Source organism: Corvus moneduloides, chromosome 1 (assembly GCF_009650955.1).
Source record: "Corvus moneduloides isolate bCorMon1 chromosome 1, bCorMon1.pri, whole genome shotgun sequence".
In the NCBI taxonomy this organism is placed as follows: Eukaryota; Metazoa; Chordata; class Aves; order Passeriformes; family Corvidae; genus Corvus; species Corvus moneduloides.
In genome coordinates, this window is record NC_045476.1 from 83471657 (window position 1) to 84571875 (window position 1100219).

Genomic DNA, 1100219 nt, shown 5'->3' on the forward strand with positions numbered 1-1100219 from the left:
TGTGAAACAGGGAGAACACTTCATTATCCACCTCATAGATATCCATTACTTAGAACTATACAGTGCAGAACATTATTGTGCTATTTTCTATGGAGACAATAAAAGTCAAATACTCTGCTTTCAAATTACTTCTAAAAGACACAATATCTAAATATTTTTTCTGAGTATCTGAGAACTGCTTCTTCAGCAATATGATGTACACTCTTTCATAAACATGCAAAGAAATTCCCATATTATGAGAACGTGAATTATTCAAAAACTTTCTTATTCCATTTGATTGCAAAAAGTAACATCTTGAAAACACCTGAAATTAAGAAGCTTATTTAAACAGGAAGAGGATACTTTAACAATTATGTAATATTGTCTAGAAAACGACAGGATGTGGATTTTTTTTTAACAAAAGTAGTGCTGGAAAATTCCAGGTCAGCTTTCTATACCCTCAGGAATAAACGGAATAAAACCAGATAGTTCTTCTTCAAGTAAAATCAGCTAAATTATCTCATTAAAATTAATCAATTATTGAGCGTACATTCTTCTAAGTAAGCATTTTAGTGGGAGTGAGTCACTAGCTTCTGCTTATATTAGCAACTCTGGGTGAGCTCCAAGTAAGAATGTATCTTCTTGGCATTTACTAGTTGCACAGAAGCAAAAACCTCATACCACTTTTTATATAGCAGATTTGCATTATTTATTTTTTTCCCTTAGGAAAACAGCACACATGTCTTTACAGTGAAGAGAAAATTTAAGGTCACAATTTAACACACTTTTTATATCAGGAAAGCTGGTATCACCACAAAAAAAAGCTAATCCATATCTTACCATAGTTGCAGCCCTTTTTCTGGAGTCTTTAACTATAGTTCAATGGTCAAACAGTGAATTTATGCTGATCGAGATAAATACAATATTCATGCATAATCCTTCTGTGTGTGCATAGGTTTATAAATGTATATCTATTTAAAAGTCGATTTTAGAACTAATCATCCCACATCTTTGTTTATTGGCCAGGCAGCATAAAGTCCTATACAGTACAGAAGCAGAAATGAGCATTAAGAACCTCAGAGGAGGGCAGTGAAAGTGTCAACTTAAATAATTTTAGTTTGTAGATCAAACTATGGGAAACATAGTTGTAAAAGACTATTACAGAATTTATCAGATGGCAACATCTACTCTGACAGTCTAATGTCTAACTGATGACATTAACATATACAAATTTAAAACAATTACCTCAAATGTTGCAAATAAATAATAATCTTACTTTTATTGTTTTTAATTATTATTTATTGTTTTAATTATTATTGTTTTTAATTTAGTTCAAACTGATATTAAGCAAAGTAGTCCATTTAGTGAATGGATTAAATTGGTTGGTCCTAGGCAGAAGTATCTATAAGATTTTCAGACTGGTAGATTTGACCTCACTTATACGTTTCTCACGGAAGAAAGAAAAAAAAAAGGCTTTCCTACTTTTTTCAACTGTGAATGATTTGGCAACTTATTTTAATTTATTGAATAAACAGAAATCAGGAAAATATTTTCAGCATATACAGCAGAGACTACAGCTTCTCAACATTACCTTGACACAGTGAATGTGCTTAGGTAGTGACATTCAGCGAGGGGCTAGCCTTCAAAATTTCAGAAGCATATATTGAAAAATAAGAGACAATTTTGATCCATTTTCATTGGAAGTACAGTTGGTTAATGACTTTTTTCTAGCCTCTTATAATTTATCACAGAAACATGAGCAGAAACGCAGTTATTTTGTGGTCTGAGTGTGAATATCAAGTCAAAGCAGTGTGGCTGTTTGCATACCATCTGAGTAGTTAAAATTAATGTGGTTTGCATTTTAGACCATTTTAGACTCCACATGTCATTTTTAGCTCTGTTTATGTCAGGTTTGTTCCTCATAAATTTAATAATAACTGTGTTTGCTTTCATCAGTTTTGCATTCAGTCCACTGTCCCCAGACTTGATTTCAGAATACAAGAATTAAGGTAAGTGCTTAAGTGTTAAAGACAGCCAGACTTAGAGTTTTGTGAATGTGGATGGACATAATCTTCAAAATTAGGTCAAAAAATAAAAACACCAGGAGAATCATCATTTACAATTGCTTGAATTCTGACTTCTGCAGGGCTGAAGTTCCTGCAGATTTTTGGGAACTTTGAAGGTTTGAGAACCTGGTTGAGAGAAGGGACCATTGCATGTTACCAAGTGTACTGATACCCTGGTTTATAACATTGCAATGGGAATAAAAAAAACCAAGGTGACAAGGGGGGGGAATGTTTGAGAGAGACAATTACTATGTAATTCAAGTGGGGGTTTTTGCATTATGCTTACTTACTTGATAATCTTGTTTGTCCTTGATATATTAGAGAAAACTAATGACAATGTCAGCTTTTCCCTGTGCTGCACCATTACTGAGCACTTCCACAAGAAGAAACTCCAGGGATGTGACAGCTTTGCCTGACGTGTTTTCCTGCAGGTCCATGGAGAGAGCTGGCTTTGGAAACCATTTCAGAGATGGTTAAAAGCCATTTTGACTCTCTCCAGGAAGTAAATGAGTAAAAGCTTGTGACTCCTGGGAAGAAAGCTTGAAGTACTAACAGAAATGTCTCAGTAACAAAGGTCAGTCATGACAGGCAGAATATATTCATTAGCAGACATTTTCAAAGAGAAGTTAAAAAAAATCCCAAGTGAGTCAATGAGGCATATCAGTCATATCACCAGTCAGCTTCAAAGATGGAGACTCACATGGTGTTCCAGTGAAGCAGATGTGAAAAGTAGTGGGTGTAATAAATTAACACTAAACACTCAACAGCAAGACCTGATACTGTGTAGAACATGTAGGAAACACATGAAAACATACAGATGCCATTCACTGAGCAGAGGGTTGTACCAGATGTTTCATCATTTATTGACACCCTCTGCAACAGGGCAAAAGATTTCAACCCAATTCCTATCATCTTCTGCACCCTGAGCTTACTTCATAAAGCATTTGAGATTTACCCTCCTGAAGGTGGTTGGACTGGGAGGACCTGGGAGGACTTTGCCAGTGTTGGAATCAGAGGCCGTGCTGAGGGACTTATCCTATGCCTTTTTTCCAGCTCCAGGTGCCCTGGTGCCGTTGGCAGCAGCATCAGAAACAGCACAAAGGGTCCGGCCAGAGTGGACCATCTGTGGAGCAGCCAGGGCTGTCCTTTACCGGACACAGACAGTTCCAGTTGGCTCCACCTGGTGACACCCAAGGGAGTAGAACCCCCCTTTGCACAGGACCCAGGGTTAGCACAGCAAACAGAAGCAAAGATAAACCTTTCATACTGAAGGAAACAGTTTTGAATCTCAGGGACAGTTCACACTGAACTGGAAAAATAGATTTTCCTTATCAGGAAAAGTACTTCTGAACTAGATTTTAGAGTGTTTATTGACTTTCTCTTATGTTGAAATAAAGGATCGTATTTTAACAGCAGAATATGGACAAAGAGACAGTGAACCCCTGTCATAGGTTAGCAAGCATAGTCCCGGAGATGATGTCCTTGCAAAGGGGTGCTTACTGTTTCCTCTGGGACCTGATAGAACCTATCAGCTGGCCAGTTTGAATATGGACAATTCTTTAAGCCACTTAAAGTTGTGACCGCCTCTGTGATCCACACTTAAGAATAGACAAACTCCCCCCACATCTCTCTCTCTCGTTTCCGGTGCTGGGACAGGTGGCTGCGAGCCCCCCAGCCCAGCCCAGTCCCTGCTCGGGCCAGGCCGGGTCGGGCCATGGCTCCAGGACGACACCCCCCCCCCCCCCCCCCCCAGCAGGGCTGTGGGCAGCCAGAGTGGCGCGGGCCGCGCCCCCCCCCCCCCCCACTGTAGCCAAAATTTCAGCAAAGCGGCACCTCTGCCTGGCAGAGGTCAGGTGACCGACATCAATAAGCCACACAGCTGCAAGTCCGAGGTGAGATTAACCCTTTTAGTGCTGTGAAGAGCTGAAAACCTGAGGGAAGAGAGAGAGGAGATGCTTAAAGCTGAAAGTCTGTTGTGAAGCTATGATATATCAGAGTATCCCGTTGTAATTTCATGAAGATATGGGGGGTGGAGTGTTCAACTCGTAAGCAAAAGCACCAGCGCTGAGATAGGCAGATGCTGACACAGCTGTAATTTCATGAGAAGTTTGGACAGGGAGAGATGGAAGCGATGAGGACTTTTGCTCCAAAGGGAAAGGAGAAACCTCAGTTCCTAGAGATGCTCCCAGAGATAGTCCTAGAGATGAAGATGAGGAAGACCCTGTGCTGCCCGGGAAGGAGAAGGGCCTCTGTTTTTTGTTTCTGAATGGCTCAACTTTAAAATTGTATCCCAAAAAACTTCAAGAGTGGACCCTTGAACGCAGTTACGGGAAAACCAATTGCTATCTGTGTGTGACCTTGAAAAGCTGGAAGTCGAGGGAAGGGACTCACATTCAGGGAGAGAGACCTCTTCCTAGATGGACTGAACAATATTTGGAAGTGGGCGGCTGTCTCGTTGTGATAATGTTTTCATAGCACGAGCAAGAAGAGACTTCTCTTCCTGAATGGACTGAACAAGGTTATTATGGAAGTGGTAAACAGACTGAACATCTTAAGGGTTGTCTTTTTACATTGTCAGTGGGAGAAGGGAGGAAGGTGGGGGGAGGAGGAGAGTTCTGAAGGTGGTATAATTTTTTTTTTTCTTCTTTTAGGTCTGTTAATAAACTTCTTTATATTCTTTCAAGTTTGGTGCCTGCTTTGCATTTCTCCTAATTCTTATCTCACAGAAATTAAACAGTAATGAGTATTTTGGACCAAACCACTACAACCCCCTGATTCAAGCAACTGTGAAACACTGTCCTTGCATGGTGCAGGTTGATGCACCAGCTTGTACCTCGGAGGCTCTGATCTTTGAGCAGCCCTGCAGTGCTGAGGGCTGGGAGGACACCAGCCTTACTCTCAGCTGTGAGAGTATCACACTTTCACTGAATGATTCAGACAAAATTAATGGAATAGAAGAAATAAAATAAACTTTCAATATTAGCATGAGTAATTTTAAAGGTTTTCGAAAAAAGAACAACTGTATGACTTTACAGATTGTGCTTCGTTTTCCAAAAACTTTGACTTCCGAATATAATATGAATGAGAGATTGTAAAAAATAAAACATAATCAAGCAATTGTTTTTCTGCTCTAGAAATTGCAAGGACTAGTCCAGAAAACTGGGTTTAAACTCTGTTATTTAAAATTAGAATATAATTTCAATTGTTAAACAGAAAACCTTATTGTACAAAATCAGGAAAACAAAAAAGCAAGGTAATCACCTGTTATCTTAAAAATAATAGAACAACAGAAACCAAGAATAATGTAATCTTAGTCAAAGAGAACAGCAAGACAAATGTTAAAATAAGTTAGAAACTGGAATACATCTACAATACAACCATTTCCTATATGAAATAGTCATTAAAAACAAATTAAGAATTTAATTCATTATTAATCTGTCTTTATAATGAGTAACTGCTTTCTATTGGACAAAGCTGATACTTATTTATAGTAGTCATCTCATTTAAAAGAGCCACTAGAAGGAGATTTCAAAAAAAAGTTTTTGAACAAGTTTACATACCATTGCTCAGGCTCAGTAATGTAATGCTGCTGATTCGTACATTATTCCATTTCTGGTCATCATGGAAATAAGGACATCACAGTCTGGCACTATATCAAGAAAAAACAACTTTACCATGCACAGATTGATTGTATGTGGCCCCTTCTGTAACCTAATCCAGAAGCCAGTTTCCTCCTGGAATAACTGGGTTTGTTTTTTGGGGTTTTTGTTTGTTTGTTTGTTTGTTTGTTTGTTTTGCTGTTTGGTTTGGGTTTAGTTTGGTTTTTGGTTTTGTTATTTTTTTAAATATATAAATACATATCGCTCTCCCTTCTTTCGTACTGACAGATACTTACTTTAGGCCTGACCCTGAAAATATGCAATGCAGTATTTTCAAGACATCAGCCTTTTAATTTTCATTATACTCTAGGACCTTATTTCTGTCTAATAAGCATTTTTGATAGCTATACTTGTTTTTCGCCATAAAGCTTGGCATATTTTTAGACTGCAAATGTTTTTAAATGTAGGTAAATTGCTATTTACCCTCTCCTATTGCTTTACCTTGAAATAGTTTTATTGCCCTGGAATTGCTGCACCGTAATACTTTCTTAAGAACCAGGTCTTGGTGCTACATTTCTCCTTTTGTGTTGGAGGAGGCTGAGGGAAAGGACAAACAAAGAAAGCATCACTCATGTCTTAAATTTCTCCTATTTCCTCTGCCTCATCTTTCTTTATTAGTGAGAAGCTTCATGGATTGAATTCTGAAAATACTATTTTTAAAGGTCTCCTGATCATTTACACTCACCAAACTGTAGTCAAACCATTAATGCATGGATTAGAATCTTTTCTTTCCTGTGCAAAGCTGCGTTAATTTTACAAATATTACAGGCACTTGCAGGACAAAGCTCCAGTTTTTCACTTTTACTATTTATTGTGTCTTGCCTTTTGTTTAAGGTTTATCCCTCCATATGCCTTATTCTTCCTTACTATCAGGAATACCAGATATAGATGAGAACACAGTAGCAAAAATATTTTGCTTGGCAAGGTTAATATCTACAACCTGTGATTGAAAACAAATAATTTAATTAGAATATCCATTGCCTTTGCATTGAAATGGAAAAATTGATAAGCAACACTGTGGAAAGAGACTGTAAAAATATTCATTTCTTCCTTTCTAGCTGTGGCTTTTTATATCTGTTCCATGGAAGGCCACAAAGATAACACCAGGGTTGAGAACAGAACGTAGTTTGAATAAAACTGAGGGGATGTAAGAGGTGGCTCACAATTCAGATGTCTTGAAATGTTTGTTGAAAAGATGACATTACAACCCTTATTTTAAAACTTTTAATCTTCGCCAGTGTTCACAACAAAAGTTAGGTCATGGAGCTACATGGACAGTAAATGATGGGTGTTGCAATGGGGATGGTTGCAACATGTGTATCAGACAACGAAGCCCGTGGAAAGAAATATATATGGACAGGTTCTTCGTAGATATTTTCAGAGAGATGTTTATTTCTCCAGCCGCATGGCTGAGGATGCCGAGGAGCTGTGGCAATCACGGGACACGAGGGTCCTTGCCCTTGCAGGGGAACACAGAACAACCAATTGGGAACGAGGCTGACCAGGAGCTAGGGAAACCCCGTGCTTCCCCCCTGGGACCCTCTCCCAGGACCACATGGCAGGGGGGAGGGACCCCAACATCTCACCCGTTTATTTTTAACAAAAGAGATTTAAAACTTAACATTGAAAACAACTGGATAAACGTGAGATAACAAGGACAGTTTCAAAATAAAACAAGCCACCCTCCTGAGTCTTTAAATGTCCAAACAAATTTTTTCTCTGGAACATCTTAAGGCTGACAGAAGGGAGACAGGACTCTCTGAGCATGCTTTGTGGGGAAACTGAGGCAGGAGAGGGTTTCTTCCATTTGTACCTGTTGGAATGCTGAACAAAAATAGTTAATTTCTTCCCTCCCCCTTTTCATCCCCCCCTCAGCATCGGAGAGGAATTGTAGGGAAAGGGAATTGTATAGGGAAGCCATGGGGTGAAAAACGGATTAGGAATAAACTGGGGATGGGGTAAATTTAGGAAAGGGTTCATATGGGGTATAGGGTAAAAGGGGAAAGTAGGTTGTGGGTAGGGAAGCTGCTGGGATGGATATTGTTTATAATTTTGTGCATAACGGCTGCCTTTGACTGGAATACCTCCAGGCCCAGTAACATTTGCTGCTTGTAAACCCTTCTTTCCTTGTACTATATCAAATTGTACAACTTCCCCATCTCCTACGCTTTGCAGGTAATTTTTAGGGTTATTCTTTTTAATGGCAGTTCTATGGATGAATAATTCTTCCCCTGTATCATCTCGTGTTATAAATCCATAGTTGTTTTTGACATTGTACCATTTCACACTTCCTGTGATTACAAAGGATGCACGGAGAGGTTCTATCACTAGTGCATGTTTTGTTTGATCCTTTATCTCACTCAAGATCTCATACCAAAAACACTAGAGACTAATTCCAGAAGGATCAATATCAAAAAGTAAGTCTCGAGAAATATAAAAGAAATTTTTGAAAAGCCAGTTAAAAAAATGTTCTAGATCTCCTGGGACAAGTTTCCGGTTTTGTTGTGCCAGGATTTCTTTAACTTCTAGATAACATTTCTTTCTGCGGCTCAGAGAGCCACATTTCCCACAATTGTTCCATAGTCCAGAGAGAATATCCAAACCAAGGCGAGAAGAGAGAGATCTAGAGTGGTTTTTACTCACAAATTTTCGGGGATCTTCAGAATTTCAGTTATTTCATAGGCGCTGTCTCCAAGGAATCATTCTACTCGCATTCTCTGACCAAATGTTGCAATGGGGATGGTTGCAACATGTGTATCAGACAACGAGGCCCGTGGAAAAGAATATATGGACGGATTCTTGGTAGATATTTTCAGAGATGTTTATTTTCCCAGCCACGTGGCTTTGAATGCCAAGGAAACTGTGTTGATCATGAGACCTGAGGGTCCTTGCCCACGCAGGGAAACACAAAACAACCAATGGGGAACGAGCTTGACCAGGGGATAGGGAAACCCCGTGTCTCCCCCGCAGGGCCCCTCTCCCAGGACCCCATGGCAGGGGAGAGAAACCCCAACAGATGGGTAAGCATCAGGACTGGGCAGATTTTTATTGTGTGGTCAAAATTATTTAGGATTCTGGCTTCCACACAAAGGAGGGAAACAATGTGGCAATGTGTAGGAATCAAACCAGCTGCCACCAGAAGTGGTGCTTTGTGATAAACACGCCAGACTGACATCTCCCCAAGTGCAGTGGCACATCCCCTCTCACAGCCCTTGTCCTCAGGGCTGCTGTACGACCTCAGTAACTGTGAGTAGGCCCTGACCTTCGTGTAAGGGGCTGGGAGGTGAGTGGTCCTTGGCCATACCAGGAACTCCTTCATGGCTTAGGTGAGAGTGCGCTGACCAGACACCAGTGATACCTGTTGCCATATCAAGAACTGGAAAAAGTAACCACCTGACAGCCTTGGAACATTCTCACTTGAACTGTAACCCAAGTGGAATGGTACCGTTTATTCTGTCCTTTTGAATAATTCCAGTAACTAACTCAGATTACAGCCAGGATGGAATTTCAAAAGCAAGGGTGGGTGTGGGGGTGTGTGTGTGTATGTGTTACTCTGAATCTTTGAGTCAAAGTGATGGTGTCCCTTACCTTTGTACCCTAGCTACAAAGACAGTGGGACCCTTGTTTTAAAGGCTTTCAATATGTGTTACTGTTGTTCTACTAAAGCAACACGGCCAATTTGGCTGGCAAATAATGAACAAACAACTGGAAAAAACCCAAACTGAGGTTAAGTATCTGATAGTTTCAACTCATTGGTGTTTAGTCCTTCATATCAAGCTGGAACAAAGCTTGTTGGATTGTTTAGTTGTATTTTCATTGTTGCTTTGCCTTTTTTGATTTGAATTACTATTCTTGATTTTTATGCTCTGTATATTTCTGTTTCAGCTCCTAACTCAGATGACTGTCATGAGAGCATAAAATGTATAAACTTCCCTTGAAATGAAGGATTGTTACCACCTATGTGGTATGTTTTGTGATCATTTTTGTTTAGTCATTTTATTGTTTTCAGCCTCACTGAATGTCTGCCCTTTGCACATTAAGGAGTGGAACTAGTATGACACCATTCTGTGTAAGTAGAATCTCCTAAGACACAGGACCTCACTTTCTACAGAGTGATAAGCACAAATATGTGCTTTGCCAACAGTTTAAAGAAAAAAGACCACAATATTTTAGAATATATTCTTTATCAGAGAATTATTGCAATGTATCAAGTAATACAATTATAAATGCTATTTCTCTACTACTCTGAACATACTTCATTAACAAAAATAAAATAGCTTCATCTTTTAAAAGAATTTGGTGTTTGAAGATTTGATTTGGAATATGTTGTTTGAGTTTATAAGCCTGCCTGTCCTCTGAGATGTAGCTTGTGGACAGAAGGACATTCATTTGTTATCACAGAAGTAAAGATGAAATGAATGTGAGGGACCAAAGGTCACAAAATATTGCTAAGTGGCAGTTAGGGTCTGAAGGTTATTAGTAGAGGGTTTTTGAAGCTGCCACCAGTATCCACCTCCTCCTGCAAAGACACTTCAAAGGACAATGGTTCTTTTCCCTGAGGTCTGCCTTGTATTCACAAGTACTGAAGGAAGAGCTGAAAAACACTGCAATGGACTTTTTAAGCTAATCATATGAAGTTGTCAAGTAGTTCATATTTCCTAACATTGTAATCTGATAGCAAAATCAAGATCAGTAAATAAGAAAAGCAGAAACAAAAAAAATCCTCAGTCCTAAAATTTTTGAAGATAGGATAACTGGAGCATAACTAACTTTCTGGTCAAACAAGCGTAATTCTTTCCTCTTCACATGGTATTTTATAGGCTATATTGTTATTAAAGCTTGTCGCATTGAAGATAAGGTATTTAATGGCTTGTCAAAATCTGAGGCTTTTTAAATATATATATTGAAATCAAAGGAATTTGGGGACTTTTAATCTAAACACTTAACAAATGCAGATTTATTGAAAATTCTCAGTTATTTTCATCTGTATTTGTCCAGCATGCACAGAGACCTAATTTTTTTTTTTTTTTACTAGCTTGTGATACCATACATAGCATGTCACACAAGGAGAGGGGGGAACTTTGGCCACATGGCAGAGGCAGTGTTGTAGCTCAACCCTGCAGTAGGAAAATATAGATCCTTTCTAGGTTTCTCTGAGCATGCAGCCCAGGATACAGACTTTTCTACTGCTCTGTGATCCCAACCATGTAGCAGGTCACAGAATCATAGAATCATTAAGCTTGGAAAAGACCTCCAAGACCATGGAGTCCAACCTTTGACTCACCACTACCATGTCTATTAGACCATAGCAATGATTGCCACATCCAGTCATTTATTGAACCCCTAAATGGATGATGATTCCACCACTTCCCTGGGCAGCGTGTTCCAGTGCCTGACCACCCCTTCAGTGAGGAAGTTCTTCCTGATGTCCAAACTAAACCTCTTATGGTGCAACTTGAGGCTGTTTCCTCTTGTCCTATCACTAGTTTCCTGGGAGAAGAGGCTGATCCCCACCTGACTGCAACCTCCTCTCAGGCAGTTTTAGAGACCAATAAGGTCATCCTCTGAGCCTCCTCTTCTCCAGACCAAACAATTCCAGTTCTCTCATCCACTCCTCATCAGACTTACACTCTGGACCCTTCACTACCTTCATTGTCCTTCTCTGGACATGTTCCAGCACCTCAATGCCTTTCTTGTAGTGACGGGCCCAGAACTGAACACAGGACTCAAGGTGTGGCCTCACCAATGCTGAGTACAGGGGAACAATCACTGCCCTGGTCCTGCTGGCCACACTCTTGCTGATACAGGCCAGGATGCCTTTGGCCTTCTTGGCCATGTGGGCACAACTGGCTCATGTTCAGCTGCTGTTAACCAACATCCCCAGGTCCTTTTCCTCTGGGCAGATTTCCAGTCATTCTTCCCCCAGCCTGAAACAATATTAAAGACTTTACTGAAGCCCAGGTAGACAACATCCACAGTCTTTCCCTCACCCATTAGGTGGGCCACCTGCTCATAAAAAGAGATCAGGTTGGTTAAGCAGGATCTGCCTTTCCTAAATCTGTGATGGCTGAGCCTGATGCCCTCATTGTCCTGCATATGCTATGTGATCACACTTAAAATAATCTATTCCGTAACCAGATCTGCAGGACACATTATTCAACTCTATTTGGCATAGGTGATAACAGTTACCATAGTTCATAATCCTCCTTTTCTGGGCAGAGGCCTTGTGTCTTGGGAAGGAAAATCCCAAGCAGAGCATGCAAGAGTGACCTGGTCTGAGTCCTTCTGGCTCTGCCAACTTCGTGCATCTCACCCAGAGAAGTCCTGTTGTCTGTACCTCTGGCTTTGTAAAACGAGAATGAGAGCAGCTTTCTCTGCACTTTGCCTTAAGATGCGTGAATAAAAGCTTAAATCATCACTATTAGCCCACAAGTAACTAAACCTGTGATTCGCATGAGTGCACTTTTCAAGACAGTAGTTTTCTTGCCTTGTCATAGGTTAGCAAGCATAGTCCCGGAAGGGATGTCCTTGCTAAGGGGTGCTTACAGCTTCCTCTGGGACCTGATAGAGCTGGTATCAGCTGGCCAGTTTGAATACGGACAATTCTTTAAGCCACTTAAAGTTGTGACCGCCTCTGTGATCCACACTTAAGAATAGACAAACCCTCCACAGCTCTCTCTCTCTCGTTTCCGGTGCTGGGACAGGTGGCTGCGGGCCCATGGTGCGGGCCTGAATACTTCACACTTAATTTTAAGAATCTAAAATGTCCAAAATGCTGTCTTTGAGTCAGAAGAGAGATGCAGGAACCTCTGAAACCAATTTCAGTTTGCTTAAGACACACATGAAGAGGCTTACCCTGCTCCTCTTGGTCAGCTGAAGTAAGGCACAAAACCTGGGCACATTCTGCATTCCTTTTTTGAATATATAATGCCAAAAAACATATATTTGTCTATAGACACAATGACTGCATTAGATGGCTACAGGAAGCATTTACTAATACACTTGTAATATGATTCTAAACTGCTCTAACACTATAACAGTTTCATTTACATGCAAGGATCTTTTTTCTAAAATATGAGCATGAGTTGTACAGGAAGTTATGCAAAATAGAATAAATTATGCAAATAGCATTCTTTGAAGTTGTGAATTAAGTGCTATGCTCTGGAGTACACAGCACATACACTGAATGATTGACGACAGGAAAATACTTTATATTTAGATTGTATTCCAACAATGTCCATTTCTGTTGCTCCTTTCTGGCCATCAGAAAATGGCTTGCTGATCTTCAGTACCTCATTACCTCTGTTCTGTTTTGAAAATCCAGTCACATGGGATCAACCAAAAAATCTCATAATTAGGACTTGCCATTAGTTTGACAGCTGGAGCACATGATGTGAGCATAGCCATGTTGCTCTGACATTTGGAAATATAAAAACTCAAAACCACCAGAGAAACCACATTAAAGAAACTGCACTGCCCTAAACTGCACACATTAGAGGACTTTGTAGCTCCCAGCATAAGCTGGTTGGTAATTTTTACTTTTCTGTGATGAAGCAGTTGTACAGTCAGGCATTTTGGTAAAAGGTAGAAGTTTCAAGTAAGATCCCCGTGTTATTTCAGGTTCACCTCTTTCAGATGGTAGGCTACCACTTAAACTAAAGTCACAATTAATATGCACAATCTCATCCTGTGCAAAAAAAAAAAAAAAAAGAAGGAAAAGAAGTAATATTTCATTTTCTTACTATAGTATATTGGTAAATTCATATTATTGGAATATTCAAAATGGAGCAGCCTAATTGCTTTTTTTCATTCCTTGAGGCTACAAATACTCTAACACATGTTCTTACAAAAAATCAAACCAGAATTTTGACTCATTAGGCTGATTTTACTTTACTATGTGTTGGAGAATGGTTAGAGGATCAGGGACATGGATTATTGATAAAGGGTACAAATCAATAACAGAACTGTACAAGCAAAAGCCTGCATGAGAAAAAGCCTTCATGAGAAAATGCCTGTGTGAGAAACAGGCCTGAGAACCAAAAGGGAGTTTTAAGGAGGTACAGTCCTGTGCTGATGAAATGTACTGACCATGAGAAGGGAGGAAGATCTTTGATCTCTCAAGTCAAAACATAAATAATAGAAGCTTGCCAAATGTAGTCTTTTATCTAACCCAATTATGTAGAAGTAAGGATGCGCTTTCATAAGCTTAAACCAATCAAGAACTGATAAACATGTACTTTCACACTATATAAGTGCCTCTGTATTTCCAATAAACGAAGCTTGCTTTATCAATCACATTGATTGTCTGCATGTCTTCCCCCGCCAAAAGTCAGCAACTATGTATTGCTTGTTAAGAGAAAACAGAACTTCACCTTTATACAAAACTAAGAATTTCTGATTGTATTTCATAGAGAAACCAGCACCAGTCAGCATACGTAAGTGCTGAAAGAAGGAGAAAGCTTACAACAATGGGTGAGGTAATGCTTGCTCCACACTGCCAAAATTCTTGATTTGGAAGATCCCTCACCAAGTAAAATAAACATAGGAAGCTAAGTTTCTTTCAGAATTACAGGGTTATTCCTCTGATAACTTATTTAATGTGCCATGCACTAAGTATCTGATCAGATGTGACATATCCTCTCTAAAAGACCTATCTACACATTTAAATTCCAGAGAAAAGTATATTTCACTTTCTGCCTGAAAGGAATATTTTTAAAATCACACCTAGGGTCAAAGGCTTGCAAGCAGTCACGGAATGCTATGTCAAGGTCTGGGCTTTCAATTTCCTCAGGTATTTAAGAGTGACACATCAGCAAAAATTTAACTGGAAATAAAATACTCATCAGGCAGATGGGCACTGGCTTTCACTGAGCCAAATGCTATATGGCCACTTTAACACAGACAACTTTTCTCTCTTACTGAGAAAAAGGTAGTGAGAAGAATTTCTGCACTGAAATAAAGCAGTGACCTGGCCATTAAAGAGTAGGAGGTCACTGCAGTGAAAAAGAATGGTGGGAGTAAAAACCCACTGAAAACCCTGTGGTTCTTTCCACCAGCTCCATCCCCACCATCTGTTCACCCACCATCCTGTATTGTGTCCTCTCCTCTCCCTCCCATCCCCGTGAGATTTTTCTTGGAAAACCTGAGATCTCATACTTTCACTCTGCAGTTGTTTATTTAAGAGATGTAAATATACTAAAGAGTATTCCTTAAAGTCAGAACCACCAGCACACCTCAAGCATATAATTACCTCAGCATGATTTATTTTTTTTCTTGTGCTCTTAACCAAAACATGGGTAAAAAGTTATACCCATGAACTCCATTTTTCATGTGGTTTGTAAAGAGTGGATGTGAAATTATACCCTTCTGTATATACACAGGAATGTAGAGAGTGTTCCCCCTGAAATGGAAGCTATATGTTTCCAAATGGAAGGAGAGGTGGAGAGAAAGGAAAAGCATTTGGAGTCTGAAAAACTGTTCTTATTCCTTCCCAGTAATTGTCTCAACCTGAAGAGGATTACAGAGCATAATGTGAAGTGAGCTCCCCTCCAAGCCTCCACTCAGTTGTGTGAAGAAAACCTGATGACTAATGACTACGAAAGAACCATTCTTACAAACACTGTGAAGCATCTATTATATTTCAGTGTGGGATATGCCCAGCCACTGCCCTGGAGGGATGTCTGCTGAGACAAGAGATTTCACAACCTCCCAGCAGGACTCCCTGGAAAGGACTTTTGAGTCATGGTGAGGAAAAGTAGACCCACAATCCTTTGGGATACCCTATGCAGATCATTCTGTAACCCATTGGTCTATCCCAGACCCTCTGTAACCCATTGGTCCCCTTGCTGATCCCCTGTATCCCTATAAAAGAATACCAGTTCGCCTCTGTAGGGAGAGAGAGCTCGTCCCTGGCCTTCCCTTCGCCGGAGGGAACCCACAATAAAGCTACCATGGCTGCGGAACCAGCCATACGGGTCCTCTCGTCTCTCTCTCTGGTCTGGTTTGGCCTAGAGGCAGCCCTGCAGAGCTGAGCTGAAATCACGAGCTGATAATCACTAAAGAGCTGACAGCTTCTGCAAGGGCTCCTCTGCCAGCAGCTGAGAGGAAGACACCGAACCTCGGGCAGGCGATTCCTTCCGGGACCATCTCCCCGGACCGGTCACGTCTTCATGGGTCACAGCCTCGGACCCCACCACCAGCTGTAATATTTCAACTCAATGCTTATATGACAAAATAAATTTTTAAAACTAATTGAAACATTAATTAATAAACAAAATTAATTTATTTTTAGTTATTCTATTTCATGTTCTTATTAAACGTATGTACAGGTTTCTATGCATACAAAAGCATGTTCGGTATTTTGAATTTGGTGAGGTGTTACCTGTAATTTTTGGAGTGAAATGGGGAAAGTGGAAACTTCTAAAAATGGATTCTAAGATGCTCTAGAAGTGTTCAGTTCCCAACAGGATTGTTCCAGTATGAGGAAGAGTCTTCTGGTAAGCGGTAATAGCCAGGAAAGAATTCTGCACAAGGAAAGCACAATAGAGCAAAGGAAACACTTTCGTATTGGTGCTGCACCAGAAGCTCTGAAGGGTCTGATAATGATCTGTCTGCAGCTGCATCACTGTTCTATTGTAAGCCTGCTTTCAGGGACAGTTACAGTTCATGCCACTTATCACTCTCCCTGACTTCTCTAGGCACTCTTAAAAATTTGCTATTATAGACAAGTGCTGAGCTCCCTGAAGCAGCCTGTGGTGACAGACTAGTTTTACTGATTTGTGAAAGGTAAAGTCAGAAGTAATATTTATTCTGTATTTGCATACATGTTCACACTTTGGGTATGCATTCACTGCATGAGAAAAGCAGAGTAATGTTAGGACCAACTTCCAGACAGTGACAACAACACAGGGTGGATGGACTCTGCATTTCTAAAAGCTGAATTTGTGGAATTCAGACAGGGTACAAACCAAGGAGACTACAACATGGCTGCTGAGGTCTCATCAGTTGGGCTCGCCATACATAATTTTTTCTGAGCTCTTGCCATCTGTGTTTACTCCATCAGTCCTTTTCTGTTGCTATAGGTGAGGCAAATAGGGAACTAATATTCATTTGCTCACTACACTAAGAATGGCAGACACGACACAAATAACTAGAAACAGCTCATTTGTCTTCTTTCTCAGTGGATGCCACAGTTACTCTTCATGTCACATTGTACCCACCAAAAACCCAAAAGCTTCCATTGTTTGGAGTCCAAAGGGTTGTCCCACATTGAGGTAAATCAGAAGAAATGAAATATTGGTGTAGAAGGTGATGCTAAGCTGGTCTCTATATGTCCATAAATACACTATCCGAGTCACCATCCAAATAGCATTCAGCATTTTCAACTTGCTGAAACAAAAAAACAGACACCTGACAAACATGTTTTATTCAGTGTATGTGATATCATTTTGAGAGGTGTATCCTTCTCAAAAAAATTATTTTTCTCCTGTCATATATGAACACACCTTCTACAGACATGGGTTCTTGCTCTGCCCAATTGGTCCCCCAGAGCAGATAGTTAATAGTGAAGGCTATATGGAAACTTATTCTGAGCTGACGTCCGTGTGTAGCAGATGATATTTCCTCTATTTTGCATGCTACAGCTGGATTTATATCTATTGGTATTGGTTTTCTAAGACCAGACTTCTTAATATTGCTACTTTAGTTCTCTAGTAGGCACTGCAATATTTAAAAGAACCTTTTACTGTACAGCAGAGGAAATGTTCACACTTGATTCCAGTTAGTATTGCAATGGCACAAAATGCCAGCAAGATGAGCTACTTAAGGACAGACAGGATATTTACTTTATCTGATACTGGTCTTTATAGTAGCCCAACAGAGGGCTAGCAAAATCATCTTAATCTATGCCATTCTGCTTAATATTTGCCATTTCATAGATTTGTGCAAAGAATTAATAATAAAGTTGAAATATTGCCTGGGCTCTGTGGCGTTATGACCAATTAATAGAAAAGCCATAGGAATAGCAATTAAAAGGCTGACAGTTATTTTTTGTAATAGCGTTGACTTCAACCTAGGCAGGAAAAAGATCAGATAAAAAAGACCAGTTATATTTTGGAGAATTTGATCTCTGTGAAACTATAATTCATTCTGAAATCTTGAGTAAAATCTATCTGTAAATGTGATTCTTTCCACTACAGTCTTTTGAGCTATGGGCACAAAGGTAAATAAATTTAAGTATCAATGAAACACTGTGTTTATAAAAACACTGTTTTCTCAAAGGAGAAAATGTGACAGGGTAACAGAGAAGGTCTCATGAACTTGTCTTGCAAACTGCTGGAAAGTACAACAGTTGATCTGCTATGAATATGTCCTATGCTTTGAAAGGCAGAAACTGACCCCCAAAAAAGACAAGGAGAATACATAATAATCAGAATGATAAAGACCACTGAAAGGATGTCTGACCAAAATATTTAAGAGCTAACATGTTGATTGCAACAGAGCTGCCACCAAAATGAACAGGAGCATTTAAGCAACGTGTTGTCTTGAAACTCATTCCTCAGCAGTTTCGGCTGTTTCACTGTTGTGTGAGCTAAGCGTTAGCACATTTGATTTTCCTGCCACAACTAAGGGGCACAGTGATGGGTCATGGCAACATCATAAAATCTGACACTGCGCAGCACCTCAGTAAAATCCCTCTTGTGAGATGGGGCCAGAGGCCCAGATATCTTATGACATTGTACAGCTTTTTTTCTCCACAGAACTGGGGAGTGGGAGATCAGATAACCTGAAAATTTTTGAGATAGTTGTGGGAACACTACCTTTTGGCAAAATGTGCAAAAGAAACAGTCTACAGCAGAGATAAGTAATGTTTTCAAAGATGACTGGATTCTCTTTTTCATCATGAACTATCCAGATATAGGTTTAGAGGTTTATATTTTCTCACAAGTTCTGGCATGTGTAGCTTTGCTGATTTATAACATTGTCACTCTTGGTGTCTGCCCTTCCTCTCCGTTGGAAATTTATCACAGCAGTGTTGGGGGACTCAGACTGTGTTGGCTTTTCAGCTGCTGCATCTTGCAGTAAATACATTCACCTGATCCATGCTCTTTGTCAGTTTTCGCAAGTGCTGTGCACAGTGAACTATAACAGAAGTAAATGTGTTGCCTTAAAACTCATTCCTCAGCAGTTTCGGCTGTTTCACTATTGCGTGAGCTAAGCGTTAGCACATTTGATTTTCCTGCCACAACTAAGGGGCACACTGGTGGGTCATGGCAACATCATAAAGTCTAACACCGCACAGCACCTCAGTAAATCCCTCTTGTGAGATGGGGCCAGAGGTCCAGGTATCTCATGACAAACTCTGTGTGTTCACACCTGTATTTCAAACTGTCCTTCATTTTTAAACCCTTTGTTTTCTTCCACCAGTTCTTGGCATTTCAAATCTAACCACAAGAAATTGTTCGTGGTCTCAATTGCTCTGGCTAAAAGAAAGATACTTTATTATTTCTACTTGTTACTCCTGTTGAAATCTATTAATTTATCCATGTTTATTTCTGCTACAGCAGTTGATCACTACAAAGATTTTAGAATCTGATCTTTTATTGATTGTTGCTGACAAGCTAAAACTGAATTCAGCATGATCTGCTGATATTTGTGTTCACTAAAAATGTTTACATCTTTAAAGTATTTTTAAGTGAATTGAATCAATTAGTAAAATTCATCACATATAACCTCATATAAAGTGCCTTAAAAAGGAAAAATATTCCCTTTTCTAGCAACAATGCAGTTACATTTAACAGCCTAATCTATGACTGTTCTAGCTGCTGCATTTATTATAAACATTTATTTTCTCAGCTTTTCAATTTTCTTCTTTTTTAGTTCTAAACCTCAAAATTTTTAATTACAGGTCCCTCATTATATTTAATCGATTATATTTTCCATGAATGGTTTTCTTTTTTTAACCTACATTTTAAAAAAAAGGTATTAACTGTTTCAATTAATTTTCTGAGCTTAACTAATGAAACCCTCCTTAACCTGAAGTCTTCTTCCGTTTCCTTTTCTTTCCCATTGTATATAGAAAATCTATTCCTGTTCCCCTCAATCCTTTCAGTTAGCATATCATTGTAGTGGTGATATTATTCTCTTTCTTTTCCCCTGAGTATCAGGTTTTCTGTATTTTCTGGCTTGGATGGTCTTGCCCTCTACAAAACTTGTGGCAAAATAATTGAAATGGCTCACATATTTCCCTTTTTTTTCCTGTGTTAACATATAATCCAGGAATTACACACTTTTGAAACCTTCTCAAGATACAAATCCTGTCTTGTCACCTAAACACTGGCATATTTATGAACTAAAAAGATATGAAACCCATTTCTGTTGTATTAAAACATTGTAATTTACTTTACAGGAATCCTAGACAAATCCAAGGTAACATTTTTCTCAACTCTACCAAGACGTTCTTTAAAATATGGAAGGTGGAAGAGGTAAAGAGTAGTATAAATATATGGCATTCCTAGTTATAGACTACTTTCCTAACTTGCTGATATTTAAACTGCTTTTTGAACCAACAGGCAAATCTGCAATTAGATTACTCATTCTTGCTTTGATGAGCAAGAAATTCTGGCCTGCTGTCACAATAAAATAACAAAGCACACTGCTGGATGAAAAGTTGAACTATAAGAGAAAATTGAAAATTAGAGCTGACAACAATACATTAAACAATGAAACGACAGGTGGCTGATCACATATAAAAGACAATTAATTAAATCACGCATAGTACTTAAGTTTTGTTATCCATTTTCAATACGGTTTGATGGCTTTCTTAGATCAAGCTTTAAGTAGTTTTTTATTACCCTAAATTTCTCTTCCAGGGAAAGCGGCAAGACTGACAACATTTTAGCCTGCGAGTAATTTTCATGGGTAACTTATAAGAATGGTTTTATTTGACATTATTTCCTTCAATAATCTAAATAACAGCAGACCACAATGACTTGCTAGTGTAGCAGTATCTTACATTGCAAGGTAAGACAAAAGGCAAGATAAATTAAGTAGCTGAATCTCATAATGAAGAAAATCAATTTCTACTGCCTGAAAAATCAAAGCAAATCAAAGTCAATAGAATGATCCAAAATTTATGCCAGAATAAAGCAGAACCTTGTTTTCTTCTTCTCAAATACCATTTGAAGCATAGGGCATTTCAAGGAGCTTAATAACTAACTGGATTTAATGGGACTTGACTGCAGTTCATATCTTCAGCTTCTCTCACTGGTTATCAATCCCTAGGAAATTATCTGTGCTTCAGTCATGACTGTTTGTGTAATGAACTTCTTTGAACAGTTTGAGCAGATTTTAAACACAAGAGATGATGTCTTAATGAAAAGTATTTGAGTCTATAAAACATTTTTCTTCCCTTGGTATATTAGGTTTGCATGGCCAGGTTTTGGTAGCAGGGATCTACAGAGGTGGTTTCTGTGAGAGGCTGCTGGAAGCCAATTCCAGGTGGCTCTAAGATGGATGGGCCACTGCCCAGGGCTGGGCCAATCAGAAATGATGATAAGTCCTCTGTGATAACATATTTAAGAAGAAGGGAAAAAAAAAACCATATTGAATAGGTTTAATTGTGGCCAGAGAAGACCAGAGTGAGAATATGTAAGAGGAACAACTTTGCAGACACCAAAGTAAGTGAAGAAAGAGGGGGAGGAGGTGCTCCAGGAGTCAGAGCTGAGATTCCCCCTCAGCCCACGGTGGAGCCCATGGAGGAGCACGGGGATGTAGAGAGGCCCATGCCAGAGCAGGTGGATGCTTGGGAGGAGGCTCTAAATACATTTTGTGCTGGAGCAGGTTTCCTGGTAGGAATTGTGACCTGTGCCAGAACAGCCTGTCCTTGAAGGACTGCACTCTGTGGAAGAGTGAGCCAGGTTGGAGCAGTTCGTGGAGAGCTGTTGCCTGTGGGATGAACTGACATTGGAGAGGTTCATGGAGAATTGTTTCCTGTAGGAGGGACTCCACTCTGGAGCAGGGGAAGGGCTCCTCTCCCTGAGCAGCAGGAGAAACAACCGGCAATGAAGTGACCATAACTCCCATTCCCCATCTCCCTGCACTACTAGGGGGAGGAGATAGAGCTGGGAAGGAGGGAGGGGTGAGGGAAAGGTGTTTCTAAGGTTTTACTTTGCTTCTGCTTATCTTGCTCTGATGTTATTAGCAATAAATTCAATGAATATCTTTAATTTTAGTCTGTTTTGCCCAAGACAGTATTTGATGACTGATCTCTCCTGCTCTTATCTCAGCTAATGAGCCCTTTGTTATATTTTCTCTTCCCTGTTCAGTGGTGCAGGGGAGCAATAGAGTGCCTTTGGTGGGTGCCTGGCATCCAGACAGGGTCAACCCACTACAACTGAGAAGAGCTTGAAGTTCCAGTTGCCAAAGGTGGCACCAAAACTACTACAGAAACACATCCACACTCCAAGCAGGCTGGTACTTGTCTTTACTGGCTGTGTTTCCCCTCTGCTCATATTTCCTCATATTGTTATATCCCTCTGCTGCAATTAAAACTGGAACAATAGTAGAGATCAATTCACAGAGGGATCTTATGGGGCCAACAATAGACACAAAACTGTTATACTTGTAACAGGTATGCTGAAGACCCTAAATTAAATTAAAAAAAAAAAAAAAAAAAAAAAAAAACAAACAATGCATGTTTCCCAGTTTCCTTCGACAGGACATGTTTCCTCATTTGTACACCCCAAATATCAACTAACTGAAACCAAGAAGAGTTAGCTACAAGACATTTACTGATGTTAGCTTTTCCTCAGTTTTCCTATCAGTGCTTCCAGTTGTTAAACGGAATAGTTTAGAGTGAGCCCTTCTCTCTTGTGCCCATATATTTTCCAGGTCTGGCACAGTCCAAAATGCAAAGAATTGCATTGCTAGTCTTGCAGTGAACTGCTAGTTGTTGTGGGGCTTCTAACATTTACACATGACTACATGGTCATAAACTTGCAGCCATGTAACAGTACCTGATATGAGTGTTTCACTATGTCACTGATCTCTGCAGATTCATAGCAAGATGACTTAGTCCTGCATTAAGTCTTCAGCTGTGTTTCCACTGAATGAACACCCTTCCCATTTTCCTTACCTTGGCTTTATTGTCAAACTGTGGTAGCTTGTCACTGTGGACAAGGTGACCTTTTATTGAGAGTACACTTGGGAAAGTTTTGTCTCCTCATGATTACAGTGGTTTATCATCCTTAAAATCAAGACTTCAGAGTCCCTTTCTCCTGCCCCTGGCAATGACATAAGGTGGTATCAAATAACTTCCTAGGTCCACCCAAAACCATGCTCTCTCAGCTACTGCAAAAAAAAAAAAAAAACTCTGTCCCAGCTAAAACCAGGATAATTCTATACATAATAAATAACATTTTTATATATAATACCTCCAGTAATCCCTGAATGACAAATAACTACACAAAAATTCAGTTTGTTATTAAACATCACCCACATAACCTGACCTTATTTCCTGCAGTAGGATTTTTACCATGTGTTTCTTGATTCTCCTTTCTTCACAGTTCAGGAATAATAAAAAAAGGTTTTGTTCACCAGGTAAACTAAATAATTGGGAATAGGCTTTAAATGACAACTATGCTGATAAGTTAGCAGGGATAGATAAGATCAGCATTATTGAGTCTGATGTATAAAAATAGTAGGATGGTGTCCCACCAGGTTCAGACAGAAATTCCTTGGAGGAAAGTGAAAAAAACTTGTTTATTTAACAAGCAGGGTGCACGCAGGCACCAAAAAAAGAATGAATAATGTTAGATAATAAAACCTTTCACTGTGGAGAAAAACCTGGGTATATTCAGAGTCCTTTCTGTGGATGTGGCTCTGCTGTCTCTGGAGTTGGGGTGTGGTGTGGGCCCCTCTGGGCTGCGGTGTGGGGCCTCCAGGTAATGTTCTGATGTTCTGGTGTTGTTGAACAGTTCCAGAAGATGAGGAAAAAGCCACAGTCCCAGGGGAAAAACTTTCTTGCCTCAGCTAGCAGGCTAGCTAAAAGCAAAGAAGTTTAACTCTGTCTCTCTCTTGAGAAAAAGGAGCCAAAAACTGGGGAAAAGCAGGAAAGTTCTTTACATGGCTCTGCCACAGTGAGAACACAGGGGAGTTTATGTGTCCTTGAGCACAAACTGCTCTGAAGAATTCACCTGGCTTCTCTCCCCCCTCTCCTGAACTCAGTTTAAGGCATAAAAGGTACAGGTTTAATGTCTGACATAGAGCAGGCAATAGAGGATACAGCATCATAAAGTCACCCCAAGACAGATGGGATGCAAGAAACAAGGGAACACTTTAGCTTTAGATTTTTTTCATAAAAGAACAGTCTAGGGTGAGAAAAGTACATGAGCCATGTAGGAAAATCACCAGGGTTGTTGTTGTTTGGTTTTTTTTGCAAGAGAGATAGTAAGTATTTTCTGGCAGCATTGGTTTCATGATCCAGTTATGTATGTCTTCAGGCAACATAACAATGAAATTACTATTAGCAGGGTAATGTAGGAGTTGTTTACATTTATCCAGAAACAACATTGATTGTTTTCACTCTGCATCTACCATGTAAGTATCACTTGAAGGAGCAGGAAAGAATAGGCAATGGAGAACATCAGTATTAAAATCCACTTTAAAATAACCTTATCTTAATTAAGAAAAGAATAGAAACATAAGAAATAAATTTTATCTGGTCAGAGAGAAACATCTAACTGAAAAGAGGCCTAAGTTGATCAGAATTTGGAGGCTGATCCATGGGGCGCAGTGTGCACTATTGGATTGATTTATATTGTGTCAAGTGCCTTTTGGTCCTAATCAGAAAGAGCTGTCCTCATATCCATGTTCCCATGACCTGGGATTTTTTAGCCCCTTACTTCTAACCTTAGATCTGACTGGAGTTCAGTACTTTGCAAGAGAAAAGGTTTCACTGCCTTTGAAAACACCACGCGAACCAATATTTAAGCTACTGGACTAGAACTTTCGAGACAAGAAACCTCTGCTGTGCTGTGCAAACTTAATTCAGAGCATCTGTTTTCTTGGGTTTTCTATATGAACTGCAAACTTTTGGGGCAAGGAGTGTTTCACAACATTTATGTATTTATCCATTGGTTGTTCTAAGGGGCCTCTGAGCTTAATGTGGATGTGTCTATGTAAGGAAATTAATAAAAGGAATGCCATTAGACGTGCATTATCCCAAATTATAGTTGTGCAACTTAAAGCAGAGCTTTAGTGATTGTGCTTTGGTTTAGGTGTAAGAAGTTTGCATAAATTGACTAAAGGTAATGGAATTCATAAGCATTTAGGTTCTTCTTCAGAATTGTCTCTGTTTTGCCCCAAAATCTACAAAAACCTGTCAAGTTAATACTTATGTAGCAGTGGATTGCATTTTTTTAACATATCTACTTTTTAAATAGGCACTCATTTGTGAGGGCCCTAAGGTTTTATGAAACATATTCATGTATAATGCATGTACAGGCCCCAGTCACCCTGTCCATTGCACTGTAGCTTGACAAATCACAACCCAGTTGCAGCAAGACAGTAACTTGATGTGCTTTATCACCCTGAGAGATGTGAGCCTCTCTGTAGGTCCTGATGTATTCCAACCACCAGAAATACTCTAGCCAACTGTTTGATATGGTATGAGCAAGAACACAATCAACAATGAAAGCTGACAATTTGCAGTCTTTTTTCAATGAATAAATGTTGAATTTTAAAGTTACCCGATCTGCCACTTCTCTACATCTAACTTTTGCTATTGAGAATGCCTTGCAGCTGAGGAAATAGCACATTCTGCAACAGAGCTAATATGCAAAAACTGAATGCAGAATTATGCAGGAGAACTGGAATAAGTGAGGTATTTCAGAGCTGAAAGCATTAACTTCATTCATGCTTCAAGCCTGAACTAGATCTTCTCTTCTGCAATGTGAACATCTTGTGAATATGTACTGTGAATAACCTGAGAAAATCTGTTACAGAAAGAAAGATTACACTACACAACTTATAATGAAACCCCAATTAATTTATTGAGACTTGTTTTGTTTCCCTCCAACCTTCTTTGTAATATGTAAACACTTCTTTATATAGTAACACTTTGCTGTCACCTCATTTTGTGTCTGACAGGCACTTCAATTTACTTTTCCTAGCCCTAAACAACCCTAAATTATCAAGACAACTCATCACCACCAGTTTTTTGTTAACTGTTGTTGATCAAGAGCAAGCTATTTATACGGAACAGAGTAAAGATAACAAGGGGGTCTCTTTGCAGTCAGAAGGCAGTGGGTTATTCAACTTGTTCTGAATTTTCAAAGGTAAATAAGTGAAAGTTCAATCTAATAGGATAAAAGTTTAAAGAACTTTTTTCCTTCCAAGGAATGAAAATGGAGCTCATAGGATAATTTCAATCTATTCATAATACCAAATGTTTTATTTTATTTGAGTCTCTATGACCATTGAGGTGTAAAGAATTTCATACCATTGTTGGTTGAAAAAAAATAGGTCAAACCTAGTTAAATACCCTGAAACTAAAATTTTATTTTCACTTCTATGGGAGAAGGGCCTGAACAAAGGATCTGAAGTTCTGCCTCATCCATGTGTGTCTAGCCATACTTTGGCTGCTTTGCAGATGCACTTACAATCACTGTTCTCTTCTGTGAACTGGGACGTGGCATTCCCTGTGCCTGACACATACATTGCCTTTGATTCATGTTCCACTCGCTTTACCTAATGATACTTAGAGCGGATGGGAACTTACCAGCTGAATTGTGGAGAAATTAGCTGACAGGAAACTTGACCTACTGTCACTATAGGAAACTGCTGAGGGCAGAAAGAGCTTGACTAGAACAGAATACATTATCTTTTGACAGCTCTTCACACTTCAGTCTCAAAAAAATTACTATTATTAAAGATGGAAAATTAAGGTAGGTTTTTGGTCTTGATCATGAATTTTGAAAAAAAAATGGACTGAAATATCAAAGCAATGTTTATTGTGGGGTAGCTACATGTCCCTTATGAATGAATCACACTTATGTCCATAAATACTTCAGACACCTGCCATAATCCAGAGATATAACAAGTCTTCCTCTCTGATTTTCAGCTGGTAATGTCCCTCACCTCATTTTCTCTCAACAGTCTGCATGCCTGCAGTATATTGTGTATCTTGGAACTGCAGGTGTCAGATGGTGGTGATGGAAGGTATTCCATTTGGAGGGACTCACCAACAAAAAAAAAAAAAAGGGTGTGGCATTCAGAGGGCCTCAACACAGGTCTGTGGCCGGCTATGTAATAAGGGGCAGATACAGGTCATACTTTTTTGTCTGTAGCTGAAATGGGATGTGTGAGAATGTGCGTGGAGTCTATGCTGTACCTATTTGAATAACATCTATGAAGTGTGAAAAAAGAAATCAAGACAATGCATTTAACTGTGAGTTTCACTTGAATTTGCAAGAGTTTAAGTTTCTGCCTGAAAGGTGCATTGAACTCATACCAAAGGAAAAAGTCTACCCCTGAGGTAAATCGGGTCTTGAAACAGAATTAACATCTCAGATATGAATCTTAATAATGCATGTCATATCTACTATAAGAATGCTCTGAAATTCTCCCAAACAAAGCAGAATTGAGTAAACAAAAAGGCAAAATTAAATCCTAATACCAGTGAACCACATGGCTTGATTATATGTACCTTGCTAGGAAGGTAGGAATCCATTGTGACTACAGAGGAATTTTTATGTCTTTCGAGGCAACTGCCTAGAAGGACAAAGGCTTACAAAGGCAGTGCAGAGAAAGACCACATCCAACGAGAATAGAACCACCTTCCTGCATTTGATTTACCTATGACTGAAACTGTTGACTCCTGTTCGTGTGGCAAAGCTTCTCTTAACTGTGTTGTGATCAGTAGTGTTTTGAATTGAGTTCATGGCAAGTGTGACAATACATTCCATGCACAGGATTCAGCACAAGCCTTCATTCTGTTATTTTAACATTCTTTATATAAATTATCCAGTGTTAGCTAAAATAGGTATTTATTTAGTACCAGTTGCCTATCTATAAACAGAATCTGTTAGAGACAAGGAGGTAACTCAGTGTGTGAATCAATACATGCAGATGACCAAGGGCACCCCAAAAATACCACAGCTGCAATGCAAAGAGTAAATTTATTTCATTACCTCACTGGCAGGACAATACCAAAACAACACCGGGCTGCAGATAGACACAAAACGAGGATGCAGGCCCCATCAGGCTTAGTACAAACTTTTATTTTTGACAGAAAGAAAGCCCAGGATTCTGGATGCTTTAGCTTAAACTAAACTATTAGATTAGATGACATATGGCCATACTCTGTGTTCATTTATGACACATGCAAATTAACAGGCAGTAACACATTTTCCCAGCTTTAAATAAGTATTACATATTCCCATTGCTACTAGAATAATATAGCTGAAGCACAGCCTGAAATGAGGAAGTATAGGTGAAAGCCTTCCTTGATACCTACTGATTTCAATGAGCATTTGGAAAACGTTCAAAGGAAGCTAAGTGTAATTGTGGCCTAGTAATGAATCTGCTTATGAATTACATAGAAATCTATCAAAGAACTAGACTATATAACTGTTTTCAAATTGGTGCAGCCTATAACAACTTTCCAAGTTTAAATTCATATAACATTTAAAGTAAGTTTCTCTACATCTATAAATAGGGCTGTCCCATAGCATAAAAGTAATTTGCATATGTGAGAATGTTTTTTTTCAATAGTACTGATGAATGAGAAAAAGAATGTTAGAATTAACCTGTAATATTACACTATGTCCAAATTCCATTTGATTGTTTTGGTATAGAAGTGTTCTTTTTCTGTGATGACTTGAGACATAAATTTTTACTTTTTTTTTTTTTGCATTATTATATTAAGCCAAAATATAGTAACATAATGTAAGGAAAATATAAGCTAAGTCTCAGAAGATCTTTCATGACAAGAATGTCAGAGATCTTTGAAATATTCTGTGCTTAAAAATGGCAGAAATCCATTCAAAATTTTTATGAGACAAATGTCTGGGAAATACTTTAACATTAAAACAAAAAAGTCATGAATTGTCAAAGCAACAAATTCAAATGTGACATAGTTAGTGTTCTTCTCTCCAAATATCTACAATTCTGTGCAAGGGGTCACTGTACAACTAAGAATACCCTTGTTATTTTTTCATAATTTCCCAGTCTGGTCAGTAAACAAACTTAGTGTGTAATCTATGAGTCAAAGGCTTGGGAATTTACCATAATGTTCAGATTTGCATTGTCCTCTCTACTGCATTATGCCTCTCTTGATATAAATATATACATTTCCCCATTTCAGTCATCTTACTGACCACTTATAAAGATTTTGATATATGCTGCTATCAGGAAAATACAGACTTTTCCATCCCTGAAAAAATTTCAAGTTTGGTATGGATTTGAAATTATGGGTAAGCTGATGCTTCAAAACATGAGGTGAGAAGGAATATGAGGAGGACTTAGAAAATTTTCCATAGTAGGAAAGAGTCCAACCTGACAGATGGGGAGACCAGCCTAAATTTTCAACTATAAATTTCATTATCACTTTCTTACATGCACAAAATTCTGTGTTACTACATATAATAAATTTATTCATTGCTCTTATAAATCTATCCACACTTCTTCATTCAAGCTTACTATCTTCTCTGATAACACATTCAAAGACTGAGAACACACTCTCTGAAGAAATAATTCATTTAACTTCAACTATGGTTACTCACTTTTTCCCTGATGGTCCATAATTCTTATTTTTATCTTTTTAAATACCTTCATAGATTACTTTTAGAAAATTCAGATCTAAGGAACTATTAAAAAGTCTTCCAGATAGAGATGCTTTCTCTGACAAAATGCTTAATATTGACATTGGTTCTATTGCTGTTCAACCCTTAAGATATTTCAATACCAATAATTGTATATGTTTTTGTTTTGTTTAGATAAGATAAATCAAAGAGTTAACACAATTTCAAATTGAGAGATATAAATGAAGTGTATATATTGGCAAGCTAAAGTGAATTATTAGAAGTCTGACATTATAGGCCTTCCACTCCCTTAAAAAAAAAAATCCAGAAAATTAATTACTTTAAATCTTTTACTTTGTGTGTAATCGTGGCAGTAGAATGCACTCAGAGACACAATTAAAAAAGGATCATAACTGGATATCCAACATATAGCCCAAGATATGGACCCCCTCTAATTAATTGTTTCTGTTGTTAGCAGATCTTTTATGTTTAAAACTCGCGTACAAGTGGAGATGCTTTCCTTTCTCTGAGTTTTCAAATATTTAACTACTTGCATATCAGAATTTTTCAACATATTTCTAAAGTGTCCTTACTTCAGCTTATGTGGGTAAGGTACTTTTGTTTTTTGTTTTAGACGCAATTATACTTTATGCCAATGAAAAAACTGTCTTCTTTGTCAGAAATCTTCAAATATTTTTTCATACAGAGTTATCCACCACTTTCTTCCAGTGGGAAAAGCTGCAGTGCTCGCTAGTGCAGCATGTTCACTGTTCTTGCAATGATCTGTACTCTCATGCACACATCCATTAAGATTTTCTGAAATCTCTTACTGATATCTAGGTGAGAGACTGCCATTCTTTATCAAGACTGTTGCAGTAAGATCCAGAACATACCCATCATACTTCAAGCCACAAAGAGATATTCTGGGTGCTTACACAGGTGAGAAGTGTATCCTCAAAGCTGAACCTCGCTAGTGCCAGCTGCTCGTTTGGCAACATGAATCTTCTCTGTGAATGCTAAGTTCTGATACTGGCCTACCTCTCTATGGAAATAACTGCCAGTGTACAAATAAGAAAGGTAGATAGGATAACGAAGAGGCTTGGACAAGATTAGATTATAAAAATGGAGAACCAGCCCCCCTAAAGGAAAAGAAGAAATTACTGTGATTTAGACTTCAATTAAATATTTCAAAATAAAACTCACTAGACAAAGGAAATGCAGAAAACACTTGGAACAAAGATGTAATATCACAGACTTCAAATAGAGTAGAAAATTAAGGCAAAATTATATTCCGCTTGGATTAAGGGAAATACAATGTAATCATACACATATGGAAATAAAGTCTAATACTTTTTTAGAATTGGTTTTAGCAAAAAATAAATTGAGGTAAGCAGTTTACCTATTTTTATTTTGCACAGTATAGACCATTCCTGCCTAAACACCCATTCATGTTAATCCACTGTCTAAATTTATAGAAAATAAAAGGCACATGGATGAAATGTTGGTAATGAATATTATATTATATTATATTATTGTATATTATATTATATATTTTTTTGAATACTGCTATTCTGTAGGAATAGTCCAGTAAAAGTGTGGATACCAAACACAAAGATATCTCAGAGATACTCTTCCTAAAGGGCTCTTCTTACTGCACTGCAAATATGTTGTAGTATTATGAGTATCACACCAGTATAGACATTGTTCAAGTTCCAAAGAAAACAGCACACTTCAGAGAGCTCAAATTACTAAATTGCACAGAAAGAATGAAAGCTTTAAGCAATGAGCCTAATCTGAAATGTCTGCAACATCATTATAGTGCCAGGAATTTCAGTGAAGCCCTGCTACACCTGTTGTTTCTCTGCCAACTGTAGGTTTCTTGGCTAACAGAAGGATAAGGGAGCAGACAAAAACAGTTGCAAACAATGGGATGGCATTCAGAAGACCTCATTTTAATTCCAAGTGCTCTTACCAGTTTCCTATCTTATTTAGACAAAGTACATAATCCTTCTGAGATCCTGTACTGTGCTCATAATGGTGTTTTCCTGAATTCTTTGTAACAGAAAATATCCTTGGCTATGTTTATATATCTGCAGTGCTATGTTCATGCTATTGTCTAGAGTAGTACATTCACAGCATGACTGCTATGAAATTAAAGCTTAGTGACAGAAGAAGAAATTACAGTTTAGCAATTAGGACAAGCAGGAAAAGTAGAGTAAATTAAGATGGCAAAACAGCGACAGAATATGAGAAACGGATTGTTGCTAATGAGAATGATATCCATGGATAAAACTTCATTGTGTACTAAGGTCTTAATTACAGGAATTCTCTGAACACACACGAAAACAGACTTGCACTGAGGGTGTCCTGTATGACCAACAGGTCTCTTCCAAATTTACAAGATGCATTACAGCATTAATTACATTCCACTCATAAAAGAGGAAGGTATCTCATACTATTCAGTTAGGAAGGCAACCACAATTATTAAATACCTTTTGCAGTCTTTGCATTTATTTATGATGAATCAAGAAAAAGAGGTTTTTTTACTGAAGTTTTTTCCAAAGCCACCTGAGAGATTCAGATGCCCCAGTCCCTGTTAAAATTAAATCTACTAGGCAGCTTTGAAAGTCACAACTTAGCAACAAAAACAAAGAGCTGTCATTGTACAAAGACACTTGCAAGTATGAACCATATGTTGTCTCTGCAGGACACCCTAAAATTAATCAGGCATCTTGGTTTTTATTATAGTATATCAAAGAAACAAAAGTTTAGACTTTGTATTGTTTCTGAAAAGGAGGATTCATTAAATTCAGATGATCTCTATCTAGAGACCATTACAATCATTGGGGTTATTCAAGCTAAAACTGCTTTCATATAGCAGCTTTTTTTTGCTCCAGAGCTCACTCTCTCTCTCTCTAATCCATTAAGTACAGAATACTAAGGTTCAGAGGGCTTAAAGACATCTTTGCAGAATGCTAGTACAGAACAAAATGTATGTTCATATATAGATGTAATATTATTCTGTATATTTATTCAAAATGAGTGTAGTCAGGGAAAAATATTTTTTCCAAAATCAATTACAAAATCTAGTTTGGAATGCTCATTTTCATTCAAACAACATGAGATGAATTGAAACATTGTTTTTTCTTTTGTGATTGAAGGGGGCAAGAAAAAATCTTCCCTTACCCTCCAGCAAAATTCTGGTCTTGAGAGGCAGAATATCCTAAATGCATACAAAGGTAATAAAAACAGGATATACAACTGTTCTTTTGATTTTAGGGACCAGTCTTTATACGCAGGTAGATATTGCAAAGGTAAGATCAAGTAAATACTTTTTTACAATTATTAATATGAAAAGTTACAAAATCTTCTATGTATGTCAAAGACTCCAGTTTTCTTGATCCCTTATTGCAATAATTGCCAGTTCTATGCTTCTCCAGCCAACTTTCTTGGTTTCCCTACATTTTATTTAAGTTTCACAATTAATGATATGCACACACAAGTAGATAAGATTAGGAAGATGATTTGCCTCTGGGCAGGTTATTCCGTAATTGTTTATTATGTGTTCTCATTCCCTGAAGCAGCTGGTATTGACTGCTGACAGAAATAGCACATTGGATTAGCAGATCAGTGGTTTGACCTGCAATGGCAATGCCAATTGTCCTTTGCTGCCAGGAGCACAAAATTTAATCAAAATGGATATAAATTAGCTCAGACATTTGAAAATTGAGGCACATTATGCAAACTGCATACAGAAAAAAATTTCTCTCATGTAAGTTTGGCAAATGTCAGCTTCAGAGTAAAGATAGGAACAATTAAAAATCTACATTTTCTGAGTCATCTCTCACAGGGAAAACTCGTCCTACTGCCCATCCAGATCCACCACGAACTTTATAAATTCTTGCCCCTATGCTGCCCTCTTTCATTCCTCCCACAAGAAAATGAGTTCTGGTGACCTGGAGAAATCATAGGAGCTATGTTTTTGCAGGAGGATGAGTGAGATGGAAACAACATGGAAATGTTTGTGACAAATAGTTCTTCTGAAGATGATGAGCATATTTCTTCTCATCTAGAAAGGTCCATTAACACTGAAACATGATATTTAGAAGAACAGCCAGGGTATAACAGAAATTCTACTCATCACTACTGCAATAAAACTCTTAGAGTATGTCAGGATGACTGCAAAGCCAAGTGACTTTGGCAGATTTAAATCCATCCACACATTGGCCTAAGCTTTTATGAAAAATATATTTTATTTAAGTTTATGAGATGTAAATGGAGCATGGTGTCATTCCAACACTTAACACATTTTTAAAATTAGTTTGCACACTATTAATACAGACATGTTACAGTTAAAACAAAATCCTAAAAGGTACACCAACTGTAAGAGAAGTTAAAAAGCCTTGCACATTTTATCCAAACTAAGAATGCTGGGTTTATTCTCTTAATTATGTTCAGTTCTATAAAGGAATCCAACAGAGCACTCAGACTTCCTTAAGAGCAAATGGACTGAGAACATAAGAAGTCTCAAAGTCATGCAGTACTTCATAAATAAATTTAAGAATACACTTTTTTAATAGGTATTTCATCAGGACATTGGTAAGGCAATGGTCATAATTTAACTAAATTTATGATTAACAGTGGAAGTACTACTTAACTGCTGAAATTGCTGCAGGTCTCCCCACTGCTCCCCCTTTAGTTTCTGTTTTAGTTAACTTTCATGAAGTTCACCTGACACACTGTGTCCTCAGGTTCAGCTCAGTTATATGTTTTTCCTGTGTGCTTGATTCCTTTTCTTTCCAACGGTATCATTTCAGCTGCTGAATTTTATATTAATAGGTTCCTGTCTTTATAAAGTTTTACCATGGAGACAAAAGAAGAAACGTAGGTGTTGTATTTGCTGGATATCTTTGTCTCATTTTCTAGAATTAAATGTTTCATTCTGTTGACCTTAGAGCTTAATCACATTCTCATGATTTTCAAGGCAATTGTTTCTGTGATATGCAGGAGGTGAAGAAGGACATCCTTGTCTTTATATCACTACACCCTTCTTAAAATGTTTCCTTCAGAAAATGAATTTCATACTTAATAATACCAGTAGAGTTTAGGAGAATTTAGTTGAAGTGGGGGGAAAACAAAATTTGTTTTAAAATTAATCATCTGTATTTTGCTCCTGAGAAAATAGATAATATTGTTTTATGATGTGTGAACACGTGCAAAGCAGATGTCTAATTTCTAGTTTCCTCCAATAACTCCAGAGGTGATAGGGGCCTAAAACCAGGTGTGCTTGAATGGTATCTGAAGATAAGAATAGGAGATAAAATTGCCAATTGCTAGTCTGGAACCGGTTTTGGTTTGCACACGCTGTTTACTGTGTTTGAGTGACTTTTCACTTACAAATTGAGGAAACACTACATTTGTAATAGTGTACGGAAGTGTAAGCCAACAACATCTGAATCTGCCTAGAGAGAAATATCATGCTGTGTTAAAGCAATGTTTTCCAGCTCTGGAGTGATGGAGCTTGATTTAGACTGGAGAGAAACAAACAACTAACAACAAAAGATGTCTCATCACAAAAAGCATAAAGGGAGAGCAAGAGAAGTTGTTGAAGGATGTCCTGTGCTTTAGAAGGTGGTGTTTTGTTTTCAGTGCCACATGCGGTTTTCCAACTGTTGGAAAATAAATCTTCTGCCGGAGATGGCAGAAAGGGGTGGCAAAGTGCAGATAGCAGAGCAATTCAAGGCTTCTGGAAGCAGCCCATGTGGGAAAAGGCTGTAAGAGGTACTTTGCAGGACAGCTGATGAGAGGGAAAGATTCTCTTAAGTTTGTCAAGGGAAGACAGATGGTAGATGAGAGGAGTGTTGGAGAGCAAGAAGCAACTGATAGAAGCAGGTCAAACCAACCTGAGTGCAGTTTAAACCAGACATACTGATTAAGCCCTGGAAATCTTGGGTTAATTTTCCTATCTTATTATACAGTCTGAGCTAATGCCTTAATGGCAACCTGCTTGACTTTAAATTCAGCTCTTGTTATTGTCCATCTAGAATCTGCGGAAGGATTAGATGCCTGAGTTCTGCTAATAAGAAGTGCAAATAAGAGACATAAAAATATTATAGCTATGGCTACTTTAAAAACCTAGAGCTCCTGGTGAAGTCCTGTTCTGGCAGGGAAGAACAGACCAGAAGTTCTCTTTTGCGATTTCATCAGCACCATATGCAGACAGAGGAGCTATTTTTTTAATGCACAGTGCAGACCCATCCTGCAATACCTAAGCTGAAACCATGCTACTTTTTGAATGTGAAGCTGTTTGAATCTGCGTCTGTGTGGCATTGAGAAGTGCTACCAATTAGCTAGGATGCAGCATCGCATTGAGGCAACTATGCATTTTCCCAGATAAAATTTGAAATAACAGTTTGGACTGTTCTGGGAAAGTGCACCTGGTATTCTATGCTATCTTAGGTAATTTTAACGGTACATTTTGCTGAAAATAATGTTTTCTTGCATTTTATCTTGTGCTGAAATTATCAGGCATTGTGGAATAGCAAGAGTAGAGCCTGACAGCTGTTTCTGGGGCCACAGGGTTTGTACCATCTCTATTACAAGCAGTTTTTCTCTGCAGACCCAGTTAGGTCCTGCAGTCCCAGCATTTGTTTTCAGCCACGTGCATGACCTGTCCTTCTTGAGTACATCTTCTGCTTTAGCTTGATCTGAAAGGAATTCAGTTCAGCTGAGTCAGGGCTTCTCCATGACATGAAATGTTAGTAGGGACAACCAAGAAATTTGCTTCTAAATCAGACTTACAGTAAGACTGAAACTGATTACAAAGGTCCATTTTTACATATTAGAGCACTTCTGGGTTACTCCTCTGTGTTAGGCTTGTGTTTGCAAGTATCTTTCTAGTACCATGAGCAATACTACCTGCTTGGAAAATAAAATAAGTTTATGCTGTCAAGAAGGCTTGCCTGAAAAAAAGACACCTTTTTACAGCTCTGAATTTTAGCACAAAAAAATGTGGTAGCAATCTGTTCCATTAATAAATACTGGCTCACAAATTCAGCATTTAGGTTTCAGTGACAATGATGCTACTACAATTTGTGCAATATGACTGTAGTATGCCTGACCTTGACTTCATTTTGAAAGCAAGCAAAACAAGCCTGACTAGTCTATTAGAGGATTTCCTACAACGTCCAGTGAAATGGATGAGAACCTCTGTGGTGGGTTGACCCTGGTTGGATGCCAGGTACTCACCAAAACCACTCTATCACTCCACCACTGAACAGCTTTTGCTCTTTTAATTCTCTCCCTTGTCCTTCAGTGGGGAGAGTGAATAGGCAACTAGATGGGTACTTAGCTGTTGACTGGGATCAAAGCTCCACAGGGGCAGGAGGGGAGAAAACTATTATTTTCCTGGAAAATTTAGGCTTCCTAAGTGTTTCTCAGTAAAATGAATTCTTTCATACAGTCTTTGTACTTAGATTAACACTATAGAGGAACAGATACAGAGGCTGCAAGAAGTCTATAGTCTCACACTGGAACCAGGCCTGAAGGAAAATTACACAAAGAGCCACAGAAACTAGTGACTACTTACTAGTCAGAAAGTAAAAGGATTTTTAAATACAATGTCAGAAGCAATAGCAGAGGTATCACACCCTTTGAGGTATTTACTTAAAGAGGCATTTAATTCAAACAGAAAGAAAATAAAATACATAAAAGAGGCACCTGTTCCTGAGCACACTAACACCCAGTGTATGAAGGAGCCCTCTGGGAGCAATCCTGCCTGCACTCAGGAGTGCAGAAAACTCCAGAAAAAGGCTTCAAGTAAAGGAGCAATAACGCTGTCCCTGGGTCGTTTCCATGAGCTCTGAAATGTCCTCAGTTGTCATGGGTTAGCAAGCATAGTCCCAAAAGTGATGTTCTTGCAAAGGGGTGCTTACAGCTTCCTCTGTGACCTAACAGAACCTATCAGATGGCCAGTTTGTATGTGGACAATTCTTTAAGCCACTTAAAGTTGCGACCGCTTCTGTGATCCACACTTAAGAATAGGAAACTCCGAGGCAGAGTCTCTCTGTCTTGCTTCCGGTGCTGGGACAGGTGGCTGTGGGCCCCGTGGGGGGGCCAGGCCACGGCCATCCTGGAGCTGATGGGCCCTGTTCCACTCGCGGGACCCCCCCCCCCCCCCCCCCACCCGGCCCTGCTGCCCTGCTGCCCTGCTGTGGGCAGCCGGAGCAGCCCGGCTCCCCCTCTCCAGTGCAGCCAAGATTCAGCTAAAGCAGCACCACTGTCCAGCAGAGATCATGTGACCAACAGCGATAAGCTTCATTCCGGCTGCAAGGCTGAGGTGAGATTAACCCTTTTAGTTAGTTTAGCTGAAAACCTGAGGGAAGAGAAAGAGGAAATGCTTAAAGCTGAAATTCTGTTGTAAGGCTATGATGTATCAGAGTACCTGTTGTAATTTCATGAAGGCATGGGGGGTGGAGCGTTCAACTCGTGCTTGTGAGCAAAAGCACCTGCGTTGAGATAGGCAGATGCTGAAGCAGCTGTAGTTTCATGAGAAATTTGAACAGGGAGAGATGGAAGCGATGAGGACTTTTGCTCCAAATGGAAAAACAGAAAACCTCAGTTCCTAGAGATGCTCCCAGAGACAGTCCTAGAGATGAAGATGAGGAAGACCCTTTGCTCCAAGGGAAGGAGAAGGACCTCTGTTCTTAGAGATGAAATGCTCCCAGAGATGGGTGAAGAGAACTTTTATTTCTGAACGGCTCAACCTTAAAATTTTACCCCAGTAATTTCAAGAGTGGACCCTTGAAAGTAGTTGTGGGAAAAGCTGAAAGTTGGGGAAGAGACTCACATGCAAGCAGAGAACCAACCCAGGCGGCTGTCTCGCTGTGATAATGTTTTCATAGCATGGACAAGAGAGACTCCTCTTCCTAAATGGACTGAACAAGGTTATTATGGAAGTGAGTAAACAGACTGAACATCTTGAAGGTTGTCTTTTTACATTGTCACTGGGAGAAGGGAGAAGGGTGGGGGGAGGAGAAATGTTCTGAAGGTGTGGTATGATTTTTTTTCTTCTTTTAGGTCTGTTAATAAAATTCTTTCTATTCTTTCAAGTTTGGTGCCTGTTTTGCGTTTTTCCTAATTCTTATCTCACAAAAGGTAAACAGTAATGAGTATTTTGGACCAAACCACTACACTGTTTCCGCCCGGTTACAAACCAAACCCACTACATCAGTCAGAGGAGATTCAGCGTTATTTCTGTGACGTCTTTCTGGACCAGCTCAGCAGAAAGGCGCTGGCTGGGCGCGCGTGCTGGTTCCTCCACAGAGGAGGCACTTCAGGGATGCGATGGTCTGGGCTCGCCTTACTCCGGAGGCAAAGGAAAAGAGAGGGACTTCTGGTCTGGCTTCTAACAGGTTTATTGTCAGAACTTTAGCAACCAGAACACAGCAGTGATCATAATAGCACCGGGTGGCTTTCACCCTGAGTTTTATAGGGGGTTTGAAAACCACGGGGAAAGGGGAAAACAACCAATGAGTTACAAGCTAGAGGGACGATACAATTCAACAAGAACCAATGGGGGAAACCAGGAGGCAGGAGATACAACAAAGAACTAATGAACAACTGAGTAAGAGAGAACTCTCCCGAACAGGGGGAGGCGGTTTGGATCCAGGCGCAGTCCAGGGGGACGTGGCTTAGGTCTCTGTGTCACCCATCAGCCCTCCCTCATTGTCACTGTCTTGGGTGCGGAAACCCACCCAATGGAGACCCCTGAATTGATTGACATTCTCCTACCCCAGCCCAGCAGTGGGCTGGGTCACAGCAACAGAGCAACGCTGCTTCTGACTAAGCATCATGACAGACAAAAGAGTCTGAGAGGTACTACTGCTTTGAATTAAAATACCCAGAATCACTACACAAAATACAGCTATGCATACAAAATATGAAGGAAAGCATTATTTCTCAGTATTTTGCCGTTACATAAAGGCCCCAACAGACAAGAATGAAAGCCAAGAACAAAATCATATTGGATACCTACTTTTTAAATGCTGGGAAATTGAGTCAAAGGACAAAATATTTTGAAAATATGGTTTGACTCTGGAGCTCCTCAAGTTACTCGGGAGTGTATTTTAGAGCAAACTCATTGCTACAGATAGAAATTGATTCTTCCCCTGACTCTCTTTGTAGTCTTAGCTGCAGGATCACTTGAGAATGAAAATCCATAATACGTCGATGGGCTTAGAAGCTGCACATAATAATGCCAACTGAAGTTGTCTTAGAGGTGAGGTAATACATGTAACTATAAAAAACTCTTTGATATTTGGGGTTAGAGAATATTTTACAAAGTTGTCTCTTCCTTCTAATTTTCCCCGTCTTGGAAGAATGCTTCCCTCCATCCCCACAATCCCACACCTTAGGTGAGCAACAAGCTGTAAACAGTGTGAATTAAGTGCTCAGAAACTGGGAGAATTTTCCTTTTTGGACTCATATATGCAACATATGAGGACAGCAAATCTCTTTAGCTTGCATAATACTAACTTAGACCGTCAGAAAAGATATTTCAGTATGAGTATATCTGTCTTCTAAATCAAATTTCTGGACTGGGACCACAGTATACTAAATAGAACTTTGTACTGGTCTCAAGGCTGTTTCTACAAATTTCTGTAACAAAACCTCTTTTAAGGGCATTAATTTTGATAGGTCTAGTTCTATAGACATAAAGGCCCCTGCCACATTAATATTTTTATTAGAAGTACCTTAATGCATTCTCCTGTCTCCATACCCTGGTTAGTAACATTTTGTCTTTTAAAATTCAGTACAATAATTAGACTTAGTTTTGTTAGTTCATCCATTTAATTTAATTTAAACTGAAATCAACTTAATCCAGATTGATCCAAGGTTATTATTAACATAATTTTCTCTAAGCTTTGCCTAGCTCAGTATTACCTGTCATTTTCAGTAGTATTTATCTTTCTAACAAAATTAAAGAGTTTTATCCCATAGCAGCCAGAGTAAAGGTTGCAAAATCCATTTCAATATTAAGTTTTCATAGATACTTCTGATTAACAGTGTGGCAACTCATATTATGACCAACTTCATTGATATGAAGCATGAATCAACCTGGAATTCTTAGGCACTTCTGCACATTCTTCTTATGAGAAGACCCTGATTACCAAATTTATTAATACAAGGTCTGTCCCAAACTGAAAAAGCAATTGACCCTAACAGGCACTCTAAGTATTACTCATTCTCCATCCTGAATTTTGAGGGATGAATTGGAAAAAAAAAAAAAAAAATTGTTCAGCCTGGAGCTTTCTTATTGATGTCAGTATTGCATGGCATACAGTTTAATGCCAAAATCATACTTTCCATAATATAAACGGGAGGTGGGAAATAAAAGTAAGAACTCATGTAATGAATCTGTCCTAGTTTTAGGACCATGTTTGACTCAATGAGTCCAGATAAAAAGTCGTAGAGTAATAATGATGAATTTTATTGCAACAAGTCTTGTTTCCCCCTTCCATTTATGAAATGGGGACAAAAAAAGAGAAAACAAAATACTTGATTATGCCCTAGATTGTTCAGTTTCAGCTTCTTGTTATTGAAAATAAATAAATAAATATTTTCCTGTGGAAGTGAAAACCTTGAAAGACTTCCTAAAGACCAAGGGACTAACTGATTTTTGCACAAAAAAAAACCCAAAAAATAATACCACAAGTTTCCACATGGCTACTTTGATGAAGGATTTTGAATTCACTGATAAAATTGGCACATTTCACCCAAGTTTTAAGAGACTCACCAATATTATTTTCTTTGAACAACAATATTCTACAATGAGCATCTGAAATCATTTGTCAATGTCTCCATAACTCTAAAGGAGTCCCACAGAAGTAGTTTCCATGTGAACAGGTATGCTGGTTTGGAAAAATTTGGAGGAAAATATCCTCTGATAGAAGGCAGGTTACAACCATCCCTCCCCCACCAGGTTCAGGAAAATAAAAAGGAAATTTTTCTCGGAGGAAAGTGAAAGAGATAAAAACTATTTATTTAACAAACACACAGGAAAAGGATAATAATGCTAAATAATAAAACTTCTCGCTGTGGAGAGAAACCTGGGGAAATTTCAGAGTCCTTCTGTAGGTGTGGTCTCTCTCCTCTTCCTTGGTGCTGCGTCATGGGCCCACCTCTAGGGGCTCCACCTCAGTAGAAAATTCTCCCGGTGTGTTCTGATGTTGAAACAGTCCAGAAGAGAAGAAGGGGAAAAAAGCAAAGTCCCAGGAAAACGAAGTTCAACTCTCTGTCTGTCTCCGGAGACAAAGAGCCAAAAAACTGGCTGAAAAAGCAAGCAGAGTGCTTCCTCTGCTCTTGCTGCCACAGGACACAGAGGAGTGTGTGTATATCTGTGTCCTTGAAACAATTGCTTTGAAAAGTTTGCTCGGTTTTTTTCCTCTTCCTCCTCTCAGGCTCAGTTTAAAGGCACAGAAAGGCACAAAATTAATTTCTGGGCATAGAGCAGCGATAGGGGATACACATCATAAAGCCACCCCGAGACAACAGGACAGTGACGCCTACTCACAGTCTATGAAATCCAGTCTCAATTTTTCCAGTTATTAAGATTATTAACAACCTGCAATATCTTATTATGCAGCAACAGATGTTGCAATCAAATAATTTACCTATCTAGAAAACACAATCATTAATCCTTTATAAATATGATAAATGTAACCATGTTACATAGAGTGGCTATTCAATTGTTTCTGAAGAAAAACATGATATGCAATGAGGATATGGTGCAATATAAGGAAAAATAACCTCTGTAGAACAGTTTTGGTTGACACTGTGGAAAATTGTTCAGGGTTTGAAATGAATTGGTTCAAGACCAGCAGCACAAACATCATTAAAATAGATAAAGGTATCTGTCCCTTCTCACATAGCTAAATCTGAAATATTTTTCTCCAGAAAAAGAACATATTTTTCTCGTAAATTCACAAGACTTGACCCTTTGTGCACAGATCTGGAGGACACAGCTCATGCTGAAGTCAGTGCAAATCTATGCAGCTAAAGCAAAGTACCAAAGTCAGTTAAATTTTGCTGTGGTAGACAATAAGAACAAAATCTGCTCTCTAAGCGAAGTTCCCATGTACGAGTGCATTTTTCAGCAAGTGTTATGCATCATAGGGATCCATATGGCTTCCAACATTCTAACAGACATCTGCATTTTTACAAAAATGGAAGCATCATGTAAGAATAATTCACAAAGTCTGTTTTCGTTAGACAGTTTTGGTTTATGCAACCATTTTTATCCCTATTTAGAACAATTCTTGTGAGATGTAGGTCTTGTGAGATTATGCTACACTGTAACCAGTTAAAAAAAAAAAACAACAAAACAAACAACCTATTTAGGAAACCTGCAAATGGGGGATTTTTTTCAATGAAGAAATACCAGGGCATCTTTTCAAGATCAAAGTTACACAAGTATTTCTGGGCAGACTCTGCTTATAATAGATCAAAAATCACCAACAGTAACACAGTTTGATCTAGAATCATATGGAGAATACTTCTGACAATATCACACCCTTTCCCAGTAGTGGCCACTGAGAAAATTCTGCTAGTCTTGAGTAAATCCATGGTGTTACAATCCAGTTTAGACCCAGGAAAGCAAAGCAAGCTAAGTCTCTGAGCATAAACCGGAAAGAATTTAGAAGGTTCAAAATATTGGCAGAAATGAGATTAAAACCAAACGAGGTTAGGTGTTGTTGCCAAAAAATGGATGTATTTTATTTAATAGTAAAAGAGGCAAAGACAAGGGAAGAGAAAAGAAAGAGAGAAAGAAAAAGAAGTGAGTGTGGGGGGAACAGAGAGGGGTGACAGGGGTTAAGTGGAAGCAGATCACCCATCCGAGGGTCCCAACGACGTCTCATTGCTCCCCTCCATCCGGCCTGCTGGTGGTGAGGGTCCCCCGTCGCCGCTGTGGCCACGCCGCTACATGCTGCCACACCACACGCCGCCACACGCCAAAGAGTGCAGACTTCCATGGATTAATAGACACTTCGGGCCAGGTGGGAACGTCCACGTGCCCCTCTTGCAGGGGCTAGCTGGACACACTGTCCCTTGCAACACTGAGTGTGTGTTGCATCATCTCTGGTGCTCTGGTGCAGGGTCTGGGGACCCCTTGGCGGGGGGCGCCTGTGATGGGCCATGTCACCCCCTTCTGCTGTGGATAAGCTTCCCCCTCCCGGTGAGGACCCCTCAGCTGGGCTCCTCTGCACAGTGGAGGATGGGCAGTCACGGCACCTCTGACCACAGGCTTTTCCAAGATACCCAAAGCCTCTCCTCCCTCCACCCCTTGGTGCGAGGGTCTGTTGGAGCCTGGCAGCTGATAGCCCTGGGGCTGTGGTCCTCATCCTGGAGGTGTTAAGCCTGTGCTCAGTGAATGTCCCCAGCCCTGAGTTGTTACTTTATCTTATCTTCATCAGCGAGCAGTGTCAGGCCTCAGTCAGGGCCCCATCCAGGGTGCGGTAGTCTTCTCTGCAGCTTTTGTAATACAGTTTTAAAAGTCCTTTAAGAAAATGTTTAAGTCATAAAATATAATATTTCAGTCTCTGACACATGGTTCTACTGGTGCTTTAAATTCCATTTGTTTCATGAGTTGCTAGATATAATAAGGAAATAGGTGGTATAGTTATGTAAAAGAAAAGGGGTATATATATATTTACGTATATACACACACATAAGGACAGACAGTCATGTCTATGTAAATGTACATAAACACCTGCTTTTGAAGGTATCAACAAATCTTCACTGACACAGGACATTTACTAATCAACGTAGTTTAATTGACCACGAGGAGCAGAAACCAAATGTATGTTAATTATTACTATATTAGAATATATTAATTGACAGAAACACAGCAAAACAGAAATTAATTCAAAATATAAAATAGGAAACTGATTTCATGTGAACCTGAATTTACTGCCTCCTCAAACACTTGTAATATTTCCAGATGACTGCTGCAGAAGAATAAAAGAAAAAAGTTTTCCTTCTTTTCAGTACATCCATGCTATAGAGGACTTCAGGTCTTTATTTACAACCGTGATTCAGAATGTGATTTTTAAACTGATGTTTCAAACTTCATTGCTTTTTTCTTTTTAATTTTCTCACAAAATATGTTGTGACCTGGAAGGAAGCCATAGAAAGTTGTACTTAGGAGCCAATGAACTGACAAGAGAGGACAAATTATGTTTATGGATTCCCACAGGGCTATGAATAAAATGGTTCATCACCCACACAGATTTCTTCTACTTAGAGATTTAAAGTACATCATTCTCAAAGGGCATACAGATACAATCACCAAATCCCATGGGAATAAATGCAAATCATAATCCCGATGTATGGCTGTCAAGGACCATTGGAGACTGCATTTCAATCATCTTGGCAGTTATATTACATTGAATCAATATAGAACATGGCATTATTACTCAGGCAGGTGTATTACCATTCAGTAAAACAACAAAATGGCATGGAAAGATACTAGAAGATAGCAATAGCTCTGCATGTTGCAGACTGCTAAATTTCCAATTATCTGAAAATTAGAAAAGGCACCTTTTTGTTCCTTTTAGTGAATTATTACAAGAAGAACTGCAACATTAGCTCCCAATATTCTTAACCACATTAAAAAAAAATACATGATATAGATAAGTTTTCTTTCTGTAATACTAACCTAAGACATATAATCTTATTCACAGTAATGTTAATTGAAATTCATGAGCAACATAAAACAACTTATAAATATGACCTTATTTTTAGGAGATATTTAACCACCCTGGGGAAAATAACAAACAACCCTATATAAACCTGTCATGTAAGTACTCTTGCCTTGCATTGGTGACAAGACTTTGGCAAGAATTTGTTACTAAATACTCTGAAAAAGACTGGGATTCTTTCAACACATCTGGGATTGTGAATCTTATTTAAAAATACACACAAAAACCCACTTCACACAAGTTATATTAGATCCTCTATTGATTGAATTATTTTAGTATGATTACAGATTTCTCCTTATTTTTCATCCATACTGTGCCCCCTGAATGAATTACCAATTTTGGTCCTTTAGTTGTACTGCAATTGATACCAGTGAAATAGGGTAGTGTCTTTATAGGCGAAGCCCCTGACTGTAATCATGGAATGTGCATGTGTGTCTACAATAAATGGGGTTTTCTCCTGTATTTCATTTTAGCTACCTGAAGCATTCTAGAAGACCTTTGTATTCATCTAGAGTTTCAGACTCTACTCAATGTGCTATAAATATGATGCAGTGTGATTCCCATGTACTGTTTTACCACAGCTAGTCGAGTCACAGGTCACAACTAGTCAACCTTAGAAGTGGCAAATAACTGTTAGATTATTCTACTCTACATAGCAAGATGTCATTTCTTGTTTAGATTTTTTTTCTTGAATTCCCACAGGAGGCTTTTCTTACTAAGACTTTTTTCCTGACTATGCTACGTTAGGTAAACAGGTATTCAAAAACTCACAGAAATATTTCTTCTTGCAGGATTATGCTAATAGTATGCTCCCCTTCAGAGATACACATCACACACTGCAGAATGTTCTTACAAACTTAAGATGCTTCAGTGATAGTCTTTGGTGCAGTTATGTTCCTAAAATTAGATATGGTTTTCAGAGTTTTGATAACTTGATTTCCAGATCTTTAGGCAAAAAGAACATAAGTGTTTAAAGTCTTTAACTTCAAATGACTTCATAAAGGCCACGTGCACACATGTGGTAGAACTAGAAATTACTAGAAAAGCTGCAGGTCTTAGCAGTACTCGATTCAAATGAAGTCGATTTTAGCATATATTCAAGCTCAGATTTATTAGATTAATAAAATTTTTACCATTGCATCTTTGAACTGTCTTAATAATCCAGCTCTTGCTTCTTCTACCCTTGATATTCAGCACTTCTAGAAATGGATACTGAAGTTTTTCAAGTAGGCTGCATAAGACTGTCATAACAGAAGATCCTAAGATGAGCCAGAAAGAAAGGACCCACAGAGTACTAAATTGTCCATAACATTTTGAAGCAGGGAAGATAAAAACAAAAGGAGTAAAGATAATACAGTAATTTGATTTCTTCAAATATAGTCAACAATATGGGCATGAGCAGCTTAAAAGCTCTTCCACAAAGCTTACATGAGGTAACAAACACTAGCTTCTATTTCCTAGGTAGCTATTTTGTATATTGACTGCATGTTATTTTGGTGATATGGTGACTATTAAACTGATGAGGTAATTTAAATTTAGGGCAGTTTTGGCAGTGCTTCATCATGTTGCTAGTAGAACCTCCTTGTGCACACAAGAAATTCTGTGGTTATGAGGAACTGCAAACAGGCAGTTCTCTCCTGGCTCTGCTCTAATCTCCCTCTCATTTTCAAATCTTAGAATGCAGTAGAGTAGTGATCATCAAGTCAACCTTTTCCTGAGATTCTTTAGTATCAGTAAAATGCAGAAGTTTGTTTTTGTTGACTAAGATTCAACTGCTAAAACTTTGGACTGGGCGCAATACATGAAAAATAGCTTTGTTAAAGATATATTTTTAAGTTTATAATTTTTCTTATGTTTTCACTTTATTTTTGGGAATTATTCTCACATCTGTGAGTAATATGATGTTTCGAATGGAAAAATATAGTCCTTACATGGCTGAAACTGCAAGAAGAGCAGGAATTAGTACTATTTTTTTAGATGGATAAATATGTATGTACTAATGATGAGAATATGTACTGTAAGAAGGACACTGTGATACCTGATTGACCCTGATATCTAATAGGTCAATACGTAATTAAATAAGTGCATTAAATGATTATATTATGTCCAATTAACAAATTCCATTGCATAAGTTTCTTCCATGTTGCCTTCAGCTATAGGTATATATACATCTGAATCTGGACTACGTCTGAAAATGGTTTTCAGAGCAAATCCTAATTGTCTCACAAAACCTTGCCATTGAATCTTGTTAAATAGCTGCCATATTTACCACTGAACTTTATTAATTCGGTAATTTTAAAACTAAAGTATATTATTGTTTTCCTCTCAAAAATGAGGTGCATCATTTCATTCATGGCACTAAGTAATAATAGCTGCAATCGTATTATTGAACTCTCATTTCTCTTAGCTGGAAAATGTCATAAATCTACTTGAAAACAAGGTCACTTTAGCACTTCTTCCTCAGTTATCAGAAAGGAATGGCATTATGTATTGTAAAAAACAATAAAGTATTCAATGATAAAATAAAAATTACTTTTTTTTTCTTGGTAGAAGATGAACACAAGGAAAAAACAAGACAGGTTAAGTTTAGGTGTAGAAAAGAGTATATCTCAGTAAAAATGCTTTTCAGCTGTATTTCATATCCTAATATGCCTTACTTGAATATTTATAGCATAGATTAATCTTCATCTAGGAGTCAGCTACTTGCATTTCTCTTGTATTTTGATTTTTCATGCATTCATTTATTTGTGCTCATGTCTGGAAGTACTCTGTGACACTTTTTGTCAGTGTTAAGTGGTTTGCCTTATCTATACAGAGCACAATGAACCTCATTGAAGAGGGCTCTAGAGTTAAGTTTTGTCCTTGACAGCACAGGTAGAATTCTCATCAGTGGATTCCTTAACTGTACACAGCACAAAAGTGATTGAAAGACCATATCTTTTTCAAGAAATACATGTAATCCTGTTGTCACAAATCTCTGTGCTTCCTTATAGTATATTTCCACCTTACATCTTGTCACCACAACTTGTCAGTTCATGGTTAGAATTAGACTGGGGGGTATTTTGGTAAACAAAGTATATTGAAGAAAACATGTTTATTGCATCCCTTTGACTAAAAAATTAATATCAATCACATTTTTGTTTTAAAAAACCAAACATTTTTCTTTTTCTATTAATTCTTAAATAAAAATAGCACTTAGTCTATACATATTGTAGATACATTTATAATATTTATTGGACTATGTTTTAAAAGGTTTTTTTTCCTGAAAAATTAGTTTACAGAATCAGCTCTTCAAAAAAAACTACCATTTTAGTGAAATGGTTGAAATAATGATTTAAGACAAAGGTTTTTTTTATCATAACCCACCACAAAATTATTGTACACTGAAAAATAAAAGTGGAAAAAGTCAGGGTTTCTGAAGCTTTCATTTCATTTCAACTAATGTCTCTGATCTGGATTTTACAGATAATAAGTAATCTACAGAAAATTTATGTAAGTGGTGTGTAAATTTACAAAATATTGAAAACTGATTTGAAAATAAAGTTGCCATCAAGCCTTATAAGAAAAAAAAATATTTAAAGAATTCAGTGGTTTCAGGAGACCTGTAGATGGCATAAAAACACTGATAAGAATTAAAGACGCTGCCCTAGAAGCTTGGAAGAAGTTATTTACATCTGGTTCTTGGAGATATAAGTGAAGATAAGAATGACAGCAAGTCATTCAGAGTATTTCTGCCTTTCTGACACCATTAGAAGATAATGGCACAGAGAGGTAGCTCTGTGCATATGGCAGTGAGAGGGTATGTTCAATAAGCAATAAATTCTGTGAAAAATTCTGGGCATATTAAAAGAAATATAATCCCATGCATAAAAATTTAAGTTTTTCTTACCTGCTTTGATAATAATTTGAACATAAAGCATAACAACAGAAGCAGAGCTCCTTTCCTATGAATGCAGTGAAAAAGCCACAAACCCTGGCTTATCTGATATCTGTCTGGTCCTACATGCTCTGAAAGCCACTAGGCATTTGCATTTCTAACACCACAGTTGTAGTGCACTTTGAAGTCATCTCCAGCCCCTACTATATTGCCAAATTGACTGCTGAGTCCATGAAAAGGAGTCAGAAAGCACCGAATTCCAGGCCATTCACATGCCAGAGTTTCTTACTGTAAGGCTGCTAAGTCTGAAACATTGGTAACCTTATTCCGAGGCAATATTCAGTAATGGATTAGTCAACATACAACATTAAAAATTAGAGTTTCTGACCTAATTTTCACTGGGCAATCAGGCAGAAAGCAGTCATGGAAGCTAAATGCTATCTGGTTCTGTGAAACATTTCAGTCTTGTCAAATAAGCTTTTTTTTTTTTTCTGAAATATAGTTTTACCACAAATTTCCCAATCTTCCAGAACCCTCAGCTTTTTTATGTATAAGTGGTTAAATTAATTTCAAAATTACATCAAATGCATCATGCATTCATCAATACAATATAACAAATTCCCCCTCTGACAAAATACCATATTGACTTTTCTCAATCCGGTTTTTTTCTCTTCCATTTCATATTTGGCAACAGCAGGAAGGTGAAAACAAGCTGAGTAAGACTGACAATACTACAGAATGTTTCAGGCTTTTCGAGGTGTACAAATGGTGATCAGGGTGATGAGAATCTATATAAAATGGATTGAGCATCTCAGTTCATTGACAGTAACTCTACCATCACAAATGAATCTTTAGAAGTCTCCAATAAGAGTATGATTCATAAGATTGACACAGGCTGTAAGTCTTTATCAGTGACTATTCTATCTGCTTTCTTTTACATCTGTGATTCATAAAAGCCTAGAAGATTTGAGATGAAAGAGGTTAGCTCAACAATTCAGTAAATTTCTTCTGCTCCAGTGCAGTATTAGCTCTATCTTCAAAGTACTTGTGAAATATTTGTCTAGCATGTCTATAATAATGTCTAAAAGAAAGATTCCTAGTCCCTTAGCCAATCTGTAACAGTGCTAGTCTGTCTTTGCCATTAAAAAGCTATTATTAATGTCAGGTCTAAATCTCTTCTGTTGCAGTTTAAGCCCATCAGGACTTTTCTCAGAGGATGTGAGGAAGAGTTTATTCTCTTCTTTTTTAAGTTGCTTTTCGTGGTTGGAATATCTTATTGAGGTGTATTGGGTTTGCACAGCCAGGTTTTGATAGTGGGGTGGCTACAAAGGTGGCTTTTGTGAGAAGCTGCAGGAAGTTTCCTCCATGTCTAGCAGAGCCAATGCCAACCACCTCCAAGAGAGATGTGGCCCCGGTAAAGGCTGGGCCAATCAGAAATTGTGGTAACACCTCTGTGATAACATATTTAAGAGGAAAGAAAAACAAAATATGGTTGCCCAGTTGTAATTGCCGCCAGAGAAGAGTGAGGTGAGAATATGTGAGAGGGACAATACTGCAGCCACCAAGGTCAGTGCAGAAGGAGAGGCAGAAGGTGCTCCAGGCACTGGAGCTGGGATTCCCCTGCAGCCCCTGGTGCAGACCGTGGCAAGGCAGCTGTGCTCCTGCAGCCCATGGAGGACCACAGGGATGCTGAGATCCACGTGCAGTCCATGGAGGAGACCAACATTGGAGCAGGTGGATGCCTGAGAGGAGGCTGTGACCCTATGGGAGGCCTCTGCTGGAGCAGACCCATGAAGACAGGAGCTCACTCTTGAGCAGGTTTTTCTGGTAAGACTTGTAACTATGTGGGGGCTCATGCTGGAGCCGCCTGTCCTTGAATAACTGCAGCCGGTGGAAGAGTGATCCCCATTGCAGCAGTTTGTGGAGAAACGTTGACTGTAGGATGGACTCATGTTGGAGCAGGGAAAGGATTCTTCTCCCAGCGCAGCAGCAGAAACAACGGACCATAACTCCCATTCCCTGTCTCCCTTTGCTGCTGGGTGGGAGGAAGTAGATCTGGGAAGGAGGAAGGGATGGGTGTAAGGTGTTTTGAAGTTTTTATTTTACTTGTCATTATCCTGCTCTGATTTTGGTAATAATAAATTCAAGCAATATCTCTAATTCAAGTCTGTTTTGCCCTTGGTGGTATTTGGTGATTGATCTCTCTCTGCCCATATCTCAGCTCATCAACCCATTATATTTTCTCTCCCTTGTCCAGCTGTGGAGGGGAGTAATAGGTGTTGGGGAAGATGAAACAGGAAAGCCTTATAAATATGATTGCCTGACAAAAGATTTTGGGAATATGAAAACTACAGGCGACATCGAAATGAAAGCCACTTTTGAAATACCAAGTCTTAGTTACTGAACAACTGGAAAACAATGGTATGGCCGACTGAAGGTAATCCCCTCTTGATTGAACAATACCCTCTGCTTGCAGGCAGGTCCAAGGGTCAGAGCAGACCCTGCTAGCTCAGCAGAAGGGGTCCAAAGAGTAGTTTTTAGAAGTTAAGATGTAACACTCTATGGTAATATAAGAACTCTTATAGGCTGTATGTAAATGCTATAGGATTTGTATCTTGTATTAGATTGGTTAGTGACAATTAGAATATTCAGTACAGAAGATGATTTATTGTATTGTAACCAGGACTTCACATACTACTTCTTCACTCTCATTCCTCTCGCTCTCTCTCTCTCTCTTTACTTACCCGCTTACTCTCTTGCTCTCCTGGGCCTGCTCCGAGCTGAGTCTGGCAGCTCTAAGCAGTGCCCCTATACCCACGCCCTTTGCAATAAACCGCATGTTCCAAGATCTGACTTCAGAGATCTCTCGTCTCCGTCAGTCCTCTCCGTCCGACCCCCCGAGCTCCCGCAATAGGATTTGGTGGGTGCCTGGAATCCAGAGAGGGTCAACCCACTACACCTGGTCCAGCCCTTCATCTCCTTTCCTTTACCTTAACCACACAGCTATCACAAACTTCTAATTATTGTAGGATGTTAGCCTACAATACTACAGCTACAAAACTATATAGAACTAATTTTTGAGGTCGTATCTAGGTAGACAGCTGCAAACATCTGTGCATCTGCTCTGCTTATACTCAGAGGTGGCTGGAAGCTGTTCAACCACACTGCTATAGCTCATGATCTGGAGCTCTGACTCAGCACAGCATGCTGCGTTTATTGCACCACTCTGGGTTACAAACAGCTTGCATCAGCTTGTCTTGGAGCAGGAATAACAGAGCTGCACAGCCATCTGCACCTGTGCATAAAGATATATAGCGATGTTTTGGGGCAGTATGAACATCTTTATGAGCTGCAGTCAGTAGAATGAACCTCAGGCTTCCCTGGGGCCTCAAGATGCTGTTTTAATGCAAATAGCCAAGTATGCACGAGATATTATAATACAAAAAGCCATAACCATACTCCTAGGTAGCCTATGCACAAGTAAACACTTTTAGATAGGTTTTGCTTACACCTTATATATGATACAGCTGTGTGTACAGTGATGTACCCGTACTGAAGGTAGGAGGGAGACAGCTGAGTCAGACACAGCACTATTTACATTCAAGGTATGCATTTTCAGATAGTGTCATAGGAATGACTCATTAATGTAAATTCATATGGAATTAGGACACTGTTATGATGAAAGGAAAAAATACCTTGAAAAGAAAACTAACTTTGATACCCTTATCCTTTATATTTCTATGTTAGTGAGCATCAGTGCAGAGTAAAATAAAAGACACAAACTTTTACTTTTAAAAAAAGCTTTTGATACATTATTATCCAGTTATTGTCTCAGCCCAAACTAAGGTGTGAACGAGACCATATGCTGAAGTCAATAGTACAGTGTTGCTGCCTGTTCCGAGCTTCCCTTCTGCCTCCCCAGGACACTTGCCTCTGCCATGTGCTCTGAACCCCTTTGTTTCAAGCGTGGGCAAAACCAAATATAACTCAAACTCTTTAGCAGTGTCTGATTGGCCGATCACCCCGGGTCTGCCCCCAGTCCCCCCCTTTCCACTTCTCCGAAAAGAAGAAAGGACCAAGGGGGGGCCCGCCCCGCCCTCTTTGGCTTTGCAATCCTCCTGCGAACATCTTGTTGTCTGTTTCTATTTGAAAGCTTCTAATTGCAGGAATTAGGCAAGCTGAAGACTGTATTTCTCCCTCTTTGCTTCTGCTGGTGGTATCAGCTTTGCAGCTGCGATTTGCCACTTTTAGAGCTACTGAAATGCTGGATTGCCCGTGCTACCTCTCTAGGCTGCCCAAGGCTTTCTAAGGCATTGAACTACAAGGCTAGCCGGTAAAAAGCTGTAAGTATATCTCTGCCTCTGGCGCCCAATATGGGTACAGATTTTATTTAACAGTAAATGTGAGAGAAAAAGAGATAGAAGGAAATAGTCACTTGCTGTGGTGTCTTGTCTTATGGTAAGTTCCATCTGTGGCCTTAACAGTGTTTGAGGCAACTGTGATCTTTAAGTCTCTTGCACACTTTAAATGTCCTCTTTATTCCACAATTCATGTGTAAAAATAATTCATGATTAATAACCTTCAGTGTTCAAGGAACTGATATGGCACATTGTATGAAGGTAAGATTTCTGCTTAATTCAGAGTTATACAGTAGCTAGAAATCCAAAAACATTTGGAACAACAGTGCAGCTTACATAAGTATGATAGTGTGGTGGGATGACCCTGACTGGATGCCATGTGCCCCCCCCCGGAGTAATTCTATTTAACTGTAAAGGGGAGAGAAAATACAGAAAAAGGTTCATGAATTGGGATAAAGGACAAGGAGAGATTGCTCATCAATTACCATCAGAGAAGAAAGAGACTTGACTTGGGGAAATTATTTTAGTTTACTGCAAATCAAAATTAGAGGAGGATAAGGAGAAGTAAAAAAATCTTAAAATACCTTACCCCCTCCCTCCTTCCTAGCTCTACCTCCTCCCACCCAGTGGTGCAGGGAGACAGGGGGGAAATGGAGTTATAGTCCTTTCATCACACAGTGTTCCTGCCGCTGCTCAGGGAGAGGAGTCCATGTCCTGCTCCAGTGTGGGGTCCCTCCCACAGGAGACAGTTCTCCACCAACTTCTCCAGCATAAATCCTTCCCACAGTTCTTCATAAACTGCTCCAGCATGGGTCCCTCACCACAGGGTGCAGTCCTTCAGACACAGTCTTCTCCATTGGCTGTAGGTGGATCTCTGCATCCCCATAGTCCTCTATGAGAGGGCACAGCTGCTTCCCCATGGTCTGCAGCAGGGGATGCTGAGGAATCTCAGCTCTAGCACCTGGGGCACTTCCTGCCCCTCCTTCTCCACTGGCCTTGGTGTGTGCAGAAGTTGTTTCTCTTGCATATACTCACCCTGCTCTTCTCTGAGCACAATTAGATCTGTGCAATGACTTTTTATTTCCTTCGTAACTATGTTATCACAAAGGAGCTACTACCTTCTCTAATTGGTGCAGCCTTGGCCAGTGGTGGGTCCATCCTGGAGCCACCTGGCATTGGCTCTGTCAGACGTGAGGAAGTTTCTGGTAGCTTCTCACAGAAACTACCCCTGTAGCCACCACTACCAAACCTGGCCACATAAATCCAATAAAGATACAGACAAAAATCTTTTCAAAATTTGGCAATATTCATGGGTCCCATGACCTCTTCTGTAGAGAGACATGTTCTCTCTGTCTCTAAATGTGATGCTGTTTCTAAATGTGATGCTGTTTCACCAGGAGAAACATCTTCAGAAAGCATGCTTTAATTTTCCTGTTTCTCATTCTTTTGACACCAGATGGCACTGCAATATACAACCATTGTAATCACCCCAATTAATTATGATTTAAATGGAAGAAAATCTTCATTAATCAGCTTGGTTACTAGAGCTATGTGATTTAGAGGCTTATTTACCCTCTTGTTCAATTTCAGTCTTCCAAGCAAGCAGCTGTCATAGTACCAGGGACTACCTTAGTCTTTTTCTTATCAATGTTCAAAGTACAGGTCAGCACTACCACCAGTTTTGTTCACCCCTTTCAGTTTCACTAGCCTTTAACTAAAAACACTTGCTCACTGATCAAGAAGGGGAAAAATGTCAGATTTGGGAATTACGGATCTAGTCTACTTGCTGTGGAACCACAATCCACAGCCATAATGAGCAAGTACCTTGAAGTTATAAGTAACCCTCGCTCACCACCTTCCAGCTCATGTGCTGTTCTGCTCATAGATTTAAAGCACTGTAAAAGGGTCTGAGCTGATCATCAAGGGAAAGAAACAACACAGGCCTCTAAATCTGGGCAAATATAATACTATTTTATTTACCACTCTCTGTTTATTTTACATCCCTAGTAGTTGCTCAAAGAAATGGAGTTTTCTTCAGCATATCTGGTAGGTTCTTCCCTGATTCCCTTCCACCCACTCTTCATGAAACAGTAGCCAAGTATTATGTAAGAACCATTATTGTGCAGGAGAAAAGGAGCACAAGAAGAATTTCTGAATCCTAACAGCAACATTTAAATTACTTCTCTTAATGGCTCCAGTGAATTATATAAGGAGCCACTGTCGTTTAGACCAGTGTCTGGGTGACTGTCCCTATACATAATGCATGAGATCAAAATTTCTTCGAAAAATCAGTGTAATAATCCTGGGAGATCAGAATCATATCGGTATGTTTAACATGAATTCTGCTGAAATACAACATAGAGGAATCACAAAATTGTAGAATCATTTAAGTTGGAAAAGACAATTAAGATCATTGAGTCCGAGCATTGACCCAGCACTGCCAAGTCCACCACTAAGCCACCTCCATAATTGTTGTGTATATATGTCTCTTAAACACTTCCAGAGATGGTGGATCCACCACTTATATGGGTAACCTGTTCCAATGGTTGAAATGGGACTTTCAAAGCCAAGCTATGAATGGCTTTAAGGACATCAACAGTGTTTTCAATCAGAAATAATGATTTTAGCTGCAAAAAAAGCCTTTATGAAGAGTCAGAAAATCTATGTTGCAAAGAAGAACTGAAATGATGTTAAACAGCTGCCAATTTTGTGTGAGGTAGGCTGAAAATTGCTAACTTCTGATGGTGCCATAAGAAAGACTTAAGGGCTTCTACTGCCTAAATAAAGCTTTGCAAAGGTCAAAGATAGCTTACCTTCTTGAGTTGGCCAAGCTTTGAATATGTTTCTAAGAATAAGTACTCTGGGGTGTAAAAAACCTGTGGAGGAGCTATTCAAAATACCATCTATTTTTGAGTTATAAACTGTTGATGTTTGGGTCTAAAGCCTAAATTTAAATTCTAAAATAATATTTCTAAAATAATAATTAATTTCTTAATAGTTGCAGACTATGACAGGAGAGAAATACAAAGTTTCTTTATAAAACAGATGTCCATAGACAAGATTTATGACCTGTCTTTTTGGGGTAGGTTTTTTCACTTTTGTTTTTGGGTTTTTTTTTCCTTTTTACAGTTTGCTCCAATGGAGCTTACAGATTTTCACCAAAACAAGTTTCTTACATACCAGATGCTTGTAAATCCAAAGCAGGTGTGCATGTGTGTTGACATGATTTATGCCTCTGTGAAATATGTGGGCAGCAGAGGGGAAAGAAATATGCAACAGGAAAAAACCAAAATCACCTCCCACTGGCCCCATGCAGAAACACGTCCTCCTCTTCTCTATGTCTTTCCAGTTATGAAAAGAAATTTAAATAAGGTTTCTTTCTCTAAGACACACGAGAAATATTGTTGTGCTTCCACTGATTTTTTGTACCCATTTCTTACACTGAACTTTTCCTCCTCATGAAAATTTACTGTTCTACATCACTTTGTAAATATGTGTACATAGCTGGTAAGAAAGAAAAAGTTATTAATCTTTACTCAGGAGGGGTCTTGTCTGAAATCCAGTCCCTCACATTTCTGCATAAAGAGGCATAAAACAATTTTAATTTTAACCTGTTTTTAACACTTCAGATTTCAAAAAACAGAGCATGAATGTTTGAATGGTAGAGGAACTGGAGTTTTGTATAGTTCCTATAGTAGTGCCTGAATACCTTTATAATAGTAGTTTATGAAAATAAAGCTTCACTAAAGTTCATAAAACATTACTACCAGTATTTTTCTGAATTAAGGAAGATTTAAAAAAAAAGGCAACCCCCCTCCAAAAAAAACCCCAAAACCACAAAAAAACACCTAAATTCCTAAATACTTGTAGCAGTTTATGTAACCATGTTATATTTTCTGTATTTTACATGTAAGAAAATCTTTAGTATGATTTTTAAAATACTTTCCTTCCCATCCTATTTATGTGCATCTATTAGATCATATATTTTAACTGTGCAAGAAAAGCTGGTATGTGTGAGATCAAATTTCATTTTAGGTAGGTTGAAATTATATAATGGAAACTGGCACACACTAATCTCCTGTTAGAGTGGCTGTCCATTACTTGGTGGTATGCCAATGTTAGGTGTGCTAGTCCCATCAGAACCCACAGCCTTCCCTCACAGTAGACACAGCATAACAAAAAACCACTGCTTTTGTATGCCTTGCACTGGTGCTTTCTACCCATAGGCTACACTTGACCTTGGCCTTGTTGAACCCTGTAACATTCCTGCTGGCCCGTTCCTACAGTCTGTCTAGGTCCCTCTAGCTGGCAGCATGGTCCTTGAGAGTACTACCTGGTCATTCCCCCACAGTTTGGAGTCATCTGCAAACTAAAAGAGATTGTTCTTCATCATCTCCTTTAGTCTACTGAAAAATAATGCTACATTGTTTTTAATAATTTAAAAATTATTAAATTTTTTTATAATTAAAATTTAATAATTGAAATTATTAAAAGGACCAGTTCCAGGACAGACTTATGTGGGTATTCTGCTTGACACCAAGCTCCATTTAGAATATTCCTTACCACGTATACCCCTCCACACCTGATCATCCACCTTTTTTTGTACCTGTTCACAGCTTTCTAAGTGGGATACAGGAATACAGTGACAGATAATGTCAAAAACTTTGCTGAAGTCCAAATAAAAACTGGCCACAATTTTCTCTGACCGACATATTTCATCATTTGATCACAGAAGGGAATCAGGCTGATCAGGCACAATTTATCCTTCAGTAAATTCAGGTTTTCTGTTCCCAATCATCTCCTGTCTGTGACCAAAAACGAGGTCCATGAAGACTTGCTTCAGCATCAGAGCTGGACAACCACGGGTTGACTGTTTTGTCTTTTCAAAGATGGATGTGGCATTTACCTTTCTCCAGTTGTTGGTGCCCTCTCCTGAACTCCACAACAACCTTTCAAAGACAATAGAAAGCAGCTTTGAAAGGATGTTGACCATGTTTTTTAACACCTTGGGTGGAGCCTGATGAGTCCCAAGGATTTGTGTGGCCCAAATCATTCAGCAGTGGGCCTGTATGTTCATTGTTCAACCTCCCTTCCATGTAAGTATGCAATATGTACGGTATGCAAAATGAGCTTTTGGCATGTGGGGGGTGCAGGGGAGGGTTTTTTTGAGGGGGAAAGTAAAGCTGGGTTGGTTGTTTGCTTACTGTTTGATATATTTTTTCCTTTTTTTATTAAGCTGTCTCTTTTGAGGACTTACATCCTCTTGCACTAATAAAGTCTACTTGCTTCTTGCATTTGCTATGCAAAGGAAATGGAGAAAGAACAAGAGGACATAAAATTAGAACAAAAAAAAACAGGAAAAGGAAAAGGTAAAAGACAAAAATCTGCAGACACATAGCAAAAGGAGAAAGAAGCAGGAGAAGGGTGAACACATGTCAAGCTGTTTGCAAGAGCATAGTGGGAGAAGATCATAGACCTGCAGTCATCCACCAGTCTTTGATAATAGGAGAGACTAGAAAAAAATGGAGAAGTTGAAAAATGACTGATGGTAAGGCACAATCACTTCAGTCATCCTGAGTCTAATAATTCTGTCCTGCCGTGATGTTTGAAAATGGCTGACAACAACAGCAGTGCCTGTCAATCTGTTCGCCGGCTCAGAGGTTTGAGCCTTTTTTCTTTTCTCAAAATGTAGAGATAAAGAGCCACAAAAGATACATACAATAAAATGAGCAACCACCAGGCTTGGGTACCGTCAAGTGATAAAGAGACAAATTTGCAGAAGCATTAAGAAAAAAATGCAGGAAAAAGAAACGTAGACTAAAAATAATAAAGATGAACACTCCTCTTACCACATGCAGGTATCTCAACTTCAGGATTAACAGCCGGTCTAACCAGAGCTTTTCAGCATTTAACAGACACCTGGACACATGTATATATAGATGTATAAAATTACCTTGCATTCCCCCAATTCCAGATTCTTAAGGTGAAAAGGTGCTTCCCATTGGCTCTGTCACCAAAACAGCAACTTGTAGAAGCTGATGGAGAGTTGGTGCTGTTCTGGGAGATGATTACTATATACCCTTTCTCATATTCATTCCTCTTATCACACAGAAGATGGGCTATGTCTGTCTGATCTTTAAAGGAATATGTGGCTGTATGGTAGAACAATCCTGGAAATGAGTGATCAGCTTGGAAAAAAGGAATATGGGTATTCTGATTAACTGGAAATATGAATCTATGTCCACATTAGCCAGAATGTACTGACAGTGTAAAGCTCAAAATGGATGTATTATCTAGGACAATATGGTTCATTATGTGCCATGAAAAAGAAGGGGAAACTACCCAAATCTTTGATGTATTGACTCTTGCATGCAACTTTCCAAATAGAGTAAAATGAATAATTAATGCATGAGAAAAGAAAGGAGATAAGACTGTTTAAAATAAAAACCCAAATCTAAATAGTAATATCTAAATGGTACATCAAGCTTCTTATTCTGGATGAAAGTGTGGATGTAATCTTAGTAAGTAAATCCTTAATTTTAGAACAGACATTTTAATCAGGATCACTTGCTTTTAGCTCTTAATAACTTACCTTCTATTACTTTCTCCATATAATCCTCCCGTTGTATGCTTACTCAAGAGGAACCCTTTCTCTTTGTGTTTATTATGACCTGCTTTAATAGAAAAGTTGGTTCAAACATAAAACTCCAATACTTCTAGTTGATGCAAATATTAACATTACACTGAGAATATAAAATCCAGTAAAAGTGCAACAAATTAACAAGGTGATTTATTTTAAACCTTTTTGTTATATTTTATAGTAATATGTATGAAATGAAACACATAGTCTTTTAAATATGAGCTTAAAAATTTGTGCAGACTTCTTATCCAGTACTGTTTAGTAAAAGGTTTTTTTCATGAAAGAGGAGTGTCAAATGTTAAGAATTAATGAAATCTTTAACAACTTTGCTTGCTATCAAAATGGTTGTTCTTGCAGCATTACATTGTATTAGTCCAAACTTGGTTTAAAGCAAGCAGTTAGAGTTTTTCCTTGGAATTTCATCCAAAGCAAAAGAAGATAAAAGCTTTAAGAGCTAAGAGTATTGTGTTCCAGTTTGGGCAAATTTAGAAATATATCCTCTGAGAGAAGGCACAACCACCCCTCCCCCACCAGGTTCGGGAAAAAATAAATTTTCCTCGAAGGAAAGTGAAGAAGATAAAACTATTTATTTAACAAACACATGGGAAGGAAAATAATGTTAGATGGTAAAATCTTTCGCGGTAGAGGAAAAAAACCTGGGAAAGTGTTCGAGTCCTCCCTTTGGTCTCCTCGGAGCTGGGGCTTGGGCCGGGGCCAGGCCCTCTGTGCCCGGTGGAAAGTCCTCCCGATGTGCTCTGATGTTACAGCAATCAAGCAGTCCAGTAGAAAAGGGGAAAAATCCGGAATTCCAGAGAAGGAAATCCAAAGTCCAACTCTCAGTCTCTCTCCAGAGAACAAGAAGAAGAAAAAACTGGCCAAAAACTGACTGGAAAAAAAACAAGCCGGGTGCTTCCTCCCTCTCCTGCCCCAGCTAGGGAAAAAAAAAAAACCTGCTATCTTTTTGTAACCTTGAACGAGCTGCAAACTGCTTTGAGAAAGTTTTGCTCAGTTTTTTCCTTCCCCCTTTCAGGCTCAGTTTAGAGGCATAGAAAGGCACAAAAATTAATTTCTGGGCATAGGCAGCGATATGGGATACACATCATAAGGTCACCCCAAGACATATTGATAGTCTAAGAACATTTCTACTTTGATTGTCATTTTCCATCCTAGCTGTCATTTTATTTAATCCCACTGTCCTTCCCAAGATGTGACTTTGTAATTTCTTTTATAATTGGTCCAAGAGATTGTCCTAAAGTGATGTAAAATAGGAAAAGAATCATTAATATCTAGTGAACTACAATGGTTCACGCTCATTGAAGAGTGTCTAACGGCACTCATTTTGTGAGAAGTCCAGATACAGAAGTAATTATTCAACTATATTTCAAATTTATTCAGCTAAAAGCATCAGGCTGTTACATTTTTCCACTTATACGCTTGAGGATTTCTAATGAAACCAATGCTATTACTCTGCTCATCTCAGTGGTGACTGATACCTTACATGGTACAGAAAACTGTATGTACATCTGGCTGCAAGCTATTGTTTCTTAGGCTACCTCCTGTAAAAGGGACTGAAATTGGATCATGTAGTCTCTCTCTCATAAAAAACCATCTATTGTTCTGAATTCCACAGGAAGGCTGCTGGGGTGCATCTACAACAGAACATATTATTTTCAAGGAGTCAAAAGATATTCATTCTCATAGTGAATTCTGTTTATAACCAAGTGTTTGCAAGTAAACTAACCTGATCAGAAACTCTAAATCATTAAAAACAACTGCCAGCCAAAGCTGGTAGGTTTCAATTTCCCTGCTTACTTCACAATATCTTTCTTACATTTAAGTTCAGGAACATTGCACTTAGAAAATTTTGATATTCAAATAAAACTAATCTTTAACTCTGAAACTAAAACCACATCAAACTAGAAGATGAAATAAGATCAAGTATTTTTAAATTATCAAAAGTAAACAATTTCATTATCCCCTAAAGTACTGTTCATTTGTTGGATGTTGGATAAATTTTGTTTCTATTCAGATAAGATTTGGGGAAAAATTTGAAAAAAAGTCCCAGGAATATCAAAAATGCTGATAGGACAGAAAATTTATTACCTGTGTCATCGAATCACACAAATACTGCTCTTAATTCACTAAATAAATAGTAGAAAATAAATTGGCAGATCAAATATTTTTCTTATGTAAAATGACAGACAAACTGTATTTCTGAAAGTGTAGTGCCATATTTGGAACCTACTTATTAGATATCCCTTTTAAACCCACTATTCTAGATGGATTATTCTATGATTTTAATAAAATCTCTACAATCTTCTGCTTTAAAAATATATTTACCATTATCATCACACTTGGCACAAATTATGTGTTCTTTGATGAGAGGTAAAACCACAGGGACTGAGACTGATGAAGTGCCGTGTTATGGACTCTAGGTATTTTTTTTTCATGAATGTATTATACAATAATGAAGTTTGCAATCACATAGCTGCATACTACAATAGTGCCATTTACAGTAATAGTCTACAGACTTTGCAAGAGATTTGTAAGGTCTCAGGACTAAGGTTTGTCAATTTGCTCTGCTTGAATTATTCTTGACCTGTCTGCAACTTGATTTTACTTGTTTGAGCTGTGGCAGCAGTTTCTCTTGTTGACTAAATATATATATCTATAAACATAGCTATTTTGTTTTGCTTTTGTTTATCTTTGTGTGGCATGATGACACATATAAAGACAGCAGGAACCAGAATTTCTCTCTGTGGAAGAAAATATTTGCATCCTTAACAATGAAGTGTAGAGAAATACTTGGCATAATAGCAGCTTTCCACTCAGAAGCTGCAGTACAGGATGTGGTACACAGGTATACAGGAATGGGAAGAGAACAGATGAGGCATGGGCTTGCAACAGAGACACCGTGGCTATAGACAACTTGCCAGTGGTCAGTTAAAAACATGCAGAGCCAGAATAGGGCAAAGCTGGTTGTTTGGACATCAGGACAAAGAAGTAGGATCAAACATACATAAAAGCCATAGGTCAAATACAGTAAATTTGGATTTAACATGTACCTGTGGAGCAATGAAGTGTAAAAGCAGGTTAGCAAATGTGAAAATAATCTCAAGTGGATGTCTAGGGTGGAGGAAGATACAACAGGCCTCAACATCATATTTCGCCCCATGGAAGTCTCCAGATACTGAAGACTTAGGTTAACTTCTCCAACTGTGTGGACTCAGACCCAGTGTTGCCATGACATTATGAAATAGAGATTTCTATCATCAGAGTAAGTCTCACAGGTAGACTGTCCAAAACTCTAAAATAAATCTCCCCTCAAGTATTAAAAATGCCACAAAGCTGTGGTGATCACTACAAAGCTCTGTCACCTTCCAAGCCCATTTTACCTGCCACCTTCAAACCAGAGAAACATGTTTTACCCCAGTGGAAGTAGACAATCCAAAGCCCATCAAAGGAAAGAGCTGTTTTTATTAATAATTCTTTCTTTGAGAAGTAGATGAGAGGTGAAATAAACAACATATTAGTGATATCAGACACAAAAGACTGTAAAGGATATCCCAAGATCCTGCAGTCACAGGACTGCTGAAGATGCAATAAAGCCATGTCTGAAATAAGTCACTAATGTTGGTGGTGAGACAAGCTAAACCAAGATTAGTTCTTAAAAGCTCCAAATTTATGTTGAAATTGCATTAGGCTTTGGAATTTATGCCAGAGAAATGTAACCCCATTATTTGGTCCTTGTTTTAGAAAGTTAAATTTAGGATTGCAGGTGACAGACACTTTTTGAGGTAGTACAGAAAGATGGACAATTCTTTATGAGTTTAGCCCAGATTTAGATATGGCATGAACTTAATTTGTTTCATTTTGTTATAATTCCTGATTTTAAATACCTCTCAGACAAGATTATTCATGTCTTTAACAGGCAACTAAGTCGTCCATGGGGCAGGATCCAGAGTTTGTAATTAGTCTGGACTTCAGAAACCAAGGGCATATAGATGAAAGATTTTAATTCAGCAAAAATCCAAGAAGTGGCTTAACAGAAAGAAGTTTGGTATTTATAGGGGAAAAACAATGGATAGTAATTACGGAAGACTAGGCATTATTTAATCCAAACAATTATTATTCTTTTTTTTGTTGTTGTGTATTTTCTAGATTTGAGTAACACTGGCTACAAAACAAAGAAAGATGATCTGCCTGTCAGACTGTCTTTTCTCATAATAACTCCAAATCTGGGGAAAATAATCCCCCCAGTTTCCTGGCTTTTTCTTCATTTTCATGGACATTATAAACTGCTTTTTTGATTTGTTGTCATAACCGAGTTAAGCAAATGGTTTTTGATCCTCTTAAAATCGATGCCACAGTAGTACTATTAGTAATAGGCATTAACGTAGGCATATTTTCTGTGAACTTTTAATGGAGAAAAAAGTCCTCCAATCAGTCAAAATATAGTTAAAATTGTAGTGGACACCTTTGTTCATTTCTGAATAGCAATTGGCTCTCTGTGCACTGCAGGTGCCATCTCAGCTCGGAGGTGCCTCTCACATGCTGTCAGGAACATGCTCATGAGCCAAACAAAGTTAGTTGCCAACTTGGCACTCAGAAGACAAGTGTGACTGTCTGTTCTCTGTGTTTCTCACAGTGACAGTTGTGCACTGTTGTAGTCACAGGGGTCTGGCATGAGAGGAAAACAACATTTTGGCTGCTAGAGGCCAAAATGCTTTGTGCAAACTAACACTGACACCAGTTGTCAAAAGAAAATATTTTTTCCCTCAATCCAAGTAGAAGCTAACCACATATACAAATTCATTTTTTTATCAGTCAGTGTTGTACTAAGCCATGAAACCCAGGTCCTTATACCATTCAAATACTGTAATTTTCTTTCTGAGTTTTGCCAGGCATTTCTTGAATCAGTATTAAGAGCTGATATAAACTAATAATAATAATAATAATAACAATAGCACAGAAATAATAAATAATAAGGAGATGAATGAAAAGGATAATGTTATGCACATCTAATTGGCACCTCAATAAGGTAGTGATGACTCTGTTAGTGAGACATACACCAGTTATGGGGTAATGCTGAACACCAATACAGATTAATTTTGTAGTGTGCTTGCAAGGTTGTGCTCCCTTTGTATCCACCCTGTGTTATCTAACTAAGTGATGTTTTGTTATTGGTTTCAATAGGATTAAAATGGGCTCAAACCCAGGAATTTTTGCACATTCTCATGGTAGGAAAAGCTTGTGGGTTTTTTTTCTGTTTTGAGGACCAAAGAATGAGACCATTAAAAAATCCTCAGATTTGAAGTCCAGCCTAGTAACCAGGTACTCTAGGAACACTCATTTTTAATATTCACAGCTATGATTCCACATAATATCTGACTCTGAAGATACCCACTGATTGTGCATTTAAATGTCAACATTATTTCATACTTCAGCTCCAAGGACTCAATCTCCTCAACTCAATCCCAGCTCCAGATTTCCTGTGTAGTGTGCTAGATGTCAGAATTTAGGCTGTCACAGATTTGTAGGTACAAAAATGCTGTTAGTGAGGATCTTCTTGTTATTTTTCTAAGTCCGTGAGAGACTTTTCTCTCTCACAGAAGAGGTAGCAGGGAATGTAAACAACCAAACCACCTGCAACCTTGGAAAGTCTTGTTTATGGTATAGTAGAAAATATTTTGATAATGGATGTTTTAGGATTTTGGCCAATCACCCCCAAGGGGTGGCTGGTCCTTTGTCCAATTAGACTATGAAGAAAAAAGTCTATAAAAGAGTTTGTAAAATAATTAAATAAATCAATCTTGCTGCACAATTCCTGCCTGCTGGATCTTATCCTCCTCCCTATGGCTGCGGGACACGGTGATATACCGTAGGAACCAGGCCTGCGGTAATACAGATTAATAATTCTCCACACAATAGCTTTGTGCTATGCCAAAAAGGAGTTCAAGGTGCATCACAACAAAAGCTGTGATACCTGTGATGAGAAGAGACTTGAAGCTACTTGGCTTTATAGAGAGAAATTAATGATTTGATGGATTGAGAGGGTTAGAGACATAAGTGATCTTGACTGCCTAGTCTTGTGATGGGGCACTCCCCGGGCAGCTGAGTTGTGGTCTTTGCTCCAATAAATTTTCAGTTATTTTATATTAAACAACCCTTGGCCCTTTGTGTTAACCCTATATCAAATAGTTAGTCAAGCAAGATGTGAACGCTTACTCATGAGTGCTGTCATCACTAGGCTTCAAAGACATGATCCTTTTCACAGCTTTTATCTAGGCCAATGACAAATAATTTAAAATATGCTGTATCTGGACAATGGGGGACCAGCAGCTTCTGAAGAGTCAAAGTTTTCATCTCCTTTTATATAATCTTTCTGCTGGCAAACAGGATGCTTACTAATGACAAAAGCTTCCTTATATTTGGGAAGCATGCAGTGCTCATGTATGAAAAGGCTTCATCAGCACAATGGTGCTGAACAGTTGCTCTACAGTATTCTGGCAGTCTACAGCTCTGTGCATATTAGACACTCAAGTAACTGCCTAGTACAGTCTGCCATAATGAATTTACTTACCCCCATAGTTTGTCATTACTAAGAATTAGCTTAGGCAAGATGAAAGGATTAAAGAAAATGTGTTTGCAAAACAGTTACGATAATGCAATAACAGTTATAAACATATGATTAAGATTTACATTTAAAATTTAAGCCATTTAGACTAAGTTTGTGAGGCTATACAACTAGCTCTAGAAGTCATACCAGTGTGAATAGTCCTAAATATTTCCTATTCTCATAGTGAAAGAAGACTGCTTCTAAGAGCGTCTTTGATAAGCCCCTACCTTATCCTCCAAAACAATGATATAGCATAACTCATTTGTCCTTCACAAGAGATAGGGAAAAGCAGCCCTGTGATTGGGCAGTGATGCGACACATGGAAGTGCAGGGAATTCTGTCATTTATTTTCTCTTCTCCTCTCCTCTCCTCTCCTCTCCTCTCCTCTCCTCTCCTCTCCTCTCCTCTCCTCTCCTCTCCTCAACTCTTAAGATTTAATTTTGTTATCTTAATCAGACTCATCCCAGTGCCTGGCCTGAGGCTGTTTTCCTCTGAATGCAAGCCTCATAGAACATGGTAGTATAACTTTGCAAATTAGATGTCATGAGAAATATTGATTTACAAGCTTCTTTCAATATTTTTGCATGTTTAGCTTCTGGGAAGCTTCACATGAAGACTTTAAAAACCCTCATGTGACAAATGTTGACTGCTTTGCTAGATATGGGAAAATCTCTCTGGGCCAGAAGGTATTTTCAACAGAAAGAAGAAAATATATTCTCACCTTTCTTTGAGGGAATAATTATCTGTATGAATAACAGTGAAATAGATTCATTCTATGCTTACCCAGGGGAGGGTATTAAGTAGTTACACATTCTTCATAGTCAAATGCCAAAACATTCAAACTATTTGATAGAAACAATCCAAGTCAGAGCTAACAAGTGAATATATACTTCCTTTAGAAAACAAAACAACAAGCAAACTTCAAGTGTGAGTTCCAGGACAAGATGTAGGCTCTGATTCCCCAGAAGACAGCAGCCTTCCCTTAGGCTACAAGAAAGCACTACATGGCAGGAAATAATAAGATTTAAGACATATTAGCTTCAACAAGATTTATCATTGCCTGTGACTACAAATCAGAGCTCTTGCACTCATGTATCCCACACCAAGATATTACACAGGGTATGCACTACCTCACTCACAACTGTGGTAAAAGAATTCTACAACTTAGAAGATGCTGCAAAAATTTGTAACTTCTTTTGTAATTTTATCCCCACATAGTTGGTGCCATGAGACTGCAAAACCAGGGACTGTGAGCTGTTCTTCAGATTTTTGAGATGGAACTTCCAGCAGCCCTTTCTTCTTTGATTAATTAAAGAAAACAATGAAAGAGAAAGAAAGAGAGAAAGAAAAAGAAAGAAAGAAAGAGCAAATATTAAAGAAACTCAGTTCAACCAGCAGAGGAACAAATTTACTCTGTCCCAAGACACCACACAATTTCTTTCATGATTACTTCATCTCTCAATGCCATCAAGAGTTCATTTTCATGCCAAAGTAAGAAAAACTCAACCCACTCAAGAGTGACTGCACAGAAGGACAGAGATCTGTTATATCCAAAATCTGATAATTTTTTACGCATTCAAGTCTCCAGATTTACAGTGATTTGGACAAAATGGTGACTGATTCTGACAGCAGCTCATTCATCCAAATTGTACTCAGTGATATGAGTCAGTGATTCTCAACCCTGCTAAGCTGGAGAGCTCTAATCAGTAAATTGCCAAAATCTGGAGCTGATTTCAGAGGAAAATCAACATTCTACAAGAAAGGATGTAGCTGAAAGTGTTATAATATCTGAGGTATGGCTACAGTAAACCTTTTATTGTTAATATTGGTTCTGTAGGACTAAAAATATTGTTATACTGCAATAGATTCTAAAGTTTTGGAATTATTTCAATTTTTTTACCATGAAAAAATATAAAAATTAGGTGGTTAAATCTTTTGGCATTTTAGTTTGGAAAGTTAATAATTGGATTCTACTCCCATGAGTCATCTGAAATCTCTCATATGATTTTATATACAAGGAGAGATTAATGTGATTCTCAGAGCTGAGGTTTTAAATGCAAAATACAAGAAAATGTGTAGAAAACAAAACCTGCCCCTTTATCCATAGCTTGTTCTTTCTGTTTCAGCATTATGTGTGGGTAGGGACAAAACCAGTCTTGCCAGTTGTAGGCAGTGGAATGGTGTGCCAAAACTTGAGGAAACGAGCGCTAATGGGATTCCTCATTCTGCTCCATCAGGTGCCAGCTACCACAAACCTCACCTGAAATGTTTCTATACTGATGCACACGTAAGGAGCAAACAAAAGGAACTTGAAATTTAGGCTCTGTCCCAGAGATTTGAGATCATTAGCATAAGCAAAACCTGGTCCTGTGGCTGAAGTGCCCTCTTGGATGGCTACAGGCTCTTCAGGAGGGGTAAACAGGACAGAAGAGGTGGGGAGGTGACATTGTGTATAACAGAAGGGCTGGACTGTACAGAGCTCACAATGCATAATGGCACAATTGAGAGCCTCTGGTTAGGGATTAAGGGACAAGCAAATAGTGTGGATGTCACTGTGAGCCTCTACTGTAGACCGCTTAGCCAGGATAGTGATACTGAAGATTTATTCTTTGAGGAACTAAGAGACTCCTCTAAATGAGCTGCCCTTGTCCTTAAAGGAGACTTCAACTTGCCAGAAATTAACTGGGAGCATCACAAAACTGACCCAAACAGTTCCAGAAGATTCCTAAAACATCTGGATGATAGCTTCATGGTACAGGTACTGAGGGAGCCAACTAGGAAAGAGGCACTCCTTGATTTGTCACTTGTTAACAGAGGGTCTCATGAGGGAAGTGGTTGTTGGTGGCTCTCTTGGCCACAGTGACCACAGAGCAATTGAGTTTAAAATCTCTGCTGTTACTGTTTGTTTTCTTATCGCATTTCTGTTTCCAGTAATATTGTTCTTATCCCAGCCTGTGATGTTTTCCCTTTGTGCCTCCAAGTCTGCTCTCCATCCTGCCACAGGGGAACGGATGCAGAAAGGGGGAATGAGCAGCACATGGCTTTAGTTGGAGCACTAAACTTGGGAATACCATTCCTAAACCACAACAATTATTTAAAGGAATTGTCAACAATAAATATAAACCCTTTTTTGTAGACACTGTACTATATGAATTCTTAAAAAATACAGCCATTCTTACAAACCCTCATAAATATCAGATATAAGAGATAATTAAAGCAAAACTCTCTGCATTTAAAAAAGATAATATTAAGAGAAGCCAGAGAAATGTCACAGCAATAAAACCAGATGTTTGGAATTTGAGCAAAAAAATTCTTGAAGAATTCTTACATCAGCACTTAACTAGCTATCTTCTAGTTTAAGAAATCAGATTTAGTCATATAGTTTTGTATTCCAGTTTTGAATAACACCAGAAGACATAGTAAATCTATCAGCATTGTATTCAAGGACACTCTTTTAACATAGTTCTCTAGCAGGCAATCGCTGTCTAGATCTACTGACCTAAATGTAATTTAATTATAATTCTGCTGCATTATCACAATTTAAAAGAGGAAAAGGAAAAGAAGGGAGGGGCAAATCATCAGGAACATGAATCGATAAGAAGAATTGCTGAGCAGAACCCCTCCTCTCTCCCAAATGTATGCAAATATGTATCAAGTCAATGTACTTAGTAATGCTGGAAAGAAGAAAGAATATGATGATAATGACATGGCCTGCAGCTTTTTGTTAATGAGAACATCTATCATAGAGTGAGTTATTGATATGTTTAAACAGCAGACATAGTATGGTAAGGAATAGCTGCATAGCACCTGCGACTCTTTGCGGTGAACTGTGATGATGTCAAATGCAGAAAAAACTGTCAGCCTGACCACAGGATGTTTTTTTCAAGTGCATCAATACTATTATCATGAATATCTATGAGCTAATTTTACAGAAGGAGTGCAAATAACCTTTTCTGACAAGGACTTTTCAGCATAGAACTACATTCAGGCTAAACTTTTATTGTTTTTTTCCTAATTTAGCCAAGTGTTAATGCATTGTTTAAAAAGAGAACCAAAGCACACTTAAAATTAAACACGTACCCAGGTTATTATCACAAAAGACTGCCTTGGACACAGCTCTTCTTCAGCAACCCCAGTGCTTTCTAAAGCATAGATCATTTTGCATGTATCCACAGAAACCAAGCTACTTAGGAGCTGCCCAGCTTATGAAAGGAACTTGCACAGCCAGATGGTGCTTATGTCTGGGATTTCAAAATTTATGGAAAATGTTGATGAAAGTGCCACAGCTGCTGTATGCTCACACAAACTGAGCCATGACTGGGAACTGTCATGTTGTACATCATAATATTCCTGGAAAGCAGTGCAGTTTTACAAGTTCTTTGTAGTGAAGGTTTTTAGGTGCCAAAGGTAGGGAACTTATAAGAAGAAGGGAAAAAAAAAAAATGCATCATCTTCAACACAAAATTTGGCAGAGAGTGTTTCTGGAAAGTCAGAAAGCGTCTGGAGACAGAGCAAGGCATGCAACAAATCAGCTGACAACATCACATAACATTCTGTCCCCAGATTCAAAGGTCAGATATTGAAGTGCTACCTAACTGATTGTGTATGTGAATGGAGGGCATAACATTCAAATTGATTAGAAGTGGTTTCAGCAAGAGCATTAAATAATTATAAGCCTATGTGAAGACACAGAGATAGAAACAGAAAAACTAGAAGCCATTTCACCAATATTTTGAGAAGCCATGACCTCTTCTTGGTCAGGCAGAATATTATGGCTTTCTAGTGAAAAATAGTCAAATCTGTTTTGCTTAGTGCATCTCACACACAACATGGTCCTCAGTAAGATAAACTGAAATAGTATGTATTAACGTTCATTAAATTTAGGGTGACAAACCACATTAATATTTATGTCAACAAATAACATTATTTGACAGCTGACCCAACTGCCACCTTAGTAACTACAGTAGAGTCTCACAGAATGAACTAAGAGTTTCATCTGTATAAGAATGCTCCAAGATGCCATGCTTTAGAGGTTCATTTCTTCATAATGGACAGCAGGAAAAGGGAAGAGGAAGTCTTTATTTTAAATATTTCCATGATGGACCTTTATAGCACATTACCATAATAGGCTAGCTACTCAAGTCAGATCAAGAATTCCTGGAAGTATATTGATTGAAGACTGCCAAAGTTAATGATCAATTATTTGCACAAATAAGAGGAGTTTTTCAAGTTATGTAATCTGTATTTAGTGTCTTTCTTATATATAAACATGGTAAAAACCAGCACATATTTTTTTCTTAGAATCTTGTTACTGCACTGACTTTGCACTCACTGTGGAAGGCCACCACTAATAATGTAAATTCCCTTGGCATAGGGGCTCCCTTTTCTTCCAGCACTGGCACAGCTGTTTAAAGTACACTGAAGCTGAATGACTTAATGAACTCTTAGCATCTCAGTTTTATATCTGGAAGCAGCAAAATTTGAAAACTCTTCTCAAACTGATAACTACAGTCTACAGTGGGCTGTAGAACCAACAAACGAGGCCCATGTGGTGCACAGTACACTCAGCAAAACACAGAAATTTTGCTGGACAATCTTTGAAAACACATGAGGGGCAAACCAGCCCCTGGCAGTAAGGAAGGGAATGACAAAACCTCACTTTGAAGTTGAAAATTTCCATGTTTAACATTACAAAAAAAAAATAAAAACATGAAACATATTCAAGTTTAAAATACTTAAAGAGAAAAACTCCAGTTGAGATTTATTTTGATAACCTTCTGGTAGTGTCTTCAAAACAACAGACAACACTTTAGAAAGCTAACCATCCTATTAGGCCCCAAACTTCAGGCCAGTCCACAAAAAAATAATTCAAATGAAAGCTATGCAAAAGTAGGATTTTCACTTTGACCCCTTAACTATGACTTTGTCTTGCACAGTAACTCAGATAAAATGTAAAGGATTTAACAATTTGCTCAGTAGCTGATTTCTGTTCTTTAAAAGCTTCTGCCCACAAAATGTAAAAATTAACTTTTAAAAAAAGCAGGAAAAAAAAAAGATCTTGCCAGCTATAGCTGACAGAACAACAGACAAAAAGGAAATAAATACGAAATATTAGTCAACTCAAATAGAGTGATTTTTTTAGCTTTCCTTTTTTTTTCCATTTAAAAATATTCAAATTTTTCTGTTTTTTTTTTCTAACCCAGTATGATTTTAGCATGTTTCAAACTTAAAACTGTTTCATGTGACAGCCAGCTCCAGAATCTGCACTGTTAGTTTACACAGGAATGCTATGTATTCATGTTTTACCCAGGTAATGTAGATCAATTTTCTCTATAATCCAACTGTACACAAAAAGGGCAAATGGGAGGGAATAAGAAATTTTTTCAGATACCTTCTTCCTAAAGGAATAGTATCTCATATGCCAACATAATGACATTTTATCTATTTTCTTCCAAAATTAGAACAATCCTGAAGCCCAGGAAAGTCCTACTTTTCTGAATTTAGCATTTACTTAGGTTTGTAAGCCTCAGGACTTTTAAACCCTTATACCCTTAAGCTGTTCCCCTAACGTTCTTCATCTCCTAACTTTCAAACAAATCTTACATTCTGCAGACTTTCATATTTTAATACTTTTACCTTTATTGGTAGCTGAAAACTGTTTCTCTTTTTTCCTCCGCACTTGTAGCTATGGTACAACCTCTTTTCCCCCTCAACGTTCAAACAAAACTTCTCTCTTTACACCGTATTTCTTTCTCAACTCCTGTGCATCAGCATTAAATGGAGGATGGAATTGTATTGAACACTTTGCAACCATCTCTGGGTGTCTAGGGGAGGGAAAATTTGATCCTGAAATCTTTCCTGAGGTACTAGCAAATAAAACTGCAGATTAGGAGACAAAAAATTTTGTCATAGATTTTAAAGCATGGGAATCCATACAGCATGAGTGACTTCTAAACATATAATCACATCAGGTCCTTAGCACAGCAGAATCCTCCACCCAGTGTATAAGCAGATGATTTGCTCCCACACCTATTTTAAGAGGACCCTTGCATGAACAGGAAATTTCCTCTAAAAGAATATACTGTAAACACCATTCTTCATCTGCATGTACTATGTAATGGATATTGGAGGCAACTGAGTATTTATTTTCACCACCTTATATTTTAATCTTATTAATTTTCTAACCTTAGAAATGTCTCTCTAGCTTGAACCAGACTTCCCTTGTTTAGGCAAGAGAGCAGAATTTGTTTATCCTGTGCCTATGATGTAAATATGCAGACTACAAATAATTCTTCATGGAGTTATACTATTACCATTTATATGTACACACTTCAATTTTAGGGATATCAGCTAAATGTGAAATTCAAAGCCTACTGCTCTCTTGGTCCTCCTGTTTTTTCTTCTGCATGAAATTTAAATGTCATTTCTCGCAATGCTTTATTTTTTCCAGGACTTCACAGATATTAGCTGAAAGCTCATATAGACTTAACAAAGCATTCATATTACTGTTTGATTGAAAGAACTTCTCTAGTTCTTCCTGTTGTCCATGTTTTTCCAGTGCACATGAACACAGTAAAATATTTGTTAAGAGTTTGTGTCACATTAGCTGAAATATCGATGTAATTCAAAGGACAGACACTTACACTAACTCAGCAGATGATGTACTATTGAATTTCCAGTCTTGAGTTTGTAGTAAAACAAACAAGCATGAAGACCATACAAAATACCTATCGAAGGGATACAGAGAAAAAAGGATGTGGTTGATTGTTATTTCTTAAACAGAGAAAGAAAATAAAACTCACAAGAAGGTCTAGTCTTTAGTTACTGTCAAGACTATAGAGACAGAAAGTGGGATGAAGATAGTTTGAATATTATGTCTAGTTGTATTCAAGTTTTGCTATAGATTACACTGTATTGAAATGGTATATAGACATATAATCTATATATGAATATATAGATGCATGCCATCTGTGGATCTGCTGATTAAATCTTCCATCTAAAAACCAAAACAAATTTAATGTTATTAAATGCACTGCACCTGTATTAAGAGGGCACTTCAAATTACATACTTTTAAAATTAGTAATTGGCCTTCTCCACTTGAGAATGCTATTTCAATTTAGTTCAAGTAATTTTAAACATCAGTTAGGTTAGTTTCACTGTATAACATATTCCAGTTCAAACTGTCTTCTCTAGGGCCAGAAACAGAAAAATACTCTGACAACTTTCCTAATAGTCTTTATCAACGTAGGCAAGTTTCTGCACAAAGTTTGTTGTTTCTAGACTAAAATATACTGTTGAAAACTACTTCACTATCCTATGTGGAGGTATTGCTTAAACTAGGTCTAGAATAGGGTTAGCTGCTTTTTCTGGGTGCCATGTCATACATCATGTAGTGACATTTACAAAACTGTGTGGAAGGTAATATTTTAAGGAATTTTTATCCATATAGGTCAGGATTATTTTATAACGAGCAAAATAGCAATTTTTAAACCCAGCTTAAGGATACTTCCAATATGCTTCAGCCACTGAAATGAGCTGACTTAAATTGACATTTAGAGACTTTAAATTATATAAACAAAACTCAGGTGTGCAGCAAACTCTGTAATTGAGACTTCTAGTTTTTATAAGCTAATTTACATATTAAAGAACATGCATCATTTGTATGCAAATATAAAAATCAATGTTACAGATGTCAAAGTTAAATCTAAAGGACTTTAACACCTATTGTTGTTTTCTGTCATCCTACAAATTTCTGCTTTTTTTCTACTATATTTCCTACTTTTCATTTTATGCTACTCTTGTATTCCATGTAAGCATCCTTGCCACTTTACATATTTTTACTGCAGTTGTCCACAGTGACAAGATGAATAAGTCAGATTCTTGTTTGGGGGAAGTGAGAGTGAAAGAGTAATTTTTTTTTTTTTTCTGGGATATTTGTATGTATAGTGAGAGGTGGAATTGGGGATATTGGAGCAAGAATTTAAACCATACAAGGGATGCCAAATCCTCTTCTGAAAAATATAAGCTTCCCGCTAACCCTGAAAAACTTTGTTCAATATAAGCCTCTGAAATATGCGGTATGATGTTCTCAGCAGGATATCACACATTAGCTACAAAGTTCTCAATATCACAAAAAGTGGCAACAGCACAGAGTATGCTCTGTCCCTTTGCAGCTCCTATCTGCAATTGCGCAGCATGGGGAGCATCCCCGCTGAATAAAATGAGTGTTTCTCCAGCATAGCATGATAGCTTTGAAATTTCAGGTATAATTTACCAGGAAGGGTACTCCAAATTCTTTAAACCCAGGCCCATAACCAAGAACTAAGATAGTGTCATAGTTTAGCACAGTTTGGGTTTTTAGTTAAAGAGGGCTCCATCAGCCACGGAAGAGATGCTCTTGCAAAGAGATGCTTACAGCTTCCTCTAGACTCAGTAGAACCAATCAACTGGCTAGTTTGAATATTGGCAACTGTTTTAAGCCACTTAAGAAGTTTGACATGCCTCTGTGATCCACATTTAAGAACAAACAAACCCCGGGAAAGCTCTCTTGCTTCCAGCTTTTGGACAGGTAACTGGGGGCCCGTGCGGCCCAGCAGGGCCAGGCCAGGCCCTGCTCAGTGCGACCCAGCCGGGTTGGCCACAGCACGGCTTGGCTGAGATCTCAGCCGCTTCTGCTCGCTGGACACCCGGCGCAGCCCCCTCAGTGCGGACCGGGCTGGCCGGGAGACAGCCACCCTGGAGCCTTGCGGCCCTGTTCCATCCGCGGCCCTGCTCCGTGCAGGCGGCCCCACGGCTCGGCCAGCTCCTCCCCGTGCAGCCATGGAAATAAAATGCTACACCAAAATGAACTCTGGCCGCCAACTGGCAGAAATTAGGTGACCAACAGCAAAAGGCGAATTCCGGCTGCAAGGCCTGGGTGAGATTAACTCTCTTAGTGCTGTAAAATTCTCCAGAACAGATGAAGCCTGCAGACATCAATCCTCTTCCGAGTCAAGAGGAAGAGGAAAGGTGAAGGCATGTGAAGAAAACACCGTAAAGACACCAAAGTCAGTGAAGCAGGAAGAGCTGAAACCCTGAGGGAGGAGAAAGAGGAGATGCTTCAAACCTGGAAGCTGAAATTCTGTTGTAAAGCTATGGTGATGGACTGTGATACGTCAGAGTACCCATTGTAATTTCATGAAAGCATGGGGGGTGGAGCGTTCAAACTGCAATTGTGAGCAAAAAGTATCTGTGCTGAAATAAGCAAATGTTGAAGTAGCTGTGATTTGATGAGAAGCTAGAACAGAGAGAGGTGAAAGTGATGAAGACCCTTGGTGCCAGGGAAGAAGAAGACCTCTATTCCTAGAGAGGAAGATGCTCCCAGAGATAGGTGAAGAGAACCTTTGTTTCTGAACAGCTCAACCTTAAAATGGTACCCCATTAGCTCAAGATTGGACGCTCGAAAGCAGTTGTGGGGAAAGCTGTAAGTCGAGGGAAGGGACTTTCACATGTAAGCAGAGAACCAACCCAGGCGGCTGTCTCGCTGTGACATCGAAGCCATGAGAGAACTGTTTCTTGTGGAGATGTCTCCATAGCAGGAGCAAGAGAGACTTCTCTCCCTAAGTGAACTGAAAAAAGAGATTATTATAGAGGTGGTAAACTGACTGAAAATCTCAAGGGTTGTCTTTTTACGTTGTCAGTGGGAGAAGGGAGAAAGGTGGGGGAAAGAGAAGTGTTCTGAAGGTTTAGTCTGACTTTTTTTTCTTTCTTTTAGGTCTGTTAATAAACTTCTTTATATTCTTTTAAGTTTTGTGCCTGCTTTGCGTTCTTCTAATTCTTATCTCACAGAAGGAAAATAAGTAAGTAATGGATATTTTGAACCAAACCACTACACTTACTTGGTGTTTCTGCCCGGTTTACAAACTGAACCCGCTACAGATAGGTAGCCTAAATGAGATAAGTGACATCAAGACTGATAAAGAGAGAAACATGAAAAAAATAAGGAGCCTTGGGAACTCCTTTATGTGAGAAAGTAGTTAGCAGTTAGGATAAAAATGAACATTGGGTAGACAAGAAGGCAAAGGTTAATGGGCAGAAGACTTGTCCACAAAAGAGTATGTGCTCATCAAGAGGTTGAGTCTAGAAAGTCACCTCTTGAAATGTTAGCATACTTGTCCAGTCATTGAAAATCTGTGAAATCTATCGGAGAAATAAATTATAATTTATATTTTTTTTTACTTATATATGTGTATGATCCTGCTCAGACATTTAGTTTTTGACCCACTACAGTGGATGACAAAAGAATTTAGTCCAGAATTACAGATTTTATATTTCGGTTACAGAAAATGACCTTTAAAATCCATCCACTAAACAAACTAATGGCAAATATTGCTAAATGGTTACAAGTACCTGACAAATGCTTTCAGTGCACTGCTCCAGAATAACTGCTCTGTGCCAGCACAGACAACAGACCCTTTCTCCTGATTTTTGCCTACTGGATTTAAAACTTACCAGATCCTGAGGGTTTTGGTACTTAAGAGGTCCTTCAATAACTTTTGAAATGACCGATATGTGGTACCATGACTGAGAGCTAGCTTCTCTCCAGAGGTAAACTCGGAAGGGTGAAATGAAAAGCAGAAAAATCAGAGAAATTTCACAACAGCAACCTGTAATATTCCAGAATGAAAGTACTTAAAATAAATTGTCAGTCCTAGCTGACACTTGGACAGTGTTACACCATATGATTGAGAAAACACCTGAGTACCAGATTACCCACAGTTAAAATGGGAACAATTAAGGGGACAGCAAGATTAAAAAAATCATGATCAGGACAAACAATCAAAGGCAAGTCAAATGGGTCAAATGCAAGTTGAGGTCAGTCTTAAAACTTATGTTGTGACCAAAAAATTGCATACCTGATTACATAAGTATATATATCTTGATCTATATATTTATATATGTCCCTATTCCACCTAGACCTGATCCATGGGATGACAAAATCCTTGGTTTCTGCATTAGGATACAGGATTAGCAGAAATCTTTTAACAGATGTAGAGGCTCTAAACAAATGGATAAATTATAGATAGTGTCATAAAAATTTTTCATCCTTGGAAAATATATACCTAAATAAGTGGATGAATACTGAGATGCCACTCTGAAATACTGAAAGCTTACCCAGGAAAGAGTTTTAAACTGCTTAAACATGTTATACGACAATCTGTATTTGAATCATCACATAATAACTTTTGCCATAGACAAATTTCCTTGGTACTTTGAGTGTCCAACACAGCAATTTTAATACTTTAACACAGTTTTCTGTGGGTGGTACTACTATCCATATGGAAGCTTTAAAAGACTCCTGAAAAATAATTTTTATTAGAAAAAAATGCTTTTTAAAATTTTCCTATTTACAGAAGGCAAAAAATAAATTTTGATGAAATATCTATTCAGAATGATTGTTAATAATCTTAAGGCATATAGCTGGTATTCCCTTGCACTTTATGCATTCTAAAAGGTGGAATTTTCAGTCTATTTGAATTCCATACTCAAAGATACGGCTTATTAAATATTGTTCCCCATGCCAGTGGCATTTTGTGGACTTTGAAGCTGCTTTTTGAAAGACACTCCTTTCCAATTAAATAGAAGATCAAGGACAAAAAAGGATAGGTGTAGATCACTGTGCTAGAAAATGAAATGCAAATCTGCTGCTAATATCAACTGTAAAGTGAGTGGAAAATCTGGCAGCAGATGCAGCTCTTCATAAGTACTGTGGTTATCTTTAAATTTGCTAAGAAAGCATACAAATCCATGAAATGCTACAGCTGAAACCTATCATTCTAAAATTTTGAAAATGAAAAGTAGTTTGAATTAAACTACTTGGGGTGAAATTCTCTTATTAAAAATCACTAGTAAAAACTTATAAGTAACTATGTAAATATAAAACTAAAGTAGTAAAACATCAAAGTAACAAATATTAGAGTGTACTCAAAAAATTTTATCCCTGACATACTCTCGTCCTTTTTAGCTGCAAAACCTCTCATCTGCTCAGTTCCCTTTTCAGTGCACACAATTTTAATCTGCAGTTGTGTATCCCTGAAATTATTACTTATGTTTGGGAAAGCATGACTAATTCATCCTTCCTTTTATTGTAGAAAGACAGAAGAAACTGAGGTCTGGAGGAGAGATTTATCCCTTTACCTTCCTACTGGACATGCAATAATCTACTTCTCGCTCCTGCTTATACAGCCATCTTTTTCAAATGTTTTCTCCTGTATGTCTTTCCATCAAGGAGGGAATAACTTTGCAAGTAAAACACCAAAAACCCTCACATCACCAAAACCAACCCACAGAATTCATAATTAAAGAACAAACCTGATGTCTTCTCTGGTAATATCTTTGCATGTTGCTTATGCCTTGATATTTTGTGACACTTTGACAAAATTGCATATTAGACTGACATAGACCATGTGGGATAATGGTTTGCTTGGCATCTGTAATAAAGGTATATGGGGAGGAAGGAAATCAGATCTACAGCTTCAATTAATTTTTGTTTGCTCATTCAACTGAAGGAAAAGCTGATATCATCATTTCTGGCTCCCCAAAGTAAAAGTTAGGCTGTGTACAACTTGAAAGAAAGCAGGAGCTCCCCTTAATTTCTTATGTGGCCTACAAAGGAAATGATATTATCCGTCTTAATCAATGTCTAGAAGTGCTTTACCTCATAACTGCTTATAGTTTTTGTAAATATGACTAATGATTTTTAATTTGCTGGTGGTGGTATGGCTCTTCTTCAAAATTTTTAGAGATAAGTCTCCCTAACAGCCTCTTAAAGTTCTCTGAAGTTTGTCATCATTTGCAGCTATTTTAATCTAGACTTTTATAAATTTTTACTTCCATGGAATATTGTAATAGTCTTGCATGATACTAGGATTTTTAAACACTATAAATCCAGATTCTAATAAAGGAATAATTTTATTTTAAATAGCTGATTTTTGTAATCAGGGTAAAAAAAAAAAGTGTTCAGAGGAAAAACGGATTGTGATGTTATATTATGTGCGTTGAAAAAGAAGCCGAGTCAAATGCACACACGTTCTTTGGTCCAGAAGGCTTTCTTTTGCATAAAAGACACACTGCAAAAATAGCTACATCCCCTAGCTGTTGGATTTTGAAATCATGTGGCAGGAGTGTGACTGTTTTCTTAACTCCTGCTTCGATTTTAGCTAACATGCAGCTTGTGCTAAGGGCTGAGGTATGTTGGGAGCAGCTCCACTAGGCCAGTGTGAGGGCAACACGTAGTCAGGACTGTGTCCAGGAAGGGTGAAAGGTCATTATGCGGTCAATATCACCTGTGCTTGCTGTCTCCAGCAGCTACAATCCTGTGCCTTGGTTTTCTGACAGTTTCTCCAGAATCTGCTAACTAAAAGAAAAGGTGTAGACAAAACTTCCAAGCTGGAAGGCATAAATATATCAGCTTACCCAAAAGAGTTGTTGAAGCAGATCCGACAGCAGCTTGAACTCTGAAGGTTTTGTGCTTCCCGGTGTGTTACAGGGAACACCCACACCATGATGGGGGGAGGAAACATGAGTAGTAGCCTTACCATCAGCTAGGTAGCTATTTTGTTCATAGGTACACAAGCTGCAGGCTAGAGAATGTCTGTATTAAAAACATTGTGAATTAAGTGATGAATCAGTGAATTCACATATTAAACAACTCTTTACAAAGGGGGTTGAGCCCTTAGATGTTGAACTTGTTTTCTTTGTAAATGACCTCACAAAATAAATTTTAATTCACAGAGGATATTTTCCTAGGAAGCTGAGAGATCCAAATGGACCATGACACCATTGACCATTACTTATGAGCAGCTGCAACATGACTGGAGTTGATTATCTCAAAAAAAAAGAACCAAACAACAATTCAACTGAAAATGTAAAGTGCAAGACTTTGCTTACAACACATTTTCAAGGGTGTTGCGGTTTGATTGGAAACCATCTTCCTCCAGTATAAAATGTCTAAGCATTAAAATCAATTATGGTCAGATGGAAGATATTTACACTCAACAGATGAGCAAACCCAATATAAAAAGAAAGAGAAACTTTCAATTGAAATATAGCCTGAGAGTCTGTTATTAAACAATGTGGCATGCAATGCAGGAATAAGAAGTAACATGATGGGGAATAAGCCATATAGGTTAAGTTCAACACTGAGAGTATTTAACATGCAAATAAAACATCCTAAGTGTTTTCATTTTGCATACCACGTAGAATTTGCTTATTGAGGATAGATATTCAAGTATTCTGAAATAAAACATAGTGCTTTTAATAATATACTGATGCATTTATGACCAATTCATTAGTCCCTTAACAGGAATATTTCTTCTTATTAAAACATCTCAAAAGATGTATTTATTGCACGTTAATCTAAGAACATATGCATGCCCTCTTTTGTGTAATTACATTAATATGCTGCTTAATTTGTTTTCCTTGTTGATTATTAAAGAATGATGATTCATAGGAAGAAATGGATTATACAGAGAGATAGAAATCCAGCGCAATTTGAGACCTATTTCCTAATCATTATTTTTAAATGTAGTAGACTTCTGTCCCTTTTTGTAATAAGACAAACAATTCAACTGAACTGTGTCAATTCAGTGAATTTTGGCAGAGTTTCAAGTATTGGTTTACTTAAGAAAAAGTAATTTATATTGCCTTAGACTCTTACTGACTTCTTGTTAAAAACTTCCACATTAATTTTAGCATTTAGGTTTATAGGACAGTAATTACCAGGTGTGCACTTTTCCCTTTGGCATAATATTGACCTAATATTGAATGTTAATGAAGTGTTCTATGAAATTAAAAAAAAAGAAAAAGAAAAAGAAAAAGAAAAAAATTATTTAAAGTAGAATTGCACAGTATTTATGTTTCTACATGTTCTATTTGACCAAGGGGGATTTTTCTTTTTTCCAATAAGAAGCTGTTATTGCTTTCCAGTAGTGTTGACTGGCATCAACGCACATTAACAGAATATGAGCTCCTTCACCTCCGCCTGCCCACCCTATTAAGTGCCACTGACAATTTCCCAGGTGACAATGTTTCCATATATCTGGCGCCTGCAAGCCACCACACTGCCCTTTGGCTGTCACACACTTCACTGCCCTGGCAGAAGACTCCACCAGCCTCTCCAGCCTCTATATCCTGGCTCTTCCCTTTACTGCTGTGCGTTGAAAACACACTGCTACAACTATCTCTTACAGTTCTCCTCCCAGCTATCTCAGTGTCTGACAGTAAAACAAGCACAGGGTGGTAAACTGAGCACAAAGGATAAGTGGACCAGAGCAGACAGTTGGCAGAGGAATTAGAGATTAGAAGAGTAAGGGTAAGAGACAAAGAAAACCAAAGAGGACAAAGGAGAAAAAAAGTCAGAAATGTATTTTAATGTGGAATAAAGGAAGTGAATTTGTGTCCAGGTAATTCCTCCCAGGTAAATCCACAAAACCATATGTAATGCATCTCCTTGTTATTCCAGGTTTTTGGGCCGGTGCATAGATTTTTTTAATGCTGACTTTTGGATTCACAATAGCTTCCTACACTTATAAAATAAAATTAGTCTAGGAGAGACTTTGAAAGCTGACTAGAAAACTATTTGACTCTCTTCAAAAAGCTCACCAAATTTACTGCGGAAAATGTTGATTTAGAGATACTACCTTTATTTTCAGTGCTGTGGAATATCTGTGCATCGTTGAAATGGGAAAATTTTTAGTGAAGGCTGGATGCTATGGTAAGCAATTGCCTCAGGTAATGATGAATCAACATAGAAACTAGCTAAATTTTTTATGATATTTTACATTTCCAGAGCTATTTCTTAAACTGACTGAGGAAGTTCTTAATCCTACAAGGACAGTACAAAAACAGGATGAGAGCTCATTCTCAAACCAGATGAGTCTTCTCAAACCAGCTGTTTTCTTGTACTTGCACATGTAAAGAGTCTATACTCTTTTTGCCTGTTTTGCGGGAACTGTTTGGGTTGAGCTATTTCCCACAAGGAAATAAGACTGTTTTTTATTACTAAGACTAATAGCAGTTTGGCCTCCTATCATGGTATTGAAATTAAAGCTCCATCCTGGAAACAGACATACTTTTTGCTTGGGTTGAAAACTTGCATAGCAGACAGAGTTGATTTCTATGCATTGAGCTGAAAAAGAGATACCATAAAGCATTTATTTATAGACTTAATAATTTGATCTTATAACCAATATAGTGTATCAAGCATGCAGAAGGCCTTTGCACAACACATTTCCGATAATGAGTTTTGTGCAATTTGCAGCAATTTAAAAAGTATATGTATAGAAGTCAGAAATAGGTATGGCTACATTAATTTCTACCACAGAAACTTTTAGCCAAAAGTAGTTAAGCAGTGCAAGTACACTACTAAATCTTGAAAATTCATCTCTCGATAGCCTCTGAGTTCTTCATTTTCTCACAGCTCAGAAAAAAACCCAACTAAACAAACCCATAAACCTCGCCACTGAAGACAAGAGCAACTCAGAAATGGCAGAATTTAGGAGCAAACTATTTCTTTCATCCAGCCATTGGATGCCAGCAGAGGTCACTGAGCACAAAATGTCCTGTTGCTGTTCAGGATGCTCAATTTTTATGTAATGTTTCAATTCCCAGATTGATTGTTCTGTTCATATGCATGGTAGGAGTACTAGTATTACTGGAGAGTTAACCACGCAGATCGAACAACAGTTGAAAGGAGATGCTGCACTGGGATGGATATATCATTTGGGATATATTCAGTGATAATGATGCTTAATTGAATTAATTATATCTACAGTATGGTGAGCATGAGTACTTCCCTTTTGTTTTTTCTCCCAACACTTACTATAAAGCATAACCAGTAAGTATATGCCTGTCCAGAAGGAATAAACTTTAGCAGTTTTGTGTTTATCTAACACTAAAGCTTAGAAAGTTCAGTTTTTCTCCCCATTACAATTAATCCTGTCAAATATAACACTGGCCAATTTTGGAAGTTTGGAAGTATCTCTTGGATACTGTAACATTACAAGTTAAATAAACTTTATAAAGAATAATTAATAGCTGAAAGAGCAAGAATTGAAGGAAGGCAGTAGATAAATGTTTAGATTAAATTCAAGCAATGATGTGAAATCACTGAGGCTGTTGCATAAAGGAAAGTTCATGGTGATCTCAAAAATTCATATAATCTTTGTAATGAGTAATAACACAACTTCAAAACTCCATGAGATCTGAGTCTTTGTTGCCACTTCAACAGTTGGAATAACTGACCAATGTGAAGGATAGCTCTTGAAACATAGAAGGTACACACTTAAACTCAGTACAAAAAGAAAAAAGCTGGAAATAGACAGCTACTTCTTGCTTATTTATTATAACTGAACTCTCTCTAGGGCTGTGAGTAGACATGTTAGCAGTTAATCACCTGTTAGGCACTTTATAAACATTAAATATTTTTCTGCGTAACACCCAAGGGTTTCAGCTATCTTAATTTATTTTAGGAGTCATATTCTGAGAACTTCCTAGAGGATTACATTATTTAAACACCCATGTTTACACTATGAGTGAAATTGAATTTGCAGGAAAATCAACAGTAATATTCTGGGCACACAGTAGTCTAGAAATTATTGGATATTGAATGGATAACGGAAAAATGGTAAAGCCGTAAAACAAATGTTGGGTGAAGGCTACTGCAGAGATGAAGAGATGGCAATGTACATATGTTTGACTGAAGGTTGATGTAACTTCTGCTTTACAGTTTTACACTACATATATTCAGAATCTGGAATAAACTCTTTCCTATGGGCTTCCTGCATGACATAAATTATTGCATACATGTTATCAGCTAGGCTGACAGTGCAAAAGTATTGAAGAAGAGTTCATTGCTCGAGTCTGCATTTGCGAGGGGAAAAAAAAAGGGAAGAAAGTAAAGGAAATTCATACTTTTTTGAATGCCTTTATGACCAATAAGTAGGATTAAAAACCAACAAAAAAATCCCTCAACAAACAGCAAAATGTTGAATGTAGACTCAGCACCTTCCTGGTTCTCCTCACACCCCCTCAAAAAGAAAGTTGTGCAATTTTGCTAACAGTTAATGTGTATCATTTTTTCCCCAGAGTGGTTACATTAGTTAAGATAAATAAAGAATCTTCAACTAAATCATAAATAGCCAAGCTTTTTCCATCATGTTAAGATTAATTTCATTAAATGGTCGGTACAGAGTGCCAAATGAAGTTTTGATGATTGAACTGTTTTACTTTGTAATAGCAATCATATCAAAGTTTTTTTTAAGTTATTTTCTACTGTACTACAACCCTCCAATAACCTAATTTTGTCCAAGAGACAGAGGAAATTGAGCAAGAAACCTTCTTAGTACTCAGGTTTCTTTAAGCTGAGACAAAGACTGCAGTGCCACAGTCCATCCTGACAGCTTTGTATAACTTGGCTTACTCTTCATTGAACTCAAAATTCTTCAGAAAGGAGAAATAGAAGAGTGCCATTTCTAAACCATTCTAAACTAGGGGGTAGGCAGTGCAAGAAAGAAGGCAAATATTTGTCTGCATGAGTACAGACATGGTATAAAGCCAATAATTGGCTTGTGTAATTCAATGTGGACAAATACAAAGACATACAATTTTTATAGGCACCAAACTTCTTTGCGCTCGAGGAGCATCTGTTCAGCGCTTTTGGCCATATGATATATTTTTATATAGTCCTGAGAGGAGCTGAATCCTATGATTCTAGGATTATCCAACAAAAAATAGGAAATTCCCTCATTAGCCACTCCCAGACCAAAAAATCCCAAAACAACACTCTATCTGAAATAATGAAAAATAATGGGGACACAGAGTCTGATGTTTCGAAGTTGAGGAAAAGGGTAGTTGACAATTTTTTTTTTTTTAATATACAGAAATCAGCTCATTCATCTTATGGCAGGAAACAGCATTTCAGAAATATCAGATATGAAAGGGTAATATGAAATTGAATCAGATGCACAGTTAGAAATGTTAGTATTTAGGAGAGTACGATTTTTTTTTGCTTCATCTCTTGTATTGCTATACAGTTAAGGACTTTCCCTACCGTTCAATCACATATTAAGCATATGGAAAGAGGAGTTTTATCTCAGCTTTTAAGATGATAAAAGGCAAATATTCATCTGATCTCTGCCACAAGAGAGCCCCACAGTCAAACATCCCTTTACCATAAGGGTCCTATCTTCCTCTGTAGTCATTTTACCTCCTTGAACAGAAAAATTCTGCTGGAAGTCTCTTGTCTAAGCATTGAATACAACTGAGAAGGTGAATTGTGAATTTGTGAAGAAAGCCTCTGGGAATTAAAATCTCATCTCTCACTTCTGAAACAAGTTTTAGTAAAGCTCAGAAAAAGTGTTTATTGTTCACTTACAGTTTTTTTTAATAGAATTTGCAAATATGCCAGAAAGATTCTAGTAAACTTTCCAGACACTTTAAAAATCTTTCAAAGGCAAAGAAAGAAAAAACCCAAACAAGCAGAAAACATCAGTATCTTCCATCAGAAACAAAACTACCCGACACAGTATTAAGAAATTGTCTAGATAACCCTTTGCTCTCCACCAGGGGCAGTAGTTTGGAATCAGCAGCTAATTTTTCTTCCCTGTATCTTGCCAATTCTGCAACTTTCTGTGCTTCTTGATAACAGACCTTTGCTCTCTATATTTTCATTTTTCTTACTGAACAGTGCTCCCAGTTTTATCTTATAAAATAGACACTATCTTTCTCTACTCACGCTAACGGATGCCATGATGATGTTTTGCCTTTTCTTTTATATACGTTTTAAACATACCTTTTATACACACCTTTTATGTATCCTCAGTGCTCTTAGCATGCATCCTTGTAATTCCTTAAGTCTGCTGAGTTAGCATAGTCCTAAAATTTTGTTAAGCCGGGGGACCAAACATCCTGGAGACCTTGCAGTTGGAGGCCAGAAAGCCCTAAGCTATCCTGAGAAACCAAGGTCCTCTCTAGAACACATCCTGTAAACTCAGATAGGCCCATACAGGGGGAAATTCCTCGGGATAGGGGGATATATCATTCTATTAATTCAAGCCTCTCATTGGGGAATCTTTGGTAGATATGCTAATTTGCAAGGTCTATAAAATGGTATATGCGATCTATTGTGAGTATGCATTTTGGTGCATTCCACCTTGGCGAAGTGGTGCACCATAAGTATCCTTATTAAATACAGAGGTAAAAAGCTCTTTTCCCTTAAGCGTGTCTGGCTCTAAATTTTTAAGACCAGGAAAAGACATCATAACAACTGTTCTTTTTACTCATTTATATATTGCCTTTTTTTCTTAAATAAGACTAAACAGAGTTACAGGGAACATTTCAGCGTTTTGTTTTGTTTTGTTTTTTTCAAAGGAAGAGATGTGATAATCTTTTGTAGAACTAATATATAATTATAGGCATCTTCTATGCTCCTCAGTCTAAATACATGGACCCTTAACACACTTATTAACATTTTGCAACTTTAATAAAAAGCTATCAGTTTATTTACAACCTGTCATTCAGCCAGGTCAGCAGTGTAAGTGAATCATGATTAAATACTTAACATTAAGTTTTACTAATATTATTATTCAAATTCTCTGGCTAAGTTTGTGAAGAAAGATGAGGAATACATCTCTGAACAACTTGATGCACCTCTCCACAAACTCAAGCAGTCATTACCTCTGGGTTTCCCTAAATTCTAAAGCAGAGTAACACAAGTAAACTTTATTGCTTAAAAGAGGGTGCCCCACATAAACACTGAAATTTCAAAGCTTCCTCCTTAAAAAAAAAAAAAAAAAAAAAGACAGCTTTTAACCTTTTCTGAAGATAATATCCAAGATAATGAGTGCAAAAAAGACTTCTTCAGAGGAAATCTGCTATACTTCTTGCCGGTTGTCACTGCAGACATCCTCCTGAAGTGTATGAGGCAAGATCCGCATATTAACAAAGCTAATGGTAACTTCAAGAATTATAGAGGGAAGGCATAGGTTACTATGACTTCCTACCAAGGATTTCAGCCCTTGATGAGGACTAATAGATGACATGAGTGGAGTAGTAGTTATACTTAATAAAACTATTAAGCTTCGTAATGGAAAATTCTACAGTTTATGCACTTCAGTCTGCATTGTGAGGCCTTGACCAAAAGATTCAAAATCAGGTATAGCCTTTGCTTTATAAGCTCTCTTAGAAATAACACACATATCTAAGCTTGCACTGTTTGTATGGTGGCTGAAGTGGCAACATAAAAAGCAGTTGCTTTCTTACAGTACCACAGCAATCATGAAAAAAACCATGTTTCTCTAAGAAATTGTATCTGTTTTGACTTATTGTGTCCTGAAAAGATGGAAAATAATAGCCGGAAGCCAGAACTAGGACTGAACACACACAGGGGCAACAAAACCATTCTTTCCAGCCATCCATTTTAATAAAGGCATTGGAACACATTTGATTTTAGTCTCATTATGGAATAAATACACAATTCTGGAACCTCAAAGCACCGTGAAATGAATCTGTCACATTCTCAAGGTCTCTCTAGTATATGGCGGTTTTGAAAATCTGGTCATTACGTTCTTTCTTAAAGAGACAGCTTGTTAAAATTGAAAACTGTAACACGTGATAACCAGTAACACCCTTGAGAGACTTTTGCATGTATTTGCATAACTTTGCTCCCTTTAAGAGCAATAATGCAGACATGAAGCAGACCCCTTATTATTTACACACTTTAAAACAATGAGTATACATTTGTTTCTGACTTTTGTTCAATTAGCCTAATCTCCTACAAAACCCTTAGTAATAATCAGTATTTACTGTCATGACACGTTCCATGAGTGGAACTAATCATCTGCAGGCTGTCTCTGCTGCTGAGCTGAACAAACAAGCTGTTCAAGACTTCTTCCTGCAAATATTTCTGCTTCATAAATCATGAGAAACTAATGCAACATTTTCCCTTTTTTTTTTTTTTTAGCAGAGACTTAAGTGAGGTCCACAAACTCATTTCTGAATGTCACAAAAGAAAAAAAAAGAAAAAAAGAAAAAGAAAGACATGGATCCAATGCAGACACTAATAAACAAGCACAACAGTCCAACTGCAGTTTTAATCTATAGAATTAATAGTATGTGTTCTGCTGCCCACACCTGTGACAGATGGTCAGCAGAGAAGAAAGATATCCCTATCAGAACTGCCGAGTTCTTAAATCCAAATGCACAAACCACAGATGGCACTGGCAGAACAGTTCAGAGAATTAGAGATCCAGAAATAGACTTTTCCTTTTCTGTGTTGCACTCCTAAAATGTGTGGGCACTATTTGCAAATTACCTAAAAGCAAACACATCATTGGGTTAAAGCAACTTGTCAGCCTTCATTAATATAAATATTGGATAGTAGGTCAGGGGCATGCTAATCCAATAGATTGATCAATTCTTTTTACATTTCAGTGCTCAGAATTTCCATTGACCATGGGGAATGATTGCAGCTCACAGACCCTGAACATATTTGTGGAACTCACAAATAATCAAGTTACTGGTTTGCACTGCAGGCAAATGATCAGTCTTTGAAATCTATTAATTGTTTGAAAATGTCACTATGTGTGAGTTGATACAGGTTCCCTGATCAAATTCTGAAGCTATGAATACTACAAAAATGTTTGGAGAACTTCAACGGATTTTTTTATTTCACCTTTGTGTGTGAGTCTGAGCCTCTAAATCCCTACACAGACCTGCCAAATCAAGCCCAGGATCTACATCTGTAGAGGTAAGTAAAAAAGGCACTTATTACCTGTGAGAAAAGACATTATAGTGACAGGATTGAAGTACAATGAATTTTTAGTATCTAATTAGAAAATTACTACATTAAAACAACCAACACACTCCTAGCTCCATATATGCAGTGTATTCCCTCTGACCCACCATAAGAGTTTAAGAGGGTAAGTTATTGCAAAGAGAAATCTAAATAAAAGGTGTTGTTGGCAGGACTGCCTCATCAAAAGTGCTGGGGCTAGAAAATCAAACACAGATGGTTCCTATAAATTTCAGGAGAGCAGCCAGAGATTTAAGCCTGTGTCAGTATGGAGATGGGTATTTAATCATGTCTTTGAGTGCAGAAGAAGTGTTTCTCCTAAGTGATTAAAAATAGATTTAACAAGTGTGATTTTCTTGCTTCCATCAGATACAAAAGAAAGAAGATGGGGAGAAACATCATGAAAGAGTAGAAAACACCAACTGAAAAAAATAAAGAACAAAAAATTAGTCTAGCTTTTAGGCCCCAAGTGGGGCAGTGTAAGACTGTTGCTTCTATGGGATTGCTGATCTATTGAGAGCAAGGAGTAGAAGGAGGGCAGAAGGGAGGGAGAGAAGGAAAAGTTCTCCCTCAGCTCAAGGAGGATCTCCAGTCCTTTGAACAGTGTGTGAGGTGGCTGTAAATGCAGCTCAGAGCAGGAAACTAATTTGTGTGCTTTCCTGAAAGTGAGTGAAGGAATGAAGACAGAGAGAGGGAGCCCATGGGTTTAAAATTGCTTGGGGATGTGTGTCTGTTCTCTTTCCTCCATCAGTTGCAAAGAAAGCCTCCAGAGATTAAGCCAAGGTCAGTTGCTGCTGATTTTGTTTCCCAGCTTCACTGTACCAGTCCAAGTCTAGCTCATATGAATTAATTTTTCTGCGCATCCAAATCTTCCACTGTGGACAGCAGTTTACTGTGCCAGTGGCACATAATCAATATAGAAAGGCAAGGCTGCAGACAGAAATAAGTTATTGGGGAAAGCAAGGACCAATTGCTTGTGATGCTTTGGACAATAGAAAAAAACGGAAAAAAATAGAAACACACAAGTAAAGGAATAAATTTTGAGCTAATAGATATTGTTTCCTTTAAGACAAGAACAAAGCTGCAAAATGCTAATGTCTTTCTGAGTGATCTTCATCGCATAAAAGTATGAAGATTAAATGCACTCTATTACATGGCAGCCTGTGACTGTAACCAACAAACACTTGATAATTAAAACATTAAAAAGCCATCATCTACTTAGGACAATCTCAGCTGAAATGGACACCATTGAAATGACAACACTGTTCACAAAACAAATCAATGCACTTGAAGCTTTGCAGCTGGGCTAATGCAAGTAGAAAGGAGGCTGGATTAAAAAAAAAGACATTAACTGCTGCTTTTTTTCACAAATCCTAGATACGCACTGTTCCATAGCATCCACAGATAGGATGCTAAGAAACCTTCACAGCATCATCTTGACAGACAATTATTCCCCTATTAGGCGGCAAATTTACTTTAGACAATAACAGCAAATCATTTTTGTATTCTGAGGGATCTAATAAATGAGAGGAGAGGGGGAAAAGGAACGGGAATTTTCGGAGACCTAACAAATATATCTCAAACAAAAATTCGGAAAACAAAAATAATAGAAGATAGCTGAGTGCCCACTTACTTCAAAAATCCAGATTAACCCCAGCAAGAAACAGCCAATTAAGAGACTGTGGGTTTGTTTTCTAGATGATGATGAATCTAGAGTGCTTCTTCCTGTTTAACAGTTGGATTTCAATGCTGAAATTCCCCCCAGACTCTTTACTGTATCCAACTGATAGAGAGTCATGGTTTAAAAATAAGTCTCTCTTTAATATTATATTCATCATTATATTAAAGACTTGTTCATCCTTAGTTCATGTTGTTTAGTTATGCTTGCAAATTTAGCTGTGTCAATTGCAAATGCAATCCCTTAACAGAGGGGGGAAATGGACTTGGGAAAGTCACTGTTTGTTAAAAACAGAGTATTGGATGGAAGAATTTAATGAAAAGTTCTACTTTTTAAACAGATTTTTTCAAGCAGTAATTCCTGAACAATTTTGTACAGGCTCTCTCTGACAAGTAGTAGCTAAGTAGTTTACTTTAGTTCCGTTTTTTTTTCAAAACTTGTCTGGCATCTAGAAATCACAAGATTTTGACAATGAAATTTGGTTTTAATCTGCTCATTGATTCAAAACACATCAACCATCAAAAAATGATGGGTTTATTCCAATAAACAATCAAAAATGAAATTGTGAAATATATATGCCTCTCCACATGAAACTTTCTAATAAAATATACACAACCAAGAAGGAAACAACCTCAGGTTTTAAAGTAAGCTTCAGGCAAACTCTGCCTCAGAAAAGAGCTAAGCATTTGAACACAAATTATTATTAACACATGAAAACACATTTGAAGGGTGTTTTTGAAACTTTTTCCAAAATGTGTTTTCTTCATATAAAATATTCCATTAAGCAGTTTTGTGTTCATACACTCATATAGTTATTTTCTGCTGGTTTTATATACTATTACTTTTTTACATTGTATTCCCATCTTTAATAACAAAAGCAATCCTCTTTATGGATTATAAATTATGTCACCTATGTATCTCTTTATCATTAATCCTGTATGAATAACAGTTTGCCCTGCACAACACCTTAAACAAACTAGTATGAAGTTATGAGAGATAAATACTAATCCATTAACAATTGGCTGCATTCTTTAAATGGCTCAGCCCAGATTCCTGAGAAATGTTCAAGGATATTACCAATATTGTCTCCAGTTGTCAAACCCTTCCAACTGATAGTACCACCCTTGAGGCAGGAATATCTGAACTGATTGTTAATTGGTCCCTGAACCCCCAGCTTTCAGCCAAATTAACATAGCCTAAATTGAATATTAATATGACAAAGCTGATTTTAGTTAAAAACAGAGCATAATAATTGCAGTAGCTCAAGAACTGATACACAAGGCTCAGCACCAGTCACCTGTTCAGAGAGTTAAATTGTCCAAAGGGAATGATAATGGCTGATGCAGGCTCTGGAAGTACAAGGCCACTGGCCAGGCTCATGTAATTTACTGTGACACTACTGGTATTTATGATGTTATTGTCATTTACTTCCCACTATTGGTACCAGCAGCAAAGCACTGTGGTAGGCACCACTGCTCTAACTCAGATGGCATCTCTAGCATTTTCATAATGACCATTTTTTGCCCCTTCTATTACAGTCCAGTTCCCATGACACTGTACGCCTGCAAGGATATAAGCATTTATTTATAAATTTAGTTGCTAAAAATTTGAAGGGTTTGATTCAAAACAGTGATTTACCAAAATATGAATATCGATCTAATATCGATATCCAACTGAGACAGACAAAAACTCTCTAACAGTTTAGAGTTAGAAAGTGCATGTTTTATTTGGCGCCAGGCTCTGCGTGGGATCGCTCCCTAAGACGCAGGGCCCTGATACAAGCAAACACAAAGCTTTTTATTTCCAAATATTATGAATATCCAAAATACAAATGCATATTCATAACATTAACACCTCCCATTCTCTGTTTCATATGGAAATGAGCTTACATGTCATTAAGCATGCGTAGTGTGTGTTCTGAATTGAGTCGGTGGTCTTGAATTGGGTCAGTGGTCCAAAAAAAGATGAAGTAACTCATCTTCCTCATCTTAACCTTTTCGCCTCTCTGAACTTTAACAATCCTAATTACTTTAGTGACCTGTAAGTTTCTTCTTGCGTGATTTTTGAACGGGTTCCCACCAAGGGAGGAAGCTGGGGATTGTCCTTACATTGTTCCCTACACCAACTTTATCAATGTTTCTGTTCCTCGTTCTAAGCACAGCGAAGCAAACATACAAATGACAGATCATCAGTTATTCAGTAATCAATTACTAACATCTTAAAAACCATTTCAGGTCCAGCTCTCTTAACTATTTTAATTAGCTCTAGCTGGGCCCAAATTCCTTCCTATTCTAACTAATTTCAACACAGCTAGCCTATAACTAAAATCTTGCGGTTTCTTTTAAATCTATGTTTCACCAGTACCCTCTTAAGACTGAAAATTCCCCAGTATGTAATTTTGAACATGAAAATCATGTTCAAATGAATATGTTAACAGAAAGGTTTGTATTTTCCTAAAAATAAAGAGGTTTAATAAGCAACATAAGTGCAATTTTAAATAACAGATCTTTATCAGTGATTCATAGATAGCATACGTATTTCAAAACAAAGTCAAGATAGGAATAATTCTGTGGTTTTCTATCAGTTTATTTCATATCTGGTAAAATTAATTTCATTTGCTGGACCAGCTTTAAAAAAGTAAAAATAAAAGCCTGGAAAATGTGGTCAAATAATTACAACAATCCTGTGATTCTCAGATTATTCAGAATTCATATCTCTTTTCCCAAGAGAGCAAACTAAACAAAAATATGGTCAAATAGAGAGTCTTATAACATTTTTTGAAAGATCACAACACTTTAGTTTCTTAAACTAGTCTACTGGAAAAGCAGGAACAATGTAATGGGAGGGACATGGACAAAATATGCACTTGACCTGTTAAAAAAATCATAGCCTTTCAAAATACTGTAATGCACCTAATGCATACAAAAGACAAATGCTTCAACTGATTAAAAGAACTAGATAGCCCTCCTCAAGATATTATTTAATTATAGCATTGTTTTATTTTATTTTATTTTCAAGATATATATATGCCTGTTCTTTCTACTTCTTGTACTAGCTTTTTGGAGCAGGAATAGAATATTTTGATTTGTTCAACGCATAGGATTAGGAGGTCAATATGTGACAGAATTTCTAGCTAATACTAGTTAATCTTATCTAATTTGAGATCTAACCACTTGCTGGCATCTCCAAATGTCAGTCATCATTTATGCAAAAATCCCTGGGAATACAATACCATAAATATTGCTTGCGTTAGTAAAGTTGAAGTTTCTGCTTTATTTAATAAGAAAATGGAAAGTTCACAGCTTAAGAAAGACAACCTTTTCTCATCAACAATGGTGTGATGTAAGGCTAGAATAATGAGTGACTTAGCTGTCCGACAATCATCTTAATGCCATACAAAAAATTGGAAGAAAAAAATACTTACAGGATGTTGATAGGCTTTTTATAAAGTAAAAGCGTTTTATGATATTAATTCTCTTATCTTGGCATCCTACTTCCAAGGAAAGCTAATGTATGAATATGAATAAACAACAATTATATCAAAATTATATCAAGAATTCTAGAACATTCTAGCATATTTTGATTTTGTAGTTTTACTGTCTATCCTATCTAACAGAGGTAAATGAAGCCTTGAACTTAACCCCTTCATTTCCTATGCTGCTGAAGGCTGAGTTTGCCTTGGATTTCCTTGTGTAACATATCAAATGAAGGATTTTGTCATTTGAGCCCAACAAAGATGACTTTATTAACTTGCTCACTTTGGACAGGTGGTCCATAATAAATTCTTATCACAATGTTGCCCTTGTTGCTTTGTTCTCTACTTCTGACCCCCAGCTCCTCAACAAGTTTGTCACCTGTCTGGAGAGCTGAAGAGCTCCATATATCTGAGCTGCTCCTTAGTGCACTGGCAACCCCATCTCCTTTTCCCTACTCCTTGTCTTTCCTAAGGGGCCTGTATCCAGACATCAATCCATCACAGCCCTCCAGACACACAAGCTGTCCTCCTCTCAGTTATTGCAAGCACTTCTTAGTTTTTCAATCACACACATCACACTTGGTGTGCATTTGTGCACAGGAACTTCAGAGGTGGCCTTTGACACTTTTTTCATCTTTTCCAAAAGTCCTTTTACTCCAATCACATTGTCCCATGTGCTTATTACCCCTGATTTCCACATTTTCATTTACCTGCAAACTGTCATCATCATTCTCAGTGTATCTGGTTTAACATTCCCTTCAACAAAACAAGCAAGACTGAGGCCAAAGATGCTTTTAGGTCATTACAGTCAAGTGGGTCCCATCTCTTGCTAGAAGTTCTCATTCTTCAAAGAGAAGCCTGTGGTTATAAAAGCCAAGACACTACCCAGGACGCCAGGCGGTTGCTAACTCACACCGTGTATCCACTCCTACCTGAGTCCTGTTCCTTCAGTAGCAGAGCTGAGATAAACACCACTTGGCCTTCCATGTCCTTATCTTTATCTCCAGACTACTGTAGCCTCACCTGATTTCTTCCCAGGTGTCCCTCAGAAGTGATGCACATGGACAGAGTGAAAGGGAGTCTCAGAATTGGAAAACCCTTGGCAGTCTCACCGGAACACTCCTTCCTGCCCCAGTCCAGGATGTTTGCAAGCAGCAAACCTCATGACAAGCAAAGTGTGCTCTAGGACCCCTGGTAAGATGTAAGGTGCTCCCACTCTGCAAAAGGGGACCTCCAGCCATCACTACCCTGCACTTCCTCTTTGTGCTAGTGGTCTGTGCATGCCCAGTTCACTCTGAGGCCTCTCTGAATGGAACTTGTTCCCTTACACAGGATATTACTATTAATCCTGTGAGTTCAGATCTGAGGGTAGATAAGGAGTCTTTCTTTTAGAAGCCAGAGGTCACAAGCTTCATGCCTCTCCCATCTAGCTAGTCTTTATCTAGTGAGTCTTTATCCATCACTCATTCAAGAATGGTCTTTATCTGTCCCTCCTTCCCTGCATCATAGGGCTCACATCTTCCCTCTGCAGGGTTCCTTGTGAAGCCCCTGTCAAGATCATATTTATTCCACCCGATAGTACACAGCCCACTCCATTCCCCCTGCAGCTCCTTTCCCTCCAGGGCCCTGATCAATCTCTGCTGCTGGTGCTCCTGGAGAGGCATCCCATTACTCCTTTCTGCCCAAGAAAGCCTAGTTGACTTCTGCATTCCCTGCAAGAGTTCTGTCTAGGCCAAGATGCTAGTTATCCACTTCTATTTTTTGACTGTACAGAGGCTGTAAACCTTCTCTTGTACTTCTTTTGCCAAGCTAAAATACATATGGTATTTCAAATTTTCAGCAATAGGGGTTTTTTTGGTTTTTTTTCGTTTGTTTGTTTGTTTTTGTGTAATTCACTTTACACCTTAAAAAGCTTGGTTTCTCTCATGATAAACATTTGTCAGTACATCCTTTTTCTCTGTAGATACACAGACATCTGCTCTCCCTAGCATATGAGCAATCTTGTTTCAGTGGAAACTGTGGAATGGTCTCCCAGAACTGACAGGTCCCAGGATAGTGTTCAATAAGGTGTAATGTGTAGTTTGTCAAAGGTAGAGAAAGAAATGAGCACATTATTTCTCAGAATGCATATTTTAAGAAAGCAGGAATCTCCTAGTTGATGATAAAGGAAAACTAACATATAGTATTGTTGAGATATGTAGCAAAATGTCTCTCAAATTACAGATAAACTCTCCTCATCCATGCAACTCCAAAAGAGCCAATGTAAAGAAATACCAAAAAAGCTATTCATAGTTTTCTGTTATTTTGTTCTTTTTAGTTTTGTGGCTGTGAAACCAGTTAAAGATTCATATCTGAATTGTTTACAGTGAAGATCAGTAGTAAGAGGTGATTTCTAAGTTTTGCTGACTTGTTTCATAGTTGTCATGGTTTAGGTACTCCCCAAATTAGTTCCCCCACCCAGACCCTCCAAGCCATGCTGCCATTCAATCGCTACCTCTTGCCATCTTCAGCCCCTCCACCCCACCCCACCCCACCCCAGTGGCCTGAGAGTTGAATTGGTGTCAAAAAAAAAAAAAAAAAAAAAAAAAAGGCAAAGTTCATGGGCTGAGATAAGAAGATAAGATAAGAAAAGGAACAATAATGGCAGTGATACTAAAACTATATGAAAGGGAGGGTGATTCACGTGCAAAACACTCACGAGCCCAGCCCAAATGGAAGCAAACCCTTCTCCCCAGAAGAGAGTTCCTCCACCTCCCAAACTGCTCTTCTTAGCCATGCCCCCTCCTGACTACTGCAAAAATTAACCCTGTCCTGCCTGTAGCCAGGACAACAATAATATGCCTAAATCCCATTTTTAAAAGCAGATTATTTTGAAATTTTTTAAAGAGGAATCTCTACCTGGTATTTCAAACACTCAGTTCTCCAGTTTAAGGCGAAATAAATGTCCTGGCCATGATAACTTGAAAGGACAAAATTTTTAAAACCGTCTAGTTTTTCATTGTAGTTTAAGGACATACATGTAGACTCTATTTCTCCTACATTTAGCTTAAAGTCATCCTTCCACTAGAAAGCTTTCTGACAAAAGCACTAATTACATAGCCTTCCCTGCCTACAAGCTTATTATTTCTGGGAAATCTTAAACCACTTGTGTATCATAGTCCTCCCCAAGCACAAATTTTCCACAAACTGAGTAATGGCATGTCTATTATGATACAGTCACTCACATGTGTTTGAAAAGAGATTGCAAAAATTCAGATAAAATTCATCAGAGTTTCCTTCCTAAGAGAAAAAGGAATTAATCATCATTCACAAAACTTTAACAACAATTCTTAATGAAAATCATTAATCCAAGCTTATAATTTGTGGAAGTGATATAAATGAAAAAAGTTTAACAACATGAGGAATAAAGACTGCAACAGTGGAAAATTATAAAAAATGCTTTCAAAATAAACTAGTTTCTTAAAAAATAGGTAGCTTTTTTTCCCCCTTCTTTTAAAAAAGTTTCTATTTAAAACAGAAAGAGGTAGAAAGAACCAAGTCTACTAACACTTTCTGGTTAAAAATTTCCAAGATAGAAGAGCCATACCAACAATAAATTCTGTGGAAAGCAGGTTGGAGAAGACTGTTACGCCTCAGTAGCCATTCTCTTTACATCAGTTGGCTATACTGCTGCGAGGAGATTCTTGTGAAATCCTGTCCTGCACCAGTTAGTTACATAAAACCAGAGACTACTGGGAATTGTGCGATACTGCTCAGTCCTTGGCTTCCAGGCATCCTCAGCATGAGATTCTCAAAAGCACACTGCAACTGTCTGGATATATTGGTTTCACTGGAAAATAAAGATACTAATTTCATCTAGCAGTGAACAGCCCAGATTTCTTCCTACATGGAAATGACCTGGAATCATTCAGGAATTGGCATTTCTATCCTATCTCAGGGCACTCCAACTCTCGATAGATCTCTCAGCCTATATGAATTAAAAAAAAAAAAAAAATCTTCTGGCTACTTAGTAATCGCATTTGTTGGGTATTTACAGTGCATAAAGCTTGGTGATGCTGAAGAATTTTCATTTGAGAGAAATTTTCTGTAGAAAAGCTGTGTAGAAAATGTAGAACAAAATAAACACAATTACTCTATCAAAAAAGTAAGTGGACAACATTCCTAGCAGCTGGAGCTGGAAAAGTTTTTTTTTCTTTCCTTTTCTGCCAATAAGGAGAATATTCACTACTGATCATGTAACTTCAGGTGTTGTTTTGATCCATAAGAATATATTCTTGTGAAAGCTCTTGAATATGATTCTTTATCATTATGAACGAAATCATAATTTTTAAGATTTCATGGAAGAGATGTTGCTTGTAAAAAAATTTTAAGGAAGTAATACTAATAAATCAAAAACTAACAAATTAGAATCATGCAAGAATTGAGTTTCATTCGCAACCATATTTCATCTATGTAGCTCATTTGACTTCAGTAAAGCATGCAATTTCTGATCTAGAAAGCTGAATGGATGGAGAAAATGAGGCCTTCTAAGCTCTCCCTCTTTTTTTTTTTTTTTTCACATTTAGAGAGCTTTATAGACACTTCATTGTCTTTGAAAATACTCAGTCCCTCAAAAAAAAATTATTTTATGCATAAGCTTCCTCCATTAGGCATCTACCTTTAATGTCTTCCAGTTTTCAAAATCAGAAACAACTTTATGCTGACCTAACATTTCTTACTGGGTTATATAAAGCTTTCAACTGATAAAGAGAAATGCAACTGGTAATTAAGTAAATTAAAAACACCTGATGCTTCATAATTTGCCGTCATTGGTGCTAAAAAATTACGTATGGGAGAAAATGTTTTGACTTTTTATGCAATCACACAATAATTGGAGAGATTAATAGCACTATGTATATTTCGCAAGCGTTGAGCCATTTCTGAAAACACTTGTAGCGTGAAGTACAATATAGCCTAAAGACTGAAGTGTTCTTAGAAGACAACTATTTTAGCTTCTAAACAATCCAATATGATTTTGGGCAAGCAGCAGTGTCTGAAAAGGAGCATATATTACATTTGGTTTTGTGCTTTAAGATACATATATTTTTGTATTTCTGTCACTTTTATTCTACATCAGTAGGAAGCATGCCAAATTTGGATAAAATATCTGCTCTTTTGGTGTAAATGATGGATATAATATGATTACTTCTCTCAAAGCTTGAATCATGAAAGGACCTTTGCCTTATATAGCTTCACATAAGTGAGTCAAGGTGCATATTATATGTGTGATCAAAAAGCAGAAAGTCTGACATTTGAAGGTCAGAACAGAGAGGGCAATAGCAAAAAGGAAATTATTATGCATCCTTTTACCATAGAAAAAGGGAAGTAATAAAGGTTATGTGAGAACAAAACTTTTCCCCAGATTCATGATAAACTGCTATAATTACACAAGAGTCAAACCACCTCAAAACCCCAAGACAGTTCCGATTAACCATTACATATATTGCCTTATATTAAAAATTAATCTCCTGCAATCTCAAGATGTGTATTTATATATATTAATGGGGAATGTGAAAATCTGCATGGACACGCTTCTGTGTTTAGATTGTACTTTGAGACTTTTTTTAAGCCTCAGTACAATAAAGCATGTAGAATTTGCTGTTGTCCATGGCAAAAACAGCGTAAGCAAACAATCTGATAACAGGAATTTTTAGAGGAATCTCAGAAAATGGCCTCAGAAAATATATAGATTCACTCCGGGAATACTCTGTGGCAATTACTTACCAGTGCAACGAACTGGATAAGCCATAAGTCAAGAGCAGGCACTGCAATTAATCTACTCTCTTTTCCTGATTTTGTGATGAAAAATGGCAGACTGGAATGAGACTGCACTAAGGACCCAACTAGAGAATAGCTGCTGATGTGAGAACCATGGAAAAAAGGATTCTGAATTTGCCCTTGCAGAGGCAAGGCTTTTGGAAAAAAAAGCTGAGCAGCTCTGTGACCAAATATCCCTTTGTTGCCATACTGAAGAACACGAACCATATTGTCCAGGTTTGCATACCTGCACGAGTCTGTACTGATAGTTCTCTGTGTCAGAAGCTACACAGATGGAGTAAAAACCAAGGTCATTCCAATGCACAAAATCCGACAGGTAACTGTAGGTAGTGAGCTATATCCCAAAATTTCAAGCAGAATAATATCATGCAGAAACAGGTTACTGTCATTTCAAGACACAAAGTAGTCTGTGTGCTGCAAACATAGCTGTTCAAAATATTTACGATGAAAAGCTGATAAAAAATAGTTTTTATAAATTAATTTTGCTATTGATTAAAAACATTGGGGAAAAATCCCAAATTTAATTCTTAAAGGAAGGGAGGGCTTTGTCAGAACATTTAGTACCCTTTTTCTCACCCAAGAGCTTTCTAAAGCCTGATGTCCACAACTTTGTTATGATGATATTAAACCAGATAAAGCAGTAGACATCATAGGGACCTCATCCCACCATCCTCCTCTGAACACTACTTAATCAAAGCTGTGAATTGTGATATGGAAGCTATTTTTCTTAAAATAAAGGTTTGAATCTCCACTGATAATTTTTGCTTCTTCTCTCTTTTACTACGCACAGCAACATAGAAAAGAAATACTAATGCTTATATGTTAAGGAACTACAGAGACTTGCCTAAACAAATAATTGATCATGAACTCCCTAACAATGAAGGAGGTTTCTTTCCACTTTATCTGTTTTTTATGGTCCTTGTATGAGGATGTATATAATCCATCTTTGGTAAGTAAAGAAGACATCACTTTCCTCAAGCATTCAAAAAGCCTCCTACATAATTTATGATGGTAATATATTCAGTAAGGTCTTTCTTTGTTGATGAATATGACAGTTAATGAAAACAAGCTTTTAGAGACTTTTTTACAGTGTGCTATGTTTCTTAGTGAAAGTCAACCAAGCTTAATAACATATCTTTTCAAAAGGAGATTTAAGTTGAAGTTCTGTTGACTGAGAATATTTTTTTTCAATTATTTAACGACAGCTAACACCATATATGTGCCTCTTGCATGATGTGTCAGCATAATATTACCACCAGGAGAAACAGCAGACAACAATGAAGACCTTGTATGTGTTTCATAGCTTTAAAATGCTTCTAACCAGATTTAAAGTTTAAAAGTATTACTATGGCCTGTAGATATGCTACAAAAACTTATCTTGGAGTCATGAGTTTTCCTATCAATACAATGTTAAATACAAATCCCAATTAGGAATATAAATATGACATTAATTTGATCAATTAAATGGAAACATTCCACTAGTAGACATACTAAGACAAACAGAAAGCTTCCTGAAGAAAAAAACCTTGCAGATTTAAAGCAGATATTAAAGTGGTGGAAATCTAGACGTTGAAATATATGCTGCGAATGTTACTGCCAATAGCATTCAAGGAAATCTCTGTTTTTAGACCATCTGACACATCATGCCCATGAATCATCATGTTGGCTTTTCTCCTATTGCTTTATTTTTACTTCCCCATTTCACTCCTCCTCCTGACATTAGGAGCTAAACACAGAATGTATAATGTAAAGCTTTGGATTTTTACTAGTCTTAGACAGGGTTAGGTAGGCAACTTGAGCCTATTAGTAGGCTTCTCTGACCAGTGTTTTTTTGTTGTGTCTGTATTTGCAGAGAAGGTGATGCCAAAGTTGATGGCCAGAGAGAGACATCCTGATTCCCTCTTGGTTTCAAATCAAAGTGTAAAACTGTAATTTCTGGTGGGACAGTTTTTGTTCCTGTTCATACAAAAGTGCATTATTGCCCACAAATACCGCATTATCATTTTAGTCTTAAGATAACGTGGAAGATTTTCACCGGCTATTACATCTGATTCATAACTAAGTTCCGCTTAAGTCCTTTTACCTTGGCCAGTTCCACTCAGGATGCAACTTTTGGATGAAATTCTGCAAACCTACCTGTACAACAGCAATACTAAAAAATCTGAGTACAAATGAAGCTGTCAAACAGCAACCTAAATGCAGGCATTGAGTGCTATAAATAACTTGCTGTGGGAAGTGCAGAGGTGAAAGCAAAATGTTACAGTGATTCATAGTGGTGACTCAAAACATAGTATAAAACCCATAGTAATTTCTGAGGTACAGAACATACTTCTTAAAATGTTCAACTCCCATTGATATTCACATACAACTGAAAACTCAACTTTCCCGGCGTTTTTGATAGACCTGACCACACTGTCTTCAAATCAAGGCCAAAAATTTTATTATTTTCCTCATAAGTCTCAAGGGAAAGGGCAATATGCTCCAAGTTTGATTATAGAATTTTCTGATGGTGTAGAATTCTCTTAAATAAAGGCTGTAAAAGTTTTATTTCATCATTCTTCAAATACATCCAGAGGGGATGTAGAGGATTAATGAAGTTTAGATATCTATGTTTGTGAGAGCAGATGTTGCTTCTCATACTTGGGAAATCATAAGTTTTTATGCCAGATAATAGGATCTTTCCTTTGAAGAGGGTGTCCTAAAACTTCAGTCCATGAAAAGTCCTGGTAAATAGTACTCCAAAGAGACTGGACACTATATCTGTGTGTTATGCACACTGACTGATGGATTTGTTCCGTTATAAAGATTTCCAGGAACAAATGGGAGAACACACGCAACTTAACATTCTAGAGCATTCCCAAAGACATTTTTAATCCAGTGTGATATAAACTTCATGGTTCTTCACCAGGAGCTACACAGTTTGCTTTGAGACAGACAAAGGCTGAAAATATCCTAGTGCAAGTCTACAGTTTGCTTTAGCAGTAGCAAGCACCAGGCTAGATGTTAATCAAAGGCATCTGTCACTGCCAACTTCCTGAGACAACTATACTGAAACAGCTGTCTGAATAGAGAATGTTGTTGCCAGTTTCCCAGACTAATCCTAGCTTATATTTCTGTATTATCTCACATTCTCACCATTATTTTCCCATCAGCATACAGTAAGAAATAAGTAAAGGTGAAAGACTTCAGCCCTTGGGAGACGGGACTAAAACATTTGCTTTCCTATCTATGAATCAGTATGAAAATGTTGCTTATCTCCCTTATCTTTTGCAATTATAATTCAAGTTATTGGAGAGGAAATGAGACAGACACATGCAAAGGGGAAAACTTAGGACAATTGAAGATTACTTAGCAGCGCTGCAGAAGGCTAACTCTCTTCACTGTAAGCAAGCTAGAATAGAAGGAGATAAATCTTGCAGCCAGTCTTCACACTATTTACATATTGAGTTGGGGATTTACACTGAACATGGAGTCCTGAATTTTGACAAAAATTATTTTTAGAAGGTTTAATGATCATCCTTAAAAGAACAGTAAAATGTGAAGTGAGGTATATTCAGACATTTATGGAAATCAGATGGCATTTCAGGGCCAGGCATATGTCAAGGTGATTTGTAATCTTAGGACCTCATGAAAGTTGAATTTCTGTTGAATATAAAAATGTTTTTCTGGGTTTTATTTGTTTTAGCGGCAACTTGAATATCACATCGAACTCATTACATAGATCAACTTTCTGCACTGCTTATCAATTCAAGAGACTATATTTGAAACACCCTCAAATACGGTGTTTGCTTCAAAACAGAATGCTATAAAATAACAGAGATCTATTTCACCCACATGCTGCAGTGCTTGTCATCCTACCACATAGTCTTTTAGCTTTCATGACTGAACTATTCAGTTTTTAGGGCAATGATTTGGAGAATGGCATTTTTAACACTTTGACAAAAATTACTTCTCCCTCATATTTTTTTGCTGAGTTTCAAGAATAACTGTTAAATATTCTATGAATTTTGTTCATTTCTCACTGAATTGCAACATAATTATCAAATAAATGGGAACAGTCACAACTCTTTGTGGCTCTTAGGTGTGTCTTAGGTGATCTCATAAGTGAAATGATGTGTTGCCTCTCTACCTTGTTTTGTTTGTTAACCAGAGAACTCCTAATTTAAATATCATCGACTGGTTCTAACAACATGCAGTGAACAAAGCTGTAGCATTTTTCTTCACCCATGAAGAAAACATATATATTTTTCCCTTCCTTCTAGTTTTATTTCTCACTCTTACCAAAGATGTGTGATAGCAAACATGTAAACAGATCTATATTTTCATTTATTTGCAGTAAAAGTCTCTTTGGTTACTCCACATTTAATTACGCAGAACTCGCTGATTAAAAGAAACCCTACTGTCTCTACTTCTGTCACTTTGATATATTACTCCAATTTCTACAGAAGATTTCTTCTGGCTCACACTTTTGGTTAGTGTTTTCATAAATACCTTCCTCAGGCAATTCATTCTGTTAGGAATGTGTATGACATTGGAAAATCTTTTTTTCCCTTCAGACTAGAGTTGCTATGATTTATGGACCTGATCCTGTCCTGTAAAGTAGATTAAAAAGTCCCTTTGGAACTAGATTCACCATAATGTTATTCCAGATTTTCTGAAGAAGTGACTCTATTACATGGAAACTGCTTGTGAAAAAGCTGCTATGGTCCTATAGCTACAAAGGTGAAGTAAACAAAGGTCAATCCTTTTCACAGTATTATTCCTACTTCCTAGGGCCCTTTTCTTTTGTTTTTGATGAATGTTCTTAATTTTTATTTTCATCTTGAGGAAATGGAATTGTGTAGAATGTGGATATATACTTTAGAAAGGACTAAACCAGTAATTGGCTAATATAATGGAAGTCTTGCATACAATATTGTAGTTAATAATCAATGTTTATTTTAAGAGAAAATCCACAGAGATGTTTGATCCCATTTTGAGATTAAAAAAAAGGAGGAATGAAAAGTTAGATTTAAACTATTTTTTTCCCCATATCTTCAGATGTCTATCTCCTTGCTTCCTTTGTTTACTTTTTCCAACTCTCATGGAATCACAGAATCACAAAACAAAGCAGATTAGAAGAGATTTGAAGAGATCCTCACATTCAGTCTTTTATGCAGAATAGTCAACACTCAATAGAGCAGGTTGCTTAGTTGGGCTGTAAAAACCTCCAAGGAGAGATATTCTACAGTCTCTCTCTGAGCTACACATGCAATGCTTAGTTATGCACAAGGTGGACAAATTTCTTTCCCCTTATGTCAATTCAGAACCTCATAGACAGTTTCAATTAATGACAACTGATGATGCTTCATTCTTTTGGGGGAGTGTTTCTGCTACTACCTCTATATGTGGGCAACTCTATAATTTTGTTTTGGTTTGTGTTTGTTTGGTTGGTTTAATGTGCTGTGTCCCAACGCTGCATGTTGATTTAGAGTCCAGGATTTAAACCAGAATTATAATAGGTGCAAGATATAAACCCAGTCTTCAAAACAGCAGAAAAATATACAATAAATAAGGTGATGAATGGTCCCAGGGGGCCCAGTGAATCCTCAGAACTACATTCAGAGTCATCTCCAGGATTTTCAGGACTACAGAAAAGTTGAATTCTTTCAGGTGAGGAATGATAAATTCCTGAGGAGGGATGTCACTTTATCATCCTTCATGGTACTCAATCCCATGTAACAAAAGCTGCGTGATTTGTATTGCAACCATAACAGAAAAATTCAGTTGCCCCATAGCTATCCTGTAGTTATAACTTGGCTGAGTGTCAGGGCTGTGCCTGAGTGCACACACAGTGCATTTAGTCATGAGTTCCCTGGGTGGTCCGGGAACTCCACAGCTCCTCTTTCTGCACAGATGAAACAAAGGACTGGCTTGAGAGACAGGTTTAAATGAATTCCTGTCCACCTTCATGTGGAAACTTTGGACTGTTATAGACTTGGAGATTCTCCCAGGTAGCTCATGCTGTGCCTAAACAAATTGGTAAACATTAACTGCATGCTTCAATTATTAATTAGCATTCTGAATGGAGAATCTGGTTATCCCAAAGACTCCCCAAGGTGGTCGCTGCTCCAAAACAGATTAGACTGTAAACAAATAGGACACCCTCAACAGTCAGTTGAGACTGTTCCTGAAAATGCAGAGTATTCAGATAGGTCTATCCTCTTTGCTTTCTAAACTCCTTCTCAGAGAGGAGCCCAGGTGTGGCTGGATCCAACCTTAGCCCTTGCTCTGTCAAAGGTTTATGTCTAAAAGATTATACAGGTGTAATTGAACCTTTATACAACTTACGCTTCAGGATTAAGGATGTCAAACTTGGTATATTTATATAAGTATAAATATAAGTATAAATATAAGTATAAATATAAATATTTATTATGACTGATTAAACAAAGACATCTTAATCAGAATTATCTATTACACAGTATAGGACATATAACTGCTAATATAGTATACTACATTCTTTCTAAACCATGTTGAAGCAATTATATTAAAGCAATATTTTAAAGCTAGCAAAACCAATTATTAAATAAAGATTGGTGTTACTCACCCATACCAACCACTGTGGGCAAATCTCTTTTGGTCAGCCACCTTGAGGGGTGTCCCTATTCAAGCAAGAATCTTCATACACACCCCAAGAAGGGGTGGGGTAGAAGACCCTGCTGTTAAAAAGTGGGACTTTATACTATATATTTTGTAGTATAAAGTGAATGACTGTCAGTCACATGTCTCCAGGCCATCTGTGTCAGCTCAGCAGGTTTAGATAAGTTAATAGCAATTATCACTTGTTTTTTTCCTTTTTCTGGGTATTTTACCAGTTCTACCAGATCTTCACCTCACTTTCAGGGTGTTTAACTTTGAAATTGATGAGACAAACTGGTTTTAGCATTCTTCAACACCAAAAGCTGCATGATGCCCCCTTTTCCATTCATCACTGGTAGATTTGCAAATAGGGAGGGCATTGTTTGAGCTGGCTTACCCCACTCTAGTCAGAGCATCCTGCTACAGGTACCCAAGATGAAAGTGGGCCTAGAACAAAGACAAGATGTTTATACTAATAAAATCATTTAGAGAGACATTTTACTGCTACTAGACTACTATCTACTGCCCTAGTCAACAGCTTGTTATGTCTATGGCTATGCCTGGAGCCTGATATCTTAGCACAAGGACAAAATCTGAAGGGAAAATTTGATTTTTTTTTCTTACATTTCCCCTCTGTTCAGCTCACTATTTCAGGGTATTCTCAAAAATCACATTGGTCTGGAGGGCTACGGCAGCTCTTTATCTACAACGGAAACATTCATTGCAGTCTGATCTTGTTCATTGAAATTACTGCTTCACCACAAAGATTCAGAACAGCTGTGACATACAAAACATAAATAATTGCATTGTCAGTGACATATCATCATCTAACATAACAGATGACATCCCATTTGGGGGGGGGGGGATATTTACATATTCAAATATCTTCCAAGGGGATTGAAAGGTGAAAGACATAATACTGGAAGAAATCATCATTCTATACAGTTGATTGGAAGATAGTCTTTTTAAAGCTTCTGAACTGGAACTTTAAAAAACAGAGATGGTATATAGAGTATGTTCTGACAAGCCAAAAGGAATCAGTATTGAGTAAATCTGTAATATATTTGATAAGACTATTAAAATGTGCAGATAAAAATTTTTAGAAACATAATAAAGAAAAATTAGGTTATATTGGCATGTTGTATTCCATTATTAAGATCTACTAAAAATACTTAAAGGAATAATGTTACTAGCAAAATAATGTACCTGAGGAAAAGCTTTACATATCAGTTAAAAACCTTTCTGATGAATGATGCACACTACAGAAATCTGGTCAAGAACAAAGTTGGGATATTAAAGGGAAGTTCACTTGTTATAGGCAGGAATATATCTCATAAACCAATTTTTCAATACTGCATAATGAAACAAAGCATCTACACATTTTGCGAAGACTGAGCTGGGGAGAGGCTTTTTTTCTCTCTTTTTGAATGTTATGGAGGAAAAATCTATTTCATCTGCCTTTTTCATTCCTCCCCCTCTCTTCACTCCCCTCCCCCCCAAACCATAACTATTGAAATTTGGAGAAAATGCGCCCCTTTCATCTCTGGCACATTTTTTGTTTGCATGGAATCAACTAAAATAAAACAGGTTCAGAATGAAACCAGCAACAAAATTTTAAGTTATGGTGGTAAGTAAAGAAACTCCAGTGGCAAAGTTTTGGTTATTTGACTTAATACAAATTTTCTAAGATAGGAAAGAAAAATCATGTGTGTCAATCTGAACTAAGAACGCAATGATGGACATGCAAAATTTGTGTTCTAAGAGAAAGCATTCAGCTATATCAAGAGAATCAAGAGAATACAGAATGATGACATTTCCTAATTTTCAGTACTTGACTACAGTCTGTATTTATATATACTACTAAAAGAGGTGAGGTTTTTTTTAATACCCTTTTACAATTTCTTAAGTTGTTAAAGACAAAATATTATTATTCTCCTAGTCATAGACATCATCTAGACAGCCTTGTGATTCATCAACATGATTGAACTGGTACATTTTTTCTTATGGACCTGATGATGGAATCTGATAGCCTTAGCTGGTTGTTACCCTCCCTGTGAACCAGCAAGAGAGGAAATGACAGCATGAGTTTCTTGACAAGGAAATAAAGCAGATCAAGTTCTGATTATTATTTGGCCTTAGTAAGGTAACCATGAAGCCAGAAAATCAATCTGATGCTATCTAGAATCAGTCTATTGATTAGGACTGTAAAAGCACCATAACCCAGTAACAGCATCATGTTCACAGCATCACTGGAGTTGTGTGACAATAATTACATAGAGGAAAGAGCACCACAGAATTTAACTTTTCTTCTTGATAGGTATTATTGCCCAAAACACATATTTTAACAACTGGCATTTTTTTTGTTAACTTTAAAATATTAACATAAGTCATACAATTTTCTTTCCAGTGACACAGAAAGAAATACCTTGCTGAACATAATCAAAATTACTTTGCAGAACAAGAGCTTCAATTAAGTTCAAATTAAATGGCTCTTCTGGTGTAAGACGTCAAGATTGATCAGACTCTGCTACCCAAGTGCTTATATATGCAGCAGGCTCTTTTCTTGAACTAAGAAAATAAATTTTCATAAACATCACAAATCAGTTCCCTAAAAACCTCATGCTGATTACCATTAGACCATCTAATATATGCAGTTTTAGTTTCTGCTACCCAAGTGCTTATATATGCAGCAGGCTCTTTTCTTGAACTAAGAAAATAAATTTTCATAAACATCACAATTAAATCAGTTCCCTAAAAACCTCATGCTGATTACCATTAGACCATCTAATATATGCAGTTTTAGTTAACCCAAGCATATCAGGACCATTCCAGTGGTGGTGCAAAGCCTACTCCAGCAGTCGTTGATTTACAGTCATTCTCCTCAAGCTTGAATTTCCTTTCTGTTCCATCCAAACAGCTGGTATCTAAGTCCATCTGTTTCTTGCTCTGGCTCCACATGACAGCCTTCTGTTCAACCCTATGTAAATGACTTCATTTCATGTGTACTGTTCTTATTTTTGTCATAAAACAAGAAAAAAATAATAGCGCAAACAAACCATAAAACCTTACCATTTTCTTGCAAACAAAGTTTTCAACCACATTTTCAGTTCTTTCTACCCAAAATCACAATTGCTTTTGTTTTGGAATGTGGTTCAGTTTAGCTTCTATCCCAGGCAAACCTAGAACTTTTTACAGAAGCCAGCACCATATTTTTTTTCTGGCCTTTACTGACACCAACTATTATTCTTTTAGTCTTCTAGAGACTAAAACAGAGAACAAGTAGCAGCTAATTAGTCACATCCCTCAAAGCTCACTCTATCTTTCCCATGCAGTTCATGGCAAAACAATGACTAAATTATGTGAGCAAATTTTTATTTTGATGGTGGACCCCTGTGACACCAAGATGATTAATACTTCACTGTAACAGCATAAAAACTGAGGAAATTTGGTCTGTCAGTGTGTGACATAGCTCTAAATGTCCTATTCACACTATCACAAAATTCTTGACTCAAGACCAGATGCTTAGCAATAAGGTAATGAAATATCATTTATCGCAAATACTAACAAGATAATGGTATTACAGTTTATTGTGTAACAGAGCATTAACGTTTGAAATATCCTAAATCAAACTGGTTCTCTGAGGAGTCACATTTTCACATGGAAGACAAATGGTTAAGTATATTCAACATGGACGAATAAGGAAATATGTTAGAGATTAACCAGAATTATGCTAGGAGGGCCAAAACCCTGACAGCATAGCTTGAAATCATATTCTCTTGCACTTACCCTTCTCTGGTATTGTCCAGCCTATCAGCATCCTGCTGTACTGTTGTCTATGGGAATTGGTGTGGAGAGGGAAGGAAAAGAATGGATATTCATGTTACTTACTTTTTGGTGCTCTCTCAGTTGTTATTTAAAAAACACCCCATGAAACCCTGCTTTCTCAAAGAAGAGGAACAAAGATGATATGGTTTCCAATGTTACTTTTCCAAACAGGCCTGTGACTTTATGAATCTCATCTTTTAACAGCCCTCTTGGCACAAATTGCTTTCTCTTTTCTCTTCTCTCTTTTTTTTTTTTTTCCCCTTCATAGATACATGTAGGGAAACAGGGCAACAAATTAAAATTGTTCTTTTATCCATCCTCAGAAATCATTTTCTCTCACACCCCATAAGACACTTTTATTCCAGCTTATTTGACTCCATTTGCAGTTTCACTACTCCTCTCATTTAACCTAAATGTAAGATGTGTGGCATACCTATCACCATTAACAAGATCTCTGATAACTTACAGGCTAAAAAGAGGTCCTCTGTTCAGCCAGCTGGATGTTGTGAGTCCAGGTCAGAGTTCCTCCTACAGGAGTAGGAGTACTAGTTCCAGCGGTGAATTCTTTTGAGAATCTAAAACAAGTATTGAAACTACCAAGTCTCTTCAGCTATGCCTAAACTACAGGACTAGGAAAGTCTCTCAATGCCCACATTTAGCTGTGAGATCCAGTAGCATCATGGTTCAAAACACATACACATAGTAACACATACCTTGCATTACAACCTGATTTCCATCTGAAGAAAAAGATCCATCCAAAAAGCATATCATTAAATAACGTTGCTTTTCTGTTATAAACCTCATTTAGTAACACACTTAACAAGAAACAGAGCATAGCATAGTTTATCCTGCACCCTTTGTGTTTAGAAGTTAATTTCCACTACACCTGCTATTTTTTTCTTCTAACAGCACGCCACTTGCAGTTCACTGCCACTATCATAACAAAATTAGTTGTACTAGATTTTCTTTACATGGATATAAGTGGCTGCTTTTAGTATAAAGTTATGAAAATGTACTGGGGTATCTTTCAATTTACATGCTACATGTAATTGAGCATAGCATTAATTAAAAAAAAAAAAGGAAAAGAGAAGAAAGACTACAACAGCAATTTGAAAATTTGAGTATCTTATCTATAACTTAACAAAGTAACCATGGCTATAAAAATGAAGCCAGATACTCCTGAAAATTTATCAAATTACCATCTGTACTTTCAATAAAAAACCACTGGATATGAATTAAAAATCTTTTCTATGTAGTTTATACTATTGCTTGGTGAGATGTACATGTGCTTGCATGAGTGACATCTTGCAAACTGTCTGTGGATTTACATTAAGAGAAAAATGAATAAAGTTATAGATATTTTTCAGGATATTCCTAAGGCCAATATTTATTTCATGCATTCTGACATGGGAAAAATACACAGAGAACAGTACTACATACCATTGTATACTGTATACAGTAGTATAAACATACCATAAATTTAATATGAGAAAATCTGTGTACTAAATACTCCTCACAACATCCTACATCTTCACCTCTGCAAGGACACAAGAGAGCAGTAAAACCTACCTTTCAGTGGAAAAAGCCATCTTAGAGGATTGAAGAAATATATTTCCTCTCACCTGAATAATTCTAAACAGAATTAGATGTAAGGGGTTTAAATGTTTACAGGAGAACCTTCTTAGGCTGTCAGAAATGATGTTTTCCTTTCAGTAATCACACTCCAATTGGGGTATTTCAGCAGAGAAGCCCCAAATTTTCCTTCTGAAAGCTATTCTATGTTACACAGAAGAGAAAGAGGCACCAGAAGGCAGAGGAGAGAAAGGGGTTTACAATCACAGCTGTAAGCCATGGTGGCTCCTGAGGCCAGAAATGGATGTGTTTCACTCGGAGTCAATAATGAGCCAAAGCAGCTGCCTTCCAAAGGGAAAGGGCGGTAGCTCTGTGAAAGGCAAGGTCTTCCCTCTCCTACAATAATATGAACTCAGGAACATGCAGGAGCCCAAAATCTATACTTTTTTTCTGAATTTGTTCATAGTGGGACCCCCACAGCATATGTCTGTCATACCCCATCTTACATTCAAACCTCTGTCATATTTTAAGGCATGCCTATTCACCAGCATTTAACTTCCAGACAAAGACTTATTGAATTAAATTTTTAATCAGAATAAAAATCCATAAACCACAAGTTTTAGTCTATTGTTATTCAGACTGTGTGTTTTAAGCATGCCTTTAGGTGTTACCTTGTAGAGATGCTTTACCTAATGGGAACCTTGATCTAAAACTCTGCTGAAAATATTCCAGAAAATATTCTGAATGCATATTTTACTCTATTATTCACATGCATTTTTGTTTTCAAATGAGACAAAATGTTAGTGCGACAGTTTACTCCCCAGTATCCATCACATTTCTCAGATTGTGGGCTATTCCCATATTTTCATTTTCCTTCACAACAAATTCTGACATGTTCTGACGTGTTCCACAGGGAGCACCTTTATGGCTGCTGTAGGGGTAGCTGTCTGTTACAAAGCTATCCCCTACAAACAACTGGCAGCTGGCAGAATGAATAGTGCAGATGATACTGCTTAGCTCTGTAAAAGAAGGATGCTCAGAACCATTTTCTACCTTCCCCAAGGCTTCTAAAGATAACAATATGCAGGTTAACTGTCATAATTATAGCCATCCTTTTCATTAATAATGGTCCAAAAACTCAGGCTGCTCTCCTCACTCTTCTTATCACAATTTGTCCGTATAAATTTTTTGCTTCTAACAATAATGTTCTTGTGAACTCCTGACCCTCCCCATGAGGATACCAAGGTAAAGAGACTTCTATACACACAACCATCTTCACACAGACCGCCAGCGTTGTCGCCATTCATCCACCTTGCTCTAAACACAGATTCAGCTCATTTCCTTAGAATCCTGTAGTAAGATGGTCACAAAACCATCCCTTCTCCCCCTCACTTGTCTCAACATTGCTGAATCACAGGACATGTGCAACATACTTCAGCAATCCGACAGGAGAGAAGGCAAGAGACAGCACTCTCAAGAGAGTGTGAGGGAGCTCCATAACTATAAAAAGGTACACATTTGTACATTTCATTGGAAGATGAGGCTGAGACAGATATGCTACTGAACACAGGGCAATTGGCAACTTTGGTTTTTCTTTTCTAGTGCCCTCAGCACACAGCCCAAAACGCATCTATTCATCACCTCTGATATATGTAATATTACCATATATTGGTAAAGATTAAAAATTGTCTGCAAGTGCTGAACTGGAAAATGATTTTGTTTTTTTTTCTGAACATGACTGACTTTCTCAATACAAGATTCTTCAACTGAAGCAGTAAGTGCCCCAATGAAATGAGCTTGGTTGCAGTTCATGGATGTTGGTAAGTACATTCAGAGTGGAACTGTAATTTTAAATTTGACATTTCTCTAATACAATAACAAAAAATAACTATAGATAAATAGTTTGATAACACTCTAATTGTATAGTGCACCACCATCACTTGCTTTGTGAGGTCATGAAGTAATTAAGCATTTCTGAGACAACCAGCAGACTCGAAACAATCTCTGAATTACTTCTTGCCTGTCAGGACACTAATTGTCTTCCTTCAAGATTTGCTCAAAATCTAAGAAGTCAGAAATGAACTCAAGGAACTAGTCTCATTTTTCTAAGGATGAAATTACTTCTGATTCATTGCCTATTTTATAACCAATAAATGGAAATTCAGAGCATGAATAAAGGGAGAACCAGGGCCACAAAACTAAATTATTTAACTAGCAGAGAAGTTAATGAATACCTAATAAAAACCTGAGTGAGCCACTTGAAGTCACAGACAAGAAGGCAATAATGATATTTTTATCCTATATTATAGGTAGGATCAAAACAGATGACACAAACAGACTTGCTATCCTGCTTTTCTTGTTCTATACAGACATGATGGTGTGTTTTTCAGCACATATGCATCAAATTTAAATCCCACAATTTTCATACAAGAAAGAATTCCATAAATTTATTTTTTATTTTTAAAAATAAAGAATTCTCAGCTTTTATTTCATATTATTCATATTTTCAACACTCATATGCCTTTGATCCCATAAAGTTGTCCCTAAAGCAGTGTTGTTTCACCCACTGTCCAAGAGGAAGTCAATGCAGTGATTTTAGACTTTTGTTTTTATTACCATTTTTCAGAATAGGATGCCAGGCATCTAACAAAGCTGGCACCCCTATTAGGAAAGGAAAGCACAGTTTTTTACACAAAAAAGGTAACTAAGAATGATACTGAAACAGGTGATTTGTTACTCATGTTTCTACAGCAAAATTCTTAATGTGCATGTAGTAGTCTTGTTGCAATTCATTATACTATCATTTACATATAAAAATTTCCCCTTAATGTGTTTTTTAGTCATCTTAGGTAACTTGAGGTTGTATTTTCATCCTATCAACTACCACCAAGTTATTAATTAACCTTATACTCTATTACAGTTTCTGCTTGAATCTGTTTGAACAAGTGGTTGTCAAAGAAAAAATTTAAAGTATTCTCTTCTGGAGACTCTTACTTGCATTCTGTTTCTGGGGACTCCTCATTGCTCCATTGCTCCAGCACCACTTTATGATGGTTTCAAAGCTGTTTTAGAGTTACTGAGAGTTTGGGTTTTTTTCTTCGTCTGATGTCAGTAATGTTGAGAATTCCAATAAATAAATAATTTTATTTAAACTCATCCTAACAGAAAAATTAATCAAATCGTGCCATATAGTATCAAGAATTGAAGATACTGAATAAATTCTAGTAGACCCCATTTGTTTTTAATACACTTAGGGTCCAGGAATACCCTCTCATTCTGGCTTTGTTAGAGTTTAGTTTCTCACATTTCTGCACATAAAAGACCAAGTTTTTCTTTGAATTACTAGGTAGCATTTTAAAGAAGCCTAACAAAGAGATCAGCCTCAGACACAGCTCCACAACAGCACTTAGCAGATACTTAGTTTCAAGCAAATTTTTGTTATTCTGCAGTAAATGGGATTCAATACATTCTTAAATTAGCAGTTATTTAAATTCTTGTCAGTGGAAGAACTAGTGTCAAAAACAATGTAACAGGTATAATGAAAAATGCACAGTAAAGAAAAACTGACAGCAAACTATGGATCATGTGGCATTGTTAACTGAAGGTATTATATGGTCCTCTCTTTCAGAAGGCACCATTGTCTCTCTCATATGCATACTTTAAATGAAACAAGGGGTAATAAAAGCTAGAGAAAGATGAAAGAGAAAGCCTTAGAACTCAAAAAGAACACAAACTGTCAAATAAGATACTCTGAAGCATCCTGTAAGTAGGTTCCCAAGATGCCTTGAAAGACACTATATTAAAATTAAAACAATTTTTATATCCTAGCCATGAAGGTCAATCCTTTCAGTAATATAATTTAGGGATGGAATATCTCTACGTAATAGACCAGCAGTTGCTCCCAGGTGTACTAACTTCTGGCACAACATAAAGATCTGATATATGTTCAGTACTGTCAGGAAATCAGTTCTGGGTTGCAAGAGGAAAGAGGACATGTAGACAAGACTGGTGTGCTCCTCACCTATCTTCTGTCAGATTTTGCAAGTTCACCTGTAGTGCTGCAGCATTGCTTTCAAGATCGCACTCAATCCTGTACATGAAGGCTCAGTTGATTCCTCTTTCGCCCTACTGTGCTCAGTCTCCTGTAATCCAGTGTCCAGGTATGATTCTGATATTCCTGTAACCAAAGAACCTTTGGAGTTCTCATTCAATTCCTCAGGGAAAACTAAATATGGAACAAATTTAAACAACATAGATCAAGCATACCAGCAACACTGAAGAACAATGAGACAATGTCTTTAAAGTTCAAGTTTTTTGATAGAAGTAAAACTTGAGAAATTAAAGATAAGGTAAATTTCACAAATTAATGTAGGAGTTCTGTGATAAAGTTGCTGAAGATAAAGATCTTCAAGAACAAAAAACTAACAAGTTTCTATTCTTAAAAATAGAATTATAAAAATATTTTCCTGATTACCCACCTGTGTTACAATTAATAAAATAGTAACATTACACAGAAAAATACTAGAATGACAGAGAACAACTACTTCTGTACTTAATTTCATTTTCAGTATTTTGCACAGAGATTCTGCACACAGATAGAGAGGCTACCCCAGTCTTAGGGAGCCTCAATGTCTGAAATGAAGTAATTTCTCTTTGCATTCCTTCACAAATAACATGCACAAAGGTACAAGAGTTTTCCTCAGCAGGCTCAATCATGACTCTCTTAGAGATTCACAACCTATTTTTATAAACTGTCAGAAAATTATTCATTTCCCACCCATGTACAGTTTTCTTTATTTCCCACCCGCCTACCCTATGCCTTCACTTTTATATTGTCTTCTAGCTTCTTTTGTTGATCTCCCTTTTATTTTAGATTACTTTTTATAACTCTTCAAAGGTTTCCCTCCCATTGTCCCATGCTCATACCTTGCTCTGCTGAAAAATCTGCACCAGCAGGACTTTTTTTGGAAAAGTGACAAGAGATGCTGCTGATTCAGTGCAGCAAAGACGTGTGATACAATGAGAGCAGTGGGTGGTTTTACAGCTTGTGTCAAAATATGGGCTGGCCTTAGTTTTCTTGTAAGTTTGTTTAAATAACTGGGTCTGGTTCTTTATATCAGGAGAAGCCAAGCTCAGAAAAAAGTGTTTGCTGGTTCAGGAGAATTTTTACCTATCTACTGTTCTGCATTTTTCTTATAGATTTCTTGCAAAATATCCTCTCTCACGAAGTTGAGGATATCTACGTGCTATGAGGACTGTCTTCTCCAAACCAAATATTTTTGAAGGGCTTCTTAGCATGCATAGATTTGTTACTGTTTTACAGACCAGTCCAATAACAAATGAATTCCAGTATTGCTGAATAGGGAATGTCCACTTTGAAAGAAAAAAAACCCAAAACAACAATGCCATAAATGAAAAAAATCATAATGGATTGGGGCATTTGGAATGACACTGCAGCAGAAACTGCATGTGGACACTCCACTATTCCTTCCCAGAGTAGGTTCACACACAACAGCTATTTTTGGGCAATGTGTTCTATCACTCCTAATCTACTCTCTTAGACCTCAGTAGGCCATCTTCCTTTTTGTCTGGAATAGTTCTGGGGAAGAACAGAGAAGGAAAATAGAACGATCTTTCTCTTACCTATCCAGCCCTTGTAACTAAATGTTGAGAAACTGGAAAGGAATAGAGGAAATAAAGCCATCACATTTCGGGGCTCAGAATTCAACATTACTAATTATTTAAACAGAATGAGTACCTATGGAGAATATTAATCTGAATTGAAGAATTCTTTAAGTGTTTTGAACAGTCCAATAAGAGACACACCTGTTGGGAGAAAATCCTCTAGGTTCTGAATAAATGCAAAATATTTTTAGGCATAAAATCTTCAGTTAATATAAATGCCAAGTTCTGAACTAATCTCTTCTTCAACTATGTTAAACCTCAGAAGAACCACAAAAAATATACCATGGAGTTACAATTCACCACAGACGAGTCACTGGGCATGACTGTGATTTTTCCCCTTCCTAATTCACAGCAAATGCAATGTTCCCAGCAGAAAAAATCGTGATGAAAGAACTACCCTAGGGAATCCTGTTTCCCAGTGGGTAAGTGAGGGCATTTGGACTGTCCTCAAGATTTAGGTGATATAAATTCTGTAAAATACCTTACTGATATGAGCAATATTTCTTTTCACCTTGATTTGCATCAGGTAGGAAGCAGTTTAAGTGATTGTTATTTAAGGTCACATTTTTAATAAAAGTTTCCAAACATAATTTTATTAGTCTGACTAGGAAAGTTCTCCTATGTAAACAAAACTCACTCAGTACTTTTCTATTACCTTCTTGGCCAGCAGCACTTTGAAAACAAAGCAGAAATGAACAGAAGTCACATGTGAGCTTCATTCTTTTATAATCTATGATTATATTTCATGGTTGAAGTGCAAAAGCTCATATGAGACTTCCTGTCTGACCCTATTTCAATTTTTAAAAAATATTGGGTTTATACTTTTTTTTTTTTTTTCCATATAGAGGATGAATTGTCTGTCCTGTGTATAATGACTGTAGTTTCCAGAATTTTCCAATGCCTGCTATCTAACACTGGTGCTATAATAATCCTGCTTTAATCTTGACCACACTGTAAGAAGCTGAAAACCAGAGGCTGAAATCTGGCCCTAAGGAAATACATCTTTTATTATGAGCAGGATCAGCATCAGATCCGCTTTGCCAGTCCGTTTTTAACTTGGTCAGAAATATGACAAAAGAAAACAAAACCAGCTTGTTTTAGTCTCTCTCTTAATTCATAGTATTTATAATATCTTTCCTCCTTACCAGAGCCATTATCATGTGAAATTCACAGTATGTAAATATCAATATAAATGTATTGTCATGGTTTTAAATAACCTCATTAGTTTGGCAGCTTAGTTACAAATAACAGTTCTAATCCTCATAGGATCAATCTAACTGTTTACTTCACAGGAGGTTAAGGACCATAACTCATCAAAACATCTTCTTTTTCACAATAATAAGAAGTATGAAACAACGATTTAAATATTTTTAATTCAGAATATATTTTACCCCCTCCCTTGCAGTATGTTTGTTGCGTGTATAAGTGGGTGGGCTTTTTTCTTGCTATTAAATTATTTAGTTTAGAAAATCCTATATCTACTTTTTGTTCTATATAAAAGCTAACGAGTGGGGATTTTAAACAAGCAGGATGTTTTTAATGATTGATTATTTAAGTCTGCAGGTGAAAGAGCTACAGTTGAAAATACCAGTACAGAGAAGAAAAAGTCATTATCTCAGATTTATTTTGAGACTTAGATATCTAAATCAGAGAGCAAAAAAAAAGAAGATCCAAGTTATTGAAGCAAGGATTGAGAAGTGGAAGAGTTTGAAGAAGAAAAGGAGAAGGAAAGAAGAACTGGCTAAAAATAAAAGAGGGTAGAAAAAAAATATTCCAAAACATTCATCTTTGTTACTTCTTTGTAGCATAGCAAGATAAGGCATAAAAGGTAAGTGAGAAAACAAAGTGAAATGCATTGGCTGAAGAAAGAGAATCTGGTTTTATTACGCAAGCTTTAATTTATCACATTAAACTGTATTTCAGTGGGACTCTCACTTTGTGCCTTCAAAGTGTCTTGTCCTGCCAGAACACTTGCCACTCAAAATATAGGCCAATCTAGTGTTCATTTAACTTCTCATGTAGTTACTGTACTCTGTTGCTAATGCTGCCAAAAAGGGTTTAATGTTTACTGTAACTGTTTAAAATAAGGTTTCTATTTATTTTCTCTCATAGCATTCATGGAAAGGTCTCACACTCATGTCAGAGATGTTTCATATACCTATTCTCATTAAAGTGCTTTTGAGAATCTGCCATTTCAAGGAATAAGTCCTTGGTCCTTGCACGGAAACACTATACCCTAAAGTTACAGTATACCAATGTACTTTCATCACCAATCGGTTCCTGTTAAAACCTGAATCTTACTAGATATCATACTGTAATTTGAATTTTTTTAAATAAATATCTTTTTTTTTTTTTTTTACGTTCCTCTGAATAATTTTAATAAATAACTTAATTGCCAAAGTAAATAATGCAGCTTTAACACAAGAACTGCTGTACATTATAATTTAGGTAACGGGAAAACAGTTCAATAGGGAAAAAGTTCCCTGCTTTATTTTACCACTTTGTGACAACACAACTCCCCAGTTTCCCAAATGTCTGCAGTACAACATTGATGATCTCCCTAGTCTTTCAAAGTAGCAATAAACCAGCAACTCTGAATGAAGCTCTGGGGATTCTGAGTATTTAATTCATTTCCCTCTTTTCAAATACATCTTGTTCTGACAGTGTGTGACACAAAGTGTGAGAACATCTATCTCCCTCCTGAATTGTAACAAATAGTTAAGAAATCAACATTTTCTTCTGTTATTTCTGCCTCTGTCAGGCAATGAGAACACCAAAAAGAGAGTCAATTAAGCACGCCAAAACAGCAAGTATAAACATTTGGGAACATGTCCCTTTGATTACTTTCTTTCACTTTCCCACACTGATGTTCTTTCCTGACATTTTTGCTGTGCTATGTGTTACTTACAGAACAATTATTTGCAAATGTATCTTCCATCAGATTCCTGTTATAGCTTTTATTCTTACATACCCTTAAAAATTGTCTTAATTTCTTAATTTCATTTTTTCTAATTTTCTCTTACAAAACACCTTAGCTGAACTTTCTGATTGCACAGATTTAGGAAAAATCAAGATGAAATTTAATAAAATCTTGTTGCATAATCTTGTATATTTATTCCTCTTTTCACTAGAGGCTGGAATTTAAATATAACACTTTCTGTTCCAGTATTCAGTGATGCCAGGAAAAACAGAAGACTGACAAAAACCTAAAAAACCTGTTACTAATCTTAACAACAATCAAAGAATTTGATTGCAAAAAATCCTAACTTTAGTAATGCTGCCAAAATGAATATGGTATGAATATACTTAGTAATGGACTCTATTATACACTTTGTATTCCAGTAATATTCTTTCTTAGAATGTATCACTTGTCTAGGATCATGCCTTAAAAACTAGTGGTTTGCTAATGTGTTGCTTAGTTTAGAAAAAATTACATTTTCAGGGACAGATATCCTGAAATGCTATCTTCTTCCCCTTTTTACTGTAATAAACATGTGCAGTACTAATTTCTTCAGTAGACAGAAGTTTAAATTAATGTAGCATGGCATATTGTCACCTTGGCAATCTCCAAAATATGGAGGTGGGTTTGAGAAGAAGTAAACAAAATGAATGTTTTCATTGGAACAATGGAATATCCACAAGAGAAGCCTTCAGGGATCCCCAAGGTTTTATCTTGCATTACATTGACAGGTATATATTTAAAAATGTATTTCTCCACAAAATGTGTTGCATTGCCTAGCCAGGTTATGTTTGTACACTTATTTGTGTTGTTTCCAAAGAAAACTAAATATACCCCGACTTTTGAAATGAGAAAGAGAGGTGACTTCAGCCCTGTAATTTTCTGATAGTTTTTGTTGCAAACTTTTCAATGCAAGGGGTTTTTCTCATCCAGTGTGCCTTGTACTTCAGCTCACTTTTTATGGAATTTCATGGCATGTGATGGCTTGGGGTTATTTACTGAAGCTGTGACTTCATACAGTGGAAAGAAAGTAGTTTTGTTACCATATCCATAAGAATCCATGGAATGGCATAATATAGAGGATTCTTTTATGAAAATATTCTATATATATAAGAATATAGTCCTTATGAAAGATCTGTTCTGTTAAAAGATATGTTTTACAACAGTATTGTATAGCACAGGGAGAAAAACCCAAAAAATCAAACAGGCTGTTGGAAGGATCTCTACATTAAATCATTCTAGCCAGGATCAGGACTAAACCAGCCTCTTTGTACTGGGGTTAAAGTATCTTCATTTGCTTCAGATTTATCTACTCTTCCTGAGTGAGACTGGGAAAATTATTTTTGCAGCTTTGCTTCTCAGGTGTCTATCTAGACTCAGATAATAATTGTGATAGATAGTGCAAAGATGAAAAAAGTATTTTGGTGCATAATTTGAGCAAGAAGATAAAAAAATAAAAGATAAAAGAAAGCAATATATTTATTATAGTCTAGACAAAGAGATATCCAGTATCTTAGGGTGTTTTACAGTAGAAAAAGAAAGAGAAATATGTGGGGGGGATCCTGGGGACTGTCACTCCATTAAAAAAAAAAAAAGAAAGAAAGAAAAACTTATAAGAATCTAAATTATCAGTCTACAGTAAATTTCAAAAGATGAGTCAGGAAAGAAAAAAATATTTCATGAAATTGACCTAATTTTCCAAGAGAAGCAGTAAAATAAGTGGTTCTACTCCGAAGTCCTAGAACAGTACTGAAAAACATCACTCAATGACTAACACTGATATGATTAATGCTCTGAGCTAGATGACGGATGCAAACAGCTTTCTGCAAATGTTTTGATAAACTCTGAAACTAATTTACAGTTTAGTTATGTTTGCTTTTCTTTGTTCTTTTTTTATTAGCATTCCAGAAAAGGCACTTCAATTTTCAAAATGTGATAGGAAGACACAAGTGCTATGAAAAAATATCAATAATAGCTCCTTCATCATACCCCAGTAGAATTGACAAGTTTTTCTCCCCATGGAGAGTCATTCTCCTCACATTGTTCAAAGGAAATAATTAATCATTACATAAGATGAAGAAAACAAATTAATGTAGAGACTTATGCTAGGAAAGTGCAGACAGTCTAAAAAGCTCTACAGAATAGAAAAAAAGATAATTTAAGAGAATGTCACACTGATCTTATTGCTGTCAGCCACCAGCCAATGGCACATATAAAAGAGCAGAGAATATTTTCCACCTAGTAAGAATCACAAAATAACCAAACTACAAGAGAAAAACAGATTTAAAAACCTGAAATGTTCACTATCCACCCTTTCTCTAAAAGTCCAGGGTTTGAGGAGGTGCTAGACTTTGATACTCTACTTTCACCTGGATCAGAGCCACTGTGCACCAAAGAAACTGGGTCCTCCTACGCATTCCTTCTCTTGGATTTATACCACAGGATTGTCTGCACTAGCAAGACAGCAGCTTGATAAGTCCAGGACATCTGTAGTGGGCCTTTGATTCCTGGATATAAAAAAAATATTGTGTTATTAATGAGGAGTGTGACTATTCCTTTCTTATTAGAAATGCTAAGGTCTAAAAATGAAAAAAGATGCATATACTTGGAGTGTAAGTTGTAACAAAGAGTTATTCCCCATCTCTGTACTTCCAGGTGAATTTTAATTTATGCAACACAAAATAATATATATTTTTTTTAATCAAACTATCAGGATTAGGTTATCTGGCATCGAGACAGGTATAAATAATCTGTAACTAGTTCAGAGAATTCTCATGTGATTTACACAGACCAGAACTTGTAACAGATTAGAATTTGGCTCCCAGAGAAAAATCATCTCAGTCAAGACTGTTAATGAGATAGGACAGTGCATGAGTCAAAAGGCAAGATTCAGGAACTCATGGCAGAGTTTTTATGACATCTAAATTTTGAGGAAGGTTGCAGGGAGGTATTTGGCATGATAAATCAAATCACTTGTGGATTTATTGGTACAGAGATCTAGATTACCTCACAAGTAGAAGACATCTTAGTTTAATCATGTTGATACCTGCACACATACACACATACAAACGCATGTGCACCCAAACACAGACAGAAGATAAAAGCAAGTTTGCAAAGTTAAGATAAAATGTTAAGAACTTTAAATTTAAGAAGTTAAATCAGAAATTTAATCAGAAAACATATATATATATTTATGGACAGTTTTGGAGACTAAAGCAATTATTCAAAAGATTAAGCTACTTATCATTCTTAGTAATCAAGAGTCGTTCATAGCCTTCAGGGTAAGTGGAGAGCAGTCTCAGATGGTAAAAAAATTTCTTGTACTTCTTATTTAAAATCAGAGTTTCTTAAAGCTGTCAGATGATGAATATAAGCAGGATGTCAGAGTAAGTGATTTTGCGTTTGGGGGTTTCTTGTGTTTATTTATTTATTTATTTATTTAATGGCCACCTTTTCCAAAATATTGCTGACCCGTGTCTCCTACTGTTGCACATCCTTATCATTCCCTTTCTACTCCCACCAAAATGGTAGGTTTTGCATTCCTGAGCTCTGAAGAGGAACCAAAGTTTTCACTCAGGGAAAAATTTTGTGAAAATGGGAACTTTTTGTGGAAAGTTTGTAATTTAGTTTGAATACTAAGGTTAATTCTAAAGGTATGTTTTTTCATAGTCTTAAGAAAAATTCCTGCCAGTTGTCCTGATGTTGACATTTCCTACAGCTAAGTTTAGGTGGTGACTTTGATAATTTTGTAGGATTTTTTTGTAGGTGTTCTGTACATAGATTGTAGCTAGCTCTATTTGTCTGTATTTTTTCTTTATTATCTGTTGTCATATGAAAACCTAGAAAGTTTGTATACTAAATATTTTAGAAAAATTAGCCTTGTAAATTTTTTTCAGGAAGAACAGTGAAATGTCACATAAATTCTTACTTATTATGCAGAAAGATCAAATTTCCACATGACTAGAAGACATTGATATTACATAAGAGTTTATAAGCTTTGCTAGCACCAGGTAAGATATGAGTTCTTTCTCCTAAAAAGTGGATGTTTGAGAAGATATTAACCATTACAAATGTTAGGGTTTTTGATCTGTGGTAGGCAGAAGAAAATCTGGAACCCATTAAAGGAGGTTTTAAAGCAGAAAAAATTCCCATTCGGAAATGTCAAAACAATTTTACGTAAACTTTCCAACATTTCATTTGAAAGTTATATTTTCTCCCATGTCATTTTTTTATTCATTTGCTAACAGGTTTTTCATACTTACTATGGCAACTAGAAAAAAATTATGAAGTTGATTGAAAATCAGCATTGTTTTTTGGGTTTTTTTTTTACTTTGTCAGAAATAAATCTAAAAATAATTTAGTTCCATTTGAACTAATTACCACCTGGTTTTACAATTCAACCACCAACTTGAAAGAGAACTGTTATTCTTCCAGCTTTACTTTGAACCCCAGGAACAAGATAATAAACTAAATATTTTTTAGAAGGTTCAGCATTAAAAACAGCAAAAGTGTGTTGTGAGTTACATTTTAAAACATGTAAGTATTGAAGAGGTATGGCTGAATAAAAAGGGTTAATAAAAGAGTAATGATGTTGCAGCTCCAACCTTACTTCAAATGCTCTCATTATAGATAATGATGGGGGTTTTGCACCAGTAAAGACTGAATCAAAACTATAGGAAAGAGACTAGAGGAAGTCCTTTTAATGTATTTAAGAAGGGTACTCCAGTAGCTACCATTAGAAATACTCACATTTTGATGGTTTCTTTCTTTGATTGCCATGCACATTTTACATGTTGAGATACAGAACTATTGTAATATCTACATTTTAAGCATCCTTAGAAGACACAACTATGAAATATTGAACTACTTACAAGACAAAATGGGTTGCAAAATCAAGACTCATTAGCAGGCACGTGACTTTTATATCAAAATGTTACACCAAATCAGACTTCATGTTTAGAATATCTGGTATACTATCATCAAGTTGGGAAGCATGGGCAGATAACAGTGACTGTCAACAGTTCCAGAAGAAGAAAAATTTTTCCTTTGAAAACTTAAGTCAATAGCAAATTATCATTTTCTTGCAAAAAGTCTAGAGCTGTTATTTGTTGCTATCTTAATCATAAGTAATTTTGTAATTACTAATAAAAGTCAAATTGTGTACTGTGTTCCAGCATCATATCAGCAACATTTCTAATTTAAAATTCATAATAAAGGGTTGAGAAGACAGAAATGAGAGGAAAGAAATGAGTGCTTTCTGGTCCAACTGTATGATACCAATAATAAAAATAATGTCTGTTATTATTACTGTTATTCATCAGGATATACGTTTGCTTTTATTTGAGAAGATTTGGCTTCACCCAATGATAAAACATGGCTTTATCCAGAGGAAAAAATGATCCTGATTAATAGTGGAAAAAGACAACCTTTTTACATGAATTTTTTAGAAATGAGCTGTTACATAAAAACCCAGTAAGAAGGGTAGCATAATTGGAAAGTCAAGCCTCCTTCAGATTCTTGACATTGATCTTTGAATATCCGTAGGAAGTCTTTATTAAGAATTTATTTCACAGTGAGATTTACATATACAGTGTTCAGTGTAAAGTCACAGTCTGATAAACAATATAGCTACATATTCAGATTAAGTACAAGTTATATACAATTCTATACACATGAGCAGCTCTCCCACAAATTTCCCAGACTACAGCTAATCTTTTACGTATTGCCAGCTCTTGGTGTTTCTTAATATTACCCTTCTCTCTTCTGTGAAGTTCTTCACATATGTTACAATGTTTTGTAAAAATACAACAGATTAACTCTACATTAGCTCAAAGTAGCAAGCAGGAAAAAAATGGATCTTGTAATCACTGAAACTGCACAAGCAAAATTTCATGGATCTCTCTGGAAGCATATTGGTCCATATTTATGACTTCTGGTTTATTATTGAGGCTCAGGAAAGAATTTGCATCTTGAATTATATGTGTAATCTTGACGGAAGGTAAAAGTATCAATAAGAGAGAAGTAACTATACAAAGGAAAGGGGAAGAAAACTTCTGGCGTGGCCAGAACCAGGGAGTGGTGGTGCTACATTGAGTTGGTGGCTGATCACTAGTGGTGTTCCTCAGGGCTCAGGGTTTGGGCCAGTCCTGTTTAATATCTCCTATTGATGATCTGGATGAAGGGATTGAGTGCACCCTCAGTCAGTTTGCAGACAACAGCTGGGTGGGAGTGCTGATCTGCTGGAGGGTAGGAAGGTTCTGTAGAGGGATCTGGACAGGCTACATTCATGGGCTGAAAACAATGGTATAAGGCTCAACAAAGCTAAATGCTTCATCCTGCACTTGGATCAGAACAACCCCAGGCAGTGCTACAGACTGGGGGAAAAGTGGCTGGAAAAGGACCTGGGGGTGCTGGTCGACAGTGACAAAACATGAGCCAGCGTGTGTGCAGGTGGCCAAGAAGGCCAGTGGCATCCTGGCCTGTATCAGCAACTGTGTGGCCAGCAGGACTAGAGAAATGATCCTTCCTCTGTACTCAGCACTGGTGAGACCAGACCTTGAGTTTGGTGTCCAGTTCTGGGCCCCCCAGTTCAGGGAGGACAGTGAGGCACTGGAGTGTGTCCACAGAAGGGTAATGGAGCTGGTGAAGGGCCTGGAGCTCAAGTCTGATGCAGAGCAGCTGAGGGAGCTGGAGTTGTTTAGCCTGGAGAAAAGGAGGCTCACAAGTGACCTTAGCACTTTCTACAATCACCTGCAAGGAGGTTGTAGCCAGATGGGGTTCAGCCTCTTCTCCCAGGTAACCAGTGACAGAATGAGAGGGCTTAGAGTCAAGCTGCACTAGAAGAGGTTCAAGTTGGACATCAGGAAGGATTTCTTTACTGAATGTGTGGCTAAGCATTGGAATGGGTTGCCCAAGGTAGTGGTGGAGTCGCCATCCTTGGAAGTGTTACAGAAAAAACTGGATGTGTTAATTGGTGCTATGGTTTAGTTGTCATGGTGATGTTGGGTCAATGGTTGAATTCGATGATCTTGGAGGTCTTTTCCAACCTCAATGACAAAAGAAAAAGGTTCATGTGTGGTGAAATATGTCAAACTACCTGCCCAAAAAAAACCAAAAAAAGTCAGCAAGATATAATTTGATAAATTGTTGAGCATCACATCTGCAGTAATGGAGAGGACAACTATTATGAAACATGATATCAATTAAAAATGAGAAGATAGACAAGAAAATACCTAGATTTTATAGTGTTTTAAATCAATTTATACAGCTTCATTTTACTTGTCTTTTAAAAATTGCAACCCTTTCCTGCTTTTTGAATTTGTAAGTTCAATCTTGTCTGAATTTATTTTCAATACTTACTATAACTAATTCACTAATGGTAACATCTTCATTCTTGTATGCAACTTTATAAGAGACAGAGGCTTCTACAGAAAGGATCACAGTGAAACAATTGCTTTTCTGCCAGTACCAAAAAAGAGGGTGAGCAAATAGGTATGCATACAGTAATAAATCCTGGCAGATGGTAAATCTACTTGCTCTGTGATACTATCTTCACTCTCAATAAAGCCAGCCCTCTAATAAATATTGTGAAATGAACCTGATTTCTGCTGCATATTACAGTCAAAAGAAAAAACTCTCAGGTTTCTTTTCACCAAGAGAGTTAAAAATATTCTATGTGTAGAAGTGCATGTAGTCATAGCTCTTAAATTTTATTTTAGAAAGAAAAAAAAATTTTGGAAGCAAAAGTTAAACCCAGATTTAATGGACACTATAATTAGTGTAGAGAATTTAAGAGGAATATAAATACTAGACATGAATTTCCATATGGAGGAGGGCTTGTTAAACACAAGTTTATTCTATATGTGATCTTCTCTGTTTACTTATAGAAACCAAGGCTAGAATTTGGTTTTCCCACCCCTACACAAAATATTCAAAACTACAAATTAATCCTAAACCTCAAAGAATGTATTCTATTTCAGAAACATACACCAAATGTGTCATTTAAATAGTAAGGAAGGTTCTATGAAATCAGGTTTTGCATACCAGATGCTTTGTGGGTTTTCTGGTTGAATTCTTTCAATTGAGGACTCTGAAAGTTAATTACCTTGCTTTTTTTTGTTCTTCCCCAAATTACTAAGTACCTACAATGTGAAAAAGTGTAATGGCAAAGGAAAGTGTTTACCTATATAATTTAAAAATAAAGGTTAAAAAAAAATTGGCATGCTCTTATGGGCATTCCCAAGCATTCTCAAGTGTTTTCTTAAGCACATTAAAGTTTTTTGAACAGCAGCTCTTGAGGCAGAAAGTATCCCATGCAATCCTCTATTTTTTTTTTTACCTTCATTATGAAGTCTGTCGGAGTTACATTGAAGAAGGAAGAAAGAAATAGCAGTATTTCTTTAAATATAAACATAAAGAAGCAGTGTGCTTACACCATTCAGTTTATTTCTGTCCTGCTTCCTACCTGATGCAGGAAAAACAGCGCTTCAAACATGAAAGTTAGCTTGCTATTGTACGTTAAAATACATTTACATTTGTTTGCTCCATTGAGTGGTAGCTGTGATAGTTCTTTGAATATTGATTTCAGATTTCATTTCTCCTGAACATAACAGTAGGGTTAAATCTTTTTATTTTTAAAGTTGAGGTTGATGATTAATTTTTTAAAGATATAAAAATTGAAAATGTTAGGAAATGTTTGAATGATTTCTAAATATGTTTTTAACAGATGTCATATTAACAATGTCTCTGGCATAATCCTGGGGAAAATCCTTTCAATTAGCAAAGATTTTGAAAACAGTTGATTGCATCTCTGAAGCTCACTTTTGAAATTTCATTACTGCTAATAAGAAGAGCTTTTGATATTTTGAAAATGTTCAACTTTGCTAAAGAGCTTATGAAGTGGTCTGCAATGACATGACTTCAGAATGCAAATACTCTACATATAAAAAGGGCCAGAGATTTCAGCTGATCTAAAATTTTAAAGTCCATTGTCACTAGTAAGTGTTTTGTTTTGTTTTGATTTTTAATTACATGATTTATTCTCCAAAAACTGCATTTAAAGAAAAGTCTGAACATTAATGACCTGATGGCCATTGATACTTCCACTAACAGACTTGCATGAGTTCACTGAAGTTCCAGAAAGATTTCTCGCACATGCAACTGAATGCAGAATCAAGTTGGTAAGTTTTTTTATTACACTACATTTAAATGCAAATTACTCTATTTCATCTTGAATAAAATCACTTTTAAATGGACTGCAGTACTTTAGACCTACTGTCTATAATATTAACTATACTGGGAAAGGATGCATTTGATATTCATTAAATTGTGTTACACGATCATTTGAATGGACATTTTAAGTATTCACTGCATAAAATCAAAGGTAATGAAACAGTGTTTAGATGCCAAAGATATGTAATGTCATTCTTCAGACTATCTCTGTATCCAGTGAGAAGTAAAATTCTATTTTTAATGGTATTAGCCATTAAAATGCATCCTTTCCTCTGTGGAAGAGTGAAAGCTTTACTACTTTGCCAAGCAGAGCTAGATTCCACCTATCCCACATATGTCCATACAGTCTGCTGCAGTGGACTAAAATATGTCTTTCCTTGGGTCTCAGCTAGTCATGAGATTTCTGTGGTCAAAAAATCAGAGGGGAAAGCTCATGTCTGTCAATCGAGGTTACAGGTTTAATGGACTATTTTTAAAAGTTGTCTTTGTGGTCATCTTAATGTCTGAGTAGGATAATCATAATAATACCTATCTTAAACCAAAAGATCAGTTTTCTTGTGATTAATAAAAAATAGCACCATATAAAGAAAATGGCAAATAGAAGTATTATCCTATTCATTTAAAGGAAAAACACAACAACAAGAGAAAAACTTATGGATATACGTCTGAGAAAGAATAACATTGGTAATTTACCTGGCAGAAGTAGAAACACTAAAATTAAATGGACTATGTCCAAGAGTTATTAGGGTTTTTAAACTAGCAATATCAACTATCTCCAGGAAAACAGGGCCCCATAGCATGCAACTGCTACTTGGGAAGACAAACACCACCATTCCAAACATTCCCATCTAGTTTCTTCTTCCCCCCACTTTATGTACTGAGCTTGATGTCACATGGTCTGGAATATCCCTTTGGTCAGTTTGGGTCACCTGTCCTGGCTGTGTCTCCTCCCAACCCACTACACACTCCCAACTTCCTCACCATTGTTGTGGTAGTACAGGAAGCAGAAAAGGCCTTGGCTCTGTGTAAGGCCTGCCCAGCAATGACAAAAACATCTCTGAATTATCAACCCTGTGTTCAGCACAAATCCAAAACACAGCCCCACACCAGCCACTGTGAAGAAAATTAACTCTGCCCCAGCAAAAGCAGCACTCCATGGGAAGCAGTGAATTAATTCCTTGTTTTGCTTTGCTTGTGTGTGGAGCTATTGCTTTCCCCATTAAACTGTCTTTATCTCAACCCACAAGTTTTCTACCTTCTACCCTCCGATTCTTTCCCCCATCTCAGCAGAAGGGAGTTGAGTGAGAAGCTGCATGGGGCTCAGCTGCCAGCAGAGATTAAACCACAACTGTAGTGAACTTAAATCATTCTATTTTCACTCTCATCTGGAACTAAGAGAAATTTTGAAATCTGTTGTGAAAAAGAGTCTGTACTATGCAGATTGCTTGTTGGCACATGGTCAATGGGACACAGTGTAATTTTCACTCTTCCAGATTCAAATATTTGGTTATTTCTCTTTCAAATATTTCCCACCAGCTCCTGTGAATGGCACTTTCTCTAACCTCTATCAGAGATTATGCAAATGTATTTTTTCATGTGCATAAGAGGGAAATAACAGCAAGAAAATATGAAAAATTACAACTTAAATTGTAGTAACTTTAATAACATGTTTGCATTTTAAGTTTTTCCTTGATCGGTGATGTTCTCCAGAAACACACCTCAGCTCAGCCACATAGTTCCTGTTATCAAAGTAAAGAAATAGCTTCAGTCAAACCTCTGACAGGCAGCTACAGTTTCAGAAAGTAGCAACAGCCAGTTTTCCTTCAAAGGCTAAGTAAACCCAGATATTTAAAGGTTGTAGCCTCTGGGATTACAAAACCTACAATTGTCTCTGACCAAGGCAGTATGAGAGTTCACCCGCACAAAAGGCCTGTTGGGATAAATGGTATCTTTTCCTCCAAGTAGCAGATAAAGATTGGGCATCATGCTCAGCAGTCCTGGTTGAGTAGAGCATTAACTTTCACTACCTATGATGACGCCTTTGTTTTCCTCAGGCATCTAGGGCTCTGATGCACATCTCCTTCTTTATGAATGCTAACTAACAGTGAACTTTTTTCACTCAAAACCAGACCCCTATTTCACTCAGGACCTCTATGGTCACTCCTTTGAAGGGTCTCTTAGTGTCTGCTGAATGCTAGTTTGGGAAGATTGCCATATTATTTTCCTGTGTTGGCTTGTGAGGGCTACTTTAGTTAAATCCTTTTATGCAACACTAAAATTCCACTTATAGGTTGCGTTACTGCTGTCCACCACCTCCCACTCTCCTCCCCTAGCATTCCTCCATAAGCAGGAATAACTTCAACACAAACTCAATCAATTCAGGTTTGTCTGTCCATTCTCATTACAATTTGATCTGACGAATTATGTATGCATACATCTGAGCTGTCTGATGAGGTTCTCCAACAAGGCATTGAACTCTTTAGACATGATTCACCTCATAATAAAGTAGACGGATAAAATAGGTCAGATGAATCTGGCACTAAAACGTTTATTTTTCTGCAGAGACAAAAGTACTTTTGGGTAACAACTGGGAACCTAATGTTAGCAAACAGGAATTCTAGCTTTCTGTTTAGGTTTTTCTTTTTATTATGAGCTGTGTCCCATTAACGCCTACGATGTGTGAAACATACCCACATCACCCCAAAAGATTACAGTGTAGCATGTCTTGTAATTAAATCAGTTATGCTGCTATGCGTAAAGACATACATGAAACTACTGTGCTCCTCTAAGTCCCTGGGCCTAAATGCCAGAAAGAATAGAACATCTAAAGTCAAAACTACTTAAGTGGGTATTGTACAATCCTCCCACATAGGGCACCATTCAGCAGAGTTTTTTTCCTTTTCTTCCCGAAAAAAGTGTTATTGTAAGTTGTTAAAAAAAGCCCAACACAACCCAAAACAAACAAAACAAACCACAACCAACAACCAACAACAACAACAAAGCTCCCACAGGTAGTACAGATCAATTAATTATTAAATCATGGCAATATTTTTTCTATGACCTTGCAAGTCTTGTTAGAAGTTTCTGACTTAAGAAAAATAAACAGAAGCCTGCACAGTACATGGGGAATGCACACTTCTTATTTTTTTAATTTTTATTTTTGTTTTCTTTTAATTTTTGAAAGTTATAAACTGTGATCATTCATTTAGGAGATCCCTGGTTACTGAATATTTTATTATGGCATCTTTGGATTTTTAAAAATCCTATGAATCATGTATGGAGGACTGTAAGAAATCACTCTGGAAGTGAAGTGTAAAATTAAAGTGGAGTTCTATCCATATGCAGTGTCAGCAGAAAGTCTCCACCCTTGTAACTAGTGGAAAAATGTTACCAGAATAGAAGTTACACCACTTTTTAATTAAATAACTTCTTTTCCTAATTTTGTTATATTCCATGTGGATAGCACACTGTAGTTGTGTCCAGGATGTGTTTCTACAGTGCCTAGTAATGATGTTTATGTTGCTTTGTAACCATTGTTAATGAGTTGTGGGGGTTTTGGTGGTTGGTTTGTTTGTTTGTTTTGCAGAATTCATCTGAGTATTATATGTAACCGGCATACATACAATTAGAATTTTGAAAGAAAAGCTGCCATATGACTAAGCTGTGATCACTGCAAATAAAAAAAAATTAGCCTGCTTGCTTAGCTTGTTCCATTTATATCTGCAGAATAAAAGTCGTCACATGCATTATTACTGTGCTTAAGAGCAAAGAAAAGAAGCTCTGCACTATACTGTTGTTAAATTCCATCTAGGTGTTACAGTCAGGAGGTAGAATGTAACAGTCCTTATTAAAGCACTTTTTGAATTTTGTACAAAAAGATAATGCCTGTCTTCAGGATTGCATGCATCTCAGATATACTTTAAATCAGCACTAATATGTGTTTATTGTGTTTTACACAACAGTTTTGTTAGAATTTCCCTCTACAAATGATGTCCTAGGATTCCTGACGATCCAAGTACAGATTTCTTTTTAATTTATATCCCCTCATTCTGTTATTGCAATGCATTTCTCTCCACTTTTTTAATATGCATATTAAAATGCATATTTTCAATGCATTTCTCTCCACTTTTCTAATCCAGAATGGCTCTAGTGGCTCCTAGTATTCATTTGTTTAATTCTTTCTCTTCTCTAAATCTTTTGAACTCTTTTCTCTGTATTTGTAATTAGGAAATATTTGGATGTTTGTGACTTAATTAAAAAAAATAGAAAAAAATAGAGAAAGACAACAATTATCATATCTACTAGGCAGAGACAAATGATTTTAGATTTAAGAAGATATTGAGGAAAGAGATGACAAAGAACAGTGCCTTGTCTTGTTTCTGCTCCAGTCAACCTTTGGATCTGTTCAAGCTGCTCATACTCCATGGAGGTGGGAGAGGTCCAAGAAGGGTAGACATGAGGATGGAAAGGATGGCAGGATAAACTGAAAGCTCAACTACTTGTGTGATTTCTAACACAAACAGGTGTCCACACGTTGTACCAGAAGACTTTTATTATCCTAAGTACATGGAAAGTGAACCATCCTTTAAAATCCTGACACATAGTCTCAAAAACTTGTGACTGAAAGGCATCAAAACTAAATCTGCAGGGGGTTTAAAGTTTCCAAACAGCAAACATTTAGCACTGAAAGAGACAAACTAGATATATTTCATGTTCACTCAATGTGAAATAGGTTTCTAACATCTTTAAGTTAAAATCAGGAAATCTGAATAAAATTCAGGTAGTGAGGAAAAGGGGAAAAAAAGACTTGAAGAATATGTAAGATGTATGAATCACAACTTCAGAAAGAGAGATTATATTGAAACATAGATTTAGAAGAAACATAAAGATTTTAGTTATAGGCTAGCTGTGTTGGAATGGGTGGAATAGGAAAGAATTTGGGCCCAGTGAGAGTTAAAATAGTTAGGAGAGCTGGACCTGAAATAGGGTTTTAGATGTTAGTAAGTGATTACCAAATAACTGATGATCTGTCATTTGCATGTTTGCTTAGCTGTGCTTAGAATGAGAAGTAGAAACATTGATAAATTGGTCTAAGGAACAAGGACAATCACCAGCTTCCTCCCTTGGTGGGAGCCCATCCAAAAGTCATGCAAGAAGAAACTTAGAGGTCACCAAAGTAATTAGGATTGTTAAAGTTCAGAGAGGCGAAAAGGTTAAGATGAGGAAGATGAGTTACTTCATCTTTTTTGGAACCACTGGCCCAATTCAAGACCACCGACTCAATTCAGAACACACACTACGCATGCTTAATGACATGTAAGCTCATTTCCATATGAAACAGAGAATGGGAGGTGTTAATGTTATGAATATGCATTTGTATTTTGGATATTCATAATATTTGGAAATAAAAGGTATTGTGTTTTCTTGTATCGGGGCCCTGCATCTTAGGGAGCGATCCCACGCAGAGCCTGGCGCCAAATAAAACATGCACTTTCTAACTCTAAACTGTTAGAGAGTTTTGTCCGTCTCAGTTGGATATCGATATTAGATCGATATTCATATTTTGGTAAATCAATATGAAAAGGAGAAATATGTATAAATTAATAAAAATTATATTCAAATACGAATGGCATCTGTCAAAATGAAGGTCAAACTCCTAAGAACAAGATTTTGTCTGTCTTTTTTTTCTTTCCTGCAATGTCTTTTGATTATATAAACAAATATAAGACCTAGAGTTGAATTGTTTTGTGAGACTGATACATTAGAGACAAGAGATCTCTACATATGATGCTAAAATCAATATTTTTTTTCTGAACAACAGTATTTAACACTAGAGCAAAGGCAGAGTAACTGCAGAAACCTGGGTATGTGAATTTTCATATCCAAATTGGAATCAAAACTGAAAGTGCTTAGCCTGGGAAAATTAAGGGAAGATAATGAATATAATTCTAAAAAAGACAATCTCCAGAGCCCCGGAAAAATTGGCACATTAAATGACAAACATCTCCAGCAAACATTTTAAGCAAATCTGTTCAATAGGGAGTGATATTCTAGTAGCAGACACAGAAAAATATCATCATAAGTGTAAAGGAGATTCAGGCAACTAAAAGCCTCAAAACATGACAGGTTTCACTAAAAATTAAGCATGATTAAATAATACATTGTTAAGATTAAAAATAAAAAATGCAAATAGACTTACTATAAAACATCTGGCACCAATCTGATGGCTTTGTATTATTTCATATTGATAGAATAGATTTTATAGGCAGAAATAAAATTAATCATGGGGGTTTTTTGTGGTCTTCAGCAAATCTTTGGCATACTAATAAAGAAAACATTATTGGCTAAACCAGAAATAAATTAGATTACTTCACAAATGAGGCAATGACTACAAAATAATGACCACCTTAGTATTAGAAAAGACATCTGAATAATTGTCTTTCAGTCTTCCCGTATTTTCTAGACATCTTTTTACTTTAGAAGGCTTAGAAGGCTTCTAAAGATAATTTTCATTGGAAAGTCATTCACTGTTAGCTTGGAGGAAATCTTTTCTCTGCATGGAAACACTCATACAAGACAAAATTTACTGTATCACTGCTTCAAATCCTCCTGGGGTAATGATTTCAGGAAATGTTGGTTGTTTTCTGTTTGTTTCAAAAATATACATGCAGAAGATAAATGTAACAAAGGAAAAAAGCCAAAGGGAACCATCCTTTGTGCATTTCCTATTTAAAAAATTATGTCACTTCTTTGTTCTTGGCATTATTATTGCCTACAGTGAAGAAATTGCTAGGAAGAAAACCTGCAGTGTTTTACAATTTCTTTTTAGCTTGTTTTCTCTTGCAAAGCTGCTTGCTAAGAAATACCTCTAAAATAAGACAAACCTATAAAAGAGAATATTTGGCCACCTTTTTGATCAGCTTGTCCATATAATAGAACTGTTCCAATAACTTGCAAATTCTGAGATATAATTCCAGGTTCTGATTAGAACCAGAAGTAAAAACTAGATGGAAACAAGGAAACAGAGCTCACAGAACATTTATTTTGAAGTCAGTGCTCAAAGGATGAAAGAATATACTCCAGCAGAAACTTCAGATGAGCTGTCCCATGTAATATTATTTGACAGCAAGTTTGGGTTTTGTTTGTTTGTTTTTTTCCTGGGGAAATAAAAATATACTTTCTCTTTCTTTTTTTAAAAAAGGACCAGGTGAATATAAGCAATAAAGTTTTAATTAAGAGAGATTACAGTCTACTACCTGTGAAAAACTTTAAGAACTTCAAAACAAATCCTATACTTTTTATAGGTATGATATGTCAAGGTTTTTTAAGAGCAGTGTAGTTAATGGTGGTATCTTAGGGAATATGTACAGTTAATAGCTTATGAAGGAACATTTCAAAATAACCAAATATTTCACTACATCAAGATTTTGCATAGTATTTATTATAGATAAGAATACACCACTCAGATAGGGATGCACCTTATGTAACAGGATATATATTATACACATAATCTCAATATTAAAATGCCACTCCATAAAATAAATGAATATTGGAGTAATGATTTTCATCCTCTACTTTTTTTCTTTTGTTTAATAAACAGGAACAAACTTGAATATAAAGAAGCTTAGCTTCAAAATTATTTATTAATTAAACTTTAAATTTTATTTCTAGTACAATAAAGCAAAGCTGTCTAAAGCAAAGTTTAATTGGAGAAATGTTCTGCGTTGATCATTTTAAAGGGGAAAATCACTAGAGTATTGTATTTCTAAACGAAATTACGCTGGTATAACAATGTTAGCCCATACATATACTACAGATGTAGCAATAGTCAGATGCAGTAATAAGAGAGTGCAGCTCTACTCAAGTCAATAATGCAGATTTATACATCAGTAATGTCATGTTCACATGCACTGATGCCAGCTTCATCCCTGTATATTTACCACAGCTATAATGAACTATAAATATTGTACTGTTATAGCTATGGTGTACCAAAAAGCCTTTGCATATCAGTTGACAGTGGTAATACACAAAATTAGCTATTTCAGAAGCACAAACTTCTCTTCTTACTGGGTTTATAAATGATATAAATTATAAATTATATATAATTTATAGAAGTTATATAAAATAAACCAAAGGCTAAATAGCTAATACTTCCGTAAATCAGATTTTCTTTGACACCTTGAGTGAGCCCTTTTACAGGGTCTCTAATTACATGACCACTGTGACAGATGCACCCAGCCCTCACTGACAAGCGGTCCTGACTGAAATCAACCCTGCTGTGCAGACCGTGAGATCTGTGCCAGTCTGCCTCTTGTCAGGAACTAAGGAATTTAAGTTGTGTCTTATCAGCAGCCAACAATATGAACTCAAGCTGGGACTACACAGAGCTAAAATTGCTACAGCTCTACCCCTGCACACACCCCGAAGTGGGGAGGTTGACTACCAGTCAATCACTTTTATGCTACAAAATCTGTAGGCTTTCTGAGTCTATCAGGCTCTCCTGCTTGGCAGCAGGCTGCATGCTGGTGAACTGCCCCTTGACGAGGGACTTCTCTCAAGGTTGCCCTTGAGACTGAGAGACCCCTTACCTGTCATCTGATATCTGTAATGGAGTAAGTGACATTTTGCATTAGGCCCAAAGGTAGATTGTGTGCTACTGACATTTACATCGAGCCAGAGATAAACTTAATTTTTAGAAGTGTAGGAAGTAGTAATTTGGCAGCTGTCCAAATCGTTGTCTAAGTCATGATCTAGTTACTGCCTAAATTATAATTGAAATAATTGTCAGATCATTGTTAAATCGTTTGACTAAAAATCAATTATTGCATAATCATCATTTGATTGCCATTTGACTTTCATTCAGCAATTCAGTAATTAACCTCTGATCATAGTTTGGTCATTCGTAAAACCCTTCTAGGAGACCCCACAACTATGACTTCTCTTAATTATTCAACTGTGAACATAGAATTTTATGCCCAGAATCCTTGCCACAAGGTGGAACAGGAGGCAGAGTGGCCTGGGAAAAGCTGAAGGAATTATAAAGAACAAGACTTTTGTCTGCATGACCCATGCTGAATTTCTTAATGAAGTCAGAATGGTGTAGCTAATAAGAATTAGAGAGAGAGACAGCAGAATGGACATTATTCTACTGCTTCTTGCCTGCTTCTTTGTGGCAATACCACTAAAAAAGTGGCACTATGCCTCTGCTATCAATAAGCTGATGGACATGAAATTATGTATTATCTGTGCAAAACTTCTGACAGAAATATTTATCCTAATACAGTTTATCTCTTCTAATAAATGCCCCAGTGTTGATGGCTGAGGCAGGAAAAAGGCAACTTATTATAATCAATGACCTTTATTGGTAGAGATAATGAAATCAGCTTTATTACTAACAATAAATCTAGTACTTTAAAACAAAATGAACAAACAGTTGCATTTGAAAGACATGCATTTTTACAGCTATAAATACTTGCTCTGTGGTATCTTAAAATTCCAGGTTAATAAGTCTCAGTAATAACATTGGTTATGCCAGCTAACACAGTGGTATGGTGTACGGTTCCTGTACCATACACTTCCATCTGTAAATGATAAAAATACAGAGGATTCAAATTAGTTGTTCAGCACATGCTTAATCCTCTGATTACCTGTTTAGAAAGTCCACGTCTCCTTCTGTTGGGTAACTGAGACAACTCATTGCAACTATACAAAACACTATATCCCCATCTGTAATTGTGTCCTTCTTAGGCCTCAGGGTGTCTGTGTATTCAGATACATTTGTAAAGCTAAACTCCTGAATTTTTCTACAGTTGAATCATTGAACCCTTTTGTGTATTCACTAGGAGACAACAGCTTTGTTGTCCTACATTCAAACCTTTTTGCATGTACCCACTCTTCTCTCAAGGGAATGTGTACATGCACACCCTTGGATGGAAGTGCTGTCTGGCAGGCAGACTATCTTTAGTGTTATAAACGGTGAGTCATCCCTCTAGAGCTAGATCCCAGGTATCCCTCCTCCCATGCACTGAATACCTGATGTCAAATAGAGCAGAGTGAGCCCTTAGTTCCTCTTGTCCTGCCTTGAGGCTGCAAGAAACTCTATATCTTAATTCAAAAGAATGAGGAAGAGGGTAGGAGGCATCATGTGCTGCTTTTCCTTTCCTATGTCTGTCTGTATGGTGCAGACATAATCCTGAACTTAATCCTGACCCCCACCTTATGGCCAAAGTGAGGGTCTCCAGCTGAATTAAGTCAAGACTGCAGGACCAAGGGCTCAAATGAGTGTCACTTGATGCCATCCTGGGTCACAATTACAGTTTCTTGGATCTTAACTCGAATGACAGAGATGGAGAGGCAGCAAGAAGAGCAACAAGAGTACACTCAGGCAGGTTTAAACCTTTTTCCAGGCTGACCATTTTGTTGCCAAGGTTAACTGCAACTGTCAAGTGACATCCTTGACTGACAGATACAGAATGTAGTTCACAGACCTGAACGTAAAGGTCACAGAAAAGTACTTCCAAATTTGTGTCAAAGCTGACCAAGTAGTTTCAGCTGAAATTATGAATCAAAAATACTTTTAAATTTTACTTTTACTAATTCTGACATATTTTGTGATGTAGTATGTACCATAAAACAGAATAAATGAAAATTGAAGAATATTTTCCAGTTTCCCATGGGTGAATGTTAGTAATGCTGTGACGTGAAATACATCAGGATAACATACCACAAGGAAAGGTCTAAACCAGGAGTTTTCACAAGGTAAATGCAACAACAACTAAACTAGGAGGAGAAATGGAGGAATTATTTTCAGGGTTGAATTTGTATCTCCAAATGAGACCAGATTTTGATACACCATGTGAATGAATCAGCATCATGCTGTTGCATGTTAAGCCCTGTGGATTTGGATTTATCTCCTGTGATTTCACCACAAAGGACAGACTACTTACATATTGCATAAGCTGGAGAGAATGTCTCCTCAGAATGGTTGTTTAGGCACATTGAGACAGAAAACTCAAGTTTATTTTTTTATGGATATTAAGTGTCTCACCTGTCAGATATTTGACCATTAGAACTGTATTTTGAGGTCAAATTCTTATTTGTAATCAAATTTCCTACTAAGATGTCAACAGCCTTATGAGACTTCAGATTCTAACTAAATGGTAACCCATACCTACGCTCAAGCAGTTTTCTTCTGAGAAAAGGAAATCCAGTAACATCACTAGACAGTGGCAGAAAAGAAGAGCAAACTCCTATAGTAGATAAAGGCAAGGTAATGGTTTTGAATTTCCTTTCTAGAGAAACTAATTTCTTCCTCCTGAATCCATATGAGCTCAAGGGAGAATTAATACTCAAAGGATGAAAATTAGAAGTGTACACCCTTCTCTTTTTACTGTTTGGAACTGCCACAACTGCACTTAAAATTCTACAAGGCCTACAGGTGCTATTTTTCTTCTATGGGCAATCTGTGTGCAAATTACTAAAAAACGTATCAATTACTCTCTAACTGTTTTATAAAATAGTAACTGATTCAGTGCTCTGAGAATTCACATCAGCAGCTGGTGAATTTGGAGAGGACTCAAATGCAGGTAGAGAGATTTTTCAAGTGCCTCAGAAATCAACAGAATCCTGTTGATTTGTGGTACTATTCCTATAACCTACAAGAACACTCTAGTCTTATATATTACATTATGAAAATAACAAGGTCATTGTCAGTTTAACATATTGTTAGCAGAAGCATTTTTCACATTAAGTCAACCCTAATTTGAATAACTAAATTCTGTACAATTTCACTGAAAATTGTTTATTTATACTGTTTAGAATCATAACTGTGTTAGGAAGACCTTTCTTCAAGCTCCAAAATTCAATTAATCTTTTAATAACTAGGATTTTAATCTATTTTTTCAACAAGAAGAGACCAATAAACACAAATCTCACAATTGTTTGTGTTTGAAAAAGTTACTGAACAGTAAATAAATAATAATAATGAGGTATAGAGAAGTTCAGTCTGCTGGACACATTTCTTCAAGGCACTTGGAAAGATTTTTCCACAAAAGGTATAAACTCTGCCTCTACTACCCTTCAAGGGAGCAGGACAATGAAGCAAAGTCTGTACTGCTCTTCATAAGATGAGATGTGTAAATACTGCTTATGTTCGTAACAAGGTAAAACCTTTTCTGAAACTCACTCCCCTCACTCACTCAGCTCTTCTTCAAATTATATCACATGAAGTTTTTCTCTGAACAGCTGATGGGGTTTGTCTTTTATTTTAGCCTTTTTTTTTTATTTCCACTGGAAACTTTGTCAAAGGTGTTCACTTTTATGCACTTCTGAAGGAGATACCTTGATCTTTGAGAAAAGTAAAGTTTCACTTTTATATCACCAGGAACTTGCATTGTAGAAAGTAAGCTTAGTACTTTTAATGATTAATATACTGAAAGTCAGAAAACATTAAAAAAGCATAAAACAAAGAGAAGGTCCTTACTGTATTAAGTTCTGCCTTCGTGAGCTTGAAGTAAAACCTAGAAAGATATACCAAAGAAATGAAGTGTTGTACTCCTTTTACAGACACAAATTGGGGGCTGACTTTGCAAACGAAATGCCAAATCCTGGCTCCTTAATCAATCCTTTAATCCAGAACAAGAACAGTGGAAAGCAGAAAGGCCCAATTCATGGACACTGAGATCTAAGAAATATCTGCTATATTTTGATTACTCATAAGAGGCAATTTCTGATGACTAAAAACCTGTTGTGCTGTTTTGTGTTTTTTGTTCATCAACTGAATAGAGCAGTGCTTTAAAATGAGGAAAGTTGGAGGTATTACAGTGGTAATACATTAAAGAAACACCATTGTAAAATGAATAACCTGAGCTCTCTTCCAATGTGTTTTTTCTTCTGACCTTAATAATAAAGTCATATAATTTTAAAAGGCTTGTTTTTTGTGTAAACACATCAAAAGCAACAAAACTGTTCATAAAAAAATAAACTACATTTATTTTGCAATACAGAACATTTAATACATGGACTAGAAAGATCCTTGTTTCCTTACGTTACCTCCCATGTTTAGAAGAAATATTTTTGTGTGTTTGTATCAAAAGACCTTTCACTGAAGCCAGTCAACAAGCAGTTTTTATTCTTTTCCACCTTCATAGCTGGTAATAAAGGAAAACACATACAGGCATTCCTTAGGAAAAAATCCTGAGTGAACAAACAGAAGTAAAATACTAGATAAGAGACAGACCTGAAAAAGTTTAATCAAAAATATGTCTGGCAGATAACTTTATTTACCAATTTTTGTTTACCAAACTTCTTTCCTGACATAGATGATAAGCATATAGAACTCAAAAACATTTCTTATGTTGCATTAGATTTTTATAAGAGTCTTCATTATAAATCAGAATTTAAATAAGCTTAAAATTATAGCCAATAAATACTAGGTGAATGACGGTAATCTGCAAACTTTTAATATAGTGAAAAATATATGTCTTAAATACTTGTATTACAAAGTTCAAGAAAGTAAATCCTAAGGTAATTTTAGTAATAAATCAGGTTTGAAATATTACCTGCTACACCTATGTCAGTCAGTGCTTGCTGGTGATAAACATCAGAACGAATATCTTTAGAGACACACAATGGAGGTTTTTGACATCTTGTTAACTCAGAGTGCTGGTATGCTAAATAAAATATCCATATTTAAGCATCTAGAGTCATATTTCTTCAGAATTTCACCAAAAAAAAAAAAACCCTTTTCTTTCCAACTCATCTGCAGAGGAGCAGCAGTTTCTCCTTGTGGGGAGCAGGGCATGGGGACAGGTCATGGAGCCTCTGTCCTGAGGACTTCCCAGCACAGCCAGGCAATATCCTGCCGATGGTGCCCACCCTGACTTGGAGGACAACTCCACTTTGTGCAGGCCACAGGAGCAGGCAACCTCCAGAGAGCTCTCCCAAACCAAGCTTCTCCACTTGTCTACAACTCTAAATGTAGCAATGCCAGGACTAGGAACTGACAAATCTCACTGAAATTTTTTAGTGGCTTGTGCCTACCAGTCTTCACATAAGAAATGCATCCAGAAGTGCATGGATTGTTCATTTAGAAACGTCAAAGGTACTGTTTCTTCAGCTTTTTCTTCAAACACAGGGGAACACATCTGCACTCATCCTTAAAATCCAAGAGGCAAACTGCTGGTGAGCCCATCAGCACAATAGATATGGACTTGGAATTTAGCATGAAGATTGCTTGTGAACTATAAGTAGGAATAAAGACATAAATACCTTTTAAGTTTTAGAACATCAATATTCTTTGGAAGAGAGCTGTCCCTCAGCTTAATTCTAATACAGACACTGAAGAGGAAAGTCTTTATTCTCTTGTTACCTTTTTATCATCCTACTGAAAATCAAATTGTCAAGCTGAGACTACATGGGCATCTTTTCAGAGGATATGGAAAATATTTAGAGCAACAGGTTTAAATATGCCTTATCTCAAAAACTTTCCAAAGGTACTTAAAACACTAGGGTAGCTGTAGCCCTAGAGCAGCACCTCTAGGTGCCCAACAGTCCTGATTCCAGACATTAGAATCTACTCCAAAACGTACATTAATACTTTTCATAGGGTATTTGTTTTCCTACTTCATTAGAACAAAACAAGGTTACATCAACTGTAGGTCTTATTCTTTATAATTTCATGTAACATATTTTCTGAACTAAAAATGGACTCTGGGGAGAAGGCTTCTGCTATTGCTACGAAGTAAATTGACTCTGAGAGTCCTTTAGCTGCTGGCTAGTTATTTTAATCTGGAAATCTATCTTAGTTAATGAAAAAAAAAAAAAAAACCAAAGAGCTCTGTTCTCTCAGATCAGATCCATGAACTCTCCATTTGACTCAATTTTTAGCTATTGAAACAGGTTAGCTCCCTACCTGAGATGTGAGCTTCATGAAAGGGGGGACAATCAATTACTTCACATGCAGAGGCTAAAAACCTTCATCACTTCCAGTAGAATTCCTTATCTAACCAGAAACAGGTATAAACAAGTCAACTAATTGATGTAACCCTATTAGTCAGGTTCAGGAGTGAATTGTCCTTTATTCCTATAAGGATACAGAAACCTCTGCTCACATCCAGAGAAATGTTTCATCATTCAGTTCAGACTTTGAGCAATAAAATAGGGTATTATACAATGGATCAGAGAAAGATTAGGGGATTTTTAGGTGTGTAGGAATTAACATAAAAGCACAGAAGTCATAAAGAAAAGACATTAGTAAATCTAAGACCCTTGCAGGGGCCTCAGATATCATTGTGACAAGAAACTATCACTGGCTGTTTCAAAAACTATATCAAAAGTTAGAGAGACTAAATTGAATTGAACACAAAGATGAAGCAATATCATAATAGAGGTTGTTGTAAACTCCAGGATTGCAGTTTGAAACTCAGAAAGAAAATTCAGTGCAAGACAAATTTGCTAAATAAAATAAGAGAAAATTACTGGCCATCATTCTTTTCTAAAATCCTTAATTTAACTTGGATGTGTGTAGGAAGAGCTTGCTTTTATCATCACTTTTTGATGCCATCCATTTGGAATCCCTCCAGGTCTTAATTTTGGGTATAGCCTGCCTTAACCAGTTAAGATCCAAAGAAAAGCATTAGCCTGAGCTCACAAGGCAGCAAAAGTAATGCTTTAAATAACTCATTAGTGGTAGGTTTCTATATTTCCAAATGTGGTATGCTGAAAATACAATATATAATTCTATTTCTAGTGATAGGCAAAGGTTCATATCTGCTGTTGTCCCTTCTGAGGATACAGCTTCAGACACAAGTAACAACTCTAATGCACTTCATCATCTTCCCTGACCTAAAACTTCAAGACTTAATACTAACTAAAAGTAACTGAGAAGGTTTTCCCTACAAAATTTGTCATAGGGTAAAGGAAAAATAGAGAGGTCAATAAAAAGGAAAGCTTTCTTACAGTTTTCAAGTTCTAATGCTTAAATTACCATATTTTTAAAAGGTTTAAAATCACTGGTTGTTTTTTGCGATGGTATCAGGGCAAAGGATAAATGGTAGATAATTCTGAAGCCTACAGCTCTAGGCCAATATGTACATCAATACTGCAAAAGAGAAATTACTAGTAATAGAAACATAAGGTGAGTCTCTTTACAGGAAAAAAATTACCAGGAGCAGCTCCAAAGCTCTGAGATTACACTGTATTAATCTCTGGCTGTGACTTGGGAACACAGTTCAAGAAAGCAAAGAAATACAGATCTCTCAGTAGCATATATGAGGAATTTCATTTAAAATTTTAAAACACAAAGTCCAGGTTGTTGGTCACGTAAATACAGGAAGCTTCATACATGATATGTATAAGATTGATGATTCAAAGACTACTTTTTACACTACAGAGGAGTGTGGGTTGTCCACAGCACAACACAGGGTAGTCAGAGGTGGGAAGATGAATATAGAGATTTTATACTGATTTATCTATTTAACACCAATAAAATCTCAGGCGTTGAAAAAATACATTGCAGTCTTAGACTCATAACCATTTAACCATATTTTAAAGTACCTTTTCAGCATATATATGTATAAACTGTATTGTCATATAGCAGAACAAGGATTAACCTGCACATATTGGTGGAACATAACTGCTAAGAGCAACTAAGATTAACATTTTGAAGTTATTAACAAATCAATATAATTTTTGGTTGTCATTTAGTATTGGTTGGGCTCTTCCTGACCAGCTGTGACCAGGTATTTTGCCTTGGGAGTCGTATTATAATACACATAATATTATATTAATTAGAGTATTATGGTATTATAATATTATATAGCTTTCCCCTTCTTTCCCTCAAACTTTTCTCCCTTAGATCCAAAGAGTAATCAAACTTCAGCAAAAAAAACCCCAACTTTTGTAAAATCTTATGCTGACAGAGAATCTAGTATTAGAAAACCTTTAACAAGTCTTTTTGAAGTCAAGGGTGCTTAAGAAACAGTAGAACTATTTCTTACTATGAAGCTAAAAAATTTTAAGAAATTTTCTTTCACATATACACACACAGAGAAACATACACAGATACAGATGGTCCCCACTACTGCAGACTGCTGGAAAAGGAAGAGATCACATGTTTGAATACACACAGTTTTTTGGTATGTTTATCTTCTCATACAGCAAGGTCAGTAATAGCAAAATCAAAGTTGATCTAATAATTACCATTATTACTTTTGTTCAACTATCCCTATACTTGACATTCAGTAACTAAATTCCTTCAGAAGGTTGTGTAAATGTTTACAACTTTAATTACTTCAAGCTGCCAAATTACGGCTAGCAAAACATAAATTTAAGCATATTTACTTGAATCTCTACTATTTCACAGCAAAATCCTCAAGTTTTATCAACAAAATTATATTTCTTAGTGTCTTTGTTTTTGAGACAAAACTTCAGGAGGAAACACTCTGGAACGAGTGTTCCTCCCCTTTTCCTCCGTCAATGAGACAAATGGGTCACAAGGAGTGAAAGTGGGAAAAAGAAACCAAACTGTTTATTAACACACAAACAAAACAGGGTAGAACAGGATAAAAAAAAAACAAAAAAACCAAACCTCAAAATACAACAAATTCCCGGAGAGGGAGCAGACACCTGGGCTCGGACCAGCCGGGGCCACCCCCACAGGCTCCCCGGACCGGCAAGGAGGGAAGGGAGGCAGTGAGGCAAGGGGAAGGAAAGGGGAAAAAGAACAAGAAAAAACCAAACAGAACCTTTTCCCAGCTAGCTGGAACACAAAAGAAACCAAAGATCAGCACAGAGCTCCCGGAGCACTCCCTCCTGAGCCCCGCCGAGCCCCTGAGCCGCAGCCCTTAAACTGCCCCGCACTCGGTCCCATGGCCCCCGGGTCCATCTAAAAGGCATTGAGCGGATGGTTAAGGAATAAAGCAGCTTCATAACATCACCCCAGGACACTCAGACCTTATTTAATTAGAAAACTAACCAATCTGGGACATGTATAATATGTCATTTCTGTTAATAAATCACTACTCTTGCAAGGTTACAGGTAATGTAAATAATAAAACAAAGTCATTTTATAGTAAAATAAATTTTACTCTGCCAACAAGAATAAAATCTACCTGCAATTTGATACATGAATGAATATACTGTACTTGAAATCAAGACCAGACTTTGATTTAACCGCATATATTGAGGCTTAATATTCTGTTTAAATTATGTTAACCTGTGGTCACTTCAAGTTCTCAAAACAAAATGAACTCATAGGTAAAGCTGTCAATCAAACTCCAACACCAAAAAAAAAATCAATAAGAACACAGTAGCTAGCTCACCTGTTAAAAGAAACTGTCTTTTCTTTCTAAAAGTCTTTCTAAAAGAAAGTTTGTCTGACTACCTCACAGTAATATCTAAAATGAGCAGAACTGAAAAAAAAAACCCCAAAATAAGCACTGGAATGAACTCTGATATATTACCAGATACCTTTATTAGCATTTGCTACAGATATAACTTGTAAGCTCCTGTGAGTCCCTGAAAAAATTAATCTAAATCAACTCTTTTAAATCTACATGTATTATCACTTCCCCATGGCCAATAAAGACCCCATAAGTTTTCCAACAAAAAAAATTAAGTATGGAAAGGAATGTTACTGACTGTCTGACAAAAACTAATGACTTTGCCTTTAGCTCAGCAGTTGTCACCATTTCTGTATCAGCTGTGTGAGTTCTTCAGGTGTAATCAATCTAGAAGTATTCAGATACATATATATATATATTTATGAAGGCATTGACATTTATACTAAGATCTATTCTATTTGCCCCCTTCATTTACAATTATAATTAATTCGTCCATAACTGGCACCTAAACTTTATACCTTGAGTAATCTTCAAAGGCAAATGACTGCTCACTCAAGCTTTAGAAGTGAGTTTTCCTTCTCAGTTTGTTTCTTTGATGAGATGGGACTTTACTCAAATCTCAGCACAAAAGCCAGGTTAGCAAAACCAATTACTAGTACCTTTTCACCAATAAAAAGCAACCCTTGTATGTGTATTCTTATATGTGTGTAGCTTTTTTCTTTCCACCTACAGTCATGTACAAAGAATACATGCACACAGATCTGAGGACTCAAAGGAAGAATAAAGAGCAGTGTTTAATACTCAAGATCACTGGCCCATTACCTGAAAAACTTATGCTTTGTTTGTAGAGTCCTGTGAATAATCAAAGCCTTTTTTTTCCATGAAAAAGAATTAGATTTTTTTTTTGTGACGTGATATAACATTCTTTTGTGCGATTTGTTTGCCCAATCCTTGTCTTCACGATTTTCTCAAAATCTATGCAGCTTCAGAGACTGGTGTATTCAGGAAACACTAAAGTAATTAGTATATAACATATGTCATATGAAGCATATAAGTTGCTTTAAACTTAATTATGACTAGTTCTTTTACAGAGTTATAGTTAAATAGTTTGTGATCAGGTAAACATGTACGTCACTAGCTTAATCCTATATATCTCACTTAGAGATAAATATAAGACCTTGAAAAATGAACAGAAATCTATGCTCTCTCCCTTGTTCTAATAAAGTGAAATGTTTAGGAAGAATGTGGATAAGACAGTAAGCTCCTTCAGACTTTTTTTTCAACAACTTCTCTGACTTTCAGGACCTTTTCTGACCTGTTTGATTCTGTTTATCCTCATCACATAGTTGACATATTGATATGTTAACACCTGTCTTCAGGCTGTATTAACCGGTCTTTAGATTTCAAAAGAAATACACTCAGATATTTTCTATGCTACCCTTAAAACAGAAATGTGGTCTTCTCAACATTTTGACTGGGAGATTTTGTTAAGTAAGTTTTGTGAATTATTTAACTCGCATCCAGTATACTATGGCTCATGAACTTACCATGGAACATGGACTTTGCAGCAGATTTAATCAGAGACATGGTGTTTGAACAGAGAGGGTGAATTAACCATAAACAAAGAGAAGGAGACTGCTTCACATTTTTGAAAGTTCACAGGTAAATTCAGATCTGGGTTAATACAGCTCTTGTTGCTGTTTTCACTTTCTTCCTTGATTTTTCCTATATCTAATAGGCACTTTCCATCTCTTGCTGATAATTTTTATTTATGTAAATTTCATTTACCTTTTAGACACATTCATGCTTCATCCTGTGGTAACTGGAAATGTTAACAAATACACAGTTCTTTCGATCTTCTTTTCAGTACTGTTATTTTCTGTGTGCATTATGTCACAACTGTGACTGCAGTGCCAGCAAAACCAGCTCTGTTACTAAGCTGCAACTCATGCTTGAAATGCTGGGTTATCAGACATCATCTCTCTGTTGGTCAATGCCATAGTAAGACTTTCTAAGTTCTCACTTTCCTCCTAAAATTCTTTTTGTTGCCCTGCTTTCTGCCCTGCTCACCCAACTGCCTTCAGCAACGCAAGCTAGTAGGACTTGGGTGTGGACTTGTGGGCAGTCTTCACAGGGACCACATGAGGTTTCAGGCATACCCTGCTTTTGCCTCAACCTTCTACTTCTCAGAACAAGCAATCCTGACTCTTATTAGGTTGTGTTTGAAATCACACTGAATAAACCTCTTTGGATTTTTTTTTCTTTCTATTTTTTTTCTCTAAGCATAAGTGTTGGAGAGGATGAAAGTTTGGTAAGAAAGTTTCACCGATATGTAGGCTTGGCAGAAAGATCTCTGAATGTAGAAACTGAGGATGAGATAGAAATGAAAGCAAGTTTTGATATACAGTAAAATATGTTTTGCTGAAACACTGAGCACTGAATAACTGAGAAGGCAAAGGTTGGAGATGAGTTGGAAGGAGATTTTTATGATTAGGACAAAGGTATGTGACTACAAACAAAGACATGTTTTTCACCAAGTAAATAAGTCTCAAGAAGAGCATAAGTAAATAGAAAACATGTTTTTACCAAAAAGAGAGACATCACAGGCAAACAAGAAATGTTGATGTGGCAAGAAGAAGAGAGGTCTGAGAATTTTCCACTGTAAGCTTAAACTGTAACTTACTTACTCTTGTGATTGGATAATAATGACTATAATATGGTAAAGGTAGTAGCTATGACAGGCTATAGGCAAATGTAAAGGTATTGTGTATGGTGCTTATTGGTTGTTATGTACTAAGATATTCAGCAAAGAAAAGTATAAAATGCTTTGTAACTTGAACAGAAAGTGGCTTCAGGTATGCCTACAGCTGGAGCTGGCAGCTGTAGGGCTGGCTCTGGATACCCACTCCCTGAAATGCTGTAACTTCGCCTATGCAATAAACAGCTTTCAAGAGAGCTGCCTGAAATCCAGACATCCTTCGTGAACCTTTCTCCTATACATAAGCTGACAGCTAAAAAGACCCATTTGTAAGTATAATCCTAGCAGGAGTTCCCTTTTATTATTCCCTTCAGCTACACTCAAGCATGTAATAATTTCTCCTCCATAAAGTACCTGTACATACTTTGGTCCTGTATTCACCCGTTACTAATGACTGTAAAATCTTATTTTGTTTATGACAGAATATGGTCTTTGTTTTTTATGTTTCTGTATTATGCAAATAAATACATATAATCTCTCTACCTTGTAGACTGAATACAAATTATTTCCCTGTCCTTGAATTCAATAAATGTTTTAAAGAGCTTTTATGAGGACATATCACATAGATATTCATGGCGAAGAAAAAGTATTTAAAATCTAGTGTCTTAAGAAAGTAGACATATGTCCTTTTCTTAAAATATTTCCTGTCTCAAAGTTGCTTATTTTAAATGTCTGATGGAATAGACTATCTGAGCTTGGAAGGAACAAAGCTGTTTCTTCCTCTATGTTTTATTTATAAACGCATTTTCCTTTTTTCTTGTTGACTTCTTTATAAGCAGCATTGTGTCCTCACTAGAAATACTCAAATGGATCAAGAGCACGAGAACATTTACGTTTCTAATTGCACATTTTCCTGCACAGTAATTCAGATAATAAACCCTCCTCCAAGGAGAGTTGCTGCAACTGGACTAGCTGTTTAATTCTTAATGACCATTTTTAAATTAAGCATGCAGCATCCCAAAATGGTAGCAGTCTTCAAACCAGTTAAACTGTCTTTGCCTTAGGAATAAATTTCCAATTTATTGGAAAATAAAGGTACTGGCAAGTTGAGACTAGTGGTCATATCCTTTATTCTGATCGTTCTTCAAGAGCTCACTGCAGCCCCAATGCTCTATTCCCCTTATGTTTCACCCTGGTGTTAACACTGAGCTATACCTAAATCATTGCCACTGACAATTCATCCAAGTAATTTCAATTTGCTGCTAATCAAATAACCATTAGTGTGAAGGGACATGCACTTTCATGATGGATGCAGTGATTTAAACACGGGAAGCAAGGAACAGGGAGAACATAAGTACCCATAAGTATTGCAGCTACAAGGTCACTTACAAGCAGACAGATTCAGTGTTTGGGTGACAGTAGCAAAGAGCAGAAACTTAGCCAAAATAATACAAATAATGGGGTTTAGAGAGTACTGTGATTCTCTCCCTTTAGCCTTGTCAGGAAGAAGCAAGGGCAGGTTGCCCTGTAGAAGGAAAGATAGGAGTTGAACATCACAAGGCAGGCACAGGCAGCAGCCTCCCTGAAAAGGAGTCAGGAAACCAAGTCAGTAAGTCAGGGTCTGGATCATGCCCAGTGATGGCAACCAGGATCAGACAAGAGTCCAGAAAACCCATCAAGTCCACAGCCAGGAGAAAGACCCGAGGTCAAACCAGAAAGCCAAGTCGACAGGTTGGGATGAAGATCGGGACAAGGAAGGAATGAGATGGGGTACAAATGGAGCATCATTGTGTCCACAGACTAGCTCAGATGGGGATCAAGTACAGGACCCTCAGATCTTAGCGACTGCCCCAAGCACAGGTGGAGGCAGTTGCAGCTAGGGGCTCTTCTGACTGCTCCTTCACAACATGCCTTTTCAGTGAGATGGCCTCCAAAAGTCAGTTAAACTACAGGGGAGAAGGAGACCATACCCCCAAAACACTTCAAGATTCACAGAACTGCATGAAATATAAGGTCATAGAGCAAGAATACTAATTTCCAGTTCTCTTTTCAGGTTTTGTAGGCAGCAGGTACCTTAATTTAAAAAAAAAAGACCAAACAGACTTTTTTAAAAGTGGAGCTTTGCTGTAGTAAAGTTGACAAGTTTTGTTAGCACTGCACTCCATGTAAATACAAGGTGCAATAGATAAGTATCTGCATATCTACCTGTTTTGAATAAGGCAGCAGCATTGGTCTGTTGCTGTAAAGCTGTAAGATTTAAATTTGTATAAAAAAAATAGTGACAATACATCAATAAACATTCTTCTCCATATAAACTGATCTTAGTAACTGAGATTAGGCAGTTATTTATCATATCACCAGAAGATTTAAACTCAGTATTTAAAGAAATATCTGCATTTGAGTAAATAACAGAACTCATACTGAATATATATTAAAAAAAAAAAAAGTTAAACTTTTCAAACCAGATACTTTAATAGGAGTGTTCTAACCAAAAGTACTGGAATAGCTAAAAGGAAGATCTGCTCCGAAGTTATAAACAAAGTATTCAGAATTTCAGTAGTAACTTTTTTCTCTGTATGAAGCAAAGCCTTGTTACAAATTTTCAAGGTGTGACCATGATGGAATTTTTTGCATACAGAGGAAATAGGTGTTTTTTTGGAACACACCACTTCAAGTTACATCTCAAAATTCAACATAAAGAAACCCACAACCCTACCCAGTTTCGCCAAAGCCAAGTCAGAGATGTGTTGAAGTATTGTTTTACAATTCTCCTGGGCTGTGAACTCTTCATCAAAATATACAGACTAAAAGTACATGATGGTTCTTGTCTAATTCCCTGACTATTAATGTTCAAATGTGCAGATGAGCTGAATTTCGTCTTTCACTAGGTTTTAGGTAACAGCACAATTTGGATTTAATCAGTTTAGATATAATCAGCATGTTGTAGAAATTTAAATTTATAATATATATATGGTCTTCATTGTGACACCTTTTATTCGGTAACTACATATTTGAAGTGATTTGTCCTTCCAAACATGGTGGTGTAAATATTTTCAATTTTTTCATGCATTATTGGGAAGAAAAGTCTATATCAGAGGAAGAATGATAACAGTAACTTCTGACCTTGCACAAAGATCCATGAGAGGGATACCTATGGAAATGTAGATTCAATAGCATTATTTTTAGTGACACTGTAAACCATCTGCATTCTTTGAAATTTTTTACACAAAAGAGGAGAAAACATATCTCAACTAGGAGTGGCAATAAATTAAACAAAACCAAAAATAACCCCAGAGCAATGCAGGACTTGTTGTTTTCCCATTGCAGCACACTGAAATTTTATTACTTTAGTAGAAAGTGGATTTTCCTTTTATAGCAAGTTTCTATTATGTGTCTTCTTAGAATTATGTCCATTTACATCACAACCTTTGTTTTTTAATCTAACACTCCTTCACTGAGAGCTCAAACAATCTAAAAGTTCTTTATTCTTAGTCATATCTTAGTCCTACTTTGGTAGCAGTGCTCAACCATTTGTGGTAGATATACTGCAGAATCTTTTTTAAGCCCATCTGTTCAAATCTCCCTCTTTATGAGAAGTCACTGTTTTAATAAAATCATTTTTGGGATGAAGAAAAACTGAAACTGAATGAAAGCAGTTTTTTTTTTTAAATACGTATTACTTTTTTTTTCCTCATGATACTGCAATCTTCTGTTAACAATTATAAAGAATAATTATTTTAAAACCAAACTGAGCTATGTACAAATGATACATATAAGCTAGTTGTCTTCAGCAACAGAGTGGATAGGGAAGTATATTATAGGATTTATTTATCTTTTTTGTTTGTTTTTTACTTCTAACATATGTCATGTAGTCATGTAAATAATAAAGTCATAAATACAGTTATCAAAATGACATAATATTATTGAACTAAGAATCACACATTCTCCATCAACACAGTTGGAAATTTCTGACCTTCTAAAATTAGATACATGAGAAAATGCTCCCACTGTTCTGTTCATAAAAGATATTGTAGCTGTAAAACCAAACTTTGTTTTCTTATTCAGCCCTTTCAAGTCAACAAGCAAAGAAAAATACAGTGGGTTTTACACAAGTAAGTTGCAGCAAGGATTAGAAGGTTTTTTATGATTCAAGCTATGCACCTCATCTCTATTTTATGCATCAGCAATGACTCAATTCTGGAAAATAAGGTGCATACTTTATCTTATTAATATATATAAAGTTCACAGTAGGATTAAATTATTCATTAAAGTTCTAAATTCATAGAGTAAGCTAAATCCTAGTAACCAAGAAAACTATTGAATACAAAACATCTAATGAAAGGAGTATAAAGGGCAAATATCAAACACAGAAAGGTACACAAAACACCTAACAAAAGGATCAGTCTGTGGACAGCAAGCAGCATAAGGATAATTTTGGAAGTGCAGCATTGTTTGCCAAACTATAAAAATGAATTTCAAGAAAAATTGCCCTAAAAATATCAACCTTGAATGCGTAGTGCCCACTCTCAGAAAATCAAAAAATAGGGCTGAAAGTAGGAGAAAAGTAGTAGTTTAGAAATCATCCTCAGTCTTCACATCTGAAACTTGGGGAATAATATGAAGCAGTGCTCTTGAGCAAACAATGGAACCTGATGCTAAGAAATTAAGAGGAGCCAGTGTTAATATGAAAATATTATCAACAAATATGGAGGTCATTTAAATACAATCTTGTCAGCAACAGCAAAGGCACAAAAATATAAGACATAAATCTGCACATTTAATAAGTAGCTTTGAATATAAAATTTCCTTTTAAATTGATGTTTTTGGAAGTATGTGATGTATGTGTGGTACTGTGGCAAATACCACCAGTGGATCATGGTATAACAAAATTAAAACAATTTCTGAGATGATCAAAATTACCCAGCAGATTGGAAGAAAAGTCATTTGTGAAGCCAGAAATACAACAAGATACTGGCTGGTACAAGCAGAATGTCTCTGCAGTCTTCTGTCCCTTGAACAAATATAGACAGCAATAAAAGAGGGGATGGAGAGAAGCTGTTGTCAGAAGCACACAGGAAATGTGAGATCTGTGAACACAGCTCTTTAGCAAAACTCAAAGCAGCAGGCTCCCCGACAAGACAAATCCCAAGAACTAAAATAGGCCTGCTTTCCCAGAGAGGAAAGAATTATTTCCACGTCTGAGAGAAAAAAATATATTTCAAGAAATATCTTGGATGCAATCTAAAATTGTAGAAAACCAGAAATGTGAATGAGCAGTGTAAGACAAACAAGAATAAATACATAAGTCCTTAAAATTTAGGACTGCTGTACTGCCTGTTTTTACCAAGGTGTCCACTCACACGCTTCAGTTTCCAGATGTGTTTTTCACGCTCTGGTCAAATAAATAGATGGTTTGTTTATGAAAAGAGTATAAATAATAGCAATAGTAGTATTTAGCATTACAGTCCGTAACAGTTGGAGAGAAAGGCTGTGAAAATAAGAACTAGAATATTACCTACCCATAGGAACAGCTTCTCAGATTTATCACTTTATGAGATTTAAACCTCATCCATTACTAATACTGAAATTGTTGATTCAAAATTCAGAAGAAAAAACCAGATTTTTCTCCCTTGCTAACCTTCTTTAAGCCAGTGTTTACAGAAATGCTAGAGGCAAACATATTCTTGGCATTCTTAGCTTTTAAGGTGGGCTGCAGCTCCAAGCAACTGCTGTGTGATCTACTTTCTGCTTAGATCAGACCGCAGCCTGAAGTTCACTAACTGCATTGATAATTAAACATTAGCATTTTCATCATGTGCCATGAAATCAATTGATTTGTTATCTCTGTGGATCTATCTGATAGTGAAACTAAACCCCTTTTAAGTGTTTGAGTGATCTCAGTGTGGGATTAGTTAAACAGCAAGTTGAAGCTGCAAAGGCATGCTCTGAGAGAGCAGTAGCAGCAGCGAGTGCATCACGAGGCAGAAGCACACTTACTTGGGGCTGTGGAAGAGTCAAGGTCATGACAAAAAGAGAGAAATCCATGCAATAAGAGATTAGTTCCCGGGGCTATTCCTTTCTTCACAGATTGCAAAAATTCTTTATAGGTGTAGCTCTGGGGATTTATATACAGAAGACTTTTCATTTTCTTTCTCTTTTTTTTGCTTCTGCCAGAATCTTTGTGAGCTCCACATTCAAATGAAAACTTTAGCAGTACAAAGTAGATTAATACAGGATTACAAGAAGAAGATTATATTTCTGGGTCCTCTCATCTCTTTTTTTAAAATGTATATCCCAATATTACATTGCACATGTTCAAAATTGCTCCTTTATGCAGAGCGGTATGTTAAAATAGCTGTCAAAAGAAAGTAATTTTTTAAAAGTAGCTGAGATTTGTGAAGAATTCTAAGAAGATTTACTTACCCTATAAGAAATGTTAACAGGGCTATTCATTAAAACTCTAGAATAATTTAGGGTTTAAATGTGTCCTTACATCATGCACACTTTCTATTTGGCTTTTAGATCCAGTATTACCTGACATTGTATTTCTTTCTTTTCCTTCTTCAAATACTTCATGCCCTGTGACATTTTTGTGTAATAGAAATTCCAGCACAAAATATCACGGACTCTGCCTGCTCCTTTTATCTTAAGAACATTATTTCTCTAAGCTTTTCCAAGTCACAAACATTTGGCAATCTGAAAGGTCTGATTCTGCTCCTACTGAAGTTCATTGAAGAACTTCAAATAACAGTCAAACAAGCTTTCCAGCTCTCTGGAAACCTTTAATCCAAAATATTTTAAAAAGGAAAAGCTCCTGTGCTCTTAAAAAGGTAAAATAATAGTGACTTTCATAGACTTAAGACTCACAAAAATGTTACAAATGGGGAAATAATTTTGCTGCTTCTGCACATTTTCATTCATTTAAACATAACAAACTACGAATTCTGGTTTTTACCTAAGACATGCAATAAGCCTCACAACAGCACCACGGAAATGGCTATTGTTACAGTCTGGTCAGATCAGCTTCTCTCTACAAAGAAGTAAGCTGAGCCTCCTGTCCTTACTCCCCTGTGCTCTACTGCCTGTCTGAACACTGGTATCCAAAAGTCATTCTTTCTTCTTATTGTCTTCTTATCTTGCCTGATGAATTGCTAAATTCAAAAATCAAACATACTGTATCTCACTTGATCCTCCAGAGAGAGTTAAATCCAAGAACTCAAAAAGACTGATAAGTATCAAATTCTAACAGAAGATTTATTAGCATAAAATAATCTTTTCTACTATTCTAAGCACAAAAACAAGAAATTTGGTAAACCCTGTCATGAGTTAGACCTAATTTCTCTTTCTCACCTCTGGGCAGAAGAGCTATCAATGTAGATATCTTCTGTGGTAACATAATCAGTCATTTTTGATGGAATCATAGGATCACAAAATGTTTTATGTTGGATGGGACCTTAAAGATCATCTGTTTTGAGACCTTGTCACATGACACGGACACCTTCCACTAGACCAGGTTGTTCAGAGCCCCATCCAACCTGGCCTTGAACAGTTCCAGGAATGGGGCATCCACAGCTTCTCTGCGCAGTCTGTTCCAGTGTCTTACCACCCTTAGAGTAAGGAATTTCTTCCTAATATCTAAGCTAAACCTATTCTCTTTCAGTCTAAAACTATTCCCCTTTGTCCTGTCATTACACGCTCTTGTAAAGTCTCTCTCTATCTTTCTTGTAGGCTCTCTTCAGTACTGGAAGGCCACAACTAGGTCACCTCAAAGCTTTCTCTTCTTTGCAAAGGAAAGAATGAATAATCAGTCACAGAAAAAAAGGTTTTATGGAAAGTTCCTGACATTCATTTTGATAATCCATACCATGAAAGAGATGTGTAAAACTGAAGGTCAACAGTAAAAAAATTGTAGAGAAATACATTCACTCATGTAGCCACTCCATGCCATACATGTCTGTATCATGCAAGTATTAGGATAAAAAACATTTCTTTTTGTGATAGAGAAATTAAGAGAAAACACCAAAAAAAAGTATTTTTCTTCTCTGAAATCAGCCCTTTCAAAGTTCCTTCCAGCTCTTACCATTATTCTGCCAGTTCTCACTCAGACCTTCTTAAAGCTGAGCCCATCAGTCAGGGATCCTGCCAAAGATGCTGAGTGAGAGGGGAGGAGTTCCCTTCTTACACAAATTGCTCCACATACAGAAATAGAGAAAAAAATTCTTCAATGACTACCCACCATTAGGGAGTAATCTTAGGGATTATGAAAACCCCTTTCATGTGCTGTACATAACCTGTGTTACTCTAACTCCAGTTTGTTGCACCACTTCAGAGGAGGAGAGGAGGAACTGTGACTCATCCACCTCACCTCTTCAGAGATCAGAAATAAATGTAGCATAAATAAGCAAGGCCATTTAGACTGCACTCCATTTTTCTGAAATGAAATGTATTTTAAAAGCATCTTACCAGAAATAATATGGAAACAGTATATTAACAAGTAAGCAGCATTAAGCAGTCAATAATTCAATTAATCAGCCGCTGTAAAAAGTCAAATATACCAATAATTTATGCACCTGCTGAAATGTGCAAGGTCAGCATAAGAGTATGAATCACCTACCTTTAGAAAGATTTGGACCCTATCTGTTACATTTCACATTAGCTCCTGGCACAATTTAAGCATAAATGATACAATATACAAGAGCCCCAGGCAGGATTCAAAATGTAAGACAGCAGAGCCACTGCATGCAGGTATCTCACTTTATTGCCAGATTCCTCTTCTTCCCCAGCAGCAAGAAAATTGCTTCTCTCTTGCTGTGTCCTTAGGTGGTTAAACGGTTAGTTGTTTATTTATATTCACTGGCCCAAATGACTCTTTAAAAAGGTGTGTATCTGTTTCCCCTGGGATCTGAAATCTAGGCAGTTGACTGGAAGAGCACTGCAACTCTTCCTATTGGGTTAACTCCTTCTACCAGCACTTATGTTTTTTGATGTTTCTAAGCAGATAGAACCCATCTTTTATAAATGGCATGAGCATAAGCATTTTCTGACTTCCCTGTCACCTCTGTTTGTACAGAGATTAGACCTGTGCTTGCTTTATTTCAGGCTCTGCAAATTCAAGCAGAAGCAGATGCTTCACTTCACCTATCTAATCTTGACTCACAATTTTCTCTTCACAAAACATTCTCTTGAGACAGAGAATGTTTCACTCCAGAAGCTTGGGATACTTCTGTCTATCTAAAATTTTTTGTAGGTAATAAAGAACAGTATGTGGACTGAAAAATACTTATAGACAATGAAATTTCCACACAGCACTCATTTTAGTGTGGATTATTCTAACTGGATAGACAGAAAATCCTTATGGTTGACAGATGTTAGGAAAGAGATTGTTGGGTTTTGAAGTTAAAATTTCCAGGTTTTTCACCAAAACTGCTTTACGAATCTGACTTACAGCTCAAACACGAGAAAAATAAAAGTTTGGGTTTTAGCAGCTCTATTTATCCTGCAAACATCAGGCTGGGATATAGGTCAAATCATTTTACTCTGTTCTGTTTTACCGCTGTTGCTCAGTTCTGAGACAAGGGAGATTCTTCAAGGAGCAAGAGCAATCCTACCTTTTAACTTTCAATCCATGCTATCCAGACAGAGATTTAATAATGGATAACAGTAACTGATCATTTTAATGATGGCAGCTGAGTTGCTAGAGCTGAACTAAAAGCAAAAACTAATTTCAAAGACACTGGATATAGGAAACAAATACTTGCACTCAAAATTTTATCTTTTACACTAGATTCAAAAAAAACCCCAGTAAAATAAATTAAAACCAAATTAGTGAAAATACACATTCTATTAATGATGACACCAGAAAGACTTGTATGTGAATCATACTTAATTCACCTGAGCTTATTTCATAGTCCACACCTGGATATTTAAACCAGGGAAATGGAAAGGTTTATCTCCTTTTACTAAAATCCTGACCAAAGACTTCTAGACAGGTATTTCAGGCTTAAAAAACAAACAAACAAACAAACCAAAACAACCAAAACTCCCTACCAAAATCCTAAAAGAAAAAAATGCAAAACCTATCTGCCTCCACAGAGCTGAGAGATTTTACTGCATCAGCAGCATTCTGCTTCAGGGAGCACTGGACTCAATAAACCGAGTATATAGTTTAATGTGTTTATTTTCAGGGTAATGATCAGTCCCATTCCTTGTCCTCTATTTCTTGTTATTGTATAGCATTAGAAATGCATGTGCTTTTTGCAAAAACAAGATTGTAGTTTGTCTAATATACTTAAAATATATTCCAGATATTGTATCTTTCATTAAAAAAAAAAAAAATTAAGCATTTTTACTCTGAAAATGTACTTTTTAATATTTTAATATGTCAGGGTCAGTCCTTAATACATAGACAATATTTTATTCCACCTGTACTGAAACCAGTGGAACTACAAGTAAACAAGAAAATGAGCAGGGCTGGCCAAATTTGGACCTTATACAACTGAAAACAGACAACGGCCTCTGCATTCAGTTTGGTCAGCCTTAAAATTTAGTGTAATCTATCTGGATTCTTCTAGCCTGTATCTGTTTTCTTTCCTTTTCCAGTGTCTTTTCACTCGATTTTCATTCCTGTCTTCTGTTTATGAGTGTTTTAAGGACAGCACTGTAATTAAAACAATATTTTAAAAACCTGACTGTGCTTAAGATTTCAGAATATCTTTTTTTTCCTCCCATAAGGATAATTTTTCCTTCCATCTCCCCCAGAAACTCCATTTCTTTTTCTTTATTTTGTAGTGCTTACCTCTTCTAGTAGTAACTTTTCCCCATTCTTATTTTCGCCCTCACAATATATCCTCAAATTATTCAGACATTGCTCTTTTCCTTACTTTTTCCTATGCTACAAAACATAATGTCACTGCAATTCCTGTGCACACATTCCTTGCCAAATAATTACCATTCCCAGAGGAATTTGTCAATCCCAACAGACCAAATTGACTAGAACACCAGACATGTTAAGAAAACAGATTTACCAGGACTGGTCTAAAATAAAGGGGTATTGTTTGTGTCCTCCACCTTCAGAATTGAAACTGGAATCAAAAAGTGTATGCAGAAAAAAAAAATAGTTTTGTATGGTAAATTTAGCGATTTCAGAGCAAGATAATTACCTTGTAGTTTTGCTGAGGGACCACTTCACTGAAATCTTTTCAGGTAATCTGCCCACAGTCATGTATTTTCAAAAAGAAGGCATAATTTTGGCTCTCAGCTGGTCTCACTTCTTTGTGGGAACCAGCTGCTTATCTGCTCAAGCAGCCATGATTGTGATACCTCCTTATTCTCGTACCTCATCTAATATGGACTAGACCAGTGGTTTTGTTCAGTGATTTGGGGGAGTAGTCAATTTGTCATGGAACTACCTCTTTCTTAAAACTTGCCCCTGCTCTAGAGTTTGCCTCTGCATGTTTAAACTATTTGACTCTAAATATGAATGATTTACCCAAATATGGATATGGATCTAGTATCGATATCCAACTGAGATGGACAAAAACTCTCTAACAGTTTAAAGTTAGAAGATGCATGTTTATTGGCACCAGACAGCTGCGTGGAATAGCTTCCTAATACGCAGTGTCAAAGTATGGACGGTTGTGGAGTCTATTTATCCACAAAAGTTAAGAATATCCAAAATACAAATACATGTTTATAACAATGACCCCTCATATTCTCCACTTCATACGGAAATTAGCTTTAATGTCATTAAACATGCGTAGTATAGTTTCTAAATTGGGTCAGTGGTCATTATTAATTGAGGAGTGGTCTTAGAGATAAAGGAATAATGGTCTTCCTCACTTGAACTTTCCGCCTTTCTGGGTTTTGACAATACAAATGGCCTCTTGGAGAACATCCAGTTTCTTCCTTATGACTTTTGAATAATATCCAGATGGGAAAAATTAACAATTGTTTTAAATTTCTTTAGATCTATCTATCAATGTTTTCTGGTTCTCATTATAAACACAGCTTAAGCAAATATAGGAAGACAGCTAATTAATTATCTGCAACTTAAAAGCTTATTTCTAACTTAACTCTTATTAACTCTTAATTAGTCTCAGATGGACCTACTTCCTCCAACTAATTCTAGCAAAACTTATCTTTAACTAAAATCTTAGAATCCTAATGTTTCCTTCAAAATCTGTTTCATGAGAACGACTTTCATGTTCACAGTTATGCACAGAAGAGCTTTCAGCTGAGGCTCTAAGCGGTACTGAGAAATTTATAGGAGACATGATGGATTATTTCCATATTTTCACTCTACTTAGAAGCTGAATCCTATCAAGAGAAGCATGGACTTCCAAAGGTCCCCAAGCAAACAATAGTTAGAAATCATTCAAAGCTTCAGCAACAAATAACAAAAGACTTGTACTACGTTGCTTGAGCAAGAGCTCCTTCTAGACCGTCACAGTCTTCTATTTGCCTATGTTGCATGGCAGATATTGGAAAATTGCATAGAATGTCTGATGCATGTACTGAAGCCGTTATTTAGATACAGATTCTCAGCACAGACATGCAAAACAAATCAAGAGATATTTCTAACTTGATGTTATGTTTCTAGGCTCCATGGCAGTGGAGCTATGAAGGCCCAGGTGCTGGTTAGGAACTTGTGGTGTGAGTAAAAGCTCCAGTGGCTCCTCTAGGACATTACACACTCTTCAGGTTGGTGCTATGTACAAACTATTCTGCTGAAAGCTCACATTCTCACTCAAACAAATTCCAATAATCCAAAAGAAGGGTTTTATTCTGTGTTCATGTCTATGTTGTCTGGCTGGGACTCAAAGTATAATTAGATCTATTATTCATTCACAGTAGCAGTTACTAGATCTTTCATGCTGCTGAAGTACTTAAAGAACAAGTTTAGGAGGGAATAGTGATATAAAGAATAATGAAAAATGTACTTCTCATGGAGATATCCCAAAACACTCATGAGGAGTTTGGATTTTTTAATGATATGTCCTACTCGGCAGAAGAATAAGTTAACGATTATTTCTTAAAGCTGACTTGCTGTTTCTCTTCTCTCATGCTGGTGATGCAGATAACTGGGCAAGTAAACAATTGCAGCAGACATATTTTTTAGTCTCTGTTTTCAGATATTGCTTCACCCAGACAGTTTTATATGTATTGGAATTTAGACATAGCATCGAAAATTGAATGGATATATAAGTCCTCAGCATGAACAATTTCATGCTTATTTTCCAGGATGCGCATATGCTCTTCTCTGGGTGAAAAAATAACTTGAAAAAAATATCCTTCTATTATTTGATTTCTTTTCCTATCCAATACAAATATTGAAAGCATTTTGAAGGCAACTATTTTAAGGTTCCCATAAGAAAGGACAATGAAAATGAACTGTCTGAAAGCATTTTTTCATTTCAATATAGATGCAATAGCACCTGTGAAAATTCAGTGTACTGACTTATTAATGCAATGTATTGGTTAAGAAAATACAAACCAAGTATTTATTCAAAGACAGAATTATTTGCTATAAGGAACAAGATTAATTGCATCAATAATCTTAGGATGATATATTAATATTTTTCCTCATTTAATCTGTGACACCTCAGGATCCCATCTTGATACCTTACTTGACCTTGCAATGTACTTGTGTTTTAGAAACTGCTGGTAGGATGGAAAGGGAAAGTGGGAAAGCAAAGACATAACTGACCTCTGCTCTGAAAACAAATTACATGTCCTAAGGAGTGATTGTCCATGGCACAAGTTCTTGCTTAGGGTGAATGGAAATAAAAAGAGAAAAATTTAACAAAGTTTTTTCTCTGATTTTAAAATATTGTATAAGATAAAAAAACCCCAAACCTCTCATGGTCTGAGCACATACTTGCTGTTTCAAAGACATATTGTCAATGATGTAGTTTTGATTTGGACTGCAGAAAAGATCCGGTCTCTCAATAGGCTACTGAGGCACAGTTGTTCCTCATTTCACTAAAAAAAACTCTTTTCATTTCTATCCACATTAAGCAGGACCACTTGCTGTGGATCATGACATATTGTGAATGGAAAATGATTCCTTTTGTAGTCTCCTGGTTTGTTTTATGTATCGGTGTAAAATAATGATGGAGCTGTTTTCTTCATATGTGTTCCTTGCCACTTTATGAAATATATCCCATGACACCATGAGGGATGAAGTAATTGTTCTTTCATGCACAAGTGTTAGAATGTTCTAGCATGCAAAGGGTGAAGGAGGAAAGAAACTCAAGTCTTCTTTCCTCTGTTTTTTTTCTTTGTTGTCTCTTCCATTGCTAGTTACAGGCATATTTCAGCTCAAAGAGATTTGAAGTTAAAATTCACTTCTTGGCATCCTGAAGTCTGAGTTCCTATCCAATATACCATAGTTTCTATTTAACATTCTTCTTGACTGAACCCAAATATTACCTGTGACAATTCTGTATCCCAGTCTCAGTTCTTTTTGTACTGGTACTGGCTATAGTAACAACAGAAATTCAAGGAAAGGACAGACAAGATGAAACCACATATAGCCCTAAATTATAAAGTAACTGAACAGTGAAATTGCCAGAATACTTAGAGCAACCTAGTCTACTAGAGCAAAAGGAAATTTCTGAGACTAAGCAGCCTTAGACACAGGAGGTCTAAAATCACCTCCTCTGAAGCCTATAAAATTTAACATTTAATAGTTCATTCAGGTTACACCACAGTATACATAAAAGAAAATAGAAACAAACTGAACTTTTTGGATTCCCACAAGTCTCCTGTAAGACAATATAGTTACACAGCAAAAGAATTCAAAACATTTTCTCAAATCTAAAATTCTGACAGAATCACAAAATCCCACGATAAGTAGGGTTGGAAGGGACCACTGGAGGTCATCTAGTCCAACCTTTCTGCTCAAGCCATCTCCCTTGTAGCACATTGTATCACATCATTTGAGATTGTGTCCAGACAGCTTTTGTACATCTCCAGGAACCAGACTCCAAAACCTCTTGGGGCAGCCTGTTCCAGTGTTCTGTCACCCTCACATTAAAGAAGTTCTTCCTCAATTCAGGAGGAACTCCTTGTTTATCAGTTTCTGCCCACTGCCTCTCATCTTACTGCTCAGCAGCACTGAGAAGAGGCCAGTTCCATCCTCTTCATGCCATCCTTTCCAATACTTACATGCATTGGTAAGATCCCCTCTCAGTATTCCCCAGGCTAAACAGTCCAGCTTCCTTAGCCTTTCCTCATAAGAGAGGGGTTCCAGTCCCTTAATCCTCTTTGTAGCACTCTACTGGACTTGCTCCAGGAGCTCCATGTCTCTCTTGTACTGAGGAGCCCAGAACCAGACACAGCACTCCAGATGCGGCCTTACCAGGCCTGAGTAAATGTGTAGGACCACCTCTCTCAATCTGTTGGGAATGATGTTCTTAATGCACCTCAGGATCCCATTGACCCTCATGGCCACAAGGACACATTGCTTTTTAATGGACAGCTTGTTGTCTCCTAGGGCTCTCAGGTCCTTCTCCACAGAATTACTTTCCAGCAGGTCAGCCCCCAGCCTGTCATGGTCCATGGGGTTACTCTTCCTCAGGGGCAGGACCCTGGGTTTGCCCTCTTCGAATTTTAGAAGTTTCTTCTCTGCCCATCTCTCTACCCTCTAGAGGTCCTTCTGAACGTCTGTCTGTGCAGCCCTCTGGGTTATCAGCCACTCCTCCCAGCTTTGTGTCATCAGTGAAAACAATGACAGTCCTTGCTGAGGAGGCCTCTGCCCCTTCATCCAAGTCATTGATTAATAAGTTAAACAGTATTGGGTCAGTATTGAACCTTGGGGGACATCACTACTGACAGGTCTCCAATCAGACTCTGTGGCACTGATCACAACTCTCTGAGGCATGGCCATTCTGACATTTCTTAATCAACTTCACTGCCCACTTATCCAGCCCACACTTCCTGAGTTTATATATGAGGATATTGTGAGAGATAGCACTGGAAGGCTGGCTGAAGTTGAGGTAGGCAACATTCACAGCTGTCCCCTCATCTATCCAGCCAGTTGTCCTGTCACAGGAGGCAATAAGGTTGGTTAAGCACGATGTCATTTTGGTGCATACATGTTGACTACTGATGATCCTGTCTTCCATGTGCTTAAAGATGGCCTCCAGAATTAGCTGCTCCATCACCCTTCCAGGGACTGAGGAGAGGCTGACTGGTTGGTAGTTCCCCAAGTCCTCTTTCTTGCCCTTTTTGTACATTGGGATGACATGCGCTTTGTTTCAGTCCTCAGGCACCCCTCCTGATCACCATGACCTTTCAAAGATGATTGAGAGTGGCGTAGCAATGATACCCACTATTTCTCTCAATCCCTTTTTGTCATGAGGAGAAATAATATAAATTGGTATAAACACACATGACAGAATACTGTGAGAAAATATGAAATGTATTTATTGAATCAAGAGAGTAATAGAGAAGCACAGCCTGAACTATGTCTTTCTCAGTGAAAGCAAAGCTTCAACACATCAGACCAACACGCACTTTTTGTCACTCTCTAGTGGCACAACACTTTGGCAGTCCTGATTTTAGACATACGAGTTACCACTACCATGAAAGGATGGAATGATGCTAAAATCACTTATTCTAAATACACAATTCTAAATGTTCTGAATTGCAGATTATTTTAATTTACTGAATTTCAGACAAGAAAGCCAATAATTTATATCCCAGTTCAAAGCAGGAGACTGACTCATTTTAGAGAAAGAAATATATAAATACCATTTCAAAAATAAATTCCATTTGGGTTAAGTATTTTTATGTATATATTAAACAACTTACCTAGATATTTAGACACCAACATTTACGGAAACATGGTTCTTTTCACACAGTTTGCTGACCTGCAGGGAACATACCCACTCCACAAAACACAATTAAAGTAATGTTATTGTCCACTCTGGTCTAAATTCAGGCTAGCCTGAGCACAAAGCTGTATCTTGTGCTTAGGAATTTGAACAGGATGAAGTTTCTCAGATACCTCTTGGGCACATTATTATTCTGAAGCATAATTTATATTCCACTCAGTGGCACCCCATTTCTCCACAAGTAATGCCTTCCCCACAGACAGCGCTAATGTTCACTGCTTCACATCCCCACATCCACGTGTCTAAAAGTACGTGGTAAGGAAAGTCTTCCTCAACACAGATTTTCCTTTCTTATATTTGACACATATTCCAGATAGATTGTATAAATCCAGGATGCACAGAAGAAAAATATACTCACTTTTGAAATACTGGCAGAATCTGGGTCTTTAATGTTGAGACAGGGTAACTCGATACAGAGAGTGCTGACCAAAAATGTTCCAATTCAATGGTTCTGCTGGAAGTGATAAATGAGCCACCAAAAACAAAGCACAGCAGGTGACCAAATATCTCAGGTAGGACTTACTTTATTCATTTAGGAGTCTTTCTATTTAAATCAGTGAACTATCATGAACTTTTGAAAGAATAGCTTGTAGTTTGCTAAATTCAGTAACCAGTCTTTGTTACTTCAGTTGTGTTGACATGCAATCACGGGAGAAAATGTCTGGTAATTTTTCATTGGAACTTAATGACTCCAAATGAGTGGGTTTTAATAAAGTAGGGAAAAGGAGAAGTCAGTATTTCCATAAACACTAAGTGAAATAGAACCTACTAAGTTCTCATTAAAATATGAAATTAGATAACAGTTTGATTTTTTTTAAACATAGGATTACTTATCAGGTTGAGTCAAGTGTCAGAATGTATTAAAAAGACCATTTAAAACAGAAAAAAACAGTGTTGGAACTTGCTCCTTAGTTAATACATTGTACTTAATGCCTAATTTCAATCACTCCTTGGACACAGCTTGTCCTTCCCTGTAGAATCAGTCCTTCTTGTTTATCATATAGTCTTCTCAAAGACACGGTAGCCTATCACTGTATGAACTGTATGTTCAATCTTCCACTACACACTTGTGCACAAGTGGATATTTACAAACTAATTTGAATTGCACGCTACCTCAAAGTACAAGATCAAATCCTCTTTGATGAATGAACTGCAACGCAGAACCTGGTACTTTGACCCCAGTGAGGGTCCCCTGCTGGCAGCAATTTCACAGGACAACTCAGGTGATGAGTCTTGCTTGAATTGAAATACAGAGGTCACAGACTTAGTCCTTGTCATCTTCTAGGAGGCCATTCAATGTAATAACTAAGTTAAATCTATGACTGTCTGTCTTAGCAAGTAGGAGAAATTTGTTTGATCTCAACCTGTAACTCTATCCTCGTTTCTTCCAAAGGAAATAGATACTAGCAACAAACCACCTTAATACCACACTGTAAAGCATCTAACTTGCAGAACAGAACATCTGCTTTGGAAACTATTGTGCATTAGAATATATCCAGAAAACTTTTATTTTCAGGGAAATAACCTGAAAATCCACTTTGTATCAAGTTTTGGGATAGGATGATATCCTAGGGTTATTCAGTCAACAGCTTAAGGATGAAAGTAGAGTCTCCATTCAAACAGTAGTAAATGAAGAGAATTGAAGAATAATACTGATTTTTTACATCAGAATTTGTGATTCACTGCACTCAGCTGCTAAAAAAGATGGAACATGTGTTAAAATGCAGGTATGCAAATATTCTTCATAGTAAACATGGCTCTCATGCACATGGAAGTCACCAGATATACTTAGTGTGTGCAGAAGCAGAGTCTTAGCCACTAACGAAAATCTTGAGACATAAACTAAATTTGAAACTTGATAATTTACAGATTTAGCTTGGCTTCTGTGGCAGGCAAGCAGGCGAAGATGGCTTATATCAGTTCACAGAGAGGTCAGCAGTATAGATTTTGGCATAGGTTGCAAAGTAGACTATACAAATATTTTATTGCCCATTGTCCAGTAAAAAATCTTGGAAAAAAACCTGAGTGAACAGCTTACTTACAAAGATAATCATTCCCTTTTTACATAGTTAACTTGCGGAATAATAATTTCAATACAATTCAGATAATATTTGTAAAATAAATTTTGATCAAATAAAATAGAGATATGAAGAAATCTTCAGTCCATATAACAACATGTTTGGCTAGATAAGAGAGATAGCAGGAGGATATAACTTTATTAGTACATTAAATGTGATCTGAACACACAAAACCATTAAGAGTTCAATAAACAATAGAGGTTTTTTTTTGTTTTGATGCAATTTTTTGAGATACAAAATAGCTCATTTGAAATTACCCAGTATATTAGAAACAAAAGGTAGCAATAAAAGCTATGCAAACCTGAATGATTTATAAAAAAATTACTAAGGTGAAATTTATTTCTGTTATATTTTCTTTAAAGTAAGTAAAATGAGCTGTTTAAGCTCATGAATTTACTAAATCAGATCACACAGATCCTTTGGAAATTTTCCCTTGATTTAGGAAAAGTTCACAGTAAGGATTAGTTTCACAATGCGGACAATTAACTGCAGTCCGTTAGATAACAAGATTAAGATCAAATCTGTTTTTCTAGTAATAATCTATTGATTTTAACCACTGAAGACCAATATAAAAGGCTTTTCACCAACTCACATTCTGCTGATAATAGAAGACTATGTGAAGACCGTGTGAAACTGCAACCAGATAACTCACTTGAAGCTGCAAATCTACCACAGTTAAAATTTCTAGCTAAATGACAGGTAGCATTTAGTTCTCACAGAAATGCTAGTTGTTGTACAAAATAAGTAACACACTGCACAAAGCAAATTTTTTTTTTTTTTTTTTTTGGAAGATGCAGAGATTTCCATAGAGACACTATTGATGTGATTCTGCACCGCAAGTACCTAGGAAGGTCAAGTCCTTATACTTCAAGGAAGTTAATACAAAACACATTGATTCAAATTAACAACTAGGAGAACAAGGCTGCTTTACTTTTCTTCCTAGCAGAAAAATCATTTTAATACAGCCCCCTGTGAAAAGACAGAATGCAGAGAGGGGGTGTATTAGTTGCACATCATAAGGACGGATTTTACACTGTACCTACTGACACATCGATAAAGCTACAGCTGTAACAACTTATTCAAAAATCAATTCCTTGTTACAGGCTTTTTACAATTGTGCTAGAAGTGACTTGAAGAGACCTGCTATTCTCACTGCAGGTGCAAAAAGTACTGGCAACTATTCATGTACTCTAGAAATGATAACCAATAAATCACTTATTACAGTAGCAATAATATTCTCTGATGTACCGAAACATAATAGTACTAATAAGATAGAAGAACCACAATCACTATAAATAGGAAAATAGGTTATAGTATTCAAATCATAGTTTTCAAATCATAGGAAAATCAGCCCTTATTTTAAAACCAAGTAAGAAACTCAAGAAAGGAGCATGGCAGGTGTTACATAGTAACAACATGCTTTAGAAATTTCAAAAGCTTATTAAAAACATGTATATTATTTTATGAAAACCTTAAGCTTGTTATATTTGTATTTTAAGAGAGAACTTCAACAATGATAAAGTAATATGAAAGACCTAACTGGTAAGACAATCCTGGTAAGACAATAACCAGTGAGACCTAATCAGAGTTAGAAGTGGAAATTTAAATCCTGAACCTTTTGTCATTTTTCATATTTACACAACTATTTTTCTACTTCCAAGGAATTCCAGTATTTAGACATAGTTAGAAAATATGTGGTTGGGTGGCCTCCTCTATTTTTTTCTTCCCTCTCCCCTCCTTCTTTTTAATCAAATAATAAAATCGCAGAACAGTTGGGGTTGGGACATTTAAAGGTCATCTAGTCCAATTCCCCTGCAGTGAACAGGGACATCTTCAATTAAATGAGGTTGCTCTGAGCCCCATCCAACCTGGAGTTGAATGTTTCCAGGGATGGAGATTCTACCACTTCTCCGGACAACCTGTTCTACTGTTTCATCACTCTCATTGCAAAAAAATTCACTCTTATATTTAATCAACTCAGGTAAATCTACCCTCCTTCCGTTTAAAACCATTACTCCTTGTCCTGGGTGAGGAACACTTTGACAACAGTAATAAGAAGGAAGACTGGAAGTAAAACAGACATCATGAAATTATGAATATATTGACTTGATGCGAATAATGTAAACTGCAGGAACTACTACTTGAAAACCTCACAAAAGAGATTAACGCACTGCGTGCGGAGCGTGAAGGGTAGCTGCGTTTCCCTGAAACGTCCCTGGCTATGGGATCATTCCAGTGGGTGCAGTACTGCACTCCAGCAAGCTGACTCCTTTCACCCGCGCGGCTCTCGGGCGCAGACTCTCACGCACACACACTCAAGCCGGATTGCTCAGCGTTACCAGAGGCAAAGAGTCAGGAGGGCTCTCCCACTTGGGTATTCCATGGATGAGGTTTATTGCATCCTGTGGCGAAGGAAGACCAGACACTAAAGGGAGCGGACCATGCAGGGTCCAGTGTTTTTGTACGGGAGCGGGGAGAGCATCAGAGACCAATGGTCTGAGGGCACAGGGGCAGTGCAAAGGCGGGACTGGGGAATGGGAGTCAATGGGGAGGGCCTGGGGCGTGCAGGGTAACAAGCCATTCAGACAGACCAAGTCCGCACAGCAGCACAAAGCGTGACGGGAGAGGCTTTTCCTTTCTCACCAAGAGGTCAGGGGGTGTTCTCAAACCTCGAAACTGGTCTACCAGCAGGCCCCTGCTATTTCGGGGCTCCTTGGCCCCTCAGCCATAGCTGCTGGCTCAGTGACTACAAGAAGAGATCAATGAAGAGCCAAAATTACAGCTGAAGTCTCTGCTGCTTCTCAGGTGAAATGCTGGGAATACACTGGGAGAGAGATGCCAAATACAGTCTGAATGCCAAATGAATTCAAAAGAAACCATCTTTTTGTGGAGTTGCAGCTAGGGGCAGGGGAAGAATTTGAAAGACTGGTAAAATTTCAAACCTGCGCAGCAGAAGAGAAATCCCTTGAAAAAGAATGTGGCAATTGAAAAAGAAACATTAAGGAAAAGGATAAACCTTCTGTTATTACAAGCATAACTCTGTAAGAAATTTCAGCCAGCAAATGAATTCTACCTCCAGGTGAAAATACAGATGAGGCCAAAGGGAAACAACTCAAACGGCTGTTTGCCAATGCATTGGGTTAGGCATTCTTAAAAAACTTCTTTGAAAGATATGTGTGAAAGATACGAAACCATTCATTATAGTCATAGTAAGAATGCAAAACAAGACTGTTTGTAACTGGGGTGAAAGAATTAACTGTTTAGAAAGGATGAAATTAAAATTAAAGGTGATGGTACGGTACTGTGTACTTACAAAAATGACTGATTAAATAAAGATAATATTCCCCATAGATTAAAAAACCCCGCTTTTTTTGGATGACTTCTCAGATATATGCTAGTACTTCTGCATCAGGGCTGGAAAATGGTTAATTTGGTTTTGTAAGTTTATGTGAGATATATAAAGTAGTGTTACTTTTATGATTCCTACTAATGTCTTAGCATTTATCTTCCAACCCGTATCAATTCACAACAGTAATTCTCGGGCATTCTTTGATATAAATAAGTAGTAAATTCCTAAATCAATTCACCTGTGCTGCCCTGGTAAACACTCAAGGTTCTGTAAAAAGAAACATCCACCTTTTGGTTGAGAGATCTCAAGATAATTTGTTTTGTTTCAAATTGGCGCCAAAGAAAGAAACAGATAAAAACCTAAGGAACCGGGTTTTTTAGTAGGGCAGAGAGAAAAATTAGGAGGATGATAAAGAAAGTCAACAGAGGAACACAAAGATTTGAATGTGGAGGTAGAAGTACTGAATTTAAATAGAAATGTAGTATCTGGAGTCCTCACAAAGAAAAGAGAAAATCAGAAGGCATACAGTCTGCTTGGATAAGTAAGCAGAAAAGCCAGAACTTTAAAAGTGAAAATATCTATAAACATATGGATAAAGGATCAATGAGTTACACAAATCAAAGTCACTGATACAAATATCCGTAAGCACATTTGAACTTCACTTTTCTAAGGGATTTAAAATAAGATAAAATTAGTTGTCTAGAGGCAGGGTAATGGCAATGACTGCATCAGATGTAGAATCAAATTTACTTTGTTAAAACTGAAGGGAACTAAAATCCATAAACTGGGATATTTATAGATTTCTGGTAGCAAATTTTTAATTAATCAGTCACGTAGATGTTGTAACCTGGGACTAACAAATAGAAAGCCTACTACTCTTACTGTCAGAAGTAAGAAGAGAGAAAGAAGGGAAGAAAAGGAAAGAAAAATGCCTCAACAACTACAGTCCTGCTTGATTCCTGTTCAGGAACAACTCAGAAAGAAAATTACAAAGAAAAGGCAATTGTACATGGAGGGAAGTGAACTAAAATCAACTCTTTTTTTCAAGCATGGAAACGTGCCTTTGTTGTTTTATCGCTCTTCTCAGACAATTGAAATGCATCCATGCTAATTTATCTAAATTTAAGCAGAATTTCTGATAGAAATGCCTCATGGGAAAATATTTTTTAATTCAGAAGAGATCAGGTTTCATAGAACTGATTTACAGCAAGAAATTTTATATAAACAGAAAAATAGCAACAACAAAAACCTTCAAACCAACCAAAAAAACCCAACAACAGAAAAAAAGACGTATGTTGAAAGGCAGGTTTTCACACAAGAGCTGCCAAAGATGTTCTTTAATAACAGACCTTGATACTGATCCCATTTATTATTTTCAGTGGTGACAGTAATATGAGGAATTCTAGCAAGACAAATTTCAGAGGCAGTTTCAGAGGCAGTATCACTACTGAAGACTGCATTACTCCTTCAGGAGTAATTAGATTTCTCTGCAGATAAAACCAAACAAACATACAAACAAAAAAAAACCCACACGCACAAAAAACCCCAAACCTCCAACAGAAAATTTCATGCACTAAGAGAATAATAATAAAAATGTGTGTCCTAAGATGAGAGAGGCAGTATTGCTTGATTCTACTATTGCAGGTGATTATTATGACTTGACTGAAAAAGACCCAAATTAATTTCTAACATGCAAGAACAGAGAGGCATTCAGCAATGGGGAACTAGGTGTGCTTATCTGCAAAGCGCTGAAAATACTTTGTGGATAATCCTTTCCAGACATCTGATAGATATTTAAAAATACAAGGTTTATTTGAAGCAGGTTGGTGTGGAGAAGAGTTTCTAGGCTTATTTGAGGAAAGAAATGTGATGTAAAAACAGTCTCATTTTTCATGTTAGGAATACAAAAGCTGTAATGACATATAGTTACTGAGTAGCATATGAGATCTATTTATGTTACTTAGGACTACTAAGCTTTTTTGTGTTCAGTAAGCGCCAGCTTCCCCTGCTCACTAGAGCTGTAATTATTCTATGCTTCAAAGAGTTGTACTGTGAATCTTCTTGGGTGATAATGTAACATACTATGATTAGTGTGGTTAGATGGGGTACTAGGAATTTTTTAACCATCAGAGGTTCAAAGTTCTTGAAAAGCTCTTAATCTCAGAGGTAAGTCATTTTGAGATTGGATTTTACAAGTTCATGAACAGTAAAGAAGAGTAACGGGAGAATATGAGGCTAAATAAGCAATCTTCTGGCATGAAATTTTAAGAAAATGAATTGTTGGTATATTTAAAGTGGCAGTGGATTGCTGTGCATTGCGGGTTTGTACTTAGTAGGCTTTAAGCCTCTATGGTTTCCAAGTAATACTGAGAAATTCTTGAAGTGACAGACAAACACATAGAAAAGGAGCAGCTGTGCAGATATAAAAGTTGGGAAGGACTCCAAGCCCTTATCTCCCCTTTCAGATTAGCAGTAGCATTGCAAAGTGGTAAGTGCACATGTATGTGGTTGTTCAGTTCACATGAGAGCTGACGCGTCTGAATGGTTCTTAGTGTAGATGCAGGACACAGCTGCTGAGGTACACACAGCAGAGAAAAATATCTCAGTAGAACTACAGATGCATGCATGCCTGGAAGACATGGGAGAAATTGCAAATCAATTCTATATCAATGTAATATTATCAGTCATGTGATACAAGGCAAAAAATGCATATCAAACTCAGGATGGCTGACTGTTTCTTTCCAAAAATATTATTTGCAGTTAAAAAAGCAGAATGTCTATTTACCAATATCTTCAGTATTTCCTCTTGTGCATTTCCTTCTATCATCTATGTAAAATAAACTTATATATGTAATACAGTTCATAACAGTATCAGAGAAAGAACATTCTGAGTTCTTCAATTACTGTCATTACATGGCTCAGAATCTGTTATACATTAGCACAGTACTGTCCATGCTCTAATTTTAGGGTGACTTTTCATGGTTTTCCTGGAAACTCAGGCTCTGGAGTCGTGAGGTAATAACCATAAAATATAAGGAAGAAGGATAAAACTCCCTTAACTTTTGCTTGTGAACCTAAGCATCTACAAGTTACCACTTGCGCCGGTTGCTCACCTGATTTTGAACAATACAAGCACACAAAATATAACGACCTAGTCTAGATAACAACACTAAAAAAAAAATTAGCTAAATAAAAAAAAACCCATTCAGTTTATCGTTAATGCAGTTCTAAACTCACTCAATAGTTTAGGTTGAAAAAAAAGGAAATTAAAAAGAAATTGTTCTAATCAGCTTAAAAATAACAGTGAAACATGCAGTCAACCTTAATTCTGCCCAGCTGTTAGACTACATTCACTACTGAATGGCAGTACAAGCAAAAGTTTTTATATGGAAAAAGTGAAATACACAGCAAAATTTCAGGAATGCACAGACTTCAGGACACATACAAATCATGGGTTCACAGCTCAAATTTTAAGCCTCAAATGATAAAAACCTATAGGTTTCTCCATAGTAAGGTGTGACCTATATGCCCATTAGTGGCTGAATGTACACTGGACTTCAAATTTCACTGGCATTATAGGAGGTATTTTTACACAGGATTCAGGAATAAATTTTTATGCAGAATAGCTCTGTTTCTCTTAGGCTACACTTAGCAAAAGCAGAAGGTGCAAAGTCTCAAAATAACTTTAATGGTATAATTATTTTAAAATATTTGGTTCATCAAGACATCTACTGCTTCTCTGAAGAACTACAGCAGTGAATATCGTAATGCCCAAGTGTTTTGTCAGTGAGTAGTCTAGATAGTTTTAAACCTTTCCTTCTCCTTTTACACTAACTGTAAAAACAGCTATAAAAAAACTCTGAACATTGAACACCTCCCAAAATAAGATATTGATACTGCTAACACAAAAGCAGAATAAAAAGTAAGCTTAGGATAATCTCCAAGGTATGTTTTTAGGAAAAAGGTTAATGCATATTGTTATCATGGAATCACAAAATTTGTGAGGTTGGAAGGGAACTCTGGAGGTCACCTGGTGCAACCCCTCGTATTCAAGGAGGAACACCTAGATCTGTCTGACCAGGATCATAGCCAGGTAGATTTTCAATGCCTCCAAGGAGAGGCACCCAATTACCTCTCGGAGAAACCTGCGCAGTGCTCACTGACCATCAGTATAAAAGTGTTTCCTGATGCTCAGAGGAAACCTCCAGTGTTGAAGTCTGTGCCCATTTCATCTGGTCCTGCTACTGGGCATCTCAGAAAATAACCCTGCTCTTTGTGCCCTCCCTTCAAGTATTTGTATACATTAATAAGATCCCCCCTGAGCCTTTTCTTCTCCAGGCTGTACAGTCCCAGCTCTGAGTCTTTTCTCATGGGAGAGATGCTGCAGTCCCTTCATCATCTTTGCAGCCTTTTGCTGGATTGTCTCCATTATGTTCACGCCCTTGCTGTTCTGAATAGCCCAGAACTGGACACAGCCCTCCAGATGTGGTCTTTCCAGTGCTGAGTAGAAGGAAAGGATCTCCTCCCTCAACCTGACGGCAATACTTTGTCTAACGCAGAGCAGGTTTCCATTGACCCTTTGTGGCAAGGGCATATTGCCAGCTCATGTTCAATTGGGGTGATTAACAGGATCCCCAGGTCCTTCTCTCTGACAAGGTGCTTTACAGATGGGTTGTCCCCAACATATACTGATGTGTAGGGTTGTTCTTCCTCTGGTACAGGACCTGCTCAACTTAACCCTGTTGAACTTCATGTGGTTCCTTCCACCCCATTCCTCCAGTTTGTCCGGGTCTGGGTGGGTGTCATCACAACCTGTGGCCTGTTAGCCGGTTCTCCCAGTTTTGTGTCATCAGCAAATTGGCTGATGATACACTCTGCCCCATCATCCAGATCAGTAACAAAGATGTAAGAGGACAGGACACAATTTTGACTTCTGGGCTGCACCACTATTTACTGATCTCCAAGCAGATTTTGTGCCACACAGAAGTTTATCAAGTTGTTCAAGCAGGAGATCTCCTTGGTGAAGCCATGCTGACTACTCCTGATGATTTTCTTGTCATTCAGGTGCTAGGACTAGCTACTCCATCATCTTCCCTCAGGACTGAGGTGAGGCTGACTGGCCTGTAGCTCCCTCAGTTCTCATTTCTGCCCTTCTTGAATATGGGCGTGACATTTGCTTTCCTCCTGTTCAGGCACTTCTCCCATTCATTATCAAATATGAGTGGCAGTGGCTGAGCAATGACATCTCCCAGACACTTTAGCACTTTTGAATGCATCCCTTCATCTTCTTCATCTGCACAGGCTTCCTAGCATTTTTACCTGATTTACTGCTTGTTGGGATGGACCTTTCTTGAACATGTAGGTGAATCTTGAATATTAATAAGCTTTCTCAGGCGCTTCTTCCCTCCAGGGTTTTGTCTCACAGGTCTCTCCAGTCTGATCTTTGAAGAAGCCAAAGAGTGCTCTCCTGAAGTCCAGGAGTGTAAGCTTGTTTTTCATTTTGCTCCCTCTCCTAAGTTCCTGAACTTCACCATTTCACGTGCACTGCTGGCAAGGCTACATTTAACCGTCACATTTCCAATGAGATCCTCCTTGTTGGTGAGGCAGAAGTCCAGCAGAGCACCTGTCTTTGCTGGTTCCCTCTATCAGTTGGAACTGGAAGTTTTCATCAATTCACTGCAGGAAACTCCTGGATTCCTTATGTTTTATTGTGCTGCCCCTCCAGGAGATATCAGGATACTTAAAGTCCACCATGAGAACCAAAACCTGTAAATATGAGGCTGCTGTTCTCTGTCTCTAGAGGCCTCATGCACTTGTTCTTCCTGGTCAGGTGGCATGTAGCAGACACCCTCTATGATGTCTCCTCTGCCAGCCCTCTCTTTAATCCTGATACATAAACTGTCATTTGGCTCCTCATTCATCCTCAGACAGAGCTCAATGCACTCAAGATGTTCTGTCACATAAAAGGCAACTCACTTTACTTATCCTTCTAGCCTGTCCTTCCTAAAGATCCTATATCCCTCCATTTCAACACTCTACTTATGAGAGCCATCCCACCACAACTCCACGATCCCATCAAGATTGTTGCCTTGCTGCTGGTGTTATCAGGATTCTTTTTGTGTGGATCATATTTGTTACTGTCAGGCATTGAACACAGTCTAGTGGATGAGCTGGTCACTTGACGTAAAAAAGAAAAGTCAGGGTAACCAAAAAAAAAAAAAAATCAGCAAGAGCATTACTGTGTCTCATGACTATTTTTTTTCAGAAAGGATAGCTCTAAGTGGCATCCTAAAGAAGTAAAACTTGCACCTGAATGAAGAAAATCTGCGTACACAAATTCTTCCTCCGCATCGCAAGTGGCTTTGTACAGAAGCACTGTCCATAAAACAGCCAGCCTTTAGGAACTGGCTACCATGGAACTTAAAAATCATCATCCTTGTTCTGGCATTAAGATCTGAATCCATATGTGGGTCACAAACCCATAATTTCACTTTACAGTAACTCAGAGCTCAGTTCAGCCTCTTCTTATACCTACTAATTGTTTATGATTTCTGCTTTATGGTCTACCCCTTTACACCATAATCAAGATGATAAAATGATTCTAATGAACATTTGCAGATGCTGTCTAGAAGTAATTCTTTTTGAACAGATTTTTATAACACCTCTCTTCCTTTTGCAAGCATTTAGAAATCAGAGCTGGGTCAAAGTCTGAGTCTCATTTTTATCCTTTGGGAACTTTATAGAATATTAAATCCCTAATTCCCATTTGAGTCAAGGACTGTGAAATGAAAGAAAGCTCAGAAGGAGCCTGCAGCCTCTTATTTTCCTTTCCCTTTCCCTTCCCTGCAATTTTTTTTATTAACAACTTAATTCAGACTATGAAAAAAAGAGAAAATACTGTGGTTAATGCTTGTCAACAAAATGACTGAATTTTGTGTAAGTCACTAATGTACTGCATCATTCTATACAAGAGAATGTGATGTCAATAAATATCAAGTGGATATCCTGATGTAAATTGATGGTTTACAATATACTTTCTTAATTATTATTAAAAATAACTAAAATTAAGTTTCACGAGGCACTGTTATTTGAAACCAGTAATGTTTGTGTTCTAACTTATCTATCCCAAGTAATTTAAACATCATTGTGACTGGAATCAGATTTCCAGTCCATCTGGGGTTTTTTTGTTGTTTTTTTTTTTTTTTCTTACCTAATTATTGTTGGGGTCCCTCCCCTGCCATGGAGCCCTGGGAGAGGGGCCCTGGGGGGAGGCACGGGGTCTCCCTGCCCCTGGTCAGTCTCACTGCCCATTGGTTGGTTTGTGTTCCCTGATAACGCCAAGGGCCCTGGGGACCCGTGGCTGCGGAGTTCCTGAGTGGAGCCCCGACCATGCGGCTGGAGAAATAAACATCTCTGAAACATCTACCACGAATCTGTCCATATATACTTCGTTTCTATGAGACTCCTGGTTTGAAATATACTTGTTGCAGTAATCCCCGCTGCGACAAACTGGTGGAGGAATGCGGGCAAGACACCAATCCCTGAGGAAGATTCATGAGTAACATAATCACTCTAGACCTCTCTCTTCTCATCTTGGTTTGGATATTCTCTCTGGACTATGGAAGAATCGTGGGAAATGGGGCTCTCTGAGCCACAGAAAAAAATGTATCTAGAAGTTAAAGGAATCCTTGAACAACAAAACAAAAAAGTAGTGCAACCGGGAGATCTAGAACATTTCTTCATCTGGCTTTTCAAAAGGTTCTCCTATATTTCTCGAGACTTACTTTTTGATATCGAACCTCCTGTATCTTGTGAGGGGTGTTTCTGGGACGAGATATGGGATAAAGTATGGGATCAAAGAGAAGCTTTCCGTGCATACCTTATAATCAGGGAAGCTCTTGAGGAGCATTTGTATGGTCCCATTACCCCTAAAGCAGAGGATCATACTAATCCCGTGGCCAAGCCCGCGCGGCCGCCATCCCGGGAGCGCATGACTGCAGCCGTGCCGGCGGAGATGCCTGCACTGGATGCGCCCGGCCCCCTCGGGAGCGCGCACCTTATCGCGGACCCCATCCCTGTCTCGGGGTCCCCGGCCACGCGGCCGCAAGTGAGGGAGCGATGCCGCAGGGGCCGCGGGTGCCGTGGGCCACGAGCAGCCAGGAACTGGGCATCGGCGTGGCAGGCCGGTCTGAGCACACGGCTCGGAGAGCCCTGTGGAGGGAGAAGCGGCGGTTTCCACAGCGACACGAGAAGCTGTGCAGGGCAGCACCGAGCCGGAACGGGGCCGCTCTCAAAGCAGCGTGGAGTTTGCGGAGCGGAACCGCTCACAGGGCACGGAGCCAGCAGCGATGGCAACGCGGGGCCACGCAGAGCCCAGACACGCACCGGAGCAGCGCTGCTCGGAGGGCAAGGAGCAGCTGCAACGCGGAGGCCCAGCCGAGACGTCGGAGCCGGCGAGGCGGCGGCCACGCGGAACCGGCAGCCACGACGAACACGCAAGCACGGGATAGGAGGAGTTGTAGCCACGAAAGTCACAGGAACTGTGAAATGGTACAATGTCAAAAACAACTATGGATTTATAACACGAGATGATTCAGGGGGAGATTTATTCATCCATAGAACTGCCATTAAAAGGAATAACCCTAAAAATTACCTGCAAAGTGTAGGAGATGGAGAAGTTGTACAGTTTGATATAGTGCAAGGAAAGAAGGGTTTACAAGCAGCAAATGTTACTGGGCCTGGAGGTATTCCAGTCAAAGGCAGCCGTTATGCACAAAATTATAAACAATATCCATCCCAGCAATTTCCCTACCCACAGCCTATTTTCCCCTTTTACCCTATACCCAATATGAACCCCTTCCTAAGTTTACCCTATCCCCAGTTTATTCCTAATCCATTTTTCACCCCATGGCTTCCCTATACAATTCCATTTCCCTACAATTCCTCTCCGATGCCGAGGGGGGGATGAAAAGGAGGAGGGAAGAAATTAAACCCTCTCCTGCCTCAGTTTCCCCACAAAGCATGCCCGGAGAGTTCTGTCTCCCTTCTGTCAGCCCTAAGATGTTCCAGAGAATCTGTTTGGACATTTAAAGACTCAGGAGGGTGGCTTGTTTTGTCTTGAAACTGTTCTTGTTATGTTTATCCAGTTATTTTCATTCTCCTTTTATTAAAATAAAACGGGTGAGATGCTGGGGTCCCTCCCCTGCCATGGAGCCCTGGGAGAGGGGCCCTGGGGGGAGGCACGGGGTCTCCCTGCCCCTGGTCAGTCTCACTGCCCATTGGTTGGTTTGTGTTCCCTGATAACGCCAAGGGCCCTGGGGACCCGTGGCTGCGGAGTTCCTGAGTGGAGCCCCGGCCATGCGGCTGGAGAAATAAACATCTCTGAAACATCTACCACGAATCTGTCCATATATACTTCGTTTCTATGAGACTCCTGGTTTGAAATATACTTGTTGCAGTAATCCCTGCTGCGACAAATTATGATGTTGAATATACAAGGACTAGTATTTTGGAGAAGTCTATTGATAGAACTTTTGTGGAAAAATAACGGGGTAAAAAGAGAGTCATACAACAATTATAAGGGAAAATACAATTGTTACTCCCTGGATGCAATGCGGTCAACATATCTGACCTCCCACACACAGTACAATCTAAGGAGGACTAAACAGAGGGTGGAGCAGAGTGGAAACACGATGTCCAGACTGTTGTAATCCTTGCAGAGGGGGAACTCAGTGGTACCTTCTAGATGATAATCTGCACAGCAGCTGAAAACCAAGGGAGATAAAGGAAAATGTCCTGCTGCTCAATCAGGAACCATGGTGGAATCACTGTCCTTGGACTGATGCATGTCCCGATCCTAGGGTTATCTCAGATACCATGCTGAGATACTCACCTCAGAGGTATGACTATCCCTCGCTAAGATGCATGACAAAAGTAGCTCAAGCTCCCCCTAAATGCAAATAAAGAGTATAAAAGTAAGTTAAGAATGGGCTGAACCTGTCTTCTTCCCCATGGGAACAAGAACTGCACTTTATATGTGCAGAATGATTATCTTGTCCTAGCTTTTTTTAGGGATCAGATCATGTTACTATTTCACTTTGAATACATTTTTGCAGTCAGATACTATCCCCAGCAGTCTTTGAACCTTAACCTGTCAAGATTTGATTGATTAAGAAGAATGTTATTCTGTAAACTGTTAATGTGGGTCCTTCAAGAGCACTGACAGTCACTGGCAGAGTGTAAACCTGTGGAGACCCAGGAGGCGGTCTCTCTGTTTCGAGTGTGACCCTGAACAATTTGTTTGAGACCACCTCTGATCTGTGAACTGCTCAGTGAAGGGTCCCCATAACAGGGCATTGACAGAATGGTTGGGCACAAGGGGTCTCAGCTTTACTGGGGTTCTGACAGACTGATCAAATGCTAAGGGTTTGAGTAAAGCTACCCTTTTCATGTGACACCTTTGAAAAAAAAAGATTTAAAATGAAAGTCAGTGTCAGATTTTTACTCCCCAACTTCTGTAGAATTCTGGCTATTTACTTAGGTGCTTGTTGGTTTATTACATACTTCTGAGCTTATGGGGATTCATGAATCCATTATTATTGGTTCTTTCAAGCACTGAGAATTATTTTTCACACCTTTTGTGACAATAGCTCAAAGTCAAAAGAAACTGTGCAACTCTGTGGAGTTGCAACTCAATATAATCTAAGGACTTTCACAACTGTTTATTTTTTGTTCATTTTGAACAGCAGGGTTACTGTTAGGTATAAATTCCTGAGAACTCATGAAGTCATTTTCTAACTATTTTTGTCAGGAAATTACAAACTCTCACCCAATTTTTCTGCACCCCAATTATGTGTTTAATATCTTTCAAGATTTGGTGCTTCTTTTTTTTTCTCTTCAAGTAATTCCTTTTTTATCTTCACCTGTTCTGTGCTACTGTTTTAAGAATCACACTTTTAATTTGCCATATAAGTAAATAGGAAAAAATGTTTTGAAATAGAGCTTGTATTGTAGCAATAAAAGAACAATATATGCCTTGCTATAGCTCACTTTTCATCTATCTGGAAGTGGATAAAAAATTAACCTTGTGCTTCCTGACACACAGCAGCAGTTTAGGGTGGCTTTTCACTAGGCAATAGCAGTGAATGCTGAAATCTATTCCCTTATGCTGGATTTCTGTATACATGCAAATAAAAATGCTCTCCTCCACAAGGTCATATTCTCTATATAATTGCAGAGGCCAGACTTTCATAGCATTGTATAATAGGGAGACACTCTCTCAAATATTACCGTTTGATGGTTCAGTGCAGCATTTTCATAGCATACACCTTAATGTAGCATGTAAAAGTGCAATAGACCATTACTGCATTCAGATGTATCTCCAGATCAGTGGTCAGGTAAAACCTTAAATGGAAAGAAAGGCTGCTCAAATAGCTCCACAGTACTTGTCTCTCTGCAGCTACAAAAATATTAGTGAGCCTTCAACATACAGTTTCTCAATTCTTTCCTTTCAGGAAAAGAATTGTCACCTGGGGAAAGCAAATGAATAAACATTTTTCCAATACTCATTTGTACCCTGTCAGATATGACAGCTGGAAAGGATTTTGAAAGTGTTGAATTTTTGTTTATTTGTTTGTTCTTTTGCTTGGTTTAAATTAAAGTGCGTGCATCTCTGCTATTTACAAAGATTTGTGCGTCTCCAGGTTTACTTCACCTCATCAAATGGGAGTATGAATGATTATCAGGAAGTTGCTTTTAAATAACTTTTGTGAGATAACATTTATATTTCTATCAACAGGCTTATGCATAAAGATAACTGCAAGATAAAGAGTTTTTTATAAGAACAGTGGACTTGCATAATGTTGAGAATCAAACCGTGAGAATCATGCTTTTTTCTCAGTTCACAAATCACAGTGATGGAAAATAAGCTCAAATATATAAATGAAAATAATGAGAAACAAAACAATATATAAATATTTCACAGTCTAAATACTACACAAAACAAAGGGGAAAGAAAGCTGGGAGGAGTGGCCAATACCCCAGAGTGCTGTGCAGCCTTTCAGAAGGACCTTGACAGGCTGGAGAGATGGGCAGAGAGGAACCTTCTGAAATTCAACAAAGGCAGGTGCAGGGTCCCACCCCTGAGGAGGAATAGCCCCATGCACCAGGACAGGCTGGGGGCTGACCTGGTAGAAAGCGGCTCTGTGGAGAAGGCCCTGGGGGTCCTGGTAGACAACAAACTGTCCATGAGCCAAAAGTCCTTATGGTCAAAAAGGCCAATGTTATCCTGGGTTACATTAGAAATAGCACTGCCAGCAGGTTGAGGGAGGTGATCCTGCACCTTTACTCAGCTCTGGTGAGGCAAGTCCTGGAGTGCTGTGTCCAGTTCTGGGCTCCTCAGCACAAGAAAGACATGGGACTCCTGTAGCAGGTCCAGAGGAGGACAGCAAAAATGAGCCTCTTCAGTCTTGAGAAGTGATGATGGAGAGGAGGTCTTATTTACACTGGTAAATAAGTGTCTGAAGAGAGGGTGTCAAGAAGATGAAGCCAGGCTCTTCTCAGTGATGCTTAGCAATGGGAAAGAAACAGGCAGAAACTGATGCACAGGAAGTTCCACCTCTGAGGAAAAATTTCTTTACTCTGTGGCTGTGTGTGCCCAAAGAGGTTTTGGAGTCTTTCTCACCAGAGGTATTCAAGAACGCTCTAGACGCAACTCTGTGCCTTGTGCTCTAGGATGGTCCTGCTTGGTCAGGGAGGTTGGACCAGATGACCCACTGTGGTCCCTTACAATCTTACCCATCCTATGTGAAAAAAAGTTATTTTCTACCAGCTCTTTTATGCTGGTAGGAAATTGGACTTGTCATGTTGAGGGATACACTTCAAAAATTTTAAAAAGCATAATATGTCAACATATCATTATAGTGAAATGATGTATCTTTTAATACTGGAAAATAATAAACATGTAGAATAGTTCATAAAACTAAAATATTCATGTTAAATATTTCTGGACTTCTGGTAGTAAACATGAAAATCTGAAAATAATCATAGAAAAATAGAATGTTAAGGATTGAAAGGCACCTTAAAGATCTTCTAGTCCCCTCTAATTGTGACATTCAGGGCATTCAGGTCACGCGATCTGATTCTTACTGAGCGTGAAATGTGCTTGGAAAGAAAGATGGTAAAAGGTAGGAAAGGAAAGAATAGATACCACAGCAATTAATTCTAAGATTGTTCACTTCATCATCCAAAGTCCTGAGTCCTCTATTTTGTGTATGAATATGTTTTACAGTAATTTATACAATGCCTTTTTTTTAAATCATATTGGGAAAGAAATGTTCCAATTAATTTTTTTTTTTAATAATAACTTCCGGTAAAGCAAGAAAAGTGGGTTTTGGCATGAAAAACACCAGGGAAGTTGTAAGAAAACTGCACAGATTCAGAAAAAAAAGATAATTCAAGACATATAACTTAGTTATGTGTCCACTTTCCTAGATATGATTTCCGCAGTATGAAGTAACACAACTCTTTAAGTCCCTTTAAGTTCTGTGAAGAAAAACTGGGCCTACCACAAACCCACTGTAAACTAAAACACGCTCTAAACCTCTTCTGAATTATTTGCAATTATTCACTTGAGCCAGAGTATGCTACACTGAAAACTAGGGGAAGTTAGTATCGCTCATTTGAAAAGCATGAGAGCCTGAGACTCTGTAATATAGTGGTAGGAAATGAAATACAGAGAAAGTGTAGCTGTAAGAACACTCACGCCATGCATAACGCTTTAGTGAGCACAAACAAACTGAAAGATAAAGAAGTGGAGAATTCTGTATTCTGTATCTGCCTGATCGGAATGATCAACTGCAAGGTCAAGTAGATAATCTTTGAGAACAATTTAAAGTGTCTATAAAATAGATAGGTAACTACGTTAGTAAAATACTTTAACCATTTTGTCAACTGGAAGTCACTTAATATGTCTAATAGTAATTTAGTAGTAATAGTAATTTAATTACCTTCTGGGATAGTCAAAACAATGCCCAGATTTTGAATAATGTCAGTGAAGACACAGAAGATGTTTTTAGCAGTGGTATAGTGTCTTTGCAAATCTGAAAGAGAGACAACTCCTGGAGTCAAATCCCAGGATTGGTCAATTTCTGATTATTTCAAAATATCCCCAAGTTACTATCTGAAAATGTGTGAAGTGAAATCTATTTGCTCAGAGAAGACTTTAGGCTTTTAGGTTTTACATTCTCTCTGAAGTAAGGCATCAAGAATTACACACACACAGAGAAATGAAGCAATCGCCTCAGGGTTCTGAGGTCTAATCTTCCTTCCGCTATTTTGTTCCAGCTTTCCTTTTCCCTCTCGTCATTTGCAGGGAAGCTTAAAATGGATATGGGATAGGGTACAAAACTCGTCTCACAAAAAACCCCCACCTATTTTATAATTTCTGCTAAGTTAACTATACACCTTGAAAAATTAGTGGAAAGAATGTAAAGAAAGTTACAAAAAGTATTTAATGCATTTGGATATACGTGTATTGAAAAGTCAGGAAGAGCTGGCAGAGGTGCCTGCAGGATTGAAATGTTGTCTTAAGCATCTCCAGCTATGAATGTATGAAAGTGCTTCTGGTACCTCAAGTAATGCTCAAGAAACATTTTTTATTCTGTTTCAAATATGCTCTGTCTAACAAAGTTTTTAAATCTTCTACATCACTCAGAAAATCACCCACTAGAGCACTCCTGAAGGTGACATGAGGAAAAAGTGTGACTTAAAGTGAGACTCCCAAGAAAAAAATGACATTGAATCTGCTAGAAATATATATTACTTGAAATATTCAAATTTTTTTATTATAAGGAGTTAATAATCAGAAATCTCTCCTAGCTCTGTTTACTTGGCAAAAGTAAAGGTACTAGCAACGTAAAACCAGAAAATATCTAACACATCATAGAAGAGACCCATTATGTTCAATAAATTAAGAAATGGTAAATATTAGGATTTGTCAAACAAACATATTCAGATAGAAAACCAAAGAAAAAAAATTACAAACACCAAAATTTCTATCATGGCAAATTGCTACAGCAGACCTTTGCAGATTTCACATACAGCAACACAGATAAAGATACCTATACAGATCTGGGTTGAGATTCCCAAACCTGTTCTTGATAACTTAGTAAAAGTAAACATAATATATCAGTTCAGGAAATCATGCTACCACAAGAATTTACATCATTGAAGGTTTTAAAGATGTGGTTCGTTTCTGAAACTCCTTTATATGAGACATTTTTATCAACTGTATAATATTAAATCAATGACTAAACATATCACTTCACTGTGAACAAGATCTATGCAACCCCAAAAACCGATATGTAAGCCCCATATTTGACATGAATTTATATTTGTAAGTATTCTAGGTGAAACAATGGTGGATGTCAACCTTTTATAAAGAAGCTGACTCTTTCCTTTGACTAAGCATGTCTTTAACCATTTATATCACAAAGACTAATATTTCTAGACAAGGTTAAAAAAAAAAAACCCAACAAAACAAAATAAAACAAAAGAATGACAACAAAAACAAAACAAACAAACAAAAAACCAAAACAAAAACAAAACCAGGAGAGCAATATGTTAGGAAAAAATGTCTTCATTTCCAATACCAGAGACCAGATTAATTCAAAATTTCAGTCATTTAGCAACTCTTTTTCTCTCTTTGATGACTATAAGTGTTCCCAGGACACATAGGGAATATATAAGTTAAAGTAATGACTATGGCACCAAATACACTCACAGCTTATGACCTTGGAATCTGTTTTTATTACAGCTTAAAAATTCTTTAGGTCAAATTAGAAATACTGGGAAAAAAGTCTGCCAATATCTTACTGGTTATGGCATAAGATTATTCTTCAAATGAAAGCCAAGTACTGATGGTCTCGGTAAGAAAAAAGAAAAAAAAAGAAAACAAAAGAAAAATACTTGGCAGAGGTTATTGTGCACTATTTTTTTAAAAAAAGTATAATATTTCTATCAGTCACTGGAGTTTTTAATGCATCTCAGCCTGTAAACAATGCAGCAGTAGTACAGAACATTAAGCAACAGTGAATTATACTGAACAATGGTACATGTCCTTGAGATCTTTTCGCCCACTACTTCTCAGCCAAAAATTTCCAGTAAGAATTGCATTAGACAACTCCTAACGTGGTTGGAAATTTTAGCTACATGGCTGTTAAAAGATCTAGTTTTGATGCCTCTAATAGATTATCGGGAACCTTCAATGACCGGTATATTTGGAATCGTTCCTCTGAATGCAAACTATATTATGAAAACTATCTAGAGTTTTTATGGGTAAATTTATTTTCTGCCAGCTGCATATTTTTCTTTTTTTTTCTCAAATCTAGAATAAGAGCCCTCAGTAGCCTAGGATTAACTGACATATATTCCCTCCAGCAATTTCAACATTAAGTGAAAATAATTTCATGGTCAGAAATGAAAGCAGATATTGTGTGGAATTTCTCGGAGTCCTTCTATACCACGGCAAATATTAAATTATGTAAATACATATCAGGTACCTAACAGTTGTCATGTTTTATATGTACATCGTCTAAAGTCAGATCATCATTCTAACTTCACTGATCTGAGTATTCACTGTAGTCAACATTAAGTCCCCTCTCACTAATTTTTTGCATTGCACAGCAGAACACAGATTAAATCCAATGCTAATATCAATTCAACCTGGTGAAGTCTACATAGTCCAGTGAACTGGGAAAATACTACCTCTGACTCCTATAGCAAGGCAGCTCCATTGACATGGCATAAGTCCTGGACTAGTTATACCTTCCACTCATGGTTAATCAACAAAGGCCCAGCATAACGCAGCTGGGAACTACAAATTACAGACCCAGTTCACAGTTCCAAGAGGTTGGGTCTCTCAATTGCATTGTATGGTAAAGTGAAGATGTGCTCTGCTGTAGGAATACTAACTTACACTAATACAAGAAGGAAGAAACAGCTATTCTATAAAGACATATTTGGGGTATAAACCATATATGAAGAATACCTTTCACAACACCATTAAAAACTCATATGAAAAAAAGTAGTTCTTTATTAAAATCTGTATAACCATAAATTATTTCCTTACAAACCAAATGAAAATAATGAAATTTTCTAATCCTTTAACTTAAAAACATTGAGACTGTGGAAAAAGAATATATAAAACCAAAAAATTATTTTCAAGCTAAAAGGTTTTAATAAGTCAGTCTTTATTCAACTTTTAGAAACAACTACTTTCTTTTTATTGAGATAATTTTTTCCACTAAGAGATTTCAATTGAAAATAACCTTTATAAATACTGCTTTGTTTTTCAGCTTTCTCCCTTTAATTAAACTGCACATTCCAGAAGAAAATACAGACTACTTTCTGAATATTAATTATAATTCCATTGAAGTCTCTTAGGTCATTAAAATGTGATTAGCTAAAGGCTTTTCCTAGGTGGAACGAATAATAAACATCAAATATACAGATCCATTTAAAGTCTACAATGATTATCTTGTTGGGATTCAGTTAATGAGAAAAATCCATCTCTGTTGGTTCAGTGACCTGGACAAATATTTCAATTCCCAAAGATGCATAGCATGACAAACGTAAATCACAACACCTGGAGTATCAAGTTAGACACCTCACACTGAAGGGTCTGAAAACTACTGAGAACACACAGGTATTCCTGCTGAGTATATTACCTAAAGTCTTCTCTTCCTTAATTATTTTTATCAGATTTCTTTAAATCAGCCCTGTGCTGAAGCTTATTAAAAACTGAATCTTGTTCCCACGACAATAAATTTGTTTTACCAACTTGTAATAAATGGATACACAAAAGCATTTGCAATTTTTTTTTCCACTTCATCTTAGATGTAAGCAGGAATCAGATAAATCTGTCCAGGAAGTGTGATATGCAACATTTCATCACTTCTTTAGTATTTCCAAATGCTCCTTCTGGGGGGTTAGCCATAGTTCCAATAGAAAAAAATGTTGCAATTATCATTATCAATCTGTATGAGGTTTTAAGGGACATAGTTGCACAGTTATATTCAACTAACACCATCAGGAAAAGGGGCAATATTATATTACCCACTATCTAGGGAAACCTTCCATCCAGAAATTATCTGAAACCATTTCAAATTCATGGAAATTAGATCACAGCAACACCTGTAACAACTCAGCTTAGGTGATGACCCCTGGGACCTATGGGAAAGTCTAGAGCAAGGAAGATTTACCCTCAGGGATACCGATGAAGATACATTTAAACAAACTGGACACAGACAGGGCTGTGGGACCTGATGGGATGCACCCCCTAGTGCTGAGAGGGTTGGCTGATGTCACTGTGAGGCCACTCTCAGTTGTGTTGTCAATGCCATGACAGCTGGGAGAGATAGCCAGGGACAGGGAGACAGCAAATGTCATAGCCATCAGCAAGAAGGTAAAAAAAAAATATCCAGGAATCACTGGCCAGTAAGCCTCATCTCCATTCCTGTAAAGGTGGTGGAGCAGGCAGCATGTCTGGAAATGGCTTTCAGTACTAAGTACATGAAAGTGGATTTACAAAGGGAAAATCATGCTTAACCATCTGATAATAAAGGAAATACGGGAAATTCCAGTCAACTGTTGGAAAAAACATCAAATAAAACTTTTTTTTTTTTTTTTTCCCCCAACTCTGAAGTGGTCAAGCACAAGAAGGAAGATATGCAGTCTTTTTCCTTTTAAGATATGCAAAACCTTACAAGAAATAGTCTTAAGTAACTGCAGCAATTAGGTCAACTCTCAACATTCCTTCCAATTTCCATCACTGCTTGACTTCATAAACACAAAGAGACAACTTTTTCACTGCAAAACCATCAGATGCTTAATTCTTCCTCCCCCCCAACAAAAAAAACATGGCATGCTTCTGACACAATGTTTGGATTATGAAATAAATAGGGTATTACGATGGTTACATAATTTGATTATCTATTTTAAAGCAATTCTATCATGACTGGAAAAATTTTAGACAATAATTCAGTTAGAATTTACAAAACCCAGTATTTTTCATGGCTGCAGATAACAGAGATAAAGTATATAAAGCAGATATTAGCAATGTAAATTGTAATTAATCTTACATTTCTGCCATATTTATTTTTAATAGCTACTGAGGTAGGTAAAGATCAGACATAGTTGCTAATCATTTTACTCTGGGTTGAATCTCTCCAATGAGTATGTGCACACACACCACACACACACGCAGAGCAGTGTGATTTAAGTTTCAGGTAATTATAGTGTGAAACAGTCTGAGAAACAGCAGCTACATACAGGTAATTAAATCTTCTACAGAGTATCATTACAAGTGCAGGTGGTTAGTGCAGGTACCCTGGGCTGCAGAAAGCAGAAAGAAAAGAGTCAGATCAACAGGCAGATACAGACATAAAACACACACATATACTTATGTATACAAGAAATACATATATTCTCTATCTCTTCAGACTGCAAAATGAGGAATGAGAATCCAGCTATATACAAAATAACTCTCAGAACAGCTAGTTACAATTCATGAAAGTAAGATGCTTTTACTTGCTTTTTGTACCTCCTTATACCTTTAATCATTCTATTAACAACAAAGAGCATCTAATTGAGTCTACTGATATAACTTGTTTCAATGCTGAAAAGAAGGGCTAGTAAGTGACAGCAGTAGTAAAGAAGAACTGAAGTTCTGATGTCATTATTATGCATAGAAAGGCTGATAGAACTTTTTTTTTAAATTGTAATAGCAAATGAGGAAGCTTGAAGAAGACACTACTAAAAGAAAGTATTTGGCTAGAATCATATAAGAAACATAGGGCGACATAGCTCCAAAGTGGTACATTATGACACGTATCAGAAAATATAACAACAAACTACTACAGAATATTAAAAAAAAAATCATACTCTTTCCAAAACTGCAAATGAAGGCTTGTTTTTTCTGCATTTCAAACAGTAATTATGGGCCAGAATCTGACACTGTCATCTCTATTACTGGTTATGCTAAGTAGCATTTTATTTCAAAGCTGTCTCATTGACATAAGTAGCTTCTTTTTACTAAAAAAGTCATACCAAACTCAGAATGTCAATTAGTAGTCAAGAATATTTTGATACTTTTCTAAAGATACTCAATGTCCTATTTTTATCTTACTAGGAAACTATCTACTCAAAAACCTACGACCACTTAGCAATACAGCACACCTCTCTGGGGCTTGCACAGCACATAAAATGGGCTGCTGTACTTTTTATTGATAAAATGTGATAACACTTTTTTCAAGCTGTGTTCATATACTAGTTTTATCTTTCTCAGTAGCTGTCTGAAACACCAAGCACAAGAATGGAAAAGATGTATACTTACAATTCAGCCTGACATTATAGCAAGACAAAAATAATTAACAAGTGAACTTTGCTAGCTGAGTTCTGCAGGGTTTGTGTTGATGTTACCCAGTGTCATTCAAGCCCTAGCTAACACGAAAATGTGCTGACTTCTCTTCCTGCAAAGGACTGTAATTTGACTTGTCTTCAGTTGTACAATAAAATCTGATCCAAATTCTACAAAAATTTTTATAGAATCAGAGAGCAAATGGCAGACAATAAACGTTCTGCTCTAAATTCCCGACATAGGACATTGTGTATCAAATCAAGGGATGGCAGGATACAGACCTGGTAGGACGTAACCATGTGCTTAGCGAAGCTGATGTACTTTGCCACTGATTTCTCTGGGGGTCAGGATTTCATTCTCAGACAGGGAACAGTAGAATGGAATGGCATGGTAATTTACACAGACAGTGCTAGAGGAGCCGTAAATGAAGAGGTATGAAAAGAGTACCGAGGATTAACAAAGAATTCTAAATTACAAGCAGTGGTGGCTAACATGAACAAATGTGAAGAGAAAGGCAGCTAACACTTATGATTTTAGACATGTAATCAAAGCCCTATCTTCAAATGGTTAAGAGAACAGGATGAAGACAATAAAGATCTATTATCAGTGTTGAAGCATAACACTGAACCTCAGTTTCTTTACTGTAAATGCTGTTGTTCGGTTTAGACAATCGAAGCAAGAATGATAAAAACATTATCTTCATCTTACTGACAATCTCATAAAATGGATTTCTTTAAAGAAATGTCTCAAACTAGCAGTAAACTCTAACAGTGTCCATGGGAATTGCAACTGGACAACAGTAAATCCATTAAAAATGTATATATGTGTGTGCAATCTTGTGTGCTTATCAAACGTGTACATACCCCTTGTGTTATTTACATAACCTATTGTTAAAACCTGCTTAAACACCTACAAAATATACATTTAAAATATGTATAAATAAAACCTTATAGAAACCTGCAAAAAGAAATGCAAGACTGTTGAACACTGTTCTGCTTAACAAGGAAGGGTTCTTCCAATAGAAATAATAGTCAGATAACGAATCATCTAATCTCCTCACATGAAAATTAGTGATATGCATGTAAAGAAAAACATTTGAGTGGTAACACAGGTAACACCCACCACCCCAAAAAACCCTAAAACACTAAGGACAGTGACAACAGATTCTTGATAGAGCTAGGAAGTCAGAAATATTAATATATTTTACTTATTACCAAAGAAGTAACAAAACTGAAAAGGATGAGCTATGTACTAGAAACTGGTAATGATAGTGTTGTTCGCAGCAGACAAACATAAAATCTGACTGCCAGTGCACCTGCAAGTGTGGACTATGACTTTCTGAGAGACTGCTAAAATGTCTTCCTTAAATAATCTTTACAAGTCTGCACAGCATGTTCTCCTCAGTTTACAGTCTCTGCTGCATTCTAAATTTCTGTTACTGCTTCCTATATGTGCTTCCATCTACTTCAACCTTGCTCCTCATAAAAAGAGATGTAAAAAATAATATGAATTTTTCTAACAACTAATCTAAACAGGAAGGTAATTTTTTCGGCTTGCTCACATGACAACAAATCCAACTACCCGTGAGCTGTTTGGAAGCCAATGATACCAGAGCTGGGTTTTTCACACAGCTGGCCATTTAGAAGACAGCAACATCAAATCTTTAAAAGCAAGGAGTCAGTTACAATCTGCCTCCCTCAGCCTTATTACCTGGACTGAAAGGAAGCTGGGGAGCTGGAAGTCCTTGTGGTTTGGATACCTAACTGATGGGAAGGTGAAGGGACAGGGGTTGCTTCCCAAATTCCCCAAACTAGGTAATAGTCAGTTGCAAAATTCTTTGTCAGTTGAATGAAATAAACTTGCCAGCAAATATTAAATTGCTTACCAGATTAAGCTAATCAACAAATCTGGTTATTCTGTCATTGCTTATACACAACACGCAGCCTGAGAGGAACAAAAATTTTGCCTTCTTCAGAGAGCAGCTGTATGTCTTCCTTGTTTACAACCCTACTGCAGCATGCCAGATTAATCCAAACTTCCATTTCTGTATCTCTAATTCTGCAAGAAAACTCCTGGGTAGACAGGTATTTATGTGCCTGATTTGCAGACTCCTGTAACACACATATAAGCCCTTCTGCTGACAGCAGTATCAGCAAGATTTATGTAGGTAGCTACCATACAGATTTAGGAGTCTGCCTGCACAGTATAATCAATGCCAGGCATATATTTAGACAACATATTGGCCATACAGATAAGTGGGGAAAACTATATTATTTCATAAAGTTTGATCCTGAATGTCAGCATTTAAAGAGGCAATATCTTAGAATATTCACGCAGCTACAAAATCTTCATTATTATAAAAACCACATCTGCATGAATATTATTATTATTATTATTATTAAACATTCATACAATCTATTAACTTTTCAAGATCCTTGAACGAGATTACAGAAGGACAAAGTCCTTTCCTGGAAGATTTTAAAATCCAAATAAGGCAAGGATGAGTAAGAATATGCATAGAACAGGAAAAAAAAAAAAGAAAAAAGAAAAAAAAGAGAAGGATTTAGAAAAGAAGATTAATATGAACTGTGAATATTTTAGGGACAAAAACCTGTTAATATATTTCACTGCATGAAGTGACTTATGGTAAGACATGAGATATAGCACAGAAGGAGAAAATCATGACTGTAACTAAACAGAAAGTAGTGGATTGGTGACCAGAAAAGAACTCTTAGAGAATACTGTTTCAGAGGGGAGTAGTACAAATACCACAAATCAATCAGAACAACCAAAAAAGCAATACAGCCTCAAAAGTTTACACAAAAAAATTAAAAGCAATTAAGGTACTGAGAATTTCCAATGTCTCTTCAACTGCAACAAGAACCTGTAGTTAGAAGGCTGATTTTTTTCCCCATAGATATTATCCTAAATTTACCATTACCAAAAGGAGGAAACTGCACCATGCATATCATCTGATACTTCAGAGACACTTCCTTCGTTGAGAAAATACCTTCTCAGACAATGCTGATACCACATACACTGCTCTTTGCTGACTTCATTTGCAGTGGAAATGTCATTCTGTGCTTGCCTTATGTGTATGATTTTCCCCAGGCATCTGACTTGAGCCAGATGTTTGGGAAAAGATACATAACTCAAAGAAGCTTTACCTGGACTGTACAGAGTTTTTCTTGTGTCAAATCTGGGAATTAAAAATGAGACCAGTCATCTAGTACAATCACAAAAAGAGGATATTTTGAGCAAGAATATTTGTTGTGTTATCTTCATTCTTCAGAAGAATATAAAAGACAATAGTTTTACTTCTCTAGCCTCCTGCAATGAGACAAGTTACTTAAAAGGGGGCAAGTTACTCAAAAAGGATAAAGCATGTCAGGATTTGAGTGACCATTTATTTTAAAGAGCAAAGGCCTTAGAATTCTCTTGATTTTTGGCTTATGTAAATTTTTGCAGCTCTGTGTGGTTTACCATGGTACGTGTTTATAAATTAACTACCAAATTTGTCCACAATGAGAACGTGTCTCACTAGAAGAGGCATTGGAATAGTCCTGGAGATGCAGATATGTGACAAATGCACACAAATTCAGGTTTGTTGTAATGAATCACATTTCTACATTAGTACACAAATGTACCCTTAAGGGTAGACTAATAAAGAAGGGATATAATGGAATGACTCTCAGGTTAGCACCAGTACTTTCTGAATAATGTGAATGGCATTTCAGTTCCTCTCATCATAATTTATGATCATTTCTGCAAGTTACCAATCAATGTAAGAGACAAACACTTTACACACTGGTGTGGAGTGAAATTCAAGTGAAATACACACTGCCATATCGAAAGCTGGAGATAAATGCTTAAATATAGGTTCTTTTTAATGTAATAAAGATTTCACCCACCATCCAAAATGAATGTGGAAAACAGTGTTACAATAACCACCTGAAAAACCTTCCTGTCATTAATATTCGAGGGTTTTTTAAATTAACTTCCATTCTTTAGCAGGGCTGTTACTAATAGAGATATCACAGTGGCTTAAGGTTTTCTAAACTTTTCTTAAGATAAGGTGCAGCATGATTTCAGATAACCTCTAGAAGTCAGCACGTTTCTTAAACCTCACTGTAGTAGGTGCTTGTTTCCATTTTCAGCTGTCCCTCACTTGTGTTTATATTGCTTTAGCCTGCCCCCCAAAATGTGTTTTCATTTGAAGGCTAAATGTTATGTCCTGTACCAGATACCACCAGATAGATAATGAGAGCTTAATTTGAAAAAATGCAGGGGGTTTTGAGGATCCCAGTGAACTTGCTGACTAACCCTGTGAGTGATAAGCCTTTCTCAAGTGTGAACATTTGACAAGCCCACTGAAGTGTGCAGCACATTCAGTTGAGGTGTCCGGCTGGAATCATGTACTCCTATAAATAGAAAGTTCTCCAAGTATATCAGTCTTGTCTCAGACACCTCAAAATTTCTAAACCTGACATTTGCTACATGTTGCCAGTGAGGGGCCATTTCCAGAGTAGTGCTTTCACGGGCACAGAAGGGTCAAAAGACTGGCAAAAAGCAGAGTATTATGGGCCTCATGTGCTAAGATACCATTCTGAATCCCACTCTGGGCACTATTTATAGGGGAAAAAGAGAAAGGCTGTTACAAGGACCACATCTAATACACTAATCAAGAAAGTGAAAAAGCAATATATGTCTGCTTTTTTCTGGTACATGGCAAAAGTACTTGATGAAAAGATGATTTCTCTTCTGTCAGAATGGAAGAAGTATAGCTAGTTGATTTAAAGTACCAGGAAAAGATTCTCCTTTCAAAATATGGTCTATATTTTCAGCAGAAATAATAAATATTTTTGGTAGTAATGGAACTTGATTTTTCCTAGTTTCCCAAAACATACAATCACCCAAATTTGGATCTCAAGCAAATAGCTTGTTTGTGTAGCCTCTTAAGTATTCTTCATTTACAAAGGCTTATACATACTACTATGCAACAAACTGAAGACTTCTTAACCTTTGCTTTTAAAACATTCTATTTGTTTTGCATAGAGTCCACATGTGATGTTCAAACACCAGAAATCAGTGATTTCTATGTGGATTTCTCTGATTATGGACTGGTCCTCACCCTTACTAGAGGAAGAAACTGTCATACAAGGCCTTCTGAATCACACTTGCCATTTCACCAGACTGAGCATGAAGAGGCTGATAAATCTGGTCATGGAACAACTGCATTTGCACCTAATTGCCCTGCAGAATACTACAGAATTAGAGTAACCTTCCTTAGTCATCAGCTGCACCAGCTTTTAAGGAAGTTGCTTACCTAATGCATTCTAAGGTATGCATAGTACGTCTTGCCATGCAGCAAAAAGGCTGTGTGAGGATTTTTTTCTTATTTTAAAATTGAAAATAATTAATATATAAAGATATAAAATATAAATCTATTTCCAATTAAACAAGATGAACATTACTGGAAAGCAGCTGGATTTTTCTCTTACCCAGGACTCAAAAATCACAGTTCATTTGTTCCTTCCTGGGTATGTATTTATGAGTGCCATGTGTAGGTGGAATACTATGCCAAGAATTCTATAGTTGCAGAGAAGATACAATAACTTCTTAAAAGTGAATATGCTTTCAGAATATTTTTAGCATGTTACATACTCTTAGTTACACAGAAGAAATTTTATACAGGTTGTCCAGAACTCTGAGCTGCCAAAATAAAAAACTAGAAGGGGAGTGGACTATAGTAGAATATTAATTAGGATCTCCAGTAAACAGTTTAGACAGTGCATTGCTTCACTTAATTACATTAAAGGGTATAAAAATATTTTTTAAGGAAGGTTTGGAATTTTCTTTTAATAAGTTCTTCGTAATTTTAAAAATTTAAAAATGGCAGATAGACATAAAACAGGGAGTAATTTAATTAGCATATAACGGAAAACCCTCATGGTCCAGAATAATCCAGGAATGTAACACAAAGTTCTATCCTATTAATTATAGCTCCTAATGCCAAGAAGGACTTTGAGATTTATCCCAACTGACCTTCTGCAAAGAAGAACCTAATCTCCAAATTTCTGCATTTACTATCTAGTGTCTATCCACTACTATTCCAAGACCATTCAAAAATATGATGATTTTTTTAATATATCTCTATGTTTTCTTTTTGTTCAGAAGATATGATCTGTTTATAATACACGCACAGGTAATGTAAATTCAAGGCTCCAAATTTAGCCTTTCAGTTATACAACCTTCACAGCATTTCATTTAGAGGAGGAAAAAAACTAAAACAATCTTTTCTATTGCAAGTAGTAATGCATTACCCACAAGTCAATAATCTATAGCAGTCACTAGCGTAAGAATCTAGCAGTCAGTAAATTTATCTCAAAATATAATGTATAAATAAGTCAAATGAAAAATAATCCTTAGTGTTTACACCATGCTACTGTATACACCCCTGGTGGATCCTTACCTGGAGCACATATTCCACAGTACTTAACTGTGCTGCCGGCTATAAAATATGCCTTGCTGTTCTTGATAGATGTATCTTAAACCTCTAGACATACAGAGAAAAAGCTATTTCTTACATCCAATGATGCCCTGTGACCCTTTTGGGCTTTCTACAACCCATAGGGCTTAAACATATTTCCCCATGCCCTGCCAAATGCCATAAAGCCCTGAATTGTCACCAGCAGACACTGGACAACATTCCTGCTTCCCCTGGCCCCTGAACTTCCATCTGGCTTGTATGGCAGAAGCTCTGGTGGGCACCTGGAGCTCGTGTGAAATTCCTTCAAGCAGAACCTACAGAAATTCTGCATATCTTTAAATGGGAAATACCTTGTTTTTACCCAGATACTTAAATCATCAACTTAAAAATAACTAATATAAAATGCAACAAGCATTTTTCTATGAAATCTACATCAAATAAAAGATATAAATGTGCCTAAAGGATACAAGTGAAGAATAGAAAGCAGAATTATACCTTAACTATTTACATCTGAGTTACCTCAAAACCACATTTCTGTTCCTCATTCAGCTACTTTGCTGTCTTCCCTGTTTCTCCTCCTTTCTTCTGAAAATGTGGTAAAATGTTTCAAGCTTTGTGTGAGCTGTAGCTGCTACAAAGCCTGTCAGAAGCTCAGCCACAGGAAAAAAACATCTCCTGGAGCACTACCATTAGAGGACACCTCCAGTAATACTGCCTCATGGTGAAGAATGTTAGTTCTTGTGGCAAATATTCCCTTCCAGATTATTTTCCTTTGAGACAGTCCTTGCAGACTTCATCTTTCGTCTGCAATTCTTTTTCAGCCTCATGCTTATGGAAGGAGAGTTCTGTCAATCCTTTAGTTAAACAAAGACTGTTTCATATCCTTAGGAAAGAGTGTGTGTTGAGGAACGACGTACAAGAAAATTTCACCACACTTTCCCTCAGCTCCAAGAAACCTGAAACAGAGTATGCTGAGGAGTGAAAAGGACTATTTATGACAATTAGGCAAGAAGAAGAAAGTTAAGCTGCAAGGATCAATGGGCAAGCCTAAAGCATGATTGCTTTTCATGTGTCATGTAATGTTTGAAAGGCATTTTTGTTAGAAGGAGGGTACGAAAGTTCTGAGTTTACAGTAATATACAATTCTAATATACTCGAATATCTGGAATAAATTGTAACAGCAGTCCTTGTTAACAGTTTACAGTGTTGCAATAGAAAAGCTAGGAACAAAGGAAGACGTGTTAGAAAAAGAAAATTCTGACTTTAACATTAAGAATTACTTGTCAAGTAAGAGCTATAGTGCTAGGCCATAGGGTGCTGTGCTTTAGGCTAACACGACAGTGTTTTAGCTGTTACCAAACAGTACTTGCACAGCATCCAGGCCTTCTGTTTATCATTCTGTGGTACCCCAACCCCACACCCATAAATAGGCTGAGGGTGGGCAAGAGTCTAGAAGGGGACACTGCTAGGACCGGGGAGTGAACTGACCACAGAGACATGCATCACACCATGTATCATCATGCTCAATAAAAACTGTGAGGGAGTTATTCCAAAGGAGCCATTGTTCCTTGTGCTGGTGATGAAGGATTACATTAGCATCACCTGGAGTTTGATTTGGGGTTTTCTTCTGCTCTTTTTTTTTTTTCCTCCTTCACACCCTCTCTCTCTTCTTTACTTATTAAACTGTCTATTGACTCACAAGGTTTTCTTGATGACCTTCAGATATTCTCCCTTACCTTGTGGTGAGGTGGCTGGTGGGTGCTCAGTTGCTGGCTGAGGTCAAACCACCACACCACCAAAGCTCTGACGTTGACTAGAATGGCTGGCACAATATCTAAAATGAAGTGAGAAAATAGGGGAGAAAAGCACTGTGAAACATATCTAGAAAGAGAAGTGATACAAGGCAGAGGCAGAGAGAGAGTGGGAAGGTGGGGGAGTTGTGTGAAGCATGTCTAAAGGGATGAGAAGTAGAGCAATGGGTAGTGCAGAACAGCAAGAACAGGGGCTGGCAGCATGAGACACAACAAAATCAGAACCAGGTGAGATCAAGGCACCAACTCAGCTTAAATGCAGCCTTACCCCCCATCAAGACTTCAAAAACCTGGAGCAGTGAGTGCCAATTATTACAGGAGAGAAAAAGCAACAAGCTGACCTAGCAGCTGCTTCCTCTAAAGAAAACCTAGTAAAATATTGTTGGTCTAGGTACACATGAAGAATTAAATACTGTGTTTACTTACCTTTTCTGAGTTATTTTGTTTCCATTTAATAAAAAAGTGTGCTTGTTAGCTATTGGATTTACATTTCATAGCTGCTTGATATATTTCACTGCATAAAGCATTTTTCACTGCACTTTTCGTTGCATCCTGTATCAATCTTTGTGTCAAAAAATATGCAGGACTCAAACACCTAAATGAAATAATTTTGTGTAGTGCTTTAATGATGAAGACAAGATACCACAGTAATTACCAATTTAATTTTTTTTTTTGTGACTGATGTCCAACCTCTTCCATTTTGGTATACTATGAAAGTGACCTTTATAGAAAAGTTACCTTTCTAGTAACATCTTCACCCTTCCTTGTCAAATTTCTAAGTGCAAGAGCCAGTCAACTTAATACATTTCAGATTATGACTTAAGTGGGGTGATTTTTATAACAATAGCATGTCCATACAAAGAAACTGTATTTTCTTATACAATGATAAAATTAAGAAATCTCACAATACAGTAAAAGAATCATTGTCATTCTTAGCTTAGGGAAACAAGATAAGCAGCAAAAAATTGAAAAACCTGATGAAAAAACATCTGAAAATTTTCTCCTAGGTTTGTTGCAAGACACGCAGACTCAGAAGGTTTGGTAGGGTAACATTTTTTATCTCATGAAATGTGTCTACTGATGGGGATGACTATAGGTCATGCTATTTGAAATGACTGTCACACCAAAAAGGGAGAAAAGTATTCAGTTTTGATCCAAACATGAGCGGCACCTTAATATAAAAGATCAAAATACCTTTTTTTTGGCTGCGCCAGGATGAAAAGACATCATCCAGAATTAAATAACATTAGGAAGTAGCAAGCATTTTTTTATCCAAGCTCCTCAAAAAGAGAAACCTCTGCGTATGTTGTTTGACCACAAAGTCATTCAGCTCAAGATTTGTTCAGAATTTAAGCAAAAAATGTGACAGAATTAACAGAAAGCCATGCCTATTTAATTGCTGTAACATTCTGGTGCCCAAGGAAGTTGTTTACTCTGCTTATGTCAGTCATGGAAACTGTGATATACTTATCCAAAAAGAAAAAAAAAAATCTTTGTATCTATCTAGCAAAGCTCTTCTAGAAGACCTACACCTGTCAAGACCACATGATTGCTAGATGAAAAATCCTATTTAGAATGCTGAGTGTAATTCTGTCACACGTTAATCTTCCTTGAATTTATATTGACATAAATGAATTAAAGAAACTTGGCTTGATTAAGCATACCAAAAGCTAAGATGGAATGAAAGCATTCCGTGCAAATAAATCAGGATGCAAATGCTGGGGAGAAAGAGATAATTCAGCTAAACAAAGAGGCTGGCAGAGGAACAAGGTCTGAATAAATCAAGCTGGTGGTTAGAGGAAAGCTCCCAATCATTTATGGCATGAGGGTCTGAAACAGCTTCTCAAGAGGCACAGTGGGACACAGGCCAACCAGTGCTGACAAGCCTGGTCATTTGTTGAATTACAGGACATGGACCCTATGCAATGCATCTGTGCACTTCACAGGACTGGTCCATCTTGTTCCCTGGTCATACAGGATGGATTAAATCTTTGTCTGAGAATGTCCAGGTTTTCTCTTGTCTGGTGTACTGATTTTGGCTGAAATAGAGCTAGTTTTCTTTATAGCACCTGCTGTTGTGCTACTCTTTGGATCTGTTTTGATAACACAGGGATGTTTTAGCCATTTCTGAGCAGTGCTTACACAGTGCAGAGGTCTTTTCTTCTTCAGATGCTCTGCCAGTGAGCACACTGGGGTGACAAGAAGTTAGGAGAGAACATAGCCAGGACAGCTGACTCCAACTGACCAAAGGAGGAGACTCCATACATATGGCATCATGCTCAGGACATAAAGCTGGTGGAAGGAAGAAGGGTGGGATGTTTGGAGTAATGGCAGTTATTTTTCCAAGTTACTGTCATACATGATGGAGCCCTGCTTGCCTGGAGGTGGCCAAACACCTGCCTGCTATTGGGAGGTAGTCGATGAATTCCTTATTTTGCTCTGCTTGCATGCACATCATCTTTTTTTTTTTTTTCTCTGTATAAGATGTCTATCAACCCACTTTGGCCTTCCAGTTCTCTCACCCATCCTACTGGACAGGAAAAGAAAATTTGCTATGTAGTTCTTAGCTGCCTGCTGGAATTAACTCAGAATATCTGCTCAATGGCTGAGTCCTTATAATAAATTCCTGAGTACTGTACTGTGGGGCTGGCTTGGGAAGGAAAGGATACTGAACCAAAATTAAACACAACAAATAAACAGCTAAGAATGCCCCCCACAAACCAATCCACAATGCTTTAGTGCCTACTACCATCATAGTAAAACTTTTGAGATTTAATATTGCAACAACGTCTCACTGGCTTGCCACTGCATAGCTTCCCATTTCACTCAATTAAAACTCCTCTTATTTGTGGTGTAGAATGATGCCCCAGACTACTCTCACCATCAAGGAAACTACCAGAAATCCATAGGGAGTCCAGCAACGGACCCTCATTGTTTAAGAGAAACTTCCAAAAGAGACCCAACAAGCTTAATAAATAGCACCATCCACCAGCTCCCCATGTGGAAATCTTGGCAGGGAAAGTGCCCGGAAAAAGCCAAGGTGTTCTTTCCTGTTGTAGCTATTTTAGTTGTGTGGACTTATCTTTTGTCATTATTTACAGAATAAAGGTCATGCCCCAGTACCTCATGCAAAATCCATGTGGGCATTCTCCTTCCAGCTCACAGTACTTGCCCTAGCTGGCTTATCACATGTAGCCTACTTAATATGATAAAACTGGTTTTGGCTCACAATACCAAGAAGAAAAGGGAAACATAATTTTTCCTTGATATTACAAACCCTGTACAGAAAGTAATAGCCTAAACTACCTACTTGCAGTGTTCTAGTCTGTACTGCTTCTGAGCACAACTTGAAAAATGGTTCTGCTTATTTTATCTTATCATATTAGCCTGGTATTATGTTTTGCTCATAACCATTCAGACATGTTTGGCATTTAACATATGCTATTTTGGAAAAGATTCTAATCTGTTAAATAAGTTTTAGGCTTATCTGAAAAGGCATTTTTCTTGCATACTGCTATCTGCAGATAGTGTGATGAAAGATTAAAAAAAAGTCAGCATCTCTCCCTTCCCTACAAGCAGCTCCCACTCCACTAATCTTGGTTGTTACAAGCAAGGATGTCAGAGACCTGGCATACAGGTTTTTAGACCAAAGTGACAATCTTCTATTAATGCTTTTAGGTAATTATATTTTAAATTTACATGAGGACACTGATATATGAACAGCTGAACTGTAAATTACAGTTCCAACAAGTTTCTTAGAAGAGGGAATCTCTTCCTTTGAAGGGGAAATGAAAAAGAAGTGAAGGAAAAAAGAAGTGAAGGTAAAAAGCCTGGGGATATTGTGACCATCTTCAGCAGCAGGCAGCCTCAATACTTTTAGCAATTAAGCTTGTCAGAATTCCTTCTCACAAACTCCTGCTGCTCTAGCAATAGCAAGTGCCAGCAGGCAGCTGTGTTCCCAGAGACTGTGAACATAAACCCAGCAGAAGACAACTGGGTAGTTCTTTGTGGAAGATGAAGAAAGCCAGACAGATGAACTCCCTAATAAACTTCTTCTGTGAGCTAAGAGCTGCAGGGAGCTTAAGCTTTTATGCTTTTATTTGCATAATGACCAGCATAAGTTCTCATGTCACAAAAGGAAATGGACTTTCCTGACTGAGGCCACCAGATTCAGCATCAATCATTCCATCACTTAAGCAGCACAGCCTGATAAAATCATCACGTCTTTATAAAATAAATGCCTTGTAAAGAGTATGGGAGAATTCAGCATTAAGAGCAAGCAGACTCACTATAGGTTAGCAGGAGATTTGCTAAGGTGTGAATCAAACTGGTGTGGTCCTTTAGTAATCAGATGTTAAAACATTAAAAGTCTACCTGAGATCTTTATCTAGCAACTTATTTAACTGTCCTAAAGCACAACCATCTTAAGACAAACATCTCCAACTAAATTAAGAACATGGGCACAGGAATTGTTGTGGCCAGCATATTAGAATCATAGAATGGTTTGGGCTGGAAGGGACAATAAAGACCATCCAGCTCCAACTCCCTGTCATGGTCAGGGACTCCTTCCAGTAGGGGCCCCAACCAACCTCGTCTTGAAAACTTCCAGGGATGACATGTCCACAACTTCCCCGAATGACCTGTTCTGGTGCCTCACCACCCTCACTGCAAAGATTTTTTCTGATATCGAATTTAAACCTACTCTCAGTTTAAAGTCATTCCATCTTGTCCTATCACCACATGTCCTTATAAAAAGTCCACCTTCAGCTTTCTTGTAGGCCCCTTTAGGTACTGGAAAGCTGCTGTAAGGTTTCCTCAGAGCCTCCTCTTCTCCAGGCTGAGCAACCCCAGCTCTCTCAGCCTGTCTTCATCGGAGAGGTGCTCCAGCCCTCTGATCATATTAATGACCCTTCTCTGGACTCAGTCCAACAGGTTCATGTCCTTTCTGTGTTCGGGGCTCCAGTCATGGGCACAATACTCCAGGTAGGATCTCACTCGAGCAGAGTAGAGGAACAGAATCATCCCATTTGGTCATGCTTCTTTTAATGCAGCTCAGGATAAGATTGTCCTTCTGGACTGGAAAGTATCAACCTAGAAAGAAAACTAATTCCAAACAACTGCCAGTTTGTAGCCATACTCTGAATTTACAGGGTTTTCTTTTGGTTTGTTTGATTGTTTTGAAGTTGTTTTTATTTTTTTTAATTTGAATTGTGATTCTCTGTGTTCATCAAGACAACAGAAGACACCTAGGTAAATCAGTCCTACATGCACAAGCACTAAGATACAGCCTAATTATTCTTACTTCTTATTCCCAATTCAAAATACACTGCTTCATTTGGTGCAAAGGATGAAGCAAATTCTGTACATGGACCTCAGCTGATGTAGAGTCCTTTTCACATTATTTTTTTTTAAATTAAGCCTTCGGGGTCCTGATAATCTTCATTCCTATTCTTTAGATATATTGCTGATTTTTACTTTGCAATCAGAAATATATCATGGCAAATTCACTGCTTCAGTATAGTCCATTCTCAACAGAGCTCTATAGTCAAGCAAATTACATTACTCAGATTACCATTTTTCATGTTGATGCCACTGACATTCAATACTTCATGGCAATAATGACATGAACCAGCACCTGATTCCAAAGGGCAGTGAAAACAGGAAGATATTATAGTAAATACACGACGCTTTTTGGATACAGGGTGAAAAATGCACCCAATGTATTGATCAGGAAAATTATTTTCAAATACTAATTTACAGATTTAAAAAACCCCACCATTACATAAATGAATTCTTTTAGGTTGCATCTTGGGTTAGTGTTATTAGAATAGTTTTCTGGGGAAATATGATGTTTCAGTTAGATCTAGAAACACTGGGAGAAGCAGTACGACAGGTATAAATTGCAGGAACGTTTTGCCAAAATGAAAAGTTAAGCTGCATTCAAGGCTCTCCCTTTATTTTTTTTTTTAATGAAAGACTATCCAGAAGTCATCCTCATGTAGCTGCCTTAATTTGCTGTACCAGTGACTAACATAAGTGAATCAAACTTGGGTGTCATTTTCTCCTCCCAAGGTGTCTAACTTCCCCTAAACAGGCAGGAAACATATTGGAAGAGAAAAAAAATCTATCTGTCTATACACTACTGAAAGCATTATGTCTTCTGAGAAAGTATCCCTTTCTGGGATAGGAGGAGTTTGTGCTCAGAGGAGTTTCCCCTTGATAGTTCACCCTCAGCGGGTATTGAAACCACCAACCAGAGCTTAGGACATGCCACAGAGGTTCAGGCCCATTCTGAGAGGTAGAGAAAAGAGGATAAAGACAAGACTGGAGCCCCACTAGGTCAAGGCTCACAGGATGAAACTTTCCAACCAAACTTTCAGAATTTCAGAAAAGATAACAGAATGCCTAGATTCTGATCTGAACCTAAAGTTCATTACGACTATGAATTGTGAATGATAAGTAACAGATAAACTCAGATAGCTTTGAACTTATCTTCATTTTTTCTCCCAAAAGGGTCCATTTTACTATAAATTGCAAATGAAAGCAGTCACCAAACTAAAGTCACAAATTCTTGTGGTTGACACAACCGTCACAGCACATAAGCTTTTCATGTTCCAGGTGTCCGATGGTGGACAGGGAAAAAGGCCTGAGGTGTTCAAGACTTTATTTCTTTGTGCTCTGTGTATACTGGTACCAAAGAGGATTATCCCCCCTCACGTGTCCATTGCTCTGGCTCCTTTAATCTTTTTTCTGCAATTAGAATTTGAGAGAAAGAATTAAAGAGATGCAGTATAGTCTCAAACAAGTATCATGGATACCTGTCTCATAACCATCATCCTTCTTCATGTTACATTATCCTATGTAATATCTGATAAATGTATAAGTTTAATCTGTTTTAGTTTAAGTAGTATGATTTTCAACATACTGAGTGTGACTGAATTTTTTTTTTTCTCCCAGGGGGGTGAAGGATACATTGCTTTGTTTTCTTTTAAACCTTTTCTTTTAAATCAAGTGGTATGGTTCTGTTAGCACTCGGCAGGGTGGGGCTGTTAATTCCTCCCTCTGCCATTGAGATCAATTGTTCCTAAGCTTCCTATTTGGCATTGAGAAGTCACAGAAAATTTCATTTTATTTCTCATGAATCATGTTAGCAAAATCACTGAATAGCTATCTTAAATATCCTTGGGGTGAAGGGTATGAACAGTCCTTGAGAACATGGAGTGTACTACAGATGTATAGTAGGGTAAACACAGGAGGTAACAATGAAAATCTGCAACCCAAGGGGTTCTTTAGACAGTAGTGAGAGTGTAAAGGCAGCGGCCAAACAAAACAACTCACCTAGCTGTAGTAAAGCTAGGTATTCCTTTAAGGATGGGAAAAGAGCTCACAGTCCCTTCGAGATGGAGGGCTCACAGCCAAGTCTGCTCACTGTTCAATCAGCTAACACAAATCAGAAATTCTGTACTATCAGGATAGCCAAGTATTTACAATGTATGAGTCTTGGCAAAACACCCTGTGCTCAAGCTGAAAGAAAATGAATGCTTTTTCTTCTGGAAACTGCAGTTAATTAACCAGAGAGCCGTTCCACCTTGCTTGCACTATTCATGACACTCACTCAAAAGATCAGTCTGTTGAAACTAAATCTCAGCTAAAGTGGATTTAAGCCTGTAAAGAATCTTTCTGCATGATCAAATGTAGGTCCTATGCCTCTCCTTTGATTTCAGCATAGATTTTGTCAGACTAATGCCACAAAATTAGATTTGGATGCACATCTCCCCAAAAGTCAGCAAGGAAGAACATTATTTTCTCTTTATAAGCCAGAAGTAATTTCCTTGATAAAGGGGAAGTTGAGAGTGGGTAGGGGGGCAGTTACTTAAAGGGAGCCTGGAAATCAAATGGAGAGTAAATGTATTAGTTCTTAAGAAAAAATCACCATCATTGGAATTCACGCTTAACTGAAGTTTCTAAACATCAGAAAGGATAATAATATATGCTGTAGAAACACTGTGATCAGAGTTTTCAAGTACAACAGATTTGCCCACTAGGAAGCATCCATCAAAGAAGCTTTAAAGATCTAAATGTCACTGTAAAGCAAAGAAACTCCAGGAATGTTCTTTTATTATGCCTGGAATAGTAACACTTATACCTGCAATATTTAGAAAAGAATATGAAGAAACAGAAAGCAGCCATGCTCTGTAATGAAATCAAGTATTATTTCCTCAGCAGGATCCTTTGCCTGTTTCAGGTGGTTTTTTTTGTTTGTTTGTTGCTTTTTTAAAAGAACATGTACTTGTTGCTGTCAAAAAACAAATGCGCTGAATGTTTTTCATCTTTGCAAGAAACTCTAAGTGATGCATGTCACCGTGAGCTAACAATGCATAGTTCAGGTAAGATGATTTTACCTTATTTTAGGCCCTAGCACCTATTAATAGGAATGGAGATATCAAGTGAATTGCTTAACACTGAATTCTTTCTGGAAGTGGGAGAAGTATGCACAATATAACAAAGTTGGGTATTATTACTAATATGAACCATTTCTTTTAAATTGTTGAGATCAACCAGATCATTGCCTCATTGTCCCCTAAGTGATGTGTAGGTCTTGCCAAATGAGGAGTTGGGAGGAACAAATGAGTCCCTCCTAACTCACGTGCTTAAAAATTCAATTTACTTCATTTACCTCATAAGCAGGCATCAGTACAAACAAAAAATGAAATGCCTCTTCATCTTTTAAAATCCTTTAATTTACAGACATTTAGAAACAATAGATGAATATCTAACTTTTTCCCCTGTATTGTTCTGCAATAGTTTGCCAAAGCTGGAGGAAACCATGAATAATAGTCCAAGGGCAACCATCAAAAGTACAATAAGGAAACTGAAAACAGTTAAGTGGGTACCATTATGTTCTAATCCATGAAAAATTTCCTCTTTTTCTTAAAATATCATGAAGTAGAGGCCAAAAAGCTGGGTTCACTTAAATTTTCAATTAATAAAATTTGCTTTATTTAAATATTCTTAAAATTATTTTAGTAGAAAAACATATATTTATACAATCCTGCTATGAAAATAATTGTCCTACATCTGAAATACAGGTTTTGAGCAAGTATTCTGTGCAGATATTCGGAGCAAGTCTTGTGACTGACAAAATTCAAAGATAAAAATGATGCCACCAAGGTTGTTTTACATATTTTTTTTTTCCTGCTCAAGAATACTTTTAATCAAAACTCAAAAAAGGGGAAAGTAATAATTATTTTAAAGGAATTTAATGGTAACTTGTCCTGATGATTACAATTCTGCTATCCTGCAAGGCAATTTACAATCAAGAGCCTAATTTCAGAAAGCATTCCAAATCCTTAGTAGAACTATGCTAGAGGTACTGAAGAAATTAAGACGATCATTGTTTGTGTTTTACTAAACAGACTAAGTTTATTAGTTTTAAATTTTCACACACCATTTTAACCCTGATACTATTATGAAGGATGGAATACCTTCATATTACTTCATCTTATGCCCAAATGCTAGATAATTTCAGTAAATTCCTCTGCCAGCTGTAAGCCACATTGAAATTTATCATCAGAAAACTAAAACTATATTAATATCTAAGATGAAAATAAATTAGGATTTCTGATGTTCTGTAAATTGTTGGATTCCTTGGGATAGTGAGACAGCTTACCTGAGAAATTCTACGTAAGTCAAGATTGCCATGGGCTAATACTGGACACCAGTCCTAAGAAAGCAGCTTGGGTTTCTCATATTCAACATGAATACAGTACATGTTGTCTTTTTTTTCTTTCTTATTTTATTCTAAGACAACTCCCCATTTTATCTGGTTTTCTTCCAACAACAGGTGTGAAAATACTAATTCTAGGCCCATAAACACATAAAAATGGCATGAATTTTCATGCATTTCTTCTCAATAGCTGAAAAAACCACACACCAAGGATTTGCATCAATTTAACTCTCTTAAATCAGTATAAGTGAATTATATTGATTTAGCTTAATTCTCTAACAAGCTAAATGAATTTACTCTAATCCAGAATAACCAGAGTTGTACCTATTCAACAAAGTCAGTTTAGAAGGAAATTTACTAAAATTCAATTCAGTTTGTTTACGTGGTTAGAAAAAGTCTGCGGGAAAGCATATGCTGGATTGCCTTAGGAAATGGCATCACATATTGCCTTCCCAACATGGAATGCAGCACCCATTAAAGAAGTTCAAAAGTTCAAACAGGAAATTCTACCAGTAAGTAATAATTACGAATTCATCTTTTAGCATACTACTGCAACTCATAAAATGCATGTGTGTGGGGAGACATCATTTGGTGCATTTAAAAAAGGAACAAGTGTTTTCAGCCATGAAATATAGATTGTCAATATTGGTAAGGTTTCAATACCAAGTATGAAAATAATGCATGAAAGCATGAAAAAAAAATACATAGGAAAAATTAAGTGGTATCTGTAGAATCATGGAAGTAAAGAATATGCTGGGTTGGAAGGGACCCACAAGAATCATTGAATCCAACCACAGAAGCATCAGAAATTACAGAAATCAGGCTTTGGATTTTTTTGCCCCCTTTTACTCTTACTGCCAAGAAACAGGTTTTGTTAGAACCTATTCTAGCAGAAGTTAAAAAGTGAATGCTGTACTGTTCAAGAAATTAATTCATTCCTAACATCTGAAGTATTGCTTGACATTGCTTTAAGGTTGCTTTACAGTTTTTTCCATTGTTTTCCATGGAACACTTGCAGGGTGAGGTGCATTACTTTGAAATAATGGCAGCAGGATTCATCCTGATTTGGCTAAAGAGGAAATTCAAATGTGTATTTCTATTACTCTAATTAAGTGACTCAGCAGGATTCCATTTTTTCAGACAATTATGAAAAGAAATTACAAATATATACAACATTGATCTGTCCTCCCCATGAAAATCCAAATGATTTTCCACCCACAGAGTAAGGAAATGTCACTAATTTTGCTATTTCCCAGCTCAGCTCAAAAGGAAAAGGAATAAATATGTGCCAATTTCAATGCAATTCTATTTTAAATGCACTAGATATACTTTCATTCACCATTTTTTTTTTGCTTTGGCCACTGAAAGAACTGTCCAGTTTCCATCTGTAGCATTGGAGAAGCACATTTGAGTAAGCACGTATTAGCTTATGAATTGTCCATACTTCAAAATACACTTTAGAAGTTTGGAGGAAGGACCAAGTGGTTCGTGTTTTTCTGAATTGTGTTTTTCTATGGTTTTCTAAGAAACAGACTCACTCAATCATCTTCATCTCATTGAAAGAAAGATAAGAGATTCTGTCTTTCCAGAAAAGCTTTATACATAATTTATGTTCAGATCTTCAGTGTTTAAATACAGATGAAATTTATTGGCCTACTACAATGATAGATAAAATAGAATTTGAACACAATGACAAAAATGTACATGCTTCCAGAACTACTTGGGTGATTTCAAAAGAAGAGGTTATGCATCTACAGGCTTCCAGCTTAATGCTGTGTTTCATGTATGTACACAAACTCTGACTTTTGAGTCACAAAATATTTTTACAGTTTCAAATTATTTCAAAACTTTATTGAAGTCTAGGAATATGCATGTAGCTGCACATTTCCAGCATCTTCTAAGAGTGCTGATTTTGTGATTCATACCAAAGATATACATTTTAAGAGAAGTAAGGATGTACTATTTAAGAGCCCTAAAATTTTATTAGCATTTTCAGGGATGCTTGGCAAGCGTTAAAGTAAAATTTGGCTATAAAAATAATTTAAGAAAGCTACATGCAAAAATGTGCTTATCACAATGGTCACTAAAGTAAGTCATTAAATTCAGTGATGCTGTTTAAATTCTAAATTTTAAAAGCCCCAAATTCCCATATTCACATCTATCCCTGCAGTACCCAGCTTTCTTCCAAGAGAAAGGACAACATTTTTCATCTTAGAAAACTGACAGTATGTGACAGATCATATGCCATAAATAACAGTGGGACTTCCTTGAGATTACTGTTTTGCTGAATACTTAGAATATGCTTGAGCATATGCAGACAATTGTGTTAAGCGTATTAAGCTTAAATAAAGCTTCCAAAAATACAGGATTTATTATGACACTTCTGTGATTAACAGTCTGAAATAGAAAGAAATAATACAGAGATGTGCCTGTATCAGAGAAGGTATTCCCCAACATAAATGATTTATAAAATGGTCTCTAACTATGTCATTGCTTTTGGTTGGGTGAATTACCCTGGCTTTCTTGGGGGAGGGATATGATGATTTTATTGAGATCAGTACTCTTCTGTCAGGAAATATATTGATGTTCCTTTATTATTGCCTGCAGAAAAGAAGCCTCTTATAGTCCTGCTTCTAGTAAACAGAACATAGATCATTACAAATACAGGATGGGTTGCACCTGACTTGATGTCCAATCCTCTAAATTCTTACTTGTGAAAGTAACACAATAATTTTGAAAACATTACAGATAGGGCCTACAGTAATTTGTTCCGTCAAAAAGGCATGGGAAATCCTTGGGCTAAATTAAGGCAAAATGATGCCCAACGAACAATAAGAAAGTTTTATTTATGGTAGCAATGATTTAAACCTTAAACATTAAGGTAGTTTGAACGTCCCATGGCAGCAATGATTTAAACTTCCTGAGTAGCCAATGGCAGAAGAGCAATTCCAACTTTTCTGACTTTACCTTTTCTGAACAGCAATTTCTCAACAGCCCATGGTAGCAGAGATTTATACTTTTAACCTTATGACTGGCTGAACAGCCCACCACAGGAGCAATTGAAACTTTTAAGGAGAGGAAGAGAAGAAGAAGGAATGGTAGAAAAATAGAGATAAATATCCAGATCACCAGGCAGGGTTCGAGACATCTCTGGTCCATTTCCTTTGGATGGTGGGTGAACGCCCAGTCCCTCTCACTTGTGCTGTTTATAGGTTAGTTCTTGCACATGCTCAATTTGTTTTTTTCAAACTTTTCAGAAGGGGGTTGGGGGAGTCTTTTAGTTTCAATCCCACTCCCTCTGTCAGCGACGCAAGTGCAGTGCTGTTTCAAACTTGGGTTTGGAGATAGTTTCCCAGAATAAGGAAGCTGGGCCCAGAATAAGGAAGCTGGTCCCAGAAAAGTGCTATCCTGCCTCTGCAAGACTCTTTTCTAACTGCACCTTATCTCGTTGGCATGGTAACGTTCCTTTTCTCTTCTGCTGAGTGTTTGAGATATTTACTCTTTAAAGTTTTTAGTCTCTCAAGCAAACATTCCCAAATTGTTTGCAGGGGGAGAAATCTATGAAGCAGTTCAGAGCATAACTCCCTGAAGTGTAACTACCACATTTCATGTAATTTTCCTATCTCCATTTTTAAACCATTTCTAGCTGTTAGTAACGGACAAAAATCCCCAAATGCCAGTAGTAATTTGGCTGGATAACACACCTTTATCACTCTTTTATCCAAATTGAGATTTATCTGATTTATTTGTAATTAAGTTACTGAAACTTTCACAGGAAAAGCTGTGACAATGCACTACTCTTCTGAATTTTCATTATTGCAGTGCATGCTATATTTGGGAACAAAAGAAAAGGGCATTTTAAGTTATAGCAAAAGGGAGACCAGAAATAAGGATGGCCACCTCACAAATAGGGACACAGACAAAGCAAAGCAGTTTAATGTTTTCTTCGCCTCAGTCTTCAACACTGATGATGGGCTATCAATACCCTCTGCAAAAAACAAAAAAACAAATCCCCAAATCCAACTCAAAATACCAAACAAGCAAAAAGAATTTATTAAAACTCAGGGGTATTATCCAATTTATCCACTTTTAAATTTTTGCAATTTATTTTATATAGTGGAAATCAGTAAACGGAAGGACATAAAATAAAGCACAGTTGTTTTTTCTTAATGGTTTCTGCCACTTAAGTGATGCTCAGCACAATTTGTTTAAAAGTTTATGACAAGACTATCTTTTCCTCCACCTGCTGGTTTTTTTTTGTTTGTTTGGTTTTTTTTTGGTTCGTTGGTTTTGGATTTTTTTTTTTGTTTGTTTGTTTTGGTTTTTTTTGGTTCGTTGGTTTTGGATTTGTTTTGATTTAGTTTTTCCTTATTTGCTTGTTTTGGGTTTGTTTTGGTTTGGTTTTGATATTTTTTTATTTGGTTTTGGTTTTGTTTTATTCCTGAAAAGGACATTTCTTCTTAAAAAGTAATCACTTTTTTCAATAAGTAAATTGTATGTGATGTGTTTTGCCCAGTGTGGAGAGTACTGTAGAGGATGACAGCATCTTTCAGATAAATTTGAGATAAATTGTAAATCTAGAAATTGTATGAGCTCCCATTTTGGACATCAGAATCCAGAAATGTCCACAGAAATTTGGTGGCCATTGATGTAAAGTGGTAATTACGCCCTCAACTATTTGATATCCTTGCATAAATGCAGGGATTTGCATGTGCAAGCATTTTTTTGTCATTACACTGATTTTATCACTGTCTGAAAAAGGGTTATTTTCTTTTTTCCATTCTCTCCATTCAGCAAGTAACAGACAGAGGATCCAACTTAAGGCACAGATGGGCAATATAAGAAAATATTTATCAAAAAACAGTAAACACACATTTCCATTCAGAATTTGCTCAATTTAGTTTGAAAGCAGATGCAAGATATCAGCTTAAGAGTTTGTAAAAAGCCTTTATGAAATTATTTGCTCTCCAGTCTACAAGAAATTTACAGCTGAAGGGTCACACCTCGATTCCTGTGTTCAGTTCTGGATCCCTTAATTCAAGATGCACTTGGGAGCTGACAGAGCACACATGACCGAGGGAGGCTTTTTGGGGTCTTTAACAGTTGACACCTGCAGGCAAGTCTGGCAATGTGAAAGGCTTTGGGGAGGTGTTGTTTTGGTTTTGGGTTTTTTTTTGAGGGATGTTTGTACTGTGGTTTTTTATGCCTACAGCATCATCTTACAGCTTCAGATTAAAAAAATTCCAAAAAACCTATATTGAAGAAGAAAACTCTGTAACCCTGCAAATAATAATAATAATAAAATATCTTTCTTGTAAAGTATTTCAAGTGTAACTATCTGCCCTTAGGTTAAAAATCAAGAAGTTTCAGACTCAAAGAAGAAGTTGTTACACAGGAATCTTGGAGTATGACATAGGATACTTTTTTCAAAAAATCTGCTGGCAAACTAGAACAAAATCATAATGAAAAGAATAACTAAAAGGCTGAAGAACATGCTTTATAGTCTTTCAGGAGCTCCATCTATTTAATATGTCAGAAAGACTAAAAAGATAATTCGTTTACAAGTGGGAAAAACCTCCAAGGGAACAGAAGTTTGATTGCAGAGAGTTGGTACAAAGAGTTTATTAAGACCCAACAGCTGAAAAGTGAAACTAGACAAGCCCATTTAATCAACAATGCAAAGCAGATATTTTGATATTCAGGAGGATCAGGGATACTTGAACACTGGCTAATGATTTTTCTAGAACAGAGAATCAGCAGATAATTTTTAGCAACACTGAGGTTTCTGAAGCTTCTGTCTAGTAAATCTGCAAATGCAAAAAGAGCAGATCAAGCTAAATGTACATCTGTCACTGTGATCTATAGCTCTACTGTTGTCTGGTTTTGTACTTCACAGTAATGACATCTGGAGAACTATCTCACTGAACATTTGGAAATAGCATAGCTGATATGCATATTAGTAACCAAATGATAATGCATTTGGTTAATAATAGGTTACATAGCACTCTATAAACAACACAGCTCAGTCAGTACTGCCCTCCTTCTCTCACCGTCCACGGGTACACCTTCTTAGTGCCCTCCCTTTGATGGGGATTTCCTTTGGGACCATGAGCATGCAGGAGCAATGCTCTTACTCCTTGGACAGTGGCTTTTAACAGAGCGCTAGGAGAAAGATGATGCTGCCCTTTTCTTTGTCTCACAGAGGATAAAAAAGGATTCAGATTTTAAAATAAAATTACTCATCTGTACTGGGTTTACCTGACAAGGTGCCAGCAGCAACACTGGAATGTCTGCAGGGGATGACCTTATGTGGGGTGCCCAGGCACAACCAATCCCAGTGGCTCCAGCATCCCCAGTGCCCTCAGCCACAGGCAGGTGCCTCTGCCCTGAGACTGGAATTGTGGATAGAAGGGGCTAAAGCAATATGTAGCAATGGACATAAAATGCAGGATATGTCCTACTGGTATGCTATGGAGTATGAAAAAGTGAGATAACTGAACTTGCCCCTGAATTAAGAATACTTTGCCATTCCTTGCTGGGTTGCCTTCAGTTAGGAATGCTGACCATCAAAATGGTTGTAAGGACATTTACCATAAGAGAGAAAGCCTGACCTGCAAAGTCTTGGTCATTTTTTTTCTGTAGCTTTCTCCAGTGCCCCTACAGTAGGCTTATGTTACCAGACTAAAGGAAGGGACAATTTTGACACATATCTTCATTTTCGTGTTCTATGCAGCTAATAGCTGTTGTTGCACATCAAACTTAGACAGACATGGGAGATACATAACAGTGAAAAACCTGTAAAGTTTTTGTGACACCAAGGGACAAGTGCACTGCTGTCCTTGTAAGATTTGACTGGCATGGTCTGAGACATGCTTAGATATTGTAATGAGAGGTCTGCAGAAAGGCAGAAGTTGATATAGGGGAATAACAGATAAAAGGATGAACACATTGGACCTAAATATTACATACTTATTATTAAAAAAAATCTGGAAATCCCAATAATCAAATAATAACAAGGAGCAAAGCCCTTGAAGTGGAATATTCTTTTACAAATCATGACAGTTCCTTTTTATTAAGTTGATATATGGCACAGAGCTAAGAAAGAACCATAATAATCTGGAAAGCAAAACAGTCACTCAATTTAAAAATAAGCCTAGGTTTACTGGAAACACAAAAGTCTTCTGACAGTCTTTTAAATATCTACAAGGAGAGCTTTGCTCTTGAGAAATTGAAAACTTAAAAGTGAAAATGGAAAAAAATAAGCCCTGAAACTTCAGAAAATTATTTTGAAAAAGGCAGTTTCTTGATTAGTACAAGTTTTTCCCTCCTTCAGTTTATGACACGAAGATTACTTTTTAAGTAAAAAATAAATCAACATTTAGATATGCTTTGGAGACCATTTAAGTCAGTAACTGAGATGAAAGTTCACATACATTAAAGAATCAAATATGAAAAAAGTAAATTCTACCCTAAATATATTGGCTATATGGATTTCTACTTTTAGTCATTTTTCAAAGGCATCTCACCCTTACTATGTCATTAAAAGCCAGAATTATAATAACAGATCTTAACTTTTCTATGGGAAATATTTAAGCATCTGATTCATCACTGAAGAAAAAAAAAAGAACCTCAGGCAAGTTTGCTGAAAAGATTTTAAGCCCTTCCTGATGAGGAAGGTTGTACATGTGTGGAATAAATTTAAGTTAGTGACTTTTCACGACACTGAAATTTGTGAGTGTAACTACATGGTGTGTCCAAAGTGTACTTCTACAAAAATATCTTTTTTACATCTAATAGCATCTGCCACAGTTACTGTTTGAGTACTTGAGAGACGCAAACTTCAAAGAGGCACAAAATCTTCATCTATGTGTAAAATACTTTCATCCAGTTCTAATTCTTCATGGTTTTCAAACAATCAGCTTCTGATATCTTAAAGACGATTGCTTAAAAGAACAGGGAACAATTATTGATGCATCTCAAAGGTATATTCTCTTTACATGTACACAAAATAATAACTTCTTATTTCTGCTCTCTCCTAAATACCAATATAAAACATAATGCACTTTAGTTAGCTCAGTCTTTGCTTCTGTCCAAGTGAAATCACTCCCTGCCCCTCTGTTACATGAAAAGGGAAGATTTTCTCAAACCCTTAGTGTTTGATCAGTCTGTCAGAGCCCCAGTAAAGCCGAGACCTCTTGTGCCCAACTAGTCCGTCAATGCCCTGTTATGGGGACCCCTCACTGAGCAGTTCACAGATCAAAGGGTGGCTTGACTGACTTGTTCACGGTCACATTCCAAACAGAGACACCCCCTCCTGGGTCTCCACACCTTTACCCACTGCCAACAACTACAAGCGCTCTTAAAGGACTCACATTAACAGTTTACAGAATAACAGTCAATAAAACTGTGATGGGTTAAGGTTAAAGGATTACTGATGATCGTGTCTGACTTCAAAAACGTGTTCAAAGCAATATATTAATTCAAAGCACTCTGCAGACCAGCTCTAGTACCCAATAAAAACTGGTTTGAGATCATCATTCAGCATTCACTGAGTATGGTTCTTACCCAATAGGTCTCCATACAGGGGAGAATACAGGTTTAGCCTGCCAGCTGATCCCAGAAGTTACGATGGTGTGCTGGTTTGGCCAAATTTAGGAATATATTCTCTGAGAGAAGGCAGGTTACAAACCATCCCTCCCCCCCAGGTTCGGGAAAAAAAACTTTTTCCTTGAAGGAAAGTGAAAGAGCTAAAAACTATTTATTTAAGGAATACATGGGAAAAGGATAATAATGCTGAATAATAAAATCTCTCAATCTGCTGAGAGAAAACCTGGGAAAATTTCAGAGTCCTTCCATAGATCTCTCTCCCCCTCCTTGGAGCTGGGAGGCGGTGGTGGGCCCCCCTCCAGAGCCAAGGCCTCGGTGGAAATTCCTCCCAATGTATTCTGATGTTGAAACAGTCCAGCAGAGAAAAAGGGAAAAAAACCAAAGTCCCAGAAAAACAAAAGTTCAACTCTCTGTCTCTCTCTGGAGAAAAAGAAAGCCGAGAACTGGCTGGAAAGCAAGCAGGCTGCTTCCTCTCACTCCCACCGCTGCAGAAGCAGACAGGTTTTTATCTCTGTGTCCTTGGAACAAGAAAACAAACTGCTTTTGAAAAGTACACTTTTTCTCTCTCGCCTCTCAGAAACTGAGCAGTTTAAAGGCATAGAAAGGCATATATACTAATTTCTGGGCATAGTGCAGTGATAGGGCATACAACATCAAGTCACCCCAAGAGAGAAGGAGTCTTCCCCAACTCTTCCCCATTCCTAATTCACTTTTATACTCTTTATTTGTGTGTAGGTGGAGCTTGACGGACTTTAGTCATACGTCTTACTCAGTGGGGGGTCATTGTACCTTTGGGATTGGTATCTCAGGATAGTACCTGAGATAACCTTGGGGTGGGGACATGCATCAGTCCAAGAAGAGTGATTTCACCATGGTTGCTGATTCAACAGAAGGACATTTTCCTTTATCTACCTTGGTTGTCAGCTGCTGTGCAGTTTATCAACTATGAAGTACCACCGAGTTCCCTCCTCTGCAAGGGTTTTGAAAGAGCCTGGCTGTGGTGTCTCTACTCTACACCACTCTCCATCTAATCCCCCTCAGAGTTATGTGTAGGAGGCTGGATATGCTGACCGCATTCCATCCAGGGAGTAGCAACCGTATTTTCTACTGTAATTTCCATACCATTATCTTTTTTACCCTCAGTCATCTTCCAATGCCCTCCAAGACGAAATCTACGTAAGGTATAGAGGATAGTTTGAGTGCTAGACTGAGCCACCAGCAGGGTACCACTAAGATCTGGTTCCTACACCATCTATATAGCTCTACTCTGGTGTTGCAGCAGGTTTTACACTTCTGAACTCTCTATGTTGGGGGCATATGTGGGATCTAGAGGAGATTGATGCACTGTCCTTAAAATTATTCATAATTTTTCTCACTCTCAGAAACAATTTTGAGAATATAAAGTGGAAATTTGATCTATTTTGTGTCTAAAAAAACTCTTTGGGATTTCTGACTGGTTTGGATGTTTTGACTGGAATTTTATATGCTATTCTTAAAAAGTGCTCTATCAGCAAAAGCGTGAGATTAAATAATACCTTGGTTGCTATTACTCATTTCACACATTATTTAATATTGAGACGTATTCTCAAAAGCCAAATTATATTACATTTGAAATAAGAACTGTTAGTTTAGGGGGAATAAGCCTTATTATTTACCACGGATGGAATTATGAGAACATAATTTCCATTATAGATTCATAATAAAGGGTCAAAAAGGACTACCATACGCTCCCACAACCCCAAAATGGCAAACAGTAAAAGTTTTTTTTTTTTTTTCATTTGCAACCTTAGAAACATAATTGTCTCAAGTACAGCATTAAAGAGTTTAGCCCATTAGCATAAATGTACAGGTAAATCTAAACTTCCTATTATTTCTACTATTTCAAAACCAAATTAATTTAAAAAACCAACCAAAAAAAAAAAAAAAAAACACCTAAACCAAACATTTTTTGGAGAAAAGAATTTGACATGGCATGAACTTATATTTCCCTCAAGTTCCTAGCATCAAAAATACAATATTTTTCTGTGTGGTTTCAAGGATGAGCTCTGTTCAGCCCTAGGGTAACCTCTGCTTTATACTGAAGGAAAAAAAGATTTATCCCATTTCTGCTCCATCATGCTCTACACTAGCAAAGGCAGAGAGAGTTGATTATCCTCAGTATCATTTTCTTCTTTGAAATTGAAAAAGAAGAACACAATAAAAAGGAGACAACTGTGATATATTAATCGAAGGAAGGTGGAAAATTGGTATTTAGGGAGAAGAAAACATCTATGAACAAAACCAACAGAGCCATAATGAGCTAGACATCCAAAAAAAATTGAAAATTCAACTGACAGATATTACCGTAATATAAGCATACATTTATATAGTAGACTTACACACACACTGCCTGACAATCCAGCTGTACTCATGGCAAGAATATATTTTTTTCTCTCAGTCAGTATAGTCCACATTGGCAGTGTTAAGCAACATCAAAAAGAAATAGCTGCAGAAAAATTGGCACACTTACACTTGGGAAGGCACCGAGTGTATTCTCAGGAAGCATTTTTAAAAACATAAGACCAATGGAGACCAAACCCACCTGGACATCAGTTAGTATATTTCTTTATCCCACTCCCTCAGAAATTAGAGTTTCGTGATTTGGTAAAATGTATCCACTTATTTATCTTTTATTTGGAATAAATATTTTTTTCCCAAAAAGACAATAAATCAATTTTCCAAAATTAAAGAGCATGTAGTTTTCTTGCATGAAATCCAAATATTTCTGTTTTAGAATGACAGCAAGGTACTCCATGAAAGTTCCAGTTTGCATGCTCTGTGTTATATGATGAAATCTTTACAGCTACTTTCAGGTCTGCTGATGCATAAAAAGTTGAGGTATGGTACAGGATTTTTATATGTACTCTTAGAAGAATGTCTAGACAGACAGGATGGACCAGGAAGGTGTCTTCTTCCTTTACAAAAGAGTTTTATGATGGATATAAAATAGTAACTGATATCTCTTCATTAAAATAGTGCTCATAGATTAATGAAAAAACAAAAAAACCCGTAACAAAACAAACAAGAAAACCAATAAACCAAAAAAAATCCAAAAAACCCAACAAAAAACCAAAGAACCACAACAAAAACAAGTAGCTCAGATTTCCTCCCACTAATATTAATGGCCACCATGAACTCCAGCTGGCACAGTATTGTGTTCATTAGTAAGTTGAAACCATTTTCAAAACACGGACTTTATAAATGACCTTTTTATCAAGACTGTTAATTTAAAGTTGACAGGCACATCTAGGGTTTCTGAAGAAGTATACCATCAGATGTGTGAAACCTTCCCACCTTGCCAGCCATTATCTCTCTACTGATTAAAAAAAAATAAAAAGTTTTTCTGGCTTTATATCTGCAGATTATAAGTTTTTCCTGCATGACAGCATTACAGAAACCTATTTATCTATGCACCCCAGGGAAAACCAGCTTGCCACAAATAGTGGTTTAAAGGATTACATAACAGTACTTGCTATAGGCTATTTAATAGCTTTAAAACCTACTATGAAATCTTTTGAATTTTAGAGTGCCTTTATTTAAAGACAGAGAATTTTACCCCTCTGGAGACCACTGCATTATTTAGCAATATGAAACACAACTTTTGCAAGCACTGAGTATCTTTGTTTACTATCTCCAAGACCCGGTAACTTGTGGAATTAATGGTGAAAAAATGTCGGGAAGGGAAACGGAAAGGGAAAAGGAAAGGGAAAGGGAAAGGGAAAGGGAAAGGGAAAGGGAAATAAAAGAAAATTAATTACTTGTGAAGATGTGCCTGAGATTCATGTACAGAAATCTCTTCGAGAAATTTCTGAAAAAAATATCAATTAGGTCTTCCCTGTGTGAATTTTATAGAAATGAGCCACTGAAATATTTGTCTATTATGTTCTGAAATTGGACAAGTTAGTATCACTATATATTCTATTTTAGAAATATTTCTTTTTGATCCTTTCTATACTCAATGTTACCCAGATGTCAGAAGTAAGTTAGAGAAGTATAAATACTGTTTTCTACTTAAGCAAAGAAAATCATCTAATGATTCAATGATATCTGAAACCTTAAATGCTAAAAAATAACCCTAAAGGACTTCAGGTTCTTGTTTTAATACCCTAAAATATGGGAGACTATTTAGAGACCAGTTGTGTGAACACCCTTCCCTCCCTATAACTTTATTACCTTTTGCTGTTGCAAATCACTTCTAGACAAAATGTGTTCTTGAATGCAGTAATGATGAACTTGAAAGCAAGGACATACTTACTGTCTTGAAACACATTCAGCCATTACCATTGTGGGATGGAAATGTTACAGACAGCAAATTGCTTAGATAAATTTCAAGGATCAGATTAAAAAAAAGGTTCATGAGATAAAATAAAAGATTCATATGTAAACAGAAATCCATAAAATGTTACAGGATATGAAGAACTACTGAAGAAATACAACCCATATGTATTTGAAGAATCTAGTTTAGTGGATTTGTTTATTATATGGCTATAAAACCCATTATAAAATCTAATCTTTTCAACTCTGTCTAAAGAGAGGTTTTGCTTTCAATATTTTGTTTATATAATAAATATGGCATTATGATATCTGTTATAATGCACACAATGTATGTGTCAGCTATATGTAAAGTGTAACATAATATTTAAATCATTGCACTATGAATTTTGCAGACTATGGTAAAAATTATAATTAGTGATTTACAAGTATTTTCAATCTTCCAGGAAACATCTTCTTTTCCCCTACTTTCTACTATTTTTCTATTTTTCACTCATCTTAGTCCAAGGATGTCAAGTTCTCTGTAGACTGGGATAAGTGGCAAGACCCATTGGGTTGTTTTTTTCTAAAACCCAGAAAATATGTGAATACACCCTTCTTTTCCAGCCTTTTCTTTTTGTGTCCAAAAACATTAATGTGAAATTTACACACATTTTATTGACTAGTGACTTCAAAGAAATTAACTGTATATCATTCTCAGAAGCGATATATTTGGAGTACCCTGCCTTACACCATGTTTTCCTTAAATGCAATTTTAGTTAGACAAAAAATATTTTTTATAAGTCATTCCATTGAACTTGAAGTTGTTGTAAGTTTTGGTCACTGTATAAATCCTCAAGAAAACTACATTTACAAAAGTCTATCCTTAACTTCAATTGCTATCATGAACATGATAGGGGATTGGTAGAAAATTTCAAATCTATCTTAGACTTTAATTGCATTGCCTTCGAATGTCAAGCTAAACCCTAAACCAGCTGATTTGATTGTAGTATTGTGATGAACTTTCGCATTTTTAAGTCATTTACAAACAACCCAGAGATATAATTCTTATAATTAAATCTTCCAGATGAGCATTCTTGCTGATTAAGGAGAAGGCCTGCCTGTCCAAACGGAAGGAGGTTTGGGAATATGAGCAAGCTCCTGTTCCAGAAGAAGCCTGACAGCAATATTTCTGCTATCAAACATACCATTTTCAAACTGGATCACAAGTCATTTGCAGCTTTCTCAGAATTTTTAATATCTATATTGTCAGCTGAAATGTTACCTGTATTGCATTAAACATCACTTTGTGAGGTAGTTACACCAGGGCAGTTAGCTTCTCCTTCAGATTTTTTTTTTTTTAATGATAAGCAGTAAGAATTAGAAGCCGTTGCCTTTGTCATTATAAGCATGAACATTTCCACCATTTTTCCAGCTTTTAGTTTCAATAATATTTTCACATAGGGTAATAACTAGCAACTCCTATCTGGTATTTCCTTTCAGGATAGCAAAGCTCATTTTTCTTTTATTATCAGGAGGCCTTTCAAGCAGCTTCTACTAATATAACTTTTCTATTACACATGTATTATTTCTTCCTTCCTTTCTGCTCACGTTTCATCACACAGACAACTCCCAATACTAACAAAAATAATGCCTCATATAGGCTCAGGTTAAACTGGAATTTTTCTGGAATATTTCTATTCAATTCTATTCTAAGTGAAAAAAAAGTGGTCCAAACCACTACATTCTAATTGGGGTTTCTGCCCAGTTACAAACTGAACCCGCTACAGTTGGGACTCTCCAGCCTGGAGAAGAGACGTTTCCGGAGGGATCTTTTCACTGTACATAAATACCTGAAGGGAGGGCAGAAATGGGACAAAATCAGGCTATTTTCAGTGACAGGATTTGAGTCAGTGGGAATAAACTGAAACACAGGAGGTTTCTTATGAACATCAGGGGACACCTTGTTACTGTGAAGATGAGTGAACACTGGCACAGTTTTCACTCAACCCAGGCAGGTAGTGGAGTCTCCATCCTTGAAAAGTGACGGGACTGTTCATCAAAAGATGTCTGGGCATGATCCTGGGTATCCAGGTCTATGTAACTCTGCTTGAGCAGAAAGGAGTTGGACCAGATAATCTCTTGAGTGCCCTTCCAAACACAAATATTCTACAATTTCACTTGGAGATACGAGATCAGTGAATTCTTCTGCCTAGATTTTGAGATCAAATATATTATTCCTAAGGGATTTAGCATTATAAGTGATTACTAATTGCCAGTGATTAGAAACTATCAGCTTTTTAAAAAGCCTCACCAGTCAATAAACAAGTTTTGTTCCAAATAGCTATCCGCTTTCACTAAATACTACCCTGAACTTTCTTCACTATTATAAATGAAATAATAGAAATAGTAACGAGGTCACTCTTTAGGCTTTCCACCAGCTTTGGTTGCATATAACAATAAAATAGATTCTTAAGTAGATGTTTACTTGGGTTTCTTCAGTGTAAAAGTGGACAGTTCATGGAGGCATCTTTATTTGGTCATATGTCTGACCAGATACCAGGTTATAAATTAGGTAAGCAAGAACATATATCCACAACAGACTTTGATTTTAGTCTTAAACTCCCCTTATTTTTACCTATTTACAACTTTACTATATGCTTATTAGACCCTAGGCACACTGGATTTCAGCCATTTGTACGAACTAACAGTTGTTCTGTCCTTTAGCTTAGCCTAGAACCTGTCTTCAGAAACAAAAGATATGTGGTGATTGCCCCAGCACTGCCTCAACAATCCTTTCCAAAGCAAGACATTTTCTCACAGTTGACTCAGCTGCACAGGAGCAAATCCCAGAGCACAACAGCACGAAGCAGCAGGGCTTTACTCTCCCAGGAACTCACGTACATTGGTTCAGGGACAGCAACACACAGAAGGACTTGTTGTGGGAATACTTATATTCAGGTTAGGCTAACTGGAACACTCTGATCCCGGTATTAATTAGCTCAGATGAGCCTTCCATGGAGATATTCCCTTTGTAGATGCTCACACCATCGATGCCTTCCAAGCACTTTTTATATTTCCTCTCTGGGTCTTATGGGTATTGGATGGCCGATGGTCACAAAACTAATTCTGACTGCTGAGAATGAAACATTACAGAACATAAAAATTTGAATGAAATTGCATGAGGGAACAGAGTTTGAATGGAAAAAATAATGACAAAAATATTAGCTGTTCACCTCTGGCTACCAAGAAGGGCAGAATACCTGAACAGAGGAAGTAGAAAATTCGCTGCAAAGAATGGAGGGGCCAGGAAGCACCTGCCCAGAGCACTCAAAAAGATAACACAGGCATAGTAGGGAAAAAATTGCTTTCTGTCCTAAGATATTGCAAGAATATCCTAATGAAGCTGATACTAGAAAATGTCTGTTCCCTATGTAGTCTTTTAGGGTTAAAACCCTCTGGCTGTTCATTGAGCCATGTCAGGTGATTTGAAGTACAAACCCACAGCATTGAAGTTATTAATTCAGTCTCATATCAGAGTTTTTCTCTTCCCTTAAAAAGAAAAAAAAAAGGTGAAAAGGGCAACTGGTTCCATGAGTGATATTATGGACATTGCTTTTCTTTCAGAGGCATCTTATTTTGCTCTATAGTTTTGTTCTCCATTTATCACATCAGCTGGAGAGAGATAGGACTCTTGGAATTTACCTACAGAACATTGTGTCATATCGTATTGAGGTGGCCCTGACTGGAGGCCAGGTACCCTCCAAAGCTGCTCTATCACTCCCCTTGTCAGCTGAGCAGGGAATCAAAAATATAACAAAAAGCGCATGGGTCAAAATAGTCAGGAAGAGACCATGCAACAACTACTCTGATGGGCAAAACAGACTCTACTTGAGGAAATTAGTTTCACTTATGATCAACCAAATCAGAGTAGAGTAATGAGAAATAAACCCACATCTTAAAAACACCTTCTGCCCACAGCTCCATCCTTTCTGGGCTTAACTTCACTCCAGAATTCTCTACCTCCTCCCCCTGTAATGACACCGAGTGTCAGGGAATGGGGGCTGCAGTCAGTTGTACATACATTATTGTCTTGGCCTGTCCTTATTCCTCAGAGGGACACCTCCTCACACTCTTCCCCTGCTCTGCCGTGGGGGCTCTCTGATGGGAGCTCTCCACGAACTTCTAGAGTGTGAGTGCTTCCCGTGGGCTGCAGTCCTTCACAAGCTGCTCCAGGGTGGATCCTTTCAGCGGGGTGCAGTTCTTCAGGAACAGGCTGCTCCAGAGTGGGATCCTCCCTCCACAGAGCCTCATGTCCTGCCAGGAGCTTGCTCCAGCATGGGCTTCCCATGGGATCACAGCCTACTCTGGGCATATCAGCCTGCTACATACAGTCTGGGGACCTCCATGGGCTGCAGGTGGATCTCTGCTCAACCATGGACCTCCATGAGTTGCAGGGGGACAGTTTTCCTCACTATGGGCTGCAGGGCCAACTCTGCTTTAGCACCTCCTCTCTCTGCTTCTTCACTGACCATGGTGTCTGCAGGACTGTTCCTCTCACTCCTCTCTCTCAGCTGCTGATGTGCAGTATATTTTTTTTCCCTTCTTAAAACCTTTATCCCAGAGATGTTACCATTGTCTCTGATGGGCTTGGTTTTGCCCAGCAGAAGATCTGTCTTGGAGCCACCTGGCATGGACTCTGTGGGACACAGGGGAAGTTTCCAGCAGCTATTCACAGAAGTCACACCTGTAGTCCCCACCACTACTAAACCTGGCCAAGCAAACCCAATACACAGACCCATATGGCAGTCAGTTCAAGCACAATCTCCTATCATCATCTAATTTCCATGCAGGTCAAAACCTGTACTCTCTGCTCAACAAGAAATTTATTCAGTCATGTGGGCTTGGACTCTTCAGCCAGGAAGATGTGCTAAAGAAAAAATTCTCTACTAAATCTCACTGTACATAAAAGCTGTTGTTGTGGAAAATGAACTTGCTTGTGCTGGCCAAGAATATATATTTTCCATTATATAAATTAAAATCTCTCACTGTCTGACACCAAATATTTTGTTGGTAGCTTGTGCTTACCTTTACCTTATCTGATAATTTATTCTGATAAAAACAGGTAATTGTCCACCTTTCATTTCAAGCTCTAGAATGATGCTGTGTTTTCCATTCACATCTTGCTTGTAGACACCTTGTCAAAAAAAAACCAAAACAAAAATTTCAATCATGTCATATTTGATTTAAAGTACTATTTGTTTTCTGCTTGCTTACTCATCTACCGTGTACTGTCCTTGATGACTTTGCAGATTTAGAGGTACTATGGCAGGATTCTTTGCAATTACAGAATAAGGTTTGTGACCTCTTTTATCAACATACTATGGAGTGAGATGCTGAAATGAGATAATACACTTCAATGAGAGTGGCAGAAGTTTAAGGAAACAACCATGAAAACGTTAATCTAAAACACGGATCCAGGTTTAGATTTCTTCTGTTTTAATTTACTGCTTCAAGCTAACTATTGTATCTTTCAGAACCTTCTCTAACCCCTATTAGAACACTATTTTGGAAACAAAAAGAAAGCAAACAACAAAATAGTGGTTATTTTGAAGACATGAACACATGCTTTAAAATTAGTCTCAGAAGTCTCAATTGCCTGGAATGACATCACTTTTGATTAGTGCATATGGTCAAGGGTGAGTCACTTTAAGCTTTATCATGAGCATTCCAGTGGTTAATAGAGAAATGAGACTAATTCTCCGTTTTGAAGGACAGATTTTACGTACACAGCACCCAGATGCAGAAGCAGATTGCTATTTGATGAACACAGCTAGATTAGCTGGGAATGAGAACATAACCTGAATATGAGAAAAGCACTGCCACGGTTTCACACAGTAGTACTGAGTCTTTGAAACGTGCAGTCATTCTGAGCCTACTGAAAGATGAAGCTGCATTCTGTCACTGAAGAATGGGACTACCACAGTGAACAAACATATTACTGTTCTAAATAAATGAACATGTGAAAAGGATAAAAGCCTTAGCACATTGCACTGTTTTATAGATTGTGCTTTGCTTCCTGAATATTATTAGCTTGGTACAACACAGAATCTGATCTCGATAGACCTTGATTGCATTAATGGAGGCTTATACCTCTATTACTAATGGCAATAGAAACTCCTCAGGCAAAGTTCTGCATTACTGAAGCTAATGGAAATTTTGTCACTGTATTCAATTGGACCAGGATTGCACTTCCAGAGCTAAAGCCAAAAATAAGAGGTCTTCCTCCAATCACAGTGGTTACAATGAATATCCTTGTTATGTATTTGGTATCAGAGCATTGATGAAGCCATTTTTCAAATTTCAAATTGTCAATGACTGCCAAAACTTTTACTTAAAAATATTTTAGAGATTCAGGGATTTTTCTTTTCAGGAAGGTATGCAAAAGAGTCAGAAAAACCAAGCATGTTGAGCAGTATCTTTTACTGCAGAATTCCAACTACCTTTTCAGGAAACAATTCAAAGAACAGAAACAGCCTTAACTGCCCTTTTTATCAATGGTCTGGCATTGTTTAGCTCCTATAAAAATAAGTGCAAATGGAAAAAACAGAAAATGTGGCAGGAACCTTGACTTGTTTTTCACTCCTCCGTAAAGCAGGACTGGATTCCTGGGAAAGAACTCTAGAGTACAAAAATGAGTTTAGAAATTTCAGACCTGGAAATACTGCCTGATGGTTCTCAAAGGCAAACACAGTTTCTTCCACCTGACCACAATTCAGCTGGCTATGGAATTTGTAAGGGATAAGCATTTTAAATCTGCAAATACATCTCCAATTTTTCCTTCTGCTGATTATTTCTCTAAGGAAAAAATGTGACCACTGTTGGAGTAAGCATTAAACCCAATGTTAATAGCATAATTTCAGTACTGTTCAGGATCCAGAGGCAGTTACTGATTTGAGTGTTAACACCAGCTGAGCAATCCTATTAAACTTTGCACCAAGATTTCTGCATAAAGTAATACCAACACAGTGGAGGGTACAATAAGAGAAGTTAAATCTGTAGAACACTCTTCTAGGCATAGTCAGAAAAAATTAACACGGCTCAAAAATCCCAGCAAGAAAAGTGCACTTTAGCATCATATGCACTTTGTTCTGCTGTCCTTTGTGGATTTTGCTTTGGTGTCCACCCCGCTTTCCCCAAGAGCTTTCATTAAAAAGGAAGGTCTCTACTTAACTAGAGATTTAAACATGTAGAGAAATATGAATGTTTTACTAACTCATATTTGATTTTTTTTTCGCAAAGACTTGTTTAACAAGATGTTTAGTTTCATCAGTAGTGAACAAATCTCACACTTAAATCTTTCAAAGACTCCAGTCTCACACTCAAGTCTGAAGGAAAGTGAGTGATAAGAGCCCAAAAGTTAAAATGAAAACCTTTACCCAAAAATAAACTCCTGACCACTCTGCAGTAAATAGTGAGCAAATTGCAGGATACTTTCTACACTCAAGCAAATTAAAAATCTAAATGTGGTGTAGAGAGGAAGAGAAAGTATACTAATTGCTGTGTGGTAATCCAATCATTTTATTCTCTCCTGTAATGTTAATCCTGGTGAGAAAGATGTATATATATTTCAAATTACAACTTCAGTCTAATGTATATTTATACAGATAGATTTTCTGTATTCCTTTTCTTGCTGTGCCACTCTCATGGGCTAACCCCAACAGACTGCTGAGCTCCAACTCTGCTGCTCACTCATTCCCCCCCAGGAAGAGAATGGGAAGGATAATAGTGAAAAACTTGTAAGTTAAGATAAAAACAATTTTACAGGTAAAGCAAAAGCTGCACACAGAAGCAAAGCAAAATAAGGAATTTATCCGCTATTTCCTATTGGCTGGCAAGTGTCCGGTCATCTCCATGAAAACAGGGCTCCATCACGAGTAATGATTACTTGGGAAGACACATGCTGGAATTCTTTGAGTGTATCATCCTCCTCCTTTCCACCAGATTTTATTTCTGAGTGTGACATCATAGGATGTGGAATATCCCTTTGTTCCACTGAGGCCAGCTGTCTTGTTTGGGTCCTTTCCCAGCTTCTTGTGCACCCCCTACTCAGTGGTAGGGCACTGTGAGAAACTGAAAAGGCCTTGAAGTATGTAAACCCTCTTCATAGCATTTACATTCCTATGTTAACAATATTGTTTTAGTCACAAATCCAAAACATGGCACTTTTACAGCTACTATGAAGTAAATTGAAGTAAATTAACTCTATTCCAGGCAAGCCCAGTAGAAGCCCCTGGGCTGTTACAGGGAATTTTAAAATTTCCACCAAATAATTCCAGTGTAGTTAAAAAGACTCTCAGTATTGACAGAGGAACCGTGTAAAAGGTTAAGAGATAGATCCTGACACTTTAATTGGTTAGTAATTCAATTCGCTTTCACTGTAGCCATTAGCAACCAGCATCCTTCAGGGTACTGTCAGCCTATCCCACTCCTACTGCTGTGGAATCACCTCTGGACAGCTCAGGGATGGAGGAGATCAACAGCAAACTAGCTCAGTCCTTTAGCCCAACTACATACAAAGTCACACTGCTGCCTCCCTGCCTGCATGCATGCAATTATTTGCTTCTTAATTCTCTGCTGACCATAATAGTGAGACTACTAAAGGAGAGGGCAATGTTCTGTTTGTTAGACCTGTAGGAAGAGCAGATACCGTTAATAGTCCCCTTCTCAGTGGCTGCAAACACTGCCTGCAAGGACACATAGAAAGGGGCTGTTTTCACTATTGTACTGTCTGGCAACTTTCGGCTCATTCTTTCTTTACGCAATGCTTTTTCCCCTCAAAAACAAAAGAATAAAAGAAACCTGGCCACACATTTAGGGGAAGAAGAGCACACTTCTAGGATTACTTCACTTAGGGAAATATAGTCATTGTTTTCTTGCATTTGATGCAATGCAGTTGGGAGGCAGTCTTCACCTTCATTTATAAGGTGAAATGAATATAATGTATATTCTGATCAGCAGTATTAACAAGTTCTTTGTGGAATAAACTAATCTATGATCTGAGAAATAAAAATGCAGCATGAAGGATAGGATGACAGCAGGGACTTTGAAGGACAGGCATAAAGAGCCAGAGCTGTAAATGACCCTCCAATGACTAATTACCAGTGACTAAAGGCATGCATCCTTGAGAGTTGGAGCTGGTTTGGGGTGTAAAAATGGAACAAAGTGATAACCAAGGGAGGAAAGCAGTATTCATTCATTTATTCATTCATTCATTCAAATAGAATTGAATCAGCTCAACTAAAAAAGGGGGCTCTTGTTACCTGACCAGAGATTTAAACCACTATGATGCAAGACTTAAACCACTGGAGATTAGTACAGGGTCTGTGGAGCTCTCCCTTGCAACCCCACCACAGACACCCACTTCTGGGCAGGGATTGCTGCTCCTTCACTCTGAGCTACCTATACCCATACCACAGCTTCCCCAAAGCAGGAAAAGCAATGACAGCCATTATGAAAAAGCACAGGACTGAATGAAATTCTCCACATGCACCGTTATGGGTTGAACACCGCATTTTAACCTAGGCTGGGTCTGAGATACTACAAAGTGACAATACTTTTCTCTTGTACTTCACAAATGCTCACTTCCCCAAAGCTCACTTCTCTTGTACTTTTTAACTAGTAATCCCTCTAAAAAAGATGGTTGGGGGACAGCACTTGTCTCTCAAAGCCATCGAGTGAAACATCAGTATTCAGATAGTTTCACACATACTTGTTAAGATTTCATAATATAAATAGTACTATGCAAAGAACTGCTTTTGGCTTAATTTACTGAAAGAGGTAGTCTGGTACTAAAGAGATATCATTTCATCCTGTGATACTTAGCACCAGGTCATTATTAAGCGAAAGGAGAAAAGTGGATTTCTTGAACCCTACAGCCTATGACAAGGATTACAAAATAAACAGAAGAAAAAGTAGAAACACCACCAGTGAAAACTCACGTGTATTCACACAAAGTTCTGTAAGTTTATTCCAGCTATGACTTTGTATAACACCGGGCAGCTCTCATGCTGTTACATAAACATAGTGAACAACAGAAGTGTGTGGGGAAAAAATAGAAATACAGTTTATTATCTTGAAATGTTGTGCAAAGCCTTGATAGCTGATTTCCTGGATTTCCCACGCTCCTTCACAATTGTTTTTGCTCCTCCTTCCACATATATTTGAGCAGCCAATGCTTTCAGCCAGAGCTTTGACTAAGCACACAGGAAAGAAGTATATTTCTCAAGCTCACATCCCAGGAGTGTCAATATTTTTGACTTGACAGCTGCATTCAAATTGCCTCTCAATTTTTACTTCCACATGCCTATTAAAATATTATATCTATTTAAAAACTAGCTGTAGTTGTGGGTTACTTTGTTTTAGTGTTGCACAATTTTCCAGCTGAGCTTGCTCTGTATGAGACAAGAGTTTTAATAAAGTCTCTTTCAGGAAAAGAACCTGAAGTTTTTAAAGACTTAGCAACCAAATCTTAAAAAAATACATAAAACACAATTGCAATTATTAAACATAAAGTGTTTAAAATGTTATTTCACGAGGAAATATAAGACAGAGTGGAATGAAAACATTGAACTAACAGATCGGATTCCTGCAGATTTTAACATTTATGAAAATAATGGAGTACTTTAATACCGCAATGTGAGATATTCAAAGAAACATCCTCAGTGCATTCTTCAAGTACTCCTATAGCACTTTAATAGACTGACAAAACATGCAGTAGCCCATAAATGTGTTTTTATTTTTCTTTTTTGTACTTGTTTCCATGCTTGAGATATGATTTCAAAAGGTAACTAGGAATTGAAATTAGGAAAATAAATCAGAAAAAGTCTAAAATTGTAGGAAAACCACAGTATTTCTGATGGAATTTCCTCCTACTTTTACTTCATTCCTTCTTTTCCTTGTTTTAAGATCATCAGTTTCCTCTCCTACATCTATTCTAAAGCATCTTTTCATAACTTGAAAGGACAAGTTAGTAAAACAAATTTAAAGAACAGAAAAGCAACTAAATAATTTTTTGGATTTACTATATCGCTCATGGGCATTTTGGCTGTTCTAATCTCTATTATTTTTGCTGGTTTCTGGTGCAGTACAAATATGCGACACCACAGTAAGTTGTAACACTGTGGCAAGTTCTGTAGCCAGGATATCCCTCATAACTTGCTCCAAATCTTATCCTACTGCAGTCTGTACAAAGAAAAATGGAGTTAAAAATAAGAAAAAAGTCTCCCTTTTTAACTATCCAGACCTGTACTACTGAAATATCTGTTTATAATATTTAAATCCAATTGTGCTCTGCAATTTTTAAATCTTATTATAGTTGGAGTTGCTTAAAGATACCTAATGACACTCAGAATTTGGGGGGTTTGGGATTCATGGCTTCCAAGGTGGTGGGTTTTTCAAGTGAGATCACTGTGTCCCTGTCATGATTTGCAAGTCTTTACCACTCTGTCTTGAAGTCACACAACAGTTACATGAATCAAGTGAATTATCACAGCTACACACCTCCTGCAAGTAACCATTATAGAAAAGGATTGCCTCTTCCTGCTTTGTTTTCTTACTTCAAAGTCACTGCCTGTGGTTATTGTAGTTGCTGCAAGAGTAGAGGGGGGAAGATACACAATTCAACAGAGAAAAGTCATAGAAAAAGCATCTTAGATGACAAGTATCCAACTCTAAATTTGGGGTTGAAGACTCCTTTGTTCAAGTGCAAGTAAACAAACAAACCCATACAGATGGGACTACAGTTCTTTTGTTAATAAGTTTCTGCTCTCACTTATTTGAGAAGCTATTTCCAGAATTCAATTCTAAGTGATCAAGTTACCATCACAGTTATTTCCTATGCAAAATATAAAAGTTAATAATTCCTCTATAAATAAATATTCATCACGAGAAATTACAGGTGTTAATTACAGCCCTGAAGTGGACAATCTATGAGCAACGACATGATTAGCAATTTCCAAAGCCAAGATAATTTCCTTATTATTGCAATCATTTACACGGTCTGGTTTGGGGTACTGCCATATGAATGCATTCCCATTCTAACAGGTGCACTGATACTACAACTTTAGGAGAGTAAATTCCTTGGTGAATAGAATTGTATTGGATATTGTGCATGTCTGCAGAGGAGTTTAATCTCCAAGTTTTTTTTTTTTGTTTGAATTTTTGGGTAAGCATTATATGTATAATTATGTAATGTTTTGGAATTTACCTATAAAAGTCTCATTCTTGCAGGATAAAAATCTCCTGTTGAAAATTGTTTTCCAAACTTTAGGTTATTGTTTACTAGCAATGGCTAATAAGGATACTTTAATCAACACCAAGAATTCAAACTGCAGACTTATAAAGATTAATTAAAATAGTAGGGGTACACAGCTCAGTGATCACATAATATGGATGTCTCACCAATGATGGTTCAAACTCCACATATTTTAAGTATTAATTCAGAATAACCTCATGGATGTTCAGAATAACTCAATATTAGCTTTAAACAGAACATCAAGTTTAAAAGCAAAGTGTAATATCTCCACCTATAAATGTCAGAATCTCAAGTAAAAGTTTATGTCCAATTTTATCAATTACTACATAGAGAATTTCTAGGATCTTTATTTGAAAGGTGCTAAGAAAACACGGGATTACTTTCAGAAGCAAGATGGAAGAATTATTAATGATTTGAAATAGTCTTTGGTAAGATAAAAATAAAAATCTGTTCATTTCAGTAAAGATGTTTTTCCAACCCAAATTTGCACAAGATTAATTTAATAGAGGACCAAATAACTGGACATAATGAGACGGTGTTAGAAAGCTAGGGAGACATTACATAAAATCACATCAATTTCTTTTTGTTTTTACAGGTTACAATAAATCCTTGGAGATATTTACCTGGAGTTTTGTGGATTCTCTGGTACTGCAAGCCCAAGATAGAATATGGTTCAGAAACACAGGCCCTACCTTCATGTTGCCACAGACCAGATAATCCACAAGCTCCCCAATGCTCTACCATTTTCTAGACTATTTAGACTATTTCCCTGCAAAATTTAAGCACTAAGTAATTTCAACTGGACAAGCAATCTTTTGAGGACATGTTTATTTATGACTTTCCTAATGCTTTTTGTCTCCAATACATGGCATAGGCTCATACTATTCCTAAACATGTTTAGGTGTTTGCTGAATCTTATGTATAATTTCTTTTAAAATGCAATGCTACCCTCTGAAGTGACAAACTGGGTAGGTAATATTCACTTTAAGCCTTGGACTTTCTTCATCAGAAGTGCAATCAAAACATGGATTTTTATATTGTTCAGGATCTGTACAAGAAAGAAGTGAGGGTTTATTTTTCTCTTTAAGAGGAAGATTCAATATGGCAGTTAAGACATTGGTCTTTAAAATGTTTTTAGAAATATGATGATCTGGAAGAACAAAAAAAAAGAAGCAGCAGTGAATTCTAAGCAGTGAATTTAGTACTGTCATATCCAAATCCTTCAGACCCCTTAAAACTAAAAAAGAAAGATCAAAATCTCTGAAATTAGCTTGCTTATAAAAGTTCTTGCATACTCGCCTGCTAAAATGTCTAAATTATATTTAAATTTTACAATGTTGGCCTTAATGCATTTTATTTTTACTAAATTTGGAGGTTTCCAGAGAAGTTCAATAACTCAAAATTATTTGAGAGAGAACCAGATCAAATTTCACATTTCTGATTATTTTTGTCTATGTTTTAGAAATCTGGATCTCGTTAAAAACAGCCACAGCATACTCTTTTCAGTTGGTCAGCTGAAAATAAATGTGATTAAATGAAATTATAGGTGGTAAAAGGGTCAGACTATGCTAGAAGAGCTGGATAACTCTGAGAACTTGTGTAATACAAATTATGGTTGAATGTAATATTCTTTCAGACTAACTCCAGACACCTTGTGCAGTGTAGGCCTAGAATATACTGGGTAAATATATTTTAGGTGGAGAGGACATATGCTGCCATATCTCAAAGGGGATATGGAAATAATCCTGAAAGGAGTTATTGAAAAGGAAAAGGAAAAATTTTAGAATGTGACTTGTTATATGCTCTTTCAAATGATGAGTGAGTGATCTGTATGATATCAAATGAAATAACTCCAAACACAGCACCTAGTAGCCCTAAGTTTAAGGTTCATCCCGAGCCTCATTACCCTTTTGTAAGAGGTGTAAAAATCCATTTTCCCTGTTTCAAGGTGGAGTGCCAAAAACTAATCCTAAAAAGGAAATTCTCATAAGACCACAGCTTACTCTGGTGTTTCATCTTCCAGAAACATGAGGAGCTGTGAGTGACATCTGTAACCGTCTAACATCTATTTAAAAAGATATAAGTCTGTTAGAACATACGTGAAATGCTAATTTATTAGAAAATTAATAGAAGTTGCTCTAGAGAGCTGTGGCCAGATATATCACTGATTTATTTGACTAAAAATCTACACTAAGTGTCTTTTTCTCTAGAATTAAAGACACACACTGAAGTTGAAAAAAAAATCAAAGAAATAAAAGAATGAGATTATGGTGGAAAGTAGCTGTCACCTACTTGAAAAGCAGAGACTAAAGAGAAAAACATAATAATAAAAAAGACATGTTAGAAAAAGTACAGCACATTTCTCTCCTCACCTTTGTAGATTTTAATCTGTTATTTGAATATTTATTCATTTTTGCTATAAACCAATATACAGCTTCTGCAAACATCTTGAACATGAAAGTACTCAACAGCAGCAACTTTTCAATAAACTAGATATCTTCACTGAAATAAAACACTGACAAATACTAAAGCCAAGACAGTTCCTATTATACCACTAGCTCCATGTAAAACCTAAAATTCTGATTTTATTCAGTGCAAGAATGTACAAACTCCAAATAGTAGAGGTAAAATTTACATGTCAATTGATACCCTCTAAAGTCAAGTCCTGTGAGATGTAAAGTGTTAATGTCAATATTTCTATTTACTTTTGCATCCTTTGAGAAATTTTAGGAGAAGGGTTAATATTCTGATGGTGAAATTTCTACTGCAACATAGAATTTATAGTTGCTAGGGGGTAGGACCATATGATCCAATGCAGTAACAGTAATGAATGATAAAACTTCTAAAAGTTTCTGAAAAAAAGATAGTTGTCTGGTATTCAGATTTATTACTGCATTGGCAATTACTCTCATAAGTATTTACAAAAGTTTGCAACAAAAGAAAATCACACAGTCCCTGAATCAATATTTTATATTCACTGCAAAAGTCTGCAGAAGGAGCCGTGATGATCACTGGAAATTTGACTGTTTTAACCCTGCTGATTAAAGCATTTAGAACTGAGTTTTGCTGGCTCACTAACAAAAATGCAAAACTGTTTCTGATGGATCTCCTAAGCCCAAAGGGAACACTGGTAGCACTTTGGGCATAATTCTTTAACCCCTGTCCATGCACATGATAGGATTTCTTTGCATGACAGATTATGATTATTTACAAGGAATAAGAACTGAATCTACAACACTTAGATATTCCATATAGAGACTCCAGATCCAGATTTCTTACTCTAAACAGCACTAGAAGTAACACATTTCTGTAGATAGTGCAGGAACATAAATGAACAAAATACGTATATGAGATATATTGTCCTCTAGGAAGTATGCATTTTTGCATCTGTGCCATAGAAAGAGCTATCTTTTCTATGGCATGACTTAAGGCCATGAAGTTGATTAAAGTCTTGGAGTATCTATCACACAGGGAGAGGCTGAGAGATCTAAGACTGATTAGTATCTGAAAGAGAAGGTATCTCTATGTATTTATACACTGCAGAATGGAGAGAGACTGATTTGTCTCATTAGTACCCAGTGAAAGGACAAGAGGTAAGAGACACAAACTGAAATAACAGAGAACTGCATGTAAAAACAAAAGAATAAAAAGAAACACCTTTTGTCATTATGATGATCAACTACTGGAACAGGTTGCCCAGAGAATTTATGGCATGACCATCCTTAGAGATATTAAAAACCTAACCAGAAAAAGTTCAAGTGACTCTAGTTGACCCTGCCTTGGAGCAGGGGCAAGAATTAGATGAAGTGTCCTCCAGAGATTCCTGCATACCTCAGCTGTTTTCAGACTTTGAAAAATGTGTTCGAAGGTGCTTCCAGAGGAGCAACTCAAAAATGAAAAACAAACAAAATAAATTTAGTAGCAGATGGCTGGTATAAAATCATACTTTTCTGTATTTTTTTGTCAAAAATACGTTTAGTACATTCCAAAATATGCTTTATAAATATTTCATAATACAATGCAGTATTACTTTTTTCATTGTAACTATGGTGTTGGGAGAAAGAGCTGGCTGGTTATAGCCACATTTTTGTGTAACTTCCCAAATTATGGAACCACCAACAACTATGTAAGAGTGCAGAAATACTGTACAGCAATGAAGAAACCAATGTTTGTTTTCTTTTGATAATCCAAAAAGCTATTTGAAAAGGTCTAGCCAGTTCAATGGGAGAAGAAAAGTAAGGCACAATGAAATTACATTTCTACTTTTGTTTGTACATGGAAAAAGTAAAAATGTCACTTTGGCTAAGTTAAAAATGATTTCGCGTATTGTAAAAATGTTATCAAACCAGAAGAATAAAAAAAAGGTCAAGTTCATGACTGGATGCTTCACCGCATCTGTTTCCACATGGACTTGCCATTTTATTGAAAATATCAAGCACATAGATCAAGGTTCTATAGAAGTGAATTACTAGACCTGATAAGAAAAGAAAACATCTTAAAAAGTTTGAAGGTTGTTGCAGCACAGGTTAATTGTTTCATTACCCATGAAAAAGGGCAAAAACATCCCAAGCTTTTTCCCCTCAAAAAGCATTATTGACAGCACTGAACAAAAAAGATGCCTTGAAAGCCACACAGGAATATAGAGAAATACTCAGAAAAAACAATAATAAAATAGAACAGTGTCAAATACAACAGTTGTTTGTAAATACCAACCCTTTGGCTTAGGATGTTTAATTAGTGTATTCAGATCTCATTAGATTTTGCTGCTTTGGCTTTTTTTCCCAGCAATATGGCCTGAAGTCAGTGCAAATTAAGTACTCTGAGTGCCCCATGAGATTGGGCTCATAATTATTTCTCACCTTAACATCATCTAGTTCAGCTCAAAACAACTAAAACATGAGAAAGAGAAGAACATGTTTTAAACAGTCCCATTTGAATGCATTAAAAGCTGTTTATGGGAATGCCTAAAGTGTTAGGCATCTGGCTCACAAGTTTTCTATAACGTATGCTCGCTACACACCATATCAGAAGCTCAATTTGAGATAAGGCAGGAAAAAGAAAATGTAGTTTGTCAAGGGGTTTTGCATATACCAAGACTCAGACTATGCAAATATTTAGGGAATATTAGGGAAAATAGAGTTGTTCTTCACCTGCATTTTTGTTTTGTTGGTTTTTGTTTTGTTTTTTGGGTTTTTTTTTTGGGGGGGGGAGTATTTTTTTCATTATATTATTAGTATTAGGATTAGTATGCATTAGCATTAGCATTAGTATTCATTAGTATAACTGCAAAAAGTTATCATACAGCACAGAATTTAGTAAAAGCTAAATGCATATGTGGGAAGTTCAAGTCAGGCATTTCTGCTTCCTAGATCACTAGATCTTGTAAGTAGTGCTTTGTGCATATCCTACCCTTTTGGTACCTGAATGATGTAACAGTATTTCTAATATTTCTAGTTGTGCATGTTCTGCTACAGCCACTATAAATTTAAACAGATTTTATATTCCTTTTTTCCTTCAAAAAGTATGTATATAATACAAAATGTTTGGTGTACTACCTAGATTGAACATGAATATAAGACATTAACCTTGTGTGTTGTAGAATGGAAGAAAATAAACTTTGAGTTTGCTTCATGAACAGAACCTCAAAAGACTATTCCACTCTGAGTTATTCTACATGGTAATGGACTGGGTTTTGTCTCTTGGGAATAAAAAGTCCAGAACAGCAAAAGGATGTTTATGTCCACTTAAACAAGATGCATGAACAACAGAAGGACACAAAGGTGAAGTTTAATTAATCTCTTAAATTGTCTCTAAAACAGATATATCTACATCAGATACTGTGCTTGGAAAAGAAGTAGAAGAAATGCACTGTATTAGATGCTGACATTTATTCTCTGCAAGGACACCCTAGTCAAATTGTTACCAATCATATGCTGCTGTCTGTGGCTGTTTTTCAAGATAACACAGATAGTCACGCTACTTCATCACACACATGCACAGACTGCACTTGAGATCCCCAAAAGAGCACGTAAAGTCTAGCAGCAAGATTTTCCCACCCCAACAGTTTTCCCAGTTGATGGAGGACACCATGATTTGCTAAATCTTAAATTGAAAACCTGAATAAAAATGTGCCAGCTATAACTATTTTACAGGAAGAGAATAAAGGGGTTTTTTATACTTAGGTTTCTCATAATGGGGACAAAACCATGGAAAGAACCAAGTTCTTTCTCCAAGACCAGAATATAATTTAAGTTTCAGAAAATTTGTCAGGAGAATTACGGATACATCTCATGCCTGCTCAGTCACAGAAGTGTGCACTCTGATGACAGAAGTTTGCATTGCTTAAATATTTAAGGTAGGATAAAAAGGATCTAATACTGAGAGATTAAGATCCACTAAGTTCACCACGAATTTAAGGAACAGCTTACAGGATCAACTCACCACATGAATTGCAAGTGTCAATGACAATGCTATTGGTCACCTTTACATCTTCTCCAGTTGAGATAGGTCACCACAGCAGAAGGATGCACTAATGCACAAGTTTAGGTGATTAATGGACACTTATTATTTCTCGCCCATACCATTTTAACAGCGCAGTACAAAGACTTAATGGTCACACAGTTTTGCTAAAGTTGCTGAGCTGGAAAGCTGCCAGCCTGGAGAGCTGCTGATAAACAATTAACAGAACCTTTATTTAATAAGCGCTACAAAATTAGAAAAAAAAAAAAAAACAAAACAAACCAACCACACGCCTTCACAGAACAAAGCTGTAAGCAAGCTTAGGCCATGAAGTTGAAAAGCTCTGTTGAAGAATTAGCAAAATCAAGGTCAGACCACTAACTAGTTTCTCCTCTGCATGCATATGGGCACACACAAGCACACGCACAATGAAAAGAACGATGTTGCTTACTGAAAATAAGGAAGTGCTTCCCTGAGAGTCTCTTAAATTAGTGGGATGAAAAAAGCAGTGGATAGCATACTGAAACCATTTTGAAAATACAAATAATGGCTTTGTTTACCACTGTATGTTATTTCTTCTGTATACCAGACTGCAGGAAAAAAAAATCACTGCTTTTTATTGCAGCAAACATAACAAGGTGAGGAAAGGAGAAAGAAAATTCTTCACCATTATTTTTTCTTTTCCTAAAGAAACAATGAAAAAAATCTTAAAAATCTTGCCTATCATTTAAGCTAGAAGTTTGCCAGCATGTCTTCTGAGGGAAACCCTAACACCCACCCGAAACTAACAGAAAACTCTCAATAAACAACACACAGTTTATCCAAACTTTACTGGTTTCTGACAAAATGTATGATACATTTCTTTTATTACAGAGACTAGTGTATGTACAGAAAATTACTTAGATTTCATTTTTACCTCTGTCAACATTAATCACTAACATCTCTGTATAAATCACTAATGGATTGTTATTAGCATCAAAATTTCTCAGGTTGATAGATGCAAAGTTTTGTTAGAAATAAAAATACTTTTTTTGGATAGAAATAAAAATATGCAAAAATAAGTTACATGACCATATTAAAAAGCAATGTGAATGAGTAGATTAAGACTATCTAAAATATTTTAACTCAAACATTTTTCACAAAGTCTTTCTTGTACTGACACCGCTGACAACTTAACCTTTACTTCAAAATATCACTCCAGAGTAAATGCTCTAACATTTTTATATATAACAAAGAAATGAACAATTTTTTGTTTAATTCAACAATAAATCAACATTAAAAATAAATCAGATAGACGGACCTTTCCATGACATATAACCCAAAATTATTGGAGACCACCAACACTATACCTAAGAATCAAGCAAAAAGAAAATAGGAATCTTCTTGTTTCACCTATAAAAGTCGGAGCTCATTATTTAAATTCAGTTTTTCTGTAAGCATCATCCTATGCTGAGTTAATAATGAACCTTAAGATTAACTACTAAACGCAATCTTCCCTACAAAAAGATACAACATAAATACAAATTATATGGCTAAATTAAGTATCACTACAGTAAGGGCGAGAAAAACAAACCAGAGAAAACAAAAACCAAACAACAAAAATCAGGATAAATTAAAGAAGAATTTCAGTGGATTCATTTGCACTGCTTTGAAGGAAAAGTTCTTAGTCCAGGCTGGAGGCCAAACTTATCATCCATTCACATCAGCACCTGGGCAGGAGAAAAGGCAGATCTGAATTTAATATGGTTATAATGAAACATAGACACGAGCATAATCCCTATGGATGCACACCCTGCGCTGGGCAACTTGGTAACCTGGGCGTCGTCCAGCACAGCCACCTACCTGGTAGCACTACTTGTACCTCATATGAGAAAGACAGGGTTGTGCAAGACCTTACAAGTACTAGGCCCTATATGGCTTGCTGTAAAAAAAGATGGGATTTCTGAGTGAGTCAGACAGCCTGGGTCAGGTCCTCAGCATAATTAACAACAAAAAAAAAAAAAATTAGAAAATATCATTATATAAGCTAATATTCATTTATTCACCTCTGAATTTTAACAAATATCTTCAGTGATAAAAACAGGTTTTCTATATTTATAGACAAACAGCGCTCCATAAATACTCAATTTTGCTATTTAGCATATGTATCCCTAGTTCATATACAATACATGTAGAAGTCTGGTAATCACTAGACTATTTTACAGTCAAAAATGTTCAGAGATGCAGTTATTAATCCATTAAAATGCAAATCACTAAACCCCTTTACACTTCATTCTTTACATCCTTCTAACATGTGAATAAAAGAACAAAAATTATTGGCTAATTCCAGGGCTAACTGGAGAATCAGATCATATTTAACGGCAATAAAAATATTTTTATTTACATTTCTCCATCACTAATTAATTGTAGGACATTACCAGTATCTTACAATAAGAGATTAATTCAGTAAGAGGCTGCCATTTTCAATATTTCATAATTAAATAAATTAAGATAGCTTTTGCTGTATGGCATCTGTCAGGAATACTGGAGTTCCTTTATAGTGAAGGAATGTCAGATCCTCTGTAGGATACTTCAGATCCTCAAGCCAGAAAACTGCCTTATTCATCACCAGCAGCACAGGAAGCTCTGCTGCCTCCTTTAGGTGCCTACATGGGATAGAGAAGGTGTCAGATACCTTGAAAGTACCCAGCCTTAAATCTAACAAAGGGAAAGTGCCGAAGTTCAAAATGTCCTTTTAGATAAACTAAGGGATGTGCATTCCTAGGCTTCATTCAGCTGTCTCCTGAAAACAGGAACTGAAAACTTCCCTTCAAGTGTTTTGGAAAAAAAAAAAAAAAAAAAGTTATGAAGCAATATAGACTATTTCACTACAGTTTATAGAAGGTATTCCCTACCAGTTAGTTGGATTGGTGCAAAGGGGAATGATATTTCTCTGATGAAACAGGGAATACAGCCTGCAAAACATGTCAGCACTATGCTTCCTAGTGTGTTAGGTATTAATGCATTTGAAGATGATATATGATATTATAACCACTATGTTCTTTGATACACATCACAAGAGACTACCATGTAACAGAGCTGGTATCTTAAATCAATTTCATTTCAGTTTAAGTGAAACAATATTTGACTTGAGAGAAAACTCTGGAAAGATTTCTTCTCCTGTTGTTTCTTTCCCTGATTTTTGAATTTAGTGAAACAAACTTAATTTACAACAACCAAAGCCTGTAACATTAGAGAGAAAGAAAGGAGAATAACCTACATTTTTAAATAGAAATATTTTTGTATTTGGTGATAGCATCAAAAAACATCCTATATTCACAGGAGCAAGGGATAAAGCTCTGAGTTGTTCTTTTAAAGAAATTTGCAATGTAATGACCTCAATTACAAGACAGAAATATCAGTGCAGCATAAAATATCTGCTAACAGTTATATTCTTCTTGTTAATCTCCTGCCTTAAATCAAATCTCTGTCTTCCAAGATACTACTGCTTTACAGTAAATACAAAATAAATGCAATAAATGGTCTAGTCTATGGCACTGTATTATAGGCTCCTAGGTTTTCTGGTGAGACAAAAAATAACATGAAGGTTGTTCTTTTTCACAATATGATAATCCATTTTAAGCAATAATTCAAATCAGAAAACTAACAGTAATTTTCCAGGATGAATAGCTTTCACTGACATGAATAGTTATTTTTTAGTTGCATAGCAACTGGCACAATTACAATAATACTATTTGAAATAATATTATATAGAGTTAGTTTCTTCCTATCTTAGTTTAAAATAGACCCCATTCTTTTTTACTTCTTCAGTCTACGACTGAAAGAGGAAAACAGAAGAAAGAAATGCTGAAGCTCAAAGTGCTCAAGAAAACAAAGAATTTTAACAAACGTTTTTGGATCCATGTTGCTCATAGGTTTTTATTTTATGGAAATTTATAGGTTTAGGCAGAAGAATAACTGATATGTTCCCATATCAGTTCACTTTCACCTGCTTCTGAGGCTTTAGTTTCAAGTTTGAGCTACACTTCATACAAATGAACCAAAACATGACATGGTTTGGAATTAAACCAAACATTCTCCATTTGTCCTAGAAAAGTAACTTCCCTCCTTCCTTATGATATCAAGCATATTTAATCATCTGGATATGTCAGGTTCTTAAAAGGCCAATAACAGTTCTGTGAAGAAAAGAAAAACAAAAATCACACCTATATTCCTTCATAGGAGTAAAATGATCACATAGCATATGCCATTTTCTCCACAGAGAACATGCTGCTGTGATGGATATGATCACAGAAGCAGAGAAGGTGGAGTGTGGCCTCCAGAGAATCCTTAGTTTTCCCTTCCACCGTCAGTGCAGACTTGCTTTACAGAATTGACTGCTAGTAGAAAGAAAAGACCAATTGATGAGCTGATTTCAGTCATTCCCACACTTGAGAAAACTTTCATGGCTTCCACTTCTAATTTTAACTCCTTTGATATGCTCTTCTCATGCAACTTGTCAACTGCACTGTCATTAGAAAATTATGTATTAGATACTAAGGGATACAGGACTTGATGCACAGAAAAGAAGTCTCTCTTGGACTTCATGGAGCTGTATCTGTTGTAAGAGTCCAGTCATTACCACAAATTTTCAAGAACAATTTCATGACTTATAATATATGGAAGAACTCAAGATAAATGTTGCTGGTGGATCTATTTCCACTCTAGAGTTCTGTTGAAATTTTGGATGCTGAGGTTTACTACTTCTTACATCCATTTAAACTTGAAAAGCATTTTGAGTGTTTAAAAGCTTGATTAATCATGAAATACATATTAATACCTATCAAAAGCTGAAAAATAAGGAAATAACAGCCAAAGTTTCCAGTGTACTACTTTAGTTAATGCTCTCACTGTGCACTGAAATCACTAAAATTTAAATAATTGGAACATGGATTACCAGATATCACAGGCAAAGGTGTGTTGAAAGAACAAATTTCAAAACATAAAACTACAGAAAACCATGTTTCTTTTAGCAGCGTCTGAGCTGACACTTAAACAACCATCAGACACAATACAGCATTTAGAGATTTCCAAATGTGACTGGGTGTGATGAAACATTGCAATCAGTTTACAATGTAGGCTTCAAAAGATTTAGTACATATTCAAAAAAATGCTGCAAAGATTAACAACATTGATCAAACAAGAAAAGGAAAGCTATCACTGGATTGGAGATTATTTCCTGTAAATCTAAGTATGTATGACAAAGATGCATTTGTCATGCATACCTAGATTTAGTGGAAACAATCTTGACATCATTTCAAAACAATCTTAATGGTATTGAAGAGCAGCATTATTTTGTCGGAAATGTACCATCTCCTTATTTTTCAATTCTCCAGTATGTAGTCATTAACAGCAAAGACTTTCACCTTCTTCATATCTTAGTTCCTCAATTAGTCATCAAAATTTCCTGCCCAATTTCCTTCCCATACTGACTCTTCCTTTTTATTAAACTAATTTTCTTTCCTGATATGAATGCTATGATGTAAATAATCCTACAGTATTTGCTTCCAAAAAAATTGAGTCAAATTTTCAGTATGGACTGCCTACCAGATGGCATGCATGAGTTTCTGAACATACACAATATATGAAATTGCTGTAGCTAAAAAAAAAATTCAAACATGAAAATCTTATCTTCCTGATGTTAAGAGAATCATTTGGATGCTTTTGGTTTGGTTTTGTTTAGTTGGTGTAAGGCTTTTTTTTATGATACAGGAATATACAAAATCATTCATACCTTAGAACAGCATAGTACTTTCACAACACATGAAGAAAAATTTTTTAAATTCCTCTTTGAAGAGTTTGGTTTAGGTATTGTATTTAATCTCCTAAAAAGAACTTCGTCTTAATGTTGTTAAAGTCACTAAGATAGCTTTCAAAAATAAGATAAAAATTACAAAGATTGTATTTAGAAAAAGTTAAGATAAAACTTCTTTTGGATTCCAGTAAGGTTTTCTGTACTGTCTCTCACAGTATCCCTCTGGACAAAATATTATAGTAAATGGGGTTACATCAGGTTGGCCACTAGTGGGGTTCCACAGGGCTCCATTTTAGGGCCAGCTCTCTACAATGCCTTAATCTGCAGCGGTCAGAGCACCAAGCCTGATGGAGTTCAAGAAGCATTTGGACAACGCTGTCAGGCACATGGTATGATTTTTGAGGTTGTCCTGTCCAGGGCCAGGAGTCGGACTCTATGATCTCTACGGATTCCTTTCAACTCAGAATATTCCATGATTCCATACTGGATTATGAGTTACATATGAGCTCTGTAACAAAAATTGATGAATAATTGATGAATTATTTTGAGCCAAATTCAAAGCTCGTGGCTCTGGAAATGTTGAGAAAGTTTGTCTCCCCTTTCAATTGTTCTAATGTAGGTTTGTTTTAGCCTTGTGGACTTGCTCATAACAGCTTTCCATTTCATATTCACCATGCCACTTTGAAGAAAAGATCAACAAAACAACTAAACATATTTTTAGCTCCTCAGCATTCTGAACAACTATCTCTAATTTTTCATCCCTTTCTTTTTATATTACTGTATGGTAAGATAATATTTGTAGCGATAAACTATCCTTGAGTAGTGCTACTTTTGTGATTATAAAAAACTTCAGCATTTTATCACTAATAACAGGGATTTATTACTTCCAGTACTCCATGGGTGAAGCAATTCATATAACAACGCTAATGTCACTTCCCATTGTTTTAATTTAATCAGCTGTAAAATAGAAATAATAAATTATGTTGTCTTGCAGGTTATAAGATTACATATGTCCAGTGGTCCATGAAAAATTCTAAGCAATGTATTTGGTTCTTACTTTTCATTAACCATATACCACACTTATATTGTTAAATATTAATCCAGGAGACCAAGGCTCTATTTGGTTTCCTCTGCAAGAACCTAGTTATATCTATATCAAACTTAAACAGCTATAATTAATGCAAACAAAACTTGAATGTTAAACAATTTCCTATTCCTTATTCTGAAAAGAATTTTTGATCCTGAATTTCATCAGGATTGTTAACTTGCTAGTTAGAGACAGCACGCTGCTTTGCTCTGCTTTCATCCTTTTCACAGCATTCCAAGAATAAATACCTGAGAGAAGGATGAGAAAGATAGAATGTTTGAATACTTGTAAACCAATGAACATCTAACATGTCAAACTTATTAACATTTTTGTCTTAGGACAAAAATGCTTTGCCATTCACCTCACAGTAGTCGCTAAGGACATTTACTAAATCAGGAACCTGGCTAATACTATTTCTTATGACTACAAGAAGACAAAGAATCAAAAAAAAGGGAACATTTTTACGAGAGAAATGAAGATTAGGCAAACTTTATAAAGCATTAGCAAAATTATGTAAATATTACTTTTAATGTTCAGAGGAAGATGTCATATTCCAACAGCATCATCCACTTAAGAAAGACCTTTAATTTTCCTCTCTTCTTTTTTTGAGATAGTATCTACATTTCCATTCCAAGTTTAGCTACAGCACTTCACTCACCCATTCATCACATTTTACAGATGTTTTCACCCTGACAGTATTTCTCAGCAAGTCCTTCCACCAGCTTTTCTAACTTAGACATTTGATCTCTTCATTTAAAAACCCTTCTCCTCCCATATCTAGGACTATAGTCTTAGCTGTTTTTCCATGATAGAGACAACCACAGCACCAACATTATGATGACATAACAATGCAATCAGAAAAGGAGGGAATGGTTTTATTAAGCATATACTTGGATATCAGGAGTATGTTTACAGCAAGACTAGTTATCATGAGCCATTGCTGAACTACCTGAGATGGTCTTCCTTCCTCTATATCAATGACTATTTATTATAAATCTAACTTAAAACAATTAGCAGCTATTTCCTTTCCTTTGAAGGAAAAATCCAATGTGTACTGAGGGCTTGCTATCAGTTTGAATATTTGTTAGATGAGGCTACAAAGGCTAAGTCTATTTTCATGTCATCCAAATACAGTGAGTGAGACTTTTATCTGTAGAAATGCATGTTGAAAACCATTCCTGCACTACCAGGCTATTTAAAGAATTTTGGATTAAAGTTTGTTGCATCATGCACTCAGAGTACTGCATCTACTTAAACTAAACAGTTGATCAGAATGTAGAAAAATACTTCTGAATTAAATGTGGTAACCAGTTTATTCCCAGTTTTTAGTTACAGAAAAATTTTATCCACATTGTAAAAGTCAAAAATTTTCTCTAATAAATGTATTTTTTAAATTTGCGTACAGTCAACTATACACTTCAAAGCTGCTTGATAACCTTGTTCAAATGAACTGTGAACAAAGAGATATCTCCAACAGAAGATTACCAAGTTATTTCAAGTGTATCACAAGAAAAAGACTGTATTCATTTTAATTCACTTTTATGTTCAGGTGACTTTGGTGTCATAATTATTTTGAATTAATTAAATCAGAGAAAAATATGGCCTAAAACTATGCACAGGTTCTTATTCAATAGACTGAAAAGGCTTCTTCATGGTATCTCATATTTTCCCTATATGGTGTGAATATTTAAAGCTACCAAAAAAATACCCACACCAGCAGCAGTAGAGTTTGGATTTTTTATTTAAAGGAAACTTCTTGATGCTCTGTGATGAAGTTTTTAGTCTGACTGAATAATGAGGGAGGTCTGGTAAAGTTAGGTTTCTATCATACACAAGAACTCTATATTATTTCCTTGGATTTACATCGAATGAAAACAGCAGGAACTGACACATTATATGCCGAATCCTTTTGCTCATAGACAAAGCCAAATGATTTTAAAAACTTTAGTGTCATATTATACCTATAAGTACATTTCCTATAATTTTGTGAATGTCACTAGATCTTTTTATGTTAAATAAATAGCTGTTGTACTATGCTCTGACTACTCAGTGCATCAGTAGAAACTAAAATCCACCTTGGATTAAATAAATCTAACAAAGTTAAAAATCTTTTGATATATATTATGAAGTCATATTTAGCCTTATGAAGCTCAGGATAAAAGGAACAAGATTTAGTGTATTCTTGAAAGTGAAAATAATATTTCAGGTTCATTGAAGAGCAGAGGGACTATATTAACGTCCTTCATGATATAGACTACTGTGATAGGAACCTGTGGCTCTTTGCCAAAGAGAACACTTTCTTTCACTTGTTTGGCTTTAAGAGCCACTTTAACATTTCTTATCATACCCATCAGTCTGAAGTGAACTGTTTATCTCTACAACTTAATTGCATTCTCACAGAATTTAAAACTGAACTGTGAATATCAAGAAGAAAGGTGGTTTGTATCTCTGAAGACAAAAAAAAAAGAAACTTTGAGTCTTCTTTCAACGACAACTTAATAAAATTTTTGGGTCCTGCAGGTTCTGTCAATTGCAGCAATTATCTAAGAAATGAACACTGCTTCTTCAAGTAAGATGTTAAGCTGTCCAGACTATGTAATAGTTGCTGAGGCACTTCAATTTTTCTGGTAAGATATTTGACAAATAAAATCACTGTGTTTATTCTTTTCATAATTTAGAAACAAATTATTTGGGATATACATTTTTCAAAGCAATAGAGTTCCACAAGGAGACACAGAATAACTGCCTAGATTTTCACATATTTCTGTGACTCTTTATTGCAGGTTCCCTCCTTGAGTGTTACAATTTATTTTTTTTAATAACCACTCTATGGGATATTTGAAAGCAAATTTGTACCATTCAGGAATGCATGTCCAACAAACAAACAAACAAAAACCAAACCCCACAAAACACTAGAATGAACAAAAAACCAAACAAAAAGTACCGACAATGTAGTTTGCCTGGCCCTAATATATTTTTGTCCCAGCTGTCAGTGATATTAATACCCTTCTGTAATAAGCTGTTAGGATCCATTTAACTACCAATAGGATGACTTACTAGAAAATAAATGAACCATACCTGAAGAGTCTTTTGAAACATTTCTAAATATCAAAGAAACTACAAAACAAAGCACTTCATCTTTGCCTTCCCTGATCTTTAGGACATGTAGCTCCCTGCTGGACCATAGCACAGTCCTGGCTCTGCAGTTATGGCTGGTCTCCTCCTGGTTACAGCTGCACCTCTAACTGAGAAGCCATGGAAGATATTACCACACTAATAGTAATCATGCTGCAAACACCGAAATTAGTAAAAATATCTCCTGTAAACTCTTGGATTAGCTCATCAGACCACTGATGATATACTTTGACGTAATTCAGGTCCTTGTATCAGACGGAGACACACAGAAAGATTGGCCCAATCCCCAAACATTATATATTTCTAGATAAATCTGTCTTTCAGATATTAGAATTCCCAGGTTTTCTTTTATTACTAATCTTTTTTGCCTCAGCCTCTGTCTCATGCACACCCAATGACCTTTCTTCATTTTCAGTTCTTGCTAAGCAGATCTTCCTCACAGCCTCTAAGTATCATATAAAAAGCTGGGTTATTTCCTTTACTCCAGAGACTACATCCTCCTTTTCAGTCTCCAACACTACTGAGCTCCAGATGGCATTTGCAAGGCATAAATTTCTGTCCTGTGAGTACAGCTTAAAATTAGACTTTATCATAGGCCCAGGCTTCCTGGGACAGATCCCTTAACTTTTTTTCTAAAGCACTGTTGGCTTTCAAGTTATTGAGGAACTTTCCCAGTTCTTCTATATCAAGGAAAACCATTTGTCCCTCAAAATACTGGAATAACTACTGCTCACCTCTAATAAATATAACTACAAGCCAAAAGATACATAGTTTTGTAACGATTTTTAATGACTATCTAGAGTCCTTTGAAAATTTCACGTACAAAGATCAACTATATATATATATATATACACATATATATACTCATCCTTAGCTACTGTTTGTGAATCCCTTGAAAGTATGCTGTGAAATACAGGATGAAAACCACTCATGTAGACTTCCAAGTAGTTGAACTTGACTTGTCCTGAATAGTGTGCACTGTATCTGGGATTCTGCTCCTGTATTTGGAACTTATATTTTTCAGGTTTTGAGAATACCGGAGGAAACGACACACCTTGGATTTCATTAATACAACTGTGTTTGCTAAGCGGCTTAATAAGCATATGCTGGATATAGTTACATTCCCATCAGGAAATGTAAAACACTATTTAAAACAGTGAAATTACCATAATTGAAAGAACACAGATGCTCTTTAATAATGTAGTAGATTGCACGCACCCTCAATGGAAATGCTCATTAATTCTATTTTAAGTGTGATTCACCTATATGTCAGACAATTATCATTGAAAGCGAGGTTAGCAGAAAGGTTACATATTCAGGTTTGATGACTCCATCACAGAATATGCAACATTTTCCCTTTGACAGCAATATGCCTATTCATTTACTTCTCCCACATCATGCAATTTATAAGCAGGGGTAAAAAAAGTCAGAAATACTAAATTCCTTTTTTCAAAAAACAAACAAACAAACAAAAAAAAAACAATGGAAAAACACTTCTTAGGTCAGATTGACTTCAGAAACTTGTAATACTTAATACATTATCAGCTGTAATCCAAAGGAGAAGGCTATGATCTCCACAAATAGATTTTCAATATCCAAAACTGAGTTACATCAGCAGCAATAAGTAAGTGTTGCTAAATTGCTGCAAATTCGAGGAACATAAGAGCAGCATGCAGTGAGCAACACACAAGGATAGAACTACAATGAAGATTGTCGCCAAGATCATCTATGCTATTATGTACAGGTTTACTACACAACTCTTCAGTATTCAAGATTCTTTAACAGAACCTAATGCAACATGGTGTAAGACCCTGTTTCATCATTGTTTAAGCAATCACTCAATTTCTGCCAGAGGCATAATTTGATTTGTGTTCCTTTTACCTTATATATGATTTCCATATCCATACTAAAAAAATGTTCAAGTAACTTCTTAGTTGTTGGCTTACAGAAATTTGTGAAAACTCCACAAGCAAACTTCTGAAGTCATTGGAAGGGGTAGTTCAAACTCATTCATTGCTCACTGACATGACCAAGCATTTTTCAAATCCTAAATTGTTTTTTCTAACTTGATTTTGCTTTTCTATATTTTCTACTTCCTGAAAGGAGTATCTTTAGCCTACTTACAACATGCAAATATGTGCAAAACACTTAACAAGCAGTAATTAATCAACTCACACACACATGCTATTTGTTGTACTCTATTAAATCGAATTAACTACAAACACAGAAAAAAGAGAATTTTTCTGAGGCTGTTTTGGCAATTTTTTAAAATTTTAAAATACACATTAAAATGTCTTTACATGTAGATATGCAGAACCCTGGATGTAACAAGTTCACAACTTACTTTGTGTCTCTAGCTAATGTATGCTTTGACAAAATGCCAAAGATGAATGGGATGTCTCCACACACCAAGGAGGGTAATATTCCTGCTTCTGTTATTTCAATAATTTCAAGTAGAGTATGTAATACCCTACTTATCAAACCTTGCCCTAAACACTCCTAGAGAAGCTGCTCAGGCTGCTTCAAAACAGCCTCCCACATTCCCACATTTATAAGGACATGTAGTGACAAGATCAAGGGGAATGGCTTAAACTGAGAGATTTGGATTAAACATTAAGAAGACAATATTTATTTTGAGGTTGATTGGGCACTGATACAGATTGCCCAAAGCAGTTGTGGATGCTCCCTCCCTTAGATGTGTTGGATGGGGCCTGGTCTAGCAGCAAGTGTCCCAGCCCATGGCAGAGGCTTTGGAACTAAGTAATATTTAAGGTCCCTTCCAATCCAAACCATCCTATTCAGTTCATCATCCAGTTCAACAAAGGTAGATTTATATGAGTTTATGCTTTTCTCTCCTAGACTGCTGTTCCTTGCTGGTGTCAAATGAAAGAGGATACCTCTTGAAGGTCAGACGTTCAATCCTCCCCACAGATTACCTTCCCAGTGTCCTAATGAATCCAGGATAATCCAGAGATTATTCAGGAAATAAAAAACTTGTTTCATTGAGCTGTCACTATTCCTTATCCTCCCCTATAAAAGATACTGTCCTACAGAGACCTAACAAAAGAACCAAGCACATTGAGAATGGAGTAAGAATAAGCCTTTTGCATATCTCAGTCTAATACAGAGCTGTGGATCCAACCATCCAAAGCTTTGCTATAGAAACTTCATGATGTGTTACAGTTAGTTTATGACAGTAAGTGCTCCCTTTAATTTTTCTTTTATAAAAGATTATTTTTATTCAAGTATTTCATTGCATCACAAGGCTAATGCTATACTTAAAAGGCATAAGCTATCCAGATTTAATAAATGTGAAAAGACAAAAACACAGCACACTTCCACCACATTACCCTTTCAGATAAAATTAAAAGCAAAATTCAAGATGAAGTTTGACATATTCAGAAGCTGTAACCTCATTGATTTCATGAATAACTGGAACTAGAACTTCAGAAAGTTGTTGGTAAGGGGTTTAATTTATTTTATTTTAATCTTTGCAGTAGTACACTAAAACCAAAAGAAGAATAAAACATAAATATCTTCTCTTTACATAGCAAAATCAAACAAGCAAGAAAATGGAATGGATTTATTTTATGTTTTCATGATCACGTTCAAGACAAGTATAATAACTTATAATGACTGAATATATCTGTGTCCTTTCTGTGTTTCGAAGTTGCACAGAAGCAAAGTGAAGGGAAAAATAGGAAAAAAGAAAAAAAGGAAAAAATTAGTTCTATAGCAAAATAAAGATATTTGTTAAGATCTACTGAAGACAGGAGCTGCAGGAAAATGCAAAAAAAACCCCAGCAAAAAACAACCCCAATTCAAATCCCAAAATGCAACCATTAAAACCTGAAGAGCAGTTATATCAAAGAACAAAATCTTGCACAAAATCCCAAGACTTTTCCATTGGCTTCTAAAGGTGTATATAATGTCCGTGTTAAGATTGGAGAAACAGTAATGCTGTGCATGAAAAGATAATATTTATCCAAAGTACATCAATAAATAAAACACTTCAAAAGTATAAGGCATTATCATAAGTTTCAATTGAATGAAAGAGTTTAAATAAAAAGCAAATTCTAAAAAGATTGTGTCACTCTCATTCACGGTGTGAAAATACAGTATAGATTGACGTGACTGAAATGACTGTCTTTTTGATGCCTCCTAGTTTACTAAATATGTTATAAGATGCAATATGAAAAGTAAAAAGAGTGACTGAGCCAATTATCCTAGTATTCAGAAGGAAGAAATAGCTGTTTTCAGTTTCTTTCAGTTATCATTCATAGTCTAAGCACCTTTTGCCAAAGGAAAGAGGAACCAGAGAACATGTTATTACTCTAGGGATAAGAAGTTATCTCTAGAGTTGCTCAAATACCATTGAGCATTAACAACCAGTGTGTAGGTATATTTTTGAATATATAGCTTTTTACAACACCATATCTAAAATACAAAAGGGTACAAAAGCCCAATAAACCCAAACCACAGGAAACCCTCCTCTGAAATAAAGAAATCTAAATTCTTGTAGCTTTTATTGTGCTTATCTGCTCAAGATAAAAAGCTAAAAATATTCAGAATGTTGGTAAATCTTTGTAGCCTGGAATGTCTTTCTAAGCCTCTTCCACTCCCTAAACAAAATAGTCAGAATCCATATGTAGAGTATGATAGCCAGCAATAATTCTCTTTCTGTAGCAGCAGGAAGAAAGGGGGTTTGGGAGAAACAACTACAGCAACAAAACAACAACAACAATGAAAAATATCCCCATTTCACAACAACTTTTTTCTTTAGCCTCACAGGTGAAATTACCCCTTCCCATCATCTGGATGTGCAAGTGGTGAGGGTCAAGGACAGATCAGTTCTTTAGCACTGCTTTGGTATATGGGACCCAGAAAGAATCAGACAATTTTAATTAAGAAACTAACACTCTTGTTTCTGAACACAATACTACTGGTGATTGAAAAACAATATATTAAATGCCCTCAAATAATCACATAACTGAAAAATTGCTAGTGATCAAAAAAATTATAGTCTTATATTAAAAAAAACAACCAAACCAAAAAATGCTTGGACTTTTTTCTAAAATGAAGTGCAGATCATATCTTGTAGTCTTGCATCTAATTACTATGCAGTCATTACTTCTAGCAAAATTAACAGAAATAGGAACAGTTATTTTAGCCTCAATCTTGCTTTTGTAAAGCAAATATAAAATGTATCAGAGGATATTAGGAAGAAGATGAAATATCTTTTGTTTTTCTTATTACATGCATTTTGGTATATTGGATTAATTTTAAATTTCCTGGTTTGTTAAAAATGCTATCACGTTTTTAATGTAGCTAATTTGCAAAACAGCCACACATGTGAAGGCCCAGCTGGGTTCTCAAAAAAAAAATCCCAGAACACCAAAAAGTTGTTCTTTCAGAAAAAGCAGCTCTCCTTGTGAAAAGGAATTTTGCAATAATATTGTGACCTTGTATATTCATTAAAATAACATTTCTCTATTTCTTGACAAAAAGTTTTTCTGTACAAGAAACATCAGAAGATTCAGCAGAGAAAAAGCCACAGGCTTAATATCTCATGGAAATATTAAACTGTGTCATAATTAAGACTCCTTAATAATGTTGGTAACTCGAAACATCATAATGTCAGTTTCAGATTTTTCTTTATAAATGCATTGCCTCCTTTTCCAGCAAAATTCCACTATGTCCAACAGGACTTCACCCGTTAAGACTTCTTGTCTCTCCTGGCCAAATTTTACTTTGTTTTTGCTGTAGGTGTCCTTTAATTTATACTGCCTGTACTGACCAATACTTCACTTCAGCATACCAGGTCCGGGTTCACAACAGTATTCCTTTCCTCAGTGAGCCTAAATTGTTAACTTGATGCATTTTTATATATTTCTAACATAACCTCATCTGTAGAAAGTTAAATAGTGTTACTGAGATGACAATGCTGATGTAACTGCAACTTCTGGTATGGCTGTGTACAGAGGAAAATATTTGAAATCCAGCCCTTGGGCTCAAACACTCCAACAGAGGTACCTGCAAGTCTGTTTGCCAAAACCGTAAGGACTGTGAAAGTGTCAGAGAGCACAAGTGAAGGGAGCAATACACAACACTGACAGTATAATAATACTCCTTTCTACCAGCACAGCTGAAGAAAGAAGTAAAAAAGACCATCAGACATAAAAACCAACTTTGCTGGCTACCTCTGATCTTACCTGAAAATCTGTTCATCTCGCCTCCAAAGTGTAAGAAGGTAATTTTCACATAGACCCATCTTTTGTTATAAAATCCTCTTGGTGAGTGCCACACAAAACCACTCAAGTTCACTCAACGTATTTTGACAGTAAAGGTCCATTTAAAAAAACAATCAAGGAAATAGTTAATTACATGCATCTGTGTGTTTTTCAGCATTACACTTCTGTTGAGACTGTTAAAAACAGCTCAGTTTCAGACCTCTATTTTCTACTGTTCCTGAAACTTACAGTTTCAGGCTGTTTCAAGAGGAAGGTTTACAACTCTCATCTCCTCAGCTATGGAATGACTAAATCTCAAGGTGGTTGGGCAATCAAGTTCTTCGCATAAAACAGAAAGCTTACACATTTATGAAACACCAAGATCTTCTAAAAATAATGGTGAAGATAAATAAATGGATTGTGCAAGAACTCTGTGCCAATGGATTTCTAGCATGCCAGGGTATACACCACAATATAGTGTAGGCCTCTCAGATACACAGTAGATAATAGAATAAATACATTTAAAGTGAGATTACTCATTTAACAATTCTCTATTATGTGTTCATTTTTCACATAGCAATTATCTGCAAATATAAAAAGGAGAATTACAGAAAAGTAAGTTTATATGACACTGCATGGAAAAAATGTTAATTCACTGCTCTAAATAAACCCATGATCTCTAAATAAATTTGCTTCTTCTGTTATATAGAGGAAAACTATTGCTACTGTTAATTCTTCTCTCCTTCCACGTATGGAAGAGAATACCACTGTAAATAAATGTCCTCTTCAATTTTAGAAAGACTGTCAAGAAAAGATGAGCTAAAATGTGAATTATAACAAAGTGATGACAAATTCAAATAGAAATAGCAAGGCATGATGAGTACTGTATTGTGTGAATTAGATGATTTGACAGTACTGAGAACCAAATGAAGTACAATTTTGCATAAGCAGCAACATGAAAACTCAACACAGTTCTTTTTTCAGGCTATCTTCGAATAACTGCAGACAATCAGAAGCATTTCACTGTTATTAATTAAAAAATTCAGTTATGCCACTGTGTGTTAATGAGTCACTGTTATTTGACTACCAAACCCAATAGTTCCTTAACATCTTTTCAAATATGTAGGAAAAGGACACAGAAGGAGTCATCCTACTACAATAACAATTCCAAATTGTGTTCAGTGTCTCTTTCTGTGAATTTTTAAGAGGACTCATGGACGACAAATGCAAAGAAGGCTGTTGGAAAAGAAAGGTGCTTGTGACAGAGAGGCAAGAAAGCATACAAGGAATAAAATACTTAAACATGCCTATAGTTTAAGGCAGATGCTTAGACCAGATTTTTCAGAATTTCTTCCAAAACCAAGTTAGGTACAGGCTATATGGGTATATGAGTTTCACTTAGTAAACAGATAAAAACATGCTATTAAAAGTTTTAGATCTACTATTAATATATACTGTAAATTGTGCAAAAGCTCTACAAACTGTTAATGTACGTGGTTAGTCTTTAAGTATTGATTCTCAAATTAATACAAATGATAATTAGTCAGTCTACTGATTCTGTTTTTTTCAAAGACTCTTTCTACCCTTCTTTATAAGGATCAGTTTCAAAGAAGAATTAGGTCAGGATCAAAGGAAATGCCAGTATGGGTGCTGTTGTGGTAGGAGATAGATACAGACCACCCATCAGCATAAAATATCTTTTTCAAACAATTTAAGAAGATCTCTAAATCATAGAGACAGATTCTTAGGATGAATTTTCATCTTCCCGCAATCTATTGGAATGGCAACAGAGCTGGAGCCAAGCAGCTGAGTTGGGGACGTGTCAGGGATAATCCCTTGATACAAGCAATTAATAGGGCAAATGCACAATGGATCTGATATGCACTAACAGGGACAGACTGATTTGGAACATAAAAATTCAGTGGCAGCTTTGGCTGTAGTGATCATGAAATGGAAAAGCTCAAGATCCCCCAGGGAAGGAAGTGAAGGTAGCAAGTAGCACACTACAAATTCAGGGCTCTGGAAGTGAAGAATTTGGCTTAATCAAGAAATTTGTATGAGTGACCCAAAGAGAGGCAGCTTTGGAGGGGAAAGGAGCTTGTAAAAGCTGACAGGTCTTTAAGACCAATCTCTTAGTTCAGGAATCATCCCTCACAATAATCAGGAAAAGAAACAGACGAGCAGATCATTTTAACAAGGAACTTATGACTGTATTTCAAAGCAAAAACAGTCCACAGGTTGGGGAAGCAGGAACAAGCTACAAGGGAGAACTATAGTAAGTTTGACAAGCAAGGACAGTGTGAGGAAAGCCAAGGCTCACCTAGAGCTGGTACTCGCAAGTGATATTAAACAGAACTAGAGCTTCAAGTGCTCTATTAAAACAGGAAAAGCTGGGCAAGAGAAAACATGGCTGTATTATTCTATAGGGCATTCTCAGTTGGCTGAAGTGAGAGCAGACATGAAATAAGGTTGAACTACTTGCCTTTCTTGAAAAAGTAGCCTGTCCATACCTGTGTGCTGGTTACTGAGCAAATGGAGGTTGCTTCTTAAAAGCAGCACTTGACAGAAGCACATGGATCATGGCTGGTAAGGTGTGCACATAAGAGAAAAAATTTCACCTGACGAAAGTGGAGTGGATTGCCCAGGGAGGCTGTGTAGTCTCTGTCCTTGGAGGTTTTCAAGACTCGAGTCCTGAGCATCCTCGTATGTCCTTGTGGCAGGCCCAGCTTTGCATGGGAAGTAGGACTAGAGAACTCTTGAGTCCTTTCCAGCCTAAATTGTTCTGTAATTATATTATGGGAAGAAATAAGTTTGATGAAAGTTTTAAAATACAACAGACAGAACATTGTGCAAATAAAACTATTTTCCTTATTTTAAAATTTTGTGTGTGCACTGCTAGATGAAAAGGAGTTCTGGTCAACTACAAGGCTGTGCAAAAAAATGAAAGCTGAAGATTCAGAGCTCTAAAGAGAAAACTTCTTAACTTAAATGGGAGAAAATGAATAATTGCACATAATATTTAGAGTTGTGGTATACATTTTTTAAAGTTCAATAGATAAAATAAATAGCTTGTGAACAACTTACATGAGATGAGCACAGTTGTTATAATAGATGAGTTTTCCAATCAGAGACTTTTGAATCAGACACCTAAACACCTACTTCCTCAAACAGATGCAATTTTTCTAATACTCAAGCTAAAAATCAATCAATGACTACAAGGCCTGACCTAGATAAATCACTCTTTTCTTCTCCCTGAAGGCATTGTACAAGAAACACACTATTATGGCAATTGAGAAATTTAATAGTATGGTAAACGCCACTAAGACCTTTCTATGCCTTCGGGGAAAGCTGTAAATATCAGCTTAAAAGGCAGTGATGGTGAGCTATTAAGATAATAATTATTATCTAAATAATTTTTACTAATAACACCAATTTGTAAAAGAATTGCTAGAATGTCAGTGATTAAACTCTCAGTGAAACTGGCAAGAATTCCTTGCATAATATTAGTGGCAAACTGTTCCAAAAGAATAGAAGAGAATGAAAAATAGGCAAAAGGATAAAATAAAGTACCACGAAATAAATAATTGATTAAATCTTACTGAAAACATTAATTCTACATATAAACACCATAGTAAGGTGGAAAAACATCTGTAATTGACAGACAATTAATCAGATGCAGAGTGACCCAAGTGTATATTGCTTATCTGGAATATACATACAAAAGCCAGGTAGTGGCTGTGGATGGTACAAGATATTGCTCTGTGGATTTGCCAAGGACAGGAAAGGATTGATGGAAGAAACACTACGCGAGGTGTCTGAAGCCTGTGTTTCCAGAAATAGCAACTTTCAAGTTTCAGCACCAGTTATTTATATGAATGGGCTCATTGTCTGTTTACAGGCAAAAATTTAACATTTAAATCAACATTTTCAAATCCTAAGAAAGGATTTTCTCTGTCAGGAGAGAAAAAGAACAAACAAGCTATCCTGGTTCATGATTTCTCTGCTCTGTTGTAACATGACAAGTAAGCTCACCTGGAACAGAGAGACCAGCAGCCGAAGTACAAATGAATAGGTAAATGTAAAGTGAAGCACGAGGGAAATGTGCATATGTAAGTGATGTACATATGAAATGATGGGCCCTGAGCTGACTAGGTGGGCACTGTGGGATTATCATAGCTCTGTAAAATCAGCAGCTCAGTGCTCAGTACTCAGTAGCAGTCAAAAACTCAAACAGAAATTATTAGGAAAGGCATAGAGAATGAAACAGAAATGTTATTGTGCTGCTTTTTAAGTCCTTCAAAGTAAGATCTGGTAAGACAGAAAAAGGTCCAGAGCATGTTGGTAAGAACATTCAGTGGCACTGGACTATTCCCACATGAAAAGCAACAGCCTGGCTTGGCATCTTCAAAAGACTCGTCTCTGCAAAAGAGAGATACAGATAACAGAGGACTATAAAATCAAATTGACATAGACACAGTAGACATGCAGAAATTGCACACTGTCTCTTTCAATATAAGAACTGGGGGCATAAAATGAAACTAGTATAAGCCAGTTTCATAACAAAGCAGGCAGTTTCTCAGGCAAAGCAAGAGTGCGACAAGATGTTGCGAATGCTGAGTTTACCGAGCCTCCGGGGTAAATTGTAACATTGCATGGAAGCAAAACACTCTGAAACCACATTTGGTTCAGAATGTCCTGTGAGACAAAACCAGCTCAAAATTGAAAATAGTTCAAATGAAGACCCTTTTATTTTTATACATTTGATCCATAAGCTCTGATGGGCATAGGTTAATAGGACAGATGAATCTTCGGTCTGACCCACAACAACCTTTTTTCTCTTATAATAATGCCTTTTTCTGAACTTTAGCTAATGCTCCTTTTTGCTCTTAAATTGTAGTCAAAAAAATCAACATTGACTATTCAAAGTTCATATTATATCTGCCATGTGAAAATTTCTTCTCTGTACCATTGCATTAATGAAATGAAACAAGAAATCCCCCCACATCCGCAGGAAAAAAATTACTGTTTTACTAGATACGCTTTCTAATGAGTGTGGGATTGACATAGTATACTTTTTGAACCTTTAATTTTTTCTTATTCAAACACAATGGATTCCTATTTTACTATATAATATGCATATAGACACTAAAGTTCCTTACCTGAAAGGGCTTGCCAGATAAAAGAAGTCATGGAACAGATGTGGGTAAGTATATAAGAGAAATGTCTATCTGTATAGAGATAGAAAGCAGATAGATAACACAGGATCTAATGTATTGCAAAGCAGATAATCTAATCAAGCTGAACCTAGTTCTATATGCAATTTCAAGCCATTGTGGCATAGTGTCCTTTTGTATTTTCTTTGCTTTCCCCGGGAGGTCCACAAGGTTCATCTATGAGGAATTTTATAAAAATTCATCTATCTATAGCTTTTTAAGGTTACTTCTTCATGAAGATCACAGCAGGAGCTAATTTCCTTATCTGTGGCAAATAAATTTCCTCACGATAACAGTATGTTTCCTAAACCCATTCAATCCATGCTAAAGACAGTCAAATCCTGAACTTTTTTCCTATTTTTTCCTATGGCTATGCATGCCACGTAAAGTAATAATTGAATTTTAGTGGATTAATTCTCAGCAGGTTTCTCTGTATCTTGGCCCATAAAGGTTAGAGAGAAGAGTTTGATAATGCAGAGTGAGTCAGGACTTTTTAGTATAATAGGTGATCTGAAAAGAATTTATAGAGACCACACAAGCATTATTTTTACAGTTTTGTTTGCAGTTTTCTTAGTGCAGGGAGTGCTCAAACAGGCATTGTGGGTTTGGGATGAATGAGAATGACAGAATGGTTGGCAGTGGAAAGGTATATGGAATCTTACCTTAATTAAAGACCATTACTGATACACACAGTGGAAGGGGAAGTTTACTACCAAGAAGATAAACTAAATTGCACTATGGTTGACTGAGTTCAAACTGAATATCCATTTAGGGGTTCAGGTTAAAGGGATACCTACTTTTGCATGGGCATGGATAATCAGAGTATCAACAAAAATAGAAAAGAAGAGTTTGGGGAAATAGGGCATAAATATCTGTCACAAGGCATTTTTAAATAGCTCCTAACCAAAGTTTGACCTGCAAACATTTTTAGTTGGTTTTCCCATTTAAAAATTGCACCATTTGCCAAAAGCACTCACACACATTATGTTCCAACAGCTGCATGCAAACAGGAAGCCTGGCAGAGAAGAGAGACTGTACAGCTGCTTATGCTCAGAAGACGGCTGAGCTTGCATGATTTTTTCCTTCAGACACCAAGTATCCAGTCAGGAAAGAGCAGAATTGCCCTAAAATATGTTTAACATAGCATTACACCTTATCAGGCATCAGGGCAACTAATTATGCTTTATTTCTAAAGGATAGTGTGCCTAGCAAATCCCATCAATAATGATAGGGTTTCTTAGTTAAAGCTATTAATTCTTTTTCAGGTTTTGAAGTTTTTGCTACAAAATCATAAAATCCTGATAATACACAGTTCTGCCATTACAATCTGAGGGTGTTCAGATAAATATCTTTAACCTTGAAGAAAAAGAAGGAGAGACAAGGACAATTTTCCTTCCTGAAGATGTTTTATCTCCCTCAATGCTTAACACAAAAGTAAAAAATATAAAGATACTAAAGGGTTGACAGGGACTTTCTCAGAAGAAAATCATGAGAGTCCCTTTTTTTCCTACTACACTGCATGATGAAGTGCTATGAAGAACTACCTGAGAAAATTTAAGACATCCTTCCTCAGGTATCAAAGGTACTACAATAATATAGCCATGCTTGTGTGGAGATCTGCACAGTAATTCACTGTGTTTCTGGCATGGATGTATACAGCTGGTGACTGGAAGGTGTATCTGCTTTAGTAGGTCATTGATCCCACTAACCGATAGACAGTACTTCCCAATTGTTTGGAAAGAGAGAAGACACCCACTGATGTCCAATGACTTTTACAATTTTGTGAGATGTAGGAATTGCCTCATTTCATTGGTACATTACATTGACACATCTTTTCAAAGGCGTTCATAGTTCTCAGGGAATTGGTGCACAGAAACTTAAAGATAAGGGCCTTACCATGTTGTAAAAGAATTTCTTTAAAACCTCAAATGGAAAAACATGTTTCATTTGGTAGCATTCCACATGTAAAAGTCTCTTCCAAGCCAAACTATTGTGTGATTCTATGATGATGACACGGCATTTACCATATTCTTTTCCTGTTATATTTTTTTTGTTTGTTTGTTTTCATATCTGAGTACAAAACAAAGAGTCTTTATTAACAGCATCTAAGCAGATAATAAATTCTGGAGGCCTATCATATGTTAATTAACATATCACCTATTTAAGTCTACTAGGTCACTTTGATCCTAGTGAGCAAAAGAGAATCATTTTTTTAACTAAAAAAAGATTCATAAAATGTAGAGTTCTATATAATCTAAGACAGTGTACCAATTTTAACCTCTTTTGTAGTGAGTATTCCATGTCAAATGGAAAGAAAAACTGCAATTTTGCTATTAAAATTAAAAAGAACAATAGAAACAAGTTAACACTGAAAAAGGGTTTGGTTTGTTTTTTTTTTTTCTGCTTACAGAGACAAAAGAAAAATATCTAGGGAATTAAATACAGTGCAAGCAAAACAGTGGAGAAAAAATGCACAGGTAATCTTAATGAATCATGGAGTAGAGCAATGTACTTTGAGTGATCATCCAGTTCATACACTTCCCCAAGCCATGATCAGTGAGAAAAAGAACAGAAAATCACTTCAAAATTTCTGAAAACTGTCTTGATGAACTTGCATGAACAAATATGTTTTCTAAAAGACAAAGCTATCAAGGTTAATAATTCTGATAGAACAAACAGGAAAGTTGAAGAAGAAAAGTATGACAAAGATTTTTGTAAATGGTAGTTTTTCCCAGTGTCAGGAAATATTTTTGGCAGTGTCTGACTGGATATGAAATATCACTGAAATAGCATGTCAGAGCACTGGTAGGAAAGCTATTTCTTTTTTTCTTTTCCCTGTGCTCTGTGCAGGTAGGAATATTTGATTTAATACATCATTTGCAAATTGCTGTGGGGATTCCAGAAAGCCAATTTGACTTTACAAAATTGATGAATGAGAAAAAAAATACTGCTGGTTTTGTATCTGTTGCTTTTGGAAGCTGCACGCCTGGGACTTTGGCAAACTGGGCATTATTAATGATTCATTGTCACAGTGCTATAGTGAAAATGCTGAAGCTACTTTTAACCCTCAAGGAACTTGTACATCAGAATGCATAAATTATTTACATTTTACTGTTTTTTTACTGGTCACCCTTAATAACAGCAAAAAAAGAAACACTACAAAATTAACTTTTTCAATCTTATAAAGCTTTTAAATGAAAATGTTAAAGCAGCAATACCTAAGGAAGAACACAATACATAGGATAAGGGAAACAAACAGGACTGCAGGGGTGGCATGATGTGCAGTTACTGCTGCATCAGGCATAAGAGAGCTGGTTTACACAGCACTGTAGCCAGTGCTGATGTGAAAGGGGACATACTAGTCCACTTTGATTTTTAATGATTTTTTAAAGAGCTACATCAGATCTAAATTGAGAAGGAACTTATAATATCATCAAAGCTGTTACGTGCACAAGACCTGGAACCTAATCCATTTATATTTTGTTTGAACCGTAGTGATCATCTTTTAGCACACTAAATGAAAGAGACTTCCCCGAAAGAGTCAGTGAACTACAAAGTAATCATTCACTATTCAGTAAAGCAAAAATGATAGGCATCCTAAATCAAACAATATTACATAAAGGTTTGAAAAGTGTTACATAAAAGTTTCTATGTGCTAAAAATACAGAAAGAATTCTTTAAACCAGAGGAAGAAATATTATTTTGTATAGAGGAATGTGTAGTTTTATCACTTCATTATATAATTACTAATCTATATTCTACAGACAATAATCTGCAGAAATTAATGAAAATAATTAAATACAAGCTAAATATCTGATAGATGTCCATTCCTTCTACCATAAGTTGAATGGATAAACTTTAAATTTGTTAAAGCCATAGAGAAAGATACCAGTGGTGATCATCATGAAGTTGCTGTTGCTGTTTCCAGCTCAGAGAAAGCTGGTATGGACCTGCTGGGTGAAATGAGGCAGATATACATTATGAGGAAGATGCTCCTGAGACTGCTATTTCTCCCTCACACCAAGATGAAAAAGGAGTTTCCCTTTTACAAATCCATGCGGAAGTCTCTTGCAGGGACCTGAACAATCACTGTTATCAACTAGATTAACCAGAATAAAGAAAGGATTCCTTTCAGTAAGACATAGAGACTATTCCACAGCCTCCATAGAACAAAGTCAGATAACCTGAGGGTTAATATCATAACACTGTATCACCTCAGACACACCATACCTCAGTCCCAGCAGGCAGCTTCCAAGACTTACTTCAGTGACAAAAGGGAACAAGGCGACAAGGAGCTCATACATGAACAAATGGGGTTCAGCCTCCACTGAAAACCTTGTCAGATGAACCAGTCTTACTGCCCATAGAAGGACAGCACAGATGCCTCCTGCTCACACTGACCAGACTTCCTTCCCTATCCCCATTAAATCTGCAGTTTTACTGGGGAAATATCTTTGAGTAAAAAAAACATTCTTCATCACTTACTGGTTAAAATGTATGCTTGCTTCTTCAACACATACATCTCTAATTGAAGAGATTGGTTCTTCTAAATTGTCTGTGTCCTGTACCTGTAAACCAACAATTATAACTCAATCTATCTTCTGAAAGAAAAATGGGAGAGTAGTATTGCCTAACCTTGTGCATTAAAGTCCAAAAACCAATCCTGATATAGAATTAGCTACTTTTGAATACCACTATTAAAACTTACCAAAATACCCATTAGAAATTAATAATTGTGTGAAATATGAAGAAAAACATTCAAATATCTGTTATGGAACTTAATACAACCCTAAGGATATATCAACTATAGTGTCAAAAGAAAATATCTCCACTACCCTTCAAAGGTCATGTCACTTTTATTTTAAATTTGGACACTATCTTGATTTAAAATAAAAGAAATTCTTACAGAGTTACTACATGCAAAGATATCCATCATGATATATATGCATTAGCAATAATGTTTACAATGACCTTGTGATCCTTGAAATCAACAAAAAATGAGTGAAAGAATATCACACATTCTTGCTGCATAAACACTTAACTGACAAACACATTTTAAAAAATTAAATAGGCAAATGTTCCACAGGTATCAGATATCAAAAAAAAAAGCCTCACTGTTCAATCTTGATTTATCCAAGACAACACTCTCCAGAGTGCTAGAAGGTGAGATCACTGGGAAAATACATGTCCTCACTCATATATATTTTATAAGCTTTGTGTTAAGTCACAGGGTAAAAGAAAACCAAACAGAACCCTGCAAGGCACAAAAGGACAGTGTCCTCATTCATTTTGCTTCCACCACTATCAATCCTTTATCCAAAAACCACCAAAAATCTCTCAAATAAGCAAGAATAAGTAGGCGCTGGGAATGTGTATTAGGTTTGAGTAGCCAGGTTTTGGTAGTAGGGGGGCGTCAGGGCTGGCTTCTCTTAGAAGCTGCCAGAAGCTTCCTACATTTCTGAGAGGGCCAATGCCAGCCAGCTCCAAGATGGACCTGGTGCTGGCCAAGACCACACCCATCAGTGAGGTGGTAGCAACTCTGGGATAAAGTATTTCGGAAAGGGGGAAAAACTGCACAACAGCATTTGCAGCTGGAGAGGGGAGACTGCAACCCTATGGGAAACCAAGGCTGGAGCAGGCTTCTGGAAAGACCTGTGGACCTGAGGGGAGAGGAATTCCTGATGGAGCAGCTTTTCTGGTAGGACTTGTGACCATGCGGGTGAAGGAGAAGAGTATGAGGAGGAAAAGTGGGACACACAACAGGTGGACTGGATAAAACACCCGTTTCCCATCCACCTGAACCACTATCTGGCAAGGACATAGAGAAAATCTGGAGTAAAGTTAAGCTTAGGAAGGTGGGGGGGGGGGGGAAGGTGTTTTAAGATTTGGGTTTATTTATCATTATCCTACTGTCATTTGATTTGCAATAAATTAAATTAATTTGTCTGAGTCAAGTCTGTTTTGCCCATGATGGTGATGAGATCTCTCCCTGTCTTTATCTCATTCCACGCAATTTTCATCATATTTTCCTCCCTGTGACCAGTGAGGAGGGGAGAGAGTAGAGCAGCTTGTTGGACATCTGAAATCCAGCCAAGGTCAACCCACCACAGAGTGAAACTTAAGTTCCAGTTTTAAGGACAGGCTAATATGACTGGAACAAATCCTTCATACAAATCCTAAATTTGTATTTCCAGGAACAAATGCTTGACGTGCATAAAAATTCAAGCAATATCTGTTATAGGCTAGTACCACACCAGTTCCCAAAGCTCAGTAACTGAGAAAAAGGGGTATTCAGCTTCACAAGTCACCTCAACCAGGCATCAAGCACGCTCTCCACTTCAAAGGATGACAGCACCAAGAACTAAATTAACATGAGAGCACAATCCACCCCTGCGCATCCATTCACACATGCAATACCTTCCCCCAGACTTAGCAGCAGCAGCTCCCACCCCTGCCCAGCAGAGCAAATAACAAAACACCTTAATGCTCAGTAGACCTGACTGGCACCTGAAATGTCAACACAGAAGCTTCTGGGAAGAACAAATCTAAGAAAGCAATAAAACTGCTCCAGGACCCCACCACAATATTAGCACAGGAGCAGTCTACTTTGGCACAACCAAATGTGCAAAATTAAATCAAACCATATTCTGACTGGCCTATCTCAAAATAGGTGAGGACATAAACAGGCAGAAGATACTGGATAAATACCTCGTGCTCCTTTCTTAATGCAAATAAAAGTTTTTATATCTTAATACTGCATTATAGCTTTAATCACACCTATAATCAAAGGCTAAACAGGAGAGACAAGTGACAGCCTAGTTTCCACCCTTTGGGGAAATTGGATGGACTCATAGAATTTGCGTCTTTAGTATTTTCATTATCAATCAGGCTGGACATAAAAAATTTCACTTCCCAAGAAATTCTGCTCTTTCACCTTGGATCTTATACTGAACTGTAAAAGTAGATGTCACATGAAATTTACCAATAATCTGTTTCAGAAACAGTGTTTTATACGATTACATCTACTCCTGCTAATTAAATATTTTTCTTTGATTTATTCCACAGTACTTTAATCAAGTAGCAATAATTATTAAACTAAATGCCTGCAAAAATAATTTCACACTGTAACATTAAAATGCCTGTAGTATTTAACTTCTTTTTTTTATATTTCTGCCTTCTCAGTTCTGTTCTCTGCTGCACAAAAAAACACCAACAAACCAAAGAACCAAACAACCAAACAAAAATCTCCAAGCCAAAACAAACAAACAAAAAAAGCTCCTACCAAAAGCCCAACAGCTTTTACTACTTTTTAAATTTGTATATTGCTGGATAACTTACCCGTGGCACTAATGAGAGGCAAGAAAGGGAAGTGTATTAAAAATCTTTATTAAAAAAACCTCTTGAATTTAGACTTTCAGGGAAAAGGTTATTACTGTGTTACAACTCAATGTTTGCACTGATATTATTAATGAAAAAAGTGTTAAAAAGACTCTTCTCTGAACGTAATGTTATTATAGATACGTACAACTCTGAATATGGCTTTAATAAAAGAATTTGTTGTAATATTAAATCATAGCCTTTAGAACAGAGAGCATGACTCATTAGTCAGAACAGCAATCATTACTTCTGCCACACTGTCATCTTAACAGAAATGAAAAACAGTCTCAAAATTCAGGATTTCACTTTACCTCAAACGTATTTTTTTAATAATTTTTGATTAGAAGAAATTCTTATTAAACTCTGAGGATAAAATACAGAAGCATTAATGATGGAGAAAGCAAAAAATATATTTTTAGACCTCTACCAGCAGAATTTACTAAACAAAACAGTATGTTTGAAGGAATAATTTTATTTAAATCTAAAAATTATTAAAATTATTACATTGTTCTGAATTACCAGTGCTTCATAATGACTTTCTAAACCATTGTGTAATTTAAAAGAGCCTCTTATTTTAAAATGAAAAATGCTGTAATGTCTTAGAGTACATGTTAATTAGCAACCAGATTTTTCACATCAAAGGTAGCAACGACTGCATTTTGGAATGAACAGAGGAAAATAAGGATTTGGATTAAATAAATTAGCAAAACTTCTCTCTCTGGTAAATCCATACTTCCCTGACTCTTCCTTTTTATTTGGTTCCATTTGGGCTTTATTTCCTGCTTCCTTCTATATGCTGAACTTCAAAAGTTTGCAAACAAGGTTTATTTTATTCACTTTTCATCAGAGTTCGTCTTATTCACAGTTTTTTGCAATCTTACTGTGTTTGAGAAGGATTAGCAAGAAAGACTTCAATACACACAAAATGGAAAATGCAGACCTCAGCACTTTTTTTTTTTTCCAAGAGAAGCCCAAATTGAAATATTTCACTACATTTACTAGGCAATTGAAATAGGTAATAACAATGGTTTCTGCTCTATATTTAAATTTATATTACCAGAACTGTTAAAGGATGCAAAATTCAGCCAGATAATTGCATAGGCTTTTCTGCATGTGTTCTTTGAAGGAGAAACTTGCAGAGGGGAAAAAAAAATTGCTTGGCTACCTTGGAGTGTTCTAATAATTTGCAGAAGTTTATAATAAATAATTTGCAAAAGCAAACAATTTGCAAAGGTTTGTTCTCAATGCCCACTTCAAATCCTATTTAGAAAATTAACTGTACATTTCAAATAACAGTTCAGTACTCAAAGCACTCTGAATAGCCAATGAGTTATATATGCTTAGCTTGTTTTAAAATCACTCAAAAACCACATTAGGGAAAAAATTGCAATTGTTTTGGTCTTGCCCCAAATCTTTGTATATTTTTAGGAGCCCCAATTTCCTGTGGCTACCAGTTCCATTGCCAGACTAACTAATACAAGAAGAGCTGTTTTGTTTACTGTGAATGTGACCCCTATTAGTTTAAAATTATTATAGTTCTTGTATCAGAAGAGAGAGGGCATATGGAAACTCATACGGAAACTCAATAAACCTCTTGGTCATATCCTTTCTGAGACATAATTTTTCAAGACTGAAGAGTCTTGAAAAGAGTAGCCTAGTCTAGTCTAGCCTACTTATTACTCCTATGTAAACATTTTCTATATCTTTGATTACTCTAATGTACTTCCCTAAATTTTCTCATTTTGTATCATTCTTTTCCCTCAAGCTAAATGAACACTGTACAAAGCATACATCCTTCAGAAAAGCATGCAATTATACAATGGCTTGATGATTTTATTTGCTGTGACCTCTATTGCCTTCCTAATAACCCCTAACAATTCTTTTGTGACTGCCAGTGATAAGCAAGTTAACATTTTTGAGGCTCACTCCTTTGTAATTGAAATCTACCATCTGGCTACAATGATTGTGAATCTATTTTAAATGGCATTTTAAGGTTTGTCCAACCCTTTTACCATCAGTATCACTTTAAATTTATCTACATTGAATTCCACATCATTAGCTGGTCACTGAATCTTGTAAGACTTTATGCAATTCATCACAGTTGGCCCTTGTCTCACAACCAAAGTTTCATTTTAGACAGATTCACGAAAGTCTTCTGCAGCACACCACAGGTTGCAATGTACTTCACATAGCCTGGGGGATGTGGTGTTATTCACACAGTCCTTCAGCGTCGAAAACACCACAGGTCTCCAGTCTCACGTAGTTTAGAAAGCACCCATTAGCTTATAAAAAGTCTTCATGGGGTAAGCAGAGTGGAGAGAGTATTTAAAGGTTTTGATCTATATTCATTCAGGAAGGACCTCCAGAACTCAAGAAATAACATGATTTTCAGTCCCCTGCATGGTGCATAAACTGGATCAGACCTTATCTAACCATACTATTATTTGTAGCAGATTTTATTTTCATGTATGTAATATATTCTGTAGCTGCTGGTAATAAATTGCACATTAGGTGACTAGCAACACGATGAGTCATTGTATTTGTACTTGGGATTTTCATGGAATATTATATTGGACTAGCTATTCATTGACATTGTAGGGATGTTTTGCCTATCTTGTTTTCATGCAGTTTTCCTTTTTAAAACTGAGCAGAGATACAGTGATTTCTGATTGAATCTGCAGGGACATTGAATATAAACTCCTCATGCTTTTTGTTATGGAAAGGCCTTTATAACTGAGAATTTCAGGCCTGTTGCATCTTTGCTTAAGGATACAGAATTTCTATTATTTCATCCACAATAGATAAATCTTCACAGAACAATGGTCTCTTTCAGTGTGGCTGACTTTACAATGTTCACAAATTCATATAGAAGCTAATCAGCCTTCAACATGAAAAGCCCTAGTTCTTAAATAAAATTAAGTACATTTCTATTGTATAGGCCTTTTGTATAATAGAGGCATTTCCAGTCTCCAAAGAATCTGAATTCCTGCTTACACCCCTTCAAAAGCCAAGCACTGAAAAATATGCCTTTCCAAAACAACACTGAGTGCTATGAGAACTTAAGAGAATGGTACTACAGGTGTCCTGGTCGTCAAGTGCCTTCCTTAAAAGGTCATATTATGCTTCTACAATAAAACAACTTGTCGAATGAATTGTAGACAAGGGGGAAAGCCATGGGTGCCAACTGTCTTGACAGTAACAAGGCTTTCAACACTTCCACATTAAGGTCTGGATGGTTGAACTGCTAGATGCATAAATTAAAGGTGAATGATTAAATCAGAGGATCATGGTAATGGTTTTTACACTAACTGGAAGCTTGTAACAAGTGAAATTCTGCTTTGTACTGTACTGGGGACTGCACTGAATCCAAAGCATTTGATCAAAAACTAAGAATAATTCATTCCAACTCACCAGGTCTGGGAAACCTGCTTTCTTAATGAATGCCCAAAATGAGGAAAGATAATACAAAAAGAAGAAACTTGCTTGGCAATTTAAGTAAGTGTTTTCATACCTCATTTTCTTAGTTCTTTTTCTCTTACCTTTTAATTATCTGAATTGCATTTACTTTTCTGTGATTGTAGATTTCGCTCCTGATGCTACCTATTATTTCCTGTTTCTCCTTTGAGTCTCTCCTCACTCTATTGCTTTCCAGAAAAAAAAGGTATAATTTGAATCCTTCTTTAAAATTGAGATAAAATTTCAATGAAGTAGTTAGAAAAATAATCTCCTTGCAAAATGGTTAATATATGACATCTTGTACTAATATCATCCAGTTCAATCACTTTGAAAAAAACTACTTTGTTTTTTATTACTGGAACATTTGATTTGATTATAATTTTTTCATGGCAAGACTGTGTTCAGATTTATTGATGATATAATTATCTTGTTGCTGATAAATAGTTGTATTGATAAAACTTAAATTGTGACAATCTTCTACTATAGAAATACTCAATTATCTCAGTACAGATATGGACAGAATGAGAGTTCTTTCTGCACAGTTTTATAATTTGCTGATTTGAAAAGATATGTTCTTCTGTAAATTTCTACTAGCTACATTCACATTTTAAAATGTAAATAGACATCATGAAAAAGAGAAATTTTTATATTTTCAGGGATTTTAAAACACAGTAGAATGCTTTACTGAAATCTTCAATTTATGGGTATTTTTCCATGGCACACTCTGAAAATACCTCTTGATTTTTACACTGTTTTAGTGACCAAGGACATGGCTGTACTTCACTTGTCAGTTTGATGCTGTCCAGTTGACAGGTTATCTGTCTTCTTTTCTGATAAAAGCATTTGCAACAGAGTACCTCCAAGGTTTTCACTGAAGTCTATAAGGTAAGTAAAAACTCCAAGACTAGGAAAGCAGACCTTTGGGAATTATTTTACATCCTGTAGCATTTGTTTCCTGAACCTCCCCCCCCTTTCCCCAGCTGGTAAGTACATCTATATATAGTTGGCTATATTACGAATAAATCATGTACAGTTTTAGCTGCTACAAAGTAGGTAGTAATATGTAGCTACTGTACAAGGTCTCTATGTAATTTCAAGCTGTGGTAAAGTACACAATTCAGCAACACTCACCGTTTCACAATAAACCTGCACAGTATAGCAGAGATTATTTATCATCTCTTGTGTAATATAAGAGAAAATAAGTATTTTCAATAGTATTAGAAACACAGCTTGTTATGCTTCTAACTTTTAGATGATCTGGATTGCATATTATTTTGAAAAAAGTTACAGAAAATGTAGAAGATTAAAAGAAAAGATTAAAATTATTCTACTGATGGACTCTAGGTATGGTAGCATTACAGAATAAAATGCCATGGGTCACAAGAATACAAATAGAAACTCGTTTTCTCTCACTGAAATGCAGTGTCACAACACAGAAGTAAAATCAAGCATTTCTCATATTACATGCTCAAATCACATAATCTCCAACGTGAATGGGCTGAATATCACCTGCAGCTCTCTCACCAGTGCATCTTGAGTCTCCTGGGCTTGCTTGCTTTATAAAATATTGATTTGCCAATAGACAGCTGCAAACAGTTTTGGTGCAACCACTTCCAGAAGCATTCTTAGTGCAGATAGCCTAAAGACCCCTCTAACCTCCTAGCATGAATTTTCCTTCAGCTACAGCACCCTTGGGAGGCTGAGCAACTGGAGAAAAACTTGGATCACAACTGGCAGCAAATTGCAAACTATTGGGAATCACCCTTCCTATACCTCTAAGTTTTTGGAAGGCCCACCTCATAACTTACAACCACTTTTTGGTTTTGAGTCAGATTTTCATGTGACATTTTCTGTAAGAAAGAACAGAGTTTCTAGAACTGTGGACCTGTCCATTTTTTTGTTTTGTTTTGTTTTATTCTCATTAAACGACATACACTTGCTGAGAAAAAGTCCTTTTTCAGTAAGGTTTGGTAAATACAATAGTAGTTAAATGTGAAGTTTCATACCTGTATGAAAAGTTCACTACATGATTTTTGATTAATTCTATTTCAATGAAAAACTGAAAACACTCCAGTTAGGATATTTTGCTAATATATTTTTTCAAAAAAAATCTATCCTGAATTTTTTTCATGTTTGACATCATTTAAGTTTTTAAGGATAAAAAAATGAAATGGATATTTGAAACAAGTTCAAGGTCTTATTTCAAGTAAAAAATTCACACTTTTTCCCCCAGATTTGGTCATGCACCATGAAAAACTTTTGGTTTTCATCTAGCAAACCCAATACTTCTTTCTCTTCCACTATATCCTAATCCACCCTTTGAATGAAAAAAACTTATTGCTGCATATCTTTACCTACATATGAAGGGTCTCAGGCTAACACTCCATATTTCAAGAAATAAGTACAAGTAAGCAAAAAATTTCTCCCTATTCTGTCATATTGTCAACAGCCATGCTATTAGCCAGCATTTCACAGCTGAAACAATTTGTCTCCTTCTTCTACAAATGCACACTTTGCTTACAATACATAACTTAAAAGTGATGCTGCTGGCTGTTGTGTTCATGAATAAAACGATCCAAAACACATATGCTGTTAACAGCAGTGAGTGATTATCTATTGTGTAGGAACACAAAAAAGTAATCAAACAAATAATTATAGAGGCCCTTGCAGAGTTTCTTGAAAATAAAGTCTGCATAAGTTTTGATGACATTTCTTAATCATATCCATTTCATTACGTTGTGAACAATTAGACACATATTATGATGTAAAGAACAGATTCTATATAAAGAATTTCTGTTGCTGAAGACAGCATGGGAACTTTTTTAGGGTCTTGCTAGGAGTATTGCATTTATTTTTTAATTTATTTTTAAAATCAATTATAACAGACTGTTATACTTGCACACCCAGGTTGGGGAGTTTTTTCCACATTCCCCTAGATTTCCTGAAAAATTTTCTTTAGTTCTGTCTTTATAAATAAAAAAGTCAGCTAAATAAAAGTTGTTGTCGTGAAAGAGTATGCTAAATGATTTTTTTTTCATTTTCACTGTCCTAGCAGATTAGAAATCCAAATCCAATTCAAACTTCAGCTGGAAGTTCTTTGTTCGGCTCAGTAATCACCACTCTCTGCTTAAATATAAAATATTATCTTTTTTAAATTTTGTAGACTTTTACTTAATATCAGTGGAAAAATTGCACAAAGTTTTCATGAATAAATGCAATTTAGAGTGTTCAGACTTTGAATGCAACTAGGCTTTGTTGATCAAATAGCCCAGAAAACGCAATATCCCTACACTGTACTTGACAAGCTCAATCAATATATTTTTAGTTGCATATAATGTCATTCTATTTCTTTAACCATTAGAGGAAAAAAGGAGAGATCCAATATATGTCCGGATTAGTGATTAAATTTCTTCTGAAATAACCTTGATAAAAACCTTGCAGTGTTTGTATTTTTCTGAAATATCTTCTAACTCCCAAAGTAATTTTTTTCAAGAGACATTACGGAACTCTAGATTAGTCTTGCTGATTTTAGTCTTCATTTATTAAAATAGCACATACTGTTATTCAACAGCCAAACTTGTATAAATGTGTTCATATCTCTGCACCTGAGTAAGGATTTCTAATTTATAATATGGTTTTTCACATTGTTACCAAGTCAGAGACAGATTTAGCTCTATGGAAGTGATTGCCACTTTCAAACCGTTGCATATAAGCTATGGTTATCTTAAAGATAAGGAAGGAAGAAACAAGGAATTACAGAGGTTTTCTCCAGATCCCACAGAAAACTATGTCAGAGCACATAACACATTCAGTTCTCTTGTATCTCCATCTTGTATCCCAGCCTTACAACCAGGCTTCCTGTCACTGCTGCAGATAAAACTGTAAAGTTTTGAGAAGAAAAATTCTCTAAAGTCTGGAATATAGCCCTGCACAGCTAACAGCTAGAAAAAAATACTCATATGCAAAATAAGTAAAGCTGGAGGGAGAACAGAGGGAGAATGGAAAAAAGGCAAGCCTAAGATTTCAATTTAGAAATGAACATTTTCAGAAACAAATATTCAGTCTGTAAAATCATGACAAACAAGGTTGAAAAACCTTAGTTTAATCAAGTGCTTTTCCACAAATGAAATTCAAACCAGAATGAATTGCTTCATCCTCAGAAGACACATAAAGCAGACGATTCCCTGGCCAGAGCATCACTTACAAAGCACATGGAGAAACTCCTGCTAACTCACAGTTCCTTAGAGAGAATGCTTTACTTGAGCCTTGCTGTACACATGAGACATCAAGCTTTGCTGTCCCCATGGTCAGATGCAGGGGGAAGCACACAGGTGCATGTAGGAAACATTCCATATCCTGCCCTGAATTCAGACTGAAATATTTGGCAAGGTCATGCCTAAAATATTCAGTTTCCCCTTCAAGTGATGCTGAGTTTTTGCTATGCTTCTCCTAAGGGCAATGCTGCATACTAATTTTCCCCCCAAAAAATATTAAAAACTGTATACTTATAGGAAAGAAAGTAAAAATAAGTATATAGAGAAAATATGATGATATACACTCATGTTTGCACCAATAACACATATTAAGCTTACAGTCTGGTAACAGTTTTTTATAACACACTATTAACCAGATTTACTAACATTAAATATTTGAAACCAACAAAATACATTTCTGAACTCTTTTCCTAACTGCCTTTCTTTCATCTTGTTACTGAAAAACATGTAGGTCCCAGCTGTGTTTATATTTTCAAGGTTTAAAAATAAATTTTTTTAAATCAAGCTTTCATCAGACCCCTGCTTAATCCCCAGCACTGCTGAACATGAACAAATAAATAAATGAGTTAAGAGGCACTCAATCACTATTTGAACACACTGACTATGCAAAACTGAGATGAAAAGTTTCAACTTTTTTCTGTTAGGTTAAAACTTAAAATCTGAGAGGACCCTTATTTCCCTAAGAATTAAATTGTACTGATTGTACAGACAAGGGTACCAGCAATGAAGTGATAGAGGTTCTAAACTCAGTACTTCCAGGATATATCATTGACAATAACAAACACAACTTTGATGACAATTACATAAGTTATCCTAACAGGATAAATGCTAATGACTAGCTAATGACCAAATATCTGAAAATATTAAAAGTTTATTACAGTTATAAAGTATATAATTTTTTTTTTAAAAATCAAGCACAGATGATTAACTTGACCTTCAGATTAAGAGAATAAAATCATTCACTGAGAATATTCAAGAAGCTTCAAATTCTAATTGAAATTTTGCATTTTTTCTGTTTACTTATTTCCCCCAAGGGTTCTGAAATAAAACTGAATAGTTATAATTAAATTGCAACCCCTATTCATATAATTACTATTCAATGTACCATAGAGTAATATAGTGAATTGCAAGCATCCAACATGCCACAGCATAACTTAGAAAAGCAGATTTAGAGGTGGGGGAAGCAGTAAAGTCAATTTCCTGGTTTGATAGAACTCAAAAAAGGATGATGTTATGTAAAACATTTTGAAGGTAATCACCAGTAAGTCTGAATCTTACAAAAGATGTCTCACAGGAATAATAAATGCAGGAATACTGTATACAGAGAATAGTATGACAGAAAAAAAGTAGCCATAAATGCCAAGCCTATGCTCATCAGGAAGGATATGCAAGTGCTGCTAAGGAAGAGGGTCCCAAAGTGTGAATCCTAGTTAGCCTTAAATCAGACATTTTTGATGAAGAAAACAGAATAGTATTCCATTGCATTGGAAAAACAGGGTTGATATACTGCTTACTGAACCAACAGCAAAGGCAGGTTTCTTTAATCTGGAAGGGAAGAACTTGATCCTGAGGAACTCAAACCAAGAGAAATTCCTAGTAGAAATGTCTTTCATTCTCTTTGCTAGATCAACGTGGTAAACAGATTTTTGCCATTAAAAAGGGTTCCTTTCTAAGCAGGAAGAAGTACTGTCTAACCATAGGAAAGATCAACATCCTGGCACTTGGAAGATGATCACTGAAATTCTAGTGAAGTATTTTGCTGGTGCCACAAATAAATGCACTTAATATTTTTCTGTTATGGATTTAGACACTGCTGTCTTGTCAGTGTTTAAGAAACTGAAAATCAGACCATTTCCATGCTTCAAAATACTTACTAGACTGATTTTCAACATCAATACATGTTGCCAGTGGATAGTTCCTATTCATTATCAATCATTATCAATAAGTATTCAAAGCATCTATTCATTCCAAATGGATTTTAGAGCCAGAATGCATAATGGTCCTTTATGGGCTCTGATGTGAAGAGTGTGATTTCAGTGATATCCTCATCTATTTGTGTCAGGACGTTTTTCCATGGATCATTTATTGCAGTCGGCAATAGCTGATTTGTGCTGCTCAAGAGCTAGATTTGGGTGACGGATGATGTGGCCCACACACCAGTTCTAAAGAGTGGCTCTTTAGTTGAAAAATAAGGACACACCTTATTTGTCTGTTACTGCACTGCTGCAGTAACAGACAACAGTAGTACTAATTCTCATGAGTACTTGAAACTGCAATGTCTGGAGGAAAGGCAGGACACATGTCCCTGACCAGCCTGAGCTTCTGAGTACTACCAGCATACGATTGCCAAGACATCACAGTACAGACACCTTGGGCTACATATTCTAACAGTGCTGCCTGGCCAAGTATGGATGAATGGAAGATTAGCTTGTGACTGGAGGAGATTCCATGCAAGGACATATTTTCTGTACACTCTTTAGGTCTTTTCTTCCAGTGTATAGATTTATGCACAAATTCATTACTCTAAGGAGCAAACATTTAAATAGATAATGTCTACGTAGAACCAGATTTGAACGTCAACTTCCTGCAGCAATGGGTGATGAGACAACACGCTGTCATGTGAACAAGAAACAAAAGGGTATTTTGTCAGTGCATGGTGGCTGGTGCACAGAGAGTAGGTGAATCTGATCAAAATCCTTGCTGCTGTAGACTTCAGTAGTCCTTTAAGCACTTCTATCTGCTGAGCATGCTAGATGCCAGAGAACCCAGCATTCCTGTGGTCTTGTTCATGGAATTAACTGTTAGGAGAAAAAACACAAGACACATCCTTTACCAGTCAGTTACCGAGACACAGATCTGACAGTTAGGAATCAGAACCTTTACCAGGGTATCAATTTGTTCAGGCATTTTTCACATCATGCGGCAAAAATCTGCTACCAGGTTATATTTAGTGTCCCTGGTGGCCAGCCACTCCCACAAAATGAGGAAAAGGTGGTCTCCACCTCTTCTCAGAATGGGCAGATCCCATTCTTACCAAATTGTTATCTGCAGGCTGACTGCCTTTTCCTCGGTATCTCACAGATTCTTATTTTTTCTTGAATCCTTGAGCTGCTAACTGTCACCATCTCAACAATTTCATTTCTGTCTTTGTTGTCCCTTTTATTGTCATACATGGCTTTAGCTCACGTCCTTTCTCATTTCTTAGCAACAGAGTTCATAATAAAATTGAATCAAGATCATACTACTGTGTTGTGCCAAATGAGGTCTGAAGTGACAGGCTGAAGGTTACAGTTTGCTGTCACTGCAGCTAGGAATGTCACTGAACACCTGCTCATTAAATACATTCGGTGCCATGTGAAAACCAAAGGCCAGAAGCAAGAATGGATAATGATCCTGGTCTATCATGAATCTAAGCCATTTACAGTACAAAGAGCTGGTAGAGACCTGGAAAAAAGCTTCAGGTTGAGAAATGGGAATCACACTTTTTTCTTGAACAAGAAGATTATCCCCACCAAGTCAGTATCCTGCAACTGAATTTTTCAGAATGTGATTCAGGTTGCTCGAATCTGAAAGTGTTCTTTAATAAGTAACTAATATGAAGACTTACACTCAAAACTCTGTCAATAGACTGCTATTTGAAAAAAAAAAAAAAAGCCTATCCCCACATAACTTATGTAAAGTCAAGATTTAGTTATTATAAGTGAAATCCTAACTGATCAGTGAATTACAGAAGTCCAGATCTAATTACAGAAAAAGAAAAACTGAAAGAAAAGAATGCTACTCTACTAAAAAATATCAATAGAAATATTAGTAACATAGTTTTAACTACTCACATTTCCAAGTAGCTGGCTCTTTTTAATGTTATAGTCACTATTCTGCTCTCCAGCCAGGCCCTAAGCTTGATGTCTTCAGTCTGGACTGTTGGGGGTGAGGAGGAAAGTAAAGCAAAATCACAGTATTTCCTTCGTCCTTTTCTGAGAGGATAAGTTTTGCTTACCATGTTGGTGGTTTCCTCCGCCTCACTCTGGGTCTGTTTGGAGCAATTTTATGTATTTCCTGACACATTTTTACACCTTGTTTTCTTCACTGTCAGCAAGTCCATGTTGCATTGAAATACTGCAGTTCCTCCTTTTTTGTGTTCCCTACCCTCACAGCAGTTGGGACTGGGGGAAGCTTGGCTATGTGCAGAGAAAGTACTTGGGAAACTGTTTTTCTGGTCTGACCAGAAAATTCTGTCGCATTCTCAGTAAGTTGGAGTGGGTAGCCTGTGTGTGAACTTGAAAAATCATGGTGCCCTTGTGACGTGAGCTGTTTCTAGACGCTGCTCTTAACAGGAAGCTGTTTGTAAAAGATACAGTTTAGCCCAATGCACAGTTTTGATGAAAGAAACAATTCAAATAAAAAAATCTAATGTAGTGCTTCAATTCAGAGATATCTGTTGTACTAAATGACTAGAAAGGCAGAGTCTGCCCAAACTGCGAGGATAGATCAAACTGACAAGAAAAAAATATGATAGCAATAATTGCTATAAGTCTCCAGGGCTCAATAAGGAAACTGGTCAGAGATTTGGAACTGACTTATGAAGATAGAAGTTAAAACATTTATCATAGCAAATTTCATTTGGTTTGACAGTCAGAAGTAAATATGAAATGTGGAAATGTTAAGACATGGAAAATAATATACTGTCTTCACTGTCCAGGAGTGTATGCAAAACAAGGAATTCAGCCTTTCTTAGATCTGGTGATAGGGACACACAGGTACATTTTTTTATAATACAACAAAGTTTATGAATCTTTGCATTTAATAATAATTGCAAATAATTGCAGATTTAGTTGTATGAAATGCTGGACAAAACATATTGTCTTCAGGCATTTCAAATGAGAAACTCAATTACAGGATGAGGTGCATTCCTTACATGTAACAAAGCTTTCATTGTAAGATGGTGCACTACATCAAAATTGGGAAAAAATACATAAACATATAATTGTAGTAAAGGATTTACACAGAATTTATAAAACATTATTTACTGAATGAAAGGTTTACTTTGATTCATGACATGATTACTAAAGCAAATTTATTTGTGAATTAAATGCCTGTAAGTACTATGCTGACTAAAATTTCTTGCAAAAGTTTGGTAAAAAATCAATTTATATTAAAAAAAAAAAAAAAAAAAAAGAAAAAAACCCAGCCACATAAAAACTCACATTTGGAGAAATTTGGAGAAACTGATACTTACATGACATGATCATTTAAAAGGTAATCTAAAAGCAAGGCAAAATACAAAAACATGACAGTAATAAAGGGGCATGAGGATGTAAGAAATTAAAGAGGAGAAGGAAAAAGCGATCACTGGGAAAATTAATAAACAATGAGAAAAAATATGTGCTCTCCTCTATATATAAAAAAAAACCCAAAAAAACCTATCACTGGGGAAACAGAGAAGGAAATACAGGCATAATTGAGACACAGTAGATGTAGGCTTTGGAACCAGCTTTTTTACCAGAAAACTAAAATGCCAAGGTGTTACAAAATAGATTTCAATAAACTATTTTAACAGTAAAAAAATAAGAAAGGACGGAAAGGTAAAAGTGGGGCAAATACTAAAATTAATCTAAGAGACAATAACGCAAGAGCTGGTTCTGCAATGGAGAGAAAGCAGAATATTAAAGTGGAATATATATTTACTGGGAATATTCTGGGAATGATCCATCCTTATACACTTATGCAAAATATGTAAATTTTGAGAACATAGCAGTGACATTGTCATAAGTAGTAGATACTTAGACTGAGCTATTAATGACCTTAGAACAAGGGCATATGTGTGAATAAATTTGCCTATAACTCTATTAGTTCCCCTGACAGGACACTACACCTGGAATATTGTGTTCAGTTTTGGTACCTGCTATGCAAAAGAGATGTGGGCAGGCTGGAGAGGGTCCAGAGAAGGGTAATAGAGATGATCAAAGGACTGGGAAGCCTGCCATATAAGGAAAGGTTGCAAGAACCTGATTTGTACGGCCTGGGAAAAAAAAGGTTTAGGAGAGCCTTTATTGCCATGTTCCAGTGTTTAAAGGGAGGCTACAGAGGAGATGGAGACTCCCCCTTTACAAGGAGTCACAGGTACAAGTTACTCCTGAGGTGACTCCTATTAGACAAAAAAAGGAAAATTTTTCACAATGAGACAATGAGCCATTGGAATAATCTTCCCAGGGAAGTGGTGGATTCCCCAATGTAGAACATTTCTAAGATCGAGCTGGACAGGGTGCTGGGCCATCTTGTCTGGATCATGCTCTTGCCAAGAAAGGTTGGACCACATGATCCTTGAGGTTCCCTTCCAGCCTGGTATTCTATGATTCTAAGAAAATGCAGTCCTATTCACACTTAAACAAACAAACAAACAAATCTACTTATATTTCTTGGCAGGTTAATTCATTACACTGGAAAATAATGTACACCAGTTAACATTTTAAAATGTCAAGCAGATCTGTTTAATTGCATTAGTACCTTTGCAGATAGGAATATATAATTTTGACCTTCTGAATGGTCATATTAACAGTTAAGACAAATCTACATATATCAAATAATGTAGAATATTTCTTGTAAAGTTCAAAATACTTTGAATCAGTTCACGCAAGATTAGATAAGAACATGCAGAGGGCAGAAGGAAGATGGAGAACTGAATATTCAGCTAAATGTTGATTACCACAAATACAGAGGTTTCAATCTGAGTTTGAAATCACAAAAAAGAGTATTTATCTGTTGTGTCAAAAATTTACATGCAAGCATAAACCCAAATATAAATTGAAACCAAAACTGTTACAAAGAGCTGTCTCATTACTCTGTGTGATCTGTTAAAATAATCCAAACACTTCACATTAGGTAACACTGAAATTGAACTGGTAGGTGTTTTAAGGATTGCTTTTTGCAAAATAAACAAATGACATCAGTGTGTACTCTTAATGCCTATATTTGCTCATGAAACTATACATATATGCACCTTGAAACTGCAACAAATATTATGTAATTTTTAGTGGGTTTATCCACCAAAGCATATTAACCAGATCAATGAAACCAGGTTTTAAAATATACCCTGTTCTAACACTGCTGTTAGAAAAATGTTTTTTTCCTTAAAATGTGTAAAATAGTTCATCTGGTTTGTGTTTCCATTTCTGAGTATTTTATTTTAACTGCAGCACATTTATTCTCGATAGCAGGTTAGAAGTAGGTAATAGTGACTTTGTCTGTGCCTACAACTGCCTATACTGCCCACAAACTCAGTTAAAACCAGAATGATTCTCCACTTCCTGGAATCCACATTTCACTCCATTCTGTTTAAAAAAAAAATACATTCTTTAGCCATCTACAAAAGTGTGTAAAACAAATGTTTTATCCTCACTTTTTTATACAAAATAATGGCAATCCCAATTTGGCCAGCCCAAAAAAACCACATACTATTTTGTAATAGCATCTTAATTTAATCTTTTAGAAATACTTTTTGCACTGGAAAATTTCTATGCTCACATTATGTTTAAGAACACGTAGTGAAGAATTCAGATTTCGATTTTCCATACTAGGTAGACAAGTTATATAGTATTTCAAGTAGCATTTTTACCTCTCTTGCCTTTTCCTTGATTCCATCTACAGGATAAAAATTGCTTAGGGAACAAGCAGGTCTTCAATTTTATTTTGTATTTACATCATTCAATATGGACAACCAGATCTTACTATTTTCCATACTAATGCAGGACCAAGAGTACAATTGGAATTTTCTATATTATTGCTTATTGTTCTATCTAGACAACAATTTAAGGACTTTAATATTCACAACACATCCAATAAGCAAGAAGAGATTATTGTTCACACTTCACAGACGGGGTCTTATTGCACTTAGTTTAAAATACTTTATCTGAATGCCATAGAGACTGAATTCCAAATTTAAAAATGATAGATTTTTTTAGAATTATTGGTCATTCACAGGTCTCATTCTCAGTGGAAGATGTGGCTACTCCATACCTATGCTAATTAACCCCAGGTATTTTTGTGAAGAAAGGTTTTCAGTATATTCTTGGTCAAGGAGAAGAAGTCTGCTTAAATGAAGCAGGATGGAGTCCAAAACAAGGGAAGTAAATATTATGTCCCTATATCAAATCTGGATTTAAGCAACTTTTTTTAACATTCAGTGGAATTACAGAATAATTTAGATTGGAAGGGACCACTGGAAGCCATCTAATTTAATTCCTAGCTTGGTTGTCCATGGCCTTGTTCAGTCAGGTCCATCTCCATGGACAAACAGGCCAGTTTTTCCTAACAACCTATTAAATACATTTGATTACCTTCATTGAAAGAATTCTCTCTATATCTAACAGGAATTTCCCTTGCTGCAACTTGTGTTTGCTGGTTCTTATTCCGCTACTCTGCACTTCCAAGAAGTGCACTCTGGACTGAGGTAGAACACTTCTAGGAAAATGTATATGATCCTCTGATGAACAGCAAAAAAGGGGATGACAATTCAAATAAGAAAGTCTGAAGCTGTTTTGCCGAAGAAATGAAGAGCAGATAACTGCTTTGTAACTTTTGTGTGAATTCTAGCATTGCCTGACTCATGATAAATTACAGGCAGAGATTTAGATTGCCTGAGATAGCAAAGTTACAATTCAGTGGATTACATATCAAGAGACTACAAAAGACAAATATACAGTACCTAGATGAGACCAGATTTGCCCTTCCAATTTGTGAGACCAGGTAAACTAGAAGAATACAAGACCAGGAGCCAGAACCTCAACAGGAATGTGTCAGTAATCTAGACAGAATAGAGAATAAATAAAGTTGTCACTCACATTAACTTTATATTTATATCATGAAGGTGAAGAGACTTTAGTCATTAATTATTGTATTAGACAATGTTTTAACTGCATTACAGATATGATGACTAAGCTACAGTAACACAATTTCTAGAAGATTACAAAACAATATAAATAGTAGTCCTTTAGGAGTCAATAGACATGAAGTACAGTATTATTTCAAAATGTCAGAAATAACCACTTTGAGTTCCCATATGAGAACTTTATCTTGGGAATGCAAAGGTTCAATTCAATAAATTTACTCTACACTAGAAGACAATTTCAGCAGGAAAATAACTTTTAGATAATTGCTATGCCAAATGATATGGAAGGGGACATTTAAAATTTTATCATTAAAGTTTATGAAAAAATTCTTTGTGTAATTACTATTTCCCAAACATGGAAATGCCCTTTCATTAAAAAAAAAAAAAAAAAAAGAAAAAAAAAAAAGAAAAAAAAAAGAAAAAGCATATTTCTGAAAAAAATATGTGGAAAATGAATACTGATTTACAAAGCGAACTATCATATGACACTATTAATACAAGAAGCTAACAACACATTCATATTGAGCTGGGTGAAACAAAATCTTGGAAGATGTAATCTCTGTGAAATTACTTTGACCTCCAATGCTCTTAGCTAATCTACACGAACAGATTAATTTTAGGAACATGTACTTAGTAATGGCAGAGCATAAAATCTAGCTTTATGACTGCAATACTAATCTCGAGTAACTAACTGCACACTTGTGGTAGGTTGACCTTATCTGGAGACCAGGTGCCAACAAAGCAGCTCAATCACTCTCCTTTCTCAGCTGGACAGGGGAGAGAAAATACAATGAAAAAGTCTCGTAACTTCAGATAAGGCAGTTTACTAAAGCATGACCAAAGAAAAAAACCCAAAGGTTTTATTTTTCACTTCCCACTAGGAAGTGATGTCCAGACGCTTCCTGGGAAGCACGGCTCCAGTACACATAGTATTTGCTCTGGAAGGCAAACATTGTAAATAATGAATGGCCCCTCTTCCTCTTCTTTTCCTTAGCTTTTTATATCTGAGTTGATGTCACATGGTATGGAATATGCATTTCATTAATTTGGGTCACCTGGCCTGGTTCTGTCCCCTGCCCACCTCTAGGCTACTAATGGGGGGTGGAATGCTGGAGAGACTGCTCTGATGGTGTCCTAGCTCTGCTCAGCAGCAACCAAAGCACTGGTGTGTTATCAACACCTTTTCAGCTACCAATGCAGAGCACAGCACTGTGAGGGCTGCTGTGGTGAAAATTAACTCTATTTCAGTCAGATCCAATGTAATTTTCTTAGTTGAGCGAAAAAAAGATACTCTCTCACTTGACCTTTAACCATGTCCTGAAGTACAAACAGAAGAATTCTAAAGATGGGAGAAAAGCTCCTGAAATTAATTTTCTTACAGTATGAAAGTGGTTATCTGGAAAACCTACAAAGGTGCTCAGAAGTGAGAATTTTTTCCTGGATTCCATGTAATTTCTTGGTTTCAGGATCTCAGGGTGTAGGTGGGAACTCTTAAATGTTCTGAATCTCACACAGTATGAACAGTTATTCTGGACTATATGTCCTTATCCAAATTCTTAACAAACAAGCACATTTCTAGTGTTGCTTAAACTGGAAGAAAGGCTGTGTTCATTTAATTACAGAAAGTTCTGTGTAAAGAGAATAATTAGATTTGCTAAGTGTTCCTTCTGGTAGAACCAGTAGCCATCTAATACACTGTGCCAGCAATATTTCTATTGGAAGTATGATTTTTGTACAAAAAGGTAACACTGTTGCTATCAGATACAGAGACTTCTATAAAAAAAGGAGAAGCAATGTTTCCAGAACAACATCACTGTGGATGTTTCTATAGATGAGATGGAAATGTTTTATTAAATGACATTGCTGCAACTTTTAAACCTTCCAATCAAAGCTATTCCTAAGATTATTCCAGTGTTTAACCCCTGGGGTATTATGAACACTACATTTCCTGATATTTTGTAGTCTAAGCTGTCTCATGAGGATTCTGATTGTAACTCAAGCAACCGCAGCATATGCAAAACTTGTAAGGGCAAGCATAGTTTTCAAGAAATTGGGAGTAGGTACTAATTTTACATTTTCTATATAGTGTTTAATAATGATTCCAACAACTTAGCATATCAAAGACCATAGTACAATTATATTATTTAACACAGTATCTAATACACTACTCAAAAAATACTAATCACATGCTACAATTCCTGTTCTAAACGGGAGCATAAGTATTGTTTCAGCTGAGTAGTTATCCAGTAAAGCAGAGCCAATGATACTGGTCATTGTGCTGACCTTATTTCATTGCATCTCTTGTTCAATCTACTGTCCAAATTACCACAGCCTCTTAAAAACTATGGTTTACACTCATTTTTTTCCACAGAAAATATCCTTTCATTTTTAAAACTATTTACCATAATTTCAGCATTGTAAATTTAATTTGGTCTCTGAATGCCATTAACATAATGTTTATTTTTACTACTGAATCACCAAAATATTAAATTAAGTATTTGGTAGTCCCAAACTGAACAGACCTCCCAATAGTTTCTCAAAAAGAGTGGCTATGGGAAATATTTCCTGTTCCTACTATATATAAAGACTTTATTTTCATGAAAAATATCCAGCTTTTTAAATTGAAATCAAATATTTTTACAATTCATTTATAGAAGAATGATTGCAGAAACTGAATGATTATTTTATTCCAAATATATATTAACTGTCATTTTGCACATTTAGGTTATTTCATTATTGGATATTAAGAACACGGAAGTAAAGTATTAAGCAATTGTATTTACTTCCCTGGTCATCGTAGTTCTCTGCATACATCTTTAACCTAATACTTTTATTTTTTTCTCTATTTCTTTACTTTAGATAATTAAGGTTTATACTAAGTAATTTTTTCCATTTTCTTAAAGTCTTCTGTATTTATATATGCAGTTATGCGAGATTTCTTTTATTCTTGCAAGGTTCTAAAAATAATTTTCCAGGTTTTATCTTATTCAAATTGATCTGTCATTAAAATCAATGGTGTCAACTGTCAGCATCAATTGAAATATAGTTAACAGAAATCAGTCTTTTTTCCTTTTTTTTCTTTTTAAATGTCACGAGTTTGATTCCACTTTTATCAATCAGGTCACTGTATCTTACAAACTCCCTTAAGCCTTTTAGATGTCACTCTGCTATTTTGTTTCCCTTCCAACATCTCTACATGTCACATTGGACAATTATATTAATTTGCCTGATCTTTTCCCATATTTCGTGTAAAGCTGCAAAGCAACTACTTAATTAGTAAAAACCTAAGGAATTTTTGTTTGTTTCTTTCAAAGAGACTCGGAGTATCCTACACATCACTCTGAAATCCCCTCTGTTGATGTATCAGAAAGCCAAGTCTTGCCTAGGGCTGGTTCTGTGATCCCAGCAGTAGGACATGTAGGCCTTAGTATTCCCTTGATTTATAAGTTGCATGAATGATTTTATGGTGGTAACTCAACTCTGATAAGATCCTTTTTCCTGAAACTGAATCTCCTCACACTGCTGTATTACGTAAGTTCAGGTCTTCTTGAGCCTGCAGCATTCCAGTCTCCAACAAAATTAAGGTGTTTTGTATTTACCAGTAACTTCCTTAGTTCTATTAAGACTAACCAGCTATTAAGGAAGGCTCATTTCCTTCTCTGGATCATAAAGGAATCACTCTGTATAAGCTCATATGTAGTTTTCCTCAGCGTAAAATATAAGGAGTCATATATCATCAGGCATAAAATATCAGGATACAAGGGCAGGCTGCCTCTGGGAGGGACAAGGAGCTGAGCATAGCAAAGCAGGCAGAGGCAATTGTCACACTGACAATTTATGATCTTTCAGCTAATGAAAAACAAAGGCCTGAAGCAACTATCTCAATTTCTTTGCTTGCAAATTGCACTTCTGTGTAATGTTGGGTTTTAGAATATAATAAGGAAAGGAGGCAGAATTTTAGTTCACAGAAGGATGGAGTGATTAAAAATGTAAAACACAATACTTTCATGCAGAAGTAGGTTTAAAACTTTCCCTTCAACAACATCAACATTTTTTTTTCTTATGGTGTAACCCATTCATGTTCTTTTTATACAAAATAAAATACTTTAAGTGAGATTCATATGCTGAATAAAGCCACTGTTTTGTCTTATGTTTTAAGGTAAAAAGCACAGTTGAAGCTGTGTTGTTCACATATTAATGAACAGTACAGGTATTAATTATGTGGTCCGACTCCTTCTAGCACAATCTATGCTTGCATATATCCTCTTTTCCTCACTTGCATATCTAGTGTACTTCTACTGTCTTCAAAACATTAATATTCCATCTCAGACAATCTGTTTTTGAGCTGCTGCTTCATTTTGTTTGGGTTTTTTTACATTGTCCTGTTTTAATTTGTCTGAGCACAAGTCAAAAAAAACCCCTTTTAACAGACTCTCCCTGCTCCTGCATTCTGTCTAGAGGGGGCCTGGATGGCTGTGTGAACTAGAATTTTAGATCCAAGCCTCTATTTAAATCCTGTCTGCTCTTCCCTAGACTTACGCACATATGCATTGACATCACGGCAAAAGAAAACACACTGAATCAATCTACCAAATTCATTCATTGCATAGTCCTTATGCAGGCACCATGTACCTCCAAGTTCTTAGCAGAAAGTTCCATTAGAAGGGAAGCAAACTGTTAATCAAATACATTCTATCTTTCTCTGCAGTGTCCATGCCAGTCCTACATATTTGCATGCTACTCTTTTCCTCTGGTTAAGCAGTTTCCTCTCTGACATTCCACTCTCTTACCCTTCACCAGTGATTTAATGATGGAGGTGTTCTCATAGTCTGATGCATTACTGGTATGATATGTCACAGTCTGGTGTGTTAACTAAACAAGCATTTTTAATTTCATTCTGCTGACACAAGCCAGAACATGGGGCAACAAGATCACTGGCTTTATCCAGTAGAATTTTTATTCTTACATACACATATACATATATGTACACACACTCATGTTCTGTGAACCTCAAGAGTTCAGGTCACAAAAATCCTTCATGCTATTTCACACCAAGATATTCTAGTGCCTTCTTTTATTAATACTTCCTTGTATTCTATGTAAATGTTTTACATAAACTAGGGCTTCATTCTTGCAGAGGACACTGAGGGAAGACCTCGTTGTCACAGCTTCCTTACGTAGGGAAGCAGAGGGGCGAGTGCTGTTGTCTCTGATGACTTGTGATAGAAATGTCATGAAGCTGTCAGGGAAGGTTTAGGTGGGATACTAGGAAGAAGTTCTTCATTCAAAGGGTGGTCAAGTACATTAAACAGGTTCCCTAGGGAAGTGTTCGCAGCACAATACCTGACAGAATTCAAGTGTTTGGACAATGCTCTCCGGCACATGGTGTGATTTTTAGGGAGGTGCAGGGCCATGAGTTGGACTCAATTGTTGCGGTGAACCATGACCAACCCCAGGGTCAGCTGGATCAAATGGACCAAAATATCCATTGGTTTGGTGCCTCCACAGCCCAAAAGCCTCACAGGCAGCACCCAAAAGGCTGTGAAAAATATCTGTGCCTTACCATTGGCCACTGCCCTCCCCTCCCCTTATTTCTCATATTTGGTTGTCTTTCCAGAGAGTTTTATGTTCTCAGGTAGCTGATTGGCCCCTTGTTACACCCCCCCACCTACTTCTTCTCCCATTTGCTACCCCACCTCTGTAGCACCCCCTAACTGAGGTGTTATTGGTTACCGTGTGTTTTCCACGCCCATTCTGTAGGGGTATAAAACCCCATGACAGCCCCATTTCTTTGGCTTCTCCGTGGTTTTTCTTGTGTTTTTCAATAAACCCACTCACCCACAAAGAAGTCCCTCCGCTTTTTTCCTGCCTCCTTCACGCACCTTCGCCATTGGTGGTCAAGGTGAACCCGACCTGGAGCTTCACCTGCCCTCCTGCGCCGTGATCGGCCTCCGTCCTCGCCTTCGAGACAGGCAGAAGATTGCCCAGTGCCCAGGACAGTGTGCTAGCTGGCAATGGCACCGCAGCACTCAATGATCCTTGTGGGTCCTTCCAAATCAGGATGTTATATGATTTGATGATTCTTACTCTTTTCATGACATTATCATATTAATGACCTAGACCTATGATGTGGTACACAAGAACCCAGATGCTTCCCTCCTTAGCAAACACCTCAAGGTCCCATTCTGCAGTCAATACTATTGTTATTCCTCTCGAAGTGCTATAATGCTCAGTTTTATGCCTCTTGTACTATCATAATCATTCAGGCTCCTTAGCTCTTCCTACTGATACTATAATCTCCCTGCTTCCTTAAAACTTCTCACCCTTGTGCCTGCAGGTATCTTTAGTCCGCTTCTGCTTTTCTTACTGCAAAGATTTTAAACAGAAATTACACTCCCCAAGGAGTAATTTTTAAAAACATATTTAGTAAGAACTTTCCCCACTATTTTCCATTTAGATGCAAACCCTTGTTGTCTCATATAGCCAGTTCTTCAGTCTGGGACTCATACAGCAATTAAGTATTAATTCCTCATTTAATCCAATACTTTTCATTTGACATTATACCAGATGTTTTATAATTATGGGATTGCATCTCCTTAATATAGCTTGGACAAAACCAGAAGAAACAGTAGAAGAGGGAAATCTGACATGATATCTCTGGTATATTCAATTTGTACCCTTTTGTTATGATCCAGTTTTAAGGTTCTTAGAAATGCCTCTGCCCAAATTAAGGTGCAAACGAGACCATATGCCAGTGACAATAGTAAGGGTTTTATTTGATAGTAAATATTATAAAGAGAGAGAGAGAGAGAGAGAGAAAGAAAGAAAGAAAGAAAGAAAGAAAGAAAGAAAGAAAGAAAGAAAGAAAGAAAGAAAGAAAGAAAGAAGGAAAGAAAGAAGGAAAGAAAGAAGGAAAGAAAGAAGGAAAGAAAGAAGTAGAAAATAGGTGGATAGGTGGGAGGGACAGAAAGAGTGACAGGGACAGAGTAAGGAAAATATCACCACTCCGTGGATCCCAACGATGTTCATTGATCTTCTCCAGCTGATCTCTCGGTGGTGAAGGTCCCCCAGAAGGCACAGAGTCCCATGAGTGTACATGCTCGGGCTGGGTGGGCATGTCCAGCCATGTCCCCCTGGGGTGGGGGTCAGTCTCTCACAGCAGACTCTGGGTCTGTTGCACCACGTGCAGCCCTGTGGGGCCAAGCCTCTCACGGGAATGTCCCGTGGATGTGCCCTGTGGGGTTGGGGGTTCCACAGCTGGGCCAGTTTGTGTAATCAGAGGATGGGTGTTTATTGCCTCTCACCAGAGGTTGCACCAGGCACCCAAAACCTCCCCGTCCCCCCTCGGCTGGGGGGAGTCTGTGTGAACCTGGCTTCTGTGAGCTGTGCTCTCCCCCCACCCCAAACTCAGTTGGGGATAGTTGCAGCTGGTGGCTTTGGTCTTTTGTGGATGCAAACCTTTCCCTCAGCCTGAGATGACTGAACAATGCATTTCCCTTTATCTAATCAACAGTTTGACTTTCAGTCCAAAGTCCAGTCTTCAGAGAAGCTTCTTTGGTTGTAGCTTCTTTATAATGAGCAAAACTTTATATCAATGTCTGAGGCATTAACTATTTTCAGTCTCTGACACCTCTCCTTCCATATCCTGTAAAATTTGAAGTTGAATTTATATGGTCCGGCCAATCCAGTAACATCCGAATAGTACAGAATTGTGGTATAAAATCCATAATGCCCTGTCCTACTTCAATATGAATACATCCTTTATCTTACATTAAACACAAGATTTAAAAACACCTTAAAGCATTAATCCCCCTTTCTAATGGAAAAAAAAAAATCCATTTTAGTTGATCCAAGCTTTTAAAATAGTCCTTTGTATGAGTTTGGTTATCCTTTGATGCCTTGTCCCTTTTAGATCTTCTTAGTGTTGTGTAATTGACCAAAGGAAGTATAAAAGTGAGTCATTTCACTGACTGAAAAAATTTCTGCAGGTAATACAGTTCAATTTTTTTTCCCTCTTATCATTATTGTCAGTATTAATCTACGCCAGCAAAATGTGTAAGGTTCATTTTATTACTTTCACTTCAGAAGGCAGTGAAGAGATACTGAATATTCAGAATTTAACCTTTTATATAATGCATTTCGGCTTAATGCATCAACAAACAAAACTGATATTGATGCACTTAATCATTGCCTATTTTTACCTAGCTGTTAATGTATTAACTCAAATTGTTGAAAACACTTGTTGTTAATTCTTACAGTTAGAGTTCACTCTTTCCATCAAGAGGAGTTCCACAGTCACAAACAAATGCAAGAAAAATGGTGAAGTTCTATGTGGGTAAGTTTGAGCTGTAGGTAAACTGAAAAATCCAAATAAAAAGAATGCTAATCTCCTTAAACTCTTCATTTTACTTGGTGAAAGTTTAAACACACATAGTATGCCCAAAATACTTCCATCAGTTTTCTCTGGAAAAAAATGCACATCACTTGGTCCTTCACATTTTTGTAAAAACTATTAGTCCTGAAACAGAACACAGGGAAGGCAAATTGCCTTTTGGCCTCTATCTACTCTCCTTTGCAATCTGGACAGAATAAGGGCACAGGTTAGCTTCCAGTCTACTATCCCTGATGCTCAGTACAAAGTAAATAATTTTCTGAATATAAATTTATAGACCTCACAATAAAAATAATTTTATATACCTGACAATGTACAGACACTTAAGATTACAGAAATTTCTCTCTTTTTTTTTCCTCCAAATTAAGTTACTATAGCTCTATCTTCTCTCAATCTACACATTTTTCACTTATTCTGCCTCTTGTCCCACAGGCCATACACCTAGATGAGCAACAAAATCCATAAATAACAATCTTGAAGACTGCTGTTCACTAAAGTTCAACTCAATTCCTTCAGCTGTATTTTCTGCACTTGACACAAACTACCTTCTCATAACACATTATGTTCTATGTGTATCTAATCTCTCAGAAAATATTTTTACTTCCTTTTTTTCCACTCTTTTAACTTGTTCTTGGATGCTGCAAACATAAATGGCTTTCAACTTTGAAATAGTTTTATTCTATATTTGCTCCTTTACAGAACTTTGATGTATGTTACCTTGCAGTCTGTTCATAATACTTTCTGTGAGTATTTATGACAGCTTACACTAGGTTCAAAAATCATTATTTGAATAAATTTGTTCAGTAAAGCTACTTCCAGTGCTCACATTTGCAGAAGACAGCTTCATATGGCTAATTACAACACCCTAGATTCTTTCTTCTAGTAAACTTTTGACCAAAGACTGTATCCTAAACTTAATACTCATTCTTTTTATGGTTTAGATTAGGCCAAGTGATACTTTAATGATTCTTCTACAAAATATAGACTAAATTCTTCTCTCTCCCTGAGATTTATTTTTGAAAACTTTTCCAAAAACCCTTTCAGAGACTTTGACAAACTTCTCTTTGTAAACCCATGTTGGCAGCTGATGATCTCATTCCCAATTCTTTTTCAAACATCTGGTCTTAATATCACTGTGGATTATAAGCCTTCTCTGATATTGAAGTTCTCAGCCCATAATTAAAAAGAGAAAACTCTGACATTTTAGCATTTTTTTGACAAATAGAATTTCCAGTAGGTTATGTTTAAAAAAAAAAAAACCAAAACAAATCAGAACACAATTGCTGTATGGTTCATTATATTAAAATCTTCAATAACTAAACTACATACTCAAAATGTTGCACACTTTTAATGCTAAAAATGCTGACATATTAATTAGAACTTAAATGTCGGTGAGTGGGACCCATTCCCATGGGAGGATGAGGTGGAAGCCGTGAGTGATCCCAACTCACCAGCCAGGACACAATAGCACAACATCTGCAAGCTGTGGGCAGAGCAAGGTGCAGGTGACAGGCTGCACTGTCTGTCCCAGGCAAATTGAAACACTCGGCTGGGTCCAGAGTCCCCCTAGTGAATCTAGTCAGGAGATGAGGCCAGAAACATCATTGGAAACATGACTGGAAACTACTCATCCAAGGACAGAACTTGAGAAAGCACACCTCCAGCATGGCTCTGACAAGGAAGGGCCATCTGGCCTGCCCTGAAATGGGGTTCTGGACCCACACGCAGGATGTGAAGGGTAGATCCAAGGGAGGCTACTCAGGAAGTTAATATGTCATGGTGTACTCTGGGTCCTGACACTTAACTAAGAGACTTTTTCGAGTTTCTGTATCTATTTTGGTATTGTGACCTAAATGTTCTACCATTCTGAGTTCAGTTAAGTATAAGATTTGCTTTAAGGAAAAGCTTATACATAATAAATCTTGGACATGAGAACCAAATTTTGAAAATATAAATGCAAAAGAAATAAAATATATACATGCAAGTACAAGGGTTTCTCTTGATCTCATTCACCAAAGTTTTCTGAACTGGAAGTTTTCATATAGCCTTCTAAAGCATTCTCTGCTACTGAAGTTCTTAGCCAACAGACGGAATATAATGACATTAATTTTTGTCATTTTCAAGCTGAGCGTTTGTAATCCCATTTCAACTGTCTTTACAACTTGAACACGTTTTTTTCTACTAGAAATCTCCTGTTTCATCTTACAATTATAGTTTCTCTTTTAGATAATTTCTTTAAACTCATCAGAGAATTATCCAAAATTTTATTCAAATTATGCAACAATCGATCTGACTGATTTCGGTGGTCTTAGCTTTTCATTTTTTAAAATACATTAATCTTATAAATTTTGCATCACTTGGGACTTTGCATGCAGTCTAGAAAGCCATTATAATGGAAAAGTATTTGGGTTTTCTTGTTTGTTTTGTTGTTTCATTTTTTCCCCCCTCTCATGCCCTCCACCCCCTTCTCCTGAGAAAAAACAAAGGCATACTTTTATATAAAGGAAATAATTTGACAGAGTTTTAAAACTTAGCATTTTGAAAATATCTACAAGTGGTATTCATTTAATTTATGTGACTGTGGTTTTATTTTTAGAGCTGCTCATTTAAATTTTTTTCTGACATTTATCTGAATAAAAATTTCTCAATGGAAACAGTGTAGAAATTGTTTTGATTACCAACTCTTCAAATTGCTGTAGATAACAGGAGGCAAGGATTAGACTATCAAGTAGCCATGTATCTTTGTCTCTACACAGCTTCCAAGCCTGTGATGATCCTGTGTCATAATCTCTAGATATGTGTAGAAGTGAGTGATGCATCTGGATAGTATTTTTTTCTAAAGAGGTTGTCTAATATTAAGCATGTAGTTTCTGCATACCCTATGGCAGAAAACAGGGAGACTTCTATACTCAAGTACATGAAGGTACACTTGCTCTGTACTTTGGAAGGAGGGAAATTTTTACGTATAGTACCTTAATAGTGAATTTAAGAAAGAAAGGGAGAATGAGAGTACAGCTGGCATACTCACACCACCACCAGAGTTCTGTGACCAGCTAGGAATCTTTCTCTTGCTATCTTACACCTGTTCTCAACCTTGAATCATATTAGTCCAATAAAACATTGACTCATTAATTTAAATCAAAAAACTTTTTCTTTTCGATCAAATGTCACAAATATGAAGTCTTCTCTGATATCAGCATTCAAGGACTGCCATAGAGCATCTCTATCAAAACAGAAACAAAGAGACAAGGACAAATAAATTAAATTTCAAAGTGTATTATTTAGCCATTAATGATGTATCACTGTATGATTCAATTGCATCTCATCTAGAAACAATTATTTCTAATATTAACATTTTATAAAATGGTCCCATTTCTGCTGGTTTTTGTGGAGCTATGTTATCTTCCTAGGAAACTGACACTCATTTCATGACAAGAGTATGTAAAATAATACACTCCTCCATGACTGTTACAAGCACAAGCTTAGTAAAAATAATTAAAAACTTCATTTTCCGCTACACCGAATAACATGCACTCTCAACTCTTCATCTGCACATTAACTTCACAACATAAATACACAGTTAACAGAAATGAACATTTAAAACTCTAAATCTGATAAATGCGACAAGGCCCTGTGATTTAAGCACAGCTGAAACTTAAAATTCTGCTAGGGAAGTTGTAGGAAAGTGCAAAGCCTCAAAAGACTTTAGAAATCATACGGTTCTCTCAAAAGGAATATTTGCAACATATTTCTCCTTTGTGGTCTTTTCTCAGGAATGATACATCAGTGAGAGAGTATGAGCTGGGAAGAACAACAAGGTTTTGGCAGCAGAATGCCTTCATTAGTCACAAACATGCTCCTCATTTAGGACTGCTTGCCACCAAGGGGATCCTCATGAACATATGACAACACCTTAATTTCTTTATCACCTGGTGACCAAGCATACAGACAGTCTAACAGATGGATGTGTACAAAGACAAGCCAAAAACTCAGCACCCACATAAGGGTGAAGTATTTCATGTGGAGCCTGTATCCAGCTACATCAAATGCAGGCTTGTAATAAACTACAGACTCAAAATGTTTAGGATTATTATAGACTAAAATTAGTTTAATCCCCAACAGTTCTAATAATATAGAACTATAATTATTTAACATTCTCTATTCAATACATTCACACAACTTTCCAGTTGTTCATGAGAGCCTTCCGCAGATATGGAGACCTTCTCATTTGAAAAGAAATTTAAATGCAGAAAATCTAAGAGGCATAGGTCATTTTATACACATAGAAATACTGTGAAGCTAACAGATGTAGCAAAACTCTATGTAAGATCCTACAGGAGGGGAACATGAGTTTGTCTTAGCACAAAACAGTTTTATTCACTTACATTCATGCTCTCACACCACCATCAACCACCAAAACAGTTGAGTCCAAGTAGTCTGGCCTATGGAACCAAGACATTTATCCTGTGGTCTAGTAAATATTAAAAATTACGATAATAACATGTTACAAGAGCTATCCAGTTCTGCTTATCCAGGTACCATCAAAATCCAAACATTCTTGAAATTTTGTCCATCTGGTGATTGTACAACTAGACATCCCCCTTCTTTCTCCATTCATACCAATTTAACAAATTTCTCTTCTGTTACAAATGTCTACTTATAACATTGATGTGTGGTATTTTAGAATTATGGCGTGCTTAACAGGGTCCTAACTACCATGGCACGAAATTCACATTATTCTGACATTTTTATTGCTCGATCTCACTTAAGAACATAGATGATCCCAGAATTTTGTGTTCTGTACAGCTGATGGCCTGATCTGTTATTTCAGAATCACTAATAATTTCTAAATATTATTTTATTTTATGATGGATTTAGAATAGCCACAATTATAAAAAGCTCATGCTTATGACAGGCAGTTCTAAGCATTGTCATTAAAGGATTAAATGCAATTAGACTGTGATGTAGTACATTATGGGACCATAAAAATACACAATCAAAAGAGGCTAATAGTGCCAGTCAGATTATATAGACTGACATATAAATTAAACAAACTCTGTGATCATTTGAGCTCAAAAGAGTATTTGGTGGTTATGCTGCTACACAGAATTTATGAAAATAAGTGACTGCACCTATGCCAAAACAAACTACACGTACATTATGAAACAAGGAGCGTACTGAAGCTAACCACGGTGTGAATAGTTTCTAAAGCCTTCTTGGATGCATTCTGCTACACATATAATTCTGAAGTCATAAAAATGAGAGGAAAAATAACCTCCCAACAGAAATAACAACATTAATTTTACTTCCATGAGCCAATGGCATTACTGACATGAAGATCAGCAGTGATGTAGCCTTTTAAGAAACCAGTGAAAACATATATGCATATTTCCTTTTTGAAGTTGTCAGAGAGATCTGTGCAACCAGTGTAGTTATATGACCACAAAAGGAGACAAGTACAAATGACTCAAAATTCCAAATCCTACAATTCTGTTCAGAGCCAATCCCTATACTTGGAACAGACGCAGTCTTCAGTGTCCTCCTAGCATTCATGCATTATGGCATTAGCTCCTTAAACTAGTAGAACAAGATTGCTGAGGATTTTTGCTTTAAACAATTTTTGTACAGAAATCAAAAAGGAAGTATTTTGAGGTATTAAAGGGTTAGACTAACTTCTGCATTTGTTAGTGGCATGAGCACTCATCTCCAGTAGGCTAAAGGATTCTGCTGCTTGAATAGCTTCTAATGAAACAAAAAGTTGTAAATCTCTTGCTGTAATACATGTTACTGTAGACATTTCAAGATGTTTGATTCCTCCCTAAATTCAGCAGGCTGAATGATGATGACACTACAGCTCAGGCAGGTAGTGCATTGCAGCAAATGTCAAAGCAGAAAAATGAACAGAGCTATTATATACAGTATTGTGGGAATGCAGCTTGGCTAGGACTCATTCTGTATTCTGTATGAACTACAGAAATGCACATATTATAATATATAAATTGCTCTGAATAGACCACTGGGTAAATGCAATTCATTAACACTGCCTTCAAGAGGGTTTGTTATAAGCAGTTTATTTTAAAATAATAATTAAAAAACATCCATTAGGCTCTTGTTAACTTTTGACTATATTACTGTTGATAACCTTCACTTGTAACTAAGTATATCAGTTGTTTCCTTTACCATTTTCATTCTTTTGTAATTTAATTTAAAGCATGGTCACAAGGAATCCTAGAAATGTAGTATAGCTCAGTTCTTGATCTTTCCTGAGTATTTCACAAAATTGCAGAGCCAGAAAAATCCTAAATTCTGAAATAGTTTCAACAAAGCTTTCTGCCTAGGTGTATAAACAAGTCCTTCCAGGCTCTACACTTGCAACTGCTATAGTTTGTATCTCAGCAAGAACCATTACCTTCTGCTTAGTACAGCATTAAATTGCAGATTATATGGAGCTTATATATTTCACCAGCCAGTTCACAGAGGTTCTTTCTGGGCAAAACAATTTTGAGTGATTATAAAAGGATATGTCCTCAACCTTTTTTTTTTGCATTGTACTCCTAGTTTAAATGTCATGAACAGATTTGTAGTTTCACTCTTCCCTCTTCCAAGACAATTATCTTCCTTCAACCTTTTTTTTTTTTTTTGAGTTATGAAAAGTTGCCCAATATAAGTTATGGAGTTTTCTAGAAAGCGTAAATCACCTACACTAAGCTGGTTTTGGGGACAAAACCTAGTTCACATTAACTTGAGCTACAAATGGGATGATTGAGATTCTGTGACCAACAGAATTCTTGCTTTAATGAACTCTAATCATGTAGAAGAGACATGAACTAGCCAGCAAGCTTCAATGAATGTCTGCAATTGTTTTGAAAAGATTTTCTCTGGTTTTCCACTGGGATATAATTAATTATCTTCTTAATAGCTGATGCAGTGCTGTGTTTTGGATTTAGTGTGAAAGCAATGTTGATAACAACTCATGTTTCAGTTGTTGCTGAGCCCTCCTTACCTTAAGTCAAGGACTTCTCAGTGTCTCAGGCTCTGCCAGCAAGCAAGTGCACCAGAAGCTGGGAGGCAGCATGGCCAGGACAGCTGAACTGAACTGGCCAAAGGGATATTCCATACCACAGAATGTCATGCCCAGTATAAAAACTGGGGAGAGATGGCCAGAACCTGCTGATTTATGCTTGGGGATGGGCTGGGCATAGATAAGTGGTAGTGAGCAATTGTACTCTGCATTCCTTATTTTTTGAGGTTTATTTCTCTCTCTCTCTCAATTTCATTACAATTATTGTTATTTTTATTGTTTTAGTTATTATTATTAATATTATTTTCATTTTTTCATTTTTTTTGTTGTTATTATATTTTATGAAGTTTCAATTATTAAACTGAAAAGTAAATCTCAACCCATGAGATTTACTTTTTTCCTGCTATTTTCCTCCCCACCAGGGTGAGGGTAGGGAGAACTAGAGGCTGTGTAATACTTAGTTGATGGCTGGGATTAAAACATGACATTTTCACAATAGAATATTGCAAAATCTATTAAAAAAAAATCAAAAGCTTTCAAAACCATAATTAAAAGCTTATTCAAAACCTCACACATTTTAAAAATGCTAACATTTTCAAACTGAAATAGTTTCTTATTGTGTTAACAGGAAGTCATTCTTAACATGCTTAATAGGAGAAAAGATATTATTATGTAAATTTCTAATAACAAATAATGAAATATTGAGTTTCTAAAAGGCTACTTTAGAATGACAGAAACATGACCACAACTCTAATACTAATATTCTATTGGACAAAAACTAAAAGTGCCTATATATTACAAACATTGACCTACTTCAAATTTTTCAGAATAGGTCTTCAGTTATTTCAGTGTTCCATCACTCTCATACAGAAATCTCTGACAAAGATTATATCACTTTTTTTTAGGTTGTATATTTCCACAGGAGGAATGCTGCCCCCCATTCAATGTATTTGCTCTCTCCCTTACTAATACTGTCCCTGCCCAGCTCCGTGGGGTCCCACGTGCACCCTCAGAGGCACAGGTGGGTTCAATATTATAGTCAGTAGCAAAGAGTAAAGAAGGGCATTTGCGTGCGTTCCAGCAGGAGCATTTACTGCTGCTACACTGTCAAAGGTTGCAGAGGCAAATACGAACATGATCCCGAAACTCAGAATTTTATCCGGTGCTGGGGTTCGTCCCCCCTGCCATGTAGCCCTAGGAGAGGGGCACGGGGTTTCCCTAGCCCCTGGTCAGCCTTGTTCCCCATTGGTTGTTTTGTTTTACCCTGCACGGGCAAGGACCCTCCGGTCCCGTGACTGTAACAGTTCCTCAGCAGAGCTCCAGCCATGCGGCTGGAGAAATAAACATCTCTGAAACATCTATCATGAATTGGTCCTTGTTTGATACATCGTGTTACAGAATCCCCACTGTAACAAATGGTAGAGAATTGCAAGCAGAGAGATCCCCGATCACTAAGGACAGAAAATTCATGAGTAAAAACCACTCTAGATCTCTCTCTTCTCACCTTGGTTTGGGTATTCTCTCTGGACTATGGAAGAATTGTGGGAAATGCGGCTCTCTGAACCACAGAAAGAAATGTATCTAGAATTTAAAGATCTGTGGATCCATTGTAATCAGTGAAGCTCTTCTGGAGCATTTCTATGGTCCCATTACCCCTAAAGCAGAGGATGGCCATAATCCCGTGGCTGACCACGCGGCCGCCATCCCAGGAGCATGTGACTGCAGCCGTGCCAGCAGAGGTGCCTGTGCTGGATGCACCCGATCCCCTCGGGAGCGTGCACCTTATCACAGACCCCATCCCTGTCTCGGCGTCCCCGGCCACTCGATCTCAAGTGAGGGAGCGACACTGCAGGCGCCGTGGGTGCCATGGGCTGTGTGCAGCAGAGAGGCGACCCCCACGAGCAGCCAGGAACCGGGGGTTGGCGTGGAAGCCCGCTCTGAGCACACGGCTCGGAGAGCCCTGCGGAGGGAGAAGCGGCGGTTTCCACAGCGACATGAGAAGCCGCGCAGCACAACACCGAGCTGGAACGGGGCCACTCTCAAAGCAGCATGGAGTTGGCGGAGCGGAACCGCTCACAGGGTGCAGGGCCGGCAGCGATGGCAACGCGGGGCCGTGCAGAGCCCAGACACGCAGCAGAGCAGCGCCGCTTGGAGGGCATGGAACAGCCGCAACGCGGGGGCCCAGCTGAGACATTGGAGTCGGCGAGGCGGTGGCCACGTGGAACCAGCAGCCACGACAAACACGCAAGCACGTGATAGGAGCAGTTGTAGCAACGAAAATCACAGGAACTGTGAAATGGTACAATGTCAAAAACAACTATGGATTTATAACACGAGATGATACAGGGGAAGATTTATTCATCCGTAGAACTGCCATTAAAAGGAATAACCCTAAAAATTACCTGCAAAGTGTAGGAGATGGGGAAGTTGTACAATTTGATATAGTGCAAGGAAAGAAGGGTTTACAAGCAGCAAATGTTACTGGGCCTGGAGGTATTCCAGTCAAAGGCAGTCGTTATGCATAAAATTATAAACAATATCCATCCCAGCAGCTTCCCTACCCACAGCCTACTTCCCCCTTTTACCCTATACCCAATATGAACCCTTTCCTAAGTTTACCCTATCCCCAGTTTATTCCTAATCCGTTTTTCACCCCATGGCTTCCCTATACAATTCCCTTTCCCTACGACTCCTCTCTGATGCCGAGGGGGGGATGAAAAGGAGGAGGGAAGAAATTAAACCCTCTCCTGCCTCAGTTTCCCCACAAAGCATGCTCAGAGAGTCCTGTCTCCCTTCTGTCAGCCTTAAGATGTTCCAGAGAATCTGTTTGGACATTCAAAGACTCAGGAGGGTAGCTTGTTTTATTTTGAAACTGTCCTTGTTTTCAGTGTTAAGTTCCAAATCTCTTTTTGTTAAAAATAAACAGGTGAAGTATTGGGGTTCCTCCCCCCTGCCACATAACCCTAGGAGAGGGGCACGGGGTTTCCCTGCCCCTGGTCAGCCTCGTTCCCCATTGGTTGTTCTGTGTTTCCCTGCGCGGGCAAGGACCCTCGGGCCCCATGACTGTAACAGCTCCTCAGCAGAGCTCCAGCCATGCTGCTGGAGAAATAAACATCTCTGAAACATCTTTCACGAATCAGTCCTTGTTTGATACATCGTGTTACAGAATCCCCACTGTAACAATCCGGGGGCAGGGAAAAGGCGGGACAAGGGAACGGGGACCAATGGGGAAGCTCTGGGTGAGTGACGAGGGGTAGAGGCTGACAGCCAACTGGGGAATTCAAACTGGGATAGATTAACGTAACAGAACAATGCATCCTGGGCGAAGCCTTTTTGGTCACCCTAACATGATGTGGTTCTTGTGGTACTAGGGACTTGTGTTACTGAAAACTCTCTGTCCCTTGTAATGTATGTTCGCCGGCCACCACACCTTACCCCCCATCGGCACTAACAGACTGTAATTTAATCACAGTACGGTGCTAAGAGAGATGAAAAATTCCCCTATAGCTTCGTTTCACCACAAAATTACGGTTATTCTAACAGAGAGAAGTTTGGTCATAAAACCACTTAAATGACAAAGGAAGAAAATGTGTTTTTCAGCTTTTTGCACTTCTTATAACACTGAGGAAGTAATTCATCTCTGCTGAAATAACCAAATTTAGCTATGCGTCACGATGTATGTGATATTCCATAAATGAAAGCAATGCAGAGAATAAAACCTCTAGATACTTACTTTTTAATACAATGTTCAATCTTTAGATTGCCCAAGAGATGAAGACTGCATTGCAATGTGAAGATGGATCCTTCTCCAGGACACCCAGAGGTCTAAGGAACATAAAAATCTAAATGAGGAAAGTTTGAATATAAATGCGCAGAAATACGGACTAGAAAAGATTACAAGGAGATATTTGCCCCGTTAATGCTGTTCAATGCCAAAGTGGTGCATTAGGTGAAGCTGACTTCTGGGAAGCTGATGAGAAAATTGCACTGACACTAGGAATGAGAATCCCCACCATACTGATCTAAGGAAGGAGTTTCAATCAAAGTTACTTAAACATGCATACAGAAGTATATGACATCTGCAATCTTAAAATTTTTCATAGACCCTGCAGTTTTTTGTTTCAGTCCCTGGTAATTTTCAATGATGCCAAACTATATCCAAGCAATATGTAGGATGTTAGTGTTACTGCATGAAGTCTGCTTTCCAGTAGTTGAATAAGTCACTTTACAATGCTCACTTAGTCAGGTTTCTTGCCCATTGATGAAAAATATTCTGTAAATGTTTTTAGTTTCTCTGAGCAAGTACACAGTCATCACAGAATAGGCAGCAAAGTAAATTTTGGATATATGACAACAGTAAATTCAGAAATTCAGTTATTTTCAGATTAGGTAACTTCCAAGCACCATTCAATAATACTGGATACAGGCAAATTAATATTTTTTGAAAACAAGATCACTATATCACGTTCAGTAAAACAGTGTTAGAGTCTCACCTGATAACTAGAAATGACTCATTATGTCAAACTGTTATTTCATTTGAATTACATGGTTTTAACTCCTCTTTGTCACTGAAACATCTGCCTTAGTAGATGTGAAGGTAGACATGGGTGGCAACAATAGTTTGTATGCAGCATGCATTTGACCTAAATCTACTGGCCTCAGATACACTTGCAGTGACCATCTAATTTTTCAGTGTTCTCATTTATAAATTTTAAAGTTGCCAGTCATGACTTATGTTACATTTAAAATATGTTATTTTTGGCTTGCATTCATTTACAAAGATTAATACCTGAAATCTGCTATTTACCAAAGGCAACAAAGAAGGCAACATAAACTGAAACTATTCCTAGACTGTTTAAACAAAGCTCTCTCCTCTGAAGTAGTCTCATTTTCACAGTAACAGGAACCAATATTCTTAGTCATGTCCCATTGCTACGTATCAAGTTAGGCCTTTGAGGTATAATGAAACACACTCACACTGAAAATTAATATACTGTGAGGTGTCATTTTTAATGGAATGAATAAATAAATATAAAAACTTTAGTAAGAAAACTCCATTGCCATTCACATGATCTTGGTTCTTTTCCAAAGAATTTTTACAGTTTTTACGATTTCAGTAATATCCTGAAAAAGGAGTAGCTACAGAAAAGAACTTCAGATTTCTGTGACCTTTTTGGCATATCTTATTATATGTAATGGGGAAAAAAAAGTCAGCTGCTTTTCTGGTTTTATCTATCAAAACCTCAAAATTCCACTCTTCAAGACAGTTTTTAAGAAGAAAACAAATCAATAAATTAACATTACTCAGAAAAGGGACTGGATTCCAGCAGTAGTACAGTGAGACAGTGATTCAGTTCCCTTTTTTTGGAAACCTAAGATAGGCCACACTGAACAAACTATTACTGAGAAGATATTTCACCGTGACTTAACCTTTTCAAAGTATAATTTGATATAATTTAGTTTGTGCATTTCCACACCTTCTCTTTACTCAACTTTTTGACCTTACCTACACACCTCATTCCTTTTTTACTTTGATTAAGCCTTCCATTTATTTTTTGGTTCCTCTAATTTCTTACTTCTTTTACGATATTGCAAAGAATCACTAATTCTATATTTGATCACTTGTTCAAACATTACCTTTCCTGTTTCCATCAGGTCTTTCACTTATTCTCTGTATTCAGCTAGTTTTAGTACTCCCCTATTTGACATTCCATTCATCCAGCTCTAACTCACTTGCACACACTATTGTGCCCAGGCATATAGGTGGTCTCATGATGTCAGAATTTGAGGCGCAATTAAATCAGTTCACATGGGAAATGCACATGGCAAAGAAACAGGACTGATTTACATTATTTTATATCACAACTGTCCCATCTGATATTAATATTGTCAGATATAGAAAGACATACTACAAATTCAGTACACACTCAGAAACTTATTTAATATATCAGTCACATCCTGTACAGCATATTTGCTTTCCCTTTATTTCCATGTGATCAGGCCACTTTATGATGGTTATTAACAAGTGCTATCTTACCAGTTATTTTTATTTTTCTAGATTGCTCAGAGTTAAACTCCAACTTTTTAGCATGATATCGCTTTGCCTACAGAGAATAAGGCAGATTTGTGAAGGCAAATACGTCTCTGCTACAAGATATCTTGAGGTAGACTGCAGCATGAGCTACCTCTCTTCTGAGCCTTATGCAAACTCTTCAAGGACCTGATGCATTTAAAGAATGCAACCTATAAATCCTTTTGTAACATATCGAAATGGTAAGGCTACCTAGCTACTTGATATGCATATGTTTTTACAGCTGATGCTTCCCTTTTCTGAGAAGAAAACTGGCTGCAAGACTACAGAAAGAAGCCAGGGAGTAATAGAACGTTCTCACACTGTGGGCACCAAAACAGAGTGATCCAAATTGGAAAAGAAAATAAAATAGTAAGACAAAAGAAGGAAAGTACTTTTTAGGCATTTCAAATGAGTGATTTTTCAGGCAGAACAGTGTGCTGGTGTGTGCCTTTCAGTAAGCGTGACAAATATTTACTCTTCTTAAAAAATGTCCCTGTGGTATTACATATTGACATTGACGAAGGAGAACGTCAATGGGTATTGATTGAGATGTGGACCCATACGACATGAAAACAGATAAGCTTGTTCACATGAAGTACAGTTTAAGGCTTGGAAATGTAACAACAACAGTTTTAAATAATCAGTGAATCAAGAAATGCAAAAGAGCATGCCCACATCCTACTCACACAAGAACAGGGCACAAAAGGAACTGGTCTGTGTGACAGGGAGCCCTCATTTGGCTAATTAGGCAATCAGAAATGCAGAGCATATCCAAGAGGGCACCTGCTTTGAAATTTAGACTTAGGCCTTATAAGAAGAGAGACCATGGAGTCATTATTTTGACAGTTTCCTCATCTGACAGATCTCCTCTTGTTCTTTTCCCAGAAGAACTTGTTTGAACCAGTAGATTGACATGGCAACAATGCAAAGTACCGGTCAAATTTGAAGAGTTATACCAACCTGTGTAAGGAATATGCGTTCTTTTCTCTGTAACCTATGTCTGTGTCTGGTTTTTGATCCGTGCAATGAAGCACTGTGGTGCTAGATGTGCCAAACTAGTGTATTCTGGATGATCAGATGCCTTGCTTTTTTTAGTTTTAATTGCAGGCACGCATTACTTACCTGTTTGTCATGGACAGCTTCCTTCACAATTCATTATCTCCTGTAACATCCAAATCACTGAAAGCCATATTTCACTGACTACTCAGAGCCTACTAATACGATGTCAAAAATATGACAATAACAACAATAAAATCAGAGTCTGCTCACTCCTCCACACCAATGTTTACATTTTTTTTTTTAAAGAACCAAACACACTAAAAAAGCAAAGTAAAAGTCTGTAAAGTCTTAAAAATAGACCTTCTTTTACAAGTTAGAGATGCAATGCTTTTCATTCATATGAAATATGCTTCAGTGCAATACCTGATTTTCTGCAATGAACAGTCTATTTAATACTGTCACTTAAATGCAATGTCTCTTCAAACTTTCCTCCTTGAAACAACCTGGTTTCTATGTCATGGCATCCTGTAAGCCTCTAGCAGACTGAGTGTCTCACCTGAAGTGCAGTCTTCTGCCAACTAAGAACACTCCTCCACTGTTGTTTTATAGGCCTCAAACAAAACTTTTTTGTGTATCCATTTTAAAATAATAATATGAGGAGTTTCAAGGATAAGATTTAAACTCTTGGAATCTCATGTGCTACACACAGTTCTAGCAAACTAGAACATTTGAAAATGTTTGTAGACAAGGAATTTTTGGCCTCAAAGTCAAAATACCAGGGAAGACACCGTTGCCAGAGAAGAATAAAAAATCGGAAGATAAACCCTGTACATATTGAGGTTCCAGATCAGAGCAGAACTTCTGAGAAACTCTATGTACAAAAGTCTCTAAGTGTGGGACTACACAAAATCATAGAATCATAGAAAGGTTTTGGTTGGAAGGGAACTTAAGGATCAACAAGTTCCAAACCACTTGCCATGAGCAGGGACACCTTTCACAAGACCAGGTTGCTCGTAGACCCCCCAGCCTGACTTTGAACATTTCCAGGAATGGGGCATCCACAGTCTCTCTGGGCAACTTGTTCTACTGTCACCACCCTCACAGGAAAGAATTTATTACTAATAAAGAACATAAACCTACTATCTTTCAGATTAAAGCCACTCCCCCTTGTCCTATCACTACATACTCTTGTAAAATGTTCCTCTCCACCTTTCTTGTACTCTCCCTTTAGGTGCCGGAAGGTTCTGTTAGGCCTACCCAGAGCCTTCTCTTCTCCAGGCTCTACAGCCTCAGCTCTCTCAGCCTGGCCTCAATAGGAAAGGTGCTTCAGCCCTTTGATCATCTTTGTGGCCCTCCTCTGGATGCACTCCAAAAGGTCCATGGCCATATATTTTGGCCCCCAGACCTGGATGTGGCACTCCAGGTCTCATAAGAGCAGAGTACAGGGGCAGAATCACCTTCATCGACCTGCTGGCCATGCTTCCTTTAATGCAGCCTACAATACAGTTGGCTCTCTGGGCTGCAAGTGAATATTGCCTGCTCATGTACAGCTTTTCGTCCATGAGATTGCCCAAGTCCTTCTGCACAGGGCTGCTCTCAATCCATTTTCTGTTCAGGTGTCAGGTACAACAGAGTATCTGCCCCATGAGCTCCTTTATCACCTGTGCCAAGAAAAGGCTTACAAACACGAGGTTACTTCTGTTTTTCTGAAGAAGGTCTCATACATTACCTCCTAATCAGGTGATTTTACAGCCTTACACATTAGTCTACCTTTTAGTCCTGACCCACCAGCTCTTGTCTGGCTGATCACCAGTTCCCAGGCAGACCCCCATGTATTCCAGCTTATCCCTCACACAAACAGCAACCAAAGTTGCTTCAGTTACTGTGAAAGCAGCTCACACATACGTACATATATAAAATACAAATACATCTGCATTGTTCTTCAAAAAAATACAAAATTTTAATAAATTTATGCATTTAGACTTCAATAGGTAAAAAGGTTAGAGCATAACCCATTAATTGATACTTTTGCACTGAATATACTTCCATAATGAGTCATTCCTGAAGTGAAATACCCAATAAAAAGTCTTTCACTGAATAAGAATGTTTACAAAAAAGAATAAATACAAGTAAAAGTCTCATTGTTCTAGCCAACAGTGAATATAATTCTAAAAATAATTTCAGTTGCTTCCAAACTACTGCACAAATGGCTCTACACTGAGAGCCTTTATAATATCTGTAGCAGGTAGAACAACTATTCTTTCTGCACCACGAAGCACTATTCAAAGCTAGTTTTCCTGCTTTGCTGGTTTTGACAAGCGAGCCATGAAAGAGATTTGCAAGACAATACACAAAATCAGGGAACTGCAGAGTTATTTCTGTATCCCTAATTACAAGGCACAGTTGGAGAGGCAAGGACTGTCGATGCTTTTCTTCATAGAACTCAACTATCTATCAGCTGAAAAAAAAGCCTTATTATAGCAAAAGCCAACTGGATAATTACAAGTACCTCCAACACTACTGAATAATAAAATATCTCATGTATATTTTAAATGAAAAATATACTCAATTATACTATTACTTCTAGTAAATCTAGACAAGAAAACAAGGTTTAAATTTCAAATTAAAGGATTGATCTAAAGCACAAAACCACACTGAAACTGATATAATGTATGGGAACTTGGTGAGGTTCAATGAGCACCCCATACATTGAAAGCAGTTTGGTACATATTTCTTAAAGGAAAAAAACCATCAGGTTTCTCAGTTGAACTGCCTTAACAGCCAAACATATTCCCATTGTGCTTGCTCATAACAGCATTATCACGAGGTTTTGTGTTTAGCTATTGGTCCAGGTAGGCCTGTGAACATCCCAGGAGATGGTACATTCTTCACAGATGTGGAGAGTAGACAGCTGTGAACTTCTTTCTATATACAAATGTCATTGCACAAGTCTGGGGAGCTGTATTGGAGCTGTGTCGGAGCAAACCTACTGACAATTTGTAAGCTCCATTTCTGTTCCCTAGTCCCTTGCCATGAATTTGGGAAAGGAGGTAGGCAGAGCGCAGCAATGTAAGTTTCAAAGCAAAGTTGTTGAACAAAAGTCAGAAAAATGGTACAGTAAAGTTTTAGAGTCAAACAGAGCAACAGAATTACAGTTATCTTAAAATGAGTGAAGGCCTTCAGCTTATAGTGAATGCACAGCTATGTTTTCATATTTGTGAGGAATAATAGTAGATACAGAGGATGACACTATTACGATATTCCCTACTGTAATCCAAGGTTAATGTACAATTTATACATGAACATCGCTTTTCCGAAGAGATACTGCTAAGTCATTATCAATAGAATTAAATGTTACGAACAATCTTCAGAAATAGATAAACTGATAAATAGTTTCTGGAAAAAAAAAAAAAAGGAATTATTTTTTATGCTCATTTGGAAAGCTGATTCTATTGCCATTAATCATGAGATTTTTCCCACTGCATGGCTAACAGTGAACGGCAAAGGAGACAGAGACACTGCAAAGATGAGTGTGAACAGGTGGACCTAGGTAAAGCTGAATCTCTCCCACTAGACATGCATTCTTTATGAAAGGAAAAATTAAACTCTATATAAATATAATCTTTGGCTCTACACATTGTAAAAATTTTCTTGTACTTATTCCATTTCTTCTTTGATAGTGCCATGAGTTGTTGAAAAATAAACACAACGCTACAGGAAAGCAGAAAACTATTAATCCCATTTGAACACTTTGTAGCCTGTTTTTTAGAGTACTTAAAAACAAATCATGCTTTTTTCTTCACCAGAGTGGAGAAACCTGTAGTAAAATTGTTTTAAGAAAAAAGGATCAAGGAGTTGATTCTGCTAAGCTCTTGCAAATGCAAGGAGGAAGGAGAGAAGAGCTAAAAAAAAAAAAGGCAAAAAAGTCCTTTGTTACTTCAGTCTTGAAAAAATAGCAAAGCCCAAATTACTAGCTATTATGCAGGTTTTTATGAAAATTTTCCTGCCATATTCTTCAGACATGTAATATACTAGTTCCTTCTTTTTGCAGTAAGAAAGGTGATTAAGAGAGACATTAATGCTGTAGTACTCACCACAATAATCTGGAACAATTATTGCCCCTTTTTCATTTTGAAACTGCTACCTTCAGTCTCAATAGCATAAACCACAAAAGTTTTCTTATACTTTATTGGGAAGAGAAAACTAACGGGGTTCCCTCAGAACTTCTCAAGTTCTTCTCTATCCATAGAAAATGATGAATTGAAGTAGTTTTCAATTTGGCACAATTTTTTTGTTGTTTTATTTAATGCATAAAGTAACAAGAGAATTAGTAACTTTCTGAAAGAGAAGGCAATCTTCCAACTGTGAACTCAGCCTGGGCTTTACTGTACCAGTTTTTGTTTCTATGAGAGTGAGACAGGATGTTTCCCATGCATGAAACAGGTGTGGGTATGTGAGGTGGGTTAACCTTGGCTGGATGTGAGGTGCACACCAAATCACTCAAAAACTCCTTCTCCTCAACTGAAAAGGGAAAATGTAATGAAAGACTTGTGGATCGAGACAAGAACAGGGAGAGATCACTCACCAGTAACGGAGTAACTGAGAGATCAGTTACTGTCATGGGCAAAACTGACTTGACTTGAGGAAATTAATTGAATTTATTAGCAATCAAATCAGAACAGGATAATAAAAATATAAATAGATCTTAAAACACCTTCCCCCCATCCCTGTCTTCTCAGGCTCAGCTGAATCTCTCAGACTCCTGAATCTCTCTACCTCCTTTTCCCAAGTGGTGCAAGGGGGCAGGGAATGGGGGCTGCAGTCATTTCATCACACGTTGCCTTGTCCACTTCCCTCCCATGGGAGACAGTCTTCCATAAAATGCTCCAGTGTGGATCCCTTCCACCGGCTGCAGTCCTTCAGGAATAGAATGCTCCAGTGTGGGTCCCCCAGAGGGTCACAGGTCCTGCGGGAACACCTGTTACAGCATGGGCTCCACTCCACTGGGTCACATGTCCTGACGTGAGCTTGGTGCAGCACAGGCTTTCCACAGGGTCACAGTCTCCTTCAGGTACATCCACCTGCTTCTGTGTGGAGTCCTTCACAGGCTACAGGTGGATCTCTGTTCCCTCATGGACCTCCATGGGCTGCAGGAACACAGCTGCCTCACCAGGGTATTCACTGTGTGCTGCAGGAGAGTCTCAGCTCTGGTGGCTGGAGCACCTCCTCCGCCTCCTTCTCCACTGATCTGGGTGTCTGCAGAGCTATTTCTCCCACATGTTCTCACTCCTTTCTTCCAGCTGCTGTTGTGCAGAATTTTTCTTTTCTTTCTTAAATCACAGAGGGTCTACCAGCATCACTGATGTACCAGGTCTGTCTTGTAGCCAGCACTGACTTTATTAGACAGGGGAAGCTTTTGGCATCTTCTCATCAAAGCTGGTAGCCATCCACTACCAAAATCTTGCCAGGCAAGCCCAGTACAGTACAAACGATTATTGTGAAAAAGTTTGATCCTGAATGCCTTACCTTGCATCCAAAATACGTTGTCACCGTGGATTGGTTAGTACTTTGCCATTCTACAAGCTCTGGTAACTTATCATGTACCTGAAGCCTCTAAGACTGAACAGGTTAATTCATGTTCATGTGCCTCTCCTTGTTTTATGAACAAGCATGAAAATGTAGAGACGATATCTCCGTTCTCCTTTCAAACTATTTATGCATAACAAATATTTGAAGCAATAATATTAATTTTAAAGTACTAGCTTGATAAAAGTTACAGACCTTATAGAAAAGTTCAGCTTTAGTTCTTTGTAATTGAAGATAAACATCCAAAATGTATTTTCTTTTTGCTCCTTCAAATTTGGTTTGAAGAACCTCTACTTAAATATCCTGACTTAAGAGAGAATTGTGCCAAGCTATGCTGAGAAAACACAGGTTGTCCAACATTCATTGCTGCTAGCTTATGCACACTACAGCATCAATTCTACTCCATTGTAGTAGAATGTTAATGACAACTGCTACAACCTGCAGAGATGTTGAAATTAAATGGCCCGTAGTAGGATTCAGACCCTCTAAAGGAGTCAATTGTACTGACAGAACTATTTCTTGCTTTAGAAAACTGATGTGCTATAGAAGTCTAACTAACAATGTCTTTTTTATTTGAGCTACATATTAAAAGTACTCCTTCTGTTGAGATTTACCTGCTGCAGAGAAGAAAGGTTTAAACTTCCTCTAATTTATTAAGGTACCATCCATTGTACCAGCATTTTACATTTATTATTATAAGCATTATACAGCATTATACAGCATTATACAGTATTATACATTTATTTTCTATAATGACCAGTCTTGTGAAATAAGATTTTTTTTTTTTTTTGCTACCCTGAAAATGCTGCTTGGAATCCATTTATTTAAAGATCCCACAGCACTCCCACAGCATTCTTCTGTTGAAGTCGCCTGCTCATATATTAGAGAGGTGTACCCTTCAATGGGTGAGAAATCTAGCTAGGTGGCCAGGCCCAGTGAAGTGCTGGTGAATGGAGGTAAACCCATTTGTGGCCAGTCACAAGTGGTGTTACTTAGGGCTCAGTATTGGGGCCAGCCCTGTTTAATATCTTTATCAATGCTGTGAATGAGAGCATCAAGTGCACTCTCAGTAAGACAAACATGAACAGTTAGAAAAATACAAGTGTTTACAGCTATTTCAAAATTACCATGTTAATATTTACCTCCTGAAATAGCTGACAATAACCTTTTGGACACAACTGAAAGTGTGAGACTCTTTCATTTTATATATAAATACTCTTCATAATAATTATCTTAAGTTGAATTAAAGTATAATTTAAATGTGCACAGAAGGACACTCACAAGCTGAATTACAGAAGAGAACACACATCAGTTAAGAATGCTACTTGAAATTATTCTCCTAAAATAATATGCACTGTGAAATGTTAACACTTGAGACTTTAGATTATTTTGCTTTTTTACTAAAAAATAAAAGTAGGTATATTCACAAGTCTGGTAACGGCCTAAGGAAAGATTTTTTTCTCTTTCTCTCTGCTTCTTGAGCCCATAACAAAAGAACAAGATATGACAGAAAGACTGAAATCTGTGTGAAAGTAGACTACATAAAATAGCACAGAATAAAATGTGCAATTGCTTAACACAAAACCTTATTTCAGAAAATTTATTAAGACAACGACCAGAACTTTTTATTAGTCTCACTAAATGTCATTTATGACTGAAGAGCAAAGATACAGATGAAACCCTATTTTACCAGAGCAAGACAATGTCATCTATACAATTGTCATGGCTTAACCCCAGCCAGCAAACAAACCCCATGCAGCTGCTTGTTCACTCCCCACCAGCTGTATGGGGGAAAGAATCAGAAGGATAAAGATGAGAAAATTCATGGGTTGAGATAAAGGCACTTTAAAAAGTAAAGCAAAAGCCACATGCAAGCCTAGCAAAACAAGGGATTTATTCACCCTTTCCATGGGCAGACAGGTGTTCAACCATCTTCAGGAGAGCAGGGCCCCATCACAAGCAGCTGTGACTCAGGAAGGCAAACATCATTACTTTCTACATCCCCCACTTCCTTCCTCTCCTCCAGCTTTATATATTTAACATGACAGGTCTGGCATAATCCTTGGGTCAGTTGGGGCCAGCTGTCCTGCCCGTGTCCCCTCCCAGCTTCTTGTTCACACCAAACCTCCTCACTGGCAGGGCAGTACGAGAAGCAGGAAAGACCTTGACTCTGTGTAAGCCCTGCTCAGCAATAACAAAAACAAATCTTTATTATCAACCCTGTTTCCAGAAAAATTCAAAACATGTTCCCCTACTTGCTACTGTGAAGAAAACTAACTCCATCCCAGCCAAAAGCAGCACACCAATGTAATGTGTTATGCTAGCATTGCCTACTTATATTTTGAAGGCATGAATTCATAGAATGGTTTGGCTTGGAAGGGACTTTATAGATCATCTATTTCCAATTCCCCAGCCTTGGGCAGGGATACCTTTCACTAGCCCAGGTTCCCCAGAGCCCCATCTGACTTAGCTGGGAAATTTCAGGGATGGCTCATCCACCACTTTTCTGGGCAGCATGTCAACTTCTACTGCTTTTGGTACAATGGATTATTTTAAAATACTTGGGTACAAGTAATTCGTATGTAGCAGTCAGATCATAGAAATGCACTTTTTCCACTCAAGCCATTTCTCAAGGGGCAGATTGGGAAATTTAAAATAAATTTCAAAGGCTAATAAACTTTATTATATTTAAACATATTAACAGATATAATTTCAGAGAGCTCTGTAGAAATTAAAACACACAGTACTGTTAGAATATGAAGTTTAAACTTTCAACCATTATAAGGATCACTAACCTTCATCAAAGTAACTGTTCTTTGCAACTGTCTACATAACAAAGAGTAAGGAAGCATAAGGACTCACTCTTTCAAAACACAAAGAGCTGTGAAAGAACAAAGAACAATGTTGAGCTTTCTCCCAACTCTCCTGTTGTCCAGCTTCTTATTTACACCGCATGACTTTTAGGAGCTTAATAAATATGTGTTACTGTGACAGATCAAGGAAGAGAGTAATTGTCTTACTGTAAAGGAATAGTAAAATATATTACCATTGTTTTCTTCTGTATTAAGATTTTTAAGAAAAAAGAAAAACACTGCAATTGCATCTCAAGAATTTCAACAACAATTATACGGACACAGATTTTATTTACATTTTCACATCTGTTATATCGAGGCCTTAATTCAAATTAAACAAATACAATGCAAATGCGGCACTAAGGAAACTTGAAGTAATTTGGTTAACTCATCTTTGTTCCTGGAAAGTATAAGCAGCTTCCTTAATCTATGATACACTTAAGACAAAATATATTGTTTCTCAGGGGGATTCTATATGAATCTTAATTATACAGTTCTCAAATTCTAAATGATAAAAGAAATTTGACAGAAGACTTTTCTGTGGCTGCTATTTTTGATCCATCTCTCAGAAGGAGCAAACCGCCACGAACATTCTTTAAGGAATCATTCTCTCAAGTTGCAAAGATGTATTTGAACATCAATAATAAAGCCAAGTCTGTCACTCTAGCTTAGAACAAAGCTTTTCAAACTTCAGAACTGCCACAGGGATGCACTTCTTTTGAGGAACAAATCCAAAGTGTGACTCAAGATTTTATGTCTCCTGTGGAACAGTGGTGCTTCCTTAGTGCTTCTTCGCCTTTTTTTCTCTCCTCCATCTTGCAGGGAGGATGTGCTTAAAAAGTTCAGTTTTTGTTTATTTCCGTGTCTCATTGGGAATAGGAAATCATGGAAATTCTTTTTCTCTTCCCTTTCCCTCTCCACCAATTCAAGCTAACTCACATAGGCTTTTTTTGGGTTTGAAGAGATTTTTATTTTGACTCAGAAAAGCCTAACCAAGTAGAACTGATACCCTTGAGGGGAATGAAAGTTCTTTCATAAGTAAAGGCAACAAGTTATTTTATCTGTTTAAAGAGCAAGGTTGTATAGAGATTAAGAGTAACAATGCCACAAGAATAAGCTGGAATGATGCACTTCCACCCAGGAAAAGAAACCACTGGGATCCAAAGGTAAATAATATCTTTATTTTTTCCAAAGAATTTCCAAACACTGGGATTAAAAGATGTTCTTTAGCTGCATGGCAAGCCACAGCATGCAATAGGAAAAAAAAATAGCAACATTGTGGGTGAATTTAATCCCTGACATTATTCTTTTGGCTTCAGTCATGTTACAGCAGAATAAATTCATCTGTCTCTTCAGCAATCACTAGTATCTCTAACGTAAATTCATTTTGACTTCTTTTTATGATTCATCTAGGAAATAAAGTCAGACAGGATTATTTTCATGTAAGATGTACAGTAATTTCACACTTAACCTGGATGGCAAGAATTACTGTAATCAGACCATCTTTTTTTTTTTTTTTAATGAAAAATTATTTAGAAGGAAACACAGTAGAGTAAAGCTACTTTACAGGCTGCTTGCTCAGACCTACTTTGCAGGCTGCATCTCACAGGTGCCAAATCCCACCCTTGACAACTATTCCACCAAATTCAGCAGAAGTTTTCTGGTTCACATTAGTCAGAGACTTCATGTCTCTCTTCACTTGTTTCTCCACATTTTCTGCTACCTTCAATTGAAAGTAAGTGAAAAAGGACTATTTTGCCAGTCATTAATTTTGCAGTAAGAAGAAATTTCAGCTGCAAGTGATTAACAGAAGGAATGAGTTAGAGTTGAAATGCAACATTTTAATATATAACAGTAGTTGTAAACATACATAATCACAAATATGAAACCAGTCCCAGTGTTTTCTACTGAGGCTTGAAAGTTACTAAAGAGTATGAAAGAAATCCTTTTGACAATTCTTCCCATTCACATTGTCCTAATCATGTAACTGTGACACATAAGCTCTCCATTTGTATGCAAAATAAATGCAGATGTATTCTTCACTGCTCATGCCCTCAACAGCAAAAAAACACCACACCACTTAACAAATCAAAATATACCCCAAGAAAAGAAGAAAAAAAGGAAGGAAGGAAGGAAGGAAGGAAGGAAGGAAGGAAGGAAGGAAGGAAGGAAGGAAGGAAGGAAGGAAGGGAAAAGAAAGAAAGAAAGAAAGAAAGAGAAAGAAAGAAAGAAAGAAAGAAAGAGAAAGAAAGAAAGAAAGAAAGAAAGAAAGAAAGAAAGAAAGAAAGAAAGAAAGAAAGAAAAAGAAAGAAAGAAAGAGAGAAAAGAAAATAGTTATCACATGTAGTTTCTTAAAATTAAAGCCTACCAATACTTTTGAAATTGAAGCTGAAATATTTTTGAAGGCCCTCCATCCTCAGTCTTTTAATAATCTCATAAATTACTGTATGTTCTCCAAACCCAGAGTGGTTGCCATTTGCTTAATTTCTTATTTCTGACACATATGAACAAGGAAGAGTAACTCAATAAAAGTGACAGAGGTACCCTAAATGTACACCAAGTGTCACACTTCTCAGGTTCCTTCTTTGGAGGACTAGGTCCCTGGGAATGGATCAATTACATTTTCATCACATTGCAATTGATTTTCTTTCAACGTCTTTCTTTCAGATTTTATCCCTTTCTTGCTGCTGGACATTCTATCTCTGTACAAGCTTATGTTAGCCTGCAGACTTCTATTCAGGCTGTTCAGCACTTAGAGTTTCTTTTCCCTTTTCTTGTCCACAGTTGTAGCTCCTACAAGAGGATAAACTCCACCCAGGCCCTCATTCAGGTGCATCTAAGAGCACATGACACCCTTTTCCTTCAACAGCTCTGTGAATTGCCAGATTTGGAGCTTTTTCCTTTGAGGGCCTGGGAGATGACTGCCCAAATAAGGAGCTTCTCATAGGTAGACTCTGCTCAGAAGTGAGTGACAAGGAAAACAAGAAGGAGACATCTAGGGTTTTCATCTTGTAATAGCATAATTGGGATATTCATGCAGTTGCCACTGTGTAACCAGTAATGAGACAGCCCACGCTCTAAAGCATTCAAGCCTTAGTAGACTTAAATGATCCTCTACATTGAGTTTGCGTGGCAGGGTGTGGGCAGAAGCGGGGGCTGCAGAGGCAGCTTTTGTGATACATTTTATGTATCTGAATCCTTGGAGCTTCAAAGTCAGAGATCTCCTCTATCACAAAAATGGCAACACTTTCCAGGACTTCATTCTGCATTATTGCTGACTTTGTGGCTACAACCAACTTTTTAGTTTAAATTCATTTGGCAAACTGGAATACTGATGCACTTTGATTAATTTATTCAGGGAAGAAAGAGTCCCTAAACAATCTGTCCTTACACTGTACAGTCATCAATCCAACTTGTAATCTCCTTAAGATGTCTCTCTAGTCAGCTATTCATACTTAATTCTCAGCAGATTCTGTTGACAGACACTCATCCTTGCTCATCAAGTTCATGAGCCCTCTTAATCTGCACATATGTTTAATATGAACTTTGAGATGTTTCATAGGCTTGGGTTTATTCATTATTGAAACATGGAGTTAACTGGGCAGATCTTCTCAAATGCACAGGAGACAGGAGGGATTACAATTGCAATACTGAGTATTACGCTTCTTGGTGATACAGTTGTTCTCTACTCTTCAACAGATAACAAAGAATCACATTTATTATGTGTGTTTTCTAAGATTCCTACAGTTTCTCCAGTTATAATTAACAGTGTAATTCACTGCATTTTACAGAAATTTTTACCTTCTGTACGGTGACATTTTCCTCTGTTACTAACATATTCAAAAGTGCTCTTCCTAAACCACTAATATCAGCTTGCAAAAAAATGACATCTTAAGATAATATGCCATGATGTTGCAAATTTGGGGACTTTAATAGTCCTCTGTCTTTACTTGAACCTACCCAAAATAGAAGAAACACACATGCTGTGAAAGGTGTTATTTCGAAGCACCTCTCTTTTAGAATCCATTCTTGAGCATGTATTTTTTTTTTTTGCTTTGCACTTTCCCCATGAGGTAGTTCTCTCATGATAAATCTTGCAGCTAGAAGCTGGAAGCAGTTAAATACTATAGATCTATTTCCTATCATAAAAAAATAAAAACAGGCATAGTATGAAAACAAAAATATTAAGTTACCATCCTTTTCAATTAACTGCCTTTTCTAAGTCAGGATATGAGCATTAAATGCATTATGCCCTCAATTAAAAAGGATCATGATTAAATTTAGATTGTTAAAAAATTTTCTTTGTATATTGTCTGCAAAGTAAGTTCTCCCAAACAGTAAAAATTCATTTCTCAAAATAAAAATATCAAAGACAAATGCTTGATGAGGCTGTTTGAAATCAAACTTGAACCGCAGGAGTTAGGGATGAAAAGGTCAGCTGCCTTATCTATTTTTAAATGTCTCAAGCAACAAGGATTCTCTATTATTCCTTAGGAGATAAGTACATTGTCATTCAGACCTTTTCTTATTAACTCTAACTGTAATCTTATTTTATAATCCTTTAATTATAAAACTTACAGTCAACAAGGCAATGCCATGCATGTATAACATCCTTCTAAAGATATTAAGGATCAATATTCCTTAATCCAGTGCCACCCCAGAGTGATTAATTATAACCATGTCTGTGTTCTGTCAAGAGCCCATGGTAGGTACACGTATTTATCCCATTTATAAACTAAGTAAACTTACCAGACTGATACAGAATGAAAGGCTTCATGCAAGTTTAAGACACATTTCCCACTGTGAGGTAATATCCCAGTGGAAAAGAAGAAAAGCTTTTCAGGATGGAAGCTCAACATTAGCCAAGTAAATTAAGCAACTGGCTCCTTCTGTAACAAAGATGAATCTGCATGCTTAAGAGAAACAATTTAAAATAACCATGCTGTCTCTTACAGTAGGACAGAAAAGATTAAACTTCAGAAGGAAACATTCTCTTGAAGTTCTGAAAGAATTCACAGGGGGACTGGTAGCATGAACTAACACGTTACATTAAACAAGAGTAATCTGAGCCAATCCTAGAAATCCGGAAAGTTAACTGAGGGCAAATTGCAAGCATTGTTACTCAGGATATCTGGTAGAAACAGTCTGCTGGAGCGTAGCGGGTTCGGTTTGAAACTGGGCTGAAACACCAATTTAATGTAGTGGTTTGGTCCAAAATACTCATTACTGTTTATCTGCTGTGAGATGAGGATTAGGAGAAATGCAAAGCAGGCACCAAACTTGAAAGAATATAAAGAAGTTTATTAACAGACCTAAAAGAAGAAGAAAAAAAAATTATACCACACCTTCAGAACTCTTCTCCTCCCCCCACCTTCCTCCCTTCTCCCACTGACAATGCAAAAAGACAACCCTTGAGATGTTCAGTCTATCACTTCCATAATAACCTTGTTCAGTCCATTTAGGAAGAGGAGTCTCTCTTGCTCATGCTATGAAAACATTATCACAATGAGACAGCCGCCCACTTCCAAATAACTTTGTTCAGTCCATTTAGGAAGAGGAGTCTCTCTGCTTGCATGTGAGTCCCTTCCCCCAACTTGCAGCTTTTCCCGCAACTGCTTTCAAGGGTCCACTCTTGAAGGTTTTTGGGGTACAATTTTTAAGGTTGAGCCGTTCAGAAACAGAAGTTCTCTTCACCCATCTCTGGGAGCATTTCATCTCTAAGAACAGAGGCCCTTCTCCTTCCCTGGGAGCAAAGGGTCGTCTTCATCTTCATCTTTAGGACTATCTCTGGGAGCATCTCTAGGAACTGAGGTTATCTCCTTTCCCATTTGGAGCAAAAGTCCTCATCGCTTCCATCTCTCCCTGTCCAAACTTCTCATGAAATTACAGCTGTGTCAGAATCTGCCTATCTCAGCGTAGGTGCTTTTGCTTACAAACCGAACCTGCTACATGGAGAAAGACTGAGGCTTCCAAGTAAGCTGTCTGCAACAAATGGGAACTAAGGTTTAAGGTTTGCACACATGGTTCTTTTAAGAATCTGCTCAATAAAAGTAATGAGATATTTCTAATTTTCTTAATATCAGCTGACATATGAATGTGTTCCAAAAACAAGCTAAGATCAGGAATCTTCTCCAGTTAAGTGGAGATCATTGTCAAAATACAACTGATCAGAAGAACAATCAATAACAGACATGAAAGAGTAGCATTAATCCCAGGCGGATGTCTCAGTTTACGAGTCACAGTAACAGTGGAGTATGACTATGAGAGGACTCCACATTAAAATTCTGTCGTACTCAAAATTTCCATGAGTCTGAGCAGTGCAAGTGGTAGGATGGAGGGGCAGTGAAATAAACTGTTCTGTCTAATATATTCAATTCAATAGTTTTATGAAACCTTTTAAGAAATCAGGTCACAACAAATTTTGAAAGTGTCAAAATCTATTGACTTGTTCAATATTGTGGTCAGAGTCTTACTTATAAAAAATATCTTTCTTCAAACACAAACTAGTCAATCCACTTGACAAAGGCTGTGAAAGTCACCTGGGAACTGAGATGGTCACACTCTTTCTATCATACTATTTGTAGCATTTCAAGTGTCTGTACACATACTCTATGCTGTCATTTTAATATCAGTTTATAACAGTTCTTGTCAGACTATAAAATATTTGAGGAGCAGGAACCATCTTTGCTGATATCACAGAGCAGTGCAAACATATTCTCAGTGGGTTTCTTTAAGCACAAACATAGTACAAGCAATAGGATCAGCGGATTTTTACACTATTAGTAACTATTCAGACAAGCAATTCCCCACCTGAAACAAAACCAGTCATTCAGACTAAAAAAGAAAAAATTAAAATCATGAATCTGTATTTGAAAGCTTAAGCGTTGGAAGATAAATTAAGCATTATTATTTCCCTATTCACATTTCTGTGAGCACTTTGAAAATATCACTTTCAGTTAGTAAATCCAAATTTTAAGTACTTTCCCTTTTAGCCTTTCTTTCCTGAATCTTATATCTAGAAATTAATGACTAGTTCAATATATTGCTGTGGTCACAATGGTAAAGGTTAACATGGTCCCATTGCCTGAGTCAAGAGAATTTGAAAATAATCATTACACTCTTTTCCTCCTCTCTTGGCAACTGCTAAAGGCCACTCTTATAAAGTTGCATGAGGATTTGGCTTGATGACATAAGTCCATTTGAAGATTCTGGTTTGTTGCTTTATCTAATTGGGAGATTAGGATGCATTATCAAAATTATTAACCCACAAAATCGTTGGCATTTCAAAAATTAATCTTTGACTTTTAAAGTCAATATGAATTAAAGACTGGGGTTTCTTTGACTGCCAATATGCATATACAATCGAGTTGTAATAAGCTCAGTTTCTTCCTTAAGCAAGACAGGAATTTAAATAAAGATATTTTACTGGTTTCCTTTACCTGTATAAGTTGTCCATTCAAATTTCAACTTGATGTGTCTTATATATGTATGCCTAAATAAATACACCAAAGGACAGAAAAACCCTTATGAAGAGAATTAAAGAAGATAATGATCCTTCATCAGCTGAGAACTTAATGTGCCATTTTTAGTGCTGAGTTTTACATGTGCATGACAAAAGCTGCAGTTTATCAAATGGGAGCCTCAGAACTTTAGGGATGAGTCTGATTTCTCATTACTAATAGACATGGTGATGAAGACAGGTTTCAGCAAGCAAATGGACAAGTTAAAACATCATCAGCCAGCTTCCAGTCATGTTAAGACTTGGACACAGAATGCTACCGCTGGCTCTTCCCCCCCCCCCATCTTTCAAACTGAACCATAGTCTTCTGATTGAGGAATCTGAATTGGGCAACAGAAAGACAGGGTCCTGGAATTCAGCTGGAATAAGACTGAGTTTTGACAGGCCAAGTTTTATTGCAGCAACCCTGGGTCTGTTACATGGTTCACACTTCTTCTCAGTTGACTTCAGGGATACCACTTTTCTCTCTTGGTCATATTTATTTTAACACTGTCAGTACCTTCGCTGACTCCTCTTCATACCAATGTTTGCCCAGTTGGAGTTGCATTCTGACAGCAAGACAAAAGCAAAGGTGTGTCGACTCTTTCCGCAGGTTTTCAATAAACCACAGGCACAAACAAACATTAAATCACATTGATGTTTTTAACACTCCTGTTTCTACACACATTCATTGCATTGTTGTACATGTAAGTGATCCTCATAATTCTCAGTTGAACAGGAACCCAACCAAAATATAGTCTAATGAATCAAATAACTGCTAGTAAAGTGATATAAATTACTACTTATAATTTACAATTTGTATGCAGTCAACAAGGAAAATTAATACTTATTTTTCAAATTTGATTAGATGCCTCGTATCTGTAATTAAAGGTAAGTGTTTTGGATTTTAAATTTATACTCTTGTTAATTTTAAGAATCATCTATCAAGGGGAATATAAGTTGGCCTGTGAACTTTGAATATTCTCCAGGGCTTTCACAGAGATAGGACATTTTGCTTGAGATTGTGGACCAGATCACCTCCTACATCCATCTGCTTCACAGTAAATGGACATGCATACTTAATTTGGGTGTTAAACCATAATAATTCTTTGTGAATTAAGCCCAGCATGCAGCTCATTCTCCCACAGTGGGATTGGAGAGAGGGGGAAGGATAGCAATGAGAAAATGTCTGGATTGACGCAAAGACACTTCAGTAGGGAAAGCAAAAACCATGCACAAACAAAGGAAAATGAGGTATTCATTCACCACTTCCCATTGGCAGGTAGGTGTTCAGCTATCCCAAGGAACACGAGGCTTCATCAAGCTTAGCAGTTACTTGGAAACACTAACACCAACACTCGGAATGTCCCCCCAGCTCCATGTACTGCCCATGATGTCATATAGTATGGAATATCCCTTAGGTCAGCTGGGGTCAGCTGTCCCAGCTGTGTCCCCTTCTAACTCCTTGTGCACCCACAGCCTACTTGCTGGTGGGTTGGGGGGAGAAGGAGGAAAGCACTTCAGCCATGCCTAAAACTTCCCTGTGTTATCAAAACTACTTTGGTCACAAATCCAAAACACAGCACCATATGAGCTGCTATGAAAAACATTTACTCTTATCAGAGCCATAAACCAGCAGAGCATTTAAACAAGTTATTTTGCCTAGTATTTTTCAGCACTTGCAGCAGACCTAGGCTCTTTTAGAACAGTCTCTGGAACCTCGTCTGGGTACCTTTGGCATCTCATATCATGCCAGGTGTCTGTAACCAGACAATAAATAGGTTACAGGCACTTAATCACTACAGTTCATAGCACAGCACTCTACCCAGCTCACGTGTTTGATTCTTAAGAACAACTGAATACATGCATATCATAAGTGCTTAGGAAAATCAGCATGAGTCCTATCCTACAAATGGAACAGCCTTTTGCCAGAATGGAAGTGTAGCTTCAACAGTTTACTAGAAAAAATGGCATGCACTTTATTCCTTGGTTCAAAGAGTATTAACATTTTTGCAAGTGCTTTTAATTATGAAATTTTTGTAAACAGTGACTTTAAAAATGTAATGCGAAATTTGCCCAGCTTGATGAAAGCAATTTTTAAAATCCCTTATAGCAGTCAACTTAGATTTTTAATTGTGTAGAAAGCTTATTTTCTACAGAGGTAATTATACAGAGCTATTTTGACAAATACTAATAAGACCAAAAACCAACTTCAGATCTCCAACCAGATTTTTGCAGTATTCTGATGTACACTGCACCACTGCAAAGCTCTGAACAGAATTAGCAGCCTTACTCTTTCATGCTTAGCTCATCACATCTCTATAATTGGAAATTGATAGTGTCAATATAATTGCAATTAATGTCTATACTCATGTTAGAACAGAAAGCAATGGAGTTGTTTCAGGACAACACTGAAAGTCCAGACAAGTGAGCAGGAATCCTTAGTCATGCCAATGTTTCTGGAATTTAGCGTAACATCAATGTCGTTACTCTGAACTATATGTATGAAGCAACTGTTAAGATCCAATTATTAGGGTTCTTTAGAAATTTCTCTGCCCAAATTAAGGTGCAAATGAGACCACACTCCACTGACAATAGTATGGGTTTTATTTGATGGTAAATATGAGAGAGAGAGAGAGAGAGAAAGAAAGAAAGAAAGAGTAGAAAATAAGTGGCAGGGACAGAAAGAGTGACAGGGACAGAATAAGGAAAATATCACCACTCCGTGGATCCCAACAATGTTCCATTGATCCTCTCCAGCTGGTCTTCTTGGTGGTGAAGGTCCCCCCGAAAAGAATATAATATAATATAATATAATATAATATAATATAATATAATATAATATACCCTCAAGCCAGGTAGCAATGTCCAGGCATGTCCCCTTGGGGAGGGGGGCAGTCTCTCACAGCAGACTCTGGATCTGTTGCGTCACGTGCAGTCCTGTGTTGCAAAGCCTCTGGGGAGCACTTTTTGGGGGGGGTTATGACTCCCCCTCAGCTGTGTCTCACGAGAATGTCCCGTGGATGTGGCCTGTGGGGTTGGGGGTTCCACAGCTGGGCCGGTTTGTGTGACAGAGGATGGGCGTTCAGTGTCTCTGACCAGAGGTTACACCACATATCTGAAACCTCCTCCTCCCCCCTCGGCTGGGGGGAGTCTGTGTGAACCTGGCTTGTGTGAGCTGTGCTCTCCCCCCACCCCAAACTCAGCCGGGGATAGTTGCAGTTGGTGGCTTTGGCCTTTTGTGGATGCAAACCTTTCCCTCAGCCTGAGATGACTGAACAATGCATTTCCCTTTATCTAATCAGCAGTTTGACTTTCAGTCCAAAGTCCCAGTCTTCAGGGAGGCTTCTTTGGTTGTAGCTTCTTTATAATGAGCAAAACTTTATATCAATGTTTGAGGCATTAACTATTTTCAGTCTCTGACAGCAACACACAACACTATTTCAGACAGCTTTATGGTGTATTTATTCCTCAGGTAACAAGTCCAGGTTATCAAAACAGTGTTGATCAGCACAGCTTGGTTAACTGGAAATATTGACTGATGCAGTGAAAAACTAGAGCAGATGCCACTAAATCATTATCATTTAGTGACACACCATTTTATGTCAGAATGTATCTCTCTATGTGTAAGTGTACATACAGCTAAACTACAGATCAAAGCACAAATGTTCCATGAATAACATTCACAGCCATGATCATAACAGCTTGCCATGAAAAGTTACCTTAAGCTCAGTTCAGAATTTATGCAAATTTTGTTGAAATAACTGCCATGGAAACAAGTTTCAGAGTATAACAGAGAACAGCATTGGTCCCCGTGACAAGCCAACCTGCTTTCACCTTAACTGTTAACACCATCCAACCACACAGAGATGTCATTTAGAGCCCTGCCCTGGAGCACACCAACTGTGAACCAGAGTTTGATGTCATGCACAAACTTGATACAGGTGCATTCTCTCGTCTTGTCCAGACTATTGATGAAAATATGGGACAGGATAGCCCTCAAGACAAAACTCAGAGGAATTCAACTTGCAACTGGCCTCCAGGTAGAGTACACACTGCTAACCCTGTTCCTTCAGATTCAACCATCCAGCCAGCACTCTACAAAGCTACTAATATCCCCGACTACACTGTAACATCCCTCTCTGAGTACAGAAATGCTCTGATGCTCTGGTAAGCAGGGTTAAAAGCTTTTGTAGTCCTGGAAGAAAATAGCCACCACTCCCTTATGTCCATAAACCCAGTTGCCAATGCTTAACTTGTAATAAAGGGCAGTCAGGTTAGCCAAGAATGATTTACCCTTGGTAAACTCATGCTGAATATTACCCACCACCTTCACATGGCCAGTATGGGTTTTATTCACACCATGGTATTCACAACAGGTGAAGTGTGGTTGATCAACCCCTACCAGGAGTTCCACCGACATTCGCACTCACCCTTTGAGTGCAACATCTGTCTGTCTTTTTGAGTCATCAAAGAGCTCTCCTGGCTTCCATGACCAGCCATAGATGATAGTAAACAGCCTCATGATGACACAAGTTCTCTCTGTGCCTTTCACATTAATAATTAACAATCTTAGGCCCTCTGCAGTCTCTCTGCACACCAAAAATACAGCCTTTAAATCTATGGCAAGCAGTAAACTTCTGTGACAGCTTGTCTGCTCAGCAGCTAGATGCTTCTGTTCCCATCAAAAGGGGGTCTCCATCTTGGTGCCGATAGTCTATTAAGGTCCAATTCTCTCACAGATCCTCCTTAAAAGAGCTTGTTCCTCTGTATCGCTATTTTGGCACAGTATCCTTGTCTATAAGATCAGATCTGACATCAGAGGAGCCTTTGTTCTACTCCAGAAAATCAAAAGCTTCAAGCCTGTCTCATCTTGCAGGTCTCCATCCATGAGTCACTCACACATAGCCTCTCTATATATCTCTTTCTTTCTCTATGAAGAGACCTTCCCAATGAGGTAAGAACCACATTCTTACCTCTTCCCTCTGTAAAGTTTCTATGAAGTCCCAGTCAACCCTGGTTTTTTTTCCTTTCTAATAGCACACAGCCTGCTCATCTGCCCCCTGTAATACTTCACAGAATCATAGAATCATTTAGGTTAGAAAATACTTCTAAGATCCTCCCACTCTCAATATTTCAGGTAGTAGTAGGGAGCAATAAGTTCTCCCCTGAGACTCCTTTGCTCCAGGGTAAACAACCCCAGCTCCATCTGCTACTCCTGAAGACACTTACTCCCTAGACCCTTCACCAGCTCCACTGCTCTTCTCTGGAAACACTCCAGCACCTCAAAGTCTTTCTTGCTGAGGGGGACCCAGAACTGAACACAGGATTTGAGATACAGCCTCACCAGTGCCAAGTACAGGAGGACAATCACTGCTCTGGTCCTGCTGGCCACACTATTGCTGATACAGGACAGAATGCACTTGGCCTTCTTGGCCACCTGGATATGCTGGCTCATGTTCAGCTGGCTGTTGACAAGCACCTCTAGATCCTTTTATTGCTGGGGACCTTTCCAGCCACTTTTTCCCAAATGTGTAGCATTGCTTGGGGTTGTTGTGACCCAAGTGGGTGACAAATTTCCACCCAGCAATGCAGAACTTTTACCACCACTCATTTCCAGCAAGTGAAATCACTGTGTTCCACAGGCAGTCCTAGGTGCTCCAGATCCAGAGAAAGCCATCTCCTCATGACCTTCATCTGGGTCAGAGTCTCTGATATGCCCAGGTATCCTCCCGAGACAGGAGACCAAGCCCTGTGGACCATTGCCACCTGAACTCCCATGTAGCCTAGAGCAGCCCTCAGGTGCTGCTGCCTGTTGTCTCTGAGTGTTCATCCCAGCTAGGCTGAGACCATTCTACCTACCATCCACCTGTAGGCCCCTTTTGCACAGCAACACAACAATCAGAAAACAGAGAAAAAATCAAGGACTTGACAATTATGAAGGAGATAATATCAAAAAGGGATAAAAATCTGGCAAGTCCAAGTCCTGGATTTGCACCTAGGACAGAGCAACACTGTACTCAATTACATTCTGGAAGAGGACTGTCTGGAGTGCAGCCCTCCAGAAAGGGATCTGGGCGTGCTGGTCATCAGCAGCTCAGTGTGAGTCAGCAGTGTGCCCTGTCAGTCCAGAAGGAACTTGCCATAAGATAAATCCACCACAGAGGGAACTTAAGCACATCTCTCTGCCCACCTCACATTAAGGGTTAAATAAAATCTGTGTTATTGACTCAGGTGTATGGTCTCATTTGCACCTTAATTCAGGCAAAGGCATCTCTCACTAATGTGATCATAGCACACAGGAAGCATCCTACCCTTTCCGAAACAATTGTCAGCCTTTCTTTCAGTCAGCACTTGGAGTGAGTTACAATTCAGTTGAGTTTCTGAATTCAAGTGTCTTTAGGTAACAGTTTACTGTTTGACCTACTTTCTTCAGAATAGTTCAGACAGACATCCTGCATTCACAGGAACATTTTCTGTCCACTACTGTCAATATATTGAACATTGCCTAAGGTCTCAGTTGAACTCTGACCTTTCTAATTATTCATTCAAAAATGATGCATCAAAATCCATAGCAGAGGTCTACTAAGGCAGACCCACAGGAAATCAAAACCATTTTTCTCTGGAAGGATTTAATGAGAGTTCTCAGATGGAACTGTAGATGCCACCAGAATGCATGAAGCTTATGTGCCATTCATAACTGATATATAAATCCAGTTGGCTGAGGTAGAGTTAATTTTCTTCAAAGTAGATAGCATGGGGCTATGCTTTGGATTTTTCCTGGGAACAGGGTTGATATGCACATATTTTCAATATTGTTGAGCAGTGCTTGTACAGAATCTTCTCTGCTTCTCTCACTGCCCTGACAGTAAGGACACCAGGGGTGCACACGAAGTTGGGAGGGGACAAAGCTGGGATGCCTGAACCCAACTGACCCAAGGGATATTCCTCACTATATGGTATCATGCTCAGCATATAAATTGGGGGAAGAAGAAGGAAAGTGGGACATTTAGTGATGGCTTTTGTCTCCCCAGGTCACTGTTACAAGTGATGGAGCACTGAGAGCTTTCCTGGAGATGGCTGAACACCTCCATGCCCATGGGAAGTTGTAAAGGAGCTCCTTGTTTATCTTGTTTTGCTTTGTTTGGATGGTGGCTTTTGCTTTACTTATTAAACTGTCATTATCTCAACCCACAAGTTCTCCCAGTTTTAGCCTTTTGATGCTCTCCTGCATTCAGCTGAGGGGGAGTGAGCAAGTGACTGTGTCAGGCTTCATTGCCATCTGGGTTTAAAACACACTTTGTATCTGTGATCAACATGAAACACTCTTTCCTTTATTGCTGTAATCGATGTAATCATATAATTCTCTTTTTTCTCTGTAATTTGTGAGATTCTCTGTCTCTTTAAAGCTGTAAACTCTCAGGGTAAGGGAATTCTCCAAGTATTACTAGATAAAAATGACAGAATTTTCATCATTAGTTAAGACTTAGTCACTATCTTTATTGAAGCAATTATGCATGCACACCCACAGATACAAAGAATCAGTGCTTCATTGCCAAGAGTGGGATAGTCACAGACTTCAATTCAGCTACTTCAGAATAAAGTGCTCACTACACTAAAAATATTTCATATTAAAAATATTTACTCCAATTTCCATCTTATAATGTAAATGTACTAAGACATTCAGCTTGTTAACATTAGGTTGTCATTGAAAGTCGGTCTCACTAGCCGACACCATCTGTTTATGCCCAAATATTTTCCTTCCATTCAGGCTAGTTGAAAGTAACAGTAAAAACAGTCTGCTATGGGAAAGAAATGTGCTAAATATGCTGATACACATATTCATCAAGAAAAACCATTTTTAATACTGCTTTACTCCACAGCCAAAAATTGAGCTGTTGCTTTTGAAATTCAATAGAGGAAAAAGTGAAAAATTCTTGTGAAGATCTGGAACAAAGCCAAAGGAAGAATTTCCATTTACTGACATATATAAGTGTTAAGACCCTGATTCCAATTACTTTAAAAGAAATCTTAGAGAAGGTAGAGAATAATTACTACAACAAGTAGTAAACACTTGTAGGATTCTTCTGCGTTAGCAACATTTATGTTTCAGACCTCATCTTCCATGAATTGCAAAGGAAGAGTCGCTTGGTTGAGCCATTTTTTTTTCTGTTTATCCAAATGGCCTTTTTCATCCTCTGTAATTCTTTAGAGAACTTAATATTGTCTTCCATTTAGAAATACTGTTCCAAGTGACCCCCATTCACTGTTCAGCTTTTGCCTTTGACCCCAACAATCTTCTGTTTTCTAGTCATGATTTTCATGAAGTAATAGACAAAAAAACAACCAGAAAGTTGTCTCCAGGAAGGCAAACTAGCTATGCTGGCATTTAAATCTACTTTTATTTGGCAGGGGAAACATTTATAAATGCTTCTTTAAAACTATTTACATTAAGACTCTTAATATATCACTGAGGGAAGGACCAGAATCTCCCTCTGGAACCATATAGACTCCAATAAAGTCTTTTCACTTGGCTTTGTTATCTGTATTGATTTCTGGTCTCAGTTGCATTCAGCACAGAAGACAAACAGCCTCAGTAACCAGCAGCTCTTTACATCAGTTGCCCTCTTACAAAGTCTCCTTTCCAGCTGGAACCAGGAAAATTCTTTCACCTGCAGTTTTCACAGAGGAACCTATTCAGAGGTAGATAGTAGGAACAAATATAAAAATTTATAGCCTGCCTTGTCAAAAAACTGTGTGCTGTGACTAGGCAATGGTTTGGGATTTATAGGCTAGTGGGTGATGCAATGTTCTCCTTAAACACTTTCCTCTTTCTTATGTATTCTTGAGTTGGTGGCAATAAGGGAAGCTATGGTGAAATAATCTTTCCATGTTGCAGCATTGACCATTAGCTCACAGTTACATTCCATTAAACAAGGGGTTTTATACTTTTCTCCCATAAATTGATTTCTCTACCGGTTTTAGGCTCAGGACTTTCTACTAAGTTCAGGAAGAATATTTCCATTCAATTTAATGAGCATTGGTTTATTGCTCTTGTATGCACTAAATTTTTATTTCAGTGTTGAAAATGTTGACACTGAGGAAAAAAAAAAAGAACTTTCAGTTTAAAATTAAAAGACCACCATTTGAATATCTCATCATACCCTGTTACATATGGCATTCTTTTAGCATCTGTAAATCACAAAGCCGTTTTCAGTAGTATGGTTTTGACATAAAATAATACCAAGTGAGAGAGTCAAATTAACTAACAAGTCAAATAAACATACCTTGATTCAGGTGTATATTAACATGATAGTTGCAAAGGATAAGATCAAAAAATGGTAATGATTTTTATCATTAGACAAAAATATCTTGCATTCTCTCCCTAATTAAGGCTTTATTCATGGAAAGAAATAGTAGTTCTGTGTGACTGAAGATGACATTAGTCAATGCTGAAAATTTTTGAAGAAAACAAACCCAAGACACCAAGAACTTTGGAAAGAATTTTTCTCCTAAGGAAAAAAAACCCAAACCGCAAACACATAAACACACATTTACATACATGCATGTTTTTAGCTGTATATACTTAAATGCATCTCAGCTGAACAGCTAGTGGGAACATGAAAACTAATACTGACTTTTTGTGCTGTTCATTTTCTAGTTTTCATACATATGAATAAACATCTGGAAGTGTTTCTAATGGGAGTTGGATCTGCTGATAGCAAAGGCTATGAAAAAAAAATATATGGCAGTTTCCCAATTTCCAGCTGATAAATAACTCTTTTTTAAAAAGGTTTCCAATGAGTTCCAAGAAACAAAGCTATCAAACAAAAAAATAAGCTGCAAAGTGACAGGACATAGAATATGTGACTGTTCTCAACAGTAGTATTTATTGACTGACTCACCAAATATGCAGCAACAATTTATCAAATGTTTTGGAGACCAGAATGACTTCTATGCTTTGTTTTAAAAACCAATTTTCTTCCCAGAAAAGCTATTTTTGGTGTGTCATTCTGAATTCCTGGATCACTGTTTGAAGATATTTTAAAACACACTTCTATGTTACCACAAAGTAGTGCAGCATTGTAGCCAAAAATAGATCTTGACATCTGCCATTTATAAACAGAGATTTATAGACAGAAATTTTTGTTCATAACATCATTAAAACCCCAAAGAAGAAGAGATACTAACCTGGCTTTGACCTAAGACACTATTTAATAAGTAGTGCTGCATCACAAATGTGAGATCACATTTCGAGCTGTCCCATGAGACTCAGATGATCTGTTAAGGTCATTTTTAGACCAGAGGTAGAGTTAGAGATTGTGTCCATCACTTATGTCCTTGTTCTCCTAGACACATGAACATGAGACATTATACATCTTCTGGAGCTTTTAAGCAATTCAGGGTGTTCATTCTTACAGAACAGCATAATGAGGAGAAAATCCGTGGTTTTATACTTGAAGGACAATTAGTGATTCAATTTTTCCCAGGTATCCAGCTAGCCAATTTTTACAAGGCTGCACAAGGGGAAAGGCTTTCTTGCCCTAGGAAGTGATCATCTTGTGATATGAACCATGAACTTGCCTTTATTAAATTTGTGATGTTAGACATCAAGTCTATCCATCACAGGCTTATATACATACACATAAAAAGAGGTATATTCCCTCTTCTCCCTCCCCCAGCTGTCCATTTGTTTAAACATTCTTTGTTCTTTTCTGATGCATGAGAATATAAAGGATTTACCAAAGCCAATCACTATGAACTTAGTAATTCCATGTCTAAGTTAGTTGTTCTTGATTTTTTAATTTTGTGCTATCTAGTGACCCTAAATTTTACCTAAAGCTTTAGTTAAATAATTACTTCAATTTCACTGTTCTTTTTCATGTCACATTTTCAAACTGATATTTCTTAAAAGTGAGGCACTAATTAGGTACATTATAGAACAACTAAGTGTGTCTGGAAGAAAGAAACATATGCATAAAAATAACTATTTTGTGTTTTTTAAATGACCCTAGATAATTCTGTTTTCTCTGTAGAAGCACTAGAAATGCAGATATATTCCCAGGCAAAAAGTGTCTTAGATAGAAGTGGTATTAAAAAGTTGGGGACTTTAGAAAAGTTTTTGCAATAATAAAGACATAACCAGATATGTTATACAAATTTTCCAAAGCATGTAACAGTAAACTATTTCTGTTCCAACTCAAGCCGCTGACCATAGGAGTTAGGTTATGCCAAAACTGAGTGTTCCATAAAAAAACCAAAAAAAACCAAAAAAACCCGCAGATGGAGCCTCTTTTAAGAGGCATAGATTTTCTGTATAGAAGTACATTCTACACATTCATCTCTCAGTCTATTCAACACATAATCAGATTTCCTCTTTCATTCAGTCAAGGAAGGTTCATGAGAACAAATTTAAACAAGGTCATACTGTATGATACTGGAAAGCAGAAAAAGTTACAGGATCAGAATCTCAACTGAGTTTAAATGCCTTCTGAAATTTCAAGGTAAATGGGCCTTTATTACTTTGTATCAGCCAGTGATCTATAGCCTTATTTTTTTATGTTTACCCATATCAACAGTAGTTCTTCCTTTTGTCTGAATCTTTAGAAGAATAAAGTAAAAGTCTGAGTCTTACAAGAGCAGATATTTGACATAATTGACAGCAATTTCTTCAGTTACTCCAAAGCATCCCACTGAAATCTTTCAGTCATCATGTAATTTACACACTGAATTAGTCAGCAATCACTTCTGTAAGTAGGAACTTGTTCTGTATTCTCCGTGCTTTACCAAAGTTCAAAGTAAAGACAGAAATATGCAGTTATGGTGCACAGTGTGCAAGGCTGAAGTAGTCAAAGGTAAGATTTACTTTATATCAATCTAGTCTTTCTAAGTTACTGAAGCTCTATCTGAAAGCTCCTGACAGCCTAAAAGAAATATAAAAGAACCAGGAGTCTAGCCCTTTCTTATGTTAGTGTCAGAAAAGAAAGAAAAAATTACAGTAGCAATCATATGTATTAAGTCATCAGTTAATAGTTTACAAGACAGTATTAAACTATTTTCTTCTATATAGAAAAAAAAATACAGTATTTATACAGCACAAATTTCCACAAAAGGACAGGTTTTCCCTTCAAATAGGACAGACCTTAATGTGTAAGGTAAAGAGGTAGAAGCTTTTCTGCTTCAGCAAAATACAAGTATGCTGTGAGATGCAGAACCGGGGCCTGAATCTCTGGCAAAATAAAATTATAGAAATTTTAAGAGAAAACAAGTACTCAGCATCCATTTACATACAAGGATATGCACTGGAGAGTCACAAGCCAGACCTTTTCACTGTAGAAAAGCATGATTATCCTCAGCATGTTAGACTGTGTCTTTCATGGAGCCTGCACGGAGTAGCCAAGGGCACACAAAATATACTCCAGCAGAAACAAACATCAGAAGCTCATCTGGGCTTCTCTGCAGCAAAGACACTCTGAACTCAAATACAGCATGGCTAATAGCCAGCAGAGTGGAAAGAAAAACAGAACTCCTGCAGATCTCAGGGTTTCATTTCCTATCCCAGTATTTGGTTTCAACACAGACATTTCCAGCAATATCTTAAAAATATCTGATGAGGCTAGGGCCTGTAATAAAAAGTGCATAAGAAATTTAACTTGTATCAGTGGAGGTTCACAAAATATCACCTGAGGATCTGGACTGAAGTGCTTCCAACCCCAAATCCTGTCAAAAATCTGTAACAGAACACACACTTTAACCTAGCTTTTAGTTCACAACCTTTTGTGTAGGAAGTAAAATCATGCTTCCTAATTTATAAGCTGCAATTCAGTTTTTGCAAATAAAATAGCAACAAGTGCAGAGTGGTAGATGAGGCAATTTTTTATGTAAAATTGATTTGATATCATCTTTCTTAAGTAACTGGATCTTTGAATATTCAGCATATAAGTAATCAGTGCTCCTGTTAATTCTTCACATATAGGTCCTTTCGGTAGCAGAGGAGCAATGCACCATCTGTGTATAAGCTTGGCACTAATTGCTGTTATAACAAACATTAAAGTTGATTATCCAGACTTATAAATTATAATAAATACAAGTAAAATTGAAGACAGCCTTTTCATGTCCCCTTCTTCCCACTACCTAATAAAACACAAAATGTTTAATACAAAATGAAATATTCTTTTTTAAACACAATGCTCACAAGCATATTGAAGAAACTCAGTGTGCCATTGGTCCATATAATCTCTCCTTGATTTTAGCCACTGATAATTACAGCATTTGAAGGACAATGGACTTTGTTCCATGCTATGAGGCAGAATATAATAAATCCTTTTAATAAATTAGAAATTTCAAAGGCATTTAAGAAAAACACCAACCAACAACCACAAGATTTTTGAGTTTCCAAGTGTAACACTATTTCTTTTCTAGGCTGATAAAAAAATAATGGCATTTTTTGTACCCTCAGGCTTTGCTTTAGCTAGTAAAGTATACCTGGCCAGGTCTTAACTTTGAGTGCTGATATATGATCATATATATTGCCGAACTGTTTGCCTGTGCCTTGACAAGGAACACACCAAATTAGTACCTTCCCAGACAACACTTGTACAAAGACTGGGCAATGGCATGGGCCAGGGACTCTTGAAGCAGCCTACCTGGAGGAGATTATCTGTTTCTTTAAGGGAAGTGCATTAAACTCTGAGGACAACAGTATGATTTCCATGAAAAAGAAGTTGTTTAGAAAGACTCCTCAAAGCCACCACTACTCATAGTGGCTCACTTGCAGCAAGATCAGCCTTAGTTAAGACAGGGAAACAGAAACTGAGCTGAAGGAGGAGAGGAGAGAATTCTTACTGCAAGTAGATCAAGCATAGCTTCTTCTTTCTTTTTATCTGCCTGTATCAGATATTTGTATCTTCTGCCTGGTTATATATGCAACAATATTTTGAGTTAGGTTAATCCAAGTGTGATTTAAGATGCTTGGTTAACACCAATACATTTCTTCCTCAAAGGCATGCCAAATGTACAAACTAAGATATTGGAAAATTTTACCATCCCAAAGAGCTACAGCTTCCTATAATTCAATGCATCCAAAGGGTAGCCGAATTTAAGCTGAATGGGACAGGTGAAGAGGGGATGCCACTGGGGCTAAGGGAAGCAGGCACATCCCCAGTGTCCTTTGTAACATGGAAAGGTCTTTCCATGTGATAAGATATGAGGGCGCACATATGAACCCAAAGGAATGCAGCATGGAAAGGGTGCACACAAAAATGGTAGCATGTCACTTGCTGTCAGGAGCAGAAAATAAATTCTAGACAACTTCATTTACTAACGGAATTGTAGCCTCAGTAAAGTGGAAAACCATTGAAAAAGCTGGCTAAACAGGTATAACTATTGAATTATAAAGAGTATGAAGTCAGCCTCAAAATTAGAGACCCTAAATACTATTAAAATATTAGGTATTATGCTAGCCGATTTTTGGATTATATTATTTGGTCACTTTCATTAATATTCAACACATTTCATTTATCATTAGTGATATTCAAATATGGATAGAAATATTTAATACTAATGCCTGTGTGATAAATATTTTCCATTGACATTGTAAAACAGGGCTGAGAAATACTACAGATTTTGAGCAGAGCATAAGAAAACATGTATTTAAAAAGGGTGGACTTTCCTTTGCTAATGTCTGTAGACTGAAGCAATCCATTTTTATCTATGTCATCCTCTAGAAAAATGATATACAATTTAACATCCTCAAATATTTCAACGGGATATTTTAAAAGGGTTATAAAGTCAAAAATAGTTATAGTATAAGGGAAAGATTTTCAGAGGCACAATGGGCACTAGAACACTTGTTACCCTCTGTGTACCTGCTCTACTTCTACTAATTTATCCTCCCAAGCCCATGAAGATCAGAGCTTATTTTTGTTATTTGGGTACTGCAGTTTGTGTCAATGACAGACCATGCAACAAATGCTTGATGGATTAATTCTCTAACACAGCATAAATACTTTTTTGTTTTAATAATGGTCTAGGTCAAGGACTGAAACAACAGGTGAGCCAAAGTCTGTTATCTCACAACACCTAGGCTATAAAATCTAAGCTACTTAACAAGCAAAATCATACTGGAAGACTGAGCCTTTGATCCACCAGGTTCTCAGAAAGAAAACAGCAAATGAGCATAAAGAGTGGGAGAAAAAAATTCTTTATGATGTACCCTTAGAGTAAGTAAGGTAAACAGGGCCTCTATTCATTCATCCACTAAACAATCTACCTGCATCTCTCAAGGACAGGAGTGCACATCACTGCTCTGTGGATACACAGCCAGGTTGCCAGAGAGCCATGATTCCCCAGGTGCCTAGAGAACGGAGTCTGTGGGAACATGCCATGGCTCTTTCTGGCCCTGCATGGAAACTTCCTTTCCTTCAGAAATCACTGGCTGTGACTGGGTCACTGTGGCATTGTCAGTAAGTACTACTATTCAGAAATCCTTTCCCCTGGGTATCTTCAACAAGACCTTTTCTTTGGTCCCAACAATTTTCTGCTTCATACTTTTGCACAGATTCACTCCACAAATGGAGCAGCTCTCGCGTTTTACTTATTAATATGTCATCACACTTCCAAGCTCATGCTCAGTTTATGAAGGAGTGTCAGGTGTAGTTTCCTCTGGTGTAAGGGTAAGGAGTTGCACTGAGATTGTGCTGTTGTTCACATCAGTTACTAATTCAGAAAAATTTCCCAGAAAAATCTTGTCAGTATTGCCAATATTATCAGAAAAAAAATAAAATTAAAACAACTACCATGTTCTTCCATAGCGTTCAGATTAGTATCCAAGGAGAATTAGTGTTTAAATTAGCTCACTCCTCAGTCTTTTCCTGTTACTATTTCCTGGAAGGTTACAGACAGTACTATTACACTTTCTAGCTTAATAATATGAAAGAACTGCTCTCCCAAAACTCAAAACATGCTTTCTGCAGCTAAGAATAATATCATGTTGTTTCTTTCATATTTATGACCATGGGGTTTACCAGAGTGCACTTGAATTAACAGGAAATTTCATCCATTGTAAAATGTTACCAATAACATTGATTGTCTTGTAACTGACATAGCCCAAGTGTATAAATGAATTATGATTTCTGTATACTGTAACTCAACCATCAATATCTGGTTTTGAAATCCCTGTGTCATATGGATTACCACTGTAATCACTTAATCTTTAGCTATATTTAGCTAAGAATTAAAGACAATAAAGGGTGTCTCATCTCTAGCCCATCTAGACAACTACCAATTCATTTCTATATTGTATCTTTTGATTAAGTTAAAAATAAAAGTGTTTGAACTAATTATTTATTTATACAGATGTTAAAAATCAACAGTAAATTAAAATTGACAAAAATGTCAAACCACTTTAGACTACAAATAGGAGATAACGGATGATTTCAAGCTTCTGAAACAATACTTTCATGAGAACAGGATTGGATCTTACTGAAGAATGTGAAAAATACTGACTTTTTTTAAAGCAAGCTGTTGCGATAATAAAAGGTAATAGATCATAGACAAATGATTGAGAAATTATTCAACCTGTCACAGCATAAAGTTGCTTCAATGCAACATATTCACGAACTGCAGCAAGTCTTTCTGTTTTAATTAGAACTTGAATCACCTTGACCTTTCTTAGCACAGAGCAGAGTGCCCCTCTGAACCAACAGCATCATCTGCATCCTCATTCCATTTTAATCAGAGCTCAATTTGGATTTCTATGTCTCGGCAATCAGTGCATTGCAGAGCAAGGAAACTGCAGAAATAAATGAGATGTTGCCTTGTTCCAGCTGATTAAAACATGATTCAAGGTGACTTTTAGGTGACACTACAAGTTGTCAGAGCAGCAGTGTACTTTTCTTTATGATGGAAAAAAAATGTGTGAGGGATGTTTATTTCCCCTATCTGAGATAAGTGACAGAATTGAAATGAGAGCACTGGTGTGTCCATGAAAATACATCAGTGTTTAAAGAATCCTATTATTAGACACAGTGGAAACTACATCTTGGATAAGCCTCCCATACTGTGGGTAATTATCACAAGCCAGAATGCTAATTGCTTTCGATCTGCTCTGTGCCTCCAATGAGTCTTGTTGAGGGCTACTGGGGCTGTACCAGACACTAACACTTAATGAGACCAAGTTTATCAAAGTACACCATCAGCTATTACCAAGTGAGGAACAAGACAAATACACCTTAAAATAAAAAGAGGGGAAAAAAAAGAGAGATGAAACTATGGGACCACAAGAAGCATTGAACTAAAAAACACTTTCATTATAATTTATTTCATTAAAATTTTCTTTTTCATACGTAATTATGTCTTCATCACAGATAAAAGAGATAAAAGTATGCATGTTATGGCTTGGTTACTTAGAAAGGTGAATACTTGTTCTGTATTTTAAAAAGTTTGCTTGTTATTCTATTTACACAAAAGAAATTAAGAATTCATAAAGCATTTTTCCTTTCAGTTCTGACTATTATGCTTAAGAGTAATCAAAAATATGTTTTTTTTCATTTTCTTGTGAAAAGGGAACAAGAAAAATTAAATCAGAAACCATCTCCTGGATAATCTACCATGTCTTTGATGGTAGATTTCAGTTTACACTCCAGAAAATATATAGGATGGGCAATGAACGTTTTCCAGAAAGCCAACCCAATAAAAATTGCTGTTCTGAAGAAAAGTGGGAACATTCCCACATTTCTCCATTTTACAATATTTATTATCATATAATTAGATCTTTTTCATGAGCTCAAGGAACTAGGTAAGCAATTTCCACAATAAGTATTCAAAGTATCATTAAAACATGGTAAGGTGCATTGACTGCTTTAAGGATATAATAGTGAAAGTCACCAAAGTTCTACTGAAAGACTTAAGGAAAGCATCAGTGCTTGTGATGTAATTATTTCTTCTTATCATCTCTAAATTAGAGATTAGAAAAAGAGGTGAAGCAAGGTATGCATCTCTAAAGCAGGGAAATGTGTCTTTGATTTAGTTCTGCAAAACCCTGTCATTTCTCAGTGCTAACAGTTTCAAGTGCAGACACCAAAAGGGCAACACCAGAGAACACAAGTAAGACCAGTAAGTTAAAGACCTCAACAGCAGTGACACTGGTCGCAGCAGCTGTGAAGATGAAAGCAAACCTGACTAGAGCAAGTGAGCAGATTACATCACAAAATTTGAATGTAGATGTCAGCATTTCTACATGTGTGTGTGTTCTCTCACCTTAATAGAAAATACTTTGCCATTCTTGTTGCTATTTAAAACAGTAAGACAGACTATTGCAAAATAATGATTTTAAACCTACTCATCATACAATCTCTAAGCCCTGAGTTCACACAAGATGATGAAATCAAGCTAGCCTATTGCTAGTAGACTGCTTTGAGTCTACATCTCTCAGTACTTCAAAAGAAAAAAAATTTAGGAGTGTAATTCAAGAAAACAAATAAAAAAAATCACAGAACACAGATTTACATATAAGAAAGAAACATTAAGCTCTTCTTCTGGTTGAATTCTCTGTTTCTCTTGTAATCATAATAGTTATTACATGGTATTATAGTCCCTGACCTCTGCCTCTCATAATAGATGCAAACTTGATTCCTAATAAGGATTTTTAACATCTGAATCATCGCCTTACACTTACATTGCTCCATCTCTAGGGTAATCTCATCTTACCTCAGAAAAAGTGACCTACTTCGAAGATGAGGTCTAACAATTGGGTTATTCAGTGACAATACTGCTTTTCTTTTCTTTTGATTTTCCTGAGAATAGTCTCTTTGCCTTAAAACTGTCTTGCCCTCATTTTCTAACACTTTTTAGTCAAGTAAATTCTTGATTGCTTGTCTTAATATCCAGTATTATTGCAAATAAGATAAATATGCCTCAGCAGTGACTATAACATTATTCTCTGAATTCTTAGTACAATCAGTCAGCAAAAATACTTCATTTCATACATCGTTTGCCACTTCTATAGGAATTGCAGAAGATACTGTGAATGAATTCTAAAGTGGAAGTTTTGAAGCAGCAGTGGATGCATGATGCATGTGCAAGATTACCTTCTACCAGTTCTTTCCACCTCTTGTCATTGTGATTCATACATGATGGGATTAAACTTTGGCAGGAAAACTACAGAAAAGCCACAGAAAGGAGAAAGAAAACATTCAGGCAGAAAAGATAGCTACATGGTAGATCTTTGTGCACTGTGTGGACCAACACTTATTCACGAGATCATGACAGTAATTGGGTAAAGCAGCATTTGAAAAATTAAAAAAGGAGAGGGGGGGAGGAGAGAAGAAAGGATAAAATAAGGCAAGCTCCCTCTAGCTGGTATAAACACTGCAATAAGGGTATGACTTTACCCACAGTATTATCCTCCTGCTGAGTCATTTTCTTTCCCCATTTTATTACTGTAGGAAATAGAAGGTAGCACTAGCATAGCTGAAAGATGACAGGGAGAACTCTAAAGGCAGGTAGCACACTGCAACAGGAATCTCAGAATCTTAGGAAGTCTCCACAAGGAATTAATCTCAATTTCGTGTGAGCTGTTTCTACTTTCTTACTCTCTAGATGTGCTGACCATGGTAACAGGCAGAGATGATGAATCTGCTCAAAATGGAAACCAGTCAAAAGAAAAAAGCAGGTTTTTTCCATCTGTCCTGTGTTCTCCTCCTATTTTCCAGGCAAAACTTTAAACCGAAGTGAGCCTCTCATTTGGGGTTGTTTGTTTGTTTGTGGGGGAGGGGGTTTTTTGTTTATTTTGTGGAGGGTTTTAATATTTTATATATATATATATAAGTGATATTTTTCAGAGAAAATTAAAATTCTGCTGAATTCTGAAGGCATATTTACTTTTATTAGACCCTTGTACACACTTGTCCTTGAGATGCTTATATTAGCATCTAACAATTATAGCAGGTTTCTGTTGGTTTGGGGTTTTGAGGGCTTGGGTTTTTTTAACATCTAGGCAATGTTTTGGGCATGCTATCCTTTTGGTAGTTATGGTAGCAGCTCTGGCTTGTGTTGTGCTTTACTGTCCAAATGTTGCAGGTAGGCAGCTCAGCCCCACCCAGTTGCTCACTCACTGCCTCTCAGTGGGATGGGAAAGAGAATGGAAAAGGTAAAAGTGGGAAAACTCACAGCTTGAGATAAACATGGTTTAATAGGTAAAGCAACTTTAAGAATACACAGAAGGTTTTCCCAACTTTTCTCTTTTTAGTTATCTGCTAAATATGATATGTTATTATAATCCTTTGCTTAAGGAAACCAGTCATTTTAGAATCAGAGACTGAACTCTATTACTGTGACCAAATCTACAAGATTCAAGTTAAACTCTGCAGTAAGGGGCCACATAGCCCTCTTCAGTTATTACAGTTGTTCGGTTTATTTCAACAGAGCACCCAGGACTTTATATCCCTAACTAATATTGTGCAATTCTTTGTCCATGAATGCATAGCATCTCAAGTTACATATAAATACTTATTCTGCATTTAAAAAAAATATTTAAAAAGTGAGAAATTAAGAACTAATATTGACAACCATCAACAATGATCAAGGTCAAAAGATTAGAGAAGTGAAGGGCAAAGTAAGCTAGCATAACTTTGAACTTTATAGGTCATGAAATCTTTGCTGCTTTCAGAAATGATAACATTTTGAAATGGGAGATTGTATCTCTTTTTACACTTTGCTTTTTTAATTCTCTCCAGTGTCCAAGTTTACAAAGGTTAGATGCCAGTATAATCTAGAATAAGACCATCTGTGACTGATTTAGAAAGGTTACTGAGAGGGAAATCAGATGCATGAGAAGCCTCAGGGAACACAGCTGACTCCTATTGTTTTCTAATAATCTGATATTCCAACGAAAGACAAAATTACTGAATTCTTGCTTGGATTTCCAGACAACATATCAGGATACCTAAGCAGTCAAATAAAGAACATTTTACTACCTTCTTTCCTCTAGTATTGTAACAAATTGTTGTCAAAATCTGATGCTTGTCAGAGATGTTGTAAGCACTACCTGCATATCATAAGTAAAATCAAACAAATAATATGTGCATTTATTCTCCACAACCACAAAAAACCCTCACAAGTCCTGCTTAATAAAATAGATAGACTATTGCAGCAGAGAAGAAAGGCCAAACTTAACATTCATCACAGTACTTCTGCGATTTTCTACCCGTCTATCATCAGGTCACACCAATAATCAGGGTTAACTTGAGGAAAAGAAAATCTTATCCAGTCTGAAATGGCACAGTCTAGTCCTATAAAGGGCTTTGAATATTAAAGGAAGAATTCTCACCAAGGTCCCTGAGTGACACCAAAGCAAGGTAAAAAGAACTTCAATCATCATAGTAACCCTACTTGTTAAAAGATGGGGATGCTGTGCTTTGTACAGCAGTAGTTTCCCAGTAATGTCTATTATTCAATAGGTATGAATCAAAGAAATCAAACTTAGTATATTTGGACTTCAGGAGTCTAATATTGTGTTATCCTAGGCAGGATTAGGAGAAAATTTTCAGATGAATAATTTCTTTGCCCAAAATGAAAGTCATCTGAACTGTTTCTGAACAGATGATTTATTCACAGAAGTAATACAGATGTAAAATGTCTTCAAATTATCCATTTCATTTGGGTCAAATCAGATTATCTATATGATTTAGAGAAAAGAAAATAAAGTTGTTTTTTTTTTTAATTTCAGCCACCAAAACAACCAACTCTCTACACAAGCACAGTGTAAGATCTGTTAAGAACAGATAGCAAAAAACATTGTGCAGTTCAGACTAGCAGCATGTAATGAATGAGCATATAGAAACAGGGAGGTTTTGATATAGGGATCTTGTGTCAAATTGCTTCTTCTCTTCAAATACCATGATCTCTACCCTCCCCTCCATCTAGTTTCAGGGAGACTGCATATTCTAGCATGACTTTGTGAAAACTCGGATAAGATATACCTACACTTGGTCGAAGGCACAAACAGAAATGCCATCTGTACAGAAAGCCCAGGAAGTTGCACTCTTTTACCCTATCTCTTAATATAAGTTTTCTATGAAACAGGAACAATAAACAGGAAGAAAACTAACAATAAACAGGAAGAAATACTGCCCACAATGAAGTGTTCTGCTCCTTCATGCAAGCTCTTGCAGAGAGATCACATGTAATTTTGAAACTCATGAAGTTTAAAAAGTGTTGTCTCTGCACCATCTTTTCTCCTCATAAGGAAAAACATGTTTTAGTAAAACTTTGAAATAGAGGAACCTTTAATGATAATTATTGAAATTGATATACCATAAGATGTGTTACCTTTAAATCTCAAGTATCAATTTGGCAGGAAAAAAAAAGTGATGGTACTTCAGAAATCTAGACACATGTTAACTTCTTGATCTAAATTACCTTTTCATAACTTATACAAATTTTCATAATTACTTAGATCTACATCTGTATCTATTCTGGACATCTAAGAGTCTAGACTGGTTATGTCAAGCTCCTCTCATCAAGTTCCTCTTAAAACTGTACCAAAATGCTTCTTGCATTATGTCTGGCAAACAGTCCAGGAGAGAATGAAATCCCCAGACTTTTAATTCCTAATCTTTGAAAGTAAATTATTTATATTAGCCATTTTTAATTATTTTAGATAATACATGATTTTGAAAAAGATGGGAACTTAGTGTTATTATCCTTTATTAGGTAAGGAACTTAGAAGAATTGAAATAAAGTTGCAGTCTATTTTCATGCAGTTTCTTTTATCAGACGAACCATATTTGGGTTTTCACTTTCTGTCTGCCATTTCAGCAACAAAAAGGAGTTTGGGACAAACCATTTTACTTACAGTTACTTTGGCATTTTATTTTTGCTCAGAGGAAGATAAACATCTTAAAGGATGAAGACATACCTCACTTGTCCTCCTGAAAGCTGAACTGCATCCACAGTTCCAAAATCAGAGAGAGAGAGAGCAAGTAAAAGAGCAGGGAACTGAATCTCTGGTTTCTCTGACTCCTTCAAATATATTGTGAGTGGCTGTGCTGCTTGTGTTGAGAAATTCTTTGAATTTGAACACATTTTCTAACCAGGTTACTTGGTGAGACTAAATAAAACCCACAGTCACCTAATTGTTTCTCAGTTGGGCTTGAATTATATCAACATGTATCAGCTAGTAAGACAATTTGTTAAGCTGAATAATCATAGAGAGAGGTTGTAGCAAGTAGCAATCTTAACAGTAGTGCATGAAAAATGATCATAGTTTCCTTTAAATATACGAGGGTGAAAAGGAGCAATCACTTTGTTTTTTTAGAAAAACATTTTTAAAAAGAGTCTCATTTTTCAGTAATGTGTGTGATACAGAAGTCATTACAAGTTTCCAGATAGAACATGGTTAAATTGTACCATCTTAAGTGGGTCATAGAAAGCTTTTTTTGGGGTGAGGGTTTGGAATCCATCTCTTCTTGGATCTTTGCTGATGCAAAGAGACAGAAAAAAAATGATATAAAGAAGTATGATTCAGCCCAGTGTGCCATTATAGGGAATTTACTTTTCTACTGAGACATAATTTTTTTTTATTTTGTTCTGTACAGAATTCCTGAACATACTGCCAAAGTCTGGACCATGGTAAAACCAAGCTGGATGCAAGCCTGAATGCTATAGAAAGTTCAAATTTAAGAGAAAAAAGCTTAAGTTTTCCATCTAAAGGGCCTATGACTCTATATTCCAAATGCTAAAGAACTTTAAATAAAGATATAAAATTCCTGTACCGAAGCAATACATTTTCCCTGCAATAATATGAACTGTGAGCTGCTGACATCTTTCTCAACTTGCCTTTTTCTACAACTTTTGAAGCACCTTTCTTGTTTGCCATGTGAAAGTATGCTGATGCTAAAGGACTTGGTGACTAAATTTGTCAGATTCTGGCGTATGATTTCAGAATTTCAGAGGCACAGCTTTTAATACATATTTCATTTTCTGCATTAAGCATGCCAATAAGAAACAAAGTAGAGACCTTTTCCCCTTTAGTTTTTTTTTAAAAAGAGATAATGATTTTATTTGTTATGAACTGCCAAGTACAAATGTGAAATTTTGAGAGTCAAGTCAAAACATGTTTGGGCCCTTAAGATCCGTTGCCATTTATTCAGAATAAGGGTGTAGTTGAAGGGGAGAATACATGAAAAAAAAGAAAATAGAAAAAAAAAAAAGAAAAGGCATGAATGAAAAGAACATTTACACTAAAAATATGTAATAAAGATACATGATATGCTGCACTTCAGGTGTTTTCTGGAATCACAGGCAGAAGAGAAGCAGTAACCACTAGGATCACCTATTTGAAACAAATAAAGACCAGAAGTATAAACTCACCAACTGTATCTTCCTAGATACAACAGAAAATGTTGTTCCCAACAATACAGTGACTTGATAGGAGCTCGTGTCCTCACAGCCAAAAGATGTAGTGGTCACATATACATGTGTATACAAAGCATACATTACTGCTGTGTTTTCACTAGCTAAATATCACTTGGTTTACTTTTCCTCACCAATAATCAGCAAAGAGAAGTGACAAGGCTGATTAGCACACTGAAGGAAAGGAGTTTTACCTGATACCATATACTTGTGTTATACTGGCAACATTAATCTAGATATTGCCTACTACTAAGATAGGTTTTTTTTCATTAAAGTTTCAATTAATTTAATTTTATTTATTTTTGTTGTTATGTAAACACATGAAGGACTGAAGATAAACAGAACTGAAGATAATTGCATCCATAAATCTAGCTTTTCAAGGCACCTACAGGTTGGTAAAGGGGTCATTAGATGTATTTAACATGTATGTAAGGGAGACAGTAGAACAACTTAATCTAAGGGAATATGGTTAGGCTTTAATTTTAATTAGGCTTATTCTGCTTATTTTGAGAAGGGCTTATGCAGACCTTAATTATTCAGGTCCCTGCTTTAAATTTTTCAAGTAATTAAAAAGGTACCATGGCCTGAGATGAACACTACCTATTGTTTATCTTCTCACAGACTAAAAGAACAACTTCAAGTAATGCAGTTATGTAAAAATGAGGATAAGAAATGACATTAATATGCAAAGCTATTAATTTTTTGATTTAGCTGTTCCACAGCTGCAAACAACCATGTGTTGGTGTGCTACGAAGCTGAAGAAACCTCTACAATTCATTGACAGTAATTTATTAAATAGTTCAGAGGACTATTTAGTAATGTTTCTTTTCTATTTAGGACTTATTTAGGCATGGTTAATGAACTTACTGACTTCCACTGACAGTTGATGATGATTACAAATAAAGTTGCAGAGACTGAATTAAATCTAAAGCTCCTCAGACATACTTAATAGTTGTGTGAAAGCCTTTATGTTGTTCCTATGTCATAATATGCATAGTCATAAGAAAAATAAAAACATCCTATTATACAAAATGTTTGGGGTTTTTTTATTATTATTGTTTCTTTAAAGTAAAATTCAGTGAATTCATAAAAATGGATCGTATGTATAGAAGTAGTAGAGACAAGGATGATTTTATATACAGGGTTTTTTTAGTAATTATTCAAGTTATCTAAAATTAGAAACAATAGCAAATTGAATATAGATTTTGCTCTTAACCTTATCCACTTCATTTCTGACTAAAGTCAAAGTCTGAAATGTTCATTCTTCATTTAGATCTTGTCTTAACCTCAGCTGGCAGCTCAGCCCCACATCGCTGCTCACTCACTCAGTCCTGATGGCATGTGGATGCGAAACAGAAGGGTAACACTGAGAAAACTCATGGATGGAGATAAAGACAATTTGATAGGGAAAGTAAAAGCCAAGTGCACAAGTAAAGCAAAGCAAGAAATCCACTCACCACTTCCCATTGGCAGGCAGGCTTTCAGCAATCCACAGGAGAGCAGGGATCCATCACACATGAAACAATGACTTGGGAAATAAATGTCATCACTTCAAACTTCCTCCCTGTCATGAGCCGTCCCTGCAATGGTGAGAGCAACTCAGGCTTTTGTTAACAGATCCCCTGGGGTGGATTAGAGTGAAATGACACTGAATTATCAGTGTTTGTAAATACATATATATATGTCGGGATCATTTTAGAACTATTTGGTTGCAATGGAAACAGTTACGTAGCCTTTTGGTTATTTTTATCTATAGCAATATAGCAATATGAAGCATAAAAACATTACCTGAGAAAATGTATAAGGAAGAGAAAGAAAGGATAAGAGCAGAAAGATACACAATCACCACCCATAGATCTTCTGATGAGACTTGATTGTTGCAGCTTAGCTGCCCCTTGGTGAAAGTGGTGGTCTATTACCGCAGGCCTGGTTCCTACAGTATGTCACCGTGTCCCGCAGCTATAGGGAGGAGGAGGAAGAGAAGATCCAGCAGGCAGGAATTGTGCAGCAAGATTGATTTATTTAATTATTTTACAAACTCTTTTATAGACTTTTTTCTTCATAGTCTAATTGGACAAAGGACCAGCCACCCCTTGGGGGTGATTGGCCAAAATCCTAAAACATCCATGATCAAAATATTTTCTACTATACCATAAACAAGACTTTCCAAGGTTGCAGGTGGCTTGGTTGTTTACATTCCCTGCTACCTCTTCTGTGAGAGAGAAAAGTCTCTCACGGACTTAGAAAAATAACAAGAAGATCCCCACTAACAGCATTTTTGTACCTACAGTGGTCCATCAGGACTGGGGTAAGAAGCCCACTGAACACAAAGTCTGGCAAGTTAAACTACACTCAGGCTCAGGTGGGAACACCCTGGTACCCTCTCTGGGAGAGTGAAGGTGTCCTCTGGTAGAAGGTTTCAGAAATGAGTCTGGAGGTGCCTTGGGAGTCTTTGATGGTTTTTGACACCTTCTAAAACATGAGAGCTGCCTCTCATAGCAGCACAGTTGAGCCAGTTATGGCCCATCAGACCTTCCCGAGAGGTAGGAGGGAGGGAATTTTACAAGTGAATTGTGTAAGGGAGGGCAATTAGCATGGCAAGAGCCACCATCTAGACTTGCAGGATTTGCCTCTCATCCCCCTCAAAGCCCAGCTTATAGCCTCCAGGCAGTGTCAGTGCACCCCTTCAGTCTTTATGCAGACTGGCCATTACACACCCAAAAACTCACCTCCTCCCCCTGAGAGGTACAAACCTGGCCTCAGCAAAGCACCCTGGTGCCTCCACAAATGGGCAAATGTTTTGAGGCGTTAAACTTTGATAGCCCAGTCTCACACCCCCTTCCTCTTTCTTCCCTCAACCTCACATGCTGATCATGACTCCTTAAGGTATGGAAGATCCCGTTGGTCAGTTGGGATCACCTGTTCCAGCTATGTCCCTTCGCAAACTCTTGTGCGCCTCTGTCTCCTCACTGTGGGTGCTGTGAAGAGCAGAAAAGGCCTTGGTGCTATGTAAGCCCTGCTCAGCAACAACTAAAACACCCCTGGGTTATCAATGCTGTTTTGGCCATAAATCCAAAACATAGCACCATAGCAGCTGCCATGAAGAAAATTAGTTCTCATCCCAGCCAAAACCAGTAGACAACTTCACTACAAATGGAGTTTAATTACCATCCAGTCATGCAAATTTAAATGATTTTATAAAAATATATTGGCAGATAGGTACAAGCCATTTTAAAGGTGCTGAAGTGAAAGGTGAACCTGGGAAATTAAAAATGGATTATGCATTGTTCTAAAATTAATCCATCAGTATAAAACTTTTAGAAGTTTTTTTCCCAGCTATGCTACACTGGAAATAAAAAAAAGCTAAAAAGAAATGCTTAACATGAGTATTATGAAGAAAATATAAGTTATATTAAAAAAACCCAAACAATTAAAAAAATGAAGAAAAGAAAGCATGTAAAATATATGAGAAGGCCAACTCCAATATGAACTGCACTAACTACACTGACAAATTCATGTTGTTCTCTAGGTACTGAATGTTTCTTAATAAGGTACATTAAACTGAAGTCCAAAACTAGAGCTAATAAAAACGAAATTGATAAGTCCACATTAAGGAGAGGGACACTGGGTGAAGAGCACACACCAAAATACTTTAAAAAATGATTTTATTAAGTCAAACTAATTCATGCACACTCTTTTTTATATTATAATAGGCCATTGTCAAATGTGATATATTTTTAATCTTCTACAAGGTCAGCAGCCTGCATTCTACTTATTGTAACTATTTCTTTGTGCTGCTTAACAATTTGCATCCAAAGAATTCAGCATCCATGTGGAGCTCTTATTATAGGACTTTTGAATACATTACCCTTCTCTGTTGTAATTACTCTTTTAATTGCCTGATCCTACTTCAGCAGAAAGAGGTGGTCAATTAATGCAGATGCACGTCTGTGCATTCTGTCTGTGCCTGCCGATAGCGTTCCTTTTGATACCGCGTTTCATGAAAACAATCTTAGTGATTCCTTTTTCGGATTTACAGTGCCTTCATCAAAACACTTATGATTTTCAGTAGGAAGACTGCTTTATGTTTATTTTGGTAAAACTTGATATTTTCTCTTATTTTGCTTTTGTGACAGAAGTTAGCTTCTCCTTCCATTTGCCTTTTGCTTTTTCTCTAGTTCCCTGTACTTAGTACACATTTGACATGCATTCTTTAGGCAGTTCTGGGTGCCTGAGACATTAAAATCAAGGACTGCACTGATCACATTCTGTGACCTGTGATGTGGACAAGTTATTTTCTTAGGAATGTTGTGTATCTGAACCAGTAAAAACTATCATTACTAAACACCAAGTGGTTGCATGGACTCAAACTCAGTCTGGAAGTAACCTATTTGAACAACATAACAGCAAAAGATCATCTGACAAAAGGGTATGGTCTCCACTGAAATGCACAGTTAAGGTGCGGGATAATAAAAAGCGTAACTAAATGCTACCCATTGAATTTGATGATCCGGCTTTCAGATCAGTAAAAATCTGCAGAAAGTGCTTGAAAGCAAACTGGGAAAAACTCTAAGACCAAGTTACCAATATTAGGTGACAAAGAAAGAGAAGTATTTAAATTGAAAAATGCAGTAGTACTTGTGTCTAACTTTTTTGTATAATTTTAATTTACTTATCAATTATGGGATTAAGGTATTAGTTTTCAGTCACCAATTTGCAGTGTGCTTAATGGTTTTATTCAAGGTCAAATGGAAAGAGGAATTCTCACCAAATGAAATGGTAACAGTATTTTTAAAAATAGAACTAATGCAGAAAAAGAAGAGACAAAACAGTTCATTAAAAGATTTCCACCGTGATGCTTGAAAACTCTGATAATCATTGAAACTAAGCAAAACAATGATATATTGGAATCCAAGGTTTCAGTACAAGAAGAATATGGCTTTGGCAACTACTTTAATATTATTAATTCAGATTATAGAAGAAATATAAAGAATTTGTTTTTTAACTTGTAAATAATGGCTGCTAAGAATGCAACAGACCCATTTTTCTCAAATGGAGAGCTAAACAGAGCCACAGAATTTAGAAAAATTCAAAATCTTGCCTTTCAGTCACATAATTCTGCTAGATTTTACAGTATTCTCTTTTTACTAAAAGGCTATTCACAAGAAAAAGAAAGGAACAAACTCACAAAAAGAACTTTTATGTCAACAGCATCAAGTTATTTCAGTCAAAAAAGGCAAGCAAATCAAGAATTTGAGTGGTTTGTAGGAAAACAGCTTTCTTTTAGTTGAAGACGAAAGAATATCTTCTGATTACCATTCATGAAGGTATAAGATTGGATGTGAGACTTCTTGTGGCAGGCATTTCAAGTATTTCTTAGCTCTCTGGAGTGGAAACAAGTCCCATCACCTTCAACTAGACATGGCCAAGGCCAGTTTAAATTCATGCTGACATTTGCAGATAGTCAACTGGCATACTTGCCTAACTGTGTTCTCCAAACACACATCAGACTCCACATTACCTGATTTTATACTGGAAACTGATAAAATGAACTATCAAGGAAGCTATATGAAATGCACAAGCAATGCCTCTATTTTCCTGTTCCATATTTTAGACAGTCTAAATGTACAGACTACTGCAATACTGATGCAGCAAAGACAAAAATAAGAAATAAATATCGAGGTTGCGTGACTTAAGGTATGCTTTGGTAGTGTGCCCATTTTGATCTAGTACATTATTTTTAGATATCATAAATAAATATGACCTGCCAGCCATTAAGCCTGACTTAGAGACTGTGACATATGGCTGTGATATATACACAGTCCCTTGGATACTTACAAAACCTGACAAAGGTCAAGGAGCCCTGTGCCTTCCCTCTCTCATTTATATTTTATGATTCAACAGCAAGATGAAATCCTCTAGACAACAATTACTGAGTCACACAGTAGATGGATATGTTTCAGATTATGATTTATCAGGGTCAAAAAGTGGTGTAACTCACCAGATTTTGACATAATTTCCTTCCCAGATACTTAAATTATTAGGAAAGCATAAGGCAGCTTAGTTCAACTTCAGAAATCCCTAGTACTTGAAAAGATATCCACATCTTTTTTCCACAAGTGGTGATCATAGCACTAGTAATGTTATTATCAATTCTCTAGGTAGCACACAATTAATATGTTATAACATATCCATCATGTGCATATTTGTATTGGCATGGCTAAGAGCTTTTTTCATTTTCTTTAGATTTCTCAGCCAAAGGCAAAGTTAGGTCCTGCTCCAGTTTTCATTCTATCTCTGCTAAAACTGAAATTCTATACCTGGAAAGAAAAAGTTATAAAAAGAAAGTACCATTGATAAATGTGAACTGAATTGTGAGGTATATTCTTTGTTGTCTTATAGAATCTCAAACACAAAAAAAATGAGATCATCTCTAGCCTGGGACTTGGATCCTAAAGCTTATACAACCACAGGACTTTATGAACTTCTACAGTCTCATCAAAATCAATAGTAGTATTCATGAGATGAAAGTCATTTGCATGCTTAGGTCTTCTCAAAGTCAATACTTTTATTATTTGGGTTCAGGCTCCAAGTTTTCAGTGACCAACTGTGTCAGTAGCTCACTGAAAGAGCAACAGAAAAATTATGCCTGTCATGCTGAGTTCAAGAAAAAATACTTTCTTCTTTTCACCTTCACTTCCTCTTCTGTGTGCTTTGAATATGTCAACAGCCTGATACTACAAATCAGCATGCCAGTGGTTTATGAAAATTATTAAAGTATGCTTAAATCAGCATTCAACAAGTATAGATTTTTTCTATTATTGTAACATTGGTTTATGACTGTTGAAGTACAAAAATGTCACAGATTTTATATGTAAATCATGCAAAAGCACAAAAAATAATACAAATAAAGAGTCAGTGTGACGAAGACATCTAGAGTTCACATAACAGAGAGACAGACATCTAGAAACTCCAATTAAACAAGAGGTGAAGGATGCAAAATAGAGAACATCTGTTAATAGGACCAATAGTGACAGTGCACAGAAATCATCTAACCCTGATCTTTGCAGATCAGCAACAAGATGCTGCAACTGAGTAAAGCAAAACCAGAAATATCTCATTGACCCCTTGTTAGAGAGTCAGCACTAGCAAAGCCATTACAGAAGTACCAGTGAGATGGCCTATTTGGCTATTTTTTTTTTTTACTTCCTACAGATGAAAAGAGGCTGTTCCTCTTACACATCTCTTCTGTAACAAGAACTTGATAGCCTACTGCTCCTGTCTTCTTCAGCTAGGAGTTTCAGATCAGAAAGAAGGAAGATAGGAAAGCCAGTCACTCTGCTTTTTTGAGAATTTAGTCTAGATGAGACCTTACTAGGTGTCAAATCCATCAGGTTGCTCACAGTTCCATCCATCCTGGCCTTGAACACTTCCACAGATGGGGCAACTTCTCTGGGAAACCTGTTCCAGTGCTTCACCACCATCACAGTGAATAATTTCCTCCCAATATCTAATCTAAACTTAACAGTCTTTCAGTTTAAATCCATTCCCCCTTGCCGTATCACTATGCGCTCCAGTCAAAAGTCCCTCTCCAGCTCTCTTGCAGACCCCTTTAGGTACTGTAAGGCTGCTATAAGGTCTCCTTTCTCTTCTCTATGTAGAACAACTCCAACTTGATCAGCCTATCTTCATAGGAGAGGTGCTCCAGACCTCTGATCAACTTAGTTTTCTCTCATCTGGATTTTCTCCAACAGGTTCATCTCCTCCTTATGTTGGCAGCCCTAGAGCTGGATGCAGGATTCCAGGTTGTCTCATGAGATCTAAAAAAAGGGGGAGAGTAACCTCCTTCAACCTGCTGCTGCGTATACCTTGCTCACAATTTTATTAAATTACCCATTTAAAATTTTGACATTTTATCCTTAGAGACAAAGATAAATACAGCTATTAGAATATCACTACATTTTTAAAATTTACTTCCCTGACTTGAATGAATTCAATTTGTAGGTAAAAATCATGGGTATGCATATTTCTATGTTTAACGAAACTGGGGTAATATTATCGCTACTAAATTTCTGAAACTGTAAATAAGAAATAGCATAAAGTTCAATGAGCACATCTTCCCTCTCAGAAAACCCCAGAGGAATACACACAAGGACAATATGTGCAATATACTTACTATGAGCAAAATTGTAGATTCTGAAGTTCCCAAAGGTGATACAAGGGTCATACATCTAAGAATACTGTTACAGCTTTTTTGACCTCAGTTCTTTAGGAAGGGTGAATACCAAAATTAGTGTTGAAAGAGTAACCGAATGGAGTGAATCCGAAGCGTTTCAAAATATGAAATGAGATTATCATTTGCACATATAAAGATACAGAATAGCTTTAACTTATATTTTGATTCATGCTGTATAAACCTATTTTTCAGCTTTTATCAAATCCTGGTTTTCAATAGAGAACATTGTATATCTAAGCTCCAAAATCTTCAGATACACACTCTATTTAGCTACTTTTCACCATCTTACAGATGGTCTAAGTGATCTATTACAACATTTGCAAACATCATAAGTCAACTGAATTTTCTTTGGAAGGTTTTCTTTTTCTCTTTTTTTTTAATATATATTTTTTCTTTGCAGACATGTGCTACATTGCTTTTATCTCCATTTCTACTTCTCCAAACACCAGGAGCATTGTCAGGAAGTAAAAAGAAGAACACACAGCCTTTTGGGTTTGATAATATAAAGGTTCAGGGGAAGTACTGCCACAATGCTCCCAGCTGGCTCCAAACTGAAGGACCTTCTAACACTGCTTATATGCAGGGAATATGTACAAAATAGGCATGCTGAAGCGTAAGAAGTTGCAAGGGTAAAGAAGATTACACAGGAGGACGTGAGAGAGGAAAATCCTTCTGGAGGAGAAGGCTGCGGATGTTGGCTACATAGACTTAAGGAAAGCCTCTGATGCCATTTCCCACAGCATTCTGCTGGACAAGCTGGCTGCTCATGGCTTGGGTTAGCATGCTCATTGCTGAGTAAAAACCTGGCTAGATGGGCAGGCTCAAAGAGTGCTGGTGAAAAAGGTTGAATCCAGCTGGTGGCCGGTCACCAGTGGTGCTGCCTCAGGCTCAGTATTGGTTCCAGTCCTGTTTAACATCTTCATGAATGATCTGGACCAGGGGATCGAGTGTACCCTTGGTGAGTTTGCAGACAACACTAAGTTGGGCAAGACTGTTAAACTGCTGGAAGGTAGAAAGGCTCTACAGAGGGATCTGGACAGGCTGGAACAATGGGACGAGGCCAATGGTATGAAGTTCAGTAAGAAGTGCTGAGTCCTGCATTTCGGTCTCAACAACCCCATGCATCCAATTTTGGTTGTGTAGAAATTTTGAAGCTATACAGACTGCTCAGATATTCCAGTAGCTGGACTGAGTGCTTCAATATATAGCTGTCAGAAGCCAGTAGAATTTTACTCTGTATTTTCAGTTCATACAGGTTTGTCATGAAATGTGGCTCCATTTCCAGTGTCTCTATGCACAACACAGCCTTAAGTATTCTTTCTGCCATTTGCTCAAATTCCAGTAGCTGCTATTAATGCCTCTCTTGCATCCAAACCAAATCATTTTCATGTCAAACAGATGGAGAAATAGTCTCTTAACATTTGCTAAATTTCACTGTACTGTGTATATTCACTTCAGCAATATAAGAAAAAAATTCATTTCAAAATTTCCTTTCCCCAAACATGACTGGGAACAACTGTAGTTTCTCCTTATTCTGAGAACATTAAAATTCAGCACAACTATGGAAAGACTGCATTCAATTTCAGCCCTGAAAATGAAGGAATTGTGCATTGGTCCCTCAATGGATGATTAAAAAAAAATTCATCACTGTTCCTATAGGAGACCCTTTATTTCTTGTTTTTCTCTCTCAAAAGTATTCCAAGCACCTCACCAGGAGTTCTAGACACAAGACACCTAGTGAATATAATACACAGCCACTTCTTCACACTTGGGAGACCAACAACAGTGTTTTGTTTAACTTCCACTAAAAGCAGTAACTATTGTTCCATGGCAAAAGGAAATATATAAATTGCAAAAGGAGTTGTCTTTGAGAAAAGCTGAAGTACTTCATTCTCCCAGATATGAACTAATTGTAGATCATGTGAAGGATATGGCTTTCTTTGGAAGGAAATACTTAGCCCAACTGTTTTCAGGACTGCATTACTGAACTACCTTTCCATAAACTATTAAAATCATGAGGTTGCCCAGTTTCATTGAGGCCTCATGTTCTTGTCTCTCTCCAGAAGTCAAGTATGGCAGAGGATACCAACTAACATAGCAGAACAACCAAGATTCTGGTGTTATTTGCCAAAGTTTTAACAGCAGTCCAGGTAAAAAAAAGATGTGCATCCCACAGCTTTGGCCAAAACCAAGTACTCACCTCAAAACCAGGCACAGTAGTAATAAAATGTCAGAGTAAAATCCATATTCCTACTTCTTGATGTACTTTGATCAAGTGTATGAAATTATACCTCCATCTCGTGGCTGGTTGAAGCAGCTATTGTGACCTGCTATTGTGACCTACTACTGACTGAAATAAAGGAAATGACCTTTAGATAAAGGTATAGAAAGCTACTTCTGATTTTGACAACTTCCTCTTTGAGACACTCTTTTGTTTTTCTCTATGAGAGACAACTTTCTGGCTCAGAAAGGAAAAAATTAAAAGTACATAAAATTACCAGTTGTGTTCAAATTATTCAGAGGTTCATAGGCCAAATGTTCACAAGTCTTCCAAATGTTATGAAGGAGAAAACTCCATTCAAGGAATAGGAGAAATACAATGCAACTTTCCTGAAGGAATTGCAGCTAATCAGGCACAAGATAACCACAAATCAATAATCTCTGTGAAATAGAGTTGGTCAGTTCCAAGATTAAGAGATTTGGCAATGCCTTATATGAATAAAGCTGAGCAATAACTAAAACAATAGGCTCAGCTAAACTGATGCTGTTGCTAGATGCATGGGTAGATAGTTCTTGATATTTTTAGGAAAAAATAGTTCACTGCAGAAAGAGAGGAAACACTAAATCAACAGTTTAGAAAGAACTGTAACCATGATTGAGAAGAGAATTAGCATATGCAGATACACTTGGCTTTCATTGGGTGGTGATAATATAACGCTTTCAACATCTCATGTCTTACTGGAATTATTTTATTTTAAGAATATAATTATAATTGGTCTCATAATTAACTGATGTGCTTTAGATCAATCTAAGCTTTTTTTTTGTGTGGTACCTTTCTAAAAGTCTGTTCATAAAACAGCATTCGGTTTGGGAAGGACACTGAATAACCTAAAATTAAAACAAAACTAGTTATTTTAGTAGGTTGTATAGTAGGAAACTTTTTATTATTGAAGTGTCAAGGCCTCTGGCTATATACAGAAGACACTGAACATAAATGAATTTAAGTCTTGAAACAGAAAGGTGTTACTGTTATCCCCAGAGAACAGCGAAATCATGACATAATTCCAGGTCAGATGATATGGCTGAAGCAGAGCAGAGCTAAGCCCGCAGTTAATGAATAGCTCATCTTTTGCAGTGTGGTTTGCAATAAAGAAATTACATGATTGGCTTTTTCACTCACCACCTCTTGAGGTGATAGGCTGAGCAGTAAGACACCCATTTTCAAATATTATTCTCACTAGACTGAAAACAATTCTACTCTTCTCACAACAACCTGCAGGTGCAGAAATGGCTCACATTCTCTCAAACTGTTGTCCATCCAGTTCTCATGAGAACAAAAGCTTTCACAGAGAAGCTGTGAGAAGCTGGATTTCTCTAACTGCTCTCTTATGAGAAAGAAAAGTTTCGCAGGAAAATTCCTCTGCTCCTGCCTTTTAGCATCCACAGAAAGGAGTATCCTTGTTAAACATTAACACCGGATAACTGTGGAAGAAATTGTGTTAAAACCAATCAAAAACTTCTCATACAGCAAAGACTTGATTGATAAGTGCAATTTAGCAGATCTGTGGTGAGAAAACATGTCATTCATTTGTGTTGGAACTTTTTACAATTACATGGCTGGGACAAGGAAAAAAATGTAACACATTAAACCTTTGGAAATTGGTACTGTGCATAAGCTGAAAGGCTTTTTCTTATGCCTACCTAAAAGCCTAGAATAACAAAAGCAATGGGATCTCAGCAAGACTGAGAAGTTGTATTTAGAGAAAAGAGGTGAAAAACCACTTACATGTAACATTCATCATTCTTAACTCAAACTGAAAACAAAGCAAATGACCAGCTTCTTTGAACTGATTGCAGGCTTGTTCTGTGTTTTGCCTACATGCATGTATAAAACATATATATTTTTGCAGCCAAAGCGAAAGGGGACTTAAGGAACCACTACAATATCAAGTGAATATATTCTTCAGAAATATAAAGCAGATAACCTCATGGGAAGCTTATCAAGCTGTGATAGGAATAGGCATTGCCAAGAGAACACAACTTGTTAAAATGTTGTCAGTAGTCTTGAAAATTAAAACATGTCAAATTGGGCACACAGTGCAATACAAAATAACTTGGTCTAATTCCATGTATATGACTACAAAAGTGAGACTAGAAGTATTTTTTTTTTTAATTTCTGAGGAGAAAAAAGGTATATAAAATTCATTAGAACTGAAAAATACGGTATTCAAGCAGGAACCACCAGCTGAATGATTATAGGATAAGGAACAATATTCTGGGACGCAGCTGTTCAGGAAAGAGAAGCCATGAATGATAGCAAGACATGAGACCAATTGAAGTCAATATTGCACCAGTGTTCTAACCAAGACAGATGCTACACTGGGAAACTAAACAGTACTGCATCTCATTAAATCCTCATGTATAATACTTTGAATGCTTTTGATATCTAAACTTTGAGTAAGATAAACCTATTTGAAAAGCATCAACAGAATCATGTTACCCAGAACTGCCACTGGAGAAAAGACTGAATGAAGCGGCCTTCTGCAGTGAAGACTGTGGTGGACGTGTGTAGTGGTTTGGTCCAAAATACTCATTACTGTTTATCTGCTGTGAGATAAGAATTAGGAGAAATGCAAAGCAGGCACCAAACTTGAAAGAATATAAAGAAGTTTATTAACAGACCTAAAAGAGGGGGAAAAAAAAAATTATACCTCACCTTCAGAACTCTCCTCCTCCCCCCACCTTCCTCCCTTCTCCCACTGACAATGTAAAAAGACAACCTTTGAGATGTTCAGTCTGTTTACCACTTCCATAATAACCTTGTTCAGTCCATTTAGAAAGAGAAGTCTCTTCTTTCTCATGCTATGAAAACATTATCACAACGAGACAGCCGCCCACTTCCAAATATTGTTCAGTCCATTTAGGAAGAGGAGTCTCTCTGCCTGCGTGTGAGTCCTTTCCCCCGACTTGCAGCTTTTCCCACAACTGCTTTCAAGGGTCCACTCTTGAAGGTTTTTGGGGTACAATTTTAAGGTTGAGCCATTCAGAAACAAAAACAGAGGCCCTTCTCCTTCCCTGGGAGCAAAGGGTCCTCCTCATCTTCATCGGTAGGACTATCTCTGGGAGCATCTCTAAGAACTGAGGTTTTCTCCTTTCCCGTTTGGAGCAAAAGTCCTCATCTGGTCCATCTCTCCCTGTCCAAACTTCTCATGAAATTACAGCTGCGTCAGCATCTGCCTATCTCAGCGCAGGTGCTTTTGCTTATGAGCTGAACACTCCACCCCCCATATCTTCATGAAATTACAACGGGATACTCTGATATATCATAGCTTCACAACAGAATTTCAGCTTTAAGCATCTCCTCTCTCTCTTCCCTCAGGTTTTCAGCTCTTCACAGCAATAAAAGGGTTAATCTCACCTCCGCCTTGCAGCTGGAATTTTTCTTATCGCAGTGGAGAGGGGGGGAGCTGAGCCGCTCCGGCTGCCCACGGCAAGGCAGTGGGGGGGGTTCCACGGCTGGAACAGGTCCATCGGCTCCAGGATGGCCGTGGCCCAGCCCAGCCTGGCCCGAGCAGGGCCTGGGCCAGGCCCGCTGGCCTCCGCATGGGGCCCCGCAGTCACCTGAAACGAGAGAGAGCTTGGAGGGGGAGTTTGCCTATTCTTAAATGTGGATCACAGAGGTGGTCACAACTTTAAGTGGCTTAAAGAATTGTCCATATTCAAACTGGCCAGCTGATAGGTTCTATCAAGTCCCAGAGGAAGCTGTAAGCAGCCCTTATCAAGGACATCACTTCCAGGACTATGCTTGCTAACCTATGACAACGTGCAACAGACAACATGTTCACATTCAGATACATGCATGGCTGCTGAAGAGAGAAAAGGGACTATACACATTCAGAGTGCACTATGACAGGTCATATAGACCCGCATGTACTGGTACACAAAACCTCTTAATCAAAGTACTTCTAGAAATTGATAAACCATAGTTCAAATGGATTTTCATATCAGGTAACAACAGAACTGTGCTGAATGGTCTTGAAAGATACAAGTGGCTCGCTGACTGATTAGCATAGTCCACCTGAGCATATCCATAACCATGTTCCAAAAACTCTATCTGCAATGACTAGTATTCCCAAATTAATTTTAGTTGTGCACCAGCTAGGATACTTACTCACCTACCTAAAATTTCAGTAGGTCAGGGCATTAGTTCATCTTCTGAAAGGTTTTAAAACACTTGTAAGAAATAACAGAATTGACATGCCAAATTTAAAGTGTACCTTTCTCATTCCTGTTATTTTGATAGTCATCCTCAGGAAAATGATACATTGCAAATCAGAATTAAGAGAATCATCCCCCTGAAGACACAAAATATATTTACCTGGGATTTCTTTTAGATTTAATTCTGAAAAAAAGAAATGATATGGCAGAATACAGCAGAAGCTGTAGAAAAAAGATCACTCATCAACAATATTGATTCTGAGAAAAATGGTAGAAGAATTATATCAACTTCAGGGAAAGATAACCAAAGTTATTAGGACAGAACATTGTAAAGTGTATGAAATATATGAAATGAGCCCTAGGGTTTTCATTGAGACCAATCTAAATAGAAGTCTGCCTAGTCATTTAAGGATAGACATGACAGTGTAACTCTTTCCTTTTCTTTTTTTAATAGGGGAATAATATTTCTAAAAGTCAAAATGTACTATAATTCTAGTCTTCATGCAGAAAAGAGAGGTAACCATTCTTCTAGCAGTCCCCAAATACAGCTTTTTTAATCTTCCCAGCAGTATACTATACTAGTTAAGAGAAGAGACATAGACTATAGTAAAAATCAATAAATGTGAGGGTGTTGAAAGATAAGAGGAATAGTGTAGCCCTGTAGCCCACAAAGGATGGCAATGCCACTGCCGTTAAGAGACCACAATCCTTTTGTCAGGCTCATGGCCCTCAGGTGGCGTCAGGACTCGCTTGGACTCATCTTTGCCTGTCTGTAGCCAAGTCTTTGCTTTTCTATCTAGAGCAGCAATTATCAAACCACTGCTGGATTAATTTACCCTTCTATACTTCTTGCTTTTTCTTGGCTTTATCAATTTTGTTGTGTCTATTGTTGCACATACAACTAACTATAGTTACAAGTGTTGGGGCAGCTCTGGTGGGCCATGGACTGGGGCTCCATCATGGCTCCCCAGCACTCATTTCTCACAGAACATTTGCACATTTAGTCATTTCACCACCAGCCAGGTGTTAAACCACACAGTTGCACCAAAACCTGGCCCTGAGCCCAGGCTGCAAAAGCTATGGAAGGTGGAAAGAAGAGGTCGTGCTCAGGGTGTGACAATAGCTTAATTAAGCTATATTTCCTTAAGGAATGAAATCTCTATCTATGACCCTAGAATCTAATGCAAGACAGATAAACACAGGAGGCTCGATGGCTGTTAACAAGCCATCAAAAGTCCTTCACCGCTCATTAAAGGAATGTAATCATGGGAGCTGGAAAAAACAGTTTTCAGGGTAGCAAACCTCCCAAAAGTACTCAGCATCTATGTAAGTCACTCTGTATAAAGTATTTGGATGCAATGGAGAATTGTAAAATAAAAGAGAGTGTTAGTAAATAGATAAAAATTTCCACAAGCAGACAAAGGAGTGAGGAGGAAGGAACCATCGACCGTGCTTTGCTCCTGGTGAAGGAGTCTGGATGCTGATGGCTCACCTCTAATGATCATCTTTACACAGTTATAGGGAAAAAGAGAAGTACTTTTGTACTTCTGCCTCAGGATTCATATTACTATATTGTTAGAGGTTAGGATTTTCTCCTTTTTTTTCCCTTTTCTTTCTCTCAGGGAATTTTCTCCCATTTGTTGCATAAGAGATGGGAACAACCAATACTTAAGAAACAAAAGAAGTGGCCAAGGTGGGGGGAAGGGGTGCAGCTGTCTGCACTGTCTTAGCTGGGGGGGTTTTCTTTTGGGAAGGGAAGAGATACGATGAGATTTTGGCTGGAGGGTGTGGGGCTGGGCTTGGCTCCTCTCCCTCTCTCAGGACTGGAGGAGGAGATGGTGCCATTGCTGCTGTGGGGAGAATTCTCTGCCGCGGCAGAATTCAGCCATTTTACTGCTTCTCCTACCGTGAGTGAGGCTTTGCTCATAAGAGCGGCTGTTGAACTGGGATCTTATCGAACACCCGATCTCACTGGAAAGGACCCTCACCATCTACTCGGGTGCCCCAGGGGAGAACCCGGGACCCTGAACCCTGACCCCCTCCCAGGGAGTGTCTCCCAGCTGCTTACGGGAGCCCAGCTGCCGCTGCACAGCCCCACTGTTTTTGCCGCTGCTTTGGCTTTTTTGCTACACTTTAACCTGATATCCCATGTCCACCTGACTCCCCGCACCTCCTGCTATGGCTGCGGAATTCCTGCTACATTTTGTTTGCCACCCCGGCGTCTGCTTGCCTCTCCCATTCCAGCCACCACTCCGAGGTTCCTGCTACTGCCCATTTTGCCATCCAGAGGGGCACCAGGATTGGCTTCCCCCGGGGGTTTGTAATGGAAGCGCCTTTTCCATCTCTTTCTGCCGGCTGCATCGGCAATTGGTCAAGTGGAGGGAGACGGTTGGACTCACGCCACAGCAGCCCTGCAAGCACACGGGAATCATTGCACCTGCCCTGCCGGGCCGGGAGCCACCAGCACCCCTGCTGGCTGCGGCCCTAACTACAGCAAAGGGGAAAGTGCCTGCGGCTGAGAGAAGGCTGCTACTGGGTTTCTGGTTCTGTTTGTTGCTGCTGCCGTTGTGGTTTGTTTGCCTTCTCATACATATATTGATACCAGTAAAGGACTGTTATTCCTTTTCTCAGATCTTTGCCTGAAAGCCCTGTTATTTCAAAGTTATAATTTGGAGGTAAGGGGGATCACATTTTCCATTCCAAGGGAGGTTCCCACCTTCCTTGGCAGACACCTGTCTTTCAAACCAAGACATATATACAGGCTTTTTTTTTTTCTGAGAAAGATACAGAATCTAAGACTGTACAACATGTATATATATTGTGTAAAATAGAGTGGAAATCCACTAGTATCTTGCTATTCTAATTTTCACTAAGTATTGTTCCCATTTCTGTCACATTTTACTACATTACTAATTTTCCCTCTTTGTAATAATAGTTACTTCTGAGAAAAAATACCAGAAGGAGGTTGTTAAAAACCTAGATGAAAACACAACAATACTTTATCACATCTATTCTTCAAAAAAAATTTGGAGACAGGAGCTTCAGAGTTAGACTGAAGATTGAAATGATGTATCCTAAGTCTCTTCAGGCCTGTGATGGCATTCAGTAACTGAGAAATATCAACATTATGCTTACAATACTCTGTTGTGCCTCACAGTTTTGGTAGGTAGGTGAGGTACTTAGGTAAAACACTGGAGCTTTAAGAAAATTAGTCATGATTCCAAATGAAATACAACTGTACAAATATCAACTCCATTGATAATTTCACTTTGAACAGCTATCTGAACAGTTTGTTCTTATGTATCTTTCAAACTTAAATAATAAAAACTCTGCATAAGGTGCCTGAAATATTCCTTCTGAAAAATTATGCAATGACTCATAAATTAATCTTTTTTTTTTTTCTTGACTTACATAGTCTAACCAATTCTTTCTCATTGAAACATGAAAATAGTGGAACTGGAACATCTCTCAGCTGTTACAATAAAGAATAGCTAATCAGAACTTAATATGTTGTCGTTAGCAAAGAGATGGAAAAAATGTAAATATTTGTTCAGTAAATCACTGCACTTGACATAATGAGACATTCAAGACATTGCAGCAAAGATAATTGTGCAAAAGCTGTTATTTTTTAATGTTTTGTCTAGTCTGCACTTCCCCCCCCAAAAAAAGTGACTGTTTCTTTTCTTTAGTACTGTCACAAAGTGTTGTAAAATACCCCAAGACAAAACACTTAAGATCCCATGTTTAAGAGTTTCTTCACTGAAATGTAATATTTCTTAGTTACTATAGCATACACAAATGTTTTCAATAGTAAAACAAATTATTTCCTGAGAGCTGTGTTTGATAAAATGCAAATCAGAAATGGAGTACATTATCAGAAGTACATGATCAAAAGAATATTTATATTGCAGTAAATTATTTACTTGACATAAGAATGATTGTTTCTCATGATTCATGTAACTGATGAAGAGTTCTTTACTTTCATCATCACTCTTGAAGTATAAGGCTCTAAAAAAAGTCTATCTGTTCGCACAATTTTTTCAGACAAAGCAGGTAAAAGCATTCTATATAAACTAAAGTTTGTATATAGTAAGTAGAGAAGTGAAGAATAAATTCAGTTGATGTAAAAATTATAAGGAGCTTGTGGAGACTAATACGATAGCTGCTTCTTGAAGAAAACCATAATATTTTCACCCTATACAGACATTGTAGTTTGCTTTTATTACATCTTACTGTTACTAAAAATTGCAGGTTTTAAAGGTATTAAATATTCAATGCATTTGTCTTAGAATAACATCCCCCTTGTCATAGGTTAGCAAGCATCGTCCCGGAAGGGACGTCCTTGCAAAGGGGTGCTTACAGTTTCCTCTGGGAACTGATAGAACCTATCAGCTGGCCAGTTTGAATATGGACAATTCTCTAAGCCACTTAAAGTTGTGATCTCCTCTGTTATCCGCATTTAAGAATAGGCAAACTCCCCCTCCAAGCTCTCTCTCGTTTCCGGCGCTGGGACAGGTGGCTGCGGGCCCCGTGTGGGGGCCAGCGGGCCCAGCCAGGCCCTGCTTGGGCCAGGCCGGGCCGGGCCACGGCCATCCTGGGTCGATGGGCCTGTTCCAGCCGTGGAACCCCCCCCCACTGCCTTGCCGTGGGCAGCCGGAGCGGCTCGGCTCTCCCCCCTCTCCACTGCGATAAGAAAAATTCAACATTCCAGCTGCAAAGCTGCAAGGCCGAGGTGAGATTAACCCTTTTTATTGCTGTGAAGAGCTGAAAACCTGAGGGAAGAGAGAGAGGAGATGCTTAAAGCTGAAATTCTGTTGTGAAGCTATGATATATCAGAGTATCCTGTTGTAATTTCATGAAGATATGGGGGGTGGAGTGTTCAACTCGTGAGCAAAAGCACCTGCGCTGAGATAGGCAGATGCTGACGCAGCTGTAATTTCATGAGAAGTTTGGACAGGGAGAGATGGACCAGATGAGGACTTTTGCTCCAAATGGGAAAGGAGAAAACCTCAGTTCCTAGAGATGCTCCCAGAGATAGTCCTAACGATGAAGATGAGGAAGACCCTTTGCTCCCAGGGAAGGAGAAGGGCCTCTGTTTTTTGTTTCTGAACGGCTCAACCTTAAAATTGTACCCCAAAAACCTTCAAGAGTGGACCCTCGAAAGCAGTTGCGGGAAAAGCTGCAAGTCGGGGAAAAGGACTCACACGCAGGCAGAGAGACTCCTCTTCCTAAATGGACTGAACAATATTTGGAAGTGGGCGGCTGTCTCGTTGTGATAATGTTTTCATAGCATGAGCAAGAAGAGACTTCTCTTTCTAAATGGACTGAACAAGGTTATTATGGAAGTGGTAAACAGACTGAACATCTTAAGGGTTGTCTTTGAACATTGTCAGTGGGAGAAGGGAGGAAGGTGGGGGGAGGAGGAGAGTTCTGAAGGTGGTATAATTTTTTTTTCTTCTTTTAGGTCTGTTAATAAACTTCTTTATATTCTTTCAAGTTTGGTGCCTGTTTTGCATTTCTCCTAATTCTTATCTCACAGCAGATAAACAGTAATGAGTATTTTGGACCAAACCACTACACCCCTTAAAACTGTCTCTTTTTCCTTTATTGAGACTAAAATCTTTACAAATCATGCAATTTATCAAATAGGCAAATCCTTTCTTAATTTCATTTCTTCAAAGTTCTTCCTTTTAAGAACAATGTTGTTTGTAATTTATATCAACTAAACCTCTGGTGTGTGTGACATCTCCCCAAGAAAGGAAAGGGGATCAGAATCTCACAGATTGGAAGGGACCTCCAGAAGTCATGTTGTCCAAGATATTGCTAAAAGCCAGGCCAGTCAGAGCAGGTGGCTCAGGGCCATGTTCTGTTGAATTCTAAATATCTCACAACCTCCTGAGGTACTTGTTCCCATATTTGAACATCCTCATTGTAAAAAATTCCTTACATTGAGCAGCTGTAACCTTTTGCAACCTGTGTTTTTGGTATCTCATCCTTCTACTGTGAACATCTGCAGAGACTCTGACCCTGTATGCTACATGGCCTCCCAACAGGGAGTTGTAGTCAGACTTAAAATTTCCTCTCCACTTTCAGTTCTTGAAACTGGACAAGTCCATTCATCTCAGTCTCTAATTTCATGTCATGCTAAAGGCCACTAATCATATTCATGGCCCTCTTCTTGACCCACCCCAGAACATCACTGTACTTCTTGCACTGAGAAGTCCAAAATCAAACACATCACATCAGAAGGGGTGTCACAGGTGAGAGAGATGCTGAACTCCTCATGGCCATACTTTGCTGTCTGTTTTGTGAGCAGGACTCAAGAAAAAGTGGGGCCAGAGTCTGCCTGTGCAGAGTAGTGGCAGAACTGCAGGCTCCAGAATTATTCAAATATCAGTCATTCAGCATGGAAGGTTGCCAGGATAAGATACAAAGACATGAGACACTGCTTTAATTGACTTCTACAAGGAACATCGGGTAAAAGATATCTATCCTGTTTTTGTGCATTTCAGTAAACCTGGACACCACCTGCCTCTACCTTCTTTCCCTGCTGTTTCACAATTCTCTTTCACCAAACTTTCACACATAAATTCTGTATTCATTCAAAAATTAACTATCATTTTGGTCTAAGTTCCAAAAATTCACTATGTAACATTGACTTTGAATAAGTTAAACATTTTATCCTCCATGCATAGAGTATCTAAAAGGACCTGATCAGAGGGTATTAGACTCCAACACTGCCTTTCACTTGAACCTGTGGGTATATGCCAAGTACAATTGCTGTACCCCTCTACTGGCAAGTGATTCACAGGAGGAGCACTGTGTACATCATAAAGCTCAAATAGGTCACAGACTGTTGCCCAGGCCTTTTCCTGCTTCTGTTATTGCCTTGCATGAGCTTTAGCTAACGATTTCTTTGCAGAGGTGGTTACTTGGGATCTGGTTTTGGAAACTTCTATTAGATGGCAGCAAGAGTGAGGCTGCACTTCAAGGCAAGATGAGGCATGAACCAAAACTGACAGCACAGGTAATGCCCTCACTACCAGGACACCTGAGCAGGATAAGCAGCATCAGATGGCAATAGCAATACGTTCCAAACACGGTCCTGTGATCTTCAACCAAAGGCAAGGTCAACAAGTCAGGGCTGAGGTTAATCCATGAAAGTTCAATGACCACTCAGGGAGATCTTGAGACAGGCCCAGACCCTGGCACAACCACAACATAATTCAGGCCATGCCTGATTACCCTTACCTGAACTGAGACAGAGCTTTTAATGGAGTATTTTTTTTTAAAAAAAGAGACCAGTAATCCATCCTCTTAAAGTCTGATCGTTATCCATAAGCAGAAATCAAATGGATGGAGGGATAGGTTTTGCATGGTATGAATATTTATAAGAACATCTGCATTTGTATTGATACTTTCTGGTAATAAATTGTTGATATTATTTTTATTTTTATTTGTTCTCTTTTAACAGACTTGTGGATGTTTGTAAACACATTCTATAAATCCATTTTATGTCACAAGCTAAGTCCCCCACAGAAGATAGACAGCTAACCTTTGCTCAACATGGGGAATAAGATGCTAGAAAGTAGTGCTGTGGAAAGGGACCTGGGGGTCCTGGTCAACAGCAAGTTGAACATGAGTCAGCAGTGCCCTGGCAGCCAGGAGGGCCAGCCCTGTCCTGGGGAGCATCAGGCGCAGCATCACCAGCCAGGCAAGGTAGGGGATTGTCCTGCTCTGCTCTTCATTGGGGCGGCCTCACCTCGAGTGCTGGGGGTAGTCTTGGGTGCCACAATACAAAAAAGAGTTTAAACTATTAGAGAGTGTCCAAAGGAGGGCAATGAGGATGGTGAAGGGCCTTGAGGGGAAGCTGTATGAGGAGCAGCTGAGGTCACTGGGTCTGTTCAGCCTGGAGAAGAGCAGACTGAGGGGAGACCTCATTGCAGTCTGCAACTTCCTCATGAGGAGAAGAGGAGGGGCAGGCACTCATCTCTTCTCTGTGGTGACCAGTGACAGAACCTGAGGGAATGGCCTGAAGATGTGTCAGGGAAGGTTTAGGTTGAATATTAGAGAAAGGTTCTTCACCCAGAGGGTGGTTGGGCACTGGAACAGGCTCCCCAGGGAAGTGGTCACAGCACCAAGCCTGACAGAGCTCATGGAGCATTTAGACAATGCTTTTGAATGCATGATGTTACACTTGGGTTGTCCTGTGAAGGTCCAGAAACTGGACTCAATGATCCTTGTCGGTGCCTTCCCAGTCAGCATATTCTGTGATTCTGTGATAAAGCTGTCCATCTCCAGAACAGGACAATTCTTGTCATAGTAAGGCACATTGTATCTGGCCTTATTATCCTTGGGATTTCTCACAACCTAGTCCACCAACAAATTAAACTGTACCACACAGTTTTTAGATATAATTAGTGACAGAATATTGAATTCATATCTAAGAGGACTTGTAATCAGCTAATAACAGTAACAGCATCTCTGTGAAGGGTGCTGAAAAGAGCCTCTCCTTGACCTGAGATTTCAGTTCTATAAAACATTTTTATGAAGACAGATCCTCAGTACTGAACAAAGCCCTGCTAAAATAGATGAGGCTCAGCCCTGCAATCCATGCAGAGCTCAAGTCTTTTCCTCTTGCCAGAGGGAACAAAAGCAGTCATACAAGATTGAGAAATTGCACACTGCTAGTGTTAGTAAATACAAAAGGTATCATCAGTCCTTTTTTATTTATAAATGCTAAACCTTTCATTTTCACATCTCTTTTTAACCTAACTTCTTTTTTTTTTTTTTTTTTTTTGTTGTTGCTGTTGAAGAAAAGTGGATGAAGAGGAAAATGTTTTCCTGTTAGCAGCCACAAGTCAAACTCAGCTTGAAAAACCATACCTGCTGCTTTACTAATGGGAATAAATTTTCAGCTCACAGGAGACGAATAACAACAGACAATACAACATCATATTAGGGAGCAAGCAATACAAGACAAGAGATGAAAGTAAAACACACAGCACCTACAAAGGTTTAGGTTTAGTAATAAACTTAGAACAAGTTGGAGCTTTGTAACTGAGCCAATACACCACAAAATCATGACAGAGCTTGCAGAACTAGCATCACCACTTACAACTGAAAAACAACCTTTTAAAAAATGTACATCTCCAGTCTTATCAGATGCAAAAAATTAATGGAATTATAACCCTGCTGTGACCTCATATGCTGTGTCCTGTCTTTTATCCTCACAGACCACTGGATTTCTCCATTCTTTACATAGCCGGACTATGTCAAGACCCTACTCTTCAGAAGAATTTCTCTCCCACAACTAGTTATGTTATGGGCTATTGATCAGATCTTACAGCTGGCTCTGCACAAAACATATGCACAGTTAAAGCAGTCTGTCCTCATCAACTCACCCAACAATAGAGAGTTCTTTGTTCACACCTGCAAGCAAAACTTAAATACTAGGCCATGTTTGGCAGAGTATAACATTATGCAAAAGGGAAAGAGGGAGAAATCTTAGCCACAGTCTTCTAGCAGAATATAATATTGTAAGCTCTAAGGCATATTGTTTCTGCTTTCTAAGCTGCAGGTTAAAAGAAACATTTTGGTTGGCTTTTTTTTAGCTAAAAATAACTTTATAAATTGAAGTTACTTTTAATAGGAAGTACAGACTAAATCTACAGCTAATAAAAGAGTCTTTGCAGCTTTTCCCTCAAATAAGTAATTTTAAATATTAGTTTCTATTATTCTGTATTATCTCTAAAGAAAAACATGAAGCGATATTGTCCCTAAGCATTGGGCAATCTAAGCAGACATGTTCATTCTTTTAAGGCATGCTTTACAGAAACTGAGTAAGCCTGTTTTTCAGTAGTGAAAGTCATTTCTACTCAAAGTAGAACTTATTCTATCTAAGGAATTAATTTCACATGCCTATTTAAAATAAGGAATTTTTTTAAAAGAAATAGATTTTGTAGTTACAATAATTGGGCAGTAACAGTAGCAATTAACATGTAGGATTGATAGTAAACTATCACAAAACAATGAGTGAATTAACCAAAAAAAAATGGCCAGGAAGTAACTACTGTCTCCTTGATGTATTTAACAGCCATTACAAATACAGGTTCACATCAGCAAATTTTGCATATTTTTTTATCTATCCCTTTCTTTCAGAAATTTTATATCTGTAAATATATATGACACACATATCTTATTTCAGAGTAACTGCTGAATAATATTTTTTAAAAAAATAAGTAATTCTACAGATTAATGGAATGCATTAGAAAAAAACCATGAAAACCGAAGTAGGAACAGGGTGGGTTAGATGTTGGTTAACAGAACTGCTACCTTGGATTTCCAGAGGGCAGACTGTTTAGGAGACAATGTCCATTGAGAGGCCTTTCTGAAGAGCAAAGGAATCCAGAAAAGCTGGACATTCATCATGGAGGAAATATTAAAGTCACAGGAGCAGATGGTCTCCATGTGCTGAAAAACAAGCTGGCAGGGAAGAACAGAAAGCTTTGGCTGGAACTCAGCAACAAAAGAGAGTTTACAACTTTTGGAAGAAGGGGCAAACAAGGACTGCAAGAGCAACAAGGATGTTATGAAAGGATTCTTCTGACTTGCCTCGCATAGTTCACTTTAGGGGATTACTTGTGCCTTTTGTTATTTTGCCCTCTGATTTCCACTAGCCACTTCTAAGATAGCCAGTCTTGATAATCACTTATATAGTTCTTAATTTCTAATCCCTAAGAAAGATCATTCCATTCCTTCCATGAACTAAAGCATAATAAAGAACATATAAAAAAGTATTAAGTTAGAATATCTGATATAAGTTTGGCTGAAAAGAATTTTGTGAGAATTTGTCTTATCACTTACAAGCTGGCACCGGTATATACTACTACACTCACACCCAAAGACAAAGTTTTCAGGGTATTATAAATATACAGATTGCAATACTAATATTAACAGGGAACACAGAAAAGAAAAAACAAACCCCAGTTAGATGTTATTGAACATAATCACTACAAACCAACTTTTTTAACATATGATTATTTCATTATTAAAATATATTTGAAACAGAACTTAAACTTTCACTCCCACATAATGAATGAAATGTTCTACACAGAAACTGCAATACATCTGTTTTGCCTCATCTTGATTCAGACAAGAATGTAACATTTTCCCCCACCACCCATTGTAAGACATAGTGTCAGACTGCATGGAGAAGAGTAAAAAAGTGGAAGACTGATGGTTTGCTAAATTTATCCATACTTCACACTATCCTCCTGCATACTTTCTGCACAAGAACATGCTCATGGGCAACTTAGAATCTCCTTTCAAGCACTGAAATGTTACATTTTGTGAATAGTCTAAATACCTCAAAAAAGTCTAAGAAGACTTTCCTCTCTCAGCACTAAGGAACATGCCAATGAAGGTATCTTGAATAATTACTATGAATAAAAACAGGGCAAGGGTAAATTGATGAAAAGTCTTAGGCTATATAGGAACATATCACTGGGAAAAAGAAGATAGTCCTGGGAGCTGGACTGGACTGGCTGTACAAAAAACCTGGGTATTAAAACATGCAGAAAGCAAAGGAAGTGTTTGATGAGACCAGAATAATGAGGATAGAAATTATATCAATTAAAAAGTTACATGAGAAATTTAAAGAAAAGTTTGTATGAAATGGGGGAGAAGGGAAACGTCAAATATGGTCAAACTAGCCTATGTGAATAAAAAAATAGACAAGAAGTTGGTGGAAGCAAAATGAGATATCCAAAGTCTGAAAGTTACTGAGGCAAGGAGGATGAGCCTGGGACAAGAACCACAGATGAAAAGAGACTAGATGGAAATCATCTGGAAAAAGAGCGTGTCTGGGTAACATAGGAGGAATCTTACATTCATCAGAACACATTTTCTTTCTCATACATGAAGTAAAAAAAAAAAACATAAACAAAAAACTCAACAAACTAAAAGTCTCTGTGACTTCACAAGCTCAAATGGCAGCAGTTTGCATAGTTAGTCCCTCGTTCCAGCAGTAGGGTTCCACATCATGGAGTTTTCAGGTAAGATAAAGAGAAGGACATTAGGAGGAAGAGAAGTTTGAAACCAAATGCTTTTTAAAGACTTTATTATAAAGGACAAAATTAGGATTCTAGCCTTAGTTCATTACTTTTTAAATGCAATCTATATTTATAACCACAAATGCAGACCCATGTGTCGTGTTTCAAACCCAGCTAGCAATCAAGCACCACAAAGCTGCTTGCTCACTCCTCTGATTCAATGAGGAAGGGAATTGGAGGAGAAAAAGTGCAAAAACTCGTGGATTGAGATAAAGATAGTGTAATAGGGAAAACAAAAGCCATACACACAAGTAAAGCAAGGGATTCATTCACTACTTCCCATAGGCAGGCAGGTATTCAGCTGTCACCCAAATCCAGGATTCCATCATGGGTAACAGTTACTTGAGAAGACAAATGCCATCATGCCAAATGACCCCCTATTCCACTTTCTTCCTTCAGGTTTATAAGCTGAGTATGACTCCATACAGTATGGAATATCCTTTTGATCCTTTGGAATCAGGTGTCCCAGCTCTGTCCTCTCTTTCTGTGCACTCCCAGCCTCTACACTGGGAGGGCAATACAAGAAGCAGAAAAGGCTGTGGCTCTGTGTAAGCCCTGCTCAGCAGTAACAAAAATATCTCTATATTATAAATACTGGTTTTAGCACAAATTCAAAACGTAGTCTAATATTAACTTCCATGAAGAATATTAACTGTACCCCAAAACCATCATGCTTTTTTCTTGATTTACTGTGAAAAGCATACCAGAAAGTGAAATCATTCACTTTGGCTGTCAGGTCCTTAGACTAAAGCATTTAGTATTTTCATTTTTGTTTCTCTTTCTAGGTATTTAGTCTAACCATTACTCAACTTTCTTTCTGATTTACTGTCACAATTAGTTTGGAGGTAAGTGGATGAGTTAATCTGTGCCATTTTCCCCTTCCAACTGCTCCTGATGGCTCTCAATGCTCTCATTAAACTTGATGCTTAGTCAGCTGTTCACTATCTTCAGATGATTCTTCTTTGCATTCAATCCTCTTCACCCAGCAAGGTGGCAAAACATGGCACAAGTGCAGCTGATGTACAAATTGCTGATAGAGGCAGCTCCCTTCCTGAACATCCTAACTGTGACCATATGGTTTAACATTACTGGCTTGCTACCACAGAAGCTACATCTCGACTTCTCTTAGTAACAATAACAGCAGTTGCAGCTGCTTCTAATTTAACAGCCAAAGAAACTATTATGATAATTTAATAGGATATTCCCCATAAAAGGAAAAAATGTTCAACTAGTAATACTTTTAGCAACTTCTAATTGAGTTAGAATATATTTTTTATAAGAAAACTAGTGACAGTTCAAAGAACATCTCAGCTTATTAATGTCCTTTCAAGTTATAATTAGTATCTATGGATGCATGCTCTGTGTGAACTAGAACTTTGATCCATGGTGTAAAAAACAGTCTTCTTAACTGAGAAGTTGAATAGGAGCATACAGAGGGTATCTGTATTAAAAAGATCTTTACAACTGGAACAGTGGGGCTTCTTTGCCTTTTATCAATGTTTAATCTCAGAAATCTGTTAGGGGGCTAACTGGGTGAAACACAATGCTTGTGATATACACTGTGAAAACAGGTTAATGATCTAGTGATTTTTCTCAGCTTTAAAATTTATTTCCTCAGACAATAACTCAATGTATCATGAAGAGCACCCTAGACTGTCCAGTCTGATTCTCACAGTTATTAGTGTACTGTGGATCAAGGGGATGATTCAAAAAGAAGAATGCCTCAAACACTCACAGGCACTCACCTGGAGACAAACCTTCCCTGAAGGGGAAGGATGATTTTTCAAGTTTCTTTGGAGAGATGATAGCATATTAGGCATGCAGTATAGAGGTGGTGACTTCATACAGACCTGGGCTGGTGCACTCAGAGAAGGCTAACAGCCTTGACAGGATGCAGTTTTCTCAGATTTATCTAAGTCCATGGAGTTTGCTTTAATATTTTATTGGGACTATTATTTTCAACAATACCTTCAGAATGCTATTTTTCCCAATTCTAATGTTAATTTATAATGACGCTTCTGTGCTCAGAAACTATATGCTTCTACAACAAAAAAAAGAAACATCAGCAAAATTTATGACTTTGTGACTGTAACCTGCTGCCAAAAAAAACAAAAAACCAAACCAACCAAACAAAAAAAACTCACCACTGAAAACCAAAAGACCAAACCCCTTTTTTCTTTTTTTCGTGGCTAGTTTCTGAAACATTTTGCGCAATGTATTAAAATAAAGACATCTTTCTTAAATTATTTTTTTAGAGAGATAGAAAGGAAATCAGATTCTCACACAAAATAGTCATATGAAATTAACTTCAAATGACTGTATTTCTATGGAGTCTTGGGAAATAGAATGCTGAAAAATTTGAGAAGGATATCATCACTTGACATCAGTGGAGCATATGAAACAAACACGTCATAAAATAATGAAAAATCAAACCATATATGGAAAATCTTTATTGTTACCATTTAATGCACTGTGTAAAATCACTCAAATGTTATAGCAGTGAAAATGGGATAAGACTATGTCTGGAACAAAAGTAAGAATTGAAACTATAATACTCCTATCTTGTTTGAAAATCAGAGGAGCTACTTTGGCTTCACAGTAGCTAATTTCAACAGACACATAACTTTTTCTCCTGTGTAACTTTTTGGTTCATACCCATGGAAAATAAAGAAGGGATTTAGCTATAAATAGTTTCCATGACCAGTAAAAATGGATTCTTGTGCCCTTTTATGAGGGCTTGAGTCATCATTTTTTATCTCCTATGAGGAAAGAAAAAATTATATTCTGTATTTTCATAGCTGGTATATGGCTTTGCAGAACCATTTTTATTTCAACTGCTGTATATTTCTTTGAAAGAATTTTATTCTCAGAACTGACCATTATCTGTTCAGTTTGGTTTTGAGGTCAATCGGTTTTCCTAGCTACAATGGATCTTCCCCTGGATGCCATCTAGTACAAGCTCCCTCCAATTCCAACCCAAGAAAGATTTTAATGTCTCCTAGGACAGGCTTTGCATTCAACTCTTTTAACAAGTCACATTAATGCAGAGAACAGTAGTAAGGTGGAAAATAAATATTTATGACTGAAATTCTACTATTTTTTCTGCCCCAAAATTTTGAGAAAAGTACATAAAAGATAGAAGCAATACTTGTTTCCAATCCTGTAGAAGAGAATAACATGGAGTGGAATGGAATGGAATGGAATGGAATGGAATGGAATAGAATAGAATAGAATAGAATAGAATAGAAGTAGAATGCCTCATGTGGAAGGGATCTAAAATGATCATTTAGTCCAATTACCTGATCATTTCAGGGCTGACCAAAAGCTAAAGCATGTTATAAAGGAGGTTATCCAAATGCCTGTTCAACACTGGCAGGCTTGGGGCATTGACCACCGCTCCAGTGTTTGACTACTTTCTTAGTAAAAAAATGTTTTCTAAGGTTCTGTCAAATCTTGCCTGGTGCACCTTTGAACCATTTCCACACATGCTGTTACTGGATATGAGGGAGAATGGATCAGCACATCCATCTCCATGTCCCAGCCTCAGTAAGATATAGAGAGCAATAAGGCAATCCCTCAGCCTCCTTTTCTCCAAACTGCGTGAATCCAAAGTCCTCAGCTGCTCCTCACAGGACATTCCTTCCAGCCCTTTCAACAGCTTTGTTGCCCTCTTCCAGACACAGCCAAAAACCTTTACATCCACCTGAAACGTTGGAGCCAAGAACTACATACAGTACTCTAGATGTCTCCTCTCACATTTCCACACAACCCCAGCCTCCTCACCAGTGTGGCAGTATGGGAAAGAACAAAGGACTTGCTGTTGTGGAAGCACTGTTAAGCAGTATCTAAAACCTCCCTGAATTATCAACACTGTTTCCAGCACAAGTCCAAAACATTGCCCCATACTAGCTGCTCTGAAGAAAACTAACTCTGTCGCAGACAAAACCAGCATACAACTTCATGAAATACATCTGTGTTTTGGCCTTGTCTGACATGTTTTCTAAGAAGAATTTACTTCCTTTCCTTTAGTGTTTCAGAAAAACAAAATCAAGGTAAGCAAAGATAGAACAAAACCAAAAAAATCATGATGAATAGCATTTCCTTTTCCCCAGTTTTCACCATGGCATTTAAATGCCTCCCCAACCTGCATTTCTTTTTCCTTTTGACCCCATCATAAAAATAAGATAAAGAAAAAAATAATCAGAAAACACAAAACCCAGAAACAAAGCAAAACTAAGGTAAAAAGATTCCATAAAGAAAGGAATCATCTGTTACACATGCATAGTTCACTCCGATCATTAGAACATGTCTTGCCTCCCAGTACTTGAATGACCTGATCAAGCATTTACATCCTCCATGAAGCTGTAAGAAAATAAGAATTCTGTGCCTCAGAAAGATCTTCTGAAAAGCACAATCACAGATTAAACAAGCAAACAAGGAAAAACTTATTTTCCCAATCTACTGCCCATTGGTAAAAGAGATCTTGGTTTTGGTGTTGGTTTCTTTTTTTTTCTTCCCCCAACTCATATACAGTTATATGACTGACATATAGATAATAGGTTCTGCTCCACTGAATGTTACCCACATGAGAAGAGATATACAAGCAAATAAAATGATTTTACACATGGGGACAGACAGACTTCAAATGCATTACCAGCTTCAACAGAAGCAAGACATTCTGTTACTAAAAGTATTTGGGGGATTTTTTTCTTTAAACAACTACTGCCTCTATTGTGACTACAATTCACTCTAAACTGCCTACAGCTACTGAGGAATATACTGTTATCTAAATGTTGTATTATGGTGAAGTTTCTTTCAAATTCTGATGCTCTTGGGTTTCACACTAGCCAGAAGGCAATTTCAGTGCAGAGCAGCAGATCACAATATGTGATTCTATTTCTAGATCTAATATCACCTGGAATTAAAGCCCACACCACACAGTTTCTCTCCAAGATTCTTAGCTGAAAGGTACCAAACCTTCTCATACGGCAAAATGATCCATGGAATGTAGTTTGTATGCCTGTATTTGATCCAATGTCAAGCTAGTAACATTGATAAAATTCTCTGTTATTTCCAAAGACCCGTCTATTTCATGGAAAAGGTCTAGGTTTCCCTAATAGAAGCTTTTATGTGAATATGAACATTTTTAATGTCACCCCTAAATTCTAAATTACGGGTACCAGCTCTGACAAAAACACCTCTCTGTGGTCTCAGCAGGCAATTATTTCCACATCTAACTTTAAAGTCCTTCTGAGGTTTAGTATCAGTGTCAAAAGTGGCAATGTTAAATAAGACACTTATAACTAGACCACTATGCTAAAATATAAGGTAGTCTGGGAAGAGTAAAATAATTAGAGCTTGCTCTATAAGGGAATGCGACAGGTTTCATGCATCTGTTATTTCTCAAAGTGATGACGTGGAATAGGGCCTTGTTATATATGTTCTTTCTTCCATGCATCTCCATATTTTACTCTTTGCAAAGCAGGTGATGAAGATGAATTTGCTCTGTATACTGGCATATAGAACCTCTGCCCCCTACCCTTTGTTCATGCCTACCTTCATTCATCAGCTATTATATGGGTATTATTTTTCCATGTCTACTGTTACTTTCTGACAGACTAAAAGATACTACTTTTAATACAGCCAGGACAATTGCTTTATTAGGAAGTGGTAATAGCCTTTAGAACAGTAAAATGACAGCGGTGTATTATCCAGGAGAAGCAACGCAGGCAGAGTGATTGGCCAAAACTAAAGATGTATGTCTTACTGCAATTATCAATAAGTAGTAAAATGAGGATCCTGTTAGAATATATGGTGTCTTTATGGATTACTCCAGGAAAAAACCCCTAACATTGTATGTACAAAAGCATACTAAAGCTAGAGGGAAGTCATTAAAGAACACCTAATTACTTAAATTTTGAGCTTTTTACTCAGAACTGGTATGGCTTTTTAAATACACAACATATTTAAAGCTTTTATTATTTATTCATGCTATAGGATGATCCTTCAGACTTTTCTTAGGATTCACAAAAGGCTGATTGTTAAACAAGAAGCAATAACCTACTGATATCTAAAGAGGGAGAGGATACACAGACTGTCACTAAACACATCAAAAGGAAGCTAAATCCACAAGCTAATTAAATAAGTCTTGACAGATAAACAGAGGCAGACTAAAATATATTTCAGAAGAATGTCTCTATGTAGTGCATTCATTACTTCGACGTATTTATTACCTGAGTAAATATAACATTCTTCAGACTCCATTCATCTTCTGCCTGACTAATGAAAGTGCATCCAACAAACTGAGTTAATTATCCTTGCTCCATACTAATCCCCAGGAAAGTATCTGAGGTTTTCATTCAGTGCCAGAGTACTGCAAAAACAGGGCTGTTAGAATAGCTGGCATTGGATTGCTGTCAGAAATACTTTGACAAATCAAAGCATTAATCCTGCTTATTGCTTTTCACTGTCAGGCACCACATTTCACCTCTGGATGAAGTTTTGATCCATAGGTTTTTTAAAATCCATTAATTCAAATTTACTTAATGTGCAGTCATAAAGGTTTTCTGTCTGACCATTTGTTCTTTTAGTAGAAACTTTCTCTATTAGAGAAACTCTGGAACACAAGGTTGCCATTGCATCAAAGGCTTTGGGTCATGCCTCTGTCTTCTAAAAAAAAGATTTTTTAAATTGTATTTTTCTTCAGAAGAGCTAAAACTTACATGTACTTAAAGGAGTCCAAAAGCTAGTCCTTCAAAGAAAATATAGTTTATCTTCGGAGTGATGGTAATGTTACAAATGTCTTCAGATTTAATATTATATTACTTCAAGAAGAGTTACTGTGATTGACTTTCAGCACAGTTCCTATATTTTTTTCAGAAAAATGGGCACTTTGAAAGAGAAGGAAAAATCCTATTCCTGCAGGTAGTTCTTTTTTGTTGGTGGTGGTACTTGTTTTCTGTTTGTCTACTTGCTTGTTTGTTTTCCTTTTTCATCACTCATTGACCATTTCCTTAAGACCACTTATTCCCATTTGTGAAAACTCTGAAACAGCACCTGGGCCATTCAGAGAAAAACTCTAATTTGTCAATTCTCCATTCCATGGCATAAATTCATAAACCTGATGTTTATTAGGAATACAAGTATATTCATTTATGCTGAGTACAGCTTCAGTACATGGTATTGAATGTAAACAGAAGACATGGAACGACTACAAATATAGCATATATTCAGAGATGAACATGAGTAAAGAAATATCTATAGATTCCAAGAAGCTTAAGGAAAAAAGCTTTGAAATGAAAAGTACAGAAGCACTCTTAAACTACTATATAAATTATACTGTATTTGACAGAAGTTGAACTTTAAATCTGAGAAGAGTAGAATACAAGAGTAACCCAGTAGCAAACTGGGCATGAAAGCTAAAGCAGTGTTGCCAGGTTTGGAAACTACTGCAATTTAATGGCATTCCAGAAGAACCTCAACAGATCTAGGGAAGCCTGTTTGGGTGAGGAGTACCAGCAGAAGAAACAGAAACTGCACTCATGGTATGCAGCAGTAAGGCAGCACTTTCATTGCCAAGAAGCTGCTCTGAACATCATTCTGACTGAAATGTAATTCTTCATCCCATATACACTGTGGGTTTCATCCAGCTCCTTCTTAACTATTGATAGGTTGTTAGTTCCTTAGTGGGCATTTTGGAAGATTGATCACTGATTGCTTTGTACATATTACAGCAGAAAATGAAGGCTGGGTAGGATATATTTTTGATTTCAACCCTCTGCCTGAAGTTTTGTTCCTAGTTCTGTTAATATACTGGTGTGTACTTTGGTGACTAAATTTTATCAAGTACCAATACAGCTTTTCTTAGATCACATATCCTACTGCTCTTCACTTACATTAATAATGCTACCCAAATTTACTCCAGCTTACTGCTTATAGTATGTATCGTACTATTTTCCCATTTACCTCTACTTTATTTTGTTGAAATGTCTCTATTATCTTTCCAGGTTGAGAATCATTCATACAGTTATATTGAGAAAACAAGAGAGGCAGCAGACATTCACAGATCTATAACCATGACATGCTGATGACATGGAGAAGCCATACAATGAGTGACTTAGTTAGTTCAGCAAACTATAGACTTGAATTAAAAAGTGTATAGTAACAGATTTTAGTCAAATAAATTAGGAAAGTGCTCATAAAGTACATGAAATACCTGATATTAGAATGAAATTATGGTTATTTCATCACCGGAAGAGCATGAAAAGTATCAAAATTTGCACAGGAATGTTTTTCAGTGAATGATACAATTACCGAATTCACACAGAAGAAAGAAAATAATAGGTAGAATGTTTAGTGTGTCATATCAAAGCCTGGAAAGAGAAATTCTTATCCCTCTTCCCTGATGCTTAAAACAAATTGCTTTAAATAAAATTCATTTGTATTGAAAAAATATTCTAAAGCAGTTTCAAAATGTGATATCATAAATGGTTTTGACTGCAAATTTCACACTTTCAGCCCATCAAGACACCTAAAAATGTCTCAATTTTGATATAGCCGGGATGAAATCTCTCCTACATACAGCAGCACAGGAAGGACAGAAAAAGTGCCCAAATGCAATTTTGTTGAAATATATGAGAAATCCTTCCTTATTCACTTTGATAAGGCCATGATTAAGAACAACATTCTGTCAGACCCAAAGGGGAAAAAATATCTGTAACACTGCTGTGATAAAGTATACCGCCACTGTTTCCCCACTAAATAAGTTGCAAACATAACTCTTCTTCTGTGATATGAAGTTGAAAATTAGCTTTCCTGTCAGTGCTACTAAATCAGAGCAGATTTGTAGCAAGCATAGAATGTCCAAAAACTTGATTAGTTCATTCACTATTAATTGAAAATACCAAAGGAAATGGCTTTCCAGTGACAGAACTCTAAATTTCCAAAGTCTTGAAATAACATCTGCAGTTCTACTGTATTGACAAGTTCTGCAAGTTCTGCAGTGCCCCCAGTTCAAAAAAATTTCAGATAGAGAGTTAGTTAATGGACATTTTGGAAGGCTTGCCACTGCTTTGTACATATTTTAGCAGAAAATGAAGGCACATGGAAAATAAGGAAGTGATTGGGGATAGTCAGCGTGACTTCACCATGGAAAAATCATGCCTGACAAATACGGTGACTTTCTACAATGGGATTAGAGCATTGGTGGATGAGAAGAGACAAAGTGACTTCATGTATCTGGTCTCGTGCAAAACATTTGATGCTTGACATCCTTGTCCCTAAACTGAAGAGACATGGATTTGACAGATGGAACACATGGTAGATAAGGAATTGGCTGGATGGTCACCCTCAAAGATTTGCAGTCAATGGCTTGATGTCCAAGTAGAGCCTAACAATGAGTGGAGTTCCTTGGGCACTGATATTGCACCATTTAACATCTTTGTCAGTGACATGGGCAGTGGGATTGGGTGCCCTCTCAGTAAATTTGCTGATGACACCAAGCTGTGAGGTGCAGTCAACATGGTGGAAGGAAGGGATACAAAATCCAGAGGAAGCTTGACAGGCTTGAGAGATGGGCCTGTGAAAACCTCACAAAGTTCAACAAGGCCAAGTGTAAGGCTATGGACATGGATCATGACAATCCCAAGCACAAATATGGGCTGGGCAGAAAATGGATGGAGAGCAGCCCCAAGAAGGACTTTGGGATGTTCATGGATGAGAAACTCAACATGACCCAGCCACTTGCACTTCCAGCCCAGAGAGCCAACTGCATCCTGGGCTGCATCCAAAGCAGCATGGCCAGCAGGACAAGGGAGGGGACTGTGCCCCTCTACTCTGTACTTGTGAGACCCCACCTGGAGTTCTGCATCCAGCTCTGGAGTCCCCAACATAGGAGGTACACGGACTTGTTGGACTGAGTCCAAAGGAGGGTGACAAAGATGATAAGCAGGCTGGAGCACCTCTCCTTTGAAGACACGCTGAGAGAGCTGGGGTTACTCAGCCTGGAGGAGAGAAGGTTCTGGGGAGACCTTATAGCACCTTCCAGTAACTGAAGAGAGACTACAAGAAAGCTGGAGAGAAACTTTGTAAAAAGGCATATAGTGATAGGACAAAGCGGAATGGCTTTAAACTGAAAGAGGGTAGATTTACATTAGATAACAGGAAGAAATTCTTCACTGTGAGGATGGTGAAGCACTGGAACAAGTAGCCTAGAGAAGCTGTGGATGCCCCATCCATATAAATGTTCAAGGACAGGTTAGATGGTGCTTTGAGCAACTGGGTCTAGTGGAAGGAGTCCCTACCCATAGCAGGGGTGTTGAAACTAGACAATGTTTAAAGTCCCTTTCAACCCAAACCATATGATAGAGGACTTTCTTCAGGAGGAAACATAAATATATGACCAACATCTGCTCTTCAAGCATAGGAATATCACTGACAATTATGTGAGGTCCTTTAGCAAAAATGAATGACCTATTGAGAAAATGAAAAAGATTCAGAGAAAGTTGAAAATATGTTTAAAAAAGGCAAATTGGGAAATTTTTTCACTTGTTTACAGCACAACAATTCATTAGGAGAGTGCTTATTCTTCTGAAGCAGCTACCAGTTTGCTGGTAATGATTCCTAGATGAGTAGGAAGCAGACTGATTTCTACATTAAGAGAAAAAGTGATGCAATGGCAAAATGGTTTCTACAAAAGAACAATATTCACATGAGATAATAAAGCACTGTGTGATCAAAATAGAGCTGAAAGCATTTAAACCTGTTTAAACCATAATTAGCCTGTATTAAGATATCTTGTATTCTTTTTGAATGTCAGTCTTCCTGTATTATAAATTCAAACTGATGGAAGCAATGAAACCAAGTTTTTTCAGATGATAGATATTAAAACATAATTGAAAATTAAACAAGAAGTTTTAATAGTGTTTCAGAAATATGCCCCTTTCCCATCTCCAACCCTACTCAACATGCTGTAAATTTTAATGAGTTTTTTTAAGTCTTTTAGTTCTTATACAAAAATCTGGAAAAGCCTTTAATATTTTTCTGTCTTCTAACAGGCTAAATGTGATCCTTATTTATATATCATAGAATCATAGAAGCATAGAATGGCCTGCGTTGGGAGGGACCTTAAAAATCATCTACTTCCAAACCCCCTGACAAAGACAGAGAGCCTTCCACTAGACCATGTTACTCAGAGCCCCATCCAGACTGGTCTTGAATGCCTCCAGGGATGAGGAGTCCACAACCTCTCTGGGCCCCCTGTTTCAGTGCATCACCACCATTACAGTAAAAAATAAATTCATAATATCTATTCTAACCTATTCTCCTTCATCTTAAAGTTATTACCCCCTGTTCTATGACTACATGCCCTTGTGAAAAATTCCCTCTCCATTTTTCTTGTAGGCCCCCTTCAGGTACCATAAAGTCACTTTGAAGCCTTTTCTTTTCCTGAACAACCCAGTGCTTTCAGCTGTCTTTATAGGAGAGGTGCTGCAGTCCTAGGATAAACTTAGTGGCCTTTCTCTGGACTCGTTCCAACAGGTCCAAGTCTTTCTTGTGTTGACCCTACTTGATAATTTCATGTAAGCTCAAACTTGTTCTTAATCTTCTAGTATCTGCCTAAATCACTCTGAAGATCAAGGAGATGCAGCAAGTGCCTTTAGATAAACATAACTTTAACAGTACAGACATAGCTGGGATATCAGATGTCTTAATTAGGTTCTGAGACATGAATAAAAGCTGTCATGTGATGCTCAAAACAAATAAGGCATTTAAAAGGTCAAATTGAAAATATAAGCTTGAGAGTTATTTTCAATTCTCAACTCTTTATAGGGTGTTTGTTCATATTTTCTCTAGAATTATAAAATATATGGACCCAGATAAAAGAATTATAATTCATTCACAGGTGGGTCATAAAAAGGCATTCATCTCAACATATTCACTGACTAGTAGTTGAGCACCATCTCCCAGGTGCACTATTCAAGGGCACTATTACGTATTTGGGAATATTTTCAGAGCATTGTTGCTTTCCTTCCAAAGAGAAAACTGTTTTAGAATTCTCACTATGTAGCACTAACACATATTTAGCTTATTTTGAAACAGCATGACCTCTAAAGAATGCAGTTATTCATCCTTATTATTACAATCTATTATGTTCCATCAGGTCATCACATGGGTATTTCATTTTGATGCCATGAATATGAACCAGGATTCATATTACTCTGAAATGTTTTCAGCACCATATATTCTATTTTATCAATTTAGCAATGACTACACTTCTGGAAGTAAAGTGTATTGTTTGTTTCACATAAAGCTTAAGGTCTCAAGCCAGCGATGCTCTAAGAGCTATTACCAATTCAATGGCAACAAATGAGAAACTGTCAACTGCGAATATGTAGGGATAAGCAAAGCTCAATTAAACTATAAAAGGGGACTAATTATATTTGAAGTGAATTTTGAAACAGAAAAAAATCTTTAATTACAATATTAGATTATTATTTGCATTTTTTAGGCAAATATATATTTTGACTTCCAGAGGTTTTAATACAAGAGAGCCAAAAAAAAGGTCATTATTTTTATGAGTGTTTATTTCACAGAGCTGAACTGTAGCTCTAAGGAATGCTCAGCACTTGGCTGTTATGTCTGAGGGGCAGTTTGGGACACCTGGGATTATATTAACATTCTGAACCTCGTTGGTTTGCAATTTTTTCACTTGCTGGAAAGCTGGGAAAGGTACATACTATACTTAAAAGATCTTTAGCTTGGTAGAAATTATGGAAGTACTTTTGCAAATCTATTGAACATAATACCCACAACCAACTCACTTCCACTATTTTTAGTGCCTTCTTGAACTGAAGAATCTCTTAGAAATTTAAAATTCTATCAGCTATGTTATATATTGTGAAAGTAGTTTGCCTTCTTCCATTAATTCTACATGTTAATCTAATTTTCAGTAGTATTAATCTATTAACTGGTTTTGTAAGGCTAACTGCTTTACAGGGTTTCTCATCTGGTTTATATTTAACATGGAAGCACAGAGGTGTTTAGGTTCTACTTCAGGTATTATACAACTTGAATGCAAAGAGGAGAAGGGTTGGAGCCAGGAAAAACAGCCAAGTAGTTCCAATTCAGGCAAATTACTCAAGATGAAACAGTCCTGAGGTGATGTTGCTTTGAATTCATTCTAATTAATTTTTTCTTTTCTTAATTTAAATATTTCCAAGTTTCTTTCCAGTCTTCCAAATAGTGGAAAATATCTAGTTTTTTTTCTCTTAGTGTTTCAAAACACTTTAGTGAGACTTTTCCATTCTGACCATATGGCCTAAGTATGAACACTTCCAAATTCTTTTTACAACTGAATTCACAGTAAGTTAAATAGATGGGTACAAGACTAGCTATCACTTTTTTTTTTTCCAACTAAGGCAATTTTTTCCAACTAAGGGCAATACTAGACTTTAATTTGTCTTTCATTCATTTTACACCTGTAAAATAGCTGTAGCTTCTCAGAAAACAGGAGTATTTGAGGAAGCATTTTATGGTTTGACTTAATTAGGAAGCTGCTGCAAATATATAAAACAGTTACAAAACTGACAAATACAAAAGACAGCATATGGTGAAGACCATGGTGAGATAGGTTATCCCCTGCAGCCCATGGAGGCTAATGGTGGAGCAGATATCCAACTGCAGCGCCTAGAGGACCCCATGTTAGAGCAGGTGGATGAATGAAGGAGGCCATAGGAAGTCCACAATGAAGCAGATTCCTGACAGGACCTGTGGCTTGGTAGAGAGAGAGGATCTCACACTGCAGCAAGTTTGCTGTCAGGACTTGTGACCCCGTGAGGGACTCACACTGGATCAGTTCGTGAACTGCAATCAGTGGGAAGGAGCCCCCATTAGAGAAAGTCAGGTAGAAATGTCTCCCACAAGAGGGACCTCATGCTGGAGCACAGGAAGAGTATGAGGAAGAAGGAATGGATGAGACAGCACATAATGAATTAGCCACAACCTCCATTTCCCACACCCATGTGCCACCTGGGGGATAAGGGTAGAGAAGTCAGGAGTGAAGCTGAGCCCAGGAAGAAGGGAAGGATGGGAGGAAAGTATTTTAAGATTTGATTTTACTCATTATTGCTCTGCTTTGATTTGCTTGATATTAAACTAAATTCATTTCCCTGAGTTTGTTTTGCCCATGACAGTAATTGGTGAGTGATCTCTCCTTGTCCTTATCTCAACCAGTGAGCTTTCCCTTATATTTTCTCTCCCCTGTGGAATTTAGAAGGGGGATAATAGAGTGGCTTTGATGGGCACATGACGTCCAACCAGCGTCAAACCATGACACTCCTTAGAAGATTTCTGTAGGGTAATGGTAGCTTAATTAGATCCCATAACAATTCGTGGTATTTGGGAGATCTCAATTATTACCATAGGTTCGTGAACAGTTAATCTTGTTTCTCCAGCTGAAATAGCTTTTAAAATAAATAAAATAATTTGCTCCAGAGGATTAAACATAATCATTCAAGGTGTTGAAAAGAGTGTATTAAATTAGTGATAAATATTTGTGTAACAGCCTGTTTCTATCCATCCTACAGTTTACAGATAGAGAATATACCAATGTATTGATAAATAACCAGTATGCAGTCCCTTGCAGCTTTTTTTCCAGAGAGCAGTGCAAAGAGGTGACACTAAGCAGGGAACAAGGACAAATTTGTATGGAAGCTGAGAACAAACCTTAATTTCTTGTCAGATATATTTATCTTTCCATTAACTTTTTTTTTTTTTTTTTAATGTAGAGACAGATTATCTTGTAGTTTTTTGTCACTGCTATTTGGCTGTAGGCTTCAATTTAGCACTGCACCACTACTTCGTAGTAGCCCTCCAGCAGATGTAGCTGACCACAGAAACCAATCTCAACAAATCTAGCTGAAATAGTAGAGAAAAAGAGTAACTTCCAGACCAAGTGATCCCTGTCTCAAAGACTATAAATAACAGGCTAGCCTCAAGAGCCAAAGAAGAGTAACAAGGAGAAAATCAAAGCCAAATGAGCACCAAAATACTCTATTGCAACCAGTATGACACCTTTCCAAAATTATTGCCCGTGGACTATGGCAAATTAGGAAATACTGCTTATTCTGCTGTGAGAAGTAGGGGACATAAAACTTGTAGAGTATCTTATTATCTCCCAGCTGCTGTGATAGCTCTCTGGGATCACAGGAAACCTGTCAGTTGTCATAATTTACATTTAAGGGATCAGCCTAGAGATAGCCTATTCAGCTTATTCATTCAGCTCCTCCCTAATACCCTTATCATATGTATTACCTGATACTCCTCTGTAGCAAAGGTGATAGCTTGTCTGTTATATCCTCCGTGATGCTGGAACTGAAATATGTTGGTAACAAGATGCACAGTATTTTAGCAATGACATGCCTTGCTACCTTACATTCAAAATACAGACTTTCTCTAAAAATATTTTACTTTTGAAACAGTTCTTTTCCATGTGCATATCAGGCAGTCAGTAAAAGCCATGGTATTGCTGCATTCAAACATTTCCTCATGTTGAAGGTTTCAATTCATTTGAAGAAATAGGCATCTGATTTTAATATTCCACAACACAAAAGATTTTTAAAAATCTATGAGTCAGTGGTGTGACTAAAAGTCAAACAAAATTTTTCCCCATACCTCTTTCCCCAGTACATTATAAATAATTTCTTAATTTAAAGTGATGCCATGATGATTTTTCAGCTTTTCTTTTATACCCCTGTTATACCTTTTTACAACTTCTGCATTCTTAGTGGTTTTTAGCCTACATTCTTGGACTTGTTTGTCAAACTAGGAGACTAAACATTTCAGAAGCTTTGTAGTTAGGGATCAGTGTGCCCCAGACCCCAAGGTCCTCTCCAGAACATATTCTGTAAACTAAGATAGAACCATCCAGGGGAAGGCTCCTTGGGGAGGGGGCTCACTTGAGCCTCTCACTGGGGAATCTTTGATAGATATGCTAATTAGTAAGACCTATGAGGTTATACTCAATCTATTGTGTGTGTGCATTGCAGTGTGCATTTTGGTGCATTCGACCTGGACGTAGTGCACCTAAAAATCCTGAAAATAAATACCAAGGTAAAATCCCTTTTTCCCTTCTAACAGTGTTTGAGTCTTGATTTTAAGACCAGGAAAAGGCATCAAAAGCACAAAAATAGAAAGAAGAAAGAATAATCCTGCAATTACAAGAAAATTACTGGCTTAACCTAGCAGGTTTGTTTAAACTTTATTGTATTCCTTTCTCACTCTCCCACATTTCATCTCAGAAGGGAGAGAGACCCTGTTCAAGCCTCAGAAACACAGATATGAATTGTAATAATCCTTTGTATATTGAAGATGCACAGCTTCGTATTCCATTTGGGTAAGCCAGTCTGTCACTTTTTTCCCTGATATTAATATCCAGTTAGCATTTCTTCTTGTATACTAAGACTATAAAGTCTCTGTCAGAGGGGAATACATGTAGTGGTATTTTGGGAGGGAAAAAAAAAAAGCAAAAAAAGCTCAGCTGAAGCACTGAACCTGAGAAAACCTTCATATATTGGCCCAGTTTTAATCCCAACAGATGACCTCTGAAAGCATTTTCCAATCCCTTTCATTCTATGAGCTATGATTTCATAATTCTGTTTTAGGATATTTAAAAAGTGACTCACATTCTTTCAGAGTTAACAATCCTGGAAAAGGAAGGAAAATTGAAAAGGTAAAGATAACATTCAGGTTTGGTTATGGGCAAATGATATGAATCAGTCACAAATGCACGTTTTAATCCTTAGCATTAAATGTGTCACAATTTATTTCACTGAAGTTCCTCAGATCTCACAGTGAGTGCACCACAGAAATATTAAATACACAGGAATAAACGCAAAAATATTTCTCTTCTTTTCTTCTACCCTATCACTGGATGTGTACTTGATGAGATGGAGACAAAAGGGCCAAATATAAATCTGTGATGATGGGAAGGATAACAAAGTTCATCATGGACATAACGCCCCGAAATAATGTTCCCAATAATATTTCCTCAGCAAGTGATATGCCTTACACACATATGATAAAAGAAAATATTTCATCTTTAATACTCTTTTCATTCACTTTCTCCTTTGCCAGTAAGCTCTTGCTTTTTGTCTGTTTGCCTCTGGGTTTTGACAGTGAATTAATCACCAGCTGTGACACAGTCATCTGCAGTCTGTGATGCAGACTCAGACGGCTTAATTTCCACCTGGGGATTTTTCCAGCAGTCTTCTACTGATTTAGTGCCTCTAAAAGTCTGGAGCAAGTCAATAGAAGGGCACTGCATCTGGAGTGGAATCTGGACCTCAGTACACTTCTGCTCAGAGATTTGATTTCTATTTGATTTCAGTTGAAGCTGTGTTAACATCATTGCACCCACAGTTCCTATTAAGCAATTTCAAGAAACCTGAGCCCACCAGAAGCACAGCTCCTACTCTAAAGTATGCTTGCAGAGGAGGATTTTTCCAAGGCCAAACTTCCTCCAATATGCAGCAGAGTCTTTCTTCTACTTTCACTAGAAACAATTAAAACAGACACAAAGATGACTTTTTTTTCCCCATTTTCTGCTATTCCCCCTTGCCTGTGATAGGATGGAAAGTATATTTAATTGTATCTAAGAAGAAAGTTTGTCTTAGGTAAAAGTTCCATTATTTTCCAAAGCTTTCAGCATTTGATTTCCACTGGTTGAATTAGAACGCTCACATTCCTCTCAGCTCCAGAGTTCATTATAAAGTTGGTACTTCTTTTTGTGCAACATTTGTAAAGATTAAAAAAAACCCAAACCAAACCAAAACAACAACAACAAAAAACCCCAAACCCCACAAACCAAATCCAAATAATTGCAGAAAAGATTTATTGTACTGTGTATATTTTACTGTCTGTAGAATTCCACAAATAAATCCAGCTTCTGAATTTCCAGGGTCTAAACACCAGAACACAAAATACAGAGAGGCATTTGGGTGAGGCTGTGACTCATTTTCTTTTCTTAGCTGCCAGAGGATATCCAGAAGTTTTCTGAGAGCCCTGGAATACAGGTGCTTGGTCCCCTCTCTGTAACAGACACAACAGAGCTGGTTTTTTTTGCTTCAGGCTTAAAAAGGAAACCTGAATACACAAAACAGATGCAGGCTGTTACTTGCACTAATTTCATTTGGCTTCCAGTTATGATTTCCAAGAATTAACTGGAAATATGATTACAGCCAAACCATAACCTAATGCCTTGAGTGGTTTCTCAGCTGCCTCTTTACATAAGGAGCAAAATGCATTTTTCCCCTTGCTCTTTATTGGTCTTGTCTACGTGGACCCATATCTTGTAAGTGTAAATATATCTGATTACACTGACACCAAGTACAAAATCAGAAGAACAATGGGACCACACAGATGCACGCAGTTAACCTCCTGCATAAGTGTTTCTGGGATGTAGGTCTTAGACTGTAAACAGTTCAAGGAAAGAATGCTCTCTTGATAAGGTGCATATTTGCCTAAGGTAGAGGATTTGATTTGGACTAAGCATTGCTACTACCAGTCACTACTAACAATGAATCTTACATTCATAATTACATGGAACTCAAAACTGTGCAACTGTGTTTGGACAAATCTAATTTATTTGATAATCATCTCTGTTGGTATTATTAAGTAAGAGTTTTTTGCAAAGGTCAGGCAGGACATAAACTCATTTAAAACCCCTATTTACACTCATTTCCTTTATTTCCCCAAAGGCATGAATGAATTGCTTACAATTTTTAGCGTTTCATTTTGCCTGGATAATATAGAGAGAACTCATGACAGAATGTTTTATGACTTTTAGAAGTGAACATGAGTCTAACATTCTTGCTATTTTTTTGAAACATATAAAGCTCTATTAAAGTGAAATACATATTTTCATTCTTTGAGGTATGGACTGTATCAGCTAATTACTCCTTTCTAGTCAAAGTAAATTTTTAAGCATGACATAGGTTGTACTTCATTCATTTGGAACCTTGCAGCTTGTTTTCTACTGAAACAGAGAATAAGTGAGGCCTTTCTCCTCCACAGTCATTGTTCTGATGGTTAATTTGTGTTCATGCAGGAAAGTTATGTTCCTTGTTTCAAGTTTCTTGATCTAACCTGGATATTTCAGATTCTTAGTATGTGTTCTATGTACTACGTTGTTCCACATTTTAAGCTCTTTGTCTTTCTTTCTAAACAGAAGAGAGTTATTTCTCTTTTTGTCAAAACACATATTTTGGAAATTTTTTCATTAACTTTCACTTTTGCCTTTGACTAAATTATAATGGTGTAATTATTTTCTATGTATATATAGTATCTGTTAAAATTAAAGAAAACTGCCTTAAAACTTATGAAGACTAACAGATTTACAGTGAATGTAAAGCAACAGAATTTATGAGTTTGGTCAATATTTTAAAGACAGGAATATACCTTCTGTCTCAGGCTACATCAACTCCTTTGCACTTCTTACTTTTTTTTACATAATTTGATCAAAACAAGGTAGTGTTACCAGTGGTCAGAGAAATTACTCCTATTGTTTTCTTACAGTGTTCTGATTCCACATGCTTTAATCATTAATTGGTATCCACTAACTTTCTTTTCTTACCTTCCAGCAGTCTTAGTAAGTGGGCCTTTTTTTCTATTCTCTGAATCACTTTAATGTTTCTTTTCTGAGTCCTTTTTTTTCACACCTCTTCTGCCATTACCTTTTGTGTTCGTTTTTGTTCTTGCCCTGAGTTTTAACAGTTTGAGAGACACTTTATCATTTTTGCCCCATCTGTGATGAATGGAGTCCCTGATAAACATATCAATTTATTGATATAGAACAATATAGCCTTTCATTTTAAACCAGGGGTGCACCTTATAGTTGACATGTACTCTCTGTGGAAACACTACCCCTGTCAGTTGTCTTCAGTTTCCCTTTCTAGTGCAGATAAAACAGTTTTCAATGTAAAGTGCTTTGAAAAGCAGTGGACTGCTGCTTTGACCTATGGATGCCCCGGAGACCCTAGACATTGGAAGACACAAACACCTACAAAGGATTTGTTTCAGTTTAAAATGGTATCAGAGAGTACTCTGTTCAGGCTTCATATTCCATCATCCCTGCTCATTTTTTGTCATTGCTGTCAGTTTAGGTATCCAACTTCATGGAGAACAGAGCTTAAGTAAAGCTCACGGTTTAGAAAGTTGTATGCTATTAGGAAGCTTTTGCCCTGTGTAGGTTAATGTGCCCTTAACCCCTCCCATGAAGAGCTCTGATTTGTATTTCTGCAGAAAAAGGCAAGGCAGAAAAATAGAGATGCAGCTATGCCCTCTTATGCAAAAATCAAAGCCTGCATCTATGGATTCTCACCCAGTTACAAGGGATGGCTCTTACTTTCTAGGTCAATTAGTCGTCTTCATTACATCTGCCCCTCTGTGATGCCTTCCCAATTCAGTACTGCTTTCCAAGGTAACCTATAGTTTTCTCTATTTCTTTACTGTTGGGAAGAAAGGGTTAAAACCAGAAGATTTGATGAGGAGGAGAGAATAGTTTTACTCATAGTGACCTTGCAGTTGGGAATGCTAAAAATATTGGTGTGGGAAAATTCCACTTATTATGCTCAATACTGTTCATCCTCTACCTATTTTGAGAGGTAGAACACCTGTATAGAGATATCACACTCTCACAGACATGCTTGAGCCTTCTGCTGGGAGAAAGAGATCACAGAATCACAGGCTTGTGCTAAACTGTGCATGCTTTTTGTTATATTGGGGCAGGAAGTGGACTTCCCTGCCCCAACCTCTAGGGTGAACTAAGCCTAATTGAGCCTGTGACCCCATGTGTCTCTGATGCCCAGTGTTGTTAGTGAGGTAATGGAATAAATCTACTCTTTGCATTTCAGCTGTGGCTTAGTGGTTGTCCCAGCTACCTGAATGTGTCAATTCACACACCTACTATACTATCTAGGCTGTGTATGTTTCAGAACTAATCTTCCTAGCTGTCTCTTTGGTTACATAATGGGAAACACTCGACTCCTTCATTGACATAATTGAAATCAAGTTTGACCTGGTCACTCATTTTGTTTGGGTAACAGTTATTTTCCCTGTATGTGTCCATCATACCTGCTTATTTTTTGTTGTTTCAAACAGAAAAAAAATGTTCCCAAAATACTGTTTGAAAAACCTCAGGAAATTACATATATACTCCCTAAATATTCAGGTATTTCAACATCTGTTTTGACCATTATTCAGGATTGAAAGACAAATACTGTCATTTTTATATGGGGGGGGAAAAGTGAATTTACACATTTGTAACAAAAATTATATTAGCTATGTCAACAACTTGAAATTGGGATGCCCACTTGTGGTAGTTTGACGCTGGTTAGGTGCCAGCACCACGAAACCTATTTGCCTCTGCAGATAAGCAGAGAAGGGGAAATTGAAACTTCCTTTTCAAGAGGTGAAATAAGGATTGTTGAGGAAAAAACTTCAAGGCAAAACAGGTTCAAACTCAACAGTATAAAGAAAACTTATAACTAACAGAATTAAAAGTAAAAAGAATACGGAGAAACTAAGGCAAACGTTTAGAACACTTTTCTAGTTCCTCCCTCTTTCCACCAAACCTCATGAGGGAAATAAACATGGGGTTTTGGCCAGTGTTTCACTTCTTAAGAGTCTTTCTTTATGTTTAAGGAAAAGCATTTCTTCTGCCATGCTGTGGGATTCCTCCCACAGAAGACAGTTCTCTTCGAACTTCTCCAGCGTGGCTTCAAACTTCACAAACAATAGTCTGCCCAAATCTGCTGCAGTGAAAAATCTCTCCCTCTAATCTTGCAGTCTTCCCACACTGCCATCATGGGTCATAATAGTCAAGGGGTTTTAGTCTTTTAAGGATGAGCTACTCTAGCTGAAAGCAAAGGCTCTCTTCTTCAATCTCTAAAAGCCTTTCACAGCATCTATGGCTCTGGAGTGAGCAGTTTCCCTTCACGGGCTGCGCATGGATTTCTGTACTCCCCCATGTACCTCATCTCATGAATTAGAGGGAAAAAAAATTGCTGTATTATAGTCCTCACCACGGCTTGCAGGGGAATTTCAGCTCCAGCACTAGGAGCGCCTCCTTTCTCTCCTCTCCTCCACCAACCGTGGTGCTGCCATGTTAACCTCCTCACCTCCCCTTTTCTCTGACTTGGAAGAAAGTTGGTATCTGTAAGTTTCCAGCTGAGAAGTTGATCTTGTTTGGGCTCTGCATGGGGGAAAGACTCGCCCTGTGTTTCGTTTTCGGCTGCGTGGTGTGTTTCCTCGGTGCGGGCCGAGCTGTGCTGGCTGCGCAGAAGGGCCTGCCAACCCCGCATGGGCCGTGGCGGCCTCAGATGAATCTCAGCTGCGCGGTCCCAATCTCTGTTGGGGGATGGTTTCCAGCCGCATGGCCGCTCATGGCTCTGGGGTGGCTTTCTCCCGGCTGCCTGGCCCTGCACTGCCACACTGGGTGAGCCCGGGCCCGCTCCAGGATGGAGCCCAGGGACCCCCGCCCTTCTCCACCCGTCAGCGGGACAGCAGGAAAAGGAATTTTTTGCGGTCTCTTCTTCCTTAAATATGCCCATCCCAGAGGCGTTACCAGCTTGTTTAATTGGCCTAGCAAACTGCCTATCAAACTAAGTTTCCCTAAGCTGCTAAACTACCACACCACTTTAAATTAACATGCTGCTTTCAAATTATATTTAAAGTTGCAAATTTGAAATCAAATATCTAGTTCAAACTAGAAACTTTTATAACAGAAGACTTGTGGTCAACAGAAGCACAACTTCAGAATATCCCACAGAAAAGTGTAGTGTTTTAGTACAGAGGATGAAAACAACTGGAACATAATTGCATAATTTGGGAAGAATAATATTTTGATACACTTTTCTGATTATCAAAGCATTTCTTCAGCAATGTCATGGCTTCAATATGAACAAAACTGGACTGTGTAAAGCATATTGTGTCTTGAATGAATGCTGTTGACCCCATGTATCAGCAGGGAATTCAAAGGAATTCAAGGTACTCAACAGAATCAGACCAGAATTTCATGATAACAAATAGGAAGAATTTACTTAACAGCCAAATGGCACCAATAACTCCAAACTACATTGCAAACCCCAAAGAACATTGCAAACCCTGTATGACATGGCAATGTCTTGTTCTACAGTGCTACTTAGGAAACGTATATATGTGATGCTTGTATAACTAAAGAATGTCAATGTAAAGAAATATTATGTAAATCTATGGAATGATGATTCAGAGAAAAAAAAATAGGCAATTTATTTATTAAACTAGAAATCTTACCTGATTTAAGCATCTAATTTTCAAGAATTTGGGACACTGCAAATGAAAACCTTTTCATTAGCAGACATAACGGAGGGTATTTGGGCATCAGGTTACGATCTAAATGTTTTATGGAAATTCACAGTTTCTACTGTTCTCAGGCCTGCCAAAGTATCAGGATTAAATTACAGACCTAAAAATCTATCTATTAGTTTTAAAAATTTGAGAAATACCAACCATTCTAGAAGCAAAGTGCCAAAAAAAGTCTTATTCAGCCCTAAATAAAACAAACATCAGTTAACAACAGGATTACAGAAGTATGTTTGCCAGAGCATAACTCTGTTTAACAGCTTGCAGTAGTTGTTGTTCTACTTGGACTGATTCAACAAAACCAAAACCAAATGAAAACAAAACAAAAAAGAAACCCTGCAGAGTGTTGAAAGGCAATTGTATTACTTATACTGGTATATCTTTAGGGAAATAAAAATTTATATTCTAGTCAAAATGTCTTCTACATCAAGCCTGCAGCCAAATTCCACCTAAAACAACAATGTTACTAGACACTGTACTTAAAGAATCTACATGACTACCCAAGCCTGCTACCTTCTGAAAAGCTGTTGAAGATCTCTATGTTCCTCAAAATTTGCTAGCAGATGTATTATTATATAATGTGAGTCACTGAAAACTCATTGAGACTTGTATCACAACAGGTATATGGAGACATACCAGATGACATTAGAAAATCCAAGATGTATAGCTGAAAGTGAAAATGGAAAAAAAAACCCCAAAAGAATGGAAGATAATCCACCAAGATTTCTGCATGCTACAGCAAATTTCATTATCAGATTGCCAGTGGAAGGGACCAAGGGTAAAATTTGACACTGTGGAAGGCAGTCGTAGAAGGGTCTGAATCCACATTAAGCAGGAACATTCTCTAAAAACATGCCTCAAAGGTAATGAAGATGAACAAAAGTGTCATTTCAGTGTACCTAGTAGTAGGTAGGTGATATAATTGGTAATAAAATGGTCTTTCAAACCCTCATGGAAATAAGATGCAGTGATTAGGAAAAAAGTAAATGAAATTTGTAAATGTTCAAACAAGAATCTTGGGTAAATAAAACAGATAGAGTTACTGATGCAGTGTATCAGCAAATAATAAGTCACCAATCAGTCATCAGATCAAATAATAAAATCATAATTTAAACATAAATATGGAATAAAATATTGATTTTCAGATGGAAAAAAAACCCCAACAAATCAACAAAGTTAATAGTTTTAAATTAGAATGGGCCGTGAGTTTAAAAGGCAACCACAGCAAAACCATGAGTTGACCATCAATAAGACTGAGAACTGTGTAATGTTTTAAATCTCTATAATCTGAGATGAAAATAGAAATATAGAAATAGAAAATCTCAGATGAAATAGAAAATAGGGAAGAAATACTTAGAATAACATTATGGTCAAATATTAGACATGATTACCAACATTACCAGACAATAAAACGCAACAACAATATTGATGCTATTTTATTTATGCTAATTTTGGTAAACCATGAAGGTTCAAGAAAATGAAGGTCATGGAATACAATAGGTTTGTGTAAATGGAGCTGATTTGGAATGAACTAAAATTAACAGTAATTATACATAAACTGTTTTTATTAATCTTATATTAAATGGAAGACTGTGAAACTAAGGGAAAACTCATAGGCTCACAAGCTCTAGTACAAAGTATCTCTCTCTCCCTAAAATAAGTTTTTCTACTGCTGTCAAAGGGAAAGAAATTCCAGGGACAAGGCTCCCAATTAACGATATTCCTCACAGCCGCAAAATCAGGTTGCACAATGGTAGCAGGAAAAGTTCAGAGGGCAAATCTGTATTTAAGGGGTTAATCAATGGTCTCAACAGAGTCCAGTGTCATGATGAGTTAATGGCCACAGAGACATGCAACCTTCCTCTCCTGTACTCAGAAAGTATCTTCTTCTCTTGTTTCTTGAAAGCACAAATTTAATTTAGAAACCATTTTAGCTGTACTGCTTCTTACACCCAAATTAGTGTATTTAGAACTAAATTGCACATCTTAGATGGTACTAGCCAGAGATTCTTGAAGTCTCTGTCTATACAATACCATCAAGACATTATTTTTTTCCACAAAAATCCCACAGGAAATAGATGTTTGACCTCTGAAAACTGGACTCATCCTAAGATCTGCAGAGTCCTCCGGTAAACCATACTGGTCAGAATCATTCTGGGAATTCCGAGGGCCCACTCACCTTCCACAAGCAGTCTGGTTCCCTCAAAAGTTGTGTTACTGTGAGACGACACAGAGCACTGGAACATCTTTCTTGGAATCATCCATGCAGGAACAACCACAAAAAACCCATCAAAACAAAAAAATACCAAACAAACAAAAAATCCACAACATTTTGGTTCAACCGATAGTTTTTCATAATGATACTAGAAGTATCTTCACCAAAATCAAAAAGGAACAAACATGAAAGAGATGCTGTGCATACTAACTCTACCATGTAATACATTCAGACTTCAAAACAGAAAATGCATTTTTTACCTGGAGGCAAAAGAAGCACGTGTATTTATGCTTCACAGTCCGCCACCTGCTTCTGTACTGTGCAGATTTCAATTTAACTTTGAAATCACAAAATGTTACATATTGTCTGTTGGAAGATAAATTAACCCCATTCTTTCACTTCTCTGTAAGAAACCATCCCCTTAGTGGACAAAATATATTTAAGTATTTTTCCTCAACTGTGTATGTCATAAATGGCCATTCCTGTTAAGGAAATTCTGGGTCTCGTGGTATCCCTGAAAGGAGAGAAAAATACGTAATTCCCTGCTGTGAAATTTATCTATTACAAGCAGAGAAATTTCTAGGATTCCTAGGGTCTGGCACTTAAAGGAAGGGAGTCAGATGTCTCAAGTTCAGTCAAAGACACTCGTCCAGATATCTGGTAAAAGAGGAAAGTCTCAGAAGATCTGAGAGTTTCCATACAAGCACAGTCTTCTGCAGGCATAGTCTCCTGAGAGCAGCAGATGGCCAGGCTTGGCTAACACTCCTCCCAGGTGCCACAGAAGGTTTAGATGGAATTTAGGAAGCCATTGACCTGACTGAAGAAAAACCCGGTAGTAAAGGATCACCCCACAAAGAATTCTACATTAAATCACATAACTCCCCTATAATCCGTCAAGTATTGATGAGTCATTATCATATGAGAGGAGTAAGAATCAGTCTTAGCAAGAGCAAACATCTTCCTATAGGCACAAGGAACCAATTCCAAAGACCTTAGGTGTAAAATATTACATATAAAACATACTTAAAAGTTTTGTATTTCATATTCATGAAACTTGTCTGTAAGAGAACAAGGTTTTCATTTTTGTGTGGATGCTGACAGAAGCATTGCACATATTTCTAAAATGCTGAAGAAGAAAAGAAAACAACATCTGCTTGATTTGCACCAAAAAGGAATTTGATTTTACAACTTACATCTACAATATACAGTTAGGTAAAAGTTACTTAATTATTTTTAACAAAATTTACTTAAAAATTATTTAGAGAAAAATTTAAATGATGAAATGTTCAGGAGATCTGTGCTCAAGAACTGTTTTTTTACTGTGTGAACTTAGACAAATAATTCAAGCTATATCCTCAACAGTTCAAAGATAGTGAAATGCATCTGATCTAGTATGTTCAACTGAAATTATTGCCTGAAGTATGCCTCCAGATAGGGCTAAAATTGTATATATGCACTTATATATATAATTTGTCAGAATACAGTGTCTTTCCTCATTCTGAGATCTATGAAAAGCTCTCTCTTACATATTTAGACTGAAAATCTGTTTCTGGCCAGACTTTCCTTTGTCCTGATTATATGCATCTGATACAGGGAACATATAATTTGATTTGGGGCCGCTACAAATAGCCACTACAAAAAATAACTAAAATTTATTTCTCTGCTTATACCTGTGTCTGTTGTGAAGGAGTGAAAATTGCCATTAATTTTTTATCCTTTAAAGTATATTTTGTCATCATGCTACTTTTATTGCCAAACATTTATAGCAAAATAAACATGAAGTAAAAGATAATTTTTACTTTCCTAGAAAGACTTTCATTTATATAGATTCAGAAAAGGCAGAATTGAACTTTTGTAATTTTCAGTTAGGCTGGTTAAAGTAAATATTCTTTCTGAAAGCAATTTGTTACAAATGTCTTTGAAATACCAAGCATTTGGAAAGATATTTGACTTCTAGTTTCTTCTACTGAGGGAAGCTCATGGTCTTAGTAGTAAATTACTTCCCTGTTGAGAAGAAGCCAGATGTTCAGAAATATTCTCTGTTGCTGGAGTTTTTAAGAAATATTTTAGCTATGTACCAGAATTAGCAAATTAGTATTCAGTAAGCCACTCTTCAAACACCAGTGGTATAAACCTATTTGCTTTAAAAATTATTCATATACAAGAGAGAGGTGGAAAGACATCAACTGATCCCTAGTGTTGTGGAAAAAAACCTTAGTTAGTTAGACTTTAATTAGCACTTAGCAGTCATTTATTGAACGTGGCCTCAAAGCCTAATCCATCAAACTGTAACTAGCATTATCACTGGTTTAAAAACTATGTATTAACAAAAAGTTTTACAAAAACTGTACAGAACAGCACCAGGGAACTGCAGAACTATGAGTTCCAAGTCTGTGAGCCAGGTCTGGTTCCCTTGGGGAATTGAGTTCTGTGAAGATGGCTGGAGTCTGACTTATTGTAAGTAAGCTGGGGGTTGGACTAATTCTTTTGATTCTTAGAAGTGTAAGATAATATCTTGAATTATCAGAAATTGTTTATGACAGTACAATTAACTACCTGCTAAAGTTCATAAAATAATTATGAAGATTACCTCTGAATTGTTTAAAATATTTCCATAATTCATAATTGGCATTCAGAGCCAATAACATCGAAATACTACTACTTTTGAAAGTAACTGCAATTACAGCATAAAATCATGCAATAGATACACAAAAAAGCTGGATTTTGCAGAGGAAAAACATGCTGTTCTGGACTACTAGGATCACTAGAAGTCATTAAAGAGAAGCACTACAGAAAAATATGCACTTATCAGAATTTTAGGAAAACAATTAGTATATTTGGAACAGAGGACAGAGATGAGTGTAAATTGTAGACAATGCATAGATCTGTTGCACCCTTAGTAACTAGAAACTCACTAAGCATAATGTAATTAATATCACCTTGCCTTGGACATGAGCAATCAATGTGTGGTTGCATCCCAGAAAGTCAATTGTGTCTTCAACTGCATCAAAAGAAGTTGACCATGCATGACCAAAAGATGTGGGAGGTGATTCTGCCCCTCTACTGCATCCAGTGCTGCATCCAGGACTGGATCCCCCAACACAAGTGCAGGAACCTGCTGGAGTGAGTTCAGAGGAAGGCCATGAAGATGATCAGAGTGTTGGAGCACCTTTCCTCTGAGGAAAAGCTGAGAGAATTGGGATACTTTAGCCTGGAGAAGAGAATGCTCTGGGGAGACATTATAGCAGCTCCTGAATGAGGCCTACAAGAAAGATAGGAACTTTTTTAAAGGACATGTAGTGATAAAACAAGGGGTAATGTCTTTAAACTGAAAGGTGGTTGGTTTAGATAGGATATTAGGAAGAAATTCTATACTGTGAAGGTGGTGAGGCATGGGAACAGGTTACCCCAGAGAAGCTGTGGATGCCCCATCCCTAAGTGTCTGAGGCCAGGCTGGATGGAGCTCTGAGCAATCTGGTGTAGTGAAAGATGTCACTGTCCATGGCAAGGCAGTTGCAACTGGATGATGTTTAAGGTCCCTTCCAAACCAAACCATTCCATAATTCCATGATTAAATAGTTAACCCCCAAAGCAGTTAACATAATCAAAACAGTGACATAATTACCTGGAATATAGTAATCTAAGAGGAAATCTGTTATCTCTTTTTTATGACTAAATTAGTAGTAGTCTACAAGGATTATTTGGGTTTAGTGGAATTTTTTTTTTTTTTTTTTTTTTTTTTTTTAATATAATGCAGGCAAGGCCCTGGAAAGATTCTGAAAGGCTAATACTAGAATACTTTATGGGCTGAGGAATGTGCTTGCCAGGCTGCATTAAGTCTTCCCTTCATACCCTTCTCCTGTGGTATTTTAACTTCATTGTACAGCAGAACATTGTGAATTCAGAAGGCTTTGTATTATTCTATGGGTTTAGCTGTTATGTTACTGGCAAGATGTGGCATGTATTATAACAAGATTTGAGGCCATGTAAGTAGCTATTTTCAAGGAAGTGATTCATTGTATATCAAGTTCAAGAAATAAGCCTCCAGCTTAGATCTTATTGATAAATGTTGATACAGTGCTTGCTCCTGATAGTTATCTTTTGTTGCTTTCCTCTGCCTATGAGTGTGATCTCTTTTTTCCTACACTTTTTTTTGTATTACCTACCAAATCCAAAATAATAATAATAATAAATATCCACAAACATACTCTATTCATATTTGTATAAATCAGCTATTAAATGGTGCATGCTGGTAAAGCTGTGCTACAGCTAATAGAATACATAGGTTTAAGACATTTAAGTTATTAACTGTATCATTCTGTCCATACTTCTCTTTTTATGCAACAGTGGATTTTGTTTTGTGAAGACCTATGACACATAAATCCATGAAGACCAACAGATAAGTGAGGTGTTTGAACTGGAAGTGCTGAGAACTGACATGTAGAATAGTTGTCATGTGAAAGATTGTACATACCTCACTGTACATTAGTTGTTATGTCAATCATCCTCAAAAATAACCACAAGATCTAAAAACATAACGCAAGAATACAAAAGACGCCTGCACAGCTCTTTGACAGATCACTGGGAGTGCATACTGTATTTTTTTTTAAATTTTTAGAAAAAAAATTATGTGATAAATGTTTTCATGTCTCCAGTTTGTGCTGAGATATGCTTGAGATATACTATGTTGCCTCTGAAAACTCATTGCCTGTAAATCTTTGTCCACATAGTTCAGCAAATCTATTGAGAACATCTTTTCTGTTCTTTGCAAAATCTCCAGGAAGAGCTGCATACTATTGCTTTATAAGAAATGTGATCAGTTGATTTTTTTTTTTTTTTAACAAGAAACTGCATAGAGGTATTCCTAGCTGTCCAGTAAAAACTACCACTCTTTTAATCATGCATACATGACTCCCATTTTTCTTAAATAGAATTCAAGCATATGAACCAGATTAGGCATACTTTTAAAATATGGTATCTTTTTAATGTAGATTGCTCATGTTCAGTCACAACAGACTGAATTGCAGATATTAAGTATTGTACTTCCCTAACAGTACCACTGCCACCTCAAGCTTCAGGTTACAACCCTTACACATAACACCACAATGTATTGACATACCATGAAATGGGATTCAAGAATGGAATTCAAGATGATGGGGGGGGAGGGGGAACAAAACGAAACAAAAGAAGCACAACACTTCAAATGTCAACTTAGATTGGAGTTGGCCATAAATAAGTATCAAATATGATATAACATTTGTTAGCAGACTGTTAAGGAGAACATGATGAAGCCAAAATACTATTCCCTTGGAAATTCTTCTTTAACTTACAACTCTGAATTCAGGCACAGATTTCTGTAAAACTGAATACAAACAAATGCTGATTGCAACTCTGGTAGAATTAAAATGAATCCATTGTACATTAAATAACTGTGATGATAATGACACACTTAGTAGATAGTGACTTCTTCTGTGCCTGTCATTTACTCCAAATTGTTATTCAGCAGATGGAAACATTATACTTGTGAACTAAGGAAAGTATATCTCAGAGATTTTGATCAAAGCTAATTGAAAATGTGAAAATCTGTTGCACATGTGTGGCAGCTTTCTCCCTTTATAGCTGCTGACAGGCAAGATTGTTATTTGAAAGAATTTTTTTCTTCATGAGTTACAAGCAAAAAAGTGATATTATCTAGGGCAGAAATTCTGGTTGCAAAACCAGTTAAATTTGCTGTGGATTAATTCCTTCTCTGTGCCTAGGGCAAATCTAAAGTTCATAGAAACACAGAATGGCTTGAATTGGAAGGGACTTTGAAGATTATGTACTTCCAACAACTCTGCCATGGGCAGGGACACCTTTCAATAGTCCAGGTTGTTCAGAGGTCCATCCAACCTGGCCTTGAGCACTACCATGGTGGGGTATCCACAGCTTCTCTGGGCAACTTCTTGCAGTGCCTAATCACCCTCACAGTGAAGAATTGCTTCCTAATATCTCATCTAAACTGACCCTCTTTCAGTTTATAGTCATTTCCCCTTGACATATGACCACATACCTTTGGAAATAGTCTGTCTCCAGCTTTCTTGTAGGCCCCCTTCAGGTAATGGAGGACTGCTGCAAGGTCTCCTTGGAGCCTTCTCTTCTCCAGGCTGAACAACCCCAATTGTCTCAGCCTGTCCTCATAAGAGAGGCGCTTCAGCCTTTTGATTATCTTTGTGGCCCTCCTCTGCATGCACTCTAACTGGTCCACATCCTTCCTTTGTTGGGACCACCAGAACTCAACGCAGTATTCCATGTGGGATCTCATGAGAGTGTAGTAGAGTAGGAAAATCACCTCCCTTACCCTCTTGGTCACGCTTCTTACGATGCAGCCCAGGATACAGTTGGTTATTTTACATGTCTGAGAATGATTTACAGGAGGATCTGCTCCATTAACTTTTCAGGAACAGAGATGAGACTTACAGGCCTGTAGTTCCATGGGTCTTTCTCCTTCCCTTTTTTAAAAACTGGGGCTATGCTTTCCTGTTTCACAAGGTGGGAACTTCACCTGACTGCCACAGCTTCTCAAATATTATGGATAGTAGCTTAGCCATTTTCTCCACTAGTTCCCTCAGGACCTGTAGGTGCATGTCATGAGGTTCCATGGACTTGTGCACCTTCAGTTTCCTTAGATGGTCCTGAAACTGATCTTCTCCAACAGCAGGTGGTTCTTCATTCTCTCTGTCCCTGCCTTTGTCTTCTGGGACTTGGGTGGCATGGCTGGAGCATTTGTCAAGGAACACAGAGACAAAAAAGCTCTTGATTACCTCAGGTTTCTTCATGTCTCAGGTAATCAGGTCTTCTGCTTCCTTCAGGAGAGGGGCCATGTTTTCCTGGTCTTCTTTTTATCACCAATGTATCTATAGAAGTTTTTCATGTTGTTCTTGATGCCCCTGAACCGATTTAATTCTATCAGGGCTTCAGATTTCCTAACCAGATCCCTAGTTGTTTATACTCCTGCCAGGCTACCTGTCCTTGCTTTCATCCCCTGTTGGCTTTCTTTTTGTGAGTTTGTCTAGGAGCTCCTTACATATCCATGCAGGCCTCTTGGTGTTTCTGCTTGACTTCATCATGAGCTTGGAGGAGGTGGTCCTTAAATATTAAGCATCTTTCTTGTGCTCTTCTTCCCTCTGGAGTTCTCTAGCAAGCAGAGCCCTAAAGATGGCACAGTCTATGCTCCTAAGTCCAGCATAATGAGGTTGCTGTGAATCCTCCTTGCTGCCCTAAGGATCTTAGACAGCACCATTCCATGGTCACTGCAGCCCTGGCTGCCTTTGAGCTTCGCATTCCTGTCTTGGGGTGACTTTATGATGCGTATCCCATATTGCTGCCCTATGCCCAGAAATTAATTTTGTGCCTTTCTATGCCTTTAAACTGAGCCTGAGAGGGGGGAGGAAAAACTGAGCAAAACTTCTTCAAAGCAGTTTGCAGCTTGTTCAAGGTCATACAGAGATAGAGATGGTTCTCTGCGTCCAGTTGCAGCAGCAGAGCGAGAGTGAGGAAGCACCCTGCTTGCTTTCCAGCCAGCTTTTGGCCAGTTTTTCAACTCCTTTTCCTCTAGAGAGTTGAACTTTTGTTTTCCTGGGACTTTGGTTTTTTTTCCCTTTTTCTCTGCTGGACTGTTTCAACATCAGAATACATTGGGAGGACTTTCCACCGAGGCTTGGTGCTGGAGGGGGCCCCACCACGACCCAGCTCCAAGGAGGGGGAGAGAGAGATTACGGAAGGACTCTGAAATTTTCCCAGGTTTTCTCTCTACAGCGAGAGGTTTCATTATTTAGCATTAGTATTTTTTTTTCCCGTGTATTTGTTAAATAAATAGTTTTTATCTCTGTTGCACTGACCACTGCTGTCCACTGCCCAGGCTAGCTCCAGCGGTGTGCGGCAGGAGTGGGGAGCAGCCGGAGGCACGGAGCTTTAAAGCTGCTCCTCTGAAGCCTCTGCTCTACCCAGGGGAGCACCGGCTCCAGGCACTGCAGCAGCCAGCAGCCCTCGAGGAAGGGAAAGATAAAAAGTAGGGAGGAGGCTTGCCACAGGAAGTAATCCAAGTTTACTAAAGGGGATCTGCAGTGTACAAGCAACAGTTGCAGTGCTGATACACCTTATAAAGGGGAGTCGAAGAGGAGGAGTAACCCAAGTAGGGACCAACAAGCGGATTAGGAGGGAGGGACGCTGGAGGGAAGGACTCACATCTGGTCCAATGGTCTTGGTGGGTGCAGGGAGAGGGGTCACATGCCCCAATGGGGCTTCCAGGTTTAGGGGATTTCCAAGAGGGGAGGTATCTGAGGGGGCAGGGTCTCAGGGGATTGACAGGGACCATATAAGGGTAATTAGAGAGGGCTCGGGTGACAAATACAGAACAGTCCAGAACTCCAGGAGGGGTTTGGGTGCCAGAACAAGGGGAGGGGATAACCATTTTTGGGAGCACCGGGGGAGAGGCTTGGATCTGGAGCAGACCAACCGGGAGTAGAAGTGGGGAAGGTAGGGACGAACCATTAGGGTACAAAGAACATACAAAAATACAGTAAAAACATCACATCACCACATATCTCTTTCACCTTCCTTCGAGGAGAAAGTTTTTTTCCTGAACCTGGTGGGGGCCAGGTGGTACCTGCCTTCTCTCAGAGGATATATTTCTAAATTTGGCCAAACCATTCTCTCCTTGTATTCCATCACCTCTTCTCATTGGTTTCTTTATCATGTGAAGAAGATAATTTATCCTCAACGCATTCCAGGAACCTCCAGGATTGCTTATGCCCTGCAGTGTTGCCCCTTCAACAGATCATTTGGTTGGCATAAGTCCCCCATGTGGGCCAGGGGGACCACATGTAGACATTAGGCTGCTCTTATCTCTCTATAGACGGCCTCATCCACTTAGCCATCCTGACACAGAGCCTGTAGTGCCTCCCCACCATGATGTCACCTGTCCCTACTCTTGCTTTAATCCTGACCCATAAAATCTAGGCTGGCTCCTCATGTACCTCCATGTGGAGCTCCATGCATTCTGGCTGGTTATTCACAGAGAGGGCAACATTACCTCCTCATCTTCTCAGCCTGTCCTTCCTAAAAAGCCAGTATTCTTCTAATTCCAACATTCCAGTAACAGGAGCCGCCCAACCATGTCTCTGTGATACCAATAAGATCATAGCCCTGTAGGCATGTGCAGGTCTCTAACTTATTTTGCTTGTACCTCATGCTGCATGTGTTTGCATAGAGGTCTTGAGCTGAGACCCCAGTGAAGTGACTCACTGGGTGAAACAGCAAGAATTCCATTGTGTTGCAGACAAATATTAAGTGTTGGCCACTTGCTGTGAGAAATCAATGCCTGCAGGTAAATTTAAGAGAGGCTCCATATCAACCTTGACATGTTTGTGCTGTGTGTAGCTTTTAAGTTCTAGGAACAGGGCTGGTCAGGACATCTAACAAATAAGGTACAGCATAGTCATCACAGAAACTCCACAATACACTATTGCATACAATAATGCTACCTAACACATCACTAATTCAACTTATAAATCACAAAGACTGGTCTTTGCAGGCATGAAATGTTTGCAGCATGATTAAATCAGAACTTCACTGAAGAGAAAAAAAAGATAAAAGGGAAATGAATAGACCAATACATAATTACTCATTCTGTAACGTACAACAGCAAAATTTACTTAACAGCTGTTTAAAAAATATTTAAATACTGCTGTGCTCTGTCCTGGATCTTGCCCAGCAGCAAAACCTTGCCATGCTGCTGGAAGAACGGCCACTTCTGCTCCACTACCTGCTCTGCCTAATCACCTAATCACCACTAATCACTAGCTGCTAATAGTGGTAACATTTGGGTTTTAGTAACAGTAAACAGCATAGAAAGCATAGTTCCCCACCATGTTTTGTTGGGGTTTTTTTAATGGCTCACCTCTTCTGCCCTCACAATCATAGAATCTATGGCTTTAGCCTGCTTTTTATACTAATACCTATGATCTGGGTACCTTTCAGCTCAGGCATGCTTAGATATATTTTCCCCAGTTTTGCATACTGTCTGAGCTAGATATTGTCCAGTACTTTATGGCAGATGTACTTTTTAAACAGAAATTTATGATGCACAATTACAAATGTTCAGTGTTAGCTGAGCAGGTTTAAGGCCTATACTCATGTTCACTTCCATGCTTATTTCTCAGCCAGGTTTGAAAAAATGTTCCTTTCCTTCTTAGCAGTCAAGGGATTAATTTTTAAAGACACCAACACCAGGCTTATGAATACCAAGCAAACATGCACTGTGAGTTTGCAGTGAGGATTCAAGTCAGTGGTGTTAATTATCATGTGGTTACAGAGGACATGAAGGTGCTAATAAGATCTGAAGTATATTTAGGTCCCTAGCCAGCTTCAATTGTTTGAGGGGAAAAAAAGGAAAGGGAAAAGGAAAAGGAAAAGGAAGAGAAAAAGAAAAAGAAAAAAAGAAGAAAAAGATAAAAGAAAAAGAAAAAAAAAAAAAAAAGCAAAACCAGTAAAGATCTGGCTGTTTATTTAGGCCTGAAAGACTTTTGAAATTCTTGATTTCTTTGCATCTTGGTTCCTCTTTTGCTCCTTATCACTGTAACTTATTTCTTAACACTGTGGATATTTTGAGAATTATTTCATTGTAGATACAAACATGCTGCTAGCAAGGATTTTCTTGCTATTTTCTAAGTCCATGAGAGACTTTTCTCTCTCATAGAAGAGGTAGCAGAGTATGTAAACAACCAAGCCACCTGCAACCTTGGAAAGTCTTGTTTATGGTATAGTAGAAAAATATTTTGACAATGGATGTTTTAGGATTTTAGCCAATCACCCCCAAGGGGTGGCTGGTCCTTTGTCCAATTAGACTATGAAGAAAAAAGTCTATAAAAGAGTTTGTAAAATAATTAAATAAATCAATCTTGCTGCACAATTCCTGCCTGCTGGATCTTCTCTCCTCCTCCTCCTCCCTATAGCTGCGGGACACGGTGATATACTGTAGGAACCAGGCCTGCGGTAATATTTGGTGCTGCCCGACGTGATCTGCACTCTCTGACGTGTCCTGCTGTTGTGAGCCAAGCCGAATTCCTCTAGAGGTACGCTGTTCCCCTTCCCCCTGGGACCGGGAAGTCCGACAGGACTGAGAAATGGCAAACAGCAGCTCACAAACCAATGCTGTGGTACTGGTCTGGAAAGGTGTGTTTAGTATAACGCACACCTCCGTTCCTGAAAACTCGGTTCAGGAATTATTAGACTGGGCTACCTTAAAAGGGATTTCCATGGACAGAGATACTGCCCTGGACTTTGCCTTATGGCAGGAACTTGCCTGTGCTGTCTGACATGAGCTCCCGACTGGGGAGCCGGCAGCGTTAGAATTATACAAAACCTGGCGTTCGTTATTTATTCTGCTGACAGACCTTGACTGTGACAGCAGGGCTGGATCGCCTATCTCGGTGATGAGTGACGGAGGAATGTCCGAGGGGGGGACCCCGCTGACCGGGCTTCTGGGGCAAATGATGGTGGATTCGGAAAAACCTCCCCATCTCCACAGGCAGAGCCTGTGCCACCTCACCCTGCACAATCGCAGGACTCCGCAGCCCCCAGGGACCCCGTGCCGGCAGAGGCGGGGGGGTTGGGGCAGTGGGAGGGCGCACAGCCTGTCTTACTGCTCAGCTCGGCAGCAGCCACGGCTTATCCAGGGCCGCAAATTAGCGGCTTAGCAACTTGGACCCCGAGAGCAGCTCCTAGCCCAGTTGCGTATGCACCTGGATCTAACTTCTTAGCCGGCGTAGCGCCGGGCGAGACTGCACCGAGACTGCCTGGGTGTGGTCCGCTGCCCTCCTTGGCGCTGGACTGTTCTGCGCAGTCGCAGAACCGAGCCATCGACCTTTTAATACAGCATCTGCCCTGCTGACAGAGTTACCGAACATATCCCGAAGGGTGGAAGACCTGTTCAGCTTGCTACTGCAGCAGATGCCAGAGCCACCCTGCCGTGCGGGGCACGCCGAGCCCACGCCGCCAGCGCCGCCTGCAGGAGCCGCGGCTCCAAACCTGGAAGCAGCGGCGGCTGTGGAGCGGTGGCCGGGGAGCACGGCGCCGAACGCGGCCGGGGAGCGCGAAACAGGAGGAGTGACGAGCACAGCGCCGAGTGCAGCTGCGGAGCAAGGGCCAAGCGCGGTGCCAGGTGCGGCTGTAGCCCCAGAGACAGCAGCAGCAGCTTCAGTGCCGGCTCGGTCGGGACCGGCCGAGACGGCCTCCCGTAAAGAAGCTGCTGTTCAAACTGCAGCGCAGCCAGCTGCAGTCTATGCTGTCTGTTCTTCCTCTAGCGAACTTAGCCAAAGTGCCCCTCTCCGTCCATTTCTGTTCGCTCCCAGCACCTCAGAGTTGCCTTTGCCTGATGATTCCTTGTCAGGAAGTGAGGCAGATGAGGTTCTGGCCCCAGGTCGTCAGGCGGCTGTAGCCGTGCGGCAAAGAAAAAGGCTGCACCAGTCTCGCCCCTGGACCTTTCAGGATTGCACAGTAACAGTGCGTCTGACCCACTACAGTCACTTCTTAGAGTCAGTTAAGATGTGAGCATTGGAGGAGGGTGACTGGAGGTTTTTGGAAACCCTTGGAATGCCAAATAGAATTGAGGATTCTGGGTGTAACCGGGGAGCTGTTACACTCCATCCACAGGCTGTGCCAGAAGTTCAGGATGGTAGTGACTCCCCAAAAGGGGAGATCCAAGCTTTCCCAGTGTATAAGGCTCTCCCAAATTCAGCCAAGCATGATAAGCATGAGGTGATTGCTTGGAAAGTTGCCCAAGACCTGCAATCCAAGGTGGCACAATATGGACTAGGTTCTGCTGAGGTTATGCAGATAATAAGGGTGATAAATACAGATTTGCTTTCTCCATTTGATATCAGACACTTAGGTCAAATTCTATTTCAACCTGTACAATTTACAGTTTTTGAAACAACCTGGAGAAAGCTGGCCAACAAGACTGCATTAGCAAATTTGCAGCTCCCTGCTGCCGATCCTAGACGGACAGCAGGAATGGATGCTTTGATGGGGACTGGTCCCTTCTCTGATCCCAGTCTACAGGGTAACTTGCCCTCTAGCATCCTGCAGCAAGCTCAACAGGTCAGCATGGCTGCCCTGTTGAAAACCATAGAGTTGTCAGCACCCAGAAAGCGATATACTGAAATAGTTCAAGGCAAATCAGAGTCATTCCTCTCCTTTGTAGAGAAAGTCGCTGCTTCTCTCGAGAAGCAGGTTGAGGATGACGGGTTAAGACAGATGTTGTTAAGGCAGTTAGTGAGAGATAACGCAAATGAAGAGTGCAGAAAAATTATAGATGCCTTACCAGGGGATCCTGAGGTAACAGACATGGTCGAAGCCTGCGCTAAGGTGGGATCTGGGAACCAGAGAAGGTCTGCTTTGGCTGTGTTCCTGCAGCCTGTTCACGCATCTTCTGGTCGTGAACCAAAGCAACCAAAACAGGTGAAAAAACGGAAGCGGCCTAAGCTGAGCCAAAAAGAGAACACACTGATCCCCTAGTGCAAGAGGTGTGGCAGGCCAGGGCATTGCACGGGCTACTGTAGATCCCGGACTCATGCCAATGGTCAGCCTTTGTCGGGAAACTTCCGCCGGGGTGCAAGGAGGGGGAATTGCTCTCCAATGCAGTCGCTCCCTCAGAGAGTGGAACAGGTACAGGCACAGGCCTACCCAGCCACCCTAGAGACGGCACCCAGGGATCAGACGGCACCCACGGATCAGACGGGTTTGACGTCCACACCGCAGCCACAGTTGTCTTAGACTCTAGCGGTATTTATAAGGTTCCCTTGGATGCATATGGACCCTTAGCCCAGGGATCCAGTGCGATGCTGGTGGGAAAACCTGACATTGCCCATCAAGGAATCTTAGTGCACTCAGGAGTTACTGACGCTGACATTAAAGGTCAGATTTGCGCTACGGTCTCCACGCAAAAACCCCCTGTAACTATTCCTGAAAAGACCTGCCTTGCTAAATTAGTGCCTTTTAAGTCTTGTGTCCCCAGGATAGAACAACAAACTCACGAAGATAGTGGCAATGGATCTACGGGACTTCCGCAGGCCTTCTGGACTGCAGACATTTCTGACCAAAGGCCACAGATGACATGTACCCTGATCCTGCCGAACACCCGTCCACCCTGGATTCAGCTTTGAGGTTTGATTGATACGGGTGCTGATGTAACTATCATCTCCTTCTCTGCATGGCCTCTCTCATGGCCTTTAGCCCCAGTGGGATCGGCCATCACAGGATTAGGAGGAACCACACAGAGCTATTTAAGCGAACAGCCTGTGGTGGTGAAGGATTCAGAGGGGCACACAGCTACAATTAGGCCTTATGTTGCTACCACTCCCCTTAACCTTTGGGGACGGGACGTGTTGGCAGCTTGGGGCGTAAGGATTGGGACAAATTTTTAGCAGGGGTCACTGTATGTAAGGGCGCACAGCATCTTACACTGCCTTTGCAGTGTTGATTAACACACCAATCTGAGTCAGACTCTGCTCAGTTAGTTGAATTAAGGGCTGTTATCATGGCTTTTCAATGATTCTCACAGGAACCTTTGAATTTGGTTACTGAAGCCGACTAGCAAAAGCTTTGTATACAATTAATCACCTTACAGTACCACAAAATTCAAATAATCCTGTTATTCTGAATCATTTTCTCTCATTGCAGTCTGCAGGAGAGACACAACTGCCCCGGGCAAAAGTCTGGGTACGGAATTTACTCACTAACCAGTGGGAAGGCCCTCATGAGCTTATCGTTTGGGGTCGTGGGTATGCTTGCGTTTCCACAGATACTGGGATACGGTGGCTACCTTCAAAATGCGTTCGCCCTGACCTACGGCAGCAGAGGCAGAACAGGCAACCTCCAAATGATGACCAGAACGCCAACCATCCAAATGGCGACCAGAATGTAGATCATCAGCCTAATGACTCTTCGGATGATGACCAGGATGTCAACCATCAGGCAGATGGTCCTTCCACAAGCAGAGACTGAACTTTAAAATTCTTGTTATGGAGTCAGGTAGTTAAAGCCTTAAGGACATATTTAGAATTAATAACTGATGTAGATTTCTATTTAGGATTAATAGTAGAGTTGTTATCTTATAAAACAAAAAGGGGGAATTGTAGATACAAACATGCTGCTAGCAAGGATTTTCTTGCTATTTTCTAAGTCCATGAGAGACTTTTCTCTCTCACAGAAGAAGTAGCAGGGAATGTAAACAACCAAGCCACCTGCAACCTTGAAAAGTCTTGTTTATGGTATAGCAGAAAAATATTTTGACAATGGATGTTTTAGGATTTTAGCCAATCACCCCCAAGGGGTGGCTGGTCCTTTGTCCAATTAGACTATGAAGAAAAAGTCTATAAAAGAGTTTGTAAAATAATTAAATAAATCAATCTTGCTGCACAGTTCCTGCCTGCTGGATCTTCTCTCCTCCTCCTCCTCCCTGTGGCTGTGGGACACGGTGATACACCGTAGGACCCAGGCCTGCGGTAATATTTCATTAATGCTGCAAATAAATTGAAGTGTAATGAAAGGGGAGTAGTATAAATATCTAAAAGGATCAGAGACTAGTACAACCTCATTAACAAATCTTGTGCTTTAACTGGTAAAGCCTTGGCTGGTAGCCATTACTGCCACTGCTTTAAGTAATAAAATAATAGTATATGTCTTAAAAATCAGTTCTAGGTTACCAGGAGAAAGTAGTAGTGCCTTGAAATACTGCAGGGCAATCCTATTATGCGCATGATTGGTTTTGACAGTTTTTTCGGTTCAGAGAAAAGCCTGAAACTGTCTTCCTCTGCTAAACGTCTTTAGCATTAGGCACTATATGCAGTGAATGTGCAAAGCTGAATTATGTGTCATGCTATTTTTTTTTTCTGTAAAAAATTCAAGCAGAGGAAGTGGACTTAGATATCTGGTAAGCAGTTGTCTTTAAAAAAAATCTTTATTAAACTAGAGAAATTACATCTATTCACTGAAATACCTACTTTTTAAAAATTTTCTGTTGTTGAAATAATGTGAATGCTAAAAATCCCAAGATAATCTGTCTAAAGCAAAATGCATGATGAAACCAGAAATTCGTACGTACTAGTGCAGAACTAGCCTTCAATACTATTTGATATAGTTCCAATCTGGATGCGAGCAGTGCAGTTCAGACCTATGTCTGATTTCACATATGAAGAACAATCTTTTGTGTATACACTTTCTACCAGTTTTGTTGCTCTTTCTATTTTTTTCTCTCAGAGAAGACCATTAACAGAACCCCAGTGTTTATTTTCACCCATTGCTGTTCTTTCAAAACTTTATCAAGAATTTGACTTGAATTTACTGAATATACATGTTGATCAAAAAAAGAGAAAAAAAGTCTGATTGAGTCAAGAAAACTTGTGGGGATGGTTTGAAGAGAGGTTAAATTTCTCATGGTAAAGTTGAAATGTATTTTGGAAATGTGAGAAAGGAATAATATATAAGTATTTCAATGTTCTTGGTATTAATTTAAAACATGCTGGATCCATTAGAAATATATATATATATTACTCTCTTTAAAATCTATGACTGCTTTACTTTTATTATATGCAGACTGAGGAGGAGGAAGACATGACGACCACAAGGAATCAAGGACATATTACCTTGCTACAGAGAAACAAAGAAAACAAAGAATGTCTAATAAAAAAAAAAAATTGTTGAATTACATTTTTATCAGGAAAAACAGCCATAATCTACAAATTGATACACTTTTCAGCTATTCCAGTTAGCCTATGTTTGCCCCGTGAAATATTGCAAGACACTCCAGACATAAGCCACAATGCAAAAAGTAAAAAACATAGACTCTGAGAAAGTAGAATTAAGAGGTTTTGAAAATGACAGCTGCTTGTCCTAATAAGAACACAATGTGAATGTTCATTTACCATTTATAGAAACTGAAACACCTGGCAAATGAAAAACAACTTGAGATATATACAAATAGTTACAGGCACTGAAATTATTTCTCAAAGTAAGGCAGTATGATGATCATCTTAAAGACTACAAAATTAACAGTTTGCCAAAAAGGATGAGGGTAAATCTGAGGAACAATAGGTATTGGCAGCTGAAGACAAATATATGATTTATGTATATGCAAACTTTATTTGGGAAGGGTATGTTATATGCCAGAATGTCATAAATGACAAAGCACAGAGGTCTAAATTTGCTGAGAGCATGCCATTTAATTGTAGGGAGTAAGACTACAAGGTACGTTGTTTCAACACTGTGAGTCTATAGGGATTAATCTCAAAATCTGGTTTTGCATGTTTTTCCTTCTATAAAGCCATTATCAGAATGCTGGGGAAAAAAAAAAAAAGCAGATTCAGTCCTCTTTATAGTAAAACATAAAGCTTTAAGGAAAAAACATTTCCTTTTGCAGCTTCTCTGCAGTGTGATGAGCATTTTAAACAAGCACCAAAAAGCAAAAAGGGAAAAACATCCAGACACACATGAAATTAAGCCTTGGATGAGTAGTTTCAGATGTCATTATTAATGATGAGAAAAACAAAAAGAAGAAAAAAATAAGACTCAAGCCTGGAATCTGAAACATCCACTGAATGTAATTTATGTTTATCAAAATCCAAATTTACCATAAAGAGAATTTTGCTGACTAATTGTTGGGAAAAAAACGTCCATGGACTCCGGCAGCGGGAGAAATTGCAGTCCAAGCCAATGTGGTTGATAAAAGCAAGCTCCGTTTATTAGCAATCCCGAGGCACTTATATAATATACCAGCTTGTTAACTCTTAAGTGGCTTAAAACTTATCAAAGCGCATTTCTACTTCTACATAATTGGACTACATTGGCAAGCTTCTACAGTTATGATTAAAAGAATTCAGAGTTCAGCCTCCCTTCTCTCTCGGTTAGCACATCTTATCTGCACAGCTGCATTGCTTCAAAACTCCCTTTTTGTTTCCGAGGCCTGTTTCTCACACAGGGATTTTTCTCATGCAGACAGTTTTTCTCACACAGGCCTTTTGCTTGCAGGCTCTTGCTTGTACAGTTCTTTTATTGATCCCATAATTCTATCAATGATCCATGCCCCTGATCCTCTAACTATATCCCAACAACTAATAGCACTAAGAAAGATATTTTCATATGCTTTTGGGATCCTACATTGAACTAAGAATATCTTTTAGCAATTTAATGAAAAACATTGTTTTATCCAAAAAAAATTAATGCAGGCACATTTTCTGTCTTCATTACAGAGGGAATTTGAATTATGACTTTTGGGTTACTAAAAAGAAATAAATATTATGTAAGCAATCTTTTTACAAATAAAAGAATTCCAATAAAAAAAAAAAATTCTAGTTTAGATTCTCTAGAACAACTTTGAAAATCTAAAAGGGAAAATATGTGTCAGTAGTTACAGATCAAATTTTCTCTTGTTTTTGGATAGCAATGACCCTACCATACTGCCAATATGTTGAAGCAAAAGTCTTACATGAAAAATGCAATAGAAAATATATAGATGAAGAAATTAACTGTCTTAACATTTCAGGAAAATCAGAATTGATTCTAGAGGGAACACAATTGTTAAAAGAATTATATTTATTTAGAAAGGTACTGACTTCAGCAGAAGTTGATTTGAAACAGAAATTAACATTCTGAGTACAAGGAAGATAAACAGGAGGTAGGTGAAAATGAAAGAAATTATCCAAATCAGGAAATTAATTAGAAAATGAGACATTAATGATTTCCCCTCTAGTAGATAATCAGCTGTTACAGTGACACCTGCAAGAATAAAGTATGATGGGAACTAAATCTAACAAACATGTCTTCCACATAGTCCTATTTCATATTTTGTTTGTGAGACATGCTCGTTATTTGATGCTTATGTGCATCTTTACTTAGTCCTACAGAAAATAAATATTTGCAGGAAGAGAAATCTGTGAATGTAATTAAAAATATGAAGCTTCTTAAATATCAAAAGGTACAGAGCAGGAAATTGATGTCAACCGCTCTCAGTTTTTCTTATTTGCTCTTGACTCCACTGGAAGGGCAAATGAAAAAAAAAAAAAGAGTACAAATCCCAACTTGCACTGTATGTATCTTTGGGAAAATTAGTATCACTTGATATTGTTTAGAATGCATTTTACTTTTCTTTTAATTTTTTTCAGTGCTTCTTTTGCTTTTAATTTTACTTTGGTATTGAAGTAAGTTTTCTGTGTTTCAACACATCATCAGAGAATATAAAACAGTTACTCTAAAAAGCTGAATGTAAACCTTTTATTTACTTAGGCATCGTACCGAACTAAAATACACAGCTATTTCATTTTAATAGTTGACATTTAACATGTACTTTATCAGGCTGCAGTCACCAGTGAGTGCCCAAGAGTAACCGCAAAATCAATTTCTTTTGATTGTTTAACTTTTAAAATAATTTTTGTACAACATTTCCAAGTAATGAAAGATATTGAAACTTTCATAGAGTTTTGAGGCTGAAGGCGCCTCCCTTTAGTGACTCGAGGACAACTGTACAGCCACTGTTTTGCAGGATTCCAAACCTGAAGGTTCTCCCACATCTCCTTACCTCAATAATGAGAGGTATCATTTGAGTCTTCCCCCTATACTTTCTTGCTGCTGGAAACATTAATACCAGCTGAGTACTTGAGGATACAAATAATCTGATAAGGTCCAGTAAAACCATGAATATGTCTAAAGTATTGTGTAAACCATTATTGTCTTCCATGCTTTATTTTGACTGGAAATAAGGTTATTAAATACCATAAACATGTACTTAAAATCCAATACCACACTGCATCTCTTACTGAAGGAATTTTCCTTGGGAATAGAATTTAAGAGTTTGCTCTGTCCAGGTCTGACTGCAAAAAGTCATTCATAGGAAAAGTAAAATGCATCAGGAAAACAGGAACAGAAAATGTCAGCAGTCACATCACAACACTGGTCAAGTTGGATAAATACCCTCCCATTATCAGCTTATTCAGGTCTTCAAACTACAGCTTAAACTGTTCATAGCACTGAATCACAGTCATTCTTCAACCTATTGCACTGCTGGGTCATCCTTAAAGTAATTAAAAAAAAAAAAAATTAAGTGGAATTCCTTTTATTTTAATTTATGCCTAGCTATGCCTGCAGGATATCGGTGAGAAGAGCTGGACTTCCTGTTCCTTCCTCCCTTCATGTATTTATGTATTATACACACTGATATCCTGCTCCTTCCATACCCTATTTTTCTGCAGGCTGATCAGTTCCAGCTCTCTCAGCCTCTCCGAGTTTGACAGATGCTCCTGGCCCTTAATTTTTTATGCCCTATTATGGCGTTGCTCCAATATGTCCATATCTTGTGCTGGGGAGATGAGAACTGAACCCCGTATTCCAGACGTGTTTCAGAAGTGCTGAGTACTCCCTTCAGCCTCCTGGCAAAACCCTTCTAAAGGCTGCTCAGCACACTGCTGGCTGCCTTCAACATGGGGACAAAAATTCTTAGTTTATGTACAAGTAGAGACCCTCAGTTTTGTCATAGTCGTGTGTTCAAGACTTTTTCACGATGATGGTTGATAACAACAAAAAGAATTCTAATTCAACTACAATGAAATACTCTGGGAACTTGAACCCAAAGCATGATGCTACACTAGATGACCAGGTTTTTAATCTATTGTTGATGAAATTGAAGTCTTATAAACATTGATGTTTATAAGATGATGTCTTATAAACATCCATAAATGTTAGCCTTGCCCATCTCTCTCTTCTTTTAAATGTAAACTGTAATTTAATCCATTACAATTTTTGTAGAAGAGGCTATTGACCAAAAACCACTGTATGCAATTTCAAAATATAGTCCTCAAATACAAAAGAATATTTTTTACTTTTTAGGATGTCTTCGTCTGTCCAAAAAATTACTATAGAGTCTCAGATTGTAACTAGAAAATGAATGATGATTTGTACTTTTTTCTCTCAGTTGAAAAAATGACTCATTTCCAGTCCTATCTATGATGCTCATTTTGTCTGATACAGAGTGAGTTAAAAAAAAAGGTTTATATTTGTTAATTTTTTTTTCCTTCCAGATAGAATCTCCTACATTTTATAGTCATAAATTTGGCAGTACTATTAAGCTGAGTGATTTCTTTAAAACCTACTTAAAAGTTGTTTTTAATAATCACTCTTGTTATTGTGTTGATATCCTGATATTCATTAAAATTCACAAAAAGTTCATTCAATTACCAGAAACAGAGAAACAGAGAGAAAAATTCGCATCAAATTCATGCTATCCTCAAACACATGCTCACTGTTAAGCAGAAAAAGTTCACATTGAGAAAGAACTTAAGAGTAGTGGAAATCAAGACAATTAGAGAGGTAAGTAGTAAAAATTAAAATAGCGAAACACTACTGATATATACAAATTTTAATTTTCTATTTTCGTATTCTGATCTTGTAAATAAACCTGATAATAAACCTGATACTCTGAACTGGAAGTCTAAGAAAAGTAAATAATCTGCTTAGATTTGCATCACTACAGAAAATATTAAACTCAGATTTTTCGAGTTATAAACTAAAAAGACTATATAAATTAGACATGTTCCTGCTTTGATCTGTATTTTGTAACAAACCCCTCATAAGTTCCTTACAAGAAATGTAAATGACTACTTTTTTTGTTCCTTTTCCTCTTAAAGCCATGTCTTTTTCAGCCATACCATATTTGATGAGTAGACTATCAACAATATTTAAATTCTGTTCCTCAAGAAGATGGAAAGAATAATCAGGATTTCTATCCATGTAACTAAATACCTTTGCTCTTATTCCTAAAAAATTTCAAAGACTAAGTGATCTGGCTATATCTGGTCATGCAGATGCCAAATTCCTGCATCTTTTTCTGATTAAAATGAAGATTTATGACTAATTTTAAAATTGTTTCACAGTTCAATAAAGCCCTCAAAAAAATGACATAAAACCCCCTTTAAAATCTATTAGTATACGTAAATTAGTCTTTTAGAGTGCATCTGATGTACACATTAATTGTTGTTTCAAAGACACTTTCTTTAAAGTGCATAGTACTGTGATTTTTGGGGGGTACTAATTTGAAATCAAGACAGCTAGGGAGGTAAGTAGTAAAAAATTTAAATAGTGAAATACTACTGATATATACAAATTTTAATTTTCTACTTTCCTATTCTGGTCTTGTAAATAAACCTGATAAATAGAAAACTAAATCTGCATGAATACTACAAGGTAACATAAAAAAGGAATTAATAATGATTTGAGAAAAAAAACAAGTGTGTCTTTTCACTTTATATCTTCTTGAAAGCCTATGTCTTTCCACTGTTCTGTCCGAAATTTGTATCACACAACAGATCAAGAGACTACACACAACCACTCAGCAGTTTTATCAGGAAAAAGGGGTTCCAGGGCCATTCTTTAATTCCAGTGCTTGGGAATCCAGACAAAAGCAAATAGGGAAAAAAAATGCTAAATAGTACTAATGACTTAGTATACTATGAAAATAATGCTTATAATCAAAGTCAATGTTTTTCATTTGACAGGAAAAGAGCTTTTAGTTGTCTCAATGGGTTCTGATCACATTTTGTCTCAGGAGGATGTACTAATTATGTATTTTACCACCATTCATTTGAGTGAGGAAAGAATTTATCTAAATTGCTATTTGTATTTCCGTCTCTGGCCTTCCAAATAACTTGCAATGGCATGTGATGTTGCTAGACATTCCTCTTTTGAACAGCTTCAAGGCAAAGGTTATATCTGCTGCATAAAACTTGCTGTCATCTCTAGAGCACTCAGCAGTTTAGGCTTCACATGTGTTTATTTTTACAGGCTCTGTTGTTGCTGCACTCCTCTCTCTGCAGTGCAGCAGCTGTACCCTGGGGTTCAGCCAGCTTTATACTACAGAACCTCTGCCCAGCTCCTTTTGAGGACAAATATGTTATAAATACTTAAAACTTGTGTTGCTCCCATTTTCTACTTCACATACCTTTTCTGCAACACTTGAATCAAAGAACGTGAGAAACTGTTTCAGTGCCTTTTTATGAAAATAGGTTACTGCTTCTCTCTTCAGCTGCACCATTCTGTCAATCAACATCAATATATTTATCAATAAATTCTTGTGTCAGTACTGTCCCATCAAGAACAGGCATACTGTGAGAAATCTAATCCAACTGAAGTGAACCAAGAAAAGGATACGCTATATCTTGAAACTACGCAATATATTCAAAAGGCTTTGAAAATCTCTCAGTTTTGCTAAACTCCTGAAGCAAGTTCTGTGAGAGAGTATGAAGTGAAAGATGTTTCCTGTGTTCACAGTTACTAAAAGAATTAATTCAAAAGTAAAAATGTGCAAGTGCAACTGTAATTCAGAGAGAGATGATAAGTTCCACTGCCATATTAAAGCAAATTAAACTGCATAGTTCACACAAGCCTACATTTAATATTACCCCCAGAAGAGGTTGCATGGTGTTAATCAAATATGTAAGTCAGATTTTTATTAAATGGGTTTTGCTGTAAAATCTGTAAGAGACCTATAACTGACTTACTTTTTGCTTACTGAAAAGAACATGATGAAGTACTGACTCCTGAATTTGTGGAGTCTATGATTTCTACAATTCAGTAATCTGGAGGGGTCCTATGTATAAGAGGATGCCTAGGAGATAGGTCATTGTCAGAGACTGAAATATTATACTTTATGACTTAAACATTTTCTTAAAGGACTTTTAAACTGTATTACAAAAGCTGCAGAGAACACTACCACACCCTGAATGGGGCCCTGACTGAGGCCTGACACTGCTCACTGATGAAATAAGATAAAGTAACAACTCCGGGCTGGGGACATTCACTGAGCACAGGCTTAACACCTCCAAAGGTGGAGACCACAGCCCCAGGGCTATCAGCTGCCAGGCTGGAACAGACCCTTGCAAGGCGTGGAGGGAGGAGAGGCTCTGGGTATCTGGGAAAAGCCTGTGGTCAGAGGTGCCGTGACTGCCCATCCTCCACTGTGCAGAGGAACCCAGCTGAGGGGTCCTCACCAGGGGGGAGGAAGCTTATCCACAGCAGAAGGGGGTGACATGGCCCATCACAGGCGCCCCCCGCCAAGGGGTCCCCAGACCCTGCACCAGAGCACCAGAGATGATGCAACACACACTCAGTGTTGCAAGGGACAGTGTCAAGCTGGCCCCTGCAAGGGAGACACATGGGCATTCCCACCTGGCCCAAAGTGTCTATTAATCCATGGGATTCTGTACTCTCCAGTGTGTGGTGTGGTAGCGTGGCCACAGCGGCGACGGGGGACCTTCACCACCAGCAGACTGGATGGAGGGGAGCAACGAGACGTCGTTGGGACCCTTGTATGGGTGATCTGCTTCCACTTAACCCCTGTCACCTCTCCCTGTTCCCCCACCCCCCACGTACACTTCTTTTTCCATTTCTTTCTTTCTTTCTCTTTCCTTCTCTTTGCCTCTCTACTAATAAATAAAATACATCAATTTTTTTGGCATCAACATCTAACCTCATTTGGTTTTAATCTCATTTCTGGGAATATTTTGAACCTTCTAAATTCCTTCTGGTTAATGTTCAGAGACTTAGCTTGCTTTGTTTTTCTGAGTTTAAACCGGATCGCAACAGTCATGAAAGTGTGTTTTGCTTCTAAGAGTTAGTATTTAATAAGATGACCAGGAAAAGCTGGGCAACAAAAACTCATTTTAATGAAGATGTGATAGTTCAGGAAATGAAAACCTAATATGCTCCAGAACAGATAAATTAAATAAACCCACCCTGTTAGCTGACTTAGAATTCTGGATCTATGTATCTCACATCTTCTGGGCAGTTATGACAATTGATTCTTTATATGTTCCTGAGGGAGAAGTTGAATTTAGCACAGGATCATTAGAAACATAGAGCAGCCGTATAGCAACAAAATTGTAAATGTGTTTATATGGTAATTCTTACAAGCATTTACTTTGAACTGAGAATGTGGACTTTTTTCTTTTTTTTTTTTTCCTCTTGGAAAAGTGAAGGGGTATTTCTTTATTCTCGTTTATACAGAAGGATGCTCTTTTCAAATATCAAGTACCTCTTCCTTTTCAGGCTGAAGTACATCAGCATTGCTCTAGTGTTCATCATTCTCTCAGAGAAGCCATTAGGAAAACTTCAACATGCTGAAGTTTTTCTTCAACAACAACAACAACCACAACAAAACCCATTCACATTCTTTTTCTTAAAAAACCTATGAACATTTCTAACTCTCCAGTTGTGGATCCTGACACTACTGTTACTTTTGAGGATGTGTACAAATTCTACAGTGCCTGGTCCTTTGATAATTTAACTCCAGTGAGGAATGTCAGCAGCACTCTGCCTTCTATGTCTATTATTTTAAGAGACAATCCTTTATATCCTCAAGGTCTTTTCATTACGGACTCTCTGCTATTCCCTCTTCCTGTACAAAAAATTGCCTGATAAAAATATGTGAACTATGCTCATCCAATAACTTCTCAAGAAACTTAAAAAACCTTAGTAAGTCTTACTATCCTAACCACACCTTAGAGACAGTCTTCAAAATTATTTTCAGTTTTCAGAGTATCTTTCCCTACTGTGCTTTTCCACCTTTCTTTCTTTCCTCATACTGCTCGCACAGACATATATATTTTTTCAAGAATTCTTGTCAACATTGCCATGTCACACATTCTTCAGAAAAAAAGGATAGATTTCTATCACTACTTTTGCAACATTTGCCATTGAAACACATTAAAATGCATAAACTTTTTTCTACAAGAATAGAATGCTGAAGTGTGAGTTTATGCATTGCTACTGTCTCATCTCTGTCTCCTCTGAAAACTGGCACAATATTATTGCCTTATGTGTAAAGCACTGGGCAAACATTTAACAGGGCTCAATTCTAAGGCTGTTATTCTGATTCAATTTTAAGATGAATTCTCTACAGAATTATTATTTTTTTTCCTGAAAATACAGGAAATATTAATTAATTTCAAAGATATGCTGATGCCATGAAGATTTTTGCTTTTTCTTTTATACCCTTGTTATATCTTTTTACAGCTTCTGTATTCCTAGTGCTTTTTGCCTACATTCTTAGACTTGTTTGTTAAGCTAAGAGACTAAACATCTTAGAAGCTTCATAGCTAGGGATCAGTGTGCCCCAGACCCCAAGGTCCTCTCCAGAACATATTCTGTAAACCAAGATAGAACCATCCAGGGGAAGGTTCCTTGGGGAGGGGGGGCTCACTTGAACCTCTCAGTGGGGAATCTTTGATAGATATGCTAATTAGAAAAGCCTATAATGTTATACCCAATGTTGGGGGGACACACACACACACACACACGACGCACGGAAGAAGAGAGACACAGAGACACAGGGATAGACTCGGTGGGGTACATCTTGATGCATATGACCTGGACGTGTACACCTAAGGAGCCTTAAGAATAAATACCAAGGTAAAATCCCTTTTCCCCTTCTAACCGTGTATGCCTCTTGATTTTAAGACCAGGAAAAGGCATCAATACAACCACAGAAATAGTTCAATATTCTTACAAGTATGTCATTATTTCTATCCTTCCCAACTTTAACAACATGTGGTTCTTTCACATGACACTTGAAGCACCATCTGCCTAACTATAATCAAATGATTGTAAACTGTCATTAGTGTAATACTATACACAATTCTCATCATCTCAACAGCACAAACTTTCACTTTCTTTCTGATTATTTTTCCCTTTCATTGTATAAATTGAAGGCAGAGAATTCTTTCATTGTTCTGGAATTAACTGCTCTCTCCCTCCCTCTTCCTCACTCAGTCTCTTGTTCCAGTAAAGAACTCATATCTTTCTAATGTGTGAAGGTTATTTTAGATTAAAAAAAAAAAAAAATCTAACTTTAATTTCTAACAAGTTTTGATATTTTCAATAATCCTTGAAAAACAGTGTTCAAAGATAAAGTATTCTGGATTTTTTTAAGCAAAAATGAAAACACTTGGTTTTTTTTTCATCTCTGCTTATATGTTCAGACACTTTATACTTTTTTTACTTCCTTTGATTTCAGAAATAGGACTTTTTTTGTATTGTAGAGTGGGGAATATAAATCTTCTCATATGAAGTGCTTGCATATGTTTGAAAAATACAGACTTCAGTGGCATTGCATGGAGAGAACCTGGGAAAAAGCCTCCTGCTTGTTCTCTAAAATATACTGTACAGTAATTACAACACGATGGTAGGGCAGAGTAATGTTAATGTAATGTAATAAATAAATAAATAAACAACACTTGGGATGTTGTTGTATGCCTGCTTTATGTCATCAGCCATATGACATGTGTCTACAGTAAATGACCCAAAGCAGAAAGTAATTATTGCAGTAAAGGACAATAAGGAAGAGGAGTTTTGACTAGCCTAAACTGAGCTGCAAAAAAGCTGTTCTAGTGACACCAGCATAAAAATAGCTGTATGAACACTGGAGCATTAAAGCCAGTGAAAGGTTTTTAATGGTACAGAGATGCTATTTTTGTCAAAGGTATAGGGAGATAATACCATAAATTGGGAATAATACCATAAATTTGGAATAATACCGCAAATACTTGTGCTACCTCTTCATTTATGGTAAACAGCAACAGAATCCTTTCTCTAACAAGCTGTTTTCTGTAAGTTTAAATAGCAGAAATACTTCCAAAAATTATCTTGAACGATGCAGCTCTATTTCAAGAGATATATCCAAGAGAAACAATGGTGTATATTTTATAATATTAAAGTTTTCAATCCTGGTCTTCACAGGTTCTCAAGTAAATAGGAATTTTCCTAAAGAGATCAAAATGTTCCCATTTTTCCAATAATTCCCAGGATTCTGGAGGGAATTTTGCATCCAATACCTAGAAAATAAGAAGCTGTCTCGTCTTGAAATCTAAGTAGAGAGCTGGGAGAAAGGCAAGAAATGCATGGTTTTTTTCTTTACAGTGAGACAAGAAAAAGGGAAATCATTAAGTTACCATTGGCAATAAAGAAAAGGGACTATTCTGTGCGACTGAGCATATATCAGACAAAGACATGCCCTTTCCCTCCCTAACAGATCAGGTTATCAGTCAGAGTGACTTAACAGCAATTTTTTATGGAGTCCTGCAGAATCACAATTTAGCAAAAGGAGATGCTCTTACAAGTGAACCTCATGCACTCTTTCTCCCATCCCCCCTGAAGCTTGCTAAGCCTTTTTTAGTGTTAAGACACTAACTGACTTTTTATCTCTAAATTTCAGGCAAAGTAGTAAATTCATGTTTTGCACTATATTCTGCTCAATGAATTCCAAATGACTGCATTGCCTCTTGCCCAGGGATCAGCTGCTTCACCCTAGAATAAAATGCACTTCAGCACTTTCAAATGCCCCTTTCCTACCAGTACCATCTCCATCAGAAGAGCCCTGAAAAATAAACACAAGACACAATTGGCAGGCCAAGATTTTACCTTAACATCAATTATGTAAACTAAATGCCTACATGGATAAATAAGGGGTCTCAACAAATCACAAATGTAAAAATAAACCATACAAGAGATGGAAGCAGAGATGTGAGTTAGGATGACCATAAAGACATTGTCAAAGCTTGCAGGGATGAGGTTAGGAGAGACAATGTGGCTCAAGGACTAATAAAGGGGACAATATCATTTAAGATTCTTATTCATGACCTGGAAGATGATCAAGTCTTTGGATGATCCAAAACTTCAGGGAGCTGTTCATACATCATGGTTGTGCTGCCATTCAGATGGGCAATTCAGCCCCTGCAGCCATACATACTGGAGAATAATAGGCTGGAAATCAGCCTTGAAGAAAATGACATTGGGATCCTGGAAGACTACAAATTTAACATGTTCCAGTGATGTCTCCACTAGCAAGAAGGTCAATAACATTCAGAGCTGTATTACAGGAATATTTGAAACATAAAGATTTTAGTTATAGGCTAGCTGTGTTGAAATTAGTTAGAATAAGAAGGAATTTGGGCCTGGCTAGAGATAATTAAAATAGTTAGGAGAGCTGGACCTGAAACAGTTTTCAAAATGTTAGTAATTGATTACTGAATAACTGATGATCTGTCATTTGTATGTTTGCTTAGCTGTGCTTAGAATGAGGAACAGAAACATTGATAAAGATGGTGTAGGGAACAAGGACAATTACCAATTTCCTCCCTCTGTGAGAACCTATCCAAAAGTCACACAAGAGATTTGGAGGTCACTAAAGTAACTAGGAGTTTTAAAGTTCAGAAATGCGAAAAAGGTCAAAACAAGGGAGATGAGCACACTTCATCTACCTGGGACCACTGACCTTCAAGACCACTGACTCAATTCAGAACACACACTATGCATGCTTAATGACATGTAAGCTCATTTCCATACAAAGCGGAGAATGGGAGGTGTTAATGTTATGAATATGCATTTGTATTTTGGATATTCATAATTTTTGTAAATAAAAAGCTTTGCATTTGCTTGTATTGGGGCCCTGCATCTTAGGGAGCTATCCCACGCAGTGCCTGGCACCAAATAAAACATGCACTTTCTAACTCTAAACTGTTAGAGAGTTTTTGTCCTTCTCAGTTGGATATTGATACTAGATCAATATTCATATTTTAATAGATCATATTGTCAGCAAGTCAAGTGGAGGTGACCATTCTGCTTTACTGGTGAGGTCACACTGAGAGTTCTGGGTCCATTCCTGGACTTCTCATTATGAAAAAAGACATGGACACACTGGAGCGTGTCTGGTAAGGGACCATAAAAATTATTAAAGGGCTGAAGAATCTGTCGTATGAGAGGCTGAAAGAGATGGGACTGCTCCTCCTGCGGAAGATGATCCTTGGAAGGCTGGGGAGTGAGAAGAAGGAAATAAGGAGATGATAATGTTATTGCTGTAATTTTCTTACTTTTTTTTCTGTTTTTCTCTTTTTGGGAATAAAACATAAAACCCAAACCAAACAAACCAAAGTAACAAAAAAAAAACCAAACCTGCACCATGGACGGCACCTTAATACCTTTAAGGTGATGCTCATTAGGAAAGCAGAAGAAACATTTTACCAATCTTCATGAAGGAAAATAAATAAAAAATAAAACTGAAACAACATGCCCTTTGAAACTGTAAGGAAAGCTGAAAATAAAATAAAAAAAATTTTTAAAAACCCAGAAAATTAAAAATAATCTCAGCAAACAAAGTATTTGTTTGCTAATGTCTCCAGTAAAATGATGAGGTAACACATACTGACAGTTCCAGAAGTGCACTTTCCCCTTCCACAAGATTAGCTTGCTGGACTCAGGGTCAGCTTGCTGATTAAAGTTGTTGCAAAAAGCCAGAACAAACCTCAACGGGGGCTCACCTCTGGTTTTTTTTGAGGTGTTTTTAAGCTGATGTCTCTTTTCCTGGCTCCCACCTGAAGTATCTGTCACAGAGCAATTAGAAGGGTCTGATCTGCAGAGCAAGGTGAGTCAGGCACAGAGAACCCCCTCACAGCCAGCAGGGCAGTGACCTCACCGACATGGACACAGTCCACAGTGCCCAAGCAAGGAGAACGGTTCTGACATAATATGCAGCATCAGCAATCACTCAGTAAGATCACAGTAAGAAAAAGTCAAGATTGAAAACTAAGTCAAGCCTACAGGATAGGATCAGGGAGGTATAAAAGCATTGGAAGTGCCAGAGCAGGCACAGTACAGCTTAAGGAGGTCCTGCAGGCAGGTCCCAAGCTAAGGTGGTGGAAGGGAACATCTGCTGAGGCTTTTTCCAGCTCTTCACAGCAGCTCTTTCTACTTGACAACCTGGAGGTCAGCTAAATTCCTAGAAGGAGGGAAGTGAACTCCAGGTCCTGACACATAACATAAGAATTCCCATTAATAGAATGATAATTCAGTCAAGGAAAGAACTCTCCTAGAAAATATATCATAACCTTCTGAGGGCGAAACATAGACGTTGAGCAGAATTTGGTGAGACAGACTCAAAATCAGATAAAAGCAAGTTCATTTGTTTTCTTTGTTTCTGAGGAAGAAATAGAAAAGTTCACATATTTTGCATTGGTCTTATTTTTTTATTTATTCCTTATTACTCATGTGGGTTAATTATTAGTCTGCCCTTCACTGCACAAGAGGAAGCATTTTTGTTTCTGATTACATCAAAATCTAAATCCATCATAACTGATTAGGGTTTAGGTCCTGAAGAGACTTCTAGGCAGCCTAGAAACTCTACTAAATTTCAATCAATTTTGTTGATGGGCAGTTTTTAATCTTGTGCTGCATATTCCTGATTATGTAAAAATAGATATTTTTGACAATAAATTTACATCATGACTAATTAAGATTGAAAATTAGTCTATTAATCAAAATCCTGTTAACCTTCTTCTCACTGCTATTAATTGTAATCCAGGTTCAATGACAGCAGTCACTGGATGTGGTTTAGAAATATTTGCAATATTACATTTGTAAGTTTCTCAGTATTAAGTACATTTTAAAAAAGTATTTGCAAATATATTGAAATAGATTGTCATCTCACCTGTTAGGTCATTTCTACTCTATTTGACAGGCAGTTCTATTTAAAAGACGACTGGGACGTTACATTTGTTTGGGGTTTTTTTCTGGTTTTTGATTTGGTTTGGGTTTTTTGTGGATTTTCATTTGTTTTAATTTTTGGGTTTTTTTGCCAGTAAACTTCCAAGTAAAACTTAAACTGCCTTAAATCAGAAAGATTATAAATATGACTCCAAGAAGTAATAAAGTGATTACTTGCATGAAGCATGACTGACGATGAGTTTCTCCTGTATTTGGTTACAGCCTTCTCTGCTACATAGGACACATCATTTCCTGCAGTAGGAAATGCACTGGAACACTGGGTACATTATCTTTTGCCTCACTACAAATGTGGCATTCACATGTTAAACCCTGTCTTCAACATTAGAGTAACTCTGCCATCCATTAGCAATTCACAGTAATGTTTCCCTGGGCTTTCTCTGTGCAAGCTAGAGAAATAGGCTCAAAATCTATTTGAAAGAATTACATTGGTTTATAGTTTCTATTTAGGTCCCTGAATTTTTTCTGGGCATACATCAGAAAAATCATATATCCTATTAAAATTGATGATATAATATGGAGCTCAATTCTGAGTATTAGCTGTGTTTTATCAGCTTTTCTAGCTTTTGTGCCTGGAGCATTTTCTATTGTCTCCATTGTTCAGTAGAAAAATATTTGGATGTCGTAAATTTAAATATTGGATGTAAGGAATCTCACAGGCTAAAGCTAAATCTTTTTGATAGGCCTGTTTGCCAGCATTTGAAACCCTATCAAAAAACTTGTAGGGTATCTGTTTTTTCAATGCACATGGGGAAAATTCTGCAGGCCTAATTCAATGACAAATTGCAAGAAATATTTCACAGAAGCATCAGGAGAGATATTATTTGTGCTATAACACTAATTACATTTTGCTCCTCATTGTGCAGTAGGCACATTTTCAACCTAAAATCATCATTTAGACTACTGTGTGTTGTAAGTATTGTTGTACTGTGCACAGCATCTCAAATACCATTACTGCTGTGCCACTAATAATAATAAAAGGTAAAGAAATTTAAAGCAACGTTTTCCTCCATATAGATTTTTTTCTGAAATTTAATCTTTATACATTACCCAGAAAAAAGAATGATATCCATTTTAAAAGCAGAAAAAGTTGAACACTGACAGCCACATAGTCTATAAATACATTGTTATTAAGAATTTGTTGTGAAAAGGTATGAAAATGTACATAATACACTACTCAAAACAAATTAATACTTCTTATCAAGCTCCAAATAACATGAATTCAATCACAATACATAAACCCTCTTGTACAACAAAACCTATAATAACGGAGAATTGAGTGTGTGCAGACAAACATCATCAATGGCTCAAGATGATGCAGGACACAATCCAGTAGGGAATACTAATGCAGGAAAAGCAACTTTCAAAATTCCCAGCAAATTCAACATTTCTATTATTGCATTTCTCCTTTAAAGTTGTTCCCAGTTTGGTCCTTTTAAGACTTGCAAGACAATGTTACTTATCATAATGTCACTGAAGGTCCCTCCATCTTTTCATCCTTAATGAAATACACTTTACTTCCCACCAGAAGTTTATAATTTTCTGAGGCTGCTTGCACTATACTTTGTGTTAGAAACAGATCTTTCACTATGTGTCTCTTGCACTGGGGAGCTGGTGTGGAAGACAATAAAAGCACATTTAATTTACCTATATTTTGAAGACTTCAGTATCAAGAACAATAAAACTACAGAATATGGGCTGTGAGAAAAATTCTGCAACTGGCAGTCTCATCATATACTCTGGCTATTGCTAGAGGCAGGTCTCAGATTTTGTATCAAACTGCTGCTCCTCAGAACTGAGGTTTGTTGGACTTTTAAACCTCAGCTTTGTTTTAACTTGGTTAGCTACTGCACAATTTTTTTCCCCAGCTAATTTCTTTGACTTACCTTTTTACAGGACAACCTTAGTTTTATAGGCATAGTAGCCTCAAACAGTTATTTTGTTTAGACTTAGGTATTTATGACCATGTCATAATGCCATAAGATAGCTCAAGAGAGCCTAGAGGAGTGGACACCTAGCAGGCTCCAAAATACAGGCATGGGATGACAAGAGATGGGGCAAAGACTGACATGGAGAGAGAGCATTTAATTTTTTGCCCTTTAACAACATTCTGAACTTGAAAAAAAGTAACAAAAAACAGCTGTCATGTTGGGAACTGCAGTCAGTGGCTGAAGGTCATACTGGTGGATTAAAGGTATCTTAGTCATGTATATAGTTACATATATAAATATATGTCACTTTCAGACTTCTCTATTATCAGTGTTTTAGGGATCAGAAACTACTTCCAATGAGAATTTGATCTCCATGCAAATATTTAATTTCTGAAGCTACAGGCCCTACAGCAACTGTGAATTTTCATGAAGATCCTTTTATTTTTAAGTACAGTAATTAGTTTTTCTGTGTTTTACTGAAAAGCTCCGAGAAATTTTACTGTACTGGGATTCAGGAATTTTACACAGGTGAATTCAGTAATTGCCTGTATTTTAAAATGTCTGAGAAAGTCTTGATCTAAGCTAACTCTACCAAACAATGCTTAAGCAACATTCAGAAATTATAACAAACATTCCAAGAAGTAGCTTAGATGTGGCCATGATGTTCTGAGGAAGAAAAATATTTAGATGTTTGGATGTGAGCTTTTCCATTTCAGCTGGCTTTGAGAATAGCACAGCCCATTTCATTCACTAGCATCTGTGTGGCCCTTTGAAGGTTCTGAATTCTGTGAAAAAGACCAGTTCCTGTTGGCTTATATAGATCATAGACAGACATGAATTTAAAGCAGATCTGATAAATTCCAAGAAAAATGTTTATAAATTTGGAGTGGATGATCTTTGCAAAAAGAAGACAAATATAGTCCTAGAAATGCCATATATTTAGTTTTGCAACACCTAGTGAATTATTTTTCTGACCTAAAAAACAATAGTATTATAAATATTAACAGTGATGACAATAAATAATTTCATTTATGTTGGTTTGCACTTCTATAACAATGTTCACCCTGAAGTTCACTAAAGCATTCAGATAGAAAATAAGGTATATTGTGATTTATGGACATGTATTCCATTATATCATGTTCATATACATAATTTTCATGGCTAAAGTCAAAGTCTTTAACAAATGGATATTTACCTTCTCTTATTCTCTGGCGTGTTTACCAAAACCGAACTGAGTATCTATAAAACTCAAATACTACCTTCTATATCTTGAAATAGAAAAAAAAAATCTAATTAAAATGTAACATATTTTCCTATTCTCTGAAGAAAGTTGGAAAGGACCACAGTGGGTCATCTGATCCAACCTCCCTGCTCAGTCAGGGTCATTCTTAGAGCACATTGCACAGGATTGAATCCAGACAGTACTTGAATATCTCCAGTGATGGAGATTCTCCAGCCTCTCTGGGCAATCTGTTCCAGTGTTCAGTCATCCTCACAATAAAGTTTTTCCTCATGTTCAGGTGCAACTTCCTGTTCATGAGTTTCTGCCCCTTGTCTCTTGTCCTATTGCTTAGCACCACTGAGAAGTAATGACAAATACTATAAAGAACACAAGAAATGATGAATCATTATCTTATTTATCTCTCAGAGCTTGTACCCTGGCTTCTTTTCTAAGCATGCCCTTCCAGATCTGAAAGGGAAGTTTTCTAAGGAAATATAAAATTGACAAAATCTATCCTCGTATTCTTGTATTTACATTTGAGAATTTAAAAAAAGTTTTATACACAGTTTTTTCCTCCATCTGTGGAAAAAGAATTTTCTTAAGGAAAACTAAATAGTATTTTAGGTTTCTACATTGATTAGATGAACATGCACTGCTTAATTTCTAGCCAGTGAGTAGCCTGAGCATTTTAAGAATGTGGTAAGACTCGGCAGAACTTGAAACCTGAATGCCACACTCAGCAATAATACAATTATTAGAATCAGTGTTTAGGTGCAATGTAGAAAGCCCATTTAATTAATTCTTTCCTGGGAAAGGTGTAAAATATTGAATCCTGACTTTTCATTGAGGGAGTCTATCAAAGGCACCTCTATGAATAGGCACATCTGCTATTCATTATTAGATGTTCACAAGATATACTCTCTCAGAACTGTATATTCCATATTCTGACTTTCCTTTGATCATTGGATACAGAAGAACTACCTTGATTATTTTTGGAAATATGGGATAGGACCACATGTATTTCCTCTTTGTTAATTAAATCTGAAATAGTGAAAAAAAAATTTCTCATAGAGAATTACACTTAATAACATATAAAAACACAGTGCTTGCAAAGAGAAATGCTCTATGACAAAACTGCTTCTTAATTTTCCCCAAACCAAGCAAAATAATATGAAAAATAAATAGATGCCCAGAGCTTCTTAACAGAGTTTATACAGTATGCCTTTTAACAGACTATTTAACATTGTTTAAGCACAATGTTTCAAGTCTGAACGCTGGCCTCTACATTAATCCCTTCAGTATTAAACATCTGTATTAGATAACAACCTTTTTTTTCATCTACTGAAAATAAATAAGTGCAGTTCTAAATCATCATGCTGTGATATGCTGTATCAATGCATTCTTGAAACAATTTATCATACTTCATTACAGACATGAAGGCCAAAGGGATATTTCCACATACATTCAATACAAACACAAGTTCCACAAAGGGTATGTAGAATATAAAGCTACCTTTAGACAACTGTGATAACATTTGTATTCTTAAAATACAATTAGTATTTCAGTAAATAGTTTTTTAATCATTAGTGTTTACATAAAAGTCCAGTTGCTGAGATTCACAGTCATCCTTTTTTTAAAAATGTGACCCTGACAATACTGCCTTTGCCTGAAAAGTGAAAACCAGACACTAAAATATCAAACTACACAACGCACAATGTTGTGATAGTGCCTCACATATAACTACTGTTTGGTTTGCATGGGGTAGATTAGATTAGATGCAGAAAGCAGTCAGGAAGAAAAATATTGGAAAGGTACTTGGGAAGTGAGCTCCTACTCCAATCTATGCAACAGTGCTCCTCCCATCTGTATTGGGAGCCCTGTGGAAAACACTAAATTCTACACTGTGGCTCTGGATAATCCATGCCTGCTCTGCTGGGCCCCAGGATTAGGGCTTGAGCAGCCCAAATGTTAGTGTGAGCAGCTGCTTTAAGGGAAGCATGTTGGCACATCCCACATCAGTCTGTACTATGCTGGTGGGTGTTATGATATTACAAAATGTCAGGAGATGGTATGTGGTTCTCTTTGCTATGCAAAATAAAGGGTACAACAGCATGGGAGGGAGAAATGGACCTCTCCATGAATGGGATCCACACAGGGTGCTGTAGGAAAGTCTACCCTTGGTCTGTGCTTCTTGAAAGAAGGGTTGTTAAAATACAAGGGTTGCAAAGTGTACTCTCTATCTGTAGTCCTCTTTATAATCTCCTATTTAAACAGCTACTTTATTACATATTGTGTTATTGCGCCTTTTCCACTGAGATCCGCAGAAACCTTTGCACTGCCCTACACCTCCCTGCTCCCATCCTCCCCTCAAGGGCAGAACACTCTAATTACCCTTTTCCCATCGTACAGGCCTCTAGAGACTTTCACGCTTTCACCACCAAATCTGCATTCATACAATTGTGTGACCATAATTCTACTGATCTTCACTTCTATTTTCTCATCTTAATCTTTTTCTTTATCCATGAAAATCACTTAGCTGATCCAGAGCACTCAAAACACTTGAGACATCTGTTAAATGTGTTTTGTAGGCTGCAATTAATGAGGTATTCCATACACATCTGGGAAATCAGAGATTGTTAGTTTATACTGTGATATTTCACATGAAGAATGGATGAGTTGAACTTGCTGTGAATACTGCGACTTCATTGTTTTTTTCTCCTAATTTTTTTTGTACGTGCATTGAAAGAGAATGAAGTGCATAAATCTGTTGTTATTTTCTGCCATCACATGACCTTACACATACTCTTGTGTAAACACTCAAAGTAAACAGAATTTTTTCCTGATAGCTCTGTTTCTCTGAATAGACTTAGAGGTACCTCTTATTGTTTATGAACGCCATACATTTCCTTCTTGTATTGCAAACTCCCGTTTAATAGCTGGTCTCTTTCTTCTTGCTGTCTTTTTCCTTCAGTCTTTGACTAGAATTTCCAGGATAGCAATTCAAGACACTTACACAAAATTGATGACTTAGTAGCACTAGCTTGTGTTTATCCAATAAGTCTGTATTGCTAGGTAGGCTGTATAAGGCAGAAACTATCTGACACGAGTCTGTAAATGTGTTTAGTGGGAGATTTTTTAGTGGCAGATAAAGGGATTGGAAAGGAGCACCCTTTTTGATCACTCTTAAGAGATCATACAAGAAATCACAAGTCAAGTAGAAATCCCTGTCAACCAGGTTGTCACAAAAAAATTTATTTAATTATCAGTATATTTACTTGCTTATGCTTATGCCAGACTCTGATGCTCATGAGACTACAGTGCTCATACTTCAGTAAAAGGTTTGACCTATGCTAGCTCTCTAAGGAGGCAATTTCAGCCACGGAATAAACAGCCGGACTGCAAGTTTCAGTTCTCAGGACAGGATCTCAGTCACAAGGTCTTAATAAATAAAATTAAGAGACCCTTAGACCGATGGATAGTCCAAACATTGAAGAGGTAGAAAATCAAAGCCCTCATTTTGTTTCTGGATTCAGATGAATTTCTGCAAGAATCATATATAAGGGAACCAGCAAGAATGGGACATTATGTTCTCAAGAAAACCATCAAATGCATTGCACTCATGAAGTTTTTTAGTTACAGTTGCTGTTTTGAATCAAGAACAGAAATACAAGAGTGTCAATATCCTGCCATGTAGAAACACCTGTGATTGATGCAACCTATCTTCTGGACTTTAGGAGGAGGCTTTAGGAGGAGGTACTTTCCCCAGTTTGCGTGAGTATGAGATTTGGTTCATAATTTTCATTTATAACCAGAATGAACAGGTCTCAAATCAATGTCCTTATGATTTAGTGTCCCTAAATTATAAAATAAAATTCTATTTTAAACGATGGAAAAAGAATGCCAGTCTGTTGCAGTAAAAATACTTACTTTGCACTATATCCATCCTGAAATTTTTGTTTCTGTCTAGTAAAGGATAATCTATTTCTTGCATATGTGGGGAGCGCAGTGCAGGGTAAGATAAGGTGTGCTTGTAGCATACTGCAGATATTTGTTGCTATCAGTTAATTCTGGCCACTATTCTAGCTGTCCCATGTGAATCTGCTGAACAGACATTGTATCTTCACCTCCTGTATCTGAATCTACGATGTTTCGATACAAATTCTTAAAAAAAAACCCAAACAACAAAAAAACCCCCAAGCAAACACAGAAATAAACAAAAACCCCAACAAATAAAGAAACAAAACCCACATAACCTCCCACGAGACACACAAGGTGAAACACAGACAGTGTAGGAAAGAAGTAAGTTCAAGCTGACAGGGGTTAGGAGCACAGCCTGTGAAGCACAATTCTCCTGATTCTTGGTTTATGCTTAATTTCCACAATTGCCATAAACAATTCCAAAACACACTACTGGATTTTTCAGAACACGAACCTGAGGCTTGGCATGAAGGTTCATTTCGAGACTGGGATGTGGGGGGAGTGTGTGTGTGTGTGTTTATTTTATTTTCTCTCTTTTTTAATATGCATTCTAAAACATGTAGAATTTAAAGTGTTCAGAATGTTACTGCAGTGCAATGTGCGTGTTTATATAACTATCATGAAAAACACAGAGAAATATCGCTTTGAACCTGGGCTCTCTTAAACAATTTTTCTTCAACAGAGATAAAATAATGAAAAATACTTAGTTAAACTGCTAGCCAAACTCTTATTGTTTGTACCACTCCTGGAAAAGACCCTGGGGAGCAGCAGCGGAATCTGTGCTATTGATTGGCTGGTTAAAGAGAGGCCTATTAGACTGAGACAGGCTAGATTGATTATACAGCAGCAGAAGGAGCTCAGATTCAGAGCTGAGTGAACGTCAGGGTGAGAGAGAGGGAGAGCAAGTGAGAGAAAGCGCGCAATAGAGGGAGACTGTACCCACTATAGCATCAGTATGTGACAGCTGGTGCCTGATAACACTGATATTGAGCTCCTTCACTGGAGAACTTGCTGAGCTACCCTTTTTTTCATTTGCAAGACGATTCCAGCTTTAAGCCAGTGCAACTGACGGCAGACTGAATCTTGGAATAGTTCATTTTACTTACAATTATATCTCTCATGTTCTGCATCTCTGAAAAAAGGCTTATTACAGAAGACAAAAATTCGTCCTCTCCCCTTGCCTCACATAATATTGGTGATGTACAGAGTTTGATCTTCCAGGTAAGGAAATTATTATTTGCTTTTCTGAGCAGCTAAAAAAGGAATTATTCTTTTTGTATCTTTCATGTTAAATACAACCTTTGGCATTTGTTCTCAGAATGCGTTTTTTGCACTTGTATTTCTTTCACCCACAGATTATATGCATCAATTATTATGTACACCTGAAGGAAATTAACAGGACATGGTTTGTGCATTGCATTTATCATGCTTAACCCTTTAGATGAATGGAATGAAAAAACCAGAAAAGATTATTTCTAACTACTTGGATGATGTTTTAATGTGACTTGTCCCACACATGCTAAACAGTCTGAAGTAATAATGGCACACAAGCTCTCCCATATTATTAATTTATTAGTGTACCTATTGTGAAGCCAGGTAGAGAGAATGTTTACCTGAAGGATTTCTCAGTGCTTGTCAGTAGTTTGAAATAGTATCAGTCTTTTGACTGCAAGCTTACCACTGCTGAGCAAATATGGTCAGCTGTAAATAATATATCATTAGACTGCCATTTTTTATAGATATAGTAGTAATTGCTAGCATTCTGCCTGCAAAGTGAAGATCAAGACTTATGACCTGAAATGTGAAACCTAGGATGTTCTGTTACACTGTGCTGCATGTTTGAAGCAGCCACCCCATGGACCGACTGCCTGTTTTGGTATGACATTGACACTACTGTCTCCTAACTGCAGAGCTTTACATAAAGTTTCTACATATTTCCTTCAGCTGTGTTGTAAGTGGTTTTGCTGTGATAGGTGATAGGTTGTGATAGATTGCTGTGGTCCTGAAGGAGATAAACTATATCTGAAATAACCTAGCTTTTGGATTTGAACTAAGGAATCAGGAAGTTGATTGACTGGGGATTTACAGGCCATGGGAGCATAGTGCTAAGACAGCTCCTTCATTAGCAGCACATTCCTTCCAGCTGTGACAACATTCACCAACTTCCTCATCAGTTTGTGCACTCTGCTCCTTGCTCCAAACTGCAGAGTTTTTCCTATGCCAGCTACTGTGATTATTCCCTCTGGATGAAGTAGAGGCATCAATCTATTAATGCTAGCATTTAAGTAGATTTTGACCCAGCCAAGTACAGTGTTCCAATATTTTGGCCAGTTAAGAAACTGCCTATAGCAAGGTCTTGCTGCTAGAATGTGCACCTACATGTAATCCAATTTATCCAATGACAAAAGAATCACAACTGCAGAAAAGCACATTCTTCTCTTCCTTTACCAAGAAATTTTTAATAAATTTCCATAAAACACCATACTTAAATACTTAATGACTTCTCAGAAACCCAAATGAGAAGTGGAGTTGTCAAAATGATTATTTATAATTTGTAAAAGACATAAAAATTGAGGAGCTTAGGTATATATACAGATTTTTTTAAAAACTAACAGTAATTTTAAGGGGGTATCTAAGTGACCCCATGAATAAAATATGCAATGCTTAAGAGAAAGCTTCATCTTCTATAAAGTATCATATGAATAAGCATGGGCAAAACAGGAACTACACTAATGAGCCTAAGGCTCATTAAGGCTTACTTAAACTATAGCATCTGTGCTGTTTTAATACCTTATCTCTTCTCTATGAATAGTGCTTATGTTGTTTCTTATACACACAAATGTCAGCAATTTCAATGTTCCCTTCTGAAACTCTTTCCAGGTAGCCAGAAATTCTCTTGGGGGCACATTTTGCCACCATTGCTTTATTGAGTGGTATTTTACTACCTAAAATGGTGCCAAAGGTGAGCACTCCATACATTGACTATGGAGTTAGAGCGCAGAATCGGACCATAAATAATGGAAAGAAACCCTTTACATTTTAATTACCTGACTGAAAATTTTAACAGTAAGACAAAGACATGGGTTTTGAGGGCTAGATCTACCAAGCATAGACTGTATTTTATAAGGAGCTAAGATAATTGAATGTCTAATTCACTTTGTATTCTTACAAAGCTTAAGGCCTGCCTCAGTATATCTCATGTTCAGTTTGACTAGCAAAAAATATTCCTTTATGCATGCTCAAAAGATTTCCTGCAGCTCTTATTAATATCTCTCTTTTCTCTCTGAAAAGTCTTGTTCACTATACCCATGCTCTTTAAATATACCTTATAATTTTCTGATTAGGAAAAAAATCATGGTAGTTCTATGATTTCAAAGACAGCAGTATTGTTTCCTCCAATTAGTGTCTGTTACTAGTCAGGTTACATCCAAGCCATGAAACTCCAAATAACACTAAAAAGTGTTTATTTTTGCAATGGGAATATTTCATTTGAACCTTAATTTTATTTAAGTGCAAAAGAGAATCAGAAACCCAAACAATTAGTTAAGCTCACATTCATAAGATGTTTTTCTACTCATATATTATTAATTTCCACATTAAATATTGTAAGCATTTTCTTTTGTAAGATTCAGAAAAAAAAATAGATGAAAAAAACTCAAATCAGAAAGTGTTAAGAGTTTACACAGCACAAACTGTGCATTTTCTTTCAAGTCTTTGATGTTGTTTATGTTAATCTGGACTTTTTGCAACACTTTAAACTGATTCAGTTATGTCACCTTTTTCTCAAAAGATTAATTTGACCTTTTTGAAATTAATGTTGCATTTCTTTCCAGCTTGAACTTACAGAATGTGAAATTTATTTTTATTTTCCTAGCTAACTTAAAGCCATTAGGGGGCTCTTTACTCCTATGATATCACACAGCAAGCTGCAATAAAAAGATATAGCTAGTTACTAGACTTGTTACCAAAAAAAAATTTTACTTGAACAATTTATTTTGGGTGTAGACCATTTTAATAATACAGAACAACTAAAAATCTCTCTATTTTTTGTTTGTTTGTTGAAGACGGTCCTGTTTACTTTGGGTTTTGGTTTTTTTTTATTGCACATAATTAAAAACTTTTACTGTGAATTAATGGTTATGTCTAGAAGTTACTTTATGTGCCATAAAGGAGAAACAGGGAACACGTTCAGCAAAAACTTTGAAGTAATCCCTGGAATTACTAAATCTAATTAAGAGCCTGATTATGAAGCACCACTTCTGTCCAAGAAGCTAGAGCTTATTTATTCCAGTAACTATGAACAATGGTGCAACTACCACTAAAAAAAAAAATTCTGTTGAGTACTGTTACACTGTACTGAAAATAACTTAGAGTATCTAGAGGTGACATACTCTTCCCTTACACAGCTTGCTTTCAGAAGGGCTAAGTATGTGACCAGGATTTTTCAATCACTCCTTATTTCATGAAACAAGAAAGTTTCAATTCTGAAAACATTTACTCATATGAGGAGCTACACCATGGTTACTCTGGAGCAAATTCCAACACCTTTTTTCTGCCTATTACCCTTTAGTTTCTGTAAACTCATTGCAACACTGTATCTGAAAGCAGTTGTGAAGTTTGTACTATTTCTTGTGGGGTTGTGAACTTTGTATGGTTACTTACGGGATTCCTTGGAAAGAACTATAGAATAGTCTAATGCAGGCTAAGGAAAGGAATTTAATTTGTTTTAAAGCAAAGCAAGGAAGTTGTAAACACTGCAGTATCATGCTGAGGTGATGCCAGGAGAAACATGAGTATCAAAAGACAAGCAAAATAATTGTCCACCTGTTCCAGTTTTGAAGAATTTTTTTATTCCTGCCATACATGAAAGAAAAAAATCCCAAGTTGGTAAATTATTTTACCCACCCTGAACCAACTTACTACTTTATATTGTTTAGCTTGGAGAGATTCCAATAGTACCGACTCCATTCAAGAAAAAAAAAGAAAATAAAAAGGACTGACACACTTTGTGATACTTGACATTCACAACAAAGGAGTATAATCTAACCAAGTTGGAATAAAAAAAAATCATCAAGATAAAAAATTATTTTATTTCCTGGTTTTACTACACATTTGAATAATCTCTCTATTTTTGCATCCTATTATATTATCATATGACATATCAATGAAGAACTTTGTTCTGCTAAACAGCATCTATAAATTCCAAACAGGATCTCAAGACACTCTGTTTACTGCTCTGCACAGACAGGGGTCATGCAATATAATGAAATTGTCAAAAATATGGAATAAATCAAGTATTATTTCTGAGACAGATAATTGATGCTTCAAACTCAGAGAAGATGATCTTCATTAGCTATATTATTAGCACATTGCAAATTCAGCATCATACAAATTATCTTCCTGTTAGTAGAAGAGGGCTTTTTCATTGCTAAAAGGTGGCTAAAGTTAACTATGGCTTGCTTGCATTTCAAGTAATTAATTATGTACATGAACAGTCACAAAAGCTGAGATGGCATTAGTATTAGTAATTTATCAGGCACAGCACCACCCGCCAGTCAAAGAAGGGGATTTTCCTGCTCTGCTCTGCACTGGGGTGGTCTTACCTGGAGTCTTGTGTGCAGTTTTGGGTGCCACAATGTAAGAAAGGTATAAAGCCATTAGGGAGCATCCAAAGGAGGGCCACAAAGATGATGAAAGGTGGAAGGGAGGGCAGGGCATACGAGGAACGGCTGAGGTCACCTGGTCTGTTTAGCCTGGAAAAGAGGAGACTGAGGGGAAAGCTCATTGCAGTTACAACTTCCTTATGAAGGGAAGAGGAGGGGCAGACACTGATCTCTTCTCTGTGGTGACCAGTGACAGACCCTGAGGGAATGACATGAAGTTGTGTCAGGGGAGGTTTAGGTTGGATATTAGGAAAATATTCTTCATCCAGAGGATGGTCAGGCACTGGAACACATTCCCCATGAGAAGTGGTCACAGCACCAAGCCAGACAGAGTTCAAGAGTTTGGACAATGTTCTCAGGCACATGGTGTGATTCTTAGGCTGTCCTGTGCAGGGCCAGGAGTTGGAATTTGATGATCCTTTTGGTTTCCTTCCAACTCAGGATATTCTATGATACTATGACTTTATTTAAGGCCCAAGCAAATTGCAGGAAGAATGACAGGAAGTGTGTAGCAGAAGCAAAGAACAGAGACCACTTCTTGGTTGGAGTCAAGCGCCCTAGCAATAAGACTCTTTTCTTCTCTATAAAACAGTTTAATTCAATTGTATGCTCTGCTTCCTTGAAATCAATGAAATTTTATGTAAAAGATAAAAATTAAACCCATATAAGATTCTGGCACAAAGTTTCTGCAGAGCGTCACTCCAGAGGTAACTATAATTTACTGGCTGGTTAATTTATCCCTTATATAAACACACTATGCAAAGCACTTTGAAATACTTTTGAATAAAAACTGTTGTGTAAATGTAAAGTATTATTATGGCAAACAGAAGTCACTCAAAGTTGACAGAAGTCACTTCAGCTAATGAAAACTGCAACAGTCTGGGGTGCTGTATTAAGCATGAATAAATAATTCATCTCTGATGAATGTTTAAAGGCTGAAAAAGCAGTTCTTCAGACATGTACTCAAATAAGAAATACTTAATTTCTTTTTCCTATTTCATGTTTTCTATAATATATGAGGGAATAATTCAAATGACTAGATATTAGAAGCAGAGAGGTTTGCAAAAGCAATTAATATATGTACTGTTGAAATATTTTAAAGAGAATTAATAACAATGTAATCTAAAATACACATCATGATACAATGAAAAGCAAAATCTGCTGGTTTTAAAATATTTTTTTTTTTATTTTTACTGGAAAAAATTACATAGCAAATGAAATTGCACTAAAACAGCAGCCCGCAGCTTCCTCAAATTTGCATAAAAACCTAAAAAAAAAAAAAAAATATATATATATATATATATACACACACACACACACATATGGTGTCATCCCTGCCGATGGCAGGAGTGTTGGAACTAGATGATCTTTAGGGTCACTTCCAACCCAAGCCATTCTATGATTTGACGCTATTATATATGTGCATATATGTGTGCATATACCTATATTTGAGCTTATATTTTACTGTTTGTAAAGAAAAGAATATTTTACTGTCTGTAAAGAAGTATATACCCCTGTTCTGGAAAATTTGCAATTTTTAGTAACACAGCCATGTAGAACCCAAACATGTTCCCTGAGTTCCATAAAAAGAAAGGGTTTTTTGGTTGTGAAGCCACTTGAGGGTCCAAGTTAAAAGACAGGTGTCACCAAGAAATGCAGATCAGCAGAGCATTACATGCCACGATTCTAACAAAATACTATTTTCCCTGATATTGAAAACAGTTTGTTCACATAATCTGCTTTAATGCTGTGATGTGGTAGCAGCATGCAACTAGCTACCATTAAAACACACAGTACAGTTTTGAGAAAAGCTCTTTAAATTTTTAGCTTTGCTTGAATTTCAAAACTTAGAAGTGAGTCAAAAGTGTTGTTGCTTTGCAAAACACTGATTATGTTTGGCTCTGGAACAAGACATGGATAAATCCTGCTCTGATCAGTGACTATTAACACTGGTCTGTGGAGTATAAAGTGAGTGAACAAAGTTCTGCAGAGCAGTTGATAGTGAGAAGTAATTCATTGTCTTCTGGCAGATCTGTAACACTGAGAATTAATGTGCTTTCAGCAGAGACAAAGCTATGGTAACACCTTGACTATTTATACACCTTCTTTTTTCCCTCAGAACTTTTTGTGACTGATTTGGGATATATGACTGAAATATTTTTTTCTTCCCTCCAGTTATCAGATATTGAACAGAAAAACAATACAAACCAACCAACCAATGAACTAAACAAACAAACAAACAAAAAAAACCCACCAAAAAATATCCCACACCAAACCCCTGTCAAATTCACTTTTGGGCAAGTTGTTAAAGGTGAACAAAATTAAATGTCAAAAATTAGTAAATGATGATAAAATTTTTCCTTGAATATAGTGAAACATTGGTTTTGTTTCTAATACTATGTAATAATCAGAAGGTAGAAGCTCTTTGTGGCCCAGAATACTTATCAATGACAGTAGGAATGTTTTGCAGCATATGGAAATTATGTATACCAGAAAGGAAAAATACATGATATTCCTTTAAATACTATAAAGTTTAGTTCTAGTAGTCTGTTTTTCTTAGGGGTACATAGAATTCATCAACTTCTAAACACTACTGAATATAAATTATAGTGTTTTGCTCTTCCTGGCTTCTTACGACTCATTAATAGTTCTTAATTCTATGCAACACAGCTGTACTGATATGTGTAAGGACAGTTCTGAGATTAATGTTGCAACTTTCAAGTGTAAATAAGAACAAAATCATCTGACAATTCCTGCTACTGGTGCATTTTATTGAATTGGATTAAATAATATAAACATATCCTTCATATTTATTTTTAGTTTAACTTATAACAGACTATATCTTCTTAATACTGTGTGTGGAACCAGAATTTGAACCTATCTTCTTAAATGAAATCATAATTAACTTCTGATGGAGAAATGTAGTTTCAAGTTTCCTGCCTTATTTTAAGACAGGAAATTCGAAGCACCTTCAGGTAAGCTTGGATAATATTCAAGGGACTCATTCTTGGATGTTTGTCCATTAATTCTAGGCACTGTCATACACCAGTATATATGTATAGAATCTAACTAGCAAAATTATGGCAATGTCATCAGTACGTGCTATTTATTAATTTATGCCAATAAAACAAATGTCAGTGCCTAGGATTACAGCTGTTATGAGGTAGTTTATCACCAGCAAAGTTGGAGCAAAGTGTGAAAGTGTCTATCAAAAGTGGAAAATCATCCCTGAATTGCATGACCAGGACCATGATCAAGCAGATGTGTCATGCAGACATTATTCTGAAGATCAGAGAGAACACTGGGAAAAGATGTTTCTTTTGCAGTCTGTATCCATATATCATTTGATGCCACAACATCTCTAGGACCTTGGAGAAAGGCTTACAGCTCTTTTACCTGACTAACTCTCAGATACATGGGATCAGGAAGACAACATGAGTGAAATGATGCAGATATACAATTAGTAGTTCTTGTCACAATTTTTGTACTGTTTAAGAAAATCGTTCAAACTGGAGTTGTACCTTACTCTAAAGTGACACAGTTTAGTGACTTTGCTTTCAAGGGGAACAACTAAATAATTATACATGCCTGCTTCCAATGTGAGGTACAATCTCCTCCCCGCTCTAGGTCATATTTTCAATGTCTTGCCCTAGTGCAGCAAATGCAACATGCCCGGGACATATAAAACTTCTTAATAACTTTAAAGAATTAAATGAAATTATGTTACACAGAGAGAAAAATATGCATAAAATCTGTCCAACTATGATTACATATCAATCTAAATGAAAATCCTTTGTCTGATGATTCTATAATTCTCTTAGGCATCTAGATTTCTACCAATTATTTTTTGTTCATACATATATACAAGTATCTGAAACTCATTAACTTCTTCACCTGTTTTTATAACTAAGTGTTCCTGCCTAAAAGTTTTGGAGAAGCCCTACTGCAAGAACTGTTGTCACTTTGTGTGGTTGATACACACTAGTGTGTTGGAGGAGTAAATGTCAAGATTTACAGGATGTCACAATTAACTCAACCACAAGGTTTTGTCATGCAAAACAGTTCAAACTACTTTCCTCGAGGAGAGGTATCTTTCTTTACTTCGTATAAACATTGGCATAAGAGTACACATACAGACATTTACCAAGAAATAAATTATATACTGTGAATCTCCATTCTGGTTTACCATCATGTATTTTCTTTGACTCTGTCATAGGTTAACATTCTTAAGAGGAATCAAAGAATACTTTAGCCATGAACATTTTCCAGACAGTGATTTGTAGACCAATCTTTCTATCTATGCATATCTGAGGAATATCATTACAGTCTTTCCTACTTCTATAACTATTCATCATCTTCACTTCCATAAGATACCTGCAGATGTTTTAGATTTGTGCTAAAATCCAGAGAGAGATGCTGTACAGTATGTGAAAATATTGCATGTAGCAAATGTGCATGTATGTGAAAGTAAAAAAAAAACCTACGTGACACTGACAGCATCAACTATTTCAGCCTGCATGGTATTTGGAGAGGTTATTGGTCCCTGATAATTTTGCCATTGATTTTACACAATTTTGCAAGTCTAGAACTTGTGCTGAAAAGTATTGTCATTTTCTTAGATGGCACAGTTTCAAGTGTTTTGTGCTGAAGATACCTATTTCAAAACTAAAACTTCTTTGCAAGTCTCCTGTGTCCAGGACCAGATATAATCTTTATTACTTCCTTTTCCTTTTCCTTTTCCTCTTCCTCTTCCTTTTCCTTTTTCTCTTCCTTTTCCTTTTCTTTTTCTTTTTCTTTTTCTTTTTCTTTTTCTTTTTCTCTTTTTCTTTTTCTTTTTCTTTTTCTTTTTCTTTTTCTTTTTCTTTTTCCCTTTCCTTTCCTTTCCTTTCCTTTCCTTTCCTTTCCTTTCCTTTCCTTTCCTTTCCTTTCCTTTCCTTTCCTTTCCTTTCCTTTCCTTTCCTTTCCTTTCCTTTCCTTTCCTTTCCTTTCCTTTCCTTTCCTTTCCTTTCCTTTCCTTTCCTTTCCTTTCCTTTCCTTTCCTTTCCTTTCCTTTCCTTTCCTTTCCTTTCCTTTCCTTTTTCCTTTCCTTTCCTTTCCTTTCCTTTCCTTTCCTTTCCTTTCCTTTCCTTTCCTTTCCTTTCCTTTCCTTTCCTTTCCTTTCCTTTCCTTTCCTTTCCTTTCCTTTCCTTTCCTTTCCTTTCCTTTCCTTTCCTTTCCTTTCCTTTCCTTTCCTTTCCTTTCCTTTCCTTTCCTTTCCTTTCCTTTCCTTTCCTTTCCTTTCCTTTCCTTTCCTTTCCTTTCCTTTCCTTTCCTTTCCTTTCCTTTCCTTTCCTTTCCTTTCCTTTCCTTTCCTTTCCTTTCCTTTTTAAATTTTATTTATCAAAGTCTGCATCAAAGTCTGTACCACTTTTCTTGGGTTTTTCCTCCTTTTCAATGGCATTTTTTTTCTTTTTTTCTTTCTTGTTTTGGGAGAAGGTGGCGGGATAGAATGGGCAGAGCAGGTAACAGGTAGTATCTTTTATTAAGAAAAGAACATAAGGTCAGCCATTGAAGTCTGTAGTAATTTGGAATTTCATCTTTTTGGGCGATAAGAATGTTGAAGAATTTGAGGGGTCTGGTTTTACTTGTTTGGGGAGTTTTTTTGGTCGGTGTTTTAGTTGTTGAATCTCTAGTCACTAAAGTTTTAAGTGTCTACACTTTAATTAGATAAATATCTCATGTGGACAGAATATACTGTTCTGCCTTTTGAAAGACCTTTACTTTATTAATGAATTTGTTTAATTTCCACACCCTTCAATAAATCATCTACTTGGATATGAAATTAAATATAATTAGGTCATCCTGTATGCATGCTTTCATTGTAGATGATGTGTGAACCACTCTGGATTTAGCTGCACTTTTGCACTTTCTCAATATGTGTCAACTAGGAAAATTCAACATAATATCAGGTGCCCTACTCTCAGAAATGATAATATGTATCTGGAAATACAGTATGTGAAGTCTTATGGACATTAAAGTATAATCTTTCAGGAATTAAAAAAACCCAACTAAATTCAAACTATAGCTAGCGATTGAACTGGGAGATTATGACAGTCTACTTACAAAATTTAAACTACCTTTTTAAAAAAACAGCAGTAAGCAAAACTATGACATATTTAACAAATAACGTTGTCTTGGTAGTATTATCTTGAACCTAAATAAGATATATGGCTGTTGTTTTACATGACACTTTCTAAAATCTCTCTTTCGTTATAGATACATATGTATGCACAACTCAGTCACTACATAATTTTCTTTTGAGATCTCAAACAATTGTTAGATCCACCACTCTTAGTTTGATTTCAGATAAAATGCAGAGTATGCTGGAAATTTCATCCCTATCTGACACTGTTGGGGCTGCCCGAGGCAGCACAGCGTCCAGCTGCAGATGTCCTTGCTGTCAGATGCAGCGTGCAGGGAAAGCTGGCTCCTTCGCAAGGAGCGAGCCCCAAACAAAGATGATGTAAAAGCATCAGCGGAGGCAAAGGACGAGAGAGAGGTCTTTGTATAGGTTCCAGCTGGTTTACTGCAGGTGGAGAGTCCAGGGACAAAGACCAGGGATAAAGGAGAACGCAGTATTTTATACGGGGGTGGAACAAAGGGAAACAACCAATGGGGATCGACTGAGGAGGAGGAGATAAGAGAGGAATATCCAATAGGGATAACTTAAGGGAGGGAATTACATGAGTAGATCAATGGGGCCATCAAAGAAGGAAGAACTTTCCAGAACTAATACATAAGCAACTAGGAAAAATACATAAACATGAACTTATACATAAAACTGGGTGGCGAACTCCTAAACCCATAAACTTAAAATATGTAAACAAAGAACCATTAGGAACATGGGAACTCGCCGTAACCAAGGGATAAGGATTAGACCTTGGTGTTCTGGAGGCTTGTCCACCAGTCCTCTGAATGTTCTGCGGCTGTGGCCACCACCACATGCACCACAACACCTATCCTCCAAAAAATAGCATGGATAATCAAAGTCATTGATTAAATAACTTAAGTATAAGTCATTAATTCTCACAGGCAGTCTACTCTTGAAATCAGATCCTGAACATCATTTGCCTCCAATGTTCCAAGAATCAGGATGGTTATTTCCTCTGAGCTAGAAAACTCTTCTGGCATAAAGAAGAATATAAATTTTGGCTAATGTACCATATGTCAGATGATAAGTTGTCATAGTAATTTCCACAACCTTTAATTATTCTTATTTCATTATATTTTAAAGCATTGAAGCCAGCTGTAATTTAATTTTGTGATTTTGTACCACACTGTGGTGTTTGCAGAGACTTTTTATCCTCATGAACACAAGTGCTATTCCTTGTACCTAACACTGAGCAGTATTCACAATATTAGATGCAAAAAAATATATATTCTTAACAACGTTGAACAAGTTTTTAATAAATAATGAAAAAAATTCTCTCTATAAAGTTCCTTGTCTAGGGAAATGAAAAGCAAGATGTAAAGAAGGCCCTGATTTTTATTGTTGTTTGATCTTACAATTCTTTCTCAAACAATAAATCAATTCTTTAACACAAACTGTACACATAGGATTGTTAGTCTTGACAAGGACCAAAGAAATATGCCACTTTTCAATCCGTGTTATATTTTCTGACAAATCTACATGTTATTCTTTTGCCTTAATGGACATTTCTGCCATCTTTCTCCCATTCTCTTCTCTGGAACAAAATAGTCCTAGAGGTGTTATGCTTTTAGAGAAAAGGAGTAAATATAATTCTTCTAGATATAATTCATAAAACTCAGGAAGACCCAAAATACTGTTGAAAGTGTTCTACATAGCATAAAACTTTCAGGATGTGAAATAATCTTTAATGTATCTATATCATCAGAGATTAATGATTTATGTCATACTACCAAGTATGGATTAAATCATACTTTAAAAGTATGATTTAATTAATTTAATTAAATGTGATTTAATTAAATATTATTAAAACCAACAAAACATTCAAGGTCTAAGTTTGAACTTTGGAATAATGTAGGGATAACTATGCTCGTCTTTTATCATGCAGCATTGGTTTCTCAATGTAGTCTTACATTAAAAATTACTAAAACTCGAAGACTTGTTTTAAATTTCCTTTGAATATTGGTGATTTTGCCAATTACAGAATGAATGATTCAAGGGTAGTTTTAGAATTACCTAGATAATAGTCTCCTTAATGTATTGCGAGAATAAAAATATTAATCAAATTCAAATAAGTTTTCTAGTGCCTTAATTTGAAATTTGCCTATTTTCCTATGCATTATCTAGCCTGAGAATTGCATTTGACATGCAAAGATGTAACCTCCATGGGAATTACAGCTACAATTGGTTTACAAGTAATCACACACAAACAAGTGCATATAGATATCTACAGTTATAGATATCAGCATATATAACTATATAACCACAAGTCAGAAGCTTCTGTTTGGAAATTGAAAAGTCCCAATGCTCCACGATTCTAAAAATTAAAATTTATCCACCAAGAAAACTGAAATGGAAACAAACTAGGCATCGGGATAAAACAGTTTTCTTGTCCAGCAGCAAAATTTTGCTGTGAATGACCCCTTACCTGCGTTTAGCATGTTGATTACTCAGTCCACTGAAGCTCAGGGTGCGGAGCAGAACCATCAGTCAATAAAGTAATTTATAATGATCACCGTTCTGGGCAAACTAGAGGATGAACTAGTCATTAATGTTTTCTTCTAGCTGAGGAAATCTGTTCCCCTGTTGATAAATATTCACCAAACAAACAAAATCCACCAGCCTCTCTAACATTTTCTTCTTACAGAGATGTGAGAGGCTGTAGTTGAAACTGATTGTGCTTGAATACAACTTAATAAGAAGAAGTATCTCTTTTTAACCTATGAGACTCTGATAGATGTGTTCATCAATAACATAATTGGTTTAATGATACAAGAAGCTGATGTTAGGGTGGCTTCAAGTTAGAGAAAACGACTTCCCTTAAATGTGTTGGATGCAATGCCACCATTCCACTGAAGCAGAGAGCAAAATATGGACATGTCTCACATTTCTACTGACTGTAGCTGAATGTCCCTTGCAGGAGTGCAAAGGAAAGGTTGCTTTGTTTCAGCCCCCAGCCAAGGCTCCCTCTGTTGGGTGAGTAACACTCTGACACGGCTGAGGGCCAGGGCCAGGTCTGGGACTGGAGGCTGCAGCTGGAGGTCGAGGTGTTGCCTATAGAACCTTCTGGAAAATTGCTGCTAGTGTGGGAAGGAGCTACCTGTGCCACCCACAGGACAGCTGGGGGCCCAGGGAGTACAGCTGGGCAGAAGCCAGGGTGATGGAGGGCAGTCTTGTGCCCTCCTTGTGGTGTGGCTGTGGGAGCCATCTTCTGGCCCGTGGGGGAAGGGAGTGGCAAGGAGTGGGCTGTGGGGAGGCGGGGCGAGCCCTTCGAGTCACCTGTTTTGCTTTCTACTCTTTTGTGGGACCCTCGCTTTAGCGGCCTGTGCTGTGGCCATGTACCTTCTTGTTTGTTTATCACCTGCCTGGGTGCCGGAGTGGGGGGTTTGGTTTGCTGCTGGATTTGCTGTAGGGGGAGTATTTTGGTGGTCCTGGCTGCATTTGCTGAGGAGGCAGCCAGGCTTGGAGGGGCCAAGAGTGAGGTTTTTGCAGAATCAGGGAGTTAAACCTCAGGGAAACTCGCCTGAGAAACTGCAGCCAAGGCCTGCTTGTGGTGGATGAGGTGCTAATAACTAAGGCTAAATTATTTTAGACAAGAAGCAGTTTAGGAGAAAAGAGGAAGGGGTAGGGGCAGACCCTGGAGGTGGTGAATGCAGGAGTGCTAGAGGACCAGACTTGTAGTATAAGAGTTGTAGATGGCAGTACTATTTGCAAAATAGGGCCATGTTGTGGATCCTTGGCTTGAGGGCTGTATTATATCTTGGACACTTCTAGACGATGGTAAGATAAGGAAGTAAGAAGTATTCAGCTCTGAAGACTGGGGTTGTGTGGGTTGTGTTTAGTTTCACTTTCCTCTTTTTACCAAAATACCAAATCATGTTGAATGACACTCTCCTATGTTGCCGGTAAAGCAGTCTAATCTGAGTGTTTCAGACTTGGAGTGCTATTTGTTCAGTGTGCAAATCCAAATGAAACAACATCAAGAGAGCCTCAGAGAGATGTGCAGCTGACGCGTGTTTCATGGGCTCGTGTGCTGAGTTAATTCAGTCAGGCTGCTGGCAGATGGAGAGAGTCTCTGGCCTTTGCCTTACTTCATCTTGCCATCCCATTGACAGTGGCCAGAGTAGCCCTTGAACAAGCTGTCATTCCTCATTGCTGCCAGACCTGTTACTGGCAAGTCCCATAGTACTTTGGTAACTATCCATGACCTTCTTATTTCAGAAGTCTTTGGTTTCCCAAAATTGTTTTTTTATTCAAGCTGTCAGTCTCTTACAAATATGTAGAAAAATCATGGGCAGTTCATGAAATGACAATGACTTTGTGGCATAGGCTCACATTCAGAGATTAATTTTTCCCCATCTCTCAAGTATAATATGTCATACTGATCACAAAAAATGTTATACTGTACCGGAGAAAGAGCTTTCCTGCAATTCCCAGGTTCAGGGGGAAGGATCCAGGAAGGTGGCTAATGAATTAATGAATTAATGAATTAACTGGTGCCATTTGAACTACTGTGAAAATACTGTCGACTAAATTGTATGATGGGAATGAAAACAACATTCTTTATATTCTCACTCCCTAAGTCTAGTGCCTATGACTCACATTTAAGTGATTAGTTAACTTCTGTATTTTATTCAAATGATTGCTTAATAATACCAAGTGACGTCAGCTAAACTGTGAAAACTGGAAAAACAAAGAAACCTATACTAGACATAAGCTTTCACTCATGGTACAAATTCTGCCCTTTTCTTTATCAAATGTTAAACTGAAAAAAAAAAATAGCTAGGGATGGTTTTCAGTAGAATTTAAGATTATTTCAGTGGGAAAATACAGTTTTGTCATGTTTCCTTCTGACTGGAGGTTTATGGACTGGTGATGAAACCACTTAAAACATACACAAAATGTATTCCAGTTCTTGCTCTCTGTCTTTATTGAGTCATAAATATATGTAAGATTTAAAATCTCTACATTTTTTTCTGGCTCACTGAAGTTCTCCATCTTTTTTTCACAAAGGCTTCATAAAGCAATCTGTTAAAAAAAAAAAGAATGTATCTGGTATTTTGCGATGGGAGTGTGAAAGAAGATGTAGGTGGTTTCTGGAAAAAGTGCAATCTCTTTGCTCTGCTGCCTTTGAGATGTATGTTTTGCAGATTTCTACAAGTATACATGCAAATGGATAGCTTTCTATTATTGTTTTATTTTAGATTAGTAGAAAGCAGCATGACTTAGGTAAATCAAAGAAGATAAATTCCTTGCTTTGTTCTAAAGACAAAAAAATCCAAACCTAATCAAATAATACCCAAAACCAACAACCAGCTGAAATTTAAGAACTTGTGTCATCTCGGACCAAATGAAAAGTCCACTATCTGAAGATACTTCTTCAGTTCAACTTCTCATATCAAAGGGTCCATAACTTAAATATAAATTGTGACTCTCAGGTTTTTATTTCACAAGCAAGAGCAGAGCTTTTACTGCAGTGTGGTGTTTACAGGCTGTCAAAATATTTGCATGGATTTGGTATTTTTTCACTAACAAGTGCTATTATATACAGCCATTCACTGAATTAAAAAATCAAATCCTCTAGGTGGTTTCTGTGAGCCAAATGATAAAGAAATTTATTCTTAAGAGCATTTAATTTTCCTACTGGATTTTAATATAATAACCAAGCCCTCAAATGATGATTTTTAAAATTACTTTCTGAATTATTTCTAAATGGTGGTGAAATACGTAGAGCTCTGCCATCAAAATTGCAAGTGGGGCATGGTCAGCGTTGGAGCTGTTACTTATGCATATTATGTCTTATTTTATACAGCTGTCTGTTGTTATAATTTTCTTCTGGCCTGAACTCTTGTCCATACATTTGGGTTGTCGTAGAATACTTTCTTTTTTTTTTCCAGCTAAATTGCAGCATATTTTGGTAAGACTACACCCCAGGTCTTGTTTTCTTGGATACATGTGGCAGTCAACAAGAGAGAATTCTGAATTGCATGCCTAGAAATCTTTGTGGAAGATGAACAAAGGATTTCTTTGCAAGTTTGTAGGAAATATGAACATGTAGGAACAATAAGGAAGAGCAGTTGTTATATAGAAGAATTCCCTCTGTGAATCTGATTCTTTTATTTTTTTTTTAAATGCTCTTAAAACGTTCTGTCTGTGCTTGTGGAATAGTCTATTGTACATCCATCAGATAATAGCCTACAATTTCCTACAACTAATGGAGTTATTCTGATATAGTCCAAACTACAAGATGGTGCAGACCTAGTATTTAAATTCTAATCTATATTGGAGTATAATATAATTAATGAGTTATGCTACGTGAATTAGGGGATCCTGAGTAGATGCTGTCTTTTGAATTAGTATTTATATGGTAAGGTTTTAACATTTGCCATTTTGCATTGCAAAATTTCCCTTTATCAGAAAGGATTGAAAATTTGACAAATTAACATTGATTCTGAGGCAAAACTGCACTACCGTGTCACTGGTATCAGCATTAGTGTCATGTACAGTCACATTACTCCTTAGGCACAAACCTTGTCTGAATTGTAGGCAGAATACAAATATGGAAACATGTATTGATACTGAAACTATAACACTTATTACTATTAATTAAAATTAAGCCGCTTTTCTAAGGTGAAGGATTATTCATCACATGACTATTTTATGTAAAGACTGAGTACCTTTCAAATTTAATATTACAGTTTAAGTAAATATTGGGTGATGTGTACAGAAAGAATAGATGAAGTCCTCTGTTTGTTTGTTTGTTTGGGGTTTTTGTTTCTTTGCTATGCAAGAGGATCAGTCAAGTTAATCATGATGATCTCCTCTTTCCTGCTCTTGACTCACTAATTTTTCTGAGGAAATAATACTTACTCTCATGTCTCTATAGATCAGATCCTGTGATGGTTTTTTAATGCATTTTTTATGCTATTTCTCAGCCCCGTGTCAGTCAGGATTTTTCTTAAAGCAACATTGGATCAGATAAAATTTTCAAAGATATTTTAACACTGTTTAGCTGCTTGTATCAGTGCTTTATTGCCTGAAGAAAGGAACAAGATATATTATCAAGAAATGAAGTACACCTTTCAAAATCAGGAAGCTTGAGTGGGGATTCCAAATTGATAGGTAGCTTAGAGTATTTGTCAAATGTTGATTTCTTTTTTTTATCATGTCTGTTTTTCTGGGTAAGGAAAATAAACATAAGTGTCTACCCTGTGCATTTAACACCCCAAAATCTTGGGGTAGAAGGTGTGAAGATAAATGTTCTAGCTTAGTAAAGCCTTAAAACACTTTTCTAGAATGTACAAGCGTTTGAATATTGCTGTAGGCAGCAAAAACACAACTGTTGCTCCTCAGCTCCCCTTGAGTTCTGTTTTCATAGAAGGTAGGTAATGCAATGTACTTGCAATATTATTATGTCATACCATTATCTTGAAGGTGGAGAGCAATTGAAGACATGTGCAAAGCCACCTTCACAGAATCGCAGAATATTCTGAGTTGGAAGGATCTCACAAGGATCACTTAGTCCTTTCTGAAAGTAGACTTGTACTTGTTTGTGCTTTAAAGGAATTATTGGATGTAATGTGCAAAATTTTTATTCAGATTTTCTTCTAAATAATGAGAATATTTGAGAAATACTGTCTCTTTGTGTTTGAAGGGCTTCTTTTGGAAACTGTAATTTAAAAAGATACTTCTGTTCAGTTTAACATTAGCAGACATCAAGTATTTGACAGGAAAAAATTTTTTGCCATGGGAAAAAAGTATTTTGCCCAGAAAAAATATATTGAGCTGATTAGTCTTTCAGGAGTGTTTCAAATCTAGACAACTTCTGAGGATGGACCATAAAATAATTATCTCTGTCTTTGTACAACATGTATCATTGAAGTAGCTGGTTTAGATAGGATTTCAATAAGAAAAGTAGGGATTTCTGCTATTAAGCTAGACATTAATTTTGCCTGAATGTAGTGGTAAATTTAAGGTGATCATTAAGGGGCAGGCAGAAAAGTATATTTATAATTATGTAGAAGGAACACAGGAGCATGCCCTGTATTAATCTTTAGGGTGAAGAACATCAGTTGTGCCAGATGCCCTCGGTAGGCTCAGTAGGCTTTCTTTGAAGCACTTCTCCCTCTCAGGTGTGTTTATGCCACCGGAAATGACAACACATGGAGGAAAACTTGCAAGATGCATTCGAGTGCAGCAGCCGATTCATAAGTGTGATGCTGTGTGTTTCATGCCTGATATTTTTTATGGTTGTGGACACTTGCACCATCAGAAGTAATTAAGAGCAAACAAAAGAGCTGTGCACAAAAAAAAAAGCTTTAAATTATCTGTACAGCTTTGTGCTGTAACTACTGTAAGTATATTTTAGGAATGTAACAGGTATGCTACAGCAACTGTTGCAAGGGAAAAGGTTTATTTTCAGGCTATGTTGTCAGCTCTCAACAAAATGAATCACACACGGTGGGTGAGTAAAGCCATCCTGTGTTTATGATCCCTGACTCATTCCACAGGTTTTATTTGCTTCCATTTCAAAGACATTTTACTACTTTTGTACAGCAAATTGTATCTATACCATAAAGTAACAGTTGCAGCTTTTACAAGTCTGGGATTACATATTCCCTGGACAGTTTTCTTTTCATAGGGACAAGCCTTGAGATATCAAAATTCTGGAAAAGCAGAAAATTGTTAGAGGAAAGTTGGCCCCAGGTGACAAAAGGAAATTGGAAGAAAAAAGAAGACATGAAAAATAAATAGAGTCCTATTACTGCAGAGGACCAGCTGCAATACTCTCATGTGTTTGTGAATCTTGACCTCCCTTGTTAAAGGTGGAATATTTTCTAGGAAGAGCTTGATAAATGCTTCATGCACATGTACATGTGTGGAAAGGTGACTTGTGGTGTCAGGGCAATAGTGTGGAAAGGAACTAGCATGGCTAGGAGATGAGAATAAAAGGAAGGAGGTATGAAAAGTGCTGTAGACTTGTATCTTATAACCTACTTCTTCAGCTTTCACTTGCAGACCCTGTGCAGTTACTTCCTCTCATTCTGCATATTAAGAAAGCAGAAGATAGACACTAATAAGAAATGTAACTCCCTGAAACCAAATAAAATTTCTTATTTGTGCTTAATTAACAAATTCGCTGAAACTAATTTCTTTGTTGCAAAATCAGTATTGTGGTGCTGGGGGTTCATTTTTCAGAGCAAGTCACTGTGAACACTGTGGTGCCTGGATGGTTAAAAGTGGCTAATGTGAATATCAATTAATAGTGTTCTAGTGGCAAGGAGTTAAAAAAAAAAATTATTGTTTACACTTCTGCCTTAATTAGCATATAAACATGAAAAAATACAAGATACTGTTTCAGTTTCTCTCAAAAATGTATCACTTAGAGCTTGACATAGATCTGATACAGGAGGATACGAAGAACAGAAAACTGGGAAATCCTCAGATGGCTTGTTTCCTTTGTTATGAGCTAGTCCTCCGGAGTTTCTGATCACATCTTAGCTGTCATATGGGCCTTGCTATCTCACCCTGTCCTGTGGTACCACAAGCAAGAATGCAAGAGATGCTCAGTCTAACAGAGTTAATGAACCATCACCGAATATTTTGGAATGCTCTGTAGCAAAGCAGAAGTCAAAAGAAAGATGCTGTAAAGGGCAGCTCTAGTAGCATGTAGCAGAGCTCAAACATAGCACGTCCCTGTCTTGGATAAAAATCTTAGACAATTGCAGCAAATTTGTGGTACAAATGAAAATTAAAAATGCTTAAAACAAGCTGTTAGATTTTGGGAGAGTATTTCTTCCTAATGATAAATCTGATGACAAGTCTAATCATAAACATTTGTGAGATTATTTAAAGTATACATATAAACAGGCAACAGTTTAATATTTCTTTTGTGATAGCATGCTCTTACATTGTCCTCATCTGGTCTCTAGCTAATGTAATCTAGAAAATGTTGGGAAAATGGTTTGGAAAAGCATTTAGAGCTCAACTTATTGATGTATTCTGTGTTGGAAAACCCACATCCCTGCCCTACCTTTGCAAATTTCCAATGGTACCATGTATGTTTAAGATGATTTCAAAGAAGCAGTAAGCCTATTAAATTTTGAATCCTTTGAGAAAGAACATCCTTAATAATCAAAATATTTTGATACCTGTCACTTGAGCCTTGTCATGCAAACCTAAACCTTTGTTTTCTGGAATGTGTTTTGTGACACATGCAGTTACTGGAAAGTCTTTAGAAACCCGCTGCAGAATTCTTTTTTTTGCAGGTTATATGATGTTTTGATGTCAGAGATGTCACTTCTAAATTTGAAATAAAGTGCAAAACAATTCCTTTAAGCTCATATTCACCTGTTGCTCAATAGACTGTTCAACTGACATAAACATTTCCATGTGGAAAATTTAAATGTACATTCTTAAATAATATCAAATTTCCTCTTTCTTTGAAAGTCCTTCAGAATTGGAAACAGACATCATTGGCATCTGAAACGGCCTGCATTTAATCTGCCTTGAATTATATAGGTCCTTTCTTACCCTCTGTGTATGCTTTGCATATTAATTAGACTAAGATTTCAGGGATGTAGCAGAAATTCTGAATTTTTTGTTTGTTTTTCTTTACCTCATGCAGCTTCCCTTCCCCACTCCCCAGCTGAGATTGAAACAATATCAAAATGGATCAGTGTAACTCAGTGTTGAGGAAAAGATGATAAATCTTTTTTTTAAAGTTTAGAAAGAAAAAATTAATTATGGGAATTGAAATAACAATTAAGGAACTTGAAACAGCTAGAAATCTTCTCCTTTTAATTCTAAGTATTTAGTGACAAATTACCCATGGATGTAATGTGTTTGCACAATTGTAATCTCTCTTTGGACCTCATATAAACATTGCAAAAAGCTAATTATATTGAAGATGTCATAATTAATGCATGACTTTTGATACTAAGTGGTGTAAATCTTTATTGATTTATATGATAGCTTGAACTCCATAGAAACTATAGATCCAAGAAGTATTTTGTCCTTTCTCTGTTTATAGTTGACCTTTTAGAAAGATCTAACAAAGAGGGCTGCAGTCATCTTAGTCTCACAGTGCCTTGAGCCAATTCAGGAACGACCTCCAAGTACTGGGAGAAAAAAGTGCTGTCCAGTGCTAAAAGGCTGCTAAACCATATTAAAGAAGTAGTGATGAGTGTCTGCTGCCATAATTCACTGTAATTTACTTTCATAAAAGGCAAAAATTTTGGTCCTTTTTTTAACATCTAAACACTGGAGTTTTTACTTCATAGCTAGTTGTCAACAGAAGCACTAGTGCTAAAATTCACTTTGGAAAATTATTTTGAATCCTTCTTCAGCTACTTTCTTAAGGTTGCTTAGTAAGAAAACAATAGTCAGACCAAGTTCATCTGCTAAGAAAGTATGCTGTAACTTAAGGAACATAAAGACAGACGGCTCTATCAAGATAAGTGGAATTTGGGAGTGAAATATTTATGACATTTTGAAAAGAAGAAAATTGTTCTAACTGGTATTGCAGTATCTCATTCTTCACTTAAAAACAGCAGTGCTGCTGATTCGTAGGCCTGACCTGAAATTCATTTGTTTATCTGAAACACAGGCACAATAGTGGACTGAGGACATGCTTCTAGGCAATGCCATTATCCAAACATATTTTCCTAGCTTATAAAATATATCTAGATTGTTATTTGGTTATTTAGCTCTGTACACTGGCTGGAAAAAAACAAACCAGAAACTAAACAATAAACACACCCCATAATTCCTGCACACACTCCCCCACACCCCTTTTCTGAAGGTGTTCACAGTACCATTCATGGAATGCAATTAACAATCATCTTTATGCGTAAAAGAAAATAAATCTCCCTTTCTCCTGTTTTGTAAGTTCCACTCCATGCTGCATAAACTTTTAAAGTTGAAATTAAAAGGGAACATATTTTTAAAACTGCATGATAATTACAATATTACATTATCTCTTTTTAAAATTATTTATACAAAGACCTTCTTACTACTTAGAATTATGCATAATTTCTTTTTTTTTAAATAAATTTTGTTTCTAGGAGATGATTGGCAGAGATGAGGAATTGTAAGTTTGGGGTGGTCTGGTTTTTTTTTGCCATGCAAAGATAGCATGCATTTTATTCTTATTGTTATTCAGAAAACAGGATAGCAAGAGTAATGACAATTTAGTGTCTCTGTACAGTCAGTTCACCCCTGTCAAGGAGAATGTTGAGACTTCCATTTTTATTCTTCCTTGTCCTCTGCTGTTGATTGTAAGAATACTAAGGAAGTTAAAGAATGTGTTTGTCAACTAGAACATCTTTCTGTTATGACCTGGATATTCATCAGCAGTCTTACTTTAGAAGTATGGTATAATGATAAATTTGGGTGCTAGCTGGTCTAATCTGGCTGTCAACCAGCAACCTTGAGTTGAGATGCTCTTTTATCTTGTGAAACACACAGATTCATGAGACATTCACTCTTTAAGTAAAATCATCTATTTAGCTTTTCTTCCCCCATCACCAACAAGGTGTGATGGTGTTTTGAATTTAATTTATGCAGTAAACAAACAATGAAATTTGTTTCTGTCAGCACTTCCATCTTGGAAATAACAAAGCAAAAAAAAAGAATGCAGTGCAGTGATTAATGATTGCGATTAACTCTCTACAGGTTATGACTTCATGCCCCAATGATTCTTCTGTCATTACTCTGGATAAGATGCTACATTAAACACATATGCCCTCATCCATATGGCTTGCTAAAAACCTAGAGGTTGACCTTTGTCTTTGTATTTTTTACAAATGCACTTTCAATGCTGAATGTGTAACTTGTGCATCCTAGGCTGCAGTAAGAGGGGTGTTGTCCCTGGGTTAAAGGGGGTGGTCTTTCCCCTCCCAGTCAGGACTGGTGAGGCTGCACCTGGAGTTCTTTGTTCACTTCAGTGCTCCTGAGAATAGCAAGGACATGAACAAATTGGGAAGAGTTGTGGGGAAGGGTCACAAGGTTGAGAAAAGGACTGGAGCATCTGGCCTACAAAGAAAGGTTGAGAGAGCAAGGACCGTTGAGGCTGAAGAAGAGAAGACTCCATGAGATCTCATCAATGTGCATAAAATACCTGAAGTGAGGCTACAAAGGCAGCAGAGATTGGCTCTCTCTTTAGTGGTGACCAGAGGCAATGTGCACAATATACAACACATAAGGTTTTTTCTGAACATCAGGAAAAGCTTTTTACTGTGAGGATGACTGAGCACAGGTTTCCCACAGAGGTTGTGTAGAGTCAATCACTGGACATATTCAAAGCTGCCTAGACATGATCCTGTGCAACCAGCTATTGGTGTCCCTGTCTGAGCAGAGTAGGGCTGTACCAGATGATCTCAGGAGGTCCCTTCAAACCTCAATCATCCAGAGGTTTCCCCATCCCCTTGTGCTACTTGGTGGGAGGGAAGGAGAGAAGTGGGAGAAAATGTGGTTTTGTTTTTCTTTTGTTTATCAGCATCCTACTTTATTTTTAGTTGCCAGTAAATTAAATTATTTTGCCTCAAGTTGCTTTGGTTTTGGTTGTGATGGTAATCAGTAAGTGATCTTTCTGTTTTTATTGTGAACCAATGAAATAAACCAAGCTTTTTGGTATTATTTTCTCCCTTCCTTTGTTGAGGTGGAAGAATAAGAGAGTAGCTGGGTTGGGCCTGGTGGTCTGCCAAAGTCAATCCACCACAGACATAAATAGAAATAAAACTTTTTAGCTTGATTATAGCTTATTACATTTCTAATTTTTAAAAATCAATTAGAGTGTATATTGACAGGAAAAACAGAACAGTGATTCACATACCAATTACCACTGAATGTGTCTAGAGAATGATTATGATTTTTTTTTTTAATTAATCATGTTTTGGGACTGAAGAAGAAAAAATATCTTCCAAGTTCTGAAGTCTTTTGTGCACCCCTATATATGTTACAAATTTCCTTGGTGCTTCCTTAACAGGGAATTCATTAAAAGGATATCTGTTTAAGTTACTCTTACGTTCTGTTTAAGAAAGCTTGTTTTTCATATTCTTTTAGTCTTTAGCTATGAAAATTGAATAAATCACTTCTTTACTACAAGAAGTCATAGAATAGTTGAATGATTTGAGTGAGAATGGACCTGTAAAGAGCACTCAGTTCCAACTCCCTGACATGAGCAGGGACACCCTCTGCTACACCAGTTTGCTCAAATCCCCATCCACCCTGGTCTTGAACACAATTTCTCTGGGCAACCCTCCCCGGGTTATCACCACCCTTCTCTTAAAAGATGTTCTTCCTCATGTCCAATATAAATTTATTAGGACTGCCCCTTTTGTACTGTCACTACAGTACACCTTGACAAAAGGGGTCTGTGTCTTTACCATAAGCCCCACTTATGTACTGAAAGGTCACGATAAGGTCTCCCTGAGGCCTTCTCTTCTCCAAACTGAACTTTTCCACCTCTCTCAGCCTTTCTTCATAGGAGAATTGCTCCAGCCAACAACCAAATACCTTTGTTTCTTTCGTCTAGAATTGTTCTGCCTGCAAGTAAATTTTATGTGCTAATTTAATTTACTTACACAATCAAATTATGGGGAAAATTTGTCCTTGTCCTTCTTCTCAATGTTATTACAATTTTTTTTTTTTTTTTTTAATTAATACCCTGTTTTTTTCTGCAGTTTTTTTTACAAAACAAAGAGAGCTTTTAATTATACAAATAATAATGATTTAGACACCTGGATAAAATTTGGGAAATAAAAAATTCACAATTCCTTAAAAAGGTATTGTCTATTACAGCTACTGCTTCACAAAATTTGGATTTATGCTGAAGTAGACCCTTTCCTTGAAAAGTAAGCACTGATTTCTGCACTTCAAAAAGATGATTTCATGTACTTTTAATCAGATTATCAAACTCTTCAGGATACCCTGAACTACCCTTATTCCTAACATATTGCAGCTGCCATTTCTCAGAAGAAAACGGGATTTGGGAGTGGTAATTTTTGGTACAGCCTTGTCTCTTGAGCTAAAGATGATGTTTTTGAAACTATATTTCTCTTCATGTAGTATTGATCAAGACTTTTAATATTTAAATGAATGGAATAAAGGCATTATCTAACTGTATAATTTTTATTGTAACTCCTACTTTTTTAATACACTCACTTATAGAAGACACTTTATAAAAACTGTTGTACAAGTGAATGCAGATTTAATCCTCCAGTAGAAATTTGTTTTTGAAATATGTCCTTAGAGCTTCATAGCTTTCATTAATCAGCATTATTGTATGTAACATGCTTCAGAGGAACTGAAATTGATTTTTATAAGGAAGTGAAAACTTTTTGTGTTGTATTGACTTTTGTTATTTTTTCCTTTTCCTCTATAGTATGAGTTACTTCTCTTTCTCCTCCTACCGCCCCCCAGATATTTCATGTTAGTAAGTTCTACTGCATCTTGCTAAGATTTTTCAAATACTTTTTGAGCAATTTTGGCTCCCCTTTCTTTTTTCTTCTTGGATGTTAGGAGCACCGTTCACTGTTTGCAGAGCCTTACATGGCAGAAAATGACTCAGGCTTTGTTACCCAGAAGAAAAAGAGGTTGTTGCCCATGCTGGCATTCTCAGAAAAAGATCAGGGAGCACTGATAAACTTTTGAAAAGGTAAAGTCTATATCTAAAATTCCATTTCTTCTCACTATCTGATGACCTGTCAATTTGACTAAGTCCAACAAGGTGTTGCATGCAAACCAGGGTGTTTCAAAGTGACATTCCAAAAGTTAACATCCAAGTTCAAGTTTAATTGCCCAAAGAAGCTGTCTGATTGCACAAGTCATCATCTTCTAGGGACTCTCAATAAAAATTAGACCACTTAGTTTCCTAATACAGGAGCCTGTAAATATATATCCATCCAAATGACTTTGGTTAAGTAGTGCCACTTACAGGGAATATCACCTAATTTGCTATGCAAGATTGACCTTTTTGACAATAATTTGTTAACATGAATTTGGCACAGGTTTACAGTGTTAAGTGATTAGACAATCAATACAACTTGATGTGTGATATAATTAATGTGTGTGTCACATTGCTGTGAGGTTTATAATATAATCTGGACTGTGTTGGACCCTGGCTGGTTCTGTTTAATGCACTTGGTAGGTCACAATATAACATGCAGTGTCCCTGGAGTTCATCTGGACTACCTGAGTTAATAAAGACTGGGACAACTTACAGTAAATGCTATTGCTCTGGAAATAGTAAAACCAAATTAATTACTTTCTATGGGGATAGTCTAGATATATTACAACTTGATCAATAGCTAATTTGGAGAAATCTTACTTGTCTGCAGTATATATGCAAGTTGATCAGACGATAGGTGCTATGAAAATGTTGCCATATTCCTTGTGAATGATGCTTACAAAGGATGTATCAAGTGACAACACATGCAAAAGTTCATGCACACAAACTCTGACATGAAGATTTACATATGAAACATTCACTTGCAAGTTCAACAAATTTTATCCGTAGCACAATAAATTAGGTTTTGAGAATATGGGGACATTGTTTATGCTGCACTGTAGGCAACTCCATGTACATAAACTAGAAATAACTTTATTCTAGTTACAGATAATTTTAAAGACTTGCAGGGATTTTTTTTCATATTTTTGAAGAAAGTATGGTTAAATATATATATATTTTTTAATTGATATTATGCCAGTGAATGTTGTGGAAAAGTTGACATTGGAGCCTGAAAATCTGTAATTACAATTTAGATCATATTCAGTCAGTAGATATAGGACATGAGAAAGTTTGGACAAAATTAGATGAAAGTTGAAAGTGATCGTCCTAGGTTTTCTTGTCCCTGTAACTGAAGGTAGTTATAGAAAGTAATATATTCTGGAAATATGTTCTGGAAACTTCCCACATTTGTCAATTATGGTAGTCTTTCAGTGTTTCTAGAAGTTAGTAAGTTAGTCATGATAATGACTTCATTTGTGAAATCATCCCTTTGGTTTTTGGCTCTATTTTATAAGTACATAAAAAAGCCCATCGTATTTCTATTAGTATTTCAATCCACTCATCAAATATTCATTTATGTCTCTTATATTTAAATGATGTAATAATCTAGAAAGTGGATTGTAGGCAACATTATAATCCTGATATCTGGATGATGTGACTTTAACAAAGGAATTTTAGTTCTATCAAATTGTTGTGTTATCATTTAGTAGACATTTTTGACCTGTGTGCAGAGTGTTATTTGTCCCATGCTTGAAACTTAGTTTATTTTAGCAATTTCATGTTACTATTTTATTCAACTTTGATTAAAAAGAATAGAAATCAGTAGAATGCAGTCCTTATAGTTCACCAAAGGAACTTTCCTAAAAGGAACTGTAGTCATAAGAAGGTTTGGAAAACAACTCTGTTTGTTTGTTTTTATTGCTGGGGATTTTTTAGTAGTCTTGAATCACTAAGCTTAAGTTAGGTAATTCTTTTACTCAACAGCACTTCTCATGTAATAATAATCTGGAGATGAGGTTAGAAAGGACTTGAAAAGGTCAATGAAAACTGTTTTATTTAAGATTTATGTGCATCAGGCTTATGAGGAAAGAAGGCTCCAAGTGAAAGTTATAAGGTTTGCTTGCTCTGTGTGGACAATTGCCCTATGAATTATCCTTAGTGATCCTGTAAAAGGGATAGTAACATAAGCTCTTACCCCTGACAGAAATGTGAGAAATATCACTGGGAAGTTTGTGTTTGATGCTAAAAATATTGGGAGGAAAACCTTTTTCACCTCTGACTTAATAAGATTTGTGTGGTGAAGTAGATATACTCTAGATTTTTAATGTTTTGGGAGCTCAATATTTATTTTCTTTTCCTTGAAAGGAGGGGTATATGCATCACATTATTTGATAACTCAGCGCTAGCTGGCAGTGCCATCCTTGCAAGACATCCTGAGGTGAACTCCTGACATTTCTTAATGCTTCTTGAAAAAAAAGGCTGCTCTCTTTAAAGGCGAAGATTTTTGTCTGAAGTACCTTAAGCAAACAGCTAAAAAGTAGGGATAGCCACCCACTGTTTCTCAGCTTATTTTGATAGGACTGAGGAATGAGCTTTGCAGAAATCATGCAAAATATTGCCAAGCTGATCAAGATAGGTGTTATTTGTGGTGGTACTGTCATGCAATTAATAACTCATGGTGTTTAAGTTTGAATTGGTCTTACTTAACCTTTGAAGTCCAGCCTAACCTGAATCTTAAAAAGGAGAACAAGTCCTCAAAATTAATGTAGTGTGTGTTTCTGTGTTTTAGCAGTTGTAGAATTTTGAATTTTTTTCCTTTGCTTTTTAAATAGGACTTAAGATTTTTAATTTAATTGAATATTGTTACTAACACAGGTATATGACTTTGGAGTTATTTTTCCCATGGGATCCCTCACAATGCTGTGTGTTAATAGCTAGAAATGTTTTGATGAATGCCACTGTTTTGACTTATGCTGAGCAGTGCTGGCACAGCACCAGCACTGTCTCTTCACCAGTAGTCTGAGGGATGGACGAGATCTTGGGCAAGGACACGACCAGGTCACCTGATCCAGTTCGACCAGATATTCCATAGCATATGATGTCAGCTCAAATACAAAAGTTAAGAAAAAGGAGGAGGAAGTGGGGCATTCCCTATTTACAATATTTGCCTTCCAGATCAGCTGCTACACATTCTGAAGCCATGCTTCCTGGGAAGTGGACGAGCATTGCTTGCTGGTGGGAAATAGTGAAAAACTTTCCTTTTTGTCTTTTTTTCATACATGTTGCCCTTGTTTAGTAAACTGCCTTTATCTTGATCCGCAAGAGGTTTTATCCATCTTATTTTCTCCCACCTCCCACCCAATGTCCTGCTGAGGATGTGAGAGATAGGGTGGCCTGCTGGGCATTTGGCGTCCAGTCAAGGTTAACATACCGCAGTTGCTATTTCACTTACCTGTTCTCTTGAAAGAGGAAAATTTGGGGAATTCTTCTAAAATTCTCAGGTTTTTCCTGTCCAAGATCTTTGGCGTTACTTTGATGAAGGCAAAAAACAAACTTGAAAGATTGGCTGCAGAGTCTAACAGACAATATGGTAGCACCAGTAAGCACACACGAATAAGCATATTATATACGTATAAAAATTTGAAATGCTTTGGAGGAAAATATTTGTTGTTTTGGGTTTTTTTAGTGTGAAGCATGAATGTAATTATTAAAAAAAAATTTGAATTGTTTTTTGCATGGTTATAGAAGCTTATCTGTAGTAGGAAGGAACTTGTCATCCTGTAAATGTCGTGATTTGTCCTCTGTATGAGATATCTGCATTTAGAAGAAAAGTTACCAGGTGACAGAGCAATACAGTGGGTGAATTTCAAGAATTTTGTCCTTTAACAATTCCCAGAGAAGACAGTTTGGTATGTGTTTGTTTGTGGTTTTTTTTCTTTTTTTTTTTTTAATTGCTAAAAAAGCCCCATGAAACTGTCACAAAGTAGGGCCTGTTTTGAAACATACCTTGTGGTAATTTTTGGATCAAGAATATGGATTGGAATCAAATGTAGCTGATTCCAAAAACTGAATTTCAAGAGTAAGTCAGTGGTTTTTTTGCACGTTCCAAGCATATGGAGGGATGGAGCTAGTCGTGTGTCTGGGTCAATGCTGAAACAGTAGGAGTACCTTTATGCTTAAAATTAACCACAGACTTGAAATTATTCACTGAACATGGGATTCTCTGTGGAATTTCACTAATAATTATTTCTAAAAAGCACAGGTACTTCAACTTTCTGAACCACCTGTCAGCTAGATTAATAGCATCTTGGCAGCTGATTAGAACCACCGGTATGTAGTGGCTACCAGATGAGCATTAATTTAGTTTTATATTAAGCATGCAAAACAAGTAGAGAAAATATAATCATTTATTATTATAATAGTTCTAAGTTATAACTAGCTGTATGATTTATGCTTCAATTAAACTATGCAGCTTGTACAAAGTCTTCTTCCTGTATTAATCATGCAAACTGGTTCATTATTTATGACTAAAAAAAGCAGATGAGCCAGGGTTTTCAGTGATGATTGGGAAAGGTTTCATATTTGCAACACCCCCCATATTAAGCGTGGCAGGAAAGATAAAGTATTTAATATGAAGAAAAAGTTTGATAGTGTAGAATTTCCCAGTTTTGAATTGTAATACTATCAATCTGCTGTTACTCCGTAAAATGAATTTTAATGATACTATCACTTACACCCCTCAAAGCCTGTAGACTCCTCAAAGTCAGTGAAGGTAGTTTGATTTTCTTTTTTTTTTGTTTTCAATTTTGGTTGTGTTTGATAAACAATTCACTGAGAAAGACACAGTGAATGTCAGTGGACATGACAGCAAAGAGAACTAGGGATAAAGCTATGGCTTTACTTTCCAAGTCCATTTGCATCTCTTAGGTGTGCTTGATTGAGCTGGTCTTGAGGAATGTGAACTGTGTGAATACCCTGGATACTTGGTGAGTGGCTGTTCGATAAAGTATTTCTCCTGCCTTGTGCCTCTTGAATTTATGTTAACTATAACAAAGCTTTCCCTGAAACCTGCATGTTTTGCCCAAAAAAAAAAAAAAAAAAAGAAAAAAGAGAAAAAAAACCAAAACAAACAAACAAAACCCAAAAAAAAACCCATAAAACAACCAAACTTGAGGTTCACACTAGATTACTTAACATGGAATATATGGAGCAGATCGATCCAACCTACCTATTTTTTATAAAATTAAATAACTAAAAGTTTACAAGGTAAAGTATAAGAATGGAGATCACAAATGAGCATAGCCTTATTTCTTCATCTCCCCCATGCTGGTTTTTTTTCCTTTCCCTCCCTGATTCTATTTTTTTCTTCTTTTCCCACCTTCAACTTTCATTTTCTTCATCTCCCACTCTTCTGTCTGGCTGGGGTGTCTTAAGCCCAATCTAGCGATTTCTATTATGGTGAGAATAGTCTGTGAAATTGACTAAAAAGAATGAATTTTGTATGTTATCAAGCTGTAGTAATTTATTATAAAATAAATGTGACGTGTATTCAGAGTTATGACGTCAAAAATTCCTAATTTACTTGTTAGTATTGCAGCTAAGTGAACAAACTCTGTAACTGAAAGTTCTGGAGCTTTTTTTGTTAGTTAAAAGAGATTTTTTTCCCTATTACAAGTAATTGAATAAATGTAATTAGGGAAGTAAAAAACCTTTAGTAAAAGACAGTAATATTTTCTTTGTTTTTGCATCATCTAAATATCAATAAGTACTAAATTTGGTGGCAAATGTTATAGGATCCAATATTAAAATTAAATTGAAGTTTGACTTGATTATATTATAGGAGACCTTCCTAGGGGAGTTAAGAGATAGAGTAGTGTGAAAACACTAGATTACTTCTACAGAACATTAAGCAATTCAACATTTACACTGTGGAATTTTATTGCAGGAGTCTGGGTTAATTTGTGTTTTACCCAAAATCGAATTTACTTGGACAAGAAATACCAAAACTTATAGGTCACCTACACTTCTGGCATAAGGCAAGGGAGCAGGTTTTCCTATTGCTGAAAAGAGAAACACCAAACCCAGGAATGCCAGTTGACACAATATAAAGGTGTCTAGAAAGCAAATAAGGAACTGAAGGCTATGATATTTTAACATGTACTAAAGGGGTGACATAGAGTCGAGGAAATGCAATGCCCTGTACTCAGAAGAAAATGTGACACCACCTAAGGTTGTATGTATATAATTGTTTCAGTGACTTCCCAAGCCTGTTGTGAGATGCGAGCATGAAAGGTATAAAGTCTAAATAATTTTATATTAGTGTTGGTGAAAATCAATTGGCTTAGTCCATATGAGTAGAATTGTGAATTCACACTAAACTGTTTTATAAGGCATTCACTTAGGTAGACTTCTATGTAAGAAGATATTCTTAGCTCATGTGAAAATACAGATTTTTCATGTTTCAGGCCAGTGAAATGAAACATGCACTGCTTCAATACAAAGGCTCTAATGAATCTCAAATAAATGATTTAAATTCTGTAAGTACTAATTTGAATATGGGAAATATTAGAACAGGTATTTTCTTCAGTAGCATCTAAAATACATCTGCTGTAACTGCTGTACATTATGTCCCAGAAAGAAATAGCAATCCCATTAGGAAACAGGAAAAAAAAAACCTATAGAAAAGAAAATACTGCCTTTCACAAGATTGCGTGCATTTTGTAAACAGTTGAACCATACCTGGACCTTATCTAGAGCATGAATAGCAATCTGTTTCTTTGAGCTCATCCATAATCAAGAAGCTGAGAAAGAAAAAGCTCAGAAGTCACTCAGGCAGGTAGGGGTAATAGCAAAAGAGTTTTTGATAAAATATTTAGGGAATTGCATGAAGATGTTGAATGTGAACATACCTAGAAATAAGTTGCTGTTCTCAAAAATTGCAGCAGTGCATATTTCTGCATTTAAAATATATATATCCAGTGAGACCCTTTTGATAATTTGTGTGTGTGTGTATGTATGTCTCCGATAAAATAATGTATTGTCTCAAAGTATAGGTGGAAATAGATTAAACAAATGTTTGGATTAATTAATTGCAAGTTCCTCATATATTGGGACCTGACGTGTTTTGGGATAGAACATGTGAAGAATAGGATCCTTGGCATTGAAGAAAGGAATATCTTGGTTTCTTTTTCTTTGTCTTTCCATTTGAAGTAGATAAAAGAAAACTTGTAAAGAATAATTCTTAAGAAAAATTCTTAATGAATGACTGTTTTAATGTAGTGTTAAGTTTTATTTCTCCCTGTATAGCGTTATATTTTATTCATTCAATTTAACCATGAATAGAAATAATAAATTGCAATAATCTTAGCTAATAAAGGTAGTAAATCATAGTCTAAGTTAAAACAGGCAAAAAACCTGACCAAACAACACCAAAAAGAAAAACCACCCCAAAACCCAAGTAAACAGGAATTTTCTTTTGTCTTTCCTAGGTTTTATAACTTTTTTTTTTAGTAGAATTTTTCTTTCTTGTTTGTTGCTGTTCATGTTTCTAATGTGTTTCCTTAAGTAGTCATTATTTGGCTAATGAAGTCAGTTAAATGTGTTTGGAGTTAGCAATGACTTTTTCCAAGCACTTTTTTTTAAATTCTGCGATCTATCGATGTGATCAAAGAGCTGGAAGAAACAGCATATTGGTTTTCTGATGCATTTTCTTAGCACAGTATGCAGTTTCTGTTATCCTGTGATCAAAGACCACACAGTGAATGCCATAGTTATATGGTTGCCCCCTGAGGGGAGAAATAAAAAAAGAGTGCTTATAAATTAGGATTTTCATTGCAGCTTAGGGTTACTGACATTTGTGGTATTTGGACAGAGTAAAACTTGCCTAAGTAGGACCTGAATTGTGAAGGCATCTCTTAGGGAAAGAAGTCTTGTAAATTAAGAGCCTGTGACTTTATTTAACAAGCAAATTCAGGATCATCAGAGTATCTATTAAGAATATGTCAAATGACTTATGTAAGTTGCATACCATGATCAATTGTTTTTCATGTTTCAAATCTTAAAGGAAAAGGATGAAATGTGAAAACAATTAATTTAGACAATTCTGTATGAAGCACTAGGAAAGTCTTTTTTCTGCTGCAGACATGGAAGCTCTTGGCTAGTCATAGACTGCAAAATGACAGCACCTTTTCTCAAGATAAAGGGCTGTATTAAGAATGTATCCTCAAAATGTATCAACTCAGTCTTGCTGTCTGCATCTGGAATACCTGATGTGTTTTTAGAAAAGACAAGCTATTTTGAGCAAAGTAGCAAGTCACTTGTCGTTTGAAACAGGATCAATACCACTGTTTCTTTCCATTTTTTGGCAGCTTATGCTACATTTGAAGATTATCTGACATTTAATACAAGTTTTGAGTGCATTATCAAGATGTAAATATCTGCAATTGCATGAACATCTATTACATATATTTGTAATGTAGTTAATGTTAATTTTAATAATAAAATATTTAGTATTATGATTTCCAGTAGTCTTAAGTCTACAAAGTTACTAGGCCTAATCACTACATGCTGTTCAAGTGAGATGTTCCAGTCCCTTTGTCATCTGTGAACCTTCATTTGATTCTTTCCGGTTTCTACATGTCCTTGCTGTACTAGGGAGAACCTGGAGGTCCCTTCTAACCCAGAACAGTCTGTGATTCTGTGAAATGGACACAGCACTCCAGATGCAGCCTCACCAGTGCAGAGTAGAGGTGAAGGATCAACTTCCTCAGCCTAGGAGCAACATTCTTCCTACTGCAGCCCAGGATGCCACTGGCCTGCTTTGCCAAAAGGACATAGTGCTAGCTCTTGTTCAACTTGGATGTACAAAAGCACCTTCAGGTCCTTCTTTCTGCCAAGTTACTTTACATTTGGATGTCCCCCAGCTGATGCTGGTGTATAAGGTTCTTCTCCAGATGAATGTCTTGTTGAACTTTCTTTTGTTGGACTCAATTTGGTTCATGTCAGCCCAGTTCTCTAGCCTGTCCAGGTCCCTTTGGATAGCAACATGACCTCTGGCCTATCAGTCATGCCTCTCAGTTTTGTGTGATTACCAGCCATCTGGTAATTCATGTGACTATGAGTATTCCTTTGAATGCTGGGAATGCTATTAAGGAAATTTTGGACATTGTTGTGTGTAGATTATAAAGATTGCTTAAATAAAAAGCCTGGTTGCAGTTGAATTGACAGAATAGTTGTAATATGTGGCTGTCAGATTCAGGTTTCAAAATTTGTAATGCTTAGCTTCTAGTCTATTTTCCGGTTGGTCAGCTTGAGCGGATCTTGATGTGTTAATTTTAAGAACAGGGCTTTAAAATACCTTATAATGTGTCAGATTTGTAAACTATGTGCTTTACTAAATGGTTTTCTGTGCAACTTCAGTTTATTATCTTTCCCAAGAAAACCCATAATCTAATTCTGTATGTAAATGTTTAGTTGCTAAATTATACACTAAGTAAATGTATTATAGCAGACAATGCCATCAGAGATGTCAGCTATGTCTGTGTCTCTTTTGTATCATCATTTTCTTTCTAAATCAAATTACGTCATCCAGCAGAGATGCCACCCTGAGCTAACTGATCTAGCAGGGGGCTTAGAACAAGATGATCTTTAAGATCCCTTCCAACCCGAGCCTTTCTATGATTCTACAATAGTGTGAAATCTGCAAAGGTATTCAGTATAGATTAGTTCCTTTTACTTTTGAGTTTGTGTTGTAGAGTTGAGACACGTTGCTCACAATTTATGTTCTCATAGGGACTACACTTTTTTTTTAAACTATATAACAGATCAATGTGTTAATATTCATCAGTAACTTCTAGTACACCCTCCATCTCCAAGGTGAAATCAGCCAGGTGAAACCATTTTGGTTTGAATATTCTTTGAATGGTAAAAACTGACTTAGGAAGGGGGAGAAGGGTGTCGTTTTCAGAACTACATGAAATCAGTTGTTCCTCGTTATATTGTGTATTATCACCTTGCTCAGAACCAGTAGGGAAGATGTCTTTTCATAGAAAATTGTGAATTAAGTTTGCCAGTGTAGTGCAACAATTCTGTAAACTAACAAATAATGGTTGCACAATGAAGTTACTTTTGCTTTTGCTTCCAGTTATAAATCGTTCAGGCAGAGGAAATATTATGTTTATTCTATTCTTTCATGTATTTGTATTGTGAGAGGGCATGCTGTTTAATCATTAGCTTTCTTATGTTTGCATGGTATGATAGCCTGCTGTGTGGTGCTGCTTCCCTGGGCTTGATGCAGTCAGGGATGCATGCTTTGGGGGAAAAGCAGTTGTGAGAGCATCAAGGAAGTAACTTCACTCTCTGTAGAGCTGGCTGTAACTGGTTGATTCAGTGAAGAATTCTTTGTGGGAAAATATTTGGTCAAAAAAATGCATTTGAAAGTACAATTTTGTGGAGATGTGTTTTAACGTTAACACTTTGGGATGACGTTTATGATTAGTATAATGACTATATCAGCTATTCTTTCAAATGTTAATTTTGTTTCATTCCTACTCAGTTCTTCAATCCCAGGTAGGAGCTGGGTAACAGAAATTGTGAAGGACAAGTCACTCCAAGTGATAGCTTCCTGAAAAATTCTTCCTTTTGGGGCCTGCTTGATGTCAGTTTTCAAAGCAGTCTGATTTTTAGTAGGCTGTGCTGTGTATTCTCTGGATACTCAAATAATTTACTGGGTACCTGAACAATAGTTTATGTCCCACTGACCCAGTTGCCAAGGATTTTCACTCTGGGAGAGAAAAAAACTAATCAGGAGTCATTTGGAGCTAACATCCTCACCCAGCTGTGTTAAAGATGAAATGATTGCATTTATTTAAAAGTGGAAATGGAGAAGTTATATAAATATAAAACATTTCAGAATGACTGCTGTAGTTAACTATAAGTTTTGATTACATGGGGATAATTTTTTCATATCTTTAGATGAACTATCTTTGCTCAGTGAGAAGGGTAAGAAGGTAAATTGAACTTCAGTGCTGTCATAAAATAGAATTCAGCAATCTGGTTTATTTTTAGTTACTATGATTGGGCAGCATGTTATAGCATGTGGGAAGGGAAGTAAATATTATTTGTTTGTTTCCATCTACCTAATGAATATTTTTTAACTAAATGTCTTAATTAGCACATCCTTGACCTTAGACACCTTTTCGGCTACAATCTTGTTCAAGATTCAGTATGTAGTTTTATGTATTTATGTGTTGTTTTAATCAGATTCTACCACACTCCCTCATTTCTCATTTCATTAGCACATAGATACTTTCCTGAAAAATCTCAGAAAAATCGCCAGTGCATATTTGCTTTAATGTAGTTCTGCAAGCATGTTGTGAGCCCAGCCACTTGGGATCAAACAAGCTTGTGTACACAAAAGATGTATCATCATGGGTACATCCTGTATTTATTTTTTTGTGACTTGATAGTGTTGGGAAACCTGTGAATACTGCTGCCAGAGACTGAAATATTATGGTTTATGACTTAAACATTTTCATGAAGGACTTACAGCAAAACTGTATTACAAAAGCATCAGAGAAGACTACCGCACCCTGAATGGGGCTCTGAGAGGCCCTGGACCACTCGCTGATGAAGATAAGATAAAGTAACTGGGGACATTCACAAGCACAAGCTTAACACCTCAGGAGTGGAGGCCACAGCCCCAGGGCTATCAAGTGCCAGGCACGAACAGGCACCAAAGGGTGGGGAGAGGACAGGCTTTGGGTTCGTGTTGGAAAAACCTCTGGTGAGAGGCCCAGTGACTGCCCATCCTCCACTGCTCAGACCAGCTCAACTGAGGGGCCCCTTCACCCGGAGAGAAGCTGCATCCACATGAAAGACAGCAGAGGGGGTGTCATGGCCCATCAAAGGCGCCCCCAAAGGTGTCCCCAGACCCTGCACCAGAGATGATGCAACACACCCTCAGTGTTGCAAGGGACAGTGCCAAACTGACCCCCTGGAAGGGAGACGCATGGGCATTCCCACTTGGCCCAGAATGTATATTAATCCACGGGATTCTGTACTCTTCAGTGTGTGGCCGCGTGTGGCGGCGTGTGGTGGCATGGCATCGTGATGGGAAACCCTCACCACCAGAAGACCACATGAAGGGGAGCGATGAGATGTCCTTGGGACCCTCGGATGGGTGATATGTTCCCACCTAACCCCTGTCACCTCTCCCTCTCCCCTCACGCCCCACCCCCCCCCACACTTCTTTCACTATTTCTTTCTTTCTTTTCTCGTTCTTTCTCTTTGCCTCTTTTACTATTAAATAAAACATACTAATTTTTTGGCACCAACATCTAACCTCGTTTGGTTTTAATCTCATTTCTGGGTATATTTTGGACCTTCAAAGTTCTTTCCAGTTTATACACAGAGGCTTAATTTTCTTTGCTCTTCTGGGTTTAAACTGGATCGCAACAACTGCCTTTAAGTTTCTCTTTGTAGTCTTCCCTCAAATGAACAAACAAAATCAAACAGAATGGGCAGGATGGATGAAACACACAGAGATCCTATTCTAAAAGAGTTTGTTGCTTGTTAATGTCTTTCCATTTCTTTGGATATGGGGAGATGTATCAGCTGGTGACTGCGTTATCATTTTCTCATCCATATAAATGAATACATAGCAAGAATTAAGAGAAATTTCCAAACCAATAGATTGGTTTCAAATCTTAGAACCATAGAATTGTTAAGGTTGGAAAAGACCTCTAAGATTATCAAGTCCTACAACACAGTCCAACAAGCACAGTCTTGTTCACCACTAAACCATATCCCCAGCTGCTATGTACACACATTTTTTGAACACTCCCAGGGAAGGCGATCCCAGAACAGGGCATGTTTTCTACTTTTTTGCCTGTTTATCGAAGATAAAGTTCATGGTGCAATGACTGTATATACCAACACGTACATTTTGCCAATGCTCCCAAGTGAAATTTTATAATCTGCTGCTTCTGATGCATATGATCTTGTAGCGAACTAAGTCACAAGTAATCCATAAGAAAACTTATTTTTCTGAAGTAGGGTAAATTATACACATTAAAGGCTGTTTGAATGCATGGAGTGAAGTGTAAAGAGCAAATCTGAAAAAGAAGCATCAATGGTAACAATGGAAGGAGGTGAACAGTGGGGAGTAGGAAAAAGAAAACACTAATACTGCATTATATATTTTGTTGTGTAAGTAGACATTATTTTACAGGCAGTTATAGCCTCCTATTTATTGAGAAGAGGCTTCTCCTGGGGTAATTACTGTCTAAGAAGGAGGTTTCATTCTAGTATTAATTCTGTAAATAAGGTGAAACTGCTGCATGCAGGAGCGAATGTTCTCATTTAGTATTCCTTTAAAGACTAGCATTCTTTCATCAATGATTCAGTTTTACAGATCATTATTATGCCGTAAATTATTAAGTTGCATAAATTATTCTTTGTATGTAATGTGTAAGTTTGAAGGCAAATAGAATTTTATACTTTTCTCTAGATGACAGAAGCCATTCTTCTCTTTTTATTCATTCATTTGCAGAGACTGCAATTCTTATTTTTTTAATTTGCTTTACATAACTGAATTAAGCTTTGACCTAAGAGTTATTTTGCCATGTGAAACTTACATCAATGAATAGCAGAACTTCTAGAAGAAACCATTTTCTGCATATTGGAGGGAAAAAGATATAGGTCATTAAATATGTATATGTCCTTAAATATACATGTAAATACTAAAAAATCGTTGTGTTGGTAATGGTATTTGATAACCACCACTCCTAACACCCTTTCCACCCCTCCAACCAAAAACTCTTTTACACCCAACTGAAAACCCTTTAAAAACAGAACAGAACCCCAAACAAAGAAAATCCAACCTTCGGGCTGGGTTTAACCTGATACAGATAAATCACAGGTGGTACTGTTAATTGGGTTGGAGGCAGGAAGTATACAAATACAATTAACATTTTTACAAGAACCAAGGAAGCTTTTTTGCTGTTGAAACTTGTCAGCAAATACCTCAAGGACAATTTTTCAGTGTTAGAGTCTTTCTCACTCTTATCTCTGCTTTCTTACAGTGCTAGCTTATTTAATGCTTAATTTTAAGACTGTCTTTGGTTTCTAATATATCTGTGAGGTGTTTTCTGTGACTTAGCTGGCCAATGCTATCTTGGAGAACCAAGTAATCCACTTATTTGTTTCACTGTTATATTTTTAAGAGCATATTCATGGATATGCCAAAATGGAAAAAATTATCTCCTGCCCAGTCATTCTGCTCAAAGATGCTATTTTTGTCTTTACTGTTAGTAGTCATATTTCTGTCTGCTGGAACATCTTTCTCTCCTTAAGCAGCAGCAGACATAACATTTTACATATAGTTAGCTATCTTTTTTCAAAATGGTTGTGAAGTATTTGCAAATTATATGACACTGGCAAACTAGCAGTCTTCTGAGCAAAATAATGCCTGTCATCTTTATAAGTTATGAAAAACTAATTTCTTCAATTAATTCGTCATATTTTTAGTCTTCTGCATAGTTCATTCCTCTACATCTCCATTTCCATAGTAAGTGCAGCAACAATATTAACTTGAAAAAGGAAAATTGTAAAAAACTTGACTTGCAAAAAAATTATTGCAGATGTTTGTGCATCCTTCGGTTTCCAGAGGCACTGTCTCATTATAGTTATTTTCATTGTAAGCAGCAGCAATACAATGAAAGAAGAGATGAGAGAAATGTAGTCCATATCATGCTGGAAGAGTCCACTATTTTTTGTTATTGTACATAGCAAGAAAAGCAACAAAATGATAATTTTTTGTATCAATTTTTCATCATTTGAAATAAGACTGAATTATTTCCCCAGATTATTTTCCAGGAATTTGAATCCTTTGAAATCCAAGACCCTGCATTGAATAATTACAAACTGAGCAATTAGTTTACCATGTGAGGTGGGGCACAGCTCCAAAACTGAGCCCATTACTGGTATTTGGATCTTAGTTTCATTTTTGCTGGCAATGAGACCAGAAACCTGTTATAACAGTCCAGCACAAAACTGATGTCTCTTTAGGGACATTAAACAAAGGTTTAGTCCTAGGAAGAAAGAAAATTCTTCAAAGAAATGTTGCTTTAATTAGAAGTAGGCAGCAAGCATGAACTTCACCCCTGGTTTGTACCTGTTCATCTCTGAGTGATTTCCCTTCTTCCAACCCTTTTTCCCCATTGGCCACCTTCCTGTCTCTCCATAGGCAGGAAAATGGAAGACCCAGTATAATTTTTTTTTTTTCCCCATTAAATATCAAACACTATTCCTGTATAGAACTGTTTTGGAAGCCCTAGCAACCTCCTGCTAGTAAAAAAATAACTTTTTTTACACATGTTGTACACTTTCAGAACTCCCCAGTAAATTGTCTGTGTACATCCTGTTAATATTTCTTATCAAATTAAAGAATAGTTGAGATATTTGGTATTCATTGTGGTCTCTAGGTAGTGTAATGCTTCCTTTATTTATTCCTGAAATATTCTGGAGGAATTCTGGATTTTTCTCATATGTGGTTTCATTATGCCATATAAAATTGTAGGAACTTAATGAAAACAAATTCACATTTACTTCAAGATAATGATGTTCCACATTGCAAGTACTGGAAGTATAATGCAGTATGCTGTTTTTGAAGCTCACTGAATATCCAGGAATCATCAGGAGATGTGGGGGTTTTGTTTGTTTGCTCTTTGTGGATTTGGTTTTTATTTACTAATCTGAAAACTTTGCATTGTGCCTTAATTGGAAATATGACCCATCCCTCTCTGCAGTCACAGGAGAACTCTACATTTTTAACAGTACCTCAGACCCCACACCATCAGCTCTCCATTGGTCTGTCAGAATGGCAAAATGAATTTAGATGAGTTTATGATAAAATAACCCAAGGAGAAGGCCATTCCTTAGCCTGTAGGCTTCCCATTAGGCTGATGCTTATTTACTAAGGATAGTTTTATCAACTTATTCATCAAGGGAGGTAAATAGAGAAGGAAGTTTGGATTGCAAAACGACTGTTCTTGTTGGGCATGTGTTAAACTCTCATCTGACACTGCTTAATTTTTGACACTTGGAGTCCTCCCAATATAAAAATTATTTTGGTATAGATTGTGTACTCCAACACTGTTAACTTCATACATTTTTTTGAACTCTTGAAAAATTTAAGAATTGATAATGTAATGCCGGTTCAAAAGAAATTACTTACACAATTGGATTTGCAGTGCAAGTTTCTGCATAATAAAAAAAATTCTCTACTTCTTGGGGGCACTTCCTAAGTCACTATAATAGAAGGGAGAATATGACTCCTTGCATATGTAGATGTGTGCTTTAAGAATGTATGTATTTTTAATGACCATAAAGGATAAAATCTGAAGTTCACTATAAAATAATTTTAATTGTACACAGTTCTAATAATGTGAACAAGAAAAATGTTCTGTAAAATTTGAAGCGTTAAAAATAAAAGTTTTATATGATGGGACACAAAAGGTCAAGTGCAACATTACCCAGTGAAAACAATTCAGGAAAGACTTGTCAGCCCCTGCAGCATTAAAATATCATAATGTCCTCTAATGGGTTTGGAAACCATTAGTAGCCACTGATTCAGCACAGGGATTAGGGTTTGCTTGTTTTGTTGCAAGGTTTCACTAATGCTCTCAAGTATGAATTCTCTGAATAGAGGAGAAGGTTTAGACATATCAAGTCATCATTGTGTGACTTTTTTTCCCTGAATGTTTTCAAGTGAAGAGTCTGCCTAACTAGAAACAGATGAAGTATATAAATCTATTCTAAACCTGGAAGCTTTAGCTGAAGGGCAGAAGGTCTGTAAAGGATTTACTTTTAATTTTATCCACTCTAGAGGCATAGTTGAATATTTATGTGTACAGCTATGTGGTGACCACTGTGACTGTTTGTAAAAGTGAAGTTTTAACAGCAAATAATATACTCCAAAGTTCAAGGGAACAATCTTTTCCCTAGTATAGACTGTAAAAATCGGGTAGTATTTTAGATGGAAGGAACAATTACTATACCATATTTATGCAATAATGACATATAACTGTAAAACTTGTGCGCTACCTCGCATTTCTTACCATAACTACTATCTCCAAAGTACACAGATTGTTCCAAATACAATTAGTAATTGTGACAATAAGACAGCTTTTTAAGATGTTTTGCAGCTAGAGAAAACTCTAGACAAAAAAACCCTCAGATTTCTAAATGGTTTGTTCAACAACTTGGAAATGTGAAATTAATGAGCAACATGAGATCCCTTAACAGCCAATAGCTTTCCAGTTTATGAAACTCCCCTTCCAGTTGAAAAAATAAGTGATTGTATCTAAGTTGCTCAAGAAACACCCTAGTGTGGAAATTCTCTAGATTTGCAGATGATGTATATCTTACTTTGGTGTGTCCTACATTAAACTGTGTGAAAATGTGCTGGGCTGGGCCAAACAGTCCCCATCAAGGACACACTCACCTATTTTTTGTGAGGTTGCATATTTGGACATATTAGGGCTCTCAGTGGTGATTTGAGGATGACTGCAGCAAGTTTTGTGAAAGACATTTCATAAGACAGTTCTTTAAGAAAAGTAGTTTCACTTTCTGTATAAATAAGGTTTTGTCCTGCCTTTTTTCTCTTTAAAGGGGGCTTTTGGAATGTCAGAATATAGAAATTTGTTTTGTAGTTAATCATATGAGTTATGCTTGGCAGTCCAAAGCTGGAGCAGCCTTTTCTTCCTCCTATCCCCTGCATTGTCTCTACAAGATTTCACAAATTAGATGAAAAAATTAAAGGGAATGATAAAAAATCAGCTTAGCTGCTTTAAATTAGTGACTCTGAAGATGTATTAGACTCATGATCTTCTGCCACTGCAGTGTGGCATTAGGCCTGTCAATATAACATTAAATCTTTGAGTAATTTAAACTAACAAGTTCTGGTGGTTTTATTTTGTTTGTTTTGGTTTGGTTTTTTTTTTTAACCAACAATAATTTTTTTTTTAATGTTTGAATGGTTTTTTTTCTTTTGAATATCTGAGGTGTAATTAGATGAAAACTAGTTTTTCTTTTGTTTAAGAAAAATGTTGGAAAGACACTTGAAACTTAAATTTATGAGTTAAAACACAGAAATGTAAAAATTTATTTTCCATTTATGGTTTCTTTATTTTTTCTATAATTATTTATTTTTGAAATGAAAAATTTTTGTTACTTGATGTATAAAAAATGTGAAAAACTACTTGAAGTATAACTGATTTGGGAGAAGAATATCTTTTGATTAACTTCCACAACTGTTGGTCAGGGCTTCTGGATTTTCCCCCATCACTCAGATGATTTTGGATTTTGTATATATCAAATAATGGGATGGGAATAGCAAAATTCTCTGTTTCACAAGGGCATCAGTAGTGAGGGCCTCAGATGGAAGATGCTGTATGGCTGCCACTCACTAAAGGGTTTGATGCATGTCCGGAGATGATTGTTTTTGAAGGTGTAGGTGTTTCCATAACCCAAAACAGTTTAGAAGGATCTTTATTAAGATAAATTATGAACTAGATTGGGATATGTTCCATTGTTTTACTGCAATAAGCCTGTCCTCTTTTTGTATTGTAGGTTGGTGAATAGTTCCCAAATGAATATGGTACTTTTCAGCATGTTATGGTTACGAATGATTCAGTTTATCACTATGTTGTTTTCTGTTACAAGAGTTTGATAAATCCAACAAATTTGTTCTGTTATTTTTTTTTTTTTTTAAGCTAGTTGAGGCTTTCCTGGGCAGCAAAAGACCTATTTTTGTGCAGAGCTACAAATGTACAAAAAAGGTGAGGTACAAAAGTGTAGGGTCATAGTTTATGAGATCCAATGGATTTAGATTTCTTGTTCTCAAATTTTATATGTGTTAAATTTTGTATGTGACTTTCAGGGGAAAAGCAGCCCTGTTAAACTCAAGGTAAATATTGCACTGAGATCAGCTGGGAGATTTAATAGATAATGAGGCACTTGATCAGGTAGCATGGTTTAACCCTAGACACCAACCAAGTGCCACACAGCTGCTCACTCACTCCTCCACGAGCAGGATCAGGGAGAGAATCAGAAGAGTATCTCAACCCACAGGTTCTTCCACTTCTATAGACAGTTTAATAAGTAAATCAAAAGCCATGGGCTACCATTTCCTATGGGCAGGCAGTGTTTAGCCATCTCCAGGGGAGCAGGACCCCATCATATGTAGCAGTCTTGGCAAGACAAAGGCCATCATTCCAAAAGTCCCCTGTTCCTCCTTCTTTTCCCCATCTTTACATACTCAGCACAACACCATGTGGTCTGAAATATCCCTTGGATCAGCTGGGGTCAGCTTTCCAGGCTGTGTCTCTCCCCCAACTTCTTGTGCTCCCCCAGTCTCCTCACTGGTGGGGTGCTGTGAAGGGCAGAAAAGGCCTTGGCTTTGTGTAAGCTCTGCTCAGAAATAACAAAAACATCTCTGTAGTATCAACATTGTGTTCAGCACAAATCCAAAACAGGACCCCATACAAGTTACTGTGAAGAAAATTAACCCAACCCCAGCCAAAACCAGCACATCAGGTGCTTTCCTAAGTTTGCTTTTTTTGGATTTTTTTTTTTTTTATTCACCTTGCTTTTTTTATGAACTGCTGGGGGTTTTTTTGGTTGGGTTTTTTTAATACCCAAATGAAAAGTTAGTTTTAAGGAAGACTGAAATCTGATATTGTAATACTGAAGCCCCTTTAGCAACTGTGTTCACCTTCCAGCATGCTGATGCCTTTTTCTACTGCCTGAAACAGATGAAAACAGCCTCTCAGTTTTGAACTTCTGTAAGTTTGTGAATCATTCATTCATTGCTGATTTTGGAAGTCATATCTGTAGTGACTTTTAAGTCACTATAAGTAGAAATAAAAAGGGATTCTTAAGGACAGTTTTACTTTAAAATAAACTCCAAATAAGAAATGTAGTTCATAGAAGGTTTTTGTATAATGTCTTGCATTATTTTTGCATTTATCACAGTTAAATAATTAAAACAAGAAAATCTAAATTCTTGTTAAACTATTTTAGACTTTTTAAAATAATGTACTAGTTGAAGAATCTACAAGAACTCTCCGTGATGATATAGGAGGTGTAGGATTCTCTAATAGCTTGAAATAAGCCATGGGGAAGGAAAGGAGAAACAGTGGTAAAGATGTGAGAGAAATGTATAAGAGGAGACAACAGCAGGAGGGCAGAGTAAATCATAACAGGAACAGAAGTAAATTTCTTACCACCTTATAAAAAATTAACTACATCAGAATTCTGTAATATTTTGCAGAACTGCTGAAACATGATGCTGGTTTTTTAACTATGAAGTGTGTCAGTGTTTTTGTTTGTTTCTTTAATATAGAATGTCAGCCATTTAAGTATATTTACAATATTATTCTAGTCATACTTACAATTGTACCATAATTGCACTTATGCAATTTATTGATCATTTTCCCATAAGCTAGTTTTGGAAAAAAATGAATTGTATGCAGAATTAAAAGTCCAACCTTCTCCCTCTTTTTACTGAGGATAAATGCAAAACAATATGACTGAGGCAGTAGTTGCATTTTTAAAAAATGATTAAATATTTAAATTTTTCCTTTACATATATATTTTAAAATATTCTGAGCAATAGATAGCTATCTATGAATGACTGTACTACAGTTATGCAGTTAGCTATTATTTAGGTAAAAAGTCAAAAGAAAGAAAAATGAGAAATCTGTCTTGCTCTGACTGACAAGAACAGGAGAGTCAGTATGAGAACTTAAAAGCTTTTACTATGATGTATGGAATTTTCTTTATTTCTGGAAAATATCAAAATTCTGCTGACTAGCTAGATCATGCGTTTCACTTCTGAGCTGTGTCTTGTTTTACTTAGAATATTCACATTGTTCCTTTGCATATTTGGGAAGCAGGTACTGAAATGTTGTAATGCACCTTTGGCATCAATTTTTCAGTAAGTAAAATTACTTCAGTATCTAATGCTGTATATGGGAACACAGATATCTAATTTTAAAGAAATTAAAGCACAAGCCCAATGGTAAATTAATCATGCTAAAATTAAAATTTAAGTACAGTGGTGAATTTTTATTACCTACATTTTGTCACTGGAAGAAATGGCTGTACTGTGAGTTTTATAGTGTCAGAGAAGGAGCTGGGAAACCAAATGAACAACTTTACCAGTGAGATTGGCCATAAATACATACCTGAAATGTTCTGTTTGTTTGCAATCATACCCCCAGGTGGTTTTGTTATTTTTCAAAATGTATTTATTGATTGTTTCTCCCTAAGCTACTTTTGGACAAAATTAATCATATGCAGAATTGCAAATCAAATATTGTCTCTCTTTTTACTGAGCATAGATACAAATTGATATGACTGGCACAATAACTGCATTAAAAAAAATACTAATTTTTAAAATTTTCCCTTTGCATATGTATTTTAAAATATTCTGAACAATAGCTGTATATGAATGACTGTACACTATACAACAGTTGCAGAGTGCAACACACCTTTTAATATTGAAATCTGACAGTCTTTTGTTTTATTCCTTAGAAATAGTAATCACAATTTCTTTGGTTAGGAAAAGAACTTCAAGCTGTTTCTGCATGTCTGCATTCTCACCTAAATCTCAGCCCATTACTATGCAGCGTGTGATACAGCATGGAAGCAATTTTCAAAGAGAAACGTACTTTGTTGTTGACAGCATCCAAAACTAGTTTTATCATCAGTCTGCTATTTGGAGCTACAGAGCCTACTTTTTATATGCATTTTTTATTGTAGCTATTGTACGTATGTATTGGAAATCTTAATTCTGCAAAAATTCAAACTGTTATAATTTCAAGGCACAGATCTTAATATTATTGTTTTAATCTTAGTAAATAACTACTGTTTACTGTGACTCATATCAAAGTCTATAAAATTAACCTTCTTATAACATAATTAATAATCATTGCATTGTTTCTTAATTACTTGAAAGTCATTGGGAATACTTAAAATATTTATGAACTCTAGGGATTATTTTTCCTATAAATATTGCAACTTCTGTCATGATGCCATCCAAACTGACCTACCTCATTATTTAGTGGGATTTTTCAGTCATTGTTTATATATAATAGAAAAATTTGCCAGTTGTTTTTTAATAATTATATACAACTCTGTATGCAGATCTGTCAAAGTACAGGATGTTTGTTTTATTTATGGAAGGTAAATTCTTAAGATCTTTTAAATAGCCTTTTACTTCACAATGATTTTTAGAAAAGAATGTTGGACAGTTAAGTACATATTTGGCAAATTTTTGTAAAATGTATAAATCATTATAGTTAAATATTGTTTTAGAAGGAGGAAGAAGAATAAAACAATGGATTCTTTATATATAACTTTGGCTTGAGTGACATAGAGATTCACACTAGCCACAATCTGAAAAAAGATTTTAGAGTTTTGATGGGACATGATTTAATAAGTTCCATAGGGCAATGAATTAGTACTAGTTTCTTCCACAGGATTATAATATACCATTGATTCCATGTAGTAATTTTCACCCTAAGATATTTAAATATTTATCTTGGGCACACTAACGCTTGTTACTGTACAATACATGTACATAATCTCTAAGTATCATTTGAAAATTGATCACTTACTTTTGTTCTGTTGCATAAATTAAGCTAGTTCTTCGGGTGGGAGGTGACTATGCAGTTGAGACCTTATAATCTTTGGCCCGTGTTGTTGGCTTTGAGGAGATCTACACAGCTGAGGGAAGAAATCTTTTTTCTGGGCAATTATTTTCTGGGAAACAGAAGATACTGAGTGATTATTTATTTCTTTGTGAGAGGAAATTTGTGTACAGCTCCTATAAAGCATTTGATCAATAGAGGCTTGTAAATTCTGTGCAAGATTCTGCATAATGAAACTTAACACTTTGCTACAATTATCATCAGAGCTCACATCTAGATTTCCATCTCCATCTCTTTCTTCTGGGAGTCAAAGTTCTTCTAAGAAGAGGGGTTTTTTTTGTTTGTTTGTTTGTTTTTTAGATTTCCCCTCTTTCTGGACAGTAGAGGTAAGACATTTTGGTTGAGGAAAGCAGATACAGTATTAGGGAGGTACGGCTAGCCAATATTACATTGTGATGGAGAGTGTGCACAGGTTGCAGAGGCAGAAGGGATCTGTGAAGCTGACCAGTCCGAGGCCAACTCTATGCCCTAGATTTTGGTAGCTCATGCAGGGTTTTGCTGAATGGCCAGGTGAATTAAGATTGAGAAGTTGAAGGTATTATTTACTTCAGGTTCTCTCTCTGTCCGTGAACATACCTGTTGAGTTTGATACAGTTCTGAGGGCTGACAGTCAGGGTAAGTGAAAGCCGTCTTAGGCTGTTCTGCTTCCACAGTGGCCCATGCTCATGGCAGGATTGGTACCATGCATCTGGCACTGTTAGAGAAACAAACTTTTCGTTTGAAAGAGAAGCTAAGGATAAACTGAAGAGCTACAGTTTGTCTGCTTCTTTCACACTGTTTTACATTAAAAATATACAAAAGAATGATTTAAGGGATCAGAGTATACTTGCTCTCTATTATGTGATAATGATGGTGCCATAGAAACCCTAGTGCGAGGATGAATATTTTTGAAAGAAAGGAATAAAACCTACAAATTCTTGACAATGCCTATTTTGTCTCAGCTAAAAATATTAGATATATATATTCTGGCATTCCTAAACTTTTGAAATCATTGTGCTGTTTCTCAAGTAGTCTGAAACACATACAAAATTGTTCTTATTGATGTCTTGCTAGTGGGCAGCTACTTGCAGAGTCTCTGCAGGTATGATGTGCTTTATATGTAGAAGTTCGTGAAGGTATGTAAATTTAAGAGGCTGACAAAGAGCATCTTTAAATTAAGACACCTTAAGATAAACTGCTACATTGGTGATTACCCAATTAGATAACTGGTTTCTAACTCTTGGAACCATACAGACCTTAGAGGAGTAGTTCAGTAGGACATTTTCATTTACATAGATAAGCTATTTTTTTTGGCCTTTGCATTACTATTTAATAACTGAAGATAAAGGCCTTCAGAAGGCACTCTGAAATGCATTCTGTTTTCAAATTGTTTGTATTTTATTCTTACAGACAAAAACACGTAGAAAAAGGAAACGTGTAGTTAGCCTTTGAGTGAATTATTTACACTTGAAATCTCACAACAAAAACAGTGATCAATAGGGCCATAAATTAAGATGTTGGTTTAGTACCAGTGAGTATTTTGCATAACTTTTCAAAGATCATTCGGGAGTTTGAGTTTAGCAGGGACATCTTCTTGTTTTAGTGAATAGCCAACACTGAACACATAATAAGTTTTGAGTGTTTTTCCCCATCTAAAGCTGTGAAGACCACATTCCTATGCAGTATTTTAAAAATAATTAGAGCATACATAACCAAATACATTTACAGTCATAGAAGAACATAATCTTTTAGTAGTTCTTTTATAGAAATTATCCCAAGAACTGTGACTACAAAATCACTCTTACTGTTGTTTGCATTAGAAAATGACAGAGAAAATACTTTGTCTTGGGTATCAGAACACAATTATTGTTGGAACATATTTTCAGGTTCTAGCATGCTTTTAATAATAAAAAACAATCTAGTAGACTAAGTATATAATAATTCATAAAAAAAAGGATGCACTGTAGAACATTAGGAGGCTAATCTCTGTTCCATGTTTATTTAAGTTACTTTTTACTAGAAATTATCCTTATTTCTTTAATATTCAGTATTCAGTCTCACAGTGATTAGAATGGACAATTTCGAACCATAATTTCCAATCTTCCACATTGGAGAAACAAGTGAGCCTTTTTTACTCTGAAGACCGCTTTTTTCCTTAACAATTACCTGACAAATGGCCAGAGTGCTTTGGTATGAGGGAGTATATTGGGAAGAGGAGAACTGAGCTGTTATCTTGGGAGACCCTTCTGTCCCCTATGTACGTGTAACAGGTGAATCTTTGTACTTAATCTTTTTCTGATTGCAGATTGGTTTTCACAGCCTTGGCATTTGGTGAGTCGTTCTCTGATGGCAAGCAGTTTCAATGACTTTTCAAACTGCATTTGATTGAGCTGGGGCAGTCCTTGTATATTGAAGGGATTAGCAGCAAATCCAGTATTTGAACTTGTGATAGAGTGTTTTGTCCTATCAGCCACCTCCACAGGAGATGGGAGATTTTATTTCTTTGCTTGTGCATTTATGGCTTTTTAGAACTGGGATAGGTAAGACTGAACTTTTTTAAAAAACTTGCGCTGAATCACTGGTTGTGTAAAGATGGTTGTCTTTGGATTATGCTATAATTTTCAGATAATCCTGTGCAAATTAACAGTAACAATACTTTTTAGCGAGTGCTGCTCAAAAAATTCTACCTCTGTCACATATAAATGAATCACAGACTAAAAAGAACTCTCACCATAGCAAATATCATGTCCAGGTTAAAACTTTTCCCTTAGATGTGGGGGTAGAATATCTACATTGTTAAAACCTTTTTGAAGAATGGATCTGAATCCAGAATTTTTACCATTTGAATAATCATATGAACCTCTGTATAACAGGTTCTGAATTAATTTTAAAATGTCTTTTTAGATAGGAGGATTTAAGTCTGTGTTTGGAGGTTACAAGCTTCTGAAGATGGGACTGTTTTAGGACTCAGATCCATTTGCTTCATGCTTTATTAGCAATATGAAAGTAGCATCCCCACTTTCTTTGTACATTTGTTTGATTGTTTTTTGATTGCTGTTCTGAGGAATTTAACTCTTTTAATGCACCAAAAATCAAAATTAGCCAATTTTTTTCTTGATTTGTTTTTTTTAATCATGATGCATTTTTGGTATAAAAGATCGGTGTTAGATTTTCCAGAGGTGGTTTAAGTAGCCAGTGTCTGGGGATTTTTTCCTAATCTCTGAGGAACATCATCAAAGAGTTCTAATGTAAAGTGGCTTCTGACATGGGACATCACAGGAAGTCAAGAGAAGCAGCAAGCGCCTGAAGTATCCTGGAAGTTGCAGGGATGACAAAACATGACAGATTAGTAAAAATTAGTAATGTTTGATGTTTTGAGCTCAATTATACCATTTTGGGGAATTAAAGTCCCACTAGGAGTGGAGGGGTAGATTGGAAAGAGTTAGTAAATAAGAATTTTATGCATCTAATCTGTATGTTGAAATGTTGAAAAATAAAACTGTTGAGGAGGACTAAGAAAATCTGCAGTGCTTTTGTTATCCAAGGTTGTATTCGTGCTACGTATTGCAGTATACTCATTCAAGTAATTAAAACCCTGATAAAGCTATAATAACATCCTCACCCATACTTATATTTTTGTCTAAAAGAGCAAGGGAGATTTTTGTCCTCAGTAGCAGAAGTGGGTTTTATAGTTATGTAAGACTAGAAATAACAGTGCATGACACTTCAGAAATACTTCCAGAGAAAAGAGTGTTTTTTTCACGCTAAATCATTATTGAAATTGGATGTGGCCTAAATTTGGTATGGAAAATCATATAAATTATGAGATGGCTGATGAATGCTATACACTGGCAAGATGTGCACATGACGGCAAAAAGGTGTACACTGACCACAGATCTCTGTTTTGGCATGCTAGGATGATATTATACTTGGAGCTCAACCTTTCTGCTAAAGCAGTCACTGGCACAGCAGTTCATGACCACAGAATATGTGACAAGCTGGCTATTGCATATCTGGGTTTCACAGGTCTCATAGAGTAAGCATATGTTCTTTTTTTGCAATATCACTTTTAGTAACTTTCTGAAAAGTATTTTGTGAATTAGCTTGTTGTTTTGCTTCCAAGTGTGCAACAATGACACTGTACAGGCAGTATAGAGCATTTAAGCTCATAATATTTTATCTTATGTATGAAACAACTGAAAATAGCTTCTCTTTCCCCACAGAAAAGCAAAGAAGGAATGATATGTGGGGGTTTTTTATCTAGAATGTTGGTGGCACTTTTTCTATTCATAGGACTTTGTGTCTAACATTAGTATCTGTAAGGCAGACACTTGAAAATCGAACAGAATTTTTGTGTGCCGTAAATTTCCTTATTTTTGTGACCTTGCAATGTGATTATGTGGTAGCAGAATTCTTCGATAATAAACATGTGTTGTAGTGCAGTGGAAATGATGCCTCAGCACTGCAGCAGAATTTAAAATGGGAGCATCCTGTGGTTTCCATGACAACCAGGGAGTGCCAGGCTGTTTGCGTTCTGGAAGGCAGTGGGTAGCAAGCACCTCAATACATGCCAGTATTTATTAAGACTGTTAGGATGGCAATTTCTGTCTACTGCATTGCAATGTATGCCTAATTTAAAGTTTCAGTCTTTTGCAGTATCAGCTGCTTTCAACTCCCATTCCCTCTAGTGGAAATGAAGATAACTGGCAACGGTTGACAGTGTGTCCTAACACCAGCAGCTCTGAGTGCATCTATTATTCTGTGAGGATGCATGATGCATAAGGGAAGGCAAAGAAAACTAGCTCTTCTGCTGAGGCTACAGTGGCTTTCTCTTTTATTTGTGTTTTGGCTTTTATTTTTTTTTTTGCTTATTTGGGGTTGTGGTTTTTTGGTAGTTTGTTTTGTGGGGTTTTTTTTAAGTAATAGGAGTGTTATATAAGTAACTTTTGACACTTCAGGAAGAAACACAGTTAAACCTGTACAGTTTAGCCGACATACCCAGGGGTTGCTCTCTGTAGGAGTTTGAATTTAATGAGCTTCAGAAGCATCATAAGATTTCCTTACATGATGAAAAGTTCAGCAGATTTGTATTTAGCTATTAGGACAGCATGAAGTTTCCTTTTGTGAAGGGCATGTTTTCCTTTGGTGATGAGGAATTTTCACTTTAAAATCAAATGAGTTTTCAAAATCCCTGTCTGTCATACACTTAGCAATGAAGAATTTTTACCGGCTTAGGAAAGGGATACATAATGAGATATCAGCTACATCTGATATATATACTGCCTGTTCATATATACTTGGAATTTGTGCCCATTGGCTTAATGGAAGCAGCTATCATATTTGCTTAGATTTATCTGATCTGAAAGATTGCTGGAGCTATGCCACAGCCCTTGACAGAGAAGCTATATTTTCTGTGCCTTGATATCTCTCTCAGTAGCTTTGAGTACATGTTTTTTAGAGGAGGGTTGGCTGATGTCCTTCCTGCTAGCTTGGAATGTGAGCAGAGAAAAGCAAACATATCTTCCTAAGAGTCTGAGAAGACAGCTCTGTAGCCCTCCCTGAAGGGTCTAAAAGGGATGCTGGACTCAGGGCCTTTTCTCGGTTGTTGTTTTACTCAGTGGTCACTCAGACTTCTAGTCTAGAGCTTCTTTGGTTCTTTGAACCATTCCTCTGTCTCTAGAAATCCATGCTTCAGCTGTTTCTATACATATTTGTTTAAATTTATATGCATAAAAATCTTAGCAAAGTTATGTCTTTTTGCTGTTTAATTATCTTCATCAAAATATTTCTCTTTAATTTTGCCAAGTGGATTAAAATCTTACGTATCCAGTCAGATATTATGAGACATCTGTATTTTGAGGTTTAAAGAGATAAAAACAAGATTTAAAAGACTGAACTTTGTTTTAACGTCAGTGGGCTTTGAATCTGGCCCCTAGTGTCAGTCATTTTATGTTGACTCTAGAGCAAACTTACTTTTCATTAAAGACTGTATTATTTTTCTTGAGTGACTTTTTAAATATCTGTCCATCTTTTTAAATTCCTGTAATGTAAATAGGCTTTAGGTCTTATTGAAGTGCTGACTATGAGAAGTCAGCAAATAAGTGAGAGTGTGACAGTAAAAGGTTAGATTCTACTAGAATCTTGATTACTACAACTACAAGGTTGATTTATTCCGGAAATGTACTAGAAAAAAATCACACAGAGTGGATTTCTTATGGGGCAAACAAGAATTCCCATAATAATAATTTCTCTGTTTCCATGTGCTTTGAACCAGTGCTGATTCTCTGTGTATTATTTTTTACACATCTCTATCTCTTTTATTTCAGTATCAGTGCATAGTAACCCATTAAAATCAATTGCTTGGTTACATATTTTGGTCATTGTTTTTCTGACAGAGTAACCTGTATTTATAGTGCTCTTCTAATATAATGTATTAAATAAAATGCATTTGTATGAATTGTTTCAGAGTAGAATGAAAAACTCCATAGGCTTAAATCAGATCAGTTTATTCCAAAGGTCTTGATTCTGCATGTACATAGTAAGGTGACAACCTTTTACTTCACTTGGTTTTCCAAATTCCTAGAAACTGAACGTGCACATTTTAAATATAGATCAAGATTCTCCCCCAGTACATTATGTACATATCAGTATATCCTCTTTTTCAGTAAAGCATTTAAGTGTCAGTTCTTATGCTGAATTGTACAAAGTATTGAAATTTTATAATTCATTATAATAGTTTTACCTACTGTGTATAGATTTATTCTTGTCTCTTTCTCTAGGGAAAAATAATTACTTTCCTCTCCATACATCTCCATCAAGTAAAAAATAACCTCTCTGTTATCTTAAGACACCCTCTAGAACAAAGGTATCTTCATGATAAAATTTAGGATGAGATACTCATTAGTTGGCATCTTAGCAGACATTTTCAGGCAAGAAAACAAGCATGAAATGAATATGGGATTTGAACTTCATTGTCTTGATTTTGCTGACACTGAAGTTCAACATCAGAGTAGGAGAACTTTGGTCACATGGAGTTGATAGGATTATTTTGTTCAGGATATTATTTTGTTTAGGATAGGATTATTTGTTATTTATTTGCCATTCTTGAGCCAAGAAGGAAGCAGAAATGATCTGATGGAGTCAAAACGCAAAAGAATAATTTTGGCTTGTTCCTCGAAATGTAATAGTAGTGTAATCTGCAGGGTGTTGGGGGTTTCGTGTGTTTACTTTTGTTTCTTTGTTTACTTGTTTTTGTTTGGTTTTGCAGGTTTTGTTTGTTTGCTTGTTTTTTAAGTTTTTGAAGCCCATCAGTGGAAAAAGAAGAAGTTGTTGGTTGTGAGAAGCCATACCTGAGCCCTCTTAGGACTGCACGTCCTGTAAAGCTGACAATAAGCCCAAACCCTTAGCTGTCAGAAGGGTGCCTACCCTGGCTTCTCTCTCCCTTTTATTGAAGGACTTGTTACACTTTGTACTAACTGTCCTCTTTAAAATAGCTGCTGCCACTGTTTTTCTTTTGGACAACCCAGAACACCTTTTCCTGTCTACTTTTTTTATTCCATGAAACTTCATTTATATATGCCTGGTGTTTGTATAAAACCTACTCATCATAATCAGCAGCTTTTCTTGCAAGATTTTGGGTGACAGTTTTAGTGGTTTACATGGCTGTCAAAGCCATGTACATGAGACTCAAGACTTGTTTTATTCTAACTTTTGTTGTAAATAAAACAAATTGCCTTTTTTTCTAGGAAGAAATAATCACAATGGAAGAGAATATAATTTTGTTCCAAAATGGGTTTTAATTAGATATTTTAAATCTTTTTTTCTTCTATTGGATTTTGCAGGGTCTCTGACTCTAGGTTTTATACCACAGACCAAGATAGATCATCATGAAGTAAATCTGGTTACTGATTCATCATGTCCCTTTTTATCTTCTTACCTTTTTTGTAGTTAACTTGTCCCATGGTACTGAAGATGTTACTTCTTATGCATTCAGAAGAAGCATTAAGAAAAATTGATATTTTTGAAACTGTGTAAAGAGAGAGTACTAATCCTTCTGAATTCTATCACCATTTGCATTCAGCTTTTATAACACTGAAAATTCTTGCTTTATCTATACATATATTTAGTGGATGACCTGCTCATATGGTGAGAATGTGAGCTTGCCTATCTTTATTTTCCTCCACTCTATTAGTGTGTGTCTGGAGTCATTCATATAATATTTTTGGAACATCTTTATGATATTAAATTGGCTCTATTGACTGTATGATCTTTTAGATATCAAATTGGCATTTTATGAATAAGCTATGTTTTGATAAGTAACTTAGTGTGAATCCTGCCAGTGGATGTGGAGAGCTGAGAGATCTATTAGCATTTTCCAGAGACAGTATTGTGACTAGTAGCATGGGTAGTGATTTGTTTTCTTATCAGATTCTTCACTTGGAGATACTTCAATTTAACCCTTTTCTAAACAAATTGAAAAGGAGTCCAGGAACTCAAGCAGGATAAATGTGTGGATCCTGTGTTGATCCATTTGTGCTTCTGCTGTGTGCATTCAGAGATTACTAACTTGTGGTAATCCCTCTAAGATAATATTTAGTATGGCGTCTGGTTACAAACGTGTTTTAGCTTAAAGATTAGCATCTCTAGAAGTTTGGAAGTTATTCCATTAAAGCCAAGTATACCTTATGGCAAGGGTAATAGGAAAATGAAGACATGAAAATACAATGCATTAATATGATGATAATGTGATATGGAATAATAATAATTTTTTCTTTGTGTCAAAGCTAATTGAAATTACTCCACATTCTGAATTTGGTAAATCCATTTTGTCAAACTTCTGCTTTTCAACAGAAACACACTTTCAAGCAGAATTTTATCATGACAATCCATCGTGTCAGTTGATTTGCAGTTTTTCTTGAATTAAGTAATATTGGCATTTTAAAATCAGGGCAGAGGGGGGGAGGGGAAGAAGAAAAGGAAGGGAAAAAAGAAAAAAAATTGAAAATTTCTAGCAAAGCTATCCTTTATTTGAAAACTGGTAGGCAGGAACACTACTTGGTCTGAGAAGGACCTCTTCCATTGTGAGTGGTGTTGCTGCAGGACAATTGGCCTATTGATCCTTTTCTGATAGCCCTGAAGGAGCCAGGTGAGGGGCATCTGCTTGTTGTGACACGGTTATTGAAGTTCCTCAGCCTGTTGGTGTTGCTTTGTGCTTCTTTGTGCTTACGGAGATCAGCTGCTCTCAAGCAACTTGGCAAAGCCTTCCGCCGTTGATACAATAACCATGGTGAACACAAAAACATGCACTAGCTTATGGTGTTGATTGCAGTTTGGTATACACTATAGTGCTGCTACCTCTTTCTGACACTTAGTCTTTATAGATATGGTGTACATGAGCCTAAACTAGGGGGGTTTTGATGTAGAAAGTGTATACACACACTTGAAACAGGCATCTGGTGGTGTTGAGTATTTCTCTATGAGGTAGTATCAGTGTGATGGCAAATATAAGCAGAGGCTAAACTCAACTTTTTTGTTTTATTTCCTGGAAGTACCACAGATGTTTGTTTATGGTAAGCTGTTTGCTATAAATTCTGCTGATATGAAGTTCACTTTAGATGTATTTGCACCACTATATTTCAAAACTGTTTGAGTTTAGGGAATGGTAAATACTTAGAAGACCGTTTGTTCTTTTTTTAAGATGTAGAAGCATCAACTTTTCATTCTTAACAAAGATTTTAAGACCAAAGTCTTAAATTAAGACCACAGTTCAGCATGTTAGGTTCAGTAACCTGAAGATATTGTGCATTTATTAAAGAGAATGTAAATGTGGTACTTCACTAGAAAAAATTATATGTAAGTTCTAGATTACTGATACACGTTCTATATGGTATCAGAGTACCAAAATTTTCCCATTTTGATAGACTGCATATTCTTATTGATTCTGTGAAAAAGCAACTACAGGTGTTGAATAACAGTGGCAATCATGAGTAGTGTAAAAGTGTAAAAGTCATAGACTAATATGCCAGTTTACTTTCCAGTAATTTTCTGTGGACTTTCAAATTATTGCTCTGCTTTTGATGTTCATTAGTCACTGGAAGTGAAAATGGCAAGGAAACCAATAGTGCATAATCTGGAACATTTTAAATATTTATGGATTTCTTAGCATGATTAGAAAATATAAGTGGTATTACTCTCTCAGATCTGAAGAGGTACATATTAACTACTACAATAATTGCCTTCTCAAGGACAATGATTTAGCACTGTTGGAAATGATGCTGAGACTACCGATTTCTTATATCTTCATTAGTGTGCGATGAAAACTGCAGGTTAAAAAGAAAAAAAACCAACATTTTTTATTAAACTACTGTTGACACAGTTAATTGAATATTTAAGAGTTGTCTAATGATATTTAATAATGTTACTTTGAGTTTTCAACTGCCCCTGAACTTCACTTATTTTCATGTCACTAGTAGTGAAAAATATCAACTAAGAGTACATAAAACAGCTTTGATAGAAGTCCTTTCCCTCTAAAACTGAAATTTCATAAATAAATGTTGGTTCACTCTGCCTGAGTAAACGTACCATGTCCTTGGCTTGACATCAATCTGCAGAAATGCATTAAAATGCAAATTCATGTATTTCAGCCCTTGAGCTATTTCATTCCATCCCTAAAATAAATAATAATAATAATAAAAAAATGTTAATAGTCTACCAGGTATTAAAACCAATACTCAGTCATCTAAGAATAATCTGATTGAGCTTGTTTGATTTTCAAGTTTAACAGTGCTTAAAATATAATTTGTTTACTGTATATTTTAAAGCTCAAAACATGGTTTTATTTAAGTAAAGTTAATAGGAAAAAATAATTTAATCGTGGGCTTAAATTCAATTTTTAATAGGACAGGTCTTTCTTTTTTTTTTAATTTTATATTTTTATACCTGCACTTTTAAAATATGTGTGCATTCCTGCAAGTGAACTGACATGAAACTATGGCGAGTCTGCTAGACAAGGATATAGTTAGGATGTTTCTGTTTCATTCAGGAGTATTAAAGGTACAAGACTACAGATAACGTAGGTTCCAGAAATGTCTATCAGAATAAAATACATGACATCTGTGTTATCACAAGCTTAATATTACATATCCCTTTATGAGATTGCAAGCAAAAAGAGAATAGGCTAAGATGGAAAAAGTCACAGCTCTCAGAAAAGTGTACTGATTTCATTAAGTTTGGAAAAGATTAGGGGAAAAGATGATCCAGGAACGAGAACAGGCTGGTGGTTGTGTATAGGATTGACAAGTAGTATACAGTTTGCTCCCGAAAAAATAATTTCGGTTAAATATATTTATATTTAAGTTGTTACTTAAATTTAATTGTAATAATTATGCAAAAGAGCTGTATGTCAAAGCAGACAACAGTTCAGTGAAAGGAGCAGACAAGAAATATTAAAGACAACATTTTGGAAAACACCTGTGAAAGTATGTCATGGAGCTGATGACAGGACTTCACCTTGAATACCATGTTAATGTCAAAACCTATTTTGAGATATAAAATGAGTGCACTTTGTAACAGAGATAAGTTGTAAGACGTGGAAAAGATCATCATGTGAAAGAATACCATGCACACAGGCACTCACTTGCTATGCTTAGCTTAGCAAAGAAAGAAGTAGACCAAAATGCATTTCCAGCTTGGCACAACTCATCATGGAGTTCTGTGGTATTGATACTATTGAGCCAAAGCTTTAGGAAAGGAAAAAGTGAAGACATTTAACATCTGCATGTCCACTATCTATATTGACCACATTGGTCTGATTTCAATTGATCTTGGAAATTGAGCGATTTTGGATCTGTCTAGCAGAGTCCTGGGAGATTATGTGGAAATCCCAGGTAACTGATCAAAAAGCCAAGTACCATAATATGGAAGAGAACATGGAAAGCAAAGGAGGTGAAAGGCTGCATCTGGCTTTGTTGTCACTCCTGAGCTGGCAGAAAGGTAGGATGGAGTATGTTGCTTCCCATGGATAGAGAGTGTGCCCTGCAGAGGTACCCAGTAAACAGAAACCTGCCATGGTTAGTAGGGGTAGGGGTTCCCCAAGTGGTTACTATTAGCAGCAGCTGTGCTTCTATGCCATCATCCACCTTTACCATGGGAGGATAAAAATGGGTAAAGAAAGAAGGCATGGTTGAATATAGCTTCTTTGTTGGAATATTCCATACATCTATGATTAATTATAAAGATTGAACTTGAACTTAGTTTATGGACTTTTAATCTTTTTAAAAAATGCATATAGCACTGTGGATTATTATCTTAGATCCTGTGTTGTGTACCTTTCAGACGTAAGTCCCAGAGGAACCCAGTAATTTGTTATACACTGTGTTAATGTAGTAGAGAACTGAATCCAAAATAACATTTGAATTATTATAATGCATCAGAAAAAAATAATTAAATTTAATCATCAATGAGCATTTAGATGTGATTCACTCAGAAGGAAATCAGCCATCTCTTTTTAACTTGATCTGTTTATGCATTACAAATTTAAACCAATATGAGTAAAAGACCTGCGTACTACTAAATTGAGTTCCAATGTCTGAACTAGCCTATTCCATGCCCTCTCAGATTATTCCTATTTCTTCTTAAAATGAAAATATTTTTTTCTCTTAAGATAAAAATGCAGATAAGGTTTCTGATGTATTACCTCAAACTTTTAATTGGGTTCCAAGTTTTATGATTAAATCTACAGGTTGTGTGAACATTCATTTTTTTTCAGTAGCCAACAATTAATGCTTTGAATATTCTTCATTTAAGGATTTTGTTTCCACATGTCAGTATACCTGCTATGTTTTTGTAAAACATGACTGCTTCTCCTAGAACAGATGTCATCTGCATTGTAAAATAACAGTGTTTTATGGGAAGCTTTTAAGCAAAACCACCGTAATTTAGTTTGCTTAATGTCAGACATGAGCCCACACTACAACAGAAGCGCTCTAAATGTCAAAACAAATCAATTTTGCAAATGTCAGACCGACATTAATGAAAGCTCAGCTCTTTCACTAAGGATACTCTCCTAATTCATAATACGTACTACACTTTATACCATGGTCATTTATAACAGAATATGTGCATACGTTTACCACTGCTGTTATGGATTTCATTTAACAGTTCAGATGTATACTTTAGAACCCCATGTATTATAATGACAGAAGTTTCCAATAACAGAATAATCTAGGTGAGAAGGAACATCAAAAGTTTAGCTAGCCTGCTCAACTTTTTTTTTTTACACTTGGAGCTCAGTGTCCTGGTGGAGTAACCTGGGGGACCCAAGGAAGATGTGGCATTGAAAACTGAGGCAAAGAAAGCAGTGAGTACCTCAGCCTTTTCCATGTTGTTACCCTCCTTCAGTAACAGGGCCACCTTTTTGGGATCTTCCTTTTATTCACGTCAGTATAATATGTATAAAAAAATGTATATTTATGTAGTTTATATTACATGGAAAGCTGGATATTTAGCAATTAACAACTTGACTTCTTTAAGCAAATGAGTCCTGTCATTGAAGTGAAAACTATAAGTGTCTTGATGAATTAGGAAAGAGAACCAGTGCCATGTGACTCAGTAAACCAAATGCAACTAAATGCCACAGCTGTTGTTTAGAATATCTGTGGCTCATCCTTCAAAAAGATTGTATTTGAAGAACTTTGAGAAAGCGAAGAAATTTTAGACCACCAACAAAATCCAAATTCTCCAACATAGATATAAAAAAAATCACGACTTTTGCTGTTTAACCACTCATCTGCAGTAAACAACATGGAAGAAATTCCTGTTATATATGGTCAGACAAGGAGTACCCATGTCACTTGTAAATGAAAGATGATTATACTCCTTGCAAGCAGAATACACGGTTGTGCTTAGGCATTGTCTATGTACATTTCCTCTTGGCCCATTGTCTGATACTGAATGAAAGATAATTACTTAGAGAAAGTGTACTGTGTATACACATAATATTTATACCATTTGGAGACCTCAGTAAAATTATTACGAGTGTATTCCCTTCACCCAAGCCGTTAGTAAATTTTCATCAACACAATAACAAAAAAATTCTGAAAGGTTTAGGTATGCTGTTTGGTGATTACACTTCTTTCCTATAATATATAATGAATAGCTCACTAACCTTACAGTTACCACATGAAAAATGACACTTATTTTTCATAGCAGTTTGTAGAAGAAGGCCACATGATGGTTTCCTAGAAGTAACTGTAGCATGCATGACAGTAATTTCAACATTATTATTGAATTGACTTCTCTTTTTTATTTAGTGACAGAGCCATATGTGGCCACATGGGCATAATAAATTTGGTACTGAATGCCAGAATGTTTTACTTTGTTGTTCTAATCCATTTCTGGTTCCACACTGAGGGTATCTAGAGCATCAGGGCTCACTTGGTATTCAGACCATGCAGTCTGCAAAAATCACACTGCTGTGGGGGACTAAAGTGATGATAGCAGAATGGTCTCTGCTCTGTCTTTGACATAATTGTCTCTGTGTAGCCAGAAAGGTATCCACACTTGAGACAGAATTGCTAGTTGAAGTTTACTGGCCTTGAAATAAATGCTTTTATATTTCGTAAAACACTGCTCTTTCCATTTTGATTAAATACTAATCAGTACACTATTTGGGTTTTTTGTTGGGTTTTTGCTTGTTTTTATGTGTGGAGGAATTTTTTTTTCCCAAAAATCTCAAGCACAGTTTACACCCTTACTGTTACACAAAAATGTGGAATATCCTCAAGCTTTTATTAGTGACCACTTAAAAAATTGAGTGTGACACCGAGGAAGTAGCTTTTCCTGGGTTAAAAAAAATTTGTAACCATAAAATGCTGGCTCTAGTATATACTAAAGTGTTAAGGAAGTTTCCCTGTGACCATCCAGGAGCCACTCTGGCAGACACACTCACACCACCTGAGCTGGGTGTGAGGCCCCTTCCCAGCTGCACACCCCACACTCAGAGTCACACCAGGTCTCCTTAATGGCTCAACCACGGGTTTCCAATAGCAGAGCCTCAGACACCCAGATCCTTCAGATGATTTAATCTTGATCCAATAACTAAATAGCAAAATAACAGCTTGATCTGGTGCTTGTGAGGAGGAACCCAGAACAAAGGAACCCCTGTGCTTTTATACTTTCACAGTCCAAGGGTGGGAAAGTCTTTGGGTCTTTGGGTCCTGCCGTCTCTGAGTGTCCGGTGCCCTGGATAAGCCACAGGTCCTCGGGCCCTTTGTTATGCAAAGGGTCAGTGGCCTCTCGCTCTGAGCTCCCACCCAGAGCTCATCCTGCAGCTTCCACTGCAGCTGCACCCCAAGCTACCTGCACTGAAGGTATTCCTCAGCAAGAGGTCATGTGTGCTCCTCACAGAATTTTGTTTCTGTATAAAGCATATAGACTTCCTTTGGCTGAAGAAATTCTTATACATTTGATAGATGCACAGTGACACAAATTCAATGGGTTCTGCCAACTTACTGCAATGTTCTCATATTTCTGTGAGTGACAAAATCTGTTTTATTTTTATTAAAGTTCATATTTAAATGCAGTTTAGATACCTCAGCTTTTAGATATATAATGCATTTACAATATATTAACAAGTATGAATTTTAAATGTACACTTGTATCTTAATTAGTAACCAATAAATAACTTTTTAGCTTTTTGTTTAATAGCTAATACAAAGAGGAATTAAGAGCAGAAGCTACTTGAATGCGTCCTATAGATCATTTATAGAACTTGAAAGCATATATGCATGTGCCTTTTTGGTTTATGTTTGGTTTTTTTAAATTTTATTTTGAATGTAATGTATTTATCAGTTTTATAAATACAGAAATGCTGGCACATATGTTTAAAAATACTTGTAGTGCTTTGAAAACCTGAGACTGCAGATGGCTGAATATGTGAGTTTTAAGTGGTTTGGATATGAATTATAGTACATATGCAAAAGAACTTCAAAGCCACTGGAGACAATTACTGTAAAATAGAGGGTGAAATATAATATAAGAATGTAATTTACTTTCTGTAATACCAGTTAAAGATGAGAAGGGCCAGAAAACACAGAACATTCGATGAAGACATTGGGACTGGGAGTATAGAAAGATGCTTTAGATAAAGTAGGCTCTCAATAGCAAGAGAATTTTATTCATAACTTTTTTTTATTTCTAAATATTTAGAGTTTATTCCAAACCAGCTCAGATCTCCAAACACCATTCTTGTTCAATTTTATCAGCTGGAATATTTCTATCTGCACATTTGCACATATGGTTATTTAATCTCATATATTTTAATCAAAAAAATATTAAATAATTAGATAGAAGAAGGTACCTTTCTTAGTTGTAATAGTTGGCTGGAGAAAGAGAGAGAAAATTAGAAAAAATTCTTCCTCTCTTCTCCCCAGATTTATCCTGTGTAAGATATGTCATTTACATGTTTTTTGTCAAAGTGTATGAAATAGTAAGCTGTGTCTGGAAATTAAGCAAGGTTCTCTTACAAATATGGTGGCGACATCAGAACTGAGTCTTCTTTACAGAGCATGATCTGCTGCATACTGTACTCATTTGAGCATAACATACCACCACTTGACAGGGTGCCTTGCCTGTGCTCTTCTGCATGCCATGTATCTTTTCCTCCTTGCTGAGCCCAGTCATGTGCTACCTTGCTGAAACTTCACCTTGACATTTGCCAAAATGCTGCGTTTCAGGTCACTGTGCAGCTGTTCTCTTCCTCATGTACAGATATCCTCCCTTGCTGCCTGCAGCACCTAAATACTGCTGGGCCTGAGCTGCTAATCTCCCCTTGCTGTTACAGGATTTGACTTCCTGTAGGGCCCTGCCAAGGTGCTGCATTTTCAAGGAGGTCTTCTCAGTCTGCTCTGGGAGTGGTGTGCCCAAGACATGGTGTTCAGGCTTGCAGCTGCTAGTTGCTTCACAATTTTAATTTCAGTTGTACTGCTTCTGTCCCTCTCTGTGAACTATACTGTATGTCTTTGGTACTGCCTTGTAATTGTTTTGTTGTCTCTCTGTGCTACAACACCCATCAAAAATAATACAGCACAACAGGCAGTCCTAAGCCTGCATACAGGTAACTGGCAAGATCAGTCCAACCTCATGTAAGTCTGTTTCACTTAGAAAAAATACAGGAAATAGAAGGTAACACTTTTATTTATTCTTGGGAGATACCCCTTGGAGAGATGTAGAGCAGAACTAAGTTGCTATACTGCCACATGAATTAGTATGGTGGCAGCAGGCCCCACTCATTTGTCAAACGTCCATGAAAATTTTGGATTACAAAGAGGCTCCAAGGGGCTGAGATTGGGCCAAAAAGCACTGTGCAAATGGAAATCCTGTGAAATTGAAAGTCAATGAAGAATGTTTACTTACAAGATCTGATGGGACTTCCTCCAACTCATAAATGTGGCAGTTATAGGGCACGTTACTATTTCTCTTATTGTATGCTTCACTGATTAAATGTTAATATTTTCAGAAGCTGGTCATTTGATATGATGAAAGGTATAACTCTGAGGATAATTTGTATCTTCCATTCTAAGATTTACTATAACCTGTGGCTTTGACTGAAGCTTTTCTATATTATCTGATTAACTTTTCTCTTTAATGCTGCAAATTGCTAAGCAACGTTATTTTTCTTCTATTGTGCACTTTCATTTCAGCTTTCTGCACAGACAGCATCTGTGATTACTTACAGAAGAGCACAGTGTGGTTAAGTTTGTGTCAATAAAATGAGCAGATACCACTCTCTTGTGGTGTGTCCTGATGTGACTGCTCCTTCAGGTGAGCAAGCACTATTAGTAGTAAGGGTTTGTCTAGAAAAGGCCTGCTAGGGAAATATAATATGTAGGACATAGTGTGGATCATGTCTCAGGCCTCTTGAGAGAGGGGTTAGCATGGTGAGAAATGTCACAAAACTACAAATTGCATTGTTACAATTGTGGGCTATAAATCCACATAGAGCACAGTAACTTGTGAGGTGATTTGGAGTTCATGTAGGTCTGTTGGACTCAGTGCCGCAACATCTGCAATCACTTAATATCCTTCACCTAATAAATGTCTGCTGAAAAACAATTTATTTTTATTCCTGTACTGTTGGGGTCCCTCCCCTGCCATGAAGCCCTGGGAGATGGGCCCTGAGGGCACAGACACGGGGTTTCCCTGCCCCTGCTCAGCCTCGTTCCCATTGGTTGGTTTGGGTTCCCTGATAACGCCAAGGACCCTCGGGTCCCGTGACTGCGGAGTTCCTGAGCTGAGCCCCGGCCATGCGGCTGGAGAAATAAACATCTCTGAAACATCTACCACGAATCTGCCCATATATACTTCGTTTCCACGGGACTCCTGGTTTGAAATATGCTTGTTGCAGTAATCCCCACTGCAACAAACTGGTGGAGGAATGCGAGCAAAATACCGATCCCTGAGGAAGATTCGTGAGTAAAATAACCACTCTAGATCTCTCTCTTCTCATCTTGGTTTGGATATTCTCTCTGGACTATGGAAGAATCGTGGGAAATGGGGCTCTCTGAGCCACAGAGAAAAATGTATCTAGAAGTTAAAGGAATCCTTGAACAAAACAAGAAAGTATTGGAACCAGGAGATCTAGAATATTTTTTCATCTGGCTTTTCAAAAGGTTCTCCTATATTTCTCGAGACTTACTTTTTTAATATCGAACCTCCTGTATCTTGTGAGGGGTGTTTCTGGGACGAGATCTGGGATAAAGTATGGGATCAAAGAGAAGCTTTCCGTGCATACCTTATAATCAGGGAAGATCTTGAGGAGCATTTGTATGGTCCCATTACCCCTAAAGCAGAGGATCATACTAATCCCGTGGCCGAGCCCGCGCGGCCGCCATCCCGGGAGCGCATGACTGCAGCCGTGCCGGCAGAGGTGCCTGCGCTGGATGCGCCCGGCCCCCTCAGGAGCGCGCACCTTATGGCGGACCCCATCCCTGTCTCGGGGTCCCCGGCCACGCGGCCGCGAGTGAGGGAGCGATGCCGCAGGGGCCGCGGGTGCCGTGGGCCACGAGCAGCCAGGAACTGGGCATCGGCGTGGCAGGCCGGTCTGAGCGACTGGCTCGGAGAGCCCTGCGGAGGGAGAAGCGGCGGTTTCCACAGCGACACGAGAAGCTGCGCAGTGCAGCACCGAGCAAGAACGGGGCCGCTCTCAAAGCAGCGTGGAGTTTGCGGAGCGGAACCACTCACAGGGCACGGGGCCAGCAGCGATGGCAACGCGGGGCCGCGCAGAGCCCAGACACGCGCCGGAGCAGAGACACTCAGAGAGCGTGGAGCAGCCGCAACGCGGAGGCCCGGCCGAGACGTCGGAGCCGGCGAGGCGGCGGCCACGCGGGACCGGCACCCACGACGAACACGCAAGCACGGGATAGGAGGAGTTGTAGCCACGAAAGTCACAGGAACTGTGAAATGGTACAATGTCAAAAACAACTATGGATTTATAACACGAGATGATTCAGGGGAAGATTTATTCATCCGTAGAACTGCCATTAAAAGGAATAACCCTAAAAATTACCTGCAAAGTGCAGGAGATGGGGAGGTTGTGCAATTTGATATAGTGCAAGGAAAGAAGGGTTTACAAGCAGCAAATGTTACTGGGCCTGGAGGTATTCCAGTCAAAGGCAGCCGTTATGCACAAAATTATAAACAATATCCATCCCAGCAACTTCCCTACCCACAGCCTACTTCCCCCTTTTACCCTATACCCAATATGAACCCCTTCCTAAGTTTACCCTATCCCCAGTTTATTCCTAATCCGTTTTTCACCCCATGGCTTCCCTATACAATTCCATTTCCCTACAATTCCTCTCCAATGCCGAGAGGGGGATGAAAAGAGGGAGAGAAGAAATTAAACCCTCTCCTGCCTCAGTTTCCCCACAAAGCATGCCCGGAGAGTTCTGTCTCCCTTCTGTCAGCCCTAAGATGTTCCACAGAACCTGACTGGACATTTAAAGACTCAGGAGGGTGGCTTGTTTTGTCTTGTTCTTGTTGTGTTTATCCAGTTGTTTTCATTCTCCTTTTATTAAAATAAAAGGGGTGAGATGTTGGGGTCCCTCCCCTGCCATGTAGCCCTGGGAGATGGGCCCTGAGGGCACAGACACGGGGTTTCCCTGCCCCTGCTCACCTTTGTTTCCCATTGGTTGGTTTGGGTTCCCTGATAACGCCAAGGACCCTCGGGTCCCGTGACTGCGGAGTTCCTGAGCTGAGCCCCGGCCATGCGGCTGGAGAAATAAACATCTCTGAAACATCTACCACGAATCTGCCCATATATACTTCGTTTCCACGGGACTCCTGGTTTGAAATATACTTGTTGCAGTAATCCCCGCTGCAACACTGTACTGAGTTATATTTCAGCATGTGTATACTTCATAAAACACACCAAAATGCTTCAAAGTCCTAGTCCCAAAATACAGAAGCATTACCAAAAAATTCTCACTAGCTAGAATAGGATGCCTTATTAGTTACCTCAAGATCTTGCAAAATATGATCCTGAAAACATCCTCAAATGCTGCTTAAGCCAGCACTTTTTAAAAGCACAACTTGGTCTCACGTAGCTTCAGGACATCTGACTGCAGAACCGTAATAAATTGTATTGTTTCAAATGTCTTTGTTTTCCTGAAAAATTCAGTGTGGGGACATGTTTTACTGTAGTGTCTCTCAACTTGGTGTACTTAGAGAAATTATACTGATTTGTTTCTTTACAACAAACTTTACTTTGTGCTCAAGCCTTCTACATTTCATTATAGATTGGAAGTTTAAACAGGAAAAGAAAATCTGCTGAAAAGATCTAGATCTCATTTCATCATTGTAAGCAGAAGGGACAGGGCATGCACTCAAACAAATACTACATTTTCTAATCCTGATTTTCATGAATAAACCAAGTGCTGTACTGTAAAACGTGTTGTTGGGTTTTTAAAAACCTAGATCATATTAGACAGTGAATTTTATACTTCATGACAGCAGGCCCTTTTTTCTTTTTCCAGGTGATAAAAGGAAAATTAAGGTTTGATTCCTTTAGTGCTTAGACATTCTAGACAATGCATTCTTTATTGTGCCAGCTACATAATAAGTGAATTTTTGTGTCACCTGTTTCATATCTCAGTGCAAATACAGAAGAAACAACTGTATTTGTAGTGGTGAGAAGTCACTGTTGTTTTATTATCCTGTACCGTTTCTGCAGTTGAAGGTAAGGAGGCAGTAATGCTACAACAGAAACAATGCCTTTGTAGATGGACACGGATGGGTTACATGGTTGGATTTGTCTCTCAGAATGCTGGAGGCTGAATGATAATGAAGTTGATGGAAATGGATCTTACATTGTCTTTTATTAATTTGTGGTTGATAAGCTATTCAGTAACTTACTCGGAATGATTTAACCATTTACAAACAAATCTCCTACCACCTCCCAAGCTAAAGGAAACAAACCCTTGAGATAAATGTGTAAAGGAAGAAGTACTTTTAGGAGAGGGGTGGGGAGGCTGTGTTTATTTTGCTTTGTAAGTTGGTTTGTTGGGGGTTTTTCATTGGGCTTGGGGTTTTTTGGGTTTTTTTGGTTGGTTGTTTTTTCTTCTCAGTGTGACTATTAACTGAAGATGAATTCTGTTATCTGCAAAACCAATTGAACTTCTTTTGGCACATATTGGCTTCACTTCACCTCTATCCTGTGCTGTATCAACTCCAAAATCCCCCATGTGTCTTTTGATGTTCCCACAAGGGAAAAGACAAAAGACTGAGACTTTTGGGTAGCTAAGCATGTGCTTTATGATAGGCTGACTGTTAGCCGGATCCTAACTCATTAGCCAGATACTAAGAGTATAAAACAGTTGGTGTTTTCCTACCTTTCTTCAGTAAGGACAGTGATTTGTATCTCTCTTCAATATGTAACTACTAAGCATTTTTTCAAACAAATTCTCGGATTTGAATTATCTGCCCACCCTTAAAGTTGACTGAAGGATCAAAAACTATTGAGTAACTTTAAAACCCCGTATATTTAATTTACTTGAGAATCTAGACTAAGAGCAAGATAACATTCTCACACAGCTGCACAATAGAAATAACAGTCAGATTTTTTTCGTCTTTAATTACACCTGTCCTGTCACTGACAATAATTTTTCATGTCAGTAAAACAAGGTTTGACAAAGCAGTAAACTGCACCTTTCATTTGCATGTTAAGTATGAAGCAGAAGTATTATGTTATACTCACATAAGTGAAACTCAGTCGATTCCTACAGATTTGGACTTTACTGATTCATATATCATTACCTTTTTTTTTTTTTGTCAGAAAAACTTTGTCATACATAATCTTGTAGTGATATTTATCATGCAAGTCTGACTCTGTGAAGCTGACTTAGTCTGTTGAAGATAACATAAGGATATGGGGTTTGTCGGAATACATAGTTAATAGCTAATCAGTATAAGAGGCAAAGACAAGAGACAGAATAAGCAAAAAATGAGATACCCAGATGCATAAACCAGAAGGGAGAGGAGATAACATTGAAAGTAACAAAGATCGTATCTCTAGTCACTGATCAAGGGACAACTGAAGGAATCACTTTGAGCTGAGCTTTGAAGAAGTTCAACCAGAACTTTGTAGTTGAGAAGAAACTAGGGACACCAGATAGTTATTGGGCCTCCTGAGAAGGAGTTTTTATGGGAATTTTGAGGACGTTTGTGGGGTTTCATAAAACCTCTAGGGATATTCTGAGGGCACTGCATGCATGTGGAGAACTATTACGGGATCTTTAGGAGAAGGTCCAAATGCAGGGAAAGGTAGGGACTGAGTTGGATCAGAGAGGAGCAAGCAAAGGGGAGGAGATGAGAGAAAAAGTGCAGCTGCATACAGGCTACTTATCAGTCTGCTTGTGGGGCCAAGTCCTGTGCCCGATTAGTGTAGTCTGTCCTCCCTTTCACTAATTTCTTCCTATCTATTTTCTATGTGACCTTGTTCGCCATTCTGCATCTAGCAGAGATAGGACCTGCTAAAAGATTTCAAGCCAGACTAGCCAGTGAAGAAGAGGGCAGGGTGGCATCTTCAAAGACCCAAGATCTGAACTGTGAATGGATAAGGTATGTAGAATCCTGACAGGCATATTTTATTAACTTATGCCATTCTAATATTCAGGGAGTCTATGAATATCAGTGTGCTTGTGAGATGAAAATATGTGTCCTGTTAAATAGGCTTTGATGCAAGTATTTACATTCATCTTGAATTTAAATATATTTGGAAGAATTAATTTTATTCAGATATTTCAATTCTTGAATAAAAAGAATAATTTACTCGACGGTTTTGTACTTGCAATTCCCTTGTTTGCAGATGTTTGCTGGGTTTTGTAAAAGAGAAAAGATACGTACGTAGTTTTCCAAAACTGATGATAAAACTTTGTCAGCTTTATGAAATGCCAGAAAAAAAGACATCTATAATTTATGATATTTTATAACAATATAAATCCCTTAGAACACACAATGTTGAAAACACACATTGGAGTCTTGTCGATAACACTTGCTTAGCAGACATTCCTGTTGAGTTTTTGGGGTTGTTTTGCATTTTAATCCTAATTTTTCATTCAGTCTATGAAAGGTAATATTTGAGACTTATAACATTGTATCAGAGGTCATCGGTGTTAGTCACTAAAAATCAGTTCTGGGCAGCCAGGTTACACAGTGACACCATCGCGGCAACGAGGTCTGCTCTCAGGGGCTGACTGCAACAGCTTGATGTCAGACTACACGGCAGAGAAAGGAGCAGTGCTCATCCCAGCCCCTGGGAAAGGCACTCAGATTAAGCTTTCTGCTTGAAAAATGGTAATGAGAAATCAGATATTGTGTTCATAGGAGGGAAGAGGGAGTTTGTATGAGATAAACAGTAATGGGAATTTTGCTGACAAGATAAATCTTTTATTTCAAAGTTCAGCGCGGAGGAGTTTGGTGCCGCTTTTTTCCCCCTTGTTTCTGTTGTTATTAAAGAGTGAAACTGAAACTCCTGTCACATTTGTCTTCACTTTCCCATCCTTAGTGATCATTAATTTCATGGTAACATGTGATGTCTTCCTTTTTGGGTTTTTTTTAAGCCTCATTATACTGTTAGTATGAGTACATCTTTTATGGTTTTGACTTGAATATTACTACATTTCCCATGTGCCATTTTTTTTTTCCAGATGCCTCCAATAATAGAAACAAACTGGGCCATACATGAAACTGTTATACTTAGGGTTTTCTTATACGAAATGAAGGCAAATGAATAAAAAGGGCTGTTAGCCCTTTTCCATTCTTCATACCACGTCTGATGCCATTAGAATACAAACATTTGATGTGATCTCCCTTTCTGGAGGCATTCAAAACCCACCTGGGCACTCTTCTGTGTAATCTGCTATTAGTGACCCTGCCTTGGCAAGGGGGTTGGACTAGATAATCTCCAGGGATCATCCAAGTGAGAAAGGCTTTCAGATTCTGTAAAGCATTGCTTAAAATGCCATTTATTAGAGATAAAAACTATAAAGACAGAATACTGTCAATAATCCTATGTCCCTTCAGATGCTGGTAACCTTAACTTGTGCTGCCTTGAATGGGCTTCTCATCTGGAAATGGAATCACTGGTACTAACAGGCAGCTGTAAACAGGTTCCTCTGTTATCATCAGAGCTGAAGTTTTTATGGTGACCGTGTAATATGGCCTCAATGCCAGGCTGTGCGTGTAGCAAAACATAAGGTAGAAATAATGGAGCTTATATTTCTAGAAGTGGTGAGTACATAAGAAGAACAGAATAGACGTTATGATGACTTTCAAAGGGTTGCAATGTAGCCCATTTTTTAATTTGTACTCCTTTATGCATCATTGATCCTTAAGGTTAGTTCCTAAAATTTTTTCACTAATTACAAGGTTGAAAATTACAAAAAGCAGCACATCTCTTCATAGTGAATTCAGTATCACAAGACAAAACCATGTACAACATTACTGATATTGAACCTTGATGAAATGTTTTGACTTGAACAGAGTAAGTCTACAAAATTTTTCATGATAACAGAAAAGAACCCTTCTTAGGTAAGAAATCTGTGAAATCTAGTGCTGGTAGATAGTAGTAAATACAATTTTGATATCATTACTATGCAATGGAGGAGAATGCAAGGGATAGGCATTCATTCAACCTTCAGTCTGATAGCACATTTAAAACCTAAGTCCAAGAACACTTGAGATTTGGAGCAGAAATAAAGAAGATTTCTGTTGGAAATTTATGTTAGTTTATTTTCCCTCAGGTAATATCACAGAATAGTTAACTGGTCCAGTTTTATGGACAGGAGAGTAAAAAAAATTGAAACTAAAGACAAGGCATTATTCTTTTTGCCTTCTATTCAAGTGTATACCAGGTGTGAATTTAGTACTTGGCATAAAATCCAAGCAGAGCTTGAAAAGTGGATTGCACTTCTGTCACCGTAACAGTCTGGTAGAGGGTTCTACTCTGAACTGCCTGGAGGGAGAGCTCTCTTCTCCTCTATGTTTTGTTCTATCTGATTTCCTTTTACTATGAAAAAGTTAACATTGATTTTCTTGTTGAAGACAAATTGCCATTCCCATCAACTCCAAAAGTAAATATCATAGTGTTTTGCCATATTTTATACTCAGTTTTAATACTGAGCTGGGAAAAAATCCAAATTTCCAAATAGTCTGGAAGCTGTAATAATGTTTTTGAGTTTTCGTTTGTTTCTTGGGAAAAAATGGGCAAATTTTTCTGTTGTGGGATAATTAATTTAGTTTAGATTTTTGTATTTTATAAATGAATAATCATAATGTACAGCTAGATCTAGAATGCAAACTATGTTAAAGAAGTACTTTCCATGTATATGCATGTCAGAGACTGAAATATTATGGTTTATGACTTAAACATTTTCTTGAAGGACTTTTAAAACTGTATTACAAAAGCTGCAGAGAAGACTACTGCACCCTGAATGGGGCCCTGACTGAGGCCTGACACCGCTCACTGATGAAGATAAGATAAAGTAACAACTCAGGGCTGGGGACATTCACAAAGCACAGGCTTAACACCTCCAAAGGTGGAGACCACAGCCCCAGGGCTATCAGCTGCTAGGCTGGAACAGACCCTCGAACCAAAGGGTGGAGGGAGGAGAGGCTCTGGGTATCTGGGAAAAGCCTGTGGTCAGAGGTGCCGTGACTGCCCATCCTCCACTGTGCAGAGGAGCCCAGCTGAGGGGTCCTCACCAGGGGGGAGGAAGCTTATCCACAGCAGAAGGGGGTGACATGGCCCATCACAGGCGCCCCCCGCCAAAGGGTCCCCAGACCCTGCACCAGAACACCAGAGATGATGCAACACACACTCAGTGTTGCAAGGGACAGTGTCAAGCTGGGCCCTGCAAGAGAGGCACGTGGGCGTTCCCACCTGGCCCACAGCATGTATTAATCCATGGGATTCTGTATTCTTTGGTGTGTGGCGGCGTGGCCACGGTGGTGATGGGGGACCCTCACCACCAGCAGACCGGATGGAGGGGAGCAATGAGACGTCGTTGGGACCCTCGGATGGGTGATATGCTTCCACCTAACCCCTGTCACCTCTCCCTGTTCCCCCACCCCACCACGCACACTTCTTTCTCTATTTCTTTCTTTCTTTCTTTTCTCATTCCTTCTCTTTGCCTCTCTACAATTAAATAAAATACATCCATTTTTTGACATCAACATTTAATCTCGCTTGGTTTTAATCTTGTTTCTGGGAACATTTTGAACCTTCTAAGTTTTTTCCGGTTTACACACAGAGACTTAGCTTTCTTTGCTTTTCTGGGTTTAAACCGGATCGCTACAATGCAAAAACTCACTTCTGGAAAAAATTGCTGATGAGACTGGGTAAGTTTGGAATGGACCCCAGTGTGCCATCTGGTCCAACCTCCCTGCTCAAGCAGGGTCAACCCAGAACACATGGTGCAGGATTGCGTCCAGATGGTTCTTGAATATCTCCGGGGAGAGACAGTTCATGACCTCTTTGGGCAATCTGCTCCAGTACCTGCACAGTAAAGAAGTTCTTTCTCTTATTCCAGTGGAATCTCCTGTGTGTCAGTTTCTGTCTGTAGCTTCTTTTGCTATTGCTTGGCTGCGCCAAGAAGAGCCTGACTCCATCCTCTTGACATCTCCCTTCAGTTTCTTGTAGTCATTGACATGCTCCTCCCTCTGTTGTCTCATCTCAAGGCTGAACAGGCCCAGCTCCCTCAGCCTTTCCTTGTACAAGAGATGTTCCAGTCCCTTAAACATCTTTGTCACCCTCCACCAGACCAATTACAGGAGCTCCATGTTTCTCTTGTACTGCGCTCATTGGGATGCATCATTCTTGAGTCTGGAAGAAGTGATCCCTGAATATCAACCAACTTTCTTGGATCCCTCTTCCCTGCAGGCCTTGTTCCCATGAGATTCTTTCAAGAAGATCCTTGAAGGGCTTACATTTAGGTCTCCTGAAACCCAGATTTATTATGGATATACAGTATATGCATATGGCTGTTTCTAAAAACCTCACAGATTTTTTCCTCCAGGGCAATGTTTGCCTCATAAAATTAAGTAGTACTAGTAGCTGCTGTTAAATGATCTAGTATTTTGTCTAATAAGACAGGAATATGCCTACTGAGAAATTTCTGTGCAGTAAAAAATGAAGGCACACTGAAATGCACTGTAGTCTTTGTTATACTTTCATTTCTTTGCCCTGAAAGATATCACATACTTTAAGAACAGATAAAATGCAACAAAAAATGATTGATTCTATATTGGAATAAAGAAGAAAATGCATACAACAATAATGAAAGGTCACATTTATCTAGAAAATCTCCCAAATGCTTAGACAGGTTGACAGGTGTCAGGTGACAGGTGTCAACTTCTGTCATTTTTTCATATTTTCAGGAAAATGTTAACAAGGTATTGTCTCTTTTCACTCTCATAAATTACAAGAGAAACTGAGGGATAGGCTTACATCTAAGAAACATGTAGGAATGTGATTTTTCAAAAAAGTTATGAATATTGCACTTTTAAGAACTGCAAAATTTTAGCTGCCTTGCAACAGATTAGAGTCAACAAATCGTTGCAAACCAACCAATCAACAAATCAACCAAAAAATCTCTAAAACCTATGTGTGATAAGAACACCAAACAACTGAGTGCATGGGATTCAAAAAGTAGAAAATTCTGATTTGAAATCTACCTGTAAAATTTCAGTGTTAAATTTGAAACAAGTGGAATGGAAGTCAGTTGAAGGATCATTTGAGAAGAGTGAAACAGAAGCATTGTTACTTCCACTGCACTTTAATGAGGTAGTTGGTCATACACAATGTCAGAGTATCTTGACTTAAAACCAATCAGGGAGTCTTCAGGTGAAACAGGGAAAATATTTTAAACTTATTCAGTGGTTATTCAGTTGAATTGAAAAAAATTTTCTTAGTATTATACTATATTTTGCATCACCATTTAATTTGCTTTGCCATGTACCTTTGTATGTGAATTGTTAGCCTGAAACCACACAATTACATTGTAAGTAGTTGTACTTTGTGGCTTCTTCTAAGCTGTTAGTAAAACTATCGATTGTTTTTACATGAATCCGGCTTTTTATATGTTAACAGTGAAATCAAAATTGAGAAAGAAACTTTTCATAAAAATAGGAAAAATATGCCTCTTTTCACTAAGATTTATTTAATTAATTATTTTAACCAAGCAATAGTATATAGTTCAGAAAGTAGAAAAATGCTATGGATCTGAGCCAAAGGCCACTGGAATCAGTAAGAGTATTTCTATTGACCCCAGCTGGCTTTCACTGTAACTTAATTAGGCTAATACATACTTTAAAATTTGGTCTTCTTGCAAGAGTAATTCTAACCTAGAGGTTTATTAAATGTCTAATAAAAGCTGTAATTTAGTTTTGGTGAAATCCATCACTAGTCCTGTTTTTAAAGAACAAGGAGTGTTTGCCAATTCTATCTCTCCCAACCCACATGAACCCTTTTTTAATTTCCACTATATGAGGCAGCTCCTTCTCAGACATACCAGAAGAAAACCCCATCATTTCCATGCTCTGGATGAAGCTGAGTGTGGGGATTGTAAAACAGAGAAGCTGCAGTAGGAAAACAGGGGCCAGAAAACACTTGAGAATGTGGGTTAATAAATTGAGAATTTGTAATAGCATGATAGGGGCAGAACCACCACAGAATAAATCTTGTGGAAGTTATCTCCCTAGCTTTTTCACTGTTTCCCAGTACCTGGAGAGCATTTCAAACCAGACATAACTTCAGTTACCTTAAAAAACTATGGGATGAATTTGTTAAGTATTTGTTAAGCATTTTTGCCCAGTGTTGAGATTTACTGATCTGCAGTGATGACATACTATGTACCTTCTGAAAAATGAAGCCAAGACTGAAGTTTCAACATTGATTCTCAAGTAATCGCTTGTATCCCAGGGTCCTACTGGAAGTACCCTCAAGTAGAATGAGTTTGTGTATCAGAATCTTTTGGTTCATGATCTGAACAGTCTATCATCTCTTTCTCAGCAGTACTTGAAATGTTGCTTTCTTTTTGGTTCTGTATCAGCTTCTGATTTTGTGGGACTTGTTTTTGTGCAATACAAATAAATTGTTACTGAAGACTCTGTTTTTGACCTGGCTTTTCTTTCACCGAAGTCAAAAAGAAATTGTCACTAGCTTTAAACAATAAGTGTGTATCTGTTCCATGATTATATTTCCTGAGCATATACTTCATAGCTGAATGTTAAGCTGCTTCATATTAGGTATTTCTAACTCTGTCTTTCTACCAGTGCCTCTGGATTATTTTAGATTTGCTTTCTCAAAGTGATGTTGAATTGCTTCAAATATAATTTTTCAGAATGACGTCCTCGTCACAATTGGTAGTTCTAGTGAAAATACTTTTATATTAGTTGAAGAGAGTGCAATTACCTGCAAGTCATTTTGCATAAAGGATAAATGGAAAGTGTCTCTGACATGCTTGATGGAGGTTAGCAACCCTTTCAGATTTAATGAAATGTTGTGGATATTTTCATTCTTGATGGAATTTCCTTTACTTCTAATTAGAAGGCAACAGATGTTTAAATGAAGGTAATACAATTAAATTGGCTGTGGGTGAAATACGCATGCCATTGTTCCATGCTTGAAGGCTTGCACTGTGTATGCTTGGTAAAAGTACATGTGTCTAACCCGTGGGCCAGCTGGAATGAAGGGAATAAAGATTTGGGTTGTCTCGGAGGGCTGTGACTGTGTTAAGGCCTTTTCAAATTCATTAGGAGCATGGCATCAGATTGATAGTGACTACAGTTCATTGACACTTTAGGCTATCTTTAAATATTTATTCCTGTAGTGATGTGTCTCTAACAAAATACAGAGGAAGAGTGACCTGATGATCATGCGGTTGTTTGGCATTTGGGGGTCAGTCCTCCATTCTCCTTGCATAGAGTCTGTAGGAAATTGTATAAACCACAATTTTCAAATTGTGAAATGTAATTACTAGTACTGCAACATTTTAGATCACTTTTGCACAGACCTATTTATTGGTGTGAGATGCTCAAGTCCCAAAAAAGAAGAGGTCATGTAAATGGCTGAAATATGTAAGACCAGATAATCCTGATTAAATGGCAGAAATAAACTTGACAACAAACAGATTTGATCCCATTCAGTCTCTAGTTCATCCCTTTATACAGGGAATGAGTATCTTCCTTCAGCTTATTTTGTGGAACATATTGCTCTTATTAATTTTATTTAGCCTGTGGCTAACCAGAAAATTTAGCAAAGCTACTAATTTTATCTTCTCCCTGCTCCCCTTTGACCCTGTCCTCCTCCTCTCACTTCTTGCCATCACTGATACAGTTCAACAAGGGAAAGTGAGAAATTCTGGACCAGGAAAGGGGTAACCAATGGGATGTACGAACAGATTGCGGAATGAGATGCTGCAAAGCAGTGTGAAGGAAAGGGAGCTGGGGATCCTGATTGATGGCAAGTTGAACATGAGTCAGCAGTGCCCTGGCAGCCAGGAGGGCCAGCCCTGTCCTGGGGTGCATCAGGCACAGCATCACCAGCCAGGCAAGGGAGGGGATTGTCCTGCTCTGCTCTGTGCTGGGGTGGGCTCACCTCGAGTCCTGTGTGCAGTTTTGGGTGACACAATGTAAGAAAAACATTAAACTGTTAGAGAGTGTACCAAGGAGGGCAGTGAGGATGGTGAAGGGCCTTGAGGGGAAGCTGTATGAGGAGCAGCTGAAGTCACTTGGTCTGCTCAGCCTGGAGGAGACTGAGGGGTGACTCCATTGCAGTCTACAACTTCCTTGTGAGGCGAAGAGGAGGGGCAGGCACTGATCTCTTCTCTGTGGTGCCAGGTGACAAGACCTGAGGGAATGGTCTGAATTTGTGTCAGGGGAGGTTTAGATTGGATATTAGGAAAGGGTTCTTCACCCAGGGGGTGTTTGGGCACTGGAACAGGTTCCCCGGGGAAGTGGTCACAGCACCAAGCTGGACAGAGTTCAAGAAGTGTTTGGCCGACACTCTCAGGCACACGGTGTGACTCTTGGAGTTGTCCTGTGCAGGGCTAGGAGTTGGACTCAATGGTCCTTGTGGTTTCCTTCCAACTCAGCATCTTCTGTGATTCTGTGTGTCTGTGCTGTCTTCCCATGTTTTAAACTGATCTAATGGTGAATAATTTTCTCTTTACACATTTGCATGACCAAAAAAAAGTTTGAAAGAATCCACTTTTAGTTTGTATGTGGAACTCGGCATGTCAGGTTATTATTAAATAAAAGGAAAATTAAAGTATACTAGAAATTTAAAGAAGAGGATAACGCCTGAATCCATGAGCAAAAATAATGAGATTATCAACTCTGTGTTCCTCAGATTAACCCAGACTTTATTCCCCAAACCACAGTAAATGAATAATTCCTGCTCAAATAGATATGTGCTGTTAATTATTGTGGCAGATAGTTCATTCCCAGGGTGGAGTTAAAAACAACATCTCCTATTCTCTAAAACTACTTAACTACTCTAACAGCAGCCAGTGGGAGCAACACTGTTCCTAATGAGCAGTGACATCAAGACTGGATGTTTGCTCTGAACATTGCACATGAGGTGAAATAAGCTGTGGGATAGGACAGGCACAGGAAGTTCTTTGCAGAACTTATAAGAAAGTATATAAATATATATGTATATATCTGTGTGTGTATATATATATATATATATATAATATTTTTTCATTATTTCTACATTTCCTTAATGGTGTAGGGAGTAGGGGTTGGGGGAGGTGACATTACAAGTGATGATTCTATGAGCATTTTTTATTTGAAAAGCTGCTTCTATCAGTGGAGTCAAGCTGTCATATTTAACACAACTAGTCACACTGCAGTCACTTAAAATGTTTGCTCACACATTAACTAATGGTGCAACAGTTGCAAGATGCACCTTCATCCTCTGAAGAAAACTGTTGGATTGAAGTAGGCTAGATTGGACCCAGCAGCCACCAGTGGCTTCTGGGGTAGATATTTATAATGGTCCTTAATCAGTCCTTTATTTCATCAAAGGTGTATAGAATCCTTTAGTCTTTATATGCATATGGAAGCTACCACCCTCCTGAATGTGGTCTGAGGTACTCAACCTATTGTTGGTACTGGGTGTGCTGTGGCCCTCTAGGGATTCAGGAGGTTCTCGGTGCCAGATTATTGTTATGTATTATGCATGATTATTGTTATAGAATCAACAGTTACAGATTCACAGAATATGCTCAGTTGGAAGGACCCCACAAGGATCATTGAGTCCAGCTTCTGGACTTGCACAGGGCAGCTCCAAGAGTCCCACCATGTTCCTCAGAGTGTTGTCCAAACTCTTCTTGAACTCTGTCAGGCTTGGTGTGCTGTCACCACTTCCCTGGGGAGCCTGTTCCAGTGCCCAACTGCCCTCTGGGTGAAGAACCTTTGCCTAATACCCAATCTAAACCTCCCCTGACACAACTTCAGGCCATCCTCCTGGGTCTTGTCACCTGGCACCACAGAGAAGAGATCAGTGCCTGCCCCTCCTCTTCTCCTCACAAGGAAGTTGTAGACTGCAATGGGATCTCCACTCAGTCTCCTCCAGGCTGAGCAGACCAAGTGACTTCAGCTGCTCCTCATACAGCTTCCCCTCAAGGCCCTTCACCATCCTCACTGCCCTCCTTGGTACACTCTCTAACAGTTTAATGTTTTTCTCACATTGCGTCACCCAAAACTGCCCCCAACACTCGAGGTGAGGCCGCCCCAGCACAGAGCAGAGCAGGACAATCCCCTCCCTTGCCTGGCTGGTGATGCTGTGCCTGATGCACCCCAGGACAGGGCTGGCCCTCCTGGCTGCCAGGGCACTGCTGACTCATGTTCAACTTGCCATTGATCAGGACCCCCAGCTCCCTTTCCTTCACACTGCTTTCCAGCTGCTACCCTGCAGAATTTATCAGTCACTGGTCAACTGCCTTTTCAGAATATATTTTTCCTAGGAAGGCTTTTCCATCCAGGTACCTAGGAACCCATTCATAGGAAATTCACACCATTGAAGCCTTTTGGCACCACCACTGCTCATCCTTATCAAAGTTCATTTTACAGTATTTTCACTTTACCTGACCACTGGCACTTCATTAGATCTGTAATCATGACATTTACTTGTAAGTTTTTATGCTACACTGTGACCATGATTATCATGATTAATAAAGCACTACATACAAATGTAATTAAACACAGTGAAAAGTGCACTAAGAGGGGCAAAATAAAATTCCCCTTTGGGTTCCATTCCTTAAAAGCATGAGCCTTATATCTCCCCATGAAACACTGATAATGGTAATATGTTTTCAAGTCTTTATGCAAGTGTTCTTTTATCCAGTATGTTCTCTTTTCTCTATTAATTTGCAGAATATTAGTACATGTACAATAGATTTCCAGTTCTTTTATACAAGTACTGATATTAAATATCATGGTATCATTGTCCTGTAACTTAGCACAGGGAAATTACTGGCCATTACTGACCATCATATCATACATATGATAATGATTATGAAAGCATCCTTGTGCCAGTCACATTTTTTCATATTGATGACTTGATCTTACTGAAAAGTCTCAGCTAAGCGAAACTGCTTTCAAAGTTATATTTGCTTTAAATGTCTTAGAAACCTTTTAGCAAACATTAACAGGTCATTTTGTTCCAAACTACACAACCAACGCATTTGCAAACAAAAAAATAACACCTTGTTTTTTGTTTTTTTTTTAATAATAGAAGAAACATATTTTCAAATTAAACTGTATTTTACAAGAATTCTGTACTATATTCAGTTACTGTAGCTGCTTTGTATATTACAGAATGACCTAAAAACATTTTCCTTCAGAGGAAAAAGACTTGTCCAGTGTGGAAACAGATAGGGCCATATTCATCTTCTCTATCCTAAGGCCAGCAGTGGCTAATTTTTTCAGTCACTGGTGCCAAAATTACTTAAGGAACACTGTAATTTACGGCTTTTTGTACCAGTCTAAATCTATGTCACTGCCAAAGCAGATGCTACTATGGAGGGATCGCCATTGCTACTGCAGTCATTTATGAGGTGCTTAACTCAGAATTCGAACTACCTTATATTCATTACTGTAGTTTATTCCTTCCTGTGTTAATGGTTTTCAGGAGATTGCCTACCTTTTACTGTATAAAGACATCACTTCATTTAGTATGCAAGCAAATTTTAAAAAAATCATACGGAAACATCTCCAATTTGTTTACACATGTACTCTTACAAATTGAAAGTAAGATTTCTTTTTTCCACTGTGATAGCATGATCAAATAATTTGTTGGTAAAAATGTTTTATTGTATTACATTACACAGCATAAGCCAATTTTAACTCTAATTATGAAGAAAAGTTTAGCTGGTATTACCTCAGGCCAATGTTTTTCATTTTTATTGAGTAATGTCCTGAGAAAATGTATTTCATATGAGTTTGGTTAGTAGCTAATAAAGCTGAAAAGTTAATGTGTAGGTAGCCCTATCTTGTGAACATCTGACAATCAGAACAATTCTGAGAAAGTTCAATAGTACAGGAAAAATCAAAAAGAGTGTCTGTTTTGTTTTTTTCTTTCCTGGTAAAGGAGAAGACAGAGAAACCAACAATTTATCGATCAACAATTCCGGCATGGGGTCCCTCCCACAGGAGACAGTCCTTTATTATCTTTTCCAACATGGGTCCTTCCCATGAGCTGCAGTTCCCAAATTGCTCCAGCATGTCTCTTCCAAAGGGCACAGTCTTTCAGGAGCAGACTGCTTCTGCATGGGTCCCCCTTAGAGAAGTCTTGCCAGCAAAGCTGTTTCAGCGTGAGGTCCTCTTTCCATTGGTCCACAGATCCTGCCAGGAGACTCTTCCAGCATTGGCTTCCCACAGGGTCACAGCCTCCTTTGGGCATCCACCTGCATCGGTGTGGAGTCCTCAAGGGCCTGTAGGTGGATCCCTGCTCCACTGTAGACCTCTATGGGCTGCAGGAGGGCAGCCTGCCTCACCACAGTCTTCACCTCAAGCTTCAGGGGAATCTGCTCCAACACCTGGAGCACCTCCCCCTTTCATTCCCCACTGACCCTGGTGTCTGCAGAGTTGCTTCTCTCACGTTCTCATTCCTCTCTCCTCTGGCTGCAACTGCCTCTGCCCAGTAACTTCCTTCCATTTCTTAAATATGTTATCCTAGTACCACTGTCACTGATGAGCTCTGATGCCCCATGGCAGGCCCATCCTGGAGCTGGCTAGCATTGGCTCTGCCAGACATGGGAGAAGCTCCTAGCTACCAGGTGCTGTCTCTGGGGCTGGGGTATACTCCTGCCACAAACTTACATTCATTCCTTTCTCTTTCATAGTTCCTATCTACTAGTATTCACCTGTTTTTTTCCTTATTAGATTAACTCAATATGTTAGCTGTTTGTTAGCAAAGGATATTTTGTAGCATCATTTCAACTGTAGTTTTAATGGGCTATACAGATGTGGATGATTCACAAAGTTCAGTGTGAACTTGAACTGTATTTTTAGAGCAACATGCAATGCAGGGATGAAAAATATATATCAAAAAACAATATAGTCTCTGTGCAGACAGCTGATGGTCAGAAAAATAGTAATTTTTCCAAGAGCCTTGGGTTTGTTGTTTTTTTTTTTTTTTGTACTGCTTTGGATTTGAAGTATTCACAGTGTAGGGCTGAGGTACCTTAATAAATTATTGACTGTTTGCATCCAACTGAATTTTTTCCCAAGGTATTCTGAAGCTGTAGGCAACAGGAAAAACTAAAGAAACAGAATAAGAAACAGTGTATGTCCCAGATACATGTTCTAAAATTAGAATGTGCCATGCACATTAACTTATTTTGGATTTTCTATTTTGTTTGTTTTGGATTTTTTGTTTTGTTTTGTTTGGGTTGTTTTTAAGCACAGTGAATATAGAAAAATTATTCAGCCTTTTCTCACAAATTATTTTCTCATTTCTAAATTGGAGTAATCTCACTGGGATTGCAATTCTCAGAGCTACTGTCACTCATTCAGAGAACAGACCTCCCACGTTGACTTATATCCAGACAAAAACCGCTTGAATTACAAAGTCAGTGTTCAAAATGAATTTTAGTCAAGGAATGATTGCAGAGAGAAGGCACTAATAAAAATCATGGCTGTAGATAGTTTTCTAGCAGATAAAAAAAATATTTGTTCCATAACATATAATTAATTAATTTCACCTCCTGTATTAACATGAACTTAATTATACTTTTTGGTCAATATGAGTAATAACTAGGTCTATTTTAAGGATCAAATAAGTTTCCACTCAGTGTAAGCCAGTTACTCTTGTTTGTCATGTTTGCTGAATTGAAACAAAAGCAAGCTGAATTAATATTTTCCATTCCTGATTTAGGAGTTTTATTGAAAGAAAACAGGATGAAGGGTTATGTTTGTATATTATCTGTGAGACTGGGAAGGAAGGGGTTTTGGTTTATGTTTGTTTCGGTCGGCTGGGGTTCTTTTCCTTTTGTTGCTTTTTATTTAATTTTAGGATTTAAAATCCCAGTAAGTGGTGAAAACAAGTTTATTTTTTTTCCCTGGTGGACTTTAAACCCACACCCAACTCACCACCTCTAACTGAGATGCTGTAACTGCTTTTTCTGTCTTGGTCCCTTAGGACCAAGAAAAGGGGTTGCAATCAAACCTGCACCTCACTACCATCAGTCTGTAGAATCTAATATTTGTTCATCTCTCTCTCTGTATGTGACAGTGCACACAATCTGAGCTACAAAATGGTACAGTATTTCTTGTAGCATGTATTTATGTTTTTGCATCTGCAGACACACAAATACCTCTGTACTCTTCCCTTATGGTATAGAAAGATATAATGCCAACCAAGAAGAATTTCTACATGAAATCTTTTAATCTGATGGCCCTGAAATTACTTGTAATAAATTGGTTAGAGCATGCTAGTCTGAGATGTAAATTTGGTTCCCTTTAAGGAAATAAGAAAGTCTATCTGATTCATTAGTATTCGTCACAACTCACCAGTAGAGGACGTGATGTTCGCTACGAATCCTCCTCAGGCTGAACAATGACACCAGACACCTGTTAGGCTTTTATTGTATGGTCTCCAAAACTGTAGCAGCCAGCCCACTGCTTTAGACTCACAAGGTATTGGCTAACAAGCCCTTAAAATGTATACAATACACTTCAATAAGTTCTTAATTCTCACAACACACAGTCAAAGGTGCTCACAAACCAAAAACACTTCAAAACAGAGTATGGGGTAGAATATGATATCTGTGTTTTCCCCAGGCAAAACAAGGGAAGAAAACAAAGAATATCACCAGTCCATAGATTCCCGGTACTGCTGCATGGATGGTCCAGAGCTGAGGTTGGGAGACAAACAAAACAAAAGATAAAGAGAGAAGAAAGAGAGGAGAAAGAGGAGAAAGAGAGACAGAAAAAAAGAGAAAAAAGCAAGGGAGCCCAATCCACTCCCTTTTATAGTTAACCTGGTGCATTCCTCTTATGTTAAGTAGATTTTTCACCCTATTTTGTTTGTGCATGTAGAGCCAACCTTTCTCCAGGAGCTGAGATGGGGGGTAAGGGGGAGCTGAGCATGAGTCTCAAGGTGGAACAGGAAGTTGGCTCAGAAAAGCCCTGCCCCACCCCTGTAGGATCCCTTCCTATAGCAATGCTCAGAACGTTTGAGATAAAACATGCCTAGGTCTGGTCCTCTAAGCAATGATGTGTAACTTCGTAGTAGTGAGCCACTGTTTGGCAACTGGACAGTAACTAACAGTACTGGTACCTTGCATCTGTTACCTTTTTGTTTCTTTTTTCTTTTTTCTTTTTTCTTTTTTCTTTTTTCTTTTCTTGCTTTCTTTTTTTCCTTTTTTTCCTTTATTTCTTTTTGTCTGTTCATTTTTTAAATTTTCTTTTAAACCAGCTTGTATCATGAAAAAACAAAAACCAAAACGAAAAACCAATCTAAGCGAAAAATCACAACATTAAGGGCTTCTGGAAAAGGTTTTGGGGCTAGAAAGCTGATATTCTCCATCTTCCTCAAACCTCTCAGAATGACCTTAAAATGAACTGTGTTTAAGCTAAACACACTAAAATTAGTAATTGAGCTTGAATACTTTCTGTATTAAGAACCTTTGCAGTTCTGTAAACATGCAAGTATTGAAATGCACAATTGCTCAATGTGGTCAGTAATGAAAATACAATGCAGTCTTGTAAACATTACAGAGGTTGAATTCATTCCAAGTCATTGAAGACCTGAGATGCCGTTGATTTTCAACTTGGAAAAGCAGGCTAAGTGTGCTAACTGTTCTTTTTCTGGGATGCCTGTAAGGCTGCCTGACAAGATCCCCCACTTTTTGTGCTACAGTGGTATTGTGTTCCCAGAGATCTAAAAAGAGAATGGGCAGCAAGCGCAGTTGTGAAATGATGTTTCAGTGGACCAGAACACTGTTTGCAAAGTGCCTGGATGATGGATTCAGGCATTGTTTTGGCTCACCAGCACCTTCAGTGTCAAAAAGATAGGTAGGAATTGCTGATACAGAACAGAACTAGTGCCTGGCTGCATTCACACTTGTCTGCTATCATTTGTGATTTAGTGAGACAGCGATTAGTACTTTTACACACACCTACTGCATTTAGTACACCTGCAGGCTGAGTGAATATAATGCAATTCATATGAGACACTTTGCTAGAGGTTAGAACATATGACTGTTAAATGGCAATGGGTGATATTTATGCAAAGGTACTGATGGAATTTACTGTGACCTGTTTAAATTATAATAGGTGAGAAATCATTGTCTTGAAGTTATGTATGTTAGGAAGTAGGTCTTATAGTGTCTTGTAAGAATTGCAGTGCATCACTCTCTTTCACTCCTGTCTGAAGACATACTGTGTCACTTCTACAGGGTTTGAAGAATAAAAGGGAAATCCAGATAGCTGGGAAGATGGGCAACAATATTTTTCACACATAAATTTATTGTAATTTATTTATTTTTATGTGCATAACAAGGTGTTTCCTGTGCCTTTTCAATATAGGCTTTTACTTTCTTAGCCTCTCATTAACAATGTTTTCTCTTTATTCTCACTCAGTGGAGTGGGTTCACGGTATATGCATACTCACGGGTATTTATAAAACCAAAATGATGTTTGTTTCCTGCAGGTTCATATAGACAGGCACAACAGAACTTCAGGACATTTAAAGTCATCCTGATTGAAAAAAGTTAATACACAAATGTCACCAATTCTGTCTGTAGACAGGAAACAGATGCATACACACATTATTCTTCCACTTCTCTCCATTCCCATTCATATTTTTTTAAATTCAATGTGGACATTGAAGCTTTGCAATGCACCATATGGGTCACATAAATTGAGCAGTCCCCAGAGAACAAGGCAGTTTAAATAAAGATGTATATGTAGAGAGGTTTTATGCTGTGTAGTGCAGCTAAGGCTAAGCAAACAGGAATAAACTAAAATACGGAATTATAGTATCTTTGATAGTTCTGGTTTGATAGTTCTGATTCTTAATTTGAAAATAAAAAATAGAGCTTTTTGTATTTGAATAATAATACAATTTAGGAAAACTCATGCAGTATCTGCAAAGTGAGTAACTACAGTGACAATCTATCCCTATATCCATTCATGCACAATGACTTTCATTTTTGCATATTTGGTGCACATCTATCCTAAACTTGCTATTTCACTCAACTTCCTGTTTAAATCAGCAAAGACTTGCATTTACTTCAGAGGAGTTGGATCAGGACCATGGTTAATTACTAACAGCACTCAACATACTATAATTTGACCTTAATATATTAATATAGATATGCAGATATGCACGTAAAGCTATTAGTGCTAGTTCTAGTTTAAATGGGCTATGGTACCTCAGGGGCACTGTATAAATTTGCTAAAGAATCAAGAATGATTTTATTCAGGAGCTAAATCTCGAATTAATATTTAATGAGAAATTTAACCTTGTTCTTCCCTGTTATGTAACAGCTCTTAAGAGAACTTGCAATACAGCAGGAAACTAGGGAAAAATTTATATTTTTTACTCTTTTGAAAAGCTAGAAATCAGTTCAGTACATGGATTACAGCTCTATGTCCAGTAATTGATATGTCCCCATTAACAATAAAAACTTTAAAAAAATTCTTATACATGAAGCATGAAAGAAAATTCATTTTCCTCTTAAAATGGGAGACATGGTTGTTTTCATGTGTAAAAAAACCCCAAACCCTGCAAAACAAGCTCTGAAATTCACTGCTACCAGTAAAAGATACATTTCTCACATCCCCATAGACTAGAGGAGTGCTGGATTTAGATGACTAAATTTAAAAACCAGTTTGACACTGAATAGTTGGAAAATTGCATTTTCCCTTACATGTAAATGGTGTCCTCATATTGGTGTCACAATGAGTTCTCTTATCTCTGCAGCTATTTGAAATTCCTAAACATATGTACACATTTATATTGGTAGTATGGCAACAATCCCCTTTACTCTGGAAAAGCACATGAAGCAGTGATATTTTGTTCTTATTTCTATCAAAAATTGAATTAATTATTTTTGAATTAGACATCAACAAAAAGTGAAGACATTGAGAAGACAACTGCAGTCATTCAGTCAATGGAGTATATCTCTGAATTAAAATAACATGCTGGTTTAAAGATGCCAGCTTTGCTGTGTGGCTGTAAACTGCATATAGAGCTTTCTGTGTGATGCAGTGAAAGCAGAAGAGGATATTCCAGCCTGAGGTCAAGTTACTAAATAACAAAGAATGTGGTTGAAGAAGGTATATCTGTATGTTCTGATCCCTGATGAAGACAACCTGAACACATACTCACACTGTCTTTGATGTGAAAGATGTAAAAGTGAGAAAGAAGTGCTTAATGTATGACTTCATTAGAATTATTTACGTATGTTGGGACTCGCATCATTGTAAGCAACCTTTATTCATTTATATTTAAAGTTTAAAGCTCATACTTGATTTTTAGGGTTTTTGGATGCTGAGGTAAAACTGATAAGGACTAATCACCTTTATGGAACTGTATTCACTCCATGCATGGCAGTAGGGTAATTTAACGAAGAATGGAGAGGTTAATCTAGTCCTGATGAAGTCCTCTGCATAAAATCATAACTTTAGTGAAGAGATGTCATTCCATTGTGTCAGATTTCATTCTTCACAGAGCTTTGCATTTCTGGTTATTTCTAGAACCATGAGCTGAAATTATGCAGTTCTGATATGTTATAGGTTAGGCTGGAGATAAGACACTGGCCTCTTAGGAATGTGCAGCTACTTGTGGCATAAGCAACTTTGGTGATTTTAGTATGAAATATCCGACTTAAACTTATCTTGGCCTCAGCTTGGTGAGCTGTTTGCCATTCATTAGAGCCACAAAGTAGAAGCTGTGCTTGTATAGTAGCACGTTAGTGCTAATCTGTAATCTTTCTTCACCTGTTAGTGTGCAACAGCCATGTGACTGAGTTGGTGAGAAATTTTAAGGGAGAATATGTTGTTAGGGTGTTGCGGGTTGGGTTTGTAAACGGGCGGAAACACCAATTTAGTGTAGTGGTTTGGCCCAAAATACTTATTACTGTTTGTCTTCTGTGAGATAAGAATTAGGAGAAACGCAAAGCAGGCACCAAACTTGAAAGAATATAAAGAAGTTTATTAACAGATCTAAAAGAAGGAAGAAAAAATTATACCACACCTTCAGAACTCTCCTCCTCCCCCCACCCTCTTCCCTTCTCCCACTGACAATGTAAAAAGACAACCCTTGAGATGTTCAGTCTGTTTACCACTTCCATAATAACCTTGTTCAGTCCATTTAGAAAGAGAAGTCTCTTCTTGCTCATGCTATGAAAACATTATCACAACGAGACAGCCGCCCACTTCCAAATATTGTTCAGTCCATTTAGGAAGAGGAGTCTCTCTGCCTGCGTGTGAGTCCCTTCCCCCGACTTGCAGCTTTTCCCGCAACTGCTTTTGAGGGTCCACTCTTGAAGGTTTTTGGGGTACAATTTTAAGGTTGAGCCGTTCAGAAACAAAAAACAGAGGCCCTTCTCCTTCCCTGGGAGCAAAGGGTCTTCCTCATCTTCATCGTTAGGACTATCTCTGGGAGCATCTCTAGGAACTGAGGTTATTTCCTTTCCCATTTGGAGCAAAAGTCCTCATCTGGTCCATCTCTCCCTGTCCAAACTTCTCATGAAATTACAGCTGCGTCAGCATCTGCCTATCTCAGCGCAGGTGCTTTTGCTCACGAGTTGAACACTCCACCCCCCATATCTTCATGAAATTACAACGGGATACTCTGATATATCATAGCTTCACAACAGAATTTCAGCTTTAAGCATCTCCTCTCTCTCTCTTCCCTCAGGTTTTCAGCTCTTCACAGCAATAAAAGGGTTAATCTCACCTCGGCCTTGCAGCTTTGCAGCTGGAATGTTGAATTTTCCTTATCGCAGTGGAGAGCCGAGCCGCTCCGGCTGCCCACAGCAGGGCAGTGGCGGGGGTTCCACGGCTGGAACAGGTCCATCGACTCCAGGATGGCCGTGGCCCGGCCCGGCCTGGCCCAAGCAGGGACTGGGCCCTCTGACCCCTGCTCGGGCCCCGCAGCCACCTGTCCCAGCACTGGAAACGAGAGAGAGCTTGGAGGGGGAGTTTGCCTATTCTTAAATGTGGATCACAGAGGTGGTCACAACTTTAAGTGGCTTAGAGAATTGTCCATATTCAAACTGGCCAGCTGATAGGTTCTACCAGGTCCCAGAGGAAACTGGAAGCACTCCTCAGCAAGGACATCTCTTCCGGGACTATGCTTGCTAACCTATGACATAGGGTTAATAATGTTTTTAATTACTCTGGAAAGTTATACCAAAACTTACCCGGCTTTGCCATGAAGTCAACCCACCCCAAAATAAAAGTGTTTTATGCACTTAAATTTGTGTGACAGGTGCATGTTTTCTTGCACTTTGGAGAAATATGAAACAAATATTATACAAATATTTGAAAAGGAAATATATTTTTTTCACTGTTAAAAATGGTTATGAGTCCTCAGCACAAAATTTGTATTTTGCTCCTCAGATACTCTGGAATCCTAGAGTTGGAAAGTAGCCTAATTCTCAACATTTTTAGTGAAATATATGAATTTTTTTTTCTGTTTTCTTTGTTTTTTCAGTCTTAGCACTGAAAATTACACTTATTTTTAACTTTTGCATTGGAAAATCATATTCAGTCATTTGCATTGTCTTGAGTGCTAGCTCAAGTGACATTTTCTTGTTTTGAAGGTTTGGATCTAAATGCAATGCATTTTCTTCGTAACCGCAGTAGGTTAACATTGGATGCACACCTCACCTAGGAAAACTGTTCCTTTACTCATGTGTCATTGCTTCTTTTTATAGGTTTTGCTCTGCTTTTTGTCTGCAATTCAAGAAAGGATTTCTGTCAGCATCTCAGCACGTATTTAAATGCCTTCATAACTGGCACTGCTATGTACTCTGTTTGCACAAGCATTTTCTGTATAATGATAACATACTTGATGTGAATTTTACTTCAATCATAAGAATCCTGTATGTTCTGTTTGCTTTACCAGATGCTTCTTGGAGGTTTTAGCTTTGAATGGATATCTAAATTTCAACTCAGTAAGTTCTCCTTTGTGGGAATTTTCTCTTAAAAATCTTGAATCTTAGGCTTTGCCTTAGTTTTCAATTAATGTATTCAGAAAGACCCCGAAAGTGTGCAGCACTTCTGACATCTCCGAGTCTATTTTGCTTCTCTAAATCAAGTAGAAAAAAAGTATTACGACCTTCCAGTTCCATCACTGTTTATTAATAAGTGAAATAATTCAAAAAATTCAAAACGACTTTCCATGAAGAAAGACATTCTTAAATGAATGTCATTACTGACTTGTCAGCTTGTTTTGCTGGAGGCATCAATCTTCAGGGTGGTTCAGAATGTCCCTGAGAAAGGGAGAACCTAATGTGTTTTTTTTTATTTTCAGTGCTGGGTTATTCTAAATAGAGATGGCAACATTTTTTCAGAATGGGTGAAGAGAAACTAAATAGCTGGACTAAGAAGACCTTAACTGTGGGCTAGGTATAGTACATAGACATTGAAAATGTGGGGTTCAGTTTCAATTTAAGAATGCATGAATCAAACCATGTCTCATGTTACAGCATAGCTGAGTAGCAGAGACTATCTGGAACACAGCCACACAACTAAAGTGATCAATAATGGCAATTAACAACAAGTGGTTTATGACAATTTGAAATGTTGTTTCACTTTGTGGAAATGAAATTAAATTGATCTTGTTCTGCCTTTTACTTCACCTTGCCTAGTTTTAACTTTCTTGTAAATGGTTCACAGCAAGAGAGAATTGTCTCTAAGCTAACTTGTCCTCCCAATAATTTTATTACCTTATTTATTTTAGTGCTCCAACTGCTTTCATAAACTGTCAGTTATTTTCTACTCTATTTGGTGCTCCTTATTTATCCAGAGATTTACATGATATTTCTTTTCAGTCTCTACATATAATCTGATGGTTCAAATTTTTATGTTCACTACACCTGCAATTAAATGTGCCTTTCTTGTACCTTATATCTTATTTCAAATCTCTGCAAGAATTACTATGTCAGGTTTTTCTACATGATACAGAATAAAAGAAAATAAATTGGAAAAAATATAGTAATTTAGATTAATTAATTATTCCAAGAAGAAACATAATTAAGGTCTTTGCAATGAAAATTCCCTGCAATATTTCAAACTTGACACTTCAGATTAGGAACTCTTTAGCTCATCTCAATGCCAAGAGCAGTTAAGGAAATAGTCTTTCGGGCAGGCACAAGGCATTCCCAACAGGTCTCCTTGGCTCAAAGGCAGACCAGGAAAGCAGGCTGCAGCAAAAAAGAAGGAGACTCTTCACACTCTTAATCTGTCACAGATTTTATTTTTTGTTTTTTTGTAAAACCAGGTGCTTTTAGGTTTCTTCTGAAGAACCTTATAGCATGCTTCTGATAGTATACAGGTAAATGGAGAGGCTGGGTACGGGAGGTACAACTGGTTTTCAGTTCAGCTGTTAATAAATTTAATGACACAATTGCTTTTCGGTTTTGCAAACTCAGTGAATGGAGTCTTGGATACATCTCTGAGATTTGTTTCATTTGATATTGCCCTAAGAGAATAGCTGTCCACTGGATATATCTTCAGTTTTTTTCCTAAAATAGTTTCTCATTATCATTATTATAGATTTCATGACAAGTTAGTTGTAGCTGACAAGTCACAGATTACAAAGATGAATTGCTGATAACTGTGGTATTGGGTTTTGTTGATGGGGAATATATTCAGATTTGGGAGCACTAGGGATCACTGTGAAATGTAGTCTCTTTTGAGAGATCTGTACAACACATAATCTGTAATTGCAGGAGTATTTCTGGTTTTCTTGCTTCTGCATATGGAAAACATCTCATTGTGTAAGGCGATCCAAAATTAGCTGGGCTCTGTTGTGTGTGTTTGTTCTTCACAGAAAGGGTGATAGGGCATTGGAATGGGCTGTGCAGGGAGATGGTGGAGTCACCGTCCCTGGAGATGTTTAAGAAAAGACTGGATGGGCTACTCAGTGCCATGGTCTGGCTGACAATGTGGTGTTAGTTCATAGGTTGGACTTGATGATCTCAAAGGTCATTTCCAACCTTGTTAATTCTGTGATGCTGTGAAAGAATAAGCTCTGCATTTTGTCTAATGTAAGTAGAATCAGTCTTCTGTAAGTATCAAGTTTAATAGGAAAGTAAGTTTATTTGATTTGGCAAGTTGTCCTGTGTTCTTCCCTGACATTTATGTGCTGCTTTTGTGTAGGGTTTAGGTTTGGGTTGGGTTTTTTGCTTGGTTTGGTTTGGTTTTTTTAGTAATAACTCATTAACGATCTGTCAGGTCAAAGAGATTCCACAGGATTTTTGTGTTGCCAAAATTACTCCAGTAAGTGCTTGAAATGTTTTACTTTACATTGTTGGCTGATGATGCTAAACACTCCGTGGTTGTCAGTATATTATCAAATTTCAGTGTCATACAAGATTTTATAACAACTAGGACTTCAGTACTCAAGATTCAAGTTTTTAAACTTTTTTGTGATGATTTAATATCAATATAGTGCACTCTTTGATATGCTTAACTTCAAATTATGTTATCAACAGACTTCTACAGTTATTTTTACTCCAGACTTTTTGGTTTTATTTCATGAACTAAATGCAGTCTTCTTTATTTTTTCTTCTGTCCATATCCAACTTATAATTAAAATTAGTATTTGTAAACACTAATTGTGTCTTTTAATCTCTTCCAGGGTTTAGTATTCTCCTTTCTGCACTAGTACTTTACCTAAACTTTAAAAATTTTAAAGGCTTGTAAATTTTTCCTTTTATTAAATTTTTAAATCAAGTCAGGTTTTATGGTGTTAAATCAGGAAATCGACCTGGCAATTCAACTCATCTTCCATTCTTACATTTTCAGGGGAAAACACAGGATAAACTTGCTCATTCTGAACTTTTGAAATTTTCCATTGTATATTCAATTCTAAACTGTTGTTGTGATGCCATTATTCAAGTCTGCATTTAATCCAGTGATGATACCATGAGACATTCCTATTCTTTAATCTCTCCTGATGATTTCTTCCTTTCTTCTCTGTTTTGTGAGTCAATCTACTCATTCACATTACTACTGAATGAACTCAATTGGGATTAAGTTATGGGAGTTAAGATGACAGTTTTCCCCTTCACTTAAAAGGCAGATTAGAGAAAACATTGCCTTATCAATTTTAGAGCAAATTTTGTGTCTGATTTATCATGTGTATCACACATAATTCCGCTACTTCAGCTTAAATGGTAGAGAACCATAGGCAGCACTCTAAAATCCATATTGAGACAGGAAAAAGAAATGCAGTCACACTGGCTAACATCAGTTTAAACTGATCAAATACTTGTGATAAAATGCATTGCAACAAATTATTTTCCCGATACTACAGATCTCTAGGTAGTACCTTTCATACCAAAGGATCCCAAAACTGTCACATAAAGGTGTTACTTTAGCAGAAGGAAAATATAATGATGTAATTTTTTAAACCACTAAATAATGTATAGTAATAAATAATAATTCAGGAGCTGATTATGATTTTCATGTCTAATTAAAAGTTTAATAATTTTATTCCAGAGATGTTTTTAATCCAAACACTTGTATTGGTGTTGAGTATCTTACTGTAAGGTTACATGATGGTTACTTGAAAGAGAAGTGAACAGGCAATGCCTTCATAGCCCCTTACATAATAAGAATTTGCAGAGTTTGGACATAGACCTTTTACTATCCAGTTTAGAAACAGACACTTCATCTAAACTTAGACTTTGCTGTCACATTGGTACAACACTTGTAGAGACCACAGATGGTAAATATATAGGTTCCTCTCTGAAGAGTTTTATAGAACTACAGTATGGATTTTCAGCTGCACTGTATGAAGAATCCCAGGCAAGAACGACAAAGGTGTTTTTGAGGAGGAAGAGAAGTCTAAAGGGTGCTGGATGGTGGATGAGAGTTTCACATATTGGAAAGAAATCAGTCATCATAAAGACTTTAGCTGATGCAGTATTTCCTTTGTAAAGAATGAGAATTATTTTGTAAGTGGCTTCTTTATATTCACTCAAGGGAAAAAATTATATTAAATGCAGTACATGCATCCACTTTGTTTGTTTAACTGAATGAAAATGAAGTGGTTAACACTGAGAAGTGATGGCTTCCATGTGAGCATCCTGGCACTTGGGAAGGTTTCCAATGCAACTTCTATTCACTTGGCCTCCTGTACCAGACCTGAACTTCCCATTAGCAATGGTTATCGGGAGCACCATTTATAAAAAATAGTCTCCTTGGGCAAATAAAAGCTATGCAGTGAATAAACTGAAGACACTGAAGTGTTTCCTGGTGTGATATAATATGTAGGAAATGCAGCCACCATGTACATTAAAACCTATTGTATATAAAACCCTGTGTATGTAGGTCAATAAACTGCTTTTGCTTTCTTTTTCCTTTTCTGTTTTGGAACTAGGAACACAGACTTAATACATTTGATAAAGTTGTTATAGAGGCAGAAGCATTCAAAATGCCCCATATTTTAAAGTTCATGTTGATGCACGGAAGAGAATAAACAGTGCAATTTCAGGAGGATTGCTAGCCGGTTGCAAGCCTTGCGAGCCACAGCTTACGGCACCAGCAATCAGTTGGCTTCTCTACAGCTTCATGCCAGAAAGGCCCAAGAGATTTTCCATTCTGATGTCTGTAGTGGAAAGTAGAAGCTAAGACAGTCTGAAAGGAGCACTGTGGGTGACACAGAATTTGATGCCTGCAGCATTCTCCCTAGGCTTTAAAAGAAGACATGCTGCACAGATGAAACCAGGTGAAGACCTCTGGGGACCTTGTGTGTGCTGATGAAGCTGCTGCCTCAGCAGCTGTGAAGCAGCTGCAGCTCTATATAAGGAAAGATCAGGCAGTAGATGTGCATGGTTACAGCACGAGCATGATCCTCCAGATCGCTCTGCAGTTGTAGATATGCGTTAGCATTTTTCTCTGTGAAAATGCAACGGATGTTTTCTGAAATATTTTAAAATAAATAGTATTAAAATTGATGCCACGTTTGAATTTAATTTGTCTAATTGTACATGCAATTCAACGATGGTAGTTCCCACTGAAGACAGCTTGAGTTTCTAACGTGAGGAAAGTATCAGTACTGTGGGACAATCTTCTTATCCCATTTTCTAATAATTTTCATAGCTACAGTTTAGTTTTTAAATTCTTTTGCTTATAATACTCTGTGCTGATATATTTGACTGCTTGCTACACAAAGGGGCTGTTTTCTGTGAATGTAGCAGTGAATTGATCATTTGCAAAGTAAGATAATGAGTAGTCATCGAAATCTTACCAAATAGACAAAGAAATATATAATTTAAAAAGGAAGTTTCAAGTTAACATAAAACTTTAAAAAATACAGTTATAACTACAACTGACCTGAAACTCCTTAAGATAATTGTCATAGCCAGCATGGTAACAAATGAGGAAAAGCATGATGTCTCATTACTTTCAGTGCAGTTTAAATGAAATAGTGTTATTAAATGATAATTTGTAAAAATTTAGTTAGCTATACATTATTGATTTTAATATAAACGGTTTCTCTCTTAAAAGCATGCACTGTTTTATCATATATTCTTATAAAGATAGCACAAGCTAACAAAAGAAAAACCCTGGGTTTGTTTCCTTCTAAACCTGAGCCTTCAAAAGCAGAGAAGGGAGTCTGGGCTTGACCTGCTTTCCCTTCTCCTTACCAACAGCTTTGTTTTATGAAAAACAAGGTAACCAGACCCTTCTCCAGGACACCAGGGAGGAGATAATGTGGAAAATAGTAGTGAGGTTTCTTCTCTTTACATTTTATGGAAGTTCAGTGTAGAGTTACTCAGGTTGCTTTTTACTCTATGAGTAGTTAATATTTAGTGTCATTTTAGTTTACTGAGTCTTTATATCTAATCAGTACTAGTTTTGATTTACCTAATCAGGTTTGCATCATGTGACCTGAACAGTATATGGATTCTCATTTAAGAAATGAGCCCTTCTCCTTTTTCCTTCTTTTACAGGACTGTAATCTTTCAGCTGCACTTACTAACAAAAGCAGTATTGCAAATACTCTTTTGTCTGAAGGTTAGCTTACCAAAGGTTACAGGACTTTTTTTTTTTTTTCCCAGTTATTAATATTTTATGGCAGCCTAATTAAAGATCAATAAACCTTCTCATTAACAGCATTTAATAGTGTAATAACAACAATGTGGAAAAGTATTGGTTTGTTGGGGTTTTTTTACCTCTGTAGTATAGAAAAATATATTACATACCAAACAATGTGATCCCTGAAAGTACAACATTCTCTTTTGACATGATTGTAGCATTGAAATCAGTGTTAAGAATCTCATTGAACTGAAAGAAAGGAGACCTTACTGCAGAAATCCATTTTCAACCCATAGTGCCAAAATGAAGTTTTTCCTTTCTTCATATGAGCCATTGACTGTATTAGCACTTCTTCATGTTTTGGTTTTGTTGGGTTTTCTTCCGTATGCCATTCTAATGAGTTGTTCTATCTAGTGTTTTAATGAATTCATGACAATTCTTTTTGGTGCTACAAGAACTTGTAAGAACTATAAAGCAAATGTTTGCAACTGGGTAACTGAAAATGAAGCCATATTTTTGTGTTCATGAAGCCATATTGTAGAGCAAACAACATTTTCTTGACACTGAGCAAGGATATATAATGGTAATTTTATTTTAAAGATATTTTTTCTTTTAGAATGATTGATAATTGCTTAGTCAGCAAACACTATTTTATGTTAAAATATGGAGGGCAGCCAGTTTGTGTTTTTCAATTCACAGGCACTAAACTATTGTCCTTCCATGGTAAAACAAAGGAAAGGTCATACTCTTTCCAATAGAAAGGAACCTCTAGTCTTCCACAGTCTTCAGCAGTTTAGTCACTTCAGCTTCACTATATGGGTGAATTATATAAGTAATTTATTCTCAAGGGACTCATGTCCACTCATATTACTTGCCTAATTTCTTATGGCCTGCTGGCATTACTATTAAAGTCAGCATTATATGAGCAAGGAGTGTTCACTCAGACTCTCATTACTACAATTTACTACTGGCAAAAACTGGGTTGCAGTTTATCCACCTGCCTACTGAAAACAGCTGCTGCTCCTGGGCACTTGTACAAAGCAGAATTTTCTGGTAACTATATCAAAACAATTTCGATTCTTTTTTGCATAGAAATATACAGTGATCATAACACCAAGAAAGGAGGAAAAACAGAGATAGGGGCAAAGAGAAAATCAATCTCTTGACTCTCTTCTGTAAATAAGCTGGTGTCACACTATTTAGTCAGTCTAGCACAAAACAGTTTAGCTATATAATGAAAAATGTTCTTGAGAACAGTGCTTTGCTTTATGAATAACACCAAGCCTCATCACATTTTTAGCTATTCCTTTTCTTCTGTATACAGTCCAATTCCTAAGATTCCTTTCTTTTTCTCTTAAGAGCTTTTCATAGGGAAAATTTTTGCTAGGCTTCATATTAAATGACAAAATAATTATAATTAGTGTATTGTTCAGAACTAGGGGGTGGATGTTTGGTTTTGTTGTTGTTTTATTGTTTGTTGTTTGTTTAATAAGGAATCTAGATCTATGATCTTTCAGGACACAATTCTTGGTATTTTCTAAAACCTGAATATTTCCATGTACATGGAAATACATAGATTCAGGTGATGTAAAACATGCATAAATATATTTTGTAACTTATGTCATGAACATTTGTCAGCTACTAAAAGTCTTTATATTACAGTGTGAGAGATTGTGACCAAAAACTATAAAGTCCAGATCAACTAAGATTTTTAAGAAGGCTCTGCTGTAGTTGTTCAGAGAATGTGTTTGCTAGAAGATATATTGATTCTGCTTTCTGATACGAATTTGCATCTGAAACATTTTAAATGACATAAGTTTGACGGGCAAATATTCACCGCATTCAACTTTTGTCTCTTTTGTCCTTGAGCAAGCGCTGCAGGTGTTTATTGCTGTTCCTTTCTAGTTGAGGTGAATATTGATTTTAGATATAAAATTAAGTACAATTTTTTGTAGCATACAGCTAAATAATATAGTAATGAAAATTAATCAGAGCCAGCTTTGCCATTACTCATAACTAACAATTTTAGCAGGAACATTTCATTGCCATATTAAAATAAAAGCATCATAATTGACCAAATGTTTGGTTTCCCCAAGTAATTTAAACCTGCAGTAGCAGAAGGTTTTGAATAGAACAGTGATGTAATGCTTGTATAGTATCCCTTTTGAAGAGCTTTTATCAAGTTTGTTTAGGGTTGCGAGGGCATGCAAAATGGAGAAACAATTGTTGACACGTATCCCCAAGAAAACATACCTGTCATGTTACCAATCTAGGTACCTCTGTAGTCTGTGTAGTTTTGTGGATTAAGTGTCATAATTCTCGAGACATTTCATACCTGGACAAAACCAAGAATGGTTCTGGCATATAGATAGTATGAAATGCAAGTAAACTCTTGGGGATATATGCCAGAAATGGAGATAGGATTTGCAGAGGAGTTGTAAGGCAGTTCTTCAGGTTTTTTATTTGTTCTGATGCAAGAATATAAAACTGAAGATAAAACAATGAAAGAAAATTGAAAGTCTGTCGTAGAAAGAAGACTAATATATTTTCCTGGTCATATAATTCTCCAGGTATGATATTCCAGTTCTCTTACAGTAACTCTTAAATATGTTGCTTGCACTTATCATTGAAACTGCATTTCATTAAAAAAGTCCTGATTTTTGAGACTGGGTTAATGAAAAATACAAGTCCCAATAGAAGTCCTTGAGGTAGTGTAGTAGGAATTTTTCTCTAACCTTAATTTTCACTGCTAACCCATTATTCTCCATTTACCAGTTTCTTACTGATTTTAAAATTCTTCCACTAGTACATATATTCTTCCATTTAAGGAGAAACTTCTAATACCATTTTATCACACTACCAAAATCTAGATAGGTGAGATGAACTGTATTTTTTCCACTTAAAAAATTAATTGCCTTATCAAAGGAAGCTATCAGGATAAAAAAAACAGAATCTACTTTTGTTTTATTAGTGAAGTATTTCTTTCAGAATTCTGGAATGGGAAAAGGAGAACCTTGATAATTTTAGTATTCATTTCATCTTGCAAAGTTCCTGCTAGTTCCTCTTACTTATAGCAGTCTGCTTCATTAATTGCATTCAAACAGACCAGGTGCAATCTAGTTTCAGGAACACATAGATGGCTTTTAATTGGTACTCTGCTGCCATTATTGATGGGGCTCAAGTTTTTTCCCTGAATTTTTTTACTTGTATTTCAGCTGCAAAATTTATTGCTGTTTTTGAAAGTGCTTACATTAGACCTGTGGTTTCTGATGCCAGAGATAAGATTTTTTTCAAATATGTTATGCAGTTAAGCTTTAGTTCATTTAGCATCTCTCTCCACAGGTACTTAATTGTTGCTTGAGATCACAGAAACACGGAATCATTAGAGTTGGAAGGCACCTCTGGAGATCATCTAGTCCAAACCCTCTGCTAAGGCAGGGTCACTTTGAGCAGGTGACACAGGAACACGTCCTGGTGGGTTTGGAATATCTCGAGAGAGGGAGACTCCACAACCTCTCTGGGCAATCTGGCAGTACTCTGCCACCCTCAGTGTAAAGAAGTTCCTCCTCAAGTTTAGGGGGAACTTTTTGTGTTTTAGTTTATGGTCATTACTCCTTGTCCTGTCACTGGGGACCACTGAAAAAGTCTGGAACCATCCTATTGACACCCACTTTTGACATATTTGTATGTGTTGATGAGATGTAAGAATGGTGGACTTAGAGACTGAGACTATGTTCTTTACAGTGTCCCTCACAATGTTAGTCCCTTCAAACTGTCAAGGCAGTTGTGGAATTATTTTCTATAATCAAGTCTTCCTTAGTGTTCTCTTCAAAGCCATTTATAAAAATTTTCCTATTGATTCAGTGACTTACAGGTAAATAAAATTTTAGCTGGGGTTTTCTGAGATGAAGGTGATGCCATGAAGATTTTTGCCTTTTCTTTTATACCCCTGTTGTACCTTTTTGCAACTTCTGTGTTCCTAGTGCCTTTTGCTTACATTCTTAGACTTGTTTGTCAAGCTAAGAGACTAAACATCTTAGAAGCTTCGTAGCTAGGGATCAGTGTGCCCCAGACCCCAAGGTCCTCTCCAGAACACATTCTGTAAACCAAGATAGAACCATCCAGGGGAAGGTTCCTTGGGGAGGGGGGCTCACTTGAGCCTCTCATTGGGGAATCTTTGATAGATATGCTAATTAGTAAAACCTATAATGTTATACCAGATCTTTTGGGGCGAGCATTTTGCAGGGTGCATCTCGATGCATATGACCTGGACGTGTACACCTAAGGATCCTTAAAATAAATACCAAGGTAAAATCCCTTTTCCCCTTCTAACCATGTATGACTCTTGATTTTAAGACCAGAAAAAGGCATCAGTTGCTGGCGACCACGAAGGGACCCTAAAGACCTTGAAAATCACAGTCTTGAGTTGGAACACATCTTGCTTTGCCCCTCTCTTTGCCGGCAAATTACAGAGGGGCTGGAGCAACAATCTAAGACTGTGACTAGGACTTTAGGACCCAGCACAGAAAGGCATCAAAGGAACTTTGTGATGTATTTCAAGAAATTCCATTTCCTGGGAAAGGTTAGTGTTAATTTACTGGGAAAATTTCGGGTAACTGTGTTGATTTTTAGTGTACCCATTAAAACTAAAAAATCAAGTCTAAAGCTATCCTAGTGAGCTTACTAGTGCTGGGCCTGATGCTTGGGCCCTACTTGCTTTGGCAAGATGACCTTTTGCAGCTGTCTCAGCCTCCAGAGTGCGTGGCTGCATTGGTGTGGGGCTGCACCACTTCCTACACAATGCAGGAGGAAGACTTGGGGAGAATACTCAGTCATCCAAAGAAAAAGTGTCCCAGGGAGGGTTTCAAGAATTCAGCGACCAGTAAAACCGCCTCTTTTTCCTTCTGAAGTTGCTTTGATTAACTTGATTCTTCTGTCCATATGAACTGTTCCGAATTTCCTAATCAATATTTCCACATGATCTCTTCTTATTTTATAGTAATTATTTATATTTGGTTTTCCTTTTCTTATTATTCAATAACTACGCTGTAGTAACATTACCATTTCACCATGTTTTTTAATTGCTATTCTTGTTTTTCTCTTTCCTCTTTTTCTTCCCCTGAGTGTGTGTCTTGCACTAATATTTAAAGCATCTATATTATATTGTCTAAGTTGCTGGCATAAACATCTCGACATTATCTGCTTTTTCTCTTGACAATATCTTTTTTCTTAGAGATTCACTTCAATAGTTTCCCTAAGTGTACCAGTGGCCTAAATCCCTCTTTTAGTACTAGCAATTTGCTCTTCACTGCTGGCAGTTAATCCAGTTCTAGACCAGCATCTTTTCCCATTAAGCTTGTTAAACTTCCTTTCTTCTTCTAGTGATTAAAATTTTATATTCATATCATTTCAGATTCTGGCAAAATTTGTATCTGTATTTGTTGATTTAATGTTCTTACTACTTACACCTGTTTCAATCTTTGATGGAATTTGCATCTGGAAAAGTCCTCTTTTTGTGATTGCTTTCTGATTTTTTGATGAATTTTAGATATTCTCCTGTAGATGATATTTTGCTTCTTTATTATACTGTGTGCCTCATGTTTATAGAAAGTACTAGAATTTCACCAAAGTTCACTTCTATTTTTTTAGCTTCTTCTTTAGGTAAGCATATTGATCTTTGATTTCAGAGGTGCACAGAATCACAAAATCATTAAGGTTGGAAAAGGCTGCCAAGATCATCAAATCCAACCTTTGACTGATCAGCACCTTGTCAACTAGACCAAAACACTAAGCGCCATGTCCAATCATTTCTTTAACACTCCCAGGGTGGTGACTCCACCACCTCTCTGGGCAGTTCATTCCAATGCTTAACAACCCTTTCCATGAAGAAATTCCTCCTGATTTCTAAGCTGGACCTCCGCTCCTGGTGCAACTTGAATCTGTGTCCTCTCTTCCTGTCTCTAGTTGTGTGGGAGAAGAAGCTGACACCCACCTTTCAAGAGAGCAATTAGGTCCCCCCTGAACCTCCATTTTTCCAGGCTAAACAACCCCAGCTCCCTCCCTCACTCCTCATATCACTTACTCTCTAGACACATTAGTCACTTATGTAAAATACTTGCCTATTTTGTAGTTATGTTATCACAGTGTTACAAAATATTAATATACTGTTGTTGGTTGTATTATTTGACTGTGTTTATATTCCAGTTTAAAGCACCTTTTTTGCTTGCTTAATACACTTACAATTTATAGGATTATTTAATGGTCCTAGACTTTTTTTTAATATCTTTACACATTCCTAGTAGATAAGGTGCCCTTCTGCTCTCTGGATTTACTGTGCAGATTGTCCAATTGCTACCTTTTAAACAGGACCTACTTTTTTGGGAACTGCTGTGAATCTGTCAACATCTCCCTTCTGAGTCTCTGTAAATGATTGTAAGGGATGTTCTTTTACAGTATTCTTGACCTGTGTTGGAATCTCTTTTTTTTCCAACGTCTCTAGGATAATTTCTTCCTTTCTTCTCCTCAGTTCTCAGATTCTTATCTTAAATAACACTATGATAAAGTTATTATAATCATATCTGGTATGTAATCTCAGGTTCAATTCCTAAATAATATTCATCAGGTTTCCACCAAAAGAGAATGTATGTATTGTAGACATTCACAAAGTCTGTTCTAACTTTTGCCATTTCCTCCATTTTAAGGGCTGCTTTTTTCTGTCACTCAGTCTCCTTTCTCTTATAAGTCTTCTAAAAACAACAATAAAAACAAACAAAACAACAGTAACAACATATCCAGATATTCCAGCAAGTTTTCTGAGCACTACTGTTTTGACCTATTCTGATCGTCAAGTTGTCAAATGCTCTGCACCATTTCTTCACTATTTAAGATGTCAAGCAGACTGTATTGCCCACATAAAAGAATTATCTTGAAGGAGATTTAAAGGTAATGCATGTAGAAATCCATTAGAGTTTTTGCTTTAGTAAGTCTTTAACACTGAGGATTTGTAAGATGTCAGTAGATGCTTTGTAAGAAAAGTTAATGCTAGAGAGTTACTGAGAATTCCTTCTTATACCCTGCAGATAGAGCAGCTTATACTGGCCTGTTCAGATTTCAACTCTGAAAGAAAGAAAGGCCTATATAAATGAGATCTGAGTTCTAATGTTGACTTAATAGATGACTCACTTCTGAGACAGTAGAAACAAAAGCCTTAGCAAAGAATTAAATGTAGCTGTCAATAACTTGTCTTTTCTGTCTGTACTGACTTTTTCATAGTTTCACATAATACAGAATTGAAACCAGAAGCATTTGAAATGTTTTGTGATGTCAGAAGGTGACACTTCTGCTTTGTATCAAATCTCCTAATATGAACTTATATTTAAACATAAAACTTCTGAATCATCTGCTGCTGAATCCAAGTTCACCCCAGATCTAATGCTGAGCATGCTAACATCCTCTTTTGAGTCAGGCATCTACACAGAATCGTAGAGTTATTAAGGCTGGAAAAGACCCCTAAAATCATTGAGTCATATTATTAACCTGGCACTACTTTGTTCACCATTAAACCATCTCCCCAAGTGCCACATACACACATCTTTTGAACACTTCCAGGAATGGTGATTCCACTGCTTCCTGGGCAGCCTGTTCCTGCAAGGGCTTGCCCTGACCAACCTTTCAGTGAATAAATTTTTCCTAATATCTAACCTAAACCTCCCCTGGTACAACTTGAGGCAATTTTCTCCAGATCCATCTGCAAAGCCTTCCTACCCTTGAGCAGATCAACACTTCTGCCCGACTTGGTGTCATCTGCAAACTGAGGGTGCACTCAATCTCCTTGTTCAGAGCATCAATAAAGATATTAAACCGGTCTGAGTACAGAGCCGTGGGGAACATCACCTGTGATCAAGCACCAGCTGGATGTAACTCCATTCACCACCTCTCTCTCCTCCCAGACATCCAGCCAGCTTTTTGCGCAGTGATGAGTGCACCTGGCCAAGCCACAAGTAGCCAGTTTCATAGAATCACAGAATGGGACAGGCTGGAAGGGACCACAGTGTGCCATGGGATACAACCTTCCTGCTCAAGCAGTGTGATCCTAGAGCACATTGCACGGGATTGTGCCCAGACAGTTCTTGAGGATCTCCAGTGAGGGAGACACCAGAACCTCTCTGTGCAATCTGCTCCTGTGTGCAGTCATCTGTACAATAAAGAAGCTTTTCTTCTTATTCCAGTGGAACTTCCTGTACATCAGTTTCTGCCTCTTGTCCTATTGCTTTGCCCCACTGAGCAGACCCTAGCTGTTAACGATCCGGTTTAAACCCAGAAAAGCAAAGCTAGCTAAGTCTCTGTGTGTAAACCGGAAAGAACTTAGAAGGTTCAAAATATTCCCAAATGAGACTAAAACCAAATGAGATTAAATGTTGATGCCAAAAAATGGATGTATTTTATTTAATAGTAAAAGAGGCAAAGAAGAGGGAAGAGAAAAGAAAGAGAGAAAGAAATGGAAAAAGAAGTGTGCGTGGGGGGCGGGGGAACAGGGAGAGGTGACAGGGGTTAGGTGGAAGCAGATCACCCATCCAAGGGTCCCAATGACGTCTCGTTGCTCCCCTCCATCAGGTCTGCTGGTGGCGAGGGTCCCCCATCACCACCATGGCCACGCCACCACATGCCACATGCCGCCACGCACTGCCACGTGCCACACCACCACACGCCAAAGAGTACAGAATCCTGTGGATTAATATACGCTTTGGGCCAGGTGGGAACGCCCACATGTCTCCCTTGCAGGGGCCAGCTTGACACTGTCCCTTGCAACACTGAGGGTCTGTTGCATCATCTCTGGTGCAGGGTCCGGGGACCCCTTTGAGAGGGGCCCCTGTGATGGGCCATGTCACCCCCTTCTGCTGTGGATAAGCTTCCTCCCCCGGTGAGGACCCCTCAGCTGGGCTCCTCTGCACAGTGGAGGATGGGCAGTCACGGCACCTCTGACCACAGGCTTTTCCAAGATACCCAAAGCCTCTCCTCCCCCCGCCCTTTGGTGCGAGGGGGTCTGTGTGAGCCTGGCAGCTGATAGCCCTGGTGCTGTGGTCTCCACCTTTGGAGGTGTTAAGCCTGTGCTCAGTGAATGTCCCCAGCTCTGAGTTGTTACTTTATCTTATATTCATCAGTGAGCAGTGTCAGGCCTCAGTCAGGGCCCCATCCAGGGTGCAGTAGTCTTCTCTGCAGCTTTTGTAATACAGTTTTAAAAGTCCTTCAAGAAAATATTTAATTCATAAATTATATTTCAGTCTCTGACACTAGCTCTGGCCTCTTGACACCCTTCCTTCAGACACTTACAGACGTGTGAGGTCCACTCTCAGTTTTCTCTTTGTGAGGTTGAACAGGCGCGACACCCTCAGCCTTTCCTCATAACAGACATGTTCCAGTCTCTTAATCATCTTCACAGCCCCCTGCAGGACCTGCTCCAGGAGCCCCATGTCTGGCTGGTATTGAGGAGCCCAGAACAGGGCACAGCATTCCAGATGTGGCCTCACCAGGTCTGAGCAGAGGGGCAGGATCCACTCCCTTGACCTGCAGGCAATGCTATTCCTAATTCACCCCAGCATACCTCTGGCCTTCTTGGCCATAAGGACACACTGGTGGTTCATGGACAGTTTGCTGTCCATCAGGACTATCAGGTCCTTCTCCGCAGAGCTGCTCTGCAGCAGTTCATCCCCCAGCCTGTCCTGGTCCATGGGATTATTCTTCCCCAGGTGCAGGATCCTGCATTAGCTTTTGTTGAACTTCAGACAGTTCTTCTCTGTCCATATTTCAACTTGTCAAGGTCATTCTGAAGGGCTCCACAGGACCTTGGGGTATTGGCCATTCCTCCCAGATTTGTTTTGAGGGAGAATGCTGTGGGAGATAATTTCAAAGGCTTTACTAAAGTTCAAGTACACAACATGCTTCAGTTTAGGCATGTCTGTCTATGCTCTAGTGAATATGGAAGCATTTCCTTAAAATCACAGTGGTAATCACGTGAACTTACATGATCAAAACTTAAGAGTCCTGATTTCCACTTGCGCTTTGTCTAATACAAACAGGATAAAAGTTCTCCACATGAAAGTTACTGGCAATTTTCCCGTCCAGTTTCATGGAATTCAGAATTCAGCCATAAAACTTCATTTAAAAAGGAAAAGGAATATATTTACAGCTTTATTATTATCCCTAATAAGGAAATACAGACAAAGAGACAGTATGTGGTCTAGTATATGTGTGCATTTTATTTGCATTAATATCAATGAAATTTGGAGGTCATGTAGTCCAATGTGTTTCTCAAATCACTTGGTTGACAGCAGATGGCTGAGCCCATCAAAAAAAGGGGTCTTTAAAAATGTTGGGGGTGGAGACTGCACAGGCTCTGTGAAGTGGTAATGGCTTGTTATTTGACTAATGGCAATGACAGCACTGCATTACAGGGCCATGTGGTTAGAGGTGAAACTCACTAAGGCTAAATAAGCTTTACAGACTGAAATGTGCAATTGGAATTTGCTACATACTTTTTTATGACCTTGGTTTATTAGCAATTTTTGAATATACCATATGCTGTTGTTTGATGAGGAATTTTGCAAAACAATGACAGTTGCTTTGCTTGTGAGAGGTAAGAGTTGAGGCAAGTTTTCTTTGAAAGTCTGGTAGGTGTTTTGAGAACAACAAAAAAAACCTATTGTGTGTTCCTTAGTATTAATCTCAGTTACTTTGAGAATAATGTTAAATAATCCTGGAATATGAGTTCTCTGTAATTAAGCTGTCTTCTCCAGATAAGTATTCCCTTTAATATTAAGAACTCTAGAAGAAAAAATATCTTCAAATATGTAGCACTTCATGGCAAATGAGGAGGGAGGAGCTACAAAGTCTACAGTTGCATACATCCTCTTGGGTCATCAGTTGTTTTGTGTATGCTACTGAACTCTGAAATATCTAAGATAGTCCTACTGTATCCCATACTCTCTAAAGGTCAAGCACAGCTCACCCTAAAGCTGGAGATTTACATTCTTCACCAGGTTTGGGCAGGCAGAGTGGAGAGCTGGCAGTAGGACTCAGCATATTATTCAGTTGAGTAATCAAGGGGACATTAGTCTGGGAAAGCATACTTGCTGTGTTAATGTCCCTTAGTTGGTTTTTGATTGGTTTTGGGGTTGGTTTTTTTAGGTTTTTGTTGGGGTTTTGGTTTTTCTTCTATGATCTCAGAATGTTTTTCCCTTTGAGTATTTCACTGCCATTTTTTAATCTCCTCTAGAGAGTCTGTGACACTCTGCCTCCTAGAGTCATCCTCTAAAAGGCACAGATATTTTTCTAGTGATTTCATTTCACTGCTCTTGGCATACTCAGGACTCATCTCAAATCTGGTTTGAAAACATCACAGCATAGCTGAGTGGGATTTAGCTGCCTTAATGTCATGTTAGATGTCTTATGATATTTACTCATGGCCAGAAGACCACTTCAAAAGGTCAACTATAGAATCTAGTTTTATATCTGACTGTCCCATTTGGATGTCATTAGGCACCTATATTTAGCCAGTCTCACCTACAACGTGTTCTGACTCTGATTGTCTGTCTAAAAGAAGTTGGTGGCTGACCACTAATGTGCATTTATCCTTTGAACCAAAACTCTGATTTCCAATGTACCAAGAGCTTTTTTTCTGTTATGATACTTTTCAGTATTTATAGTGCATATTAGGCTTATTTAATATGCTATTGAGCAGAACACTTCCAAACCCAGAAAAAAAATGAACTCTTTCAGATCAGTCTAATTACCAGTCTAATACCAGGTAGTTAATTGCATATCACATCAAGAAGAAAGAATTGGTCGTGAATTCCCAAAAATAGTGTATAGGATTAAGAAAAACTCTTGGACAAATTTGGGATCTTAAGAAAACACACTAATAGAAGTAAATAAGTAAATACATCATAATCGCTGAATGTATGGTGTTCCACTCCCTGTGAATCCTGTAGCTTAGAGGAAACATGTTACAGTGGGGATACTGCAACACGTGTATCAAACAACGAGGCCCATGGAAAAGAAATATATGGACTGATTCTTGGTAGATATTTTCAGAGAGATGTTTATTTTCTCAGCCGCATGGCTGAGGATGCCGAGGAACTGCTCAATCACGGGACTCGAGGGTCCTTGCCCGCGCAGGGGAACACAAAACAACCAATGGGGAATGAGGTTGACCTCGGGGGCTAGGGAAACCCCATGCCTCCCCCTCAGGGCCCCTCTCCCAGGACCACATGGCAAGGGGGGAGGAACCCCAACATTTCACCCATTTATTTTTAACAAAAAGAGATTTAAAACTTAACATTGAAAACAACTGGATAAACATGAGATAACAAGGACAGTTTCAAAACAAAACAAGCCATCCTCCTGAGTCTTTAAATGTCCAAACAAATTCTCTGGAACATCTTAAGGTTGACAGAAGGGAGACAGGACTCTCTGAGCATGCTTTGTGGGGAAACTGAGGCAGGAGAGGTTTTCTTCTATATGTACCTGTTGGAACTCTAAACAAAAATAGTTAATTTCTTCCCTCCCCCTTTTCATCCCCGGCTTGGCATTGGAAAGGGATTTTTGGGGAAACAATTGGAAAAAGCATGGTTTTGTGAGGGAAACCGTGGGTGAAGAAATGGATTGGGAATACACTGGGGGTAATAGGATATAGAGTAAAAGGGAAAGGTGGGTTTAGGAAAGGGAGACTGTAAGGACTGTTTATAATGGAGATATTGTCTAACATGATTTTTAGCATCTATACTGCCTTTCACAAAAACACCATCAGGCCCAGTGACCTCTGCTGCTTGTAACCCTTTTCTACCTTGCACAATTTTGAACTCTACTACTTCTCCATCTCCTAAGCTTGGGAGGTATTTTTCAGGGTTATTCTTTTTAATAGCAGTTCTGTGAACAAATATGTCTTCCTGGTTGTCACATCTTGTTATAAAACCATAATTTTGTTTAACATTATACCATTTTACTATTCCTAAAACCTTAGCTACGATGATTTTTTCCCTTTTCCAAGTGGTTGCTGTTTTCTGTCGCGCTGCATTTTTGCTTTCTTTTTCGCTTTCGCTTGCTCCCATGTTGGAACTGCCAGGGCTGCTGGGGCCGTCAGAGCTGCTCGTGTCTGCACGCTCTTACCAGGGTCGCATTCAGGGCTGCGTGGGCTGGGCCAGGCCACACCGCTCAGTTCCCCACGTGCCACTGCCTCCTCTGGTCGCAGCTGCGCTGTCGCTGCCTGGTGCTGCACCCACGTCTCGGCCGGGCCCCGGATCGACGACCCCCCCACGCCCTGCTCCAGCGTGTGTTTCAGCTGGGTGCGGCTCCGCTCCGCAGCCATCGCCGCCGGCCGCCACCTGCGTGCTGCTCCTCTCACAGGGCTCGCTCTACCATGCACTGCACGGGGACAGGTGGGCATCGCTGGGTCGCGCCAGTCCCGCCGTGCCTCACTGCACTGCCGACACTGCAGCTCGCGTCGCTCTGCCCGTGCACAGGAACTGCCTCGCTGCTGCTCGCAGAGCGCTCGGTCCACATGGCTGAGGTCATACGGTCCCTGAGCCAGGCTTCCCTTTGCCAGGACACAGCTGACATTGTTCAACAATCTCAGTAACTAAATAATACTCACGAAAATAGTCTTCCATCAGCATATATTTTGACTCAGAAATTAACTGTGTCCAAACAGTGTCCCAAAAGTCTTTGGTAAGAATCAAGTCCCAAGAAACGTAGAAAAAGTTCTTAAATAACCATGAAAGGAAATGTTTCAGTTCTTTTTGAGCTTGAATTAAGCTAAAATTTACAAATCATTGTTCAAGAATATTTTCAAGTTTAAGATAAGTGTCCATATGCGGCTCTGAGAGCCAAGAGTCTTTCCACAGTTCCTCCATAGTTTCGAGATGGAACAGCAAAACGGAAACAAGAAGAGAAATCCAGAGTTTACTCACAAATCAGTCACTGTCCTTAGGGATCGGGGATCGCTTTGCTCGCAGTTCCCTACCATTTATTACAGTGGGGATACTGCAACACGTGTATCAGACATTGAGGCCCGTGGAAAAGAAATATATGGACTGATTCTTGACAGATGTTTCAGAGATGTTTATTTCTCCAGCCGCATAGCTGAGGATGCTGAGGAAACTGCCGCAATCATGGTACCCGAGGGTCCTTGGCCACGCAGGGGAACACAAAACAACCAATGGGGAACGAGGTTGACCAGGGGCTAGGGAGACCCCGTGCCTCCCCCTCAGGGCCCCTCTTCCAGGACGACATGGCAAGGGGGGAGGAACCCCAACAGAAACAAGCTCTAAGCCAATTAATAATGACAACAGCAATTGATGATTAGTATGGCAATAATTATATTAATATCAATATTAATAATAATATTATTCATATATTATTTGCTTAAAATCACAGTGGCAATCACATGAATTTAATATATTATTAATAATAATATAATTGCTTCTACATATCTCAGTGTTTCAACAGAGCCTTAATACTCATAGGATCAAGCATACGAAGAACAACTCATCTGTCATTCTTAATAGAATTATAATTCATAAAGATACCAATAACAGTTCCTGTAAGATTAATCCTAGACAGAGATCAATTATCCCAGTGGAATATTAAAAGCAATATTAGGGGGGAGATCAGTGGAAGTAAGACAGAAAAAGTTAGCAAAGGTGAAAGCAGAGAATTTAGCAATGAAGAAATTTACACATTCTGAAGAAAAGAGTGTGGAAAAAACCCAGATAGGACTGTGAATCTTATAATACTTTAAAAGGAAAACCTCATCCAAACTGATACTTTTTCTGTTGTATGGAAGGATTACAGGCCCACGTGCAATTAAGCCATGTCACTGATAACACATTTCAGTTGTAACCAAGAATCAGGAGCCTTGTTCTGAGACAGATGACACCTTATTTATAAATGGCTTACACTGTGGAATGTAGGTACTATTGGTTTTCTAGCTGTTACTATTCATAGTTTCTCTGGGGTGACTACAGATCTCTGATACTTTACAGTTATATTACAAGGAGGCAAATGAAGGGCAGTAAAAATGATATTATTGTGGAGCCATTTCTGCAGCTTCCGGTGATACTTTGACCCAAGCACTTGTTCACAGACTTCAGGGTATATTTGAGAACTTGTTTGTCAGTAGCAAGGTTTCTTGACTTGAAAAATGATATCTTTGTGGGGCATAACAAAACACCTGCATGTGAAACTGAGGGTTAGGCTTGCCTGTGGTTTTCCTATTTCTTATAAATGATTCATGAGTATTTTAAAACAAGCAGTGCATTTTAATAAAGCTAACAAAGCTACTTGGTAAAGGATGTTCATACATTTTACTGGTAGAATTTACAGTTCAGTGAGTAATTCTTTGTCTCACATGCTTTTTTAAAACTAACTGGTCTTCCATACAAGGCAGACTCTTTCAGTGCCTGAAAGAGTGTCTATAGATCTATAGAAATTAAAGTTTATCAAGTAAAAAAGAAATATTAAATTGATAAGTTTATTTCAGTTTATATATTGTATACCTAGACTCTGTTTATGGACTCACATTAACTAGGAATCTACATACATATCACTGGATATTCTGAGGGGGTGCTTACAGAAATAATGCAAAAATAATTTCTTAGTGATTTAATATATCTTTATTTAACTTTTTCTTGGTTGATTTATTAATTTTTATTAGTATCATATACTGTGAGATTAGTTAGGTGACAATAACTAAGAAAAGTGTTTCATGAGATTATATTGATAAAAGGCATATTTGAAAAGGGTTGGTAATGTCTATAAATGAAGAAAAATATTGTCTAAAACAGATTTGATTCTAAATTTGTGCAAAAACAGAACTAGGCTATTTTTGTTGTTTGAGTATTTTTAGTGGTTTCTGAACAGTTTCAGAATCAGTGCTTCTTTATTTCTCTAAGAGAGTAATTAACTTGATTTAACTCAAAAGGTTCTCAAATTAGCTCATTTTCCTATATTTGGCATGAGATATGGACTTATGCATTGCTCCCAAGCTACTTACAAACCTTGAAAATACCATTGCTGTACATTTAATTATTTCAATAAGTTCCAATTTTGAACAGCTGCATAAAAATAAAAATCCATTCATTACTGTAGTACAGACTCTATAGATTTGCCAGGATAAACATCTTAACATCTACATGTTCTACTGCAAAGGACACTCCAATGCTTATGCTGTTTTCTGCTTGCTTAAGTATCATGCAAAGAAAAACATTATTTTCTGACCATGTTCAATACTTTGTTTTTCTCTTTCAGTGAAAGCTGCTATATTATCAGGCTTCTGGTATCTTCAGTGGAGGCTTGCAAGACTGTTTGGTGGAAAACATATTTCTAAGGTCTTGGTTAGTCATCAAGTAAGTATCTTCTTGTGTTTTTTGTATAGTTGTCATTCACCTCCTATTAAGTGTTTGTGTTGTCTTAAGTAAATAACAAAAATTACTTCACCATCGTTTTGACTTTCCTTTCTATAAAAACTTTTTTTTTTCTAATGTCTGGTGCTCCTTTAAAGTCTATAACCATGTAAGTCAGTGTTTATAAGTATTTTAGCAAAAAAAGCCTCAAAAGAAACATTTTCTTAGTATTCCCTTTCAGCATCTATCAGAATGCTGTTCAGTGACCTCTATCAGTCCCACACTAAGAAGCGTAAGCAGAACTAAGAATTGATCAGGTCATCTAAATATGTTGCTCCATTATCCTGGTAAAGGTGGTCAAGAATGGTGCCTAGGAATCAATCACTAAATAGGTAGATCCAGTTAAATGATATGCAAACAGCTAGGTTCTATTATTGTCATCCACCTGACTGTTTTTCTGATTGTACCATTTTTCTTACTTTATCACATACTTTGTTCTTCATACGATCTTAAATATTTTAAATTCCATTAGAGTAAGCCACTCATTTAAAGAAGTTTCTCGTGTCATCTTCTTATACTTGTTGTCTGGCATAATAATTTTTTCATACCTATTCTTTTGCTTTTTTTCTAAACCTAAAGAAGAAAAGTGGGTTGATGGGAAAGCATTTGAAATAGGAAAATTATAATAAAAAACCCAATCTGTAAAATGGAAAATGGGGGGAAGCTAGCTGTAACATTTAAATGATACTTACAATTTCTACTCAAATAACAGTCTTAACCTTTTAAAAATTATACTGGTGGAGATTAGAGAATTGATGCATTGTTTGTGTCACTTCTCATCAAAATGTAGTGATTTTGATTTTTCTTTTTCCCACAGAATGCATAAATGTTATTTTAATTTTCAGTTTTAAAAATGTCTTCAATGTGAGTGGAAATGTTTTAACTGGTCTCAAAAATATGCATTTGGATCTCTTTGCAAAATATTCTATTCTTAAAAAAATCACGGTCCATGAAAACTAGCAATGCTTATTTATTTATTTGCTCTTTGGTGAAATGAAATTACAATTTTAAAGGAACAAGTACCAAGATTATCTGGTTTAGAATTTGATAGCTCAGACTGAATGCATCATTCATTACTGTTTAACTTATAAAAAAGAGAGTGAGAATTATGTCCTCATTTTAGTGTTGTTTTACAAATTTAGCCTGACAAAAATAGGTCTTGATTGAACTGATTGAATTGTTAGGAGGGATGGTGAAATTCAAATGTTTAATTCAGTTGGTGCTCATAGAAGAAGACAATATCTAACCTAAAGTTGGGACACAAAATTAGGCTTAATCTCAGTGAAAAATATAAAATGTTTCAAGTATTAGAAACTGCAGAAATAATATTTAAGATTTTAATCATCTGACCTGTCTAGCAAATTTGTACAGCTACTGTCATTCTGGATTAATTTGGGTTACTTGGGATTTTATATACCTCTAAGGCTCTAAGTGCAGTCTGAATGTATAGATTTAGAAGTTAAATATTTGTTCTTGTTTCAAAACAAGTTAATTAAATTTACAAGTGCAGAATTTTTATATCAGAGTGCACATCTGTGCCATTCTGAAGGTTACGCAAAATGCTGACTGACATGTGCCTCATCTTCAAAAAGGGAATATATTCAGTCACACACCTGCTCATAGACTAAGAAATGTAATATAGATCATATTCATTTTTTCATATTACATCTCATAATTTGTTCATACTGCGTCTAAGTAACTGCAGAGTCAGTTATATATGACCAAGTTAGAGAAGAATATTTTAAGGATGGGAATGCTACAGGTGTCTTTTTCAATGCCATTGAATGTCATGAAGTTCTTTTACACTCTTTTAAATGTTGAATAATTTTGGTTTGTTTCTGTATTTTCTTTTATCACATTAACATAAAAGTAAAAAGTCTCTTATAGGGAACAAAGGCAGTGGTGGGTTTTTTTCTGGTGTGATAAAAAAACAAGAATGATTGATGTCAGTGAGTCATAGTTAAAGATGTTGCTGCTTGAGTGGTGTGACACTGGCATGATCTCATTGAGTAGGTTAAAGTGTAACACAGAGAGGTGGAATAAAGGAATTCAGTTATAAGGGACTCATCAGATGACACACTCCCAAATTCACTATCTCTGACTACGATTACAATGCTGTACATCTTCAAAGCTTTTGAAGAGCTTTAGCTGTGCAGTTCTCTTTCATGTCAGCAGGAGACAAGCTTTGCTGTGATAAGACTTAGCTGACTTCCTCTCACATACTGTTTTACTGAGCAAAACAGACCCTGATCACTTTTATTATGGCATGCTATGTATTCTGAAAGTATGTTTAGGCAAGTAGTAGATTAATTAAGTAATGAAGCATATAATAGGTAATCAGTAAGCTTACATATTGTCTTAGCAGTTTCATTTTCATCTATAAATTTCTTTCTCTATTTGAGTCCCTGAACACTTAACATAAGTTTTCAATATCTCCTTGATACTATTTTGTCCTAGGTCCATATTTTCTTTTCCTTTTACTTAGATGAATATAAGAAGATTTGGATTTGTGACCTTGAATTATTAGTTGTGAAAGCAACAAAACTACTTCCATCTGAATTGGTGCTAAAATTTCTATTGATGTTATTAATTTTAGGACAGAATTCTACAGATCTGATACTCAGTGAACTAAAAGTAGGTTGCACATGTTCAGTAAATACCTGTCATAATGCTTTTAGGAAACAAATAAATAATCCATGTCTCACAAGTATTTGCTGTTTTTTAAAAAATATTCTTGCATTTAAATAAAAGATTATACTAAAATGTGAGAAAATAAAGCATCAACCACACTACAACTCAACTTGAAGTTCCAGAACTTAAAGGTAAAGTAGCTGATGGCCACCATTCACTCATTTTAGTTCAAAGGCAAATGGGCCATGAATGAAATGAAGACAACTTTCTATGGTGTAGATTTCTAGTAACATCAGAAGAGTTGTTATGGTTATAAGGAATGTTATATCACCTCTGTTTGAAGGATCTCTGATGGCTAGGAAGGATGAGTTGGTCTGGAGACAGCTATCTTGGCTTTATGGTATTGATTCAGGATAGTATGAGATTCTCTAAGACATCTTGCCATGACCTGGTGTGTAGCCCAGCTGCTCTGTTGCATCCTGAAGAAATGTAAACAGTCTAAAAAGCAAGATGCATTTAAAAAAAAACAATGGCTGAATTGTGAATACATGGACGCACTCATAACACGTGTTCTCAATTAAAATTTCCGCAGGAGTGTCATAGGATGTTGGATTAGGGACTGGTACCTAGTACATGGAAACAAATGCGATGAAGATTCTTATGTCTAGAAATAAATATATATCTTTAAAAATGTAGTAGTTTCACAGAAACATAGTGAAGACTTAATTGAATGATACATGTAACAGTGATAGAAGACAATTAATTCTGACCATGGACTGCAAGATCCAGGCACAGTCCAAAACTCATCAGTTGATTTTGCAAAATATATTCAGAAAATGAAGTCATGAAGAAAAGTAGCTAGTAGAAATGTATTTAAGCTTTGAAGAAATATACCCACTAACCTCTTTTTCAGTCAGTTAAAAAAAAAAGAAGCTTAAACATAGTTTCAAATCACCGTTTGGACCCTATGCTTTACTTTTTGGATATCATCTCTTTCACAGAAGTAATGGGTAACAATTTTCATGCTTGGTGTCCATTAAACTTCACCATGTTCTTAAGAATCATAATGAGAAATAATTGAGTACAATTTTGGATTTTGACTCATGAGCATTTATAAAGAAACTGACTAAGATGCTAAATATTATCATTTACAAACCTATAGGTAAGAAAATGACAGAGTGAATTTTTCTTTTCACTAATATTAAGATCCAACCAGCAAAAGATGTCTCTGCTCAAGTTAAGGTACAAATGAGACCATATGCCAAAGTCAACAACATGGATTTTATTTAACAGTAAATGTGAGATAGAAAGACAGAAAGAAGTAGAAAAGGGGAAAGGGAGAGGGAGAGGCAGAAGAACTGGCAGGGTGGTGGGAAGAGAAAGAGGGCAAAGGGAGAGCTGGAGAAGAGGCACAGAGGTGGGGAAAAGAGAGGTGGGGAGAGAGAGGTGAGAGGAATTCTCCTTCACCTTGGGGTTCTTGATGGTGAGGCAGGGGACTTGGTTCAATCTTCTCCTGATGGGTTCTGTGCAGAAAGAGGTGCTGTTACGATCCGGTTTAAACCCAGAAAAGCAAAGCAAACTAAGTCTCTGTGCATAAACCGAAAAGAACTCAGAAAGTTCAAAATATCCCCAGAAATGAGATTAAAACCAAACGAGGTACAACGGATTGTCGGAAAAGGGTCCGTGGACTCCGGCGAGGGGAGGAATTGCAGTCCAAACCAATATTGTTGATAAAAGCAAGCTCCCTTTATTAGCAATCCCGAGGCACTTATATAGTATACCAGCTTGTTAACTCTTAAGTGGCTTAAAACTTATCAAAGCGCATTTCTGCTTCTACATAATTGGACTTACATTGGCAAGCTTCTACATTTATGTTATGATTAAAAGAATTCAGAGTTCAGCCTCCCTTCTCCCCCGGTCAGCACATCTTATCTGCACAGCTGCATTGCTTCAAAACTCCCTTTTTGTTTCCGAGGCCTGTTTCTCACACATAGATTTTTCTCATGCAGACAGTTTCTCACACTAACCTTTGCTTGCAGGCCTATTGCTTGTATAGTTCTTTTATTGATCCCATAATTCTATCAATGATCCATGCCCCTGATCCTCTAACCATTTCCCAACAACGGATGTATTTTATTTAATAGTAAAAGAGGGAAAGAGAAGGGAAGAGAAAAGAAAGAGAGAAAGAAAAAGAAGTGTGTGTGGGGGTGGGGGAACAGGGAGAGGTGACAGGGGTTAAGTGGAAGCATATCACCCATCCGAGGGTCCCAACGACGTCTCGTTGCTCCCCTCCATCCGGCCTGCTGGTGGTGAGGGTCCCCCGTCGCCGCTGTGGCCACGCCGCTACATGCTGCCACACCACACGCCGCCACACGCCGAAGAGTGCAGACTTCCATGGATTAATAGACACTTCGGGCCAGGTGGGAACGCCCACGTGCCTCTCTTGCAAGGGCCAGCTTGACACTGTCCCTTGCAACACTGAGGGTCTGTTGCATCATCTCTGGTGCTCTGGTGCAGGGTCTGGGGACCCCTTGGCGGGGGGCGCCTGTGATGGGCCATGTCACCCCCTTCTGCTGTGGATAAGCTTCCTCCCCCTGGTGAGGACCCCTCAGCTGGGCTCCTCTGCACAGTGGAGGATGGGCAGTCACTGCACCTCTGACCAAAGGCTTTTCCAAGATACCCAAAGCTTCTCCTCCCTCCACCCTTTGGTTCAAAGGTCTGTTGGAGCCTGGCAGCTGATAGCCCTGGGGCTGTGGTCCTCATCCTGGAGGTGTTAAGCCTGTGCTTTTGTGAATGTCCCCAGCTCTGAGTTGTTACTTTATCTTATCTTCATCAGTGAGCGGTGTAAGGCCTCAGTCAGGGCCCCATCCAGGGTGCAGTAGTCTTCTCTTCAGCTTTTGTAATACAGTTTTAAAAGTCCTTTAAGAAAATGTTTAAGTCGTAAAATATAATATTTCAGTCTCTGACAGGTGCTGGGTCCACAGAGTCCACCACTATCAAATCTTTTCACTATTCATAAATTTTAGCAAACAGAGAAAGTAATGCTTGTTGTCTACAAGTTACATAGTTTCCTCATTAATTAGCATTCTATCTCCTATTGGTTAAATGATTCCCTCATTTCTTATGCTAGTCAGTCCGCATGCTCAGTCCTTCTCTTCTTTTGAGTCGGTGGGTTTCTTGGATCAGTGGGCCATGAATCAATGGCTGCAATCTTCCCCTGCTGGAATTACCTTTGACCCAGCTGGAGCTGATTTCAGCACAGTTGCTGAGTTGGTTTTATTAGATTCTTTCTTATCTTGGGAGTTCTGCCAAGTGTCCTTGTGGCCCCTAAATTTTGCATTTTCTGCACCCATTATCAGTGACACGTCCTTCTTTCCAAGCTTTGTTAACCTCCCCCTAGGTCTGAGATCATTGAATTTATCTCTGAGTACCTGGACCACCATACTACCCTTATATAGTCCCAGTTCCGGATGTTCACAGAGGCATATTTCGGGGGGTGTCGTGGTCATTGGTGGTCACAGATGCCATCTGTCCCATAACCTGGGGGGATTTGTTTGACCAATGATATACATATTAGCAGTTTCTTCTTTTCACAGTCTGTCACAGTGGGGAGATTTTGCCTGGATCCCTTAAAGAGAATGTGCTAACCAGATCTCTACCAGGCTTCTGCCAGGCCTGGAATTAGGACTTTCCTATCGTGAATTTCTCCTTCTGTGGCCTTACCTTAACAGTGTTGAGACAGGTAACTCTGCTTTTAGCTCCTAAGAACTCTTGGTTAATAATTTAAAAAAAGTAAATATCATTTAATTTCTCCACCGTAAGGTACACACTTCAGCTGTTGCAACTTTTTCTTACCACTAAGGATGTGCTGTTTAGATTAGGGGTTGGTTTGTTCAGTTTTAGATTTTTGAATTAAACAGAAAAAAATAAAAGTTTTGTATTTAGGAGAACATTTTCATGCTTAGAGTTTAACTGTTCCTGTAAAATTCTAATGTGTAAGGAAAGTTAGGATTGTAAATTGCAATTATAAATACTATAGTATTCTCTAACCTTCAACAATATCATTCCTTCTTCCTTTAGGATGCATTGTGTTTAGGCTTAAACTCTGCTCTTCACTTGAGTGACCTCACCTTGAATAATATGTTCAGTTTATATTAAACTATTAGAAAACATCCAGTGGAGGGCAACGAGGATGGTGACGGGCCTTTAGGGGAAGCCCTGTGAGGAGTGGCTGAGGTCACTTGGGCCTTTCAGCCTGGAGAAGAGACTGAGGGGAGACCTCATTGCAGTCTGCAACTTCCTTTTGAGAGGAAGAGGAGAAGTCTTCACTCTGGTGACCAGTGGCAGGACCTGAGGGAATGGCCTGAATTTGCGCCAGGGGAGGTTTAGGTTGGATATTAGGAAAGGGTGCTTCAGCCAAAGGGTGTTTCCTGGCTCCTCAGGGAACTGGTCACAGCACCAAGCCTGACAGAGTTTGAGAAGTGTTTGGACAACACTCTCAGGCACATGGTGTGGCTCTTGCATCTGGTGTGCAAGGTCAGGATTTGGACTCGATGATCCTTGTGGGTTCCTTCCAACTCAGCTTATTCTGTCATTCTGTGATATACAGTTCTAAATATATATAAAAGGAAAGTGATTTGAGGTATACATGTATGAGAACTAGAGAAGATTTTGGGTGCAATATGAATACAAACTGTGTGGATGATTAATATTCAGTGAGGCCAATGAAAATTTAATTCAACTAATTTAAGTGACAGAGCATCTCATTTTCTTTTGCACTCCCAGTATAAATGCTATTTTCATCTCCATGGTGGTTTGTATCAGCTAATTCCTGCATAACTACAGTTGCTGACAGGGAGTAAAACATTGTCTTTGCTCTTACAAGTACTCTTTGAAGCCTACAGAGCGACACCGGCACAGATTGTAAGTAATAATTGAAATTACTTTTCTGAAAGTAACTTATCTCATCCGAACACACCTTATATTTCTGTCTGCAGTAATTTTCAGTCTTGTGTCCCTTTCTGGATATACAAAGAAAGCCATAGTGAATAAGTACAGAGTGCAGGATTCATTAAAAACTGTTTGAACACTATGCAGAGGATGTGCTGAAAAAACACACAGAATGAATATTGATTCGTAATGTGTGTTGGGAGTGGGAGAGTGATGCATTTCAGAAGAAGCTTACTTTTGATTATTTAAAACATTCCCTCTGTCTTTACTGAAAGAAATCTGACTGAACTATGTATTCCTACAGGAATGTGAAGAATACTGTATATTTATAAAAAATTGTGAGAAATGGATTAGCAGGAATCTGTGTGCTTATTAAAGAGTGATAATTCTATTTTCAATTAGAGGCCAGTGAGCAGGTTTCTAGGGTTTTCTGGGGAGTTGTTTTGTTTAGTTTGTATGTGAGGTTAAAAATTGAATGCTCCTGTTAGAATGTATAAGCAAGAGAAGAGGACATACAGCAGTTGGAAAAAATAGAGGAGCAAAGTAGGTGAATAAGGAACAAAATCTGCTATTGTAGTTTTTTAAGTTTCTAAGGAATATCTGTCCCTTTTGATCTCACTTTCTCTAATGACATGAGAAATATTAAAAAAAAAAACCACAGAAAGATGAAATTCGATTTATTACCCCAAATGTAAGTCAGCATATTTTTCATTACATCCTTGCTCTTTCATGCTTTCTCTGACCCTGTGAGTCTTTGTGTTCCAGGCAGAGTTTAACAGCATTTCAGGCAAAGAAGGGCCACTGTTTTCCCTCCTGGCACAAGGTGCGGCTGGTAATCCTGGCTGGGTTTTTTGGACAATCAGAAAGAACCCAACAAGAAGAATGGCACTGAGCCAGGTTACTCTACCTGACTACTATTGAATGGGGACTATCCATCACCACCATCGTATCATCATGGATTTTTTTTTCAATGTTTATTGCTTCTGAAGGAGTACTTAGCACAAGAAGTCACTGTAAAATTCTGTTGCTTCCTCAGGCTCTTCACGCCATTTTACATAACTAGATAATACAGATGAGTTGCACAGTAGTGATTAATGGGAGACAGCTGACTATTTGCAGATTTTGTTTGTTATTAATTATGTGCAGTCTTTATGATTAGATCATTATTTTAAACCAATTAAGTGTCCCTTGATGGACTCCTGAGTTGTATCTAGTTATAATAATTGCTGAAAATATTCTTGTGAGATTGTTACAGCTCACTGTGATATGTGCTTAACCTTGTCTAAACATTGTGAAAACAAAATAATTAATCATTAGTCATATAAATATATATATTAAAGATGTTATGCTTTATTACTTTTTCTTTCTTTTACTTTTACATCTCGAGTTCTTTTTACTCAGAATTTGAATTGAGACGCAGGAGAGCGAGTATTCTTGTTCGGACTTAGTTGTTTATTATATCTTACAGTAATACAGCTACACAGAGTGTGCTTCTATGTTGGAAGGGTGGAAAATGGCCATGAGTTTTACTTTTCCAAGCTTTTTAAAGTCTAAACTAGCCAATTATAAGATATGTTTTACTTACAATCCAATTACTAAATTTTCATGTTCTGCAGTGCAGAACTTTTGACCCAATGACATAACATTCAGGTTTGTGAAGAAGAAGGAGAAGGTAGAAGACATAAATCCACACCCAAAATCCTCCATATTGTAACCTATTCTTACCTATATCTTCTAAACTTAATTTTCTACTTTCCTACGTATTCCACCCAGTGACATAACTTTTAATCACACAGCAACAACCTCAGTGTTATCACACAATTTAGGAAACTTTTCACAGGGTTTTGGATTGAATACAGTGTGTTTCTGAGGATCACTGCCTCTCAGCACTGAAAGGCTGAAATTCACAGAATCCAAGGTTCCAACAATGCTTCTTAAAGGTAAATTGGCACCATCCAATGTCTAAATACTGGATGCAGATTTGAAGAAATAATCTGACTTTTCTCTGTGGACAGTAATTGCAACCTGCATCTGGTGAAATCACTTTTCTGATTTAGAATAACAAGAACTCTGGTTCTTGAAAAGTTATGGGACAGAGAACAAATGGACAGAAGTTCCAGAATTATTTCATTATGTTGATATGCTTTTATTTAGAGATGTATGCCTCATACAAAATATTTTTTGGATGGGATGAGATTTACTAAGAGAGAGACTCACTCTAGGCTGCATGAACAAGCCTATGTGTATGAATAGTTCCTAAACAGAGTCCTCTTGGACAACTCATTGGATAAATGCTCTTCTTCAGAGTCCTGTTTCTCTGCAGAGACTGCCTTTTGAGCACAACATTCAGCTTTAAGTCTGTGACCTAATTTCAAACATAGTATGTTTTCATTAGCCTTCTATACTTAGTTTTTCCCCAATGGATGTTAGAATTGCTTTTCTTCCTGTGTTTTTAGTAGTATGCTTCAAGAGACGCTCTTAATGAGCAGTAAGTAGTGTGGCATCCTACACTGAAGGGGAAAGGAAAACCCAAGATTTGTAGATGCCCATAGCTGAAAAGCAACAACAAAAATCAGAGCGCCCACAAATACTTACAAAGTGTTATTAATACATTATGCACACAACATGGAAATTGGTATGAGCTATTCCCTTTTCTTATAGTATAAACCCAAAGCAGTGGATTCTAAGTAAGGGGTAGAGTGAAAGAGAAGAGGGAAGGAAGGAAGGAAGGAAGGAAGGAAGGAAGGAAGGAAGGAAGGAAGGAAGGAAGGAAGGAAGGAAGGAAGGAAGGAAGGAAGGAAGGAAGGAAGGAAGGAAGGAAGGAAGGAAGGAAGGAAGGAAGGAAGGAAGGAAGGAAGGAAGGAAGGAAGGAAGGAAGGAAGGAAGGAAGGAAGGAAGGAAGGAAGGAAGGAAGGAAGGAAGGAAGGAAGGAAGGAAATGATAGCCTTTTGTTTTGTTTTCCATTTGCATGGATGTATTTCATTTCATAAGGTGCTGTGTGGGGTACAGTCATTTGGGAAATACAGACCTTCTGACAATCAGTAGGCCCATTTTGACTCCCAGAAGCAGAAATTGAATTAAATAATCTGTCACAGTATTAATATTAGTAATGCTTTCTTCTTCAGTGCTCTGAGAATTTAGTTTCTTGGCTTTTGAGTATAAAATGCAATAAAGTAGCAATTGTATGGATATCTTCCATATATCTTCATATATATGAAGGCAGTATGTATTTTTAGGCAATGAAAACGTTGCGTCGGCAGATAATGGTTGGAGAACCAATTCCCCCAATACTATTTCAGTAGGTTTATTTATGTTTTTTTCCTAGCCATCACTGCACATTTATAATTTGGTTTTGCCTCAGTTGTGTACTCCTTCATTTTCAAAAGTAATTTAACTTCTTTTTTATTCTTTTCAAAAAGAGAAGACTCAGTTTTCCCCACTCAAGTTAATCACAGTTATACTAATTTCAGTTCATTCTCTATTTTGTGTGGAAGATGTCAAGACAGAAGCAGTGGAAATAGTTCAGATTTGTCCTCATCATACTCATACAGAATCAAACTGTCCACAGCAATGAAAACAGGAATTTTGTACGTGAGGAAGAAAGGTACATTGCTCCTTTTTTTACCATATACTCACTGAAACAGCAACTTCCATTGATGTAACTTCACTGGTGAATTCAGACCTTGTTGTTTGTGAACACTGTAGCCAAAAACTTCACAAGCAGATTCTTGCTCATTTTGTTTTCGATAGTTTAATTTACTCAGCTTATTTTGTGATCATGCGTTCTATAGTGTTTGGGAATCTGTTTGCTGATCTAATTACACAGATATCTAATTACACAGATATGAAGGAATTCAGAATAGCAAATTCATTTATGGAAACACTGATACTCGCCTGTGTTCTCTGAAGAACGTCCCGTATTTCTACAATAAAGTTTATGTTCTAATATTATCTTCTGCCATAGGATTTTACTTGCAGAGAGTGTCCTATCATATTGATACTTGCTTATTTTTATCTTTTCTCACCAGAAGTGGTTATTGTTATTCTCTACTGTGCCATTGCAACAAATCTTACTGGTAGCAGGACTTTTGGTTCTCATGACATGTTTTTCTGCTTTTCAGATATTGTTTTCTGAAACACCCTTTCTCATTGTGCTGGGGCATTTATGTCAGTTGTTTATAAGCAGAAAAAAAAGTGATTCTGGTAGAAGGGGAAAGCCTTGGCTTATTGTTCCTGTTTCTTGCCATGAATACTCTAAGGAAAAATTCCAATCCACTTGTGAATGGGAACAGTGCCCACATAGCAGATGGCTATGAGTGAAAGCATACAGAAGACCATGTCTGCACATCAAATACGTTTACTGAGGGCCAACTTCCCAGGCTAACATTTCATGTGTATGCAACTCTTGTGCCAGCAATTGGAAGGATATGCTACTATTAGTAATTTCCTAAAGAAATCTAACTTGGAGAAATTACAACATTTTTCTGCATAAAAATCTGCCTAAGAAGTCTTCCATGAAGAAAAAGGAAACATTTTATTTTTCATATGAGATTAATAACAATTTTTAAGTTCTCTTTTTAAAACTGTGCATGAAAATTTTAAATAAAACCAAAAAGAAGTAAATGAATTATCATTGAACAGAAGAAGAATTATTACATAAAAATAACACAGGTGTTTGTGCCCGAATTATCATAGCACTAATAGCTGAAAGTGAAATGCACTGGTTCCTCTGAGATTTTTTTTTTCTGTTGAAAAACTATTTTATTATCAGATTCTACAAAGCTTATCTGTATCATTACATTACTGCAGAGGAACTTGCTCACACAGATACAATTGCTGAATGTCACCACTGCCTTGCTTCATTAAAGTCTGTTCCTCTGTTGCTTCTTATGGGACACACTTATCACTGTCATTTGTTTCATAATACCACTATGTCTATTGATAAAATCAGCGAACAAATCCAGGGTAATCTGTTCTAGATACTTGTCCTTGAACCGTGTTTTTCGTACCAGCTACACACGATTGTATGATTTGAAATAAATACAGATATTAAATCTACTTAGGATCTTGGTCAAGTGAAATAATGAATAGGTGGTCTTAAACATCTCCAGTACAAGAAAAATGATGGAAAGTGACTACAGTATTTAAATGAGTACAGAATATGGCTTTTAGGGTTTTGGGGTTTTTTAAAATTTTTATTTTAATGAGTAAACCAGTGTCCTTACACTTTAAACTACACAATAAGTACAGGGAGGATGATTAACTGAAAGTTAATATCAGGTTATCATTGCAGTCAAGGATATACTACTTGAATAGATGCTTTATTGAAAGCATTATTAAAATATTTTTAGCATTAGCACACATGTAATAGAAAGAAATATTTCTCTACAACTTGATTTTTTGCTAACCAGTTGTTCTGTATTTTAGAACCTTTTCAATTTGGATTGTGGCAATTTTTAAATATATACTTAAATATATTTATTATTTTTATTGGAAAGATTAGATATTGAAGCCTGTAAGCCTCTGTTTCATGGGTTAAAATCTGGAGGAAAAAAAAATGAAAATACAATGCTCATTTATTCTTTTGGTAAAAGGAGGTAGCGTCAGATACTTCCTTATATACTATTATCCACCTTCACTCTTCTTTATTCTGGTGAGAATGTAATCTTTTGGGAAAATGGGAATCTCATTGCTTCTTTCAGTCTTATATTCTTTCAAAAAACTCAGGTAGTAATACTGACAATCAAAACAAGTTTGGTACCTGCCAGGAGATTACTCTATTGTATAAATTATGGTAATCTTTGGGAAGCATTTTTTGAAAACCCCATTCAAATTACAGACTGGGTTTATTTTGAATTACAGAAAGATCTGCAAATATGTCACTGAGAAGAAAATTTAATTAAAGCTGTTTTTTGGGTCTGTTAAAAATACTCAGCAGGCATTGGTAGACTTCAGAAGCCAGGTCTCTTGGCATAAGGTACTACCATCTGAGTAAATATGATAAAATCTAAAACATAGATTACTTAGACCACCTAAAGGAATGCATTACCTGCTTCAAGATAGGGCTTTCCATAACCTTAATTGAACCTCAATACTAAAAAACATGCTTTTTGTTTGAATTTTGCAGAAAAGTCCATGGCATCTTGAAAGGTAGGAGAGATGCGACTGCAGATACATAGAAATTCCATTTTAGGCAGGATACAGAACCTCTGACTTAATTTTCAAATTTATTCCCTTCTTCTCCTTGTAAGAACTGGTTCCATCCTCCTCTCTCCTACAGAAAAGATTTGTTTTAAAAGGGTTTTGCCAATTACTTTTTTGTTGTTGTTAATCACTAGCATCTGATTACATTATACAATGTGTGGTCTGGACTACCACAGAATTATTTCACTTCAAGTAAAACTTTAGCAATTCAGCAAGCTATGTATATTACTTGCTAATAAATTAGCCATATCTTCTTGTTTACTTTATTATATTTACTCACAAATCTTTGTCTAGGCGGTGAATTAAAAGATCACTGTTTAATATATTAAAGATATTAAGATTTGACATTAATAAAATGAACAATGCTTAGTACAACCATTATAGCCTAAAGCAATTTGAATAATTACATACCACTTTGTCTAGAGAAAACCATTTGTAGCAGCTCTTGCTTTTTCAAATGAAAGCAGAGTGAAAAATCCAAATGCTATGTTGATAAGTGTTTTGTAAAACCTGCTGATTCCATTGCATATGTGTGGATAAGACACCTCAACAATGATATTCTCTTAACGTTATTTATAGCTGCAGCAAAAAGCAAATGGTAAGTGCACTCAAGTGCACAGAATGTTAAGTGTATAAAATGACAGCTAAAAAGAGATCTATGTACTCAGAGGAGAAATAGCCTTTAGGGTGTTCACAGCAGGAAGAACCCCGGAGAGCAGATGAAAGCAGGTGTAGAAATGACAGACTATTTCTTCTTTCCATTGAAGATGTTGAGAATTTAGTTCAAGGGATTGTAGTTCCAATCTACTCATTTTTCACATTTCTTTCTTTGACTTTTTCTGTGATTAGAAAGGATTATAATAAAATATTTAATTTAAAGAAGATGCAGATTAGGTAACCTGACATGGTGACCTTGAAGATCTGACAAAAGCTTCAGAAGAAAATACCCAACAGAGGGGGGGAAAAAAAAGAACCAATTATAAACTGGGGGGAAAGGGGAATTCAAACCAGACAGAAACCCAGAATGTCTCTAAAAACACACTTAAACTAGAACATGGCGTTTTGATGAAAGGTTAGTAAAATGTTAAAAATATATAGAAAAACCCACATTTTTATACCATGCTTACCATTGTATAAAATGGCAAAAAATAACTATCACATTTATTTGCCTGAAGAAAACCAAGCTGAGTGACCCCAAGCTGCGTGGGAAATATGAGACGCCTGAGGAATGGGCTGCTATCCAGAGGGCACTGGTCAAGCCTGAGAAGTGGGCCCATGGAAATCTCATAAGGTTCAAGAAGTCCATGTACAAGGTGCTGCACGCAGGTCAGGGCAAACTGCGCTGCTAATACAGGCTGGGGATGAATAGGTCGAGAGCAGCCCTGCGGACACGGGCTTGGAGTGGTTGGTTGGTGAGAAGCTGAACATGCATTGGCCATGTGCACTCTCAGCCCAGAGTGTCAGAGACTGAAATATTATAATTTATGAATTAAATATTTTCTTGAAGGACTTTTAAAACTGTATTACAAAAGATGCAGAGAAGACTACTGCACCCTGGATGGGGCCCTGACTGAGGCCTGACACTGCTCACTGATGAAGATAAGATAAAGTAACAACTCAGAGCTGGGGACATTCACTGAGCATAGGCTTAACACCTCCAAAGGTGGAGACCACAGCCCCAGGGCTATCAGCTGCCAGGCTCGCACAGACCCTTGCACCAAAGGGTGAAGGGAGGAGAGGCTTTGGATATCTTGGAAAAGCCTGTGGTCAGAGGCCCAGTGACTGCCCATCCTCCACTGTGCAGAGGAGCCCAGCTGAGGGGTCCTCACCAGGGGGGAGGAAGCTTATCCACAGCAGAAGGGGGTGACATGGCCCATCACAGGCGCCCCCCGCCAAGGGGTCCCCGGACCCTGCACCAGAGCACCAGAGATGATGCAACACACACTCAGTGTTGCAAGGGACAGTGTCAAGCTGGCCCTTGCAAGAGAGGCACGTGGACGTTCCCACCTGGCCCACAGCGTGTATTAATCCACGGGATTCTGTACTCTTTGGCGTGTGGCAGCATGGCGCGGCGTGTGGCAGTGTAGCCATGGTGGTGATGGGGGACCCTCACCACCAGCAGACCTGATGGAGGGGAGCAACGAGACATCATTGGGACCCTCAGATGGGTGATCTGCTTCCACCTAACCCCTGTCACCTCTCCCTGTTCCCCCGCCCCCACGCACACTTCTTTTTTCCATTTCTTTCTTTCTTTTCTCTTCCCTTCTCTTTGCCTCTCTACTATTAAATAAAATACATCCATTTTTTGGCATCAACATCTAACCTAGTTTGGTTTTAATCTCATTTCTGGGAATATTTTGAACCTTCTAAATTCTTTCCGGTTTTTGCACAGAGACTTAGCTTGCTTTGCTTTTCTGGGTTTAAACCGGATAGTAACACAGAGAGCCAACAGTATCCTGGGCTGTAAAAAGTCAAGTGTGACTAGCAGGTCTGTGGAGGAGATTGTTCTTCTCTACTCTGCCCTCATGAAACCACACCTGGACTACTGCAACCAGCTCTGGGGCCCCCAGCAGGTGGAAGATATGCATCAATTAGAATGGATCCAGAGGAGGGCTACAAAAACATTAACAGGGGATGGGGGACCTCTCCTGTGAGGACAGGCTGAGAGAGCTGGGTTTGTTCAGCCTTGAGAAGAGAAAAGTTCAGGCAGACCTTGTTGCAGTCTTTCAGTACCTAAAGGGGTCTTATGAGGAAGACAGAGATGAACATTTTAGCAGAGCTGGCTGTGATAGAACAAGGATTAATTATTTTAAATTGAAAGAGATTAGATTCAGACTAGATGTAAGAAAGATATTTTTTATGATGAAGGTAGTGAAACACTGCAACAGGTTGTTCAGAAAGGCGGTAGATGCTCTGTCCTGGGAAACATTCAAGATCAACCTGATCTAGTTGAAGATGTCCTGATCATGGTAGGAGGGCTGCACTAGATGACTTTTAAAGCTCTCTTTCAGCCTAAACCATTACATAATTTTATTCTATGATAAAATCAATCTCTCATACTCCATCAGTTTCTTTAACCACCTCACTTTAATCATGATGTGGCTTAGAAGTTGAGCTTTATCTAATCTACCACTTCAGCTGCTTGGATGTATTACACTAGTGGTAGTATTTTCTAGCTAGTGTCACAAGACTTACATCAGAGCTACTTTAGGGGAATAAAGAGAAGAAAACTTCTCAGAATGGTTCTATTCTAAATATTTAAATTTATTCAAAGTAAACTTAGACTCATTTATTGAATTTTTCTGAGTGCACATGTAAATTTTAACATGATAATTGAAACACCAGTATTTACAGTAGTGTGCCAACAGAAATTCTAGACATTTTCAGAGATACTTCAAAATCATCCTATCCCTTGTCTCACATTAGTGTTAATTTCAAAAATATGTGTTTAGATAATATTATGTGTGTATTTTTTTACTAAGTTCTCAAGTAATTGGAAAAAACACATGCGTAAGAGAGCTGGTTTTCATGTTTTAGGAAAGACTGGTGCTTCTAGTTATGAAAGGAATACTTAACTTCTTTTCTTCTGCTGACTAATGAAAATTTTGTGGGGAATAACCCGATCTTGCTGCTGCATTATCATTTCAGAGCTTCTGGTGCAAATGTGTGATACTGCCTTGTATCTGCTGTAAGGACAAACTCAAGTTATTGTCCAGTGAATGAATTGTTCTTCCAATAGTGTGTAATAATCACATTTTTTGAAGTGTCCCAGAGTCCCATCTGATCTCCTCTTGTGTGTTTACTGTAAATTGGAATTTTTGTTATAGTTGGCATGTCAGAGATTTCCTACATCAGTCTGTTCAACACTGGCTAAATCCCATTTCTGTCTGTTTTCAGCCACACCAGCAAATGTAATAAACTTGGTTGAAAAAGAGCTTGCATTTCCTAAGATTTCTCTCAATGTTTCTCTACACTGTACATTGTAATAGCAAACAGAGAATAATCACCCACACTGCAGGGATCATGTAACTCAGCAGCAGGAGGAGGATGTAATTTACTGTAAGGCAAGGAAAAAAAATTACCTGATGATTGCTGAGGTTATATCTTTCAAGTAAAACAGGAAGAAATGAACAGGGTTTGGTTGTTTGGTTTTTTTTTTTTTATAATTTTATATAATGCAGAAGAACAGAGAACTGTAAGAATAATTTGGTAGTGCCTAGTTAAGGACTGGACTCCATCTTAAGGGTCTTTTCCAACCTAAATGATTCTATAATTCTAGGAGATTGCTAAAAATATAATTTTGTGCTACAGTTTAATAAAATCTGTAAAACTCTAATGTTAAGCTTTGGATCTCTCTGCTTATAAAGGTGATCTGATCTCAGTGTTCTATTTAGTATGCACCCAGAGAATAAGGCTGGTCAGTAAAAGAATCCTCAGCCAAGCTAGTGGAGCAAGAGTTGTCTCTATTTGTCATATGGCTTCTACAAGGGCTTAAAAGGCAGCATGCAGTGCTGTAGCAATTTCTTGGTTGGTATATTATTATTATTATTATTATTATTATTATTATTATTATTATTATTTCACTGCCAAAACATTGGAGGTTATGCATATGCAGATGGTCTTTATTGATTAGCCCAGTAATTTCTGAACTGCAGGCATCAGATCTTTGCCCTTGGGGAATTAGCAGCAAGTCATCTCCCTCCAGAAGTGACTTTGATCATGTTCAGCTTGGTTGTAGCTTGAAGTTTAGACACTGTTTTACAGGGATTCTGTATTACATATATATAGACAGAAGCATTATGGCTGAAGGCATGAGAAATATGTACTGATTTTGTTTACTACTGTCAGGTAGAAGTGTCAAGGCAAAACCTTAAAAATATAAGCAGTAACAGCTCTCAAGTCCAAATAAGAAGGAGGAGATTTGCGTTTTAGACTGTAAAAAGGGAAGGGCAAGAAGAATAAGGAGATGGACACAACTTACCAATTTTAAAAACAGAAAGTAGGAAAATATGTTAGTGGTTATTGACTGGAAACAATGAAAAATTAAATGTGAATAGCTGTATAAACTGCCCAGTTACTTAAGCACAGAACCTGGGAGGGAAGAGATAAAAGAATGATCACAATGCGAAGAGAAAGGGAAACAGAGAAACAACAAGCACGTAGCAAGAGAACAGACAGGTGAGCTTCAGGCAAATTACAGAAGTAGAACACAGGGCTAAAATATTCATACCTGAATAAGTAAAGGTACAGAATTATATAACAAAGGCTTTTTTTTTTTCTCCTGAAGGTGAATGGTAGCAGAGCATAGTCAGACAACAAGTGCATGGGTTACCTTTGAAAAACAGGATATGGGACCAGGTTGCTTCCTGCATTCCAGGTGTTTTGGATAACAGAAAAACATGCCTTCACATTACCACTATATATATATACATATATATATATATATATATGTGTGTGTGTGTGTGTGTATGTGTATTTATGCAAATGTATATACACATATATGTGCATTTTTACATGCATATGAAGAGTTGGATATGGGTCCAAACCTGCTGTAAATTTTCATTCTTTAAATATATATGTTGGTACTTTAAAATTATACACATTTGTTAATTTGCCATGATTTTATTTCATTCATTTTCTTCTCTTCACTATGTCCTTACTTTGATTAAGTTTTTTAGAATAATGAGGGACACATTTTAGAATAATGAGGGTCATTTACAGTCAAGTTTAAATCATTCTTTTGAAGAAATTATGTGATGTAATGCTGAAACAAAGAGAAGTGCATCCTGGAAGAGCTCTTTTCAGTCTTAGATGTTTCTTCAATTCCAACATAAGACTCTACTAGTTCTTACAGCCTTGTTTCCAACATTAAACTGGCAGAAATTTAGGCATATTTTTACTCTGTTTTCTTTAAGAAAATAAGCCAACACCCCTGGGAATACATGTGTAGTTCCTGTGATTTAATAGCTCTGAGATTTATATACTGTGCCTGATTGTGAATCTTTTACAGACAGACAGTTGCTCAAATGAGTAACACGTCTAATGTCAACAACTGTGCAATAGCTGTATGCTCGATGGAGTTCTGCTGTGTGGAAAGTATCTCCACTAATTTCTGTAGAACTCAAATAAAGTTCTTGTGTACTTGATCCATAGAGAGGTGCTGACATTCCTAAACTTGTCAAGTTTTAGTTCTTCAGACAGATAGTTGTCCTGTGAGAGTTCCTTTTGTTTTGCATGCTAAGGAGAATCATAAAGGGAGCACAATGATCTTCATTCTTATTCATTAACAAATTATGTCAGAAAAGATTTTTGGGTCTAGTGCAATAATTATACTTTTTTCCTGCCTCTTGGCTTCCTATTGGAAGTTTATACAAAGAAATAATTCATACATGCAGATGTGTGTCATAACTTTCACATGTTGCATTATTTGTTTCCTGTGGCTTTTCTGTTGAATATATTGCCTTTTCAGACCTTTATACTCTCTGCCCAGTCTGTGTAAGGTCATAGTCTTCTTCTGCCTTTGCTGTTGTCTTACCTATCCTACCACTGGTATCCTTTGTTCTTGTCTTTTTTTTCCTAAGTTATTTTTTGCCTCTGTTTTTGAAGAATTCAGAGTGGACTGATAACCTTTTAATACAGATTCACCAACAACCTTTACCACTATATTGTTAGACCATAATTCAGTGTGGGGTTTTTTTCTTGTAGGAAAAATCTTTCAAATCTTGCATATAAAACACTACTTTTTCCCTGTGAAATAATTTATAGGGGATTATATGGTCTGCATAAAATTCTGTTTTGTCCACAAGAAAATGACTTTCGTGTCCTGTAGAGCAGTCAGGATGATTTCTGGCAATATTTCATTTCTCCTCTGTGACTTCTCACTGACTAGATGCAGTACACCATAAATGCATTCTCATCAGAGTTTGTTTATGCATAGCAGTGTTGGAAGTAATAATCACTTGGGCTTTCTAGCATATGAGTCAGTAAATACATAAACAGGTACAGATTTATGACTCTGCACTTCAGAGTATCACAATGCTTGATGCATAGTGCAGTCAACTTTATCTGAATGTCACAGAGGATAGGGAATATATCTGTAATACCAAGGTCATTTTTGATGTAATTAATGGGTTGGGATTTCTTTTGTAACACAGTTTCAAATAACTTGATTTCTCCTAATCAGGGTTATTGGCTATGGAATGGGTATCCTTGAAATATGTAAATTATCCTGTGAAATACAGGCATGCAGCTATTAAGTGTAGGCTGATGTCGTTTTACCAGTGTGAATATTTTAGTGGATAGCATTTCTCGTGGAGATATATTCACTCTTTAGCAGGTAACACAAATTTCAAAGTGTTTATTCACATTACGAGTGTTAGTGAAGCGTTTTTTGGTGCAGTTAATGGAGGAACTCTGCTCTCAGTGGATTAAATATTTCAGTCTGCAAAACTGCCAGGTCTCACTGTTCACAAAGTAACTACACTTTATCTCACCTTCACCAGTTTTGCTGAGCTCATATGAGGTACACATCATTATTTTGCAGTGCTTTGTTTTGTGCCAGAGAAATATGTCACGACTGTAACAGCTACAGTAGTAGACCAATACTTCTTTTCCTTTGCAAGTGAGAGTGATAAACTTAGATAATATTCCAGGAACCTCATCTACATATCTATATTTTTTTATATGTAAAAGCAATCTTCTCAGTTGTGTCTTACTGAAGAAAAATAGTGGGAGAAAAATAGTGACTTATAGTGTTTCTGATCAGAAAGCAAACCTTGTTCTGTTTCACAGGTGGAGCTAAGACATTAGAAGAGATACCTTTAATAAGTAGGCATTATTTTTAGCATTGAATTTAAGCTGGCATGAAACTTATACAGCAACTGTGGCTATTTAACAAATGTGAAAGTGAATGGAAGATCCATTCTGGGACACTGTGTGCTACATTCTGCACGGTTCTATTAGTCACATAAGAAAAGCCTGATAACAGGCCTTGCTCTTCAGAATTTTACTTAGTGCTATTCTTTGTGATAAGTCTTTAGCTGCTCATGTGCCAGGTGAGTCCTTGAAAGCTATTTTAGTTATGAACTCTTACTATTCAATGTCTGGAAATGCTGTGGTAGTCTGAGCTTGCCTTGGAAATTTCAACAGAAATAAATCTTACTGAAAAAAAGATTAATTCTGTTTCATTTCAACCTTAAGCAAACCTTGGATTGTGTATATTTAATTAGATTTCATTGTTGTTGAATACATACAAGGGAAGCTTTAATGAATAACATAAGCATAGATTATCATCTCCTCTGGCCATCATGCTTGGATCTCCTGAGGAAAATTCCTTAATGATTTGTAATTTGCAAATTGTTGAACTTCCAGCATCTTTTTTTTTTCTTTTTTTTTTTAGCAAATTATTCAGGTCAATCTATGAAGATGTATTACCACATCATTATTCTTCTATTCACTGGGTGTTCTGTCTGAACACAAGAAAAAGCTAATTTATTGTGAAGGTGACCAAGTACTGGCAAAGGTTGATCAGAGAGGTTGTAGATTCTCCATCCTTGGAAACAACCAAAAGGCCACTGGACATGGTGCTTAGCAATCTTCTCTGAGTGAGTCAAATTGGGCAGAGAGTTGGACCAGATGACCTTCAGATGTTCCTTCCAGCCTAAACCATTCTGTGGTTCTGTAATACTGGAACTGTTTAAGAATGATAATTGATTGTCATGTATTGATTACTTCAATTTCTCAGTAGAAAATGTTTATGTTGTCATCATCTCTACACAAGAAATTTCCTGATTCAGTTTTTGCAATCCCTAGTAGAACTGCCTTTCAAGAGCTTTATATAACTTAGCTATATTTGGCTACAAATTATTAGAAGAAATTATGTATGATGGCAGAGTTTGAATAGATTAACAACAAAATCTTTTCCGGAAGAATTTTTTGCCATATATTCCTTTGTTTTCTGCATTCTAAATAGTAAACAACAACCTTAGCAGAGACTGTCCTCTTCCAGCAGCCTGCTTGTTTGCAAACCATGCGTATTCAGGAGCTTTGTTATCACTCTCTCTACCACTCTTAAGCTGTAATGCAGACTAGAATTTAGTAGGGGGATTTGTACTCACTTTTATTTCCACAGGCACAGAAAGTATGAGTAGGACCGTAACTTCTGGTTCGGAGAGTGCAGCAGGTTACCAGAAGCAACATATCCCTGTATATGGCAGGCAGTTTGCAGTACAAGCAACTACAGAAACTTCCATTTTTATACTTTGACTGTCCTCAGTTTATCTATGCATCATACCCAGCATTAGGATATATTGTGGCTTCTAGTCAGTCTTAACACAGGAAACATATAGAAAGAAGGATGTCTCTGTGTAAATTGGTTAGCAATATATGGGTGGTTCCAGGTGGGTGCTGCAGCATCAGAATGAGCTGTCTCCTGTGGAGGCATGAAAGGCACTGAAGAACATGCAATTTCTTGCCACTTTGCCAGAGAGCCTGAGCACTGATGCTGTATCTGAAATAATGAGGTTCAGCAGAAATACTGTAAGAGCTTAGATTAGTTCCATTCTCCTTTTGATTGAAAAGATGTCTTGAATTTTGGACATGGCTAAGAAGAACTGGAAGATCAAATAATGCTTGATTAAGTTGAAAGGCTCCAAAGTCAAGAGTCGTAATTCGTACAACAAATCATGATTTCACAGACAGATTTGTATTTAAATAAATAATAACAAATGAGGCACTTAACTTACGTAAGACTGTAAGTTCTCTGGCTGATTACAGCAGTAGTGCCTAGTCCTTCCTTCCTTGTTGGAGTATCACCTGGCCAATCAATTGCTCTAAGAATGTACCACTAGAATTAAACTTACTTGGGGGCAGAAGAAATCACAAGGTTGAGTATTAGGATATGTGGTCATTAATTTGGACCACTTATGATCATTACATTGATAGTTCCTGAGAACAGCAGTGACCATGAAGTTGTAGATTAGACAAAGCCCAAAGATTGGCACATAATAGATACCAGCATTATTTTTAACTAGCAATCAAAAACTACAGCATGGGTCAGATTAAGAGGAATTTAATTTTCTGAAAATTTGGTTTAGGAAAATTGCAACATCTCACTTGGGTCTCCACTTTTTCTTCTTCTTCCTCCCTTGACTCTTTTTCCCTATTTTGCCATTACACGTTTTTGCTGTCACTTACAGTTATCTGACTTTATTGTTTACCATTAAGACTCTTCAAAGTTGTTTTCTTGGGTATGTTGGCATGATATTGTATGTGAATTCTTTTAATATTTTCATGATTTTGATGATTTCCTAACTTTATTGTATTTATAATGAGTAACTAAAGTTAGTAGCTTCAATAAGCGGGTATTGATGTAGAAAAGAGCAAACCGTCTAACCACTTGAAAATTTTCAAGATCGCTCTGAATATTGACATAAAAACTAGTAAAAACCAGTTGAGTATGCAAAGAAAAAATTAGGGCAGTATACTACCAAACTTAAAAGAAGCAATGTAAATTCAATCAAAATTACATTAATTAGTAACAGCATGAGACTGCAATTGAATAAATTCCAGTAGACCAGATAATCAAATTTTAAGGGCTGAATTACATATGGAGCTTTTGCCGATTAGCTCCATGCATAATGATTTTTTCTTCCCAAAATAAGGACCTTCTTTTTTCAATCTTGGTACCACTGGACATTTTACCCTTATGTGATCCCTATATAGAATGATCCAGTGAGAGCTTAAAAGCTAAAGAGAAAAATTCAGGTAGCTTTCTGTTGATTGTAATCACAATTAAGTGGTTCATCCAGGTAAATAAAAAATATAAATTAGAAATGATGGTACATATTAATGGTTTATCCAAGGGAATAACTCAACATTTGAAGTCAATCACAACTTAATATAGAGCATATTTGGAATTTATCACTGGATGAGGAAGAAGACAGGATTCTTACAGTGTGATGAACCATTAGTTCAGGTATCGTGAATAACTCAGATACAGATTTTTTTTTAGCTGTTTTTACATCCGCTTGACACTCTTGTTCTCCATCACGGCCCACAGCTAATGATGAAAGAACAGATGTTATCTCTTTTTCTGTGCACTCAGGTTTGTTTTGCTTTTTAGACAGGCCTAGTCCAAATGTAGACCTGTAGAGAGAAGTGAGCATTACAAACAGCAAAACTGTAGACACAAAACTGTGTCCTGTGTGTGTTTATGCATAATTTTTCTTTTTGGTTATTTTTTCTGGAAAGTGAGTTAATTGTGGTTTAGTGGGACTCCAAAATGTTTCCTGGATCTCGTCAGAAAGAGTTTACACAATATATTTTAGATAACAATATTTCTAGTAATTCTGGAATTCATCCATGAATTATTTAGATAGGTAAATATTGATTCTTCTTGACACTAAATGTTGTTCATGGACAAAAATTTCTGCACAGTGACACAGAATCAAGCCACTTGCAATAATGGATAAACACAATTATTTATCAGTTTATTTTTTACAGAACCCTTAGGAACATTTACATCTACAGCTGTGACTATAATAAATCTGATCTCAAAATTAATCCCAAATCTATAAATAAATGAAAATAATTGCATTGTGACAGTATATTTGTGATCACCTGGGTGGTGTGGGGTTTTTCTTCATCTGATTGTTTATTTTTAAACCTATGTTTAATAATAGTAGATTGAGCATCCTGAGACATTGTTTATTTTTGTTACTTCCTATTGGGAAACTCAGTGATAATGTGTCAGCTCAGAGAACAGAGGTGTTAGATGTGTATTCTATGAGTGTGAGCAACTTCGTAATACTTTAAAATGCCTTTTTTTTTTCCTGAAAATTAGGAATGGAGAATAGTGCTGTCTTTCCCTGGTAAAACTGTGATTTCTTGTTCTTTATTCCTCAGAGAACAAAAGGTGCCTCTTGCTAGGCTCAGTTACTTTCAAAAACTTGAAAATAACTTTTAACTCCAGCAGTACATAAAGTGCCAATGTCTTAGAAAATCGTTGAGTACTTTATTTAAGCTAGCACTGCAACATTACCACTCTATCTGATCTCTTCCTGTTGATAACCCAGAGCATCACATGCTTCTCCCAGACAGCCACCCAGAGAAGTGCTTTACCTGGGATTTAGGGCTTTCAGATTTGGATTTTGAGACTGATTGCAAGCCTCACTGTTATGTCTGTACTGTTCATGGAGAGGCTAGGGTTCATCACATTCAATCTTTTGCAGTCTTTCAAGCATTTTCTGTTTTTATTCTACCTCCATTGTGTCTTGCCTAGGTCCACTGGTCAAGATCCAAAGAAAGAGACAGCACTGTTTTGTCCACTCATATTTCAGAGGATCAATCTTTGCAGCTGCACTCTCAAGCCTTGTCCTGTCACTACATGCTCCTGTTAGAAGTCCCTTTACAGCTTTTTTGTAGGCTCCCTTCAGGTATCGTAAGACTGCAATTTGGTAACCCCAAAGCCTTCTCTTTTCCAGACTGAACAATCCCAATTCTTTCAGCCTTTAGTTGTAGGAGAGGTGCTTCATCCCTCTTATCATCTTGGCGTCCCTCCTCTGGACTTGCTCCAATAAGTCGATGTCATTACTGTGCTGAGGACTCCACATCTGGATGCAGCACTGCAGGTGAGGTTTCACCAGAGAAGAGCAGAAGGGCAGAATCCCCTCCCTCACCCTGATGGTTGCTTTGGATGTAGCCCGGGACCTGTTTGACTCTCTGAGCTCGGAGTGCACATTGCTGGATCACATCCATCCTCTCATCCACCAGCACCCCCCAGTCCTCCTCAATAGGGCTAGTCCCCATCTGCTCATCACCCAGCCAGGATTGATACTGGGAGGTTGCCCCAGCCCAGGTGCAGCACACTGCCCTTGGTCCTGTTAAGCCTGAGATTTCCATGTTCCCAGTTCTTGAACTTGTCAGCTTCCTCTGGGTGCCATCTTGTCCTTCAGGTGTGTCAACTGCACAACTCAGCTTGGTGTCAACAGCAAATTTGCTGAGGTTGCACCTGATCCCACTGATTTTTTCACTGATAAGGCTATTAAGTAACACTGGTCCCAATATGGGTCCCTGAGGAACACCAGTTGTTGCTGATGTCAACTGGGATTCTGAGCCATTGACTACTACCCTCTGGATGTGACTGTCCTACAAATTCCTTATCCACCAAACAGTCCAGCCATCAAACCCATCTCTTGCCAATCTAGAGAGAAGGATGTTGTTGGCTTTACAGAAGTCCAGGTAAACGACATCTGTAAACCTTCCCTTGTTCACTGAGATAGTCATTCCATCATAGGTGGCCACTAGGTTTTTCAGCAAGACTTGCACTTGATGAAGCTGTGCTGGCTGTCCTGAATCATCTTTCTGATCTCCATGTGCCTTAGCACACCTTCTAGGAGGATCTGTTCCATGATCTTCCCAGGCACAGAGGTGAGGCTGATGGGTCAGTAGTTCCCAGGGTCCTCCTTGCTATCCTTTCTAAAGATGGGTGTAAATCTTCCCTTTTTTTCAGTCACCTGGGACTTCACCTGGCTGCCATGACTTTTCAAATACCATGGAGCATGTCTTGGCAGCTACATCAACCAATTTCATCAGGACTCTGAGATGCAGCTCATCACAGATTTATGTATGTTCAGGTTCCTCAGGAGGTCATGAACCTGATCTTTGCTTACAGTGGGAAGCAGTTTGCTCTTCTTGGGACAAACAGGATTTTCCTTGAATGACTCTACTTGTCCCCTTAATAGACAGTTCAATTAGTAAGAGTTCTAATTAGGTAGAATTCTGGGCACAAATTTATTTTAACTTTCAATCCAATAGTAATATTTTAGGACTATTTGAAAATTAAGGGTGGGTGATTCAAATGCTGTACCTGCTTCTTCAGCCCTATCATCTACTATAAAATCTGTCCCTAAAAAGCAATCATCAAGAGTAGCTTCTGTTATTCTTTTTAATATGATACCTACTTCCTTTTACCCTTCCTTTGACAGTGAAAGAATTAAAAATGTTAAAGATGTTGACATTTAAAGGATCATAATTGGCATCTGATTTAATGTCCATTAACATGAATGAGACCTGTTACCTGAAATTATTCCCATTTACTCTGCAAACCTAGATAAATTACTATATGTATAAACTAAGCATGTTTAGATTTTTGGTGTTTCTTTATAATCCTAATCTGTATAGATAATATGTATATCAGACACTAAAAACAATGTGTGAATATTTCAGATGGTTGTCCACATTGTCTTCCCTCCCAATAAATAATTTTTTTTTTAATGCGTATGAAATGATTCATACGCTTAATGAAAATTACTGGTACAAAATTTACCATTCTGGTTTCATAGGTGTATTTTGTAATTTTGGGGGGTTTTTTTGTACAGTTTAATCTCATTTTACCTCAATTTTCTAAAAATACTTATGAAATTGCAACAACACTGATTTTCAGACTTTTGTCTCCACTCTTGTGCCTTCCAGAATGAACTCACGACCCCATTGTGACAGACAAATGTAGCAAAGCCCTTTGGACTATTTACATGACTGCAGTCATGGAATTCTTATGTTGATAAATGTTTTACACTAGTTCTGTCATGAGTCCAGATAAGCAAAGGTACGCAGCAAGAATGTAACTTCTCATTTTCAGTCAACCTGATGCCAGATCAGGCTGTCACCAATTTAATCAGCCAGCTGATTAGCCAACACAGAGCAACTACCTTGCCCCACCACTTGCTCAGGGGAGCAACAGCTAGGGGAGAAAGGACAGTCTGAAGGGAGCCAGAAAAACAGGTGTGAGGGATGAAGGAGCTGATCTGGGCAAGGGAAGGGGCTGTGGAGATATAGAACACAAATTTGTAGATAACTAAGCTTTATTAATTCATGAAATAACCTCTGTTTTCTTCTGAAGTACTTTGTTATAGAATATTCTGAGGTAATTAAAACCTTGGGGGTCTGATTTAGATTGTAGCAGTTATTATAAAGTAAGAGGTCTCGCAAGAAGAAAAAGCTATACGTCGAAGATGGGTTTTGAGTAGATTAAAAAATTAGGTAAATTAGTTTTTGTTTGTCCCTCTTGCATCATCTATACCTGCCAAGGATCCACATTTTCCTCTATTTTAAAATAATGCCTTAGATACCTATTCAGATTTTCAGACTAAACATATTTATGTAGCAAAAATATACTTGCCTATGAAAACCAGCAAAATGTTTCTCTGTGACGAGTAGATTTTTGCATGTTGGCTGTTTGTTTCAAATGAAAATGTATGCTTATCAGTACAGTGCAAACCATGAAAATCAATATTGTTTTAAACAAATATATATACTAATATGTCTCATAACTTTCTCTGACTTCTCTCTTATTAAAAACTCTGCACTCTCATCCATTGTTACATTTTAGACTTTCTTGGGAAGAAGCTTGCAAGAAAAAAAGAGTGGAAGAGCAATAAAATGCTTTCATCTAATTCTGTGCAATACTAGGAAATGAAAAGGAAAGGCTGTTGCTTTGTATAGAATAGATTTGAATATTAAGAATGCAAAAATATTTCTATATTTCAGATTCATTTTATTTCATCTAACTTCTATATTGCATTCTAGTTTCTCTGTAAAATATGGACAAATTATATTTAATGAACACTTCAACACTTAACTGTAGGGGTTTTTTTTAAAAAAAGAAAAAAAGTATTATCCTAGTCTTATTTATGAAAAAGATTTTAATGAATATAGTGTAGAAAATGCCTCTTTGGAAAAAGATATAATGAAAATCCTTAATGAAAATGGCTTAACATATTCAGTGAGACAGAAGAGGAGCCAGACCAATATTGTTCAATCATCATCCTCTACTAATGGAAACCCAAAGAGAGAAATTTTGTGCTAGTCAGATAATGGCTCCTGTTATATAATGCGTCCACACAGAGTGAAAAAATAAGAATGCATAACAGGCTTTAGAAAGTTTTATTTTAATGATTCTGAACTGTGTGATTCAGACCTTAGATTTCCATTCTCCAACTTCCAAGCACTGACTCATGGGATATAAGGTATGAAGAGCATGTAGAATGTTGTCAAGGAACTGGCATTATATGCTCCTAGAATCTCTCTTACCACTCTGTTGAGCCAGGTGGGGAGTGTGTGTATGTGTACATGTATTCCAGAAAGGGAAGGAGTCCTGCCAACTACAACCATCTCAGTCATAGCTTACTGCTGTATCCTTTGCCTGCCAGAATGGAGTGATTGGTGGAGATGCATCAAATGGACCACCAGCACATGTCTTGGTGAGAATAATGGAATGGGAGAAGCACCTTTATGCTGAAAATTTCTGGGGAACACCTGTAGGTCTCAGCAAATGAAAAAAAGTGGATCTGATTTGCAAACAAGTATGAAGAAAATAATTTTCCCTGATTACACACAGTGGAACATTTCTAAAAATATCAGTGCTCACGTCTCAGTAACACAGTTATTATTTTAATTGCAATATTAATATTCTAATTATACTTTTTTTTTTTTTTTGGTTTTACAGTCATCCTTAAAAGACTTCTACTCTACCCTATTCATAGATCAGAGCCTCAGTTTTTACTATAGCATTTTCTTTGCATGTGGTATTATTTCAAAACCCAGGCTAAAATATGATCTTTTATACTTAAAATTTCCTTAGAATTAGAGCTGAGTCAACTATCTTCCCTCATGTGTACCATATATCATATACAAGACAATCTTGTAAAAACGGAGGTTTAGCTACAGTTTCCTAACCATGACTCATCAGCCATTCCTATAAAGATACTTAGTCCTATTTGGTTTTCATTTATGGGATGCATGGAAAACAGTCTTGTTTGGGAAAAGTTGTGGGGGGAGAGTTTGTAGGTGATAGAAGAGAACATGATAGAATAGCTCGTGAAGGTGTACACTGGAATTACATTGGGTAGACTAATGTATAATTAAAGATACTAATGAAATTAAAATCTCCTGTGTCAACATAGACACATTTAAAGTTACCATGATTATTAAGGGACGTGTGTTTTTCTTAAGCTTCTTTTGGGTTTTTTGCCTTTTTTTTAAACGGAAATAAAACCAAAGAGGCCTAGTATGTTTTTTATGAGGCCTATTGGATTTTTAAATATTACATTACTGTTGTCCTTGATAGTGTTACTTTTTCTAGCAAAGGAGACCATATAATTTCAAGGCCTTTGTGATATGTGTAGAGTCACTAAAAGTGGCTGAACGCTATCTGTTGAAAAATATCATAAACAAATAGTGCTGTGTCCTTGATGTTAGCTTTTTCTCAAATATTTTTTCTTCAGAAATTTTTCCTTGAACAAGTTAAATTGCTTCCATGTTAAAAGTGTATATTACACTGTGTGTGAGATATATAGTATAGGTATTCTACAGAAAGAACACACACTAGCATTTGGAATTTTACATGATGATTATGACATATTCAATGTAACGTAAGTATGGCAACCATGATGAAAGTGTGAACTGAATTTTTAGGTTGGGTGCCATCTGTTGAAGGATATATGATTCCAGTGGAAACCAACTTTTCATCTAATCCACTTTCTCCTGGAAACTACTGAGAAACTACTGATTTTACTGTAGATTGTTTTGTTTTGGTTTTATTACCTTTTATATATTATTGAATTAAAAATATCAAACCTTATTACTTCAAAGTAACTAGATCCAGGTATAATTTATGGAAGTCTGTACTTTGACAAAAATGGCCTGAAATAAGTTTCTACAGCAGACAACCATGAAAATTCTTAACTTAGCAAAGATTAAGAAATGTTAGGTATGTACATAAGTGCCTATTTTTAATAACATAAAGGCTTTTCATATTCTGACCAAAGTACTGTGCAAAAAGGTGAGAAGGAAATGACATTTCTCAAATATTTATTTTCAATATTTATCTTTCAATTGATCACGCTAGTCTGTATTCTCTTACAATAATTTAATTATGTATTGCAGAAGTATTTATCCAACCATACCAGGTAACAGCTTGAGAAAGTTCAGGTAGAAAAGTTCTGGCTAGTTATAATGATGAATAGCTGATTTTACAAAGTTAAAATATTCTGTGGAAATACATTGACTTCGTCAATGTATTTCTACAGTATCTTGGCTTAAGACCAGAAAATCCAGGTACTTAATAATGTAAAATAAAAACTAGGCTGAGAAGTCAGTCAGTTCTCACATATAGTAAGTTAAAGAGTTTGCAGAGCATCATCCTTCTTGATGTCTGAGATTTTTTGCAGTGTTAATGAGTGAAAATGTTTTGATACAGTGAAATTTAGGATCAAATTATTAAGGTTATGTTTTACAGCAGAAACACCTTTTCATGAAATTTCTTATTCATGTCTTGTATTTTTTGTATCTGATATTTTCTATTCAAACACTTTAAGGAAGTTAGCACAATTACTGAGGGGAACAGAATGATTATCGACCTTGTAATATAATTTCTGAACTAAATGGACCTAAAGCAGAATATCTTTTTTTCCAAAGCTTGACCTTTGGCATATAGCCAAAGAAGGTAGTAATTGTAAGTATGTTTAGAGTTCATCAGATGCTACTTTTTAACATGAATTTTTTTTTTCTTGTAGTTTTTACTTCTGTCAATATCTCAAAATTCCAAGAGCTCAATATTCTGTGTCCAGAACTGTCTGTAAACAAATGCTTAGGGAAGAAATATATAAATAGGATAGGCCTATATGAAACTTTTTCTAATATTTTTTCAGCCTTAAGATGTTCTCAGATACCAGATGTGGTATCCATGTACCTTGTAACCATCAATGTATCTCTCTTCCATTTTGCCTGTTGAATCCATGTAAATTTTATGTATCTACAGCAACTTTTTTTTTTACATTTTTTTAAGCCATCTCCCTGAAGCATCTACTTTTATTTTTTGGAGTCTGGTTCTTACAAGCCTCATTTCATAAGCCTTCATTTTTGGAAGACTGTGAATAATCAGTCATTATCTATCCTCTACATGCCATACATTTATTACATAGTATGACATATCTGTCTAAACTAATTCTTTCTGTGTAAAGTTTTATTTACTTTGATAATCCTTCTCATTTTTCTGTCTTGCTATACTACATTCTTTTTAAGATGGGGGACCACAACTGAACACCATTGTTTTACAAAATCCACAATTCCCATGAGTAAAGGAATCATATTTGTCTGGGTTTTTTTGTTGTTTTTCCCTTAAATCACCCTCACATTTCTTAATATTTGAGTAGAATTGTGAATTACTTTTAAAAAGAAAACTGGCTTTCCCCTGGAAAGTTTCCTATTAAAAACTTATGAATTTGGTCTTAAATTTTTATTGAGTAACTCAGTATCCATTATTTTATTTGTGAAGCTAGGATTGATTTTTTTTTTTTACTTGCATTTTAAATTTATCTTCATTCACTTTTGGTTCAACTGATAATCATGGGGATTTGTACAGTCTTTCTACACTTTTCTGCAGTCAATTCTTGTCCTAATTATGTGGGTAACTTAGTGTCAACAGCAGACTTTCACACTTTGCTGTGAATTTTCTTTTCTGTCTCACTTACTAATTTATGTAATTTAGTGACAGTTTATATTTTCATTATCATAGAACAATACATTTGGATATTTTTCTTAAATATTTATTGAAGAACAAGTGCTCAGTGTTCTTTTTAAGGTAAAATACATCCTGAACAGACCTTGCATTCTCAAATTCAGTCCTAAAATTACTGCCAAAAACACACGACAAACTCTAAGTGAAAAATTACATCCTTCTGCAATGAACTAACCTTTTTTTTCCCCGTGTTTTTCTCTATTAAATCTGTACTTGTGGGATTTGAACACCGTAGTATTGAATACTTAAAAATGTGTTGTTGAGCATGGATGTAGAACAGTAAAGATATAAAAATTACTTTTATTGTTGCAAGTGGCTATTCCTTGTTCCAGCCAAGGAAGACTGGTGTTTGTGATTCTGGTTATGTACCATGAAATTTGTAATTACTCTTCAGTTTTCAGTCACTGGTTTTATAGCATGTGATAACAATTCTTTGTTACATAATTTGTCTTCAATTGACATTTTTTCCTTCACATTCCAGTTGCAACTGTTGCACAGGGAAAAAAACGTGTAAATCTTATGAGAGTGCACCAGTCCTAGGGGAAAATATTTGACTTTTACAAGCATGCAATATACAGCTTCATCAAATTTTCTTTGCGGCACTTAAAATTGAATAATACGCTAATTAATCATACATTAATATTTATTATTTGGAAGCATGATTTTTAGCCATGTAACTTCTGTAGAATTTCTTGGTTGTCTCACGAACATGAAATTAATATGGAATGGTGGATAAGTCTTACTGGTTCTTGGTTTCCATGGGAAGGAAAAAAATTTTTGCCCTCTCTTGTGCCATCTGCACAATGTAGGTGAACATGGTAATAATTGCTGTAGAGATACTCCTATTTTTATGCAATAAATTTGAAAGCACTTGGATTCTTCAGCATTACATATGTATGTTTGTTTTGGTTTTTATCATCCCAAGTTGTTACATAAAACTTTAAGACAGTTCTGGCTTCTTTGGGTACTTCTATTCATTGCAAAGTAAATACACATCTTAGTACTGCAGTTCTGACATTTCATTCAACTTTCAAGACTAAGCATGAGTTCCTCAACATGACACGTTCAAAATTTCAAATCCTAGGCCTGTTTTACTTCTATTTAAGATAAAAGGTCTTAGTTTCTGGCTGCCTGAAAGTATGAACTAATACTAGTTAAGAAAAAACACAATTCAAGAGGAAGAAGGTGCCTTTGTCTAAAATATCATATTTTAAATTAAAGCTGCCCTGTAATTTCTGAAAGCTTGCAGCTGTCAGTATTGAATGCTGAATCAAATTACAACTGCAATTAAAAAATAGCAAAAATAGTAGCAGGTTATCTGCAAGAAATACTTTTTCTTTGTTATAAAATCATGTCAGTTTTATGAAATCAATGTATCTGCTGAGGAGCTGCAAATGGATCATGTATGTCCTGCAAAGATAACTTCTAAAATCACTTTGAATCTTTCTGAAATGTTTCTCATTAATCAACCAGAATCAGTGAAGAGTTTCAGTCTAACTTTTTTAAAAATTCTATTCCGTGATAACTCTTTGGCAAACTTCTACATCGCTCCTGAAGTTTCCCATCCTGACATTTACCAGGCAAGTGTAAAAATAATAGCAATGAATAATCAGTAATAGCATCCTGGATACAGCAGAATTTTGACTACCTTTTAACTGCCTAAAAATAAATTGTCTTCTGTTAGTTTAGAAACTAGCTTAAATTTTAAGATAAACACAAGCTGCTACTAAAGGGGAATCTTCATTGCTCTCAACGTTTTTCTGCCTTCTTCCTGACCAGCACTGTACAGCTGAATGAGGGGACTGCCATTCCTGAATACTGATCCTTTATTTTGATAGTGGCTGGGGAAGGAGGTGGAAAAGAGAGTGGCTCAATAGCATCCTGAACTTAACTTGGTTCAGAGAAGTAGTGGCCTTTGAGGAGCTGTGTTTTTCTAAAACATCAACATGTCAATACCCAGTTGACAGTAAGTGCCCTAATTCTCATTCCAGATGTTCATGGGCTTTAGTTTCTGAACCCGCTGTAATTATTTTACTTTCTGAGATTTCTGAGACAAAATTGTCAAGTGCACAATTGGCTCCTGTATATCTAATACATGAAAAGAAATACATACAGTGGAGTAACTGTGTGCTTGAGATCTTTATAACACTGTGCATGATGGTCTTCTCTAGCAGATAGATTTTCGTGGTGCAGTAACAATTTTTAAGAATCCAAATTCTTTCAAGTACTTTATCATTGTTGCTGTTTATTTGATTTGAACTATTATATGATTTTGTTATTCAGACAGGATTTTTTGTTCTGCTGCCACAGTGTCCTCTGCAGTAGGGACTAAAAAAGGACTATTTTCTAAAGTAAGGACTAAAAAAACTAAAGATCTTGCTGGTCCAAAAGATAGAGGGGAATAGTGAGATTGCCTCTAAGAGTCTCACACCCAACTGGCAGTTCTAAAAAAACTTCATGCAGTTTTCTTAATGAATAGGGCAGGTCTCCTGACAAGCCTGAGCCACTCTTCTTTGACATGAGGAGCACAAAGTTAAAATTTCCTGCTATTCCTAATAGGGCAGGACTCCTCATTCTTTTGTTTTCCAGAAAAATGAAAGACTGATTTTGAAACTGTGCCTTCATGTCCCTGTGGTATTCATTATATTGGAAGTCAGGAACTACCAGCCTTCAGCAGCCATTTCATTTTTCTTTTGTATTTAAGGAAATATTCTTATTTTATTTAATTTTTTATGGCTTGTTTTCTCCAAGCATCCTAGTTTTACAAGACTAATTACTGCAGGATTGGGATATATTTGGCTTCATGGACAATACTAGGCATTCCTCTTAGTCTTTGGAAATTTTTAAACTGTTTAGTGGGCCTTTTTTTTGCTTGTGCCTTCCTGAATACCTACACCACTAAGGGGTCACTCAATAAAGAAAAACAATGATATCTTTTCTGAGTCAGCTATTTTTTTTTATATTGCAACAACCTTACTTAGCATAAAACCACAACTCTATTTTAATAGTGATTTGAAGTTGCAAATAGTTTGCTAAAGAAAAAAAAAAAACTTTATGCTTCTTAATTTACATTTTTAAACACTTTTTTGACCTTTTTCTTCCAAGTAATGAATCTGGTTAGATAATAGATGATAGTAGATGCTGTTATGATCCTCATTATTGTCCACAGTATAATAATAAAATCTTCCTTTGGCCAATCCAATTCCTTGTTTTAAATTGATTTCCAATACATTGGCTGTTGGATTGAAAGAACTAGCACATTTTATATTGTATGGAGTAAAACAGTTAGCTATGATTAAGGATCTACATAAGTATCTTCTGCCTTGGAGTTTTTTATTTCATTTCTTTTATGGTGAGAGGATTATGCATAATGATTTTAATAGTGTTCTGGAATGTTCTCTCAAACATTATTCTGAAAATGTCAAAGAAAACTCTATAAAAAATTAATTAAATGAAGATGTGAAAGCAGAGATGAGGCATGCAGTCAGTCCTTCCAAGTACAATTTCTTTGGTCTCAAGGGAGTCACCTGGGACTAATTCAGACATGTCTTTCTATACCAAAATAAGACTGTTTAACCTCATAAGCTTAATTTATTTGCAGCTTAAAATGCTGGTTTCTTCATATATTTAGTATAAATTTTAAAAAATATCTATACTCTTATAAAATGTCAAAAGAAGTGCTATCTTTACCTCACACTTTGTAAAAAGTCAAAACTTGGGGTCTGTAAAAGCACAAACTGCAAACGGAAACAATTTAGAATTTTGCATGATGAATCCACAGGAACACGTTGATCCACTGTGAAAGCAGATGACAGCTCAGGCTTGTGAAGGGTGTAGCTCTGAGATCATGTGTGATGCTGTAATGCGTCCTCTCCTCACTCAAGTGTACTCACTTAGCATGGTGACATGAAGAACTCCCTCTTCCAAAGTCTTGTGACATGGACAGGGCAGTGATGCAGGATTTTAAGCAAGAGAGAAGCAGTCACCAGGTACAGGGTGCTGCCTCCTCCTCTTTAGTGACTTGCATACAAGCACAATTCCAGCAGAGTGACAGACTGCAGTCAGGGGCCATAAACGTGGTCAGGGGTCTGGAAGGATTGTACATTGATGTGCTCACTATTCATGTGTTCATTGATTAGAATTTATTGGAGAAATCTTTGAATTATGATAGACTTTCATTACTGATTCCTGATCAGTTAATACTGTTGGTTGTATGACACAGAGCTACATATATATATAAACACTTTCTTCATTTAAGCATCTCAGGCATTTTCTACAGTAATAATTATGCTTTTGAAGATTAAATGGCTGTGATTTCATTATTATTTTCAAGCTTCTACTGTAAAAAACTACAGGGTATAAAGAGAACAGAGAGAAATAATGTCTGAACTTTCACTTCAAGTTTTGGGCCTTTTTACATTGCCATAATATTTTAGTGCCTTGCATAGTATAATAACATACATTGAAGGTGTGATGTTAATGCTGTTTTGAATCACCTTTGGAATTAGGTGTGTGTAAATTGTCTTACTGAATAAAAATATCAATTTCTGTGCCTTTTTAAGAATTAATCTTTGGTTGCTGGATAAAAGAAACATGCTAAGAATATTCTACTAAAGGCATTTTTTGTTTTAAGTTTTAGTTGTTTTTAGATTAACCTTCTCAAATGTTATTGTGCAGTTGAGTTTTATGTTGACAATTTTTAACTTGTTTGTACGAGCTGCAGAGAAAGGGAAAATTAATAGCTGGCAAATGGAGATTCAGTGAAGTCTGGAAAAAGAAAATTCAATAAGAAGGGGAAAATGGGTATATTTATCTTCAAATCAGTACCAATTAGTATATTCAAGAATTAAAATAATTTAAATAAGTACAAAACAAATATTAGGATACATGGAGTAGACCACTGGTGACATCATTCTAGACCATCTGCAGAACGAAAAAACTGGCTATCCAGGTTTTGCTTTGTCTTGGCTTGAAAGACAGGTGTCTGCTAAGGAAGGCAGGAGCCTCCCTTGGAATGGCAGATGCAACCCCCCTTCCCTCCAAATTATTATAATTTTGAAATCAGGGGGCTTTCAGGCAAAGATAGGGGAAATAGGAATAACAGTTCTTTACTAATATATATATATATAAAAACAAGGCAGGAAAAAAAAAAAAGAAAAATTGATTTAAACTGACAGAGTCAGATACGACCTGACCCTGTTAGTCAGGGTAGCAGTAGCAGTCCAATAAGGTGGTGGCTGCAGTCCTCCTGAAGTGAATGGATGTGGTTCTGTTGAAGCGGTGATCCTGTGTAGAAAGATCTGGTCTTCCTCAGAAGGTCCAGTAGCTATGTAGCTCTTGTCCTCTGGAAAATCCAGTGGGAAAAAGGCTGCTTGTGGTCTTCAAAAGTCACAGTTTATATCCAGGATGGGATGCTTGGTTTCTCCCTCTGGGTGAAGCATCTCACAGTGGAATGATGAGTCATGAGATAAGGCACTGATGGGCCATTAACAGGACATAGTCTTGAGGGAGGAGGCAGGGAGCACTGCCCCAGCTGGTTTTAACAGCTCATGAAGATGGTGATAGAAGACGTGCTTGTGGGCACACCTTACATTGTAACCTAGGACATGCTTCTATTTCCTAAAATGGCTTTTAAAATAGGGCTGAAAAACTATATTCACAGTCAAAGTTTCAATTTCTGGTGATAAAGAGAAGAAGCTTTCTGCACAGCAGAGGTGATGCTCCAGTAACTGGAGTATTGGTGGTTGTCTTGTTCAGGTTTTTTTGGTTAGTTGGTTGGGTGGTTTTTTTTTTGTTTTGGTGGGTTTTTGTTTTGCTTTTTTTAAACATGGTTTCAACCTTGTCTATATGAATCAAGGAGAAGCTAGAGTTTTCAAAGGTTTGGGGCTGCTTTTATGCTGAACATGCCCACAAATTTTGTTGTATTGAGCAGAAAGCAAGTTTCCTTTCTAAAATATGAGTACAGATATGTGCGTGCACCTCATTTCCTCAACAGAAGAGATCAGAATAACAGAGAAAAGAAGTTGCTGTTCTTTTACTTTTATCTAGTAGGCCGCTGGTTAGGTTTAAAAATAAAGATTACTGACAGACACTGTTCCTTTAAACTAAATTAAAGACTACAATTTTTGATATTATGAGGTTTAGATGTGACGGAAAATAGTTCAGAGAAGACTGACAGTAGCTTTAAAAATATGTGGGTTTAAAAATGAAACATATTTAAAGCTACTGATATCAGGTGCATCTATGTTACTGCACCATACTGAGGTGAGAAAATACATAACATTATGGAGTAATTAAATACATAGTTTCTTTTTTTTTTTTCTCAGGGCAGGAAGGAAGCAATCAATGGGGTCTCACCTGCTATGAATGATTAAAGTCACCATGTTTTCTCCATATGGGAAAAAGCAGATGAACATTTACCTTCATCCCAGTAGCAACATGAAAAATTCATTTAAGTATTTTTGGTTAAATTTTAGCTAACAAAGGAAAGTATATCTTTTCAGAGTTTTACATGCTGTAATTTAACACCACAAAAATAAAGATAAACTATATCTAAGAGTGGTATATGGCATGCTCTTTTACTTAAATGATTTATTAAGACTGTTGTCATGTAGAACATAACATACTTTGGCCAAAACTGCTTTGTACTAGATTTTATGAACAGCTTGAAGTACTTAGTAGAGAAAATATATTTAGAAAATTATTCTGAATCAAGTAGGAAGGAAGGAAACAAAATGTGGGACATCAAGAAGGAAGAGTAAAAGAAGCATGGGGCAGGAGCGTCTTTGGGAGCAAGACATCATTTGCATCAATTTCAGATTTTGGTAGTTTAACACCATAACTATTGTGTGCCCTTCTTGTCTGTGTCTGAACAATCAAGTGGTGGAGTTGGAGCACTAAAATGTTAGAGCAGAGCCCTCACCAGAGTAGGGGGAAGAAAGAGAGAGGAGAAAGGTTATCAGAGTCACATTGTCCTACCTGAAAGAAAGATGAACATCTTTTACTTTCTGGAGATGAAGGAAAATCTGATGGGAAGAGGAAAGGAGGAGGAAAGGGGAAAGTTCGTCCTCTTTTTGAACTTGAAAAAAGAGAGAATAATCTCTTTGCTGGAATAGGAACTATCTCCCATGTCTGAAAGAGTAAGTTCTTTACTACTAAAACCTCTCATGCATTGTTGATACTTCTTCAGCATATTGCAGTACTAGAATAGTCATGGTGGGTAGGTTAATGCCACATTTATTTTCATGATTAAGTCCATGCCAACCATAGCTCTTCATGGTTAAATGATATAATTCACTATTCATGATTTAATAGTGTGTATTCATGGTTGCACATGACAGCATTTTGTGAGTATTCGTAATCAGTTGGTTCATAGCAGAGATATTTGGAATTAGTAATGTTTAATTCATATGAGAAACACAAAAAATATCAAGAAATTTTACATATTGGTAGTCCAGAGTCTTATAGTCTTCTTCAGTTTGCCTACTCAAAGTAAAACTTTTTTGGTTTTTTTTACATTTTGCACAGTATCAATAATTCATGATTTTTCTTAATATTATGGAGCTTGAGGAGTTTTCTCTGACAATTGAGAAGTATGTTGTTGAGCATAATCTCAGATATAAATGACAAAATATCCTTCTCTATCCTTTTCTTCTGCTCCTAATCTAATGAATGTAGAATTTCCATAAGTTTTTATATGCCTGTCTCCTTTTGATACTCCAACATTAATATTATTTGAGGGAAGAAACACATTTGGTCTACAAACATCCGCTGTGGTAGAGGATGAAACTAAGGGCTTTTCATTTAGTGTGGCACTTTTTAAATTATCTGGACTAGGATTGTTTTTGGGAATTGTGAAAGTAACACAATCAGAATGTGGGTATGTTTAGCTGAGCATAAATAAGATAAGATAATGTAGAGCACTATGGTCTATGACAAGCATCATGCACTGAAGAGTCTTAATGATTTTCTACTTCATAGTTGACCTTTAAGATTTATTACTGCTGTGATATTTAAGTAGCAAACACTACTGAACATGCAGAATCAAATAAGAGTATTGAAGGAATTTAATAAAGTAAATAATTACCAAAATTAATGAAGTGCTTAGAGTAAAATATAACTTCATTTGGACATTTAATTCAGGAAGAAAAAGTAAATCTTCTTCTTGTAATGTTTTTCTAAGTAAAGTAATTACACTGTTGTATCACAAATGTACTACATTCATCATTTTGTTTTTCCTGCATGTTTTGTCCCTGTTGAAAACAATGATTATTTCCAGTGAAAAAGATGCTGCAATTCAGTTATTTTTCTGAGTAGGTTATGTTGTCTGCTCTATAACAGCAGACAATTTTAACTAACATGTTTTGTAATTCACTGAAAATTAGAAGAATTAATACAGAGGACAATAAATGTCATTCAGAGGTAGTCAGTTTACATGCAAAATATGAGTCAAGTATTGCAGTAGAAAAATAATGAAAATCACGCAACTCTAATAAAATAATTTATATTCTATATAGCTGAATGTTCATTGGAAGTGTAATATGTTTTCTTTAAACCAATTAATTTGTGTTAACTGTCAGCCACACATACAACACAGAAGCATAGATCATATTAATATTAGCCTGTGTATTTTCTTTATGACTGCCCATTTAGATGATGAATTGTGTGCATTTGCTTTAGGACTTTTATTCCTTTTATAAAAGTTTTTAGCAGATAGCCAAGAATTGTGAGGGACCCATAAAGATGACAAGAAAATGCTACTATCTGCCACAATTTTAACAGTTTGCTTCTAAATAAAGGACGTATAAATGCTAACTGTTTTTACTGTTGACATATGTGCTGTCTTCCAACACTTACCAATCATGGGAAAAGTCTTCCAAAATCTGTGATTTCAATTTCATCAGTTTGATAAAAGTTTACTGGTATCAAATGATGAACGGTCACACATAGCCCCATTCTTCCTGGTCCTGCTTTCCAAAAGCACTTCATCCCCCTGTTTCTGGACCTATTTGAGTTACAGGACATGTAAAGTCTCAAAGGCCTGTATCTCTTGGGACTTGCATCATACCCTGGGCTTTGTGTGATTCCCCAAAGCCTCCATTCCTTAGGGAAGGATGACTCTTCTTCCTTTTAGTAATTAGTCAGTAGACTGATTTTTTTTCCCACTGTGGAAATTAATCTGTGATTATTCATGAAATATATTTTTCTTTAAGGTGTTTTGCTTTGATTTTATTTGGATAAGAAAAAAACTTTACCCATTACAGCCTTCCTTTTAAATAAATAGCTTTCCTATTATCTTCTAAAGCTGCTTTTGAATTCAAATTCTGTTTATGTAGACAGCAGCCTAGTTGGATTTTTTAGCCCCTTTAGGTATGTGCATCTCAAAGAGGAGTATCAAAGCACTATTAATTTGTTGAACTTAAACTTATATTTCAGGTTATTACAGTCAGATCATAACCCAGCTCTGTGTGTTCCAATAGGAAAGAATCTAGTATTTCCATACAGTCTATGAGGTAGATTTGACCCATAATGCTCCGTTGTTTAAAAAGCAATTACAGATTAAATTTATATTTACTTAGTAATAACATAATTAAAATGTACTCAACATAAAGCAATATGATCTTAAGTATATGTAGTTACCTAGAACTTCTGTCAAAAAGGTCATAGACTCATAGAGTTGGATGCAACCCATCAGGATCTTTGAGTTCAACTCTGGCCCTACACAGAACATCCTCAAGAGTCATGCTGTGTGCCTGAGAGAGTTGCCCAAATACCGCTAGAGCTCTATCAGACTTGGTGCTGTGACCACTTTCCTGGGGAGCCTGTTCAACCACCCTCTGTGCAAAAAACCTTTTCCTGATATCCAGCTTAAACCTCCCCTGACTCAGCCTCATGCCACGATGAAGGAATAGCAGGTCTTGGGAAGATATTAGACTAAAAAATTTCCTGACTATGCAGAAAATGTAGCTGTGGAGAGGACAAAATTTAGCTTGGGGGTGGAGATTATCCATGTATTACCCAGTTCAGCTGTACTGGTTGACAATAATTTAATGGTTTTTTAGTGGCTGGACTTGAAGATTTTAGTGGTCTTTTCTGACCTTAACAAGTCTCTGATTCTATAATTTGGCAGTCTTGGGTAAAACCTAAAGTAGCCTGCAATAAAGACATTGTAGATATTTTGCCCTGTTTCTTGTACATAAAGGTAGCAAACTCCTTTCACTAATGAAAATAGTGACAAGTTCTTTTTATTTATTTGCCATTCTTTATTTGCCAAGTGTTCAAATTATTTTACTTGATCTTTTGGTTGCTCTTACTCCATGTTGCACTTTGGTATGAGCCTGGACTTAGCACAGCATTGAATAACTTCTTTAAAGCAATATGAATTTTAGTAACATAAACAGACATAAATTTTAAAAAGTGCATAGATAATTGCACTTTCAGCTGTTCTGAAATGATTCTTAATAATACTTTCAAAAAATTTAAAAGTCTTACACTTCATTTTCCTATGGCAGCTGGCTTCTATTTGCATGCGTTACTTGTTTAGTTGTTTATCTCATTTATGTATTTAAAGATAGCATTTAAATAAACATAAATTATTTTGTGGTTAGCCCACTTGTGCTTAAAAAAATAAAAATCAGGCCAAAAGTATCTGTAAATAATATGAGAAACTTAATAACTGAGTGGCCTTAAGTGCAATCTTCAGCAGACACACACTAAGGATTTAATTCAGCAAAGTTATTGGGTCACTTGTACACCATCAGAGAACATAAAACACACTCCAATGAAAGCACTATGGAATTTTGTTAGCAACTTAGGACCTGTAATAAAACAGCAAAAGTCATGGGTTTTACATGCTATAGAAAGAAAACAGCAAGGGCTGAAGACATCATGGATCAGGGCTTCCCCCGATGCACGAAGATCTTGCACTGCCAGAAGATTTGTTAAATGCAAGAGAAGGTAAAAATCATCCACACATTTCTACAAATTGCATCTGAAAGAGAAATTCCTTTCTAATATCCAGTTGTCAGAGTTGATCTTTACTTTAACTTTAGGAGGAAAGAAATGTGGGAACAAAACACTATTTGTTTGTTGTTAGCAATACCTTTAGGAGCTAAACTGACTCAATAGAGAGTAAGATTCATTCCAGATTAAAAAATGACAGCGATAGAAGCTGTGTATTCTTGTTTAATACAGGATATTTTTTACAACATTCAATTCAGCAATTGGATAATATTTCCCCCTTAAGTTTTTGGTAGCTGAATAGTACAATTTGAACCTCATTAAGTATCTTTGAAGAAATGATACAATGCTTGCCTATTTGTTTTCATTCTAATGATCAGATACAATTAACCTGAAATTCACATCTATGTTTATTTAGGCATATAGGTGGAGATAGAAAAATATAGAAACAGGCCTCAGATGGGGTTTTTTATGCTTTTGGCAGGAGATGGAAACTATTTGTGACCTTTTTTTACCACAATAGTAAGAATCCCTACTTAAAAGAGCTCTCAGGGATAATCCTAAAAGTACTTGGCAAGAAATTCTGTCTTTATTGAAAGCTATGTCAGAATTTTATTGCATATTTTTTGCATGAGAAGATCGTTGCTATCAGTGTGTGATGCAATTTTTTCTAGCATATATATTTCTCAAACCTAATGTCATTCCTTTGTGTATTCTGGGGGGAATCATTTAAATCATGGGTTAAAAAACCCTTGGAGCTGTTACACAGTACAAGTGGATTACTGACCAAGAATGTGTGAACTTGATTTCTTTTTTCTAAGTGGCAAATAGTATTTTTTAATATGATAGACAGTGAGTGTAATTCATAGGTGATTTTATTCTTGAATGCAATGTGACAGCCATTGCATTCACCTAAGAGATGATCGTTTGACTTTTCTTATTTCTAATAATATTTCATGTGGAGTATTATGAAGACAGCAAGGATTACTATTGCTAATAGTTGAATTGCAGCCTTTTATGTTCAGTCTGCAAGGTCTCCATGCTAGGACTTGCAGGTTTGCTTTGCCTGTACTTGCTGCAGGCTTGCTGGAATATTGGTTTAACTATGTTAAATATTGTCTAGTAGTCAGATAACTGTACCTAATTTGGTCAGTTTTAACTTAGCCTTATATGATGTAACATCTACTGTTAAAAATCTAGTTAGATTTCTGTAGTTTATAAACAATAGTAACAAGCAGTTATTTCATGAAGAATATCTTTTCTACGACCTGTGAATAAAAATTCAGGATAGAGGAATACAGGTATGGAATTATGAGTGTCCAACACTGTGAAAATCTCACCAATGGGCCATTAGTGATCATTTAAGGAATGTAGCCTTAGAAAAAACTGATTTGGAAACCAGAGATGTAATGTTGAAAAATAACGTATGTGTAAATATGCTTTAAAGTGTGCATTTGGATGTCATAGAGAAATGTGGGTCAGTGAAGAAATCAAGGTGTATAGAATGTTAGAAGTCATAAAGAAATAATCCCTAGAGGGTACTAGAGTGAGGAGGAATAAGTTATTTGCATAATTCCATAAGGGCCAGGGGAAGAATGATCTTAATCTCAAAGACTAAGGGATAGAATGCAAGGAAGTATCTGTATATTATATCTGTGTCACTGTGTCATTATTTGGGGATCTTTTTATGTAACAGAAGTCTTTTCTTCTTCATAATAATAAATCTGGGGTAGTCATCCTTGTCTGGTCAGAGTCTTAAGGTTTAAGTTCATCTGCTCTTAAATTCTTGCCTTGCATGGAAAGTGGGTTTCTTTGGCCCACATACACTGCAAAAGTCAGAGTGCAACAAATCTGTGCAGAATGCAGGAAAATTAGCCCATAAAATTTATATGAAACAGAGCATTATGCTTTAAACTGCTGAAAACAATTTAGAGATCATACAGCTGAACACAGTGAGAATGGTATTTAAAAACTATCAGTTGCTAAGAAAAAGTTGGAGGAACTGCATTTGTTCAGTGTAAAGCATAAAACCCTTTAAACTGAACATATTAAGGATGTTTTGAAATGTAGTTATGAAATGAGTATTTCCACTGTTGGTGTTTCTGGTTGCCTGTACATGTGCTTGTAGTCACAGCATGTTGGTGCACAGCAACCTACTGAGAACTGCTGGCGCAAAAGAAATAATGATCAGTAATCTCCATATTTACTGCTAACAGGACAAGAAAAAATGAACTAAAATTTCAAGGGAAAAAAATTATTTTGACATTAGGGAAAACTTTCAGTGTGATAATAATGAACATTCATTCACATTGTCTAGGAGCTGGCTGGAATCCTCTTCGCTGGAGATCAAAATCTACCCAGTAGGCTACTTGTCCTGAGTAGCATGGCAGCTGCTTAAATTCTCTTCTAGTCATATATTCTTTAGGTTTAACGAATGCATCTCTCTTGTCTCAGTTTCACTGAATTTTATGGTTGATTACAAGTACTGTTAAGGGTTATATGGGTACTTTGCTTTTAAAAAGTATTTTAAATGTTGGACTTTTTTTGTTGTCATTCAAGGTGTTGCTTTTACAGACAGTATCTAAGTCTCTTTGGAAAAGAAATCTAAAACTCAAGTCAGATGAGCATTTAGGTAACCAATAAAAATGTTTATTTTTCTTTATATCATTTGATGAGAAATTTCTGGGGGCAGAGTTTCATATGCTTTAACATACAGTTTGCAGACCTGTAGAACTTCAATAAATAAATTTTATCCTTCCCCTATAAGCTTGTCTTGCAATAAGTCAACCTGAAAACACAGGTAATACTGCCTGAGAGAGTAGTATTTTCAAAACAGTCCAGTGTTGATCTCTACTTACCTGAGAAAAAAAGGATGGAAAATCTTTGTTTTTTCTACTGTCTTCAGTGTGATTCTAAGTCATCCTGGTTCGTGCTGGTTCAGGAATTCAGAGTTTTCAGATGGTTCTGCAGACCACTCCTGAGTCCGGTAGTCTGTTCAAGGATTTCCTGTTGGTTCTTAAGCTTTTCAAAGAAGTTTATTACACAATTACATAATTCAACACCTATCAGGTGAAAAAACTTCAGAATCACGTAAAATACTACAATAATTATGCATGTTTGAGCATTTTGACTTCACTTTGCCCACTAATATTTCTCTCCATAACTTTTGTTGGCTTCTTAGTCAGTTTTTCCTCTTTCTACATCTGCCAGAATTATTTTTTTCTGCTGGCAAAAGTTCAACTGAACTTTATTTAATGTAGACGGTTTTGTTTCATTTCTATTGAACCCAAAGGTACTATGCAGCATAAATCATCTCTTATGTTCTGATCTGTTTAAATACAGTGGTTTTTTAAATTTAAGAGAAAAGAAATACAGCAGAGAAGCATAAAAAATTTACTAGTAGCATCCAGTGGTCTCATTCAATGACACAATAAAATTACAGGAGCAATATTCACATGGACAGAGTTAAGTTGTTCTGACACTTTAAAAAGATTTCTTGGTTTTTTGTTTATTTTTTTTCATAAAAATGGTAGTGACTCATCATAGTGATTCATATTATCAGAGAGGTTTGTGCAGTTGCCAGACAGACATTATAGAGAAATACACATACAGTAAGTAGAATAGGTTGGTTCAACTCTGTGAGAAAGAAGTGGTCACTGACTTCCTCTTTTAATACACACTACCTGTGTATCACTAAATCCAGTTTATGCTTTGCTTCCTTTCTTGCTGTTTATGTGGTTTGAATAATTAAAGTATATAAGAACAAAATTGTGAACTAAAAGTTATCACTCATTCTTTTATAAAAAGTAAAAATATTTCTTTCATGGCTTTCGTTTCTCACATAGCTGTCAGTGGCAGACAGATTTACATAGAGTTTGCACCAGAAGCATGTGTCAACTCACACACACAGTAGCTTTTTCGTCTTGTTCATGTTACTTTTTTTAAAAAAATACTACTACACAGAAATATTAAAATTCATGTCACACTGTGTGCTTTTTAATTAAGACTGTGTTCTAAGTCAGGGATAAAGCAGTATGCAATATAAAAAACAATAAAAAATATCTCTTTAGTCCTTAAAAGCTCCCACTTTTAATTATTTATCTGAACATTTGTTCCCCTTTGTAGGTATTAATGTGATTGCTGACTGTGTTACCTCTTGAGACTTGCTGTGGTGCAACCAAGATTCTTTGATACTGTGAATCTTCCATCTGTATTTCTGAAATGGCTAATCAGCTTCCTATGGGATGCGGATGGGGGAAGACTTTATCCAAAATAAAAGCTGATTATTCCTAGAACTTAGGGTCTAATTGTGATAAATACCAAGGATCTATTTCTACAAACGGGAGCACCAAGTTTAAATAAAATTGGTTTGGTAGAAAATAAGAAATGCATGTATATGGAAAAATATATAGAGAGAATATGACTGAATGTTTAAATTATATATGGCTTTTATTCTTGTTCTTGAATAAATTACAAAAAGACCGTTTCTTCAGAAATTCTGTAAGATTCCAATCAAAAATAAGACATTGATTGATCTCTGACATATTAACAATGTATCTGGCCCAGAGAGAAATATATTTTGTTAAAAAAAAACAAAACCCACATAAACTGAGACTACCACCATCCTTGAAAACCAACCACAGCACTAATTTAAATTTTTCTCTTTTTTTGAAAATTAAAACTTTAGTCATAATTCAGATTTTAGCCAAAAATACCAGTATGCAATGGAGAGATGGTAAATGAGAATCAGGTGAACAGAATAGAAAAAAATCCCCATTTACTAAATCTAAGTAAAATATGAATGAGTGTGTATTATAGAATTACACAGTAATTTTGTAAGGATGGCTGATTTTTTTTTTTTTTTTTTTTACTATAAAGAAGTTATCTCTCTAAAGAATTATAACAAGATAAATGAAGAAATTAAAAATAAAATATGTTTTTTGTACAGCTCTGCTTTCAGGGATTCTTACCTTCTTTACTTGTTAGATTTGTGTTCTGTTGCAATAGTCCACTGCTAGATATGGTTATTATTTCTGTCAGATGTGTATCTTTCAATCTGACTCTGAAATGTCAGGCAGATTAAAAAAAACCCTAAGTGTTCATTGGGATCTAAATTTGTATACATGCATTAGTTAATACTAAATATGTAGTGGTTGCAGATATATATCAAAAAAACTATGACTTTAAGAGAAAGATTAAAGATACTCCTTTTCATCACTAGACACATTCCTAACAATATCCCAGTTGGCTTTTTGTGAGTATTGAGACTGGTATATAATCATAAGAAAATGATGCTGTTCACATAGTGAACGAGGCAGTATGACTGGAAATGGTCAACTCCACACATTTCATTTCAATGTGTGATTGCAACGTGATAGAAGATAGTTGGTTGCAGTAGGTCAGTGACTGTATAAAAGTTGTAAAACTGTTAAAATTTTCCACGCCCTAAAATCAAATGCAGACCCAGCTTCATGTTTTTCAAACAGATCAGAATATCTGTGGTTATATAGAAGCAGTAGTAGACCGTACAAATTGGAGAAAGTGATTGGGACCACTAATTTATATAAACATATATTGGGAGTACTAAGGAAGATTTTCATGACCACATGAAATAAATATGAATGAATACTTGAAGCAACAAGACCCTTTGCAATCATTGCAGACTTCATGCCTCCAGGCGTTATTTGGCAACAGACATTCAGATCCCGTTTGGGAGTAACTCAGATGATGTGCCTGATTTCTGGAATGCTGTCTTGATACACAAGGTCATGATAGAAGTGTCTTTACAGTCTCTCCTGTAGTTAAATCACTCTGTCATGAAGGTCATATTTTGCAAATACTACAGGGAGTCAGTAAAGACAGATGAACTTTCTTGCATTGTTATAGCCTCCATTGCTTCAGATTGTGGAATTTCTCTACACTGCACTTTTTTTTTTCCCCTGTTTTTTCATTTATATGGACAAATATGTAATTAATTACTGGAAAAGTAATTTATTATCATAAAGACATCAGTACATACTTTCAAGCTGTATGGACTCAATATTGACAGATATTATATTTTTTTTATTCAAGTCAAGTATTTGTCTTCATTTATTCAAAATTAATGGGTTTTGTGTTATTTTGCAATGATTTGTGGCTCCAGATAGTAATAACATTTGCACCTGAATTATGTATGTGTAATTTATTTTGTTCTAGCTTTCATATTTGGGCTTTCCCTTGGAAGACAAAGATTAGCTATATGTCTCTACTATTGATAAAAGTAATTTAATATTTTTTTCAAGTCTTAGTTTGATGGAGTTTGTTTTGGCAGAATTGAGAGTAAATTATACCATGTTCCAATTTTAAACATCTCCCAACACTGCCAGGTGCTAAATGAGTGCCTCTTTTCCAGGTGGTCATTAATTAGCAGGGGCTTGATTGTTAGTTTTAATATTGAGTCTGTTTTTCTTTTGAAATATTTATAATGCTGTTCTTGGATCTCATGTATCAGATCTGTCAATGTTACATTCTCGAGTGGCAATACTTTATGTCTGCTGGCTCTGGTATTTTCTGATAATTTCTTCACTTTTTGATTTTCAAGTGCTTCTGAGACAATGGGGTGAAACCAAGAAAAAATATCTCATTACATCAACCCACTGTGTTACTTTCAGTATACATTGCAAAATATAGCAATTACGAAACTCAAAGTGCTGTTTGAAATGTTTTACAAATTCTCTTTTGCTAAGCTAATTATTTTAGAACTTTTTTCTCTGGACATTTTGTTTGGCCATTTCACAACTGAGTGTAGAAATTCTGGTTATTTGTTTAAATGTTTTGACTTAAAAATAAATGGGTAAGCCACTCCTCAGCAAGCAAGTGAGATTTTGTTTTCTTTTTTTTTCGAATTTAAGGAAATATAATTATTTTGTGAGCTTTTCTGATAATGGTGGGATCAGTGTCAAAGAAGGCATCATCAACATACCTCTTCCTTGTTAATTTTGTTTGTTTGGTTAGGTTTTTAAAGAGAGCAATATCTTAATTAATATTGACTCAGTATTATGCCAAAGCTTATTCAATCCTTTCTCAGAGCTGAGAAAAATGAGCAAAATTCATTAATAATTAAAAAGTAATTACTTTTGGATGCAAATTAGTTTGTTTTGGTTTTTTTTTAATATATATTTAGCTCTAATTCTAGTGGAAGGTTAACTTAATGCTGTCTCTTCCAAAAAAACCCCACCAAAACAAAACATATTTTTGCTGTTCAGTAAGATCTGTGAAGTGTAACAAGGATGAAAAAAAATAAAGCGACTGAAGACAACACTTTACTTTTATCCATCAGCTTATATTTGCTTACTTTCATCTTCCAGTATAAGTGGTGATGGTTTTGAACTCAGTGGTTTGACCATCAACTGTGAAACTTCTAAGGGAATCCAAATGGATATCTATTCCTACAAATTACCTATTACTTGTTCAGACTTTTTACTCTTTCTGATCACATTTTGTCTGTGCCAAGCTTTAATGCAATTCTCAGTTGCAGTCTAATAATCATTGTTGGATGGTCCTTAGTCAAGTCCAAATATGCTTTGATGCTACGCAGACAAAGTTAACTTACAGATCTAAATTTATGCTATTAAACATTTTACCTTTAAGTTGGACTTGAATTTCATCGTTTCATTTATAAAACAACCACATTCATGAAGAGAAAAGTTTTTTAAGGCCTTGTTAGATCCAATTATGGAGGAACTGAAAGCAACTTTAGCTCTCTTCAAGAAATTTCTGACTGTAAATGTCAGGTTCTCAATATGAAAACATTTTAATTTATATTTTGTAGTTCAGGGTCTTTCTGTGACAAAATTTAAAAGACTATGGGAACAAAATACTATTTTCAAACTCTTCAGAAAGATGTGTTTCATAAATCTAAAGCCTTTCACATTCCCCTAAATATGAATATACACAAAACCATCAGATATAACTAGGAGCAATAAACTAAACTATTGGTCACTAAGTTGGGATAACTCCTATTTCAAGTTAAATGTAGCGAGGATTTACAAAAGGCTGACTTCCCTTCTGATACCTAAAAGGAAATTCTAGAGATCCATGTCTCCAGGTCAGCAGTGCACTTGATGCAATGTACCATAGGAAACAATTAGTGTGGAAAAAAGATTGCATATGTTATAAAATACATAGAGGTGGCTAAAGGTGAAGCAATATGCTATGCTTTAAGAAGAGCTGCTTCTCTAGAGCAAAGTTAATAGTATTGTTCCTTATTTAGGAGATCATTAATATTTTGTTTAATGACTGCCTCAAAAACAAGAAGTGTGAACACATGCTGATACAGAATTTTCAGATATTTTGGATAGAAATGTGGTCTGAGATCGTTTGAAAAGTGATGACCCTGGAGTTTGAAAAAATTGCAGTGTAATGAATAAGGGGAAAAAAGTTCTGCTTTTTGAAATTAGAAACAATCACATTTTTAAAGAGTCAACTTTATCAGCAGAAAAGATAGAGAAGGACAATGCTTACCTGCCTGTCCAGATTAGGTGTTATTATCTCTATATTGAGTAAAACAACTATCAGATGAATAATCTTCTGCCTTTCCAGTTGAGTCTTATATTATCCAGCCTAGAAAAATGATGGCAAAGGGGCAAAATGTTTGCTCTCCTTTGATATTTTGAGTGTAACCAACTTTTCTTCATGTTATTTTCTCCCCCTGTTCTGTTGAGCAGGGGGAGTGAGAGAGTGGCTGGTCAAGTGTCTAGTAGCTAGCCAAGGTCAACCCATCACAGGATATCAATTTAGAAAAAAATATCTGATTGATTTTGATTCTAACTTTTGCAATACTTTGAAATATAATTAAATTCAGTGACATATATTGTATAAATCTAAGTATTCAGGAGAAACATAAATATTAGTATTACCGCAGGCCTGGTTCCTACGGTATATCACCGTGTCCCGCAGCCATAGGGAGGAGGAGAAGGAGAAGATCCAGCAGGCAGGAATTGTGCAGCAAGATTGATTTATTTAATTATTTTACAAAATCTTTTATAGACTTTTTTCTTCATAGTCTAATTGGACAAAGGACCAGCCACCCCTTGGGGGTGATTGGCTAAAATCCTAAAACATCCATTATCAAAATATTTTCTACTATACCATAAACAAGACTTTCCAAGGTTGCAGGTGGCTTGGTTGTTTACATTCCCTGCTACCTGTTCTGTGAGAGAGAAAAGTCTCTCATGGACTTAGAAAAATAACAAGAAAATCCTCACTAACAGCATTTTTGTACCTACATGTTAGGTATTGTGATATCTTTAGTGACCATCAAAGTTAGAATTTGGTCTCCTTCATCAAACAACTGAAGGAAGTACAACAAATTCTTTAGTTTTTTCCACTCCCTGCTACCTTTTTCTCTGAAAGCTCAGCCTCTTAAATCTTTATCAATACTAATGATGACACAGTACATTAAATCTTCCAGCCTTTTACAATGTATTTGTCTGGGAATAGAATATGACTTCAGAAGCTGCACTCTACTTTCTTTTTCTAAAGAAAGTAGAGTGAATAACCCATTGTAGGCCACTAGAAAGTCTGCTGAATGAAGAAGTGCTGCCCAGTTGTCCATAGGACAGCTGCCAATTTTTGATCTCTGCAGGCTTTTCTAATTCATCTGAATGATCTATGTAGCTTTGCAACTGAGGAAGAAAGTACATGGGAATTAGAAATGGCTTTTATATACATAAATAAAAAAAGACTGTTCACATAAGAAGGCAACAATTATGATCTCTGTTAAGTCCTAACTTACACTCTTTGAGTAGAAATTAATTCACACTAACTTTCACAGAGGACAGAAGCTAATCCTAAACATGATAAGTATATGAGCTGTGACAAATGAGTATAGAGATACTACTCTCTGCTTTAAGTAAGCAGAAGGAATACAGTAATATTAATGGCCTGCTAGGGGATTTTATTCCTGTTTTTTGAAAACACTTTAGTCAAAGGCTGAAAGAAATTTGTCAGCAAGATGTCCACATTGCTTGAGATGTATCACAACCTACCATTACACAAAAAGGACATGGACCTGTTGGAGTGAGTCCAGAGGAGGGCCATGAAGAGGATCACAAAACTGGAGCACCCCTCCTATGAGGGCAGGTTGAGAGAGTTGGGTCTGTTCAGCCCAGAGAAGAGAAGGCTCCAGGAAAACTTTACTGCAGCCTTCCAGTACCTATAGAAGCTCTACAAGAAAGTTGGAGAGGGACTTTTGACAAGGTCGTGTAGTGCTAGGACAAAGGACAATGTCTTTAAACTGAAATAGGGTAGATTTAAATTAGACATCAGGAATAGATTCTTTACTGTGAGGGTGGTGAGGCACTGGAACAGGTTACCCAGAGAAATTGTGGATACCCCATCCCTGGAAGTGTTCAATGCCAGCTTGGATGTGGCTCTGAGCAACCTGGTTTAGTGGAAATTGTCCCTGTCCATGGCAGGGGCATTGGAACTAGCTAATCTTTAAGGTTTCTTCCAACCCAAAATGCAGCCTAATTATATGATTAGCTTAAATACTCTTTAACTAATATTTTAACATGTGAAATCCCTTTTTTAAAACTCTATATTGCTTCAAAAGTGAATGTAAATATTGACTGTTACCAAGTAATCTGGTCTTATTACCTGATCATCTGTAACACAAACTTAGTTTTCTTAATGAGCCAGCTGTAGCACTCTACTGTATTCAAAGAGTTACTTTGCATACAAAGTCCTGTAGCAGACTTGCCCTGTAAACACCCAATGCACTACATCTATACAAGCATATCCCTAACAGGATAGTGTAATAAAACTGGTTTGGGGACATTTTTCACTTTAGAAAAATGTAAACAATTAAAAAAAAGGCCGCATTTTCCTTTTGTATTCATCTTTCTCAATATTGTAGCAAGCAGCAAAAAATATCTCTTGCCATAATTTCAGGTCTGAAAGAGTTCTTATTTTTTAGAAGCAAGAATATTCTGAAAGAAGCTGGTCAAATCCCAGCTCACACAAAAGAATACAAAATCAAGAAAATATGGACATAAATGGGACAGGGCATAGTGAGGTGAGAATATCTGGCCTGTTGGTGTTTGGAAAGGAAGAAATAATTTGTATTGGACAAGACTGACATCTAAAAAAAGAGTTGTATCTGATGTATCTGGGAAATGATACAGAACTCTAAATACCATCAATAAGTAGAGTGAACTGGGAAGAAGAAAAACTGAGAACTCATTAAGTAGATTTTTTTAAAATGAGAAAATCAGTATAAGACTTTATATATGAGAAGGTAGAAAAATGGAAGAGCTGAGTAATTTTTTTTGTTTTCCTCTATTAGTGAATTGAGGAACACTTTCTGATATTTTCCTTTCATCCCAGACCTAAGATCTGCTGAAGCAATACTTTCCTTTCTGGTATCTGAGATGGGTTATAAATTCTTCAATTCTGTTAGGTGTCTTTCATTTTTGAAAACAATATTTACTTCATCCATTTCACAAGTAAGGGAAAGGTGTATTGTTTATCAAATCTCTGAAGAGTGACAGTGAACACTGTAATTGTTGATTGAAACAGGTTTTCTGCATGTAATTATGTCTGAAGTAACTTCTTTTTAACAAAACATATAATTCACAGAGTGCAAAGAGGAAATAAAAAGGGAGAGAATGTTCTCATTTAACATTCCCAATAATAAACTATTTTTATATTTCAAATAAAATTGTGACAGTGGCCTCATGTTTTATTCTTTGTCTCTTAAAATGCGTGTTTTCCTCTGAGTGTCCTATTTTGCCTGAGAAGGACAAGGCATGCCAGAAAAAATTCTTTTGGAAAATTAATTCATATGTAACCAACAAATACTTTTCTACATAAGGACACTAAGCTCAGTGAATAATGTGTTCATGAGTGGAATTTTAAATGTGGGTAGAAACTCAACTCTTCATAGCAGACCCCGGAATTTTCCAGGTGAAGGTCTTATCAGAGTTCTCTCTGAAATTTCTTTCAGTCTCAGCTGAATATGAATGCGGAAGGACATTACCCTGTATCACTGTTACGTGATCTGAATGTTTTCTGGGTTCTTTATGTGGGAGCGGTGCAAGCCATAGAGTAGGACTGGGAAAAGAAGTTGCCTTGCTTTCAGTTTAAGATTTGGTGAAAGCATAAAAGAACGAGTGAGTTGAAGGACTGTCTCCAAAACTGGTGGCGATTGAGTCATGCTCTAAGCAGGGCACATTGCTTGTAAACTGAAAAAGCTTGGTTGTGATGTAAGGAAATAGGAATATTGGAGACAGTTTTTATAATTTTTTACCACTTCTGAAGGACTTTTGAATAAATGAGTATGAGCTGCTTTGCTCTCTTCCAAGAATTTCTTGCTGATGTTTAGATCACCTTGTGTCCTCGACTTCACACAGTGCTTACAAAGTAGCTTTAAAACCAAAGATTCCTTTGTATCATCAGAAACTTCAAGGAGAAGTGTTTTCAATCCTTAAAGGAAATGAAAAATTCATTTGAAGTGAATTTTCCAGTATATTTATTCCATGTAGAAGAATAGTAATTAGGATTGCTTTTTATGATCAGGCTTTTTATTTTATACTGCATGTTTTTCACAGATAAGTATTTGTGTGATGGAATACAAACAAACAATATACTTTATATTATCCTACCACATAAAAGATGTTTAGCACTGTGATCCTAAACTGAAGCTGAGCCTAAAACTTACTCATTTTTAGTTGGTTAAGCTTCATTTCCATGTGGACCATTCCTCGCTCATCTTCCGTTCCATCTGTTTTTCCTCTCTTTCATCTACTTTATCACCTAAAATGTAGCAATGAGAAACTTTGCTTTAAAAAAAAAGGAAAAAAAAAAAAAAAACAACCCAAACCAAACCATAACAAAAGTGGAAAAGTGGATCAGTTAAGAAAACAACAGTTTCTTTAAGGCTTTTTCTGTGTTTTGTCCAGAAGAAGTCAGTATTGTGGAATCTAAGATGGCATTAGGTAATATAAAGAATTCTGTTGTGTCTTTAGTATTGAACACTGGTGAAAGCTACAGTTTTTTCTAAGAAATGTAAAAATGCAGAAAATATATCTTCTGCAAACACAAACCATATGACGGTGTGATTCATGGTCATAGATCCACAGATTGTTTGATTAAACTGGAGAAACAACTAGTTTTGTTTGCCGACATTTGCCTATGAGAGACATACCTTCTGGTGGTGCTGGATGTGAGAGAAATGGCTTTTTGTATTTCCAACAGAATGTTAGCACCTCTTTTAGTTACAAAAGATATGACAGATCTGCTGAAAAAGTGCATACTTTTGTTTCACATCACTGATGCTTCCTACAAATGTATCAAAATATTAGAGACTATTTTATGTTGAAATTCAGGTTAAAAGTTTCGAGACAGCAATGAAAGCACAGAGAGCATATGAGTAAGATTTATGATGAAAGTATCAACCTGATATGTTTGACTTTGTGAGAAATTACTCTATACATAAATTACTAGAGAACTATAATGAATATTTGCTTACAGTGAATTGCTCAATTTCTATAATGCACAATAGAGGGAAGTACAAAAGAGATAATTCATCATTTGATCTTGAACATTGTGTCACCAAAGTTTTTAATCATTTTTCCCCACCTGCCAAAACAGTTACAAATTTGCAGGAGATACTTCATTTTGAAAGCACTGAATGCCACAAAATAATGAGACATGCCCCCACACAATGATTATACTTTGCAGATGAAGATACCTTAAACTATATTTCACATATTAGAAGTTATATTTATTCACTTAAAGGTACTTGCCCAGAAATGCAACGGAGTAATTGTCCTCTTTTTTTTTTTTTTCCCTGACTTTTAAAATTAGGAAAATTTTACTTTTGTAGTAAATTACTGAATTAATAATAAATTACTAAATTATTTCAGAATTACTGAAATAATAAATACTGTGTGTTTCATTAGAGGTTGTAGCCATGTTTCAGAAGGTTATGTATTACCAAATAAACCCTCCACAAAGCAACCTTCCTTTTTATACTTCATTGATAGGGTACTTTCCAAGAAATATAACACATTTCAAGTGAATGAAAATATTTCATCGGGAAGCATGTAAACTGGGCTGGGTGAGTCACTGTCACAGGTAATAACACCTCATAAATCTCTAAGTTGATATTTGTATGAGGACATTTGTGTGAGTTAAAGCAAAAAAAGCACTGCCAGTGTTTGTGTGGAGAGTGATCACTGGTAGCTGGAAGAGATTAGAGCTGTAGAACTATGTGTGGCTGTTGGATGCATTATGGGCTCCTCCCTACCATTACCTTCTGAAACTATCCTGTATTATTAATTTTCACATAAAATCTTTCCTATACTGCACGTCTCACATCCCAGCTTTTATGGAAATTATGGAAATAAGTGTTCGAACCGGCGTTACTACTGAGTGAGCTAGATGGTGTCTTATATGAAATGGGTTGTTGCTCTCTTGGCTTATTATTAGATTGAAGTTCTTATAAACAGAATAGAAAATGCCCCCTCTAAACCAGATTCTGCACATCTGACAGTGGTTTTTCCTTGCCCTAGTCTTCCACAGAGGTAAAGCATAATGATAGTTTTAAGAGATTTAATTCATTTTTGCTCTGTAACTGACAATTTGATGATCACAACAGAAAATCTAGGAATGAGAGTACAACACAATATGATACAAAAAATATTGAAGTATATATTTTGTATTTTAAGAATTCTGCATCATATTATCAGTTTTTGTTCTTGCTTTGAAGTTTGTCAGATACAGAAACTTAAAAAGATCTAGCTTTTACTTCATGCCATATAAATTACCAAAATGGATGACTTTTTGAACATTGGATTGATATTTAGTGAATTTGAGGTTTACATGTGTTTAAAAGAGATAGATTTACCAAATATGTCTCTGTAGTTAATTTGTTTTGGAAAGATTTATTCCCTGCCCAGCAGTAATTTATCTAACTTAAAAGATGTACAGGGCACCTGATTAGTTGATCTTGTTTAATGGTAGAGGTTGCACTGGAAAGGACATAAATAGTTTGATAGATACAATTTTACACTCTCCAGCTTTTGAGGCACCCCTTTGTTTCTGGTGTGCAACTATGTAAAGTGTAGTGACTATCTGCCAGTACCGAGTACAAAAGGTGTGATTGCAGTTCCCCTTATAACTGGAAATAGGATTCTCAAATCTACTCTGAATGGTCACAGAATAGAGATTTTGAGAGATACTACTAGTTTATGGATGAAAATTCAGCCTGCTTTAATCCTGTTAGTACTTCTGTGGAAAATCTGTGAAAAGTCTAATTTTTTCCAGTTTCACCACTATGATATATAGCTTGATTTTCATGTCTCTTGTCCTTCTCTTTCAGTAAGTAATAGAGTGGTAGAAAAATTATAAAAAACTTATAAAAATGGAAGAAAGTTAATCTCTAGGTGTTTATCTTTGATGTTCAGTGCATACCTGACTGTCTTCTGGTGAAACAGCTCTACCACAACCTCTGCTTTCACTGCTGTGAGATTTGTCTGCTCTTCCAAAGTGCTTTCAGTATGTTGGCCTTATGGTGTCTCTAGATCAACTTCTCTATTTGCTCTTTCCCCCATTCTCCAGCTCTGCCCTGCCCTACTGTCTGCAGCTGGCCTTGGTTTTGCTCACTTGTGCAGTTAGCTGTTCTTGCTTTACGAAAGATTACTGTGTCTCTGTGGACCATGAATTGCTTGCACCAGGCATCCATACATGCCATTATCCCAAGGAAAATTGTTCATGTATATGAACATTTGCAAATATTATCTTTACTATTTTTTCCGATATCTTTGAGAGTGTGCTATAATCTGAATTAATTTTCCACAGGTAAATTGAATAATGCATGTGGTTCACGATATTGAAATGCAATGTTGTTCCAGTATCGTCTTTGCATAACTGCATTTTATTAAATTTGACAAAAAAAAAAGTTAAATTTTCACTTCTTTTGCTTAATAAAAGTAATTTCAGAAGAGTTTATTTTATTAGACTTCAAAGGATTTTACTCAGAGCTTCAAACAATTATAATTTAAAATATGAATATAAGCCTTTAAAACAATTTTGTGATGTTAGTATTTAAATACAATTATGAAAAGATTTTTTTGGCCACTCTTATAGTAGAGTAATAAAGAGAGCAGTATATTCACAGCAAACATGTCAAGCCTGATTAAAGTGATGATGAAGGTTTTGATAGACAGAAAAGCAATTTATTTTTTTTAATTAGAGGGTTGAAATTGGTGCCATAATTGTATATTGTTCTAACTGATTATTAACATTTTTACTGCCTTGTGAAAAATGATAATAATAGGGTTAAAAGGATTTTAAAGTGATTGCGAGGAGGACTAGGAGAATGCCACCTTCAAATAAGAAGTACTGAAACATAAGTTCAGTTGATTTAACCTTCAGCTAAAATAAGAAGCTAACTCTAGATTTGATATTAAGTCCTGTGTAGAATACATAATCAAACTGAATATAGGGACAGAATTCCAATTTACATCATCTGTGTTCAGGTTCCTTTTTCTTTTCTATATATCAATAGAAAGAGAATGTGATATAGTCATCATTTATTTATAGATTAATATTTCTGCAGTACAGATACTGCTGTTCAATTCAGTGCAATATTAAAGTCACTTGAAGCTTGGTTGATTAGGTGGGTTTTTTAAGTTTTTCAGATGAACGCTTGGATATTTAGAATTAAAATTTGTATTTTATTGCAAGAAGTCTTGTTTAAATTTTGTCTTCAAAAAACCCTAAAAATATTTTTTGTTTTAGATTATACCTAACTCTTGTGGGTTTGTTTGTTTGTTTGTTTTTTCTTTTTCTTCCTTTTCCCCTTTCTTCAGTAAGAAAATTTGGGGGCAAAAGGCAGATAAAATAAGTAGATGGGGAAAGGTATTTAAAATTATGAAAAAGAAGAGAGATAAAAATGGTTTTGTTGGACATAATTTTTTAGGTTTAGATGGAAATTACACACACACACACAACCAGTCAATAATTAAGGCAGGAATCTCAGAGACAGTTTCAAGTTTTGTATTCTGAGTCAGAGAGGATGAGGGTTAGAACCTGGAGTTTTTTCAACTTTTCATCAATTTCAGTTTTGATATTCTTGTTTTCATACTGTGTGCTCTTTCCATCAAAGTGTTCTTGCTTCTGGCCTTTTCATTTTGTATAGCATTATAATAATTATACTGAGTAATAATCAGGAAAAAGACGTAACTTTATGTTCCAGTGATTAAGAAATTCCCAGAGGTATGGAAATGCCTATTTAATTTGGCATACCAAAACAGGAAGGTTGTTTTAAATCAGAATCCCTTGGAGGACAGTTTACTGCCTCAACCCCTGTTATTTTCTGGAGTTGCTTCACTTTTGTGCTTATTACAAATATAAAGTTCAGAATCTCAATTTTTTTCTTTGTTTTGTGTCATATTTCCCCTTTTTTGAAACAAAAGTCTTAAATTTTAGAGCTACCTCAGGATATGGCTAAGGAGTGTACTAGATGTACTAATTGTTTCCTGTGGTCATGAACTGCTTTATGTTACAACATACTGTACTTTAAAAAGAAAAAAAACAAACCACCAAACCCTGTAATATACCTACTTTGAGTGGTCTTTCTGTCTAGCAAAATTGCTCTTGGTACATGGAGAGTTTTCCATTGTGTAATGGAAACACATCTAAAATTATAATCTGAATTATTAGGAACCCTTCCTCCTCAATATTTTTGCCTTCACATAGTTTTCTTTAAAAGCAATTCTTCTCTGACTTGCACAGTATACCTGACAAAGACTATGAAAACAAAACAAAACAAAACAAAAAGTGTAGAAGTAATCCCTGCTTACCTGTGATTCTGCTGTCACTAGATATTATGCTACACTTACCATCTCTGTTTCTACTACTGAATTCTTTTATTTATCCCCAGAGAACAAAGAACAATAAATTAACTACTTTCCAGTCATGACTGAGACATGTGAATGAGGCCTTGGTGAAATAAAAGTCACTGGTAATAAACAGATCATCTCAAGTTTTTAAACATTTCCAGGGTTTTATTTTTTTATGAGGAAACTTCAATAATGAGAACAAATATTTGAAATTCTTTTTACCTTAATCTACATTAAGTTACATCATTTTGCCTGCCCTCCAGTGCAGAAGAAAACAAGCATGTGAGGAGCATGAAAACCAGCTTCCAGCACAGCAGCCAAGGAAAAGAAAATGACTTATACTGCCAGAGGGAAGTGCTTGGATTGCTTGGTTCTTCACTGTGTGTGGAGAGCTAGCTTTTTTGCTTGAGTTTTGTTTTGTTTTGCTTTTGAGAAAAGTACTTGCACTTGAGAATAAACAAATTGTATGAATATAGCACCTGCTGCCAAGCTGACAATGGGTAGCAGATCTACAGGCAGAGCTCAGATAAGTAGAAAAAAATGAAATAAGGCTTTCTATTGAGATGTTTGTGTTTGCTTGGAATTCTATGCATGTCTGGTTTTGTTTCAGTTTCTAGGAGGCTTATTTTATGTAACAGAACTTCTGCCTGAGGATTCAAAGATCATAGAGTAATGAAACTTATAGATCATTTGTGATAGGAAGAAAAATCACTGAGTTCAGAGTCTCAAATTGCCTTGTTTTCCAAGCTGTGGGTGGAAAATAATAGCCATTTCTACTCTTTCTATATCACCAAAATGAAGAGATGAAAATCAGCTTCTGACAATATTGGGGAAAGCCAATTTAGTGTTTCAGCTCTCCAGTTCCTGTAGGATATTTCATTTTGCTGTTTTTGCAAACCCCCAGTCTTTCTGGAAAATTAAAAATAGTTTGATAGTTGTTGGTTTCAAGCTACAGAATTTAATTTTTTTATTTGAATTTTTGCTTTCTGCAATACATGATCAACTACTAAAATTAGTTGTCTTCCAAGTATCAACCATTATATCACTGTCTTGCTGTTCTGACTCACCTGAACTGTTTCATGCTTTTTTTAGTTCATGTAGTTCAAAGTAGCTTTAAAGTGTTCTTTTCTTACCTGTTCACTCAGACCAGTAAAACATTTCATCTCTAAATGGAATTTACCATCAGACCAGAGATCAGAGATAGGGACAGTTGAAGTCATCATCATCAATATGCAGAATTAGCTGGGCACACAGAAAGGGTCTCTGCACTGAGTGGAACATGTCAGTAGTATGGCGGGCTATGATAACAATTAGCTATTGCAAGGAAATTGGGATGCACCTGTAAGTGGCTCCAGTGCAGCCTCCTAAGTGTGGGTTCCTGTTGTATGACATGAGGACAGATTTTGCACAATGCTGGGGGCTGAGTGATCAGCCAAGGGCACCAGGGTACATGCTGTAGAGCTGTAAGAAGATAGCTGCTTGTATAACTAATTTCAGCTTCCTGTTCATAGTAACAGAACTTGAAGCTAAGGAAGGCCATGCAGAAGGCTGTTGCAGAGTGATGGTGTGTTGTAGTAGTATGCAGGATTACTTCTATAAAAGGAAGTGTTGCAAAATTCAAGGATTCATGAAAATAATAGTATCATGTTTAAACATGTCAGTGTCCTCGATTTAGTGTTGACACAGTTTGCTAGCTATTTAGACCCTCAAACCCATAGAAGTACACTTTCAAAGCAACACAGATCCCTGAAGTTGTGAAATAATCCATATATAATCCAGGCTGAAGATATTCTTACTTTCTATAATGCACTTAGATTTAGAATAAAAGCTTGTACATTCTCTGAAATTTAATGAAAAATACCTAGAATATTCATAACTCCTATATACCATAGAAGGTATTTATGTATTTAATGGATTTGATTTGCTGGATTTGATTTGCTAGATTTTTGCTATCATCTATGTTTTCTACACCAGCCAAGCTAACTAAAGAAAAGAAGTCGGAAGGGAAAAAAGGCAACCTTTTTTGACATAAATATTGGTTTTTATCTGTGTTTGGAAAAAGCACTTACGCTTTTTAGGAACCACTGAAATAGCAATACGGGAGGTTGTTCCTTCAGGAGAAAACCTTTCCATTCCATTTTGCAATTTCCTTTTTTTCTGACAGACTGTCAATACTGTGCATGACCTTTGCCTAGCAAACAAAGCTGTGTTTTAGTCAGAGCTAATTAATTGTATTTGATCAAATTGTCTCCTGGCCTTTTCTCATGATAAAATCCTGGATCTCCAGAGATACCTTCTTCAGCTTGAACTGTAGAAGTTTAGTGCTTTGTGACAGCGACTGACTTATTCCCAAGGATGATTTGTGGAGTAAGTGGTAGTGGTAACAGACACTGTATTTTGAAAGTTTGCTGAAGACCTTTGTAGAAGCAAATCTTACTCATGTTCCTCATATGATTTAGCTAGCACTCATGTTCCTTTCTCTACGAAACAAAAAGAATGTGTTATGGAGATACAGATTTTTTTTTTTTTTTTAGACGTATTAAATTTTTAAGTCAGCACAGTTCAGGGAGTTTGTGTTTACTAGCAATGAGATGGCAACAACTTTTAGTGTGCCTTTGTAATCAGTTTTATAAAATGTATTAGAGTTCTTGCTCCATTTTTCTGAATCGTGAGTCTCTTAAAAGAACTTTTCCCTTAGGAAATGTTCTTTCTCCAACAGGATGATTATCCTTGCCAACCTGTGAGGCTTTACTCTCTACAAGTAGGCCTGTGGTAATATTCTGTATGTGTTGCATGTTGTTTGGCATGTAATCAAGCTTTGGTATTTCCGTGTTGAAATAGGACAATTTTAAATGTAGGTGCTCAACCTTTGTGTGTAGCTCTTCACATTACTGAGCAGGAAGTTTTTATAACTGTTAATTATGTTTTTCTCCTTTAAAAAAAATTGTCAGTAATCTAGACATATTTTCCTCTCTCTGATCTATTTGTAACATGATCTATTAATTGTAGTGTATCTGAAGCAAAAGTCACAGCAATTAAACAGCACTGTGAAAATGCTTCATCTGAGCAAACAATATGTTCATGGTGCTTATACATTGTTCTCTGTGTTTTAGACTGTTAATTATATTAATTACTCAAAATGAGTTTGTGGTTGAAATCCTGTTTGTCAAATCTAATTTGATTTTAACTGCTAATTGCTCTGACAGTATAGACTGGTAACTGCAAATAATATTGCTATTTTCTCTCTATAATGGGATGTTTTAGCACCATCTTTGGATGTCTGTTTTAAAGTATATAAATTGAGTATTTCAGCAATAATATTATTTTTTCTGTTCTGCTGACAAAATCTGTGGGTTTAGACCAGAAACTTTGGCTACTTTAATAATGAGGACCCCTACTGATCACAGGACATCTGAGGCTGACAATTTTTATGGACTAATAATATTTTTATAGTGTTGGATTATGATTAACTTTTTAATATTGTTGCTGAGCACTGAAAAGTGGTTTTCAGGAAAAAACCCAGCATATTCCTTGCGTGAATCATAGTTTGATTCTCTGTAAATGTGTCCCTATCTGCAAAGTTAAAATATGGTTTTGGCATGTCTATCTTGTGTAATGAGCTTCCTTCAGAGATCTCTGAAACACTAGAGAGACACAAACTTATTAACCTGGGGAGGAACTAAACTGATTTATATCTACGTGTGGTGGTCTCCTATTTGAAAAGTTAAAAGTATATGAGGCTGTGATTTTGGTGAATAACATTTGTAAGAATGTGAGATGACATGACATAAGCACAGGAGTAGGAATACAACATAATATTTGTCAGACACTGACAAACTAATATTACATGTAGGCAACCACCATATCTCTGGCAATGACAATTATCTAGTGATTATGGAAGAATATAAGAAAAGAACATGGACTACAGGATCTTCCTCATACATTGTCTTCTACTAACTAACTTCTACTAACTTCTGTAGCTCATACAGTCTTAGGTTTCTATGAAAAAGATCCATCACATTAATAGTCACTTATAGTGTCGTCCTTATGAAGCTGAACACATCCGTACTTTTGGCCTTCTAAATGTCCTGTAGCAGTGAGACTTAAATTAGCAATCTTAGATTTAATCTGTTTCTTCTGGAGCAGCTTCATTGTTTCAGTGCCTTCATCTGGAGCTTGATAAATCCAGTATGAGACTGATCTGCTCTTCCAAGGTTCTCAAATACATTTTATAAATTCCAGGATTTGATATCTATCATTTAGTGTATGTATTATAAAATATCACAAATATTTAGGATGATTACATATTTAACAAAATAGAGGTATAAACGAAATAAATTTTCTGAGCTTGAAAAATCATTAAAACAATAAAGGGATAGTTTTATAACAGGTGTAGAACTGAGGACCTTAGATCCTCTTAAAGCGCTGTTTCTAGTTCTTGACATAAATATGCGTTCTATGAGCACCTTGGAAAATTTGTATATACTTTCTTTTGCTTTTAGATAAATATTTCTAAGGAAAGAAGATTTAATGAATATTAAAAAAAGGGAGGAAAATTGGTAGAGTATTATGTAACTTCCATGCTCTGTGGTTGGAAAGACATTACTGAATGAAAATGAATCCGATGGAAAGAAGGTCTTACATCTTAAAGTAAGCTTTGATAAACAGAGGTGCAAGAAATCTAGATGAAAGTGAATCCATCTATATTCTTTCATTCAAGGTTTCATACTGAAAAGAAAAAAAGAAAATAATTTTTTTTTGTCTTTTAATTAAGAACTTGTATAATTGCATTGCCTTAGCCACGAATAATTGTATGCTGTATACATGCTCTTGTAGGGAGTAAATAAGTTCAGAATATGTGCACACATCCGTAAGGTTCTGGCACATATATTTTAGGTTAAATTGACTCTGTTGATGATGTGGTTAGTTTTATTTCACAGTGAGTTTCACACAGCAGCAGGGAACCTACCCCAATTCTTGAGTTATCTGCTCTTATTGTGAACAGCAGAAATGCAGTTCAGCTTGTCCAGTGTGGTGCCTGGCTCTGCACAAGGGAACATTTTCATGGAACATCAATGTGTGTGTGTAACACTATCCTACTTGGAATTTGAAATGAAGCATATAAAATATCTCAGCTCTAGTACCTAGTCTTTCTGTTATAATTAGTGGGTTTTCTACCAAACACCTTTCTTGGATACTGAATCATAGTATATGAATAAAAAAGAGTTTGGAGAGTTTCTTATAGATTCAAACAAAGAAAGAATAAAAACTCATCTAGTCAGTTCAGGGAGGAATTTATCAAAAAAGTGTTTAGGAGCTCTTACGCCTGTGTTCATTTACTGCTCCCTGAGTGTTTCACAGATCAGCGCCGTGTTTTGTGTTCCTGGAATGCCTCATCAAAGTTTTTATTATATTTAGATTGTGATTCTAGTTAGAGATTGCAACAATTGGAACAATTCCTGATTTTATTGCTTTTAGGACAGATTATCACATTTTTAAATGGAAAGCCACTTAAATGAGTGAGTGGTTCAAAGAAAGATAAAAGATTAATTCCAACACAGTATGTTTTTGGCGTGCTCCCAGTCAAGAAAAGATCTTTTTATATTAATATTCAATTTTAAATAACTTTCACACTGTAAGTAAAATATTCCGTCATATACAGCACATGATTGTTGTCATAAACAAAATATTTTGTCCAGCTCTCATCAGGCTCTTTGGCATCCTATCAATTTAGCCTGAAAACCATCTTGGCTCAAGCTCAAAAGGATACTTAAGCTCAGTGAAATGTGAATTGTGATTTCATATCTTATGTATTGGCACTGTATTGGATTGGAGTTCTTGTGGAATGTGAGTCAGTGTGTAGGAAAAAGGAGCTTCTTACAAACACAGCAGCACCACAACTGAGCTGTGCTTCACCTTCCATTTTCTTAAAACATCATAAATGTGCCATTCAATGGCTGCAATGCCCCTCTGTGGATGTCATTTTCATCAATTAGGTTTTATTTTTTCTGCCTTTCATGTGCTCTTTATCTTTTACTTTTTACTCCTGCAATTATATTTTAACATAGAGAGTTTTTGATTGAATATTCTCCAAGAAAAACCCCCAGTAAAATTCTAATACTAAATTATCCTAAAATGAAAGCATTGTAAAGAAAAGAGCTTTCATCTGAACTAGCTCATCTAAAGAGAATGGCTCTCCTCTGGAGCAGAGAAAATGTAATAAGCACTGTTGTTTTCCAGTACAGAAAACAACCCAAAGATGACTATTTCAATGGAGAATAAATGGAGAATAGTGGGAATATCGTTAGATATAAAAGTATCTGCTACCAATGACACTTCAAGCAGGATAGGATATTTTAAAGATTAATTCCCAAAACTGCATGCGTTCCTTTTTAACTAACTCCATTAGGGCATTCAAACACACTCTTGAGGATTCAAAACAAGGAGTAAAACTAAAATTGTTATGGCATGCTGAAAAAAAAAAAAAAATAAATTGGAAGGTTTTTTCATGAATTTCACTGAAAACAACCTCTCCAAATAAGTAAAGTTCGCCCTTATTTTCTAAAAGCTGCATTTAGTTGTAGAAGTAACTGTTTTATACCAAACATGTAGGTAGTAAAGTACATATTTTAAATGCATCACAGATAATTTACTGCTAATGTGGTGGGGTTTTTTTTATTTTTAACATATATTTAGTGCTAAATCTATTGTTGTTTTCTACTAGAAATTGTCTTTCTGTGCCTAAAAAAAAATTACTTGTTCCCTTTGCAAGAGTTACTGAGAAAGTCTTACTTTGTAATTGTAATAAAAATACTAACACATTAAAATGGCAAAAATAACTGCCATCTGTTCCAATCAATAATACAATCTCCCTTTATATAATATATACTCCAAAAGTAGAGAAAAAAGAAAATTTGGACTTGAGCATGCTCAATTTATCTTTTTACATTTCACACACACAGTAAAGGCAGAGGAAAAATCTAAACTTTAGAACCCAACTATTTAAATCAGTTAAAGGAATCTCTCAGGAAGGAAGAAAGTACCTCCATGAAAAAAAGAAATCATGTTACATTTAAATGGCGAAATAACGCAACCGGGGGCTTGTCCAGCACAAGCCCCGGCGTGCCCTCGGGCAGAGGGGACGCAGCGTTGGCATCCACAGCGTCCTCGCTGGACGGCTCAGTGGAATCAGTGTGGGATGGGTGCGTGCGCTGGCTCCTCCTCAGAGGAAGCACGTCGGGCAGCCAGTGGAATAGGCTCGTGTTAGCCCGGAGGCAAAGAAGGCGGGAGGGGCTTCTGGTGTGAGTTCCAACAGGTTTATTTGCAGGAGGGTCCAGGGACCAGCAAAAAGCACCGGGGAGACGTGGGCTAGCCCCTTGATGGGGGGTGGAGCAAGGCAGGGAAAGGGAAAACAACCAATGGGGTACAAGCAGAGGGGAGGATACAATTTTTCAGAACAAATGGGGAAAACAGGGAGGCAGGAGTCATACCAGGGAACCAATTAATAACTACAAAAGGGAGAACTTTCTGGAACAGGGGGAGGCAATTTAGGATTGGGAGCCAGCCAGGGGGAGGTAACCTAGATCTCAGTGATCTCTTCTGGTGACTGACATTTGATGGTTTCAGCCCGAGAGCAGGCTGAGCCACCCCAACAGCGAAACATACTTCTATTGGGATGGGGGGGAAAAATCAACATTGCAACCCAAACTGCTTCTAAATCTCATACCTACACGTGCATATAATATGATAAACTGCCTACTTCAATAGATGTGAAAGAATCACAATTCTTCAGGTGCACTGATCATTTCTTTAGTTGCAGATTTAGTGAAGTTTCTGATGAGAGGCCAATCTCAAATGGAAAAAGAAGCATTATGGTGTACCAGTTTTGAAGATGTTTAGACAGAGTTTCATTGAGTAGAATATGTAAGAAAATATTAGTTGATTTTGACTTTGGAGTTTTGTAGGGCTTGTTTGTTTTAAATTCATAATAGGAAACCAAGTCTGATTTTCTGAGTTCATAGCAGTCAGATTCCTTATCATGTTATTATTTCAAGGGGCTGCACTGTTTTCTGCCCAAAGAGCAGTTTGCAGCAATTTCATTGTGTCCCTGTTCATATGGACCACAACCATTACAAATTCTATTTGAAGATGATAACCTTTAATACTGCCTTGCAAACCTAAAGCTCAGTGTTGGCTTGGTTTGATGGTTTTCTGTTCTTAGATACTTTTCCTCTTAAATTTTAAAAGTAGTGTTAGAGGATTTGAGATAAACACTTGCTTAACATCTGGGTTTCTCTCCATAGAGGTAGGGACTGAGGGTGGAAAACCTGTATCCTCAGTAGGATCTTTCAATAATTGCTGTAAGTGAAGGATTAACTACTGACATGACACATCCATTGGCTTCAACTGCCTTTGTTAGTGCTCTCAAAGGGGTAACTTCCTGTAATTTGAACAGCCCAGTTCTCACATTAAAGTTCCTTACTCTGCAGCACTGGATTAATCTCTTGTGTTTTAGTAAAGAGGAGCTATTTCTAATAGTTAATCGTGTCTTCAGGCTGTAAAATTTTATGAACTTTTGTCCCTTGACACTGAAATTTGCCTGAAATATTCATAAGCATTTTCATAATTTCATTTGAAGCAATGTGTTTGGTATTTTTGATATTAGATATTGCTGAGTTAGTTTGTGTTTTTTTTAATTAGTACAAAGAGACAGGAATCTCCCCCCATGAAAAAATGATTACATTTATTGAGAAAAAATTGTCTTTTTTATAGTAGTCTTATTGTTTCTGAATGCAAAAAATAAGAAGAGATTTCATGCTTATACTCAGTTGTGAGCTAAATTAAACAAGTTGTTCCAGATGTCAGATAAAAAGTTTGTTCTCAGTGAACTCTGATACTAGGCTTTTTAAAATATAACAACAGATTAAATGAAAGTTGACTCTATGTAGTATATGTATGTTCATACTTACAGTATTTGAGCTGCGGCCACATCATCTTTTTTCCCAGATTTTTAGTTTGCTTTGCATGTGTTTGGTTTCTGCTTTTGGGGTTTGGGTTTTTTTGTTTTTTTTTTTTTTTTTTTTTTTTTTGTGATCATGCCTGAAAATTGGTCTGTGTGGGATTTTATTTCTTTCCATGATGGAAAATAACTCACTCTTTGGGACTATGAAAATACGAAATGTTGCTTCCGCAAAGTCCTTGCAAATGCAGTGATGTCACTAAGAATTTCTTGCGTCTGTCAGGAAGGAGTCCTTGGCAGCACATTGCCCAGATGATTTCTGAACACAATGATGTTTGGATGCCCTTACCCCATTTTCAAGCTTTTGCTTCAGCTTTTATCATTCAGCTTACTAGCTGTATCCTTCCCCTATGGAAGCCAGTTTTGAAACAGAACCCTGACTTTCTCCACCTCCCAGTATAGCACATACTTAGTTCCCTAAGTGATTGGAGTAGCATAGGAACAAATATCCAGGAGTGACTGTATGATAAGACAGTAATGATCAACATTTTAGAAGTATTTAAATTAATTGCTTGTTTCAAGCTATAACAAATCAAATATGTCCTCAGCTTATCAGAAGGAAAGGTTCTTCATTAGAATAGCATTGATATAGGACAGTAATGTAAGACAAAAGGAGGAGTTATCAGATATAGATAAAGCATTTCAGTATTGTCATGTTACTAGTTAGTTTAATTATTTTTTTATCTCTGTAAGATGACAATTGAGCGGGAAGTGAAAATGTTAAGTATAAAATTCGTATCAATTTGTTGCATGCAAGTTTCAGATTAGCTTGCTTCAATTCCCATCAGTTGGAGTCAGTCTTGTTGATTGCTTTAATATAATTTTTAATCTAACAAAAAGAATATTATTATTAATCCAGTTAAAATAATGCTAAAACTTGTGGATCAGTTCAGTATATTCAGTTAAAATGAGATAAATACAAAATTTCCAAGAATCTACCTCTTTTTCTTATGTTCTCATTGCCCTTGCCCTGTCCTTTGGTTCCCCAAGGCTCACTCTGCAGGGCTGAAGGACTGCAGACCAAGAAGACTCTTTGTGTGATTTTATCCAGGGGTGAAATTGAGGTTCATGAGCCCTAGGTGTCATGGATTGTTCTTTTGACCCCTTTCGAAGGTGGTTGCAATAGCTACATTTCTTTCATCCTTTCTGCAGATCTGTGTCCAGGGCTCTTATGAGCAGCCTCCATGAGGCTTAAAGCCTCGCCTTAAGCACACTCTGTAGCCAAGGCCAGTGGGAAGAGAGGGAAGGGATGCTGAGGAAAAGAGGGCTTCATTATTGGACTGACACGGGTAAGTTGCCAATGGGTGAGGAACACACAGTGAGAACACTTGGCCAAAAGTGTGTGAAGTCAGTACTCATGTCTGAACTAGATGTGGCTTCAGGTGGATATGGGAATATGTCAGCTTTATCAAGAGCACTAATATGTTGTTTGTAGGTGTCCAAGTGGTTTACCTAGACAGTGAGTTACTTGAAGTGTACTTTTATGGTGAGATACTTGACATTAAGGAATATGGCTGCTGGCCAGAAATTGTCCATGTAGAATTCTGGAAGATTCTGTTTGTGAGAGATTGGGAGATTTAAATCTATTTTTAAAGTTACCTTTAACTATCTTTAATTTTTTTTAACCCCGAAAAATTTTCTGCTGTCCTGACTCTGTAACACAACAAATATCTGGAAAGCAATCATTTTTCTCTTGGCCTTGATTTTGTTAAATTTCTTTAGTTTTCCTGTATGAAAAGTCCCTGCAATTCCGTTAGTATGTTACTAGCTTTTCTTGGCTCTTCTTTGAGTTCAAATGCATTGGACAGATTGACCAACACTTCACCCGAGACAAAACTCTGGTGAAAGGTCATCAGTGATTTGTAGAAAGACAGTGGACATTTTTACCTTTTTCTTTCTTTGCTGGTATACTCCATTCTTTTCTTGAGGTAAAGTGTCTTTGAATAAAATAAATTAAGTGCTGTCTAAAAAAATCTGCACATAAGATGAAAACTGATTTTGAGCACAGTAGAAGAACATTGCTAATTGTTCAGTGAGAGTACTGTCGGGTTACACTCAGGTAGAATAATATGTTATTCCTTTATACACAGTGAAAATTACACATTTTTACTTATCTTCCAAATCATTACTTCGATGTGGCTTGAAATAATTCTAGATATTCAATAGGTTGTTGTTCAGTTCATATCAGAAGAAGAAAATGAAGAATGACCTTCATTGGAGTAGGTGGTTTCTGCTTAATGGTCTGAGTTTGTCTCTCTGCTTTTGTGTACTCAGCTCATTTCTGCAGAACTTCTGCTTGTGTATCAGGGCAAACAATGTGATTACTAATTTGATGCCCTGCTGATATGTAGTTCTGTTTTGTCATTAAAACCAACAGCTTTCCATATGTAAATCTCAAAAGAATAGATTTCAAGAGACAGTTTGTTGTGTATCAAAATAATGTGTATCCACTTGAGAGAAGATGAATCATTTCAGCAAAGGATTTATTTTCCACAGTCAGATCACTATGTTACTTTAGACATACACTTAAATATTCAGAAGTGTTTGAGTAATTATGTCTGAAACTACAGACCTTTCCTTCTCTTTCAATAATGGCATTTCTTCTGCAAAAAGAAATCAGGACCCTTTGAAATTCATGCCCCTCTATTCTGTGAGCATAATAAAGTTTAACTACAACATCTCTCTTTCTGTTAGTAGTCGCTTGCTTTTTGTAATTAGGTAAAAAAATGTAGTGCTTGTTACACTAGAAGCTTGTGTGGTACAACAGTGTTTATTTAAAAGAACTTCAGTGTCACTGCCTCCAGAAAATGAAGCAGCTGCAGTAAGCAAACAGCTATTTGAAGAGAAATGGGGACTAATCAATTTAACAGATTGCTTAGGGCATATTCAAAAAGTCTACAGGTGGTAAATTTAGAATTAATTAAAGCTTGAAATAATATCTAAATTCTTTGGAATTTCTCCTAATCAAATGATAGCTGCTCTAATCCTGTTGTGGTTCACAAGTTACTTTTAACAGCTTTAAAATTTCAATCGCTAAAACAGTTAGAAAAAGATCTTTAGGTGTGATAAACTGTCAAATGAGAGTCACTTGAAGATTGGGACAGTATAAGTCACACTTATTTTTGCTATATAAATAAAATTTATTTCACACCTATTGTCTTAAGATATCTATGAATGTGTAAAACATATGTTACTAATTTACTTGGCAGGGAATTAATTTATATTCATAAAATGTGTTCTGTTGTGTTTATTTCTTAGTTTTATATTTTGTTTATGTTTTTAAGTTATTGTCTAGATTATTTCAAAGATTTTTTAGCAGCCATGTCTGTAATTCAAAATGCACCAGGTTTGAGGTTCAGAGAGTCACAAAACCTACAGATCCAGGGACACTAGGGCAAAAGCCTTCAGCCTTGGTGTCCCTGGAGCTGTAGGATTTGCAGATCTCTGAACTGTAAGGGCAGCTTGGATGCAAGACTGAGGTGCCTTTGAGGCTGAGTTCGTGTGGGTGGCCAAGATGAGAAAGGCTTGGAGGGAGCAGTGTTGGTACAGTGCCACGCTCCCTTTGGCATGCCTTCTGCAGCCCCCGTGTCCCATGTGACGGCAAAACAAGCTGCTACAACATCCCCTCCCTTTTATCCTACAGAGAGCATCAAAAAGTGCAGTTCAGGAGTGTTGCTGACTTTGGAGATGCCCTGGCTTCTGGGAGAATCCTGTATTAGCTTTCTGCTTGCTGGATGGGGGTTTGGATGTTTTTTAGAATAGCTGTTGGTATCTGTGATGAACAGGAAAGGAAGGATATACTGGTCTTCAGCTTAGCCTGGAGATGTAGACTCCCAATATCTTTAAATTTATGTAAGAAATTAAAAAAGACAGTTCTATAATACAGTGTTTCTGAGGTTATACAATTATTATAACTGGAGAAAAATTAATGGCACTGAAGACATAAATTTGGGACCAAGTAACAGTGTCAAGCACATATTATTTCTTCAAACCTTGAGATTTTGACTGGAAGGGTAAGAATTTTCTTAGGTAAGTAAAGGCCATGTTAAACAAAGCTTTGAATAGAAAATAGGTATTAAAAAATTGAAGTCATAGTTCCAAAAAATTAGTTTGAGATTATTTTTTTTTAAAAATAAATCCATCTTAGGTATAAAGGATTTCAGTAAGCTACATGTGATTGTTTGTTAATTCATTAATTTCCTAAGAGGACAAATAAATTAGTAAAAACTAAAATTATCGGTTGATTTAACTCTGCAATAGCCAGTATTTTTTACATAAGACTGTATGGAGAACTTTTACGCATCTAAATCTTGTGTCTGAGGAGCTTTAGAGTAGCAATAATCAGCTGTGTGTACAAACTAGTTCTATTTTTAGTCAAGAAGCTGAAGAGCTGAAAACTGTCAGTGAAACCTGGTAATTGGAAGTTAAGAATAGACATATTTACCAAAACTTGTCTTTGTGGGGTTTTCCCCCTTTGTCTCAAAATTGGGACTAAAATGCAAAAATTAAGTATAAATTACTTACTTTCAACAAATGTTCTCCAGTGAAACATTACTAAATTTAAAATCGATCAGAACTGAGCAAAGCAACAGCAAGAAATGCAAAAGCAATTTTTGCTGTTATAGAGGAGAAAGGGAGAGTTTGATGATGCTCCATTTATTTCATCACAAGTTTTTTGGGTTTTGTTTGTTATGTTTGGGGTTATTTAAATTGTGTTTTCTAGTGTAGAACATCTTTTATAAAAAAGTATCTTGCCCAGCACACTACTTTTCTGCCAAGTAATGATTCAAGGAAAGTAATCCATTAGTTCTGCTCTGACTCGGCCTTACAGGTAATCAGATGAATCATAGGTATTGATGAGAATGTTTTGCTTGTCTTTTCCAAAGGCCATGATGTTACTTCAGTTCCAATCATTCACTAACTGCAATGATTAATTTTTCCTTCACAAGGCTACAGAATGTAGAATGCAAGGGTCCTATCGAGGTCAATACCCTGGCTTCATTCACTTAATGATTGTTGTATTTTATGCTGATAAATTTCAGCCAAGCTTACAGGAACATGCACTCTTTACTGAAAAATTTAGAAACTGAGATTTAGGTGGTGTGTAATACAAAATAAAGAATCTAACTGTTGCAGCTGGTTAGACTATAAGTATGATTCATCTGGAAGATAAAGTAAAACCATGCTCTGTACCAGTTTTTTTTTAGCTGTTGCTAATTCTATTGCCAGCTGTGTATTGTTTGTAGCATAACTGAGAGTGTGCTTTCCACACCTTGACTGCTGTTATTTACCTAAGCCATAGATTTGAAGTTCAGTCTGCACTTGAATATGCACATGTATCACATCTTAGAAAATTGAGTACTTGTGTGGATAATAGGATGGTTTAATTGCATTCAATATCCTTATCATAGTTTATCTCTGGGGAAAACGCTACTCAAGTTTCTGGATTGGCTTCAAGATACAAGTGGGTTTTCTTTGTGGGCTTGCGTATGGTGGGTTTTTTTTTTTTTTGATCTTTTGTCATTCTTAATAGCTGTGCTCCTTCTTTTACTTAATTTTTCCTTCACCATTGTGAATTGATTATTTATTTTAAGATTGTGAGATAATGGTGTATGAAGTACTCCTCCCAACAGAAAAGATAAATATCTTTGACCAAGAAGCACCTGAAGTTTGATATTGAAATCTAAGAAGCTGATATAAGTGTGTTTGGAACTAGAAGAGAAAATTTCCTTAGCTGATAAAGTCAAGAATATCAAGACTGTTTGGCAAATTGGTTTTTTTTCTTATTATAGCATCAGAAGACTACCTAGGATGTTTTGTTTGTTTCAATTAATTGATTAATCAGTCTAGTGAGGTGAACAGCTATCTTTTGGAAGAGCTGTAAACTTAAAGGAGGAGAAAATAAGTCAGTATTTCACCTTCGGTCTAATGACAAGAAGTTGGAAACAGTTTAGAGAAATTTCCTTTTACAAGAAGACACCAAGAACAAAAAAATGCAGAAATGCCTCATTTTTCCAGACTCGTATTGCTGTCATCACACAGAAATTAAATCTATGTTCTTAATATTTTCTGAAACAGGATGATTACTCAGTGGTTGTGAAGAGTAATTTTCATTATTGAGATAAACTTTTTAAGGAAATAAACCAGTACATTGAAAATTGCATGTAATTTTTTAAATATCTCAGTGGGATGTTATGTTCACGGTCTACAAATTGTATTGATAATTAATTGGAATTTGTTTCATTACTATAAATTGAAATATTTGTATTGATCTCAAAAGTATTATTTTTTTAAATTTAGAAATAGAAGAAAAAGCAGATTGTTTTAAAGTTTCCAATATACCTTGAAAATGTATTTTTTGTATTTATAATGTTTTATTCTGATGTGCTGTTCAAGATATTTCTTCCTAGATTTCTATTTTAGTTCTGTCATAGTCTCATCCAATTCTTTAATTTCATTTTTATTGTAAGTTTGTAATGATAATTATTTTCTCCAGATAAATTAACATAGTATTAACTAGTATTAGATAAATTAACTAGTATTAACCTACTTTGTTTCTTTATTAATTTTTAATGAAAAACTTAAATTTCCAAATTCCATTTTTTAGATTTTATCCATTTTTCTACAAGGATTAATCAAATATAGAAAAAAAACCTTTTACTGCTAGAAAAGAAAATAAATAAAAAGTGATACATATTTATTATTGAAGAATTCAGACCAGGTAAACTTGCAGTCATTTAAGAGTGTGCACTTTATATTGGCTTAAAGAACAAAAATAATTTGGAAAGTATTCAAGTGAAAAAAAATCTTTTCAGTTACTCATTGATATATTTTTCTTACCTTGTACTTTAAATTATAAAATGAGAATGCTGTTCCAAAAAATTCATCTTACATTATTTGAAATAACTTATTTTGCTTCAGATGTTTATGATGGAATAAAATGTGGCTGAAGTCAGTGGTGGGGAAAAATAAATTTTAAACAGATGAGTTAAGAAGAATTGTGATGAGTTCTAGAGTAGAAAAGTACTTTTTTTTTTCTTTTAAACCTTTGTGATTTATTAGATTTTCTTTAAGCAACGCTTAGATCAGTACTTGGGATTTTTCAGATTTTTTTCTATTACTTAAGACACTGTACTAATTTATTATATTATGCACATGCTATTTCATTAAGAAGATACTGAATGATTAAAATTCAAGTGAGAAATTATGGAGTTTATTTTTTAAACTGATGCTAGAGTTCTGGCAAAAATTTTGGACTACCTATTGCATTCAGCCCCTATATATTCTATGGTTATGACCATATGGTCATATGGATGCAATCGTAGGCTTTGAATTTGCATTCTGTTTTCAAGGGTGCTAAAATTGTACTGACACCTCATATAGCTTACTTAAGCAAAAGGCATGCACATACGGCAAGCATGGTGTGAAGAACAATTTTGTAACTCGTTCTCATGCTCAGTGCTTTACCAAGCTCAGTCAATCAACACCATCTTGGCAGAGTGGCAGTACAGAATCTGCATAGCAATTATAGTCCATCAGTGTGTATTGTCCTACAATTTGTAACAACTATTTTACTACGTCTACATAAAATTAATTCTTCATCTACATTTTCACTGCATACTTAAGTTGCTCTTGGCCTGTTTTCGTTTCTAAATGTGTTTTAGCAAGGCTGCCTGCTTCTATTTGCCAGTCCCTCCTGGATAGGTTTGCCAGTGTGTAGTGCAGGTGAAAGTAAGGAAGAAGTCTCAAGGGTCATTATGTTTGTATGTGGTTTGTGGGGAAACTGGTTAACGGGTTGAATGTGGGAACAGCATTGCTGTTCCCTCGAGCGGAGGACAGACAGGACAGGACCTGAGCATCACACATTGTATTTGTAGCAGCTAATCAACCAGTGACAGTAGTTTTTCTAACCACCCTTTCAGTGCACAAATAGCCGCAGGCACAGTGTGTGCAACCTTTTGTTTAGTAGGGATGTGGTAGGGATATTGGGAAGCTATGTCATTGTCCTAAAAATAAAAAAAACCCCCACAATTCGTAGGAAGAATGATTTAGATGTTTTTCTCTGTGAAACAACTTGTTCATGCTGTGTTTTTAGCAATGACTGCTAATGTACAGGTATCAAAAAGCCTCCTGTGCTTTCACTGGACAAACCATGTAATTTTTAAAGAAAACAGGCCTACAGAATTGGCATGCTATAGCACATTTTTATTTCCATCTTAAATAATGGGCAAGTGATCTACCTTTTCTTCTGAAAGACCTTTTAAGTATGCATGCAAAGCTTTTAGAATGAGATGTGTTTTGTAAAAAAAATCTAAAATGTACATAACAGAACATAATGCTAGGGACAGAAAGATTGAAGAAGGAGGGATCAGTACCTAATGAAAACCTCTACCAACATGTGTCATTTGGAGGCAGGGAAAGATATGTGATATTGGGGGAGGAAATTGTCTATGTATGGTTTGCCTCCCAAGACTGACTTCAGCTGCAGTTAAGACACATCTGAGAGAACATGCCTCAGCTATTCAGTTCTGGAACCTCGTCCTCTGCTGTGAGGCAATACAGAATACCAGAACTGCGGGGGTAACATTGTTCTGAAGTTTCTGCTTGTCAAAGCTAAAGCTTAAGCTTCCCAAGTTAAAAAGGCACTCAGAGTCCAGCATGAGGAACAGAATGTTTACCTAAAAATCATTTTTGCTGGAAATGCTGGCTGTAGCTTTTATATTTGAAGGAAAGAAGTAAGCAAGTTGTCTGACCTGTTACAGATGTCTGTTTCTCTCTGCTGACCCTAAAGAGGGTCGAAATGACTAGCTGCTTGAGACTTTTTAAAGGTCTAAATTTTGTCAGATTAATCCATCTTCAATCTGTTCTGTTACTTCAGGGAAACTGAAGGTGTGTGTGTAAACATAATCCTTATCGGATTCTATTTTCCAAACCCTTTGAATGTGCTAATAATTATAACAATGTTATGAGTAAATTCAGATTTTAAAAATTGCCTTACTAGGATGAACACAGTACAAAATGTAGGTGTTATGACAGCAAGGAAATGAATCATTAAAGGAATCAGAAAAATTCACTCAAATTTATTTTTGGTTAAGACTTTTACAGATATTTTCCATTGTTTCAGTACCAGTGAGAACTTTTGACATTGACTCTAACAAGTCTTTATGGTGCTGAGATATGTGAACTTTCAGGGGGTACTGTAAGGTAGCCTGGGAGTTCTACAACCTTAGTAAAACCAGAATTAATCTAGACTTTGATCTTAGTATTTTTTAACACATGCACAATATTTTTGGAGTTTTCACGTACTTTTTGTTTACAGTCTCCAGTTGCAATTTTCTTTTTTGATAGTTTTCAGTGTCTTGGGGTAAGAGAAGGACTTATGTTACTGGTTTTCATATGGTGTTCACTATCTTTACAGTCCTTAAGATGAAAAGCATCCCCTTTACCATGAAGATGAAAGTTATGCTGTATTGCTGTACTCTTTCTCCATTATAAAAAATAAAACAGCAAAACAGTAGCAAGTTCTTGGCCTATAATTCTTGTATTCTTCCATAGAAAATGAAGTAATTCAGCAGGAACATCGTGCTTAATAACTAAGCTAATTTTTATTCCTACCTGCTGGGAGTATTCCAGGAGCACAACAGTAGAAAGACAGGAGATATCCTAATCATCAGTTCTAACAACTCAGACTGCTAATTAAAGCACGATAACTAAATATGATGTCTCTCTACAGTCATCATACCTGCAGAATTATTTGGAATTATTGTGCTTGGAAGTTGTATGCTCTTATTTAAGAGACGACCAGCTTCCAGAGTGCAAAAGGATTTTAAGGAGACTATGCAAAAAATGGCATTTGGGATGTCTACAATGGCAAATAAATTTGGAAGTAGACAGAGAAGGTGTAAGTAGCTAACCAACCTAAATATTAATTTAGATGTCTATTTGAAGACCTTTTTTTAATGGGAGAGTTCAAGTCAGCAGGTGGTGATGATAATTTTTTTGTCATAATTTTTCCCAAGTTTATATCATTTTTATTTTACATAAGATTTTTAGTAAAGGCAGCTGGTAAACCTATGCTACCTACAGAAATGAAAGAAGGCTAAGAGCACAACTGTTTCACTCAAAATTATCAGCATGTTGTCTGTGTAGTGTGGGAGTACATGTTATAAAATATGTGTGGATGTGAACAGTAAACAGAAAACAGTTTGTTTGGCTTATTTATGTTTATCATGTGATTTCAAGAGAGGAAATAGTAAAATGAAAATATGTTCTCTCTGCTAGAAGTCAGTCACCAGCTATATTCTGTGCTCCTCTCTTACACATATCCTTCACAAATCAGACTTAGTACCCTGGCTGAGGTGATAATTCATTGATCTACTGCTATATTGCATAACCCTGGGGAAGGGGTCACAAAACTGGCTCACAACTGAATAATAATCTGGGTGACTTCAATGATTGCAAAACTTAATATATAATTAAAAATACTCAATGAACACCAAAGGCTTGGTGGTTTATTTCCTCCTTACATTGTGCAGTTCTCATATTTTTGCAAAATGTGTGTAAAATGTCACAGTAATTGAGAAGTGTCAGTAGTTTGCTGGGTACAGAAAAGTTCTTTATGCTTTGAAGTTCACTGAGTGCTGGTGCAGCACTTTGAAAAATTCCTTAATGACTGAGTAGCAGTTCTTGAACTACTGATTTGGGAGTCCCCTGCTAGCACACTAATGATTCAGACAGCAGCATTAAATCAGTTGCTTTAGTTTAAGTACTTCTTGAATGTACATAAAGTCTCACTTTATTGGGAATTGAACTAACTACCTGCAGTCTGAAAAGCAATAAGTTGTGCACTTAAGCAAAGGTGAATTACTAATAAAGAGAGTTTTATCCCATATGTGCTTTTTGAAAGCTCTTAGTTGTTTGGGTAGAGGGATGGTACAGCGGTTGTTGAAGCTTCACGTGTTAGACGCTACCAGTCCTTGGAGGGATATTTTTAACAATTTTCAGAAAAAAAGTGACTCAGAAGTACCATGGTAAAGGCTTTCAGAAGACACAAGAGGCAACACTTCAACAGTATTTCGCAAATACTTTAAATTTCCCTAAATTCTTCAGCAGCTGCACTCCCTTTTTTTGCTCTGACAGTGACTTTAGAATATAATAAGGATGGTACTACCAGTATAGAGTCTACTTTCTGCCTATATTGATTTCCTACATGTTTTACTTAAATATTATTGAAAGCCTTTTTGTACACATAGTTTTGTGAATTTGTCTCTCATGGATTACACTGCTGAGAAGACCATTTGATAAAAGCTTTATCTGTTTTAGATTTTTATTGTTCCAGACCTACAGGCAGAAGGTCAGTCAAAAATATCAGGAGCAGTTCATAGATGAGCTAGGATCTCCTGAGCAAACTCAAACACAAAAAGGAAGCATACAGAAGGTGGAAGCAGGGACAGATGATCTGGGAGGAATATAGAGGCAGCATTTAAGCCTGAAGAGATGCTGTTAGGAGGGACAAAGCCCGGATTGAACAGAATCTGTTCAGGGATATCAAAAGAATGAGAAGAATTTCTATGTGTACATAGGTGATAAAACGAAGAATAGGGAAAATGTGGGCCCACTGCTGAATGAGGCAGGGAACCTGGTGACACAGGACATGGAAAAAGCTGAGGTTCTGAATTCCTCTGAGCTTTAACTGGCAAAATCATTCTTCAGAAATGTTAGTTACTGAAGCCAAGGAAAAGCCTGGTGCGAGGAAAATGTACTTGTGGTGGAAGAGGACCAGGTCAGGGAATATTTAAACAAACTGGACGTACATAAGTCCATGGGTGGTGATGGGAGGTTGTGTTTGACCAAACTGATAACCTTACATGAGGAAATGACAGTCTTGGTAGATGAGTGTAGAACAATGGGTGGTCAGTAGGGCTACCTAGGTATCATCAAGGTTTTTGATGCTCTTTCCTGTAGGATCCTCATAGAGAAGCTGACACAGTATGGATTGGATGGACAGATATTGACATGGACTGTAAACTGGCTAAAGGCCCAGACTTGGTAACCTGTGGTATTAAGTCTAAGCTGGCAGTGTACCCTAGAGGTCAACATTGGGTCAGCCCTTCTTACCATCATCATTAATTATCTGGATAATGGGGCAGAGTGTAACCTCAGCTGGTTTGTTGATATTACAACACAGGGAGGAGTGCTTGACAGGCCGGAGGTTGTGATGACATCCAGAGGAACCTGGACAGGCTGGACAAATGGTCTGACAGGAACTTCATGAAGTTCAACAAGGATAAGTGTGAGGTCATGCACAGGGGGAGGAATAAACCCAGGCAGTGTAGCGAGGCAGCATATGTGAGGGAGCTGGTTAGCTGGACAGCAGCTTGGAAGGAAAGGAACTGTGGGACCTGGTGGACACAAAGTGAAACATAAAGAAAGCTGATGGTGCCCTGGGCTGCTTTAGGAGTGTTGTTACAGATAAACTGTGTAATGTGTGTAACAGAGTTGGACAACCCAAACAAACAGAACAATATAAAGGACTGTGTGCATATAGATATAAAGCAATACAAAGCCAGCAGATGAAAGAATGCAGAGCTAACAGAGAAAGCTTATCTGGGGGAAGGGAACATGCAGAAGATTCTCTTGGTCACATAAGCATGGAATAATGGAATTTTTTCTTGGGAGTAAATGCAAAACTGTCTTAAAGATGAGTAAGATTGTTTTCTCAAAAACAAAAATTAAATAAGTGGGGGGGTGTTGGGGAAGATGAAACAGGAAAGCCTTATAAATATGATTGCCTGACAAAAGATTTTGGGAATATGAAAACTATACGCGACATCGAAATGAAAGCCACCTTTGAATTACCAAGTCTTAGTTACTGAACAACTGGAAAACAATGGTATGGCCGACTGAAGGTAATCCCCTCTTGATTGAACAATACCCTCTGCTTGCAGGCAGGTCCAAGGGTCAGAGCAGACCCTACTAGCTCAGCAGAAGGGGTCCAAAGAGTAGTTTTTAGAAGTTAAGATGTAGCACTCTATGGTAATATAAGAACTCTTATAGGCTGTATGTAAATGCTATAGGATTTGTATCTTGTATTAGATTGGTTAGTGACAATTAGAATATTCAGTACAGAAGATGATTTATTGTATTGTAACCAGGACTTCACATACTACTTCTTCACTCTCATTCCTCTCGCTCTCTCTCTCTCTCTTTACTTACCCGCTTACTCTCTTGCTCTCCTGGGCCTGCTCCGAGCTGAGTCTGGCAGCTCTAAGCAGTGCCCCTATACCCACGCCCTTTGCAATAAACCACATGTTCCAAGATCTGACTTCAGAGATCTCTCGTCTCCGTCTGTCCCGACCGTCTGAGCCACCCAGCACCCACAGTGGGGGTTGGGTTTTTTTCATTTACATTGATTTAAATGACTTTGGTTTAATTGTTTATGTATATAGACATATCTTTTACTGTCGGTATAAAACTGGTAGCCTCCTAAAATTTAAATATTTCTTTTTATCTTTCTGACTTTTTAAAAATGTCTATAGTAGTATTGAGAGTGTTTTCTTGACAATCAATGTAATTTTATGGAAAAGAACTCAGAACAAAACCAGATTTTGTGTGTGCAGATGCTGATGTATGCTGTCCCAAAATGAAAAGAGAAAAGGTAGGCTAGAAGATGTAGAGTCTCAGTATCTTTTCCATTTCCTTGGTCAGCTGGAGGAATAACAGTGTACATTTGTCCAATAATATTAGCAGAAAGTGGAAAAGTCCTTCTTCCCAGATGTCTGTTTTCTTCAGTAAGTGCTATGTTGCAGGTTTATTGAAGGAGGCATTTGTAAACTTCAGAAATCTGAAACCATCCAAGACCATTCAGGTTTTACAAATAAATGTGCATCTTGTTTGCTGCGAGAAGAGAGAGAAAATTACAAGCAAAATAAGTAAAGCAAGTGAATTTTTACTTTCTTGCAGGAAATTTTGTCTTTTACTTGAATTTCTTTCAAATAGAAATTTCTTTCTTTCAAATATCTTTCTTTCAAAGATAAGAGCACTTCTCAATACAGGTGGGATGGGATGCTTATTATATAATACAAGAATCTCACTGGTTCTGATTCTCTTTCTCACTTTTTTAAGCATAATATGATGTCTCTAATGGAACACTGAATCACTTCAGGCTTGCAGGTTTTTTTCTCCTTTGAATATGTTAGATTAAAGGAGAACATTATTTTTAATCAATTTTCAGATTTGACCTAATAAACATTTAAGCCTTGAGTTTTTATCTGTCACAATAGGCAGTGATCCTTTGTTTGTTACATGTTTCTGGTTGTGGTATGCTGAAATTCTAAGAATAGTTCTTTAGTATCACCCTATGCAAGCCCCAGCAAGAGTCTGATCCACTCATGAGCCAAAAAAAGGGAATAAAAAGGGAAAAAGAAATCACATTTGATAAGTTAGAAAACTGAAGCAAAATCTGCCAAAACTACTCATGATCATAGAGCAGTAAATGATTAATCAGGCTATTCATCCCTGAGTTTTCTCACCTCAAAATTTTGTTTCAGTTGAAAGAGAAGGTTTAATTTTTTCTTTACAGTTTTACTTACTGTATTTTTGAAATTTAAAGAGCTCACCTGAGGAAAACAAAACATTTTTCTAATGTTCTCCTAGTACAAGAACTGTTGTATTCCTATCTCTTTCCTTTTGCTCCTAAGACAGGCACAGGCTGCTCTGCTCTCCTGATATGCAGACAACTGCAGGCAGCCCCATACACTAAATAAAGCCTTCAGCTGTTGCAAGTTCAAAGTGCAAAGCTGTTTCCTTTCCTTCAAGTCACAGATTGTTTTCAACATAGACTCAATTTGTGGGAAATCAAAAATTGTTTTGTAACCTCACTGAACAGACTGAGACCTGATTACACTTTATGAAGACAAGATGTACGTCAGTGTGTAATTTAAAATATGCTGTGAGACCTTCTGTGAGCTCAGAAATTATCTTCTAAGTCATGGCTTAAAAAAGTGTTTGCTTCCTTTATCTTGGGATGTTTCTTTCTATGCAATGAACATCATCAGACTTCAAGCAGTCTGAAGGAAAAGTTTTTTCCTCTATACATCCAAGGAAAACTATATGCTATGACTCTTGATGGTTTGACAGGAAAAGAAGCTGATACCAGTTTTTGTTTTCACTATCATTCTCTCAAGAAAATTTATGATGCTGCTATGGTGAATCTAAAGCTGTTCCTCTGCTTTGTATTTTGTCATGTTTCCACTTAATACAATTGTATTCCACTTTCTTGTGTATTTCCTTTTTAGTAAGTCTGGTTTTCTCTTCATAATATTTAGTTGTGTCATTTTGGTACTATAAATTAAAATGTCACTCCAGACAGAAGTCTCAGACTGAATAGAAAGTAAGCAATGATTAGACTAATCTTGAATTTTAACAACAGAGTATATTTATACATTTGAGAAAATGTAATTTTGCTAATGTAAGCTCCACTGAATTTGATAAATTTTGTTTTGGGAAGCTGTGCAATGTTCTGATAATAGCAGTATTGAATGTTTGTACTCTTATCTGACTTTGCTATTAAGGACTTAAGGTATGTAAAAACTGATGTTGGTTATCTATACATATGTGAGTGAAATTCTATTTAACATAGTAAAATATGTTTTCTTTTATCTCTTTTCCATCTCATTAAATGAAGAACTCTTTCCTTTAATGAATTGAGAGCAGTAGTTGAGTTGTACTGCATGTATGAGAACATTTGCCATTTACAATGAGCTGGAAACAAAATCACTAGAAACCATTTGGGGTTTTGTGCATTGAAAGGTTAATTGGTAAGACACAGCTATGATCTATTTCAGCCAGAGATTTAGATAACTAATTTAGTATGGCTTCTTTGTAAATTAGATGTAATACTTTAGTAAGTGAAGGGTCACTTTTTTCTATGGAATTCTAATGTGATCTCTAAATGTTGTTTCCCAGTTTATATATATGAGTAAGTACTAGGGCAAATGACCTTAGGACTGTTTTAGTAAATTTTGTCATCATTACAGATACCTGAACATTGTTGCCTATGCCATAATGCTTCCAGTTTTTCACTTCCAGGGGATATTTGGATAGACCATGAGGAATTGTTTTTGATAGTATGGACATCAGTGGTTAATTTCTTTTAAGCAAAGTGTTCAAGCGAAAATGGGATTTAAGCATAATTCATTCAGGTCTTGAAATCATATTAAATGATGAGCAAAGTAAAAAATAGACGTATTTAAATCTATAGGTGAATTTTTTAAATTCAATGTTTAGAATTAATGTGTAAACAGTAAAATACTGTTAAGCACTAAAAATTTTAGAAGTCATTTGTTTAGAAGGAAAAACAATATTACAGTAATGTTTAATTCCTATTTTCATACAGTAATAGAATCATTCAGGTTGGAAAAGGTCTTTAAGATCATCAAGTCCAACCATTAACCCAGGAGTGTCAAATGCACCACTAAACCATGTCCCTGAGTATCACATCTACACATCTTTTAAATATCTCCAGGGACGGTGACTCAACCAGTCATTTGCATTTGCTTCTTTCACCCTTCAATTCCTTTCTCCTTTGCACACCTCTGAATATAAATTTGAGCCTATCTATGGGAACAAAACAGAAAAATCAATGCTGCTTCTCTCTCCACAAATAGACATGGTAGCAGAGACAAAATTCTGGCTGGAATTAGTTCTCCTTTCACTGAATAACTGGATTGCTCTTTAGTCAAGGAAGATTTTCTGATGGTGCACTGGTTCCAAATAATTCAGATCATATATTAATCTAATATAAAGAGAAACAATCACATCAAAAATTCGAAGAAAACAAGGCTATGTTCTTGACAAGAAAATAATGGGGTTCTAACAATTTAGCTGAAAAGAATATCCCAGAAAAATTATAGCACTTTTCTAAATAATTTCTATGAATCAATATGTATATAAGACTGTAGAGCCTTAAACATAATACATTAAAAATAATATTTTTAATACTTTCAGGGTTTAATTTCAACTCAAAATATTTCTATTTTATTGATCCGCTTGACTTCCACACAGGTTTTCTCTTGAACTGCTCTATACATGGTCTTCAAGAACCTCACGCTCACATATCCACTCCAGTGATATAGTTGCATTTATATTCACCAACATTTTGGCCCTGATCTCATAGAGTTAAACTTAATTAGTGTAGTGGTAGAGTTAATTTCCATATTTTTTGAGTATTTCTATGAATGTTTACAGAAGTAGACACATGAGAAAAATATTTTATGAACGCCTTTTCTGAAGTGAATACAAAGATTAGATATGGTGAAACAAGACTACTTTGCTTCATTTGTTTTCTTTGGTGAAGAGAAATCTGCTAAATGTTTAACGACTCATTAATAGATACAAGTAAAAAATCTGAATGCTATATTCCTTTTCAGTCAAGAAATAGAATTAATGTCAGTTTCCATCTCATTTTTTTCCATGCACATACAGATGTTAATGCCTTATAAATATCAAATGATAGGCAGGTGTGATTTTCCCTAATGAATGTATGTCCTTAATTATAAAATCTAAAATAAGAGGGAAATTTAAAAAATGCATCATAGGTTATTTAACTTGCAGGCAAGAGAGGTACCTTTCATCGGGAAAGATAAGTGTTAAATAAGCCTATGTTTTATAGTTACTTATGCTCCATGGAACTAGAATTGTAAGAAATAATTGTAAATATGTTCTTGATCAAAAGGGGTGATTAGCTTGCTCTATTGAGCATTGGTGCAGTCTCACCTTGAGTAATGTGTGCAGTTCTGGGCCCCACAATTTAGGAAAGTTTTGAAGGGCCTTGGATGCATTCAGAAGAGGTTAAAAAAGCTGGCAAAAGGGATGGAAGGAATGTCCTACAAGTAAAGAGCTTCTGAGGACTTTGGGCTTGTCCAGATTGGAGAAAAGAAGACTGAGTGGATCTTTCCAGTTTCCTGAGGTGGGAAGTAGTAGAGGGAGGTACTGGTGTCTCCTCCCTGGGACTCGTGGGAACAGTTTCCAGGGGAGGTTTACACTGGACATTGGGAAATGTTTCTTAAACAGTAGTCAACCACAGAAACAAGCTTCCTAGAGAGGTAGTTGACACCCCAAGCCTGACAGTGTTGAAGAGGCATTTGGGCAATGCCCTTGTTAGTATGCTTTAGCATTTGGTCAGCTATGAAGTGGTCAGGTAGTTGGACTTGATGATCATTGGTGGTTCCTTCCAACTGAAATATTCTGTTGTGTTTTTTCCTAATCTGTGTTCATTATTTATTTTATTGCCAAGTAAATTAGTGAAATAAAGTCAAGTTTAAAATGTGGTAGGTTTTTACCCTAGGTGTATTTAGACATTTATTGTAGTACTACAGTGTCATTATAGTAGGAATTTAATTGAATATTTCAGCTGAATATATAATTGAATTGAATATATCAAGCAAAATAAGTCCTGAAGGCATTACTGTTCGGGGTCTTGGATATCTGGTGCCTCATAGTACATCTGAGTGTAAAAAGGTGTTCATTAGGTTGGCTGAAAATATATTTCTAGAGTTCAGATTGAAATATTCTTTAAGTTCTTCTGGCAACATCAAGATACTCTTTGCTGTAAGTGGAAACAAATGGAAAGAGGTGGTTGCAGCTTCCCTGAACTTTGGAAATTGAAGGATTTTAAGTTGCCTCACACTCATTTGTGTCTAATTCATCTCTGTGTTTAATGAAAAGCAACTTATAAAGGAAAATAAGAGATGGAGAAATTTTGCTGATAACAGTAAAAACACAGATTTGAAGAACCTTGATCCTTGTTTTCACATGGAACACTCTAATACGAACTTTGCTCTCTCTAGCATTAATAAAAGAATAAATAGTTCAACTAGAAATCTATCTATTTAACAGATGTAAAGGAAAAATAATGTCAGAAACTAAGAAAAAGCATATATATAGTCAACCAGTGTGTATTTCACATCACTTCAGCTTAAAATCCTCTACAGATCTGTGAGGGTACTGTTTTGAACATAGGCTGTGGTTCAGGAGATTATCCTGTAAATGCATTTAGACTGATAAAGTAGGCCAAATATCTCTACCTGTCATTGTCTTGCTTAGCAAATGTCATTGAACAACAGGCATGTGAAGAGATTTTCATTCCTTTTTGTTATTTTGCCTTCTATTTAATGACATCAGTCTGTTTTATTTTTAAGATGTTTGCCTTTTTTGGTTAATTTTGTTTTGTTTTGTTATATAGACATCTGAGTGATGCCAATGCCACCTTACAAACACAGCTCCTCTGTGTTGGTGCTTGAGGTCTTCTCTTTCCTTTACCAGGTGGTAATGAACCAAGTATTTGGGATCAAAATTATTTAGCTTCTTGCCTCCAGAAAGCTAATTTTGTTGTGGTTTTAGTTGTACCTTGAATTGTTTGAGAACAAGTAATTGATTATTGATTTTAGATTATAGGTAAGCAATGGCTGAAGACTCGAAATGTAAGCTGAAGACTTTAGTCATTGTCTCTGTTGTCTGCAAGTTTGTTTTTTCTGTAGGTAATGACATGCCAAGATGTTTATGAGTTTTGATCTCTTTAGGAGCACCAAGAGAAAACTGAGGTTTTAAAGCTGTCTTCTCTTTTCTAATTTTTGTTAGCTTGGGGAAATCCTTTTCATCTGTGTACTGCAATAGAAACAGGTAGTAGCTAACAGTTCACATTCACAATGTTTAATCAAACTGAGCTTTAATGAAAGAGTAGATGACAGTATTAGCTTGCGGCTAGTAAGATCTCACCAAATCAAGATAATAAAAAAGTAGATAATTGCACTCCCAGTCTGATTAGCATTGCTATCTTCTGGATGTTTTGTTGTTTGGAGGGGCTTTTTTGTTTTGTAGACAGAAATTTATTATGAATTTATACAGTCTGTTTTTACTCATAGCATAGTTTCTATCTTAGATGCCATAACTTGACATTTCACATGACACAAGACATTGGAAAACTTGTAAAAGGAAGTATTTTCATTTTTGTTTTTATGAAACCTTTAAATGATGATTTACAAGAATACAGTCAGTACCACAATGACAGTTGAACTTATGTGTCTGTACTTCATAACACAACATAACTGACTCAGTTCTATATTTTTGTTGTTTTCTTTAAAAAAGAAAAAAAATCATTTTAGGGACAGATTGATCAGTTATTCTTTATTTTAACCTTGCACAAACTTGTGCACTCCAGCAATAAAATGACTGTAGAAAGGAAACCGAAAGCTGTCAGTTTGCAAGGGCAAAACCTTCCTGACAGTAAATATGGATCTTCAAACTTCAAGAGGGACTAGATTAAATCCAAGGGTTCCTTTCAATCTAGTGTCATTAAGAATAATTATATTTTTCTTTAAATGTTTGACTAACACAGATGCATGTGGTATTGAAGTTGTGTGTCTGAAAGCACAGTAGAGTAGAAAACATCAGTTTTCAAGGTTTTGAACAAATACATGAACACAAAGATGTTGACTTAGTGGGAGCCTTAAAAATACCCATACAGACAAACAACAACCAACCAAAATCAGGAGAAAATAAAATGGGAAAAAAAAATAGCAAATCGAAATAATTAGGCATTTTCTCAAGTCTCAGCAAACATCACAAAACCAATAAATCTGATGAAAAGATTCCAACTAATGTAACAATACAAAGATGTAAGGAATTCTGATACTAGAAACTACTTTTAAATGTGTGCTCTTGTTCCATGAAAAAACTATTTTGAATCATTTTACTTAATGTATTTAAATAATAAAAAGAAAGACGTTAAGTGTGAAGAGATCTACTTTGTTTCCATTTTTCACATAAATATTGATTAAAAGATACTTCCTTCAAGTGTTATTTTTTACCACTGTCACTCCATTATCTTGTTTTCAACATACCATGAAAATGTTCTAGCACTCAGATGAAAATAGACTTTGGATGAAAAGACATCAGTTAATCTTCAAACTTGCAAGTCTCGAAAATTGTTAACAAAATGATAAATAAGAAAAATTGCATGAGATTCCATTATATTGCCACCTGAAAAAGTAATACAAAACCTTCAAGTCATGGCCACTCTGACATAAAGATAGTTATAAATCAATATTTGTTTTAATGGTAGGAGTGTGATTATTTTAATTTTGCAAATCAGAAGTACACAGTTCCCTAGCTCTTAGAGAATCTTGAATGATAACATAACATATGACATTTCTTGGGTATTATTGTGAATGCTGGATGCCTTGTTTTACCTTCTGTATCATGCATTGGCTTTCATATTTTCAAATGCATGTGTGTGTGATTATGTATTTTGCTTTTGAGGAATACTGAAGTAAAAGACGTAGAAGCAGCTATCGACAGAAATTAGTTCCCTGACTTCTTTCTGACTAACTACATTGCTGGCTTGTGGGTACAAATGAGGCTCTGATTAACCCTTTTTAGTTGTTTTTCATTTCTGTTTTGGCTTTGTAGCTTTTATTACTTTCATCTAAATACTTCATTATTTTCTTCCGCGTATACCACAATCATCTTCCAAAGTTGATTTCACCTAGATTTATTATATACATATTCCCTTCATGCAAGCTGTCTTCTGTGTAGTTTTTATTTAAAATAACTTCTAACTTGTTTTATTTAAAATAACTTGGTACAGATAAATGAAATAATTTGAAGAAAGGAGTAACTCGCAGGATGATTAAGATAAAGAGTATTTTAAACTGAAACCGAGAAGCTCAATAAAAAGGAAGCTAAAAATGTAAATGGCAATTTGTTTTTTATTAAACAGGTCTGTTTAGGTCTGTTGTTTTCTTTTAAGTTAATAATAAAGTTGTCACAGAATCACAGACTGGTTTCTTCTTAATGAAAAAAATATTTTTGTAATAGTATTGATTTTTTTTCTCAAGAGTGTGATAACCCATGGTTTCTATTTCTAACTTAAATATATCAAAAAGTGCTTAAAATTGGTAAACCTTTTCTGAGAAAACATAAGGCATTCTAACGATGATAGTGACGTCAGTAGTTTGATTTCTCTCGATAGCGTCTGCTGCTTCTTCACTGCTTATATACTCCATGTGCATTTCTAAAAATGTGTAATGAGTGTTAAGATGCACCTAGGGTCTATGCCTCCTGAATTTTACATGGTTATTGAAATAAAGTAAAAACATAATAACCTTGCCTGGTTTTTGGTTTTTTTTAAATTCTCCTCAGTAAGTCAAAAATTATAATGGTATGCAGGAGTGGGAGGCATGGCAGTTAAATAGCTACTCTTGCTATGTTTTGCATAGAATCAGAATGTTAAACAGTGTGAAGGGACCTTAAAGATCATCAAGTCGCAACAACTCCCACTACACCAGGCTGCTCAAGGCCTTGTCCAACCAAACTTTGAACATTCCCAGTGTTGGGGCACCCACAACCTCCCTGGGAACCTGTTCCAGTGTCTCACCACTCTCACAGTAAAGAACTTCTTCCTAATATCTAACCTAAATTTCACCTCTTTCATTTTGTACCTGTTACCTCTTGTCCCATCACTACAGTTCCTGACAAGGAATCCCTCTCCAGCTTCCCTGTAGGGAAAGATACTGGAATGTTGCTGTGAGGTTTCCACATAATCTTCTCTTCTCCAGGATGAGCAGCCCCAACTTTCTCACCCTGCCTTCACAGGGGAGGTACTCCAGTCCTCTTATCAACTTGGTGGCCCTCTTCTAGACTTGATCCAACAATTCCATGTCCTTCATAAATTGGAAACACCAGAACTGCATGCAGTTCTGCAGGGGGTGTCTCACAAGAGCAGAGGAGGGGGTGAGAATCACCTCCTTCAATCTACTGGCCACACTCCTTTTGATGCAGCCTAGGATTCCATTGGCTTTCCGGGCTGTAAGCACAAATCTGACTGCCATGAATTTTCAAAAATTATGGATAATGGCTTAGCAACTTTGTTTGCCAGCTCCCTCAGGACCTGCAAATTAATCTCATTGGGTCCCATGGACTTGTGAACATTGAGGTTCCTTTGTCTCAAACCTGACCCTCTCCTACAGTGGGCTTAGGGTTTCCATTCTCCCAGTCCCTGCATTTACCATTCTTGACATGGGTGGTGTGGCAAGAACACTTGCAGTTGAAGATACATAAAGAACAATTCTTTCTGATATTGTTCTTTCTCTAGAATCTGAATGAGTACATTTTTCTAGACTCCTGAAATTTTGTGGTAAATGATCTCGATACATTTTATTTTAGGAATTTGTGAAATCATAGTTACATACACATCTGTTGAAAATCTGCTAAGGATTGCCTGATAGGATATTTTTATATAGTGTCCTATTTATGAGCTTCCTTGCTGATTACATTTTAAAAGAATGTCTCCCTGCACAGATGACATTCAGTTCTCTAATTTGCTTTTAAAAAGGTAATCCTTTTTAGAGATTTATTTGCTTAAGATAATGAGGCAGGATTACAGCAGAATTAACTGCAATGCTATTAAGTGTTGTTTTTTTTTCCCCCTTGGATCTAGCCTTATGCTTTCAGTTTGAAAATAAGCTGAGATTTATTTTTCCTAGGCTACAAAACAAATTCAAGACCAGAAGACAAAAAGGCAGCTGAGGTAGCAATTCTCCAGAAGAATTAAGACACCAGTGTCTTTGAGGTATGTTTGTTTTGGAAATGTTGTTAATTATTTATTAATCTTGCTGCTATGTGTGAGAGTAATGGTGAGTGCTTTTGAACATTAGTGACTATTACTCATCTTCAGATGTAGTTCCTTTGAAAGGAAACTCCTTTTTTTTTTTTTTTTTGATAAGTATGGGGAATTAGGTGTAAATATGCTTCTATTTTATCTGAAATTGTATTTCTGTCTAGAAATTTAGATATAGGCACCTGCAAAATAAAAAAAATCAGCAAGGTTCTATGTTCTTTCTGACTAAACAGTTACTGCTTTCTTTATGTGCTGTAGGTACTGAGAAAAATTTCCAAATAAGAATGTCCAGGAAAAAGCTGTAAAAAATTGTATGTGCAACACATATTACTATGTTTAAAATAGGTACAATAAATATTTCTATCAGATAGATGTTAAAGAGCATAGAAATAAATTATGAGTAACTCCATAAAGGAGACAATAGAAAGTCATCAGTAGGTAGAAACGGAAGATAAACTAAGGAATTCATCACTGCTTTTTCACAAGTCTAAAAATAGCCTATCTAACACTGTTGTTCAGTTACAAAATGTTTGAACTCAGTAAATTGGATTCTACTTTTGTAAATGTACCAGCAAAGCTTGCCGGGAACTAAGGAAATGGAGCTGATGCTAATTTCATTTTAGGTCTAGTTATCCCTTAGCATGTTCAGGACCTTAAACAGAGGAAATTATGGTCTTCATACATTCAAAAAGTGCTAGGGCCTGGAAAGGATTATTTCTATTACGTTTGGGAAATATATTTGTGTAGTTTAACTTTCCCGGAAGTTCTTCCTACCCTATTTTTCTCTTTCTTTCAACTGGATCTAGCCTTCTGCTTTCAGTTTGAAAATAAGCTGAGATTTATTTTTCCTAGGCTACAAAAAAAATTCAAACTTTCAAAGGATATTTTTTTTGTCTTAGATGAGATATTTTCTCACAACAGTAAAACCAAAATTCCTCTCTCTTTTATTACTTCAATCCACACCTGAAGTTTCCTTTTTGAAGAGGTATATTTCACCAACATAGACTGTTTTCTCTTCTACATTCCCATCAGATCTGTGTAATTTTGTTCATATTTGACCTGATAGAAGGAGCATGTAGAAGTTTGGCTAGTGACACAAACATCTCGTGGTTGTTAGGTTGTTAGGTACTGCAAGCCTATAGTGATGTACAGATTTTGTCCGAAAATAATTTTCTACTAAAAAAACAACCAGTAAACACAAACTCAGTTTCCTCCTCCCTCAAAGACTATATTTATTTCAGGTCTCTTTAAAAACCACATACCTGCTCAAGACTGTTGACCTCTAGGATTCTTTTCTTTTCCTTTGCTTTAGATGTTTAGATGTTCAATAACAGGTTTGAAGCCTTTGGAAATTAGAAGCTGAGTTCTGTACACTACCTTCGTATAATACCATTCACAGTGAATAGCTTCAGAATAATTTTTTTGCCTCCTAGCATTTGTAACCACAAACACCTCTCTTTTACTGTCAGTCTTTTTCCCTGGAGAAACAATATTTGAAGTATTGTAATATATGATAAGAGAGAAATCAGCAAATATTCACATATTTAGCCTATTATTCTCTTATCTGTCAGCATACCTACATTTTGTATTGGAGAAAGGAATTTAAAGCTGTTGAACTTTTGATGAGACTCTACACATCTGCCAGTGACATCTGGGAAAAATGTTTTTGGATAAATGAAAAATCTCCTCGGCCTTTTCCTGACTCCCATTAAGATACATACTTGTTCCTCAGGGCACAATTTGTCTTGCAGATTGTATTTGATTCATAGTCTAAGGATAGAAGCTCATGGTATTCATGTTAAATACATGTAGCTTTCAGAAGCATGGTAAGGCAATATTTTTATATTGAGTCATGAGAAAAATGTGTAAAAAAAATAGATCTCACTTTACTGGTTCTTGATGAAACAAGACACCAAGTAAAATATTTAATAATTTTAAATCAGTATGCTTTAGCTTCAGATGTATTTGTGACATTGATATATTTTTGTCTAGTCTGATTCCTCAGTGTTCCCATGCAGTGCTTGTTTTTACATAATTTTTAAGCCTTCATAAAATCCTCACTTTCTCTCAGTTATGGAGAAATAATTGTGAAACAGTGGACAAAAAATAACATATTATGAGGAAAAACAAAAGAAGCAAAACATGTCTGCCCTTTCTCATTCCATCTACCAGATTATTTAATTTTACTCAGTTTAGTATTTCTGTCATTTTAGATGGTTTCAGATGGACAGGTTACCATCTGATTTCATATGGATTTCAAGTGGATTATTTAATCTGCAGTTCAACATTTCTGACACTTTAAAGAATGGTGTTATAGTCAGGTTACCAAAGCGACTTCAAATTACTTGATTATAGTAGTTTCCATAGTAAACATAGTCCTTGGTGGCAGAGAAGACTGTAACTTTCCAACTTTCCCATGTGAGAGACGTTGTGTTGTATAATAATCAGAATAAGGCCGAGGTAGTTTTTGTAGCAAATAATTGGTAAATATATATATATATATATAATCTTTCTCTGAGACTTCATATTGAAGTTTAAAAAATGAGTTTATGGTTGTCTGAAGCTGTACTTTAAAATCTTCTCCTGGTGATGTAAGCCTTCTTGAGCAAGCAGTGCAAGGAACTACCAATAACGTTCATGCTTGTGCTTTCGAAAGAATCTGCCTTACTGACTTAATAAACCTTAATGAAATAAGTAAATGGAAACTTGCAAATGGCACAGAGGCTGTGTACCAGATGAGTGAAACTTCTGCTTGTAGCTTACGTATATATGTTATTTTGCTCCATGCCTAAGAGTCCAACTTAGATTTGTCTGTTCCAAACCCAGATATCTAATTTTGCTTCTCTGATTTAGAATGAAGTTACCTGATATTCCCAATGCTCTTATGCATATTTTGCCTTTTTATATGGTTATAAACATGTGTACAATTTTGCTAAGGTACTGAATGCATACTGTATGCTTTTGATGTAATTACCTTTTAAAATTACTATATGAAAATACATGGAGAAGCCTACATTTTCATGTCTGTGTGAAAGCCTAACTTGATAAATGCAGATGAAAGCTTCAGAGCTACCTTGTCACAGATGTGTATTTATGATGGGGCTGAAGGAACTCAGCCTTCTTGCAAGTGTTGCTAAATGCTGGCCTTACTTTTCAAGATATAAACCAAGAAATTAATTGCCTAAAGTAGTGTACTCTGAGTTAACATTGGATTTTAGCCTACTGCAAGACTAATTGGTATTTTACTTCTCTGAAAATTCAGAAATATCACTGAATGTTTTGAGTGTTTTTTGAAATGGAGTTGAAAAACATTTTAAAGCAGGAAGTTGACTGAAGCTTGCAAAAAACTGCAAACTTAAATTTTGAATATGTGAGGTTTTCAAGGTTTTCCACTCTGAAAGTAATTTAAAAATTGATATCATGCTGGAAAAAATTTCTTTCTCCCTTCAAAATAATTTTTGGTTTCAAAATCAGTATAAACTGATCTGTATTATTCTTATGTTTAAAATGATTTGATTTCATTTGAGATAATGATGTAAAAGGCAGAGAAATTAATCATAAATTTATCACGCCATATGTCTTGAAAAAAGAAAAAATATTTTAAGACCTTTTCAGATTGCTTATGTGGGTCATAAAATTTTATTAACTTGATTGTGTAACAACCACAATATGAAGGTGTTCTTGAAAAAATCATGAAAATAGTAGATATTCATCCATCTCATCCAAATATGTCAGAAGGATTTCAAGACAGATTTCTAAACACTTGTTCAAAACTTAGTGAGAAGTCAATCATTACTATGACTAGTCTGAACTAGAAGCTAGTTTATTTGGAACTTGTCTGCAGTTTTCTTTTGTGCAACCATTCTTGTTTAAAAGTACAACACCTTGGTATTTTGTGAAATCAATCGCAGCTTCAAGTAGCCTTCAAGTAGTGTGCTCCTTCTTGGAGTCATAAAGAATATCATTGAATATTCATCAGATTGCTTCCCTTTGTAAATTCAGTGGCACGTCCACTCTAGGACTAAAGCAGCAAAAGTGCAGGTGAGGATCACATGTGAAATATAACAGCATGAGAAATTAGGAAGAAGGGGAAGATTTAATTGTATTCATCGCTTCAGTTGAGGGAAGTAGCATAAGATTCCAACCTGAAATGGCCAGGATGCCAACCTTGCTGTGTAGAGGAGATGTACCTTCATGCAGAGGCAGTGGGGTGCAGCCTCACCACACTGAGGCTGAAGCAGCTGCCAAGGACAGCCGGTGGTGATCCAGAGTCCTGTCCTGGCATTTGGCAATGGGGCACTGCTTTGGCTGGACTCTGCTGCAGAGGCTGTACCCTTGGAAGCAGCTTGAGGGTGAAAGGCAGGCTTGTTTCTCACCTGCAAAGCATGCCTTAGGTGTGATCTGATCAGCAGGGGTCAGTTTGTATATAGGAGTTTGATTCTAATTGGCTACTTCTGGCACCTGATAATCTGCTGTCTGTGTTTTCACAGCCTTTGGTTTTAAGAATTTATTTATGATCTATTTTCTTTTATAATTTAATTTATTTAAAATTTATTTAAACAGATCCAAAAAGACACAGAAATTCAGACTTCTATTACCAGGGTTTTTTTTCACTTGACCTATATAACTCAAAGTGGTTATTTGTTTTTAGCTGCTCCAGTGAAATTGCAGGAAGTGAAAAAAACTACAGATATGTTGGGTTTTTTTTTTTTGTCTTTCAGAACACATGGGAGCTGCTTAGCAAATGCCACTAACAGCATTTGAATTCTAGGAAGTACAAATCCAAAAATGTCAGGTTTTACCCAAAATTTTACTATTTCTCTGTTCTAGTTTTATGGGTTTGCTAGCAACATGAACTACACTACAGCTAAATAGTGAAGTATAGCTCTTTCTATAAAATATGGATTAAGAAAGAATATCTCTTCCAATAGAAAGAGTAATTAGTTCTGTTTCTTACAGTGAAGTGAGTTTAATTCTAAAAGACATTGAAGTTGAAACAAAATAGTGTTTAAATTACCTGTAAGGTTGCCTGAAAAGGAATATGGGCTAGGTTTATTTTTTTGTAATACTCTAGGATTACAGTGTCCAGATTTGGCCCACGCTCCAGGGAATTTTTTCTATTTATTTTTAATGGATCAATTTTTGAACCCTGAAGCTGATCAGTCCCTGCTCTTGAGATAATGTTCCAGCCTTCTATAGATAGCACACAATTAACTTGAGGCAAAAGAGGGAAAACCAGAAAGGAAATATATACTATACACAGAGCATCTCTCTGCATTCTGTATTCTGTGTCAGTTTTAATGGGTCTGTAATTAGGTCACAGGACTGATTGATATCAGCACTTAGCTTTGTAGGTGACATCACCCTCTGCTTCATTACCTAATAGAGATTAAGATGTTGACACAGAAAATTCTGCTTCCTGGACTGGGAAAAGTAACTAATTAAACCAGTTGTAGACTTGACACTGTCTGAATTATTTACCAATACATCCACATATATTTATGTCCAAGTGGAGACTAATAGGAAGGAAGAACACAGAGTGCATGGGGAAACTGTGCAGGCATGCTTGCAGTTCATGTGTGTGAAGGAGTCCAATTTAAAGAAACAATTTTAGAACTAGTCTGGAACAGGACCCATTGTAAGTAAAAGGATGGTGCATTTAAAATTTTTAGGCAGAAAAACTAAGTGAAAATACTGGCAAGACACTTTGAGATTAAGAAGACAGATTTTATAATGCATGGTCAAATGCACAGAGATCTTGTCATGAGAGCAGTGAGTATCCAAAGAACGTGTGATTCAAAGAGATCATCAGAAAGAAAAAATGAGATGGGTGCCTTATATATATCTAAATAGAGAAAGCTCATAAATGCAGCAAAGGACACAGTTTAGAATGGTCCTTAATTTAAAAATATTTGCTGTGTTTCAAACTGAACATACAAGGATGTCTCTGTGTAAAACTGTAAAACACAGCAAGAACTTTTCACTCATGTTTATAAAATGTATTATGATTGAGGTGCTGTATGTTGCAGCTGAAAGAGGTGGTGCAATCATTAGTGCTTTTCATTATTTTGTTGCTAGGGAGTCTCTTCCTTTTTTTGATTTTTTTTTTATTTTTGGGACATAGTACTTACTTAACATTGATATAAATTTATAGGATGAAATATTTAAAACATAATTTTTGAGATTTTAGGAATTTTGTCATTAAGAATGAAAACTCAAGGAAGTATATTTTTCTTAACATTGTGTCTTAAGATATATTTGTGCTTGAGAGAGACTGCTGGCTGGTATAAGATTACCTTTACTCTTAAGAGGACTACAAGGAATAAGGTTAGACAAGGCTGTAAGAACTCACACCTGACCATACCAGCAGGCTGCAGCATGAAAATAAATGCCTGACTGTGAGAATAGAAGAAAATAAATGTGTAAAATTTTGTGATAGATGAGACTTATGCATTAGTTGAGTTTCAGAGATTTCTATTACAATTGTGAGTAGGAACCTTACTGATATCCTCCAAGAGTCCTCAGACATACATCTGCAAAAAGTAAAAATTGACTGTTATATATTTATATGCTTTCAAATAAATTATGAAACACTGTGTAAATATTATTTTGATGCTGTTTCATACATATAGGCTTTCATCTCCTATTTGCCATTTATAACTTTGGAGTGTCATGAAATGCACTGCCAATTTAATGCCTGTGTTAGTTTTGAAGTTGTTTCTGTTGAGAGGTCTTAGTGTCATGTTTGATGTAGAAAATAGTAGGGATGCCCTATGAAATTCTTCTACAGCATTGCTCCTGACAAAAAGAAAATCAAATATGCTGATTTAGAAGCACTAAGAATAGGCTTAATCCAAGTCTGAAAGCTCTAATCCAAAATTATACAGAAGCTGTAATGAACAAGATGAATGGATTACTGGCACCTGATCTGACAGGGGAAGAAGCAGAAATTAGATACGATGCATAGCTCAAAGATTTAAAACAAGTACCTGCATCCATTTGGTTGTTAAGGCTAGAGTCATTGGAATAATTTTTTCCAAAGTGCCTTCTTTTGTGCTCAACCCTAAAATAAGACTGAAATCTTTGTTAGTCTGTGGGTCTGTAATAGATCTGAATGCATCAAATCTCATAAGCTGCCATTTTCATCAAGTAGAGGGAAAGTAGAAATTAACTTAAGTAAACACCCATAATTCAAAAAATAGTATTTTCTAAAATTGCTTGTGTTTCTGTGCAATATATGTCTCTAGAATTCACTGTTATAATTTAAAAAAAAGTAGTGGATAATAACAACCCTTGACAGGTCATGTTACTAGTCATTAACCAGGGGTTTTATCTCATTTGCTTCCAGAGTTAAAATTGTGAGCAGAAATTGAGTTGTGAGTGAGAACACAGCTGCTGCCAAAAATTTCCAGCCATACAGTAGTTTGAATGGATAAAAGAGAGATAAAATTGATACTTCATACAGTCTAATGAGATGAATATAAATATTTGGACATTTCTCTTTTATGCTGTCTGTGAAGACATATTCACATGAAGAGCTCGATAGGTGTCATCATTAGTTCTATTCTTGTGGCTTTCAGCAGTATGCCGGATCACTTAAAAAAACCAAACCAAACCAAAACAAACAAAACAACAATAAAAAAATCTACCAAGAACAAAACCACCTCACCATCCCCAAACACAAAACAAAACAAATGAAAAAAAGTAACTTTCATATTTTACATCAATTTTTTAAAATATGTGGACAGGAGATTTCTCATTCTCTCACCTTCCTCCACTCATGAAGCACATGTATCAGCTCAGAGAAAAATCATTAATCTTTGACAACTACAAGTAAATATCTGCTGGTCTGCTCACGTAATCTTTTACTCTTCTGTTTTCAAACCTTTTATTCAGGACAACTTATACCAACAGTTCAGAAATAAATTAGGCGGTCAGTTACTTTTAGGTTTGCTGCAGTCTCGTACAGGTGTGTCTTTGTCTGTACATACTTGTCACTTTTTAAACCACTTTTTACAGCCATTTCCAATGTTTTTTTTAAAGGGATCCCAATGTTTTTTTCATCATTGCTGACTTTGGGCAGTATCAAGACAGCTCTCTGAAGATCAAGTCCCAACACAGAGTTTTAGTTTCTTACAAACTCTTAGTTTTTCTAGATTCTCCTTGACTGACAGACAACTGCAATGGTTGTGACTATTTCTCCATATTGTTTTTTCTATTTTTTTTTCTTATAAGGGTTTATCTTGAGATAAATATGTGACCCTTCAGGCTTTTCTTCTATCAAGTTTTTGTGTTGCCCATAGGTTAATTTGTCTCTCCTTGATGCAATGAAGAATTTTAAGTTGAAAAACTTATATGCCAAAATTTTCACTGAATATTTTAATAACTTTTTGTAATTGAATTAAAACATGAACAGTTTGTTTTATATTTTGTGTGCATAGCTGCAGTGAGGAGCTTTTTATTTTCATTCATGTCAAACTTTTTCAGAATACGTGGAGGATTTTAGTTCTTCGTGATTTAGATCCTAAAATTCCTCAAGGCATCTGAATTAAGAGACTTTGTGCATCCCTGCAATATATTGCAACAGTGAAATAATTATTGACACCTGGAAAGTAGAAGACAACTGCATAAATTTTAGCCCCTCTTTTTAGTCTCACTGAATTCAACTGGACCTCATGTTTCAATATAAGCAAGTGGATACACGAAGGTAATTTTTTTCGAAATCAGGCTTATACATCATCCAAATTTGAAAAAGAAATGCATTATGCCCGAAGGGTTTAATATCCTGTTCTGCCGTTGATAGACATGTATAATCCCTATTAAAAAGATTTATGCTGAACATTGGCAGCTGATATGATCCTGTAGTGTAAATCTGAATTGCTAAGTTTTACAATATATAATCATTCCTGGGATCTTTCCTAATGTGATGCAAAATTATTTTTTACTCTGAATTTTTACAGTAAATTAAAAAAATAAAATTAATGCAACTTATCAATGGGTAAAGCACACGTGTTTTATTTATTGTCCAAGATAATTTATACATCATCTTACAATTGTGACTGTTCTGGGGAAAAGGTTTGGGGAGACTGACTAGTCTTAATTTTCAAAAGTAATAAAGGAGTGAGTTTATAAAGCAAAAAGCACAGATAATGACAACACATTACTAGAAGTTTTAAAAATAGACATACAGGATTTATTAGAGAAACAGAAGGTCACTGGTGCAGATGAGGGTAGAATGTAAACCTTTTCAAGCAAGTGCCCACTCAAGGCTTTATATGCACATGACTTTGCTGTTGAAACATACCTAAACTCTTTCTGTAACCCAGCAAGCCTATGTTTTTAACACTATATAATTGACAGCTGACTGAACATTGCAGTTAAAGCATGTGAAAGGGGAAAAAAACCCATCCATCCCAGAAATCTTTCAGTAATGTATTAACTACTGTTTCCAAGTAACGTTGAACTAACACTTTTAAAGTGATGATATATTGCAGGTAAGTTTGTTTCCAGAGACTAATGGTTGAGAAAAAAGGGTCATTTATGTCTCCTTTTGCTTTTGTTGTTTTGTTTTTTTTTTCCTTTAGTTTGAGAACCTGCAGCTTGGTAGTATTCTAGGTACAATACAAAGTCCTTCCTAATCCCATTTCCCCACCCTGCAAATTGCAGAATGTTATTTGGTTTAGAAGGGATCAGAATTTGAAGGAAATTTGTCGCAATATATTTGTTTATATTAAATTAGAAGTGCATGGAATGTTATGTGCATAAAAATCTTCAACTTGAGAAATACAGCAGATATCTTGTACTGAAACCTTTTTGTTAGTATTTGTGTGTTTCAGGAAGTTTTTCTTTATAAGGTCATTGAGTTTAGAATTTGACAGTGAGTGTGATGTTTCATTCAACGAGATTTGAATTTTCTTTGCGTAATAAGTCAGGAGTGACTGTTTCGATCTTTGCTTTTTTTTTTTATGTTTGAAGACTGGGATGCCTATAAATTGCAATCAGAAAATGGTACAGAATTAAATAAATACCTTAAAAAAGATAAAACAAATCAAATTAGTTAAAGCTCTTGTATTCAGCAGCATTGATTCATTCTGTCTCATCTGAGGTATTTTGCATTTCTTAAACTCTGTCTTTTGCTATATTTACTGCTAAAGCAAGAAAAAGAGAAAATGGATGTGTACTAAGTACAGCCTCTGAATGTTAAATCAGCTTAGTGAAATCAATTACTTCTTAAAAATTCTGTGTTATTCTCTTGCAGGGGAGTTTTTCTAATTAAAATATAAGGTCCAGGCTTCCATTTCATGGAGCAAATTAAAATTATCCTTCCACATGATCTTCCTCAGGTGATCTGAAAATTCTCTGATGTGATACTTTTCAATTGCCTGTATAATTTACATTTTGTTACATTATATGATCAACGATCTATGGAACAAGAAATAACCTGGTCATAGTCGCATAGTCTGCCAAATACTAACAGCGTCGTTGTGTTTCTTCTTGATAGAGTGACTCTAGCAGTTCCAGAGGAAAAAGGTTTAAGCTTTGAACACTTATTGATCATCTTTGACGTCTACAGTTTTCAAGTGGTGCTAAGGTTAAATGAGAGTTCATTTATCCTCTATTTCACTTAGTAAGTGCTCTCATAATTAAATGCAGATCCATGTAATTTAGTGGTAGAAAGAGGAATTCATGAAGACTCCTGAGTAGGAAAAAGTGTTAACAGAACTGCAAAGGTTATAGAAATTTAGCCTTGGCTTAAGGTAAATTAAGCACAAAACACATTCCTGTAACATGAATGAGATTGCTTAAACTGTAACAGACAACAAAATTCAAAATTCATTTTCATCATCTGTGTACATCAATAGCAAAAGAAAACATGCATTTAATGAATCAATACAGTTCATATTGCTTTCATGCCCTGTGTAATGTATTTTCTTGTATTAGGTATAACAGTTAATATTATTGCAACACTAATGAAACTCTCATGGACTTTAGATTATTGCAAATTTTATTTTTTGAAGGAAAACTCTTAAAGTGAACAAAATTAAAAGATAATAGCTCAGTATCTCTGAAAAAACTGGTAGCCTTTATTACTTCTAGTGCCAAATTTTGCATTTAATCTAAACTGTCACTGTAAGAAAGTTTTAAAAATCAAGGGGCCACCAAGCTTTACCCTCAACTTCAATAGAGCTGAAATTCAACACAAATTTTAGGGTAATATTTTGGGTAATATAGTGATACAATAATAAAGAAACATGGAGAGGCTGTTTATTATCGTAAAGTTAAAAATATTTTGGTTTTGGTGTAAACATTTGCTTAGATACAGTTGCATGAGAGAAACATGGTTTTCACTCAACCCTTGAAAATATTTTCTTACTATTCCCTTAGCATTTTTCTCATTATGGCATTCAAACATATTTTGACAAAGAATTAATTCCTAAAATATCTGATGCTTCTCCTGTAAGGTGAAAAAGAAAGTTGAAAATCTGTAATAGAATTCTTCTTGAACTGATGTAAACTTTCTTTGTCAGTAATGCCAGTCTAAATCTAGGATACTTTTTTATCCTCTTCTTACATCTCAATTATCTATCCCTTCAGTTACCATTTTTTCTTGGTCATTTTCACATTGGTTCAAAAAAAACCCGCACTGAGTTAAATTTCATTTCTGTACTTGTTTTTTTTTTAAATTCTGCCAGATAATGAAAACTATTCCAAATCAAAGACAAGATATTTTCTTTCCTGACATTCCAAACTTTTCTCTGTTGTTTGGTCTGTAAGGCACCTTCCAGTTTGGATACATAACTCTCATTAGCAGGGTCCTTATACTTTTTTTCAGATAATTAATGAGGAATTTAATTAAAACATGACCTAGCATTCATCCCAGCAGCATTCAACAGACACGTCCTTTTGACAAGATACATTGCTGTTTTCGCTGCTCCACATTTTAAATATTAGCCAGTTTTCAAAGCAGTGATGAGCAGAGGTGGCAAATCCTATTATTAGGGACAAGTTATTGAATCCTAAAAATAATGAAAATTAAAAAGCTCTTCAGAAAGAAAATCCTACCTTTCTTTGAGAAATAGCCTTCTTAATAACTCAGGTTCAAAACAATGACATTTCATTTCTTGTATTAAGGAGAAAAGGAAGATTGAAGGCAAATATTAACTGACAAGCGCTTGTCATATTTTTCAAATAATTATGTTATCAAGGCCTAAATTTACATCTCTTCAATCTGAAGAACATTATGTGGTAGCATTGCTGGAAAATTTTGTGTAGAAGAAGTGCTAAAACATTGTTTCACTAGTTTCACCAGGTCCTTTAGTAATGTAACTACACTGGATAATGTCAACCTACTGCTTCAGGAGTTGTTATTATGCAAGGAATTCTCTCCCTATAATTTTATTTTACATTTGCTTTTGCCCAAATCTCTTGAGTCACAATAAAACATAGAAAGGGTAAGGAGGAGAAAAAAGTGTAGTAGAAAGTATAGAGCCAGGTCAACTAAGGCAGGTTTGCCTAGGGCTGTGTCTACTCAGGTTCTGAATCTCTCCAAGGATATTGATATTTCCAGATCTGTAAGAGTATTTAATAAACTCCACAGTGAACCTTTTTTTATTTCTTAGGTTTAAATATATTTTATTGTAATTTAATTTGTGTCCATTGTCTGCTGGCCTGTCACTCACCACAGAGATGAGCCAGGCTCTGTCTTCTTCACTGCCCTCTTCACCAGTATTTAGGTGCATTGACCACTAGAGCCTCCATTTAACTACTGATGTGTATTGTTCAAGGCACCCTTGATTGTCCACCTCTACAAAAGGGAGGGAGACACCAAAAAACCAAAAGTTTAATATGTGATTGTGCCCCTGTTGGAACAGCTGCTTTAGCACACTGGATAGCTCAAATGGTGATAATGCCTGTGTTCGGAAAATTTAACTAATCCTGAAATACTGGCATGAAAGATTCCATTAAACATTCAGAAACTTAGTGCATAAAATTGATCAGTGTGCTTATACTCTGATTTCTACACCTAAACATATATGTATATTAAAGCATGAGTTACCTCAGAACATGTCTGAGGAGATTATTTTTTAATCTTCTTCAGAAGCTATCTTCATCATATGTGGTGGATTTTTTCCTCTGTTACATGCTGGGAGACTTCAGGGAATTTTAAAATTGGCTTTCAGAGATCTTAATGAATGGCTGGACCTGTTGTAACATGTCTCATTAGAGCTGTACCTACTATGTGTTTCCAGAGCCAGCAGTCCCTTGTTTTAAGCAGAAATGATATAAATAAGGGTGATTTTAAGCATTTATATTTGGATAACAGACTGTTAATAAGCAGTCATTTGAATAAAAGATTGTAACATGCAGGAATGATAAAGTTCTCACTAACTACTGAGACACACTGCAGTAATAGGAAATACAATGCTAAATGTCAAGAAATGCTTCCCCAAAACAGGGGGTGCTATAGTGTGTGAAGCCCTATTATTTGGAAAGTAGAACACGTGGACAGATAACCTGTTTCATAGCACATTTGAAGCTCTTCAAAATGTTTTCAGAACTTGAATTTTATGGTATATTAGAAGCCTGCATTAATAACTTTATCCACAAAAATCCACACAAAAAAAATCCTAAGTGAAGATGACAAAGTGACAAGAGCAAAACATTGGAACCCTTACAAAAATGTGAATGATAATGCTGCATGGATCCCATTTTAGAGGTGCACTTGAACATCAGCTAGAGCACTAATTTACTTTCCTTTAGTGAATAAAATTGTGTAATAGAAGAGTAGTTGAAATACATCACTGTGAAGAATATCTAGCTCTTTACATCTTTTGTTGCAGTCTTTATTTTGGAGCTTCTAGTCTCTTTCATTCCAAAATAAAAGTTGAATTACATTTCTTTCTCCCTTAACACCTGTCTTAAGGTTTTGTGATTCACATTTCTGTCCTGTTAAAAAATGCCTATTTAGAAGATACTCTTCTGGTATCACTCTTCAGGAAATGTGCTGTGATGAGTGATGCAGCTAGAATTAAGTTTGGATTCTCCACTCGTGGAGAAACAAATTTCATGAGATTATAGAAGCTGGACCAGTTTCATAGCTGGACAAGATAAAGATTAGGCAGTAAGACTAGAAATTCTTTGGGTTTAGTTAAATTATATTTATTTGTGACAAAAAAAGTTTGTGTTCACAAGTGTATTTAGAAATGCTATCATTCTTCCCTCTTCATCTTGTTTCTAAAATAAGTAGGTCATTATCTTAATTATAAGGTCTAAACAGCAATTTCCTTATGAAATACAAAGTTAATGATAGTAACTACAATATAATCTCTCTATTTATATTCAGTGACATAACCCACCAGTCTGGGTTGAAGATATTTCAAGTCAACAGCAATGCTGGTCTCAGTGTTTATGTTTTCTATTTCCTCTGCCTTGAATATTTGAAATATATGATTGCTTAGAGTTATATTTCTTTTTTTTTTTCCCCAGATGTTCTTCCAACAATCAGCATATTTGTTCTAATTGTATGAGTGTTTGTTCTGAGAACTAATTTGATCTCAAGTAGTTCACTTATGTGTGCAAAGCTGTGCCATCTTTGCACCACATGATATGTAGTGAATGGTAGATGAGGAGAATGGAAATAATGGCTCAGTTATGTTTTTCATCTGCAGTGTCTGAGCTTTATTGCATCTCATTAGAGTCTCCTTAAAATGCTAGTTCAAATGCACCATAGCAGTGGCTGATAACTGTGTTATCAAAACACAGATAAAAAGAAAAAAATAGGTTCACATACGTATTCTTAAGCATTTTGAAATATATTTATTTCATATTATAAAACTGGCTAATGGAAATAGGAGGAGTTTGCCATTATCATAAACTCAAGTTGTCCTCCTCACCAAAGCATAGTGGACTACTTGAGGTGAGTGTTCTTTAGGAAGGCTGCAAGGGCCCAGTCATGTCCCTGCACCAGCAAAGCACTGCAGGTGCTACCAGTCTTTCCCTCTTGCACTCTAGAAATCACAGAGACTGATAACTCTTAAAGTGGGTCTTCCCAGTATCCGTTTGCCATGTTCACTTGGCTTTCACACACTTAGTCTTCACTGATAAGTAACATAGCGAGGAAGCTATATAGCTTACTACATATGTTACTTTGATAAAAAAAAAAAACCACATACTAGTTTATACTGGAGTTATGACAACAATTTGATCATTATTCCTGAGGGAAAATATTAAATGAAAGAGCAGCAAATTTGAGGGCTGAACTTTCATTCAAACCAGACTATGTCTGTTGACAATGGGTTTCTTAGAATTTTGTTTTGTTTTGTTTGAGGTCTTTGTTTCTTTGTTTCTTTGTTTCGGGTACCTCTATAGGTGAATTGTTACTGTCCGTATAACTTTTCCCAACTCAAGCACAGTTCGTGTTCCACTGGTATTATAGCAATGATTATTGGGAATCATTTCTGAGAACAGAACTACCTAATATTGGTCCCTCTCTGTTCTGCTCTGTACTGGTGCGGCCTCCCCTTGAGTCCTGTGTTCAGTTTTGGGTGCCACAATACAAAAATGGCATTAAGCTATTAGGGAGGAGGACAACAAGGATGGTGAAGAGCTTGGAGGGGAAGCCAAACAAGGAGTGGCTGAGGTCACTTGGTCTGCTCAGCCTGGAGAAGACAAGACTGAGAGGAGACTTCATTGTGGTCTTCAACATCAAAGAAGCAGAGGGGCAGGTACCGATCCCTTCACTCCTGTGACCAGTGACAGGACTCGAGGAAACAGCATGAAACTGAGTTGGAGGAGGTTTAGGTCAGGTGTCAGGAAAAAGTTTTTCACCCGGAGATGGCTGGGCACTGGAACAGACTCCCCAGGAAAGTGGTCACAGCACCAAGCCTGACACAGTTCAAGCCGTTTTGGATAATGCTCTCAGGCACATGATGTGATTTCTGGGGTGTCCTGTGCAGGGCCAGGAGTTGGACTCGATCCTTGTGGATCCCTTCCAATTCACCAGATTCTATTGTTAATTCAAAAAACATTAATTCTGGATGATGAGCTAAATTTAAAGGAGTTATGGGCTGATTTTATGTAAGATGGTGGCACATTTTAAGGAAGGGTAATGAAATGGGGCCAACTCATATAATGTGGTGCAGCAGAATCATTCCTGAGTCAACAGTACTAGTTCATGCAAGATTTTAATTCTTTCTTGGTGTTTTATGATCCATAAGAGGGGAAAAAAAAAATTGAAGAAACATATATGAGAACCTAGATTCCAGTTATATTGTAATTTTAGGAGTCCTCTCAATGGATATTGTATCTGACAAAATATTGAAACAAAAAATGTTTTCCTTAGATGTGCAGTATTTATTACAAGTATGTGAGTTGCCCTCTTTGCTTCATATATTTACATTTCACAGGCTTCAGAATAGTTTTATGACTTGGTTTGTGCACAACATTGGTAAATAATATAATGAGAAATGTTATCAGTAAATAATTAACCAAACCTAAAAGTTAAAGCTGAAGCTTATTAATCAGTCACACTAGGATATGATCCACTTCTCTATTTAGTGGCAGGTGAGATTACAGGCAATACTTTTCTCCTCTGAATCTAGTGGGTTTCAGTGTTATTATACCTTCTACTCTGAAATGTGTGGCTCATTGACAGCCTGCGCTGAAATCTGTTTTCACAATATCTGCAGTATTATTTTGTTAACCAAGCTCTTACCCATTGTGACTAAAAGATCACATTCCCATTACGTGGAAAAATTATTTTACCATTACCTCCTACTAACCTTCTGCCCAGACCTCACTTTTGAAAAATTTGTTTTTACCAGAGATGAGACCTAGAAAATGTGTAAAAGCATCTGTCTGCCTTAGGCGATAAACACAGTGGATGTATATAAGTAGTAAATTAGTTGGAAATAAAGAATTTCTCTTGATAGTTCTCATACTTAAATTGTATTCTACCAATAATTTGCCAAATTAAGTCAAATTAAGACAAAGGATATAATCTATTAGCTGGTATAGCCTCATTTGCTTCTCTATTAGCACACTTTTTCAGCTTGCGTTGACTCTTCACATAGGATATATGAGATGGCATGAAGAGATACAGTAGCTAAAATTATAGAACTCAGATGTCACACCCTTATTTTGCAAAGGGTGCAGTTTGCCTAATCTTACCTTAGAATCATAGAATCATGGAATTGTTTAGATTGGAAAAGAGCTCTAAGATCAAGCCCAGCCATTAACCCAGCACTACCAAGTTCATCACTAGCTAGGTCCCTGAGTGCCACATCTATGTATCTTTGAAATACCTCCAGGGATGGTGACTACACCACTTCCCTGGGCAGCCTGTTCCAGTACTTGACAACCCTTTTGGGAAGAAATTTTTCCTAATGTCCAATCTACACGACCCTTGGTGAAACCTGAGCCTGTTTCATCTTGTCCTATCACTTGTTACTTTTGAGAAGAGACTGACATCCTTCTTATTACAAGTTATTTCCAAGTGGCCTGAATTTTCAGGCCGTCATCATATTTTAAAAGACATAAAGCTAAAGAAAAGTAAAGAAATAATCAGCAGTGTTTTGAAAATTCTTTTAAAATCAACTTTGAGATCCTAGACAAAGTTGATTTTTTGTGAATATTAGACTGAGTGATTTACCCAGGAATTTCTAACGCGTCATCCTTGGTAAAGCAAGTGTATACAAATTCCTCTAAATGCAAAATTAATTTATGCAGTCAGAATTCTTTACTACATGATATACAAACAAAAAAGAAATTAATACAATTGTAGAGGTAAAACCAGATTTTGGGCTTCCTAATAGTCTTTGTAGATCCCTTTTAATAATTTGACTTACTTTAAGAGGATGGCTGTCACTGCAAATATCCCAGGTATGCAACCACCAGGTTGCATATGAGCTATGCAAATATTAGAAAGTCATGTTTTGAGGTCCTAGTAGCACTTGCATGCTTCTTAAAGCTTTAAATATAGTCTACTGCTTATTATTGTTATGGGATCTTATTTTGTAGCTGATGCAGAAAACACTTTGTGTTATAATCACCACATGGAACTCTCACTTTCATGTGAGCTTGATTGAATACAGTCACTATATGCTTATGGAGCAGCAACTATTTTCTTTCTAATGTATGCCTGCTGTATGTCAAGTTAGTCATAACAGATAATCAGATAATTGAATTACTCTTACTTCTGCAGCTTCCAAGCAGTAGCATGCAAACTACACAAGCATATTTTAATAATGTATTTTAAATGCAATTAAGTATTGAACTTATAAACATAAAAAAAGTGTTTTGTAATATTGAGTGACTGTAAAATTTTGGTTCTTTGTTTTTTTTTTTTTTAATTCTATGTAAAGAAGCTAGAGTAAATTAGCTGTACTACATGCAGTACATCTAGAAAAATCTCTATTGTTTACCTACTTGGCTTTTGACCTGAAAGATTTATTTTTGCATTTTAACAACTCAATGACCTTTGTGGAAGTTGTTGGAATGTGATTTAAAAGCAAAATCAAACTTATAGGTGTGCTTTGGCTTTCTTAATGGATAAAATTTTTAATGACCACTTTTTGATTTAGTCTATTGATATGCAAAGCAACTTTTAAAACTTCGTCTTTTTAAAGCATAAACTTCATATGGACTTGGGAGCCTATTTCTGCATTTGAAAAATAAGAGGCACAGGTAGGATAGGGGTGTGGTAAAGTACTGAACAAGTTGTCCAAACCACTTTGGACCCTGAGATCCATGGCTTTCTGCCCAAATGGATTACCTCCGCTCGAAAACAAAGTCTCTAAGTTGTAACATTTTTATATTATGACTTTATATGCATACATGATGTAAGTATACACAGAAGACACATGTATATATGTGTATGTGTATGTGTGTGCATGTACATGCATTTATATATGTAGAAATATATAGTGGATATGTCAATTGTAGTGATAGAAATTTAGAAAAACTGAGAACTAAGCTCAGGGGTCTTAAGTTTTCACCTAGAGACATTTTCTTTTATCATCTCCTCCATACAAAGCAATTTTATTTATCTCCAGCAAGGGCCCTCCCCCATTAACTGCAGCTGCTGTTTGTTTCAGTGTTACTCTACTTCAGTACTTTTTGCCCCTGTGTCAATCTATGCCCAAAGAAGATTAAATTATTTGGTGTAATACTTGAAATCCAATCTCCGTGTCAGGGCTCTTCTGTAGTTCTGGGGCTTGGGACTTTCATCACCAGGATTGCTCCTAGGAGCTGAGTGGCATATTTAATATTTTGAAATTTGTTAGTATCACTTTGAACCTTTTGAGAGCTTACTCTCCTTAGTGAGACGCTAGTTTTCTTGTCTGAAAATTTTAGAATACCTTAAGGGTTGTGATTTGCAAGTAAAGTGTGAGCAGAAAATGAGTCTTGATCACCTTAGTTTCATTGGTTTGGAAATGTGTATATTAACCAGTGTATGGGAAATAGAGAGAAGACATAAAGGTTTCTATCCTTTATTCCTTAATCTCAGTACAGCTCCTTGATATGCAATGCGTCAAATTATATTTGGTCTTTGAATACAAATATTTCTAGCAGTTTCAGCACAGCAAGTTAAAAGTGTGACATGGAGTACTCTTGAGATTATGCCTGTGATAGACAGAGGGTTTTTTTCCTAATCTAAACATGATTCAATTCATAATTACCTTTAGGGTACATATCAACTCATGACATTCAATCTTGCCATTTGTCTAGTGTTTTATTCCCCAGAAATCTGCCTTTCAGATGATAGTTGTTTTTATTTGAAGTATGCAGCTGGATGATACAGTGTGTTTATCTACGATTACAGAAGTCTGTTTATGTTTTGAAAGTTTTCTAATGTTTGTGTCAACTTACAAGAAGTTTAAGAAATATTGAAATTTTTAAATTATAGAAATAGGTGACATATTTACGTCCATTTTTAAAGTATATTCATTTTATCATTGTTGCTGAATTTCTTGTACAATATACAGCTGTGTCCTTCAGCTTGCTTTTCTGAACAAAGTTTGAGTTCATCAGCAGGAGTTAATAATTTTACAGATACAAAAAGCATTGAATTGTCAACGGTTAAGACAACTACCCAAATTATAGGCAGTACATGTCACCACACAATTTTAAATTTATGAAAGCACTCATCAAGAGCTGCTCTAGAGTTATTAATTATTCTGAATCCACATTAGTGTTTGTTAAACAGAGTTTTCTTTGTGGGCTTGTTTGTGGGGTTTGCGGTTTTTTGGCATTCAAATGAATGCAAATGTGAACCATTAATTAAAGTTCTTACTTGCTCATTTTTATATGATCTATGAATGTTATAATACCAATTAAATATTGCCAGTTGTCTACAGCAATAAGACTTTAGAGTAGTATCTATAAACCGAAAATAAATTTTTTTTGGCTATGTTTCTCCTTTAAATTATGGTCATCAATACTTTTTAAATTGTATGATAAGGAGTTACATAGGTACTCAGAGACAAAAAATAAATGGGGATCCATCCTATAAAAATTAAAGTTAAAAGCTGTTAATTAAAACTGAATCTAAACCATTATGTAGGGAGGCTGCAGTCTAATAAATTATATGATTAAAATGTGTTTGTGAAGAACTGAATCTAACTTCCCTTTGGTGTTTTATTTGAAAACTGGCTTTCATTTTTCTTGCTTCAATGAAAGATATGATTTTAATGTGGCTTGCTGAACAACTTGAACAACTATTTTCAACAGTAAATTTCAAACTTTATCTATGGGACTTGGTATCTTTCTCAGGGGAAAATTAAAAATATCTGAATGTCCCCTGGGAAAAATAATATTTCTACTTTGACAAGCGAAAGGGTCCACAATACACAAGATGGCACTGTTTCACTTGTGAAAATGCCTATTTTTCACAAATAACTGTGAAAATAACCTGATATGAGAGTGCAGAGGGTTTTATATTTATGTATAATTGCAGTGAAAACAAGAAGTTTGCATAGTTGGATAAGTTGGGTTTTTTTTTAATTATTGACCAGCCAAAATATATAGATGCAACACTGTGTAACTGTGGCAAGCGAAAATGCCTCCAAAGTTACTGTTGACAAAACTGAATGATTCAGGAACTGGAAACCAGATATGAACTGAAATTCTCTGTGACTTATTCTTCTGCTTCTAAGAATTCTGGAGAATTTGGAATTCATCTTTCAAATGGTTATCTTCCACTGAATCTTCTTTGATCTCCTCTGACATGCATAACGAGCATACCATCCCAGTTTCTGAATTCTTCTTTTGAGGTTAGCTTATAAAGAGCAAAAGGTATGTGCTAAATAAATAAGAATTTCATGTTGTGTAGAGGACTTAATTTTTTAATTGAGTCTTGAATTCTAATGTAGTTTTTAACTTGTCATTGGAAAAAAAAAGTCATAAAAGTATATAGACATATATGTAGGCATTTTTGATCTTAGGCAATACTCGCATGTTCAGTTTTTGTGAAAACCCAGTTACATCTATTAATGTCCGAAGCACAATATAGTAAGATAATTCTTAATATTTCTTATTTCTCCAGGACTCATTAAATAAATTGACACTGTTTACTTATTATATTATTCTTCTCAGGGGAAGAGTAGAAAATCTGCAAACCTTCAACGAGGCTAGATGCAGTAGCTGAAATAACATTTCATCATTTCAGTCTCAGATGTCTAAATTTAAGTATATGTGTACTGATGGGTTGGTAACCCTTGATCTTTTCATAGAGAGGGAATTTTTTTGTTCTTAAGTAAATACCAGAATTCAGTTCTCTCTAATTTTAGATAATTTTTTCAAGGTAGACATCAGGTTACTTTTCACAGATTTAAGCTCCATTTAAAGACCTTCAGAAGTCAGTCAAGGAAGGCACCATTCTTACCATTCTTACCATTCTGTACATTTTTGTAAGGGTTAAAGAAAATCACTCTGAAATTTAAGAGGTTTACATACGTTCAATCTGAAATTACACCTGCTGTTTATTTGCAAAATGTCTGTGGGAATGTGTTTGAAGCAGGTCTGTCTTTAAGAACTGTCACTTTTTGCTTTGCATCACTGAGCAATTTCAACATTATTCCCCTCTAGAGAAGAATAAACTGGAAGATGCTCCCTGGAAGCACATGGCCCCATATTTTGTAGCTGTTTTGTGGTACTTCATTACAGGATGAGATTAGAAGTAGATGCCATGAAAAATGTACATTGTGGTTATAGGGTCCACAACACTGATAGCTTCCCTCTGTAGTCTGTTTCTATTCCACTTTCTAATGTCGCCAGTATTTGTAGCTGTTGCTACTGTACCCTCCAAGCAGGAGGGCTTAGAACTTAATTAAGAATGTAGCATGCAGTCTGTAAACGAAGCTGCAAACTCTCAAAAGCTGACTATTTCCTTTTTATAACACTTGTGGGTTTCATTGGCCTGAATATCCACGTTGTTTCCTTGCCATAGCCACCCTATTGCTAAATTGCTGTAGAAAATGGTTCTGATTTATAGACCTCAAAGTGCTTTATAATCACAATGTATGTGTAATTTGAGATAGTTTTATTCCTGTTTCCTGGATACAGGAATTTGGGCATGATAAGACATTGTGCTTTAAGCAACAAGACAGTGATGTAGTTTTGCAGAAGGACCACTTGTGGTAACGACATTTTTTAGACCTTGACTATCTCCTGATGATGAGGGACATTGTGCAAATGCATCATAATAAATTGGTCAGGACCAAGTGTCTCTGGATTTGCCTATTTATTTAACCATTTCATATCAAAACCTAAAAGGCTTGTGTACTTCTTCATGTAAATGTCTTTGGAGTGATTAACTGTATTTTGATACTTCTGCTCAATAACAAATTAGTTGTAATCCTCAACTAGAAATGCATATGTCTGTCCTACAGTGAAAGTGACCCTCTTTTATGTAATCACTTAAAAAAGGTTTTAATCAAGAATAATAACAAGCAGCTCGGTTAGTCTTCTGCATTAAATAAAATAGCAACAAAATCTTCAACCATTTTTATGTAGAAAAATTGTCTAGAGACTAATTTCGAACTAAAAAAATTACTTGTTCTATTCATTTTAATTTGCTTGCAAATATTGCTTTTATGTTGTTCTCTTCAAAGCATAATTGTGGTATAAATTTGCAACTAGGAAGTTTATACTGTAAGTGATAATTGTTCATTTGCTAGAAAATAAAAATGTATTTTAAGTTTTGTATTTTAATTTCTACTGTTGCTAACACACAATTAAAATTTCAAGGTGCTCTTGGGTGAGGTTTTTTTGTTAGTAGTGGTTGGGGTTTTTACCTCTTATTTTCCCAACTACAGTTTGGGCCACAGGGAATGGTCTACACTCCAATTTTACTCCGATTTTGCATGCAGTTGGGATTGGAGATATTTTCAAGAAACAAATCTGGAAAGTTTCTGTGTTCTGATTATCATTATACTGAGGAATGCAAATAGTGCTTGATAAATGTTTATAATCTAAAACCTTTTTTCTAAAAAAAATATTTTTTTTCCCCTGAACTTCTTCGAAATTTTGCATAAAAAATGGGAATTCTAACTTACTTTTGATGCTGTTTTAAAGTGCATTATCAAGTAACAGAAGACAATTCTTCAATAAGTTGTAATGAGGTTGGAAGGATACCAGCAAGAGAAACAGTGTCTTAGCACTTGACATGTTTCAGACATCTAATGAATAGAGACATAAGAAACTGAAGCATTAGCTGCCTCAAAACCTCCAGTTAAGACTGGAATGTCTTTTAAGCGTTGTTAGTCACATCGCATTTTAATATTGTCAATTAGTGAGGAATATATATCCATTAATAAACTACCCATTGAGTGTAACAATGTTTTAACTTCATTTAAGTTACCCAGCAATTGATACTATATCAGAAATCAAAAGCAGCCTGTGCTGGGAATCATGCCTAAATATAAACAGTACAACAAAAACTTATTTCCAATGGGATTGTCTTTCTTTGTTTGGCTGGCTCTGATACTCCAAGGAAGACTCAGATCCACTCTCTGTGTTTAGTTCTGCTGAAGATGAAGAGTGCAGTGCACTCTCTGCTTTTACACTCATGGTTAACCAGTTAATAAGATAAAGATATGAGTTTTATTTCCTGATTCATCCTAAGATGAATTTTACATTTCTATTATTTTATTTTAGTGGAACATAGCATTTTCAAGGTGTAAGTTTAAATGCTGTGTTTTCCCCATTTCTCTTAACAATTGTGATCATTTTATGTTGCTTTGAGCTGGAGTGGAGATGTTGAACTTTATGAGGTCCATTGCAACCTGCATTTTTTATAATTATCTGTATCTAGTATTTGAAAATATTGTCCTGCTTTCCAGAGTGTTTAACTGGTTTATCTTGTAGCTTTTCCATTAATGTGTGATAAAGATACTATTTATGGTAATGACAGCATGACTGCACAAGTTATTTCTGACACTTACTGGTCAGCTTGACTTTGGAACGTTAAGTTCTCTTGCTGATCATTCACTGCTGCACTACATTGTCATTTTGATGTTTGAAGCTATGGAGACGAAAAATTGAAAGAACCTCTTAGGCTTTATAGTGCTATGACTAAGGTAAGGACTTAGAGAATTCAGAACTTTTCAGAACAAATCATGCTTTGATTCTCAACTTTTTCTTAGAGGTGGTATGGGAAAGATCTTGTAGAAACTACTCAACAATTCTAAAAATGAAAGGAAAGTATGGTTTTAAAGGCAGTAAAAATTTGGAGGTCAAAGGAAAAAAGAGTGGTTAAGAGGACTTTTGTTTCCACTCTCTTCTGCTTTTTCATAGAGCTGTTCAGATTGGAAAAGACCTTTAAGGTCACTGAGAGCAGTTGTTAACTGAGCACGATCAAGTCCACCACTAAACCATGTCCCCAAGTGCATCATTTAAAAATCTTTCAGATACCTCCAGGGATGATGACTCAACCATTTCCCTTGACAGCCTGTTCCGATGCCTGACAACCCTTTTGGTGAAGATTTTTTTTTTTTTCCTAAGATCTAATCTAACCCTCCCCCAATGCAATTTGAGGATGTTTCCTCTTGTCCTATCACTTGCTACGTGGAAGAAGTGACCATCCCCCACCTGGCTACATCCTCCTTTTTGGTAGTTCCAGAGAGAGATAAGGTTTTCTCTTGAGCCTCCTTTTCTCCAGGCTAAACAACTCCAGTTCCCTCAGCAGCTCCTCATAACACCTGTGCTCTAGACCCTTCATCAGATTTGCTGCCCTTCTCTGGACACATTCCAGCACCTCAATGTCCTTCTTGGAGTGGGAAGCCCAAAACTGGACACAGGACTTGAGGTGTGGCCTCACCAGTGCCAAGTACTGGGGACAATCACTGGTCCTGCGGGCCACACTATTGCTGATACAGTCCAGGATGCCACTGGCCTTCTTGGCCACCTGAGCACATGCTGGACCATGTTCAGCTGGCTGCCGACCAGCACCCCCAGGTACTTTTCCACTGGGCTGTTTTCCAGCTACCCTTCCCCCAGACTGTAGTGCTGCCTGGAGTTGTTGTGATCCAAGTACAGGATCCTAGCATGTGCCCTAGTTGAACCTCATACAATAAGCCTCAATCCATCAATTTAGCCTGTATAGAGCCTTCGTGTTCTCCAACATATTTACACTCCAGTTCAGCTTGGTGTCATCTGCAAATTGACTTGGGATGAACTCAATTCCCTTATCCAGATAATTGGTAAAGATATTAAAAAGACCTATCCCCTTACCCAAGCCCTGGGGAACACCAATTTTGACCAGCTGCCAACTGGACTTAACTACATTCACAACCACACTTCAGGCCCAGCCACCCAGTAACTTTTTTTCCCAGTGAAATGTATACCCATACAAGCCATGAGAAACCAGTTTCGCCAGAACATTGTAAGAAACAGTGTCAGAGGTTTTGCTTAAGTTCAGGCGAAAAACATCGTGGTCTTTCCATCATCCACTAATCCAGTCACTTTGTCACAGAAAGACACCAGATTGGTCAAGCAGGACCTGCTTTTCATAAACTTGTGCTGGCTGGGCCTTATTCCCTGGTTGTCCTGCACATGCCATGTGATGACACTCTAGATGATCTCGCTCATAATCTTCCCTGGAACCGAGGTCAGGCTGACAGGCCTGTAGCTCTGCAGATCCTCCTTTGACCCTTCTTTTGACCCTTCTTATGCATGGGCATCACACTGGCCAATCTCCAGTCCACTGGAACCTCCCCATTTAGACAAGACTGATGGTATATGATGGGAAGTGGCTCAGCGAGTACTTCCGCCAGCTTCCTGAGTACCCTTGGGTGGATTCCACCCAGCCCTTTAGACTGAAACACACTGTATATGTCTAAGTGGTGTAGCTGATCATTTCCCCCTGGATTACGGAGGCTTCATTCTGCTCCCTGTTCCTGTCTTTTAGCTCAGGGGACTGGGTACTCCAAGAACAACTATTTTACATTTAAAACTGAGGGAAAGAAGGCAGACTTTTCCTCATCCTTTGTCATTACATTTCCCTCTGCATCTGTTAAAGAATGACGATTGTCCTTAACTGTCCTTTTGTTGCTGATGTATTTAAAGAATTTAGACATTTTTTTTAAATTTTATTTAGGGCCTTTAGGCATCTATGTATTTAGTTGTATCCCTGCATAACCTCATGACATCCTTGTAGTTCTCCTCATTTTCCTGCTCCTTCTTCCAAAGCTCATAAACTTCTATTTTCGGCCTGAGTTCCAGTCAAAGCTCTCTGTTCAAAGGTTCAGTTACCTGTGGTGGCTTCATTCAGAATTGTTGTTTGAGTTTTTTAAGCATGAAACTATTACATGACCTGAGAAATAGTAATCTGTTTTTTCAGGCACTTTTGACCATCTACATTTCTCTCATTCTCAGTTGAGATTCCAAAGAATTATTACTGAAATTCTGATTGAAGACCAATAAACTTACTAGAGTGTGATAGGATGGTAATGGATATCACTTAATTGAAACTTTTCAGCATATCAGGGTGATGTTCTTTTTTCAGTCCCCTAGAATACTCTTTATATCTGCAAAGGCAATAAATAGTAACTAGGTACCTAGTTGCTGTCTATGCTTTCAGAGATGTCCCTTACTATTACCACAAAATATGGTTCAAATAATAGTCTGGATGTTTTTAAATGCTAATTAAATCTTACCACATTTTTACAATCCCTGGCATACTAAGCATGCATGTTTATATAAAAAGCCCTATGGTATTTAGAACATCTGTGGAAACATAAGTAGACCGTAAAACATCATATCTTCCTAGAGTCTTAGATGTATTCCTTCATTAGTTGATAGAGACAGGGAATATGCTTCACTTCTGTCCTAAAATAATGTAAGCATCAAAGTGCATTCATTTTTCATATGATGTATCTCTTGCCTACTTATTCCATGTTCTTTTTTCTGCAGATATCAAAGTTTTACTATGTGCTATTGTCTGTTTTTCCCTAATCACAGCAGGAAGTTCACTGAGAGTCTGATTGCACTGAGAAATTGCCCTGTGAAGTTGAAGACAGTCTTCTAAAGATTGATCCCAGCCTTCTGCTTTCAACAAAAGTACCCAGATAACCATACAGGGGTTTTAGAAGTATTTGTACAGAGTACAATGACACAAAGCTTCAACAATTTTATTCATATTTTCCCTTCTCCTACAATTTTACATACAAAAATTAGTGGGTTTTATTAAGAATTAAATTTTATTCATTCTATATCTTTACATAGACTATATTGTCTTTACTAGTTTTGGCTAAAGGTGACATTAAATACTTGCAATGAGGGAAAGTAGGACATGAACAGTTTTCAAGTTTAGCAAATATTAATAGCATTTTCTTTCTTTTACTAGAATTCTATTCATCACAAAATTGGAAGGTAGAATATAGACATTCTTAAGCTATCCATAAACATGCTCACATATAAAAGTTCTAAAATGATATAATTCTTTGTAATTTCTATGCAGTTTGCACGAAAGCCTTTTAATGCACATTTGCACAAGGTCACTAATAACTTACAATTCCTTTTCATTTTGGATTTATGTAAAAATAACTTAAAATCTCTTTTGCAATTTCAAAGAGCTTAAAGATCGTATTTTGCTTTCATATACTGTCATCAATATTTTATGTAAAGTGAGGATGAAAAGCTCATTTTAACAAATCAAAGACTTCAAAAATAATGTATATTTTTCTTTCTTTTCCTGAAAGGTTTTTGGTTTTTTGGGTTTTTTTCACATGTAACAGTGAATAAGGATCTCAAAATCAAGAAAGGTCACATTAATTAGATGGGTAATAAGACTGTATTTACTGGAGGGACAGCTACCTCCATGTTGCTCCAATATGGGTTGTGGGGCTGGTCCACAGGAGTGGGGAATCTGGGAGTGAATCCTCACTGCTGGACAGGAAGGACCATCCAGCAGTCAGCAATCCAGAAAAAGGTGAGGTAGCAAGTCAGACCAGAAGTTAGTCTGGGAAATCCTAATGACAGTGAAGGAACAGCCAGGAGCAGGACTGGGAAGAGTTGTACCTCTGAGAAGTGCACCTGGCTCAGTCCTGGTCTAGATGTCCCCAGATCCAAGGGAATGGGTGCACGAATGAGGGTCGCTGGTGAGGCAGGTCTGGACAATTAAGGCCTCTTGGTGCCTTCAGGCACCTGCAATGATTGCAATGAAATATTTCAGTCCTCTGATGGAGAAAGGAGTTTTCACAGAGATCCCTACAGCAAGAGGATGATGGGGAAATGTAAACCAATCATACAAAACATGTTGTGTATTCAGCCATAGATTTACAAGTGAAATTTATCACAGGATGTGAACTGACACAGCTTTGTGAATCAGAAGACAGCAGTGAAGGCATGGATTGCTCCTGGCGTCAAACATTCAAGCATGCAGGATGCTGTTTTCTGGCATATTCATATAATTTCATGGGAGAAAGACTGTCATTGCAGGAGACTGTATTTTACCAATAATTTCTTAGAAGTTAGTTTTGTGATTTGGGCAGGAGAGGTGGAAGAAAATTGACAGTAATGGGCACTTCAGTCCTCTCAGATGGTGTTAGATACATGCTTATTGCCTCATGTAAGATACTTTTTTGTGAAAGATGGCTGGTGTGACCATATGCCCAAGGATTACTTATTAATCCTGTTACATCAACACAAGTTTAAAGAAATGCCATTGACAGTAGTTCTTCTGATCTCCTTTAGGGTGTTTTAAATTTCTTTGATAATCAGAATCACTACATTGATGAATATCAAATACTTGCCTTTAGAGCTCAGCAAGAACAGACTTTGGCTGGTACATCAGAAGTCAGTGCTCTTAGTTTTATTGAAATATTCAGAAAAATGTTATAAAATTTTGAACATATTTATTTTTATGCCATTAACTGTGTCAGATTACTAGCATGTATTTTTTTAATTATTCAGAAGGAACCAAAAGTCTGCAGGGGTTTGAGGCAATTTTGTTGGTAATTAGTTGATAAAAAGCCCTACTTTATTTTGAGGTTTGTATATAAATATTTTGGACATCTTTAAGCATATTATTAAACTGTGATAGTGGTGGTAATAAACCTGTTTTCCGTGATTTTTTTAAACATGTGGGATTATAATTAGTGTCTTTTGGCAATTTTATTTTTTAATTTTGTTTAAAACCAGTGCAGTCGAATCAGCACATCTGCTGTATAGTCAGTCATGTTGCTGAACTTGCTAGTATATTTTTGTTTCATTGTTTTTTGCTTTATATTGTGTTGTGCTGTATGTTGCTCCCTCCTTTCCCTCCCCATTCCCTCCTTTCCCTTCCTACCTTCACCCTCTCCTGCAGACTAAGGAGATTCAAGACAGATATGAATGCCTCCATTTCTTCTATGCAGCTATTGGTGTTGTTTTCTTGGGACATAGAGCAAAGGAGATAGATTTTTCTATATCAGTTAACCTTATGTAAAAGAATACGGTCTGCTTCAGTTATATCTTCTAGACTATCTTTGAGCTTCACGGTTTCCCAGCTTATTTTCTTGAGCACTACAATTCACTGCAGAACAAAGACGGGGGAAAAGAAAATATATACGGAAAGAAGGTTCAAATGTTCAGCTATCATTTATGGTGATGACATCCATCTCATGAGTACTATTTATGACACAGTTTGATTGTCATGGTTTCTATGGTTTCATAGAAATTTGCATGTTGCAACTCATGCAAGAAGTGTACTCTCTAAAACAGTGTCAAGGATTAGCTACAGAAATAATTCTTAACCTATGGTAGAGTCCTTAAGTTAATGCAGATTTGGAAATAGATTGTCCTTATAAATATTACTGGGGAATAAGTTCCTGCTCTACTACTGGTTATTCTGTCTGGTCTACATTCATATTGCTGAGCCAAATGTTCCTTATGAAATTGCATTAAAGATTTAAATTATTGTCAAACGAGGCAATTACTGCACAAAAACATGTTCTATTGTTGCAATGAACATAAATCATGTTTCAGAATTCTCACTTTTGTAATATATTGTAAATTGAAAAAGATACAGACAATCAATGTGCAGTACTCCTTCTAAGAAACAAAAATTTAGCTGTGTTCTCCTTAGGGAGATATTTTAGGCATTAGGACTTAGAGGAAAAACATGATGAAACAAATTCTTTCACCTTTCCTCATCTTTTTTTGTCAGAATAAAACACATTTATAGGTGTGACTTCTGCAGTAAAGCACCCTGTTTCAGTCACTATGGTCAGGTTGCTAAGTTGCTAAGAATTTCATAGACAAACTAAGTGGTAAAAAAGTATTAGAATCCTTCTAAGAAGATTTTTTTGTAACACTTTAAACTTTCTGTATTCTGCTAACCTTTGACAAATACCTGGCTTTAAAAAAAATAAAATCAGTTATTCTAACTGAGAAAAATAACAAACATGCCTATAGAAAACAGCATTACCATTTCTGAGTATTTGTGGAAGACCAAGAAAAGTATCCTGTGAAAAGAAGATTTGACACCTCTGTGTTTGTAGATGGAAGGAATTTGGAAGAATGTGTTTGGATCAGAATGGATCTTACACATTATCTTTGAATGCTTATTGAATCACTCCTAGGAGAAAAATTAGAAGGAGAAAATACTTTCTTTTTAACAACTAGGATTACCTACTAACTCATCTGGGAGTTTTACCAAATCAATTTCTTCAACGGCATTTTAAATTTAGTAGTGGACAGGTATCTGTAATTTTAAAGTACTCCATTCTGTAATATAACAGCCTATGCTGTCCCACAAAAAAAATACAGACAATTTTTCATTAAAAAGTCGCACATATATAAATAGGCAGATCAATTCTGTAAACTTATAAATATTTTCCGTCATCACGGTCTACGAGAAAACCACTGGTGAATGAATAGTACTGTACAAGAATATATATCAACTTTGAAAGATAAGTAAATTGTATCTGTCTGAAAACAGAAATAGTATTCTAGGTTTGTATTTTAGAAGGACCTATCTTATCTTAAAGCAGTGGAGGAGAATATCGGTTCAGGGCATGGTGCTGCAGTGAAAAACACAGTTATAACAGTCCATAATTTATCAGTCTGTATAATTGTCTTATCACTGAATGAAAGTAGAAAATTATTTAAATTAATGCAAATAGGAAACAAATCATGCAGATGTGCTCTCAACTTTGCAATGAAAAGTTTAAATTTTCTCTTTGACTTAAAAATAAATAAAGCAATCTTTTTCTTTGCTCTGTCACATCTAAAAAAATTCAAGCGTTATGGAAAACTAACAATTAAAGAGTAATTCAATGCTGTGGCAAGCACTGCAGACAAGATGAGAAGGCTGGATTTTTGTGATTTGTCAGAGCAGTGCTCCTTTCACCCCAGAGCTTTGCCTTCTAAGGATGGGACCATGACAAGCTGGAAGTCCCTAAATGCTCTCCTGCACCACCTCTCTCCTAGTGATGGTAGGAGAAGATATTCAAAAGGGAAGAGGGGAATGCAGGTGAACTCGGCCACTTGCTGTGGGCCAGTCCTCTCCCAGTATTAACACTTGTTGATTTCACCTGCCAGTTCTGTTGGACAGATCCTCTTCTGAGCGTGAAAATACAGCTTTCAATCAGGGCCTTCTGCAGCTCCACGTTTCAGTCATTCTGTGTCTGCTGTGTAGAGTGGTACATTCTTCCCTTTCTTTAAGCAATCTTCAACCAGTTTGTCAGGCACCATGTACTTTGGTTTTGTAAGGATGGGATAAATAAAAGCTGTGTGTTTGACTTTCCACTGTAAGAGTCAGTAAACCCTGGTTGTGCCCCTCTCAAGTCCTGGCAAGCTGAAGAGTCATAGCTTGTTCACTGTTTTCTTAAAAGGCAATTGCTTCATCTTATTTACTATGAAATTTTTTCTTCTTTGTATGTCATGTCAATCAGATAGTAGGGAAAATGAAGTATTGACATATCTAGCTTCATATAAAGCACTATAATACAAGATCTTCAAGACAGTTGTACTTGTGTCTTGATACTCAGAGTACTTAAAATTTACTTAGCATGAAGTAATTAAACAGTAATATAGATAATTTTATGTTTTTAAGACTGTGATTATTTGAAATTAAATTACCAATCCAAAGATATGGCAGTCTGGTGATTAAAAATTAAAGAAATATACAACAAAATATGGCAAAATGAAATACTGAAAGCATGGAATTAACATGAAAGAGTTCTTAACACTTAGTCTTTATGTCCCTCTTGGTACTTGAACGTTCTCTGGTGTACTTTCACAGTACTGGGATGTTGCTGAAAAAGAGTGGTTTATTATTCCCTTGTCTCATTCTTGTGTTGCTTTCCTCACTGTTGGCATTGATATTTCTCTGACACCACAATGGGATGGTTTAAAAATCTGAAGAGAAAACAGATTGAAACACATGACCCTTCCCCTGCCCTTCCCCACCCCTCTTTGTTCTTTTTTCCTTGATTATTTCTGAAGACTAGGTAACGGTGGTTCAGATAGTGTCTGTTGGGTGCTATGCAAAAACAGAGAGAGAACAGAATAGCAGAAACCACCCAACAGCAGCAGAAACAGCCCAAGGATAGGAGCTTCCTTGCCAGAAAAAAATTCCTCTATGTGATTATGGACTGTCAGGGAAGAACTCTACTAAATCTTGACCATGTATGTTAAGCTGCTAAATGACAGCTTAGAGTGATAATCAGTATATTTTATCTCAATTACAAAATTGCTGCTTTGAATTTATTTCAGTATTTTCTTAGATTGGAGCAGGCATTTAGTTTTCTGAGTTGAAAATTGATAGACTGTGGTGCTGCCTTAGAGCTCTAAGCATTGAAATGGCTCAATTCCTATTTGAAGTTCAGATTTCACTAGGCACAGCTTCATATTCTGGTATCTCTGAGGAGCATTCCATAGGTTTAATATGTGGAAACTTAAAAGCATATTTCACATCTAGTCCTTGATTTTGCAGTTGTGGCACTGCATCCAGAACACAGAATGCTGCTGTTTATTGGATCAATGTCTATTAAAATTCATTCCAGTATTATTGCTTTACTTGATGTTGAAATTCATTGCTGTATCTTAAAGGGTATACACCGATTTTTAATTTTTTTTTTATTATTCCGTTTTTTAAACATCAAAAATGTTTTTGTTGGGCTAAATAAACACATTAGCAAGAAAAATGTAAAGGAGAATTAATTGTGTAATATCTTCATTTTTAATTATGGAATTCGTATTACATAGAAGATAACCACTTCACACTCCAAAAATAGATGTTTTGAATTATTGTGCTTTTGAAATACATAACTGTCTGAATTTTGTAGTTTCTTGTAATTCTTTCTGACTCTTTTTATAGAAACACTGACTGACAGTCAAAATCTCATTAATTTATTTAAATGTGATTAAAACAGCTAAACTGGTCCACTGGATGGAGATTCAGTTACTCTGTAATTTTATCATGTAATGTGACAACTTTTTTGTCTTCATTTAATACAGTTTTTCAGGTTGTCAGTGTACATCTAATGATAATACCACAGAAAGTTCAGGGGATCATTTGTAGGAGACTACATTAATTGTTTTTGTTAATAATTACTTCAATTGCTGATGGCTAATTTTTCAGATTTTCGGCTATGTGACAATAGGGCGGACTAATTACTATTTTATCCCTCATAGAAATTGTGCAGTAAAGTACTATTTCTTGTTTGGAAGGCTTCTTGAGCAGATTTCTTAGGATAATGCTTGGCATTTCAAATTTCATTTTCTACAGATATCTGCCATGATTAATATAAAATTTAATGCTTTGTATTTCAAATTTCATTTTCTACAGATGTCTGCCACGATTAATACTAAATTTTCTTGTCTATGTTGTCTATAGTTAATGATGCAAAATTTTTCAATGTAATAGTAACATAAGATATGATATCTGGGAAATTGTACCATTCTTTCAAAGGCTATGATTGACTTAGTGCTCTGTTACATTCACAGAATTTTCAGAATAAAGTTTGCCCCACTCAACCATGGTTTTGCTGCCTTCAGTTGGTATCTTCTAAACGACTATAAGCATATGCTGCTTGATCCATCCTCTCATGTTCTTAATCAGTGTCTTTGTCATGGAAAACATCCACAAGAAAACTTTTGTTAGTCAACATTATAAATAAATGGGAAGATAATAGGAAGAATCAGATGGTCTGCAGGGAGAGGAGATTTACTACGTCATCCTAATACATGCAGAAATGTTCCTTCTGGAGATGGAAAGATCTCTCTTTTGACACTACCTTAAAGTCATGCAGGGGACACTAATACATGTGACTTGCATAGGGCTTCAGTGGGTCGGTTTCTTGTTTCCTACTGTTTATTTGCACAAAGTGAAACTAAACATACATAACTTTCCTAGGTGAAGAATTACAGTTGCCTCAGCAATGCTATATAAATGGGTAGCAAAAGCAGTCCTGCAGATGGGCAGGGAGCTAGCAATAATTAAACCTTTCTGTTAAGCTTAAAATAATTAAAAGTTCAAAAAGTCGTAGTCAAAGGAAACTGCCATGGTGTTTCCTTTTTCTCAGTGGTTTCAGCAGCATTGCTCTAGATGTTTGATTTAACAGAAGCAAGTGATTGCAAGTATCACTCAAGTTTGGCAGTGCAGGGCTATGCATCTAAAGTGGAGAGGGCAGGCATGTGACCAACGTGGTAACAGATGGGCAGTAATAGTATCTATACTCATACATCTGCAATTACTAAAGAATCAGTAAATGTAGTTGAATTATGTTGTGCTGTATTGTGTTATGTGATGGACCTGATATCAGAGCACAGTGTGGTATGCTGGTGACAATCTCACTGAAGTAGTACTATTCGGGATATGTAAGGATAGCTGCTAGCAGTGAAATAAGCAAGACAACTGTGGTCTCCTCTGAAGTGGAGAAGAAAATCAGCAAGCATGATTTGCTTAATTAAGCTGGTAGAGAGGGTTCATTTTTAATTTGATACTCCCATTATTCTTGGAAGTAGACTGCTAATATTTAAACCCTGTTGTGAATAACTTTTTCAAACTGAAAAGTAACAAAAGTTACTCATGTTCAACAAGACGCTCTTAGTAGTAATGAATAATAGCATTTGCATTTCCATAATGATATCAGACAATTATCATGGTATTCCAGTTTGGCCAAATTTAGAAATATATCCTCTGAGGGAAGGTACAACCACCCCTCTCCCACCAGGTTCAGGAAAAATAAATTTTCCTTGAAGTAAAGTGAAAGAGATAAAACTATTTAACAAACACACAGGAAAGGAAAATAATGCTAAATAATAAAATCTTTCGCTGTGGATGAAAAACCTGGAAAGTGTTAGAGTCTTCCCTTTGCTCTCCTTGGAGCTGGGGCTTGGCCCAGGGCCAGGCCCTCTGCGCTCAGTGGAAAGTCCTCCCAATGTGCTCTGCTGTTGAAGCAGTCCAGCAGAAAAGGGAGAAAATCCGAAATTCCAGGGAAGGAAAAAAAAGGTTCAACTCTCAGTCTCTCTCCGGAGAAAAAGAAACCAAACAACTGGCCAAAAACTGACTGGAAAGCAGCAAGCCGGCTGCTTCCTCGCTGGAAAAAAAAACCAAACTACTATCTCTGTGTGACCTTGAACAAGCTGCAAACTGCTTTGAAAAAGTTTTGCTCAGTTTTTCCTTCCCCCTCTCAGGCTCAGTTTAGAGGCATAGAAAGGCACAAAGTTAATTTCTGGGCATAGGGCAGCAACATGGGATACACAAAGTCACCTCAAGACACATGGTAACACTATGTCTGAAAAGATGGTTGAACTTGTTTGAGCAAAACTGCAATAGGCTTTGTGTTTTGCAAACCGACAGGAGTGGAGGGGGTAGAAGGAAGGAACTTTGGAAAAGGATGAACGAGCAAAAGAGAGATGCTAAGATGTGATTCCTGCTGCAGTCAGCTTCTCACAAAAAAAAATGCAGAATATGGGTAATCAGGAGCTTCATTAATAGCTACAGAGCCTGGATGCAAATTTTATGGGCTACAGTAGCCTCTAGCTCTAAGAGTAATTGTACTTTTGGATAGTCCATCACTTTACAGCTGTGATTCTAATTAAGCACTGTAAGAGCATTTGCCTGCATCTAGAGCATAAATGTGAAGATGGTGGTAGAGTTGTATGCCTAATGACATAAAAATGCTTATCACAAAAAAAAAAAAAATTCCCACTCTTATTGAGATAGGACTGGGTCCAGGATAAATGTTACATTTTGTATGGCTATTTGTTTGTAGGAGCTATTACATGTACTTTGTTGGTCAGCTGTTATTTATTTGTCTATTGAAAATAAATTTCTTCAATTTGATCTACAGGATCAGAAAATATGATGCTATCCTCTGTAGAGAAATTAAACAGGATCTAAATAGTTACGATTTGCCTAAATAAAAAATCACTTCATATCAATACATTTTTTTGTTTATTTACTATTTATGCATGCATACTACATGTTAGCCAATTAAATATAACCTGGTGATATTGTTTTACTCTTTCTATATAATTGTCAATCTGTTATAAGGCTAAAATGCTTTCATCTTCAAGTGTGAAGGTTGTTAGGTTTTTCCAAAGTTCATTATATTTCTGGTTTTAACAACATAAAAAGAAATCCCATAACTCTGCTTTCCTCCTACCCTTGGAAGAAAGAAAAGCTCCCTCTCAGCAAAATGCCAGATAGTGTCTTGGTGTTTATAAGGGGGCAGGAGTGTTGGAGAAGAGAGTTGCATCTCTTTGGGAAAAAAAAAAAAAAAAAAACAAAAAATGGTAGTAGAGATTTTTTTTTAATATGATAACAATATGGTAAAAAAACTAAAATTTTGTTCTCATCATATTAAGAAGAACGAAACATTAAAGGCAGGGTTTTTGCAACAGGAGCAGAATGTGTATCTCTTCTAAATGGCAAAGAAAGGTAATGTGGCTTCAGTCATAAAAACTACTCACCTTCAAGATTAATTTCTTCATCTGTGAAGTTGGGGGTAAGGGGCTGTCCTTAGAGGGATTTACAGAGCTTCAGAGGAGCAAGTAGATGTTACAAGGTACATTTTTTGCCCGCTCTGTAGAACTGTCTCTTTCCAACTAATAAGTATGGTTAGAAGTGTTGCAGATGATGGAAGAAGGTCATATAGAAGCCTAAAGGAAGAAAGAAAGACATAGCCTCTGAAGGCGCCTTCCTCAGCCCTCAGTCTTCCTTCCTCTGCTCTTTGTTCTTTCCACCTTTAAGACTTTTTCTTTAAAATGATCTGAGGAACACTGAGCTCTGCAATCTACCAACTTTACACCAAATATTTTCACATTTATGTTTCCTCTTCACATACATTTTTCATATATAGAATAGTTTTATCTTGAAATGTGTATGGGATCCTCTTGTTCTTTAGAAAGAATGGTCTACGGGTGTGTGTATACCCTTTAAATCTAGAACTTGCACAAGAACCTTAAGACAATTTCAAACCAGCTGCCTGTTTTCACCATCTGTATTAAACATCAAAAATATATTTCTTTCTTTAAGACATTCGAAAATAGGTGAATGATCTGAGCTCATAATTTTGCTTTCTAACAGATGAGGTGGCAAAAGACCAACATGAGGAAGATGGATTTCAGCAAGGGAAGGCAGTGTCAGCTCTCCTGGGTGTCCCCACTGAGTGAAATAGTGTTCCTCCCTCTTTTTCTCTTGCCAGGTGACCCCAACATGCTGTCCTGGGATGACTGTATGATACTGTATTCCCTACTGTCTGCCCTGTGCCAGACATGAATCCTGTGCCTTCCTGTGTCTTTAAGCTGTTTCAGGAGAGGGGTGAGAGAAGCCAGGTGAATTCTTCAGAGCGGTTTTGTTTTCAAGGACACACACACTCCCCTGCACTCCTGGCTGCTACAGAGCCGAGGAAAACACCTTCCTGCTTTACCCAGTCTTTGGCTCTGTTTCTCAGGAGAGAGACAGAGAGCTAAATTCTTTGCTTTTTAGCTAGCCTGCTAGCTGAGGCGAGAAAATTTGGCCTTGGAACTTTGGCTTCTTCTTTTCTTCTGGTGTTCAGCACCACCAGAACATCACCGGGAGGCCCTACACCGTGGCCCAGAGGGGCCCATGCCACACCCCAGCTCTGGAGAGGGCAGAACCACACCTACAAAGAGCTCTGAATCTTCCTAGGTCTTCTTCACAGTGAGAGATTTTATTATTTTACATTTACATTATTCATTCTTTTTTCCGTGCCTGCGTGCACTTTGCTTGTTAAATAAATAGTTTTTTTCACTTCCTTCAAGGAATTTCTTTTTGAACCTGGTGGAGAAGGGGCTGCTGAAATCTGCCTTCTATTAGAGGGATGTTCATTTCAGACATTTCCTCCAAATTTGTCTCAAACCAAGACACATGCCAACTGTACAGGGAGTCCTCTCTGGGAAAGAAAGTCTACCTACATGACAGCAAGACCAAAGTAATCTCAGAGAAGTTAAAACCAGCAATAAATATTTATCTTAATGTTCTTGCTAACAGTAAGAGCAGTACTTGTCTCCTGGAAGGGTTGTTTACATCAAAACGATTTGTGGCTCAGTGCATTGTACCATCTTCAGATTTTCTTGAATGCTGTCACTGTCAGTGTCAGTAGCGCTTAGTGTGAAACCTACAGCTTTGCAAGAGTTTTTCCTCTGAACTTTCCTTTTTTGACTTGGAGTAGCACTATCATTTGATTTTGAGAATTGGATAGAGTAAGGATTTGGGATAAATTCTGAACCTCATCCTTCAGCACATAGCCATTTACCAATAAGATAATCAATACAGGACACTCACAAAATGTTTGGGAGTTCTTGCCTCAAGTGCTTATGAGGTAGGACTGGTAAAACCTGGATCTTGTGTCCTGGGAATAAAACACACTTCAGTTTCCCCTTGTAAAAGAACAGTTGAAGAATGGCTGTAAAAATTATCCTGTGGACAGCATTGAAGAGAAAAAGGAAGAAAATAATTAAAATTAACCTCTCCTTATAAAATAATGATGGCAAACTGAATCTGTTTAAGTTCTGACAGATTTCAGTGCTCAGAGAGACCATTTAATAAATTATGCATTTAATTCACTTAACACTGACAGTGATCCAGACATACAGGAAGAAAAAGATCATTGCTTCTGGTTTGATTCAGACAGTCTGCATCTTAAGATGTATTTGATATTCACCTTAAAAAGCTAAAGTAGTCCTCTCCGGTATTTGGCACAGGTTAAATTTCATCTCTCCTCAGAGACAGCAGGAATGGCTCAATCCAATGAAGAAGTTTCTGTGCAAGCAGAGACATCACATCTTGCACATACTGTTCTTTATTATTTGATATGTGTCTTCTAGCAGTGGTAATTCTGAGTATTAATTGTACCCAAGTGTACTGAGTGTGAGCTTCACAATGAATACATCAAGTGGGTTGTTTCTATTAACTTCAGGACTACAAAAATAGCAAGAATATAGCAAGAGGATGGAAAAATATTCTTGTAATTTTTCAGATTCAGATTCTTGAAAATCCTATTAAATTCTTTGAACTCTTACTAAGATCACATTCTTCAGGCATAGTTTATGGCTTTCAGTCACTTTAAGATAAAAAAATTGTGGGAAAGGAACAGAGAGTTAAGTTCTACGTTATAGATTTGCTGAAGTCTGCTGCTCTTTTGGGAAAGGATATGGCAGTTGTCTGGTGCTGATCTCAGGAGCGTTTAAGAGCAAACCTAGGTAATATGATATTAATTTATTCTTCATTTTCTCATGTTTGAGGTCTTGCAGGCTGATGTACCTTTACTGGACAAGAAAATTTAGGAAGGAGTTATAGGGATTTTAGCCTCCCGCTTCTACTTCTGAGCTAAACATTACCAGCCCATTTATTCCCAACACAGTTCAGCAGCCTTCTCTAAATTCCTCAATCCCAAATGTTATACACAGCCTGTCTCCTCAGCTGCACCATAACTGTATCAACACAGAGGGATTGCATCTTCATCATGTGAAGGGGAGAATTTTGTGCTCCACATTTACATCACTGAGTGGCACAGATCAGCATGCACTAATATTTCATTTACTGAATCTTCAGTGCATATGGCAACTTGTCATCCTTGTATTTTAATACAATAAAATCATAAGGATTAAAAGTCACATCCTAATTTAGTGGTATGAAATAACCTACATAACTATCAAGCACTCAATCACATTTTGTTTCTTTTTTCTTTTTTTCTTTTTTTTACTTCTCAAGTGAAAATCAAAAGTTATCATTCAGACAGAGCAAGGGAGGCTTAAGGTTAAATCAATTCTGGATACTACCTGAGGAACACTAAAGCCCTGGCTTTTCTTCATGAGGGGAAAAACATTTGCTTGCAGAATTCTGTTCCTTAGAAGAAGCCTGGATTTTTTGAAACACAGAGGACATTTACCAAACAGAACAGAAAGTTCATGCTTGGGACTGGCTATACTTTAAAGAAAACTTTAAGTCTAACCTAACACTTTTGCAGCCATCTGTCTTAGGAGATGCTAAGCAGTCTCTGCTAAAAACTGGATGGCAACTCGTGGGCTTGCTGAGGGACTGATAGAACAATCTTTCCTTAGGTTTTGTTTTTGACCTTTGGCCTTTGCTTTCCTTCACTCTTCTGCCATCCAGTTCCATCCATATCAAATTGAACAGGCAAAGCTTCGTAGGCTGACGGAGTCTTGTAAAAATGCAGGCACATAGAGTACTCTAAGGACAGTAGATACCACATGGAAATAGGGATCATATGCATAACAGTGTGTTCGATGTGAGTGGGTATCTGACAAATCTGGAAATCTATCTGTAGTTAATCAGTTATGGTAGTGATATCCAGGAATGGAATCTCAGTTCCACTGGAGTCTGTGTCAGAAAAAACCAACTTAAATAACACTATAATTTTGGCTGTAATATGTTGGCACCCTCTTGCTTTCCTAAACTCTCTCATTTCCTGACCTCTTCAAATTCCTGATTTTCAGGATGTTAAGAATCTGTAGGAAGAAAATTATTTTTTCATGGCATAGTCCAGAACATAAGACTGGACTTGTCCCACGTGAACATAGAGGAGTTTATGAGCTCAAGTCATTACATCAGAATTTCATCCTCCTTACAAAACATGCACTCCAGAGTCAAATGCAACTCCCTTCACTGAGCCTTGGCAGCCTAGCAGGAGAGGCTGTTAGCAAGTTTGAACTCTGTGTTTGGGATCAGGGAATTTATAGGCCTGCCAGCAGACTTCTCCAATTATCTAAAGTTTTCTTATATCTTTCCAGATGTCTGGATAATTGGGGTTATATGCTGAATTGTTTTATTTAATTGTGAGCTAGTACTATTTAGTCGAGCTTCAGTGCTTGGATGGTCTTTGTCTTTAGCTTTTATTTTTTGATGTCTCCACCAGTGCAACATTTAGCCAGAACTTAGAGAGATTATACAGTTTCTGTGCCTACAAATAGTATGAACATTGGTTTTTTTTTTTTGATTAAATGATTGTCTAAAAGATTTTTCTGTTTGGATTTATTTCTAAACTCATATTCACTCTGTGCTTTGATTTTGACTGTTTCCAAGGAAGTATCTGCTGAACTGTTAGAAAAATCCTGTTTATAATAAGAAAGTGAGAGTAACAATTGTAATGTGCTATCAAAATCCTTTTCAAAGCCATTCCTTTGTCATTTTAGTAACTAACTGATCAAAACCAAAGAACCTATGCTCCATCCTTCAGCAGTTTTTTGACATAGAACACAATCCAAACCAATCCAGAGTAGTATAATCAAACACAGAACACACCAGTCTTTTTCCAAACTACTGTGTGCTTACTGCTATATTCGGAGCAGTTTTTGCTTTGAGATTACTTATTAAAACCTTTCCTCATTTTTTCCTACATTTCCAAGATAACAGCAGGAAGAATGTCCAGGAATTTGGGAGAAGGGAAGGAATAAGCTTACATTAAGAAACTTAGCAAGTTTGTAGTGCAGAGGTTCACATGTGAAATATGATGGATGCCCACTGGTATTATGAGAGCTCTGCAATGTGTGCAATATTGCAGTATTTGGATCCTTGTCCTTTTACAATATATTTCTCTTTAGCATGTTACAAAAAGATGAGAAAGTGGTAGCAGCCATATTTTTAAATGGGAATTGTAGAATTGGAAAGACTGTGTTACTTTGGTAAGAACTTAATCTTTCTCTTTTTTTTTTTTTTTTTTTTTTTTTTTTAATTTATTATTAATCCCCGTGTCACTATCCAGCAAGATATCCCTATCTCTTTCTGCTTGGGTCAGAACAGTTTAGTAAAAGCATTCTGTAGACTTCATGGAAATTTCATCACGTCTTTTCTCTTTTCCACCTAAACAGGAAAGCTGGAATCATAGTGTTATTGCTTGTCTGAAGGTAGACACTGCAGTGATAGACAGTCCTTGTGCTGCCTAGCGAATCAGTCCTGCTAATAACTTCTCACTTGGCTACAAATATAAAAGTCAGCTACCATCAACAACCACCCTTACCTGTGCTGAGAGGTCATTAGCCTGCCCTCTATTGCTTTTTCACATTAATAATAATAATAATAATAATAATAATAATAAACATTCAGCCACTAGATTGGTACAATGAAAACTACAGGGTTTAAAGAGCTTTAAAAAGTCATCTAGTATAGCTGTGTTTTCTGTTCTTGAATAGAAAAAAAAATGCTGGCACCAAAGAGGTATCAAAGGTACAGACATTTCAGATCATAAAAATTAAAGCTGAATCTACCAAAAGAAACCTCACAAGCTAGTGAACAGTTAATATTAGGAACTCACACCATTCTTCCAACTAATGGTAAGTCTTACCATATGGAATAAACTGAATAAAAACAATTAGCCTGAAAGTATCTATTCTTTACAGGACACAGAATATCAACATGACTCTGAAGCAAAAATGTGAGATATTATCAAGAAAATAAATTATGGGAAGAGACTAATAGGTCTTAAGAATTGCTGTAATAAAATAGAGCTGTAGCTAAAATCCAAATTCATACATATGTTTTTTCAAAGTTTGAGTTTCTCTGAGTCTGTATTTAGGAATATGTAAGCCAGCACTCTTCTTGAGATCTCTGGCATGTATCACCATTTCGATTTGGTTGCTTTATATTTTGCAGGCAGAAATAGGCCTATAGGAGTTGAATGGGGAGAAGAGAAACTCCGAGAGTTCAGTCTGTCACATTCAATTTTTGTAGTTTTTTTGTAGCTATAGGACAAATATCAATACTTCATTTTTTCTGAATTGGTACATACAATTTTTATTAGGTGGAACTTAATTATAATTTTAAAATTACTGCATATCCTGCCTTTAAACGTAACTTGATTGACTGAAGACTGAATTGAATTCTACTTCAAAAAATGACCGAACTCTTCACATTACAAAGATTTTCTTTTCTGTTACAAGCATGGGGGGAAGACTTTTGACTTCAGTAAATTTCATTTCAGCTTCTTACATCTTGTGTCTTACTTCAGGAGCCTATTAAAGAAAAACTCTGTATGCTGAATTCTGGATTGAAGTATATTTTACCTAAATGTAGCTTTTATACATATGGGTAATTGAATTTTGTAATTTCTACATGCAAAATGTCAACATATTTTGAAAACAAATGTAACATTCATAAAATTTATCCTAAATGTATATGCTAATGACATTGTTTTCTTGCCTACTTAAATTTGAATAAATCTGTGTTCTCAATTTCATATGATGGCTTTTTTAAAAATTTATACCATATATTCTTGGAACAGAAATATATTTGACTAGGATATTTTTATAGCAGCCCTCTTCAAACAGAAGAGGAACTGATTCCCACGTAGAAATGCTTATTCCATCTCTGTACTGACAGCTGGTCTTCTTCCCTGCCTTAAGGCCAGAATTAATTTTTGCCTTACTACACTGACACTGGACAGACCCAGCAAAACCCAGAGTCTGCTCTGATTTTGTAATTGTTATATAGACTCTGTAGTCAGGTATAGACTATTCCCCGTGCTCATCCTTTTAGGCAGAAACATATGTGAACAGAAGCACAGAGCCCTCTTTCCCATATGACTGAAGAGTTTCATCTGTAGTGAAGGAGGACATGAAATAACATCAGCTGAAATGAAAGGTATTCAAACAGGAACCCATGGGAAACTTGAGATGACACATCTTTCAAGAGTGTTTTGAATGATTTTAAACTGCTAGCATTATTTTTTGAACAAGACGAGTACTTAGAAGATGAGATAGTATAGGAAGAGATAATGCTTTGGGATCTGTATAGACTAGTTAGTCTGATGAAGATCCCAGGAAACCATTAAAGTGTCATAATACAGTTTAGGAAATACTGTATATCATCAATGCGAACCCACTTTAGTTGCATAAATTAAGTATTTATAAACAAGATATTCTGGTATCCATGTCAAACATCTAATTGATACATGTGTTTGAGTTCATATAGCATACTCAAATTCTCTAAATTATCTGCTTTATCAGCAGTATTTTTATTCAAGAAAACTTGTTTTATGTATCATCTCATACTGGGCAGATCCAAAAATGAAATTGTAAAAATGTTCATTAAAGGAGTGACTTCAGGATGACCTGAAGGGAAAGAAAAATATCTACCTAGGAATCAACGCAACTTTATAATGTTTAAAAGAAGTCTGAGTAATTAAGGCTTGTCCATAATTTTGTGTTTGTAATTTCCAGGTTAAATAGATATTGGGAGAGCATGCAGGAGAAATATGTAGTGGTTATGTAGTAAATTATCAGAAAGGCAAGACACAGCTTGTAGAATGATCCTCTAATCTATCTCCTAATGAAAGTAGAGCAATTCAACAGAAGGAAATCTAATACTCCAAAATTAAGTTCTTTCATGATCCAGTTTTCTCTTATGATGGCACACCTTCTTCTGAAAATTGCTCTCTCTGGAAACTGCTAATGAATCTTTACCGAAAATTGCCTCAAAAACAATTTTCAATACCCTAATATGAAAAAGAAAAAAACTCTGAATTGGTCCTTGAATACACAGGAATGGGACCAAAGAAAAGAAAGGAGAAAGTGGCATTATTTCTGTGCACACATAGAAAGGCCACTATTAAAATATAATGTATATCTCAGGTCATTTTATTGCCGAAAAGATGTGAAGAGAGCTATGCAGTACTTCTAAAAAGAAGGTAAAAGAATTATCCAAGATGAGAAAAATAAGTCCCTTGAAATGAGAGTTGAAGAGTTCAATTTACTCCAGCATGATCTTTAGATATAGGAACAGTGTCAATAGACAAGATAGCTGAAAATTACAGGTTTTATCAGCCTTGGTGACAAAGTGTGACAGTGTGCTTGATTGAAAGTTGTCCAAAATTACCATTTTACTAACATATGCATTCTAGCTGTCAGGATAATTAACGAAACAGAATTAACAAAAGTAAGGAAACTAGAAAACACATTACTACTGTAAAGATGAAGTAGGTTTCAAAAAGAGAAAATTTAATCCTTTTATTGGTGTGTTTTGTTGGTTTGGGGGTTTGGGGGAAATTTCTGGGTGGTTTTTTGTTTCCTTGTTTGTTTCTTGTATTATTCCTTTTTTTCCCCCTTAAAATACTTATCTCATTAGCTTTGTCCTACACTCACAGGCATGTAGTTTACAGCAGGTCAAAGAAGGAGATCTAATGATTCCTACTGGATTGTGAGAATGCAGGTCTACAGAGCAGCCATAGCGTGCTCAGAGTCTGCAAGTCAATGTGCACTTCCCTATCTGTTTGCACTAGTCATCATTTGTTTTTTTTTCCTACTGTGTTTTCTTCACTGCCTCGGGCCCATGTGCTACAGCTTTTGCATTTTATAGTCATTACATCAGCATCACTAAAATACGGAATACTGATGACTTCTCTAATGCCCAAAATACTGTGTTCTTTTTAATTTTCTATTCTTTCTCCACTCTAAGGGCTTTTTGCTTGGTAAAGTATTTTAACCATCTGCTAGAAGATGGGGTAGCTTTCCTAAAGAACCAGTGCTGTCTTGCAGGTTTCCTTTCGGGTTGTGTGAACTTCACAATACATGAATTGTTCAAGAGCTGGATGAGAGGGAATGTTTGTAATTAAATATTTTGTGAATAAGCAATCCCTTTTAAATCTTCTGTCCTAAATCTTGTTTTTCATTTGTATAGTATCTTTGTTTTATCATAGTGTAGTAGCCATAGAACTATATTTAAAATATCTGAAATTTTAAAAACTGGATACAAAAAGTATGAAAACAGTCACGGATTATATTGAAATATTAAAAGGTAATTGACGGCTTCAACTGTCAGTAGCAATCCTAAAAAGAGAGACTGGGAAATGTCTGCACCTTGAAATATAACTGAAACTTCAAGAACACGTCTCTTTCTCAGAAACTTTAACCAGAGTTTCTTAACATCAGGTCAGTAAGACAGAATACAGGGAATAATCTCACAATTAGGGTTTCACCTCTAACATTCAGGTTCAAACTTTTGCTTGACTTACTCGGACTTAAGTGAAGAGCCTTGTTTGTTTATGCCCTCCTTGCCCCAGTGCAGTAACTAGTGCACTACTTGATAGATTCCCCCTGTAAAATAGCTTCTGTATTGGCATTTCACTTAGAGTATGGGAACAGATACATGGATTTGATTAAATTTTGGGTTTTCCTATTTTTAAGTGACCTGAGAAGAAAAAGAGAGGGCAGTGGCATTTTACAGGGAAACTGATGGGTAATTACAGCTGGAAATGGAGGAAGAAAAAAAAGAAAAGAATAAATACTGAGAAAAGAGCAGTGGTGTACAAATGCGGTGAAAAGCTCAAGACTTGAGGAGTGTCAGAAAGAAGTAGCAGTTACCAGTTTCTGGTGGAATACTTTCTGAAGGTTTTGCCCCATGCTTTTGGGAGGGAGATAATATCAGAACAAGGAGGGGAATCAGGCACAGACCAAACACCACAGAGGCTGGGACTGTCCAAGATGAAAATAACCTTAAGGCGCTAATGGCTGAAATTTGATAAACTGTTACAGCATGAAAACTGATTAGAGCAGCTCTGCTTTGTGACAAACAGAAATAACTGTAGATGAAAGGAACAGAATCCCAGAATCACAGGAGGGCTGAGATTTGCAGGGAACTCTGGAAGTCATCCAGTCCAAAACCCACTTGCTCAAGCAAGAACACCTAGATCCTGTTCTCCAAGACCATGTCCAGACAACTTTTGCATATTTACAAGGATGGAGACACCACCATCTTTCTGGGCAACATTTGCCACTGTTTGGTCACTCTCACATCTGACAAATTGTTTCCTGATGTTCAGAGGGAACCTCCTGTATTTCAGTTTGTGACCATTGCCTCTGGTCCTGCCACCAGGCACCACTGGGCTCCCTACTCTTTGTACCCTCCCTCCAAGAATGTATATGTATATTGATGAGACAACCTTGGGCTCCAGTGCTTTGGAAGGATAGAAAATGGGATCTACTTACAAAAGTACAACTGCATCATCTTATTGATCACTGTCTCATTTCTCTGTTTCATCAGTTCCTATTGTGTCTAACTACCTGTGAATTGACATTCATTTTGATGAAGGAACTTCTCGTAAATTACTTTTCCTTTTCTGCTTTTTTTCCACCTCAGGTTTCTTTTTAAAACAATGAAGACAAATAAATGTATTTTCACCAAAGAATTTAAAGAAATACTTAAATCCCATTTATTTCAAGCAATGAGCTTTAGTTTTATACTCCAGAGATAAGAGATAATAAATATCCCAAACATCTGATTTACATAATTTCATCTGAAGAACATGGTAAACCACTATCAAAGGTCAAACTTCTCAGTTATTCAATTTAAATTAGAATGGTTTGTTATATTGTAAGCATTTTATCCTTCTTGTTGTATCTCTGTAAAGTGGGCAACAGATACTCAAGTCTGAGGGGTCAGTCAGGCTCAATAAAAATGGATGCAATAAAAAATGTTTGAGGAGGCTGAGATCCTTGTTTCTCTGGGTTTTTTAGAGAATGTTTTATATGGAATGACTTCATCTGTTTCTGTCTCTTCAGATTATCCCAAAAAAACCTTTCTTTCCTTCTTGTGAAACAAAGATATATCATTCTTACCTCATCAGTCAGTTATTTCCCTTGAAAATTTTTATTTAATGTGTTTTGAATTCATGGAAATTTTTCTGTGCCTTTCTGCTAGGTCATTTCGCAAAGACCAGTTGCCCTAAACCAATTTCAAAAGCATTTATGTCTGCATCAGCCTGCACTTATGCCAAAAAGAGCTCTCATTCTTGCTGGTTTGTCACTCATCTTGCAAGGAGTTGTGTGATGTACTACTTTGTGTAGAAATGCACAAGTAAATTTAGGTTTGTATTTACATCAAAGAAGATGCAGCTGAAGAAATACATCTTGCTATTGAAGTGCAATGTAATGAAGGCAGCAGCTCACTTTATGGTCCCCATCAATTCTCAAGAAAGCTCTGCACAGACCACAAAGAACTTGCTGTACATTGGCAGCAGAATGGGCCATTGTGTTTGGGGATTAAAGTTGTCAATTACATTTTCTTCCTCTTCAGTATAGCCAAGTTTAAAGAATCTTGGTATTCAGCAACAATTGTTTGAAGCAACAATTACAAAGAGGGAAAAGGGACAGAACCTTTTTCTTTTAACTTTTTAATCTACCTCTTCCTTTGAAAATGAAGAGCATAGGTAAGGAGCCCATAATATGAATTTTATTCCAACACAGCTCTTATAGCTAAAACTGGTCTTTTCTTGGTCTTCAAGGAGTAACATAATGTTGTAGCAACCTTACTCAGCCCAAAAAAAAAAAGGGTAAAAAATGTGCCAGTAAAGCAAATGCAGGTAAGAAATTATGTGAACTTCAAAGTGTGACAACAAATGAAAGAAATATCCACAGGAAAAAAAAAAACCAAAAACAAAAACAACAGAGTAAGTATTTTTAAGTTTACATTTCCTGTAGTGAGAACAAAGGGAAAAAATGCAAACAGGAAAGAATGAAAAATAGCGATTTAGAAGAAAAATCAAATAATTTTACACAGACACTAAAAATAGACAAAGAAGATATAGCATGAATAAAAATAATACCTGAAAGCTCTGAACCTAACTTCATTTAACACCTATTAAAAACATCAAAACTGAAAGATATAAATGAAATTCTAATACTAAGGGCATATGGAGTTCACCAAAATTCTGCAAGAGCTGGTGGCAGACAAAAAGGCTTAAAAACAAAGCTTTACTATTTCTGTCAAAAAGTAGCCTGTATAAGAAAGGTTAGGGAATTGAATGAGATAATTTTTCAAGGGAATGAAACACAAATATATCTCTGTTTCATCCCTAGAAGTAAGACAGACATAATGAAAAAAACCCTTAAATATTTTATATTGGATAAGATTCTTTGACAGCGATAGAGAGAAGTTACCTTGAATCATTTCAGTGAGTCACTTTTGTGAGTGCATCTCAATACCTTCATTTTAGCATGGTGTGGTCCCCAAGTATCCTTTTCTTGATTTGGCAGTCAGATGTATACACACATATCCTTTCAGCGCTATATTGTCTGATGGTTGTTTACTCCTAGAATATGCAGAACACTGTAATACTTTTCACACACATAAAATAAATCTCCATAGTAGGATTATTTTACCTCCAAATTGTATGCTGAATATGTGTTATTTTGTCTATCTTTAATCTGCTGACACATTTCCATTTTTCTATAGCAATCCAACTGCTAGATGACCACCAACTCTAATGTAAATTTGTAAATGACATGTGGAAACAACAGTGAAATTTGTTAACAGTAGCAGAATCTAATTCCCAATTCCCATTCCATTAATCTCTGTATTTTTAAGAGGTCCCACTAATGAGTTCTTTCTGTAATTAATCATGTTGACGCAGTTCAAAGTAGATGATTTAAATCTTGGTTGAGAAGTAAAGAGTTGGCAAACTCTCCCTTATTGTCGATTCTGTGAAGTTAATGGTGAATTGAATGTGCTATGGGGTTCCTCAGTGTAATACCATACTGGACTTGATCTTGAGTTTGTAAAATATTTAACATAAATTATTTTAGTGTATCTCTAGTGTTCACTGCAAAAAACCCCCTCCAGTTTGTTTCTGGATATTTTTCATTCAGCACTGTAGGAAAAACACAGATTCCGACAAAAACCTTTTTTTGTCACAAGTGATTCCTGATAAATATGAAGACTATTTTTTAAACTAATTAAGAAATAGTGGTATGTGTCTGAAAGTTGAAGCTTGTGATAACATTTGTAAAATCTAAACTATATAAAAGTGTAAGTTATATATATATATATAAAAGTATAAAAGTTCTAAAAGTGTACTATTGCAAGCAGATCAGCAGAAACATTTTAGAGGTCCTGCAAGCTCATGGAAAGTCATGCAATCATAGAAGCTGCTCACTCTAAAATAATTAGGCCATGCATATGAACCTTTTTAGAATCCAGGGGCTAATCTAGTATTATGATGACAAAAACTAAAATTGTATAAAGCACCAGTGTCCCCCTTGTGGTGTATGACAGCACTGAAATCAGTGGAATGTAAAGAAAGAAAATAAATACTCTGCAAAGTGATAAAAATAATGACCATGTGTTCCTTTGAAAAAATTTACATTGAAGCTCTCATTTGCCATTAAGCAATGGAGTACAAGAGATACCAAAAATACTGTGTCACATGAAAAGGGATTTCCTCAAACTCTCTGTGTTTGATAAAGACTGTCAGCATCCCAGGAAAGCCGAGATCCTTGTGCCCAACCAGTCTGCCAGCATCCAGTTATGGGGACCTTTCACTGAATAGTCTTCTGGATAAGAGAGTGATTGGACTGACTTGTTCCAGGTCACATGCCAACAGAAAGACCCCCTCCCAGGTCTCCACATCTTTATTTGAGTATGCTACCTGCTGACAGCTACTGACAGCACCCATGAAGGACTCACACTAACAGTTTACGGAACACCCTTTATTAATAAGATTGTGACAGGTTAAGGTTCATGGATTGTCAGTGATAGTATCTGACTGCAAAAAGGTATTCAAAGCCAGACACTGACAAGCTCTAATCCCAAACACAAGCTGGCTTGAGATTACCATTCAGCGCACATTAGAGTGTGGTTCTTACCCTGTAGGAGTCCCTATGGGGAAGAAGACAGGTTCAGCCCATGGACTGATCCCAAAAATTACAGTGGACTCTTCCCTAACTTTGTCCCATTCTTAACTTACTTCTAGACTATTTCTTCATGTCTAGGTGGAGCAGGAGTAATTCCAGTCATACATACCTTTTTCACTGATTGGTGTAAAATTCTAAGATATAGTCAATAAAATAGAGAACACTTCTCTGTGAGGGGTGGTGGTACCGTGGCAACAGGTAGCTTTGGGATGGATGTGTGCATCAGTACGGCATCTGTGATCTCACCATGGTTGCAGGTTCAAGACCAAGGCATCATTTTTCTCCCTTGGTTAACACCTGATAGGGGGCTTATCAGCTACAAGATACCTCCGAGGTCCCTCCATTGCAAGGATTTCAGCAAAGCCTCGCTGGAGTGTCTCCAATCTGTTCCACCCTCCATTTCATTTCCCTTAGCATGTCTTGTGTGGGGGAATTTGGGCATGATGACTACATCCCATCCAGGGATGAATTGCATTTCACCCTAAAATTTCTGTACTGTTATAATTCCTGTTAGAGTGTGAATATAACTTCTCAGTTTTCTTTGATTTTACCCTGAGTAATTTTCCCACATTCTGATACTCTGAGAAACCAAATGGTGGAAAAGGGGGAAAGAAGGAGAGGGTCATAATGAAGCTAAAGACACCAAATAAATAAGAATTCCATAATTGGAGGCTTTACACTCTGTTTTGCCTGCTTCCTTAACCAGAGGAGAGAAATAAACTGATTTCAGGGTTTATCTGAAGACTATCTCAAAAAGAAAAAGCAAAACTGTATTTTTTATGATCATGCATCTTTCATGTGGCAGCTATGACACATGGGGGAGAGTGTCTTTAATTTTGAGGATGTCATCTTTGACACTGACTAAACTTTATTATCCCAGCAGTTATATTCAACTTATCAGGCAAACCAGGAATGTAATCTCTGTAATCATTCCGGTTTTGTACTTTAAAACATTGTGATTGAAGAGCATTTTGATAGTTTTGTCTCTAGAGCCTCTCACTCAAAACATCAGTTCAACATGCTAGTCTTCAAGAAAATGTGCTAGCTGAAAAGACAGACTAGTGCTTAAAGCATATTGATACCTGCAACGTTATAAAGAGATTTTATCTACTTTAAGGTAAGACAGAAATGTCTTTCAATAAATGTTTTGGGTTTACCTAAGAACTGCACGGGAGGAAACTTCAATGTGTACAAAAATGGTAGTATCACAGAGGCACTAATAAGATTTGAATTTCTAAAAATAATCAGTCATGACTGGTTCTTGGTATTTCCTTGACATTATGAAATAGTATCTATTTTAAAAGTCAATTAACATTTTTTAGTCACAGTAGACTGACATGAGTCATCAATTTAACAGTCCTAAATTTTGACATATTATGCATCAATAAACATAATTTCTTGCTATTTTTTTTTTATAGTTAGGTCTATTCTATAATTTTTTTTGAAAAATCACAAGACCACATCAGCAGTGAAGACATAGGATACTGTTTTGATAAACCATGTAACATACAAGACATTCAAAACCAGAACTAATTTCAGTATACAGATGATTGACTTTCTTTCCATTGCAGAATACAACTAAGATTTGTCTTGCTTATAGCTAACAAGAAAACCTGCTTTTCAGGTATTACTGTGAATTTTTGTTGAAAAACATATTTTTTTTTAAAACTATTCCATGGGGGGTTTTATTCGCAGATTTTCCTGTCTATGTGTGATTATTATACAGTTATTACTTCACTTTAGCTGCATTTAAAATGTTTTAAATGCTTAAATGATGGTAGCTTTAATAATAAAATGGTTTCCTTATCCGTATCAGGCACTAGTGTTTGGTTTTATCTACAAAGTTTTTGCATTATATATCACTGGTTTTGTTTGAGGGAAGTGTGTAGAGAAAGAAATTAGATTTTTTGGAAAAAAAAAAAATCAAATTCCCTTTTCCTAACTCTTGTCAAAGTTCTACCAAGGCTTTTTAAGTTGACTGTAGACTTTTTGAATTCATCCATTTATATGAATGCTTCTCCCTGCTATCAGCAGTTTAAAGCAAACATATCTGTCAGTTCTGGAGCTCACTTTTGCTGGTCTGAAAACCAGATGGTTTTGCCTTCTCCCTTCCACAGCTGTCCCCAGTGCTAGCTCACTCTTTAAAGATGCTAAGGGCTGCATGTTTCCCTGTGCTGTTGTACTGCTGAACTCACTTAGTAAATCTAACCCAGCAAGAGGTTTTTAAGAGTTTTTTCCATTGTAACAAATGAGGAGCAAACCCTACTCACAGGAAGTAGAAGTGTGACCAGGTTAGAAAAAGAAAAAAAAAAAGAGAAGTAGAAGGAACTTTCTGTGTATCAATTATTGTCTTGTAAGTATAAGCCCCTGACATGGGCTACAGGTTGAAACATAGATTTAGAAGAAACATAAAGATTTTAGTTATAGGCTAGCTGTATTGAAATAAGTTAGAGTAAGAAGGAATTTGGGCCCAGCTAGAGTCAATAAAATAGTTAAGAGAGCTAGACCTGAAATGGGTTTTAAGATGTTAGTAACTGATTACCAAACAACTGATGATCTGTCATTTGTATGTTTGTTTAGCTGTGCTTAGAATGAGGAACAGAAACATTGATAAGTGTAGGGAACAAGGACAATTACCAATTTCCTCCTTTGGTGGGAACTCGTTCAAAAGTCACGCAAGAGGAAACTTAGAGGTCACTAAAGTAATTAGGATTGTTAAAGTTCAGAAGGGAGAAAAGGTCAAAATGAGGAAGATGAGTAACTTCATCATTTTTTGGACCACTGACCCAATTCAAGACCACCGACTCAATTCAGAACACACACTATGCATGCTTAATGACATTTAAGCTCATTTCCATATGAAGCGGAGAATGGGAGGTGTTAATGTTATGAATATGCATTTGTATTTTGGATATTCATAATTTTTGTAAATAAAAACCTTTGTGTTTGCTTGTATCGGGGCCCTGCATCTTAGGGAGCGATCCCACACAGTGCCTGGCACCAAATAAAACATGCACTTTCTAACTCTAAACTGTTAGAGAGTTTTTGTCTGTCTCAGTTGGATATCGATATTAGATCGATATTCATATTTTGGTAAATCAGGTATTCAAGTGTCTTTCCCTTGTGTGTATCTATTCCTGGGCTAGCTTGTGGTGGTTGGTGTCATGCTTGCAGTGACAGTAGTTTCTCCGATTGCTGCGTGTCTTGCTGCCCTCAGGTGTGCAGTGCTCCTCGGGATCACATCAGTGCAGATGGGTGATGCACTTTGCACATCATCTGGCTTCCCCCTCTAGGCTTGGAAAAGGTTTTGGACAACCTTGAAAGACAGCTGCTCTCAAGCAGCGTTCCTGCTTCTGAGTCCTTCTTCTTTCCCCTTAGTAATATGAGGACTTCAGAGAAATTCTACTCTTTCCAGGCAGAAAAGTCTAAATTGTCCCCTAATCAGCTTTGAAAATGTGTGTTCTGTAACAGGCTCTTTGCACTTAGGTTTCCATAAAATTAAGAGAAGCACTTTAATAACTAACATTAGACAAAGAGTGGTTTATCTTCCAGCTTTGGTGATATTGATGAACCTTTTTACAACAGCAGAAGCAATGAAATTAAAAAATAATTATTAATTAAAATCTGTATTAAAGAACTTAGGTCTTGGACATGGAAATAACACCTTACATTTAATAATGTCTGTGTTGGAATTTAATAATGTCTGTTTATTAATACTGATATTGCATTGGGACAAAAAAGAACAATGCTGGAGATCGATTTTTGCCTATTCATTTAGGTTATGGTGATGTACTGATTCCATTAAATGCAACTGATAAAAATATTTTTAGGTGTGGTATAATACACCATGAAGGTCAAAATCAAATTTATATTAAATGAAATTAATATTACCTAGTATGAGCTTAAAACATCTGAACATACAACAATCCACATACTGTAAGTGCTAAAATACAAGCAGTGAAATGTTATATGCATAAATTTATGCATAGTGTACAATGAGTTTTCATTTACAACAATGAAGCTCCACTTCCATTGAATCATTTAGAAGAATTAGAAAGGATCAGTGATCTATAGCCCTATATTAAAAAGGACTAGAAAGAAAGAGTAAATAAACTTTCAGCTTTGAAAAACTTGTTAAATATTTCTATCTTAAAATTCTTTAAGGAACAACTGGTTAACTCTTCCTTGTCAATCATAATTTTAAATAGTGTTACGGGCCTAGATTATGCTTTTCTGCTACACTAAAAACAATACTGTAAAACCAGTGGTTTTCTTACTGCGTAGTCTGTTCTTTGCATCCATATAGGTAAGTCCAGCTCTTTTAGTAATAAATGGAAATTTCTGCAATTTTTCTTTTCTCATTGCAGATCCTATAAATCTAAGAATTTGACTTGCTGGTCTTTAGCACAGCCAGCTGAGAATAGAATTTCTTACCATGTGAGAAATGAGACTGGCTGGTTCATTGGGTGACTGGCATGCAGAGCTATTAGAAGTGACTAACATGGAAAATAGTTTTGCTATTGTCAATATAGGAAAGGAAAAAGGAAGGACTGGTCTGTTTTTAAGATATCTAGCTTAGTTTTGCAGCTTCAAAGAAACCTCCAATGAAGTTCCATCTGCCAACTTGGCATAATGTCCTATTGTTCATGTTGTTGACTAAGATGCTAAATAGTGTCTAGATCAATACTGACTCATGATGCAAGTGGTTCTCAGAGTCTTACAGTCCAGACAGACTTCCACTACCTTAGGTTCCACCCAACTCATAAAGTCCTCAGTATGACTATGGGGATACTGGGAAAGAATGTGTCAAAAGCTTTACTCAGACTGAGGGAAGGTATTTGCCCTGCTGTCTTCATCCAGTTGTTTCATCACAGAAGACAAGTTGATCAGGCAAGATTTCCTCTTGGTAAATCCATACTTGCCAGTCCAAATCAGGTTGCTGTCCTGAAAAGCTTTTTGAGGACAACTTGCTCTATAAATTTGATTGGGATTCAAGTAAGGTTGACCAGCCTTGTGTTTCTGTGGATCTTCCTTCTTACTGTTTTTGGAAGATGGACGTGATTTGCCGTGTTTCAATTGCTGAAGAATTTCTCTGTTTGTTTAATAGATAGCCATTTACATTTACAGTCCAGACAGCCAACTGTATCTTGAACTGCATCAAAAAAAAAGTGACAAGCAGGTTGAGGAAGGTCATTCTCCCTCTCTACTCTGCTCTTGTGAGATCATGCCTGGAGTACTATGTCCAGCTCTGGGGACCTCAGCATAAGGAGGACACGGGCCTGTTGGAGTGAGTCCAGAGGCAGGCAGTAAAGATGATCAAAGGGCTGAAGCACCTCCCATGTGAAAACAGGCTGAGAGTTGGTGTTGTTCAGGCAGGAGGTGTCTCTAGGGAGACTTTGTTGAAATCATCTGGTATCTAAAGAGACCTACAAATTATTACTAGGGCATGTAGTACTAAAATAAGGGGCAATGGCTTTCAGCTAAAAGAGGGTAGATTTAGATTAGATTTATGGTTCACTGGGAGCGTGGTGAGGCACTGGCATAGGTTTCTCAGAGAAGTTGTGGATGCCCACTGCCTGGAAGTGTTCAATTCCATCTTGGATGGGGCAACATGATCTAGCAGAAGGTGTGCCTGCCTATGGCAGAGGGGTTGAAACTAGATGACCTTAAAAGGTCCCTTCCAACACAAACCTTTCTGTTATTTTGTAGCAGGGAGTATCTCTCCAATAATGACAGTCACTCCACTCAACACTGCTGGATGCATCCTGTCCCATTTTGTATTTCACCTGTTTACCTACACACCTCTTACATGACTGAAAGAATGAGGCATTTTATCAGAATGATGGAACAGATTTTCTTAAAAACTCCTGAAAGCCAGTAAATTGAGTTACCAAATACAGAAGTCGTTAACCATTACAAAAGAAAAATACCAAGGGAAGTAGCTGATAATTCAGTCTTCAATTTCTTAGAGCAAAATTAGAACCTTCCTGGACTGTATGCATCAATCAAACCTTACTACCAGAGAAACTGAGTGGAGTCTTTTGTCTTGTCTTGCATGTGACTGTTTACTTAATGGATCCTTCTCGGCTAGAATCTACAGAATTGCCATTGCAATAATTTCCTCAAGGGAAGCTGTTGCAGTGACCGCTGCTGTCCACTGCCCAGGCTGGCTCCAGCGGTGTGCAGCAGGAGTGGGGAGCAGCCGGAGGCACGGAGCTTTAAGGCTGCTCCTCTGAAGCCTCTGCTCTACCCAGGGGAGCACCGGCTCCAGGCACTGCAGCAGTCAGCAGCCCTAGAGGAAGGGAAAGATTAAAAAGTAGCGGGGAGGCTTGCCACGGAAGGCAATGCAACTTTACTGGAAGGTATCCACAGCGGACAAGCCCAGATCTGACCCGAGCAACAACTTATAAAGGGAGGCGTTACAACGGGGATGGCTTGACAGGAGACCAATAGCGATCTTTAGGGGAGGGATGTGGACAGGGATGGACATTCACATGGGCCAATAGTCTTGAGGGGTGGAGGGAAAGGGGTCACAGGCCCCAATGGGGCATCGAGGTTCAGAGGATTTCCAGAGGGGAGGTATCCAAGGGGGCAGGGTCTCAGGGGATTGACGGGGACCATATAAGGAAAAACTGGGTGATGGACACCGAACTTTCGGGGACAAAGGGAGGGGTTTGGGTGATTGATAGGGAAAGAGCCAGAACAAGGGGAGGATAACCATATTGAGAGCACCAGGGGAGCGGCTCGGATCTGGGGCAAACCAACTGGGAATAGAAGTGGGGAAGGTACAGATGAACCATTGGGGTACAGAGAACATATGAAAATACAATAAAAACATCGCATCACCACAGGGAGCCACTCTCCAGGAGCTTGGATTTAATGGTAGAAAGAATCCAAAGAAATAAAACAATGGCAACAGCTTATCTAATGTTATACCAAAACAGAAATGACAAATTCTACTTTTCAAAAAACTTTTTTCATTTTGGAATATATCGAATCAAAACCAAAGTATTTTAGCAAGCCTGTTTAAGGGAATAAGGCTTTATATGATGTGCCTTTCCTACACCTTTAGTGAACAGATGGGTAGTAATCCTTTATGCAAGCAGTTGGGGCACTAAAGAAAATGTTGTCATTTTTTCTCCTGCTAGCCATTTATCTATTTAATTCTTTGACAGAACAGAGGAAATGTAACTAAATGTTCTGTTTTAATTAAAATGAAAGTAAATTTATTAGTCGGGGAAACTCTGTGTTCTGTTTATGCTTGGGAAACAAAACAAACATACGTCTGCTTCATTGTTTGTCACCCTCTAACACGAGGTTATTTCTTGTTGCTTATTTGGCCTATTAAACAGATCATACTAGTCATAAACTTAATTTTTCTTAATTCTAACTAATTATAGAGAGCACTAATAAGTAAATGGCAAAAGAAAAGCACATCCTGAGAAACCTTCCAGTAGATGGTGGTTTTATTAACTAAATGGCAACCATGGCATTACCTACATGACAGCATGTAATTGGCTGGTGGAACTGCAGTATTTCTTTAAGTAGAAACAAATATAGTAAGAATTTGTTTCTTGACTCTCACTTCTATTTCTTTGGTTGTCTTGTGGCCTGGCTAGAGGAATGCAACAGAGGGGCAGCAAGGAGGGGCTTTTACCTTGGTGATATCAAAGACTTATCTCTACTGGAATTTTTAAACCTTCAGTAAAATCTTATGATCTACCACTTGTCCTAAGTACACTGGAAGGGGATATACACACAAGGCTAGGCACTGCAGAATAGGAAGTATGCCATGCTTACATATTAGCCTTTATGGGGGAGAACCCCCATCAGATACAGTGGTTAAGGATGCCGCTGTGGACAGCGCTATATGGCTTTTAACTTTGTTTGTCATTTGATGCTTCTAAATAAAAATGCTGTCCATCTAAGCTTTCAGAATTTGGAAGTGACCAAGAAGTTTATCCTTTGTTTCACTTCCCCTCAGTTTCTTCCCCTTCCAGAAACATACTCAGATGTGTCCTTTTTCCTACTCAAATTGGAAATTAGATTAATCCAGTTAAGAGAAACACTGGGATTAGACATTAACTGATTCTACAGCCCTGTACTAAAAACTGTTGTCCCACAAAGTGATGTAGAAGCTCTACTACAAAGCTCAGTAAATTTCAAAATTCAACTTTTGTCCTATGTTAGTGCTCAATATAATTACAAAATATGACTACTACAAATATAGGGCAAATTTTTCCCCTTGTGACAAAGAAGGCCAACAGAATCCTGGGTTGCATTAGAAAAGCATTACCAGCAGGTTAAGGGAAGTTGTCCATTGCCTCCGTCCTGGTGAGGCCCATCTGGAGTGCTGAGTCCCATTCTTAGCCCCCAGTACACAACACACGTACTAGAGCAAGTGCAGCAAACAGTGGTGTAACTTATTAATGGATCAGAACATCCACCATATCAGGTGAAGCAGAGAGCCGGTCCTGTTCAGCCTGGAGAGGAGAAAGCTCTGGGGAGATCTTACCAAAATGTAAAAATACCTGATGAAGCAGGGGAGGTAAAGAGGAAACCAGACTCCTCTCAGTGGTGCCCATTGACTGGGCATGAAACTATGAGCATACATTTAAATATTTAAATATATTGTTGGTCCTGTACCTTTTTGGAAGGAGCTAAATAATATATGTACACATTTTCATACTGGAAGAAGTGCTAAAAAAGAATAACTGGAAAAACATACAGCTATAGTACAGGGAGTATAGGATACAGTACAGAAGGACTGCTAAGTTTCAGTGAAGAATCTGTATCAAGAATTTCCCAATTTTTCCTTCACATATCTTCAGCATGGTTCAGCATTATGGTTTCAATGGAAAGGATATTTTCACTTCAGTAGAAGTTGCAGCATCATCTTGTAACATTTTACATTTCCCCTTTTTTGATCTGCCATTAGCCTACTGAATGCTGAGTCTAAGAGAAGCAATTTCTTTATCTTAGTAAAGATAAAAAGTACATAATATGCCCCAGAAATAATATGCTTTTAGATAATATTATGAAAATCTATCTTTATATTGTCCCAGGAGCCTTTGCTTGTTAGTTTTTTACTACCTCTAAGCAAAAATTTATTAAAGCTCTTGTTACAGTGGGAAAGAAGGTTGTATCTCACTTCCAGCTGTAAGAACCAAACTCCACCATATATAACGTTCATTATTTGAAATAGAACATATTTGTATCTGATGCTTTATATAGGATATCTGAATAGCCATTTGCAACAATACAGAGAACCTTGACCTGTGAGGATTTAATACCAGTCTGTGTATGAAAAAAAGTTTATGTTTTGCCAACATTAATTTCAAAAACATCAGGATAATTTCATTGCAAGATCTAAACTTACAAAAATTCCACCCATTACACATGAGCATTACACAGTTACCAGAAAGTATCCCATTTTACACTGGTCACTTCATGACCTACAATTACACAGTTGTATTAGTTTCCTAGGAAACACCCCAATTAAGCAAGTTTGTGAAATTCCACAGGATGGGCAGAAAGATCTACTAATGTCTAAGTCAATCACATCATTGCCTTCAACTGAGTCTTCCTTCTTGTCTGTTTTCATGCAGAGACTGCAAGATTGACACACCACGCTACTCTTTTATGGCCCTTTATATTTTTTTCTATCTTTCCTGCATTCAGAGAGGGACTGATTAGCTCAGAGTTTTATGGTAACAGGTAGGAAAATGCCAGGTATTATGTTGTTTTCTCCAAGTCCTGTCAGTATATTTTACCTGCTGTTTCATGTAATACTAAAGGCAAGTGACTATATTATCACAAGATTTTTGTGACTGGCAACTGTTATTGGCATCATATATCTAGGAACAGCTGTTGTTGTTTTATTAGAAAATACTCCAGTGATGCTTAGTGTAGAAGGAGCCAAGGCAGTATCAGCAGAACCATTCTCTGCAATTAGTATAGTGTAGAATTTGCTAACATGTATTAAAAATTTACTTTTTGTAATCAACTATTTAAATTTTTTAGAGGAAATGTATGCCTTACAGAATATTCAGAGAGATCATACACAAAATGAACTGTCTTAATCCTATTCCCTCTGCATATTTGTGCATGTTACCAAATTAAAAATAAAAATATAGAAGCATGATATGAGAATCCTCCAGAGTTTTCATTAGGAACATGAACATGACTCAGTATGTTCATCTACTAGACAAGTTAAAAATTTCTGTCCTACCACTATGTATCAGAAAATGAAAAATTTAACTGCTGTAATCTATTTTGGTATGGTTTTCTGTTAGCTATCTAGAGATAGAAAGGTAACAATATTGTAAATGCATTTGATGTCAAAATTATTTTTGCATTTTTATGTTTTACTACACTTAGATCCTTTTTTAAACAAAAATAGCAGTAGCATGGTGAGTCAATTATGCCCCATTGTGATGCATCATCAAACTATCATCAAACTATATACATTATTTTTATATTCAACTTGACATATGATGCTTCTAAACTCGAGGCCCAATTGTTAATTCCACTTATTGATATATTTTTAGACGATCGTTTCTAAAGAACTGTCATTAGCAAATCATACACAAACTTTTAAGAAAATTCACTCCTGCATAAATTAGTAGTTTTAAGAATATTTATTAATAACTCAGTAAATAAAAATGTTCATCTATTAAGATGAGAAACATAGCTTGGTAGGGAGTGTCAAATATGTTCTCCGATGTACAGCTGGGTCTGGTTCTTATGCACTGCAGCTGAGAACAAAAATAATGATTTGTGAATGTGAAATTGGTGGCACCAAATGGTAGAATCCTTTGTTTTCACTCCTTCAAATCTAGGAAAAAGGGAAGGGGTTTGTGAATTTTTGTAGACTGAGAAGTTGCTGCTGGAGGTAGAGCTAACTATGTTATTCCCTGATGTTTTTGAACAAGAACATGAAAATTCCCAGTGCAGTTGCTCTCAGCATGTGAGCAGAGGTTCTTGGCAGCGACTGAGCTAATATTCTTCAACTGCAGTTATTAGAGTGCACATGTTTAAGAAAGAGTTGGACTTTAACTTGGCAACATCCTTATCCCAACATGATCTTAGCCATCCCTAATCCATCTGTCTTGCCTACAGGAACTTTGTAATCTATAAATGACCTGGAATTTTCATTACTTTATGTATTAATGAACCACTTAGAGTTTTTTCAATTGGTTGAATGTTAGCTGGATGATTAGCTCTCTAGCAGTTACCTGCAAGACAATCAATGCATGTTTAGTATATTAAGCACCCACAAAGAGAAACTGATTTTGTGACCATGTTCTATAATTTATTAACTGGAACAACAGAAGAATAATTTTGTTTTAAATCTGTAGAAACTAGTTTATTTCTGGTACAGCTATACATGTCCTTCAAAACTCATCTATCTCCTTTTCAGTATTGCTTTTAAACATAGAAAGTCCACAAGTTAGAAGGGACAAAAAGACCCTCTTCTTTTCTTCTGGCCCTGTGATCATTGTCACAAGCTCTCAAGTCTAGGAAGGGAAATTACTGAACGCGACTGACAAAGTTCTGTATTTTGATATACTTCTAGAATTGTGTAAATTTTCTGAATTCCTTAGGCAAGACCCATGCACACAATGGCTTCAAGGGTTATATCCAAATTTCCTTGGAATTCCTCTGGGAATCTGCTGCAGTCCCAGACAGTAACTTCATTTTGAGGTTCTTTTCGTCAGACTTTATTTCCCCATGACAAATTCAAATTCTTTTAGCATTCAAACTGATGAAAAGATTGACCTAACATCAGTAACATCAAATCTCAGTATTTAGTCTTAAAATGTAGGCTTACAAGAAATGTCAGAGTTCATTGAGGCTAATTTTTTCAAACTGTCAGTTTTTCCTTGAAATGGTGTAATTTTGAATTCTTAAGAAAACTTTGATCATTGCATATTAAATTAGTCTGCAATACTGGCTATAATCTCTTTACACAGATATTCTTTACTCCTGCCTGTGAGAAGACTCTAAAATATGTCAATACAAATGCATGTGCATGTATTTATTTTATAAATATATATAGAGAGAAGAATTATATATAATATAATATAAATATATATAATATAAAGAATTGCAGATTTTCACCTTCTAAATGCCTTTCTGGAGCATCAAGACTTCCCTCTGCTTGTCAAACATCCTATTGCAGTAACAAATGAGTTGATGACTTATGCTCTGAGTAACTGGTGAATATTCATAATTCCATTTTAGTAAATGGAAATTAGTGAGAAAAGAGCTTAAAAAGAAAATGTTTTGTTTTCAACTGTATCCCTGGGTTGTTACACCTAAGCAGCATTTCATCCAAGGGTAGGTAGGCTGAAAGGCAACCCTATATTTCATCTCTTCCATTTTATGCACTGAGGATTGTTTGACATGAATTTGTTTTCATGTGAAATTGTCTGGACTTTAAGAGAATGAAAGGAAACATGTATCTTTTCATTCCTTTTTTCCCTCATTTTTCCCCCTCCATGTTACTAATGCAACTACCTCCCTGGAAAGGGGATTAAATATTTGCTTCTGCCATAGTGCAGTAAAATAGTGAAAGCATCTGGATAAAAGCAGCCCATCCCCCAGATCATGAGATCTGAATCTGAAGCTATGCACAACCTAACAGAAGTTGCATGAGAGAGAACATTCTGAAGACTGTGTATTAAAGCATTGATTCATGTGTTCTGCAGTTGCAAGCCAGAGGACATATAAACAGCAAACTGAAATGGCTTCCATTTCATTCCCTCCAAGAGCTTACACCCCCCAAATTCAAACAACTAGCTGCTTCTTGCATTCAATTCCCTATCCTGCTAGCAAAATCATTTTTAATGTATATTGCTGGGCAGCTCAGAGTGATTTTGTTTGAAAAGTTCTCAAAATCCAGCAGTCCAAGTGATCTCAGTGAGCAGTGTTGTTCTTTCCTTATAATCTGGTGTAACAGCTTCTCTTTTGGTTATGTTAAATTGTAGAATCACTCTTTTCAGCTCTCCTTTTCAAATCTAGATCATTTGTATATGGGGTACCTATCATTTGTACTTCAGATGCTGCTTCTGACCCATAATACATTATAAAAAATAGGCAGGAGCTTTCTTTTCTTTCATCTTGTCATTTCCTGCCGGAGCTTTGGGACTCAAGCACGCTCTGGTTTCATGGCTCACTCCAGGGTACATGTCCTGCTGGCTGGAAGCAAGGTTCCTTTGCACCAGCAGGGAATGTGCCAGGGCTTTCACTTGTATGTTAATTAAATTTTTAATACGCTGCCTTAGCAGGTAGGATAAGCAGAGTCTGACACGGTTGACCCATTCCTGAAACCCTGAATCAGGAGAATGCCATTAATCTTAATTCCGAATAAGGTGTGTTTGGAGTTAAAATGTTATACAAGGTCCAGATTTTTGAATTACTTTTGCATCACCCAGCCTGTCTTGATCCAGACCAGCCTGAAATGGCACAAATTATCCACCAACTTACAGTCACTGGTGTAGTGATATGAATATAGGGGTGTTAGAGGGCAGGAAATCTTTAAAGAAGTAGGTCTGATCTGGCAGGGGACAGGTTGTTAATGTGACACCTGTGCCCCACCAGGATTGGAAGGAGACGTTAAAGGGCATCATTCAGTCTGAATCTTACAGCCACCGCCGGACCATGTGGACGGCTGATGAACGAGCCGGGCAGTGGAATGTTTAGCAGGCTGTGACGACTTTGCACAGAAATAGGAAAATTTATCGCCGGCTTACCACAGCAGTGCCGTACTGCCCGCTTTCGGTGGCGCGCCCCTTCTGTGCACTCCCGCCCCGCTCGGCAGCCCAGCCCTCCCGGCCCCCGGCCCCCCTTCCCGGCACCGAATTTAGGGGCTCGCTGTCACCAAGCTGGAGCCGTCCTTCTTCTGCACCTCAAGCACCAAAAGGGGGGTTTCGCAGCCGCCGCGCAGTTGCCGGACAAGGATATTCCTGTGCCCGAACGCACCGGTTATATCGGTACGGGAGGACGGATGGATGGATGGATGGATGGATCGGTATGTGGATGGATGAATCGCGCATCTGTCCGAGCGCCGGGGCTACCCCTGCTCTGCCATTGCGCGCAGGAGGCTGCGTGCGGCCCCGAGTGCTGGAGCCGGGGAAAACAAGGCGGGGAGGGGAGAAGGACGGGGGCGGGCGGACGGGCGCGGAGCGGGGCGGGGGCGGGCGGCGGCGCGGCCAATCGCCCGGGCTGCCGGCGCTGCAGGAGCGGCAGCGCGGGGCTCAGGGCTCCGAGGGATGCGGAGCCGGGGCCGGGTACCTCTCTGAGGACGGCGAGCAGCTGTGCCGCCAGCACCGCGAAAAGTCCCCATTTGCTTCTTATAAATTAAAGTGCCTTGTCACCAGTTAGGGCAAGTCAGCCAAGGTAAGGCTTAAATAAAATGACACTTTAATATGTGACAACATGGATATTTCTGGACAGCGGTGCCGCTAACACAGCCTTCCGAGTAGCGCAAAATATTTTGTGCAATAATGCTATCGTAGTGGGTGCACAACCTGTAATTTGTCTGTGTTAAAGTTGCCGCTTGCACGTAAGCCTTACCCTTGTGGTGCTGTAGAAACGTGTTTGCTTATCCGAGGCAGTTGCAAAGGGACCTGCAAAATACAGCCTTAGAAAGGCAGCGGCGCTCTGTGTATGTGTTTGTGTGTGACCGTGCTCGTAATACCTACAGTTCTGCTCCTTAACTTATGGGGATAATGTGCAGATGCGTTTTAATGGTGACGGCAGGCAGATTCTTTAGCTCGACTCGCATATGTGAGCCTTTTTTTACCATAAAAACGCGTGCCATGTTGAACTATATGTGAAGAACATTAAGGTTGGTATTTGAATAGCAATTTCAGGGGTTTGGGTCGGTCCCGTCCCCCCCTCCCCCCCCCCCCCCCCCCCCCCCCCCCCCCCCCCCCCCCCCCCCCCCTTGTTTGTAATATTATATGTGCTAACTGAGGATTGAAATTGCATCAAGAGAAGACCTCCTGCAGATTTACCTTTAGCTGCTTGTTAAAGCTTATGCAGTCACCTAACTTTACTTTGTGTAAAGGGCACTGTAAATAATGCACAGGCAGAAATAAATCTTCTCTTGATTTCCTCCTAGCCCACCCCAACAGTACATTTCCTAATGAACAAAAACTGTTATGTGCCTTTAGTTCACACCACATTTTGACTGATTGAACTGTCAGTGGTCTGGAACTGGGTGCTTTGGCAAGCAAGGAGTTCCTCAGGATGACTGCCCTAGTGTGTATCTTTGAAAACAACATAGTCCTGAACCTGTGTGTGTATGTGTGTTTCTGTGAGAGTCTGTTTTGTGTACATGAGTGACAAGATACAAGGAGGACAGGGTACAGAAGCCAATGAAATGTGGCAAACATAGATGTCTGCATGTATTTCTCTGACTGGATTTCTGTAAAGCAGTATCAGCATTTCTTATATTTTAATGTAGTTTATCATTCAGATTAGGGTTTGGGATAAATTCAATTTCACGTGCATCAATGCCCCATTAGTTTTTCACAGTCAAAAGAAATACAATGGAAAATACAGGTAAAATTATGACTTCAGTTAACACAGGTGAAAAAATCACTTCAAGGTACAGAATTTATTTTTCATTCCGAGACACTAAGCATAGCTCCTTCATTTCCAAATCTTTACTTCTATGCTGCAGTCAACCATACACAGTTGTGTGAAAACACTGAAGCCTTCCTTCTGCATAAATTATCCTTCTACTGAATAATAGTAAATGTTTGTTTTCAGGGCAAATATAAAATTAATTTAAAAGTTTGGCACATGCTTGGCATTTTGCCTAACTGTAAAGGTAAGAAGATTGATTTAGAGAAATAACCAAAAGGCTTCCCTAACCTACTTCACTGCCTTTAACAGAATATTTCATTTCATACTTTTGTGAAGAAGATATAGTATGGTATAGTTACCTAATGCAAATTAAGGTGTGGCTCTTTTTATTTTTATGTATACCTATGGAAAAAGTGTAATACTCTTCTTTTGTAGTTAAAGTTACTAATCATCCTACTTAAAGACTACAATAAATAATTTTTTTTCATTTCTCCTTAGAAAATGTCAATCAAACAGAAAACAAACAAACAATCCAACCAAAAACCCCACAAAACAAATCAAGGAAACAACCAAACCCACCCATTTACTATTACCTACTTTTTTAAAAAATGTCAGGAGAAGTAGTGTGTCAGGCAGCACTTTACTTTAAACAGGAGCAAATCCAGTGCACAAGCGTGGCTTAGGGGGCACTGTGCTGCTGACTGAACCATTTACAGATGAGATTCAAAACTAAATGCCTTCCACTTGCAGGTATTGAAGATCCTAGAAGACTTTCTAGGATAGGATTGCTGACTCTTCTATTAGGACAAAATACCAGTCAAAGTTTTTATACTTTGCACAGTTTAATTCCTCAAGTAGCTTAGTTTGAGAGCATTGTTCTTTACTACCTACATTAAAAATGTTGTTTAGTGTTTTTGTCCTGCAATGCAGAGACTGTAACTCAGCCACTTCGTTGGTGCATGCTGTGCTAATTCATGGTAGTAGTTCTGGTGAGCATATGCAAAGTTATAAAACAACTGGGGATAAATGTCTTCAACATCCAAAATTAGTGTATGAGGGTGCATGTGTGCACACCAGAGAAGCACAGTTGTTGCTGCACCAGTACTGACATTCCTGTGGTGCGTAAAATTTACATAATACCCTTCAGGGAATAATCTGTACTTAAAAGTGACTATATATATTTTTTTTTTAATAATTTTGTCTCTGAACTCTTAAACATTTAAGATGTGAGCTCTAAACATTAAAGATATGAGGAATTGAACTATTAGTTCTCAATATGGTTGTTTGGAAGATTTCAACCTTTATCTCTGGCTGATAAATGAAATTTGAAAGGTATGAAAAATTCTGTTAACCATAGCTCCTGCTCATGGTTAAGAGCTGCAGTTCTGTTAATACAATTAGTGCTAAAAATTATCAGTCTTATCAGATTAATAAAACCAGCTAAATACCAGTGAGTCATCTGTTCCAAGTGGATGAACATGAGCTCCTGTTTGGACAGCTAACAGCTAGTTAGCCCTGGCAGACCTGTCCTGCAAAGCGGCCTAAGATAAACCAACCATCAAGACACCATGAGGCACAGTTTCTTTGTTTATAGGCAATGCAAAAAAAGGGTGACCACTGACATGGCAGGCAGGGGATAAAATACGTAGTAAAACCCACCCAACACCACAAAGGGACTGTATTTATAGAAGAGATTCTAACCATCTTCTCCTAGAGGGAAACGATACATGCGTGAAGGTCATAAGAAGAAACTCCATATGAAAACCCCAGCATAGCCTACAAAGGTTTATATAATCCAGCATGTATATCTCACTAGCCTTAATTATAGTAGAAAACTTATTTTACATGGTCAATAGTGCTGTAGTTTAAATAGTATGTGTATAGTCTGGTGATAAATCAGGGTGAAGTGCTTACACTTCATCATATACTTGATGGGCAGTCTTGGAAATGTCCCTGAAGCGCTCTGTAACTTCATGTATGACATGAGCATTGCACAATAATAATAGAATGAATATTGCATGTTTAAAAGAAATGCTGCAGAACCTAATACTGAAGTGTTACTGTCCCCATTACTCTATTCTTCAGTTTTGAATTATACACAATTTTGCTATTCATTTCCAGCAAACGAAGCTACATGGAATTTGGAAATTCAAAGAATGGAAGTGTAATTTTTAAGAAGCTTCTGAACTGAGAGCTAAAAAAATCATGTATCATATAAGGGAGAACAAAGATTGGCAGGATAAGATTTTTTTTCCTCCCAGATCAGGTTTTATCAGAAAAACAGTTCATACTGAAATGTTTTAAAAGATGCTTTTAATAATGTACCATTACTTTTTTTTCTTTTTTTTTTTTTTTTTTTTGACTGGTTTCTATATTCACCAGAAGAATCAACAGGATTTAAAAGAAACCAGTTTGGGATTTGAAAGGAGTAAATAAGACAAATCTCCTATTTAAGGGTTGTTTTTATGTGGAGGAAGTTGCTGTTTCAGGTTTGGTTTGTTTTTTTTTTTTTTTTTTATAAATCATGTCTTTGTGGATTGAACATAACCAGAATAACATAGTCATGTAGCTTTATAAGTAATTGAAAAGCAACTTGGTAGCATTTGCACATCTGCAGTCCTTATATAATGAAAATACATTCAGTGGTTGCTTGAGGCCTGGAAGAAATGCAGTTTTGCTTTATGGCAATTGTCATTTTTATTTTTGTGGAATTAGTTCAAACTTGGGCAGAGTTAAGGCTGGGTTTATTATCACAGAATAGACAAAGCATTTTTTTACAATTACAGACTTTTCTCCCCACTCCTTATGAAATTGCTTGCTTCTTTTAGGCAAACCTTCTTGAAAAAGGGAATATATTTAGGTCACAGACATATTATTCCATTCTCACTTCACCTTACCTAGATTTCGATATAATTTATCCGGTGCTTACATGGACAAATTTCAAGGCTGTGTATGAAGTGTGGTGTAAAAATACCCAAGCTAGCTGAGGTATCAGCTGCATTTCTACCATAGGACTGTGGTGATCTGTGACATTTTTGTTCTTTGTAGTACTGCACAGACTAATGTAATATTGAGCCCTGAAACTGCTCTGCAAAAGATATCAGCCACATTGTCTTGACTTAACAGATGGGATGAGTGAGGCAATAGGACCATCAGGCTTTTCCTTAGGAGAGTGTTGGATGGAGAAGTGGGAACTGCCATTTCCTCATTCAGGTCCTCTCTTAGATGGGGACAGTGAACTGGGCACTTGCAAATCAGATATCTTCAAGTTTTTCATGTACTTCAGTTGCTTGAACCGTTCTTGGAGAAATCTGTCTCTCCTTGGTAGTGATATAGAAGTACACACTTCAATATATGTGGTTAAATACTTCGTAGCACGTCTTCTCCCTGTGCAGTATTCCTGTTGAAAACAACCAACTCTTTATTTGGTTGACTCCTGGTGTTGGCATTTCCAGGTGTATCATAGAATCATGAAATGGTTTGGATTGAAAGGGACCTTTAAAGAACATCTAGTCCAACCTGCTCTGCTCTGCCACAGGTGTAGTCATCTTTCACCAGACCAGGTTGCTCAAAGCCTTGAACACTGCCAGAGATGGGACATCCACACTTTGTATGGGCAGCCTGTTCCAGTATCTCCATCATGAACTGTATTGTTTTATAATTAATTGCCATTAAGCCCTCAGAGCACAGTTGTTGGTATATATATGGTATGCGTACACATACACACATATTCTTTGAGACGGTACAAAGAAATTAATAGTAACTTTTTTTAAAAAAAGTTACAATGTTTGGAACTCTTAAAAGCATGTAAAAATTACTAGTAACATTGTTTGGCACTAGACTTAGCAATTTTTTTACCAAAGTCATCTTATGTTCACAGATGGGAATGTGCATTTTCCTAATTATATTAAATTATTTATTTGAATTCTATGATCAGTCAACTTAACCAAATCAGTAATATATTGTTATAAAAGTTATACATTTGGATTTGAATACTGTCTACTTTACATCTTGCTCTTGCTGGGCGGTGGGAAAGCTGTGAAGGAAAATCTTTTGGTTCAAGAGATATGATTGCTTTCATTTTCAATTATTATACTTTGCCCAGAGAAAATAATCTTGTTTTGTCTTTTACTTGTGAACAAAATTTATATATTGGGCCATTGTTTGAAGGATGTTTTAGCATGTTACTTCATATTGGGGTGAAATTTCTCAGGCTTGTATTCGGTCAAACTTTCAGTCATGTTCTGCTGTTGATGATATGACAATAGATAGAATAAGTAATTTTTTAAAATAGCAGCATGAATACAATCTCTATAATTGCAGGGCAAGCATTTGAGGTATTCAGAGCCAGGTTTGAGACTGCCTCAGTGTATCCTGTCCTATGTGTAAGGTACAAGTGTTCCTTCAGTAGAGAACCTTCCTATAATTAGTGAAAAATTTAGTAGTTTAGCAATTGTCTCAGGCCAATAATGCTGCTATTAATTTTCAGGGTGTTGGAGTGCGTATGCATGTGTTTGTGCATATTTGAAGGAAAACAGTTGCTAAAAGGGAGCTAGTTCCTTTAGTTTGTTCAATAGCGAGAAAGATTTCAATTGACTGTAAAAAGGTATTTTTAACACTGATGTATTGTATTAGCACCTGGGAAGTGCTGACTGTTCTAAATGTAAAATCTTAGCTTTCAGGAGAGGTGAAATAAAACTAGGGCATATAAACAGCATTTTAGCATGTTAGCCATTAACTGCTCATGGCAACTGCCAGTGTTTAAAAATAAAAGGGAAACTCATTTCTGTCTGGATTACAGTCCTCAATCACTATTTCTTGTATGTTTTACATTTGGTCTTTCAATAAATAATAAGCTTCCTTACTGGAGTAATAAAATCAAGAGAAAAGCTACGCCTCATTTATTACATGCAATTTCCACACATTTTGCTGATGAAGAAAATTTGTTATATATTTGCTGTCCATTAAAGCATGAGTTCTTGCATTCATATTAGGGAATTTGAGCTCAGAGTTATTATCTTGACTACTCAGCCTAGAGAGATCTTAAATATTTTTCTATTTGCATGAGGGAAGGTATAAAATAATCAGTTCATTTAGCATTGTATGTTAAGTTGGGTTTTTGTATTTTTTTTTTTTAAGTTATGAACCATCTAAGAAACTTCTTCTAGAAAACTGATGAAGTATAATGATCATTCTTATATTCATTCATTTTCAATGAATGCACAACTAACACTTTGAATCCGGTGCAGCTTTGTACTAGGAACCCTTCTAAGTGGTTTTGGGAAATATCAAAACAACCAGCAAGCTAATATGTTTTCAAGTGGCAGTCAACATTTCTAGCTGGTTGAGCTTCTTTCAGTGTCAGGTAGACTGCCAGAGTATTCACAGTTACAGTTGATCCATACAAGGTCTAGCGTTTCCTAAACTGGATTTATTTGTTATCTTGTGTATTCTCAGGGCAGCTATCCAAGGCATACAGTTCCCTGTGCATTAACACAGTGGGTGCACCAGAATTGTCCCAAGCAGCAGCAGATAGTTACTGATCCTGCAGCAGATGTGACCTGCTGCCACAAGTCTCTTCAAGCAGCAGGTATCTCTTCCCAGGTGTTTAGCAGGCACGTTATGGGCATGTAGACTGTGCACAGTTCTTAGATAGGGAGTGGGTCCCCAGAGCTGACTGAGTGCTGTGGTTCATTCCCCAGCTTGCTGCTGGGACATAAATGCTTTGACTTGACAGTGCATGTCACTTGTGTGCTATAAATTGGACAGTAAGTTTCGAGGGCTTAGGAGGAATGATCATGTTACATGAATATTTTTCTGGAGGAGGCCTTTGCATTTCTCAGATACTACTCAAACAACTGCATCTTTCTGATACCAACCATGTTTTAAACGAAAATAGAAAAACATAATGTTGGAGACCTCTTGCTCTGTTAAGTAGGAGTTAGTAGATGGATATGTATTACCAGAGAATCGATCCTTGGAGAACATAGCGGAGCTTATGGAGAATGTATACAAAAATTATTCAGCCAACATGTGGCTGCTTTTCTCTAGAACTTGGGGGTTTTATTTCCTGAGTTAATTTTCTGATGGATTAGAGAGCTATGTCATTTTATAGGAAGGTTTGTCACATTCTAGATCTAAAGCAGAGATAGTTGGGGAACCAACAGGGGGGATGAAGGGAAAGAAAACTAGGGCAGCATTTTTTTTATGCTCTTTCTTTAGCCATTAGGCAGATGAATGGAAAAGATGACCAGAGGGATGTTCCTTTGTAAGGACCTTTGATAAGTAGCCTAGATGAAAACCTATTCAGGAGGTTCATAAATACCTCTCAAGGAAAGCCAGAAGGAAGACAGTTGACTATGTAGCCTTGCATTGTGACTTGAAGGCTAATGAACTTGAGCTCTTTCAGACTAAATAGGTCAGGTGATGGCTGATTTCCTAAAGCTATTAATGCCTACTGTGCTACTGAAGCCAGTTTGGCTTATGTTACATTATGGTAATGTGTTTGCTATGCTATGTCATATCAATATACCTATAAGTTTTCTAATTCTGAACTGAGACAGGAGATGTCCCCATTTATGTTTGTTTGGGATGATTTTTTGGATATTTTTATAATGAAAAAGAGGTATAACATTCTTGAAATGCAGTGAGTTTCCTCCACAGGACCATGGTGTGATAATTTTACTCATTATATTATAATGAGCACTTGCTGTATTTATTGTGGAGCTTAATATATTTTAATTACTGTTGTGACTCCCCTGCAGAACAAAACTTAAGCGTGTCTCCATGTACATGGTTCACTTAAATGAATTTCTTACAAGTTTTGGGACTTGTGAGCACATACTTATTTGCAATATACAGCTGTAATTTTGCTTTTAAAAGCAGGGTATTTCTTAACTTTGCAGAAATCCCAAAACATGGATGCTTGTATATTTAGCATTCATATTTTATACCAGGTGAAAGATGAGTGGTTTCATTAAAACACTTTTGTATTAAAGGGCAGCTTGTAAATTTTTTGTTTGGGATTGTGGTGTATTCATTAAAATTATAGCTCATGAATTAATGTCATTTGGTACTCGACCCCCCCTCCAAATCTGCACCTTTTAGATTCAGGTTTATATTTTTTTGAAAAATATTAGTCAATATTTAAGCAGGTTTATTGAATCTGCAAGCTAATTAGAGGAACTCTAATACAGAATTGGTTTTTTCTTCTGAAGATTGTCAACATTCTGGCAACAACACTGTATTCAGAAAAATGAGAACAGGGAAAGGAATGTCATATGAATTGGCTTGTAGGCAAGGTCTTTAGCCTGTCAGTCTATGTAGTCAATCTTTGTAAATTGCTGGTGATCTTACTGTGACACCAAAGATTTTTATAATGACATTTCTGCAATGTCCACATGCAGTGTTAGCCCTGAAGGAAACAGTTTGCTCCTCTCTATGCTTTCATGATGTTGCCAGAAAAGTCAGATTCAAAATGAGGTAACTGCCAATTCAGAAAACCACTTCATATTTTTAAGTCTCAATGTTGATAAAACAGTATTTTTCAAACAAAGTTGTTTATCTTTTGCAAAACCTGAAGGCCAGCTTCATTTTCTTTTTCTAAAAACTGCAGTATTAGTAAATCCAAACTGATAGATAACTCTTTAATCAAATCATTCTGTTCTTTTCTGTACTCTTTCTCTACTGTGTCACTTTTATTTGAACATCTTTTACCACCACCAGAGACTTGCAAACAGGAATTTACTGAATTTATGAGTACACAGCAATTATTTATTTTCTGATAGAAGCAGTAGATAGGTAACCGACTCCCAGGCAGAATGTTATAATGCCTGACTACTCCAACATGAGGTCCTACGGAGTCCCTGAACACCAGACAGCTACCACTCAGGTAGGTAATTGTGAACCTCCATGGCATCTGCAGATGGGGCAATTGTTATTCTCTCTGAGTCCTTGCCTTGCCAGTTCCCCACTTTTTTCCTTACACCTTTACACTTTTTTATGACTTTTTCATTACTGCCAACTCTGTATTTTCACTCCTGTCTTTATGTTAGCTGTAGCTACATTAAAGGTCCAAGTTCTTTTGCTCCATTTTTGTAGAGTCCTGACATGAGAGAACATCATATTTGGAACAAAGTTGGACTTAGAATAATTGCAGAAACAAGGAACTTCCAATGGATAGTTTAAATAAAATTTGGCCTCATCCCTGCTGTAACTGTGAATGTACACTGTCTGCAGGAAATGGTAGCTTATGGACTGCATGTAATTACTGGCCTGTGAAGCTCCTGTCTCCTATGTATCTCATGCCAGTAAAAGGATGTGCTGTGTACCTGATGTGCAATTCTGCTGACCAATTTTAGCAATTGATTAAAAAGGGCAGAAAGCAAAAGACAGAAGAGATGAAATAATGAATTCAATAAGGAAATAAAAGTATGTCATTTAAGAAAGAGATTGAAACCTTTTTTTTAGCATATGATACAAGAAAAGAAGGCATGACTAAACCTGTTTTTTGCTCCTCTTGAAGTATTGTTCCAGATTATTGTAGGAAAGGTGTCAATTAGAGTCAGCTCCTTTATGCCTTCTTATCTTTTTCTTTTCACAAGAAGATGTAGTTAGTTTTACAGGTTGCCACATAATGAAGTTGATTTTTTCCCCCTCAAGAAGCTATTTATGCAGTAGATATCTTACTCCTAAAGAGGATTACAGGCTTAGACCAAATAATCAGGGTTTGTAAATACTTTTTATGATATTATAAGCAAAATACTATCTATTGAAAATTATACCTATCTTCTGCTTAATTTTGGCTCACCAGGGCAAAATATATTTGCATATTGAGTTGGCTCTCGACCTTGAGATATACTGAGATCCTCAGCCAAGAGCCTCAGCTTTTTATTGACAGTTCTACTTAACAGCACAGAAAGAACTTCTGCAATGGACGTGAATTCTGTTGGTATTAACCTTCCCATCATAGAGCCCAAAGGGCTTCTGCACAGCTGCCATGATTATTGTAGCCTGGATAAAGTGCACCAAAAATTTGTCTTTAGGAAGCAGGTCTTTGCAACAAGGTTGACATGAGGACTTATTCAAAAGCCTTCTTCAGATGTTTGTAATCTCATTTTTGGATGTAGGATACAACTCTTGTCCTATCTGCAACAGCTGTAACAGTAGTGCTGGAATAAACTTTACAGATTTAGGAAACTGTTTCTCCATCCAGTTGCTACTGTCTGCATTTTATGATAAGGAGGTTTCTTCTTGCTATAGGGACTAAATAAATTTTGCATGTCAAATCTTTACGTAAACTGGGGGAAAGAGCCCTACTAACCAGACTAACTTTTCAACATTTGAAATAGATTAATGTTTTTTCCACATAGTATTTCTTATAGCATAGCCCAGTTGAAATTCATCAGTTTGGTGTGGGGGTTTTTTGGGTGGTGTGTAGTTTTTTTCTTTGTTTGGTTTTTTTGCCTTCTCTCTGTACAATTTGTCTTAAAATGATGGGTCTTTTTATATGTGTTACATGTTACCATGCAGGTATTTCCTTTGTCTTTGACTCTGTTCCTTGTTGCATAAACACATCCATTAATTTTTATTTGGTTACTCTGCAAGTTGTAAATAGCTATAACAAATACACCATTCCCGGGTGTAACACCTCAAAAATATTGCTATTGAGTAGATTCCCAAAGGCCCTGTGAGACTGGTATCTTAACATTTATTCAGTCTGATCCTCTACAGTTTGCACTTTTTCAGTTCAAAAGACCACATAATTCTGTACTGCCTACAGGCATGAGAGATTGGTTTTTCTCACAAGCAAAATGAATAGGTATTTTCAGCTCCCTCCATTTTGTTTAAAGTTTGTCTTTGAAAGCTTAGGATGATGAATTTGAGATTTCCTTTCAGGCACATGCTTATTTCTTTCCATCACTTATATTTTAAGGTTATACTTTTCACTCCTTATTATTCAAGTGCAGTAGAGGTTTATTGAACTCTTCCTTGTCAGATAGCACAGACAGACTGCAGTACTTCTCCTTTTGAAGACCTTTTTACACCTAAAGTGGCTTGTGGTATCTTTGATGTTGCCTAATTGGAAACTCAGAAGTGAAAAAATAAATAACTGAATGAAGAGATGATCAGCAGACCTAAGGTTGTACATAATCTAATTTTGCTTTCAATCATTCTTTTATTCTTATTCCTTACAGTCAGGTAACCCTCTAATACTATTGCTTTATTTATTTCTATCATCCATTCCTCTGTTTGAGTCTCTCAATTATCTGTCTCCCACACATCGAACAGAACCTCCTGAATTTGCATTTGTCTTCATGGTCCCTCTGAATCCATCTCAAACCTTCTAACTGGCCTTCTTTTTAATGACTTGTCTTTCTTCAACAGTTATTTTTTCCTGTCTCATCTACTTCTCTCTCCTAGTTTAGGCTTAAGTTTCTTAGGACAGGAGTATCTCTCTTAAAATTCTCTAAAAATACACTTCACACAGACAGCTCAGCAGAAGTCTTGCATCTGATTTGGGATTACCCAAGTGCAGTGATGCAGCCTGGCTGCCAACAGTCACATGTAAGAGCATGTGGGGATCTGGTGGGCCATGAATTATGGGTGAAAAGTCCCCTTACAGCAAGGAAGGCTTCCTGGTGGCCAGGCACAGAACCAGGGTTGGGGCACGGAATTCTCCTCTTCCATTGCAGTGGCGCAGCTGTGCCAATTTTGCAGTGCTCCAAAACAAGAAGGAGGTCAACAAAATATAGTGATGAGTGGGAGGCATTGAGGTTCTGGAGGATGTATTGCCAGGAGACAAGAGAAAGGGCACTGTAGGGAGCTGGTTGCAGCAGTAGAGGAGTCACAGCCAGGCTCCCCTGGGAGGTGCACAGCAACAGAGCAGGGGACAGTGACCACAAGTGTCACGGAAGGAGACTCCTGTTGGATTTAAAGAGGTAGATTTTCACAGGGAACAAGGTTAAGCACTGGGATAAGTTGCTTAATGAGAGACCTCCAGCCCTAGAGGTTTTTAAAACTCATCTGGACATGGCCCAAAAGCAACCCAATAAAACTTAGAAGGTAGCGATGCCTTTGGGAGGAATCTGGACTTTTTGGATCTCCAAAAGTCCTTTCCACCTACATTTTTACTCTTATTGCTCACTCTGCAGTCCTATTTGCAGTAAGTGTTGACTTTATCATTTGCTATTTTTTAGAAATAGCAATCTGTAGAATTCTGTGGAGCTATCTGGCGATTTCACAGGGATGAATTAAGTTCTAAGTCTTCAGCGCTATATTTTGCTGACTTGGGCGTGTATTGCATCTATTAAGTGCTCATTTCTAGTAACTTTGGATGTGAACATCCACTTCAAACTTCAGTAATTGGAGAAAACAGGTTAGAGAGACAGAGCCATTTTTAAAGGATACTTTTTTATGTGCATTGATTACTAAATCAAGTACCCTTCTTCCAAAAAATATATAGTTTGAGCGAGATAAGAGTATTTGTGGAGAGGTAAGAGCATAAGTGAATGGAAATTTCAAGACTGGGAGCACAAGAAGGATAAGTAACTTGTTTGTCATAATGACAAGAGCAGAATTGATTTATAGGGTTTCACATCTTTAAGGCCAAAGCAAAAGATGAACCTTTGAAGGTGAAACAAAATATTTATGTCATTTTGTGGTAAGATACAGAAAAAAGAGTGATGACCAGAAGGACCAAAGACTTGTTTGGGACTAGAATACTATCTGAAGGAAAGAAGTTTAAGCTCATGAAAAAAATTGCTCAGAAGGACAACAGATCGTTCTAGAAAATAATGATGACAGAAATATTCTTTGTGTGCTTAGAATATTTCCTTAGTTTCTAAGATAACCCTCTTGCTTAGTAGAGCAGAATTAAAGTCCTTCTTCTGATTTCTCTGAGTTTAGAATTAGTTTTTCCCCTCGAGCACCATGCCAGTACAATTAAGAGCGTTAATTTACAGCATGGCCTGGCAGAAGATACTAATCTGTAGTGCTTTTGTTAGTGTGTTGGGGCCTAGCTGGCATTAAGCATAAGGACGCATCAACCACCCTAAAGGACCAACTCTTTCTTCATTTCTGTATATGTTTAATAATTTCCTAATTTTCACTGCAGCTTTTGATAATGCTAAAGAAATGTTACATGTGTAGTGCATTGTGCAAGCTTTGGAGGAATCTCAAGCAACCTTATTATTATCTCTCCCCAGCATATGCTAAATAGTGTGGAGAAAATAGGTCTCTTGCAGATGGACACAAAAAACAATGCAGACATTGCATTAAGAAAAATACCGTCTTTGTAACTCTTTATGATCTTTTACAAAGAGAATAACACCATGTTATATGTTTTTCTGCTTTAGGTTCTGCAGGAGTGTGTTTTTGAAACAAAAATATTTTTATATTACTCTGCTAAGTTGATTTTATCCTTTAGTTTCTAATGCATTAGATTTTTTTATCTTGAATGTGTGACCTATTAATGGGCAAGGTGCAGCTCAGTATCAGCTTAGTGAGAGTCCTCTCCGTTCTGATTTGCATGGACTACTGTATTTCATCTTCTCTCAAATACTATTGAATGTATTAGGTGGCACCTGATAGAACCATAATTGAGTTCAACTGCCAGTTCTGCCCAGCTACTTCAAAATAAATGTTTCTATTTCTTGGAAGCAGTACATATAGTATATAATTTTTGCTGTTGTAATGCCTCTTAGAAACACATAACTTCTTTTCTACTTTTTGAATGAAAAAGGTAATTTAGACTTTTTTTTTTCATCCCAGCATAGAAATCAGAGTGTGTTCTATCCAGACAGAAATTATAAAAGTAAAGACTTCACTCTTGCCTTTTCTTTCTTTTCCATGGAAGTAGTGTGTCATCTTTTTGAATTTATTACAGACTGCTGACCATGGAGAAAGAAAACATGGCATCTCTCTGGTGTTAATTAATAACTGACTGTCTTTTATCAAACTTGAAGGGTTAAAAATACTGAGTTAACATCACAGTAACATTGCTTTGCAAGTGTCTTTGATATTCGCATCTAAAATTTATGGTCTCTTGTACAGAACCAGGACTACAAACAACTCCTAATCCAGTTTCTGGAAAGTTGCTATGTTAAATGAATATTTCTAATGCTATCTCAGTAAGATCTCCTTTTTCGTTTCTAGCTTTTTGACTTAACTCACTGTCAGCCAAAAAGAAAGCTAGTAACAACTGTGCGGTTCTAGAAGTGTGAAAAGATGTCTGGAAAACTAGCAAAATATGTCATAGATTTGATGATAAAAATATTTCTTTCTAGATTTCTTTTTTTGCTTTTTATCTTACTGTGATTGGACCCAAATGAAAGTTTTCTTCCTTGTAACGTTATATTTTTATCCCATGAGCAAGTGGGTAGTTATGCCTCAAGATGAGATTAGGGTTTTTTTAAATAAATTTAGAGAACTGAGGAATGAACCCTGCTTAATGAACAGGTCTCCCAAAAATTAACTCTGAAGATAATGAGCCAGAAATTTTGCTGATTAATGCTGGATGTAACATTGGTGAAGTCAAAACAGCTGTACAGAATGTAACTTGGAAATAGCTTGTGAATATGTGCAGAGTCTCTCTCTTTTTTTTTTTAGTTCGTTCCAATACTTCCTAGTGTTACCTGAAATTCTGCATCATTGCTTTCAAAAGTCATTGTGTCTGTAGGTCACAGTGCAGTTGATATAATTTTCTTTGAGTCTAAAGATTTATTTATTTTTTCTCTTCAAAAAATTTCTAGTCAAATATTACCCTGGAAGTCATGAGGCATTTGTCATGGTTGCTTCCAATGCTGTTGTGGCAGCAATATGGTTAAATGTTCTTTGGCATGTCTTTCAGAAATGCAGGCTTACTTTGGAAGATAAAAGGGGTTATAAACCTAGGTGGACATATGCTTGCTTGCAAGTGTCTGTGTGGCTATCTGTGCTCAATATGAAGGCTGATTTTTTGATAAACTATCACAAAAAAAAATGTGGAGAGACACGGGTGCTGCACTGTCTTTATCTCACCATATTATTGTTATTTTTAATAATTATAAGAATCCTTTAAATTACATTCACTAAATTTGTATGCATAGTTGGGTCTAGAGCTGACCCATGAAATAATGAAAAAGCTTTTGTAGCTAGATGTACCCGTCTAGTTATTAAAGGTAAGGGAAAAAAGGTTATGGCCTAAAAAAGTGCACTTTTGAGAGACTGTTAAACTTTAATTTATTTTAACAGGAGGTACACGTAGCTGGTTGAAGCTGATAAAATCATAGGAGATTTCTTTTCTGGCTCAGATCTGTTTTATGCCTTAGTTAGCTATAGCAATGCTTATCTTTGTCCTCAGTTTACACTTTTTCAGAACACAAATATTTTACAACTACTGTAATCACAGAAATTTTATTGTACAGATCAAGTTTAGTTTCCTACCAGAGATCTAAGAGATATCCTTTATAAAAGTGGTTACTGATCATACTTGTCTAGTGTTACAGACTTACTAAAAATCGTAAAGAGAGAAAGATCTAGGCATTGATCTCTTCTTTCACGGATTCTTAACTTTATGTAGTGTGTCTAATTCTTTTCCAGTGGTGGAATAACTCAGTCTGTAATTCTGGACATCCAGATAAACCTCCAAAGAATCAGAATTGGGTAACCTGCTGGCGAGTAGGTGACAAAGGCTAAAAGAGCATCTAAGACTCAATGTTGTAGCTTCTTTCCTTACAATATATGTGACATAGTTGACATGAAATGGAAAGGTTCAGTTGTTAGATCTATAAAAATACCCACAAAGCATGACCAAGATAAAAGACACACAGAGTGGAAGGTCATATTTTCTTCTCAAATGGATGGTTCCTTGACTACAGGTGGTTTAGCAACTAAAACTTGTGAAAAAATATGGGGTTTTTTTAATCTTTTTTTTTTTTTTTTCCTCCAAGAGGGATCTTTTTGTTGCTATATCTTTAGAAGAAAGACTTTTCATTTCCTTTTCTATTATCACAAGTCCTGAAGTGGCTGATTATTATTGTAGGATAACCTTGTCTAACAGAGTGACATCTGAAGAGGTGAAACAATGCTTAAAGGAATGCCAAAGAGTGAAAAATGTCAAGATGTCAAGCATGTCTTCTGGATAGGTTAGAAGCTATTTTCAAGAGTATATATTGAAAGGGAAAGAAATTAGGTCCGTTGGATCTAATTCCAAAATACAAATGCTAGTTTGGCTGTGAAAACTAGCAGTGCTCCACAGCGACAGGGTTTTGTCTGAGAAACACAACCAGCAATGTAACAAGAGCCTAAAGTAAGTCAGCTGTAGTTCAGATTTAGCCTTGTCATATAGAGGTTAATACTTTTTTCTTTTACAAGGATGATATTTATAATTAGTTTTATTGTTACTTGTTTTATTGTTTGTTCATTTTGTTGTGTTTTGGTTTTATTTGAAAAAGTAAAACCAAAAAAGAAGAAACTGGATCTGTCGAGTGTGTTGCCCTGGGTCAGGATTGCAGATTACCACAAGTAGGGACCTCTCCAGAGCTTTCAAAAGTAAAAGGCTTCATGCAGACTGCTGTCAGAATTTGCATGAAAACATTAGCAGGAGAAAAAAAATCTTCCAGTGATTGTTAAGAGGCTACCTAAATATGCACAAAACATGCAACAACTTGTGTGAGAATTCAGGATGCAGGAAGAAGCTTTTACATTTCTGTAGAAGCTTTGAACATTTAAACAAATATCCACTTCCATAGTCTTAATTTTTTGGTCAAAGTGGACAAGAAAAAAGGAATGTGAGTCACTATATTAGGACATAGGTTTTCTTGGGTACATTTCTCTAGTCTTGTGAAATAGGATATTTTGAAGAAAAACAAATGTCTTGATTATGGTTAGCACTGAAGGAAATTCAAACTCCCCAAATTCTCTTAATGCTGTGTAAGGAGAAAAAAAGAGAAGTATGTCTCAAAATATGAAAGAAACTAATATTATTGAAATTTTTTCTTGGTTAGGTCATTAGTATATTATGCATTATACTGTGTCAGTAAGAGCAGCAAAGTAATCAAAAAAAGGAAAGGAGAAAAATGAGCCTTGGTGTATTCTCTCACTGCTGCATAAAAGCAATTTAATACATGAAAGAATTTTTTTGCAATATTTTAAATTCAGCAATTATCTCAGGGTTTGGTTGCAATATATTTCTGATTTATTTTTGTTTTATCATAAATACCCTATGTCAGAGGGAATAAAATTTTGGTATGACATTGTAGTATTTTAGCTAAAGTGTTAAGAGTAGGCCTTAGCACTTGCTCTGCAAGGCACTTCCAGGGAAAAAGTATGATTTACTTTCTCATAACTATGTTAAATACTTCTTGTGTTTAACAAAAGTAAAACTACAAAAAAATCCCCCAAAAGCCTCTTAATCGTTAAAAAAAAAAATTAAAAGGAATTAATATTTTATATTAGTGATAAATGATATGATTACACATTTCACTATTATAAGGTTAATTCTTCATTTAAATATCTCCTCCTTTATTTTGCTGGTTAGTCACACCACTGCATTAATAGAAATGTGTTAGAAAGAATCTAGAACTGGGATATGTAGCCCAACCATTTGATTACTTTTTTCAAAAGTTTTCAAGCCATATTTTTTAATAACTAACACCCACCACTGTTTTAAAAATTTAGAAAATTTCTCATTAGGATAATAAAGAAGGATAATTTAATACTAAATGTGTTAGATACATCTAAATAAGGGATTTACCTTTTATTATAGAATGCAACATTTTGATTTGCAAATCAGAGGTGCATTTAATGTCATAGCTATATTGTCAGTAGATCTTAACTTATGGGTTAATAAAGACTGATTTTGAATTATGTTGGCTGTGGACATTCTTACAGATTTTTTATTTCTACAGATTTTTTCCATTTTATGAAAGGAAGGATAAAACTGCTGGAGATATATGTATATTTCAGATGACCCTGAGATACAGGAGGCAAGCACCTAGCTCAGCACTCTAAGCTGTTGGTGTCATGCAGCTGTGATGCAATTCAGTAGCATATGTCAGCACTTCCGTAATCTTCTGTGGTGTTTGTTCATTGTATGGTTTTACTCCATCACATAAATGAACAGAAATTGGAAAGAAAAGCAGCCAGCATTTATATAATTAAGTTATTCAGATGCTGATACATACTACTGTGAATTGTGATGGTTTATGATGTTTTCTACCTCTCTGCTTGAACGCAGGTCATAAATACGGTTCTTTTGAATTACATGATATATAGCTAAAGACAGACTTTTCAAAGTGCACCTTGGTTTCATTTTCCAAGTTATATCATGAGATGATTTACTAGTTGACATTTGGAAAGGACATTTGTCTATCTAAATTCAATCTGTTGCCTTCTAACCACTTATGTGGTCTGCTAGTACATTCTCAGCTAACTTGTAGAACACATTAACAGTTTCACAATTGACTATGTCTTGTCGAAAGTGCAATGATATATCTGAAACCTGTTTTTATTAAAAGTTACAAATAGTATGTTTTTGGCTTTAGATAAATGGCAAGGAAAAAAAAGTGTATTTTAATGTACCAGCTAAGATCAGAACTTTGTGCTTTGAGGCCAGTTTGTGCAAAATGATGCAGTCGTATATCTAATGTTCAAAGTCATCTCTGTTAATCACTCTACCTTTTTTAATATGTTTTTGCTTCTGAAGCTCATTTTATTATGTCTTAAAACTTCTATTTTTTCAATAAAAATTGCATTCTTCTCATTGCCCAATTATATGTTGTCAGCAAGGTCTTTTACTTACTACTGATTAGGATAGCATAGATCTTCTCAGCCCCATTGATTGATGGTGATGAAGAACAATCTACTCTGTGTATATATGATCTATTTTCCATATATATAAAGCATATCTTTTTTTGGTAAATACCATATGGAAAGGTGTTGACACTTCATGTCATCCTTTATCTGTTTTTGTCACAAGATGGTGTCTGAGATGCAGTGTTTGTGTACACATAAAAGGACAGAAAATCAGCACATAACTTGCACTACTCTGATAATTCAGCAAGTGGCTTTTGTGCAAGTGTGGGTATAAGTGGTAACCTAAGTAAGTTGTCTGTTTTACTTGATTAATTCTTTTTCCCTACCAAAGAAGAAAACCTGGTCATGTTTGAAGTGGCTTTATAATAAAACTGCAGAAACATAAAACTTTAATTATAGATTCACATGCTTGAAAGCGTAGTTATGGCAATTATGTGGATTTTTTTTTATCCCTCCTGTCTAGTAAAACTGTAATTGAAAAACAAGGAGTATGTTCATGATCAGAAATGTCTGAGATGGTTAGATTTATCCAGTTCAACAGTAAAACATTTGCATAGAATCTTGAGTCAACTTCTGAACCTCTTGTCTTTTATGACTGGTACCATAAAAAGAGTGTTAAATTATGTCAACAGCCACATGGAATTTCATATATGGAAATGTCAATTTACAGAGCCATATTTAGGCTAAAAAAAAGTTTGTTTAGTCACAAAATACCTCAGACATATCTAGCCGCAATTCTCACCATCTTCACTGTTCACCCACTTTATTTTAAATGTTGTTCTTTTTTTTGTATCACTTACTCTGACTGCCCAAACTATAGATCAGATTTTATAGTTACCTGATCAAAATGAAATCTAGGTCTTCTTCTAGAGAAGTAGGAGTAGAGCTGTAAGTGTGAGCCTGAAACTAGGAAATTATATAGGAAAAATTTTATGTCAAACTCTCAAATGTACAGATTCCTTGGGGCTGTAGGCTTTATTTTACCTCAGGGAATGTTTTCTGTCTCAAGGATCAGGTTTATCAGAATGGTTATTCCTTTTCTGTTAGTCTAGGATTGTATCCATCAATCTTAGTGCAACTGCTCTATGTCTAACAGGCTAATTATACCAAAAACACAAGCTAATTAATTGTCTGGAGCTCACAGTAAGGAGCTGTTGTTGAAGCTTTCTTTATCTGTGGTACAGTTAAGTATTGTGCAGAAGTACACTTCTAAAACCTTGTCTGTGAGGCTTGAAAGACTTCTGACATGCCAACAAAGCTTAGAGAAATTTTACCCGGATTCTAATAGTACTGAAGAAATTTTAATACTATTCTCTTTTATTATACTGCATGTTCATAGTCATTGGATCATTATTGCTTAGAGATCTACAGAGATGTTCTCAAAAAATTAGAAAACTCAAACAATGTAAAAACTTTCATTCATATAGTTTTGTCTCTTTGTGTTCACAGGCAGATGGTAAACTGACCAAGACTTTTTTTTTTTTTTTTTTATATATATATATATATTTCACCTTATGGCCATTAATATTTTCTTTTATACACTGTTTGCACTGTGATACAACCTACAGGCCCTTGTTAGTAAAATGTGTGGAGAGGGGTAATACACTGATGAAATTAAAATTAAAAGGTCTTTGTTGGAATTGTTGTGTCTCATAGTTCTTTTAAATGTAATTCCTAGTGTGGTGGTGTGTGTCTGTCTGGAAATACCTTTACATATATTTGATAGAACACCTTTTAAATTTAGGTAGTCAAAGAATCATGTGGGTTGGAAAGGACCTCTTGAGATCATCTAGTCTGCTCCCCCAGCTCAAGCATGGTCAGCTACAGTATCTTGCCCAGGAACATGTCCAGTTGGATGGTGAATATTTCTGCAGAAGAAGACTATGACCTCACTGGACAGCCTGCGTTACTGCAGTAAAGATGTGTTTTCTTGTGTTCATTTTGAATTTCCTATTTTTCAGTTTATGCTTGTTGCCTCTTTCCCTGTCACTGGACAGCACTGAGAATAGTCTGTTTGCCTCTTATTCATCCTTTTCTTTCAGATATTTCTACTCCTTGGTAACATCCACTCAGACCATTTTTTCAGCTCTAAGTGCAACAGTTCCAGTTCTCTCATCCTTTTCTTGTAGGAGAGATGCTCCAGTCCCTTCATCTTCTTCTTGGTCATTTGTTGAACTCTCTCCAATACGTCCATGTCTCTCTTGTACTGGGGAGCCCAGAACCGGACCCAGGACTCCAGGTGTGGTCACACCAGTGCTCAGTAGAGAGAAGGGATCATCTCCTTCAACATTACTGGCAACACAACCACATAGCTGTGACAGGGATGTGTTATTAGAGGGTTTTGTCTTTCCTTTTCCAGGGCTGCATTAAATATTACAAAGCTGGAAATGCCTGCCCACAGATGTCACCATGTTTTCAAAGTCAAGAAAAATCAATAGTTAGTAATTTGAACTCACTCAATAAGTTAAATTTTTCATGCTATGGAGTCCATAACTCAGTAAATATGTTTTAGTGGAGCTAAGAAAGAAGATAATTTCTTTTATAAAGCTGTGAAAGGCACCACTTAGAATTAATTCATGCAAAATTCTTACTAAAATTTTGCAGTCTAAGTAAGTTTATAGGTAATTCGATCTCACACTCTCCTAGTGCTGAGACTAATGAATGGCTTATATAGTCAATATTCATAAACACCCACATTACTGCTAATAAGATCTCTGAAAGTTTCCAACGTATCCTTTGTAAAATGACTTGTGGAAAGCCATATAGTGGCTTCTTGATAATTTAATTTCTGTGTGCCACATTGCATCATTTTTTTAGTTTTTCTTTTGCTAGGAAGATAAAATGTAATTGAAAACTTAAATTTTTTTTCATTTCCTCTTGTTAATGCTTTCATTTGTCCTTGATATTATTGTCATAATTACAGCATACAGATGAAATGAATCAAAATTATAATTCTTCTGGGTTTGAAAGAAAATTTCTGAGTGAGACCAAATCACCTGCATAGTTGCTGTGGAAAACAAATGTTTGCCAATGGAATCAGGAGTAACAGAAAATAAAATGTATATGTCAGCATGATACATTAGGGTGCCATTCTTAAATTTTCATTTTACTCCTGTGCTACGTGAAAGGAAAGGAACAGGCTATGTTTTACTGATCTAGCAATAGAAGTGTCTCTGGAAGGGTTGGCCACTTCAGACAGACCTTACAGAATTTTGTAATACATAGAAGGGAGAATTAGCTGAGATGATGGTGAAAAATTGTTTGCTTTTTTGTTTTTATTTAATAGAAAATATTTCTTCATTGTGTTGCCTCTGGTCACAGATGGTAAATGTGTAACTTCTGAGAGAAGGGCTTGAAAGGTCAAAGTGTCATTTATGTCCAAAAAGACCTTCAAAATCATTGAGTCCAACCATTACCCTAACACTGCCAAGTCCACCACCAAACCATCTCCCTGAATGTCACATCTACAGGTCTGTTTAATACCTCCAGGGATAATGAATCCACCACTTTCCTGGGCAGCCTGTTACAATGGCTTCACCCTTTCAGTGAAGAAATTTTTCCTACTATCCAGTCTAAACCACCCTGGTGCAACCTGAGCCAGTTTCCTCTTGTCCTATCATTGAGATGGGTGAGTTATGAAGAGACACTGAGTATGTATTGAATGATATGCAGAATCTATGCTACTATTTAGTACTGTGCTACATCTGACGAGCAGATCTTAGTGAAAGCACTTAATTTGCACCTTTTCAAAGTTGCTATTCTCCATTTGCTGTGTCTGCTATGCTTGGCAAAAGGGTTTTGTGTTGTGTCCTGTGAGTCATCAGATTTAGGAAGGAAGAGATTTGCAAAAGATTTTTCACATGAAATATCCTGCTATTTGTCGCAGACTGGAGTTTGGTTTTGTTGGTGGTTTTTTTTTTTGCCTGAAAAGCTGGTGATTGTGACAAATACTGCTGTGTGAAGAGTTGCACTACAGGCTCTCTGGCAGATGATGTTTGCAAATTATGTCAGTTTTCAGAGTTGCAAAATGAAAGTGTAAACTTAAAAACATTTACAGTGTGAGGAACATCCAATTTATTAACTGAGCTCTGCTGTAGTTTCTATTTCTGCAAGATTTTATATGTACAATGTTTATATATGTACAACGTTTATTTCAAATATTTTCTCACTGAAAGTAGATAGAAAATATTGTTGAAATGGAATTTGAGAGGGAAGTTTAATGGTTTTTCCAGATACTACTTGAAGTCAGTATTCCTGACAGCTAGTACTACCTAAACCCCTACAGAATCTTGGTATTCAACATATTTTTGAATTGAGAAATTTTGAAGGCTAGGCATATCCTGACACCTTTTAAAAACCTATTTTATTTTATAACACTGCTTTTTCTTTTCCATAGCTCATAAAAAGACTATTAGACTAAAGTTGTGTGTGTAAATCTGTATCGGGGTTATGCACCTGAACTGTTGGACTAACCATATAGCACAGTTACATCTTTCTTCCTCTTTTTCTTACTCTCTCAATGTTAACTTCTGTTAGGTATGCCAAGTCACTCAATTGTACATCTTTATATACACTTGAATTATGAGGAGCACCTTACATACTTAACCTTCCCTATTCCTTAATAACTTTTAAATTATGCCATTTATACTTTTATGATTTCTTTCTCAGTAAAAAAAAAAAAAAAAGATGCTGTCGATAATACAGTGTCATGTATGTACAATATGTTTCTATTGGTGACTCCCAAGAAACAGAAAAATGGTATTCACCTTATACTGTGTTCTTACTTTTTGTCCTGGAAATTAAAGAACAACGGAGTTTGTCTTAGTGTATTTTGATGAATTTTTTTGAGTCTTCACTTTGCAAGAGAGCCAACATTATTCAACCAATTAAATTGCCTGGAACGGAGAAACTTCTAATATCTAGTGGGTAGTTATAACTTGAAATAGTGTGTACTGATTGCTCAAATAACTGTATAAAATTTATGAGGTTTTTACTGGCTAATGAACAAAGTGAGGCAGATAGTATTATCAGTTGTTTAACTATTTTGCAGTATTGAAATACAATTTCAGACAAAGTTTCTTCTACCAGTGGAACCTGTTTCTTTGCAAGGACCTGAATGTATATGTCCTAAATGATCCCACTTCCAAATGTCACTTATTTGAAGCAGCTTGTGCATAATAAAGATCCTAATTAGGTCCTTTACTGGATAGGTAACAGACTGTTTTAGGTACCAGACATCCTTGGTGCTCATTGGGTATTGCAGTGCTTAGCAGTACTCTGATCATTTTGCACTTGTAATGATCAGACAGTAATTAGTTGTACACAGGAGGGTGTTTTGTCAGTAAAGGGAATGAATTCAAAAAACCTAACCTAAATTTTGATTCAGCCAATGTGGCTGAATGCTCCATATGTTCGAATTGTTACCTGAGTTGAGATAATTTAATACAGTTAGATTCCTTTTATAGCTTTTATTTTGAGCTTCTTCTGTAGGGAGGGCCCCCATACGAACAACGACACTCAGATGTAAGAGATACAGTCTGTATTTTAGTTAAAATTACTTTTTCTTGGCATATGGAGATGACTCCTAACAGACATGGAGAAGTCTCAAGAAATAAAACCTAACACACATGGTCTAATTCAGGTATGGTCTAACACCTAATCTAATAATACCTCCTGTCTGTATGTCTATCTGTTATCCTGTGCTCCTCCACTGCTAACAACTTTTTAAACCATTGGCCAGTTCTTGCCAAGTTTCACAGATGGCTAGAAGGCTCAAAGATGTGAAATATCCTATACATTTTACAAAAATAAGTGCTGCTTCTAGGAGAAAAGATTGCTCTGTGATAACACCTTCTACTAAATATCCCACAATCAGGAAAATACTTGACTTATTTTGATTTAGCTATATATTATGATATAGCTATGTAGTTGTGATCTTTCCAGGGCTGCTGTGAAACAAGGTGCTAATTGCATCACAAAGGACAGTCTTCAAAGTTGAGATGGCTGGGAATTAAAAAGGGCTTCAAATGATGAATTTTTTGCTATTCCTGCATATCTTATATGTTTGGGGTTTTTTTTTTAATATACTAGTGAAAAATTGTGCAAGGAATTTTCTTTCTCACTCATTCCTGGACTATAAGCTCTTCAGTGTTATTGCAGAGTGCTTCCACAAAATGGTAAAGTTATTTCTCAATTATGCAAGTACATATGGAAGCAGATTTTATTATTTCCTTTGCTGGATTTTGTTGAAAGTTCTGGAGTCCTATCATTGTAGTTTTAGATTTTAGTAGGGCCTAGGTATGGTTTTATATTTTTTCCTGGGAACCACTTCGGGCCAGATGGTAGCTGGACACAGGTGTAGCCTCTCCCTCAGGTAATCAATTGGAAAGGCCCAGAGACCTGGTGTGATTCAGGGTCCTTCACCAGCACTGGTGGCTTCTCTGTGAGCTTAGCTTGGGTTGAATTTGAGAAGTGGCGGAGTACTGGTGGGTCAGGCTCTGACGATGTACCATTTAGGAATAATGACATAGAGAGCCTTACAGAGTCTTTCAACGGGAGACAAGATTTCTGTTTCTCTTCGTTGCTGATTGAGGACTCTCTTGAGGGTTTGGTGGGTCCTTTCCACGATGGATTGTCCTGTGGGATTGCCTGTGGGTATGCCTGTCTTGTGTTTTATTCCCCATTGGTTGAAGAAATCTTCAAACTTACGAGAGGGGTAGGCAGGCCCATTATCTGTTTTGATTTCTTCAGGAACTCCCAGGGTGGCGAAGGCAAGGAGAAAATGCTTGATGACGTGGATGGCATTTTCTCCTGCATGGGCTGACACAAACACTGCCCCAGAAAACGTGTCAACTGACACGTGCACGTGTATTGTGATTATTTTCTTTTCCTCTTACAGTATGTTTATACATTAGAAGTAGCTGTAGACAATGTAGCAACTTTTAGAAATGCAATTTGAATGAATTAGAAAATATCATCCAGAAGCTGAAGTAAAATATAGTTCGGAATGGCATACTGATAACTGGAATAAAATTTTAGATATGTAAAGGGTTTTGAACCTCTTAATATGAGAACACAGTAAGAAAATATGCTTTCAATGCAGAAAACAAATCTCAAAATTGAGCAAAAGTAGAACTACCTTAATCTTTGACTACCAGGAGAAGGGAGTGAATGTGGACATAGGAGAAGGAATCATTCAAAAGCATGGCAATTCATGGACTGTTAAAATAAGAACTTAAATACCTTATGGAAAATGTTAGGGAAACATTATTTTCATAATGTGAAACACCACTTTGCAGTCAAGTACCTATTTAAAACACATAATTTATAGAGTTATTACTGAAAAAAATCTTTTTTCTTAGATACAAACAAAAGGTCTTCTGCTGTTCAATAAAACAAATTATAAATACTCTGTCTTTATACAGTTAAGAGTTACTTAACGATGTCTTGATAGCATGCATAACATAGCACTATCACCAAAACATACTAATGGAAAACTTTGTCTGATAGTCACTTCCTAAAGACCAAATGTGGGTAACTCAGAAGACAGATTAGTTTAAGTAGTAGTTTCTTCAACACTGCAGAGATAGATGATTTTTAAGCAGAAGATGGGGAACTCTCCACACTATGGTTCACAGACAGGCTGACAAGTCAAGAAAGACTCAGATACCAGAATCAAGCTCTGAAACTGTCTCATTTTGGATAGAGAATGAAAAATGAATAGATTTTGCATGAGTATGTGTAGGGAGTGGATATATTTTTTTTAATGCCTGAACACAACTATTGATGAAAATAGAAGAAACTCAGACTCCAAGAGCTGGAATTTTGTCCTATAAAAACCATTGAATTAGGATTATTTCAGTGTACAAATATTTGCAAAACATTAATCCAAATTTGTTCTTACAAAAAAAATCAGTAAAGAGTATCAGACTTTGAAAAAATTTAAAGCACTGAAATTATAATGTAGAGTAAATAAGCTACTTTTTTTTGGAAAACATGACTTTAGGATCTAGTTAATTTTGATATTCTTAAAAACATCTTCCATCACTACTTTCACATATGTGATCTTAACAAGATTAACACTACTATTTATTTATATATTTATATATTTATTTATTTATTTCTCTTTCTAACTAGGGTAGGAGTTTGAAAGTTTCCTGTTTAATGTAAATTTTAATGTTTATTCATTATCTTGTACTTAAATTATATAACCAGGACACACTCTCTAATGAAATTTTAAGTTTTTCAGTGAATGGGCAGTCGGTGTAGATTCTGTTGTAACTAGTTTCAATAAGCCAGCACTTGCTCTAAGCCAGAAGGTGAGCATGATGCTTATTCTGTATGTAAATACCTGGAAACTTTTCCGTTTTGAATTTCACTGTACTTGATAGCAATTACTTTTTTCTTTAGTCATAAGTGGTTTGTTTTTGATGGAGCAGAAACCTTGAATAAAGAATGTCCTTGCGATCATGTATTTTATTTCTATGTTTTGGGAATTGTTTTTCATTAGATTGTTAGAACGGTTTTCATTAGACTCTCCAACTAGACCTTTGCATAATGATATCACTTCAGTCTGAATAGAAATGGAACACCTGCCTGCTTTCTTTTCTAATCCTGAACTGTATGATTTGGTAAATAAAAAAAAAAAAAAAAAAAAAAAAAATCATTGGTAAAACATTTTAACATCTGAGACTATTGCTTTAACAGCAGTTGTTGAACCATCCATTCTAATCAAATGTATCAACACTGGTTATTCAGGAGGTTTACATAAATAATTAAGATATTTTACCACATGAAAAGATCTTGCTTTCTACTCTTGTGAAATAACGTCCTTTTCAAAAGTATTCAGTCAAAAAAGTATCTGGAAAAAAAAAACAACCTAAGGTCTTAAGAGCACAACATTTTATCTACATGTGCCATTTTAGAAAAAAAGAAGTATAAAGTTTGCAAATCATATTTCACAGAATGAGGAAATATCCTGATTTGGAAGAGGCCATCAAGTCCAGCTCCTGACTCTAAACAAAAAGTATTCCTGGCAGCCTAAAACTTGAATCACATACCAGCTTTGCCCAATTGTTTCTTAAATACTTACAGGCCTGGGGCCATGACTGCTTCCCTTGGGGACTTTGTTCCAGTGCTTGACCACCATCTCAGTAAAGAACTTTTTCCTCATATCCAATCTGAACATTCCATGATGCAGCTTTAAGCTATTCTTTTGCATACCAGACACCAAAGAGAAGAGATCATCAAGTCCCTCTCTGTTCCCCCTCACAGGAGAGGGACGACGCATCCCTCAGTCTTCCCCTCTCTAAGGAGAGTACACCTAGTCTCTTAAGTCATACTCTCTAGGCCCTTCACCATCTTTTCTGCCCTCCTTTGAAGAAACTGATATTTTTATATCCTTTTGATATTGTGGAGCCCTGAACTGCACACAGTACTGAGGTGAGGTCATGCCAGTGCAGAGTAGAGCACAGCAATCCCTTCTTTCAGCTGGTCAGCTCTACCACACTTAATGCTCCCCGGGACAGGGGTGACTTTTTTGGCCACCAGTGACATTGTTGACTCAAGTCAATCTTACCATACCCCTTGTGCAAATACTGTTCATGCAGAGTATCTTTGTTTTTTTCCCAGAATAAAAACAGTGAAAACCCTCATCTTTTTCTTTGAGATAAATAGTTGGATAAAGACACTGCTGTTCATTCAAAGTAATTTATGTAAATCCTGGACTGTTTCTTTTTCCTCATAATTTGAAAGTATTATAAAGCCCCGAGGTTCTTCTCCTTGCCATTATTAAAGAGCTTACACATCTACTTGACTGGATTGAGCAGTAGCATTGATTCCTTTACAGGAAGTGAGAAATGGATGTTGGATTTGTACTTGCACGCTATGTTAAAGACAGATTAGTGAGAGCTACTTTGAAGTCTTAATGGATAAGAAAAAGGGGGTAAATAGAAACTTCTGATTCAGCAAGTGAATATGATAGGAGGACGTATGTGAGTATTGGTCCTGTTTGATATTTGTTTCTGGGACATGACAATAATTAGTGTTCTGACAAATAAGTTTAAGAATAGTCCTGGATATGCTGTCTTTCTTGTCCAGCAGAAGTAAATGAAACATATTGGAACAAGGAAATAGGCAAGATTTTGATCTGTCAGCCAGAAGCTCTAACCATGTGAAAAAAATAGCTTTTAGAATGATTGTGATTTATGACCAATTTTCTTACTAAGAAGAAAAAAAAAAAAAAAAAAAACGGAAAGGACTATGTAATGAATGTGCCACTTAATTTTCATAGCGACCAATAAAAACAAATGTTTACCTGCAGTATGTCTTAGTTAATTGCAACTCATGAGTTTTACTTGAAAGGTCAAATTCAACAGTTTTCATTTAGTAAAAAAAAAAAAAGGTAGGAGAAATCCTGATATCCTAAATACTTGCTATGAACACTGCTTTCTATAAAATGCATACATATAAAAATAATTGTATTTTTTTTTGTGTTACAAAACAGATGTATTTCCTGAGTACTTCTTGTAATACTCTCAGGATTTTAGAAAGAGAAAATTATTCCTGCTTCTATGAGTTATTGTCCTTGATTCTGGAAGTGAGAGAAAAGAAGATTCCAGAGAGAGTTTATGATACTAGTCCTATATTACATGAAATGTGGTACCAAACATAGAAAAATGAGGAGAATTAAGTACAAGGAGTGTTTTAGCTACATTTTTAAGATCATCAACTACTCTACCTTTACTTTTAACACTTCAACCAAATTTTGAAAAGTCTCTATCATCAATTTACTGTTGTTCTACTGCATGATAGAGTAGCCAAGCTAACACTAAGGCAAAAATGTAATCTGTGTATCTTGTAGTGACAGTGGAAAATTTTAAGGGAAGGGTATATATCAACATGGGGATATTTTTCCTGTGTGGATTTTTTTTTAATGTTATATATCACATCTTTTCATAAATATGAGGGGATAACTTATAGTTACCACTTTTACCACAGTCTCTCAGGCTTTTATAAATACTTCTCACCCACAAAGTCTGCAGTGGATAGCCAACATTTCATGTTCTCCAAAATTTCCTGAGGTTTACTCACTTTGTTTATTTTTTTGTTTGTTAAATATATACATTTATATGGAAAGAGTTGTGCTACCTCTGCATCTCTTTTCAAGTTTAAACAAAACTATTGTTTGGGCTATGCATTTAGTACTGTAAGTGAACTCTTCATTGTGCAACACAATTTTATCCATAGCCGAGTTGATTATTTACTATGACTTTTAGTATGTCATAGGAAGTGCATGGTTCTGTACAGGTATGTTTCCTTCCAAATCAAAATGGGGGAGTGGGAACAGCCGTAATGCCTTTAAAAATTATTATTTGAGAAAACGTGGAATATATCACAGGAGTAAAACTGATCTGCCTACTCAATAAATATACTAAATAATCTGTTCTATTTTGGAGAGTGGGTTTTTTCTGCAATTAACTGAGTATTTTGTACACATGCATTTTTCTTTCCTTCATCCTATTCATGAAACAACTGACGGTGACACTGACACACTCTATCTTCAGAGACATCACAGAATATTGTAATTCCATTCCTACAACATTGTGAAAGTTGATGCATTCATTTAAGCAGATCTAGAGCTGTACCTTGTGCCAGATCACACATTTCACAATGTCAGCCAAGAAGATAATTTACTAGGATGAATTTTGCATTCCAAGAATCAGTCTGAGAACATTTGCACTCCTTTAAGTATTCAATTTATGCCTTGTCACTAATCATGAAGACAGAAAACAGATACCTTAAGCTCTGGGCACTTATCCAGCTCAGCCACTTGCTCTGGAGCATGGAGCAGTGTGGTTTCTGGTAGGATGCTCTGACTGCCATCAGAATCCCAAGCTGTAGGAGAGGGGCCTAACGTCAATGTTATGGTCACACATGGAAAAAGCAGGTGTTTTCTTGTAACCTGACAGAAAACTACAGCTGCATCATTGTCATATGGGAAGACAATTTTATCTCTTATCAGAACAGCAATATGATTAGAAAATTTCTTACAATGTTATATCCCAGCTCTGATAGGAAAAATATATTTTCTGACTTTATATGTGTCAGTAAAATATTTGTTTCACATACTAACAACAAAGTAGGTAGTTAGTCTTTTTTTTTCTTTGGTTGTTCATCTTCTAATAATTTGCTTTGCAGCAATAACTTTTTCTACAGTGGAATATATGTTTCCCTCCTTGTATTATTATATTGCTTTTGTTCTCTGACTTGAAATGGTCTAACAGAATACAACTATTTATTTTGAACAATAATGCACTTTCTTATGTATTACTGAATAAATAAATGTAACCTTGCTGCTAGTCTGTGACAAAAGGACTATTTGGTATTATAAAACTTTAATGAGGAAGAGGTTTCCAAGAATAGGATATTTGAAATATTATAGAAAATTAGATAATTTTTGTTATTTAATATTTCTGATTTCACCTTTTTATTAGCTTTTTTAAAGGTATACTTGGAATGTGTGGTACTAAAACCTTTGGGTTTGGGTTTTTTTTGGGGTTTTTTTTGTTTGTTTGTTTGTTTGTTTTTTGGTTTTTTTTTTGTTTGTTTGGTTTTTTGTTTTTTTTTCCTGTTTTTGATGGTCAAAACTTGGGAAAATATTGTTTTAGAACAAAATGAAAACTTCTGAAAAATGTAGATTCAAGACATTGAAATAATAAAATGATTGATTTTTTTTGCTTAAAATATGACTGCTAAAATATATTTCCAAATATTTGGAAAAAAATAGTTGAAAATAAGAAGGTGATGTTGTAATGTACATGTATACAGCAACAATTTTCTACAGAATTTAAGCATTCTATAACAAAAACTTTCTGCCCTGATTCAGCCATGGGCTTAGTAGAAAACAGAAAAAAATTTGTGGCCTGGGACCCATTCTTTGTAGTAATTTTCTTTTGAATATGGTGGAAGTTATTTTTATCCTTGGCAAAATACATAAGGTTCTGCTCATGAATTTACTTTGGCAATGACCCTTCGTGGTTATTTAAGCTTCTGCTCCTCAATATCCTAAGTTATACAATGGACCAAAATTTATTTCATTACTAGGACAACAACCTTAAAAATTACCAGCTTATTTAAAAACTCTTCAGGTTGATGGTATTTGTGCCTGTTTGGGCAAATTTGGACATATATCCTCTGAGAGAAGGCAGGTTACAACCACCCCTACCCCACCAGGTTCGGGAAAAAAATAAATTTTCCTTGAAGGAAAGTGAAAGAGATAAAAAGTATTTAACAAACACACAGGAAAAGGACAACAATGCCAAATAATAATAAAACCTCTCGCTCTGCTGAGAGAAACTTGGGAAAATTTCAGAGTCCTTCTGTAGATCTCTCTCCCCCTCCTTGGAGCTGGGTCATGGTGGGCCTGCCTCCAGGGCCGAGGTCTTGGTGGAAAGTCCTCCCAATGTATTCTGATGTTGAAACAGTGAAGCAGAGAAAAAAAGGGAAAAAAAAATAAAATCCCAGGAAAACAAAAGTTCAACTCTCCGTCTCCCGCCGGAGAAAAAGAAAGCCAAAAGCTGGCTGCAAAGCAAGGAGTACTTCCTCCCACTCCTCTCACAAACAGAATGCAGAGAGGAGTCTGTATCTCTGTATCCTTGAAAAGTGAAAACAAACTGCAAACTGCTTTGAAAGTTTTGCTGGGATTTTTTTTCTCTTCCCTCTCAGGCTCCGTTTAAAGGCACAGAAAGGCATAAAATTAATTTCTAGGCATAGAACAGCGACATGGGATACAGCATCATAAAGCCACCCCAAGACGGTATTCCATGTGAATGCTTAGTAATTAAAAAAAAACAAACCCAAAAAAAAACTAAGGTGAAAAATCAAAAATCTAGGCCAAATGAAAAGGAAACCAAAACCCCTTAATTTTACAGAGTTTCACAGGTGTGGAAACAAAAATTTTTATTCAGCCTCCACTTAATGCTAAAATATTATTTTATTATTAGAGAAGATGACAGGGTTCAACACACTGGAACGATAAACTGCCAGTGATATAACCATGTGCATTCCTCACCCTTTTTTTTTTGTCATTCTTTCTAAAAGACCATGGTCTTTAATTTTAGAGTAGCGTTGATATTTAAGTGAAGAATAAGGCAGTTGAAAGGGTGAATTGAAGTTTAAATTGAAACAGTTTATTATCTTGGAAGGTAGGTACGTTTGGTGTTTTATGTAATAATGCTTTGAGCTTCTCTTCTGGATTTTGTGTCCTTATAATTCAGATTGAATAAGAAATATTTCAAGGCAGATAAAAGAGAAGGTACATTGCAATTAAAAAGTAATGAAATATTGTTACATAATGTGTGTGTTTATGTGTGTGTGCAAGAATACTATGTATGCTGCAGTTATGTTTTTAAGTTACCTTTTTTGCAATTCAGGGAACCGCAAGAGTAAATATTATAGACTAACATTTGCCAAACACAGGACAGTTGAATTTAAATGTTGTCTTCAGCCAAGAACTGAAATACCATCTGCTCAGCTCAGTTTTATGCAAGTGCTCTGAAGCCATTAGAGTTAGCTTCGTTGAACATTTCCTCTTTTTTAAAATCACATATAGTGTGATAAAGCAGTTGCAGGACCTGTTGTAGAAGAAAACATCTAGGCAGGTTGCCTTTTTAGTGAATATGCAGAAAACATTTGGTTATAGAGGTGTTTGAGTTTTGCTTGTAAAATACCTCCTTTTCATCTCTCAACCAAGAGTAATTGCTAAAATTCCTGGGACCAATGGACATTCAGCCATCATTCCTGGCATCACAGGAGCAGTTTCCTTTAACCTAGAACCTTGAAGAACCATGTAACACATGGAGTTTTTTGCAGATAAGGAGTTTTACTCTTCTTTTCCCTCCCTCCCTTTCCTATCCCCTCCTCAGTCCACCTGGAAGTGTGAGGATGACAGAAAGAGAAAGCAGGGATTTTACCTGTGCAAATTCTCAAAAATTATTCCTTTTAGATCCATGAAATGTGTATGACTTCAATGGCTATTTACACTTCTAATATATTTTCTGAATTTCACTGAAAAAAATTTCTTTCACAGTAACTGGCACAAAGTAAGGAGTCCTCCTTATCTGCATGCCTTTTTTCTCCAAGGAATCAAGGATTTTATGAACCAAATCACTTATTTTGTTCTGATGTGTGTTTTCTGCTCCATTTATTAAAAAGCTGTGAGCTATTTCTTCAGAATTTGTTTGAGGAAGGAAGAAAACAACAAAACTTGAAGGAAACAGGGATGTTAAGTTAATGTTATTGAAGTCAATCATACCAGTCAAACTGATTACAATGTGACAAGCATTTACTCCTGGTTTTCTCCACCAACTCATAAAATTCAAATTAATTCATTTTTTCTCTTTTTATAACATGTTTATTATAATATTCATAGAAAAAGTTCTTGAGTTCCTCGGAGCTACAGGGTATATAAAAAAAAAGATGAAGAAGATGCTTCCTAAATCATAGCAATCTTAATGATTAGGCACACAAATGCTCTGTAAACTAATAGTCCCAAAAGGACTTTTTTCCCCTGTATTACAGCCATCAAAACCCCCAAACTGTCACCTCGGTGTCTCTGTGATCTCTTTTGGCAGCATCATCACAGGAATTTCATTTACCCTATTTTGATTTAATTGATTGTCCAGAGTTTGCAGTTGCACAACTCCATCTAAGAAACTTTGGAAATGATGGAGATATTCAAGAACTGTCTGGACAAAATCCTGTGCCATGTGCTCTAGGATAACCCTGCTCGAGCAGGGAGGTTGGACCAGATGACTGACTGTGGTCCCTTCAACCTGACCCAGTCTGTGATTCTCTGATATTGAGGTATGAAGAGGCTTATTGATGTTGTGTAGGAACCTGAGTGTCACAGACCCTTATTTATTACCATTTTTCCATTCTTCTTCTCTGTGCTACCTTTTATGTGACTATAGAAAAACTGCTATGCATATTTGTAAACAGGGAAAGCTAAAGGATTAGTTGCTGCCTATGTGATTATCCCATTGTATTTTATATTTGGTAGTTAAAGAAGCAAAAATCAAATACCCCAAAACCTTCAGCACACAAAGTCATCAGAGATGTTTTTATAGGATGTGGTTAATATTGATCTTTTTGCCATAAGGACAGTGTCAGATACTGACTGATCCTATGCTTGAATTTGCTGATGTCATCTACTTTTCACAGGTGAAGGGTTTGTTTCAATGGCCTGAGAAGGAAGACCTTTTTCTACTGTACCTTGATGTATACTTGTATAAAAGGGATCCTGAGTTTTTTATTCTCTTAAAATATTAAGTCACAGGGGCAAAAAATAAAGTGAATTTGTAGTAATAATAAATAGTATTTCAAAGGCCATTTAATTTTCAAACCAGTGTGAAAACAGCTGGTATTGTGTTAACGGAGAGAAGAGAATATAGGAAAATCTTCCTTGCACTAAAGTATGAAATCTGTGCCTTAGTCTGTTCACACCACACTGTCTTTGCAGTAATGACCACATACTCATAGAAGGGATCACTGCTGAAGCTGGTTAAGGCTCTGTGTTGCTCATTCAGCTTCCTGTAATGACTAACAAAGGACAGGTTTTAAACAATGTGAGGTGGATCTCAGTGGAAGGAACCACTTTTGATCAGAGGTTCTGATTTTAAGACCCAGCTCTCTGAGGAGGCGGGAGGAACCCTGTCCTGAATCTTCTGCTGTGAAAAGTGCAGCAGGGTTCACTGTGGATCAAACACAGTGCTGCAGTCCCAACTGAACCAGTTTATCAGAATTAACTGGAAAAAGTGTATCTTTTAATTCAATTACACGTTCCTGTAACTGAGCCCTCCAATTCAAATGCAGAGTGCCCATATATTTTCTGCTCTATCTGAATGGGAGAAATGGGAGAGAGACCACTGAGAATAGTACTCAAAAGCACAGAAAAGCTATTTATATGCAGGAATATAAATACAGTCTGAAGGCAAAACCTGATTAAAATTGATATAGAATATATCATGGATACATATAGATGGATTGAAAAGGGTGCATATTCAGATATAAATAAGTGGCTTATTAAAAAACGTGCGCTTTTTCCTTCTCTTGTGACCTTCTCCCAGTTCCATGTTTTTCACTATTATGTGTATATACAACAAGGAGACAGGTGCTGTTGTATATAGAGATTTCAATTTTAATTTGATTCTATGTTCTTTGTTTTGTACAGCCAAATCTGAAGGACTCTTTCAGCCCATTCAAGTAACCGACATTAATTCAAATAGTTATTTATAGCTATGTTTTGTAACTTTGGTGAATTAGTATTACACACACAAGACACTTTTCTTTGTCCAAATAAGCAAAAAACCCCCCTGTTTTCCCTCAGTAAGTAGCATCACTTTTGAGAATATTTCTCTAATAGCCTCATTTCACAGCAGCTGTCACACAAATTAAAGTCATATATGCTGAATTCACGTAAGAAAAGCTGCAGAGAGCGGATGGGTTATCTGATGGTGGATATTTTTGTCTTGAACTTGGTGTTGAGAGCTAGATTTATTACATGAACAGATTCTTGTGTGCTGTTGTATTTTTGGGTGTTGTCCTGCAGTGTGATTATTTCCTTTGTTGTTATGCAGACTTAGACGTTAGAGAGATATCATGATGGCCAAATAAATATTTATTTCTTTTACAGGGTACAATCGAGGGAAAAAATAAAGTCCAAGCAAAAAAAAATAATTGATTATTTACCTCTTGAAGGAATTTTCTTGTTTTACATATAACTTGTTTCTGGAATTGTGACAGCAGCAGATTGTGAAATTTGTTCTTAAAGAAACCTTGAACACTATTGTTCCTAAAATTTCCCTTAGTGGTGAGCCTTAAGAGCAATAGAAAATTTTCTTACTGATACAGCTGTGATTATGCCCAAGTCACTGTGGATCTTTTCTAAGTAGCGAAAACATGATTAGCATTGCCCTTTATTTTTTGTGGAGTGTTCAAGTGAGTATATAAAAGAACTAAAATTAAAACTGGTATTTTTATATTTTCTTTTGATGCCTTTGTTAATATTTTATAAACCTTTTCAAAATAAAGCAAACCACAAAGAAGTGCATGGTAGCTTAGTGAATGAGAACTTGTATTCCTGTATAGGTACAGTAAATTATTAATTTTTATTTCTGTAATTTAGAGTGAGTCCAAAGAAGCAAACACACAGAGGGCTAATCCTACACAATTTGACCTCTCTGCATGGTTGGTGCACTTTGCAGCTCACATTTGAGGAGCTTCCTTATTATTTGAAAAAATTAATGTATTTCATCCGGTAATGTATATGTGAAATAATTTATATACTTCTCTGAGCTTGCTATTGCACACTACTTTCTACTGAACATATAAAGTCATGCACATTATGTTCATTATAAATAGATAGGATGATCTGTAGACTCTTAATAAAGTGACTGAGGTGATTTGCTTATGGCTATGCCTTTATCAACTACAGTAAAAAAGTGCATTGAAGAACATGCAAAATAGTTTTTCTTTTATTCTTGGTTACAGTTCCAGCTTTACTTAAGATAACTTGGAGTGATCCTTCTCTCCCTAGTTCACATTTTCCAGTGAATCAATCCAGCTTCCTCAGCTGTGATCTTCATGCTTCTTATCTGCTAACAGTGCCTTTGAAGGTGCTGTAGAATCTTACGAACTCCATTAAGGAGGATCTTAATGGAGTTCATTTATACTGTATTTAGAATTCAGAGTAGACTTGTCTATTTTAAACACGTATTTTGGGTGCAATTAAAACTGTGTCCATGCTCACTATCTTTACTCCAGTTGCAAAGTCCAGTCCACAGACCAAATGTTTGTATGGCAGCAAACTGCAGGTCCATATGCATGGGGTCTTGGTTGTCCAAGGCAGAATATAAGCAAACAGCAAAGACTGAGACTGTGTTCCAGCCTGCACAGATGAATGAACAGCAAATTAAATATGGGGCAACCATGAGAAGAAAGGAGGAATTGGTGTGATTATTCACTTTGTAAAAACATTTTTTCTCTTTTCTGGCCTTTTTCCATTCTGTCACTCAGTTCCTCTTGCTTTTACTTTAAAAAGATCTTTTTTGGAAGAACCATTTGGCCTGTAGACTAGTCAGCTCCTCCTGAAAGTGTGTGAGAGAATAATATTCCATCAATGCTTTCTTCCCCTCTTATGTGTGCTTTCTTAGGCTGCAGTTTCTGGCACTGAAAAATTTATTTTAGAATTCCTGCTTAAATTTAAAAATAAATTGAAGAGGATTCTTCCTTTTGCATGTGAGAAAGATCTAAAACATTATTTCATTGTACCTCCAGACTCAGAAACCAAATTAAAATAGTCTTCTTTTTTTCTTTTCCCCAAAGCTGATCTCTAATAATTTTGTGCTCTGGGTTAGCTTGACTTCTGAATTACAGAAAATTTGAGGCATCAAAACAAAAGTCATCATCTTGATAACCCATATTTCTATGATAAAAGGCATCAATATTTTTTAGTTAATGTGCAGAAGGGAATGGGAGAGAAGCTGGGAAAAAAAGTATCTATGTGCACTTCTCACAGGAGAATATCTGCACATGCAGTGTCTGAGACAGCATAGAGTGGGGATTTCATTACTGTTTGTTTATTCCCTTGCTTTATACAAATCCAAAGCTGTCATCCCAGTTATGTATATACTGAAAAATATTTTATTTAAAAAAACCAAAACACCTAAACTAATCCTCCTTCATCTTTTTCATTTCTCTAGCTGACCATCTGCATGCCACTTGAGGGGAGTGAGTCAATAAAAGAAAATAAAGTGTTATAACAAATTTTAAAAAGCCAGTTGATTCAGGTAAGTGATGTACCTTGTAGGATTTAGCAAACTAGTTTAGGTGAAATGAATAGTTCTGATTTTAGTCATACACAGAAGCAGATACAGAAGTGTCACTTGTGAGTAGCCCTACCACACCTCTGAATAAAATGCTAGCTGTCACATCATATATGAAATAGGTTTAAAAGTTTTGGTGTTTTTACCCACTGAGAGACAAGAAAAAATACGTGATTTCATGGTATTTAATCTGTGGATCAAAAAAAAGGGAAAAAACCCAGCACCTGAGGTTGCTCTCCCCATAGAGTTGTAGGATTAAAATGAATTGTTTGAATTGCTAAAGTGCTTGGAAGCTAGAACAATCTTTGAGATTCAGGCAAGTTAATTAGTGCAGGAATGGTTCTTTTCATGACGAATGAGCACTGTGACATTTTACATTAACAGTCACTGGAGTCATCTGGGCTAAGGAGTGTCTTGATTGCACAGAGCTTTGTCTTGGTGCAGTTACAAGCCAGCATAGAGCTGCCCCATGACATCAGTAATGGTCATGGGGCAGACCAGCCTCAGTTACATAGTGGAAGACATCTGCTACAAACTGCATGTCCAAATGGAGAGAGTAGATAAATTCTCTGAACAGCTTAAGGAAGTCTCATGACTGGAAAAATCACGGAAAATCTTACCAAATTTGGTATCTGCTGGAAGGGCAACATAACATGACAGAGTGCAAGCAAACCAAGATATGCCTGATGTGTGTCAAAGACAATTTCTTGACACAATTAATTAATAGGCCAATTAGGGCGGATGTTCTGCAGACCTGTTATTCACAAAAAAGGGGAAGAACTGGCTAAAGGTATTAAGGTCCCTGATGGCCTTAATTGCAGGGCCCACAAGACTGTAAAGCTTAAAATTTTGAAAAAAAAAAAAAAATGAACAAGTCAAGTAGAATCACATGGACTTGGGGAGAAACAACTTTGGCTTGTTCAGGAATCATCTTGGCAGGATCCCATAAGAGTCTGAACTGGAGAACAAAAGTGCCATGGGGAGCTGGTTGACTTTCAAGGACAATGTCATCAGTTAGAGTGGTCTATGCCAGTATGCAGAAAGCAGCCACACAGACATTGCAGAAGACCCACACTGGTGAACAGCAGAATCTTGACTGAATATAAGCAAAACCTGAATGTACGCAGAAGGTAGAAGCTGGGATGGGCTTCCTGGTTATTTCCTATGGAGGCATTGCCCAGGTGTGTAGAGGTGAGGTTAGGAAAGCAGTAGCTCAGTTGGATCAAGAACTATAAAAGAAACCAGGTTGACTTTTATGAGTACATTGGCAGCAAAAGGCAGCCTAGGGAAACTGGGCCCATTGCTCAGTGGGGCAGAGGATCTAATGACAAAGGACATGAAAAAGGTCAAGCTGACAGAAAGTTCATGAATTTCAACAAAGGTGAATGCTGAGTCTTTCATCTAGGTTGGAATAACTTACCATGCAGAAGTATGGGCTCCATGCCAGCAGGGTGGAAAACATCTTTGCAGAGAAGGTCATGAACAGGTCTTGGTAAAGGAAGCCAAGAAAAGAAAGCCAACTGCATTCTGCAGAATATTAGCAAGAAAGAAGCCAGTAGGCTGAGGGGAGTAAACCTCCCCCTCTATTAAACACTTGTGGGACTGCATCTGGAGTATTGTATGCATTTTGAGCACCCCATTTACATAAAAGACATTGATGTCTTGGACCAAGCTCAACAAGGAGCTACTGAGATAGTCGGGGGTGTATGTGATGAGTGAGAGGTTAAGAGAGCTGGGTTTGTATAGTCCTAGGAAGATAAGCTGCAGGGAGGTCTTACTGCTCTCTTCAGCTACTAAATGACAGAGAAGATGGAGATGGATTCTTAATGGTGCATGACAATATAGCAAAATACAATGGGTACAGTTGGTGCATGAGCAATTTTGGTCAGAAGAACATAAACATAATGAGAACAATCAAATGGTGGAATGGGATTCCCAGTGTGGTATATATCTCCATGTTAAAGATATGCTAAACTTGACTGGACAATTACCTGAATAGTCTGATCTCCTTGTCCTTACTTTGAACAGTGGTCCCATCCAGACTACATAATTCTACTGCTCTATAATCACTACTTAAAATAAGATAGATCATTAAAACCAAAACCAAACAAAGTGTCATGAGTGTAAAATAAATATTTAAAGTACCTAATTTTTAATCTTAAAATTTCTTTTATAGTTTGAATGTAAAATTTTGCCATCTTTCTGAGAAACTAGATAGAAAATGAAATGCAGCATTGTCAGTTTTTTTCTGGCACAAATAACAGAAGGTGTACGGAAAAGCTCTTGTTAGGAGCTTCTGAGTTTTCCCTTCTGATTTCCAGAAAAGAGTTGTATGCAGAAATGTCAAGATGAGCATTGAAGAGACTTCTGGCTTTATCTGAATTGAACTCTACTGTCAAAAAAAAATCAACATTTGTTAATTATTTATAATGGGCTCACAAATAAGTGAAAGGAAAACCGATCATACAGTGCTGGGTTTGTGACCATACTTTGATTTTTCACAGTTGCTAAAAGATCAGCAGAGCTTTTTGTATGACAAATACTTTTGTTACATCCAAACATCACTCGGTGAAAACCATTTCCTGCATTCTTATTAAAAGAATTTATTACTTTATTGGAAGTAGACCCAGGACTTTAATATTACTTTATCATTTCACTGCACTATTTAAACAAAGAAATAACAAAAATATTCCTGGTTAACCTGAAATTGAATCTGCAGTAAGCATTCTTAGTCGCTAATATTTCTAGCAGTAGAAATGTACTCTGCTCCTAGTAAAAATCTGAATATCTGAGGTTATAAATAAATAAACTCCCAGTGGTAATTAAGGCTGACATGGATTTTAATGGAGGCATTGAGGTTTTTTGGTTGGTTTGGTTTGTTGTGGGTTTTTTTTAATCCATTGAACTGAGTAATGTACTCTCATCTGGACAAAATATTTCAATGCTGTTAATTTGCCAAGGATTCTGGGCTCTAAGGAAATACATAAATAAAACCCAGAGGTTTATTTCTCTCTGAAGAGTAAAACATGAATGTTTCTGTTTAACTGTAGTGATGATACTGTACTTAGTGTTCAGCCTTTCACAGTTATGTAAATAAAAATTTATTTTAATTTGCCTGAAGTACATGAGCAGATATACGTACTCACATTATGTCAGTAAAGGACTATAAACATTTTTTATGCCAATTAAAATAAAGAAGTATTTATAGAAATTTATTGATAATTTTTGATACTGAAGTAGTGGAGACATCAATTTTTGTATGTTGTTAACTGCACCTTCAACAGCATCTTGATAAACCTTAAAGGCTTGACTCTCAAAATTGTCAGAATTATAAACAAGGACATGTTGATAACTGTGGTGCTGTTTTCTACCTAGAGATGGACTGAGGGAGGAGACACTTCTGTGAGGTTTGTTGTAAGACTTTGCTGCAGGACAGAGGATCAGACTGTAGCTATAATTTTACTTCCCATTATCTGTCAGTTAAAAAATCTGTTGGGAAGACGTCCTATTCACAGATTTCTTTATAGTACAGCCTAAAATTACATATTTGAGCATATTCAGTTGACAGTTACATGAGAGTAATGATATAGTTGAGAGGAAATATATACTTTGAAGCCAATGAAAGTTAGTTCCATGAGTGAATGGAAATTTTCTTAGAACATGCCCTCCGTGGGATGAATATAATTTAAACGTAGATGAAACAAGAAATAGTCTTATAATTATACATATTGAAGGACTATTCAAACATTAACAGCATGCGATAATTATTTTTTAGTTTTATTCATATGTATTCTGCAATTTTCAGTTTGCAATATTTTGCTGAAAGCATTGCAGGCTAATGATTTTCAGGCGTGATAGCCAGGGTTTGGTGTACCTGAGAATCCTCTAATAACTTCTTACAAACTGGTTGTTTCACAGATACTAAACTTGATTGATTGACTCTACTACTTTGCAGTAATTATTGGGGGCAGGGTGGAGAGGAGGAGTTAGTCGATTGTTGGGGAGATCTTGAAATTGGCAGATGATTTTCCCATTGAGCTAGTCAGCTTCAGGCTGCATGAACCAGCGGCCTCTCTGACTTTTGCAGAAAAGAATGTGAAAGTCTTTTCCTGAGCAATTTTAGTCACATATGCAAAAATCTGGCTGTACAATTCCAGGGCATTTGAGTTATACTGAGAGACGGGTATGTCCAGCTCTAACAGGGATGTTAGCTGGGGGAAAGGAATGGTTTTCTGGATCAGAGAGAATTACGTTTCTGGTAGAAACAGGGAATGTCTCTAGAATCTGCCCTGTGAGGGAAATTTAGATTGAAGTTTTTTTACTCTGTTGAGCTATAAGGCTAAACCTTGGGACTTGACATAGAATATATGATGATTTTCAGTGATCTTTATGGAGAAACCCACCCAGACTGTGAGAGAAGCTGGAGCAAGCGCTGTGTGTTTTATGTTTTTCAGGCTTGGGGGTAAACTGTTGACGGAGTTAAAATACTCAGGAGAGAAATAACAGTCCCTGCACGTTAACTTAAAAATCAACTAAAGAATTGTGAATTGCTACATAATATAGAGATAAATTAATACAGTTTGCAGGGTAGGTTTTTTATTATTTTCCTTTTTTCCTTTTTTTTCTATTTTTTTTTTATTCGTACCTTAATTATTAGGGGTACCTATGTAGATATCTCTCTTCTAAGCACCGCAGCAGTTGTATTGGAAAAAGTAACTATTTTCTTTTTTTGCATATATTTTTTTCCAAACACATATTGTTACTGGCTATTCAAGTCTTTGGTCAACATTTTATCCCTTCTTCTTCATCACAAATTATGGATGTAATGTCTTAAGATTGTTATTTGGGAAACTGCTGGAGCAAAAGCAGTACTCTCGTGCTTTTTCTGAGGGCCGTCACTGTGTTAGTATATACACTATGAGGGAGGGTAGGTTAACTTCCAAGGTGTGGATTCAAACCAATATCTCATTTGCATCCCAACTGCAACTCTAGGTTCAGCTAAAATGAAAACTCATTGCCAGGTTCCTCCAACTGACTTGCACAATGTTTAAATAGAACAGGATGTGTCATGTCCATAGCAAAGGAAAGGGAAGCGATACAGTGAATATTTAAGGAACCTCATCTGTTGTTTGAAATGGCAGTTTCTTAACACAAAAATGAGAGCTTTTACATTTTCACATTAACAAGATTAGAATGGTGACAGTCATTGAAGAACACCATGTCAAGTCACTGAACCATCTTCCTTGAAGATCTTTACTTTTCATGTGATTTTAGGACCTCATGGAAAACGCTGGACAATTAATGAAAATTTCAGTTTGATGGAAAAAATGTGCAATAGTATAAAATAACAAGGGAAAAAATAGAAAGCAGGACTAAGAGAGCTTAACCTCTTTAATGACTAATTGTGTTTAGTTAACTGTGCCAGTTAACTACCCTTGTGAGTTAACTATCCTTGCAGATGTTCTTTTCTAGCAACCAGGAAAGCATTTTTTAGCTTTACCTTATATAATGTTATTTAGTTATTATCTAAGTAATCTTTATTAAAATAATCTTGAATTATTTTAGAGCTTGTCCCCTAATTTTTCAAGCCTGAATTGATACGAATAGTCCTTTCTTTCTACATTGCAAAATTTGTGAAAGTAGAATGTAAGAACTTTGAGATCATGAGTATATGGTTTGTGGATTTACACAAAGCAGGTCTTTGAAAACTTTTCACCATTGAAAAACCTTTTTAAAAAAGATTTTGCCTGCTTTATAGACAAAAATGATCATATTTTATTTTTGTGTATCAGATCAATGTTTTTTCTAGAAAGACTTCTCCCAACAGAACAATTGTGCATTTGAGATTGAAAGAAGTTTAGAAAGCCAGATTTGACTATGTCCATTAATAAGTCTTTGCTTACCTTTTTCTGAATTCTTTGAAGTAAATCTTGTTTTAAAGAAAGTAGAGATTAGGGTAAAGGAATAGTATTTGCAACTGATTTAAACCTTTACAGCCATTTATAATTCTATTATTTACTCTAAAGCATCCAGATGTCAAACCAATGCAAAATCCATCACAGTTATACTTCTATAAAGCTAGACGTTTAAGCACGTACCTGAAAATCTTACTGTGTCCCCGAGATTCCTCAAGGTCAGCAGCAGTCACCAGGAGATGCTCCTGCTTCCACTGGCCCTGTAGTATCAATTTTCTGTATCCATCCTCACTGCAGTCCCAGAGAAGTGGGAAGAAATCTGGGTCTGGGGGTTCTTGTTGGGCTGTTCCAGGATCCAGTTCATAGATTTTACACACACTTAGGTAAAGGCTAGTTTGTTATCCAGTTGCCTCTAATCAAACTCAACTAAAGCAAAGTTGAGGTAAAACTCAAGTCCTACCATCTGTCTGTAGCATTCAAAATAGTCTAGACCACACAGTTTAAAACATTTTTAGGCAAAAGTGAGAGGCATTGCAGTTATCCTTGCTGCACAAGCTTTGCATCAAATTATTTGTGCCTCACTCCTTGAGTTGACCTATATCTATGCTGTCAAAATGGCAGTCAGGCTTACACTGTTTCTACTTGTCTTAAACCTCAAATTACACTTGCTTAAACGGTTTTGTAAGGTAATTTACAAAGCCGACTTGGTGGCCTCTTACATTTCATTGCATATCAGTTAACATTGTATAACAACCTGTACTTTAAAACTGTGTGCTACAAAGATCTCTGTAGAATAACAGAGAATGGTAACATTTCCTTGGGACCAGATGTATTGCATGCTGAGATCACCCCTCCCTAGACATAATGTGAAAGTAAAACTAACAGGCACCCAGGAAACAGCAGCAAGTGTTCATAATGTATGAAAATGTGTAAAAAAGCTGATAAATTACCGGTTTGTGCTTCTTTATTGGCATAACTGCTGAGAATTCCTGCCTGAACAGTTAGGATGTTTAATTCTGAAGAAATTATACAGAGGAATTGAAGAATTTTGTTTTTATTACTGTATAACTGTACTGTTAATATCAGAACTGTTCACCTATCCCTTTGTTGGTGCAACATTTTCTTGAAGCTCTAAAATCTGTGATATAGGGAAATCATTCAGTTCAGCCATATAGTCTGTTTTTCACTAAGAGTTTGCATCATCAGAGCTATATAGAAGGCTTTACTTGTTGACAATTCCTTGAAACTCCCTGCTAGGCTGCACCTTTAGTTTACAATTTCTGTATCAAGAAAATGCATATGCTTGGTCCCTAGACTGAGCAGCACTGGGTCTTGAAGTGTAAAGCTAAGTCATGCCATTACATGAATCATTATATTCATTAGCATTCATTGCCAGAGGGATTTTGGTCACTTGAAAACTTTCAATACGTGACAAAAAACTCATAGAACATCAGAAACCTAGATTATTTGCCTGTGTTTGAATTCAAGCTTGATAACAGCTGACTGCACAAGAGACCATCTAACAGAGTGAGTTGCAATGCATGCTTCTGTGCACCTACCTTTGGGAATTGGGCATTATATATTTTTTCTGTGAATGATCTGATATTTGTGTGAACATATTCCTCCCCAGTTGAAGGACTTAGTGTTTTTTCTTGCTGAAATTCCTGACATTACTCTCTGCTCATTTCTCCTGCCTGTTGACATCCTACTGAGTGGCAGCACAACCATCTGGTTCATCTTCACTCCCCCCTACCCACCCCTGGTTTTATATCATCTGCAATCTGCAGAGGAGTGGACTCTGTCCCATTTTTCAGGTCATTTATGAAGGTGTAAATAGTACTGGCCCCACTACCGACACCTGGGGTATGGCACTGGCCTCCAGCTGGACTTTGTCCTGCTTATCACAATCCTCTCTGCCTGGCCTATCAGCCAGTTTTCAATCCACCTCACTGCACTTACATAACCCATACTTCGTCAGCTTTGAAGACATTACAGGAGTAAAAAGCCTCCCTAATGAGGATGAGGTAATCAACACCCACTGCTCCTCCCTCAGCCACCAAGCTAGTCTCCTCATTATTGAAGGGAGCCAGGTTGATTAACCACAATTTCCACTTCATAAATCCATGCTGACTGCTCCTCATAATTTACTTGTCTTTCATGTTCCAGGAAATAGGTTCCAGTATTAGATGCTCCATCACCATCCCAGTGATGGAGGTGAGGTTGATCAAGCTGTAGTTTCCTGGATCTTTCTTCTTGTCCCTCTTGAAGACAGGAGTGATATTTGCTTTCTCCCAGTCCTCAAGAACCTCTTCTGATTGCCACACAATGACATCAGTCAGTTCCTACTGTACTTGTGGGTGCTTTCTGTCAGGCTTCATGGGTTTATGTATGTTCAGATTATTAAAATTTCTGTAATGTGTTTCTCCTCCACTAAGAATGTCTTCCTTACTCCAGACTTTGACACTAGACCAAGGGGCCTGAAGACTAGACTGTGATTCCTGAAGACTAGTTTTCCAAAAAAGGCTGAGGTGCAGAAGTCATTGAGTACCTCAAGTCAAAACACTTAATCAGAAATATGTTTGGTTTGAGTCATTTCATAGAGAGTTTTTGTAGATCACTGCCTGAATTTCTGTTAGAGTGTTGTAAATCACAGGTTTTCCAGGCCATGTGGGTGTTTTATCCATGGAATTGGAAGTCTGCTTACACCATGTGTTCACGTCTCAGTGTCATAGCATAAGGCACCAAAGTGCCACTAGGTTTAAGGATTCCTGTGCTTCTGTACATGGAATGCAAAAACAGCCTGAAGGTTTGGGAGGTTGCAGTGCACTTTCCCTCAATGTCCTTTTTTCTCCCTTGCTTTGAGAATTCAGAAATACTGATGTCACATGGTAGCGAATTTTATTTGTTCTGTTTTCATGGTGACTAAACTACACTGAAAAGAGAGTTAAGTGACTTACTTGGCTTTTAAGTGACTTACTTATTTCCTGTACTTCTTGAATTGTAATGATTTTATGTTGTGTAAATATTTAGTAAATGTTGCTTATGCGTAAACCTCAGATAATAGCTAAAACCTGCTGCAAATTTGCCTAGTAAATAGATTCCCTGAAATGATTTATATTTATTCTTTTATACTTCAGATCTTCTTTCTTTTCTCCCAGCCAGTGTAGGGAGAAAAATTGTCACACTAAAAGTCTGGTTTTGTTCTGCTCTTGCACATGCAATCCATTTGCTCAGTGGGATTCCAGCTAAGTATAGAAACAAGAACATCACACTGGGGGATGTGTGCACCTAAGAGAGACCTGAAAGCTTCCAGCCTTAAGCTTTTCTAATGGCAGATGATCTTAGTGATCTTATTCAGCTGTATCTCAAGCAAGAATTAGAGGAAAATAAAAAACTGGTCTTGCTCACTTCAAACTTATTTGATAATATCTGTCCTATTATTTTAATTTTTTTTCTGTATCTTGTATTTTCTTCGAGACATAGAAAGCAGTGTTGAACTTTACTTCTTTTCTTAATCTGCCAGGAGCTTTTTTATTGGCACAGTTGGAATATGATTTAAAACATAACTCTTTGCTCTGCCCAGAGGTGTGTAGCAGACCACAAAATTTAGTGCTGTGTGTTCTGCTCCCTACACTGAGCTTTAGCCTGTTTCTCCAGTAAGCCCGCTGCAATTACTGGAGCCACTCAAGGAATGAAGCCTCTCACAGTTCAAGTCAAGGCTTTGATTGCACCTGTTTAATCTAGCATTTGGTCAAAAGATGTCCTAAATTGTTTCAGACATTTGCTTTTTTCCTTAATCATAAGTGAAAGGAATAAACATATACAGCATTTGTTCCTCCCTAGTAATAATTACTGTATAGTGGGAGAGGTGACTTAAGAAAAAAAATTAAATAACCCTTTCAGAAACAACATTTCAGCAATTTAATTTGATTCTCAGAAGTTGTTTCCTAAAAGTTTCCTGTCAGTCACTGGCAGGACTGATGAATATATAAGCAGCAAGCACTGAAAGTACATCTGTTAGTTAAACTGTATTCCTCTCTCCTATGCCCACATTTTATAAATATGTTAGATTTCCAGAGGATCATTTAGGATCATTCTGTTAGCGGAGATTATAATTAAGAGTATTGTAACTGAATTTGTGATGCTACAATGTAATTTTCAACAGAACAATTGAGAAAATATTAAAAAATTATATAAAGTGGATGGATAGTTCTGACTATACTCTTCATTAAGAATTACACAAATTGCAACATTATGAAGGACTTGTGTAGGAATACAGAGCATTTAGCATCTTCTAAGAGGCACCATACATGGATGTTTTCAAATAAAGTATTTGGTAGCTGAAATCACTTAATAAGCTTTTTATTTCTGCCCAAGAATAAAATTTGCACTGGTAAAGCTAAGCCATTTCTGGAGGATAAATTTCTAGTCTTGATTATAATATCAGTAAACTCTTACACAACAAAGAAAAGATGCAGGATGAGGAAGGCAAGCTGGAGAACAGACAGAAATAAGCAAAATTAGTGGGTTGTTCTAATAAGTAGACAGACTATGCTTGATGTTGCAATAGTGTCTAGTAGAAATTGTGGAGCCCATTTTCATACTGGAAAGAACAGATAAATCACTGACCTCAAGCTGAAAATCCTGCAGGAATTACCCTAATGTTTGTAACCAGAGTTATAAATTCATATCCCTTGCTGTCACTGTGAATAGGTGAATGCTTCTGTATTTGATTGAAATAAGCCTAGTTACAGTAACTGATGGAATGAGGCATGCTTTATTTTACTAGAGCTCTAGAACATAAATACATAATTTCTTTTAATTGTTACTATTTTTTCCAATATTAGATTGTTTTTTAAAAAATAATTTTCCAAATAAACCTTATTGTTGGGGTCTCCCGCCCCTGCCATGAGGTCCTGGGAGAGGGGCCTTGGTGGGGAGGCACGGGGTTTCCCTGCCCCTGGTCAGCCTCGTTCCCCATTAGTTGTTTTGTGTTCCCCTGCACGGGCAAGGACCTTCCGGTCCCGTGATTGCCTCAGTTCCTCGGCAGATCCTCAGCCATGTGGCTGGAGAAATAAACATCTCTGAAACATCTATCAAGAATCGGTCCATATATTTCTTTCCACGGGCCTCGTTGTCTGATACATGTGTTGCAGTATCCCCACTGTAACAAATGGTGGGTCATGCGGGCAGAACGATCCCTGATCCCTAAGGACAGCGACTGATTTGTGAGTAAACTCTGGATTTCTATTCTTATTTTGTTTTGCTATTCCATCTCTAAACTATGGAGGAACTGTGGAAAGAGTCTTGGCTCTCAGAGCTGCATATGGACACTTATCTTAAAAAAAGATCTTAAAAAGATTCTTGAACAATGATTTGTAAATTTTAGCTTAATTCAAGCTCAAAAGGAACTGAAACACTTCCTGGCATGGTTGTTTAAGAACTTTTTCTACGTTTCTTGGGATTTGATTCTTACCACAGACTTTTGGAAGACTGTTTGGACACAGTTAATTTCTGAGTAAAAATATATGCTGATGGAAGAATATTTTCGTGAATATTATTTAATTACCGAGACTGTTGAGCAATGTCAGCTGTGTCTTGGTGAAGTTAAGACTACTTCAGGGACCGTGCAACCCAGGCCACGTGGACTGACGCTCTGCGAGCAGCAGTGAGGCAATTCCCGCACGCGGGCGGAGCGACGCAAGCTGCACCTTATAGTATTTTGTACTGAAAACCTGAACAAAGAGCAGGTTATGTAGTTTAAAAATTGTTTACTAATGTTCATTCAAGCCCTCTTTCTGCAAACGATACACAACACTATTTGGAATACAGAAGGTGGCAGATATGTAGGTGGCTGAGGTCCAGCCACTGGAGATTAAGAGCTTGGCTCTGTTACAGTGGGGATTACTGTAACACGCATATATCAAACCAGGAGTCCCGTGGAAAGGAAATATATATGGACAGACAGATTCTTGATAGCTGTTTCAGAGAGATGTCTATTTCTCCAGCCTCATGGCCAGGATCTGCCGAGGAACTGTTCCAGTCACGGGACCAAGGGTCCTTCTGCCCGCGCAGGGAACACAAACCAACCAATGGGAACGAGGCTGAGCAGGGGCAGGGAAACCCCGTGTCTGTCCCCTCAGGGCCCCTCTCCCAGGGCTACACAGCGGGGGAGGAGACCCCAACATGGCTCTATTGGGCAGATTGCTTAGCCCACTCTGTTCTCATCGTTTGGTGATAAAAAACAAGAAGAAAGTAACAAAATGCCAAAGAGTCTTTTCAGATTGCTCTTTTACAGTTTAACATTCAGACAATTTGTCTTGGCCTTCTAAATCAGTTGAGCTAATCTAATGTCTTACTGCTTCATATGATACTGATCTCCTTGACGACTCTTTTTTTTTTTTTTTCATTTCCTGAACCAGTTCCTTAGTTAAGTGTTTCCTTAAGGATAAACAGTGGCTTCCACAGTGATCATAGAATCATAAAATCATAGAATGGTTTGGGTTAGAAAGAATCTTTAACGGTCATCTAGTCCAACTTCCATGCAATGAGCAGGGGTATCTTCAATTAAATCAGGTTGCTCAGTCCCATCCAACCTGACCTCGAATGTTTGCAGCGATGGGGCATCCACAGCCTCTCTGGGCAACCTGTTCCAGCATTTTACCATGTCATTGTAAAAAGCTTCTTCCTTGCATCCAGTCTAAATCTACCTTCTTTCAGTTCAAAATCATGATCCCTTGTCCTATTTCAATAGGCCCTAGTGAAAGATTGTCACCACCTTTCTTATAATCACCCTATGTTATGTACAATAGAAGACAGGAGTCTTGCAGCAGCTCTCCTTTGTGCTTTTCCCTGTGAGCTAATGGCAAAAGCGGTTGCTAGCCCCATGGCCTTGCTTTGCCTCTTCTGCTTTTCTGTTGGTCATTTGCAGTTTCCTTCTCCTTTATCACTCCAGGACTTCTAAAAAACTTGATAGGAAAGTGTTTTGCCCTTTCTATTCCTTGACATTTCTTCCCAGGTCTCTTCTGCAATATTGTAGCAATAATATTTTTTCCTGAATTAGCCTTGGGAATCAGAGCATGAAATAACCCCAATAATATCCTGGTTTGTGCCCCTCCATTGTCTCCTGACTCCAGCTCTGTGTTCATTCTGCAGGGCTTGAGCACACACAAAAATCCCAAGTAAAACAGCTGTACTGGCAGGTGTCATTCTGGAGATGAGAATGATGACATTAAATTGAAAGAGGTGAGGAAGGCAGATTAATTAAGCACTTGATTAAGTACTCTATCTTCCGAAAAGAGGCTTTTTTTTTTTTTTTACAGGATCTCTCATCTTTAGCTTTACGTTTCCTGCAGCGCAAGAATATAAACGTGAGTAACAGAAATTTGAAAAAAATATTACTCTCAATGAAAAATAAGTAAAAAATTATTGTCTCGATAAAAATGTAATTGTAGACTTGCAAGGATATAAATTTAGTAGCAGCGCATCTGTGTTTCTGTCCTGCACAAAGTTACTCGAGTAGAATGGGCAGATATTGTTCAGATCTCATTTTATCTGAATGGTGCTTGCAAGTAGGTTTTACCCCAAGAAATTTGGTATGCCTCCCTTTCCTGTTAGTAACACGGAAATAATAGCCATTTTCATTCCAGGAAGGTTACTCTTCAAAAATACATTCTTAATACATTTCCACCTATGCAGTACAGGGGCCGTCTCCTAGCAGTGTGCAAGGAATGAGTGCGTAGTGCAACAGGGCTCCTCATATTGTCTCTCAATATCGCCACCAGCTGCTGTGAATGGAAAACCATTTTGTATCTGGTGGTGCTCATTTAAAAGCTGTCTCTGGTCTTGACAAGGGGTATGAGAAGGATGCTGACTTTTAGAAAGCAAACTGTTCCTATTTCATGTTTTAGTCATGATGAGTTTTGCACACTTTGTGAAATAGAATTGTGTTCAACACAGTGGCATCTCTAATATACATTGGCTTGAAAGGACTATTTAAACTTTAATTTTTTAAGGTGCTATGTGGTGTCTTGTAAATGAGGCTTACTGTAAATTGTAGGTGCTTCATCACACTAGTGTTATGGGAATAATTCCAGCACATTTTATTTGTGCTAGAATTGCAGTTATTAATAACTCTGTTGAATCGCCAATATTAGCACTGCTTTGCTTACTGATACCTTTGGGGAATGCTAAGCAATCAGCAGCTTTCAGGTACTTCAGAAAATATATTTCTTATAGTTACCTTTTTTTTTAATTTCATTTTCTCCAGTGGAAAAATGCATATAGTGGAAAATTTTATATTAAAAAATTAATATATTTTAAAAAAGCTTTTTCAAAAAAGCTTAATTCTGTATTGAATGATAAGCATTTGTGTTTGAAAATAAAAAAAAAATTATACTAAGTTGGTGGTAGACAAACCTTGACTAATCTTTTAATACAGTAGACCTGTGGAGAAGGCATTAGAAAAATTTAATTCATTGTTGGACTATTGATGGTTCACAGTTTGGTAAAAAGACAAACAATTGAGCTGGTTTTATGTTTATTTTTATATTTTTAATATAATTGTTTCTGGTATTGTTTTTCCTTCTTTCTGTCTAAAGATGTTAATTTTATGCCCTACCGCACCACCCCTGCGAAGGGATTTCTTGTTCAGAAATTCTTGTTAGCTGTTATGAGAAAAAGTTTAAGTGTTAATACCACCACTACACTGCTCTTTATTTTTCCTCGAATGGATTTTTTTAGTAAAATGCCCTCTCCCTCAGTTCCTTGAATTCTGACATGTGTGTGGGTTTTTTGTTTTTGTTTCCCAGCAGCTAAAGAGGCAGTAGGTTTAATTTGGCAAATCATTTGGAAAAAGAGGGGTGGAGAAGTGCCCTGTAAGCACTGAACAGTAAGTGCCAGTTTTACCTGCTATTTTAGCCACAGAAGTAAATAGGATATGCACATGGATTGGCATGAAACTTTTATAATACTGAGAGCATACAAAAATGTGCACACATAGAAGTATAACTGCTTTGAAATACTTCAAAGAAGGCCAAGAGATCTGCTTGGATATAATTATGGATCAGGTCATGAGCAGTGTTGAGGTATACAATTTAAATTCTAGGAAGCCAAAACTAAAAAGTTAACATTAAGTGACATTCTAGTAAATTGATTCGGATACTAAGTAGTTTTAAATATTCAATATAGAAAGTCTCCAAAATTAGAAAACGCAGTTTGGATGTGTGCACACAACTCTGCCCTTGGAAAGTTGGAACTAATTGAATTAAGACATGCCTGTCGACAGTACTTGCAGGCTATTAAAAACACTGCCCTGTTTTATACTAAAAATGACTGTCAGCTTTGTTTACGGCATGCTTGTCTGTTAATTCTAATGCTTTTTTGATTCACGTCAAATTAAAATTTCAATTTCAAAATGCAGGTGCTAACTGCTTTCAATTTCCGCAGCAGAAAATATCTCTGCATCAAAAAGCACTATATAATAATGAATCTTAGAAGGATAGATTTGGATGTGAGAAGCTGAGCTGCAACACTAAAGTACAAAGCTTGGCCTTAGAAGTGTTTAGACATATTTTAAGTGTCTTAAGCACTTAAGCTGTTGTTCGAGGACAGCCATACAAGAAAAATATTTAAACTCTGCACCTGATATACAATATCTTATAAACTTGATTACTTCAACAAATTAGTTTAAAATGAAATTTTTGTTTTCACGCGGTTGAAAATATTAAAGCAGCTGAGGCAGAAGTTCATAATATTAGGTTGTACTTTTGTTAGCTTAGGGAACATAAACATGACTTTAACATACTCTAGTGTCTTTTTTTTTTATACACAAGTGCAGGGCAGGAGAATGCCATAAGATCTCCCCGACAGTGGAACAAGCTGCTCTCTGCATCTTTTTGAATACACAGAATATTGATCCTTTTAGAGCAGCAAGCAGCAGTGTAGGGAAGCAAAAGAACAATGTCATGTTTTAGTGGAATAGAACTAAATAGAATTAGCTGGAAGGAGCATGGAGTATGATTTTTTAATGTGGATGTACCTCGGATGCAGATTAGACCCAGTCAAATCCATCTGCTTGTTCATCGCTAGTAGATGTATGGCTCTCAGCTATCTTTCTTCCCTCATTTTTGTACCATGTCTGATGTTCATTCATTTTCTTGGGAAGCTAGTTGCAGCACAATAGCCAGAGAAAGACTGACTCAGCCAAAAAGATGCAGGGTTTTCTGTCTGTTAACGGAGCTAGATTGAAGTGAGATGGCAGGAAATGAGAAGAAAACCAGAGGAACTGGACCACAAATTTCAATAGTTTTGAAATGCTGGAGGAAGTAATCTGTGCCTAGCCATAACCTTCCTCTCTCCACAAAATATAGATTCAGTACTTCTGCCTCTGAGGGACTGCACACCTTCCTCTGCTGTCTCCTTGGGTTTTGGATGGAAGCTAACTTCAGCTCCTGAGTAATGAACACTGGTTTTCTAGAGAGGAAGGGAGGAACTGAATAAGTGAGAAAATTGATAAATTACACAAACTTGAAGGGTTGTGGAATTGTAATGGAACAATAGGTGGTTTGTTTTGTTTGGTTTTTAAATAAATATTACATATTGAAGGAATAACTGTGATATTATAGGACATCTGTTGTGGCTTATAGAAATATGGCTTGAGAAACTATCTGAAAACAAGTTGTCATGGGGAGGTAGATACAATACTGTGTTAGTAATCAATGTCAAGGCTATGTGGTAGACAGCAATCATTGAATTGCAAGTATCTTAGAAGTGAAACCAAATGCTTTGAGTAAGATGTTGGAGAGAAACATGAATATTGCAAGACTTATAATACCTTTACTTGAGTTTGGGACCAATAAATAGCTGATGATTTTATTTTCAGAAGCAACATTCTGATCTTAGGCTACTAGTAAAAATCTTGCCCTGTCTAGCAGGATCAGAACGGTTGCTACCTAAGGCTTTTTCTATGAACTTGGCACTAATTTTTCTCTTATTAAAGAATTTAATTGAAGAGATGGGACAAAGTACTTGTGTTATGGACCTGTAGGATGCTTTCTCCTGTATTTCCAGAAAGACTATTTTTCAGAACACAACTGCAACACATATGAGCGAGTTTGTCAGGGATAAAGACTGATTACTTTGACATTAGCTATTTGAGGCCTTGTCTGTGCCTATGAGAAGGTTCATGACTACTGAGAGTGTTCAGTCAGTGATGAACAGTTGTTCTGATGCTCTGTAGTCATGCAAAGTGGGAGTATATTGATATCAGTAGTACATAGCTGTTACTGTGTTTGTTTAAGAAATACTGATAAATTAAAATGAGCTGGGTTTTTTGTATTTTGATGTTTTTCTGGTGGTTGATGTTATTCTGGCACATAAATTTTTGATGCATAGGATTTTATGGTTGAGTGTTGAAATAGGAATACAACTCATAAATTGTTTGCTTTCAATCATTTATTTTGGTACATATCGAAGGATTCGTGTCTTGTAGGCTGTCTCTTCCGACTAGAGCATGTAGTCAGCTTCCCTGGAGTCCCATTTCCTTGCTCCCTGATGAAAATTCAGTGAAAAATGAATTAGAAAAAAGTGTGGTCTCTGGTGCATTACTTTCATAATGCTATTGCTAAAAGCAACTGTAGTAGATGAAATGGAACTCCACTGTCTATAACTTCTTTATTCTAAAATACTGGTTATGAAGAAGTGTTTTGGTTTTTTTATCTCTGCTATCAAGAGAAGATAGATGTGCAGTAGAAAGGGAATTTTAGAACTGCAGAGAGATTTTTTTCCCTGTATTTAGAATGCTTGTGTTTAGAATAACATAGTGTGTGTATGTAACCTAGTTGCATTAAAAAAATATTATTTTGATTTGTTACAGTCCACATAATAAAAATAGTGAAGGGCAGAGGATGAAGGAGGGGAGAAAACCCCACTGCAATCCATGAGATTATTATGTTTAGCTATATAATTGTGTTTTTTGGCAAAATTTAGTTACTGACATTAGAGAATTGGCTTTCTTTCACGTGTATAAGGCAAGAGACTTGAAGGGTATAGCAAAAATTCATAGGATATTTTCTAGAAGAAATTATGGCTAGGTAGTGTTGTGGGCGAAGTATTATTGAGACTTATCAATGCTTTGCGTTTGTTTTTATCTATTAGCTAAAATAAGTTAATTGTTGCTTTTGATAGTCTATGAAGATTGCACATTTGAATGATTTACTATTCAAGGTGTGTTAAGGGCATCTTACAGTGTACATATAGTATATATTTTTTCCTTTAATAATCTAATTTTAAATGGGAAAACTACATACCAAATACCCTTGTTCATGCATTAAAACCCTTGTTTCCTCATAGCAGGCCGTATTTCTCAGACATTTGTTTGAATACATGCTGAAATGACCAGGGTTGAACTCTGCCTCTTGATAACACGTTGGTCTGGTTTTGACCTTTTTTTACAGAGGGACATCAGTGATTGGCAATATCCCTGGTATAGGGCAAATACACTGGGATGAGTTCCTAGAAAATTAGCTTACATGGGAGTGAGTGTACATGTAGTGTCTGAGCACAGTGCAGGCAGCCATTGGCACTTTAGCCCAAATGCCTGGTCATTCTGTGCAGCCCGAGTTCAGTCCTTTGCTGTCAGAGCTGGAGAGATGCTGTTCACAAAAAGTAATTGCTCTGATATGTATTTCCCATTTGCAGACAGAATAACTGGAAATATAAGTATCAAGAAATCATGTTGGAAGCGTTTTGGGTTCCTGATTACGTTTTTCCCCTTATTTCTTTTTTGTCCTTTTTCTTTTTATTATATATATATTATGTAATTCAACTGCACTTTCTATGTTTCTAAAGAAAATATAAATTCAGATTTTGAAATGTAAAATCTAAAAAATAACCACACAACACAGTTTTTATTAATTTGAAATGTGGAGTCCAAACTGATCAACATAATTGATTATGATTCAAAACATTTGTAGAAGGTAAGACTGCAGTTTGATGAATTTCAGTTCTTTCCCCATGATTTTCCAAGAGTAAAAGATCCATGATCTGATGCAGATTTTACAGCAGTAAGGAAGATTTAGGCCTCTTCTTCACAGAGAAATTGTTTGCACATGAGGCTAAGGCAACTCAGCAAATAGGAGACTAAGGGACTGCTCTGACAGGTTTGTCACAAAGCTGATCTTTAACCCCAAGTGATGGCTGATGGAATAAGAGCTTGTATAGCAACTGTGTTCCATCCCAAACCCCATCCTATTTCTCCTCATTGGAGAAACTGCAGTAAAATATTTTCTTGTTGGTTTTTTGTTGGGTTTTTTTCTGAGGTGACATCTCTCTTCAAGGAGCAGAACAAAGCTGCATTTTTTTATGAAACCACCTGCCACATACCATCATCATCATACAACTTGCTGTAACTTTAAAACTTGAATATTAGTTTTGTTTCTAAGAACTTTTTATTAGATTTTTAAACTTTACTAATCACTGTGTGTAGTTTTATCGCATTTTTTTGATAATGATCTGTTTTATGCTGAAGGTTGTTGGTTGTTGATAACTGCCTCCTTTTTATTCTCAAAGGCTGATGAGGTTTAGCTAGTAGTCTCACAAGCAGCACAATCTATATCTAGTAACAGTAGTTCTGTGCTAGACTATGTGGAAATTTATGCACCCTTAACAGTGAAATACTTATTTACTTTAATCAAAAGTAGGAGGTTACAAATGAAATTATAGGTACACAATTTTAGTTATTATTTGTCTTTATTGCTTTCATAGTATATATTCCAAGCCTCATTAAATAAAACAAAACAAAACCTGGAAGCTGTTGTACTTTAAAATTTATTTTTCATTGTTCTATCACTCATTAAATTATTCTCTCTCTAGTAACTCAGTTGAATGACTACTTGCATAAGTAGAATAACTTATTACAACTTGTCCAAAGATAGTTTTCATATTTATTTAGGTATCAGTCTACCATTTTCATGACTTGCTTTAAAAAAACCTCTGAAAATAGGATAAACACTGTTAAATGAGGTTCAAAATGAGACTGAGATATGAGTTTTAGAAATTCATCCTTGCTGTGAAATGCTTTCCCACTTAAAGTGAGAGTGCAATTTTGCTGGTCCTTCCTTCAGTTCTTTGGTGCTCTTTTAGTGATGCTCAATGAGTGCTAAACCTCATCCTGATCGCTTGCAGAAACAAAGCTAAACTCCAGAAAACACGTAAGTTACAGTCCGAGGCTCTCTCTGGATGCAAAGAGTCCTTTTTATTTCTATTAAGCACACTGTGAATGATTTCTTGAAGATCTTCAACCCACAGTAGAAAGTCTAGTATAACATGTCATGCCTTTTATTTATGAATATCAAAATGATCTTACAAGGTTTCACTTGTCATTAAATATTACTGTGATAATGGAAGACAAACATATTTTGAAACTTGAATTCTGCATTCTTAAGTTTGCCTGGTGCATTCGTAGATATAATATCATCTGTCTATAGAAGCTGTTCTTCTAGCACCATTAAAACACCAATTACATGATCTTTAAAAAGTTCCACTTTAAGCTTAGTTTTAGTCAGACAATCCAATTAATGTGAATGAGCTTTTCATTAATAGGCCTAAAGTTAAGTAAGTCTTTTTTTGTTTGCTCTATCAGAACATAAGAGATGATCCTACTGATTAACCTAGATTCTTCTTCCCCTTCTGTTTCTGAGGATTTTCTGGTGTTATGGCTTGAACATTAACTCTCAGTTTATCTACCTGTTTATCTGTTCCTGGGAAGTTGCTAGGATGAGAACGAAAGCTAAAATTTTCACAAGAATGCAAAAAATTTACTTATAGAAAGTCTGTGGCAATTCAGTGGGATTGGTGTACTTGACACATTTTGCTATTTAAGTCTTAAAACAAACTAGTATGTGAAGATTGTTCACTGTATGAAACTCAAATTAATCTTAAGACCATTAGTAAGGTTTGACTTTGGTTTAAATTAAAAATCACTATTCTAGAATAACAGAGTACTTTTCAAGGAAGAATTGAGGTGATTTATACCTAGACAAAAAGAATGGAGGAGTAACATAAAAGTTATAAAAATCTGCCTTGGCTGGAATGAAGAACAGGCTCTCTGCCTCAGAAAAGAAGCTTAGGAAAAACAGTAAAGAACAATCTGAAATAAAAGCATGGAAATATGTATTTCTGCCCTGAAAAGGTGAGAATGAACATGGCTTTTTGTGTTTTAGTATTAGCACAAAACTAATTTCCTAAAAATTACTGTAATATACCAACATTCATTAATTAATACAATGAAATATTATGTGGTCAAAGGTACTGATACACGAATCAGAATTTAAAGAGTTTAATTTTTTTGTTGTTGTTTTGATGTCCTTTTGCATTCCTGAGAATAAAACTGGTGACAATATGCATCGATTTTGGAATAAAACAAGGTATCAAATAATCTGAACAACACAAAAAAAGGTCACCATCTTCCTTATGTCAGTACTGACTTCCACTGGTAACTGGACTCTGTTATTTAACAAGTACGCTGTTATTTTTATAGTTACTTTTACCTGTTTTGCAAATACCATGTTGTGTAATGCACAGTTTCTTGAGATAGAAAAATCATTCCACTCATCCTGTTTATGGATTTCCCTCCCCTTAAAGAGAGAAAAAAATATGCATATACATATGCAATGCAAATCAGCATGCGTACAAGAGAATTTTCACTTTCTGATAGAAAAAATGCAAGATTACATAACCACAGACTGGGTCAGGTTGGAAGGAACCACAGTGGGTCATCTGGTCCAGCCTCCCAGCTCAAGCAGGGTCATCCTAGAGCACATTGCATGGGATTGTGTCCAGATGGTTCTTAAATATCTCCATGGAGGGAGGGTCCACAGCCTCCACAGCAATCCATTCCAGTGCTCAGTCACCCACACAATAAAGTTCTTCCTCATATTCAGATTATTAAGATTAAAGAAGTTTGAGTTCACTTGTTGAACTGAAATTTATTAATAGCGCCTATAAAGAGTTTTTAATGATTGGGTTTTTTGGTTGTGGAGTTTCATTTTTTTTCTTTTCTTTTTTTTTGTTTCCATAATTTTGAGCAATGAAAATGGAAAATTGAGCAAAAAGTAATCAATCAGGGAACATTTAGTTAGAAATTTAAACAGACCAGTGCAACTACTGAAAGATGGGAGCTTGTAGAAATTTAGCACACATTAGTACACACATACATATGCATATCTATGTGGAGACATCAGAGCAGCAAGGCTGTGTGGTTAACAGTGATTATAGTATGTTTGGCCAAAGTAATGTCACAAATCAAAGACTTAAGGTGATCTGAGTTAAAGTGTGATGTGAAAATCATTGCCCATAATTACCTTTTCCTTATTTGTCTTAGTTTTTCCACAAATACACCCAAGCTCAGTATATCTGGTAGCATTACCTAGGTAGTCTCAGCTTTGAAGAGTAGTACTCAGGTAGTCATCTTGGTGGTGTGGACCTTGCAAGACTCGACTCTATAAGAGAGCCCCCATATGTTTCTGGAATGATCTGCGGAATTCAGCTGCTTCTCTTGCGGGTCTCTGTGAAATTGAGCCATTCCTCATGGCTCTGTCTCTAACTTCTCTGTAGCCTGTTGTTTTGCCATATTTTGTGTTTTTTGAACACCTGTTCAGTTAGCCTAACCCAGGCAACAAATTTCTCTGCAGCTGAACAGTTGTGTGCAGCCTAGAAACACAAGAAATGTTTATTATACATTGTTAAAATTTCTGTAACACTAATATAATTCATAGAGTACATGATTTTAAGGGCTTTCAAGTACAGTGCTTAACTGCTAGCAAAGAACAAGAGGTTTGTCTTTAACTGCTTCTGAAGCCTCAGACATCTGCATTAGATCTCTGTTCCCTTTGTTTATTTTTTGCCAGTCAATGGGATGTTACTGCTCAGAAGAGCTCTGGCTATTCATTTTTGAGAAATAATTTTTTAGGACAAGCAGTACCTGTGGATTATACACAAGTGGGCTGTTGAAATTTCTTTCTATTTAAACTAAGTAATTGCTCATCAGTCTCATGTATTCATTTTGTTTCCTGGTTGGATGACCTGACCTTAATATATGGGAGGAATGACTCAAGAAATCAGTGAGATCTTTATTTGGCTAGCAAGTTCCTTGGGAAGAGAAATAGCACAGAAGAAAAGCCTCTGCTGCTTTGGGAATACAAAAGGACCTTTGTATGCCTTGCATATCTGTATTACCTTTGACTAGCTACATGGACCCCAGATATAAATGTAGATGTATTGCTCTCTGGTTGAAGAAAAGAGAAAGACATGAGTTAGATTAATGAATCATCTCTCTGTCTTTCATAGTTGTTCCTTTCACAGCAGGTAATGGCTAGCATGACTGTGTGTGCAATTATATTTACAGAAACAGTGGTTGGATTTTATCTGACTAATTGTGTTGTTATTGTGTTGTGCTTCTGACAGTCAGTCTCTATGCAAAGCATATGGGTATAGTTGCAAAAATATTTCTTCAGTCGTTGGCTATGTCTTTTCATTTCTCTTAACGGATAGTTTCCATATCCCTGCTTATCATAGACAAAATAGTTTTGTATGCCAGCTGAGGATGGCACTGAATCCCTTAATCTTGTTTTAATGCCATGTTTACATTATCTGTCCATTGTAGCATTAATTGCCTGTGTACATGCAGTGCTGTTTGCAGATTAAGAATTTTTTCAGTCTTATTTGCAAACTTTTCAGATCCCCCCTTGTTCAAGAAATATCATGTTTCTTAATGCATTTACCTCTCATAAAATGTCTTTGGTCAACAGGGTGTTAGTGTTTAATAATTAGTGTGTAGTGTTTAATAATTTCCTGTATATATTTATAAATATAAGAATGTCTTCTAATAACAATCTTCAACATTTTTTCAAAAATCAAGGAGCCTTAAGTCATCTCTAAAATTAACTACTCGCATTTATTGTAAAAGGCACCATAACAGAACACTGCTCATCTTGCATATCATCTAAACAAAGCATCAATTAGATACAGTTTTAAAAATCCTGCTATGATAATAAAACTTCGATTGCATAGTGGTTCCAATATATTTTCAGCATGACAGTGCAGGTGAGGATCCTGTGTATCCCATCTGTTTGTAGTCTGGCAGTGATAATCCCTCTTCTGATGGGAATTTCAAGGGCAGATAGGGTTTTGTTATGAAGCATTAATGGTTTGTATGTAAAAATTGAATGGTTTTGTATATAAAAAGGGCTAGAACCCTGCCCAATTTTTTTTTAAGTTTTATTGTTGTTGTTGATTTTAACAAAACCATTCTTCTTTGAATACTCTATTTTAAAAAAATAGTTAGAGGGGTTGTTTTGGTTTTTTTTAATTTTAGTGTCACATTGGGAGTCAGTGTGCCTAGAATCCTTTATTTGGACTGTTCAGTATGAATCTCCCTGGCCATATAAGGTGCTGGATTAGTCACCTAGCTGTAATGTGGCTGGTTTTCACTCTTTGTGAGTGGTGCTTCAGTGGATGCTCTCCATTAAGAAATCCATTAAAGCTTGTGTTTAGTGATAAGCTTCGCACAGTAGCAGAAGAAAGTACCCTGATCATGAGTGCACATTGATTTTTATAAATTCCTTGAACTATTAAATCTGCTATTTTAAGACCTTGGTACACAACAGTCTTGGCAGTCTATTTTATTTTTTAAAAAAAAGAATGATAAAGCAGATGCTAGCCCAGTAAATATTCAGGAGTTTCCCTTGCCATAAACAACACTAAAACCTTTTGAATGTTTTTTTCTGGTGACTATTTATCTTCTAAGTCTCTTTCTGCTTTTTACACTTTGTTCATCCTCATGGTACGGTTAGGTAGGATTCCAGTGGGGTTTTTTTTCCCAGTGAAACACATCTAGAGAAAACACATGACTAATCTCCTTTAATCCAGGCAGGGAGGTGTTTGGCCAGGACTGTTTGCACTGGTTCAGCATTTCTGTGCTCTTTTAATTGCAGGTGCTACTAGGCTGTCCTTACAACTTTCTTCATAATAAAATCTGAACTGCAGTTCATACCTCCTCTGTAATGTGGCACCTCTTCTATTAATAACCATAGAATCACAAAGTATCTTGAGCTGGAAGGGACCCACAAGGATGATCAAAGTCCAACTCCTGGCCATCCCCAAGTCCAACAGGACATCCCCAAGTGTCACACCATGTGCCTGAGAGCATTGTCCAAATATTTTTGGAATTCTGACTTGATACAGTGACCACTTCTCTGGGGAGCCTGTTCCAGTGCCCAGCCACCCCTTAGGTGAAGATCCTTTTCCTAACATCCAACCTAAACCTCCCCTGACACAAATACATGTCATTTTCTCGGGTGACTTGTCAGCAGAGAGAAGAGATTAGTGTCTGCACCTTTGCTTCCCCTTGTGAGGAAGTTGTAGACAGTGATGACAGTTCCAAAAGCTCTTATTCCTATGATGTCTATTTTCTTTTGTGACCCCAGCTTTAAATTATTCAACCTGTCCCAGCCAGCCAGGTAAGTTTTTAATGCTTATTAAGTTTACAGGCAGTCTAGACTCTGAATAGTGTAAGTATCTCTTATAATGGAGATAAAAGTAAAGAAAAAAGAAAATTAACTTTTATCTAGGACTTGAATCAATCCATTGCTGGTTAATTGCTAGGGCTGCAGCTAGGATTTGAAAGGAAAGTTTTGAAATTTTCTATTCCATCTTGACAAAATAGATCTGAAAAGAACAAAAAAAAAAAAGCCCTAGAAAACTTGTGTGTTCATGCTGAATGGAAAGTCATCTCTGGTCTTATAATCTTCCATTTTTCAGTCTCCAGATATTATTAACATAATATAATATTTTTATAAAGGAAAAGATCTGACAAAGCTTATGTGCTAGAAATAAAGAAGAGTCTATACTTGTGCTGTATTAAAGGTTTAGGTACAAACTGTCTAAAACCAAAAATATAATGCAAATATGAACAAACCCACTAAGTTTCAATTAGGCCTCTGAAAGCTATTGAAATAATTAAAAACTAATTACTTATTCAGCAGTTGTTAATCCAAAAAGATGACTAAGCTTTATTTTCTGAGATCTTTACAGAGCAAGAATTCATTGGTTTCTGTGACTTCACAGCTACTGAAATTTTATGGAGTTGAGTAACTAAAACAAGAAATATTAGTTTAGAAAAATATATCAATAGACCTTATGAAATATATAACTGAACATAAAAGGAATCTTTGGAAATAATATCTGCCTCAAATGGAAGAAGAATTGGAAAAAGAGACAGTTTTAGACTTTAAAAAACAGCCTGGATTGTGAACACTTTTGGAAGAAATCCTAGGTGCTACATCCTAGGTGCAACAACAATGGAGGCTTCTGACATTGTGTCTGTGGAGATCCAAGCCAGTAGGAGGAATGGAGTCTCATAAGTATGGATTATTTGATGTATTTATGTCAGTCAGGATAGTGTTGAATAATCCATCACACTTTACAATCTGAAATAATTTAAAATTACTTAATGCTAACTCTGCAGCTAAATGCTGCTGTTACCTTTGGAAGATCCAGTGGGAAGAGAAACTTATTTTTTCCTGTGCAGTCACTGTTTTTTTTGCTATCTAACTACAACATTTGGGCATGTAGAACCCACATCTGTGATGCTAAATTGTTCTTCTGTTATGTAAGTTCCTTTTCAGAGGACCAGCTAGCTTGCTTACCCACGTGAAAGATTTGTCTGTTGTTTTGTTTTTGTTGTTTTAGAATGCCAAAAAAAGTGGGATTTCCCTTTCTTTAAAAGTATTCCAGGATATGACTGCTTTTTTTTGATTCTTCTTGAGCTTTTTTTATAACTGTTCCTTTCCTTGTAGGTAGATAGGAGATAAGGGGGGAGAAAAAACAAAAAAGGAGGGCATTTCTTTTCCTTTTCTTGATTTTCATTTAGGCAGTGTCAGCAAGAGTGATGAACTCATCTAAGTAATTAATTTTGTATAATGTGTTTCTCTGATTGTAAATTGAATCTGAGAATATCACAGCTTTTTCACATACTGCATAACAACCTGTAATCATTAAGCCTCTACAGTTTTCCTTATACTGTTTTATATCTTTATATGGTATCTATTTTTTAATTTTTTGATATCGAATGTGTTAGCAGTTGGCTTGATCTGTGAATTATATGTGAGACTGTGGAAGTTAGAAGAAGAGCTTTTTGGGTATGGATATACCAGATTTATACTTCGTTGCTAATTTCATCATACCAATTCCCAGAAATCTATATTTTTTGTAGAATTTTCTTCCATGATTTTTGTTTCCAATTCATATTTTATTTATTCAGCTGTCTTTCTCTTGAGCTGCATTAAATATATTTCTTACATTTCATAGACATTGTACTGGTGGATTTTTTACATCTTCTCTAACTGCTTCCGCTGTTTCCACTTGAACTTTCCAATCTGCTTCTCTGTCTTGATTTGTTTCCCAACGGCTTCTCAGTGTGTCTTTTGTATCTTTTTCTATTTTTTTCTCATTCTATTTATTTTTTTAAAATGTCTGATTGCTTGTTGGTTTTTGGATTCCTGTATCCACACCTTTCTTCCCCCAACAGAATTTCTGTTGCCTTATAAGAAAGAACAATCTTTATTTTTCATGGAGGTGCCTTTATTTTTTCACCTGTGGTTGTTTCTATTTATCTTATAGAAGGGGAGTTTATGTAGAACAATTTAGTACGTAAAGTAACAGTTGGTACTAGATTACTATAGACACCTTTTAGGTTTTGGTGATTAGATGTGCTCTTTACCAAAAGGCTGTGTGTAAATGTACAAGAGTGGTGCAAGAAATAACACCCCTTGACACAGTACAGCCACAAGTAGAATTGCTGGTTTAAAGAGGTGAGGAGATGCTCTTTTCTCTCCATTTCTTTGGGAAACTGATCGAGTTCCAGAGTGATAAAGACTATGTTTCAGAATAGTAATATACCTACACATAAATTTAGCAATAATTTAGGAGTTTGATAACTCATGCAATTATCTTACTAATTAAAGGAAATTTCCTTATGCTACTGAAGTAAAAAAAGAGTTCAGTTTCCTATTTCTAGAAAGTCTGTCAATATAGAACTCTAGTCAAAACATTTGTGGTTATTGGAATCACTATTAAATTATTTCAAGAGCATTTTCTTAATAATCTTTTTCTTAGTTTTCAGTCTCATACACATAGCTACAACTAAAAACAACAGAGGCAAGACAGCAACATGTAATACAGTTTTAAATGCATTCCAAGACAGTTTTGTCACTACTACTGTCAGATTGACTAGCCTATGTAGAAGACAGACAATTATATATTGTGTCTCTCTTACATAGGCTGCGAAGAACTGGTGCTTCAGTTTGTCCTGTAACTTCCCATAACTCAACTGTACCAGTCTTGGGAAAGGAGAATAGAGATCAACTATAGATGAGCAGCTTTCCTTCATCTACCTAGAAATACCACTTTTTTTCTGCCAGTTACCTGAGGTCTTGAGGAATACTCTGTATTCTCTTGGCAATCTATCGAACTCTTATTCAAAGGATAGAACAAAAAATCACATCCCATTTTCCTTTCTGATACTAGTGCATTATTCTGCCTTTGGTGTCCAGGTAAATACACCACTGTTTCTGCAGTGCTGAAAGATATAACATTGGCAATAAACGATAAACGCAAGCATGCAGAAAGTAAGATTTTTCTGGGTGATTATTTATATATAAACAATTATATTGATTTGAAACTGTTCAGATTTTGATAATCAAATATTTTTTTTTCTGATCAGAGGATATTTGCCAGGCAGAGGGCAGAGAGAAGTCATAAATATATGAGCAATGTAATTTATTGCAAGCTTCATAGCTAATTGTCACTCTGTCACTGTGGGACTGAAAACAGATGTGATAAAAGATAAGTTGAACTGTGCTGAATGTGCATTTGCAAAACTCGATCATTCAGAATAATTCAAATATGGGCCAATTTGATGGAAGATAGGGGACACTGAGATTCAGGACAAGTACCCACTACAAAGGATGCATCTCCTCATGGTGGTGAAGCATACGTACACATTCTGTATCACTGTGCTCATGTTGGTTTCCTGGGAATTCATTATAGTGCCTTACACGAAGCTGTAACTACTCTGCTGTAATAATTTCCAGCAATGCTGGTGGAACATTCCCACCTCATCTTATTTAATTATTTATTTTAATTTTAACTCACTCTGACAGTCTCCTGAGCTACACAACTCATTTTCATGAAGGCTCCCGGGAGATGGCTATAACACAAGTCTACTCTGCAGTTGCATGCATCTTTATAACAAAAACCATAAATCAGGGCACTTACTCTGAACCTGCAGACAAGAGCAATGAGCAGGCACATCTCAGTATGTTAGCTTCAATTCAAGGGATTTCAGAAAGTTATTTTTTATTCCTCTGTTCAGAGTTCGCTTCTCTATTCTTTGTTTACTGTCTCTTCTGTGTTAACTATGTGAGATCCTTCCATCTGAACTTTCCCCTGTAGAAACACTCTTCTATCTTCAAGGTAGATTTGAAGTTGCTTTTGGAGTGGGTGGCAGATTTTTATTAAATGCTTATTCTAGACCTTTAGTAGGAGAGTGCTGAATAAGGACCTTTGTTTGAGCATTAATTAGGCTTTGGCTTTAAAGATGTTTACCAGAGGTGTAACATTTCCAAGAATCTTCACTTAAAACCCTTCCTCTTCTAATTGTTGAATTTGTCTTAGTGGAAATGATTCTCCAGGCTTCACGTACAATTCAGGAACAGTTCAAGGCAAGAACTTCTAAGCATGATTATAACAGGAGGTAGATGTCATGGTAATGTCTTTTCCCTGCTGTTGTCATTGTTACTATTATTATTATTATTATTATTATTACTACTACTAAGTATATTTGTTCAGAAAAAAGGATTTTAAAACGTTAATTTTGGGTTCAGGTGCTTAAAAGTAAATCTCTTAATTGAATTTAAAAAAATAGCGGTTTTACTAAATAAAAATGTATTGCCTCCTAGTTAATGTTAATGCTAAGATGAACAGATCTTTTATAAGATGAAGCCCTTCATATTTTGCTGTGGTTTTTGTCTTATTGGTTCCAATATATTTGAATTTTATTTTTAATATTAGAATATAAATGTATATTATGCATAATATACACATACACACATATCTATATATCTATATCTATATCTATATCGATCTATATCATCTATATCTATATCTATATCTCTATATCTATATCTCTATCATCTATATATCTATATCAATGTATATACACATAATATTAATATTTGCTCTCACTCATATGTGAGCCAGATTGTGGCATAACACAGTTTGCAGGTTCCATCTTGGTGGGTTACTTTTTTTTCCTATGGATGACTTCTGAAAGGGAAGCAAAGTTCTGGTTAGTAAATCTTGATTTGTTGGTATCTTCTGCTCTCATATATACTTTTTTATGAGGCAAGAATTTTCCATCACAACTATCCCCACAGTTTTTGGAAAAGAAAGTATAGAGGTAATAATTTCAAATACATTTTAAATGTGCCATTCTGAGAAATTTCATTGCACTTTATACACCATTTTTAAGTTATTACCTGCTGCTTGTGGTCTTATGAATGGCTCCCAGGCATTTCTCAGGATGGAAACAAAGGGAAGAAAAATAATACTTGAATGGATAAAACTAAAGCCTTAATATTTTTTGAAGTACCGCTTAATTTTAATGTACATCTAAAGTATAATGATGACTAATCTATTTAAATAGCTCATCTGTATATATAGAAATCTATGCAAGGAAACTGCATGCCTCAAGGTAAAAAAAATATTTCTAACAAGAATCAGCAAAGAATGCAGAAAGGCAAGGAAACTAAGAAAGAAGCATAATATACTCAGAAACCAATGTGAGACCCAGAAAGGCCGGATTGTGTCTCTGATCTAACTTAACTTCATACAACATTTAGCTGTTAAAAAAAAAATCCTATTAAATCACATTTGAACTTAAAGGAAATAATAATTCTTCATGTTGCATAAATCTGTTCTGAGGTGGAATGCCAGGATTTTAAGAGAATGGTGTATTGGACTTCATAGGGATTGAGGGGAGACTACAGTGCTGTGGAAACAAGAAGTAGGATAATGCTAAATGTCTACAATTTTCTTTCTTCTGTTGAAAATGCCATACAGAGTTTCTTTTTGAGCTCCTGCACAACTACAAGAGACTGAAGTTCTTCCTTTACTTCAGCAAAACCCAATGTCCTGAACTGAGTACTTGTGCCGGTTTGAGTATTAGCAATGGAAAATATGTCCTTTCTGTCTATTTCTCAGGTGCAATAGTCTTGAAGTATTCTTCCATTGTTCTGTGAGGAATTGTTCTCAGCTAAGAGGTTTGGGCTTCCATTATTATTATGGACTTGAGAGAAACATAAGTTAAAAAATATTGCAGCTAAAAGACAGATAATAAATTTTCTTCCACTGCAGGATTTTTTTCTCTGATTTCTAAATTCTTGTTCAGTTCTTCTTTATGGATTTCAAATTTCTTCTGCTGGGTTTCCATGAAACCTAGAAACAAAATTAGTTTAATTGTGTTTCTGTTTATGTAGTTTGTAAAGGCTCTATGATACTCAAAGAAAATCAGTATTGGAAGATTCCAATTTTTGTAGATTCAGTTGCATGTTTTCAGATTCCTGATGGACTGACTGATATGGAGATGATCTTTGATATCTTTAGATAACTAAAGAAATGGTTATCTTAATGTAACTGTTTCTCTAAGGTTAAAGAAATATTTTACTCTCAAGATAGTTTGCTTTAAGCACTACATCAACTTCCACACATATTCACATTTTACTATTGTAGTATAAAAGGTTACATTTTCCTTTTTGTGACTGAGAAAATATTTTCACTGGGAATAGTACTGATATCTAAACAACATGAACTTTCTGTCAGTATGACATAATTTTATGAGGTCCTAGAATGATATTGCTTGGAATTTATGTAAAGCACAAGGTGTGAAAATGCACATTTTGACTGAAGCTTCCTGTCGGTATGCTCTAGTATTGACTCAGAATTCTCAAAGCCCATTTTGGAGGCATTTTCTCAAAGCCAATTATAAACTAGGTATTTTTCATCAAGCTGGACATCTGTGTGCTATATAGAACATCAAAAGCTCATGTGAAATGATTTAGCAATCACTAGCTAATGACACAGTAGTAGTGATTTTGTTCTACTGCCAGACCAGGCCAATGATTTGTAGGTAAAAGCCAAAGGAACTGTTCTGAATCGTCCGGGTTTTAACGACATGTTTTCACAGCTTGTAGGAGCCATGCTAAGTCTTACGGTATTTTAACATAAACAATCAGGAAACGCTTTTACAGGAGGGATTGAAAAGAAATTTTAGTTCCAATGACAGTTTTTGACTGACTGCTTAGTACAACTTTGAGTGTAATCTAAGGTCAGAAACCTGAAAATTGCTGGTTTTAGTGATGAGTAAGTGGCTTTCTTTTCTTTTCCTATTAGATAGAAAATGGTCAGCTGTGGAACTCTATTGTGAAGACCTCAGAAGAAATATCAGTTTTTCCAGTCATCTTTTCATAATGTAAATATAATTTGAGCTTTCCCAAATGGGCAGCTAAACCATGAACAAGCAGAAAAACCCAATTTGGACTGTATTTCTGAACCAGACTTCACCTTCTCTCCCAGGAATTTATTGAAGGATTACAGCTGAAAAAGACAAGAGGAAGAAGACCTTGAACAGGAAGCTTATCCTACAATGAGAATTACAAGTACATCTTGTATCTGCCCAGTCCTAGTTTGTCTCTGTTTCGTGCAGAGGTGTTATGGAGCTGCTCACCATGGCTCCATCAAGGTGACTAGAAATCAAACCAAACACATAGAAGGTGAAACAGAAGTGCATCATCGTCCAAAGCGTGGATGGGTGTGGAATCAGTTCTTTGTTTTAGAAGAACACATGGGACCAGATCCTCAATATGTAGGAAAGGTAAGGCCATTGTCTTCTTTTGGCTTTGGTTTGTTTTTTTCCATCCCCTGAAATGTGGCATTGATAAGACGGAAACCATTTATCTCCTAGATGGCGCTTCGTCTTTTAAAGGACACCTCTTGGATTGCTACATGTATTTACAGTGAACTTGCTGCTTGCCTGCGTATACTGTGTTTATTATAAAAAAGATAAATAAAAGTATATAGAATAAAGATACTAAAATGTGGTAAAACAGTTTTTCTTCTGAGGTCAGCTAAACACCGAGTGAGTGCAGTTGATCCTTTTACGTTAGTTTCCATAACTCTAAATGCACCAGGTGACTGCTAATGGCTTTTCCAGACTATTTCAGAATTATATTCAGTTCTGCTTCAGGGAATATTACAAATGCAGGCAAGGTCCCTAGGGTGTTCATTCCACTCTGAGTGTAGGGTGGAAAAGGTCTCCTCCAAAAGGAAGTCCTCTGTGGTTTTTTCATATAAGGAGGCACAAGGTGTGTTACTTGTTAGAGTTCCTCACAAGTTTGGGAGAACAAGCCCTGCATTTATGTTTTGATATATGGAGTGATCTTCAGATATAAAGTTCAGACTAATATAATTGAACAGAAACCTGGCCGGCTGAAGCCTGTTTCATCATGTGTAATGTTGTCTGTAGAGCTGGGGCTTTAACTTTGCATTAAATAACACAAAACTCTCCATATAGCTTTAATCCATGATATATGACAGAGGAAGTTTTTCTCTCCCTGAAGACTGTCTTGCCGCATTATGATAGAATTTTTTTATTAGATAATCTACATGAGTCTTAATTTCCTTAATGAAAACAGAAATACACAGAATATGAGGGCTAAAGAAAGATGATTAATGGGGAAGAGGGCATGGAAAAGGAATTATTTCATTTTAGTTTCCTGTGAAATTGGGAATTCTGAAAATTATATTGTAGAAAGATATGGAAGGAAACCAGTAGCTTCTGAAATCACAGATGTCTGGTAGTGAGGGCTTCCAAATTTGAACAGTATCTTTCGAACTAAAAATAGGAAGTGGAACAACTGTATTTAAGATACTGTTAACACAAAGGCTGAAAAAAATATTATGTTAAGCCTACCTTAGTAAAATACTAAGTATTTCAGAATGCTAAAAATTACTGAGATATGTGCAGGAAATGTAAACTGAGAAAGGACCTTTCTAAAGGGAGGTAGTGGTTTGCACTGAAAGAGAAGCTTTTAAAATGGGTTGGGGGAGGAGGAGATATGCCTTCAGACCCACTTTACATCAATTAACATTTTCATAAATGAGTTTGGAATAGAAAAAACATTTTTGCAAAAATCTTGTTGATATAAACCTATTCAAGAGAATCAAAACATTGTTGGGAAAGAGCTAGATACTATGAATATTATTTGGATAGAAATAAAGAGTAAACCTCAGAAATACAGAAAAATGTAGTGAATTTCTATTATACACTAATGATTTGTTGTAAGTGACAGAGGAAGAGAAAGATCTGGTTACCAGATCTAATGTCATGCCTTAAAGAAGGTGAATATGATACTAAGCTGCAAAAGCTGAGATATAAAAAACGGGGATAAAGGCCACTGAAGCCATTGTGGAGAAAATTGTTAAACAGTTTCCTATTCTGCTTAGTTTTGGCCAAGAAAAGTGGATTTATATGTGAAGCTGTACAGAAAGAATTGAACATTATGGCTGGGATAGTAATGGAGAATAAAATATGTTTGTTTAATTTTTCCCACAAATTATAGAGGGGGGCACATAATATTCTATAAATACACCTCAGAATAAACCACAATGAAAAAAGCTATTTAAGTTGATTGCAATATTATTTGAAAAAATAAGGTTTTGGTGATGATGAGTTAATTTAGAATTAACATTTAGTTAATTTAGAATGAAAACAAGGATAAGTCAGATTATGAAAGAGGCTACTAACAAGAGAGAAAACAAAACTGAAGAGGTTTCAAGGTACAGCATACTTGTCTTTATGAGAGCATTTATAGACATGATTGCATGCCAGAACAGAGGCCTGGATTCAGTGAGCTAAAGCATGGTCCCTTTCAATTTTATGTTCTTATGATACTATTATGTATTTCCTTTCATCCTCTGACCACTCTATTAATGCCACATTTACAGAGATCAATGAATAGAATTTCTTTCAGTCCTTTATGGTCAAAGTGTGACTGCATGCCTTGTTTGAGGACATTTCTCCCTCTGCACTTACCAATTTTTCTCCCCTTTTCCTCAAAGAATTCCCTCTGGTGCTCATGATTTTCTGCTCTGAGTACTTCACAACATTACTAAGCTTATCTTTGCAAAAGCTTTGTTGAACTTAAAAGCAACTGTACTCTATTTTCCATTTGTTGTGATGATTCTGATGACCTGATTTGAAGAAAAGATCAATTATATTAGCTCAGGCATATACTTTTAATTAAAAAAAAAGCAGGAAAGCCTGGGCGAGACTGTCATAATATTAGTAATTAGCAAAGTATCAGTAGTGGCCATTAAACATGAAAAATAGACATTTTAGAAAAATAGATGTTTTACTAATGTTGCATTTAATCGTACACACCTCATCAAAGTCTCATTTTACATGCGCTTAATTTGACAAGTAATTTTCATTCAAAGCCCCTCAGTTATAAAGGAAGTCAGTGCCCTTTAATTCCAGGCTTCTGTTCGGTGGCAGCATGCTGTCAATTATGTCAATTATTAATTCTGTAGACTACTCTGCTTCACTGGTGAGAGTTTTGCCATTTGAGATCTGTCCTTTCACATTTTTCACACCCAATTTGGGAGTAACATCACAGAAAGCAGAGTCATTATGTACAATACTGTTACAATGATCACAGTCATTGTCATGGAAATGCACAGTGAGGACAAGAATAGGGTAGGCCTGCAATGAAAAAGGTAAGCTTTCTTATTCTTACTCTGAAATGACTCTCAAGAGGATGGATTAATTCACTGCCATCATCATACAGACAATGTTAGGACAACAAATTATCATTATATTTTAACATCAAGCATGCCCCCATTCCTCAATCATTATTTCTTTTCTCTAAGAAAATGTCATTTGGAGACTTGAAATCTTAAAATTAATTAAGACTTAAAAATAATCCCTATTAGCTATACTCACAAGGTTTTTCTAGGAACGTGGCAAGACACAGGTCCTGGAAAAATGGGCTTATGGTAGAAATGAAAAATAATCCTTTTATAGATATTAAGTATTATCTGTGGTTCTCGGATTATTGAACTGGTTCCCTGCTGTTGCACTTGGGTAAGTCTTCAGTGTTTCAGGGTGTGTTTCACTGATGAAAGAACTAAAAAAAAATAGTTTTGTATTTAAAAAGGTATCTTTAAAGTATTTAAAACCACAGTGACTTCTTTTACAAAATTTATCAATTATTTGGGGAGGGTTTCTGGAAAACTTCTGAATAATCAATGGTATCTGGCAATGATAGTTCAGAGAGACTATTCATCTGCAGGTGCAAGTATGTATGTGTGTATGTGTCTGTGTGGGTGTGTTTGCACTGCAGAATCTGCAACAATTTGAGTAAACAAGATTAAATATCCTTGTCTCAGATAAGTAACTTGAATGCACAGACCAAGCTTTCAGTTACATGAGACTTCCTGTATTTTGTGTGTCTCTGGTGTAAATTATTCTAATGAAATAACAGCCATGAGTGCAGAAAGGGGCAGGGTTAGTGAATGCACTATGATCTGGTGATGAATCGGTCACCTACTGCACCAGCTCAGAGGAATGAAGATTTCCTGAGGAAATCTAGAAAAATTGGGCTGTAGTACTGCAAGATTTTACATTTCTCAGTTGTTATGGCTGATATAATTTACATTTCTCTTGCATTTTCTGCATGCTTTTAGGTTAGATAACTCATGTCTCATCTTTTGGAAAAAATAGCAAATAAAGCATTTTAGGAAAAAAGTGAAACAGACTGCATGTTTCAGTCCATAACATTCTTCATTTTGAGCCTTCACACCTCTGTCTCCAGAGGGTCTGCTCCTTCTTAAAAGGATATTTCTAAAAATCAATTGCACTGGAAGCAAGTCATAACTACACATTTAGTGTGTTTTTTACTTTAGAGAGAGAAGTAAATAAGCAGTGATAAAAGGAAGATCACTGTGGATTTGAGGCTCAGTGAGTCATGCTATTGACTGAATAACAGAGGAATATAATGCACAAGACTGACAGTTTCTCTGTGGACTCTTTGGATCTCTGAAATACCAAACCTATACCTCTTAATCCACTTCAGATGTCCTCTGAAGAGTAAATAGGAATGACTGTTCAAGTATTCAGATCTGTGTTGGTTTTCACCTGCATTTTTCTTCCCTAATTTGGGGAGTGTCCCTTTACTTAGTTCTTACATTTTTACCTGTAATGCAAAAACAGTTTCAGAATTATGTTGATGTAGGAGATAAGGAAGTATGGAGCAGCTGGAAATGAGTGTGAATACAGGAAAGGGAAGAAGAAAATAACAACCTTTCTTATGTCTTGAAATGATTGTACTTGAAATGAAAGTTAGCTTAGGAAGGTAATCCCAGGTGTTGTATTGGATTTACAAGATAGTAATTCTTTTAATTTATCATTTTATTCTTGAAAACATAAATATAGCATAACAGACTTGTTATTTGAAATTATTTTTTCAAAGTAATATGTGACATATCATTGCAATAAGTTAGTTCTAATACAAGATAGTGAATCTAATCTTCCCTGATCATATCAAGAGAATTTTCCATCTCTGATTTAATGACAGCAAGGGGACATTATATATGTTTTAGAATAAGTGCCAAGGAAGAAACAAAAGTAGAGTTTAACAATTACAACACTTTTATTCAGTTATAGAGGTTTACATAAAATAAAGTATATCAGGTATTTCAGCATTTTTAACACAAGCAAATAGTTAAAAATTTATTTTGATAAAAAAGGGGTTGTATTTTATAATAGAGAAAATTAAAAGGAACGTGTAGATGACATAGTCTAAATATTTTGCACATGATTTGTTAGCCATTTTCATGCCTCTGTAAGAAGGAAGACAAGTGGCATCAGCAACAAAAGCAACTTCTCAAATAACATGCATCTCACTTTCTATCTTTTAGGTTGCTAGTTTAACAAATAATGTATTTATATAAAATAATTTTTCTTCTATACCTAGGGAAAGTGTAGAAGCAATAACAACATGAAGAATAAACCTGACATCAGTAGAGTACAACATTATATGGTCTTTTATCATGTTAGCCATCTCATTTTCTATGGTAATTTTTCCAAAAAGATAACTCAATGTTGTTGCCAGCCCAGAAGCTTCCCCAAATAAAAAATGCCTACTTGTTTTATCCTGAGTTTTCTTTGCACAGAAAACTTTGCTGCCTCCTACATTCATTCAACTTGGTTTCACATTAAAATGTTGAGGGCACACTACTTGAATTCTACAACTCATAAAATGCTGTGGACCTTTACACTTTTGGTTTTGGGTTTTAAGTGGAATCTCTAAATATTCAAAGGTTATTTGGGGGAAAATCAGATTCAAGGGAAGAGAGAGCTTTCGTCAGCCTGATTAGTCTGACGTCTTTCCAGTGTGTCCAGCTATATCTGAGGTTTCCTGAAGCATAGCACTGACAGGGGCATTTTGACTTGACAGACCAACCAAAGAAACAGAAAAGCATGAACATATTGAAGTTCAGTCCTAGTCCAAAGACACAGGATAAAGTGTCTACCTTGTTTAACTTAAGTTAACATGAAATTGCAGCAAGAAGAAACTGGCTCTTTTATGTCAAAGCAGCTACATTAAACCTAATATGTCAAAATAATAACTGTTTTTGTAAGGAAGCTTTATAGAGTCTGTCAGTTCTATATTGCAAAACATCAGTTCTCTATGTGGAGACTGTTATTTAAATTAATGGTTCAAAATAATTTTGTCAAGGTGATATAATCTACCCTGAAGTTAATATGGACTGAAGAACTCTGAACAAGACTTCTTTCTTTTTTTCTATTTTTTTAAAAATATATATTTTACCTCTTATCCTTTAATGAATTTGACGCACCAGCAGCCAAGTTCCGTGGCTTTTACATTTCTTTTAACACTGAAAAACGACATTGATGAAACCAACATCTTTTAAGTGGAACTGCCATTCCTCTCTTAAATGGTTCAGCAGTAATTTTTTGGGAGGAAATACACCTTGTTCCTACCTAGCCCTGGCCCCTCGTTTATTTTTTTTTTTTTTTGGTCTCATTTTGGTCATGAATTGGTTTAACATATCTTAGCGCTGGCGCTGGGGCAGTGCCGGGGCTGCCCGGGCCGGGCCCAGGCGGTGCCAGCGGCTGCAGCGGCCCCAGCGCAGGGCACGGCTGAGCCCCTCAGCCACGGGCGGGCGGGCGGGCGAGAGCCCCGGAAAAAGCCTGGCCAAGGGAGGGCAAAACGCTGCCCGGCAGCCAGGGCTGAGCGGGGGAACCGTGCGGGAAACAGCCCTGCGAGCCTGAGGGGACAGCGGGAGCGGGGACGGAGGCGGGAGAGACCCGGCAGGGATGGCCCTGGGCCAGGGAGAGAGGAGAGAGGAGCTGCTATGGGCTGACCGCGGACCCCCATTCCCCATCTGCCTGTGCCCCTTCGGGAGAAGAGAGAGACCAGTCAGGACTGAAGGTGAACTTGGGAATAAGTCAGATGGGGGGGAAATTGTTTTAATTTTTTGTACTTTTTTCCTCAACATCGAACTCTATTTTAATTGCCAAGAAATTGAATTCAATTTCTTCCTGTTAAATGTATCATAGTAATTAGTCAGTGATCTCTCTGTTTTATCCCAGCCTATGAACTTTTCTTCAGCTCGTTTTCTCCTGAATGATTTTAAGAAAGAAGACTGAGAGAGGCAGCTGGGTGGGTGTTCAGAAGCCAGCCGAGACTGACCCACCACAAAGCTGGTGTGGTACAACATGCCTGCTCTGTAATTGCATCTTTAGCTGATGCCATACTCTCTGAATGCATAGCCTCTTAGCCTCTGACAGTCTTTATATCAAAACGATGTAAAATGGCCATATAATTGGTGTCTGTTAAAAAAAAAAAAACAAACAGAAAAACAAAAACAAAAACAACCCATAAAAAATAGGTGTTAAACCAATTACATACACCAGGTGCAGCAACAAGGAAACAAAGATAATTCTGCATATTTTTATATTAATGGTGAACTTAGTAACTTTGTTTTTTAAGGATATTTACCAGCTAATTGTAAATCAATAGGTAATGAAGCTGAAGAGATGCTGATAAACTCAAGTGTGAATTAGCACATCAGTTACTTTTCAAGTATCTTCTTGACCTTATTTTAAGAGAGGTGCTCATTCATGTTCATTGTTTGTGCAACTTTCAACACCCACATGCCTTGTTGTCTTTTAAACGATTCTGCTACATCATTTTGCTATTAAATATAGTTTATCAACCCATTCAAGATGATTTGTAAAATGAAATGTTATCTGGACTTTGCTTGTTTAAACAGTGACAGGAACACTTCTGTTCAATGATTGAAACTGTAGGCTAAATAATTTCATTTACAGTATAAAAAGCTACAGAAGTTTAAAAAGTTGAAGTAAATTGAACATCATAATTAGGTCTTCTTTCATCTAGACAGATGTGACAAATGAAACCATGCAGAACATGCTTTTATGGCCTGCTTTTCTAAGGTGAAGGTGCTATAACAGAATAGAAATTTCAGGTCTAGTAGTTTATTAATTAATCTCAAAATATCTGAGAAGAAGGTGAATATGAGACTGCAATATTCCTAGACTCAGTGGAGGTAGCAAAGGGTTATTTGTATGGCATATTCTGTACAGCTGTAAAGGTAATTGCTCATATTTGTTGATTTTGAATGTGGTGCCTTCTCAACAATTGCCTCTTTGCCTTATAAGTTACACTGGCTACATGTTATCTTTCAAATCTCAAATAAAATTGATGTCTAATGCCTAATTGTATTTTTTTGTGTTCTAGAACACATGCACACTTTTTAAGGGCAATAAAATGTGTGAGGCAATAAGAAGTGAAGCAGAACTAAGGTTTGAATCTAAAAATTCTCTATCATTTCTAATCATATAACACACAGTCTATGAAACTAATTCATGGTGATGAATACTGAGATGAAATGCCTTTGTAAATATTTAATTTCTAAAATAAATTAGGGTTTTTACTTATTGTAGTGAAAAACTCCAGACTGTAAAACCATGAAAGCACTATTTCAGAATGCCTTTTTTTTTCTGCCTAGCTGTATTAGCTTTGGTTGGATCTTGGCAAGCAGTCAGTTCTCATTTAAATAGTTATTCCCACAAGTTTATAATCTGCAATTTAAGCATACTTTTAATAACAATGAAAAGAACGCAAACATCTTTGTTTGGAAAGAAAGTGCAGAGATGATATTTGCATTTGGATCGTGCACAATGGTTTACAGTCAAGAACCTAAGCAGTGGTAAATCTTTGCATCTGAGATTAGAGCAGAATAAAGTCATCTTTGCATTCCTGTGATCTTGGGTCCATTTGCTAAAAAGTCTGTTCCTTCCAGAATTTTGATGAGGTTTTCTAAAAACAGGTTGCCTGTATGGAGATATTCAAGACAGGAGATAGAACTGTTGCAAAAATGTCTCTCTGCAAAAAGTTATTATTAAAGGGCTTGGGAATAAACTCACCAGAAGAGCTTTTTCTAACTCTCTTACTGAAGAACAGTGGTGTTGCTGCCCTATGTTTAAACATTTGTATCAAGTCTTCATTTTTTCTCTTACAATATTGTAAAATTTTCCATCAGATTACAAACAAACAAAAATTCCAGTCATCAGATTTAATAGTTTGTATTCATAAATCTACACTTTGTATTTAAGTCAGGCTTAGTGTATAATTAATTTGTGTGGCATGAGATCATTGCATGTCCTTGTCTGTTTTGTTGTCAGATATATAACCCTAGCTGTTGCCAAAATGAGTTCATTTTATTGTTTTCCTGTGAATTATAATACTTAATACTTAAGCTACCAGTATAAAAACGACAGCTTTTTAAAGTCTCATATGAAAGACATATTAATAATTACAGTTCTACTGAAGAGATCTTTTCATAATATTCAAAGGGCTTACTTGAGACATTCTTGTGATACTGATAAAAGAGGTGCTATCCAACAAACAAACCCCCTGCTTTACATTAAGGAAGCCTGTTCAAGAGTCTCTGTATATGTTTGCAAAGCAAATAGAAATGTTTATAACTAATATAAATATAGTCCATTTTGAAATGCATAGTCTGTTTTTACTTTGAAATAAGTGTTTATTGCTATATATATACATATCTCACTACTTAGTATTAATTATAAATCTTAATTGTAAAAGTCAATAGTGGCCTAAAGAAGTAAAATTTTTCATTTGGAAGTGTTACAGAAGCAATGTTTTCACACTCTAGTTATATGAATACTTTCTATCTGAATACCTTGAGTGAAATCATGGCAACATAACTTTCAAAAAATCGAAGAGCATCTAACATCTGTATGGATGTTTCAGATGTAATATTAAAACTACAGAATGTCATCATTATCTTGGTGACTGAAATAACAAAGTTGATGATGATGTGTTGAGCATGTTCAGATAGATTCTTAGACATGAAAATTGCAGTAATGATGGGAGACTTCACTTACTCCCTGGAACATAGGTTGAATTCTACATTGAGCTTGAACCCTAATATGAAAAGTCTCTAAGTATAAAAAAATGCTGCCTCATAAGTTATCTAGTCATCAAATCTCGAAAAGAGGAACTAAAGCTAAACTTAAGTAACACCTGAAGCAAATGCAAAATACCTGACAGAAAGACGTGAAGGGCTAAAGGAAGTAGGAATGACCAAAAGATACAGCAGTAAGGGCAAATAAAGGTAGTCTTTAAAAAAAGTCTGTTTCCAAAATTAGAGGAATAGAAAGGACTGAGAAATCTTACATATTAATTGTGAAGCAAAATAACCCATTAAAGCAAGTTTGAAGAAAAACTGGCAATAAAAAGTACTTCTTCAGAAACATGAAGATGTGGAAGCCTACCAGAGGCTGCTGTGAGAAAATGCACTTCTGGAGCATAAAATGTGTAAAGAGAACAAAACAAGACTGTTGCAGGAAAGCTACAAGAATGCTTTTTAATCTCTTTACTGTGGGAGACCTTGAACAGTCATTTTATGAAGAATGCATCAAAGATGAAGTCTCAAACTGAGGCACTGTGGGAGAGACTATGAAACAAATCGATAAATGAACAGTAATTATCACACATACCTGTTGCTGTAATCCAGGAAGAAATACCTAACCAAATAACTTTGGTATATAAATATCTAAAACAACTTTGGTATCTGAGGACCAAAGTGTGCAGTTATAGCAATACAGTAAACAAGCAAAAAACAACCTCAAATGATCCCCAAAACTTGCATGTAGGAAAAAGCAATTTAAACTATTTGTGGGAAGCAGCGTGAATAACTAGGTGACAAGCTTCACTAATTATATGAAGATGATGGTAAGAAGAAAGAGGGAAAGACCAACTGTAATGAAGTCCAGCAGAAAGATATTCCAAGACTGACTGAAATTCAGTACAGATAAAGATAGAATGAGGCATAAGAGCAGCAACTGAGTAGTTCTAACTGTGTAGACAGTTACCAGTCATTAAAAGGACTGTGAGGTTCTACGAGCCCTAAGATAAAACTCCATCAGCTAAGTGCTTAGAAACAATCCAATGAACAAACTGAATGTTAGAAATCATTGGGAAGAGAGAAAAAAACCACCAGTAACTCTGTAAAACCACAGTGCACCTGTATCTCAAATGCAAAGTATGGTTCTTATTTTCTTCTCTCTTTCCCCAGTGTTGCAAAATAAATATTTCAGAGAAGAACTACCAGGCTGGTGTAACATATAGAACAGTGTCTGTATGAGAAGTGACTAATTGGATTATTAGCCACATTATTTGATAAACTCCACATTTTCAATTAACAACTTCAGTTCTGGAATTTTAATATTCTTTTATAGCTGTTGTCTTTCTGCGTACAGGATTTTTTAATGGGAAAGAATGGCTTTGGAAGTAGTATGACAAACACCAGAGTAGATGAGGACTCTTCTGACTGAACAAAAAATAAAAAATGTGAGTTAGGTAATGGCCTAGACAGTTTTAAGTAATACGAACCAGGAGTGGTTTTTCACTTTCTTTCCCTTTCCTCCTATGAGCAGTAGAAGTCATAAAAAAAAGCCCCCAAAACCATAAAAATCCCAAACCAAACAAAAATGACCAACCAAAAAAAGGAAGGTTGACAACCGAAAAATAAAGAAAACAATGCTGGTTTTCATCTGTGAAATTGGTGAAACTGCTTAGTATAGCACTCTTTGATATTTAATGCCACATCAATGTTCCTAATTAGTCTCTCAATAATGAATTGAGGCAATTCAGCAGGTAAAAACTATGTCACATGGACAGAAAGGCCATACATTCAAGAAGCCAGAGCTGTATGTCCACAAATATAGATAGCTCAGATAAATGTTAACAAAAATTACTTTTGCCTATCACACACCTATGTCACAAGGGTCTTTTGTGAGACTAAACATTATTGCAAGATTGATTATGTCAGAGAATATCAGTGATGAATTCAGAATTTCCAGTCCATACTCCCTTCTTAGAAAACCTTTCCTCTACATGTCTATAAGAGCATTAGCAAGTCTTGTTTTACATTTTATTTGGACGAAATAATTTCTCCTTTTTCTATCTATATTGCATGAAAACATAGTGACATGATTCTTTCCAAGCAAAAGGAAGAGTTTTCATACCTAAAGAAAACTGATAATTTACTCATTCAAAGTTTGTTTTTATTTAAATCATTAATCACAAGGATCATGTAAAATACAAAAGTAGTTTCAAGGTAAAAGCTGAAATATACTCAGAATATGGTAGTATTTCTTATTTCTTAAGTGCTGTTTGTGGGGACAAAATATCCAACCCAAACCAAAAAAACCTTTCTATCTCATAAGTGGTTAGTGATACTCAGTGGCTCCAGTTTAGTGCACTGTTTAGGAATTAAATTATATCATTATCTTGTTCGATTTGTTTCTTTCCAGTTTTGACTTTAGGGTATAGATATCAGGTACTGTCAGAAAATCAGGTCCCACTGAGAAGCCTTTGTGTATGAACCCTAAACAAGTGACACCCAGAGTTCACTCACTTTCATACACTTGTTCAAAATAAAAGCACTCCTAGGTGAAAATTCTTTAATTGCTCTTAGTTGTGCCACTTTCTCTTACAGAGCTATTAACTTTTACCTTGGACTATACTGTCTTTCATCTATGATGTATTATTTTCTCTTGGTGAATCAACTGCAGAAAATGATAGGTTTTATTAAAGTGACACCTCTGAATTCCCTCATGTATACTTCCCTAACTTCAATAGGGATATTGATAATTATTACAGTGGTTAATAAAATCACAGAATCACAGAATATGCTGAGCTGGGAGGGATCCACAAGGATCATTGAGTCCAGCTCCTGGCCGTGCACAGGAACACCCCGAGAGCCACAACATGTGCCTGAGAGCATTGTCCAAACACTCTGTCAGGCTTGGTGCTGTGACCACTTCTCTGGGGAACCTGTTCCAATGCCCAACCATCCTCTGGGTGAGGAACCCTTTCCTAATATCCAACCTAAACCTCCCCTGACGCAATTTCAGGCCATTCCCTCAGGTCCTGCCACTGGTCACCACAGAGAAGAGATCAGTGCCTTCCCCTCCTCTTCCCCTCACGAGGAAGTTGCAGACTGCAATGAGGTCTTCCCTCAGTCTCCTCCAGGCTGAACAGACCCAGTGACCTCAGCTGCTCCTCATACGGCTTCCCCTCAAGGCCCTTTCAATATCTTTGTAACCTCCTTTGGATTCTCCCCAAGAGCTTAATGCCTTTCTTACATTGCAGTACCCAAAGCTGCCCCCAGCACTTGAGGTGAGGCTGCCCCAGTGCAGAGCAGAGTGGGACAATCCCCTTCCTTACCAGGGTGCTGATGCTGTGCCTGGTGCCCCCCAGGACAGGGTTGACCCTCCTGGCTGCCAGGGCACTGCTGACTCATGTTCAACTTGCCACTGATCAGGACCACCAGGTGCCTTTCTGTGGTGCTGCTTTCCAGCCATCTCATTCTTCAGTCTGTTTGAACATCCAAGGTTGCCTCATTCCAGGTGCAGAAGGAATGCATATCACCTAATTAGGCAGCATATATGTTGCAGTGGGGATACTGCAACACGCATATATCAAACCAGGAGTCCCGTGGAAAGGAAATATATATGGACAGACAGATTCTTGCTAGATGTTTCAGAGGTGTTTATTTCTCCAGCCGCAAGGCCGGGGCTCAGCGGAGGAACTGTTCAATCACGGGACCAAGGGTCCTTCTGCCCGCGCAGGGAACACAAACCAACCAATGGGAACGAGGCTGAGCAGGGACAGGGAAGCCCCGTGTCTGTGCCCTCAGGGCCCCTCTCCCAGGGCTACATGGCAGGGGAGGGACCCCAACACCTCACCCGTTTTATTTTAATAAAAGGAGAATGAAAACAACTGGATAAACATTACAAGAACAGTTTCAAGACAAAACAAGCCACCCTCCTGAGTCTTTAAATGTCCAAACAGATTCTGTGGAACATCTTAGGGCTGACAGAAGGGAGACAGAACTCTCTGAGCATGCTTTGTGGGGAAACTGAGGCAGGAGAGGGTTTAACTTCTTCCCTCCCCCTTTTCATCCCCCACTCGGCATTGGAAAGGGATTTTTGGGGAAACAATTGGCAAAAGCATGGTTTTGTGAGGGAAACCATGGGTGAAAAAACGGATTGGGAATACACTGGGGGTAATAGGACATAGGGTAAAAGGGAAAGGTGGGATTAGGAAAGGGAGACTGTAGGGGGGTTTTACAATAGAGATACTGTCTAACATGACTACGATTTTTTGCATATATACTGCCTTTCACAGAAACACCATCAGGCCCAGTGACCTGCGATGCTTGTAACCCTTTTCTACCTCGTATAATTTTAAATTCCACCACCTCTCCATCTCCCAAGCTTGGGATGCATTTTTCAGGGTTATTCTTTTTAATAGCAGTTCTATGCACGAATATGTCTTGCTGGTTGTCACACCTTGTTATAAAACCATAATTTTGCTTAACATTATACCATTTTACTATCCCTAAGATCTTAGTTACTATGATCTTTTCCTTTTTCCGAGTGGCTGCTGTTTTCTGTCTCGCTGCGTCTTTGCTCTCTCCTTCAGTCGCTCCCGTGTTGGAATTGTCGGGGCTGCTGGTGCCTGCACGCTCTTCCCGGGGTCGCGTTCGGGGCTGCGCGGGCCGGGCCGGGCCGCGCCGCTCAGTTCTCCGTGCGTCGCCTCCTCTGGTCGCAGCTTCGCTGCCGATGCCGGGCGCTGCATCCACGTCTCGGCCGGGCCCCCGGGCGACGATCCCCCCGCGCCCTGCTCCAGCGCGCGTCTCGGCTGGGCGCGGCTCCGTTCCACCGCCGCTGCCGCCAGCCGCTGCCCACGCGCCTCCCCTCTCGGTCGGGCGTTCACGGGGCTCGTTCCACCACGCGCTGCGCAGGGCCGGGCAGACACTGCCGGGTCCCGCCGCTCCTCGCTCCACCGCCGACACTGCAGCTCGCATGGCTCCGCCCGCGCGCGGGAACTGCCTCGCTGCTGCTCGGAGAGCGCTCGGTGCACGTGGCCTGGGCCTCACGGTCCCTGCGCCAGGCTTCCCTTCGCCAGGACACAGCTGACATTGCTCAACAGTCTCGGTAACTAAATAATATTCACGAAAATATTCTTCCATCAGCATATATTTTGACTCCAGTATTAACTGTGTCCAAACGGTTTTCCAAAAGCCCTTGGTAAGAATTAAATCCCAAGAAACATAGAAAAAGTTCTTAAATAACCATGCCAGGAAGTGTTTCAGTTCTTTTTGAGCTTGAATCAAGCTAAAATTTACAAATCGTTGTTCAAGAATCATTTTAAGTTTAAGATAAATGTCCATATGCGGCTCTGAGAGCCAAGAGTCTTCCCACGGTTCCTCCATAGTTTAGATATGGAATAGCAAAGCAAAACCAAGAAGAGGAATCCAAAGTTTCCAGGGTTTACTCACACAAATCAGTCGCTTAGGGATCGGGGATTGTTCTGCTCTCAATTCTCCACCATTTGTTGCAGTGGGGATACTGCAACACGCATATATCAAACCAGGAGTCCCGTGGAAAGGAAATATATATGGACAGACAGATTCTTGCTAGATGTTTCAGAGGTGTTTATTTCTCCAGCCGCAAGGCCGGGGCTCAGCGGAGGAACTGTTCAATCACGGGACCAAGGGTCCTTCTGCCCGCACAGGGAACACAAACCAACCAATGGGAACGAGGCTGAGCAGGGACAGGGAAGCCCCGTGTCTGTGCCCTCAGGGCCCCTCTCCCAGGACAACATGGCAGGGGAGGGACCCCAACACATATACAAATGTACTGGAGTGGAAATCAGATGGTTAGAGTAATGTTTCTTATTTTTTCACAAAAAAAAGACATATCGTTAAGCAGAAAAGTTTTTCTCTGTCAGCCGTTTGTAGTAAAGCAAGATTAAACAAGCCCTAGGTAGAAATGTGATACAAGTATCAAACCACACAGGCATCCTAGAGAGAATGTAGAAGTTTCCCTTCTGGCCCAGTAAATACTGAGTAGTAAATTAACTTAAAGTTTCTTGAAAATCAATAGAACCATTTCTGTGTCTATAATCAGTATCCTTCCCGTGGCTCCCTCCCTCTCCACAAAAAGAAAAAATAAGCCTGAGAATTTAAAACTCACTGGTGTTCAGGAGCTGCCTTCATCAATGGAAATATATCTGTAGGTGCAATATTGGTTTATTAAATTGAATACATCTAAATTACAATACTCTTATTCCAAAAAAATTATCTGCAGTGTTTCAGTCTCTTGAATACCAAGTGCAGAAAAGGAATCTTCTCTGTGTGAGTGTTCCAGTTTGTCAGCCCTTCTGTTTTACCTTGAATAAACTTCATTTGAATGCTCCTAACTTCTCATGGTATTCCCCTCTGTTGAATTGTTGCCAGTTACTTTGCTTTCTAATACCTGCGTCCCTCCCCCTTCATCAGTAATATTAAGGAAGTGGAGGCAAACTTTTTATAATCTGTTCATAATCTGCAGAAATGCTTTCTCCTCAGTCTTCACTCTTCAGCTGGATTCCATTCACCAACTGAAATTTTTCGCATTGAAGTTTCCACTTTCCAGTGATCTGTGATTGCGTTTCCTTCTTCTAATATTTGTTTGTGTTGTTCTACCTGTGACTCTAAAAGATCACCTTGTTCTAACTTCTTGTGGATCCTTTCGAGGCTAAAAGAGGATTCAATCTTCACACTACCTCAGCTTCATTGGCATTTTATGAAAGACCATGTAAATATGTGAGCATTATGTATGTGGGCACTAGAATCTGAATGAAAGCTATTCAATGCACCTTTCTTCAAACCTTTTCCGTTCTGAAAAATACTAAATAGGAAGATAGTGTATGTTTCATGACTGTATATTACATTAATATATTACAGCTATATGAATTGCTAATGAGGAGCAAGCCAGGAAAAATGTGAATTTTGGTTTGTATTGCCTACAGTCTAGTGTCCAAAGATTCTCAAAGATCAATTAATTCACCTTCACAGCATGTTTCTGAATCTTAATTTTAAGATTAGTTCAGCATATATCAAGAAGCCCCTTATCCCCATTCCAGAATATATTAATTAAAAAAAAAAATATTAAAAATGTGTACACATGGAGTGGCAGTCAGTTTTCCTGGATTTTGTCACTACAACAGACAAATGCATTTTACATCAGACAGATGCAGACTTGCTACCAGTATCTACTCAAATATGTTTGAAGGCATAAACCAAGAACATAAAACAAGGCACTTTAACAAGCAGACTTTTACCCTGAAGTGTTCATCACTCCACTGAAGCCTATAATTAACCAGCAGTCATGCAGTGTAAAAGGGAGCTCTGCACCTCCCATTTCCTTGTTTTCTTCTTCTATGTGCAGATTTTGTGCAGAGAGAAATCTGTATCTCTATTGTCTTGCTAACAGAACATAAGTACTAAAGTATTGGAGATCTGCGCTTTCTAGAGAGTAGGTGTAGCATCTCCTATGATAATTAATAACATCTAATGTAACATTAGCATATTATAGAAGTTTATGAGGTTAGACTTAGATTCGGAAAAACTCTAGCAAACCACACTAATGTGACTATAATCTGAATTTTATGGACTGGTTCTCAGCAGATGTAAATGGAAAATCATTGGATTTTTTTTCTCTACATTTTATGATTTTGCCACATCTGTAGGGAATTGTAATTGTGGATCCACATCTGTAGGGAAATGTAATTGTTTGTTGAAATCTCCATCCTAGCTGCTATTTCATGCGCCCTCTGAAGACATTCTGGCAGAAATCCTTTACAAATTTAGTGTGTGAAGCTCTCCAAGAGGGGAAAACATGAATTAGCTTTGTATAGGAAGATGTTTTAAGGAAGCATATGTGCTTATAAGGTGACATGTAGAAATTGGTTTCTGTCCTGTTAGTTACTGAATAATATCATGTATGGAGCTGAAGTGCATGGGAAATACAGAACAGAACTTACAGAAACAAGACAAAGTGCAAGTGTAGAAAGACCCAAGTGCCCAGTATGCAGTGTCTGTAGAGATTAATCTCAAATCAACCAGATTTCAGGCATAAAATTACAGTGAAGTTGTTTGGTCAAGATATTTCATCACTTTTTTGAAAGCCTTCTGATTTGGGTCAGTGTTTTAAGTTCTGTTCCTCTTGTAGAAACACAGATGGTTTTAGGCTTTATATTAGTTATATGAGATGTCTGAGTTTTCAAACAAATTAAAATGCTTATCCATGAGAATAAAATGGATGGCTCGTATTTAATGTCTGTGGAGAGCAATTTTTGTAATTCCTGTGAAGTTGCCATATCTGCAGATCACTAAGATTTTTTTTTCCTTGTTTCTTTTCAAGTTAAAACAAAAGAATTGTAAATCTGAGATATTAAAGTCCTGAAAAATTAAATTAAAATATTAAAGTTTTGGACTTCATCATAATCAGTATTTCTTTCTGAGAATTTTGCAGAACCCTGACTAACTTCAGAAAATTTCCTAAGCATTGAAGCAATGCTTTACTGTTTTTGTTAACATTCAGCTGACAGTCAGAAGCTAAATTTGGAATTGACTTTTGTTTGATAGGTCTTTGTTATGTGGCAGTTGCAGGATTCTGGATGAGGTAATAGATAAAAGAATCTGTATTATTCATACACTGAGTTTCAAAGAGTGTAGAGGAACAATTCTTACCCATCCTGCAGAGGTGGGATGCCCGGCAGAGCACACACTGAGAAGCTATGTGGCTGGATTAATTGTGCATGTGAGACATACAACAAATACAACTTGATTAATTAATTAAACAACATGTTTGATGATTAGGTGAGTTGCAAATGTCTTGATTTATGGCCTTTAATAGTGAACTTAGTTTCCTGACAAGGAGGGAAATTGAGAACTAAAGACATTTGTTCGTACATATTTATGAAACTCTACATAAGAGAGGAGAAATAAGCCACAGTTCAACTCTGAATTTAACTATATGACTGGAAAATTAGATGTGTATTTTAGGATGAGAGTTTTTCTTTTCCTGCTTAAACTAAATAGAAATGTGTAACACGAATGCCAGATTTATATTCTGCATAAACGTCACTGTTCCTTTTTGTTTCCCATTCTATTAAAGGTGTCAGGAATATTTTTATGGGTCAGATTCTGACATGACACTTTTTATGTTGGATCTGAATATTATCTTTTGTAGAGATACTTTATTTTGTGCATTCATGTCTTTAAACTTTGGCTGCTTACTATTATTATTTCATCTTTTGTTTTCACCGGTGCTCATCATGTTGAAAAAAGTTAAACTGCCTATTAATTTTTTTTTTATTTTCCTCTGCTTTGAGGATTTAGATGGTATTCTGGGTGCAGGGTGGCAGTGAAGGGAGGAGGTGGAAAACCAGAGAGCACTGCTAAAGGGTACTGCTAAGTCTCTAAGCAGACTCTTAAGTCTCAGGCTGCCATGAGAAGAGGTGCAGGAAGCGCATTCTCTCATAGCTCAGGGCAGCCAGAATAACACCACATTGATCAATAGTGAGTCATTACACAAGACAAGTAGAAAGAACAAGGAAAAATTATGTGCAAAAGAACTTGATGAGATGGAGCTAACAGCCTGAACTGGAAGCATGAGGACTGTGAAAGGAGAGTAAGGCTTCAAATCAGTTTTGGCTTCACCATTTATTTACCATTAAGTTATCTACTGCAACTATGAACCGTAATGAACGATCCTAATTTAAATTATGCTATCACCTCTCTGAGATCTTCAGATTGCCAGAACAATGGAAAGGATTGTTAATTAAATAAGTCAGTACTGTTACGTTTTCAATAGTATCTATTAGTGAGTAGTCCTACTGACTGACATTATCTTTCACAGTGTTAACATTGCCTTTTTACAAAAAGTTAAAAGAATATAAAAGACTGGGTTTAGAGTATCTATCAGTGTAAAAATGTCCAAGAGCTTTTGATTTTTTACTTTCTATCCTGCCGTGTAGCTGCAAAGGCAAAAGAAGCTTTTGTCATGATTTGCTTAAAAATGAGAAAATATGGAACTCCTCTAAATGGGAGGATCACCAAGCACTTAGGGAAGTTTCACCAGTTTCTTGAAATGATGGGCAGGAGATAAAAGTACACATATAACCAATAAGTATGTAACTCTATGAGTTGAAAATACGTGATTTTATTTAAAAGTTCCTCCATAATTAAGCATCACCTCAGTAAAAGTCTTCTGGGTTTTTTTTTCCAGACGTGATGAATTTCTTTTAATGACCTTGTATTGTGCTTAAAGTGTGTGTGCAGAGTACAGCAGACTATTGCCCTGTTAGGTGTATACATATATATGGTTAAGAAGGGCAAGTAATTAACACATGATAAATGCTCTAATGCTAATGTTAGTGGTATGATCACACATTATTTTTGTATGTAAGCCCCTTATTCATATGGAACTAACCCTAAACATAAACATAAATAGCTATTTTAAGAAATATAAGAAAATGAATAAATCTGTTATTTGTCAAGCCTTACACCTCTTTAGAAATTTGAACTAGAAACAACCTGTTTTACAAAGTGCTTGGGGTTTTTTTCAGATTTTGTTTGGTTCAAGAAAATGTGTAATGGTAGTAATTCAGCATTCCTGTCTGCAAGATAAATTAAGTGCTGCTGATGTGTAAAGAAATAATGATTTCCTGAAAAAATTAGACCCTTTTCCTACCCTTTATAAATGCTACCTTTAAAAGTTAGAGTCTAATTTATTCATAGAATTGAACCTTTACCTTTCCGTAATCAAGGAAGGATAACAGATAAAAGGAGATGATTTATACATGAAATAGACAAAATGCTTTCTAAAAATTAGAAAGCCACAGAATTTTAGGTCAGCAAGAAACATCAAAAGATCATTCGTTCCATAATGATAGCCTGCTATGGGCCAGCTATGACTAAACCTTTTCTAACAGAGTTTTTTCTACTCTGTCTCATTTAATCAGTACACTTTTGCATCATCTTGTTCATTTCTTTATTCATTTGTTCACTCATTTTCTCTCATGTTTTCATTTTTTAGTGTGTGTTTGAGGGGAGCTTTTTTTGGGGGTGGGGTTTTGTTGGGTTTTTTCGGGTTTTTTTTTTTATTTTGGGGTTTTTGTTTGGTGTTTTTTTGCTTTTTTTTTTTTTTTTTTTTTTTTTGGTAGTTTTGGTTTGGTCTGGTTTTTTGTTTGTTTTGTCTGAGGCAATTGTCCATAAGCCAGAGTTACTTGTATATTAACTACTGAAACTACATGATCAAGTCGGGGATGTTTGAGGGGAATAAGTAGAATCATTGCAAACTAAAATGAAATCATATCCAGAGGTAATCACATGGAAACGCTTATCTATCTTAGCATGATTTTTAAGTGTATAGTTATTATTAGGACATCAAAACACATCCCAAGATTCCCTGGTGTGGTAGGATTCATGCTGGACATTCCAGGGCCCATCTGATTTTTCCTGGAGCCCCCGAGACAATGTGTCTTTTGCACAGACAGGTACCTCTCCCATGAAGAGACTCCTTGGAGAACTCCCATATACTAGTGTCAGAAAAAAGTTATTTTGAATATTTGTTTAGTAGGTAGTATTTCTGATAATCTAGTCCAGATACCTCACCAGCTAAGGTTTTGAAATATCACCTCTCTCCTCCCTTTACGTGCATCAGGGGAGCACAGCTGTGAAAACATTTGTTCCTCTACCATAAAGAATAATATTTTTATTGTTCTTGTTTTTATTATTATTAGAAAGGATTGTCCAGAATCGGTGCTTTTCATGACCAGACTAGTCTGAAAAAAATCTTGCATTGCTTACTAAATAGATACTGGAACTGACATTGAAAGCCAGCTGAAAAATCTTTTGTTTGAGTATTCATATACAGTATGCTGTGCTTACTACTGGTCAGGAGTAAGTGGGAAAAAATCATATCCACTAGAAAGAAATTTGCTGATTTAATATCAAATAGTATTTTGTTTCTATTTCACAGGCCTTCATTTTTTCCCTGGGACAAGTTTTAAGATCATATGAAACTTGAAAAATAATTATTTATATGAGAAGGAAAAAAATTTAAAAATTCACAAAACAAAGCACAAGGTGCATGTAGTGTAAGAAGTAAAACTACACAGACAGAGGTAAAGCAACAACCTTACTGCTGTAAGATATAAGTGGAATTAATCTGTAACTAGGTGTACTAATCCCAACTGTGGGCTATTAAACCACTTTCTGGATTTTTATCATTAATTAAATTATGCTTTCACAAGGCTTCCCTTGTCCTTGAGCATTTTCAGAATTTTGCAAGCAACTATTCCCTTCACATGCTAATTTGAATAACAGCATGATACTGAAAGCACCACTTCCAGAGAGGAAATAAATGGCAGGCAAACTCATGCTTTACTGAATGTGTCCTTGGTGTCTTTCTGCAAAGATGTTATCACAGCCATATCATGTGCTTTAAGATGACTGCTGAAAGCTTTCTTCTTTATACTGGAAATTTATGTAGAATTGTGAAAAATGTCTTAATTCCCCATTTAAAAGAAAACTCAAAATATGATTGAAGTATTCTAAAATATTTGTATTTCTAAGCTGTCTTTCTCAACTTGACTAAGATTGTACATGTGCTGTGTATATAAATAGGTGTACACCTGTCCTCACAGAACTAAATGTGGATATTTTGGTGGGAAGGGGAAAGTAATTTTTAAATGGAAAACTCATTTTCTGCCTGCCCATGGAGCCTTTGGATGTGTTTAGGAAAGGCTGAAACACAGATGGCCCTATTTACTTTAATGAAAACTCCACATTGCCTACCTTAATTCTAAAACAAGCAGTTTTAGTTTCGGATTTCTTTGTGTTAGAAAATATATGTTTAATATATGTTTATAAAACTCTCTATTCACTGCAGAGTTTTGCACCCAATCATCCTTCCAAAATTCTCCATATCATTCAGCAAAAAATTTAAATGCCAAAATCTTATGTTTAAATATTCATGTGTCCTTGACATTACAGTATATCAGTGCGTTCAATGTGAATGCTGCTGGAGATGGGATTGTAGGAACTGCAGTGCATGTGGAGCATGCAAACATGAGTGTTACAGGCTTGGATGCATAGGAGAACACTGGATGAAGAGGAAAAGTGAAGAGGCATGATGGCACTTTTTGAAAGATAGATGGATGTAAGATAGCCCAAGGAGAAGAATTTGATCAGATAAGGATGTGATATCCTGGGCTAAGGAGTGGGATTTCTCTCTTTGGAGTAAAGGTTCAATACAACAATCCACCCCCAGTTTATGAAATTAAAAAAAAAAAAAAAGTAATTCCACTCTGAAAAATCTGTCTGAAGTCTTAAGAAAGCTTCTCCCTTTGATCTCCTGTGCTACTGAGTACTCTTCAGCTTGCCTGAGAGCTCACTGCTCCTGCCCTGACCTTATTATTTACACAGACAGCTGAGCCTGAGCAAGCAATTAATAAAATAATAACCATTTAATGTTTTGAGAACCATCTTACCCTGCCATTCAGGACCTATTGTGAATGAAAACTGTGGAGACTTGTACTACTTACTCCTAAGTTGTATTTTAGTTATGTGATGTTTGCAGATGTTGCTGAAAGCTGAGGGAGCATCATTTGTTGGCTCAACAGGCCTCATCTTCAGAATAGGATACATTACCTCCTTTTGTTTATTTTCATGCAATTTGAATCTAAACCTGGGTCTAAAGAGCAAACAACTCTTCTCCTGTATGTAAGCCAAAAGGACCTTTATCATTTAAACCACAGGATATTTGTATGGGTAGTTTCTTAGTATGATTTTTTTTTTAAGTGCAACCATTAGATGATTAAATAAAAATAAACACATTTAAAATACAGTAATTTTCCACTTTTTTTCTAATTTTATGTATTGTAGAAAAAGTCAGGCATTAAATAATGAAAGAAAATGTAGTTTTGAAAAATTTCCTGCACAGTATGACAAGTCATAGAAGACATACACAATATTTTTAGTACAGCTTCTTTTGGAATTAGTTGTGAGCCAGATAGATAAAAAGTTGCTGTAAAGTAAAACTACTTCAATGCTAGTGCTACTAATCTCTAATGGAAATGATAAATTTCTGTTCTTCACAATGTAGATTTTTTTTTCCCTACAAGGTAGGTCAAGTCAGGAATTTATCCTTAGGAAAGACAAAATATACCTCATTGGCATTTACAGAGGAACAGTTTTGCTACAATCTTTCTTGTTTTACTGCTACCATCAGCATTGTTCTGATACTGAGTATTTATTCTGTAGTTTGCTCCCCTTGCACACACACGAAATTCTCCGAGATGTGAATTTGTGCCTGAACAAAAATTCTATTTATATTAATAAAGGAGATGGGAAGCAGGAGGCTTCCCTAGTTTTACCCAGGGTTTTCTTTAGTTGCCTTTAGAGAATATGATATTTACTACATTTCCAACATTTGTTCGGGTTTTCTTTAGTTCTAAGAGAGTAACACTGTTTGGGTCAGAAGGAACATATTTCCAGTTGATTACATGATGTTAAAATTATCTTTTGAGGGGAAAAAAAAGTTGACCTCTTGTCAAAATAAGATTTGTATTTCTGCTGCCTAACTAGTAGTCATGTTTTTTTCCCTGAATTCTTGTGTTGGGACCATACTGCACCGCTGAACATAACAATCTGCTAGATTATTCCTTACATGGAATAAATAAGATTTTAGCAATATGAGTAATATTTACTCACTTTAGGATGACTAAGTGAGAACTTGTATTCAGTGGGTGTTTGAAGTACCAAGCAATATGTTTTTATTATTTTCATTTTTTCCTGAAAAAGAATAAATACTTTTGGACTTCACAGTATTAGGTTAGGGAAAAAAAAAAGACATTGGGAGAACAGAATCCTACCCCTGGGTCTCCTGCTGGGCCATACAGGCACTTCCTCCTGGGCTTATTAAATGTAAAGAAGACAGTCTATTATGGAAAATGTGTTAATGAATAAACTATACATCCAAAGAATACTATATGTGCTCTGTATTGACACTCTTACTGCTGGCAAGAATGTCTTGTAATTTGTCTATTAATCATCATTTTAATGGCTTCCCAGAATGAACTAATTTTATATTTCTTTCCCTGTCATTTTACACATATTATTTTAAAGAATCATTTGTTCCTAATTGTTTCTTAGCAGCCAATAGCTTTAGGGTTTGTAATCCTATTCTGCCTGAACATTTTTTGAGAAGGGAGAAGGTGTCAGAGCATCTCTGAATAGAAAAATCATTGAAATGTTCATGATAAATTACATCTATATTGATGTATCAGCATTCACGTAAGAAACACTGAGGAGAGGAATATATTGCCTTGAAGTGAGAATAGTATGCTTATGCCTTTTAATATAGTTGGAATACTGGTTATGGAGAAAGATCAAATTTTAACAGGCTTCATCCCTTATTTTAGTAAGTGATAGCAGTGAAGGAAACACCTTGTCTGGGATTCTTTACATGTACAGAAGGAGAATATTGTTGCTACCTATTGGAATTGGATGATAGTGAACATAGCATAGTTCTTAATCAGAAACATAGATTTTGTGTTAAAAGTAACATGCAGATTATATTACTGTTCATTTTAGTAAATCAATAAGCCTCTGACTTGCTTTGTTGAAATGCTTTCTGTTAACCACTGTCAAAGTGTAACTGGAAGAAAGTAGTTCTCAGCTTGATCTTTCTTGTGTTAAATTCAAAATAATTCCATGGTTAGGATATATATTTATTCTACAGAAAAACGAAAACAAGTTCAAGCATGAAACTTGACGTTACAAGGGACAGCAAAGAACATAAATATTTTTCAATGAGAAATTTAGAACTTTGAGAAGGCAAAAAATGGTGGTTGTCCATGTAAGGATGGAAATTATCTGTACTATGCTGAAAAGATGCCACGCAGCACTTGCAATTACATTGTCAGGTGGAAAGATTAGCAGAACATTACACATTACATCAGTCCTGTATAGGAGTGCTGTTTCAAAACACCAGTCAGTCATTAATAGTGATGTAAAACTGTTTTATAAACATTTTCAGAACTTGTGTCTTACTTGTCCAGAAGTTGTGCTGATGTGAATGTGAAAAATGAGGGGTTTCTTGCGTCGTAAAATCAAAAACTTGCAGTTGTGGCACTTCAGATTTTTATGGACTGAAGTGGGTCATGGTAAATCTAGAAAGACAAAAGGAGCAGTAGCACAGTACCCCTTTGAATAAACTGTGCTAATTGGTGAGAATTACCTGGTTAAAAAGCCTTGATCTCAGAAATTGTATTTATTCTTGAGAATGCTTGTGTGAAGTAAGGAAACGCACACAAAAGATTCTTAAATTTCCCCAGTTTACATCCATAAGGGATACAGAAAATTTTTGTAACAGCCCAAAGAAAGCATGATAAAGGTAAGGAAAGTTGTTTACGTTCCCACTGACTGGCATTGATAGGTTTCTATTTCTTTATTCCTACTTGTGAAACTATAGTCATCTTTGTAAGAGTCAGGATCACTTTGTCACTTTGCTATTGCAGTCATTACATGACATATCTGTGGAGAGAGCTGGTGATAAGCTTCTGCTGTGAACATGAACCTTCTGACTTACACAACAAAGATGTTCAAAGTAGCAAAGCTGGCATTTTTCATTATCAATGGATTTTGAGACAGGTAATCTTTCAAATTTGTGGAAACATGCCCTCAACATGATGATGCGGAGTTTTTTCCTGTGTCATGTAGTACGTTTTGTTTCTAGCAAACAGGAAGAGTTCTACATTAGAGGAAGAAGGAAAGTGTCTGTAATCAGAAAAAAAGATCATACTCTCTTCTCAGAGAGATGCAGAAGAAGGGTGATCAGTTGTGAGACTTGTAATGGAAACTCTATACCGAAGCAGGTTTTTTACAAATACAAATTTCAACCCACAAGAAGAAAAGCTGTAGACCACATAAAAGAGATGAAATCACTATCCAGATGCAAAACCAGAACATGATTTTGAGTGTTTAATACTGCATAAGCAGTGAATAATCACTACCCCAATAAATTAATATTCTGATATTCAATGTTATGATAGCACTTCCTAATATTTCAAAAGTATATAACAAATAAGTCTTACCAAAAAAATGTGACAAAAAGAAAAAAAAAAGTCTCAGTAATGAAAACGTGCAATTCTTTTACCTGGAAAGTGCATTAATATGAGTTGATAGGGAGCTCATAAAAATATGGAGATTAAATCCTTTTTAAAGAATGATATATGCCACTCTTGATGACACGTGGTAGTGCATTCTTTTCAGTTTCTTCAGAATGAAACAACTTTTTCACCTGAAATAGAAGCCATTGGACAGTAGCTAACCTGTTTTATTTCCACAGTCTTAAAGATTTCCCAGCAAATTAGCTTCAAAGACATCAAAACCAAAAATGTGTGAAAGATTTTTGGAAGGATAGGATAAAAGGAAGCTGTTAAATTAATTATCTCTCCTTGATCTTTTCCACATAATATTTTTTTCCTAATCTAACTCTGTAATTGACTAAGTAATCAGGTCCCTGGCAAAAAATTTCCTCTAGCTGATTTTACATGGCTCAAAGATACTACATCAGAAAATCACACATTTATTTTTTACCTTCACAGTATTTCTTAGGAAGAGCAAAGTAAAAAGAAGTAATTTAGAATATCACATGAGTACACAGCAGAAGCAAAGTAAAAAGAAGTAATTTAGAATATCACATGAGTACACAGCAGAGTTGTTTTCCCAGAGCTTAAAAATTAATGTGCTGTCTTCAGATCTATCATAGAGCAAACAGTATTATCTGTAGCACTGTTGAACAAACAAGCAAACAAATAAATGGTACTTTAAAAAAGAGTTTGAGTACTATTACACTTAGAGCTATGTGGTGCAGCGAGCTATTTCTATCACTCTCATTATCAGGAGAAGCTCTGTGCACAGAGATCACACATAATACAGAATTTGTTGATCAGAGCTTTAGAGAACTAATAGTTTTTTCACATTTTGAAAAATCTGAAATAATCCTTAGGTTGTCATTCCTGTTCAGTAAAAGATATGTATCTTTTATTTTTGGAAGATCCTGTTACAGGGAATGTGTTCTCTTCTTGCCTTCTGTACTAGAAATGGAAAGAAAAAGAAGAGTTTGATTTTCTCTTCATACACGTAAAAAAAAATAAAAATAACAGTGCAATGAGAGTAGCTTGACTGAACAAGCACCAGAAATGAAGGCCAAAAGCACAAAAGCACCTGTAGAAAGTCTGGAGAAACAGTGTGTGGAAACAGACTGTTTTTACACACACTTTTTCTCCATCGATGTCACAAATGTGCAATGTTTTTCAGTGAAGAGCAGCTTTTCACTGCATCAGTGAGTTTCCAAGCCCTGAACTCTTGGATCTCTTGGGTCTTTTCAGAAAATATATGCACTTACTGTTTTTCTGACTTTGACCTTTTCAACATCCTAAGCAAACATCCTTTCATATGAAAGCAGGCTTACTTGAGCAGGTAATGCAAGTTATGATATTGGTACCTAGGACTGCTTTTGACATATTTGAGGTGTAATTCATCTGTGACTGTGTAGCTGTATGGTGAGGCATTTACAGACAAAGCAGAATTTCAGTGGTCTAAGGAAATGAGAGGTTTGCAGGACCTGTGCCCAAGAGTAGTTCGTGAACTGAAAAGCTTTTATTTCCCATTTGTGCTTGTGCCCTTTTATAGGAATGGTGAGATTTTTTAAAAGTGTTTTATGATGGCATATCACCTTTTTATTATGATTTAGTTACACAGTCAGAAGCAAAACCTTTTTCTTACAATGTTGATGATGTGTGGTCAGGGCTTATTTGAGTAACAGTGTATCATCAAGGCATTTGGATTCAGTCAAATTTATGGTCCTCCTGAACGGATCTAGGAATCTAAGTTATCACCATGATTACAGATTTATTGATTGTAAAGTGAGATTTGGTGACAGTAATTGTGAAGAGAAGCTAAAAACTGAAGCCCAAATACGAAAAAACCTTAAAAACCTCTAAAACCCATATACTACATAAATCCTAGTTGCTGGGAAAAAAAAAAAAAAAAAAAAAAAAAAAAAAAAAAAAAAAAAAAAAAAAAAAAAAGAATAATTTCTATGCCCATCACAGCATTTGGCCAAATAAAAGATGTCGCAGTGACCGCTCTCTTCAGCCTGGCCAGCACCCGTGGTGTGCGGCAGGAGTGGGGAGCAGCCAAAGGCTCGAGGCTTTAAAGCTGCTCCTCCGGAGTTCAGCTCTGCCCAGGGGAGCTGAAGCTCCAGGTGCTGTGGCTGTCAGCAGCCCCTACGAGGGAGAGGATAGAAAGTAGCGGGGAGGCTTGCCTTTGGATACAGTTTCAGGTTTTCTGCCCGAAGAAATTCCAAGGCACACAAGCACAGATCAGATCTGTGCAACAACTTATAAAGGGAGGTGTTAAAACGCGGATGGCTTGACAGGGGACCAATAGGGGTCTTTGGGGGAGGGATATGGACAGGGATAGACATCCACGCGGACCAATAGTCTCGGGTGGAGGGAAAGGGATCACATGCCCCAATGGGGCGTCGAGGTTTAGGGGATTTCCAAGAGGGGCGGTATCGGAGGGGGCAGGGCCTCGGGGGATTATATGGATACGGGTAATTAGGGAGGGCTTTGGTGACAGGCACAGAACAATCCAGAACTCCGGGAGGGGTTTGGGTGATTGATAGGGAAGGTGCCAGAACAAAGCGAGGGGATAACCATATTGGGAGCACCGGGGGAGCGGCTTGGATCTGGGACAGACCAACTGGGAATAGAAGTGGGGAAGGTACAGACGAGCCATTAGGATACAAAGAACATACAAAATACAATAAAAACTTTGCATCACCACAAAAAGATGTCTGAAACGAAAGCTTACTGCTGTGAAGAGAGTTCAGATGAAAAGTTCTCCAGAGTGTAATTATTTTTTTTCCATACAGAAGACACATAGTATGGACACATAGCACACTGAAAGAACAACTTGGAATTCTATTTTTCTTAAAAATATATCATGTTCTTTGGAAACAAAATGACGGTTTTATAAATAAATGTTTACTGTGTTGTTTTAGAATTACTTTTTTCTTTTTTTTTTTTTTTTTTCTTTTTCATTCCCTGGAGTGCTTCTGTATAGAAAGAAAATAGAAGCTAATGTTGACCACTTGTGGCTGCTTTAGTATACCTGATGTTGTTTCAGACGTGATTGCTCACTGCATACTTCTGCCATTATACTTCGTAATGGCTGCAGCAAAGGAGCAGGCTTTAGAGAAGCCGCCTGCAAACGGGAGCATCTTACAAGAACAGATGTTTGGGTGCTATAGTGTTACATTGTGAAGTTAATACTGTTTCATTTGTGTTTTTCCTGGATGATTGCAGTCCAATTATCTTTCTTCTATCTCAGAAAACTCATTCAGCAGATGGGGAAATTGCAATTTTCTATTTTCTTCCTCTGGTTGACAAGGGTGTGGAATAACTTCTTGTCAATTTGTGGACACTGCTATGGATAGTACGGTTATCTCTTGGGCGAATGATTCCCTCTGAAAATTCCATCAAAATGTGTGACATTGCCCAGAGCAGTGTCTTTCATTAAAATATATATTATAGCTCAGACCAAGGGAAGCAAGTCTGCAGCAAATCTGATGATGTTTTTACTGCATAGACACAATGAACATTTCAGTAGTATCAGCTAGATTCTGCTTTTGCAGTGGGTACGATCCAGAAAAAAATTATATGCCATTTTTACTACTAATAATTTAATGTAACCTTTATTTTAAATGAAATGTTTTGTCTACATAAACATCAAAGGAAGTCAGTATGATTGCAGTTAATACTAGAGGGAAGATTAAAATATTTTTTAGTATTTTAGTGCTGTAACATTAATTTTTTATATATCTCTCTACATTTTGTTGTTTTTAGTGAGGTAATAAACAGTTCTGTGTGACAAAAGCAGAGTAGCTTAATACATTCCTCTATGTTTTGCTAAAGCTTATAGCTCATGTTTTTTGGACATAATTTTGTCATTCCTCTGGGTTGGGCACTCATTGGTAGACTTTGCTGCAGTAGTGTTTGTGCTGGGCCCCTCTTGTCAAGATAAACTCATTGACAATGACAACAGAATTAAGAAGGGGAGGTTCTGCTGCTTTCTTTGAAAGAATATGGTGCTCTCTGAACAGAACACAATATTTTCTTCAAGACATAATGGTAGTGTCATTAACATAACAGGTTTTGCTTTTGTATTCTGTGCATATTATTTTTATTGTTTACTATTTTTCAACAATAATTTTTAATTATCTGCAGTTATTTCAAAATAAGTGTTATGTACATAACCACTTCTACTCTGATTAAATTAATTAGGCTAGTGGAACAGTTCTTAATTTTTTCAGATCAGCCTTGGATTTGAATTTAGTACCTATAAGACAATCTCTTCACAATATTTTTTTTTCTGGAACAAGATATATCCAGATTCAAGAGTTTATTGGTAGTCAATTAAAAATATTGCAAAAATCATAAGTAGTCCACTTAAAAAGCCACCCACGCAGCACTCCAAGAATGCAGATTGTTCAACTAAAGCAAACAGGAGGAAGCAGTCACACAGTTAAATTACTGATAAACTCTTCTACTTTACAGTTGCCCCTCTTGTCCAGGCTTTTTTCTCTCCTGCTCATGCATGGTTTCGTGGTTGCCTCTTGTTTTCCTGAGACAAGTGCAGGGGAGCGTAGTGATCACTGTGAGTTGTTAACATTCCACATTCCCAGTAGAAGCAGGATGTTGGCTTTCTCAATTTTTGGATTGATTTTGTAGTACTTATTGGTGTGTTTTTTCCCATTGGGCCCCTTTCCTATTGTCCAGTGGTTTCTCCCTATTTGTGGTCAGTTGCTTGACAAGTAGGTATGTTTAAATGTTTGGATATATGAATTGGCTAAACGTCAGCTAAAGCAATGCAGATGTATGAGGTTGATTGGTAGTGAATAAGGCCAGTAACTAAGCAGCAGCCACCTGGTATTTGGGGTTGTGATTAGGCTTTAGCCACTTGATCATTTTTCAGTTACAAACAGTAACAACACTGTAGTAGCTGGGCAATTAGCCTTCAATAGGTGCATTCATTTTATAGCAGTTAATATGCTAATGCTAGTGCATCAAAAAAAGTATTTAAAGATTCATAGTATCAAAATTAATATAAGGATATAAAGAAAACTCATTAACTGAAATACTTGCAAGTATCTGCAAATCACGTCTTTGATTAATGTAGCCCTTCTGCAGTTTCTGCAGAAAGTCTAAAAGAAAATGAGCTTTTAAATGGACTGATGGAAGAAAAATGTTGAAGTCTTAGCTAAACAAGGACACCTTGGTTACTGTTCTGCAAAATCAGATATACACTGCTGATATGGGCTAGTTAAAGATTGAGGAACCATCATAAATCTTCCTGGATGCAACTTGTTATTAAATATGTCAAGAGGTATAGCCCACTGGGTTGACAAAGGGGATATTCCAGATATGCCCATTGGCTATTATTTTCAGCTTCTTCTTTCCCTAAAAAATTCAGCGAAATAAAGACAGGAATAATGACCAACAGGGGATGAAAACTGAATACTTTCTGGCAGCTTCGGGTTGTGGACAGATTCAGAACATTAAATAGATCTCTTCTTGTTGGAAGCATAACCAAACCAGCAGTAATATTTGCAGAAGCCAGCAAGAATTGAATCTGCATTTCCACAGGGAATTCAGAAAGCTGCACTGACTGCAGTCTGGGGAATTGGAGACATTGCTGTCAGGGATCAGCAGAGGGAGGAAGCTCCCTGGACTGGGACACTGGAGACTCCCCCAAGTGGGTCATTACTAGGCCCAGCCTGGAGAGGAAACCCAGGGTTACTGGGGCATCCCCAGCCCAGGCATCGAGCACCTCCTCGGAGATGGAGCCAGACTGAGGCTGGGCAGGGAAGGGCTGTGGGGAGCTGGAGACCAACTCTGCTGCAGCATCGCTGGGGCAGGACTACGGCCCCTGGGGTGCTGTAATGAGGTCCTGAGACATGGGCAAGGGGGGAAGCCCTGCAAGGCTTGAGAGGAATAAGTGGTAAAGTGTAAGATGCACTAGTCTCTAGTGGGTAACTAGGCAAAGTATTTGTTGGTCTGCAAGGGCATTTTTAAAGTAACATTCAGGGTCTAATGTAAAATTGCTTAGGAAAACAAGTTGGAACAATTAAGCAAGGGGGAAAAAAGTGTCTTTAAGTAACAGTTAAACAGCCAATATCACAAATCAATATATAATCATCAGGCTGTCATGGAAACTAAGATCTATTCAAAGACAATTTCAGTTATGTTTTCATAATCATAGTTAAAACCTCACACAGATATCAGAAAGCTGTGTTCTAATGCTTGGCATATTTCCCTTGCATCTCTTTTCAGTGCTCATTACTCATCTCAACATTATGAGTAATCATGTTTCAGTTTGGAGTGCATTTGTATTTCTCTTTAAATTCGAAGACGCAATGTTGTATCTTTCTGTCTCTGACTGACAGAGCAAAGGAAAAAGTAACACCGAATTTTTTGTTTATCTAAGATACTGATTCACAATGCTACAGTGTGTGACTGTCTCATCCTCTCACATATATGCGTTCTCACAGTAGTCATTGGCAGAGGTGATGGAATCGCACTGAAATGAAATGGCCACACTCCTCTAGGGATCTGCTTTGAGATGACTTCCCCAGGTCACACGAGTCAGGTCTGAACTGGTGAACAAAACATGGGTTGGTTTGCATTTGCATTGCTAGTGACATCCTTCTCTCCATCAGATTAATCTGAAAGAGAAATAGTTACAGCAGTCCCAAGCAGAGAGAAAGCTGACTATTGTCCAGCTAGATTTTGCTCCCTTGATGTCTTTTAGAAACTATTATAGGCAGTGCTGCAGAAATACACTGTCCTAAACACGAATTTGTAACCTAAGAGGTGAATTGCATTTATTCTAATTGGAAATGCTTTTGTGGAGTAAACCTCTTGTTGTGGAGATGATTTCACAGTACGGAGGGAAAAGAGAGAAGTGCGCCCTGCTCATGGACATAAATCTCTCATTAATCTAGTGAACACTGTCTTAAGTAGGATTTCCCAGGGGCTCTCTCAGCACAACACATATTGCAAATAAGCGTTTGATAGAAATCTTGATATTTTTCTGCTTGGACCAATTTGTACTGAGATGGAAGTATTAAAGAAGACAAACAATTCTTTAATCTTTACTTTGCAGAAAAACTGAAATATAAACAACTGACAAAGAAAATGCCATTTTGCTATGCAAAATCCTCCTATGTGAATTTAAAATTCAGCATTAGAAGTTAAAAGGCACAAATCAAAGTGTTATATTTCAAACAATATAAGAAATATCAGGAAGTAAGCAAGCAGGAACTTCTTTTAGCTTTTACTTGTTTTCAGTTGTTGCCTTACAACTGCAATTTAAAAGACCCAGTTGTTAATGGAAGGCTTTCAGTGATTATTAATATGGAGATAATTTTCTTCTGATGATATTCCTGCCTGTACTTTTCAGTTGAAGCTTATTAACATACCAGGATGTTTAGCAGGAATAACATATAATTTGTTGACCATGAAATCAGCTGAGTATCTTTTGTGTTTTGTAATTTTCTTACTTTTCTATGTAAAAACCCTCTGACTCAAAATAAATCTGTATTTTCTTCACTGATGACAAGTACAAATAGTTGTTTCTTCACCATAAAAAAATTAGCTAATGTTACTAATTTGCCAAATGGTCTATGCATTTCATGCCATCACAGTGAATTTGTGAGTGTGCCCTTCAGCAGAATGGTATTGGAATGGCATGTCTATGTTGATATTCGGGGTTTTGGAGAACCTTACTTCTCATATGTTATGGCAGTTCCTTATTCTGTGTATTTCTTACCTAGCAACATAACCAATTTTTTAATTCATTCATATGTTCGTAATTCCAGTTATGGATGCAGCGATTTTTGTTGGGATTTCTATTTGGTATACCTGAATATGCTTTTACATATCCACTTGTAGAGGTAAAAGGAGAGAAGTAGGATGGAAAGCCCTCTGATCTTTTGCAGTTCAGATTAGTTTTGAGCTCCTTATAGCATCACAGACTCATCAAATCTGCCATTTTGCTGTTAGCATTTGCAAGCACCAGCACTGAGGGCTCATTTTATCCCAAAAGACTCCTACAATTCTAATTGGTTTTGAAAAATTAGAGTACTAGTAAACCTATGCTAGAATAACAGAATACCCACTACACTTGTTTTTAGGAATAAATTACTTCAAAGAACATTTTGACTTTATAGGAAGTTTGGATTCCGGGAATTTTACATTGAATGGATTATTCCTTTGTTAATGGAATACAGTGTAATTCTAAGGATAAGAAGCAATTAATTTTGCCAATGACTACTGTAAATGAAATGTGTAAGAATGTTCTGCTGTCCTACAAAGGCATGCCAAACAAACAGACCCTTTTGATGCTTCTTTAATCCATTAAGAAAAAAAAAAAAAGGATCCACAGTGGTGACCCAGTTAGTTTTGGTTACTCAGTCAGATTTCATGTGACTCAGATAAGTATATAGTACATTGACTGAATTTGTGCTGAAATTTATATGAGTTGAAAAACTTCAGTTTATTAGATTTCCCCTTTCCAAGCCCCCTACAGTACAAGATATAAATTAGGTGCAACGCCATAATTTCATTAATTTAGTAGACAAGATTAAAAAAAAAACAAACTGTCGTCAAGTGCCATATGCTTACTCCTTTTACAAGTAATAAGGAAGATAGTTTTAAAGGCAAGACAAAGACCCAGAAAAACAAAGATGCATCTAGCTTGTGTTTTATGTAAAATAAAAGATGTTTTCTACCCTACAGGTCTTATTTTCTCTCTGTCCAACCCTCTATGGTTTTTGAACTGAGAATGAAAACAGGAAAGTAACACCTTGCATTCTATTAATTAAAAATAGTATCTGTCATTCTCTTTCTGCTTTGCTCAGATTCTGTATCAAAACTTAGTAATGACACACTGCAGATATTGAGAAATATCCAGAGCAGTAGGATAAGGATAAAAACAAGTGTCTTCTGATTTCACAGTATAACTGCAAAATACCTGAGGCTGTTCATTTCTGCGTTACCATTTTGTTCTTATTGTGCTCCTCAATAAATGCATTCCATTCTCAAAATTGTTTCAAAGAAAAAAAACACCAAACCCACAAATCTTCTCAGTCTATACAAAACCCACCCTTTCTTATCAAGCAACACATGTTCATTTTTAATCTAAACAGGCAATTCTTTAAAGTCAGGTTAGAAACAGTGAGGCAGTGGGAAGCAATTTCATGTTATCTTTTAACACACCAATCTACTTACTGGCTTTTCCTTTTCCCCCATCCCCCAATAAATTAAATCTTTGTTGTACTCAAGGAGGGGTAAAATATATTTAATGTATATTTCATAGCACAAAGTGTTACGGACAATGAAAATGCTGAAATATCTGTCAAACTTCATCATTTAACTATAAATAATTTAAATAGAATCAAGTTAGATGGCCTTCTAGCTAAAAATAAACAAACAAAAACCAAAGAAAATGCCTGTGTTTTGTTGTTGGATAGAGTAATCCAGACAGGCATCTGCCACTGGCACACTGTGCAGTGTTCTTTCACAGTAAATTATGTTGTCCTTGGGGCCACAGAAGAAAATGTAGGTGGGACTGAATTGCCACCACTGCAGTGGACAATCCAGTGGACTACTTAGGACAGGGTTTCTAGCATGAGTGCTGTTAGATAACTACTAGAAAGACTAAAACCAGAACCAAATAATACAAAAACCATCCCAGTTACTAGAATATTCTTGACTTAGGGAAGTTTTCTACAATGGACATAGAACCCAAGAAGTCCCAGCTTAAGAAATGAACTATGCTGGGTGGAAATGACCCTGAATAAAATGACTGGGTTGCCAGAAAGAGCATAGGAGGATTTACGGCAAGAGCTGGGAAAGGTGAAAAAAAGTAGAAGGGTGCTAACATTAATATCATAGTTTTTATATCTTGTGTGCAATAACCTTTAATGAAATTTGATAATTAATTTTATATTATTTTATGTGTTTTTATTCTACAGCTGCATTCCAATTCCGACAAAGGTGATGGATCAGTCAAATACATTCTTACTGGAGAAGGGGCAGGGACTATATTTATTATTGATGACACAACTGGAGACATCCATTCAACCAAAAGCTTAGATCGAGAGCAGAAGACGCACTATGTACTTCATGCCCAAGCTATTGATAGACGGACAAACAAGCCGCTCGAGCCCGAATCTGAATTCATTATCAAAGTGCAGGATATCAATGACAATGCACCAAAATTTACAGATGGACCGTACATTGTTACTGTGCCAGAGATGTCTGAAATGGGTAAGGAAAACAAACTGTGCAGTTCAACAATCTTTTAGCGAGTGCAAATGCCACATACTGATTGTCAAAGTCATAACACCATCACATCATTGAGTGTATGTTAAATATATTGGAGTTAAGAAGAGAAGAAGACATGAAATATAACCTGTATGTTACTGGTGACATTCATAGTAAGAAAACAGTACAGACACACACGCTAGTTGTAAGAGAAGAGTCACTCTTAATCTTGAATGTGTTAACGTACATTCTTCGGCAAATTGTACTTTCCATTCTAGAAACAAGATGTATTCATATATCCTCGTTCAACTGCACACTTTATGGTGTTCTCTTACGTCCACATGAGCATTCTGTACAATTTGCAGAATCACAAAGGAACAGTAGTTTCCTAGATTCTTTTAAAGAATTTTCTTTAAAGTGAACTGAAGTTCAAAAAAGTACCAATCTTTGTATTTCCCCGTTACATAGTTCAGATACTCTTATTCTTTGAGGTACTGTATTGTGCAATCAGTTTTCTTTATTTAATACTTCTCTGGTGTTGAAATTAGTTTATAACTTTCCTCTAATAGACGAATTGCCAACAGAAACTTGTACAAGGAAAAAAGGGCAGTATTTCTGTGAGAAACACAATAACTCCAGGACTATGCAAGCAATACTTGTTTGTGTGAATTACTACAGTGAGTGCATAGAGCTTCCAGTAAGAATATTGTGGGTCTGTATGAAATGTCTTCAGCTGTCTCTGATCATTCACCATGGCACAAAGATTTACTGTTAGAGTTGCAGTTCATTTCAGTTTCATCTAAGCTTTTATCTCAGTTATCTCCCATTACACCACAGGCTGTCTTAATGAGTAATTCATTTCCTTTACCAACTGTTTCCAAAAATGCATAGCTCCATCTTTCTCTTTCATTGGTTTCTTTTATCTTTAATGGAAACCATTTTAATTGATTATTTCCTTCACCTTTAGAAGCATTTTATTTTCTGCATAGGAGGAAAGATAGTGGAAAAGAGATCAATATTATCTTCAAAATCAAAAGTAGCTAATATAATATAATATAATAATATATAATATAATATAATATAAAATTCTATTATATTATATATTATTATATTATATTATATTATTAATATAATATTATTTTTTATTTGTATTCTATATATGAAATTTTTTTTCACCTTCTCAATATTGAGCATTCTTACATAAATGTTAGTAATAATTCTGCAGTAATCAGAATCTGGTGTTACTGTACAACTACATCATACATGTTACTGTTTTCGAAAGAATGATTTGAATAGTCTGGGATGGTATTTTGTGTTATAAAACAGAACGGATTATGGTAAACCAATGAAATTTTGCCAGTAAAATAGAGAATTGATGCATATGTTTTATAAATTAAATACTTTACTGGTTGTACTTGAGGGAAATCATTAAAATATCTATTCCACAAAGTTTTTGTGTTGTGTGAATAAAACAGAATTTTCATATTTTGTCATACAGGCATTCTATTGTAGGTGTACGTTATATTTTCGTTGCAAATTTATTATCTCTATTTTCTTTTTTCCTTGATTTGTTTATATTTGTTGCATTCTGAAAGGACTTTAATAGTCTGCAATTTCAGGAAGACTAATTCTATTATTAATTCCACAGGATACACTCTTTGTGTCAAATGATGGAGATACCTCTGCCACTTTTATTAGTTCTATAATTAGCACTTTTTTTTTGACATTTAGCTGTGGAGTCTATGCATAATTGAACTTCTTGATATTATTCTACAAATTTCTAAGGAGGCTGCACTGTGAATATCTCTTCTGGTTTTTACACGATCATTTAAAGATCTTTCAAATTTACTGTCTCTCTGGAACAGTTCTCATGCTAAGTGGTGTTATTTTTGATCTCCATTATGCTGTTTAGTTTCAGCAGCAGTTCTTGTTTGTCTCCTCAAGATGCTAGTTGGTATTTTCCCCACAATTTGAACTTAATCTAGCTGTAAAAGCTGTAGAACCTTTATGGCTTTTCTTTTTTCTCAGGTCACTGACAAGTAAGTACAGGAAAGTTTTAAATTTTTTTTTGGCAAATACTACATCACAGTTTTCATTGTGACACAAAATAAACATACTATTTATGCTTTATGTAGTATTCTGAAAGAGATGAAAGAAAATGTCTATTCCTTACCTTCAATGAAACTTTTCCCTAAAATTTGGCTCAAGAACCAAGATTTATAGCTGAAATTATTTCTTCTGCAGCATAAAAAACCCAGTTGCATTGAGATCTCTGTGGTCTGTTTTAAGGTTTATGAAAGTCGTCTTTATGTAAATTAAAAGAAAATAAGAATATTTTTCAATCAGTAAAAGACTTCCATATGTGTTAATTGTCAGCTGCAAAATGAGTGAAACACTCCATGTTAACATTTTAGTGCTAAGGTAATTTAGAGGTGAGATTAGATGACCCCTCGAGGTCCCTTCCAATGCTAATCATTCTGTGATTCTCTGATAAGAAGAGTTTTCCCAATAAATTCTACTTAAGAAATTGATAGGCACAGTAGATTTTTCTGACTTCTTTTGAGAGTATTCCAATGGGAGTTAGTCATAATTTCAGATAATCTGGAAGACAATATTAATGTTGTTCATAAATATGATTTTTATTAGAAGTGCCTATTTTACTTCCTGTGTTGTGAAACTGAATCACATTTTGTTGAGTAATTAGTGTTTTAAGACAGCACTAAGAATTACTTTAGTTAGGCAGAAAATCCCTATGTTTATTAAACTTCACCTTTTTATCACTCGTTTTAAGTTTTTTGTTCACTATTGATTCATTTGAGATTTGGTACTACAGCAAACTGTGGAAAGTCATGCATACAAATTTGCATTCTCAACACATGTTATTCATTGAACTGCCTCATTAAACATTAAAAATTTGTCTTCAGAGAGACAAATTGAAATATTCCCTTTCAGCTTTCCTTTGATATATAACTTCACAAAATTTTTATTGCAAACTATTAAAAAAAAAAAGAGAAAAAACAAATGGAGATATTTTGAAATAAAAATATAGTGTAGTGCCCCAACTGAATAATCCTTATTTTTTATACCAGAAAAAAGACAAAACTCACAGAGTGGTGTTCAGAGCATACAGATATGTTTTACAGCTCTTTATAAAGCATTAACTAAAAATATAGTATTTCCATATTGTAATCTCTGAAATGTAGTGGGAAAGCATATGGAAAGGTAGTTGTACTCTGAATAAACAGAGACTCCAACTGGGAAAAAAAAGTCGTTTTTATTGCCTAACTGGAGTGACAAAATTCTTTTGTAGCAAAATCTTGAGGCTTTCTTGACAGGGGCTTTTGCAGTAAGATAGCAAAAAACAATGGAAGGTATTGGTCTGATGTTCATATCTGTCCTGTGGTGTCCAGAGAAATTAGACCTCTGTCTTTTGTATTTGATTACTTTTTTTTTTTTTTGGACTTGTTAACATTTAAAATATCAAGAGAGCTGTACTGTATAACTCTCCATCAGAATCCTTCATTACACCTAGCCCAACAACAAAAAATGATACTGCATTTAAATGATACAAATGTATCCAGAATTGTGATTTGTCTGTTGTGCAGACGAGTCTGAATGATGCTAACTTTGAAAGGAGTAGTTGGAAGGTAAAAGTACCCGCTTTGCCTTTTTTCTTGCAAGGCATTCTAACCTGCAGCTTTCACAAGCTGCCTTTTCTTGGTGCTCAGCCAATCGGGCAAGAGTCGGACAAAAAGCTGCTGTGGGGATATCTTATAAAATGCGGAGTGTGCTTGTGTGAGATAGCGAAGAAGTAAAGCTTCTGAAGTGCTGCATTCCACTGAATGAGAGTTTGAGAGGTAGGGTGGGAGGTTGAGTTAAAATCTGTGATTCTAAGGGTTCTTTTAGGTAGAAAGAGAACACTTTGCCGCTATTCAATACTAAATTGCTATTATCAGGTATTTCTTGGGAGAGAGATACAGTTGTATTAGAAAATCACTGGGGCAAATTTTAAGATACAATGGCATTCCATTCATGCTAAAACGACCTGTCAGCTGCTTATGTGAGATGCTGCCTTTCACTGGTTCTGTTTCTTTTCTCTCACATCAATGAGTTATACAAGTGCTTAGATTCTTTTAAAATAAGGAGAGAGAAGAGAGTGTTCAAAGAAGGAGAGAACTATGAAATCTCAGAATTTCTGTTTCTTTCTTCTGAAATATGCCAAAATATGTTCATTGATTTCAAGACACCTTGATTTCCTAGAATTCTGGAGAGAAGTGCTAGTGGAAACCGACACTATTGGTAACTGTTTTCCTGGAAAAAGGAAAATCTGTAGATGAAATGGTAGAGAAGTTGTCCAGCATTTGGATAGTAAACTCTGGTAGGTGACTGACTATACCAATTGAATGGCTGTGTTTTTGTTTTATGCAACTATATAATAAAATAAAATCATTGTGCATCTATAACCTTTTAATCTTCAATGATCCCACAATGTTGAAATGGACAAGTTCCTCTCAAGCTAGAAATTATTTGCAAACTATGCTACAGAAATGTATAGTTGCAGCATTTCGATGTCATAGAATAGCGGGGGGGAAGTGCCTGTTCCTGGAAGTAGCCTCTTATTCTATGTTTAGGTAGCAAATAAATAGGGCTGAATTGATTCCTAGAACATTTTAAGAAAAAAACACAAACTTTAATTCACATTTGTTTACCTTTCCACATGAACACAAATACGGTAGTTTAGTTACTTTTAACATTAATGTCTGAATAATTATGAACATACAACTAGCTCCAGCTTGATTTTATTACAATATTCAGCTTCAAAATTATCCAGGTATCCTCATACTTACTTTGTTAATATATTTATCTATGAGACTGTATGCACTTGGGCTTTTCAGAGAGCAGAAGACACTATATTTAAGTATGTAGACATATTTGCATACAATTTTACAAAGTCTCCAGTAGAGATACAAACAGCAACTCTTGGTGTCCAAGTTAGTGTGGCACAAATGAATGAAGAGTTTCTCAAAAAGTGAAGAAACCAAATCTATGAAGGTTTGCATGCTTAGTTTGCTGGACCTGAAGTGAGACTCCATGACTTCAGATACTTCTAACTCAAGTGTACACTGAGGGTGTGCCCATTAAATATTTCTGTGCAATGGAAATTGATCTAAGAGGCTAAATAACTATAACTGAGGAACTGATGTCCATGCCATATGTATTTGGGAAATCTCATTTCAGATTAGCTCTGGCCCGGTCTCTGAGACTACGTGCCTATTAGCAGTCAGAATAAATCAGATGTGCTGCTAAAGCACATCTCCTGGTTTAGTTTCATCTGAAGAAATCTAGTTAGCATGCTCTGAAACTCTTCTATAAGGCAAATCAAAGTGTAACAAGTGAAGGAGATCAAGGGCTTCAATTCAAAAACATACTTCTCATCTCCACTAAATGTGAAATTGAACACCCCAGAGTGGAGGCGATACCTCAGTGGTTAATTTAGATGAGAATCTGCTTTCACATGCAGAGTTATGTGAGAGCAGCCTGTTCTGTTTTGTTCTGTTCTGTTCTTATTATTCTGTTATTTTAATGATGGACTAAAGGAGCCTGTAGAAAGCTGTATCTGCATAAGGATAAACAAATGGAATGAAGTCTGAGACTTTACTATCTTACAATCTTACTGATTTCTTATGGGAAGTGTTTGGCAGTGATAGCAAAGATTTATCATTAAATGTCTTTAAAAATACAGTAAAATGAAAAAAATCACTTGTCTCCATCCTATCTGTGCAGTACTTATGCATTTTGTTTTCTCAAAAAGGTTGCTCATAATTTATCCCACCTCGTGATGTGCTAGAAACTGTGATTTTATTCTTCTAATGGTGTTTATTATTAGCATAAAAATAATTGTCTTTTGAACTCATCTTTCTATTTTTCATCCCCAACAAGGTTCTAGTAGTTATTTCGACATCTTTGATGCCTTCCAATAGCTAGATTTCTTTTTATTCTTCAAGCAACTTTTTTCGATATGGGGGCATTTATACAAGTTATTTTGAATACTTCAGCATTCATTTGTATTGTGGATGAAGATAATCCTGAAGTCCATAAATTTGTGTTATTCAGAAATCAATATCCAACTTGGGTTCTATGTGTGTGAACATATGTAAATATGCATGCTATGTAGTTACTATTTATGTTTACATCCTGTGTAGTTTCTATTTAGGTTTGTATGTATGTAATTAATTAGCACATAAATATATAACGAAATTTCTTTTCCAAATTAGTGTAACAATTTTTTCTTAAAAAATGATATTATGATAATAGATGGAGAAAATGTTATTACTATCTCAATTTTAGAATGTGAGGAGTTTAGAGGTTTTTAAAATGTATTTGAAAATATTTATCAGAAAATTGTATTTGTTGCAAGTTAATGTTTCTTTTCCTGTGTATACAGGTACATCTGTCCTACAGGTGACAGCCACAGATGCAGATGACCCCACATATGGAAACAGTGCCAGAGTAGTGTATAGTATTCTTCAGGGACAGCCATATTTCTCTGTTGACCCCAAAACAGGTGGGTATTTTATATTTCTGTTGATATGATTTAGCTAATATGTTGCAGTTAATTAAGTCTGGTAGGTTAAATGAGATGTACACAATGCAGGTATGTAGATTTTTTTTCTTATTCCTTTTGTTGACTGCTTCTTGCTTTAGCACTCTGAAATTTATAAGTTGCTATGTTTTGCTGAGTACTAAAATGAGCCTGCTGTGTACAGAATTAATTCTGCATCATGTCATGATGTGAGCCATTCAGCCAAACTGGAATAGCACTCTTTCATCTTTTCAAGCCTCTGTTTAGGAAGTGACTCAAGTATGCCTAACACATTATGATTTTCAATGCTTTGTTTTGCCTGAAGGATAGACTTGGGAGGATTATTGAATGTGTGCCTCAACACATATACCACAATAAATTGTTACAATTCATGTTTTTATAAAACTGCAGGATAGCAGTTTTCTTCTATGATTGGAGAAGTAGAATGAACTGAAATATTTAATGCTTAAATTCCATGCATCACCCTTTTCTTTTTTTCCACAAAGTGTAAGTTATGTATAATGTACCCAAACTGTTTTATTTAAAGAGAGAAGAAATCTCTTTTGGGAATGAGAGGTGTTGCTAGTTTTGGATTTTTTGAAGAGAATTATTATGATAATGATATTAATATGATTATACATTTTTAGTGTGTATTTGAAGACCTCAATAATGAGTAAATATAATATAAGAAAGTGTATTTTTTTAATAAATTTTTTAACTGTTTCTCCCTTTCTATATCGAAGCTTTAATACTGAGGGGGAAAAATGAAACACACTGAACAGTATATCTTTCACTAGTTAATTGAAGGGAATAATAATGGCTTTTAAAATGTGCAGATGTGAATTCAGCATAGTGTAAACAGTTTTCATTTTAATATTTTTGCATTTAAGTTTCTTGGCTTGTGTCCACTGATCACTGTGGCACTTGGAGGTGTACCCTTGCTTCATTACAAGAGAAGTGTATCTGTGCCATCTCAGAGAGCTTTGAGGTCGGTGCTGCTTTGATTACGAGACTGAACTCCGTGACCCTCAGAGGAGGGTCTCTCTCAAACTAAAATGTTCTATAAATTTGTGAGCTCATGTTAGAAATGCACAGAATGGAAAATCACTGCTACAGTCCTCACGCTCCCCTTGCCCTTGTGATACTTAGAAATACAACGCTAGTTTGTATTTCTAAATCTGTTTAGCCACTCTGAAGCAACGGCCTGCATTTTTTATTTTTATAATGGTGTAGAACTTGCAGTCTGGAGCTGCTCTTCAGTCAGTGAAGAATCATAATGGATATTCTCTGTATCAAGTCTGCATCACACATGAAATAGTATTGTTATAATGAAACAACAGATGGTAGTGTATTTTCACTCCTCAAGCCTTAGGCTTTGACAGCGATTTAATAACACTTTATGAACTTAAACTCTTTTTGATATTTCTCTAGAATATGAAAATTATTCTGATACCATAGTCTATGAAAATGGGAAAATGAGGTAAATAGGACAGGAGCAAAAACACAGGAGAAAGCTTTTTGTTTTTATATGTTGCTTTTTCAGAATTGGAGAATAACAGTTAATTTAATTTGGCATGATAAAAGGGGAAGAAGCAGAATATTGGAAAAGATGGGAAAGTCTTGAAGAATAAAATTTTTCACTATGAAATTTCACTTTGAATTTTTGGGGCTTAGGACTCATTTTTTTTAAAACATCACTCTTCTGAATTTGCAAGCATTTCTGCGACCTGCTTTTCCTAATACCTCAACTGTTCAATTCCAGCTTAACTATACTTTATCTGGAAGTCTTCTGAATTTACACTTACATGCACAAGCTTCCTTTACAACAAAGGAGGTCCAAAAGAGGGAAAAAGGGAAAGAGAAAGGTCCCAGCATTAATGACAGAATGTTGTTTATAAAGCCTAAGGATTTCATATCATGATCAGTAAAGGTTCTCCGAGCAATCAGAAGCAGATATCAATGAGTGTTAATACTCATCTTAAGAAGTCTGCTACTTCTAGCTTAGTACTGCCTATACTTGGTTTTAAATGACTTAATATCTGAAGACTTTAAAGTTATGGATTTTTAGAAGCTTAGGTTAGAATAGTTTAAATAAGATTGTAGTATAAGGCTATAGAATTTATACATTTAAAGAATAATACGGGAACAGCCCCAAATTACAAACTCTGAAGTAGGAAAAAAGTGTGTTCTTGGCAGAACAGCTTTGTCAGTTTATCTGATAAAAGGCTCTTCTCCACTCACTCAAAGTGGGGCAGTGTTGGGGTCCTTCCCCTTGCCATGTGGTCCTGGGAGAGGGGCCCTGGGGGGGAGGCACCGGGTTTCCCTAGTCCCTGGTCAGCCTCGTTCCCCGTTGGTTGTTTTGTGTTCCCCTGCGCGAGCAAGGACCCTCCGGTCCCGTGATTGCCACAGTTTTCCTCGGCATCCTCAGCCATGCGGCTGGGAAAATAAACATCTCTCTGAAAACATCTATCAAGAATCGGTCCATATATTTCTTTCCACGGGCCTCGTTGTCTGATACACGTGTTGCAGTATCCCCACTGTAATAAATGGTGGGTAATGCAGGCAGAACAATCCCCGATCCCTAAGGACAGCGACTGATTTGTGAGTAAACTCTGGATTTCTATTCTTGTTTTTGTTTTGCTATTCCATCTCTAAACTATGGAGGAACCGTGGGAAGACTCTTGGCTCTCAGAGCCGCATATGGACATCTGTCTTAAACTTGAAAAGATTCTTGAACAACGATTTGTAAATTTTAGATTAATTCAAGCTCAAAAGGAACTGAAACATTTCCTTGCATGGTTGTTTAAGAACTTTTTCTACGTTTCTTGGGATTTGATTCTTACCACAGACTTTTGGAAGACTGTTTGGACACAGTTAATTTCTGAGTCAAAATATATGCCGATGGAAGAATATTTTTGTGAATATTATTTAATTACTGAGACTGTTGAACAATGTCAGCTGTGTCCTTGCCAAGTTAAAACTCCTTCAGAGACCGTGCGACCCAGGCCACGTGGACCGAGCGCTCTGCGAGCAGCAGCGAGGCAGTTCCTGCACGCAAGCGGAGCGACGCGAGCTGCAGTGTTGGCAGCGGAGCAGGGCACGGTGGCGGCGGCGGGACCCGGCGGTGCCCACCTGGCCCAGCGCAGCGTGTGGCAGAGCGAGCCCCGTGAGAGCGGCGGTGTGCGGGCGGCAGCGGTGGCAGTGGCTGCGGAGCGGAGCCGCGCCCAGCTGAAACACACGCTGGAGCGGAGCGCGGGGGGTCGTTGCTCGGAGGCCCGGCCGAGACGTGGGCGCGGCCCCAGGCAGCGGCAGCGCAGCTGCGACCAGAGGAGGCAGCGGCACGCGGGGAGCTGAGCGGCGTGGCCCGGCCCAGCCCACGCAGCCCCGAATGCAACCCCGGGAAGAAGTAGTAGTAGAGTTCAAAATTGTGCAAGGTAGAAAAGGGTTACAAGCAGCAGAGGTCACTGGGCCTGGTGGTGTTTTTGTGAAAGGCAGTATATATGCTAAAAATCGTAGTCATGGTAGACAATATCTCCATTATAAACAGTCTTTACGGTCTCCCTTTCCTAATCCCACCTTTCCCTTTTACCCTATATCCCTATTACTCCCAGTGTATTCCCAATCCATTTCTTCACCCATGGATTTCCTCACAAAACCATGTTTTTGCCAATTGTTTCCCCAAAAATCCCTTTCCAATGTCAAGTGGGGGATGAAGAGGGGGAGGGAAGAAATTAACTATTGTTGTTTAGAGTTCCAACAGGTAAAAATAGAAGAAACCCTCTCCTGCCTCAGTTTGCTCAGCACCATTTCCTGGCCATGCCCTGTCCTCGATCAGCAGTCTGTTCTGTGTTTCCTTATGCTCCATTTCTAACTCCATTTCCCAAGTAAAAGGTGTCTCTCATGTATGCGTGTGTACATGGAGATAAATTTAAGTACTAGCAGCTGGAGCAGGACCATGAGTCAAAAGGGTCTGTCTGTCTGTTGCCAGCAAACTGTGTGTGTATTACACGGGTGTCTACAGGGTCTCAGGCTGGAATAGCCAGAAAGCTGGATGAGTGGCTTGGGCAATAGATATCCATTTGGCCAAAAGTCCAGACCAGAAAGCTCAAGAGTCAGCTGCAGGAGCCAAGATCAGTCTAGAGCAACTGTATGGTATGTGGTTTGAGAGCCCTGTTTGTAGCCGTGTGTCTCTGTGCATGAGGCAAGGGGAGACCAGGGCACCAGGAACCAGCAGGATGGCATTAGGAACTGAGGGCCCAAGGGGTCCAGGTACTGTTACTGGATATATTCAGTGTGTAAGGCTGTGGGGGATCAGTAAGTGTGCTGGGTTGAGTGGGCGTGTGTGATTATGTCCAGGATTAAAAGGGGGTCTGTACCTGGAGCTGGAGGGGAGCTGAAGGCCCCAGAGTTTTATGTCCAGATGGCACCAAGTGAAAAGTCCAGGTGTTGGCTACTGGATAGACCAAGTGTGGCAAGTTACAGGAGCAATCCATGCTGAGTATGTGAGTACATTTCCAATTATAAATCATCCTTCCTCCTGGTCAGCTGGAAAAGAATGAGGTTGTTTGTGCTGTTTGTGTTTGAGTACTGAGTGGTTCTAGTTGTGTGTCACCCATTGCGTGTTGCATCTGTGTATGTGCCTTGTGGGAACACTGCTTGACCTCACACTGCTTCTAAATCGTGGATTAAAAATAAGGAGGTGCAGCAACCTCATCTCCATCAGGCTACCAACAATCTAGTTTATCAGTTGCTTGGCTCTTGGACTTGTGTTTTGCTTTGTTTTGTTTTCCCCTGGGTAAAAATTGTGAAGTCTCTGCATAGAAATTTGCTGTAACTATGTAATTTTGTCTGTGAATGTCAAAACTAATTTCCATGCATAACCTAAAGTTTTAAGACTTTCAAAATCCTTTGATTTTGAATGGCTTTCTAGGAATTGCTCTGTATTTGTGGTTATTATTTACTTTTGGTAATTAGCTGTGGAGTGTAATAATAATTAGTCATGTAATTAATAATTACTTGCAATAGCCACTACTGATTCCTACTTTTTTTCCTACCCAACTGCAGCAAAGCTCTCACTCAATTTATAAATATGTACTAATAATGCTGGAAAAAGAGAGGGAAGAAGTCAATGTCTAGATCTTAGGTATATTTGCAAAGATTATGCGGATAGGATTATATGTTTTCTTAAATCAGAATATTCAGGGAACCCCAGAAAACATGAAATGCTTCTCTGTAAAAAGAAAATAAAACAAAAAGTGAAGTTATTAGTGAAAAATAGAGCAAATAATTTATTTAGATACTTAGTGTTAATAAGGATTATCCCTTCTCTTACTCCCACATTTTCATGTATACATCCCCCCACTGCTACCTGTCTTCAAACATTGAGCATCTTTTGAAATGCCCAAATGTACATGAAATCTTTTCCTGGGAGTTTGAATTGCAAATTCAATATTCTGCCTTTCCAAGCCATGAGGTCATTTGATCCATAAACTTGATTTATGGTCTGTCCTTGCTTGTTCTTTGCTTACGTTGAGTGTGGCTCATCAAAGACCAACAGCCAACATTTGCCTGGTAACTCAGCACCAGGAGCTTTTTTTATTTTTCCTGAGGAAACCTCAAATTAGCCTATGTGCTTTTTGTTGCAGCTATAGCAGCCCACTTCCTATTGCTACAGGCTTTGGGAATGAAAATGAAACCTGTAGTAGAATTCTACTGCTTACATGGTAAATCCTGTCTGGGGTATGTTAGTTCCACACAGCTCTTCCCAGGTGCATCAGTCTTTCTGAACAGAATATACAAAGTGAAGAAATGTGTAGGGCATATATCCTTTCAAGGCAGCAGTTCTGCTGCAGCTGTTATAAAATAAGAGATAAAACCTCCATTCACTGCAGTTTTGAATTCAAGTGTAGACATTGACAGGACAGGAGACTCATTTGTCATTGAATTGAACGTGAAAAAACCTTAGATATTTGTATTTATAATGTTCTGTTGTTGCAGCAACAATATTACAAAGATCTTAGTCATGTATTGTTTGTTTTTTGTTTTACTTTAAGATACTAAATAATAAAGAAATAAGTATTTCCATTTATCAAAGAATGTCACTGCAAATTAGTCCATGCTAATAATGAAGTGTGAGAAGAGTGTCAGTCTCTTTCTGCTTTCTGTCTTCACAAAAATAGCTTCAAGGATCCCTACAAGAAATGACCTATTCACTGATTATCTTTGGTTCCTGACTGAGAGCACAATACAAATGATAAATAAACATAGTTAATGTCTGAATAGATACTTCCAAATGTAGAGATGAGCCTCATAAACCCCAGTTAACTACCCCGGGAGTTCGAGACTTTTGTCCATATCTGGAACTCTTCTTACACCTTTTTGGAAGTTCTTGGCCATAGTTCATATGGGAATGACAGATTTTGTAGCATTAAATAATTAGAGTGTAATTTTAAAGTTGCATGTGTATTGCTCTGCAAGACAAGAAAAATATATTGTTTATCAAGTTATTCACAAGTTTAATATTGCTAAATAAGCATGAATACTTAAAAATATAATTATGTAATGGAATCTATTAAAACAAAGTTCTTTTAGTAGTGAGATAATAATTGTTGGTTTAATGGATTAAGGCCTACCTCATCTCCTTATTATAGACAAGATAATTTATATTGATATAAAGACAAATTGAATAAACTTTCCAGTTCAAAAGAGAAGAGCACTCTTTTCATGCTTTAGTAGAACAGCCTGTCATGATATCCCAGATAAGAATCTACTGTGCTAATTGAAATAATGATAAGGTATTCCATGACTCTATGTCCCTGAGTACACGGAAAATCATATCAGTTAAGAAAAAAATGTCAGAAATCAATTTCTGTCACTTTCTTGAACAAGAATTTTTACTTTTCCTATTAAGAGTTCTTACTTTTTTTAGTTGAAATATCTTTCTCAGTGACATCTGTTTAAAATGAGCATGTTTAGTTTACTAGGGTTGGTGATTCCCTGCTGAAATGCAGATTAGTTCATATTAGACTGCTAAGTGAGTATGAAAATTAAGTGTATTTAACTGTCTCATTGCTTCCTGCTCGGGGGCTCCAATATAATTTAAATGACCTTACAGGGCTATACTAAGTATCTTACATACATTGAATGCTTCTGCTCTGGAGGAATACCTTACAACAACCCCCAAAATCCACAACTAAGACGCCACAGCCAGTTCCCAGGTTCCTGTACTAGTCTTAAAGTAAGCTTAACCTCATCTATCACAGTTTTTGCACATGGGCTTTTAAACTGTTTTTGGCACTGTGTATGTAAAGGGCAATGAAGCTGGTGAAGGGTCTGGAACACAAGTCTTATGAGGAACTGCTGAGGGAGATGATGCTGTCCTGTCTGGAGAAAAGGAGGCTCAGAAGAAACCTTATTGCTTTCTACAACTACCTGAAAGGAGGTAGAAGATAGCAAGATGGAGGTCTGTCTCTTCTCACAAGTAACATGTCATAGGACAAGAAGTAATGTCCCCAAAGTGCCCAGGCAAGCTTTAAGTTGGATTTTAGGAAATATTTAAGGGTTGTCAAGCATAAAATTTTGCTAATGACATGTTCTGTTTGAGCTAGATAAGGAAATATCCATGATGAAGCTCTGGAATTCCACATGTGATTGCATTGCAGAACACTTATTTATAGCTATTGGTGAAAACTCCAACTTAATTATATGTGATTGGTTTCTACTCAGTATCAAGAGGCGGTCATAGTGAAGAATCAGTTTGAAAGTTTAGTTATTTTAATAAGTGATACATCTTGCTAACAGTGTGTAGGATTAAAATAACTTTATTTTGTGCATGGGTACTGAAATTTTGTTGAAGTTCTAAGATCTGTATTTCATACTGAGGTTTTTGTATGTTTGATTACCCTCAAGGAATTTCTGAAATGTTGTAACAGAAATTGCATCTCTAGTCTAGACCTTTTTCAATGTCTACTCTTCACTGACAAGAGAATCACTAGAAATTCAAACTCAAAATTGGAGTATTACATTTTTTTTCTAATTCCACCAGGTACTGTACAGCGCACTCCTCCGTTCCTGAAGGAACAGAAATATGTGCTTCATCTAAAAGTATTGTCATGAACACTTGTTTGAGAGTGTCATCTGTCAGTTCTCAGCTAAGAGTAAATATTGAATGTCCTTTGTTTTAAATTTTAAGTAAATATTGGATTTTCTACACCTACAGTTTTTACACTTTTAAGAAGCTTCTCTGAACAATGCACTTAATTCTCACAGTTTTCTGTTGTGTTCAAAATATTGATATATTCTTACAGTTTTCCCAAGAGTCATTCAAAGAATAACTCGGGACATCAGAGAGATAGGCAGAACAATCTACTGTTTCTTTTAGATTTCTAAGGATTCCATTTTGGTACAGTTGTAGACTTTATGAGGGCATCGGCACAACTAAAAACCTTGTTGCTTAGACCTTGTTTTCCACTATCACAGTAACAATCAGGAAGTCCTTTGTTAATCAAAAGTGTGCAAAGAGGAGGGGCAAAATGTTCTGTGCAACCTAGCTTCATTTCTCTTATGGTGACAGATGTTTTCTGGTACATCATCCTTCCTATGTATCCTGATACAATTTCTGGCATCCACCTCCAGGAAACTTTGTCGTCTACCTGCTGAAGAAAGCTTTGCAGGGCAGAAGATGGATTGATCACTCATCAGGAACAGTGTCCTGGCACTGTATTTTCTTTGCTTGATATCTACCAACACTCTCTCTCCCAGAATCAATCATATAGTTAAAAAGGACAGGCATAGGAGGCAGACAAGGTGGGGAAAATTTTTTGCCTGATGTTCTAACCTTGTTTTTCTTCTTCGGTGAGATGGACTATGTGTGTTGGAGATTGATTTCAGAAGTAGGAAAGAAACCTTTCTTTGGTTGTTCCTTTTTTGTTTGTTTCTGTGTTTGTTATTCTTTTACCAGCTGGTGGTATGAACATCTACTGTGGAAAATCTCTGCTGCTCTTCAGCAACAAGTTGTTCTAAAATGAAAAAAAAAAAAAAAAAAAAAAAAAGAAAAAAAACCCCCATGTGTTTCTGTAGCCATTAATTGGCAATAGGCAAGTTCCCAGATTATAATTTCATCTTGGCTTCCTAACCAGGACTACTGTACTGTGTTCCTTTTTTTAGTAGACATGTGTTTATTTATATATGTATATATTTTTAACCTTTCATCTGAAAATACACAAATATATTTTTACACTTAAAATGTAATGATATCTTATTCTGGGCTAAGCCCAGTTGACAGCTCAGTCACACACAGTCACTTACTCACTCCCCACAAAATGGAATGGGGGAGAGAACAGGAGTGATACAAGTGAGATAAATACTTTTTAATAGGGAACGTAAAAGTCATGTACACAAGCAAGAGAAAGCAAGGAATTCATTCACCTCTTCCCATGGGCAGGCTGTTGTTCAGCCCTCCTCAGGAAAGCAGAGCTCCATCACACATTACAGTGACCTGGTACAGCAAATGCCACCGCTACAAGGGCCCTTTGTTTCTCCTTCTTCCCCCCACTTTATCGTTGATAGTGATTTCGTGTGATGTGGGATGTCCCTTGGGTCAGCTGTCCCAGCTGTGTTCCTTCCAAGCTTCTTGTACACCCCCAGCCTTCTCACCAGTGGAGTGGTGTGAGAAGCAGAAAAGTCCTTGTTGTTGTGTAAGCACTACTTGACAAGGCTAAAACATCCCTGTGTTATCAGCACTGTTTAGGTCATAAGTCCAAACAGCACCGTACGAGCTGCTGTGGAGAAAATGATCAATTCTAGCCAAGACCAGTACACAGGTGAAGCACTGTTCTTATTTGTGTAACTGGATTGAAAGTCTTGAACTGAAAGCGGTGAGACATACATGATCATGTAGGGTAGATTTTTGGCCACATCCTTCACAGTCTTTCTCTTAGATATAAAATTGCTCTCTGCTCACCATTTCAAGGTTTTGCTTTTACTTTCTATTGGACATAGGAAAAGGTTCCTAATCTTAGTGTTTATTAAGCTTGGCTTTTTGTACTTCTAGGCATTCACATCTTTTAAGAGGAAATGAGGACTGTAAGGAGTTTGCTCTATTTTCAAAGTCTAAAATACCATTCTATATCTATTAGAAAAGTTAAAGATCTTGATATGAGGAAAGCATTACATTGCAAGTGTCTGTAAAATGTCTGTTTTTCCAGAGTAGAACTACTTTTATAAACATGGGTTTATCTCTGTGTGAGATGTGTGAACTTTACTCAAGGGAAATATGAACCAATAATTTAAGTCCTCTGTTTTTAAGCAAGGAAGGCTAATTCATCCAAACAAAGTATGGAAATTACATGTGTGATAAAATGTGTTTAACTTTAGGGAAAGGGAATGAATAAGATTTCGCCCTAAAGCAAATAATACATTACTGTAATTTTTAGCTCAACTGGGATGAGAACTAGGACACTGACTCAGAAGATTAATGCACTAGACTGTTTAAAGGCTCTGACCCAAAGGACTGGTCCACATGTTAACAGTACTGTTACAGATCAGTCTTTATTGTGAAATTAAATGGTGACTTTATTGTCTTTAATTCAGCTAACAGATGTCCTTTTTCTAGACAAGGGGTTAACAGATGTCCTTTTTCTAGACAAGGGGTTATTATTTACATCTCTAGTTCTAGAATAAAAAATTACCAAGGCATCGAAACAAATTCTCCACACACACCCCCTTAAAGTTTTGTCTAGGGAACTGAAATGAAGATTTAGAACATGGCATTAAGTTGAACTTCACAGGGGTACCCTAATTCATACTTATCTCTCCTTCTTGATCCACATTTCCGTTTTCCAGCTTAATTTTCACTTTCCCAAACTGTTGGGGTTCTTGCTGTGCTTGAGGATAATAATTTCAGAAATGCAGTTAAAGGTGACCAGGAAACTTTGCAATGGCAGTGAAAATGAGGCAAAGTGTCGAGGTTCTATTCCAGAAACTGTTATCCACCAGTTTGGTAATGCTAAAATGCCTGCTTATGGTTAGAGATACACTGGTTATATATATTTTTAAAGTGCCTGACTTGCAGTTCTGGTTTATGTTGTTTTGGATTTTTTTTTTTTTTTTTTTTTTTTTTGGTACAGATATATTGTGTTAATAATGTTATTGTTTTAATAATAAGCTTCAGTAAGGTCACATTTTTACCTTTCATATTTTGAGGTTTATACTTAATTCACATTGGAGTGGATAAAACCAGTATTGGTAGACATATGAAAAGGAAATTATAAATACAGAACTGATTGAGGATACTGTTTTCTTTTATATATTTGTATTAATATTTTTATTTTAATTTTTATAAGACTCACAAATCCTGTGATTTAAAAACAAAACTAGTCTCAGAATTTATGAATAATTTACATTAGATCAATAAATATGCATGCATCTGGTTTCCCATCAGTCTTCATCTTTTAGAACAATACATTCATTTTCAGTTACAATCTGAATAAATGTGTCTGATAAAGTCTTGCCTTGTAATAAACCATACAGAACAAAAAAACTAGTATGATGACAATGATTTGCCAAAGATTATGTATAAAGAAAATGCTCCTCAAGTAATCTTACCTGGCAGAAATAACCCACCTGCAGTTGAGATGCCTCCTAAGAAAAGCTGAACAAAAACTTTACAAAATTAACACAAGCTCCGTATCTACTGGCCATCTACGTGAACAAACAAGCACAACCTGTATATGAACCAATTTTACACCATTTTTACAATGATAACAACCAAGATGACATTTGGGGAATGTTATAATTACTTTCAGAAAACACCAAGAAACTTGTGATCTATCCAGGAAATTCAACATTTGCCTGTTGCGTGACAGCATTTGTCTTCTCTTAATATTCAACTTTGCTGCCTTTGCACCATCAGTGCCTGTGCAAATGGGGAACACCAAACCTTGCAATAAGTTTAGTCCATTTCCCTAAGGTGGCATCCATCTTTTCTGAACTTGCTCCAGAGCGTGTTTCATTTGCTTGCCGACTTTGTCAAGCCCAGGAGCAGCAGCAGAAGCAGTACAAGTAGGCTTTCTCTGGTCTCTAAGACTGAAGATAGGCTCTGATCAAACACAGTAACCAGCAAATTTACCTCATACCTTTGTAACTGCCTCTATGAGTTGCCATCATATTTTTAAATTTAAAATTTAGGAGAGACTTCCTAGAGACTCTGTAACTGTATTTCCAGGAGAGGATTCTGTTTATTTCTATTTCTTTTTTTACTTACCTTTGCTTACACATACATTCTGTGAATTGATTTGTGAATGATAGTAAGAGTTAATTGTTTGGTTTGTTTTTACTCCAAGAGTTAGATTAGTTGGCATGTGTCAGCCCGAGGTGGTCTGTCCTTGTCCCCAGGTCCTTGCCCCCAAGGAGGTGCCAAGGCCTGGGTCTGGGGCTGCTCCAATGTCCCTGGCCTCCCTGTCCCTGGCTTGGGGTGAGACAGGCTGTGGCTGCCAGGCCCTGCCATCACCATCCTAGGACACCTTGGTACCTGGCCCCAGAAGCTGCCAGCCCCTCTGGTGCCCTGACAGTGTTTCAAGTGCTGTTGTCAACAAAGTTCAGTAAGGTGGATGTTTGTCTTCACATTTTAAAAACCATTTGCAAAACCCATCTCTCAGTCAAAAAAAACCCAAAGCTTTTCAAATTCGCAGCCAGCACATACCTTATGCAATTTTAAAGCATTAGATAAAGCCCCTGAAAAGTGTCATGATAGAAGAGGAAGAAGCAGATTTGTGTTTACTACCCATTGCAGAATAGTTAAGCCCAGCCTGCAGTCTATAATTTAGGTCCCTAAGGAAGGCTTTTGTTTTCTTTTCACATAGTTTTGTCTTGTTTTTCTCATAGTACACTCTTCAGCATTAAAGCATGACATTTTTCATTATATTTATGATCATGATTCAATATTCAAGTATTCTAAAGTTGCTGATCTTCTTCCTATTTCCTTAACTGGCCCCTCTTTCCTTCCTATTTCCTTAGTTCTCAATATTTCTGTTACACAGTATTTCAGTAGTATGCTTATGATGTTTTCAAGGAACAGTTCAATTCCATCTGTAACACTAGGGAAGGTGCAAGAGTAGAAGCCTCCCCGGAATTTGGTAAAGCACTTTCAGTCCCAGAAGCAGATATAGCTATCATGGGAGCTGTCCTAAGGGAAGAGGGTAGATTAAATGAGATTTTGTTCTCTCTCAAAGTGTTCTTTCAAGAAATGCATTTTAGATCAATAGATTGCATCTAAATGTGTTCAAACAGAAAATACAACAATTCGCTATATATCTAACCACCATGTGAGAGACTTCACTTTACTTGAATCAAAGATGAAAATAAAATGAGGGACTTCAGAAGCTAAGGCTGTTTCTTCCTCAGAAGTCTCTCTTATGATAAGGTTTTCTCTATTTTCTTTGTCTTCGAGGTGAAATGACAAGGGCTGGTAACACAATGTAGATCCTTTCCCTTGAATGAATTTTCCAAGTCTAGGCTTTAATCCAATTGTAATCAGTTCTGATTAAAAGTTACTTTCATAGTGAAATGAATTGAGCATCTGAAAAAATAACTGCATCAGTGAAGGAACATACAAGTGTGTTTACTTGTGTAATCTTTTGCATTTGCTTATTAGAGCACCCTTCTGTGCTTTAGAGAGGAATCCTCCATTTTAAAAGTGGACATCTTTATGGTAAATATCTGGCTTACTTTACCCTTTTGAAGAGAATAAAATAAAAACACTGCTTTAAATTAGAAAAATCAAACAAAACTTATCCTGTTGTTTAACAGAATTTTGTACCCCTATATAATCATGGTTCTGGATTTTTTTCTTGTAATCCTCTGTTTTGGTAAGTAGATTAGATTTGGTTGAGGTGTGGGACTATCTCCAAGAGATTCTCAATGGTTCTGATAATATATATAAACTACAGCATTTTCTTATTAAAAAAAAAAAAAAGATGTAAAATACCGTATTTTTTTTTTAAGTACTCAATTTTTTTTCTTCTAACCTCAAATTTGTGTAGTGCAGTACATTCTCCAAGAGTTTCAAAATGCTCTGGTAAATCAGCAGTTGCAATGTATGCCGAGATATTAAAAATAATACAATGCATTACAAAGTGCAATAACATGTATCTTCAAATTATTTTTTGTAATAGCTGCCATGGAAAATGATTAATTATAAAGCTATAAATTGCTGATGTAAGAGCCTCATTTGTGAACTATCATGAAAGAGGGTAAAATATTTATTAGAAAACCATTTTTTTCTGATTGTGATAGATTATTGTTACACCATACTGTTGTTAAAAATTTTAATATATATTAAAGTACAAAACCCCTCCATTTCGTATTCAACATGCTGATTTATTTATTTTGAGACAAAATCTTCTTGTTCAGCTAATATCCCATTAATTCAGGAAACTAAGAATGAGTACAATGTAACATGAAGCACTTGTAGTAAAAATTAATTTGGCCTGAGTAGTAGTTTTTAAAATACTGTTTCTTGACATAGGTTTTGATGATTCATCACTATTGTAAATTCTGTATTTCTGCTTTTCTTGAGGTTGATCTTCTTTTTCACTGATAGTTTTTCCATGATAAAGATCTTGCAAGTGGATTTTTAATCTGGACTGCTGAAAAAATTATGCAAATGTACCTAAAATCAACATCTGATAATTTTAAAAATTTTTGGAACATCCATTTCTGGAGCTGCTTCCTTTCAGAGAAGAGCAGATGTAAAATGAAAATTTTAAAAAATGAAAATTTAAATATAGTTGATTAGTCTGTGACTTTTTGGCGTGAGGTGAAGAGGGGGTGATACATATTTACCATCCCTGTGCTTCTCTCTGGATGTATTGTTCTTTAAAGATATGAAGAGTTATTAACATCTTGTTTCTCATAGGAATGGCCTCCAGGTGTAGGAATTTGTTACTGGTTATATCTCAGATACACATTACCACCAAAAAAACCACTGAGATACATGGAACTGTTTTCTTGACCAGCTAACCATACAAGAGGTGAAAGACTCGCAGATATATTTCATTTGAAAGTGGATTAATCTGGCTTCACAGGAATTTAGTCCACCTTTGAATAGAGACTCCCTGGCAAGACCTTAGGAACACCCTAACCTCCATAAACCTTTGTTGTGGGTTATCTACTGTATTCACCAAGCACTGCATTAGGTTCCTTGTCAAAATCTAATAAGATTTTTTTTCTTCTTGATTCATTTTCAATTAATAATATAAATAACAGCTGTTGCCAAATGACAGCTACAAAGTTGCTATATTTTTAATATTTTCTTCTTTTCATTTTGGAGATTCTTTCTTTCTGATGGGGGTCCTCAGGGTGAATCTCAAGGCCTCGAAATTAAAATGATTCATGTAGCTGCTGACACATACTCCTAGGCAGAAGCAGAATAACAAATCAAAACCAAAAGTCCTTTACATTTTCTCCTAAGTCAGCCATTTTACTTAAAAGATCCTAAATTATTAGTGAAAATTTCATTTTCAATAGGGCTATACTGTGTGGAAAGAACATAAAAAGCAACAGGTAAAAAAAGTAGCAGTGCTTTTAAATTCATGTTAAGTTTTAGGATTTTTTTAATCTACCTCACCTTTTCACTGCATTACTATCTATATTTTATCGATTGCTAAGAATTTTACGCCATTTATTTTATGAAAAATAACTTCTGCTTGTAGAGCATACGGGTGGAAATACTCATTGGTACAAATATGGAGAGGAAAATTTTTTTTTTATTACAGGATGTAGGTCTTAGAAGAATATCTGGAAACATGCTTTTTTCAGGACTTGCAGCTTTTGTGGTACCTTTAAAACCCAGCCAATGATGCTGGCCATGCTGCAAGCAACCTGTGGCTCAAAATAATATCAGAGTACCTGTCTCCCTAGTGCCATAGTTATCTCAATTCACTTTATGTCGGGGGCCTTCTCCAGGGCTCACTCAATTTACATGTGCATAAGGACAGTCCAGCATATTCTAACCCATCAGTGTCCCCTGAACATCTGTGCTTCCTGTCCTCAGGAACAAGAAAGGTCTGAGAGCAGAGACTTGTGAAGGGAGAGCCCAGCCTTTGAACTGGTGTTCCCTGCAGCTGTGGGCTTCTGTGGACGTGCTCTGCTTGCAGACCCTGCCTGGTACATAGTGAACAGAAGAACAGAAGAAGGCTTTGATGGCATTTTCCTTTTTGACTAGTCGAAGTGGAAAGAGACAGGTCATGTTCAGATCATCAATTTAAAGGTCTTTCCCAACCTACATGAATTTGTGTTAGCTTTTGCTTCTGCTGGCCAGTTTCTTATAACACAGACACTGAAAGGAAGGTCTGTCTGAGGATCACTGGTCCTCATATCCATGGTAAAAAGGGTCTCCTCTCTGGTGATATTCATCATAGTGCCTCTGCAAGACTGAAATGTCATCTGGTTCCATATGAAGTGCTTCTGATCTTCCAGCCCAAAATGTTTTCATATCAATTCAATTGTACAGCTATATATATATATATATATATATATATATATATATAATGGTGTTACTATTCTGAGAGAATGGTTTAGTAGACCATGGTGTAATCCAAAATATAATGTGATGGCATTGCAATCTGATTAAACTCTCTTCATTTCAAAGAGATTTTCTTTTGCTATTCAGTGAAATTTGTGTTAAGCTTCTGAAGTCTAACCTTTCAGCACAGAATCAGAAATTATTAAAATGCAGGATGTAACTGTACTTTATAGTCTTTATGTGTGGCTTGGTTTTGTTTCAGTGTCTCCTTTCTGCCATTAGAAATACCAACAAATAGAAAAAAGTCAAGTCTATTTGAGGAAAACGGTATTTCTAAAAGCCTTCATTTTTTTTTTTTTATTTTCAATTACTTTTTAAATATCACATGATAACATATTTTAAGGGACATTACAGAGTGGTTTTTTATCCTTATAATTTTAGCTAAAAATAACTGTTTATTGCTGAGGATAATTTGAAAAACTATCTTGGAAGAAGGGGCGAAAAAATAATTTTTTTCTGAATCAAGATGGATTTTTTAACGGTGTGTTTAGTAGGTATAAGTTTTCAGCTATGAAATAATTAAGTGAAGTTTTTCTGATTCAACATCAAAGCTCTGATTTGCAAAAATTTCTGTTCAGATTGGCAGTCACAATGTTTTTTAGATAGTTTAGTGTAAGACTTTAAGTGGAAGGGTTTCCTGTGTCGTGGAAAAGTGAGAAGGAAGAACTTTTTCTTCTCAGTCACCTGTTTCCCTGCCCAACAAAAAGCACCAAAACACCCTTGTGTATTAAAAAGCGTATTTATCTTTGAAAACCAATTTATACTGAAAACCTTCAGACAAACTCATAGTTTGTCTTTTGAATATATTTCTTACATTACTTGTCAGTTTAGAGAATCCATTCCCATATATATTTTTGGTTTGTGTTTCATGATTCAGTAACTATTGATGAAGCAATACATAATGATCTAATTTTGCTATTTTTCTTGTTGGAAATGTGGGTGTAATACTGAGAACATAACATAAGAAGTAACATGTTTAAAGTTAGAAATTGCAAGTGGCAGGTGGTAGGTTAGACTACTGTTAACTCTGAATTAATTATGTAAGGCACAGATTCTGCTAACTGGAAAAAAAGATCAGCTTTCAGATGTGTGGGGGTTTTGTACTGTATTCTGAAAAGAGCTGATAGCAATACCTATAGCTGAGGTTAAGTAACAGTTCCACTATGAGGCATATAGTCTTTGAAACATTTTATTATTTGAGCTGAAATGGTCTATTATATAACTGTTATGTCTAGTGATTGTGTTACTTCAGCAAAAGCTCTATAGGCTTACTATTGAGTAGATCTACAAAAAAGGTTATTCTTGGAGGCCTTTATGGATAACATGACTGAGAAATTATAGTAGGTCAGCTCTAGAAATCAGAGAGAAATCTGAAAAATTGACAAACTCTACCCAGTATAAACTTGCTCAAGTTGTAAGATGCTCAAAAGAACTCTTCTGTCACTGTTAAAGCAAAAAAAAAAACAAAACCAAAAACCAAACAGGAAAGACACTAGTTTATGATTACAGAATTATTTAGAATCATTTAGAATCATAGATTTCTTTAGGTTGAAAGAGATTTGTAAGAATGTCTAGTCCAACCATTAACATAACACTGCCAAGTCCACCACTAAACCATGTCCCTAGGTAACGCATCTACACATCTTTTGGTGACTCAACTACTTTCCTTAGCAGCCTGTTCCCAAGATTGGAAACCCTTTCCATAAAGAAATTTCCTAATATCCAACCTAAAAGCCCCCATGATGCAACCTGAAGCCATTTCCTCTTGTTTGTCACTGGTTGCCTGGGAGAAGAGACCAAAACCCACCTGGCTTCAACCTCCTTTCAGATAGTTGCAGAGGGCAATAAAGTCTCCTCTCAGCCTCCTTTTCTCCAGGCTAAACAACCCCAGTTCCCTCAACTGCTCCTCATTATACCTCCAGACTCTTCACCAGCTTTGTTTTCCTCTGGACATGCTCTAGCACCTTAGTGTCTTTCTTGTAGTGAGGGACCCAGAACTGAACACAAGATTCAAGGTGCCAGGTACAGAGGAGCAATTGATGCCCTTGTCCTGCTGGCCACACTATTGCTGACACAAGCTAGGATGCCCTTGGCATTTTTGGCCATCTGGGCACATGCTGGCTCATGTTCAGCTCACTCAACTACATCACCCATCCTCATCCTGCAATGGGCAGATGTTATTTCTACACTGCTTGTCACCATTGATATATTTGAAAAAACTCTTCTTATTGCCCCCCATATTTGTGGCCAATTTCATCTCCAGCTGAGCTTTGGCTGCATAAATTTTCTCCCTACAGTGGCAAGCAGTATCTCTGTATTCCTCCCATGTCACTTGACGTTGTTTCCACTGGACATACACCTTCCTTTTCCATCTAATTTCCAAGAGAATATTCCTGTTAAGCCAAGCCTGCCTTCTGCCTCATCTGCTTGACTTCAGGCATTTGGGAATTGCCTGATCCTGTGCCCTTAGGAGGTGATGTTTAAAAAGTAACCAGCAGTGATGAACCCCAGCACCTGCAAAGATATTTTCTAGGGACTTTACTCACTAGTTCCCTGATCAGCCTGAAGTCAGTTCTCCTCATGTCCAGAGTTGAACTTTTGCTGGCACTTTTTCCTCATGTCAACAAAGATTTTAAACTCATTCACTTCGTGGTCATTGTGGCCAAGATTGCCGCCAACCACCGCTTCATTCACAAGAGCCTCTCCTTTGACAAGCAGCAGGTTGAGAAGGGCATCTTTCCAAGTTGGCTCCCCTAGGATCTGTTCTGTAAAAGTTGTCCTCTAGGTTTTTTAAGAATCTTCTGGCCCGGGTTGCACCAGCTGTGTGATGCTCCCAGTTATTTCTGGCAAGTTGAAGTCCCACATAAGGACAAGGGCAGTTGACTTGGAAGGATCCTTTAGTTCCTCAAAGAATAATTTGTCAGTGTCATAGTCCCAGCTAGGAATTCTATAGTAGACTCCCACGATGACATTCACATTATTTGTTTGCTCCTTGATTCTTACCTAGAGGCTCTCAACTGTGCCATTCCCAACACTGAGCTCTGTACGTTCTATCTCTTCCATTACATACAACACTACCCCTCTGCTTCTTCTGCCCTATCTCTCCTAAAGAGCCTGTAACCATCCAACAAGGCACTCCAGTCGCTGGACTCATCTACCCAGATTTCACTCATGTCAGTGACATCAAATCTCTGGGACTGGGCCAAAGTTTTGAGCTCATCTTGTTTGTTCTTCATGCTGTGTGTGTTAGTATAAAAGTATTTCAGGTGTGGTATTTTGTAGACAACACCTTGTGAAGCAGATTGACAGATGCCATTAATGCTCATTTCCTCAAGATTTGGCACCCCGTCGCATTGCTCATCACCGGCAAGTCTGGTATTTTCCCCATTCCAAGCTCTGTCCATGAGCTCTGCTACTCCTGTGCTAGAACTCTTTTTCTCCTCTGAGAAAGGTACATGCCGTCAGCTGTCAGTAGACCAGTGTTGAATAGATCATCCCATGGTCAAAAACCCCCAAATTTTTCTGCCAACACCAGCCTCAGAGCCACATATTGACCTGATGGATTTGCCTATTCCTATCAATATTATTCCTTGTTGAAGGACACCTGCACTCCTGATTCTTCAATCAATTGTCCCAGGGCCCTGAAGTCTCTTTTGATTGCACTCGGACTACCATGTTATTTTGATGCTGCCAGCTTGAACAGCCAATAGCAGATAGTAATCAGAGGACCGTACTAGAGACTGAAGAGTTTTCTGGTGATGTCCCTTATCCAAGCTCCTGGGAAACAGCAGACTTCCCTGTGAGTTGGGTCCAGTCTGCATACCAGGCTGTCTGGTCCCCTTAGAAGGGAGTCTTTTATTACAACTACGCTTCTTTTAACAGAGGTGATTGTGATGCAAGTTACAGATGGTGCTTTAGGAGGGAGATGGTGCTTTAGGAGGCTCTCTGTCCCAGAAAGGACCTTCTCCCACCCCATTAGTTGTCTGGTATTTGCGTTACAGGGCCTCATACCTGTTGCAGAAGATGACAGTTCTACGTGTTAAGCTTTTGGAAGGAGAAGGAACCTTCCTCCTGGTATGTTCAGTGATCTGCTTCCAGCCTTCATCTTCAACCAATCCTAGATTAATTACATTTCAGGGTTCTAAGTCCACCTTCTTCTCTACTGCAATGGAAGTTCAAGGTTCCTGAGAATCTTAAGACTGTAGCATCTCTGTAAATACCCAGTCAATCAGTTGCTCGTTCACTGGAATACTACACAGCCTGTTCACTTCCTCCCATAGCTCCCTCACCTGGTGGCACAGCTCTTCAGCCACAGCGTGCCTGCAAAAGAACTGCTTGTCTGCCCCAGTCTCATGGAGAAGCATCAGGCACTCCTGACATTCTGTGACCTGGAGAGCTACATCTGCCACCAGCAGGTCCGGCTGGCTGAAGGCCTCTGACACAGCAGGTTCAGTGACTCCCAATAGCTGCAGTGAAATGAAAACACCATAAGTGAAGAAGTTTAATCTAATGCACTAATAAGACTGGGGCTTGAAAGGGTCTTAAAGTGTTCTTCTCTACCAGATACTGAGTCTGTTTTATCTGCCTCTCCTGGCTTTTCCCCAGTGAGAAGCCGTTGTCATTGCATGCCAGTTAAACAAGCTAAATTGTGCTTATGCTGAAATAGAAGCTGTTTTTTCTACAGTATCTTCATTTTGAAGGTATTTCTACTGTGTGCAAAATGGATATTTTTTGTCCCTAGTTAAACGGAAATAACAGTTTCCTGGTTTTATCTGAACTGGAGCTGTATATAGGCATTCAAAAAAGTTACTCTTTTATCCTCAGTGTTAGAAAGAATATTGCAAATATGAAGATATCCAGGATAATCTCACATAAAGATTTAAGATCCTTTATACTGTGACCTTAAAACTTCTAAAGATGTTTTGGTTTACAGAAGAAAATTTCCAGTACATATGAAAACTAAATGTTTGAATTCCTGCTATGTTGTAATATCTTGGATCCCAGTTTCAGCTAGCTTTCCTACTTCTATCTTCAGTCATTCTGTGCAATACAATATAATGTGATTATAAGACCTACCGTGAAACCTCTACCTGGAAATACTCTCTCAAATGAGATTGTGTGTTTACATTTATACTCAGCATGATAGAATAAATCAACAAATATATTAAACAATAGCTCTGATTATCAGTGGTACACAATCATAGTTCATGACTTTCATAATCCAGACCTATTTGAACTGGTAAGTGTAGTCTTTTCTGTCCTGTTATTCCTTGTGTGTATTAGTTTCTGAGGCTCCAAGATAAAGCCCCGATCTTGTAAACAGTTGTATTCATGCTTAGCTTTAATACTAGCCTGTATTTAAATTGGCTAATGCCCTAATGTGTATGAAATGGATTAAGATAATGCAAATGGGTTTTTTAACTGTTTCAATCTGGAGTCTTACACATGTAAACTATACTTCATGCAGTCTTGATATCTTTCTAGCAAAAGGTGAAATATTTTTTGGTCATTAGTCTTAGAAATTTCTTCCTTCTTCACGACTAATAGAAGATAAAAAACTATGCATGGGTTTTATAAAATAAAGAAGCATGCAAAAGCTCTTTCAAAAGTATGGAATATCAGATATTGCCGGTAACAAGATGACCATATCTAAGAATAAAATGGTGTTTAGCAAATAGGAAGATAGGAAAAAAACAACTAAAAATTTTTGAGAAAGTTAGAAAGCTATTATTTTCAGGATTTCAAGAGCTAAAGCTACCTTTAATGAGATGAAGAAAAATAAGAATCATATTGGGGATAGATATAAACTTTGTGTCTTTCAGGAATCTGCATTTAAAAAATGGGAATTTGTAGAAGCCATGAAACAAATTACTGTTTTAGTCTAGGCAAGACAAAATGAAATAATGAATGAAGATCTTAGCTGAAGTAGAATTGAAGTATTTCATTATAATGTCTTGAGCACCTTAGGACTGTATTTATATAAGCAATACCTTTCTTTGAAATTAATAATCTCTGTTTTTGAAACCATGTGCCCTCACAAAATTCTTCCCTATCAGAACTGGTGCAAAAGAAATATCTCACTGGTACCAAAAATGTTGTTCCTGTTTCTGGTTTTCCTCACTTAGAGACATAAAGTGGACTGTGAATCACAGTAAATGTTCTGGTATCTTATTTCCTGACATATTCTCTGATGTCAGGAAGCATATTTAATACGTAGCCAAAATCCAGATACCCCATTTTCGTTCTTAGCATGTGAGAGGACACTGTTGTGTTGATTGTGTAACACGGGTAGGCCCATGTAAGCATCCCTTACTTTATTGCAGACACTTACTTTATGCATTACTGTTGACAATCCCAGTACATTTTTTGTTAAACAAGTTATATAAGTGCTCCCCTTTTCTATAATTAATAATTCAAATGTTATATCTTCAGAATTGGTCTTAGTTGGACATGACATTCTTCTCTTTGGTAATGAACAATTGCATGCTTTTTTGCATCTTAGAAGGTCAGGAATGGTTCAGTATGATTGAAACATACAAGAGATTATATAATTTATACCCAGGCAGTGATTTTGTCTGACATTTTATGAACACACTGATTATTGATTTCTTGGAAAATGTGTTAGCACGACATCATTCTCACTTACTACTTATTTTGTGGGCCTTTTTTGTGTCAAGTACAAAATGGTCTAATTATTTTTGCATTAAAAAGAGTTGACTTATTTCCATTTTCACGTGGACAAATAAGAAAAAAGCTCACAATACTAGTAAAGCCAATAGAGTCATGCTAATATATCCCAAGCATGATCTGACTATTCTGGTTTTACAATATTTGCTCTTAATTATTCATGGTACATATGCTCCAGTAAAACCTTGTGCCAGCCATCATCATAATTCGTATTTTATGTTAATAGGTGATTTCACCTTGTGACTCTTCTTAATGAGACTGGTGAATGACTGGTAGTCTTAAGAATCTAATGAGACCATTGGAAAACAATAGCTTTAATTTTTTTGTCAGGAACTTTAGTAATAGGACAAGGTGCAATTGGTACAAATTGAAAGAGGAGAAATTAAGCTTAGATACTAGGAAAAAAATTTGTTGCTGTAAGGATAGTGAGACACTGGAACAGGCTGCCCAGGGAGGTTGTCTCTGCCCCATCCGTGGCAGTGTTCAAAGCCCGGTTGGATAAGGCCTTGAGCAACCTGGTCTAGTGGGAGGTGTCCCTGCCCAGGCCAGGGGGATTGGGAACAGATGATATTTAAGATCCGTTCCCTTAATGCTGTGATTCTATGACTCAGAGGGGTTTTGTAGCTCAATATTAAGATACATATACCTTTAGCTTTTCATTTTGTTAATTCTTGTTTCACTGATGTAAAGATAATAAATGTTGTGTTTACACTTTTGCCGAATTAATCTAATAGAGAGTACATTTGGAATTGATACCTCTAACATAATGAAAGTCTTCTGCTCTGCTATGGAGCAGTGATTTTAGCTGCTATCACTGCATGTTGATGGAACCTCCTTATTTTGGGATGTGCATCCCAGGGGGTAGGAGTGGGATGTCATACCGACAAAACTCTAGCTTATGTGTTAAATGCTAAGTATTACAGTAGTGCAAGCTGGAGCTGAATCAATGCAGCTATGAAGGCATGATTTTGTGCTGTGATAGTTGTCGGCTTGACTGTTTTGTCAATAGCAATAAAATATTATTTGTTCTCTCTTTCATTAGCTACACTTTCGCCTAATTTTGAAAAATATCTTTTACAATTAATTCTAAAAGAATATATTAAATACTTTTTACACTTGAATAGGTCATGTGTCTCTGTTTAGCTCCTCCAAATTATATCAACAGTGAGCATAACCATCAGTGAAACCACAGGACATTGCAGTTGAGCCTTAAAATGATTGGTCCTTCCAATGTTGATAATTTAGCATTAAGGGAATTATTTGTTTATTTTATTTGATTGAAGGATTCGTTTGGAAAAGGATGGAAGAAATTAATGTCAAACTGATTTTTTTCAATAGCATTCCTCAATGGGAAGAAAAAAATTTTTTGTTCAGTCATTTGTTCAGAGCCCATGACACTAAATATATAATTAGTTTTGGTGCATTCATGAAAAAGCTGAGAAATTGAGGACTGGAATTACAAAGCTGCCAATAGAAAGATGATTATTTCATTCTCCATTTTATCTAGTAGGCAATTATGTAGGAGATGGAATTTCATGTTCTCCTTTGCTTAGGATATTCAAGCCTATACTTTGCACACGAAGAATATCATTAAAATGGCTAGACTGTTATTGTTTAGCTGCACTTTCAGATTAAAAAATGGAAGTGGCAATGATTGTTTTTGCCAGAAAAGAAGGAAAATATTCTACAGTGCTATGTTATTGTTTTGATATCTTTAGAAAGAATTTTTTTAACTCCATTTTGAAATTATTTTATCTAAAAGTTTGTTTACTAAGTTTATTTGCTATTTAAATTGATTTACCAGTTTCACATACAGACTAGAACAGTTTTAACAGCAACAAATACTCCGTAATTGGTGACTGAAATATACCCATGAGATGGAAGTCCTAACTCAGATGCCCTTATTACTTTCTATTAATGAAATATTCTATATTGAAGGGTAAAGGTGGGGTTATTTTTTCTTTTGTTAATAAGCTCTTCTCTGAAAAGGACATTTGTGGCATTATAAGCAACTGTCCTGCTTCTAGAAACTTTTGTTATTATTACAGTGGGTATGTGCCGTATTTTCTGTATCCAGAAAGAGTAGCCAAACATCTAATATTAATTAAATTGAGAATATTTCTATTTAAAATGAACTGTTTAATAGAAATGTTTTAAATTATTGAAATAACACTGAAATTAGTGGTCAGTTGTTAATAATCTATTTGACACAACTGTAGTCAGACAGCAAGCTGGAAAACTTTTTTTTTTAATGCAAGTTTAAAAAAAAAGTATTGTGACAAGGAACTGTAAATGTATTTATTATTTTAAGGCCTTCTCAGAAAAAGATCTGGTCTTTATTTGGTGACTACATTTGCTTTGTATCCTTAATGGAATTGTTTCCCAATGAGTAACACCTGTAAAATTTCAGAGTACAGTTCCTTAAAAATATATCTCTAGAGAAAGCATTTCTTCTGAAAAGTTATACTCCTCAGGCATTTGTGGGAGTGGGGTCATGAAACCTGCTGAAGGAAAAATAGACTGGGCAGTCAAAGGAAGGAGAAAGGGGCGCAGACAAGTGTGGGAACAGTGATTGTTCATTTGTGGACACTGAAATTGTAAGGGATCAACTGCATCAAATGAATGTTCACAAGTCCATGTGTCCATCGTAAGCCTTTTGATACTGTCCTTTACAGTATCCTTCTGGAGAAGTTGCCCAGTTGTGGGATGAATGAGTTTGCAGTGCGCTGAGGGAAGAATGGCCTGCAGGACAGAGCTCAGAGGGTTGTGGTGAATGGGGTTACATCTGGTTGGTGACTGGTCACCAATGATGTGCCTCAGGTGCAATTCTAGGGCCAGTCCTGTTCGATCTGTTTATCAGTGATCTGGAGGAAGGAGTTGAATGCACCTTTAGCCAGTTTTCTGATGATGCCAAAGTGAGAGGTGCTGTTGACACTCTTGAGGGGCAGGAGGCTTTACAGTGACATCTAGATAGATTAGTGCTTTTGCGTATGGTTAATGGGATGAATTTTGACAAGTCTATATGTCATATTCTGCACCTAGGATGGAGTAATGTTGGACACAGGTATAAACTGGGAGGGGATTTTCTGGAGAACAGTCCCACAGAAAGGGACCTGTAGGTGCTGGTCAGCAGCAGCTCAATGAGTCAGCAGTGTGTGCCCTGATGGTCCAGAGATTATTGATCCCACATACTGGGGTGCATCAGAAAGGACATCCCCAGACAGTCAAAAGAGGTGATTATCCCACTGTATTCAGTGTTGGTGTGACCTCATCTTGAGTACTGAGTGAACTTCTGGGCCCCACCATTTAAGAGAAATGTGAAGGTCTTTCAGCATGTTCAGAGAAATGCAACGAAGTTGGTGTAATAGCTGGAAGGAATGTCCTGTGAGGAGCAGCTGAGGAGTTTGAGCTGGTCTAGTTTGCAGAGGAGGAGGCTGAGGGGTGACCTCATTGCTCTCTACAGCTTCCCAAGGAGATGAAGGGGAGAGATAGGTGTTGAGCTCTTCTTCTTGGTAATTATTGACAGGATGTGTGAGAATGGTACAAAACTGGGCAAGGAAAGGTTTAGACTGGGAGAGGTGGCCGATGCCCCAAGCCTGTCAGTATTGAAGAAACATTTAGATAATGACCTTAATTACATGTTTTAACTTGGTTGACCTTGAACTGTTCAAGCAGTTAGACTGGATGATCATTACAAGTCCCTTCCAACTGAAACAGTCTATTCTATTCTCTTGTATGCTCTATTCCTTCTGAATCTGAGAAAATGTTAAACTCCCTTGTCTATGTAAGTCCTACTGCGCTACAGGCCTTGCTAAAATGTCTGTCCTCACCCTTCTTTATAGGCCTCCTTCAAGTATTGAAAGGCCACAGTAAGGTGTCCCTGGAGCCTTCTCCAGGCTGAACACTCTCAGCCTGTCCTCACAGGAGAGGTGCTTCAGTCCTCTGATAGTTTTTGTGGTCTTCTTTTGAACCCACTCCAAAAGTTCCACAGCTGGATGCAGTACACCATAAAAAAGTCATAACCATCACAAATTAGTAAATTACTAGGAAATAAATCATCATACACTAGTCTTTATTCTTTATAATACAGTCAAAAACTGATATATTAAATTTGCCGTATTTCTTAGCTTCTGTCATTAACCCATTTTCTGGACTGCAGAATGCAAGAAATCCTAAGATTTTGCTTCATTAAAGATGTGCTACTTCAAGTTATGAATTTAGTAGTCCCTAGAAACAAAGCATTTTTAAGAAAACATGGTTTTGAAATTTCAGTTCCCAATAATAGGATTGTACTGCACTAATTCATGTAAATAGAAAAATGCAGATAGAAGGAGAGAGTGCAATTTATTTATATTTTGAATTCAATATCCCTTCACACTCTGATTTTAACCTCCAGCCAAATTAATTTCTTTCTGATATAACTTGTGCTGTTTTTTGCATTGATTATTGACAGAATGATGACTTAAATACATGTGAACTAAGTAAGCAAATCCATTCAACAAAATTAATAACTGTTTGCTGTGTTTAAATCCTATATAATAAATCTGCTATGTTTATTGTTATTTTGTGCTGCATTTTTATTCTCAACTGCTTCTGTACCAGCATCTGCTGCTTCTGGAAAACAAAGTTCCTGGGTTATCATTTTACAAGTAGCAGCTACCCAAGGGAAACAGTTAGATTTAATAATCTCTACAGATTGTCCTCTGTTTCTAGTGTTCTAGTACTCTAGTGTTCTTTGTTTGCCCACTTGCAACATTTAAACCCTCAGTTATTGTCTCTTTGTCTGTATGTGTGCATTCCTTTATCTTGTAGCTTGTTAGTACTTTTTACATTACTATAAAACTTCACAAAGTTTTTGATTCCTGAGTGAATGTAATTGAAAGTCTATGTAATCTTGCCTTTGACACAAGTTGCAATAATCTCTTAGAACTGATGTCTCAGACCTAAGCCTGTATGTTATTAGATATATTTTATTTGATTTTACTTGAACCATGAATACATGAATAATTCAGTTTTTACCGAGAAGATGCAAAATAGAAAAACGTATTTAACAAAGCAATCTTAAGTAATCAAGATATTATAAAACCCTTCTGGATTAGTGGTCCATCTAGCCCAGTATCCTGCCTCTGACAATGTCAGTAGGGATGACAGTGTCAGTAGAGTAACTTGGGCACCTTTTGCTCCTTTACTTTCCCAGCATCCAGAATAGTTGTATTAGGGTTGTAAGGGTTTGTCACCTTGCCTAGTCTTTACACTATCCTTTTATGAATCTATTGTCTGTAACTTTGGCCATTTCTGAACTTGCTAGTACTGTTCTGTGGTAACAAGTTCCAAAATTCACTACCTGAATTTTAAAGAAGTAATTTCTACCTCTTTCAAACCAGCCTCTCTTAGGAGTTTCATTTGTTGTCTTCAATTATAATGTTGTTAATTTGCTGAATAACAGTTTAGTGTTTATTTTATCTTACATTTTATTGCCCAGAAGAACTTACTGTTATCTTCCGACTTTGAGATTTCAGTGAACACTCCTTTGTCTTTGATAGAAATACTGAATAATAGTACAATAAAAAAAGCAGACAAAATGATGTAACAATCCTGGTTTTCTTGCAGCAAAATGCATTAGCTTCCTCATTCATAAACCTTGAGTGTATCTTCCTGCAGTTCTCAGTCAACAGATCAAAGAATGTGAGCCTCTCTAGTTCCTCCTTGTAAAGTACTAAACAATCAAGCTACTGGTTCATTTCTGTTCCTGACTTAACTCTGCTTGGACTGCAAGTTGTGTGTTTTTATACTTGAAGGCCAGAACTTCTCACTACTCAAGATGTGGACGCATTAGGATTTAATGAGTGGCACAGTGTCATCCTCTCTTCTGTTCTTAATACACATCCAAATATATTGACCATTTCATTCTTTTTTCAATTGCCATTATTCCTGTGATCTAAAACTGCCAGCATTAACTGAAACCTTTGTTTTCCTTATTTTTAACCACCAGTATGCATAGACAAAGTTTAGGTAATTTTTCTCTAGTGTATTACTGGACCTTTCTCTACATTAAATCTCATCTTTCACCTTTCTGACCAGTTTTTTTTTTAAGCTTTTTACAGAATTTCTTGCAGGAGTTGGTATTCTGTGAACTTTTTAGTTTCTAATGCCAGCAGCTTGGCTCCATTACTATTAAAATATAGCCTGATGAGTCTGTCCAGGTTTTTCTTGTCTCAAAAGGTTCCCTGGTTCCTGTTTGCAAAATTCTTCCTCTCTACACTGCACTATCATCCGCATAGTGAGACCGTAAGTCCCTACCTGCATCTCAGGTTTTATATAACCACATGGCAATTTTCCACAGAGACCCTGGACTTGAGTTTCCTTGCTGTGAAGCCATGAGCAATCCACCAGAGCATCCCTCTTGCAGTTTTCTACATCCCTGATAGGAACATGAAGTATGCTTACTGGGTCATCCCTTTTACATCCCAGCTCTCTTGACGTATTAGGTGTAGCATTTACACCTAGCATTACACCTACACAGTCAACTTGTAATCTCTCAGATGTCACAAGAATAATTACCTATGTATATAATAGTTAAATCTTTCCGCTGGCACTATATGCCTCTTTTTATTTCTCTAAAGTGCTTCTCTATGGAGGGAACAACCTGCAAGAAAGAAAAGAAAATCAATTTCAGTGTCAGAGCAGGTCTTGACCACTGGGTTAATTTCTTTTTCTCAGCTAGGTGCCCTCAGTTGCTGAGACTCCTGTACTCTGTGGTAAGAATTTTGGTCCACTGCTGCTGTAAAAGAGAAATTGTTCTACCATATTCCTGCAAACCTCAGCTATTGACCTTCCAGGTTTTCTTAGCTGTTCCAGGGAGGTACAATAGCAACAGATGTTGAGTAACCATCGTTAGGATACTGGGTCTTTATATGATCCTCTTGCAAAAACTTACCAGTGGATTGAAGAAGCTGTGTAATGACCACTGAATACTGCTTAATACTGACAAACAGAGTGGGAAATGACAGAGAGAATGGACCCTGACAGAGTGATCTGGAACACTTGAGAAATTGACATAGGCTAAAATACCATTGAATGTAAATACTGTTCAAATACATCTTTCTTTGTCTGAGCTAGTGAGCCTCAAATCCTTTCATGTTTTGGGGAAATAGGAATTTCTGTGAGTTCTCATTTCATTGAAACATCTAAACAATCCTAGCACTATCTAGTTCCCTTAGTTTGATAGAAAATCTAGACAACCAGCTCAAGCATAGTTATTGCAGGTATTTAAAGTTAAATCAGATGAGTGCACAAATGCCCAGCTAACACAGAGAGGAGAATTACAATAGGCTTTAGCATGCATTGGTCCATACTTTGTTTCGGTAACAGGTGTATTTTCATTTGATTGAAGTATAATATTTCTCACTTCAAAATTTGCTGAAGAAATTCAAACCCTATTCATAAAAAATACCTCAGAGATATACCTTGGAACAGCCCACAGTCTTTATCCTTTAACAGTCTTTAATGTGTTCTTTAAAAAAAAAAATTACTTCCTTATAGATCACATTTTACTGGATCTCAAAGAATGAATGGATAACATGGATCTCCAGCCTGCTCTTTTTTAGCAAACAAAGCTCATAGTTTCTCTTTCTCCATGGCTTTTCTAGAACTTTACAGTTCATCTTTCTACACTTTTAGAAATTTTAATATGACCTAGATGATAACCAAATTAAATAATTTAATTCAAAATTTTAATAATTTAACTATGAGAACTGCTTGCCTCTTCCACATTTACTTGTTTTACACAGAAAAATGTATACTTTTGAAAGGCTTTAGAAAATGCCTATTAGCAATGCCAAAGGAAAAAATGTTTAAAAGCTTAAAATTGTTCTCTTTCACGCCCATGTTGATGAATCCATGGAGCGTTTATATCCTCAGTAACATAAATCTTCCAGCATAGCTTACATTTTTCCCTTTGAATCCATTTTTCCTTCTCTAATAGAAAGTTTTTCTTCTGAAATTGTTATTTTTATATGTTCATCTAGTTAAATATATCCTTCTGTGTCTTTGGAACTCGGTCTTGACACCTTTTATGGTTAGTTGAGGGAAATGGGTACTTCTGACATTTTCGCCCCGTTGGAAAGTCTACAGCATCCCAAAAGCATGTAGTTCTCTTCATCAGTTGAGAAGATATTTCACTGGTTAGGAGATGGCATGATTACATATCTGAATGAGAACATAGAAGTTACCTCTTATCACACCTGTATAAATATCTTCCAAGATGCTACATTTTTGTAATAAAGTTCTAAGTTGAAATTTACTGTTTGAAAAAAAAAAAAACACATAATCAGTACTGTGTATAATACAGAGGTTACAAAACATTAACAGTAGAAATTTAGAACATAATGGTGATTGAAGGATATATAGGGCACTGTTGACAGTGATACATGGTAACACTTCCCCTAACAAAATCTTTCATTAAATGACTGTAAGACACACTATAATAATCTTTCTACTTTGTTTGACCTTGGTGTATCCTCAGCTTGAGTCTTGTACTAGGTTCTTGGTACTCAAAAAATGAGGGAGTCTAGAAGGGTCCCGCAAGGCTAACAAGTATGATAATGACTTTGGGGAAAATTTGCTATAAAGACACATAGAAAGCCTTGTCCTTGTTTGCTAAGAAGGAATTGACTGGGAAAATAAATCACAAGAGTCCTCAAATATCCAACAAAGGACTGTAGCAAAAAGAAAATTGCTTTCTGTGTCTGTTGTATATGGGAGTGTTAATTAATGTGGATTGCCAGATTTCATATTATGACATTCTTTATTTAGATTAGCTATAAGGAAGGTTTAATTTTTTTTGCAATGAGGTTGGTAGAACACTGACACAGGTTGCACAGACAGGTGCTGGATGCCCCATTCCTGGAAGCATTCAAGGTTAGGTTGGACAGGATCTGAATGAAGACATCCCCATTCATTGCATGGGGCTTGGACTAGATGGCCTATAAAATGTCCCTTCCAATCCAAGCTGTTCTATGGTTCTATGAGTTTAAAATAGGCAAAAACCACAAACAAACAAACAAACACACAAACAAGAAAAGCAAAACAAAAATCAAATAAACAAAAATTCAAAGCCAACCCCTGCAACACCTTAAGTTTTACAGGAAAGAGAAAATCCTCTCAGCCAAACAGTACCCAAGTTATCTATGTTATTCAAAAGGGTTTGGAACCTTTAAGTTTCTATGATCAGGTCAAATAACCTCTGGTAAGAATACTTGATACGAGTTTCTTGAATTTTCACGTGGGAACATGGGACCTTACAGATGCGTGGTGGTGAGGGATGCGGTGTGAGGCTCCAACTGGGATGATTGAACTCCCTGTGTCAGGGCTGCTTCCAGCATGGAAGACAAACCTTCACCTGCTGTTAGTCCAAGGTGTCATGGTTTCACCCCAGCTGGCAACCAAGCAATGCTCAGCTGCTTCAAGACACAGCCCCATGTTAGCTACCATGATGAAAATTTAATGTGCCCCGGATTAAACCAGCGCACAAGCTCAAAGTGATGCTAGTGAGGAAACTGCAGAACAAGCTACCTAGCTGAAGTTGTTTACTCTGGAGAAAAGAAAGCTATGGGGAGACCTTGTCACTCTCTACAGCTACCTGAAAGAAGGTTGTAGCAAGGTGTGAGTCAGTCTCTTCTTCCAAGTAACAAAAAATATAACAAAAGGAAATGGCCTCAAGTTGCACAAGGGGAGATTTAGATTGGATATTAAGAAAAAATTCTTCACTGGAAGGGCCAGCAAGCATTAAGTCACCTACTCCGGATGTATTTTAAAAACATGTAGGTGTGGCACTTAGGGACATGGTTTAGTGGTGGACTTGGCAGTGTTGACTTCATGGTTGAACCTAATGTTCTTAGAGGTCTTTTCCAACCAAAATGATTCCATGATTTTAGTACTTGCAGAATAAAGCAGTAGCAAAGAGGCATTCTGCTACAAATGTTTAAAACCCAATAGTTGCAATGCAGAAACTATGAAGAACTTTATGTATATATATGTCTTGTACTGAAAGTGGTATGCTCTTTACAGAAGTATTTTCTACTGACATTTAGATAAACTTTTTGAAATGTATCAATAAACATGACAGTAATGTCAGCATTAATAGGAAAAAAGAACAACATTAATGAACAAATTTGAGGACAACATATTAAAATTCTAAGAAAGTTACAGAGAACAGAATAGAAAGTACATAAGTAAATTAAATTAATTCAACAATACATTATTTGTTGTATGAACTTTACATAGCTTGATAGTAGGGGTGCTTTTTGCAATGATGAAGCAACACATGAAATGGCAGCATTAAAAATGAGAAAGAGGCTACTCACGTGTAATGCCACAAAGTGTACCATAGTTCCTCCAGGCTTATCTGAGCTGTCATAAAGAATACAGGAAAAATTTAATTTGAATAAATATTTCAACTGCTCGCAGTATGAGTGATGTCTCTATTCTGAGGGTTTTCTTGCAGAAGCCCAGTTTTGCTGTTGAACAGACTGAAGTCCACCAGCCTACAGTGTTACACACCTTGCCATATACCAGTAAAAGCAGGATAGGAAGGGAAATTTAAGATATTTTATGTCTCTATTGATCGTATTTTTATTTCAATTCTATGGTATAGCCACGTAAATAATTTAATAGATAGCTTCTAAGAAAAGCTGGTGTATTCTGTCAATAGGCATTTTAAAAATAGTTCATAAATCTATGTTTGTTTCCGTTTTCTCGGTGATGCTTTGTGTTCACAGTAATAAAATAATTTTTCTGTCAGCATGGTGGAAAAATGAAAGATCCATCAAGTAGTTTTACACCCTGAGATTGTCAATTTGCTGATTATTTACTAGAGAACAAACCTTCACTGGCAAAAAGAATAGGACCAGTAAGTTGTACTGTCCTCTTTAGCTAATCTATCCAAGATGTATGTATTTACCAGTAATAACAACACAAAAGTAAAAATCACAGTGTTTTAATACTGAGTTGTTTCTCCTTTACATCAAGGGAGATGATTTATTTAGATTTATTGTCTGATTTTCCAAGTGGACATCACTGCGTGCAAAGAATTCATTCCTGGCTGCGAATGTGTCAAGTAGCCAGTTCTCAAGAAGATGGAGCCTCATCTGACTAAGAAAAGTGTTTTCTTAAGATAAAGATTCCCACTGTGTCAGTTCATATCTTATCATAGCTTAGAAAACTAAAGGAAAAGAAATAAGCAAATGGAAACAACAACAACAAAAATCAAACAATGAACAACAAACAAATTGTGGGGCATTAGGTCCCTGTAAACAAGAAGATCAGCGCAGCACAGTGTCTATCCAGGAAGCAGCCCGACATAAATGTACCTTGCAAGCTATTTGTACTAAGAATAAATTTACTGCCAACTGTTGATGTGGGTGGCATCCACTTCATAGTTAAGCAATCAATCACACAGACTTTTCATATCCCTTGTTTTTGCATACCTGCAGATGTTCACATAGAAAACACAAAGATGTAAGGATTTTAATCCTATTATAGTTTTTCACAGTTACCATTTCACACTTCCATACTTATGTAAAGGTTTATAAAGGGTATTTCTTAAAAATACCAAAAGGAAGGAAAAGAAGTATGTTGAGACTTGTGTGTATATATATATATGTATGTAAAGAACAGATACAATGGCTCTAAATAGAATGGAATGTAATTACAGGATTTTCATGCAGGAGTGTTTGGGACTAAAATGAATGAACAGAGCTTATGTATAAATTGAAATTCATTACTTGTTTTACTGATTCATTCAGATTAGTGAACATCATTTCTGACAGAATATAAAAAATCTTACCAAAAAAAAGGCATAGCAGTATTTCCCTCCTTGTTCCACTGCAGCAAACCCCCTTTGAATATATAAATATTCACTACTGCAGAAAAATCAAATCTATCCTTGGGGCTTGGGAATACTCTGTGTCATTCAGAAGAATCCTTTTCTGGCAGACACCTGAAGTTGTGTCAAAGCTCTTTTATCTAGGATGGTGGTCACAGTAATATGGGGCCTCTGGGATAGAAGAAAGGAGAATGAAGGGGGAATTATGGAGCTCCATAAACCATTGCTTATTTTTGAAGTATGCCAAAATTGGCACATTTACACTTCCTTTGGATACTGTCTTCTTTTTTCTCCCCTGTGACATTTTTCAAGACTAACATTTTCAGAATTTTTAAGTTGTTTTGGCTCTGCTGATATTCCATTACTGGGATAGTAATATACCGTGTTCCCCAGGGGGAACTACACCAAATGCAAAAATAACATACACAAAATTATTATACAAAGGTTTCTGAAATTTGCTGTCTTTTCTGTGTTTTTCTGTCTGCTAAATTTGTAGTTATTTGGGTGTCTTTTTGACCTGTATCAGGATGTTTAGTATATTTTTTGTATTAGAAATAATTTTATTGTTCATAGTTTAGATAATCCAAGTGAGGTAGCTGTCCTTTTAAAAATAGTCAGTCAAAGGTGGACTGGTTTACTTCCTTATATAACAATGAATTTAAACATATACAATGTGAGTGGATCATATATAAAAGCTAACACCAAGTGTGGCACTTAAGGACCCAGGAGAAGAAAGGAATCCACATTCTATCTCTTGCCCTTCCTACCAAGATAAGGAATGGAGCAGTGGTATTTCTTTCCCTTTATTTAAGAGAGAGTGAAGACTGAAGAACATCATTCATGGAACCTGTCAATGACAATCTCATTAAGTGTTATTATATAGAAGTGACTGCAAGAAAATGGCTTCTGGCAAGAAGTAAAGATGTAGGCCTTGTTTGGAAGAAAGGAACGCAGAGAAGTCAGTGCTCAAATATTTCCTCTCTTGCACAATAGAATATTGGTCTTCACAGTGTAATTATGAAATCAGTGTCTTAGAGAAGTTAATATCCAAGGCAAGTTTATGTAAAAAGGCTTTGCAGCATTTTATATGCATCAGCAAAGCTACATTTGGTTCATGTAGCATTCAGTCAAGGACCTCCTACTGAAAATTAGCAGTTTTAAGCTCCAAATGTTCATTCAAGTTAACAAATGCTATCTTAGACAATTCAGCAAACTAAAATGGTAAATGAAAGCAGGTATTCTTTAAGATGGGCTGTACATTTGTTGTGAGGAGTTACAGCTAAAAATTATCTGCTTCAGTTCCATTCAGAAACAAGTGAGAAAGGAAAAGCCTTCCAACAAAATTGAAACTTAAATAGAGGTACAATCATATTCAAAATTTGGAGCTAAGGATTTAACACAAACCTCCACTGAGAGTCCAGTAAATTTTTTTTCCTGGCTTTTAGACAGTTTTCTTGCAAGACATAGTAACAATCTTCTTCTGCTTACTCTGGAAACAGCTATTTCCAAGTTACTAGAGGAAAGGGACAAGGGTTTATCCATAGAAAGTGGTTTGCACTGTGAAGCTTAGATACCCTCTCAGGTGAATTTTGGCAAAATGGTGTGAAAAAGGAATCGGACGTCTACTTGATTGCTATAGGATTGCTCACATCTGCAAAGCCAAAGCAAAAAAAAAACCAAAAACCAAAAACCAAAACAAAACAAAACAAAACAAAAAAAAAAAAAAAAACAAAAAAAAAACCACAAAAAAACCCCCCCACAAATCAGAGATACAGCATATGGTAATGAAATAGCTGTGAAGATTTGTTTACTTGAAGAACACTGTGTGGGTTGAGTTTTTCTTTAAATCCATTTAGATGCAAGGTCAATTCCACTGTTTAAATTATACAAAGCATAATGTATCTAGGGAAAGTTACTTTACATAGAAATTACACCTCGGTTAAATATTCCTTTGTGGGTTCCTGAACCAGAATTTCAATTACACCTTGGTTTGTCCTCGCATGCCATTCAAAACCTTTTTGAAAGGCTTGCAGAAGAAAACCGACCTGTTTCCTTATGCTGTGAACATGTAAAGAAAGGGTCAATTTACCTACATTCTAATCCTAAATGGAAAAAATTACTTCCATTGAAATCTAGTGTAATTTGTTGCAGGCTGCCTGTTAGATAGCACTTTCTGAAGATGATAGAAGACATTAATTGATTTTGTAGTTCAGTGACACTAGGATAAGTGATTTTCTCAATCACACAGCTTGGCTTTGAGACTTGTTTTCATTTTTCTTCTTGATTTGAAAGGTTTTTATTAAATATGTGGGAGGCACTTGATGGGAGAAACATAGCATGCAACACATAATTAGTATGATGAATGTATCTGCTAATGTCTGTCTTTGGTTAACTTGCTGGATTTTAGAGTAAAGGCATTAGTGGCTTAGGAGAAAAAGTAGAGCATGGATGAGAGAGAGGGAAAAGAGTAAATAAAAATGTTCTTCAGTGCTAAGGGCTAGTTGGAAACTATCACTAAGATATTAGAAAACAAAAACAGTTTTTTTTCTAAGCAAATTTAGTGTAAGCATAGTTTAGCAACCAAATTGCTGATATCGCATATTATCAAAATGATGCTCATTAAGGATCCAATACCTGTTGAAGATGTTATGTATTCTGTAAAAAACCACCAAATTTTTCTTGTTCAAAAACTCAGTTCTAGTACCTTGTGGTCTAGTGGAGAATGAGTAAATTCATCAGTCTCTCATCAATCCCTTCTCACTTCTCCTTTAGTCTGACAAACATACAATAGCTACACTGTACAGAGCAGAGTTCTGTGACCTGATCTTGCTGGTTTAAAAGATCATCTTCTCTTGCTGTGTGTTTTGACCGTTATCCAATGCATATAATTTCTTCATCTCTGCCCCTAAAATTAATGAAAAAGAAAACATATTCTGCAGATGCAGTTCTCATAGGTGGGGGGTGTGTGTGTGGCAGGGGAGGCGTGGGGTGGGGAACAGCACATTCATTTTCCTTCTCCAGATTCTAATAAATAACATGGGAGAATTGCTAATAACAGAAAAAGAAAAAAAAAATCTTGACAGTTTTGACTAAGTACACATATATCACCAAGGAAAGTTAAAATAAAGCCAAATGTTGCTGAAATTAGACTTATATAATGGAATAAACAAGATAAAATGGCTTTCAGAGCCTATTCCCTCCTACTTGAAACCTGTGCATGGTTAAATTTCCACAGACTGTATTTAATTTGATCAGAGAAAAGTCTTTTTTTTGCATTTGTAAAGCACGTCATATCCAGTTCTGCAGTAAGCAGACCTTGAATTTTCATTTTGTTTCATTCTTTCCAGACTTACATAACTGTACGTCTGTGCACTTATGCTGAATGTATTCCTGATAGAGTCACTTTGAAGGGTGTTGTGCCAGCCCTGGTTTTAACTGTTCCTTGGACCTCTGGCTTTGAAGTGTGTTTGTTATCAGAGACAGTAGCAGGATCTAGCTGCAAAGCTAAGTTCTGGTTACAAGTTAATATTTCTCCAATATCGCATGTTCCAATGCAACTTCTCTTGTATCTCACCTCTAGTAAGAAAAATATTTTGTACTGAAAACTTATCCCTAACTGGGGTTCTGGTGGATAAAAAGCTGGACATGAGCTGGCAACATGCCCTTGCAGCCCAAAAAGCTGTTCAGCAGGTGAAGGGAGTTGACAGTGCTCCTCTGCTCTGCTCTGGTGAGACTCCAGCTGCTGTACTGCATCCAGCCTTGGCATTCCCAGAACAGGAGGGATATGGGACTGTTAGGATGAGTCCAAAGGAGGACCATCAAGATGATCAGAAGAATGAAGCAACTCTCCTATGAAGAAGGCTGAGATAAGGCTGTTGAGCCTGGAAAAGAGAAGGCTCTAAGGTGACCTTATGGCAGCCTTCCAGTACTTAAACAAGGCTGAAAAGAAAGAGGGAGAGAAACTTCTTAGCAGAGATGATTGCAATGCAACAAGTGGCAATGATTTTAAACTGAAAGAGGGTAGATACAGGCTGGATATAAGGAAGAAATTTTGTACAATGAGAGTGGTGAAAAATTGGAAAAGGCTGCCCAGAGAAGTGGTGGATGTACTATTTCTGGAAACATTTACAGTCCGTTAGGACAGTGCTCTGCACAGCCTGATCTATTTTAAAATCTCCTGTTCATTGCAAAGAGGTTGGACTATAGGATTTTTAAAGATCCCTTCCAGCCCAAATGTTTCAATGATTCTACTGTTTTAACAAACCATTTAAAAGCTAAGCAAAACTGGCACTCAAGACACTGCAGTGTCAGAGATGTCTAATTAAAAAATATTGTGGTTGGTAATGAAAATTATTATAATTTTTAGATGCGGAAGGGTGAGTGGAAGTGGAACTGATAGGAGTGACAAATCTAAGCAAATGTGTCAGCACAGATAAAATCACCTGTTGTTATACAGCAGGAGATTTAGCTATAATCTGTAAAGAGCAAGTTTATATAAGCATAGTTACTACTCAGGACACGACTCAAGAAGGAAGTATGACAGATTGTTAGAGCATATGCTATGAAAGGCTTTTAACAAAAAATAACTTGAACAATATAAAATTATCCTACCACATTCTAGGCAGTCAGGCATGATGATTGAACAGTTTTTCAAGGCAGAATGCTATATTCTGTACTAGCTATAAAACAACCTGTACAACTTCCAACAGGGACCTCTGGTAGGAAATTGAAATACTCAAGCATTTTAGTTACACACATCCATGTTCTTTAGTTACACACATACATGTTTTTTCTCCACAAAGTCATCAAGACATAAAAATAATAATTTTGTGAAAGAAAAAAATCCCCTCAAGCTTTTGGATACGTACAATTTTCCATCACATTTGACAAGGATTATGTTAGAAGGTATGTATTTTTTTGAAAAGCCTTGATATCTGAAATTAAAACATTTCATACAGTTACAGAATCACAGAATTAAGTAGGTTTGAAAAAACCTTTGAGATGATTGAGTCCAACCTATGACATAACCATTACCTTGTCCACTAGACCATGGTACTAAGTGCCATATCCAGTCTTAAGCACCTCCAGGGAGAGTCATTCCACCACATCCCTGGGCAGACCATTTGAATGCCCAATCACTCTTTCTGTAAAGAAGTTGTTTTTGTTTGGGTTTTTTTAAGGTTTTTGAAATATTTTATTTTTATGTTCATAAGTGGAAATTCAATTTAAAAAAAGGACTTAAAAAACATCTTCAATATTAGTAATCTTCAGTCTTTTTTTTTTTTTTTCTCGTAAAGAATCACAAAGCTGTTTTACTTTGATCCTGATTGTGAATGGGAAAATATTTTGCTGTTTCAAACTTTGACAGACATTGAAAAATATTTTTAAAATATACTTGATATATATCAGACAGAACATCAAGAGCCTTAGCCAGACACTTTTTTCCCATGTTTCTTCAATGTCCACAAAGAAATTCTTGTCAGTAACTGAAGTAGGGATAACTAATGTTTTTGCAACTTCTGACATATCTAGCTAATGACATCATGCAAACATACTTGCATAGCTGAGAACTAATATAAAGGTTTTATGAGAAAGGAAGACTGAAAGTCCTCCAAATCTGGGAGCAAAAATTTTTTTTGTTTTTTTTCTACTGAGCAGAAAATAACTAAATTGAATAGAAGGCAGCTCCATTTGTATTTTGCAATTATGGTTTAAGGAACAGCTACCTTTCAGGCAGGTGGAGATAGAGATAAGGTCTCCTCCGAGACTCCTTTTCTCCAGGCTAACAACCTCATCTCCCTCAGCTGCTCCTCATATGACTCACTCACCAGACCCTTTACCAGCTCCGTTGCCCTTCTCTGGACACGCTCCAGCACCTCAATGTCTTTCTTGCAGAGAGGGGCCCAGAACTGAACACAAGATTTCAGGTGTGCCCTCATCAGTGCCAAGTACAGAGGTACAATCTCTTCCTTGGTCCTGCTGGCCACACTATTGCTGGTACGGGCCAGGATACCATTGGCCTTCTTGGCCACCTGGGCACACGGTGGCTCATCTTCAGCCTTCTGTCAACAAGCACCCCCAGGTCCTTTTCCCCCAGGCAGCAGAAACCATAGTATGAAACAAGGGACTAAATGCTACAGTCATTAAAAACATTTTTTTTTCCTTTTTAACTTTTAGGGAAATGTTTTGGAAGTCATAAATTAAGGTTTCTGCCAAACATTTTCAACTGCTGTGATATCTCTTGCAAAATAATAATTAGGATGTTTTGCACATGCATTATGAAGTCTTCCAGAATGTGGAGGAATCTGTAATTCCTCCAGTGTTAAAGCAGCTTAAGTAGGTGTTCTCTCTGTGAAAGCTTCAGAGGAGTTATGCCTTTGGGGATTTCTTACTACTCATCATTTTGGAAATACACAAAGTTGAGTGCTGCTGCTTTGTTTCTTCATAAGTGTACATGTCAAGACATTTCACTTTCTTTTCATGTTTTAAATCACTGCAGAGATGAATGGAGATAATGGCACAGAGACGTAATTGTGCATGAAAAAATGATTGTCATTTCTAGTTGAGTTTCTTACCCTTTTATACGTGTAAAATAGCCATATGGTTTACACCTCTTGCATTAAGGGTATGGAAATGTAGCAGAAAATAAAATCCCTTGCATTCCAGTGGGTTCTGAGGGATCAGGGGGGCTGTGCGCAGCAGAGCTTAGTTTCTGATCATAGCCAATCCAGCACTCTAAATCTCCTGGAGTTCAGTAAGATCTTTCACAGGCACAGATTCACAAATACTGCAGTTTTATCACTATAGGTGTGGTTCAATACAATAGGAACTTGTGCTATCACTGACTCACAAATAATTCTCTTTGCCAATCTGATGCCATATGTCTGTCCAAATTCAAAGAGAACTTACAGAATCCAGGTTCACAAATAGTGCAATTTATTGAAGCAACAGAATGGCTGGTTGAGGATTGCTGGTGATAGGTGCACTAACTACAGAGTTTTATATGTGTTGAGTCAGAAAATAAGCTCTATTAGCACTACATATATATATATATATATATATATATATGTATGTGTGTGTATATATATATATATATATATATATATATATGTGTGTATGTATGTATGTGTATATATACATAACAAGTACTCCCATGTCTGTTCCAATGCAGTTGAAGGGGCATAGCTCACCTAAAGTTATCCCTTTAGGAGAGGGGGAGAGATGGAGCCCATCAACTCATACTACTGAGACAGCAGAGATGTTATTTTTTCCCCCCTCTCTCTTTTTACCCCAAACTTCCTCTTTTATGTTATAATTATTGGCCCTTCCCAAAAGATGGAACAATCACATGCTGTAGGTAGGGTTTTGGTGACTGTGACTTACACATGTAAGACATGTTCTCTCTTCTCTTCATTTGCATTCTTAGGGGAGTGAATGTTAATATGCAAATAGGGCTTAATGAGGGTCTTGGTTACTTGCCTAGTTACTTTCAGTCAGAATTTACTGTTCATACAAAGGTAAAATAAGCACACAGGTCCTCCTCTATCTGCTGAGGCATCAGTAAAGGCTGTCTGACCTTCTCCAGAGTGTCTTTGTGAGCGTTCTTATCTCCTTGAAGAACCAGATTTACAAGTCCTGTTATGCCCAGTGAGGGAGAGTGAGTCTGGTGGCTGGTACAGACATGTGGATGCTCGTCCCTGCCTCAGTGAGAGGCTGTGAGGCCTTCTCTCCACCCCAGACATCCTTCCAATATTAGGCCTGGTCCGAGCCTGGTGTGAGATCACCGACGGGCCCAGCTCATGTTTTTCTCAAGAAGCCTCATCAGTTCTTCACTGACTTAAAGTGATTTCATAGCAAGTCTGACAATTTACCACAAAACCAGAGAAAACATATCATTTAGACTTGAAAACTGTGATGACTCCTCCTTCACTTCCTTTCGTAATTCCTTCTGAGGTCAGTTTATTTAACCAGAATTTAGTTTCATTCTTTAGGCTTTGCAAATACTCTGTTGTTGTCAGGCAACATTATGCCAGCTGATCAGGAAAGATATATACGGAACACAGACATTGCATTGAAGTAGAGGATTGTAAGTGATGACTGGAAACCCATTTTCCTTCCAGTGTTTTCCCACTTGACAGGTTTGCAGCTGTGTGTACTTGTTTGAATTATTTCTGCATTACTATGAGCATCTCAGTCTTTTAAGTGGAGAATGCACCTAATGGTCTGGAAAATTATCTCAATGTTGCTCAAAAGCTGTTTGTGACACTGTAGTGTATGGTGCCATAAACTCTTGTCAGTTTACACCACCGTGAAAAGGGTGAAATATAGTTATAGATAGTGCACTGTAAAATAAGATATAAAAGTAGCTTTTCTTCTCATTAAATAATTTTTTAAAAAGAGGGTAATACTGTCCAATGGTAGTATGATTATGCATAGATTTTTTAGTAAGGTATTTTTCTTAAACTTGGTCACTGCTTATAATAATCTGTCTAAATCTCTGTTTAAATAAAAATGAAAATAAATTATTAAACAATCAACCCAAAAAAATATATTTATAGTCAATGATGTGTACTTTAACCCATCGGAATCTCACCGAATTTCAGTTTCAAGAAAAATACGACAAGAACCAATGAACCTGTCCTGTGACTAGACAGGTTAAGCCTAGTCATTAAGAAAAATTATAATGAGATTTTTAAAGCACTGGAATGCATTGCCTGTTAAGAAATGCCAATTTTCTTAAAAGATATCTTTTAAATATGTTAGATCAACATGTGCCAATAATGCTTCAAACACAGTTGATCCTTCCTTAGGAGAGGAAGTCCTGTTTCTCTGTGATTCTTTTGCTTTATACTTGGGCAGATGCATTTATAGCAGTAAGATTTAGTGCTTTAAGCTGATATCCTTGTAGATTGTATTCATGTAGAAATTGAAGATTAGTTCAGGCTGGTAAAAGTGTTGGAGAGGGAATGTTAGTGACTACATTTTCATTGCTGCTGGAGTGATTTTCATGGTGAAATGCTCATTTCTCATCTCAGAGGAAAAGTGAAACTAATTTTGTTTGGGTGTTTTTTCCAGAAAAATGTAACTGTTTCATTAAAAAATGTGAAATTCAAACTTTTCTATTTTTTTTATGTCTATAACATAACAGACAAAAATCATCCAAGAGCTATTGAAGTAACTAATGGGTATTCTCTCAAAATGGAAGATTAGCCAAGCCTGGAATGAAGATACTTGCTCCTGAGCCATCTTTGAATGAATGGGCTGGATGGATTTCTGGGAAAAGTAGGTGAAGAGCAAAACATAGAAATACTAGGAGACAGTAAATGCAGAGCTCACTCAGTGGAGGAAGGAGTCTCCTGTTTCTATCTGGTGCTTTCAGAAGTATATATTCACCTGTATTAGAAACCTACATATACAAACTTCAGTTGCTCTGTGAATTGTCAGTAAATTCTTTACTTTTAGGGTGCATCAAAATATGGAGCATCTAAAGACTCAATTTACAGTGGAAGACTTCTTTACTCCCTAAATGCATGACACTGGTTGTGTAGGTACTTATCATCAATTTAGTACCTCAGTACTAAGTCCAAACTGGGATATATTTCACTGGGAGCATCAGCTAGTTAGATTTCCTGTGTATAGGGAAAATGCACAGGATGGATAGAAACAGTGGTTAGAAATTGGTTGGGTTTTCTTTATTTTTTTAAGTTTTTAAGGTTTTTTTTAGTATAGTTTTACACTATTGTTTACAGTGTAATATTCTGATTTATGTAAATTTGAACATTGGAGGATAGATTGTCATATGATAAATGTACCCTTTCATAACCTCTGTTTCCCCAGTTCATGAGGAGGGAGGAAAGAGTTGAATGTACACACATGCACACACAAACATGGAAGGAGCATGGAATATCTTTCCTTTATTTTCTTTCCCTCTTCCTTTTTTATTTGAGTGCTTGTTGGATAAATTATTGATAGCTCTTGCATTTCTATTCTCTAGCCAATATTCTTTTTGATCATAAAAGCGTATTGTAATAAACTCATTTTATTGTCCATAAATAGAAAAGTGGGAACATCACCATTCTGCAAACTAAGGTAGGTAGCCACAGAATTAAACAAACAAGAAAAAGTGGTCCTTTTAATAGTGCAGAGACACTCAGTTGTTGCTGTAGTGCAGTGTTTAAATAATCTTAATAAGAGTTCTTATGTGAAAAAAATCTATACTAAAATGTTTAGAATATTTCAGAGGACTTCCTTAAATGTGGTGTGTTCCTGAACAAGCTCATCTCAAGTGGCACTCAAGAATTGTTCAGTGTAAAGCTGAAGGACATTGAAAATTGGTGGAAATTCATAGGCATTTTCATAAGCACTCTTAGAACATCAGACAGCATAATTTTGTTTGTATTGCTCATTAAAATATATGCGTAGTATATTGATGTATTTGTTTCTTGTCCATTTTGCACCATTAAAAAGAGACCATCCTTCCTCCAGAGGAAGTCTAGCCTTAATAATGAAGCACAAATACAAAAAACCATTTTGTAGCCTTCAGACTTCAAAAAGTGTTTAATTTTTTTTTAAACTGCCAGCCCTGCAATTATGAAGTATGAGAGAAGGTTAAGTTCTGTGTATATTTTCTCACTGTTTACTCAATATGTCCCTTTGAATATACTGTTCACTAAGTTCAGTAAACAGATATATAATTACCAAGCTGTTCTTTGTGCCATTATAGAATGTGAATTTAATTCATAAATCCCAGGTGCTGACAATTCAGTCTTTTTATATGCCTTTGTAATAACAATAGTCTTAAAAAAAGAAAATAAAAAATTCCATTTTGACAGATTTATGAGAATTTATGGTGTTTATGCAGCACTGTCAAACACAGACATGTCTTCAGTCCTTTCCTAGAAATAGCTTTCAAAAATGTCTCTAAAAACACTTGTGTGGAATTGGGATGACTTCAAAAAAGGTTCCCTATGTGCTGGATTTGTAAAACACTAATAAATAGTAAGTAAAATGCACAGAGCTGCAGCCATAGATACTGTAAGGGAAGACCTTTTGTGTCTCTGGATGCTAAAGTACAACATTTTTGCTGAAATCAAAATGTAATGGTAATCTGTGTAGGAATTACATACTTACATTATGCAGCAGTCATACTCTGAGGAGCACCTTTCTAGAACTTGAAAATATGAAGGAACTATAGCTATGGGTCAAAGGGACTGCTCTGGAGCCAGCTAGCCTGGGCTGCTTTCTAATCATCCCTAAATATTTGCTGTGCATCATGATCTGTATTGCACATTAAAATCAGAAGGAGCTCTGGGTCAGAAGTGTGTGCACGAGGAGTCAGTTCATCTACTGGTTCTGTGAAGCACTGGGTTTGTGGCGGACATGCATTCATTTCCCAGGACATGGGAGTTCCTGTTCATGATTCTCACCTGGCACCGGTGGGGAAGATGAACCGACTGACAAATGATAGACCAACACTGGACTGTTTGGACTTCAGTCCTAAATGTCCTGCCATTTGGTCAATATCACTTATGCAGTCATAAATTTTCAATAGTTAATAAGCAGTAGTATTATCCAGGACATAATAAATGATCAAACCCTTCTTTCTCCCTAATGCAATCGCTGTCCCCTGCTTTACACAGAAAGACTGAATCCTTTTTATTCTTCTGCAAATCAGTTTTATAGATACAAGAAACTAAGGGTGAAGACAATGACCTTTAATTTCATTGTCCAGGGTTAGGGATGATTTCTGAGAGACAAGTGGGCACACTTAATTGCAGGCCATGTTTTTAAATGATTGTTTTAAGGCATTTGCAGTTGAAAATTGCACATTTTAGCTATATTATTGTTCTGTTATGTAAAGAAAATTGTTTTGCTAAGGCTTTAATTTTTTCAGAACTAAAAGTAGAAGATTTAATGCTTTGAGATAACTTTTAGAAACCTTTAATATCTTGCTCTTTAAAAAAAGAATTTGGTACAAGCAGAGCAATATAGCCTTTTCCTTTGCAAACTATGCATGTATAGGCCATTAAATTATCTTAAAATTCTGAGGATATGTGTGTCATTTTCCTTTGACAAATGAAATCTTTTAAAAAGGGTACTAAAAGTCTGATCTCCAATCTTTCTGAAATGACTCCTTTAACAAATTTCATAAAAACCACTAAGTGATATTGTATTACTGCTACAGATCACCATGTGAATGTTTTGTGAATGTCAAAATATATTTTTAAGGTTTACTTTTTTATCTCCTGACAATCAGAATACAACTTTTTGTTATGTCTTTGAAAGTCTTTAAAAGAATTTATTAGGACAGTATATCCTCTGAGTTCAAGCTGTAGATTTTCCCATGCGCAGGACAATGCTCATCACCAAGAAAGATTTTTGCCAGTGTAAGAGTTTCTAATCAAAATTAAGAAACAATTGTTAACACAAGTCGGAAACCCCTACTGATTCTAAAGCAGCTACTCTGCACCATTGCCACTTCATGGACAATTATATATTAGAAATTTTCTTATAGAAACAGCAGAGCTACTCAATTACAGCAGAAAAATAGCCACGGCATTTGTGAAAATGTGAAATTCCTTAAAATACTCATGCTTCATTTTAATTTTCACTTTCCTGAGAGTTACCATAACTAATTGTTAGCAAAAAATGTCCTAGATCCAGGAAATGTGTAGTACTTTATAGTTATCTCTTGACTTAGATCTATTTATTTTTCAATATTTGATTTAATTTACAGTAGCTGAGTTTTAGGAAGTCAGAATTTTATTTCACACTCACACTGTTGGTTTACTTAAATCTTGTCTCATAAGATGCAGTTCTAAATTTCTCCATGAGAGTTTCATTCGTGGAAATATACCACTCACAAAGCTTCTTTCTTTAATTATTGAATGTTGTATACTGGAGCATCACTGTGACCCTGCAGCAGATAATGGGCTTCACTTTTATGCCAAACTTTCTTCAGTAAGACAAGATGGTAAAAGACTCTGGACAGTCTAAAATGTAGGACGGGAAGTAGAGGTGTAGGCTGGGAGATCTCTGAAGTCAGATCTTGGAACATGCGGTTTATTGCAAAGGGTGTGGGTATAGGGGCACTGCTTAGAGCTGCAGCTGGCAGCTCTGAGCAGGCCCAAGAGAGCAAGAGAGTAAGCAGGTAAGAGAGAGAGAGAGCGAGAGGAATGAGAGTGAAGAAGAAGTGATGAGAAAAGGATGGAATGGAATGGTGAAGTCCTGGTTGCAATACAATAAATCATCCTCTGTACTGAATATTCTAATTGTCACTAACCAATCTAATACAAGATACAAATCCTATAGCATTTACATACAGCCTATAAGAGTTCTTATATTACCATAGAGTGTTACATCTTAACTTCTAAAAACTACTCTTTGGACCCCTTCTGCTGAGCTAGTAGGGTCTGCTCTGACCCTTGGACCTGCCTGCAAGCAGAGGGTATTGTTCAATCAAGAGGGGATTACCTTCAGTCGGCCATACCATTGTTTTCCAGTTGTTCAGTAACTAAGGTTTGGTATTTCAAAAGTGGCTTTCATTTCGATGTCGCCTGTAGTTTTCATATTCCCAAAATCTTTTGTCAGGCAATCATATTTATAAGGCTTTCCTGTTTCATCTTCCCCAACATAGAGGTAGAGAGATTTTAACTTAATTGCGTGTTCCTAAGAGGAAGCAAATGGCCCAACTAGGTATACTCTCTGTGCATCCTATTCCTGACCTCAAAACACTGATTCAAATACATATTTTGCTCTTCCTGTGATTTTATTAGCATTTTGGTATAAACAAAATGTAATTATTGTCCAGATTCTAAGGAGCTGTAACAGCAACCTTGCTCATATAAGACACTCTTCCCTGATATGAGCTCCCATCACCAGTAACACCTGAAGAGTGAAAAACTCATCAACTAGATTACTAGATTGACAACTTAGTCCTAATCGTACTAAGAAGATTTTTGCCTAAAAATAACAGATAAGACTCTTTACTGGTGTCAATCAGCATAACTTCATTACCTTGATATGAAGTACCTGGATTTATACTGTATCAAGATTGACAATATGAGGTCCTGCTCACCCTCATCATGTATGTAAGAAGGTCTTATAGAGTGTGGACAAGAGAAGCACTTGACAGTTCCAAACATGGCAGGTGATAATAAGGGGAATATCTGCGCTAGAAAAACTCCTGTCCACCTTGTTTGGAACTCCCCATTCATCCTGCTTCCATGGATTTTCACATGTTCTTTCCTGGTACATGAGATAATTTGGTTTTAATTATGTATTAGATATGTAGGTACACGTAAATTTCTTTAGTTGTGCTGTTTCATATTACTTCAGGTCATTCTAGAGATTTAGAAAACAGAGCAACACATTCAAAAAAATGCTTGTTATCTGCTTGTTATAGTAGATTAAACTTAGAGGATAGACTTCCTATACAGACATATAAAGAAAACACCAGGTAAAAAAGTTTCTGTGCTTCATTCGATTTAAGAAGAATGCTGAAAAGAATTCTGAATGAAAATGTGTATACTTCTCTGAATTGTTGTTTCATTTTGTCATTATAATTAGAAACAGGGTATTTTTTTATAGCCTGTAATGTGGTGTTCAGGAACAATTAGACCAAGAATAATAATTTAGCCTGACAATAGGTAGATAAACAAAGTGAGTGGTTGGATCTTAAATAAACAGCCTTTTTCCTCACAAACTTTCAAAACCATTCTTAGTCCTCCTAAATGTTAGTAGAGTAGGGAAATTTTTTGCCATTTATATACAAAAATTTTGGTAATAGCATAATTTAAGGTCAGCCATGTTAAGGAAGACAGCTTTTCTTGTTGGTATCGAAAGTTTGTTTTCTAATGATTGATTTACAAGTATATTAAAATAAAGTTTCAATGAATCTTCATGTCATTATTTAGAATATACACTTAGAACAATCACTGACACTTTGTACCAAACTGTAAATCAAGGTAGGCCTATTATCTTTTGTCTGTATTGTCCTACTGTGAATTTTCTATATGAAATGGAGAAATTAAAAGTAATTTCAGAAAATTTTATGGGCTTTAGAAAGGACAGACCAAGGGTATGGAGATCCACTTTTTTAAGTGATTCCAGGTCCACAGAAGGCAAGAATTTGCACAAGATAGAACCCCAGAGAAGGAAAAAACCCCTCTGACACTGCTATTGATCTGTTTTCTTGTGCTTTGTTTATTAAGCTTATTGATGACTGAGCAAGTAAGATGACTCTTAAGTTGGTAGGTTTTGTTATTTTCTCATAGAGAAAATTGAAACCTGAGGGTACAAAACAAAGACCTGTTGCATTTTTGAGCAATTTTAAATAAGAATGATAAGTAGGAAGAAGAAGAAAAGGAGAGAGAACTTTTTTCCTTTCTTTTTTTTTTTTTTTACAGAATCCAGCATGGAAGTTTGTAATATATGGTGCTTGAAATTATGGTACTTGTGATTTGATTCATAAAGTTGTATAACTTCCCTCACTGTGGGTGACTAAGTTACAACTTTTCCAGGACAAAAAAAAATGTATGCAGAGTTACTCCTAAGAAAGTCTTGCTCCAGTAAGAGTTCTTAGGAGTCAGAGCTAGTATTTTCAAATTTGTGATTTGTCTAAATTCAGAATAATTTCAAATTCAGACAATGCTTGTTTCAAGTCAAGAGGTGTTCAATACTAATATGTACTGCAGCAGTTGAGCACTTCATTGAATAATGTATTCACTCAAATTAGAAAGATAAACAGTTGTATAAAATTGAGTCGTGTCATATTTTATGTTCTGTGTGACCTTACTGAGAAATTTCTGAATTTATTGTAGTGTTAGAGTGCCTCTTTTCAACAAGTTACACCAGTAATTCAGTAATCCAGTAATCATTTTCTTGATAGCAGTGTACTGCAACAAATGAACAACAAAGACTTCTGTTTTCAACCAACTGTAAGATTTATTGTGCTTCCAGGTAGAGATTTATCTTTTCTCTGAATAGATCAATATCTGACTTCCAGGTCAATAATTCCTGATTGAATCTCAACAGAAGTCAATAGCTACCTATTATGTCACCTAATACACAAAGATTTTGTGGATGTTGGGTCTAAGAAAGAAAATAACATTTGTGAACATGTATCAGATTCTTTATAATGGAATTCCTTTAAATTGTATTTATATATCATCATCATTTTTGTGTGCATCAGAAAATTTTGAAAATTGTGGTTCGCCTTAAGCTACCACAGACACATTTTCAGCGTTCAAAAGTATCTGTTATCTGCCATGGCTCCTAAGCCAGCCTTCGGTTTATCCAGAGTACCATTCTTAGATATTTTTTGTCTTGTGCAGATATTTTTTACTGTGCGAATAGATTAGGATTTTTATAGAACTACTGAGGTTTCAAAGAATTTATGATTTTTGTTCATTAATTTTACTCTTTCAGAAAACATTATGATAATATTTTTTTCCTAGAATTTTTCTTTCAAGGACTTCAGGAAATCAATTACTCATATTTTCAAGGTATTTGTTGTATCATCTATATATATATATGTATTTACACTCTGATACACTAAATCTAGCACTTAAGCACTTTCCACAATTAAGAGGTTTTTTTGCTGATTGTATTCTGCTGGTTCTTGAATTTAATAGTTTTTCTTTAGACAGATATTAGCTTGCATGGCCACTGTCATAGCACATCAGGCAGAATTGTTTTCATTGTAATCTATGCACCTGGGATACATGGAAGAAATTGTTCACTTTCCATATTGACACGAGTCTCAGTGTACTTCATTCACACTTTGCAAATTAGCATACTGAAGTGCTCAGTAAGATTGCACTCTAACTGACTTATGAAAGTTAAAGTTATGCTATACTGCTATAAGGTCCTTAGCATGTTATAAAAGGGTCAATGAAGCATTGCAGTTCAGTAGAATGCTCATGGGTATGTAAGGAGGAAGTATCACAGGGAGAAAAGAACACAACCATGGTGTAAATGCTTGGTATGTTGGCTAAGTTTCCTCACTAATAGATAATCTGAGTTATATGTCTTGACCTTGTCAGTCAGTTGTAATTAAATTATTGAGGACATGAAAATTTGTCCAGATGTGGAATCTTTTCAAGACTGTATGTTGAATTCAGTTTTTTTATTACCTGGACACAATTTTAAACCTTTTATAAAGGGGTAACTTATGCCTAAGAGTCATTGTCTCTCTTCTTGACCTCTTATGAAGATGATCTACTTTGAAGAGAAACAAAAATATTATTCAGCATAATGGGAAACTATGTTAATTATCTCCAATTATTTAGATACATTATTATGTACTTATTAAAGATAAAAGGTTTAATTCACATAAAAGGCTAATTTACTAATAGTAGATGGTAAATATGAAGTAGTCTGTGGCTCCATCTTTATTTTCTTTCATTATAAAGAAGGTGTTAAGGAGCTTTTGATTATGACTGGAATATTAGCAACTTTAACCTTCAACTGCCTCTTCTTTTGTTGTTTTCATTCAAGCTATAGATTAAATATATTTTTGTGTAGGCCAGAACATGTGACATTGCAATAAGAAATGTTCAATATTAGTGGTCTATTCTATTTTAAGAGAGCAGGATTTCCAAGCCTGTGAATATAAGTAGTTAGGTTTCCGATAGTTTTAAGCTCTTTCTTGTCAAATGTGATTTCATTTGAGAAGGCTCACGTACTTAATTCCCATCTGCTGTGTTCAGAGGTTACTGAATGCATCCCCTTTTTACTTAATTGTTTTGTTCGTCACGTGTCATTAGGTTGTTCCTCCTCACCAAGGATTAAATACACCTATAAGAAGTTTATATCTGAAGAATTTGCACTTAATGGGTAATTTAATCTCACACAGCATTCTTTGCCCTTGCCTCTATAGTGAGATCATTTGCTTGGTTCCTCTGCTTGCATATGTGACAAGTAAACTGTTATGGAGAAGCCCTCAATATCTAAGTGGCATTAAGTTGTATGTTAGTCACATGTATCTGTATCTAGGTGTGTTCCATAGCTATCTTGGCCTAACATTTTATTTCATTATACAACCAGCAGTCACTCGTTACCGTCTTTGAGCAAACAATTATTCTGTTCCCCCTCCCTTGGGGTACAGATTCTTCTTCCCTTTTTTAATATATTTTTAATTGAATTCTAAAAAATATATTTTCAACAGAGCAGTAGCATCATTCTTTTGCAGGCTTTATCTGAGACACACGCCTACTGAATTAACAGGAGCACATCAGAGTATGAGCAGTGTATTGGTCAAGGTGGAGGATCTGACTGCTTATCTCTTTTTGCTCCTAGCCACATGTTTCTTCAGAACTATAGAAATGCCACTAATTTGGATTCCAGTCCCAAAGAACTCATGAGTGTGTGCAAAAGCACCAAGATGTCTTCTATCAAAATTGAATCATTTCATCATGCACAATTACGCAGAGAATTAATATATAGTGGCATGTTGCCAAGACACAGGAATGTTTTTGTTCTGTCATTAAGGCTTTCTTCTACTTCTCCATACCACATCTCCAACAATTTTGTGTGGAAAAAAGTGTGTTCAAAAATGGAAGAACCATTTTATGAGAGATCAAAATCACTCAGGTCAGAGATTTGCTTGAAAGAGTGCTTAACTATATTTTTATGTCTGAAAAATCATAGGAACTTACATGCAATTTTTACTTCAAAAGAAACTACTTGCACATTTTCAGGACTTAACATATTGATAAATAGTTTATGAGGAATTAACCCTTTTTTGAAGTATTTTCAGAATCTGTATATGAATAAAAAGACAGAATTTCCACTTTTCTTCACCTTGAATTGTTGACTCTTTTAGGAACAGAATTAGATTAATGGGGAACTATAAATGTTGTCTAGTCCCAAGTCTAGGAAGGGTGGTAGATTCTCCCTGAATAAAGTAGATAAGCAAGTTTGCAGAATGTAAATGTGTATCATTTCTGAGAGGTCAAGTAAAAGAAATTTGCAACATGAGGCTGGCAAATTTAGGCAAAGAGTTAAAAAAGGAAAATAGAGGATCTAGAAAGAATTTAGCCAATTAAAAAATCGGAATAGCAATAATGCCTTTCCATGTGTTTTTCTGGAAAATAGCCCACGCTTAACAAACCTGATTTCTTTTTTTTATAAAATGGCACGTTATATTAAAAAAGGTAATTACCATGCTGTTACAATCCGGGTTAAACCCAGGAAAGCAAAGCAAGCTAAGTCTCTGAGCATAAACCGGAAAGAACCTGGAAGGTTCAAAATATCCCCAGAAATGAGATTAAAACCAAACGAGTTTAGATGTTGTTGCCAAAAAATGGATGTATTTTATTTGATAGTAAAAGAGGCAAAGAGAAGGGAAGAGAAAAGAAAGAGAGAAAGAAAAAGAAGTGTGTGTGGGGGTGGGGGAACAGGGAGAGGTGACAGGGGTTAAGTGGAAGCATATCACCCATCCGAGGGTCCCAACGACGTCTCGTTGCTCCCCTCCATCCGGCCTGCTGGTGGTGAGGGTCCCCCGTCGCCGCTGTGGCCACGCCGCTACATGCTGCCACACCACACGCCGCCACACGCCAAAGAGTGCAGACTTCCATGGATTAATAGACACTTCGGGCCAGGTGGGAACGTCCACGTGCCCCTCTTGCAGGGGCTAGCTGGACACACTGTCCCTTGCAACACTGAGTGTGTGTTGCATCATCTCTGGTGCTCTGGTGCAGGGTCTGGGGACCCCTTGGCGGGGGGCGCCTGTGATGGGCCATGTCACCCCCTTCTGCTGTGGATAAGCTTCCTCCCCCCTGGTGAGGACCCCTCAGCTGGGCTCCTCTGCACAGTGGAGGATGGGCAGTCACGGCACCTCTGACCACAGGCTTTTCCCAGATACCCAGAGCCTCTCCTCCCTCCACGCCTTGGTGCGAGGGTCTGTTCGAGCCTGGTAGCTGATAGCCCTGGGGCTGTGGTCCTCATCCTGGAGGTGTTAAGCCTGTGTTCAGTGAATGTCCCCAGCCCTGGGTTGTTACTTTATCTTATCTTCATCAGTGAGCGGTGTCAGGCCTCAGTCAGGGCCCCATCCAGGGTGTGGGAGTCTTCTCTGCAGCTTCTGTAATACAGTTTTAACAGTCCTTTAAGAAAATGTTTAAGTCATAAAATATAATATCTCAGTCTCTGACACATGCCACATGCAATTCTAGTTAAATAGATAGGAATTAGTAGCAGCAACAAAGCACATATTAAATGGCTATGAACTGGCTACCTGGAGGTAAGAAAAAGTTATCATCAAGACAGAATTGTCATGAAAGGAAGAGATTCCGACAGGGCTCTACAGAGATCAGTGTGAGACCAGCTCTATTCAACCTCTTTCTGTGTGGATTAAAAGTAAACTCAAGAGTATCATTGGTAAAATTTTTGGATGACTATTTCTATAACAGATATCCCTTTGATTACAGCACTTGTATATTGCACATTAGAGTTTATTGTCTTCTTTCTGGGAAGTGTCATGGCAGCAAATTTTTAATTTAATTAATTTTATTGAGCTTTGCATTATGAAAACAGGGGGATGTGCTGTGATTACATTTGGTATCCATGCAATTGCCACATAAATTGGCATATTTTCCATGCGGTTAGTGAAGCTTTATTCAGATTCCTTAATTTAGGAAGCATCAGCATAAGACATTTTTTCATTTGGTAATTTCAGTCTGTCACTCATTGAGATTTTAGAGAAGGCTGTATTTACTAACAGTAATTTAAATAGATTTTTTTTCTCCTAGGGTATTCACTGTAGTACAACCAGTCTGGTTAATCTTCCCCTTCTTTTAATACAAAATAAATGCTATTCTAGCCTATTTCTTTAAAACATTTACTATTTTCCTTTTAAAATATACTTATTTTTTCAGTAATTTTTATTTTCTAGCAGTTATCTTTATATGTTGGATTCATGTATTTCATTTCAATGCTAATTTTCTTTAAGGAAGGATATACTGTATTTCAGTACTATAACCATGACCAGAGAAGATAATTGACCACTAATTGTCATTTCTATACTGCTATGACTTTCATCCATGGACTATCTAGGGATGTCCTCCCTGTAAAGGAACAAAATGTTAGTTATATAAAGCAGATGTGATTCAAAGGCCTAGATTAAAAACATCCTTGTTATAGAAGTATTCAGAATGTGGAGTATGACCATAAGCTTTATATTGCAGATTTCTGTTTACAGTTATATTTTGAACTAAATAACAAATACAAGTCTATTGAGAGTTCTAAATATGAACTTTATTTTGAGATTTTAAGGGAAAAAAAAAGTATCTGCTGACTTGTTCAGTCAATCTGTCTTAAAATGGAAAAATTGTGTTTCCCTTTAATAGTAGAATAATATTAGAATTTGGAATGTGTTTTAATATGTACAATGTGTTCAGAATATTCAGTTACAATAAAATAAGCTAAATTCATACCCCAGAACAAGCAGTGATAAAAATAGAGCTTTTATTCCAAAAGAAAGAATAATACTAATGAAATTCCCATGAGTTCAAATCCCTCAGTAAATTGTAAACCCCCACATTTAGTTAGCTATTAAATAGATAATTTAAAATTACATTTCAGTCGTTATTGGCTATAAACATAGCAAGACATAAAAGAAACTAGAATATGGGGGATCTAATGTGACCTACTGGCCCTTTATCAAATCTCTAGTAACCACACTCATGATCCAACAACAGAATGGAAATTTTCCAATCAAAAAAATACTCATTTCCCCATGACAAACTAATTTGCCATTAAAGTTTTCTTGTTTTCTTTTTGTTTTCCCCACTAGATAGAAGACCTTTGAGCTCAAAATATTAAAATAGACCCTGTTTTTTTGTGGGAAATTCAGACCATGCAGGAGTAGGCTGTAAAATAAAGATGACTAAAATTCTGCGGTGGTTACTGAATCTAAATGAGTTCTTACTTTGTGTAAATAATAAGATAAATTCTTTCAAGTGTACCAGACTAATAGGTAAGTACACAGTTATATATTTCAGTAAATGCATAGCTATGCACCTGGCTGTGGCAAACATTTTCTTAGTATTTGTCTGTACTTGAGTTAAAAAGTCTTTACAGTCTCAGTTACAGTAGATCCTTCTGTTGTAGCTTTTCTTTTATATAAGTTAAATGGTTCACAGAATGCTAAAAAAGACAGCATAACACATTGTCAGATGCTGCAGAGCATAGAAGTATCTTTAAGAAAACTTGGTAAAAAAAAAAAAGGTATTGACTGCAATTCAGTAACAGGAATGAATTTAGAGAGCCTGAGTGGAGAGGGAAGTAAAACTCGCCAAAAATAAAGTTATTTTCAGGGCTTTTTTTCAAATCCAGAGTTGTTGGGAAAAGGAAAGAAAAGGAGCTATCCACAATAGTAGCTATATCAATCTTTCATCTCAGTGCTTATTTTTTTCTCAGTTTTATCTGATACTTTGAGGATAAATTCAGGACCATCATGAAGAAATTTCTTGATTGCAAAAAGTTGTGAAGAACTGTCAGTACAGAGAAAGAAGCTTATGTGGTTATGGGCAAGAGCAAGAAGAGCATAATCTAATTTAATAGCATTATGTAGTAAAATTACTTACAAGACATATTGTTTAGTTTTAGTTGGTCCTGTGAGTAGCAGGGGGTAGGACTTGATCCTTATTGCTCCTATTCACATTAAGATATTCTATGGTTCTACAGTAATTCTGGTCTCATGAATTTGGAAATGTCGTTGGAGGAAAATGTCCTGGGTTTATTAGTCAATTAAAGATGAATCATCAGTGTCATGTATTCTGTATAAAAAATAAAAATATTGCAATTTTAAAAGGTGGTATTAAAGACTTAATTGGAAACGAAGTAGGTTTCTCATCATACATGGTCAAGAAAGATAAATTCAGATTGGAAACTGTGCTTTCCAAAACTGTACAAACTGTCACACACACCCCAAAATAAAAACAAAACAAAACCAAAACAAACAAAAAACAAACAAAGCAAAGCAAAAACAAAACCAAAACAAAGAAAATACCAACCAAACAAACAAACAAGAAAACCCCCAAACCCTACGAAAATTGGTGTGCTTTAGAGATTAATAAACTTAGTGAAGGAGTTAGAAGAAAATGTGTGTTTTGGGAGAGCCTTTCATGTGGGAAAAAAACATCTCTCATAATTTTAAGATGGAAATAGGTATGACTGTTTGTGAGGCCAGAGGTCCAAAGCTGTGTGTTCTCAACTCTTTTCCAACAGATTTACCCTTCCATATGTTGTATTTGATTTTCGACACAGCAGTCAAACTTCTGTAAAAATTCTTTGCTTAATACCAGAAACAGGACAGGATGTACCTGTAATGACATCTACATCTTGCTTTTCTGATTTTCTTATTTTCCTTTCCTACCAAAGATGAATAAGTACCGAAGGCATAGCTGAAAAGTACTTGGTTAACAGGGTCAGAGAGTTTCCTAACAAATATGAGGCAAAATCAGGGCTGTGTTTAAATTTAAAAAACCTGTGACAGCTTTCCTTTTCAGTATTTTTTTGTAACTGTTTTAGTCAGGGAAATATGTTTCTTAAGAGTAACTTCCTGTCTTCTTGTGGGATGTATAGGAACCTCTGTCAAGCATACCCAAGATACTCAGGGGCAATTCCTACTTTTAAAAGAACCTGCCAGAACATTTAATATTATCTTAGTGAAAAAGATGATTAAGTTCTCCTTACACCTTTTGGGATCATTAGTGAAACTTGAGATTATGCACTATTTTAGTGCTATACTGCATAACGGTGGAGCTGCTAGTGACAAGTGATGCCTTGATGGGGCTACCTGCAAACAGAGGCTAGACAAAATTAAGAGAATAAAAACAGTTATATTTATTGAAGGGCCTTCAAGGTACACTTTGGGCAGTCAAAGCCTCAGGGCTACACCCAAAATGGACTCCTGGGTCACAGATTTTCTTACTTTTATAAGTTTGGTCTATTTGCATATCGGGGGTTAATCCTCCAATTACAATTTCAGGTAATGAAGTCATTTACCCCCAGTTTGCTCCCCCTTAATCCACTTTGTTTATGTATTTCGGGGCCTGGGACACTAAGGTGTCCTTGAAGTTCAGGCTTAGAGAGGATTTGTTTTGTCTGACCAGAATGGGAGAACAGTAGCTAACAGGCTATATGGAGTCTTAGAAGTATACACTAAAAAATTATGGAAAAGCTAAAACCCTAATGCATCACAAGGACCGAGTGTTAGGGTCCTCACAGTAGTTACATACCTCATATTGATGATATGACTTCAGGATGTATAAATGTATATGCAACCCAGGAAAGAGAGAGAACTGAATCTTCCCTTACCTCCTGCCTTCAGCCCATAAAAACCTTAAAACTAGTTTTCTTATTCTAAACTTTGCATACAAGGTTTTGAAATTAAGAACCTGCCCAGTTTCATTGTCTCTGTTTTCAAAAAAGAGGAATCTGCTGTAAGTGGGAGGGATTAAATGATTAGTCATGACTAGTCATCCACAAATCCTTATTAACTAGAAGCATTGATTCAGTATCATGCACCTTGAAGCAAACAAAGAGGAAAGTAATAATTCAGAGGAATTGTTTCAATTCAGAGTTTGTTTCAATTACTTTAAAAATGCAAGTGGCTAGTACTAGTGAGGATAGTATAGAAGACATGTTCTACTATGTAACATTTGGTCTGTTACAAATTGAAATGGAAGGTTCTTTTAAAAATCCCATGCTTCTTACATGCATATGCATAAGCATGATAAATTTGGTTTAAATGGAAAAACTAAAGCAATTCATTTGAAAAGTCAAAGCAGGACATTCTCAATTCTAATAATTTCATATATTCCTATTTATCTGTAAAATGAATTTTCAGAATACTAGTACCAGATTTTTGAGCCATAATTATTTCAGTGAAAATGCATATTTAAATTATACCAGTTCCTTTTATCTAAATGACTCTGTAAATTTCTGTTTCTAAATTTATATTTTGTGTAAGTTGTGGATATTTTCAATATATCATGTTGCAATTTCTGAAAAAAAGGTCTGTTTCAAACTGTATAATTTTAAGGAAAAGAGCACTGATGAACTAAACCTGACTGGTATACTCTTTTTAGCCAGTTTGTCCAAAATCTACACTTCTGATGGAAAGTAACTTACAGTGCAAAACTGTGTTCAAATTATTCTAAAACATGGATACTTAAACAAAAAATATTCTTCGTGGATAAATTTCCTTATTTTTGTGTGATTTACTTTCAGAAGATAATAGAAACAGTGGTATAAGCTACATGAAAATTATCATTTCCTATGTAATAATGTCTAAATGGTTTTATTGAAGAAATGCGAAGAAAGTAATTTTAAAATACAAGAAAAATAATGCTCTGGAAGCCACTTTTTACACCATCTGAAACTGTGGGAATCAAAAAGCTTGAGAATCATGCTGTACAGCCAGTTGTCCAGAAGAGCAAGGCTCTACTTCTTAAGATTCTTTGCATTAGTAACTATTGTATGATTAAAATTTACCCAGAAGCAACATCTCATCATGTTATGGTATATTTTCTTACTGGTTATAGCAATAACTCACTTTCAGAGTCCAACAGATGTTAAGCCAAAATTCTAGCTCTTTAAAAATGTAATGTTAATAAATTTGGCATTTTTTATATTTTCTTTATTTATTTCTGTGAAACTCACTACAGTCTATCAATGTCTTTTCTGTATTGATGTGCTCAAAACTGGAACCAGCACTCCAGACTTGGTGAGCAGAGGGGAAGGATCCCCACCCTCGACCTGCTGGCAATGAATTTCTTAATGCAACCGGGGAAGATGCTGGCCTTGTTTGCTGCATCGTTGGCTCATGTACAACTTGAGGACCACACCAGATTCTTTTCTTTACAGCTCTTTCCCAGATAGTCTGTCCACAGCATGTACTGGTTTCCTGGCACTGCACTTGACATCTCTCTTTACTGAATTCCATGATTTTTCTGTCAGTCTGTGATCAAAGAAATTAGCAGGGCTGAATTTTACAGGTATCATCATAGGTGAAAAATGTCCCCTAACTGAAACTGTGCCCACAGAGTTGTCTGCCTCTACTTTTATTTTAATCTTTGCTTCTACATGTATAGGTAAATAATGTGAAAAAAACTTGATGATGATGGATAAAAATTAATAGAATTTTAGGATCATTCAATTTTGGTTTTCTCTCTCTAGTATAGTAATAACAATAAAAGGTTTATCTTTTACTTTAAAGACAATTATTAATTTAGTCAAACTCATAAATCGATATGATTGACATGTACCAAACACAAAAATATCTTTTTTTTTTTAAATTTGTCAAATTGGAAAATCTAGCTTTTGGGTTAGTTTTAAGAGATATTTGATATACTAATTAAGAAATTACCTTTTGTTAATAAACAATTTTTGTTTATTCAGTGGGATAAGAGTTCCAATCCATTAGTTTTTCTGTTAAGTAGCGATTTAAAGAGTTGTATGAGAAAACACTTTTATTTTGGCAATGTACCTTTGGGTCAGGAATATTATATAAGGTAGATTATTTATTTAATAATATAATAATTGATTTAATAAATATTGTTTTAATTTCTTCATATTATCAAGCAGGTTGATTGTCTAGCAGCATCTGGAGTTGTATTTTATATATATATATCTATGACACAAACAACTGAAAACGACTTAGCTCCACCTTCCCTTAGAAGAAAGGTTATGCCCAGCCTTTGCTCTTGCTTGAACAGGTTAATCCTGATCTTCTGTTTGTTTGTTTGTTTTCTTTCCTTCACAGGAGTCATCAGGACTGCCTTGCACAACATGGACAGGGAAGCCAGAGAGCATTATTCCGTTGTCATTCAAGCCAAAGATATGGCTGGGCAGGTCGGAGGGCTGTCAGGGTCAACAACTGTAAATATCACACTCACAGATGTCAACGACAATCCACCCAGGTTTCCTCAGAGTATGTACAATTTCAACATATAACTGATTTGAAAATCACGTTGATTTTCAGTGAAGTAAGAAGCGATCAGTGAAATCCAGTTGGCAGTCAAATTCACGGGGAATAGGGAGCTTGAAAGCATTTGGATTCACCAATATTTTTTAATTTTCCAGTATTTGCAGATAAAGCACAGAGATGGCATAGTTAAAATACTGAAACCAGTAAAGATTTCTTTCAGTTAACCGCTGAATAATATCGAGGTGGATTACAAAGGTATACTGTTCTCATATGTGGGTTATTCTCCAGTATTTGTTAAATGCATATTTCAATAACTGTGTGATTTTGATCCCATGAGGGAATGATGATGTTCCTATGGTAGATAAAAGCAAAAGACAATGCATTAAAATATTTAATCCAACTTGCCTTTGGCTGCTTCCATACGTATCTATCAAATTTTTTCTTCTTCTATACCCAACTAAACTTTTAAGATCAATTATTATACTCAGATGGTCAAAATCTAAGATGTTTCTCACTATTGTTGAGCAATGGTGGAATCTGAATTTATCACAGATAAATGAATTGTTGGTGTTGATTTCAAACAATATCATCACATGCTTATATGAAGAATAAATACCAGAATAGAATATCTTAATGTGACCGCTAATAGGAGGTTAATTTCTATCCAGCTCATTGGGTGTCCATTGATCTGACACAGCAGCTGGGATCTTGTAGGAATTCTGAATTCAGTCGACAATTTATTTAAAAATCTTATGGCACGTAAATGTATTTTCTCTGCATATTGGCTCAAGGCCAGCAAGAGTGTTGTAATCTGGTCTCAGACATTGCGTGAGTTGTTGTAGAACATAATGGACTGGTAGCTATAGGAACATCCACCAGGAAATGCATTAAGCTGTTTGAATGAGAAGATTTATAAACAATAGTAGAGATCACAAGGCTCCAGGGACAAACAAAGCTCCCTGGCAATACACGTTATATAAAATCTGGCCAAACAGTGAGTAGGCTTATTAAGAGTGTTGTAGAAATGAGTATTTGTTCTGTGCCTCAAAAAGACATGAAAACATAAAGCTTTTGAAACACATCCTTAAATAAAATATATTCGGTTTTATGTTCCACAAAATTTTCATTGCATTCATCATTCTATTTATAATACTTTTTAACTATTGGAAAGGCAAAAGGTAAGGCTTATCTTTAAATTAGAGCTAAATTAGAAGGAAAGTATGTCTTAAGTTTCCTGCAAACTCAATGGATGCAGGAATGGATCCCTACCTATCAGGTTTCAAAAATTGGCTTCTTTTATTTTGAATGGACGGGTTTAGATATAAAACTGACAAGCAGGAAGAAATGTACATTGGCATATGTATTTCTTCATCTGTGTTAATATTTTTTTGGAAATCAAAGAAATATAAAATATTCATGTTGTAATTTAAACATTTTAAGGGATTATAATAACATTGAAAATGACAAAACATTTCACATTTAATGAAAGCTTATTATTTAGGGCAAAACAAAATTGTATTTTAATATTTATTCTTTATATAAAGATATTATTTCTAAAACAGGTCTTGTAGAATGCAAACATTTGCTTTCTTTGCTTACAGAAGATTCCTATACCACAGCTATCACTGACATTGTTTCTTTACTCCTTCTCAAGAACTATATTTTAAACCCCTTGCAAAAGAGCAGTAGCTACATGTTAATAGAGAATGAAAATACAGTTGATTTAAAAAAGGCCGTTTTACCATCATGAACTATATACACGAGTCTTGCACTAAAAGAAATGACTTCTTTGTTTATTTTACTTCTGTTTCCTTTGTGTGCCATGATTTTCCGTTAAATTTCTCTTCAATTTCCTTATTAGACGGAATGCTAAATGAGACTTACTGGGGCTTGTCACATTCAGAATTGAATTGAAGGGAAGTGCTAACCAAAACTGCCTATATCGAGTGTATAACCCTTGGGACAGGCTGAGCCTCAGCTAAACCACAGACTTTCTTTTGGTTAGTTTCCTTTTCTCCGTTACCATACTTGTGAGTTTTGAATCTGATTCTAAATGTATGAGTACCTTACTTGAGAACATGCTGGGAAGTACATCTTATTGATGCTGTTTTATTTGTTTTACTTATAAATATACTTTGTTGTATATATTTAAAAGATGGTACCTTTCTGGCTTTAGTAGATCAGTGTTCATTAGACACGCAAAATGCAGTAAGATGTGCAGGCTTTTTCCCCTTAAAGAAACACTTTAAACCCCTATTTAAAACAAACATAATGGTTGTAAATATATCTGCTAAAAAGGGTTTATTGTGTTTTATTCTTTACTCATTATAAATAGAGCTGACTTTCTTTCAAAGAAATTCCTAAAAGAGCTACAGTTTTCCAAGATATTAAAAAACCTAGGAGAAATAATATGAAATAGGACTGCCTAATTTTATCAGTCTGATTTCTGGTATAGGAAACACAGTTGAAAAATTCTGATTGCAAAACAGTAGTATGTCTCAGAAGTAGGAAAAGGGTTGTGAATTCAGCAGGAGAATAGCCTGAAACCTCAAATACTTTTTGCTTTTCAATTACTTCAGTGCATCTTGTATAATACTGATTTCTTTTTCTTCATCATCATAAATTTCCTTTCTTTTAAGAGACAAGTAATAAATGAACTAATGTAAGCTGACAGTGCTCTGCATGGGAAGAATTTAGCATCCCTCAGTTCTTGTTAGTTTTACCACTGATGGACCCATGTTCTTGATGGCTGAGGACCCTAATTTCATAGTCATAAATTTATTTCATAATTTGATAGAAGATATTCCATCTTCTGATGACACTGTTATCAGCCTTGAGTTACCTCAGAATGTGCTGTATACTTTTATTTCATTAATTCTCTCTGGTGTTGCTTAAGATGAATTCTCTGTGTTTTGCTTTGTTTAGTGTGAAGAAATTCTGGTAGCATCAAGATCATCACACTAGGCAGAGGTTTCCACTGGCATGCATCAGTTCTAATGACTACATCATTAGAACACCAAGTTCTAATGATTACATTCTGGCTAGTGTGTAGAATATATGTAGTTGCTGTGTCTAGACTCTAATTTGTAATATTTGTTTGATACATCTAGCTGATCTACTCACCTAGTTCTTCAGGATAAAGCAGAACTTATATACAAGTCATGGCTTAAAACAATTTTTATAAAGCTTGGTTGTTGAGGCTTAGTAATTTTGTGGCAGTAAGAAAATGCAATGTGAAATTATTTATATGCATAATTAGTTTGGCCTCTCTTTTTACAATATCCTTATATGAAAAGTACACAGCCACGTTTAAATAGGAATGTTGCATGGAGATTCTCCTCTTAGTTCTGAAAAAGTAAACTCACATCCCAGAAGCAGACATTGACTCTGTTCAGTGCTAGTAAGGTGTCCACTGTCTGGCCTTGTTAATATAACTCATTAGCTAATTAAGTGCAAAAGTATCTGCTACCCATTTTCTTTTGAAATTCATACTCATTCATGTGGTCCTTTCTGAATCCCCAGTTCCATGTAGTACATCCAGTTGTCATGATTTCCATACATAACTGTCTGCACCCTATCACTCCCCACGGCCGTGTGCTGCACACTGTCCTGTCCTACCTGGTGACTAGTCTAGAGCTATCTGCCTTCTCTTTTACCACTTGGCTCCTCCCAAATGTGATGAGAAAAGCAAAATTTTCTCTGATTTTTTTTTAGCAGGCCTTTCTCCTTTTTTCATCCAGTAATTGCGAAGAGGCTTGTAGAATGACGTGTTTTACGTCTCTGTCCTTGTGTTAGACTTGCCTGACATTGGACAAGGATTAAAAGTTACTGGAGACTGTTAAGTTAAAAGGATTACAGAAGTTTTGTGTCCTCAGGAAACTCAGATTTTAAATAAAACAAAATCAGGACATGATAACTGGTTTCTCTTAAGATTGCTGACATCTGATCAACTGTACCTTTTTAAATTAGATTTTTTGCATATCTAGTATAATCTAGATCCTGTTCATTGTGCCACTTATGGGCTTGAGAAATGGGATCAGATGAACCTAATGTAGTTCAAGAAGCCCAAGTGCAAGCTCTGCACCGAGGGCAGGGCAATCCCAGGCATGAATACAGACAGAGAAGGCTCAAGAGAGACCTCATTGCAGTGTTTCAGTACTTAAAAAGGACTTACAGAAAAGACTGAGAACAACTTTTTACATGGGCAGGTAATGATATCAGAAGGGGGAACATTTTAAACTGAAAGAGAGTAGGTGGAGGAAATTCTTTACTGGTAAGGCTGGTGAGGCACTGGCACAGGTTGCCCAGAGAAGCTTTAGATGTCCTATCCCTGGAAGTGTTCAAGGCCAGGTTGGATGGGGGTCTGGGCACCCTAGTGTAGTGAAAGGTATCCCTGCCCATGCTAGGGAAGCTAAAACCAGGATTGTCTTTAAGGTGCCTTCCAACCCAAGGCATTCTATGAGTCTATGATTCTACATGTTGATGAGTCTAGCAATGATCCAGTATCCAGGGAGTATTAGGAAGCATTTCATTCCAGAAATTATTCCACATTTAAAGGTTGCTTATTTTTTAAGATTTTTTTCATTATAATTAGACTAACATCTTTTTCAGATTTCTCACTTGTCACTTCCTATCTGTGTGACTATTACATTTTCACGTAAGAGTCGCACAACGTAATTCTAGTGCTAAAAAGTATTTTGCTTCTCACATATTCTTAGAGGTTGATATATGTTGAATTAACTGAGATTTTAAAGTGTGTGCTCAGGTTTCAAAGTCAGTGATCAGGTTTTGAAGTGGATGACCAGTGAGTGACACTTCCTTCGTGAGTACAGTTGGTGTTCAGTATACTGATTTTCTGCCTTTACAGAGAATTATCACAAGGCCCCTGACCTTTTTTTTTTTCTTTGAAAGTGGCTAAAGTGTCACATCAGAAACTGAATGAGGGGCAGGTATAAAGCTTCTCTTTCTGTGAGTTTTCAGAAACTTCCTCCTATGCAGGAGGAAGTTCAACAGAAACTATGCAGCCAGAAGCAAAGGTAAGAGGGAAAAGCTGCTATTGCATGTTTGTATTACCTGGTGAAGATGTTAGTTTTAAATGTTAGAGAAGTATGTTGGAGCTTGATTCTCTAGAAGTATTTAGAATTACCTGCTTAGCAAGGCTACTGCACATGGACAACAAGCTGTTTTAGAGAGTGGTAAAAGAGACAAACCTTGCTGATCTGAGTGATTTTCTAAAATTTCTTTTTTACTGTATCTTCGTAATGTGCTAGAATCAATCATTCATCTATGGGATGCCTTGGACATATGAGAAACACATTACTTGAGAGATTTATGTTCATTAAGTTAAAAAAAGAGTTAAAACATGAAACGAAAGTGTATGTACCTTTGGGTGTATGCTTCCATAGTCTGGAAAATGCTATCTAAAGTGATTCGTTTGCCTTTTTCCTTTTTTTTTTTTTTGAGAAGGATGGTATGTTCTAATATTTGCACAATATTTGAAGTTAAAGCTACCAAATTGTTTCACTGAAATATGACATGAGTTATTTAATGGCATTTGATTACATAGGAAATCTCGTGATGTTCTGTTTCCTAAGTAGAATAAGCGTGATTTCCGTAATCAGTTTTTACTGTAAAATTTAATTAACTAAATATAGTACTTTTCAAGAGTATTAGATATCTTTTCTTAAAATTCTCCTTCAATGAGAATTCATGACAATGAAATTTGGTGATAGAATTATTTATGGAATTCAAATCTTACAGCGAAGTTTAATGGGGTAAAAATATATTTATGTCAAAGTCTGATTAAATATTTGTAATAAATATGTGGTCTACAAACTGAGTTTTAGCTCCAGCTATGTGCATCAAATTTACTCATAACATGGAGTCTTATTTCACTTTCTTGAGTATTGTCCATAAGGATTTTTGTGTACCAGATCCATTATTAATTACGTATATCAAAATAACTTTGAAACACTCTAGACAGAAAAAAACATGCAGGTTTTTTGGTTTGTTTGTTTGTTTTTCGATGGGTTTTTGAATGAGACCATAATGGTTTTGGGAATTAGGCAATGTTGTTTGGTTTTTTTTGTCTGAGTGGAGAATTGGGAGCAGGACCACTCCATTTTGAGGCGTATTCTTTGGAAAGCCTTAATCTTCATGTCCTTTATGAAGCTAAACCCCAATGTGATCACAATCCTAGCTGTGCTAGTGCCAGGGAAAAGCAAATGAACAAACAAACAACAAAACAAACACAGTGCAAATGGAGTTTAACCCTTTTACAGGTGTTGCTATTGCTCTCTGCTTTACCCAAGCTGCCTGAGGTAGCCATGGTCCCCCTTTAAATGGCGTAAAATATGGGGAACACAGCACAGACTCTAGAGACTGCTACAGATCATGCCCAACAATTAAATTCCTCATTAGTGATTATTATGGAGTGCTTATGTTGCTTTACCCATGCCATTTGCATAGAAAATATGTGTTTGGGGCTTCAATACCTGCAGGAAAGTACTCAGTCTGAAAATCCAGGAAAGCCAGTTTTCTTTATGTTTCTTCCATTCATAGATATGAGTGGCATAAACATCACACTTTTTGCAAGAAGCCAGAGTACTTTTGCTCTCCAAGGTCGAAAGTTCAGTATTCTGGGGTCAGAAAGTTTTCAAGAACTTCTAGTTACTGTCTCTAAAGGCAAAGAGTCATGGAAAATAAACTCATCACTGATTAAAATTGTAACCATAATCATAACTCCTGTTTTACGCTGAGATGTAAAAAGCAGGGACATGATGTACAAGTCTTGTTTCAGCCAAAGGAGCCTATTGTATCAAAAAAAGAATGTTTGTGGGTTTTTTTCTAAACTGGCCCAAGATTGTTATGTTCTTCACACTTTCAAGGCAAGCAAAATTTTGAAGGATTTGAGTTTTGAAAGCTTTTTTATTGTCATATTTGCAAATAAGAAGTAACTTCACTTATAATTCAGATATGTTTAGAAAGTGCAATAGCATTGGGGTTTTTGGCAGGGAAGAAGAATAAGCCAAACATACCTCTTAAAAATTTCTTAGTTGAGTTTTATGAAAGAGATGTTGGCATCAAAAAGAATATTCAAATCAAAAATAGTAGCTATAAAATTGACTGAACTCCTGCAACCATAAAAGTTGCTGTATTCTTAATGATGATGGATTAAAATTGGATTGATTATATTAAAAATAAGCATAGTAAAGGAACATGTGACATATGTCCAAGACATACTGTGACAAATAGGCTTCTAAAAAGACTTCAGTCTCAAAAGAGAAATCCAGAATTATCTATTACATGTAATGAAAATAAGCAGCTCTATGAATGAAGAATATCTTTCTCAAAGAAAACCACCAAAGAAGATTGAGCATAGTCCACAGTGGAAGCTCCACTTGTTTTACCAAAGATGGCAGGCAGTAAAACATGAGACATACCTTCATAAATTGAAGGATCATAGGTTCATGTGGGACTTGAAACAGTAATCTGACCCAAAGCCCTGCTTAAAGCAGGTTCAGTTAGAGCAAGTTGCTAAGAGTCTCATCTTGCAGAGCCTTGAAAGGTCCTTTTCAGGTCCCTTTCTGCAAAACTGCTTTACAACTGGCTGGCCCCAGCATGTACTGATGAATGGCACTATTCCTGCCCTGGTGCCATCATTGAATGTCATGAGGTTTGTGTTAGAGCATTTCTCCAGCATGTCCAGGTCCCTTTGAGCAGCAGCCCTGCCCTCCAGTGTACTAAACGCTTTTTCCCCAAGTTGGTGTTCAGTATTATGTCTCTTCTCTCTTCCACTGTTAAATAAGATAGTGTCTACTGTTCAAGAAGACATCATAACCTATAAGTAAGTCAAAATTATCATCAGAATAGAATAGATTAATAAATACAATCTTTTTAATATTATGCTTATTGATTTTCATTAAGTACAGTTATACTTCTTTTTTGAGAGGTTTAGACAGAAGTTAGTTTTCTGAGAGTAAGACACAGCACTGAAGGTTGCCTGGAGGCTAATTGAAATGAAAGTATTTTGCGCTAAAGAGAAATAAATTGTTTCTGTACTATAATGACAGATAAGCCATAAAGTTTATTGAAAGATGAAGATCATATGCATGAATTTGGAAAATGTTTCAATTAGCACAGATTAAAGTCCTGCAAGGTGGTATCCTATACAGTACATTATCTGTAAAAAAATATTAATTTTTTCATATCATGAGCAAAGTGAATGCATCTGAGAGAATGTGATAAAAGTTGATAACTGAATCAACCAAGATTCTCTATCTGTAAGAAACAGGCCAGCTTCTCTAGAAAAAATTAGACCATCCCCAAAAGATTTCTGCTTCACAACAGAAGTCTGCAGTGCAGGAAGCATAGGAGCAAACTGTTCAACATGGGCAGATTTGGTGGAAAAGTTTTGCTATAGACTGATGGTGCCTGATCCTCAGGGCTCCTATGTTCCCAGTCAATTGTTTTAGAGGGTTGAGACAGACTCATAGTTTTCAATACAGCATTGTAGATTTGCAGTATACACTTCCCATACTTTACAGTGTCCTATTAAACTTTCTTTATTCAATGCCCAAGGAAACATTCATAGAATCAGAATCACAGATTATGCTGAGTTTAAAGGGACCCAATGGAGAACACCCAAGGAGTCACAGCATGTACCTGCGAGCATTGTCTGAATCCATCTTGGACTCAGACAGGATCGGTGCTGTGACCTCTTCCCTGAGGAGCCTGTTCCAGTGCCCAATGGAGCCTTTAGTCAGTTCCTCTTACTAGCAATAAAGTTTCCAACAATTTAGCATTTAACATTTCCAGTTTCTACCAGTAGCTTAAATAAATGTCTATAATATATTTTACCTAACCTTCATGTTGCTGAATTTTATTTTCTTGTGTATTTGATTTTTTTAGATAATGTTCTTTTGTATTTATCTATTTGACTCACGTCTCTATGAGATATTGTCAGGCTCTCTCTATGGAGCAGTGGTTAAATACTTGTTGGGAGACATTTCTGACCTTATAATCTAAGAGTTTTTATTTTTTCAACAGTTTTCTTTTCATTCTATCTGCTTTTTTTAAACATTTCTGTTCTACAGAAACTGACATAATTAATGAGTCATTTCAAATATTTGTTTTGCTTGAAGATTTAGTATTTAGGAGTCTTTGAAGCTGGTATCAGTAAAACAATTTTCTGAAACAGATGGCTAACACTTGGGGTGTGATTATAAAGCAGAGTGTAGTGTCATGTAGATAGATATATTTGAACAAGCTCAACTATTTGGAAGTCTCCAATTAGTTCACCCTATCATACGAGTTTATATACATCCAGCTCCTGAAGTAGCTTGATTATATAACATGATCTTAATGGCCTTAATCTTTTCTCTTTTGGAAGAGCAAAAGTGTCAAAAACCCCCATATTTTGCATTTATTTTAACAATAAGTAAATTTCAAAATTAATTTCATCCCATTACTATAATTTTATGTATGAAATAAAGCAACCAGCATTGCTGAAGTGTCAGTTGACAGCATCTGTAAGCAAAAAACATTGCAGGGCATTTATTTGGAAATTTGTGTAGGTGGCTTTTACATGCATAAAAAGGATTGCATCAAAGTATTAACTATGAATTTTAATTGAATTAAGTAATTGTCCTGTTACATCGGTGTTGGTATTTTATCTTTTACATGATAATTTTTTCCTCTTGCTCTGCTGGAAATTTCTTATTTTCCTTAAGATTTCCAAAATGAATAATAACTTATTTTTCATTTTCATAGGAAACCTCTCTTTCCCTCTAGACAAACAAAGCTAAGTGCACTTGTCCATCCTTATCACACCACTAGTTGTTTAGTAGTACTATGTGTTAGCAATAAAAAATTAATTCAAAACTACAAAAATGTTTTGGAACTGTTGTGCAAGAAATTTAAAAGATTTATAATGAAATCTTCTGTTTTCTAGCAGGTGTCTATAAAGGTAGCTATATTTTAGTCATGATATCTACTCCCTTTTCAATTGCAGCTTCTGTAGGTTGATAATTTCTTCATCCAACCAGTACGGGGTTTCAGCCACAATTCAGGTTCAATTTCTGGATTCAATTTAAATGTTGCCTTTCTCTTGCTACATGCTTACCAAGGGCTCTTCTGCAGTCAGGCTACCTGGATTAAACCCAACAAACCATAACAACATCTTAGCTTTCATATGTCCACTCTCAAACCTGCTGATCCACCATCCTGCCACTCAGTTTTGCACTATTGCACTCACTGTCACAGAATGCCTTCAAGGAATATAAACTTGGTAAAGTTTCAGAAGATGTGTAATAACAGAAGTTGTTTTGCTCTCTTTTCTGTGTTGGTAGTTGGACAGTGATGTAAACTCGGCAGACTGTTAGGGAGGCATTTGAATTGGGGTTGTTTAGGTGGAAAATGGGGATGTTGTTGATATGCGCACACCCTCTATTGGATGTGAATTATTCTTTTCAGTTCTGGTAGATTTCAGCATCCCTGCTGTGTTACAATGGTAGCATTACTGGAGAAAACTCTGGTTTTTTGGCCTAGTTTCATATGGAGATTGAGATTTATGTAATGAAATTGTGTCTGTTTGCCACTTTTATTTCCTTGTGGCACCTTCTTGTCCACCAGAAAACTTCGTAGCTTTTAGGAGCTATCATAAAAAATCATAGAGACAGTTAAGAAAATTATCTTTTACAAAAATATGTCACTTACTAATTATTAACCTAACAGGTTACAAAAACACTGAAAGGAGGTCATAGCTGTAAAGGAAGATTTTTCTGGGCACAAATGTGTAATAATTCATTGTACTCATTATGTTAGTTTCCGTTTACTGTGGATGGCAGTTAATTTTTTTTTTGCAAAGGGTAAAATATTAAGATTTATTAACTTTTTCCTTTAGAAAAAAATTATGTGTTGAAAATGTTGATGCAATGTTGCAAAAATGATTGGATTTTGGAAAAAAAGGTAACAGATTTTTCAATTCAAAAGTACTCACTTGACCATGCAATTAATTGTAAGTTGGTAAAATATATATATTTTGGTTATGGAGAATATAAACTTGTAAAAATACTGGTATGAAGTAATTTCTGTGTTATGTGATGTACAGCAATAGCTGTGAAAACTAAAATCCTACATTAGGTAATTTGGATTTTGAATAAGGAATGAAGGCATCCCAAGTAAAATACAATTCAGTTTTGAATTCTTTCAGGGATCTAAATAAATTCATAGGTTTATTTGTCACTTTTATATATGAAATACTCTTCCATTTACTCAGACATCTATCAAGCAGATAACTAGAAAATGACTAGAAAATGTCCAAGCTATTATGTTGGGCTTTTTCCCCCCTCAGAACACTATCAACTCTATGTTCCTGAGTCAGCTCAAGTTGGATCAGCAGTTGGCAAAATCAAAGCAAATGATGCAGACACTGGTTCAAATGCAGACATGAAGTACACAATTATAAATGGAGATGGCTCTGGGGTATTCTCCATATCTACTGACAAAGAAACAAGGGAAGGAATTCTCTCGCTGAAGAAGGTAAGCCATAGAAGATGTAAAATTTGGGTGAAAATTCTACTTTTGTTCCCAGACTACTTGAATCTTGACACAGAAAGTTTATCTCTGGCAATGAATGTGTAATTCAGTTAGCACAGACTGTTATTCTTTGATTGACTTTCCAGCTGGTATCTAGATCATCCAGTATTGTGCTAAAGACTTAAAATGTTACTGGTCAAACTATCACAGAGTTATCATTTATATGAATTACTTATACTTGCCCCAGTCAGTTGAGAGTTCTCATGTAGGTTTGTTGATATTGAATCTTGTAGATATCAATTATATATACCCATAGACCCTAAAAATTAAAAGTGAGTGTATATTCAAAATTGCTTATATGTATTCTGGTCTTGATTAATGGTTAGAGGAATGAAATCCTGAGAAAATGTGAAAAAGGAGAATAAATAAAAACTATCATAGAGCATGTAATTTTTTTTTTTTTTTTGCTTCTGAATAGATATATGTGTATTTAAGATATTAAAAGTAGTTTCTAACTCAATGAAATATTATTTTTATAATTCATAAGGATTTTAAAAGATCTCTTCCAATATCTTAAAAAGCTTTAACTCAGTGTCTTTTGTAATGGTTATGTAATACCCACCTTTTTCAACCAGATAAAAGTAAACTGTCTTTTCTGTACCGCTGAATTATTTTCTGATGGCCTTGTTGTAGCTAAACCATAATCTGTTATTTCTTCTTCAATATGAGCATTGTACTCTCACCATGGCTGCTGTTCATTAACTACAACATTTATGCATATTCAAAACATGAAAGGAAGAATTTGCAACATAATGAAATACACAAAATCTGTTAAATCACATTTCTTACTGGTTTTGACAGACAAAGTAGCTTTAAAAATTTTTTCACTATGATTTAGAATATGACAAAAGCTTATGTTGCCTGTTCTTGTACGTAAATATGACAATGATTTAAGTCATTTTTACATCAGGACAAGAAGAGGTACATTTTGCTTAGGTAATGTTATATTCCAGTTGAGCAGAAATTCGGCACTTAAAGTTACATAAGTTTGTGTGAAATACCTCCATTATTTCCTAAGATAATGTATCCTTTTGTACAGTATAACAAAAAAGTCTTCTTGTTTTGTTTTTTTTTTTGTTTGTTTTTCTCCCTTTTTTACTCAGATCTTGTATACAGTTTAGCAAGTATATTATATTCTGTGTACTGTGATTGTTTTTAATTTAGATTGGGTTTCAAGCTGAATTTTTTGATAGCCCACTCAAAACAGATAATCTAAACTAAGGACAAAATTGTTCTTAAGTTTTGTGTATCAGATGCCAGTGCCTTCTATAAATGTGGAATAAAATTATTTGTCCTCTAATACTTCTGTAGAAGCATTTACAGTAGAAAAAGTCATAAATAAATATATTATTTTGTCTAATTATCTGAAATCCTCATCAAGATATTAAAACCTCACTTATGTGAGATTCTGATGCAAAAATAATTTTTTTCAGTGCCTCAATTTAGTCTTTTCAACAGGTATGCAAAGGCTCTGAGTGTTAGACAGAATCTCTTCTTGTCTCATTCTGGGCTGACCCGAAATATCCAGTACTTTCATTATCTTTCCTCTTAACAAACCTGTGGAGCCATTCTTCAGTCTCAAAGATACTTTATTGTCTGATAAAATAGCTACATAAAAGAAAGAGTTTGTGTTACCACAGGACTTTGTGTCATTCCACATATGTTTTCTGAGTGATATTAACTTTCCTGTAGAAATTAATCCAGTCATTGTCAGTATAAACTCAGTTTTCCAAAAGACATCAAAGTTACAAGTTGCAGTCCTATTTTAAACCTGTTTACTCTTAGAATATACATGCTGCAGAGAAATGAAAATCACTATTCAATATTTCACTGCTCATTAAAAAAAAAAAATCATAAATCAATGAACATCTGAGTTAGAATTTATTAAATTTATATTTCTTTGTGAATTAATTTAATTGAGTAGCATACTTAGCTCTCTTTTTATATATAGTAATAGATTTACCAAGCTATGGTACATTTCCATGCCTTTAAAATGTTTTATTTTTACATTCAGGAAAGGGAAGCAGAGAATGTAAGGTCCCAAAAGTCTTATACTGTTAGAGAATGAATTAATTGTCCTTAAGTACACAGAGGAGAAACCAAAAAATACATAAAGCATATATAAATTCTGACCAATTTTTCTTATATATCATCAGTTTAATTTATTGTAGATTTTATCTTCAAAACACACACTGACAGTGATGAATCATATATTGAGTTCCTCATATGTCTTGCCTATCGTACTACCTTTCCACCCTTTGAGGTGACAGGAGATGCCAGTTTAAACTTGGATGAAGAGTTTTTGTTAGACAGGCTGTCAGATCAACACAGAATGATACTGGTATCCGTGAAATTCCGCCATGTCATAATGTCAATAAAAATTTTGATTCTAAAAACCAAAAATCCATGCATATGCAACTTCTTTTAATGATATGACTGTGTTTTGAGACTGTTTGAAATGGACTACATCTGCAGCCTTTCCCTCATTCACTAGAAGGGTGATCTGGATGACCAGACATAAAAGTCCGTGTCTCTTACAGTAAATGAGAAGTTGCTTTTTTTCACTTGAGGATTTAAGAGATGCCAAAAAGAATTTTAATATCCCTGTTGCTGTCTATAAAACTTTTTTATTAAAAATGTGAAGTTAATTTAATTTAGGATATATCAGCCTCTACCTTCTTCAGGATTTAGGATTTATTGATTAAAACCAAAAGGTGAAAAAACCCAGACAGTTTACGTTATCATGAAAGCAGAATCTGAGGCTCATTCTAAACCTTGGGTTATTTTCAAAACTGGTACCTTTTCCAATACTCTGTTGTAGAGAAAAACTGAGTCCATCCTGCTTCATGTATATCCATCTACATACAAGGTGTGGCAGTGACTGCCAGAATATCAAAAATACCATCCCTTTCCTGTAACATGAAGAATGTTTAAGTTAAACGGAAAAGATGCTGTTAAGTTGCTACCAGGATAAACTGGAGAACAGAATGGCTCTGAGAATTTTTTTCTTCTGCCAACAGCCACTCAACTACGAAAAAAAGAAATCATATACACTTAATATAGAAGGAGCAAATACTCACCTTGATTTTCGCTTTTCACACCTGGGACCATTCAAAGATGTAACTATGCTGAAGATCATCGTTGGCGATGTGGACGAACCTCCGCTCTTCACTATGCCTTCCTATGTCATGGAAGTTTATGAAAATGCAAAGATTGGGACGCCTGTTGGCACAGTAACGGCACATGATCCTGATGCTGCAAACAGTTTAGTGAGGTATAGTAAATCCAAATTATATGGATTAATTTTTCAAACATGAGATTGGATTTCACAAGCTTAAAGTTTAATGAGATCTGGAATGTATGAAGAGTATTTATTTTACTACATAAATGGAACATAGGTCAAAAGAGTGTCATGATCAGTCTGTATGGGTTAGATTTAGTGACATAACCTTCAGTCTTTCTTTGGTTTGTGCTATAATTATGTATGTAAAATTCCCATCACTGGTCTGAGCAAAGGTCTGATCTGCCAGCAGTATCCTGCCAGTAGTTGTGAATCTGTTAAGGATTATAGCACCATTTTTTCCTGTCTGTCAGTATTGCGCTGGCCCTCTGCACACTTGCTGCATTGTAGTTGTCCCAGGTGTTTGTGCAAGACATCAACAGCTTTAGATATATCTTTCTTTTTGAGACAGGCAGGATCATTTTTGAAAAAGTTTGGTTCAGGATGAACCCAATATTTCATAACATGCTTCAGCTTTAGTGGAGTATCAAAAAAATCAAATAGTTGTAATAATGAATTTTGTGGAACAATACATGAACTTTATGTGTCAAAGGTAGTAGTAGATTTTAAAAGTTTCCAAAAAAATATACACGAAAACATTTTTGATGCTATTCCTTTTTATGACATAATGGTACAACGTTTGTAGAAATTTTATTATTATATCCTTGGAAAGCAATTTTTTCTTAAGATAATTGGGCTTATTTAGTCTCCTGACTGGGTTGAAATCTGCTGGGTATGTGTAATAGTCTTGGTAAGATTAAACAATTTTTTCAGAACAATGAAAATATCAGGGTTTTATGGTTCTTTTGTGCTAATAGTCTAAGATTCAAAATGTTTTGTGTCAGAGAATCAATATATGCAATTTCTTAGTGCAAGTTATTGCCTTTGAAAAGTTTCCATTATGGTATTTGTGCCTAAATTATAACATAAATAATAAAATTTTGCTAAAAATAACTGCCAAATGCTGATAGCTTTACTACTATAATTCTGAAGCTACTAACACAGTCAGACTGATTACCATCATGGAAGTTTGGAGTAGGAAGGGGAAGTGCAGATTTGATTAGTTGGTCCATAATTCAACTGTCTGTTGCCCATGACAGTTTTGTCTAGAAAGTGATAACTCTGGCAAAAGGGAAGCAGCAGCATTTTGTACAAAGGCTGGGAAGGCCAGAAGTAGATTTTCTGGGAGAAACAGGCAGTAATTTGGAAATAGAGGGATCAGAAGAAAAAATATTTCCAGATATTGAGCTTTTTGGATTTGTCCTGTTCTTTTCCAAACCTGAATTGAGGACAGAATATTATCTATCTATATTATTCACATAATTGAGGGAAAAAAGTGTCCTTACTTTTGTCTATCCTGTTTTCCCCTCCATTGACATATATTTTTGAGTTGTTCCTTCCATCTCTCCCTGTCTCAATGGGGAAAAATATATAGCATAATATACCAAACCATGAAGATCTGAAGGGAGCCAGCTCTCACTTAGTTACATGTTGGTGGGGTTTGGCAAGGGCAGTGTCAGCTCAGATATCCTTGGCATTATATTGTGCCCAGGTCCACCCTCTAGCCAGGCTTTTTCCGTCTTGGTGGAACTGACAGTAAATGTCATTTGTGAGGGTGTGGGCTTTTTATCAAGATGCTGATTCTGGCCTGAGCTAACACATTGCTGCGTGAGACTCTAGACAGGCACCAGGCTGGGTTGGTGCACCCTCAAGTTTTCCTTGACCTTCCTCCTGCGGGAGCAGAAAGGTTGGTCTGAGAATGGACAGCTTTAATCCCCTTTCCCTTACCCCAGCTTCACACAGAAACACTGATGTGATGCAGAAGGGCTTTGTATTGTTTTGAGATCTGTCTACAGCTTGGGAAACTATGGGTTGGAAGAGGTGTGACCTGAGAAGCAGGACAGACTGCATGGGCTGAGCTGCTGCTCCACTTGGAAGCAGGGTCTTGCCCCACACTCCACTCACAGCAATGAGCAAAGGAGCGGCTCAGAGGCAGCTGTGTTTCTCAGAAGCATCCATACAGGGCGCTTATGGCCTTCTGTGCTGCTTTGCAGGAAATGTCTTCACTGTTTGTCTGAAATCCTGGTGAGTCTGAAAGATAGTCTGAGGGTAATGAGATCACATCTCTTCTTTGTTTCCCCACAATTCCTAGTTCATTGAAAATGAAAATGTAACCAGGAAGATTCAATGTAACTTTCTTAGAAAGCAGAGATCACAATCTCCAGGGAAGATAGGTACAGACAGGACTTGCTCTGCTGATCTCTGTGCTGCAGGGGAGTTACAGAATAGCACTTATCCAAATGGCTCAGATACATCTCCAAATACTGTGAGGCTACAGGACAAGATACAGAGCAGCGATGTGCTTATTAGTCTTTCCTAATCCACTTGTGCATCCTTTCCACTTTATGAGGACACTCGCTGATGTGTATGAGATTGATGAAGCATTTAGGCCCACAAAGTTGAAACCATATCACTTTGCTGTTCAGCTGCTGAAAGAGATACAGTGCTGTGATTTGTTCACTGTCCAATTAAGTAACAGTTTATTTTGATGGCAGGAACAATTCTTGTATACAGAATAATCGTTGGAAGTGTAGTTAAGGTAATTAACAGTGCTGAAATCTTTTTAAGAAGTTACTTGAATTGAACACAAAAATAAATAGTAACAGCTATTGCTCTCAGTAGAGGGAGACAAAATGGGTTTTGTCCTTATTTCCTCACTGCAATTTCATCACAGTGATTTCATCTTGTTCCTGAGCTGAGCAGTCTTCAGAGGGCACTGACTTTTTGCCAGTGCTTGTACTAGTGTTTTAACCTTTAAACCCCTGCAAAGCAACCTCTGTAATAACTAATGTAGCTAATAGCAGTGGGGTCTTTTTATTCAGTACTTACCTGATTGGCAGTTTGGACTGTTCTAAGGGATTTTTCTTATTAAGCTGATGGATATTTTTTTTTTTTCTTTGAATAGATAGAAATGTATTTTCAGAGAAAATTTTTTGAGTTCTCTGTTTTAGAATAAGATTATTATTCTAATGAAATATGAAAAGCAAGATATAACAGGAAGCATAAGAAAGAAATATATTATGATGCCTTTTCCTGGTCTTAAAATCAAGAGTCAAACATGGTTAGAAGGGAAAAAGGGATTTTACCTTGGTATTTATTTTAAGGATCCTTAGGTGCACACGTCCAGGTCATATGCATCAAGATGCACCCCACCGATAATATGCCCCAAAAGATCGGGTACAACATTATAGGTTTTACTAATTAGCATATCTATCGAAGATTCCCCAATGAGAGGCACAAGTGAGCCCCCCTCCCCAAGGAACCTTCCCCTGGATGGTTCTATCTTGGTTTACAGAATATGTTCTGGAGAGGACCTTGGGGTCTGGGGCACACTGATCCCTAGCTACAAAGCTTCTAAAATGTTTAGTCTCTTAGTTTGACAAACAAGTCCAAGAATGTAGGGGAAAAGCACTAAGAATACAGAAGTTGTAAAAAGGTATAACAGGGGTATGAAAGAAAAGGCAAAAAATCTTTATGGCATCAATTACAACTTCATCACGTATTAATTTTAAATATAAAGAGTTTCTGAAAAGTTTGAAAATCACTTAGAAATTTACTTTAAGAATTGTTTTCTAAATCAACAGAAACCACCCTTATTTGTAATTCATTCACAGGTATTACTGCCTTGTTGGGCCATTTATGAGAAACTAATCCCCTTTCATTGCTTTGTGTCAAGTATTCTGCTTCCATACTCATATTTTTTGTTGCTTGAAAAGGACAGGGTTAAGTCACATCTCATAATAATATCTGATGTGCAAGGGGGGTCTTGAAAGGTCTCTTCCCACACAATATGGAAGAAAGGATGACTATTAAATGCTCTAATTACAATTTTTTCTTAGTCTATGATTCATTTTAAATCTCTCTATATCTACTTAGAAATTATATTTTTTTTCCTGAAATCATACACAGAAGACTTTCATGGAGATTAGGGGTGAAAACAGCTTTTATTTAATTGGCAAGGCACTTATGTGCATTGAGAGCAGCCCTCGGCTGTTAGTGCTGCCTCAGGGCTGCAGCAGCACCTCTTAAAACCCTGACATCTTCCTGTAGGTGGTGATTCTTGGGTGGTAAGGCCACCAAGCTGCAGCACATACTCCGGATGATCCTTGGAGCTTTCCAACTGCATCTGGTCCGTTTCCAGTGGAATGCTTTTCAGAAACAATGCTGCAGCTGTTTCCCAAGCCACCTCCAAGTCAGTGATTCAGAAAAGAGCAAAGACTTAGTTTTAAGATCATGATACTTCTGTAACTCTGATGTAATAATGAATGTAGTTCCATGGAATAGACCACTTCCCCCAGAATAACTTCCCAGTTTGATCATGTACTATGAAGGTCTGAAAGCCTTTATTAACATTATACTCTTGAAACAGTAGTGTTTGAGAAATAAGACATCCACTTGTAGAAATACTGTAACATCAGATCACTCCTCTGGGTGCTGCTTTGTCATTCAGCAAAACAGAAGGTAAACCACTGTTTTGAGCGCAAGTGATAGGACCTCTTCCCCCTCTAGTCATTTTTTTACACCCAGTTATTATGTTTAACATAGGTTGTTTGCATTCCTCAGAGGAATTGTTCTTTTGCTGGTATCTAACAGAAAACTTCTGGAGAACAGGGTAGGGGCCCTGATCAGGACTCTGCTTGTGACAGTAGTGTCAAATAATTAGAAAGATAAGTATCTTACCTTTTCAGAAGGTCTACAAGTGCTTGCTTATAAACAACTTTGTATTTTTTTGGTCCTTGGAAGATTGATTTGTTATATTAATACGTTGGAGTTCAAGTAAATTTTTTGTTGGACCTTAATCAGGCTGTAACATAACTTACTATAATGTATTTTAGTCACAAGGATTGATCAGCTATAGGAAACAGAAGTCAGAAAAAACACGTTTTGTTTTTGGTTTGGGTTTGATTTTTTTTTAATTTTGTGTTAAAAATTAATTTTAAAATCTTTTAAATTAATTTTTTCCTAGAAATTGACTGTTAATTTTGCACTAAGATGGTGAAGAATAAAAGTACAACCTCAGCTCTGATCCTGGCTTCTCACTTTTCTAATGGTCCTATGGTGTTGCCTTAAAATGGATGATATATCATAATGGTTATAATACAGGTATATACTAATGAGTAAAAAACTTAATTTTCAACACCAAACCTTGTATATCAAAGCTCTAATAAATAGAGTTCCCTTGTCCTACTTTGATTTAAATTGAAAAACTTCTCTTTCCTTCTTTCAGAAAGAATACTGAAAAATTAATGAATTACAGATGCATATGATTGAAACAATTAATGTGGTGTAGGAATTTTTTCTTCAATTCCTGCATTAGGTAGAGAAACTTATTTTAACTTTTGCTGCATTGATTGTAAAAGATAGTCCTCTTTTAGAGTCATCTGAAGGTAAATAATTTCTGTCATCAACCTTTAGAAAGTAATCTTAATTTTCAGTAAATGGTATTTTAAGAGGCATGCTCATATGCAGATGAAAGAACATACCCAGTAAGTTTTATGTATTCCTATTATTATTTCTCAAAGTCTTAAATACATAAAGTACTGTGAAAAATTCAGGTTTTAGACTTTTTTTCTGATGTAGTTTAAATTTGCTACAGGTTAAATAAAACCTCAACTTGTGATTCAGACTGAAGAGAGGTACAAGACAACAGCATGAGAGGATCAAAGGGAGGGGCTGAAAATTAGAATTATATTTTTAACTTTTTTTTTTCCTGTTCTCTGAGATCAGTTCAGTTTCTATGCCACTCATTCGTACTGTCAGCAGGGAGAAGGGATAAGACTGATCCCCTGCAGGAGTCCTTTCACCTAGTTATATTCATTTGTCTTACTTGCCCTTTGAATGTTAGATAAGAGGAATAAAATCAGTTTGTTTCCTGCTATCCTGTGCACAGTCAGCATGGCTTCACTAAGGGCGAGTCCTGCCTGACCAGTCTCGTGGCCTTGATGGAGTGACTGTATCAGTGGACAAGGGAAGGGTTACAGATGTCATTTATCTGGACTTCCATAAAGCCTTTGACACAGTCCCCCACAACATCATTTTCACTAAACTGGGAAGAGATGGATTGGATGAGTGGACTGTTGGACTGGGGTGACCTGATTGCAGCTTTCCAGTATCTGAAGGGAGCCTACAAGAAAGATGGAGACGGATTATTTTCAAGAGCATGTAGTGACAGGACAAGAGGGAATGGCTTCAGACTGAAAGAGAGTTGGTTTAGCTTAAATGTTAGCAAAAAGTTCTCTACTGTGAGGGTGGTAAGACACTGAAAAAGGTTTCCCAGAGAAGTTGTGGATGACACATAACCTGGAAATGTTTAAGGCTTGGTTGGATGGAGCTCTGAGGAATCTGGTCTAGTGGAAGGTCTGACTACCCATGTCAGGGAGTTTGGAACTGGATGATATCTAAGGTCCCTTACAATCCTGGCTATGATTAAATGAGTCTATAACTCTTTGTTGGCTGTACATAGGGCAGCTTGCTGAGATCAGTGCCATCATGTAGAGCGACTCATATGCCCGTGGAGGAACATGTGAGATGTTCCAGATTCGGCTAGCCCTGTGGTTGTGGAGGCAAAGGCAGACATCTGTCTTCCTCAAAGGAGACCTCAAAGCACAACACTACCAAAATCCTCCAGTATTCTCTCTAAGACTGTCAGTAAATTGAGACAGAAAAAGAACACCCTATTTTGAATGGCTGGAGAGAGATGGGAATTTTTCTTCAATTTCTTCTCTAATTCTCCATCTGACTTCACAGGCAGAAAGTATTTTAAAAACTTTCTTTATGGTGTTGAGATTGGAGGTCTGTTGCTGTTTTGCCCCCTGAGACGTCAAATTAGTTTTGATTCTTGTCAGACTATGTGTCCTGTGTCTCCCAGTAACAAAAATGTCCATCTCATTGAGCAGGAACTGGTAAGATGTTCTGACAGCTCTTCTGACTATGAAGAATCCAGCTCAGGATAGTGGTCAGAATCTCACATCGACCAGAACTGCCTCCATCCCTCCCTTAGAGCTGAGAGAGAAAACACTGACAGATCATCTTTTTGATCATGAAGCACTGATTTTTCCTGCCAGAACATCATCTTTATGGTTCTATCATTTCTACTGACTTCCAAATGCCTAAAGTATCAACATTCTTTTATGGTTCTAGAATAAGCTTTCATATCTGAACACCTCTAGACTGTAGTTATTTGATAGGGTCATTCAAGTCCAATAAATAGGCATAAATCCATCAATCTTGGTTTTGTTTGATTTAGTCTATAACAGGTAGAGGAAAAAAAAAGTATGTAAGTAGAGTACCATTCTTTAGCTGGCAGGTAGAAAAGTAGCTGTAGCTGTACAGAAGTATCTGTAGCTGTAGCTAGCTTGTAGGGAAAAATAAAAGTGTTTCTCATGTAACACTTACTGCGTTTTATTTCTTATAAGCATTGATATCTGAATGTTAATCTCTTTGAATAACAAGCAACTTAGATATAATAAGACAGATATAGTTTCTGCCATCAACACATTTAACAGAAATGTGTTTGTACAGTCATAATCCTCTGAAGAAATTCATAAAGTCATGAAAAGAAGACAAACCTTTACCTTGCTTTGAATTCTGAATTATGCCTTGAAGGCTGTGGCCTGTTCTTAGCCTACATTTACTGATAGAATTAGCTAGAAAAATGATCACTGGTTAACACATGCAGACAGAAACTTCCAGCTAGAAATGATGAGTGTCTAGAAATGGCTTACTTCCTTCAAATGAACAGCGTTCCAGATGTTCTGTGTTCAAGGTGAGCAGTGTGCTAGCAAATCATAGAGGATGGGAATGAGAACAGGAGCAGGAAGCTGACTTCCACATAAAACTCAAATCAGTAGTGTCTGCCTCTCAGGGGCTTTTCTGGGAGACAGTGGTTCACTTCTGTCAACTCCCCCATGTCTCCTGGGATCTGCCAACTCTCATCTTCAGGATTAGGAGATGGAAAGCTGCTACTCCTGCCGAGCTGAGATTTCAGTATGAGAGGTGAGCCAGGAGTCCTGTACAGAAACAAGGTACTGCTGATCAGCTGATGAATGTCAGCTGGCAGCCAGCACCAGCAATATCTCAGTGGGAACAGCGTATTGAATCAACTTCCTTTAAATGCTCTGAGAGGACAGTATTTTTCTCAAAGTTATGCTATGTCTGTTTGAAAAGAAAGCAAAGGAACAGTAAACAGAGGGATTACCTGCTCCAAGCTATCTTCAAATGTATTTAATTTTCACACCTGAAAAGCACAGTTGAAGGGTGTAGCTCTTTGTAGCAGTCTTTTGCCAAGGAGCTCTGGAATATCGAATGTCTCCTTAATGTACCAGACATGCTGCAGGGAGAAAATTGGTTACCTGCTGATTGGCATGACTTCTGCCTCATACTTCACAATTGCTTTTCTCTCCTGGCTGAGTTCGTTTGAACTATTGGGAAATAGATTGGCCCTGGAATGGAGGTAGTGTAGTGCAAGACAGTCACAGCAACAGAATGTCACCCCACCACCTCATTTAGCTTCGAGGGTTTCCTGCTTGTTCCCAGGCTCATGAGTGCTGCTGTCAGGAGGCAGAGAGAAGATAAAAGGTACCCACTCGAGTTATGTCCCAGCATGGACCATTTCTTCTTGTTGTCCAGCTGGTCAAACACAGAGACTGGCAGCTGGTCAGTTCTCTTACTCTTTGTCATGGTATACCTCCTCCTCTCACTCTATGCAGTTGCTTACTCTTCCTTTTCTAAGATATTTCATAAAATGAAATAAAAAATTTCTGTACTTTGAATCTATCTTTTTTGTATAAAGTTTCTTGCTTAAATCTTTAACTGAACAGGTTTCCTTATAAAGGCATTTGATTTCTAACTGATGAGTATTTTGAAGGTATAATTGGTTGGACAAGATTCTGTTCCCTTTCCATGGACTTTTTTTTAGTGATCCTTTGTAACCAGTTTCACTTGTTATTTCAGAACTGGCTATTTGCTTATGTCTCAAAACAAAAGTCCAAAGAAGTGCTGTGATCTTTGAATTCACATCTGACTGAAATCTGTCTTTGGAAGTTTATTATCAGTATGAAGTTTTATCGCCTTTGGGTCCGGTGGTGGACAACCAGGTGTGTTGCGACCTTCCTAGGGAAAGCGTCCTGCCAGGGAAAGGCTTTTCCAGAGGCTTTAGCAACTTCCCTGAGCCACAGGTGATTTCAGCAAGTGTAGCAACTTCTCAGCTACAAGTGATATCAGCTCTTGTGATTCAGCTCTTTGTGAAATCACCCAAGGCGAACTCAGGGATAGAGAGACAGGAGCCTCATTTGGCAGTTCCACAGAGCCAGCTTTTATTGTCCAGCAGCCTCTGTGAAGGAAAGGCCAGGGATGACAACTTCCCCCTCATCCGGGGTCGGAGCAGAGGTTATATGGGGAAGGCAGGGGGTGGGGTAGAAACCAGCTAGCAACAGGATACAGGCTATTACCATAAAGAGGCAAGGCGTGTTAGGAGTGGCTCTTTTGGTCACCATGACCTCGAGAATGGTTGCTTATATCTGGAGAGAGTCTTTTGCGCCTCAGGCCTCTCTCCAAGGGAGTGCAGAGGGCTCCTGCGCCAAGGGCTCACAGCCCTCCACAAGGTTTGTAACCAAGATAGAAATATGTAAGAGTTCATTTTTGTAGTTAACACATAGGGCAATAAATGAAAAATAATATAATGAAAAGTTAAAGATTTGGTTAAAAACAGAAGGAGACAACTTAAAATCTCAAAACTATTATAAAAGTTTTAACTCAAGGTTCTTCCTTAAAACACAGTATCTAGAGAGCCATACCAGAAGAGTAACAGCCTATGCCATTTGTCTATCCCGTGATAAACTGATGTTAATATTAAGACTGAATAATTTAGGTAGAGAGATTCTGAAAATGCTTATGCCTTTTAGGTTCAGAAGCCCTCCTAAAAGGCTTGGAGATCATTAATATTCCTAAGCTATTTTAGCACCTTTTAAAATTTTCTCAATTTTAAGCAGTCTTTGCATTATTAGAGTCTGACAGGTTTAATACTGAAAGCAGATTTATATATTCTATAGTGACCTTCTGCCCAAGGACCATCATTCATATATATTTCTCTTTATTTCCTAATTGATGCAAATGCTTTTAGTTTTCAGTAAAAATGGGGGGAATATCTGTCACCTCTGACCCACTGCTTCGCTAAAAGGCAGGAAGTGAGGAACAAAGTCAGAGGAGCCAGTGGCTTGCTTTGGTCGGAAGAAGGGATGAGGATATGGATGAAGCTGGAAATGCCCCTCCATTCACTGACACTGCCTTATAAAAAGGTGGCACATGTTGCATTTCTCAGCACTAGCAGGATTCAGTTTTGGTACTTAATTTCCTTTAGATTAACTTCAGATAGTATGACTAATAAGTTTTCTATATTCATGATCCTTTTTAATGAAGTTTCTCTCAGATTGGTTTCTGTTGCTGGTTTGAATGTAAACAGTTTATGGAGAGCTGTTTATCTAGGCATGTCTTGTTATTAAGTCTCTTTATTAACATGTGCCATGCAACTTAGATATGCTGATTTAATGTGTAGTGCTTATAAGTATGCTAACTCACATGGCACTGTCATGACTAAATGTCTATAAATAAATATCTCAAGTGGATATTGTAAATTAATTTTTGAATTAATGCATTCTAAGTGAGCAGAAACCGTCAACCGAGTTAAGGAGAAAAATCTCTTTTGAAATTACTCTTTGAAATTCAAAACTTGCACTATATCTTTTTGTGATCTAGAAAAAGCATCGAAAAGCAGACCAGTAGATGTGGAGTGAAGGGTAGGAGTGGAAGGGAATGACTGTGTCTGCTGCCACTATCATCCAAAGGAAAGTAATTTTTTTTAATAAGGTGAAGTAAATTTGGAAGTTTAAGTAAAGTACCATTGCCTCTAGAATGTTCTCTATTTACAGATATATCTGGTCTGTAGTCTCAACATGTAGATAAATGAGTGACTAGAATTTATAAAGGTCTCAATTGTTCAGCATTTTGTAAATACAGTGAAACTTGTTCTAAATGTCCTCTATGACAAAAATTAGTTGCTCTACCAAGAGAGTTCTTGTACAAAATATTTTTAAAGCACTAGAAGAACTAGCATTCCTAGGTTTTCTACTATGTGGGAATATCTTCTGTAACTTGTTTTACCGACACATTCATGAAGGTTGGGAAACAGAGCAGTGCAAATGGCTGCTTTAGATATGATGCACAAAACAATTTTAGGGAAGAATCTGGAGTAATGGAGGAGAACTGAATGTTTTCATAATGGGAAAGCCTAAGAAAGTACCGCTCTCTTATTTATTCATTGATGAAGAAAATAATTGTCAGTCTGTGAATATTTCAAAATATCTGTAACTGTATGCAAAAGTTAGCACATGAAAGGGAAGGGCTACTGCGGATAAATTAGAAAAAAATTTCATTATTCCGGTATCATTGGAAGTAAAAGTGTTAGTACAATAAGTTACCAAAGGATCACTTTTTTCTATTAATTATGCAGAAAATACAGTTGAAGTTATTAATCCAACCCTAAATTCCTCAAACAGAGTTTTGATCTTCTGTGGAACACTTTTAAATAACTGATTTAGGAAAAGGTATTCATACTTTTTTTTAAAAAATAGACCATTTTTTACAATATGTTTATAAAAATGAATCATTAGCTGATCACGATTCATCAGAAAATCAAACATCAGTTTTTCTACGCAAGCTTCATTCTTGGGACAGATTTATTTTTTTGTACTTTACTCAGAGGAAAAAGTAATGTTTTGTTATAAGTCACACACACACAGAAGCAGCTCTTTTTTTCTTATTGAAGCCCAACATGAAATTCTGTCTATTTTTAAGCTACTGTCTACAAATAATAAATTGCCCTATTTTTGTGGTTGTGTGGTCAGCGCAGTAGTGACTCACAGAATAGTCACTGTGCTTGATGTTGATAATAAGCAAACAGGTTCCAGAGTATTTAATGTTTGCAGGGGCAAGACTCTTGTATTATAAATTGGTCTGGATTTGCAGTACATATTCCATAAGAACAGGTCAGGAAAAACCATTTGATTTCTTTTTTTCAGCAAATAATTCTTGTTGTCATCACGATATTCTTACAGTCAAGAAAAACAAAGCTATAATAGGACAGAATTAATTAAATTTTATCATAGCATAACTGATTGTAAGCTCTACCAGTACAATGTCTCCAAGAAAACTGAAGGACAATTATGCTTTCCATGCTTCCTCTCTTAACCTTCTGGTTTATCATGTAAAAGATGTTTGTGTATCTGTGTATGTATCTTGCCCAACACAACCAAACGTTCATTATTTCTGTGTTAATAATAGTATAATCAAAACATTCCAACTATTTTTCCTAGCTCAGTTTTCCTACACTGCCAAGCATGAGGTATAAGGCATGGGGGCATTTCACCACCTCAAGCATGCATCTTCTGGACAAAGTTCAGATGTCAACATGACTCTGTAGCAAATATGGCAACTTTATGGATTTTTAGAGGTTGATACTACTCTGTCTCCAAGCTTTTGTAAATACTAAAAGGTAATGCTATCTGTGGACACAGCAGATACAAGTTCTCCACTGAGACTGGCACAGTCTTAAAGAGGTGATTATAGCTTGGCCACATAAAATAATGCCAAGGGATAATTGTGTGGTCCATATTTGTTCTTTTTTGTGATGTCTCGACAGAGGATTCCAATATTCCTCAAAGCAATATAAATTTGTTTGGATGTCTGCACCATCCAGCATACCATGATCAGTGACTGATGAATGCTCATCAGGAGTTTTCTTTTAATTCTTCTCCTGAGTGTACCGAGCATGGAGAACCACACCAACTTTCAGAAGTGTGTCTGCAATGATTGCTGTGATCCAGCAATTATAAATTAACTAACTTTTTTGTTCTTTTTCTGTCAACAATTCTTTTGGTTTTTTTATTCAGTTACAGATACACTGAATTATGTCCTCTGAAAAAAAATTTCCTGACTTAAACTCTTAAAAAATTGCCCTATCCCCTGCATAATCAAGATCTTGTCAGTCCACTTGTTTGAAGAAACTTGAGCTGCCACCTTGTACATCCAAAGTGTCATTATTGGGTACATCCGGTGGATTTTGGAATGAGGTATTCTCAGCTGTTGGTAATTAATGAACCACACAATAGGTTGTGGCTTAGATGTGAAACAACAAGGAAAATTCTTGTTCCAGAGAAACGTAAAATGTGTGGGAACTGAGGCCTACTGTCTCTCCAACAACTCCCACAGTCATATGGCAGGGTTTTCACTCTTCATGATGTTGAAAAGAAATATGGACAACAGGCAAAAAGAAAGATGTTCTAGACTACCTTTGGCTGCTTTGATTTCCAGTGACTGAACTATGGTCCTTTAGTTGCTGAAAATACTTGAAGCGTGGTAAGAAAATCTGGAGTTCCACAAGGCAAGATAGCATATTGTAAGGCAGATGTAAATACTTCTTGCAGGTGGGAGTGGTGGGTTCAGGTTCTCTCCAGTAAGGAAGATCGAACCTAAGTCACCAAATCCTATCTGGCTTTTCCACTGAGTGTCCAATTCTTTGACCAGTTAAGGTAACGCACTCAGATTGCTGCCTTCCCCTCTAAGTGCTTTCTTTCTTTTGCTTTTTCATATCATCTATGACATTCATATATCATTCAATTAAATGTCTATTTGCTTGTTTGCTTTTCCTTTCCACAACTAGTATAAATAAGTACATTGTGGGGGAAATAAAACTCATTTTTAATTATTTTGAGCATGGTAGCTTTTATGTGTGCCACTCTTTTTATTAGCTGGGAATTACATTTATAGTGATGTAAAAATAAGAGCAACTGGATGGGACAAATAACTCATTTTGACATTTATATACCTTCCATATATTAAATATATATGGAATTTCACACAATGAAATCAGGGATGAAAAATTATCATGAAAATAGTTATGGTACATAAAATAATATTTTTCCTTTTTTTGTTTTTCTTGAGTTAGTTAAGAAGGCTTGAAAGGGTTCTGTAAGTGCTTCATTTGTTAAAAGCCATTGTAAATTATTCCAGCTTTGAGAAAAAATATCTTGTCAATCTCTTCTTTTGTGTTCTTTCACTCTGCTTCCATTACCCACTTCAAGGCTTTTACTTTCCCTGCTGGGCAAAGCTCCCAGAAGCCAAGGGAGTAAAGCAGGGATGCTTAGCTCTGCTTCTAGGGCAGTGTCAATGGCTGCTCTGGGAACCAGACATTTCTGATATTCTGTAGTGGTTATGTTCCAAATGGCTTATGTGTCATCATGTCATCGGCTTCATGTCAGAGAGGCATACTGAACAGGAACTGAGTCTGAGCATACTGGTTTGCAGTGACAGGCAAATAAGCAGAAAAATAGTATCTTAGTATCTGCTTTCTTTTCAGCTTTTCCATTTTATGATTTTTAGTCAAAATACATGTGTATCTAACTTTTGACAGGATTTTATACTGCTGTGCAAAATACAACCTGTTAGCAATTTATACCTTTGTGACTCACAGTGGAAATATTGTTATGTTTGAAAAGAAATAAAACATTATGAAAGAAATTAAATACGGTGTTACTTTGGGTTTCTTCAAATTATAGTTTTTTTAGGTTGTTTTTAAAAATGTCTGTGATTTTAAAAGCTTGAAAGTAATATTCTTATATAGCTTTCTGTTATTTACTACAATGAATATATATTTATTGTTATATTTCTTCATAGATATTTCATTGATCATAACACAGAAGAAGATAGGTATTTCACCATTGATGCTAGTACTGGGACCATTAAGACTGCCAAGATCTTTGACAGAGAGGAGACACCTTGGTACAACATCACAGTGGCTGCTTCTGAGATAGGTAAATAATTTATTTGGCACATAGTGTGAAAAATAAAAATTAGAAAGGAAAATAATCACTTTCAGATTTTAAGAAAGACTACCTTAATATGTTATGTTCTTTTAAACACTAGTGGGTTTTTAGCTAGTCTGGATAAAGGAGAGTTTCCCACGTCTGTGTGAATACTCTTAACTCCACAGAACAATTAAACAAAATGCCACATGCCTATGTGATTCCACCTGTGTAAATTTGCCACATTTCTCTGCATGGGGCAGAAGGCTGCCTATTTACCCAGCAGCATTTCTAAGCATTCAGTGTCCTAAAATCAACAGCTTGTCCCGTTTGAGTTTCATAGTTCATATGTCTTAGAAGTTAAGACTATATAGAACGGTCTAAGAAATTCATCTTTCCTTCTTGTATCTACTATCAATTTTACTATTTTAATGAATTAGATACTAAATTTATGGCCATGTTAATTTATAATCCACAGATTCCTTGCAGTTTCTGATTATGTCTCTGGCCTTTTAATAGGCAAATTGACGAATAAAGGTACAATAAATACTTACCTGTGCATTTGAAAGCCCTCTAATTTTGATGAATTTCCATTGCCTCAGATAAGCCCTGCAATGATCAAAAAACATCTGGCTGAGTAGTCTGAGACAAATATTTCTACTTGAGGCAAGGACAGTGTAAAGAACTTTTCAGTTAACCTTTTTATCACAGGGTCTTTATTTTTCCACAGTCAAAGTTTTAAATTTAAAAAACTCAACAAAGCAAATGACGAAAGAAAAAATCCCATCTTGGATCAATAGATCCAGTCCTCCTAAGCGCTATTCATGATACCATCTTTCAGTGGCAGTGATTTTGATCAAAACTGTGAAATACTTTTACGTATATTCGTTTTCCTTTTTTTTTTTTGGTTTCTTTTTTTATGACAAAACACAGGTTTTACTGCTAACAGGTGCCACTGACATTGAGCCTGGTCTGCTTTCATCTGTTTCATCTCTAGGTTAAAATTTAATCTGTTCTGCCACTACATCACTAGCACACACTACTAAACAAACAGCATGAACATATTTCATACACATAACAAATTGTTTCTTCTTATTGTACCTACATTCACAACTAAATTGACATTTTGAGCTAAGTACTTTTCTGTAGTAAATAATAGGATCTATAATTTTATGATTAGCTCTTTGAAAAAGTAAACACTATCACTCCTGTGTGCTTGACAGTGTTTTCACATATAGAATGTGCTATTTCAATGCATCATGAAATAAAATATAATTAAAGCCTAATCATAAGCGGGTGCATAGTGTTAATTCAAAAAAAGACTTAAAAGCTACATTGAGACACTGAAAAAAGGAGTAGTCATGAGTCCTTTTTTGGAATCCATTGAAATGTAGTTATTTTCCAGAAAGAAATCTCAATAGCATAAAACTTAAGCATAGCACTCTACACATTATTTGTTTCACATAATCAAAAGAGTTCTGGTACATTTATCATGGTGAGAAGAGCATGAAGAAGGAGGATTATGTTTATAACTAAAACAGAATGGAATGAATAATAAAAATTTTACCCTTTTTTCCTTTTTTTTTTTTTTTTTTGACACTGCTTAGAATTTTCTGTTTCAGGTGCAATTTGTTACAGGGAAACATAGATCTGATTTTTTTGTCCCTTGCACTGTCTTTGTTATGGTTAAAGCTGGGGGTTGGGAAAATAAGTAAATCTATAGTTTCCGTTGGAAAAACAATTCAGTTATGAAAAAAGGAAGAGAGTAGTGAAGATGACAGGCAGACTGACAGGCAGCCTAAATGACAGACAGCCTTTCCTTGTGTCTAGTTCCTCAACCATTACAACACTGTTGCTCTCTTCCAAATCCATTGTGAACTTAACAATTGAATTTATGGTGGAGCAAGGAGCATATGCTGTGTATGGCCAAAGCTCTTACTTTGAGTGCTATCTATCCCATACCTACAGTCTTTTATGACTTTTGATTTCAAGTTCAAGCAGAAGGTATTGCAGAACTAAGACAAAAGCTGAAATATAGGTCAAAGGCTATGACCAAAGAGTTATTTAGCTGTGGGAGTGGGATTCTTCAAATTTATCTGACAAACATAGAAGCTTCTGACACCATTTGCTTAGCCAAGAACACAGCAGAACCTGCAAGGCCCCTAAAGATTGTACTCCTTCAATAACAAGAGGTGCTCTGCAGGTATAAAGTATTGGTTACAGCTGGTTTCTTGAAGTGTTTTCCTCTCCTGACTTTGTGTTACATTTCCTGTTATTAAATGTCCCTGTGATAGAATTCAGTTTCTACCTATCATCCTTTTGGCCACCAGGGTTATTTTACCTAAATGGTACTTAGCATTATATTTCTACCCCCAAATGTATGATATCTTCACGCTCCAGCCTTATTCTTTCTGAACCTTTCACAAGGCATTTACTTTCACTTTTCATCTCAATATGTGGTATATACACTCTGCATTGGTCAAATGTCCTCTCTGAAATCAGAGGAAGTCCTACCACTTTGCTCTGTGAGAATAATGCTGATGTAATAATCAGTGAGCTTTTCCTGTTTATGCTGTTACTTCTTAAAGCACACCATTACTATAAGAATGGATGATCAATCCTTTTCTTTCTTTAACATTCATTGCTCTTAAACAGCATCATACAATGAGGAGGAGTGGAATTTTTGTGTCCAGAAGCATCTACTTTGATTGTTTCAGTACTGGTGCTTCCTAAAGCTTCTTTGTGGTATTAGGGAATAAGATAATAAAATAATACTGTAGTTTATGTTCAAGAATCTACAGACTAAATCTGGGGCAGGGGGAAGGAATAGTAGTAGTAATAGTAGTAGTAATGTTGTAAAATACGGTTTACATAGAATTATTACCATTTAATTGACTCCTTAGAATTCTTTGAAAAAATTTACAAAAGTCTGTTTGAAAGAGGGAGAAGATAGAATTTGCTTGGGTCTAGTAAATGTTTTTGAAAAGTCTTTGGCAAGAGTAATGAGAATAGGAAAATACAAAGCAAGTGCACAATGTTTTATAACAGATGAAAGACTGATTTATAGGAAAGAAATACAGTCATAGTAATACAGAAAATACAGTCTGTTCCTTTGGAAGTGGAAAAAGTTAAGGATGAGCTATTTTAAGGAGTAGTGTAGAATCTGTCAATTAGAATTCATTCTAATGATAGCACTCAATGATAGGAAGTGATTAAAATTCCAAAATTACCTGTCTAGATGATAAGAATTAAGGAAGATTGAGAGAGATTAATGTAAGAGCAAGACACACAGAAGAGCAGTCTAGATAAATGAAGGGTGAAGTGGAATGAAAATTGTCTGAAAAGGCAGGTTCAAAGGGCTGTAACCAGCAGCCCAAAGTGCAGCTGGAGTCCAGTCAGTGGGAAGTACTCCCCGTGGTTGATACAGGATACAATGCTTTTTAATCTCTTCATTAATGGCCTGGTTGGTGGAACAGGGTGCACTCTCAGCCAGTTTGCAAACGACACAAAACTGGAGTAATGGCTGACACATCAGACTGTCATGTTGACAGCCAGAAGGATCTCAACAGGCTGAAGAAATGGGTGAACAGGAAATCTTGTGAAGAGAGATTTAATAACAGGAAATGCAAAGTCTAGCACTTGGAGAGGAATAATCCTATGCACCAGTTCACATGGAGGACCAACTGAGAGGCGGGCAGCTTTTGAAAGAAGGATGTGGAACTCCTGGTGGATGAAAGCTGAACATGAGCCAGTGATGTACTCTTGTGGCAAAGGAGGCCAATGCCATTCTGCACTGTGTGGGAAAGCATGTGGTCAGCAGGCTGAGAGAGGTGATCTTTCCCCTCTATACAGCCCTGGTGAGGCCACACGAGGAATGCTGCCAGATCTGGGCTCCCCAGTACAAAATACTGGACTAAGTCCAATGCAGGGGCATGAAATCCTTAGGGACTGAAGTATCTCTCATATGAGGATAGGCTGAAAAGGCTGGGATTGTTCAGCCTGGAGATGTGAAGGCTTATAAGGAGCTTATCAGTGTGTTTAAATAACTGTTAGGGGGAGTGTAAAAGGTGACTAAAGATGACCAACATGAGGAAAGACTCATCTGAGTACTATCCAGGAGGCAATGTGTGCAAATTGAAATACAGAAAATTCCATTTAAACCAAATAAGAAAAATGGTTTTACTGTGGGATTGATCAAAAATTGGGACAGGTCACATTGAGAGGTTGTGGATTCTCTTTCTTGTAGCTATTCAGAACTCAACTGGACATGGCCCAGACTAATGCACCCTAGTAGATCCAGCTTTGAGCAGAGAAGTTGGACTTGCAGATCTATGGAGTCACCTTCAAAATCAATGATTCTGTGATTTTTTTATACCGGGAACTGTGTTTTGAGTGTGGAGAAGAAAATGAAAGAAGAAAACAGAGAAAACCAGCTTCTAGATATGTTTTTCAGAGGGTGTTAGCATCAAAAGATTACTGGAGTTCATAAAATATTCAACATTTAGATGGATAATAACTGTACTTCTAATTAGAAATGTGACTTTTTGAAAGCAAGATAAGCACTTATATTTCAAAGATTTTAAAGGTGCTTTCTACTGCGAAATTTCTGCATATTTCTCTTACCCAGCTGGTTATCATATCAGTGTGTAGAATGGATTGCTGGGTTAACTAGATAGATCCTCAACAGTTTGGCGATGGAGTTGTGGTGCTTCTGAGTGTCTCCAAAATGCTCTGCAATTGTTTGAAAATGGAAAATCAGGCAATTTTCCACTATTTGCTTAAAGGAAAACTTCAATATGATGGGTGCAAAAACTTGTGTTTGAAGGGTCAATACAGAGTTCCTAATTTGTAAAGCTGTGGCAAGGCTGTATAGAACAGGAGACTTGAAATAATGATGTTCCTGCCAGGTTCTGTCAGATCCCCCAGACTTAATGAAAACCTATAAAGAGACAGCAAAAAACCACCACATGATGGATACTGTATATACAGAGCTTTGATACTGTAACAGATTAGAAATCAAAATACTGAAGAGACATCATTATGCAGTTGACTTTACAGAAAAAAACCCCAGAAATCTCCAAGGTATTAGACAAAATCGGATATTGGAAAAAAAACCCCAACCAAGCAAATATATTTGTCTTTGTTTATATGTCTTCTGTATTTTATTTGCTATGCATATTCCTTATATGAACTTCAGGGGAAAAAATACTGAAGTGTTGGGTTAGAGCAGTGCTTCATTGAGAAAATATGCAATACCCTATGTGCTATGGAAAGGACACCGTGAAAATCCTGTCATTGCAAAAAACTACTCAAAGAAATAACTTTCAGACATGTTTTAATAGAGTGACAACAAACCCTGTTCAGAATTAAAATATGTGAAAAAGCAGGATAGCTCAAAAGAATAAAAGTTTGGAACACTTATTTTACAAGAATTACAATACAAAACATTAAAGTGCCTTTTCTAATTATAGCATAAGTAGTTTTTTAATGTGTCTTGGTAAAAACAATAACAGAAAGATACAGTTACATAATTCAGAGGAAAACAGGATTCACAGAGACAAATAATAATTTCCAGCAGTGAAATATAAAACCCCTTGAGAAGTTGAAAGAAGAAAGTCCTATAATTACATCAAATAAAGAGATAAAGTGTATTGTTATAGTGAGGTGTGGTTATATCTGTTCTTTGGAATCACAGGGATATTGCTACTCATATTACTGTCATTAAACAGCAAGTTTTGAGAAGAATTTGACAGTTCTTTTTCACATTTTGTGGTTGCAGAAAAGATATTATTAAGATTTTGGTAGAATATTAAAATATATTACTCCTGATAGCACTACATGAGGCTGTCATATGGAGAAGGATAACTGAAGCTAGAGGGGAGGTATAAAGTATACATAGTATTTCTGCTAATGCTATTAGGAGGCATGCTGATTTATTTTATAAAAAGTGAAATGAAAAGACAAAAATAAACAATTCATTTCCATTTATTTTGGAACACATGAAAGAAATATATGCATTGCCTGAAAGAAATAAGTCTTTAGAGGAATAGTATCCTGGCAGAGAGCATGAAAACAAAAGAACAAGATGTTGTGACAATTTATTTTCTCATTTTAAATTTTTCCACATAACCAAGAATAACTCTAATAGTTTGTGTCAAATAATTATTTTTTAAAAAATGTTTCCTTTACAATATCCTTAAGAAAGTAATCTAAATCAGAACAAAATGCTGTTGCAGTTTTACAATCTCCTAGCACTTTGTATCTGGTGGACAGCAGGATGATTGTTTAATACCAGTGAGTTTGCTGCTAGATTCATGTCTCAGTTTTTCTTTGAATTTTTTCTTACAATAAATAAAAAATGTCCTCATAGTGATTTTCAGTCTCAGTTTTTTCTTCAAATGTAATGATTTGTGTATCAATAGAGAATAGACTTAAACAATGAAATTCACTAATTTTTTTTTTAAATATCATTAGAAGGAAATATTTTTTTTTGTATTGTTTTGCTATATCTATTATTATCTCTATAGGTACATTACAGTAACAGAAATAAAATTGTTATCATAAACCCTGCCTTCACTGAGGAAAAAATCATGTTCATTCTTCATCTTTGACCTCACTTGCATTCTGCCTGCTAGCTCAGTTTCAGAAAGAGTTTTGGTATTGGTAACGTTTACTTTATTTTTCCAAGAAACAGATTCTGACAATTTTTTTTCCCTAAATCTAAAACAGATTAAAGTAGATTGTAAAAACAAAACTACAGGGTCTGAATTTTGAGACTCTATTGGTCATGGTGTAGTGATGACCTGGATATCTGGTATCTTTTTACTGGTGAGAGCTGGACGCAGTACTGGTACCCTGTCCAAACTTACCAATGATACACAGTTTACTTTAAGCCTTGGCAAGCTGCCTACTAATGCATCACAAAAATACGAATTTATAGCATCATAGAATCATTAAGGTTGGAAAAGATTTCTAGGATCATTGAATCCAACCATTTAGCCTGGAGAAAAGGAGGCTCAGGGAAGACATTATTGCTCTCTATCACCACCTGAGAGGAGGTTGCAGCAAGGTGGGGGTTGGCCTCTTCTACCTAGTACCAAGTGAGAGGACAAGAGGAAACAGTTTAAAGTTTTACCAGGGGACATTTTATCTTGATATTAGGAAAATTTTCTTCATTGACAGAGTGGTCAGGCACTGGAACAAGCTGCCCAGAGATGTGGTGGAATAACAGTTCCTGTAAGTGTTCAAAAATCATATGTAGCAGCATCTACTGTTCTTTTAAATGTACTTATCAATGCAATAAGGAAAGCCTACAAAAAAGATATTTAAAAAATCCAACAGTTGTTGAAAGGCAGTAAGGTCTCCATCCTATTCAAGAAATGATGCTTCTAATTCCAATTTCAATGCTTATTCCCTATTTATATTGGTTTAGTCATTGGCTTCTAGGCATGTTGGATTTTCTTCTCCTGTTTCTTTGGGAAAAGCTATGATGAAGGTACTCCTACATTATCATCTGAAAATGGGGTAGGGTACAGCTCTTCTTAGCTCCCAAGGTGGGGCCCCAGAGAAAGGATAGAACTTGGAATCATATGGCATTTATTTTCCCATGGGAAGCTTTGTGACAGAAATTTCAAAAAGGGCATTTCCAGCCACAGAACTGGTATATTTTCTGGTGCCCTGTTCTAATCAGGCTGTCAACACCAACATTGTCTGTGAGAATTTTGCTTGCATTAAGGCAAGAGGGAGTTTCCAGCTTGAAAGCTCTAAATGTTTTTGGTCTAGTGCAATGCTATGATTATTACTATTGCTTCTATAGCTGCTGCTGCTATCACTGCTACTGTGATCCAAGAGAACTGAGCACCACCTTCAGCTTTGTGTTCATCAGCGAAAAGTTAAATTTTGCTACAAGAAAAAAATAAAACATTAGCTATCCAAATTCAGATAACATTATTTAGAGATACCCACTTCCTTAGAAAAAACCAGACTGGAACATTACACTTATTCCTAGATCCTGCATAATTTTCTGCTTGCCAGAAAATTTAGTTTATCACATATACACCATCCTGAATTAAACCCAGTATTTTATGAATAGTGCCACTCTCATTTGCATATTGGACATTCTTTTGTCACTTTAGCTTTGTTTCAGTGGTATATTTTATTCTTCCTAGATCTATGTTTATTCTTCTAATATGTTAAAACTAATCTTTATTAGAGAAGTGTGATAAGTGCTTTGTACTTCTCTTTAAAAATAATGGTGTAGAGAGCTAGTTGAATTTCCTAAGTATTGGTTTGCATTCTAAGGTCTTGAAAAGATGTCAAAATGGGCTTATACAGTAAAACAGTTATGAAAGAATCTACAGTTAGGTACCAGTCTAACTTAAAAAAAAAGTTGAAAAAAACCAAGAAAACAAAACAAGAAAAAGCAAATAAACAAACCCACAAAAGATTGTTGATGTCAGGACTTCAATTCTGAAAGTCATTCAAGTAGAATTTATTTTCATAAAGCCTTTGGGAATTTTGTTATTGTGAAAAGGAAGTCTCAGACATCAGTAACTGCATTAAAAAATCTTTCTTCTTAAATGGGGGTTTTAAAGTTTGCCCCCAGAAACTAGTCAAAGAGAAGACTCAAGGCTTCACATTGGCTGTTAATTGGGTCTTCTGTAAATTTATAGTGGACTTGCCAATAGAGGATCTGGTAATGAAATTGATTCACTTTACAGATGTTTAGTGTTCTGGAAAAAGAGCTGTTTATTCTGGGAAAAGTCTCAAGCATAAGAAAGCAAGTCCCTAGCATAGGTGAATCAGAGCAATGTTTCTGCTTCCGTTACCCCTTAAAACAGAGCATTCACTTTGAAAAATCTGCTCTTGAGGCATAATGCTAATAGGACACAGAATATTTTGTAATGTGCAGGCCTGAAATGTATGACAGCACTGATTATCTTAAAACTGGAAATCTGCCAAACTCCTGCAAGAAATTTGTCTAATTAAGAAAAATGTACAGTTAAAAGTGCCAATTATTAGATTGGTTTGGAGATTGCAGGTGAATTGTATTCTTGAAAAAGATAGGAGTTTATGTTAGTTCTCAAAATCAAAACTTAAGAAAAAGGAAAAACCTTGTATTTCCTTCAATTCCTTCACATTCTCTTCCCCCATTATAAATTGTTCTGTCGCCTTGCATGCAAATCTATGTTGTATGCACACTCTTCAAGACTGTTTTGGTAAGTGGTGTTAATACTGTACCTATTAGCATTTTTTAGTGAGTAGCCTGTCAGTATGGAAATTTTCCTGCAAATGTCAGTGATCCCATGAGGTACCTGCTTCCAGAGAGCTGCTAATATTACTGTGTGCATAAAGAGCACTTTCAAACTGATGAGGTATTTATAAATTCTTTGTACTGCAAAACAGCTGCAAAAGAAATAAAGGTAACTTTACTGAATCTCCATAAACCCTCTATGTAAAACTACTGCAAATCTAACTTACTCGAGTAAGAGTGCTCTGGGTGGTAGTGACAGGAGTCATACAAGAGGACACATTCAAGGTGGGGCAAAGAGGTCTGCAACACTGTACTGAAACAAAAGTATTTAACTCTTTTTGTCACGCACTGGACTAAAAAGTTTGATTTTTCCTTCCCCAGTAACTATTCCAAACATGCCAGGCCTACAGAGCAGTCCTTTATCTATGGTATCCTCTGCCCTGTGCTCTCCCTGCTTTTTCGCTCCCTTCCTCTTAGATATATTGTACCCCCTTATACCTTTGAAGATGACCCTGCTTTGAGCTGGAAACTGGACCAGTGACCTCCTTTCAACTAAGATTTTTTAGTGATCCTGTGATTATCTGATAATCACAACTTCTGTTGCCTTCTTGCTAAAGCTCTTCCAGGTTTTCTATAGTATTAAGATCTTCAAATTCTTCATTATCATTTATGAATCCCCTCCCAAATGGATTTATTTGTCATTAACTCTTTACAGTGATCTCTGCCTTCCAGCTCCTTGCTATGATTTATGTACTCTCTCTCCATGTGCATTGTCCTTGCTTTCATTTATACCACTTTCTAGTTCACATACCTCACAAATTATATTCAAGAACCTCCCCAACAAAGCCCTAAAACAGAAGTTTCTTTGAGCCATAGATATCATGTTCTGTAATTGTAATTAGAGGATTTTTGTAATTTAATTGTCTGATTATGTTGACAGAGGAAGTTACCTAAATGAGTTGCAAGCTATATTTAAGTGAGCAGTAAGAAATTTTAAATCTCTACTGCTTGTGGTGTTCTACACAATCTGTTGACCTACATCCAGGAAAGGAACAAACATCTTTTTGTATTAATACTCATACTGCAAGTGTTCTCCTGGAGAGAAGATTGCTTCCTTCAGAAATAACAGCAAAGGTAGATAATGGTTCCCTTCTCCCAAATTCTTAGTGGAAGTCAAGTGTCATTCTTCCTTACCTTCACTTCATATATCACTAGCATTTTAACTTTCCTCAAAGTTTTCCACTAAAGGTGTGGAATAGAAATAGCAGTAGAAAGCCTCAGTCTTGCTTAAACACAGCTAAGATAGTCCAGTTTAGTCCCTTAGTTCACCTGTTACAAAGATATTCACAGGTTCAGCATAAAGCTGAAAATAACAACTGTCAGGGAAAATTTCAGCAAGAAAATGGAATTTTCAAGTCTATAAATGTCTTCTGAGAATGTTCTTTTAACTTCTAATGCTAATGGTAGTTGAGAATAGCATTCCTCTCTTAGTTAATTCTTCCTTTTCTCTTGACTTTTTTGTCTCCTTTCTATTCACATTTTATGGGGATGGTTGACTAAGTTCCAAAAGTGAATTAAAATCATCATCTGAACATATACATATTAGTTAAAAAGAAAATGTGAAAAATCTGAGGGAACTTCTAAGACCTGGATGCTTTGGCTAGTATCCCATGTGAAAACCAAGAAGGAGAGGTCTCTCCATTTGCTGAATTAAGTCCAACATTTTCAAATATTCTTTCATCATGAGTGTACATCACTGGTAGCTTTAAAGCCAAGTATGTGTCTAATCAATGTTTTCCAGAATTCTGAACAGAGATCATTAAAGGTGTGATGAGTATAAGGCATTTTAAAAATGACCCTTTTTAACAGAAACATGGTAAAGATTCATTAGGAACAAAATAACCATGGTGAATGAAGTTTGGACTACTAATGTTTCTCTCCTTTTTTTTTTTTTTTATTTTTCTTTTCTTCTCATGAACACACACAGGGACATGAACTTTTAAAATGTCAATCTGTAATACCCTATTCTTCCATTTCATTGTATTTGAAACATTGACTTTAATGTCTTCTACTGATAGTCTCATTTAGTTGGTGAACATAAGATAAAGTTTGTCATCTAACTGATTGATACTGGTATGGACTCCAGAAGCCATATATTAGTTAATTATAAAAAGTTGAAATACATAATTCTCTCAACAAAATAAAATTACCTTACTACTTAGAAGTAAGAACAAGAGTGTTATGGATCAAAAAGAATTGGTTTGGGTTTTTTTTTTCATTTTATCATGGAAAGTGTATTCTTGTTGAAAGGATTCAATTTCTCTTGCATTTTTGAGACTGTAATCTTTCTGAGGGTGAACTCTCATGAAAGTACAGATCACAGCCTAAGGCATTGTTACTTAAACATTGTTTTCTTCCTGCAAAAGCCAGACTCACTTCTGCTAAACTTTCTTTTCTTCTCCTAAACCACACTCACTAATTACTATGTGAAATACCATAGTAACTTGTGAGAAACCTGAACTCAAGCTTGGGAAAGGTTTATATGTACTTATGCATTCATATTTTATTATTATAGTTGCATTTTATTTTCTAAACCCTTTAAGGAACTGTGAAAAAGAAAAATGCTTTAATATTTTTTTGTATTAGATTTAATTCAATATGCTAATGACACTTTAACATTCATTACCAAGCAATTAATCATTTCTTAGCATACAGTGTAACATGTAAGTCTAGCAGCTTCCTCCCACTTCATTTCCAGAATAACTTCTATTTGATATAAGCGACTTGAGACTCACAAAATACTTCCCACTCTTTTTAATTGCTATTTTTTCAAAACAGTTAATGAACCACAACAAACATCTTTTAGTATGTTGTTACCTAAATTTCTGTAACTGCATCCAGTTTTCATCTAGTTATTGTGTTAATAAACCACTTTTAAATTGAGGATGACATTCAATATTGAGTATTTCAAAAGGCTTCATAACATCCTGTTTTCAAAAGGCTTCATAACATCCTGTGTGTTTTGCAGACAATCCTAGGCTAGTGAGCCACGTTCCAGTTGGTGTTAGAATCCTGGATGTCAATGACAATCCTCCAGAGCTTGCCAGAGATTATGATATCATCGTCTGTGAAAACACAAAGCCTGGTCAGGTAACTCTCGCACTATATTTCTCCCAGTGATAACAATTACTTTTTTTAATGATACATATGTCAGAAGTTTGGAACATGTCATAATTCTTTCTGATTTCATGTTAGCATTTTGCATTTGATTGAAATTTTAATTGTATTAGACAGAAGCGAAAAATGTGGCATTTGTTCAATATCTCTTTCTTGCTGCTGCAAAAAAAAATACTCAAACTATCTTCTGTAAAGACAGGTAAAACTTTAATCCTGCCAGATAAGGGGTAGAATTTGACAAGCCACTATGCTGAACAAAGTGAATGAAGCAGATTTAACATCTCTCATGTGAGTGCCACATAGTAGCAACGTTTCAAATGCAGCTCACTGAAATGGCTGGTGAGCATGGCTCACATCCTCGCTCTTTGCATGTTGGTTGCCCTGTCTATGCAGGGTCATTACATGAAAGATCTTGAATGGGTTTTTCACAACTATGAGCATGGGAAGGGCCAGAACTGAGACTGAATAGCTGAATCATATTCCAGCCGCTGCTCCTCTGATTGATGCACTTCATTGCAGTCCAGGGTTTGACAATTTTAACAAGTGCTTTTGCTTTTCTGCATAGATTGAGTTTTTACCCACACTATGCTTGTTTTTCATTATTGCACAGGTTGTATGTTTCAATTATGAGCTCATATCTTTCCTGAGGAATATATTACTAGTAATAACATTATTTTCATCAAATCCTTGAAAGCAGTGTACACAAATGCATAGTAATATATTTATATTTTAGAGCTGAGACTATAAAAATGCCATACTTCGTCTGACTGTAGCCTGATCAAAGTTGTCTTCACTCTAACAGTAGCCAAAAGCTGGCACCTAAAGGACAGTATAAGAACACGGCAAGTGTGTATGACAATTACCACAAATACTTCAGATTGTTTGCGGGTCATTTCCTGATCCAAATGTGGTTTCTGTATTTTCAATAATCCTTTAATAACCATCTCATATGAACCTGTCTAACTTTTCCTATAAAAAACATAAATTTTTGATATCTGCTACCTCATGCACCAAGGCATTTTGCAGTTCAATTGCATCCTTCAAGAAGATCTAACTTTTTTTTTTTTTTTAATCTTTCCATACTGTCTTCAATTTATATTTACCAGTTCTCTTGGGAGATAAAGACGGAGTGCAGCTGATCCCTATTTATTATCGCTGTGACATGCATAAAACTCTAGCACATTGTCCCTTAGCTGTATCTTATACAGAATGAGTCAGTCCTACTTAACTGGGGCAATCCATGATAAAGCCCTTCTAGACTTTTGATCATTCATCTTTTATTCCTTTAAACTTTCTCCAATTCCTCTCTATTCTCCTTGAGATAGAATCAAGATCAAGATGCAGGTATGCAGTGAAACTTGATATCTCTTATTAAATGCTTATTAAAGTAAAAATAATGTTCTGAAAACCTCAAATAAAGGCAGATATAGAAGAATTAGAATTTTTTAAAAACTAATGTAAAAAAAACCTCTTTTAAGCATTAATTGCAATTGCTTTCAACTTTTTCTTATATTTTTAAATTACATAATTTAGCAGTAAATGTTCATTTTATATAGCCAATAATAAAGTAAAGCAGGCAGTGAAGCTATCTCAGAAATGTTCCTTGTGGGTAGCTAATGTTTCACAGCAAAGTTTGAATTCTCCAGTTGTAGTCTTACAAATGATAATTTACAGGTGAGATCTTTAAGGGATACAATAGCATTGGCTCACTATTTGGGTCAGCCTTGTATTTTTCCCTGAGCTACTGTTGCAAGTCTGAATGACTCCTGACCGTGGCAACGCTGCAATTTAACACCCAAGATAAGTGCTACTATGAGGGACTCTACAAGCAATGGTTTAACACCAAAGGCTGGACCAGCTTGATACTGTATTCTTCAACTAACAGGACTCCTGTACATATTTGCAATGAGATTTTTTTATTTGTATTTCACAACAAGGTTTTAGAAAAAATGTAACACTAAACAAAATCCAAAACAAAGCAAGAAAGTACGTGTCTTTTTCTCAGATGTTACCATCTAGTCTAAGGAAAGAAAAAAGTAAGATGGTGTTCAACAAATATTAGGGAGGGGCAAATAAACATTGCGGAACGCCACAAGTGTTCTATATGCTAAAAAGTGCTCCTAACTAGGTGGTTCTGAATCACTAAAAAGACAGTATAACTTTGAGTTATCCATCATCCTGTGAGAATGTTTCATAATATTTATCTCTACAGAACAAATTCTGTACTGCTGGGGACATCTGCTTGACTTGGGCTTCCTGGTTGCACTGTCCTTAACATTAATTATTTCTTTCCTCAGCACATCTATTTTGAAATTATTATGTGTGAGATAAACTAACCAGTAGATTGCCATTGGAAGTCTTTTTGTTATTGCTTGTTTGTTATTAGAAGATCCTTCTATGGAGTGAAATCACAGTATCATCTAATTGCAGAGCCTTATCTCCTGCTTCTTTCTCCCTCCACTGCTCTACCTTTTGCATTAAAAAAAAAAAGAAAAAAAAGCTTCAAGTGCTTAATGCTTAAGCCTTAAGCTTAAATGACCAACCCTAAGGCATGTCAAAAAGAAAATGCTTGTGAGGAGACGATAATTTCCATGCTGAAGTGACAGCTTTAGTCACTTAGTAATCATATAGTTGAGAAGATAGACTAAGTATCTACAATAGATTCCAAGTGAAGCCTGGTTGATATTATACATTAAAGTAGATAAAGTAGCTGTGATTTGATCTTAGATGACATTCAGACTTGGAGGATACTGACTACTCGACATATACTGATTTTGTAAATGACTGCCAATTTTAGCCAATGTAGGAAAATGACATTTTGCCATCTTCCACAAAAGAAATCAATGTTAGCTGGCAAGGAATGCCTCTACTATGTGTTTGTCATGTGTATATTTGCTTGTTTATTGATTCAGTTCTAAAAAGATTCTGAGTAGAATTTAGCACCTGCTCTCTGTCCTCTTCAATTAGTTCTCCTCAGTTCTTGAAATTCTCTTTTCTCGTCATGTCTCACCTTTAAAAGAATAGCATGACCCTTCAGTTTCATCCTATCAGTGTTGTCAACTGGGCTTTACTGAAGCTGAGGTTATGTGTCTACATTTTTATTTTAATCAGGCTTTGCAAGGTACATTTTAATGTCTACTAATAGGCTATTAAGTACTTGGTCAATTAATTAGAAAAGGGTTAATAGTACATTTGGGTGTCAAGGTGACACATACTCTTGTTTCTCACCACTGAATGAATGTCTTAGAAATCTTTTCTGAAAGTGCGTGAACTTTCTGTTTAAAAACAGATCTCTGAAAATGCTTTGACCTGTCCTAGTAAACATACAATGTTTATTTTCTATGTGAAAAAACGTAACTTCTGTACCATGTGGTGCTATACTTTTTACATACATTCATGAGTTCAGGGAATACTTGAATTTCTGTGTGTGAAATCAGGGAATATAGACAGTATATTTTGAGTTATAAAGTTAGTCTTAAAACCAAATAATTTTTATACTAGTCATGTCACTGAGGCCTTGATCAAAGGTATTTTTGTTGCAAAATGGCATGCTCTTGAAGCAGCATTCTGTAAAATGTCACTGAATGTTTTATGTAGCACAGGGCAACAGGATGAAAATTTATCCACAAGGCTGTCAAATAAAAGCTGAAGCTGCACGGCAAATTGACTTATATTTCACTGAGAAACACCACTGAGGATTTACAAATAAATATTTAACAAAATAACATATTTTTCTTATCTGAAGTTTTTACAGATGTGTATGGTATTTAACAGTATTTTTAGTATTTGAATAATAACAGAAATTGATTCTTTTGAACATATTCTATCACCCTTTTCTTTGTCTTGCTGTGTCACATACCATTTCAACACTATGAATTAAACATATATAGCTAAGAAAATCTTATATTTCTGGTTTTACATGGTTGTTTCACTAACAGTTGTGCCACCTTTTCAAAATTCAGTGGTGAGAAATTAGCTTTTGCCAAAATTTTCAACCAATATTGCCATGACTTTGGTAAAAGTCGTATGCATGATTATAGATATTTCAGATTGTTTCAGATTGATCTTACTCTGCTCCACTTCAGCAAAAAAATATTAAGGCAAACTTGTAAAATATTCTTGGCAACCATCGTAAGTATTGATAATTGTCTCAGATGTGTATAGTCAGTGCAATATACTTTATTGTGTATAGTACGTGGAATAAGCATTATACCCTATTGAGACGTCATGGCTTAACCCCAGTTGGCAACTCTTCCCCACGCAGCCACTCGCTCACTCCCCCACCAGTGGGATGGGGAAGAGAATCAGGAAAGTAAAAGTGAGACAACTTGTGGGTTGAGATAATGACAGTCTAATAGTATTGCCAAAGCTGCACATGCAAGCAAAGAAAAGCAAGGAAATCACCACTTCTTACAGGCAGGCAGGTGTTCAGCCATCTCCAGGAGAGCAGGGCAACATCACATGTAGCAATGTTGACTTTGGAAGACAAACACCATCACTCCAAACATCCCCTCCTCCATTCTTCTTCCCCCAGCTTCATAAGTGTGCATGACATCATACAGTATGGAAAATTTTGGTCAGTTGGGATCAGCTGTCCTGGCTGTGTCCCCTCACAACTTTCCCTGCACCCACACCCCCTCGCTGGCGGGGCGGTACACGAAACAGAAAAGACCTTGATGCTGTTCAAGCCCTGCTCAGCAATGACAGAAACATCTCTGTGTTACCAACAACTTTTCCAGCACAAATCAAAACCACAGCCCCATACCAGCTACTGTGAAGAAAATTGACTCAACCCCAACCCAAAGCAGAACATGGTTTAAAAATATATTTGTTTTTCCTCTCTTAGGTGAATGGAGGTAGAGAATTGTGTGGTGTCTTTCAGTTTTAAAACAGACCAAACCACCAGAGTCTGCACTGTTTATGTTTCAGGTTCAGTCCAGACAGAGTATAGCTGAACACTGAACAGAAAAAATTCTTATGAAAAGAGCATTTTTCCTCCCCCTTTTATGCTTCCCTCAGGATATCTATCTGGTCTGCGCAGCAGTCTGTGTGGGCTTCACTGCCTGTATCACAAGAACAACTTTTATTGGATTCCACTTTAGCACTTGAGTTTCAAGACTCAGCATGAAAATGAAAGCAGAGGTAGAAATACTGTTTGGTCCCACATTCCAACAGCCTAGATCAATTTTAGTTGAAAGTAAATTTAAAAAACCACCAGGGCTTTCGAAGGCAAAGGTCCTACCTTTCAAAAATACCTCTCTCATACATGGTTGCTACATCCAGTTCTGTTCCTTTTTGGGCAAACTAAATTAAAGCCAGGAGTGGCTGCTGTTCTTCTTGTTCTGTTCTCTGGCAGTCTAAAACTGATCCTTCACAGGAATTTTAAGCAGAAATATGGTAATATATACCTGCTATTTTAGTTAATTATTTTTCCTTACCAATATTGAAGTACATCTAATTATCAGGACAGCAAGCAGATGACACTTTACATAGACCATCCTGGTTCAGCTTGTCTATTGCCTCCATAAAAACAGACATTTAGCTAAAACACTAATTCAGGAACTCAGCAGGATGCAATGCAGATGGTGATAATCTCTATACCGGGTCCCGACTGTATCAAAACATCAGAAAGTATAGATACTTTAGATGCTTTTACCTGGCTCTGAAGTGTTGTTCCTAAAATATTTCCTACTAGAGAAATAGAGTTAATGACCCAGTCATTTCATCTGTTGAATTCAGCAGCAGTCAAGTAGAAAATTAAAATAAGGTAAACTTGAGCATCCTGCTGAGGTCAGGTACTATATGGGTCAAGTTCAAATTTCAACACAGTCACTGTTAATTTTTATTTCAGGTAATTCAGACTATCACTGCTACTGACAAAGATAACTCTGCAAATGGTGCAAGATTCCATTTTTCTCTTGATGAAGGGCTTTCTTTGAATCCCAACTTTTCTCTAAGGAACAATGAAGGTAAATCAAATACATAAATCTCAAAGAAATGGGCTTCTGTTTTGTCTGGGATGTCTCAATTGAACAGAACAATTTCCATGCATTTCCTGATAGAAAGGGAAAACTGTAATATGTCATTGCTGAGCTGTTGGATAGCAAGGACATGTGTACACAGTATATTGTAAACTATGAATAATCAGATATTTCATTTTGGATTTATATTCCATTTTATTTTAGCATTTATAATTCATACATTCAGGAATGTTTTTGAAAAGTGGATTAATGAAAAATATGTAAATTTCACTTACTTTTAGGAGAGTAGCACTGACTGGGTACTGTCAAGGTTATTGCCAATTATTGCTTAAAGGAGAAAAAAACCTAAGGGACATAAAAGTTGGAATTCATGCTTACTTTTACAGACGTGACACCAAGAGCAGGTCCTTCTGTGGTTCCTGGATGATAGTCTTTTGCTTCATGCCATCCCTAAGAAAGTGTGCCTGAATATTACAATCAGAAATTCATAACAGATAGGCCCAGAAGGAAAACATCTCTCAGAGTCTCCCAACCAAGTGTTTCTGAACATTTCTTGAGTGAAAGAACTGTCTAACCTTTCCAAAACCCAAACCTAAATCAGCCTTGCTCTTGGTCAAGTATTACCTTGTGGTCTCCATTTTGCAACCTGATGAAAATAAGAGTAAACATTAAATGTTTGTCTAAATTTTCCTCTTGAGGTTTTGTGTATGCACATGTTGTGGGGTTTTCTTTGTTTGCCCGTGTAGAAGCATGTGGGATTTGCTCTATTTTACAGTTATATATTTGTAGTACTGCTGTGGAATGCATTCTGAGTAGTCTTCTGTAATGTATTAACTCCATTGCTGGTATATTTGGTACATAAAGTGATATTGAAACAATTCTTTACAGACTTTTTTATCTGTTTGTAAAATCAATCAGGGAAGGAGACTGTATAATCTTCCTAAAGAATCTGTTCCAATGTTTAACTATACTTACAGCAGAAAAAAAATCATGCTATTTGCTTGGACTACATTAATGGATTTCATATTCTATTTCCGACACAGATCAATAAATATATATCAATATTAATAAATAACCATAAAAATTGAACAGCTAATTCATATATTAAAAATATTCCCTAAGTGAGACTCCAGCACTTTCCCAGATTAATATATCATCCCACTCATATTTGCTTTATAGCAAAGGCCAGACTGTTGTTTCTGAAATGAAGGAGGTGTACCACTATGCATTTTTGTATTTTAGTCTACGCTTCCAACAAACTCATTTAGTATTGGACTGTGATCTCATGCGAAAGACCACAGGTCTCGCGATCTCTCTGGCTCTGTAGTTTCTGTGCCGGAGCACAAGGTGTAGCGATCTCTGAAAGGCGTCTCCAAAGCGAAGCCACTCAGCAGCATCAGCTACATAGACTCACACACGCCTGTGTGCACAAACACACGGAGAGCTTCAGTAATATGATCGGCAGCAAAGAGGCAGGAAGGGTCTTTGCAGAGATGTCCAAAGGAGCTGTTTATTGCTTCTACACTGTGAAGGGTTTTAGAGACAAAAGACTGAGAGCAGTGCAGAGTCTAGGTTTTAGTACAAGAGTGGAGGGAGCATCAGGGACCAATAGGGAAACTTTGGGGGAGTGTGAGGGGCAAAGGCCAATGGGGAGAACAGGGAAGGGAGAACCCTCTAAGGCATGGAACATATAAGGTAACAAGGAGGTGGAGGGTCCATGGGCCAACCAGGGAAATAGAACTGGGGTAGATTACCATAACAGAACAAAGCATTCTGGGAGAGGCTTCTTTTCTCACCGTGACATAGGCAGAACTCCGTGGTACTAGGGACTGTCTTACCAATAACTCTCGCTGTCCCATGTAGCACAGGGTAACCAGTGACCAAACACAGGCATGTTTGTTTCAACACAAAATGCTTACATCGAGAAGTGTTTTTGAACAGCTCTACTAAAATTGTAGTTTGTGACAAAGTAGATTTTTTATGGTTTTGAACATATTTAAAGCTGGATCTGTATTGTGTGTTCATTACTACGTAAGTTATTTAACTACACAGATTTATAAGAGGGCACAAACTTCTAACAAGCTTTTGATACAGCAATGTCATGCTTTGGATAGAAATATTCAGCTTTGGATAGAAGCACTTGCTGCTTTCTTGTGACTTCCCCAAGATCAATGAGCAGTGACTTAGCAATCAACAGCTGAAATCAGTGTTTGGATTATCCTAGATTGAATTTTATGGGGGGAAGTAGATGAAAGAGCTGAAAAAGGTGTCTTTTAAGGTAAAAGCCTATTGTGCATTGTGTTTTTATTTCACCTAAGGAAGTACAAAAGTATGCACTTCCTGTAGCATCTTGCATAAAACTTCTCACACATACAGAGACTCAAGTAATGCAACTTCCAAACCGGCCATATAATTAACAAAATGACTGCTTAACTCAAATGATAACAAGAAATTTATCTTAAAAACAAATGCATAGTCATGATTTTGCTTGGTAAAAGACACTTTGAGTGTATTGCTTAAACACTGTCCTTTATTGGGACCTTTCCTTTGTGACACAATCTATACATAAAATATCAGTAAAATACCTATGAAGTACATGCACAATATGCAGTTACCTAGCACTTACAACTATCATATTTCTCATCTATTTCTATTCAGAAACAGATATTCTGTTGCTTTTTATTCTAGGAAATAGCTGAAAGAAGGCAGGCAGAAAAGGCTTTTCTTATGTCTGTGACAAGTTTACACTTTTGAAAACTCATGTTTTCAAGCATCAGGCATTAAAAATAATCTGAATGTTCTTAACAGAAGACAGCTGCTATTTTTACATCTGGATTTCTGAATTCTATAAAGGCTGGAAGTCTTGGAGGGTTTCATTTGTTTGTTTGTTATGTTATGTTTTTAAAGAAAAAACTGACAAAAATTGCCTAAACATAATTTGTGATAATGTTTTGCAGAATGATAAACCCAAGTTCTTGATGTCACATAGAAAATGGTAGTCAGTAGTAGCTGTATCTGTCTCTACAAAACTATATTCCTCTTGCAGTCACCTTCTAATCTAGTCATCCACTCCTTTTATTTCTTCAGGAAAAAGGTTTCATTTCATAAAAATATCGGTAGACATTTTCCTCCCATGTTTTCTTAACCAAAAACAACAGAGTTGTTTTCTTTGACCCCAAACAGACTTTTGCATGGATGTACCCCTACTCATTTATTATCAGTATGCTCCAGAGCAGTGCACTGGATGTTCAAATATTTATGCTTGTATCTATGCACTTTGACTGAAATCTAAGGCTTGTAAAATCATACAATTCTGTAGTTTGTCCCTATCTACCTGTATAGATTGCAGCAATATATAATCCCAGTGTGTGTATGATTCAGGTCAATAATATTCTATGGCTTCAGCGAACTAAATAGGTATTAAAGCCTCAGTCCAGATGATAGATCTGACCAGTTAAACTTTTATCTCCTGGGCCTGAACTTGTGCATTTTCTAAATGAAAATCTCCACAATATTAAATCTCCATTTGTGGAATATTCACCCTCATAATGCAGAGTTTAAAACCTCCAGGGAAATGTAGGTCAGGAGAGAGTCACAGGGCTATACCAAATATACCATCCAGCAAAATGAAGAGTTCCTTGGATCACATTCTGGATTCCATTTGTGCTACAATATTCTTTCGAAAGGAAAGAAGAAAGGAAAATACAGAATATTATTCTTAAAGTGCAAGAGATTCTTTGTTGCTATTTGAGTTTCATTACACACTGAAAAGTACTATTCAGAGAGAGTAAAGACTTACAAATATGAACAAGAGGACAGACAACAAAATGATGCAGTATCTGTGCTTATGTAAGCAAGGCAGAACAAGAGCTGTAATAGAATTTCTTTGTTATACAAAGAAAATGCATTAAGTTGTAATAATTTTCTGCAGCTTTAGAGAGCAAACCCAGAGAAGATTTTTTGTTGTTGTTGTTTGGGAATTGTACTTATGAAGGGCTTTTGATGAAAACAGGGTTGTTTACAATTTATTCTGCCTAGAAAATTGTTACAATTTCTATTAAAACCTGAGAAGCCAAGTACTTTTTTGGCTGTGCTTTTATATTGTAGATCAGCTTCTACATAATACATTTTGTTGTTGACTGTGTTCTACTCACTTTCTTTTTTAGGATGTTGTCATAGATAATTTTGTAATCCTTTTTCTAATATCACAAAGTTACACTTTTTGCCTAATCAGAAATATTTGCTTTTGCATATCCCATTAAAAAATTCCCAGAGCAATATGGGGCTAAAAACATCTTCTGTTGGGAAATCAGAATAAAGATGACAGAAGTTCTTCACAAAAAGTCAGTTTCCATGTATTGAATTCTAGACTTGTACTGTTTTTTTCTTACCCTAAAAAATAATAATATTTATCCAGAAGGTTAAAGAATTTTGGATATATTTGTCCATTTCTTTTTAGTTTGATGGAAAATGCGTTTGAACACGTCATTATTATCATATTTCCAAGCATTAATATGTAGACACACTTCACTTTCAGAACTTACATAACATATTTCAGGAGATGAAAATAGATTGAAGTCTCAGAGAACAGTTCACTTAGAACATTTAAGAATTTTCTGCACTGTAAAGCACTGTTTTGCTGGGACTATTTTTTATCACAAGATATACAGTCTACCATTGGATGCTTCAGTGGTATTGTAAATTTCCTGGACAAAAAGGGTTTATGCAGATAATGGACACATTCACCCAACACTGCCAATAAGATCCGTGCATTCTCTTACTTCAGTAAATTGAGATTGCTGACTTCTGATAGCAAACTAAGTTTAGCTTACTTTCAATGAAGAGCAACTCCCTAGAGAATGCGTAGCTTTTGTTCTCCTTTTATTTCTTATGGACAAAGGTATCATATCACAATAGTATTTGCAATTTATTTCTCCCCTCTGCCCACTTATTTCAAAGATCTGGCCCTTTGATTATTGTCCAGTGATGGAGAATATTCTGGAATTGGAATAAAGGTATGCCATTTTTCTGGCACTTAATTCTGGAGATTCCATTTTCTTAATTTTATGTCAGAAGATCCATTAACAGCTGCAGAAATGGAGATGTGGTTTTCTGTAAAATCTAGAGCAGAATGATTTCAATGGCATCTGTATAAAATGAAATTTAGAATGTGTTCGTCCACACATGCCTGTGATATATATTAACATTTTTCCCTGTGTCACAGATCAAAAAATAGTAAAAAAAAAAAAGATAAATTTTACTCATCATTGATGTTATCTAGAAAGAGAACAACCTCCATAGAGTAAGTGATCCCATCCCAATGTGAATTTCTTGCAGTACCTTCTGTTTATCGCTCTGCCCTTCTCATTTCCTAACATATTGGACAATGTGTCTGTGAACTAACTTGAGGGCTTTCAAGTTGCAGATGAGCTTGCCAGATACCAGACCACGTATTAGTTGTTCTAGGACATCTGAAGTGGCGTTTTAAAAGGTTGGATTGAAACCCCACTTTACAACCCAACACGAGGGGTAAACAGCTGCATAGTTCTGCTTTCATTTACATCACGGTGTCATGCTTGTTCTAGTTATGTGCTACTGTGAGTTTCTGCTGACCTTCTGTGAAATATCATCCTGCAAAGAAGACAAGTTGTAACTCGAGAGAAATGATATCTGAGAAAGTGCATAATTAACTTCACACATGGTGACTGTAAGTACAGTCCACAGAAGTGTTGCTACTGTAAATGGATTGAATGTCTGAGTAGGTATTATCAAGAATCAACATACGGAAGTTAAAAAGGAATTCTACCATGAGTACAACAGACAGAAAACCAGGACCAACTACTGTAGAGGGAAGACATTTTCCTTCTTCAGGCCTCTGAACATCTTTGAAAGTTTTTTGATTTTGAGAAGTTGGCTCTAAGATTGATCATAGGTTAGTGTATAGTGTAGAGGTTCTTGCATTTCTTTTCTGGATTGCAACCTGTTGGTGATTCACAAACCAACCATAAAAAAATAACTATATTTCAGGCCAAAAATGTGTTCTATGTTACTTTTCATTTTTGCTACCCACTGAACTGGAAACTTGTAATAGCTTTTTGCCCATTGGCAATAGCTTTGAAGCCAGCAAAAAAGAAAAAAAAAATATTTACAAGAGTTATCAGTAAAGAAACGAAACAGAAATGCCTATCAATGTTGTCCACATAAACAGATTAACTGCTGCAACTCTAGAAATGTAAGAAATGCAAATCATTCCAATACATCTTCTTTGGGTTTAATTAGTTTATGACTTCTCAGAAAATTTATGGTAGTTGAACTGCTGATATGAGCAGAACTGAAAACTGAAACATGCCTTACGATATAAACAGGATTTTACTTTTTTTTTTTACTTCCATTTCTCTTGTCTCTGCTTTTAATGCATAATGGGTCAAAGGAATTCTCAAATTATGAATAATAAATGAGCATCTTCCAATGTGCTTCAGTAGTCACCTTCCATGGTGTTACCATTGTATCTCTGCTTCCTTGATTTTCCTATGCTCTCCTTTCTTTTCTTAGTTCAGAAGATCAATATAAAAAGGCAGAGATGATGGGAAAAAGACTGTGGTAACAGCCTGGTATACAGTGTACAGTCTGGCTTAGTAAACTACCACATCTTCAGAGTGTGAAGAGTTGCTGCGTTACAGCCATGCAGCATTTCCCATGGTTAATGAGATGAATCTTAAGTTCTAGTTGACATATTTGCAAAGAACAGCAATTTTAGGAGTAATTTTAGATCATTAGAAAGTTTAGATCATTAAATGGAGCAATGTACAACACAAGGAATCAGATAAATATTTCTTTCCCTTAGCACTCAGTCCTTTAATCTCGAGTGAGTCCTGGTTCTTATCATACTCCTCTGGGGTGAAGTTCACCATTTAAATCTATTGAGATAAAAAGGTCTTTCCTTCGAGACCTAGAACAATGAGATCTGCAGTTCTCATCATCCTACTGCTATTGCTGCTATCCTATATGCTTGTATTCCATGACTATTTGGTGTATCTGCTTTCAGATATCAAAGAAATTTCTCAATACATAACACCCTGGCTCACTTTCAAACTACTGCTGTTGATAGAACTTTTTTCCCCTTTCAATAAACTTTTCTAGGTCATCAGTGTCTGTTTTTAAACTTGGCTTCCTGTAGCTTTTACAGATTGTGAGATTTTTTTGTTCTGTGCAAAGCTCTTAAAAGTTGCTGTCTTTCTAGCTCTTCTCCCAACATGTTCCTATAATGGTGCTTGATAAGGAACAAAACCAAATAAAATCTGGAAGCTCAGAACACTAGAATAGTTGCCAGGATGCAGTCAATATTGCAGTTTGGCTAAACGTTTTTCTATCTGTTCATTTTTTTGGCATACCTTTGCATATGATTGTCCTCAGAAACAGAGCTCTGACTAGAGCATCAGAGATGTAATGTCTGTATTGTGGCAATACGATTAGCTTTGATCCTGTGCTATCCCTGATTCTCAGTGATCTTTGGAAAACCAGACACAGTTTCTTTTCCTGAAAAAAAAATTAGATATCTTATTTGTAAAATATTTTAAGAAATTTAATGAGAAAAAGATAGTATGTGAGAGTTCAGATACTTTCCAGTATTTTACTTATATGTGAGCACAATGCACTAAGTTACCATATCTAAATCTGTGATAGACTTATAGTGAGAATTAACACCTCTGACAATATTGGGAACAGAAAATTTCCAAGCCAGTGTCTGAAAGATCATATTTTTATTTGTATTAAAATTTGTGAAATTTCATTGAGGGAAAAGCTTTACACTGCTTCTTTGAGAGTGCTTATCACTGGGTATGTTATTACAAAAACTCCTGTGTGTGTCATGTAACTGTTTCTACGAAATCTACTTACTAATCAAGAGAATACAAACAACACAATTCCACCAGGGCAATTCTTTAAAATAAAAAATTTTGTACTGGTTCCCTATTTTCCTTTAATTGTGTCTTGTACTAATATTTCATTGTATCTTATACTAATATTTAGTTGTATAATTTAACAGTGATGCCTTTTCCTGGTCTTAAAATCAAGAGTCAAACATGGTTAGAAGGGAAAAAGGGATTTTACCTTGGTATTTATTTTAAGGATCCTTAGGTGCACACGTCCAGGTTGAATGCACTGAAATGCACACTGCAATGCCCACCCCCAAAAGATCTGGTATAACATTACAGGTCTTACTAATTAGCATATCTATCAAAGATTCCCCAATGACAGGCTCAAGTGAGCCCCCCTCCCCAAGGAGCCTTCCCCTGGATGGTTCTATCTTACTTTACAGAATGTGTTCTGGAGAGGACCTTAGGGTCTGGGGCACACTGATCCCTAGCTACGAAGCTTCTGAAATGTTTAGTCTCTTAGCTGAACAAACAAGTCCAAGAATGTAGGGGAAAAGCACTAAGAATACAGAAGTTGTAGAAAGGTATAAAAGGGGTATAAAAGAAAAGGCAAAAAATCGTCATGGCATCAACAGTACAAGAAAAACAATTTAATATTGAATGAAGGAATACAACACTGATAGAAAAAAATGTCTATTTTCTTCAATTTGTATTTATTTTGTGCAGTACAAAAATATCAGTTCCTTCTTTGGCAAAACCTTCCTCCCATAGAAGCATGGTTTAATTATAGCTTTTTTCACATTTTTTCACTGTAACATCGACTTGTATAATTTGCCCATTTGTAATTTTTTTTCTCTTCTTTTTTCTCTTAGCTTTAATTTCTTTTTCCTCACAATTTTCCCCCATCTGTCCACAGTTACCCTCATAGCATACATTTTCACATCTCAATGTTCTTCCCTTTATGTCTTTACCAATACTCTCTCTGTTAAATTCTATCATTACCGCAAGATTTCTGATCATGAATCCTCCGTTCGTCTTCATTATATTCAGTCTCTGATGCTTTTGTTGTCAGCTAGCATTTTCATCGCTGCCTCTGGAGCTGTGCAGTTCATTCACTCTTTTTTAAATTTATGTCATAGGCAACATGCACAGCTCTTGGCCTTGTACCTCCTCTCGACTCTTCGTAGAACCCAATGGAACCCAGATTTCATTATCATGGGGTTTTTTCTCTTTTGAATTTACGGAATAATGTGAAAGTTATATTGCAGCTCAGCAGCATACTGTTATCATATTGCAAAAGGAATTTACATGCCACAGTGTGTCATGGTGCGTGCTTGAAGCTGTTTAGGGATGCTTAAGGATCTGTAGACTGTTGGAATAATGCTGAGGCAGGCAACAAACCTGGTGCGCTCTTGTCCATACTGCCTGAGAAGGGTCGCTGGTGTATACTAGTAACAGTGACTGTGCCTGGGTGTTATGTAAGAGTCCTAGTTGGCCCAGAACAACAAAATACAGAATATTTTGGGGGAAGGATGTATGTGTAACAAATAACTTTGTAAAGTACGTTATATCATTGACATTTTATAACCTTTATGGAAATATAATTTCCACAACATGATGTTCTTATGTTCTGTCACAATTTTTTAGATTAAAGAATTATCTGTGTGCCTCATTCTGGTTCCATTAAGGTTCTGTAAACTGAATTAATATAAACAGCATAATAAGTGGCTGGTGTCATCAGTCATCAAAACATAAACTTGTAGAAGCAAACTTGACATAAACCAGTAGAAGCAGGACTCCAAGGCATACAGCAAATAAATAAATAAATATCTTCTATTGAGCCCACTCCAAGTGAAAAGAACAGCACTTAATGAGTTTATAACAAACTCACCATGCTGGATATTTCCAAAATGTGGGGGGGAAGGGGGGGAGTGTGGAGGTTTGTGGAGGGATCTTGTGGGTGTTGCTCTTGTGAAGAAAGGACTCCAGTGCTTAGTTCTTGGCTTAGAAAAAAGGGTATCACTTCCCAGCTCATGCATGTATTTTTTGTGTGAAACCTGTTACCAAATATCTTGTGATATTATGCTGATGTGGGATAATATTACCAGTTTTTCTAAATATCACTGTCAGATGATATGCAAAACAGAATGTTGAGAAAAGTGGGTTAATGTTTTAAAATTTTGCACAGAACTTGGTAGAAAGTGTAGCATGAAGATCAGTCACCTGAAACAGATCTTGAATCCAGTTTAAACAGAAACTTAACTCTTTCACTCAAATGCGTGTGCCTCAGTCCAATGGGCTAATACATGACACACTGGCTATATTGTTGCACTAGATTTTCACAGAGTGACATGGATTTCATTTTTCCATAGATTATGATAAAGCTATTTAATGCTATAGCTACAGTGGTAAGAAAAAATAAGAAAATTTCTTGTTTGTTTGTTTGTAATAGAAAGAGAAACCTGGCAGATGTATTTTGTACTTATTACCCTTCTGTTGTTTGCTAAAAGATTCCAATCTCATAACCCCACAACTTGGAAACCATGTGACAAGGAATACAAGAAAGCTCTCTTCTTCTAACGTCTCTTTCCATTTATCAGTCTCCATCTCTCTCTCTCCATAACTCCATGTGTCTCAAATTCTCACTGTCCCCAATTTCTTTTTTAATTTATCTTGGACTTTTATTCAGGGGCTAATACTTTTATAGTGGTGGCAACAAACTGAAAATAAACTTTATACCTATGAATATTAACTGTAACTATATATTGCTGTAGCATTTCTACTCCTGCATTCTCTTCATGCCCCTTAATTTCTTGGATTTAAAGGTATGTGGGTGGCAACTTCCTACCCTCCTTAATGCCTACAAATGCTCTTGCAATGTGTGATTAATACACAGTGGATTTTCTTTGACTGTAAATTATGCCAGATGGACCTGTAGGGAACAGAAGGGTGACAAAGTCTTATGTCACTATCTCCCCTTTTCATACTTATCTTTAAACTCTACTAGTTTAGAACATGTAATACTCACTCTTTTCCCTTCCTTCGCCTTCCCTCTTCCTCCAGACCTCTCCATAGCATGTGTCTTTGGTCACTGTCCTTTCAGATGCTTTCTGAAAGCTCACTTAAACTTTAAAAACTTTTGCAAACATTAAAGATGAAAGTCTTATTTTAGATTTACTAAAGAAATTTTAATATTCTTCTGAGACTCAAGAGGATTTTGTGTTGTGCAAAAATTTAACAACAAATATCCTCATAATTCCAGGTGTTCAAATTGGCAAGGGTCCATATGCAACCAACAGCATAACATGGAATGAAAACACTTGCAAACTGGTCCCAAAATGTTTGTCCAAGTTCACTTAGATTCCAATAAAAATACAAGAGTTTTAAATAATCTTATTTACATAATCTTAGTTACTTTCCTCCACCTCCTCTTTTTCCTCTCTTGGCCAGAAATGCTTCCTGACAAATTTTAATTCTAGACTGTCCATATTCACAGATTTGGACTGTCTACTTTTAAGATGTCCACGCTTCCATTTGATGGGAAACATGCAGTAAATAACATTTTTTTTTCATTTTTTACTTCACTGAAAGTCTATTCTGGTTTTGATATTGTAGATAATACAGCCAGTATCCTGACAAGACGAAGGAGATACAGTCGAACCACTCAGGATATCTATTACCTCCCAGTTTTGATTTCTGATGGAGGAGTGCCCCCTCTCAGCAGCAGCAGTACCCTCACCATCCGGGTTTGCGCCTGCGAGAGAGATGGACGAGTGAGAACTTGCCATGCTGAAGCTTTCCTCTCCTCTGCTGGCTTGAGCACAGGAGCTTTAATCGCAATCCTGCTCTGTGTTGTCATTCTTCTTGGTAAGCCATTTGCAATATTAAATGATGCTATCCCTCCAATCCCTCTTGGAATTTGACAGGGCACAAGGTTTTAATACGGTATGCTTTTGAACTAGTGGTTGCCTGGTAGTAGGAGGCAATTAGAAGCACACAGCTGTGATTAGAGGGGAAAGGTTTAGCTAAAATTAATAGGGAAAAATGCTTTTAAAGTACATTCATGAATATCTGGAATCCAGTAGAATTTTTTCCAGAGGTTATCAAGTAATTAGCACTGCAGATCTTTTTTTCTGTAATTTGGAAAGATTTCAGAAAGCGACTGACTCTAATTCCATGTCTTGAACAGTGTGAAAAATGATAGAAAATAGATGGGCAAAGCTTTTTGAAATGCATTAAGCTGTAAGAAACACCATTAGCACTCTACAAAAGCCATTTCTTAATTACCTCTGTGGAATAAACTGATAGCAATGCGCAACATAATCCACAGGGGCAAGGGACATAGGAGAATAGAAGCAGACTCATAAGATTAATGCCATTGCAAGTGCATGTCCTCCTGACTTTTTTAGGTTATTTATTTTTCTGGGCCAATTTGAATGTTACCCATTAGTTAATATTATGGTTGGTTTTGGTTTTGGGATTTTTTTCCTGTCAGAGGCACAACTTGCTGCATACATGACTCTGTGCTATTCATGTGACTTGCTGCATTCTTATAGAGTGGCAAGAAATAATAGTACTTGCAATGTGACCAACAGGATATTTTGAGGATTTTTTTCCCAAAGATTACATTTTCTAAGAACTACTTTCCTTACAGCTTACTTCAGTATTTTCTTGTCAGAAGGCTGGTTTAAAATATATAGTTATACATTTAGCTTGCTATTTTGTATTTTATTACACAAAATTGAATATTCATAAGAAAAAAATAAACCTTTTACATATTAATTCAATTTATATGCTCAACATTGGTTTTAATGAAGCACTGAAAGCCCTGGCCTATGCTTCTGAAAAATGCCAACTATAGTTACTCGTTTCTCATTTATCTGAAAGAATGTTATCTCCATTTATCTCCTTTATGAAATCCCTAATAAACTAAGTAGCAAATGATCCCAAATACCAGTACTGAAAATACCAGCCTGAAAATATTACACCACTGTATTTTGACTTAGTGTCTGCTATTTCTGTAGCATACTCAGATGTAAACTTTAAACCTACTCTAATATCTGCAGTTTTCTCTTTAGCAATTGTGGTCCTTTTCATCACCCTAAGACGTAGCAAGAAGGAGCCTTTGATCATTTCAGAAGAAGATGTCCGAGAAAATGTTGTGACATACGATGATGAGGGCGGTGGAGAGGAAGACACGGAAGCATTTGACATCACAGCACTGCGGAATCCTTCTGCTGCTGAAGAGCTAAAATACCGGAGGGATGTTCGTCCTGAAGTGAAGCCTCTGTCCAGGCATCATCCCTCCTCAAGCCTTGACAGTATAGATGTTCAGGAATTCATTAAACAAAGACTGGCAGAGGCTGATCTGGACCCCAGTGTGCCCCCGTATGATTCCCTGCAGACATATGCCTATGAGGGTCATAGATCAGAAGCTGGGTCTATCAGCTCTCTGGATTCAGCAACGACACACTCTGACCAGGATTATAATTACCTTGGAGACTGGGGACCTGAGTTCAAGAAGCTAGCTGAACTCTATGGGGAAATAGAATCAGAAAGAACAACTTAGTTGTAATTCCCAGAACAGAGAAGTTCCTAAACAACTGGACAGATAATGACAGCAACAGTAACAAAAAAAGTGAATACAGTACTTGGAACTAAGTGTATGCAGTTACTGTAGAACAAGTGCCCTTTTCATATTTGAAACTGGGTTCTCCAATTGGAAGAAAGTCAAAATTTGAAAAATACAGAAAAAAGGATCTATTGTCCCTTGTATGTTTTTTTTTTAATTGCTCAATAAAGTCCCTGGTACCTTATCTGCAACAATACCTAAAGTAAAGGCAAGCAACAACATTTTTATTGCAATATGCGTAACATCTCCAAGCTACAGTAAGTTTATGGTCATGTCTGTTTAAGAAGAGAGCTAACAGAGGATCAAATCTCTGGCAGATGGTTGTGATGTTGCATTTCTAGCTGTGCTCTAGGCCTTGTGATCCCAACGTGAAGTAGCCAACGGGGTTTACTATCAGTGTGAGAAGTGCTACCAGTCTGTTTCCTTTACATTTAAGAGGCCACACCTGTCCTCTTAAATAAATGGTCCTTTGATGATTTAATCTTATTGATTTAGCAGGTTGCATTGAGAAGCTGTCATTTCATTATGTCCTTCATAATCATGTCATCCATAACCAGCTAACAGATGGAGGGCATCATTATCTGTAGCTCAAACACAGCTCTAGCCCTTAACCCCAGACCTGCTCTGTTTCTGCATGCTAGAGGAACTGTGTTGTTTCCAGTGTTGTGCTTATTCTTTTTATCTTTTCAAAGGAACATCATTCATTTAAATGGAATAGGCCCAAAGTACCCTTTATGCAACGAAGCAGATGAAGCATACGCTTTTTCAATAAAAACAACAATGGCAGCACCATTAAACTATGCAGTTGTTTGGTTCACTGTGCTTCACTTATGTTAAGAGCTGAAGCTTTTTAAATCTGTTGCTGGTCTGAGTCCAGAAGCTACAACAGTCTGTTTAAAACACAGTGTTCTTAATCATAATGTTTCTCTATTTCTGTGCGTGACTAAAAGCAAAATAGAGCTGCTGGTAAGACATTGGGATAGCAAAAATTGAAACAAGGAGAATAAGATGATGATGATGCATTTTTCTTTTAAGTTCAATCTACTCATATTTATTTCTCTTAGAGTAATTGCCACCTAAGCAGAAGAAGATGGTTTTTCCCTATTTCAAGCATCATGGAAACAGGAACATTTTAAGTCAGTGGAGGAAATATACCATTTCTGTGGTTCCTGTGGATTAAGTAAATTGATTTCTTACATTAGTAACTTTATAGCATTACAGAACTGATAGTTCTCCTTAACATTGCAGACTGCTTAACACCTAATCCAGCAATTTTTTTTTTCTTTTTTTAGCATTGCAGCTGTAGGACTGCTAAACAATTCTGCTTAACATAGCAGCCTGCTTATCACCTCATTTAGCAGATTCTGATTTTTCCTTTGCTTTGTTTGAAACTTTAACCTTTTCTTTGTCTTTCTGGTGATAATACTGTGAGAGGACCAGGAACTCATAATATCCCATGAAAGATATATATAATGCTCACGAAAGCTATTAACAGTCCTCTGCTTCTAACTGTAACTCCACTTAGAGAAATGGACTTCTTCCAGTATGAATTAGAGACAAAAACTCTCAGAGTAGAAGCTGTGTACTTTTTTCTTACTGTCTGGTCTGGTGTGCAGAGGGATAAGGATTTGTATGCTGCACTAGATTCCTCCCTCTGCATTTTAGCTGCCACTTACATTCAGCTTAGTAAAGAAGAGTCTATATTTATTGCTGATCTGTGAGCCACACAGGTGAACTAGATAATTAAGCCTTCTTTTCTTTATTCTATTGTTGGGTTGCTCTTAGACATTTCTAATCAGTTTACTTTGAGGAGATTTTTTTTTTTTCCTTCCTGAGATGTTGTTGACTGCTTTTCGTTTAAACAACCTTCTAGAAAAAACAGCAAGCAATTTTGTAAGAAACTTTTTACACTCTAAAAAGTATTAGTTGCATTGTAGTTCCAGAATTGGTTTTTAGTACACTATTTTGTTTAAAATTTTTAATCTTCTTTCTTTCGGAATCTGAACCCACTGGAAAAATATAGTAGGGAAAACCCCCTGAACCCTAAGATATTCTGCTGATGACTTTAACGTAGTTTAATAATTTGTGTTCATTTTCTTTTTTAAACTTTTTTATGAAATACAGAATCTTTTAGAAATGTATTTAAGGAAACGTTCTTACTGTAGAGTGAAGTTAAACAGATGCAGTAAGAGTTATGCACAAGCTGAGAATGGTTTATATATTGTCTTTTTTGGGAGGGTAGATCTAGGATATGTTTCAGTTTTGTCCCAAATAAAGCAACTAGTAGTGTGCAATTTTGTTAGGAGAAATTTTCTTTTTATTTAGGTCACACTTGCTTTATGCCAACATCTAAATTTTTATACTGTATGAGTAGAGTGGTAAAAACAAAATGTTTCAGAATTACTACTACCATAATACTTTGTATCACAGCTGCATGAAAATTGCATTCATTGTTGTATTATAGTTTTGAGAACTAGGTATTAGTTATCTTTATGTCTATTCCCTCTGGCCCGACACCAAAGCAGGGGAAATCAATTGTATTTTGTGTTTTAAGCACTGTTCTTGCCTTTTTTTTTTTTTATTTGTATCACAGAACGTTCAGGCTTAAAGGCAACAGAAGTGCAGTGACATAAGCAAGCAGTCACTCCTTATGCTAATGGTCTGTTTAAGTTAATAATATCTCAGAGAAATAAGAATCCCCTTTTCACCATCCCTGGTGCTCCCTTTGCTGCTGTAGAGCACATGCATCATGCCCCAGGAAACCTGAATCCTTTAAAACTCTGCAGGGTTATTGAAAGGCTGCTTCTGTGATGCTGTAGTGTGTCCTGATTGGTACATCCTATCCACAGTGATCGCCAAATGTGCTTCTCTATCATGATATGTCTGCATGCTTGCTATGCTTACTGTGTTTTATTCAAATATACATCACAGTGTCGTGTTGTTTGCATGACAAATACCAGAATATTAAATCTTCAGAGCCACAGAAGAAGTCCTCACAGTGCAGAAAAAACAGGTTTACAGATTTATTATCCTGATCTCACAATTTTTTCATTTGGGTCTTTATGTCCTAAAAAAAAATTTAAACTATATCTGAGAAATTCTATATTGACCTAGATTGAAGTGGAAGAAAATTAACACCGTATGCCATGCATGGAACAATCATTTCATAGCATTGCTGATTTAAACAAAGTATACATTCAGTGAAAGTATTGTGGGAAACTCTTTCCAAGTTTATGTTAAAGTCTGATTATATAGACTATGCTTAAAGCTTTCATGGATTTTTTGTGTACTCATATTCTCAAATATTTTCCTATTAGCCTAAATATTAATCCTGTTGCTGCTTAAGAACTGAATGATGAAAACTGCCAGTTTGATTTAAACTGGAAATACTGAGTAAAGTTAAATGGCACATGCGAAGTGATACTTCAGGGTTTTCTATTTCAGTTTGATTTCTACAACAACCATTCAACTAATAGTACATTTCCACCAAAATAATTAGTTGCATTCCTTCAAATACATCCTCTTTCTTGTAATGGCGAGGCCACTCAGTATGCTGTAATCTTGACAAGTCAAAATTGTCTGAAAAAATCGTCAGTATAAGAATTTTAAAATATGAAACTGTTTTTTTCAAACTAAAACCTGTCAAAAAGGTAGTTTAATGCAGTTTAAAGACAGGGAAGAGTTGAATTCAGATGGTGTTAGATTAAGATTCATACATTGAGAACAAATTAATTTGTTTATCAGTGTTACCTTTTATTGCATACACATAGAATGCCGTAAAAGTTGAAAGTAAATTCACTCTTATGCACTTTATTTTTTTTGCATTCTTCTTAGAAAACCAAAATAACTGCAAACATTTTTGAGTTTTAATTCTAATTGATGCAGTTGCTTAAATTGTGAATATTGAAAGAAAATGTCTATGTGAAAGTATTGTTTCTGCTATTTAAAAGGAATTACAAAATTTCTGTGGTCTAAGAATTTTCAAAATCATCCTTTAGAAAATATAAGTATTGGACCGGTCTGGAATTAACCAAAATCATAAACTCACACAAGGGTAACAAAGGGAATATTCTAAATGCAAAGAAGGATATAAAATTATGCTGCCTAGCGTTACTTTGTGTATTATAAAGTGCTAAGACCTTGTACTTGCAGTACATATAAATGGCACAGTGCATTCTAAGGAACATTAGAAGTGTGTTGCAAGTTTTGGGCCATTGTTATTTTTCCAAAGTCTCCAAAAAATATATATATTTTTTTTAACAAAAGAGTAATGTACAGTATACCTCCTTATGCAAGTGTTACTGATAGAAATTATTACATTTTCTTTTAATAAACAAAAGGGACAAAATCTTTTATTTGTATTTTTCAAATAAAATGTGCTCTTTGCTATGGTGATGGGTTATTGTATTCCTCACCACAACCAGAATGTGTTATTTTGTCTTCACTCCTATAGTCTATACTCACCAAGGAACCAGAACATCTAAAGGCTCTTTGTCTTTACAACTCATGTGCGACACAGTTGTATTAATGAGGCCAATGTCAGAAACTGTATGGGAACTTGAACTGGATCTGTAATTCCTGATATAGCCCCTTGGTTGTGCCACTATTTCAAAGACTCTCTCACATGATTATTACTCCAGATGGATAGGGATGGAGAGAGACACCATAAGATACTTTACAACAGACTGCAGTATAGCTGCTAAATGGTTCATTACTTTTACTTGTGGCAACTGTTCCTCTCCAGCCATCACTGTCCTGAAACTGAAATACAGTGTCATAGGATGAATACATTATCCACATGAGTGAATTGGGGAATTGCACATCTATGAATCCAGATCGGTGATAAAAGCCATGGTTATCATCCTAAGTTGACACAAGACAAAAACAGGCAAGGACATTTATAATGATCAAGCTCAGGCACAGGCAATGCAAGTGCAAAGGAATCACACATTCTTTCTCAAAGGAATTAAAAAGCTTTATCAACAAATTCTGTGTTAGAAAATAATGATACCATGGCTCACAACAAACTTGTTGCATGAAAGGCTGTCTTTCCCAGACTGAAATAAAAAAATAGTGCTAGGGTAGACAGGAAACAGAAGTAAAATTTTCTTGTTGAACCCTACTTACTCTATTGTCTATGGGCCAATTTAGATTGTGTACCACCATACTATGGAATTTTCACATGTGCCTCACCACAGATCCAGAAAAAAAATATTATGGTAAGATAATATTTGCAAGATAAATATTGTCAGCCTGAATCTGAATGCAAGTTCAGGGAGGTTTTGTGGTATTTGTTTTGGTCTTCAGTTGACATGTTAAACTTTCAAAAGAATTTTTAGAAATATTTTAGATAATATTTTCTATTTAAGATTGAATTTTCTTTTTCTTTTATTTTCTTAGCAAAGCTTGCTATCATCTTATATTATCCTGAAATTGATTTTTATTTTATTTGGAGTCCATACTACTTCTATATATGTGGCAAATATATTATTTATACTTAGGTGCAGAGAGTCTTCAAAAGCTAGAACGTTTGGCTTGTGAGTTTAGCAGACTTTTTCTGTGGGCTTCATGATTCCATGTAACATTTTTGTGTCCTTGTAACTCCTCACAAGTCCATCAAGGAAGTCCCAAAGATCCAACAAACTTTCCACTCTAGCTGTCTCTTAATCTGGTTTGTTCTGGAAGTATGTGCAACACAGCATATTACAGCTGATAGGCAGTCAGCACCTGCAGAAACATACTCCAACAGAGATACCCTCAAAGCAAATATGGACATTGGGATTAGCACTCTTAGAGGATCATAGGGCACAGAGTCCTAGCCAAACCTGAATAAAATCAGAGTCCACAGGAACTTCCACCATGGCGGACCTTGTCATCATGCATGTTCAATGTGCAAATACCTGGTGAGCTCAATGGAAATCTCAGTAAAGGTACACGTAAATAAGTGAACTGCTCCAATATCAGAACTGCCATATCTTCTGCTAGAGTTCTGGGTAGGAATTAGTCTTAATACGTTTGTCAGTCTAACAGTGTGAACACAATTCTGACAGTTTTAACACAAAACTTTACCTACCACATTAACTGTCTTGAAACAAATTCAATTGCTCTCAACCTTATTCTTAAGACTATGTATTGTTTCTTTAAATCTGCATTAATATCCTTGGTTTAAGAGCAGTTCTTCCCTTTATCTTCTGGAATTGATCTGGGGACAAAGCACCAACAATTAAAATTCAGCCCTGTTTTGAAGTCTCGAGCACACACATCTCACAGACAGTTTCATTATTGGATTTGGGCTGGGCAGAAATCAAACACAGGTTGTGCATGAAAAGTAGAGCTCACTCTTACTAAGCAAACTATTTTTTTTCTGCTAGTGTAGGTCTATTCATTTAAAACTATGCTTGAAGTGAAAAAGTGTATGAAAGTACACACATACTGATTATGTCACAGAAACCACGTTTGGATTTCTCAAAAGACGTAAACACAGCTCATAATCTATTTAAAAACTATATTAACTATTTAAAAACTATATTAACTATTTTAAAATCAAACTTGCATTTTCCAGATAGTTTTAATGCTTTGTGGTACATAAATTTTCATCTTAGAAATGCTAACATGGAGCAGAATAGTTAAGCGATCCAAACCTTTTTTATCTCTAGCAGCTCTATTAAAAAGGAGAAAACTTGAAAATATGTTTCTTTATGATACGAATTGGATTATCAACTCTGAAAAACAAGTTTCTTGCATATGATGTTGGTGACAATAAAAATAATTATGTTATTGTTCTTTCTTACTTGTTTTTAGCATAATTTTTAATGTAGGCTGCCAAAGTATGCCTTAAGTGTTGACTAAATGAATTATATAACTGCAATTTTCTGAAAGAAGGAAATGAAATGTAAAGTAAAACTCTCAAATCGTGTATGTGAAACAGAAGCTCAGACTCTTTAGGTGTATCAGAAACCATCACCTCATAAACATATTCTATTCCATGTAGTGCTATTTAAGAAAAAAAATCCCTCTAATAATCACTTGATGTTGTGTCCTTTCCAAATGACCATTTCATCTATCTTTATCAATAGGTTTTCTTACTTTTTCAGTAAGACTCACTACGCTTTTTTGACAAACTTTCTTCTTTTGATTTCCTCAGAACATTAAGAAGTCACTTCTGTTGAATTTGACGGAAATTCTGTCAGAAGGACAGTTTTTTGACCAAGTCCGGGATAGAACTTCCCACCAAAATCTGCAAGGACTAATCAATAACTTACCGGTCAAAACACTTTATCATGGATGTGCAAGACTGACTTCAGAGCAGGATGTTAGATGGCGATCTCCCACTTCAGCTATTCCTTTATCATCATCCCACTAGAAGTTTCAATGAATTTCTACTATTTGTTTAATTCATATTTTGGGAAAACAACATTCTTGTTTTCTCTCAAGCTCTGTGGGGCTGAATGATCCTGAAAACATGAGTTATATATTTTTCACTTTGTACCCTGCTTTACTGTTCATCTTTTTTTTTTTTTCCTACCCCCACAGGCCCCCTTTTGCATTGGATGCTCGAAGAACTGCAGTATAGTAGCTTAGGTTAAGAATATCAGGGGAACCTAGGAATAAAGCTGCATCTCTCTGAAAAAATGGAGATACTTTTCAGTGGTATCTGATGCCAAATGTACTAATCTTCATTTTTGTACCCTGGAGCAAACATTTAAATTGGACTTTATCACAGCTGAATTCCTTAACTTTTGTTTCCCTGCATGATATTACAAAATTCAAATCACCTTCTGTTTTAACTTAAAAAGTGGTTTTAAGCTGGTTTTAAGCATTTATATTTTCCAAGACCCTAGTGTCCAAGGTCACATAGAAAACGATATTATTTGCCTAAGTAATTACATAAAAGCCAAGATTTCTGATTTCAGTGTTACAAAGACTTATAAGAGAGGGAAGGGAATTATAGGAAGCATGAAGAGCAATGGAAGGGTAGTAGAGTAGACAACAAACACCACAGGACAGATGTGACTACACAGAAATTATCAGAAATATGTCACAAAAGAAAATACATAGTGATACAGGACAGATTTTTAAGTAAGGTATTACAATTGGTATTGCAAATTTTATGAAATAAAATTGCAATATTTTATGACTAGTCCCCTTCAAGTTAATAAAAACCTAAGTTATATGTGATATATAATGGGGATAGATTAAGAAATCTGGAAAAAATACTGTGGAAAATGGACATAATTAAAAATGATTTATTTGTTTCTTATTGTGTTTCTTTATACTATTCAGGCCATGCTATTTTCTATTGCTGGTATTGCAAATAACCCACACTGCTGGATGTGTCATATACACACAGATTCCCACTGGTGCACCTAGGTTTTGGCTTGCTAATTTGACACACATTTTGAAAGTATTTAGTTTGTTTTGCAGGAAGTTTTGCATTGTACTTTTCTAATGAAAAACTGCTACAACTTCCTCACTTCTGGAGCAGAATTTTAATTTTTCTGATAAAGATTATAGATTGCAAGAACAGTGACAAAAGCTACCCAGATTGCTTCTGGGTGACTTGATATATCTGGTTATTTACAACAGAAAATTTATGGATGAGCAAAAGTCCTTACACTTTTTTGAAATTGATAAAGGATAATGACACGATGTACACAGGAAAGAGGAATAGCCATATGGGATCCAGTAATAATGGACATGAAACTGCAGTTCACTTAGTGATAAGAAAGCTCTTTGTATATGCAATTATATAGAATTGAGGTAAAATATTTTGTATATAACAACAGTACAGTAAAAGAAAACTTGTTCCTTGAGCTTAGTATACAAAAAGCAAAATTCTGTTCCATGAAAAAAAAAGATGATGCATCCATAAACAAAAATACTTTTCCTGTCTCTATCATTGATTCCCTATCTATCCTTCAGAAAATACCCTAATATATGCCTATTAGCAGGGAATTAATACTTTTTTCCAGTCTGGAATTAATCAGACCCCACTGTTCATATATGCTTTCTTGAAATCAATACTCTCCTTATATAAATGTACTCTAAACAGAAGATGCTAAAACAAAAGGTACTGAAGCTTCAAAGTCATAATTTCTGCTAAAAACCTGGAACCTTCAATCTAAGTGATTTAGAATCTCAACTTCAGCTTTCAAAGTCCCTTTTTGTTAGATACTTCAAGAAACTGGGGCGAAAGTGTTGAAAAAGATCAAAATCTACACATTCTATTCCGCGAATATTCTCAGGAAGTGTCCAGGAACTTAAGACAAACAGCAAAATCAAGTGAACACAGCGATTCCTAGGATATGCAAGCTAAAAGTAAACCTAGTTTATATAGAAGCCTAATCTTCTAGGTTTTCTTGAAAGTGTCAACAAGCCTTTGAATAAAGGTAATATGATTTAGTCCCTTGGATTTCCAGTAAGATTTTGATAAAGTCTTCCATCAAACTTATGATAGAAGGACATGATCTTAAAGACAGATTTAAGAACAGGAAGAAATATACAGGGCTAATTTGTAGGGCTTTTCAGTGTAAAGAGTACTATTAGGCATTATTTTAGGATTGGAATTGTTTGATAGAGCCAAAGATAATCTAGAAAAGCAAACTGTGACTACTTGCAAAGCAATCAATGGATCATTACTGCATGAACTGAAGTTGTAGTTGAAACTGAAAAAAATACAAGGTAATAGGCACAGGCAAAACCTACCCAAAATGCACCTGCACCATCAGCTCAGAATAAATTTATTACTCAGGGAGATTATTTTGAGTTGTTGTTTCTAACTAAATATCTGCTAGGTAGTGGCCAAAACCAACATAAACAAACCTGGTATTAAAATTTATTTGGTAATAAGAGAAAAAACAATTTAAATTGTCATTATGCTATTTCAAAAATTCAGAGTGATTCCACATTTCAACTACTTAGTAAAACAGTCTAGGCCCATTCAAAAAACAAGAGAAAGCACACTGAAATCAAGAAAATGGTTAATAGTTGTGAAATAGTATGCATATCAGGAGTTTTTAAAAGTTAGGACTCTTCAAAATGGAAAAGAAATGAGTGATGGGAATAATATCTAATAAGTCAAAAATTTCAAAATTACAACTGACATATGGAAAATAAACAGAAATCTACTATCATTATTTTTCACAATAGAAAATGAAAAAGAAAAAAATAAGAACTATAAAACAAGCTTTTAGTTAACAGATTTGAAATAAACAAAATTAGATTATTTTTCACATGGCATACAACCAAGTACTAAAAGTGAACAGTCTTTTTTCCATGACAGATGTGGCTTTGGAAGTCACACAGCTGCAATTTTTTCTTAGCTACAGTGTTGTTGACCTGCACTATTTTCCTGGTTTTTTGCCTTCTGACAAAGGAAAAAAAAAAAAAAAATCGGGTTTCTGACAAAGAGGAGAGCTACTAAAAATGAGACCAAGTATCAATAGCATTAAAACTGGTTCCAGTGTTTCATGCCTAACATTTTGGAATACAAAGAAACCATCAACTAATTTCCAGCCCTTTAATTCTTACCTCCATCCTGTTCTGTATCTTTTAAATCTGCCAGTCACCCAGTTACAGATATAGTTCGTGAACCTTCTTCAGCTGACTTGCTTCATCCGTAGATAACGCCAGTCAGGAAAATGAACTCACAAGTTCATTTAAAGTCCAATGAATTATGAAATGGAAGTCAAGAACTGCTGGCCTCTACTCATCCTGTACTGTCCACAGGCTTCTATTATCCCATTCAAAATGCTCTGAAGTGAGTCATTACTTAATTAAATTACTGAGACCTGCGATGACAGAGAAACCACATAAAATATTCAGAGAATCAGTTTTAAAGACAAATAGAAATGTGAACCACTACGTTTCTCAACTATTAATCACATCACCTGTGACACTCAGGGAGTTCTTTCCTTTTATGTATGAGGCTGTAGCTGACAAAATACCTGTTGAGAAACTAACTCAGCTACATGTTTTATTCAGCATTAGGATAGCTCAAAGACAACTTTGAAAGCAATGATTCCAATTATATATGTTAAAACTTGAGACATTCAAAGCAAACCAAAGTAACCGTTTAAACCCATCCATTGCCAAAAGTGGTAATTTAGAAGAATACTCTGAACTATCACATCTTTTTCTCCAATGTGATAAATTAAAATAAAGGAAATGCATATTTTAAGCATATGAACTTATAAATTTTACATTGTCCATGTAGTAAGCAAATAAATTATTCACATTATGCAGAAGGAAAAGAAACGTGTGGCCAAAACACATTTACTTCTTACCTGCAAATTAGTGATTGGTTTTATTATAATTACTCCTCTTCTTTCCAGTGCCTAAACTTTTAAAATAAATTACTCTTAGTTATATTCTCTGATAAATTTTATACTGTCTATGTAAAAATACACTGGTTTTTAGGAAAGAAAAAATGCTGCTTACTGAGAAAAAAATAGTCATGCATTTAATTTAACAAAAGACAATATAATCATATTGATTATAGTAAAATATATGTATGGGACTAGGACTATAAATTGCTCTATGGAGGTCTTTCTGTGTGTAAGCATATCAAGTAAATACATTAAAACTTAAAATTCTCACTTCCTCTTGCAGAATGAAGATTGCATTCTTTGCTTACTAAGAGTTTATTGCTAATACACAAAAATTCTGTGGGGTATTGATTGCTTTGCAGTGAGCTATTTCTTCCTTCCTTCTTGATAATCAGAACATTTTTTTTTTCTTCTCTTTAAAATTCATCATTCCACCCAAGCTTGTATCTAGCTTGCAGCATTTTATTAGCTCTGTCAATGTCATTTGCAAATGTGACAGCTACCACCCATGGTTAACAGCTTATTTATTTATATAGAACTGCACCAATATGCTGGCCAAAATAATCATAAGATCCAGTTAGGTATGGGCATTTAATGTGCTTCTGCATAAAATTCAGGAGAAAATATTGATCATTTAAATAAACAACTGCCTATTTAATTTAGAATATTTTGAATATTCTAAGGTAACAGCCTTGTATTACAAAGTTCTGCTTACAGATCCAATTTTACTCAGTAGATCAGATCCCCTGCTTCCTCAGAGTCACACCACACATACATCCCCCTGATATACTGTTTCATTTTAAGCATGTTAAATATATGGTAAAATTACAAACTTGGTTTGAATAAAGAGTAAGAAGCAGTGTCCTAAAGAGAGAAGCAGAAAGTCATACCAGAGCAACAAATTTCATGCACTTGTGTGAAACTAGACAGATTTTATTCTTGTACTAAAATGTTTCAATGCATCATCTTTACTGTTGTGTTTATTTGATAGAAGCAAAGGGTTTTTTCCATCAAACTAAACAAAAAGTCTTTCTGATTGGTGAGGTATACTAACTGACTTGGATATTCTTTTTTATTCATTTGGGATAACACTGGAGCTAGATTATTTCTGTATGATGTATTTATATTTATGTGTCTGTTTTTTAGGATAAACCACAACACTGAAGGGACCATTTAATTCTGGGATGGCTCCCCTGCTCTGCTGCTTCCATTTGAAATAAGCTCAAATGTGCTTTTTGTTCAAAGATGCTACCCTGATAGCCTTCCTGGGGGAAAATTGTTTTGCATTCCAAGATGTTGGGGACATAATAGGGTAGAAATGGCAGTGGGAGGTGTGGGCTTAAAGGGATTTAATTTTCTGTTTCAAAAAGCCTTAGAGAGCATACAGAATATTATGTATGGGGAAAATATGACTGACGTGTGAGATTCAACATCTTTTATTCAAAAAATTTCTATTTTAACCACTCTATATGAGACAAAATGTAGATAACTGTCTGTAAATCAAGGCTATGGTGTTAAAAGAGATAATGACAGGTTTTGTCCTTCTGTCCTGCAGCAGCACATTGGTAGGCTGACCTGCATCAGAATAGCACTTCTCCTGAAGCCTAAATTTTGTGCAGCTGGGCATGATGAGCTATCTTTTGTATATTGTTGGATGGAGTGAAACTGCTTCCCAGTAGGGATTTCTAAATGAATTTTTGCTATAAGTCACACATCCAACTGCAGTGTATTCACACTCTTGTCAGAGACGCAACACTAAGAGGTTTCTGTATGAAAAAGTCACACAGTTCAGCACTTGAGAGTCATGGCTGTTGATGTCTTATCATGGAATATAGGCATGACAGAACAAGAAGCTCTGCTTTTCTGTACTACTGGGAGCTGAAGCATTCATTTATGTTGTTTGGCACTTACACCTCTGTCTAGTAGGTGACTTGATTTCATTTGTTAGCCTCAAGACTAGGTGGACAAGGTCCAGACTCCCCTAATACAATTACACTGGCTAGTTTTTTTTTTTTGTTTGTAAGTAAATTTGATTTTAACTTAATGTATGATTTGGCTCTCTGGCATGGTGGAAATAAAAACAAATAGGAAATCTAGAGCAGAATAACATTTCCTGAACTTCTCTGTTTTTCTTATATTCCCCAGTTAGTGGAAAATAAAGCATTAGCAACTCAAATGCTTTCAAAAACGTAATGATTAATTTTTGCTATCAAGTTTGGGCAGACAATTGTATAATGATTTATGTTAATGTGTTCTTGTGCATTTAACTTGCCAACAATGAGCTGGGGTCACCCCTGTCCCAGTGATGCTGCAACAGGGCTGGTCTCCATCTCTCCACAGCCCCACGCTTCCTGGCCATAGGCACCACTAAGCACCCACTCTCAGGCCCAAATCCTGGCTACTCCACCCAGGGGTCACCCCTGCAGCCCACCCTTCCTGTCAAAGTCTGGACATCTGGACACAACACAGCCATGATTCATTCATGATTTTAATATGCCTGGCATTCCTTTTTGAGAGACTCCTATGTGATTTCCAAAAGACTTCTTCATCTCATCCCTATCTTGTCCAGTCTAACTTCTATAAAAGCCAGTAAGAACGCTACTGTCCTTTGGACAGCCCTTTGAATTAACTGTGCCTACAACCTGAATTCCATAAACTTAAGAATAGCCCCTCGGGTTTACTGGTCAGACAAGAAATGGCCTTGGATGATGCAACATTTACCCAGTGTACTGGGTCTGCATGGGCAGGTTTTGGTAGTGGGGGCCACAGTGGTGGCTTCTGTGAGAAGCTTCTAGAAGCTTCCTCCATGTCCAGCAGAGCCAATGCCAGCCAGTTCCAGGACAGACACACTTCTGGCCAAGGCTGGGCCAATTAGAAATGGTGGTAATATCCCCATAGTAACATATTAAAGAAGAAGAAAAAAAAAAAAAAATGGTGCAGTTGTAATTGCAGCTGGAGAAGACTGGGATCAGAACACGTAAGATGCAAGAACTCTGCTGACACCAAGATCAGCGGAGAAGGAGGGGGAGGAGGTGCTGCAGGTGCAGGAGCTGAGATTCCTCTGCAACCTGGGGTGCAGACCATATTGAAGAAGCTGTGCCCCTGCAGCCCATGGAGGAGCATGTGGATTCAGAGATTCACCTGCAGTCCATGGAAGAAACCCACACTGGAGCAGGGGGACTCCTGAGAGGAGACTGTGAACATGTGGGAGGTCTTTGCTGGAGCAGGCTATTGAGAGGGACCTGTGGACACATGGAGAGAGGAGCCCAGTGTGGAGCAGGTTTCCTGGTAGGACTTATGACCCCACGGTCCTGAAGCACCTGAAGGACTGTGCCTTAAGAACTGCATCCCATGGAAGTGTGACCCATATTGCAGAAGTTTGTAGAGAACTGTTGCCCATGAGATGGACTAATTGGAAAAGTTCATGGAGAACTTCCAGAACAGAAGGACTCCTCTACCTCAGCAGCAGCAGGAACAACATGCAATGAACTGACTGTAACCCCTATTCCCTGTCTCCCTGCGTCGCTGGGGGGAGGAGCTCAAGCTGGGATGGAGGGAGGGGTGGGGAGAAGGTGTTTGACAGTCTTATTTTGCTTCTCATTATCCTGATTATTTCTAGTAATAATTTCAGTTAATATCTCTAATACAAGTTGGGTTTTTTCTGTGATGGTATTTGATGAGTGATCTTTCTCTGTCCTTATTTCAACTTATGAATCCTTCATTATATTTTCTTCCCCTTGTCCAGCTGCAGAAGGGAGTGATAGAGATGCTTTGGTGGGTGTCTGGCATCCACCACCTAGCTATTCTTATTTTGTTGTTTTTCATAGCTTGAGGGCAGCCGAGGTGATTTAATACATCTAGCTCAGAGAATATATTAGATGGTTTTCTGCTTGGCAGCAAAGCATAGTTACCACACAGGACTGCAGAAAGGAAAAGTCATTCTCTCCTTGCCATTAGATTTTGCCACTCCTATAAGCTTCAAACTGAATCTGAAATAGCACAAACAGAAACGTGATCAATTTTTCAGTGTGAATGAAGATAGAGGAGCCTCTAAAACATAACATGATAAAAGCTATGACCCACAACAAAAACCCCCTCTGTATTGAAAAAATTCCCCCCAGTCTTTGTACAGTACTGCCACAGTATATGCAGGAATAAATCATGAATATTGCATAATATATGTTCGGAGCATAGTACATGGTGTAATTCCTGAGTAAGTTGTTACTGTACATCACCACTTGTAATGGTGTTTGCCATAAGACAATATAAATTTTATTTCAGGCATAGGAAAACATCCTATTTTCTTGAGCCTTTAAATCTAATTGCTTAGAGTATTCTATAAAATTCCATGTAGTTTTGTGCAGAGAACAAGACAACAAGAAATTCTTTCTTTAGTCTATTTTAAACATTGCTTCCTCTACCTCTCATTTTCCACAGCAGTGATCAAGGCTCAGAAAAGCTCTTGTAACACTTTTCATATAGGTTCAGTCATTTTTGTTTCACTTGATGGAGATTACTATTCCCATGTGTTGTGTTAGCAAAGTAGTCATGCAACACATTTGAAGCTTGAATTAGAAGTCCATTTCTTCTCCCGAACAAGATTCATAAATAAAAAATATCTTCTCTGAATAAAATTCAGGTATTGCACTGAAGGGAGAAGGCTTTATATGTTAACACTGTCAAGACTCAACGACGCATAGTAAAATGGCTACATGAGTGATGAAACTCAGATTTCAAGCTTAATTCTCCAACTTTCATTTTAAAAGAATGCTCCAGTTTACTCAGTTTTCTTAGGATTTCCATCAGGATCAGTTCAATTTTATTATGCACATGTGCTAAATAAAAGCCTCGGATATATAGGTACCTTTCTGTACCTTAAATCATCACTCATAGAGTAGTCCCACTGCCCTAGAGAAGATGACTTTCAGAACATTATATCTGAGAGACAATGTTAGGTGACATCTAGATGCATCCATTTATCACTCACACACTTTTCCTCCCCCTGACTCTAAAGTTCATTCAGCAGGTTGTATCCTACTTCATCCTCGTACACCTAGCTGACTGTCAGTGATAAAGAAGTGAAAACTGTTACCAGTCTTTGGGATCTCTTTAAAATGATCTGTTGAATGCTGTCAAATCACATCAGTCCCTTCAGCTGTCAAAGGAATGCAGTTGTCTAGACTATGGTCTTTCTAAGAGCTGGTGGTTCTGTTAGTTCCCTTGAAAAAACACTGACAAGTGTACACATTCAGTTCACATCAGTTCGGCATTTTAAGGAAGGTGTCCATACACTATTCAAAAGATGACTATAAAAAAAGTAGACTTGAAGACAAAAGTAGGTTAGAAAAATTGTCTTGGTTACACATATAGGCCTGTTAAAAAAAAAATAAAAATAACCTCCTATAGAAGTTCAGAACCTGCTTTATATTTCTTAGGCAATTTTCCTATCAAAAGTCAGACTTCATATTCTGGGAAATACAGCCACTTTCAGAAATTACAAATATGTCAAATGAAGCTTATGAAATAATTAATTGTACAGATTTGCACAGATCAAATTGAGAAAGTCCTCTGTCCTGCTATATTCATCTTTGGTACTATTAACTGATTACATATCAGCTAGACACACAGAACACCCATGAAAAGTTACAGTTCCTTAAATATTTTTCTGTGCTGAAACAACAGTTGATTTCCTTGCTATTTTACTAATGTGTTTACCAAGAAGAGACACAGTGTTCTTGCTCATTATGTCAATAGAGCTGAAACTCTGTTTCTGTGCAGTTGATGGCCTCTCATGTATTTGAAAGTAGCTGAAAGCTTTAAAATCCCTTAGCTGGCTTGATTAGAGAGCAACCCTTTGTCTGTCATTGATTTCAGGATCTAGAGTTTATTAGCAGGTCACCAGGGTACTTTTTTCCCTTTGAATTGTTGGCCATTACCCAATTTAAACAACTAAATACTAAACTAAATCAGAACCAATGCTGTTCTCTTTTAAAAGATTTCAGCGTTTCTTTTTCTTTTGTATAGTTACAGAATTTTCATGTGTATACTGTGTATACTTCTTTAATGTATTTTACATGCTTATGTGATAATTCTAGAATTTTTATTTTTTTTTAATATAGGAATGCAAGTGAAAAATAAATGGTGACTCAGTATAGATTTCAGCTAAAGGTTAATCCATTTTAAAGGCTTTTAATGAAAAAAAACCCCAAAACAACAAAACAAAACCAAACAAAAAAACAAACCAAAGGGAAAAAGCCAATCAATGTATTACTAAAGTAAAAGCTCAAAAAGTGATTTGCAGCATGCCATATCACTCCTTTCTGAAAACAGAACCAGAATGACAGGTTTTCTGTGTACTACTTACATGGAAAGAACATTCAGTGAATAAAGTGAAGAGGAAAAAGAAGGGTTACATTCTGCAGATTGGTGGCTGTAGCATGGCTGTGCATAAAGCATTGATTGAAGGCACTGGAAGCAGAGTGCTGTGTAGAGCATCTAACAACTGTGTAAACAAGAGAATAAAATGGATACTGTCCAACAGAGCTTGCAACCCCTCCTGGTTTGGTGCAGTTTGCATACTTGGTAAGTGTACCTGCTATTCCATCATTATGGAGCTTGAAAATAGTGGATAGTACGATTGCCGTCCAATTTCCATATAAAAGCACTCAACCCATTATTTGTACTTTTGACTGTGATGTTCAGCTGCCTGTTCTCTGGACAGTTTCCTGATCATTTCTGCACTTGCTTGATTGAGGCTGCAATCAGGTTATGTTCCCCTAACAGTGCTCAGGAATGTCACATGAAAGAGCATCCCAGTCTTTACTTGTGTCTACATATGTGAAACATTTTCTTTATTTGAAAGTGTCAATCTGTTGTAGAAGGTGTAATATTGGATAGACAGAGAACTATCTTCACCAACTGGGTTTTGGATGATATGAATAAATTGCAGGATTATCTTCTTCCAAATTCTGCTGTGAATTGAACCTCAGCTGATTGATACATATTATTTTCAGGCTTTTTGTTTGTATGTTTCAGACAGGCAAAATCATAGAATTATAGGATGGTTTGGGTTGGAAGGGACCTTTAAAGGTCATCTAGTTCCAGCACTCTTCCAATGGGCGGGGACATCTTCCACTAGATCAGGTTGCTCAGAGCCCAGTCCAGCCTGCCCATGAACACTTCCAGGGATAAGGCATCTACCACATTTAGGGACAATGTATGCCTGTGTCTCCCCAGCCTCAATATCTAATTTAAATTGACTCTATTTCAGTTTAAAACCATTACCTCTTGTCCTATCACAACAAGCCCTGCTAAAATTTTGTCCCTGTGCTTCTTAAAAGACCACTTTCAGATCTGAAAGGCCACAATCTTTCTCATCCTCTCCAGGATGAGAAAGCCCAAATTATCCCAGCCTGTGCTCATAGGAAAAGTTTTCCATTCCTTTTATTATTTTTGTCACTCTCCTCTGGACCTGCTCCAACGCGTCCTAGTGCTGAGGACCCCAAGCTGCATGCAGTGTTCCAGGTGAGGTCATATGAGAATGGAGCAGAGGGGCAGAATCCCCTCCCTTGCCCTGCTGCCCACGCTGCTTTGGATGCAGCCCAGGACGCGTTTGGCTTTCTGGGCTGTGAGTGCACACAGCTGGGTCATGTCCAGCCTCTCACCCACCAGCACCCCCAAGGCCTTCTCAACAGGACTGTTCTGAATTTGTTCATCTCCCAGTTGAACTAGAACTATTTCTAGTTTTCTTAGATATTACATATTTTCCATTAGTTTCAAAATAGAAATTAATGTTTGGAACCCTTCATTATGGAAGAGCTTTTTCTCATAAGAGCAGTCAGTGAATTTCCTAGTGAATTTTCTGGCAAATGAAGGGAACAAAGAGGTTACTGTAGGGAGAGATAAGATAGAACTGGGTTATGGGCTGTGGGACGTGCCTGCAGAAGCACATGGCAGCACAAAGGAGCACATGGCAGCACACAGAGGCTTGTCTCCACCGGACCCTGGGGTAAGAAGGTGTCACAGGGAAGACCCCTGCGGAGAGGAGCCTGCCGGGAGCTGACAGATGGGTGAACAGCGCTTGATCTCCCCATGGAAGGACATTTAGAAAGTGTGTTGCTGATGTGGCAACATGGGATAGGTAGTGAGAATTACCATGTAAGGAAATACTGTGCCTTGAAAAATGCAATAAAACCATCTCATTTCTTTGAATAAATGATTCAGAGTCCCTACTAGTCTGGGTCTGTGTCTCACTCACTCACAAATGGCACCCAACACCAAAAACTAAAAAACAACTAACAGTTAGTCCAATAAAAACAACTCAACTAAAGTTTACAAAAAACTAAAAAAAACCCAAAAACTAAAACAAAACTCAAAAACTAAAACAAAACTCATAACACCAATCAACATTTCAACAAAACAAAAAATAACCACAAAAACCATAAAAAATAATATTTCCCCCCAAAAAATCATAAAAACATTAAAACAAATTTTACAAACACGCAACAAAAAAATTAGTTCTACAAATTTAAACAAACTCTTATTCTGAACAAAAATCTATAATCCAACTTTAAATACTACCAATATTTTTCATCCTCAAACATAAAACACTTTAAAAAACACATTATAAAATCAAATTACACACAACACACTAACAAAACTTTTATATCCATTAAATACAATACACAAAACACTCATAACACGTACAACACCAAATAACCAAGAAAGAAAACCACTTATATCACCTCAGCCAGCCCCTTCTACACCACTAAACAAACCACAAAATGCTAATTATAAACAGCAAAACTATAAAAATCCCAAAACATAACCCCTAATCCCCCAGTCCATTTAATCCTAAAAAACAATCACAGGTTACTTTGATTTTTGGTCCTAATGTGCATGTTACACTACAGAATTTTTTCCCAGTAGGTGTGATTATCCACTTTGTATGTTGTCTATAGTTATTTGAAGTTTATGAAAAAAACATCTCTCATTACGGCTCCCATCTTTCTTTCAAAATGGGTATTTTGAAGCTGGGCTTTTAATATAGTTTTTTAAAGAAATGCTTTGGTTTTTCTGATAATTTTTCACTCTAGAGTAGTTGTATTTATTCTGAGGAACCTTTCAGAAAGTCTCCTTTTTTTATTCTGGACCTTCCTGCTAAAGGGTGTATATCTGAGCAGCTATAACCACCACCCCTGCAGCCTCTCTTCAGCTACCAAAATCTTGCAACATAAGATAAATACACTGATTCTTGTCTGTTGCTTTTGATGAGTAACATGACAACAATAGTCTCTGTGCCTTTTTTTTTTTTTTTTTGGTTTAAAGCTTCCATCTCTAAATAGCAGAAAGCAATAATCTCATTTGATTTTATGACAATTCATGCAATATTGTCACTATTTTATGAATATGATTTTAATTTGGCATCAATAACGAAAAAAGTTTTTACAGTTACAGTTTTTCTATATTGTAATTCTGTTTATCTTTCCTATCATAGAGAAATATAGATTGTATTTTCCTCCACTCATTTCTGTAACTCATTTCAAAACATAATCTTTTTCATGTATTGAGGGAAATGTAACAAACTCAGTAATTGCTTTGACACATACCTTAAATTATGAGGTAAGAACTGTAATTTCAAAACATACTCCTATCTTTTTTTCCATTTGTTAAATGACCTGAGACAAGAAGGAAAATTAAGTACTTTATCAAAAAAGACTACATTTGTTTATAATTCCTCTGGTAAAAGAGCATTTGTCATACCTCCCTCTTCTCCCCCATCTTTTCATTCTGAACTACAATTCATCATTTGCTTGACTGACTTTCTTGTACTTTGACCTTTGGTTTAGTCATGCAGTGTAAAAAGTATTAATCTGGCACATGCATTCAGGTGTGATCTGTTTGCCTATAGAGCCATGGCTTCTCTGCCTCTCATTTGTCTTAATAAAACAGCTAGAAGAATTAAGAAGCCCAGTCAGGTCACATCAGTTAATGGACTGCTCTTGTCACAGCCCAAATTTTCTTGTTAGAGGAAGAAAGGAATAATTTCAATGTTAGATCTCTTCTGGACATTATCTATCTGCACACTTTCCCCCTCCCTTGCAGCTCTCCTGTCTAAACCATCACTGACTTTAATTAATATCCCCTCTTTCTTTCTTTGAGTCAGTGAGCCAGCAATAACCTATGATGTGTCATTTTCTGTTACACTATTTGTATGCTAGTATCTTGAGCATGGCATTAGATCCCATTCTGCAGCTGAAGATCTACTGTTTCTTGTTATAGACCATTGAAGGAAAGTCAAAGTGCTGCTTTTTAAATATTTTTTCTTAAATTTGCCATGTTTTGTTGAAGAAAACACCAATTAAATTACTAGATAATTTATTATTTATATTAGCACTGAATTCACAGTATAAAATGATAATAGACTTAGACCACTCTAACGACAGGATATGATCCCTAATTTCACTACAAAAAGATGAATTTCAGCTGAGTTTTTGTCATTAACTTAGTAGAATGGGAATATATTCTTTAATTTTATTAAGATTCAGATTAAAATCTAAGGTGTCTTGGAAAGAAACACGATTGCAATTGGGTGAGACATCTTTTCCAGCACTGCTCACTCTCCTTATAATTTAAATGGTGTCCTGGTTTTTTTTTTTCCTGCATTATTTAAAGCCCATAGCCTGCTTCCAACCTTGCTTTCAGGAGGCAAAACTTTATATCCTTTATATCCCGTCCTGGTTTTGGCCCTCATCAGCAGGACGGGGCGTGGCTAAGATTGTAATGTTATTCGATAGAGAGGATGTTCAGAATGACGTAAAATCCTGGCTTCCTCAGAGACTTAATATGGGACAAAAAAAAATCTAAAAACTCAGTACTGAAAATCTTAACCATGGTTGATTTCAAGACAAATTATAAAAGCTTCTTTAGAATTCAAGAATTGATTAAAATTAAAAGCTGATATTTACTTGATATACTCAAGAGCATTAGCAAATTAGTTGTCATATTGTAAGTCAAATTTAAATTTTGAGTTATTCATTCTATAACTCTCTGATTTATAAAGTCAAGAGTTATTTTTGAAGCCTTTGCTGATTTCAGGTATATCCCTGGCATATGACTGGTTTTGTTTAGCTATTTCTATCGTTTCATGTTTAAAAAAGTATGAATGTGTCTATTCTACTAAAGGGTGCCTTTCCATATCAGGTTAAGCATCTGTGTAAAAGCATTATACAGTCATAAATCTATCCAAAATATTAGTGCTATTCTATTTCTCAGGATGAGGAAAGTAGTGTAAGTTCAGAAAAGTACCAGGCAAACTTCTGATTGATCCAGTCTCACCATCACTGCATAGCTGGCACTTTTGTTCACATCCAAAAGAACAAAAGACAACTGTGTAGCAACACAGTACCAAATTGTGTCTAACAGACCTCTTCCATAAAAGCAGTCAGACTTCTGGAAATTAGATTTTTATCTGAAGACAGAACTTTTTATGCAGGTAGGTAGAGAATTCTCATTTCACCTTTAATTCTGAAAAACTAATAGGCCACTTTCTTGCTAAATGCAAGAATTAGAGGCTTGAGCAGTTAATCATAATATATATAATATAATTTTAAAAATTAATTTATATGTTTTACAGAATGTTCTTACATTTAACAAACTATAATGCATGGGTAACCAAACTACTTGTAGGACTGAACTAATATGTTTTGAGTTTACTTCTTGAAATACTATATATGGCACAGCCTGAATAATTTGAAACTTACAAAAAGGTAGTGAAAACAAAAAATGCTTGTGATTGATAGCATTATAATAACTCATTAATCCTATCATCTTTTTTTGTTTTATGAAATTAATTGCCAAAGTATTTTTTTCTTTTTTTCTGCTGGTAATGATAGCCATCTGTTCATTTTCTGTTACAAAAAAAAAAAAAAATCATCAAAACTCATGGAGTTCTTCTTTTCAACTTCTGTGATTATACATGTATCTTCATATTCGGAATTTATATTGAAGCAAACCCAGCTGAAACAACTGGACTCCATATCACTGCTCTATAAATCCTATTTATCATAATAATTTCTATTTTAACCATCAACTAAGGAGAAACAAAATGATGTGCAAGTGATATTTTGCACAGTATTATGCAAAACATTCATGAACAAATTAAACAGAAGCCTCAGTGGATGAGCAAACACCCAAAAAACCCCTTGCTAACTGTTCTTTAAAGCAGACCCTTCACTGGAGTTGGAAGGTATGAGGGAACAGACATAGATAGCTCTCACTTCCTTCACAGCTAGACAATTAATTCACTTAACCTCCTGAGTGCCCAGCTGATCTTGAAAGGTTTTTTGCATAAAGGAAATGTTTTCATTTGCAGAAAATAACTCTCATCCTTTATTTATTTTCCATCAACACCTTGCAGCTTCTGTATTCCTCCACCACGCCCCCCAGATCTGTGATGAGAAATTAGAGCTCCAGGTCACAAGAGAGAAACTGCCTACATCGTGGTGAGAATCCTGCCAGAGTAATTTAAGAATGTTATTAAAAAACAGTTGTTTATAAGATTTGTTGAAACATTTGATATCTACCTGATCCAAATTCTTCTTCAGTGGGTGGCAGCCAGGATAATAAATACAGTGACATTGAAAGAACAGCAAACAGTCTTGAACATGGAGGTGCAAAATAATTGTTTAGAAACTTGGTGGGAAATATGATTTCAACAAAATGAAGGAGAATATTTAATATATAGAATTTTCTATAGCAATCAATCTGACTGCTGCATAATAATTAGAAACATTTTCTGCTCTGTTGCTTCAATAAACTGCACTATTCATGAACCTGGATTCTGTAAGCTCTCACTGAACTTGGCCAGACTTTTTGCATTGGATTGGTAAACTGCACGGTTCATGAATCAGTGATTGTGCAAGTTTTATTAAACTCAACCAGACTGGTAGTGCTGAATTGGCTAAAATCAGAAATTAAGCCCAGCCACATCCAATATTTCTGATCCCTGAGAACCAGTTGTAAGGAAAGGAGGTATATTTTCTGCCCAATATCTATACCCTTATTGTAAAAGAAGGTAAAGCAAAATGAAGCAGAAATGTTTCCTATAAAATAAATTGAATAGAAAGAATATAAGTTTGGCATTGGGTTAAGTTAAAGAAGTCTGTAGAAATATTGATCATAATCATGTCTCTTCTCAGAAGATCTTTATAACCAATTCATAAAAATAACATATTTGGCATAATAAACATCATGTCAAAATCTGTGATCCCATAATTAAATACATAAGATGCAAGGGTAATACATAAAGCGACCACTGTTTTTGTATTTAATTTATATTTATTCTTAAAAGAGTAGGATTAGAAAAAAGAGACAAAGTAATTAAATAGCATGTTAATTATGCCTTTGGCCTTATCTGTAGAGGAACAAACAAAACATTGTACACAATTCCATCCAAAATTGTGACTGAACAAGCTGGAAAGAAAAAAAAACAAAACCAAAAAACCACCACACCTAGCTCTCCTACATCCCACTTTTCTGTCCCTTCAGGAACAAACATATATGTATGTATATATATACACATATATATATATACACATATATATATATATGTAATATGTTATATTATATATATAAAAACATATATATTTTGTGCTTGGGTTCAGATGTTACCTGACACAAAGCAGTACAGAGCATCCATAGAGGATGATCATTAGTCTTTAACTTCTTAAATATTACAATGAAATCAGTAGCATATTCCTTTAAAGAAGCTCCCTATATCTTACACCTAATCAAATACAAGTTCACAAAGAGCTCAACATATTATGTAGATGAATAGGATATTTATACTCATGTATATTTATATATACATAATATATACTCTTGTCCTTCTGACATGCCCACATTTTGGTAAACTTCAGTTTCTAAACTGTCATTGATTAAGTTTTGCCCAAGTTATCTAAAAGACTTGTTTTAGGACTATCTACCATTACTATACAAACTATTTTTGTACAGTGATTTGCCATTCAAAACCAGACAACAAGAGTTTTTAAAAATTGATCAACTGAACCATTCTTTTTGTTCAGATTTCAGCACAAACAAAAAGATGTAAAAATAAATTTTAAAAGCATCCTTTGTAATGTGAGACGTTATTAAATCTCCGTCACAGTCAGTGGAGACATTAATTTAAATTAATTTAAATGGAAAGTTGGTGGTAGTGATGGAGAGCATAAAGCAATATCAACAGATAAAAATAGCTGCAACAGTACCTTTGTTACATAAGGATGATGAAGACGCCTCTAGAAGGAAGAAAGGGGAGCTGATGAGCTGAACAGGAAAGATAAAGCAAGTCTTGTCTCCCTTGGACAAAGTATTCTCCCCTCCTGCTCCTCACCCTGCATTGTGGTCTACCAGCTAGCTTCCCTCTTTTCTTTTTGGACTACCACAGGCAGTTTGACATGTCTTTTGGACACATCAGTTGCTTCAGTTGTCACTGGCCATGGATTGGTCTGCTGTCCTCTATTTCCTCAAAATTAATGGTAAATAGTAAGCAGGGTTCTATAGTAAGACCAACTGTACCTGTGAGAGCTGCCATATATTCTATTTCTTATTTAACATTGCAAACTGAATCTTTTCCTAAGGAGCCAGAGAGGGGCACTGGCCTACCTCTGCAGGATATGCATCTGATCAAACCTGAAGTCTGTGTCAAGGATGGGAGCTGAGCAGTTGTACTCAGTTACAATTTAGTATTACACTTTTTTTTTCTAAATTCAAGAAGTTTGCACTGATTTCTAATGAATAAGTTATTCTGCAACATGAACACCATGCCATGTTTTCTATATGATGCTAAGTGCATTTATTTAAATATCATCAGCTCCAGTGAAACTGTATGTGTGGCATATATAGTGCATTGATCAGAGATGCTTCCCTGGAATAAGGCCAAATTAGTGATGGAAGTGCAAAACATGCCTCATAAGGTTGGTTTACAGACGATGTAGGTTTACATCTATGCCATAAATTATGTAAAGAGTTATCAGAAAATAAATGCACAGTACTTGCAAAAGTTTCTAAAGAGCTATAGAAAGTAGTGTTTTCCTGGAAATTCATAAAATGTTCACTTGGCTATCCAAATCAAGTTGGAAATTGGTTGTTTTTTTCAAAAGTGAGGAACAAACAAGCCAGCTGAATAGATGGATATTTTAATGCAAATATGTAACCCCAGAAGCTCTCTTTAAAGTTGATATATGTGAATGTTTTGCTGATTTTTCTTCTTCATGATAATAAAGAGCTTTTCATGGTGTTTTCTAAAGCTGCAAATATCACATGTGCAATACATGCACATATATATGCATACAGGTTATACTGGCATGTCATTCTTTTCATTTCAAGAACTGAAAGTGAATACAAACATTGTAATTTTATACACAATGCAGCACACTTCTGAAGGGTTATAGTTCTTAGCTTGCCAGTCATCTGTTCTTTTCTAGGAATACACTTCTGGGTGAAATATATTAGCTTAAATACTTTGCCGTAGCCCAGAATTCATAATAAAATAGAAATAAATCCACCAATTTACATATATTCACCAGAGATTAGTGTTCTAATCTGTGACACCATGCCAATGTTGATACTATTAACTGGAGTAATGACCTGAACCTGTGGGCAACGAGAATCTAGATATAGAACTGCAGACATTGCTGGCACCATTCCTTCCTTAAGAACTCATTTCAATGTAAAAATAAGTGAAAAGGCTTTGGTCGTAGTTCATCAATAGAAAAGGGATTTTACCCTTCTGTAGTTCTCACTCTCACTACTGCTTCTTCATTACTCAAGCCTTTACAAATTCTCTGCCCCCAGTGTTTTTGCTCACTGATCTGCCCTGAATGCCTGGTGTTTCATGGCTTATTAGCAGTCTGTCATCTTGTATTTCACAAAACTGTTTTCCAAAAACCCAGGCAGATTTTGTCACATGAACTGTTTTTACCAAACTTGTTTGGATCGAGACCTCCATAAAAAGCACAAAGCAGTTAAGCAGCATCTTAAGATTTTTGAAATGTTTCATGTTCTTATTTTGTCTTCTACCTTTTCACTGCTTTTAGAATTAAAGATACAACCTTCAATATTTCAAAACAAAACAAAATAAAAAACAAACTAACCAGAAAAACCACCCTGTGGAAATTCCATATATTTTCAGATTTAAGAAATTTAACTAATTAGGAAATGCATATCTCAACAATGGCTGCTTTCTAAAAGACCCAGAAAGACAGAGAAAGAACATATTTAGAGAGTTCAAATTTAAATTATTCCAGAGCTGCAATATGTATAGATAAAGCCAAGGCATAGGCAAACTTTCCATTTAGTCCTTCCAATCTTTTCTTCTCTTGGAGAGAGATCTGTTTTTATGAAATTCTCAGATACCATTTTATGTCTACATTAGTCTGTAAGAAAGAATTCTGGATGAATACAGGCAAAAGAGATGAGCAAATGGTCTTAGCACTTTGGTTGTCACTATTAATTTTCCTGAACCTGTTTGCTTACTATTAATTATGCATGCACTAGCAAGGATGTTAGGAATGTCAGACCTGCTTTGCTAAATTGGTAAGTAAAGTTGCAACAAACCCAACAGAATGAAAACATTGAATAAGGAAAAGGTTGTTATTTATAATAGATGGGCTTTCTTAAGTGATATTGATTTAGAAAAGGCTCAGTTGACAAGAAATATCACTATGTTTTTAACAGGCATTAATCACCAGGTGGCAGTGGCCTTTTAGAAAAAAAAATGTTTATTTGATTATATTATTACTTAAGTCCAGATCATGATACAATATATCACATTCAAGTGAAATACTTGCAGAAACTTTCCAGAACACCAATGCTTCCTCTATAATGGTAATTCCTACCAAAGACTATGGGTAAATCTTGATTTCTTTAGACAGTTTCATGCACTTGTTTTTTATTTTTAGGACAGAATATCAAGTATTACTAGCAGAACACAAGCCCGAGTGAATTCAAATGAAATCTGTTCCCTGAAACGCTGTACTCTCATGGGAAGGTGACAAACATATTCAAGTAAAATTGAAGTCTGGAATGGTCTTGATTTGTCTTAAAGTTTATTGCACTAGCTATGAAACAATTGGGTGGCTAAAGTCGACTAGAAAAATAAAATGGTGGTTGTTGTTAAACTACAGACCTTGTTCACTATTATTAATCTCTGCACTTATTCAAACTTGTTTTATTAAATGGCTTTATCTAGTGCTTAATTGTTTAAATTGTTTAATGCTTATCAGTAGCACATATTGGTATTGATATAGCTATTGGTATTGATATAGCTATTGGTATAGCTATCAATATGCTATCAATCAGGTACTTCCCTGCACCATTTCTATCAAAGGTCCAGCAAGCAATTATAAGAAAAGCATTTTTACAATAGAGAATTGCAGACAAAATGGAAAAGACACATATTGACAAATACCAACATAAAAAAAAAAAAGAAAAAAATAGAAAAAATTTGAAGATGACCTGAAGAAGTTTCCACTGTAAACACTGAGTTAACAGACCATTATTGTTACCATTCACCTGCACTTGCCTAAGGGATCATGAAACCATTTGCGACCCAAGAATAAGAAAGAAGTTCAGGTAATAGCGACATCTGTAAAGTACGCTACTAATAATTTAACGGAGTGGTTAATTTCCCCTTTTATTTTGGTTGAGCAATTTTGCTTACTCGTGTGCTGTGTGGATATAATTTTGCTGGAAAAATAATAATACTTTTCCAGCAGAGTTATAAAAAAGTAAGAATACTTCTGCCATATGTCAATATAAGCCACAGTAATGCCGCCAGTATCACTGGTAAATCCATGGGTCTGTTTATGAGATATGCTGTCTTTCTGCTCATTCCACACTTTTGAACATAAATCCAGGGAGCATGGAGGAAGCACCTAGTGTTTTGAAGGTTTGGAATACCTGAGAAGACTAGGATGAGGAAGAGGAGGTGAGATGCTTTCTCTAAGCTACCTGGCAGAATTGAACTCAACTCCCTTAACTGTCTGAACCTTCAGAAGTCAGATATGAATATGTCTTACGTATTTTTATCTATGTATGCTAATATGTATCAACTGCATTCTGGTCTTACTATTCTTACCTTGTTGAGAGAAAGATCCACGGTTTGACATTCCCCACAACCCAATATATCTGCAAAAGTGATGTTTTCCAGTTAAAGAAACATACAATATCTGGGAATGTTCTCCTCTTTAGGATGTGGAGGCCGGTGGGCCTACGGACCAAAGAACAAAGGGACTCCATTGGTGGGACTATCTCTAAGTCCAGAGATCCTCCCCAGGTTAGGGTGACCGAAAAGGCTTCCCCCAGGATGCTTTGTTCCATTATGTTAGTGTAGCCCAGTTCTGTTTCCCTGTTTGGCCTGTTGGCCTCCCTGCCCCTTCTTACCTAATATATCCCTACTCCAGAAGGTTCTCCACTCCCTGTTCCCCAGTCGGCCCTTGCCCCATCACCACTCCCTCAGAGTTTTCCCATTGGCTCCCATTCCCTAGTACTGCCTGTGTACCGCCCCTGTGCCCTCAGCTCATTGGTCTCTGATGCTTTCTCTGCTCTTACATATAAAACTGGACCCTCCCCTGTTCCTTGTCTTCATCTTTGCATCCCTTCACATGCATGGCTGGAATAAACCTGCCCCAGGGAACCCCGTAGGGAGACCCTTCCTGCCTTCTTTGTCATCGGTTCATCCTTTGCTATGGTGTGGTGTGCGTACGTGTAGTGGCCTCGCCAAGCGGCTTCACAAGGAGATGCTTTTGGGAAGGTCACGGCGCTTCACCATCAGCCCATGCTGCGACATTAGGATCTTTAATAATAAAAAATGTTATTAGGATTATAGCCTCCTTGAAGCTGGGTTTTTGTTGTTATTTAGCTTTTATCCTGAAAATCATCTCACCCAAGGTTTATGCACTGGTTCTAAGTCTGTATAAACAGAGCTGGAGGATGACTGCTCATTCTGTTCTTTCTCCTTTCTCTGTTTTATTATTCTCTTTTATCAATTCTTTACTGTACTAGGACTCACCTGGATAAACTCTAGTCTCCCCTGCTTTCTCTAATTATTAAAATTGCTTCCATGTGTTGCTTCTTACATTATGCTTCCAAGCTTTTACTAACAGGCTAACTTCTTACTAACTGAAAAAATAGTCTTTTTTCAGATTGTTCTACTACACACTTGCATACACACAAGATGTATGTATATGTGTATATACACACACATACATACATATTTGCAGAAAGTCACAAATGCTTCTAGACAAAGGTCACCCAAAATGATACATAGTCATAAGCTGTGCCTGGCAATGAAAAAATGAATGGGCAGCTTTGCTAATGATGAACACCAATGCAGATCAGAATTTAGTTTCATTTGTCACTGCTTTATCAGACTTACTTGAGCAGAGAAACTTCAGCTGAGAGATGACTGTGTCATCTAAGACAGTAACATTGTTCCAGCCTAATGTTTCTGCACTATAATTTAATGGGTTTGACTCACCTTTTTGCTGGCTAGCAATGGGGGTTTTATCTTGCCTTTCCTTCTGGACTGACTTTCTGCTAGACCACATCCTTTGGCTTGCAGGCATATTGGAAGTGAAAGCAATGAAATTCCCATCACTATCCATGTGCCCCTACTGCATACTTCTAATAGCCACACAAGCCTTAAGTTTTAAGTAAGCTGGCAGGATAAAAGAAAATGACATCCCTTGATTTCAGTCATAGGTTCACAGGTTCAAACATAGAAACCAACACAAAATTCTTAACAGCTACATCTGCATCATGTAACCACCTGCAAATTAATGCACTAATAGGAGCAGATCAAACAGGATAAAAGAAAAAATTATGCTTAAGGGAAAGTCTGACCCTAAAATACTTCTGTGTTTCAATTTTTCATGATTACTGGCTACAAAAATTAAACCTTTCTTTTCTTTTTAAAGACTTAAGGCTTCTAGGTACTAGATTTGGGAAACTAAATTTTTAAGGCATCATACCACATCTAAATTCAAAAAAAGTGTTGTGTTCCAATACTATGATGTGGTGAAGAAGGTCCAGAAAGATCAACTACTGCATACTCTCTAGAGCTGTAGCTGCAAACCCTTGTGTTTCTGTGTCCCAGAATTCAGTTGTACCTTTTACTATGCAACTCAGTTGCATCTCAGAAATTTGATGCATTATATAGATTTTTTGAGAAACTTTCCAAATAGAAAAATATTTACTACAATTTTCATCTTTTATTTCTGGCAGTTTCATTTGTTGTTTTCATCTGGTTTTTTGTCTGTGTGTTTCGTAGTGTTGTGTTACAACATTTCGTAATGTTGTGGGATCCTGCATTAAATATAAAAAACTACCTGTGTCATACCTGCATATCCCATTGCTTTTCCCAACAAAGGAAAAATTGATATTTTGTACAGAAAAAAATTGTCTGCCTTTTATAACACCGTAAAACTCTTCCGTTTAGGAGACTCCCTAAAAACTCAAAGTGAAGATTGAAATAATGATAGGGGACAAAACTGCTATATTACTTTTTCTTAATTTTATTGAGTAAATGGCATTCATGCTTGTCATAGTCAGCAGACAAAACAAAAAGTAAGGATATAAGGAGCTATTTTAGCACAGTGACAGATATGAAATATGGAAAATATCAGCAATTATTGATTAAACTACATATTCCTTGTATGTAAAGTAATGAATACAGAGAATTCTAATAAACTATTTATATTTTAAAGAAATTCAGTATTCTTTCAGCATGTCTGTATAAATATATTGCAATACTAATGCAGAAGGTAAAAAAACCCATTTACTTTATAAGACCTGAGCACTGTTTCTAGGCAAAGGATTTAAAAATATTTAGGACAAATTAAGAAGCAACATGTAATTGACACGGCAGTCCAAGTCTCATTAAACAGCAACATGTAATTGACACAGAAGTCTAATCCTCATTTTCAAATGCCTCAGTAGCTGAGAGCACCTGAATATTCAGATTTGGCCTAGCTGGAATTGCAAATATTGGCCTGTGACATGTTTACGAATTAATCACTTGGACTATTCACCATTAGATATGCAGAGCATAAGAGAGTCATTTGAGCTGCATGTCATGTTCCCGGAGAGATATTACAGCACTTTAAAAATAGGAGAAGTAAGTAATAGACCATACATTTTCTATGAGATTTCTGGTTTAGAGCATCATGATCTAGGTTCTGAATTCCTATAGACAAAACACAGATGCACACATGACAACATGTTTTTCAGAAATCAGCGAAAAGACACAAAAAGTTTCATTTCCTTTCTAAAAGATTAACAATACAATATTAACAATTTCAGAATGTATTTCTTGAAAATTACTTTTATGTGCAAGTTATACCTAGATTGTTTTTAGCCTTACCTGATGTTATCTAGAAAAACTAGATGAGAAATATGCCCAACAGTTATGCTTGACTAAACCCGTAGATTTTTGCAAGGAGAAAGACAAGATATAGTAAACAAAATTTAGGCTGACAGATCCAGTCAGTCTAAAAGATTGCAAATCTTAAATTTTAAAACCTTTTAATTTTTCTTTAAAATGCAAACTAGCAAACAAACAAAGCCCCCATATCTATCACTCACATCAAAAATTCAAACCTATTCTTTCCCTCATTATGCAACTTTTCAATGGACAAACTCTTGAAGTTGAGAGGGCAAACATGACTAACCTTTATGCATTACTAATGCACTACTGGAGGCACTCAGGCATTAAAATGATTGTCATGTGATAGGACTACATGTAGATCAATTGATCTGACCCACAAATACCCTGCACTATCGTAGTTTTCTTTACCTAGTCTTGATAATTGCAAAACACTTGCATCTAAGATAAACCATATCCACAATCTGTGGGAGAGATGGAATAATACTTTCTTGCAGTCAAACAAAACATGTTTAAGAAACAAGTAGGCTGACAAAGACCTTAATATTTGAAAGTGTTGTTTACATACTGGTTTGAAAGGCCAGACACTAGGAATGCTTGACAGAAGCTTCACTGTGTGTGGAGAGGATTGCAGAGATTCTGGGGGTAAAACACATTTGCCTGTGGAGCATTAAATGTGAGCAGAAGTGAAATTTTACAGGACCCAGAAAATTAAAATGCATTTTTCTCCTTTCTTCCCAGCTTTCTTTTCCTGTTCTTCCTGTTATTCCCAGCATCCCTGAGCTGTACTCGTTCATACTCTTTGGTTAGTACTAAAGGCAGTAGGAAAAAGGAAAAAAAAAACAAGCAAAAGACTTTCAGTATTTTGAAAGAAAACAATAAAAATAAGAGACCATCTAAATGGATAAGCAGGAAATGAGGATATATTGGAATTATATGATACCATAAAATCAATTATTCAGAAGAAACAAGAGATTGAGCCAAAAGCCTAGATAGAAAACAATGACAGCAACAGCAAGAAGAGGAGATGGGTAAAGGAATAAAAGTTCTTTACTGTGTCTGCATAATGATTTTTTCATGGCTTATGTGAAAACGTCCATACACCTTCTCATTTTCTGTATGAGACCACAGTATGACTGTGGTACATCAAGGAAGAAGGCAGCATTTCTCTGTCAATGCACAAAACAGTTCTTCAATAATTAAATATGCGTGACCTGAAGCTCATCGGGCATTTAGTCTTAAAAGTAACTGCAGCAATGATAGGTTAAATGTCTGTGGGTGAGTGAAGACCTCACAAAAAAAGGTTCAAGTGCAATTCTCCTTTGAAATTGGTTCTTTAGCTATTGACAGCAGGAATGCAGGGTTTGCTTCTAGTGCTTTTTTGCAACATATCTTGTGGAGGTAATAACACTGATACCATTTGGTTACTCTTGGCCTAGCAGCATTGTGCAACCACCAGGTCATACTGCAGCAGCTGTTGGACAAAATTCCCCAAAATAACTCCCCTGCCACATTCTTAAACCTAGGAAGTCACTAATCAAAAATCAGAAAACACAGTTTTGAGGCTGAACTGCGGAGTTAAGATTACAGAAGATTTCACTTCATGCATTCCTTTAAAACAGGAGGGAGTTTCATACCAGCTCGCTTTAATCATTGTGAGATTGGAGCCTGGCATGCACAGATACTGCTGAAAGGCAGAGAGGCTCCCCTATGGAGTAATTTTAGATAGGAGCTGAAGTTATGTGTCCCAAATCATTCACTAGATGATGCTCTTTCTCTTATTTATACATAGGTCCTAGACAGACTAGCCATGAGGCATATTAATGGGTTGGGTTGTTATGCTTCCTGATGCCTTTATTTATGAAGTAGGATGAGCTACTGTTACAAAGCAAGCAGAAAATATGTTAATACAAAGAAAAAGAGAGCAGGTTCACTGCACCACTGAATGAGCAGAGAAAACATTCTAACAAAAACCCAGTAAATATTCTTAATATTGCTAGAGTTTTTAATTGAAGTAAATGGATTTTTATGGTGGTGTTAATTTTTTTTGGTTTTTGATCAATTGATTTTGGTGAGTTATAGACAGAGGAGTCCAGGTATTTCTAAACAAGGTACCTTGAAGATAACTGGCCCTCAAGCCAACCTTCATGACCCAGGTGTATGTAATTTTTGATTCAAGGACTTGACCTTTTTTATATTAGATTCCACATACTGAATTCTTCTTTACTCAAGGACAACTGTACTCTGTGCTGCGTAGTAGTGTAGGTTTTCTTGTTTCCACTTAAACACCTCCAGGTGTCTGAGTAATTGCAATTCAGGTTCTGGTTGCTACTATGAAGGAATCATGATCAGGCATAAGGAACAAGACAAGTCTGTGCTTGGCAGCCAAATAGAATTGAAGACTCTAGATTTTTAGGACTGTGTATATGACTGCCTTAGGGACATACAATATCTCAAACTATAAAGCAGCAAAAACTTACTTTCTAATACAACTGGATGGAGAGGAAAATTCAGGGCTCTGCCACACAACTTGGAGCCACATAAATGAAGAAATCTTTCCTCTGTGGCTCTAAAGGTCTTTAGAATTATTTTATTTGGTACAGTTTGCTCAATGTGAAACCTCCAGAAGCAGCTGCATTATGGTTGGGAAGATGGGTAAAAATAATAATAATTTAAGAAACTTGATTGCTACCATTTACCTTTTCCTACAATTCACATTTGTTCTTTTTCTCAATCATTCTATGCTGACTTATACAGTCAGAAGAAAAGTCTGGCAAGGGCATAAGGGAGGAACCAACTATTTTCAAAGCAATCAAGCTTAAAAAAATCAGCTTGATGAAATTTTGCATTTTATGTGTGTGTGAAATATTATTCTTTATATTTTTCTTTTCATCATGGTACATTATTTAATTCAGCCTCTAGATCCTGAAATTCTACCCTTCATGCAGCGGATTTCTTAGTCTGCATAGAAAGTATTACGCAGTTCTGTTGTAACAGGAGCTTTCTTTCTCCAAAGAAATTGAATTATTATATATTCAGAAGATATTTAAAGATGGCAAAAGTTTAGGCTGCAAAGAAAAATCTTCAGTTTTATATGAATGTAGCTCTTTGCTCTGCTTGGATTTCACTTTATTGATCTTTCAGAATGTTCCTGTCAAAGGGTACTTTTTACAGTCTGTAAGGAGCAGAGGTAGCCTTTCAGCAGATGTGTTGCAGGTCCTTCCTGAGTGGCTCAAAAAGGATTCCATTTGGTTGCAAAGACTCCAAATTGAAGTCGCCTAAGTGATTAGGGGTCTACTACCTGGGAGTGAGGAATAGAAAGCAGCGATGATGCATGAGTTTAATTGAGGGGAAGTAAAATTATTAAGACTTCATTTTTTTATATATTTTTTTTGCAGCTGATAAAATATACAGCATGTTTTCTTGGGGGATTGGATCTCATTCTTGTCAGCTGCAGCAAATACAGTCTACCAGGGGAAAAAACAGGATTTGTTCTGCCGTCAAGGACTATATAGATCACTCACTTTCTCTGATTTCTCTGTTGAGTCTAAATCTTAATTTTCCAACTCATCTAGAAAAGACAGCTTACTATTTTGTGATTCCCACTGGAATTTGGAACCCCCAGGTAGCCTTTCTGCAATGGCTCTACTGTAAAAAAGTAGCTATGAGTAGGTGATGCCTTTTCTGTCTACCATCTCTCATTAGATAAATAAGGGCATAGTTCAGGGAATTAAAGTTTGTGAAAAAAGGCTTCTTGATATTAAAGTGCTTCTTATGCTAGATTCTTGCTCTAATACAGAACTAAATTAACCTCCTGGGACCATGACAAATCCGTTTTTCATCTGCAATTCCTGTTTTAACTTTATTGTGTTACATGATTTTGCTTGTAAAACATTTCCTCGAAAAAGCCACTAGGGGAAATATCAGATAACTCAATTCATCTTTTAAAGTGAAACTATACGATCAAAACTGTCCTTCTGCTACAAATAATTCTGACAAGCAATTAGTCAGAACTCCCAATTTTGTGTCTGTTTTATCTCAACATTAGTCTTCTGAATTCAAGAGAGATAGACTAATGGAAAAAGATTTAAATGTGGTACAAGAAGGCAAAGAATCCATTTGTAATACTTTTGTAAGTTCTGAAAAGAGATATCTTCACTAAATACATGTGTCATGAAGTCTTGGCAGCTGATTTGTGAGTGAGAAGAAAAAGAGTAAGGATTTCTGCTTTAACTGAGGTGGATCACAGAGTAGTCAGAACTTGATGCTCTAGTGGGAACACATTAAAGCTGCCTTCTGTCTCAACTAGTCATTGCTTAAGAGATAATTGCTGAGACCTGAAATCAGTGACAAAACAACCACTGAAAATAATAATTTTCCTCTTCTATTTATTATCTTCAAAAGTGATCTTGGTAGCTGAAGACGACATGTCTGGAGCTCAAAGAAATCATGTATTTATATCAAACCTGTTTTTTGTTTTAAGTTGTAATCTAAAATTACAAGCAGAAATTCTGTGCATATGGTTTTTTAAACCAACTGTGCAGAATTTCTGATTGCTCTTTTATATTATTATACTGGTAGTAAATCTTTAAAAAGGCACCTTTTATTAGTAAATGTGCTTATACTACTAGTACTGTACATATAAAATGGTGCTATTCTCTTGGGTTTTGTCTTTTTGGTTTTGGTTGTTTTCTTCTTTTTTTAACCTTGTAAATCATACGATCATTGCAAAATCAAAAAAGGATGAAGTTTTGTCAAAAAAAAAGGTTATTTTTATACTTCTGCTGCTAAGGCTGGAAATCTGGGGATATCATGAGAAAAAAGTTGCAGAGGAAAGTAGGAAGAGCAAGGTTTTTTTAATGGATGAGACTACTCATGTATATAATAATATTTCTCAGTTAATTTACTATGAAGGTCAATGGATTATTTTGATGTACAATGATATTAGCACTGAATACTTCAATACTGTCATGCATCACTCAATTAAATCTTCAATAACTGCAGAAAATCTTATTATTTTATCCTAATGAAAAATATTTTGGTGCATTGGAAAAATGTGGGTTTTGGTAATTTTTATTGGTAAAATATTAAGCAGTATATGAAACTTATTAACAAAAAGAAGTAGGGTCCCATTATATATATAAATATATACATGCCTGTACTTGCCGAACTTTGCAAATTACATGCTCATTCATTTATTCTTCATCTTAATCTGGAACAAGCAGAAGTATCTGGAAGAAAGCCTTCTCTGAAAGATAGGATGCTTTTTTTGCCTTGTAACAGTAATGTTTTTCCTCCTTGGTTTCAAAGAGGAACAATTTCAGATGTACTTAAAGCAGAAAGGTGTTGGGGTCCCTTCCCCCCTGCCATGTAGTCCTGGGAGAGCGGCCCTGGAGGGGGAGACACGGGGTTTCCCGAGCCCCTGGTCAGCCTCGTTCCCCATTGGTTGTTTTGTGTTCCCCTGCATGGGCAAGGACCCTCGAGTCCCGTGCTTGCCACATTTCTTGGGCAGAGCCCCAGCCATGTGGCTGGAGAAATAAACATCTCTCTGAAACGTCTATTAAGAGTCGGTCCACATATATATTTCTTTTCCACGGGCCTCATTTTTTGATATGCGTGTTACAGTATCCACACTGTAACAAATGGTGGCTCATGCGGGCAGAACAATCCCCAATCCCTAAGCGAATGATGTGTGAGTAAACTCTGGATTCCTCTTCTTGTTTTCATTTTGCTATTCCATCTCTAAACTATGGAGGAACCGTGGAAAGACTCTTGGCTCTCAGAGCCGCATATGGACATTTATCTTAAACTTGAAAATATTCTTGAACAACGATTTGTAAATTTTAGCTGAATTCAAGCTCAGAAAGAACGAAAACACTTCCCGGCATGGCTGTTTAAGAACTTTTTCTATGTTTCTTGGGATTTAATTCTTACCAAAGACTTTTGGAAGACCGTTTGGACACAGTTAATTTTTGAGTCAAAATATACGCCAATGGAAGAATATTTTCGTGAATATTATTTAATTACCGAGACCGTTGAGCAATGTCAGCTGTGTCCTGGCGAAGGGAAGCCTGGCGCAGGGACCGTGTGGCCCAGGCCACGTGCACCAAGCGCTCTGCGAGCAGCAGCGAGGCAGTTCCCACACGCGGGCGGAGTGACGCGAGCTGCAGTGTTGGCAGTGGAGCGAGGTGCGGCAGGAGCGACATGACCTGGTGGTGCCCACCTGGCCCCGTGCAGCATGTGGTGGAGTGAGCCCCGTGAATGCCATGCCGAGAGGGGCGGCGCACGGGCGGTGGCTGGCGGCAGTGGCAGTGGAGCGGAACCGCACCCAGCCGAAGCGCACGCTGGAGCAGGGCGCGGGGGGGTCGTCACTCGGGGGCCCAGCCAAGACGTGGGTTCAGCGCCTGGCAGCGGCAGCGAAGCTGAGAGCAGAGGCGGCAGAGCGTGGGCAGCTGAGCGGCGCGGCCCGGCCCGGCCCACGTGGCCCCGAACGCGACCCAGGGAAGAGCGCGCAGGCATGAGCAGTCCTGGCAGTTCCAGCACAGGAGTGAGCAAAAGAGAAAGCAAGAACGCAGCACGACAGAAAACAGCAGCCACTTGGAAAAAGGAAAAAATCACCATAGCTAAGGTTTTAGGAATAGTAAAATGGTATAATGTTAAACAAAATTATGGTTTTATAACAAGATGTGACAACCAGGAAGACATATTCGTTCATAGAACTGCTATTAAAAAGAATAACCCTGAAAAATGCATCCCAAGCTTGGGAGATGGAGAGGTGGTGGAACTCAAAATTGCTCAAGGTAGAAAAGGGTTACAAGCAGCGGAGGTCACTGGGCCTGATGGTGTTTTCTGTGAAAGCCAGTATATATGCTGCAAATTGTAGTCATGTTAGACAATATCTCCATTATAAGCCCCCTCTACAGTCTCCCTTTCCTAATCCCACCTTTCCCGTTTACCCTATATTTTATCACCCACAGTGTATTCCCAATCCGTTTTTCACCCCATGGCTTCCCTATACAATTCCCTTTCTCTACACCTCTCCGATGCCGAGTGAGGGATGAAAAGGGGGAGGGAAGAAATTAAACCCTCTCCTGCCTCAGTTTCCCCACAAAGCATGCTCAGAGAGTTCTGTCTCCCTTCTGTCAGCCCTAAGATGTTCCACAGAATCTGTTTGGACATTTAAAGACTCAGGATGGTGGCTTATTTTGTTTTGAAACTGTTCTTGTTATGTTTATCCAGTTGTTTTCAATGTTAAGTTTTAAATCTCTTTTTGTTAAAAATAAACGGGTGAAATGTCGGGGTCCCTTCCCCCCTGCCGTGGGGTCCTGGGAGAGCAGCCCTGGGGGGGAGACACAGGGTTTCCCTAGCCCCTGGTCAGCCTCATTTCCCATTGGTTGGTTTGTGTTCCCCTGCGCGGGCAGGGACCCTCCGGTCCCATGACTGGAACAGTTCCTGGGCAGACCTCCGGCCATGCGGCTGGAGAAATAAACATCTCTCTGCAACATCTATCATGAATCGGTCCACATATATATTTCCTTTCCATGGGCCTCCTTGTTTGATATGCATGTTACAGTATCCACACTGTAACAGAAGGGATGCTTCTCTCCTACGATGATTGTGTTTCTTTGTAAGGGTGAATATCAGTGAAGAAAAATCATAAAGATGTCATCAGCTAGAAACAGACAAATTTGAAATATTTGGTCATAATGTTAAGATTGGGGGAAAATAAGAAAAAAGGCTATTATCATTACTATTATTAAGTAATTAATATCATTAATTTTCTTGTCTTTCAGTGCTTAGAGGCACAGGGATAACACTAGTAGGAACAGAAAAGATAGATGAATACAAGAATGAAAAGTTTTATACCAAGCAGTTCAGACTAAGTAGTTAAACTACAATATCCTGTTGAAACACTATTTTTTAAAGGTTTTGATAAATATTTATGGTACACTTAAATCTATACAATATATTAAATGGTAGCTGGAGGCTCATTTTTGTGATGCAATTTAAACTGGAAAAAAAAAGAAAGTCTCATTCAAAACTCTAGTTTTGCTCAAAAGATTTGGTAACAACAGAGTAAATATGGGTTCGCATATCCTCTCTATTTACTGGGTAGAGAGTAAAACCTCTAGAGCATGGATTAGCTATTCTTAAGTTAACATGTGGGCAGGCAACACAGTATTGGCACTACAAATGTAAGCTTGCTTATTCTTTTGTCAGTAGCTCTTTGTTCATTTGTCTAAAGGCACTGCCTTCCAAATACCCCTATGTTCCCTCATAAACTGCAAACTTAAACTAATTTTCTTCTCTCCACCTGAGGAATCAAGAGTTCAGAGATGTTCTGAGTGATCTTCTTGCTCTTTCTCTCTTTCCTGTTTTATCAATATTTTTCCTCATAATGTTTCTAAAACTCCTCATAGTTCAATTTCTAACTGCATGATATTTTGGCTGGTGAAATGAAGCTATTTCTAACACTGTAGGAACAGCTAAGATGCAATTAGGCTCCTTCTGTGTTGTTTTCCTGCGTAAATCTATACATTTTCTTATAATCTGAATTTTTAGAAGGGACTTAGATGCAGTGACGCAATAAAAATAATAAGATGGAGTAGGAAAATGAATTAATGGTGTATGTATTGTACAGCATAGAATAGGTAAGAAGGCAAGAGTGAGAAAACTCTCTCAAATGTATTAAACTCAGAAAAGCAGAGAAATTCCAAAATTTCATATTTACTAAGCTATTTTGTGGTTTTTGGAAAGAATAACCTAAAAACAAAGATAAGCTGGGCATGTCTTCTAAATTTTAGAGCCTTTATATTGCAGCATAGTAGCAAAGCACCAATTTCAGATTAAGTTCCACTCATCACACTGCATCCTGAAGGACTAGTTGAGCTCTTTGACTGGAAACTCCTTAAAAGTCTCCACTTTGGTGTTCTCTGGCAGATAGGACCTTTGACAGATTTCCACAAGCAAGCAAACTGTTATGTTCTGATGTACTTTTGGTACCCATTAACTGCATGCAGGACAAGTAGATTTTAATGGCTTTTCCAACTACTACTAACATTAAGCAGTCATTCCAATTATATAACATTCTCCAATTTTTTGCCAATCTTTTTAGGTATTTTTTTCCACCTGGCTGCAGCACTCATTCCTTCACCTCAAGAAACACAGTGTCCCAAATTACCACTACCAGGCCTGTTCCCAGATCATGTCTGGCCTATTGTGTGGACAACAGAAAAGGCTTATGCCGGAGCAAGCACAAATAAGAGATATGCACTTCTCATCTCTTGACACGGGGCTGTGCCAGGACCCAGGGATAAGAGCAAGGTTTTACATTCCAAGGGAAGATCCTCTCTGTTTCTCCCTGTCTGACAGAAATTGCTTTCAGGAATGTGTGATTTCACCGTATATAATAATATTTTTAAAGAAATTTCCAAATGTTAATGAAAATACCCACACAGACCTTGTAAACTGACACTTTACCATCAGCAAGTGGGCAAGTATTCCTCCTGCTGCCTACCTATAGTGTCTACCTGTCTGCTTTCCTCTCTGCCATCGTTTCTCTCCCCTACTGGAAACTGAATCTCAGTGTAATCCTATTAGAGTCTTTTCTGTGTTATGTCTGGTATTTTGTTGCCACGTACCAAGAATATTACATTTCTTACTTATTTCTTCCCTTCGATTGTTTTACCATGGCCCTATCCTTGCTTGGACTGCTCTTTGTGCTTTGAAGTCTACTCACGAGAAAGGCATTAAGGACATGTCCAAATGTTGTATTACAAAAATGTCTGAACAAACTCTGTGTGAGTTTCAAAAGCCATATAGAGTGGCATTAAATCTAAGGCAATCTTGCTGAGAGGCAAGGTATGTTAGCCTGAGTGTCTTATCGTATTCAGAAGCTGAATGGGTTTTGTCCCATCTTTTTTAATGTGAGCAGAAAGAGTTCAAGTTGCCTGCAGTATATTGAACTGATATATTTTTACTCTACCCCCTGAAAGATGTAGTCATTGTTGATAACATTACATTTATCAACACTTCCATTCTCAAGCTGCACTGGCAGTTTTTCTTGATTTTATTTTATCTTTTTCTTTTTTTTTTTTGTCTAATCAAAAGCCTCTAGCAACTTTTGTCCTGAGATAGTTGCTATTCTCACTATGCCAAACGATCTGTCTGCATACAGTATTTGACAGTCTTAGTTTTTTTGTGGTTTTTACACATAATGTTGGTCTGATGATATCCTGTATGCCCCTTAAAGGTTTTGTCACAGGTTGAAGGAGCAGCTAGAATGTGCTGAACAACTTCAAGGGTGTCTGGCATTTTAGCCTTTATTGGACAGCTGAGTATAAATTTTATAATCCAAAAACACAGTTGCAATACAAAATGAAAGAAAATAATGCTTTAAACTCTTTATACCAAGACAGGATATGAAAGATCTTTCCCATGTTTATTTGAGTTGTGTACGTACATTCCCAATCCACTGGTGCAGGGACTCTGCATCCTATATCTCCTGGGTTATTTCTCCATGCAAACAACCTAGTTTTAAGAGAAAACTTTTAGTGGACAGAGAACATATGATTGTCCTCTCTATCTCACATACAGCTATGCAGATTAAGTCTCCTAATTGAGTGCACTCTGACTACTTCAAGAGCTGAGTTGTGGGAAACATTTAACTAAACTAACCACTTCCTGTCTTATTTGGGAATTGCTGGGAAACCAATTTTGTAAATGGTGATTTGGCAGAACAGTTGTCTTCTCCTGTAGTCTCACAAAATAATTTACCTTGGTCTCTGTTCTAAATCCCACTCAAAGCAAGGTCAGCTTTAAAGTTGAGCAACCATTTAACAGCCACTTAGAAACTTCCTAGTGATAAAATGAGACTTCCCTTAATGTATACTCTTATGAAGTATTTCCATTTATTGAATCAATATCATAGGCTATTTTTTGAAAAGGTCAGGAATAGATGCCATACAAAGAGCTAAACCTTGTAAGAGTTATTCCAACCTTGTAGATTATTCCAACCCTAGAGACTAAACACAAGAATCATCAGCTACTCTGAGTTAACAGTATCTTTAAGACAATCCATAATATTTTTTAAGATTTTTTTTTCTATAAGCACTATTGAACTTTCCTACATATCATTCAATTTCAGTTCATTTCAGCACCCATTTAATTTAATTTCTGCTTGTTCAAACAACTGTGGGTTTTGACATGGTTTTAAATCACTAGCCCTGCCTGGGGAACCAGGTCCAGCATGCTGGGCTGGCTGTCATGGCAGGATGGGTCAGTGAGAGGAGAGCAGTGGATACTTTGACTACTTGTCTACCTTAACTTCATCAAGGCTTTTGATACTGTCTCCCATGACATCCTCATAGGTAAGGCTGGGAAATGACAGTTAGATGAATGAACAGTGAGGTGGATCAAGAACTAATGGAATGCAGAGCTCAGAGGGTTATGATCAGCAGGGTAGAATCCAGTTGGAGGTCCTTGTGGCCAGGACAATCAATGGTATCTTGGGCTGTATTGGGAAGAGTGTTACCAGCAGGTCAAGGGAGGTGATCCTGCCCCTCTCAGCCCTGGAGGTGATCCTGCCCCTCCCACATCGGGAGTGCTGTGTCCAGTTCTGGGCTCCTTAATATTAGAAAGACAAGGAGCTTCTGGAGAGTGTCTGGTGAAGGGCCACAGAGATGATGAGGGATCTAAGTATTTCTCTGATGAGGAGGGACTGAGGGAGTGGGGCCTGCTTAGTCTACAGAAGAGAAGACTGAGAGTATATAAGTATAAATCCCAAAAGCACGTGCCAAGGGAATAGTGCCAGATCCTTTTCAGTGCCCAGTGACAGGAGAAGAAGTAATGGCCATAAACTAAAACACAAGAAGTTTTGCCTCAACATGAGGAAGAACTTCTTTACTTTGAGGGTACCAGAGCACTGGAACAGGCTGCCCAGGAAGATCGTGGAGTCTCCCGCTCTACGGACATGCAAAACCAACCTGAACACATTCTATTGTAACCTGTCCTATGTGACTCTGTCTTGGCAGGGGGATTGGATTAGATGATTTCCAGAGGTCCCTTCCAACCCTAATTCTGTGATTCTGTCTTACTGATGATGTGCATGTCAATTCCCTGGTCATATTCATTCATTCTGCATTAAAATTGCAATTCTGCATGGAAAAAGGAAGTAGCAAAAAAAAAAAATAAAATTTGTATGAACATTTCTTCGAGGAAAGCCTGCACTGGCTAAGTGTCTTCAGCATGAAAGGGGGATGTGGAGAATTTGTTAGATATAAAAAAGGTAACATCATAGAGAAGATCAGTAAGGAATACTTTATGAGCATATAAAAAAACCCCAAATCTGTAAAGTTTGTTCCCAGACTAAGCAACTTAGTCTAAATTGGTTTGAAAAAGTACTAAACACATACATGGAGGGGAGATCAAGCAGTGACTTTTTCAAGTAAAACTCTAGGTGAAATTCAGACCTCTAGGGACCCCAAACTAGAAGTCAGGAAGAAAAAGCAGGAGAAGGCTCTTTCCTTAACTAACTGTAGTTGTTCACTCTCACAGGTATAAAATTGAGTAAGATGCAAATTTTAGTCTGATCATGCAGAATTTTCATCTGTCACATACTATCTATTAAGGTGAGACCAAATAACTTGTCTTGCATAATACATACTCAACAAGCATAAAGTTAAAAAAAAAACTGGGAAAACATACTTGTTTTCTTCTTTTATATTTTAGCACTTTCATTCTATGTTTACAGTGTCACTGACAAAAAGGATTGCAGTTAAACCAGCAGAGAAGTTATTTCAGATACAGCTAATAAACTATTTCCACTAATCAGAAATATTTGGTAAAATAATCCCAAATTTTATGTTGGAATGAAACTGGAGGATTTTAGTATTTTGTAAGAGTACATTCTGAATGAACTGTATAGCAGAGAGTAATATTTACTCAACAGTTTGCAATTATTAGTTGAAATAAAAGAACAAGTTCTTGTTGAATTTGGCTTTCTAAGCCCTCTTGAGGAAATACAGATTAGAACAGACATAACATATAAAAAATGAAATAATTCTTGAGATTTATGTCAGATGTTTATGGGAAATTGAGTGCAATTTTCATAATACTTTATAAGGAAATGAGATGAAAATAAATTCTAGCATTCTAAAAGTTCTTCACTGGTATTTGTAGTAATAATAATGTTTCCAATTAGAAGAATAAGTCTGATACATTTAGCCTGTTTTATTAGGAGGTCATGTGGAAGGGGAAATAAAAGTTGTAGGAAAGTCCACCCAGCTGTTGTTTCTCCCCTCACTCATTTTTCCTGTGTAACCTTCTTCCCACATAAAATACCCACGCCCTTCGTCTTAAAGACGTGGTAATTTACTGATTTTTCCTCATGAGTGTGGTTCATCCATTTCAGAATACATTTATATTCCTGAACTTTACGGCCTTTGTTATAAGGCAAAAGTGGTTAAGGGACATTGAGATATAGTGACTGCATTTTAAATTTAAATGAGCTATATATTCCTGCTCTTGACTGCTTATTGGATGGAATGGGAAGCAGATCTTTTATGCACATGCAAAAGAGTATTGCCTAAAATATTAGTTGACCAAATAGCTTAGTGTTTCAAAAACCAGTTTTCTTATACTGCATCTGTAGAAGAGAGATGGCGGTGTGAAGCTCTTATTCCCCCATCTAATGTTTTTATTATGATCTGTCACTTAAGATTGTGTTTTGCAACATTTCTTTTGGGATGTAGTATTTTTTATAAAATGTTAAGTTCAATTGCTTCAGAAAATCTGTCTGCACACTCTCCTCTAATGAAAGCCTGAGAAGCTTTTGAAAAAAAACTAAGGATGTGAAATTGTGTCTAATGAAGAAAGAAATAAAGACATTTTCCTTAAAGAAATAAGGATAATTGCTGATATTCATGCAGAGAACTGCTTATAAGGAAAGAAAAATACAGAACCCAAGCAGAACATAAAAAGAAAATTAAAGAAATAAGGATTTAAATGGATTGCTTCTTCTACAGAGAATACTTGAATAATAGCAACATTCAAAGCAAGTCAGTCAAAGGAATGTTGGAAATACTCCGGTATTGGAATCGGAATTTTCAGTTCTAAGCTTACATCTTTTGTTTCAAAATCAGTTGAGGTTGTAGCTTTTCTTAGCTTGGTTTGGTTTGCTTTCTTTGCAACTTAGGGACAGAAGCTGTCAGAGCAATCATACTGTCTAGTCATATATATGTTTGTTAAAATGGTTGATGCAACATTTTTTTTAATTGCAACTTTTACTTCTTAGAGAGGATGAGAAGCTGGAGAAAAAGGACTGGAGTTGATTCATTTATATCAAATAGTAGCCAGATTATAAAGTCTTATGGTCAAATGAATGGGAGTTATAGTGTAAAGCAATATTCTCCATAAGGGTACCAGATTCTGTGTTTTGCATAGTAAGATATCTGGATGGCTTGGGCAAAAAACTGGCGGCTGAGGTCTGGAATAATGACAATGAAGAACAGCCTAAACAGCTAACAACAGCTAGCTCTGAGCATTTGGTTGAAAAATTGTCAATTCCTTAATTTTTCTGTCTCTGAGTGTGTCTTGCAGATGAAATCTTGAGGATTTATACACTGCAAAATTTCTAGTTAAATTTGTAATTAAGTTAGAGAAACCTGACAACAGTGTCTATGTGTTCTATATTTTTATTGAACTGAAAATCAGTATTTTGCAACATAATAGAAATGAGGTACAGGAGACTCAATACATTTGCTTTTTTCTCTGAATGCCACAATAAGGAAATTAGATCTCAGATTGTTAGATATGAGGTTTAGTATTAATTTTATCTTAATGTGTTGCCTGCTTGATCCATTTAACAGTGCAAAAAACTTTGATTCAGGGATTTGGAGGATTTGTTATTTCTTTGTTCAGCTCCAGGAAATCTTTAAATAAGACCTCAAAAGAAAATTTAAAAAAATGAAGCATTATATATTTTTAAAAATTCGATTTACTGGTAGGGAAATGTTTGAAGATTATTCTAGAAAGGTAATTTTTCTGCATCCCATTAGATGCTTTGTCACTGCTAGATAGTGAAAGCTGCTAAGAAAGCAGGTGTAGAGACACTGTACCCCTTGCTTGAGACATGTGTTTATGAATATTTTTCTACCTCACAACAACTTTCATGCCAGGTATCAGAGATTTGAGATGGTGATTTTTACCCAAATTTGACACATGAACAAATTGAGTTAGAAATTCCTTTATCAAACTATATGCCTGGATACAAGAGTGTACCCTAATAGAGCTAAGCTCTCCCTATTCTGGAAATAATCTGTCCCAACTCACCACAGAATAACACTGGAACATAAGGCCATTTTGTGACACACAGTAGAGACTCTGTAGAAGAGAGATGTTGTAAGTGTAAGAAAATCCTTTGAACCATGAATTTAAATTGAGTCAGGCTTCTTTAGTCCTGCTATTCATAGAAATGCTTGTTTCTATAACCACTGGTGAATGTGCCAGCAAAAACATCCCAGCACACTGACCAAGGGATTCTTATCCATCAAGCCTGATAAGAGTCTGGCACATATCATTTCTTCCCTAGAGAAAAATTAAAAAGTCAGGAAGTTGAACTTTGACATGACACTTCCTTCAAATTTTGCATCTCTGTCTGAAGCAAATATATTAATGAAGAGAAGACTCTATTAAGAGTCTATCTCATTAATGGACACCAGGCACTGAACTCTGAATGAATTTCTAAGCCTAATTAAAAAAATAAAAGGGCAGAGGTACTATGGGGTTATTTCTTTGTCCACCAGTTTGTGATTTACAAGATTCCTTAACACTTTCTCTTCCAGTAACTGAGCATCAACATTAGGCCAGATCCTATTTAAGAATAATTTGGCCAAATGTTATAATTAACAAACCACGCATTTTGTATGCTTGCAGAACAGAATCCAAGGCCCAGTAAAGATGTAACACTTTCTCTAAAACATCACATCTGCATTTCTTGCACCCATTTTATGGTAACAAAAACAAATTTACTGATTTAGACTGAGGAAATACACAGTGAAAGTTATGGCAATAGTGCCTAGTCAAGCCTCCATGTTAGGATGTGTGCTGTCTTTTGCAGTATATATTATTTTAATTGATTGTGTCTTGCACTGCTTAAACAATTCTGTCTCTCTTGGGCTTTTGACTGAAAAAAAAGAGGTTGTTTTATACTCCAAATAGTGCTAATTGTCCAAAGTACTACTGGAATTTTCTGAAGAGATTTGAAAGGAGACCTGTAGAATGGAAGCTTTTCTTACAGTTGATCTTGTGCATGTAGACAACAGGGGTCCTGCTTTTGCACTCCTGTCTTTATGCTTTCATTTTTTTCACCAGTTTTGGAAATCAGGAACTCCCAGTGTTACATATCTGGCTTCAAACATAGAAAGAAAGGATGTGAACGATTTAGAACTAGATCTCATGTGAAACAACCAGTATCAGGGTGAACTTAGATTCAATAGTTTCAAGACTCAAAAACCTGTGGTTCCTGTTATATATATAACTCAAACACCAAACATAACTCAAAACACCAATAATTACTTTCAATTTCCAATATTGTAGGGGTATAAACATAAGTCTAAACTTGTATCAACCCTTCAAGAAAAGCAAAGTGTCAGAAACCATCAGTGTTTTAATTGAAACTTAACTTGATGCACTTTTTTACATGCATAGGGAAATCAGTCTTTTTTAATTTTGCTTTCTTTCGTAACCCAAAATAATAAACCACCAAGAGCTCTTCTAATTGTGAATATGATGATAAAAATGAAAATTATATCAGCTGGGGTCCCAGAAAGATTCACAGGCTTTGGTCAATGTTGTTCTAAGATCTTTGTTTAAGCTCTGGGAGTCTGCAGTGATTGTTCTGATTTTTCTAATATTTTGAAGTCTACTTATTACTTCAATAAAGAGGGAAAAGTAAAAGCATCATGCAGAGGAGCAGTGAGATACGGGAATTATATTTCTGATTTTAGATATTTAACTTGTATATCTAAACTAAAACCCTTTTTGCTGTAAACTCTTAACGTAAGTAATGAAGTTAAACAGAAATGTACTCCTGTCTCTTTTCTGAGAAAGTCTGGAGTGTTTAAAAACCTAATTTAAGTATCTTATTTACGTAAAATTAAGCAGTTAAATCTGGGCTTTGGTACTGTTCTCTTACAGCTCTCCCCATCACCTCCTATGGCCAGGCATAATGAAAATTCACCCTGTTGCTGGTGGCCGACCTTCTGAGTTACCTGTACTGAAGCACAGAGTAGGGTTTTGAACATGAGGTGAAGTGCATCTTACTGTGAAAAGCTGTCAAAGACCTCTGCAGCACAGGAATCCAGACAGATCTGATCTGAGGCTCCCAGCAGTAACTGTCTGTATGCTTGATGATGAAAAGGCTCCTGGCTTCTTGTACCCCTCTGGAAAAGACTTGGATGGAAAGAGTCAAGATTTATGTAAAAAAAAAAAAAAGAAAAAGAAAAAAGCTATAACCAAAACCAAAACCAAAACCAAATAAATTAATATAAAAATACAAACTGTATAAGAATACATTTATTCAAATGTGTAAAATGAATTGATGAGATGAGAGACACAAACTGTCTTTAAGGCATATAGATTTGTTAGTCAATGTGGTTATTGAAGACCTAAGTTCTGCCTCAGATCTTCTCAGATGACAGAGGTTACTTTCATTATTTTTGTGGGGTGGTTTTTTTTTTTTTTTTTTTTTTTTTTTTTTGGTTTTTTTTTCTAGCATGAGAGATTGAAAATGACCTACTTCTGATTGATCAATAGATAAAAGACAGATGAAATGTGAGAGAACTTCAAAATACAATCTTCCCTCAGGGTCTTCATCATTTCCAACTAGGAGTCCTTGTTTTACAGATATTCTCTTTCTACTTCTAGGAGGGGAGAAAAAAGGAAAAAGAACAGCTTAGTGTTGTCTATCAGTTTTTTTTATCAGGTCTGTGGAAAAAGCTTCTTAGAGCACAAAAGGATGATCCACAGTGAAAAAACAGGCCAGTGTTGCTGCAAACTGAACAGACAACTAATAGCTGGTGTTTTAGTGTGCAGAGGAGATACTTTGAGGGCGTTGTGAGAGCCCAGTGTCAAGTCTGGGGTGTGCTGCCCCAGTGATACTGCTGCTGTCAGTTATCACTGACCTCATGACTGCAACTTTGTTAGCACCGGGCTTTGCTCTAGAGAAGGCGCAGGAGTGGCTAATCCATCGGCACCTCTTTGAAGTGCTGTGAAATAAGTGAGAACACTGAAACGTAAACTAAAAGTTAACTGCATGATGTCAGAAGAAATTCGTCTCCCGGCATGAGCTGAATGGTACTCAGATTGTCTACTGAAATAATTTAGCACTATAAGGAGTCTTTATCTATTAAAATATTCAGGCAAAGAAAAATATTCTCACACAGGTCTTGAAAAACAGCTTTGGAAATGTGTAAACCAAAACACTTAAGTGTTTAATTCTTTAGGTACAGAAAGAAGTAAATTTTCACAATACACCTTCTTTCCAATCTCTGTGTACTGACACTTCAAGAGTCTGAGCCCTGGGAAATTTTACGGAAGAGCCTATTGTTTTTACCAGTGTTCAGAGTGAAAAGAACAAAGCCAAGGACGTAGTTTACATTCTGCATTTAAACAGCAGCTGATTAGGTGATAACAGCATTAATTACTCATTGGCAGGCAAACAGCCTAGGTAATCAGAAATGTATTTTCTGCAGTGAGATTTGTATTGTCATGAGAAAATAGGTGCCAGATACAGCATTTTAGAGAAGGAATCTGGACAAACTCGGGCTCCTCTCTCTCTAGGTGCAGCAGCACTACTGCCAGCTGGTAGATGGATTGCAGCACAGCAACATCGCTGAGCACTAGGCTTAGGCTGCACCCTCCTACTAGAGGAAATGGCATTATAGTGTAAGTACTAATAAAATATTTGCACAGAAAAATGATTAAATAATAGATGATACTTCCTAAAAAATAAAAAAAATATTATATTGAAGCTGCTATTTAACTATATATTCCTGAACTTTTTTTGGGGGGGCAAGAATATGGTTTTCTGTTTTCTTTTAAGTTTGTAAGATGTAGCTTGTGGCATTGTTACAGTTTGAAAATGAAGTTTTACAATTGAGCAAAACCAATCACCAAAGTAAAGTTATAGTTGAACACCACAAATATTTACTGGGAAATCCATGACCAATAATAATTAATATTATGAATTAGTTACATCCCAGATGTTATCTCTGGAGGCACACTCCACATTGTCACTGGGGTTTTTTTTGTTGTCATTTGATTGAATCCCTCTTTATTTGCATTTTCTTTAATCCCTCTTTTCTTTTATGTTAAAAAAGTTCCAATTATGATGAAGTCATAAAAATGTGTTCATTTAGAATCATAATCTGAAAATCAGATAATATATCATTATAAAGAGTATGTATAGTTAATTTTTCTTATATTTCAGTTACTACTTTCATAATTTTTATTCAAAATAAACCTAAGCACTCATTATAGCAAGGCTGTCAAGAAAATAGATAATGAAGAGTGTTCTGAAAGTTATCTAAAATGTTTATTTTTAGCAAGGACCTATTGATTGCTTCTTCATTAAGATGGGTGTGGTTTGGTGAACCCACATATCTAGCACTTGACTTGGCCTCTTCTGAGAACAGTTCCAGAAGGTAGAGGAATTCGACTGACAATTTTCAGATTTTGAAAGAACTCATTCAAAAAGATGGGAGGGTACTCTAAATCTCAGGAGACTGAAGAAAATTCTAATATTTTATGATGCTGCTAGCACAAACTTGGATTTTTATGGTGCCTTGCATGTGGTATTTCTCTTTTGTTTGGTGTGTTATTTAATTGCAGTTTTTGTTTCAGTTTGTCCTGCCAGAAGGAACTCCTCATTTATGTTTCATTGGTGTGTCCAGTTATTAGAATCATTGCATTAATGCCAGGGTCTTGTCACAAATTCAATTACAACAGCTGTTGCATACAAGCAATTAGACATCTGTGCAGCAGCTCCTTCATTGCTGTTAGTTTTATCATTCTGTTGCTGCAACTAGACTCATAATTTATATCTGTACTGTGCCTTCCGTGCATGGGATCTTGAACAATTAACTGCTCATAACCTCTTCCAAGGCAGGTAAAATGCCAATATATTCACCTTCCCTTGTGGAACAGCTGGCAGAGCACTTGGAGCCTGATTTGCCTGTAGAAGGACAAAGGACAGAAGGCAAATTGCCAAGACCAGTTGCACCAAACCTTGTTTTAAATTGAAAAGAACAGAGGGTCAAAGATAGCCACTCTGAAGCACATTTTTGCTAACCAAGAGGGCATAAAAATTAGTTGAGAGGAAGATGAAAGGACTGTTGGATTTGCTGTTGGAAAGCTGAACAGAATTGTATTACAAGTAAGTGATATATTCTTCCTTTCCCCGCAGGAATATGGTGACATAAAAAACCCCTTTGTACTGGTATTTTTATTCTGCACAAAAAAAAAAAAGAAAAAAAGAAAAAAGGAAAAAAAGAAAAAAAGAAAAAAGAAAAAAAAAACGAAAAAAAGAAATCACTGTTCATCATGGTTACACAGCCTTACTGTATACATATGGGGGTTTATTAGTGCAGATGTTTGTCTGAAAATAAATCACGGTTAAGATTGGAGTAGCTCTTCTTAAAACTATTAAGCTATTTAGCTGAGAGTTGTTTAAGATAGAATGAGGGAAATGAAGCATTCTTTCTTATAAAATTCAAATTCGTCTAAGTGTTTTGGTGTATAATCCCCTGTCCCTCTCCAGTTTGTGCCACCAGTCACTGCAGGACGGGATGAACAGGTGTGTTACACAACCATACTGTGAATAATACTGAATTCCAGCAGTGTCGCTCTGGATCTAGACTTCACAAAGTGCAAAATGAACATCCCATGACTCTCACCTCAAGCTGCAGTTCTATCAGTCAAGGGACATGACAGCAGCACCAAATAAAGAAATTCTTACCACTTCTCAGTCCTGACTCTGCACTGGAGTTTGCCTCCCCTCTATTCTTTCTTGGCAGAGGCCAAACAGATACCTAGGAAATGCTAATATTGTAGTGAGTATACCACAGCAATATTAACACTCCTCAATCCTTGGTTCTTCAGAGTTTGTTTTTTGACCAAGATCAATTCAGGTGTCTGGATTCAGTTATTTTAGCACAATGAGGGGCACTTTAAAGGTAAGCACAAGCAAGCAGGAGAAGCAAGGGAAACTCTTAAGGTGAATGTGCTGCCAAACCACGGTACTCCAGTTACATGTTATAAATTACTGTCAGACACCTTGTTTGTTTTGATAATGAACTTTGAGCAATGAATTGGATATTTGTCTTCTCTGACATACAAGGAGACTGCTGCAGAATAACATAATTAATTATTCCTCATGCGCTTATGGTAGAGAAACAAGATGAGCATTTACACTAACATTTTCCTTTGAAGAGGAAGTGATTTTTATATTCTTGTCATTTAATCTTCTAAACATATCAGGAATAGGTCCCTATTGAAGTTTATGGTTGTAGAAATATGTTAGAATTTTGAAGAATGTTTTCACACAGATTTCCAGAAATTGAATGTACCACAGCTCTGCATGTCCAGAAATAAAGATTTATTGCAACAAAGGATTTCACTTTTTTAAACACAGAGAGACCAATTAGTGGGAAGACCAACAGTAAAATGAGTTGAAAATAACTATTCTGTCTCCTCACCGAATTCTTGATAGGAAGGTCCCTTTAACTAATCATATATTCAGTTAATCAATTTATCTGAGTTTCAGCAAAATCATGCCCTTTGTCTGGTTCTACAACACTTTTTCACTCTGTCACTCTGAAATTTCCCTATTTATTTGTTCCATTATTCTTCAAAGTCTTTCTTTTGGTCTTACAGTTTCTTCTGCTGGTTTTCAGTTCCTGCCTGTACCCTGTATGTATAGAGAGTCGCCCAGTTGAGCAGTGTCAGGCATGCTCTGGAGGGGTATTACCCACCCTTGCCCTCTAGCGGGTTTTGGTGGATGTGGACGTTATCAAGCAAAACAAGAAAAACAGGAGTTCTTCTGCCCAGCCATGCTCTTTAATAGAAAAGTTTAACTGTGAGCAAATGAGATACCACTCATCGCAGAGAACAACATTTGCAATTGGCTTTTGAAGGGAAATTAAGTGTGTAATTTACAAAACCTTACTTGTTCTGTGCACTTAGAACTGTGGCCATTCATTGAGATAGCTCTTTCTGTGGTGAATTTTGTTTTTGAGGAGTAGGAGGAAAATACATCTATCTTCCGTCGGATTTAAAACCGCAGTACAGTCTGATTGCAGCAATTTCAAATCTAAATATATGATTTCTATGGCAGCAGCCTGTGAAAGGTTCATTTTGTGAATAGTGTAATTATGTTTAACATACGAGATGCTTGTGCTGCTTAGTAGGCAATGTTTCAAAGTAAAGAAAGTTTAGACAAGAAGAAAAAATATCAGGAAACAAGACCTGTTTTAGAGCTTCTTCAATTTGTGTAGAGTTGATGTGAAGGAGCTTCGTCACCTCGTGTGATGGTTCGTTACTTGATAAATGAGCCATAAATGTGCTCACTTGTACATCCAGCTCACGCTGCTCTCAAAATCACAGCAAGATTTTTTCTTGATGAGCCTCATGGGCAGTTATTTTATCTTCCTTGCCCTAACTCCAGTTCCATGCACTGTGGGATTTTTCTTGCTGCATGTTTTGTGATAAAAATGAGAGCCAGCTGGACGCAATAGCAATTCTGGCAACAGAGGTTGAGCACCAAGGTTCTCTTTTCCAAATATCCTGTTGTTTCTCTTGTTTTGGCCAAGTGGCTCCATTTATAACTATTACCAGAATTAGCCAGAATGGACAAAACACTATATTTGCTATGGAGTAGGTAACTTCAAATATGCAGTGCTTTGCATAGGCGCATGAAACCCCCTCAGTGCCAGGCTTGCTATGCTTTTCCTGCTGGATCTCCACTCTCCTAAGCATCATTTGCAGCAGGTTTTTTATCCATATTGGCAGGTACCAACAGTTGCCAATAGTTGTCATGACAGGATAATACATACCAGCTGCTTCGGAAAGAAGTCTTCCAAAATGGAGCAACATGTCTACGTATGCTGGTACCTAGAATGTGATATCTATACACTAATATCTAGGGGTGGTTTCTGGTTTTTTTGTTTTCTCCATTAGTTTGGTTTTTTGTTTGTTTGTTTGGAGTTTTTTTACAGTTACTGCAGATAAGGAAAGTAACTAATCAGTGCTTATGGGACAGTTTTTCAGACAATTTCAGAGTGTTGTGAGCAGGACAAAGACATTCCCCTTAAAACGGCAATGTCCACAGTGATGAACATTGAATGCCATGTGTTTCTGGAGCAAAAGTAACAGCCCTTGCAACTTTTCTTAATTCACACGATGTGGAATATATATAGTAATATCTCGTGTCATTTTGTGAGAACTTCAAACTTTCCCCCCAAATCCAAGTGTAAGAGGATATAAATATTTTTAAGGGAAAATGTGTAAATATTTAACTGTAATTCAAAACTAGAGTAAACAAATATGAAACAACTGAAACATACACTTTCAGATCATATTCTGTTAGAAGCCCTTACTTGGAAAGTACCTGCCACATACCAGAAAGCAAAAATAGACCAAAGCTGTACTTTTTAGGAAGAATGGCATAATTTCATAGAAACAAAAGCAAAACTACATGATGTGGAATGACCTGCAAGACAATTTTCTGCCTGTAATTTCAAAAAAGGGATAATCACATTAAGTACCTAAAATCCATTTATACATGTTTCAAAGTACATATCAAAATTAAACTAGTAGATGTATTCAATTATTTACAGATACTGAGCCTTAACTGAGCCCTCGTTATTGTTCATACCAGGGACTTATACTGTTTCATTTTTTCGTATTTTACTTCCCTTAGAAAATGCTTCAAATACCTGTGTTGTAAAAAATGGGATTTTTCTGTTTGTTTTTTTGTCATTTTTTTCTTTTCTCCCTGTGATCTACTAGGCTGACTAGGGGAGTCACAATCCCTCAATGGCTTCAACAGAATGTATTTCTTCTGGTATTGCATCACAGTGTGTCATACAGGTATGGACTTTGGATGAGTACAACAATCAGCCAACCAAATCTGAGTGAGACCAGATCAAGTGAACATGATTTCACATCATGAAAGAACACTTTAAAAAAAGTCCTGATAAAATGCTTCTCTAAATCTGTGTAGTGTGCAAAGAAGCATGGGATGGCAGGTAGGCAGCTGTCCAAGTGCCATTCTTCCATCTGTTGACAACCTTATACTAGGCTACCACTCACTGAAGAAGGAGTCCAGGATCGGCATTGTCTTGTCAGAGACTATTGGTGCAAGTCATTTCTATGTGTAGAAACTAAGCTTTGGGTAAACTGACTCCTGCAAGTCAAGCACAAGACCATCCAGAGCAAAGGAAAGAAGCATGTGAAAATTAGAAGGGGCTTTTTAAAATGGAATAAGAAACACTACTCTTTCCTTGTGTAGAAAAAGCCATCCTAACAGTAGCAGCTCTGCTTCCAAATTTTCAACCTGCAGTGGGATTTCCTAAGGAATAATTGCTTACTACCAAATTAAAAAGAAAAAAATCCAGAAACCTGATTAGAAGGTAGAGGACCATTTCCTTAGTCTGTTTAAGTTTTTGAAAGACCTATGATGCCTTCAGTGCTTAGATTGCATTTTCCTTCCATTTCTCTCTTTGCAACACTGAACAGAGAAATACTGTTCCTTGGGACTTAGTATCTCATACTCTACTTAGAAACCTTGAAAAATCATACAAACACGTTAATACATCATAATGTATTTTAACACAATTATAATTTGCAACTTAATGGGGGGGCAGAAAGTCAGGCACATCATTTAGAGACATTTATTTCTCATTTGTCAGTATTGCTGTAGATATTAATTAACCTTTTTATCATTCACTCTTAGCATACATAGTGAAGATGTTACAGTTTTGTTCTACTAATTTATTTATCTTTACAACAAATTTGGAAGGTAATATTTAGAACTTAAGTTTGACACTAAAATTACCCACAGGTCATATATCTCTGGGTGAGGGCTCACTTGTCTGTCACTCCCTAATGGGCCTCATCCATAAGCTTTCAAGCAAGTATTGGATTGTACTGCTTCACTACATCTTCCCTTTCTGATACTCTTTTGTTTAGAGAGTTTCTATTCTATTCTTTTCTCTTCCAGAATCTCAACTTTAATAAAAATCCCTAGTATTTTATATCAATTGGAAAAATGATTTATTTATGTTGCAATAATTACCTTGATGTGCAACAGTATTAGAAACATATCTTATTTTATCTCCCTAAAGACAGTGTCTCCTTCAATGTTTTCATGTCATCTAGTATTTTCTTCATCTAGACAAATACAGGAAAAAATCCCTGTTCCATGTCTTCAAGACTATTTCTTGAAAAACAATATTGAGTTAGCTATCTCACCCCCAAAAGACCTAAATATGCATGAAAGAAATAAATTATGTCTCCGTTAGGAAAAACACTCATCTGAGTCCTTGAGTAGCCCACACAGTGAATGATTTGTAGAAGTTTGTGTGAGGCAGTTCATCTTTTCCCTTTTGCAGAGTTGTATTCACGGCACCTCGTATAGTACCTGTCCCATGTGTGTGACTAGATTGCCTACAGAACAGACCATGGGAGCTGTCCACATCCATCCTTGACTCTTCTCTGGCACTTGACTATATGCACTCTGCAAAGAGAGCACTGAGGACATCTAAAATTAGAGAGTTTACTGTATAGTGACAACACATCCTCTACAGGGTACTGGGGCTGCCATGGTGTGTTGGAAACAAATTAAGACAGAATTGTGAGCATGCTTTACTATCTCATTCAGTAAACGTCTGATTTAGTTTGGGGTTTTGTCAAGGATTATCTTTTTCCTAGCTGTTATTTTTTTCTACTTAGGCTGGCAGAATATTTATTTCCACTACCTTTAAAGAAATCTGCTCTGATATTGTTCTGAGGCAGTTAAACAATACTGAAAGCCTTACCTAAGCATGCTTAAAATATATCAGTGTAGGTTCATTTGTGAACAACAACAAGTAAATTGCACCAGTGTGAACTTACTAATGTAGACAAGGTTTGAATTCAGCACAGAAATATTCCTGATAGGGTTTCTAAGGAATTTTTGAGAATGTGACAAGTATGTGTCTAAGGCTGATGCTTATTAGAGAATTTTCCCTCACATTTTACACATTGATAGTCCAAACCAGTCCACTGAAGAGCTTTAAATTAAATCCTGTGGTCCATTATGTCATCTGAATATATCTCCTACCTTTTCATATAGACTGCCTCAAACATTAGTTTTGAGAACTAATTAAAACCAGTAAAAGTTATGTTTTGAGATTGGAGAAAGCTGAAAATGTTTTCATGAAAGGCAATCAAGCATTCTCTTATGTCCAGTCATATACTTATCTGTTACTTCATTGCAAGGATTTTCTTATTACAAGTTGTGGTGATGTCATCAGCTAAGGTGTTATTAAATATCTTTGGAGAAGGGTAGAGGCTCAAACCCTGTGGTACGAAATTAGAAAGTGGCCTTGATGTTTACTTTTTTTTGTAACAAAACCTTAAGGAATTGAGGATCTTTATTCTATGTTCCTCCTTCAAAGTCACTAATTCCATCTTGCTCATTTTACTGGTCCCCAGGCCTTTCTGGAAACATCTGCTTCTCCCATCTTGATAGCTGCAGTGTTTCTAACATGGAATAATAAACATGCTTCATTGCGGGTGCACAAAAAGGATAGGCGTTTGCCAGAATGAAGCTGCAGATGCAGCTTTAACCCTGCAATTGGCCACTGAACCAAAAATACCATTTAAAAAAAAAAATAGATGAATCTCCTCATGAAATATAATTAAATTAGCAGGGACTAAGGACATAACTTGGTGAAGCTTAAAAATTTCTGTGATTTTCTTGAATCAAGCTGTAACTTTTGTTTAATCAGAAAAATTGTCTGATACTTGTAGTACATGTTCATACCTGCTACGTCATATCCAGTAGACCACAAAGAGGAAAGTTTGCTCTCATCAGAGTAAAGAACTGAAACATGCAAAGGAAAATGATGCATGTAAAGCATGAAAAAGCTATGCTGCTGTGTGCTGGAAAAATAACAAGGGATTTCAGTACTCTGAACATTTTTTTTTAATTTTTTTTTTCTTTTATTTTTGACGGTAGCATCTCGTAAAAGGTGGAATCCCACGCATCAGCTATACATTCTACTCCTTTCATGGATTATCATTTCACTCCCTTAAGAGGAAAAATGCTATATTTAAATCAAATATTCTTCACTCCTGAAGATTTCCATTTTAAGAGGTTAGCAGAGTTTTTTTTGAATCAGGTTTGGCTGATTCAAAAGTCAGTAATAACTTCTCGAAGCTACTGACATTTTAATTGTATAAGTGTTGCCACTTTCATTTCACACAATTTTATCATACTGAGACCCCATAGTAATGTCAATTATTTCTTCTTCCAATAAGTTTTCCAGTGTTGGGATTCTTCAGTAGTCACATATTGCAAGTTTGCCCAGAGGGTGGTTGAGCACTGGAACAGGTTCCCCAGAGAAGTGGTCACAGCACCAAGCCTGACAGAGTTCAAGAAGTGTTTGGACAACGCTCTCAGGTACATGGTGTGGGATGGTCCTGTGCAGGGCCAGGATTTGGACTGATAATCCTTGAGGATCCTTTCCAGCTCATCATATTCTGTGATTCTGTGAAATATCAGGATGCATACCCTGATTTATGACAATGGCTTTGTACTTTTTTCTCTGTGGATGGTGAAAATACTTTGTTTCTGCTTTGTCAATTACTTACATTTTCTGTAAGCTTAGGCTGTGTCTGTTCTTATCCTCACTTTATGCTACAAGTTTTCAAACTTACAACTCCAAGATATTTTATGAGGAGCAGAACTGGTTAAGTGCAATTTCATGTGAATGTATTCCACAGGCTTTTTAGCTGTTTCTTAAACTGTTACTACTTTGTCTCCAATCTTGCCTTCTAGAACCTTAGCTTTTGTCCTTACCTCTTTTTCTCCACGAAAGCTTTTATGTTCCATATGCCAGGCAACACCTCTGAGCTGAAGTGGAACTTTTTTTCTTGTAGTAGGGGCAATAATCTTTCTACTCCTGTGCCTGTTTTCATGAGACTTGTTGGAACATAGTAACTGTGAGCTCTCTACCTCTGTGCCAAATGCGGTAGAAATTGGACCAATGCTTCAAAATTATTAGGGAAAGTATTAGAAGATCACGTAATCTATATCTCACAGAAATAAAATGGGTTCTTTATGAGGAGAATGATCAGGACACGAAGAACAATAGTTCTCAGAATTTTATTTTGGTCATGCTAAAGAAAAAACAAATTGGTAATTATTGAAACTAAAAAACAGCTTTGTGAATGACATATTCTCTCGTGCTCTGGAAGGTTTGTTTGATTGTGCAACGTACATTCAAACCTCAGCTTCCAAGGGCTTTCTGTATAACAGCCCTGTTTTTCAGCTTATCATCCACTGCCCTCAACCTGGATTTACCTTTGTATTTACCGAGATTGGATTCTTTTCCATCAGACCATTAATACAGATGGTAAAGAGTAACAGTCACAGTATCTACACCTGGTGAATACCAGCCATAATGATCTTAAAACATTTTGAGATCAATAGTTGAGCCAATTTTCCTCATAGCTCCACTCTCCACTTAGTATTATACCAATCTAGACATGGTGATTGATGTACAGTTCTGATACCTAAGTTTATTTAGCCTGGATACAAGCATAAATATAGAAATCTATGTTTTTGCTGAGCTATGGGACAAAGCTGCTGCTGCAATTGTGTAGCTATATCCTAGAGTATTTTTCCCTGTAGTAAGCTGAACCACTTCATATGGTATCTTTTCCAATCCAAGTGTGAGAATTTTCTTTTAGGCTCACAGATCATGGAGATGAATTGTTGCAGGTCTATGAGACCCATGGTGATTGGCTTGTGTTCCCACTGCAAAGTTAGCAGGTGATCAGCATAAATGAGTTTTGTCCTTCTGGGAAAGACCACGTGGGCTTCATCAGACCTGTAGAGGAATCTGCTTCTCCCTGAGAGTATGAAGCTGTAAGTACAATTCTCTGTTACAAAGCTGGCGGAATCTGTCTTTGAAGTAGAATGATTTCCTCTGTGCTTTTTATGACTAGAGTTGGAATAATGACATGATGCTACTTGTGGGGAGCCATAGATTATAAGCAAATAACTCTCATGAGTTATAGGCACTACCCTTTGCCTTGAACACTGTCAAAATGTTTTCCTGGAAAGACAGACAACTTTTTTAAGTATCTTATCTCAAGTACAAGTATAAGTAAGACCTAACAGTTCCAATTAAAATACCTGTTTATAGTGATATAACAAGTCTTGCAAAAAAACATTTGTATTAAAATGAAAGTATGGAAGTTGAAGCAAGATTTTTGTTTGCATATGTAAAAATTAAAAAATAAATAATCTTTATAGTTCTTTTGGTAACATATACCACATATACTTTACTGTACCAATGTTTATATTGTAAGCTATTATTTATACTGAATTGAAAATATGAATTGGAATTATATACATTGAGTGTGTAACTTCTAGCAATCTTCCCCAGATCAAGTTGAACAGAAAAAAAGAGCACAATTTAATGTATATTTTTCATATTTGAAAAAAACATCGCTCTCTATGACTTCCTGAAATGAGGTTGTAGTGAGGTGAGTGTCAGTTTCTTCCAAAAAACAAGCAATAGGACAAAAGCAAGCAGACTCAAATTGTGCCAGGGCAGGTTTAGGTAGGATACTAGGAAAAATTTAACCAAAAAGATTAATCTTTGGAATGGACTGTCCAGGAAAGTGGTTGAGCCACCAACCTTGAAGGTATTTAAAAGACAAGACTGTAGATGTATCAGTTAGGGCTGTGGCTTAGCAGTAGACTTGGCAGTGCTGGGTTAACATCAGTCTTGGTGCTCTTAGAAGTCTTTACCAAGCTAAATGATTCTATGAGTGTGTGACTGAAAGGTGTGACACATGAAAAATTCCTTCGATACTAAAAGATACCACTTCATTAGCAAAATAACTGTCATGCAGGTATCCTCATACCAATCCTTAGAGAGACCTCCTTTCTATAAAGTCTGTTTTTCCTGTTAATTTTCATTTTGAAACAATTTCTTTTTTTTTTATCTCTGACAGAAACTTGATTAGTGGCCTCGAGATGACAAAGCTACACATATGTTCTGAATTGGAAGAAAAAAGTGCTTTTTCTTTTAATCTCTTCAGTGACATTCATTAGTGTAAGCAGCTTTTTGTGTCCTTTGTAAAGTTAATGGATTGATGTAAAGGAAATCCTTTACTTTGTTAAAATCCACTTCTCAGCACTATTTGTGAGGGAAAGACCTAACGCAGTACAGACTTTAAATGAAGGTCAGCATTAGATATTAGATATAAAGCTGAGAACAAAAAGATGAAGAAGAAATGATAAACTATACCAAAGGGTGAGATTTGTTATGGAAAGTTAAGCCACTGAAGGGAAGGAAAAAATAAGCAGATTTTTTAACTTTTAAGAAGAGAAAATTAAGAATGCTCTCAGTGAGTCCTAAGGCAAGCATTTATTTCATTAGTGCTGCATAAATAATTATATGCTCTTCCTCTATTCCTCATAAATCCTCCTAATGTGATATATCCACTGAAATAAGAAAAGTACTGGACAAAAGTAGAATAGTGGTGTGGATTTCCACACCCACGTGAAGGACGTACTAGAGATAGAGGGAATTTTTTACCTCTTATGTCTAAAATCAGTGTAAAAGAATTATCTGAAATAAGAATATGAGATTCCTATATTTCGTGTTCTATACTTCTAATTTCCCTGGACAAAAACCTTTTATAATGGTGCCTGCTACTGCTGTTATTGTTCCTGACCTGTTGCTGTTGACCAGGATTTTCTTGGGGTTCTTTCTTCACCTCAATAATTTCTTCAATTTCCTTCATTCTGAAGCTACCAGATCTGAAAAATGTCTGTATGGGTACTGTAGGTGTGCACATGGAAGAGAACCTCTGCTTCTTAGAAGGAACCTCATGTGCGATTTATTCAATGTCGCAAATTGTACAGAAGGAACAAAGGCAACCACAGGTTACTTACAGGTGTATGTATTTTTAAAAGGTTTTTAAAATTAGGTTGTACTCAATAGATAATATTCAGTGTATAATAAAAACACAGGATGATACAGTGGCTAATAATAAATGTAAAAGGGGAATAGAAGAAAAACCTACAGAGAGAAACAAAGTCATAGCAAAATAATATACATGGAGATGCCTGCATAATTACAAGGATTTCAAAATTAGCTGCGTCCAAACCAATTATCAGCCAGACATACTATCAGAGTTGTGGCTACTTCTCTTTTATCTAGTATTCAAACATTTTGAGATGAAAATGAGAAAATATACTCTGTCACTAGCATAACTCTGACAGAATATAAAATATCAAAACTGGAAACTCAATAGAAAGTTTCAAGGAAGAACAATGGGCTGTAGAATGGACTGCTTAACAATCAGAATGAGCCACTTGGCTAAAATTGAAAAAGATTAAACTATTCCTATTTTCTAGCAAAGATAATGGATTTTCTTGTTTCCCTTAGGAATAGGAAGTCAATTTTTCCTATTGTAGATTGAAATGCAAACCCTAGGGACCCCTAGAACTTAAAGGGAAAAGTAATTTTCCTTCTTTTTAGTATTTTTCCCCAGCCCACCTCTTTTGTACAGTTCTCATTATTTAAATATACCATATAGAGAAGATAGAATAGTAGCTATGTTTTATTAAAAAAATAAATCATGACAGAAAAGTACTGGTTACAAAGAACAATCAGCTGATTTTATGGAAGTTTTAGATAGTTAACTTGCAGAAGTGAAGGCAAATTTGTTGAAGTTTGTCTCTATTTTCACCTCTTCAGCACATAAACCACACTGAATGCTAATATTTAAGAAACTGTAGGCTAACGCTGCAGGGTCCAAAATAAAGATCATTTATCCACTTGGGTTTTCTTCTACCACTTGGACTTTCACTTAATTAAGTTTTAGAAAACCCTGCATGATTCCAGTCTCAAGGTACATTTATCTTGTAATCATGCACCTTTGGGAAAAAGCGTTCATTTGCTCTGGTTTTTGTACTGCTGGATTTTAAATCAGTTTTTCCTTCTCAGCAGCAGTAATGAATCTTGTATACTAATTACAGCCTACGAACTGCTGAGTCCTGGTTCCTCTGAACTAGATTGCAATAATATTCTCTGATTCCACATAATGACAGAATGGTTGGGATTGAAAAGGACATCTGGACATCATCTAGTGTAAAGTCCCTGCTGAAGGAGGTTCACCCAGAAGAGGTTGCACAGGATCACATCCTGGCAGGTTTTAGTTATCTCCAGCAAAGACTCCACAACCTCTTCAAGAAGCCTGTTCCAATGCTCTGTCACCTCACAAGTAAAGAAGTTTTTCCTCATATTCAGATGTGACTTTCTGTGTTTCAGTTTTTGCCCATTGCCCCTTGTCCTGTCACTGGGCACCACTGAAATGAGTCCCACCCCATCCTCTTGACACCTGCCTTAAGATATGTCTATGTGCTGTTAAAAGCCTCTCTTAATCTTTTCTTCTTGAGACTAGAACATATTTATAATCAGGGATTAACTCGTGCATCAGACCTTGGTGATCTAAGAATTTGGTATTCCACAGATAAACAGCTAGTGTATTATTCCACTGTTCCAATCTCAGAGGTCTGAAAACTAGACTGAGCAGTTCACAATGAGTTCATTGCTAAAGGTACAACATCCAAGAGCAGTGCTTGTTTTATCTACTCACACTTAGAATAAATTTATTTCAGATTGCAAATTTGTGTATCTGGTAACAGAACCTGCATGTAGTGAAGTGGCTCTGGCCTGAGCAAAGTACTTTAAAATAGACAAATATGACCTTGGCTTTCCCACTGAATGCTTTTGAGTCTTTGGCATCCTCCAGAGTCTTTCAGGTTGAGGTGCCTTGGAAGATCATGGCACCTTTTCCAAAATAGACCTTCACCATATTTTCCTGCTTGCAGTAACACCTGCCCATCACTGAGCCCAACCCTGTTGATGCCACACAGAATACTATATACAGGACACTGTGTGACTCATGCTGTTATGTCCCAGAATGCTACAGCAAAAGGCAGGCAAAAAGAGGCAGTTTTGACTGGGAAGGAACTTTAGAAAAATGCTTTCAATACTAAGCTGTGAGACCTCTTTTCTTAAGGGATTATTAGTCCCCATATGTTGGAGCTCGTTTCCCTGGGATACAAAGACTTGACCCAACTAAACGGAAAGCAGAACAGGCTGCCTCTCCCTTACGCTGTAAAAGTTCAGGTAAATGCATGTCACAGGGTCCATCCATTGTCTCTTTGGAATTTGATGGTGTTTGTTTGGATACTAGTAACAAAAATAAGCTCATGCAGTCTGGGAAATGCTTTTTAGGCAGAGAATGCAAGTTCTGTCTGTGCTTTCTGCTTGTTTGTATATATGTTAATTGTACATTTTCGTATCCAAAACCAGCATAGATAGTTGAGATGGTCTCTCTGATTGAAGGGGGTGTGGGGGTCATGGGGGCAAGGAGGAGGAAGTCATGCAGAGCAAGAGTTGTGAGCAGTGAGTGCTGAAGCATAAAATTACATCAGGCTGTATGCACATGTGCAGGCTGACCATCCAGTTATCACTGTGTGCTGCTCACTCGTGTTCGTGGTGGCAAGGCAGTAGTGGTTCAGGTTGCTCAGGCTGCAGGTTCCCCTAATAATAGAAGCTGAAGACAGGTTTCCCACTAATAAGCAATGAGCTCTGTTCTGTCAAGTGTAAGCTGACAACAGGAGATGCACTGTTTTGTTTATGCACTCCCTTCATGGCCAAAATGTGTTTCTGCTATCCTCTGGGCTTAAGAGCAGGATAATACAATACAATACAATACAACACAGCATAAAAAGGTACTGTGAAGATGTGAGACTGGAGAGTATCTCGCCAGTATTTCAGTGGAGAGTTATGGTCTTGATATTCAGAACAGTCAAAGAAAAAAGTTGCAGAGTAATGCTTCACCACTACCAACAAAATAAGTTTTGCTTCTCTAGATCTGCATATCCTGACCCTGACTTGCTGACTCAGGTTCCTGGCTTGACCTCAAAGCTGCCCCATGGGGGTGGACATGCCTGGTGATGTAGACTCTTGGATAAACCTGACTACTATTAGCAGACTGGTACTGTTCACCCTGTTCATATACTACGAGACTGCTGCACATCACTCAGTGAGGAATTGGTTCTATACCAACTCTATTCCTATATAAATTGTGCTTCTGCTCCCTACAATAATGACTCTGCAGTGGACAATCCTTGTGTGAAATGTGACTTTTCCCCAGATTCACATTAATGTAATATCCACATGATATTTCAGCCAGTAGAATACATAGGTGGAGGAAAAAAAAAACAGTCAGAAGAATAATGATTTAAATGCGAGAAAAAGTGAAGACCTTCATGTCAGGCAAAATTTACTGTAAGAATATTCATTGTCTTGAGACCTCAGGAAGTCTCTGCCTACTGCTGTAACCATTTTCTGTCCTAATCAACTTGCCTATGCTTGGATCAATACTACTCCCTGAGGACAATGCAGTGAATTGACTAACTTTGTTAATGCCAGTCTCACTTTGCCAGCAGATTTCTCATTGGCTTAGGGAATGCATGTAGCAATAGTCGATGTGTGTGCTATTTCAATTATATTGGATACACTCCAGTGATATTTCCAAAATAAAAGCCTTAAGAAAGGCTATTTTGTCAAAAGTGTCACAGAAGGTGTCACGCAAATATCATGCAGGTTTTTTCATAAACATCAATGGAGTATTCACGCACTGGAAACATCAGGAATGCTGCTACTATTAAACTATGCCATATATCTCTAAGAAGTGCAAACAAATAATCTTCCATTGCATGCTAAAAATGGGAAAATTATAGAAACTATGTCAGTCTCTCTCAGAAGTAAATTAATTTTAACAAAAATAAAAGAGAACTTCAATCAACATCAAAATCACATACCTTCATGTGAATAATAACTGTTAAGATTATTATTGTAATTATTCAAATCTAAAGTGTCTGTGTAAATTAATAATTAATAACAAAGTATATTTACTAAGAAATTAAACACTCAGAGTCCATTTAAACAGAATACCAACTTAGCCTCTTCACCAGTAATGTCATGGACTGACTATAACAGAGGAAAATAAAGAGAAACTTAATTTTATCTCTAGTAGAAGGTTTAGCATTTCTCATTTTCTTTAATTTACAAGTTTATTAGGCAAATAATTTGAGAAGGAATATTTTTCTGGACTAAAACAGCACAAACTAATGGCTCATTGATTCAGCACTAGGAATTTCTTTTACTAAATAGTTGTTGTCTACATATGAATATTTCTAACTTTTGGAGATGTTATCATTTCTAAAAGTTCACAGTACTTTTCTCTTTACCGGTAGGCCAGACGACTTGCTTAGTGCAATCCAGGAAGTGTGCAGAAAAGTCTTGCAACCTGTCATATTTTAATCGCTACATAATTTTATTTTGAGGGTGTGCAGCTATTTTATTTAATATATTGATGCAGACCCACTCGAGTCAGTAAGACTGTGTGTTGCATCTGCATTAGGGGCTCCTAATCTCTCTAGCCATTGCGAAGTCTAACTGATAAATAGTTCTTCTAAGTAATGTAGAATTAAAACTTTTAAGGGCTCTTCTTCCTACTGTTGAATGTGCTCTGCTGCAGATATTGTTTGTCCTCATCTCTCTTAAGTGTTATGGTAGCAACAAAATACATGAAAACACTATGGAACACTATGGCAGGTTCTTTTTTTCTTTCTACCTCTGTGGTACAGTTACCATTAATTTTTGAAAATGGTTAAAGAATATCAAGCATTTTATTGCAAATACTTGAGTATAATATATAGAACATAAGTACATATGAATTGGACAATGTTGTCCTGACATCTATCTGCTATTGCTTTAAATTTTATGACAAGTTGTCTGTGAAGCACCAAATTATGCACACAAAAAAATGTGCAAAAATAATGAAACCTTTGGGTGAAACAAGTCAGTTCTACTCTCAACAGAGAGAGAAATAAGAAAGCATAAGATGTGATGTCCTACCTCAATCCTGAGCTGCAGCTAAACTGTTACAAGGATAAGATCATAAAAAAAGACAGAAATTCAGATTCTGTCTCTGGAGGGAGAGACTCCACTTAATCGGGAAGCATATTAGTATGAAAGCTATTTAACTGAGAGATCTTTCAGGGGAACAGATTTAAACCTAATAATACTGACAGTAATGGTGATTTAATGTCAGATGTTACTGCTTGGTAGGTTGTCTAGGGGCATGATAGTAAACATTACACCTTTTGGCAGTCTCATGTATGTTCTCACCTTCTTGCCAATTTATTAGCTCTGAAGCCTTCCTTTGAAAGCACATGCTATGGGAAGGGTTTGTGTTCCAGCTGCTGAGCTTGCAACCAGAAAACCAGCTTTTATCAGTATGTGTAGTCAGGCCAAACTCAACTGTATGAAAGCTTTAAAAAAAGATGAATAAAACCATACATTAGAGCAACACTTACTTGGTATTTCCTACACATGATTAAGATGCAAACTTTAAGAATTTTTTTTTTTTTTTCTGAAAATATTGAGTATGTTTTCCATTTGTCAGCACTGGTAGTAGAATTTGCCAGGGCACTGGTAAATGCACACATCACTGACATGCATTATTAATAACAGAAATGTTTTGGCACTGAGCAGGCTTTAGTTCCATGCCAGCTGCTGAACATGTTTCAACACACTTTTATTTCACAGATGCCTTCCTTACTCTCCAGAGGCAAAGAACAAGCTATGTCTCTGTTCAAGTGCGTACTCTTGCCTGCTCTGCTAGTATGTTTATGTCCTGAGACTGTCCGGATGATCAGCTGTCCAAGCTTTGAGACTGAGCACAGGTCTGGGTACACCCTGTACGTACCTCCCCGGTCATGCAGGACAGTGTGTTCAGAAACACATCCAATGGGTTTGCTAACTCAAAAAATGCCCTCCTGTACTGTGACTGCCCCTACACACACTGTTCAGGTGTAGCTCTGCAGATGGATCACAGTTATCAGGTGGGAGACTCCAGAACCCATTTTATCAATGTATAAACTCCTCAACCATTGGAGTCTCCCTGGCTTCTCGGAAAGTCATAGTACAACTTTCTTACTACTGTTAAAAGGGAACTGGAGTTGAAGAGTGTAAAAGGGGGTTATGGAGCTCTCCAATTCAGAAATTTCTAGAGAATGAAAACATTTCAGAATGGATGTAATAATTAACATCAATGTGGAATGATTCCAAGGTGTTCATTAAAATTGGCTAATTCTGGTTCACTTTCAACTCGTTTACCAGCACAGGGCATGAAAAAGGGCAAAACAGTGGTGAATGAGTCTTTTGTTGTATAGCTTTGTTGGTTGACTGAATCCTTGGATGTTAGATTATTTAAATCTGATACCATTATATTTCGAAGTATTATTATTTTTCCTTAATAAATACTAAATGTGTATTTAATAATTTATTGTTATAATCTCTGCCTTTTATCAGTTGAGAAGTATCAAGTCACAGTAGTGTCTGTCGTTCTCAAACAGGCTATAGGTGGCTGCAAAAAAGGAAAATAATTGAATGGCTGAACAATAAATGTATATACAGAATATAAAATGTTCCATCCTGTTTCAGGAAATGCTGTTCTTTACCTCTTTGTTGGTCTGATTTTTTGTGATCCTGCTATATTTAGTTTCTCAATAAAAAGAAGACATAAGAGGAAGATGAGGTAAGAAAAATTAATGAACTTAAAACATGTCAGAAACTGAAAGATAACCCAGTTTTCATAGAGATAGGCAATTAACATGTCAACTATAGTATTTGTGACGTGAAATCTGAAGTATTCTTCAAAGGTTACAAATATATATTTTTCTTCAGTACTTATTATAATTATTTGATGTTGCTATTAATACAGCAAAATATGCTGGAATCCAATTACCTGCTTTTGAAGCAATTTGCATAGGGAATACGTTTTATAAAAATATTGCTAGTTGAACAATTCATCTCACAGGTATATTTGAAGGCTGGGACACGGGTATTAAACAAAGAAGGGAAGTTGTGTCTCACTATCCATCTCTAATCTATGAATAAAGATGTGTATCTCTTTAGTAATATGTGTACAGATCTACTAAAGAGAAGGTCACTATATATCTGAGTACATGCAGTTTTCATAAAGGTGTGTAAAACAGTTATTTGCTGAGATGTCAGATAACTCTATTCTCACAGTGAAATAATATTTCAAAACCATTGAATAAAATGGCAACTTTTTATTTTATTATTTTTATTTCCTTTTTTAACCAGCCTATTTCCATATGATATAGGGGTTTTTTTGTTCTCCCAGTTGCACACATTATTGTGTTTTCTGAAATTCTTGATATCTTTAAGGTGACCGAGTTCAAAGCAATTATCCTTATGTTAATTAGGGTTAGTAAAATATTCAGAAAATACTAAGAAATTTTTGAAAGTAATGTATTTTCCAAAATATGACCATGAATATTCTCTGAAAATGCCGTGCCATGAATGAAGTGTTGTTATGCTTCTTTCATTTGCCAGTGTCAGGATTGTGCTGAGAGTCCGATGTTGCCATTTGTATTTGGTAAGCATACAGTTCCACTGAAGTGTCTGCTGTTGGTATATGGAAAACACAGAGCTGTGTGACTACAGGCCATACCTAGAGAAAGGCTATGGGATCACACTGTCACATCAAACACACTAGGACTGTTTCATCATAGGACACACATTCTGTAGTCATATACACTTGTGAAAAGAGTGAGTGAAACTCCATCATTGTGTTATGACAGGTTGTTGCAATGAGCACACAAGTGTCACACACCTCAGTAAACCTGTGGAGACTAGAACATCTAAATTTAAAAATTTTCTGGTCTGTAAACCACTACTAGAAAAAAACCCTGTCTGGAGTGCAACAGAACCAGTTTTATACATCCTATAAGCCCCATAAAGTGTTCTGGAATCTTACACAATATTTATTTAGAAAAGATTCATCTTGCACAATGTTTATGATAGGAAAAGTTGTTTGGATTTTGACTTGAGACAGCCTGCTTATTTATGACAATGATGCTTCAAAAAATGGAGTAGATCTTAACACACTTTTTCACATGTTCAACTGGAATTACCAGTAATATTCTGTCAGTGTCATTATTGCAATTAGAATGCTGGTCTAACATTCAATGACTTCAAGGGTTTAACTCAGGTGCTGGCCATATTGTCAGCATTTAAAACCAGTAAATATCTAGCTATAAATGTTTATCCATCTGAAGCTTGTTAAATCTTGTGTAACAAAGTAAAATACATATTTTTAAATAGTTTGCAAAACCTCAAAACCCAGTTTCTAATGTTGTTTTCTTTAACACAAATGACAAATATATATGCAATTTTGTGATTTTTTTAGGGCTGTTTGCCTTAGTCAATCAATTAAATATTTTTTCAGTAAGATTCAAAAGGCAATGAGCATGCAACAGAATGCAACAGACATCACTCAATTTACATTGTACTTTGGTGGGTATGGAAATATTTGGCATACGTAGAAATTGAGTAGAAAGTGATTTAGAAAGCTTGAGCAGGAAAACGCAATTTAACAAAAGATAGAAGAGTAGGTATATATTTACTCTGTTGATACATTGGCTAGAGAAACAAAACCATCTAATATACATAATGAGAGGTTTTAATGGATGAAATTAATTGCACTTCCTCATCGGTGTAAGCATGAGAAATATCAGATGATTTTAAGAGTTCTAACTCTAGAATGCTAGTACAGAAATTAAGGAGAAGGGCAACAAAAATGACACAAAGGTGGGACGGAAAGATATATGACTAAATAAGATTTGCATATATTAATAAAATTTAAAAATGCAACAAACAAAAGCCTGGGAGCTAGAGATGGCAAGCAGCTAGGGTTGTAGCTCCTGTAGAACTTATCTACTGAAGGGATCAGTGGGGTGTTTGACATGTGGACAGGTCAGTGATGTTATGCTTTGAACGTGTAAAGTGCAGTAAAAAGGAAGAGTACTTTGGAAGACCATGTGCAAAGTGTCTCAGACAGGTCTCCAGGAACAAGTAGACATTTTTATTTTAAATTATCAGTCCCCATCTGTAACATGGGCATAGTAAATACCAACCCTTAATCTCACAGGGATATTGTGAAAATGTTTCATATCTGTGAAACAATTAAATACAGTGTAATGATTAGTTTTATACAAAACCCAGATGTAAATAAATATTTCTGAGTTTATAACGAGGTTGAAAACTGTGCAATAAATACAGTATAGAACAACAAAATGCACAAGAGCAAAACAAAATCTTGAACAGCTGTTCTCTAACTAACCATTATCCTTCCAGTGCACAGAACTGAACACAGGGGAACAGATCATTGCAATCATATAATTAAGACTGAATCAAGATGCATATCTAATAAGCCTCTAAGTTAAGAATATGTAGAAGCTTAAATGTTGTATTTCTTCCCCTCTGCGTGGTGAATGCTACAGCATGAACAATGTGTGTGCCATTTCCTAAGCTTTTCTGTAAAAACTCTCACTGGGAAAACAGCTTTCATTTTTTAACATTGCATTGATATTTAACAGGATACTAGCAATGCCATAGTCTTTGTCTCCATGCAGAATGTTTGTACTTGGCCTAATAAGGAACCTGATTACAAGAGTTTAGCTTTTATGGAGACCAGAACAAGAGCAGGACCAAAAGCAATGCTTTGCTGGCAGGTTTCACAGAATTTGATCAGAAGAAGAGCAAGGTTTGGTGTAGGGGATTTTCTGGACAGAACTATCCTCTGCTATACACAAATGCTTCTTCCATACCTCTTCAAGTATGATTCCAGTTTGTCCTAGGGGCTGGGAAAGGGTGCTAGAAACCCAAATGTGAGGGGTACATGTCCTTCCCTTGGCTTCTTCCACCAGCCAAGCAGGGTTGAGGCCAAACCCAGAGCCACAGGGATGTCCACTGGCTAGATCAGGAAGACCCTAACAAAGCCCTACCCAACAAATCCTTAACTCACTCCTGTAGTTGCTGAAGAATAGGCAGTACTGGATATTTAGAAAGAGTACAATAAAAGAGCTTATTAACGTGATCCTTCTTATTTTTTGCATTTCTTCCAGTCAGCTCCTCAGGAATTCCCTGAGCTAGAGAAAGCATGTTTTACAGAGAGATAATGTCCTCATGGAGCACCCCTGTCCCTCCTCGCACTTCAAACACATACTCATATCCAAACCTAATTTGTATTTCTCTGCTTCTTTCCTCTCTAATACTGCATTTGTTCTGCGTTAGCCTCCAAAGTTTTCCTCAACAGCACAGGAAAGATGGATGCCTGCTCTCAGATAAGCGTCCTGGAACCACCTTAAACTGTAGCACCCACTCACAATGACATTAAATATAAATAAACCCAGGCTCTGAGTTGAAGTAGGCCGAAGACTGAGAGGAAAACTGAAGTTTATAACTTCAAAAGTCCTTTTTTATGTATACTGAAGTTATGATTTTTAATGCAAAGAGATGTCAATAGAGTTTTCCCCACAAAAAAATTCAAAAAACTTACTTAATAAAAACCAAAAAATTCTTCTGATTTTCTTTAGCATTGTTCTCTAAAATAACTAAAAAAATCACAATAATAACAAAAAAAAAAAAAAAAATCAGCCTGTCAGACATACTCCCAAAAGATTAAGATTTGCTAGTCTTTCTACAAAATGTCTTTCAGCCTTTCTGACATGGTGATGAGGAGCAACAAATCTTGAGGTAAAAGATGCATTCTGAGGAAGCAGAGTCCTTGGGAGAAGTCCCTGATGAAGGTTGCAGATGCTTTAGGAATTTACATCACATGAACTGTAGTGCTTATGCATGTCTTTTGTACGGCAAATCCAGCTTAAGTGGGCTAAAGTGTGAGTCAAATACTTGAAGTTTTTCTAAATTTCCAGGTCTATTTACAAGGCAAGGTAAATTAAATGTAAGATGGGCTATTCTGGGATTGATCACTAAAACTTAAAAAAAAAAAAAGTCTTTCAGGTCTGATTAAAAGAATAAACCTTTAATTAATGATAGACAGTTGTGAGGATTTATCCTGTATTATAGTGAGTGCATATTTCTCTATGAAAGATGCTTGAATTTCTAAGAAAACAACAAGAAGACAGTGCTCATGCAAGATTTACTTCTGTTCACTCTCCGACACAAATCAGATGTCACGCTTTTGCCTCTTTAATGGCACAATTAGCAGATGTATGAGCAGTCAGAGGAAGACCATCCTACAAAGGTGAAATAAAAAAATATAACCTGGATAATGTCTTCTCTGGAGACTTTGTAGCAATTTAGTAGCCTAAACAATCAAGAGTGATATAGAACAGAAATGACTAAATCAAAGTTATCCTGACTTTGAAAGGAATTTATAGTTTAGAGTTTGAATTGTATAATTGGGTATTGTTGGAACCTTGCAAGTAAAGTTTTTATCTTCTTATTGAAAACTCTAGGGAAAATGCTTTATTGAAAGAAACCAATGATTTCTATGACCTAATTAAAAATCACAAATATTAAAGAAACAGAACTGACAAGTTTTTATAAAAGAACTAAACAAATAGCAAAAATAATGTAACAGTACAAAAATTGCTGTTGAGCTAATCTTACATTAAAAACCTGTCAGGAGCATGATAACTGGCCCAGATTTGCATAAACTATTTTAGCATGCAAATACATTGTGCATATGTTATTTTAAATGGAAGTGTCAACATTTTTCTCTTTTTTAAAACTTCTTTATTCTTACAGAAAGCACTTTACTTCTGTCTCCAACTTCTTTAATATTATGCTTTGTCTGATTTCCCAGGAATCTTCTTTGCTGCTTTACTCCAAATGAAAAGAAAACCAGCCAACCAACCAGAAATGTTATTTTCATGTTCCCAGCTACTTAAAAAAAAAATATTTGCAGGATACAATGTTTTAGGTTACATAGGAACTCATCTCTGTGTGTGTGAGAGAGCACCTATGTGTCTCTAAGGCTGAGAGCAGAGGGCCTCAGGTGTGGGACCAGGGGAGTCCCTGGCAGGTCTAGGTGAGTGTTTATGTGTGCCTGTGTGTGTACAAGCATCCATACCAGCAAGCAGAGTGGGACTTCTTATGCCCAGGGCCAACACAGCTTGGGAGACTGAGGTCCAGGACCCAGGAACTCGACAGACTCAGAAAATCCAGCTGCTGGAGAGATCCTCCTTGTACATATGCATATATTTTCCCCAGTGAACTTTATTCTTGTTTAGACAGAGAGGAGAGCAGAATGAAACCGTTGCTTATATCTGTGCTTATGCAAGCCTTGCTATTAGTTGAACCTGGAGACGTAGAGATGCAGCAGCCTCACCTCTCTCATGCCTTGGATTGAGGCATGATTTATCTTCCTTGAAGACGACAATACTTCTCTCTCTCTCTTTGGTCAAATACAGTTTAAAAGTAAACCACTTGTGATGATGTGTGATATTTATATTAACAGATATCTTCCAGTTTTCCTTCTCTACCCACAGTCATATTGTATCAAAAATACAAGGAAAATATAGGAACTCGATGTTAAAAATTCACAGCAGTTTTGTCCTGCTTTACATACTCCTCTTTTGTCTGAATGTATTTTTTTCTAGATTCCTGGTTGAGGCAGTGGCCTCTTCTGTGTTTGTTTAAAGAAAGTGTGTTTCACTGGGCCTTAATTTACATTTTTGCTCCAGTGGGTTCGCCACAGAAAAAGTGATGAAAGCCTTTGTTATCTTATCTGCCCAACGTAGTTAGTTCTCTGTCTCAAATGAAATTATGACTCTTCTTCTGGTATAGTGCTCTTCACAGAAACAGTGGTGACTTTTGTACAGGACTTCTGACTAGAGACTGCTTCTCTACTCTTCTACAATTTGTATAATGCCTGATCAGTAACAATATTTCCACTACTCCTAGTTTTGAAGCTAAAAAGTTCAGTTCATAAAAAGTTCCATTTGAAAAGTAAAAGCATCAGAATCAATGCTACCATTAATCACTCCCTATCAACAGCTTCCCTATGATGATGACACACTCCTGTATTCAGGTTTTCAAATCATGTGTGTGCTAATAGGTAAGAAATCTTTGTGAGAGTTTTAGCTCTGGTATTAGCACACCTCAGGATGTGACTTATGCAGTGGCCGCTGCTGTTCTTGGTGCTCTTCAGGTTACAAAGAGCAAGAGGAGAAATGGAGAAGTATTATTTAAAATGCAACACTCAGTGAGGTAAAGTGCATATTTTTGGTTGGGCTAAGTTGTGATCACAGAATTAACTAGGTTGGAAAAGACCTTTGAGAGCATCAAGTCCAACCTATAATCTAACACCATCTTATCAACTAAACCATGGCACTGAGTGCCACATCCAGTCTTATTTTAAACACCTCCATGGTCAGGGACTCCACCACCTCCCTGGGCAGCCCATTCCAGTGCTCAGTCACTCTTACTGTGAAGAATTTTTTCCTAATCTCCAGCCTAACCACTCCCCAGGTGCAGCTTAAATCTGTGTCCTCTTGTCCTGTCACTGGTTACCTGGGAGAAGAGACCAACCCTCACCTGGGCTACATCTTCCTTTCAGGTAGTTTTAGAGAGTGATAAGGTCTCCACCAAGCCTCCTTTTCTCCAGGCTAAGCAACCCCAGCTCCCTCAACCATTCTTCATAGAGCCTGTGTTCCAGACCCTTCACCAGCCTTGTTGCCCTTGTCTGGACTTGAGCATCTCAACATCCTTCCTAAACTGGGAAGCCCAGAACTGAACACCAAGTGATATTGATCTACTCGGTGTTTGTTTAACCTGCTTGTGAATACAAAACTACAGTATTGCATTATTTGTGCAAGTAATCCATCAGTTTGGTTGTGTGACCATCTTTGCAGATCTTTCCAATACTTTCTAAATCACACTAGCTAGTGCTGAAGACTAAGCAACAGATTGTCCCACATGCCCAAAAGTGAAATGATAAGGACTGAAAATCCAGGCAATTTTGTTTCTTTTGGGACAATAAAAATTTTGAAACAGCTCTCATGGGAAGAGGAAAATATACATTCTGAAAAGACTTCTGAGATCTGAGCTTTCAAAATAAACTAGAAGATGCTTATGTGTTCTTCTGAATGGTTTATAAGAATTATGGACTTTCAGAGAATTTTAATCTTCTGCAGATGGATGGAATACAAGAGAGTTCATTGGTCTCTCAAATTGAACATACATGTTGGATTCTAAAAAAATTTCCCTTGCCTTTGATAACTGGAAAAAATTGAATAATGCAGTTCATTATTTCAAGTAGTATGCAACAACGTCAGAAAACATTAAACAAATAATCTTGGTACAACGACCATCTTAAAAAGTACCCTAAAACTATAAGCTTTTCTGTGTTGTCATTTCAGTCACCTATAATTAGTAGTTTGGTAAACTACTCAGCTACAAATATAGTATACAAATAAAGTATACTATATAGTAAACTTTATAAAATATTAAAGAGATGATGATAGTAGCTCTTAGCAATAATAGTGGGGCTCACAAAAAAAAAAAAAAAGGAAGCCAAACAGCTAGGGCACTTCCACTTTCTGGAAATGGACATAAATCTTTGGATCAATTGATGGAAAGAAGCAGACAGGCCAGTCCATGTGACTTGATAATTGTCTAACTGTCCTTCTTAAGTAGAGATTATGGGTGAGACAGACTTGCCAGTCATTTTTATTTAGATCAGGGAAAGGAAACAATAGTATTACCTCAGCAAAGACCGTTATTAACAAAAAGAGGCAGGCCCTTCTGATCAGTGGGTATCTAGCAAAAGCAGAGCAACATCTGGGAAGACAAGTATGACTGCCTTCTGTTGGCTGAAAAAGGGGGTTTAAGGCCTTTTTTCCTATTGTTTCACTGCATTTTTAAAATATCTTTCAACTCAAGAGACAAAAGTCCCAGTTGAAAAATTGCATCAACGCACAGCACAGCATCCTTTCGAGTTCAGTCAGATTTGTAGTCACATGACTTTCTTTAATTTGCAAGAAGATATCTGAGAAATAAACTTTCACTACCACTTATGTTCTAGTAAATAAATTTTAAAAAAGTACTAAACTATTTTTGAAAAGACCTACTGTGGTCCCTTACAATCATTTCCTTTCTGAAAACACTAGAAGTTCTAATTCTTTTTCCAAATTTTCTCAGGCATGTTCTGAGCCCCAGCAGAGTTGGTTCAGCAATCAGGAACAGTGTCTGATATTTTGTCTGAATTGAGAGAGCCATCAAGGCTCTTGTAATGAAAGAATATTACCTTGCCAGAGGCTCAGTCGTTAATGTCCTGACAGATTTTGGGTGATCTGTGTTACTGGTTGACAAACTTTTGATATTACAGTGAGAAAAGTAAGTAGAGAGTATATCCTTTAGAAATATCTCACTCTGTCAGTACAGATACTTTGTAATCAATGCTGGATCACTTTTCAGGAGCCTGGCAAGCAACATGGAAAACTAGCATACTAGTGTATGAATAACAAAGTAAATGTAATTGCATAAATCAATATATTATGTGTTTCTATAATTCATCCATGGTTATGAATAAGGAGATGAGAGAAAAATGTTCCCCAAATATTGAAAAATCTTGCTCTAGATCAGATCAGTTCAGATCAACCATCTAATTTTGATTTCTCATGTAAGTTTTTTATTAGTGAATTACGAGTCATAACCTCAAATTCTGCTATTCCATATGAAATACTACATGAAATCTCAGTTGTATTAGTAACAAATAGGGATAGTTACACTGTAGTCATTGGATTGCTTCAAACGGCTCAGTGTCTAGAGTACAGAAAATGAGGCAATAATTTTTCAGTAGCAGTGATTTCAAAAAAGGTGTTTAGCCATCAAAAATATTTCAAAGAGTGTCTCTTCATGAAATCAAGAAAAAACTTAGAATAGAATGAAACATATTACATGAAGAAAATGTATTCAAACTGCTGAGGACATATTTGAAGCCGTGTTATATTGAAGACATTTAAGTATGGACTAGATCTGGTGACTCTGTCATTTGTATTATATATAACTTAAATTCCACTGCATCCTGTGAAGAGAGAACTTCTACAACAATAAGTGTTGTCTTATTTTACCCCTTCTGAAACAAGAGGAAACCAGAGGGATCACTCCTCTACTGTTTTCAAGGGCAAACAGCCACGTTTTCTTCCTTGCTGAATATAATTTGAGATTTAAAAAATGTAAAGACTGCTCCCCATTATCCTACTCCCTACAGAGAATATTAGGGAGAGAAGCACAAGCCTTACTCATCCCCAGAAACTCTCAGAACAAAGTGTGCGGAACAAAGTTCTGCACTGAATAAGGTAGTGAAGAATAATTACAGATTCATACACCAGCTGGATACTTGTCTATGTAAAATGAATTGTGGAGTACAGTATTTGTTCAACTCAGCTCTTATACCACTGCTACTATCATGAGGAATATTCCAACAAAACACTGATGGCATTAGCTTGAACGGTAGTACTTAAACTGTGTTAAAAGCATGCTAACAATTAGAAAGATACATTTATACACTGCTAGGTTAAACCATTTCAGAAGAAAGGAATTCTTTTCAGAAAAAAAAAATCAAATTACTTTCTTTGCAAGGTGAAGTTGATTTACACTTGATCTTTAAGGCATTTCAGGCAGCATATTAGGAGAGCAAAAAGCAGTGGATAGTATTCAAAATTGTCAACATCCATTTTCAGGGTTCTACATTGGGCATTTCAGGAAGAATTATATGAAGACAGAATCACATCCTCAGGAACTAATATACTTTCAAGCAAATTACAATCAAGCCTCTTGTCAGGTTCATTATAAGCCTTTTTGTACCTTAGATTTATTAAACTCTTTTAACTCATACTGTGAAAATTATATGAGAAAAGGAAGAAAAAAAATAAGTCTCAGAGAATTCTATTACTGATCTGACAAACAAGTGAGTCAGTTTTTAGAAACAGATCTTGATCTGGATGTCTTGGCCTCCAGTAAAGGAGCTTCTATCTATTTCTTCATAGGAGTTAGAACTGATTTTTTTTTCTTGTGCTAAAGAGATAAAAGACAAAAATATGTCATGATTTCTGTGTAATGAAAAGTGTTTTTAAAAGAAAATGGAATTGAAGTAACAGGGCATTGAGAATTCTGGACATGTTACTTGTCAGGTCTCCAACATTGCAAAGACTTAGGAAAAGTGATACCTTTTTCTTTTCCTGTTATCTGTTACTGCTGGGTGGCTTACGGTATTCTTATGGTATTTTAGGTTTCTTTTGTAAAGTCCTGCTACGTTATTCAGAACAGTACAAGTTTAACCCAGGGAAATACAAGCCAGTATCTTCAGCTAAGGCCAAACTGAATTCAGAATCTGTATAAAGCAGGTCATCTGGATTATCACATATTGATACTGTGTTGGAATTTATAAGGGAGGATGTCTATAGCTCCAACATCTCCTTTCTTCTTCTTCTCCTTCCTTGCTCAATAGATCACCAGTGATTATCAATGAGGTTGTAGAAATTACCTTTGTCTTCCACTGGCACATGCAACGTTATTTTATAAAGTTCATTTTGATCTAAAAACCCAAATAACAGCTACTGTTACAGAAAAGACCAAAGCACGTATATCGATTCCTCATGTAGCATGGCAGTATCTGTATTTTCAGTAAGACTGTATAATTCTATCAGATGCCTATTCAGAATTCAAAATTGTCATGGCTTAACTGAAGAAAATAATATTTCACTTATTTGAATTACTTTTTGATATTTGTTATATCTTTGGGTTGTTTTGGCGGGAGTTGCATTCACAAACACGTGTGCATATATATATATGCATGTATATATGCATATGAAGTGAGCGGGGTGGGGTGTCTTACTGGTACTCCATAATTTGTTTTGTCTCACTAAATATTTTTGCAGGAACATATTATATGCTTAATCTAAACTATTGGAAGGGAACGTTTACAGTGTAGCTGGAGGAAGGATTTTTGATAAATGAATCTTACAGGAAACAAATATGATTACAAATGCACAGATTGATATCTGGGGTGATGTATATTTATGTACAGTTTTTAATATTAATTGAGAGGCTAAAAGCATAAATCTATTAATAAAAATGTTAATGCAAAGATTCAGAACACAGATCTGTGCAATGTAATACAACTTAAAGCATAGAAAAGAAATTAAAATCCTGGACTTCTTACTGCCTGGGAAAAGGGGATTTATTACCTATTTTCTATATATTAGCACAGAGCACTAATATGTTTGGGTTTTTTCTCACTTCTTTTATGCAAGTGGGGAACTAAGTCCTTATGTGGATGAGGGTAATATTTGAAATTTAAACTCTAGAGAATACAGTAACTGTGTACAGCTATATTCCATGTTTAAATCATTAATTTTAATAATTTGATTTCTGATCATTATTTGATCTGTGGTAATCCTAAAATATCCTTATCAGGACCTTAGGAATGAGGTTTCCAGTGTGCTAGGAAATGTGTATAGAAAAAATTTCTGACATGGGCAAAAAATGACTTAAGAGCAATACTCATTGTTAAATGAATACCACAGAATGACATAGGGAGTTTAATGAAGTAAATACGCAAGTTAAGTGGGGGGGTTATTAGACAAATGCTTTTTAAATCAATGGAGCATTACTACCATGTTTTGCAGGTGTGACAGGAGATGAATTTTAAGGCAGAACTAGCAGGGTTGTTGCCTTGTAATATTTATTTTGCACTCTTGAAGATCAGCAGTACCAGTGAGAAACATTTGAAGATACTTGATACATTGTAGCAAGTGGAATTTCACAGATCTGTTTTTTTAAAAAAAAAAATATCCTGCATATGCATTTCAAGAAATACCACAGAAAGGTTAAATGTAAATACAAGGCTACAATATTTGAAGGATTTTAGATTTTAGTCCAGGTGTTAGTACAAGTCCAAAAAGACACAACAACATGTGTTCTCATTCACATGTGACTTAAGTGTTAACTGTATTTGCATAATCTGTAGAAATAAATTATTAATTTTAACACATAAGATCCTTTTTGCTCTTACCCGAAGTCTGGTATATTCATCTAGTAGTCTTCAAGATAAATACTTTTCTTTACCAAAAAATTGCATGTGTACTGGCTTATTATATTACTGCTTGCTGATAAGGTGCTTAATTTTGTGAAGGTGCTTTTGTGAGCTTTTGAATCTGCTGACATGATCCAGAAAGACCAAGTCAATACTGTCCCCTGCATCCTCTCTTGCTGATCATAAAGGACATAAAATGCAGTAAACTGCTATGGTAGTATTTTATTATGAGACTGAAATGCTATCATCTTCAGAAAGAAGTACAGATAGAAAGTAAATAGTAACACACCTTTTTTAAGCCTAAATTCATATGAGAATATCTCCAAAAATAAATACTGCAAAACTTTCAAGAATTTGACTCTCATAGATATGTGATGCAGCCGAATTTATGTTCATCATCTCCTTACATTGAAGCATAGGAATTAAACAGAGGAGAAATCATATGCATGATTCTTAGTGGTTTTCTTGGTAAAGCTTAGCTCTTCTGCATATTCTCAGCTTTCCCACAGGACAGATGAAGATTGAAGAAACAATCAGATAAACTAAAAACAAAGTTTTGCTTTCTCCTTAATAATTTCTGTATTTTTATCAGATATCAGAGTATTTGCAAAGTTCAAGGGTTTGAGTTGCTGTCAGAATATCTTAACTTTACTATTTGAATAGCACAGAAAGAAATTTATAAGGAATATATTTCTAGTTCAGGGAAAATTTTCCTTAAAAATCTGATAAATTATTAGCTGAACTATGCCTGCTAAAATTCTTACTATGTGATTTGTATTTAAAAATAAACTGCAGGTTTCTGGCATACAACTTATTTCTGACAGTGTTCTCTTTTCTTTCTAAAGCAGTAATAATCAAATTTTATTAACTATGCTTGCCACAAACTATAAATCTCATTTTGCTTATGTGTTGGATTTCTGCACATAACTGTATTAATTTAAATTTAAGCAGTTCTGTATTTATTTATTTATGTGTATGCTTTCAAAAAATAAAGATAAATTATGCTCTTCAATGACCTACAAATGCAGCATCCAGATCTATGTCTCTGGCAGGACTACTCTTAGAAAAAGAGAAGCAAAACTATAGTTAAATCAGGTAAATTTATCTTGGCACGACACTGGGCAAGTTCATAAACCTAGGTGACTATGATCTGTAAGCAGTCAATTTCACTTGACATTGAGAAAAACCACAAGAAGAAAAGTACAAACAGAAAAAAAAAAAAGCCGACATAACTATAGCATTGACTGTCTTATTTTCAAGGTTATAGGAAGATCAAGATTTAAATTCCTATTCTGAACCTGTGGGTCACAAATCAAAAGGGAGGGCTCAAAGTTAGAGACTGAGGCTCTCCTTATCCCTACAGCTGCCTGCAGAAGAAAATACAGAGTTGCTGCTTTGATTGCACACCTCAAAGAGGAAAGGGAAAAGCATGCAGGAGTGAAAAGAAGCTGTGCTGACAAAGCAGTGAAAAAGGTGGTGAGAAGAAACTCCAGACTCCAGAAAGAAGTCTTTTTTCAGTGATCACATTTAAACATAAATGTTTCACAAGCAGTAGAGGGGAAGGTGGGTAAGGCAGCTGAAAATATAATTGTTGTCCCTGAGAGGGCTTCCAAGTGCTGTGCTGCCCAGTCATGCTGCCTGGTCCTGGCATCATCTCAGAATGACTTCATGGCTGCCCTCCAGCCATGCTTTGGTTGTCTTCTGGAAGTACAGTTGTCTGCATGGGTCAGTGTTCCCCCTGCCACAGTCATACTGGGGGATGACAAGGAGCTAAGGCAGGGTGTGGGGCTCTACACAGGTTTGGTTCATACACACAGCATATGTTCTCATGCATGAATTGTTTCTTTAACACGCCAACTGCTTCAGTCAGTTTCAGCCAACAGGAAAGGAAAGCAACTAAGAGAGCAAGAGAACCGTAAAATCTGAATGAGGCCCCAGGAAAACAAAGCAATCCACAGTTGTAATTGTCAGATGTTCTCTCAGTCTGGAAGGGATCTTGTTGTTTTCTTAACCTAATTTGAAAGATCAGACTTTGCAACTCTGGAAACAATTGCTATAACAGAGCATCCTATCGAGTTGACTGTCCTCCATTAACTACTTTTAAGTGACTTACTGTGGCTGTAGTTAGTTAATAATTCTTTTTATTAATCTGATCTGTTTCCACCTAAATCTGGAAAACTTTCATGTATAAAACTTTACAAATGGCTTATCCCATTTTCTATGTTTTTATTTGCTTTTAGATTGCTGTTTTTAAAAGAAAATGCTGTGAGTGAGAGTATAGATAAAGTAAATTTTCAAAGTCAGACATTGCAGTATAGTCAATTCCTTTTCCAGTCATGTCTCCTTAGTGATGACATAGAGAGCTCAGAATCATTATTAAATAGAGCATATATGTAAACGAATTGGTGTATCATAAACAGTAAAACTTGATATTATATAACGTGGAGAGTTCATGTGTAAAGTTCAGATTTAAATTTATGTAAACATATTTAGAGTTGCCCATGGGGAAGATTTTCATGTTATAATTTTTAAAAAAATTAGGATCTAAGTACCACGTCTCCTAAAAAACCCATTAATCGCAGAAACAGAATGTTCCTCAGAACACTCATGCTGCTTACTTCTTATTAAATATACATATTAAGGAAGAGGTTTTAATACTGTTATCTGTGAGCTTCAGAAAGTTGTTCTGAGTTATCTGGCAATATTTCTCACTTTTAAGTTCTGTGAAGAACAAGATTTGACATAAAACACCATGCAGCATGTGTTGTCAAACTGAGATTTCTCAGGCAATTATTTTCTGAAACTAACAGGTTGAATGTTGAGGATTGTTCTAATGATGCTCACTGCTGTCAAGATATACAATAATAAACTTACAAATTTAAATTTCAATTAGAAGTGACTGCCAAAATTCCCCATGATCTAGTCCAACATGGCTTTCTCTATGATTTTGCTTCATTTTTATTTTTGGGCTTCTCCAGTGAGGAGTTCTGCCATTCAAAACTGGCTAGAAGCAGTAGGTGAAATTCAAAACTCACTTTAAAATTAATAAAATATTGTTGAACCTTAGTATTATAAAAAACTCAGGAGAAAATATAATCAGGACTGAAAAGTGGTGTGATATTTGATAGTCAAAATTTGTCCAAATATTTCCTTTTTTTTCCCAATCAGGGTACCTCTGATACCTCCGAGATGCTTTATGGTCTTAAGTTTTTCAAATTTTACCTGAGAACATTTTAGAATAAAAGTCATTCTATCATTCAAAATGCTTTGCAAATAAGCTGTTTCTAGTGTTTGTCATTTCAGGTGACAGAATTGATTTTAAGACAAATCTTTCTTTTGGAAAAGGGTAATAACCTGACATATTTCACAGTGTGCTCCAACACAGGCTAATATTTAGATAAAAGAGAGGCTTTTTCTGCTCTTTTTTGCACATGCTTTTAAAAGTTCTGGTATGATAATAACTATGATTAACAGTAATGATAATTTATTTATTTTTGTATCAGGAATCTCTTCTGCTATTGTTACACTTTCATGTTCTGTCCAGTACCCAAAAGAAAAATATGAAATGTTTAGCTAGTACTGAATCAGTGTTAACACCACAGATTTGAATACCAAATTTAACCTATTGGGCCTTTAGAAGGGAGGTGGTGTTGCTATCATGATGACTGTGAAACTAGGAATATAAACAGAGAAAATGTCTGCATCCTGTGCCACGGTATAAAAAACAAAAACCTTGAATTATATATATATACTTGCATTTTAGAAACAGAATATACAAACAGATAAAGAGTTTTTGTACAGTTTATCTGAAGATTTTTTAAATAGATTTAATGTTTTTTCTCTATGTTTGATGATGGTTTGATGGTTTGAGCTAGAAAATCTAGAAGCAAGCATATTAGGAAAACAATCTAGAAGCATTGCACGGAGAATAATAGTCCAAAATGTACTTCATTATTTCTTTTGTATTCTTTCGTGCATTAGATTTTTCTCACTATTTTCATGGTTACCAATGTACAGGTTATAATGAGTACAGGAAGATCATTAATTTTACAGAATAACAAAGCTGCTGGTTTTTTATAATAATCCATCTGATTAAAAAATAGATTTCCAAAATACATGGGAAGCTGACACAAGACTGAAAGCTACAGTTACTTAGAGAAGTGAGGTACTCCTTCACTTTCAAATTATTCACTGAAATAAAGGGTTTCATTTCATATATTGGACACTAGTGTTCTTCCTTAAGGAAGGGGGGAAATTTTGGAGAAACCACAAAGAAATGTGTGAAACAAGTTGTCAAAACATTGCTTCAACATATGAAAAGCCCTTCTAATGTTCACTCAACACAGTCAAAAAAAAAAAAAAAAAAAACAACCAAAAAACAAACCAGAAAACAATAAGGCATCTTTTGCATATTTCTTAGTTTTCAATGTTTGCTTTGATAAATTTTCTTCGTATCTATTCAGGATTTTTCAATGAAAAAATATGTCTGATAAATTCATGGAGGCAATAACTAATATTGACTGTATATACACGGCACAGTGCTGCAATAATATAACCTTTTAAAGAGTACAATAACTCCCCTAATGTGTAATCTTTGATGCCTCTTTACCATGAAGAGCTATACCTAGATAAGAAAGACCATTAATTTTAAACAGTTGCAACAGATATATTTGCCCTATTAAAAACCATCTTCAGCATTGTTATGAAGTTATAGCTAGAACGAGGGCCACTGTACAATTTTAGAGAAGATATCAGATTAAAATACAGATGATACTTTTAAGACAAGAATCTCTCTTTTATTAATGAAAAATATTTTTGATGTAGCAGAGTATGTTCCCTTTAGATTTTTTTTTAAGATAACAATAATCATATACAGACATAGCTCTTGTAATGATAGGATTTGATGCCCAGAGGTATAAAATGCAGATTTTGTATTTCTTTTGTAGCTCAGATTACTGATATTATCAGGAATGAGTGTTGTAAATTTAGAAGTTATAGAAGAGTAAATACTGATTTAAGAGTTAAAGGAAAGATCTTGCAATGGATCAGAGTACAGAAAAATAAAGTTCTGTTTAAAGCATTCATTTCCGTCATAAAGAATGCAAGGTTGCTTTACATCCCTTTTTTACAAAGCAGACATTAATGTATGTATCTGATAGTGTACTTGAGGTCTATTAAAAAAATATGTGAATTCTTTAAAATACTGTGTGATTGCTGCATACTCTTTGTACACAGCAGACAAATGAGAAAAAGAAATTTATTTTCTGTTGGGCATACCCCCAGGAAAACAAATTTTAAATCACTAATATAAAGGATGAAAATTGCCTCAAAATCTGGAAAAGAAATTTTGCAGATCAAACGGTTGCCTGTATCAGTACCATGTCATATGTTGATTTTTTGTGTGTCAGAATGTGTTTTAACTAACAAGAAGTAAGGAATCTAAATTACTTAAGTGAATATATTTGAAGTCTATAATCTCTATTCACTCTCTTGCTTTAGCTGTTGAATATTATAGGCAAAGAAAGGATGCAGAAAACTCAGATAAAATCCTATTAAAATGCAAATTACATGAATTTCTAGATAATGAAGTAAGCATTAAGCTTGGAACACTAATGACCATAATAGTAAAAAGTATATGGCATATTTTATGTATCTCTACTTTGTGTTCAACTTAGATGAATGTACTGACATAATTATAGAGTTTTTATATTCTTTTTGCCGCAAAACTAATTGAGAGTTTTAGACTCCCATTTTCTTATGTGCATATTTGTTTTATTTTTCAGCTTATACAAACAAAATACTTCTGACCAACAAAAAGATTATCAGATATCAGCAGCCACTTTTGGAGATTTTTTGGGAATCCTAAAAAAAAAGACATTTTTTTTACAGAGTCAAATGCAAATAACTCCATTTGCAATAGACACATAGTTTGACTCTGTATTTGACTCACGTTTCAAGTGATCACTGCTGTTACTTTTTTCAAAGAAAAAGGAGGCAACCATTAAGACACTAGGAAAACATTATTTCCTCTCTGTCAACTTTTCTGAATTTTGTAATTTCTATGGTCTTTCAGCTGGTTTTGATCCTTAGTTAATCTGAACTCTCCTACCTCTAACCATATCCTCAATAATGAGCTTGTTCTTTACAAAAGAGACTTTTCCTTTCATTTCAGTCCATTAGTAAAGCGTCAACCAAGGCAGAATTTCTCTTTGTTAAGGTGGCGAAATTTTTGAAATGGAAGTATAAAGCTACTCTCAGGATTGTATATTTAGAAACCTGCAAAATTCTTTTCATACAGCATTTTTGATGAATGTCACATGAATCACACCCAAAAGTCAATCAACTCATCATAAACTTAATGGATTTAACGGTGAAATATTTACTTATAATGAAATTATAGCCCTGCGTAGCCCTTACCTGTGAGGGCACCTCGTGAAATGCAAACTTGAAGGGCCAGTCACAGGGGTCTGTCACGGGTACGTGAGGTAAGATCATGGAGAAAACATTCTGATCATACCTGTTGTGGGATCATCTTGAGGCAGAGGAGGATCTGTCAAGAAGAACAAAGGTAGGAGAGCAGCATGAGAATTTAGTTGAACAAATGCCTTTTTTAACAAGCAGCTTGGGAGCTAGCATTAGTTGGAGCTGCCAATTCTTTTAAATTTTGTTGAATTACTTTTGGCAGAGTCCTACATTTCTCTAAGCAGTCATACTTAAAAAAAAACCCAAAAACAACAACTTTGAAGCATTAAGATTGGCTATGTCGTACTGATTTTCATAAGTCACTAAAGCTACTTTGAAATATTTTGTGACTACTTTCTTCTTTTGTTGGACATAATTTATTATTTTAACAATTACAGGAATAAAAAGGTACTTAACTATACCCTGCTCAGGATGATTCATAGATACAGCAGATTGCTACTGTCAATACTACATAGAGTCGTAGAATGGTTTGCGTTAGAAGGGACCTTTAAATCATGTATTCCCAACCTTCCTGTTATGGATAGGGACACCTTTCACTAGACCAAGTAGTTCAAAGACCCATCCAGCCTGGCCCTGAACCCTTCCAGGGACAGAGGATCCACAATATCTCTGGATAACGTGTTCCAGGACCTCAGCACCCTCACAATAAAGAATTTCTTCCTAGTATCTAATCTAAATAGAAAAATGGAATTGAAGACATTAACTTGCTTAGAAGGTAGGAATGGTAGTTGTTTAGTAAATGGGAGAAGTTCTTGGCCAAAACTACCCTTTGAAAATAGAATTATGTAATTTAGTTAACTTGATGCTCAGAATTATGAGATTCTCAAGAGAGTAATTGTGAAGTAAAAATTCCAAATGATTAAAGAATTTTGAATATATTTTATATGGCCAGTAAGTACAACCTTAAAAGTGTTAAATAAATATTAAGACAACAAATATGGATGTAAACACTAGCTAGCCAGTGTTTTCTTTGCAGACAACTGAATCCATATATCAAACAGTATCAATTTTCTAGTAACCTGCTACCTCATCTAACTCATCCTTTGCTGTAACTTAGAGCACCATGATGCAGAATTGGTCTCCTATGTCTGGTAAACTGATCTTTTTTAAACTGAATTAATGTTTTTTTCCTGTCAAATAATCTAGCTCTTATTAACTAAAAATTATTTTGCTTGCCTTATCCTTAAATACTTAACCTATTCAGGTTTTAAGTTCACAAGTTCTGCATGAAAGATATTTAGACTTAAAAGCAGATCTAAATCATTGCATTGAACATGCTGTTGTTTTATGTAAAAGATCATTAAAGACTAATAATTAAATAATTCTTGACAAGCAGCAACTAACTCCTTATTTTAAGTCATTTACTCTGCTTTGTATCAAGCAACCAAAAAGAAATCAATGAATCAAACTTATTTTGCAGTGTTAGGCAGAAACATTTGATTATATCTCCTTTTTTTCCGTATACATTTCAGTACAGTTGTTTAACAAAAAAGAAATCTAAACATAACATTTTAAAAGGGTGGGAGTACAGGGGTTTTTGTGTTATTCCAGCATCATCCCTGAAACGGAATCCATTGATGCAGCTATGTACTTGTGACTTTACATTTTAGAAATAAGATTCTCCAGGTGAAACATGGAAACTAAAAGAAAAGAATAAAACCTGTAAGAAAACTTGTTAATGGCTATGCAAACAGAAACTTGGGTTACTGTGTTCTATTGCAAAAGTCCGGGGAAGTCTGTATAGAGGTTAGGTCTTTGAAACAAGATAATCATCCAGCGCCTACTGTGAGCATCTGGCCTTTTCTAGATAAGGGGCATGGCTGGAGTTCCTCAGAAATTTGTCTCAACTACTTATAAATAGAAAAAGTTTCCATCCCCTAACAGGCTACATTATTATGTGCTGTGAGTATGTACTGAGCTACGGGGGAGACTGAAGGAGATTTGGAAGTTATTTGGTAGAAACCTGAAAGAAAAATTGACTTTAGGACAAAAATAGGATTGAGAAATTCAGAAAAAAAGTCTGAACTTTGTGTTACTGAGAAAACTGGGGCAGGGGCTCTCAGTGAGTCACTTGCTCCATCTGTCACATTGCTCCTACCTCCAACTTACATGTCTAACTTAATAGCAACCTCTCATATTTAATTGTGTTGATTTGTTTCTGGAAACAGGAGAATCAGAAACCATTTAGCCAAGGAGTGACGAGGGCAGATGTTTATGATGTCAACAGGGATAGCAAAATGTTAATTAGAAAATACTAATCAAGACTAAATCCAGTAAGAGGTATTTAATCCTCTGACTACTGTTTTCACAGCTTTCTCTATTAATCTTTATACCAGATGCACTAAAGGCTTAAATGTGAAAGGTGAAATACAGAACCGCAAGGAAAACCACATGAAAAAGACAAGCATTGACTTTAAACCTTTCTGGTCAGAAGTCCCCTAAACCACATAGCACAAAGATGAGCTGTCTGAATATCTTCAAAATATTCTCAAGGTTAGGAGTGTTGAGATTAAAGCTGGTAAAATGTTTCCTTTTTTTTTTTTACTATTTCTTTTAAATGGATTTCTGTTATTTTTTATTTACAGAGCTGATGAACTAGTTAAATAGTCCGTGAATCTTTTAATGAAACATTCCCTATGTGCTGCAAAATTCAAATACAGCTTTCAAATATGCTTTTTTGGTCTTCATTGTTAATTTAATTTTCAGTGATCCATTTTAATTGTATGATCTTTTATATGATTTCCACAGTAGCCAGGGAAATATGAAGTATTTTTGTGAATCTTAAACATCACTGTCCTGCTATTCTTACTATCACATTCAGATATTGAAAATATAAAGGGGAACAGAAGGCAATTAGGGACTCTCTCAGAAGAGAAGTTTGGCAATTTCTGGTGGTAGCAAGTCAAGATGTTGTCACTAGAGTCTATCTGGAATGAGCAGTGTTTGAGGTTCTGGAAGCTGATGATATTTTTGGTTGTGTTTCATCTTGTCCTCTGAACTTTTCTGACTGGTATCCAACTTCCTCCTTGTGTTCAATGGAAAAAAGACCATTCCAGGACAGATACTATAAAGGAACAGGGGTCTATTGGGGAAAGTGAGATGGATTTTCTTCAACATTAGAAAGAAAATGTGATTTTCATTTTTGAATTCATGTAGATACATATGAATACCATACACACACACACACACACACACACACATATATATGGATACCTCCAAAGTTTGTGTGTCCAAACGTGGACTTGTAATCCTGTCTATTTTTATCCTCTCAGAGTCACTGAAACCACCCAATGTCCTTCTTAACCAATGGGGTTATATAATAATACGCAATTCTATCCCTTCAATTCTTCTTACAGGGTTATAGCAATTTTTGGAATCAAATGCTTCAGACTCTTTGATTTGTAGAGAAGTTATAGGTCTACAAATGAAACCTTGCAGCAATTACACACTTAATATGAGCTTCATACTCCCAATAATCAGGTTTTCTTATGTGCATATAATTTGATATGTAAATAAAATTACATTATCTGTCTGTGCATAAATACACAAAAATATAGTTTCTACTGCAAGATATATAAATTTTACTTTTACTGCTTTTGATGTATTTTTGTCTTTTATAAGTCCAAATGTATTCAATCACTTCAGTTTTATCTGATATAACATTACTATCATTTGAATTTTTAGGATTCATAACAGAGAGAATGTTCACAGATGTATGCACCTCACAAGAAGTATGCAGAAATGCAAAAGTCTAACCCAGTGATCACCATTGCGCTTACTGGATGAGATTCATGATTTTTTTTCATGACATTAAGACTTTGTTAAATCTAACCCTACGCATTAACAGTCAGGACTAGAAAATTATTTTGTTCTAAATTTCTTCCTGTTCTCTTGAATAGGTTAAGGAAAAATGTCTTTTTGAAATATCTGTGGAGTCTTGATCAAATTATTTTGGTGGGGTTAGTGAGTCAAAAAATTGAGATTGCTGATAAAATTCTCAATTGACAAGTTGACGATTTCCATCGACATTGAGGTGGTTTTTGTTGTGTTTTTTTTCTCTTTCTGTTCTGTGAATTACCTATATTTCCACTGATTCATAAACAAGAGTGAAAAGCACATTTTGATGTAAAGGTGATGAGTGCACCATTAATGTGAAATATGATATTTAAAAACATCTCATATCTTTTAATATCAAATTCATTTATTCTGTTGTAAGTAGAGAGATGAAATGAAGCATTGACATTTCAATCTGTGTGACGTTTGGACTTCTGATTTTAACTCTGACACATAGCTGAGAGCCAAAAGGATTGCATTGAGAAATTTGAAATTTAACCTTCACCTAAAGTTCTGAGTATTTAGATTTACTGCCCTGGATTTGTGCTTTTTCTAGTTGTCAGTGAGATAATATATGTACTAACTAACATGTCAGTAAATCTGATGAGCAGGATGTCATCACATCTTAGTCACTCTGAAATGAAAAAGTTTAAAAAAATTACACACTTATAATCCTAATCTAATTCCACTTTGTGTAAGTTACCACAGCGCTTTAACTCTTATCCTGGTTTTCTTTCTTATCATGGTTTTCTTTCTTGTACATATGGGTTTTACTTCTGAAAAAAAAACCATTACAGTAAATAGACCCAGCTATATTCCCAGCTAAGCTAATATTTGAAACCACGCTGTAGCTTTTATTGGATGGACACACGTGATCCACTGGAAATGGATTTCCTACTTCAAAACAGAAATTAATCATAATACTGTGGCTAATTTACAATCACATATATTCTATATACAAGTCCCAAAGATATATAAGAATTTCTGAAAAACAGCAGTCTCTTTCTTGCTATGTGAAAGCACAAAGGACTATGAAACCAGAAGACATCAAAAGAATCTTCTTGTATGCATTAGGGTTTTAAACTGGAACTGAAGCTAGAATATGAAGTGTTGTACCTCAAAGAGAAGGCATTATTTCATCACAGCATAATGAACCCATACACTTTTTAATGTGTGAAACTTTTAGACTGGGAAGCTCATACAGTGGGCAATGCACTTCAGCATGACATATTTGTAAAGATGGGCTGAATTCATACCACATGCTTTGAGGCAGCTGTGAGTTCAAAATGATGCATCATTAATCATTACAGTGACTAAAGTGCTTCTGCTAATGTTGAAAGGATATGAATGTGTCCAAAGTTTGTTTTGTGCATATGTGACTATGAATGAAAATATAAATTGATCTTTTGATTTGGTTTCAGATGGTGCCTTTTTTTTCTGACTATGAGATCTTTGATATTTCTTCTGATTCCTGTTCATTCCAAATGAAAGGACTTTTGAAGATAAGATAGTGCTGGGAGGATTCAATTTTCTGGTTTACTTGTTTTTAGGGATAGTGTAGGAAATATTGGTTTGTTGTTTTTGTGATGTTTATTTTTTTCTTTCTATTGTTGAACAAGCATCCCCTAGAGTTACTAAATTTTAGATGATTAGAAAGGAAGACTGTAGTCAACAGCTTATAACATTCTCTTGTTTTTATCTAATAGCATTTTACAGTAAAAAGTTTCTGTTGGCAAGTAGCTTGCTTGATATCCCTGCTGCCTTTCTCCTTGTTTACCACCATTGCCATTGCACACAATGTACATGTTCTATGAACATGCTGTCTACCAGCTGACTCATTACTGCACTCTCATAGAGTTTTTCATACAATCATTGCTGTAAATTAATGCAGGGTTTTTAGAATTGTTAAACAATCAGGCGGTGCTGGCTTACATTCACTCAGTTTGGAGGTTTGTAGCCATTGCTGTATCAGGTCCTGGTGCTATGAAGAAAGTCTCTGTTGTATTGTTGTCACCTTAAAAGCATGTGTATTTTGTCTCCATAGTGTTTAACTCCATGGGCATAGGTACCTTGGATTTGACAACTAGCAAAAGAATGTCAACATTCACACTGAACATTCACACTGAACACCACAGATTAACTGATCCATCTCCAGCAGATGAGAAGCAGGATTTGTGATAAGTTTGCCAATGCTGAACAATTTCACAAGGAAGAAACAAATCATCCCATATTGCAAGGCTATTCAAATGCTCTTCTTTCCCGTAATAAGCCTGACAGTGAAGTTGGTACCCATGAAGATTTGCAGTTATGTATTTTCTCAAGGCTAGAACAGCACATCAGATTTCTCATTTTAAGTATTTTTTAGAGAAACAAATCTGTGCAAAGGTTTTGATGTAATGACTGTCATAGCTGTCTCTAAAAACAGAGGGGAAAAAAAACTCTTCAAGAATTGAAATCTATTTCGCTTGTTCATATGTCTACTTATGTACTTGTGCAAGGAAAACAAATTATGAGTTTAATATCCATCAGTTAGGAAAAAAATAGTCAGTTCCATGTATTTTAATACATATGTGGAAGTAGACAGGGATGGGAAGAGGCGGTCTTTTTTAAGAAAGACTCTATGATGTCAGTTCTATTCTGCTTTTGCCATAAACTTGCTTCATTATATCTGAGGTATGGCTTTCAAAGCATTGTCTACCTGTCTCTGGGGTTTTGTGAGGATAAATGCATTAGTGTCTGAGTCATCAAGATGCTCTGATGGTAAGACACAAAATAACTTAAAGATAAAATTAATAGGCTTTTTCTTCCTTCTTGTACACAAAGATTGTCTTTGTTTCCTACTGAATTAATCTGGTATTAATCAGTCCTATCTTTGCTTCTGTACATTGATCTGTGGGTTTTCTTTTCCTCTGTACAATCTCCTTGTAGGACTCCACAACACCAGCATGTCAGGTAAAATATTCCTGCCTGTGTTCTTATTGAATAATTTATACAATGTTGGCAATTCTAATGCTGTGTCAGATTCTCCATCATGTAAATAATTACACATGCACAGTGTGCCTGCAACCAGCCAAAAGAAAAAGTGAGTGTTTTAGTGAGATATAGGTGCATTATGAGGGAAAATCACTGTGGAAGTCAGTGCTTAGGTACTTTAAGCTTTCTTTAATGATAATATTTCTCAAAAATTAAGTCTGGGAAAATACCACCAACACCACCGTCTTTTCTTTATTGCAAGTTTTTCTTCTTAATGGCACGTGAAAATGGCCTTGATTTAAGACTACTGATTACAGATTATGTAGGATTTATCTTCTTTATTTATGACAGCTGTAACAAGCTAACAGCCTGATGACCCTGTTCCAAAGAGAAGTGCAGATCATCATCTAACAGAAGAATTCTAAAAGAAAAAACCTGACAACAGTTTTGTTGGCTCATGTTTTTGTAACTATTCCATGAAATTGAAAGACAAACACCTTGGAATATATCAGGGAAATATCTGAATTGCCAACAGCATGACTGAGAAAGGAAAAATGATAGACATGAAAAACTGTAAAGAGTAATTTGAAAGGAGCTTGGACTTGGGGCTCTGAATTTTGGCTAGCTGCTTGCTTTAGAAGATAGTGAGTTACCTCTGAAGCACACTGATTTACCTCTGAAGCAGCACTGACTTCAAATGTTTGCTTTAACTTTTATCATGCTGCCTCTGTATGTTTCTTTCAGGTGATTAACATGATGTTAACTGCTTCACAAACAGTTTAAAATAATTCCATTTTTAATGATAATACAACATAATGCCCACTTAAGTGCTTTCTTCTGGCAGCTCTACACTCTGCAACACAAGTTCTGTGGGTTGAATCATATTTTTCTAACCCTGGCAACATGGTACATGCGGCTTTTAAAGGGTCTTGTGTTTTAGAAAAAGCAGAATGAATTATTAAGTATGTCATTCCTACACAGACAATGTTGAGGAATACACACAGTGCAGGTAGCTTGGGGTGCAGCTGCAGTGGAGCTGCAGGTTGAGCTCTGGGTGGGAGCCCCAGGCAAGGGGCCATGAACTGCCAACCCGGGGACCTGTGGTCTGGCCAAGTGACCAGACGCTCAAAGACAGGCAGGAGCCAATAGCCCCCAGAATTTCCCAAGCTTAGATTGTAAGAGAATAAAAGCCCAGGAGTTCTTTTGTTCGGGGTCCCTCCTTGGAGTCATTCAGTTTGAGCTGTTATTTTGTTATTGGACCAAGATTAAATCATCTGAAGGATCTGGGTGTCTGAGGCTCTGCTATTGGAAACCCGTGGTTGAGCCATTAAGGAGACCTGGTGTGACTCTGAGTGTGGGGTGTGCAGCTGGGAAGGGGCCTGACACCCAGCTCAGGTGGCGTGAGTGTGTCTGCCAGAGTGGCTCCTGGATGGTCAGACAGGGAAGCTTCCCTTACACAAGAAGTAAGAACAATTGCTGATTTCCTTAACCAGGAAAATTCTACCTGCCTTGTTGGTAATGGTTCCATTTCCTCAGAGTACAGATACACTTCTGTGGATTGATCTTATGCTGACTTGGGGTTTTAAAAAACAGATGATAAAAATAAGGTAACATTCTCAGAAATTTGAAGATCCACTCCTTAACGAAAATACAACAAAGAAGTCTATGTCAATGTTGATATTACTTGTACCCATTCTTCCAATTCTCTTGCAAATTTGCAAAGCATATTCTGTTTCCAAATATGCACACTACATTTTCAGCTATGTCTGATGAAATGAGTGGAGTATGGCCTCCTCACAGAAATTTTATGTAAGCAGTTACCCTGGGAGCTCTTAGTGTAAAACATAACCTAAATATTAATAAGGACAAATGTTCAGAACTCAGAACAGGTGTTAATGCATGCACCCTGCAGATAAAGCCAGTAGTAACTGCTAAGCTAAATCCTCTTAAATATCTCTGAAATGTTACCTCTTAGCTGTGATGTTTGACTGCTGAAGAAGATGCCAAGAATTTAGTGCTGTTTCTGTGACCACTGTTGACTTTTCTCAAAAAGAACAAGAAAATTATATTGGACTACTGCTAAATTGTACTGGAAAATAGTGATGAACTTTATAATATTAACAGTGGAGAAAAAAAAACCCTTGACATTAATATTAACAGCAGTTAATATTTTAGTGTCAAGGTGATGCAAGGGCTGGGTGTTCCCTACAGGCTGGTAGCCACAAGGTGTCCCCTGGGCTGGCACTGCAGGGGCCTTATCAGACCGGGCCTGTCCCATTGTCCCTAGTGAGGTCATCAATTCAGCTATAGAACTGATGGTACAAAACTGTAAAATCTGCATAATTTTGAGATACTATTGTGCTAAACTTTGAACTAAAAATCAATCTTTTTGAAGGCCTTTGTTATATTTACAATCTGGACCCAAGTACACTGAGGAGGATTTTCTAGTCACATAAAAAAATTACATTCTTTGGGGTTGAAATAAAAGCACTGAGTGCAAATTATGTAATTTACTGGTTAAAAAGCCTGTTTTTCTTTTTCCCTTGCATACTTCCAGGAAAATAGGAAAATTTTTCTGTATTGAAAGATGTAGTTTCTCGTAAACACTGATTACACCGATTTATGAGATGATTACAACTGGGAGAACCAGCTATTGATCAATCCTATGATCCTATTGTTTTTTTCAAGGGGAGGCAAGTTTCCACAACTAACTCTGACTCTCAGGATCTTTAGAATCTGGAAAAGCACACTGCATAAGGAGTAGGGCAGAGAAAGAAGAGTAGGGAAGGGAAGGGGGAGAAAGGAAGGGGAAGCTAAACTGTGTTGGTTATTTTTTTTTTCCAAATCATTATATAGTGGGGCTTGACAGTATTACACCATAATTTAATATCAATCAAGTTCCTAATTTTTATAAACTTAGTAGTTGTAGAAACCAAATAGAGCACTGACAAGGCAATATGATGTTAAACTTGAATGCATTTGATGAATAATATTCAACAATATGAAATATTAATTGTACATTCTCCTGGACCTGTTAGCAAGACAAGCACTTTTAAACTTGACTTTGCATTTAATAAAGGCAGACAGAAAAATCTTGCCCTGATGTCCCTAATTCAACCTGAGCTCTCTACTCAGTTCATGTACTCCATTTTTTGTTCTGCATCCTGTATTCTGTTTGAAACCATGCACAAAAACAAAGTAATATTGTACACTGGAGGAAAAAGATCTTTTGGTATTCTTAACAAACTCAGAAATATCCACAGAGTGGGATGACATTTATTTCTAAAAACACACTAAGTGATTGAAGTAAATAAATCATCTGGAAGGTACAAGCAAAATTGCCAGTCAGTTTACCACTGGTTAAGTAGGCTGACATGACAGCAAGGTACAAAACGTTGTGAATACTAGTATTCACTAAAAATACTTATTGAAGTAGCTTTTCAAAGGACTCCTACAGATGCAGCAGAACATAAAAATCCTCCTGTTTAAATAGCTGCTGGTCATATGTGTTTTCTTCTCTTGCTTTGAGGCATTTACCAGGGAAAGTCTTTAACAGTTCCTGAATGAACACAGTTTTTATCTTGGTGCACCACGAGTGATGGATCTTTATTTACATTTCAAAATCTAGAAGAAAACTGTGATTATTCAGGGGCTGCTTCATGATCTATTCAGACTTCTTTTTATGAACAGCCATAAGAGGTGAGAGGCAGTGGCCTGGGTGAGGCCAGGAAATGCCGTTTTCTCTTGGAACAGTAGGTGAAGCAGAACTTGCTGATGTAGATTTAGTGCTCAGTCAGTCAGTCAGTCAGTCATTCCTTCACACACAGGTGGACACTGCCATCTGGAGAGTTAGACTCTCAGAACATCTTTGTGACAGCAAGATAGAAGAAGGAGATGGAGGTCCTTTGTAAACAATAATCATCCACACATTACAAATGGTGTGAGAATTAAAGATTATCTTCTTCCACATAACTGATTGAATATCCTGTTAGGGTATCTGATGTTATAGTGTTGTTGCAAGTGCTCTCAGTTCAGTCTGCTGAACTTTCACAAAAGCTCTCCAAGACCTCTACTGAAATCGTTTCATTAACCAGAGGCATAATATGTGCAGTGCTTCTTTCTTACCTTCATCTTTCACTTAACAAGGAGCAATTATGTATATTCTTCTCAGCTTCCCTTAAGAATATAACAGCCTGTGAGATGTCTGTTCCAGTCTGTGCCTTTTACATCAGTAAAATGTTCATAACTAACACTTCCATTTCTAAAAAAATAAATAATGACAGTTTGTTTCTTTCTCCATTTTCATCCCTGTAATGAGACAGTTTTAGATGTGTCCCAGCTACTTTGTTCCTTTCTTGCTTGAAATATTCAGTTTTATATATACCATGTATCATTAATATTAGGTAAAGTAACTGAAGTAATGTCTTGGTAAACCTGTGTGCTATTATGCGTGCAGAACATATAAAGGACCTATGGTTTGAACATTTAGTACTTAATGTGTTGCCATGGATGTTTTGAAACGTGAAGATAATCTATTACAAAAAATGTAAACACCAAAGCAACTCCGATTACTTTCTTTTCATGCCTGCTTGTCTTTAAGGTGAAGCAGCAAGAGCGTGCTTTCAAAAGAAAGACTTCCATGACAACAAAAGAGAGTGAGGGAAAGAAGAGATAGCTGATTCACATGTGTCGTTTTAGCCAAGAGGCATCCTGAAATGCTTTTACTTCATTTGTTTACGCTACAAGAAAGCAAACAAACAAAAATTGAGGGTATTTTTTAACCACTATGCCCTGCTGTCCTGGAGATGGCTCAACACCTGCCTGCCCATTGGAAGGGGTGAATTAACTCCCTGTTTTGCTTTGCTTGCATGCATGGCTTTTGTTTTCCCTATGAAACTGTTTTTATATCGACCCATGAATTTTCGACCTTTCACCCTTCCAAGCCTATCCCCACTGGAGGGGGAATGAGCAACTGACTGTGTGGTGCTTGGCAGCTGGCTGGGGTTAAACCACAACAACAAATCAGACTCCTGGTCAGGTAAAACATGCCAGAAATCCAGCTGGGCTGTTGCAAAACCTGATGGAACCTCCTGATCCCATCCTGTGGCTGTGCAAAGTGCAGAAGATGTCTCTGTCAGACTTTTGATGTGGCTCTACTGGGTAGGAATACACTGAACACAGGGTTATATTGTATCAAGGCAATGAAAAGTAATAAAAGATAAATCACAGCAGATAAATCATAGCATTTGAACAGATACGTCTCTTGAACATTCATCACACTTCTAACAGGTGCTGTTAGTAGCACTGGAGATTGGTGGAGCTTCTTTATGCCATAGCTTCAGCCCTTTCTATTCTCATCATGCTAGATAAAATCTGCACCTCAAATATGCTAATAGTAGAGAGAGTAAGTTTGGGGCTGGGCGGGAGGGAGGAAAGAAAAGGAAAACCTCTATCTTCACACTGAAGCAATCCTATTCAGTAGAACAATTACAGTGCAACTGCCTAAACTGCTACTGTAAACACTATATTTTACCAAAAGAACCTCAGTAAATAAGTCTTAGATATAGTATAAGATACCTAAAGCTGTATGTATGCATATAACCCCATAAAAGTAAGTTCAACAGATGTTTAAATGGATCCTTATAATTCTATGATAATTTAAGTAAATCACAAGGCTGGCAACACTTTGTTCAACAAAGAGAGTGCTTACTGCAAGGAGAGAAGTATAACTGTAACACACTTGTGTGTGTTTTTTTCATAACTAGGACACAGAATATTCTTGAATTATAGTTCCAGTGTTTTCTGTCAAGAATTTCAATCCTTGAATTCCTGTGGAAGTAGACATATAGGTGCACATACCAGTAGTGTATGAAAGCACAAAGTTTCTTACTTCGACTGACAGGACTAATGGAAACATGTAGAACTTTGGTGGTACCTGGAGACAAATATCAATATCATATTCAAAAATATTTGATCTATTTAGATATTCAGCCTATGGATACTGGTCTTTGATATATTACATATTGTCTCCAAACTTTAAATTCTGAACTTTGGTGTTGCACTGTACCTTGTGTACACTGTATCAACATCCAGACCATCATTTTAATGCAACACACTGCTTGTAACTGCAAGTGATAGGCTAAAGGAGGGAAATCTAACAAACATATTTCAGTTTTCTTCCCTCTCTAATATACATCTGTGTATATGCTGAGTCAAGAACACACCTTTTTCATCTCTTATCTCAGTGAAGATAAGCTATACATCAGTTAAGGAAGGAAAATAAAACAACTCTTGCTGAAGTGCTGAACTTGCTTTTACTTTAAGCAGAGCTACTTCCCTGGTTGCCACAAACATAGAAAAGGTTTTTTAAACTACAGCAGGTTTTGTAATACAGGCACTTACTAGCTGTTCCTTCTTGCAGGTTTTCATCATCTCTGGCACTGTGATTTCTTGGTCATAAATGTGTCTTGCTAACCAAGATGCTGCAGGAAGTTGTGGAAAGATTGAAGATATAGTTGGTTGCAACATGTAAATGTATGTGTTGAGTAATAACTCATTAAAGAAAAGTGATGTTAAGAACAGAGAAAAAATTAAGTTTTTATAATTATTGGGTTTTCTTCTTAGTGGAAAATAATGGAAAACAAAAGCCACATCCTCATCTTTGGCTGAAATGTTCCCTTCCACATCCAATCAAGCACGGATATTTTCCTTGGCCCTCTTTTTGCTGCTGATGTATTTATAGCAACATGTTTTATTATCTCTCACAGCAGGGACCAGATTGAGTTGTAACTGAGCTTTTTGCCTTTCTAATTTTCTCTCTACGTGACCTAACCACAACCTTGTACTCTTTAAGAACAATAGGGCAACTTAAAACTAGTTTCTCCAGGAAATTATAATAAATAATCATATAAATATAATATACCTGATATAAAATTTTCAGATTTCTATAATTTTATAAGGCTGTTACTATATCTAGCAGTGGACAGGTGTAAGAACAGAATCAAGAAGTTTCCAATAGGAAGGCATGTCATTTAAAGAAGTACTTGTGTAGGACCACTGAATCAAAATTCCTGATAAATCAGAATAACCACAAGGGATGGTTATGTTTACCATGGTTTTTTACCAAAATTATTTTAAAGATCTTAAGTAAGCATCAGCAAATAGATTAATAAATGCCAGTTGGTATTGCTGCTCTGGGATGTGATTTACCTAACTGTAGGCTATTTGTTGAGTATTAATTAAATTAACTAAAAACTTGCTGTAAGTTTAAGGCCCTAATAAGAAGTGAATTCGTTTATTTATTGCATTAACTTCCTGCAGGCAGACAATTATTTCCATGTCATCACAGTTTATTTCATCCTGTTATTTTGTGCGTTAAGGAGCACTCTGCTGAATATTAAATATATGATGATATTCCCATCTATGTCATTTAGCAAATTGTTTCACTCAGCCCCACGGCTGTCAGTACATACCAACGTGTCTGAGAAAGAATACAAATCCAAATCTATTTATTTTGCCATATGTGATGCAGTATGTGATTTATACCCGAAAACAGTGCTAAGAAAGTGAAAGGTCCATCTACCTGGAGCTACAGCTACAAGGGGACTGTAGCCTCATTTCCCACTTCCCTGTAGGAGAAGTGCCTTTACTTGTCTCCGCCTCGTCACTTCCATTTTGCTTCAGCTCTCCAACGTATGTTGCACAAAGGAGCACAGGAGCTAAAACTCTGCTTTGAGGCAGAAAGGAGGAGATTTCAGTGAAAAGGGAGGTTACAATAAAACTCATCAGCCAAGTTCTATGCACATGAAAGAAGAAATAGAAATACATATGCAGATATTTATTTACAACACAGTCTACCAGTGGGAAGACAGGAAAGAAGAACACACTAATGGTTTCAAAAATGGCTTTCAAGACCCAGGTGCCAGCAAGGCCATGTTTTCCAACAAAAAAGCCTGAATTAAAGATGTAGTTGCTATGTGTCTCCTATTCTCCATTTTTTAAAGGAAACTTAATTCATGTTCATTTTAGATATGCACAACTCCCACTTGCTGAATATTTACATCTCATCTGAGGTCTGTGATGTTTTTTTGCTTTACAAGTGAGTATTCATGGAAGTGGTGTGGAAATGCTAGTGCAAAGGAAAATGGAGAGAACACCTGAAACAGTGAATCACTTTACTATATAGTGGCTTCACCTACAGTAGCACTACAGTTAGGACTGGGAGAAATAAATATTCTAGTTACCCCAGTGAACCATGTGTTGGATGCAATAATGAAATAGACTTCAAGAACATGGACTTATTTCCCATGTGGAAAAAATAAACTGGCAGATGAATCACAGGAATGCACCTGGTGCACTCCCACTTCTATGGGGCATTTTATCTGCAGGTCTAGGCTGGCCTGAGGTAGGTTTTAATCATTCAAAACATGGGCAATGTCAAGTCCTGAGTGCCAGTGCTCAGGTCACAGATGTACATCTACCCTTCCATGTTAGTACATAATGTAGACATAGTAAGAGTCACTTCATGGAGGGTAAGATGTCAAGTCTCTTCCATATAATTACTCTTCCAGGAGGGTAAGATGTTAAGTTTCCATATAATTACTATGATTTACTAACACTGATGAATTCTTTTCAAGTCATATCTGGTTAAATTACAAAATGCATCAAATTAATAGTTCGCTCAGCTCTGTTTTAAGGAGAGGAAAAGCTCTTCTCAGATTGTTTTTAAGTTCGGATTTAGTTCCTCTAATCTGTCAAGTTTTTGCAAATAAAATATGCCTCATCCAACTTAGCCAATGCTGCTCTATAGAAAAGCATTGGTTTTGTTCAAAGTAAATTATTCTTACCTTCAGACAAGGGATTTTTCTAGTAGAAGGTACTACATGATTAGATGGCTTAAATTCAAAGTAATGCTTTAGGTTCAGCTATTAGTCTAGGTAGGAAAGCTCAAAATGGATTTCTGTTTGAGTTCCAGATGACTTCCTGGTTTGATGAAGGGTCTCTTCTGTCAAAAACCCTAAAGAAAGGAAAGCAGTAGAGTGTCTTTGGCTCATGTAAGGAGGCAGCGCTCTCCACAAAAGCATAACAAAAACACCCAAACAACTCACCCTGCCAGTTTCTATTAAGTATTAGGTCCCTCCTTCAAGCAGGCTGTGGTGTCAGTAGCTTCCATGACTCAGTCAGTCTGTCACTTCTAAAGAGCAGCTGCAGCAGCCGAGGAAGCCTGTTGACTTCACATAATCCTGATGAGTCACACTGTGACACCCTCTAAACCTGATATGCAAAATCCTGCAGTCCTACATCGTAAGAGTTCATGCAAATCCTTTGCCAATTTTTATCTACATGAATTTGTAGACGGAGAGTTCTGCTTTGATTGGAATATGATAATTTGCTTACAGGCAAAACAATCCCCTAAACAACAGTGTTCTTTTTGTTCCATGTTTAAGCCTTACAAAGTTGAGATTTGCCAGTGGTTTTGATGATAATATAAAAATAGGATTGCATTTGATTCTTGGTTCTTTTAAAAGGTCACTGAGTCATGAACAATTCTGCATTGAACAGGAGTCATAACTGAGGTTTTCCATGATACATTGGAGCCCTAGTTAAAGTGATTGAGGTTTTGTACTGAAGCTTTGTTACAACTGGTTTGAAGCTCAGAGAAAGAACTACTTGATTTTTACTACTTTTTACGCCGGTGTTGAAAACAGTGTAGCTTTTACCTGAGAAGGAATTGGGAGTCAAATCAAGGCATTTGTTTAGTGTCTCTGTTTTGAAACCAGAGCCTGAAGCTCATGGTATTGCTAGAATCATTAATGATAACAGGTGGAAGTATGTTTATATATAACAGTGAGAGTATGGTTAATATTTCACTGCAAAGGGAGGAAAAATCTGAAAATGAAGTTTCTTACGGCTGGGTGAAGTTCTAGGTGACCCTAGTCTCTAGAAAGAAAACTTTTGTATTTCTAAGCATGTATCAAAATGGTGCTATGAAACAGGAGGGAGTTTGTTGGCTTTCTTTAATGTATTCAGCAATACATAAGTCTCAGTACTTGAGCTATAGTATAAATCAGCAATGAAATATCTGACACCATTATGTATATTAAACAACATCTGATGGGCCTTTGTTGGTAGTCATGCCCTTGCATGAAGTGGAATTTGAGGTCAAATTTGTTGTGCATACACAAGTTAAACCCTGACTTCTGGTCTGGTGCTCCTGAAAGCATCTCAAACTCTTGCAAGACAAGGTGTGAGATGACTCAGGCTGGAAAGCAGAAAAATGATGTGGGTAGCTGCAACTTTTGAAGGGGCTGGTACTGACTGTGTGAATACTTGTGTTTCAGAGCTTAGCCAAGCAGATGATCTTTAGCAGCTCGAGGGCTCTGCACTGGGACAACCTGCTGAATAAGAGCTTGTGCTATTTTCAGTTGGGAGGTGGCAACAAGGATGATTTTATGGCTAAATCTGGTGTGTACCACCCCAAGGGGAGGAACATGTCTGACTGGAACTTACTGTTTTAGATGAATAGTAGCCCACAAGATTATTAAGCAAAGGTAAATTCTCAGCCTAAGAACAAATGTGTGATGAAATCATATATACTTGCAAACAGATGGCTTTATGAAAGGTCTTTTGGGAAATACTAGAAACATCTGAAATAATTATACTTTAGATATGAATGCAATGAAATCTAAAGGTGTAGCTGAAGCATGTATAGGTATGTGGGATTTAATGTTAAGCTACCTGCATGAAGGAATTTTAAAAATAGTTTTTAGCAGTAGGGGATTCCAAGTAATATGTCAAATCTGCCCAATGTCCTGCATAAACCCTCAGGAAGCTATACTATACTCTAATATTCCTTTGTCTGACTTGTTCGGAAGACCCAAGATAGCTTTATTAAATTTAGCTGAGACAAATCTTTCTTTTTAAATGATGGCATAACCAGAGTGTGGTTTATTTTTTTTGTTATTATATTCAACTTTCTATAATTTGTATGCTCTAAATGATGAGAATTTGGTTTTTTTAAATTTCCTTAGCTTATTGCAAATAATGTAATAATAGGGCAAAGGCTTTCCTCTTCTTTCTTTTAAAAAGTACATGTCCAACTGCATTTCTTCATTTTGATCAAAGACTAATAATAATTAGTAATATCATTACCTTGACTATAGTGAAACATGCAATTATTCAGATCCTAGATCATGTCTGAATGCATGAAAACTTAAAAAAGCAGGCAGCAGAGTAATATAGATGACATGACATGTCAGGTTCAGGGCAGAATTAATTTCCACCGTGATATTGAAGTAGAATGTTTTCTCTTTATCACAGAATTACTGCACTTAAATATATAGTGCTAATCAAATTAAATATCATGTAAGGTCAGGAATTATTTTATCTGTGTAAATTATAAGGCGATTAATTTTTATAGTCTATATTTCCAGTGCTTTTGCAGGGTAGTGATATTTGTCTTTTTTTGGCACGTAAATGAGCATATTTTAACTACAGAATTTTAGAAGTTCTACAGTATTATATTTCTCTCATTTAGTTTATGTAAGAATTGCCAGGACTGTTTGAGGATTTTGGTGACCAAATGCACTGATTCCTGGACTTGACAATGCTCTCAGTCTAGAGTAATGGCACCTGCTTTGCCTGTCGTCATTTTTTCTCCTTTTCCTCACTTCCCCTGGAAGCACATAAATAGATACACAAGCAAAATATAACCACGATTCATGTTTAGGCCCCATTTCTTTCTTTGTCATCCCCTTTGCATTGTGAAAGCACACAAAAAATGGACCTATAACTAAAGCAGGCTTTTTTCTGATTTGGCGTTATTCTTTTTTTTTTTTTTTTAATAGGCTATAACTGACTTCTTTGATATATCAGCTTAGAATTATTAAGGCTGGAAAAGACTCCCAAGATCATCAAGTCCAGCCTTTGAGGGAACACCATCAGACCAACTAAATCATAGTTCTAAGTGGCAAGTCTACTTGTGTCTTGAACACTTCCAGGGATGGTGCCTCCACCATCTCCCTCGGCAGCTCATTCCAATGCTCAACAACCCTTTCCATAAAAATAATTCTTCCAACCTGAACCAACCTGATCTCCAACCTGAACCTTCCCTGATGTAGCTTGAGGATATATACTCCTGTCCTGTTGTTAGTTGCCTGGACAATTGATCTTCACCCTGCTACAGCCTCCTTTCAGGTAATTGTAGAGAGTGGCCACCCTTGAGCCTCCTTTTTTCCAGGCTAAACAAGCCCACCTCCCTCAGCTGCTCCTCACGTGACTTACTCTCTAGGTCCTTCACCAGCTTTGTTGCCCTTTTCTGTACATGCTGCAGCACTTTAGTGTCTTCCTTGAACCGAGAATCCCAAAACTTAACACTGGATCTGAGATGTCGCCTCACCAGTGCCATATACAGGGAAAATTACGTTCCTAGTCCTGCTGCCCACACTATTCCAGATACAGGCCATGATGCCATTGGCCTTCTTGGCCACCTGGGCACATGCTGACTCATGTTCAGCCACTGTCAACCAGCACCCCCAAGTCCTTTTCCACTTGGTTGCTTCCCAGCCACTCTGTCCTCAGCCTGTAGCACTGCATGGAGGAGTTGTGACCCAAAGGCAGAGCCTGCCATCTCACCTTATTGAACAGCACACTGCTTTGGCCCGTTGATCCAGCCTGTCCAGGTCCTTCAGCAGAGCCTTTGTGCTCTTCAGCAGATCAACGTTCCTGCCCAACTTAGTGTCATCTGTGAACTTACTGCAAGTGCACTCGACTCCCTTGTCCAGATCATCCATAAGTATATTGAACAGGACTGGGCCAAATGCGGAGACTTGGGGAACACCATCAGCGACTAGATGCCAACTAGATGGAATTTCTTTCACCACCACTGTGCCTGGCCACCCAGCCAATTTTTACTCCCGTGAACAGTGCACCTGTCCAAACCATGGGCTGACAGCTTTTCCTGAGAATGCTGTGAGAGACAGTATTGAAGGTTTTCCTGAAGTCCAGGTAGGCAACACCCACAACCTTTCTCTCATCCATTACACTGGTCACATGGTCATAGAAAGAGATCAGGCTGGTCAAGCAAGACCCAACTTTCCTAAACCCGTGCTGGCTGGGCCTGATCCCTTGGTTGTCCTGTATGTGCTGCATGGCTGCACTCAAGATGATCTGTTATGTAACCTTCCCCAGCACTAAGGTCAAGCTGACAGATCTGTAGTTTCCCAGATCCTCCTTCTGGCCCTTCTTGTAGATGGGCATCACATTGACCAACCTACAGTCATCTGGGACCTCCCTGCTTAACCAGGACTATGATAAATAATGGAGAATGGCTTGATGAGCTCTTCTGATAGCTCCCTCAGTATCCTCAAGTGAATCCCATCCCATCCCATATACTTGTAAGTGGCACAGCAGGTCACTAACAACTTCCTCCTGGATTACAAGGGGTCTGTTCTGCTCCCTATGTCTGTCTCCCAGCTCAGGGAGCTTGTTTTCCTGAGGATAACTGGTGTCTGTTGAAGACTGAGGCAAAGAAGTTATCAGGTAGCTCAGCCTTTTCCTCATCTTTGGCTGAAATGTTCCCTTCCACATCCAATCAAGCACGGATATTTTCCTTGGCCCTCTTTTTGCTGCTGATGTATTTATAGCAACATGTTTTATTATCTCTCACAGCAGGGACCAGATTGAGTTGTAACTGAGCTTTTGCCTTTCTAATTTTCTCTCTATATGACCTAACTACAACCTAGTACTCTTCCTGAAATGCCTGCTCCTTCTTCCAAAGATCATAAACTCTCTTTTTTCACCTGAGTTCTAGTGAAAGCTCACTTTTTAGCCAGGCTGGTCTTTGCAGGCTCATCTTTCAGTACAGAGGGGTAGCCTGCTCCTGTGCCTTTAAGATTTCCTTCTTAAAATATGTTCATCCTTCCTGGACTCCTTCAATTTATAGGAACGTTTCTCAAGGGATTCTCTGAATCATTGTTCTGAACAAGCCAAAGTCGGACCTTCAGAAGCCCAAGACAGAGGTTTTGTTGACACCTTGCCTTACCTCACCAAGAACCAAAAACTCTAACATTTCATGGTCACTATGCGCAAGAAAGCCTCTGACCACCACATCTCCTACCAGCCCTTCTCTGTTTGCAAACAGCAGGTCTAGCCTTGAGAAAACTGACAATTTGTTTTCATTTCTCTTGTAATAGATGTCAGGTGTCTTTTATATTTTTTTCATTAAAAAAACTTATTAATATATTTCTGAAATGCAGTAGTTCTGCTTTTGATCATCAATTTTTCAAATAACTCTCTGCATTTTATGAAATATCATTATGGTGCTCTGGATTGGTGTTGACCTCACTGCTTGTAACTTTCTGTATTTGTAAATGTGTTGAAATCAGAATAATTTTTGCCAATTATTTTTAGTGTACTGCAGAAATAAGCAATATAATGCTTGATTTTTGTCAAATGGTGTTTTGAGTTGGTTTTATTTCTGATCCAGTTTAGCTTGTTTAGTCTTTTATGAAAAAATGGTTTTGGTACACTTTGCTACCATTTAATCATTAAATGCAATTTAGATATGAACCTTAATAATTTAGTAGACAGGTTGCATTAGTTGTTCATTTGCTTTAATTATTTTAATTCATGTTTTCTTAGCAGATCAACAGCTGTGTTACTTCTTAATGAGGGTTACTGTGTGATTGCAAGACAGAAAATTGCCTCCCTCACTCTACTGGGAAAACAAGTACATTCTCATACTGGCAGAAATTTTCAGCAGCCCCACATCTCTCCCTCTCTCTCCAAATAAACATTGCATATGAAGAATTTTATTTATTTTATCGGTGTCATGGCTTAGGAATGGTGTTCCCCAAGTTAGTATTCCCACTGAAACATTCCAAACCATTATCTGCTTGCTCACTCTCCCCTTCTCCTCCTCCCTGTGAATGGATGGAGAGGAGAACTGGAGACACAAAAGAAAAAGATCATAGATTGATATAAGAAAAATTTACTGCATAAGAGTAAGTAATACTTAAGGTTAATACATAAGAGTAAGAGATAAGAAAATGAACATTAAGAGCAACAATACGAGTGACAGAGGGTACAAGAAAGAGGCAAATGATTCCCATAGAAATCCCCAACAATATCCAACCACTCCCTCCACAACACTCCATTACCCAGAAGGGACGGCTTGCCCCCATCACCACAGAAGGAGGTGAGGAGGTATAGAATCACCTCAGGGTCCCTCCTGGCTACTGCAAAAATTAGCTCTGTCCTGCCTAGAACCAGGACAATTGTCCTACATTTATTTACTACAGACAACTTAAAGAATTAAAAATGAAAATCGGTATATATCTTTGTTTACAATTCAATGGAAGATTTCAACAGATAATTGAAATGCTGTTTAAGCATTTATTCTAGCTATGTAAGATATATTGGGTAGATGTGATTGGCCTACTGAAATCACCACTGATTTGTATACCATATGGAAGAGATACTAGATTTTCTTAATATGTTTGAAATTGGATGTTTACCAAAACTTTAAAACTAAACTTTTGACCTCAAAACTTGACTAAAAAAGGCAAAATTAGATTGTCAAGAGAATTCTTGCAAAATGTTATAATTAGAAAATAAAGCATTTATCAATCTCTAGCCAAAATTAGAAAGCCATACAAGTGTTTTAAATTTACTTGGAAGATACTTGATAATGTTTTTACAGGCCAAGACAAACAAACCAAATATCTTGTAATGCCATTTTTATTTCAGTTTGAGGGAAAAAAATCTGAGCATCATCTTTACTCTGCTGAGATGCTTAGTGTGCTTAAGAGCCATTCTTAAAGACAGCAGTTACTTCTGCAGCTGAAGTGTTTTCAACCACCTTTAATGTTCATTAAGCTGCATTAGGTGGCCTCTAACAAATGTGACCTGCAGAATACTGTAATCAATGATATATCAGGACTCCATCCAAAGGGTTCCTCTATTGTTACACTTTTACACAAAACAAAGCGCAATGGTGCATTTGAAACCATTAATGCTCTACGACTGATAGCACTAGCACTAGTTTGTTTAAATTTAAAAAGACAAATTCAGACTGTAGATATCAGTATGAAAGCCTACTTACACTGGTACATTGTAATAATTCACTAAGTACAAAACTGTGCTAATAATTCTCATTCTTCCCATACTTTAGTTAGAATACATGTGTGGTACTTTAGTAGAAAATACTTTCATACTTATGAGACAAATCCAGAATATGGTTTCTTTATTTAAAATGATAGCAGTTATAATTTCAATTGACTGGAGAAGAGCAGCTTTCTCATGTATATTCAGCCATTCACTGTTGGTTTACAGTAAACCAACAAACAAATCAGTGAACAAGGGGCTGCTACGGCAAAGTCATAACTGAAAGAAACAAGAAAACCCTTCCTCAAATTGGACTATTTTCCAGTGAAATGCTATATTGCATAACAAAATGCCTGAAAGCCTTCTTTTAAGTGCTCGGTTTGCAAACTTAAAGTTTAAAAGAACGTTTATGCTTGAACCTGCTGCAAAGTAGCTGTTCAGACATGCAGGTTCAGAAGAGACTGAACAGGCCCAACTCTCCCAGCCTGCCCTCATAAATTAGATGCTCCAGTCCTTTAATTGTCTTTGTTATGTTCTGCTGGACCCACTCTAGGAGTTCCATGTCTCTTGCACTGAGGAATCCAGAACCACACACAGTACTCCAAACATGTCCTCACCAGGACTGAGTAGAGGCACTGGATCACCTTCCTCGACCTGCTGGAGATGTTTTTCCTAATGCATCCCAGGATACCTTTGGCCTTCTTGGCCACACTTCTGGCTCATGGTGCCCAGGTCCCTCTCTGCAGAGCTGCTTTCCAGCAGGTTGACCTCCCAGCCTGTCCTGGTGCATGGGGATATTCCACACTAGGTGCAGGACCCTGCATTTGCCTTTGTTGAATTTCAGGTAATTCTTCTCTGCCCATCTCTCCAGCTTGTCAAAGTCCTTCTGAAGTTATGCAGCTGTTTTCCACTCTGCTTAAACATGTTATCCCAGAGGCACTATCACTGTGACTGATTGGCATAGTCTTGACCAGCACTGGGTCCATCTTAGAGAGGGCTGGCATTGGCTCTGTTGGACATGGAGGAAGCTTCTATCATCTTCTCACAGAAGTCACCCCTGCTGCCCCTGCCCCAGATGCCAAAACCTTGCCACACAAATCCACTACAATTATGAAAATATATTGAAGGAAAATATTGCTCAAATTATTGCTTGAGTGCTGAAAATGAGCATCAGATTCAGAGACTGGAGTATTCTTCCTCCTAAGAAGTTATAATTACTCCTTTTTTCAACATTAATTTTGTCTCTGGAGGTAAAATCAGCACTATTTTAAACAGAAACACAATATTGGCTATTACAACTTGACTTTGTTTTTGGATTTAAAGGGACTGAACAATTTATTTTTATTTCTGAGTCTTGGGCTAGTAGCTAAGTGTATGAGTGACTAGGGCAGATATTTTCTGACTATTTTAGGGCAATATATCCTGTTCTAGGCAACAAATAAGGTATTGAAACCTTGTTGTGTGACTGGGCTATGGGATTCTTAGACTGGAATGGATCTGTAGCTTGGCTGATTATTTCTAAGCTTTTTAGTTCAAAACATGCATGAATTCCCTAAAATAACTCCAGAGCCAGATGAAGACAGAGTATCTCTTTTCTACCCTTAACAAAGGATTTCTATTTAATTGGTACTGTATAGCACAGCCATTTTTTTCACTGCATGACAGTGTTTCAACCTTTAAAGACAGTTCCCAACAATTGTAAAGGTATTTCAGGAGACTTTTTGATGGGTATTCCTGGTATTTCAGGACACATTTGGATGAATAGTCTGAATTATACAGCAGCAAGCAAGGATGACTGAAAAACTCCTATCTCAGATAATTGTTTTAGCTTTTTTAGTTGCTTCTTTCTTGGTTGAGGTTGAACAGTGTTGGGGCAAGTGAACCTGTACTCATAGGTTCTACTTCAGGCTTCTAACATGTTTGCTCCTTATCTTTCCTGGAAGCATGTGTTTCTGCTTACAACTTAAAATCACGACCTTTATACCCTGAATGACATTCTAACATGACTGCGTAATGAATATCTCCACTGAAAATAGTTTGGCCACTGTAGTCTTTGCCTTATCTCTAAAATAAAAATATTAGTCATTTTCCTCCTCTCATGCTCCTCTATGACTGGGGTATTAAAAAGGAGGCCTGTCAATTCTGAATGCAAACCTCCCCCATAACAGAGTTTTTAACCCATGTTACTATTCTTGTATAGTGAAAATTAAGTAAATTTGATTGGGTTTTTTGTAGCACATAGAGACCCTAATTTTTTACTTTAAAGAATATTGATTTCTAATTTATTAACCGCTATATATGAAGTGGGTGCTTTGTTTCTCCTTTTAAGGTTAAAAAACAGATGGATTTTTAGAGGTGCTGCATGATTGCAGCTCCTACTGAAACTGAAAACAATTTTCATAATATCATGCTGGCACAGAAGCATATGTTATTAAGATCACAGAGTGGACGTTGCTGTTCAGAAATAACTTCTGTTGCCAAAGAGGGAAGAATTTGGAAAAGGGAAATGAAACTGTTATTTCTTTGTGGCTTATTGTGTGGCATCTCTTCCTAGCACAATAACAGTTCATAAAAAGGTGAAAAATTGTGGAGACATAGTTTGCTTTTCTAGCTTTCCTGAGCTTTATAATTGATATAATTGTATTTATCTTTTCTAGGCTAAATCACAAAAATTGAGTGACATATGCTTCACACAAACATTATTTTCATATTCTGCCCCCAACGGGAGGCACCCTACCTCACCCCCAAAAGCTCCCAGTTCACATTACCCTCAGAAACTTGCATCATTAGAAATTCAGATATCTTCCCTGATTATTGTTTAAAGAAAACTAATCTCTTTACACAAATTTCTCTCTTTCTCTCTGAAAACAAGGATGTGCCCTTCATCTATTTTTACTATCAATGCCAAAATCCAGGAATCTTCAATTCAGCATAAGATACCCATGTGGGCAGTAGGAGCTAATAGAAAGAGTGGACCTTTACTGTATAACCTGCTGTCAATATCTTGTCTGTGCCTGCTCTCCTTCATCCACCTCACTCTCTTTACTCTGTGGAGACGATAGCTGGGTAACCATCTGAAAGTGTATTTCCCTACTGGTTGCCCTGACCCTAAATGATGAAATGATACTCTCAAGGGTACAATTGCTTCAAATTTTTGATGTTATCACCAGCAGCTTTTTTGCAACATCTGTAAGATAATGAGATAGCCTTGAGAAGATACAAATATATATAATACTGCAAAGCACCCAGATGATGTAGGAGATGTAACTAGTCCAGTGGTGTTGAATGAAACACCAACTAAGTGAAGCCTCAGAACAGCTCTTACTAGGAGCAGAAGCTACAAAGAGAACACTGCTTCTGCAGTGGTTCTCCAGTCTCCCCTCTTATTTTGATAGACAAGGAGATTTGACTAATTTTTGGTCATTAGGGACAGTACCATAATTACTGTTTACATAGAGATTGTGCCTTTCTTTTACACTTTTATTTTTCCTCACCACATAATTTGCTAACTTTCACGTTTTTTATCTTGGTATTCATGTTTCTTTTTCTTTCTTTTGTTATCCCAGCTTCTATTTTTTTCAATCAATTTTGTTTTAGCTTCAGTGGAAATAAACACAGTAGGAAGTAAATTCTCTGAGACAATTACCATCCTTTCTACTTGTGCAAAAAGCCTAGCACTTATTATGTTTTATGTAACTTAGCAAGACCGATTTTCTGGAAGTACAAGTGAAAGGTATGCTGAATTATATTAAGGAAGCAATGGCAACCCTACTTCTGGCACTATTACTGCATTGCATGACAAAAGTAAAAATATGCAGTTACACAGCTCTTCTTTCTCCTTTCCCTCTACTTTCCGCACCACCGAAAATGGAACTGACACTGCAAATAGTATTGTGAATTATTATTATACTTATTTTTACCACTAGGACTACCTTCAGATATGAAATATTAATATCTCTTTAAAAATACAAGAAATCCTCAATGTTTTTGTAAATATGACTCCCTCTTCACTTCTAAATACATTAATTGAATAATAAAAGTACATCATATTTAGACAATGGTATTTAGCTAAGAACTGTGGATGAACAGTATCAAAAGGCTTCATAATCTACCCACCTGACAATCAATTATCAAGCTTACATCAAAAGAGCAAAACAGAATCTGAGTTTTGGAAATATTAATTACAAATGTAACTAACAACACTGAGGTATGCTCAGCTGTAAGAGATTGTAAAGATTGCTATTTTTCTAGGCTAATCCAAAAATAGTCCCCTCCTCTGAGATAAAATATATTAACACTAGTGTTGGTGTCATTCAAAAGAGTTGAAACTTCTGGAGCTTCAAACCAGTATTTTGAAATCTTCATACAAATGCTCTCAAAGTCAATAGACACTTTGCTATTTGCTTTAATGATGTGAAACCTGGGCACTAGTTTTTTGATAAGACATGATTTCAGGTGATATAAAAAGCCTGAAAATTTCATGGACTTATAACTAACTTTATGGGACTAATATAATACACTGAACAGATGTTTTAGCATAGTAGATTCTACATTATCTTAATCTGTATTGCTTTCCGAATGTTGAATATAATGTGCATCTATATTTAAATGTGCTAAATAGCATCGTATAGTTTTAAGAATAACTTGAAAGTGTGTATCTTGCTGGATACAAGCCATCTCAGCAATAACACCCTGTAGTTTCGCTCTCCACATGATCATACATTGTTCTATTTCTAACTTATTTTTCATAATCATCCTTCACATCTGTAAAAATAGATGTGGGTGATATCTTTATGAGGGCTGCTGTTACATTTCGTTGCAATGAAAGCTGTATAAGTAGTCTACTGTATAACTGCCCTAACAGAGAGCAAAGTCTAACTCTCTATAAGAATTCAGCCATGTGAATCACACTGCATTATTTGGTCCTCCATTGTAATAGACCAAAAAGCATAGTCCCTTTTATTGCTCTCATCTTCCAGACAATATAATTTAAGCAGTAAGCAGGAAACCTTAATGAAAAGAACTGACGCATATATTGACCCCTTACTTTTAAATAAAGTAAATAAAGATGTTTTTGTGTAACCTACAGAGTTTTCCACATCTTCAGGAAACTTGCTAGAGCCACGCAGAGGGAAGAATTGCATTTAGCCACCTTGGCCTCTAAGAAGACAGGAAGAACTACCAGGCTGAATAAATAATTCTCATTACTGCTGTTCTCGGATGTCCTCAGTCTTGAGGGACTTTGCAGATGCAATGCAACAGTTGCCTCTCCTCCCACTCTATGTAGGTTTCTCATGAGAAAATGAGGTTATGTTTCTATTTCTAGAAGTCTGTCTGTGAAATGTTTCCTTTTTTGAGACAGGACATTGTCAAGGATCTTTGGTACATGGTTTTCATAGAAAGTTATTTCAAACTTGAATGATAGATATTTTTATTGGGTTTATGTGGAAAGGTTTTAGTAGCAAGAGGCTGCAGAGGTGGATTCTGTGGCAAGAGAGAGCTGCCCCTGTGTTGTACAGAGGAGTTCCACCTGGCTCCAAAACAGACCTGCTGGTAGCAGAAGCTGAGCCCATCAGCAAGGCTTGTGGCACCTCTATCACAATATATAAATAAGGGTGAAAAACTCTGTGCGGCAATTGTGAGAGAGAGGAGTTTAGATACACTTTCAGAGTCCATAATTTACTCTTGTTCCAGGAAGTGTGCAAACCCCTATGTTCCTTATTTGCCTAAGAAAATATGTTTCTGATGTTGAAATTTTTAATAAAACTTTTAGCTTTCTTCAAATCTGGATTTACTTACAGGAATTGTGTGTTTTGGTACTTACGTAGCTATTTCCAAGTGCTTTCTAATTGCCTATTATTTCTCCTGAGAATACCTTGAATTTCACTCATTTGGCTCAAGTGTTAGGAAGAAAATAATAGCTTGATAGAGACTGAAGTTTTTATTTAATCTTCTTGGAAGAGCAATGTTAAATTAAATTTATTGCTGTATAGACTTCACTTTACGAATTAAGACTGATGTTTGCACATGACTTTCTTTTCTCCATCTGGCATACCTGCTTTCTGGAACATTTTCAGAAAATGCTGAGATTTCAAGAGTAAATTATAATTACCATGAACCTTCCTATCAACATGAAAAATATCCCTGCATAGCGTGTATGTCATGAACCATTACCATAACAGTCTAAACCAGGCCCATGAAAATCAAATTTCTTGGGTTTGTGGCTTTTTTGATACCTTGGAATGTCTCCGTTGTAAAGTTTGGGATGGTCCAGCTAGTATATTTTCTTTGAGTGACATTTCCACAAGAATTTTACATTGTCATAATTTTCCTTGTACTACATCAATGTCACTAACTTCAGTGGGAGGAGATCTGTGTGCCAGGATACTGGGGGACACCCTTCCTCCCGTCCTCCCTTCTTCCCTTCCTCCCTTCTTCCCTTCCTCCCTTCCTCCTCCCTCCTTCCCTCCCTCTTTTTCTTTCATTATAAAACCTTCTTTTTTGAACATATGGAATTAAATGCTTTTCCACATTGATCATTTAGCATCATTAGCAAAGTTAAATACAAACCCAAGAAACCCCTGCTATAATGTAAAATAACTAACATCAAAAAGTAAAATAGGATTAGATTTAGGTTATGTTTTAGTGAGCATTTCAGCCTGAAGCCAGAAATCACTCCTTTTTTCAGTACACACTGCAAAGACAAGTGTGTGTGCCTTTATTTAGAATGGCCAACTATTCTCAAACAGCAACATGAATTTGAGTGCATAGATGGAACTGAAGATAAATATAAACAGAGGACCCCAAATTGAGCAATGCTTTCAAAAGTCATAAAAGCGATTTTAAAATCAATTTGGTATTTGATCAAATTCCACTTTAGGTTTTAGAAGATGGAATTGAAATGCTGAGACCACTTGATGAGATAAAATCCTTGTAACAAAAGCTCTGCAGTTTGAATGCTACACTACGTTTTACTTCAGAACACATAAAAATAAGTCATATGTCTCGGTCATGCAGTCTGTGCACCACAGTGCTTCGGCTGAGTCTGCCAAATAATTTAGGATGATTAACTTTTTAAATTTCTCTAGTGGATTTTTTTTGTTTGATTTGTTTTGTATTTTGTATTTGAAGTGCTTTATTGAAGCTTTAGTTATTTAAATGTGGGTTTCAGGCTGCTATGAAAAATGGATGAACACACACCATTATTGCCATAGGAGCTTCCCTGGTAAGAGAAGTGTGACTGTGAATCCTAGATGTGGGTGCTGGTCCTGCTTTTGGCTGTTGAGAATTCTCACATCTTATACTAGTTTAAGTGGCACAGTTAATGAGATCCATAAAAATTCATTCTCCATCCTTTACATAAGTGGAGGATTCATGGCTGGTTAATAAAGGTTGCCCTGTTAATATCGACTGGAGGTGTAACTTCTGTGGGGCACTAAAGTCTTACTGTATATTTCCCTGTCCAGTTTCCATGTACATAGGGCAAAGACCACCCTGGTCCCAGATATTATTCAGCACTGTGCAGTTCTGTTTAAGAGTAAAACCATAGTGAAGATGGTGAGCAAACTACAGACAGAGCCACAGCAGAGCAGAATGTAACTCGCTTTGTCAAGAGGTAGGAAGAAATGTAGGGCCTGTTGAACCCAATGTCCCACCAACTGCTGGACCCATGGAAGAGGAAGGTGAGGTATGTACATTGTGGGGTGCATAAATTGCATTCCTTTTTCTCTCTAGAAGAAGAGGAAAGCAATGAGTTCATCTCTCCCTTCAGTAACTGCATCTCTACTCTCTGAGTAATGTTTATGAGCTCAGAATTCTATTTATATTTGAAATGGCTTTTCCAGTTGCCAAGTGTGGTTGAACTCTGATCAATTAATTAAACAAAGAGTAAGCATCAGGGGTAGGGTGATAGATGAATAAACTATGCAAATGCATAAGTTTAATTTCCTCAGAAAACCAAAGTAAAAGAATGTCTACAGATATTTAAGAAGGATACTAACCAACTGTTTTAGTAGTAGGATGAGCATTTGTTCATGTTAAGAGAGTATGTGTGTCTGTAGAACAAACACCTTGACAAAGGCCATTAAATTTCTATGAATGTTATTCTGAACTAATATCATCCAGAGGACACAAAAAACATATACAAAAAAAGAAAAAAAAGAGGAAAATCCCAGTGCTTGAACAAATGGCAAGGCACGTGGAAAGAGCCTTAAGGCTCTCACCTGAACATACACTGAATTTACTAATGACTGTTTTGGAGCAGTAGAACAACAGGATTAAATATTCAAAGCTTGAATTTTCAGAAAGAGAAATCACTAACTTCAGATGAAGTTATTGTGTACTGGGGAAATCAGACTCTATGAACGTCCTTTACTTTTTTGTTTGCTAGAATGACATATTCTCATGTACAAAATAAATTACATGCAAATAGATCCCAAGAGACCTCTTCCATGTTTTAACAGCTTTCCTACATATCCAACATATGTAATAATAGTCACAATCTGACATCTTTAAAGATGTTCATGGATGTTAAATCAGAAAATTCATTGGAAATTGGAAAATAATTTTATGTTATCTTAATAGGCTGAAGTTTGGCAGGTTGACTGAAGTTCAGCTCTACCATTTACCTACTAGTAGGTAAATGTGATTCCTCATTGGACAATCAAGTTGTAAAAGGAGGCAGACCTGGCTTTCTGTTTCAGTCAAAGAGGCCATACAATTAGGATGAACTGTCTCATTTAAAAACCTAGCTTCATGCCTACCAGACTAAAAACTCCATTTGTTATGGCTTGTCTAGGGACACAGACAAGGGCCGAGAAGTGCCTTCTGTGGTTAGCAGTCTCCTGTTGCATAGTTACAAAATAATAGTGAAGACCATTGAATGTCTGTCCCCTGATGGCTAAACTGTGACTCTTCCAGAGCAAGAAACAGAGAACTGCATATCCAAATGTGGTTGAGGGATGACAGAAACTATGCAGATTGACCTCAGACCAGGACACTAAGTTTCACTTCTGTATGGCAGAATAACTATGTCACTAGACAGATAAGAAAATAATTCTATGTCTTGTCTTGGATAGGCTTAAACACCTGGCATGGGTATTACTTCATTAGCAGCCCAGTGGGAATGCTGCTATCTACTGAATTTATGTTTGGATGTTTCCTAAATGACTCTCATCTGAGTACTGAGTCAGACTGTTGTCACATGTATCTTTTCAGATCTGAACTCATAGCTTGAGGTGACAGAGATACAAGTTTATCAGTTGTGGTTAAGGTGTTATTTCCATTTTAAGTGGAAATAGATCTTACATATATCTTATATGTCTTATATATAAAAATGCTTATATTTTATATATATGCTTATATCTTTCCAAGCCAGTTACTCTTGGAAGGAAATTTCTCAGACTAGTGCTCATTCCAGAGTACTCTGAAAAAAAAAGGACACTGGGAATATATTTTAGTCCATCCCTTAGAGAAATAGTAAAATCAATTTTGCACTAAGTTTTTGGCATTTTCTTGCATTTTGCCAGCTGAACATAAACCCAACACATTCTGGAGTTTCAAACCAAATTTCAAAAAATTCCAAGATTTTCCTTAAACTGTTCTGAAAGAAAAATGAATGTGCAAAATCTTATTTTTACTTCCAAATTTCTGAAAGCAAGTTATTCACCAAAAACTAGACACAGCAGACCAAATCCAGGTTTGAAAAAATTAATCATTTCCCAGATTTGAATAGGTATGTACTTCTCATGCACTACTTCTCTATCTATATAGATGCTCCCATATATTTCACTGTATATTCTGCACTCCATCCTGCCCCTATTTTTCTACACCTGCTTGTTCTGCATATGTCTCTCATGCTCCTTTCATGTTTTACTATCTCTCTTATTGCACTGTAAACTGACAATTATTTTACTTGCCAGCATGGTGATGGTACCTTTAAAACATCCAGAATATATTTTTTAACACTGAAAAATGTATATAGAGGAGTCACAGCTTCCTACTTCTTAGAAAGGTACTTTGAAAGGTACAGGCAGCACTTTAAAGTGTTCTGGGCAGGAGAAGCTCACAATTTTATCACAGACAGATACGATGGAGAAGTTCTTTGTTGGACTACAATGCCCCAGATTAGCTGGCATAAGGAAAGAAAAGGTGAGAGGAGCCAAAACATAACTTCTGCTAACATCTGGAAGGTAGAAGAGTACAGAAGCAAATTGGAGACCCAGAAGAGTATCAGTTTCCTTCCTGGGTTCTGTGTGTACACCCTTTTCCTTCATTATGACTAGACTTGTTGATACGCAATGGATGGGGAAAACTAGTCATAAAGGATGATAAAGAATTGATGTAGAGGGAGTTCCCAGAGGTCCCAGGAGAAAGCAGAGTGGGAGGCTATAGCTAATGAAAAGAAATAATCTGTTAAAAGTCCTGGGTTTAGTGGTTTAGTGGTAGTGTGCATGGGAGGAACCCTTGTTCGTTGTTTTCCCCATAAGGTACAAATGAAAGAAGTGATATCCTCAACTCATGAATGCTGGAAAATTTTCATCTGAAATACAGCAAGATTTATGCATGGACAATTAAAAAACCTAGAAAACAAATCCCACAGAGCCACTGGCTGCAAAATCAGAAAATATTTTCATGCTGTGAGATTTCAAAATGACTTGTTTAGGAATATTGTGACTTAGTTTCTTATCTCGCTACTTGGAGAAATGGGAAAATTATACTTGACTATGCTTGGACTCTCAAGCCTTCTGTAAACTGTTCACAGACTGAATGAAAATGTCAAGAAACTTTTTTCTTGACTGAAGAATTTTTGTACAATTCTAATGACAGAATCAGTCTTGAGAAGAACCTTATCTGATTGGTGTACAGACTGAGAAATCTTGATTACACTTGCCATGTTATCCATTTTAATTTTTTAATGTAAATTTCTGTTGTTGGGTGAAAAAGTGAAACAGACCTGTCCTTCCCATACTCAGTTGTAGTTCAGCATGGTCATACCTTCTTGGCTCTTGTTCCTCATTGTCTACTGTAGCAGCCATATGCACAAGAATGCATTTGCCATCTCCTAACAGGCACCAAATTTCATATTTTGGTAATAAGGCTGGCCCATAGAGGTTGTTTAGTTAGACTTTAAGAAACTAGATGCAAATAGATTTATTCCCCTGTGACTTGATTTTGTTCTTCCATTCCCACTGTCTGCCTCACCAACAAACCAAGAAAAGAAGCTTATTTTTCTTTCTCTTCAGGGAGACATGCCAGAAGTTGGAAGATTTTTTTTGTCAGCAAGCATGTAGTCCCTGTTCATTCTTATCATTATGAATAGTTTCTGTTCTCCTTTTTCTCAACTGTCACCTCTTCAATTTCTAGGAAAAAAATACCTCCTGAGAATTTTCATTGAAATATATTATTTCCTATTTTTAAACTCATTTGTGACTTCTATTCTTATTCCTTGTCAACCTATATATATTGTTAAGAATAAGAAACAAAGTATACAGTTTTCTAATGGTTTTAAAAAATTGAAGTTTACATTGAAGGCATTTGTGAAGCCATGATTTATTCAACAAGGAAAACAGAAAAAAAATCTCTTTGTTTTGCTTTCAAAAGTCCTTAATTGGCACAAGTAAAAAGATGATTGAATATTATCCTATTACTACTGATGCACATGATTTATCCCCATGTGTCTTTAAAGCCCAATGGAAAAGCAGACATATTAATTTATTGCTTTCTTAAGTTCCTCATTATATTAATTGGAATTACTCCTATTAAAAAAAAGAGACTAAAACCCAAATAAGCAGACAACGAATAAACTAGCTCCAGCATACTTTTGTTCTGTGATTAGAACTGAAAAAGAAACACATATGTTGTCAATAAAATTTTACAGTATATTTTAGTCCACTCATTTTTGTGAAAGGCTAAGTTCTTTATAAGCAGGGAAGAATGAAGGTGTTCAGAACACATGATGATTGGAAAATTACAGACTTTTCCTTTTTTTTATAAAATACCCTAAAATGCTGTACTCAGTCTAACAATATTGCATTCAGAATGAACATACTGAAGCTTCACTCCCTTTCTGCTGAAGGGAGGATATGAACATAAATATCATGATAGGGGCATAGATACATCAGTTTTAGAATTTGATTGCAAGTTCCACAGCAATTTGAATGGGACACTCTACTACAAGCTCTTCTTTAAAATTTGCATTCTCCTTTTTTATAATAGTTCTTTATTGTATATGATAGGATCAGCTATGTGTGGCACTAGGTACTTCCTTTTGAAGGAATGTAATTAGATTTTGGTTACCCCTTTGTGCCTCATCAGCTGCAGATGGGTTTGCAAGCTGAACAAGCTATTCTGGTAATAACAATCTCTGACCTCCTTCTCTCTTCCTGAAGTGTTGAGATTCCCACTCAGCATGTAACAGAAAATATACTTTTCATATGAGTGAGTCCTGCTACCACACTATGTAGCAGGTCCACATATGTAATTTTTGTCCCTTGCTTTGTCTTTTACTGTCATTTGCATTTATTTCCCATCTTTTCCTTTTTAATTTAGCCTCCCTGAACATATGTAAAGGGTCACTCTTTTTTTACTAGACAGTGAAGTCAAGAAGGACACAGTTACAGTGGTGCAAAAGCAGGGAGTAGGTAGAGCAGCTATGTGTTTTTGAAGATAATTATGATGGCCTATACCCATAGGATCTCCATGAACATTTGTCTGAAATTATGTTACTCTTATACAGTTGCCTCTTAGCGAGTATGTAGTGACCATGGTGGTGTAAAGATTGAGCAGAAAAATAATTTTATTTATATTTCCAATTCTTGCATTAGTTGCTATTTCCACATGTAGATAGCACTGTTTGTTGGAGAAAGAGTTGAGGAGATAAACCCAGAATGAACAGTTTGAAGTCTGGGAGATACTCGTGGTGAATAGTCATAGTGAGAAAATTCTCTGAGCTAACCATTGATTTTGAAATATTTTTGACTGTTAAGCACCCTGTTCCTAAAATATAGGGAGCAGAACTAAAGTTTTTCTGGCTCTAGGTAACATTTAAGAAAGAGTTTCCTCTGTGGGACATATCGCTGATATTTGGGAAATGCCATAGCTAATTTTTTTTTTCTGATGGAAATATTTTTTATGTTTGAATTGTGGTAGTTACCATATAATAGTTTTATTTAGTTATTTGAAGGTGACAGGACACAGTTGCACATCAAAAAGGTGTTAAAATATAATAGTACTGAAAATGGGAGAAGAGAAAGTTTGAGTACTGTCAAACTGGTTTAAAAACTGTGTTTTTATCAAAGTCTCTGTTTCCCCCTGACACTTTTTGAGGTATCATTTCTTGCTGTTAATTGCCAGAGAAAAGCATGCTGGCAGTGTGAAGCTGTGGAAATTGTGGAACGTCTCTCTTTCTGCATTAATTGCTGCTTACAGATACATACACCACATATATTGTAGAGAGCTTTTTCTCTGTGTGTCACAGGGAAATTTCAATATGATATTAAAAATGGGCTTGTTTTTCTGTTTGTATTTTTGATCAAAACTATAAAATTCTCTCTTGCTTTGCTTACAGAGATGCATAGAAAAGATCCCCAATGTGTAGTCTATATGAGACTAAAACTCCTTCAAACACATACTCTTGGGCATCTGTAGTAATGATAATAGACATTAAAGTCTATACTTGTGTCTAAAGGGTATTTACATGTGCTGCTTGAAGTAGTTAACTAAATCTCTGTACAATTTGCTTTTCTATGTACAAAAGTATTTTTTGAAAGATAACTACCCCAAGGTTACTTAGAAATTACTCTTACATGAGAGAATTTTGTTTTCTCTCTTGGTCTTTCTATGCTGTTAATAAACAGTGACACAAATGAGGTTAAAACTCTAATGGAAAGCTTAAGAAATTACTGTGATAACAGGCAAATATTAATTAAAAATAAAATAATGGTCCTCATCTCCTAGTTCTAAATATTATCTCCTGTTTTAAGGCCAGATTCCAATAAAGTTTTCAAGTTCATTATCTTTCCAACAATTGTCTTAAGGAAATAAATTGTTTAATTTTCTTCCCCATGTTTTCTGGACTATTGGTATATACACTTACTGAATTTGCTGTTAAGAATTTTGTATTGTTAGGAGAATTGCTAGAACCCACATGATGCAATATTCTCTGGGAAGTTTTTGTTAGTTATTTGGTGTCTTATATACATTCCTAGTTGCTTCCCTATATTCCAGTTTCCTGGATGATAGTTATTTTTTTCATCCACTTAGAAACTACTCTTCTTTTGTGGAAATGCTATGCAAATTAGGATTCATATAATTCAAATTAATTTTGGAAGGGAGAGGACTAGTTAGAACACAAGTAAGTTCTAATAAAATTTGTTCTTAGATGAGAGTGTTCATGAAATATATTGATACCAATTACCTGCATTAATTGATAGCTGAATTCCAAAAAGTCGCAAAATATAGAAAGCATCCATCTAGCATTTATCTAAATGATCATCTTTTCTATAGAAATTGATTAGCCTGAATGGCTGAATGAGGTTAAATGATATTGTTTGGAACACAATACAAAACTGTATGTTTAAATGTACTTTTTGGATTTAAAAAAAAATTCAGGAGTCAAATTTTAGCAAACTCTTTATGTCTTGGAAAGAAGCTGAAAATTTATTTTCCTGTATTTTCCTGCTGCAGATACCATTTGTATCAGTCACAGCACCACTGGTTTTCAGATGAATTTATGGCAAACTGGTTTGTGACATGTTCCTTCCACTTACTCCTTTTCTCTTACATCCTACTCACATTCCAGTCCTGTGCTGGAAAATCAATTTATTCTATTATACTGGATTACAAACTTCCCTATGTACCAAATGCATCCTCAGTAGGAAAAACAAGTTCTCAAAATGAATATGAGGTTCCCGTTTGCCACATTAATATATGTCTTTCTAACATAATTAAATAAATACAAATAAGTAGTATACATGAATAATTAAAAGGCAAAATGTAATTTTTCATTTCAACTTAAAGCTAATTAAATGTCTTGCAGTCAGTGTTCTTAGAATGGCATAACACTGGAGGAAAAATTGTATTAATAATTCAGCAGTTACTTCTGTTATAAATTAATTAATTTGTTTTCTGTCTTTGTGCAATTGGTAAAAGCATCTAGAAACTACAGTCTAACAACATTCAGAGCTTAAATCTTGTAAGATAGTTCATAGAAGAAGAATTTCTGTACTCTTTTTAATAAAAAAACCCTTTTATCTAGACAAAGGTAAAATAATTTATTCGCCCAAAATAAAAGATCAATCAAAATCTTGTGATATTAAAAAATAAATCTGTGCAAGCTTGTATGGCTGTGTTGAACTACCCATAATAAATTTATATGTGGGTGGAGCATGACGGATCAGTTTCTGGGATTTCAGTTTTGGTTTAGGATTTAATTTGATTTTAGGATTTCAATCAGTACAGTGCCTAGGCAAGATCATGGGATTTAGCACCCAAGTCTATTGTTCCATGGAAAATCTCTCATTTACTTCACCAGTATATGCCTGTATCCATTAATATTTCCTATATATTCTAAGATTAATAATTTTTTACACTGGCATACATAGGCTCTGATCCTGAGTGATGTTACATGGTGTAGGTTCCTGATGCCTACACAAAGTCCATTAATCAAATGAGTGTTAGAAAAGAGGATTATTCATACGAAATTGACAGAAACTTTGTATACAGAGACAGTAAACAGAGTTCCCATGCTTTCAACAAGGTGAGCTGAGTTCATGTGGAAAAACTAAATAGCGGATAAAAATCTCTTGCTTAAAAATTCATATTCAATTTTATTCTGTTCATATTACTGTGATAAACACAGAATCATTTAAGAAGAAACTTGGAAACTTGCATATTATGTATATGTTATATTTAGAAACAAAGATCAACCATTTTGTGAGAAATCATCAAAGGACATGGTAACATGGTAAACTCTCAATGCAGGGTATGAAAGCTGACTTTCAGCTGTTTATAGTGACAATGCTAATCCTAGAAGCATTGAATGGTTTGGGTTGAAAGAAACCTCAAAGATCATGTCATTCCAATCCCTCCACCATGGACAGGGACACCTTACACTAGACCAGGTTGTTCAAACACCCATCAAACCAGCCTTGAACACTTCTAGGCAGAAGGCTTTCTCTAGGCAACTGTATTGGTTTGGCGTGGCCTTTTAGGTAGCAGGGGGGCCACAAAGATGGCTCCTGTGAGGAAGCTACTGGAAGCTTCCCACCATGTCTGGCAAAGCCAATGGTTGATGGCCCTGTAGATGGATATGCTGCTGGCCAAAACTGGGCCAAAGAGAGAGGTTGGTAATGCCTCTGTGATTATATATTTAAGAAGAAAATCAAACAAAGTCACAAGATTTTGGGATTCTAGTCAGAGAAGAGGAGGAGGTGAGATCATGTGAGGGAAAATAATATGGCGACACTAAGGTCAGTGAAGAAGGAGGGGGAAGAGGTGCTCCAGGCACCAGACCTGAGATTGACCAGCCAGCCACTACAGCAACCTCTTCTAGTGTCTCACCACCGTCATAGTAAAGAATTTCTTCCTTATATCTAATCTAGACATGCCTTCTTTCAATTTGAAGCCACTACCCCTTTTCCTATCACTACATGTCCTTGTAAAAAGTCCTTCTCCATCTCTCTTGTAAGGTCCGCTGTAGGTACCGGAAAGCTGCTATAAGGTTCTTTGAGGAGCTCTCTTTTCTCCAGGCTGAACAGTGAACAGTGAACCCAATTCATTCAACGTGTCTTCAATAGAAGGAAGTGTTCCAGCTGTCTCATCACCTTGGTGGCCCTCCTCTGCATCTACTCCAACAGGTCCACATCTTTTCTGTGCTTGGCACTCCAGAGCTGGATGCAGCACTCTAGGTGGGGCTTCCTGAGAGTAGAGTAGAGTAGAGTAGAGTAGAGTAGAGCAGAACAGGAGAATCACCTCCTCAGACCTGCTGGCCACTCCTCTTTTGGTGCAGCCCAGGATATGCCTGGCTTTCTGGACTGTGAATATGCACTGCCAGGTCATATTAAGCTTTTCATCTACCAACATACCCAAGCCCTTCTTCTCAGAGTCCTCCTCTATTCCCTTCCCAATCTGTATTTGTGCTTGGGATTGTCCAGACCCAAGTGCAGGACCCTACACTTGGATTTGTTGAACTTCATGAGGTTTGGACAGGCCTACCTCTCAAGGTTCTTCACTATCCAGTGCTCCTTTTCACTTGGAGCACTGGATAGTGAAGACTGAGGAGAAAAAGTCATTGAGTAAATCAGACTTCTCCATGTTGAGGGTAAACAAAAAACGTCTCCTATTTCTTTCTGGAGTGACCCCACATTTTCCCTGGTCTTTCTTTTATCACCAACTTACCTATTGAAACTTTTCTTGTTGACCTTAACATCTGGCCAGGTTTGATTCTTTCAGGGTTTACCTGATCCCTGACTGTTCAGATAATCTCTCCCCATTCCTCCCAGGTGTAAGGACTTAAAAGATCACAGTTTTCTGTCTCAAATCACAGTTGCCTATCTCAAACCCTGTTACCACTGAAGAACTTCCACTGTGGAAAACTGTGTAAAGAAGCAACTGCTCATGTGTGACCAGTGAAGCCCTCGCCCCCTGCCGAATATGCGTCTAAGGATACCTGAAACTTGGACGGTAAACTAAGCCACTGTGATAAATGTGGTACTATTGCCCAAGTGTTTCCTCAAGACTGTGGTGAGGTAAACAAAGCTGGGAGAGAAGAATGTATTACTGATCATGGACACAAAGAATCCACAAGGGAAACCAACTCAACAACTGTGCTTGAATAATTTTAGGTAAAAGGTGACTATGTCAGGGGCAGATTGAGGCCCACTGACTCAAGAAACTCACTGATTCAAAAGGACTAATTAGCATTAGAAGTGAGGGAATCTTTTAACCAATGGAAAAGTGTGTAGCCAATAAGTATTAATTCCTTTTTGGGCAAAAATATATAAATAGTGAAAAGTTTTGAATGACCTTGGGACCCCCAGCACCAAGAAGCCCAGGGTGAAAAAGGACCAACAGGAGGCCAGTGGATGCAAGGGTGGTGGCTATCTTCTGCTTAATCTGTCTCTCTCTCTCCCCCTGTCCCTTTTCTATTTCTTTCTATCTTTCTACCTCACATTTTACTGTTAAATAAAATCCATACTATTGACTTTGGTATATGGTCTCATCTGCAACTTAATTCAGGTAGAGGCACCTCTCAGCAGTCAGATTTTAACACCAGGCTACCTGTCCTTGCTTTCATTCTCTGTAAGCTTCCTCTTTCTTTGGGTTTTTCCAGGAGTTCATACATGCAGGCCTCCTGGTGTTTTTGCCTGACTTCCTCTTTGCCAGGATGTACCATTTCTGAGGTTGGAGGAGGTGACTCTTGAATATCAACTGGCTTTCTTGAGCCTCTCTTCCCTCCAGGGCTTTATTCCATGGTACTCTACCAAGGAAACTTCTGGAGAGGCCAAAGTCTGCTTTTCTGAAGTCCAGGGCAGTGAGTTTGCTGTGCAGCCTTCTCGCTGCCTTAAGAATCTTGGACACCACCATTTCATTGTCACTTCAGCCAAGGCTGCCCTAAAGCTTCACATTACTCATAAATTCCTCCTGGTCGCTGAGGATAAACTCCAGCATAGCACCTCTCCTTGTAGGCTTCTCTATTACTTGGGAGTAAGTTGTCATCCATGCATTGCAGAAAACTGCTGAATCACTTGTGTCCTGCTGTGTTCTTCCTTCAACAGATATTGGTGTGGCTGAAATCCCACATGAATTCAGGGCTTATGAACATGAGGCTGCTCCTATCTCTCTATAGAGGGCCACATACACTCAGTGTTCCTGATTGGGCTGCCTACAGAAGACCCACACTATAATGTCACATGTCCCTGCCCTCCCTTTAGTTCTGACCCGTTAACTCTGGTTCAGCTTCTCATCCATCCTCAGGCAGAGCTCCATGAACTCCCTCTATTCATTGACATAGAGAGCAACAAATCCTCCTCATCTTCTCTGCCTGACCTTCCTAGAGTCTGTATCCTTCTGTTTCAACACTCCAGCCATAGGAGGTATCCCACTATGTCTCAGTGATGCTAGTAGGATTGTAGGCCTGCAGGTGTGCACATGTTTCTAACTCCACTTGTTTAGTCCCGGACAGTCAATTTTGTTTGTTTTTTTGGTTTATATATATTTTCCATAAATTCCTTTTATTTGCAATGTACTTTTTGACAGTATTTATTTTACTTATAAGCACCCAGCATTAAGAGTGAGAGTAGTAACTCACCCAAATCCCTAAGGGTGAAGGAAGCATGGTATTCACAGTCTGGATTTTCACAGCCAGATGGCTATAAAAAAACCCTGATTTTGCACACCTGTATTTCAGTTTATTAACTGAGCCCTGTTCATAACAATATCAAACACAAATAGCTCCCCAAACAGCAGAAACTAATGAAGCTTTTTTTTCCTACGGATGTTCTTAAGGACAAAAGATACTTTGCAGTGTCATTGTTATTAGACCAGTCTTCCCAACCTTTGGGAAAACATACCTTTGTGTGGTCCCTATATAGACCCTAGTAACCACTGGTCACTTCCACATATCCAGCAATTTCAGTGCTGCCCCCCAGCTGTTTTCCTACTCTATGTCTTTCTTTGCATGGCTTGTCAAGTACGTGCCATGTCCTTGATGTAAAGCTGCTTCCCAATTACCTGGCCTGGTAAATATATCCTGCCTGCCTACACACTGGCAGTCAAATGAATGAGGATTACAAATGACCTCACAATTTAGCATAGAAGCATTACAATTATGTCTCTTTTTGACACCAGTTTTCCTTCAGCTTGTAGAGAGGGATAACATTTTGTGGAGTTTTACCCCTTTTATTCTTCTCTTGTGAGGTACCAGGTTCAAACGTAGCAGGATAAATCTAGTAGACAAACTCATAATCTTTATGAATTTGTAACTTACTTTCCCTTAACAACATGATTTGCATTTTTAGATTCCTTGAACTTTATATCCTCCATTTAAAATTTTTTATATTGATCTGTCGCTGAAAAACACCTTCTTTTTTTTAACATTTTTTATTTCTTTGACTCACAGTTAGAAGCTATAGCATATTTAATTTCAAAGCCAAAGCAACTTAATTTTATCTTTAAAGGAAGACTAGGAGTTATTGACTCAAACCCCTTTATTCAGTTAGGTTTCTTGGTTTTGGTTTTGCTTTGATTTTGGTGGTTTGGGTTTGTATTTTTTTTTTTTTTAATTCAGTAACCCATTACTGATTTCCTTTAGTGTTTTGCACATAAAATCTGCCCTATTATGGAGGGTCAGTATATCATTTATGTTCTATTTTTAGTGTGATATCTATGTCTATGTGACTTTCTGTATTAGGAAGGTAATTTTTCATTTATTAAAAGGGACTGCTGTAGGAAAATCTATGAAAATATAGAGAATAAAAACAGTATATGTAATTTGTGAATCATTGGTGTATATGAATGTTGTTGTTATACTGAGAATTTGATTCTGAAATAGGGATTAATACACTTTAAATCTTTAAAAACCTTAATACACTTTAAATCTTTAAAATCTTTAAAAACCTTATAAATATACATTTCACTCTCACAAGAGGATAAAAAACACAGTTAAAGCAAACATATTTCACTCCAAAGATTTCCGTTAGAAGAGATTGGCAGAGGTGATATTGGCTTACCCAAAGGTCAATAATAATTTCCCAAAGCTACTGCCATTTTAATTTCATAAGTATTGTCAATTTTATCTTACACAATTTTGTAAAACAGATACCCCATAATAATTTCTTCTTCCAACAAGTTTTCCAGTGTTGGGATCCTTCAGTCATCATATGACCATGACCACACTCATGCCATGGGCCCCCCTAATTTTTAATTCTTAGATGTAGCAGTTTTACAGTATCACTCAAAGTAGTCAGTTTTGAGCTATTTTGAATGAAAAGAAACACATGATGACTCAAGAAATCCTAATTGCTGCTTCCTACTGTTTATTCAAAGTAATTATTTTTATGCTGTTCTGAAGGGGGGAAAAATGATGGTAAGTAAAAGACTGCTCGTCACAAGATTATCTCATGAGCCCATAGAGACATATAGGTCAAAACAGTATCCTGATCCATACACAGATAGCTACAGAAAAAAATGGCCCATGTCTATGCTATTAAATTCTCTTTTTCTTTAAACAGAGTGGCCACAAACATGTTGCTAATGTTTTTTGAGGCTTTTATTTCTAAGAGTAAGACTTCTGAGAAGGTATAATACTGGGCATCATCTTTATATTGCATCCTCTCTTCTTTCTTAAATCATCATTTCACTCTCTCAAGAGGATAAAAAATGTAGTTAAAGCAAACATATTTCACTCCAAAGATTTCCATTAGAACAGATTGGCAGAGGTGATATTGGCTTATCCAAAGGTCAATAATAATTTCCCAAAGCTACTGCCATTTTAATTTCATAAGTATTGTCACTTTTATCTTACACAATTTTGTCAAAGAGATACCCCATAATAATTTCTTCTTCCAACTAGTTTTCCAGTGTTGGGATCCTTCAGTCATCATATGACCATGACCACACTCATGCCATGGACCATTTTGATAACTTCAAAACATAGAAACAACATATTTCCTTTATTTGGGAGCAGTACCTGGGATTGTTTAATTTCCTAGTATAGATACACCAATGTCCAGTCAGACTTTTCAGCTGCTGATCTCACCAACCAATTGTACATAAGTTTTCAAAAGAACATATTTTCCATGATGTGCTCTACTTCCCTTCATACGGCTTAATATTTTCTTTAATCTGAAGAGAGCTTTGGTCAGTTACCCTTCATTAATAACTCAGTATAAATTAACCTAGCTAGAAAAGTATAAAAGAGATTTCTTAAAAACCATCCAGAAAATATTTTGATCCTTTTATCCCTTTCTGGGAGTTTTAGTGCTCTCAGAAATAAGTGACCTAGGCACACTTCTAAACTGGGGATAGGAAATCATAGATGAACATGGGTATATAAATTTTGCATTTAATTGTTGCTCTGATTCTACCATTTTTGGTTAGGTTTTCACCAGAGAACCCCATGAATGGGGTTTGGAGTATCTGCAGTATCAAGCTGTTTTAATGCAACATTTTCAGCCTAGTTTCTTGAAGAAAAGAGATGCATGCAACCAAATTGTCTCTCCATCTGTATATTTGTAAATATCTCCTAATTGCTTTAGAATCTGTTGGTCATTTCAGCTAAACCTATCTGAGAGTAGAGTCGTCAAGGGTATTCTATTACCATTAATCCAGTAAAAATTGCTGAGTGAGTAGACATACATTAGTGGAGAAAAAGCAAATGTAAATTTGGCCTGTAATTCTTCCAGAATGAAATAAACAGCTACCTAATCAATAAACTGTGAACTCAGTTTTTTTCCCATTAAATGAAAAATGGAAAGGAATCTTGTGCAAGGGAGAAATGAAAGGACTTTAAGGACATGACAGGAAATAGGAGAAATGGAGAAATTATTAGAAAATACAAACCACTACCAAATAAAAATTTGAATTTAATTATCTCTGCTTTTCTTGAAACAACTCCCTTTACTTAACCATGTCATTATAATAGCACCAGTGGATCAGAAAGCGGTAACAGCAAGAGAAAGGTGCTAATACAAAGTTCATTGTTTAATTGCCTTTAACTATAAGAGTGAGAAAGTTTTTCAAGTAGCTGGGGCTGCTGACAGGCAGTCTAGGTGCCATAGAGAGCACAGAGCGATTTGTCTGAGGCAGATTTTTAAATGAAAAGCAGGAGATCCATCACTGAAGCATATCTGGAGAGTGGCATCTATGAGAAATAGTTGTTTTTCCTGATTGCCAGGAGGTCCAAACTCAGCAAAAAAACCCTGGTACCTGCTGCCGCACCCAGAGACAAAATACAGAAATTAAGATACTTGGACTCCTTTCCCTCTGAGACAAGGCATTTTCAGGATGCCACGGCATTCAATATCCAATTTGAGGATGAAAAAATGCAGCCTGACACAGCAACCTTGAAAGATTGCTGACCCTCTATTGTAGCTTTTACTTTGGATGCAATCTAAATTAAAAGTTGCTTTTTCTCTTTTCTGAGAGAAAACTTTTCAGAAAGAACCATTCATTTCTTAATTTTATGTAAGAGAATAGAAAGTCTGGAGAGAAAAAGATAAGCTTATGAAATGGGCTTTTTTTTTGGTTGGGTTTTACTTTGGGGTTTTGGGGATTTTTTGTCAGGCCACCATTCTAACAAAAATCTTTGAAATTGAATCTAAACCAGGCTTAGACTTTGACTCATCTTGAAACCTAGTCTACTACTTGATGCCATTAATTTTGCATAGTTATACTCAAGAAACTTAAATAACTGCCTGGCACCTTAGCTTTGAAACCTTGTGGTAAGTCAACTGAATAATAATTTTAAATATACTGCCCCTGAATGTGAGAGAGCTAAAGCAGATCATTAAATGGATAGATAGACACAGAGAGACAGAGGGAGCTTTAGCTATCACCAAAATAGCTGGTGAAGAAGGGAAGCTGTGAAAGGCTATGCCTCCCCTTAACAAATAAGCTCTATGGAAGAATACACATTGTTTCTACTTTCCCTGCCTTTAATATCTAAGAATAGAAAATATTCACAGGGATTTTAGCAGTGGACATGTGGCAAAGTAATGACACTTTTTATTTTTAGAGGTGTAGGTAAAATACAAAATGCTGTATTTATGTGGAAGATGCTCTCTTTGCAAGCAGGCATGCCAGTAATACATAAACATGTGTCAACATACATATATATACATATATATAGTAAACGTAGGCAGAATTTCCTTCCTCTGATCTGCATTGCAGATATCGGGAAATTGTGCTGCATATTCTATAGTCATTTTGCATACAGAGTAGCCTGACAAAATTTGCATTAGAATTCCACAATTGATATGATGAGTGTATTTTTTCCTAGATATCTAGAGTGACAGTTTTTTCGTGTATAGGAATCCTGGGGGTTTTATGCAGCTTATTTATTTATTCATGCATTTACTCTTTCATTCCTTAATTGTAACATTTATAGGACATGGGGTCTTTTTAGTTAAAACTCTCAGGATTTGATCATCAAAACAAACCTCATTCATTCTGATTCATCAAAAATGAAAAAAAATTTTGCCATGTACTTCAATGATGATTTACTCTATATCTGAAAGAGTTTGCAGAATCATGACCTTAGATTCTAACACACCTTTTAGTCCATTACCACTTTTTGAAACTACAAGAAAAATTACAGAAGTGAGATTTTTGTTTCCTTGTGATGTTGTTGTTAATAGGGCATTATGTTTTCATACAGAATTTAATTACATTACTGAGGATTAATAATCTTCTTTATCTACACAACAACAATTTAAATATCTAAATGAATGATTACACGTTAGCATGTTCATTAACAAACAATGATATATAAATGCCAATTGATTACAGAGAAAGGTTATTGATTATTTAAACACAAAGGATTTCAGTGAAATATTGATTGAACCCATGTGTATAGGAAAAACTAATGATGTCTTTGTACCAATTATGACAAATCTTAGTGCAGGCAGAAGACTTGACACTTTTAATATTTTGACGTCTTCAAGAATCCTGAGGCAAATAATCCTTTTTCCTTCAAGGCAAACTGCAACACAATCTAGTGCAATGAGAAATGAAGGTCTCCATTTTATGAGACCTTTAGGATATTGGTTTGAATCCTTATTGTCTTAGAGTCACTTTGGAATATCTAGAAAGCCACAACTTACAGTATAGAATGAATGCAGAAATGTCTGTATTCCACATCTCATAATAAATTTATTTTTATTTGTTTTGGTTTTTTTTAGTTCTTCAAAGAAAACATATTCTGTGAATCTATTATAAGAACTACTCTTCTGACATGGACATCAGTCATATACATGTGCATGAATAAACATATTAGAATTGCAACAGCCGTTGCCTGCCTGAAAATTGAAAAGAGACTTTTTGCTCTAACTGAAATATTTTGCATTATGTTATGGTTTGGTTTGTTGTTTTCTTTTTTTTCAATATAAATTTCTTAACTGTGTGCTGTGCCCTTTCCCTGTATTTTGTTTTAGCACTATGACAGGAATCTGTCAACTTCTGTTGCTTATACTTTGTATGTTTTTTGCTGCAAGAAGCTGCTCAGCATAAAGTTATTGTAGAAATTAATATTGAAGATTGACATAGCTCTCCTTCACATGATGTAAAAAAAAAATGCTGCCTTTAATATACAGTATCACAAGTACTTCTTTATGATGATAAAAGACAATAGAGAATATAGAGAAGATAAAATGTTTTTCTCCATAACAAGCGAATATTGTTCAAAGAGGTAAAACAATACAAAAAGTTTCTTCCATAAACTGTTGCTTAAGTCTTAGAGCCCACCTAAATGGGAGTATATATACATTTTAAAGAACAGAAATTAAATTCAAACTTTGCAGTCCTTCGCTTGATTTATGCTGATAATTGGAGTTTTCTTGATGAACTTTTTACAAAGTTTCTCTGCCCTTAATGAATTTTTCATTTTTCAGATTAGGCTACAAAGGCAGAAGACATTAGAAGTCAGTACTGGAATATTATAAATTATAATATAACGACAAAAATTACTTTTGAGATAGAATACGGGAAAACATGAGAAGTTTGGATTATTCGTTTGTTGAAGACTTGATGAAGATCATGAAGCATGGCCTGCAGGTCAAGGGAGGTGATTCTTCCCCTCTATTGCATTCCCCTGAAACTCTGCCTTGAGTGCTGCATCCAGTTATGGGGCCCTCAGCATAAAAAATACATGGATCTGCTTGAGCAGGTCCAGAAGAGGGCCATGAACATAAGCAAAGGCTGAAGTATGTCTCCTCTGAAGAAAGGCTAAAACTATTGGGGTAGTTCAGCCTGGCAAAGAGGGGGTTATGCCGGGCCATTATTGCATCCTTTTAGTAATTAAAAGGGGGCCTATAAAAAGAGGTGGGGAGGGATCCTTTATCAGAGAGTGTAGTGAAAGGATGAGGGGCAATAGTTTTCAACCAATAGATTTAGTTTAAATATAACCCTTTTCTGTGATGGTGCAGAGGCATTGGAACAGTTTTCTGGGAGAAGTTGTGTATACCCTATTCCTGGAAAAGTTCAGGGCCAGGTCAGATGGGACTTTGAGTAACCTGGTCTAGTTGAATATGTCCCAGCCCATGACACAGGGGTTGGAGACAAATGATGTTTAAGGTCCCTTCCAACCCAAGTCACTGTATGATTCTAGACATTATTGCTGATAAATCTGTTACCAAATAAATATTAGTA

At 36.7% G+C, this 1100219-nt stretch overlaps 1 protein-coding gene and 2 long non-coding RNA genes across 9 annotated transcripts; 2 read left to right on the forward strand and 1 right to left on the reverse strand.

Moving 5' to 3' along the window:
• The first annotated feature begins 309103 nt into the window (after positions 1–309103).
• Positions 309104–323851, forward strand: LOC116448775. Its single transcript, XR_004242120.1, has 3 exons — positions 309104–309193; positions 317897–317900; positions 323840–323851. It is a non-coding gene; the product is annotated as an uncharacterized LOC116448775 (long non-coding RNA).
• A 121391-nt stretch (positions 323852–445242) lies between these two features.
• On the forward strand, positions 445243–969642 carry CDH18 (cadherin 18). Of its 7 annotated transcripts, none has more exons than XM_032117579.1 (15): positions 445244–445602; positions 471754–471889; positions 561091–561188; positions 656016–656101; positions 793449–793929; positions 830710–831004; positions 837447–837566; positions 899508–899675; positions 911026–911213; positions 914291–914544; positions 929338–929474; positions 941747–941868; positions 947747–947864; positions 959366–959617; positions 960817–969642. In XM_032117579.1, exons 5-15 carry the CDS (start codon positions 793702–793704, stop codon positions 961317–961319), a joined length of 2385 nt encoding a protein of 794 aa, XP_031973470.1. In that variant the 5' UTR covers positions 445244–445602; positions 471754–471889; positions 561091–561188; positions 656016–656101; positions 793449–793701; the 3' UTR covers positions 961320–969642. The 7 variants fall into 7 exon arrangements, with proteins under 7 accessions (XP_031973522.1, XP_031973470.1, XP_031973513.1 ...); XM_032117622.1 differs by having other exon boundaries at positions 960829–969642; XM_032117631.1 differs by lacking the exons at positions 959366–959617; positions 960817–969642 and adding an exon at positions 948263–948962 and having other exon boundaries at positions 445243–445602.
• LOC116447894 lies at positions 683763–694270 on the reverse strand. Its single transcript, XR_004241734.1, has 2 exons — positions 693554–694270; positions 683763–688990 (listed from the first exon to the last, which is right to left on the reverse strand). It is a non-coding gene; the product is annotated as an uncharacterized LOC116447894 (long non-coding RNA).
• Positions 969643–1100219: the final 130577 nt, after the last annotated feature.

Bases quoted from the DNA above. Each gene is read 5' to 3' on its own strand.
- CDH18 (XM_032117579.1), top strand. From the start codon at position 793,702: ATGAGAATTACAAGTACATCTTGTATCTGCCCAGTCCTAGTTTGTCTC. The intron at 837,567-899,507 runs GTGGGTATTTTA...TTTCCTTCACAG, and splicing joins CTCTGTTGACCCCAAAACAG to GAGTCATCAGGACTGCCTTG. The intron at 911,214-914,290 runs GTAAGCCATAGA...TTCTGCCAACAG, and splicing joins GAATTCTCTCGCTGAAGAAG to CCACTCAACTACGAAAAAAA.